General features: G+C 35.7%; 2 protein-coding genes and 1 pseudogene across 4 annotated transcripts; all 3 read right to left on the reverse strand.

The window, feature by feature from the left end:
- Positions 1 to 118579: 118579 nt before the first annotated feature.
- THEMIS (thymocyte selection associated) lies at positions 118580 to 329931 on the reverse strand. The gene is made up of 6 exons (XM_063665703.1): positions 329715 to 329931; positions 284115 to 284273; positions 257163 to 257621; positions 240485 to 241533; positions 135973 to 136108; positions 118580 to 120411 (listed from the first exon to the last, which is right to left on the reverse strand). Exons 1-6 carry the CDS (start codon positions 329803 to 329805, stop codon positions 120380 to 120382), a joined length of 1926 nt encoding a protein of 641 aa, XP_063521773.1. The 5' UTR covers positions 329806 to 329931; the 3' UTR covers positions 118580 to 120379.
- Positions 329932 to 397940: 68009 nt separating this feature from the next.
- On the reverse strand, positions 397941 to 958393 carry PTPRK (protein tyrosine phosphatase receptor type K). 3 transcript variants are annotated; one of them, XM_063666564.1, is made up of 32 exons: positions 957511 to 958393; positions 833970 to 834092; positions 756439 to 756710; positions 679356 to 679437; positions 676861 to 676976; positions 655634 to 655808; positions 621310 to 621603; positions 525921 to 526223; positions 520023 to 520132; positions 518731 to 518932; positions 512966 to 513071; positions 500836 to 501109; positions 498118 to 498154; positions 442306 to 442444; positions 434127 to 434287; positions 432240 to 432275; positions 430250 to 430261; positions 427769 to 427953; positions 425952 to 426039; positions 424514 to 424590; positions 421700 to 421736; positions 420324 to 420421; positions 419796 to 419912; positions 414815 to 414969; positions 412340 to 412475; positions 411937 to 412086; positions 410211 to 410384; positions 406078 to 406209; positions 405813 to 405938; positions 402814 to 402977; positions 402171 to 402306; positions 397941 to 399433 (listed from the first exon to the last, which is right to left on the reverse strand). In XM_063666564.1, exons 1-32 carry the CDS (start codon positions 957605 to 957607, stop codon positions 399380 to 399382), a joined length of 4368 nt encoding a protein of 1455 aa, XP_063522634.1. In that variant the 5' UTR covers positions 957608 to 958393; the 3' UTR covers positions 397941 to 399379. The 3 variants fall into 3 exon arrangements, with proteins under 3 accessions (XP_063522634.1, XP_054347537.1, XP_054347536.1); XM_054491562.2 differs by lacking the exons at positions 430250 to 430261; positions 432240 to 432275 and having other exon boundaries at positions 442306 to 442441; XM_054491561.2 differs by lacking the exons at positions 430250 to 430261; positions 432240 to 432275.
- A 58925-nt stretch (positions 958394 to 1017318) lies between these two features.
- Positions 1017319 to 1018088, reverse strand: LOC129038893 (elongation factor 1-delta-like; annotated as a pseudogene).
- Positions 1018089 to 1036132: the final 18044 nt, after the last annotated feature.

Consider the following 1036132-nt stretch of genomic DNA (forward strand, 5'->3'; position numbering starts at 1 on the left):
ATGGATATTAGTGTGATCTTTATCCATGGAATGAGAAGCTAGGCTTAATTGGCGGGAATCAGTCATGCTCACCTGTGTTGTGCCTTTTGACCTCTGTTATCATCTGTTTCTGGATCCCTTAGATCCACTTTTCTATTCTAGGGCTTTGATCCAAAGCTTGGAATTGAGTTTGGGACAAAAATGTGTCTTGTGGGGGTTGCAAGGACTCCTTATCATAAGCCAAATGCTAAAGTGAAGCTGTGGAATTGAGTCTTCCTCCAGCAAGGGAGAGAAAGGGATATCTTGTGACATGCCCAGATAACTGGTGGCTAAAGTTGTGCTTGCTAAGATTTCAGTGCATTGTGCTTGGCTTTGGTTAGCTCCCTTTGTCTTACTTTCCCAAAAAGGAATCCTCTGGGTAACGGGCACCCTATTTATTCCCATCACCTGGGAGGATTTGCAGGATAATTGCTCATAACTAGAATATTGATCCAGATTTTTATATTACCCATTCCCTTTTGTTTCTTCTGAGCTGCAGCTGGAGATCACTGGTTGGTTCACAAGAACAAGCAGGGTTAGTCTAAAATGTAGGCGAAAACTTAAAAAAACTAATGAGCTAATGAGTTTAGAATTTAATGACAAATATATGATGTTTCGAAACATAATTTCTCTCTCTCCAGTCCTCATTTTTGTTAAAAAAAATCATGAAAGGACTGAGTTGTTTGCAAAATAGTCTTTAGTCTTACACTTGGCCTGACTATTTGCCCAAAGTGCAGCAAGAATAATTATCTCTAAATAGGCATTTTAGATTGGCTTTGATGGGACTCTGTTCCACAAGGAATGTCAGATACGACCTTTTAAAGTGAAGCACAGCCATGGATTTGTATCTTCAAATACCTGTGATTTGGGTGATCTTCTTCCCTTAAGGTCCCAAGATAAACTTGGTACTCCTGGGTCTGTTAGAAAGTGACATTCTTTACTGACTGCAGGTCAGGAACCCTATACAGGGACTGTGTAGAGAAGAGTATGAGGCCAGTTTTTCCCAAGGGGCTTTTATCAGCTCTGCAAGTTAAGCTTGACTCTTTAAAGGGAAGCATACCCTTCCAGTCAAAACCTTAGTAAAACAACCAGTTTCTCCAATTGCATCCTGTTGCAAAAGAAAATGAATTCTTATTGCACTGATACAAACAACTATATTGCTATGAGTTAAGAATATTCACAACTAGTTTCCAGATTATAGAGGAAAAAGGCAGAGAGAAATGAACATGCTCCAAGTTTTGTTCACAGGAGCATACTGGACTCTGAAAAACAAAACAAGGATCAGCAGTATCACAAGCAAATGTCAGAGAAATTGCTTCAGTTTTCTGAGTTCAGTCCATTCAGTTAGCTTATTTTGCTTGATGTTCATCAACATTTTAGCTCTTCATGAGTCCTGTACATCTTTCCTTTATTCCAATGTCACAATTTCCAAAGTTATCAGAAACCTATATTTGAGAGCACCTGTCAAATTTCTATAGCTTGTTATAAACCATCTTTTAAAAAGGATTAAAATAAGGCAACAATTATCTGTGAGTAACAAAATGTCCAAGGTAGTTACAGTTAGAAACACATTTGACAATGAAGTTTGGTTATCTCTGTGATTTACAATAATTTAACATAACCACCTTAATTATGATTGATAGCATGTATTTTAGACATTAGAATTTTTGAAATCCCATACAATTTTGGAACATATATTAGTATTATTCACAAAAAAGAAGATTGAACACCTTTTTGGCAATCCCATTTACCTAAATATGTACCTCCCTTTTGGATACTCCGGGGGCACTCTGAAGCCTCCAAAAGCCAGGCATCAGGAAAGACAGTTTTGAAACCAAAGTTTCATTTTGGGAAGCCTGTTAAATATGTTAGAGATTTGAAGCACAATGTTATCATTCTCTGGACTGACAGTCTGGTTTTTTTCAGCCTTCAGGCTGTTTTAGGCTTGAGGGTGGGGTTTCACCGGGGGACCCTTAGCTGCCTCCTGTCTCGATCACTATTGATTTTCCCCACATGTAGTAGGCATCCACAAAAAGCAGAAATTGTCACAATAATTGTGTTTAGATATGGATACCTCTTCTATTGGTGGAGCAGGAAAAGTATCTTTGATGAGCTAGGACCATGAATAAATTTTGTTGAGTTCACAAACACACAGATGATTTTCTACTAGCTGTAGATAATAGAGGCAGTGTAATAAACACTCTCCAAATGTTCCCAACCCATGTGAAATGTCTATACACAACTAAACCTTCATTATTACTTGAAGACAGACAATGCTGAAACAGCTAATAACTTGGATTAAAGGGAGAAAAATCAACAAATACCAGTGCCCCAGTCCCATTGACTTTCACTTCATCTTAGCAAGCAAGGGGGGACTGAGAAAAACTGCAGATGAGGACTCAGGAGAGAGAGACACTTGCAAACGGGTCTGAGTGTGGGACGGAGTGAAAGATTAAATCCACCAGAAAGATTATTTCTAAACCACCAGAAATCCATTCTAAACATACTAACATATAATAGGCAGATCAGAGCACATCAGAGCACAATTGTAGAAGACAGATTTCAAAGTAGAGCATCTTAAAGGGCCAGACCTGTGACTTAAAAGGAGGAACTTTATTTAAAAGGACAAGTTTTATTTAAAGGGAAAGGCAATTTCAAGTGACAGTTTTCCAAAAGCATAACTTCTATGAGAGGAGAAAGGCAAAAAGGAAGGGATGTAAGTGTACAAAACAGAAAACAAAAAGCACAATATAAAAGTACTTGGAGAAAGCATGGGTGAATTCCTCTTTAACTTTCGTTGGAGCACAGGCCTTCTGAAGTTAAGTCAAAACCTATAGGCAGTAAAAAATAATTGATTTGATCACATAACAAGGAAGAACTTTGCATCACAAAAACAGCATAAACAAAGACAGAATATAATTTATCTGGGATAAAATATTCAGAATATTCCAAACACAGACCATGTTTAAATGGCAAATATCTCTAATATATAAAGAACTCTGAAAGCTTGAAGAATAAGGCTGGGAGCAGCGGCTCATGCCAGTAATCTTGACACTTTGGGAGACCAGAATGGGTAGATTGCTTGAGTCTAGGAGTTTGAGACCAGCCTGGAGAACATGGCGAAACCCCTTCTCTACAAAAAGTACAAAAAAATTAGGTGCGGTGGCATGTACCTGTGGTCCCAGCTGCTCAGGAGACTGAGGTAGAAGGATCACATGAGTTCAGGGGTAGAGGCTGCAGGTGAGCTGTGATTGTGGCACTGTACTCCAGCTTGGGTGACAGAGTAAGAGCCTGTCTCAAAAAAGAAAAACAAAACAAAACCAGAAACAAACAAAAAAAACTTGAAGAACAAATGCTAAAAACCTGATAGAAAAACTGGGAAAAGACATGAACAGGCATTCACCAACAAGATACAACAATCATATAAAAGAAATTCAAAAAAGATTAAAAAAACAGCCCTCATATGAATGTTTAAAATCACTCATAATTTTAGAAATACAAATTAAAATGTTGAGATACTATTTCTAAGCTATCAGTATGATAAAAATTAGAATATGTGATAACCATTCCATTGGTGAAGCTGTGGGGAACCAGGTCTTATGATATATTGCTGGTGGGAATGTAATTTGGTACAACCCTTCATTAAGGACAGTTGACAAGACCTAGCAAAACCAAATATGCACTTACCATTTGACACAGCAACCATATTTCTAGGTATTGATCTTGAAGACACACCTACATCAATAACAAAATAGAAAGATATAAATTTATGTGTCATACCATTACTTGTAATTGCAAAATATTGATAGAAAAGTGGTTGTATTAAAAAAGGGAGTATTATGCATCTGTAAAAAAAGAATGATGAAGATTGCTATGAACTATTATGGGATTATTTCCAGTATACATTGTTGAGAAAAAAAGGCACTTCAGTAAAAAAGAAAATAATCACCTTAAATAATGACCACGCTAAGTATCTTCAGTAAAAACACACTGACATTAAGAACCTCTTAATGGTGCACTGAGAAGGACACACAGCTTTTCTGTTGCATTCTTGTAAACAATGGATAATTTTAGTTAATAAGTTGTTATACCTGGGACCACATGCCAGCTTCTCTGTGTTTCTCTTTGACCATTTTCTTTGTTCATCTTTGGCTATCTCTGGTCTGTCATTCAGTGCTGTAGTTACACACCTGACTCATCATCACTGCTTTCAAAATGTATTCTAAACTGAGGAATTCATATTATGTATAAGGTCATATGTCTACAAGAATGTAGCCTACATGAGTAACCTACTATGTCAAAATCTAAATTTACATGATAGAATTGGTTGATCTGGAAGAAAACTATGAAATTGCTCTCCTATATCAATTGGCATCCCTTCTCAAATATGAGAAAGTGAAGTTGGAAAAGAGTTTACCAAAGGTATTCAAAGGGTGTTTTATAAATGTAACCACTAGAACATAAGATAGATAAGATTACATATCAAAAGATAGACATAAGCAGATGAGAAAAAGATGGGATGGAAAGTTGGAGTGGTTGCAGAGGGAGGGAGGAGGCGGGGAGAGAGAGAGAGAGAGTAAGATTACAAGATAAAAAATATTACAAAGCTAAAAACAAACATATAGGCATATCAATGAATGTTAAGAGACTTGACCCACCATAAAATGAAGAAAGTTTATTACATTGACTCACAGAGCAAAATCTAGCTCAATGATGCATACAATAGAAACATCTAAGCCCCACCAGACCATCTTTAAGGCAACTGTACCATGGAAAGGCAGGGTGGATTTTCTCTCTTGAAAAAATAGCCATCAAAACAACCTCCTTTCCTTTTCCTGAAAGAACAATAATATATTTATCTAGATAAAGTTATAATGTTTAACATATTTATGGTACTTCATAGTTCAGTGTGGTTTTGATCTGTATTTCCTTGATGGTTAGTGATGTTGAGCACTTTTTAATATACCTGTTGGTAGAATTTGGCTGTGAATTCATCTGGTCCTGGGCTTTTTTTGTTGGTAGGCTATTAATTACTGCCTCAATTTCAGAACTTGTTATTTGTCTATTCAGGGATTTGACTTCTTCCTGGTTTAGTCTTGGGAGGGTGTATGTGTCCAGGAATTTATCCATTTCTTCTAGATTTTCTAGTTTATTTGCATAGAAGTGTTTATATTATTCTTTGATTGTAGTTTCTATTCCTGTGGGGTTAGTGGTGATATCCCCTTTATCATTTTTATTGTGTCTATTTGATTCTTCTCTCTTTTTTTCTTTATTAGTCTAGCTAGCAGTCTATTTTGTTAATTTTTTTAAAAAAGCAAACTTTAGGATTCCTTGATTTTTTTGAAGGGTTTCTCGTGTGTCTATCTCCTTCAATTCTGCCCTGATCTTAGTTATTTCTTGTCTTCTGCTAGCTTTTGGATTTGCTTCGCTAGTTCTTTTAATTGTGATGTTAGGGTATCTATTTGAGATCTTTCTAGCTTTCTGATGTGGGCATTTAGTGATATAAATTTCCCTCTTAACACTGCTTTAGCTGCATACCAGAGATTCTGGTACGTTGTGTTTTTGTTGTCATTTGTTTCAAAGAACTTCTTGATTTCTGCCTTAACTTCATTATTTACCCAGAAGTCATTCAGGAGTAGGTTTTCAATGTCCATGTAGTTGTGTGGTTTTGAGTGAATTTCTTAATCCTGAATTCTAATTTGATTGCACCATGATCTGAGAAAACATTTGTTATGATTTCCGTTCTTTTGCATCAGCTGAGGAGTGTTTTGTTTCCAATTATGTGGTTGATTTTAGAATAAGTGCCATGTGGCACTGAGAAGAATCAGGATATTCCTTGCCAGTGCAGCCCAGAACCTACCTAGAACCAACCTAGGTAAAAAACAAAGACCACTACGGAGATAGAAATCCATCACACTATCAGGGGTTTCCCCAGGTTTCAAGTCCTACAAGAAATTCCATCTGATATGGTTTGCCTGTGTCCCCACCCAAATTTCATCTTGAATTGCAGCTCCCATAATCCCCATGTGTCATGGGAGGGACCTGATGGGAAGTAATTGAATCATGGTGGCATGTTTTTCCCATGCTGTTCTCATGATAGTGAATAAGTCTCATGAGATCTGATGGTTTTATAAAGGGAAGTTACCCTGCACATAGTTTCTTGCCTACCACCATGTAAGACGTGCCTTTGCTCCTCCATCACTTTCTGCCACGATTATGAGGCCTCCCCAGCCATGTGGAACTGTGAGTCCATTAAACCTCTTTTTCTTTATAAATATATATATATATGTATATATATACACCTTGATAAATGTGTGTGTACGTATGTATATATATACCTGTTGGCCATTTGTATTTCTTCTTTAGAGAAAAGACTATTCATGGCTTTTGCCCATTATTTTAATTAGATAATAATTATAATGGTAATTATTATTGCTATTGAGTTGTGTGAGTTCTTTATAAATTCTGGATATTAATCCCTTGTCAGATGTATGATTTGCAAATATTTTCTCCTATTCTGTAGGTTGTTTCTTTGTTGATTGTTTCCCTCGCCGTGCAGAAGCTTTTTAGTTTGATGTAGCCCCATGTGTTTGTTTTTGCTTTTGTCACTCCTGCTTTTGGTGTTTTGTCTGAAAACTTCTTGCCCAGACTGATATCATGTAGCATTTCTTCTATGTTTTCTTCTAGTTATTTCATAATTTGGGGTTTTACAATAAAGTATTTAATCCATTTTTACTTGATTTTTTTAATATGGTGAGAGGTAGGGGTCACATTTTATTTTATTATTTTGCACGTTGATATCTGATTTTCCCAGCACCATTTATTGAAGAGTTTGTCTTTTCTTCATTGTGTTCTTGGCAACTTTATTGACAATCACATGGCTCTAAATGTCTGAATTTATTTCTGGGACTTCTGATGTGTTCCATTAGTTTATGTGTCTGTTTTTATGCCAATACAATGATGCAATGATGTTTTGATTATTATAGCTTTAGAGTCTATTTAAAAATCAGATAGTGTGATGCCTCCAGCTTTCTTCTTTTTGCTATATATTACTTTGGCTATTTGGATTCTTTTGTATTTCCATGTGAATTTTAGGATTGTTTTTTCATTTCTGTGAAAAATGACTTTGAAATTTTGATAAAGATTGGATTGAATTTGTAGATTTCTTTGTGTAGCATGGACATTTTAATAATATTAATTTTTCCAATCATGAACATGGAATATATTTCCATTTATTTGTATCCTCTTCCCCCTTATTTCAACAATGTTTCATACTTTTTATTGCACAAACCTTTCACCTACCTTGGTCAGATTTATTTCCAAGTATTTTTTGTAGCTCCTGTAAATGGGATTGCTTTCTCGATTTCTTTCTTAGATAGTTCACTATTAAGGTTTAGAAATGCTACTGATTTTTGTATGTTGATTTTGTTCCTTGCAACTTTACTGAATTTGTTTATTAGTTCTAACAGTTTTTTGTTGGAGTCTAGTTTTTTTCTCTATATAAGATCATGTTGTCTCCAAACAGGGAAATTTTGTCTTTCTTCTTTCCAATATGGATGCCTTTTCTTTCTTTCTCTTACCTAATTGCTCTGGTTAGGACTTCCAGTACTATGTTAAATAGTTGTGAAAGTGGGCATTCTTGTTTCAGATCTTAAAGGAGAAGATTTCTAATCACCCATTCAGTATAATGTGGGCTGTGGGTTGATCAAATATAGCCTTTATCATGTTGGGGTAAGTTTCTTTTATACCTAATTTGTTGAGAGATTTTTCATAACGAAGAGATATTGACTTTTGTCAAATGCTTTTTCTGCATCTTTTGAGATGATTATGTGTTTTGAATCCTTTGTTCTGTTAATGTAATATATCACATTTGTTGACTTGTGTATATTAAAGCATCCGTATATTTATTGGATGAATCCCACTTGATCATGGTAAATAATCTTTTTAATGTGCAGTTGAATCCTGATTTCTAGTATTTTATCAAGGATTTTTTGCAGCTATGTTCTTCAGGAATATTGGTCTGTAGTTTTATTTTTTTGTTGTGTCCTGGTCTAGTTTTGGAATCAGGGCCATACTGACCCCTTAGAATGAATTAGGAGAGTCTACTCTTTTTCACTTATTTTGGAATCATTGCTGAAATATTGATATTAGTTCTCCTTACACATTTTGTAGAATTCGACAATGAAGCCATCACATCCTGAACTTTTCTTTGATGGGGAGACTTTTTATTATTGCTTCAATCTTGTAACTTCTTATTTGTCTGTTCAGATTTTCTATTTCGTTTTGATTCAGTCTTTATAAGTTTTATGTGTCCAGGAATTTATTCCTTTCTTCCAGTTTTTTTCAAATTTCTGATGTATAATTGTTCATAGTAGGTTCTTCTGATCTTTTGTATTTTTGTGGTATCAGTTGTAATGCTTTCTTTTTCATCTCTAATTTTATCTATTTGAGATGTCTTTCATTTTTTCTTAGACTGGCTAAAGATTTGTTGATTTTGTTTATCTTTTCAAAAAAACAAATCTTTGTTTTATTGATATTTTATACTATTTGTCTCTATTTTACTTATCTGTGCTTTGATTTTTTTTTTTTTTTTTGAGACTGAGTCTCGCTCTGTCACCCAGGCTGGAGTGCAGTGGCACAATCTCGGCTCACTGCAAGTTCTGCCTCCCGAGTTCACACCATTCTCCTGCCTCAGCTTCCCAACTAGCTGGGACTACAGGCACCCGCCATCACACCCAGCTAATTTTTTGTATTTTTAGTAGAGACGGGGTTTCACTGTGTTAGCCAGGATGGTCTCGACCTCCTGACCTCGCGATCCACCCGCCTCAGCCTCCCAAATTGCTGGGATCATAGGCGTGGGCTACCGCGCCTGGCCTGTGCTTTGATCTTTATTATTTTTTTCCTCTACTAAATTTGGGCTTAGCTTTTTCTTGCTTTTTTAGTTTCTTGAGGTGTTCTGTTAGTTTATTTGAGACATTTCTTCTTTTTGGATGTAGATGTTTATTGCTATAATTTTCCCTCTAAAAACTAATTTTGCTATTTCCCTTAAGTTTTAGTATATTGTATTTCCATTTTCATTTATCTCAAGAATATTTTAGAATTCTCCTTTAATTTCTTCATTGACCTGTTGTTTTTTAGGAGCATGTTTAATTTCCATGTATTTGTACAGTTTTCAAAGAAGTTCCTCTTGTTAATTTCTAGTTTTATACCACTATTGTCAGAAAAGATAATTGATACGATTTTGATTTTTTTTAAATTTGTTAAAACTTGTTTTACCATGGCATAACATGTGGTCTGTCCTAGAGAATGTTCCATTTGCAGCTGAGAAGAATGTGAATTTCTATAGCTGTTGGATGTTCTGTAAATGTCTGTTAGGTCCATTTGATCTTGAGTGCAGTTTGAATCCGATATTCCTTTGCTGATTATCTGTCTAGATGATCTGTTTACTGCTAAAAGTTGGGTACTGAAATTCCCTACTGTTACTGTATTGCTATCTCCCTCTTTAGATCTATTAATGTTTGCTTTATATATTTAGGTGCCCCAATGTTAAGTGCATATATATAGTTATGATTGTTATATCTTCTTATTTGTATTGACCCCTTTATAATTATATAATGGCCTTGTTTGTCTCTTCTTATAGTTTTGACTTGAGGTCTATTTTATCTGATATAGGTGTAGCTACTCCTACTCCTGCTTTCTTTTGATTTCCATTTGCATGGAATATTTTTCTCCATCCGTTCATTTTCAGTCTGTGCATTCACTTACAGGTAAAGTGCATCTCTGTAGGCAGCGTAAAGTTGGGTCTTATTTTTTAATCCATTGAGCAATTATATGTCTTTTAATTAGATAATTTAATTCATCTACATTAAGCGTCATTCTTGATGGGTGACAGCTTGCTTTTGCTATGTTGTTATGTGTTTTCTGGTTGTTTTGTAGAATCTTTGTTTCTTTTTCTCTTACTGTCTTCCTTTGTGATTGATTTTCTCTATTAGCATGTTTTGATCTGGCTTTCTATTTTTAGTGTATCTATTAAATGTTTTTGTTTTTTGATTAACGCAAGGCTTACTAAAAACATCTTATGGCTATAACAGGTTATTTTGAATTGATAGCAATTTAATTTTGATCATAAGAAGAAATCCACTTTACTTTTTAGCTCCATTACCTCCCCACATTTTGCATTTTTGATGTCTTAATTTATATCTTTTTATATTGCTTATTTCTTAGCAAAGTTTTGTAATTATTATTTTCATTTGTTTTGTCTTTTAACCTTCCTATGATAGATGTAAATGGTTCATGTTCCACAATTGTCTTGTTAGAGTATTCTGAATTTGCTTTGTATCTTCAGATGTTATTGTGCTAAACATTAGCATTTTTTGGTTTCAGTTTGAAGAACTTCATTTAGCATTTCTTATAAGGCAGGCCTGGTTGCAATAAATTTCCTCAGCTTTTTTGTTTGGGAATTTTTTTTATTTCTCTTACTTTTCTGAAATATACTTTTGCTAAGCACAGTATTCTTGGTTCTATGTTTTGTGTGTGTACGTGTGTGTGTTTTGTCAGCACTTTTTCTTCATCTAGTTTTCAATGTCTGAATTTGTGACCTTTCTATTTCAGTGGGCTTGTTGAGAAATTCTGAGCAAACTGGCTATTGTATTCTGTTTAAGCACTAGAGGGCACCTGATGACTAGGTTAGAAACAAATCTCACAATGACTCCACCACTAAAGCTGTTCCAGCTGGATGGGCTGATAGATTTATGGAGGGCCCTCCAGGCCATATGGGAGAGCCAGTCAGGCTCTAGATTCCAGAGCATCTGTGGATTGTGCTTCCCACAGTGTGGCACCCATGAACAGCCTCTCTTGTGTGGGGTCTCCTCTGGCAGGTTCCACTGCTGGCTGCCCCTAGCCCCACCCCTCCCTTTGACTCGAGCTGACTTCTGGTGGTTCCGCCCTGCATCAGTACTTGTGATTCTCCCTGTGGGCTGATGCAGAGTGAATCTCTCACTGAGGGACCCAGGATAGTGAGGAAGCCTAGTGTTCACCTCCATCCAGCTCACTTTTTCACTGTAGAAACCGTGAGTCCAGGGGGATTTTCTGCATGTGTTGCCATAATGGCTTGCGGGGGACAAGCATCACGATCACAGAGAACCGATTTACTATCCCACCACAATTTTATTCATCTTTGCAGTCCAAAGGCTTCATAATCTCACTCAAATGTTCAGGTTCCCTTAGCTCGTGTGAAGGTTCTTGTGGATAGTGGTTCAAATTGACGTTCCTGTGGGAGTAAGATGCCTGGAAAGATCTACTCTGCCATTTTGCTTTGCCTGCCAGCCAGAAATAGCATTTTTGAAGAGAAAATAATTTGTGCAAAAGTGTGGAGATACAAAAGATAATAAATTATAAGAAGTATTTTGACATGTCTAAGTCTATGTGCAGAAATTGTTATAAATAAGACTGTTAAGGTGGTTGTTAACCAGATCATGAAAGCTGACGTATAACTTGATGAGGAAAAGGGAAAAAGATTAAGAGTTTTAATGATGGGGTTGATATGAGCCAATAAAAGTATATGTTATACTTGGCCAATATATTGCAAATTTTATCTAGATCAGGGGATGGCAGTCTATGGCCCTGGGCCAAATCCAGTCCACCACCTGTTCTCAAAAATAAAATTTTACTGAACCATACCATGCCCATTCACTTACATATCGTCTATTGCTTTTTGCCCTACAAAGCTGGGTAGATTAGTTGATAGAAACCTAATGGGCTACAAAACTTAAAATATTACTTAACTTGTAATTTTACTTAAATATTACAAAAAGTTGGATGCTCCCCAGTGTAGATTAATAAGCCTATAAGAAAACCCAGGAAGTTTTTCTCTTAAAAAAACCCCCCAAACCAGGATGGGGCTTCTCTAAACAGTTATTAAAATTTGTCATATAGCCACAATCTTTAGACATGCGAGCACTGAGTGATGCACAAGATGGACAGATTACTAGCTCATTGGAGTAGAATTTAAAAAACAGAATTTCTGGATGAAAAAATAATCTAGAGATAGATTTTTTGTTTTTTAAAAATAGTATATGATAAATGTACTTTGGAACAATGAGGGGAAAGGATTATTACATTTATGTAATTGGGTTCATTGACTAAATATTAGGAAAAAGAAATAAAGGTGTATCTTTTTCTCAACTTTATACCAAAATACATTTCATAAACTCTATTCAGTCATTCCACTTTTAATAACATAATTTAAAGATGTAAAAAGACCCATCGTATTACAGCTTACACAGGAAAGATATTTTGCAGCAACTTTACTGAATGTTCATTAATGAATTAATGGTTAAATAATGACATATTTATATGATGGAGCTTTATACAACTATTTTTAAAATGAAATAAATTACAGATAAGTAGGTGATGATACATAGACAGTTGATGGATAGTTAATAGATAGTTGATAGATCTAAAAAGGGAAGAACACATTTATAATAAATCTCTTGGGAGCCTTCCAGACCTGGGAAGTAACTGCACCTTCCAGGGCTAGCGAATTTCTGAGAGTGTTAGACAGCTTGCCTGAAATGTGGCTTTCAAATGCAGACAGGCCATTTCAAGGCCATCCCCACCTATGTTCTGATGTGACTCTTAAGCACCAAGCCAATGTTTTCCTGGCCCTAAATCCTTCTAAGGCCAGGTACCTAGAGAACATCCTTATAGTTCTGAGCTTGCCAGAAGTGTTCAAACTGGCCAATCCTACACTGTTCACTCTGCCTTCTTTGTGGCAATCCCACATAAAGCCTCTGGCCTTTGCCTTCTCCTTGCTCCTGTCATCTGCCTCTTGACCCTCCTCACATTTCCTTTGTGGCCCTGTTCCCTTCTCTCGGGTGTGGCATGATCCCTTGTCTCAGGAAATGTAAGTAATAAATTATTCTTCTAGTGCAACTGGACTTTCTGTATCATCACACAGATATACCTCTATAAATTAAATACTAGGTGTAATTTCAGATCAGAGGTGTCTGTGTAGAACCTATCCAGCCATTCTGGTTGGACAAGCCTGAATACCAAACAGATTCTAGCAGATGCCCGACATAGCGACAGAGGTATACATACCCAGGGAAGTAGGTAAGAGGTATAACGAGTGACTGAAATTAAACCGTCAAGTTGCACCTGCAGGAAGCAGGTCAAAAGCCTGCTTAAATTAGTCATAGCACAGTGAGGCCCAGAGGATTTAGGTTTGATGCACAGGAGATGGTTAATTCAGAACCTCTGCACTACAACCTGATTTGTGGGCCCAGCCCTTTCCTGGATGCCTGTGCTTTGTTTTTGTTCTAGTCACAATGAGTTTTCAGAAAACTCTGTCCAAGCCTCACACCTAATTCAACAGATATTTTTTGAGCAGTGACCTCATTCCTGGTGCTGTATCAGTACCGGCCTATGATAATGAACAAGGTGGAAAAGATCTCTGTCTTTGATATGTTTAACAAAGGATGACTATAAAAATTTAATCTCTAATGAAAGCAAGCAATTTGAATATGTAATAGAAGAATTTTGTCCTCAAGTTGACTTCTTATTGTAATTTTAAAAATAATTACATAGGGAAGAACCAAACACATAAGCAATCCTAGAAACCACTAAAGAAGAATACACTATTTTAATGTCAGTAAACCCTGTCATTGGCATAAGGGTTATGTTACATTAGCAGGGCAGTGAAAAATTTGTTGTTTTTATCATCAATTATCACATTTTTACTAATACTGACTTACAGCAGAAGTGGCAAACCTTTTTTGTAAAGGGCCAGACAGTAAATATTCTATTTTTGGTGGGCAACTCTATTATTGTATCCCAAAACCAGAAATAGACAAGATATAAACTTATGGATGTGGCCAAGTTCCAATAAAACTTTATTTACAACATGGACAAGATTAGGCCCATAGCTTGCTGACCTGTGCCTTTGAAGTCTTTTAGACAATACTGACAACACTGATATTTAGAACTCAGCCTGGCCTATCTAAGAACATGTTATCCTATCATTCTAAATTCAACAGAAAGCTCCATTTTATTGTTCACTGCTCTTGGAAATGATACATTGTATAACTTTTCATTTTTTAAAAAAACTGTTTACTGAATATCTGTTAAGCATAAAACTTATGTAGTTATCATGAATAAATAAAAATTTTCATTTTTAGGCAGATATTTTTTGAAAATATCTTAATATTCTTAGGGATATTTCCTTAAGAAAAGTATAGGTTACAAATTATCAAAGTTCAGATAAGACAGTCATATCTCTAGGTTTGGCATGGCAGCAGAATTAAGGGAAGATTTTATGAAGGATGTGGCATAAAGGTTGGAGCACATTTTTTATTTATACACACAGCTGGTCTTTCCATGTAACTTGTTCTATCCCAAATACTGGTATTCAAGAGGCACTTGGAAATGTATTGAAGGAAGACAACTGAAGCAATAGACACAGTCAGAGGCTCTAAAGTAATTGTTCCATGAAGAACAACTACTTCCAGCTCTTCTTATTGTCCTTTGAGCTCATTAATTTTATTTTTCCTATTTAAGTTTCACATTTCTGAGTTTTACATACCTAAAATAAAAGTTAATTTGTGTGGTATTTTTATTGAGTAAAGAAGTGTTTAGAAAATAATTCTCCATGAATATTTTTGCTTCTTCACAGTCCAGAGGCAGTTGGTGTATCTATTAAAGGATGAATTAAAGACAAACATGCCTTGGATGTTAGGTAGCATACTGCTCCAGAGAGTAGTTCAACTCTTATCCCTGCTGGAATCACTTGTTTACAGTACAGAGTAGCGATCACTCACCCCACCCTCTAGAGTAAAGATAAGAAGGATGAGATGTCTCTCATTTTGTTTCTCTCTCTCCCACCTTTGTCTCTCACATGCACACATGCAGAATAGAATGATACACCAGCTCTATATATGTTCCAAGTCTTACTTTAGGGTTCATCTCCTGTGATGCAATGCTACTGCATGCGAAAGTGAACATCTGTCATTTATTGCATTACCCTGTGAAAACTGAAGCATGGGCAACTGATGCTAAGGCAATCCGTCAGTAATAAATGGTCTGTTCTCTGATCCAGAGGCATCTTCTTTCCTGCTAGAAATTACATATATATGAAACAATGACCCCTGAAATTACATGCATATACATACATAAATATGAAATAATTTTTGTACATTATGAAGAAATTCTGTAAGAGGACAGAGGGCTGATGGGAATAGATAGCAGACAGGTTTTCCAAACTGTATAGTCAATTGGGCAATATATGAGACTTTGTTTCCTTTCAACATTTCAAGGGATACAATCACAGCTGCCAGGAGGTTATGAATCTTTTATGAAAGTACAAAGTTTAAGTTCATTCACCCTTCTCTAAATCATTGCAATAGAGTATTGTGGTTCCAAAATAATTAAAAAGCACAAACAAAAACTTATCAATAAATCACAGGTGCCCACTTAAATCCCCGTACACAACAATGTTATCTCTCTTAAATGAGCTTTAACTTGTCAACTTCTCCCTTTCTGAGTGTGGTGCAGCATTTCCAAGTTTTCTAAAGGAATATCTATGGAATCCAGGACAAATATGGTGTTACCTTTGACCATAGAAGAAATGGTGATGAGTGGTTGTATTCTGGATATTTGAATGTAGTACCAACATAGTTTCTTTATGGATCAGGTATAGGGTACAAAAGGAAGAAGGATTTTATAAGTGATTCCATGATAATTCTTTTTCTTCACTTCCCACTTCCCACTTCTTCACTTTTTTTTCTGAACAATTCAGTGAAAAATCTATTTGGTAGACAAAAGTAAAAAACTGTGGGAAGGGAGTCATGGTGACAAAACATGGAGATCCAGAGCCTAAGCAGGGTGAAGAAGTTGTGTTCACAAAAGGGGAAGCCATGTAGGAAAACAGAGTATAAACCTGGATAGGAAGGCATTGCCAGAGAGGGGAGGCCCAGCATGGGGAGTCAGAGGGCAAGCAGAGTGAAGAGGAAATTCAGCGATAGAGGCCATGTAGTATAAGATATTGGAGCCCAAAAAGATGGGTGAGAAGGCATCCATACATATGAGGAGGTTATGGCACAGATGATGGATGGATTTATATACAGAAAAATTAAACAAGTACATATTTAAAGCAAATGGAAGTCACATTCTTTCACTGTTAGAGAAGGAAGATTCAAACATTGAAAAGTGTGATAACTAAAGTAATTGCTGTGCTATTGGATTGGAATTAGCAATATTGGTGTGAACTCATAATTTGCAATATACATAGATTAGATAGATGATGGGTTCTAAATAGATAATGGTAGACACATAGATAGATGGATATAGAGGTGAATAGACACATCTACTGAGAGGGATGCATGAATATGAGCAGGAATACCCCAAAAGTCATCAACAAATCTACCACTCAGAACTTGACTTCTTCAAAATATTGTTTTTCAATAAATGAAACAAAAGTGCCTTAGAGAAATGGATAATTCTAGGGATAAGAGAGGTAAAGGATAAAAAAAGCTTAAGATACATTCTTGTGCCAGAAAGCAATGAAGTGTTCAAAAATAGATGGATATATTGTCAAAGGGAGCTTCCACTGGCCAAGACTGAAACAATGGAGTATCAAAATAAATAATGAAGCATGGAAATCCACTGAATAAAATGAAAAACATGAAGAGAGAGATATAAATAAATAAATGAATGTTTAAAATTTTAATGAGAAGCAGGATAGATTCAAAGTATCTTCCACATATACATCTACAATACATATTTATGCCATATAATATATAAATACACATGCAAATACATCTATAATACATGTACATAATATATAGAATATAACAATACATGTATAACATATAAACATATTAAATATAAAGAAATATAACAAATATAATAACAAATATGGGACATAAGCAATAACAACAAATAATAATATACAATATTAATACAGATATAAATAAAACATACAGTATAACTGTAGTTAAAATATTGTTCTGCCATTACCTCTATAGTTCAGTCTCAACAGAGAAGCTAGATTTGGTCACTCCTCTGCTCAAAAGCCTTCTCTATGTTCTCCATTCTATTCCAAGGTTGAAAAAAATGTTCTTACAATGGATTACAAGGGCCTACCCAAACCTATTGCTCTAATTACATCTCCTAGTTATTTTTGCCTTGTTTAATGATCTTGCTGAAGAAGCCAGATCAACTCCTAGTTTCCAACTGCTGTGCTTCCTCTTCCTCTGCCTCAAATAATCTTACCTCCAGTTATCTTCCTGGCTCCTTCCCTCTCTTCCTTCACATCTCTGGTGAAATAACTATCCCCAGCAAGACCTCACTAACAAACCTTTTAAAATTGAAGGTGTTCAATATCTTCTAGTATTTCTTGTTGCTTTTCTTTAAATTGTTTTTCCCTTAGCATCGCATATTTACTAAGTCTTTCATGGGAGTATAACCTCAATGAGGTCACAGATTTCTATCTTTTTTTTTTTCCTGGTACAATATAACTAGGGCCTAAGACAGCGTGTCTCACAAAGGAAGTACAAATTAGCATTCATTGAATAGAGAATATTTTCCAGATTAAATGGGATAAAGTTTCTTATGTGTAAAATATATTCAAAATATTAAAAACAGCTTTCTGTCTAATCTCCCTTCTTTATTAAACTATAAACCAAGGGATCATGTATTATTCATTTGTTTTCCCCACAAAACCATTGTCATTAGAGTCACATTGTAGCATTCAATGAATGTGTATTTTAATTGATCAATCAATCAATAACTTCCTGAATTAATGACTTAATGAAAGGCAAGTCTGAATTCTGTAACATTTAATAAGGTTGCCTAGCTGTGTTTTCTTATTTAGTTCTTACCTCCTTGATACATGTGGTATCAGTGAGTGTCCAGAGATTTTTCCTGCAATTGACAGTTAATAATAATTTCATTGATATAAAAAATAAATCATTCTTTTTGCTTCCTTCCTTCTTTCTTCCTTGCTTCTTTTTTAGTTACTTTCTCTCTGCCTTATTTAATTTTCACTCCCTTAGATCCCTTTCTTAGATTGTCTTCAACTTATTATGGCTTGATTTAAGATTTTCCAACTTTACAATGGTGCAAAAGAGATACATGTTCAATAGAAACCGTACTTTGAATTTTGATATTTTCTTGGGCTAGTGATATATGGTGCTATAGTCTTGCCTGTTGGGGGTCAGTGGCAGCGAGCCTCAGTTTCCAGTCAGTCACACAATCACAAGGGTAAACAGCTGACATTCTACCGTGTACTATGTTACCAGTATTCAGTTTATTAAATATTGTGTTCTGTTTTTGCATCGCATAATGTCTAGAAAATGCCCATCTGTGTACAGTATTCAATACTTTATTATCAAATAAACTTTGTGTTAGATGATTTTGCCCAGCTGTATGCTAATGTAAGTATTCTGAGCATGCTTAAGGTAGGCCAGGCTAAGCTATGTTGTTAGGTAATTTAGGTTAAATGCATTTTTGACTTATGATATTTTCAACTTATAATGGATTTCTTGGGACATAACCCCTCAAGAAGCATCTGTGCTAAGTAATTTGATTTATAAATTCTATTAATTTTTTAGTCCGGTTAATTTTTGTTATGAAATAGAATAGGCAAATATGTTTTTATTCAGCCATATTAAAAATGGAAAATAAGTTAAAAATTTTAAATTTAAATTCTGAAAACATTTTGAGTTGGGTATTTTGGATTTACATACTGAGATGGAGTTTGGTGCAAGATGTATTCATAGAGATTGACACCCTGGAAGGAAGAGGGGGAAAGAAGTAGAATTGGACAAAGGCAGAAGTTGCACTGTGGTGCAGCCCTACAAGGCCTCAGCCAACTTAGCAGGGAGCTCTGGAGGAATACTGCTGAGTGTGAGCTAGCATGAGGAAACAGCATGACAGAGCCACACACACAAAATCACTTCTTAAAATAACAGTTGAATGTTCCTCTCCATGGATCTTACTGGGTATTTGCTGGAAAGTTCACGGACATGTGAAAAAAAAAGCTTCCTTCTTGGTGTATACCTGGAGGAAGAGAAAAAAGCTGAAACGGTGCACCCCACCTAGATAATTCTCCCCACATCTCCTCGATGGTACAAAGTATTTAAGCTGCTCATAATAAGGTAGCAAGTCTAATTGCCCTACTTCATCTGGGAAAAGGGTACAGGAAAAGAAAAATCCTAACCCTGGTGGAGGGGCAGGAAGCCAAACAGAATTCAGATAATTAGAAATCCTGTACCTCCGGAATGGAACACAGTCACTGTTAAAGTCCTGGGTTGGAGAACTAGTGATATATAGAGCCTGACTGTGACTGAGGATGAAGTAATAGAACTGAAGATGAACAAGAAAACAGAGGATGACCCTGACTACCTACTCCAGGCCAGCAAGCATCAAATAACAAGTAACAACCTTCTAACACTGGGAGAAGAGGAAACACCATGGAGAGAGACCCTCACTGAGGCATAGGCTGATGCAGAAAAAACCTGAAGCTGAGGGTGGAAAATGAGCGTTAGAACAATCCTCCAGCAAGCTAGATTTCAACGTAAGTGTCAAAGAACACAAGAGACAGATTAAGCTAGTGATGCACTGAGAGTAATAATAGCAGCAAAACACAAAGCCAGCTTGAATCTCCACATGATTTTCTCATCCCTTCCAAACTAAAAGCCCATCAGAATAAGACACCTGCCCCTTACAAGCACAAATATTCTTTACCATGGTTTTTACTGTTCTACATGTGTTGACTGGCTTTCAACCAAAAATTATGTGTCATATAAAAACATTAAAAAATTAATAACCTACTGTTAAGAGACAAAAAAAATTAGCAGAACCAAAGTCATATATGACCCAGATGTTGAAACTGTCTGGCAGGGAATTGAAATTAGCTATGATTAAAATATTAAAGGTTTTAGTGGAAAAGGTAGATAGCAGCATGAATAAATGGAAAATTTCAACAGAGATAAAAAACTATCAGAGAGAACCACAAAGAAATGTCAGAAATTAATAGTAAGACCCTCAAACAGAAATACAGGTGAAAAATGTCTTTAATGAGCTCATCAGCAGACTCTACATAGCTGAGGAAAGATCAGTGAACTCAAAGATAGGTCAATAGAAATTATTCAAAATAAAACCAAAGAGAAAAAAATAGTACAAAACCAGAACAGAGAACAAAGGATCTATAAGATAATATCAAACAATTTAGCATTTGTATAATTTAAATCTCAGAAGAAGAAAGGAGATAAAATAGGGCAGAAATATTAAGAAAAATTGATAAAGATACTTTTCTAAAAATAAGGAAAGATTCTAATCCCCCAGAGCTAGGAATCTTGGAGAACACCCATCAGGATAAATATCTTCTCCCAACATAACTAGGTATATCATACTCAAACTGATATCATCTAAAGACAAAAAGAAAGCGTTAAAGGTTAACAAAAGACAAGTTACACAAAATAAGTGATAGCGTTTCAACAGATATCTCATCAGAAACTATAGACAGCACTAGACTATAGAGTAATACCTATGTACTAAAAAAAGAAGAAAGAAAAATTTAATGAGAAATACTTTTTCAGTGAAAAAACAATGCAAACACCACCACAACTGCTACCATGAACATCATCAATATCAAAAACAAAACGAATAATTTGCTTCTTGCATAAACATGTTACAAGAAAATGTTAGAATTTCTTCAGGAAGAAGAAATTTAGTACCAGACAAAAACTGAAAAAACTGAAGAATGCTAGGTATAATAAAAAGCAAAGTAAATATAAAGCTCACATACTTATAATTTTAAAGGCCATTGACTATGTAAAGCAAATATGATAGCAATATGTTTATTTCCTATGCAAAAGTAAAAGTAAAATGTTCCACATATAAAAGTAAAATGCTGCAATCCAGACAACCAATATGTGTTTTTAAAGTGACCTGAATGACAGCAAGCTACTTAGATAAAAGGAAATAATAAAAATTACTCATTGCAGAACAAGGCAAAAAGAGAGAAGGCGATAATAAAGGGACTCTTTGTTGTTGTTAGATTCAATCTAAACATATAAAATTAGATTAAATATAAATGACTTAAACATACAAGTTAAAGCCTGTGATTGTTTGCATAAAAAAATTAAGACTCAATTATATATTGTAAGTATAAGATAGCTATAAACATAAAAACAGGATAATTAGGAGATTAATTTTGTGAGAATTCCAGTCTCTAAAATTTTCTACTTAGAAATTTAATTTTCTGAAAATAATAGTTCAAATATGAGAACACAAGACACACAAAAAGCATTTTTAAACTCATCTTTCATGGATTTTTAGGCTGTATATCCTATAAACGTAACTCTCATTATAAAGTTTAAAAAATAATTTGTCCAAACAAATAATTCACTTCATAATTTTTCATTATTTGATTTGAACCTCAGGTGTGGATGGGCATCCGTGAACAGTTCGGACATAATTATTCAGTTTGCATATTCCTCCTGAAAACAGTCCATAGATTCTCTGAATAAAGTGGGGCATTACGGTCGATTTTTCTAGTCTGTGACTATATGAGTGTTAGTTCTTCTCCACAGCTCATTGGAGCCAGTGTGCACACCAAACACAGGGAAACTAATTCAGAGGCTACATTCTGAATTATCTCCAGGGAATTTGTGTTTTGAAAATGATGCGTCATTTTTGGGCTGTGAGCCCATAACTTATAAACTGATGTGGACTCTAGGACTTTGGGCAGAAATGATGCATCACATGCATATAGAGCAAAGGAAGACAATCTATATATATATCAGTGGAAGAATAAACTCAACGCACAGAGAGAAGTGAAAATGAATTTTCATGAAGCTCGAGAAATATAAAGAGTATTTTATTTTGGTTCCTGATGATTTTTCAGCTTTTGGTTATAATATCCAGTGAAAACTGTTTGCTCTTTCATCCTGTTGTTCCCATGCAATATTATTGTAATCTTCGCATAAATTCTCTCCTTTTGTTTCCTAATTTGCTTTACTTATTCACTTCATTAAACTAAATTACTGTAATCTTTAATTTAATTTAATTACTAATTTAGATACTGCCAACTACTATTTCCAATACAGAAAGAACAATTCCTATTGTCTTAAAGCCATAGTAGAAAACACATACTGTTGACCTTGAACAACATGGGGTCAGGGTTGCTAGACCCCCTGCAGTCAAAACCTATGTGTAACTTTTGATTCCCCCCAAACTTAACTACTATAGCCTATTGTTGACCAGAAGCCTTATCAATAACATGAACGGTTGATTAACACATATTTTGTATCTTATATGTATATGTTTTATATGTTGTATTTTTATAATGAAGTAAGCTGAAGAAAAAATGTTATTAAGAAAATCACAAACAAAAGAAAATATATTTGCTATTCATTAAGTGGAAGCAGATCATCATTAAGGTCTTCTTCCTCATCATCTTCATGTTGAGTATGTTGAGGAGAAAGAGGAAGAAGAGGGGTTAGTCTTTCTGTCTCAGGGATGACTAAGGTGGAAGAAAATCTGCACACAAGTGAACCCATGCAGTTCAAACCTGTGTTGTTTAAGAGTCAACTGAATATTACTTTGTAATGAGACACTCAGAAATTTGTCATGTTTATTACAGTGCAAGTACTAAAGTACCATTTATTTTCTTATATCTATCCTTGAATATATACCAAGCAGAGATAATCTTACGAATGGTTTGGCAGCAGCAATAATGGTCCCCAAAAGATATCCATGCCTAAATACCCAGAACACATGATATGTTAACTTACATAGCAAAAGAAACTTTGCAGATGTGATTAAATTAAATATTATAGGGGGAGATCATCCTGGATAATTTGGGTTGGCCAATTATAATCATGGTAGTCCTTATAAGTGAAAAATGAGAGGCAATAAAGTCAGAATTAGAGAAAAATCTGAAGATGTTTTCTACTGGCTTTGAGGAAAGGGATCATAAGCCAAAGAATGAGCATGGCCTCTAGAGGCCACAGAAAGCAAGAGAATTGATTCTCCTCTCAAGCCTCCAGAAGTATCTTAACCTCATCAACTTTTTGATTTTCATCCAGTGAACCCATTTCAGACTTGGGATCTCCAGAACTGTAATATATTGAATGTGTGTTGTTTTAAGCCTCCAAGTGAGTGTTAAGTTGTTATAGCAGCGAAAGGAAACTAATACAAATTTTAAAAGTCATTAGGTTTCTATTAATAGTGAAGCTGCTATAATTTGATATGACTGTTTCATGTTCTTTAATTCCTAGAGTTGAACGCTATAGTAATAACTGATTTTTGATTCAACACAATTATCTTATTGGTATCTTGTTCATCAAACGTGTACTCTGTGTAACAATTACTATATAGTATGTGTTACATTGGATGCTCACTACCTTCTGATTATTGAACTAGTAATTTTTTATAATTAAAATCTTGTGGACTCTTCAATAATGTTAATTTTTTCAATAAGTATGTTGAACTACAGGCAAATTTTCTAAGTTGCTTAGGTTTAACCAGCTGACACCAGGTGGAAAATGGCAGAACATTAATGCAAATCCATCTTTCTGACATCAACACTTGTATTATTTTACCACACTATTTACCCTCAGGCTCAACTTACCCTTTTATTTTTTCCAAATAGTTTGTTAGCATATTTTGCCTGTCCTTAGGGCTCTCTGTGTAAGCAAGCTTTGTAATAGCTATTGAAAGAAAGTTACCAAGAAGACAAGAAAGAGAAAGAGCTACCTTTTTGTCAGTGGACACTGTCTCTTCTTAATGGAGAGAAATTTTGCCCCCTGTGACTCTGAAGTACTCCAAAAAATATGTGTTAAAAAAGCATATATTCATAACATAATTTTTGGAACTTTGAGATAACTGATGATACAGGCAGAAGGCAGCCAAATGCCACCCAGGTCATTGTGCACAAGGGACTCGCCTAACATACCCATGGTGAAAAATTCCATCCCTTAACTTATGCTCAGTAAGGGAAATAAATCAATGTGGAGTGGCTTAGACTAAGGGCCTGCATACGCACTGGGAGAATAGGTGGAGCCACCAGGAATTCCTGCTTTATGCTGGGGAGGAGCTGGGCCTTTTCAGCTTGTGTGTGGTGTTCTGTTATTCAGTTTTGTGAGGTGGAAACCCTGCTTGCAGGACCCCTCTCTTTTTTGAGAGTTTTCTTTTCGCCTAATAAATCCACTCTCCTAACCCTTCAATGTGTCTGCACGCCTAACTTTTCCTGGTCATGAGACAAGAACCCAGATTTTAGCTGGACTAAGAGCAAAAAACCCTGCATCACTGACAACCTCACAAAAATAGTGATAAATCAGGTGACAAGAACCCAGATTTTAGCTGAACTAAGGTGCAAAAAATCCTGCATCACTGACCATCTCTCAAAATATTGATAAATCAGTAGTATATTCTAAACTAACAGTTCATTTTTAAGTGTTTTAGAATCCAAGTTCATCATCCAAATTTTTATTTAAAATGTGCCTTTTGACTCATGACCATAAAATCTATTCCTCCAAATTTCATGAAATTAATTTAGGCAGAATAACACTGCAAGACCCAATTAGGTTTTATGACTTTATTAATTTATCAGCACTTGTGAGTTATCCAATTGAATCAACATTGGATAGCAAGCATTTTATTTATTATTGATGTTAACTCAATAATTATTAATTGTGCAAATTAACAGCAACATCAGTTTTAATTTTAAAATACAGGCATAAATAATGACAAAATTACCTAGACATGAAAAGCCAAGAACAAATTTTTGTGAGTATTATTCCTCAATAAATTACCTTTGTGGAGTTTTATTTCATTATAGATTTCTAGAAGTATTTAGTTTAAAAATTGAAGGGTAAATTCCAAAATTGCTAGAGAAAGTTTTCTTGCAACTGTTAACTTCATTAAAGTTTTCTATATGGTGAGAACAATGTTTCTAGAAAATTGGTAAATTTATTTAAATGTTGTAGGAAAAATTTCTATTTTGATCCCAAATATTGTAATTGTTTACAATAAAATTCAATGTAATTAGTATCAAATTAATATATATTCATATACATTCTGTAATAAAACATAAAGTGTTTTGCTCTTTTAAATTATATATTATGCCTTAAAATTCAAATTGATAAGATTCATACGTAGCTAAAAGGAATAAAAGATGATAAATACAGTGATGATTAAATAAAAGAAAACCTGTAAAAAATGAAGTGCCTTTTTTCACATTTTAGATTGTTGCAAATTAAGATAACTGTGTGCAAATTAGTTTGCTAATACTAATTTTTGATATCTATGTAGACATATAAATCTTAATAAACAGTTTGCATTGTTTTGTCGTTTGTTTTTTTGTCAAGAACATAAACTGTAGCATAGTCTTTAATTGCCACTTGGCAATACCTGATCCATGAACTCATTTTTAGTATTTTACTGTGTCATTATTCCAACAAGTTAAGCTAATAAAAGTACACAGTAAATGACAATTTCCATTGCCTCAAAGTGGAAAAATATAAGTCCATTCAATAGAAAGTTATGTATCATTTATGAGAATGATATGTGTAAATATTTGCCAACTTACTAATATTCCAAAGATACATGGTTAATGAAAAAATTATAGCACAGAGCAGTGCCATATATATAATTTATTTTATGCAAACACAGAAGTTTTTATCAAATTATTTATTCTCTTATTTACATTCATCAATGCATATGAGATTTTTTGTAGGAGTGAGCCCCAAACATAAAAAATATATATTAGTCAAGAATCAACATATGAAAGTTAGGAGGTGATGACAGAGATGGTAAGTTTTATTTGCATTTAATAACTTTCTGTAGCAATTAAATTTGTGATGTCATATATAGAATATATTTTTGAAATAAGTAAACTTATAGTCATAAAATGAAATGTTATTAAAATATGGGGAAAATGTATTTAGTAATGGTATGAATTTTGAGTAGAAGAAGTGAGGGTGGATTTATCAGTCAATCTGTAAGAAAGAAAGATACGGAATTCTTGAGCACTTCTGGTCCTGGGCCTTTAAAAAGATGGGCTCCCTTCTTTAACGTCTCTAACTCCATTTAAGTTTTGCAGGCGTCATGCAATAGTGAAGCTGTGAAGACTGATGGAACCACAAATAGAAGGGTCCTAGGTCTCAGAATTACCATGGAAGAAAGTCTCCTGCCAATTGGGTAAACATCATGAATAATTATGTGAGCCAGAAAAAGAATCCTAATGAGTTATGCCATTAACATTTGAAGGTTTATTTATTAAAACAGCAAATTTTGCCCTAAGTAATACACACAACTGTTAAATTTAATGTACAATATATTCATTTTAATTTTGACTTATACCTTATTTCTAAATTTTGCTTTAGGAAATAGAAATTATACACATGCACACATACCACATACACACACATATTTTATTCCCTCAATAGAGAAATGGGTGAATGATATCTGGAGAATCTAATGAAAGTAACTTTCAAGTTTATTATTATGTTTTTTCTTTTGCGTTTTCTATAAATAATTTGTAAATTTTGGAGAAATGTAACCTTTTCTAAGACAAGAATTTTGAGGGTTTTTTATTTTTGTTTTTATGTGTGCAATCAGGAGAACTGGATAAGGAAAGTCACATAACAGAATTTATTGTGTGGTTCTGTTAGTCGTGGGGAGTATCATTGTTTTGCTTATTATATTTTTCATTTAAAAATAAGGAATGAAGTAGAATAAAATAAAATAAAACTTGTCCAAGAAAGCAGTAAAAATTCCCATTATCTCTTTGCCAAATTAACATGCTGTGATATTGATCAGCTGTATTTGCACAAGAACCCTGTAGAAAAGTACCCGCCAAGTCAGGAAGGGTCCATACTATAAGCCCATTATATGAAACCTATCATAAACCCGCAAGAATTATTGTTAAAACCTTGAAACAGATACCTATAGCAACTTAACATTTCCTTCTTTAAACAGCCTATCGTAATAATTTATAATTCTGATTCCAAGGCTATCCCATCAGCTAAGATACCAACACAACATACAGAATTTACAGAAAATAAATTATCTGTGTCTCTTACCTGTATGCTTATGCACTTTGTGTAGGAAATTTACAGCAAGCAAGACTATGTTCTGAAAGCTGGAAAAGTCACCGATGAAGTGGGCTTTATCCCCACTAACAAGTATTCGTGGTGGCAGGTCCTTCTGGAATTCATTCATTCTAATCAAAGTTGTAGGAAAGCGTGTTGGAGCTAAATAATCCACAAATAAAACCCAGTTTCTTTTACAATCTACTTCTTGCTTAAAATAATACTTTAACCTAATAGAAATGTAGGGTACAAGTATGCATTTAAAATTAGTCTACTCAGAGTTTTGCCAATTCAATTTTTGAAATGGATAATCTGTCCAAAAGCTACCTTATTCTACTTTTTAGAATACAAATTGTATAAACTTGCTGTTGATTTTAGCCCCTAGATTTGAAAATGTGAAGAGACATTACTAGAATTTTAAACTTGGAAATTACCATCCCAGAAATTTTGTAGTTTTTAGCCAAATATTTTTCCCTTTTCAAGCATGTTATCCTTGCACGTACTCTGAAATGTGACCAAATATTATTTTAAAATGTGAAGATGAAGATCAAAGGTGATGAGGCAAAACTTCTGCTGGATTTGGACACCTCTTGAAGAACAGATGATTTTTATGTCAGGTGACCACTGAAAATGAAATAAATTAAAATAGCTTTTCTTGATTTTTAGGTAGTTTGGTATTTTTTTCTTCATGAATTATGCTAGAAAGCCAACTCCTCTCATCTTATTGAGGAATAAATTTTAATTTTATGTTTGTAGTGAATAGTTTTACATCTATACAATCCACACCACCTGTTCCAATCAATCTTCTGAGCATGTAAACAGCTTGCTATTTTGCAGCATGCTTGTTCCCTCCAAAATGATTTCCACCTCTTATTTTGCTCATTATGTCCTATGTCCTTCAAGGCCTGTTATGGAAATTATATGGTTTGTTAGACTTCCCTTGGTATTACTCTACATATTACAGACATAGGGGGCTAGTTGTTATGGATTCAAAAAACAATTAGAACATATCCTCTGGTCAACACTGTGAAAGAAACACACCTGTATATATGTGGTTCCCATGGAGTTACGGGAGTATAGAGTATGAAATTATGAAGCCTGTCCTGGATTACAGAAAAATTGGTTAGAACTTCACACTCTTATCAAAGCATCATAACCAATTCTTAGGTTTAAGAAAGAGAAGATCTGAGGAACAAAATATAAAAAATAAAAACAGTTGTTACTGTCTGTCTTTTAAACTTTAGCCATTCTAGTGGTTGTAAAGTAGTAGCTCATTTTGGTTTTGATTTATATGTCCTTAATGACTAATGATTTCGACCAATGATTTTGAATATCTATGTACTTACTGGCCATTTGCATATCTTCTTTAGAGAAATATCTGTTCAAATCTCCTTTTTCTACTAAAATTTTTTTATATCACTGAGTTGTAAGAGTTTTAAAATATATTTTAAATACAAGTCCCTTATCAGATATATGATTTGTAAATATTTTCTCCCATCCTGTGTACTATCCCTATCTTTTTCAATAGTAACATTTGCAGCACCAAAGTTTTAAACACTTTATGAAGTTCATTCTATTTTTCTGTCCTTTGTGCTTTTAGTGTCACATCTTAGAAAAAACATGTCTAACCCTAAGTCAAAAAATTTATTCTCAAAGTTTTATAGTTCTAGCTCTAACATTTAGGTTTATAATGCATTTTAAGTTAATTTGTTGTGTTGTAGAAGACAAACTTCATTCATTAGCATATGGATTTTTAGAAGACTAATCCATTTCCATTGAAGACTAATCTTACCCACTGAATTGTCTTGCCCCCTTGTTAAAAATCAAGTGACCACAAATCTAAGGGTTTATATCTGGTCTCTCAATTTTATTCCATTAATCTATGTCTCTATTATTATGCCCTTACCACACTTGATTACTTGTATGTCTTGATTACTGTAGTTTTGTACTAAGAGATTAATAGGGATTGCATAGAATCTGTGGATCAATTTAGGGCGAATTTCCAACTTAACAATATTAAGTCTTCCAGTCCATGAACACAGGAAGTCTTCCACTTTAAATGGATCTGTAATTTCTTTCAACAATATCTCATATTTTTTCAGGGTATCTAAGTTTTGAATTTCTTTCTGTTAAATTTATTCCTGTGAATTTTTTCCTCTTGGTACTGTTATAAATGTATCTGTTTTCTTAGTTTTATTTTAGAATTTTTTTTTCATTGTAGTGTATAGAAATACAGTTGATTTCTGTATGTTGATCTTTCATTTTGCTGGGTCAATGAACTCATTTATTAACTTCAATAGTTTTTTAGTGGATTTCTTTGAGAAATAGAGAAAGTATTATTTTATCTTTTCCAACTTGGATGCTTTTTATATCTTTTCTTACCTAGTCTCCCTCAGTAGACCCTTCAGTACAATGCTGAGCGGCAACAGTGGAGAATCTTGTCTTGTTTCTCATCTTACAGGGAAAAATTCAGTGTCGCACCCTTATCATGTTAGCTGGGGCTTTCTACATGCCCTTTATCAAGGTGAGACACTGCTCTATTCCTACATTTTTTAGTGTTTTTGTTTTTTAATCATAAAAATGTGTTGGGTTTTGTCAAAGGCTTTTGCCGTGTCTATGTGATGATCATGTGGTTTTCGTGCTTTATTCTTTTAATATGTATACTATACAGGTTGATTATCAGATGCTAAACCAACATGCATTCTTGGAATGAATCCTATTGGTGATGGTTTATAATCATTTTTATGTATAGTTTGATTCTGTTTACCAATATTGTGTTGAGAGTTTTTACATCTATATTCACAAGAAATGTAGGTCAGTAGATTTTTTTTCTTGTGATGCCTTTGTCTTATTTTGATATGATATTTGGTATAATATTACCATTTTGCTATTTGTTCTTGTGTCTTATGTCTTTGCTTCTATTTTCCTTTGTTACTGCCTTCTTTTGTGGTAAACAAATACTTTCTAGTGTAACTTTTTAATTACCTTGTGGTTTATTTTACTATATACATTTTTAGTCTACTTTGCTATTGCTCTTAGCTGATGGAATTACAACTACCACCTCAACTTGAAACAACGTATTTCAGATTAATACCAACTTCTTTCAATAGTTTACATAAACATTGCTGCAATATAGTACCACTCGTGTTTCTCTCTCTTGTGCTATTATTGTCATGCTAATTACATCATTCTACATTATAAACCCATCAGGACAATTTTATAATTATTGCTTTATGCAGTTGTATTTCAAATAAAATAGAGAAGAAAAGTGACATGATACTATATATTTACAATCTATTTTATATTTACCTATGTAACTCCTTTGTTAGCACTGTTTATTTCATCATGTGAATTTGAGTTACCATTTAGCGTTCTTTCATTTCAGCCTGAAAAACATCTTTTATTATTTCTTGAAAGTATGTCGGCTAATAAATTCTTTCAGTATTTGTTCATCTGCAAATATCTTAATTTCTCCATTTTTAAAGAATAGTTTTACAGGGTATATAATTCTTCATTGACAGTCTTTTCCTTACAGCACTTCCAATAGGTCTCCTGGCTTCCGCGGTTTCTGATGAGAAATCAACTCCTAAACTTATTGAGGATTCCTTGTACATGAGGGTCATTTTTCTCTTTCTGCTTATCAGATTCCCTCTTTGTCTTTGGACACTTTGACTACAATTTGTCTAAGTGTGGCTCTTGTTGAGTTTATCTTATTTAGAGTTCACTGAGCTTCTTGGATATATAGATTAATGTTTCTAAATTAAGTTTGAAAAGTTTCTTGCTAGTTTTTTTCAAATATTATTTCTTCCCTTTTTTCTCTACCCTTACTTCTGGGAATCCCATTATGTATATCTCATATACTTGATGATTTCTTGTGGATCTGTGAAGCTCTGTTTATTTTTCATCATTCTTTTTTTATTTCTGTTTCTCAAACTGTATAATCTCAATTTACCTTTATTCAAGTTCAGTGATTCTTTTCTCCTGCTGGCTTAAATCTGCTTTTACATATCACCCCCTTGGATTATTCATTTAGCTATTACACTTTTCAATTTCCGAATTTCTATTTTTTTCTATAGATTATATCTGTTTAATGATATTCTCTATCTGGTAAGATGTTGTAAGTTTTCATGTTTTTTTTTTAATTCCTTAGACATGGTTTCTTTTCTTTCTTTCTTTTTTTTTTTTTTTAAAAACTTTTTTAGTCATGGTATCTTGTTATATTGCCCAGGTTGGCCTCAAACTCCTAGGCTCATGTGATTCTCCTGCCTCAGGCTCCTGAGGCAGGGATTACAGGCATGAGCTATTACACCCAAGCTATTTCTATATGTATGTTCATAATAGCAAATTTAAAAATTTTATCTAGTAAGTCCATCATCTGGTCCCACTCAGGAAAACTTTCAATTGACTAGTGTGTGTGTGTGTGTGTGTGTGCTCACATGCACACATACACGTGTGCAAAATAGTTTTCCAGTGCTTCACGTTTCTTTTATCTTTTTCCCAACACTTCCCATTTCATTTCATTTCATTTCAGAAAATATAAAGTAGCAACTCTGAAAATCAGATACTCACTCTCACCAGGGTTTGTTGCTTGGTTCATTTGTCATTGTTTGCTTAGTAACTTAGTAACTTGCCTGGTCTACTTCTACATATTCACTGTATATTCTCTGTAGTGAGTCATCATTGAAGTCCCTGCCCAGTAAGCTTAGTGGTCAGCTAATGATTGCTTAAAGATTTCTTTAAGTTCCTTGAACACATCTTCAAGGCCTTTTGCATCTTTGCCTTAGCCTTTACTTTTCACTTGTTCAGGCCCTCAAGGTCAGCCAGAGGTGGGAGATTTGAGCCTTCTCAGTTCTTGCTTAGCTTTGTCCACAGTCCTGTTCATGTGAGTGGCCTTATAGATCCCCGGGAATATTTCAGAGCTTTCCAAGTTCTCTTTGGACATATTATATCACAGATTGCCCTTTTAAGCTTTTAGTTCAGCTCTTGTTTCCCCCAGCCGCTATGGCAGTCTCAGGTAACTGAGGTTTAAAAAAAAAAATTGATGCTAATTGTATCCTTTTACAAATACCTTGGGTATAAGGGTTTTCCCACAGAATGAGTAGTTCAAATAATTACCACACCCTGAGAAGGGAATTTTTCCAGGTAGCTGTAAAACAGTTTAAAAAGTGACTCTAAAGTGCTGTACAGATAGGGCTTTTAAAGAAGCTCCAAACACAAATATGCCCTTTTGATGGCTGCAAAGCCACAGGAGTTGCAAGAAGCTGGTTTTCAAGGCTATTGCAGAGCTCGGTAAAGTGGAATGAGATAAGCCAACTTAAAATACCACAGATCCTGTTCTTACCTACATTCATCATTTCTTTGAATAAATGTTTTTGACAATTTTTGATTGATATAAACCATTGGCTAATTCCAATAATTCTTAAAATGTTTATTTTGATCATTTTTGTTAGTGCTTTGTTGCTTTTATGGAAGAGTGAATTTAAGGATATCCCCACTCTGCTATTATGGAAGCACCAACCAAATTAAAAGATATATTAATAGATGAAGAAATGGAATCACAAGAAACAATTATCCAATTTTCTATAATATGCCAATCCAGGATCTAAGACTAGATGTTCTGGTTCCAGAGTCTTATACTTAACTGCTACCTTATTTCCTCTTAAAATAATAGAAGCTATTTTGTATTGATTTGTTATTATATTGTAGGTGTTATGTTATAAATGTTATATATATTGCTCAAAACAACCTCACAAGTTAGGTGCTGCTAGTATTCCCATTTTACAAGTGAAAAACTAATAAGAGATTTCACATGTCCGATAATTCAAGATTCATTATGCAGATTTGCCTGACCCTTAATGGAAATAATCTTAAATTCTATAAAATTATTTTATATCAAAGAATGATTAATATTTTAATAAATATCAATATGAGGCCTCCTAAGATTGTAAACCACAATACTCATTATCAGGATTTTGATATTTTTATAGTATTAACATGCAAAATACCTTCCTTCCATTAAGGGATACCTTTGGAAGGATTCTCCTTGTCAGGACAACTGTTTTTCAGTGAGGTAAAATTCTGGTGATATTTTAAACAAAACTAATACTAAATAACTTCATACACTTATTCATGTTTCAAAAATATTACTATTAAATAAATTTTAGTATATATTCTTAAGTATAAAAATGACAGAGGATCTTTCATGTAAAGTTGGGCATTTGAATACACGCACTTCTTTTTTCTCCCTTACCATATCAGAAGCAATAATACTGTGAGTACATTTGGAGAGGCAGCTACAACATTTTGGAAATCAAATGGATGAGTAGCAAAGGATTTAGCAGACCCAAGAAGTCTGAATCCTAAACTAGCAATGGGGAAAGCTAACACTATATACTGTGTAGAATTCTCCCAACAATTGTGTGTTTGGTTACAAGCATTTCTGGAAATTGGGATGAAAGGTATATTCCTGAAAACGGGAACTGTTGCTTGAAAGGCTGATAAAGAAATAGGCAGATTCAAAGACTACCTCTGATCCTTCACACGGTGATGAGTTAATTATCGACAAGGAAAAGGAGAGAGTTTTTGAACTCTAGTAAACTGAGCGCAAATGAAGGCAACAGTACACCATGCTGAAAACAGAGATCTTAAGTGAAGACCTGAATACTGGATACTCAGACCTCCAATATTCTTCTCTCACTAGACTCTTAAAATGCTGCAAGCCACGCCTTCTTTCTTGAAGCATAACATGGAAAATTTCTGGTAAATTCAACCAGCTTGAGAAGATAGGCATACACTTAATAAAACAGGAATTAACCAATTAAATTGCCGAGTCATGTGCTCTGCTGTACAGCGGTAAGCAAGCATTAGTCATACCCACAGAGTTTCAAATTAGCTCCTTACTGCCCCAATTTTAAATACCTATATATGACAAAGATTACAAGGTAATTAAGAATGGTATCTGAATAAGAGATACCATGAATAAGACCAATTACACAAAGCAAATGAAAAAGCCACTTAGAATATACTGTAGGATAAGCAGCTGTGTTTAATATTCTAATACTGGCCGTGCGCAGTGGCTCATGCCTGTAATCCCACCACTTTGGGAGGCCGAGGTGGGTGGATCACGAGGTCAGGAGTTCAAGACAAGCCTGGCCAAGATGGTGAAACCCTGTCTCTACTAAAAATACAAAAATTACACTGCACTCCAGGCTGGGTGACAGAGCGAGACTCTGTCTCAAAAAAAAAAAGAAATTCTAATATTTACAGAGAGGTGAGAAAATGTATTGCAAAGAAAAAGCAGTAAGAAGATACAATAAGAGGATTCATTGAAGATCAACTTCGTTGATCTTAATGAAATCATAGAAATAGTATAGTAAGTAACCATCAGCAAATAGATTAGAAGACAAAGTTGAGGAAATTAGATAGGAAGTGCAAAAAGCAAAAATGTGGAAAATAAGAGAAATAAAAACTATAAAAATTAGATCTGTTGTGTAGGAGATTCAACATAGAAATAATAGGAATTCCAATAATGAAACAGAGATAATGGAGTTTTAGATAGACTATGTGCTCCACAAAATGAATGAAAAATAACATAGTAAGTCACAACTGCTTGAAATTTAAGAAACTTTGTGGAAAAAAGCACCTTACAATATTTCAGAAAGATAAAAATTATACCCAAATATTATGATCAACATACACAATAATTCAGACTTTGGAGCTCAAAGAGACTGTCTCTGACCCTTTTGGTAGGAAGCAATAAATTCAGTGTTGACTTTTTATTTTATAAAACTAAAACAGTTTTATTATGGAAAAGCTGCTATTTTCTAAAGCAGTTTAGTTTTGCATATGACTGGGAAAATCCACAAATGAAAAAATAGTATTTTTGAAACTATTTTCTGTGATTCTAATGACTTGCTCTCAGTTGCCATCTTGATGTTGACAATTCTCATTCTACCAATAAGTTGTTATGATGGTTATGATCCTAATTTATCTGACAGATATACCAAGGGGATGAACTCTTCCATCATCTCATAAAAATATCGGGCCTTGAAGCAACATAAAGAGAGAAAACATGCAAGGCAATGTGTCTCCCATCTCTGATTTATTCATCTCAATTGCATATGAGGTCAGTGGGAAATATAACAGCAGATATTTAACAAGAACTCTTCAAAAATATAGGCCTGTGTTTATATATGTTTTAAAGCCAGTCACTCATTCTTTCTTTCTTTCTACCACATGCCTCACTCTGGATGGCAGAGTTGCATTTACATTTATTATAAAACACAGAGTATTTTGACATTATTTTTATCTATCTGGCATAATAAAAAAGATGTGTGCTAAATATTTTCTTCCAAATATGTGGTAAACAAACCATACTCTTTGATAAAAATGATGCAGAGATCCTGTATTACTTGTCACTACATCCTTTTGGTTTACAGACATGCCGGTTCACGTTAAAACATCTCTTTAAAAAAACCCTCTCGTTGTTCTTCTGGTTAAATTTTGTTTGATTGTTTTAATTTTGCTATGCTTTATGGTACAAGCCTATTTTTCTTCACATTTTTACCTGCCTACTTACAAAATATGTTTTGAACTTTATCCAGTAAAACGTTTTTTTGTCAGTTTTCCTTTTATCATAGTACTGCCCATGGTTGACATCTTGGTAAATAGGTAAACTGAAAAAGATTTCAATAAAAAACAGCATATGATGGAAAGATTGTTACCATATTAAAACAAAATAACTTTGGATTTATTCTTACCTATTGTGAAAAATTTTATGAGCAGCCTTCAGGGATGAGACATGTGCAGTCCATAAGTACTTCAACAGGTCATCAGAGCTACTAGATGGTGACTTTACATGCTATCCAGGAAGGAAAATGTTATTCATATTAAACAATTATTACCATCTCTCTTCCTGAAAATCAATTGTATTTGTAAATATAAATTTTTCAACATTCTAAATGAGAGGAGAAAATTGTTTGTAAGAGTTAGGATATGAAGAATATAATGTCTAATGCTTCCTGGAGAGCTTAATATTAGTTATACTAATTACAAGTAACACTGAATGCATTTGAAAGGAATAAACCAAGTAATTTTTTGGTTTTTGAAATACTCGTAATTTTATGTTGTTCAGAACTAGAGCTTTAGTATTCCATTTGTTTATTTGTTTTTCTCCTATCATGCAAAGAGCTTTCTATAAAGCAGTAAGAGTCAGAAATGAGGACAGGAGAGGAGTGGGAAAAGTAACAAAATTTGATCTAAACATATGCAATATAATGAGTAGGTTCTCTAAAGGGAAACTTTATCTTTGGTCATTTACTCTTCCACCTGTGACATTTGACTTTGAACATCAATATTTGATTCTGATTGTCAAATGATCATTTCAAGCAACTCATATGTAATTGCCTATGAAGACAGTTGAAATAAATGGATCAAATTCATCACGATCTATTCCATAATTATATTTCTATATAAGTTATTAATCCATTGACCCAAAGTGAGGATTAACCAGAACATTTTCTACACCATTAAGCCAAATTTCTCTGTGTTCACATGTCTGTGTATAATTTATTTGTTGTGAGAAGAGTGCATAGGACTGACTCAATACGTACTGGAAACAAAGGTGCTAATAAGATATGATGTCATGTGGCAATCTACTCATATTAATACTGCTAGCATCATAATACACATTTTCATATTAGGAATTATTTATTGGAAACATATTGTTCAATGCTTTAAAATTATACATAAAGTATTATACAAAATTATCTGGCTACCTTCAAAGGTTATTAATAAAAATATTAGAGAAAAACTTGGTAAAATTCATGCCACATTTGTATTGTTTCTGGAAAGGATGAATGACAGCTAGAAACATTATAACAAAAATTCATCTGATCCTTAAATGGTGGTAGAAGGACGACATTGTCTGATGATATCCCCATTATGCCAGAGTCGATCACAGCAAGACATAGCAGAAAGATAATAATTGAAGTCCGTAAAAACAAAGAGTTATTATTAATACTATTACTATAGAAAAGAGGTTGTTTTTGAAGTAAAGAAATCTATCACAAAAGTAAACCCCACAGATTTAGAAACATGTAGTAAAACTTAAGCAATAGCTCTGGGCACTTATCCTTAACAAATTAACACAGAAAGAGAAAACCAAATACCACATGTCCTCACTTATAAGTGGAACCTAAATGATGAGAACACATGGACACACAGAGAGGAACAACACAACACAACCTGGGGCCTTTCAGAGGGTGGGAGGGGAGGAGAGAGAAGATTGGGAAAAGTAATTAATGGATGCTAGGCTTGATACCCGGGTGATGAAATGGTCTGTACAACAAATTCCCATGCACAAGTTCACCTATGTAACAAAACTGCACTTTTACCTCTAAGGTAAAATAGAAGTTAAAAAAAGATTTTGTTAGAAATTTCCTTGAGGATCATTTGGAACTCAAATATGCTTTCCTTAAAAACCCAACTTTCATAAAGCGAAATTGATTTATGTTGTAGATATATTATTTTAAAACTTAGATAACAACTACACTGAAAATTTAAATATGAATTAAATTCCAAAGCACAAAATGTAAAAAGGAAAAAAAAATTAGTAACTCTATAGAGTGCTATACTTTTCTTTTATCAGAAGGTTTTTTTTTCTAAATTTGAAAGTCTGATATGTCTTTAAAATATTTCTACTATTTATCTAGATGTTTTTCTTGTAAACAAAGTTTTATTTTATAACATGAGATAAATTCCTACTTCTGTCTTAAGCATCTAAAGCAAGGTTTGAGGTTACTAGTTTCTTTCAAATGGCATTTCAAAAATTGGATACACTGATTAGTAGATTTTAAAAATATGCATCTAATGACATTTGAAAACATTTAGGTTTTAGGGTCAGAAGATTTAGGTCAAACAGATTGCTTTTGTAAAAGCACTAATTCTGGTTTTTGTTTTGGTTTTGAAAAATGGCATTTTAGATTGATTTAGTCATTTGTGAAAAGGTAATCAATCCAAGGTTTATTATTAAAGCATTAAACTCACCAGCCCACCAACTGTTCATGGAGCTGCACAGATGATCCCCAGAGTCATGGCCACCATATGTCGTTTGGGTGGGACCAGCTAATCTGCCTAGTAGAGGGAACATGCAGAGTCATAGTTATTAGGCCATTTCTAACCTGAATACACAAAAACTTAACTAGATGCTTTTTTTTTTCAAAAATAAGGAAATTCGTATTCTCTGAAAAATTGTTATTTCTCACCACTTTCTTTCCTTCATGACTTTGGCTTCCCATCTGCCATTCTTATTCTTTCATTTCCTACAACATCCCTACTTTCTACTCCCTCTTCTCGGCCTTAATTTGCTTAACCTCTGTAGCTGTTCTCTCTTTTTTTTATTATTATTATACTTTAAGTTCTGGGGTACATGTGCAGAACGTGCAGTTTTGTTATGTAGGTATACACATGCCATGGTGGTTTGCTGCACCCATCAACACGTCACCTACATTAGGTATTTCTCCTCATGCTATTCCTCCCCTAGCCCCCCACCCCCTGACAGGCCGTGGTATGTGATGTTCCCCTCCCTGTGTTCATGTGTTATCATTGTTCAACTCCCACTTATGAGTAAGAACATGCGGTGTTTGGTTTTCTGTTCACTAACTCTTCCTCTCTTCATGAACACAGAGTTAGGAGTCAATATTCACGCACGTTAAACAGGATCTATACTTTGCCTAAAATCAAATCCCTATTCATTACTTATCTATTGTGTGATGCTGGATAAGCAACTTCTGTAAGCTTCAATTTTTTAATCTACCTACAAGGAATACTAAAAATAATTACCTCATAGAAGATCGGGAAGTGTTAAATAATGATAAACATGGAAAGTGGTCAGTGCAGTGGACACATACTCCATAAATATTAGTCATTATTCTATCTTATCCCCCTTTCTTTCTGAAATTCTCTCTTATCTCCTAGTTTCAAAACTTCCCTTCCTGTTTCATTCCATATTTAACTCTGGTACCTTCTATGTATACTGCCCACATAGTATGTCCCTTCAGCTATCTTATGACCCTGTGCCCATTTCTCTCTCTCTCTCTGTCAACCATTTTCATACCTGGCATATTCTCTCTGCTCTTGCTACCCTCCTCTTTTCTCCACCTCCTGGTAGTGTTTTGACTCTTCCTTTGCCCCTCCAGCCTCTCCTGTCTAGTCCTTACGCACTGACTGGGGACATTCCCTTCTTTTCTCCAAACCACCTTTTTCTGCAGTACTCGAGCTTTCTTCCTTCTCATTCCCCTCCCTTACACTCAATGTTTCCTTTCTTTTCACCAGTCCACCTGTCTGTTCCTCATAATTCTATTTTGTTTCCCTTTTACTTTCTTACTTGAATTTCTCACTTGGTTATTCTTGGTGGCCAACAGTATGGAGGCCAAAGATATGGAGTGGTCTGTTAAAAGATTTACATTTCCCAAAATCGATATTGCTTTTTTAAAGCTGTCATCATATTCAGTTATGTAAAGCATCCCTCTTTTAGTTCTTAGGTTTTGTCTCATTGGGAGTGTTTTATATCTGCTTCTGAGACTCTCTCCTTTTAAAGCCACTCATGCTCTGAGAATGTTCATCTATTATACTCATCTAAGAACTGCTGTATGTTGCTGACTTCCATATCTTATGCCTTGAGTCCTCACTGTGCTCCAGTTCCATTTTTGTTAAATTCCCACAGAGCCCTTCTATTGGTGATTCCAAGCCATCTCCAACTGAGCATGCCTGAGACTGAGCTCTTGATATTGATAGCCAAGCAAGGCTGCTTTACACACTTTCTGGTGTCTTTTCTTTTCTTGTTTCTTTGGTGAAAGAGTTTTATTACTCTTTTTGATATCTTCCGCACTTCTCCTTTATAGCTAACATGAACCTACCTCCTGTTGTCTTATTCTCAGAAGATATTTTCTTGTCTTCCCATGGAAAACAATACATCTATCTCAATAAACTGTATCAAAAGCTGTATTTTGTCCTACTATTTTTGTCAAGAACACAATTTGTGCTATATTTATTGCTATTAAAACCTAAATTCTTGCCTTGAGTTTAACTTATTTTTTAATTATATTATTCCCTGGCATAAGTTACGTGTGACCTATACTCCCAACATTTCTTTCTCTCTCCCTTTTTCTCTCACACATGCCTTCTCAATTTCAAACTCTTCCCTTTAGTTCATTCTGTTTATTTCTTTATGGGTTACTTTTATTTTAAAAAACTTTTCTGCTAAGCAATAAAAGGGAATGAACTATTGACATATGCAATCAGATGGATGAATCTCAGAATAATTATGGCTACTGAAATAAACCAGAAAAAAAAGAGTACGTAGCTGTTGATATGAAAATTCTAGTTAATGCAGTCTAATTTGCAGTGATTAAAAAGCAGATATATGGTTGCCTGTGAAGCTAGGAAGTGGGGTGTGGTGAGTGGTTGGAGCAGTGTGGGAATGGTGGGGACGGGGAAAATAGACAAAGGAGGTAGGGAAGTTCCTGAAGATGAGAATATAAAGAGAAAAAGAATACAAAGAGGAAGAGAAAAAGAATACAAAGAGGAAGAGAAAAAATTTTTAATGTGTATGTGGTTGTTACTGAGGTGATGTGTTCCAGGCCACATATATAATTAAAACATACCAAATAATACGTTTTAAAATGTGCAGTTTATTATATGTTTATGACACATTAATAAAGCTTAAAAAAAAACCTCTTCTAAGGAGGCAAGAGGCAAACATTTAAGTTGCTTAAGTATTGTGCAAGCAGCAGGCCCTTGCTGCTAAACCAAACCATATTGCCTAAGCACCCAGTCAAAACTCCTCAGTCTGACTTTGAAGATATCTCTTAAACTGGCCCTAACTGATTTTTTTCAAATTCACCACTCATTACTGTTTCACATTTTAATTCTCCTGCCAGTCTGGCAACTTGTTCCCAATATACCCTGTTGCTATCGCCATCTTTGTAAATATTATTCTAGCAACACTCTCAGCAAGCTCTTTGGCCCCACTCCCTTCCACCATTATTTCAGCCCATGGTTGTCACTCTTTTTTCTCAGCTATCTTTGTACTTATGGTCTTTATCTTGTCTTTGAGTCTTAACACAGTGTTGAAAAATATTTTTGTGGATGATTTTCATAATTTTTAATGCTGTTTTGATTTTCTGTTTATGCCATAGAGCTCAACTCAGTTAAATATGAAGTAAAATCAACCACTTAAAAAAGGGAAGCCCATGTATTGTGCTGTTGAATGATAATGAAATTTTGAAAATGTCCAAACTAACATTCCACCTTCCCATTTGCTCACCCCTGGGCCCAAGGTCAAAAACTCTCCTAGGTGTTGGCAAGCATCCTCTTTAGGTGAGTTGTTTATTGTTCAAAGTGGACCTTATGTTTGGGCTTCTCCAGAATCATATCTAAGAAGTTCAGATATTCCTCTTCTCCATGCCAAGACAGCCTATAAATGGGAATTATACTGGGTGTCAGAGCATTCCCTTGACAGGCCCAGATGCAATGACAGCTCAGGTGTCCTCACAGGATCTCCTCCTCTATCTTTTCCACAGCAGAACTCATTTTATCATTGGTTTCTTTCTTCCGATACTGTTTTCTGGGGGGTGGTGGTGAAGGTCCCTTATTTCATGAATGCCATTTTTAGCTTTAGATTTATGATGTTTTTGTTCCAAAACAAATCTCTACTAATTCTAAAGTATAGACACTATTTTCAAGAAGAGAAGACTTGAAAGAAATATTCTCCCACAAAGTTTTTTTTCTCCTGTATCATTCCAATCTACCTAATTATCTAATCACATTTAGAACTGTAGATATGTAAGCTAATCTTATACAACCTTGTATATTTAATGCATGTTACCTAAACTGTAATTTTCAGTTCTAAGTTAATTGTTTTATAGAAAATGGCTACATTCAGACTTCATGTTCATTAGGTCTCCTTATTACATACCAGTTCCATAATTCTTAAAATAAAACTTTATTTCCTTGGCACTTGTATTGGATAAAGACATTGGCCGTGGAAGGACTGGCTAATATTTATTGACCAATTCAATATATTTGTCAATATATTGAATTTACCTCAGAAAATAAAGTCAATGCTTTGTAAAATGGTATAAAATAGTGATATTATTGAATTATACTGACACTGAAGCAGAAGTAGCCAAATAATTATTTAAGGATATCACTGTACTCTTCCAGAACATGAAATGGTTGAGCATGTCATACAATGCAGGCACAAAGCTTCTTTCACTTTGGTTGTAATGTCTGCTATAAAATCTAATAAAGATAATATAAACAAAGTTATGAAACTACTACTAATTGTGAAATCTTCCATCAAAGACAATCTCAATTTTTGGCTTTTTAACCTATTTTTATATACTTACATTTTTAATGTAAAATATTAACATTTCAAAAGCAAAGCTATATGAAAAAATATGCAGTTTCATTCCTTTCCCTATACCTTCCCAACCCATTTTCACTCACATTGATGGGCAACTAATTAAATAGTTCCTCGTTAATCCATCCTGCATTTTCTGTTTGTTGGCTTGTTGTGTGTGCTTTTTAAAAATAAGTATATCTACATTTATATTTACTCTACCTGATTCTCCATATTTATTTATCCCTTATTTGTTCCTAATTTCTTCCAGAAAAGTTAGAATACTATATATATTCCTTGGTACCCAGATTTTTTTTTCACTTATTTTTTTTCCTGGGAAATTACTATGTATGTCCTCTTAGAGATATTTGTCATCTTTAAGTTTTTGTTTGTTTGTTTGTTTTTGCTAACTACATAGCATTCCTCTGTGTGGATGTTCAGTAGTTAATTCAACCAATAGCCTATATGTGGCCATTCAAAATTATCCAATACATTTCAAATACAAATAATATCACAATGAAAACCACCACCCCCATATTTCATAGCAGATGTATTTTTAAGGTGAATTTCCAGATGAGAGATTGCTGGTTCAAAAGATGATTGCATAGGATGTGTAGTTCTGAAATAAAATGGTCTAGACTCACATTTCTCTGCTTTTCCCCCTTAAATGCAACTACATTCCCTAGAGACTTTTCTACAGTGATGACAGGACTCTGAATGAGGAGAAATAGATACATAAAGACTGGCTAGAGACCTTGAGACTTTAGAAATGTCATCATAAACGGTTCTCTGGGTTTTCTTTTATCTCTAATATAATCCTTGATTGGGCACCAGAGAGGTCTGCAACCTGGAACTGTCAATAGGAATACACAAGAACACCAAGAAAAATTACTCTTTCTGGCCAAAGGACAGGAAAGTGGAAGATCAGCAGAGAACTAGTAGGGAAACCAGCTCCCATTCCACAACCTGAGCACTTGTAGGCAGTCTAATGCATTGGCAGGAGTGGCAGCAGCACAGAAGGAAACCCTAGGCCATTCTAGCTTCCACTCTACAACCTAGGCATCAGAGAGTCATGCCATCTGCCTACAGGTCAGCAGTGTAGGTGACCTTCATTCCCTGCCCTCCATACCTGCAAATTTCACCCCACTAGAAGGTCACAGAGTGACAACAGGTGGCCCAGAGAAGTGACTTCTGCCCACTTAGATGGCTCCAGCAGACATTGAGTGAGAGCTCAATAACATCAGAAGAACCAGAACAGAATAACATTGTAAGGGCTGAGAAAACTAAACTGTCATTGGAACTGAGTCCCACAAAAGTATACCAGAACCTATATGCTAAACAGGGCTACTGCGTACTATGATAGAAAATTTATATAGGATCCAGTGATTTACATAGGATCAAGCATAATAACCAAAATGTCCAAGATACAATCAAAATCATTTGGCATACTAAAAGTGAGACAAATCACAATTTGAATGAGAGATGACATTCAACAGGTGTCAAGATGAAGATGAATCAGATGTTAAAATTATCTGCTAAGGATTTTAAAACAACCATCTTAAAAATGCTTCAATATCTAATGGACATTTATAGAGCACTTCACTCAACAACAGCTGAATACAAAATTGTTTTAAGTGTCCATAGAACATTCACAAAGATAGAGTATATCCTGAACAATAAGATATACCTTAACAAACCTAAAAAATTAAAATCATAAAGAGTATCTTCTCTGGCCATAATGAAGTAAGCCAGAAATCAATAAGAAAATTCTTCAGGATACAAAATGAAAAAACATTAATTGCATTTCTATATACTGACAAATGGATACTAAAATTTTAAAAATAGGACTATTTTTAGTAACTTTAAAGAAAATGAAATACTTAGATTTAAATCTTATAAAACAGGAGTGATGTCACCAAAATGGCAGAGTAGAAGCAAGCTGGCTTCACTTTCCCTTGACAGAAAACCTAAAACAAAAATACAGCACTAAGATTATCATCAGCAATATTCCAGAACTCAAATATGAAAATGAGACAGTTCCGGGTCCACAGAGAAGTGAAAAAAACTCTGTTCAGAGGGTAAAAAGAAAAATCAGACATTTACATCTGAAATTCCTGTTCCTTGGTCTGCCAGGCACAAAACCCAAGGAAAATTTCTCCCTGACTCATGATTACTATACAGGAAGAAGTGAGATCAAATTGGACAACCAGCTTCCCCACCATCTTGGGTTCCTTGGCAGAAGACCTGTCCCTCCTCAACCTGTTGGAAACATCACAAATGCCCAAAGGGAGAAAAATTCCTGAGGACAGCTAGAGACAAAGCAGAGAGATGGGACTAGCATCCACAGGTGAAAAACACTGCTCTGTATCGAGGCCAAAGGAGATGCCAAATCAGAGTGGCTGTTCAGCAGCACAACGCTTTAGGGGGTACACATGGGTCTTCTGAGCATGAACTTTTAGTCAGCCTTCCTACACTGCCAGGATGCCAAGGTATTCTCTTTGGGACCTTCCCCATCCAGGACAGGCAGCACTCTGAACTTTGTTAGTGCTGAAAAGGCAAATCTGGGCTAAAATGCCATCTAGTGCTGAAAAGGGGTAGTGACCCAGCAAAAAGATATCGAACAGCTACATCACAAATAAATATCTAAGCAAACATACTCAATAAAAACCCAAAGAAGCCAGATAGAGTAGAATTAATAACTAATTATTCAATGCAAAGACATAGATATATATCCGAAAGAAACAACACTAGCAAACGGTGAACCATGACCTCCTCAAACAGACAAAGAAGGGAGCCAGTGATCAACCCCAACAAGAAGGTAATAGGTAAACTCTCCAATCAGGAATTCAAAATAGCAGTTTTAAGGAAACTCAAAAATCTCCAAAATAACACAAATAAGCAATTCAAAAATTTATCAGAGAAATTCAATGAAGAATTTGAAATAATTTTTAAAAATCAAACAGAAATCCTAGAACTTAGAGGTATATTTGCTTAACTAAAATGTTCATTAGAGGCTTTTAACAGTAGAATAAATCATGCAGAGAAAAGAATCAGTGAAGTCAAAGACAGGCAATTGAAAAACACACTTTGTGTGAGAGAGAAAAAAAAAGAATGAAAAGGAATGAAAAATGCCCACTGTAAGAATTAAAGAAAGAGGAAAGAAACACAAAAAGTTGCTCCACAGTCAAGGACAGGTTTATTTTAGAGAAAACAAACCTGAGAGGGGCATCTGGCTGAGTTAGGTCATGCCCACTCTCTTACTAAGAGTTTTTAAGGATTTAGGGTGGGAGAGTTTATCAAAGGCTTGGACTGCTTCTGTGTCTCTTTTGTGTCTTTGTTGTGCTTATCTGGGAGGGAGAGTTGTGTGTCTGTTCCCATACATCCCTGCAGCTGAAGGCATACCTGCGGAGTCTGCTTTTAGCTTCCCTATCTTAGTGCACCTACAGGGAAAGGAATGTGCTTATTAAGGCCCACTGTTTTGCTTGGGCCCATTGTATGAGGGTGAGGTTTCGCAGTTACCCAAGAGACATTCCCCATGCCTCCCTCTGTGCCCAAGCAGCCTTATCTGTGTTTTACTGTCTGCTCTTTCTGGCTGCTTGTAGTTGGAAGAGAAGTGATTTCCTTGAAGTGAATGAGGCTAGAAAGGGAGTTGGAGCTAAAAATGGTGGTGTTTGTCCGAAATGATGGTGCTCCTGCTCTGTCACCCACAAGATATAAAAAAATTACCTTAAAAGACAATCTAAAAATTATTGGTATTTAAGGGGGATCTGAGCAAAAGAAAAAGATAGAAAGCTTATTCAATGAAATAATAATATGAAACTTTCCAAAACTTGAGGAAGATATAAATATTCAGGTATGCAAAGGTCAGAGATCACCAAACAAATTAAATCCAAGTAAGACTACTCCAAGTCATGTAATAAAATTCTCAAAGGTCAAGGGCAAAAGGGGATCCTAAAGACAGCCAAAGAAAATAAGCATAAATGTATAAAGAAGCTCCAATTTGTTTGGCAACAGATTTTTCAGTAAAAATCATATAGGCCAAGAGGGAGGAGGATGACATATTCAAAACAGTAAAAAAAAAAAAAAATGCCAACTGAGAATATTATACCCTGAAAAGTTATCTTTCAAACATGAAGAAGAAATATAGTTTTTTTCAAAGTAAACAAAAACTAAGAAAATTGATCACAACAGACCTGTATGACTAGAAATCGTAGAGAGAATTTTTCAGTTTCAAAGGAAAAAGACTGACATGCAAAAATAAAACATAAAAAGTCATAAACCCACCTCATAAATAAGTACAAAGAAGAGCTCAGAATACTATAACAAGATATTGATATGTAATCCAATGAACTCTAGTATTAAGACTAAAAGACAAATCTACCAAAACCAATAGGAGCTACAGCAACCTGTTAAGAGATAGTCAGGATAAAAATATGTCAATTGAAACAACAAAAGTAAAAATGTGGGGGGAATGAAGTTAAAGTGTAGAGTTTGTCATTTTTCCTTTATTTCTATTATTTTCTTTGTGATAAAAGATAAGTTGCCATCTCTTTAAAATAACTTATTATAATTATAAGATTTTTGCAAGCCTGATGGCTACCACAAAGCTAAAACCTATAAAAAATGCACTAAAAATAAAAACAATAAACTAAAACATACTACAAAAGAAAATCACCTAATCACAGAGGATGACAGCAAGAAAAGAAAAGAGGAATTACAAAACAACCAGAAAACATGCCACAAATGGCGGTAGTAAGTCCTTACTTATCACTATTAACATTGATATAAAAGAAATAAATTCTCCAATGAAAAGATATAGAGTAAATGAATGCATAAAGAAACAAGATCCAATTATATGCTGCCTATAAGAAGCCGACTTCACCTGTAAAAACGCACATAGACTGAACTTGAAGGAATGGAAAAAGATATTCTATGCAAATGGAAACCAAAAAAGAGCAGGAGTAGTTGTATTTATATAAGATAAAATAGACAACAAATCAAAGACTGTAAAAACAAACAAACAAAGAACACTATTTTAAAAAGGAGGTCAACTCAGCAAGAGGATGTAACAACTATAAATATCTATATACCCAACACAGTAACATTCAAGTATATAAAATGAGCATTAATTGATCTAAAGAGAAAGATGAGTTGCAATACAATAATTGTTGAGACTTCAACACCCCACTTTCATTAATGGACAAATTATCCAAACAGAAAAATCGACAAAAAACATCAGAATTAAACTACATAGTCGACCAAACGGGCCTAACTCACATTTTCAGAACATTTCACTCAATTACTGTAGAATATGCAGTCTTCTCATCAGCACACGAAACATGCTTTAGAACAGACAGTATGTTTGGTCACAAAACAAGTCTCAACAAATTCAAAAAAGTCAAAATTATATCAATTATCTTCTCAGACAAGAATGGAATAAAACGACATCAATAACAAGAGAAAGCTTGTAAACTACACAAGCACATGGAAATTAAACAACATGCTCCTGAAGGACCAAAGGATAAATGAATAATTTAAAAATTAAAAAAATTCTTGAAACAAATGAATATAGAAATACAATATACCAAAATCTATGGGATATAGAATAGGGAAGAGGGAAGTTTATATCAATATGTGCCTATATAAAATAGTAGTAAGGGTTCAAATAAATTACCTAATGACATACCTCAAGGAACTAGAAAAACAAAAACAAACTAACCCCAATGATAGTAGAAGGGAAGAAATAATAAATATTAGAGCAGAAATAAATGAAAGCGAGACTAAAAGAACCCCCCAAATCAACAAAACAAAAAGCTGGGTTTTTGAAAAGATATACAAAATAGACGAACCTTTTTCTAGACTAAGAAAAAAAGAAAAGACTCAAATAAATAAGATCAGGAATAAAAAAGCAAGCATAACAACTGATACCACATAAATACAAAGAATCTTTAGAGGCTATTATGAACAACTATACACTAACACTTTGGAAAACCTAGACTCAATGGATAAATTCTTGCACACATACAAAATACCAAGATTGAATCAAGAAGAAATAGAAAACAGACCAAATGTGATTTACAAGATTGAATCTGTAAAAAATTTTCTCATCAAAGATCAGCTTAGAACCTGATAGTTTCACTGCTGAATTCTGTCAAACACTTAAAAAAGAATTAATATGAATTCTACTGAAACAACTTGAAAAAATTGAAGAAGTGACAATACTTTCAAATTCATTCTAAGAGGCAGAATTACCCCAATACCAAAACCAGATAAGGTGGCAACAAAAAAAGAAAACTGCAGACCAATATCCCAGATGAACATAGATGCAACTATTCTTAACAAAATACTAGCAAACTGAATTCAACAACACGTTAAAAGGATAATTTATCATAATTAAGTGGGATTCATTCCAAGGATGCAAGAATGGTTCAATGTATGCAAATTAATAAACATGACATATCACATTAACAGAACCAAGGACAAAAACCATATAATCATTTCAATAGGTGCTGAAAAAGCATTTGATAAAATTCAGCATCTCTTTATGATAAAAAGTACTCAACAAAATGGGTATAGAAGGAATATACTTCAAAACAATAAAGGCATATATGATAACCCCACAGCTAACATCATACTGAATGGGGAATGCCTCTAAGCTCTGGAACAAGACAAGGACATTCACTTTCACCATGTTTATTCAACATAATACTATAAGTCCTAGTGAGAGCAATCAAGCAACAGAAACAATAAAGGGCATTGAAACTGGAAAAGAAGAAGTTAAAAGATCCTTGTTCACAGGTGACGCTACATTTAGAGAACTCTAAATGCATCACCAAACACTGTTAGAGTTGTTAAACAAATTCAGTAAAGTTGGATGATATAAAATTAACATACAAAAATCAGTAGCATTTATACACACCAGCAACTGAAAAAGAAATTAAGAAAACAATTCCATTTATAATAGCAAAAAAAGTAAAATACTTAGGAATAAATTTAACCAAAGAAATGGAAGATCTTTACATGGAAACTATAAAACATTGATGACAGAAATGAAGAGGACACAGGAAAATGGAAAAACATTTCATGCTAACGGATTTTAAGAATTAATATTGTTAAAATGTCAATATTAAAGCAAATTCAATGCAATCTCTGTCAAAATACCAATGCCGTTCTTCACAGAAATAGAAAAAATAATTCTAAAATTTACATGGAGTCACTAAAGCCTCCAAATAGCCTAAGAAATCCTGAAAAAAGAACAAAGTTGGAGGCATCACACTGCCTGACTTTAAAATATACTACAGAGCCACAGTAACCAAAACACCGTGGTACCAGCATAAAAACAGACACAGACCAATGGAACATAATAGAAAACCCAGAACCAAATCCGTACATTTAGGATCAAATCATTACTGAGAAAGCCTTCAAGCATTGTACATTGGAAATAAGACAGTCTTTTCAATAAATGGTGCTGGGAAAACTGCACATCCATATGCAAAAGAATAAAATTAGACACCTGTCTGTCACCATACACAAAAAATCAAATAAAAATTGATTAAAGACTTAAATCTAAGACTGGAAATGATAAAAGTAGTAAAAGGAAACACTGGGGAAATGCCCTAGAACATTGGTCTCGGTAAAGATATTTTCAATAAGACCTCAAAATCACAGGCAACAAAAGCAAAAATAAACAAATAAGATTACATCAAGATGAAAAGCATCTGCACAGCAAAGGAAAAAATCAACAGATGAAGAGGTAACCCACAGAATGGGAGAAAATATTTGCAAATTACCTATATGATAAGGGATAAATTATCAGAATATAAAAAGAACCCAAACAACTCAGTAGCAAAAAAACCAATAATTCAATTTTAATATGAATGAAAGGTCAGCATAGACATTTCTCAGAAGACATGGAAATGGCAGACGGATATATGACAAAGTACTCAGCATCACTAATAGTCTGAGAAATAACAATCAAAACCACAATGAAATGTCATCTCACCTCAGTCAAAATTGCTTTTATCAAAAAGATAGGTAATAACAAATGCTGGCAAGGATGTGGAAAAAAGAGAACCTTTGTATATGATTGGTGGGAATATAAACTAGTACAGCCATTATGGAAAACAGTATGGAAGTTACTTAAAAAATTAAATATAGAACTACCATAGGATACCACAATTCCACTATCAGGTATATATTTAAAATAAAAGAAATGAATATATCAAAGAGATATATCCACTCCAATGTTTATTGTGACACTATTTAAATAACCAAAATATGGAATCAACCTAGTGCCCATAAGTAAGTGAATAGAGAGAGAAAATGTGGTATATACACATGCATCAGTCTGTTCTCACAGTGCTATAAAGAACTACCTGAGACTGGGTAATTTATGAAGGAAAGAAGTTTAATTGACCCACAGTTCCACAGGCTTAACAGAAAGCATGGCTGATAGTTCACAGAAACTAACAATCATGATGCAAAGCAAAAGGGAAGCAAGCACATCTTACTATGGTGAAGCTGAAGAGAGAGAGAGAGAGAAGGAGAGAGAAGTCACACACTTTTAAACCATCAGATCTTGTGAGAACGCACTATCATGAGAACAGCAAGGGAGAAATCCATCCCTGATATGGTTTGGCTGTGTCCCCACACAAATCTCATCTTGAATTGTAGTTTTCATAATCCCCACATGTCATGGGAGGAACCCATTGGGAGGTGTTTGAATAATGGGGGTGGTTTCCCCCATGCTATTCACATGATAGTGAGTAAATTCTCATGAGATCTGATGGTTTTATGAGGGGCTTCCCCATTTGCTTGGTTCTCATTCTTCTCTCTCCTGCCACCTTGTGAAGAAGGACATGTTTACTTCCCCTTCTGCCATGATTGTAAGCTTCCTGAGGCCTCCCCAGCCCTGTGGAACTGTGAGTCAGTTAAACCTCTTTCCTTTATAAATTACCTAGTCTCAGGTACGGCCTTATAGCAGTGTGAGAATGGACTAATACAGCTCCCATGAGCCAATCATCTCCCACCAGTACCCTCCCCTGACATGTAGGGATACAAATTGAGATGAGATTTGGACAGTTACACACAACCAATACATATCAATACACAATAGAATAATATTCAGCTATAAGAAAAATGAAACTCTATAATTTCCAGCAACATGGATGGAACAGGAGGCACTTTGTTAAGCGTAATAAGCCAGGAACAGGAAGATGAACATCATATGTTCTCACTTGTATGCAAGAGCTTAAAAAGTGAATCACATGAAGACAGAGGGTAGATTGATGGTTACCATAGGTTAGGAAGGGTAGGGAATCAGGGGATTGAAAAGAAGTTGATTAATCGGTACAAAAATTCAGTTAGATAGAAAAAATAAGACCTATTGTTTGATAAATAAGTAGAGTGACTATAGGAAACACTAATCTGTTATATATTTCAGAACAGCTAGAAGAAAATAATTTGTATGTTTTCAGCATAAAGGAAAGTTAAATGTTTAATGTGATGGATACAACAATTACTCCTATTTGAAAATTATATATTATGCAAATGTATCAAAATATCACATATACCCCCCAAACACATACATATATCATGAATCAATATAATACATAAATAAATAGACTTGGTTTCCAGAAAAAAATAAAAAATAAAAAAATAAATCTTAGAAAACATACAAAGGATCTTGATGATGAAAATTACAAAAGGTTGATGACAGAAATTAAAGAAAACATAAATACTTCTATGCACCGTATTTATAGTTTGAAAAACTCAATACAATAAGGATGTCCATTCTCTTTTAATTTATCTATATATTTAACATATTTCTTCTATCCATATTTCAGTAAGGGTTCTTCTTTACAAAAGCAATCTTATAAAATTTATGTGAAAAATGAAGACCCTAGAATGGCACTATTCCAGGGGAATAAAGTGAGAGAAATCATTCTTCTTAACATACTATATAGACACAGTAATCCAGATAGTGTGGTACTATTGGAGTAATAGACACATAGATAAATGGAACAGAATAGGAAAACCAGAAATATATCCTCACAAATATGCTGAACGAGTTTTTGACCAAGTTGCAAAAGCAATTTAATGGAAGAGAAATTGCTTTTTAAATAAATGGTGCTGGAGCAATTAGACATCCTTAGGCAAAAAGAGTCTCAACTAACTCTATAATATAATCTTCTACCAGAACTAAGTCAAAGTACATAAGGAATGTAAATATAAAATATAAAACATGAAATTCTAGAAAATAAATAGGTTAAAATCTTGGGCACCTAGAACTAGGTGAAGAGGTCTTAGACATGACTCCAAAAGTATAATACGTAAGAGGAATATTGATCGGACATCTGGAATATTTAAAAAATTCACTCTGTGAAAGAGTTTGTTAAAAAAATGGAAAGATAAGCTGCTGACTGTGAGAAAATATTTGCAAACCACATATCCAACAAAATATCTAGAATATATTAATATATTATCTAGAATATATTAAGATTTCTCAAAATCTTATTATTCTAGATAATTAATATATTATCTAGAATATGTTAAGATTTCTCAAAACTCAGCAATAAGCAATCCAACTAGAAGATGAGAAAAAGACATAAACAGACATTTGATAGAAGAAATACTGATGCCAAATAAGCACATGCAAAGATGTGTAACATCACTGGCCATTGAAGAAATAAAAACTAAAACCACAATAAGATATGACTAATGCTCATCAGAATGGCTAAAATAAAAGAAATAGTGATGACACAAACACTAGTGTGGATGTGGGGAGAGTGTCACTCATACATGGTACATCAATTTGGAGGTTATTTATAAACTAAAATGGACCTACCATATGACCTGGCAATTACACTCTTAGGCATACATCTCAGAGAAATAACTTATTTTCCCTCAGAAAATTATGAATAGATATTCACAGCACCTTTATTTATAGTACTCAGAAGCCCAAATGTGCTTTGGTGGATGAATAATTAAGCAAAGGTGGTATATCTATGGCATAAACTCAGAAATGAAAAGGAATGAACCATTAATACATGCAGCAACTTGAATGAACCTTAAGGAAATTGTTTCTAATGGGAAAAAAAGCTAATATCAAAAGGAAACAGGCTGCATGTTTTCATTTACATAGCACTTGTGAAACAGCTTAAGTATTGCCATGAAGTACATATTAGTTATTGCCAGGATTCAGGGTGGGATATAGGGTGGGTGTGAATATAAGTAGGTAGGATAAGGGAGTCTTGTGGTAATGGATGGTTAAGTATTTAATATCTTGATTTTGGTAGTGAACCAATGCCAACAGCCTGATGTTGATAATGTAAAATGGTGACATTGGGAAAGTATAGGTGAAAGGGTACATGTGAACTCCCTGTATTATTTCTTTTCACTTTACTATAAATCTATAATTATTGAAAAATTAAGTTTAAAAGGTGAGGGCGGAGGAGCCAAGATGGCCGAATAGGAACAGCTCCGGTCTACAGCTCCCAGCGCGAGCGACGCAGAAGACGGGTGATTTCTGCATTTCCATCTGAGGTACTGTGTTCATCTCACTAGGGAGTGCCAGACAGTGGGCGCAGGTCAGTGGGTGAGCGCACCGTGCGCCAGCCGAAGCAGGGGCGAGGCATTGCCTCACTCGGGAAGCGCAAGGGGTCAGGGAGTTCCCCTTCCAGAGGTGACAGACGGCACCTGGAAAATCAGGCCACTCCCACCCGAATACTGTGCTTTTCCGACGGGCTTAGGAAACGGTGCCCCAGGAGAGTATAGCCCGCACCTGGCTCAGAGGGTCCTACGCCCACGGAGTCTCGCTGATTGCTAGCACAGCAGTCTGAGATCAAGCAGCAAGTCGGCAGCGAGGCTGGGGGAGGGGCGCCCGCCATTGCCCAGGCTCGCTTAGGTAAACAAAGCAGCCTGGAAGCTTGAACTGGGTGGAGCCCACCACAGCTCAAGGAGGCCTGCCTGCCTCTGTAGGCTCCACCTCTGGGGGCAGGGCACAGACAAACAAAAAGACAGCAGTAACCTCTGCAGACTTAAATGTCCCTGTCTGACAGCTGTGAGGAGAGCAGTGGTTCTCCCAGCACGCAGCTGGAGATCTGAGAACGGGCTGACTGCCTCCTCAAGTGGGTCCCTGACCCCTGACCCCCGAGCAGCCTAACTGGGAGGCACCCCCCAGCAGGGGCAGACTGACACCTCACACGGCCGGCCGGCCAGGTACTCCAACAGACCTGCAGCTGAGGGTTCTGTCTGTTAGAAGGAAAACTAACAGAAAGGACATCCACACCAAAAACCCATCTGTACATCACCATCATCAAAGACCAAAAGTAGATAAAACCACAAAGATGGGGAAAAAACAGAGCAGAAAAACTGGAAACTCTAAAAACCAGAGTACCTCTCCTCCTCCAAAGGAACGCAGTTCCTCACCAGCAACGGAACAAAGCTGGACGGAGAATGACTTTGACGAGCTGAGAGAAGAAGGCTTCAGATGATCAAATTACTCCGAGCTACGGGAGGATATTCAATCCAAAGGCAAAGAAGTTGAAAACTTTGAAAAAAATTTAGAAGAATGTATAACTAGAATAACCAATACAGAGAAGTGCTTAAAGGAGCTGATGGAGCTGAAAACCAAGGCTCGAGAACTACGTGAAGAATGCAGAAGCCTCAGGAGCCGATGCGATCAAATGGAAGAAAGGGTATCAGCCCTGGAAGATGAAATGAATGAAATGAAGCGAGAGGGGAAGTTTAGAGAAAAAAGAATAAAAAGAAATGAGCAAAGCCTCCAAGAAATGTGGGACTATGTGAAAAGACCAAATCTACGTCTGATTGGTGTACCTGAAAGTGATGGGGAGAATGGAAACAAGTTGGAAAACACTCTGCAGGATATCATCCAGGAGAACTTCCCCAATCTAGCAAGGCAGGCCAACATTCAGATTCAGGAAATACAGAGAACGCCACAAAGATACTCTTCGAGAAGAGCAACTCCAAGACACATAATTGTCAGATTCACCAAAGTTGAAATGAAGGAAAAAATGTTAAGGGCAGCCAGAGAGAAAGGCCGGGTTACCATCAAAGGGAAGCCCATCAGACTAACAGCGGATCTCTCGGCAGAAACCCTACAAGCCAGAAGAGAGTGGGGGCCAATATTCAACATTCTTAAAGAAAAGAATTTTCAACCCAGAATTTCATATCCTGCCAAACTAAGCTTCATAAGTGAAGGAGAAATAAAATACTTTACAGACAAGCAAATGCTGAGAGATTTTGTCACCACCAGGCCTGCCCTAAAAGAGCTCTTGAAGGAAGCGCTAAACATGGAAAGGCACAACCGGTACCAGCCACTGCAAAATTATACTGAAATGTAAAGACCATTGAGACTAGGAAGAGACTGCATCAACTAACGAGCAAAACATCGAGCTAACATCATAATGACAGGATCAAATTCACACATAACAATATTAACTTTAAATGTAAATGGACTAAATGGTCCAATTAAAAGACACAGACTGGCAAATTGGATAAAGACTCAAGACCCATCAGTGTGCTGTATTCAGGAAACCCATCTCACGTGCAGAGACACACATAGGCTCAAAATAAAAGGATGGAGGAAGATCTACCAAGCAAATGGAAAACAAAAAAAGGCAGGGGTTGCAATCCTAGTCTCTGATAAAACAGACTTTAAACCAACAAAGATCAAAAGAGACAAAGAAGGCCATTACATAATGGTAAAGGGATTAATTCAACAAGAAGAGCTAACTATCCTAAATATATATGCACCCAATACAGGAGCACCCAGATTCATAAAGCAAGTCCTGAGTGACCTACAAAGAGACTTAGACTCCCACACATTAATAATGGGAGACTTTAACACCCCACTGTCAACATTAGACAGATCAACGAGACAGAAAGTCAACAAGGATACCCAGGAATTGAACTCAGCTCTGCACCAAGCAGACCTAATAGACATCTACAGAACTCTCCACCCCAAATCAACAGAATATACATTTTTTTCAGCACCACACCACACCTATTCCAAAATTGACCATATCCTTGGAAGTAAAGCTCTCCTCAATAAATGGAAAAGAACAGAAATTGTAACAAACTGTCTCTCAGATCACAGTGCAATCAAGCTAGAACTCAGGATTAAGAATCTCACTCAAAACCGCTCAACTACGTGGAAACTGAACAACCTGCTCCTGAATGACTACTGGGTACATAACGAAATGAAGGCAGAAATAAAGATGTTCTTTGAAACCAACGAGAACCAAGACACAACATACCAGAATCTCTGGGACACATTCAAAGCAGTGTGTAGAGGGAAATTTATAGCACTAAATGCCCACAAGAGAAAGCAGGAAAGATCCAAAATGGACACCCTAACATCACAATTAAAAGAACTAGAAAAGCAAGAGCAAACACATTCAAAAGCTAGCAGAAGGCAAGAAATAACTAAAATCAGAGCAGAACTGAAGGAAATAGAGACACAAAAAACCCTTCAAAAAATAAATGAATCCAGGAGCTGGTTTTTTGAAAGGATCAACAAAATTGATAGACCGCTAGCAAGATTAATAAAGAAAAAAAGAGAGAAGAATCAAATAGATGCAATAAAAAATGATAAAGGGGATATCACCACCGATCCCACAGAAATACAAACTACCATCAGAGAATATTACAAACACCTCTATGCAAATAAACTAGAAAATCTAGAAGAAATGGATAAATTCCTCAACACATACACCCTCCCAAGACTAAACCAAGAAGAAGTTCAATCTCTGAATAGACCAATAACAGGAGCTGAAATTATGGCAATAATCAATAGCTTACCAACCAAAAAAAGTCCAGGACCAGATGGGTTCACAGCCGAATTCTACCAGAGGTACAAGGAGGAGCTGGTACCATTCCTTCTGAAACTATTCCAATCAATAGAAAAAGAGGGAATCCTCCCTAACTCATTTTATGAGGCCAGCATCATCCTGATACCAAAGCCTGGCAGAGACACAACAAAAAAAGAGAATTTTAGACCAATATCCTTGATGAACATTGATGCAAAAATCCTCAATAAAATACTGGCAAACAGAATCCAGCAGCACATCAAAAAGCTTATCCACCATGATCAAGTGGGCTTCATCCCTGGGATGCAAGGCTGGTTCAATATACGCAAATCAATAAATGTAATCCAGCATATAAACAGAACCAAAGACAAAAACCACATGATTATCTCAATAGATGCAGAAAAGGCCTTTGACAAAATTCAACAACCCTTCATGCTAAAAACTCTCAATAAATTAGGAATTGATGGGACGTATCTCAAAATAATAAGAGCTATTTATGACAAACCCACAGCCAATATCATACTGAATGGGCAAAAACTGAAAGCATTCCCTTTGAAAACTGGCACAAGACAGGGATGCCCTCTCTCGCCACTTCTATTCAACATAGTGTTGGAAGTTCTGGCCAGGGCAATTAGGCAGGAGAAGGAAATCAAGGGTATTCAATTAGGAAAAGAGGAAGTCAAATTGTCCCTGTTTGCAGATGACATGATAGTATATCTAGAAAACCCCATTGTCTCAGCCCAAAATCTCCTTAAGCTGATAAGCAACTTCAGCAAAGTCTCAGGATACAAAATCAATGTGCAAAAATCACAAGCATTCTTATACATCAATAACAGACAAACAGAGAGCCAAATCATGAGTGAACTCCCATTCACAATTGCTTCAAAGAGAATAAAATACCTAGGAATCCAACTTACAAGGGATGTGAAAGACCTCTTCAAGGAGAACTACAAACCACTGCTCAAGGAAATAAAAGAGGATACAAACAAATGGAAGAACATTCCATGCTCATGGGTAGGAAGAATCAATATCATGAAAATGGCCATCCTTCCCAAGGTAATTTACAGATTCAATGCCATCCCCATCAAGCTACCAATGACTTTCTTCACAGAATTGGAAAAAACTACTTTAAAGTTCATATGGAACCAAAAAAGAGCCCGCATCGCCAAGTCAATCCTAAGCCAAAAGAACAAAGCTGGAGGCATCACGCTACCTGACTTCAAACTATACTACAAGGCTACAGTAACCAAAACAGCATGGTACTGGTACCAAAACAGAGATATAGATCAATGGAACAGAACAGAGCCGTCAGAAATAATGCCACATATCTACAACCATCTGATCTTTGACAAACCTGACAAAAACAAGAAATGGGGAAAGGATTCCCTATTTAACAAATGGTGCTGGGAAAACTGGCTAGCCATATGTAGAAAGCTGAAACTGGATCCCTTCCTTACATCTTATACAAAAATCAATTCAAGATGGATTAAAGACTTAAATGTTAGACCTAAAACCATAAAAACCCTAGAAGAAAACCTAGGCAATACCATTCAGGACATAGGCATGGGCAAGGACTTCATGTCTAAAACACCAAAAGCAATGGCAACAAAAGCCAAAATTGACAAATGGGATCTAATTAAACTAAAGAGCTTCTGCACAGCAAAGGAAACTACCATCAGAGTGAACAGGCAACCTACAAAATGGGAGAAAATTTTCGCAACCTACTCATCTGACAAAGGGCTAATATCCAGAATCTACAATGAACTCCAACAAATTTACAAGAAAAAAACAAACAACCCCATCAAAAAGTGGGCGAAGGACATGAACAGACACTTCTCAAAAGAAGACATTTATGCAGCCAAAAGACACATGAAAAAATGCTCACCATCACTGGCCATCAGAGAAATGCAAATCAAAACCACAATGAGATACCATCTCACACCAGTTAGAATGGCAATCATTAAAAAGTCAGGAAACAACAGGTGCTGGAGAGGATGTGGAGAAATAGGAACACTTTTACACTGTTGGTGGGACTGTAAACTAGTTGAACCCTTGTGGAAGTCAGTGTGGCGATTCCTCAGGGATCTAGAACTAGAAATTCCATTCGACCCAGCCATCCCATTACTGGGTATATACCCAAAGGACTATAAATCATGCTGCTATAAAGACACATGCACACGTATGTTTATTGCCGCATTATTCACAATAGCAAAGACTTGGAACCAACCCAAATGTCCAACAATGATAGACTGGATTAAGAAAATGTGGCACATCTACACCATGGAATACTATGCAGCCATAAGAAATGATGAGTTCATGTCCTTTGTAGGGACATGGATGAAATTGGAAATCATCATTCTCAGTAAACTATCGCAAGAACAAAAAACCAAACACCGCATATTCTCACTCATAGGTGGGAATTGAACAATGAGAACACATGGACACAGGAAGGGGAACATCACACTTCAGGGACTGTTGTGGGTTGGGGGGAGGGGGGAGGGATAACATTGGGAGATATACCTAATGCTAGATGACGAGTTGGTGGGTGCAGTGCACCAGCATGGCACATGTATACATATGTAACTTACTGCACATTGGGCACATGTACCATAAAACCTAAAGTATAATAATAATAATAATAATAATAATTACAATAAAAGAAAAAAAAAAAAATAAATAAATAAATAAAATAGAAAAAAAAAAAAAAAAAAAAAAAAAGGTGAGGGCATATGTTGGTTTCTTATATATGGCTGAATTCTTCTGCAAGAGTTGTAATATTTTTCTCTGCACCAGTAAAAAGCTTTTAATTTGTCCATCTTTTTGCTAATTTTAGAGCAGAGAATTGGTATCCTAGTATTCATTTGTATTTCTCTTATTATGAATATGTTAACACAATGTCAAAGCAAATTCACATGAATCACAAAATTTTCCAACCTCAATCTTAACTAATGATTTTAAGGATTCAAGCAAGAAGCAGACATGGACAGAATTTATTTTTAGATGGCAGGGAGTTTTTCATACACTGTATCCTAATTGTCTTTTTTTTTCCCTAAAGTAATGTGCAATTTCAACTTGGATTAACAGACATTTCTGAAGAATATATGCAAATACATTGTTTTCAAAGACATCAATTTCAGTTTTGGGGCTCCCCAGCTTTATGCTTTGTTACTTACACAGATAAAGAAATGCCTATATGATTAACTCCCATCACCAGCTCTGCCTCAGAAATCCATAAGTGTTATGTTTATTTGCAATAACTGGCCTGGTACATACCATCTGAATAAATAGCATTTTTATAGAGTGAATCTCTGTTATTCAACCACTTGTTTACTAGGAGATCTGATATAGGTTGTTAACCTATGTGTAAAGAAATCTGGTCTAAGTTAATAATTGCCATGGACATTCTGCTTAGGGAGGGATGAACACAAGTCTCTGTTAATTTATTTCCAAGGAATACAGTTAGCCAAGGCAATCCTAAGCAAAAAGAACAAAGCCGGAGGCATCACACTACTTGACTTCAGACTATACTATAGGGCTACAGTAACCAAAAAAGCATGGTACTGGTACAAGGGCAGGCACATAGACCAATGGAACAGAATAGAGAACCCAGAAATAAGGCCAGACACCTACAATCATCTGACCTTTAACAAAACTGACAAATCAAGCAATGGAGTGAAGAGTTCCTATTCAATAAATGGTGCTGGGATAACAGGCTAGCCATATGCAAAAGATTGAAGTTGGACCCCTTTCTTACACCATACACAAAAATCAACTAAAGATGGATTAAAGACTTAAATGTAAAACCCAAAACTATAACAATCCTGGAAGACAATCTAGGTAATACCATCCTGGACATAAGAATGGGTAAAGATTTTATGACAAAGACACCTGGTGCAACTTCAACAAAAGCAAAAATTGACAAATGGGATCTAATTAAACTTAAGAGCTTCTGCACAGCAAAAGAAATTACTAACAGAGTAAACAGGCAACCTACAAAATGTGAGAAAATATTTGCAAACTATGCATCTGACAAAGGTCTAATATCCAGCATCTATAAGGAACTCTAACAAATTTACAAGAGAAAATCAAACAACCCTATTAAAAAGTGGGCAAAAGACATGAATAGACAATTTTCAAAAGAAGACATACATGGAGCCAATAATTATGTAAACAAAGCTCAACATCACCGATTATTAGAGAAATATAAATCAAAGCCACCATGAGATACCATCTCACACCAGTCAGAATGGCTATTAATAAAAAGTTAAAAAATAACAGATGCTGGGGAGGTTGTGGGGAAAAGAACACACACACTGTTGGTGGAAATGTAAATTAAATTAGTTCAACCATCGTTGAAGACAGTGTGGTGATTCCTCAAAGACCTAAAGACAGAAATACCATTGGACACAGCAATTCCATTACTGGGTGATATGGTTTGGCTGTGTTTCCATTCAAATCTCAACTTGAATTGTATCTCCCAGAATTCCCACATGTTATGAGAGGGACCTAGGGGGAAGCAATTGAATCATGAGGGCTCGTCTTTCTCATGCTAGTCTCATGATAGTGAAAATGTCTCATGAGATCTGATGGATTTGTCAGGAGTTTCTGCTTTTGCTTCTTCCTCATTCTTTCTTGCTGTCACAATGTAAGAAGTGCGTTTCACATCCCACCAGATTCTGAGGCCTCCCCAGCCATATGGAACTGTACGTCCAAGTAAACCTCTTTTTCTTCCCATCTTGGGTATGTCTTTATCAGTAGCATGAAAACGGACTAATACGCTGGGTACATACCCAAAGGAATATAAATCATTCTATTATAAAGACACATGCATGTTTATGTTCATTTCAGCACTATTCACAACAGTAAAGACATGGAATCAACCTAAATGCCCATCAGTGGTGGACTGGATAAAGAAAATGTGATACGTATACACTACAGAATACTATGCAGCCATAAAAATGAATGAGATCATGTCCTTTGCAGGAACATGGATGGAGCTGGAGGCAATTATCCTTAGCAAAGTAATGCCGGAAGAGAAAACCAAATGCCACATGTTTTCACTTGTAAGTGAGAGCTAAATGATGACACATAGAGAAGAACATGGACACATAGAGAAGAACAACACACATTAGGGCCTACCAGAGGGAGGAGAGGTGGGGGAGGGAGAAGATCATGAAAATAACTAATAGATACTAGGCTTAATACCTGGGTGATGAAATAATCTATGCAAAAAACCCCCATGACACTTGTTTACCTATGTAATGAACCTGTGCATCCTACATATGTACCCCTGAAATTAAAAGTAAAAAAAAATTAGAGGGTGTTGAAATTTTATTTTTATTTACACCTGGCTATTAAGAGGCAACATCTAAGCCCTTGGAATATTGTGCCTGATAAGAGTGTCTTTGTTTACTTGGGGCCTTGGGCACCCCTTACAGTCTGTGTGAACAATATAATTTATGGAGTGGGCCTTGGTTCATGCAGTACCAGCCAGACCTGTGCAGGGGCTGGAGGTTCAGGTTAAGTACCCAGGAAGTCAATCATACCTATTTGACTTACCTCCAATAGAAACTCTGGACACCTGGGCTTCAGTGTACTTCCCTGGTTGACGATAGACTGTATGAATTGTCACATATTGTAAAACAATAAAGTTGAGCATTTTTTTCATGTTAAAGTAGCCCTTGAATATCTATTTTACAAATTTCCTTTTCATGTCTTTTGCCTATTTTTAAAATTGTGTCTTTTCTGTTTCAGTTGAGTTTTAAGATTTTCTTTCTCAAAGGGAAACTGCAACAACACAACAACTACGAAAATGTACCTAGAAAGGATAAAAGGGTCCCTGGGGACAAATCATTGTGATGTGGAACCAAAATACAATATAAGTGTAATTAACATGGTCCAGGACAGCATAGAACATCTATATCAGTCTTCCTTATACAATAATCATGAAAACTGATCAATGAAGTTCTTTAACATGTACAAAAAACTGTCATGGACTGGTTTAAACTTTTGAAACAGTTTTAAAGTTAACTGGATAACTAAAGAAATGATTCAGACATTTTAATCCAGTGCTATAGGTAGGCTCACAGAATTAGACTCAAAGGATTTGTAAAAATAAAAATGAAAACAGTATAGCTACAACGTCAAAGTCAGGAAAGAAGAAAATTTACTTCTGTATTCAAGGATTACAGAGGTATGAAATGCAGTCTGCATGTTTTTGTTTGTAATGAGATGGATAAGTACATCAGACTAGATACAACATGCAGAATGTTTTCCTGAACTTACCCAGAAATTCTAAAGAAAACATCACAAAACAGCTCACTAGAAAAAAAAAAATGCCCTAGTTATTTACTCTGCTTCAACACTGTTAACGTAAAGGCATAAAGAAAGAAAGCTATCAATACCTCAGAACTACTGATATAAGACATCACATTTCTAAATCAGTGTATTAAAAAAGTGAATGCTTTCTCTTTTTTCTCTCTTCTACATTTAACTAGAATAATGTTTTAAAAAAATGATATTAAATGTGACACTTCAGAGCTACTACTGGAAGGAGTAATTCATAACTTGCTTAACCTCCTTCCATCCCTGCTGATTCAGGAGAAGGGGGAAAAAACAAAGAAAACAAAACAAAAAACTAACCAGGGTGTCTTGTGGATTTGCTGCTATGCCACAAAATGTTGGCATTTTCTGCCATGCCACAATGTTGGTCCACTGAAATAGGATTTCTGCGGAAACTGTCAACAGTAATTCACCATATGCAAGTACCATCCTTAGCATGTGAGAATAATAACAGGTTCTGTAGAAATGTACAATGTGCTGAAGATAATGAAAATTGTAGCACTGCATTTGAGATTTATTTGTCTACTTATCTAGTAAAACTTGTCATTTTTGCTCACTTAATTATGGTCATTTGTGATTCCTTTAAATAGCAAAAATGCACAGTCCCCTTTAGGCCTCTACTCAATAATAGTTTACACTACTCTTAACAAAATCATTCTACATAAACTGATAGCTCCTTAAAAAGAGTACTCTCTCATTAAATCTAATTTGACAGAAAGTTTAAGGAAAAAGGGAGTGTTTTATAAGTGAAAAAGTACAAATCTTTGGCCTTTCTCCTGACATTTTCATATGTCAAAAAGCAAAAATACCTTCAGGTAATTCAATCTAGTGATTACTTTTTGCACCATACTTTGTTTTTTACACCACAAGAGGAGTCACTTTCAGTATCTGTAAAAGATATTTAATCCTAAAACATACTTACCTAGAGAATAATTAAAACAATTCAATACACTCTAATATCTATTAGGAAGTTAAGAGTTACCACTTTAAATGTCTTTTGAAAGTCAATGATGTTACCTGGTCAATGGCAGGAAATAGGCATTGGAACAAATATAAGAACTTATGGGATTTCCTACATGGAGGCGAAAAAAGATATTCCTTTATGTTGTTTAAAAGTAGCAGCTACTCTTTCTTTACTCCATTTTAATCAATGAGTATTCATTCAAGTTTTCCCTTCTATTTTTCCTTATGATAAGTTTCTTACAGTAGTTTATACAACAATGAATAGCATAGAAAAACTACTGGATTCAATTGATCATCAGAAATAAGTTCTCAGAAAAACACAGGTGGAAAAATGAGTGAGAATCCCAAATACAGAAATTTATAAGGTGTGAAACTTCGTCTCTTGCAATCATGTTACTGCTCAAATTAGAGACAATCTTATTTCCATCTATTGGAGCAGCATATTGGCACATCAACAGGCAATGATGAGGTTGAGAACAGCAGCAAAAATAAACAGTTGTATGCTCATGAAGAACCCAAGCCTACAAAATGGATGCCTTTCAGAAAAGCATATACTTAGAAGACCCAGGACGTCAGGATGATAAAGCTCTGTATTTATAGTCTTTTATACGTCCTTTTGTATGTCTTATTGTGGCTACTATGCTTAACTAAAATAGCTATAGGAAAAAGAAAAGATGACAATATCATAAAAATGTAGCTGTCTCTTTTGGCAGCTGTATTGCAGAATTTCTTGACTATCTTTTGATCAGCTGGGAAAAAGTCAATAACTGAATGCAAATGAATATTGTCCATATAAAAATACAAAAGTACTATCAATAATCACCTCTGACTTTCAGGTTTAAATTCAGTGCAATTGACAAATGCATTGCTAAAGGAAAATACAATTTAAAAGATACTTAAAACATTTGGGTCTATTCCTAGGAGCACATTTCAAAATTATTGCACAGATTTTTTTAAATTTTAATTTTAATTTTTAAACAATAACAGAGATCAACCACAGATGTGGACCTCTAGCAATAAAAGCAGGAATTCAAGTGCCAGATACTCAGCATATTAGGTTTCCTACAGAAGTCACAGGTTAATAAGTTCTAAATATCTCTAATGTGATTCAAAACCCTAAAAAGAGCTGGCACAAAACCATCGTGAATGACTGCCTCTCCTGATGCAAAATTTTTTTTTTTTTGAGATGGAGTCTCACTCTGTCACCCAGGCTGGAGTGCAATGGTGTGGTCTCGGCTCACTGCAACCTCCGCCTCCTGGGTTCAAGCGATTCTCCTGCCTCAGCTTCCTGAGTAGCTGGGACTACAGGCGCATGCCACCACACCCGGTAATTTTTATATTTTTAGTAGAGACGGGGTTTCACTATGTTGGCCAGGCTGGTCTCGAACACCTGACTTCGTGATCTGCCCACCTTGGCCTCCCAAAGTGCTGGGATTACAGGCATGAGCCACCGCGCCCGGCCTGTATGTAAATTTTTAAAAATATTTTTACCGTATCATAGTCCTCACTAACAACAATTGGGATACATATAACAATGTATTGTGAAATTAAGTGTATTTATAATCTCTACCAATAGCAAATGCTACCCTACCTTAGTAAAACCAAGAGTTGCTTCAGTCAATGCTGTTTTGTAAAAATAGCAAAGCAACGAATGCTGAAAATCAAGGTTGCATTCCTTGGGTTAAGTCAGTTTCTACTTAAACTTTAGTACTAAAAGGCCTCAAAATAATTCATGAGAGAAACGATGTTATTAATTTGCTAAGCTCAACAATAAGGAATTCCTTGATTCAAATCTTTGAGATATAAATTTGATGACCTTTCTCTTCAGAGATGACATACCTGGATTATGATAATCATGACAAGCCTTATTAGTCACACCTATAAACATGGCCTCACGCAATCATTTGTCTGTATATGTTACTCTTAGTTGCATGAGAACAAGAGGTTTAATTTAATGTCTATATCTTTAAGAAAATACTTGATATTATAAACAGAGTAAAAGACATGATAAAGTAGTGATACCGAAACAAAAATTAGCAGCTTAAATCTATCTATATTTGAAAAAATGTAGTCACAAGTAGCACAAGTGCAGAATCAGAGCAGCAGGCAGAAGGTTAGTGCAATTATACTTTCATAAAAAAAAAATCGTAATCACTGCTGTTTAAAAACACCTTGAAGCAAGTCTTTTGTTTTAGAGATTGTTTTTTAAACTAAGATAGCAAACATTTTGCCATGTAATGGCAGTGTTATATGCCGTTATCTTGCTTTGTATAAAGAAAACAACATGAGAGATTTTTAATAGTGGAGTTTGGTTACATTACATATTTAAGCTTCTACACAGAATGATAGAATCCTTCGAGAAGCGAATCCTTATCCAGAAACATTTTAATCTCTCAAAAAAACAAAGCAAAACAAACAAACAACAAAAAACCCAAAACTACTTTGCTCCTTTTCACAATAGTGCACATTTTTACCATAATTTATTTATGGCTACAAAACATCAGAAGATTTTTTTTTTTTTTTTGAGATGGAGTCTCGCTCTGTCGCCCAGGCTGGAGTGCAGTGGCGCGATCTCGGCTTACTGCAACCTCTGCCTCCCGGGTTCAAGCGATTCTCCTGCCTCAGCCTCCTGAGTAGCTGGGATTACAGGCGCCCACCACTGCGCCTGGCTAATTTTTGTATTTTTGGTAGAGATGGTGTTTCACCATCTTGGCCAGGCTGGTCAAGAACTCCTGACCTCAGGTGATCCACCTGCCTCGGCCTCCCAAAGTGCTGGGATTACAGGTGTGAGCCACTGCGTCCAGCCAATTTTTTAAAAATGTATTTTCTCTATGGTAATTAAAAAACAACAACATTTTGTGCCCTTCTAGTCTTTAATTGGTAGAAATATGTCCCCCAAAAGAAACTATTGCATTTATGCCACATCACCAAAAAACAAAAAACAAACAAACAAACAAAAAACCGAAACCAACAGAACATAATACACTTTTTACTGATGTGTCTTACAGACTGACATGACCAAAGTGATGTTTTCATTTAATTTCCAATTCCCCCTTCCACAACATGCACCAATTGAATATATGCTCTGGGAGCCATAAAATGTACCAAACATCTACCTCTTCAAAAGAATGCATTAAAATATTTTAAAGAATTTTTTGTTGTTTAAAAGGTGAAAAAATATAAACAAGAAACTGATTTATTCCCTTACTTCATGCATCCATAATCTAAACCAAAAACAAAAGTTTAAAGCAAGAACAAACTACCACTGCAAGTTTTCGTGTCCATTTTCTCTGTACATACAAACTGCTCACTACTGAAGGGAAAAAAGAATATAATCCAAGTCTTTGCTATTGTGAATAATGCTGCAATAAACATACGTGTGCATGTGTCTTTATAGCAGCATGATTTATAGTCCTTTGGGTATATACCCAGTAATGGGATGGCTGGGTCGAATGGAATTTCTAGTTCTAGATCCCTGAGGAATCGCCACACTGACTTCCACAAGGGTTGAACTAGTTTACAGTCCCACCAACAGTGTAAAAGTGTTCCTATTTCTCCACATCCTCTCCAGCACCTGTTGTTTCCTGACTTTTTAATGATTGCCATTCTAACTGGTGTAAGATAGTATCTCATTGTGGTTTTGATTTGCATTTCTCTGATGGCCAGTGATGGTGAGCATTTTTTCATGTGTTTTTTGGCTGCATAAATGTCTTCTTTTGAGACGTGTCTGTTCATGTCCTTCGCCCACTTTTTGATGGGGTTGTTTGTTTTTTTCTTGTAAATTTGTTTGAGTTCATTGTAGATTCTGGATATTAGCCCTTTGTCAGATGAGTAGGTTGTGAAAATTTTCTCCCATGATAGACTGGATTAAGAAAATGTGGCACATATACACCATGGAATACTATGCAGCCATAAAAAATGATGAGTTCATGTCCTTTGTAGGGACATGGATGAAATTGGAAATCATCATTCTCAGTAAACTATCGCAAGAACAAAAAACCAAACACCACATATTCTCACTCATAGGTGGGAATTGAACAATGAGAACACATGGACACAGGAAGGGGAACATCACACTTCGGGGACTGTTGTGGGGTGGGGGGAGGGGGGAGGGATAGCATTGGGAGATATACCTAATGCTAGATGACGAGTTAGTGGGTGCAGCGCACCAGCATGGTACATGTATACATATGTAACTTACCTGCACATTGCGCACACGTACCATAAAATGTAAAGTATAATAATAATAATAATAAAAAAAAGAAATAAAAAAAAAGAATCCCATCGAGGATACAAATTAAAAAAAAAAAAAAGAATATAATCCTTGGTGTCTGCGGATTCAAGGGGGAGAAACGAGGCTGTCATGTAGTATCCAAAAACTGGTACATGTATGTTCTGCTTTTATAATGTGTGTTTTTCTCTCTTCTGTTTTTCATATCCGAAACTTCTAAATGCTCTTTTAGGGGCACAGTAGATTAGATTCCAGCACTTGGTGAACAGAATTCACAAGCTGTTACAAAACTGTCATCTTCAGGGTGCAATTTTGTTTATATACATTTATGTATATATTTCTTTCTTTCTTTCTGTTTTTCTTTTCTTTTCTTTTCTTTTTTTTTGAGAAGGAGTCTCGCTCTGTTGCTTAGTCTGGGGTGCAGTGGCACAATCTCCGCTCACTGCAACCTCCGCCCCCCAGGTTCAAGCGATTCTCCTGCCTCAGCCTCCCGAGTAGCTGGGACTACAGGCATGCACCACCATGACCAGCTAATTTTTGTATTTTTAGAAGAGACAGGGCTTCACCATATTGGCCAGGCTGGTCCCGAACTCCTGACCCTTGACCCGTCTGCCTCGGTCTCCCAAAGTGCTGGGATTACAAGCATGAGCCTCTGCGCACGGCCTATATTTCTTTTAGATTTGGCTGTAGTCGACTGGCCATGGTTCAAGTGGGGCTATAGCAGTACATGGGTCAGGGACAGTCATTTTGGCTACATACACATTCATAGTTGGTCCATGGCTTCCAACTAGTAGCGCTATTTCCGAAAGTCTAATACACAAACTGAACCATCTGATGCACTGGCTCCAACTTTGTCTCCTGCTGCATTCCAGCAAACTTCAAAAATTCCATCTGTTCCCCTATAGTGTGAACTAGAGCACTTGTCTGTGTGTTCCAGATGTGTACACATTTGTCAAAAGAACTGCTGGCCAGATACCGGCCATCAGGACTGAAAGCTACACTGTACACAGGCTCTCATTCAGCATTTACCTTCGGTATAGAAAGCCGTATCAGTCAGTCCAATATAAATGGTGCCCTCATCCCACCTGCGGCATTGATTTCTATCATTCAGAAAGGCCTACAGTATGTAGAAGCAGAAGTTAGTATTAATGAGGATGATACCTTGTTTGATGGTCAACCAATAGAGTCTGTCCCTGATAGATGCCTTAATGCCTGATGTAGTACAAACAAGACAACAAGCTTATAGCGATAAGCTTAAACAGCAACAGGCAGCAGCTGCCGCAGCCACAGCCAACCAACAAGGATCTGCAAAAAAAAAAAAAAAAAAAGCAGAAAACACAGCAAATGGGGAGGAGAATGGAGCACATATTATAGCAAATAATCATATTGATATGATGGAAATGGATGGGGATGTTGAAATCCCTCCTAATAAAGCAGGACAAGGATAAGTTAATGTCCTTTGCAGGGACGTGGGTGAAGTCCTGTTGGACTCCATTTGATAGTATAAATTTCTTTATTACGTGCTTGCAAATCATGGACACAATTGTCTTGTTTCATACTCCATATCTTTAAAGTCATGTCATCAGAACAAGAGGTCAGGAGATTGCCAGTTGGGTCCCATTTGATAGCATTTACTTCATTCATATGTCCCTGGAATGTTTTAATAGGTCTGTCTTGTGACCCAGTGATCCCATTACTCAGTATATACCCAAAGGATTATAAATCATGTTACTATAAAGACACATGCACACGTATGTTTATTGCAGCATGATTCACATTAGCAAAAACTTGGAACCAACCCAAATGTTCATCAATTAGGAAAACGTGGCACATATACACCATGGAATATTATGCAGCCATAAAAAAGGATAAGTTCATGTCCTTTGCAGGGACGTGGATGAAGCTGGAAACCATCATTCTAAGCAATCTATCCCAAAGACAGAAAACCAAACACTGGACGTTCTCACTCACAGGCAGGAGTTGAACAATGAGAATGCACGGACACAGGGCGGGGAACATCACACACCAGGGCCTGTCAGGGAGTGGGGGGTATGAGACAGGGATAGCATAGGAGAAATACCTAATGTAAATGACGAGTTGATGGGTGCAGCAAACCAACATGGCACATGTATACCTATGTAACAAGCCTGCACGTTGTGCACATGTACCCTAGAAATTAAAGTATAATAAAAAATAAATAAATAAATAAAAGAGTTCTGATACAGAAAAAAAAAAAGAAAATGAGACAGTTGGTGTAGTGACAGAAGATTCTTTAGGAATATAAGTAAAATTAAAACAATGATTGGTTTCTGCTTATACTGGACAAAGGCAGCCTATCAGAGTGATGTCTTAGACTGTGGGTGTGATGATTGAAACTTTCTCTTTACCCTAATGAAAAGGCCATCATTTTGGGACTGGCAGAGAGGACAGCTGGAGGTTACATGGCTCCCAGAAGGTTGTGGAGCCAAGAGTGATGGCTGATTTTCTACATATGAGTTTTATCTGAGGGAGAAAAAATCTTCTATCTTGTTTAAAACATTGTTATTTTGAATCCCTCTTACAAACAACTAAACCAGTTTCCTCACTAATGTGTAATATATTCTGAAAGCATATCCTTACTAAAAAAAAATCTAAGTTTCATAGCTGACTAGGAAAACTGCTGAGCTCCTGACATGTTCCACATGAAATACCTGTCAAGGGAATTCTAATGTTTTGAGTGTGTCACAGTGTTTACCCAACAACCTCCTATACATGAATTCAATTTCTCAGATATCTCAATCTAAAAGAAAAGGTTAGATAATGCTGTTATATTTTGAATCAAGAAAATAAATTTTCTGTTAATTCAGAAGTATATTTAAATCAGAATTATATGAAGAGTTATCTTTTCTTTAGTTTAGCATTGATTTGGCGATACTAACCAGTTAAATTACATGAGATAAAACATTGGAATAAAACTAGAAGGAAGAGGTTAGATTATCATTATTAATAACTGATGTGACTGTATGCCTGGGATATCCAAGAAAAACAAATTAAAACTATCTCACCAACAAAGAAAATACAGGTAAATTATTTAGACTAAATCACTACGGAGAAATGAACACTTCCCCTATATAACATTAATGACCTATTAGGAAATATTAAGATAGAATAGAATTATGCTTATAATACTAACAAAATAGTTAAAATATTGAGGAATAAACCTAAGCAGAATATAAAAATGAATTGAAAATTACAACAAGCTTTTGGATAGGGAGACATCATCAAAATATTACCACTCCCAGGAGTATCTAAAATGTAATATAATCTCCATAAGTATACCAATGGAATTTTTTAGAGCACTATTTTTTTTCAAGCAGATTTTACATTTTGTCTGGAAAAATAAGTAAAGAAGAATAGTTAGAAAAACTCCGAAGATGAAGGAAATGAGAGTGCTGATCTAACCTATTTTAAAACATATTATAAAGCCTCACTATTTACAGTGATGTGGTATTAGGAAAGAATACAAGTAGTAAAATAGAAGAAAACATCCAGGAGAAAAATCCAAATACATATGAACATTTAGTGCAATATGTAGGACTATTTCTTCTTAATTTTCTTTGGAATCTCTATAAAAAAACTGGAAACATAACAGTTTAAAAGTAAACTAAAATAATTAAGATATCACAAATGCCAAAACTCAAAACACTAACACTGCATGTATTTCTAAGTAGCTTCTTAGGGTCATAAAGAAATAAATTAGAACTTCCAAAGCAATCTTTAAAAGAATAATTTAAAATAATTCATGTGTCATACTGAATGTAGTACAGATTTCTACCTACTTATCCTAATCTCTGCCATCCCTTTCTTTCTTGGTAATCTCATTCTGAATTTTTAACATGCATATGAAAGCCTGGAATAAAGATTATATTATTAAGTCTAGTTTGCAGGTAACCAAGGTCATGATCTAAATGCTGTCCAAAAAAAATGTAAGCATAAGTCTCGGGTGGAAGCTTCTGAAACCTCCTTGGAAGGAATTCTTGGCTCTTCTTTGCTCCTTCTTTCTCCTTGTTCATTGGAAAGAAAACATTGTGTGGGGAAATCCAATGGGTCCTATCTTGGATCATGAGTTGGCAAAAATAAATGTATCAGAGCAGCAAAATAGAAGTAACCTGAGCCCAAGAAATTTCTAAAGCTATGGACTGCCTACTTGGGAACTTATTTTAGTAATAGAAGATTCTATTTTGTTTAAAACAATATTTTTCAAGCTCCTTTTAGCTGGTGAACCTATTCCTAATTGATAAACAGGTCAAGTCACTTAACTTCATCATGTTTCATTTTTCTTCAAAGAAAAAGACACATACGCACATGCACACACACACAGAGAGAGAGAGAGAGAGACAGAGAGAATGCATACTATGTTATGATTTTTAATGTAGCCACAATTCTGTTTTCGTTTCAAGTTGAATGTTATTTGGGTCAAAGAGGATGGTGTTTGTTTGTACGTTTGGGACACAATATTAGATGCTTTACAAATAATAAATCTACTTTATGAAATGGATAATTATTGCCCTTGTTTATATAGGTAGCGAAATTGAGGCTTATTGGGGGTATATAGATCAAAGCCAAACAACCAGTGAGTGGTAAAACCTGGTTTTGATTTTAGATACTTGATGTGGATAGCAGTGCTTTCATTATGTACTTCACCATATTCCAGAATGATAATGTGATCATAAATTAGTCACAATTAACATAGACTGTTTATATTGAGTTGTAAAAATCTGAGCATGTTTGTAGGCTTAAAGGAAAGAGGCAGGAGAAAAAGAGAGACTGAGGATGCATCAGTCTGTGATCAAGAGCCCTGAGGTAATGAGCTACATCTCTTCCTCCAGGAGGAAGAAGGCAGAGGTGCTCTCTTGTGCCTTGGTGGCGGATGGGGACCAAATGAGGGTATTTCCTTCTGACACTCTCTGTGTCTCCATGTAGTTGGAATTGAAGGCATCTGACAAACGTGAGACAAACGAGTGACTGAGATTGAAGAAAGACTGGAGTAGTTACTGTGGAGAATGCAAAAGGATGGTTATTCAAGGTACAGGGACCCAGGTAAGCAGGGGAGGGCAGCTGCTTTTGTGGTCAATGTCCTCTTTGTCCAAGAAATAGGTCTTTTAATGCACTCACAAACTACACTCACAAACTCTTTATATATCTTGAATTAATTGCTCAGTCAAAAAAAACGATTTTTCCCATTGAGTCTTTTGATCATACTTGTCCGAATTTACCACAACTATTTACCTAGTTTGATGGTCTTCATATTAAATTAAAGAATGAGTAGAGCCCAGAGAGCCTAATTTATAGTGATTAATATTTTCACTTGCCAGAGGCCTGAAAGTGTATCTTGCTTCAAGTAGATGTGTACTGGGAATTTCCTGGCTGAAGCCAATAGACATCCATGAGTTAGGCTTGCATTCCTTAGCAACGCGCTCTGACATTTCATTGCTTTGACTTTCCTAGTGCTTTACTAGCTTTATGAATGATGGATGAGCATTCCTTTAAAGTCTTATCTATCTTGTGTGTCCTTGACCTAACATTTTGTATCAACGGATATTTCAGCTTCTCCTTGATGGCAGGATTGATCATCACAACCCTTTTCTGACAGTTGACCTAGGAGCACAGGAGGCAAAGAATAATTGACAGAAGGCATAGAATTACAAGCTTGACAGCCAACACTATCTACAGAAGAAAGAGAAACAGGTCGATCCAAGAATAATCCATGCCTAGGAGGAACCAGAAATGGTAGGACAATATAGATACATAGAAAAAGACCCAACTAAAGAGTTTTAGACCAAAAATAAGCATGTAGTTCAAAGGACAGTGGTCAGCTGAAATACGATAAAATGTATACAGTAAGTTACAAATCTTGGAAATATTATGTAAACTGTTTGGAAAAGAAGTCAGAATCGTCAAAGAATCTGATAATGCAGAGCAAGATAGTAGTTGAAAATTAGTTCAGCTCTACAGATATACCAATATCAGAAACCTGAGGGACATTTATTGACTATTGATTACAGGATGACTTAATTGTTAGATAAACTTCTCCACCTGTGAGAATCATCTTCTGAATTTCCTGTCTGAATGGGAAACAGATCTAGTACATGATTAATATTTGATCTGCAAGTAGATAGGTTTATATGCTTCTGATATCAAACTTTGAATCATGTGTGTGTATCTGCATCCAGACTAGAGCCTTGATTTAGAACAATTTCTGGTTCTCCCAGATTTACTGTACTTTCCCACATTTAATATATTCAGTTCACTTGCTTGAGGAATAAATTAATTGTCTTGCAGAATTCTTCATTTTACCCAATCCTTTAATTTAAATAGTGAAAAAATGATCTTTGATAGCTCACTTCTAAGTTTTAGTTTTTATATAATGCTTTGATGTACTTGATTCTGTATTTTTCAGGAGTTTCCTGCTGAGACAATTTACCACCTTCAGAGCATAGACTTGTCTTCTATTAATCTATAGAGGAAAGCTATGCATCCCTCCAACAAACTATGAATATGTCCAAAAAGTGTTTTCTGGTAGAGCACTGTGATTATTTTAGATGACTGGAATGCACTAAAACATGAATTCCACTGTAGTGAATATTTAAAAACCCACTTAGAGCTGCTGTCTATGGCCTTTGTATGTTTTCAATATCTGTGACTGTAAGCTATAATTTAGGTCCCTTAATTTCCAGCAATATTTGTACTGGGTACCCTTCAATGATTCTGACCAATGATTAACTTGTACAGTTAACTATTTATTATGAATGTTGAGACAAGAAACAAATTATATCTGTCCTCATAATTGCAAGTTCTTTCACTCAAGCCTGATTGTAACGTGAATGTGTGAAGAAAAATTCCTTGTCAAGTGTTAAAACAAATGGTTTAAGAGTAAACTTATTTTTGGACAGGCAACCAAAATAATTATACACAATAATCTAAGGAATGGATAAGATTAGCAACTACATGTATTGTAATTTTATTTTGACATAGATTCTCAACATCATATTAGTTATACTTAGGTATTTGTAATTAAAAAGTTGTCAATATTATAGGCATGTCTGTGTACAAGCAGATGAGGATGCACACTTTTACTATAGAAAGAACATGGAGCAAACATTGATGCCAGAATGTCAAGGTTCAGTGACATGTAAGACAATGTGTCTCACGTATGAGATTAATTGTGCATTTGTCTCTGTCAGTTTCAGTTGTCAAATTTGGATTTGAATGATTTCTACAGTATTTCAGAAAATAACTTTTTCATTTATTAATAAAGTGTATTTACAACAATTTTCACCAACGAATCTTCGTAAGTATGGTAACCCATCTATTCTGTCATCTTTTATCTTTGGAAATGAAGTTCATAGCTTTAACTGATTAGTCTTCAAAAGGTTTGGCTCATGATTAACTATATTATTAAATTGTATTATGCAAGACTGATGTCAATTTCTCTAGTTGGAACATGAGATCACTTTTAAAATTCATTAAGTGTTTACTCTATTTTCCAGTTTATAACCTATTACAACTAATAATTTTAGAGCTACTGTCTATGGTCTACAGAGTAACACTATTAATATTAATTTCTCCCTTTCAAGTTTATCTTTTCATCTTTTTTATTACCTTTCTTTTCTACTTTTTCCCTTTATTCCCTCCTACAATTAAATGACACAGCCTCTTAGCCTACTAAACCTGGAAAGAAGCTCTTGAGCCATTCACTCTAGCCCTTCCAGAAGATATATTCACAAAGCCTGGTTGAAAATTCAGGCTTTATGTCTATGTTAGTCTGAATTCTTCAGAGAAAGAGAAGTCAGTAACTCCTACATGGAGAGCAAGGAAGTCATATTTTTCCTAAATTTTTCTTTATCAGATCATTTCTGACCTTAAGAAAAAGAATATCTTAGGCAAAGTTAATATTCTGAAGCCTGCCTAAAAGAGGACGTGTGCTCATAAAGTGCATTCTAGATAGAGAGTAAGTGGGTGATATGAAATCTCATATCATATTAAACATGGATCAAATAATTTAACTACTTTAGTATTTACAAGTTCAAAGATGTTATCACAGTCCAAAAATCTAAGAAACGAGATAAGAGTTCACAGGCAAACTAGATTGACTACCAGTGGAAACTTTTAGTCATTTAAATTATTGATAGGCACACTCCTAGAGCTTCAGATACAGCCTCTTTAATGAAAGATCTCTCATTCCTGAACACTAAATGCTTGCCAGAAAAGCGTTAAAGAATGGCAAGGGAATTCTGCATAGGTCAGTAGAAAGCTTCTGGAGTAATATTAGGTGAGTTTTGAAATAACACCATTATTTACAACTGGGGATTCTATTTTATGCTTCCCTTTGATTTTTTTTATATAGTCTTTGGTGAGCTATATCGGCCAATAAAGCTGGAAATGAGATAGTAGATATAATAGGTTAGTGAATTTCAGCCTAGGATACAATGTGGCCTTTGAATTCTTTTGCCTCATGTCTTGTTTGGATCCCTTTTTTCAATGGAAAATTTTCTTTTATTATACTTTAAGTTTTAGGGTACATGTGCACAACGTGCAGGTTAGTTACATACATATACATGTGCCATGTTGGTGTGCTGCACCCATTAACTCATCATTAACATTAGGTATATCACCTAATGCTATCCCTCCGCCCTCCCCCCACCCCACAACAGGCCCCGGTGTATGATGTTCCCCTTCCTGTGTGCATGTGTTCTCATTGTTCAATTCCCACCTATGAGTGAGAACATACGGTGTTTGGTTTTTTGTCCTTGCGATAGTTTACTGAGAATGATGGTTTCCAGCTTCATCCGTGTCCCTACAAAGGACATGAACTCATCATTTTTTATGGCTGCATAGTATTCCATGGTGTATATGTGCCACATTTTCTTAATCCAGTCTATCATTGTTGGACATTTGGCTTGGTTCCAAGTCTTTGCTATTGTGAATAGTGCTACAATAAACACACGTGTGCATGTGTCTTTATAGCAGCATGATTTATAATCCTTTGGGTATATACCCAGTAATGGGATGGCTGGGTCAAATGGGATTTCTAGTTCTAGATCCCTGAGGAATTGCCACACTGACTTCCACAATGGATGAACTAGTTTACAGTCCCACCAACAGTGTAAAAGTGTTCCTATTTCTCCACATCCTCTCCAGCACCTGTTGTTTCCTGACTTTTTAATGATCACCATTCTAACTGGTGTGAGATGGTATCTCACTGTGGTTTTGATTTGCATTTGTCTGATGACCAGTGATTATGGGCATTTTTTCATGTGTCTTTTAGCTGCATAAGTGTCTTCTTTTGAGAAGTGTCTGCCCATATCCTTTGCCCACTTTTTGATGGGGTTGTTTGTTTTTTTCTTGTAAATTTGAGTTCATTGTAGATTCTGGATATTAGCCCTTTGTCATATGAGTAGATTGCAAAAATCTTCTCCCATTCTGTAGGTTGCCTGTTCACTCTGATGGTAGTTTCTTTTGCTGTGCAGAAGGTCTTGAGTTTAATTCGGTCCCATTTGTCAATTTTGGCTTTTGTTGCCATTGCTTTTGGTGTTTTAGACATGAAGTCTTTGCCCATGCCTATGTCCTGAATGGTGTTGCCTAGGTCTTCTTCTAGGATTTTTGCGGTTTCAGGTCTAACATTTAAGTCTTTAATCCATCTTGAATTAATTTTTGTATAAGGTGAAAGGAAGGGATCCAGTTTCAGCTTTCTCCATATGGCTAGCCAGTTTTCCCAGCACCATTTATTAAATAGGGAATCCTTTTCCCATTTCTTTTTTTTAATTATTATTATACTTTAAGTTTAGGGTACATGTGCACAATGTGCAGGTTAGTTACATATGTATACATGTGCCATGCTGGTGTGCTGCACCCATTAACTAGCCATTTAGCATTAGGTATTTCTCCTAATGCTATCCCTTTCTTGTATTTGTCAGGTTTGTCAAAGATCAGATGGTTGTAGATATGTGGTATTATTTCTGAGGGCTGTGTTCTGTTCCATTGGTCTATATCTCTGTTTTGGTACCAGTACCACGCTGTTTTGGTTACTGTAGCCTTGTAGTATAATTTGAAGTCAGGTAGTGTGATGCCTCCAGCTTTGTTCTTTTGGCTTAGGATTGACTTGGCAATGCAGGCTCTTTTTTGGTTCCATATGAACTTTCAAGTAGTTTTTTCCAATTCTGTGAAGAAAGTCATTGGTAGCTTGATGGAGATGGCCTGGAATCTATAAATTACCTTGGGCAGTATGGCCATTTTCACGATATTGGTTCTTCCTACCCATGAGCACGGAATGTTCTTCCATTTGTTTGTATCTTCTTTTATTTCACTGAGCAGTGGTTTGTAGTTCTCCTTGAAGAGGTCCTTCACTTCCCTTGTAAGTTGGATTCCTAGGTATTTTATTCTCTTTGAGGCAATTGTTAATGGGAGTTCACTCATGATTTGGCTCTCTGTTTGTCTGTTATTGGTGCATAAGAATGCTTGTGATTTTTGCACATTGATTTTGTATCCTGAGACTTTGCTGAAGTTGCCTATCAGCTTAAGGAGATTTTGGGCTGAGACAATGGGGTTTTCTAGATATACAATCATGTCATCTGCAAACAGGGACAATTTGACTTCCTCTTTTCCTAATTGAGTACCCTTTATTTCCTTCTCCTGCCCGATTGCCCTGGCCAGAACTTCCAACAGTATGTTGAATAGGAGTGGTGAGAGAGGGCATCCCTATCTTGTACCAGTTTTCAAAGGGAATGCTTCCAGTTTTTGCCGATTCAGTTTGATATGGGCTGTGGGTTTGTCATAGATAGCTCTTATTATTTTGAAATATGTCCCATCAATACCTAATTTACTGAGAGTTTTTAGCATGAAGTATTGTTGAATTTTGTCAAAGGCCTTTTCTGCATCTATTGAGATAATCATGTGGATTTTGTCTTTGGTTCTGTTTATATGCTGGATTACATTTATTGATTTTCATATGTTGAACCAACCTTGCATCCCAGGGATGAAGCCCACTTGATCATGATGGATAAGCTTTTTGATGTGCTGCTGTTTGGTTTGCCAGTATCTAATTGAGGATTTTTGCATCGATGTTCATCAGGGATATTGGTCTAAAATTCTGTTTTTTTGTTGTGTCTCTGCCCGGCTTTGGTATCAGGATGATGCTGGCCTCATAAAATGAGTTAGGGAGGATTCCCTCTTTTTCTATTGATTGGAATAGTTTCAGAAGGACTGGTACCAGCTCCTCCTTGTACCTCTGGTAGAATTCGGCTGTGAATCTATCTGGTCCTGGACTTTTTTTGGTTGGTAAGCTATTAATTATTGCCTGAATTTCAGAGCCTGTTATTGGTCTATTCAGAGATTCAACTTCTTCCTGGTTTAGTCTTGGGAGGGTGTATGTGTCAAGGAATTTATCCATTTCTTCTAGATTTTCTAGTTTATTTGCATAGAGGTGTTTATAGTATTCTCTGATGGTAGTTTGTATTTCTGTGGGATCAGTGGTGATATCCCCTTTGTCATTTTTTATTGCATCTATTTGATTCTTCTCTCTTTCCTTCTTTATTAGTCTTGCTAGCAGTCTATCAATTTTGTTGATCTTTTCAAAAAACCAGCTCCTGGATTCATTGATTTTTTGAAGGGTTTTTTTGTGTCTCTATTTCCTTCAGTTCTGCTCTGATCTTAGTTATTTCTTGCCTTCTGCTAGCTTTTGAATGTGTTTGCTCTGCTTTTCTAGTTCTTTTAATTGTGGTGTTAGGGTGTCAATTTTAGATCTTTCCTGCTTTCTCTTGTGGGCATTTAGTGCTGTAAATTTCCCTCTACACACTGCTTTGAATGCATCCCAGAGATTCTGGTATGTTGTGTCTTTGTTCTCGTTGGTTTCAAAGAACATCTTTGTTTCTGCCTTCATTTCATTATGTACCCAGTAGTCATTCAGGAGCAGGTTGTTTAGTTTCCATGTAGTTGAACGGTTTTGAATGAGCTTCTTAATCCTGAGTTCTAGTTTGATTGCACTGTGGTCTGAGAGACAGTTTGTTATAATTTCTGTTCTTTTACATTTGCTGAGGAGTGCTTGACTTCCAACTATGTGGTCAATTTTGGAATAAGTGTGGTGTGGTGCTGAGAAGAATGTATATTCTGTTGATTTGGGGTGTAGATGTCTATTAGGTCCACTTGGTGCAGAGCTGAGTTCAATTCCTGGATATCCTTGTTAACTTTCTGTCTCGTTGATCTGTCTGATGTTGACAGTGGGGTGTTAAAGTCTCCCATTATTATTGTGTGGGAGTCTAAGTCTCTTTGTAGGTCTCTAAGGACTTGCTTTACGAATCTGGGTGCTCCTGTATTGGGTGCATATATATTTAGGATAGTTAGCTCTTCTTGTTGAATATTGATCCCTTTACCTTTATGTAATGGCCTTCTTTGTCTCTTTTGATCTTTGTTGGTTTAAAGTCTATTTTATCAGAGATTAGGATTGCAACCCCTGCCTTTTTTTGCTTTCCATTTTCTTGGTAGATCTTCCTCCATCCCTTTATTTCGAGCCTATGTGTGTCTCTGCATGTGAGGTGGGTTTCCTGAATACAGCACACTGATGGGTCTTGACTCTTTATCCAATTTGCCAGTCTGTGTTTTTTGATTGGAGCATTTAGTCCATTTACATTTAAAGTTAATATTGTTATGTGTGAATTTGATCCTGTCATTATGATGTTAGCTGGTTATTTTGCTTGTTAGTTGATGCAGTTTCTTCCTAGTCTCGATGGTCTTTACATTTTGGCATGATTTTGCAGCGGCTGGTACCGGTTGTTCCTTTCCATGTTTAGTGCTTGCTTCAGGAGCTCTTTTAGGGCAGGCCTGGTGGTGACAAAATCTCTCAGCATTTGCTTGTCTGTAAAGTATTTTATTTCTCCTTCACTTATGAAGCTTAGTTTGGCTGGATATGGAATTCTGTGTTGAAAATTCTTTTCTTTAAGAATGTTGAATATTGGCCCCCACTCTCTTCTGGCTTGTAGAGTTTCTGCCGAGAGATCGGCTGTTAGTCTGATGGGCTTCCCTTTGTGGGTAACCCGATCTTTCTCTCTGGCTGTCCTTAACATTTTTTCCTTCATTTTCAACTTTGGTGAATCTGACAATTATGTGTCTTGGAGTTGCTCTTCTCGAGGAGTATCTTTGTGATGTTCTCTGTATTTCCTGAATTTGAATGTTGGCCTGCTTTGCTAGGTTGGGGAAGTTCTGGATAATATTGTGTAGAGTGTTTTCCAACTTGGTTCCATTCTCCCTGTCACTTTCAGGTATATCAATCAGACGTAGATTTGGTCTTTTCACATAGTCACATATTTCTTGGAGGCTTTGTTCATTTCTTTTTATTCTTTTTTCTCTAAGCTTCTCTTCTCACTTCATTTCATGCATTTCATCTTCCGTCACTGATACCCTTTCTTCCAGTTGATCGAATCGGCTGCTGAGGCCTGTGTATTCGTCATGTAGTTCTTGTGCCTTGGTTTTCAGCTCCATCAGGTCCTTTAAGGACTTCTCTGCATTGGTTATTCTGGTTAGCCATTCGTCTAATTTTTTTCAAGGTTTTTAACTTCTTTGCCATGAGTTCGAACTTCCTCCTTTAGCTCGGAGTAGTTTGATCGTCTGAAGGCTTCTCTCAACTCATCAAAGTCATTCTCCCTCCAGCTTTGTTCCATTGCTGGTGAGGAGCTGTGCTCCTTTGGAGGAGGAGAGGCACTCCGATTTTTAGAGTTTCCAGTTTTTCTGCTCTGTTTTTTTCCCATCTTTGTGGTTTTATCTACCTTTAGTCTGATGATGGTGACGTACAGATGGGGTTTTGGTGTGGATGTCCTTTCTGTTTGTTAGTTTTCCTTCTAACAGTCAGGACCCTCAGTTGTAGGTCTGTTGGAGTCTGCTGGAGGTCCACTCCAGACGCTGTTTTCCTGGGTATCAGCAGCGGAGTCTGCAGAACAGCGGATACTGGTGAGCAGCAAATGTTGCTGCCTGATCTTTCCTCTGGAAGTTTTGTCTCAGAGGAGTACCCAGCCGTGTGAGATGTCATTCCGCCCCTACTGGGGGGTGCCTCCCAGTTAGGTTACTCGGGAGTCAGGGACCCATTTGAGGAGGCAGTCTGTCCATTCTCAGATCTCCAGCTGCATGCTGGGAGAACCACTACTCTCTTCAAAGCTCAGTTGGAAATGCAGAAATCACCCATCTTCTGCGTCGCTCACTCTGGGAGCTCTAGACTGGAGCTGTTCCTATTCGGCCCTCTTGGCTCCACCTTCCCTCTTAAACAGTTTTATACATGAATTACAAGTTTTACAATCTCAGTGGTGTAATATATTTATTTAAATTATAATAAAAAGACATTAATTAAAACGACACTGGCAAGAAATTTGTGATGCCATCTTATTTTTTCTAAATGCTTATCTGACCAGCGATAATTACTAAACATTAAAAAGTACACAGAAGTGTAATTTTTAAAATGCCTATTATTACCAATTTTACCTGGAAAATCACACTCAATAAAAGTGTGCTTCTTGGGAACTATTATTCATCAAAGAGAAAATAATATATAAAATTAATGATCTCTGTTATAATAGGATTTCCAAACAACCATATCAGCTCTGTCTTCTCTTGGCTACAAATGACCAAAATGCCAAAGTCTTCCTCAACCAAGCATTCTGGTGTTAAAATCATTCATGTTTTCTTGAGGAAACTGCACCAATATTGTTGGGCTCTAACATGTAAGAGACTGTTGGAGAAGAATGGAAACATTTAGTAGAGCACCTCACATACTATTAGTGATCAAGTAATTTTTGGTGATTTAGTAAACAACTTTGATAGTAAAAAATATGATTAAAAATGTATCCTAAAATTCAATGGTAAAACCCATACATACCCAAACAACCCATTCTCTATTTGGCAAAATTATCTTAATAGAAAGTCTCACCACCTCAACACTATATAATATACAATTAATTATATACCATATTCCAGAAATAAAAAGAAAACATTATAGTTGAAAGGATTGTGGTAACAAAAAAGGAACTATGCATAGAATATTTTTAAAAATCCGTGTTTCCTATTCCAAATAAGCCAGAGAAATGTGATAATCTTATTAAGATATCTTTAAAGAACTGATAACACTCAAACCTGAGTTTCATGACACAAGCCCGAAGCTCAATTTGCTTTTGCTGATTCTATGTTAATAGAGAAATTTGGCTTTTGCAGTAGATTTCTCTACAGGCACAAAATGCCTTGTCCAGAAGACATGAGTGTACATCCACGTTGACTTCTTTATTGTAAATAAATAATCTGTTCTCTGTTTAAAATTAGGTGGCATTTTAATGTGTGTTTGTTTTTTGACTTGGTCAATGTGAACCACTTGCTCAAGTTCTATCAATACTGTTCACAAAAACAAAACTGCTTGTCAAAAAGAATACCAGATCCTGGCCAAGATGAATTAGCTGAAAAGTCCTTGCTTGAGGAACTAGCAAATTTACCTCTATTACATTGCCTTTTAAATGCCTCCATTTGTTTAATAATACTGTTTCAATAATTGAGCCAACATTTATTGATTGCTTATTATAAGATAGGTAGACACTGTGTCAGATAATATAAAAATGAAGAATACATAGTCCTACTAAGGGTGTTACCAAAACACCAGGAGTTTGGTCTAGGTCCTGCTGCTCACTGCACAGAAAGCCAATCACTGAGATGACAAGTATTGCCAAAGAAGAACCCTTTAATTGGGTACTGCAGCCAAGGAGATAGGAGCTCAGTCTCAAATCCATCTCCCTGACTGACTAAAACAAGAGGTTTATATAGCATGGAAGAAATGTAACATTGTGTAATAAAACTGGAACTATGGAGGGGCAAATAGGCATCTGGTGCTGTGATTAGGTGAGCTTCAGTTCTTTAATACTTTTTTTGAGAGGCCTGAAGGTCTTTTCCTGAGGAAGAAACTCAGATAAAACAAATACAAGTTTCAAGCTTCAACAGCAGAAGGGTTAATGTCTATGTTTATCCAAAAGAACACTCTATGGGAGTATTGGGTTTGTTTCAAGTAAAGCTCTATCCAGTTTAGGAAACTAAAATATGATAAGTGAACATGGCTTATGTGATAAATGCTTCCATGGAGGTGAATACAGGATAGTCTGGGAACATAATACAAGCAGTAGGGGAGGAAAGTAAAGTAGCATTTTCCAATTCAGATCCCACACAGGCTTGCAGAGAAGAGGATCTTCTCTTAGAGTTCTGCTCTTCCCTAGGATGAGACACTACCGATATTTAGTGTGGGGGTTAAGGTGAAAGATCCAGAGATACACAAAGAAGTCACACAGATAAAATTGTCACATATTCATGTTCACCTAAGCAATCAAGCAGGTGCAAATAGGTAATTATCTGAGTCTTATTCTTAATTATATTAAACTAAAATTATCTTTTATACTTTTGATATTCATTTGATTTTGTATAAATAACAATATGAGGTAATTTAAGGGAAGATCATTACAATACTTTGTTGGATAATGAGTTTTTATCATTTTGGAAAAAAAAATCACCAGTAGAAAAGCCCATTGATGGCATTTTTAACTCCAGTAAAAGCATACTTTGTATATGATTTTCAGTAAAAGTATGCTTGTATGATTCTGCATTTGCTGCTGTTATATTTATGTGACCTTACTTATTAGGCATAAATATGTCTTATCATGTCTTGTCCTGTGTGGTTGTGCTTCAGCATTAACATGTTAAAATACACATTACATTTTGTTTTTGTTTTGATTTCTTTTCTATGTTTCCATTAAAAGATTTTATTAATTTATTTTAAATTGTATGTAGGTAGCTTATAAGAATTTTCCTTCATGATAAAAGTAACTATAATTTTTTTGGCATTTAGGTTCAAGAATACCTAAATGGTGTGGGTTTGTGATTGGTAAACTCTGTGTCATGGGGGTTTGGCGTGCAGATTATTTCACCATTCATGTAATAAGCTTAGTACCTGATAGGTAGTTTTCCAATTCTCACCCTCGCCCCTCATCCAACCTCAAGTAGGCCTTAGTGTTTGTTTTTCCCTTCTTTGTGCCCATGTGTAATCAGTGTTTAGCTCCCACTTGTAAGTGAGAACATGCAGTATCTGCTTTTCTGTTCCTTTGTTAATTCGCTTAGGATAATGGCCTGTAGCTCCATTCATTTTCCTGCAAAGACATGATCTTGTTCTTTGTTATGGCTGTGTAGTATTCCATGGGATAATGGACCACATTTTTTTAATGCAGTCTATTGTTGTTAGGCATTTAGGTTAATTCCATGTCTTTGCTATTGTGAACAGTGCTTTGATGAACACATGTGTGCATGTGTCTTTATGGCAGAAAGATTTCTTTCCTTTGGGTATGTACCCAATAATGTGATTGCTGAGTTGAACGGTAATTCTACTTTAAGTTCTTTGAGAAATCACCACACTGGTTTACACAATGGCTGAAGTAATTTACCTTCCCACCAGCAGTGTATAAGTATTCCATTTTCTCTGCAACCTCACCAGCATCTGTCATTTTTTGACTTTTTGTTGATAGCCATTCGGACTGGTGTGAGATGGTATCACACTGTGGTTTTGAGTTGCATTTCTCTAATGATTTTTGATGCTGAACACTTTCTTCATATGCTTGTTAGCTGTGTGTAGTATTCTTTTGAGAAGTGTTCGTTCATGTCTTTTTAAATGGGGCTGCTTGTTTTTTTGCTTGTTAATTTGTTTAAGTTCCTAATAGATTCTGGATATTAGAACTTTGTTGGATGTATAGTTCGCAAATACTTTCTTCCATTCTATACTTTGTACATTTACTCTGTTGATAGTTTCTTTTGCTGTGCAGAGACTCTTCAGTTGAATTAGGTCCCATTTGTCAATTTTTTTGTTGCAATTGCTTTTGGCAGTGGCATCATGAACTATTTGCCAGATCTTCTGTCCAGAATGGCATATCCTAGGATATTTCCCAGGGTTTTTATAGTTTTGGGTTTCACACTTAAATGTTTTAAATTCATCTTGAGTTGATTTTTGTATATGGTGTAAGGAAGGGGTCCAGTTTCAATCTTCTGCATACGGCTAGCCAGTTTTCATTTATTGAATCATCAGCATCATTTATTGAATAGTGAGTCCTTTTCCAATTGCTTGTTTTTGTCTACTTTGTTGAAGATCAGGTGATTGTAGGGGTGCAACAATATTTCTGGGCTCTCTACTTTGTTCCATTGGTCTGTGTGTCTGTTTTTGTACCAGTACCTTGCTGTTTTGGTTACTGTAATCTTGTAGTATAGTTTGAAGTCAGGTAATGTAATGCCTCTACATTTGTTCTTTTTTTTTTTTCTTTTTTCTTTTTTTTATTTTTTTATTTTATTTTTTATTTTTTATTATTATTACTATTATTATTATTATACTTTAGGCTCTATGGTACATGTGCGCAACGTGCAGGTAAGTTACATATGTATACATGTGCCATGCTGGTGCGCTGCACCTACATTTGTTCATTTTGCTGAGGATTGTCTTGGGTATTTGAGCTCTTTTTCAGTTCCATATGATTTTTAAATAGTTCATTCTAATTTTGTGAAGAATGTCATTGGTAGTTTGATAGGAATAGCATTTAATATGTAAATTGCTTTGGGTAGTATGGGCATTTTAATAATATTGATTCTTCCTATCCATGACATTTGAATGTTTTTATATTTCTTTTTTCATCTTTGATTTCTTTCGGCAGTGTTTTGTAATTCTCATTCTAGAGACTTTTCACTTCCCTGGTTAGCAGTATTCCTAGGTATTTTATCCTTCTGTGGCTATTGTGAATGGGATTGTGATCTTGATTTGGCTCTCAGCTTGGACATTGCTGGTGTATAGGATTGCTACTAATTTTTATACATTTATTTTGTATCCCAAAGCTTTGCTGAAGTTTAGGACTTCCAGTACTATGTTAAATAGAAGTGATGAGACTGGACATCCTGGTATTGTTCCAGTTCTCAAGGGGAATGCAGCCAGCTTTTGTCCATTCAGTATGGTGGTGATAGGTTTATCATAGATGGCTCTTATTATTTTGAAGAATATTCCTTCAAAGCCTAGTTTGTTGAAGGTTTTTAATATGAAGGAATATGGATGTTTATTAAAAACCTTTTCAGCATTTCTTGAGTAAATCATGTGTTTGTGGGTGTGTGTGTGTTTTGGTTCTATTTACATGATGAATCACATTTATTGATTTGTGTATGTTGAACCAACCTTGTTTCCTAACGATAAAGCCTACTTGATCATTGTGGATTTTCTTACATGCTGCTGGATTTGGTTTGCTAGTATTTTGTTGGGGCTTTTGCATCTATGTTCACCAAGAATATTTGCCTGAAGTTTTCTGCTTTTGTTGTGTCTCTGTCAGGTTTTGCTATCAGGATGATGCTAACTTTATAGAATAAGTTACAGAGAAATTCCTCCGCCTCTATTTTTTAGAATAGTTTCAGTAGGAATGATACCAGCTCTTCTTTGTACAACCGGTATAATTCATCTGTGAATCTGTCTGGTTCTGGGGTGTTTGTTTGTTTGTTTTTAGTTTTTGGTTGGCAGGCTATTTATTATTAATTCAATTTCAGATCCCTGAAAATACCAATATAATTATTGGTCTTTTTGGGGATTTAATTTCTTCCTGGTTCCATCTTGGGAGGTTGTGTGCTTCCAGGAATGTATACATTTCTTCTAGGTTTTCTAGCTTGTGTGCATGGAGTTTTTCCTAGTTGCCTCTGAGGGATTTTTGTATTTCTATGGGGTCAGTAGCAATGTCTCCTTTGTCATTTCTGATTGCGTTTATTTGGATCTTCTCTCTTATTTTCTTTATTAGTCTAGCTATTGATCTATCTTATTAATTCTTTCAGAAAACCAACTCGTGGATTTATTGATCTTTTGTGTAGTATTTTGTTTCTCAATGTCCTTCAGTTAAGCTCTGACTTTGATTATTTCTTGTCTTCTGCTAGCTTTGGTGTTGGTATGCTCTTGTTTCTCTAGTTCCTCTAGTTGTAATGTCAGGTTGTTAATTTGAGATCTTTTAAACCTTTTGATGTGGGTGTTTAGTGCTATACATTTCTCTGTTAATACTGCTTTAGCTGTGTCACAGAGATTCTTGTATGTTGTATCTTTGTTCTTATTTTTCCAAAATATTTCTTGATTTCTGTCTTAATTTCATTATTTACCCAGAAGTTATTCAGGAGCAGGTTGTTTAGTTTCCATGTAACTGTATGATTTTGAGTAATTTTCTTATTATTGATCTCTATTTTATTGTGTTGTGGACCAAGAGTGTGGTTGGTATGATTTTAATTTTTTGAATTTGCTGATGCTGAGGATTGTTTTATGTTTGATTGTGTAGTCAATTTTAGAGTATGATCCATGTGCAGATGAGAAGAATGTATATTCTTTTGTTTTGAGATGGAGAGTTCCATAGATACCTGTTAGGCACATTTGGTCAAGTGTTGAGTTCCTAAATATCTTTGTTAGTTTTCTGTCCCAAAGCTCTGTCTAACACTGTCAATGGGTTGTTGAATTCTTCCACTATTATTGTGTATTTATCTAAGTCTCTTCATTGGTGTGTAAGAACTTGCTTTATGAATCTGGGTGGTCCCGTGTTGGGGGCATATATATTTAGGATAATTCGTGTTTTCATTGAATTGAGCCAGTTACCATTGTGTAATGCCCTTCCTTGTCTTTTTTGATCTTTGCTGGTTTAAAGTCTGTTTTGTCTGAAATTAAAATAGCAATCCCTGCTTTTTTCTGATTTCTTCTTGCTGGGTAGATTTCTCTTTATCTCTTTACATTGAGTACCTTCATTACTACTGCCCTGGTAGGCGGTAGCCCTGGGCGGGGTTCCCACTTCCTCTCTTTCAGTCCAGCCTCTGTGTCCTCTCTCCAACCACTCTCAGTGCCTTCTCTCCAAAAATTTGCTTTGAGTGTGCCAGTCTTCCCCATGTCCCAGTCCCTCAGTGGAAGATGTTCTTACTGGCTGCACCTAGTTGGCCATCTTGCCTCCCTTCACATTCCTAAAAATATTTGTTTTAAAAAGAGACTTTTGTGTTGGTTAGGGGGTGCGGGGCTAGGGGAGGGATAACATTAGGAAAAATACCTAATGTAGAAGACAGGTTGATGGATGCAGCAAACCACCATGGCACATGTATACCTATGTAACAAACCCGCATGTTCTGCACATGTATCCCAGAACTTAAAGTACAATTTTAAAAAAGAGACTTTTTTTTTAGTAGTGTTAACAGCTAAGTAATAAACAAACAAATTTACAGGTCTAGGAAAGGATGAGTACCTTTAGGGCAACTGAGAATTTATAAAATTTGATTGTAGAAAGAAGGTGGGAGTCAGATTACCAAGAGCTTTGTTACCAAGGAAAGAAAACTTCATTCTAATTCCATTTATCCTTCAGACCCGCTTTCTCCTGTGTCTGTCTCAATAGTGATTTGAGATCTGGATAGTTTAATTGAGTTCTTGTTGCTAAACTTATGTTATCCTAGGATTTGTAACCTAATAGATTCATATTTAAAGTAATTACACCTTTTGATTTGGAGGTATACTTCCAAAATATTACTTATGATAAATATTTTATTAGACCCAGATTTTTATATAAATAATTAGAAGTTTTGGTTTCGGGGTACATCATCTGTTAAATAGTTTGCTGCTTTTTTTTTTTACTATTTGTTTTGCTTTCACTTTCTTTCATCTAAATATAAAAAATAATGATGTGAGTATTTTTTGTTTTGCCCTAGGTTGTTCTGTATTTTTTTTTCAACATATTATCTGTCCAAGGGAAAAAGATAGCAGCAGAGCCATGATAAGCAAATGACAAAATTTAAAAATATATATTTATAGTAGCAAGGTCTAAATTGGAAGAATATCTGGTTTTCCAAAATGAATACAAGGGACTGTAGAAAAATAATGAAAAACATTCAACAATAACAGTCAGCTGATGATGAGTTCAAAATAATCTCTCTAAAAAACTGTCTATTTTATTCTAAATTTTTTAAAAGAAACTCTTTTCTATTTGCTCTTTATCTTCACAAGCAGTTTACACTCCTATTCTTTTTTTTTATTATACTTTAAGTTTTAGGGTACATGTGCACAATGTGCAGGTTAGTTACATATGTATACATGTGCCATGCTGGTGTGCTGCACCCATTAACTCGTCATTTAGCATTAGGTATATCTCCTAATGCTATCCCTCCCCCCTCCCCCCACCCCACAACAGTCCCCAGAGTGTGATGTTCCCCTTCCTGTGTCCATGTGTTCTCATTGTTCAATTCCCATCTATGAGTGAGAACATGTGGTGTTTGGTTTTTTGTCCTTGCGATAGTTTACACTCCTATTCTTTATGGTACTTTTCTTTGTCTCTCAAGAATTTATCCTATCCTCAAGATTTTATTAATAGCAAATAGAGCATCCTCATACAATTACAAATACACAGTTCAGGTCCAGGGAGGATGAATTTGAACCCTTCTCTAGAGCCAGGTTGACTGCTATAATTATTTTTCTAAACCTCAAAAAATGCAAACAGAAATTTGATTCAGAGTTCAGGAATGTGTTAAATCCCTAATTGTTCTAGATAATTTAGAAAACCTAACAATCAGCAGGTTCACTTAATCATGAGCTCCTCAGACAGAAGAACATGAATACAATCAGGAGGCTAGAAAAGGGTAGGAAAAGATTAAAATATTTCCACTGTCTATAAATTTTTATGGCCTGGAGGAGGCAAAAATAAAATTGCAAATAACTGAAGGGTACTAATGAAATTTGGCATATGGAGGGATGAAATGATGCAATAAATACAATACAAAGGCCTCTCCCATAAAGCAAAAATATTTTTTCTACATTCTCTATGAGTTGCAAAAGAATACCTACTGGACATGCGTAAAGTTTTTTAAAAAACCTATATATGTATATACAGTACTTTTGACGTTAAATATGCAGTTAGCCCTTGAACAACATGGGTTTGAATGGACTGGACTTACTTATATGCCGATTTTTTTCATCCAAAGGTAATTGAAAATATATTATACACAGGATGTGAAATCTTCGTGTATGGATGATCGGCTTTTTGTATACACAGATTTAGCAGGTCAGACTGTGGGATTTGAGTAAGCATGGAGTTTGGTATATGTGGGGGGTCCTGGAACCAATTCACCAAGTATACTGAGGGATTACTTTATTATTTGATTTTCTGTAAGTATAATTACCATCTACTTCAAAGAAAATTTCTGCATAATTTTGTTTAAAATTCTGTTGTTTTTCATCATTTTGATAAATAATATCACCTAAAGCAATGCTGTCCACATTATTTCTATTGGTAAGAAACACACAATTTTATTAGAATTTATTTATAATTTTCAGTCATGGGGTTTGACTTACAAGTGCAATTATCTGCCTTAATATCATTTTTAAATTGTGCCAAGCATTTTATGCATTAAAATACATATTTTATTATCAATTTTTTTTCTTTTGGTTTATAGTTCCTGTTTCTGTTTCGTTGAATTTCTTTATAAACTTGTATGTGAAGATAGAATACGTTATCTACAAAAATCACTAAAGGTTTTTTAAATTCTGATAAAGCATTTATCATAAAAGCAGAGCATTAAGAGTAACCAAGAAGTGACAATGGAAAGTCAGTGGAACAAAAGATCCTGGGATCACTCAAACACACAGATGTACAATTAACAACTATTAAAAGGCAAGGATGCCACTCTGGATTCACCGTAACTTGGAGGAGAACCCCCCTGGGCCCACAGAGGCAAGAAAAACTGTGACCTCAAGAGGAATGGTCATTTTAGACTCTGCCACTCCCTGCCTCAGAGCAGCAAAATACCACTCACAGAGAAATTTCTGAACCCAGGAATTCCAAGGTGGGAGGAAGGAATTGGAGGTGAAAGTCTGATCTCCCCGCTGCTCTGGCAGTCTTCACAGAAAGCATGCTTTGGCCTTGTCCCACGGAAGAGCTGAACCACTTAGGGTAAACATGAGACAAGGAACAGGATGCTGATCACAGTGACCATCCCACAGATCATGATGGTTGCTCTGTGCTCCAATTAGTGGAGCTGTCACACAGAGGAGATTGATCATGCCATAGCACTGTTAGGGCATTATCCATGGGAAGGCCTAAGTCCCTGGCCAGATTCCCCAATTATCTAAGGTGCTCCTATGGAGTCTTTTCCTAACCAAGAAACATTTAAAATGTTACAATTAAGCTCTGGTGCTTGCTTAAATCTTTCTCAGACCCAGAAACCACTGCAGCTTTGTGTTTAAGTTGCAGTGTAGCAATTAACTTGTGGTGTGAACTGTACATTCTCCCCAGAACAGGCCAACAACAGGCCAGCAATTAAATTCTGATATTAAGTAGTAAAGGTTTAACACTCAAAGAACACCTGCGAAAGCTGAAAATGTGGCCATGTCCTCAAATGCATAGATACCAATGTAAGGACACAGGATTGTGAAAAATCAGAAAAATGACGCCACCAAAAGAAACCAATAAAGCTCCAGCAACCAATCCCCCAAAATTGAAGGTGACAAGATATATTGAGACAAGAAAATGAGAAATTGACAAAGAAATAAAAACAATTTAAAAAACAAATATAAATCCCAGAAATAAATAATACAATAACTGTACTGAAAACTTAATAGAAAGCTTCAGAAAACAGACTTGATCAAACAGAACAAAGAATCAATGAGGTCAAAGACAGAACATATGAAATTATCTAATTAGAGGAGCAAAAAGAAAGAATTTTAAAAAGTGAAGAAGGCTTTTGGGACTTATTGGATACCATCAAACAAACTAACCTTCGCATAATAGGAGTTCCCTAAAGACACAATAAAGAAAAAGTGTATAAAGCATATTTGAGAAGAAAAAACAGCTGAAAATTCTCAAATCTGGAAGAAGACGACAGCATCCGGGTACAAGATGCTCAGAAGTCACCAATAAAACTCAACCCAAAGAGAAATTCCCCAAGGCACATCATAATAAAATTATTAAAAATCAGAGACAAAAAAGAATATTGAAACTGGCAAGAAAAAAGAAACATATTATATTCAACAGAGACCCCATGGGGTTTTCAGCAGATTTCTCAGCATAAACCCTCAGGGCCAGGAGAGAGTGGGACGATACATTTACAGTGCTGAAGGAAAATATTGCAAACTAAAATACTGTGCCCAGCAAAGCTATTCTTCAAACATAAAGGAGAGAGAAAGATTTTTTCAGGCAAACAAATTTGAGGGAATTGATCAAAACCAGATCTGTCTCATAAGAAATGTCAAAAGGAGTTCCTCAGTTTGAAAGAAAAGGGTGCTAAGATGTAACAAGAAAACATCCGAAGGTATAAAACTCACTAGTAAAAGTATAAGGACAAATTCAAATATTCTAATACTGAAATTGTGGTGTGTAAACCACATATGTCTTTAGTATGAAAACTAAGATGAAACTATTAATAAATAACAATAATAACTGCAATCGATTAAGAGATAGGAAATATAAAATAACGTTAATTGAGACCTCAAAAAGTCAAAATGTGTGTGGGGGGGAAATGATGTTAAAGTGTAGAGTTTGGTTTTGTTTCTTTTCTTTGCTTGCAGCTAAAGATGTCATTCGGCTTAAAATAACTTGTTCTAACTATAAGATGATTTTTGTAAGCCTCATGATAACAGTAAAGCAAACATCTACAATAGATGATACACTAAAAATAAATAGCACAGAACCAAAGCATACTACTAGAGAAAATCACTTAAACACAAAGGAAAACTGTAAGAGAAGAAAAAGGAAGAAAGGATCTACAAAACATCCAGAAAACAAGTAACGAAATGACAGTAGGAAGTCCTTACTTATCAATAATAACTTTGAGTGTAAACAAATCAAAGTTAAAGTCCCCAATTAAAAGACACGATGTGGTTGAATTGATTTAAAAGAAAAGACCCAACTGTAGGCTGGTACAAAAAACTCACTTACCTATAAAGTCATGCATTGTGTTGACATTTCTCCTCTTTGTAAGGAGATTAGCTGTATTGGATTAAGGACAAATTGTGCTCCAGTATGATCTCATATTAACTAATTACATTTGTAATGACTTCATTTCCAAATACAGTCACATGCAGAGGTATTACGGGCTAGGATTTCAAAGTATAAATTTTTGGGGGGTGCACACAATTCAATCCAAAACAATTGCTCTATCAGTTTGCATTCCTGCTGCTATGTATGAGAGTTCCAGATCTTCCACATCCTTGTCAACACTTGATACTGTCAGTATTTTAGCCGTTCTAACAGGTGTGCAGTGGTACTTATCATAGTTTGTATATGCATTTTCTTAATGGAAAACTGAGATTTTGTGTGTAGACAATCAGGTTGTCTGTGAGGAGGAGCACTTTCATTTCTGTTTTTCTGTAGGTCTTTTCACTACTGTATTCTGATTACAGAAGGAAACCATTCAGTCTTTCACCAATAAGTATAATGTTAACTGTAGGGTTTTTATAATGCCTTCTAATCAAGTTGATGAAATTTCCTTCTATTCCTAGTTTGCTGAAAGTTTCTAAGTGATAAATAGAGTTCACATTTTATCACATGCTTAATCTGCATTAATTTATATAATTTTACGGAATGTATATTTTAATAATGTGAATTACATCGACTAATTTTAAATATCAAACCAGCTTTGTATGCTCATGAAACCTCCCTTTGTAGTGATATATTTTTCCTCTTATATATTGCCGAATTCCATTTGATAATACCTGATTGAGAATCTTTAAAATCAAAATTCATGAGGCATATTGGTCTGTGGGTTTGTTGGTTTGCCTTTTTTTTGGTCTGGTTTTAGCATCAGGGTAATGTTAGACTCATAAAATAGGTTGGTAAATGTTTGCTTGTCTTCTGCTTTCTGAAACAGATGTATAGAATTTTCAAGTTTTTTCTTTCTATTTTTCATATGGATAATTTCTTTGCTCTATCTTTCTTTAGTCAATTCCATTCTCTGCTATTAAGTTTATTCTTCAAGTATTTTACTTCTATCACTATATATGTATATCCATTTTATAATTTTAATTTATATATTTTATTTTTATTTGTTAAAAATGTTCATGATTATACATTTGAGCAATTTAAAAATAGCTGCTTTAATGTCCCTGTCAGATAATTCCAACATCTATATCATCTGATAGTAGGCATCTGTTGATTGTATTTTCCCATCAAAGTTGACATTTTCATCTCTCTTCATGTATATATTTTCTATTGTATCCTGGATATTTTGATTATTATGTTATAGGACTCTGGGTTTTACTTAAATCCTATGGAAAATGTTGATATTTTTGGTTTTGCAGGCAATCTACTTGTTAAAACAAAAGTTCAGGCTGCAAATTTCTACCCATCTTCTGTAGGATATAGTTACTGCTTCAGTTCAATTTCAAAGTTTTTGCAGTGGCTCAATACTGTTTGGATTTGTCCCTTGTGTACACTACTCAGTTGTCAGTCTGGGACCTATATAATAACCTATGCTTAGCTCAGTTCTCCAAAGTCTTTGGTATGCTAACTAGAGCCAGATTCATGCATATGCAGGTTCAAGTCAGCCCAGAAGTTCATAAACAACTTTATGGGTGTTCTTCCTGAGTTCTCATTCATTATAGCATCTCATTCCATGAAATAGATGAAGTGCTGCTCTGGGCATGGCAGCACTGTTGATTTTTATAAGGTTGGAACAAGTAAATGGAATAAAAAACAAAAACAGATTGGTTAACATAAGGTTACTTCAGTTGCTTTTAAGAATTAAAGCAAAGAAGACTTCGTAATTACACTGGCTCAGGTCAAATAGGCCCTTTCTAATTGGTCGCTGCAAATATGCTAATTTCAGGAAAGTATTATTTAGTATTCCATGACTAGGTTAAATTAAAACAGAGAGTGAGAACAAATAGGTCTAGAATCTGATCCCATAAAAGGGACCAGTAGTGCAATTTGAGCCAACAGTTATGTTAGGAATGTTGCTAAAGGGAGCTGATGGGTGGACTAAAGGATCTCTTACCTAATGTAAAGATTTAGGTTTGGCATGAGAGATTCAACACTCCCTCAAGTTACCCGCAGAAGCTACTAATTGTGAGACTCTAATGACAGTATTATACTTCCAAGCAAAAGAGGGAAACATAAGAAAGGAAAATAATTAAGAGGGATAAGAGTCTCATGATGATGAATCTTATTCTTATGTCTTGGGAAAAGCTGTCCACAACTTGAAGTTGTCAACTTCTCATCCTGTTTGCAGTATGAAGGTCTCTGGTTATGGCATTTGTCATTTCAGTGAACTCTCAAGGCACAAAGTTGCCCCTAGAAATTGATGTTGACTTGTCGGGCTCCAGATTATAGGGCTTCAAGAACAGAACTGTTCTTGTCATTAGTGGAAGCCAGATATTGAAGGGAACAAGAAAAGTTTGAGGATCCAGTCCAATCTACAGGTAGATAATAAAAATTCAAAAACAGCCGGGCTTGATGGCTCATGCCTGTCATCCCAGCACTTTGGGAGTCCGAGATGAGCAGATTACCTGAGCTCAGGAGTTCAAGACCAGCCTGGCCAACATGGCAATACCCCATCCCCACTAAAAATACAAAAATTAGCCAGATGTGGTGGCAGGCACCTATAATCCCAGCTACTCGGGAAGCTGAGGTAAGCAAATCGCTTGAGCCCAGGAGGCGGAGGTTGCAGTGAGCTGAGATCGCACCACTGCACTCCAGCCTGGGTGACAGAGTGAGACTCTTTCTCAAAATAAATAAATAAATAAACAAATAAACAAACAATGAATAGCGTTATAATCCAATAACAAGTATACTATAGTTTTTTTCAGAAACATACTTTTTATCTCTATAGTCGCCCCAATTTCTACCTAAGTTAATCAAAGTAAGACTAATTTGTTTATAAAAATAAATTTACTCTCATCATACTTTGCCTGATTATGTAAGCACAGCAAAAATAGTGGTTGACAACATAGGCCCCTTTCTCACGTTGAAGACTTCTGATACAACTATGAAGCAAATCCTTATTTTTCTTTTTTTAAACTTATTTTAGGTTTAGGGGTACATGCTATATAAGTAAACTTGTGTCACAGCGGTTTGTTTTACAGATTATTTCATGAGCCAGGTATTAAGCCTAGTACCCAATAGTTACTTTTTCTTCTCCTCTCCCTCCTCCCACCCTCCACCCTCAAGTAGACCCCAGGGTCTGTTTTTCCCTTCTCTGTATTCATGAGTTCTCATCATTCAGCTCTCACTTATAAGTGAGAATATGCATTATTTGGTATTCTATTCCTGTGTTAATTTGCTAAAGATAATAGCTTCCCACTCCATCCATGCTCCTTTAAAACATGATCTTGTTCTTTTTTATGGCTGTATAGTATTCCATGGTGTATATGTACCACATTTTCTTTATCCAATCTGTCATCGATGGACATTTAGGTTGATTCCATGTCTTTGCTATTGTGAATAGTGCTGCAGTGAGCATTCACATGCATGTGCCTTTGTGGTAGAATGATTTATATTCCTCTGGGTATATACCCAGTAAAGGGATTGCTGGGCTTAATGGTAGTTCTGCTTTTAGCTCTTTGAAGAATCGCCATTCTCCTTTCCACAATTGTTGAGCTAATTTACACTCCCACCATCAGTATCTAAGTGTTTTCTTTTCTCCACAACCTCACCAGCATCTGTTATTTTATGACTTTCTAACAATAGCCATTCTGACTGGTGTGAGATGGTATCTCACTGTGGCTTTGATTTGCATTTCTCTAATTCTCAGTGATATTGAGCTGTTTTTCATAAGCTTGTCTGCCACATGTATGTCTTATTTTGAGAAGTGTCTGTTCATGTCCTTTGCCCACTTTTAAATGGGATTTTTTTTTCTTGTAAATTTGATTACATTTCTTATAAATCTGACCTTTGTCAGATGCATAGTTTGCAAATATTTTATCCCATTTTGTAGATTAACTGTTTACTCTCTTAATAATTTCTTTTGTTGTGCAGAAGCTCTTAAGTTTAATTAGATCCCATTTGTCAATTTTTGGTTTTGTTAAGATTGCTTTCAATGTCTTTGTCATAAAATCTTTGCCCATTTCTATGTCCAGGATGGTATTGCCTAGGTTGTCTTCCAAGAGTTTACAATTTTGCGTTTTACATTTAAGTCTTTAATCCATCTTGATTTGATTTTCGTATATGGTGTAAGGAAGGGGTACAGCTTCAATCTTCTGCACATGGCTAGCCAGTTATCCCAGCACCATTTACTGAATAGGAAATCTTTTACCATTGCTTATCTGTTTAACTTTGTTGAAGATCAGATGGCCGTGGGTGTGCAGCCTGATTTCTGGGCTCTCTATTCTGTTCCACTGGTCTATGTGCCTGTTTTTGTACCAGTACCATGCTGCTTTGGTTACTGTAGCCTGTAGTATGGTTTGAAGTCAGGTAACATGATGCCTCCAGCTTTGTTCTTTTTGTTTATGATTGCCTTGACTATTCAGGCTCTTTTTTGGTTCCATATGAATTTTAAAATAGTTTTTCCTAGTTCTATGAAGAATGTCATTGGTAGTTTGATAGGAATAGCATTGAACATATAAATTGCTTTGAGCAGTATGCAATTTTGATAATATTGATTCATCCTATCCATGAGCGTGGGATGCTTTTCTATTTCTTTGTCTTTTCTGATTCTTTGAGCCATGTTTTGTAATTCTCAGTGTAGAGCTCTTTTACCTTCCTGGTTACCTGTATTCCTAGGTATTTTGTTCTTTTAGTGGCAATTGTGAATGGGATTGCCTTCCTGATTTACCTCTCAGCTTGGCTGTTGTTGGCCCCTTTACTTTGCTGAACCTTTTTATAAGAAATATCAGATTTGGCTTTTAAAAGCCTCTCAAGACTATGATGTCAAGCCAAGGACTCATCATCAAACTTTGCCTGCAATACCTATAGATTTTAGTGAATTCCTCTTGTCTTGGGCTCTCCAAAATATCCTGAGGTTCCTGGGCCTGCCAGGAAGTGAGAGCCATTATGAGGCTGAGAATCTTTGAAGCTGGATATTCTTTGTATCTTCTCAAATATGGTATCCCAGTCAGAGTCTTAGTAATATAATCGGTATTTCCAATTGTGTCCTGTTATAAAGAAAACAGAGTTTTATTGAACTTTTGCAATTCACTATATTGCCAAGAAATAAGAAAATCAACAAGTAGCTTTGCGAATTCTGAAAGAATCAGGTAGGGAGAAAAGGTAAATATTTTAATTCTGTTTACAAAAGTGTATGTTACCAATGTGCTATAGATAGCTTAAGAGAAAAAATTTAAAATTTCCTTAGTTCAGGAAAATAAAACATTTAAGAACCTCCAAAATTTTGAATAGAAAGTCAAAAGACATTATCCTCAGCAGAATGAACATCATGCAATTCTTGTTTTGCTTGATCTTGTTATAGCTGTTGCATGAAGCCATTAGGTTTTTCATTAGAGTTTTAAAAATTCTTACCCAGTCCAGTGATAAGATCACAAAGTTATCAGCAGCAATCTGTATTTCGGAGTACCTGTCAGAGTCTTTTTCATGAATGTCCTTGAAGATAAGGCAATTTTAAACTGTAGCTGATTACAAACACTTTCAGAGAAGAATCAAAGTAAAACAATTAACTGTCCATGAACGACAAGAGTTAAATTGCCCATTGTTAAAAAATCTGATGACAGCTTATTATAACAATAATGTAATTACAAGGAATTTGGTTTTTTTGTGACATAACTATATTTTAGACTTGGATGTTACTACCTTTTAGGATGTAAAGAAAAATAGATTGAGTGAAGTTAGAAGCAATTTTTTTAAACTTGAATATTACAAATGTTAACTTTCTATATGCTCCAACTTAACTGAACCTTAGAATTGAATTCTATATTGTGTTTAAAAAACAGTGGTGAAAAAAAGGGAGAAGCAAGCTTTTGAGAAATGCAACTGCTTAGATTTATAAACTAGACAACTAGCAGCATCTAGTGGTCATGCTCATGATCACCCTTGTCTTCATTTTCATTGTTGTTTGGAATTAACTTGCATTCCGAGGCTTGGCAGATATTTTGAATTAAGTAAAAACCACATTTGAAAAAAAATAAAAAACTTAAACTAAACATCGGTTTCAATGTATATGTGTTGTAAACATACAACACATATACTGTTGTTTATAATTGTGTTCAATTTCTGATAGAATTTAATACATTGAATAAAACTTATCTAAGACAGTGTTCAGCTGCTTTATTTGTCTTAAGAAGGGCTGTGATTTTGCCACATTCAGGGGACTGGACTTAATTTTATCAATTTTAATATTAAATGTTCAGTTGATATTTTGGAACTATTATGGAAAACTGTATTATTTTAACTGATAATATTGGCGTGGATTTTGAACAATTATTGTTTTATTCATTTGTTTGAAATTGAGTTATAAGCACAACAGTTTTCCATCCTTGAGAGCACATGAGAGTGAGGTTTATGCACATGGTTAAAAATGGTAATAGGTAATAATTACTTGGTGGCAGAAGAAAGGTAGCCAGGAGTTTTTATGATTCTCATGACCAATCTGCAAATAAATAATCAAAAGTTGAATGCAGTTTAAAAACTGTCAGGAAATGGGTGATTTCTACTAACATAATTCAAATGCTCTAAAAATTATCTATTTCACATGCTGATAGTATGTTACATGGATACTAAAAACACAAGGATTATAAACAAAAAGGCAGGAGGGGAAATGGAAGAAAGAGACTAATGATGTTTATGCACCTTTCAAGTGCCAGGCACTGGGTTGTGCCTCATGTGCATCCATCATTATCCTTCATCTCCATGACAATTCTACAGGCAGGTGTCTTTGTCCCCCATTTAATAGATAATGGAATGGAGTCCTGCTCCTGTGATCACGCAAGTAGTAAGTGACCAAGGTAAATTTGAATTTGACCAAATCTGACTACAAAATTGATGTTTTCAGAGTTTATCAACTCATTATATACACAAAATCTATAGTCTGGGAAAAAAAGTTTTTTACAGTATCAGCATTTTTTTAGTCCTGTCATTGTTTTGCAAGCCCTGAAAAAACATAACTTCAGAGTAAAGGAGTGAACAATGTGCCATCCCCAAATATGCCTAATTAGTGTGTTGATTATTCTGAGTTAAAAACATTAGAGAAATAATTTCAGAAAGGCTGAGCTGACCTGTCCCTTTCTGCCTGCAGCAAATGATAAAGATTCCTCTGGAAGGGGTACTCTCTCCATATCAGGGTGAGAAAATAGTCCTTATCACCAGAGACTTGGAATTGAAGGCTACAGTAGACCTAAATAAACATAATTAATGAAGTAATCTTCATCCTTCACCTGTTTTACACTTTCCCATGTATTTCCTAGTGACTCCCCTAGAAGATTTTACCACTGTAGCCAGATTTTCTTTGTCCTATCATTTCTTCTCAAATCTATCACCTGTGTCTAAAAAGTATCAAGGCATCTTGCTTTGGCCACTTCTTTTGACTTCCTTCTCTTGTGAAGAACCGCATGTGCATGTAAAACTAATGAAATTTGTATACTTTTCTCTTATCAACCTGCCTGGTGTCAATCTGGTTTCTGCATCCAGCTGAAGAACCTATTAAGAGTTAAAAGGGGGGTTGGAGGTGACCTCTGGCTCCCTGCAAGTGTCATCTGTTATCTTGAAAGATGCTCCACTGGCCAAGCATGACTCTTACTCATCAGTGAACAAACCTTTTCATTTTATACATTTATTCAACTATTCTCTCAGGTACTTGTAGGACTGGAGAATAAAACAGGTAGGACATTGCTTTCATGGATCTTATGGTCTAGTTGGGAAAGATATAGCAGGATTCAAAGGTAATTCAACTGTGCTAAACATGAAAGGAGCAAATACACAATGCTTGGAAATGTTTTGAAACCTTCACAATTAAAGATAAGGCTTAAGATAAAAATCTAAGTTAGAAGTGGTATTACAAAATAAATGTATATAGGATTAGAGATTTATTCATTCAAAAATCATACATTGTGCACTTACAGTGTGGCCGCTGTTGATATCGAACAGATGATACAAACAGCCTAAACACCAAGAACTCAGTAAAAGTATATGCAAACTGTTATTCACAATACTGAAGATACACTAGTGTACAATATGTACTATAGTGGTAGAGGAGAAGAAGGAATGATGGTGTCTGCTTTGATGAAACTTGCAGAGTTCACAAAGGAGATGTTCAAACTCTGTTGGTTACTATCCAGATTAAGGTGGAACAGAAGATAATGACAGAGGAGTCCACATAAAGGCAAGAAAGAGATGGAGAGAAGTAGATGAATTTGAGATATATTTAAAGCCAATAATACATTAAGGGTAATGACTCCTCATGATGATAGAATAATACATCCTTCCCAAGTAAGTAAGATGAGAAGAAGCTGTTGACTGTGTCTGGCACACTAACTGGTCTAAACTGACACGTTCCCTTTCCTCGAAGCCTTCTTAAATGGTCAATAATTATTCATTTCCTATTTTGGCAATACTGTTTAATATAGTTATAACATTGGTTCTTAGTTCTTTTTGAAAGTATATTTATTGTCAAAAAGTTAAACTATATATACCTCCATACTTTAGGCCTGCAACAAGAAAGGACACTTTTATACTTTTTGGTACATAAACTCATGCACACACACAAACACACACACACAGGCACTCACACACACACACTTAATAAATGAGAACATACTACTCACAACTCCACTGGCCCTCATTTATCCATCTGTCTGTTTGCGTGTCGGATAGTACCACATATCAATCGTTATTTAGATTGTTTGCAATTTTGCACTATTTAAAACAGTGCCCATCTGTGTTTATTTTTCATGGCCTAATTTGTGATGAGAGCCTAGAGTAAATTCCTGGAAATGAAATTGCTGAGTTAAAAGATAAATAATTTTTAATCGATATTGTCAAATTGCACTCAACAATTTTGTTTTACTTTATATTCTCACCAAAAAACACATTAAGTTCCTGTTTCTGCACACCCACACTCAGTTTAGGAAAGCTTTAAATCTGTGCTTCTATCATAGATGAAATATGATACTTAAATGTCAATTTGATTAACTTATGAGTTTGTGTGCTTTACCCATTTTTTATTTTATTATTTTTGTTTCTCTCGTTGTATATGTGTGCTTTGAAATTGAAAGTATAAAACAGTTTTAATTTCAAAACCCTTATCTACATTAAGTCCTATGTATAAACATTAACTTTTTAATTAAATTTAATTTATTTAAAAATATTTTAAAACTTGACTATGTAGTTTAAATTTTAACCAACATCATTCATATATATGTATGACTATATATCTACATATCTACATCATGTATCTTACAATACAGAGGAAGAATTGTCATACTCCTTTCTAAGTTTGTATCAGATGTCAACATTGTATCTTCCAATGATGTGGAATATCTTAGAGAGTTTCTTTCCAGTGAAGTATTTGTGCTGTTACCACCACCTCGTCTTCAACATCTTTGTTCTTTTTTGTCAGAACCACTTTCCTTATGCATATCATTAAGTGGGAACTTCACTAAGTTCCTCTGGCTGTGTAATTAGAGTCTCTCAATGGCAGCTATTTTCCCATAACCCCATTCATGTTTGATTCACATTTCCCTGCTGGTGTTACAACTTTTTGTTTTTTTGCTGCACTTTTATGTATGTTGACTTCTTTAATTCCCTCTTTGGATTATTCACTTTTATAAAATGTCAGGTGGGTTTATCAGTAGGAGACCAGGAAGCAACATAACAAAATGCTTTGCTGTCTGTGGGAACTGAATTACAGATGTGCAGTGAACATTCACTAACAAACTTTAAAAGAAGTGACATCATTGGCCACTGGTCACAATGTATCCATGTTATTTACATAAGGATTTATGGTCTGAAGAGCTAGCAGCAACATTTGTACTTTACTCTGTTACTCAGTTAATATACTGCAAAAACTAAAATTTGAACTGCGTTGTTGGGGAATTATTATTATTTGGTATTATTTAACTAAATCATGGTAATTGAAATCTGTACATATTGGAACTGTGCAAGGAAGGACTATCTGTACACACATACATATGTGTATGAGTTTATTTCAATACCATATGTACAAATACATGGTGTTAGTTTATTAGTGCTGCCATAACAAAGTACACATGCTGAATGGCTTAAACAACAGAAATTTATTGTCTCACAGTTCTGGAGACAAGAAGTTGAAATCAAGGTGTTGGCAAAGGTGGTTTCTTTGAGGCCTTTCTCTTTGCTTTGTGGATGGCCATCTTCTCCCTCTGTCTTCAGATGGTTTTTCCTCTGTGTGCACATATTCCCATGTCCAAATTTCCTCTTCTTATGAGGACATTAATCATATTGGATTGTAGCCCTCCATATAACCTCACTTTAATTACCTCCTTAAAGGACCTTTCTCCAAATACAGTCACGTTCTAAAGCACTAAGTTTAGGACTTTAACATGTTAATTTTGGATAGCCAAAATTCAACCCCAAACCCTCCAACTCTCTGGCCCTCCAAAATTCAAGTCTTCTTCACATGCAAAATATATGAGTTCTTTCCCAATAGCTCAAAATATTTAACCCATTCCAGTATTGAATCCAAGTCTAAAAGTTCATCTAAATATCATCTAAATCAGGCATAGTGAGAATCAAGGTATGATTATCCTCAGGCAAAATTCCTCTTCAGCCTGAATCTATAGAACTGCAAAAGTTATCAACTTACTAAATGCAATGGTAGGGCTGGCATGCAATAAACATCTCATTTCCAAAAGGGATAAATCAGAAAGAAGAAAGGGGTCAGTGGTCCCAGGCAAGTCCAAAACCTACCAGGGCAAATTCCAGTATATTTTAAGGCTCAAGGATAATCCCTTTTGTTTCAATTCTTTGTCTTCAGGACCCACTGGGGAGGTGACCCTGCCTCCCAGGGCATCTGGGGTGGCTGTTTTGCTCCCTTGGCCCTGGGTAATGGCCGCCTGGCCTGCTGAAACCAAGGCGGTGGCCTCACCCTCTGAAACTGGAGAAGAGACAGCCCTGCCACCCAGGCCTGAGACCCTGAGCCTGTGGTAATAGTGGCAGTCCCACCTTTGGAGTCATTTTTCTCTTTTCTTGAAGAATAGCACAGATTTTCAGCCAGATACCCCAACTGGCCCATCCTATGGAATCTCAGAAGTCTGGTGGCTTTCCTTCACTCTCTCCCATCACTGTCCCTTTTACTCCAAGCTGGCAGTTTTTCTGCTGATATAAAATTCTCAAAAATAACCTTGTTGACTTCATGGGGATCCAAGCCATCAGACAACAGTACCCTCCACAGATCTTTCCTGGATAATCACATCTCCAATCTTGCCTTCTGCTGAGATCGTTGATTCAATCCATGCGTCCCATTCATAATTTCTTTATGAAATGAATGACCAGTCACACCCTTGTCTTCTGTTCAGAACAAGCTTTCTCATTTTTTGGCCATATGAATAAACTGATAATTTTCTAAATCTCAAGTTCTGACTCCCTTATTCTTAATGATCCTTTGATGTATCTCTCTTCTCTTGCATTTTACCATAAGCATCAAAAAGAAACCTGGCCACAGTTTCAAAAGTTTGCTTAGAAATCACCTCAGCTGAAGTCCTGGGCTAATCACAAGTTCTACCTTTCATAAAACACTAGAGCACAATTCAGTCATGTTCTTTGCCACTGTATAATAGGTATTGCCTTTGCTCCAGTGTCCAAAACATATTTCTCATTTCCATCTAAGGTTTCACAGTAGCACTTTTTAAATTTTTTTTTTTTTTTTTTTTTTTTTTTTTTTTTTTTTTTTTGAGACAGAGTCTTGCTCTGTTCCCCAGGCTGGAGTGCCGTGGCATGATCTCGGCTCACTGCAACTTCTACCTCCCGGTTCAAGCAATTATCCTGCCTCAAACTCCCGAGTAGCTGGGATTACAGGCATGTACCACCATGCCCAGCTAATTTTTGTATTTTTAGTAGAAATGGGATTTTGCCTTGTTGGCCAGTCTGGTCTTGAACTCTTGACCTCAAGAGAACTGCCCACCTTGGCCTCTTAAAGTGCTGGGATTACAGGTGTGAGCCACCGCACCCGGCCCCACAGTAGCACTTTTAATGTCCATATTTCCATCAACTGTTTCTTTAAGGCAAGCTAAGCTTTTTCTAACATGGCCTCATCAGTCTTCCAGCCTCTACTTGTTACCCATTTCCAAAGCCACTTCCACACTTATTGTTATTTTTACAGTTGGCATCCCACTCTCAGTATCAAAATCTGTACTAGATTGCTAAGGCTATCGTAACAAAAAACAAAATACCATTTACTGGAGGGTTTGAATAACAGAGATTTATTTTCTAAGAGTTCTGGAGGCAAGGAGTCTAAGATCACAGTGTCAGCAGAGTTTTGTGATTTGTTTTGCTTTGTTTTTTATTTTTTATTTTTTAGACTGCCCTCCATAGATTGTAGATAGCTTTCTCTCTGTCTTTACATAGTCTTTCCTCTGTGCATGTGTATGTCTAATGTCCAAATTTCCTTTTCTTATAAAGACACCAATCTACTGGATTGGGCCCATCTTACCCTTTTTACCTTAGTTACATCTATCCCAAATACAGTCACATTCTGAGGCACTGGGTGTGAAGGCTTCAATATATGATTTTGGACAGGCACAATTCAACTCAAAATATATGATAACACATGCACACACACACACATACACGTACATGTATGTGTATATTACTCTAAAATTTGTGTCTACAGCCTAGACCCCTCTCCCGACTCATATATGCAATTGCGTGAGGGCTAAAAGGCATACAAAAATTAATGTGTCCAAAACTCAGCCTCTGAGAATAATTCCCAAGTCAGCACTTCCTGCACTATTCCTTATTATAGTCAATGGTAACTCCATTTGAATGGGCCAAAATTCTTCAGGTCATCCTTGACTCCTCTCTATTTCCCACAACTATATCCATGCCTTCCACAAATTCTAATAGCTCTACCTTTCCAAAATACGTACAAAATTTGATTCTCATTCTTACCATCCGGATTCCAGCAACTGTCATCTCTGGAGGATTGTTGCATTAGCCCCCTCACTGATATTACTTCTTCTGCTCTTCCTCACGTATATTGTGCCCTCAAGCAATAGGCATAACAGTTCTAGGAAAATAAGAAATCATCACTTTCTCAAAACCCTCCAGTGACTCCCATCTCATTCAATGAAAAGCTAAATTCCTTAATGTTACCTCCAAAGCTCTCTATTTTCTGGTTTTCTTTACTTTTCTTACTTTTTTCCCTAGCTATTCTCCAATCCAAGAACCCCTTGGTCCCACTGAACATGTATGTTTTGACTTCAAATCTTTTGCACTTGTTAATCTCAGTGCCTTGGTATTCTCTCTCCAGATGTTCATATGACTAGTGTGATCACTTCCTCAGGATTTTATTGAAATGTTCATTTTCTTTAAGGCTTTTACTGCATATCTGATTAGCACTGCCACTTCTAGAGCCCCTTTCCTGTATTAATGTTTCTCCTTAAAAATTATCAATATCCATTCTACTATATATTTTATTTGTTTATATTATAAGTTATCAAGAAACAGTAGATTTAAAACTAATATTGTCAAAATCAAGTTATTCCTCCACGTTTAGTATCCTGGGCTTATGTATGTTTGGTAGAATGCTATTATCTGACCTTTTACAATTTAAATTAATGTTGCTCTATACAACTTGCCAATTAATGATTTTGCTTTCATAATTGGTAATTACATAGATTTTGTGAGATAATTATAAATTTCTGAGAAAATTTAAAAATAGCCATTCAACTTAATTGAGTCATTTATCGTTGTTATTGATGACTTGATCTTATGAAATTTTTAATCATAGTCTTTGACAACCTATTGTGAATAGGCAAAACCTTTTAAAAGAATGTTCAGATGATTTTTTTAACAATGCTTAGGTTTTTAAAACTTTTAATCTTGATATGGAAAATAGAGTACACCACCTGACTCACCAGACTTTTATAACATTAGTGCATATAATCTTTGAACTACATTATGGACAAGATAAGAATTTTGGCCCATACAGCTGTGAGGTCAAGGCCAGGTTTGCTGTCTTTTAGGAAGAATGTAAGGACAATAGGAGAATATGCCCTCTTTCGTTAATATCCATTGTTTTAGAGGCCATATTAAAATTGTAGTATATTACACCAGTCTGTAAGGAAGGTTACTCTTTCTGGCTGAAAAAACCTGTGAGTTATCTCCTCCTGTTATAATGTTTATCCTTAATTCAATTGACTATGAACAAGCAACAGCATATTCACTCAGATGAAACAATCATACAGGGCCTATTCTCCTGTTGTGGGTGTGGTCTGACATATTTCCTAGAAGCTATATACTATATATTGACTGAAAAGATACAACAAAATTCCTAATGGGTAGAACTCCCCACCCAGGCCCAGAAAATAGAAAGAAATTTCTCTACTAAGTTATTAATTTGGAAATGTATTTCTTCATTTTGTGAGTTCCTAAATTGTATGGCTTAAAAAAAAATCACACCAGATAATTTTAGAAGTATTTTGACTAGTTGCTATACTGTTGTTAATTTTTCACTTTTATCTGGAGAATTAATTAAAATTTAAGGAGATAATTCTAGAGTCTAGAAATTCCACAGCCTTAAGTTTTGCAGCTGACACTTTTTTTTAAAAAAAGGCCAAAGTTTGGTACAAACCTAGTATCTTCACTCTCTTCATATTTCTAGGATATTCCTTCCTTATTATAATCCAATAAAAAAGAGTTAGACCTGTCTTCTCACAGGATCAGTAGGAAATCTAGTCTCTTTCAAGGTCTCCCTCCCCAAGTCTTTGGGAGGAGGGGGTGTCCTAAAAAGTGCCTATGTGATCCACAAATTTATCTAATTTATTTCTCATCACAGTAAATCTGTCTACTACTTCAGATCTTCTACTGGTCACATTTTGCAGTGTCATAACCATCTTTTTTGGATGTGTGTGGTTTCTATGTTTGTATAACTTCTCACCAAGTGTAGGCCGCTCTTCTTCCATACATTATTTAACTAAATAACATCTCAGATGTAATATTTCAATGCACTTCATTGAAAGTTTTTGACAAAAGTAAATAATTAAAAGCTAGGGTGAAAAGTATATTGTACATACTAGATGATGTGGCTCCTGAATTTCACAGGATATGTTCCTCCACTAAACATTCCCCACTCTCTTCACTCTTCTTAAGTCTAAAAAGTGCCACCATATTGCAAGAACTAATCCACATGGCTAGAAAAGAGATTGATAGAACAGAGATAGCAGAAATAAACTGAACTGCACATGATTAATTGGATTTCAATCAACTTGCAAAATCCATTCAATAGAAAAAAGAAGTCTGTTTAACAAATAGTGATGGAAAGATTAAATATCTATTTGGGGGAAAAAGGAAGGAAAAAATAAAGGCAGGAAGGAAGAAGAAAAAAAGCATCTTTACAACCATGCCTCCTCATACCATATATAAATATTAAGTCAAACAGATCACATACCTAAATGTAAAATCTAAAAATTTTAGAAGAAAATACAATAGAAACTCTTCATGACTTGTGTTAGGCAAATGTTTTTTAAATATGACACACAAACATGATCCATAAAATAAAATTATAAATCAAATTCCATTAAAATTAAGAACTGTGTTTTAACAGACTATTTTAAGAAAATGAAAAGATAAACCACCGATCAAGTAAAAATATTTGCAAATCACATTTCTGATGAAGAACTTGTATTTAATATTTACATACGTATTTATGACTCAAGTTTCAATCATAATAAAAGTGGAAACCTATTCTAAATGAGAATTATTTAGACAAAGTTAATTATTTTCATGTAATGGGAGAAGGAAAACATTAGAGTAGTCTTCCTCTAATAGTGTGCTATTTAGTCTAATTAGCCTATGAGCACTATAAATAAATATTTTTGCTAGTATTTCACTACTAATCTCTAACTTAGAAATAAGAACTCTTCATGTACCTTTCCATGAATTGGAAATATTCAGCCCAGCTTTAGATTTCCTCAGAATGCACAAAAGCAAAAAAAAAAAAAAAAAAAAAAAAAAGTCAGGGTTATGTCTAAAAAAGTATAAATATCATATGCATTAAGTACCTCAAGTACTTTGATAACACAGACTAAAGAGTTCAGATTTTACTTTGAATACTGCAAAAGATAAGAACTTCACATACAATGTAGAAAACATTTATTTTTAGCAAACTGATTTGGGACATTTTAAGGAACATGCTGAAGAAAATGTACTTCTTATCTTTTATTAGCATGTGAGATAAATATAAGAAAATATTTATGAGATCATCCCAATGGAAAAAATGCATTCTAGCAAGATACCAGAGCTAAAGTATGTGCCTAACAACATTACATTTGATGAAATAAACTGCACACAGGGGATTCTAATATATATTTTTGTGGGAGGTTTGCTGAATATCTGCATTCTTTGTTGGCCAGATCAAATAGCAATGTTTCCCTTATGTCATTTTTCCTCCATTTACTTTTGTATATATAAAATATTTATATGTACAAAACATATACTACATATACAATCAGAAATATAACATTGTCAATACACTTTAAGTCCCTTAGGCTCTCATCCCTAATCTCTCCTTAACCTTTACCCCAGGGTACCCCAGGGTAAGTACTATTTTCACACTTGTGCTTACCGTTCTGTTGCTTTATTACACAAAGGCAGTGAATTGCATAATTCTACGGTGCAAACCTTCATTAATTAAAACCTATGTATATTTTGATATAACCATAACACAGATTAATATATGGAACATTCTCATCACCACAGAGACCTCTTTTGTGCCTCCCCAGCCAGTCATAACCAAATCAAATGCAAACATCATACTTCTTTCTATTACCATAGAGCACTGTTGCCTTTTCTTAATATTTATATAAACAGAATCATATAGTAAAGACTATTTTGTGTCTAATTTTGATGATTCATATGGTAAATACTATTTTGTGTCTAATTTGGTGATTCATACAGTAAATACTATTTTGTGTCTAATTTTTATGATTCCGGTTTCTAGAAAACATCCATGCTGTTGCATTTATGTGTAGTTTATCCTTTTTCATTGCTACATCAGTTTCCATTGCATGGTTACACTACAATGTGTTTGCCTATTCTACTACTCCTGGGCATGGGTTGTTTCCAGTTTGAAACTACTTTGAATAAAGTTATTAGGAACATCATTGTACATGTCTTATTGGTAGCTAAATTAGTTTACATTTAGTTTTGTTGGATTTACACAAATAGACATTCTGGGTCATAGGGTAGGTGTATGTTTAGCTTTAGGAGACAGCGTCAAACAGTTTTCCAAATAGATTTATCAATTTGAACTCCCACCAGTAATACGTGAGAGTCCTGGCTGCTCCATAGTTTCTTCAAAACATGTTCATTTTTTGAAAAAAACTTTTAGCCATCTGGTAGGTTTATAATGATATATCTTGTTGTAGTTTTAACTTGCATTTGCCTAAAGATCGCTGTGATTTTGAACAGATTTTTATGTTCATTATCTTTTTGAATATCCTCTTTTATGAAGTGCCTGCTTAAGTTCTTTACCCTTACTTAAAATTACTTAAAATGCTTGTCTGCATTTTACTTAATGATTTGAAGCAGCCTTTTATACATTCTGGATACCATTTTTTATTGGACATATATATTCTAAATATCTTCCAGTCTGTAATTATTTTTTAATATCCTACTCATTCTTGATTCTCAGGTTTTTTTTTTTTTCTGGACTTATTTTCTTTCTTAGAGTATACCCTTTAGATATCATTTTACCAAGAATTCAATTGACTGTAAGCCCCTCTGTTTTTGTTTATCTATAAGAAGTTTTTTATTCTTATTTTTGAAAATCTTTTAACTGGATTAACAGTTCTCACTGGAGAGTTTTTTCCCTTGGCAGCCCATCTTCCGGCTGTTGTATTAGGCTTAGGAAAGTCAACTGTTTGTCCAATTGATGTCCCAGTCCTATTTTATATCCTCCTTCTGAAATTTCACTATGAGTTGTGAGGAAATTACTTCTTTATTCTTCTTGAAATATGCTGCTGTATTTCCTAAATCTGAAATTTTGTATTATTTGTTATTCCTGGAAAGGTCTCAGACATCATCTCTTTGAATATTACTTCACTTCTGCCTTGCATCACTCTCTGAATTTCTCGTGCTCTTACTCTAATTAAGTAAATATTCTGCCTTCTTAAACTCTTCTCAGTGTTTTTTAACACCTCTTTTCCACTGTCCTTCTTTTCTTGCTGCATTCTGGGTAATTAATTAAGGTCTACCATCTCAGCAACTTTCTCTTCTGTTGTGTCTAACCTGGATTTTATTTTATTATTTTTTTTTTAGCTATCATGTTCGTCATTGTATTAGTCCATTTTCACTCTGCTGATAAAGACATACCCAAGACTGGGCAAGTTACAAAAGAAAGTGTTTTATTGGATTTACAGTTCCATGTGGCTGGGGAGGCTTCACAATCATGGCAGAAGGTGAAAGGCACATCTCACATGGTGGCAGACAAGAGAAGAGAGCTTGTGCAGGGAAACTCTACTTTTTAAAACCATCAGATCTTGTGAGACTTATTCACTCTCATGAGAACAGCATGGGAAAGACCTGCACCCATGATTCAACACACACAACACGTGGGAATTCAAGATGAGATTTGGGTAGGGATGCAGCCAAACCATATTTATCATGTCTAGCACTTTATGTTTATTTTGTAATGTTGCAAAAACAAGACCTTTAGAATGAGTTTTAATTTCACATTGTCAATCAAAGATACAAGAAACAATAAGTAAACGAAACACTAAGTTTACTTAGCTTTAACAAGGGTATGAAGCAGACAGCAAGTACTATGTGGGGCAAGAAAATCCTGGAGGGCTCAGACACCAAGCTGCAGCTTCCTATGTACCCAATCGTTGCACTGTTCTCAATAAATGACAAGAATATGTTGAATGAGGGTCACATCAGCAAACACAAACCACAGGGACTAGGGCCCTATAGCTTAAGTACCTTGCGAGTCACCTAAAAGGGTATGTATCTAGCTCCCATTCTTTATTAACACTTTGGCACATTAATAACAGAATAAATAACAAACTAAACCTTGCAAAAATACAAGATGTGGCCATATGGATAAAAATTTTAAGATTCTGGTGAGCTAAGGAAGCTGGGATATCTCCTCAGACAAAGAACAGGTTATTGCACTATCTTTATTTGTTCTGGGCTGCTGTAACAAAATACCTTAGACTGGGTAATTTATAAAGAATAGAAATTTATTGCTCACCATTACGGAGGCTAAGAAGTCTAAGATCAAGGTACCAGAAGATTTGACGTCCGGTCAGGGCTTGCTTTGTTTCAAAGATGGCACCTCTTGCTGCATCCTTACATGGCAGGAGGGAGCAAGGACACTCCCTTCAACCTCTTTTGTAAGAGAACCAATCCTGTTCCTGAGAGTAGAGCCATCGTGACTTAATTACTTCTTAAAAGGCCCGTCTTTTAATATTATCACATTGGGTATTGGTTTCCAACATATGAATTTTGGAAGATACTGACATTTAGACCATAGCATGTCCTTTACACCTCTTTCCACTAAGACAGCATTTAGTAAGGCTTTTGGGGTTGGATAGGCAGCATATGCCACACTTGAGTATACTGCTCTGAATCACGTATGAGGTAACGCAAATGACTGACCGTTTTGTATGGGGCCCAGAGGAAGGAGGGCTGATATAGGAGGTCAAGTCTGTGGTTACAGCAGACTTGCATCTCTGCCATATTACTTGAAAGATCTGTGGTACTATGGGTATCTAGATATATAGCTGATGGGTATCTAATAAATAAAGATAGTGTATAAAATCTCTGGCAAGCTCCAATAGGAGAATTACTGTGCAATCCTTTGGACATGGCCATGACATTTTACCACAGAACTATACAACATTTGAAAAGCTGCTGTCACCATGCTACTTTACCAAGTAGGAGACTGATATATGACAATAGAACATTGTATAATCATATGACTGAAACTGCCCTCTTGAGCTGGTTGCTATCAGACACAGGAATTCATAAGATCAAGTAAGCCCAGCAGCAGCACTTTGCAAGATAGAAGCAGCACATACGAGACTGGGGTGGAGCAAGTCCAGATGATACAAATGAGCTGTGCCAATGAGTGACTGATGAGGCCCACAAGTCACTCACCCATCATTGTTGTACCTGCACTTTTTATTCAGCTTACACTTCCAGAGCTCACGGTGAGGTTCTCTGTAAACAACTAATAAAATGAAGTGGATCCATTCATGTATGGGTCAACTTGGTATATTAGCAGAGGCCCAAGTGGATTACTGTTGCACTAGAGCCTCACTTAGGAGTGGGTCTGAAAGACAATGGTGAAGTGAAATCCTCCCAGTGGACAGAGTTGCATGCATCTGGTTGTCTACTTTGTGTGTAAAGGGAAAAATGGCCTGCAATCAAGATAAACATAAACTCCTTGGCAAGTGGCTTTAATAGCAAATGACTTAGCTGGTTAGTCAAATACTTAGATTCAGATAGAGTTGAATATGATGGATAAAAATATCTGCAGAAGAGGATGACTACACCTATGAAAATGGGGAAGAGGTGTGAAAATTTTATATAGCAAATTGGTGTTCATCAGAGAACATCTGTACTATAAAATCAATTAGACAGGTTGACTCAATCAGTAGATATCAACTAGTCTCTGTCCTTATTCACCCCAGTACTTGTACAACGGACTCAAGAGTGGAGTAACCATGATGGCAGATGTTACTGTAAGTCATGGGCCAACAGCATGAACTGTTTCTCACAAAGGCTGATCTAGTTACTGTTACTGTTGAAGCTTCAATTTGCCTGTCACAAAGACCAATGGTGTTTGGCCCTCTCCCTGATAAGTTACCATCCATTGAAGAAACAACCTAGTCAGTTGGTAAGAATTTTATTACATTGAATCCCTTTCATCCAAGAAGAATCTATGGTTTCTCATAACTGAAATTGAAATATACTCCAGGTATCAGTTTACTTTTCCTTTACACAGTGCCTCAGCCAGCACTGCCACAGAGGGGTCACAGCATTTCTGTTCTCCCAACATGATATCCTGTGTAATATCATCTCAGACCAAGTGACATAATTTGTCACAAGGGAGACGCAACAGTGGGATATACCTATGGGACTCATTTGTCCTATCATATGGTACACAATTTGGAACCTGCTGGCCTCTTGGATTTGGAACAAATTTTCGAAGGTTCAGCTGAGGGATCAGCAGAGTAGTATAACCCATGCTCCAGGGTACCCTTAGGATCAGGCTGGAAAGATTAGGTTGGAGTTCTTATGAAACCATGTATTTATCTAGATCCTTCTCCTATCCTGCTCACTTCTTCCACTTCCATACAGATTCCTCCTAAGAACACTCCAATAAACCACCGAACAAGTATATTCCCCCTTAACCTGTGCTTCTAGGGAATCTGAGCTAAGATAACAAGGACTAGATGAGTATTTGTCATGGCACATAAGAGTGGAAGTGGGAAAGAAAGAAAACTCAAAGAAGAAAAGATGCAAGACTCCAAAACTAAAAAGCCTTGATGTAATATTTTATATATAATTTAGAACATATATATATTATAAAATAATAACACATAAATGTATTGAGGACTTACTTTTTGCCAGACAAAGCTCCAAGCACTTTACATATACACATTCATCAAATTATCACAACAACTCTCCAATGTAGAGTCTATTTTAGTCCCTATTTTACATATATGTAGGAATTTGAAGCAGAAGGAGGCTGACAAATTTATCCGAGGCAACCCAGTAAACAGGGAGTGAGTATTCAGACCTGGGCAGTCTGGCCTGAGTTCTCATATTCCTAACTTTAATCAGTTCATTCAGCAAACATATATTGAGTGCCAGATATATGCCAGACACTATTCTAAGTGTCTGGGTGTAGTGCAGAAACCAATAAGAAATCTTGCCTTTAGGGGATTTACAGTCTAGTGTAAAGGAGACAGAAAAGAAACAGGACATGTAAAAGACATAACTTGTTAGATAGAATAAACTATTATGGAGAAAATTAAGGCAGGGAAGGAGATAAAAAGACCAATAAGAGTTGAGGTTACAGTTTGAGATAGGGTGGCCAGAGCAGGCCACATTGAGAAGGTAATATGTGGATAAAGCCTGAAGGAAGTAAGGGAGTGACCTGTGTGGAGAGGAGAGCAAAAAGTGTTCCAAGCAGGGAGAACAGCAAATGCAAAGGCCTCAGGGTAGGAATAGCCCTGGCACGGTTGATGAATAATGGTGTATTCGTCCATTCTTACACTGCTAATAAAGATATACCCAAGACTGGGTAATTTATAAAGGAAATAGGTTTAATTGACTCACAGTTCAGCATGGCTGGGGAGGCCTCAGAAAATTTATAATCATGGCAGAAGGGGAAGCAAACACGTCCTTCTTCACATGGTGGCAGCAAGAAGTGCCAAGCAAAAGTGGAAAAAGCCTTTACAAAAGCCATTAGATCTCATGAGAACTCACTCACTATCTCGAGAACAGCATGGGGGAAACTGCCCCCATGACTCAATTACCTCCCACCAGGTCCCTCCCATGACACGTGGGGATTATGGGAACCACAATTCAAGACAAGATTTAGATGGGGACACAGCCAAACCATATCAAATGGGAAGGTCAGCATGACTTGAGCAAAATGAATAGGAAGAGTACAGAGAGAGAACGGGAATATATTGTGCACACCTTTATAGAGCATTTTAGGAATATTTGGTTTTTACTCTGAATGAGGTAGGACATGACTGTGGTGTGTAATAATAGCACATATTTTAATGAGATCATTCTGCTTCTCACAATCAGAATAGATTGACAGGTAGCAAAGGCGGGAACAGGAGGAATTGTTACAGGGTTTTTGCAATAATCCAACAGAGATGACTGAAGCTTGGACCACAGCAGTAGAAGTAGAAGCAGGCAGAAGTGTTACAATTGTGGAAATATTTTCATGGTAAAGTCAAAAGAATATTTTTATTCTATTGGATTTCATTTTTAGTATTCCAGCCTACCGAGGTTATAATTAGAGCCTAATTCTGACTCTCCCCGGCGTTTTACACGTTATCTTCCTTTTAGAGGCAACTTGAACCAAGAACCATTGGTTAAACACCTAAAAGTCTCATTACCTGTTGACTCTAATCTTAAACAGTTTTTATATTAAAATCCTGGATGTTAAGAGTTGAGCTAGCCCATCTCAACAATCACATTTTCCTCTTTCCATTTCTCACTCCTTTCTGACAGCCTTTTCCAAAACTGCTTGACTGATTCAATTAGGAAGAGGCCAGTATTAATAATTGGTAGTTTTGGCACCTATCTATGCAGCTTGGCCATGCTGTGAAATTTGGTCATTAAGATTGAGCTCAGCACTGTAAGTCCATAGGGGATGGAGAGGGCAGGGAGGACAATCTCTCTCCTCATGGCTTTTTTAGTACAAGCAGCCCCCTCCTTGGTGAACAATTTATTTCAATTTTAGTTAAAGAACATTTTAACTTAATCGTTACAGGAAGATAGTTATTCTAGAGTTAAAAATAGAAGAGAACACATACAAATAAAAATTAGGAAGTTTATTTTCAACCTTCACAGATCTCCAACAGGTGAGCATGAAGTTTATTACACTTTTCAATATCAAGACAACTGGAAACGCATTATGTGAAAGGACTTATATTTAGAAATGTTATATATGATTTCTATTAGAAAGCCCTTGATAATTTACAACCAAAGTAAGATATGCATTCTCTTAATTTTCTAATCAAAGAATGGTACTTACTAAAAGTACAAATTTAATTGTTCTCAAATTCCAAACAAAAACATTAATTATTCACTATTATTTGAAAAATAACAAATTATATAAGTCTAAAAACACCTATGGTGCAGTTTGCCAAGGTTGTTAGGTTAAGATTAGCTGTGGCCTTCAATAACCAAATGTGGGTCTTAGAAAACTTTCTGTTCTTATCTGCACAAACAGCAAAATAAATAAAAGAAAAACTGTCCCATAAAATTTGACATTGTAGATAAGAAATGATATTACCACAATCAAACCACTAAGCAATTTTTAGGACATTAGAAATCAGGATTCATTGTTATTTAGAAAAAATGTAAGGTAAAGTAAGCTTAATCAGAATATAAACATTAAAAAAACTCTAACTGTAATTTTTTTTGTTCGAAAGTTGACTCACAATTTATTGTCTTCAGAAACACTTTGGTACAAAATCAACAAATTTCTCCACATAACATAAAATAATTATGAGATAGGATGTTAGCTAATAGATTTTGTACAGAGTATGATCTATGGATGAAGTTCAAGCATTACTATTAAATTCCTATGTAACATTAACCAGATAGCCTGTCTCTTCATTTTGTTAGAGGAAAAATAATATTGTTCCTGTATACTTAATACAGAATAAGATAAATTATCAAAATGTGAGAGCCCTTAAAGTAATTTTTATAGATGGTGCAACTGTAAGAGCATCATTCTAATGTATACTAATTAAGAATCACTTTGGTTTATTGTCAGCCAAATTTATTATATCTCATTACAATTTTATTGTCTTTTTCTTTCCATCAAATATTATGATTAACTAGATAATTTTCCTACAATCCTAAGAAACATTCATCTAAAGAATTATCTGGTATATAGTACACAGAATATTAAGGCATTGTCTCAGAAATCTGGTGAAATTTCCGTCATGAACTTGTTGTTGGGTCATAGAAGAGAAGGTTATGGAAAACTCCTATGACTCTCAATGGCTTTGGCTGTTGGAATTCAAACATATTTATGACACAGTGTATTTTGTAAATATACTGTGAATGTGAAGTCAAACTCCTTTCCATAGTTCCAAGGGATTTGGATAAGAAACCTGGACATTTTAAATCACTCAGATATAATTATTTTTCTGTAAGTTAGTCTTGTTAGGAATGATGATAGCACTAAAAAATGGCAAAACAAATTCTGGAAAAAAAAGAAAATATTTGGTGGGCTTTTATCCTATTTCAGACTGGTTTTACTCAGAAACTGAAATACAGAATTATTTCTCAATTACTTAGTTGTTGGTAGTAGAAAGAAGAACCTGAAAAAATCTGCAAGTTAAATAAATACGTCCTGAAGAACAACGAAACAATACCTACAGATTTAGACACAACAGAATAGACTATATGAATTCTATATCATAGGTTTCTGTAAGTTTTATCTGTTAAAAGTTTTAAGGTTGTTCTCTCCTTTGCAGCGATGAGTCAAGTTTCTTCTGGAGTCCATTGGGGAATACTTGTTTCTCAGCTAGAAGGCTAGCTTCTTTTTTCACTGCAACATTTATGTTTGCTGCCTAAGTGGCTTCTGTCACATCTTGTTATTTCTGATGTTTTTCATTTTTGAATGTTTCTATAAATAAAAAAAGAAGGGTTTATCAGAAATAAGTATTGACAATAACCAGAAAGGAAACTGCCTGCTTTCAAATACTGTTGACACTCACATGCATATGGTTTTTGAGAAACGGTTGGAAGCAAAGCAGAAAAAGCCAACAAAATAAAGAAAAAAAAAAGCAACAGAGGGAAGTAAGCTCTTCACTCTTCAGAAACAAGGTAGATACTTGTATGAGGTAGGAGATAATAGCTTACATGTATAAAGTGTTTTTCCAGGGGCAAAATGCTTTTCTTTGCGTTTCAGTCCATCCTTATAACAACTCTATCATATGGGTAATGTAAGGTAGAAAACTGAGGCCTCAATGAAGTTGAGACCTTCCCAGCAATCACAGCTAGTAAGATGAAGCTGATTGTGTCTAAAAATGTCTGTTTCCAGACTCAACAGTCTTTGGCTGTGGCACTATGCCTATTGAACAGAATGCAAGCCTGTTGGAGTTCTAAGAACTACAGAGGAGGAAAAAGATACCTAATAATTGTTAAACTGAAGAAATATCAACAAGTCTCCAGCATAAGCTGTACTATCTAAAGCTCCTAGTTAACATATACCCAGACCTGGCATTAATACAACATCATGTCAGACTCTCAAATAAAGCAAGCTACGCTATGAATAAGAATTGTGCCTATCTTCAGGCAAGACACTTTATTCCTTTCTACTATGGCTTTATGGAGCGCGATGGATGGGTAATTAAAAGAAGCCCTAAAAGTAAGCACTACAAGTGGTCAAGAGGAACACAAACCAGAAATCTCTCTAACCCTCCCCTGCCTCTATTGTACTAGAGATTAGTTGAGTGCTAACTGCCAGGACCTGGAGACAAAGTCTCTGTTGGTCTTCCTTCTGAGCACTCAATAGCCTATAACTGCCTGCCTTCCTCCCTCCTTCCCTCTCTCCCTCCCTTCTTTCTTTCCTTCCTTCCTTCCTTCATCCCTTCCTTCCTTCCTTCCTTCCTCCTTCCTTCCATTTGTTTTCCTTCCCTTCTTCCCCTCTCTCACTTTCCCTCACTTTCTTTTTTTTCTTCCTGCTTCCTCTCTTCTTTTCTTCTTTGAATTATTTTTCTGTCGCACTAGCTGTATAACCTAAAGTAATTTACTTTAGGTTACTAACCTTTATAAACCTCATTTTCTCATTTTTTTTAAAGGAGAAGGAGAAGGAGGAGAATAATTCCTATTGAATGGAATAGTTGCAAAGATAGAATATGTCAATAAATGTAAAAAGACTAAAATTACCTCACTATCTCAGCGATTTTCATGATGTGTGTGAAACACGGAAACAAAATATGCAGTTTTGTGGCTCCTGAGGAGGTCACAGACTAATTGAGAAAGAAGAAAAGTAATGTCAAACGAGAAAGAAGAGAGATTTCTCCACATACCGTGTTAATTCCCCTAATCATCTGAATTTACTTTCCTCTGTCAACATTTCCATCAGTGTTAACTGGGACTGGGAGCTGGAGTGGTCAGTGGGTTGATGGTGAAGAGAACCTGGACTGCATACTCTCCTAGATTTCCTTTCCTCTCCTCATGATCCACTGTCCTCAATGGCTGCCTTTAGCTTTTTAGATCTTTCTTATATGACAAACAGTAATAAAACCACACACTGTAGAATATACATTTTAGATATAAGAACACAAGATTTTAAGGCAGTATGCCCAGATTTAATTCCCACTTCTATCATTTACTATCTTTGTGACTTTATCTATAAAAAGGAATAACAGCAATATTTCTTCCTTACAGTGCTGCTTTTCTTGGGGAGCAGGGGGATGGGATGAAGGAAAATGAAATAAATGAATTGTAGTACAGAGAATTGGAATCTGAAGACCTAAGTCTTATTCCTGAGTCTACAACTTAACTGGCTGTGTATTTTGAGGAATCTCTGAATTCCATTTCCTTATCAGTGGATAAGTTTTCATTATAATAACTGAATCATAGAGAGTTGAGGAAATATCAAATGAAATAATGAGCTTGCAATTACTTTGTAAAATGTAAAGTGCTACAGAAATATGACTTGCCATTGCCATCTCAGAGTCACATAAAACTATTATAAGCATGCAGTTTGAAAGTTCAGTCTGTCATCTTGACAGTTATTAGTCTAATTCTCCCTTGTCAATAAGCTGATTTAAGATAGTATGCAGTTAAGCAGAAAAATGGGAGTTGAGGTAATTAAAATCATTAGATTATTTCCAAATAAAAACTGGGATTTAAACAATCTTAGTTTTAGAAGAGACCTTATACATCAGCTCACCCTGCCTGATCTAACCCAATCTTCACCCAGTGCAGTGGTCCTCTAAATTACATCTATGCTCTGGTGGCAAGCTCTAGTTGACAGAGCAGGAGATTCCACATTGAATAAAAACTGTGTTTCTTGCATACTACCTTTCAAGAAATCTCAAAATGTGCAAGAACTGTTTTTTCTGACAATAATTTAGGTTTTAAAATCCAAATTGATTTAAAGTCTTTATCTTTTTGGTATTCACCTATTCCTTTTGGAAATGTCACAAGTTTAATAAACAGGTGATGATTCTCATGTTGAATTGGATATTCACTGAACCAATTACTCAGTTGATCAGACTAACTGAGGTATTTGGAATCATGTAGACAAGTTTCCTTGGAGATCAAGTAAACTATTTCATTCATAGAAGAGTAGACATAGAATGGAGTTTCATTTTGCTTTTCTTTCTCAAAAATACAGGCTAAAGAAGTGTCCTTCAATGGTCAGAATTATATCTTTTTAATAATAACTTACAAAATGAAGTTATAAGCGTAAAATTACATGGGTAATTATTAGAATAAGAAGGTTAAAGTGAAAGAAAATTGCAATTTCCTCATATTTTGGAGGAATCAAGCTGAAGTATGTCTAAAAGTAATTTACATTCTCTTATAAACCTGATGTTTCCTAAAGTGTTAATTTGAAGGAAAGCTATTCCCTTTTCACTTTTCTTTTGGGAAACTTTGAGTGCCGGTCCCCTGAAATTACTCAATGTGATGGTGAACACTCAAACCTGCCATGAACCATCTACCTCTCGTAGGATGCAACTTGATTGTGGTTTCTTGGAGTCTCTTCTGAACAGTTTCAACTGGATTTTCATTCATGTTTTCATATTTGTACCCACCATTAACTTCCCTTTCCTTTGTATCTTTTGTCATCAAATTGTTGGCTGAGACTGAACAAACAAATAATACAAGTTAATAGCTGCTTTATTTCCCCTCTCATTTGAAGTGATTGAGTATTGCATCATGTTTCAGAGATGAGTCTTCTATTTGTACTCCAGCAACTGTTTTTGCATATAGAAAATGTTTGATAGAATCCACACATAATCTGTCAAGCACAAGATAGGAGTCTGGGGTTCGTTTTTGTATTCAAGAAATACTTACTGTGAACCTCTTATGAGCCAGACACTTTCCTATAACCTAAGGATAGAGCAAACTGATAAAAATCCCTGCCTTTGTAGTGACCTTCTGTGGAGTAGGTGACCAATAATCAAAATAAAAAGGACACTGCAAAATATGTTAGAGAGCACAAAGGAGGCAGATAGTGCCAGACAGGAGGGTTATAGTCTTAAAACAAGGTGATCACTAAGAAGGTAACCATTGAATAAAGACCTAAAGGAAGTGAATCTGAAAGCCACATGGATCTCTGGGGAAAGATTATGCCATTTAGATAAAATAGTCTGCGCCAGCCTTGAGGATGGAGCTCTCCTAGGGTTTTTGAGAAAGAGTTATGAGGCCAACATATCCAGAGTAGTGAGAAAGGAGAAGTAGAGAGGCCACTGGAGGATACTGAGGAGAGGAGGTACACAATCTGACTTAAGATTATTATACACTTACTCTGGCTGTTGTGTTGGGAATGGACACTATGGGCCACGTGTAGGAGCAAATAGACTAGTTAGAAAGCAAGTGCAAGAATCCGGATGAGAGACAGTGGTTGATAGCAGCAGATAGCTTAGATTTGGTTGGTAGTAGTAGCCATGGAAAAAAAAAATGGGCATATTCTAGATGCTCTTTGAAGATAAAGCCAATCAGACTTTCTGGTAGAGGGGGTGTGATAAGTGAAAAGAAGTGAAAAGTTGTTCACAGTTCTTCTAGTGCATTATTTTTCAAAGTGTGATCCATAGAACCCTTACAGCAGACTCACCTGAGATACATTGAAACACATCCCCGTGGTATACCTGAATCATACTTTTTCTCTAAAGGGCCAGACAATAAATATCTGTTACCATTACTTGACCGTGCTGATAGAGCACTAAAGCAGTCATAGACAATGTTTAAATAAGTGTAGATGTGTTCCAATAAAACTTTATTCATAGACATTAAAATTTGAATTTTATAAAATTTTTACACGTCAAAAATGTTATTTTTAAATATTCTTTAACATTTGAAAATGAAAAATCAAATATTCCTGGCTCCCCAGCCATAAAAAAATCAGGCAATGGGACCTATTAATATTTTACCCATAGGCCATGATGGTTTTCCAGCTCTGCTCTAGAGAATAGATCCCAAGAATATGTATTTTTAACATACACATTAAGCGATATTTTAAAGCACAAGAACTTTCGTGTAAGATAAGTATTTTTATTCTAATTTTAAAGATAAGAAAACAAAATCACAAACAAATGTGACATTCTTTGAATTAGAGCTTAGTCTTGGGTCTGTCTCATTGCAAAACTTGCACTTTCTACCATCCCCCAGCACCTCGTGGAATAGTTTCCCAGGGGTTAATATTTCTGTTCAACCATAGATGGAGCAGAGAGCAGAGTAAAAAGAAAAGAAAAAGGTTGCTTTGCCTAGAGAACTGTTTTTCCCTCTCAATATGGTACACGGCTTTGCTTTTATAATTAGCATTCTGCTGATGAGATCTCCCATTCGTGAAGGCTTACGAGTAAGATTTCCATGAAGAGCAAGCACTGCAGGAAATAAATTAATCTCTAGGGAAGAAGAGGGGCCAGGTTGTCAGTGCTCACATAACTTCCTAATAGGAAATGATATTTCAAAATTGTTCAAAGAATGAAATGACTGTGGATTCTCCTTGCAGCACATTCTTAAACATTTAAATCTTCTGAGAAGAGGGAGATAGGTTGCTATAAAATGAAGAGCAATCTTATAACATTTTTCTTTAGCGTGTCAGTATTTCCAAACTAAAATAGCCTTATCTAGAAGTGTAAAATAAATTCTACTAGTATCGTTATTTTGTTTATATTATAAGAAATCTGCATTGATGTTAAATATAAAGATGAAAGGACAGATTTTTAAATCATCGGTTAAAAATTATACAATATTTTAAATAACAGGTTTTCTAGACTTTGGAATAAAAGTAATTTTTGCACTTAGAATAACATTGAATTATTGAGATGTTTCTTCATTAAAATTAAGAAACAACAATGTGTTTTATGATCCAAACTACCTACCTCTTGATCCCATATAATCAGCCTTTCAATTAAGGTCTTTATTATAGAACCTCTGACTTGTCTAATCCTCAAAATTGTCCTGATAGGAAACTATTTATGTTTTATTTTCCATGATACAAATAGTATCTGAAGTTTACACTAAACATTTAGATTAAACTAAAGCTACAGAATCATTCTTTATTCTCTAGCTTCCATCTTGGCCTAAGAGGAGAGCTTTCCCAGGAAGTTTGTTTTTTTTCTGACCTGTTTAAATTCCCAAACTAAGTAGGATCTTAGACGGGGTGAATCACCTGTATGTGAGTCTCACTTAGAAATAAGACCATTTGAGTCCAACAGTCTCAATGCTCTAACTCAGAGTAAGCCACAGGATCACAGGCTTTCAGAACTGACAGGGCATACAGATTATCTGGTATACCCACTATTTTGATGGCGAAAGTCAAGCTCAGAGAAATGAAATGGCTTCTGAAAGGCTATGCATCCAGGTTGTGCCAGAACTGGGACTCAAACTTGGAGTGCCTTGGGTTTTATTTTCTAGCCCAGGGTTTGTCTTACTACTTGACTAGTCTAATTTATGAAGGACAAGCAGTGACACAGATTTAGTGTAAAGTTGTAGGGAAAATTCGAAGAACACAGTCAAAGCTACAATAGGAAGAAAATTACATTAGTAAATATGAATCAGGAGAGTACAACATTCGCTCATTAGAAAACATGTTGAGCGTGAGCGATGCAGAAGACGGGTGATTTCTGCATTTCCATCTGAGGTACCGGGTTCATCTCACTAGGGAGTGCCAGACAGTGGGCTCAGGTCAGTGGGTGCACGCACCTGTGCGAGTCGAAGAGGGGCGAGGCATTGCTTCACTCGGGAAGCACAAGGGGTCAGAGAGTTCCCTTTCCTGGTCAAAGAAAGGGGTGACAGACGGCACCTGGAAAATCGGGTCACTACCACCCGAATACTGCGCTTTTTCGATGGGCTTAAAAAACGGGGCACCAGCAGATTATATCCCGCACCTGGCTCAGAGGGTCCTATGCCCACGGAGTCTGGCTGATTGCTAGCACAGCAGTCTGAGATCAAACTGCAAGGCGGCAGCGAGGCTGGGGGAGGGCCGCCCGCCATTGCCCAGGCTTGCTTAGGTAAACAAAGCAGCCGGGAAGCTCGAACTGGGTGGAGCCCACCGCAGCTCAAGGAGGCCTGCCTGCCTCTGTAGGCTCCACCTCTGGGGGCAGGGCACAGACAAACAAAAAGACAGCAGTAACCTCTGCAGACTTAAATGTCCCTGTCTGACAGCTTTGAGGAGAGCTGTGGTTCTCCCAGCACGCAGCTGGAGATCTGAGAACGGGCAGACTGCCTCCTCAAGTGGGTCCCTGACCCCTGACCCCCGAGCAGCCTAACTGGGAGGCACCCCCGAGCAGGGGCAGACTGACACCTCACACAGACCTGCAGCTGAGGGTCCTGTCTGTTAGAAGGAAAACAAACAGAAAGGACATCCACACCAAAAACCCATCTGTACGTCACCATCATTAAAGACCAAAAGTAGATAAAACCACAAAGATGGGGAAAAAACAGAGCAGGAAAACTGGAAACTCTAAAAAGCAGAGTGCCTCTCCTCCTCCAAAGGAACGCAGTTCCTCACCAGCAATGGAACAAAGCTGGACGGAGAATGACTTTGACGAGCTGAGAGAAGAAGGCTTCAGACGATCAAATTACTCCGAGCTACGGGAGGATATTCAAACCAAAGGCAAAGAAGTTGAAAACTTTGAAAAAAATTTAGAAGAATGTATAACTAGAATAACGAATACAGAGAAGTGCTTAAAGGAGCTGATGGAGCTGAAAACCAAGGCTCGAGAACTACGTGAAGAATGCAGAAGCCTCAGGAGCCGATGCGATCAACTGGAAGAAAGGGTATCAGCGACGGAAGATGAAATGAATGAAATGAAGCGAGAAGGGAAGTTTAGAGAAAAAAGAATAAAAAGAAACGAGCAAAGCCTCCAAGAAATATGGGACTATGTGAAAAGACCAAATCTACGTCTGATTGGTGTACCTGAAAGTGACGGGGAGAATGGAACCAAGTTAGAAAACACTCTGCAGGATATTATCCAGGAGAACTTCCCCAATCTAGCAAGGCAGGCCAACATTCAGATTCAGGAAATACAGCGAACACCACAAAGATACTCCTCGAGAAGAGCAACTCCAAGACACATAATTGTCAGATTCACCAAAGTTGAAATGAAGGAAAAAATGTTAAGGGCAGCCAGAGAGGAAGGTCGGGTTACCCTCAAAGGGAAGCCCATCAGACTAACAGCAGATCTCTCGGCAGAAACTCTACAAGCCAGAAGAGAGTGGGGGCCAATATTCAACATTCTTAAAGAAAAGAATTTTCAACACAGAATTTCATATCCAGCCAAACTAAGCTTCATAAGTGAAGGAGAAATAAAATACTTTACAGACAAGCAAATGCTGAGAGATTTTGTCACCACCAGGCCTGCCCTAAAAGAGCTCCTGAAGGAAGCACTAAACATGGAAAGGCACAACCGGTACCAGCCGCTGCAAAATCATGCCAAAATGTAAAGACCATCGAGACTAGGAAGAAACTGCATCAACTAACAAGCAAAATAACCAGCTAACATCATAATGACAGGATCAAATTCACACATAACAATATTAACTTTAAATGTAAATGGACTAAATGCTCCAATCAAAAAACACAGACTGGCAAATTGGATAAAGAGTCAAGACCCATCAGTGTGCTGTATTCAGGAAACCCACCTCACATGCAGAGACACACATAGGCTCGAAATAAAGGGATGGAGGAAGATCTACCAAGAAAATGGAAAGCAAAAAAAGGCAGGGGTTGCAATCCTAATCTCTGATAAAATAGACTTTAAATGAAAAAAAGATCAAAAGAGACAAAGAAGGCCATTACATAGTGGTAAAAGGATCAATTCAACAAGAAGAGCTAACTATCCTAAATATACATGCACCCAATACAGGAGCACCCAGATTCATAAAGCAAGTCCTGAGTGACCTACACAGAGACTTAGACTCCCACACATTAATAATGGGAGACTTTAACACCCCACTGTCAACATTAGACAGATCAACGAGACAGAAAGTCAACAAGGATACCCAGGAATTGAACTCAGCTCTGCACCAAGCGGACCTCATAGACATCTACAGAACTCTCCACCCCAAATCAACAGAATATACATTTTTTTCAGCACCACATCACACCTATTCCAAAATTGACCACATACTTGGAAGTAAAGCTCTCCTCAGCAAATGTAATAGAACAGAAATTATAACAAACTATCTCTCAGAATACAGTGCAATCAAGCTAGAACTCAGGATTAAGAATCTCACTCAAAACCGCTCAACTACATGGGAACTGAACAACCTGCTCCTGAATGACTAATGAGTACATAATGAAATGAAGGCAGAAATAAAGATGTTCTTTGAAACCAACGAGAACCAAGACACAACATACCAGAATCTCTGAGATGCATTCAAAGCAGTGTGTAGAGGGAAATTTATAGCACTAAATGCCCACAAGAGAAAGCAGGAAAGATCCAAAATTGACACCCGAACTTCACAATTAAAAGAAGTAGAAAAACAAGAGCAAACATTCAAAAGCTAGCAGAAGGCAAGAAATAACTAAGTTCAGAGCAGAACTGAAGGAAATAGAGACACAAAAAACCCTTCAAAAAATTAATGAATCCAGGAGCTGGTTTTTTGAAAGGATCAACAAAATTGATAGACTGCTAGCAAGACTAATAAAGAAAAAAAGTGAGAAGAATCAAATAGATGCAATAAAAAATGATAAAGGGGATATCACCACCGATCTCACAGAAATACAAACTACCATCAGAGAATATTACAAACACCTCTACGCAAATAAACTAGAAAATCTAGAAGAAATGGATAAATTCCTCGACACATACACTCTCCCAAGACTAAACCAGGAAGAAGTTGAATCTCTGAATAGACCAATAACAGGAGCTGAAATTGTGGCAATAATCAATAGCTTACCAATCAAAAAGAGTCCAGGACCAAATGGATTCACAGCCGAATTCTACCAGAGGTACAAGGAGGAATTAGTACCATTCCTTCTGAAACTATTCCAATCAATAGAAAAGGAGGGAATCCTCCCTAACTCATTTTATGGGGCCAGCATCATCCTCATACCAAAGCCTGGCAGAGACACAACAAAAAAAGAGAATTTTAGACCAATATCCCTGATGAACATCGATGCAAAAATCCTCAATAAAATACTGGCAAACTGAATCCAGCAGCACATCAAAAAGCTTATCCACCATGATCAAGTGGGCTTCATCCCTGGGATGCAAGGCTGGTTCAATATACGCAAATCAATAAATGTAATCCAGCATATAAACAGAACCAAAGACAAAAACCACATGATTATCTCAATAGATGCAGAAAAGGCCTTTGACAAAATTCAACAACTCTTCATGCTAAAAACTCTCAATAAATCAGGTATTGATGGGACATATCCCAAAATAATAAGAGCTATCTATGACAAACCCACAGCCAATATCATACTGAATGGGCAAAAACTGGAAGCATTCCCTTTGAAAACTGGCACAAGACACAGATGCCCTCTCTCACCACTCCCATTCAACATAGTGTTGGAAATTCTGGCCAGGGCAATTAGGCAGGAGAAGGAAATAATGGGTATTCAATTAGGAAAAGAGGAAGTCAAATTGTCCCTGTTTGCAGACGACATGATGGTATATCTAGAAAACCCCATTGTCTCAGCCCAAAATCTCCTTAAGCTGATAAGCAACTTCAGCAAAGTCTCAGGATACAAAATCAATGTACAAAAATCACAAGCATTCTTATACACCAACAACAGACAAACAGAGAGCCAAATCATGAGTGAACTCTCATTCACAATTGCTTCAAAGAGAATAAAATACCTAGGAATCCAACTTACAAGGGACGTGAAGGACCTCTTCAAGGAGAACTACAAACCACTGCTCAATGAAATAAAAGAGGATACAAACAAATGGAAGAACATTCCATGCTCATGGGTAGGAAGAATCAATATCGTGAAAATGGCCATACTGCCCAAGGTAATTTACAGATTCAATGCCATCCCCATCAAGCTACCAATGACTTTCTTCACAGAATTGGAAAAAACTACTTTAAAGTTCATATGGAACCAAAAAAGAGCCCACATCGCCAAGTCAATCCTAAGCCAAAAGAACAAAGCTGGAGGCATCAAACTACCTGACTTCAAACAATACTACAAGGCTACAGTAACCAAAACAGCATGGTACTGGTACCAAAACAGAGATATAGATCAATGGAACAGAACAGAGCCCTCAGAAATAACACTGCATATCTACAACTATCTGATCTTTGACAAACCTGAGAAAAACAAGAAATGGGGAAAGGATTCCCTATTTAATAAATGGTGCTGGGAAAACTGGCTAGCCATATGTAGAAAGCTGAAACTGGATCCCTTCCTTACATCTTATACAAAAATCAATTCAAGATGGATTAAAGACTTAAACGTTAGACCTAAAACCATAAAAACCCTAGAAGAAAACCTAGGCATTACCATTCAGGACATAGGCATGGGCAAGGACTTCATGTCTAAAACACCAAAAGCAATGGCAACAAAAGCCAGAATTGACAAATGGGATCTAATTAAACTAAAGAGCTTCTGCACAGCAAAAGAAACTACCATCAGAGTGAACAGGCAACCTACAGAATGGGAGAAAATTTTTGCAACCTACTCATCTGACAAAGGGCTAATATCCAGAATCTACAATGAACTCCAACAAATTTACAAGAAAAAAACAAGGAACCCCATCAAAAAGTGGGCGAAGGACATGAACAGACACTTCTCAAAAGAAGACATTTATGCAGCCAAAAAACATGAAAAAATGCTCACCATCAGTGGCCATCAGAGAAATGCAAATCAAAACCACAATGAGATACCATCTCACACCAGTTAGAATGGCAATCATTAAAATGTCAGGAAACAACAGGTGCTGGAGAGGATGTGGAGAAATAGGAACACTTTTACACTGTTGGTGGGACTGTAAACTAGTTCAACCTTTGTGGAAGTCAGTGTGGCAATTCCTCAGGGATCTAGAACTAGAAATACCATTTGACCCAGCCATCCCATTACTGGGTATATACCCAAAGGACTGTAAATCATGCTGCTATAAAGACACATGCACACGTATGTTTATTGCGGTATTATTCACAATAGCAAAGCCTTGGAACCAACCCAAATGTCCAACAATGATAGACTGGATTAAGAAAATGTGGCACATATACACCATGGAATACTATGCAGCCATAAAAAATGATGAGTTCATGTCCTTTGTAGGGACATGGATGAAATTGGAAATCATCATTCTCGGTAAACTATTGCAAGAACAAAAAACCAAACACCGCATATTCTCACTCATAGGTGGGAATGGAACAATGAGAACACATGGACACAGGAAGGGGAACATCACACTCTGGGGACTGTTGTGGGGTGGGGGGAGGGGGGAGGGATAGCATTGGGAGATATACCTAAAGTATAATAATAATAAATAAATAAATAAATGAAAGAAAAAAAAGAAAACATTTATGTTTATGTAGGACAAGAACAAGCATACTTAAAAGGTCATCCTTCCTGGCAATGATTTGAGTTTCTAGAGAGACATAAGGAAGAAAAAGGAAAATGGCCCCCTGTTTAGCCAGGAAGATAACCGGAAGCAATGGCAGCAATTAGTGAGTGACCCACATAATAATCAGATCCTCCTCAGAACTAAATAATCATCCTCTTGTACCAAATGTCTGTGCCCTTGGCTGAAAAAAAGCCACATTGCCCATAACCACAGACCCTTCTCAGGGACAGCTGCATCCAATGATTGTTTGATGCAGGGGGTATAAAGGTCTGTTCCCCACCCCCTAATTCAGGACAACCCTAAAGAACCACGCCAGCTCCAGTGCTCTCTACGGGATCAGTTGAGGTCTTTGTTGTGACTGTATCATGATTCAATTTTTCCTTCTGCCCAGACCTGCTTCTGGGACTCTGCCTCAAGCGCTGTTCCTGAGAGCACTTCCCAATCAACTTTCCACATGTAAATCAACCCAGGGAACTGGATGCAACAAATAGTTCAATGAAAACATTTCCACTTAACACATGTTATTACTAAAAATAGACCTTAAGCTGAATAAACATTGACGCCCTATGCTCCTCCTTAGCTATTGCTGCTGAGGTAAGATGGGGAAAGAGTCCATTAGAGAGTGTAAGGGCATCCATGTCTCTACACAATCGGAGTGTTTCCTTTACTCTGAGGAATCAGTGACATTATCAAAGAGGGTTTCTCATCCCCTCCATGTTCACAGCATTCACAATGGCTATAACATTTCCAAGAGCATACTGCTCTCAAAGGCAAAAAATGCAGACAGAAACTCAGAGACTGAAAGATCCATAACATCAAGTGGCCACAGCCAGCAATTTACAGAGCATATTGTAGGAAAACAAAGTTTTCCTTAGCAATCAATTCATAAAGATTCAGTAGTTAATTATTACAGCCTGACTTCATTGTAGTTTACTATGTACTATACTAACTTTTACCTATTTGATCTAATATAATCTTCAAAAAAAAAAAGCCCATGGTATAGCACTACTAGTAACTCAATTTTACAAATAAAGGAATAGTCTTAAATAACAAATTGCTCATGGTACATAGCTACCTAATCGGGGAACCAAAATGTAAACCCAGAAATCTCAGTTCAGCCTCTGAAGGTCTGCACTTTATCATTCTATCACTTAATCATCCTACTTTCAGAGAACATTTTTTTTAGTAATTTATGGATAAAATAACATGTAGAATTAATAATAATGTTCTTAAAATAAGGCATGGGCATCACTAAGCAACAAGAGTGAATCAAGGACCCACAGAAGAAGGTCATCTAGAATCTGGTAAAATGTTTTCATCAGTTTCTTAGTGAAGACATCAGTGGCTGACAGCACTGATCTTGAGTGAGGGTTTACTGTACTCTTGGCTGGAATAGAGTCTTATTACACAATTCGTGTTCAGTCATTTACAGCAAAATTTCAGTTGTTGACATTGAATACCAAGGTAACTAATTACCTTAGTACAATTATTAGATACATTATTTGAAAAGGTTCCACCCCATGTAACTGAAAGAATTAGGTCTGGGTATCCTGAAAGAGCAACATTAGAAAAGCAAAGCAGCACCCCTATCTTAATTAGGCTTTTTTTTTAAGTCGGTGATATGCCACAAAGTCTCTGCAACTGTTACTCCCGTCAAAGATAATTTAGGAAATGACTGACTTATGTCTAAGCATTAGAAAGAGGAGAAAGCTCAGAAAAGGCCTACTCTACCCATCCTGAACTCAAAGAAGGCTACTACATATTCCATGAGCTATCCATATGAAGTATGGTAAATGTTAACTATGGCTCCAATGAGTCTTTTTTTTGAAAATGAAGAACATATACTATATTATATAAGATGAAAATAAAGTTTGAAAAATTATATTTTGCTCTACTCTACTTTTGTATTTTTATATATAGAATTATCACACAATTATAATCCATAAGGAAGAAAGACTGTAATTATTGCATTTACAAATGGGAAAGCAAATAAAAATATTGCCAAGATGTTCATACTGGGTAATTTCTAAATAAATGCATGTTAAAATCAAATTGATCTAGGAAAGGAGATTCCATTTTACTCTCTTGAATGAAGTTAGGGGGTCTCACTTGCCTAGAACCACTGCTTTAATTCCAGGTCATCTTTGTCCCTAAAATCATCACTTACAAGTAATATGTTCAAAGCAGGTGCTGCTCTGGTCTGTAACATGCGCTGTACTACTCACTCAAGGCACAAAGCTGGGACTACTGCTGTACCATCCCGGAAAGATTCACATACAAGAGGAGATTAGATAACGTTTCCCTCTGATTGAAACAAAAACTTTGATCTCAGGAATTGTGTTATCTGGTACTTTTTAGAATTCACAATCTTAAAGAAAGAAAAAACACAACAAGTTCCAATGAATTAATAATGGCTTGAGACTCAACGCACTGCAGCAATTTTCACTGCAGTGGTTGTTTCTTTTGTAGTCATACTTGATTAGTATTAGAAATTTGGAGGAATTGCAATATGCATGGTTTTCAAAGCCCTTTACAGAATTTCATTTTTCTCACTTGGAGAGAGTCAATGAAAAGGTAATAAGAAAAGCTCTATGGGACGTTTTTATAGGAGTGTCAGAAGCCAGTAAGCTAACTACATGAAAGAATCCAGATTGTGCAGACAGGGTTTGGAGCAGAAACACTTCAGAGACTTTATCTAGTATTTTGACTTTTATATGTCCTTGGAGAAGAAAGCGTGCTAGCTACAAAACCAAATAAGGAGGAGAAAGGAGCAAACCGTATGCTTAAGAATAATTACAGTTTCAATTTTCATATGAACTAAATGTGAAGTTTCAAAGATAAAGTGTAATAGAAATTGAGGGGGTTTGGTGTGTCTAAAATATTGGCAAGAAACAAACTTCTTATTTCCCTTGCTAGCTCATCCCAAATTTCTGCCATATGGAAGTTAGTCTGGGTAGCTTAATTGAATGCTATCAACTCCTCCACAAGTCCGTTTGCTTTTGTTTTGCACTCAGTAGAGATGAAAAATATCAGATCACAATCTCTATAAACTAAACCATCATAATTCAAGCTTGCATTCAGTGACTTATCTGACACTTCTTTAAATTTAAAACATCTCAATTATTTTAACCTCTTTTCAAGACAGTAATTCTTCTTGTTCATTGTTCTAGCAAAAATATCAAAATATCATTATCACAACAATACAAGCAATCTTGAAATATTTCATTGCCATGAAAACCATAAATGAGGTGAAAAATCTAATAATGGAAAACAATAAACACTACTATTATTATTGTGAGTGTTCAATATCATGCTTCACATAAAACTTCATTTCAATGTGATTGGCAGAGCAGGGTGATCACTTGGGCTGAGTCATATGTTCCAAATAAAATAATAGTAAGTATCTGTCCATTGCACCTTTGCCATGTGGACAGTTAAACCACCGTGGTTTAACTGACCTATAGTCACATCAGTACCTGCTACTGCTGTGGCCCCACGGTTGCTCCTTTCTTTCTCTTCATCCACCAAATCATTCTGACTACCAACCAGTACTTTTGAATCCAGGCCAGCTTGATTTGGGTGAAGTTTCTTGGTTATGTCTACGTGATGACGCTGAAATGACACAGGTCAGAGTGATTGATTTCACAAGTAAATTATCAGTCCAAAATAAATGCTTCGCAGAGATATGAAAGATTTATCACATGGCAATTCATTTCTGTATGTCTGAAACAGAACATTTGACATGTCAAAGCAAGCTACAAATTATATGTTCATCAATATATTTTGGAAACTGAGGTGTACAATTTTTGAAGCAATCTAAGTAACTAGAATAAGAAGTCATTTTAGGCATAGAAAACCATCTCCAAAGACCATTTGTGTATATTAATTTCTTCTTGTGAAGCTTATAAAATATTTTTTCTTTTAGAACATTTTTACTTAGTTTTTATTCTTATAGTTAACTAATCCAGCACTTCATTATATATTACATAATTACATATTATATAATCAAAAGCAGATTTCATTTCTGTATCATCTGTACTCTTTCTATAAAACAAATCATAACATCTACTATAAATTAAACCACATTTTTTATCAGCATTATGCGAATTTGACAAAGCTCCTTTAGTCAATTTCAGAGTAATAATTCATCATAACAATGAATTATTAAGGCACAGCATCAATGGTCCCTATAACTCATCTCACATGTAAGAGATGTCACAGCATTTGACATTATACTGACACACTGTATGCTTCAAAAGAATCATCAGATGGGAACAAAAAGTGAAGACTTCAATTGGAAATTAAACTTCCAGCACTTAATTAATTCATACCCAAGTCCAGACTAGAAGTTTGTCAATTTGAAATAAGATTACAGAATATGTGAAGATTCTCAGTATCAATATTAGCTAATCAATTATGGCCATTCAGACTAGCCATGTTGGCTCACTAAAGGATAGTATAATGGACAACTTTCCTGTAAAATTTCTCCTGTAGACCGTATATTGCATGAAATTCATTAAAAGCTTGATTTTATAAAATCAACCGCTTTTAAAGCTTGAGAAAGGCCAATAAGGAAATTAGGCTTTAGAATGATTAAATAATTCACTTGAGTTAACAAAATGAACAGTGCTGAGCCTTATGATATGAATCCTGAACTTTGGACAGTGTTCCTCATGATTGATTTCTTAAGATTTTTAATGTGGTGGACTGGATGTACGGATAGCCCTCACTCTTCACCCCTCTCTGTATCCATGTCCTTTCTATAGAATTTTGCAGTGCCCTCCTACTCTGACTTTTGGACTATCAATGTGGCTTCTTCTGGCTCAATAGGATATTGACACAGAGGCTTGAAAGAGGCTTGCACAATTGTTTTTGCTCATTCCTTAACTTCCACTATGCCATGAGGCTATGCCTAGGCTAGCTGGCTGCAGATTGAACATGAGATGGGCAGAGTTAGGTCACCCCAGCTGTCCAAGCTGAAGCAACCAACAGCCAGAGGAGCCCCAGACGTTTGGGTGAAACCAGTGTAGGTCATCTGAGACCAGCTCAAGTCAGCTGAATTCCACAGCTTCATGAGCTAAATGAATGTGATTTTGGTTTTATGCCATTATGTTTTTCTGGTGGTTATGCAGCATTGTATGCTGACAGATAACTGGTACATTCAACCACCATCTATCTATAGTATCCCAGATAATGGATGTGGTGTGAGAATACAAATATAACATGACATTCTCTCAGACTCCAAATTATTCAAACACAATTTCTTACATGGCTTATGCAGATAATTAAAATAGAGTATGGTAAGTCATTTGTAGATATTTCTCAAATTCCTTTTCTAATGACCAAGGAAGGGATCCTAGCAATACTACAAAAGACAGCTCTGAAGATCAGTTTGGATGTTGGTATTAACTAGAACTAAACCACCCTGCTTGTTTATTTTTAGCTCCTCCACAGCCCACAAAAATAGAAGACTATCACTGTAATTTTTAAAATTTATTGTCAGGCCTCTATTATCATGTAGTTTTTGGAAAGAAGCAGATTTCAGCATCCAACTACTTTCCTGATTCTGAATTACATACCTTTGAAAAGCATATTATTATTTCAAGTTATGACATGAGTATTAAATCATAGTTTCTCAGAACTGAGCAATGCAATAGATTAAAGAAGGAATAAGCTTCATGTTTGTTTATACCAAATTCAATTGAAAATATTAAAACATTGAGGGAAAGTTAAGAATTCATGCAAGTTGTATATATTCTAATATATTCCAGACTGAAAATAAAAGAAATGCTGAGTTTATTTACTCATAAAAGGAATGTTGTGAAAGCCTGAGAGAGAAAATAGCCCCTTCATCAGAATAGGTTCTGTATTGTAAAGGTTCTGTGCTTCCTGGTGCAAACCTCTGGCACACTGGGCATTTTATAAACATATTAGTGTTTCAGTAATTAAGAGCCTCATTTTCCTGGAAACAGTTCCCACAGTGGAGTCTCTTCTTAAGTAAGCCCTGTCACATTTTCCAGTTTCTCTTTTACATTACATATTATAGCCAGGCTGCTTTTCCCAGGTCCTAACGTAAAGGGAGGTAGGTGTCTCTTAAGTTACTGACCCTGCCACACTCCCTCTTCCTTGTTTACTTAGCCCCTCCTTCTAGTTCCCTGGGTCTGCACATTATACCCTGGCATCTCTTTTCTGCTACAATAAAATTCCTACAGTGTTTCATTCTTAATTGCCCAACTGCCCTCCACTAACCCTCAATTCTTTCTCTTCCCTCTCCCCTTTCTTATCTCTCAAATTCTTCCACCATGCCTTGATAACTTTGCTTTATGGTTTGCAAACTTCACTACATGTTCAACTTCTTTTCTGAATATTGTCTCTACCTTCTTACCCTGACTAAAATCTCATTCTTCTTTGAAGACACCTCTTCTTCTGTGAATGATACTGGCTGCTTATTCTTTCTCATCCCTGTTACCCTTAAGTGGAGGATCCCCTTCCCTGAGTGTTGTCTGTTGCAACCTTACCTCCTTGCAAAACTTGTCTGCTACTTTGATATTCCCGTCGTCTAGCTGTGTGCCGTCTCCCTTCTTGTTGGTATCATCTATCTACTACTATCCATGCATTTTTCATAAAAAGGCTTTGACACCTGGACTGTTGTCTTTTCTAGCCTCAGCATCGCCATGATCTTGGACAATATCCATAGCTACATAAACATTCTATCTTATTCATCCCTGGATCTCCTTACTACAAATGAACTTCTCATTTTTTCTACCTCATGCTTTCAGTCCCAAGATCACATCTGAAGTCTATCATCAGCTGAAATATTTCCACCTCCAGTATTAAGTATGTTCCTCTTTCTCTTCGTCTCCTATCCTCAAGTTTATTCTTTCCACTCCAGCCAAATCTCCTTCTCCAAGACTGCTTTTTCCACAGTTTCTGCCAAGGCTATTCGTGGACCTCACTGGGATCTGAGATCCACTGATCCCTCTACTTTCTCTATATCCATCACCCCCTTGCTCTTTTTCCTTTCTTCTCTATCCAGCATCCATTTCTGCTCAGAAACTTCAATCTGGCCAATAACCTGCCAGACTTCAACTTGTTTTACCTCTCAGCAGCATCTGACATGTCTGGTCACCTCCTTCTTTTGGCTTCTGATGTTCCTCCTTCCACTCTGAGTGCTTATTCTTAGTCTCCTTTGCTGGAGTGTCCTTCTTTACCCAAACATTGCGTGTCAAGAGGTCTCAAGGTTCTGTTATTCTCCCAGTTTTCTTTTTTCCATTCCTAGATAATTTCAGCAATCATGTGGCTTGATCTACCACCTGTGTGTTTATGACTCCAGCGGGGAGGTAGAGATTTATGAAATGAGATGAGGTGTAGAGAGGCAGAAGCTTGCATGCCTTAGTAAGCACTCTGGACTCTAATTCTAATGTCCTTTCAGGTCCACAATCTCATCACTCTTCCTTTCTGTCTGAAGGCTTGGCTATTCTGTTTGCCTAGGACATTCTTAGTAAAATATCCCCCTTAATATTAAGAAGTCTTGGGTTCCTGCAAGTGTCACTCACTGTATAAACCTTAGCCAGTGCCCTATTTTTTAGTCTTTGTGCACCTTGTACTTCTACTATAATGCAATTTTTATAATTACAATCAAATAATAGCTGTTTTCATGTTTAATGTCTATCTCCCTGGCTAAAATAAAACTCCCTGAAAGTAAAAACTATGCATGCCCTGTTCACTGTCTTGAGCTCTTATCTCAGGGTTTTAAATATAGTAGGCATTAAATAACTACATATTAAATAAATAGGAAAATTCATGAATAAAACATGACTTAATTTTTATGACTTTTTCTTTAGCCAGTTATCAATGGCCACTGTATAGTCACACTCACATGCATAAGCAAGTTTGTGTATATCATCACTCCTAACAGTACTGCTTATAATTATATATTGGTAGATAAAATGCAGTTACATTTTACCTGGTTTTATCCAAAAAAACCACATATTTCAAACCCTGTGCTTTTAAATAAACTCATTACTGAAATCATGCAGAACTGTATTCATACAGTATCCCATATAGCTCTGAATCAAATTACATTGGTCAACTATCTATGGAAGTTATAAATCTGAGAATTGTTATGTTAGAGAAAGTGAGAATTGAGAACTAAGTGTGTAAACACAGTGGCCCCTATTACCCTAGGCATGAGAATGTGGCCTGACAACAACTGGAGAAATAAAATCCTCTGTCAGGTCCTGCTTCTGTGATGTCAAGTCTTCAACATGAAGGTTGGGTCCAGAGGAAAATGAGAAAATTAAAATGTTTGCAAAGAATGGAGAGGAACGTAGATAAATTTGAACTGCCATGCATCAGGCCTCTGTGACCACACTGTAGTTGTACTTCAAAAATAAGGTTCTGTTTATTCTACATAATTTCCATTTAACTTGTTATTAGAAATGAATCATTACAATCCTGTCTGCTAATTTGAAATGACTATTAAATTATTTTTATGTTATTCTTGGCTTGTATTTTGCATGTTGTTTTTATTGTTCCTGCTAAAGGTAATGATGCAATTATAATGTACTGAATATTTGTCTCACAAACAAAGAAAGGAACAAATAAATATTACCAAAAAAAGTTAACCAAGATGTCCACAAAAAAATTGGAAAGAGCTCTTCAAATCTCTTTCATCTCATACCTAAGGCCATGCTGTTGAATAAAATCATACTTTTTCAATTTATTGAGATTCCTAGCTCATGATTGTATTTATTTGTGCCCCTTCTCCCCAAGGGCAAATGGGCTTGTTTTTCCTTAGAGAGCTACAAAGGACCTCTCTTAGCCAGGGACTAAACATCACTCATATTTAAAGCAACCTGAAGTATCCTAGATAATGTACTTTACTTTTTACTTTGCAAAAAAATCAATCCTCTCCTGACTAAAAAAAGCAACCTCCCTCTCTGCTTATATAAACACTGCTACTTTCCACTGCCTGTACTTTTTCACTTCAGAAAGTACATTTAAGTGAAGAAATTTCAAGTGATATTTGAGAAGAAATCTCTCATTAACTAACTTTCTTCCAGAGAATTAAATTCTACTTAAAATAAGAACAATGACAATAATTCAGAGACTATACATAAATAAAAGAGAATAAAAATCGAATCACATCAAATACAGGCTTGCTGAGGATATGCAAATAATCATTGTAGAAAAACATTCTGTATGTAATCTGTCTCCTACTGTGTGTGTGTGTGTCTCTGTGTGTGTGTGTCTGTGAGTGTGTTCTCTTCTGTTTGTTATATAGTTGAATCACCATAAATAATTTAGAAGATGATCAAGTGTTTTTATAAAAACTAATTAATTCATCATTGTGCATTATAAAGGTCCATAACATAATAGAGGCAAATATTTTTTTAAAAAGCAAGAATATAAACTGTGAAAAATAATCTAAAACTGATCATCCATATAGACAGTCATCTCTTTTGGGCAATATTCTGAGGTTTCCTACAATGATCCATACATACTCAAACTGCCCTTTCTGCACAGAATGTCTTCTTTATACCAATTCAAAGAGATGCTTCTGAGCTTGTTCAGCCCTATCCCAAAGACATGCTATCTTTTGACTCTTTCCTGTCCCTTGCAGCCTTATGTTGTTTACAGAGGGTTTGCTCAAGCCTGTGTTTGGCAGGCCTTGGTTCATCAGCTCATCAGAAGCTCATTTCCCCTTTTCTGCTCCTCCTGGAGCTTTAGGCTATGACCTTCCCAGGTGAGAGTCCTTGCTGGCATCACTTACCCTCTTTGGTTAGTGCTCCTCTTCCCTGAATCATTCACACCCTCTTATTCCAATATGACCTTGCTGGCTTGGACTGGGCTGGCAGTTGATCAGGAACTTCACCAGCAGTCACAGGTGTTTGCATGTGGCTTGACACTAAGACATTCTTGGGCCCAATAGTGGTTAACAAGAGGGCAGAATCTTTCTTCTGTGCTTATTCCAAGTACCTCCAGAAAGTCAGACATTTAAAAGAGTTGGTATCTACCCTGAACTTTTCTTGGGTCGGAGGACAGACAGTAGGCCTACGGAAAAGAAAGATGCCTGAATCTATTTCCCTAGTTGCTCTAATAAGAGAAGACAGCACCCAATCTCAATCCTACAAAGACCTCTTCTTCTTCCTGGACTGGCTGGGACCAGACCCAAGAAAAACCACCCTTGCTGTAACTGATTAGAAATCATCTCACATATCATATATCAAAGATCTTACTGGGTCCTATGGGAAAGAAATTCTTCATTACTATTAAGATTATTTTATACTTCACTTTCAAGATATGTTTCAAGAATATATCAAGCATTAAAGTAAGAGATTAACAGCACTCATATTTCAGATATAGATTTCACTTGTATCTTCCTCTATTTTCCCTGATGAAAACTGGAATCTAGGTAATTTGATATCTAGAAGTCCCACCATCTTGATTTATGTTGATTTAATCACCCTCTTGGAAAAAATCAAATCCTAGTTCATGGATGCAGGAAGAACTCAATATAATCACATACTTTGATTGAAATGAGTTGAAGAATTTTCATCTACAATGAAAATTGTATGTGAAGGTGGAGAACCTCTCACATACTTCCATCAAGCTCAAATCAATGTGCTTCTTGCTACTCTAACATTCTGTGAATTTAGCCAGACGAAATGAAGATTTGAAGCAAGGCTTAGCCAGCACTTCTTACTTTAAAATGAGGTCTGAATAGACAGCTAATCTGTACAATTATTATTCTTAAGGAGATAAACAAAAATTCCTTCTGCCCTCAAAGATGTTAGCCTTGTCACTCCAGATATTGGACAATCATGCAAAATAATTTACGATTTTAGAGACGCTGTGGCAAGTGCCTCCTCTTCAAAATGCCAAAGTTGGCTTACTCAAAATTCTGATGTAATGCACACTGGAGTAGCTCTTTGTGTAGAGATAAATCTTCTTCCTTATTTTGTCTTCCTGAAAATTTGGAAGTAATTAATTTGCATGATTATCGTCATAACTTTCATAGCTCCTATTTTAATGAGAAATCATAACTCTTAGAGTCTGTAAGTGTAATCTGTGGCCAAAGGGCAGGAAAATTAATCTTATTTTAAATTATGAAAACAGAAATTACAGTGGAATCAACTATGTGACACATATTTTGTTAGATGAGCTTTTGGTGAAATTAGTTTTGAATTAGTGGACATATGAATAGCATTTGAACAGTGTCCAGCAGGGCAACAGTGGCTGCAGATGACAGATGGGAACTGTGGTGTACTTTATAATAGGTCTGTCTGTATCTAGGAAAATTATTCTCAATTCATTTCTTAAAAATTACCTTTGAAATCATCTTAGCCTTCTGGGTATTAAAATACAGGCTTTCACATGAGTCTTTAAAAGGTATATGTCCTGGCAATCTGATTTAAAACATTGCTGTATTATTATTTGAACTAGAAAGGATTTTGATGAGTATGACTCATCTCACTATTTCTTCAAGCCTTCAAATTACTGTATATAAATTATCAAATAGCATTCTTGCTACCAAAGTGTTGTTAAAATATAAAATGCGTACTCTGTTGTGAATAGGTGCCCCACATAGGATGTGGTCCTTGGAGCCTGCTTTCTATCTCCTCAGCTCAACTTAAGCCTGGCAACATTTCTTTGAAACCCCTTCCCATAAAGGTTGCTCTTCTTACCTCCTCTAATTCACAAGCCCTATTTCTGATCCCCCTTTTAAGGCATTGTCTGGCACCACCAACCAACACCTTTTCGAAATTTCTATAGATCCAGGCATGGCCCTTCATCTTCAGGATCCTTCTCCATTTTGCCCAGAATGGCCTCTAGCTCATGTTCTCCTGTTTTCTTTCCCTCTCCAAACATGACATCAACAGACCTTAATGTTCACACCACTGTTGAACTTCTTTTTAGTCTTTTTTAGCCTCTTGTAAGTACAATCAGAACATGGACCTCATTGTTCGTCAGAATTTCTCCATCCTCACAATCTTGGATTCTAACACTCTCCTCTGTGCTCTCACTTGCTGCTACTAACACTGCTCTTCCCTCTAGGTCTTATTTTTTGGGGGCATTGTTTTGGTTTTATTTTTTATCAAAGCAACACATTCACGTTGTAATAAATCAAACAGTGCAGAAGAGTTAGAAGGGAAAGCAAAAGCCTCTTGTCCCAACATTTCCAATCCCCCAAAGCAACTTCTTTCTTACTATTTTTGCTTTTTAGTTTTGCTGGAGGCTACATCTGTAACACTTACTTTGCTCATCGTGACTTACCAGCTTAAATTACTAGCTTTCAAATGTTAACATAAAAGATAAAGATTTAGTTAATTTATACCAACTCATTCCCTTTCCATTGTTGTATGATCATTCATTCATTCAGCAAGTATACAATGAGCAACAACTATGCAAAGGTAAAGGTATTGGGGATATGGTACTAAGAAAGAAGAGGCAAAGAATTCCCTGCCCTCCTTGCGTTTACATCCTGTGTGTGTGAGTTGGGATTAGGGGTGAGGTGGCAGGGAGGAAGAACCAATAATAAATACATCAGGAAAATACACAGAATGAGTTCAATGGGAAAAAATGAAACAGAGAAGTGGATAGACAAGGTAAAGTAGGGCAAGAAGGTTGCAATTTTAGATAGTTTGACATTTGAGCAAAGATTTGAATGAGAAGATTTTTCATTATATTTGAGCAAAGATCTGAATTAAAAAACGTCGTTTTATTTGATTACATTTGTATCTTCAAATACACTTGAACCCCCTCTCACTTTTTCATTTATTTTTACCTATTGGCTTCTTCCCTGCCTCACTTGTTTCCCTACCCAAGAGGCTTTAAAACCTGCATATTAACAACTTTCTTACTGTGGCTATCAGATATCAGATCCTCAATTTCCATTCTACTCCCTTTGCCAATTTCTTCTGTCTGTCTCTCTCTTTCTCTCACTCTCTCTCTTCTCACCCTCTCTCTGTCTCTCTCTTCACTCATCCCCAGAAGTAGCAAGCTCATTGCTGGTTTAAAAGCAAAAAAAAACCTTGAAATCTTCTATTTGTTTCTGACATACATTCATGTTACCTGGTGACATGTGGTTCCTCAGTGTTGCTCAGTTTTTCCAAGGATCTCTGCTTCCCTTCCTTTCGAGGGGTCCATGGAAGATATTTCAAGCTTTTTTCTCTTTCATCAAAGCTCACAACGGAAATCCGGCATTCCTCATTTTAGAATGTTACTCAATCACTTAATTCATTGAGATGGTGGCCATCTGAAATCAATTCCCATAGCTCTCCTTCTCTTTCCTTAGAAACAACACTTGATTTCTTCTGTTTCTTACTGACTCACAAAATGTCCAGTCCTTTTTCCAATGTGAGTGCCTCCCCCTTGGAATATGACCCTTTCTCTTGCACTCTTCCCATGACATACTTAATCAATCATTCTTCCAACCTCTTATGTATTCTCTGACTCTCCTCCTCCATTGCCTCATTCATTTCGGGCACCGTGCACCAGCCGAAGAAGGGCGAGGCATTGCCTCACTCAGGAAGCACAAGAGGTCAGGGAGTTCCCTTTCCTAGTCAAAGAAAGGGGTGACAGATGGCACCTGGAAAATCGGGTCACTCACACCTGAATACTGCACTTTTCCGATGGGCTTAAAAACTGGCGCACCAGGAGATTATATCCCGCACCTGGCTCAGAGGGTCCTATGCCCACAGAGTCTCACTGATTGCTAGCACAGCAGTCTGAGATCAAACTGCAAGGCGGCAGCGAGGCTGGGGGAGGGCCGCCCGCCAATTGCCCAGGCTTGCTTAGGTAAACAAAGCAGCCGGGAAGCTCGAACTGGGTGGAGCCCACCACAGCTCAAGGAGGCCTGCCTGCCTCTGTAGGCTCCACCTCTGGGGGCAGGGCACAGACAAACAAAAAGACAGCAGTAACCTCTGCAGACTTAAATGTCCCTGTCTGACAGCTTTGAAGAGAGCAGTGGTTCTCTCAGCACGCAGCTGGAGATCTGAGAACGGGCAGACTGCCTCCTCAAGTGGGTACCTGACCCCTGACCCCCAAGCAGCCTAACTGGGAGGCACCCCCCAGCAGGGGCAGACTGACACCTCACACAGACCTGCAGCTGAGGGTCCTGTCTGTTAGAAGGAAAACTAACAAACAGAAAGGACATCCACACCAAAAACCCATCTGTACGTCACCATCATCAAAGACCAAAAGTAGATAAAACCACAAAGATGGGGAAAAAACAGAGCAGAAAAACTGGAAACTCTAAAAAGCAGAGCACCTCTCCTCCTCCAAAGGAACACAGTTCCTCACCAGCAACGGAACAAAGCTGGATGGAGAATGACTTTGACGAGCTGACATAAGAAGGCTTCAGACGATCAAATTACTCCGAGCTACGGGAGGATATTCAAACCAAAGGCAAAGAAGTTGAAAACTTTGAAAAAAATTTAGAAGAATGTATAACTAGAATAACCAATACAGAGAAGTGCTTAAAGGAGCTAATGGAGCTGAAAACCAAAGCTCGAGAACTACGTGAAGAATGCAGAAGCCTCAGGAGCCGATGCGATCAACTGGAAGAAAGGGTATCAGCGATGGAAGATGAAATGAATGAAATGAAGCGAGAAGGGAAGTTTAGAGAAAAAAGAATAAAAAGAAACGAGCAAAGCCTCCAAGAAATATGGGACTATGTGAAAAGACCAAATCTACGTCTGATTGGTGTACCTGAAAGTGACTGGGAGAATGGAACCAAGTTAAAAAACACTCTACAGGATATTATCCAGGAGAATTTCCCCAATCTAGCAAGGCAGGCCAACATTCAGATTCAGGAAATACAGAGAACACCACAAAGATACTCCTCGAGAAGAGCAACTCCAAGACACATAATTGTCAGATTCACCAAAGTTGAAATGAAGGAAAAAATGTTAAGGGCAGCCAGAGAGAAAGGTCCGGTTACCCTCAAAGGGAGGCCCATCAGACTAACAACAGATCTCTCGGCAGAAACTCTACAAGCCAGAAGAGAGTGGGGGCCAATATTCAACATTCTTAAAGAAAAGAATTTTCAACACAGAATTTCACATCCAGCCAAACTAAGCTTCATAAGTGAAGGAGAAATAAAATACTTTACAGACAAGCAAATGCTGAGAGATTTTGTCACCACCAGGCCTGCCCTAAAAGAGCTCCTGAAGGAAGCACTAAACATGGAAAGGAAAAACCGGTACCAGCCACTGCAAAATCATGCCAAAATGTAAAGACCATCGAGACTAGGAAGAAACTGCATCAACTAACGAGCAAAATAACCAGCTAACATCATAATGACAGGATCAAATTCACACATAACAATATTAACTTTAAATGTAAATGGACTAAATGCTCCAATCAAAAAACACAGACTGGCAAATTGGATAAAGAGTCAAGACCCATCAGTGTGCTGTATTCAGGAAACCCATCTCACATGCAGAGACACACATAGGCTCGAAATAAAGGGATGGAGGAAGATCTACCAAGAAAATGGAAAACAAAAAAAGGCAGGCATTGCAATCCTAGTCTCTGATAAAACGGACTTTAAACCAACAAAGATCAAAAGAGACAAAGAAGGCCATTACATAATGGTAAAGGGATTAATTCAACAAGAAGAGCTAACTATCCTAAATATACATGCACCCAATACAGGAGCACCCAGATTCATAAAGCAAGTCCTGAGTGACCTACACAGAGACTTAGACTCCCACACATTAATAATGGGAGACTTTAACACCCCACTGTCAACATTAGACAGATCAACGAGACAGAAAGTCAACAAGGATACCCAGGAATTGAACTCAGCTCTGCACCAAGCAGACCTCATAGACATCTACAGAACTCTCCACCCCAAATCAACAGAATATACATTTTTTTCAGCACCACATCACACCTATTCCAAAATTGACCACATACTTGGAAGTAAAGCTCTCCTCAGCAAATGTAATAGAACAGAAATTATAACAAACTATCTCTCAGATCACAGTGCAATCAAACTAGAACTCAGGATTAAGAATCTCACTCAAAACCGCTCAACTAAATGGAAACTGAACAACCTGCTCCTGAATGACTACTGGGCACATAACGAAATGAAGGCAGAAATAAAGATGTTCTTTGAAACCAATGAGAACCAAGACACAACATACCAGAATCTCTGGGATGCATTCAAAGCAGTGTGTAGAGAGAAATTTATAGCACTAAATGCCCACAAGAAAAAGCAGGAAAGATCTAAAATTGACACCCTAACATCACAATTAAAAGAACTAGAAAAGCAGAGCAAACACATTCAAAAGCTAGCAGAAGGCAAGAAATAACTAAGATCAGAGCAGAACTCAAGGAAATAGGGACACAAAAAACCCTTCAAAAAATTAATGAATCCAGGAGCTGGTTTTTTGAAAGGATCAACAAAATTGATAGACCGCTAGCAAGACTAATAAAGAAAAAAAGAAAGAAGAATCAAATAGATGCAATAAAAAATGATAAAGGGGATATCACCACTGATCCCACAGAAATACAAACTACCATCAGAGACTACTACAAACACCTCTACACAAATAAACTAGAAAATCTAGAAGAAATGGATAAATTCCTCGACACATACACTCTCCCAAGACTAAACCAGGAAGAAGTTGAATCTCTGAATAGACCAATAACAGGAGCTGAAATTGTGGCAATAATCAATAGCTTACCAACCAAAAAGAGTCCAAGACCAGATGGATTCACAGCCGAATTCTACCAGAGGTACAAGGAGGAACTGGTACTATTCCTTCTGAAACTATTCCAATCAATAGAAAAAGAGGGAATCCTCCCTAACTCATTTTATGAGGCCAGCATCATCCTGATACCAAAGCTGGGCAGAGACACAACCAAAAAAGAGAATTTGAGACCAATAGCCTTGATGAACATTGATGCAAAAATCCTCAATAAAATACTGGCAAACTGAATCCAGCAGCACATCAAAAAGCTTATCCACCATGATCAAGTGGGCTTCATCCCTGGGATGCAAGGCTGGTTCAATATACGCAAATCAATAAATGTAATCCAGCATATAAACAGAACCAAAGACAAAAACCACATGATTATCTCAATAGATGCAGAAAAGGCCTTTGACAAAATTCAACAACCCTTCATGCTAAAAACTCTCAATAAATCAGGTATTGATGGGACACATCCCAAAATAATAAGAGCTATCTATGACAAACCCACAGCCAATATCATACTGAATGGGCAAAAACTGGAAGCATTCCCTTTGAAAACTGGCACAAGACACAGATGCCCTCTCTCACCACTCCTATTCAACATAGTGTTAGAAGTTCTGGCCAGGGCAATTAGGCAGGAGAAGGAAATAATGGGTATTCAATTAGGAAAAGAGGAAGTCAAATTGTCCCTGTTTGCAGATGACATGATGGTACATCTAGAAAACCCCATTGTCTCAGCCCAAAATCTCCTTAAGCTGATAAGCAACTTCAGCAAAGTATCAGGTTACAAAATCAATGTACAAAAATCACAAGCATTCTTATACACCAACAACAGACAAACAGAGAGCCAAATCATGAGTGAACTCCCATTCACAATTGCTTCAAAGAGAATAAAATACCTAGGAATCCAACTTACAAGGGACGTGAAGGACCTCTTCAAGGAGAACTACAAACCACAGCTCAATGAAATAAAAGAGGATACAAACAAATGGAAGAACATTCCATGCTCATGGGTAGGAAGAATCAATATCATGACAATGGCCATACTGCCCAAGGTAATTTACAGATTCAATGCCATCCCCATCAAGCTACCAATGACTTTCTTCACAGAACTGGAAAAAACTACTTTAAAGTTCATATGGAACCAAAAAAGAGCCCGCATTGCCAAGTCAATCCTAAGCCAAAAGAACAAAGCTGGAGGCATCACACTACCTGACTTCAAACTATACTATAAGGCTACAGTAACCAAAACAGTGTGGTACTGGTACCAAAACAGCGTGGTACTGGTACCAAAACAGAGATATAGATCAATGGAACAGAACAGAGCCCTCAGAAATAACGCCACATATCCACAACTATCTGATCTTTGACAAACCTGACAAAAACAAGCAATGGGGAAAGGATTCCCTGTTTAATAAATGGTGCTGGGAAAACTGGCTAGCCATATGTAGAAAGCTGAAACTGGATCCCTTCCTTACACCTTATACAAAAATCAATTCAAGATGGATTAAAGACTTAAACATTAGACCTAAAACCATAAAAACCCTAGAAGAAAACCTAGGCATTACCATTCAGGACATAGGCATGGGCAAGGACTTCATGTCTAAAACACCAAAAGCAATGGCAACCAAAGCCAAAATTGACAAATGCGATCTAATTAAACTAAAGAGCTTCTGCACAGCAAAAGAAACTACCATCAGAGTGAACAGGCAACCTACAGAATGGGAGAAAATTTTTGCAACCTACTCATCTGACAAAGGGCTAATATCCAGAATCTACAATGAACTCAAACAAATTTACAAGAAAAAAACAAACAACCCCATCAAAAAGTGGGTGAAGGACACGAACAGACACTCCTCAAAAGAAGACATTTATGCAGCCAAAAAACAGATGAAAAAATGTTCACCATCACTGGCCATCAGAGAAATGCAAATCAAAACCACAATGAGATACCATCTCACACCAGTTAGAATGGCAATCATTAAAAAGTCAGGAAACAACAGGTGCTGGAGAGGATGTGGAGAAATAGGAACACTTTTACACTGTTGGTGGGACTGTAAACTAGTTCAACCATTGTGGAAGTCAGTGTGGCAATTCCTCAGGGATCTAGAACTAGAAATACCATTTGACCCAGCCATCCCATTGCTGGGTATATACCCAAAGGACTGTAAATCATGCTGCTATAAAGACACATGTACATGTATGTTTATTGCAGCATTACTGACAATAGCAAAGACTTGGAACCAAGCCAAATGTCCAACAATGATAGACTGGATTAAGAAAATGTGGCACATATACACCATGGAATACTATGCAGCCATAAAAAATGATGAGTTCATGTCCTTTGTAGGGACATGGATGAAATTGGAAATCATCATTCTCAGTAAACTATCTCAAGAACAAAAAACCAAACACCACATATTCTCACTCATAGGTGGAAATTGAACAATGAGAACACATGGACACAGGAAGGGGAACATCACACTTTGGGGACTGTTGTGGGGTGGGGGGAAGGCGGAGGGATAGCATTGGGAGATATACCTAATGCTAGATGACGAGTTAGTGGGTGCAGCACACCAGCATGGCACATGTATACATATGTAACTAACCTGCACATTGTGCACATGTACCCTAAAACTTAAAGTATAATAATAATAAATAAATTAAAAAAAGCTTCTTTGTGTATTTCATTATTGAAACACAATCACGTAAATATAATAAACAGATATGTCAGGGAAAAAAAAACAGAACTCTCATGCAACTTATAGAAAATTCTCCCTCAACTGAGTCATTTGTTCATACAAACTATAATAACAGCTAACATTTATTTTGTGCTTACTAAGTGTCAGGCATTATTCTAAGCTGTTACATGTATCAGCATATTGAAATCTTTGGCATTTTTTTTTCTAAGCATTTGTCAAGGGCATTTTCAGGAAAAAAAAAGGTTCTAATTTGTCACCATATTGTTCATGTGATTTTCACCATATTTTGGAAGAATCAGTGTACTTCCATGATATGTAGCTTTTTCTTTATTGCTACTTTTTTTGTTGTTTTTTTTTTGAGATGGAGTCTCACTCTGTCGCCCAGGCTAGAGTGCAGCGGCGGATCTTGGCTCACTACAACCTCTGCTTGCCAGGTTCAAGCGATTCTCCTGCCTCAGGTTCCCGAGTAGCTGGGATTACAGGTGTCCGCCACCATGCCTGGCTTTTTTTTTTTTTTTTTTTTAGTAGAGATGGGGTTTCACCCTGTTAGCCAGGATGGTCTCGATCTCCTGACCTCATGATCTGCCCACCTCGGCCTCCCAAAGCGCTGGGGTTACAAGCGTGAGCCACCTCGCCCGGCCATTTTTTTTTAAAACTCGTAAGAGTTAACATTAATTTTGGTGAATCTTAAATGTTATGCAGTATTGGGTTGAGTATACCATAATTTTATACAGTGCTGAAAAACTATAGACAAGTATCTTCATATTCTCGTTGCTCAGTTTTAAAATATATTGTTAATCATTATGGTTTCATTTTCCCAGTGGCTAATATCACATAACATGGCGAAGTTTTTTGTCACTATGAGTGTTTGTAAATTTTCATTTCAATTATTTTTATGATTTCAAATTTTTGCCTTACATTTTGATGGGTATGTTTCGTTCATCTGTTTTTTTTTTTCCTCCTAGTACCAGAAGTGTGAAAACTGTCAGGTTTTTTTAAACGGTTCTCTTTTGCTTATAAGTACAATATTTTATTTACAATACTATATAATACTTTCATGAAATGCACAAATAATAAGGACACAGCTCAATGACTTGATATAAATTGAATGTACCATGCAACCATTATGCAGATCTGGAAATAGAATATTAGTAATCCCAGCAGCTCCTTCATGCCTCAACCTTGTCACATTTCCAGTGCCTTTCCCCCAAAGCTAATCCTCATCCTGACACCTAGTATCATAGTTTAATTTTCTCCCCTGTTTGGGAACTTTATATGCTTTGAATCATATAATATATTCTTTTGTGTCTGGCTTCCTTCTTTATATCCATAGCTTCATTCCATTGTATGGATAAACCAAAATGCATTTACTTACTCTACTAATGAAGAATATTTGAGTAATTTCCAAGTATTAGCTGTTACAAATAATGCTTTTGTGAATATTCCTGTTCATGTCTTTTTGTGCACATGTCACACATTTCTATTCAGTGCACATATGAATACGTTGCTGTAGACATGTCAGTGCTGGGTCACATGACAGCTTTAGTAGAGCTTGCAAACAGTTTCCCAGAGTAATACATTCTCTACACGGGTACGTGAAGTAGCAGTTTCTCCATATTGTTGCTAAGACTTGGTACTCTCAGTCTATTTAACCATTCTAGTGGATTTGGTGTTGTTCATGTTATCTCCTCATTGGTTTAATTTGCATTTCCCAGATGACTGATGAGATTAAATAAATTTTCAATATTATATTGCTCATTGGAAGTAGTTATTGTAAAATACCTAATTTGTGAAGTAACTATTTGAGATTTTTCCCACTTTGTCTATTGTGCTATTCGTATTTTTGTATTGATTGATAACATTTCTTTATATATTCTGAATACAAATTTTTTTTGGTATCTCTTATCTATTTTGCAGATAGCTTCCTCTGCTTTGTAGCTTGCGTTTTCACTTCCTTAATGTTGTCTCTAGTAATCTTTAATCCACAGGTTGTTTTCAGTAATTCTAAAAGTTGCTTGTCCATCTTGTGAGATTTGGTTTTGTTTAAACTAGTTAATACAATGTTCAAAGAACTTAACCAGGTTCATTGAATCTGCAGCTTAACAATTCCCTGACATCAAGGGTGCCACTGTGCACCCCTAGGTGGGGTTTCCAGCCTCAGAGACACTCAGTCTCTGGCAAGTAAAAACAAGATCCAGTAGCCACAACTGCCCATTAACTTTGAGTTAACAGTGATTATAAACAGCTACCAGCTTTATGAGAAAGAAAGAAACAACCAGACTTTATGTAACTCCTGATGAAAATACATCATGCTCTCTATGGAGTAATCTTCCTAAAATATCAAATCTGAATCTATCAAGCCTCAAGATTTAACTGTCAGTTCTCAGGAAAATAAGACAGAAGAACGTTTTGGGAGGAAGATTGCTCACAGGCAAAACAATCCTAGAACACATGATGTCTAGAAAAGACTATATCTAGTACATATGACATGTAGTAAACAGAAAAGAAATGGATAAATAAGAAAATCCTGTAAAGTGTAAGGAATCTAGTAATAGGAGATATTTGGAAAACAACAAAATGCATTAAAATATCACCAGTTAATTCCAGTTTCTGCATGAGTGGCTGTATGTAACTGGCAAAAGGAAAATCATTTCTACTCCTGTTCACTTGTGTCCATAGGAATACAATCTGCAACATTCATGCTGTGGTAAACTCTATAAAACAAATACATTGAATCTGTAAATTACCTTGGGAAGGATGGCCATTTTCATGATATTGATTCTTCCTACCCATGAGCATGGAATGTTCTTCCATTTGTTTGTATCCTCTTTTATTTCCTTGAGCAGTGGTTTGTAGTTCTCCTTGAAGAGGTCTTTCACATTCCTTGTAAGTTGGATTCCTAGGTATTTTATTCTCTTTGAAGCAATTGTGAATGGCAGTTCACTCATGATTTGGCTCTCTGTTTGTCTGTTATTGATGTATAAGAATGCTTGTGATTTTTGCACATTGATTTTGTATCCTGAGACTTTGCTGAAGTTGCTTATCAGCTTAAGGAGATTTTGGGCTGAGACAATCGGGTTTTCTAGATATACTATCATGTCATCTGCAAACAGGGACAATTTGACTTCCTCTTTTCCTAATTTAATACCCTTTATTTCCTTCTCCTGCCTAATTGCCCTGGCCAGAACTTCCAACACTATGTTGAATAGAAGTGGTGAGAGAGGGCATCCCTGTCTTGTGCCGGTTTTCAAAGGGAATGCTTCCAGTTTTTGCCCATTCAGTATGATATTGGCTGTGGGTTTGTCATAAATAGCTCTTATTATTTTGAGATACGTCCCATCAATTCCTAATTTATTGAGAGTTTTTAGCATGAAGGGTTGTTGAATTTTGTCAAAGGCCTTTTCTGCATCTATTGAGATAATCATGTGGGTTTTTCTTTGGTTCTGTTTATATGCTGGATTACATTTATTGATTTGCATATATTGAACCAGCCTTGCATCCCAGGGATGAAGCCCACTTGATCATGGTGGATAAGCTTTTTGATGTGCTGCTGGATTCTGTTTGCCAGTATTTTATTGAGGATTTTTGCATCAATGTTCATCAAGGATATTGGTCTAAAATTCTCTTTTTTGTTTGTGTCTCTGACAGGCTTTGGTATCAGGATGATGCTGGCCTCATAAAATGAGTTAGGGAGGATTCCCTCTTTTTCTATTGATCGGAATAGTTTCAGAAGGAATGGTACCAGCTCCTCCTTGTACCTCTGGTAGAATTCGGCTGTGAACCCATCTGGTCCTGGACTTTTTTTGGTTGGTAAGCTATTGATTATTGCCACAATTTCGGAGCCTGTTATTGCCATCCCCATCAAGCTACCAATGACTTTCTTCACAGAATTGGAAAAAACTACTTTAAAGTTCATATGGAACCAAAAAAGAGCCCGCATCGCCAAGTCAATCCTAAACCAAAAGAACAAAGCTGGAGGCATCACACTACCTGACTTCAAACTATACTACAAGGCTACAGTAACCAAAACAGCATGGTACTGGTACCAAAACAGAGATATAGATCAATGGAACAGAACAGAGCCCTCAGAAATAATGCCACATATCTACAAGTATCTGATCTTTGACAAACCTGACAAAAACAAGAAATGGGGAAAGGATTCCCTATTTAATAAATGGTGCTGGGAAAACTGGCTAGCCATATGTAGAAAGCTGAAACTGGATCCCTTCCTTACACCTTATACAAAAATCAATTCAAGATGGATTAAAGACTTAAACATTAGACCTAAAACCATAAAAACCCTAGAAGAAAACCTAGGCATTACCATTCAGGACATAGGCATGGGCAAGGACTTCATGTCTAAAACACCAAAAGCAATGGCAACAAAAGCCAAAATTGACAAATGGGATCTAATTAAACTAAAGAGCTTCTGCACAGCAAAGGAAACTACCATCAGAGTGAACAGGCAACCTACAAAATGGGAGAAAATTTTCGCAACCTACTCATCTGACAAAGGGCTAATATCCAGAATCTACAATGAACTCAAACAAATTTACAAGAAAAAAACAAACAACCCCATCAAAAAGTGGGCAAAGGACATGAACAGACACTTCTCAAAAGAAGACATTTATGCAGCCAAAAAACACATGAAAAAATGCTCACCATCACTGGCCATCAGAGAAATGCAAATCAAAACCACAATGAGATACCATCTCACACCAGTTAGAATGGCAATCATTAAAAAGTCAGGAAACAACAGGTGCTGGAGAGGATGTGGAGAAATAGGAACACTTTTACACTGTTGGTGGGACTGTAAACTAGTTCAACCCTTGTGGAAGTCAGTGTGGCGATTCCTCAGGGATCTAGAACTAGAAATTCCATTCGACCCAGCCATCCCATTACTGGGTATATACCCAAAGGACTATAAATCTTGCTGCTATAAAGACACATGCACACGTATGTTTATTGCCGCATTATTCACAATAGCAAAGACTTGGAACCAACCCAAATGTCCAACAATGATAGACTGGATTAAGAAAATGTGGCACATATACACCATGGAATACTATGCAGCCATAAAAAATGATGAGTTCATGTCCTTTGTAGGGACATGGATGAAATTGGAAATCATCATTCTCAGTAAACTATCGCAAGAACAAAAAACCAAACACCGCATATTCTCACTCATAGGTGGGAATTGAACAATGAGAACACATGGACACAGGAAGGGGAACATCACACTTTGGGGACTGTTGTGTGTTGGGGGGAGGGGGGAGGGATAGCATTGGGAGATATACCTAATGCTAGATGACGAGTTGGTGGGTGCAGCGCACCAGCATGGCACATGTATACATATGTAACTTACCTGCACATTGCGCACATGTACCATAAAACCTAAAGTATAATAATAATAATAATAATAAAGAAAAAAAAACAAATACAGTTTCTCCAACAAATTGAGAAAAAAAATAGGAGGAAACCTATAGATTAAAGAAGATTTTAAAAGATCAACAATTGCGACATATGCACCTTATGGAGATCCTGATTGAAACTGTAAGAAAACATGTATGAGACAACCATACAAATTTGAATCTTTACTTGATAAGTTTTCAGGTGTGACACTATATTGCTTTAAATAATCCCTACATCTTAGAGTAGGGATTTGCTGAAGAATTTGCTGATTAAATTATGTGAAATGGTATTTGTTTTGTTTTGTTTTCCAAAAAATCCAATGGGGGCGAAGAATGAGGAATATGGATGAAGCAAAATTGGTCCTGAGTTAACGGTTGATGAAGTCAGGTAATGAGTACCTGGAGGTTCATTGTGCTATTCTCTTGCTTTTTGTGTATTCTTGAAATTTTTTATAAGAAAACGTTTGGTCTAAGGCTTGAAATCAAGACAATAATTTGCTTGTGTAAGACATGAGGGTGCATAAAAAATGGAGGCCGAGCGCTGTAGCTCACGCCTGTAATCCTAGCACTTTGGGAGGCTGAGGCAGGCTGATCACGAAGCCCAGAGATCAAGACCATCCTGGCTAACATGGTGAAACCCCCTCTCTACTAAAAATACAAAAAATTAGCTGGGTGTGGTGGCACGCGCCTGCAGTCCCAGCTACTCAGGAGACTGAGGCAGGAGAATCGCTTATACCTGAGAGGCTGAGGTTGCAATGAGCCGAGATTGCACTATTGCATTCCAGCCTGGGTGACAGAGCAAGACTCTGTCTCAAAAAAAAAAAAAAAAAAAAAAAAAATATATATATATATATATACACACACATATCTCTGTGTGTGTGTGTGTGTGTGTATGCTGGAGTTCAGGAATTAAGATATTGTTTCTTAATCTCTCCTTTCTAAAGTCAAAATTGAAGATCATTACTAGATTAGGATGATATTGTTAGATCTACAGTCTCAGCAGATGAAAATTTTAGAGACTTGATTCTGTACTACTCTGGAAGCTAAAACAGAAGCTATAGTTTAGACATTATTGCAAGGAATAGACAGGGACTAAGGTGGCAATCTAACAACAAGACTGAGCAAATGAATGCAGGGCGTTTAACCTTTGTAACTTGCTCTCAGAAACATCTTGATAATTAAAGACTAAATCTGTTACAAATAGGGGCGTGTGTGCGTGTGTGTGTGTGTGTGTGTGTGTCTGTGTGTGTGTGTGAGAGAGAAAGCATTAGTCTGTATCTTTTGTAGCAACTTCAGCTTTCCCGAACTTCATACTCTATCTGAAGGAAGCAATGGCTTTCAGTGAAAAGATAATCCATAGTTAGCAGATGATTTGGATGCACGTGATTTTTATTTAATATTGATTGCATATTGAGGTCACATGTTTGGGATTTTTAGCCTTTAAATAGAGGATACATGGTGTTTTCAAAGTCAACATTGTGGATCATGAGAGGCACCTGGAAGAACAACTTCTGAATCAGCTGACACTGCAATCAAGAAGCCCAGGTACTACAGACCAGGAACAATCTGCCATGTATGTTTACAACTTCAGAAAGCCCTGAAATGACAGTTGCCAGGGCAGTTCTTCTGAATTTGCATGTCAGCATTAGTGGATGATGATTTTTTTTCACACATGGTCAACTCTGTGCCACCTGCTACAAGATGTTGGAACAGGTATATTCATTTATTTAATGATGATCAATGATTCTTCCAAGGAACATCAGGGAAATCAGCTAGTATATGCTCTTTTTGAGGATTTTCAGCTCCAAATCCTGAAAGCATTCATGAAACTACATAAATTACTTTTGTTAAGCAAATCATCATAAGTAAATCCAGTCATATGAATCCAAAAGGATTTGCTGGTGGGCACTAACACTGACCACATGTTTCAGTGTGGCCAAGTTTACCATCCATCACGGATTTTGTGCTTGGTGAATTGTAGGGAGTGAAAGAGAGAAGGATGTTTGGCCCAGTTGTCTTTTTTACCTATATCTGAAATTCTCACTTAGTCAAGAACAAAACATTTAGACATTTTATTTCTCTTTTGGGGTTTTAGTGATACATGTTTAAAATTGTATATTGAGAGAAAAATTGTTTTTTATTATATATAATTTATAAATTCAGTGGAGAGACAAATTTATACTGAGAAAATATTTAATATGAAGTATAGTTGTCCCTTTCACACGCACAGACAAACACAAACACATATATAGCATCTGAAACCTGCAAAAAATGTTTCAACCCACTCCCACATTCACTTTGAAGGGAGTGAAATTTAGTAAAGTAGGGAATAAAATTGATAATAGGGGATATTTAAGAGCTGAGTACTTATTGATATGGTTTTCTAACACCCAGATCTAGCCCCCGGATCACATAAGCACTTTAAGTACGTTAGAATCTCTATGCAAGTATGTGATCTAGCATTATCATTTGCCAAGGTGACACCCAGCTCACAGAGGAACCATAAATCTATCAAGTGCAAAAGGATTAAACAATATCCTCAAATGCAAATCAAATTGGAGTCTAGGCTAAAGACTCATCATTTTCAGATCTATGTTTGGATTGCTTTCATTATTTGCCATTTAATTAATTTCTCTATATTCTTCTATCTCCTAATGTAGTCTGAGTTGTGCATCATGTTGCCCTTTTTGTAACAAGAAGAATTATCCCAGTTTTGAAAACTATGACATAAGTAAAGGAAAACTAAATGATCAAAAAAAAAAGAAAGAAAAATATTTGTCAGTTTCTCCTTGACATGTCTTAGAAAAGGTAAAATAACAAAACAATAGGATAAAACTTCTAAAACAATAATAACTATTAGTTATGAGTTAAAATGTTGTTCATTTGATGCCTGTAGTGTTTGGTTTAAATTTTCATTTCACTCTTGCCTTTAAAGTCAGACTGTAAACAAGTACCTTAATAAAGCAACCAGGAGATTGTGACTTGTGTTTTGGTAGTAATTATATATTCCCACCAGATGGCAGTCTTCCCTGGCTCTTGGCAACTACCTTTCAGAGTGTAGCTATTCCTCGCTGAGGAAGCAGTGTCATTATATCTATGCACTTAGTTTGAATATGGGAAATCTGCCAGGAATTCATGGCTTTAGGATTAAATGTCTCTCATTTGAAAAGAGACTTCCATAGGCAGAGGTTTTTATTTTTTCAAGTCATACATATATCTTCAGGACAAAGGCTATTTACATAAACTCCAGGCTTAAGTTGAGCCTCTCAAGATCACAGTTGGCACCTTTTCTTGATGTTCAGGACTCCAAGAGGCTGGTAAATGCACTAGTGAATGTTTCAGAGTATTGTGTTTCTTAAAGCAGAGCCAAGTAAGTATTCAAATGCCACCCATATCTCAAGTATTCTCATCTAATCTTAGCTCCTGGAATATTTACTTAAAACATTTTCATTTTCTTGGCAAAGAGCTATGTAAATACATTTAATTTTACCTTTTTTAATACATATGTCCCTGAGATCTTGCCTAATGTGTTAGATTTGAGGATTTTACTCACTAACTACATGGGCACAAATATATCATGAACTAATTCAAGAATAAAAATATTATCACAATGATGACTGACATTTGCATTCAGGAGTCATAAACAACTGAGAATTAATCAACTCCCTCTTTACTACTAGAGAGAACCTTAATGTGTTTTTTAACTTACTTATTTTTAATTTGTACCTCTAACAAATTCATACCCCTGACATGGATCAGTATTAGTGGATGGCTTTTTCAAGACAGGAATTCACACAATCTTAGATACTGTTCATACTTTATACAACGTGCTTGTGCAGGGAATAGGGTGGGGCTTTAGGGAAAGAGACTTCAAGGAAGGGCATGATGGTGACTCAGGGAGATACATCTGAAGTGGGCCTCTATCCTTCTCACCTTGGTTTTGTTCTACTTACAACTAATAGAAGCATAAGCTATTGAACAAAGCTATGGGTAAATCTTACCCTGGCCTAAGGTCTCATTCTCTCCCCTCACTCCCACTCAATAATATAGTATGCTGTAATTCTAGAGGACATAAGCCATTTTAATATGCATAATATAAAGCAAAAATTCAGTATACATTTAAGTAAAAAATACTCATTACCCAGAGCAAAATTCACTGTGATCCACAGAGAATCAGACTGTAATCCAATTGCCAAATAATGTAGCATATATGGATACAATCATGCATAGAAAAGGAAAATTTTCTATGGCTGGAGAATTTGCGGCCAAATTATTTAGGCAAACAAAGCGACATGGAAAGGCCTTAGTGTGGTTTAGGGCAGTTGAAACTGAGAAAGTTCTATCTTATTTCAATAGCAAAGAGTTACAGGGTTTTTCATATACAGCTAGAGTTGTCAATTTAACTTCCCTAACTCCTCTATAACTCCAACACTGTTGCCCACACTGTAAATTCCAGACTACTACCTACGACCTTGATGATTATTCTGGAACCCCCTTTCACCCCTCCCCTTCTATGTTTTGCTTCATAATTCCCTGAGTAAGCCCTGACTTTGCTTATTTTCAAATCTGTCCGGCTAGATGGTGTGCTCTTGGAAGTCTTTCTACTTGATCACCTTGGAAATTTCCGTTGAGCCCTTGATACATATGTGGTGAATTAATCAGTTAAATAACTCATGAGAGGTTTTCTGTCTAGGACATTTCTGTACAATTTCAAAATGCCTGGAATATATATATATATATATATATATATTCATATTGATATGAACTGCTATGTTCATAGCTGATAATTCCAAGCTAATTCCTTGGTAAGTCCTGTGTATTATATTAGTTTCCTAGGGCTGTTATAGCCAATTACCACAAACAGGGTGGCCTAATTAAAAATATATATATTCTCTAAAAGTTGTGGAGGTCAGAAGTTTGGTATTCCTTTGCTCATGGCTGCACCATTGCAAGCCCTGTCTTCATCTTCACATTGACTTTTCTGTGCTTGTGTGTGTCTAAACTCCCTCAGCCTCTGTCTTCTAAGAATATTGTGATGGCATTCACAGTCCACCCACCACTCCATGACAAACACCCCTTCTCAAGATCCTTAATCACATGTTTTGTCATGTAAAAGAATATTCAAGAAGAGTCAAAAGAGAAGCATTTGGGAACTAGGTCAGAAAGTGAATAAGAAGCCCAAGATAAAAAATGAATTTCAATTCCAAGGAACAAAAGAGTTGAGAGAGAGACAGAGAGCAAGAGTGAACAAATTATGGGAAAAAAATAAGAAATTATTTCCAGGCCGGGCACGGTGGCTCACGCCTGTAATCCCAGCACTTTGGGAGGCCAAGGCAGGCGGATAACGAGGTCAGGAGATTGAAACCATCCTGGCTAAAGTAGACCATCTCTACTAAAAATACAAAAAATTAGCCGAGCGTGGTGGCGGGCGCCTGTAGTCGTAGCTGCTCGGGAGGCTGAGGCAGGAGAATGGTGTGAACCCGGGAGGCGGAGCTTGCAGTGAGCCGAGATAGCGCCACTGCACTCTAGCCTGGGCGACAGAGCGAGACTCCTTCTCGTAAAAAAAAAGAAAAAGAAAAAAGAAAGAAAATATTTTCAGCTGCCTTTGAGGGCTCAGAATAAATGAAGAACCAGCCAGTTGGGAGGAGGAGGTGATCATGTGAAACAGAGGTGGCCTAGGTAGCCTATTTAATGCTGTACCGTAACGAATTGTGGTAAGCATGTCACTTAAATGAGATTTGGTATGAATCAGCAATTTGCTACTTTTCTGATATTCCTGTCTAAGGCTCCACTATATGCATAGTCAAAAACACAGAGTGGTTCTTAATACCGTTAACTGCAGGGCTGACACTCGCTGGCGTGCCCTGTTGCAGAGCAGACGTGCATCCATTCTCAATAACTGGGCTCTGATTGGCCAGTGCCCATGTCAATTTTCTCCAGAATCATCTCCGGCTGTACCCACGGGCATGTAAGGACAGGGTTGGAAAAGAGCCATTGGAGAAGAGATCCCTGGATCTTGAGGTAGAAATAATTCTCCCCTGATTCCTCCAGGGAAAGAAGGAGGAAATTAATTAGAGCAGTGGCAACAGGAACCTAATTGATTTTTTTTTCCTGCTTTGTAGGTCTTTTCTGGGCAGGTGGGAACAAAGGACATTTAAAATCATTTAAAATCCCTGTGAAATTAAGTGCTGGAAACACAAACACCTTCAGAGCCCATGAAGCAGGACTCAAGATAGAGAATGGAGAAAAAAGTAAGGATCATATTTGTAAAGAGAAAAAAGTAAGGACTGATTCTATGGCTGAAGTTACAGGTTTGTGACCCCTGGTAGATAGCCTCTGGTGGATTTGAATGTTGCTAAAAAAAAATCTTTATTGGATGTAAAATTCAAACTGTTCATAGTCATATCCCAGTGATTATTTTTAAAATGCAATAAACGTGATTTAATCAAACTCAACTGCATAGTCAATCCAACTGGTTCTCCTGAAAGTGGTTCTTAACTGGCCTGAAACTTCCCAATGTCATCAAAAAGGGTGACCATATATAAGTCCAGGCTTGTTTTACTGACATGCTTTGGACGACATGAGAACATAAATAACGGCCATTTTTTTCTTTAGCTATCCGAAGATAAAGCTAGTATGTGCTTACAAATAGCTGTGGAGAAGAAGAGAATTTATATATTGAAGCAATCTGTGATGAACATAGCATTATACCTCCAGAGAGCATTTATGAGTCACTAGAACTCCACTATATAAACTATAAACCACTTACTACTATCTTTTCTTTTCTTAAGTAAAAAAATAAAAATTTAGAGGACATTTTGTGACATATATTTTTTATATTACCAGCAAGTGCTCTAAAATTCAAAAAGCTTTTTAAAAATTTTGCTTTTGTAATAATGTTTGAAAATATTTCCACTTCTCTCTTACCCTCCATCATATACAAAGAAACGTTTGCACATTTGCTTCCCCGTACCTGAAAAGTACTTAAATTTTATAGGTAACATCTATTAGAACCCAGTAAAACCCTACAAATACTGTAGCTCTGTAGGAAATTCTGTTTTAAATCTGCAAACATAGTATCCAACTTTACTATTTCTCAGCAAATATGTGGTTTATAGGCACAGAAGCAGCAAAAGCTAGCAGTTCACAACCCATAAGTTATAAACCTATGAGTAAGCTTACCATTTCCTTTAAACTTGCTGTTAAGTTTTCTGGTGCATTTTCAATAACTTTTAAGGGTCAAATAATGGTGTGTGCCTCATTGAAAATTAAATAATTATTTTTATTTTTCTTGATGTCTCTTCTGATCTTGAAAATAGCTGATAGAACAGCATTGGTTGATGTTGCTTATCAAATTTTATTTGCAATATTATAGACTTAGAATCATAAGAGGAAAAAATCGCTAGATATATTATGTACCACACTCCATAACAAAATAAAGATGCAAACATAAACCGAAGGAGGAGAATAAACCAACTAAGGATATATGACAGCTTCAGAATGAATTAAGGTTTGAAGCACACAAAAATCCAGACGCACAGCAGAAAGTGTTCAACTAGGTATTTAGAAACTTTGATTTCTTCAGTTATCTAAGTGACCTGTGGAAGTCATTTATGGTTACACTGCCTTTCAGCTAATCCTTTGCTGCACCAGCTCATTCTCATAACAGAGATCAAATTAATTAATTCTCATTCTCATTCTCATAACAGAGATCAAATTAATTTCTTAATCTGCAATATAAGAGTAACAGCTACTGGCTGGCCAAAATAATGGGTCAAGGTTACATGAGGCTGCTCAGGCTAGATATAAGAGAAGGAACCATTAAAACCCATTAGGTGACAGTTGGTCCCAAGCAACTGGCAGTAGCAAAAATGATAAAAGATGTTGCTACAGAACCAAGTGAAAACAATTTAAACCCGTTCTAGGTGGGACAGTCAAAAGGATCACATGAAATACAGGGAGAGTGGGCAAGGAGGATATGAGCCATTGTGGAAAACAGTATGAAGGTCTGTCAAGAAGTTAAACACAGAATCACCAGGCTGAGTATGGTGGCTCACACCTGTAATCCCAGCAATTTGAGAGGCTGAGGTAGGCGGATCACCTGATGTCAGGAGTTTTGAGGACAGCCTGGCCAACATGGTGAAACCCCGTCTCTATCAAAAAATGCAAAAAGATTAGCTGGGCATGGTGGTGTGTGCCTGTAGTCCCAGCTACTTGGGAGGCTGAGGCAAGAGAATCACTTGAACTCAGGAGGCAGAGGTTGCAGTGAGCTGAGATCACACCACTGCACTCCAGCCTGAGTGACAGAGTGAGACTCTGTTTCAAAAAAAAAAAAAAAACCAAAACAAAACATAGAATCACCAAATGATGCAGTAACTCTGCTTCTGCTTATGTATATTAAAAAAAAAAACCTAAAAGCAGAGACTCTTAACAGATATTTGTAACTAATGTTCACAGTAGTATTATTCACAACAGCTAAAATGTGGAAGCAACCCAAATGACCATTCATGGATGAATGGATAAACAAAATATTTTACATAGATACAATGGGATATTATTCAGACTTAAAAAGGAAGGTAATTCTAACACATGCTACAACATGAATGAACCCTAAAGACCTTATAGTAAGTGAAATACACCAGACACAAAAGGTCAAAGATTGTTATGATGTCACTTACATGAGATACCTAGAGTAGTCAAATTCATAGAGATGGAAAGTAGAATGGTGGTTGTCAGGGGCTGGGGGTGGGGAAGAAATACAAAGTTATTATTTAAGGGGTACAGATTTTAGTTTGGTAAGATAAAAATGTTCTGGAGATGGAGATGGTGGTGATGGTTCCATAACAATGTGAATGCCCTTAATACACTGCACTGAAACTGTATACCTTTAAATATTGTTAAAATGGTAAAAATTTGTATTATGTATATTTTACCATGAATAAAAAAGAATATGAAGAAAATTCCTTCTTGGATTTTGCAAAAATCATTTATTAAAAAGACCAACATATAGAAGAACAAATTATTTTAGAAATAATATATAGCACATAAAAGGTGATTCATTAAAGAAAGGTGAGAGAGAAAATGGGCTATTCTCCTGAGGAGGGCAAGCAACCTAATAAGAAATTGGTCCAAAGAACACTAAAAGGCAAAAACATCACTAGGTGACTGTCTTGTCCAGGTTAAAATAATGATATCTCAGATCCAGTGATGGTTTTGCATTAGAGCCCCTTAATTTTATCACTTGACTGCTACTCTTCTAGGCATAAAACACGCCAGATACGAAGCCTGAGCCTAGGAAAATGCCATCACCCTCAATTTTTCTCCCACCCAAAGCCAAGTTAAATGAAAAAGTCTGCTTGACATTTAGAAATTTATAGATGTGAATGAAATGAATGGAAAAAGTTCATTTAGAAATATGACTGGTGTTGAAGGGGAGTAAGAGAATGAGATCTCTGGAAAAAGAGTAAGACAGAATGGTGATGTTCAGATGATACACCATTCAGTCCTTAAATGTAATGGGAGTATAAAGGGTTTCTTAGGATAGAGTCTTTTAAGAAAAATGTACAAGTGTTTTTTTAGTTGCTATGGTATTAGCTTTGCAGGCAGATGCTGAATTCAGACAAAACTATAGACATCTTATTGTGCCCCAGGCTGCTTCACACATGTGTGATGATGAAAAGGATGGTGATTAAAACAAATTCTTTTATAAATCTTATCCCAAATTCCTGAGGTACACAATGCATCATAAATGCAACTCATTTATTAGGAATTATTTCTGTTGAATACAATATATAAAGAGTAAAAAGCAAATCTGTTTTTCTACATTTTTCTAGTCATTTCTATATTATGACTACAGGTATTTCCCTAGGTTAAAGAGTGACTCACTAATTTTACTTTGAGCAATAAAATATATTATCCTTTAAAATGTTTTTGGTCCAGAAAAAGTAGATAGTAAAGACAAAAAACTGAAATCTGGAAATAAGACTTTTATTAAATATTGAATAAATGTTGATCAACTTTTCAACATCTGATATCAGGTACAAGGATCAGTGTTGACCCTAGGACAGACTGTTTATTGACTGCACCAGGAAATTATTCTCCAATGAGTTGCAGAAGTTTCAACTGTCTTTATTGGGTTTAACAGAGTCTGGTCACTTTGTTCAGGATGTTAAAGAGGGGTTTATTCTTTGGAAATTTTTGGTGGAAACAACATGTGTCTTTTATAGTCTCTTCTCGATCATTTTGTCTCTGTCAATTCCTCAGCCTCTCTTAATATCCTTATGTTACCCCCAGGCTCTTCATACTGCATCACCTCCAAGAAATGTACAATTGAAAATAATGAGAGTGAAGACTAACAGTGACATCTGCACTTCCATGTTCATTGCAGCATTATTCACAATAGCCAGATTGGGGGACAATCCATATATCCATCAACAGAAGAATTAAGATAGAAAATGGGATATATTCATACAATGAAATATTATTCAGCCTTTAAAAAGAAGGAAATCTTATCATTTGTGACAACATGGATGGACCTGGAAGGCATCATACTTAATGAAATAAGTCAGTCACAGAAGGACAAATACTGCATGATTCCACTTATATGAGGTATCTCAAATGGTCAAACTTGTGAAAACAGGAGAAAGAATACCAATTGCAAGGGGATAAGAGGAGACATGAGGTGTTCTTGCTCAATGAATATAAAGTTACAGTCATGCAAGATGGGTAAATTCTAGATATATGCTGTACAATATAGTGCCTATGGTTAACAATACAATCCTGTGCATTTACAGATTTAAAAGGGTAGATCCCATGTCAAGTGTACTTACACACACACACACACACACACACACACACACACAAGCAAAAAGATTCAAGGAGACTTTTGGAGGTGATGAATATGTTTATCACCTTGATTGAGGTATAATTATAATATCAAGGGTGTTTACTTATGTATATCCAGACTCTTCAAATTGCATACCTTAAATATGTACAGTTTTATTATATATCAATTATATCTCAAAAAGCTGCCAAAAGAAAAAAGAAATGAAACAATGGAACTTATGGCAACATGGCTCCTGAGCTTAGAGATATTTAAACAAAACTCTCTTTAATGCCAAAAAACAATCAGCCAAGTTGATACAAATCTAACTTTGAGGAGCTTAAATTATTTCCCAACCCTTATGGAAAGCATTTTGAAAATGTGTTTCAAGGACTTTAAATATGACTGAACCCTTGACCAATAATTCTACTGGTGGAAAATATGCCTAAGCAATTAATCTCAAATCTAAAATGCTTTATAGAGAAAAATTAGAAACAATCATTCAATTGACAATCAAAATGCCCAAATAATGCAGAATAACCAGGGAAATTGTGGTGAATTCATAAGGTAGATACTTAAAGCCATCAAAAAAGATGACATATGATGTTTATAAATATCTTCATGCTATAATTTTACATGGAAAGAGCAAATAACAGTATGGATATGGCATTACAATGTACCTGTACTACGATATCAAACTACAAGTACTGGTCTGTTGCTATCAATATAATATATTGGTATTATACCCTGTAGGTGAATTTGGGGTCCAGTTCTATTTCAACATATTCAACTATGTTCTGTTTAGTGCAATGGAAAAAAATTAGTGAGACTACAGGTTGTTTCCTGACAGAAAGATGAGTGAAATAATATCCATACCAGCTCAATCTTCTATCGTTAGTCTTTATCTTTGTTTTTGTTTCAGTTCTATAGTTGTGGAACATAGATAATTAGCTAATTGCTATACATGTTCAAAAATTTGGTTACTCTACAGAATATGTGCACTCACAAAAGACTTGCTTAGTTTCTATTAAGGTGAGAATCATACCTGTGAATTCTCTTGCTTTGAAGAATTTAACACATTATGTTTACTTAAAGGGAAAAGTTTTTAACTTATTGTTTAAACCTATTCTCCTTGAGTTATAAATATGAGTAGAATTCTCAAAGATTATTCATACTATTAGAATAAGCTTTAGAGGCATAAATTGTTTGATATTAATATGCATGTTTAGAACATTGAAACTATTTGTTTCCAACCAGTTTATACCCAGCTATTTCTCCATGTCTTCCCAAGTATTTCTTTGACTTGTTCTACTTCCAAGGAATAATTATCTATTAAATATCATTAAGTTTGAAAGAAAGCCCAAAATATTAATAGCTTAATGAAGATATTCAATTTCTATTTCACTGAAAAATGGAATAGAGGTAGGCTGTCCAGGGTAGGCTGCAAGGGATGCTGTGAAAGATAGTATTTATGCTAGAAGCCATACCCTAAAAATCAGGGATTCTATACTACTAAGGAGGAAGCAAAGAACAATTAGGAAACTATTAGCAATCTGCCACACAGACACTGCTCTTTACTATATTCCTATAGTATCTAGCACAGTGCTTTGCACAAAATAAGTGCACAAGAAATATTTGATTAATATTACCTTTAAAATTTAATTCAACTGAGTTAAGATTATTCAACCACAAATTTGGTAATATAATCTAGTTATTTATATCAAGTAAAAATCAACGATGTGCTGAAGGATTTAACAAGGGTACACTATATATTAAGTTATTGTTTTTAATACTAAAAAATTAAATTAGAAATCATAAATGATGAACAAGATTGATTACATATATTAAATATATTATAGATTTATTATACATATATTTTATTTCATATTGTAGATATCTATAATTATATATAATTATATATAGATATCTATAATTACAGATATCTATCATATCTGCATATTATATGCACATTATATGCATATTATAGCTATCTATAATTATAGATATCTATATATTACATATAGATGTATCTATCTGTTAATGGTATATAATTATAAATATCTATATATAATATATAGATACAATTATAGATATATATTATATATTATAGACATAGATTTATTATATATTATAGATGTAGATATAAATTATAGATATATTTACAACATATCTATAAAATTTATTATGCCTAGACAATGTTAAATTTATATTAAAGTAATTGAAAAGATTGAATTACAAATCAGATTGAGCAGAGGGAAAGAAACTGAAAGAAGATTCATCAAAATTATTAAGGTAATTAACCATCTATTGAATTGCAGGGAAGTTTATGTTCATGTTTGTTTATCTCTTTTTAAAAAACCTTTTCCCATGATAATCATTTTTGCACAAAAGACTGCTCATATGATAAAGTTATTTTTAAAAATATATTGGGATAATATGTAATGTTAGCATCAAAAGAAGATAGTGTTCATAATTCACACTAAATATTCTTCACAGGCCAGCCAAAGGATACTTAACTGACATAATAAATCTGTATCTTACTTTCATTTATTATGTATGTTTCCCTGATTTACTCCCATTCTCTTTCAGACTCTTCTTTTTTCTGAAACATCCTTACAACACACACATACACTTTTGCACGAAAAGCAAGTTAACTGTAAATGAAGAAAGGAATAGAAAGAATAAACTTCCAAGGAAACCATAACAACTGTTGAAAATGAAAATGGTCTCAAAAAATGTTACATGTTATGAAGATAGCACATACAAGAAGACACTCAATTTTTCCACTTTGTTTTTTGCAATTAGCAATGATGCTGAAGTGGAGCTAATGGCTGGCAGAATCTGCTGCTGTTAGGACAATAGCTTGCCTCTATTAGGTGGGTTACATCCATTTGAGTTTATTCACTTGAAGAATGCCATTTTCTGTTGCTATAACAGTACCTGTGACTGGATAATTTAGAAAGGAGAGAGTTTTATTCTGGCTCGTGGTTCAGGAGTCTGGGAAGTCTAAGAATGAGTGACTGCATCTGGTCAGATTCTGGTGATGGCTTCATGCTGTGGCAAAACATGGAGAAGAAGTGGAAAGGGGGAAGTGGGCACGTGTGAAAAGGGGCAAAACACCATGGGTAGTCTCACTTTATAACAATCCACTCCCATTGCAACTAATCCAGTCCCATGAGAGCAAGAACTCACTCACTCTTAAGAAAATTAACCCAGTCCTGCAAGAGCAGTATTAATTCCTCTTAATGACCTAATCACCTCTTAAAGTCTCCACCTCCTAATACCATCACACCAGAGATGAAATTTCCAACACATGAATACTGGAGGAGACAGTTAAATTGTATCAAAGGCTCTGCTTTACCAACGCACATACTCAAGATCTGATAGCCAAATGGAGGTATCATGAATACTGCAGCAAAATGGGAATCAAAAAACAAGACTTTAAAGTTTTTAATCTCAGTTCTGTTACCACTACTACAAAAACTTGAGAAAGTCACAATCTCTCAGAAACTCAATTTCCAGGTTAACCTATAATAATATAATTGTATACTATTTAGATGCTGTATTAAGTTAAAATTTGATATTCATACCTTAAATTAATTAATAGTGAAAGCAGCCCTGGATTAAAAGCCAGAAGATGTAAGCACCCATCTTAGTTCCACTCTGAACTTTTATTGATATTAGATTAGACAGTGTGTCAGGAACTCTCAGTATATCTATAAATGAGGGAGTGGGATAAGATGAACTTTAAGATCTCATTCAGTTTAACATTCCACAATTCTTCATGAATGGCCTCTATAACAATTTTGTATGCCAGAATATTGCCTTTGGCAAAAATCTCACAGTAAAACTTGATTCAGCCATGAGGATATTATGCCCTTTGGATTTAGAGCTCTCTGTATGGTGAAAGCTATTTTTCTTTTATCTGAAAAAGCCCCTTATTGTTATGGCTATGCCCTTCAGAGTATAGCTTCCTTTGTATACATTTTTCAAATCTGACAAGAGCATAAAGATATGTGGTGATTATAAACTGACTGTAAGCAAAGAAACTGAGCTCAATATTTATTAAAATGCCAGGATTGATGCTTTCTATGTCACATTAGCGGGGAAGGAAAGTCTTCATGAAACCAGATATGAAGTATTGCACATCAGCAGCTTATTTTGAAAGAAAATTTGGAGCAGAAAAGAAAGAATGGTCATATTTATTTTTTAAAATGTTCTATCACATTTTCATTTCTCCCTTACAATTTTTGCTGTGTGTGCTATATGCCGTCATAGTATGTGGCATCCCTAATGTAACAGTAAACTTACAGGTAAGTCTGAAATAGATGCTATGACAGGGCCAGTGATTTTTTAGAGAATTTGTGAAAGGTGGTGAAGACCCCAGTTAAATACTCTTACTCTATAAGACCCTGACAAAGCATTACTGGGCCATAGGGTTAAGTGTTTCTGGACCTTACTAGATTGAAGATGAAGTTTAAGCCATAAAACAGGCCTTATCCCCTGGACATATAGCTGAACTGAAAGTTTATTAGAGCAAAATATATCCTACGGAATTACTGCTAGCTCCATTGACCTCAAAAACACCATGTCATGAGTTTTATAGAATATAGGAGTAGATTAGGAGTTTTGAGTAGAACAAGGTATTAATAGACAGGCACTTTGCTTGATCTTTTCTCAGGCATTAATAAAAAGTCATTCCTAACCACTGCTCATTTCTGTATAGAATGGGGACACTGCATCCTAGATCAATTAGAAAGGCTTATCAGATATACTCTAACAAATTAAATGTTAAAGGATTAATTATAATCATTGTTATTATGGAGGCATTATCACACCTCTATGCAGGTCTCAATCAACTAACTTTGTTGTATGTAGGTTGTAATGAGAAGGCTGTCCTTACAGAAGTGAGAAAAATTACTGATATTTCTACTCTAATTAATAACACATTTTGGCCACCTGTGGCTGAGAAAAGTTATTTTCCCTTGAGTGCAACAAAAAACAAGAAAATGATATGGTTTGCATTTCATTTTATTGAGTCAGGCATGTTTTTTCTTTTTCATCGTCTTGGCCTATAAGTAAAGTGTCCCCTCATGTAGACATTACAAGCACTGATTTTATTTATTTTTGTACATACCTAATATAATATGTTGTATGATCAATTTGAAAAAGAAAACACGAACCAACTCACTAATCATAGGCACAGTTTAATCCATGCCTGATCATAAATTTGAAGCCAGGAAGTCAATGCATTATTAATACAAGAGCTATTTTTTTAGTAAAGGTATGTATTTGGATTTCCATAACAATGGCACAAAACATAGTCAAACTAGATCTTTTTACCTGATTTAAGACAGCAAAAATCTGCTTGTTCTAACACTGACTACATAATTGCTGATGCAATTTTAAATTAATAGTTAAAGTTTTTGAGAACATTAAAGTAGAATAAAGAAGCTGCTTAAACAAGAGAAAATCCTTGTGACATATAAAAGAACATTCATAAGACTATCAGTGGATTTCTTAGCAGAAACCCTACAGGACAGGAGAATAAGATTATATATTCAAAGTGCTGAAAACATTGTCAGCCAAGAATACTTTACCAGGCAAAGCTGCCCTTCAGGAAAAAAAAGAAATACTTTCCCAGGCAAACAAAAGTTGAGAGATCTTATCATCTCTTGACCTTACAAGACATACTGAAGGGAGTATTCAAGATGAAATGAAAGAATGCTAATTAGCAACATGAAAATATGACAGTATGAAACTCACCAGTAAAGGTAAGGATATAGTCAAATCTAAAATATTTATGTTACAGTGGAGGTACATGAATAACTTTTAACTCTTGTATAAAAATTAAAAAACAAAAGTATTAAAAGTAACTATAGCTATAATAAATAGTTAATAGAAACACAGAATGAAAGTCATAAATAGTGACATCAATAACATAAAATGTGTGTCAGGGAAAAAGTAAAAATGTAGTTTTTCTTTGTGATCAAAGTTCGTTGTTATCAGCTTAAAATAGACTGTTATAACTACAAGATCTTTTATGTAAGTCTCATAGTAATAACAAAGAAAAACCTTTAGCAGATACACAAAAATAGAGAAAGGAAGGAAAGCATCTCACTATAAAAATAATCAATCACAAAGAAAGGCAGATCAAAGAAATAGAAGAACTCACTTCAGCTTTAAGGACAAAGTGAAGTAATCAAAGAAAGATATTCCATGCAAACAGTAACCAAAAGAATGTAGAAGTGGTGGCAATACTTTATATGAGACAAAATACACTTTAAGTCAAAAATTATCACAGGAGATAAAGAAGACCATCAATAAAAATAAAAGTGTAAATTTATTGAGGAATTATAACAATTGTAAATATATATGCACCCAACATCTGAGCACCTAACTATATAAAACAAATACTAACAGAACTGAAGGATAAATAGACAGCAATACACTAATGTTAGGGGACTCCAATACTACACTTTCAACAATGGATTTATTATCCAGACAGAAAATCAGTAAGAGAATAGTGAACTGAAACAACTATAGACCAAAAGGATCTAACAGTAATATTCAGAACCTTCCATCCAACAGCAGCAGATTATGTATTTTTCACAATCACACATGTATCATTCTCCAAAATAGGTCATATATTAGACCACAAAACAAGTCTTAATAAATTTAAGAAGATTGACATATCGGGTATCTTCTTTAATCACAATGGTATGAAATTAGAAACAAGAAGAAGATTAAATGGACCACTATTGAATAGCCAATAGGTCAGAAAAGAAATCAAAAGGGATATCAAAACGTGTCTTGGGACAAACAAAAATGGAAACACAACATATCCAAACTTATACAATGCAGCAAAAGCCATTCTAAAAGGAAGAGTTATCACAGTAAATACCTACATTAAAAAAGAGAAAGATTTGTGTATACAACCTAAATTTACACCTTGAGGAACTAGAAAAGAAGAATAAGACAAGCCCAAAGTTAACAGAGGGGAGGAAATGAATTAGAACAGAAATAAATAAAATAGAGACTAAAAAAGTAGGAAAGGGTAATGAAACTAAGAGTTAATTTTTTTTGGAAAAATAAAATTAGCAAACCTTTAGCTAGAGTAACTAAGAAAAAAGAAGACTCAAATAAAAATAAATATAAATTAAAGAGACAGCATTACAAGTGATACCACAAAAATACAAAAGATCACAATGGACTATGATGAACAAATATACACCAACATATTGGTAAACCAAGAAGAAAGAGATTTATTCCTAGGAACATCAAATGTATGGTTGCCCTCCTAGAAACATACAAACTACCAAGACCCAATCATGAACAAAATAGAAAACTTGAGCCAACCAATTATGAGTAAGAAGATTGAATTAGTAATCAAAACCTCTCAACAAAGAAACATCTAGGACCTGAAGGCTTTACTGGTGAATTTTACCAAACATTTAAAGAAAAATTAATGCCAATTCTTCTCAAACTCTTCTAAAAAATTAAAGAGAAAGAAATATTTTCAAACTTATTTTACAAGACCAGTATTACTCTGTTACCAAAGTCAGACAAGGACCCAAAAAATAGAAAACCACAGGCCAATATACCTGATAAATGCAAAAATTCTCAACAAAATATTAGCAAACTGAATTCAATAACATATTTTTAAAATCATTCACTATGAGCAAGATTTTCCCCTGGCATGCAAGGATACTGCAACATATGCAAATCAATAAATATGATACACCACATTAATGGAATGATGATTAAAAATCACATAATCATCTCCATAGATTCAGAAAAGCATTTGCCAAAATCTAACATCCCACCATGATTTAAAAAACTCATTAGTTAGGTGTAAAAGGAACATACCTCAATATAATACAGATCACATATGACAAGCCCACAGCCAACATCATACTCAAGAGTAAAAAGCTGAAAGATTTTCTTCTAAGATCAAGAACAGGGACTGTAGAGACTCCACTAAAACACTGTTAGAACTAGTAAATAAATTCAGTAAATATGCCGATACAAAATCAATATACAAAAATCAATCTCATTTCTATACACGAGCAATGAGCTTTCTGAAATAGAAATTAATGAAACAATCCCTCTTACAATAGCATCAAAAATAATAAAAACACTTAAGAATAAAATTAACCAAGTATGTGGAAGATCTGCATACTAAAACCTATAAAGCATTATTGAAAGAAATTGATGAAGGCAAAAATAAATTAAAAGATATCTACATTCATGTATTAGAAGAAATAGAAGAAAGTTTTCATAGAAATAGAAAAAAAGCAATTCTGAAATTTATATGGAAGCACAAATGACCCTGAAAAGCTAAATAAATCTTGAAAAAGAAAAACAAAGCTGTTAACAAAACATTTTAACATATATGTTTTGGAATATAATAGAATATAGACTATAATAGAATGTTGATTGCCAGGGCTGATGGGAGGGTGAAATGGGGAGGTGGTGGTCAAAGGGTACAAAGTTTCATTTTGCAAGTTATGTTCTGAAGGTCTACTGTACAACATAGTGCCTATAGCTAACAACACTGTGTTCTTATATTTAAAAATTTCTAAGAGGATAGATCTTATAATAATAATAACAACAATAAATGATTATGATGATGATGATGATAATAATAATAATATAGAGGCCAGAAGAAACTTTGGGAAGTGACAAATATATATATATGGCCTTAATGGTGGTGATGGTTTTATGGGTTTATACTTATCCTCAACTCATTGAGCTGTATACATTGAATATGTGCAGATTTTTACATGTCAATCATACCTCAATAAATTATCTTAAAGAAGTTGCTTAATATTTATTTCTCATTTTTTAAATGCTTTACAAAACATACATTATACAAGTAGTCACAACTTACAAAAGGGTTGTATTTCTACATTTGAATAAAGGGCTTTTGTAGACTTTTTCTACAAAGGATTCTCAACCATGTGTCTAGGTTTCCAGCCTCTTCCACAACAGTTGTTTTAATGTAGCTGAGATTTAACATAAATAATATTTTCAAAAAAACTCATATTTAGTACATAATTCTTATGGTAAAATTGTGAAATATGTATACAGTTGAAACTCAGGATGCTGTGGCCTGATGATGCTGTGATGGGCCTAGATTCTTACTCTCTCACCATTCTGCCATTCTTGGCATGCCAGTTTTGTCCATTGGTCAATTCCTCTCATCGTGACAAGATTGCTACCAGAAACAACTCAGCAAAATGCTTCTTTGATCATACACACTGGAACACAGGGAAACTCTCCCTCGATGAAATAATATAATTTCCTCCATTCAGTCTCACAGGGCAAACTTGGATCATGTGCTCATCTTCAAACTAATAATAGTTGTTAGGGAATTGCCTTAAATTAATGAGAAAATAACCCTAAGAGTCATGATAGAGGTATAAAAAAGAGGAGTTAATATAAGGAAAAAGGGGGACAGCAATGCATTCTGGGTATCAGACTACAAAGAGATTTGGGGACAGCAGTGGAGACAATAAAAACAGATGAGCAAAGGGTGAATGGTGGCAACGATTCAATTAGTAAACTGTCTATAAATTATCTATTGATCATTTAATGGATATTCATAATATTCACACAAAATATGTACGGAAGGTTGCATTTCTAGAAATTATTGCAACGCATTGGAGAACTTTCCCAAGAAATCAGACAAGAATTAGCATAAAGCTCTGTCACATTTATTCTTTTTTTTTTTTTAAGCCCTCCTTTAAAAACTATTTGGCAGCTTATTATTAGGGTAAATTCTTTAAATAAAAATCTTGGTCTGCTGTATGCAAGGCATCTTTTTTTGAAAACTGCCAGCATCTACAGAACACATGTTCCAAAATAATATAATGCTCTTGCACTATATCTAGCTTTAGTGTCATTATCATAGATTAGATCTGAAGACAAAATTGGTGACTACAGCCCATGTTAGGTATTGAATCCCTGAATTTAAAAAATACTTAAATACTTTTAAATTAAAAGTTCTTGTTAGGGATTGGTTAGTTTGGCTTCCCAGCCTAAAGAAGCTTTGGATTTCTACTGAGAAAACAACAGAAGAGTCAATGAACAAGAATTGTGAAGCTTCCAATAAAATGGTTAACATTTCACGTTTTGATCCAAAATATACATTTTTTAAAAAATTACCCTACAGAATGCTTGAAGTAACCATCCGGCATATCAAGGCATCATTTTCAAAGATTTTTTTTTTATTTTGCTATCAACTTACTATAAGTTTTAATTCTGTGTTGTATAAACATTTTGCACAATTAAAGTAACAGTAGAAAATAGCAATATTTTCATTCTCCATACTTCAGCAATTAATATTCAACCCCAACCCATTCAAACACAGAAGAGGATTCATGTAATCAAAGTGTGTCATTTAGCAACCTTCTTGGTTTTATAAAAAAGGGTTTATTATCATGGTCTTTAAAAAATTAGGAATTTCAGTTGAACACAGTGGCTCACACTTGTGACACCAGCACTTTGGGAGGTGGGCAGATCACTTGAGGTCGGGAGTTCAAGACCAGCCTGGCCAAAATGGAGAAACCCTATCTCTACTAAAAATACAAAAACTAGCCCAGCATGGTGGTGCATGGCTGTACTCCCAGCTACTCAGGAGACTGAGAAAGAATTGCTTGAACCCAGGAGGCGGAAATTGCAGTCAGCTGAGGTCACACCACCGCACTCCAGCCTGGGCCACAGAGTGAGACTCCATCTCAAAACAAAACAAAACAAAAAACAAAAAACAAAATAAAAAACTCAAAACCAAAAAACCCAGAAATTTTATTTTAACACTGTTTAATTTTCTAAAAATCTACATGTAAAAGTATAGGTATGCAAGTAAGCACTCATTTGCATTATGTTGCAAGTATAATTATACAAGGCTGTTGGGTAAAAACGGTAGAACACAAACATCTCCTTAATCTGTAGATCAATGCCACAAATTCAACTATAAAATCATGGGCCAATTTTACTATACCTAACGTCATTTCTAATCAATTTCACTTTTTTGCAGCAGCACAAAAGATGGAAACAATAGTTTGTATGGTAGTCTCTAACAGAATGCTTCCATGACCAAATTCAATTTTATTCAAGGTGGCTGTATATGTATTTCCTCTAAACGCTACTTTTGATAGGATAGTAATAAACATAAAGTGATGAAAATGATCAATGTAAAAAACCATTACAGAAACCATTTTGGTACTTTGAACTGAAGCTTTTGTTTTTTTCCTCAAAGTCCTCTGTCACTCAGCTGCATCATCTATTATTTTTCACTAATTATTAGCTGTTTACGAATATGACAGCCACTGTACATAGCTGAAGAAATACAGCCTAGAAGGATTACGTCTTTCTAGTATTTTAATATGCAGGTCAAATTAATTCCAAAAGTGAGTTTCATCAGAGTAGTTCATTGCTTAGCATTTATGAGGCTGAAATAATGTCAATTTGAACTCCAAAATGCAACGTTTGCCATCCAATTATTTATATCCTAATAAAAAATGCTACCCCAATTAATCTGGGATTGTTTTTTCTGATAAATGGACAAGTTATGACTTTTCAATTTATGTATTTTCTCATTAGAACATTTCTGTAAATTTGCGATTTTGTGGCAAAAATAATAAATTAGTATTGTACATAATAAAAAATCACCTTATTTTAGGAAAAAAGTAGAAAATCAAAAATATCTGTACTTCAAGTAAAAAAAAATTCTTTTATTCCATAATAAAGTTTTTCAATAGAACTTTCTCTGATGATAAAAATGTTCTATATCTGTGTTCTCCATTACACTAGCCACTTGTGGTCATTAAACTTTTGAAATGTAACTAGTTCAAATAAATAAATAAAATTTTAATTTTAGCTAATTTAAATGTTAAAAGCCCCAAGTGGCTAGTAGCCATATTAGTCATAATCTACAGTGTATTATGCCACGGATTTCTGCAAGTATTGTTGAAGTACTGACAATGTATCTAAGCCTTGGGTAAAATATACAAATTTTTTTGTGAATAGACAAAAATGTACTAAAAATGTGATAATCTCTAGAGATACTAATATGTTTATGTACTTTATATGTAAAAAGAATTGAATTCACCCATGCATAGATAAATGGCAGATAGCTATAGACGTAGAAATATATTTACATATATAAATATGTAAGTGAAAGTGACATATGTCACACGTCTTTTTTTTTTTTTTTTTTGAGATGGAATCTTGCTCTGTCGCCCAGGCTGGAGTGCAGTGGCACTATCTCGGCTCACTGCAAGCTCTGCCTCCTGGGTTCACTCCATTCTCCTGCCTCAGCCTCCCGATTAGCTGGGACTACAGGCGCCTGCCACCAAGCCCTGCTAATTTTTCGTATTTTTTAGTAGAGACGGGGTTTCACCGTGTTAGCCAGGATGGTCTCGATCTCCTGACCTCATGATTGGCCTGCCTCGGCCTCCCAAAGTGCTGGGATTACAGGCATGAGCCACCATGCCCGGCCCATATATCACATTTTATTGGCCAAGTCAAGTCATATAGACAAGTCTAATATCAGTATAGATAAGAATATTATCTTCAGGAATTACCTGGTAGAGAGTGATCAGGTAATAAAGGGCAGTAAATACTTAGACAATAATTATTCTCTATAGATTGATAGGTACATACATACACAAATATAGATAAATTATGTTCACATACAAATATGTATATATACACACACCCACACACATAGATATATGTTATATATAAATACACATATATGTATATAACAATATATATTTATATACTTACACATGTTCATAACAAAAGGGATTTGAACTCGTTAAAAATTATACATAAAATTAACAGATTACAAAAATAAAGAATTAAGAATAAAATAAAAATAAGATGTAATTTAAAAGGAGGGAGTATACAAATATCAAATCATAAGATCTTTTATGGTTGATAGAGTTGGACTGTAAATTGGGTTCTGAACTTCCTAGTATCCCAAAAGAGGAAATACATAATCAGTTTCTACACTTACATTAATCATAACCCACAAACAGATCAATTTCCTAGAGAAACATGGCTTAACTGGAAGAATTTATGAAAATACCTCGTAATAATGAAAAACCCATTCCTTAATAATTACCTTATAATAAATATATATTATATATATAAATATATAATATATATTATAAATATTTAATACTACATAAAAGAATAGCCCTAATGCCTCATAGGTGCCCCATACATATTTCTTGAATGAAATATGTCTTGAATGGAAAAAGAAAGGCAGAAATGTCAAATTCTCTATAGCAGAAAGATAAAAAAGTGACTTAATGTAAGCTAAAGGTATAACATTAAAGTTGAAAAAAGTAAAAGATCTTTTACAAGAAGGCGACTATATAAATATGTGTATGCATATCAAGATTTCTAATTGTGTGATTTAATGCAAAAATGTTTAGAGTATATAGAAGAATGAATGAACTACAGGTGATACAGGTAATTACTTATGAAAGAAAGAAAGAATTATTGGATCATTTTGTGAAAAAGAAACTGTTTCTTTGTTGGGCAAGTAACACAATCAGAATTATAATAAAAGTTTACAAGACTTTCGAGTCCAAAATTGTGTAATTTAAGCCAGTTACTTAGGTAATTGGTGAAGTATTATGTACAATTTATGAACTTACAAAATAGTTAACCAACAGAACTCAATGCTAGATATGTCAAGAAGTCTGGAAAGAATTATATCACAAGACAGTCATATTAGATATTCTATTTTGAAATGGCTGTGTATTACATACAGAAATTGGTTGTGTTTTCAGAACTCAAGAAGAGTATCCTTATTTTAATTAATAAAGAAGAGGAGTTTGCTATTTAAGCATAAATTTATACAGGGGAATGAAGTAATACTTTTAAATAAAAATGGTTGATTATAAGAAAATTGCATATACTAAACTTTTAGAACATAGCACCATGCTCTTAAGAATGTTAAGCAAATTAATCAATGAATAACACTTATAGGTAAATTCTGAGGTTTGCTCAGTCCATATTCACAAATATGTAGGCTGATCACACCAAAATCTACATCTCTTGACTGTAACCTCTTCCCTAATCACTGGACTCATATAAATTGAATATATTCAACTACCCTCCAAGGGGTGAAGTTGGGTGTTCAAAGGGTATGAACGTTTCATTTCAAATTTAATATTTCCAAAACTTAATTATTCACTTCTCCTCAAACATATTTCCACACCAGTCTTCCCCATCACAGTAAGTGTAAAATTTGTTCTTCCAGCTGCACATGTTAATAACCTTGGAGTCAACCTTAACACTTTATCTCACATATATTCATCATTGAATTATGTTGACTCTGTCTTCAAACACATCCAGCATATAACCACATCTCATCACATTTATCCTTACATCCCTGGTCCAAGTCACCACTCCCTCTTCACAGGATTATTTAAAAGGTTTTTTGTATGTTGTTTCTTTTCCTTTCCTTCTTCCTTCCTTCCTTCCTTCCTTCTTTCCTTCATTCCTTCCTTCCCTCCTTTCTTTCCCTCCTTTCCTCATTCCTTCCCTCCCTCCCTCCCTCCCTTCCTTCCTTCCTTCCTCTCTCTCCTCTTTCTTTCTTTTTCTTGATCCCTTTATAATCTCTTGTTCATACGGTAACCAAACGGATCATTTGGAAATGTAAATTAGATTATGTAGCTTTCCTACTGAAAGCCCTATGATTTTTACAGTGTCAAATCTTATGTCTAAGTTTCTCATTCATTTTGAGTCAATATTTATGTGTAGTGTAAGCTAAGAATCGAATCTCTTTTTTTTTGCATGTGGATTTCTAGTTTTCTCAACACTATTTGTTGAACAGATAATTCTTCCTTATTACGTATTCTTGTCATCCTTATCAAAGATATGTTGACCATATGTGTGTAGATTTACTTTTGGGCTTTGTATTCTGTTCCATTGGGCTATATGTCTGCCTTTATGACAGGACCTTACTGTTTTGATTATTGTAGATTTGTAATACATTTTGAAATCAGGAAATATGTTGCCTCCAGCTTTATTCTTTCTCAATAGTGATTTGACTATTCATGGCCTTCATGGTTTCATATGACTTTCAGAATTATTTTTTCTATTTCTGCACAAACTCCCATTGAAATTTTGATAGGTATTACATTAAATCTGTATTTCATTTTGGGTAGTATGAATATTTTAACAATTTAAAATCTTCCAAGCTCAGCATAGTGGCTCCATCTGAAATCTCAGCACTTTGGGAGGCTTGGGTGGGAGGATTACTTGAAGCTAGGAGTTCAAGAAGAGCCAGAGAAATATAGCAATACTTTATCTCTAAAAAAAATTAAAAACCAGGCAGGCATGGTGGTGCATCCCTAGGTACTCGAGTGGCTGAGGCCCGGAGGATCATTTGGGCCCAGGAGTTAAAGGTTGCAGTGAACTATGATCATGCCACTGCACTGCATCCTGTATAACAGAGTGAGACCCTGTCTCTTAAAAGAGAGGGAGAAAAAAAAGAAAATTCTTCTAGACATAGATGTAAGACCTGAAGCCGTAAAACTCCTAGAATAAAACATATTAGAAAAGCTTATTGACATTGGTCTTAGCAATTATTTCATGTATACAACACCAAAAGTACAGTCAGCAAAAACAAAAATAAATGGGTCTATGTCAAACTAAAAAAGCTTCTGCACAACAAAGGAAACAATCGACAAAATAATAAGACAACCTATAGAATGGGAGAAAATGTTTGCAAACCATATACCTGACAAGGGTTAATATCCAAAAAAACTGATTAAAAATGGACTAAGGACTTAAGGAGACATTTCTCCCAAGAAAACATACAAGGAAACGCAAATTATAACCACAATGAGATAACATCTCACACCTGTCAGGATGGTTATTACTAAAAAATCAAAAGACAAGTGTTGGCAAGGATGTGAAGAAAAGGGAACATTGGCACACTCTTGGTGGAAATGCAAAGGTACAGCTGAGACAAGCAAGCTGGCAGGCTTCTGATTTTGATGTGGTTTAGAGAAAAAGAAAAAATGCCTCTCACTCAAGCTATAGCTGACCTAACGTCTAGCCAATCATCAAATAAAGACCCAAGAAGCTATTAATTACAGGTTCCTGCTTTAGGGGGCTAGTGACTTCCCTGGGACTCCACATGTGAAGATAGACTTGAACTTCAACTCACAGTTACCCCTTCCTCATTTTAATGCTAAAAATCATACCCAGGGGTGGAGATTTAAACAGCATTTTTTCCATGTAATGTATTTAGAAGTACATAAGGCCACTGAACAGCACTAGAGAAACCCCTGCTATACAGGACCTGATGAAACCCTTCCCTATAGAAAGGACCTATAAAACTAATGCACATACTACTCTCAGGGAGCAGCCCACCCTTTTATTTTTGTGGTGCTGACTTCCTTGTGCACAAGTGAAATAAATCTTTCTCTTTCTCTTTGCTGCTATGTCTAGTGAGCTCTCTTTATTTCTATCCTGGGAGATTACAAGAACCCAGAGTGCCAATAGCACAGCCATTATGGAAAACAGTATGGAGACTCTCAAAAAATTAAAAATAGAACTACCATATGATCCAGCAATCCTACTTCTGAGTTTTTTATCCAAAAGAACTGAAATCAGTATATCAAATTGATAGGAGCACTTCTATGTTCGTTGCAGTTGTATTCACAATAATCAAGATGTGGAAACACCCTAAATGTCTACTGATTAATGAATGGATAAAGAAAATGTACTCTATACATACAAGGGGATACTATTCAGATTTTTAGAAAAAGAAGGAAATTCTGCAATATGTGACAACGTGTATGAATTGGAAGACATTATGCTAATTGAAATATGCCAGTTATAGAAAGATAAATATATCATGATTCTATTATATGACATATCTAAAACTAGGCAAATTCATAGAATCCAAGAAAGGGATGGTGGTTGTCAGGTGAGAAGACAGTGAAATGAGGAGTGACAAATTAAGTTTCAGTCAAGGAAGATGAATAAGCTCTAAAGATATTCTATATAATATTGTATCTATATTCAACAATATTATATTGTATAGGTAAAAATTTGTTACAATGATAGATCTCATGTCTTCTTACCAGAACTGAAACAATAACAAATACAAAAACGAATCCTCTTTTGGCATCCTATCTTACTCAGAAAAGAAATCTAAAGCGCTTATCATTCCTTATGCACTCTGGCTCTCTGCCAGCTCTCAGATGAAATATACTACCACTCATCTCTATTCCAGCCATTACAAGAAACTTATTACCTCAAGGCCTTTGCATTGTCAGTCCCCTCCACCTGGAAATGTTCTTCTCTCAGAAGTAGACATGGTCGTCTTGCTCACTTCATTCCCTGGCAACTCTAATTAATTAAAATAACTGTCACTATCCCCATTATTTCCTCTACTCAATCTAAACAGTTTTCAATACTCATAATGCACTGAAAACTATAATTAGACTATGGAATTGGCATTGACCTTGCTTTAATTTCTCATTTCTATCATCTCCCCTGCATTACCTGCTTTTGCTGCCATTGTTCTAAGTATTTCTAGGCTACGTACACAGAAGTAATACATTCAGTGTTGTCTACCAAGTTACCAAATTTCATAAAAATCAAAGAAAGATTTAATCAGCCGTTTATCTGCACTGAAAAAAAACATGGATAATTGGAGACCCATACAACCATTATATAAGTATGAAATAATTGGATTGGGGAAATAAAAGGAAAGACAAAGGGAATGCTTTTAAGTATTCCCTTTGAAAAATTAATCCCAACCAGGGTTTATTCTCTTACCTATTAACTTGAGACCTAAGAGTTTAAGAAAGAAAACAATGTGTCTGATTTCCATGAATAACTTGTACAGGGAAAGGTCAATTTAGAAAGGAAAGGGAAAGCATTATATTTTAATTTAGGTGCACTCACCAATGAATTCTCTAACTGATTAAAATAGTCTTGATCCTCACTATGCATTTATAGTGCTTTATAACTTACAGAATGCTTTTGTGTACATTATCTCATTGAATCATCAAAAATCAAGATTCGTGTTGTGGCTATGACTAGATTAACTAACATCATCCCAAACAAAAGTTAATTTTGAATAATCCAGAGAATTGATGGATGTTTGAGACAGGTGTTTCTGCCCACTTCTAGACTTCTGCATAATAAAGTAGGTTATAATTAGAAGTGATGTAAAACAAAAACAAACCAAAAAAAAAGGTCTTTGTCCTAGCTTTGCTACTCTCCTTACTTATCATGATCCATGAAAAAAGTTACCTTATCCACTTGCAAATGATTGAAAATACATAACTAGAGATAATTTTCTTTATTGTAAACTTCATTTTCTCTTCATATAAAACTACACTGACCAGGTAGCTATTGAATTATCGAAATGTGGTTAGTTTGAACTGAGATGTGTATAAGTACTAGATTTTTAAAATGTAAAGGTAAATTTTGTCTAATAATTTTACATTGATTACATATAAATCAATGAAACTGATGATATTTTCTAAATATCATGCTAAAGTATATCACTCAAAGAAGTTTTTCCCTGTTTCTTTTTGCTTTTTTGATACAGTTACTAGGAAAATTTTAATTACATATATGACTCAAAATTGTGGCTCACATTATATTACTATTGAACAGATCATTCAGAGAGGGCATATAACTTATAGATTCCTAAAATCTGATTTAATTAGATGTAATTAAGGAAGAAACAAATGAGAGTATCATGAAATTTATCCGAGGTTTAGAAAGAAAGACACAGGAAAGTGTGCAAGATATTTTGTATCAGAAAATTGGTAATAGAGGGCTTTATGATTGGTAATATTTACTGAGTGTTTACTAGGTACCTGGCATTGCACATACTTTATCCCATTTAATACTTATAAAACCCTTATGAGGTAGAGACTAAATAAGGTGAAACCCATTTTCTGTATTTTTTTTCCACAGTCATTTGCCAAAATTTAGCTTCTCTTTCTCTTTCATTTGATTGAACTCTATAATCTTAGTTTTTTTTTTTTAATCTAGTAACGTCCATTTAATTTTGGTATAGAATTAATACTAAAGAAACATTAAAACATTAAAAAAGTGGTTATGAAATGCATGTCTGCAGCAGACTCCTATAATCAATAAGAATAAAATATAAAAGAAAATGTTTCTTAAGTTTATGCAGAGATATCGTAGCTGCAGAGAAGGCCTAAATGGGACCCTAGGCCACAAACACCTCTCCTTATCCACTCCTTGACTATTTCAGGCCTTATTTCCTAAAATAATGCAGTTGGTAATAACATTGATCCAAGACAGCTGTTGCATGCTGGCATTACCCTAAAGCACTGGCAGTCATTGATAATCAGACTGTGGCTCAAGAACAGTTTGGGTATTGCCCTCCCATTACTTTTTCCTATCTATCATTAGATTTTTGAGTATCTTTATTTTCTTATCTATTACTTAAAATATCTAGAAGTTATTTTAACTCTGCTTTTCCTGAAGATCAACATAAATGGTGTTATATGTTTTGCTCTCTCTCTCTTTCCACATTATCATGAAATTAGACCCCCCCCAACTGCAGTAAGAGTTTATGCTTCGTTTTGTTCTGACATCTTCATTTGTATGAGCCACCACCAGGGAAACCTCATTAACTGTGAATTTGAAAGCTTCATATAAACTACAAGTGTCTCATAAATCTAATCTTGTTACAGGAGACCCTTACATTCTCCAGGGATACCCCTTGAGATTTTCAAGAATTCTCAAAGTCAAGAACACTATTATAGCACATAATTTCTTTCTTAAAAATTCAGTAATGCAGAATAAAAAAATATATGAGGTCTCTTCAGACTCTCAATGGTTCTAAAAACACAAAGCCAAAATCGTGTATAAAGTCATTTTGAGAGATAAGAATTGTTATTTTCTTCCACTTCTTTATTGCTCACCAACTTTATTGGTTGACTACTGTCTGGGAGGTATTTCACAATGCAACAAAGTTTTCATCGTGTCATGAATGTAGCTGCATGGAAGATGATAAAGAGAGAACAATAAAAGCCCAAATTGAGATGAATTTTCAACTAGGAAAAATGGATGAGGAAGCTGACACCAGGTCACTAGCTGTGAAGCATACAGATTCAATCTCAGTTGTGGTAAATTATGAATTATTACCAGTTATTGCAAATGAAGATTGTAAATAATGAAAAGAAATTTGTAATGCCAAATGTAAGGAACCACTACTTTAGCTATTTAATTAAAATTGAACTGATCGGGTATACAGTCATGTGCCACATTACATTTCAATCAAAGAACCACACATACAATGGTGATTCCATAAGATTATAATACTGTATTTTTAATGTGCCTTTCTATGTTTAAATAAGTTTAGATACACAATACTTACCACTGTGTTACAATTGCCTCCAGTATTCAGTACAATAACATAATGTACGGGTTTGTAGCTGAGAAGCAATAGGTCATACCATAAAGCCTAGATGTGTAGTAGGCTATACCATCTTAAGTTTGCTTAAGTACACTCTTTAATATTTACACAATGAAATTGCCTACTGATACATTTCTCAGAACATATCATAGTCAATAATCGGTGCATACATGTATTTGAATGCTAGTTGATCAATACAACATTCCTTGGAAAAAATGTTGAATTATTCTTAAATTTTTATTGATTCTGACCTAGAGCAATACTTTATTGAGTGGCTAGTGGCTAATGTAGAAGCAAACAGATCAAAATTTAGCACCCCAAATTCAAAGCATCTGCACTCCTGACTTTCAATTGACAGTATATATTTGAAATCGCTATCTAATATTTTCTGTCCATGGTGCCTTAATATCACAATTCTAACAAACTCTCAATCATCATCAGTCAGGTCCATCATATTGCAGTCTTACCTCCTTTAATAGCTGCTTATATCTTTACATCTTTTTAATGCATACCAGAAATCCCCAAAGTGAATTTCACACATTCCATGTATCCTTTTTGTCTGGTTGATGTTGTAACCGACAGTTTTGTTGAATGAAACATGAAGCATGAACTTTTAAGTAGCATTTGAAAATCTTTGTTTTTTAAACATGTTTAATTTGATGATACTTTTGATACAAATAATGAGTTATCAGAGTTAGCCTCCTTTGTATTCTACTTCTATATAACATAATTTTCTTCCTCACATAAGTAAAAATGTAAAATACAGTCACACATCACTGAATGACAGGAATACTTTCTGAGAAATGCATCGTTAGTCAATTTTGTCATTGTGCAAGCACCACAGAGTACACTTACAGAAACATTGATGGTACAGCCTACTACACACCTAGGCTAAATAGGATAGCCTATTGTTCCTGGGCTATAAACCTGTATGTATAGTATGTTCCTGTACTGAATACTGTAGGCAGTGGTAACACAATAGTAAGTATTTTTGTAGTTAAACATATATAAACATAGAAAAGATACAGTAAAAATATGATATAAAAGATTAAAAATTGTACATCAATATAAGGCACTTACTGTGAATGAAACTTGAAGGACTGGAAGTTGCTTTGGATGAGTCAGTGAGTGAATAGTGTGAGTGACTATGAAAGCCTAGGACATTACTGTATTCTACTGTAGGCTTTATAAACACTGTAAACTTTGGCTACATTTAGTGTATTAAAAAAATTTCTTTCTTCAATAATAAATTAAACTTAGCTTACTGTAACTTTATTACTTTATAAAAGTTAATTTTTTGACTCTTTTGTTAATAACATCACTTAAAATGCAAATACGCTGTACAGATGTACAAAAATATTTTCTTTCTTTCTTTTTTTTTTTTTTGGAAATGGAGTCTTGCTCTGTCACCCAGGCTGGAGTGCAGTGGCATGATCTTGACTCACTGCAAGCTCCACCTCCCAGGTTCAAGTGATTCTCCCACCTCAACCTCCCAAGTAGCTGGGATTACAAGTGTGCACCACCACACTCGGTTAATTTTTTGTATTTTAGTAAAGACACTGTTTCACCATGTTGGCCAGTCTGGTCTCAAACTCCTGACCTTGAGTGATCTGCTGGCCTCAGCCTCCCAAAGTGCTGGGATTACAGACGTGAGCCACCACAGCAGGCCAAATATTTTCTTTATATCCTTGTTCTATAAGCTTTTTTTCCAATGTTTAAAATTTTTATTTTTATTTTTACTTTTACTATTTAACTAAGACACAAGAGCACACATAAACATAGGCCTACACAGGGTCGTGGTCATCAGTATCACTGTCTTCGACCTCCACATCTTGTCCCACTGGAAGGGCTTCAGGGGTAGTTCACATGAAGTTGTCAACTCCTTTGGTAACAATGCCTTTGTCTGGAATACTTCCAAAAGGACCTACCTGAGATTGTTTTACAGTAAACTTTTTTAATAAGTAGAAGGAATACACTCTAGAATAATGATAAAATGTATATTATAAACCATTGATACTGTCATTTCTTATCATTATCGAGTTTTATATACCACATAATTATATGTACTGTACTTTTATACAACCACCAATGCAGTAGGTTTATTTACACCAGCACCACCACAACAAGTGAGTAATGTGTTGTACTACAAAGCTATGACAGCTACGACCTCACTAGGGGAAACAAGTTTTTCAGCTTCATTATAATCTTATGGGACCATTGTATATATGTGGTCCATAGTTGATCTAAAGTCCTCATGGGGCATGTTGACTATTTGTTCAGTGGGTCTGATACAATCTTTCGTGAGTAGCTATTGATGATTTATGATAGAGGCCCTCCAAAATATTCATTAATACATGTTCCCTTTTCTTCTTACAATCACTTTCTCTGAACTATACACCCACACGCACACAAACACACAATTTACTCTACATCTGAGCCTAGATATTTAATAATTTTTAATTCACACAGATTATAAATTAATGAACAACATGATACTTCTTTAATTGAAGAAGTGTACTTTCAGAGTAACATAAATGTTAACTAACCTTATTTGTATTTCAGGGATTCAGCTTCCCTCCCTTCTAACTAACTTAAATGCCACGCTGTGTTTCTGGATTCGTTAACAACTCCAAGCACATTTCCCTCCCCTTGCCTCTGTCAACCCCGCAAGCTGTTCCTTCTGACTTCAAAGTGTAAATATTTTTGCTTCATCATCAGTTTTCTAGTCTGAAGAGAGAGTTGGCTCACCTAAAAAGAAACAGTACTTCGCAACAAAAACAATAGAATAGAGATGCTGATCAATGCTTCATTTTAAAATATGTATGCCTTTTCCTCCAAAAATAAAAAAGGAAAATTTCTTTTATAAAAGAATAAAGGCAACGTGTGAAGCAGACCTTCAAATATTATTAATTATATTTTTTAAATTCAAGTTATTGAAATCAGACAGCACAATTAGCTGAATTACTTATGCATTCAGACAGTTATTTAGATCAGGTATTTAATATTTTCCAAAAATTAAAATGTTTGTAAACAAAAGTTCCCTTTACTCTCATCATTTGTACAGTTACCTCGATGTAGCTGGATGATGTATGCAAAAGTATCACCTTTTAAATATTGGCTTTGCTTTCTATTAACAGGTTCTAATCCTTTTGGCATCCCTGTTCTTAGCTCTTAGTGCACATAATCAATCTTTCTTGTTTATCCTGAAGATCAACACTGATGATCTTACAACCTGAGACAACATAATGTTGAGCTTAATCTAAAATGCAAATGTTGCAGTGTTTCAAACACATCACCAAAAGACAATGTTCATTTCCTATTTACTTTGCAAACTTCCTTTGCTAGCTGGCTGGGTGGATTCTGGTCAACTTTGGACGCTGCAGGAATATGAAACATTAATTATACTTGGGTCCATTGTTTTGATTTCTTAAATCCACACTTCAAATGAAAGACGCAAAGAAGAAAGAAACAGACTTCAATCAAACATTTTTAGGATGCCATTTAATTGTATAAGTCATTTGAATTGGTTCTCCTTGGTTTTCTTCACATTGTTCTAGTCAGTCATTGAAGGAGTTGCTTTAAACTTCTAAGATTATTGTATTTATTGTGAACAAATGAAAATAGACTACTTTTTTTTTTTTTAGTATCTTGCTGGCAGTGTATTAAGTGTTGTCCTACAATATGTTCTTTGCTTTTTCCCAGGCACTTACTAAAATACATTTCATCCCTCATTTTACAAGTGAAGAGAGAGTGGCACAGATGAAGCAACACGCTAAAAGTCACAAAACTTAAGCAGTCAGGCATGTTCTCTACAGCCAGTCATGCTTGTTGTTCTGGCTTATGAAAGTTTTATTTCTGCTCCATTAGACAAATGCCCTTAAAAATTACCTTTATATGCTTTCATATATGTATTTATACTTTAAATATATTTATACTTTAAATTCTAGGGTACATGTGCACAACGTGCAGGTTTGTTACATATGTATACATGTGCCATGTTGGTTTGCTGCACCCATTAAGCTGTCATTTGCATTAGGTATTTCTCCTGACGCTACCGCTCCCCCACCCTCCCACCCCATGACAGTGTGTGATGTTCCCCGCCCTGTGTCCAAGTGTTCTCATTGTTCAATTCCCACCTATGAGTGAGAACATGCGGCGTTTGGTTTTCTGTCCTTGCGATAGTTTGCTCAGAATGATGGTTTCCAGCTTCATCCATGTCCCTACAAAGGACATGAACTCACCCTTTTTTATGGCTACATAGTATTCCATGGTGTATATTTGCCACATTTTCTTAATCCAGTCTATCATTGATGGACATTTGGGTTGGTTCCAAGTCTTCGCTATTGTGAATAGTGCCACAATAAACATACATGTGCATGTGTCTTTATAACAGCATGATTTATAATCCTTTGGGTATATATCCAGTAAAGGGATCACTGGGCCAAATGGTATTTCTAGTTCTAGATCCTTGAGGAATTGCCACACTGTCTTCCACAATGGTTGAACTAGTTTACACTCTCACCAACAGTGTGAAAGTGTTCCTGTTTCTCCACATCGTCTCCAGCACCTATTGTTTCCTGACTTTTTAATGATCACCATTCTGACTGGTATGAGATGGTATCTCATTGTGGTTTTGATTTGCATTTTTCTAATGGCCAGTGATGATGAGCATTTTTTCATGTGTCTTTTGGTTGCATAAATGTCTTCTTTTGAGAAGTGTCTGTTCATATCCTTTGCCCACTTTTTGATGGGGTTGTTTGATTTTTTTCTTGTAAATTTGTTTAAGTTCTTTGTAGATTCTGGATATTAGCCCTTTGTCACATGGGTAGATTGAAAAATTTTCTCCCATTCTGTAGGTTGCCTGTTCACTCTAATGATAGTTTCTTTTGCTGTGCAGAAGCTCTTTAATTAGATCCCATTTGTCAATTTTGGCTTTTGTTGCCATTGCTTTTGGTGTTTTACTCATGAAGTCCTTGCTCATGCCTATGTCCTGAATGGTATTGCCTAGGTTTTCTTCTATGGTTTTTGTGGTTTTAGGTCTAACATTTAAGTCTTTAATCCATCTTGAATTAAATTTTGTATAAGGCATAAGGAAGGGATCCAGTTTCAGCTTTCTACATATGGCTAGCCAGTTTTCCCAGAACCATTTATTAAATAGGGAATCCTTTTGCTATTGCTTGTTTTTGTCAGGTTTGTCAAAGATCAGGTCAATCAGGCAAGAGAAAGAAATAAAGGGTATTCAATTAGGAAAAGAGGAAGTCACATTGTCCCTGTTTGTAGATGACATGATTGTATATTTAGAAAACCCCATCATCTCAGCCCAAAATCTCCTTATGCTGATAAGCAACTTCAGCAAAGTCTCAGGATACAAAATCAATGTGCAAAAATCACATGCATTCCTGTACTACAGTAACAGACAAAGAGCCAAATCATGAGTGAACTCCCATTCACAATTGCTACAAAAAGAATAAAATACCTAGGAATCAAACTTACAAGGGATGTGAAGGACCTCTTCAAGGAGAACTACAAACCACTGCTCAATGAAATAAAAGAGGACACAAACAAATGGAAGAACATTCCATGCTCATGGATAGGAGGAATCAGTATCATGAAAATGGCCATACTGCTCAAGGTAATTTATAGATTCAATGCCATCCCCATCAAGCTACCAATGATTTTCTTCACAGAACTGGAAAAAACTACTTTAAAGTTCATATGAAACCAAAAAAGAGCCCACATTGACAAGACAATCCTAAGCAAAAAAGAAGAAAGCTGGAGGCATCACACTACTTGACGTCAAACTATACTACAAGGCTACAGTAACCAAAACAGCATGATACTGGTACCAAAACAGAGATATAGACCAATGGAACAGAACAGAGGCCTCAGAAATAACACCACACATCTACAACATTCTGATCTTTGAAAAATTACCTTTATATTCGATAGCAAATACCAATGTCAAGTTGGAAGTTAGAACTGTGAAAATCATTAAATACAATTCACTTAAGCATTGATTGTTTAAAACCAAAGATGGGATTATTTCAAGTTACACTACGAATTTTCCCCCATCCTTTTTACTTCTCCATAATTACAAAGTTATTATATGCATAGCCCTTACCCCACTATATCTTCCTCTTCCTTCCCCAAGGGTTACTGCAATCAGTATGGTACATGTACATCACACCATATACTTATATCATAAGGTATATATGATCATATGGAAATGCATGATTTAGTTTTATATTTCTAAAAAATGGAAGACTGTATTTTGTTTTGTAGCTTGCTTTTTTACTTAATAATATGTCTTGGGCACCTTTATTTCAGTATATTTAAATCTGTCCCTGCTGCATTCTTCTAAAATGCTTTATAGTATGGGTTTTTCTGATTTATTTAATCATCCTCCTATTAATAGATATCTAGATTTCTTCCATGTGTTAATTATGTGAGATAGTGCAACAATGATTATTCTCATGAGTGTACATATGTTTTTTTTTATAAGACAGATAATGTTAAGTGGAATTGCTAGGTCAAAAAGTACATATACAAGGCACAAGATAATTATTTTCTCACACTCCCTGCTTAATTAAAATATTTTTTTCATTTTTGCCCCTGGTGAATTAAAATATCTTACTTTAAATTCTGAATATTCTTGAATTTTAGTGAGATTAGGTAGGCCTTTGTGTATTTATTGGTCATTTAGATTCCTATAAATTTTCTTTTTATTGTATGTTTCTCCTCAACATACAATGGGGAAACAGGATCATTTGTCCACTTTTCAGAATCTTAATTTTTAAGGAAAAGTTCTACTGTCTGAGCTAAAAAAGCATTTCCTTTCAAATTTAATTGCTTAAAAATCAAGATCTTGGTGTTATCCTCTAGAAAGAATTTGGATGTGATGCTTCATTTTTGTACAGCCAGAATCACTCACATATCTTCTTGTTTCTGTCTTTCCAAAGACTACACACTCAACCTATTTAGTAGGTATGCTTGCCAACAGATTCTAATTCTGATGGTTCTTCCCTTAAAAGGAAACAAATATCTCTCAAATCTGATATTATTATGATGCTTATACTCCCAGAGAAGTCTGAAAATGTAAGAAATTCTGGTGGATAATTTAGAGGTTTATTCTTTTCATTTTGAGGGCATTTGGGGGGAAGCTCAGTCTTAAAAGAATTCTTACTCTATAGAAAGTTAACATTTGTTTATTAGACTTCTCTTGGCTCTGCCAGTCATGACCTACTTAGCATAAAAATGAAGTTATGTTAAATCAACTTGATAGCACTGAATAAGTTCCAGAATGCAATGTCTGTATGCATATAAAGATATGCTGACTCAAACTAAGTACCTAAAACTTCTAAGTAACTTTTTGCATGATTTTGAGGACAGACAAATAATTAAGAAGCCAGAGATAATCCCAAGATTTTGCTGATAAGAGAATAGAATTATGCCCTGGAATGTAGTTCCTTGGGGAGTAAGACAAGGAACATAGCTCTTTATAACAGTCTCATATAATTAAACTGATATGGAAGCATTGAGACCTAGCAGAAAGTTTTTAGAGTACTAGCTTATTAAAGAATCACCATTTTCATCATCACAAAGACTCCAGATATATTACAGCATGGCTAATATGCCAAATTCTAATGCTAGAAACTTCCAAAAGAAGAATTTACATTTTTAGAGAGTATTTGAACCTTTTTATCCAATTTTTACCATTAAAATTAGAACGCTGTTAAAAACGTTTAGAAATCTAAAAAATACTTTATGTATTTAAAAAATTATCTGTTTTCCTATGACTGATAAGCCACTACATATCTAAACTTCTGCTAAAGGATTTTAAAAATATATTTTCATGACAACAAGAAGATTGTGGATATTTTCATCACATATGTGACATCTGGTATCTTCTTTGCTGCCAAGATCTATAAATGGCTTAAACTGTCACTTAACTTTGAAAAAAGCAACCTTAATAAAGAAGCCAAAAAACCTAAAGTATAATAATCAATATAGCAACAACTGTACAAAGCTCTAATATTGGTGGCTACCGAAAATAAATTTATGTCAGAGAAAAAAATTTAAGGTTAGTTAAAATTCAAAGTAAGAAAATAAAAATTAGCAAATTTATTCATTTGTATTTAGTATAATCTTATGGTCTCATACAGTTAATGGCTTATATTAGAGGCCCAGTTATCTATTGCTGAATAACAAATCACCGCAAAACTTAGTAGCTTAAAATGACATAATTTTATTATCTCCACCATTCTGTGAATCAACTAGGCCCAACTCCATGTGATGCCAACTGGGTCTGCTATATCCAAGATGGCTCACTACACGCCTGGCACTTTGGTGAAGAAAGCTGAGTATCTCAGCTCAGCTGTTGGGATGCTGTGACAACTGCATCTCCAAATCGACTCTCCAACAAAATAGCCAACATTTTTACATGGCAGCGTGGAGCTATCCTAAAAAGCAAAGCAGAACCTACCAGGCCTTCTTAATTTTTTAATTTTAATTTTTATTTTTCTTTGAGATGGAGTCTCGCTCTGTCACCCAGGCTGGAGTGCAGTGGCGCCATCTCTGCTCACTGCAAGCTCCGCCTCCCGGGTTCACACCATTCTCCTGCCTCAGCCTCCCGAGTAGCTGAGTCTACAGGCGCCAGCCACCATGCCCGGCTAATTTTTTGTATTTTTAATAGAGACGGGGTTTCACCGTGTTAGCCAAGACGGTCTCGATCTCCTGACCTCATGATCCACACGTCTCGGCCTCCCAAAGTGCTGGGATTACAGGCGTGAGCCACTGAGCCCGGCCGGAACCTACCAGGCCCTCTTATGGCTTACACCAGAAACTGGCCCAGAAACACTCGTACTACATCTAATTGCTTAAAGCAAATCACAGAGCTAGCACATATGTACTATGGTAGAACTTAGACTAGGAGAGCTGGTTCATTGGGGCTATTTTTGGAGAGTAGCTACCACACTTAGTCGGCTAGCCAAGGATGATGCATTTTCCTCTCACTTTCAAAATAACACTTACCAATCTCCCGAAACCCCCAAATCTCATCACCATCAGTATTATACTTTAAGTTCAGAATCGCATCATGTAAATCAAGTCAAGCTGCTGTATTTAGCAACTGGCTTCTAAAGCAAATAGATTGAGGCTAGTCGGGTGAGGGTAGAACTTCCTCTTGATCAGAAGACCATCAAATAAAGAAACCAGCTATATACCCCCACATTTCCACCTTACGATGAGGAGACATGATCAAGAGAACCACAATACATGCCTCCACTTAAAAAGAGGCAGGACAATGTGAGTGACATTGCAGTCACTGGGATGAGAAAATTCTGAGATCCAGTAGGAACAAGCTACCATTTCACCTTGCTCAGGAGGCAGGGCATATATTGATTAGGACCCATATATATTCCCTGGGGTGGTTCTTCTTGACGCCTGGCCGCACACCATGAACTCTTTAATGACATATGTTTGCAGCTGCATAGTGTTCTTAGCCTGCTTTCTGCCCATAAGAAGTTGGGGACGCAAAAGTGTTTTTATGTTCTGAGCAGTGTCTGTTCCTTTCAGTCCAGGCTATGATAATTCCTTTTAAAATATGTGGACTTGTGTACAAATTATAATCGAATTCATTAGACAAAAGTGACATCCACTTATTTCTCTGAGTGGAGTCTTTCTCTATTTGGGGTTACTTGTGAAGACCCTCACAGCAGAGAGGGTCAAAAAGTCTTGTCCTTAAAATTCTTAGAAGCAATTTCTACCGAGAGGAAAATGAGATACTCTTCCACAATTTCCTGAAATCTCAACCAAATTACCACCATAGCTTTGGTTTGATTGTGAGCTTGAGGCCACAGATTTTACTGGCAGCACTCTGGGTTTGACCTCATTCCCTGAATTTTTTCCCATCACCACCAAAAATTATTTCATGTTTTTTTTTTGCAGTGAATGTTCCCCACCCCTGGCAAAAAATGACCTTCTGTTTTGCCTTTCTATAATTTAATATAAATGAAATGATACAGTATTTACTCTTTAATATCTGGCTTCTTTGGCTAAACGTAATGCTTTTGAGAGTCATTTATGCTTTTTTTGTAAAATGGTTGTTCAAACCTTTCTGTCTCTTTTTAATCATTTATTTGTCTTATTGTCAAGCTGTCAAGAGTTTTTTTAGTGTATTACAAATACAAGCACTTTGCCAGATATATGTATCTCTAACATTTTCTCTCAGATTGGCACTTTTGTTTTCATTTTCAATAGAATGTTGTGTTTTCTTTTCAATTGGTTTAAATTGTTTTCTAATTTTCCTTGTGATTTTTGTCTTTGACCCGTGTATTCTTTAAAAGTATATTGAACAAATGCCAAATAACGGGGGATTTTTTCTGTATAACTTTTTGTTATTTATTTCTAATCAATTCATTCATCAATGAATGTACCTCCATAATTTGTCTACACTTCTAAATTTGTCAAGACTTTTTTTTATGCTCCAGGATATATTCTGTGGTAGACAGCTTTTAAGATGTTCCACCTGCAATCACTGGCTCCTGCATTTAGGTCCTTGTGTAACCCCTGACTTTGATTGTAGGCGGATTTAGTGACTAGCTTCTAGGAAATAGAATAAGGCAGATGTGATGGAATCTCACCTCTGAAATTAGGTTATAAAATGACTACAGCTTCTGTCTTAGATACTCGTTCTTGGACCTCTCATTCTCGGGGGAAGCCAGCTGCCATTTTGAGAGACAGCTCTGTGCAGAGGATCATGTGACTGACCTGGATCAGAGCATCTGGGGCCTGCCCCAAGGCGGATGAATTACTTTGAAAGCAGAACCCCTCTGAGTCAGCAATTTTGATGAATGTAGCCCCAGCTGACACATTGACTGCAGTAGCATCATAAAAGACCCATAGCTAGAACCACCCAGCTAAGCTGCTCCCGGATTCTTGACTCACAGAAACTGTGCCATAATGAAAGTTAGTTGTTTATGCTTACTAAGTTTTGGTAAAATTTGTTATGCAACAATAGATAACTAACATAGATATTGGTTATACTTCTTGGTGAATGTTCTGTTACTTGTAAAGAATGTGTATTTTTCATTCTTTTTGAGTGCACGGTTACATAAAATCAATTAGGTCAATTCAGATAAGAGTTTGTTCAACTATTCTATATGCTAACTTCTGTTTTTTTTACTTTCTTTTTCTGTCAATTACTGTTGTAATGTTGAAATTTTCAACTGTAATTGTGAATTTCCCTTTTTATTCGTTTACATTAATAGGTTTTTATTTCATGTATCTTAACTTTCTCTCATTAGTTGCATACACATATAAGAAATGTGATACCTTCTTGATGAATTGATCATTATTGTTATAAAATTTCCACCTTTATATCTGGTAATATTCCTGGCCCTAAAGTCCATTTTATATGGCCTCTCCAGCTTTCTTTTGAACAATGTTACAATTATATATATATATTTTCCCGTTCTTTTACTTTTAACTTTTCTGCATTTTTACATTTACAATACATTTTCTGTAGACAGCATACAGTTGAGTATTTTTTATTTATGTTGAAAATTTCTGCTTTTAAATTGGAGTATTTACCCATTTACATTAAAGTAGTTATTGATGTGTTTGAGTTTAAATTTAACACCTTGGGTTTTTTTTTCCTGTTTGTTTCATTTTTACTTTTTTGCTTATTTCCTGCCTTACATTAATTGCAAATATTTTCAGATTTTGTTTTAGCTACACAATTATCTTATTAGTGCTACCTCATTTATCTACTTTTAGAGGTTGCTTTAGGTTTACAATATTGGTTTGTAATTTGTGGCAGAGATGTTTCAAATAATATTATGCCACTTTGATATATAGGCCATTCTTCATAATAATACCTGAGACATTACATCCAGGAAAGCACATTTTTCAATGAAAATTTCCAGGGCTGAAAATACAAGACACAGAAAAGATTTGTCATATGACTACACAGCCTAATAAGGACTAAGTCTTTATTCAAACAATTATATTGTTAATTAAAAAGACAATTTCGGCTATCTGGGAATAGCATGCTAATTACTCTTTTAGACTATGAAAACTATTTTTAGTGCTGGACTGAGAACTGGAAAGCAAGGGCTGCTTACCAGATAATGGACGAACACCACTGTGCTCAGTTATGTTTACATTCTTCCAGGCTTCCATATTCAATTAATAATTATTGATATAATAAAAAGAGTGGTTATTTGTTTATTATTTTTAAAACACCATTTGGGTTCTCTGAATAGAATGATTTGCTAAAGATTGCTTTTTCAGATTAGAGTACATGTGGAAAGGCCATAGACATCCAGAGTTCTATAATTGTTTCCAGAGGGGTGACTAGGTTCCCCAATATATGAAACACAAGAACTACTCTTTGTGCAATCAAGAGTGTAGGAATGCTGTTCTACTTACTATTACAAAGGCTGGAACTTGACAAATGTACAAATGCAAAAACACTACTGGGTTGGTTTCCAGAATTTGGTTAATTGAGGATATACCTAAACTGAGTGTAGAAATCTCAATGCAGTCTCAGTGCTGAAGGAATTTTTGAGCAAATGCTGGAGGAATTATATGTGTGTGTACGTATATTTCAAAACCAATGCTCAGAAGTAGCAAATCAGTCAGTACTATCTAACAAACAGAAGCAAATATAAAAAGAAAGATGCCTTCTGACAATCTTCCCTATAGCACAGAATATAGGAAATGAATTTGGAACTGAATTGGATTTTTTAAATGAGCTAGTTTTCCTCCTTCTCAATGGTAGATTTATATATAATCAACGAACATCTGTTTCCATTCTTTTACTCTCAACATGTGTTTTTATAATTAAAATACATTATCTGTAGACAACATGTAGTTGGGTCTTAATTCCTTTTATTCAGTCTAACAATTTCTGCCTTTTATTGAAGTGCTTACCATTTACATTTAATGTGATTATAGATGCCGCCTCTTTCAGGGAATCTACTTATTGGATAAATTTGAACATTTCTCATGTTTAACTCTTTTAAATTTGCCAGCCCATTTAGAGCAGGCAGACATCCTAAGGTATACCACTACAGTGATCTGATCTTTTTTGTCGTATATAAGCCATGTGTTCATTAAAAGGAAGTTCCCAGGGCATAATGTTTCATTTTCCTTATGTGAGCAGTTTTGTATTTTATTTTTAGTAAGTTATATATGACAGTACTTCAACCAGTTCGACTATATTGAAGTGTGTATTAAAGTCTAGTCCTAAAAGTTACTCAAGTGGAATTTTTTTTTTTTTTTTGCTAAAAAAAATGGAAGGAATTGGAGAATAAAGAAATAATACCTATTGGGTTGCTTGAACCCAGGTTTTCACTTTATGATGCTAATTTTATTATACTGCACAGAAGCAGATTCATCTAATTCAGGAGCAACTTCATGTGTTATAACTGCAGGATGTACATACTCAGTTATTACAACATTCTCTCTCTCCTGAGAAACATAGGCAAAGATTCCATGAAAGAAAATTTCTGCAGAAAACTGAAACTACAGACTGCCTACATGTGATGATCAGTCAATCTGTCAAAAAAGTAGTTACTGAGCACATTCGGGGTTCAACGTATTCCTCTAAGTGCCTGATCTCACTTACTTTTGACTTTATCATCTTTCAGAAGAAATTAAAAGCCCTTCTGCCTGACTGATCCTTCTTTAGGCATTAAACAATGATAAAATATATCTTTAAATAGAGTTTAACTTCAGATACCTTCCCTTTAACATCACACCCTCCTCAAATCTCTCAGTGAGTTAACATTGAGTTTGAATTTATACATTATTTTCCAGAGACAGAGACATACAAGTATGTTTTCCAACTCAATATTTGAGAAGAGATAGTTAGATTTACATAGTCTTCTGGATTTGCCAATCATATAGAGTTGGTCATCACTCATTACTTCCCTCATTTTATTTTGCTCATTCATTTACCAAATAAAATTTTAAGTCACTGAAAAATATCTATATTGCACAGAATAAAACACTGTCTCTGAATTGAAGAGCTCCAATGAAAAATAGTATTTCTAATGTGGTGTATGAAGTGCTATAATACGGGTATGAATTGAAGCTCAAAATTCATTTTTATCAAAAATAGTGGAGCTTGTCAACCTGCAAATCAAATGAGTTAAAGCTGTGAAATATAGGAAAAATTTCATAACCTCTCTTGGCCTTTAGTTGCTCCACCAGTAAGAGACATTTAGAAGAGACCACCTGTAAAGCTTAATGTTCTAATTATACTATTTTATATAGCTTCAATTTTCCTAACAGTTCAAAAATTTCTGTTTCATAAAGGACAGCTCTAAAGGTATATTTCTTCCATAACTTTTTCTATCAAAAATTTATCTCCCCTGCATATCCTTGTTAATTTTCTGTCTTGTTGATCTGTCTAATATTGACAGCAGAGTGTTAAAGTCTCCCAATATTATTGTGTGGGAGTCTAAGTCTCTTTGTGGGTCTCTGAGAACTTGCTTTATGAATCTGGGTGATCCTGTATTGGGTGCATATATATTTGGGATAGTAGCTCTTTTTGTTTCATTGATCGCTTTACCATTATGTAATGCCTTTCTTTGTCTTTTTTGATTTTGTTGGTTTAAAGTCTGTTTTATCAGAGACTATGTCTGCAGCCCCTGCTTTTTTTTTTCTTCTTTCTCTTTGCTTGGTAAATATTCCTCCATCCCTTTATTTTGAGCCTATCTGTCTTTGCATATGAGATGGGTCTCCTGAATACAGCACACCGATGGGTCTTTACTCTACCCAATTTGCCAGTCTGTGTCTTTTAATTGGGGCATTTAGCCCATTTATATTTAAGGCTAATATTGTTATGTGCAAATTTGATCCTGTAATTATGATGCCAGCTAGTTATTTTGCCCATTAGTTGATGCAGTTTCTTCATAGTGTTGATGGTCTTTATAATTTGGTATGTTTTTGCAGTGGCTGGTACCAGTTTTTCCTTTCCATATTTAGTACTTCCTTCAGGAGCTCTTGTAAGACAGGTCTGGTGGTGACAAAATCTCTCAGCATTTGCTTGTCTGTAAAGGATTTTATTTCTCCTTCACTTGTGAAGCTTAGTTTGGCTGGATGTGAAATTCTGGGTTGAAAATTCTTTTCTTTAAGAATGTTGAATATTGGCCCCTACTCTTTTCTGGCTTGTAGGGTTTCTGCAGAGAAATCCACTGTTAGTCTGATAGGCTTCTCTTTGTGGGTAACCCAACCTTTCTTTCTGGTTACTCTTCACATTTTTTCCTTCATTTCAACCTTGGTGAATCTGACAATTATGTGTCTTGGGGTTGCTCTTCTCGAGGAGTATCTTTGTGGTGTTCTCTGTATTTCCTGAATTTGAATGTTGGCCTGTCTTGCTAGGTTGGGGAAGTTCTCCTGAATAATATCCTGCAGAGTGTTTTCCAACTTGGTTCCATTCTTCCCGTCACTTTCAGGTACACCAATCAAATGTATGTTTGGTCTTTTCACATAGTCCTATATTTCTTAGAGGCTTTGTTTGTTCCTTTTCATTCTTTTCTCTCTATTCTTGTCTTCAAGCTTATTTCATTAAGCTAATCTTCAATCTCTGATATCCTTTCTTCTGCTTGATCGATTTGGTTATGGATACTTGTGTATGTTTCACAAAGTTCTTGTGCTGTGCTTTTCAGCTCCATCAGGTCATCATGTTCTTCTCTAAACTGGTTATTCTAGTTAGCAATTCATCTAACCTTTTTTCAAGGTTCTTAGCTTCCTTGCATGGGGTTAAAACATGCTCCTTTAGCTTGGAGGAGTTTGTTATTACCCACCTTCTGAAGCCTACTTCTGTCAGTTCGTCAAACTCATTCTCCATCCAGTTTTGTTCCCTTGATGGTGAGGAGTTGTGATCTTTTGGAGAAGAAGAAGTGTTCTGGTTTTTGGAATTTTCAGCCTTTTTGTGCTTATTTCTCCCCATTTTTGTGGATTTATCTATCTTTTGTCATTGATGTTGGTGGCCTTCGGATGGGGTTTCTGTGTCTGGACATCCTTTTTCTTGATGTTGATGCTATTCCTTTCTGTTTGTTATTTTTCCTTCTAACAGTCAGGCCCCTCTGCTGCAGGTCTGCTGGAGTTTGCTGGAGGTCCACTCCAGACCCTGTTTGCCTGGGTATCACCAGTGGAGGCTGCAGAACAGCAAAGATTGCTGCCTGTTCCTTCCTCTGGAAGCTTTGTCCCAGAGGGGCACCAGCCAGATTCCAGCTGGAGCTCTCCTGTATGAGGTGTCTCTCGACCCCTCCTGGGAGGTGTCTCCCAGTCAGGTGGCACCAGGATCAGGGATCCACTTGAGGAGGCAGTCTGTCCCTTAGCAGAGCTCAAGCGCTGTGTGGGGAGATTTGCTGCTCTCTTCAGAGCCAGCGGGCAGGAACATTTAAGTCTGCTGAAGCTCTGCCCAAAGAGAAGCAATCTATAGAGGCAGTCTGGCTACAGCAGCTTTGCCAAGCTGCAGCGTACTCCACCCAATTTGAACTTCCTGGTGGCTTTGTTTACACTGTGAGGGGAAAACTGCCTACTCAAGCCTTGGTAATGATGGACAACCCTCCCCACACCAAGCACAAGCGTCCCAAGTCAACTTTAGACTGCTGTGCTGGTAGCGAGAATTTCAAGCCAGTGGATGTTACCTTGCTGGGCTCCATGGGGGTGGGATCCACTGAGCTAGACCACTTGGCTCCCTGGCTTCAGCCCTCATTCCAGGGGAGTGAACAGTTCTGTCTCACTGGCATTCCAGGTGCCACTGGGGTACAAAAAATAAACTCCTACAGCTAGCTCGGTGTCTGCCCAAACAGCTGCCCAGTTTTGTGCTTGGAACCCAGGGCCCTAGTGGTGTAGGCACCCAAGGGAATATCCTAGTCTGTGGGTTGTGAAGACCATGGGAAAAGCATAGTATCTGGGCCGGAATGCACCATTCCTCATGACACAGTCCCCCATGGCTTCCCTTGGCTAGGGGAGGGAGTTCCCTGACCCCTTGCACTTCCCTGGCGAGATGATGCCCCACCCTGCTTTGGCTTGCCCTCCATGGGCTGCACCTACTGTCTAACCAGCCTCAATGAGATAAGTGGGGTACCTCAGTTGGAAATGCAGAAATCACCCACCTTCTGCGTTGATCTCGCTGGGAGCTGCAGACTTGAGCTGTTCCTATCTGGCCATACTCCACCTCCTCTTCCATGCTCATGGATAGGAAGAATCAATATCGTAAAAATGCCATACTGCCCAAAGTGATTTATAGACTCAATGCTACTCCCATCAAGCTACCATGGACTTTCTTCACAGAATTAGAAAAAACTACTTTAAATTTCATATGGAACCAAAAGAGAACCTACATAGCCAAAACAATCCTAAGCAAAAAGAGCAAAGCTGGAGGTATGATGCTACCTGACTTCAAAGTATACTACAAGGCTATAGTAACCAAAACAGCATGGTACTAGGACCAAAACAGAGATATAGACCAGTGGAACAGAACAGAGGCCGTCTCAGAAATAACGCCACACATCTACAACCATCTGATCTTTGACAAACGTGACAAAAATAAGCAATGGGGAAAGGATTCCCTATTTAATAAATGGTGTTGGGAAAACTGGCTAGCCATAAGCAGAAAATTGAAACTGGACCCCTTCCTTACACTTCATACAAAAATTAACTCAACATGGATTAAAGACTTAAATATTAGACCTAAAACCATAAAAATGCCAGAAGAAAAGCTAGGCAATACCATTCAGGACATAGGCATGGGCAAAGACTTCATGACTAAAACACCAAAAGCAACGGCAACAAAAGCCAAAATTGACAAATGGGATCTAATTAAACCAAAGAGCTTCCACACAGCAAAAGAAACTATCATTAGAGTGAATAGACAACTTACAGAATGGGAGAAAATTGTTGCAATCCATCTGACAAAGAGCTAATATCCAGTATCTACAAGGAATTTAAACAAATTTACAAGAAAAATCAAACAGCCCCATCAAAAAATGGGTAAAGGATATGAACAGATACTTCTCAAAAGAAGACATTTATGTGGCCAAAAAACATATGAACAAAAGCTTATCATCACTGGTCATTACAGAAATGCAAATCAAAACCACAATGAGATACCATCTCACACCAGTTAGAATGGCAATCATTAAAAAGTCAGGAAACAACAGATGCTGGAGAGGATGTGGAGAAATACGAACACTGTTATACTTTTGTTGGGAATGTAAATTAGTTCAACCATTGTGGAAGACAGTGTGGTGATTCCTCAAGGATCTAGAACCTGAAATGCCATTTGACCCAGCAATCCCATTACTGGGTATATACCCAAAGGACTATAAATCATTCTCTTATAAAGGCACATGCACACGTATGTTTACTGCAGCACTGTTCACAATAGCAAAGACTTGGAACCAACCCAAATGCCCATCGATGGTAGACTGGATAAAGAAAATGTGGCACATATACACCATGGAATACTATGCAGACATACAAAAAGGATAAGTTCATGTCTTTGCAGGGACAAGGATGAAGCTGGAAACCACCATTCTCAGCAAACTAATACAGGAAAAGAAAATCAAACACCACATATTGTCACTCATAAGTGGGAGCTGAACAATGAGAACACATGGACAGATGGAGGGGAACATCATACACCGGGGCCTGTTGGTGAGTGGAGGGCTAGGGGAGGGATAGCATTAGGAGAATACCTAATGTAGATGATGGGCTGATGGGTGCAGCAGACCACCATGGCACGTGTATACCTATGTAACAAACCTGCATGTTCTGCAGATGTATCCCAGAACTTAAAGTATATGTAAAAAAAAAATTCCTTTTTTTCCAGCAAAGTCCAGACTCTCATTTAGGCTATATCCCTCTTGCTTCTCAGTCCACCTGAACTGAATGAAGTAAATACCTCTCTCCAGAACAAATGTGTAATCTTGACTGGTCCATCAGCACATTAAATCCTCTCACATACACACAATTCAGGGATTCATACATGACACAAAGCAGGCCAATCAGGGGAAACAAAACTCAGTTCTGTGGCTTCTGTTTGAGTCACTGCTGAAGCAGAAATATTTCTTTTGTTTTTTAATGTCATGGCTCTGAAGATACTGAGCACTGTAATGGAACTGTGAATGTAACTACCCAGATGAGATAGAGCTGAGATGGAGTCTGTGATGAGCTCTTTAATCCAGCACTTCTGAAAGAGTTCATCCCCTGGACTTCTCAGATTATATGTACACATGGGTACTTTTTTAAAAAACTTAGGCCTGTTTGAGAGAAGATTTCTATCTCTAACAACTGAAAGAGCCTTAACTTTCATAAGGTTTATCTATGCAGGCATTCTAATCCCAAATCTTCAGATAGCAAAGGCAGTCACACTATCTATCTATCTATCTAATCTATCTATCTATCTATCTATCTATCTATCTATCTATCTATCATCTATCTATCTATCTAATCTTTCTACCTACCTACCTACGTATCTATCTACCTATCTATCATCTATTTATCTACTTACATACCTATCATCTACCTACCTAATCTATTATCTACCTGCCTACCTATTATCTATCTATCTAATCTATCTATCTATCTATCTATCATCTATCTATCTATCTATCTATCATCATCTATCTACTTATCACCTATCTACCTGTCATCTGTCTATCTGTCTATCTTTCTATCTATCTGATATCCATGGTATACAGGAACAATTGCATAAAACTGAATTGAAATTTTGATCCTTAAGAAACAATACTTTCTGCAGCACACCAACATGGCACATGTATACATATGTAACAAACCTTCACGTTGTGCACATGTACCCTAAAACTTAAAGTATAATAATAATAAAATTAAAAAAAAGAAACAATACTTTCTCCAGATTGATACATTTAACTAGAGAGTTTTGTGTAGACTATATTTCTCTTTAGATCTTATTTGGTTTAATCTTTACCGTATAAAAGGATTATAAAAATATAATCGTTAAAATATCTCAGTTCACTTTTAAAGTTAAAGAACAACTGGTGAACCAGGTTAGCCATCTTTTTCTGCTTATTCAAAAATCAGAGCCTTAAGAATACTACAAATATAGACAAAAAAACCTAAGAATATCTTTAATGAAGTGACTCATTATATGAGTACTATGCTTAATATTATCATAAATAATATTAATAGCATTTAGAAAAGAGGGCAAAAGACTAGTTATTTTTCATAATTAATTATTGTTAAATGTTTTGAATTAGCCATTGTAATTACATATTATACCAATTTATGAAATTCCCATTTTCTTTTTCTGACAGGCTCCAGTTTGCTGACATTTAAGGCACTGAAAGTACCTCATCTTCTCATATGTACTCTCTCTTAGTAGGAGATCGTTTTAGGAAGCAGCTTTATTTATTATTAAAAGTTTAAATATTTTATAAGACATTAATGACTTTGATAGCTCTAGGTATTCAATAAGATGTTTTGCACTAGTTGCACCCTGGGACAATCCTCTCAAAAAGTGAAATTTTATAAACCACATGGATAAAAGTACATAAAAAATGTGGCATTCTTATTTTTCTCAGGTAACAGAAAGCAAAATTACCCTGTTCTAGCCTACATATTTGAACAGTAAGTAGAATCATAATATCTTCAATAGCTTGGCCATCTGTTATTGTTCCAAAAAGCTTCAGGGAATAGTCTGTGTAATGGAATGTAAAACATTATCAACTGCTATGTTCTGAAACGTTGTGGAATAGAATCTGTAAAACTTTGTAGCCAGATAAACCAATTCAGAAAAATAAAAAGTGAGTATAAAACCAAAATTTGGGAAAAATAAAGGGTAGGTTTGTTTATATCTAAACTTAAGTATTTAAAATGAATATACTGATACCGACAGCCAGTGTTGGTTGAGTATTCATTACATACCAGGTACTATTCAAGTGGTTTTCTTGAATGAGCTTTCTTAGGCCTCACAACAATTCTCTGAGGCATGTTACTATGCTTGTTTTATGAATTAGAAAATTGAAAAAAAGGGAGATTAAATAATTTGCCCAAGACAAACAAGTTAGAAATGGCAGGCTAAGGACTTCTGAAAATCTATTTCAGCATAAAAGCAATGACCACTAGCAAAATTTGTCAGAATCAACTTTTGCAGAACTCTAGAAATTAACTAAAAAGAAATTTTTTTTAAAGAAAAGTGATTAAATCTTGATAAGAATGTGAGCTTTGTGACGTTTTGAATTGTCCTATAGCAATTCTTCTCAGCTGCATGACAGACTTGAAAACCAGCAGCCTTGCAATCACAGTAGCTGTGAGAAAAAGCAACTTTGCAACCACCAAAGAGGGGACACTGGGTTTGGAGCTCCTAAAAAAACTCAATTCCAAGAGCATTGCCACTATGTTAGCTGTTAGGAGTCTCCCTGAAAAAGCACCCTTTCTAGGATTTGTCTTTACTCGAGCTGACTCCCTACTGTCCCCAGGAAAAGCCATATCAAAGAATCAGCAGCAATTATTAACCATTGCATCTTCCAGAGGCTGTGATACTAATTGTGGCAAACAGGAAGCAAGATATATGTTTTTTTAAAATATATTCTAAATTTTCCCAACTTTCCTGTTTATCTTTGTCTCTTTCCTGCACGCTAGCATGCACATGTGTGCGTGCACACACACACACATACACAAACACATGCACACACCACCTTCTTCCTTTAGCCAGAAAACTTGCATAGATCTACTCATGCACATAAAAGGCCTCAGATATCACTAGTCCACTAGGTCTGCCAAGATGAATCTAGTCTGCTCCTAGCTGACCCTCTGCTGCACCCATGTCACCATGTTCTTTGCATGGCATCACCTTATCTTGATATGTTTCAAAGAAGTTCAAACCTATCACTAGCACCAGGGAAATGCTTTTATCTCTCTATCTCAAATGTCCTGCAAGTATGTGTGTGTAAAGAACTCCATACTGTAGACATATTATTAGTGGGATCTGTTTTTTGAATGTATCATAAAGAACACATGATATACACAATATCTTGACAATCGATACCATAAAATGATTCTCGTTTCTCATCATTACAAACATCAGCATGGCGTGAGGTTAATAAAGGAATGACATCTGTAGTATCTAAAATTAAGTCTACCAACTATATTTATAAGCTAAAAAGTCATCCTGCCACAGTGATAGATAGGTAGATAGATAGATAGATACATAGATAGATAGATAAATAGATAGATATAGATAGATAGATAGATAGATGATAGATAGATAGATAGATAGATAGATAGATAGATAGATAGATGCAATTCTGGTAATAAACACAAAGTCTCTAGATTAGAAAACAGATAGTTGAATATTCACAGAGCATCTTAGCACTGAGGAGGCTATGAGAGCCTAATGTCATCCTGCACAGATAGAGTAAGTATATCACCATGGACTCACAAAACTACGACACTTGGAGTTTGGCTGGCACATTGACCCATCCTTTCCTCAGGTGAGGGAGAGTCTTTTATTCTGCGATGTTAGCAAATGTTTACAGGGGAGATGTCTCTAAATCTCTCTGAAGCAACCTATTATCTCTATCTTCCAAGATACATTTGCTATTCAACCATACTTTAACCAAGTTTGCCAGTGGTCTTTCCTCAAAAAGATTGGACTATGTGGTAATCTGAAAATATTTCTTGGAGAATTGCCTCTCAATAATCAAATCCAGGGATTGACACCAGCCTAGTGACTTTCCCTGATTTACTCTACAGCTTTTGGTATTGAATAATGAAAGGTTGAGGGATGAATACAAAGGAAGCTTCTTATCCCATCCCACAGGAAAAAATTAAAATGCTTTATTTGCCAATATTGACATTTTCATTAAACAAATGAATGACATTCATAAGTATTACCTTAATTCAAACGACCAGAACTTTTGAGAGTATTCATTTACTGACAGTAAGAAGGTACTCAATTATATTTTCAGATTATAGTACTCTACTTGAAAATAAGTTATTTTAACATTTTAGCCCCATATATTTTCTTGAAAAGGCACGACAAAAATGATCACATCAGCAGAAATTATTTCTTTCATCATTAAAGAGGCAATACATTATTATAGTGTATAAATTCTACTCAGACAAATCTATTTCATTTAATCATCACTAACCCCTCCCTACACTCCAGGAAGACAAAATATTACAGAAATACAATGAACTTTATTTACCTTAATATAGCAAAAACATACCATAATCTCTGGGACACAGCTAAAGTAGTGTTTAGAGTGAAATTTATAGCACTAAATGCCCACAGGAGAAAGCAAGAAAGATGTAAAATTGACACTGTAACATCACAATTAAAAGAACTAGAGAAGCACAAGCAAACAAGTTCAAAAGCTAGCATAAGACAAGAAATAACTAAGATCAGAGCAGAACTGAAGGAGATAGAGACATGAAAAACCCTTCAAAAAATCAATGAATATAGGAGCTGATTTTTTGAAAAGACTAACAAAATAGATAGACCACTAGCCAGACTAATAAAGAAGAAAAGAGAGAAGAATCAAATAGACACAATAAAAAATGATAAAGGGGATATCTCCACTCATCCCATAAAAATACAAACTACCATCAGAGAATACTATAAACACCTCTATGCAAATAAACTAGAAAATCTAGAAGAAATGGATAAATTCCTGGACACATACACCCTCCCAAGACAAAACCAGGAAGAAGTTGAATCACTGAATAGATCGATAACGGGTTCTGAAATTAAGGCAGTGATTAATAGCTTACCAATCAAAAAAAGCCTAGGACCAGATAGATTCACAGCTGAATTCTACTAGAGGTACAAAGAAGAGCTGGTACCATTCTTTCTGAAACTATTCCAAACAATAGAAAAAGAGGGACTCCTTCCTAACTCATTTTCAGAGACCAGCATCATCCTGATACCAAAACCTGGCAGACAAACAACAAAAAAAGAAAATTTCAGGCCAATATTCCTGATGAACATCAATGCAAAAATCTGCAACATAATACTGGCAAACCGAATCCAGCAACATCTCAAAAAGCTTATCCACCACGGTCAAGTCGGCTTCATCCCTGGGATGCAAGGCTGGTTCAACATATGCAAATCAATAAACATAATCCATCACATAAACAGAACCAATGACAAAAAACACATGATTCTCTCAGTAGATGCAAAAAAGGCCCTCGATATAACTCAACACCCCTTCATGCTAAAAACTCTCAATAAACTAGGTATTGATGGAACATATCTCAAAATAATAAGAGCCATTTATGACAAACCCATAGCCAATATCATATTGCATGGGCAAAAGCTGGAAGCATTCTCTTTGAAGACCAGCACAAGACAAGGATGCCCTCTCTCACCACTCCTATCCAACATAGTATTGGAAGTTCTGGCCAGGGCAATCAGGCAAGAGAAAGAAATAAAGGTATTCAAATAGGAAGAGAGGAAGTCAAATTGTCTGATTGCGGATGACATGATTGTATATTTAGAAAACCCCATTGTCTCAGCCCAAAATCTCTTGAAGCCGATAAGCAACTTCAGCAAAGTCCCAGGATACAAAATCAATGTGCAAACATCACAAGCATTCCTGTATACCAATTATAGACAAATAGTCAAATCATGAGTGAACTCCCATTCATAATTGCTACAAAGAGAATAAAATACCTAGGAATACAATGTACAAGTGATGTGAAGGTCCTCTTCAAGTAGAACTACAACCCACTGCTCAAGGAAATAAGAGAGGACCCAAACAAATGGAAAAACATTACATGCTCATGGATAGGAAGAATCAGTATCATGAAAATGGCTGTACTGCCCAAAGTGATTTATAGATTCAATGCTATCCCCATCAAGCTACTTTTGACTTTCTTCACAGAATTAGAAAAAACTATTTTAAATTTCATGTGGAACCAAAAAAAAGTCCATATAGCGAAGACAATACTAAGCAAAAAGAACAAAGCTAGAGGCTTACCTGACTTCAAAGTACACTACCAGGCTACAGTAACCAAAACAGCATGGTACTAGTACCAAAACAGATATATAGACCAATGGAACAGAACAGAGGCCTCAGGAATAACACCACACATCTACACATCTACAGCCATCTGATCTGTGATAAGTCTGACAAAAACAAGCAATGGTGAAAAGATTCCCTATTTAATAAATGGTGTTGGGAAAACTGGCTAGCCATATGCAGCAAACTGAAACTGGACCCCTTCCTTACACCTTATACAAAAATTAACTCAAGATGGATTAAAAACTTAAACGTAAGACCTAAAACCACAAAACCCCTAGAAGAAAACCTAGGCAACACCATTGGGGACATAGGCATGGGCAAAGACTTCATGACTAAAACACCAAAAGCAATGGCAACAAAAGCCAAAATTGACAAATGAGATCTAATTAAACTAAAGAGCTTCTGCACAGCCAAAGAAACTATCATTAGAGTGAACAGGCAACCTACAGAATGGGAAAAAATGTTGCAATCTATCCATCTGACAAAGGGCTAATAACCAGAATCTACAAGGAACTTAAACAAATTTACAAGAAAAAAACAACCCCATCAAAAAGTGGGTAAAGGATATGAACAGGTACTTCTCAAAAGAAGACATGAGGCCAACAAACACATGAACAAAAGCTCATCATCACTGGTCATTAGAGAAATGCAAATCAACACCACAATGAGATACCATCTCATGCCAATGAGAATGGTGATCATTAAAAAGTCAGGAAACAACAGATGCTGGAGAGAATGTGGAGAAATAGGAACACTTTTACACTGCTGGTGGGAGTGTGAATTAGTTCAACCATTGTGGAAAACAGTGCGGTGATTCCTCAAGGATCTAGAACCTGAAATACCATTTGACCCAGCAATCCCATTACTGGGTATATACCCAAAGGATAATAAATCATTCTACTATAAAGACACATGCACACATATAAGTTTATTGGAGCACTGTTCACAATAGCAAAGACTTGGAACCAACCCAAATGCCCATCAATGATAAGCTGGATAAAGAAAATGTGGCATATATACACCATGGAACACTATGCAGCCATAAAAAAGGATGAGTTCATGTGCTTTACAGGGACACAGATGAAGCTGGAAACCATCATTCTCTGCAAACTAACACAGGAACAGAAAACCAAACACTGCATGTTCTCACTCATAAGTGGGAGTTGAGCGATGACAGCACATGGACACAGGGAAGGGAATATTACACACTGGGACCTGTTGGGGGATGGGGAGGTAAGGGGAGGGATAGCATTAGGAGAAATACCTAATGTAGATGACGGGTTGATGGGTGCAGCAAACCACCATGGCAGGTGTATACCTATGTAACAAACCTGCACGTTCCGCACATGTATCCTAGAACTGAAAATATAATAAAAATGTATATATATATATTTTTTTCAAATAAATTTCAAAATAAAAACAAAATGGCCCTAATATTTAGATCACATTGTAGAAACAAAGCTTCAGTATTGTAACCAACACGGATATTAGTCTTTTAGGATCCTCTTGGAGCCATAGTGATGCTTTTAAAATATAAATCATATCATGTCACATTTCTGCCCCAAGCCCTCTGATGGCTTTCCAAATGAGTCTAGAAAAAAATCAGAGTCCTTTCAGTGTCCCATAATATCCTACATGACTTACCTGTCCTGGGTAACAATTGGTGTTTTTGTTTGTTTTGTTTTGTTACATCTACATATTCCAACCAACTGAAAGATCATTTGATAAACAATTGAGTATGATTAGCATGCAGCTTAGAAGTAAGTCTTAAAGCTTTCTAGCTTTGCAGTGAAACTGGATGAATTCTGTATATAATTCAAATGTTTTCACTGGGATATTTATCAAGTGTGAAAATTTGTTATCTTGTTCAACACTAGACAAAGACTTATTGAGTATCCTTTGAGGATAGTCAGGCATGCATTGAAAACATAGTATTAGGTGCACAGAATATCCCAGTCTAGCAAGGAGATATGACATGAACATAATTATTAATATACCAAATAAAGCATCAAAAGAAATAATTAAATGCTAACAAATTCCATCCAATGGTGGTCAAGATCACTTGATCTAAACAGGAAAATTCTCATGAGTAAAATAAGGAATATGCAAAAACCTAAATCTGCTTAGAGGAATATAGGGAAGATATGAGTTATGTTAATTTTATGAAATTAAAAAATAAGTTGATAGAATGTCAACATAGAATCCAGATGTATTTGCTTAATGCACAGTCTTGGTTTAGCTGGTTAGCACACAGAACTATAGAGACAGCTAGGAAACTGGTATAAACCTCTGCCTCTCCAACAGTTTCAGCAACGCAATTTTTGAATGAAAATAAAAATGCACTTGTTTCTAAACTTTTTATTGATGTACCTGATCACAATTCCTTTCACTTAGAAGAAACAACTTTATTTTAAATCATGACATTTACATATGAAACAAGAAAATTAAATTATCTTTTATGTGAGGTCATCTTAATTTTCTTTTGATATATATTTTTTGACATATATTATTTCTGCCAATTTTGTCTTTACAAGCATTCTGTAAGGAAGATGCTCTTCTCATAGGATCCTTCAGGTGTCGCTTTTCTGTCCAGAAACCTCTGTGGCCAGTGGTGCCTTTGTCTGAATTTTGCTTTGGCCCACTGTGCTTCATGTGCCTACTCTGCCTGGCAGCCTGAACTCAGCTTGCATGACAAACCTGGATCCCATGCCTGCCAAGGGTGCGCCAGGCACAGAGCGGTGAGGATTGTGTGAATGAGAAGGCATGGGGTCCAGCCACTGCCCACAGCCATGCACTCTGGCTGCAGCAGGGCGGGCAGTGCCAGGCACCAGCTCCCTGCAAGGCTGTGGCTGGATGAGGTATACTGCAAGTAGCTTCCATGGCTGGCACCAGGAAATGTGGTGGCACCCAGAAACTTGGAGATGCCAGGAACCACAGAACCCCAAAAAGGGCATCATAGCCCTGGCTCAGGGTGCTTCCAGGTCTGGGTTGTCTGAAGGGCTGAAGCTCTTCTCTCCTTCTTTCTTACCTTTTTCTTGTTCCCTGCAATGTGGAAAGCAGGGGGTGTATTTCAGCCCTGTTTGTGTTACAGCTCTTTCAGCCCCACCATTCGGCAGGTCCCAAGTTCTTGTCCTGCATCCAGGAAGAATGAGGTATGCAGAGAAGTAGAGAGTGAGCAAGGTGAAGAGGTGCTTTATTGAGCAACAGAACAGCTCAGAGGAGACCCACAGTGGTTATCTCCTCTCCGTAGGCAGGTCATCCCAATATCTGTTCAGCTCTCAGCAGAAAAGAGACCCAGAGTGGGTAGCTCCTTTCTGCAGGCTGATTGTCCCGTTGTCCACTCAGCTCTCAGGAGACAGGAGACCTACAATGGGTAGTTCCTTTCTGTAGGCAGGTCATCCCATCATCTGCCCAAGTCTGGCTGAGTCCAAGGTTTTTATGGGCTTAAGAGGGGAAAAAGTAGGTGCTGATCAGCCCATGAGCAGTGAGGGGAGGCCCCAGAGCAAGCTCCATTAAGTTCTCACTCCATGGCAGCCCTCCGGCAGGCTTCAGGCCCTCTCTGGCCTGAAGATGGGGCTTTACTGGGGACCCGCTCCTTTCTGCCCAGGAGGCTGTTTGCACCCTACCACCATTAACCTGCTGTCCATGGTGCCTATGGTGCCCTGGCTCTTTGTGCCAAGTGGTGCCTGTAAGACTGAGCTGAGCCACACTTAGCCCCCACCTCACCCTCCCTCCCATGTTTGTGGGCACTCAAAATCTGGAGGGGGCTGAGGTGATAGGGGGCTGGTGTTTCAGTGCTGCCCCAAGCATGCACACACCCAGCCGGGTCGTGACAGCCCCCAGGCTTGGCCACAACTTTGCTCTGAAATTGGAGTGGGCACTGGGAGTGGGCAGAGGCCAGGCAGCGAGAGCAGGCACTTTCGAGCCTGAAGGGGCAAGGGTGCTTCCTGGGGCCCTGAGAGTGCAGAGATGCCTGGGTCCACAACTGGCTGCTCTGCTACAGCTGCCCCTGGGAGGTCAGGGCTCCAGCTCCTCCAACTTGGAAGAGGGCATGGCTTCCACCTGTTCCCGGCTCCCACTAGTTCTATGGAGCACTCAGCCCTGGCTGTGCCTCCCCCATTGTAGCCAGTGTCATGCAGCGGCCACTCAAGGTGGGCCACCGCTGCCATCAGTATTGCTCTGTCAATGATAGAAACAGTAAACATGGTGTTCACGTAAGGAAAAAAAGCACAGTGAAGTTGAAAAAGACACTTTTTAAAAGCTTCTGTAAACAGCTTTTACAGCAGGCATCATGGGACCATAAGTACCCGTGTTCTGTTAGCAAGAGACCAGAGAGACAGGACGGCCAAGACACTGTAAACCTTGGAACTTTGGGTGAGTTTTCTCAGCTATACAATGGTGATAATGATACCTATCTCACAGGGTTCTGTTACATGGGTCAAATAAGAAATACACAAAACCATTATGTTTTATTATTATAGTTTCTGGGAAAGACATGATTTTAAAATTTTGTAATATGGTTTACCAATAAGCTGATGTTAGGAAAATTCTGAGAATCATCATTAGGGATTGTGTTTCTGGCCTTCAAAATGCTCCTCATCTTTAACCATTCCCTGAAAAACTCATGTTGCCAATCAAATCTGAATTACTTCCTGCCTATACAGGCCACTCTCCCCAAAACAGACTGCCTTTTAACCATGATTCCAGATTTAGTTTTCATAATAGGAAATAACAGTTTTGCAGCATGGTCTGGCAGGGCTTTAAAGAACAGCTTTGATCCAGCTGACATGTGCATTTACTAACCATATTTCCTGTAGATGCACAGACAATGAGAAAGCACTTCTGTGAGCAGAACCAATTATAAGTGAACAGGTACACTTTTTCCAAAGCCTGGTCATGATGTCAAATGCTTGATTAGAAAAGTCTTGTGCTTTTAGCTAAATGGGAGTAGATTTCTTTCCATTTGCAAAAACAAGCCATTTCCACCTTTCATTCCACAGCCTCTCAACATCTAAATTCTCATTTCTCAATGGCAAATAGAGTCACAAATGTAACCCCTTGAAAGAGGGGAAACAATATTGTGATATTTGTTCAAAAACAAATTGAGTTAGTTTCAGGAAGGAATAGTCTGCACTGTTGCACAGAATCAAAAGCATTGTGTGATCCTGGAGAGAACAGGGACAAGCTACACGCAGACAATGGGTCCCAGTTGAGGAAACATTGAGATGGATTTGGCAGCCATGAAGACGAATCTCAACAAGAGTGACAAATAAGGGAAAACTTTAAGATCAAATGGATTAAACAGCTGGTGGGGAACCTCCATGTGCATATCTAATGGAATGACACAACCACAGTAAATCAGGTTTTGGAAGTGCAGGACTGAAGTGGAGGAGTTATGATTCTGAACAGAGGCAGTTCCTGGGAAAATCCTCCCAGAGAAGATAAGAAAAGATGAAAACAGGAACCAAGTTTCTACTACATGCAGGATTAAGAAGAGAAAGCAGGCCCCATGAAATCAACCATTACAGACAAGGACTCCTATTTGGGTGCCAAGGACAAAGAAACTTACAGGGAATATCACCAAGAAGACTACCATCCCTCAAAATACCGCAGGCTCACTTGGGGTCTTTCCTGTTCCCTGTCTTTAAAATTTTTCAGCTATAACAAAGCAACCTGTTGATATTTCAAGGAACTCAACTGAAATTTTTGTTTAAAATGTATTATTCAACTCTTAACTGGCCGGTGCATAAGTACAGAATCATAGATTTGTAGAATATTTAGCTAGAAGAAATAGTACTGATCATTTACTCTAACCTCATTTTATAAGCAAGGACACTAAGATTATCCCAGACCACAGAGCAAACTATTTACAGAGCCAGGATGAGAACCATATTCTCCAAATTTCCAGATAAAGTTGTTGTTGGCTTTCCCACTATAGTTATCTAACTCCAGATTAAACTTTCAACATTTTCCCCCCAAAAAAGCATCATATTTAAAGCCTAAAAGAAGATCATTCTGTTAATAACAGAACCCAGGTAGATATAACCTAAATTTTAAGTCAGAATTGGAGAAGTTATAAAATGAAGATTACTTAATAAGAGTAAGAGGGAAAATGCAACCAGAAAGAAACACTTTTGGCTTTGCACTCAAAGCAGATGTAGAATTAACCATTTCTTATTGTCTCCATTGCTATCCTCCTAGCCCATGGCAGTATCAAGGTGGCAATGTTCTTCTAACTGGCCTTTCTGTTTCCATTCTTGCTCTACTAGTGTCTAACCTCAACACAAAAGCCAAAATGAGCCCTTTAAGATGTAAGTCAGTTTATATCATTTCTCCACTCAATTCTCTAATTGTTTCATCTTTCATGAAAAATCAAGCCAAGAGTACTACAACAACCTCAAGGACCTACATAATCTGCTCCCCCAATTTCCTGTCTGATGTCATCTCCCTTTATCCATTTCAGTTGCAATATTTCAGCCTTCTGACCTGCTGGCTGAATCATTTTTATTTAATACAGGGTCTTAGTATGTTGTCCATGCTGGTCTTCTACTTCAGCACCCTGAGTAGCTGGGACTGTGCCACTATGCCTGGCTCTGCCTGCCTTGAACACATTAAACACAGTCCTGCCTTAATGTGTTTATTATCTCTTTCCTCTGTCTGGAACATTTCCTCTCACTATGCATATCTCATCTTACCCATTCATGTCTTTGTACAAATGTCATCTTCTAAGTAAGGTACACCTTGACATTCTTTCAAAAATTATTCTACACCCCTCAAACTCTTAGTCCTTCTCCTCTTGCTCTATTTTTATAGCACTCTTAATGCTCTAACATTTACCTGATCATTTAGCTGTATCATTTACTTCCAAGACAATGTAAATATTAAGAGGAGTATCAAACCATTTACTGAGGTGGTTTGTTACTGATGACAATGTAACACAAAAAAGTATGTAAAATATAATAACCAACAGATATTTGCAGAAAGAAAGACTTGACTGAAAACAGATGCTCATCATGTTAAAATACATAATCTTTGGTTTTATTCAGATGTGAGGATATAAATTCTGTACCATAGACAGTTCCACAGCATTAAAAGTTCCTAATGCTCAAGGAAATGACCTGATATTTCCCACGAGTTTACAGATATGTCAGAAGTACACCAGAAATTGTTAGAAGCATACACATGGCTTTCATGAGAAGATTTAGCTAAATAGAATACAAAAACCTTTGCCAAGATGGGAAAACCAAATATCATAAAAATTCAAATTCTCCCAAATTAATATGCTTAATATAATTTCAATCAAAAATCTCACCAGATTTGTATTATTATTATTATTATTATTATTATTATTATTATTATTTGAGACAGAGTCTCGCTCTGTCACCCAGGCTGGAGTGCAGTGGCGTGATCTTGACTCACTGCAAACTCTGCCTCATAGGTTCACGCCATTCTCCTGCCTCAGCCTCCTGAGTGGCTGAGACTACAGGCGCCTGCCACCACGCCCGGCTAATTTTTTGTATTTTTAGTAGAGATGGGGTTTCACCTTGTTAGCCAGGATGGTCTTGATCTCCTGACCTTGTGATCCGCCTGCCTCGGCCTCCCAAAGTGCTGGGATTACAGGCGTGAGCCACCGCGCCCGGCCACCAGATTTTTTTTAGAAGTTAATAAGGTGTTTTACAGGCTCATTTGAAAGAACAGGAAGCTGAGAATCTAAGTAATTACTGATAAGGAAAAGATTAATACCAAGGAGAAGAAGAAAAAAATTAAGTTGGTGCAAAAGTAATTGCAGTTCTTGACATTGAAATTGCTTTTGCGCCAACCTAATACATATTTATATTAGGATGAACTAGAAAGTCCTACATTGTAAGTAACTGATACTGGTTTAAGACAATTAGGTAAATCAAAGACACAGAGTAAAAAGTTGAGAAACTGCTTCCAGAAAAGACAGGTAAAGGATTGTTTAGTCAATATGTGGTACTGGGGAAATACATTAACCATTTGTGAAAATAGTTTGATCCTCATCTCATACTATATGCAAAATAAATTTTTTCTCAGATTAAAAAGTTAAATAAGAAAATAAAAATTTAGAATACATTATAGTGGATCTGATTTCAAGGCAAGTAAGCCTTTCTAAGATTAAAAGTATAGAACTAAATATGAGAATGAGCATTTTAATGCATTTGGTTTATTATTATTATGATCATTATTAAGCAAAAAACCAATGTGGGTTGATCCTGGGTGGAAAAGCATTGATTTTGTGAGATGAAAAACTTTGAAGAGGGTTAATTAAGGTTTAGAGTTAAGGGCCATCAGATATTAGGGATTAGAACTTTTACTTCGTGTTCCTAGCTATTATCACCAAATCTTCACCAAATTTATGTTCACCTACAAGTGTGTTTTTAGTGGTTCCTTAAAAAATAAAAAAAGAACAAATTTAACTGATAGTTTGAGGCACTAAAGACCAGAGCAACCTTATGCAGTTGGAATGCCTGTATTGAAGTGATCCAAGGTGATTGAAAACTAAAGAAGAGTGAAGAGCAAGACAGCAAAGGAGACAAAAGGAGAAAACGTAAAGATCCCACATAACTTTTTGGAAATAATGGAGGAAGCATTGCCAAATTATATGAAATTGAGAGCTTATTTGATTTTATTTAGATATTAAAGCAAAATTTGACATTCAAAGAATGACTGGAGATAATTGCATTGCACGTACGTACACAGAAACACTAATATGTATAGACACTAATGGGTATATACAGAATATACCCATGTTCGGTATGCAGAACACATATACATGCATACTCATCAGCAATTTATTGAGTAAGCTGAACTTGATAGTGTCTATACAAGAGCCACCTTGATTCTCACTGTTTTATATCCCTTCAAATCTCTGTGAACTAGTTGTTATTGTAACTCTGCATAAAATAATGGGGAAATCCCATAGTCTTTAGTGAGTACATGGTTCATAAAAATCCACTTGACTCCAGCTCAGTTTAGCATACTAACAAAGCTCCGAATCCTTCTCTAAGTCAAGGCTTCTTCCTGCTGTAGCTTAATCCCGCTTGAGTTTTTTAAGTCTACAGAAGAGAAGCAAGTATGTTTGGCTGCTTAATGATGCGCTCTCTTCAACTCCTGCATCCGTGCACTAACTTTTCTTTTTTGACTTCTCCAGCTTAGGGCCTTGGGAGAAAGTGGAATAAGAAAAAAGGATACACACTCTTGAATCACTAACATCTTCATAATGTTGAAATGGCAGGAGTCAAAAACTAACCCCTTTTTTCATAGGTCACTTCTTCAGATTAATGGGAAACCATCCCATTGAGAACCACACAAGTTTCTTTGACTAAGGCTAAGAATGTACTACTACCACCCTCAGTGCTTCTACTTCAGGAAATACATGCACTAGTCAAGGTCCCTTTCCATCTCTCCAGTTCACACCTTGTCTTCAGAGAACCCACACCTTCATTCTGCTATTGACAGAAGTGCAGTTTTCTTTCAAAATAACTTACCCCAGGCAAAGGGAAGCTCTATTCATAGCCTCTTACCTTTAGATTTTGCAGATATGGGTCAAAGGCCAGCTCCTATTTTCTTATTTTATTTTATTTTATTATTATTATACTTTAAGTTTTAGGGTACATGTGCACAATGTGCAGGTTAGTTACATATCTATACATGTGCCATGCTGGTGTGCTGCACCCATTAACTCGTCATTTAGCATTAGGTCTATCTCCTAATGTTATCCCTTCCCCCTACCCCCACCCCACAACAATCCCCAGAGTGTGATGTTCCCCTTCCTGTGTCCATGTGTTCTCATTGTTCAATTCCCACCTATGAGTGAGAACATGCAGTGTTTGGTTTTTTGTCCTTGCGATAGTTTACTGAGAATGATGATTTCCAATTTCATCCATGTCCCTACAAAGGACATGAACTCATCATTTTTTATGGCTGCATAGTGTTCCATGGTGTATATGTGCCATCTATCAAAATCATGCCAGCTCCTATTTTCTTCCAACTCCTACAGCCCATTGGCAAGACCTCCAAATGGATCACTTGAAGATCTCATCACATAACTTGAAGTGAGGGAGAAGAACCCAACTTCTCTTACCCATAATGCCAGGGACTAAAAATTCACAGGATATGGTTAACAACCATCTGTAAAACAATCTTCTTTCTTTATTTTGCTAACTTCTCAATATTTCTCTAATTTATCTGAGGTGAAAGAAAAGCACTTAAAGAACACTCGCTCCTTGCTTCCAAGATGGGAGACTAGCTAATACTGCTGGCATCGATTATAGGACCTTCACCTTCCAAGTCCTGCATACACAGTTCTGCAGCTCACTTTAAAATGTGGGGGTTCATGGCATTTTGTCCTCAGGCTTTGGGTTCTCAGGCTTTGGGTTCCCACGATGAAGAGTCAATGAAACAATCTGTTAGACTACACACATGTGTACATATGCATATGTGTTCATATGTCACTTTATCACAGACACAGATGAATACAGAATCATGCACGTATGTGTGTCTGAGTCTATATGTGTATGAATAACGGAAATATGATATTGACAGTACAAAATATTAAGATGATGAAATTGCTCCTGATTTTATTTTCCTCTTTCATTTTTTTCTCTTTTCTAAAATAGCATGCCTTACTCTTGAAACCACAAGTGTATATTTATATGCAAACACATAACAGTGGATCTGATTTTAAAGTTGTGATATTAGTTCAAAAAAATAAAAGATCACTGAAAATGACTAAGTAGTTAAGAAACAGACTTTTAGATAAAGACATTTTTTATGTGATTAAAAAAGCATCAGAAAATTGAGAAGAATCATTTAATAAGTGTTATTGAGATATTTTGGAATCACTTTCCTAAATATCAGATGAGTTCAACAGCGTATAATATATACACACAAGTACACACATATACATACCCACTTGCTCTATATAAATGTGTATATATATACATATATATGTATATATATACATATATATGTGTATATATGCGTGTGTATGACTATGTGTCTGCATATATATATATGTGTGTGCATATATAGATAAATTATTTAAAAACTAGAAATAAATGTATGTGATGTACATGTTATTCGCTGGAATGAAGATAAGTTTAAAAGCAATTTAGAAGCAAGCACAAGTGAAAAGTTGCACAAAAATTTAATACTTCCATGTGCCTAAGTAGAAAAGATCAAGTTTTCTGGAAATATCCCAAAATGTGACAAATTTTCAGACTCTTTTTAATATATGGTCTGTGAAATAATTGAATTGGAAAAAAAATAAAAGAAATTATAACGTTATTTCTTCTTCCTACAAACATTTACTGAGTGACTGCTATGTACCAGAAACTTTACAAAATGCTAAGGAAGCAAACGCAGCCCTGTGCTTCATGACAACATTTCCATCAAGGACAAGACCACATATACAACTGTGGTCCCATAAGGTTATAAAGAAGCTGAAAAATTCCTGTAACTTAATGATGTCATGGCTGTCATAATGTTGTCATGTAACTAACGCATTACTCACTGTTTTATGGTGATGCTGGTGTAAATGAACCTACTGTGCTGCCAGTCATATAAAAGTATAGCACATACAAGTATGTATAATGCTTAATCATGATAATAAATGACCGTTATTGGTTTATGTATTTACTCTACTATACTTTTTAATCACATTTAAGTGTACTTCTACTTATTGAAAAAAAAAAAGAAGTTAACTGTAAAACAGTCTCAGGCAGGTCCTTGAGAATGTATTCCAGAAGAAGGCAGTGTTATCACAGGAGATGACAGCATCATAGTGATTTTGCTCCTGAAAACCTTCCAGTGGGACAAGACATGGAGGTGGAAGACAGTGATATTGATGATCTTGACCCTGCGTAGGCTTAGGCTAGTGTGTGTGTGTTTGTGTCTTAGTTTTTAGCTTGAAGAGTAAAAAATTTTTTAAAAAACTTAGAAAAAAGTTTATAGAATTAAAACAATTTTTACTTATATCTGTACAAGGGTTTGTTTTAAGCTATTATCAAGTGTCAAAAAGTTTAAAAAATTAAAAAGTTTATAAAGTAAAAATGTTACAGTAAACAAAGGTCAAGTTATTATTGAAGAAAAAACAAGTTTTTTATAAATTGAGTGTAGGCTAAGAGGATAGTATTTATAAAGTCTACAGTAGCATACAGTAATGTCCTAGGCCTTCACCTTCACTCACCACTCACTCACTGACTCACCCAGAGCAACTTCCAGTCCTGCAAGCTCCATTCATGGTAAGTGCCCTATACAGGTGTGTATTTTTACTGTATGTTTTCTATTTTTAGATACACAGGTACTACTATTGTGTTACGATTGCCTACAATTGTACCATGTAACAGTATTCAGTACAGGAACATGCTGTACAGGTTTGTAGCCTATAAGCCACACGCTATAACCTATAGCCTAGGTGTAGTACAGGTTATACCATCGAGGTTTTTGTAAGTACACTACACTCTATAATGTCCGAATAACACCTAAAGATGCATATCTCTGAGGTATTCCCATCATTAAGCAATGCGTGACTGTTTTGAATAGCCCATTATAACACTTTATAGTAAGAGCTATGGTAGTAATTTGTAAGGCCTGGAATGGAAACCCACATTAAGAACACCAAAATCAAACTTGCAAGCTGTGGGTTGAGAGGCAGAAGAGCACCTGGGAAATTTCCTAGAACAAGTAGCAACAAAGAGTGGTCTAAATAAAGGATGGTTTCGAATTCTAGCTCACACTCTGAGTAGTGGTTCTCTTTCCTCAGATCTTTCATGAACTATGATCACACATTTAAAATAAGATTCATAATTATTCTCTGAGCTTCAGTGTTCATGTCTTGGGAATATTAATAACACTCATAGGGATATGGAAAGAATTGAATGAGAACTATTTAGTTACTTAAATGTTAGTGAGCCCCCAATAAATAGTTGTTTAAAAAAGTAACAAAATTCCAATTGAAAAATTAAAGACTCAGAAGAGAATAAAGTATTTGCAGGCTGCAAATGTTTAGTATAGCCAAATACTAAATGTATAAACGTGAGGCAAGGTATGGAGGTAGAAAGGCTTGAGAAATAAATACTGGACAGATGATAAACTATTGAAAAGAAAGCCACAACAGGTTCTCGGCAAGAGAGATACATGGTAAGATTTTCTTTTTAGAATGATGAAATTGTCAGTAATGTGGATAATAAATTTAAGTGTGGTGATCAAAAACAAAAAGACTACTTAAGAGATGATCTCAATAATCCAGACAAGAAATAATGAAGACCTGAAGTAAGGAGGTGTATATATTGAAGAGATGTCAAAGAAATGGAATCTACAGGATTTGATGATTGACAAATGGAAACAGGAATAAAAAAGGAATGACTGTTCCTACATATTTGGTTTAGGCAAGTCAGTAGATGGTGGTGGCATTTGCAAACATAAGAAATAAGAGAAGGAAAATTACCATTCCATTGGTAATCTTCCTTCCTTTCTCTCTTTCTTTTTTTCTTTCTCTTTTTCTTTCTTTCTTTTTTTCTTTCTTTCTTTCCTTCCTTCCTTCCTTCTTTCCTTCTTTCTTTCTTTCTCTCTCTCTCTCTCTCTCTCTCTTTCTTGCTGGACCGTGTAATAGTTCTTATATTGTTCACTAGTACCCAGTTTCCCTCTACTTTCAGGCTTAAGGGAAGGTTATATTTTCACACTGGAACATACACATGAACTATGATTTTCTCTGGCTAATTAAATAAGTGCAATTGATAGAGATAGAGATCTCACATTTGTGCATTATTTGTAGTTCTTGATTCTCTACCATCCTTTACCCATACCGTGATAACAAGTCATATTCCAGAAGAAGGAGCCAATTGAGGATGATGTATTTCAGAAAATTTTTCTTTGACAAGTTATAGATCCATGAAATCTTAAGTGACCAATTTAGTCATAATGATGTCCACAATTTTTATTAGGGGAAAAAAAGCATCAATTAGCCATGGCTTGAATTTTGATTCTAAAATCACTAATGTTCTTCATAGTACTGAGTCCCTTAAAATGTTCATTATTTATATCTGAAAAGCAATAATCCATATATGTGGTCTTGGAAAGTTATCCAATGTTGATGAGCTTTTTCTCATCTGTAAAATTGGGATAATAATAATTATGGAATTAATTTCACTAGTTTTGTATGAGGACTAAATGAGTTGAAGCATATAGAAAACAGAATAGTGACTGATCCATTGTTAGCACTCAGCTAATAAAGCCCTCTGGTTCTTATATTTTAGATTTTTTAATATATTTCCTTTGTTCCTTATATTTTAGACTTCCTCAGAAAAAAAATTCCATCTTCTTCTCTCATGGGCTACCCACTCTAGCTTCATCTCACCTTCTCAAAGGACATTATTTATCACATATTTGTTGACACTTGAATCATCATCCTTAGCTTAGATTTCTTTCCTAAAGTACAGACCCATGGTAAACATCATACTAGGCATCTCAACTCAGAAATTTCAAACCAAACTAAACTGTAACCTTGCTTCTGTAAAACCATCTGTGATGGTTAATACTGAGTGTTAACTTGATTGGATTGAAGGACACAAAGTATTGATTTTGGGTGTGTCTGTGAGGGTGTTGCCAAAGGAGATTAACGTTTGAGTCAGTGAGCTGGGAAAGGCAGACCCACCCTTAATCTGAGTGGGCACAATCGAATCAGCTTAGAGTGCAGCAGAATATAAGGAGGCAGAAAAATGGGAGAGGGGAGACTGACCTAGCCTCCCAGCCTACATCTTTCTCCTGTGCTGGATGCTTCCTGACCTTGAACATCGGACTCCAAGTTCTTCAGTTTTGGAATTGGACTGGCTCTCCTTGCTCCTCGCTCCTCAGCCTGAAGATGGCCTGTTGTGGGACCTATATTCCATTAGTTCTGTCCCTCCAGAGATCCCTGACTATTACAGATTTTGGTAACAGGAGTGGTTCTAGAGGAAGAGGAACAGAATATAAAGGATGGAGTTCTTTTGTTGGTTTTGGGGTTTCTGGAGTTGGCTGCATAATATGATTAGATCCAAAAATGCTAAGGACTCTACTTCTAATAGTGTGGAGAACACTGATAGTCCTTGGCATGAACTGTTTAGAGAGTTATGCAAAATAAATGTATTTGACATTCCTGATACACGCTCATGAGAGGCAAGGAGTTTAGTGACTCTATACATAATACCTCTGACCATATGTGGAGAACCAAGGAACCTTTGACCATACGTGGAGAATATAATGAAGCTCCTTGGTTGCTCCTAAGTTCAGTGGGCAAAGTGACGAATGAAATCTAGGATTCTATCTCCCGGCTTCAGAAGTAGATACCAAGCCTCAAATCTGCTAAGATTGCCCTGAGTCTCCTGTACAGAAAGAACTGAAATTGTGGAAAAACAGACACAAGCTCTTATCATGTGAGTGGCTGACCTACAACGAAAGGTACATGCACAGCCTTGCCAGGTGTCTACTGTTAAAGTGAGGGTATTGATTGGAAAAGAATGGGACCCTGCAACTTGGAATGAGGATGAGTGGGAGGACCCTGAAGAAGCTGGAGACGTTGAGTTTGTAAACTCTCATGAAACTTTTTTGCTTTTTTGCCAGAAAAAACAGCTTCCCCATCCCCAATAGTGACAACATCTCCTCCTCAACCCATGCTGCCATCAGCCTTTCCACCTTAGTCTGAGGAGATAAACCCTGCGCTGCCTGAGGCAACAGTGATGGCCTCCCCTGAGGCAGTTGCCAGGCAAGATAATGTTGATTCTCCTCAGGAGCCACCCGCAACACCCCTGTTTGCTTCTAGACCTACAACTAGACTAAAGTCCTGGTGCGCCTCTAGAGGTGAGGTTGAGAGTGTGACCCATGAGGAGATGCACTACACTGGAAAATAACTGCTTGAGTTCTCTAATTTATATAAAGAGAAATCTGGAGAACAGGCATGGGAATGGATATTAAGGGTGTGGGATAATGGTGGAAGGAACATACAGTTGGATCAGCCTGAATTTGTTGATTTGGGCCCACTAAGTAGGAACTCTGCATTTAATGTTGCAGCTCAGGGAGTTAAAAAAGGTTCTAAGAGTTTATTTGCTTGGTTAGGTGAAATATAGATTAAGAGATGGCCCACTGTGTGCAAGTTGGAAATGCCTGATCTCCTTTGGTTTAACGTAAAGGAAAGGATCCAAAGGCTTAGGGAGATTGGGATGGTGGAGTGGATTAGTCACTTTAGACCTACCCATCCCAGCTGGGAGGGTCCAGAAGATATACCCTTGACCAATGCCTTGCAAAATAGATTTATGAGGGCAGCACCTGCATCTTTGAAGAGCCCTGTAATTGCTCTTTTCTGTATGTCAGATCTAACGAGGGAAACACCATCACTCAACTACAAAATTTAAATGCAGTGGGAATAATTGGATCCTGAGGTGGCAGGGGCCAAGTGGCAGCACTCAACATCAAAGGAAAGATGGGCATAGCTACCATAATGGACAGCAGAGGCAAAGAGGCAATCAGAATAGTCTGATGTGTGCAGAGCTCTGGCATTGGCTAATTAATTACAGTGTTCCTAGAAGTGAAATTGATAGGAAGCCTACTGCATTCCTACTTAAATTATACAAACAGAAAACTTCTAGGTTGAATGGGCAACAGACTAATTTGAATTATAAAAAATAGAGAATCATGGCCCCTCAATCAATTTCCAGACTTGAGCCAGTTTACAGACCCAAAGCCCCTTGAATGAAGGGGAGGCCAGGACTCCTTGAGGAAGGACCCCACTACATTACTGACAATTCATGCAGTGAATCTTTCTCTCATCCTTCCCCAAGGAGACCTCTAGCCTTTTACCAGGGTAACTGTTCATTGTGGAAAAGGAAATGTTCTGTCCCTCTAGAGAACCCTGAATAATATGCTATTCTTCTACCTATGTTCTGAGTTTTTTATTTTAATGAATTTTCTGAATGTGTTTTAATCAATTTCACCACCATCCATTCTGATGCTTATGTTAGAAATCTGGATACTTTCCTTATCTCGTACCTTTCCTATTTTCTGCAATTTATCAACCATACATCCTACACCTACCGTATACTAAAATTCTCTTGAATATGTGTCTTCCATTCACAGAGGCAGGCATCCTCTCTCTTATATTATTGTTTTAGCTTCCTAACTGGTCTCCCTGCCTCTGTTTGAATTGATTATCTATGCTATAATTAGAATATTTTAATAGCTGTGTTCAAGTATGATTGATGATTTTAAGTGTACAATGCTATGATTTTAATACATTTATAGATCTGTGCAACCATTATCATAATCCAGTTTTAGAACCTTTTCATCACCCAAAAATGTTCCTCTTGTCGTTTGTCATTCAGTAGGCAGTGTTATGCCTACTTACCTCTCTAGGAAAACACTGATCTACTTTCTTTTTTTTCTAAATTTTTCTTTGCTTATTATTAAAGTGTTCATTATTCTGTGCTCCTGAACACATTAACCCTTTATTAATCTTTTCCTGTTATACATCCCTATCTACCTTAATGAAGAGAAGACTTCATATTCTCTCTGGATCTTATATTATCACCTACTCAATATAGTATTCAAATTAATAGTCCCAAGTTCTACTCCTATTCTTAGTTCTACTTCCTGAAACTTATTTCAGCTAAATCCTGAATTGTTACTAAAGAGTTTTTGCTGATGCCAAAGTTCATCAGCTAAAATTGTAATGTCTCATAGAGAGTTCAAGATATTCTCAACTTTCTTCTCATCACTGGATCAGGAAAGAAAAGTCCTAAGCATGATAAGCCTACATTCATAAGAATAGCATGTCGGTAGGAAGGCTCTTTCCTTACCTGATCACTTTCCCTGACCTTCAATCTCTTCCAGAGGTATAGTCGAAAACTGTAACTGCTACAGAACAGACATAGTGATACAGCTAGCATCTCCTAGGAGCTGAACTCTCCTTAAAAAATGACATTTACACATATTTAAGCAGATTTTAAGAGAAAAATTTGACACCATTTCTGGTTGCTTTCCTTAATGAATCCACATACATGAATAATTCTACTGACAGCCATTTTATATGCATAAAATAAGAAATTTGTGAGTGTGGATAGGAATTTTAAAAGTAGGCATAGATAGAAAAGAGACCAAAGACTGAGCTCAAAGGCCCTTGAACATTAAGAGTTAAGGGAGATTGGAGAAGAGCAACCAAAAAAGATGAGAGAAAAATACAACCACTGCAGTATAAAGAAATCAGGAAGGCATAATATTCCAGAATTCTAAGAAAGGATTTTAAAAAGTAGGTAGTGTTAAACTGTGCCACATACTACCTAGTATTCAAATAATATGAGGACTGAGGATTGACCATAAAATCTGGCAACCTGAGTATCATTGGTAACCATGACACACCTTATATACCCTTATCTGCAAAATAGAGATGATCACAGCATCCATCTCATGGAGCAATGTGGAAGATTAAATAAGAGATTAATACATGTAAACACCTGGTATAATGCCAGCTCAGTAATGAGCAGCTGGTGTTTTTATTACAGAAGATTGAGATCAGTCTGGATCACAGACCTTCGGATATTTTATTATTGAACACAGGATGTCTGACAACCTTGTGAGAATTTGGTTGGAGCAAAGTCTAGTGTGAATGGAAAATACAGAAATGATTTTACCTCAGGAGAGAAGCTGAAATCAGAACCAATGAAGAGAACAATAGCTCGGATAGGGTGGTTCTCAGCCTTGGATAACAATTGAGAAAACACGTCTTACACGACTTTGTGTTTTATCCTGTTTCACAACTGGTAATTGCATACTTTTAAGACATTAATTACAATTTTTAAAAGCATTTGATAACAACAACAAACTTTTATTGAGGACAAATGGTATGTAAAGTTTAGTGATCTGAATGAGCATAATGTCACAAGTCAGAATAATATTGGTATCTTTTCAGTTACACCAAAAAAACCAAATATTTACCCTTTTATATGTTGTGTGACTTCATAATTTTATAATCAGCCTTTTTTAATTTTGTGTGCACCTTCATAAATAACAGTGGATTTATTACACATTTCTTGTGGCCGTTAATGTACAATTTGATTCTTGTTTGGCTAATTTTGTAGTCAATAGCCTTCTGATTTTATAGAATTCTCTCTTATTTTGTTCTCATGAGATCTAAAATCGTCTGTGTAATTGGCTTGTGGTAAATATCTCAAAGGAGACCAATGGTAAATATCTCAAATGAGAGCATTAGAAATATTTTAGCCTCTTACAAAGAGGCTAAAAGCAACTTGTCCTATTAGAAGTGTATCTTAATTAAGTATTGCTTAGAAAGTTTCTAAGACATCATGATTATACTGAAGTTAGATTCTGGACAAAGTATATGAAAAAGTTTATGGCTATAAAAGGTTTGCTGAGAGTTTTTCCTTAAATAACGCATGCATGAATCTTTTTTTTGTCTATGAATTTTTAGAGTATTTATGGGCCCTCTGGTCTCTTAAATTTGAAGTTCATTTTCACTTTCTACTGTCTTCTATTTCTAAGACAAATCTTTTTCTTCTTACATTTTTTACTTTTCAAAATTTGGGAAAAAATACTGATTTTTGGAAGCCTATTTTTGTGCATTCTTTCATAGCCATCTTGTGCTCATTTTCTGTCCTAATATTTATCCAGGAAAATTTGGTTTGGGAAGCAAAGCATAAATATATTTATTGATGTAGGTCTGATATCAATGAAAACATCACCGAAGATTGAAAGTAATGGTTAACTTGCAAGAAACTGGGGAATTGTAGCAAAACTTATTTGCTCAGATATATAGCTTATGTCTTATCAATTTATTTTTAGGCAAGGTTTTTATTCTAAAATAAATTCACAACTGACAAATATAGTAATGGAAAATTCAGATAAATCTGTTTCAAAACTGCATAGCCAACTGGAACTTATCTCCTCCACTTTTCTTCAACTGCTCTTTTGATCTTATTTTTTAAAGAAAAACTGAAGGTAATAAGCTGAAAGAAAGGAACATAAATATCTAGTGAGCCCACACTCAACTTAGTGATTACAGGCACTAAAATTTCTATAGAGATTATAGGAAGTTGGCAATTCAAATGCTCTCACTTAATACATACTGTGCAATGAACTGATCATTTTTCTGTTATTGCTATCATTTCAAACAGGAATTTCCATGTAGTGGACATTTTAGTAAATGAAAACTATTCTAATTTTCTTAAAGGCCAGAAATCCAATGCAAAATAATTTAGTCCAAATTTTGCTCAAGCTTTTTGCTAATCTATTGAGAAAATAAATAAATTTTATAAATTCACATTTTTTTCTGCTAAAAAAGTAATACTCAGTAACACCGAAAATATGACATCACATATTTGGTGGTATTTTTGTTCTTGACACTATAGATAAGGAGTGGGGGACAGTATTAGCTAATGTTTTTCATCATCGCCCCCCAGGTGAGAACATTCTCAGTTGTTAAAAAGTTCAGAGAAGGCCAAAATTTTAGTTTATTCAAATATTTCCAATTAAAAGTGTACTTCAATCATGCCATAATGAAAGCCATGTTCTTTAGCCATAAATTATCCAGAGAAAATCAGTATTTTATTATTAGTATGAAGACTTGTTCATTGTTTCTTGAAATTTCCCTAAAATCAGGTGATATTTGCGAATATTTTAGTTTAACCAATTCTTTTTCATTTAAAACTCAATTATACCAATTCAGTTATCCAGATAGAAGTATCAACACAGTACATGTCATGCCTAGAGCAAAACTAAAATTCAGATCACTCCTCTCCCATTCCAGAAGCACAAAAAGAGCTTGTAAATATTCCGTACATGCCATTGGGCACAGATTTGTACCTTCGAGGTTTCAGCTATAACTCAGGTTTGGCTAACTTTCAACCCAGCACTTCCTTTATTCACCCTTTGCCCTCTTCTCCCGTCTTTTTCACTTCCTTAGTTGTCTGTTTATAGCCCATGCCATTTACTAGACAACAGGCCTCAGGCAACTCAAAAACCATGATTTATTAATCTGTACATGTCTTACTCTAAGGAAAGCTCAAATAGCTACCAAAAAAATGCTAACATTGGCTGGGTGCAGTGGCTCATGCCTGTAATCCCAGCACTTTGGGAGGCCCAGGTGGGTGGATCACAAGGTCAGGAGTTCAAGACCAGCCTGGCCAAGATGGTGAAACCCCATCTTTACTAAAAATACAAAAATTACCCGGACGTGGTGGCAGGTGCCTGTAATCCCAGCTACTTGGAAGGCTGAGGCAGAGAATTGCTTGAACCCAGGAGGCAGAGGTTGCAGTGAGCCAAGATCACGCCATTGCACTCCAGCCTGGGCAACAGAGTGAGACTTCATTGAAAAAAAAAAAAGCTAAAATTGTATCTCACAGTCAAAAAAACTAAAATTGTATCTCACAGTCAAAATTTGTCAATTTTTTAAAGGAAGTTCAAAAATTTCCTTCATTTCTCTTGTTTTCAGATTCAAAAACCCAATATTTAAATATGTCCATATTCCATCTTCATTGTGTTGGGTCTTTGAAAAACTCTCTAATAGTAATCTTCCCTATTCAGAGGGAAATCAGTACTACAGCTTCTATGTTACATGAAAAGGACCTATCATGAGTAGAAAGGTGTGAGTGTTCAGAAGCTCAGAGTCAGCTACAAATTCAAATACTCTTAATGTATTTATACTACATCAGGTTAACAAAAGCAAAAACAGGTCACATTGTTTGTGACCAAACCCTATTGATAACAAACAAGTGGGTATAATACTACTCTCTAATGACCTAGATTTAGCCCAGTAACGTGGATTTCTCTAACACATTTCAGCCACTGTAACTGTCACACCAGATCAGAAGTGACAATTTAGCACCAGCAGCAGCTGCTGAAGTGTTCTCTCTGCACTCCCCAGGAACCATTGCTTTCCTTCTGCCTTTTTCAGCCCTCACTCTAATTCTGGTGCAGGATTTTTTTCTGCTCATTTCACAGTACCTTGCCATTACTGCCTCCCTTGCTCTTTGCCTTAATGTCTCCTATGGGTGTTCTTGTCCGACAGAAACCTAGAAATTCAGGCAGCAAAGTGGACACTTGGGCATTAAATGGCCAAACAGAGTTAGTGAAATACAAGATTTCTGGTCCCAGCTGCAGTCTCTGAAGACATGGAATATCTCATCTTTCAACCAAAGGTTTGTTTTCTGTCTGGTTATAGGCCCTTTCATCAGAATACAGAAGTTGCATTTCTCCTGTGTGGCACTCAGGAGTCATAGCTATATATATCCACGACAGGCAAAAATCCCAGTGAGTATATGTTCTTCTGAACTATCTGAAACCACTTCTAACATACAAACCAACCTTCAAGGAAGGAGAATCTACCTGACAACATTTCTATTTAGAACACAATTTCAGGCCCAGCTTCATTTATTTAGTCACTTTATAATATTGTTTCCATCAGATTAAAAATTCAGATGCACAGATCCTAAAGACATTATTTCTGCATTATGTCATAAACCTAAAGGAAATTTTGAGGATTCCCCTGGCCTATTCCCACTCCTTTGTTTAGATTCCATACATTATTCTTATAAACAGTTAACCAACACATTTAAAGAACAACTATATTATTTCACATAAAATCTCATAGGTCTTGAAGTAGGCTATAATCCTGTTGGTAACCATCCCCTCACTCATGTCCCTGCCCAAACTGAAATTATAATTCTAAAGTTTCTACACCAATCTATTTTTTTTTCTTTTTAGGTATTGCTAAAGCTGGAGAACAGTTGCCAATCTTACCTGGAAAACAATTCTTTCTATTTCTCCTAGTTCCTGTAACCTCTCCTCATACATTCTTAATTTCCAAACATTTTAGATGAGCTTGTAGTGTTCATAACCAACAGCAGATACCTGCTATAGGTTAATTTGGCTAATGCAGGGTGAATTTTAGATTCTTACTCTTAGATTGTCCATACATCTGTCTGTTACTTCATGCAAGAAATGATGTAGTAAAGTTAATGATCCATTGGGAAGGCAAAAGTAAATTCATATAATGAAGCATCTAGGACTCTTCTCTGTGCATGTAAAACCGCATTTTAATGAGCTAAATGAGTTTGAATATTTAAACTCTGAATAACTCTTACTATTTGTTATCCAAATTTAAAGCAATATTCCATATATCATGCATAATCTTAGAGGCTGTTTTTTAATGGCTGATTCCTACCTATGAAGTATAAAAAATGTTCTTCAAAAGCACACATGATAAAAGAGACTTCATGTAAATATCAAAAGAAACATAAAAGGAATATATGAAAGGATGACTTTGTGAGAATAAGAAATAGTTGCAAAATTTTTGGAGTAGATTATGAAGAAACCGAAAGAGCTTCTGTTTACATTCTATAAACAATGCATTAAGCAGATTCCTGCCTTCATGGTAAAAAATAATTGCTGAAAATAAGGAGGTTAGTAGGTCTAAATACAGGTGAATTATAGCATCCTCTGACATTTTGAAGTGATTTCAGAGAAAATGTAATGCTTTATCTATCACACTAGAATTAAAGGAACTATTCATAAACAAAGAATTGTAGGCTCTTCTCAACTGTCTGATAAATTCTCAACAAAAGCAGGGATTCCCTGACAATATCACTGACATGATTTCCTATCTTCTACTATAAACATTTTGGGGATAAGAAACCTGTTCCAACATATTACACCAAATTTGTCCTCCCTTTAACTTTCAGCCAGTGTTGAAGATGTTGTAATGGAATATAAGTCTGCACTCTGCCACAAAGCAAGTATTTAAATGTATAAAATAACTAATATCACCTAGTATCAAGTCTTCCAATTTTAGATTATCACTCAATATCTTCAACTATTCCTCAAATGAAAATGGCTCCAGAATCTCTTAACATCTTTAACAGCTCTTTACAAACTCCAGTTAATAGTCTCTAGAGTGGGACTCAGAATTGAACACCAAGACTCCATGTGGGGTCTGACCAGTAAAAAAACAGTTAGGAATTATTAGGTATCTGGAATCCTACATGCACGGGTTTAGTGAAAGATTGCATTCACTTCAGTTTAGTAGTCTAGGCGTAATGTTGTTCTGTGAGTTTCTCCTAATAAAACACTTAGCTCATTTTCATCTAATGCCTGGCAAAGAACAATTTTTAAAAATTTTAACCTTTTTTTTCCCCTATGAGTGCTTTCTTTCTGATGGTAGTGGACATTTATTATTTGTATCTCCGTATCTTCACATCTTGCAATTCTGTATTGCTAGATACTAGAGGCAACCACACCTCATTCTCCTCCCAACTGCTATGGTTTAAATGTTTTATTCCCTCCAAAATTCATATGCTGGAAACTTAATCACCAACACAACATTGTTGGAAGGTAGGTCCTAATAAGATGTGTTTTTATTATGTGGGCAGAGCCCTCATTAATGGATTAATGCTGCTAAGAAAAGGGCTTGGGGAAACAGTTCCCCCACTTCTGCTATATGACAACACAACACTCCTTCTCTCCAGTAAATGGAACAATAAGAGGCCATCTCGGAACCAGAGATGGAGCCTGCTGGCATTTTGATCTTGGACTTTCCAGCCTCCAGAACTCTAAAACAATAAATTTCTGTTCTTTATGAATTGCTGAGTCTGTGGTATTATGTTACAATAGCACAAGCAGATACCCTCCAATCGTGCCTCTAGTTGTAGTAAGCAATAAATTGATTGAGTCAGGAGATGGGCATTAATCCAAAGGCCCTTTCATTTTTAAATTTTGAGCCAAAGAGATTATCTTCTTCTCTAGGTATGAAAAAATGAGATGTGAGATGCAAGAACTCTTAGCAGTAGGCTGGAAAAAAAAAAAAACTGAGGAATTTGCCTGGGAAAAGAAAGCCAATATGTAATGAAAAGTAAAAACAACTTAGGCTGTTTTCAAGATCCTGGTTCCAATTATTCCTGAAGCTTAGCTGTACCCTTAAGTGCTCTATGGGTACATGTGCTAATAAATTCATTTAAAGCAAAAACAAACAAACAATAACAAAATAAATCCAACAACAACAAAAAAAACGTTTCCAGCATAACAGGTAGTGACTTGCATATAGATTTGACTGTCTATGGTTTTTAAGTATTCCTCCTTCTCAGCTTGATGTCTTATATTATCTTTCTATTGTTACCATAATAAATTATTATCAACTTAATAGCTTAAATAATACAAATTTATTATTTTACAGTCCTATAGGTTAGTAGCTGATGTGGGTCCCACTAGCTAAAACCAGTGTTGTCAGCTGCACTCCTTCCTGGAGGCTCTGGGAAAGAATCTGATTCCTTGTCTTCTCTGGCTTCTAGAGGCCATTTGTGTTGTTTAGTTCATGATTCCTTTCCTCCATCTTCAAATGCAGCAATGTTGGATCTCTGACCATTCTTACATAGTTACATGTCCCTCTAACCCTGATCTTATCTGGAAAGGTTCTTGTAAGGACTCTTGTGATTAAATTGGACCCGCCTGGATAATCCAAGATAATCTCATCTTGATGTCCTTAATTTTAAGCACATGTGCAAAGTCTCTTTTGCCATGCAAAGTAACATATTCATAGGTTCTGGGAATTTAGGCATATAAATATTTGAGTGAGGGGGAAATTATTCTGCCTACCACTAAAAAACAAAGAAGGCATTTCATTTCTCATTTCATTTCTCACTATTCAGTTCAGTAATAAAAATATGTTAAGTGGGAGAAGCCAAAGATACCCTTCAAAATAATAGCAACACATTAACCAACATTATTTGGAAATCATTGTATTATATCAAATGACTCTTTCAAAACTGTTTGTCTGGGAAGAAAATTTCTGCTGGTTTTATCTTTTTCTAAAGATGCTTTTGGAGATCCTTACTGGATTTCCCTAGCTACAATCAGAATGCAATATCTGAGATGTAGAAATAAAAGTATTTCCATATCCATATACTTGAAGCCTAAGGCTGCTATTATTTCTAAGCATAGAGAGTAAACACAGCATCTCTTTGTTTTACTAATTGCTTTGTTTCCCTAAGCTGCAAGTACAACATCTGCCAGACCAGAATGCACTCCTTCCACACACCACAGAACCACGGCTGGATAAACGACCTACACATCATGGTGTAAGGGCAAGCGCTTTGCAGGCAGCCAGAAGGCAGTTTTCAAGAGGCAAAGACCTCAAGTGGAAATGAAGCTGAATCACCCTCCAAAATCTTTAGAGTGGTTATGGAGTTGTTGATTCTGTAATGATTTCATACTGTCTGCAATTTTATTGATTTTGTTTTTCAATAGAACTGTTAAAGATTACAATTCTAAGATAAGCAGAATGTGGGCAGATGCTCACATTCTCACACACTGTTCTGCCAAGATATTTTTACATCTTTCTGCACATAAAACAAAATGAAGACATGTGCTATAGATGCACGCTACCAGTAACCCCCCATCCCCAGAAGAAGGGAGTTTACTGTATGTTAATTTCCTGGGTGAGGTATTAAATTTTACTTAGAAAAAAATTAACAGAACTTCTAAAATAAAAGAGGTTTGCTTCTAAGGCACTTTATAAAATATTCTTAATTACCAAAACCCACTGAAAAGGCAATTTGGGTCATCATATCCAAATGTCATCTCTGCTATTTCCAATTCAATATTAAACTTCATGCCACATCAAAATATAAAACGCTGCAACAGCTTACACACTGTTGATGTTCATTCATCTACTGTGCATCAGAAAAGCTCATTGCAAATATGGCATGAAAGAAAGAAAAGTAAGCAAAACACACTCAGAAAAGACTTGAAACAAATTGCCTCAAGGAACACACTCCAGAGGAAAGATTGCAAAACCATAGCCTTACCTTGGGAGACTTGGGCAGGTCCACCGTCCTTTCTTCTGTTAAGGTTAGCAGGGTTAACTTTGTTTCCTCTACTGAGGGGTGTTTCGGAGGGCGAGGTGGGGGATGTGAGGCTGAGCTTTCATATCTCCGCATCATGTAATATTGCTCTTCAGTGATCTCTTCTACCAGAGTCCTGACTAGAAATGGTCCTGCATCCCTAGAGAAATTACTAACTAACTGAACAGTCATATTCAAGCGGCCCACAGGAATTTCCCAGCACTCCGTGGGGTTGGCAAAGTCACTTATGAGTAGGTAAGAGTCTGTGATGTCCTCCTCCAACTGCAGTCCTGGTGTGGCAGCCAACACGTCCTCTTCAATGGAAAGATCCCTGACAGACACCTTCACATTGAAGGGCAAGCGGAACTGTTTACAGAGCTCAGAAATCGGGTACTGTTTCTTATCATGAATCACCTCTACAAAACCTCCTTCCATGTACAAAGGGAGCAGTGCTGCCTCATAGGACTTTTTGAGGATTTTTTCACAGGCCAGAACATTCACCACTTTTTTTATTCCCTCACAGAGGACTTCAGTCGTCTCTGACTGATGCACCAGAAACTGGTCCCCAACAGATACGGATGACAGCTTGTCATGAGGGGAATGAAAGGCTTTGGTGGCCACCACGTGAAGAGGCTCCTTTTCACTCTTAGCGATCTCTAGGTCATAGGCCGTTGGGAACTCCCTCGGTCGCCGCTTGAACTTGCCTTTATAGCTAGTGGGGATCAAGAAGTGTCTTTTAGGAAAATTGCTTCTAATTTCTGAAGCTAAGATTCTTGATGCCTGGTACTTTTTGTGGATCACAATTGTTTTCCCAGGCTGTAAAATGCTTTGGGGCAGGTGGTTTCCTTGAGGTGCTTCTATGACTTCAGTCACTATGGGGAACTCTTTACTAGTCATTTCAAAAAGATCTTCTGTTGATAACAGCTGAAGAAACCAGTTAGCATCGTAAGAATCAGTGATGTCTTTGACTTCGACATCTAGACTGGGGAGGATGCGGATTATATCTTTTCGAACTGAAAAGAAAAAAATCACTATGATATTTTGTTCTTCAAAATGTTTGCTGTGAGATACTCTCCTGATGCCATAAATAAATTTCTTTTAAAAAATAAAGAACTCAGATGATCATCATATATCATTTCTTATGTGTGATTTTCCTTTTTTCAAATTTTAAGATGAAAGAGATTGAATATAAAACCAATATGCATAAGCCCATACTCAGTTTAAGAAGCGGACATTAGCCAGTACCTTGGAGCTCTAGGGAACCTCCTCAGAATCATATCCTCACTTCTACTGACGTACAATCACTGTCCTGATTCTCATATTAAATATTCCTGTGCTTATATTTATACTTTTATCATCCATAACATACATGAATATAGATATGTGTGTGAATATGTATGTAAATGTGTTCATAAATTCTATATGAAGGCTTATAAATTATTAGGTCATTTTAAGTCATATTCTTGAGGGCCAGACTTTATATATCAAATTATCATAGAAGAAAGTTTTGACCCAAAATGTGCTTTTATACCAAATCATATCCTGTGAGTTGAAACAATATTGCAAAATCATAAGATACAAGCTACTTGAGATTAATATGCAAAAATAAATACCAAGATGCAATATTTTTCCAATGTCAAAGTTATTTCTTTCTCCACTGGTGTTATATTATACCTGCCTACCAAAGTAGTGGTGCAGAGTGGGTCACAATCAGAGAAGCCATTCAAGAGCCCTAGGTATGCTGGTGAGTGCTCACCAATGTATTCATTGCCTCATGCATCACTGGGGTTAATGGATATCTGTATTTTTTCCAACCATCCACTGTCTCACGAGTCTTCCTTTGAGACTACAGAGATGCTTAAAATATTGTCCTGCATTTATTTACCTGTTCCTCGTATACTACCCAACATAGTATCATTATAAATGGTCCTGAATTAATAAACTTATGTATTGGCCAGGCACTATGTCTCATGCCTATAATCCCAGCATTTTGGGAGGCTAAGGTGGGAGAATTGCTTCAGCCCAGGAGTTCGAGACTAGCCTGGGCAATATAGTGAGACCTTGTCTCTGTACAAAAATTAGAAAAAATTAGCTGAACCTGGTGGCGTGTCCCAGCTACTCAGGAGACTGAGGTGGGAAGATCGCTTGAGCCTGAGAAGCAAAGGTTGCAGTGAGCCATGATCATACCCACTGCATTTCAGCTTGGGTGACAGAGTGAGACCCTGTCTCAAAACATAAAAATAAAAAAAAAGATAATAAAGTTACGTGTTAATATTAACAGGGTATTATAATAGTCTATATTTTCTTGATAATTTACTAACACAAATTTTATAGCATTTTCATGATATGGCATTGATTTTCAATATCTCCGGCTGCCCTTCTGTCATTTTTTTCTTCCTTCCATGCTTTTGAAAATGAACAATTTGGAATATTTAGAAGATAGAATATCCTCTTATAAAACATTACATATATATTACTTTTAATATTATTAACTGTTTATGCAGCATCAAAAAACCTATGTGATTTATGTATTACTTATATGTCCTGTGTAATTATAGAGTTTCTGAAGATGCAACAATGAAAAAGTATTATTTTCTTGTGAAAAAAAATGAAAAATCAGTGGTTGCCTACAGGCTAAAGGTCTGCAAAATTGTAAAGATTTTTAATTTTTAGAAAAAAAAGGAGGGTTGAAAGAGCACCTCTTACATTAATAAGTTATTTTATAAAGCTTAGCATGCACTAACTTTTGACATTATACCTACTGGCTTCCCTGAACCTCAAGGTAAGTTTAGTAACTAAAATTCTGGTTGTTTGAATCAAAATGAGCTAGGTTTAAGAATTCTAGAGCTAGCTCTAGATAGGCTCAAGCTACTCCTCAAGTCTAGGGAAGAGCTAGAGATTAGTAGAATAGATGCCATCAAGGACTTCCTGAGAACTCAGAATTGATCCACCAGAACATCAGTTTCAATGCAAGCTAGATCCCAATCTGTCTTTGTACACTATGGGTGCTGTGGGCTAGGAATAGCTTTAATGCATTGGAGAACTTTATTGCTGCTGGAGAAAGCCTACAGGCCATTGTTATCTGAACTCTTAAATTTTTTGTATTCAATTACTGACCTATCTTCAATACTTCTGTGCCTAAATCCACTGAAATGATGCTAGCCTATCTTATTTTACTTAAGATCTCAGCAGCATTTGACAAAGTGGATTAGACTCCCTCCTCTTTGATACATTTTTCTCACTTATTTTTCTCTTATGTCACTTGTGATTCTTCTCAGTTTTGCTGGTTTCTTCTCCCTATACACCACCCACCCCTCACACACACCTTTTAGGGTGTCTTGGTTCTCTTTTTCCCTCTATCTACACCCACGCCTACACTGATCTTAAGTGGTCTCATGTCTTTAAATATCATCTTTATGCTGATGACTACCCAAAGTATAGCTCCAGCCGAAACATTTTCCTGAATGCAGTATGTCTACTTCAGATCTCCACTTGGACATCTAATAGATGTCTCAAAATTAACATGCTTAAACTGAAATCTAATCTTCCCCCAAAACCTAAGCTGTATGCTGTCTTCCCAAACTCAGCTATTGGAAACTCTTTTCTTTCAGTTCAGTCCATAAATCTCAGAGACATCCTTAGCTTTTCTATTTTTTAACACCTGAAATATCTTACATCAGGACTATCCTGATCTAAGCCTTGTCTCTTGCCTGGCTTGTTGCAGTGGCTTTCTAACCGGTATCCTTGCAGTCAAGTCTCAATAGGGAAAACAAATATTATTTTTAGCTGCTAAATAAATTATGTCTGTCTTCTATTTATAAGCCTACAGTGTCAGTCCTTTCACTTAGTATAAAAGCCAAAGTCCTTACCCGGCCCCTGGCACCACCTGGGTCTCATCTGCTACTCCTTTGTCTCACTCTAACTCCCCACTGTCTCCTGGACCTCCTCATTGTCAGTCAGATCTTTGCATAGCCTGTTTCCTCTGCCTGTTACATACTTCAGCCAGATATGTTCACAGCCAACTACTCTTCTTCTTCAAGTCTGCTTAAATATCATCTTGGCAGTGAGACCTACTCTAAATGCTCTATTTAAAATTGCAAACTTCTCTTCTATTTGCCCTTTTCTGTTTCTCTATTTCATGTCACCCTTCACCTTCTATCATTCCATATAACTTGCTAATTTATATTATGATCATTTTCTATTTTTGTTTCCCTAAACTGAAACATATGCCTTCCCAGAGGTGGGAGGCTTTCATTGTTTTCTTCATCAATGTCTAGAATGTCTAGAGTGGCACCTGGCACATAGTAGATACTCAATAAATGAATTAATGAATAAAAAATAATTGCCAGAACAAAGTCCATGAGTGAGCACTAAAGGAAGCAATTCAGTAAATATATTCTATATAAAATTTCATTGGAAAAAAAAAGTTTTCTATGTTAAAATTCCTACTACTATTCATAGCAGCTATTGTATATTTTATTTAAGACATGTCTCTTAAGGTTGCAGTTTAGCTTAATCAATGGCCTGTTCAATGCAATAAATACTTGTATTTAATGTCTTCAACATAATAGAGAGATCAAGGTATAAATATATGAGCAAAGTAAAATATTTTCATCCAAGTTTTTTAATAAAAAAGATTAGGCAAAATCATGATATAGATGCCTAAAGAAAAGATTCAATACAAGGAAATAGCACATGCAGTGAAAATCAACAACTCTTCTTAGATTTACCAGAGAATTGAGGTCACAGGGAAAACCACCACCCCAAAAACTAGACAGGTAGGCAAATACAAACAGTCATAGCTCACTGGGGGCAAAAACCACTGCTGGAGCCAGCACCTGGAAGAATACAAGGGTAACTGGGGACTAAAGGTGGAATCGTTTAAGAGATAAAACTCCCAGGGTTGGGGAGCATGTTTAGGAAGACCTCCCACACTTTTCTGAGTCTTACTTTTAGGGGCCCATCCAGGTTCTCAGGGTGAAGATGAGAAATATTTCCTTGTGCTTCTGGCAGGGTGAGAGAAGAAGCAACCATTCTGAAATATACCCAGAGCATTCTGTTCTCCTTAAAAAATGCCTGTCCTCAAGGAAAACTATTTTAGCACAGCCTAACCAACTTGTGCTTTACCAGAGCCTAACTATCATGGGGGAAGGGAATTACCCAACCAAGCCACCTCTAATATTCTATGTGGGCAAAAAGCAATACCCAACGCCAACCTTCTCAGTACTTCTACATAAAAGAACGGGAACACCCAACTCAAGCCTCCACTAGCCACTCTGTCTCTCCCAAAGGGGACAAAAAAGCTGAGAAACACTTGTGAAGGTCACAGCCTAGAGACACAGGCTCACTAATAACGGAAACTTAATCATAAAATTATAGAAATTCCCCCTCCATACCATACGACCACATCAACAGTGCTCCTGTATAATAACAGGAAACTACAACTCAAAGAATGGCATTTAAGACTGTACCTAAGAAGGAGTCTCTAGCGACTAAAGTCAACAGGGCAAACAAAAGAAAGAGCACTACGTGAAAATGTAGCCTCTGACACCTACCATTATAGTAAACTATAAACACAGCTTAACTTCTAGATAGATAAACATAAAATATCAAGTTAAAAGACAATTTATCACAGTTTCTTTTACCTGAAACATCATGTCTGGCTTTAAAAAAAAAAAACAAAAAACTACAACATACATTATAAGGCAAAAAAGCACACTCTGAAGACACAAATCAAGCATCAAAGCCAGATTCAGATATAGCGCATATTTGGGAATTATCAGACCAGGAACTTAAAATTTAATAATAATGCTAAGGAGCATAATGGAAAAAGGGGACAACATGTAGGGAAAGATGGGTGATGTAAGCAGAGAGATAGAAACTCTAGGGGAAAACCGAAAGGCAATGATAGAAATTAAAAACACAGGACCCGGCGCGGTTGCTCACTCCTGTAATCCCAGGACTTTGGGAGGCTGAGACAGGCGGATCATGAGGTCAGGAGATCGAGACCATCCTGGCTAACACGGTGAAACCCCATCTCTAACAAAAATACAAAAATTACCCAGGCGCGTGGTGGCATGCACCTGTAGTCCCGGGTACTATGGAGGCTGAGGCAGGAGAATCACCTGAACCCAGGAAGTGGAGGTTGCAGTGATCCAAGATCACGCCACTGCACTCCAGCCTGGGTGACAGAGTGAGACTCTGTCTGAAAAAAAATAAAAAAGGAATGAAAGAAATTAAAAACACAGAAACAGAAATAAAGTCTTTGGTGGGTTTCTCATTATACTGGGCACTGCTGAGGAAAGAATCAATGAGCTTGAAGATATGTCAATTAAAAAGTTCCCAAACCAAAAAAGAAAAAGAAATAAAAAAAATAGAACATAATATAATATCCAAGAAATGTGAGACAACTGCAAAAGATGTAACATGTATGTTCTGGGTATACCAGAAGGAGGATACAGTGGTAAAAGAAACATTTGCAGTAACAAGACTGAGAATTTTCCAAAATAAATGCAGCTTCAAAACATTAAGCAGGATAAATACCAAAAAAAAATCTACATTGAAGAGTATCATATTCAGACTTCTTCAAATCAAAGATAAAGCAAAAACTTGAACCAGAGGAGTAAAAACACCTTACCTATAGAGGAAAAAGCACAACATTTACAGTAGACTTTTCTTTGGAAACTATGCAAGGAAGAAGAGAATGGAGTGACAAATTTAAAGAGTTGGAGAAAACCCACCAACCTAGAATTCTGCATCCAGTGAAATCATCCTTCAAAAGTAAAGGAGAAATAAAGACTTACTTATATGAGTAACAATTCAGGGAATTTGTCACCAGTTCACCTACCTTGCAAGAAATATTTTTAAAAAAATTCTTCAGAGAAAAGAAAAATGATAAAGGTAGGAAACTCAGATGTACACACAGAAAGGAAGAGTGTTGGAGAAGAATTAAATGAAGGCAGAATAAAACGTTTTATTTTTCTTATTCTTAATTGATCTAACAGAAAACAGTCTGTTAAAAATAATAATTGTAGCAATATTTTGGATGATTATAGCTCACAGATAAATGGAATGAATGACAGTACTGTTTTAAGAGACAGGAGGGAGGAATGGCGAATACTTTCTTGTAAGGTAACTGCAGTACTCATGATGTTATTTGTGCTATTTGAAAGTGACATATATTAGTTGTAAATATATATTACAAACTCTAGGGTAACAACTAAAAATATTTTTTACAGTATAATTGATATACCAAGAGAAAAGAGAAAGTGGAATCATATAAAAGCCTCAATTAAAATTGCAGTAGGCAGAAAAAGAAGGGGAAAAGTATCACATTTAATTTGATGATGAGGATAAAGACATTTTATGAAAGGCATGGCCACAACATGAGACTTTAAGAATGAAAAGAAATTACAGGCTAAGATAGAATAGGAGAGGGTATAATCCAGATGGCAAGGACACCGTGATCAATGATAAGAAGGGAAATTGAGAATTGTCAGTAATTAAAAAGAAATCCAGCATCTCAGGATTTTAAATTAGAGCATAGGGACTGGACAGGAGACTCACTGAAAGAAACACTATGGAAATGAATTGACACTTTGAATGCCAGGCTGAGGAATGTATAACTACCTCAGGAGGAAATCCAAAATATTTCAGATTAAGAAAGACTAAATTACAATTAGGAATTTGGCAGATTTTCTGATAACTCAATGGGAGGAGAGATTGAAATCAAGGAGTCTACCTTTCTTTCTATACTAAGTGCCATGAAGCCCACAGACATCCAATTTACTGGCAACCCAATCTGCCTCATTACTTTTGCATGAACTTTGAATTTTTATATTATTCTCTCATGTCTGTTAATACATTAAAATGAAAGCTTTTTTATACTATTCTGTTGATTTTTGTATATGTTTTAAGTTTTCCACAGTCAAAAGTTAAAATAAAAACTCATTATTTGCTTAAGGTTACCTAGAATTTGGCAATGACGTCCTCAAGTTTTTAAACTGAAATAGGTTTCATTAATTTTTATGACAAATATTACATCTAAGAATCTATCCTAGAGAAAGATAAAGACACCAACACTTATAGTGTTGTTTTTCTTATAAAACAAAAGTTGCATGCTTTTATAGAAATATTTTAAAATATAAGAGAGGAAAAACAATTAGAATCTTTTATAGATTTATAAAATTTTAGATAACCACTGCTTATGTTGTGGTATATATAGCTCTAATCGTGTGTGTGTGTGTCTCTGTGTGTATGTGTGAGAGACAGAGATAAATTTTTTAAACAAGCATTTGTTATTTTACAATTGGGAAAATGGAATTTCCTCCCCTAAAAAAGACCAAAGAGTACAAGCTAAATTAGAAAATGTCATTTTCCAAAAAAGTTCTTTTTGACTCTAAGATGTTAGATAAGAAGGCAACACCTGAGAGCATGAGACTGAGAAACATTCCTGGAGGTTTGTATTACAAGTTTTTCTGTTCCAAACTAAACCAAAGTAAAAACATTATGTACTTATCAAACTTTAGTTTAGACTTCCCAGAATTTCTTTGTGAGTGAATATGAATTATCCTTGCTGGGTATGTTTTCTTGTTATCCAAAGGGAGCTCCTGTGAAAAACAATTTCCATTCCATTTTTTCTGAAAGAGTAACAGGTTACTTCTTTATGTTACTGAGTTGTTTCACTAAGTTCTTTCAGGGAAAGTCCCTTCACAGGGTGAATGCTAATCATAATGTGGTGCTTTTCTATATTTGCCACTGTAACAACCCTCTTAACTAAGTTTGAATTTAGGGGACACCACTAAAATTGTCTTTAAAGAGAAAATAAAGAGTTACCTTTAAGCTTGGTTGGTGATGGGCAACATATGTTTCCCTTGATATTTAATATTCAATTCTAGGACACTCTTGGTCTCAACTCACTAAGTGAGAACCAATCCTTTGCAATCGGACCTAAATTAGTACAGGGATGGAAATCTGCTGAGACACTCTCATTCAAGACTTGAAGACAAGATGATTGTTTCTACATATTTTTCTCCAAAGAAATTTTATAAATTCTAGTGCTATAATTTCTCCCAACTTCTAGTTCCTCCATTATTATATAATAATAATAATCTGTATATTTGTTAGACATTTTTGCTGTTTAATCTTTGTCATTTACTTTCTAAGACTACAGTTGTTTTTCTCAGAAGTATGAATTTCATCTTCATCTCTCACCCTCTCAATGAATTGTTTAGTTACATATTTGCATTGCATTACAATCCTTATTATAGGGCAGTTATTACATTTACTAATAATTTCTGAGCTCTGCCTTGTTCCAGACTTTTAAATTAAAATTTGCTTCACAGTTCATTCACTTGATCTCAATTTTCTTTATGGATATTCTGTGAATTATTTTTTTAAATTTATGTAACTTTATTTCAACTTAAGAAAAGCTATACTGTGAATTTCTATTTTCTTAGCTGGTTCTCCTCTGGTTCATCTGTTGTCCATATTTCTAAACAAAGAGAGCCTTTTGAATGGCTCTGTAATTTTTGTATTAGAAAAAATCATCACAATCCTCACTGAGAAATTGAGAGTTATTTAAAATGAGTACACTTGCATTTGATATGAGTTTATTTGTAACATTACTTTGCCTTTTACATTTTAATTTAGTCCATAAAATCTAAGAAAAGCAAATAAACACTTTTTTAGACACTTTTAACATGTATTCCATTGATGTTTGTAATGGTTAGTTTTACATATCAACTTGCTTAGGCTATATTACCTAGTTATTTAATCAAACACTAACCTAGGTGGTGCTGTGAAGGTATTTTGTTCATGTAGCTGTCATCTACAACCAGTTGACTTTAAGTAAAGGATGTTACCTTCCATGATTTAGGTGGGCCTCATCTAATCAGTTGGTGGTCTTAAGAGCAAAAACTGAGAATTCCCAGAGAAAAGGAAATTCTCCCTCAAAACTGCAGCATTAACTTATGCCTGAGTTTTCAGCCGGTGCAGCCTGTCCTACAGATTTAGATCTTTTCAACTCCCATACTTGCATGAGCCAATTCCTTAAAATAAACAAATAACACTGTATATGTTAATGTATAATTAGGTATATTTAGCACACATATATATTCTTTTTCTCTGGAAAATCCTAACAAGGCATTAATAGTTGGTAATGTAAAAATAAATATATACATAATACAAAATAGGTACCTTCCTCTGCTAGCTGCATGATATTTCTATTAGCAATGAGACTGCAGCCTAAAGGAACAAAATGAAATGGGAGCTGACTAGAGTATCCACTGGTTCTAAATATCATGTTGTCATAGTATTTTCATGGACACATTACGAGAAGCATCACTAACAAAAATTGAACCTGTTATATGAATATAAATGATGTAAACTTTGGTACCATGAAGTTCATATTTTCCTTAGCTATTGAACTCATAAATATGTCATCATAATAAGTCAAATCTGGATATGGTGAGTGAGAAAATCCCCTTGTTATCTAAAGAGGAGCTTTGTACTGTGACACATAAATATACACGCATAAACATGTGTTACTTGCTTTATTCATTCTTTCATGTACTTGATTTATTGAATGCTTATGGAACATTTACTCTATCTCAAGCATTGAGAAGATACAAATACATACATAAGAAATTAAAGTGATATTTTTATAAATTACTGAAAATTGTGTTTTACTAAATACATTAAATTTATCAATTATACTTATTATCATTTAGCAGGAGTAGCAACCAGTCCTTTGAGAGATTATAATAAATCCAGGCAAAACTCTGGGCTAGAACTAATTTAATTAGGTAGTGAAGTTTAGGGCTAAAATTATACCTTTTCAATTCTTTCTCCCATCAAATTTACCATAGGGGTAAAAAGCCAAAAAAGAAAGTTTTTTAAAAAAGGTTCAATGAATCTAAAAGATATCTGCAATCCTTAATCTAAATGAAGACAGAAATCAGAGGGAAGAATGATAAATTACTTGACAGAATAGAAAAAGGAATGCCTATGTGCCTGAGGAGGCAAAATCCAAAGAAAAGTGAACTGTTGTTGTCCCATAAGACCTCCAAAGACAGAATTTGGAGACATAAGACCACTGGAAAGCAAGGCGAAGCCAGGGGGCTAAAAACACAGGGATTATTCAAATGTCTGAAGAATGGTTAGACCCAGGTCTCCACTCTAATCTAGGGAAGATAGGTGACCACCTCCTCCACCTCTCACTCTGCAGGAAACAGTATATACAGGATCTCAGAACCTCCGAAACCAGACATAGGTGAGCAGGAGGGAAGCGTGGGACTGAAAGTGAAGGAGTTAATTATAAATCTGTAAGTGGGAGTGGTGAGATCTTTAGCTCTGTCCCCACTTAGCTCCAATAGTCTCATAATCCCCAGAAGATACCACAAAGATTCTTCTTAGGTGAAACTGAACTCAAAAAGGAAAGACTCACAAAACCTAAATTTGAGGAGTGCTGCAGTGAAAAAGCTGGCATGATAATATCTAAAATTCATAAACACAGAGCTTATATAGAAACAGTGCCTTACTTGTACATTTTTGTTTCAACTGACCCCTGTAAATATGAACATATTACAAGTAATCACAAAGCATTTGATAAAAACATTTAACAAGAAATGATACACCAAAAATTAAAAAAAAAAAAAAAGCCCCAAAAGAAGATATTTTGCAGTGAACTCTTGAAAACTTAAAAAAAACTATCTAAAATATTTTTGAAAGAGACGGGGTTTCACCGTGTTAGTCAGGATGGTCTGGATCTCCTGACCTCGTGATCTGCCCACCTCCGCCTCCCAAAGTGCTGGGATTGTAGGCGTGAGCCACCGGGTGGCAGGCGCCTGTAGCCCCAGCTACTTGAGAGGCTGAGGCAGGAGAATGGCGTGAACCCAGGAGGCGGAGCTTGCAGTGAGCGGAGATTGCGCCACTGCACTCCAGCCTGGGCGACAGAGGGAGACTCCGTCTCAAACAAACAAACAAACAAACAAACAAAAAAAACTACCTCAAATAGTCTCAGAGAAATGAGATGTTGTATTTTAAAAACAAGAACAGTGTAAAATATGTAAAATGATGTAAGAAATAACTCTTGGAAATTAAAAATATAACTAAAATTAAAAATTCATTAAAACAGTTGGAAATGTAGTTATGAAAATTTTCCCTGGAGATAAACAAAAGTCAAAAAGATATAAAATAGAAAAGAAACAAGGCTCTAGAAGATCAGTATGGGAATTTCAGTATGAGATTTGAAATTAAAGACAGAGAGAAGAGAAAATATAATTGAGTGGACATTATCAGAGAGATTGTTCCAAATATGAAGCACCTAAATATTCAGATTGAAAACTGTCATCACTAAGAAAGAACAGACCCACTCCAAGTCACATTACTGTGAAACTTCAGAATACCACATATAATCTCTCCAAGACGATACAGTATGGTGGAAGATAAGGGAGTAAAGTTTTCAAAATTCTGAGGGGAATTTATTCTCAACCTGGAATTCTGTAAGTAGCCAAACTATCAATCTTATATGTGTATAGAATATTTTTCAAACATTCAGGCTAAGTACTTGATATTCCATGCACCGTTCTCAGGAAGCAAGTGAAGGTTGGCCTGCATAAAAATTGGAAGAAAGTCAAGATAGAGGGAGTTAGTTATTTGATTTCAGAAATAGCTAGTCAACACAGACACACGTCAACAGGGAATCACCAGGATGATTTTAAATGGAATTCCCAGGGCAGCACCTATGCAGTTGGTCTCAAGAATAAGCAATTCCAATTGGAACATGAGAATGAAGAGTTAAAAAGGAATACATTCAGGAAAATAAATTAATAGAAAAGGTAGCCTTCCCGACAGTTTGGGTTCTTTGAAAAATTACACTGAGTGGCCTTTTTTTATAGAGCTGAAGAGTGCTCTAAGACTTAGGATAAAATTGAAGAAAATCAAGCAAAGAAAATGATAAGGTCGTCATAGCAGAAAAACAGTTATGGAGAAAAGGAATTATACTCATTATACACCACTTGGTTGAGCAGTGAATTGTCACAATAATGAAAATATTAATGCTTAGCCATAACTTATAATATACCGAGAATATAGGGAAGGGGAAGTAGGAATATAAGAGAATTAAGCCTTCGTTGTCATATGGGAAAGTCAATAGTTACTATCTTAAAGTTGATGACTTGAAAAAGAGCAATATTCCTTTATGATTTAGAAATGTGCCAGAAAGTAGGGGAAAAATATTTAAAGGCATTACCTCAGAAGAGCAGAATATGAGGAAAATTTGGCCCTCGTGTCAAGGGCATAAAGGTTTGCTGATAACATTGTTATAATTTTTTTTACTATTTGACTTTTTGGACTTTGATAAACATTAAAATTATTTTTAAAAATTAAATGAGAGAAAGAGGAAGTCTCAGTATCCTAAAGACCAAAGTGTTATTTTTCTGCTATTCATGAATCACTGATTATACAATATGCAGATACAACTGTTCTGATACCACTTTTCACTTGTGTGATTTCAGCCCCCTGCTTATAAAATGAATTAATTTTTTACACATCTGGGCTAAAACCACACCCCCCAAATTTGAGAGGCATTGAAATTTTTTCAAAAAAGAAAGAGAGTTATACAACTCTGAAATTTTCACTCAGGGAAGAAATAATTATGGATCTATGTGTCAAAACATGACACTATTTTAAAAGTTTTAATGGTCAAGACCTCTCTCAGAGGCAAATTTAAATAGCTCACTCAATTTTTTCATTTGCAAATATTACGTATTCCATTTACTATGCTAATATGAATTTTATCTTCCTGAGAAAGGCACAATACACATCATGAAGTGGCTTATATAAGACTAATAGTTTGAAGTTTGCACTGTTATATGTATCTATTTTCCAAAGAGGGATAGTTTTTTCTAAATCATTAAATGTGTGATGAGGGTTAGGGGGGTTCAGATCTATGACAGAGATTTTGGCCAAGTTTCCAGAAACAAATACTTTATTTAAACACTTTTATTTTTTTTGAAGCCCAAATTTTCACATTAATAATTAAAAATTAGTAATAGGAGTAGAATATCTTATATTCTCTCTTATCTCTATTTATTTGTTATGTTCTCTTTTCAGCAAATCAATATTTCATGGGTCCCTGCAGTTCTCAGTATTTTTCATCTTGCTCTTTCCCCTAAGGTTTCTATAGAACTTCCAATTCCCTGCTCAGACCTACTCTTTTTCTTGTCACTTTGGAAAGGAAGCATTCTAGCCAAGAAGGGTTTGGACTATGCTTGACACTCAAGGCCTGTGGAAAGCAATTTAGTAACATTTCTTGACGTCAAGGCAAGTTTGAATCTTCAATTTGAGAAAGAATCATGTAAAACAAAACCACAATGGATTCAAAACATGGTCTACATTTTATATTCAGGGCAAAAATGCCTACAACAATACAAATACTTTAAATTAGGTATTTGTGATAAGACACCCATCCTCTATTTCCAAGGAATATTCTGCAGTCAATATACATGCAATCCAGTCTCATGCAGTATCTGTCCTGAAATTGCTATACAATAAGAACTATGTTTAAAATAATCCCTATGAAATTAATGATCCAGTATAATTAAAGTGGGAATTTAATTTAAATAGCGTTAAAGAACGGGAATTAGACTAAAACATTTTGTAAACGGTATTTTTTCAACCAAGGGCTTTCTTCTCGGTCTTGGTTAACATAAATTCACAGTTAAGCCCTACCTAAACAAATATGTTAATATCCCCTGATCTTCTGATGATTACATTCAATAGACTGCACTTCCATCCAGTAGATCAAGCTGGGAGGCTGGGAACAAGTTTGGCTTCTTTCCCCTTCCAATAGATCTTCACATTTTGCTCTCTGTACTTCTTAAATACGCATAAAGCCCAACTATGATTCTCTGTCTTTCCCATTGATGTCTCTACTGTATAAATTTCCTGTACCCGGGCACTCAACTGGCCTCACTACTCTCCTCTGTTCTTCTCTCCCTGCTTAAAGCCCTTTACTGATTTGCCCTTGTCACACATTTTAGCCTCTTAGTATATACTTCAAGACCCTCCATGATTGATTCCACTCCCCATTGCATGTGTTCATATTTGTTTCAACCTGCCCTCTCCGTTTGTTTCTCACACCAACTATGCTAGAGCTCCCATCCCCTGCTCACCTGCTGCCCCCATACCACTCCTGCCTTCTCCAACCTTGTCCCTTTCTTCTTTGCCTGATTACCTCCTATGCATCCTTTGAGCCTTCCGTTTAAATGCCATTTCCTTGGAGTAGTCTTTCTTGCTTCCTAATTTATTAAATGTTGTAACCACTTTATCCATGTGCTTAGGTTTGGGGTTTACCCTCATTTGTAACTATGTGATAGGCAGGAGATGCCAATAGTTTTAGAAAATAACAAATTTTAAAATGAGAAAATACTATTTATTATTTACAAAAATCAAAGAAATCTCAATTACTCATCTCAACTGCACATTTAGGGATCGCTAACAGAACATTAATGTGGGGTCTACAATTTGCCATTGCCTCAATTTTTTGTAATATTAAAAACTCAAAACTACTTTAAAAGGTAGGCAAAAGAGTATCATCATTTTCTTTGCATAAACAGGGAGTTTAAATGGTGCACTGAAGACCAACACCTATTAAGTTACTGACCCAGAGTTAGAATCTAGGACTCCAAGTTCAGAACTCTTTACTATCCATCCTACTCATGTGTCACAATCCTGAAATTCAAGGTATTAACACCTTTGAAGTAACAATGCTCTCTCCAGATATTCCTATTTCAAAATGCAAATAATTCTATGAAGATTGCATATTAAAACACGCCGGGCCGGGCGCGGTGGCTCACTCCTGTAATCCCAGCACTTTGGGAGGCGAGGTGGGCCGATCACGAGGTCAAGAGATCGAGACCATCCTGGCCAACATGGTGAAACCCCGTCTCTACTAAAAATACAAAAAAATTAGCTGAACGTGGTGGCGGGTGCCTGTAGTCCCAGCTACTTGGGAGGCTGAGGCAGGAGATCACTGCACTCCAGCCTGGCAACAGAGCAAGACTCCGTCTCAAAACAAAAAAACAAACAAACAAAAACACCACACCTATGTGTGAATTAATTTATCATATCATTTTCCCTTAAGACAGAGGGGCTTCGGGATAGTAGAGATTTATAGCCAATAATGGATGGCTGGAAAAAGAAAAAGACTGTCAGAAAAATAGAAGTAAGGGACGCATTAAGGAAACTTCGCATATTTACCTCTTTTGTTGACCACCTCCATACAAGAAAGCCTCATTCTAACTAAATATGTTCTATTTTTTAAAAGTAGCTCTTTTCTAGTCATATTTAACTGGTAGTAATAAAAACAAATTAGTAGTTTGATCTCTCTGTTCCTGATAGTTATAGCACCTCACATGTGAATAGCACCATACAATTTACAACATACTTGTATATTCATTATTCAATTTGATCTTTGGAACAAATATGTGGTTTGCTTATTGATTGATGAGGAATCTAACTCTCAGAGGCTCAATAGTTGAAATAAAAGCAGACTCCCATTCTTCAGGCTCTAAAACCTTTCTTTCCCAAACCCCACAATGCTCATGCTCATAGAACATCATTCTCAGTGGATACTCACATTTCATAACACCTTGAATTTCATAAACAGGCTTGAGAATCAGGGTACCATAAAAGTCTTTAGGAAATGGATTCGTTGAGTCCCACTTATTTGAAAAATCTGTAAGTTTTACAGTTCTTGTTCTGTTCTTAGGAATCTTCCACTCAACAATCTCCTTTAGAGTATAAATACGTTCATCTTCACACTCGTAGAATTCTCCTTCTTGTGACAAAGGCAAATTAAATGAGTGATTTTGATGATTCCTTGCTACTGCACAGCTCACCATTATTTCTCCATCAATCTCTTCAACTGAGTTGAGCATGATTTGCTCACCCTGCTTTATGATGAGGTTCTCTAGTTTTATATCCTTCTGATGATAGAAGCAAGGATGCCCTAGTCTACTTGGTCCAATATGACTGGTCCTTGTGATTTCTTCCATAGTAAGGTATGGAGTTTTATCAGCCACAATCTTAAAAAGACCTAAGAACAAAATTACGTGAATTAAAAGGAGAATTCTTACAATGAAAGTTCTCACAAGAAAATCCCAAGGAGAGAGTTACAACACAAGTACTGTGTACATTTTTAAAGTGATATCTTTTTAAAGATTAGAGATGCTTGTTTTAACCCAGAATTCTTCTAGGTAAAATTATGAAGTATTGCTTATAGATCACTAGATCATAAGACCAGACAATACAAATGGAGACAAGGGGAAAATACCTTGAAATAGAAAAGAACCTGTTCTTGGAAATGGGAAATCTGGATGACACTGGCTCTGTTCCAACTACTTTGTGATCTCAAGCAAGGCATCTTACTTCTCTGTCACATTTTAAATTTTTTATTTTTAAAAGATGAAGATTGGATTTGGTCAGCTTTTTTATGAATATATTCTCTAGACACACTAAAATTAAAAGATATTCCCAAAGGGAAATGATTTGTAGTCACATTCATGATTAAAAAGCTATATAGCTGGGCCTGTAATCCCAGAACTTTGGGAGGCTGAGGTGGGAGGGTAACTTGAGGCCAGGAGTTTGAGACCAACCTTGACAACGTGGTGAAACCCCATCTATACAAAGAACACAAAAATTAGCTGGGTATATTGGCGTGCACCTTCAGTCCCAGCTGCTTGGGAGGCTGAGGTGACAGGATTGATTGAGCTCAGGAGGTAGAGGTTGTAGTAAGCCATGATCGCTCCACTGTACTCCAGCCTGGGCAACAGAGTGGGACTCTGTCTCTCAAAAAAAAAAAAAAAAAAAAAAAAGCTGTATAGCTTGGACTAGATAGATAGCAGTGATGGTTGCGCAATATTCCAAATGTACTTAAAGCCACTGAACTGTACACTTTAAAATGGCAAAGTTAATGTTATGTGTATTTTACCACAGTGAAAAAGTATCTGCATAGGTCCAAATAATGTAAGACTTCTCAGAAACTTTAAATACACTGTGACTCTCAAGAGAAGAATGTGAGATGCAGAATTTCCCAAATTTCTTTTATTATAAAACGCTTGTGGAAAACACACACTAATAAATCACAACATAATATATCACATAACCCTCCTTGGAAATACCAGCTTCTGTAGTTGTTCTGGACTGACCGCTCTTGACTATATGTCAATTGTTCTTCTCATTTTCTCTCATTTCTTCTCTAATTTTTCCATTAGAAAATTGCACTATTTTCACTATTTCATTGATATTTATTTCACTACTTTCAGTATTTGAAATGTTTTCTCTATCAGGATAATCAACTACTACAATAAAATTTTACTGCTTAAGATATAGCTTTTTGTACATTGTATGTCTAAGTTGTTCTGTTTGATTTATTTTATTTTTATTTTATGGGCACATCTGCTTTGTATCACTTTCAGAAATGCATTTATTGAATAGATTTTAATAAATTCCAAAGAAAATGAGGACAAAGAAGAAATTAGTTAATTGCATTCTTAATCCAAAAGTAATTAATAATATTATATACTAGCATGCTCTAAGAAGATAGTGTATTTTTAAAAACTTAGTAAAATTATATAGCTTCAAAAAGTCATTTATTATTTTGTCAACAAGTGTATTCCAATGAAATTCATCTATATATCAAATCATTTTTAGCCAATTATAGTGTCATTTTGTATATTTTTGGTTACTGTTCAAAGATTATTTTAATCAGTTATTTTTGAAGTCATTTTTACTCATACAAACAAAAGGAATTTTGGTGATTTTTAGATATAAACTTCCAGAAAAACAGTGACTGATGCAATCTTGGCAGGAATGAGCAAGGTAGCAAATGCAACCTATCCTAAAAACTTTTAGAAATGGAATAGTGTTCACTCACTGTATGGTGTGCTTGACTAAAATAAGGGAAAGACACATTTACTTTGAAGGAATTTCTCATTTTATTATATCCTGTATCAGGAAGAATTCAATAAAATCGTGTTCTTGAATTCACCACAGTAAATGAATTTGTGTGTGTGTGTGCCTGTGTGTGTTTAATCTCATTTGTCTGTGTGTGAAGATTTATTTCTAAGAGTCCACAATCATTATCAGGGTATAGAAAATTCAGCAGTTTTTGTGAAATAAGTTTTTAAAAAATACCTACCTAAAATCTCATAAAAGGTAGAGACACATAGTTTTATTTTTATCCTAGCTATATCGATGATATAAGTCACAGAAGAATTAATTTGGCGTCATCTTTCTTGGGGAGTAGAGCTCACCTAAGGTAATAACAGACCTAAAATATTATGAAGTAGGAAAAAGCTAAAACCCTAAGGGCCATCATTTTATCAGTTAATCACACTATTCAGAGCTGTCTTGCTGGATGTCTCTATTGCAAGAAAAATGTGTCTATGAATCTATGTGCTTTTCCTTAAAAGATGAAGTACACAGTTTAGCATACTAAAGTGGCACAATATAGGAAAAATATTTGATTAACTTATCTCTTCATATACTATTGCAGCCAATCCAAATCATTCCTTTTTAGAAACAGCCATTGAAAGCCATAAAAACTAGGACATGTTGTAGTTGTTGTTTTAATATGATGCCATATTGGAATTTCAGTTTCACATTGAAGAAAGTTAAATATAAACTAAAGCACCACTGGGACTGATTAGATCTAAATGTGACCAACTTTTTTTTCATCTTTTTCTCAAAGTGTACAATGGTTTTATACTGGGAAAAATATGCCTTGTTATTCTTCCAAAGAAAGACAAGACACATTCCAAGATTTGAGTAATCAAGTTATTAAAATAAGCCAATATGCAACCTTTATAAAACAAGTTAACACATGAAAATAGATGTCTATTTCCACCTAGGATTGTCAGATTTCTTTTTTTTATTATTATACTTTAAGTTTTAGGGTACATGTGCACAATGTTTTTTTTGAGATGGAGTCTTGCTCTGTCTCCCAGGCTGGAGTGCAGTGGTATGATTTCGGCTCACTGCAACCTCCAACTCCCAGGTTCAAGCGATTCTCCTGCCTCAGCCTTCAGAGTAGCTGGGATTACAGTTGTGCACCACTATACCCAGTTAATTTTTGTATTTTTAATAGAGACAGGGTTTCGCCATGTTGGCCAGGCTGGTCTTGAACTCCTGACCTCAGGTGATCTGCCCGCCTCAGCCTCCCAAAGTGCTGGGATTACAGGTGTGAGCCATCACACCTAGCCTGTTAGTTCTCAAAAGGAATTTTATTGTTATTTTTGAATTAAGAGACATTGTTCATTAAAAAAAAAACACATCACTTAACTAACAAAAATCATGGGAAATGCAATAGATTGAGCTGTTAAAAATTAATTAATAAATGAATGTAGTCTTTCAAGACTTTTCCTTGAATCTTAGGTTTTGAGTGAGTTCAGATTTTTAACCCATTCTTAATGATTTGCAGTTGTTATTAACAGTAATTGCAACAATTGAAATTTGTTTAGAAATTTACAAGTTTGAAAACTTTTTCATATGCATCATTTATCCTTACAATAATCTTTTGAGGACAATGAAAGAAATATTATTACTATAGGGGGATATGAAAATAGTTACAATTTTTACAACTGGTAGTCACAGCTCTAGAATCTCAATCTGAGCTTTGACATCCAAGTTTCGCATCCTGCCACCAAGCCAGTCTTGCCTCCCTATTGCATGTATGACTTACAAGGACATTGCTCATGAGAATAACATGTTTATGGGTCTCACCAGCCAGCCCTCTCTTTACATGGATCAGCCTTCCCCAGATGCCACAGTGTGAGAAGAACAATAATAATCTCTGGTCCTACTTTGAAGGCTTTGATAGGTTATTTCATGCACACCATTTCAATCTAAAGATGAATAGAGATACTTGAGCTAGAACTTCTAACGGAAACACTGGATTTGGGGTAGTCCTGAAAAAGATACATTTGTAGAATATACCAACCTAAAACTTGTCTTGGGAATGTAACACAGTGATAGAAAAGCCACAAGAAACATGTGAAATGAGAAATGTATATGACAAATATATAATAACAAGGATGTTTAAGTCGGTATATTATATAAATCTATCAAAGCAAAAAGTTCAAAATCCTCAAAGTATTGGAATATAAAATAATAATAGTCTGAACTGAGAAGAGTCTCAGATTTTGGTGTCAATTACAGATCACTGAACATCATCAACTAATGAGTGACTCCAACAATCTTCAAAGAAGAGTCTTCAAGAGCAGAAATAAGCAGTGTGGGGGAAGTTAAAGTGTGTGATAAAGAAATGATACACAGTAATTTAACTGAGTATTTGGGAGTGCCCTCTTTGACATATGTCAAAGATGGTGAGGAAGTTTCTTAAAATGTTGAGGGAAACTAAGTGAGACTATAGAATGCCTATGTTCAAATGTCTTTACATTAATAATTGATTTGGGGCCAGGTGTGGTGAGTCACGCCTGTAATCCCAGTACTTTGGGAGGCCAAGGGGGGACAAATCATTTGAGGTCAGGAGTTCGAGGCCAGCCTGGCCAACACGATGAAACCCCGTCTCCACTAAAAATACAAAAAAAATAAAAATAAATAGCTGGGCTTGGTGGTGCACGCCTGTAGTCCCAGCAGCTAGGGAGGCTGAGGCAGGAGAATTGCTTGAACCTAGGAGACGAAGGTTGCAGTGAGCCAAGATCATGTCACTGCACTCCAGCCTGGGCAACAGAGTGAGACTCCATTACAAAACAATAATAGTAATAATAATAATAATTGAATTGAAACTGTCTGCAGTAGCTATTAATAGTTTTTCATATTTCTTTTACCTGTAGAGGTAAAAGAATATATCATAAAATCTTTCAATTCATTTTTACCTCTTTGGTTCAACCATTGCATGGGGAAAACAAACTTTCCCAGTAACATTTAAACTCCTTGAAAGGAGTGACTGTAAAACCTAACACATTTGGGATGCTTAACAAATTACATATTAATAATGTTAGCTCTTAAGATCAAATGATATAATCTGATATCTAGGTCTAAAGCTTTATTGTAATCACAGCTTATTAATAAATGTGCCACACATCATACATACACTTGTTCATGTTAAAACTTTCTCTCTCCCAGGCAGCGTGAGTGAGTAATAGACCTACAATGAGGAGAAAGAATGTGAGAAATTGTTATTTTCATAACCTTGCTGGCAACACAGCTCCCTAGATGCTCATTAGTTCTGCACAGCACTGCTCCTCGTGTTTTGAGAAGACACATAGAGGTATCAGGGCTAGAAAGAACCTCCACAGACCTTAAGCACCCCCAAACCTCTCACAAAGCATTGTTAAGAGGATCTTCACAATACCACATATTTGCTGTTCCTAGCCCTAGGTGATTTTAGGTAGAATTTTCAGGATTCCCGGGCCTTGGGTGATTTTGGGCAGCAGAACTTTCAGGATAAAGGGAACACAACTAGAGTGGGGTGGTTAAGATTATGACTTGCCAATTCCTATTAGCCTGGGTTTTAATTCTGGCCTCAGCCCCTTCCTTAATGTGTATACCTCAGAATTTAAAGTCTCAGGGCTACAATTTAATTTTTCATAAAATGAGAAAAATTCTATCACCTACCACATAAAGTCATTGTGGTGATTAAATAAGCTAATACCGGTAACATGATTAGATAGTACTTAACACCTAGTAAGCACCAAATGATTAAAAACATAGTGGTTATTAAATCTCCTCATTTGCCTTTACTCTGGGATTCTAAGCCATTGTAGGATAGTTATAAGGTCAGAAAAATTAGTACCTGTGTAAGTTCAATGCCAACGAGGACAAACTAGATATTCCAGCCTGGATCAAAATCGAAAAAACAAAATATATGGAACCTACAGCTCAGCATCTGGTACAGATGGAGCAAAAATTTCCAGCAATGATAATTTCCACAGATTTCACCAGCATGTTTGAATATGGAAATGAGCCTCAGGTGACTTCTTTAGGTGGACTGCCTTTGGAGAAATATTTCCAGGTTGCTTTGAGGAGCTTGTCCGACCCCATGCTTTGATAAAGTACTTAGAGTTTAACCGTCATAATTTTATGCCCATAATGAGCAGATTATAGGGAGAATAGAAATGTAAGCACATTTTAAATGCAAATATTATGCTGCTCATTGTTATTCACAAGGTATACATTATACACAGTTACTGAAGTTCCCTTGAACAAAGGAAACAGCAAAATGCCAAGGCATTTTTGAAAAACTGTTTTATTCATGACTCTGAAAGGTAGCTGAAGCCAGTTGAGGGAGGACTATACCCTCCCTCTATTTTAATGATCTTAATTTTGTTAATGGAATGTTAGGAGAAAGAGTTTGGGAGCCATGTGGAGCTGATTGTGTTGTTCAGTATTGATGTTGCCTGCAAATTAAATGTACCTAAGTAGCCACCTGTTTATGCTTATGATTATGTAAAGCCCCATATGTTTCTCTCTCTACACATGGGAGGTAAATATTGAAAAAATTATTCTGGTGTGAAGGGTGAAAACAGCAGCAATTCTTCTATAACTGTCAACACATGCTGTGGTGTTTCCTTGTAACATTGTGCTTTGTCTGACATATTTGCTGATTTTTATCATGCAGTGTTCAAAAAAATCTGTTACCCATGGTTATACAAAACAATTAAAAATCAGTTTACATTAAATTCAAATTAGAAAGAGGTATAATTTCCCAATGTAACCATAAGTATTAAATGAACGTCAGGGCTTAGGATTTAAATAGATTTTGATTTGCACAATAAAGAAAACTGAACTTTTGTTTTTCTAAATTCACCAGTATATAAAAAGGAACATTTTCTCTCTAAGCACATTCTTTTGGTTCCATATTACTAGGCAATAAAACTAACTTCAACAGCATGAATTTGAAAATCCTGCCTAAAATCAGCACTGGGCTCATGAACTGGCTAACCCACAACTCTCCCAGTGGATTTGACTTGGACAGGAGCTTACTGGCCCCTGACGGTCCTCTCTGGAAGCTTTGACCTGGTACCTGGTCAGCATGAACACCTGAACAGCTCTGAGATGAATTTCTTCAGAGCACTGGGGGATCTCGTGCAAGTAACTCCTATGGAACTGCCTCAAAACTATTCAGAGATTGGCCCAGACAGTCACTTTCAGGAAAGAGCACAGCATTTGGAGCTGCTATTGTTGATCACTTTAGACACTGCAGATAAACAAATTGGGGTTTTCCAAGGTTTGTGTTTGATTAAGAGGGGTTTAAATGCTGGCTGTCTGGCAGCCCTGGACATGGCCGTCCCTGACCTTCCAATATAAAGTATACACAAAAAGACACAGAAAATGATAGAAAATTATGAAAACTTACCACATCATCAAAAACTAAGAATAATAGACCAACTACTGCAAAAAGCCAGAAGGAAGTTACCTCATAATAAGAAGAATAGAGCTGCAATGAGAAAAGTCAAGACCTACCCATGCTGGGGCTCATGAAACAGAGGAGCCCCTCCAAATTTTTAAAAGATAATAATAATGAGAAAAACAATATTAACACTGTTATTGAGTACATGTTATGTGCCATGGTCTGTCGTAAGCTAATCTCCTCATTTAATTTATTTGATCCTCTGAAGAATATTGTAAGATAAATGCTATTAATGTTTTCCCTACTTTATATGTGAGGAAATTGTTAAATCAAAGCACTAAAACACACCAAGGAACCCAGCCTAAATTTTTATTTTTGTGTTTATGTTTCTCTGTGTGTATGTGTGTGTAGTATGTGTATATATGTATGCATATATATATATTCTCAAAAAAATTTTAACAAATTTAAAATAAAATGAAAATCACTCATTCTCACTGGACTGAAACAGCTGCTTTTAAAATTCTGACATTTTTTAACTTGATATATATACAGAGAGATAAAAATGTTTTAAACAATGTCGAAACTCTACTATAGACACTTCATTTGAATCCTACTTGTCTCATTTAATACTGAACCATGAATAAACCCCATGCTTTACAATATTTTTCACAAATATAGTTGTTAATAGATGAATAATATGTTGTAAGGAATGTATCATAATTTACCGATTCCTCACTGTTGGGCATTTAAGTTGATTCTGTTATTTTCCTATTACAAATAATTCTAAAACAATTATTTCTTTGGAGTTGATTCGACAAGTGGAAACACTGAGTTAAAGCTTTAAACATTATAAAGGCTCTTTTCTCAGCAGAGTACTGGTTCCAGGATGGCAGAACCAAGACTAAATGTACCTGTGTCATCAATAATTATCTCTGTACATGCATAAGATGTAGATGGAATTCAAAATATATTACATGTATTTTCAAAGAAGCTACTCAATCTATTACAAAATTTATTTTCAGGAAGGATACACTCCTCAGTTAGGTTTAAGAGTGACCCTTTGACAATATTTTTCCCAACTTCATAAATGCAAAAGCTTAGATAGCTATATAGGTGGAAAAGTTTTTATTGTGTTAGTACAAACTAATTTCTACACAATTATAAACCATTTGAATTTCTTCTAAGCTTTGTCCATTTTCCTACTAGTGTTCTACTAGAAAATTTATTGGTTTTTCTGTTTTTCATTTCAGTGACATTTAGTCTTTTAAAAATTGAGTTGTCTTCCTTTGCTATTAAACATTTCTTCCACATTTTTTTACTTTATGACAGAAAGTTTCATTTTATGTATTCGAATATATTGTTTCCTTATGGTTTTCTATTATATTTGCAACTTGAAAGTTGTTTCAAATATAGACATAAGATAGTTTTCCTTAAAATGTAATGTTTTCATCTATTTCAAATTTCTTTTGCTATGGTATAATGTTGATGATCCAATGTGATCTATTGTTTGCTATATTATTAACTATACTAGAACAATTTACTAAATAATTCTTCCTTTAAACCCAGATGTGCAGTAAAAACTTTATCAAACAGAAAATAATACTCTATATTAAAGTCTGTTTCTGAGCTATAAACAAATGCTTAAGTGCATGGCACTAGAGTCAAATTAAAAACATTGCTGTGATGCTTCTATAACAACTAGTACCACTATTGTTAAAGTAATTTATTGATGCAGTTTTTGATTTTCTGTAAGTAACGTATAGTACCATTTATTATAACTTTGTATCAGGCATTAATGTTGGCAGGACAAGTACTCCCTCATTATCCTATTTTTAAAATATTTGCTTGAATATGTTCACTTGTTTATTCTCCCAAGTGATTTTTACAATTACTCTCTCAAGAGGCAACATAGTAATAATTATGATTATAATATGGAAATTTTATTCTGCATTATACTGAATATAAATTAATTCATACGTAATTGATATATTTATAATATTCAGTTTTCTGATTCAAGCACATGTCTGTTTATTTTTAATAAATAAGTAAAGTTGTATAATACTTTTTAAAGTAAATAAATGAGTTAAAGTTATAAAATATGTTACCCCTATATATTCTAAGTGTTTATAAATGGAAAATTATAACTATATGTATTCTTATATGTAAGAATATATTCCTTTATGTACATAGAGTTGTTTTACATATTTGTTCATCTTGTCATCTTACCAAGTTTCAATATTTCATCTATTTGATACTCTTGTTTTTCAGGGTAAAGTTACTATTTGCAGATAATGATTATCACCTCTTTTTTTAATTTTCAATTTGTTTGAGATGGAGTCTTGCTTTCACCCAGGCTGGAGTGTAGTGGTGGAGTCACAGATCACTGCAGCCTCGAACTCCTGGGTTCATTCCATCCTCCCACCTAAGCCTTTCAAAGAGCTGGGATTACAGGCATCAGCCACTATGCCCAGCCAATTAACAACTCATTTCTAAAAGTTTTTTAATTCATTCATTTCTGGCCATATTTACTTACTTGCAATTCTAGAAAGAAGTTAAATAGGTCAAAACAAACACCCTTATAAGAACAACTCTTCCCTTGCACGACTCACCTAAGCACTGCACATCTTGGTTCCCCTACCTGACTATAGGGCATCGTTGACAGTGGGACCCTCTGCCAGGTCTGTCAGGCCCTGCCATTTTCAAGGATGCTGAAGATTTAAAATTTCATGTTTCTAAAAAAATGGAGACAGGGATACTAAAAGCCATTGAATTGTATATTTTAAACAGGTGAATGTTGTTATGTGGAAATTGTTATAAAGCTATTAACTCAAAAAAATGAGATGGGAAAGACAAACAGTTAATTCACACCCTCAAAAAAGCAGTTAGATTTGCCCTCTCAAAATTTCCTAGTTGGAATGCAAATTAGCAGAGCCTTTATGAAATGTGATTGACAGTATGTATCAGATCTTTAAAAATATTTTTACTTCTATGTATATAAGATTATTATAATAATCAGAAATGCAGACAAAATTTTAGTTTAAAAGGCTGTTCATCACAGTACAAATTGTACAAATGGCCATGTTCAGGATGGATTGAATACATTATGGAATATGCATGTGAGGGACTATTACCTAGAAAATAAAAATTATGCTTTGAAGAATATTTAATGACACAGGCAAGTCCTCAGAATAAGATTTTTTCCCATTATGCTAAAACATGTGTCTATATGTATGCATGTGTACAATGTACTAGAAAACAACAGAAATAAATGTATCTAATATTAATGCTAGATGAGTCTGGTGATGATATTATAGTCAGTTTTATTTACTTCCCCGCATTTTCTCACATTTTCTAATTTTCTACACCATGCATGTGTTACTTGTAAAACATAAAAATAAATACATCTTATAACTTTAAAAACTCAGGTTCTTTATCTTCGCACAAAATCCTGCACATGAATGTTTATAGTAGCCTTATTCATAATTGCCAAGGCTTGGAAGTAATAACGATGCCCTTCAGTAGGTGAATGGATAAACTGTGGCACATCCAGACAATGAAATATTACTCGGCACTAAAAAGAAATGACTTACTACATCATGAAAAGCCATGTAAGAACCTTAAATACATATTAGTAAGTGAAAGAAATCAATCTTTAAAGGCTACATACTATATGATTCCAACTATATGACGCTCTGAAAAAGGCAAAATATGGAGACAGGAAAAGGATCAGTGGTTACCACGGATTAGAGGAGAGAGGGGAATGAGTAGGCGGAGCACAAAGGATTTTTAGGGTGGTGGAACTATTTTGTATGATACTGTCAAAGTGGATATGTGTCATTCTACGTTTATCAAAACCCATAGAATGTACAACACCAAAAGTGAACCCAAATATAAACCGTGAACTTTGAGAGAAGATAATGTGTCAATGAAGGTGCACCACTTGCAACAAATGTACCACTCTAGTGTTGTGCGTTGATGGTGGGGGAGGCTGCCATATATGGCGTGTTGGGGGTCAGGAAGTATAGGGAAACTCTGCTTGCATTCCAATGGCAGAACCTCTAAATCCCCAAAATGTAACTGTGTATAAGTATAGAAATGTTCTCTACCAACGTTCAGTTAAGATGCAAGAAACAGAAGATCCAATTGTTTAAGGGCAATCTAGTTCCTCTCATGAGAGTCCTTCCCTGCTAGTACTGTTAAGGTAACATCATAAAAAGCTTTTAGAATTGTGCCTGTAAGAAAGACAGATGGTAAGGACAATGAGTGATGAGATAGATTTTAGAAGATGGAGATAAAACATTAATACCAGGAAAACTTATAGAACAGCACCAGCTGTGGAACAGCCTCCTTTAAAATGATCTTTCTGACAGAATTCTGATCTGATATTACAATGCACATAGGTGAGTAACAGAATCATTTTAACCTAGAACTGCAAAATCTGTTTGTCTTTTGGCTAATATACATGGTAGTTATCCAAAGACCAAGGATGCAGAGAAATAATCTGATCATGAACTAAAAAGCAAGAGAAAAAAAATAGGCCAAGAAATAGATCTTAAAATTACTTTAAAAGCCTGAATTTCTTTTGCACGCTGATTAATTCACATTTTCTTGCATAGTTTATACAAAATACCCCTTTTTTTCAAAGAAAAGATGTAAGGTAGACACAGCTGAGTTTACTTTGCTTAAGCGAGCACAGTGGGAAATAGTACCTTAAGAGAAGTTGACCCAGAAAATTTGGAAAAATAGCCCCTGATTCCTTGGATAGTGAATTATCTAAAAGGCAGAGAGCTCTATTTAGGGCTGCTCTGAGTCATCTTTTATCATAACATCCAGATGGAAAAACAGTAGCAACTTCTGACTTACATTCCTTGCTTCTTTTAACAAAAGTCCCTAAAAAACAGAAGATGGAAAGGTTATTTAAAGCTAGCAAATGTATATATTTTTTGCATAATAATTTTCCTATCAGGTCGTTTAGAAACTTATATTTTAATCAAATTAAAAAATCAGCTACAATCATAAAATAAAGATGAAAGATTGATCATTTCAATAGTGGATGAAAATACAATGAATGACGATTGAATGTAATACATATTTTCTGTTAATGGAGTATATAATTCTCCAAATGAAACAATGGTCATTGTTAATGTGTTAGAATTAACAATGTTAATGTATTACATATTTGGTACCCAGGCATAAAGGAGCAGATTTTATAAATTTTAGCCATTTAGCCTTAATTAATTTCTTATAGAAACAATTCTATTAATTCAATTTCTGTCATCAGTTATTTTAATACTTTTATGAATTTTTCACATGTACAATAAAAATGATTTTTTTAAGTCTTACAGCTTAAGGGATGTAGTCATGTTGGAAGAGAATTCTCTGTGGCATTTCTATACGCCTTGGGAGCTAGAGGTAGCAGGTTTCTTTTCAACTAGTATAAAAATGATAAGAGAATGTCTCCCTCCCCAGAGATATTCTAGGATAGTAAAGTCTTTCTCCTCACCTCAAAGGAATTATTTTACATTCCAGGGTAATAAATATAATTTTTCTTGGAGGGCAAAGGTTGGCAGTTCACCAGCAACCCCTTATATGTTTGGGGTTTGTAAGCTCAGGGTTCCCCAATTATGTGTCCAGCAACCCCCTGTGTCACTTTGGGGGTCTTGGGGGTCAAAGACAACCTCTGAGACATGAAGTTTATCCTGCCTGCTGTGCAACTCGGGCTCACTGTCTCCTTAGTGATGTAATTCATGGAAGGGTGGTATCACCCTAGTAGCTTCCTGGCTACTTAAGAGTTTCCTGACAACTTGATAGATAAAATTCTTTTATCTGGTAGAAATTAATTTAAGTAGTAAGCACGTCCCAAAGCTTGTTTTTAATACATGGTTTAAATCCATGAAACATATGAAAGAAATTTTCTATTTAGTGAATTTGGTAAATTTTCTAACATTCATCTAAAAATTTCTGTTTCCTCTTGTTCTAGGAGTGATATTAGTTCAAATCTTTTTAACATTACAATGCTACTGCATACAGTAGAAAAATTCCTTATTATGGCATTAATGTCGATTGACAAAAATATCACCTCTTTTTTTTTTCTATGATTAAGCAAGAAGTGCTTCAGAACACAAATCTGGACCTATACATACTGTTCAGATCTGTTATTTCCAATACAGTACCATTAACGCAGCCATGGTGCTGAGCATTTGAAATGTGGCTACTTGAATTTAGACAGCCTAAATTGAGATGTACTATAAGTGGAAAATATATATCAGATTTTAAAGGGTTAGCATGAAAAGATGTAAAATATTTCGGTAATTTTATATCAATAAGTTGTTGAAAGTATAATATCCTAGATACACATTTTAAATAAAACATATTAAAATTAATGTCACCTTTCTTTTTTAATTTTTAAAGAAAGATATCTGTGCTAGGTAGCCTCCAAGATGGTGCCCAGTTATTTCTCCCTCCTGGTAGTCACACCCTTGTTCAGTCCCCTCCCAGATTGCACTAGCATTGATCTGTGTGATCAAAAGAGTATGGTAGAAGTGATGGTATGTCACTTCTGAGATTAGGCCATAGAAGACTGGTTTCAGTCTTGGGCTTGTTTCCACTCTCAGACCACTAATTCAGTGAGAACCCTGTGGAGAGGACCATGTAGTAAAGAACTGAAGCCTCCCAGAACAGCCATGTGAATGAACTTGGAAATAGATCTCCAAATCACAGTCAAATCTTCAGAGACTCCATTCCCTGCCTACGGCTTCACTGCAACTCCATGAAAGACCCTGAGGAAGTACTATAGCATCTAAAGCACTCCTGATTCCTCAACCTCATAAATTATGTGAGAAATGTTCATTGTTTTAAGTTGCCGAATTTAGACACAACTTACTATGCAGATACATATAAGTAGTAAATGTGGATATTGAACATTTAAAATCACATATGAGGTTCATATTATATTTTTATTGGACAGTGCTAGGGCAGACTCAGCATAACCACTTGCTATGTGATTTGGGGCAAATTACTTGGTGATTCTGTTTTCTCATCTGTAAAGTCTGAATTCAATTAGTAATTTATTTATACATAAAAGTGTTTAGAAAAGTTTTATATGTAAAAATATTAAGAACAATGTCTGGTACGTCATTGGTATCTTCATTTGAGTGTGTGTTATGGACAGGATAGGGTAAAGGGTAGTAGAGGATGTTCCATCTCAAACATTTCCTTCATGTCTGCTACCTCCCAAAACAAAATTCCTACACAGCAACAAAATTCATAGAGTATAGTCTAAATATTAAAACAGAAAAATGTCTTTATCTGGCCTTATAATTTTAAGGGTGGTTTTATAGATGCAACTACAGTCTTCCTTCACCATATCATTCGGAGAAAATGTGAACTTGCTGTTTGGGAAAAAAAAATCTATGTTCTTCATAAAAATGGTATTGAAACACTCTCAGGCTATTTCTCATGACTAAGAGAATATATTTATTATTCATGCTCCATAACACTCTGAAAGAGGGACAAATCTTTCCAGGAGGTAATCCAGAAATTTGGAACTTCACTATAAACCACACATGACATGATTTACCAGTCTATGGAGATAATGCAATCAACTACCGAATAGGATATATTTTTGTTGTATTTGGCAAGATTGGCATGTTTTCTACTCATAAAATGCTTCAGCTAGAAAGAGTGTTTTCTAAAAGAACAAAATGTGCTTCTAAAGCAGTATGTTTTGTTTCATTCATTACTGAAATGATTGCTTATTATTTCTCTTAAAATAATTGAACATTTTTGAGGTGACAAAAGAGACATATGGAAATAAAATATTATAGGATGAAACCAGTGGTGTATATATTTGGAGTTTAGTTCCCCATTCAAATTTTAGTGTAAAAAAAAAAAGGCTCCAGTATGTCCCCTGAAAGTGTGCTTGTCAAACTCTGCAAACCTTTACCCTCTTGACTTTTTCTTGAGCTTGCGTTTGCTGAAGCTGCATCTACAAAGCTATGTTTATTGGTCAAAGGCTGGGTATCTTTCCTCAGTAGATTTTCTTTACTTACAAAGAAGCAATTCTGGGCACTCTTGCCAAGGTATTGTCATCTTCAATACTTTTAAATTATTGGATAAATTTGAGGATATATGAGTTTACATACTTTAATACAGAAGAGCAGGTCAATTTTTTTCAAAACTCAAAAAATTAACCAAACAATTGGAGCAATCTGGGAAGGATTTATTGAAGAAAAATGGCTGAATCTTGGTAAGAACAGCAAACTTTGTGGCACTTTAACTTGTATTCCCATTCTCCCCTCCCCGACACTCAGGTCCACAGTAACCTTGAAAACTAACAACGTGTAATCATGAAAAAATAATCAACCTGACAGTCACAGGAGAAAGCAGTAAGAGGTTGAAGTATCTTCAAAGCTCAATCCCAGAGAATTGTTATTATTTGACGTATCTGGTGGCTCTCTGGAAGATCACACTTGCATGGTTGTCTCTTTGATCTCATTTTGAACTCATTATTGGCGAAAGGCTTTTCTCAGAGCACTTGCCAACAATAATAAAAGAAAATTGTTTAACTTTTGTGGCTACCTGCAGTGGTGGGGAAAAAAATAATAGGCTAACCCCAAAACTTAAAAAGAATAGCTGGGAAATGAGATGTCCGTAAGAACATTGAAAAGTTCCAACATATTCCTAAGAATCCAGAAAGTCACATGAGTAATTTTAAACACATGCCCAGGACTGTTTGCATGCTCAAGAAAGACCCACAAAAGCCCTTACCTCTCAATTCTGGCTGACTGAGGCTCTACCTGAGCCCAAATTCAAGGCTAAGCTAGAATTTTCAATTGCCTGACTCAGTGTTGACAGAATGCTCCCAAATGAACAACAGAGCCCTTCAACACATACTGAAAATATGGTTTCAACTGTGTAAGTAAATCTCTGTTCAGACATCAGTTGTCCACTAAGCTAACTAAGCAGGGACTTCTGTGGCCACACATGATGGAGAATGCAGACTTTACAGATTTACTTCAAAAAATTCACTAAACAAACAACTACCAATAACAGCAAGCTCTGGGAAAAGGAAACAATTTGATTATACAATTGCCACATTATATCATTTAAAACATCCAGTTTCAAATAAAAATTATGAGAAGGCAAAGGAACAAGAAAGTATGACCTGTACACAGTGGGAGAGGGCAAGCAATCAATAGAAGCTGTTTCTGCAGAGCGAGATTCACCAAGAAAAGAAGAGAGAAGATTTAAATAAGCTCAATTAGAAATGAAATTGGAGATATTACAACCAATACCACATAAATACAAAAGATCATTCAAAACTGCTATGAACACCTTTATGTGCACAAACTAGAAAATCTAGAGGGATTGGATACCTGGAAGCATACAATCCTCCTAGATTAAATCACAAAGAAATAGAAACCCTGAGCAGACCAATAACAAACAGTGAGATTGAACCAGTAATTTAAAAATTGCCAACAAAAAAAGCCCAGGGCCAGACAGATTCACAGCTGAATTCTACTAGACATTCCAAGAAGAATTACAACCAATCCTACTGAAACTATTCCAAAAAAATAGAGAAAGATGGAATCCTCCCTAAACATTCTATGAAGCCAGTATCACCCTAACACCAAAACCAGGACAGGCCTTAACAAAAAAAAGAAAGCTACAGACAAAATCCCTGAATATAAATGCAAAAATCCTCACCTAAATATTAGCTAACTAAATCCAATAGCAAATCAAAAAGATAATGCATCATTATCACGTGAGTTTCATCCCAGGGATGCAGAGATAGTTTAACAAACACAAGTAAATAAATATGATGCATCACATAAACAGAATTAAAAACAGAAATCACATAATTGTCTCAATAGATGTGGAAAAAGCATTTGATAAAATTCAGCATCTCTTTATGATAAAACCGCTCAAAAAAATAGGTATAGAAGGGACTTAGCTCTAAGTAATAAAAGCCACATATGACAAACCCACAGCCAACTTCATACTGAATGGGGAAAAGTTGAAAGCATTCCCAATGAGAACTGGAATAAGACAAGGATGCCAACTTTCACTTCTCTTTAACATAGTACTGGAAGTCCTAGCCAGAGCAATTAGACCAGAGAAAGAAATAAAGGGCATCCAAATTGGAAAAGAGGAAGTCAAACTGTTGCTATTTGCCAATGATATCATCTTACATCTAGAAAAACCTAAAGACTCATCCAAAAAGCTCCCAGATCTGATAAAAAAATTTAGCAAAGTCTCAGGTTACAAAATCAATGTACGCAAATCGGTAGCACTGCTTTATATCAACAATGACCAAACTGAGAATCAAATCAAGAACACAATTCCTTCACAATAGCTGTAAAAGAAACCTAAACAAAAACAAAAACCAACCTTATATTTTAACCAAGGAGGTGAAAGAACTCTATAAGGAAAACTAAAACACACTGCTGAAAGAAATCATCAATAACACAAACAAATGGAAACACATCCCATGCTCACAGATGGGAAGAGTCAATATTGTGAAAATGACCATACTGCCCAAAGGAATCTACGGATTCAATGCAATTCCCATCAAAATACTAGCATCATTCTTCACAGAACTAGAAAAAGCAATCCTAAAATTTTTAAGGAACCAAAAAGAGCCCACAGAGCCAAAGCAATACTAACCAAAAAGAACAAATCTGTAGGCATCACATTACTCAATTTCAAATTATTATTATTATTATTATTATTTTATTATACTTTAAGTTTTAGGGTACATGTGCACAATGTGCAGGTAGGTTACATATTTATATATGTGTCATGTTGGTGTGCTGCACCCATCAACTCATCATTTAACATTAGGTATATCTCCTAATGCTATCCCTCCCACCCCCCGACTCCACAACAGGCCCCAGTGTGTGATGTTCCCCTTCCTGTGTCCATGTGTTCTCATTGTTCCATTCCCACCTATGAGTGAGAACATGTGGTGGTTGGTTTTTTGTCCTTGCAATAGTTTGCTGAGAATGATGGTTTCCAGCTTCATCCATGTCCCTACAAAGGACATGAACTCATCATTTTTTGTGGCTGCATAGTATTCCATGTTGTATATGTGCCACATTTTCTTAATCCAGTCTATCATTGTTGGACATTTGGGTCAGTTGCAAGTCTTTGCTATTGTGAATAGTGCCACAATAAACATACATGTGCATGTGTCTTTATAGCAGCATGATTTATAATCCTTTGGGTATATACCCAGTAATGGGATGGCTGGGTCAAAAGGTATTTCTAGTTCTAGATCCCTGAGGAATCGCCACACTGTCTTCCACAAGGGTTGAACTAGTTTACAGTCCCACCAACAGTGTAAAAGTGTTCCTATTTCTCCACATCCTCTCCAGCACCTGTTGTTTCCTGACTTTTTAATGATTGCCATTCTCAATTGAGATTATACATTCAGGGGCAGAGGAAAAAAAGTATAAAGAAAAGAACAAAGTCTTAAAGACCTATGGGTCACCATAAAGCATAAGAATATAAGAATAATAGGATTCCTAAAAGAAGAGTGGAGAGAGAGAGGTATAGAAAGAATATATTAAAAAACCAATGGCAAAAACTTTCAAAATTTGATGAAAAACAATCTACACATTCAAGAAACTTAATATACTTCAAGTAGACTAAACTCAAAGATTCATGCCTAGACACGTGATGTTCAAATGGTTGAAAATCAAAGACAGCCTTGGAATCAACCCAAATTCCTGTCAATGATAGACCAAATAAAGAAAATGTGGTACATATACACCATGGAATACTATGCAGCCATAAAAAAGAACAAGATCACTTTGCAGGTCATAGATAGAGCTGAAAGCCATTATCCTCAGCAAACTCACACAGGAACAGAAAATCAAACACCAGATGTTCTCACTTATAAGTGGGAACTGAACAATGAGAACATATGGACACAGAGAGGGGAGCAACACACACTGGGGCCTTTTGGGGGTATGGGCAGAGGGAAAACATCAGGATAAATAGCGAATACATGTTGGGCTTAATACCTAGGTGATGGGTTGATAGATGCAGCAAACTGCCAGGGAACACATTTACCTATGTAACAAACCTGTATGTCCTGCACATGTATACCAGAACTTAAAACAAAATAAAATTAAATTAAAAAAAGAAAAACAAAAATCAAAGACGAATGAAAAACTTTGAATATAGCAAAATAGAAACCATTCATCATGTACAAGAGATCCTCAATAAGATTAAAAGCTAATTTTTACTCAGAAACTATGGAGGCCAAAAGCAGTGGGATGAGATACCTAGAATGCTGAAAGAAAAAGGCCTGTCAACCAAGAATTCTCTATTCAAGAAAATTGTCCTCTAAAAATTAAGGAGAAATTAAGAAATTTCTAGATAAACAAAAACTGAGGAAGTGTGACACTGTCAAACCTTCCCTACAATAAATAGTAAAGCGAATCATTCAGGCTGAAATGAAAGGACACAAGACAGAAACTCTATTCCATATGAAGAAATGAAGAGTATTAATTAAGATAACTACAGAGGTAAATATAAAAGACAGTTTAAATATATATTCTTGTTTTAAAATCTTTTCTCCTATCTGATTTAAAATTGCATAAATGACAATTACAAATCTATGTTGATGGGCACACCACATCTGTCAATAGAGCAAAAACTTAGAGAACTGCAAAGAGAAATATATGAATCCACTATTGTAACTGGAGACTTTAACACCCCTTTATGGACATGAAAAGATCCAGCAGGCAGAAAAACTAAGGGTGTAGTTGAACTCAACAGAAACACCAATGAACTGGATATAATGGACATCTATAGATGACTTCATCCAACCACACCAGATTACACTTTCTTCTCAGACTCACCTGGATATTCACCAAGATAGACCACATTCTAAGTCATAAAACACACTTATACTTGGAAATTTTAAACAACATACTTCTCAATAAACTGTTGATTAAAGACAAAATCTCAAGAGAACTTTTTAAAATGTTTTAAACTCACTGAGAATAAAAATATAACATCAAAATGTGTGGAATACAGAGAAGGCTGTGCTTAGAGGGAAATCTATAGCATCAAATGTGTATATTAGAAAAGAAAAAATATGTAAAAATCAATAATCTAAACTTACACCTTAAGAAACTTGAAAAACAAGAGCAAATTACATCCTAAGTAAGCAGAAAAAAATAATAAAAATTAGAGCGAAATAATGCAACTGAAAGCAGCGAATCAACAAAGAAAATCAACGAAACTTCAAGCTGATTATTTGAAAAGATCAGTAAAATAGATGTGCCTCTTGCCAGGCTAACTAAGCTATAAGAAGTGTAGACACAAATTTTTAAATCAAAAATGAAAGGGGACATCATTACAAATCCAGTGGACATTAAAAGGATAATAAAGGAATACCAGGAGCAACTCTATGACCCCAAGTTTGATAACCTATATGAAATAAGCCAACTCCTCAAAAGACACAATCTGCTAAAACTCACACAAGAAGAAATATACAATTTGAATAGGACTATAACTATGAAATAAATTGAATCAATAAATAATAACCTCCCAAAACAAAAAACACAAGGCCTATATGGGTTCACTGGTAAATTCTAACAAATATTTAGGGAAGAAATTACACACATTTTTACAATGTCTTCTGGAAAGTGTTAACAGAGGGAATAGTTCCTAACTCATTCTATGAGGCCAGCATTATCCTAATACCCAAACCAGGCAAATATGTTATAAGAAAACTACAGACCAACATCTCTCATTAACATAAATGGAAAAACTGTCAACCAAGTAGTATCAAATCAAAGCCAAGGATACATAGAAAAAATTATACACCACAATTAAGTGGGTTTTATCCATATTTGTATAAGGATGGCTTAATGTTCAAAAATTAATTAATGTAATTCATCACATCAACAGGCAAAAGAAAAAAGAATCACATGATCATATCAAAATATGCACAAAAATTATTTGACAAAATTCAACATCCATTCATGATTTTTAAAAAACCTCTCAGCAAATTAGAAATATTTATCAAATTATTCTCAATTTGATAAATAACATCTCTTAAAAAAATCCTATATTTGACATCATACTTCATGTTGAGAAATTAGAACTTTTCAGCTAAGATCAGGAGGAAAGCTAGCATGATGCCTCTTGCCACTCCTTTTTAATATTGTACTAGAAGTCCTAACCAATGGAATAAGACAATAAAAGGGAATTAGAGGGATACTGATTGGGAAGGATAAAATAAAACTGTCTTTGTTCACAGATAAAATGATTGTCTATGTAGAAAATCTGAAAGAATCAAAAACAATATCCTAGAAGTAGTAAGTAATTATAGCTAAGTTACACCGGGAATAAATGATAAAGTATAGCAAGGTTACAAGATATAAGGTTGATAAAAAAAGTCATTTTCCTATATGCCAGCAATAAACAAGAAAATTTGAAATTTAAAATGCAGTACTGCCAGGCATGATGGCTCACGCCTGTAATCCCAGCACTTTGGGAGGCCAAGGCAGGTGGATCACGAGATCAGGAGTTCGAGATCAGCTGGGCCAACATGATGAAACCTCTTCTCTACTAAAAATACAAAAATTAGCTGGTCATGGTGGCAGGCGCCTGTAGTCCCAGCTACTCGGGAGACTGAGGCAGGAGAATCACTTTAACCTGGGAGGTTGAGGTTGCAGTGAGCCGAGATTGCACCATTGCATTCCAGCCTGGGCAACAGAGTGAGGCTCTGTCTCAAAAAAAAAAACAAAAAAACCAATGCAATACCATTTACATTATCACCCCCCACAAATAAAATACTTAGATATAAATCTAACAAAATATGTACAAGTTCAACATGAGGAAGACTATAACATTCTGATGAGAAACATCAAAAACTGACATAATGAAGAGATATTTTATGTTAATCAATAGAAAGACTCAAAATTGTCAAGATGTTAGTTATTCCAAACTAGATCTATAGATTAAATACAATCTCAATAAAAATGCCAGCAAATTATTTTGTGGATATTAACAGATTCCCTAATTTATATGGAGAGGCAAAAGACCCAGAATAGCCAACACCATTTTGAAGGAGAAAAACAAATTTAAAGGACTGGCACTACTTGATGTCAAGACTTACTACTAAGCAACAGTGATCAAGACAGTATGGTATCGGTGAAAGAATAAACAAATAGGTCAATGCAACAGAATAGAGAGCCCAGGAATAGTCTCATGCAAATATGGTTAACTGATTCATGACAAAGGAAAAGGAAATACAATAGAAGTAAAGATACTCTTGAACAGATGATGCTGGAATAAGTGGATATCCATATGCAAAGAAATGAATCCAGGCACATACCTTACGCCCTTAATAAAAATTAACTCAAAATGAATCACAGTCCTAAATGTAAAATGCAGAATTCTTATACAATAACCTAGGAGAAAACCTAGACTACCTTGGATTTAGTGGTGACTTTTAGATACAACACCAAAGGCACAATCCATGAAAGAAAGAATTGATAACCCAGATTTCATTAAAACTAAAAACATCTCACCTAATGATACTCTCAAAAGAATGAGAAGACAAGCCACAGAATGGGAGAAAATATTTGCAAGAGTCAAATCTGATAAAGACTGTTACTCAAAATATGTAAAGAACTCTTAAAACATAACAAGAAAAACAAGAACCCAATTTTTAAAAAAAATGAGCAAAAGACTTGAACAGACACCTCACCAAAGAAGATGTACTGATGGCAAACAAGCATATGAAAAGCATATCCTGAATACATGCCATCAGGGCCTTGCAAGTTAAAACAATGATATACCATAGGCGTCTACTTATAAAATGTCCAAAATCCAAAATATTGACAAAGCCAAATGCTGGTGAAGACGTGGAACAAAACAAACTCTCATTTATTGTTTTAGGGAATGCAAAATTGTACAGCTACTTTGGAATATAGTTTGGCAGTTTCTCTAAACTAAACATACTCTTACTATACAGTCCAGTAATCACACTCCTTGGTATTTACCCAAAGGAGTTGAAAAACACAACCTACCTTAAATGTGCTCAGAACACTTGCATTAGCCTGCAGTCAGTAAAAGCAAAATTCAAAATTTGATGTATGTTTTCTATGGAATGCATATTGCTTTTGCATCATTGTAAAGCTGAAAAATTATAATCATGTCATCATACGTTGGGGACTGTCTGTAGTTTGAAAGTAAAAGAATAAAAGATGAGAGACCTTGCAAATATTAACTGAAAGAAAACTGGAGTGACTATACTAATACCAGACAAAATAGACTTTAAAACAAAAATTGCTACTAGAGTCAAAGAATATTATATAATGATAAAAGGGTCACTCAATCAAGAAGAGATAACAATTACAAATACATATATCCCTACCATCAGAGCCCGCAAATGCATGAAGCAAAGCTCACAGAATTGAAGGGAAAATAAACAATTCAACAATAGTAGCTGGAAACATCAACACTTCACTTTCAATAATGACTAAAACTAGATAGAAGATACACAAAGAAATAGAAGACTTGAACAATACACATAAACCAACAGACATCTGTAGAACACTTACCCAACAAAAATAGAAAATACATTCTTTGCAAGTGAATACAGAACATTCTCTAAATCATATATTAGTCCAAAAAAACAAGTCTCAATAAATTTAAAAGGATTGAGTCACACAAAATATGTCATCTGACCATAATAGAATAAAATTAGAAATCAATAGCAAAAGGAAATTTGGGAAATTTACAAATGAGGAAGAATGTTTTAAAATACCATTTGACTTTTTAAGTCAAAAATTTAATTGGGAACATAAATAGTTTTAAATATAGTATAAATAAAGAGATGCTGCTATTAAAATTTTTGAATAACATTAGTATCCTTGATTTCTATCTTTCTCCCTAGTGCTGATGTAGAAGAATTATCCCTGTATCTGGGATCCCTTTCATCATTATCCAGGAGTTCTCTTTGAAGAAAGAAACTATACGCTGACCAGTGCCAATCACTTTACCTTTCCATTTTCACTCTGTTCTTTACAATAAAACTGTTTTATAAACATCATTTTCAAATTGTTACTTAATAGATGCAAAATTATCATGCCAATTGGAAGTTCAAAAGAATATTCTAAATAGCAACTCCCCAAATTAAATTGTTAGCCAAAAACTAAGTGTTTTCACTATTCTAATAAGAAAAATTCCTTCTACCAAAAGATTCTAGTCATTTTAACTTACTAAATATTCATTATGTGCATCTTTTTCTAAATACCGTGGGGATTATTGTAATAAATAAGATTCAGATTCTGCCCTCAGCAACCTTGTGACCTATTAGACAGATGGCGGTAGTCAGACAAGTACACAAATAGCCTCAATTACATGCAAAATGTGATAAATGCAATGATTAAGGCACGAAAAACTATAGTGATTTAAAAAGGGAATTGTTACGTCTAATTAGAGTACTTAAGAGAGGCATCTTATAAAGTAATGGTTCTCAACACTGGCTGCTCATTAGTATCACACTGGGAGCTTTAAGAAACCTTGATGACTGGACTTTGCCACAGAGCAAACAAATCAGAATATCTCATGTAAGTGGCCTGAACATCAGAATTTTTTAAAGCTCCCTAGGTGATTCCAATGTGCAGTGAAATTTGAGAATCATTGTTATAAAAGACGAGTAAGAAAGAAATAGAATTGAGCAATGTGTAAAGTTTCATTTGAAAGGGGACTGGATACTAGAGCACTTGAAAAAATCCTCACTTCAATATAGCTAATATATTTTCATTCTTCCAACCTCAGCCCAATTAAAACATTCCCTAAAAAGCTTTTCCTGACTCCTCTAATGATATTAATAATATCTTAATAATGGTAATAAAAGCTGATACTTTTTAATGCACTTTGCTATATGCCATGTACCATTCTAAACACTAAATATATTTCAATACATAGCCCTCCCAATAACACTAAGAGATAGATAGTATTATTATTCCCATTTTACATGAAAGGAGGGTAAACAACTTGTCAAAGTTATCCAGCTAAGAAGTGGCAGAGTTGGGATTCAAGTACAATGGCTGCAGAATCCTTGTTCTGAAACACAACCAACTATAGTCTGATATTCCTTTTCAAGCCCCACAAAGAACACAAGTATACTTCCAGCAAACCATGAAACACATTATATTGTAAAGATTTATAAGATTTTTCTCTTCCACTAGTCATTCATTCATTCATTCAGTTACCAATTACTGAGCACACACTCTGTGCCAGAAATTGTGCTTGGTATCAGAAATACAAATTCACATGTTCATATTTTATGTCAAGGAGTTTTAGTCGAGAGCAGAGGTCAGCAAACTACAGTTGATGAGTCAAATCCTGCTTGTCACCTGTTTTTGTAAATAAAGTTTTATTGAGCCATAGCCATGCTCATTGGTTTATGTATTATCCAGAGCTGCTTTCGTGCTACAATATAAATAGCATAGTGAAATAGGTGTGACAGAGACCCTCTGGCCACAAAGCCTAAAAGATTTACTATTTGGCTCTTTATAGAAAAAGTTTGCCAACCCCTAGGGTAAAAAATATGGCAAACGAGAAAGACATCAATGACTATCCAATGAGGTGTATGCTATGAGGCCCAAGATACTATGGAAACATAAAAGAGAAATCTAGATTAGGTTAGAGGGTCAGCAAAAGTCTTCTAGATGAGATGATATTTGAGCTAGTTTTGGAGGGCTGAGTAGAGTCAATTAGATAAGAAAGACCAGGCCGACTTTTCAGTAATATTAGACAGGCAAGGTCAACGGTGATCCAAGGAGCTAGAGTAATGACAGTAGGAATAGCAGAGAGGGTAGATAGGCTTAAACGATGTTACTTAGTTCTACAGAATTTATGAAAATATATCTTTGATTTCTTGGTTCTCATTATTTAGCACAACTAGTGGTGCATATATAGTTGGAATTCACTAAATGTTTGTTAACCAAAAAGATTAATTCTTAAGTACAAGATAAACATCTTTCACTTTAAAAAAGGAGAAAATAGTTGCCTTCCATTCATTCTTAAAACGATCAAACTATAACAATTCCGGATTTTTCCCCCATTATCCTAGAGTGAAAAAAAGACCATTTTTTTCTTGTTTTTGGTTGTGTATATATACATATTATTAACAATATAGTTGTACAAATGATAAGTGGTTGCATTGTGCTGTACCTGGAAAATTCATAGGCAGTTCAAATGGCTCTAGAGACTCACAACCTTCAATCTGCTCACAAATTTCAGCTATGATCTTCTTAACTTTGAGACCAGTAATTTTAATCACTTCTCCTGTTGAAAAACAGCATTCATTTCCAAACATTTCATAAATAGAGCCTAAAAGGAAAGAAAAATTAAAACAGCTTTTTAAAAAGAAAACAGTGAAGAACAAAGTAGACTCAAAAGCTTAATATAAAGTGTTTTAATTCAGTTCCTCTCTTAGCTACCTGCTAAACAGGAATTTAATCAAGCTTGGCAAAATGTACAGCATAGACCAGAAAAATATTAGATTTTCACTTTTTCTACTGGGCCAAGTATAAATAAATCTTATTTTCTTTATTTTTGTAAATTGAATTTATGATTTCCTCAGCACCTTTAGCTCATCTTACCATGGTCAAACTACGAACGTATCTTCCACTACTGAGATTTATGATCTGTTTTTGCTGGGTCACAAAATTAAGCTCATATGACTCAAAAATGATCTAAATAACAACTGCAAGCAAGGTTGTCATACAATCGGAGATGAAAAAGAGGGTCTTCACACCAGGGCTTCATATTAAGAGGATCATATTTATTTATTAGATCTGGTTCTCTTCATTAGCATGAAAGTAAAACTTTTTGCCCATTTTTATCTCTTGGTTTTTGACAAGCTAGAAACCATTCTGAATATCTTTGTGGCGATAGGGGGCAGACCAACCCAAATAAACTAAAAAGCTTCATTTTAGTGAGGATGTCAGTCTTCTTCTTGACAAACCTTTTATCATAGATGCTACAGCTAAGTTTTCACTTACTTGTTTTCCTTTTACATTCCCTGATGGAAAGACAGTGAGGAGTAAAATAACCAGAAGATGAGCAACAGGCAAGACCAGAGGCAAAAATTCTGGATAATCTACACCCAGTGAAAAGGAAACAACCCAAAAACTGTATCTCTGGCGTATTATTGCTTTAAATTCAACACTAAACTTAAGGCTGGTATAAATAAATATTATAGAGCTATGAGCTTTTATATATATATCAGTTTTTCCTGACCTCCAAGATGGTTTATGTTGCCTTTGCCATACTACATGTAAAGTGTATGAGCACAGCGTTTTAGGTTTGCTTGTTTGTTTTCTGAATTTTTCTGTATTGAACCACCTCCTCATAGAATTGTTCCTGATATATAGCATGCACCTAGAACATTTTTATGGCGTTGATGGTTGCCAGAAAAGTTATTAAGCCTGCCATCCAATCTAGCTCTAAACAACAACTCTGAGGTCATATCAGAGTCCCAATAGGTAACAGGGCACACTCAAATTAGAATAATTTCAGGAAGTTTATCATAGGGGCCATCTTTAAAAAGAGGCACAGCCAGTTCTAGGCAACCAAAGAAAATAAATGTCCTGACCTCACTCTTCTCCATAGGCATCCCATTAGCCAAATTCTGCCAGAAGCCAGAGGACAAGCGAGCTGCTAATGTCCCCACAGAAGTCAGCTTCCCAGGCAGAGTGGGTATGAAAATCCAGCACACCCACATTACTGTCCATGTCTGAGCAAGAAGCATTTTTGCAGACAAGAAGAATACGTCTAAAGAATACATCTTAAGGATAGTCTATCCATTCCTCAAGCTTCCGGTACTTATTTCCATAACCCTCTCATTGTCTCATACTATTCCCTTAACTACATATGTGCTCATATTTTCGTTAACTATAATGCATAATGTTATCAGCAGGCTCAAGTCCTTTGTGGAACAAATTGAGGTATTAAAAATACTAATAAATCCACAGTGACATTTTTCCTCCAATTGACTCTGAATGGTTATTTGCTATGATCCTCATTTGGCAATTAATCACATACTAACATTTTATATCTTTAGTATTATCTCACCCTATACTTAATTTTTAATGAGTTTCAGTTTTTATGATTCCCAATTCAATTTTAAACTTCATGAGAAGAAATATTGCATTACTTTCTTGTATGACTACAACACATCAACTTCCCCTGTTCATTCATTCAGCAAACTTTGATTAAAAAAAAAACCTACTATGTTGGTGATTGGCAATAGGAATCAGAGATAAAATGCTTTATTCCTTCCCCCCAGAAGCATTGTCTTGAAGGGAAAGAACAATTAAGCAGACAATTGCAACAGATTATGAGAAAGGTGTAATAAAGGAAATACAGGGCAATGTGGGAGTATACTGAAGGCATTTAATTATGCAATTACATGAAAAAGAGATTAGAGAAGGATTCCTGGAGGAGATGACAGCAGATTTGAGTTTTAAAGGAAGAGTCACAGGACATCAGGACAGGCAGAGGAAATAGTATTTGAAAAGGCACTGAGATGTGAAAGAGCCTGATACATTCTGGAAACTTCAAGTACTTTGTTATGTCTAAAATGTAAGTAAGAAAGAGGAAGTGGTAAAAACAGACTAGAGAAGTAGAGGGAGTCCTGATGGTTCAGAGCATTCATTATTGATTCATTATCAATAAATAAAAAAGTAATTTAAAGTATGAAGCAACGTCAAAGTCATAGAATCTACATTTCCAGTTATCATGGTCCAAAAACACATTTAAGGACAGGTCATTTATACTCTAAGTGTTTGCTATACAAACCTTGGTCCACTGCATCACCTGAGAGCTTGTTAGAATCTTAGACCCCAGACCTGATGAATCAGAACCTGTTTTTAACAAGATCCCTAGATGATTTATAAGTACATTAAGGTTTGCAAACATTGGTCTAGGCAACAAATGGATAACAATATAGTCTCTGTTTTGAAATTGTTGCAAAACTAACATAGAGGGGAGAATGTGTTAAGCAGAGAAAGCACTGGGTGTCATTGAGTTAGCGGATGTTATAAGTGGAGAAAGGGAAAGGGAAGGATTTTAAGTAAAGAAGCAAAGGGTAAAATTTTTCTTTGTCACATTAAATGGAACATAATCTAACCTAGCCCATTTCAGCTGAAGTCTGTCGGGCTTAATTTCAGTGCAATGGTTATCTAATTGTAAATGTAATGTATATCAAATTGGCTGAGTTGGAATGTCATCTTTCTTTTAAAGGTTCAATTGGAATTCAAAATAAAAAGATAAATTTATGTGAGATTTCATATCAATTCACATGGAATAGAAGCCAGAGAATTCTATAAAAAGAAATTTCATGAGTCTTGGTCACCACAAGAAAAGCTTTTGACTCTTCAGGGCTTTTTCCAAGCAAGTCTTTCCTTTTGGAAGAAAAAGGCTCACTTCTTTCAGTCACATAAGGAAAAGACTATCATGTAAACGCTAATCTTTTGTAATTTCTCTTTAATATTTTGTGACTTCCAATGTTCTTCAACCAAGAAAGCTGTTAACTCATTTTTAATAAAGAAAGTGTTCAGAGATGTCCAGCACTAGAAAGCTAGAAAGTTATGTCTATGATAGGTGACAGGGACATATAGCAAAGCTTAAGTCGCTAAAACTGGAAATCTTCTTGTATTTTGTTATCACCAACATAATGTGTCTTAAAATATATTTTTTCCTTCTTGATAAGTTAAAATGGTGAGTTTTAAAAATAGCCAACTTTCATTATCTCAAAACAAACACATAATATGTGTAATTGCTTTTAAAAAAATTACTGAGATATGTGTCTGAAATATACCTGTGTATATATAGACATACGTATTAAAATGGCTTTCATTTCATTTTAATCATAAAACATGTATTTTGAATACGCAAATCTCAAATCTATTAAATCTTTACAGACTGATTCTATCCAAGTCAAAGCATATATATTCAGGATAATGCCAAACATCAGAGAAAGCTGGAACAAAGCAGCCTGTTTTCAGTGATCAAACATTGCCCCTGAAGGCTGTAATGAAAGAGCCATATGCCTTTGAAATCACCTTTTCTGTAATGCTACTTTGCTCAATAAAAACGACACATTAATATCCTTTTATGAGCTCATCCCTTGTTTGACAATCCATATAAGCAATGCTGTGATCACATCAGAACAGCCAAAACAATTGGTTCAATAGATTTTCTTCCATCTTCCCTACAAAGATATTCTCCACTTTACTCAAATGCACTCTCCCTCCATTACGGCCTGCCCTACCACCCCCTGCCACTACACCAGGCCACTCATCCCTTTACATCCTTATTAACTTGTCAAAGTCCAACCAATTCCAAAGCTTCAGCCCATGTTTATCATTTTCTTCAAAGCCTTCCTTGATCCCCACACCTAAGTAAGAATTAATTCTCTCCTCTGTGCTCTGATAGCACTTCATGCGTATCTCCATTATAGCCTTATGTGATTATTATCACTCTTTCAATTGGAGTGTTATGTATATTTTGCAATTTATTATGATTTCCTAGAGAAGAGACATTATCTTAACTATATGTATACCTCCCCCACAGCTAGTAAAACAGTTTTCTATCACTTATTAGATGATTAGTGAATGTTGTTATAATTTTGTTTCATTGTAAAATGACAATTAATTGTTGTGAATATAATAGTGCTCCTTCTACATAAGGAGTTTAAAGCATGGTCAAGTCAAAGATTTTTGCATGTGTTATATCTTTATCTGGTATGTTTGATATCAAATATGTTTGATATACAAGTGAAGTATATACAAGCTGACCACGTTGTGAATTCTCTAGACAAGGAGTAAAGAGGGTAGTGGTTCTATAATATGAATCTCTACTTGTTAAGTTTGCATAAAGAGGGAGCTCATGTGATCATCTGAGATGTATTTTTATAAGTTAGGAAATTATATCTGCAAAGTATGGCTGATAGTGTCTGATAGAACCATATCCACTGGGGTTGCCAGTGGAGATGAATCTTTGCTCATTATAAATAGGTGTGATTATTTTTTGCTTCAGGATAGCACAAATTATCAAGAAGGAGCATCCCTCTAAAGGAAATGTCTAAGTGTAAAACTATTTTATTGGCAATTGTGTACCTAGACATGGCAGTTGATGTGGCATTGAGACCGTTATAGTGATAAATTCAATTTTCCAAATGAACCTCTAGATAGGCGACCACAGGAAAGAAGTTCAAAAGAGGCCATGGTTGCAATAGACATTTATATGGCCAGTCTTCCATAAAGAGATGGTCTGCATTTCCTGTAAGGCAGAGACAATGTCATTCCCACTCTATGAAGAACGTGTCTAAAAATAAGTGAGCATGATATTTTAATGCAGGGTACATACAAGTAGACACGAAAAAGCGAGCTTTCAGCTTTACTAAGGGTGGATTCTCCCAGTTGGACACTAGATACAGCACTAAGAGGTGCATCTGAGAAATGCTAGGAAATGATCTTTCCAGGCCATAGAGACTCTCTCATCCCCAAAATATTAGTATTAAGAAGGTGAAGCATTGGGATTACATAATAAGAAAAGTTATGGCTGTACTAAGAACTAAGGTAAAATCTCTCTAACCTCTAAGAATATAAGATTTTTCTCGTGAATTGGGGGTTTAAGTATTATCCAGGAAGTCAAGCCTAAAGACTGAAATATGCAAAAGACTGTAGGAAATGTTGGTGAGTCTTACTTAAAACATCTGAACATGGGGAAGCAATAAAAGTTCCTACAGATTGGAAATGCTGGGGCCTGAGAGCCAAAAATAAATAAATAAATAAATAGAATCAGATTAAATAAGTACTAGGGCCAAAACCCAGAAAAACACAACATTTCAGTCACTCTGAGTGATGTGCAAGAAATTCAAGTGACTAAGTTTCAGTGATAGAAGAAGAATAAATCACTGTTCCGTGCATTAGCTAAAAACCTGTTTGTTTAATAGTAAATTTATTAATGTAATAGATTAAATAAAACTGTACTAAGAGGGCTTACAAGTGGTTGTCATGATAGAAGTCATCATTGTGGCGCATTGAGTAAACATTATCAGAGCAAAGGGATTTGAGGGTGTGTGTGCAAAATAAATATCTCTCCTGTGTATCCACAAAACATTTATCTATGATTGTGGAATAAATCAGTGATTGTGCATCTTCTGATACTATTATTGAGCAAATATCTCTCACATTTCACCCAAATTTTAACCCTCAAAATGACATAAATAATATCATAATTTCATGTATAAAAAATATTGCATTGGGAGTTGGCTTATTGTTTTAAGAAGGACTTAGTTTCAACTACATTTTATACACATCAACATCTCTGCCTACATTTTATATCTTAAATGTTAAATAAATTTAATATAGACATCTACAGCCATTTAAAATCATAAACTTGTTCTCTATTTCCATTTAATGAATACAAATGTACTGATTGCATTGATTACACAGGGACCCTAATGGATTACAGTGTGTTCGCACAATACATACAAAATAAAGCTTCATGTTATTATCTATTTCCCTAACTTTGTTAGCATTAATTAAACACTCCATTAGCTATTCTGCTTGTGAATTATAGTTTAGAAATTGAGAGTAAAGACTGGGCACAGTGGCTCATGCCTGTAAACCCAGCACTTTGGGAGGCCGAGGTGGGTGGATCACCTGAGTTTAGGAGTTCAAGACCAGCCTGGTCAACATGGTGAAACCTGTCTCTACTAAAAATACAAAAATTAGCCGGGCATGGTGGTGGGTGCCTGTAATCCCAGCTACCTGGGGAGGCTGAGGCAGGAGAATCACTTGAACCCAGGAGGTGAAGGTTGCAGTGAGCTGAGACTGCACCACTGCACTCCAGCCTGGGTGACACAGTAAGACTCCATCTCAAAAAAAAAAAAAAAAAGAAAAGAAAAAAAAGAAAGAAAGAAAGGAAATTGAGAGTAAAGGCTTAAAATTTTTAATAAGACATTTGGAGGTCATTAATTGAAATTGTGCTTATATTGTGCATTTTTACATTTTATTTTTATAACTCATTTTTATTGTATTTTATCAAAGTACTAATTCATGATGGATCAGAAAAGGAAAATGAATTAGGTCTTCACCACAGATAGTTTTGGAAGCACTTCCAGATGGAATTAAGTGCAAACATATGATCACAGTCAAGGCAGGGAACAAGGATGTAGTCTCAAGGAGTTAGAAAGTTAGAGTAAAATTTCAACATCCTGAAAAAGGAAAGTTATAACCTAATACACAAAGTCTTAATCAGTATTATTAACTCATCTATCTCAATGACACAGCAGCCTGACTGCCCTAGCTAAAAGACACAGGAATTTTAATCAACTTGACAGTAATAATTCTAATTGCAAGTTATTGTACTGACATTCTGATTTCTACCTTATATTCTTCTGAGTTGTATGAGTTAATGCTGATCCTAATTGACCATGGATGCTTTGAGTTGCTGGACCTACACAGCTCAGTTCCAAAGCCATAAGCAGGTGAAATCTCCTAGGAAGTAAATTTATTTATTTTATTTTATTTTTTTGTTCTGTTGCCCAGGCTGGAGTGCAGTGGCGCAATCTCAGCTCATTGCAACCTCCACCTCCTATATTCAAGTGATTCTCCTACTTCACCCCGCCAAGTAGCTGGGATTACAGGCACTCATCACCACGCCCAGATAATTTTTGTATTTTTAGTAGAGACAGGGTTTCACCTTGTTGGCCAGGCTAGTCTTGAACTCCTGACTTCAAGTGATCCACCCACCTCAGCCTCCCAAAGTGATGGGATTACAGGTGTCAGCCATCCCACCCAGCCCCGGGAGATGAATTCTATGCATTCTACCTAAATAACATGCCAAGTAGTCTCCATGAGAGAGACAGCAAATATGTGCAGTATATTCTACCATATGTCCCTCTCATCACTAATCATCCAGGGTACATTTTGAGTTGAATCCAGATATGACCTAATAATCCTCAACATCGAGTTCTAGGTGACTATCCATCAGTTGAAGATGGCATGCCAGGTATTAATTATGCCCAGCTCAGTCCTGCACTATGACTTATCTTGCTTTCTTTAAGCCCCCTTGGCTAATATTTTTAAAGATTTTAATCCTCAGATTGGGCTAATTTACTCCCAAAGGCTTAGTCACATGAAATCTGGCAGAAGAATACAGAACCCCTCATTCAATCATTTATTCCAGGTCAGCTGTCTGAATTGAGGCATAAAACTCTAACTTGATAATAATCACAATTGTATATAACCCAATGGCAGTTATAGAATGAGTTTTCATTTACATCTCTAAGTGCTAGCAACCTTGATGATCTCTCGAATCATTGCATCTCAGACAGGAAAATTTAAATACTCTTTTATCCTATTAATGTATTATGAGAACTGAGTCCCCATACAGTATCTGTACCAAGCAGGTGTCCAAATTTTATTTGAACATCTTCAGTGATGGAATTTCATTTATCATAAGGTGATCTGCTTTACTTTTGAGCAGCTCTTACTGTTAAAAATTTCTTCATTTTATTAACCTTTATCTGTGCTTATCTGGGATATACACACTAGAACAGTTTTTCAGCCTTTGAAATTGTACAGAAAACAATTATTTTAACTCTTCTATGTAGAAGCCTTAACATATTTGAAGACAGCTGTTCTTTCTAACAAACAAAGCTGTCAAACAATTGGAATATATTCAGGGCCACGGCTTACTGCATAGGTTGCCCATTATAAAACTACTTGAACCACAACTTACATGGATGTGAATGGCATCTTTGGAGTTGTGGAACATGGAATCCTGCTTCTCAAAAATATGTGTACTTAAGTGTTCCAGGAAAGACTAAATAGTAGCTGTCAGAGATGTCCAAAGGAAGTTTCCTGCCAGAAAACTAAAAATCTTTGTGTGAGGAATAAACAGCCATTTCATACTAGCAACATTTGGCTTTGCCAACCAATGGTCAAAGTAATACCTACAGTAGAAAAAGTACAAATGTCTTAAATCTGAGCAGCAAATGTAGGGAAATAATACCTCATCAATAGCTGGATTCTTCCCCTATGTCCCTTCTACTATTAAAGCCAAGACATAAGGATTATTTCCCCAGGAAAGAAAGGAAGTTTTAGTCATTGTTTAGCTCTGAGACTCAAAGACATTTTGAACACTTAGGGAGATAATTGTCTTGACAAGACAGGCTTTATTAAAATTGAACAACATTTTTCATAATTTCCAAATCTTTTCATATGAATATGAGTCAAATAATGAAAGATGATCTATAGTAGATTATAGACCAAGTGGGGCACAGTGCATGACATAAAGGAATTTACCACCCTGCTAAAAATATTGGGATTTTTTTTTAGTACAAAGAGTACAAAGAGAAAAAATAAAGCATACTGTGTTTTACTTCCAAAACCTACTCTTCGTGCCAGATCAGAAAAAAAAGTTTGAAAATCAAAGCTTTTGATTTACAAGAGCTGTTTCTTATTGAGAGAAGTAAAAACCAGGTCTTGAGGAAGGTCATGGAATTTATGCTTTGCAGTTAGTTTGAAAGGCAATAAAAGAATCTTAAACTATCTTCTGGGAGAGTGCCAGGGAAGCAGAGAGGTGAGTTCAATAGAGAGGCATCCTGGAGAAGATGAGTTGGGCCTGATTTGAAGACACCATGTGCAGAAGTCCAGAGATTTCTATAAATAGCCTACTCAGCATCCCCTGTGATCAGATTCAGGAAGCAGTCACTGTAGATTATGACAAATGACCATCCTAACAAATACTAAATCAATCTGAAGATACAAGATCAGTGTCTCAGCCTCTCAGTTCTGTTTGTTGAAGGCCTCCATCAACACTTACCTGAACGTCCAGCAAAATTATGTTTATCCATATGTATCAAAGGTCCGCATATCCACTCTCAGGTTATGATTGACTAGGACTCATGGAAGTCAGAAAAGCTGTTATACTCATGGTTACAGTTTACTCAGAGAAAGAATACAGATTAAAATGAGCCAATGAAAAAGTTGCATAGGTCAGAGCCCAGGAGAAACCAGGCACAGGTTTCCAATTGTCCTCTCCCAGTGGAGTCACATGGACAGAGCATCATTCTCCCAGCAATGATGAGTACATGTACAAACTGTTGCTAACAAGGAAAGTTTACCTGAGCCTTGGGGTCTTGGGATTTTACTGGAGGTTGATCACAAAGGCATGGAGTGCACACACAACTGACCTTAACTACTAAATATGCAGCACCCCCTTAGAGGTCAAACTCATACAGTGTGGCCAAGGACCTCAGGTGAAAAACAAAACAAACAAAACTGAAAAAACAGACATCCACCAAAAATCACCTTGTTAGCATGAGCTATCCAGGCTAACAGATGTTAAAGTGGCCAAAGGTCCAAAATATACAAAACACTCATTGGGCAGGATGGTCCAAGGGTTTATAAGGTATCTCGAAGGAGCCAGTCAAGACCAGTCCTTTCTTTGGAATGTACATAAAGTTTGAACACCCAAAGCCTGCTGAGTTAACCCTTTACTAAATATCATGTTTCAAGACTTTGTTAAAGCTTGTCAGGAAAAAAGTTGTCCAAGACTTGAAAAGTACAAAAAAGATTACTACATATCCTCTCAGTGGAGAGCTAGATATTGTCTAGCAGATCTTTTAGGAATTATCTGATTCTACAGAGGTATACAGCTTATACTCCTGGTAGAAAATTAATAGAAATGTAAATTATTATTATCCATAGTAATATAAATAATTATTTTCCACTGCAATAAAATGATTTTTTTCCAGTAGATATGTAATTGATCTGTGCCTTGTAGAAAAGATACACTAACATTACATGTTTGAGGTTGATAATCAGGTTTGACTATACTGTAATTCATTTTGGCATTTCTGATTTTTCTTTTGCTTGTGTGTATGTATGTATGTTTGAAATGGATTTAACATCTCACTGATTCCCTCACTTAATGAGTTAAAAATCATTTGCACATTCGTTTTATGTTTATTTGGCAGTGAGGTTTTTAATTAAGTGAAAAAATTGTATCAGTCTCATATTAATTGCACAGCATTTGAATGTTCTTTTCAATAAGTTTAATCATTTGTAACAGAGTGGAATCCTGGAGTCCCAGAAATGCATTGATAATATAAGGAAAATCTCCAATATTTACATTTGGATGGAAATGCAGTGTTGTAACTCACACTCCTCATATTTGTAAAATATTGTACTTGATTTATACTTTAGATTTTCTTCCTTATATCTTTTTTAGCTCTGCTTTTTCTTCCCTCATTTTCTGATTTATTGAAGAGTCTTTAATTGAAAGAATAAAGATGGATTAATGATTTAGTTTGTTCTTAAAATACATTACATTTTATCACATTCATTTATAAAGTGCACTATTCACTATAAGCTAGCTATATATAGTGTCTATAGTTTTATTCAATAACTAAAAATTCTAAAACAAATACTGATGAACATCATTGTATAGTTATGCTACTTAATAGTTTATTTTTGTAGTCAATTTTTCCCTTTGAATGCTTTTCTTAGCAGATCAAGTTCAAAACAGATAGAATTTCATTATCATTTACTTTGAAGAATGACAAATATTTTAAAACTTTATGCTCAAAAGAGTCACTGAGAAATTTTAAAATAAATAAATTCTAAAGATTCTAAAAAATTAGATTGCCCTTTGGTGGATGATCTCACTCTCCCCATATTTCTGTATGTTTGAAACCAATGCATAAAGTTTCATAACAAATTGAACTGAGAGATATAATATTTAAAATTACTCAATACTTTTATTGAACAATTTCTATCATCTACTGAGGATCTAATATCATCCAATTCAGAGCACAAAACCAGATATTATCAAAAGATATACTCATAGAGAAATAACCCAATAAAAGCCAAAAGATCACTTTTCTTGAGAAACTTACATTTTAGATAGCTGGAGACAGAAGGCACACACAAATATATAAAGAACAAAAACAAATAAGCTAGTAGACACTAACGCCAGGCACAAAGAGAGTTGGCTAAGGCAAATAAGATTTTTATTTTTATTTAATTTAATTAATTAATTTATTTATTTTACTTTTGGTAGAACTCAGTAGCCAAGAAAGAAAAAAAAAGTTTTCTGTGCTATAGAAAAGGAGATATAGGTACTCTTCTAAAGACTGTTCCTTTCTTTCTTCTACAGGGAAAATTCTAAGGAATTCTTTTAGTTATATAAGCCATTGTATTCTTGGGAAAACTTTTGAGACAATTGATCTGAATGCAGCTGTACTTAGGCAAGCAATTTCTCTATAACATCAACTGTATGCTTGATTCTTTGGGATACAAAGTAGTAGATAGAAGAGTTGGTTATGAACTCACCACCACCAAAGAAAAACCTAGTTCCACTGCTAAAATAAATCCCCAAACAGTTGCTTAAACAATGAAAGGAAATGCTTATTTCTCTCTCTCAACCAGCAACCTAGAAAGAAGTAGTCAAGGTTTCTATGAAATTATCATAGGATCTAGGACTTTTTATGCTGCTTTCTTCAACAGATCTCCCATCTTACGTTCTAAGATGACTGCTTCTATCTCCTATCATCATGTCTGAATTTCAGCTAGTGAGAAAGAGAAATGGAGAAGAGAAAACATTCCATTCATCTTAGTAGCTGAAATAGATATTTGACACATCAAACACCTCACAATCCATTGGCCTAAACTTAATCAAGTGGCCACATTAAGGTTCAAGAAACCTGCACAATATCATCTTTAGCTGAAACTCTGACTACAGAAAAAACGGAGAACAGGTATAGTTAGGGAACAGCTAACAGTGCCTAACCTAAAAGGTGAGGGAAAGGCATTTATATTTCATTATTTAAATTAGACTATCCTATGCTTGTAAAGTTTACATTGTCTTATCGAGGAAAAATGTATATTTTTATTTGAAACACCAAAGTTAAGAGGTCTGTTGCTGAGTCTGAGACTGCAGAATGAAATTTCAAGACTGATGTTTATCTCCACTGAAGGACTGAAGAAATTACTATTACACACACACACACACACACTTTTCTTTCTCCATTTATTCCTAGGCATTTAACTAGTTAAAAGTCACAGATGAGAATGCCTTATCTAGAGTCAAGTTCAAATCCAGAATCTCCTTTTAATAGATGTGTGACCTCAGGTAATTTCTTCATCTGTAAAATAGAGATAGTGCCTCAACTTCCTTATCTTTAACATAAGAAAAATAATATTACCTCAAATGGCTTTTTTGAGGATCAAATAAGATTATTTTAAGTGCATAGCCCAGCCCATGGCATCTATTTAGGGCTTAATAAATATTCACTATTATTATTTTACCATTTTTTACATGATATTTAAGACTGAATAATCCAGTATAATATGATACTATCATAGGCTGGTGTGATTGTCTTGATCAAGATGCAGGGCAGTGTCCTCCTATGGATGGGGCTTTGCTTTCCCTTAATAAAAATTGGTATTTTCTTTGCCAATAATCCTAAGGAAAAGAAAAAAGGAATGGAGAAGATAGGCTTAGACTGGGGATAAAGACACCTTCAAGATCAATGTTTCCCAGCCTTCCACAAATGAACTCTGGTGTGCCACAAATTGGTTATAGATGTGCCAACGTATTGAACTTCTCATTGCTTAAAGCGACCAGCTCAGGTGGGTCTGGGATGACTGGTAGTTTTGGCTGGTGATATCTGGCTGCAAGCTGCCTTGTCTATTTATTCCCAGTGTGCCAAACAAATATTTATATTGTGTAGAGATGTATCTGTCATAATTTAAAGGGTTGAGAGGAATGGTTCAGGAGCACTCCTAATGGAGACGATAAGCTGTTGTTTTTCATATAGTGGTTGGCTGAGAAGTAACTATTATACTAGGCAAGGGTAGAATCTAGCTTTTCAGAGAGGACCCATGAAAAATACACAAACTTCATTTGCTTATGTGTTGACTTTTAAAAATCTATACAACTAATTAATTAAATATATGATATATGCCAAACAGAATAACAGTACTATGTACTACTAATATGTTGGTGAGCAAATGATGTTTTCTGAACCTTTATGAAATTTTAATGTGTTAGAAGAAAATATATTAATCAAATAATTATACAAATGTAAGATTGCAAAGTGATAATAACTATGAATGAACATTGCAAGACACTAAAAGAAAAGGTCTAAGCTTCTGAGTTCTGAAATATATATGCATGATATTTTTTAAACTATTCAACAAGTATTGATATCTATTAAGCTAGTCAACAAGTATTGATGTTCCTCAACTTACCATAGGGTTACATCCCAATAAACCCATCATAAGTTAAAAATATCTTAAGTTGAAAATGCACTTAATACATATAAGCTATTGAACATCATAGCTTAGCCTAAACTACCTTAGACATGTTCAGAATGCGTAAAGCACCCCACAGCTGGGTAAAATCATCTAGCAACACAGTGCACCATAGAGTATCAGTTGTTGGCCTTCATGATCATGTAGCTGACTGGGAGCTGCAGCTCACTGCCACTGCCTGACATCCAAAGAGAGTATCATACTACATATTGTGGGACGAGGAAAAGACCAAAATTAAAAGTACGTTTTCTACTAAATGCATTCTGCTTTTGCACCATCTTAAATCAAACTACTAAGTTGGGGGCTGTCTGTATTTGTGGAGTTCCAGGCATATTAATCTCAAACTTACAGTAAAGTTTTATTCAAAGGTTTCAGCTAGGACTTTCATTTCTGGGAAGATGGAGTAGACATACGTTTTCCTACCATCATATGTTCCAGATTTGAAGTTGAAAAAGCTGACAACCTGGAAATGCCAGTGGACACAGACCAAGAAAACCCTCAACAAAAGCCTGTTCTCTTTAGCCAAAGGGCTAGGAAAGGAATAGCCTATACAACAACAACAACAGAAAACCTGTCAAACAATAACTATTCTAATCTAGCCAAACATCACAGAAAAACAAAACAAAACACCATTGCCTCTATGCCCACCCACACCAATAAAGGCTGAATAGAGAACTTAGGCTTCGTTCTTCGCCAGGCTGTAACAAGGCACTCCTCCATTTTTTCCTTGGGTGGTGTCAGAAAAGGCAGAGTAAAGAGCTGGGTCTTACATCTTTTCAAGGCAATAACAGTTCTCCAACCCCTGTCAGGGAAACCAGAAGGAGAGCCTGGACTTCCACTCCCATTCAGAAGCACTGATATGTCCTTTCTCCCTCCCACTGAGGTGATGTCAGAGGATGTCTACTGAAAAATCGGCGCCTGTGCCCAGCACAATCAGGCACTTCCCAGCCGCATGATGTAATGACTGGGCCAAGTAAGGCCCAGTAATAAGGCAATGCTCGTACCCCTCCCAACATGGGTAGTGTCAATGAATTCATAGTGAGGGGTCAGCACTCCCACTTCACATAATAATAAGGATCCTTACTTCCTAAAGTGTCACAGAGCCTGAAAGAGAAACCTGGGATTTCTACCCCACTTGGGAATAATGAGACACTGCTTCCTGCTGTAGCAGTGTCAAAGAAACAAAAAAACAGAGAACAAACAGAAAATTAAAAATAAAACAGGAGATGTAAGCCTTGCCATATCAATAGTTACATTAAATGTACATGATTTAAATATGTTTTTTTAAAAAACAGAGATTGGTAGAGTGGATTAAAAAACATAACCCAAAGACATGCTATGACTCACTTCAAATGAAATAGGCAGATTGAAAGAAGATGGATAGAAAATGATATATCATGTGAATATTTATCAACATAAAGCAGAAGCAGCAATATTAATACCAAACAAAGTAAAATTTAGAGCAAATGAAATTACTAGAAGCAGAGAAAAACATTACATAATGATAAAAGTGTCAATCTACCAGGAAGATAAGGAATCCCAAATTTGTATACACCAACCAAAGAACAAGGCTGAAAAATACGTAAAACAGAAACTGTTCTAACTAAAAGGAGAAATAGACAAATCCACAATTACAGTTGGAGTCTTCAACACCCCTCTTTCAACAACTGATAGAAGAACTAGACAGATTACCTATAAGGATATAGAGGAACTCCACAACATCATCAAACAACAGAATCGAATCTTCATTTATAGAACACTTTACCTAACAACAGCAAAATACACATTGGTTTCAAGTACTCACAATAACGTATACTGAGATATCCTGTGCCATAAAACAAATCTCAAGAAATTTAAAATAATTGAATCATAATATTCTATGACCACAATGAATTCAACTGAAAATCAATAACAGAAAGATAACAAGAAATTCCCCCAAACACTTGAAAATGAAACACAACACCTCCAAATAATCCATGAGGCAAAAATAAACTTTAAGAAAAAAATTTTTATATATGCATATAATACATATTTATATCTATATGCATATACATACACATACATACATATATTTACATACACATACACTTAATAAAAATGAAAATACAACATATCAAAATTGTAGGACATAGCTAAGGCAGTACTAAGAGGATAATTTTTAGCACTGAATGGTTATATTAGAAAAGAGCAATAGCCTCAAATCAGCAATCTAAGCTCATAATTCAAGAATATGGAAAAAGTAACAGAAAAAACAAAGAAAATCAATGAAGCAAAGAGAAGATTCTTTGAAAATATCAATAAAATTGACAAAATACTAGCAACTCTGAAAAAGAAAAAAATGAGAAAAGACACAAATTATCAATAAGAGGATAGCACTACAGAACCTTCAGACATCAAAAACGCAATAAGGGAATCAACTTTACCACATAATTTGACAATTTAGTTGAAATAAAGCAGTTCCTCCAAAAAAAAAACAAACCAAAACCAACAAAATATTCTACTTCTCATCCAGTATGAAATAGATAACTTGTTCAGTCCAATAACTATAAAGGAAATTTAATTCATATTATAAAACTCCCCAAAAAGAAATCTCCAGGCCCTGATTGTTTCACCGGAAACAATCTGCCGAACTTCTAAGGAAATATTTTCAACAATTCTAGATAATCTCTTTCAGAACATGGAAGGGGGAATACTCACCAATTTAGCTAGTGAAGCTAGTATTGCCATTATACCCAAACCAGACAGACAGCACACATCAAAACAAACAAACAAACAAACAAAAAAAAACAATTCATTAATATAGACAAAAATCCTTCACAGAAATTTAGCAAATAGAATCTAGCAGTATATAAAAAGAATTATACACCGTGACCAAGTGTGGTTAATGCCAGGAGTACAAGGCTGGCTCAATATTAACAAAGCAATCAATGTAATCTACTATATTAACAGGCTAAAAAAAGGCGTGGCAGGGGGGCACAAATGGTCATTTCAGTTGATGCAGAAAAATCATTTGACAAAATTTTACACCTATTTATTTAAAAAACAAAACTCTCACGCGGGGAGTGGTGGCTCACACCTGTAATCCCAGCATTTTGGGAGACCGAAGTGGGTGGATCGCCTGAAGCCAGGAGTTTGAGACCAGCCTGGCCAACATGGTGAAACTCCATCTCTACTAAAAAGACAAAAATTAGCCGGGCACAGTGGCAGGCACCTGTAATCCCAGTTACTCAGGAGGCTGAGACAGGAAACCCAGGAAGCAGAGGTTGCAGTGAGCCGAGATTGCACCACTGCACTCCAGCCTGGGTGACAGAGTGAGACTCTGTCTCAAAAAAAAAAAAAAAAAAAAACTCTCAGAAAAACTAGGAGTACAGAGAAATTGCTCAAATTGGTAACAAGAATCTATAAAACAAACCAGCAAAACAAAAACAAAAACTTTACAGATAAAATTATACTTGGTGGTCAAAACCTGAATGTTTTCCCCCTAAGATCAGAAACAAGTCCAGGCTATCCGCTCTAACCACGCTTATGCAAATAGTCCTAGAAATTTTAGCCAGTGCAATAAAGCAAGAAAATAAAATAAAAAGCATACACCTTGGAAAGGAAAAAATAAAACAGTCCCTATTTCTGAATGACATAATTATCTACACAGAAAATCCAAAGGAATCTAAAAAAACAAAACACTATTAGAACTATTAAGTGAGTTCACCAAAGTTGTAGGGTACTGGACTAGTATTCAAAAATCAGTTTTATTTCTAAAACTAGCTATGAACATGTGGACAACGAAATTCAGAATAAAATATCTGTGATTGCTCAAAAAATGAAATACTTAGTCGTCAATTTAATAAAACATGTACAGAACTTGTATGCTGAAAACTAAAAAATGTTGATGTGAGAAATTAATGATCTTAACAAATGGAGTGGAGAGACATACTGCTTTCATTCATTGAAAGTCTCAACAACGTAAAGATGTCAATTTTCCTCAAATTGATATACAGGTTAATGCAATTCTTATCAACATTTTTGTAAATTTTTTGTAGATATAGATGAGATCTTTCTGAATTGCATATGGAAAGACAAAGGAACTAGACAAACTAAAACAATTTTGCAAAAGAAGACCAAAGGAGGTAGGAATTCAACTACCCGAGTCAAGACTTATTATTTAACCACAGTAATCAGAACTGTATAGTTAGTGGCAGAGGAATAGATATACATATTAAAGGAACAAAATGTACTCCCCCAAAAACAGTGCCACAGAAATAAGCCCATCTGATTTTTGACAAATTTGCAAAAGCAATTAAAAAACAAGCTTTTTAAAGAACAACAACAAAGTACTGGAAAAATTGGACATCCATAAAATTAAAATAATTAACTAGTACAGGTTACCCTTAAACAATGTAGGGGTTAAGGGCACTGGTCTCGTGCAGTCAAAAATCCATGTTACAGCATCTGTCTTTCCCAAAACTTAACTACTAATAGGCTACTGTTGACTGGAAGCATTCCCAATAACATAAAGTCAATTAACACATATTTTGTATGTTACATGTATTACATACTGTATTTTTACAATAAAATAAGCTAGCGAAAAGAAAATGTCACTAAGAAAATCATAAGGAATAGAAAATGCATTCATAGTATTGCATTTATTGATACCATAAGTTTACATCATTTGTTTATAAGATCTGTCTGAAATGGTGAGCAGCCATGGCTGCAGACCTCAATCTGTGGTACATATCAAGGAATTCAACTTTTTCTTGCAATGTTATGACTTTTGTTTACTTTTTGGGAGTACCAATAGCATCATTAGTAGCACTTTGTAGGTCTCATGCTGTTTTCAAGGTTTATGGTATAGCACTATGATGGAACGTACATGAGAATGAGCTCACTTTTTACTGCAATTCACAATTTGTAGGAGAGGATGAGTACTCGAAAGGAGATGATTAGTGTAACAGGGTGTTTTAATCAGATACTTCCAACACTTGAGCTCATCACAATAGCAACAGAACAGGGCTACAAAATTATTATGGTAGAACAATATTACTATAGTTAATTTTATGTAGTTGTGATTTAACACTGCATCTGTTACATGTGTTTACCTTTCTCTCAACTGTGACTAGCACCATAAACAGTCTGTAAAGGCCTGTGCAAGTTTTGAAAAATGTTAACTTTTTATAATAGATTTGTGTATATTTTATGGTAGTATACGATAAAATAGATTAGTAGCTACATACATTGTATGGATTCATGACATACCTAATTTTCTTAGTTTTTTCTCTTAAATATTTCTAGGCTACGTTGTGAGTTTTTTCAAATTGTTTCAAATCTCCAAAAAAATCTCCAATATATTTATTTTTAAAAATCTGCATATAAGTAGACCCACAAAATTCAAACCTGTTTGTTCAAGAGTCAAGTGTACTAAACTTCACATTATACACACACAAATATTGACTCAAAATGGATTATGAACTTAAATTTGAAAGGAGTTAAGAAGAAGGTATGGCTATAAAAAAGCAACATGAGTGATGTGATGATATAAATATTTTGTCTCTTGACTGTAACAATGTCAATATCCTGGTTGCAATATTGTATTATAGTTTTGTAAAACCTTACCATTGAGGGAAGTTGAGTAAAGCAGGGGTCTGCAACCCCTGGGCCACAGACTGGTGCTGGCCGCACAGCAGGAGGTGAGCAGCTGAAGAGCCAGTAAAGCTGAGCTTCACCTTTCATCAGATCAGCGGGCATTAGATTCTCCTAGGAGCAGAAACTCTATTGTGAACTGTGCATGCATGCAGGGGATCTAGGTTGTGTGCTCCTTATGAGAATCTAATAATCTGATGATAAATGTAGCGTGTACTTGAAACATCCCAAAAACCTCTGCCCCTGCAATCAATGGAAAAATTGTCTTCCACGAAACCAGTCCCTGGTGCCAAAAATTTGGGAACCACTGGAGTAAAAGATACATGGGATCTCTTTGTATTACTTCTTACAACTGCATATGAATCTGCATTCATCTCAAAATAAAGAGTTTATTTTATTTGTTTAAATTAACTTAAATAAATGTGTGTATGTGTGCAACTTTTGACACCAGTGACAGAGAAAGTCTTTGTCAAACACAGAAGCTTGTGCATACAAGCTAAAGTAGTAGAAGAAGCCTCAGCACAATGTAGAAATCCCCAAACTGCAGAAAGCCATTAGGGAAGTCAACACAGCAGGGAGAAAAGCGAGTAGCTTTTGTTGATATTGGAAATGTGAGTCTCTTCCCACCTTGAGACTTCCAGAGGGACTCCACAGTGGAACTATCCAGTAAAACTTTCTGCAATGTTGGAAGTATAATCCGAGCTACCCAATAGTGCAGCTAATAGTCACGTGAGGCTCTTGAGCACTTAAATGTAACTAATGTAATGGAGGAACTCAAGTTTTAAATGCATTTACTTTTACTTAATTTAAACAGCCACATATGACTAGTGACTACTGTATTGAACAGCACAGTGCTATAAAAAGATTAAAAACAAAAATGAGAGCTGCAGTTTTGCTGTTGGTAGACTGTTTCAGAGCTTTGGTAATTTGGTCATCTATGTGTCATGTGTCACCTTGATTGTCCTCTCATGCCGATGAAGTTAGCAACAAACAAATCGAAGTATAATCCTCTACATAGTTGACATGTGATTATAGCTAAATGAGGTCAGTCTGGATGTCTGGTTATTAATATTGATAGGGCATTCCAGAAAGTAAAAATACCGCTTTTAAGATTTAAACAAATTAATGTGTTAAACAATTATCTGACATCCAATGTTTTCCTACATGATCTGATTACAAAATAAAAATTCAGTGGTTGGAGAAAACTCAAGAATATATTGGAAATGCAGGCAATATAGCATTATTATTGTAAGAAATTTTTCCTGAGTTGTCACAGAGTGGCAAGAGACACTAGAGGCAATGAGATGTGTTACAGAGTGAACCAGGCAAGCACAAGAGTCTAAATAAGATGACAGCTGCAAATATCAAAATGATCCACCACCAGACACTGGCACTGGTGAATTTCAAGTGAAAAAAATAAGATCAAACTGACTTCCAGATTGAGGTGCTGGGGTTTTAGGAGAATGATAGGGCACTAAGATTCATTGATGCAGAAAAATAGGGAAGGAAGCAAAGAGTTCAGTTCTTGATATATTGTTTCTTATATCAAATGGTCATCCTGAAACAGAGATGGTCCTGTCTAATTCCTTTTCAACAATTGTTTGCATACAGACTGCCTTAGAATGGGGAAAGTTTTAAAATACAGATTCTTGGGTTATCTTCCAAAATTCTCAACCAGATTCTCCATGGTGAAACCCGCAAATATGCAGTATTTTAAAGTTCATTAGTAAATTGCAAAGTTTGGTTAGGTTTGCAAATATTGTAGCATATTAAGCAGGTAAAGGAAAGTCAGGAGACAACATAAATCAACTTGGAATAGCATATGGATTTAGGAGTTAGTTAAAGCTATAGTGTGAAAACTAAACTAAACGAAAGCAATTAAATATGGCTAGATCTGCCTCCACTCAGAGTGACAATAGAGCATCTTGGACATATGTGGAAATAAATGTTTAAGATTATTATAATACCCTTATAATTTACTTAAAATACTTCAGCTAGATAATGAAATACATCCAGCCATATCTCAGAGATATTGCAGATTTGGTTCTAGACCACTGCAATAAATGAATATTACAATAAGGCAAATCACACAAATTTTTTGATTTCTCAGTGCATATAAAAATTATATTTACAGTATACTGTAGTCTATTAAGTATCCAATAGAATTATGTCTAAAAAATAATGTATATACCTTAATTTAAAAACAATGTGTTGCTAAAAACTGCTAACAATCCTCTGAGTCTTCAGAGTCATAATTGTTTTGCTGATAGAGGGTCTTGCCTTGATGTTGACGGCATTGATCTGAATTAGGATTTGGCTGAGAGAATGTTGTGGCTGATGTGATCTTCTATTCGCACCACTAAAACTTTCTTCATATCAGCAATAAGGCTGTTTTTCTTTCTTATCGTTCATGTATTCACTGGAGTAGTACATTTAATTTCCTTCAAGAACTTTTCCTTTACAATAACAGCTTGACTAACTGCTTGGCACAAGAAGCCTAGCCTTCAGCCTATACTGGCTGTTGACGTTCCTTCCACACTAAGCTTAATCATTTCTAGCTTTTGATTGAAAGTGAGAGCCTATGACTCTTCCTTTCACTTGAATATTTAAGAAGCCAGCGTAGGGTTATTAATTTGCCTAATTTCGATATTGTTGTGTCTCAGGGAATAGGCAGACACAAGGAGAGGAAGAGATGGGGAAGAAATGGCTGGTCAAGGGAGCAGTTGGACACACAACATTTATTAAATTCTCCATCTTATATGCTCACGGTTTGTGATGCCCCAAAACAATAACAATAGTAGCATCAAAGATCATTGATTGCAGATGATTACAACAAACATAGTAATGAAAAAGTTTGAAATACTGCAAGAATTACCAAAATGTGACACAGAGACACAAAGGGAGAACACATTGTTGGAAAATGGTGCCAATAGGATTGCTCGATACAGATGTGCCACAATCCTTCAATTTGTTAAAAAAAAAAAAAGGAAAAGCAATATTTATTTGTGAAGCACACAAAAAAATGAAGTATACCTGTATGTATCTGTTCAAGAGTTTTAACCACAGGGAAAGGATCAGGAAAATGCTGGTTCACATTTGAGATATACTAATCAGAAATAAAACCCAGGGTGGCTACACAACATGCAAAGACTAATCAGAGGTCCACGCTCATAAAACAACTACCAGAGATATCACATGCTTTTGTTTCCTATTAATACAGGCTTTGTTAATTAGAATCATGGTTTTTAGTAAGGCTGCTTCATGGGTGAAATCAGTGGTGTTCAAAATGTGTTCATTAGTTGCAAATATAACATAGGCATTCCTGTTCTTGCAAAGTGGTGTAAGAATCTTGTGAACCCAACATGGGCCCTATGCTCTACAGTTCCAGCTCAGCAGCTGATTCAAAACAGTTTTGTTACCTGATTCTAACTAGAAGGGTAGCTGAATCCTGCTGCTGAAACACAGTTGCAGAAGTCTCTAATGAACTTTCCAGGCAAGGTACTGTCAGAGAGCTTCAAAAGACAGCTGGGACCACATCAAGCTGACGCGTGGCCATATAGCTGTTATTATGTCTATTTGCAAAAAAAAAATGCTTTTTATATTTGGCAAAATTTGATGTTAGACTTTTTTTTGGTTGTACTAGGCCTTCAGGTTTATGAGGTAAGAGACTGATAGCTATCATCTACTTTCAAGAACTGAAGGCTAACAGTATCGACCAAAAATAACTAAATTAGGCTGAATGACAAAATGGATTCTGGTCAGTTGGGACCAAAAGTCATTTTCTCCAGAAAGGTTGGCATGAATTTTTTTCTAGTGACTCTTAATAAATAAGATGAGATTAATACTCCTCAATAAATTACTTTAATAAATAGAAATTTCTGGATATTACTGAGCAGCGAGCCTGTGGTTCCCTTTCTAAAAACATGATGCTTTCTTGAATAATTCTGCTTTGTCTTTCAAAGGGATCTGAATTAGAAAAGCAACTAGCATGAAGCCCAGCAGTAAAAATAAAATGCTATAGGTCACTTGTCAGATGAATAGCATCTATCAGTAGTTAATTTCCACTGTCAGGTTTTTAATGAATTCCTTATTATTCCTAGTAAGAAGAGAAAATTCTTAACAGCAGAAATTAAAAATTGTATTCTTGTTTATATCTTTGTGGATTAAAATACTAATTTAAATGGTAAAGCCTCTGTTAAAATAAGAAGTAATTTGCTAGATGTCAATTTAGGAAAAAAAGCTTCTTCAAAAGAATGCTATTTCTAATGCACAGAGGAAAATGTTCTCTGAGGTATATTACATGAAAATTTAGGTGCTCTAATTATTGTTGACAGAAACAATATCAATCCAGGAATGATCCTGTAACCTGTTGAGCATACGTTAACAAACAGCATGTCTTAAAATGCCTTTGTAACTCTTATGTCTAACTCTACAAGAGGCTTGGACTTTTTTGAGAGTTAGGGCCATGATGATTGTGTGATCTTTATTGCTCCAAATTCAGCGTCCTGACAGGTATTAGGTAGCCACTCAAAGAGTGTCAACTGGATAAATGAATATTCTTGGACATTCATTTACTCATTATCTGTTTCCTTATATTTAAGTATCATGAAGAAAGATAATTGTTGATCCTGTTAATATGAAAAGAAAGTTTTATTCTTCTCTTTATTGATAATGGCTGGATGAAATAATTTTCTAAAAATGTGTGTAAATGCCTCTGTAAAATGAGATTAGTTTCAGTGATCTAGAATGCTGTGTCACTCTGAAAAAAAAAAAGAGCAGATTTACTAGAAATGTAAAATATTGCTTTTTTAAAAAATGAGCTAATTATTTGCGGGCAGGGTGTAGAAAAAGAAAGAAAAAGAGAACGAGGACTTAGTGCAGTTGGGGACGAAGAATGGAGAAGCTGCTTCTGGCCTTCCGTGAGCTGGAGCTGCTGGACTGGATCCTAACCCGAGGTTTCACCGAGCTGGTCTTCAACTACTTACAACCCGGCCTGCCTAGGCCACTTCCACAGTTTGGTATTTTCCCTACCAGCTCGGGGAAATGCCCCCCCACCTCGGGCACCTGATTTCCTCCCAGCTGTGAAGCCCACCCTGCCCAGACTCCTCCACCGGGTGTAGCCCAGTGACGCGGGTTACAGCCACCCCATTTTCCTCAATTTTTAAGGCATGCAATGCGTATACAGTTGATCTGCCATTTTTTAGGTGCCATCTCCATTATTATCCTCTAATTATATTATGTGTCTTTTCTTTGAATGAAAAATTTGATGGCTGGGGGTTTTATTTTATATGTTCCCCTTTTCCATGCATCATGTTTCACCACAGCATACAACAGGTGCTCAAAGTAAATTTGCGTCAAAGAGTACATTAAAATTATCCAATCTCATTTGTCTAAAGTAAAAAGGAGGATGGAAGGGAGGGAGAAATGGAGGGCAAGCCTGTATCTCATCTAAGATTAGTTCAAATTACCATTATTTCAAAACTCCATAAACTCTTTGAGCAAGCCAAATAGTTGCTGATCTTTATTTAATTACTGGAATAAATACATATGCTGTGTTTAGATAGATGGGTTAGGACAACTGTTAGTAATTTTAAAAATCAGGGTGGTTTCTGCTAATGAACGGTTATTTCTGAACTCACATGATTTGATTTCAGGAGTCCTGAGGAAAAAAAAAACTTTTTTGAATATGTTTTAAGCTTTTCCTGATGCCAAAAGACAAGTTAAAAAAAAAAAAAGCACTTTGGTCTGTGGTTAGAAGGTTAGAATTCACACATTGTTTATGGGGCAGGTGTTCTTTCCTTAACTGACATGAATGCTGAATCACTAAAACCAACCCTTCTAATGTAGACAAACAACCTCTTGAGTCCTATCTATTTTTTGTAAGAACCAGAAAATCAGACAGCTAATCTGTTTATGTAGAGTAGTTGAAAATTGCCTCCCAAAAAAACTTGTCCTAATAAGTTATTTTTTAAAATAACAACAAAAAAGTATTTTTAAGTAATGACTGACCATTTCCATGTAAAATGTTTTATTTCCTGTGAAAAAGTATTTCATTTAAAGACATTTCATTTCACAACTTTTGTTAAAATCTTGGTTTTAAAAGATGCGATGATTCCAAGTATTTATTGAGTGCGAAACAGATGTTCCAACTAAAATGTAAAGTTTTTAAATTCAAGAGCTTGAATATTGCATCAAAGCAGACATTTCTAAAATCCAAGTTTTATCATCTGTTTTTGCACACTAACTTGAAGTCACTTTCTTTCCCATCTCAACACTTATTCACTAGTCATTTAGCAGTGCCTAACAAAATCTACCGGTATCATAATATACAAAACCATAAAACTACTAATCTTAAAGCAAGTCTTGCTTTTTATTTTTCTTTAGTGAATGTTTTATGTTAAATAATTGATCAATAATTTGTACTTGTTAAAAATGAATTTAGCCAATTAATATCTTTATCCAAAATTTTCATCTCACAGAATTTGAAAATCTGGCAGATAATAAAAGATAAACTTTACTTAATCTCTTGCTCATTATTTGTTTATACTTACAAAATGAAGGAAGCACATATATAATCTATATTTATAGGATTATAGGAAAAAACATTTGCTAGTACTCCATTGTGTAACTTTGTATTGCATGGTCAAAATTGGTACTTAACAACAAAGAACTTAGGTATCTTTAAGTATGAACACTCTATTATAAATGTAAATCATATACTCCATTGTACAAAAATGTCCACATTTTGGCACATCTTCACTTAAGTAAATAACACAAAAAGTATTCTGGCAGTTATTTTCCTCTACAGCTTTTGAAAATAATACAACTGGAATTGCTTTTATCTAAGTTTATTTGCTTGTTTTTAATGCACCTGTTTTAGGGCTTTTTTCTACAATAAGGCCTGCTTAAGCTTAAGCTAAATTTTAGGGAGAAATGTGTTCCATTCAAGCACATACACAAAAATTCAGCAAACTTTTAAACTTCAAATTTACATTCTTAAGCTTCACATTTTTATTTTTATTTTAAAAAATATAATGGCTACACTAAAAGGTTAACTTTTTATTGACTTCTACTATATATTGCTTGAAGGAATTCCAGTAGACAAGTTATATAGTAGCTGAAGTGTTGTTTTATACAGCAAAAAAAAAAAAATGGTCTCAAAGTTTTTAAAGAAAAAAATCTCTTCAGACAAGATTATCTCTTTAAGCATGTAGCTAAAATTACTACATTTGCATGTAACTGAAATTGAACATTTAAGGTTTCCAAATTCTATTCTGACAGTCATTTTAGTGTCCAACCATACAAAATTGACACAAATAGAGCAAATTTAAACTTATTTAAGTGTTATAAGTTTCAGGATATAATAAATTTTACATACTTCACAAGCTTAGATATGAAAAGTTTACAGTTTCCAACATGTGTGAGTTTAGGTTGTCCTGCCTATCTACATGTAAACATGTAAAAAAATTCTACTTTAGAAACGTAATGTTTGTCTTCAATGAATCTTTACAAATACAAGCTCATGTAGAAAAATACTGGTGCTCTCCTTTCATTTAGTTGAAATTATTTTTTTTAAATGTGATAGGCCATATTTCATTAGACTTTAATTTCATTCCACTTGAGTCTATATGAAACAATATCAATGTTGTAAATTTTAGGAACTTGAAAAAAAGCTTTTGTTTTGTCTAAGTATTTAAAACCTGTGAAATATGAATACATGCTAGTAGAATACAATACTGTGATTTTCAAATTTGCCCTGATTTTACTACCACATCACTGCTTGGTTTAATTGAGCCCGAAAAAGTTAAATTCATTTAGCCATAAAATAATTATATGGGCATTAAAGTAGGCATGATTTTTGCTGTATGAACTCTCAGATGCATCAGATCCATAAGAGTCATGTTCATATAATACATAATTCACTAAGCATCATTATTCAATATACTTATTCAATCAGTTGTAGAGTTAATTTTTCAATGTCATATTTATCAAATTGCAATTAGTAATAAGTTATTAAAAGACAAGACAAACGTAGTTACTACTAGTGATTTCTTATGTATGTTTACTTCAACAACTAAATTTGTGTAGCCAAATTGCAATCAATAAATTGTCATAAAATATCTTACAAGACATTGTTGGTTCTATGATGATAGCATTTCCTATAGGATTTCTCATTTAAACTCTTCAGTAGAGCAGAGCAATAATAAAGTTTACTGTAAGTTTTATCCCTATGGCAGAGGTAGGTGATACGACAAACAGGAGACCCTAAAAAAATGCAAATAATATTAATAATCTCAAAAGAGATCTTCAAGGGCTAAATATCTTTATAAATATAATAAATTAACTAATTTAAATAAAAGTAAATATATATGTCTACATGTATACATATGAACACTAAATTTACATGTAGTCGAATATACAAATTATTTAATTACATATGTTGCATTATATAGAGTCACATATTTATGTATAGACATACACATATAAAACATATATACAGACACTCCCATACTTGGTTTGACTTAGAAATTTTTTGACTTTATGATGATGTGAAAGTAGTACCTATTCAGTAGAAACCATACTTCAAGTACCCAATACAGCCATTCTGTTTTTCATTTTCAGTACAGTATCAATGTGTTACATGAGATATTCAACATTTTATTATAAAATAGGATTTGTGCTCAATTATTTTGCCCAACTGTAGGCCAATGTGAGGGTTCTGAGCACATTTAAGGTAGGCTAGGCTACGTTAAAATGTTTAGTAGGTTAGGTGTGTTAAATGCAGTTTTGATTTATGATATTTTCAGTTTACAGTTACAGGACATAACACCATCATAAATTGAGGAGCATCTGTGTTAAATATATATGTGCTTACACACCCAAATTTATATAAAAAAAGAACATGGCACACTGCCCAGTCCATAGTAAGCCTTCAATATATACAGCTTTAATAATCATTAATACCCTACTACAAATCGCCTGCTAAAACCAAACATTTATTCCTGACATTCTCTCAATCTGGTGCTCTATGCCATTTCTTTTCATCAACAAACTACCCTACTCTCTGCTGCCTCTCTTCCAACACGGAGACTGGCTGTTTGGTTTGTTTGTTTTGCTTTACAGGCTGCACTTTGTCCATACCTCCCATGTTGGTGTTCTTTGGGACCCAAGTATTTCTTCTGATGTGGCACATGGACAATAGGAAAATTCCTAAAACTGCAAGACTTCTTTCACTCATTTACAAATCCATAATGTCAGCCCTGACAACTCTACCATTCCTTTTGCTTTAGATGTGCATTTTCAGCTATCTAATGTTCATTTGCATGTGAATGTCCTATAAAGGCCTCAAACTCATTGAAATATAACTGAATTATGCACCCCCTCTTTTAGTTACTCTTTCACTTAATGTTTTTATCATCTACCCTACTACTAGTCTAGACTCTTCAACTCCCCCTCTTGCTCACTGCCTTTCATAAGCTGTCAAGTTCAGAATATTCTACCTAAAAGGAACATGGTTTCTGTCTCCACAGCTGCTATTAACCCCTTGCTGTTATCTCTTTCTCACACACTTCTAATAAACATCTGCTACAATGGATGTCTAATATACTCATCTGAGATGACTTTTTGCCTCTTACTGCCATAACAAAATACCATAGACTAGGTAGTTTAAATAATAGGAATTTATTTTCTCATAATTCTGTAGACCAGAAGTTCAGGATCAAGGTTCTGGTTGATTCGGTTTCTGGTGAGGCCTCTCTTCTTGGCATGCATACTGACGCCTTCTCTCTGTGCTCACCTGGCCTCACATGGCCTTTCCTCATTGCGTGTGTGTATGTGTGCACACAAGGATGTGTGCATGTTTACAGAGAGCTTTCTGTGTCTCTTCTTATAAGGACACTAATCCTATCAGATCAGGGCCTCACCTGTGTTACCTCCTTTAACCTAATCACTTCCTTAGAGGCCACATCTCCTAATGTAGTCACACTAGGGTTTCAACATATAAATTGGAGTGGGGGAGAATACATTCAGTCCATAACACATATAAAAATAATGTATTTATGTAGTTGCCTGTTGATTAGAAATTCAAAATCCTCATTATTATTCAAAAGCCATTTAAAATATGACCACAAATGACCTGATTTTCTACTATTCCCTGAGAAGTTTTTGAACCCCCTTTTGAGCTTTAAAACTTGCAAAACCTTCTAAACAATTTTCTCTCATTCTGAAAGTTTCTTAGTTACCAGGTTATCTTCTATTTGGGCTTTAAGTCCTAGCAAAATTATCACTACTTCTTGTTAAGCTTTCTCTGACCTTTCTGTGTGGTGAGTTATACTCTCCCCAGTGTTCTCAAACAGTTTATGACAGAGCATCTTTCACATTGTATTATAAATACTGATAAAAAATAAAAACAACTATCTACTTTTACTAGTCTTTGGAATTTTTAAGGGTAAAGATCATGCTTTATTCATTTTCTAGAAGCAACTAAAGAGGGAAAGAAGAAGAAAGAAAAGAAGGGAGATAGATAAACAATATTAGGAATAATTTCCATAATTTTAACATATTTTTTGCAGGAACAAGAAATAGTACGATATTTAATACATCCAAAATACAGTACTTAAAAATCTTAAGTCTGAAGAAGGGAATGACAACTTCTTGGCATTTACAGATTGTTACAAGAAACACTTTTGAGCATCATACTTTTGGGCTGAGTTAAACACAACTATGCTTTGACTTTTACAAATGTGTGTGTGGCTTCATCAACATTTTTCTTTTTGATAAACTAAAAATTAGTGGCTCATGCTCTCTAAATTCATAGTTAAGAAAAAAGTTCTACCACTAGATTAGGTGGTTTTGGCTGATTTACTTTGGTATCTACGGTTTCCTCATTGGACATTGCAATGTCCAAAATAGCCATATGTGGTTCTCCACCATTTTGTCTCTCATATCATTTCTGATCACTCTCCCTCTCCTTTCAGGCTCATTGGTTTCTCACTTTTCCTATAACATCCCAACACCTTCCTACCATAACGTTTTGCTAAAGAGGTTTCCCTCAACTTGAAACACCATTCACCCAGATATTTCTTTGGTTAACTCCCTCACTTCTCCCAAGTAGAGACAGCCTTTTCTACCTCAGTCATTCCCAGCATGCTTTGTAAATGGATTCATAGTTGGGTTTAGTTTCTCCATTAGTTGGATTTGCAGATCAAGAAAATTCAGGCTAACTCAAAATGGATTATAGACCCGAAGATAAGAGATAAAACTCTCCCAAAATAAAACCATGCAGCAAAGGGTTAATTCCATGGACTTGGAGTATTCAACCCTCATATATTCCAAAGAAAGAATTAGCTCTTGACAGTCCTTGGAGCATAAAAGTGTTTTTGTGTATCTGGAACATTGGGCCATACCAGAAAGTTTATGCTAACAACATGACTTCTGGTAAATTCCTGTTTTTGTTCACTTGGGGTCCTGGACCACACTGTAGAAGTCCGACCTTTGTAGGGGCTGGAGACTGAGTAGCTGAGGTCAGTCCCATGGGCACTCCATGTTTATGAGGCTTTCCACACAAAAAAACCTTGGACATGAAAGTATAGATGAACTTCTCTGGTTGAAACTACTTTGTATATGTTGTCACGCATCATTGTTAAGAGATTTAAGCACTGTCCATATGTCTCCACTGGGAGAGAATAACTGACAGCTCATGTTTGGTTTCTCCTGAACTCTGCCCTATACTGCTGTTTTCCTTTGCTGACTATATTTTCCCTGGAATAAATCATAACCATGATTATAATAGCTTATGTAGTTCGAGTTCTTCTAGAGAATTAGTGAGGGTCATCTTGGGGACCCCCAACAGAAAAACAGAGGAGAAAAGTTTTGTGCTCTCAGGTTAGGTAACATGATACCAAAAGCATGAGCCCTCCCCCACCCCACCCCAAAAAAATACATTGGATTTCATCAAAATGTAAAACTTTTTGCTTCAAAAGGCAACATAAACAAAATGAAACCACAAGCCACAAAGGAAAGAAAATATGTGCAAATTGTATATCTAATATATTTGCAAATCAAATATCCAGAATACAAAAAGAATTCTTATAACTCAATAAAAGGAAGACAATGCAATTAAAAATGGGTGAATGATTTGAGGAGACATGTGATCAAAGAAGACAAATAAACTGCTAATAAGCATAAGAAGAAGTGCTCAACATTAGTTGTCATTAAGGAAATGCAAATTAAAACTACAATGAGATACCACTGGCTATAAAAGGAGAAAATACTAAGTCTTAGTGTGGATGTTAAGGAAGTGGGATCCTTATACATTAATGGTAGAAATGTAAAATGACATATTATTCATAATACTTCCAATCATGAAACAATCTGAGTGTCCATCAACTGTTGTTAAACAAAATGTGGTATATCCATACAATAAAATACTATTTACCAATAAAAAGGAACAAAATACTGATGTATGCTACAATATAGATGAACCACAAACACACACTAAGTGAGAGAAGCCAGATAAAAAAGACTGCATATTATATGACTTACTTTATATGAAATGTCTATAGAAGGCAAATTTATAGACAGAAAGCAGATCAGTGGTTGCCTAGGGCTGGAAATGCCCATAGAGATTAATGGCAAAGAACCCAGGCTAATCCTTTAAGATGATGAAAATGGTCTTAAATTGATGATGATTATACAACTCTATCAATTTACTTAAAACCATTCAGTTGTATACTTATAGTGGTTGAATTTTATGGTATATAAATTATACCTTGATAAAACTGTAAGAAAAATCTAATAAGAGAGGACATAAAAACATGCTATACCTAACTTATACGTAAGAAAGAGCTAGGTGCTTCAGTACAGAGGAAAATGAAGACCAGAATATGGAAGACAGGGAATCCAGGGAAAGGGGAGTAGAAAAATTGCAAGAATAAAGAGGTAGCTGGGGTAAACCTCGTAGAGAAGGGAGTTAGTCAAGTTGATGTCCTGAAGAAGAGTTTTCCAGATGAAAAGTGTGAACAAAGCTTTAAGGCAGGAGAGTATCCCCAAATTTGAGGAACAGTGAAGTGGTTAGTATGGCTAGGAGGAGAAGCAGATTAATAAGCAATAAACTCAGATAAATAATGCAACGCGGAGACAATGTGGGGACTTATTACCCATATAAGGTTTTTATTTTGAGAAAAAATAGAGGGTTTTTAACAGAGGAGTGACATAATCTGACATCCATGATTCTAGATGCTATGTTGAGAATAGACTTTAGAAATGAAAGAAGGAAGAGCATTTAGGAGATTTTGATAATCTTAGCAGTAAATTATGATGGCTTGAACTAAGGGGATAAATGGAAGTTGTGGGAAATGATGAGGTTCCCTATAAAGCATGGGGAAAAGGAATTTGGACATCAATTTTCTTTTCTTGAAAGTTAATTCATATTTTTATAAAAATTACAAGAGAATACATCAAAATGTTAACCATATTTCTCTCTGTTTTGTGGCATTATGGGTAATTTTGCGTTTCTGCATTTATAAAATTACCAACCATGCACATGTGTTTTTATAAAGCAAAAAACAAATTAATATCCAGCTCTTCAAAAAAGATCATAATGCAAACCAATTTTGTTTTTTGCCGAATTTTTAAATCAACACCAAAATGGCTACATGTACAAAGTCCACAGGGGTAAATGGTAATGTTAGCAGTATGAAGAGTAGTTAAAGAAGCAACAGATGCTTCCTGAATAGAGTGATAAAATCACTTTCTTATGAACATGTGGTAGCATTATTACCCAAGTAACTTCCCTGACATTATATGACTCTCTTTAGAATATGCCTGGTTTTGAATTTTTTGAAGTTGATAATAACTTCAGTTCCAGTCATAATAAAAATAATTTATTGTATCAGTGAGAGAAGTGTAGCTTATATTAAGATAACAACCTCAAAATCTCAGAGATTAAACAATAAAGTATATTTCTTATTTCACTACATGTCCAGTACAGGTGGGTGAGGACATGTTCTCTGCTAATTATAGTCACTTAGCAACATAGGCTATTGAAGATTTCATTTTGACATAGTCTACCATGATGAAATATGTTTAATTATGAACTAGTTCTTAAAGCATCTGTACCAAATTATACATATTATTTTTGTTCTCAGTACATTCGCCAATACAAGTCATGTGATCATGTGACCACAAAAGGGTTGGGAAGTACAAGCATACCATGTATTCAAAAGAGGTGGAAAAGTGGAATAGATGAACACCATTTTTTTCCTCAAATTTGTTCTTTGGTTATAAACTGCTCACTTAAAGAACTGAGGAGGACAAGAGGCACAAGTCAATTTATCTATGGCATATGTCATACATAATTACCCAGAGCTTTAATCTGAGAGGGACTCAGAACAGAAATTGTGTTAGCTCTTTGCAGGGATCTCTAAATTGGGCCACATATTACAAAAAGTACTACAAGATATGAGGTTAAAGTGGAAAATATTAGAACTTCGTATTCATTTCCACATAAACCAAATAAGAAAACTAAACTATACTAATATTTAACAGAAAGAGTTACTATTAGTTAATTTCAAGGTTGCTAGTATTTAATATTAAAAATCCTAATTTATCTCTGCATCAGATAGTCATATGACATGTATGGTAAGTCACATACTAAGATAGATTGGGAATTTCAAAAAATGAGTTAAAGGAAATGTTTTAATTCATTCATTTACTTTCAATGTACTACAACATAATGCAGTTGAAGTTAAGTTGATTTAAGAATTATTATAATCTAATTTTATCTATACTCAACTCTCACAAAATAGACATAACGTCACAAGATGCCAACACAGACATTTGAGAATTAAAGATTGCAGGCCCTATCAAGAAGAAAATGATAGAGTGACACATTTTCTATTAGCACAATCTTGTCATTGTCTGCATACAACTGCTATCTAATGAAACTGCCAAAATCAGATTTGGAAGATTATTTCATAACATGAAATTTATGAAGATTATTTCACATATAGGGTGATAGCCACAAATATTAATGATAAACCTGCTGTATGAGTAGATTACATATAATGTATATTGGACCTTAATGAGGTATCTTCAATAGCTGTCATTCAAAACAAGTACTAAAATAAATTAATTAGAACCATTCGAATCACTGGGTCACATGATAATCAGCATTTTCCAAAACAGTATTCAGTAATAAAAATACGTAATATTTTCAATAATTTTTGGTAATATGACTTCTGCTAAAAATAGATTAATAGTTAATATGTTTTATTCTCATTCATATGTGGTAGCTAAAAATATTGATCTCGTGGAGGGAAGAGAGTAGAATGGTGGCTACCAGAGGCTAGAAAGGGTAGAGGGGAGAAGGGGGTGAAGTAAGGTTGGTTAATGGATACAGAAATACAGTTAGATAGAAGGAATAAAGCATAGTGTTCAATAGCACGGTAGGGTGACCATAGTGAATAATAACTTATTGTCTATTTCAAAATAACTGGAAGAAAAAATTTGGAATAGTCCCAAAACAAAGAAATGATCAATGTTTGAAGTGAACGGTATCCTAATTACTCTAACTTGATCACACTGTATGCATGAATCAAGATATTACATGTACCCCATAAATATGTACAATTATTATATGTTAATTTAAAAACTAGCTAGTTGTTACAATAGTTAATAGCTTTCGTGAGAAAAATAGTGTATATTATTAACAAAAATTAAAATTGTATATTATCAATTTTATCTTTCTTTTTTATAATTTTATTATTATGTATGCTTTGGAAGGAATATAAATATCAATAGAGAAATTCATGTATGGAAAGCGGCATCCTCTTTTTTTAAATTGATGAGGTTTTTGATCAAATAAAGTCTTGATCAATTAGGTAATGGATAGGGCATTCCAACCACAAGCATCCTCTGTGCCCAAGTTGGATTTTTAATTGCCTATCTTGAAAGATCCACTTGGCTGAGTAATAGATATTTATATTTAATATGTCCAAAACAGAACTTTTGTTTTTCTCACTAAAACCTCATCTTCCCCTGGCCTTCATGACTCTGTCAAATACACAAACATTTACCCAGTGGTTTAGGCCAAAATCTCGAATTCATCCTTTAGTCTTTTCATTTTCTCACCTCAATTTCAAATCCATTAGAAAGTGCTGACATTTCGGCCAGGCGCGATGGCTCACACCTGTAATCCCAGCAGTTTGGGAGGCCAAGGCAGATGGATCACCTGAGGTCAGGAGTTCAAGACCAGCCTGATCAATATGGTGAAACCCCATCCCTACTAAAAATGCAAAAAAATAATTAACCAGACCTGGTGGCGGGCACCTGTAGTCCCAGCTACTCGCGAGACTGAGACAGGAGAATCGCTTGAATCCGGGAGGTGGAGCTTGCAGTGAGCCGAGATTGCACCACTACACTCCAGTCTGGGTGACAGAAAGAGACTCCATCTCAAAAAAAAAAAAAAAGAAAAAGAAAGAGACAAAGAAAAAGAAAGTCCTGACATTTCTACCTCCAAAGCATCTCTTGAACTGTTCCTTTCTCTTCACACTAAATCAAGGCACCATCAACTCTCCTCTAGATTATTGCAGTCTCCTAATTTATCATTCCACTTTTGCCTCACTAATGCCTGTTCTCCCCAAAGTAGCCAGTGATCTTCCTCAAATGGCAATCAGGTCATGTCAGTCTGCTGCTCAAACTGGTCATTAGCGTCTCATAAAACCCAAACTCCTTGAAATGCTCTTGCCCACTCCTTAACCTCTTCTTTTATGATCTTCTCCCTGCTTTATACATGCTCAAGGTACAGGGATATGTTTTCTCTTCCTCAAACAGACAAAGCTCCTTTTGGTCCCCAGATGTCTGCACTGTCTGTTCACTCTGGAACACTCCAGAACCTAGATCTTTCCTTGGCTGATTCCTTCTCAATATTCAAGTCTCTGCCCCAAAATCATTTCTTCAGAGTGGCCTTCCCTGACCATATTATCTTACGGGTCCTACGGGTTTCCTAGCCCCACTCTGTACCACATTCAGTGTCACTCTGGCCTTCAAAGCCTACAAGGTCTGGGCCTGCCCAAGCCTCAGTCTTTCTCCCACCAGCCTTCCCTCAATTCCTTGCCTTCAGCACCACTGGGCTGCTCCCTGTTTCTTATCCAGACAAAACAAGCTCTTCAGTAGTTTGCACTTGTTCTGTCTTCAGCAGGGATGTTCTTCCAGATGTGGGCAAGGCTTATTTCCTCAGTTTATTCAGGTCCCTGCTCAAATTTCATCAGAGATAATCTGCCCTGGTCACCCTATCAAAAGATCACCTTTCACCTCACCTTGCTTTACTCTCCAGTCAGTGCTTCATGACACTTGTATATATTCTAAATCTAGGTTTGTCATTTGTCCCATTTACTAGAATATAAGCTCCAAGAGGGGAGGGCTTTACTTTTTTTCCCAACTGTAATTCTAGACCCTTTGACAATGCCTGATAATGCATTATTAGTATGTATGTAAGCTATTCCATTCTAGGCTTGCTTAGCGTTTTTCTATAAAACATGCTTCCATGAGCATTCTAATATAATCATTATTTTGCTTTTTGTAATTGTATTTTAAAATTAATTTCTAGTGATTGGATGTTTATAAACATTTTTCTCTGTAGATAAATATTACCCAGTCGCAACCTAAAAAGTCTGTAACTGTTTACACATTACCAAGTGTGCCTCGGCTCCTTTCCACACATTCATGCCTACAATAACTTTTGTGAATCTTTTAATACCTGTGACCTGAAAGAGAAATAATGATTTATTGTTTCATTAGCATTTTTGATAGTAGATTTGAATTTTTTAATATTAGTATTGTATGTGAACTGCCTTTTACATCTTTATATTCACTTTTGCTTATTATTATTTAGTAATTCCCTATACATTCAGGATATTTATAGTCTGTCTGCTATATATTATGTAAATACTCCCCTAGTGTAGAGTTAGTCTTTCTTCCACATTTATGTAGTTTGGGTTTTTTTTGGAATAAGGAAGCTTTTTATTTTATAAATTTAATTTTTTCACTTTGTAAAGTTTCAGTGTCACATTTTTATGTGGTTTCTTTAAATGGTTTCATTGTTAATGTTTTACTTTTTACTATTTTTCTTCATATTCAATTTATGTTGGTGTATGTAACAGCAGAAAAATTCAGATCAGTTTTGTTTTAATTTTTGAAATAATTGACCAGTTTCTTTACAATATACCAGCATTAAGGTAATAATAATAATAGTTATGATTTACTGAAAGATTAATCTCGGCCAGTCATTTTGCTAAATTCTTTATATGCCATAGCTCAATTAATCTTCACATCATACCTCAGGGTTATGATAAAACCTATTTTTTGTAACAGAGGACAAATGTTCAATGTTTTAAGTTGACCATGGAATCACCTCTCATTTATAACTTATCCAGGAGGCGGAGTCCTGAGTTTATAACCCACAACTCTGTGCTTCACATCAATAGTGCATAAACGCTTTACATCAATAGGGCTCCTAAAATAATAAATGCTTGAGCAACATGTTCTTGTGAAGAACATTCTCCCTATTATCACTGTGGTTGTCAACGGGGAGTATTCAATCCAATACCACAGAACCTCACATGATTTGACATCAGCCTTTTTCAAATTCCCTTAAACCTCCCATCCCCCAAAATTTGTCACAGAGTCATCATCACCACAGGACGGGTGGAACCTGGCTCCACTGACTGAACTGAGACAAAAGGCAGAAAGAGGACAAAGAATATGTTTCCTTCCACATAAAACAAAATATAGAACCCCAAAATATTGGAAACAAATGCTTAGAAAATGATATACCAAAAGAAAGCTGGAGTAGTAACATTGTCCAACAAAATAGAACCTAAAGAAAAAAAATCATCAAGGAAAAAGGATGATAATACAGTAAACAGATGTAACTCTCTAACATAGGCACATGGAACAACTGAACCTCAAAAAAATTTTGATGAAATAAAAGAAATGAAGAGTGAACCAGATAGATGTACAACAGATAAAGTAAATGAGAGATTAAGCATATGAAAAATAAGCAGTGAGAGAAATGATCTGAACAAAACAAATAAAAACTCAAGCTATTTGGCATATAAAGAGAGGTGTTATACCAAAAAACAAAGCATACTTTTTTTTTAGCACACAGGAAGCATTTCCAAAGTAGAGCATGTTTCATACCACAAAGTAAAGGAAACCACAATCAATTCCAAAGAAAGACTATCAATCTCCAACAAAATACAATGAAATTATTAATTAAAAGCAAAAGGATAGCAAACAAAATCTTATATGATCACTAAATAAACAAAATTAATAGCTATTGGATTTAAAAAGAAATACATTATAATTAGATCTGAGGAATAATGAAAATGCTACATGGCAAAAGTTACAGGAAACAGTCAAAAAATACTTAGAGAAAAATTATAGTTTTAAACACATTTATCAAGAAGCAAACAAAGTATTAAACATGGCTGCCAATTCAACATAGGAGGCTGGAAAAGGAGCAAGAGAGAAAACAGACAAACAAGAAAATAAACGAGACTGAATCAGAAAAAATAAAAGAAACAAAACATAGAGAATATTAACAAAACCAAATTCTAACTTCTTTCCAAAAAAAATCCATGTTTAGTAGGTCATCCAGGAGCACTCTAACAAATTTTTAAGAAGATTGTTAAACCTATTTTTAGAAAATTATCTCAGAAAAAAGAAATAGCAAAAATTATGTAACTCATTTTCGGAAGCTGATGTTATCTTAAATTTAAAATGAATAAGTCTATGGGCTCATTTTAATTATGATTAAATGTAAAAATCCTAAATATAATATCAAATTCCTACATTGTATTTCAAAAAGTATACACTTTTTGAAAATACATATATTTATATGAAAATATATATTTATATGAAAAAATATACATTTATATATAATACATATATTTATATGAAAGGATCCTCCAACATTTGAAAAATCTTCAAAGTTAACTCACATAAACACACTAAAGAAAGTAAATCACATTATTATCTTAATCAATGATGGAATATCATTGATTAAGCTCAATACCTATTTATTATGAAAACTCCTAGAAAGCAAAGAATAGTTGGGAACTTCCTTAGTTGAGTAAAGGTTAATCACCAAAATTTAGTACATAATATATTAACAAGGAACTTTAGATGATTTTCTTTATGACTAGGAATAAGACAAGGATTTCCACTATTGCTTGATATAATACTGAAGGCTCTAGCCTATAATAAAAAGGTAAGAAAAAACATTTGTAGTAAGAAAGAGACACAACTTGATGTTTCTGACATTAATATCTATTTAAGAAAACCAGTGAAATAAAAAATATAAACTATTAGAGTTAACAAGGGAATTTATAAATATTACTAATCATATTTAGCTGCATTTCGTCACTTCAGAGACAGCTAATGGGAAAACAGACAAAATATGATCTCAATATAGCAATATATATATATATACACACACACACGATATAAGTATGTGTGTGTGCATTCTAGGAACTAGCCTAGGATACATAAGAACTCTATAGAGACACTTTTTTAAACTGTGATAAATTATGTAGAAGATATTTTATTCTCTTGTTTAAATGAGAGAAAAACTATGCTCATGTATGAAAAGACTTTACTATTAAAAAATTGAAGTCATAATTTAAAACATTGCTATATTAGAAATCTCAGCTCAGGAGGCTTTCATTGAAAATTCTACTAAATATTTAAATAAGCGATAACACCAAAGTTACATAAAATCTTCAGGAAAATAACAAAAGACTCTAACCAAGAAGTTCCATAAGTTCAACTAACTTGATAATAAAGCCTGGCTAGGATATTACAAAAAAATAAAAACTAAAAGCCAATATCATTCCCTAAAAGAGATACAAACATTCTAACAACAACAACAAAAAATAGTAAGCCAAATTCAGTGAAATGTGACCCCATTGGTTGTGTTCCACAATTAAAAGCATGTTTAACACTTTTTTAATGTAAAAAAACCTATGTAATTATCATAAAAGTTACAAAAAGAATATTTGATAAATGTCAAATGTATATTCAAGTTTTTAAAACCTGTTAGAAAACTAGAACTAATTTAACCTAAAACAAACATAATGAATGGTGAATTACTGAAAATTGCTCTCAGTGGTCATGAATGAAATACAGAGATCTTTTTTTATCATTACCTCTATTCAGTGTTATAGTAGAAGCAAAATCCATCAATATTCACAGACGATGCAAATGTATACATAACATATCCAAAATGTTAAAGATATATTCTTAAAATTCAATAAGTACAACAAAGAGAAAATGATTTTAAAGATACCATTTAAAATGGCATGAAAAAATCAAATAACTAAGAATAAATCAGAAAAAATACAAGATCTGTACAAAAAATTATAAAATGTTATTGACAGAAATGAAACAGACTTAAATAACTAGAGAGCTATACCAGATTAGTGGGTCAGAAGACTTAATTTAAAATGATGCCAATTTTCTCCAAACCAAAGCACAGCTAATCAAAATTCCAGGAGGACTTTTGAGGAAGTTGATAAGTTAATTCTAAAATGTATGTGAAAATTCAAAGTGCTAAACTTAAAGAGGAATAATAAATTGAGAGAACTTGTTCTAAAGTAGTAGTTATCAAATTTGGCTGTGTGTTATAATCATCAGGAAGATTTTCCAAAACCTGATGGTGATGCCTTACCTTTTACATAATTAAATCTTTACCTCTTGAGGAGAAACCTAGGCATTTATATTTTAAAATCAATCCAGGTATTTTTAATTCACAACCAAGTTTGAGAACAATGGCTCTGTAGCATATTATTATATATAATCTAATAGAAAGTACATATTAGATATTGCATATCCACATTATTTAAGACAGGAAAAACTGATTTAAGGATAGCAAGTAGATGAATAGAACAGCATAAAATGGAAAAGACCCAGGCATGTATGGACACTATTTCTGAGTAAGGTTAACAGAGTAAGATGATAGAGAAAAGGCAGCTTTTCAATAAATGTCACTGCACCAATTGACTCTATAGAAGAGAAAAATAAATATTGCTCTCAACTTCAAACCATATACAAAAACATAAACCCAGGTAGACTACAGATCTAAAGGTGAAGGTAAACAATAGGATTTCTAGAAGATAACAGATATTTTCATGAACTTAGGGTAAAGAAAAAAATTGTTGACAACACAGAAAAAGGAAAATACAAACTGACTACACTAACACGAAAGTGGAAAACTTTCGTGCATTAAAAGACACAATTTTGAAAATAAAATATGAAGCTATAGACTAAGAAAGTAATTTGCAACACAGAAAACTGACAAAGAGTAAATATCCCAAATATATATATACACATAAACTCCATCAAATCAATAACAAAAATGTATAAAATTCAACAGAAAAATGAGCAAGAAATATAAACCACCTCTGCAAAGAAGAGTATTTCCCAAAATCCAAGAAATAAATGAAAAGGTGCTCAATCTTAGTCATCAGGGAGATGAAAACTAAAACCATGAGCTACCACTATACTCTTGCCAGAGTGACTAAAATTAAGAAGACTGATAATATCGTGTTACTAAGCATATGAGTTAATTGGAACACAAATATACTGCTTGTAGGAAAGTAAATTGGATTACTTAAGAAACTTGTTTTTCATTACTTTCCAAGGGTGAATGTACATATACAATATGACATAGCAATCCCACTTACTTTTATGCCCTACATAATGCATATAGGTGTAGGCACACATGTATGAGAATTTTCATGACAAAATTACTGGAAACTCCAAGCCAGAAATAATCCAAATGCCTATTGGCAGTAGAATTAATATATAAATTGTAGTATATTCATCCAATGGAATAACATACACTGAAAATGAATGAACTATATAAAACAGCATGGATTAGTTTCACAAATATAATGTTAAACAGATATACCAACCAGAAAAGAATACATACTGTAATTTTCCAATTATGTAAGGGTCATAAATGGACAAAAGTCATGATAGTGGTTACACTTGAGGGAGATAGTATATAACGACTGAGAAAGAGCACAGGAGAGGGCTTCTGGAATACTTGGAATTTTCTATATCTGGACCAGGGTGGCAGTTACATGAATGTGTTTACATTGTGAAAATGATCAAGGTATTTAGTTTTTTTCCCTCTTAATTGAAGTAAACCATAGTAGTAAAATAATAAGGTATGAAGAAGATGGTCTGGGCACATAGAGGGACCTAATATAGAATGTCAATTCTTTCCAACTTAATCTACCAAATCAATAAATCCAATAAAAATCCCAGTTAGATTTCTTATAGAATCAATTGATTTAATAAAAACTCACTTAAAAAGTTATGAGATATTATCTCACTTCAGTTAAAATAGCTTTTATCAAAAAGATAAAAAATAATGGATGTTGGAGAGGAGGTGGAGAAAAGGGAACGTTTATACTCGATGATAGGAATGTAAATCAGTACAGTCACTATGAGAAACAGTGTGAAGTTTTCACACACACACACACACACACACAAATATAACTACTTACAACCTAGTAATCCCACTGCTGGATATATATTCAAAAGAAAAGATATCAGTATATTAGCGATACCTGCATTCACATGTTTTTACAATAGCCAAAATATGAAATCAACTTAAATGTCCATCAACAGATGAATAGACAAATAAAATGTGGAGTATTATTCAGCCATAAAAAAGAATGAAATCTTGTCTTTTGCAACAACATGGATAGAACTGAAGGACATTAGGTTAAGTGAAATAAGCCAGGCACAGAAAGACAAATATCACATGTTCTCATTAATTTGTGGGAGCTAAAAAAAAATTGATATCATGGAGATAGAGAGTAGAATGATGGCTACCAGGTGCTGGGAAGGGTAGTGGGAGGGGGATAGAGAGGGGTTGGTTGATTAATGGGTACAAAAATACAGTTAAAAGGAATAAGATCTAGTGTTTGGTAGTACAATAGGGTGACTATAGCTAAAAATAATTTACTGTATATTTCAAAATAACTAGAATAGTGGAATTGGAATGTTCTTAACATGAAAAAATGGTAAAAGTTTGAGGTGGTGAATAATATCCCCATTACTCTGACTTGATCATTACACACTGTATCAAAATATCACATGTATCCCATAAATATGTATATATATTATGTATCTATAAAAACATTTTTAACGTCTATGAATATCTAAGCCAATTTAGGAAAAAAGGATTGAAAACAAGGGATTGGTCTATACATCATTTCTATATTAACACGCATTCCAAGGCCATAGTTACAAAAATAGTGTGTTTGGGGGCAATTAAGAAAAAAATAAACTAATGGAATAGAAGAGATATTTTAGAGACAGACTGATACAGAGGTGAACATATAATATGATTTAAAGGAGGCAACAAAAATCAATGGCGGAAAGATTGTCAGCTTAGCAAATGGTACCTGGAAATCAGGTGAACTGTACAGAGAAAACTAAAACTGGATCCCTGTACAATTCATAACATTGTCCTCCAAACAGACTAAAAACTAAATGCAAAATATGAAACTGTAAAGTTGATAAAAACAACATAGGAAAATATCTTTTTAAAGTAGACATAAAGAAAGACTTTTTACATAAAGCCTAAAAAACACAAACCATGAGACAAAAAATGATTTGGGGTTGGCTTAAAAATAGAGACATTGATAATATGATTATACACGGCAAAACATAGTCTGATTCCAAAAATCAACTTAGAAATTAGTTAAATAAAACTGTACACTAAGCTGATAACAGCCCATATCAATTCATCACCTGCAAGTATGTGTGTGTATGTATATACATATATATATATATATATATATATATATAAACTGGAGCTGACGTGTTAATCTTTCTTTTACTTTGCAACATAATATGTAATACATTATTTTGTCTGTGAACAAGAAAGGCCTGCCTATCAACAGTTAAGTTATTTTCCTGGTAGTTTTGTCTTGAGCTGATTCTACAACTGCTTCAATTCTACCGCTCTTGAGGCCAGAAATACACCTACAAAATTATTCATTGTATTCTATGTATTCAAACTAACCACGTAAAGATTCTAGGTTGTATACTGGAGGTTTTAATGTTCTTTTACCTGAATTAACATAGTGAGTTACACCGAAACTCACTATCTTATTATTCAATAAGTTTAATTGAACTCTGAGTTTTCAAAATCAATTTTTTAAAAATTATCTTGTAGCAATAATTTCTATACCTTCAAATTAAAATTTTCATTATTTAAGGAATTTGGAGTTAGACTACTACAGAGTGAGAAAAACTTTGGTATAAGCAACATTTAGAAGCTAAAAGTTTGGGAAATATTTGGAAATACTTCTTTCTAAACACTGTGCCTTTGATAGTTGCTTTTGTTTTAGCAAGCTAAATTTTATTTTTTATATTGTAGAAACATAAATATTGATAACTAAATTTATTATTCTTGATTACAACCAATTTCAAAGCAAAGGCAGAAATAGTTCACCATTCAAGGCCTACAGAAAACTCAAGAAGCTTCACTCAATTCCTTATTTCTGTCTGTCCCCGAGTCCTGTCTAGTTTCTCCCCTTTCCAACACCATTGGCTTTTGACCATTCATTGGTCAGTTCATTACTTTCTCTCTTTTGTGATCACCTTTCCTTTACCAGAACTCACATATTCACTGTTAAAATTCTCCCGTCTAATTTTCAAAAGTGTATACTTTACAAGGATGTTCTAGCCAGTAAAGGTATTGGAGAGTGCTTACCTTCAAAATAGATGCCTGCCTGGATTTCTAGAACCCTGGGTAGGGTCCTGAGGTCAAGGGAGTGGATGAATTCTTCCAGTGATAATGCCATTGCTATGCCTTGGGTAGTTTGTAGACCTGGTGCTCACAGAAACTTGTGGCTTCTGGGTGACACTTGTCTGCAATTGCAGCCCTTGCTCACCATTTCTTCCTCAGGCAGGCAGGAATGTCACACTACAGCCAGAGTGGGGTGGAGTAGCTCTATGTGGGGAGGACAGTGAAGAGGGAGGAAGGAAGCAGGAGACAAAAATGTTATAGCTCTTTTTGTTCACATTGTGGCTTCATTTCCTTCTGACATTGAAGTTGAACAGGATGGGGGTGGGGTGAACAGACACTGCCCAAAAAATGAGACGTGTTAAGTAGCGCATTCTGTCCTTTGTTAATCCAGGTGCGCATCTACTATGGTAGCAAAACTGAGGTCAGAGTTGCTTGTGGCTTGCCCACCAACAAAGAACAGGAACATAGGACTAAAGTCTAATCTTAACAATGGCACCGTGTGAATTCATTATCTCTCTAGTTCATTTCTAAAGCTTGGCTTTGTGCCTTATTTGCATACTGTCAGTGCCTTTACATTAAAATTGGTAATAAAAGTGCTTTGTGTCAGCTCTTTTTAGAATTCTGATACTATACTCTGAAGAGAGTATCGAAACCACTTTTTATTCTTCCACATTAAAAATTTTGCTGAATCTTAAAGGAGGGTAGGGTAGGGATAGAATATGCAAAATGATACAATAAATTAACAAAGTACATTAAAATGAGTTTTCTAATCTCTACACTATAGTAGAAAGTATTAAAATTACTTGTCAGGAAACCTGGGTTTTCTGGGTTTAGTTCTGCTTTTGATTTACAGGCTAACGTCAGCCTTGTCTTCTCTGATTTTCATTTGTTTTATTTACTAAATGGAGATGAAGTAGAAGAGTCCAATAAATTTTATAATTTCTTCCGAGTTCACAATTCCACAATTCTGATCTTGTTGTTGAAATTTAGGAGGGGAAATGATCATTGTCAAAGGAAGCAGGAGAAACCTCATGAACATTGATCTCTTCAAAATCCTGCCCCTCTCTGTTTTTTCATGTAACTGAAACAATATTTAAAATATATACAATTAAAGTGGTAGTTCCTAAGTCTCTTTAAGGTAAAGTAAAAGAATATTGGTTGAGGCTGGGTACGGTGGCTCATACCTGTAGTCCCAGCACTTTAGGAGGCTGAGGTAGGAGAATTGCTTGAGCCCAAGAGTTCAAAACCAGCCTGGGCAACACAGTGAGACTTTGTCTCTACAAAAAAATTTAAAAATTAGCCAGGCATGGTGGCACATGCCTGTAGTCCCAGCTGTGAGGAGGCTGAGGAAGGAGGATCACTTGAACCCAGGAGTTTGAGGCTACAGTGAGTTGTGAACATGCCACTGCATTCCAGGCTGAATGACAGAGCAAGACCCTGTCTCAAAAAAAAAAAAAAAAAAAGAATATTGGTTGGTATGTATACACTTGAAAGATGACAGGAATCTACACGTTTTCTTTAGTAACCAAACTCCACGTGCTTATCTATTAATTGTTTTGGCCTTAGGCTGCAGAGAGCATAGCCAGATACAGAGGGTCAGGGGACATCTCAGTTCTACCATGGCCATCATGTAAATGACCTAGAAAGATAAATACTGCCTAGTTTTGATATGGAGCTTATAAAACTGTTTCAACTCTTTGTAATCCTATTTGACATTTTCAATAATCAGTCCAGCTTCATTTCTTTCTTTATAAAAGTAGAATTTACGATTGACCACATCAACAGGTTTACTATTATTAGATTCAAATTCCTCGCTGGCAACTTTTTTGTCCAAAAATTTGCTACCCTTGATCTGTCTGCCTTCCATACCCCTCCCCACAGTTTACAGCCTAGTAGTGTATTTCGTGTGGATGAATATATGAAAGAGGATTCTGTGGACTGCTCCTTAAAAATTATGAATCCGTTAGAATTGATGCCACAATAAATTTCATTTGATATCGAATGCAAGCTGGATTTCATTTTTTTTTAATATTCCCAAGTCAAATTTCTATCCTACTAGCCAAACAGCCATTTCGTATCAGCAATCTCTTACAATTACCTAGGCTCCATCTGCTTCTGCTCTCACGACAGATGACGCTCCCTCTGTGATAATCTTCTTCTTTGTATTCTCAATCTTGATTAATGACACTACTATTCTCTTAGTTTCCCAAGCCGGAAGGCTTAGAATCACGCGAGATGCCATTTTTTTTCTCTAGCCGTTAAATCCATCAGGCCCTATAGATGCAAATACTCAGTACCACTCACTCTGTCTTTGCTCTATATCCCCACTGCTACTGCTTTAGACCAGATCGTAATCACTTCTGACACGCAGGCAAAAAAATCCTGATGTGAGCAGCCAAAATAAGGTTGACAAAGAAGAGCAATGAGTTCAAGAGTACTTAAACCATCAGGTAGTAAAATGAATTATTGAAGTTCGGTCACTAGAACAGCATGTTATAGGTGTAATAATAGATTAATGAGAATTTTTTTAAAAAACTAGACTGTATATAATAATTTACTATCTGAAAAAGGTGAAATTCCGAGGCAGTGGGAAAGAATGTTTTATTCGACAAATGGTTGTTAAATAATTGGGGAGAAAATTTCCCTAACTTTCCATGCAATAAAATTAAAGTTAGATACATTTTAAAATTAAATTTAAATAAAAATAAACCAGAGGGGAAAAAATAGGAAAATGTCTGGAAAAGGATAAGAAAATAACTATTTCTGAGTAGTAATTGAAGTCTTAAAGGAAAAAACTAATAATATATTTGACAACTAACTTATGAAACACTCCTGTAAATCAAAAAGGAGTTTGAACAAAATAGAAAAAAAAAAAAGCACATCCTTCAAATAAACAATGGTTTAGGTGTGTAAAGGCCACTTATTAGTCAATATGCAAAATAAAAATATTCAAAGACTTCTATTTCTGGCTATGAGCTTGTATCTGACCATGTTTCCTACCAAAGGCACCTAGAAGAGCTGTATACTTTTTTAAAAAGGTGTTTTAGGAAACAAGAGAGCTGTCAGGGCGCAGAACATGAGAGGCCAAGATCCTGTAAAGCAGAGCAGAACCATTAGAGGAACTCCATATTCTGCACTTCTTTTCCCTCAAGGCTTTTATGGGTTAGTAACTGGCACCAAAAGAGAGTCTGAGAAGCAGAGCAAAAACTGGTGGCTCAGGAGGAGAGAATCTGAGTTGAGTTTTTGGCAGTTTCACATAGCAAAAGAGACCAAAATAAATTGGACTTTGGGACGTAGCAAGTCTTCCAGGCAACGTCAGAGAAATGTGTTGCTCAGCACCACTTTTTCCCCTTTAAAAATTTTTTGCTTATTGAAAGCAGTACAGGGTTGATTGTATGAGACACAAACAAGAGCATGATTGTTATGAAGCTGAAGAAGCCAAGGAGTGCTTTCAGCAGTGTTGCAGAACTAGGAAGCCAGGGCCAGCCAAGGAGGGAGCAGGAGTCCCAACAAATGCCTGTGTTCTCAGTTGGGGCTCCTGAAGGCTGCTTCCTAAGAGAAAGGGTTGCCTATAAATAGAACTAGCTTTACGAAAACTGAAGCTTAGACTAAAATTAGCTCAATCCTTCATTGGATTAAAGTGGTCTGCCCCTATTCTTGCTGCCAGACAGAAGCAAATGTAAATCCTCCTGTTGAGGAAAAGCAGCCAGAACTTCTATAATATTTAAAAATACACCATCTATAATTAAGTATGAAATGAATAGGAATGCCAGAAGACAAGACAGAGAAAGACAGAGAGAAGGGAGACCACAGAAACAAACTCATGGGGTGATTCTGATATTGGAATTATTAGTCCTGCAATTTAAGATAATTTTGATGAACACGTTCAAAACTAGAAGACAAGACGGAGAAAAGAACTGCCATCTATAGAACGTATCGGATGAAAATTCTAGAGTTAAAAAATACAGTAACTGAAATTAAAAATTCAATAATTGGTTTTAACAGCAAGTGGGACATACAGTAAGAGAGGATTGTTGAACTGGAAATGGGAGCGTAGGAAAGATCTGTTCTCTCTCTTTCTCTCTCATTCTCTCTCTCTCTCTATATATATATATATCTGTCTCTCTCCAGGGAGATATTTCAGCCATAGTGGAAAGATCTTATATGTAAACTGAGTCCCAATGTGAGAGGAGAAATAATAGTGGGAGAAGAAATATTTTAAGAGATAACAGCTGAAGATCTTCCAAAGCTGAAAAAGGCATAGATTCAAGCCTTAGATTCAAGCCCTGCCAACACCACCAAGGAGGATAAATGCAAAAGAAGGCACACTAAGGAACATCATACTAAAATGTTAAAAAGCCAGAGTCAAAGAGAATATCTTAAATGCACTCTGAAGAAAAGAAATCATCACTTTCAAAGGATCACCAATAAGATGATAGCTGACTTACTAACAAAAACCAATAAGGGTAGAACACAACGGAATAGCATCATTAAAATGCTGAAAGAAAATAACTACCAACTTGATATTCTAAATCCAGAGAAGCATGAAAGCAACAGCAAAATAAAGACATTTTCAGACAAACAGAAACTAAGAAAATTCATCACCAGTAAACTCTCACTAAAAGAAATACTATAAAGGGTGTTCTTCAGGCAAAAGTAAAATGATCTCAGACAGAAAGTCAAGACCACAGGAAGGAATGAAGAGGGTGAATATGTCAGTGAATTGAATATATTGAGTTCCCAAAACAATAATTAATGGCTTGTGGAGTTTTGAACATATTTGCACTATATATAGTTCATGCAATATATTGCAAAATATAGCAGTAATGCAAAAGCAAAACTGATAATGAAGTTAAAATGTTCTAAAGCACTAGGCTTCTAGAGAAGTTGCAAAGGTGATGTTTAATATCAGAGTTAAACAAATAAAAACACATGTAATTTCTAGGAAAGCCACTAAAAATAGTAAATGGACGATAAAATTAATTAATCCAAAAAAGACGAGAAAGAAAAGAAAAAGAACCTCAAAATTGCTAGCAAATAGTATGATGGTATACATAAACTCAATTATACTCTTAAAATAATTTAAATCAAATAATATACAAATAAAAATTAAATAGTTTAATAGTTCAAGTAATAAACTAATGTTGGTAGATAACATTTAAACACATAAATTTACTTAAAAATGTACAATTTAATTATAAGTTTATAGAAAGTCTAAAGATGAAAAAATGGGAAAATATATACCATAAGACATTAAGCAAAAGAAAGCTCATGAAACTACATCAATATTACATCAATTAGATTTAAAGACAAGAAGGATTATAAAAGATAATAAGGTTATTTGTTTAATAATGAAAGGGTGACCAATTCTTGAAGAAAATTCACAGTTTTCAATAATATAACTTCAAAATATCTAAAGCAAAATTAATCAAATGAATGGAATCAGAGTAAAAACCAACCTGACAGAAAAAGCAAATATTTAATTCATAAAATTCATACTGTTAACGGTGCAATATTTAGTCACTCATATATGTTACAAACTGTTGTGATCTATCTTGAAATCAATTTGATGTAGCAATTTCACATTTAGATATAATCAGATACACACAAAGATTTATTTATACCATCAACTGAAGCATTTATTACTTTAATGACCAAAAAAAGGAGGAGAAAACAAAAGAAAATGCATTTCACATTACCCTGATAATTCAAACAGGAAAGTTCCTGTTGAAAAAAAATCTTGTCCTCACACCAGGTTTGCTACTACCTAATACATCTTCTTAAAATTTCCGCTAAAGAACAGAGATGGACTTGGCTATGAAATGATGATTAAATTATAGTTAGTATCATTATTGCCAATGATTTCTATCCCAAGAGAAGTATTGTTGAAAAGAAAAAGAAAAGAAAAACGGCTCAAAGCAAACTTTATGTAAGATACCAATTCGTTTGATAAATTCTCTATAGCTGCTTTCCTAAAAAATAAGCAGAACTGGCTGAATGTTAAAAAAAAAAAAAAAAACTTCACAAGCAGAGAAATAAACTTCAACAGTAGAGGCTTAAAACTATATTATAATATTTCAGTGCAATGTAATATTTCTTTGAGTAAAGAATAAACCCTTATCTCCAAGTAGATAGTATCGGGGAAAAAAAAAAGAAGAAGAAGAAATCTTAGAGATTATTCTGACTGGTATCTAAATCATTCATTCTCTGAAACTTTCTTTTCATTGTTTATTTCTAAAGAAGAAAAAATTAGGCTTATAGGAATCACTCCTGTGATTTTGGATTAACCAAAATGTGCCATTTATTGGTTCGTCATTGAAAGGTTTACAGCATTTCTACCTCCAAAATTAGCTAACTCTGGGGAATCATACAATATCATTAGGGCATTAGGCTTGGCTTTTTTTTTTTTTTTTTTTTGCATGAGCAACATTTCAGGGATATCCTGCTGTTGTGTGACACCTGGCAGCTCAAGATTTGTATCTCATAGATTTAAATGCAATGGAAGAGACTACCTTCTCCTAGTTATACCGGGAAAAGTCCCAGGATAAGCTCTGATTGATCCAACTTGGCTCACATGTATATGTCTCAGCCAGTCACTATGACTAGAAAATGAAATATGCTGATTTCCCATAATTTCAGGTTCATGGGCTCTACTTCGGATTTTATTAGGCAATTGTCTCAGCTAAATCACAAAAAGTGTTGGAAGAGGAGATATCTCAAAGGGAAATAAGTGAGCTAATTACCCAAAAGAGAAGGAATGGGTGTGTAATAAACAAAATCATAGTACACCCACCATAAATGTTCCCAGTGCCATAAATGGCTTCCATTTGAAATACCTTGATCACCAATCTCTTCTGTCTCCAACCATGTGTACATTCTTCTTCTTTTTATTTTATTTTATTTTTTGAGATGGAGTCTTGCTCTGTTGCAGTACCCGACTAATTTTTTATATTTTTAGTAAAGACGGGGTTTCATTCTTAATTCATAAGAATGAATATGAATGATTTTAATAACCTTGAAAGAAAATAAAATCCTACTATACACAATTTGTTTTGTCAAAATGCAACATGCAAAATGCAACAGCCTATGAGTGTGTTCATTCATCACTACCTGGTTTTCAAAGAAGCTCCTGCCTCCCAGCACTTTTAGTTTCCTTTTGAATGAAACTCAGTGTGGGATTCAGGTTTCTTCCCACGCTGGTTTCTTTTTTTGATCATCCTTTTTTCTAAATTAACGTTTAATTGTCCTTTCAGTAAACCACTGAACTCTTCCTCTATGCTTGTCATTACACAAGGCACTGAGAATATAAGCCCTTAGAGACATTACATTTTAGCCGACCATGCCCACAAGTTAAGAATCACAATTCAATGTATACAGTTCAGGAACTTCAAGAATTAGGAAGGGGTCTCCCCAGGAAGAGTGTTCCTCAGATTAATCTTAAAGGGTAAAAAGCAGTCAGGTAGATGAGACTGCTCACCATGAGGAGACTTGACTCAACTGAGTCGATCTGCATATTTTTTTACACTCAGTTCTGCCTATTGCTCGGTGCCACAGAACAGAAGCACAGGTTGAAATGTCTTGCAAAGTGCAATGTGAATGTTGGTGTTACCGTATGAATTCTGCCCTGACATTTTCCCTTGCTGTAGGACTCAACCTTTCCTCAGAACCATGAAATAAAAAATGAAGCCCTTATATTCATAAGAGATTTTCCAGTTTTTCTCTTTAAATGGTGGAGGTCCTGTGATGTAACTCTAACATTTTCCTCTGACTTTTATATAGCATTTGTGAAAAGCTTAACTGCAATATGCCTGTAGAAAGGGTATGCCCACTTTAACAGCTCTTTTCTCTTTTCTCTTTTTTTTTTTTTTTTGCACATTTGTTATCTCTTATAACTGAAACTCAAAGATGCCATTTGCGTTTTGATGTGCTAACATTTTAGAGCCTCATAGAAAGAATTCAGTCCTGCATTATTAAAAATAGAGCTTAAAACATTTAAAATAGTTATCTATTACAAATTAAGCACTGATAAGTTGCCAAATGCTTACAAAAAAAATCAACTTTCCTTTTAGATTTCAGACCTAAAAATTAAATAATATATTAAGTATATATATTACAAAAATAAAATATTAAAATATGCATTAAATACAAATTATCTAGTTTAGTAAATTCAACTTAGGATATGTATTTATTTAACCCAAGTTAGTTCATTGGGCAACAGACCATTTGCTTAACCTGACAAATGTATACATGAAACTGTGAGTTACAAATAACTATTTTTCACCTGGTGCCACTAGACTGAGTCAGGGAAGTTACTTGGTGATATGGTTTGATTCTGTGTCCCCACCTAAGTCTCACCTTGAATTGTAATAATACCCACATGTCAAGGGTGGGACCAGATAGAGACAATTGAATCATGGGGGCAGTTTCATCATGCTGTTCTCATGATAGTGAGTGAGTTCTCATGATAGTGAGTGAGTTCTCACGAGATCTGATGGTTTTATAAGGAGCTTCCCCCTTCACTTGGCACTCATTCTCCTTCATGCTGCCGTGTGAAGAAGGACATGTTTGCTTTGCCTTCCACCATGATTGTAAGTTTCCTGAGGGTTCCCCAGCCCTGTGGAACTGTGAATCAATTAAACCTCTTTCCTTTATAAATTACCTAGTCTTGGGTATCCTTATAGCAGCATGAGAACAGACTAACACACTTGGTAACCAAAGCTTTGCAATATTAACAGCATATTTAACAGTCCCAGTCAAATGGATTACTGGCAAAAGTAATAGAGATGGCAACAAAAACAAACACACAAACATAAAACAACAACTATACACACACAAAGGAGAATGGTGATGGATGCAGGTTGGTAAGGATTCTTATTTCCACACTGTTTTAAAAACCTGAAGAACCTACTTTGTTCACTTGATACATCAGCAATACATGGTTGAGGACATTTTGTTTTTCAAAAGTGCTCCTATTTTACAAACTAAGATAATGATACACGATTTGCCTGAGATAATTTTCAAAGTTGGAAAAGTCATAGATCCAGTAACAGAAAAACCTGGGCAGGAACTATTACACTTACCCACAAAATTTAATCTCTTGAGAAACTCTCAGTAAAAAAAAAAAAAACCTCAAAGGGATTGAAAAGGTAGCAACAGAAGAGATTTATAGATTCACTTTATAGAAAAATAATAGCTTTAGCTTTCATTACTTTCTAGTGCATCTAATTTCCTTTTTAAATATATAAACTAGCTAAGACTAAGTAAAAGGCTTGTTATAGATGATGATTTTTTTATATAGAATTATAGTCATAGTTCAGACTACCTTCTCAGTGTCTCTGTTTTCCAATTAAACTCTGAGAGCATTGCAACAAGCCTCATCATTTTGTAAGCTCATTGTCTTAGAAGATGTATTTATTTCATTCTTAGGAATTAGATATTTACCTTTAAGAATTTGTTATTAGGGAAGAAAATTCTTGCTATAAACAGTTACAATCTCATTACGTAAGTATTGTTTTCTGATAGCAAGTATTCAAAAGTAATTGAATATTTTTATCCATTCCCACAATGTTATTTCCAGAATAAAGCTCTCAGAATAGAGCCAGGAAATGGAGAATCTGTTTCTACTATCACCATGCCTTAGGGAAGATAATTAGATGACTGTACATTTGAAATGGAGTTTATAAAATACAGCAACCATAATTTTTTGAAATAATTATTTAATTTGAGAATAGGTTATAGAATCATAGAAAAGTTGCAGAGATAGTACAGAGATTTCCTGTATACCCATACAAACACCTGTTTCCTTTATTTTAACACTTTATATTATGATGGTGCATTTGTCACAACATAGAAGCCAATATTGAGATATTATTATTATTAGCTAAACTTCATACTTCACTAAAATTTTATTAGATTTTGCTAACGTCATTTTTCCTTTTTAGGATCCCATTCAGGACACCCCATTGCCTTTGGCCATTATGTCTCCCTAGGCTCCTGGGGGCTGTGGCAGTTTCTCAGACATTCCTTGTTTCTGATGACCTTGACAATTTGAGGGATACTGGTCAGGCATTTTGTAGAATGTGTCTCAATTTCAGTTTGTCTGATGTTTTTCTCATGGTTCACCTTGGGTTATGGGTTTGGGGAGGAAGACCACAGAGGTAAATTACAGTTCTCATTCTGTCATATTAAAGTTATAGGCTATCAACATAATTTATCACTGATAATGTTAACTTTATCTGACTAAGGTAGTGTTTGCCAAGTTTCTCCCCAGTATTGTTACCTTTCCCCTCTTTTCACGCTGTTCTCCATGAAAACAAGTCAATAAGTGTAGCCTACACTTAAAGGGGAGGAACTTACACTGTAGCTCCTTGAGGGAGGAATATCTACATAAGTAATTTGCAGAATTTTACAGAAGATATTTCTGTCTTCTCCTTCATTTATTTATTTATTTAATCATGAGTTTGTTTATATCAGCATGGGTTCATGGATATATATTTTATATATATCCATGAATATTTTATATATATGCATGGATATATATTTTATACTTTAAGTTATAATCTAATACTACTTTTAAAACTTATTTTGTGCTCAAATTGTTTCAGCTCTGTTCACTGTATACACACACATATAAATATTTCTACATGTATTCATCTGTATTTATATAAGAATGTAAACATAAGTTCATACTGATATTGCCTACTCTAATCCAATACTACATGGTTCATTCTAACCTTCCTCCTTTGCTTATTTCTATCCTTCGACTCCAGTTGTGGGGTTTGGGAACCTCTGCCTACATTTCAAAGGAAGTATGAAAATGCCAGGATGTCTAGGCAGAAGTTTACCATGGAGGCAGAAGCCTTATGGAGAACCTTTGCTAGGGCAGTGCAGAAGGGAAATGTGGGGACGGAGCCCCCACACAGAGTCCCCACTGGGGCACTGCCTAGTGGAGCTATAAGAAGCGGGCCATTGTCCTTCAGACCCCAGAATGGTAGATCCACCAACAGCTTGCACCACACACCTAGAAAAGCCACAGACATTTTGTAGAATGTGCCTCAATTTCAGTTTGTCTGATGTTTTTCTCATGGTTCACCTTGGGTTATGGGTTTGCAGCTGGTGAAAGCAGCCAGAAGATGGGAAGTACCTTGCAAAGTCATGGGGCAGAGATACCCAAGGCTACAGGAACCCACCTCTTGCATCAGCATGACCTGGATGTGAGACATGGTGTCAAAGGCAATCATTTTGGAACTTTAAGGTTTAATGACTGCCCTGTTGGATTTCAGACTTGCATGAGACCTGTAACCCCTTTGTTTTGGCCAATTTCTCCCATTTAAAATAGGTGTATTTACTCAATGTTTCTACCCCCATAGTATCTAGGAAGTAACTAAATTGCTTTTGATTTTACAGGCTTATCAGTGGAGGGAACTTGCCTTGTTTCAGATGAGGCTGAAACTGCCATTGCAAAATTTTAACTGAGACAGTGAAAGAGATTTGACTAACTCCATCTTGCTTCTAACTTCCAAGCTGTCCTTGTTCATTCCTGGGAGTAGGCTGAGTTAACTTTGGGAGGAAATTTGGAAGTCAATCTGCATCTTACTCAAGTTCTGAGTCACATATGTAGGCTGAGATAATTGAAGAGCTGTGTACGTTACCTTATTATTTCCAAGCGTCCATATTATCTTAGACCCAGGGATGCCTTGTATCCAGAATTGGTCTGAGAAGTGCCACAAGAAACCCAAATCTGTCTTTGAGAATTCTCAAACCTCTTAATCTGGAATATGACCTACTTCTATGACCTAACTTAAATTATTAATACACAACTGAAAAAAGTTTAAAGGTGTTAAGCAAATGTAAGAGGAAAATCTATAATCTTCCTGAAAATATGACAAATTTTATATACTGTTTGTATTTTATAATAGTGCCTGTAGGCCAAATGCTGTTTGTTTTGCCTTACAAAGTCCAACTGCTTTAATTTTGAAGTTAAAACCTCCAGATCTTAGCCTGAATTCCAATGCTTCTACCATGAATCTTCTTGTCTAAGCAAACTGGATGATTTGCTCTTCCAGATCTGTATCCCTAATGCAGTGAGAAAAGATTGTTATGAATTACTTTTCTCAGGGGTCTGACTAGGATATTTTTCCATGCCTGAATGACATCAGTGGCCAAGTGAACGTAATGCCCTGCTGGCCAGATTAGGTCACAGGACCATTATGACATTGGACGTGAAATACCCGGACACAGAGTGGAGCATCAAGTAATCCCTCATAAAAGGGGAAATAGATACTGGATGGAAAAAAAAAGTCTCTTATACTCATCGCTTAAGTTATAGTTCTAGTTCCTTTACCTCCATGAAGCCTTTTCTAATCTTTAAATTATTTTCAAAATTCTGTCTTCCTTTTCAGAGTTTCCATTCGCTGAATATTTATTATGTGTCTATTTGCATGCTTTTTCCTCTGTTCCTGAATTCTACATTTAGGGAAAGGAGATTTGGGTCTACCTTAGTTGGACGCACTCAATAGCTCCAAATACCTTCACCAGCACTATGCTAAGAAATGTTTTCAAAAAAAACAAACGAATGGCCTTCACATATTTGTTGTATTTAATTGAATAATCTGAAACTGAACCAGGTTAAATTCTACCTACATTCTTACCTTCTCCTCCCCAAGATGACAGAATGGAATCACGACCAGACCTGGACACAGGCCAATGCTAGAGTGTTTGTCTCACTGAGAGATTTCTCCGTTGAAGTAAACTGTACATTCAGGCTTTTAATCACGAAAGCATTATTTAATCTGTATTTGAAGTACATATCGACCTCATAAAGAAGCTGAATATTTTTCTCTTGTATAACATTTTATAATTCATGCATTAGAATTCAATCACAAGTACTCTATTTTAGAATACCAGTACTGATTGGAAATGATGATCAAGGACTGTGTGCTTGCTAGAACTTAATTGGGAGAAAATATTGCTCCTAAACTCCTTAGCAAACAGCACATAAAATGGTGGAGGCCAAGTCTTATATCGGTTGAGAATTTATCTGATATGCTTGGGACAAAAAATGTTTCAGATTCTTTTAAGATTTTGGAATATTTCCATATACATAATGAAATATCTTGGGGATAGGGCCCAAGTTTAAATACAAAGTTTATTTATGTTTTATAGACACCTTATACACATAACCTGAATGTAATTTTATACAATATTTTTAATCATTTTGTGCATGAAACAAAGTTTTGACTGAGTTTTGACTTCAACGTGAGGCTAGACGTGTAATTTTCCACTGTGTTGTCATGTTGGTGCTCAAAAAGTTTCAGATTTTGGAGCATTTTGGATTTTTGAATTTCCAGATCAGAAATGCTCAACCTATATTGCTCTCCTGGAAACGCATGTCTGTGAAGATACTAAGAAAAACATAGATTTTTTTTCTTGCCACTTTGTAAATTCCTAAGGGACGATTTCATTATGAAACATAGTCATGTGTCACTTAACGATGAGATGTTATGAGAAATGCATCCTCAGGCAATTTCATTGTTGCGTGAATCATACAGCGTGCTTACACAAACCTAGGTGTGTACTTTTACTGCACACCTAGGCCATCAGGTATAGCCTGTTGCTCCTAGGTTACAAGCCCGTATAGCATGTTACTGTCTGAATGATGTAGGCAACTGTAACACAGTGGTATTTTTGTGTCTAGACATATCTAAACATAGAAAAAGGCACAGTGTAAACATGGTATTATAATCTTAAGGGACTACCATCACATATGTAGTCCATTGTTGACCAAATATTAATATAAGGAATGAAAGGAACTTTCTAATGTATATAAATGACATTTGCCACCTTTGTTCCCACTTTACAGTAAAGTTACATGCTTTTCTACAGTAGAGCCAGGAGGTAACTATATAATCTTCATAAAGTTCTATTTAGTTTGAAACAAAGTAATATTACAAAGTGCCAAGTAAAATATTTTATGTGTACATGCTATGGTTATCACAACAGTAATTGACTAGAAACACACTTTGACCTGATTTTACATATTACTGGTGAATCTGAAAAGCTGCTAATTATTGATATTGAACCATTTTTAGAATCAAGTTTATATAATTTTAATCTTACACAAATTGAGGTCCCATTGTAACAGTTCTTCATTGATGGATCCATTTTTGTCCTATTTTTAGGAAATTTACTTTTAGAAGAACCACAGAAAACACTTTTGAAGCTTTTACTAGGGTGTGGAAGGAGGTTTATCATACTTCCCCTTTGGAAAAAAAACAAAATTGAAAACAGACATAGAAGCAAAATGATGACAGTATAGTATCATTTTGTTGTTGTTTGTTTGTTTTGGTACAACTAGGCTAAAGAACATACATATAATCATGTGCTAAAGACCATATATGTAATCATGGGCTAAAATTGGCGCTTCCAACCACTATCCCCTAAGTTTGTGGCTTGGTATTGACAGCTGAAAGAATTGAATTTCCAGATTCTACACTTAGGAACATTCACAGACTTCACAGGCCTTGTTCGGGCCTATTGCTATTGGGCCCTGATTTGGTCATGCTTACTAAGTAAAGGCAGGGCAAATAAAGATGATGGGCTCTGTACTCTGCCTGGGGCAGGAGGGGGCTGGGGTGGGGAGAGAGAGGGTCAGAGAGAAAGAGAGAGAGAGAGAGAGAACTTGAGCTATACATAAACCTTTATACCAATCGTGCCAGAAAAGAAACTTCTCAGGTAGAAGCACATGAGAAAAAAGAATGAGCAGCTGAGTGTGGTGGCTCATGCCTGTAATCCCAGCACTTTGGGAGGCCAAGGTGGGTGGATCACCAGAGGTCAGAAGTTCGAGACCAGCCTGCCCAACATGGTGAAACCCCGTCTCTACTAAAAATACAAAAATTAGCCGGGCGTGGTGACACACGCCTGTAATCCCAGCTACTCGGGAGGCTGAGGCAGGAGAATCGTTTGAACCCAGGAGGCAGAGGTTGCAGTGAGCTGAGATTGTGCCACCACAATCCAGCCTTGGTGACAGAGCAACACTCCGTCTCAAAAAATAATAATAAAAGAAAAAAGAATGAGCAAATTTGTTTTTTCCCCCTAACACTAGATGTCAGAACTTTCTATTTTTTGGGCAATGCAAGTCTGCCCAAAGTTACAAAATTAGCCCTATATTTGTTTAACTAAAAATATGACTTTATATTATGAAACCTAGAGAAAGAATTAGAAAAAGTTTAATTTTTTTATATTATAATTAAATACCTCTATGAAAAAAATAAACCTAGGGAATGAGTTAGAAATAATTATATAGATATGTATGTATATGTATATATGCACATATATATTTATAATAAAACACTTTTATTGAAAACAATTATAGCTATATTACAATAAAAAATCACTGCCCACCCAGTCCCCACCACTGTCCTCCATCAAACCCCAATTTTTGTTTGTGGTTCCTCCTGTCATGGCAGAGAGGCAACTGGAATTCTGCCTGGGATAAGGTGAAGATGATTAATGGTGCCTTCCTATCCCAACCTCTGTTCACTGCAATGGTTGACACAGAGGTCCTTCCGCCTGGTTTAAGAGGGGCATGATCAAAGCTAGAACCGTATCCTCTCTGTGGGAAACTTAAATGTTGGGTACAGTAAGACAAAGAGAGTAAGAAAAATAAAATGGATAGAATTTATTCATTTCAGTGGCTGACAATGCTCAGACAAAATAGTGAATTACTGCTTGCTGTGCTGTTAGATTCTAAATCACATACCTCCACAATCTGGCAGAGCCAGTGAACTCTCTAATATCCATAAAATAAATTTCCTTTTTGCTTAAGCCAGAGTCGGTTTCTGTTGCTTGCAGCCAAGGACCTCAAATAATGTACTACCAGGGAATTATTTCCAATTGCTTTGAGTCACAGGACAAGCTATTAGGCTGGTGCAAAAGTTGTTGTAGTTTTTAAAACACATTAAAAGTAATGGCAAAACCGCAACAGAAGCTATTATGTTAATGGACAGTACACTTATGCTCAAGTCCACTGAAAAGCATCAAAAACTTCAAGACAAGGACTAGAATCAAAGAGTTTGCTTTTGCAAAAGCATTGATGTTAAAATTTAGTCTATAGGGTCTAGAAAAAGGGAATGGAGAAAAACAAACCAAAAAAGCTTTTAAGAGTTGTATTTCCACAGAAAACTAAGCTTGACAAAGTACTGGATTATTCAGTTGCTAAGATCTTCCCAAGTCTCACAACCTATAGGAGAAAGATTACAAAATGGGTTGGTCCTCAACACTATCTGAGATGTAGGTGGAAGTCAAAGAGAGCAGAATGGAGTCAGTCCCCCAGTTACATTTTGGGTCTGTAGGCAGGCAATAGGTGCTTCTAGTAACAACTTCTATATCAATAAGGATCCTTTAGGTTGCAAGCTACATAAACCAACAATAATTAAAGAAATGTGGGGAATTTATTGGATGAATAAGATATACAGAATTGATAGGATGCTGTAAACAGGACAGGAACCGGGGCAGTAGAATCTGGAATGTGTGAGTACTGAACCTAGCCTTTCACATTAACTCCAAAATCAGCAGTGAGAAGTGCTTCCTTGTGTCAAAGTTCCTCTTGATGACCATTGTTTTAGGTACTTTTAGTCTATCTGTCCAGCTCCTAGTCATGAGAATTCTCCTTCTCTTGGAGTAATCAGCAGGGATGTCCCTTTCAGCCACAGTTATATCATCTGATAACTTCCAAGATCATGGTTAGTTGAAAAGAGACCAACACCTGAAACAAGCGGGGCCAATCACGTTCTCTTCCCCAGAAATTTAGAATTTGAACTAAAAGATATACTGGAAATAAGAAATTGTGTCACTAAAGAGAAAACTTCTGAAGAACTAGCCACAAATTCCTGCTTCTGAGGAAGCTGTTACTTTCCCTGACTTCCTCATTCTAAGAGTCTAGTGGTTCAGCATTTCCTTGGATTCCATGAGATATTATAATAGGTTTCTAATAAATTTATCCTTTCTACTTACATTTGCATATGTCAGCTTATTTCACTCTTATCTGAGAGAGCCCTAATCAATACACTCTAGTAAAAGTCCTCATTGCAAGGATAAGTATTGATTTTTAAGAATCATGTACAGTTAGAGTAAATATGGAAGCCATTCTTCTTTAGCTATATTGTTGGATAGGTCCTAATCCCAGCACAGAGAGTGGCCCATTAATAACTAAACACTGAAGGCTCCAAGGCACAGACTTGCAACGTTAAAAATAAACAGACCCAGGCATAACGCATGCTTGCAATTAGCATTCTAATCCTAAAGAAAGATAATTTAAGGATTATCAACTTGACCCTGCTGGTAACTAATATTTTACAGAGAAATTTTCTTCTAGAATAAGTCTTTATAACTGACCATTTAAAGCAAGAAAACCCTGAGAGTATATACATAATTAGAGATAGCCCTGTCCCATAAAATCTTATGCAAGAGGTATTATCCCACAAAGAGCTGTACCTTTGATCAGAGAGGCTGATGTTAATGATCATTATCTGTGCAAGAGCACTGGAGCATCCCAGGTGTTTTCCTCCTCTCCTGTAGAAAATAAGGGATCCAGGAAGAGCCTCTCACCCCTACCCACCAGCCAAAGAGACTAATGCAAATATAAGTCTCGTAATTGTAAGTATAAATCTTGAGTCTGCAGAACACTTTATTTGTGAACCTGTTGTGTCTACAAAGTGGGTGGGGCTTCTAAATTTTGATGTGGTTAAACCCATGTTGTACCAGATTCAGTATTTCCTGCTGTGCTAGCTGGAAATAACAGCAACCAATTCCAGTTATTTAACCTAAAGATTAAAATTATTACAAGAGCTCAGAATTGTTTAAAGGCAGCATGCTGTTGTGGATCAGGTAAAAACTGGAACCATAAATTGAAAGCCTTCTGGAACTTGAAGTGTGCTGTCTCCATCTTTCTTTTTTGTTTTCTCTGTATGTCATGAAAGAGCCTAAGTAACTCACCCACATTCACTCAGCTAGTTTGTAATAGAGCTGAAAGTGAAATGCAAACCTTTTGACTTTAGCGTTGAGCAATTGCTACTTTCCTTTACTCTCCACCTTGAGGGCAACTATATAAAATCAGCTATGCAAATCTAACTCCTTCCATGTTTTACTAAATGGTAAATTGCTCCAAATAAATAGGTACTAAATGAGGTTGATGAGTATCTGCACAAAAACTCACTAATTCCATTTTCCCTCCTGTCTGCTTGTTTTACAACATGATATGTTGTAGTAGGTAGAGTCCTAGACAATGAAGCCATGTAGTCGCAGCTCTGTATCTCACTAAGCAGACCCTCAGCAAGTCATTTAAACTCTCCAAGTCAGAACATTGTACTAAGAGAAATAAGCCAGGCACAGAAAAACAAATACTGCATGATCTCATTTATATGTGGAATCTAAAAACGTTAATGTGGGGGGAGTGTGTGGGATGGGATAGGGAGAAGGGGATAGATGGGGAGGGAGGGATCACTACTAATGGTTATGGTGTTTCTTTTTCCTGTGATGAAAATATTCTCAAATTGATTGTGGTGATGCTTGCACAGCTCTGTGAACATAAGAAGAATCATTGATCATACATTTTAGATGGATGAATTGTGTGATACATGAATTATGTCTCAATAAAGCTGTTTTTACAAAGAATAAAATAATACTAATAAACTCTCCAAGTCTTGGCTTTCTCAGCTTTAAAAAAGAAGATAGTAATTTTATGTCTCCCAGGGGAGATACAATTTATGAATGAACAATTTACAAATGCTTATGAATGCTGTGAGAGTTAAATGAGATAGCATACATCCATAGTGCACCAGTCCATGGTAAACCTTTGCAGGGTAGTAGCTATCAGATCACTAGTCTCATGTCAGTCCTCTAAACAACTCTGCCATCCCATCTCCAGTTCAAAACACATACACTATGGCTTTGAGGATTCTCAAAGCAGGGATCTTTATACTGATAAAAACAATCTTTTAGTGTTTTTGTGGAGGAGGAGGTGAGGTAAACAGACAAATTGATATTCATTTTGCCTTAATCCAAGTGTCAAAGTCTGGCTTCCCAAAGAGAATGGCCAGTATTTGGGGGGCAGCTGTCAAATCTTCCCAATTTACACAGATGCAACAGCACCTGCTGAGTTAACCTGTGGCATTTACCAAAGCCAACCCCTGCCAAAAACAAATCTCTCTCTTCCTGGTATACTGAATAAGAGATAGGGATGCATTAAACATTTATGAAGACACTTCAAGAGAGTCTCAGATAACAGGAAGTGTTCTGAGATTGATTTGCCATGCTTTGAGTGCACAGAAGACAGAGGGAGACACACAGGGAATGTTCCTGAGACTTTTTCTTTTCAATCATTCTCCTCTGCGACTTTTACCCTATAATTTATTTTTAAAGAGGCATCATAGTTTTCTGGGTGCCATAACAAAATCTAAAATAAATGTTTTCACCTAGATAAGCACTATTAAAAGGAAAGGATACTGAATTCATTTGAATACATTTACAGAAGATTGATTTTCCCAAGGGAATTTACCTATCCTATTTCTTTAATTATTCTTGAAGTTTTGCCTATCAACTGACAACTTCTTACAGAAAGGAAGCAAAACAGCCTGGCTTTCCTGACAGCGAAGAATTATAATAATACTAGAATAAAAACAGGTTTGTCACTTTCCTTATCTCTTCTAATGTCTGAGTTACTGGGAGTCAGAAATGTAATAACCCCATCCCAGTAACACAGTTATTCAGAATATGTTAAATCGAAAGGTAAATTCAAAGTCAAATTTCTCTATTTTTTGAAGATCAGTGTGCTCATTCCTAACTACAAGCATCCAGTATGATTAGTTATACAACATTAGAGAAAATATGGTCATATTCACTTTATTTTTTCAACTGATTATCACCTGATTAGAAAGAAGACCATTTTGTTTCACATGATTTACTCTCAGCAAAACAACTGTTTACTTAAGCATAGGAAGGCCAACCTTCATACTGAAAGAGAACTGAGAAGTTTAAACAGCCCATGATCTTCATTGCTTTGGCCTCTGCTGAAAAGCGTCACTGTGAAAAATTGGTCCTGATCCCAGCAATCAATGCTTTCCCACTGCACAGAGATGGCCTGGCATCATTGTGCCGTCGTGGCTGCTAAGTGCAGGTTCCTTAGCAATGCATAATGGCCAGAACAAGCCCTCCCCAACCCTGCACTAAGGGCAGGCCCCCAGTCCCAAATCGTTTCCCCATCTTATTCCAGTTTCTCTTCTGGAGCTGTGGTTTCTTTCTGTGGTTGAACATGGTTCAGCTTTTCCTGAACCTTGTCCTCCCCCAAAAATAATTGTCTGTTGGAGAGTGGGGGTGATTGGACAACATTGTGAATATAAAATACCACTGAATTGTGCATTTAAATGGGAAATTTTATGCTATGTATATTTTACTACAGAAATTATCTCCAATGTGTATTCCCAGGTAGCAGAGAGGTTGTCTTCTCAGAGGACCCTGAGCTGCCTTTTTCAGCAGGTCCACCACCTCTGTATCTTTGCATGCTAACAAAGACATTTTTTTTTTTTTTTTTGAGATGGAGTCTTGCTCTATCGCCCAGGCTGAAGGGCAGTGGCGCGATCTCCGCTCACTGCAACCTCTGCCTCCCAGGTTCAGGCAACTCTCCTGCCTCAGCCTCCTGAGTAGCTGAGATTACAGGCACGTGCCAACATGCCCAGCTAATTTTTGTACTTTTAGTAGAGACAGGATTTCGACATGTTGGCCAGGCTGGTCTCAAACTCCTGACCTCAGGTGATCCACCCGCCTCAGCCTCCCAAAATGCCGGGATTACAGGCATGAGCCACTGCACCTGGCCAACAAAGACTTCCCGTGCTAATCACAGATATACCAAATGAAATTGTCCCTTTCTGCCCTTTCCCTTCTCCATCAAGGGATGAAATATAATTTTCCTCTCCTTGAATCTATGTAGACTTATGACACACTTGACGCCAATCAAATGTAGCAGATATGATGCTGGACAACTTCTGAGGCTCAATGATTACAAGCAATTAATTCATCTTCTTTCTCACTTGCTTGAACTCCCACATTGGATCTTTGAACTGCAATTGCAGCAGTTCAACTGCCCTGCAGCCACCATGCTGCAAGAAAGCCCAGGCTAAAGCACACAAGGAGACCAATGGAGAAACACTAAGACTACATGAAGAGCCAGGGAGAGGTACAGCCCTCTGTTCCAACTTCCGTCACTGTCTGACTGCAACTTATAAAACCCACAGCTAGAACTACATAGTCAAATCCTTCCCCAATTCCAGACTGGCTGAAACCATGAGGTAATAAAATAATTGTTATCATTTTTGATGCTTAAATTGTTATGCAGATATAGATAACCAGAACTGAAAGTGGAGTGCCATAATATACATCAAAAATACACGACTTTGGATTTGGGATCAGGCAAAGCTGGAAGAAACCTGTGGACTATTAAGAAAAGCCTAAAGGGCCTGGAGAAAAACTTAGCAGAATTTTAAAAGGTCTCAAGGAGGCTGTCAGTCAAAACCTGGAGGAAAGTGAGAACATTATCAGAAGGTTAAGGAAAAGAGATCCTTTCATGCGGTGAGAGAAACCTAAGCACAGCTGTCATCTGAGGTAACATGGAAAATAGAAAATGTATCTAATGAACTGGATGATCTATCTAAGGAGATTTCCAGGCAATGTTGAGATGGCTGCCTAGTTTCTTCCAGCCACCTATAATAAAATGAAAAGAAAGACATGAACTAAAAAACAAATTATTCAGAGTTTGAATTGAATTTGAAGAATTTGCAAAGATCCCAAAAGTAGTCTTTTCAGCTCTCAAAATTTTCCAAAATAAGAATGTGTCTCAGGCCAAAAATCAAATCCAAAACATGACTATGAGATTATCAGAAAGAGTTAAAGCGGACCCTTAAAACACTTTTCAGACAGACAAAAAGGATCCAAAGGGCCTTAAGGGCATGCCTCATGGATCTTTTCAATTAAACAAAAGGGTTTTTAAGAGTCATAAAAGCATTGCCCTTCAGCAGCCTCACAGGTAAACCCAAAATAGAAAAGGAAGTATCTGAAAGAGATATGTGGGTATGGCTTTTGGCAAATGAGATAAATCGTAAATTAATGCACAGAAAACCTACACAATTTTAAGAATTGTATTAGAGAAAATTCAAAATTAAAAGAGGCCATTGGACTCTGAAACTTCTAAAGGCAGAAAGCAGGAAGAGAAAATTCATCAACAGCAAACACGAGAGACTTTAATTAGAAGAGGAAAGATGACTCCAAAGATAGAAACAGGAGCCTAGGTAGAGGACCAAGCCACATAAAGAAGAACTCACAGGAAGTAGAAATAAAATCTAATCAAAGAGCTGTAATTGTGTGTCTGGCGGATTCCAGAATTACCAAAGATCAGTGACAGCTGTGTGCCTCCCTTTTGCCCCCTCTTGGAGTGGGAGTGTCCACTGCAGCTCTTGTACACTGTTCCACCACTGTACATTGGGTCTACGTGGGGAAGAGAAGACCTCTCTTTGGCTCATAGGTTTTCAGGCAGACAGCAGTATTTAAGGGACCAAATCCAAACACATGACAAGCTTTAATTGCCAGTGGACCTGATTTAAGTGAAGAGATCCTGACCTTTGAGCTGAAGCATGATGCTGTGATGGGATGAGAATTTTGGTAGGTCTTGGGAGGGAGGATGAGTGTATTTTGCATGTAGGAGAGATGTAAACAGAGGTCAGAGGTCGCTCTGTGGCAGACTATACTTTTCAAAGATGACTGCAAGGATATATTTCATTCCATTTGCTCTTATACAATCCTACCACTCTTCCATCAAGAGGAGAGGTCTGATTTCTCTTCTTGTGAATCTAGGTGGGCTTGTAACTCACAAACTCACTTAAAACTAATAGAATGATGTAGAAACGACATCGAGTGACTTCTGAGTGAAGGTGATACAAGGTTTTCCTCTTCAATCCTGTTTATTGAAGGCCTAAACTGTTCTATGAATCAGGTTGACTATACTAAGGTTGCCATACTGGGAGGAAGTCCAAACTAGCCCACACAGAGAGATCACATGGAGAATTCCTAAGGCCTTATGGAAAGAGAGAGAGAGAGAGCTGGTTAGTCTTAACTGCTTTAGCTACAGCCTCCATTTGACTGCATGAAACCACATGAAAGACCCTGAGCCAGAACATCCCCTTCAAGCCCTTCATGAATTTCTGTCCCACAGAAACAATGTGAGATAATACAGTAGTAGATGAAAGACACACTTTTGGGTAGCAAGAGATACCTGACTACCCAGCCTTCCTTATCTCAACAACATTACCAACCAAGTTTTCTTCTTACTCCATATGCAAAGCATTAGAAAATACAGCCCATTCAACTTCTAAAATATAAGCTGAAGCCTAATATTTCTCATTTTCTCTGCTACTTCCTTAGTCCACATAACTATGATCTTTTCTCTGGCAAACTCCTATCCATTCTCCCAGCTTCCATACTTGCCTCCATAAAATCTATTCTTCATACAGCCCACAGAGTAATCATTTAGAATGTAAATTATGTCACTTATCTTCCTGCTTAAAACCTTCCAAGTTTTTGCCTTGCAGTTGAAATAAAATCTTAATTCTTTTTCATGGTCTAAAGGTATTACATGATCTGGCTGTGAGTCACACTGTAACCCCATCTCATGTGGCTCTCTTCCTTGTTCACGCTTATCTAGCTTTACTCAACTAGTTTGTGTTTTTTGAACAAACCAAGTGCTTTCCTAGCTTGGGGGTTTTCATTCATTTTCCCTTTGGAATGGAAATATCTTCATGTAGATCCTTCTGTTGTTGACTTCTCCTTATCATTCGTACCAAATTCAAAGGGTATCTTCTTAAAAAGACTTTCTCTGACCACTCTTTAATGCCTTCTGCTCATATCTCACATCCACGTCAGTCACTTTCATTACTGCATTTTATTTTCTTCATAGTATGCATGACAATTTGAACCTATTAATTTGTTCACTTCATTTTTGGTCTCCTCATAAATTAGATTATATATGTCATGAAAGAATATTTTCTCTTCTACCTACCATTTAGAATATTGCCTAACATATAGCTGAGACACATTATTTATTAAGTGAAGGAAGGAGTGAATGTTATTCCCATGACCTCCCTTCTTTTAGAGTAACTGTAGCAGACACTGCTGATTGGCTGACCCTAAACCTATTCACAAAATCTTACTTCCTGCCTGTTTCTCAATGATTGCTCTGCAGGTAGCCATGTGACCCAACTCTAGACAATGTGATGTAAGTGGATAATACTGCATGGCAATTCTTAGAAAACTTTTTTAAAGATAAAATTTCTTGGACAAAAACTTTGTAGTTTTTCACTCCTTCTTGTTCTTGACAAGAATAAGTAATGTAAGACCAGGAAATGGAACAACCATCCTGCAGCCATAAATACAAACCCACATGCTAAGGATGGCAAAAATGAATAATGATATAAAACAACCCTCACTGAAGGGGGCAAATGTACTGACCTAAATATCTTTGGAAATGAGTGGATTCTGTAAGACTAAAAGCAAAAGGAACTATATATAAGCACCATACTCTTGAAGGTAAAGTTGTTTCTCATAGAGGTGTTGCTTAACAAATCTGTTATTGTTACACATGTATACTGGTATTGAACAATTAAGTAAATAGATGGCAGATGGTAGGAACCAGGTTTCTCAATGTTGGAATAGGAAGCCAGAGATAAGCAAGGGGAGGAAACTATAATGATCCATTTGGTAATATCCTTATGGATTCATGTTTAGCTTAATATATGCAGATACACATGAAAATATTTATAAATGTGTGTGTGCATATGGGATGCTATATATGCATATATTATTTTTTGCCCTGACATCTGAAAAGGCCTACAAGCAAGAACACCCCAGTAGCAATGAGCACATCTAGGCTTCATATCTTGGTTACTAACACCATTCTCCAAAAGAACAATGGTTTCTTGGAGAAATGGTTGCTTTTAGCACTAGGATAAAAAATGTACAAGAAGCCTGGAGTATTCTGTAATGCCAGAAAGGAAATATTTGAAAAAACAAAAAACAAAAAAACAAAGCACACACAAACACTGATGGGGTATGTCAACAATACATAGGACCCAACTGAAAGAGTCTCAGTGGCCAAATCTGGAAAAATTTGGAGCAAAAACTTAATAACATAGTATTAGATTATAACCCTATGTACAAAATATTCATGAGTCCAGGGGCGGTTCCAAGATGGCCGAATAGGAACAGCTCCAGTCTACAGCTCCCAGCATGAGCAACGCAGAAGATGGGTGATTTCTGCATTTCCAACTGAGGTACCGGGTTCATCTCACTGGGGCTTATCAGACAGTGGGTGCGGGACAGTGGGTGCAGTGCACCGAGCATGAGCTAAAGCAGGGCAAGGCATCATCTCACTCAGGAAGCACAAGGGGTCAGGGAATTCCCTTTCCTAGCCAAGCAAAGCTGTGACAGACAGCACCTGGAAAATTGCATCACTCCCACCCTAACACTGCACTTTTCCAATGGTCTTAGCAAACGGCACACCAGGAGATTATATCCTGCGCCTGGCTTGGAGGGTCCCACACCCATGGAGCCTCGCTCGTTGCTAGCACAGCCGTCTGAGATCAAACTGCAAGGTGGCAACGAGGCTGGGGAAGGGGTGCCCACCATTGCTGAGGCTTGGGTAGGTAAACAAAGTGGCCAGGAAGCTTGAACTGGGTGGAGCCCACCACAGCTCAAGGAGGCCTGCCTGCCTCAGTAGACTCCACCTCTGTGGGCAGGACATAGCCAAACAAAAGGCAGCAGAAACCTCTGCAGACTTAAATATCCCTGTCAGCTTTTAAGGGAGTAGTGGTTCTCCCAGCACGGAATTTGAGATCTGAGAACGGACAGACTGCCTTCTCAAGTGGGTCCCTGACCCCCGAGTAGCCTAACTGGGAGGCACCCCCTAGTAAGGGAAGACTGACACCTCACACAGCTGGATACCCCTCTGAGATGAAACTTCCAGAGGAATGATCAGGCAGCAACATTGCTATTCAGCAATATTTGCTGTTCTGCAGCCTCCGCTGCTGATACCCAGGCAAACAGCATCTGAAGTGGACCTCTAGCAAACTCCAACAGACCTGCAGCTGAGGGTCCTGACTGTTAGAAGGAAAACTAACAAACCAAAAGGACATCCACACCAAAACCCCATCTGTACGTCACCATCATCAAAGACCAAAGGTAGAAAAAACCACAAAGATGGGGAAAAAACAGAGCAGAAAAACTGAAAATTCTAAAAATCAGAGCGCCTCTCCTCCTCCAAACGAACACAGCTCCTCACCAGCAATGGAGCAAAGCTGGACAGAGAATGATTCTGATGAGTTGAGAGAAGAAGGCTTCAGACAATCAAACTTCTCCGAGCTAAAGGGGGAAGTTCGAACCCATCGCAAAGAAGTTACAAAACCTTGAAAAAAGGTTAGACAAATGGCTAACTAGAATAACCAATGTAGAGAAGTCCTTAAATGACCTGATGGAGCTGAAAACGATGGCACAAGAACTACGTGATGAATGCACAAGCTTCAGTAGCCAATTTGATCCACTGGAAGAAAGGGTATCAGTGATTGAAGATCAAATGAATGAAATGAAGTGAGAAGAGAAGTTTAGAGAAGAAAGAATAAAAAGAAATAAACAAAGCCTCTAAGAAATATGGGACTATGTGAAAAGACCAAATCTATGTCGATTGGTGTACCTGAAAGTGACGGGAAGAATGGAACCAAGTTGGAAAACACTCTGCAGGATATTATCCAGGAGAACTTCCCCAACATAGCAAGGCAGGCCAACATTCAAATTCAGGAAACCCAGAAAATGCCACAAAGATACTCCTTGAGAAGAGCAACTCCAAGACACGTAACTGTCAGATTCACCAAAGTTGAAATGAAGGAAAAAATGTTAAGGGCAGCCAGAGAGAAAGGTCGGGTTACCCACAAAGGAAAGCCCATCAGCCTAATAGCGGATCTCTTGGCAGAAACTCTACAAGCCAGAAGAGAGTGGGGGCCAATATTCAACATTCTTCAAGAAAAGAATTTTCAACCTAAAATTTCATATCCAGCCAAACTAAGCTTCATAAGTGAAGGAGAAATAAAATCCTATACAAACAAGCAAACGCTGAGAGATTTTTGTCACCACCAGGCCTGCCCTACAAGAGCTCCTGAAGGAAGCACTAAACATGGAAAGTGGAAAGGAACAAATTGTACCAGCCACTGCAAAAACATGCCAAGTTGTAAAGACCATCGATGCTAGGAAGAAACTGCATCAACTAACGAGCAAAATAACCAGCTAACATCATAATGACAGGATCAAATTCACATATAACAATATTAACCTTAAAAGTAAATGGACTAAATGCTCCAATGAAAAGAAACAGACTGGCAAATTGCATAGAGTCAAGATCCATCAGTGTGCTGTATTCAGGAAACCCATCTCATGTGCAGAGACACACATAGGTTCAAAATAAAGGGATGGAGGAAGATCTACCAAGCAAATGGAAAAAAGGCAGGCATTGCAATCCTAGTCTCTGATAAAACAGACTTTAAACAAACAAAGATCAAAAGAGACAAAGAAGGCCATTACATAATGGTAAAGGGATCAATTCAACAAGAAGAGCTAGCTATCCTAAATAAGTATACACCCAATACAGGAGCACCCAGATTCATAAAGCAAGTCCTTAGAGACCTACAAAGAGACTTAGACTCCCACACAATAATAATAGGAGATTTTAACACCACACGATCAAAATTACACAGATCAATGAGACAGAAAGTTAATAAGGATATCCAGGAATTGAACTCAGCTCTGCACCAAGTGGACTTAATAGACATCTACAGAACTCTCCACCCCAAATCAAAAGAATATACATTCTTCTCAGCACCACACCACACTTATTCCAAAATGGACCACATACGGAAGTAAAGCACTCCTCAGCAAATGTAAAAGAACAGAAATTATAACAAACTGTCTCTCAGACCACAGTGCAATCAAATTAGAACTCAGGATTAAGAAACTCACTCATAACTGCTCGACTACGTGGAAACTGAACAACCTGCTCCTGAATGACTACTGGGTACATAATGAAATTAAGGCACAAATAAAGATGTTCTTTGAAACCAATGAGAACAAAGACACAACATACCAGAATCTCTGGGACACAGCTAAAGCAGTGTGTAGAGGGAAATTTATAGCACTAAATGCCCACAAGAGAAAGCAGGAAAGATCTAAAATTGACACCCTAACATCACAATTAAAAGAACTAGAGAAGCAAGAGCAAACACATTCAAAAGCTAGCAGAAGGCAAGAAATAACTAAGATCAGAGCAGAACTTAAGGAAATAGAGACACAAAAAACCCTTCAAAAAATCAATGAATCCAGGAGCTGGTTTTTTGAAAAGATTAACAAAATTGACAGACTGCTAGCTAGACTAACGAAGAAAAGAGAGAAGAATAAAATAGACTCAATAAAAAATGATAAAGGGGATATCACCGACGATCCCACAGAAATACAAACTACCATCAGAGAATACTATAAACACCTCTACACAAATAAACTAGAAAATCTAGAAGAAATGGATAAATTCCTGGACACATACACCTTCCCAGGACTAAACCAGGAAGAAGTTGAATCTCTGAATATACCAATAACAGGCTCTGAAATTGAGGCAATAATTAACAGCCTACCAACCAAAAGAAGTCCAGGACCAGATGGATTCACAGCCAAATTCTACCAGAGGTACAGGAGGAGCTGGTACCATTCCTTCTGAAACTATTCCAATCAATAGAAAAAGAGGGAATCCTCCATAACTCATTTTATGAGGCCAGCATCATCCTGATACCAAAGCCGGGCAGAGACACAAAAAAGAAAGAGAATTTTAGACCAATATCCCTGATGAACATTGATGCAAAAATCCTCAATAAAATACTGGCAAACTGAATCCAGCAGCACATCAAAAAGCTTATCCACTATGATCAAGTGGGCTTCATCCCTGGGACGCAAGGATGGTTGTACATACACAAATCAATAAATGTAATCCAGCAAACAAACAGAACCAAAGACAAAACCCACATGATTATCTCAATAGATGCAGAAAAGGCCTTTGACAAAGTTCAACAGCCCTTCATGCTAAAAACTCTCAATAAATTAGGTATTGATGGGACATATCTCAAAATAATAAGAGCTATTTATGACAAACCCACAGCCAATATCATACTGAATGGGCAAAAACTGGAAGCATTCCCTTTGAAAACTGGCACAAGACAGGGATGCCCTCTCTCACCACTCCTATTCAACATAGTGTTGGAAGTTCTGGCCAGGACAATCAGGCAGGAGAAAGAAATAAAGGGTATTAAATTAGGAAAAGAGGAAGTCAAATTGTCCCTGTTTGCAGATAACATGATTGTATATCTAGAAAACCGCATCGTCTCATCCCAAAATCTCCTCAGGCTCATAAGCAACTTCAGCAAAGTCTCAGGATACAAAATCAATGTGCAAAAATCACAAGCATTCTTATACACCAAAAACAGACAGAGAGCCAAATCATGAGTGAACTCCCATTCACAATTGCTTCAAAGAGAATAAAATACCTAGGAATCCATCTTACAAGGGATGTGAAGGACTTCTTCAAGAAGAACTACAAACCACTGCTCAACGAAATAAAAGAGGACACAAACAAATGGAAGAACATTCCATGCTCATGGATAGGAAGAATCAATATAGTGAAAATGGCCATAGTGCCCAAGGTAATTTATAGATTCAATGCTATCCCCATCAAGCTACCAATGACTTTTTTCACAGAATTGGAAAAAACGACTTTAAAGTTCATATGGAACCAAAAAAGAGCCTGCATCACCATGTCAATCCTAAGCCAAAAGAACAAAGCTGGAGGCATCATGCTACCTGACTTCAAACTATACCACAAGGCTACAGTAACCAAAACAGCATGGTACTGGTACCAAAACAGAGATATTGACCAATGGAACAGTACACAGCCCTCAGAAATAATACCACACATCTACAACTGTCTGATCTTTGACAAACCTGACAAATACAAGAAATGGGGAAAGGATTCCCTATTTAATAAATGGTGCTGGGAAAACTGGCTAGCCATATGTAGAAAGCTGAAACTGGATCCCTTCCTTACACCTTATACAAAAATTAATTCAAGATGGATTAAAGACTTAAACGTTAGACCTAAAACCATAAAACCCTAGAAGAAAACCTAGGCAACACCATTGAAGACATAGGCATGGGCAGGGACTTCATGTCTAAAACACCAAAAGCAGTGGCAACAAAAGCCAAAATTGACAAATGGGATCTAATTAAACTAAAGAGCTTCTGCACAGCAAAAGAAACTACCATCAGAGTGAACAGGCAACTGACAGAATGGGAGAAAATTCTTGCAATCTGCTCATCTGACAAAGGGCTAATATCCAGAATCTACAAAGAACTTAAACAAATTTACAAGAAAAAAACAAACAACCCCATCAAAAAGTGGACGAAGGATATGAACAGACACTTCTCAAAAGAAGACATTTATGCAGCCAACAGACACATGAAAAAATGCTCATCATCACTGACCATCAGACAAATGCAAATCAAAACCACAATGAGATACCATCTCACACCAGTTGGAATGGCAATCATTAAAAAGTCAGGAAACAACAGGTATTGGAGAGGATGTGGAGAAATAGGAACACTTTTACACCGTTGGTGGGACTGTAAACTAGTTCAACCACTGTGTAAGACAGTGTGGCAATTCCTCAGGGATCTAGAACTAGAAATACCGTTTGACCCAGCCATCCCGTTACTGGGTATATACCCAAAGATTATAAACATGCTGCTATAAAGACACATGCACATGTATGCTTATTGCAGCACTATTCACAATACCAAAGACTTGGAACCAAGCCAAATATCCAACAATGATAGACTGGATTAAGAAAATGTGGCACATATATACCATGGAATACTATGCAGCCATAAAAAATGATGAGTTCATGTCCTTTGTAGGGACATGGATGAAGTTGGAAACCATCATTCTCAGCAAACTATCGCAAGGACTAAAAACCAAACACCGCATATTCTCACTCATAGGTGGGAATTGAACAATGAGAACACATGGACAGAGGAAGGGGAACATCACACACTGGGGACTGTTGTGGGGTGGGGGGAGGGGGGAGTGATAGCATTAGGAGATATACCTAATGTGAAATGACGAGTTAGTGGGTGTAGCACACCAGCATGGCACAAGTATACATATGTAACAAACCTGCATGTTGTGCACATGTACCCTAAAACTTAAAGTAGAATTTAAAAAAAAAAGAAGAAAATGTGGCACATATACACCATGGAATACTATGCAGCCATAGAAAATGATGAGTTCATGTTCTTTGTAGGGACATGGATGAAGCTGGAAACCATCATTCTCAGCAAACTATCACAAGGACAAAAAACCAAACACCACATGTTCTCACTCATAGGTGGGAATTGAACAATGAAAACACTTGGACACAGGAAGGGGAACATCACACAATGGGGCCTGTTGTGGGGTGGGGGGAGCAGGGAGGGATAGCATTAGGAGATATACCTAATGTAAATGATGAGTTAATGGGTGCAGCACACCAACATGGCACATGTATACATATATAACAAACCTGCACATTGTGCACATGTACCCTAGAACTTAAAATATGATAAAATATATATATATATAAACAAAACAAAATATTCATGAGTCCATGCTGAGATAAAGAAATGATTGAATAAATAAATAAGGGAAAATAGATAAATATCCCAGACAGGAGAATTCCAAATATTTTATATAGGTATTGACCCCTTCAAGGAGATGGACCATAATTCCTCAGACTTTACATGTGACGTGTGCATAATGACTTCCTTCCAAAGGGTACAGTATGGAAAGATGGGAAAATTTGGCTTTCCAGTTGAGAAGCTTAGCAAGCACTACCTTAATCAGGTAATCAAAGTCAACATCAAAAAGTGATAAGTCATGTGGATAGCATGTACCATTGATATTGATGCAGGATTTTTCTTGGCCACTTTCCCTTCTGGAGACCTCCAGCTGGCAACACCTCTGCCCAGGCCCTCCTTGGGCCCAGTTTCATTGCTGGAGATGCCGAGTCTACTCAGGCCACCGGGCTGCACCTGGCTTGCACTCTAATGCAAATCCCGTGGCCACTGCAACTGCACACTCAGCCCCCTGCATTTGATGGGTCACAAGTTCTTGTCCCATGTCCAAGAAGAATAAGGTTACACTAACAATTAAAGGGTGAGGAAGGTGGAGAATAGTTTTATTGAGCAGCAAAACAGCTCTCAGTGGAGAGAGGATGCGAGGGTGGGCCGCAACCCGAAGTTGGGTGGTCTCACTCTCCTTGTGCCTGGGCCAGGGCTTTTATGGGCTCAGAATGGGAAGTGCATGCTGATTGGTTTGTGAGTACACAGAAAAGCCTAAAACAAAGGCGCCATTCAAAGGTGGCCATGGCAGTGTAAAAAACTAATTAGGGAAATGTAGGTATATGTAAAATAGGTGAAGGGTGAAGATCAATCAGAGGAAAGCAAGCCGAACGGGAAGAGAGTTTCTCAATCTGGTCTGTGGATTTGACTCATGGCTTGGTTTTCAGGCTTTAAACTGTCTTCAGCTTGAAGGTCAAGGTTCACTGGGGACCCGTCCCTATCTGCCTACACATTTGTCTGCCTCCTACCACTATGAATATGATATGATGTGAATAGCACTTTACCTCTGTAGTCTTCCTCCCAAAATTCCATAACTCCAGTCTAATAATGAGAAGAACATCAGACAAATCACAATTGAGGAACAATCTACAAAATTCCGGACCAGTGCTCCTCAAAACTTTCAAGATCATCAAACATATTGTAAATCTAAAAAATATGACAAAGTAAGTGTAATATGGTATCCTGGAACTCTAATAGGACATTAGGAAACAACTAAGATAATCCAAATACAATATAATAATAATGATGTATCAATTTTTTTTTAGTTGTGACAAATGTGCATACTAACATAATATATTAACAACAGGAGGAATTGGATTTGAAGTATATGAGCATCCTCTGTACTGTCTTTGCAATTTTTCTGCAAAACTAAAACTATTCCAAAATTAAAAATGTATTTAAAAGAAAAGCAATTATGGAAGGAACTCAGTCCTGTTGACATCATAGAGTTGCTGTACCAATCCTGGGTTGCCTGTCACTGTACTTCTTGCATCATGTGAATTCCTATGTTGTTAAATTACTTTGATAGAATATTCTAATTCTCCCTGTTAGAGCAAAGCAATGATAAATGAATATACTGAGTCTCAGAGGTGTGAGAAGAGAATGGCAGGACTGAAAAAAAGGAAGAGGCATAGAAAAAACTAATTTTTTTCAGAAGCAAGGCCATTGTCTCATTTACCCAGATTCTAATGTCATAATTATGACTAAGGTACGCTTTTTTTAAAAAAAAACTGAAAGAAGTAGTCACTTTCCACATTAAAGAAAAACTCTAATTGTTATCTGTTGTATTATTAAACATGATATGAAAAAACATGAAGATTAGAATCTAGAGATATTTGGAGGTAGCAAATGGGGTTCGCTGAATTATTCTTGTTTGTCAAGCTTGAAGCCCTTACTATCTGCAGAGCAAAAGGAGGTGATGAACCCTGCTGTTTGTTTGCTTATCTTTGAGATATTATGCATCTCTAAACAGGAGCTACAGAATCTCTAAACAGGAGCTACAGAGGCCCAGTCCATGAGTGGATGTCTCATGAGACTCCCCAGAAAGGGTCTAGGCCCCTCTTGCTAACTGTTTGGGTGGTTCAACCAAGGTCAAGAATGCCACATTCAAATAATCACTTAAAGAAGCAAAGAAATGAGCTTAAGTTAGAAACAAGATACCTCTATCTGAAGGGAAGTATAATCAGCAAAAGAGAAACACAATAAGATCAGAAGTAGAAAAGCAGAATGTGGTAACCAAGTGAAGCTCGAGGTAACCCCAGCAGTGAGGGTGTGGTGAAGCAGAGGGATCATGATTTTTGTTTCTGGGCAAATAAGAAAGAACACCCAAAACCAGATCCCGGCAAAGAGTTAGTATCTGTTTGCTTTCGGTTATACTTCACCTTCTAGAAGCCTGTGAAGATCATCCCCACATCATCCCCTAAGATTTTAAAGGGGCAACTGTGATCCAAAACTTTGATACCCTAGGAATGGAAGGGGTTCTAGAGACAAACTTTGTATTTTACTTCCTTTCTCAGAAAGTCCCATGGCTCATTTCATAAATGATAAACTTGGCATTATATATTTAATTGTAATTTCTTCCTCAGTCTATGTAAAGTTCAATCTGAAACAATTTCAGAGTGTTTCATTTTAATGACTGAAATGTGTATTCAATTCCTATAAAAATCCAAAGCTCCATTCCAAATGTAGTTGACATTCTCCAGTGCATCATTTAAATTTCTCTTAGTAATTTTGTGCCTTCTGTGAGACAGTGATATTACATTGCCTCAAGGCATTTTGCATATTTTGTTGATTTTAACATTTAAAGTCCTGGTGGTTTCTACACTCTCATTATGCCCCTGTTCATGTCCCAAATTTCCCTCCACTCCTCACTAGGAAGCAGTGAGAAGGTTTAAATAATTTGTGTGATTTTTAAAAAGCAATTTCTCTGAGATGGGGACAAGTGAGAGTCTGAGATGGAAGCATTGATGAAGATATCAGAATTCAGGGAAACTTGTTCTGGTTATGATGGCTATGAGGAAAAATAATGGGATCATTCTACCTATGATGTAGATGTCCTAAAAATAAAATGGAAGCCGAAGACTACAATCACTTTAAGCATTTAGGGAAAGGAAAAAATTAAAGATTAACTTAAACTTCCAAAGGTAAACCCTGTTGAGTGTAGAATAAATATTTGGATGAAAACGGCTAACAAGAATATGCTAATTTGACCCAAAGGCAGTGCCAAGAGCCACTATGTCTATCAAATTTTTCCAGAGAGCTCTATTCCAATGTATTAGTCTGAAAAGCAAGGCCCTAGCTCATGTCTACTTATTACTTATATGTATTTTACTTTATATATTTTATATTATAATATCTAGACTATGACTATAGTTATCTGGTCTGTAATATGTAGGCTATGTTTCTAAATAGTATGTAGAGGGGAGACATTATGAGTGGGTTCAAATCCTATCCCATCTTCAATAAATAAAATATTTATCTAACTTAAGAAGTCATAGTGAGAATGAAATGGATAATACATTTACACTCCTTAAGATGCAGTGTTAAATAAATGCCAGTCATTATTAATGATTATTACCACTGGCCAGTAGAAGTCATACAGTTCAGGTAACATGCTAGTCATTTTTATACATTATTAATAAGCCATTTAAACCACCCTCAAGTGTAATCATTACCATTTCTATAAAAAAAATGAGCTTCAGAGAGTCAAATTACTTTTCCATTGCCACCTAGCAAATAACTGATAAAGTCAGATTTAACTCATATCTGGTTCATTCCAAACCTCATTCCCTTTCTACTATGTCATTGCTTCTTCCGAAACAATATAATTTAACATAAACAGAAAATAGCACACGTATTCACCTTATTAGGGTGGGCAAACTTGCTAAGTAAAAATAAAAATTGTTGTCTGGGTGCAGTGGCTCACGTCTGTAATCCCAGCACTTTGAGAGGCCAAGGCAGGTGGATCACTTGAGATCAGGAGTTCGAGACCAGCCTGGCCAACTTGGTGAAACCCCATTTCTATTAAAAATACAAAACAGCTGGACATGATGGCACATGCCTGTAGTCCCAGTTACTTGGGAAGCTGAGGCAGGAGAATGGCTTGAACCCAGGAGGCGGAGGTTGTAGTGAGCTGAGACCGTGCCATTGCACTCCAGCCTGGGCAACAGAGCGAGACTCTGTCTCAAAAACAAAATAAAACAAAGTAAAATAAAAATTATTCATTGTTTATATGAAATTCAAATTTAACTAGATAACTTGTATTTATTTGGCAATTCTACATCTCAAAATATTTTTAGCTGTTAAACCTAGATGCTTTTTTGCTAACCATTGGAAATCAGGGATCTCACTTTTTGGTATGTATGTCTTCATTTGTTAGATGAAATTTAGTTAAGGGAGGGATCTTGTTCTTTATTAGACATCGCCCACCCATAGACTCACAGACTAATACTCAGACAGGTCAAAAGTGCTCCTTGGAGTCTCTGCTTTATTCATGTTTGTGTCTCCCAACACTATATAACATATATGGGCACCCAAAAAATGCCCATGGAATGAAAACAGCCGTCGAGTGTTCTTAGGAGTACTTGAGCAGGGAAGATTTGTGTGGCAAGAAAACATTTAGTACATGGTGTGTGCAGCAAATATGAAGCAACAAGAGCTTTGTGTAGCTCCTTGGTAACTTAGAAGTTAACACTTTTCTTTCTTCTACAACCAGAATAAACTTCAAATTCATCTATCCAAGCCCCATGTAATTATGTTTACTATTATTTTATTGAGTTAGTTACAGCTCAAAACAGAGAGAAGAGACTGATACTATTATATCTGGAATGTTAAATACTATGAATTGGTTCAAAACTCTATTGTAGCAGAAATCATCATCAACATCACCACCACCACCATCATCATCATCATCAGTATCATGTTACAACTAGTTGTTCACTGCATCATCTTTTGAATTCCATTCAGTGAGAAAATTATAAAATAAGAAAACCTTTTGGAAAAGGCAAAGGAAGCCCTGCTTAAGGTTTTGTCACAGGGAAGGGCAATCAAGTCTCTAAAATAAAATTATCACAAGAAACAGAGGCAGTGGTTTGGCTTGGAGGAAAATAAAAGAAAATAGTTTTTGATCTGTGAACTGGAAAAACTGGAACAAGAGCTGACCAAGAACAGACTCGCATTCTGGGAGAGTAAATGCACCTAAAGAGCTGTACCCCTCACAGCCCTGGCCAGTTTTTGCATGGAGTTCTTTGACAGACTGTCTCTGGAGGGGTGGGCTTATCCCTTCTCGTGATGCTGGAAATATCTGCACTAACAGCCATCAGAATAGTGGAAATTGATTAATCCAACCAGTCTCTCTGAACTTGACCATCAGCAATGCTAATTATTTACTAAGAGCAATTCTTCTGCCTTCTATGATCTTACACAATTTACTTAGCATCTCTGTGGCCCTATTTTCTCATCTGTAAAATGGGGTTAATAATGATTCCTATGTCATGTCTGTTGCACAAGCTAAGGTACTCAAATACTCACTGTTACTATCACCTATTTTTCACTGTACACAACATATTATGCAACGACAGTGCTTTAGTATTATAATTTTACAAATGCTTTAGCCTTTTGAGCCTAAAACAGTTTTGGCCTTGAACTTCCCTGATTCCATACTGAGGAAGTGTGAGGGGATTTCTCTCTTTGAAGACCCATCTCTCCTGGGCTGTAGTAGGAAAGCCTTCCCTCCGTTTCTGACACCAATTCTCAGGCCTAGTGATCTAGAAAGTGCCAGAGCACCTCAGAAACTGACAATGTGGTGGGTGCAGGTCATTCCCCAACTTCAGAATATGCACTTGGGTGTTAGTACCAGCTCTGAGATCTGGGGGTGCACAGGATGGCTACACACAAAGATTCCTGGGAATATAAAGAGAGTTCTTGAGGAGGGTAGGCACCTGCTAAACCATTAAGCTTTAATCACATCCCTATGTGTAATAGATACTCCTCACCCAATGATGCAGGCACAGAAAAATAAATAGTAGCATTAAATATTTATTCCATAAGGAGCAGAGTTACTTTTTTATGAAGGGCAAAAAGAGGAGCATTGCCAAGGTCAAGAGAGGAGAACAACATATAATTTTCCTAAGGACCACTGATAATGAATGTCTCCTATATGTAACACTTTGATCAAGGAAAAAAGGACAAAACCCCTACAAGTTCTTTTGCAGTACCAGATCCTTTTTTTTTTTTAAATTGTGAATCCTATAGATTATTTTATGTTTTAGTATAGCATGTTTCAAATTTTCAGCAACTCCTAATTATGGTTAGAGACAGGAACTTAGAATAGCAATGTGTGACATTTGACTTTTTAAAGAAATATGGAAGATATCTTTACCCTTTGAGTAGATTTTATTTGTTTAAATTCCAAAGTATTTGGAAAAATGTAAAACTAGAAGAACAAAAAATATCCTATATCTGTTCATTATTTCCTTCCTCCTGATGAGTCATCCCTTGTTTTCATTTTGCTGACTCACTATTTCTGTGAGTGTTGTGATCCTAAGGCAACTAACTCTCATGTTTTTGGGGTTTTACTTTTTTTTTTTAACACCACATCCTCCTGGTTAAAGCACATTTACAGCTGTTTATTTTCTTCTTTTCCCCCATCAGCTCTCAACACAAATAGAGTAGTTACAATTCATAAAATTACAGTGTGCTCTTCTCTTTTCAACACTTTCAGAAATACATTTAGTGATATGTTTGTGGATGGCAAAACAATGTCAATGCATTTATCCATCTGCCTTTCTACTAAATCATAGATGGACTCAGAGTGTTTGATGTATACTGTGGATTATAAGTGCAGTCCTTAACTCTTCTGAGAATGGGTTATACCAAAAGCTGTAAGTATGAATTCATCATACTTTATTTAGAGTGGGAAATCTACACATCTCAGAATACCTTAATTCTATATTGATTCTACTTTAGAGGAAATATAATCTTTAGAGAGGATTATGGCTAGAATTTTTTCTCTAAAAAACGATGCAAACAAGATCATAATAACCTCTTTCTTTCAGAAAAGCCATTGTAAGTTTTCCTAGGAACAAATAAATAAAAGCTCATCAAATAAGACTTCCGTGTTCACTTGTGTCACATCCACAAGTCGTGTGATAGCTCAGCTTAGGGCAAACCAGTTCTTCCACTGAGAACAACTAGAATCGTCTGGATTAAATAAATAAGTAACATACTTTTTGAAGGTTCTGGAGAACTACTAAGACACATAGAACTTGAGGATCTGAGATACGGAAAAGAAGGAAAACAGATATTTCCTTCAGGGCATTTGCCAAATTTGAGAGCACAATGAGAGGCCAAGTGGGAGGACGCAGAGAACCTAAAACACGTCTGAAAAGATCAAAGTGCTAGAGAGACAAAATTTGGAGTTCAGGACTGCCCAGAACTAACACTTACAATTAACAGATTTCATTTTGCTGACTCACTATTTCTGTGAATGTTGTGATCCTAAGGCAACTAACTCTCATGTTTTTTGGGTTTTGCATTTTTTTTTAACCCCATAGCCTCCTGGTTAAAGCACATTTACAGCTGTTTATTTTTTTCTTAAAAGCAGATAAGTTTTTAATTGTGTTGACTGCTTTTTCCACACCACAATGGCTAAACTGAAAAAGACACAATACCAAGTATTGGTGAGTGCGCAGGGTGACTGAAACTCATATGCTGCTCAGGGGTGTTTGAAGTATTACAGCCACTTTGCAAATCTGTTTGGCCCTCATTATTTACTAATGGCAAACATGTATATTCCACACCTAGGTATATACTCTGCGTAACCTTTAGCAGAAACGACTACATATGCTTATGAAAAGACATGTACTCTAGTGCATAGCAATATTATTCTTTTTTTTTTTTTTTTGAGACGGAGTCTCGCTCTGTCGCCCAGGCTGGAGTGCAGTGGCCTGATCTCGGCTCACTGCAAGCTCCGCCTCCCAGGTTCATGCCATTCTCCTACCTCAGCCTCCCAAGTAGCTGGGACTACAGGCGCCTGCCACCACGCCCGGCTAATTTTTTGAACAATACTGTTCTTAATAGACAAAAAACAAGAAACGATCCAAATGTTCATCACAATAGAATGGACAAATTCTATTATATTTATCCAATGAAATCCTGTGCAGTAATGAGGAGGAACGAACTACTTCAAGATGCAATAGCACAGCTTACCTTCACCAAAATTATGTTGATTGAAAGTAGCCAACAAAAAAGGAATTTCTCTTATTTGATTTTATTTATATAAAGCTCAAAACAGGCAAAAGTAAGCTACGCTGTTAGAAATTAGGATAATAGTTACCTTGGAGAGGGTAATGACTAGAAGTGCTCATGAATGAAGTTCTGGGATGTTGCCAACATTCTACTTTTTCATCAGGTTGCTCGTTACATGTTTTTTTTTTTTTCTCTTCATGAAAATTTATTGACCTATACATTTACGATTTCTAAATATCTGTATGTAAACTATACTTTAATTAATAATTACTTTACAACCAAGATCTTGCCCCTATAGTTTAATGGGTTTTACCTCCAGAAACCTTATTGGGTTTCTACAGTGAAGAGCCAAAAAATATCCCATCCTGGTTCTGATATGGGGAGGAAGAAATGCAACCATTAGAAATACACTTTGGGTATTCTTTTTAACAAAGACATACTCCCCACCAAGGGGAAAGACTTTCCCAGAGCCTTATCCCAACTAAGAGGAAGGGAATTTATCTGACTCTAGCTCCTTCTAGTCTTCTTGTTCCACATCAGTGGAAAAGAAGAAAGCCAGGAAACATTTGTGAAGGTCAAAGCCCAGGGACACAGTTTGAAAAACTGAGATCTAATCATAAGACTATAGTCCACCTCCCCTCACTCACACCTTACTACTACACCAACAGAACTTCAGTATGGTCACAACAAATTACAGCAGAAAGAGCTGCAATGTGCAGCTCCTATCTAAGGAAGCGTTCTTAGGAAGGCTCAGAAACAACAGCAATATAAAAACAAGGACACGGGAGGAATCTAATGGTGAGGCACCTGCAACTATAGCAAACATTAAACACAGCTCGACTCCTAGCCAGATTAACAGAGAGCCTCACATTAAAGTCCTATTTCCCTCAGTTTCTATTACTTCATATTTGACTTTCAACAAAATATCACTAAGCATGCTAAGAAGCAAGAAAATTATGTTACGTATTGTTATGTTATGTGTTAACTTATGTATATAGTATAAACCATCTCCTGAAAAACTGAATTAATTTACCCAACCTAAGATAATTTTTCTTCATTCGGTATAAGGCTTAGTTACCTGTTTAAGTTATAAATAGTACTTAACTTTTGGAGGCTGTACTACTGAATTTAATGAACATGTTTTCTGCTGACACACTGAATAATATTCTCTACCTTCCATCTCTGCTCAAATGTCACCTCATCAGTGAGTTCTTCCATCACTTAAAATAGCAGCATGTCTCCAAACTTTTAACCTACCCTCCCTGCTTTATTTTTCTCCATAGCATGTGTCTTTGTCTGATGTATTATATTCTTACATTATGGTTTATTAGTTGACTCTCTCCTCTAAAATGTAAGCTTCAAGGAACTATCCCTTTAAACTTATTACTCCTCCCAAAGTTGTTACAACAGTTAAGTGTTTTGTAAATCTATGTTAACTAGATGAATTAATATATATGTACATTTATCAAAAGTTATGTTTGGTTAAATAAATATACATTATATAATGGTAGCTAACACTGATTGAATTCTTACATGTTGTAAAAACTGTGCTAAACAGCTATGGGTTTTGCATGGATTACTTTGTTTAAGCTTCACAACAACCATAGGTACTACTGTTCCTTTTTAAAAAACTGAGAAAATTAAAGAAAAAGTTTGAATTATCCAATGTCCTCCAGAGATAAACTGGACCTTTCTTTATTTCTCATAATTTTGGCTAAATTACCAATACAATTATCAAAGTTATAAACTATAAATGGTAGGAACTCACTCATTCTAAAGCAGGGCCAATATACACATTTCTGTAAAACTTTTTGGAAGGTATATCAGTCTTACCATCTTTATTAGTCGGTTTCCACGCTGCTGATAAAGACATACCGTAGACTGGGAAATTTACAAAAGAAAGGGGGTTAATGGACTTACAGTTCCACGTGGCTGGGGAGGCCTCATGATCGTGGTGGAAGGCAAGGAGGAGCAAAAGTCACATCTTACATGGATGGAAACAGAAAAAGAGAGAGATCTTGTGCAGGGAAACTCCCCTTTTTAAAACTATCAGATCTCATGAGATTCATCACTATCACAAGAACAGCATGGAAAAGACTTGACCCCATGATTCAATTACCTTCCACCTGGCCCCTCCCATAACAAGTTGGAATTCAAGATGAGATTTGGGTGGGGACACAGCCAAACCATATCACCATCATAAAACAAATACCTACATCCAAAGTATATAAAGGGAAGACTAGGAATTTGGAAAGTAAAGAGCTGTGTTGTCTTTTCAGGTAGTCATTAGTAGACTGGTAAAGAGGACTGTGGCTTTTGCCTTTTCTCATCTCCCTATTCCTTCGCCCAACCCCCTTCCAAGGATTATGCTGCCCAAGAGAACAATCCAGAGATGACCCATCTTTATCTATACTTGCTGAGCTTCAGAAACTCACAGACAAGCTCTAGCTCACTACACCAAGATGAAGTGCAGTGAGAGAATTCTCAGTAGCTTCACTGGTGCCTCTGAAGTTTGGGAGCATGCATGAACATAGAATGAGACATCTACCTCCCACTGCATAATGCTAGAGTTAAACTGATAGCTGAAGCGACCCCTGATGGCAGAACTTGAAGACAGGGAGCTATACTTGGCTACCACTTTCAACAATTTGCCATGTCAGAGCCAGGATTAATCCATTTTGAAGACCTCTGTTTATTAAGGTGGACTGCTGGGTCAATGGAAGGTCAGCAGGTAGAGACCTTGGGAAAAACTCCCAGGGGCTGGATCTGAGTTAGGCATGACCAGAAGTCAGCCAGAGAAGACATCATCAGTATCAGAAAACCGTGCTGTGCAGAAGTCCCCACAAGTCCTCCAAGGATCTAAATGTGCCAAAGCAGGCATTGACAGCCTATCAGCTGTTGGTAGCCAAGGCAAAATAAAATAGCAAGACCAAAGAAGTAAGAATAAATAAAATATTTACAGTCTTGTTTCTAATCTCTTCTCTCTATTATGCTGCTTCAGATTTCCTTTAAGTCAGGTAGGAAGGAGGAAGGATAAATGAATGGACCTTCCACCAATGCAAAGCCACAAGCCCCACAGTCAGCATGAGGTGGGATAGAGAAGATAGTTGCTTTTAACTAGATTAATATTTAAATCAATTTGTTGCAGTCTCTTCTGAAAGGTATACAGCTCTTTTTAAAATTTCTTTTAATCGAAAGTTATCAGAAATCTAAGTTATCTGTGTGTTCCAGATATTACATAATCAAGGGATGAAGAAGGCAAGATCAAAACAAACATGTTAAAAGCAGGCAGAAAATTTTTCTCACTTTTACCCTAAGATTAAATTACTCTATAAACAAGTTATAATGATGATGCTCATATTATATAGACTTTAATGCATTATAAAATAAATAATTACCAAAGAATGTAAAATAATCCTCATGATCTTTAAAAGCACTAATATATTGCAAAATCTGAGCTGGGAAGTCCAGTTTTCTAGCTTGATACCAAGGGTCTAGGTTTCTGGTGTCAGTCCTGGCACAAATGAACTATTTTGGACACAGACTCCACACTTAATCTCAATTTTGCATCTGCTTCGATAGTTATATGTGAAATCTGAAATATACAGCAAAGAACAACTTAACAGAAAAGACACAGTTAATATCGTATGTATCTGCTAAGAGACCATAAGATTACCAAGACTGTATATGAAGGTACAGTAAAACATCTCCATAAATGCGAAATAATGACCACTATCATTGACTGAGCTATGCCAGTCTAGTAAAAAAGTATTGTGTTTTACTTTTTAATTCTCACAACAAACTCATGAGGTAGGTTCATTATTATTCCTATTTTACAGAAGAGGAAACTGAGGCATGAAGAGATTAAGAAAATTGTTATCAGCTAGTAGGTGGCAGACAGGATTTAGTCTATGCTTCCTCTTATATTTATGTAAATGAGATGTCTTAAGTGGCAAAACAAAACTAGCCCAAATTCTTCAAAAGTTGAGATGAAATTATAAGAGAGTTACTCCCTTGTGTTTCCTTAAGAGCCCAAGACTCCTAATGCCAGAGGTGTCAGTTTTGAAAAATTTCCTCTGCCCAAAGTTTATTATAACATTATTATAAAATTCTCAATGCCTGTCTCTTCTGGGTTTTCAAACACAGTATGGTGGGCAGGGATTCCTTTAAAGTCAAATTTAGCTGGAGGGAAAATATTAATCATTAAAGTTGGACTGGCCCCAAAGATTTGGTGTTTCTGTTCTTTTATCTTTACACTTACTTCTTGTAATACCAGTTTTATAAGAATACATATTTCTGCATATTTTTCTTATCCAAAAGCTTGACTATATATTGTGTCATGTTTTTGATTATTACTTTAGTAACACACCAGTTGATATAAATGTTAAATGTTCAGAACTAATGCATTAGCTCCCTAAGCTGCTAGGAGTGTTACTGCCAATGGCTCCCAGTTGAGTTTATCTCTAGGAATTGTCCTTGGTTGAAAGAAGTTGCCTCAGTCAAGATTAAGACATTTCCTTGAAGGCTGCTTGAATTTAATGAGTAGTCAGAGTTGTGGTACAAAGATCTTGATCCCCTGACTCAATAGAGACAATCATGAAGGGCTATCCCAGTTACAGGAAGCTCCACAGGATCAGTTGAAGCCTCTGGTGCAATTCATTGCAGTTCAATTTTATCTTCTGCCCAATCTTGCCTCCCTCATCCCTTACTTGTGTTGGTCTCTAGTAAATGCACTGAAAATAAATCTGCATCTAAATCCCAGAGTCCTGGAGTCTGTTTTTCTGGGGAATCCAACACAAGAGAGTTGGTTCTGGGAATGTTCATAGGAAGCAAACCCCATAAATTTGATTTTAGAGCTAGATTCGCTGTGGGTCGTATGGTAATAAGGACACTATCACTGGAGGTAGATGAAGCACTCACAGCTCCTGCACGTATTTGCAGTACGAGTAAAACTTATACCAGTGATGAATGGGGATGAGATACTTATGAAATATAATGCACTGGCAGGTATAATATATTAGGATTTTTAGATACTTGGGGGAAGTAATAATTATAAGAATGACAGGATCAGATAGTTACTGATGAGAGAAATGACGTATTGGAAAAAGTCAGTGGAAAGATGAAGGTGATTAATCACCAACATGAGGTAAAATGGCAAAGCCCAAGAGTTTCCTTGACATCACATAGAGGCTCTCATTTCCATCAGCTACAGAGTACAAAAGGCTGAGCATGAGACCCAGGAGTTAATTATAAGAGAAGCTGCTCCAGAGTAGGTTGCATTGTCAACCCTGTCAGGTCTGATATGCCAAGGTCAAAGCACTGATTGAGAAACAGGGGGACCTTGAAACTTGGAATGGGAACTCCTGGGACAATGTACTAAAGGATCCTGAATTTCAATAATCCTCTGAATCCATGGACTGCAGAAATGTCTCACTTCTCACCCTTAATAACCATCACTCTCCCCTTATTTTGAAGACAATGTAAAGATTTTTGATTGAAAGACACCAGTTTCTCTACTCAAGATATTACACCACTTTCTCTACTGACTGCTAGAAAAATAACTGGGATTGGGTTATAACCCAATCCATAATCCCTAGCCATAACCAGGCCAGTAAAGTGCAGGGCCTTCTAAAGGAAGAAAGTCATTACATACCAAAGGTACCAAAGGACCTAGGCAACATGTATGGGTTGTAGTTGGGAGATTACATATGAGCCTGAATCTTGAGAGTGCTGTAACAAGAGGGATGGAATGCGAAACTGGGCAAGGACGTGTTTATCATACGGGATCACTCTCCGACATAAGATTTAATACACTGGCAGGAACCCTGGAAGATGGTACTGTTCTACTGCTAGACTGGCCCTAGGATGCTTGGAAAAAGTGATGACTCATACTAAGTGAAGTGGAAACTGTCAGAATGAATGGTGAAGGAAAGAATTAAAGAGCTAAAAAATACCATGTTAGAGTTCATAGTCTACCCTGATAACAAGTCACAATTCACTACTCAGTTTCCAGACCTAAGCTAGTTCTTAGATCTGAAATCACCGACTGAAGGAGAGGCTGATTGACCATGAGAAAGGAACCTGCAGCACCATGGCAGGTATATAGATAATAGTTTCCCCGGTCCCTCTCCAAAGGGAACCACTACCATTTGCTCAAGTACCTGTACATCAGAAAAACGAGAATACTCAAAATATTAGAGGACTGTAGGAAGTATCCACATTTCCTACTCTCATTAGATTGATGGATATGGGAGTAAGATGTTAAGTGTAGTCCTGTCCCAGATCCAACTCACAGTGAGATCACTTATTCCATGGACACATCCTGTAGTCATTTCTCTAGTCTCCAAATGTCTGATTCAATGGATATCTTGGTGGCTGGAAAAAGCTCCACACTAGTTTCTTGATCTGTGAGATGAGAACCATGTGTAGTGGGGAAAATCAAGGGGATTTCTCTGAAACTTCCTCACAAGAGAGTAAGTCAAGACTAATATTGCCCAACTCAATGAGTGTACTAAAACACATTGAATTATGCAGTTTAAACAGGTGAATAGTATGATATGTTAATTATAGTTCATTAAAATGTTTAAAATTGCAATTTGGGGAAATGGCATACAGTAATGTTACCTTTAGACACCTAGAAAATGCACCTTATCATATCTCTATTTCATTTACCAATCTGGCACCTAGAGAAACCAGATACATCCTCTTGGTAACAGTGGTTACTGCAAACTCAATTAAGCAGCAACTCCAATTAAGATTGGCATTTCAGATATATTATCTTTACTAGCACAAATTAACATGGACTTGGGAACATGGTATATAGCCATTGACCTAGTAAATTTGTTCTTTTCATTTATATCAGGGAAGAGGACCTAAAGTAGTTCACATTCACATGAGATAAGCAATAGCATATATTTGTGATCTTGCCCTGGAGCTGCAGTATTTCTGACACTGTGTTGTAATATAGCTGGAAGCAACCTGCACATTTGGACATGTCCAAAAAAAAAAAAAAAAGAATTCTTTCAATTCAATGAAAAAATGCTAATTAGACCTGATGAACAAGAAATGGCAAATACATCGTAGGCTTTGGTAAGAAACAAACACTTCTGATGGCAGCAGAGAAACTCTACAAAGAATCAGTGACATGCCACATCAGTAAAGATTTTAAGAGTTTAAGAGGCAGGCCGGGTGCAGTGGCTCCCGCCTGTAATCCCAGCAATTTGAGAGGCCGAGGCAGGTGGATCACGAGGTCAAGAGATCAAGACCATCCTGGCCAACATGGTGAAACCCTGTCTCTACTAAAAATACAAAAATTAGCCAGGCGTGGTGGCAGGTGCCTGTATTCCCAGCTACTTGGGAGGCTGAGGCAGGAGAATCACTTGAACCGTGGAGGTGGAGGTTGCAGTTAGCCAAGACTGTGCCATGGCACTCCAGCCTGGTGACAGAGCCAGAGTCTGTGTCAAAAAAAAAAAAAAAAAAAAAAGAAAAAGAGGCAGTGATTGGTTGGAATCCTGTCATGACCATCATTTTGAAGGAAAAAAAAAAGAGTTAAGCAGTGGGTCAGACTGAGACATACAATTGTAAAGAACAAAGAACTGTCCAAATTAGAGAACTAAGAATTGCATTTTGAGCCGCTAAAGTAGAAGGATGTGTAATGCCTAGCAGAACTCTTCCAGTTCTGGAGGCAGTATATATGCCATGCTTGGGAAAACTATATCATCCCATTTACTGATAAGGAAGGTTGCTGACTTTAAACGGGGTCCAGAGCAGGAAAGGGCACTGCAACAGTTCCAAGCTGCAGTGCATACAAGCATTCCTGCTGCTTGGGCCCTGCGATCTGGCAGACCCTCTTATGTTAAAGTTATCTGTGTTGGGAAAGATGCCATATGGCATTTAGGGTACCACCAAATAGAAGAGTAACAGTATAGGTTCTGGAACAACAGTATGGGTTCTAAACATCTCCATATTGTCTGATGTTTAGATGATTGAGCATCATTCTAAAAATAGATGTTGGTTTTTGACTGGGTCCTGGTAGAAATAGAGCATCTGAACCTGGATGCACATTGACAGAACTACCCATCTTGAGTTGGGTTATCTCAGACCCACCAAGTCACAGGGTCAAGCAGACCTAGCAGTAATCAATCCATTGTAAAATGGAATTGGTGTCACTTGGAGCAAGCAACAGTAGTGAAGTCAACTGCACAATCGAATAGTTCAGAAGTCTGTGCCATCCACTACTGTTGCACCAATACCCTTCTCTCATCAAACAGCTATAGTAAATGAGAAGTCTCTTACGGCCACCTGACACAGGAGGCAGAGGGCCAAGCAAAGTTCATAAATTGGTTAGTTCAGCACATGGGTGCATGTTGACAATAGACTGCTATTCTACTGCAGGCCCACTAAGTGGTGGCCTTGAAAGACAGTGGCTAGAAGAAATTATAGCACTCAGTAAAGTTTTGGGCAGTGCCTCTGGTCATGCACTTCGCAGGAAAATATAAGTAGCCATATATGCATGGATTCATGGATAATGATCAGTGGCTTGGATCTTTGTTTGGGGCCCTGGAATGAAAAAAAAAATTGTAAGATTGCAGACAAGGAGATTTGGGGAAGATATATGTGGGTAGAATTATCAGAGAAAGCATATTGCATATTAATACTAGAGAATATCCACCGAAACCAAGTGGACAGAATTATATAGCTAATTGATGTTTACACAGCTTCTGTTCTTAGCCACTGCCAAATGGCTGGGGTGACAGCCACTAACAGGTGGTTGCAAGTTCAGCACATTGGATTTCATCTATGCTAGAATAACCAGTGATTTATGTTGATTGGAATCAACAGTTATTCTAGGTATGGGTTACCTTTTCTGCTTGAAGGGCTTTAACCAGTACCATTCTCCAAAGGTTTATAGAGTTTTGATCCACCAATACAGATCCCATGTAACAGTAAATAAAACCAAAGGAACCATTTTAAAGCAAAGGAAGTTCATCAGTAAGCTCATGGTCATGGGATTCACTGGTCCTCTTACCTTCTATACTACCCAGAAACCATCAGATGATGGAGTGATAGAGTAGCTTATTAAAAGTACAGATGCAGCACCAGTTTGGATGTAAAGATGAGGCACCAGCTTGAATAATAGGGCACTATCTTTCATGATGAGACACTTAACACATTGATATTCATTATATTGTGTTGTGCTCCCAATATGTAAATACCAAGGAGTGCAAGTAAGAGTGGCCTCAATGATCATCAAGCTGAGTGACTTACTTGGAAGTTTGTATTCTGTACCTTTAACTCTAGGCTCTTTCGGCTTTAGAGATTTAGGAACACTCCCTCCCACCAAAGAACAAAGTGAGAGTCTCATTAAACATTAAGTCAAAGTTAACCTCTGGTCACTTTAGTCTCTTTATACCTAGAGCTCGGTGGGAAAAGAACAATGTCAACATCCTTGCAGGTATAATTGATCCTGATCTTTAGGGGGAGACAAGGCTGATGGTATACAATGTGGGTGGAGAAGGATTCATTTGGCATCCAAGTGATGCACTGGAGTATCTGTTGGTGCCCACTATTAACAGGAAATAGTCAAGTATAGCAGCTGTGATTGAGAAATACATGGGGATTAGGAGCTCTCACTCCTCATGGATGAAGGTCTGCATCACTCAACCACGTGAGCCATCAAGACAAGCAGAGGAGCTAGTTAAGTGTGGAGCAAATTTAAAATGATAAATAACCTTGAAATTAGCCACAGCACCGGAGTTTGTAGTTTGTACTGTTAATCTTCCTCTTGTATGTTTCCCTGGTGGTAGAGACCAACCATAATCTTGTAGGAGCTGCCTCCATACAGGGTGAATTCACTACATTATGTGAAGTAAAAGATCCAGAGACACACAGGAGTGAACTGTAGTGAATGCTACAGCGTTACACCCAGAACATTCTTTAAGGCCATGCACCCATCATCCAGCTGCCGGAATTGTTGACTATTGACAGCACTTAGCTGAACGCCCCTCCAGAAATCACCCATGGTTGGTGGAAGCTTCCTCATTTAAGGTTCTGTCCTTTGCCTCCGGGTAGGCTGCAGCCAATGACCGGTTCATGGAGCGATACAAAGGCCCGGCCTCTGCCTCAACAGAGGCAACCCTGAAGAGGCATCCGAGCCCTGTTAGAACTGCCTGGTGATTAAACTCCTTCTGCTCAATCCTGCTTCCCTCAACCGGCACGTGTGTAGTTCTCAGCAACACTACCCAATACACCGCCTGCAGGCTAATCTCCATTTCCGGGTCTCTTTTTGGGGAAGCTAACCTGCAACATTTGCCAACTCTGCTAGAATAATACCTCCTTTTTTTCTTACCTAGTCATTATAAATGTATACGTGATGTTATTCTTTCTTGGACAATAAATAGTACTTTTAAACTCATGTTTAAATGATTCTTTCATGTCTCCTGAAGGCCTGGTGTCAAATTCCACTGAACCTTCTTTCCTTTGCCTTTTTCCTAAGATTTCCAGACCTGGGTACCTGCAGGCACAGCTGAGGAGACCTGGCATTTTCTCATCTACTGTTCAAAAGTGCCATGATCTACTTCCTCTATTGCTACAGCAATGGCATAAAGACAAACCTTGCAATGGCCCCTTTTAATATGAAACAACTCAGTTTTTACTTTACCAAAGCCACCGATTTCCTGTACTTTTAAGCCTTTGTCTCACTTCAAGAACCACAAAACACAATTATTAACAAACGCCAACAGTATTTCTCAGTCATAATTCAAGTTTGATGTTTCAGTTTAAGTTCTACCACAGAAAAAATTCTCCAGAAAAGTGCCCTTTTTGGTTGCCTGGATAAATTTTCATTGACAACAAAATAAAGTCCAAACTCCTGTCAACGTTAGGTCCTTGGTGCTTTGTCTTTAAATGAATCTCCACTCTGATCCTGCTAAACTGATTGGTATACGATTTATATCTTGTCCATTTTTTGTAGTACTCTCCTCTCTCGTGGCTCTTCCACCTATTAGTCAAGCCCCATCTCTTATATCATCTGTGATGAAGTTTTGTATGACCAACAGAGAGAAAAACAGAGTGGTGGGCCCCCATTGCTTATGGGAGAAAGACCATAATCCCTCCCACAGCTTGGAAGGTCCTGTATGGGACAGCTTCTCTGTCCAACTCCAGCTTTCTCTGGCACATTGCTTTCTGAGTTTCAGTCCCATTCACATTTTTCTCTTTGTAGCACCGACGTTCTTCCTGCCAAAGGGTTATTTGGGTGCCTTTCCTCATACTTCTAACATTGCCTCTGTCCTGGAAGCTCTAGTCTTTTGCAAGAGCTTCCTCATATTCTTTCAGATCTAATATCAGTTTTCACTTCCTCAGGGAAACTTTACCTTATTTCCCAGAACAGGTAGGAATTCCATTATGTGCTCTCACAGAACACATAATTCTGCTCATAGCCGTAGCTATGTACTAGTTACCCTGTATTTCTTATTTAGTGCTTTTCTTATTAACTTAGTCAAGGTTTGGGTAGAAAATCAGAAATAGGCACTTTAGGCCAGGCATGGTGGCTCACATCTGTAATCCCAGCACTTTAGGAGGCCGAGGCAGGTGGATCGCTTGAACCTAGGAGTGTGAGACCAACCTGGGCAACACAGCAAAACCCCATCTCTACAAATAATACAAAAAATTAGTGGGGCATGGTGCCCTGCGCCTGTAGTCCCCGCTACTCAGGAGGCTGAGGTGGAAAGATTGTTTGAGCACAGGAGGTCAATGCTACACTGAGCCATGTTCATGCCACTGCACTCCAGCCTGGACAACAGAGTGAGACCAGATCTCAAAAAATAAATAAATAAATAAATAAATAAATAAATAAATAAATAAATAAGACATACCCACTTTAGGCCAGGTGTGGTGGCTCACACCTTTAATCCCAGCACTTTGGGAGGCCGAGGCGGGCGGATCACGAGGTCAGCAGATCGAGCCCATCGTGGCCAACATGGTGAAACCCCGTCTCTACTAAAATACAAAAAATTAACTGGATGTGGTGACATGCGCCAGTAGTCTCAGCTACTTGGGAGGCTGAGGCAGGGGAATCGCTTGAACCCAGGAAGCGGAGGTTGCAGTGAGCCGAGATAGCGCCACTGCACTCTAGTCTGGCAACAGAGTAAGACTCCATCTGAAAAAAAAAAAAAAAAAGAAAAGACATACCCACTTTAGGTTTGTAGAAGAGGAAGGGACTAAATATAGGGATGTAAGAAACTGACATCAGAATTCAGGAGCCCATAAAGTGCAGGAGTCACTTGTGATCTGGGCTGAGCCTCTGTGGTGAATTTGCAAGCTAAGGCCTAAAAGCTGCTGGCAAAACCTCCTATGAGCCATCTGCCAAAGCCCATGCAGTTCTCTTACATGCCATAGGAGATTACTACCTTCTGTTTCTTTTCTTCCTTCTAAATCTCTTGCAAACCTCTCTCATTACCAGAATCTAATCTGCTGGTAAGCATTTTGGGCAATGTAGTTCGGCAGCTTCTAGAACAACTTTGACAAACATTTCTATAAAAAGCCAGATAGTCAATATTTTAGGCTTAACTATTGTAGTATAGATTGCACCCAAACTAAAATTTGAGTTTTGGATAATGATTACACATTACAAACTCCTAGTTTTCATTTGATTCTTCCCCAAAACCTTTTTTTTTTGAGATGAAATCTTTCTCTGTTGCCCAGGCTGGAGTGCAGTGGCATGATCTCGGCTCACTGCAACCTCCACCTCGCAGGTTCAAGCAATTCTCCTGTCTCAGCCTCCTGAGTAGCTGGGATTACAGGTGCCTGCAACCACGTCCGGCTAATTTTTTGTGTTATTAGTAGAGACGGGGTTTCACCATGTTGGCCAGACTGGTCTTGAACTCCCGACCTCAGGCAATCCACCCGCCTTGGCCTCCCACAGTACTGGGATTACAGGTATGAGCCACTGGGCCTGGCCCCGCTAAACCATTTTAAAATGTAAAAATTATTCTTAATTTGTGATCAGGACAAACAGGTGGCAGGTTAGATTTGGCCCATAGGCAGTTGTTTGCCAACCCTTGGTCTAGAGACCCTGCAAAACAAGAAGGGTCTTGTACCTAACTAACAAAACTACAATTATTTTAGCATCTCAATGGTGTCATAGATGTGAGTTCAGGAAGAGGAGGTGAAGAGTAGGAGCAGATGCTAGAGGATTCTGAGCCACCACTCCTGAAATATACTTGTGGTTTCTTGACATTTTCAAATTCAGTCTTATATTCATATATATCAATTACATTTAATCACGAAAAACTGCTGCACACATCCCACTTCCTAATTCTATGGGTCAGATAGCACTCAGTTCTTAATGGTAGCTCCATACCTATATCACTGGTGTTCCATACCACCATTATCTGCTTCTTTTCTACCAGGGCCAAGTAGCAAACTAAAAACAGCCTTACCAATGGAGTACAGTAGTTTGAAGAAGAGGAATTAGCCTTACTCTAAAACCTCAGCGGTCTGGTGATGTCATTGTTGCTGGCAACAGATTTTATCCCTTTCTGCCACAAATACTTCAAGTACAATTCACTTTGCTGGGTCACAGGTCTAAGTGATGGGTCAGCTTGCACAGAAGCCTGGTCCTGCTGCATAACCCCACCTTGCTCTAAATATCCCTTGGAACAGGTAGCCATATAGGTTACCTGGTGGATGGGCCAGAGTAGTATATCCAAATACGGAATTTGTTGCGTCCCAGTTTCAATGAGACATACTGAATGCTAGTGCTCTTTCTTTTGTGGGCTGTGCAAAGTGAGACAACTTGTCTCTAATTTGAAAAGGAATATTCTGCCATTTTCACAGCATTGTCACACTAAATACCTCATATGATCACAAGTCTGTGAACTTTCACATGGTTTGTCTCCCTTCCTTGGTCATGTGTTTGTCTTCCTAAGGCATCAGGTTGTTAGTTTCTTCCTGATGATGACATGGTAAAATTAATATGCTCCAACATGGCATTCTACTGGGTCTCAAGACAATCAAGCTCCCTCTGGACCAGGAAGTAGCTATTCAAAGTACGTGCCTGCAACAGTAAGGTAAGGAGCTTCCATCAGAAAATAAATCAATGCACTACTCCTTCATCAAAAAAGTCTTTCTAAGAAAAAAAATTGTCAGCTGAGCCAAACGGTGTGCTTACTGGTATAGTTCACATTATGGTACAAACTTCCTAATTCATTGGGGATAAATAAGAAACATGGACCAGAAAACAGTTCACAGATGACACTTTGAGGATCACTGCTCTAGTCTAGACCTCAACATGACAGAGATCAGATATTGTCTTGATAAAAGACAGCAAAGTTGTACTGCTGACCCTCTGGGCAAAGGTGAGGTGTTGCAGGTTATAGTTACTGATGGAAACTAAAAAGAAAGCATTTGCTAGGTCAGTAGGTTCATATTGCATGCCAGAGGCTGATGTGTTTTAGTAAAGGTACCCAGCCATTTCTTGCCTCAGATTTCCAGGTTTCAATTTCCCCAGGGCAAAAAGTCTATCTATGCAACTCATCAAATATATAAGTGACTCAACTCCATATATGATTTGATGAACTGCATTTTAGGGGAACTTCTGGAACCAATTACAGTATAAGTCAAGAGTTCAGCAGGAAATTGATGGCAAATTCAAATAGTTAATTGAGGGATATGTTTTTTTTTGTTGTTGTTGTTAAAAAGACTATTTACAGTAGTACCAATAAGGGTTGGTAAAGCACCCAAGAAGTAACAAAGCTATAAGTTATCATCCCTGGGCCTGAATGGAGACAAGAATAAAGCAGTGTTACTGGAACCTGGAGGGCTGAAGCTATGGGGCAAATGACTGCCTCCCAGGACATTGATAGAGGAATTGCAGCCATTATAAAAAATGTGGACCAGTATGGGGAATGTATCACCTCCCTTTCCTCCCACCAGCTGGTCTTTTGTTGGTGCCTTGCCTTGGCCAAACCAACTCTAAGGCAGAAAGCAAGGGACCCCAGGCGATGCAGATCCAAGAGGTTAGCCTCCCATGACAGACAGCCAAGTAGACAAGGGCAGAGACTGATGCTTAAGAGGCAAATAGAGAATAACATTCATTCATACATAAGAGAAAGTTTTGATAAATCAGGTTATATCTCTACAATCAAATATCATACAGTAATTTTTAAAATGAACTAGATTTCCAATGTAAATAAATCTCAAAAACATATTAAGAGAAAAACAGTAAGCAGCAGCAGGGTACCCACAGTCTAACATTTACATAACATTTAAAATCCAGTAAAACCATATTTTATGGATATATAAATATGGAGGAAAAAGATGTTCTTGCAGCTGGGAATGCAGTTGTGTATACATTAGTGTTGAATATATCTGAAAATATCCCCATTCTACCCTCACAGCTTGAATAACTTGGCTGGGTGTGTTTTATATTGCTGTATGTTGTGGGTTGGGCTGTGTCCTCCAAAAATATATGAATCCTCAGAACCTTAGAAGGTGACCTTATTTGGAAACAGAGTCATTCCATATACTACTAGTTAAGTTAAAATAAGGTGATACTATGTATGACTTATATCAGTATGCAGTATGACTAATATCATAAGAGGAGAAGAGACATTGGGAGAACAGCATGTGAAGATGGGGGCAGAGATTGGAGTGATGTGGCTACAAGCCAGGAATGCCAAGGATTGGAAGCTAGAAAGAGGCAAAGAAAGATTCTCCCCCTACAGGTTTCAGAGGGAAAATGTCCTTGCCAATACCTTGATTTCAAACTTCTAACCTCTCAGAACTGAAAAAATAAATTTCTGTTGTTTTAAGCGCCCCAGTCTGCAATACATTGTAATGGAAGTGCTGGAAGTCTAGTACATCCTCAGGACTCTTAACCCAAGATGAGTGACATGCTTTGAGGCTATCCAGCTCTGATGGGTACAGATGGATGACTCAGTACATCTTGATCTTTCAGTCAAGGGCATCTATTTGTCTCCTGGCTGGTGTGCTTCAGGCCCCAGCTGTGCAGACACAGTTTGGCTCTATTCTCTCCCATCTTCTCTGGCACCCCCCAGGTCACACAGTTTCAGCCCCCGCTCACTGCTATGGCTTTCTCCATTTTTCTTTTTGGAAAAGCCTCTCTATTTCTGATTTATGAGATTTATCTTTCTAGTTTTCACAGTAGGCTCTATATTTATAAAATATGTTTGTATGTTGCTATCATTTATGAGTTTGTACTGGAATGGAAGAAGATTTTGTTTATGTTCAATCCGTGATATTGAACTGGATGCATGCCATAGTCTCCTTAGGCCCAGATTTATTTTTTATTTCTCATGGTCCTGAGTCAATTTACTTACTAAAGAGCTCATTGAATTCAGGAATACTGTAAATGAAGTGCCAAAGTACTTAGGGGAATGAGCTATCCAGTGTACTCAAAGGATAATCCTGGAAAGTTCCCAGGAGCTGACGCCTTGGGGTTTCATTTATTTGTCTGCTTTTTTAGAAGCAGAAACACTGTATGATGTAGTGGGGAAAACACAGGAGAAGAAGGAAGCCTGGATTCTAGGCCTGGCTTAAACTATGTCTAATAAACATTTATTGAAATTTGCCATGTGCAATGCAATGCATTAAGCTCTGGATTATGCAGTGTGAGGATGTAGAGAATGGAAGACAGTGATGAATAATATATTCAAAATCCTGGCTCTGGCTTGCAAAGCTCCGGGCACTGTGGACCACTTTCACGGACCTCATGTACCACTGTCGGTGTGCTCCAGCCTTACTAGCCACTCGCTCTTTCTTGTACACATCCAACCTCTTCCTATTTTAGGGCTGTGGATTGAAAGGATCCTTTCCCTTATTCTTTTAGGAGATCCAGGTCACTTGTCGAAACATCACCCTTTTTGAAATCACTGTGCTTAGCACATATTACTATCCAACATTTGTCTTGTTTATTTGAAGTATATATTTTGTTGGTCTTTCCGCTTTCCTTCTCTGGTTTTATTTCCATGGGCATTGTTTTAGACAGCACCAGATTTTGATTTAAACACTATTTCATATTCCCTTTCCTTTGCATACTTCTGTTAGGTTGGTGCAAATGTAATTGAGGTTTTTGCATTGTTAGAATTTGCCATTTGATATTGGAATACATTCTTAAATAAATGTGGTTATGTCATACATCAATTTAATGGGCATTTCTGGCTTTATGTTTTTTTCTTTTTTTGCTAATGACTTGTTACTTGCTGTTTATTTTAGACTATGGAAATGATGTTAGACAAAAAGCAAATCTGAGCAATTTTCGTATTTGAATTCAGTATTGGTCGTAAAGCAGCGGAGACAACTTGCAACTTCCGCAACGCATTTGGTTCAGGCACTGCTAATGAATGTACAGTGCAGTGGGGGTTCAAGAAGTTTTGCCAAGGAGAAGAAAGCCTTGAAGATGAGGAGTGTAGTAGCTGGCCATTGGAAGTTGACATCCACCAATTGAGAGCAATCATTGAAGCAGATCCTTTTACAACTACATGGGAAGTTGCCAAAGAACTCAGTGTTGGCCATTCTACGGTCATTCGGCATTTGAAGCAAATTGAAAAGGTGAAAAAGCTCAATAAGTGGGTGCCTCATGAGCTGAGTGAAAATTAAAAAAATCATCGTTTTGAAGTATCGTCTTCTCTTATTCTATGCCACAACAATGAACCATTTCTTGATCGGATTGTGACATGCGATAAAAAGTGGATTGTATATGACAACCGGAGAAGACCAGCTCAGTTATTGGACCAAAAAGAAACTCCAAAGCTTCTTGCACCAAAAAAAGAACATGGGCACTGTTTGGTGGCCTGCTGCCAGTCTGATCCACTACAGCTTTCGGAATCCCAGCAAAACCATTACATCTAAGAAGTATGCTCAGTAAATCAATTAGATGCACCGAAAACTGCAATGCCTGCAGCCGACATTGGTCAACAGAAAAGACCAAATTCTCATGATAATGCCCAACCGCACATCACAAAACCAGTGCTTCAAAAGTTGAATGAATTGGGCTATGAAGTTTTGCCTCATCCGTCATATTCACCTGACCTCTTGCCAACCGACTACCTGTTCTTCAAACATCTCAACAACTTTATGCAGGGAAAACACTTCCAAAACCAGCAGGATGCAGAAAATGCTTTCCACTACAGATTTTTATACTACCAGAATAAACAAACTTATTTATCATTGGCAAAAATGTGTTGATTATAATGGTTCTGATTTTGATTAATAAAGATGTATTTGAGCCTAGTTATAATGATTTAAAATTCATGGTCCAAAACCACAATTACTTTTGCACTAACCTAATACCCCAATAGTAAGAAAAGGACTATACTGCAAAAGGGTACTTTCTCCGTTTGAAAAAGAGATTATGGACTCAGGGGTTAAAGGTTACATAAGATTTTTTTTCTCTAGATTCAATACATGGGATTTATTTATTTGGATCATCTACCACTGGAAGGTGGTTCAAAAATTTTATAATTTTATATTGGATATCATTGGATGATCTGGTGGGTCATACATGTAGTGGGGCATATCTTTGGAAATATGTTAGAAGCGTGTATCCGAACATACACACATATGTGCATGTGTACCCCTGGCTTCCTAGAAATGGTGGCTTCCTGGATCCAGATGGGTCCCTCACACGGCTGTGCCTGTGGTTCCTGGCCCTGGTGGACTAGACCAGTGATACAGGCAGCTGAAACAAGGAATGAAAGTAGGAGAGGTTCTTCTCAATATTACAGCCAATGAAGCAATCGCAGTTTTCTGCTTTCCTTCTCTGACATTTTGGCTGTATTGATCTTGGAATTTTATTTCTCAGAGGACCCAGTAGTGGTTTAATTGAGCTGGAAGTTGACTCTGCTGTCTGGGCTTCAAGGCTCCTTTTGAGTTACACAATAGACATGGGAGTGGACAGGGGTGTCAGGTTTTTGTACTGATTGGGTGATTGATACTAATTGTCAAGTACATGGTTGCTGGGGCCAGGATAACTGTTTAGAATTCAAGGGCTTTTCTGGAGCACCTCTGTTGTGGCTTGAATGGTGCTCCCCACCCCCAATCCCGAAAAGATATGGCTTTCTAGACCTCTGAATGTAATATTATTTGGAAAAAGGGTTTTTTTTTTTCACTTTTAATTAAAGTAAGGTTCTTGAAATGAGATCATCCTGAATTATCAGGGTGAGCCCTAAATCTGATGACAGGTGTCCTTGAAGAAGACATGGATCAGAAGAGGAGAAATGCAGAGGAGTAGTCCATGAGAAGGTGGAGGCATAGATTAGGGTGATATGTCTACAAGTCAAGAATGTTAAAGATCCAAGGAATGCCAAAGGTCACCGGCAGCCAAAGAGTCTTGGAGAGAAGCATGGGACAGATTTTCCCTAGGAGCTTCAAAAAGGAATCAACTATGCCAATACCGTGATGTCTGATTTCTGGCCTCCAGAACTGTGAGAGGATAAAGTTTCATTGTTTGAAGCCACCTAGTTTGTGGTAACTTGTTATAGTAGCCACAGGAAACTGAAGAAACCTCTCTGTATTTTCATGTCCAGTATTAATGGTTAACGGGAAATAAAAGCAGCCCAATAAAAGCGGTTCTAGATGCTTCAGCTATTAAGATTTGGGTTACCTCACTCTCAGCTCACTCTCAGGTGCTAGTTGAGGGCAATGGGGCAATGGGCCTGTATCCCATAAAAGGGAAACCATAAATACTAACCATGGTCTCATGGCCCGTTACAGAAATGAGGATTATAGGAGCCATGTGTATTTTCTTCATTGTTTGTAGTGTTTGTAGTTTCTTCATTGTTTGTAGTGTATATTTTATATACATTAATTATATTAAGTATATTATATATACTTTCACTTCCTCTTGTATTAGTTTTCCATGCAACGTAATGAATTACCACAAACTCAGAGACTTAAAAAACAATATACATATATGATCTCATACTTTCTGTGGATAGGAAGTCTAGGCATGCCTTAGCTGGGTCCTCTGCAAAGCTGCAATCTATGTGCTTTCCTGTCCAGATCTTGGAAGTCCAAAAGTGTTTCCTCCTCTTCTATTTTCTTGGAAAAGATTGTGTAGAATCAGTGCTAATTCTTTACATGTTTATTAGAAATTTCCAATGAAACAATCTAAGCTCAGATATTTCTTTTTTGAGATTTTTAAATTATAAATTCAATTTCTTTAATGGTACTGCTTTTATTGGGTTGCTTTTATTTTCCATATTTTCCAGAATATCATTTTTATCTTAGTTGAGTTTTAACAGTTAGCAGTGTTTCAGAAATTTGCTCTTTTTTTGTAAATTGTCCAATTTTTTAATATAAAGTTTTTTTTTGCAATATTCTCTTTTTTTAAATTTCGACTTCTATTTTAGATACAGTAGGTGTATGTGCAGGTTTGTTAAATGGGAATATTGTGTGGTGCTGAAGTTTGGAGTACAGATCCTGTCACCCTAAAAGCGAGCATAGTACCTGATAGTTTTGTAACACCTCGCCCCGCATTCTCTAGTACTCCACAGTGTCTACTGTTCCTGTATTTATGTCCATGTGTACTCTATGTTTAGCTCCCATTTGTGAGTGAGAATATGTGCTATTTGGTCTTCTGTTCCTGCCTTAATTTGCTTAGAATTATGGCCTTCAGCTCCATTCATTTTGCTGCAAAGGACATAATTTCATCCTTTTTTTGTGGCTGCATGGTATTCCATCATGTGTATGTACCACATTATCTTTATCCAAGCTATCACTGATGGGCCTCTGGGTTGATTCCATGTATTTGCTATTGTGAATAGCATAAGGATGAACATACAAGTGCATATGTCTTTTTGTCAGAATGATTTATGTTCTTTTGGCCATAATGGGATTGCTGTAATGGGATTGCTGTCTCAACTATCTTTTTAATGTGTGCAGTATCTATAATGATGTTCTGTTTCAATCTTGGTATTTATTTTTTCTTTTAATTTTTGTCTGTCCTGTGAGATTTATCGATTTTATTAATATTTTTGGAATTTTTTAATTGATATTCTCTAATGTTTTATTATTTTCATTGCCATTGATTTCTGCTCTTATCTTTATTATTTCCTTCCGTTTGCTTTTGTTTTCCTTCTTTTTGTGTTTTCTTGAGATAGGTTCTTGGGTAATTGATTTGAGAGCTTCCATCACTTCAGACATAAGCATTTGATGCTATAAATTTCCTGCTCAGGACTACTTCAGCTCTCTCTCAGAAATTTTGATACTTACAGTTCTTCCAGTTCGCTTCTTAAACAGTTTTCTTTGAAACTTTTTCCTTGACTCATGAAATACTTGGTAGAGTATAGCTTAATTACCATGTGTTTAGAGACTTTCCTACTGTCTTTCTGTTATTTAATTCTAGTTTGATATCTTTATGGCCAAAGACCATACTGTACAGAATTATTTTAAATATGTTTTGTGGAGGTTTGTGTTATGGTCCATGATATAATTTATCTTGGTAAATAAATGTTCCATAGGAACTTGAATAAAGTATATTCTACTGTTGAGTATTCTATATTTCATCAATTAGATCTGGTGATTGATTGTATTGTAGATTTCTATATCTTTGTTGATTTTCTGTCTAGTAATTCTACCAGTTGCAGAAAGGGGGCATTGGAAGTTTCCAACCATAATTGTAGATTTCTCTATTTCATCTCTATCACTTTTTGATTCACGCATTTGGGGACTCTGTATTTTGGTATGTATCGTTAGCACTATTATGTCTTCCTTGTGGATTGATCCTTTTATCATTAGTTAATCACCCTCTATGTCTGCAGTAATTTTATTTTTGCATGAGTCTACTTTAGCAGATATTACTATAGCTACTCATGATTTTTTAAATTCAATGTTTGCATGGTATACACCATTTTCCTTCCCTTTACTCTCAACCTACCCATTTCATTGAATATGAACTGATATTCTTATACATATTATATAGGTGGGTCATGTTCTTTGTAGTTGGCTTTTACACAATCTGTCAAATTATATGTTTTACTGGCTTTTTAAAAAAACTTTTAAAGTAATTATTGATAGTTTAGCAATTGTCATTTATTTGTTTTCTGTTTATTTTCTCCGGTTCTTATTCATCTGTTTCTCTTTCCTTACCCTCCTGTGGGTTATGTGAACATGTTTTAGGATTCCATCCTGATTCACTTATAGTGCATTTGAGCATATTTTTTCATATACTTTTCTTAGTGGTTTCTTTAATGATTATACTGCAACATGTGATGTATTACAATCTAGTGGTATCAGTATTTTACCATGTCGAGTGAAGTATAAAAATCTCACTTCTCCTTAGATGTCTTTCCTTTCCCACTTTTAACTATCATTTTATTGAGTTTCAGATGGTGTTGGAATTTTTTTGTTTCAATCATCAAAAATGACATATGAGACAAATACATGTAAATAATGTTTTTGTAGGTACCCATAATTCTACTATCCATTGTTCTTTCTCCTTTCCTGATATTGAAAATTCCTTCTTCTATCACTTACTTCCTGTTTGAAGACCTTCTTCAGCAAATCTTCAAGGGAAGGTCTCCTGGCAACAAGGTAACATAAGCCAACAGCCTGCAAAGCTTCAACTATTTACGGGATGGCCCTCTTCAGATAGACATATGACTTCACTAGGTTTTAATTTCTTAACCTTAACAACAAGGACAGGGGATTAGATAATTTCTAATGTCCCTCTAACATTCTATAATTTCATGAGTAAAATATCAATCCTCTAATTTCTTACGAGAAAATGAGATTCTTTTTCCTCAATGATCACATTTGATCACAGGCAATAAAAAACTTGACATTGAAAAATAAGTAATTAATGAATACATACTTTGTCATTCCAAGAATATAACATGAAGGTGAAGAGAAATCAATTTCGGTCTGCTGACTGTGCTTCAGGTAATTAGATTTATAGAACTAGAGTTCAGGTTCCCATCGTGAGCTGGCAACAGCCCACACTGCTTTACACCTGCCATGGAAGTCAGCAGGCATCATCACAATCTGGAAATGCGATGCTTCCACAGATGCTATTCTGCACTTGTGACTAAAATGGTTCTGGCCATCCCACGGCTCACAGAATAACTGCTCCCCTTTTGAGTTTTCAGTATTATTATTTCCAGAAGAATTATCTCCTACTCATCATTTTTGGGAGTGCTTACTAGGTAAAATGTGTGAATTATTTTCTGAAACACGCTTTTCTGAAGTTAGTCCAGGTACAAATGAGCAGAAAGAGAAGCTGATCTTGTTTTTGTTGTTGTTTTGTTTTTTATCTTAGGAGTCAAGATTCATCTACAAGATTCATCACATACAAAATATGTGAGGAAACAAGGCAAATAGGAAAAAAGAATATGTACGGAAAACAGTTATGATAGCTATTTTTAAGGCAGCTAAAACTCATATTTCTTTTAAATGATTTAAAAAGGTTAAAACAGTAAAACCAGTTATTCCATAATGGAGGTCACAGACTGGGTGCCTGAAGCTCTTATACAACCACAGCAAGTGTAGCCTTCAGACAGGGTTTGTTTGTTCTGCACAGAATTGGGCCAGAGGTTTGTTTTTGTCTTTATTTCTAAACTTAATTGGTTACCAACATTCAAAAAATTTCTAAATTAACCTAAACATTTTGATTTCTACATTCTCTTGGGAAATGGGCCATGCTTGGGTCCATATTCCTGTGCAGCAAAGGCTGCTGGAAGGTAGTGCTGCTGCAAGTGTTGAATGTGCTTTCAAGTCCCAGTGGGGGCAGCCCTCCCCACATTGCTCCCTTTTGTCCGCATGTCAAACAGCAGGTACCATTTATTATCACTCACATTTTTTTGTGTTTCTTACAGTACAGCTGAATATGGCAGAATATCTAGTATCCATTTTTGAATCAACAGTGGGAAAATGCAAGATTAATCAATACGAACATGTGTTTTAATAAAACTAGGAGGCAGAATTTTTTTGTAGAGATGAAAAATATTCCTATTAGGAAACACACAAGCTAAGGACGTTCATTGTAATAATATGACCTGAGTGACCATTCTTAAATATACATGGCTCACTTCCCACATTCATGGTCCCTGCTGGTCTTGCAGGCATGAATTTCCGGCTCCTTTCTCAACAAATAGTAGGTGGATGCCATGACATCATATTTTTTTCTACTTTCTCAGTTAGATTTTGTCTCCCCAACCACACAGCATCATCTAAACGCGTGGACTTTGCCTATCTGTACATTCTAATTTCTATTTAAGAAAAGAGGCCAGGCATGGTGGCTCATGCCTGTAATCTCAGCACTTTGGGAGGCCGAGGCGGGTAGATCACAAGGTCAGGAGTTTGAGACCAGCCTGGCCAACAAGGTGAAACCCCGTCTCTACTAAAAATACAAAAATTAGCCAGGTGTGGTGGCGTGCACCTGTAATCCCAGCTACTCGGGAGGCTGAGGCAGGAGAATCACTTGAACTCAGGAGGCAGAAGTTGCAGTGAGCTGAGATCATGCCACTGCACTTTAGCCTGGGAGATGGAGTGACTTTGTCTCAAGAAATAAAATAAAATAAATAAAATAAAATAAAATAAAATAAATACAAAAATAAGAAAAGAAGTCATTGCTGACTCAATTTAGACATTCCTGTTCTTCATATTCTATATCTGAATAGACTGCATAGATTATATCTAAGTACCGAGGGTTGGATTCTTATGGCCTAAGTGCTACATATTCCTGACTGAATCAAGACTAATATATCCTAAAAGACTAACCAAATCTGCCCAGGGAACATGAGAAGGAAGGCATTTTATGACAGATAACATCTCATGATGATGGACTTGCCAATTGTATTAAATGATTGACTATACTTAACATCTAACACAGAAAATTGAGTGCTGATTTATTCCGATGTAGTTGATTAGTTTCAACATAGTCTTAACATTAAAGAGGGAGCTTTCAGATATTCCATAGCGACCTACGTTTGCTTCAATGGTTTAGAAACTCTCCATTGGTGTCTTTCCGGATTTGATAACAACAGGTTCTCTGTGTTGTTCGTTATCTTCCAGGTTAGCACTTCAATTCACTTTGGAGGAAGCTGGAAGTTCAGAAGTGTCATATATATCTACCACATTTCCATTGATTTTTGGCCAATTTATATTCCAAAAGCCACTTATAGCTACTTAAAGTAGATCCCAAGACAGAGCTTTTCCTTTTAGTTTCAGAGAGATATAATAATACTCGAATACTCTGCAGACTGCTTGAATAGACTGGAGTTGTGAACAAATTCAGGTATCTCTTCTACTCCAAACCTCCCTAAGCTGTGAGACTATGAAATAATATGTAAGTAGAAATGATTAAGGGAAGCACAGCCAGCTGCCTTCTATCTTTACTTAGTGTTGAATGAAATGGCACACAGACTCTACACTAAATAGGGGTGTTTACTAAAACACTGAAATAAGTCTAGGAAGGATGTGGAATCTCTGCCTATGGAAACATTTTATAGGGTAAATATTACATATTATACCCAGGGTATGTGACGGATTATTTTGGCTATTTTGTTATTAAAAAGAATGCTTGCCAAAGTGCACAGAAATTAAATATAAATGCTCAATTGTCACTCCCCTTTGAAAGTTAGGCAAATCTCTGGGCATGGTGGCTCACACCTGTAATCCCAGCACTTTGGGAGGCCGAGACGGGTGGATCCCCTGATGTCAGGAGTTCAAGACCAGCCTGGCCAACATGGCAAACCCCCATCTCTGCTAAAAATACAAAAATTAGTAGGGCGCGGTGGCAGGTGCCTGTAATCCCAGCTACTTGGGAGGCTGGGGCAGGAGAATCACCTGAACCTGGGAGGTGGCGGTTGCAGTGAGCCAAGATCGCTCCATTGCACTCCAGCCTGGGCGACAAGAGGGAAACTCCATCTCAAAAAAAAAAAAAAATGCAAATCTCAAAGGTGGTCTTCCAAAGCTAGTAGACTGCCCACCTCATATTTTCAGTTGAGCTACAACCAGCCCCTGCTCTTCTGCATTTTAGTATTTACTGGTATCTATCAAGTTCAGATGCCAAGAACCTCTTCCTTTACACCATTTTCTGGGAAGAGAGTAGATATGAGAAGGAGCAGCCATTGGTGTCTGACTTCCAAGTTTATGACATGAATGCCTGGAACTCAAGAGATTCTTGTGGTAAGATGAATACTGAATGAGCACATCAGCACATCAGTGTGGAGACAAACATGTGGCCTCTTCATGTCCAAGCAAAAAATCTCTCTCCCCTTTTGTTTATCTTTCAATGTCAGAGATCATTTGGCTGCAACACAGCAACACCTTTATCTAAAGACTTTGATGGTTAATACTGAGTGTCAACTTGATTGGATTGAAGGATACAAAGTATTAATCCTGGGTGTGTCTATGTGTGTGTTGCCAAAAGAGATTAACATTTGAGTCAGTGGGCTGGGGAAGGCAGATCCACCCTTAATCTGGTGGGGACAATCTAATCAGCTGCCAGCAAATATAAAGCAGGCAGAAAAACGTGAAAAGACAAGACTGGCCTAATCTCCCTGCCTACACCTTTTGCCTGTGCTGGATGCTTCCTGCCCTTGAACATCGGACTCCAAGTTCTTCCATCTTGAGACTCAGACTGGCTCTCCTGCTCCTCAAGCTTGCAGACAGCCTATTGTGGGACCTCGTGATCATGTAAATTAATACTTAATAAACTCCTTTATATATTTATCCTATTAGTTCTGTCTCTCTAGAGAACCCTAATACAGACTCCAAAGCCTAAGTATTAGAAAAGGCTAGGAGACAGCTCTAAGAGAGATAACACTTATTTCCAAGAATGGTTTTAAAACTCAAAAATTCCCAGTTGCTGGTGTGTCTCTGGCCCACACACTTCCAACATCTCCTTAGTGATAGTTATAGAAAGGGGGTCTATAAAATTCAACCACATGACAGCCATTTAAGGAATAACTAAATTAGGAATAGGAAGCCCTAAACTATGAAAAGCATGTAGAGCTCTGCCAGTGGAAGAGGACTCCACCCCCAGCCAGCACCAGGACATCTGCCCAGAGGGACACGGCTGGGGGTGTCGGAGAACATAGTCATGCACAAGACTACTTAGGGAGCCCTTAAGGGTATAAGATACGAGCTTTTGAATATGAGTTTTGAGAGCAACAGGCAACCCCTCTCCCATTGTCTCCTGACAAAGTGGCTTCTGTGGTGCCCAAACAAAGCAAGCATGATATTTCAATTTCCTGTTACAAAGAAAGAGAACTCTTGTTCTTTGAATTTCAGAGGCCGCACAGACCTCTGAGCTTTGTGGACAGTTGTGCTCATGATAATTTTGCTGGTGTGTGGTGCAATCATGAGCAGAAATGAAGTCAGGGTCACACAGTGAAACAGAATCTTCTATAGGATAACATAATAAACATTACCGGGTAAAAAAAATCTTTGGCGAGTTTGTGGATTTTTTTGTTAAATGCCTCCGTGTTTAAATGAAACTCAGCTTTCCTAGGAAAAGGTTGCTTTATCTGAATTTTTTTAAAAGTCACACATTTTCTAATGAAGTACATAGCAAATGGGAGATTGAAGATGTCCATGATGATAATAATACCTTAAGAGAAAATTGATTAATGAGGAAGAATAGAAATGAAATTCTAAATTTTTTTGTCTATCTTTGTGACATTTGGGAAACAATGTGTTTAGTGGTAAAGACACAGCTGCTAAGTAAGAATGAATCTGTTGACAAATCATGTACCTTCTCATTAGCTTCCATTTCATCATCTGTAAAACAGGGATCATAAGTACCATTTGTCATGTTGGTTATAAGAAAAAAGTAAGATGTGTATTACATAAATGGATAGTGGCATACATAAATGGAAAATGTGTATTACATACATGGATAAATATAGAAACCAACAAACAAAAAATGATGTCAATCTCCTGGCCTTTTCCATCTCCACCTATTGGACGTTTTGGCATTCAATTAAGAAAATAAAAATAAAAGAAACTAGAGGTTGTAAATTAGTTTTACTTTGAATAGAGTTTTTGTGGCCTACTTGTATCAACGAGTATAGGAATAAGCTACTCATTTAGTGGTGAATGCATGAACATTAAGAGGAAAAAATAGTGTGCAAACAATAACTGTTATAATTATAAAAACTTTATTTCATTCTTACTTTAATTAAATCTTTATAAGCACCATGTCATGAGCTGGCAATCTAGAAAGAGGACACTGGAATGCTTTAGTCAATTACAAACTGCAAGCTGATGATGTGAAGTTACAGCTACGTGGAGCATGTGAACAAGACCACATTTAGAAAGGTTCACTTAAGAATCCCATGACAATGCGCAAAACAGGAATCTGGCATTGATTTGTTCACACTTTTTATAGTCAGAACCCAAAGCTTGTGCATGTAAACATCAAGAGAAACATTTTATCACCCTGACAGTTTACAGTTTGCTAAAATTTGACCCTGAAAGCATATATGTTGCCATCTTGTTTTCTTGACCAGTGGTGGGCCACAGGCTGAAAAACTCAATTCCTTTAAAATTTAAATGATGCTTAAAGGCTACGTTCAACATTGTGCAAGTTGTCAGCAAGGCCTTTTAATGTGTACATTTCTCATGTATGATCACCAAACCATTATTTACCTAATGAAATTGTGAAAAACTATACATTTTCAGCAAAATGTATTAATTTGGTCCTATATTAAAAGACCCAATTGCCAAGGGATTTTACACAAATTTAATTCACAAGCATGTACACAAGAGAATCACTATAAAGAACATTGCTTCCTGGTTTATGAATAAAAAGTTTATCCTCTACTTACACTAAAACATACAAAAAATAATCTACAAAAATCGTTTACAATTGATTTTAGCTAAAGAAAAAGCTTTCTTCAGAAAAAAAAGATGATTGTGTGGTGGTAGTATTTTAGCCATCAAAAAAGGAATGTAAGTAACCAATAAATATAATGTGCTTTCTCCATATAGACATATTTACACTTGAGTCTTTGGCTTATGTTATTTTCTAAAAAGAACTTTAAATGATCCAGCCATCATTGCACATTAAAAGAAAATAAGCCAGTTATATATATTTATATATTTATATAGAGATCTGCTACACTGGAAACATAAAAAATGAACTTTACTATGAATTTGCACAGCTTTTCTTTTCTTCTTCCTTTTAAGATCCATCAGCTTTCATTTTAGAAAGGGAGAAAAATGCCACGTAGAAAGTATGAACTCATGCAACATGTGGTAGCTGCTCTACTGAAACCATGAGAAAAAAGGTGGCATGTTCACTGTACAAACACCAATACGTTCTCATTTCAATCTGGGTCTTATTAAATATAATTTATGTGGCATGAAATGTTGATGCCTTAATATAGTAATAAAAACTAATTCAGTCCTTTTTATTAAGATACCCAACTTCATAAGAAAAATACTTCTACCTCTCAAATGTAAAAGTCTCCCACCCCCCACGTTAAAATCTTTCTGCACAAGTGTAACAGGTACAACAGCTGCTGGCTCAATAGATGAACAGGTTTCTTCATGGATGCACTTTAAAGAGTCTCACTCAACTAAGATGATTCCAGGTACTCCAAAGCTACATCATAGCAGAAACGGTATTGCTCCTGAAAGACGTCAAAACAAAAAGAGTGAGAAAACTTAAGAAAGAGACTAATGTTGAACAACAGTTACCAAATGAAACTTGACAACCAATTTAGATGACTCAAGGATTACAATTTATTTTTTCTATATACGAGATTAATATCTAGGCATACATATTTTATACTTGAGTCTAATGATCCATTTAAGAAAAAGGAAATTTATCTTAAAAAGACATTTTATCTTTGCTGCATATTTTCTATCAATTTTTTAAATGTTTAGAATTTATCTGTTTATAATAATAATACTTGATCATTACAGAACAATTCTGTACAAATATAAAGAATATACAAATTCTGAACAAATATAAAGAATGAGAAAAAGAGCTATAATTCTATCATCAGAAGAAATTGTTAAAATATCACCTTAGTTTGCCTCAGTTCTTTTTGTGCATGGTTGAAATAATTATCTTAGAATAAATATAACTATGTATATTTCAAAATATAATTTTAAATGTAACTTTTAAAATTTAACATTGTTACAATTCTTTTTCCATGTTATTTAACATCTTTTAATACCACATAAAAATCAAATATATGTATTGTTTGACAATTAAGTTGCTTTTATTTTTTTCTCTATTCTATAATGCTACAGTGATAAACTGCAAACGTTTTTCTCCATATATTTCAGATGATTTCCTTGAGAAAAAAAAGCCAGCCATTTTAAACAGCCATTTATGCAATTTCAAGTTCTTAATTTTTGACACTGTTTTTGTCCATCAGAGTATTTAAGCAAATTTTTCAAGAATGGTTAGTGATCCTTAAATTTTGAGCCTACTTATACCTGAAAATGTATTTCTGCTGCCTTTATATGTTTAAGACGACATATTGCCAATAAAATTTTTGAGTTAAAACTGCCTTTCCTCTAAGCCCATCTATGGACTTGCTCCATAATAAGAATTCAGAAAAATTCAGAGACCATATCATAAACTATTACTTATAATATGCAATTCATTTAAAAATTCCCAACTCAGTTCATTCAAGTGGGTAAAATTCAGGCTGGAGAACAGTCTAAAATGCATATTATTTTGGAAGAGAAGTTCGAGGTGTCTCCAGCAATAAACTAGGGTAATAAAACTTTCCTTAAGAGGTCTTTATCATTCCAACACTATTCACCAAGTAGATATGATTCAAATTCACCTACCACTGTGGCGAGCGCATTCAAGGAACCAAAATGTGCCTAGAAATAGTTATGTCTCTTTAAGCAGTCTCCAGAAATTTTGCCTTCACTCTAAATCTCCTCACCAAACTTGTCAGCTCAACTCCACAGCTCACTAAACTAATCATCCACACTGATTAAACACAAATCAGAGGGCGGGGTGTTCAGGATTCATGGGACATGAATGTAAAGGAAAACAGTAACTTTTTGGAAGGTTCCAGAATGGCAGAGTTTAACCATAGATTTTTTTTTAATTAAAAAAGTTGGGAAATCAGTTAAATTTGAAGGTAAAAGTTGAATTCTGAAGTCAGAAGTGATCCCACTGATGATTTTAAAACTTGATCTGAAAAATGGAGGCAGAGTTTACATCAAGAAATCTTCAAATTGCAAAGAGTTTAGAGACATAGCCACTATTCATTTAGTTGCTAAGACGATCTGAGAGTTCCCCCTCAAAAATCCCTCCGATTCATCCCCCCTTTCTCATCTCCACAGCCAGCACCCCAATCAAAACCAATGTAATCTTGTGTAGACAGCTGCAACAACCCAGGGAAATGAGGTGGTGTAGAGGAGTTTGAGGGCACCTGTAGAAAGGGTGGAAGTCTGGTACTGCTTGTAAAAGTGAAACAGTACAAACCTAAGTCTTCAGATTTTGTCTCAGGAAGCAGCGCAACTCTTGTGCGAGCAATCCATGAGCAGGAAGTGGTGAAATACTTTAAAGGTTTATTGAATTGCTCATTCTAGTTATCTGATCATCTTGATAAATGTAGGGCAAGCAACCATGATGCCTTGGTTTTTCTGGTTTACTTTTCTGTGAGCATACACTACACAGGTGCTCCCAACCTGATCCCACCATGCACATACATATGTGTAACCCACAGATATCTCTCGTTAGAAGTAAAATGTGTTAGATAAGTGTAACTTTCTTTCTTACTCTGCATACAGCTTCACCTAGATGAACTGTCACACACACACATACCTATCAGCTCTTATTTTGTAAGCTATGTTCTGACTTTATGAGCCTTGACAAGCTCAAGTAGCATGATATGAACTGCCCTCTACAGTTGGTAAAAGCTGAAAACTTAACCATGATAGTTTAACCATTTACAATTTGATCAGAAAATGAATAATTATAGATAATGACAAAACCAAATTTCAGTTGCCCTTTAAAAATACTGGGTGTCTAAGGTACTGATGAAACCTATATCCCTTAGACATACAGCCTTGATACAGGATTTATTCTTCTTACGGGACCATTTACCAAAGTTTACTGTAGCAAATATTTTTTGGCTATAACAGAAAAAAAAAACCTACAAATTGCCCAAATTAAATGAAAATAGTTTCATGATTAGCAGTTTATGTGATATGTGATTAAGTGTCTGTGGGTAGAGGGGGATGCTCAGCAATGTATTAATTAGGCAGGAAAGTCCCCACAACGTCTCATTTTCACATCTGATTCCCTGTGTGTGTATGAAGTAAAATCAATAAGTAGGTATATGACTGACTAATCTCTAAGATGCCTTCCAAGTCTAAAATTCTGTGACTCACCGGGGCTTCCACCATGTTTGGCTTGCTGTTTCTTAGTGTCTTTACCGCGTGGAAAACATCGACAACATTTTGCCGTTTCACCATTTCAACAACGATGCCTATAGCACAGAACATGCCACTTCGCCCGCCACCATTTCTGAAAGCAAAGAAAGCAAAGGCATTTTAGATAGGAGCACCAAGTGACCACAGGTCACACCATCATATATGTTTGGGAAAATAAGACATTATAGTTTTAATTGTTTTCCATTTGTGTCTTAATTTTGCTTTATATGTGTACAAGGCAGAGAGGAGAAAACTTGAGGATGAAATTAGATCAGTAGCTTATACTCAGGAAAATGCTATAGGCATAGATTGCTGCAATCTAGACTTTGAGATTCTAATATATTTGTAAACTGTGTAAATCAGAAGTTGTTACGAGTAGTGTTCCAAAGAGTTTAAATAATACAGCTATGTAATAATCAATATTTAGAAAATATACAAAATAAACTTAGTAGTTAATTATAGACTCATGAGACAGGAAGACTGTTTAAAAAATAACATCTATGGGAGGTTCATAAGATGCAAGCCAGATAGTCTTTAACATTGAAAATGAGAAAATAAGCACCAAGGCCCCATGAATGACAGGCTGAGCTGCCCTACTCACAGGCAGTGGATAATCGTCCGCCCTTCCCCTTCCTCGCATTCCTCCTGCCACTTTTCCACCTGCAGTATCAGTTTCAAGAATGACCTTTTGGATCCAGGCACTTCTCGATGAGAAGCCCATCCTAGGTACTGAAACTGTTGCACCATCAGATAACCTTCCTGTGGCTGTAGAGGGAAGTGTTTTTATGTAAATAAGCTGGGACTACAATTTTTATTAAAAAGTAAAAGGTGCATATAATTTACAATACAAATGGCATCTACACTGAATTGAGTCTAGCTGATATAAATCCTCAATATGTACATGCTAGTAAAAAAACATTCTAAGTGACAACAGCAGGAAACATGGCAATCATCCTTCATACCTGTTTCTACCTCGCACTATGTATCCAGTAATTCATTACTACGATTACATTTCCTAAATAACTTTCAGATTCATTGCCTTCTCTTTATCACCACTGCCATCAATACACTACTACCAGTCACAGGTTCTGATAATCACCTCCTAGCTGATCTCCCTGAATAAACTTTGATCTCCTTCCAGTCCATTCTTACTATAGGCATCATGATTATTTTGAACTGCAAATAAAATCCTGTCATTTCCTGCTTTAATGATTTTCAAATGATCTTAGCATAAAATCCAAATTGTTGTCATGACTTAAAAAAACTTATGTGATCTGGCTCCACCCCCTTCTTCAACTTTCTCTTTGTCTTCTTTTAATCCATTTATCAAGTCACTTCTTGTCTTGGGGACTTTGCATATACTGTATGTACCCTTTGCCTTGAATACTTCTTTCTTGCTTGCTCTTCTTAATCCCAAACAGAATGACCAACTTGTCCCAGGTTGGCCTGGGGCTTCTCTGGTCTTAGCACTGAAGCCTGTGTGTCTTGGGAAAGCTCCTGCCCTGGGCAAACCAGGATGGTGGGTTACCTCAACCCCCAACTAATTTCTATTGATTCATTAAATTTTGGCTTAAATACTACTATCTCAAAGAGGTCATCTCTGATCACACAGTTATGTCAGATCACCTAGTTAAACACTCTATATTCTTTACTCTTTCACTGTAAAATGCATCACTTTTATACAAAAAGGATTATGCAATTTTCATGTAATGCTTTTCTTCCTGAAAAAAAATAAAGATTCCTTAAGTACACGGAAATCTTTTTTTCCTACACTCTGTATCAGTAGAACTTTGCATAATACTTCCCCAAAAGTAGTATTGTTGAAAGAATGAATCAAAACCTTAAACCTTGAAATAAAAATATCGGGAAGAATATGTAATATATGAATAAATCATATCAGATTGGCAAGAGCCCATGCATCTTTTGGTAGTTTACGAGCCCTACTTAGTACTCTACAAACTTGTTGTTGGTACATGTTAAATATTTGATGCAGTGAAATATATTAAATATATTAAATGATGAGAGTGAGAACAGAAAAAAAATCGTGTACTAATAAGGACCAGAATACCAAATACAGAGGCAGTTCAATAATCAAGCAAACAAATAAATAAATATGCTGACAAAAATATAACATTTCAGTTCCTGTTCCTAGAATATTTTTCACATAAACTGCTCAATTAACAGACAAGCCTTACTGTCTTCAGCAGTTCTGTTTTTTTCCAACTAAAATATTACTAGAACCATAATGTAACAGATGTGCAGACATAATGAGATTCCATTTAAATTAACATCTAAGATATGCATGAATATTATGAGATGATTGAAGTTACCCTTTTTTTCTCCACTGAAATGAGCAATAGGAGTCGATATGATTCCACTCCCTGCTCATAGTTATATACACGTAGACTTAGTAACCAGACACACACGAAGTCATTTTGATATGAGAGACACTGAAACATGACAATCCTAATCACACACTTAAAATACACACCCACAGAGCTGGTGCTTTAAAAAACAGAGTAATGTTTCTCTCTAAAAAGAGCTTAACTCCATGAAAGTTACTAATATTTTCTTTTCCAATTCTGTTTGTTATTTGGTTACATGATCTAAATCGTTTTTATTAATACCTTTTTTTTTGGGGACGAAGTCTCGCTCTATACAGGCTGGGGTGCAGTGGTGTGATCTCGGCTCACTACAACTTCTGCCTCCTGGGTTCAAACGATTCTGCTGCCTCAGCCTCCCCAGCAGCTGGGACTACAGGCATGCCGCCACTGCGCCCAGCTAATTTTTGTATTTTTAGTAGAGATCGGGTTTCACCACGTTGGCCAGGCTGGTCTTGAACTCCTGACCTTATGATCTGCCCGCCTTGGCTTCCCAAAGTGCTGGGATTACAGGCATGAGGCACTGTGCCCGGCCTTTATTAGCACTTTTTTTTTTTTGAAGATCTTTGCCACCCATATTGAATTTGTCATGTAGTGGAAAGCAGATGAGGAGTCAAAGACGATACAGTTACTACTTTGCTGCTGGGAAAAGGCATGGTGGTAGCAGCACTGGTTCTACCTTTAGATCTGCGTAGAGCCATAGGTTGAGACATTTAGGAAGATGAAATTGCAGGTAGGATAATCAATAACGAACTTGGAACAGTGACAATGGAACCCTTCTATAATGGTTGATCCAACATGTCTCTTTCCTCCTGCAGTACAGCTTCTCTGTCATTATTGTTATTGCAATGTTCTTATTTTTTTATCACATGCCATTTCTGGGCTGGATGTCAATACTAATAAAACATGCAGTCATCCTTAAGATAAGTCTACGTACACTCAGAGGCCAGGCCTAGGCTGTCCAACTTGACTGAGCCAGTGCATCTATTTCCTGAGGGAATATGTTAGTCTAGTGACTGACCGAAAAACCTAGCTTCCAGCATTTCTGCTTTCCTGTATTTTTATTCGAGTACTAAGGCATAAGATGGTTACTAGCTTTGAGGTGGATGATACAGTGCTTATTAATTCTAGTCTCCCTGTTGTCTGAATAAAATTACACCACATCTTGGTTATGATTGACCTGTACTAGATCAGCTCAAAGGATCCAATAGTGACTTACTCTTGTTAGATTGCATATCCTAAAAATCCGGTTGATCACATCACAATCCATTGAACAAGACATACATTCCACTTGGATGGGCCCATATCGTAGCATCCCTTCCTCTGGCCAGTACTGAGGGCAGCCCTAAATGATGAACGTTTTGAAAGAAAAAAAAAAGAGTATTATTTTTTCTACTTAGGATAGTATAAAGCAGATTTTAGCAATTCATTACTACTCTATTAAGTTGTATATAAGTACAAAAAAGCAACCCATAGCCATTAACCTGGGACAAGTCGACTTCGTTTAACATCACAATGGAGGTACAGCCATAATCATACACTAATCTCCAGAAGTCTTTTACAGTGTTTGGCAGAGGGTATTGTGTGACGATGAAGGCAGCTGGTTGCCTGTAGCTCTGTGAAGAAACAAGGTAGATGGAGAAACATAAAAACTTAAAACGTATGATCAGTTGTACAAACAGATACAATACACTTCAATGTACGACCAGTAAGATGCAATAGCTTCACATGCAGAGGGAGCCAGAGTGATGCTTAAACCATGGAATAAGAGATTCAGACCACTGGAATGAACTGAATTAGTACAGTAATGAATCAATTTGGTGGAAGACTTCAATGCCTCCAAAGCAATTCAAGTCAATAACTGAATTTTTTACTTTACTGAAAGATGTAAATACAGGAGACAAATACAAAAGAAGAAACTAAAGAGCTTCTGAGGTCAACATCCTCTGTAAGGTACCTGTTGGGCTACTTCAATTTTCCAAACGTAATCAGTCTCTGAGAGACTGAAGGCAAAGTAAACACAAAACCCCTGGTATGTCTATCAATCATCTGGGTATGTGTATAGTATGTGTGCGTGCAAGTAAAATTGTTTTATTCTTCTCTACTCCAAATAGGAAAAACCACAAGTAGCCGAAACACTTGTGCTTTTACATTATGTGGACACTATCAGGATATTCTGCACATCTTGCAGACGATCCACCTTCCACAGCTTCCTGGGCATTTCTAACATATATCAAAGGTCATAATGACAGTCTCAACCATTTAAGATCCTGAAGCACCAAAGAGTAACAGCAATATACTTCCTGTCCCCACATAAGCGGGGAGATAGCTCCCTGTTTACCAAGTCCTCCTTGATTAGAACACAATATATTATTTCTTTCCAAAGGGAGAAGTAGTAAAAACAATATTTATCTGGACTGGACAATTGCCATTTGATTTAAACTAATTATTTGCAATAATAATAATAATTAGTAGATTATAGAGTTCCCTAATGCTGACAAAAATTTTCAATGATCTTGTAAGTCATTTGTATCATACTACTATTTAAGTCCTTCAAGAATCTTAACACCAGCACAGGAACTGGTAATTGGACTTCACTGATGTTACCACCATTTGGGAAATGCTGCTAACCATGGCATTCAGCATTGGCTGAAGACTGCAGGATAAATCTGAGTAGATGACAATAATAATTTACCTGGCTACTTCCAAATGACCTCAAAACCTTACCAAGTTACACGTGCAGCTGGGATGAGTGTCTCTTAAGAAAGGCACGAAGGTTCATGAGTAATACTGTTTGGCTCTGTGTCCCCACCCAAATCTCACCTAGAATTGTAATAATCCCCACATGTCAAGGGCGGGACCAGGTGGAGATAATTGAATCATGGGGGCAGTTTCCCCCATGCTGTTCTCCAGATAGTGAGTGAGTTCTCAGGAGATCTGATGGTTTTATAAGGGGCTTCCCCCTTTGCTTGGCACTCCTTCCCCTTCCTGCTGCCATGAGAAGGACGGGTTTGCTTCCCCTTCGGCCATAATGGCAGTCTCAGGTATGTTTTTATTAGCAGTGTGAGAATGAACTAATACAATGAGAAAAGTTAGAAGACAGTAAGCTCTTTTTCCAATCAAATGTCTGCTCCATGCAAAGGTAAGTCAAAGCAGACTGATGGCTATCTACTCATTTTTTGAGCCACAGGGGAGGGGATATGCATGAGGAGGAGCTGATAAGAAAGAAGACTGAAGATTTCCTATTATTTTTCCCTCTAAATGCAGGAACATATGTAAGGCTTTGAAATTACAGAATCCTTGGCCTTGCCTCCTAATCCCTCATAGGCCTGGCAAAAGGGTATCACACTAATGATGGGGATAAAGGGTATCACACTAATGATGGGGATAAAGGGTAGGGAGAAAGAGGTGAACAATAAATCCTGTTCTCGTAAATCAAACCAGCTTTACTTCTCCAAAGGTTCATTTGCACTACTAAATCCCCGGAACACCTTTAACTATGAAATGTCTTTTTTAAATCACAGGGGATTAAGCAGACAGTAAGAGCAGGTGGATTACAAGGTTCAATCTTCATAAAGAAAAGAAGACAAGCTTGGACAAGAAAGCAAGACCCCATCTTTACAAAAAATAATAAAAAAAATTAGCTGGGCATGGTGGCATACACCTTAGTTCTAGCTACTTGGTAGGCTGAGGTGGGAGGATCACTTGAGCCTAGGAGATTGAGGCTGCAGTTATCTGTGATCATGCACGACACTCCAGCCTGTGCTACAGAGTGAGACCTTGTCTCAAAAAGAAAAAAAAGAAAAAAGAAAAGGAGACAATCTGGACATTGAGAAAAATTTGACAAAGATGCCAATGGCAAAAAATTCAAAGGCATCAATGCTTTTCTAAATATTATTATTTTCTCCTTTTCTTGTTCACACATCCTTTTTTTCATTCCATATTTAGATGCAGAAATGAAAAAGTATTGTATGCCATCTCTGTATTTAGTTTGCCTTTCCAGACACCTAATATAAAAAGAAAAGGTATAATTAGGATTTAATGTGATTTCAGGGGATGTGATTAATGGCCAGGCAAGACTCCGATCACAGCAAGGATGAGAGCTTTTCACAGGCAAGAGTGACCACAGCAAGGATGAGAGCCTGCCTTTAGACTATTCCGCTTTGCAGCACCAAAAAGAGTAAAGTAACTGGTGAAGACTACTCATAGAAACAGAATGTGGGCTTAATAGGAACAACAACTCAGCCTGATTATAGTCAGAAAGAAATGAACCGTGGCTTCCAATTTCTCCTTGCTATGGTTTCATAGGAGAAAGGGCAAAAGCTAGAAATGAAGGCAGTAAACTGTTTTAAAAGATTCTAAACCTTGATAGCTTTCTTGCTTCTTTCCAAGGTAATCAAAGTAAAGTGGCCAAAGTCATAATTTAAAACTTTCTTTCCTTGAGAGGCCAAGGTGGGCGGATCATGAGGTCAGGAGTTTGAGACCAGCCTGGCCAATGTGGTGAAATCTCATCTCTACTAAAAATACAAAAAAGGCCCGGCACGGTGGCTTATGCCTGTAATCCCAGTACTTTGGAGGGCCAAGGCAGGTGGATCACCTGAGGTCAGGAGTTCCATACCAATCTGACCAACATGGTGAAACCCCGTCTCTACTAAATACAAAAAATCAGCCGTGCATGGTGGTGCATGCCTGTAGTCCCAGCTACCTGGGAGGCAAAGGGACGAGAATCGCTTGAACCTGGGAAGCGGAGGTTGCAGTGAGCCGAGATCGTGCCATTACACTCCAGCCTGGGCAACAAGAGCGAAACTCTGTCTCAAAAACAACAACAACAACAAACAAACAAAATAAGCTGGGTGTGGTAGCACGCTCCTGTATTCCAAGTTATTCGAGAGTCTGAGGCAGGAGAATTGCTTGAACCTGGGAGGCGGAGGTTGCAGTGAGCTGAGATCATGCCACTACACTCCAGCCTGGGCGACAGAGCGAGACTCTGTCTAAAAAAAAAAAACCAAAAACTAAAACAGAAAACTTTCTTTCCATATTGTTCTGTCTATGGGCTATATAACACCCTGCAATTTAAGATTTTAGAATGGGGCAAGATTTTTCTTTCATTATGATGGATGTGTTAACATAATACCATCCATCCCTTCTCTAGTTACTTGTAATAGTCTTTATTGATTAATGGCCAACAAATTAATTGTAAATTATTGAAACATTAAATGTCAGAAATAAAAATTTCCCAAATTAAAACAATTTTTGTAGGAGTTGGCATTCTGTGATTTAAAAAATTCATTTCTAATTATATTCAAAATAGATAAGGCATGATTTTCTTTTCTGAAAATAATTAAGATGAAATTTATAACTTGCAATATTTACTACATGAATATAATAACGGACAATCAAGTTCCAAATCTACAATAAAGCTATAAAAATGACAGTTCTTAAGAATCTCTATAGGGAAAATCTAAAATCATTTTCCAAAAAAATGTGTTTCAAGAAAAGTTTCCACTTTTCCTTTTTAGGTTATTTTAATTTCCTCGAAAAGAAAACTAGCCAGTGTTCAGTTGCATTACGTAGCTTTTCACAGCACTCTACACTAACAAAGAGGGCAGTCTCTTACGTCCATAAGAGCAGCATTGATGTAGTTACTGCTCTCCCCATCAATTGTAATTAGAAAAGGCAGACATCTGTCAGGTGGCAGCATGTCCATGAAACGGTTCTTGTCATGGTTCCTTGGCAGGCACGCTATACTGCAGTCTTCAGCTTGTAGTCGAGGGGTGACTGAATTCAGAGTCTAAAAAGAAAAGAGAACCCAGGTTAAAAGACAGTGTGACCCATTTAGCAGTATAACACAGATCCATCAGGAATTTAGAAGGCCAAGTAGAAAGTGAAGGATTCGTGTGAGGCAATGGCATTTGCTACTATGACAGACTGATAGACTTTGTAGTTAAAGCTAATGAAGCCTGAGAAGTGACAAAGAAACAAGACACACATTGTTCAGGGCTCCTCTTCTTAAAAGGAAAAGGTACGCTAAACAACACTGCTACCTGCAAAATGCATTGCCTTAACCAAAGAAAATACAATCGGGCAGTCCATTATGATGATGACCCTTCATCACAGTGGGAAACGGTATCATTTGTAGTAACATCTGGGCTTGCCATATTTGAAGATAAGCTATGGCATGTTGGAAAGAGGACTGGATCAACAATCAAAGACTTTGGTCTCTACCCTTGATTTTATTTTCACCCACCTTCAGGGATGTTTTAAGGGCAGTGAAAACATTTAGGGCTATTTTGAAATAATATGTACTACAAACATCATTTATTATTATTATTATTATTATTATTATTATTATTGAGACAGGGTCTTGCTCTGTTGCCCAGGTTGGAGTGCAGTGGCAATATCTTGGCTCACCACAGCCTTCCAGGGTTAAGCAATCTTCCAGGGTCAAGCAATCTTTCCATCTCAATCTCCTGAGTAGCTGGGACTACAGGCATGCACCACCACACCCGGCTATTTTTTATATTTTTTGTAGAGATGAGGTTTTGCCATGTTGGCCAGGCTGGTCTTGAACTGCTGACCTCAAGATCTGCCTGCCTTGGCATCCCAAAGTGCTAGGATTATAGGTGTGAGCCACCACTGAACCCAGACTCAGTTATAATTAATGTGCTTGATCTCATAACATTGTGAGTGACCCAGGTCAAAATCTGTATGACTGCATGAAAAAAAGGCTATAAATACACACTAAATACACACAAATCACCACTAATTTTGACTTGTTATTTATTTATTTATTTTTTTTTTGAGACAGAGTCTCGCTCTGTTGCCCATGCTGGAGTGCAGTGGTGCAATCTCGGCTCACTGCAAGCTCCGCCTCCCAGGTTCACGTCATTCTCCTGCCTCAGCCTCCCGAGTAGCTGGGACTACAGGCACCCGCCACCATGCCCGGCTAATTTTTTTTGTATTTTTAGTAGAGACGGGGTTTCACTGTGTTAGCCAGGATGGTCTCGATCTCCTGACCTCGTGATCCACCCGCCTCGGCCTCCCAAAGTGCTGGGATGACAGGCATGAGCCACTGCGCCTGGCCTAATTTTTGACTTATATTATGATACCTTTCCCCTTTGCTCTTTCCTAAGTCTGAACTTATTGGTCATTTTGGATATAGTAGATACAAATTCATCAATAGAAAAGTGACTATATAATATGTATAATGAAAGAGATTGTATTGTATTTAAAACAGGATCAAAGGTTATAAATTTGACTTGAAAGACCTTCCTTGAAAGGATTCCTAGTGCCCAGAACAAATTGTAGTAAGTCATAAAAGAGGTTTTAGAAATAGTTAATACCTGAAATTCATCCTTGAGATGTGAAGAGTTAGTCTGGGAGTCTATTCTAATCATATCAAAATATGCAGCTTTAAATTCACAGACAGGTATGGCAGTTTCTCCACATAAGCAGGCTTCTAAAATGGCATCATGAATAAAAATGTACTGTTCCTACCAAAAGAATGAAAAAGAAAATTTTGTACTAGTTTTAGTATCACTTTTCTGTCATCAAAGTTAGGGAACACAGAAAATTTTCTCTATACGGAAATATGAATTAAAACACCATTATTTTTCTATATGACTCAGCTAATATTCATTACACATGAAAAACATCTACTCTTTCGGTTGAGTAGAATATATATGAGAGACATCTACTCTTTGTTTGCAAAAAAAAAAAAAGTCCACTACAGGTAAATCTACATACCTCTGTCTGGACCATATTAATACGTCGAGATCTTAAGGCTTTGACACAATTGTAAATATCAACAACACCCTCTCTTTCAGCCATGTCTAGCATGATGTCAATCACAATGTAGCAGCCAGTTCGTCCAGCACCAGCACTGAAAAACAATTAAATTTAATGAATTGTAAGAAGCATGTTAGTCTTCATAACCTTAAATAAGGACTTTTTCCACGGTCAGATAGGTAGAATCAAATTGATTTAACAAACTGCAAGGCACAGCACTTGTCCCTGCTGTGTAAAAGCTTATTAATGTACAAACAGCTTCATGCAGAGTATCTGCTTTGGTATAAACTAAAGATTGGAACAAGAGTTCTAAATTATTTTCAAATTGAAAATAGCGCTGTTTAAGTTCCATACCTCTCTCACAATTTTCATTTTACGTAAATTTAATACACATAATTTCAAGTTCATAGAATTGATCAAGTGGCAGATTCACGCTTCAAAATTTAACTCCAGATTGAATATTTTTAGATTCATCTAGTTGTGTGTCCTCTGGCAACAGTGTGAGAATGTTGGCTCGCTCACTGTCTTCACCTCTTGTAAATACCAAGGCAAAAGAAAATCAATTCCCAAAACTTTAAATGGGAAATCTGAGGAGCCACGCTTCACAGGAAATGCAAATGGTGGGGGTGGGTAAGAGAATGATGGTTATCAAAGGGGAGGAGAGTAACAGTGTAAAGACTATTTGAATCATGATCTGAAGAGAAAGGAAAATGAATTATTAGGTGTAGAATATGATTCCCAGCAAGTCACAAGGCTAGCCACTATCTTACTGTATTTAATTCTAAAGTTAATTTTTAAAAGTACTTTTAAAAATTATATTTTAGTCTTTAATTGGCAAAGAATAATGTATATATTCTTGGGTACATAGTGATATTTTAATACATATAATGTAGAGTGATCAGAAAAGGGTGATTGGCATATGCGTCCTCTCAAACATGTATCATTTATGTTGTGAACATTCAGTATCTTCCTTCTAGCTCTCTCAAACTAAACATTATCATTTACTAGACTCATCCTACAGTGGTATAGAACACTAAAATGTATTCCTCTATCTCACCATATTTTGTATCCTTTAATTGTAATATACTGTGATTATTTTGCTCCTGGGGAATGTTTCTCCAATTTTATATATAGAAGTCAACGGGGAAAACAAAATAAGGATTTTTTGGGGGGAGTGGGGAATTCACTTTGTAGTCCAGAGATGCTTCAGTGTAAGTGGAAAATGACACTTCTGTTTTTCAAGAGAGTATCTGAGAATCTTGGAGCACTTCTGAAGCAAGCAATTCATAAGAAAGTAAACCTCTCTGATAAATCAAGAAATCCTTAAGTTGAAAACCTATTTATCTCATTTTCTAAGTGCTTAGATAGGCTAGTAACATTATTTCCTTGTTATTCAGATTTGGTCACTTCTCTTAAACTCACTGTTCTTTTAGAAATTTAAGCAAAAGATATTGTGGCTATCTCTATTTATTTTTGTCCCCTACCATCTTCTCAATCACTGTTCCCAGAGTTGGAGACAGGAATGTAATTTAAGCGTACATCAGATTTCATGAGGAGGATTGAAAGGAAGATTTTTTGTTTTCAGGGTACATAGTATCTGATCCTATGGGATGTTTTACCTTTACTTCATTCTCTGCTTTTTTTCCCCTCTTTTATACATGGTTATTTAAACCCTGAATAGGTTGGATTTTCACAAAGCAAAAAATGCTTAGGTACAACCTATTATGTAGCTGGGAGGGAAGAGCGTATGAGGTGTGCAGCATCATTTAGGAAACGCTTTTCAGATTCAGTACTTATTTTTCTGGTCACACCTCAAAATGAGGCCATGTAATTTGCTTTTAGTATCTCTAAATGCTTGTTTTAAGAGAAGTTTCTAATCAGAAGAAAGTCTGGATATAATGCTCGTGTTTTTTGGCATATATTTGCTGAATCTCACTGATGCAGTTTTCAAGGTCCTCTAATGTGAAGTCTTTAAAAAATTTTTTTAAATAGCTGTTTTGCAGCACAAATCCTTGTAATTTAGGCCATTTAGTAACTCTGTATGTCTGAAATTTAGTTTTAAAGCTGGAATTCTATTGGGAGTTTTCTAGATTGGCAAGAAATGTCTATTTCAACCTAGCATTCTATACAATATGGGATTTGCAAAAGTGATAAAAACAAAAAACACAGATGTTGCCACTAAAAGGCAGAGTTTCTATACTTTAAATTGTGGATAACACTACACGCATTAGGATGAATGTATGTATTTCTTAAGTTCCTGTTTTATAGACTACTTACAGCCAACTTTTATTTTATTGCTGTTTTACTTTATCTATAATACAAGCAAGCTGGAACTTTGTAAGCACACATTAGTTTTTGTGCTCAAAAGCCTTGTCTTGATACTCTAAAAAAAGCTGATTGCATACAGTCAATACCATTTGGACCACCACTTACCTGCAATGTACAACGATGGGGCCAGCGCTGGGAGGGTTCGATAACTTGACTCGCCGGATAAAGGAAAGCAGCCCTGTAGCGTGGTAGGGCACTCCATGGTCAGGCCAGCCCGTGAAATGGAACTGTTTAACTTCACGGATTTCATTGTATCCCCTCTGTGCAAAGATAGAAAGAAATGTTTTCAAAAGCCATTTTAATGGCCAAAATAAAGCCATTAAACACAATTATGGGTACAGACCCAACTGACAATGATAACAATAAAACCTTTATGAAAGACTATGCCTTTTCTTAAAAAAAATATAATAAAATGAAGGCTTAACATGGACTAGGAGCTTACCTTTATTGTCAGAAAACTGCCAAAGAAAGAAAATTATAAGTCTTGCTCAGTTCTAAAAGTCTGGGTAAATTTTATTTACTTTGACAGCTTGTTTCTTGCTGGGAGTGACAACACATTAAATTATTAGGGGGAAAAGAAGGAAATGGGAAAGCTAAAATGCTGCCCTATTGACCCAATGCATTGAGTTCTCAAGTGGTGTATAAAAGCAACTTTCCAGCTTCTCACCTCACAAAGAGATTTTAATGCCTTGCTTATCCATGTTGAAAATGGTTTTGAAGCATAGCATGTAGGGATTTTCCAGGACAGTGCTGCTCTAGATTGGCTTGTGAAAATATACAGGCAGCTAAACTGTTCTTTGGGCAAACTATTTTTCTCAGCTCTGTGAAATAATTCAGTGCAGTATTATTTATAGTAACAAAAATACAAAATGAAAGAAGTGAAGCATCTGCTGTTGTGCTGCTCTCCTATTGGGTTAATTTAAGAGAACCCTATAAATGCACATTTCAAAGCTTTTTCCTTCCTTTTTTTAGAAGTCTGTAGATTGAGGTAGCACAGCTTGGAAGGTATAGATGAAATATTGTCGAATTTATTTTTAAGAACTCACATTTGTAGCAAAAGGAAAAAAATCCCACTATAATCTATATAATTCAGATTCTCCTGTGAACTATCTGTGAACTCTCAATCCCACTTGTTCAATCAGAAAAGGTAGACGCGTTACATGAAATAAACAAAACTGGGAAAAACAGTGTATCTTTAGATTCAATCTTATACAAACCAATACCACCAAAACCTTGGAAGTTAGTGATCATTTCTTAAAGGTTTTCTTAATTCCAATTCCTAGCACAATACCCTACACAAAGCAGGGATCAATAAATAACTGTAACAATCACAATGATAAGCATCACCGTGGAATCACCCCAATGGAAAATCATCTTTTGCTACTTTTCAATTCTAGTGAGGTAGGTCAAAAATTGTTTCAAGGCCTGATTTTAGGTAATTACTTTACTCCTTCTATATTAATTCTTTTATTAGAGTTGCTGAATAGGCCTTGCTCTTTTTAGTACATTTTCATATGTCAGCACCTATTCCCTGATTTTTTTTTTAATTTTTCTGATTTCCAAATATGTGGTTAAAAATACAACCCCCCTCCCCCCATTTTCTTGTTCTAAATAACAAGAAAAAAAAATCCAATGATTTTCCAAATAGGATTGTATTAAATCCATACAGTGATATTAATATCAAGTACTCCCATATTCTGGAACATGGTGCATGTCTCAACTCATTCACATATTATGTGTATCCGTAAGTACACTTTTGTGTTTTTATTCAATCAGGAACTATATCGTTCTTATTAAATACATTCTGAGATATTTTGGCACTTTGTATTTTTAAAGATTATTTAGTAATATTTTCTTATTTCTGTTTATCACTAATATAAAGACAAGCTATAACTCACGAATATTTATGCAGATTTGGTCATTTAAATAAATGTTTATACATCCCATTTAAAAATATTATCCATACTTTTCTTGGTATAAATCCTTTCATCTTAAAATAATTTGTCTTTTCTAGTAGTTACACAGTTTATTCCTCTTGCTGCCTTATTTCGTTTGCTAAAACTTCCAAAAATGTTTAATATTAGTGACACTGATTATCCACATAACATTCATGATTGTAGAAGCAGTAATATAGTCTTTATACTAGTTTTTTATGATAAATGAATAGTCTTTAGTTCTTCATTCCTTAACATGGCTGCTACTAGGTATTGTTGAATCACCTTTATCATGTTTAGGATGCTTCTTAATTTCCCTAGAGTATTACTATAAATATTTTGAAAATAAAATTAAATGCATTAATCTATTAATAAAGTCATACAGTTTGGGTACTTAAATGTACTGACATAATGAAATATCCTGTCAGATTTCCCACTACAGTTGAAATATTCTTGCGTTCTTAGGGAAAATATAATAGGTCATGTAATGATATTTTCTTAATTCACTACTAGATCCAAATTTTCAATATTTTATTTGGAATTTTTTCATGTTCTTGAATGAAATTGGTTTGCAATATGTGTGTGCATGGGGAAGAGAGGAAGAGAGAGAAGAAAGAGATCATGAAAGAGGGAATGACAGCTCCAGAGAATGCTTCTTTATCTGATTCTGTTATCATCATTATGCTAACTTTTTTTTTTTTTTTTTTTGTGACAGCGTCTCCCTCTGTCGCCCAGGCTGGAGTGCAGTGGCGCCATCTTGGCTCACTGCAACCTCTGCCTTCTGGGCTCGGATGATTCTCTTGCCTCAGCCTTCCAAGTACATTATGCTAACTTTTAAAACATAGATATTAGCTATTCCTTAAAGTATAAAGGAACTTTAACTTTAAAACCATAGTGCAATTTTAATGATAAAGTTTAACAATCATTCTACTTTCTTCTACCATCTATTCATGCTTCTAACTCTTTGTGACCTAATTTTTGAGAATTAGCATTTGCCAGAAAATCCGTGTCCTAGACTAAAAGTTATATTTTTAAGTTTATATATAATATTTTCCATAGCTTTTCTAATAGCAAGTATAATGGCTATGTCCCTCTGTGTTTCCTAATATTGTATATTTTGTTTTCATTGTACCTCATTTAGAATTAATAGTGGTTTAATTACTTTATTGATCTTTTCAATAAACAAGCTTTTTCTTTTTTCTTGTTTCTTTTTTATATTTAATTTTTCCTTTGTTCTATTCTATTTTTTCTGATTTTCCAATGTTATAATTTTTCACATGATTTCAGAGCACATTTCAAAACAGAAATCACTTATCAGCATAAATTTTTCTTATAGAATAATGAGGTAAATTTTGATGTAAAACTGTTGATCTATACAATATAATTTTAGTTTTGAGGAAATCATTCAAGGATTATTCAGAAGAGGATTTGGTGACTTCTAATAGGCTAATTTCTGGGGTCATTGGTCAGCGGTTTGTTATTGCTTTCTATTGGATTTTGGCAATATCTCAACTTTTTGTTATGTATTCAGGTTTTCCTTATTACTAAGTTCATCATTGATTTTTACAAGACTTGTATGAACTTAAGAGACTGCATATTCCACATTTCCTTTTTAATACTATGAGCTAGTTATTCATTAAATCAAGCTTAATGGTTCTTTCTGAAATCTCCCATATCAATTGCTTATTTTATTCTACTTCATTTGTCTAAGAAATTTTCATACATATTTTAGTTACAATAATCATGGTTATGTTGTTCTGTATAATGCTACCTTCAACTTAATATTTTGCCTAATTTTTTCATGTTGGTAGGATAACTCACAAATATTTTTATAAAATACTATTAAATTATTTCTCTATTGTTGGACATTTATGGTTATCTATAAGTTTTTAATGCTATAAATGAAGTCACTGTATTTTAAATAAATTCCTTAGGAAAGATTCATGAAAGTTAACTTCTCAAAGGATATAAACATTTTAAAGCTCTGGAGACAGACTGTTTTATTGATTTAAAGAAGGTTTGTAGCAATTTAACTGTGATCAGTAATGTATAAAAATATGTTTGAACATACTCTAACAATCAATGAGGATTATTCTTTTTTAAAGTTCTTGCTGATTTGGAAGGACAAAATGGTATATAAGTACACTAGGTTAAACATTTTTAATAGGCATGCTAACAATTGTGTTTCTTCAGAGATTCTAGTATTTTTTTTCTTCTACTGGTATTAACATTATAAATTAAGGACATTAATAAACAATCACAAGGTTCTTCTGTGTGTATGTACCTTTGATATTTTTTGTGCCACAGGTAATTTCACAATTTCGTGTGGTCAAATCTACCAAGCTTTACCACAAAATGTATTTCACTCTTACTATATTCCACTTTAGTCTACTACACCAACCACCTTACGTTATTCTTTGCAATGTAACACTTGGAGTGATCCTTTTAGAAATAAAATTCAGACCATGTTATCCCTGGGCTCACAAACCCTACAATGGCAGTCTAACTCAATTTTAGTATGAACTAAAATCATCATGGCCTACAAGGCACCACTTATCCAATTTTGTGATTTCTCTGCCTTCATTTTGTATTTCTTTCCCCTTCACTTATGGATCTCTGCACATCTTGGCCTGGTGACTGTCTGGCATTCTAACAGCTTTACACATGCCTCCAGGCTTCTGAAATGACTCTCCCCTCTGTCAGAAATATTATTGCCCTGGACATAACCCGTCACTCCCTCACTTATTTCAGGTCTCTACTCATATTACTTTCTCAACAATGAGTTTTTCTTTGATCATCCTTTCAGAATTGTAAACCATTTTTTCCCCTGCCTCAATAATATTCCCCACTTCCTTCCCCAACATTATTTTTCTCTATAGCACTTGTCATGATGTATGATATATTAGTTGATTTATTTATTTTTATTGCTGTCTTAATTCAATCGGCTATAAGATCCACACGAGGAAATTTTAACATGTGTCCCAAGGTTTAGAAACATGTCTGGCACATAGTAAACTCTCAAATAAACATTTGTGGAATGAATACATGAATGAATGGATTTTATAGCATCATCAAAACAGAACTGGGCAAAGGTTTTAAGAGAAAAAGCAGTTTTGATATAACTTTTTAAAATAGAATTTTAGAGTACTTACCCTTTCCAGGGTGAATGTCCTAACTACATATTCAGCAAGTGGTTCCATTTCTATACAAGTTACTTTGAAGTCACCATAAACCTCAGTATCATCAGGCCAATATTTATAGCATTTAACCTAAGTGACAAAAAGAATATATAGACAGATCTGAATATATAATACTAATTAGCCAAGATGATTTAATTCCAGCAATAACTCCTTAGGTCACAATTAAAACTCAGTTTAAAAAATCTATAAATGAGAAAAAAATATATTATACAATAAACAGAGTTTATATAGTCTCACAAAAAATACACAAGCCTGATAATGCAGTTAGATTCTAGTACAAAATTAAAGCTTATTTTGTTACTCAATGAGAAATCAAATAATTTTTCAGCCATTCAAGGCCTACTTAGAAGTACTTAATTAAAATGCTGTGCCTATAAATTTTTTTAAACAATTTGATGATATTCTATTTTGAGTGTCTTATATGTTGCTTCTCAACTATATTCATTTTTATGACAAAAAAATTCTTTTTCTTCCTCTTACCCGGCCAACCTCAACTAAATTTGTAACCATCACAATGCAAGCAGATTGTTCTTGCCAAATCATCCTCCAGAAATCATATACTGTTTCATGAACGGGACCTACGAAGAAATTAATTTGAATATTATGTTATCAAAGGAATTTTGTAGTTAGTAAGAAGTTTAGCTAAGATAAGAAGCAGAGTAAACTAAGTAATTCCAAAAAAGTTCTAACACAAAATGTCACTGAAAATACTTAAATTCAGTGCATATCTAAATTCTCACAATAGGCAAAAACACAGGCATATATAAGTTTTTTTTTTTTTTTCAATTTGCCCTCTACACTTCCCAATTTAGAAGAAACTATCACTAGTTTCTTGGGTATTTTATATTTGTCACTAAGTCACTTTAATGCATCTTCAAATATATGTAAAAAATAGAAGTCTTATGCCACCATCAACCAGACAGCATATATTACCAATTAAATAAGTGCCCACTATTTATAAATAGTGCATGTTTAGGGATCAATAAAAACATATTCTTACACGTAAGGACATATCCTAATCTTATCATAATATCTCCAAACTGCAAAAGCATGTGCTGGGCTATTCTCTATTGAATACCATAAAACTGAATATTGTTCACCACTATGGTTGATCTTTCTAACTTTAAAGAGTATACAACTGAACTCAGTTACTCCAAAGGTATGTGAAAACACAGAAAAATGACCCCTGTCGAAAGAGTAAACGTAGTTTTTGTTTTACTTTCTTTTATATAAAAAAGATGTACAGGTTTCTCTTCTGAGGGCCAGTAGTCAATTTAGAGAGATAACTACAGATGCTTTTTGTTGTTGTTGTTATTTGGATACTTTTACTCCCCAGTGTGCCACCATAACAAGATCTCTCTACTTTCTTATTATTTTCCATGAAGAATTAACTTGACTAAATTCCATCTCTTTGTTTTGTCTCAGCCTTGACTTGTCAAACAATTGCTCAGTGTAACAGCTCATTATAACAATATTGGTCTTGGGTACTATTAACAAACTTGCTGAAAGAAGACAGGCCTCTTATATGAGACATCTTTTTCCTTTCCTCAAAAATGAGTAATTCCTCTGGCTGGCACTATTGACTAGTGCTCTGACCTATCTGTATAACAAGGATCAAATCATAATAACCACTACCAGCTTTTCTTTCGCTTTTAATTAAAAGTAAATCAAGCTTAAATTTATATAAGCTTTACGCACACGATAAATTTGTACTATACAAATGAATAAGGAGCAGTGTTAATCAGAAGGGCTGATTTTTTTGTTACTAAGATAAAATTAAAAAAAAATAAAAACCACCATATAGATGAATATTCAAGTTTGTTTTTTCTGTAACATTTAACAAGGCAAAGTTTTACCTTGGGTTGCAATGTAATGACTTGGCCTCTGGTAGCCCTAAAATAGGAGAACAAATTAGTTATCATTTTACATCAATATCAGAAATAAATGAATGAAGGCATAAAAAGATGAAGACAACCACCTGTTAAGATTAAGTTATAATAAAAAGTCCAGAAATGAGTAGTGAACACATAGTTCACTTCTCAAACCTATGTTATCTGAAAGGTAAACATAAAACAAAAATTAAATATTTTAAAGGCTCTGATTAGAATATATATTGTATAATTGATTTTTGTTTGCCGTGGAATAACCTCATAGATTTTGTTTGGTTTCACTAAAATGTTTATGCCTTCATGTTAATGTTTAGTCATTCATTCCTGGTAAAATAGTGTTTAAAAATATTAATTCTCATTTTATCATCCAAAAGTACAACACACTGCATTACAAATGGACGAGGACATATTAGAACCATAAAAAAAATAACAGAACATTCCAATGTTAGAGCTGGACAATGCATGTGTGCATCCAATCAAAGTCCTGCCGAGATTTTTAGAGAATATTCCTGTTCTATAACACATTCAGGGATATGCAAAAACTATTTTGTGCGTGCTCACAATGTTAATTTACACACACATAATTATAGGTACACACATATATATATAGGGAAAGAAGAGTTTTTAAAAATGCATCTTATCTTGAGTAAAAATTTAGTTTTTTTTTTTTTTTCAGTGTGCTAAAAGTTCTGTTGAGGAGGAATAGATTGTTAGTTGCTCTCAATTGGTTGAATAACAACAGAGTATAAGTTGCAAAAATGTTGATGATATGATCCTAAGTTCTGAATTTGTTGCATATTTACCAATGAGCCTTAGTAAAAGTCTGTGGTACAATTTGTCCACATACTGGTGAGGGCAACTCAATACACATATAAATACATGTGAACTGAGATCTGCAACCTAAAATTTAATAGCATGAGTATTACCTTGTTGCAAATTTGGAAGATTTCAAATTTTTAATATACCACAATGTTTTATGGAAAATAGCACAATATTTTATGGAAAAATTTTTCCAAGCTTTATAAGTATTTCATTTCCACTTCTTAAAAAAATACCAATTGCAGAAGTATATACTTATATTTTTTACATATAATGAACTAATGGGAAAGGGAAAATTATGAAATTGTATAGAAATAGACCAAAATGCACTGGGGTCTTAACAGAAAGACTGGATAACAAGTCTTATTTAAAATACAGTCCTACCATATGAACCACGAAATAGTTTTATAACAAGGCTCCAGTGTACATGTCCTGGCAGAAAACCCAGGTTAAACTAAATAGGTAAGAACAATTACAAATTTGTCGTAGAACTGTTGATTTTTTTATTCTAAAAATTAGGCCATTAGCTTAGTTTTACATAATGACGTTTGATAAATTTATATAATGAGTAAGAGTAAGATTATGATCAGAAATTGAACCCATATACTCATATACTATGCTTTATAAAATATATTAGTTCAACTAAATACATAATTAACAATTCACAACTCTAAAATGTGAACCTAATCAATGTAATGAAAATTATTTCATATTTATGGAAATTATAAAACGTTGGGTCCTAGGTTTCATATCTTTTAGGTCTATAAAAGTATACATATGCTGCAATACTTAATACCTCCACCTTTTGTCTTATAATTATACATATTGTGAATCAATTTAATTATAGCACACCTAGATTTTAATTGTAAAAAAAAATAGTTGAGGTTTAATGAGTGCTAAATATGTGCTAGGCATTGGGCAAAATGCTCAACATGCATTACTTCATTGAATTCTCACAACAAAGTGATGAGGTTAGTACTGTTATTATTATCCCCACTGCAAAGATAAGGAAACTGAGGTACAGAGAGAGAAGTAACATTCCCAAGATCTCCAGGGTGATTATGAACCAGGTGGTATCACAAAGAGCCTGTCCTCCTTATAGGTAATGTAATATATTGCTCTTTAAGAATATTTTATATTTTGTTTGATAATTACTTCCTTTAAATAAAGAATTTCCATGTAGATATGTATGTAATCAAAATTTAACAGTGAAATATATGATCGAAGCAAACTTTTTCATTTCTGTGATTCGATATATATGTGTGATATGTGTATTTTACAATTGAAATTTAGTAATTATTTTGCCTGAGTAATTTTATTACTTTAAAAGCCAATACAACACATCACAAAATAGTCTCTCTACTCATTTTAACATCAGAAGTCAAATGTAAAAAGTAAAATTTCAGTAACACTAATACACATCATACTATCCAGCTTCTCACATATGTTTAGGGAAGGGTAAGAATAAAAGCCAGAAACAGAAATCATCAACAAATAAAACTCGAGTACGTAATAAACTGTCAAAGCTAAAAATGGTCCTGTTTTTCTACACAAGAAAAGGGAAGGAGGTAAAATAGATCTTTACGCATGTGAAAGAATTACAAAAAAACGAACAGAGATATATTGTATGAAGCTAATTAGGTGAAGCATGCAGAAATAACTAGTAGTAAGAGAGCATTAGTAATAACTGTAATTAAGAATGTTTGTATTTATAATAGGGTGCTGTTATTTACATATAGTGATACTTACATCCCTGTACAGCCAAATCTACAGCCCAAACCAAAGTCAGGTGTGAAAGAAAGCACAACAACATCAGTAAGTACTAGGACGCAGAACAAGGAAAAGTGTACAGTTTGTACTTTTATATTTTAAAAAGCTAGCAATCACTTTATAGGTAATAAGCAAAAAGGTTCATATATAGAAGCCAATAAAGTAGACATACTTAACTATAAAAATACTTACATCAATATAGTTGGCATTAATATAATCTGAGGAAGGATCATCCTCTACGGGTTGCAAAATTACTCTGGAGTGATCATCTAAAATTTTTAAATAATAAATATAAGCGTTAAATTTTCCCCCTGTTCTGAGGCAATGTCATTGGTAGAGACTAAAGAATTCAGTGGTTGCCCATAGTCTATCCATAGTATACTACTACCAAATCAGTCCCTTGAAGAAATATAAGAATGTTACTGAACCTTGCTATTATACTTATAATATTGTGTGACTTAAGCTTCACTGACTTGAACCTTCATAGTTAGTGTTTAGGAGACATGAAATTGTCTGGTAAGTAATCATTTGAGTCACAGAATTGTCTACATAACTGAACTAGACTTAACTTCTAATTTTGCTTTTTAGTCATGACTTTAAATGGGTTGGATCCTTTTCTTCTGCACTTTACAGCAAATGAGCCACAGAATTAAAAAGTGAATTTTGTATTTCCGCTCTCAGTTTCTTACTCCCTGAGAATCAAGGTTAGATTTTGAGCTATTCATAAGATACTTTAAAATAATTTAAATTCAGAATAGAGTGGTCTAGGTAAATCAGCAGCTAGTTACAAGTGAAACTATCTGCTACTTTCTTTACTGATCCTGTGGTTTTGTCTGATAATGACTTTATTATCCCGTGTATATCTTGAGGACTTACTCAGGAAGAAGTCCCTAATGATAAATAATATCGAACAACTGGAGTTTAGACAGTGGCTCCAAGTAAGAATTAAAGGCATGTGGAAAGAATAACACCCCAATCTTGAATATGTTTCATGGGAGTGTTAAACCAATTTATAACTGAAAAGATCTTACTTTTTCATTATCCTGATAGTCTTAGCTGTTCAGTAACACCCCATGCATTTAAGTACAAACATGAAATCAAACAGCAAGTTATCTCCACAGGGTGAAGTGGCTGAGTCAATTTAATTAATGAGGATGATGACAATTTCAGAATCACTGCTAACAGCCAATGTTGTTTTTGTTTGTTGTTGTTGTTTTTTGAGACAGAGTCTCGCTTTGTCGCCCAGACTGGAGTGCAGTAACGCAGTCTCTGTTCACTGCAACCTCCACCTCCCGGATTCAAGAAATTCTCTTTCCTTAGCATCCTGATTAGCCAGGATTACAGGTGCATGCCACCAAGCCAGCTGATTTTTGTATTTTTAGTAGAAATAGGGTTTTGCCATGTTGACCAGGCTGGTCTCAACCTCCTGACCTCAGGTGATCCACCTGCCTTGGCCTCCCTAAGTGCTGGGATTACAGGCGTGAGCCCTCAAGCCTGATTGTAAATGCTGTTTTAATATTAAGCAGATTACTTCATAAACAGACACACCACTCTCCGGGATTTTTCTTAAAGTTTAAAACCATATAAGCATATAATATTTACATTCACCAAGAATTGTATGGGAACTTACATGCTATAATGTTTCCATATCGGTTTTTTGCTCTATTTTGATCTTTTTTAGCTACATCCCAAGATGCTGACTGTCCTTCAAAAAAGCTCTGGGAAAACAAAACGAATAAGCAGACTGAATTTAATTCCTTTTTAAAAATCAGGTTTATCTGTTCTGAAGCCCCAAATAGTAAAAATCACTTTCTCAGAGAGGAAAGGAGTCCTACAGTAGTAAACAAGTTTCATTCTCAGACCTCAAAGCTGCTTTGTTGGATTCATACTTGTTCATCTTAAATTGGATTCAGGTCAAATCAAAGACAAAAAAATAACTTTAGAGAAAAAAAAATGGACTTGAAAGTATTTTAAATTTAAGTTCACTATAACGGAGGTAGAAGTAGAAAAGTATCATTCTTTTCAAAACGTATTGAATGATAATGCATCAAAACTGCAAAAAAACTTTTAGTGAGTATCTTTCAAGTGTGCATCATTTAGCATTTATAACAGTCGAAAGAAAACCTGCTTCCCTCCACAATTATTCATTAGATTGTGTGCAATACATCACATTTCAGTTTCTTTGAAGATCATGAAAAAGAGTGAGTCTTTATGACAAGGGACCATAAAAAAATTAAAATAGAGTCCCCTTCTTCAAGAATCTGGGAACAGATGAATTTGTTAACTAGTTTAATTACTATATGCAGCAATTTAAAACGGGTGTAAATTTCATTTTGCAAAAGAACTTAAACTTTGCTCAACACAGGAAATGGGGTCTTCAAAGAGCCAGTGGTCTTTGAAGCAAGGTACACAGCAATACACATGAAATGAACAAAAAGAACCAGCTCTGGCAGAATAGTCTAATTCCTTGTACTTATTTTGTTACCACGGCATAGTGTTTCTGGCATATATCTAAAATCAACCTTCAAAATTCAGAGATAATTAACACTCCTAATTTAAGGTATACAAGTAATCCATAGATAAAATATGGAGTTTAAAAGATTCTTCATGAAATTGGATGTATTTTGGATGGTCTTTTCAAAGCAAAATATTACTTGGATTCTTTCACTTTAAATGTGTGCGTACTGTGATGTGTTCATGGGTAGTGGACTGGCTTCCTTCCATGCCCCAGATTGGTATTTCTCAGTAAGTGAAGGGTGGCAAAGGAACTATTTCCCTTTTGCTACATTGTGTGTGTTGGAATGTTTGGTTTTAAATCATTGCCTTTGTGAGATAAGTCCTGGTATTTTGGTTTGAGTAGGAAGAGGAAATAAGGTTGGAAGAAGAATTTCCCACTGCCTTCTTTTGGCTTCTCAGTGTTGTTTACTAGATTTGCAGTGCTCTATTTTTTTTCTCAGCCACCCTCAACCAATAATCCATAAAATTAAACTGAGAGTGGCAAGTAGTACATTTAGAGCACAAAGCTTCATCTGATTTCTCAATCATAAAGTCAACAAAAAAAGGGGCAGAGAAGTACCTGCTACTTGATTCATTCAAATGATAGAATCTGCAATGGAACAATGGGACCCAAAGGGTATTGCTACTTGATTTTTGCATGGGGAGATACACAAAGTGTTTTTTAATACCATAGTAAAATAAATTATGGAATCCAACATTAAAGATTCTTGTAATAAATTTAGACTCAGATATATCTCCGGTAAGTGCTATTTTCCCCATTCCCTTCCCATTCCCATGTACACACACTTGGCTGTACACTCATAAACACTAGATTAGAAAGCCTACAGAGCAATCACCTCCTTGTTGTGTTAAAGAGAGGGAAAAAATGCTAAATTCCACTGAGTATCATAGTTAAAAATCAAATTCAATACAGTATCGAAACTTATTCACCTCATATTCCTCTTTGAACCCATAGCTGTCTGATGTCTTCATGAGATTAATGTGCTGCAGTAAATCAGCTACCCTGATGGCTGGATGCAGCTGTCCTGTCTGGTAAGGGGATTCCGTCCCCTCACAAAGGTAGCGAGGTACATCTAGAAGGCGACTGGACTCTGCTGTAGCACTGTGGTTCTCATCTGGCATTTTTCAGATTTCAGAAGATTAAAAAAGAGACAAAGTTATCTTGTTTAATATATGTATCTATGCAATGAAGATTTTAAGACCTTAAGATCTTTCTGATAACAAGAGGAATTCTGGGAAAGAAATATCATACAGTATAGGCCTAGACAATATCCCCAAAGACAAAACTCAAGGTTTCAGGTGAGAGTATATTATGTGTATATCAGCAAGACAACAGACGCTGTGAGATGCAGGGAGACATCTGATAGACCTTTTAAAAGCTTAAGTGGGAAATTTTGCTGAGTTGTTTTTCTTGCATCTATAGTCACAGCAGTATAGAGTGGGACCAGAGGACCCAGCTGTCAAGTGGAGGTGTTTTCATGGTCTATTAAGTTGACCAAACTCCTTCCCACCCATATCCCAACCTCCCTCAGAGATACCCGATCTAGGTGACCCATCCCCAAGGGGCTGCTCTTCTTGTTCTTGTGGTCCTATTCTCTGGGGCTTTTTACCACAACACACTCTGCACTGGGAAACATGGGCATTCCACATGATCACCCCCTGATGCCACTCTGTCTGCTAGCCAGACTACACGTGCATTTATATTCAACCTCTGCCGCCTTGACTTACTACTATTATTGTTTTTATTGCAAATGTATTTTGAGTCTCCTGGCCATGCTGCGAGAGAAATCAGGGTGTGCTTCTGGAGCAAAATGTGGGTTCTTCCCCTGGAAGTCATTTCTGGCTCCTCCAGGTTGAGTTACAAAGCTCCTTCTTTGTGTTCCCATGACCTCTTATTCATTTTTACATGTCATTTCACTTGCTCTATATTTTAATCATTTATTTACTTGGCTATTTTCCTCACTAAATTCCAAACACACAGTACAGAGACAATATTTTTCTTTCTATTCCTAGTGCCTGATGCATAACAGTCACTCAATAAATATTCCAATGAATGAATTAAAAAGTCAACTGAATCCCTGACCACTCACAATTAAGCGTAAGTCCCTTCCCAATTGTGTTATTAGCTTAAAAAGAAAAGAAACTTTAAATTCTTTTTCTGTCATAAGAAGGAAGAAAAGAACAAGAACATTTTTGCCTATGAAGAATAAACAGTATTTTAATGACCGAAGTACTAAACATTACAATGAGAAGCATGCTCATATTTATCACATTTAAACTTACCACTTAAAAAAAAAACAACAAATGTTTTAAGGGGTATTACTTTGAAAAGCATTATACCGTCATACTCATTAACAGAAGAGAAAATACACTCTCAGGGGAACTTTTTTTTTAATGATAATGCATACTGTAGAGAACGATATTTAATTAACAGATAAGCATATTTCAAGTGCTAGTACATTTGCCTGTTCTATCACCAACTCTACAAATAGGATATGGCAAAAAATGAACTGTTGTCCCCATGATAAACATTTTTTCTTCCTGGAGAAGGGGGAAAAAAAAAAGAACCCTACAATCAGATTTGTGTGCCTCTGTAATTTAGCTTGATTGCATTTATCTTTACTCCCTCTTATTAAGCTGAATGGTTTTTTTTTTTTGCATTCATTCCTAAAAATACTACATTGAATAAAAAAATCCCTGATAGATTCTGTTGTGACCTAACCACTCAAGTGAATTCATGTCTTTTACTCAGATTTGCTCATCCCTCTACACAAAAATTTGGCTAGCAAACATGATTCATGAGAGTTTCCTGTTCTCACTATGAGACCAAAGTCAATGGATCTACTTCTATTAAAATATTACAATCAACAGACCGACATAAAGAATAAATACATCTCCCCAGAAAAATTAAATTCAGAAGCAATTGATTTGGGCACTGCCACAGAATATACAGTTAAGGATGAGAAGTAAAGAGAACAGATAACGTCAGAGAGGCAAAATGCAATCACTCAAGCTGGAAGAAGGTAGCCAGGGCTCAGTGGAGCAGCCCCAGAGCTCACTTTTACCTGCTGGAGTAGCAGAATATTTACAATTGAAAAAGGCTCAGTGAGAAACACAGAATTCACCCATATTCCAAATCTTACAGATGATTGCGTCCTAATATAAAATAGACAGTGCCTTTTGTTTTGCATTAAGCTTTAATACAGTAGTACAATGAGCAGTAAGGTCTTTAAAATAATCACATATGCATTATTAATCTCAGTACATTTCCACCTCATTAAACCACCTAATAATGTGACTAGTAGTGAGGGTACATGTACTAATCATTATCCTTACTATACATTTAAGAATAATAACTTGAAATACATCCTTGATTGAAAGGTTTTCTAGAGTTCTTTGTAATACACTTACCTGTTATAGGAACTTAAACCCAATGAAGCAGTAAAACACAAAAACCAAAAATACGAATCAGTATGAAAAGTTTCTAAGCCCTTTTAAATCAGTAAGTATTAGCATTAAGCAATATTTGAAGTGATTTCAGAAACTGCATTATAAATACAAAAACGATTGGATGCAAAACTCTAAAGACCACAATCCTAAGAGTGATGAAAAATACAACAAATCATTTCTACATCTAATATGATTAATGAGATATTTAGCTTTTAAAGAATGCCAATATATTTTTAAAACCAGCTTGACTTTCAAAATTAAATAAATGTGTAATGAATGTTTATATAACTAGACTTTATGACTCTATTGTGTTAAATCTAGCTTTCCTTAAACATGAATATCCTTTTTCACAGGGAAAATTACTATGATAATTATTACAGTTTATAAAACTCATACACATCATCTAATTTTCTCTTTATAATAAAACCCCGTGAAAAAGGCATGGTAGGAATTATTATACTGTTTTACAGATGGGAAAACAAAGATGTAAGGTATTTTTATGAGTTCATATTGTAAATCCACAGGAGGACAGAGACTTGGACTTTATATATGTGTAGAAAATTATTGTAACGAAACTTTTAACATTTAGGCAACTAATTTTTTTCCAATTAGTTATCAATATTTTAATTGAAATTTATTTATTAACTTTATACTGACAGCATTCTACAGTGCTTAGCAGAAGATGACATTTTCAGAGGCATCTGATGTCTCCTTAATGATCCCCAGTGATCATGATTTATGGCTCCTCCCTGTGTGATAAGACCACTCCCTGGGGCAAATCCCCAGTTCACTTCCTAACCATTACTGGTGGACATCAAAGGGAGAGTGCAAGTAGAGATGAAGAACATTGACTTTTCAGATTATTTTAGAATATATATCCTTTATAGTAATTATAAAATTATAATTTTAAATATTTATTTTGGTAAATAAGAGGTATATTTTACAAAACTGAGTTAGTTGTGTTGTTCCAAAATATTTTAAAAATGCAATTGAACATTGATTGTATGTATAACAAAAATACAAGCATAAAATATAAGTTAAAGTTTTATGTTCACAAGAAATGTTAAATATAAACAACAAACATGACATTTGGGAATTTACAAGATATATTTATTTGATAATTTCCATATTTCTTTGGTTAAAGCTTAACTAGAAACACTGGTAAAATTGATATGGAACCTGTGAACATACAGGCAAGCTGATTACTAATCATTGGTGTATAATTAGTCAAGGAATAGGGTACGAAGTGAAATGAAACCCATTCCATTCTTAAATATATAAGTAGGTTTAAAAATTAATATAATTTTACATCTGTAAAAGTCTTGTCATTAGCAATAGCATTGTCTTAGATGTTATACAGTGGTAACCCAAGTAGCTTGTTCTAAATTTCTTGAAAGATAACATTACTTATCAGGTAAGGTTCATGTAGAATGTCAAACCCCACATCAAGATTTTAGCAACTTTGCCTACATTAAAACATTCTTAATAAAGACAAGAGGTAAAGCAAATGCACATAATCCTAATGTTCACTTGTAAATTTGTTCTTTTGTGGTTATAAATTAGGAGGATTTAGAAACATCCCTTTCCATTAGGTAGACTTTTACATATAAACTAGTTATTCAGGCAACATTGCACCCTGAGATGTATGCATTTGGCTTCATTCTACCAATTTTGACACATTAATATTAGTCAGACATTAAAGGCCATTGTAATTTTGCTCCAAATCTAACAACCAAGAATTGAAGAATACATTAAATAGCATGCCTTGCTAATTTGAAATCCACTAGATCTGATATTGGGTTGAACACAGTTGCTCTCTTTGATAATAACATGGCTGTCTATTTTCAAAATCAAGCTGCCTCCTGCACTGTAAATAATCTCTATGTGGGTAAACCCATGCAAGGAGGTGTGATCCATGCAATGAAAAGATGTTAAAGATTTAGGGCCTCACCTAACACAGCAGTCGGTACAAGTGGATCATTGGGCACTGCAGGAAAACAAAGCTCATGAAGGAATATATTGCTCTAAAATTGTTTTTTAAAATCTTTTTTCTTTAAAATAGATTTATGCTTTCTTAAGAAACATAATTATTAAACTTTCTCAGATTACTGTATTCTGCAAATGTAAAATTTTCTCTCTCAGCTTGGGTTATATCTAAACATCAAGAGAGGTGTATCTATAATTATAGTTCAGAACTCTGTTTCATTTAAAAAGCCAGAAGATTCAACTTGACATTAAAAATTTTAAGAAAAAAAACCCATGTATTTTAGATCTATCAAGTGTAAGGTATTTAAAGAAATAATTATCTCATATTCATTCCAAATAATTTTTTTTCATTTATCTGTGGGAAATAGATTTAATCCTTTCTCTAAGTTCATAAGTGGATATTTATAGTTACACTGCTGAATTCAAACTTTCAAATAAGGTCCTAATGTAGGCAATAGATAGACAAGTTTGGGAGGCATGAATGCTTTCAAACCCTTAATTGATTAAATATTAAATTAAGTAGTTAAAGAGATGATACATCTTTATTTTCCGCAAAACTTACTTTCAACAGTAATAGTATTTTACGTTTTTCTCAATCATTTATCTATAGTGAAATAAAACTAAAATAGATCTGAAAGGCCCTGTCATGATTATAACTAAATTCCAAAATGACTCATGTATAGCATTCCTAACTACTAATTTGGTATACATATATACATAGAAAATGATGGGCTTCATTTTAGATCCAATAGTTACTGAAAAATTTCTCCAAGCTGAACAATTCAGAAAAAAATTTCCCTCTTTACATACAAGCATACAACCTACAAATACTTTGCTTTCAATCTTACTGTTACATATGTTCATAGTTTGTACAGGAGATAATACTTATATTGTTTCTTTGCTTATACCCATGTTTTCCAAACCGGGGTGAGCATATCTCTAGGATCTGAGCCAAATGCCGTAAGGCCCAAGTTATACAAGGCCAGTATACTCAAGAGATATACCTGATTTGCCTGCCTCAAGCATCAGTTTTACTTGAGGATTTGAAGAAACAAAGTTAGGCAATTTCACTTAAATTTAATTAACTTAAACAGATGCACTATAGAACAGAATATAACATTCATATGAAATTTGAAAATAAACAGTAATATTGATTCTGGGGTAATTATTAAAATCATCTGCTTTTAAATGGTACTTCAGTGGAAATATTTTAAAAGCCTTGCCTTCATAGACCAACATTAGGAATTTTCAAGACAGATAGATGGATGAATTTCACTATTCCTTGCAAATCCCCCAATTCAAGTATACTTTTGGACTTCACACCAGATACTTAAGAGCATGTAGACTAATGTTTCCCTGAGTTAACTTTTTAGTATCGCAATTTTCCAGGAGTCTACAATATACTACTTTAATGGAATGATTTTACCTATGTCAATAATTCTCAAAAAGAATTACTGTTTCCTCTTATCGCAAAAGAGACTTTCATCTTACACAAAGGAAGATGCAAATGAAAAAAGAATTATAAATTCTGACATGAACTAACTTTTTGTAGGCAATTGTGTATTTCCACTTAAAGCAAAGACATGTGCTATGGACTGAGTGGTATATGTTTGGAATATCCCTTGTGATACAGTAATAAAATTCATAGCGTTTGAAGTTAAACTAAATCTAGTATCAATCCTGATGAGAATCCTTCTTGTAAATTCCATAATATTCTCCATCTCTTTCTCTTCTTTCTAGCTGCTTCTCCCCTCACTTTCCTACTCTCTCTCATTACTCAAAAGGTAACGTGTAGAATTCAAAGTGAAATGAGTCGTAATATCATTTATTAAAATTTCAATGAAAAACTTACATCTTGGACTAAAGTTGTGTTGGTCCATGAAGGTGATGGAAAGAGGATCTTCTGCATGCAGAGTGCTCTGATCAGCATAACTTCGATCCATTGCATTCACCATGTGAGTCATCTCCTGCCGGGTATTCCCCATGGCATCTTTGCGTTTTTTAGCAAGTTTGCTGCCAAGGCAAATACAAAAGGGAGTCCTTAGTGTTTGAGGCTTGCAGGAGAGTTAACACCAGCAATAAATAGTTCAGGTGAGCCTGAGGATAATGTTACAAACATGGTTTAGAAACCCCAAGCACTGGTCACAATTTCAGGAATTAAGTTTGACATTCAAACAATTATATTTGCTCCTTGCTATAAAAGTATTTTGTCAGATGCATATTTCAATATTCAAGCTGTCAACCCAAATCTCTCATCATTTCCTGTTCTCTTAAATATCATAAAATATAATTATATTTATTAAAAGCAAAATAAATACCTCCTTACTAGAGTAATTCAATAAATATTCAAGCTAAAGCCAAGTTTTGATACGCCTGGGTAATTCATTCTTTTGATCAACTTTTAGTTCCTTTTAGAAATAACATGACTAACTTTTCAAGTCTGTTTTACTGTAGCCACCAAATTAAAACAAAGACATGTCCCATTCTTCATTCTCTGTGCTATTAAGTAAAAATGCAATGTGTAGCATTAACATATTTAGCAATATATTTATAACATTAATCAGAAGCTAATCTGAAGACTTTTAGAATAAGCCACTGCTAAAAAATTTCAAGCACACACGAATATATAGGATTAAATCATATACTGTGTAAGAAAAGTAGTGAGAAAAGTTTTAAAATATAGTATGGAAAGACATGAAAATTATCATCTTGGAATATTCACATGGTCAAATATTAAAAATGTGTTTTCTAATTAGAACCACATGGCATACTATCAACTAATTACAGCAATGCTTTATAAATGCAGAAAGGCATATGATTTAAGGGATTGGCTATTAACAGCATTAGAATTATGAACTACTCAAATATTGGCATGTTTATCTTACATATCATGGATGTAAAATATATTTTAGTTCTTTGTGAATGTTACACATGAAACATCCAAGAAAAAGGGCTATTAAAGGCACATACAATATTTAAATCACACTAACAATAAAATTTATATATAAATAAAGGCATTCTAAAAGCTTGTAATAGGCAAATTGTGTTACTAAGTTTATGGCCACAATTTAGATTGCCTTGGAAATCTTCTTTAGTTGTTTTAAGAACATCACTCCTTCACTAGATTATAAGCTAAGCCATTCTCTTCTGATCCTCATTAATATCCAAACCAGAGTAAATGTACTACAAATACTACAAAGGTTCATTTAAAAGATCGAGTTTATGTATAAAGTCTTTTCTTTTACAACCTTAATCTAGCAATTGGAGGACTGTTCCAGTGTAGGATATATTTTCTCTGAGAATTACAGTACTTGGCCTCAGGGCGGTACATACACAACACACACGACACACGTACACAGCAGATCTGACACTATGTTGTTTAAGATAGTCATAAGGTAAGATTCGAGGATGGAGATGGCTATTTTAGAAATAATAATGATAATCACAGAATCACAGTATTAGTAATAAGACAAAGTGTAACAAGAACTATTACCACCACCAACATAACTACCACTACACCATCACCACCATCATTTATTAGCAACATTTGCGCTATACATTCAAAGAGCTATTAATTTTTTTCTAGGCTTGCGGGTAAAAATCCTTTATGAATATGTAGGTTTCAGACAGGTAATATAAATGAGTGCTGCTGTCAGTGGCAAGATACCATAAGGAAGGGTAACGGCTGTGAAGAACTGGAAAGCAGTTTAGGGGCAACTTGCCTAAGTGACTACTGGCATTTGATCCCACTGTTGAACTTCTTTCTGGCTTAATTTTCTTTTTTTCAAAGACAAGCCATGAATCTGATTGATGTTAATCTTCTTGATTTTTTCAAGTGATTTTATTTTTTGAAACAGTGTATGGGCCACATGAAACATCATAAGGTCACATTTAGCCTACGGACTTCCACTTTCCAAACTTCCCACTAGGCCATCACACAAGATGTTTGTTCTTTAATCTGCAACATTTTTTTGCCTGTAATATCTGGCTAAAATCTATCTGTTCTGTCTCAGTGTAATAGACACTTCATCAGGGAGGCTTTATATGACTGACTCCAAAGCAACCTTTCTCAAGTTAGGCTAGGTATTTTCTACACTACCACATTCTTCCCCTGTAATGAGTGTTATTGATTGATAGGTGCAAATATCTTTCAATTGTTTTCCCCACTATGTGCTCCACAAAGAGAAGGATGATCTGCATAGCCTTGGCACTTGACGCAGTGTCTGGCACATAGCAGGCTTCAATAAATACTTGTTAAATAGATGAATTAAGCCTGTTACATACTTAGCACTTTTCATTTGTTAACTCAGTTCTCAGATCAATCTGCTGAAAAAGGCACAAGGATTCTAATTGTATAGATAAGTTCAATGAGGCTCAGGGGAGTTAAATAACTTACCCAAGGTTATTTATCTAATAAGCAATGAAGAATGACCTGGTTCTAAAGGCTAAGCTCTTACGCTGTATCTGGTTGCTTACACTTTTTAAATTGACACATTTCAAAGTGGCACTACTTACTCTAGGAGTTGAACACTAGTTAATATACACCAGTATTTACTCTAGCAGTTGAACACTAGTCGTTATAAATTTCAGCAAAATATATAGAATAAATATTTTGCCATTTGTAAATCTTAAAACAGCAAAAATTGCTTTAGGAAATAACTTTCAATCTTTGTTTCTGGGATAAGAAGAATAAATTCATTTCTCAAAAAATATGAGAGACTGAACTGAATAAAAATAGCACAAACTGAAATTTGGATTCAGAACAGTGTTAAAATTTTGAAGATGGGCAGTTCAAAGCCAATAGAAAAGAAAAATTTAAACCCTGAGGCTTTACTTTAAAATATGTGTAATTTATATGTAGTTCATGATTGGAGAAAAACGAAGTAATGAATTTGTCAAATTCATGATAGGTTAAAATTTTCATGCAATGAAGGACTTTAACTTTTCAGATTCACAAACCTAGATTAGTTGACAAATTATGGGGAAATATGACCTTTGTTAATATCTGCCAGCCATGAATTATCAGCTTGGTTTTTATACCTCAATCCTCACAACAACCCTGTGAGGTAGGCTTTCATTCAAGTTCTTCTAAAACAAAGAAAAATTGACATCAGTGTTAAGTGTTTTGATCAAAAACAGATAGTTACTATGACAATGCCAGTGAATATTAGCTCAAAGATCACATCTGGTTTTCTTTTAAGCTCTTCTCTAATTTATATCTATTTTTATTTTTAAAAACCCCTCTAATCCAGATAAGCATCACTAGGTATGGTTAAGCAGCCTTTAAAAGCATATCTCTGTGATAATCTCTGTAGTTATGATTAAAATTACCAGTAGCCCTATGTACTATAATAATATTAGTATAACCTGTTACATTGTCTGGAACACAGAAATGTTGTCTATCCACCAAAAAAGGGAATCCCATTTTAACATCAGAGCTACATCAATGGTTAATGTTAAGCTTATTGACAGTCTCATAATTAAATACTTAGTGATTCCAGTATGTTTGATGCTTTGTCTCCTCCTGAGTAACTAGCATACATAATGTGCACTTCGGAACAGTTAAGCAATTCATTTTGCAACTACTTTGAGTTTGACAGATGTGCAAATGACTTTAATTATCAAAGCAGCCAACAGCACAAACTTCTGCAGGTGGATGTATGGGTGGGCCATAAAGGGGGAAAGTGCTCCATCATTGTATGAAATGGTACAGTTGATTATCTCTGGCTTCATCAAACATAATTTAACAAGGATATTATGATTCATCACAATAAGTTAGGAGCACTGTTAGTGTACAGCTGCTTGGTTTAGCAGATTTTAGGAAGCAAAATGTTTATAATATTTAAAATGTTGGCAGAATTGTGTTATAGTCATGGAGAATGGAGACTCTTAAAAAGGTTTTGTTGTAAAGCTAGCTTGAATTTACCTAGTGATTTAAATGCTGTGGGATATGTGCCCCAAACATACTTAATTTCAATCTTTAAACCTTGAAAGGTGGTGGATCAAATACTGGTCAAGCAAAGTCCAAGAATGCTTTGCTGTAATGTTCCTTTGATTTAGATGAAAAACTACTCTGGCATATAAGGTGATAAGCTGAAAAATGACTCAGGAAATAGAATGGACCATCTTCTCCAGCCTTATCCAAATGAACATACCATGCTTGAGTTTCGGAAGAGTTACAGACTCTGGAAGAGAAAAGGAGCAATGTGATGCCTATATCTGTTCCTAGTTGACAAAGGTTTTTTTGGCTGTAGTTTTCGAAAACATTTGTCCTACTTAAGTTAAAATAAACTCATTTTTTTCCTCTAAAAAGAATTTTTATTTCTTTGTTGCTGCAACACCATGATTTTTCTACTTTTTTTTCTTTAACAAAAGCACAATGATTGCCTTAATGGCCGGACCAAAGATGTTCCGAAGTTATAACCCATCCTGGATTCCTAGAAATATGGAGAAAGATGTTATCACATGCAGACCTGAACTAATTTGCATCCCATAAAGGCATTTTGAGTGTTCCATAAATACACCATTTGGCTCATTTTGTCAGACATAACGATGCTACATAAAGATAGTGATTTGTGAGTTACAACCACTATCTCTTCTTTACCAGATGAGTGAAGTGCCATATTGCTAAGATAAGGTACAGGTTTAACTTTAGTAAATAAATTATGTTTTTGGCTCTAGACTAAAGCTATTTATGGAAAATTATAACTAAATTAAAAGTAGCTGGACATACAGAAATACAATATCCCTTTTTAAAAAGATTGGCAAAATAGGTAATAGATAAAGTTTATAGTTTTAGAATCTGAAAAAACTTTTTTTTTTTGAAATGTCACCAAAATTGCAAGCATTCTGTTTTGTTTTTGAAAAGGGATACTGCATCCTTAACACATGTAAAGTTGTACATCACCCATTTTCTACTTACAGGTAGTAGGAGTAAGAATAGTAGCTCCTCCTGGCAAGCAAATCACAGACAGTGGAAAAAGAGAAGCAATGGTGAATGAAAAGCGTGACTCTGTCACATTCAATAAAGCAGAAAAATGTGCATTAAAAAATAAAATAAAATAAAATAAAATTCATGTTCTTTTTTGCTTTGCATTTCAATTTGCTCATGCATTGTTAGTTTTTTTTGCCATGCAATTAAACAGACAGATATGCAATATAAAAATAAAATTTAAAATACATAATTTGGAAAAAATAACATGCTGATATTTCTTATTGCCAAAAAATTGAAAAATTAAATGGATTGTGTATTTTCAACATGCAGTTAAGCATAATTTCATCCATTACCATCTAAATATGACAGATGGAACAGCTGTGCATAGAACTTGTGTACTATATAGATTATTTTTCTTTAGATACAAAACATAAAGATCTATTATGTTAATATATCATATATACAGAATAACACCTAAACTTCTACAAACAAGTTATTATATCTTAATGGTACATAGGTATATACATATGTTATGTGAATATACATATATACCATATACTATATATACACAGAGATACTTCTACAGTAGATGCATGTGAACATGATATCATACACAAACATTTACTGTATTGAAACATAATTTCAAATTTATGTTTGAGTTATTAATGTGTTCATGCTGTGCATGTAAAATATAATACACAACCAATGAAAAAATGGCATACATTTGGAAATAATTGAATAGCGATTAAATTAAAAAATGACATTGCGTTTTGAAAGATGCAATATCCCTTTTCTTAGCCTAAAAACTTACTTTATACATATCCTTAGCTGTAAAACTTTACTCAATTGAATTACACACCATTCTTTTGCAAAACAACCAAAAAGACATGGAACTGTTTTCCGCATAAGAAATATATCTACATGTATTCATCCCAGTGAGGGATAAAGTCAAACTTAACAATTTCCCACTAAAATGTAGATAAGAGGCTAAAGTAATTTCCTTTTCCATTATTTTTATTATAAATTTATATATTAAAAGGGAAACATTTTATATTAATAGTTTTAAGCTATACTTGATGATAATATCCAATGCAATGCTGCTATATCTATACTTTTTTATATGTGCGATAAACATACTTGTGATTAAAGCATACATGGTACATGTGTGACATGCTACATATGAGTAAAAGTCATTACAAAATTGCTTTGGTAAGTAAGAAATTCAAGTAATGTAGATATAAATACTATATATTAGAAGGTAACATATCTAAATAATGAAACCTGATCTATCTATAAAAGTGCAGCTTTTCCTGGACATAAAGGTGATGGTGAGGAACAGAAGCAAAAGCCCTAGCATACTTTCCATCAAAAGACAATCAAAGCATAATTATGAAAGCTCAAATGTTAAATATTTTAATAGAGAGGCTCATTAACTTAACCATTTAATATGTGAACCAGAAAATCTAGTTGTTATATTACACAATTTTAGAGAGCTGTCAGAGCATTTTACCTTCCCCCAAAATCTTGCTTAGTGATGGTTTTAGCATACTTTAGGAAGTTAATTTTTCAATTTTTTCATTATTGCTAAATCAGAGGCCTGGATAGGGAGAGTTATCAAGACAAATGAATGTTTTCAAATAAATAACAAATAAAACTGAATAGTTTAGCCCAATTCTAGCTGAATGAGGACATAATCAGAAGCCACTTTCATGTTTATATCCAATCTGAAGTGACCAGAACATTGTGAAGCAATGTTTAGTTAACTTTACTCTCTAAATTGTTTACTTAAGTCTCCAAATACAAATTTAAACTAAACAGAGACATAAGGTCTGAAGGTTACATTTGGTGATTTTTATTGATCTTTACTGGCAAATTTTTATTGCTAAAATACTTAAAACTTTTGCCTCACATATGATGTATTTTCCAACCACAGAGGGAGACAACAGCAAGAGAAAGCACTATTTGGGGAAAGCACGTATGTAGCTAATTTAACACAAAACACTATAATGCATACCTAATGTTTCTAATGCAGATGTGTCTTCTCCAACATATATATCTCCAGGGGATAATCGTAAAGAGGCAATATATTAAAATAAACTCTGATGGAATCATTAAAACATGTAGTATGAGTCTTATCTATAATGTTAATGCTTTATTTCAAGTATAAAATAACTATAATAGTAAACTAGATAATTTAATGTAATATAAGCAACATCATTTATTATATTTTTCAATAGAATTCACTGATCACAACCACTTCTATACACCAAACTATTTTAGGACTGTACTTTTGCTTATAAATTTTTTTTTAAAAGTCCTTCCAAATTGTAGCATTATCCCAAATACATGATGGGAAGGATTAGAGTGCTATATTAGTTTCCAAGACAATGCCTTACAGATTTATGGCATTTTATATAATGTACAAAAGCTCAAATTATAAAAACTGTGTACTTTGAAATGCTTTTCATCAGGAATATACTTTGGTCTCCAGAGCAAAGCTCAGTTTAAATTCCAGTAGGTCTTAGTATTTTCAAGTAACTTCAGAAGATGGTGATATTAGTTGATATAGTATAAAAAATTAATGTTCAATTAAAACAATTTACTCTCTATTTTAAAAGGCTAAAATTTTTAGTCAATGAATATTTAATGTACAGTTTTACTAAATAATGTTTATATTCTTCACATATCTTATTTGTAGCCAAGAAGTAGAAAAATACAGAAAAAGAGCACAAAATAATTCCTAGACCACAGCCCAAGTATCACAATAAATCCACATTTTGCCATTGTTAATAATAACACTTCAAATATAAGATAAATTATCTCAAGTACCTTTGCATTTGAGACATTTAAATTCGGACATTAATTTCTAGGTCAACTTAACAAAAAGCATATGTTTATATCCAAAATTAAACTGCAAATAATCAAATAAAAATTTATTAGAAAGCATGTCCAATAGACTCAGGTGCTGACAACATTGTTAAAATTAAAATTTTCTTCCTGTTGTTTGTTCTCATTTAAAGGATCTTGAGAAAAACAGGTTTTTAAAACCAGTGACATAAATGGTAAGTGAGCGGGACAGGACAATATTAGGCCTTACCTCTTTTTTACAATTAATATGACAACTAGGAGAAGGAGGATGAACACCAAAATTCCAGCACTAATTCCTGCTATTTTCACCACTCTATCTGTCTGCTTGGCGGGATCTGGGATCACTTCTGGTTCTTCTGTTGCTGCTGCTAAATGAATAAAAAAAAAATCAGTTACTGAAAGAAGCTAATAATCACAGAAAAAAAATTATTCTCAGTAATTATCTCCAATAAACACAACTTGTTTATTGTATATTGATAAAAATAATCCCACAATGTAAATACAGAAGCATGCTAAAATACAATATGAGATTTAGGGCCGAGGTAAGGAAATCTTTCTGACAAGAGGTTTTGTTAACACAAAAAATAAAACAAACCTCCAAAATAAATATCAAAGAGAATGATGAACTAGTTTCCCCAAGTGTCCTTGAAAGTCAGAACATAAGGTTTTCTAGCAACTAGTACATTGGAAAGAGATGGAGTCAGATTTAGAGGTTTATCAGTCAATTCAGCAAATGCTTCTTGACTCAAATGCCAGGTGGTATGCTTGGTGCTTTAAGGCAGTGTTAATGGTACTTGTCTCGGACAGAAGGGGTCAGGTTAAATAAATGCCTAATATAACTGCTAGAAGCATGTGTTTATGATTTAATATATATAATTTGAGATGAATAGTTGAGTTGGCACAAGAGAAGAATAGGCAAAGAAAAACAGACACATCAAGGAATATTTCAAATTCTTTTATTAAATAAAACCCAGATAATAAACTTGGGAAACAACTTTGAGAAGATGATTATTTTTAAAAACTTCTTTGTATGCTCTAACTTCCTTTCTTTCTCAAAACCATCTGACTACTCATCATACACACAATCAATTAAAATTATAAACTTTAACTCCTTTACAAGCCCCAGTAACTCTCTGAGGACATTTTCCTTTTACCTCATTTACCTTGAAAATTGACAAGGAAAGTATTATTACCTACACTTTATCGATAAAGGAACTGAGGCTTAGAAAGATAAGGATAGTTTATAAATTGCTCAAAAGCAAAGAAAAAAATCTACTATATCTTCTGTCTTTTAACACAAAATATCACAATGTCTCCAGATCCATGGCTCCTACTGCTAAAAATTGGTGTAACAAGAGCCCAGGTGAGTCTCAGGATTAGACAATTTGGGAAATTGCCTTGAAGCACCGAACACAGCACCTTGCACTTGGAGTCAGGAGATGGTGTCCACATGAACAGATACACAAAGAAATCTTTAAACCTAACCTCATATCTTTCCAGTGGACAATTTGTTAATTAGCTCTTAAGAATCAATCATTTGTCTACATTCTGATCCTTTCTTCTTAATCTTCTCCTCTTGGCTTCTCTACCCCCCTCCCCGCAACCCATAGTTATATACATCCAAGTATCTGATCCACTTTTCCCAACAGCCACAGATTCTGCCAAAAGGAGACTGTTGTGGTTAACTATTAATTTCTCAAAGTAAGAAATCTGAAAGAATAAATATATCTAATATAAATATCATTATATAAAATGGTAATTTAAAGCTAAACCGGTGAGAAAGACATAGTTCAAATAAAACCGTCAGAACAGTTAACTTTGTAAAACAATTCACTATAACTGTCTTAATTTATCTTATTTCAATTGCATAAAAACTTCTCCATAGACTAGATTCGGTAACTATTATTCTCAAGCAGAAAAAGCAAGCCTTTGGCTGGTGTATTTTGGGAAACTAAGGGAGATTCCCCTTCTGACTTGACCCCTTCCATATATTCCAGCTGTAGGGAATTTCTAACCTCATAATTATGAACAGAGATACCTCAAGGCTCTCAAATTATTTTATGGTTGAATTTACCAAAACATGTAGTAAATATGTTAGAGACCTTTTCCTTTCCAGGGCGATGTTAGAAATATATACATATATCTATATCTCTACATATGTAGCTATTGAAAACAGGTGGAATATATTACAAAGTTGAATGAAAAAACCTAAAAGGAACATAGTCATTGCTTGTAACTCAAATTACATTGGTTTGGCACAGATACTACTTCAAATAGGAAGAGAAACAGAAGTTTGATGTAGAAATCCCTAGAAAAAAAGCTTTAGTCCATGCAACAAATCATCATTATTCACTAATTAAAGACTACTTTCTTCAGGTTCTATGAGACACTTGGTTTTCAGGGGCTAAAGATAATGATCCCTTAGCGATTTTTTGACATATCTAAGTTATAGAATCAAATGTTTCTGAAAATTCTCTGGAAGAGCAGTTCTTGCTTAATGAGGTCAGTATTTTTCATAACAGTTTAATTAAATAAAATACATGCTATTATGGTATAATTTTCTAAATATATTATACTATAAGTCGCATATGCTACATTTTACAAAAATCTTCAGAGCCACTAATCCCCACCAGAAGCAGATAATGTATATGGGTACAAATACAATATATATAATGTATGTAGGTGCAAATATAAATTATCATCATGAAGTAAGAACAGCAGTTTTAATACTATTACCTAGGTTTAGTAATAAAATAACAGAACTGACATGAGGGTGATGGGTAAAACAATTTCAAACTCAGGGGATGAAGAAATTTTTAAGATCTTACAAGTAATATAGATAGGTTAATGAATTCATGTAAACATATTTCCAGAAATAAAAAGCCAAATCTGAAAGTAATTTTTTAAACATAGATAGAAACTAAAACGCTTGCAGGTGTACCAAGAGTACAAAGCATTGAGACTTTCATAATCTATTATGCAAATCAGAGATATTAAAGTCATAGTCCATATGTCTTTGTTAAAGACTGGACTTCAATTCACATTTACCAAGTGGTTAATGAAGAAAAATAAGCCCATTAAGTTATTTATTTGAGTTGGGTAAGGCTGCCTGTCTGTCACGACAATTCTTGTGCCAAGAGTTGTTCACTAATCTTCAACATAATTATTAAACTTAAGTATAGAAGTCTAATCAAATTCTCCAAATACATGTGATTTGGTGGTTGTTTTCCTTGACTGTGAATTCTCCTCAAAGTCTTTAGCTGTGGCATTTATTATTATCATTACTATTACTACTATGAACAGTAGTTTTTACTAAATATGTCTGTATAGATTTATTAGTTTGGATATTTTAATCACATGTATCTTTTTAAGTTCTTGGCCTGCTATAACCGAGGAACATGAATATCCTATTTAAAATCATTCAAGCTTAGAAGATTCATTAAAGGAAATACAAGCAGTAGCCCCTAAGTGAGCATTTTCCATTTTCTTCAAAGAGAGCAAAAAACTATTATAGTGGTGGTGCCCCTGAGTTCTGTTTATAATTTATGCACATACACAAAGACAATGTGGAGCACCTTTTTCAGAAATGCTTTCCTTGGCCATAAATCTTTACCATATTTTTTTATCTGCCAAAGAACATATAAGGAATCCCTAGTGTTCAGAAGCCAAGAGCAGCATAATTCTTTGTACAGTGAGAAAAAAAACTAAGGCACAATTTTATTTTTATTGAGCAAATTTCTAGGATGCATTTTGGGGGGTAAAAATAGCTAAAGTGACTTGATCAATTGTGTCCTTGCTCCCACTACTTAAAAATGAAATAGCTTTAAAGTCACACAAATTTACCTAAAAAATTAAAACTATCTTAATAGCTGTGATTAGACAAATTCATTCTTCTACTTTCATAATGGACATTAGAGATAGAAGCCTCTAAGTACAATGTATTAAGTAATCTTATGGTGTCTTCAGAGACATTATTGTCACTCAAATTCTGCAAATCCTCCCGGTATTTCATTAGTGCTTTCTTCCTTTTTCAGTTATAGATCTGAGAAACTGTTCCCACTCATGTCCCAATCATTCTTTAAGATCCTACCAGCAGGCTTATGTCCCCCATCCATACCAAACCACCATAACCAATGTTTCTAATGACTTGCAAGTTTCTGAATTCAATGTGTATTTTTCTAGTCTTATTTTATGTGACCTCTTAATAGCATGTGACAGTCCTGTCTACTCCCTCTTTCTTGCAACACCCTTTTCCTGGGACTTCCATGAACTTGGGTACCTCCTAGTTTTCTTAGGACTCTGGTCTCTCCTTTCCAGATTTTTGTTTGCTCATCTCTTAAAAATAGGTGCCCCTTTGAGTTCCTCAGGGACCTATGCCTCTTGACACTGTGTTCCATACCTTCTGGCTTGGTGATCTTGTCCATTTTCATCTCTTTAGTTACCATCCTGAAAACTGATCACTCTCTAATCGATATATCTCTGACCAAAAGTTGCAACCTGAATTCCTGACCCATGGAGTCATGTGATTAATATGTCTTCACGTCAATGTATGACAGTCACCTTAAGCACACCATGTCCAACCTGAACTCATAATCTTATCTCATGCCAGTTCTTTTTCTAGTGTATCCCCTTTCAGTAAATGGCAAAACTATCCATACAGTTCTTCAAGCCAGAAACCTATGCATCATCCTTGAATCCTCTACTTGCCTTATCTCTAGGATTAAAATTTATCATCCAAATTGGGATGCTTTTGAAGGAAAACAAAAACCGGAATTATCTTGGGCAAAGTGGAATGCACAGTCATGTTCTCACACAATTAGTTACAAAATTATTACTTCCTAAATATTCTTTGTCATCACTTTTCCCATCCTCACAGCTACTACCTTCATTCAGATCAGTATCATCTCAGCCAGATCACACAGCAGCCACCTATGTTAAATCTCTGAATATACTGTCTGCCTGTTCCACCTCAAAACCCACATTGTAGCACATGGTATTTTCTAGGATTTCTACTGTATCATATCACTCCACTGATTAGAGCCCTCCAATAGCTTCCCATTGCTGTTAAGGTAAAGCCCGTGAGAGCAGAAACCATATTTATTTTGCTCACCATTGAATTTCCAATAGGACCTAAAAAGGAGCAACACAATAGAAAATATTAGTTGAATAAATGAAAGAACGCCACTAAGCCTGCCTAAGCTAGGTTGCATTGGCATACAGAAAATCAGTTATCTCCTTAAAAAACACAAGGATGTCTCTGATCAGACATATCTCTTACTGTTGTGGATATTAACACAAGATGAACTTGATACAAACATTTCTGAGTTGTCTCTGGAAATTTCAAGCCCCTTTGTTACATTCTTTTATAGAGCTACCTGTTTCCACCATCTGTCACCACCTATCACCAAACCAATGTGCAAGAAAAGTCCAGTGTCACCGAAAGCACAAGGGATTGGATCAGCAAGACCGTTTTGATTCTTAGCTTGTTCTCTTATCTGTTGTGTGACAATGAGCAAGTGAGAATCTTTTAGAGTGAATGCCTTCATCTATAAAATAAAAATAACATTACCCATCTTGTGTAGCTTTTAGGAATACCAAGTAACATAATGGTGTGAAAGGTTTTTTGTAAACTAAAACACATGGGATAGTAGAAATAGTAGTAGATGCTGCTGCTCTAGGTAGAGATAATCTAGACGTCAGTTCTTTGGGTCCATTACATAGAAATGAAAAACTATGAATAGGAAAAATGAAATTACTGAAAAACAGCTTTTAAAAAATCTTAGCTGCCTATTATATAAATATAGAATGACAGGTTTTGTAAAGCACATGTTATTTATTACACAGGCTGCCACACTGGACGCCTAACCTTATGGGCGTCTTGAAATATGTATTATTTAACTCAATGATCTTTTGAAGTAATTTGGCTTCCTCATTGCATGTGATCTTATGAAACTTGCCCAGTATTAGATCACTGATTAAAACAGGGTCTACCAAAGATTTTACTGGTGAGAAAAGAGAGCAGCTAAATGCCACGTGCTTTAATAGTAGTTGGAAAATAATTTATTCTCCTTTAATAATGATATGGATGTGATCCAAAGATTTCTGGTGTGGAAAATAGTGCAAAAGTCTATGAAGACTTTAAACAACTAAGAAATAAAATTACAGATTAATATTGCAGATATTGAAAATTAATTTTACACTGCTTAAGGCATCTCCTTCTAGTCTTAGTCTCTAAATTTGTTTTGGTTTTAAAAACACAGCTCAAAATGCTGTACAAAATTCTGAAGTGACAGAAATACTTTTTAAGAAAGCAATAAAATAAGTGTGTTTTAGGAATGTATATAATGGAAAAAAAAGTAAAATATTATTTTGTTTCATAGTAATGAAGAAATGTTTTAATGTGCATATTAATTTTTCATCAAACTTCCCACTAAATTCATTCAATTAGGTAAAATAGAGCATTAGTGTACCGTTTTACTTCTTAAACGCGGTTGATTCTATCTGCTTAGTTCTCTCTGAAATTGGTTCTGAATTCTCCACCCCACCTTCGACTGCCTTCAAGACCCAGTCTTGTTTTTTCACTAGTCCTCCTGCTTCCCATGTTGGCTACCTCAGATTTATCCTATATATTGCTAGTTGGATGAGTTTTCTAAAAGGTAAATGTGAAGAAATGACTTCATTGCTTTACATTCAAGAGGAAAGGAAAAAGTTATGACACATACGGCCTTTCACAAGCAGGTGCCAATCAACATTTTCAACCTCATCTTCTGAGACACTTCCATTCATATACTCTTATCATTAAAATCCTTTCGCCATTTCTCAAATACTTTTTATTTTCGGAGTCGGCAAACTGTGGTCCTCGAGTTGTATCCAGCCCATTTTGATAAAACAAAGATTGTAAATATTCAGCTTTACAAGATAATACCAAACTATTCCCAATTTACATACCCACCAGTAGTGTACGCCAACCCCATTTAAATTATACCTTACCACTTTGTATTACCAGCCTTCTTGATTTTTGTCACTTGAGCAGTAGAAAATGATATGTAATACATATTTGACTACTACTAAAATGACATTTTGAGATACCTGAAATATCTCTACCTGTTTTTTTCTCTGAAATGCTCAGTATATAGCTTTGACTGAAATTTGTATTACAAATATCTTCTCCTATCAGACTGTATAAGGGACGAAAACCATCCTTTCAACATGTTAAAAGTTCATGGCTAGGACCCCTATTACAAAAGACAGATTAAGAAGAGAAAAATACAAATTTATTAATATAAGTTTTACAAGACACGGTAGACTTCATAAGGAAATGAAGAACTAATGCAACAGTTAAACCTGAGTGTTTTTATAGCAGGTTTGATGAAGGGTGACGTTAGAAAGGACTATGATAGGGCGAAGAGTATGAGCTAAGTATAGTAAACTGCAGAAAACTTAGCAAGGCCTGTTTGTTCAGATTCTTCTCTGTGTCCCTTATCTTCGGAAAGAAGGGTGCTTTTTATTTTCCCCCCTAGCTATAAGGAGGACACTTGTCATATGAGGGTCTTATGATCTGCTTCAAGGGAAGGTCAGAGAGATCTTCCTGTTTTTGTCACTTTCTAAATTTTTTTTCAGGTTAAAATATTCAATATGCCAAGGTGCCATATTTTGGGGTAATGTGTCCTGAAAGCCATCAGTTGCTTTTCTTCTTACTTTACGTATGGTATGAATAAGAGTTATTAATTTTAATGAAGTCAAATGTATCAACCTTTTTTTATGGTAAGGGCCTATTGTTTAAGAAGCCTCCTTCAAACCTGAGTTTTTAAAAAATCCTCTTTTTTATCTGAAAGTTTTAAAGGAGTCCAAGATGTACAGTTGAAAGTTGTTTCAGGTCCTCCTCCCTCCCCACATACATATCCAGTGCATAACTTCTGAATTGATCCAATGATCTACACAGCCACTTCTGTCCTATATCAAAATTACATAAGTACATGAGTCACTTTCCGGATTTTCCATTTTATTCTTAGAGGAAACATATTATTCTGTGCTGACAGTACATGATTTCAACTACTATAGTTCTGTAACATATTGTATATATGATGGAGATATTCCCAGGCCTAGTTCTCTTCTTCTTGAGCATCTTAGCTCTTTTTTATGTTTTGCTCTGGGTAACTTCTTCAGATTTAAACTCTAGCTAATAAATTATCTCTTCATTTTGCCAAATCTGCCGTTAAGTCCATCCAAAGAGTTATTTTTAAATTTGAACAATTATGCTTTCCCTTCCTACAAGTTCCATTTGGTTCTTGGTAAACGGATCTTTGTTTAGTTATTCCTGATAGCATCTTGTTAATCTTTATGATTTGCACTTTATTTCTTCAGAGGTTTTGTACAAGGCTATTTGTATTTGACAATCCCAATACCTGCAGTTTTTTTGAGGATTTACATCGGTTGTTTCCGCTAACTCTCACAGTGAGTTACTTTCAAGAATGCTTGGTGACCTTTGATTGTGAGTTAATTGCTTTATGTTAGTCTGTGGGAACCCTGCAGGCCTAAATTGATCATGCTTTCATCTCAAAGATAATTTACATCTCCTACCAGTAGCTATGAGGTGTCTCAGACCTCAGACCACCTCTGCCAGCTCCATATGGGATCCCCAGGCTAGGCAACACTCTTATTACCAGTCTGAAGATAAAAGTTTCAAGGGCAATATAGTTTTAGCATCCCCCTTCAGGGATTACCAACCTCTCTTTCTGCCCGTTGCTCACTGTTTTCAGCTCGCTCTCACTCTCTCTCTCTCTCCTTCTCTCTCTCTATATATAATATATAAATGTATATATACACATATATATACATATATAAATAAATATATGTGTATATATATATATATATATATATTTGGCAGAATAGTGGGTCCTGACATATCTCCACCAGCCACACTAAGTCCAGCAATGTATCCACAGATGTGTCCTATCCAGGGTAGGACTGTTCTGCAGAGGTCATCTGAGAACCTAATCTGCCAGGCTTCCAAAATGGGAAGAGGGATCATGGGCTTTTATGTTCTTTAGTGTTCCTAACACCTTTCCCTTAACTACCCTCTCACTTCTAAACACCAGTTAATCATTTTCCCATAACCCAAATAAAGATTGTATTGCAAATATTTTTCAGCACGTCTACAACTCACACTAGGTCTGGAGCGAATTGAGGGCAAAGATATAATCTCATTCATGTCTTTACGGCTAATGATTTTTACATAGTTACCAATACATTATAAACTTTTAATATATATTTGCCCAATGAATAGGTAACATATTAAAAATGCTCATAATTTGTCAAGGTATGCTACTTATAGAAGAGCATTTATCAACTATAATATACTGCTTAAAGTTTTAAACTTTTTTTGAAACAGATACATTAATGCTAGGGTTAACTGAACTAATTTATAAAATCTAAAACATTCTTTAAGAGAAAAATTCTGCCTTTCATAGTATCAATTGGTAAAGAGCTTCAACATCTCTGGAAAAACACTAATAGTGAACATTCTTGCCAGGTGGCCTTAATTTTTTTTTGGTAAGACAAAACCATTAATCAGGGTTTGAATTCCAGCTTTGCCACAAGTTGACCTTAGGTAAGTTAACCACTGCTCCTCACTTCTTATTGGTAAAATGGAGATTGAGTCTACCTTCTAGATTGACTCAAAGATTAAACGTATTGAAACATGTAAAGTGCTAAGGACAATATCTGGTACTTCATAAAGCCTCAGTAAGTATTAGGGAATGTATAAACAGATTCGAATAAATTTCTCTTTCTAAATCTAGATTTCTGCACCATAAATACTATAGCATCACAGAAGCAGCATTAGATGGAGGGAAGTCTACTTTCTAAAAAAACAGAGTTAAGAATCTGTTATTGTTTATCATTTAGTAGGTATTTGTTGAATATCTGATGGGTACAAAACACTGTACTAGGCTAAAAAACCAGAAAGATGAACAAGTGTTCTTCCTTTAGAGAGTGTACAAACTAGAAGAAGAATATGGTAAGTACTCAAATGACTGTACTTATTATCAGCATACTGCAATACATACCATGGCTACTGGTATTACAGAAGAGGCACAGATAAGGCTCCTCCACAGGGGGATGAATTTGTATCTGATTTCTTGACATCCTAAAACATTTCTTAGAATCATTCAACAAAAAAAGTCCAACTCCAGTTTTCAAATAAAGAAAGACAATAGGAGAGGAAAGTGGCTTTTTTATAGTTCTAGTATTAACTTCTGACATAATTAAAAATACAGCCCATGCTTCCTGACTCCCATCTGGCACTTTCACTTGGGAGAAATGTGATTAGCTGCCTATATCAGGAGTAATGTTTAACATTGTCTTTTCATAACATGGGGGTGAGGTGGGGGATACAACAGAGGTGTCAACCTCAACTACTACCTAACAAAAAGAAAGGAAAAGTTGGGGAGATATAAATACACGTAAATTGGCAGTCAGTCACATCAAATCCTTTTGGGGAGAAATAAAAGCAGACTTAAATGGATAGACAAATGAATGGAATCTGGGAGGGTTCTGAGAGGAAGCCTTAGAAGCAAAAAGAAAAAAAAATACATGTTCCATGCCCCATCTTAAACCCACAAAGAAAACATTTACTTTTTTGTTTCCTTCCTTTCATTAATTAAATAAATTATTTGTTGTCCCTGGCATGTGCCTGGCATACTTCTAAGGTTTGAAGAATCATCGCTGAACAAAACAGAGAATATCTCCACTCTCGTGCAGTTTACATCCCTGTGTTGTCTAGTAAATGACAGACAAGTAAACAAAGATCACCTGATAGTGAGAACTTCCATACTGAGATTTAAAATAGAAGGACAAGGTGGAGTGCCTTGGTGACTGTGTTAGATTTGGAGCTGAGAGAAGACCTTTCTGAAGAAGACATGGAGGTAGATGGTGTGGGTTTTTTTAATAAGTTGAGGAACTGTATCATCCCAAAAGCAAAAATGCTTTAAGTGCCTTGTCTATGTAGTAGGTGCAAAAGGGAGTTCAGTGATTATGGAGTTGTTTAATTGACAAATAAGACTTTTTTGCCCACCTGAAATTATAAAAATCAGAGAATAACAATAGGATGAAATTAAAATTTAATTTGAGGAAGTAAAAAAAGAAATACCCTGGAAAGTAATGAGCTGGTTCACATTTATGCCAAAGGTAAAGGAAGGAAAGGAATGTAAATCACAAGAAACTATACCTTCCACATACTGATTATTACATGTGTGACATCCAAGTAGTAATGGCCTATTAAGAGTAAAACAAGCTGGAGAAAGAAGTTCAAACAAACAGTGCAGAATTATATATCTAAACATAGTGTTTATAGCAAAGTAGGCTACAGAACAACTAAACCTGACCCAAAATGAAATTGTTCTGAAATGATAAATGTGGATATATGGAGATGTTAGGGGGAAAAAGCTTCATGATAATGTCAGTGATATTTTTTTCCCTCCCACAAACTACAGGACCAGAAAAGTCTCTTCTTCAGGGAAAAATCTAAAATATTAAAATCCAGGCACTGCATGTAATTAAAAGGCAAATGCACTTGACATTTTTAGTGGCACAATCTCAGAATGCCAGATCTGGGCCAGTCATCCAAACATGCCATTCAAAGCACAAACAGCAACAAAATCACATTTGAATATTAGAGAAAGAAATAGAAAACAAATAAAATCTTTACTAGTGCTCAAATTATAAGAATGTGATGTGATCTAAAATAGTAAAGATGGTCTACCTTTTTACCTATTCCCACTGTTCTTATTTACGAAATGAAGGGTTAAGATTAGCTGTTTTTTGGGATGCTTTTAGTTATGAATTCCATTTTCATTTTGAGCAGGTCATTTTCCACCAAGGCTTCGATAGTTCCTTAATCTGGCATATCTCAGGAGAACACACAACATGGTTTAAATCACATTAATAGAGGTTGCACTGCAATTTTCAGAGGTGTTTATTTACTAAATTAGAGACTGCCTTAATATTAAACAGATGAACCAGATTTAAAAAATGATTTTAGTTGAGCTCCAGCTTTTCCAAGATAATTTAGTATAAAGTCTAAATTATTAATAAATATTTTAGAGTTTGAGATTGGTTTTTAATCCTAAAATATTTTTTGGCCTTGAGTGAATGAAAAGATGGGAGCCTTATTTTTAAATGGTTCTTGGCTGTCTAAAATTTTCTAATAACTACATTTCACAATTTCTAATTCTCAAAGTATCTAACAAACACATCCAAAATACTTCAATGGGCTATAGATTGTCCAATTCTAGATAATCAAACTTTTTATACTCAATATCTTCCCTTGTCTAAATTGGACCCTTTCAATAAGAAAGTTTCATCTTTTCGACCAGGTGCAGTGGCTCACGCCTGTAATCCCAGCACTTTGGGAGGCCGAGGCCGGCGGATCATGAGGTCAGGAGATTGAGACCATCCTGGCTAACAAGGTGAAACCCCGTCTCTACTAAAAATACAAAAAATTAGTCGGGCGTGGTGGCGGGCGCCTGTAGTCCCAGCTACTCCGGAGGCTGAGCCAGGAGAATGGCGTGAACCTGGGAGGTGGAGCTTGCAGTGAGCAGAGATTGCACCACTGCACTCCAGCCTGGGTAACAGAGCGAGACTCCGTCTCAAAAAAAAAAAAAAAAAGAAAGAAAGTTTCATGTCTTCCACAAAGCCTTTTCCAGCCCTCAATCCCCGAAGGGTCTTCGGAATTTCTCTGCACTTGTTGGCTGTGTTTCTCATTTGAACTTTAAATCACAGCCTAATAGAGGTAGGCTGGAGTTTTAGAAAGAGCAAGGCTTTCTGAAGTTACCATTCACCAATGTATAGACTTCGGGAAGTTACATAACTTGAATCTCAGTTTCTTTGTCTATAAAATGTAGTAGTAACATTCTTTTATATATATTCTAAGGATTATATGAGATAATGTTGAAGAAAGCTTATAAAGGTTTGTTTCCTGTTTGTGTTTTCCATTTATTTCTTCTTGGAGGGTACATACCAGCATCTATCTTAACTCTCTAGCGAAGAGTAAGAATTCAGGAAATATTTGATCCCCAATCCCTCGCTTACATTAGAGATTTGACCACCAACATTCTGTACGCCACTGTTTGGAAAACAGAGTTTTACAATATAAATGCAAATTGGCTTTTCTTGCTATTTCAAAAGCTAGAGTAGTTGGTGTAAATTAGTTCTCAGAAGAAATTAAGTATCTGTTAGTGGCACAGTTGGATCTCTCATACTCCTGTCTTCTTTATGGCTGCTTCCGATTCTCCTGCGATCACTTTATAAAACACTGTGTGTGTTGGTAGCAGGGCTGGAAGGTTGGGGGACAAAGGGGTGCTTGTTTTGTCTTTTTGCCATGAAAACTTTTGGTCCCTTACGTTTCTTCTCTTAAAATCTAATACTCAGCAACCTTTAAGCAAGTGACTTCATTTTTCCTTGACCTTTAGTATATTTACTTTTTCGATTATTTTCAAATCCACTGAATCCAAGTGGTTCACATATTCCATGTAGAGTTTTGAATTCCTAAAAGCCAGTTTCTATGCACCTCACTCCAAATGAGTCCAACTACTGTCAATGACCCCTAGCTTACGGAGTAAAGGAAAAATCTTCATTGAATTTGAAGGGATCGCTGAGGCACTGTCCTCCAGTATTGCCAGATCAAACAGCTGGCTGGGGGTCCTCAGTATTTCCTGGAACACCTAACCCACCTGGATGATCCAAGTTATTCCTCTTCCATCTGCCTCACTCCGAGTTTGCTCTTTCCATGGATATCACTGAATTTATATTTTATGAACATATTTCTTTCACAATCTGCCCCCAATATGTTTTCACAATTTGGGAGACTAGAGAGATAAGATATTTAAAGGAAAATTGTGTTCTCTATCAAGTTTACAAATACTTAGTACGTTTAGATACTGGAGCCTGCCTCATCTCAGCTACTTGGGATCACTGCATGAACCAAAATGCTCAGATACAGACATTAAAAACTTAAATTACAAAATCCCATCCTCACCGTATTTTCTGCTTTAAAAATATTGAACAGTTCTCTGACCTGTAGTGAACTCAGCACTGCAGCTGGAGCAGCCAAGAAAAATGGGGCAAAAGAAGAGTCAAACCAAAGGCTAAAATCTGTAAAACCAAGTATAATTTGAGAGACAGGATCCATAAAGCTATCCAATAAGTTGTTAATAACATCACATGTGACTATTAACAGTTTTCCCCAAATCTTAGCTGAAGAGTGATTTCTAATTTTCTTGAAATTAGAAACTTCAAGCTGAAGTTACAAGAATCAGGTGAAATGACAGACCTTACCCTGTTTTTCTTATTAGTTTTTTGCAAGATAATAATTCCTTCCGATTTGCAAGCATAAAGATTAGTCTTCTAGGCAACATGCCTCAGAAGTAATGAAAGTTTTTGCTCATTCTGCACAGCTGAGGGAAAAGACCCAGTTCTGGGCAAGAGCAAAATGGGTGCCTAGCCATATTTGTGTTCCAATTTAGGAATGGAAAGAAGGCAAAAGTCCTCTATCTGAGATCAGTGGTTACAGTGGTTACCAGTCTCTTGGGAATTTGGGTGACCTAAACAAGATGTGGTAACCAGCACCCTTTTTTAGAGGGCAGCAGACCTCAGATACCACTCCTCTGTTTTTAAGATGTAAAATCCTTTTCTACGCATAATTCACTTCTGATCTTAAATTCACAACTCCCTAAACTCAAATTTTCTTCATCAAACCTCTCTGGATGCTAGATTGGCAGTGTCAGCCCCTCCTAACTTTCTCAACTCTCCTTCTGCCCTGGAGCTGGTTTTGCCTCCTTTTTCTTCTTAACATTCAGATTATGTTCACCACTGGATTTGCCCCCAGCATGTTCCTTATTTTGGTATGGTTTCCCAATAAAACTCTACTGGGAAGTATTCTTTTAAACAATATGATTAAAACAAAAAAACAAATTATCATTTCTCACCTAGACTATTTTAAAACAGAACTATTCGATCTCTTATTTTATTTTATTTTTTTGAGACAGGGTCTCGTTCTGTCTCCCAGGCTAGAGTGCAATGGAGCTGTCTTGGCTCAGTGCAGCCTCACCCACCTGGGCTCAAGTGATCCTCCCAGCTTAGCCTCTGTAGTAGCTGGGACTATAGAGACATGCCACTATGCCTGGCTAACGTTTTCTTTTTCTTTCTTTCTTTTTTTTTTTTTTTTTTGGTAGAGATGAGGTGTCTCCATGTTGTCCAGGTTGGTCTTGAACTCCTGGGTTCAAGCAATCCGCCTGCCTTGGCCTCCCAAAGTGCTGGGATTACAGGCATGAGCCACCACACCCGGCCAATCTCTTATTTTTAATTCAAATACAGACATCTCTAGGGCAATCAGATAGTTCAAAAATTTTAATCTCTGTTCACTCATATTATTTTTCTTTCCCAAACAGGCATTTAACATACCCACACAATTCAAAGCTACTTAAATATTCCAAGTCATCACAGTAACTCAATCCTTTAAGCACATAACATTTCAACCCAGATGAACACATTAAAATAATTTAGAAACAGACTAAAATAATTCCTTGTAAGAGCTTTGTAAACATCTGGACAAATCTTATTCTATCATATCACAATGTACTTTAATAACTAAGTCTATTCTAAGCACATGGCCACAACTACTTGCATTGTAATAGATGACGTTCTCAATATAAGATTATGTTGCTATGGCATCAACAAACCATGATCTTACAAATCAATTCTCTTATTTACCAGGATCATTTTTAAGGAAAATAAAAAATTACTGGTTCTCTATTACATGTTTACATTTATGATAAATGTAAATTTAGCACTAAGTATAAAAATTAGTAATTTGACATTTTCTTAGTATACAAAATCAGACCTATGGCCAGGCATGGCGGCTCATGCCTGTAATCCCAGCACTTTGAGAGGCTGAGGCAGGCAGATCACTTGAGGTCAGGAGTTCAAGACCAGCCTGGACAACATGGTGAAACCCCATCTTTACTAAAAATACAAAAAATTAGCTGGGCGTGGTGGCAGGCACCTATAATCCCAGCTACCTGGGAGGCTGAGACAGGAGAATTGCAACCTCCCAGGAGGCAGAGGTTGCAGTGAGCCGAGATCATGCCACTGCACTCCAGCATGAGCGACAGCATGAGCAAGATACCTTCTCAAAAACAACAATAACAAACCAGACCTATATTTTAATCACTGATAATTGCTGGAATTTATCATTAGATTTTTCAGGATCAGCAACATAGTTTTGCAATTCATTAACATGTACCAAAAGAATGAATATGAGAGAATAGAATGTAAATTGTAATATTTACCTTTTCAACTAAGATCACAGAGTACTAGTTTATTTTGCAGTACAACAAGTTTGTCTTTGACATATGTGTAATAAATTCTACAAAGCTGAAAGAATTTGCCAGTCCTTTTAAATTAAGATTATCTCAAGCTATTTCCAAATCCTCAACAAACTGAAACATGGTTTTGCATTCTGCATGTAGGAATGTGGCTGACAACAAAGATTTGCATAAGACACTCCACTCTCTCCCTGTGAGGCCAAGTTTTGTATTCCTTCATTAGTTTGTATGAATTCATATTCCGAAGTCTCTGGCTCAGACAGATTGTTTTCTGTAACTTTTGTTATATCAGGATTATTTCATCTGAACCTGAAAGGAGACACACATTCTTATACATCTTTTGCAAAACTGTCCTACCTTACAGAGGAAGAATAAGTAAACATATTTAAATCAAGATGAAAATCAACAGTTTGTAGATTAGAAAACCCTGGTTCTATCTAGCTCAAATAAGATCAAATGCTGACTTAACAACTGCATCTAAAAGAAAAAGTCATAAAATAATTTTCTAGGTCTGTATTAGTTTCTCAAGGCCACTGCAGAATTGCCACACACTTGATGGCTAAAAACCACACATATTTATTCTCCTACAGTTCTGGGAACTAGAGGGTCCCAAAGCAGTATCGCTGGGCCAAAATCAAGGTGTCAGTAGGGTTACTCTCGCTGCTGAGGTTCTAGAAGAGAACTCATTCCTTGCCTTTTCCAGCTACCAGTGCTGCTGGCATTCCTTGACTTGGGGTAACATGACTCCATTCTCTGCCTCTGTGGTCACATTGACCTCTCCTCTGTGTGTCAAATCTTCCTCTGCTTTGCTCTTATAAAAATACATGTAACTGGATTTAGGACCCACACTGTTAATCCAGTATAATCTACCTTGTCAAGATCCTTTACTTAATCACATTTGCAGAGACCACTTTTCCCAAAAAGATAACATTTACAGCTTATTGGGATTAGGACCTGGTATCTTCCAGTAGCCATTATTCAGCCTATTAAAATCTATATGCTTTCCAATGTATTTTTAAACAGAATTTTTCAAGGTATAGGCTTTAAAAAATTAAGAGAATCCCAAGAGATCTAAACAGTAAGAGAGAGAGGCCCAAGTGATGATATTGGGTGGTACTGAACAAAATAAGACAAAGAAGATTATCTGCCATATTTGACAGATGTTGGTAGACATCTCTTCATGTTCCGTTGTTTGTTATTTGTTTTTACTGCTACCAGAACCTCTCATAATTCTCTACTCACTCATGTAAATACTAGCTGCAGAAGGTCTGGCAACTTTCTCCTATTTGTATATGTGTAAAGTGGTCTTTCCCTTACATCAAGTTAAAGAAAAAATACAGTTGTAATAGCTACTTCCCAATAGCCAAAGGGTTGTATTTGAAAGAGGGATGAAAATCACTCCAGGTACCAAGAAAAACTACTGTGTGATCTGGGACAAGTTATCTGCTTTTTTTGAGACCCACTTTTCTCATCTTTACAATGAAATCACTAAATTCTGCTCTCTAGGCTTGTTCTGAAGATTACTGAATACATATTTAAAGTACCTAGAAGTATTTGACACATAGCAGGAACTTAGTATACAATTACTGGTATTACTATTAGGGATTAAGAAAGCACTGGCATGCCACATATTATATATTTGACAAGATTACATCACCTTGACAAAACATAAGAGGTATTCTTTTTGTATAGTACTTTAAGGAGGATATTATTTATTTTATATCATTTTCCTTCTCACTGTGATATGTAGAATATATCACACCGAAATTGTGGTTGACCCAACACTCCAACCAGTGTCCTTTTTATTCACTCTGTATTTCTTAATCTATTCAATAAATATTACTAAATCCACTTGCTGTGCTAGATGCTAAGGGAGGTGTAAGTGTGACACAGCCTATAGTCTAGCAAGGGAGGTAGGCATTAAATAAATAATTAACTCCAGTCAATTTCAGTGCTATATATGAAAAAGACAATTCACTTCTTTTTATGACTTGACTTATAGCTCACAGTGCCCAGATAACTGGGATTCTTGATAGAATGCACCACGTATCTCCTAATTAGCAACAATCACTAGTTTGGCCCCATAATGTACATACCTAACACACACTTTCACAGGCAAGAGAAGAAAATGTCTATCACCATATTATGATCAAAGTATTTTTACTTCCTCATTATTTCTTAGAATACTGCACATAGCAATTCCTTTAAAAGCAGACTCTACTAGCATGTTTCCCACTGAACAGAATTGTTTGTCCATTTAACCAAAAGGTATTTATTGCCTGGGAATTCATTAGTTCATTATTTGAAGAAATATGTATATTGGGCAAGAATGTAAATCAGGCAGTGTAGTGACCACATGAAAATGCATAAAACAGTACCCACATTCAAAGAGTTCAAAGAGTCCTTCAGGAAATCAGGTGCCTAAAAGTCAAACTGACCTTTAAAAAAAAAATGTTCATAGCTTCCTCTGTTAAATGAATGATCATTTCAGAGCTTTGTAAATGCCAAACTCTTTTAATATATTATTTCAATTAGCTTTCACAAGCACCTATGAGGCTTGTTGTATGGTTTTTTTTTTTTCTTTGAGACAGAGTCTCGCTCTGTCACCGAGTCTGGAGTGCAGTGGAGCCATCTCAGGTTACTGCAACCTTCTCCTGGGTTCAAGCAATTCTCCTACCTCGGCCACCCGAGTAGCTGGGACTCCAGGTGTGTGCCACTGTGCCTGACTAATTTTTGTTTTTAGTAGAGATGGGGTTTCACTCTGTTGGCCAAGCTGGTGTCGTAATCCTGGCCTCAAGTGATCCGCCCATCTTGGCCTCCCAGAGTGCTGGGATTACAGGCATAAGCCACTGCTCCCAGCTGTATCTTCTTTTACAGATGAGGACACTGACAGTTTGGTATCACCTCTTTCCTAGTCTATATTGCAGCTGTTCCCTTATTGAAGTTTCTGACTCCAAGTCCTATTCATCCTAATCTACCTGCAGCTTTTAAGGTGTCATTTTTCTAAAACTTAAATATGATCCTATCATTGTTCTGCTTAATAGCCTACAAAGATTTCAGGGAAAATGAAAATGACGAATATAAATTATACTGCACACATTATTTATAATAATATTTAGCCACTTAAAATTAAAACACATAAAAATGTGGGTAAAGCTCATGGTAAAATAGTAACTACAAATAATTACAAGTCACAATCTTTGCAATTATGAGAAATGTTTAAGTAAGCACTTGATAAAAAAAGGAAAAAGCAAAAGTGATAACAGTTGCTTAGAATATTGTTTCAGAACACGTTTTAAGGTTACTACACTGTTTTAATTTTTAAAGTAGAAGAGAAAGTGCTTTAGCACTGTTGATAGCTGCCACCCTGCTCTCAAGATAAAGTGAATCTCGAGTCTTATCAACATACATTTTAGCCTAATTTCTTACTAACTCCTCAGCATATTCTTGAACACTGCATTAACTTTCATGTCTAACTGCAAACCTCTGCCCATGTTGTTACCAGTGTGGATATCGTCTCTGGTTTTTCTACCCATTTAAATGTCACTTTGTATGGAATTCTATTTCATGTTTAGGCACACTGCATGAAATTATTACTTCATCTATCAGGCTCTTTCACAATTCACAACTTCTTGAGAGCATGGAACATATCCTACGTATTTTTAGTATTTTCTCAATGCCTAGCGTAGGACATATGGCAGAGAGTAAGTGTGCAACAAAACTGTGTTAATATTCATATTTTTCATAAGTGAAAACAATTTTTTTTGATATGATGCTTTGATGGTTTCTGATTTAAGGTTAGGATATTAAACGGACTCTATTTTTACATGACCATAATTCTACTCCCCAATTCTGTTCCTAAATCTTTAGTGAGCTAAGAATTCAGATTCTTGGTAAGGTTAGAATTGTGCTGGACTGCTTGTGACTTCAACTATCCATCTTCCATGGTCAGTTCTTGATCAACTGATATAGTTTGGGCGTTTGTCCCCTCCAAATCTCATGCTGAGATGTATTCCCCGATGCTGGAGATGGGAGTTGGTGGGAGGTTTTTGGTTTTGGGGGTTGGCTCTCTCATGAATGCCTTGGTGCCATCCTCACAGTAATGAGTGTTCTTGTGAGATCTGGTTGTTTAAAGAGTGTGGACCTTCCCTCTCCTGTCTCCCTCTCTTGCCATGTGATACATGGCTCCCCTTCACCTTCTGCCATGATTGTAAGCTCCCTGAGGCCCTCACCAGAAGCAGATGCCAGCACTACACTTCCTCTACAGCCTGCAAAACCATGAACCATTTAAACCTCTTTTCTTCATAAATTACCCAGTCTCTGACTGCATGCAGTGGCTCACACCTGTAATCCCAGCACTCTGGGAGGCCGAGGCAGGTGGATCACTTGAGGTCAGGAGTTCAAGACCAGCTTGGCTAACACGGTGAAACCCGATCTCTATTAAAAATACAAAAATTAGCTGGGCGTGGTCGTGGGCACCTGTAATCCCAGCTACTGGGGAGGCGAGGCAGAAAAATCACTTGAACCTAAGAAGCAGAGGTTGTAGTGCCAATGCATTCCAGCCTGGGTGACAGAGTGAGATTCCATCTCAAAAAAATAATAATAATAATTATCCGGCCTCACATATTACTTTATAGCAATGCAAGGACAAACTAACACACCAAATGAAGGCCAAATTTCTTACTTTGCTTACTCTTCAAAATACTTGTAAAGCGTCATAATCCAGATGTGCTGGAGATTGAGGATGAAAGATAAAAGAAGGAAGAATCTATGCTCTCAAAAATATCACGGTCTTAGGTTAGGTTCCCTAGAAGCAGAGCCTAAGACAAGGATTTGGATGCACATGATTTATTAAGGGAGTGTTGTCAGATGAAAAGGAGAGAGGAAAGTAGGGTAGGAAAGGGAAAGCAGCTAAGTGAGAATGTGGTATTAGCAAAAGTCTAACTTCAGCCTGATGTCACAGGGAGCTCTACAGCATGAATTGCCCCAGACTTTACCTAATCATGAAGTGAGGGCTCTGGCCTTTTGTATTCCCCATGTCAGTTAGTCATCAGATATGAGCTGATAGTGCTGGGAGGTGGGCGCATAAGGTTTGGGCAAAGTAAATGTTTTTCAGCTACAAGTGATTCTGAAGAGAAGTGGGGGCTGTGAGCCATTAGCAGCTAACACTGACGGAAACTGGGCATTTTACAGGCTTGGTAAAAGGGATCTGGCCAGGGCACCAAAGGTGACTAAAGTCACAGGAAAGCACAACCTCCAAGTGACAACATACTCGGCTCTTTAAAAAAATATAAAGCAGCAAGGAAAGAGGCATTTTGAAGGGTAAAAATAATAAGATTTATAACTTAACCAGCAGTGTTTCTAGCTCAATCAGCAGTTGCTCATATTTATCTGTATATCCTGACATTATCTGTAGACGGTCCTTAAAACCTGACTCTTCCCTTAGCTGTGTCCTGAAAGATATGCATATTTCTTAGTTCCTGTTTCTAGCTGTGCATCTTGAAATTGCATTCTTGGATTATTTTAATCTTATCAAAGCCTTTATATGCGTGACTCTGACTGAAAATGGAGGGCTTCTTGATTTCCACAGAACAAGTCCTACCTGGCTGATCAGATAGCAGCTGGATTATTCTTTTAAAAACAGTTGATTCTTTGTATAAAGCTTGTGCACATCAGGCTTGCTTTTTTTCCCCCAAGTCAGAAATCAAGTTCAAGAAGAATTTCAAGCTGACATAAAAATAATTCCCCTCAAAAGTCTAAAATGTCATTCTCTACAGCCTATACTAAACTTTTCACATGGAAATGGTTACGAACATCTGAATATTGCATGATTGAACCACAGCATTCATTTTTTCCTCAACAAATATTTATTAGACACTTACTAGGTTCAAAAAATACACTAAATGACATGATAGATAAAATGATTAAATCAAATGAAACTTCAGGTTTGAAAGAAATACTGGACATTATCACATCTGTGAAACTTTTATTAATAGTAGAAATTTAAAAAATAAAATCATACGTAAGGACCCAATATATGAAACACTGAGAGCACAGACACAGTAGCTGAAACAGAAATAAGATACCACAGCCTTGAATGCTCTGACTTCATTTTGCTCCACATTCTTGAAAAATCACTCATTCAAGTGCATTTATAGTTTGGGCAACCTAGATTTGAACAGGTGATTTGGCTAAGGGTACACGACTGCTTTGTAGAACCCAGGTCATCCGACACCAAGCTTGGTACCTTTTCTTTCAAACTGCAGCTAAAGATATACTTCCCATCCTCTGGCACTTTGCACTTTGTTTGAAAAGAAAATAAATGTTCAATAATGAGACAAATTGCGTGACACTAATGCTATATAAATGCTGCAGAGTAATTTACATAAGACTGGGAAATGTGAAATGAATCATTCACAGAAGAAACTGATGAAGTAATTTCAATGTCTACATAAAATTTCTCAGTGTTTCATGTAACAACAGGCTATGGTAATTATCTTTTGTTGTTATTGTTGGGGAGGAAAGTAACTAATGAGTAAATAACAAATAATCAAACTCCAAATCCATTTTAAAAAATCAGCTATGCTCCTTTCCCCTAACAACCCAAATACTTCCAAATGTTTCTACAATCAAAACTGCTTGAGCTGGGCTTTATTTATCCTCCTTTCTTTAGCTTTCAATTTGTAGATCTTGAATTAATTTAGAACAGTTTAAAGAACACTAAAAGTTAAGTGACAAAGACAAAGAGATGCACTGCCTCCTACACTCTTTCCCTGTAAGAAAAACACTGGAATGGTCCAGTGACCTGTCTGAGTCAGCATCCTCAATCTCATGTCCTGTCTTTCCTGCACCCTCACCCGGTGTCAGGGTCCTCCAGCTGTGATAAGCTCCCAAACTGCAAGTGTCACAGGCTTCAGTGGACCAGTGTATTCGCAGTCACAACAGCAAGGACTTGCTGTGGAAGGAAGGTGCAATTTGAACAGTTCAAGTGCTTCTGATTTGCTGTGTCTGCTCTGATTGCAAAATTCTATCTGATTTTGACCTGCGACCTATCTCTAACGTCCAGCTTCTTGTACAATGCAGACTCCTGAGGCATCCTCCGGCTGCCGCCTCTTACCTTCAGACGCCCTCTGAGCCCTGCCTCCTGACTTAATCTTCCCTTCCAATCACTGCTTGTTGGTTTCTGCCCCACCTTACCTTCTTGCTTCTGGGCTCTATGCTGTGTTTTTCAGCTCCTTTGTGATTTTCTTCTTTCTGGCATCTGGTTCTGTGTGAAGAATCATGCTGCCTGCACTAGTTTAGCCAGTTACGTGGTTCAGATCAGCAACAGGAGATGGGTTATTCCGTTAAAGGATTGTAAAAGCCACAGCTCTAATAGCTTCGGCTCACCACACTTCCAGGAGAGTAATTCTAAATTCTGATTATAGATAATCCAGGAAATGTTTAATCAACTATATGAGTCATTATTTATTATGTGTTAACAGCCTATACATTTATTGTAACTAGATATAAAAAGTCAAGTAAACATCGCATATGAACAGTCAACTTAACTGTAAGGGTAAAAACATTCCCCTCTTTAAGAAGGATGAAAAGATGCAATAATTCCAGCTTCCAAGGATGAAAGGCCTCCAAGGTTTTGTAGATTCTACATTTAAAAAAATATTTTAGATCAAAAAACATGAAGAAAGGAGTCAGTAGCACCTGTTACAGACATAGACGTGGTTACTGAAGCAGTATCAGCTTAGTGCATATTATATCATATGTTACTGCAGGAATATCAGCCACGTGAAGAAGAAAAGCACCCTCAGGACAATACTGCCTGGACCTGACCCCAGATCTTATTTTCTTGAATGACAGATATTTTTAAAAAATCATTTTTGGTAACCCAGAGGTATACCCCAAGCCAGTTCTAAATTATATGATCTTCCCAGGAAGAAAGCAGCTGTTTTTATGTCTGAGTAGCTGATAGGAAGGTAGGTGAAGATACTACAGGGCTCTTTGGGAAGTTGGTAGGGATAGATGTAGGAAATCTAGGAGAATGTGCTTCTAGTATTTCTAAATTTTTTTCTAGTTGGTTATACCCCGAGTAAAAACTTTGAAAAAGCACTACTGATTTTGGAATACAAGGGTAGCACTTGGGGCCTGGCACAAATGACATAACTAAGCTTTTAATTTGACAGTGGATTTTATTTGGGAATATCAGGAGATACTGAGGTATAATGGATACATCTTGGCAGAAAGTGAAACTTGTTGAAGTCAGATTTAGAGCATGAAAATCCAGCTGACAAATCTCTCATTCCAAAGAGTTTAGGACTATATTCAAACTTCATGAGATCATAACTGTCTTCACAGTTTCCACTGCCAGATTTCTGAGGATTTTAGAACAGCATATGTCTGCTATTATTGCATTCAAATAAATTTTTGTTTTATTTTACTGATACATGGATTTGGAAGTCAAATGAAATGGTGGCTTTACATTTAATGAAAGCTTTTGTGTTTAAAAGGTAAAATTGGGGTAGCTGGGCACAGTGGTGCATGCCTGTGATCCCAGCACTTTGAGAGGCCAGGGTGAGAGGATTGCTTGAGCCCAGGAGTTTGAGATCAGCCTGGGCTACATGGAGAGATCTAGGTTCTACAAAAAATAAAATTGTTTAATTAGCTGAGTGTGGTGGCTTGTGTCTGTGGTTCCAGCTACCTGAGAGACTGAGTGGGGAGTATCGCTTGAGCCCAGGTGGAAGGTGTAGTTAGCTATAACACTCCAGCCTAGGTAACAGAATGAGACCTTGTCTCAAAAAAAAAAAAAAAAAAAAAGTTAAAATAGGGGATAAAAGATAAATTTCACAAGTCAGGAATAGTTTAGTACACAACATTGGGTTTGATTAGAGTCCTCTGAGTGCCAAAGAGGATGCGGACGCCTCAGATACCACTCATATTTCTATTCTTTATATCTTCATATGAAAAGATATACTTCTGTACACTTAGGACCATCTTCTTGAATCCAAACTGGTCCTCCAGTACAAGCTGTACCTCTTGTCAATAACTGTGTAGACTAAACCATTCTCAAACTTACATTATTATCATTATTATGTTTTTTATACAAAGGGCAGTACATTCTTTTCACCAGAAACATCTATGCGCACAGTTAGAGGGATTAAAGTCTAAATGCCTCTCACTATAGAAAAAGGCAGCTAAGGCAGCCCAATCAACTTCTCCCTTGTGTTTTCAGAAATAAACCAACAACATGATAGAAAAGCTATAAGATGTATTCAACTCGATGACCAATTTTTGATTAGCAGCATTTCAACCATCACAGTGTTTAATACAACTTCCCTTTGCTAAGGAAAAAGAATCCGTAAACTCTTCTTTGAATAAATATACTTGCATGTTTAACAAGCTGTATTCATTCACAACTTTATATCTTCATGCAATCAGTACAAAATTATTAAATATACACAGTACTGTAAACGTTTTGGTTTAGGGACTGATACAGGGGAAAAAAAAATCAAAAGCAAGCATTCCAAGATTGTAAACCTATAGTCCCTTTAGATTTATTAAGTAGGCCATCAAAGGAAAAATAAGACTGTTAAACTTTTATAATTTACAGCTTCTCTTTGGAGAATGGAGTAGTTGTATGAGACAGTCATTTTGGTTTGTTTTGTTGTTAATTTGAAAAAGAAGGGTTAGGCAATCAGAAGTAGGTGTTCAAGATTTGATGACTGAAACAACAATTGGTGTTATGTCAAGTATGTAAGTCCTTAATAAATACTTGTGGATTGTGTGAAATGTTTAAACCAAAAAGTGAAAAATCTGTTAAAGATACACATTTTAAGTAATATTGTTTCACAGCAATGTCAGAAAACGTATTACCAAGGAGAAAGATAAAAGTGAAACAGACATGAAAATTTGCAAACTACTTAGTTTACAACCATTTATGCTGGTTAAAGAAAACTTAGACAGTGGTCATTTTCTGATGTTTAAAATGTCTTTGTAGTCAAAAGATGTTGCATATAATAAAACAATTACATGGGCTGGGCACGGTGGCTCATGCCTGGCAGCCCTTTGAGAGGCCGAGGCGGGCAGATCACTTGAGGTCAGGAGTTCAAGACCAGCCTGGCCAACATGTTGAAATCTCGGCTCTACAAAAAATACAAAATTATCCGGGCGTGGTAGCGTGTGCCTGTAATCCCAGCTACTCAGGAGGCTGAGGTGGGAGAATCACTTGAAACCGGGAGGCAGAGGTTGCAGTGAGCTGAGATTGCGCCATTGCACTCCAGCCTGGGTGACAAGAGTGAAACTCTATATCAAAATAAATAAATAAATAAATAATTACGTTAAGGCTCTTTTTATCAAAACATTACTGAATCCTTCGCTGCTTACTGCCAATGTCATCTGGACACAAAATGACAACATGGTAATGATACAATATAAGGAAGTTGAGATTTCACGTTATGATCTGCCACTTGAAGATATCCTCATAAAAATATATCATATTTCCATGTGTGGACATATCTGTGTTCTATTTTAGGAAACAGAAAAAAGTATTCCAAGTTTCTATGTGCTCATGGAAGATTGAGAGCAAAATCTTCTTCAGAGCCACCAGCGACAGATATTACAAATAAGAAGTGGTATCGAAGGTAAAGTTTTATAGCAATGGTTCTCAGCATAGCAGATAGTGCCTTCTGGAGGCATCTAGGAAATGTGTAGGGAAACCTGGGTCTCCCAGTTAGATTAAGGCTCTATAATATTTAGTGGGAAAGGGCAGGGCTGATAGACATCCTGAGATCTGCAGGACAGTCTGCATAATTAGTAGTTGCATTTGGCGATTCTCAGAATAGTGGCAAACATCAGAGTGTTCTTTATGTCTTCTAATGTGGTTGTGTTCAACAGTTTAGGCAATAAGCATATATTTTAGTTCCTTTAGCTCTTTTTAATATTAAAGTTAGGTAATTTTGGTTATCTTTTGAAATTATGTATGTTGGTAAATGGAATGGAATGGATTTTTCTTTTTCATAGTACAGAGGGTCTTACAAACAGTTGTCATATTTGGGGTCTGATAGGGTTGGGAAACCTCTGTTCCATTAGCATGCCTCAAAATATGAGAAAGAGACACAGGCAACCAAGGCCTCTCCCAGGGCTGTGAGAGAATGAGCCCAATAAGACTACTGAGTTTTATATGGATTCATACTCCATTGCAGCTATATCGTTTTCATGGGAGCAGCTATACCTAGGAGATGTTTTAAAGACAAAATTTGGTCTTATGGATAACCAAATTGTAAGATGGTTGCTAGCAACAGAGTTGTACAGAGAATAGTAACTTTGTAGGTAAGAAATGATAACAACAACAATAAAATAATTTGTTAAGAGAAAAAGTGATAATTATTAGCCATGAGCAAGAGAGAAGACAACCTTCATCAGCGGAAAAAGGCAAAAAAAGGAACATGGACAAGTACTACGATGTGAGTGTCCTAAAATTAATACACATACCTTACTCATATTTCTATTCTTCAGTTTATGTTTAATAACATTGCAAGTACTTAAACTAAAATACTGAAATAAATAAAGAAAATAAAGAGTTGGTAAAAAATAGATACATCAAAAATTGTAAAGGAATCTAGCACTCATCCTTGATCATTCTGAAAATAAATGAACAGATTTCTTTCCGTCTCCTCCCTCCTTTTTTTTTTTTTTTTTTTTTTTTTTAAGATGGAGCTTCACTCTTGTCGTCCAGGCTGGAGTGCCATGGCACGATCTCGGCTGCAACCTCCACCTCCCGGGTTGAATCGATTTTCCTGCCTCAGTCTCTTGAGTAGCTGGGATTACTAGCATGCACCACCATGCCCGGCTAATTTTTGTATCTTTAGTACAGACGGGGTTTCACCACATTGGCCAGAATGCTCTTGAACTCCTGACCTCAGGTGATCTGCCTGCCTTGGCCTCCCAAAGTACTGGGATTACAGCCATGAGCCACCACACCCAGCCCTCCCTAACTCATTCTTTTAGTTGTGCTTGGGTGCAAATCTGTTCACTGTGCTTCCACCTCCCTTGCCTTTCTCTTTTGGATTAATCAGATTTTTCTGCCTCTTCTCAGTCAACAGGACTATACACTTGATCTCCAGACTTAGGCCTCTGTCATTGAGAGACTCTCTTTTAGAGAAACAAGAGACATTATATACTAAGTCATTTAAGTCATCCCAGATTAAGACTGAATCAATTTAAGTCTCAGGGGGAATTTAAAACTGGATTCTCCTATCCTGAGGTTCCTCTACTTCCTGCAGAAAAGTTAATTTAGGTCATTTAATGATACCCTGCATGATGGGCAACTGTGCCTGTGAATGAAACCAAAGAAAAGCATGATGCAAATATGGAGCAAGTCAGTCCTCTGAGAGAGTTACCCAAGTGAGCTCTCTTGGAGCCTCCTAGAACATCTGCCTATCAAGATTTAAGAATGCATATCTTAAAATAATATTTACAAAATCAGATCTGGAGTTTATTATTCACTTAACATCAAGACATATGGGAAATAAGTCTAGCATTATTAGAATTTTACTACGTATTTATTTCACTGAAGTCTTGACTAGCAAAAGAAAAATGGAGCGAAACCCAGTCAGATTTGGAGTATCTGTAGAAAACCTCTTAGCATCATGAAATAAATTTCGTGCTCATGACAACAGATCAGGGAGATGTACACATTACTGGTTAATTGGTTAAATCTAAAACTGAATTCTTCTAAAGCCAAAAAAAGGAAGTAATCCTGAGTTGAGCAATGTATAACATTCTTCTATTTGTCTCTGTAATAAACTCCTTAGACAGCTGTACATATCATCGTGAAATTTAACATTATTTTTTAAAGATTTTTAAAACAATTATTATATTGAGAGTAAAACTGAATTTTTTCACTTTAAAAATTTTCATGTGGTTTTAACACTGATTTTCAAAACCATATGTTATTTATCAAAAAACAGGATATATAGCTTAGATGTTTCACAGCAATGTGAGAAACAGGCATCATAGTGAACACTGAAAAAGACTTCTATCAAAACATCTGGTAAGCAGAAGTCAAACTGAACTCAACTGGTAATATGCATATTTATCTAACTTTTTTTTCTAACTTGGTTATATATCTTGGAAGAGATGTAGCAATTTTTTTTCTAGGAGAAATTTAAAATACTAATGTACTTTATATACATTTTTTATGATTGTGATGACATTTGTCTTACTGTCATTCTTCAAAGCATTATGCAAATTTTAAAAATAGCAACTTTAAGTTGACATTTTTTAAAAAAATTATCTTAGTAGTGAATTTAAAAATATTCTTCACATTTGCCTCTACCAACTAGCTTATCTAATGAATCTCAATTTATTTGTATGGCTACTTATGCGTTCTTCCACTTTGATTATTTTGACACACTTTATTAAGAGCAAAAAGTACAGTTCTTATAACTTCTAGAGATATCGCTCCATTTAATGACAATGTCTGCGGAATTCTGAAATCAGAGACTGTCAGTGATTACAAAAAAGCCTATCTTAAATCAAGATGATTTAAAATCTACTGCAGCTCAGGAAATGCGACAGGACCACTACGCACTTAAAGACATTCCAAAGCAAACTAAAATATTTCCAGGCTTTTCTTAAGGAGCAGCCATCAATAAAAAAACTTTAAATGTTTGACTTTTTTCATTTTTCAAAGAGCAACAAAATGCACCACACAAGTTGAATAGTTAACTGCGTTTGTCTCTTCACTCTTCATGCAACAATTTTACAACTGTCTCTTCATTCTTCATGCAACAATTTTACAACAAGCAGTGTTATCATTAACTGAATCATGTTATGATGAAACATCACAAAATGTTAACCATATCTGCCCATCACATAAGCAAAACTTTTAAAGACTGGCACTAATTAGTAGTGATAAGGATATGGGGAAATAAGTATTCTAACACATTGTTTGGAATGTAAATTTGTATAATTATTCTGAGGGTGATTTGGCTGTAATTATTTAAAATATGTACATATTATATGACCTGACAATATTGCTTCCAGGAATTTATCCTATAACAGAGAATGTAAAGATCTTAGCCAAGGATGTTTATTGCATCATTGCATGTAATCTCAAGAAATCTGAATAAACTAAACGGTCATCAATATAGGAAGGATTAAACATACACTCATGCTATGGAATACTTATATTTTCTTACTTGAAAATAAGTCCAAGACACTATTTTAAGTTCAAAAATGCAAGCTTCAGACCACTATTTTAGGATAACAATTTAAAAAACAGTGTATTTTTCTATATTCAGGTAGATGTAGAAATATAGATAGGGTCTACAATCATAAATAAGTCTGAAAGGAGATGCCCACATTAAGTAAATATATAATGAATGCCAACTGAAATTACATACAGAAAAGTTTCTATTTAAAACACAACATTGGATGAGTGATTTGTTTTATAAAACTGGAATCAAAAAAGCCTATATACATTGTGGATAATCATATACTTGTTTAAAAGAAGTGTTAGTAAATTCTAAATTATAGGAAATCTATTACTTGGACTATAAATATTCTACCCAAATGAAAAGTGAAGCAACTTCTTCCAAAGAACGTATCTTGGCAGAGCGGGGGAACTGTCATGAGAAGGGTCACAGCTCATGATTTAACACAGATGTGGCCAATGTCTATTTTTATCCCAAGTCTGCTCTGCATAGTAACTGCATACAGGTGTGATGCCTTCCCTGCTACAACCCTCTTCTTTGGAGCACAATATCTGATTTAGTGCGTTACAGACAGGAAGCACATAATACTTTCTGAATGGATGGCCAATAGTTCCAATATTTAGCACCTGGTGGAAGAGTTAGGTGTAGCAAAATTAAGCAACTAACAAAGATATATTCAAGGGATGGTTGTTGTTACCATGATGATGTGAATTCTAAATTTAAAGCAAATTAATAAAGTGGTTGCTGTTGTTATCATTGCTAAGAAGTGCTGTGCTGGGAAAGCCAAGAGAAAATGCCTGAATTAGATAAGGCGAAATTTTAGCTACAGACTTCTTAGGAACTTCAATTTTTATCCTCTGTTTTCCTTCTGTCTACTAACATTTTCTTATTTGCTCTAGTCTTTAGACATTGTTAGACCACCAACAATGAGCCACATTTACTTCAAACTGTCTCCACAGTGGCTGAACTTGTCAGAAAAATAATAGCTGCATAATACAAAGCAGTTTTTTTTTTTTTTTTTAAATAAGAGTCAAAACCAAGATGATGGTGATCAGGGTGAACAGAGGAAAGATGTGCTAGGACAGTGAAACCATCCCTACCTTAGAAGCATAGCCCAGTTGGATTTTCATCTGGGAAACAGCAGCAAATAGACCAAGAAAGCAGGAGGTATACAAGAACCAGGAAGTTTCCTCAAAGGGCAAGACTGGAATTGTAAGAGGCACAGATGCAAAGCCAGGTGCTGTGAACAACAGCAGCAGCCAGCAATTACAAGACTGTTTGAATTGAAAATATGGAAGGCACACCTGCACACATGAACATCTCTCAGAAAGAGTAACATTGTTAACGAAAAGATAATCTGTATTTGTACATAAGGGTTAGTAACATTCATACTGTAAGGCTCTTCCTGCCACTACTAACGATATACAAAATGTGATGAGTATCACTTTGTCACCTCTACCATCATATTTGCAAGCACCTGAATTTCTACATTTTGTTAAACAATGAAGAATATAGAGTGTATACATAAACCAAGCAGAAATGATAACCTCTTTACCAGTTAATACAGAATGAGCTCTTGAATACAGAATAGGAAATATAAGAACTGGAAGAAGATTCCAAAATTAGAAGCTCAGTTGAGATCTGTGTCAAAAACAGGAGGTGGCAAATCTAGAACTATGCAGATGTTTGGGGTAAAATTCATTTTCTCTGCCTGAAAACTAAAAACACAATAAACTACACATGTGTTCTAGTATATGGCATTTTTTATAACCCATTTTTACAATATTTAAGATATTTTTGTTTTAAAATGAATTAAAATTTCTCCATGATTTTGTAAGTTCAATAGGGGTTACATAATTTATTTGAGAAAACTGATCACACAAAAATTAATTTTCTAACCTAAAAGTTTTAAACACATAAAACAAACTCAAAGAATATCATATTCTATCTTTCCCACCTATCAATCACACATAGTGGTCACCATTCATTCAAGAAAGATCCAATTAACTTTCTACTCTAATGCATTTATTAAATCAGATAGATAATCTTTGAAGTAATCCACATTTCATTAAAAACTGAATGGAATTCATAATTTCAGTCACTACACTGATAAAGGATAAAGAATACTTTGTTTGTCTATAATAGGGCAATAGTCATAAACCAATGCTCTATAACATTCTGCAAATGTGCTTCAATGAGGCCAAACTGGATTTTAATACTTTTTCCCTGCAATTGGATAAATATAGAAAAAAGAGGCAGAAATCATGTTACCATAATACTGCAATAAAACTAATGTAATCCTTTTCATGTAGAGATTCAATATAAAGGCCTGTTTTTAATTGCTAAGTATAAAAATACTTTAGACTTTTCCGTAGCATTTGCTACTTCATAATCAAAGTGAAGGTTGAACTGCCACTACATAAAGATGATAATATCAACAAATTATATATAATATGTGTGTATATATATGTGTGTATATGTGTGAATGTGTATGTGTATATATACAGTTATATCTATAGTTTTATAAAAGTGTATATATATGTAATACACATTTGTGTGTTAATGTCTGTGTATATATAGCTAATATAGTTTTATAAAAGTGTGTATATATAATATACATTTGTGTGTGTGTCTGGAAAGGCTACACCTTCAACATTGCTTGGAAATCGCCTTACCTCATATCCAAATTCATAACTTAGAAATTTGGCTTTCCCCAGAACTGCACAATTCAGCTAAATTTCTGCCACCTAAGAAGAAACCCCTCTCCTCCAGTTTCCAATATGTTCTTTATTTTCTTCTGCACCTTTGCCACACAGACTTTAACATTCGTATTTCTAACAGTCTGTTGAAGGCAACCTAGGCCATGTATCATATGCCTCAAAATTCTTCCAAGCTTCTGCCCACTGTCCGATTCCAAAGTCATTTTCATGTTTTTAGATATCAATTACAGTAAGACCACACTTGCAGGTGCCAGAATTTGTATTCATTAGGCATAAGTGCTATAATAAGTTATAGCAAATTTGTGTGTTAAAACAACACAAATTTATATTTTATATATCTGAGAAATCAGAAGTCATAAATGAGTCTTATGGGACTAAAATCAAGATGTTGGCAGGGCTTTCTTCTTCTACAGACTCAAGGGAGAGAATCTGTTTTCTTGATTTTTCCAGTTTCTAGAGGCTGCCTGCATTCCTTGGCTCATGGCCCCAGTCTTCTTCAAAGCAGGTCATTCCCACTTTTGCTTCTGTCATCACATCCCCTCTCTGCCTTGGATTCTGCTACCTCACATGTATCAGCACTCTTGTGATTACACGCGTTCTACCTGGAAAATGCAGAATAACTTTTCCATCTCAAGATCCTCAACTTAATCACAACTGCAAATTCTCTTTTTCCAAGGAAATTAGCATCTTTACAGCATCTGGGGATTAGATGTAGACATCTTTGTGGGGGGATACTATTCAGCCTATCGCAGAGGCCCCAACCAAGAATTATCATGATTATAAATAATTTATCTATTTGATAAAATATGATTCTCTAGAAATGTTAACTGGCTCAGTTTTGATTGAAAGCATTAAAATAAAGGTTGTGAGGGGGGATACTGTCATTATCAAGTATTTTGGCATCTTTGCTCTGACATAAATGTCTATGAAGGTGTTACATGGGCAGTAGTTATTTCCGTTTCATTACTCACTTAATGCGACATTCCTAGAATTAAAGGCAATAAGTAATTTAGACTTTATTGTTGATATTATTTGGAAAAAACTCTAAATTATAAAATTCTCCCTAATAAACAAATGGCATCCTCAGTTTGATGCTATCAGTATACTCTATCAAATAAAAATCTCTGGCTTGTTCTTTAATCACATTAGAGAAATTATTATGATAGACCTCTGGTAATTATATTCTCATATTATTCTTGTTGATATGAAAATAGGGATTGAACATATATGATCATTTTAACTGATGATTCTACATGGACAGTGTGAAATAAATGTGGTGCATTGAAAAAAGTAGAGGGAATTGATTTCTCTTGCCACACTTTCAACTGTCTGTCCTGCCTCAGAAAATCAAATCATCAATGAACATCAGTCTTCTCATCCACAGGAAGAGGGCATTGACTTAGGTCAAGGATTCCAAACTTTTCTGTATGAAATCATTTTGAAAAATAAATATGAAATGGAGTATAACTATTTTATTAATAAGTTTATAAGTTTAAATTCACTTATGACCAATATCATTTGCATTTCCTACTATACAGCCAATCAGTGAAAAGAAGTGTTCTAAATTTGAAACCAAGGGTTAAGAAAGATGGTTGCATAAGGTTAAAAAAAAAAACCAGAAAGATAGATGTGATATTATAGAAACTAATATACTATTTGTTTGCATGTTATCAATATATAGAATCTGAATATTATTACATACTATCATCTCAGTAACTAACATTGCAATTTCAAGTTATACATGTAAAAAAAAAGTTTTCTTCTAACTCTTTTATATCTGTTCAGGAATAAAGAAACCTTATGGCAAAATTTAAGGGACCATATTTTTTAGTATTCTGTATATGACAGATTTGTGTATTTAAGCACTGTTTTTTAATTTTAAAAATAGTTTATTACAAAAGTAGGGCAAATGCTCTTGAAATCCCTAAAATGCCTACAAAAGAAACTAGGAAAATATTTGGAATATATAATGCTAAGTAACTCAAATTGGAAAATTCGATAATTCTATTTTCTAATGACAACAGATTTTTCTAGTATATCAAATCCAACAGTTTCAATCCTCGTCCTATCTGAGAAAGAAGTCATAGATTTCAACTTACTTAGATTTCAAAGAGCTTATTTTTTGCACAATGTCACAAAACCAAATGAAATAGCAAACTCATCCACTTAGTCACACATGCCAAAAACCTATCATTCTTCATTTTATTTTCCTTCCTACATTACATTTAATCTATCAAAAAGTACTATGTATCTGTATTTAAAAGTATTAAATATGCCCATTTCTCTCTCATGCCACTTCCACTCCCTTAGTCCTAGCCACCATTGTAGCAGTATGTGCTCTAAACACACTCTGACGAGCTTACAATCTCTTCTCCATGGAGTATCCAGAGTGATCCTTAAAAGCACAGATCAAAGCATGATTCCCTGTTTATATGCTCCAGTGGCTCTCCTTCAAACTTAAAACACAAATTCTCTACCATGGTTTACCAGGCCTTCATGATCCTTTCTATTCCTTGAATATCCAAAGTGTTCCAAAATCAAGGCCTTTGCATCTGCTGTTCCTTCTCCTTGGTAAGCTCTTCTGGCAACTTACAAGACCGGCTAATTTTTTTTTTTTTTTTTTTCCATTTAAGTCTCAGCTGAAACATCAACTCAGTGAGGATTTATCCGAAATCCTTTCAAAATTAGTTTTACTCAGGAAACTCACTCAAAATCACATTATACTGCTCTTTTTTTCTTCACTGAATTATGTATCAAAACTTCAAAACTATCTTGATTACTTAATTTGTATATACGTGTGTGTATATATATATAGTATACATATAGTTGGTTTCCCCATCTGAAATATAAGCTCCTTAAAGTGATATGTCTTGTTTACCATTTTAATGCTGTCATCTAGAATCATGCCTGGTACACAGGGAGTGTTTAAAATTTTTTGGTTGAATAAATGAATAAATTTGTTGGGGAAAATCCTCATATAGCCTGTCTGTTACAACTTTTCTGCCTCTGCTTATACCCAGTCCCAGTTGAAAGTTCAACTGACTTCTTAAGATGTAGATGAGAATTAATGACTTCTCAGAAATTTTCCGCAAGTCATCATTGCTGTTCTTCAAAACTTCCTGTCTCTTTAGTAGAATACTTACATATAGTATACATACTTACGTTACATACACACAGTTTTGAGGTATTTTATCTAGACTTTACTGTTTTTCAGATCTGTTTATGTGTCATGAGTTGGACCATAAACTTCTTGAAGTCATGGGCTTCTATATCATTTCTTTCCTCTATTTACAGTAATGACATTACTCTCCATCTAGTAGGTGGAGGCAAGGTTAAAAAATCAACTACTTTTTAAACCTATTTTTCTCACAAAAAGGTGAAAATTCATATAAGATGTAATAAAATCAAGAACTCAGGTAAAAGTTTTCTTCCTGTATTTTGTCCATTCTAAGAGGGTATGTGGGGACAGAAGCAAAAGCAAAGGCAGAACTTCTATTCATAAACATTTTCTCTTTCTGTATTAGATTAAAAGAAAAATGACTACTCCACATTGTTTCTAAATTATGTCAATAAAATTAAAATATAGCAGAAAAAACACTGATACATCTTCAGGGCATTGAAAAGAATAATCATGAATTATTGTACTAAATAATATTCTGAATAACAATATTAATTAATTCAGCCATTCCAAAGAGACTAATACATATCTTTTAAATATCAGGCACAGACAATTATAAGGAGGTTGATACCCATACCCTCATGAACTTTACAGTCCATCCAGATGGTTCTTCATTTCAATAAGAAATTTCTGAATAATTAACAATTTGACCACTCATTAGCCTGTAAATCCATTGTGGTAATATAACATTTTTATTCTACTCCAGTTTTTCAAAGGCAAAGAGAGACTTTAGCCTTGCAAACAGGTTGAAAATAATCTATTAGCTGTTAATTTTTTAGTACCTATATATTTAAACAAAAAAGAATTTATAATGATAAGGATGTTGACAGAAAAGCAGGAAATATTAGTGCCTAACAAAAGTCAGTTCTAAGTCATAAAACATTGATTTAAATTTCATTAAAATTGTACTTCTTCCTGGCTTGGCTTTGCCTAGATATGCTTTCATTTCCCTCAGGCTGTAGTCTATTACTCTATTACTAATATACTTTTCTGTAATTTCCTCCCTTCTGAGTTCAGGAAAAGAAAAACCTTAAATCAGATTAATTTTTGACAACTTGTGCATAGATCCAACAGGCAGGAAGAATGATACACACTTGTTCCCTTGCAGGAGAAAAGAGTGTGATTATCAGCAAGAGTGCTTAGGCACTCAGAGGAAAAACTACAAAATTCTGTTCACTGATTACAAGTTTTCAGAAGGGCTAGCAGCTTTCCCCAGGCTAATTCCATCCTAAGGACCAAGAAAAGCCACATCCCTGCCCAAAGTTTCTGAATGGCTAGGCGAATCTACCACAGTTGATCCTAACTTCCATCCCTTTAAAAACAAGTGGTAAAAAAGTATCTGAAAATTTATTACTAATGCTTTCCTATTTCCTTCAATGTGCAGCAGGCTAAAAATAAAGCATCTTAGTACAATTTAAGAAATTAAGACTAGGATTTCAGGCCCTGAAGCCCATTTAAATATAGATTTTTTTTAACCCTTGCTTTTAAACCACCCTCCACTTTTGTAAATTCTGCGAGGGATGAAACACAAGAGTGCAATTTAAGAGTGGAGATTGTGGAGTTGTTCAAGTTCACCAGTGGTGACTTTGATGGAAATGAATTCAGTCAAACAGTTTCTAAACACATGGAGTACAACCAAATGGAGTTTCCACAGTTTTACTGTAACTTCTTGACAGATAAACTGTTCTTTTTCTTTTCATGTTTGTTATTTTTGAATGTCTGTCACTTATAAAAGCATTTCATCCATCTGCACAGAGAAAAGGGCACCAATGAAAGATCTGACAAAGGCAGCATCAGACAAAATTAAGATAATGAAGAAAATGCTTTTAAAAAAACAAATTCTTCATCAAGTAATTAGTGAATACACCACAAAAGAAAGAAGAACGGAGAAATTAGACAAAACATGATCAGTGCTGGTATGTCTTATGTATTTGGATTTTGGATAAAATCTTGCATGTAGTTCTACTCTTTTGTAACAAGTGATTGTTTCTTAATATTGGAATACATGTTTAAAGTGCAAGCTAGCACTGAAGTCAAAGAGTTTTAGAGGGAGTGAGGAAGGACTTATATCATCATTGCTTACCATAAGTAATATTCTGAGTAAATAATAATCTGACTTAGACATTGCCAGGATATAAACATACAAAATGAAGAGGTAAACTCCAGACTATATGAATCTTTAGTAATTATACATCAACTTTAGGTTTATTAAGCAAATGAAAAATGAATGCCCACATGTATACCTTAGCTTTTGATATTCTTTTCTTTCCATGGTTTCTAGGGATACTATCTGTGTTACTGATTTCCAGCTATATCTGGTGCCAGTGAAGATAAGTTCCACCAAAGTACCTATGGCAAGGCAGTCAAAGTGTTCCTGGTATTCTAGACTGACACTAAGAAGGAGATTCACTATTTAAAAAATATCATGGTAATGATTAGGTTACATGTACTTTAAGTGCTTTCTTGCAATCATTTGTGAAATACCTGAACCTTTACACTTCATATTGGAAACTAGCCACTATTTTTACCAACATTCCTAAGGGAAAATAAAAACTTAATATCAGTTCAAACATTATATGCTGCAAATAACAGATTACCTACTAGTAGTGATTTCCATAATGACTTTTTTTTTTTTTCAAATACAGATATATAAATTAAGGAAGTCCAGCAATGGATATCTCAGAACCTCATGGTTGTTAGGGCTCTGAGTTGGCTAATTTGTTTAGACAATATGGCTCAACTTTCTGAACACCATATCCTGATAAAACAATGCCCCTAGGTAAAAGGGATGAGTTGGGGGCTGTCCTTACCACCTCTCTGTTTATAAATCAGGAAGGAAAACATTTCTTTGAAGGGCTACATTCTAAGAGGATGTAGCCTTACATCTCTCATGCCAAGACAGGATTACACCTACAACGCTAAACCAATCACTGGCAGAGGGTGAATGGGACTTGGTTAGACCAGTTGTTGACCTGACCAACAGTGTCAGGGGTAAACTTGTTAGAAATGCAAATTCTTGGGCCTCTTCCCAGGCCCAGTGATTTAGAAACTGTGGAGTTGAGGCCCAGCAATCTGCTTAACAAGCCCCCAAGTGATTCTGACTTAAGCTTAACTTTGAGAAGAGCTGATTTAGAACATTCTAGCTCATCCCCTGGATTTGACCCACCTTCTCTGAGCAGATAAGGAAAAATTCTCCTCAAGGTTCCACGTATGTTCCCTCTGCCTCCAATGCTCCTCCCCTACATGGGTGATGCCCTCATTCCCTTCAGGTTTCTGCTCAAACATTACCTCACCAGTAAGACTTTCTCTGATAACTGTATATAAAGTAGTAATGCCCTAGACACATTCTTCCAGTATTTCCTATCCCCAGACGCTTTATTTTTCTTCAAAGGATTTATCATCATTTGCCATGCCACATACAGTCAGCCCTCTGCATTCACAGGTTCTGCGTCGGAAGAGTCAAACAACCACAGACTTACATTGTATTTGGTATTACAAGTAATCTAGAGATTAAGTATACAGAAGGATGTACATAGGTTATAGACAAACGCTATGGCCTTTTCATATCAGGGACTTGAGCATAACTGATTTTGGTATCCTCAGGGTCCTGGAACCAGTCCTCCTTGGATACTAAGGAAGGACTGTACTTATTTGTTTGTGTTTGGTCTATTTCCTTCAACTAGAATTTAAGTTCCATAAAAGCAAAGGCTTTACTCTATTTATTCACTTTTCTATCCCCAGGGCCTACAACATTGTCTGGTATACTATGGACATAAAATAAATATTTGCTATAGAAATATTGATATCCAAATGAAATCAGAAATCAAAAAATGGCTCATGAGTAGACAAGCAACATTATTAAATTTAAAAAAAGCCTCTTTCACCATAAATACTATGTTCAAATAAATTTACCTATATTAGAAATTTTTCCATTCTATCAGATTTCATAGCTTTTATCTATGGAAATGTCAGGTTTTTTAAGAAATAGATTTGACCAACATACAAACTTCTGCCAAAACTAAATGCTAAGTAACAAGGTTTGTTCTAAAAAATCCAGAAATTCACAGGATGGGAAAATTAGATACAACCAAAGTAGTTTCAAAATATAAACTACTTACATAAACAGATTACAATACTTGCAATTTCCAATACCATTGGTTTTGTTTTTTAGTTTTAGTCTAAGGATTATTCAGCACCTTGATTTCTTATCAACGCCCACTTGCTTTAAGAATAATTTTATGTAAGCAAGTACATGGTTCTACAAATAACTATTTATATATTGAGAAAATTTTAAATGACATAATATGCTAAATATTATTAAATAATATGAAATAAAAATTCAATTGAAATGCCTCTTTTGTTAGTTTAATATGGATAAAGCATATTTTGAGTGAAATACTTTTAAAGATCCTTTAAGTAAATTTTAATATAATTTATATATTTGCATGATTCAGCACATTTAAATCTAACCATAAAAATGTTACTTCTTAAGATAGTTTCCTTAAGAAAAAAATAATCGCAGTATAAATTCTTGACGGCATCATGGCACAAAATTCTTAGCTGCTAGTTTACAAATACTTGTGTGTGTGCATGAGTGTATAATGAATTAGGGCACTTTATAAATTACATATACAAAGATAGGCTGGGTGCAGTGGCTCACGCCTGTAATCCCAGCACTTTGGGAGGCCAAAGTGGGTGGATCACCTGAGGTTGGGAGTTCAAGACCAGCCTGACCAACCTGGAGAAACCCCATCTCTACTAAAAATACAAAATTAGCAGGGCGTGGTGGCACATGCCTGTAATCCCAGCTACTTCAGAGGCTGAGGCAGAGAATTGCTTGAACCCAAGAGGTGGAGGTTGTGGTGAGCCGAGATCATGCCATTGCACTCCAGCCTGGGCAACAACAGTGAAATTCCGTCTCAAGAAAAAAAAAAAATAGAGCAAATCAATATCAAACAATCTCAAACAGTATTTTTTCAGTAGAGAGAACTGAACCTAAAGACAATGAGCATGCAAGTTGCACAATGTACAATGTCTCATTGTACAAGTGACTCTCCATGTTCTTAATGTACCACAGACACCTTTCTTGAGACGTATTCTCCTTTTTGCTTTCAAATACACAGCTAACCGAATTCCCTTTCATACGTTAGAACAATTCTGGTTTTGAATAGGCTATTTTATAAATGGAAAGCCTTTCTCGATTTCTAGTACAATTTAGATAAACTCTTCCACTCCACTCTTGAAGCATATCTTCTCAGTGACTTCTCGCCTAAAGGAGTCAACAGGCAGAACCATTTGTCTCAACTGCAATGAACATAACTCCCAGGATATCTCTTCTCTTGCATCATAATATGTAACCACATGACTATTTATTTTAAACATTTTGATGCTGATTATTTAATTCATATGTTTAATAGTCAAGCCAATGTCTTTATTCTCTGTATGTGCTGGCTGCCACCAGAGATACAAGGCAGGAAACAAACTATTACACTAAGCATTTTTAATTTTTAATTTAAGTTTTTATAGAAATAGGTCTTGTTATATTGCCCAGGCTGGTCTTGAACTCCTGGGCTCAAGCAATCCTCCTTCCTCTGCCTCCCAAATTGTTGGGATTACAGGCACGAGTCATGGCATACAGCCTATACTAGGAATTTTTTAGAATGATTCTCACATGCTGAAAAATTTTCAAAATGATGTTATTTCAGTATGTATGCTAATTGTTCTTAGATTTAAATTCTTTCACATTGTCCTTCAAGAATTTTCCAACTTTTAAAAATTTCCTGGTCTCTTGTTCCACATCTGATACTTGTACTCTCTGCACAGGACTTCATTTAATTTGTTTAAATGGATAATCTAATACACTTCTCAATTTTTTCTGTTAGTGTCACTTGTCCATTTGCCCTCACAGGTTCAATTATTCCCTATTGTTTTAAAAGATATGTTTCTGCATTTGTTCAATTATATCACTGCCTACTTTCTCTAGAAATGTATTCTTTCTCATATACATTCAATATTTTTTGCTCCATTGGTAGGTTTCCTCTGATAAATAAAATATGCTCAAGTCTCTACCATGCTTAATAATTCTTTCCTAAATTAAAGTCCTAGTAATCTCCTTTTTATCAGTAATGCATTTCTGGAAAAGAAAGTCTCCCCAACCACTTTATTTTCTCAGCTCCAGTTCATGCTAAAGTCTTGCTTCTATTCACTATCTTTTTGCCCAGTCACTCTAATTGAATGCTCCCTTTTCTAAACTCAACCATAGACCTCCCAGTTTGCAAACCCAGTTGCCTCTTCTTATCCTATTTTATTTGAGCTTTCTATGCTGCTTAAAATATTAACTACCATTTATAAGCCCCTTCTTGGTATATCTTCCTTTCGTCAGTGTTGTGACAAGGCACTCCACGGGTTATGCACCTTTCAATCCGGTTGCTTCTATTCTAGCTTCTCTCCTACCTCACTTTCTTCCTCCTGCTGTCTCAACATGGGTATCCTGCAAGGAGCTCTCCTCGTCTTTCTCTATTATCTTGTTCATATGTTTTTACCACTCCCAAGTTCTAAGTTCTCTAGTTCCAGACATTCTCCACACTTTTATTTCTAGTTTTTCCAATTACATTTATGTTAGCTATTTTTTGGTACCCTACACTTGTCTTTTCCAAAATGGAATAAATCTTTTTTTTTTTTTTTTTTCAAATCTCAGCCTTTGTTTCTAGTCTTTTCTGTCTCTGTGACTGACATCACATCTTCCTAGTGTGGTTGGCTCAGGACAGAAGTTCAGCATCGTATTTAAGTCTTCAGCTTCCTTGTTCCCAGCAGATACAGACCAAGACATGTTTACTTGTACTCTACCATCATATCCTCCATATCCTTATTTCTTATTCTTTAATGTAATCACTCATCTGCTCCCCATATTTTAGTACAACAGCTTTAAAATTCACTTGCATGTTGGAAAAACACACAAACTTACAGAAAATTTGCAATACACTCACTACTCCCTTGTTTTCGCTTTACTAAGCATGAAGAGTAAGTTACTGCCCTGATGCCTCCATTATCCAGAATACTTTAGTATTTCCCATAAACAAGGACATTTTCCTATAGATCACAAAATGACGTTCAAACTTAAGAAAATTAACTACTGTCTAAACTTCAGATCCCATTCAAAGTCTGAAACTGTCCTAATGATGTTCTTTGTATCTAAATGATCTAATCAGAATCATGTATTTTATTTAGTTGCTGTATCTCTTTGGTCCCCTTCAGCCTGCACAGTTCAGCCTTCCCTTCACTTTCAAGGCCTTACATTTTGAAAATTATAGCTCAGTTATGTTGTAGAATGTCCTCAATTTGGATTTGTCTGATTTTTTAAATGTTAGATTAAGGATATACATCTTTGGTTGGAATATCACAAAAGTGATGCTGTGCTTTTCTTGCATCCTAGTGGGAAACCATAATGTCTTTCCCAACATGGATACTGTTCACCTTCATCATTTGGTCAAAGCATCTGCTAGGCTCTTCCAATGTGAGGTTAATCTGTACCCTTTTATAATTATTAAGTTTTTGGGAGCTACTTTGAAACTATGTAAATACCTGGTTTCTCATCCATCTTTCTCTCTATATTTATTTATATCAGTAAGGACTTGTGCTTTCCTATTTTATTCAGTGTTATAATCAATCATCATCTTTATTTTGATTCTCAAGTAATAGGCCTCTGGTTCAGCCAATGAGGCGCCCCCTTGAGGTTGGCAATTGTGTCCTCTTGCTATGCCCTCATTATTTTTTTAGCGCTTTCTGGCAAATAATAATAATAATGATAATAATCTAGTTTCATGTTGTACTTTCCTTGTTCCAGCCTTGGAATGAGCCATTTATCCAAAGAGCCCCAGGTACTTTTATTGGATAAAGGTATTTAGACACCAACATCTGGATATTAGGCATATTTTCCATCAATATGTTGTTTCTCCCAGGCTCTCTCAGTGGACTATGTGTATGGAACACACACACACACACACACACACACAGACACCTATACACACACAGTTTCACCTGTGTTTTTTCTTTAACTTTCTCCCCCCACCCCCACCCTGCCACACACGTAATCTCTGCCATCTCTGCTGTCACCTCCTTCCCTGCGTGGCTGTGCTCCTCACTCCATGCAGACTCAGGCACCCTGCACATGACCAACCTCTGCCTGGAAGTTCATGCACCTAGACTGATAAGGCTCTGATACACTGCTTGACCTCCCTCAGAGTCTGACTCCCCACCCCCAAGCTTTTCATCTTGTTTGGACTCTGACACCTCACACCATGCTATGCGTCCCTGACAGGTCCCCTTTTCACCACACTTGGGCTCTCATTTCCCAAGGTGGATTGCCTACTGTGTTGATATTCTACTCACCCTAGTTGGGCTCCAAAACCCCAGCAGTTCACCTCCACATGTGGACACTCTCCTCCCTGCTCAAGCTCTGACTTACCACACGGGGTCGTGCCACCCACCGTCCCCATGAAGACAAGCTTCTGAATCTGACTGACTTCTGAAATGCCACACAAGGCTGATACTCTGTGAGACTGCCTCCTCCATCCAGCTCAGGGTCGGACAAGGTCTGTGGGGCCACTGCTGCTTCTTTCCTCTCCCACTGGTGTGGGTCCTACCATGGTCTGCCCCACCCCAATGGTTGTGAGATGAATTGTTAAGGAAAAAAGGGAAGAAAAGAGAAAAGGCTGAGAAAAAAGAGCTACACCAGGCTTTCACCTTGTTTCTTCACCTCTACTATTTTACTGCATCAATCTAACATATATGCTATTGAGATTTTTTTTAACCCAAAATGTTACATATAGCTGGGATTAAGTTGCTTTCACTTCAAAAACTTTCAGTGATTTGCTGTTGCCTTTGCAATGCAGTTTGAATTCAAGGTGCTGTCCAATATGAACATAAACTTTCCATCTTTTATTTCCCTGCATTGATATGAATGAGACAGAAAACTTTTATTCTTTAGATGTAAAGCATGTTTTCCAGTCCTATAGCTTTTGTTCTACCTAATTACTTCTAATTGGATCATCTTCCCTTTCATTTCCAACTGTCAAAATCATGTCCATCTTGGAAAGTAAGATTTAATGTTACTTCCTCCATAAAATTCTTCTCTTAGCTTTTCCACCATAAGCAATTATGAATAATAGTAATAATAGCAATGAATTATAAGTATGTATTAAAAATGTCTCACATGTACTTTACTAGAAATTTCACATCTATTATTTCTGCTCTTTTGTCAGTTCTGAAAATTAATAATTTTCAACTCCAATTCCATTTTATATACAATAAGAAAACATCAGCACAGAGAGTTCAGATGACTTGTTCAAATCCTAATAGCCAATAAATAGCAGAGGGGGGATTTGAATCTAGAATCTAGTCTGAATCCAAGGCTAATGCTATTTGCAGTGGGACACAAGCATTGCTCACTACACTTTTCCAGCCACTTTGTCTTTTTTCTTTTGAACATAGCACATTTGTATCATACTTTACTTAAGTTTCACATATTACTTAAAAGAATAAAAACTCCTTGAAGACAGATTCACTCATGTTTAATTTCATATCCCTACCATCAGAGAGCCTGGACCATGCAGAACACTTAGCACAGAGAAGAATGAACCATGGACTAGGGGTCAGGAGGACCAGCTTATAATCCTGCTTTGCTACAAGTCATGAGGATATGAAATGACACTTTAAATAGACACTTAACTTCCCTGATCCTAGGATTCCATGTTTCTAGAAGGCTGTGGTGGTGACTGTATGACTTTTATTTCTATCCAAATTAAACCCCTTAGTTGTTTGATTTAATAAAGAAATAAATAACTTCAAACATAAGAGAGTTAAAAAAAATCCTATCATATCCATCTTTCTCTTTCCATATATTTGAAAGTTTTTTGGCACTTTCAATTTTAAGAAACTATTTCATTAAAAAGTCAAATTTGATCATTATCTTGAGAGAACTGAAAAGTTACAAAGTTTATTTTGACAAAGAGCAATTTGAATTCACTTTTCCCAGTAAACAGCCCTCAAAGCACTTTCTAAAGGACTCAAAGAACAAGAAAAACATACTAAAATAATAGCAAAAATTAAAAAGGGGTAGTTTAACCTGAAAATGATCTACAACCAATATATATAAATGAACTGGCCCTGTGATACTTGGTTTCATATTTATAATTTAAATATGGCTTAAGACCTAAGTAATGGTGTAGAGTTGGATATATTTTTTCTATTGGATTATAACCATTCATGAATTTGGGGTTACTAAATTCCTTAGCAGTATCCTTTTTCATTTATACATGTTTTTTTTTTTCTATCTCCTCTTCATTTTCTTAACGTCTTTGTATTTGCCATGATTGTTGCCTAAATATTTCCTGCATTGCTTATTGTTTTTTGTTTTGTTTTGTTTTGTTTTACAGACAGGGTCTTGCTCTGTTGCCCAAGCTGGAGTGCAGTGGAGTGATCATGGCTCACTGCTGCCTCGAACTCCTGGGCTCAAATGATCATCCTGCTTCAGCCTCCCAAGTAGTTGTGACTATAGGTGTTTGCCACCATGCCCGGCTAATTTTAAAAGTTATTTTGTAGAGATTGAGTCTCACTGTGTTGCACAGGTTGATCTCAAACTCCTGGCTTGAAGGGATCTCTTGCCTCAGCTTCCCAAAGCACTGGGATTACAGGCATGAGCCACCATGTCTGGCCATGCTTAGAGTGTCTTTAAATTTTTTCTGGCTCCTTTACCAGAAGTGTCCATTATTCAGAACATAAGCACCATTTTTTTTTTTTTTTTAATCTTAGAATTAGGCTTGTGTAAGCCCCGGCAATGTGGCCTTTCTTTTCCTTTCTTCTCCTTTTCTTCATTTAGATTGTTGCTAATAGTGAGCATAATACTATGGTTTTGGAATGACCTGTGGATGCCTCTGTGAAGTTTCCACTATGTTTTCCCCTCCCTCTTTCCTCTTTAATTTCTCTGGTTTCCCAGCTTTTATTCAGCACATAGCTAATGGTTAAGGAGTAGTCAATGAGAGGGGCCTAAGATCAGGTGTTTAAGGGGCCTAAGGTCAGATTTCTATACTTCCTTAAACTTCTGTTCAATGCTATATCTACTTACCACCAAAAATCAAAGACTTTATGTCATCATGTATTTTTCTTCCTTAATCTTTCTGTTGTTCTCTTTATCCATACCTGAGCATACCTGAAATATGCTTTTCTTTCTTTCTTTTTTTTTTTTGAGATAGAGTCTCTCACTATTGCCTGGGCTGGAGTACAGTGGCGTGATCTTGGCTAACTGCAACCTCCGCCTCCCGGGTTCAAGCTCTTCTCCTGTCTCAGCCTCCCAAAGCTGAGATTACAGGTGCCCGCCACCACACCCAGCTAATTTTTTGTATTTTTAGTAGAGATGGGGTTTCACTATGTTGGCCAGGCTGGTCTCGAACTCCTGACCTTGTGATCCATCTGCCTCGGCCTCCCAAAGTGCTGGGATTACAGGTATGAGCCACAGCGCCTAGCCAGAAATATGCTTTTAAATACCTGTTCTTATTTACTCAAGTAAGAGTTTGAAAACCTGAACTGCATACATACTGGGTGTAGAAAGATAGTAAAAGTATGAATGGGTAATGGATAAACATAATTTTTAGGATTGTTCAGCAAATAATTAATGAATCAAGGTATTATATAAGCTGGTATACAATCTGAATGGCAAATGACTAAATGAGCTGTCATTTCTTAGAAGGTTCTAAAGAGTGTTTTCAAGAAATACTTTTCAGAAGTGTTTCAAATAAAGTAGGCCCATATTCTCTACTTAGAGAAGGATTTGGGAGAGATACAGGCTATGGGTGACTTTATCTTATGTCATAACTCATTATCTAAAGGAGGTCCTTAAATCATCCCTCAGATTTCTCTCTTAGTGTCAATAATGATTAATTTTCTAATTATTTTTCATACATCCAATTTTCTACTTCCTTAATTGTATGTATAATTTTTGGGATTTTCTCTAATTTCTTCAAATATTCTTTTAACTAGCCCTTGAGACACTTGATATAGATGTTGTACAGAAAAGGGTTAACGTAGCAGGACTAAGACTGAAATTCTTGGAAAGAGCTGCTTGCAAAGTTGACCTTGGACTGATGTCCGGGAACTCGGATTTGGGAGGGTTCCCATCATTCCCTGAGAAGAGTGGTTCATTGTGCCTAAATTGCACAAATAATGTGCTTTATGCTAGAAGTCTAGTTTCCTTCTGGGAGTAGGGAATCTTGGCAGATGCTAGCAAGAAGGGGCCCACGTGACCAGTTCCCACTAAAAACCTTAGGAACTGAGTCTCTAATAAGCTTTCTTGATAGACAGCATTTCACATGTGCTGTCCCAATTCCGTCCTGGAGAAATTAAGCATGTCCTGTGTGATTCCATAGGAAGAGGCTCTTGGAAGCTTGCACCTGGCTTCCTCTGAACTTTGTCCATTTGACTTCTCCCTGTCCTTATTCTGCTTTGTATCCTTTCACTGTAATAAGTCGTAGCCATGAGAACAGGACAACTCACAGGATGACTGAGTCCTCCTTGTGAATCACCAAATCTGAGGGTAGTCTCGGCAACCCCTGAGACAGATACATATCTAGATAATATAATATCTAAATCATAATACATCTATATAGGTACTGCATACCTTTTAACTTTTATTAGTTATTTTATCTCTTTTTTACAAATTAAACAATAAAGTGTATATTCTTTGTTGTCTGGCTTTCACTCAAATAATGTTTGTTATACTTATGTATATTATTTTGTGTAGTCATAGTTTGCATTCTTTGCTTTAGAGCATGGCATTATGTGAATATACCCAACTTACTTATCCAATCTACTACTGGTTGTTGCTGGGTTATTTCCAGTTTGTTGCTTTTATAAATAGTGCTGCTATAAATTTTGCACTACATGTTTTTGGGTGTATTAACATACATATTTCTTTGGTGAGCATCCCAGGAATGGAATTGTTGGGACATAGGTTTACTTTCAGTCCACGTTGCTAGACAGTTTTCCAAAGTGGTTGTGCAAATTTATACCCCCACCAGCAGGATGGTAGGAGATTTCCAGTTATTTTACATCCTTCTTAAGACTTGGTATTTTCTACACTTTTTCATTTTACTAATTTTGGTATAGGTGTAGTGGAATCACATTGTGGTTTCAATTTGTATTTTCCTGTTGAGCACCATTTCATAGGTTAATTGATCATTTTGTATTTCCTTTTCTCTTAAGTGTCTGCTCAGGTGTTTTCTCCATTTTCTAGTGGATTGTCTCTTGTCTCCTCACTAGTTTTAATAGTTTTTAAATATGTTTTTGATATGCCCTATTTCAGATATATTTATTACAAGTATCTTTTCTCCTCTGTAAATTCTATTTTACTCTCATAATGGCATCTTTTGACAGGAAAGAGGTCTTAAGTAGAAGTCATCATTTATTCCTTTTTGTTTAGCATATTTCTATCTCCTGTCTAAGAAATGCTTGCCTATTATTTTTTTTAAAAATTGTTTAAATTTTTATTTTTTTTCTGGTGGAGGATGGTGGAGTCAATCTTTGACTATTTTAACATCATAAAATATGTTCTATATTCTTCTAAAAACTATATTGTTTTAACTCTTATATGTAGCTGTATATTTTTTATATAGTGTGAGTTAGGGGTCAAGATATAATGTCTTCCATATAGATATGGAAAAATTGTCATTTATTGAAAAGAGTATCATTTCCCCTCTTCCCTATAGTTTTACCTTTGTCATAAAAAATGGTGAATGTGTGTGTGTGCATCTATTACTGGAGTTTCTCTTTTACTGGTCAGAATTTTTATTCTTGTGCTATTACCACACTGTCTTAATTACTATAACTTTATATTGGCCTTGATAACATCCAGGAACTGTATTTTAAGAGTAGCTTTGCATATTCTTATTCTTTTCCATTTCCATTTTGTCTTTAGAATCAGATTGTTAATTTTTTTTAACAAAATTGGGATTTTGATTGCTTTAAATCTACACATTAATGTAGGAGCACTGACATTTTACCTACATTGAATCTTCTAATCCATGGACATGGTGTGTCTTCCCATTAATTTAGGTATTGTTTAATTTCTCTCAATAAGATTTTGTAGTGTTCAGTGTAGAGGTGTAATCTATCTTTCGCCAGATATATTCCTACTCTAATTTTTAAAGACACATTATAAATGATGTCATCTTAAAATACTGTTTTGTTGCTGCTATGCTATTGATTTTTGAATATTGATGATATAACCACCTACCTTTGTGAATTTTTTGCTGAAATGGATTATAAGTTAGTTCCCTTAGGTTGTACCAATTTATGTTTTTCCAGTCTCTTCTAAGTATGTGATTACAGCATTACAAATTAGGTTAGAAACTCTATCCTTTCCACAGTTAACAGTGACAGTTTGATCAGTTTATGAATGAATGTCATCACTTCTCTCCTGTAGACGTGGCCATAAATGTAAGGTACCTGCAACAGGCTTCTCAGGAAAGAGAGGGTAATAGTCAGAAATCTTTTCATAAAACAGTTTAATTTCCATAAAAGCAAAATGCTTGAATCATCTTCAGGTCGGTTCTATTTTTTTCCATTTCTCTCTATATCCTAGCATCCCAGTTATCATTCTGTCAAAAATTATTAGACTAGTAATACTCCATATGCAAACAATAACAGTTTGTTACTTTTAAAGCAAAGAAATATTTAACTTCCATCTAACTTGGGGTTGGGATGAAAACAGTGATCATGTACCTTCGAAGGTCCTCAACTCATATCTTTTCTGTTTCAGTGACTTGGCTATTTCTCTAGGAACATGGTGGAGAGTCTACTTACACTAGCAATGAGAGCAGAAAGAGAGGTTCCGGGGTCCAATTTGAAGCGAATTAAGATGAAACCAGTTAGACACAGGGTATTCCAGATATACAGTAGTAATGGGTGAACTGTCACCAACTTTAAGAATAATTCAAAATGTTGGGAAAAGATGAATGTTGAAAATTGTATGTGTTACTCCTTTTTAATTTCTAGTTCTGATCTTATGCTTGAGAACTATAAAAATATTCAGAGCTATTATTTCTACTTTGACTGTAAAATTTAAAGACATCCACTAATGAAGTCAGAGTTTCTCATTAGCAAAACACGGTACATTCTTATGCTACTTAGTTATGTCCATCCTTATGACACTTGATAGAATTTTAATCTCTCATCATAATGTCCTGCATCCTGAATTTAAGACTTATTATAAGAGGTAATAATAGCTAGGTTCTCTTTGGACTCTGTGCTCTAATATATCAACTCATTCATTCTGGTTAATTCACTTGAATAGGTCCTTCACATTGAAATGTGAGTACCAGGAAAGCAAAGAAGCTATAGAATATGGTCATAAGAATAGCAGTGATTACAATGAAAAGACAATTTGAGCTAAACTGTCTTCCTATCACAGAATTCAGCTGAAGAAAACTCTTTTGAATAAAACTGATACAGACACAGACTAGGATTAAATTTAATTTAATTCACATTAGTTTATAGATTATATTTTTAACTGACTGCTTTGTCACTAAAATAAAGTCTTAGCTTTGGCAAAAGTATTCTATATTAGAATATGAAATATATATCACAATATAAATGCACAGTTAAAGAAATAAAAATAACTCTAGTTATTTAATAAATTTGTCTTAACTCACATATTGCTGATACTTTTCATAGTTGCAGACGGTACTGTAACTTTTTTGATTAAACATGAAAGCTGAAGCATCTACCTTACGTTTTGTTCAAATTCAATTACCATCTCCACAAATATTTATTGTACTTAATATGACTCTCACTCTGTACTTGTCCCTGGCATATAGTGATGTATAAGACTATTAAATCAGAGCTTCAAACTTGGCTAAATAAGTATTTTTTTTGTTTTAGTAAAATGTTTTATTTTCTATTATAAATATGATACTAACATGTAACAATGAACTCTGGCTTCTCCATACAAAATACAACTTTTTCTAAAATAAAGGGGATGGAAAAACAATTTCCAGAGAATGAGAGAGTGAGTGAGAGAAACACACACTTTGTTCAAGGTACTTTGTCCCGGACTACATTTGGAATGTTTTAAGTTTTCAAAAAAATGCGAAAAAAAGCAACAGACTGTTGCGTATGGCCTGAACAGAAAATTTGTGTTGTAAAAGGTCACACCGCAAACTGGAATGTCTTATGGAGGGACACCAGATTTTCCAGAGAACTAAGTTCTTTTCAGCAAAATTGATCTAAATGCAAAGGATATTAGGAAAGCAAGGTTCTAGCTCTTCAGTACTCACAACTGACACTGGAAAGGGGGTGGGGGTTGGGGGGCAGGGGAGGGTCTGACTGTGAGGCAGGTGAAACACAAGACTTGCCCATAGGAGTCATCCAGGACTAAGAAAGGTCCTTTCTAGACCCTTTTCATTCAGCCCAGGGATTCCTGGGCAGGGTTGTCCTTCTCACTGAAAGTGGCTTATGTACTGAAAATGCACCTCGTCCGATAGAAGGAAACCTTCACTGAAGCTAGCAAGGGGAGCCTTTCAAACTCCAGAGACTCCTCTATAATATACTCAGTGCTGTTTCTAACTCTGGTCACGCAATTTTTAATGTATAATTCATTTTTTTATATTGGGAAATACTTTACCTATCTACCTACATATCCACACACAAATTTTTAAGAGTAAAGTGCACACATTTTAAACGTACAGTTTGACAGATTTTTACCTACATATGCACCTGTGAAATACTGAACCATTCCTTCACCAGAAGGTTCCTTCATGCCTCTTCCCAGTCATAAGATTATGCCATTTTGACTATTAAATGTTTCTTCAAAATGCCCTGTCAGAAAACTTTTTATTTTCGTATTGAAAAATTTCACACCAAAGCTGACCATACTTGCATGCTAGTTTAAAATGTAGTCAGGCAATAAGTTGATGTTACTTTAATAAATGTGGTAGTTTTTCTTTTTCATTTCTTTTCTTTTCTTTTTCTTTTGAGACAGAGTCTCACTCTGTCACCCAGGCTGGAGTGCAGTGGTACAATCATAGCTCACTGCAGCCTCAAATTCCTAGGCTGAAGCAACCTTCCCATCTTCCAAGTAGCTGGAGCTACAGGCACATGTCACCACGCCTGGCTAATTTTTTTTTAGTTTTTGTAAAACAGGGTTAGCTTTTCATATGTGGAAAAAACGCTAAATGTTCACAGAAGAAAATATATCAGACCTGGGCAAAAACATTAAAAAACAAGCAAACAAAAAACCCGTAGTTTCTCCCCTGTCCTAGCAATCTCGATCACAAAAATTTAGTTTTGTTTTTATACATATTTCATTCATAACTGTCTAACATAAATTATGTCCCTCTTAAGTACAAAATTATTAGTATAAAGATAGTTAACACATGTACTGTTTATAATATGGTAAGCACTATTTAAGCACTTCATATATATTTTATTTTATTATTTTAGAGACAGGGTCTCACTCTGTCACCCAGGTTGGAGTACAGTGGCATGGTCATAGCTCATCGTAAACTGGAACTTCTGGGCTTAAGCAATGCTCTCACTTCAGCCTCCCAAGTACCTGGGACCATAGGTGAGCTCCATCACGCCTGGCTAATATATATATATTTTTTTTAATTTTCAGTAGAAACAGGGTCTTGCTATTTTGCCCAAGCTGATATCAAACTCTTGGCCTCAAGCTATCTTCCCGCTTTGGCATTGCAAAGTGGCAGGAGCCACCGTGTCTGGCCTATATATGTTATTTTAATCCTCAAAACAATAAGAAGGTGTAGGTACTCTATTATTTAATTTTTGGAATGAGGGTTTACATAATTTTCTCAATACTAAAAAATTCCTAAGGGACAGAGTCAATATTTGAACTCAGATAGTATAAGGCCAGAGTCCTTTCTCTTACTCACTACACCACACCACACTGCATTCCTGAGATCCAGAAGTGTAGGAGAGCTAGATTATTAGACAAATAATGGACTATTTTTTACCACTTCAAAGTTTCTATCAATTATTCTGTGCCACATGGTAAGACTGTTTCCAGGATCTCAATCCTCCTATAGTTTAAGTATCATGTGATATTTGTCATTTTTTAAATGTGTATCGGGAGAGAGATAAAAGGACACAAACATCTCAGGCAAGAGCAAATAATGAAATAACTGAATAAAAAAGTTATGTTAGGATAATACATAGCTATCATTTCTCGGTTACAGAAACATAGCATGACACGTCTAAAGAACTTCAGAGGTCAATGTGGGACCCTTTTACAATTTTGGTTCTACTTTAAATCTGGAAAAACACAGGTGATATAGACCTAAATGCCTTATTCTATTATCTTTTAAAAATTTCAACTCTCGCTCCTGATTCGTAAGCTAAATTTTTAAAATAAAATCCTTATACATCATATGTGTCTGTGTATATTTTCTCTTTAACAATTGCTTTTTTAAATAAAAACTATCAAAAGGAATCTTCATATGTGAATTGAAAAAGTATATATTTTTTCTCTTCCATAAAGCTTCTTTATTATTCACAAGAGTTAAGGAGAATGTCTTTCTTTATTGCCTTACAAATCAGGAGTAAAGCACAAATGCTGATTGAGCAAACTGATGATTAGATGGAAAAAACTGATGAAAGGAAAGATGCCAGTACAAACAGAATATGGCCATTCATTTTTACCCCAAATGAATCAACTACTGGACACAAATGTGGGTCTGCTACTGATTCCGGCAGCAAACCACCCAAAGAACCAACCTTTTGAGGAGGCCCGCGTCTGCATGCAGACAGCTTTTTCATGTTTCTTTTGCTAGAATACACCAAGTAGCAATTTCTCCTTTGTTAGCACAATCAAGTAACTCTTAAATGAAGAATTAAAAACACAGAGAATGTAGGAGACTCTCCCCCACTTGGAACTCTAAATACTCATTCAAAGATGCAAATGTTTTCTCTTGTCAAAGAAACTAGGCAGCTAAGCCACAATATGCCAGGTCAGCAGGAATTGCCCTGGCTATTAGCTAGCCATCACAGATCTGATTTCTCAGAATAAGTTTTTAAAAAAGTAAATGATCTTCAATCTAACTGCACTACTGATGAAGATATAGACCAATCTCTATCCCTATAATCTTATATAAACATGAATTAGCTTGGTTCTTTTTATGTTTGATTGTCTACGATGGAAAGTAATAGAGGTTTTTAAACAAGCAACTTGCTATTTTCATCTGCTATTGCTGACCTTTTCCTAAGATATTGGTTGATCAGCAGCACAAGACCTTTCAGACACTAAATGGCAGAAATAAGCCCTTCTAAGATTTTTCTAGATCTTTCCTATTATCATAACAAGATTCCTTCAGTCAAGTACTAGAGGATGGGAAGTAGCACCCCATTAGTTGTTAAAGACACGCAAATGAGTCACAGAACTAACTTAACAGAAATGTCATATTTAGCCCTGAAGCAGGGAACAAAGTCCTTCCATTTTAGAAAGGGGGTGAGTGTAGTTAAAACAAGCAAAAAAAGCAAACCTCTTACCTTTTGTAGCAATGCGCACACACTGGGTTTTAGTTTCCTGATAGAGTAAAAATGAAAAAAAAGAGTCAATGTACAGATAATGTTTCCTGTTTCATAAACTATAATTATTATGAAGATCCATCTGGGGTCATAAAAAGGGATTATAAACAACAGAATTTTAACATTAAGAAAACTTTAAAAAATATGCCTCCCTAGGGATACTTAAAAATCTAAAGTAAGAACTTTGAAAAATATTTTAGTTTTCATAGACAGGTAAATATTTGTTTTTACCTTGCAATGAAACAGGTTAGTTTGTGACAAGTAGTACAGCATTCTATTTTCATGTATAGTACTTCGTAAACTATCAGAAAAATGTATTTGCAAAGCTAATAAAAATCAGGTCCAAATATAAATTTAATTTTCATCTGAGAACTGTAGACTCAAACCAAAGCTGAACATTACATACTTTCATTTGGATCCTAGCATGACTAAAAAAGCTAAATGATAGCAGTTAGAAAGATCATCAAAACATTACATCATAGTTGCGGTGTAATTTATCTGTTCTTTCTTTCTTTTAATTTAGCTATTAGGAGTTAAATGTTTCTCAGCATAGATAATTTTCCTCCTCTTGCTGGACAGAGCGGGTATACAAAGTAGAAGCAATAGGAAAGGACAAGAAAAAATATGATTATTTTTAATGCTGTCAGGTGGCAATAGGAGACACATGTCCCTGCCAGCTACTTTTGGCCCCACTCTTCCTCCTCTAGGACTTAATTGAGTCAGTGTACATCCCTGAATACACAAGAGGTGAGAAAAGGTATCAAAGCCAGTGAACAAACCAGAGGCGATCTGTTTGCAAGATGCATTTATAACTCTATCTTGAGTAGTTCTATATGTTGATAATTTATAAAAGAGTTTACAATTTCCACTTAAGCATTTTTTATTTTTAAATTAAAATAAAGCAGTGAGGGGGGAATTTGCACTTCTATTACTTGTGGCCTGAGACCTTCATGGTAACCTGCGAGAGATTATTTCACAGTCCCATAAAGGCCCCAAAGGATTTTCATTTCTTAAAAGCAATTGCTGTTAACTTTCTATCGGCATTACCAATCTCTACTTGTAGAAGTCACATCAACTTTAAAACTCTTTGCCAAGATAACTGTGAAATATATTGTTGCTATTCTGTACTTTGATTAAACCACAGTGTAGATATATTAACAATTGGAAGAGAAAATTCATATCAAAAAGCTTTTAAAGAATGCAGAGAAAATCCTTTATAAGTAGCAGACATTCATTAACACTCCTCTGGTATAATAGACCAAATAATCAAAGTTAATTTGGAACCTCTCTAAAGATCAAAACCCTCACACAAAACTATGCTTCCTACTCAATGCTATATTATACCCAGAATGAACTAATAACTTCCATAGCGTTTTGTTTTTAGAGTAGCCCAGTTGTAACAGTGGTATGGAATGATACGTGGGCAGGAAGTGGACATTGGACTACTCTCTAAAGACCCCAGTTCTTTAAAGGTAAACGAGAAGAGCATCTTCAACCACGAGCAGCCTCTGACTTTGGAGCACATCTTAGAAGACGCTGTGGGCTTCTTCTTTGCTACCTACAAGCCAACCATATAGGCAAGCAAACAACAAAGCTTTGATTCAAAAGCAGCTAATCAATACCCAAAGCTCTCACGGCCCCTGCAGAAATGCAAAAGGATTGTTGTCTTCCAATTAAACTCTTCTAAGATATAATATGACTGATGCAATTGTATATCATGTATCACTCCCAGGTGCTCACCTTAGGGACTCAATTACATAAACCCAGCAATTTCCTATACGGCTTCAAGTCCATTAAAATGTCATCATTCTATTGGATTTTAAATTGTGAAAATTTCTATCCTCAACATTTGTCTACCCTCTATCTCTGTCTGCCAATAAATAAATAAATAAATAAAAATAAGTTTTAGGAAAGAAAATCTTCCAAAGAGAACAGCATGAGGCATGAAAGGCCAGGTTGTTTTCTCACATACGGAACTGCCGGTCGTTTCTAATGTCCTGTTGTGTTTTCCTCTTCAATATTCATTTGGGATCAGTGGCAGTGTTCAAAAACAACTGTGTCCAAAATGGGAAAAGGAGGGGCAACCAGGGAAACAGAGAGCAGCCTTCTGTAATGGCTCAGCAGCCAGTCATCGCCAGGCTGCCTTTTGTTTAGGTTCAGTCAGATATACCACAGGCGCCCTATTACTTGGTAATCAGAGGATTGTTACTTGTTATTTACTATTTGGCTTGAAACCCCTGAAAAGCTTATAAGGTTTTATTAGCCTGCTGTGGAACACGCATTCTGTTTATCCTGCAGTAAATTTAATCTCTTGAAGTGTGCCACCACTGAGCAAGGAAGACAGAACAATGCCTGATCATTACTGAGGGTGGAGTCCCGGCAGCAGCACACCCACCTTTTCAAATCATTTTACTCTCAATTGCTATTGTGGGCTTTCCTGAGGAAGGCTCGAGTAGAAGCAGTTACTAGGAAACAGGAACCCTGTGAAATGGAACTGGCGTGCGGCCTCAGCCCTACTGTAGCCCCAAAACTGTGCACACTGTTGAGAACAGAACCCCCTACATGCAATTTTTCTTTTTCTTTTTTTTTTTTTCTTGACAGATGATACTGAGTATTTATAAAATTTGACTTCAGCTTTTCTTCAAAGCAGGGAAAAAGCAAATCCTGGAGGAAGCTCACCTTCTCCACACTGCTCATCGCCTGGAAATAGATGTTGTATCCTTTGCGCGGAGCCAAAGGAGGGTTCCAAAAGCCTTGGTAGGTCCGATTGTCACCCACAGTGAATGGAGCAGGCTCAGGTAGGTTTCCCGGGGGGAGTTCTGCAGCAAAGTAATAGGGTGCACCCCCACTCATGGCATTTTGGTATGTGACAGGAACCTGGTAGCATTCCATGGCTCCGGCTTCTCTCTTGGTTCGGTGTGGGTGCAGTTCTTCCACAACAATCTGATAAGCACTTTGGGGAAAAGAAAAAAAAACACACACATATATATACACACATATTTAGAGATTTGAGATACTACGATTTTTTTTAAGGGGTTGACTATTAACACACCACATTTCAAAGTATTTAAAGTTAGTCTTAACCTGGTACACCCTTTTCAGCTATTTTGCAATAAAATGAAAAATCCACATAGATGCTGCTGTCCCTAACATCACCATAGTTACAAAGAAACTGATAAAAAGAAGAACAATCACCTTAGGACTTTCAACATTTTTAAATGTTGAGGAATGAGCCACCCTAATAAGGATTCTGACATTAACCAAAGACACATCACAGATTCAGTTCTTTGTCTGATATTTTTAAATGTTTAAAGTTCACATTTTCCCTTGAAATGATATTACAGAAAGTCCAGCTCCAAGGTCTAACAGAATGACTGCCTCAGGGCGGTGCTAGAAGCACCCATTTGTGGTTGTCACAGCTTCAGAGACAGAATGTACTGACAGGCTTCTCCACCTCTTGACCTTGCCACGGCATCTACATTGGCTCAGAGCTATGTAGATCTAAAATACAAGTGACATGCGGCAATACGGGCACAGATGGACAGAAATCTGTCCTCACAACTGAAATAGACCGCCTCCTTCTTCTGGAGTTGTTAATAATAAAATGTTACAAATTGTAGAAACAGATGGCATTTGGCCTATTAAAGCTCTAACCTAAACCTTCTGATATCTTTAAGTCTTAAAACTTTTCTATAATTGCAATTACTTTACAAAGGAGAGAAAAAAACAAACAAAAACAAGGCAAATTTAAAATAAAGATCTCCCTGATCTCTAACAATATTTTTTAACAACTCTGAAACTGGTATATTAACAATATTCTTTTTTAGTAGAAAATTCTTTACGTCAAAATTTTTTCAGGTAAAATATTACCATGAAAGTTGACATTATTATTATAATATATTTTATATATTATAAATATATTTTAAAATGTTTTAAAATTCCTAAAAATTCTGGAAAAATATATGTGGTATCTTATGTAAGTTGAACATAAATTATATGTAGGGCTGCATATTGATAGTCAATGGATCTCCAGGAGGCATAGAATACATTCTTTAAAAGACTTCCATGAAAAAGAAAGAGGTGGGTAGGTAGAGGGGAGTGGGGAGGAGAGGGGAGGGAGAAAGAGAGAAGGAGAGAGGAGAGAAGGAGAGAGAGAGAGATGAATATGCGTCTATGAAAATTAAAACAGTTTAGACTCTGGTATAAAATTCTAATTTAATATAAACTCTTATACCCACAAACAAAAGATCTTCAAAACAAAAAAGATTAAACAAAAGGACATCAAAAGAAAGAGTTAAATCATAATTTAATTGATAAATTACAGATTTTCTTTTCTTCCTAATTATTCAAGCTCCCATTTTCCATTAAAATATTGCTAATAAATCAGTAGGTTCGTATCCATCTCGTTTCCTCTAAAAAGATAACAGAACCTGTATTAATGTCAGAAATTGCGATTTGAGCAAGCAAGGCAGAAGTCTATGTTATTTCAAATTATATGTGCTGCATCATTCCCTATACCTCTGCCAAGTTGGGTTGCTAAGCTTCTAAGAATGCTACTGACAAGATGCATGGTCTCTCAGGCATCCATGGAGCAGGCACTTGTCAATTTTAAGATATAGAAAATACATACACATAGCCCTGGAGAAAGACGAGAATGATCATAGCTGACATATGCTATGTTTTATTTTAAATTTATAATTCATATTTGTATATTATACATTTGCATGTCCTGTGGATACATCCACATATGCATATAAACTCCCTCATACATGCTCTCCAAACAAATGTAACCTTATATTCTTGCCCTAAAGAATGATAATAATTACCTATCCTCGTTAATCATTAATCTAATCCTTAAAAATAGATTCCTCATTAATTATCCCATACCTCTAGAAAAGAAACACAAAATCTAGTGAACATTCAATCTTAACTAATTCTATTACATTGACAGAGATTCTACACTACAAATTCAGGATACTTCATGCAAGACAGCTTGTCTATCCAGATCTATGAGGAGCAAAGTAAATTGCCAGTGTTGGAGAAGAGTAAAGGAAGAAAAGGTGCAATAGGCTCCTTGGGAAAGAGCCTTAAGTATGTTCCCATAGAAAATAAAAATCAACGCCTTGGGTTGAACTTTCAGATTTGGCCCTACTCTCAATTAAATGAAAGATAAATTATTTCAATTTTATAAGTTCTAAAATACAAGTGACATGCTTGTTTCATAAAGAATTAAGAAAATGATTTCCACATAATTTATATACAAATATAAATTACAGTGCCATGCACTTTAATCTTATATATCTTTTCTTTACCAATATTATTCATTTATTCTTTGAATGGTCATTACAGAAATGAAGTATTATATTTTTGTTACTATTGAAACTGAGGCAGAAAAATTGAGCTCCCCTTAAAACTTAAACCAGGAGCCTCACTTTGTTCATTCTCTACTTTATACTACAGTGTTACCAACTGAATATTTGTGTCCCTCCCCCCCTCCACCAAAATTCATGTTAAAACCCTAATTCTCAAAGTGATAGTATTTGGAGAGGGGGCCTTTAGAAGAGGGGCCCTCACCAAGAACCAAATCTGAGAGCACCTGGATCTTGGACTTCCCAGCCTCCAGAACTGTGAGAAATATTTCTTGTTTAAGCCACCTAGTATTTTGTAATAGCAGCCTGAGCAGACTAAGACACATACATACAAAAAGACTTCTGAGAACTGGCTTCCAAGCATATTTCTAAAACATTCTTTGTGCAATGAGTGACATTAGATGGAAAGCTAGTTGGAGATAACCTGGTCACCACACTCTATAAGCCTTCCACTCTACCACCACTCATACCAGGAGAAATGGTTTCATGATATAAAATTCACCCCAGTTTCTAGATATTTTTTAACCCCAAATATGTTTAACTCCAAAAGCTGATACAATAGCCATTACATTTTCACATATTATACTTACTTAAACGTCCATTATCCTATTTGAAACCACACTGGAATATGTGGTTTCAAATAGGATAATGGATGTTTAAGTGTTTGTGAAATGAATACATTGCTTTTGCCTTTTCTGTCGATATTTTTGCTTAGGACATATCCAAGATACTCTTTTTCTTTCTCCACGAAAGTACATTTTTTACCTGAAAAATCCTGAGCATTATTTGAAGAGTAAGAATTTTCTCATTTACCTTTCTTCCTGTGACACTGTATCCATTAATTCATTTTCATTCAACAATTATATATTTAACAGGTATCATGCGGGCTCTGACAATAGAGAGGTTAAAAAAAAAAAAAACCTGGCTTTCACGGACCTTATATTCACTTTTATTTATTGAAATTTCTAGTGTTCTACCATCTTTAGAATGCTTTCTGCCCCTCTCAAGTTTGATACAGTTTAAAACAACAACAAAACTAAAATATATACCTTCTTTTAAACTCTGTCCACTTTGGAACCTGTGACTGTCCATGGTAAGCATTTAAAGTGACTGAGACAGCTACCCAGAGGTAGATCTTCAGAGTCTTTTAAAGTCATCTCTCATACTCCCTTTTGCTTTTACACCCAAACGAAACCGAAATTGTACTACTTTTCTATAACATCACTCAGAAATACCACTTTCAGTTTAAAATCTTGATATACACATGTCTGCTGTACTGCTATCTTTCTGTTCTGGACCTCCTCAGCATGCTACCTTTCAAAGATATTGAAAATATGAAAAGTATCTTTCCTTATACCAGTATCCCTCAAAATCCTCTAGTGGCATTTTACTCTCCTTAGTTGGGCTGTCTTTAGTCAGCATCTTTCTGGATGCATCACTTTGTGCATCTATTTCTACCTTTTTTCATGCCCACTGAAGACGTGTTTTTATAACTCACACAGAGATCAACTGTAATCATGGTGAGTCTTTAAGAAGTATTTACATTTAGTGAAAAACAGCTATAAAAATAACAAAAAGTCACAATAGTCCATGTTTAAAAGAAACTATCTTTCCTTCATTGTTCAATCTGAGAGGCTGTTCTCTAACCACATTTCCAATTTTTAAATCTGTTTCTGTCCTTGTTATTTTCTTATTTATCAATACAAATTAATTAAAAGACGAAATAAGAAATGAGAATTTGCACTAGAAGTGAGTTGACTAATTACATGAAATGGGATTGTGCTTCTTCATTCTTCTGGTTATCTAATTACCTAATGGTACTAAACTCTGGCTAGATCTAAATATTATGTGAGCTCAGTACTTTAGTAATTAAAACTATTCCAAAGTCATCATAATATTTTTAATCACTCTACCCATAGTTCATATATTCCCCATTCCTTTTAATAAACTTCAAAAGTATTTCTGTAATTACATTAAATCAATATATTGGTATAATTAATCTTCATTCAATACACAAAATGTGACTTCCTTATTTTTTAAAAAATTAAAATGACATATTTTACTACATTATATGGATGTTTCTCAACTTATGATGGGGTTATGTCCCAATAAACCCATTACAAGTTGAAAATATTGTAAATTGAAATGAATATAATAGACCTAATCTACTGAACATCGTAGCTTAGCCTAGCCTAACTTAAATGTGCTCAGAACATTTACATTAGCTTGTAGTTGGCAAAATCAGCTAATACAAAACCTGTTTTATAATAAACTGTTTAATATCTCATGTATTACATATCGCTAGCCCAGGATAATAGCAACATTAAAATTTGAAGTACATTCAAATTTCAATGGTTTTGCACTATCATTTTAAAGAAAAATAATAGATTGAACCATCAAAAGTTGAGGATCATTTGTAATCTAATTTGATTAAACACTGGTATGCAGTCATTTTTTTTGTTTTAGAGAGGCCAAATAATGACTTCTCATTATATAATTTCCCCTTAGTTGTAAGACTAAGAAATAAAATGCGTAAGGGGATTTTGCCGTTTACTCAAAAAGAGACTGTGATACATACGGTAGATAGTATTCTTAATTTAATGCTTACAAAGTTTGGGGCTGAACCCAAAATTACCTATAATGGCCTGCCATAGATTTTTTTAAAAGCCCATTACTAAGTAAATACTCTGTGAACATGGTTATACTTTTAGCTTGCACAACCTCTTGGTGATAGCAAAATAACAAGTTATACAGTGGTATATAAACAACCTCAAATTTAACCTAAAATGTCTTCTTAAGGCTTTAGGAGAAATTATCTAGCTCCAATATTTTACTATTTCTCTTATAAACAGTCTTCCCAATGTCCCAAAGCTACGGTTGCTCGTACTGCCAATATTTTAGTGCACCAGGGGGTAAAGATTTAACTATCATCCCTGGTTATCTTTCCAATCCCGTTCTTTACCTTTACACACCTGAAACACATAAGCTACTTCTCTCCTGACTAATCTCCCTGTAAAAGGAACTAATAGTTACCAAACAAACACAGCTCAAAATCCTGGCATTAACTTTAATAATTCCTGTCTTTAACCAAGTTCTATCTCCCTGTAATTTTTCTTAATAATGCCTTTTAATATACTATTTCTCTGTATCCTCATTTCTTCCATTCCTTCATAAGTCAAACTCTGTACTTTTTACGCTGGGGTTGATAAATTACCACATTCCTTACCTTATATCTCCATTCTTGTTTTATCTCCTGATATTTATTTTCCATTTGAAGCTGGTATGACCATTGTTACCCAAATATACTAAACATACAGTCAAGAATTTCTGCCTTTCTTGTCTAGTTTTTCTACTTCTGCCATGAAGCCTTCTTGAACTATCTTCATTCCTCAGTACTCTGTCTTCTAAAGGCAGTGGGGTAATTTTTAAGGTGAGGATGACTGAAGGATGACATGGAGGTAGAAGTCATAATCACATGGATGCATGTTTAATCTAGTTCCTAACCCACTGACAATTATAATGCCAAAGATCCATTGATCAGAACCATAAATGGTATTCTCAAAAACTCTAGGGTGGAAAAAACAAAAGACCTAGCATTGCTGTCTTATAATATTTATTGCTTATATGATACATCAGTATGTGGCCGTGGCACATTACATGTACCAACATGGTACATTACAAATATGATTTGATATTATACTGTTAAAAACAGTTTTTTAGGTATATGTCTTTTCTTTAGCAGATGATAAGCTTACTACAGAATGTGGCTATTATATTTTTAGCTCCAGTTCATTTGTTCACCAAATATTTGTTGAGTATCTGTTACATGTCATGAATTATTTTAAGCATTGAGGTTAAAATAATGAAGATAGTAGCAAAAGTCTCTGTTCTCATGAAGTTTACATTCTAGTGGGGAGATACAAATAAAAAAATAAATTCAGAAAACCAACACATATTAAGAAGGGATAAGTGCTCTAGAGAAAGATAAGGCAGGCTAAGGGAAAGAGGGAATGATGGGAATGCAGAGTGCTATTTTATATGGGTTGGTCAAGAAATCCTTATGTGATAAAAGTATCCACTGGGCAGAAATCTGAAGAAAGAGAAGATTTATACTACTTGAGTACATGTATAATCTCTTCCTGCATAACATATTACCCTGAAATTCTGCAGTTCAAAGCAACAAACATTATCTCACAGCTTCAGTGGGTCAGGAATTCGACAGTTGCTAAGCTAAGACGGGTCTGGCTCAGGGCTTCTCACAAGGTCATAAGCAAGCTGTGGGCTGGGACTATGGTATTCTAGAGGCTAGAAAGAAGATTTAACAAGAAGGGCATACTTCCTCCTATTTTTGGTTAGAAAAATTATAACGATTCTACCTACTATGATTCTAGAGAATAAACATAAAATTAAAGTAACACCTATTTGATCTAATTGGACCATATGACCTTTATGCCCATAAAATAGGGCAAAAAGATTATTTCCATCTCTAGTTAAATTTCAAGATGGTTTTATTTGGAATTCAAGTAAGCTCTAGGTCAGGATAGTGGTTAGGAAAATTAGAACTATTTGATATCTTTAAATTTATGTAATGAAACAGACTATTCTGCAGGTGGATGAGGATAGCCCCAAATTTTAAAGCTATGTGACCCAAGGAAGACATACAACCCTAACATACATTTGTCTGTTAAGCTATCAGTGAACTTAGAACATCAGACAATTTCTTTTCCTAATTTAACGGTGGAAGAAATGGTGGTTTTGACTTTATTTCATGACTATATTTTATCAAACTAAATAGGTGGTGCTTAATGTTATGAAACGCAAATTAGATGTTCTCCACAAAACAAAGTAACCTTAGAATGGGTAGCTTGCTGCAGTGCAAAATGGGTAGAGTTTCTGTTTGGAAAATGCTGAAATAAAATACATATTCATTTATTAACTTTACAATAAACAGTCTCACCACAGAGAAACTATTTTGTGTTTTTACAACATGCTGCTGTTATTTTCATTCTTTGAAAACACAGCTACATTGGATCAATCTTTTAATAAATGGGACGTTCTATGCATTATAATTTGTAATTATATTTTCCCAGGTTAGAGTTTTAATTCATTTATGAAGAAACCTTTTAGAAAGAAAAGAAAAGGAATTATGTATTCTAGGGAATTGATTCTAAATGTAGACAATATTCATTTTGAATACAGCAATGATTGTCAAGTGATGACAGTTGTAAGGATAGATCTCAAAAAGTTGGTAAGGAGATTCAAAGTTCTACTTAAGTCAGGCAACAATGTTCAGTTTTTAGAATGATTATAAAATCAAAAATTAATTTCGTCAAAGAACCACACTTGCCAGCACTGCATCGCACATGTTCTACATTAGCATAGGGAAGCAGTAATGGGTAACAGAAGGACAATGTGGTTGGTGAAACTTAGTGCTGCATTATGCAGAATGGGATTTTTCACTGCGGTCATTACTTCTTATGTAAACACAACACCATGATCTCTTAGAGATTAAAACTTGGTGAAAATATTGGTAAGGTACACAAAATATACAAAATAACTCCTCTTTTCATAGAGAGAGCATTACTTTTTTGATTTGGGGTAACAATACTAAAAATATTTATCACTTAATAACCTCAAAAAACAAAACCTTGAATTCTGAGATGTATTTTTACTCTGCTACCACTTCAAATATAAAAGCTACCATCTCCTCTTACCTAAAGTCTCCACTCAAACTCCCTTCCCATGAAGCTTTACACATCTTACTGATCTAAAAACCTTATGTAGGAGGCACAGCCTTGCCTGCATTTCTATTGCTACTTTCTTAATACGGCCCATTAGCACTTCTCACAGGGACTACTCCAGCCTTCTGGATTATCCCCAGTCCATTCTCCATGTTTCTATCAGAGTGATCTTTCTAAAAATGTAAAACTGCCCATGGTAACTTCTGCTTACAGTCCTTCTGTGCCCACCTTCAGTTTTGGGGTGGCACTAAACAGCCTCTCCCTTTGCTCCCTGTTTTGTCTCTCCAGCTTCAGCTGCTGTCAGTTCTCCCACAGACCCTTCACTCTCAATGACCTAGGCTATTTGCAATTCGTAAATGCATCATTGTGACCTTTGGCCATGCTCATTTCTACCTCTCCTCACAAATTCAGCTCTAGCACCACATTTTCTAGCTGTTATTGCACTTATCACACAGCATTGTTACCAGTCATTAATTTAGGAGTCTACCACTCACATGGGTGCACATACTAATCGCCTTAAGTAGATTTCTATTTCAAGTATGCAGCTCAGCTCTTGGCACATATAGAATGTTATTGAGTCAACAAATTTATAGAATCCATTGGCAATTTTAGCTTTCCTAATAAAACTAAACACGAAAACTCTATATAACAAGATTTCCTAGTTGTTATGACAGAGGATTGCAGAACTGGAGTTTGTTTGATATTAGGAAGACCAGGCAGAAAGAATACATATTTCCACTGGAGGTGGGATGAATAGATGTTGAAATGCAAAATGGCAGAGGCTAGTAATGCTATAATTAGGGAAGGACAGAACCCAGTATTTAGGGTCTATGACAGCCAGCAAGCTAACTCCTGGATACTCTCAGAAGATTTAGTAGGGTAATATGTAGTTCTGGTTTATTTGGGAAGGTGACAGGGGTGGCAGGGGGAAGGGTCACAGAGTAGAATAGCATCAAGCATTAGCAGAGAAGAGATTTTGATAGACTGACATAAACAAAGAAAAAATTGAGTGGAAAGTAAAATTGCTTCAAGTACATTTGAAGTGAGTGATGGGAATCCAATCAAAGATTTGAGATACCAGACCATAAATTCAATGGTAAGGAAAAATGATTACATTAAATTGAATCTTCATTTTCAAAAAATTAAGGCACTGGATCAGATAAGCCTCATGATAAGGCTACAGTTGCTGGTAGGGAGACTGAAAGTAGGAATGTGGTCAGAGGAAAGAAAGACAGCACAAAGGATTCAGAGGTTAAAGGAGGCAGGGCTCATCTGAAGCCAGATTACTTGACTAGAGCAGTCTGGTCCCACCACCTGGCACCCACCTGTAGGTGAACTGGGTAAGTCATTACAAAAACTAAAGATGGACTTGGTGGGATTAGCATATCAGTTAGAAAGCAGATTTTATTTTCCTGGTAGTAACATTCACTTCAAAAAAAATCTGTTGTTTATATTATTATTAAATTACTTCTTGTAATATTCCAGGATTTAAATTTATTTTTCTGAGCACTAATCTCCAACAATGTATAATTTGAAGTTCTCAGCCTCTGGCTCAATTCTAGAAAAGGTCAAAAATCTTGCCAACAAATACAAAGATGAGTGTTTCTAATTGGTCATTAGAAATTATATAAAGGTAATAAAGTAAAAGACTTTAAATTTAAAAACGTATATCAATAACATACTGAGTTAACAAAATTTCTGAACACCAGCTATGAGCAAAGGATTTATAAGGCTGCAGGTGCCTCTGATGGTCTATGACAAACCTGGGCAAAGATTCTGTGTTTTGCTGTGGTCATTTTACCTTTGATTTGCAATACCTTGCACGGTGACTGGCATAATAAATGCTCAATCAATGTTTGTGGAAAAAATTGATTAAGTGAATAATGAGTTAATGTAAGTTACATTATATAGTACAGTTATGCAAAAATAACAAAAATATGCTGTGTTTGCAACTTATGTAAAATAAAGTTGAATTTACCCAAATATCTAACTCTTAAAAGATAAATGCAAGTAGCTGGTAGCTGATTTAAGCACCAGTAACAGAAGTGAACACCTAAAAAGTAAATTTTATCACAGGTAGGAACATGTGAACGACCCTGATTACTTGTCAATAGGAAAAGTTGTTGAGTGCAGGCATTTTCTCTTTCTACTTTGGATCAGCAATCAGATTCACTCACAGATCATTGATTCATGAAGAGCACTATATACTTACTTTGAATTTTCAAGTAGCCAGTGTTTCATAAGTGTTTATGTTACAAGTACACCCTCAGCCATCTTTTTCTCTGGTATAGTGTTCTCATGATTTTTAGCCAGACAAGACTCAAGAGTTTCCTTTATGATTTGTATTCTTTTATCAATACATTTTTTAAATTAACAAAAAATATTTCTTCATTTCCAGTGATATAGGATTATTTTTGGTTATTTGGATGGCTAATATGTGCTCATGAAGTCAAATGTATTCCTTTTACACAAAGAACAAACATTAGTTTTATTTTTAACAGAATATGTAAACGACTTGATATAAACTATCAAGTGCCTACATGGATTTCTGTGTCTTCATTCATTTCTCATTAGAAGTTTGATAACAAAATGTCCACAAAATCATGTTTCAAATGGAAACTTGCTTAAGTTTTGGATATTCATCTAATTACAAATGTGCAGAAATTAAAATGGTTCTAACAATTTGACTCAGTTCCTAAAAATCACATGGCTCACAATTTTCTGAAAGATGGGGATGTTAGATAATATGAGACTTTACTGTTGAGAAGATAAAGAAAATGGCAAACCGAACATTCAATTTACTATGGAATACTTGATAAGGAGCAATTAGGGAATTAAAAGGTCAAATAGGCTTCATGTGTTAAAACTATTCTGCTTTTATTTCCTCAAAGCTTCTTATTTTTCAATCATTAATATGAAATTATTCATAACTGATTTACTGCATTGGACAGGAGTTATTTTCTCATCCTATTTCTGACAAATATCTTCAAAGCTCTTATAATATAGATACCAAGAGAGGAAGTGAAATGAAATGGGACTAGAGGTGGGAAAAAGGCCAATGCTCTTAAGTCAAACTGCACAGAGAGGTGAATTGTTCAGTGCATGAATATCTCAAAAATGCCTTAGAATTTTGCTCTTAACTACAAGTCTATCCGCAGGCTTTGTCCAAATGAAAAACTAGCAAGCCAAAGCAAACAAAACTAAACTAAACAAAAATAACACTTTCCTGACAGAAATTCTCCAATGAATTTCTCTTTGAAATGAACCACTTTACTAGCTGCTAAGCAACCTTCTGGCTCCTTTTTCTTTAACTCTTACAGTAAAAGAAAAAGTACCCCCCCAACCCTGCCTACCTAGTTTCTTATATCTCAGTTTCAGTTACCCGTGTTTCAATTACCTACCATCAAACTTGTCCAAAAATAGGTAAGTACAGTATAATAAGGTATTTTGAAAGAGAACGTAATCACCTTTTATTAAAATATATAGTTGTTCTATTTTATTATTAGTTATTGATTGTTGTGAATCTCTTACTGTGCCTAATTTATAAATTAAACTTTATCATAGGTTTGCATATATAGAAAAAAATATAGTACAGTCTGTATAGGGTTTGTTATTGTCTCTGGTTTTAGGCATACTTGGGCATCCTGGGATATACATACCTGTGGATAAGGCAGAACTACTGTAGTTTTCTCCTCTTACCTGATAGGAGCACCTTTGGCTTGTGCTGGTCTCAACAATACAGTTATTGTGGTGGCAGTTTCATTGAGAGAGGCATCAACTCCTTCATAGTCAGGTAAAGTTGGAGCTGATGAGTGATTAATGAGATAAAAAAAGGTTCAATTAATTTACAGTAATATATCATAGGTCAGAATGAATAGACGATCTTAAGTTAGGAAAAAAAATTCACCTAATTATCTACAACGTATTTTGTTTTATAGCGTAACATCTCCAAATGAATTTCAACTCTGGGAACTTAACATATCAAAAGCTAGAAAACCAAGATTTGCTGTGGAAATTTAAATAATCGTCTGGCAATTTATGACACACATTCCAAATACTTTGTGAAGATGCTTTCCTTTTAGTTTCCTGAGACCTTCAAGTGAGTAATGATGGGAGGGAAGGTAGTAACTGGGAAGGCTGGGCAGTAGTGCTTATGGAGTCACATATGGAGATCAGGAGCTATGAACAGCAAGAGCTGAGGTCAAGGGCTGCCTGGTGAAACAGTGTCGTTTATGATCTTATACTGTAGAAAGACACAGTATTCTTATCCTAATGTTTTTCACAACTCTGGTCACAAGAGAAACATATCAAGAAGTGTGGTGAATGATAATGGAAATCTTAGTTTTTGTTCATCAGGGACATTAGTTGACAGATTCTTAAAAAGAATAAATTTATAAATTTTTTAAATATTTGACAATGTTTAATTGGGGACTAGGATCTTGAGGGGGAGAAAGAGTAACCTCAAATAACTTTGGATGACTTTCATGTAGAAAGCTGTTTAAGGAGTATATGCTCAATGAAATGTGTGCATTATCTCTATCCATTCGTTGAACATTTACTGAATATATACTATGTGCCAAGTTTTATGAAAAATGCTATGAATATAAAGACAAAGCATGGTCTCTGATATTTACAGAATTAAAAGTAGGAATTCACATTTTATGAAAAGTAAGAGTCTTATAAACAAAAAATTATAGCAAAATGTTAGTGGCCAAAAGTGGAAGACCATTTGCCAAAACAGTGGTTCTCAAACTTGTAAGATCAGAATCACCTAGAGGGCTTTCTAACACAGAGATTATAGCCCCTCTCCCCTAGAGTTTCTGATTCAGTATTTCTGGGGAGGGACCTGACAATGTTTATTTCTAGACAGTTCCCAGGTGATGTTGATGATGATGGTCTGGGGGTGGGGGTCACACTTTTTTCATTAGTATTGGCAGTAGAGGGATGAAACCAGAAGGCTTAGGGTGTCTAATGATGTTTAAGCCAAATATCAAAAAAAGGGTAAAAACTCATCAGAAAGAGAAAGGATGAACTAAAATTCTGAGAAAGGAAACAGAATATCTGAAGATAACAAAATATGAAAGGGCATGGTACGTTTTAACAGCTATAAGCTGTGGCTGTGCCGGGAACTTTGGGTTCATGGGAGAAGTGGAGGATGGGAGGAGTCATGCAAAGAAGGACCCTGAATGCCAACACCAAGTGGATCTTTAGACTTCATCCCGCTGATTATAAGATACAAGATTGTGAAAATATTTAAGAAGGAAATATCTGTGGATTAAAGATAGATATAGAAATACAGTGAAGACAGGTAAGCCTGAAGGTAGGGATACCACTTAGAAAGATATTTCAATAATCTGTTTAAAATACTGTCTAGATGGAAGAAAAAGAGCAGTGACATTAGAAGACTAAGTATTATCTGAGTTTTTTAGGAAGCAGAAACAACAAATATTAATTTAATACATGCACAATATGTAGTATGTATGTGTGTATATATGTGTACGCGAATGTATGTGTGTGTATAAATAATTCCCCCAACGGTTATGCCTCCAATAACTTGATTTCTCTGTTAGTTAAATTATTTTTTTAAATGCTGAGAAATGTAATTACTGGACTCAGGGAATAAATTTGACAATAAATTATCTGAAAAGTTCAAGTAATGCTGAGAACCACACTAACCATAAATTTATTAATCTTAGATGTGATTAATAATTGTTCTCAACATAAAGTGACTGCAACCAAGTTTTTAAAGTACAATCAAGTACTCATTGCACTTAGGTTAATACAAGTAAAAGTGAAGTTGAATAATTAAAAGAAAAAAACAGATAGATGTTCTGGTCCTTTTTATAAACTTTATGTTCAACACAAACACAGTATTTGAGCCTTGAGAGACATACACACACACTAACAAACACATTTATGGCTCTCAAAAATTTACATTTGTTCAATGTTCTCAGTTTTGTAAGTTTATATAAATTTTATAGCTGTCTCTCTTGAAAGAGCTTACTCAATTATGGCACTACTGCTAATTCCAGAGGGTAGAAAACCTATCTCACTGCATCGTAACATCACCAAGTCTTATTTTCTGCTAAAGTGATTAAATACATATTATAATTCATGATTTGTAATTGTTCTCAGGAAAGAAAATTGCAATTTTAAAACATTATTATTTTATAATATAACGGATACTTTAATTTTTTTATTGGAATATTAAGATAAATCAAATGCTCTTCCAAGGAATTATAGCTCATAATGGAATAGCTAATTTTATTCATGATACAAATTTTTAAAGTTTGTATTATATTCAACACGTTTGCAAATAACATTTTAGACTCAAAATAATTTGGAAAGTACATGTCTTCCTTTTAATGCAAATGGTATAGATTAAAAAAATGAAAGACATATTTTATGGGTATTAATGATGTATCATTAATATTTGCCATGTAGAACTATAATAAAAATGAACACAAATGAACAAAAAGAATTTACAAAGTCAAAATTTGTGCTTTAATACATTGTGTGGTTGACCTTTAAATAATTTATTTTTCAAATTTAACTCTTCATTTACATATACAATATGTATTTATTTTAGTAAAGTTAAATAAGAAAAAACATTATATAAACTTCAGTAGATTTAGGGCATACTACAAAGCTAATTCCTTGCAAGAATTTAATCAGATTTAACTGATGATCTCACTGAAGGAGAAATAAGCTCTGTAAACAATCTAGTCAAATACAAACTATGCAACCATGAATACAATAGAATGTAAAGTTTAATTTCTTTATCAACCTAAAATTCTCCTGTACGTTCCCATTCTAAAACTTATATGTATTTATGTAAGATTTTTAAGTGTGAAAGAAAAGCCCATATTTATTTAAAATTATCATAATGTCAGGGAAAATGAAACAGAAAAAAGGTATGCAGTACTATAATACTAGAGAAAGGATCTTCTACCATTGTTTTGATAACATTCATTTAGAGTAAAAGTCTGACACCATAATAATTATCAACTCCTCAAAAGTATCATAAGATCTATTAGGATTTATAATGAATTTTGAAAGATTTTTAATAAAGACTTAGTATAATTTTTTTAAGACCACTGTCAATCAAAAGTGACTATTTGACAAAATTCAACAACCCTTCATGCTAAAAACTCTTAATAAATTAGGTATTGATGGGATGTATCTCAAAATAATAAGAGCTATCTATGACAAACCCACGGCTAATATCATACTGAATGGGCAAAAACTGGAAGCATTCCCTTTGAAAACTGGCACAAGACAGGGATGCCCTCTCTCACCACTCCTATTCAACATAGTGTTGGAAGTTCTGGCCAGGGCAATTAGGCAGGAGAAGGAAATAATGGGTATTCGATTAGGAAAAGAGGAAGTCAAATTGTCCCTGTTTGCAGACGACATGATGGTATATCTAGAAAACCCCATTGTCTCAGCCCAAAATCTCCTTAAGCTGATAAGCAACTTCAGCAAAGTCTCAGGATACAAAATCAATGTACAAAAATCACAAGCATTCTTATACACCAACAACAGACAAACAGAGAGCCAAATCATGAGTGAACTCACATTCACTATTGCTTCAAAGAGAATAAAATACCTAGGAATCCAACTTACAAGGGATGTGAAGGACCTCTTCAAGGAGAACTACAAACCACTGCTCAAGGAAATAAAAGAGGATACGAACAAATGGAAGAACATTCCATGCTCATGGGTAGAAGAATCAATATCGTGAAAATGGCCATACTGCCCAAGGTAATTTACAGATTCAATGCCATCCCCATCAAGCTACCAATGACTTTCTTCACAGAATTGGAAAAAACTACTTTAAAGTTCATATGGAACCAAAAAAGAGCCCACATCACCAAGTCAATCCTAAGCCAAAAGAACAAAGCTGGAGGCATCACACTACCTGACTTCAAACTATACTACAAGGTTACAGTAACCAAAACAGCATGGTACTGGTACCAAAACAGAGATATAGATCAATGGAACAGAACAGAGCCCTCAGAAATAACGCCGCATATCTATAACTATCTGATCTTTGACAAACCTGAGAAAAACAAGCAATGGGGAAAGGATTCCCTATTTAATAAATGGTGCTGGGAAAACTGGCTAGCCATATGGAGAAAGCTGAAACTGGATGCCTTCCTTACACCTTATACAAAAATCAATTCAAGATGGATTAAAGACTTAAATGTTAGACCTAAAACCATAAAAACCCTAGAAGAAAACCTAGGCATTACCATTCAGGACATAGGCATGGGCAAGGACTTCATGTCTAAAACACCAAAAGCAATGGCAACAAAAGCCAAAATTGACAAATGGGATCTAATTAAACTCAGGAGCTTCTGCACAGCAAAAGAAACTACCATCAGAGTGAACAGGAAACCCACAAAATGGGAGAAAATTTTTGCAACCTACTCATCTGACAAAGGGCTAATATCCAGAATCTACAATGAACTCAAACAAATTTACAAGAAAAAAACAAACAACCCCATCAAAAAGTGGGCAAAGGATATGAACAGACACTTCTCAAAAGAAGACATTTATGCAGCCAAAAAACATGAAAAAATGCTCACCATCACTGGCCATCAGAGAAATGCAAATCAAAACCACAATGAGATACCATCTCACACCAGTTAGAATGGCAATCATTAAAAAATCAGGAAAAAACTGGTGCTGGAGAGGATGTGGAGAAATAGGAACACTTTTACACTGTTGGTGGGACCGTAAACTAGTTCAACCATTGTGGAAGTCAGTGTGGCGATTCCTCAGGGATCTAGAACTAGAAATACCATTTGACCCAGCCATCCCATTACTGGGTATGTACCCAAAGGACTGTAAATCATGCTGCTATAAAGACACATGCACACGTATGTTTATTGCGGCATTATTCACAATAGCAAAGACTTGGAACCAACCCAAATGTCCAACAATGATAGACTGGATTAAGAAAATGTGGCACATATACACCATGGAATACTATGCAGCCATAAAAAATGATGAGTTCATGTCCTTTGTAGGGACATGGATGAAACTGGACATCATCATTCTCAGTAAACTATCGCAAGAACAAAAAACCAAACACCGAATATTCTCACTCATAGGTGGGAAGTGAACAATGAGAACACATGGACACAGGAAGGAGAAGATCACACTCTGGGGACTGTTGTGGGGTGGGGGTAGGGGGGAGTGGTAGCATTGGGAGATATACCTAAAGTATAATAATAATAAATAAAAATTTAAAAAAAGTGACTATTTCAGATGTGTTTTGGTTTGGACATATAATTCATATTCAAATAATTCTTTAAAGTGCTTTCATTTATGCATAACTATATTAAAGGTTCAACAAGCAAGATGAACTACACGTGGTTTATATGTGATTCTCCAGGATGTGCCATTACAAACCAATGGCATAATCAATCCTATTTGTAATTTATTCATTTGCATACCTGAGATATTGGTGGTGACATTGATGGCTGTGGCTGGACCAAAGCCTTTGATTGTGCTGGCTCTTATGAAAAACTGGTACGTGGTTCCAGGGTGGAGATGCATAAAGACATGGTGTGTACTGTTCCATAAATTTGATACAGTCTGGGGAGGTCCAGCCACTGGAACTGCAGGATCAAACGATCTTATACTGCTATAGCTGATCTGTTTTAAGAAATATATTTATTACATATCTGGTATCCATCATAAGAAACTGTAAATAAACTCTTTATAAATAAGGTAGTATGCAAGGGCATCCATGTGGAGTCATTGGTAATTTTTTTCTTCTTTTCTTTCTCATGTTGATATTGTTATTTCTGTCATTCTGAAGTTCCATCTATATGTTAATCAATCATCTACCTATCTACAGATACACCTAGAGTTATATCTGACTAAACCAATATACATCTATTTTCTTCCATCAAAAAAACCACAATAAATTATGCGTACATAAAAAATCTTATAGCCATATACTTTAATGCATATGAAACACAGAAAGTGTTCCAACAATTTTTTATTATTATTAACATATTCTATACTTTGTTCAAGTTATATAACAAATTTAATGTAAATAGTATTCAAATATGTGAACAGTTTCAAAATATAAATGAAATGAAATAGTGATTCTCATTTCCATAATTCACTCTGTAGCCATTAGAAATTTAAGCATTTATGATCTAATCAACGCTATGTAGGAATAGAACTACATATTTGTGTAATTTAAATGATTCTTTCTTTTCTTCTTTTTTAGTTTCTCATATTTGAAAAGATAATGATTTATATTCAAAGTTGAAATGAAGCTCTGGAAAAGTCAGCTTTATAATCTATTTTGCTTTTTGGGTATTATTCCTTACTCTGAAACAACTGAAATTGAATGGCTTCTCCTAAATCACAGTATGATAGGAGTTTCTTAATTTTATAAAAAGGAAAATGAGGGTTTTTTAATATGTGATTATTTATTACTATAACCATCGTAAATCTGATAATGACTATCCTGCTTCCCTAAATCAACAAAACAGCAACAAAAAACATGCATTTTTTTAAGAATTTGAAAATTCTAGATGCCATACAAAATATTTATTTTGATGCTTAATTTTGGAATCAAAGAATCTGTAAACGAAAACAAAGGAGAATAATGATTTTAATCCCCTAATCTTCATTTACATCTTTTCCATATTTCCCTCTAACTTTTCCTTTCTTCTCCCTTTTAGTCCTTCAGTCCACATTTCAATTAACTTCCTTGTTCTCCCAGTACCTCATATTGAGTGATGATTCCATTTGGATCCAAAGGTTCTTTCCAGTTCAAGAAGATCTTATTTTCAAAGGATGTTCCTTGAAGAGATTTTACTGGTACGGGACCAGGCACTACAAAACACATGAATTTTTTGTTATGAAAATGCTTACATTAGAAACAGAAAAAGTAAATCAGATAAGCTAGATAAACAGGATTAAAAATAAATATAAAGAAAAATAAATAAATATGTGTCCTTAAAAACAAAATTTGATATATGAGAATTTAAAGCAAGTCTATAAGGTTCTGATGCAGAAAATGTAGAAATGCAAAGTTATTTTTATTCAAAAGAATATTCTATCACCTTAGAGAGATGCATAAATTATGTAGTCTAGTTTCTTCTGTTGTGTACCTCTAATAACATGAGGATCTTATTTGTAATTTGTTTCAAGAACAGAGCTGTGTTTCCCCGAAAGATTTTTTTGAAGATTATGCAAATCCCCCAAAGAGTCTCCATAAACAAAGTTGATAAAATAATAAATTATGATAATAATTAACACTCTTTGGTCTGGAAAGCCGTATCACATAGCAATGAATTGAAATGTCCAATAGCCAACCCTACTTTTATAGCTATACTTATTAAATGTTCTGTAATTTTAAAAAGGCAGTGTTGATTATTACCATATTTAAAGAGTTATTACAGATGGATAGGTTCAAATGTCACTGCTTCAGCCTTCTAAAGGAAATTCACTTTTTCAAAGCTAAGAATCAAACTAGTTTATAATGTCAGACTTGTTTAGAACTCAACGATCTGCACAACTACTTTGGAAGTGTCCTCAGCTATGACCATATTTGAAGAGCCTTTGCTTCAGTCCTTATTTGCAAATGTCATATAACTGGTCACACACAATGGCAACACTGAATGATGCACCAGCTTCTATTGACAAAATACCAGATAAAAAATTCTTTTGCTATCGTGTATTTTCCTTTTATATAATTTATTTAAATACTTAGCTGCTATTTATTCACATGAATATCCAATTTCTAGTTCTGATAATATTTTAAAATATATACTATCTATCCTACTTGGCTCAAAAATGTGTTTCTTTTTGAAAATATCAACTGAATATTGGGCAAGCATAGTTTTTAATTAATATTTTCCCTTAATCTAACGTTTCAGTGAACTTCACACATGACATTATCTAGAAATGTAGTTTCAAAGTATACAGCAATTTTGTGAGGATTGAAATAAATTAAAAATCACTGGATCAAGGGAAATACACTGCATTGTGGCTAGGAGCACCAAGAAATTCTGAATGATATGTCACGAGAGCGGGATTTATTTCAATCTACAAGGAGACTATGAATGATACTATGACCTCTGAGACAGGCAACATAATTTGATACATTGAGGAAAGAAACCCACAGTAAACAGAAAATATGCCAGCACTAAACTTTAGAAGATATGTTCAAGCCATTGTCAGCCGAAGACTATGAGAGAAGTTAACTGGAGGCATCCGCTCCCTCCCTGCTCCACAGTATCAGCAAGGCTGTGCAGCTGATCCAGACAGAGGGCCAGTGAGAGCCCCTCTGCACATCTGTGTCTACTGCTAAGGCTGCCATGGGCATTGGTTTGTCTTGCAAGAGTACCTGTTGTTTCCATTATATGCAAATGACATACACTTATGATTATATTGAAGGAAAAGATATTTCTTCATCCTTACGTATCGCTCATAGAAGGTGGCTAATGGGGGGAAAAGGGAGCAAAATATCCAATTAATGAGTAAATGTTGATTTGATGGCATTGTAATTATAATAACTGCCTATGTTAACACAATTTAGCCTACAAATACTATAAAATGGCATAGATTTTATCGAACATCGTTCAATAATAGGGATGGCTTAAAATATTTGTATAATTCTACATTGAAAAAGGAGTAGAATTCGAAAGTACCTTCCCTAGAAGTTTTGTATTTCTATGCTCTTACACTTTTTCTGTTTTGACAATAGAATTCATTACAAGTACCTATAGGTTGCATTTGTAAGACAAAAGTTTGTGGCAAAGTTGTGGACAAGAGAGTGTCATACTACTTGTCATGTACTTGGATGATCATAGTAGATGAGAGAAGGAACTACACTTAGATGAACTAAAAGACACACATGAACAGGTGAGGTGAGGTGTGAGCACAAACAGATTCAATAACTTTCTACATTTGAAGGAAGATCATGTGTACAATTATAGACAGAAAATGTCTGTACCTGTGATTTGTGTAAATACTATATGAAGTTACTAAAACCATTATCATGGCAGTCTACTGATTGCAGGGAATGTCACTTCACACTTCCACATCAACAACTTTTAATGGAAACAGAATGCTGACTTTTGTTCCCTTGCCTGAGATTTATATGACAGCTATTTCAGCTACTTTTTTTGAAAGTCCTTTATAATATAACTCTCAAAATGGAAAAGAGAGTGGAAATAAAATATGGGTGGGGCAAGATTATATTAGATAAGCATTATAGGCTTTAAAATGTAATAAATGTACTTTCAAAAATAGCTTTGTAGTCTCAAAAAAATGTCCCCAAACCAGGCTTTTCTGCTGAGCTAACTTTATAATATTGATTTTTATGAGTGCTGGAATAAAAAATGAAAACAAAACCTCATACAGAAAATTCTGTTCGTGCATTAAAAAATGTATGCAATAAATTAAATATAAATTCTACCTTAGGGTTCTGGTGGGAAGTGGTTCTAGCTTTGCTCTCATGATTTATGGATGTCCCCAGAATTCTTTTTATAAAATTATGTCCTTTTATTAGGTGGTTGATAATTTATTCTTTTTCTATGTATATAGGGCAGCAATAATTTAGTAACACTGACTTAATCAGATCATCATAATCCATCGATCTTTCCAACAACAGATTACGAATTAGGTATTCTTTCTCTGCTCAGGAATATTAAGACACATCAAGTATTCTATGTAGAAAGTGAAGCTCACATGCTGATTTGAAGACGGAGTTACTTGCAAATACTTCATGGAAGAGTTTACACATCAATCATTAAATATTATATATAAAACAAAAAGAAAAAATTACCCTCATAGTAGAAGGGATTAGTTTGTGACAATACTATGAAATAATAATACGAAACTTAGTATCATTAAAACTGGTAAAAATTATTCAAAGCAGAGATTAAAATAAAACTAGGATTGAAAATGATATTAAAATTAGAATTTAAAATATTTAAAAAATAGTCATTGTATTTTTACAAAACTATTTTAGAAAAAATAAATAGTACAGTCATGAGTTTGATCAATGTAGGGCATAATTTAAAATTCCAAAGCAACTCATTCCTTGATTATTAGTCTAGTCATATGTATACTGAAAAATGCATTTAAAATTTAATGCAATATGAAAAAGATTATATAAGCCTGGCTGCATTCTTTTGTTTGTGGGAAAGAAGGGCAAACTAACAAACCATATCCAAAAATACCATCAAAATGAATTGTATTACTAGAGAGTGACTGGCTAAAGCAGCACAAAACTATGTAACTGAGTCTACTATTACCAACTAGGACATTATTTTTTTTTAAGGGTAGGCAATAAAACATGTGAATATACTTTAATAACCGAACACACAGGCTACAAAGTGCCTAGCGTGACACAGACCTTATAACATTTATCCCATTTTAAAAGAAAAGATAGAGATTTTTTGGAGCTTTTGAATCTGTACTTAGACTTCTCATTTTTATTATGTGCCTATGAAACAATTACCCCTAATCATTCTTTCTTGCATAAATATGCATTGAGTTGTGTGTGTGTGGCAGGGGTAAGATATAAGGATGTTTGTGTGTTTATTAATTAGGAAAGGGGGTGTTGTTTAAATGTTGTTGCTGCTTCAATTAGGTGCCAGTTCAAACATGATAGCTAAAGTAATCATGTTTGGTTACCTCAAACATGACAAAAGCACATTCACCATAAATAAGTCTTAGGTTTATTCTCAGAAATTTTAGGAACATGAGTAACTCCATGTATAGTTTCGGAACTATATTGCTTCCTTCAAATTTCGAGCTAAATGTGGTTAAAGGGCTCTCACTTCTCTTATTACAACAAAAACAGCAAGGCAAATGAAATGATGGTCATTTCCACTTTCAGAGTGGGAGAGTTTGAAATTATAAGTATTTGTAAAAACTACGGCATAATAACCTATTTTATGGCAAGCTAATAGTAGGCAGGCACCAAAAGACACACCTGATCTAAAATTCAGAACTTGAGGGAACTTGGGAATATGTGTTATAAAAGACATCCTGTTTTATGAAACTCAAATAAAAATGTAGCCCCGCTGGGCACGGTGGCTCACACCTATAATCCCAGCACTTTGGGAGGCTGAGGCGGGTGGATCACTCGAGGTCAGGAGTTCAAGACCAGCCTGGCCAAGATGGCAAAACCCCGTCTCTACTAAAAAAAAAGTTAGCAGGGCATGGTGTCAGGTGCCTGTAATCCCAGTTACTTGGGAGGCTGAAGCAGGAGAACTGCTTGAACCTGGGAGGTGGAGGTTGCAGTGAGCCGAGTCAAACCACTGCACTCCAGCCTGAACGACAGAGTAAGACTGTCAAAAAAAAAAAAAAGAAAGAAAAAAAATGTAGCCCTACTGTCAAGCTACTTTAGGAGAAGTATAGAAGGCGGTAGAACCTCAGAGATCACTTAATTTAAGCCCTTCATTTAAAGATGAGAACTGACTCCTAATTTCACTTTGCCTCAGTTCACCATATAGCACACTTTTTTTCTACATGCCTTAATACATAAAAGGAAATTTTGAAAGGAAATATCTTACATCCAAAGAGTGACTTATTGTTATTAGATTATCATTTGCAGACATTTTTATATGTTTTTGCTAAATTAGGAAATACATTCTCATTCAAATTATAACACACTGTAGTGCTATAACAGGTATGTGAACATTAAAATACTAATATAAATATTTGTTCGTATTATTTATCAAGAAGTAACACACAGAAATTAGAAAAGTACAGTTTAGTTACTTGGATGGCAACAAGATACATAAAGAACAGCTTGCTAATGTCTAATAAAGGCCATTATATTAGACTTACAGATAGGAACTGTTGCTTGCTTTTATACCTAGACTCACAAAAAACCATCTAAAATGAATAGAAAGGGTAAACAGTATAAACAATGTTGTTTTCTTTTTTCTTTGAGATGGAGTTTTGCTCTTGTTGCCCAGGCTGGAGTGCAATGGTGCGATCTCAGCTCTCCGTAACCTCTGCCCCTGGGTTCAAGTGATTCTCCTGCCTTGACCTCCCGAGTAGCTGGGATTGGCAGGCACCTGCCACCACACCCAGGTAATTTTTTGTATTTTTAATAGAGACAGGGTTTCATCATGTTGGCCAGGCTGGTCTTGAACTCTTGACCTCAGGTGATCCACCTGCCTTGTCCTCCCAAAGTGCTGGGATTACAGGCATGAACCACTACACCCGGCCCAACAGTGTTGTTTTCAAATGTGAGAAAAATAAAAACAGCTACTATTGGTTTATAAAATACAAAAGCCCTAAGTTTTTTATCAAGTGCATTTTACCAATAGGCAATTCATATAGTGCCATGGATAGTAAAAATTATTTTTGAACACTTGATTTAAAAAAACCCTTCATTTAAGTTTTTAGTGTAGTTGCCACTTCTGTATAAGAAGAAAGGACAACAGAAGCACATTTCATTTAGTATTTGGATGCTTGTCTGAAGCATATTAGGTTTTGTAAAAGGCAATTTTTCCCCGAAGTTAACCTCATTAATAACATTTAGATGATTTCAGAATCCAATTCAGTATTGGACAATTTTACGAAAATCTTAAAGCAATCACATTTTTCTTGTTAGAGAATTCCCCCCCTTTTAAACAGCAAAGTATGAGCATACCATCTTCATCAGTTTGAATAATTGTCTCTTCACTCTCCTTCCTTCCCTCTGGATTGGTTAGGATCATCTTGAGGCTGACATTTGTATAAGGTGGCAGATGGTTCACAACATGCTGAGGGGCTTTGGGGTCCATGTCCAAACAGTCTGCCTTGCTCTCGTTGTGACCACGAAAGTAATGGTAGCAGATAGTGACATTAAAAGTGTGGCAACGTGTAATGTTGTAACCCAAGGATTCCCAGTCCACAGCAATCCGTCTTGCCTGTATTTCAGCAATCTTTAACGTCTTTGGGGTTCGCATAGGTTCTGAAAAATAAATCAGAGTTGTAGACAGCTGTCAATTATATCATGAATAATCTTGGAAAAATAAAACACCAAGTACAATATAGCATATGCAAATCTAGAAAATGTGGAAGTCATGTTTTATTTTCATTTGCTTTATTTATTCATGATCCTATTCTTGAAGGTTTCAGTCAGGGACTAAGATTTAACAACAGGAAAAGAAAAGAAATATAAAATGTCAACAACCCACAGTACTCAGGAACTTGGCAGAAAAATAAAAACCTGAAAATGTAGCCACCATGCATTTATAGTTGTTGCTGTTGTTACTGCCCAATTCTCTGCCTTTCTTTTGTCTTTATTGAGCAAGTGAATTAGCTAATATATCAAAATGGATAAGAGTCAACATATTCTACTCTGTGATTTATCATGTCACTAAGCTATGCTGTATACTAATTATTCTAATGGTAACAATAATATACTCCCATGTACAAGAAATGACACAGATATTAATTAACATTAATTATTTCCATAATGATGTTGTTCATCAAAGCAAAAAACAATGGAGAAAAATTACAAGAACATACGTAGATATTCACATTGTCTTCTTTCCTTATTGATCTCTTTCTGTCTTTTTCTAGAAAACATTCAGGTCTAACAATCCATTCACTGTCACCCCAACCAAACTGGGAGGTGAATTTTCCATTCAACTGGAAAATACTGGCAGAACTAAACACTCCAAAGACTAGAATCTATCCTTCACTGCTTCCCAAATGTATTCTTTCCTCATTCAAGACTAACTTGAATCATCTAACTTAATCAACGTAATTACTCTCTGAAACTCATGGCCATGGCAACATCTACACAGTAAAGAAACTAATACACAACAAAAACTTTAATTCATTGATTTGATAAAAAGAAAAAAGTCAAGGCATTTCCGATGCCTCTCTTAACTCATTAAAGATAGTCAAATTCTTGCTAAATGGAAATCAGTAGGGAAAATAATACAAAAAGTCTGACCTGGGGGCTTTCATAAATTTTTGTTTTTGAGATTAAAATCACAGTTCTGTAAAAACAATCAGCATGCTAAACAGATGGCAAGCCCAAACTGGGATTCTAGTTCAATATATTTAATGTGCAATCTGAAATGAACTCTGGTGGCCATTTAATTTAAAATCTTAGATTACAAAAATCCACATATATGCAAATTAATCTTCGGTAGAATCTAATGCTTAGGTTTTAAATGTTATTTGCCAGTCTTATGACTATTCACAGTATCCAGACTCCCAACTTTACCACTTTCATTTCAGACATTACCTGAAGTCCACAGGCTGGAAGAAAGACGCGGCTTTCTAATTATTTTAAAAATTGCTTTATATGTTTAGCTCTGTGCCAAGATTTTCCCCACCAAACACAAGAGTAAAGTGATGATACTTTCAATTTAGTCCAGTTAGACTGAAAACACAGTCTTTGCTATGACTGCCCACCAGCTAACCAGGCAATGAGAACTAGGATCACCCTAAAAATTCTCAGATAAACTGTGATTTTGCTGCCTCCTAGCTAGCAACTAGATACTATTTAGTAGCCATGGCAAGATTCAGCCATATCTTGTTCTAAAATTATACAGAATGAGAAAGTAAGATTTCCCATGAAAATACCTACAGTATATGAGCAAACAATGCCTATACAGCAATGAGAGAAACACCACAAATATTTAACCCGCTAATTCTTTAATTTTTCATTTTGTTTAGGTCTAGCACTTATACACTTGTTTTAACACTCCCCTCATTTTAAATCTGACATTTTCCCCTTGTATAAATTTCTCTATTTCTAAGTCATCACTCTCTTGCGCCAGTTCTTTTTATTTTGTCTATTTAGTCTGCACTTACTCTGCATTTTAATACTATTTTGAAAGCATACCTAGACATCTTACACACTGTAAAGAAGACAGAGTAGCTCTGCATCCTCAATTCTTACATATCTAAGAGTGGGCAAATGATTTATTTATTATCTGTTATGCAGAAAATGGACAGGATTTACTTTAAGTGAGAATTTTATTTTGGTGTCTTTAAATGCTGCTTACTTTGGCACTCATTGTATTAAAAACTCATTTAAAATCGGGATAGAGTAGCTTTATTAGTCCTACACAATGTATATAAAGCACAATCATAATTTCAGTGACCAATACTTTATTAACTGATATGGAAAAACAAAGAGTTGTGGAAAGAAATAGCTTTCTAAGAATCGACAAAGTCAATAAGTTATTTGAAATTGACTTTTTTTCCAGTTTGAATGCATGCCTTAAAGGGCCCTGATGTTGATAAAATAGTGACTTAGACATAATTTTGCACTCACTTTAGGATAGTACTCAGAAACATATAAACAACCAAACACACACACACACTCACACACACACACACACACACACACACACACACACACAGACTAAAAATCAAAACTTGATTGTTTTGAGCTGCATGGAATTAATAACTCAGAGGGAGTTACTGTATAACTGTATTTTTTTCTTAATTGGCATGCACCTTAAATTTTTTCAGTTTTTACTGAGGTGGGAACTTCTCAGGGTTGTGTGTATAGATACACACATATACATATACACATATGCAGTACATACATGTACATCTGTATGTGTGTATATACACATACATGTACATCTGTATGTGTGTATATACACATACATGTGAAAGGTGCTATAGCATACAAACTTCTCTGAATACTATTCACTTAGACATGGGCTGATAACTATATGCACATGCATTTTTATATTAGAATATTTATAAACAGCAGTGATTTGAGATGGTTCTACTACTATAAAATCCATTCAAAGAAATTTTTCTCAAAGAATCCAACAATAAAGTTGCCTAAATTATTGACCTTAATCCATTATTTCTCATACCTAACCAACAACTGCATTGTATTTCTGAGGTATAAATACATAAATAAAAATTTAACATTTAAAATCAAAATAATTACTTGAATTGCCATAGAATAACTGAAAGCAAAAAGATATTGTTTGGAAACCACTGATATTTATGAGCTGGCCATAAGAGCTACTATAAGTATTAAATAACTTCAAGATATGACCTACAGGGTCAGTCACGCATAGAGGTACGATAGTAAATCATATTTATAACAAATAAAAACCATAATGATGGTGAAACAATGGAGAACACATTCATGAATTCATTATCTGTCAATCGTTTTTGGAATATGCTATATGTTCTTGCTCCTCCTCAATTTTTTGACTTTCTTTTTTCAAATCTTTATTGGGTATTCCATACATTGTACTTTTATATAACATTTCTATTTTTTTTTTTTTTTTGCATTTCTAGTAAAAAGAAAGAATTGGAAAAGGCTGTAGTCAAAAATTTTATCAGAAACTTGGAAGGAAACAAAGTGATGCTGGGCGTGGTGGCTCACCCCCGTAATCCTAGCAGTTTGGGAGGCCAAGGTGGGCAGATGGCCTGAGCTCAGGAGTTCGAGACCAGCATGAGCAACATGTTGAAACCCCATCTCTACTAAAAATACAAAAAATTAGCCAGGTGTAGTGGTGGATGCCTGTAGTCCTGGTTACTTGGGAGGTTGGGGCAGAAGAATCACTTGAACCCTGGAGGCAGAGTTTGCAGTGAGCCGAGATCGCACCACTGCACTCCAGCCTGGGTGACAGAGCAAGAGACTCTCTCTCAAAAAAAAAAAAAAAAAAAAAAAAAAAAAAAAAAAAAAAAAAAAAAAAAAAAAGCAAAAAACGAAACAAAACAAAAAACAAAAAAGGAAAAAAGAGACAGTAATCGAGTGATCTTCATGCAATGAGTGGTTATATTTAAATGTTTAGATCAAGTCATCCATCTATAATGAAACATAAAGAAATTTTATTACTATATACAGTGTACTATCCTAAGTATTCTAGAAGGTACTAAAGTGAATAAAGCATAATATTAGACCTCAAGGAGCTTCCATTTGTTTATTAAAGATGATATGCTAAGAAAAAAGATAAACAATATATTTATAAGTGGTATATAAGTAGAATAAAATGCTATAGGAATTCAAGAGGGAGAAATAACTTCCACCTTTCAAATGGAGCAGACATTTGTGTTAGGTCTCAATGGATAGAAGCAAGATCTTTAGACCTCATTTAGCTAAATAATACAAAAAATGGAAGAAACGAGATGAATAAAAATGTAGAACACAGTTGGAGAAAATTTGTAATCCCACTTGGTTGCTGTACAAGTATCATATAGAAGATAATGCAGGAAAGGTCGGTTGGGAAAAGATGGGGCAAACTTTAGATGTCATGGTAAGAGGCTGAACTTACCTAATAGGCCATGAGAAGTCATTGAGGGTTTCTGAGCAGGAAGTTAACATAGTAAAATAACATTAATAAGATTAATTTGGAGGCTGTGTCAATTGTGGAGACATTGAATGTAGAGAAATCAAAAGAATGTGATGTGTTAGCAGAGAGATTGGGGCTAAGTAAGGAGGGGGACAGCAGGAACACACAGGATAGGGGCTACTGATGTGGAAGGACAACTGAAAAACTTGGTGGTTACTTGGAATTGAGTTATGTGAATGCATACAATATAGCTAATGTGTTCATACCAAATGACAAAGAAAATTAAGGTGCTCTTAAATGAACAGAGAAAGTTCAAGAAGATACACAGATTGGGGGGTAAGATGATCCAATAATTTCTTACTGCTTATTTATTGCTTTCTGTTGGCCAAAAAGTATACTAGAAACTATGGAGGCAAAGATCAATTTGACAATGTCCCTAGCTGGGAAGCAAGGCATACAAGCAATACTTGAACTGATTTCTATGTTTTAGATAACTTGGAGAGCATTAAGAAGAGAAAGAGGTCTAAGTGGAGGCATCAGTCTACCTAAGTCAGGAGTTGGGGTACTCCCATCATTTCAGAGATAAGAGAAAGAAAGAGAGAGAAGGTAATAGATAAGGACAGGGCAAGAGAAAAGAGAGAAGAAGAAAAAGGAGAGGGCAAAGGAGAAATGGAGAGAAGAGGATGCTCTGAGAGAGAGGGAGAAAGAGGGAAACAGAACAGAAACAGAGATGAGCATGTGTTAGTGAGCATGACAGGGGGCAGGTGAGCTTGAAGGGAAGGTGATGTTAAGCACATATGTTACAAATTTATTCACAAGACAGGCCAAAGAGAATTGCATAAAATCTAGTGTCTGCCCCATTTTTCAGATAAAAAAAAAAAGATTTGGAATGAAAGAAAGCTGACTTTTCTAAAAAGACCCACTAAGTCAAAAGCAGAGGTCAGTACCAGAAACCAGATCTCACCACACAAAATATTAAGTGTTTGAGGTGACGGATAAGTAGCTTCACTTCACTATTCCCTGTTGTATTCATAAATTATAACACACTTTATATCCCATACATTTATACATTTATAAATTGTCAACTTATAACTTTAGAAACACCATGATGTCACTTTCTCAGGTCATTCTACTTTTCTTTTTTGAAATTTGTGTTCAGTGTACTCAAGCTTGTCCAACCTACCCCATTTTGTTGTTGTTCTGTTGTTTTGCTTTAGGCTTTTAGCAGCCTGAAGCCATGGTTTTTAGTTTCTGTTTCTAGTGATAAGTGGAAAAGAGGGATGAGGAGGGGGTTCATTGGCCCAACCAGAAACAGAAACTAAGAACCCATGACATGACTGTTTATTTCCCTTGGACACCCCATCAATCAGGGAGTTCAGACTGAGAAAAAGCTATGACACAAGACTGAGCAGAGGAATTAAGAAGGCTGAAGGTCCTGTGTGTTTTCATATACTTGAAGAACAAAGTCAGGGGCTAGGGGGAGTGCAGATAGAACATTAAGAAGCTGGTAAAAGGACTGGAACTAGAAGTAAAATCCAGTGCTCTTCCCATTCTAGTCTTTAGCTGATGAATCTTGACTTATTTTATTATACGCTCTTATCTACAAACAAAGGCATAGAGCTCTCTTCCATTGTTTCATTTCCAGTAAGTCCAAGGAAAACAGTTAAATATTAAATTAGAAATACATATATTCAGTAGGAACTGTTAACATTACCTGGTTTTCTTTATCTTCCCTGTCAAATGTTGATCAGCAAGGTTTACTAACTTTTCCCACTTCTTTTTTGCCTTTTATTGTGCACCTAATTCTTAATTGTTACAGTGAGAAAGGCTACATGAAATCAGGATGAAATATAAAGAAATGGCAGAAAATGTACATATTAAATCTTCAGTATTACATAATTAGCAGGTAAATAAAGAAGTAACATATCACTGCCCCCACTTAAATTCTAAATAGATCAAGTATGGTATTTATGCCTGTAATAATTTATGTGTTAAATGTTTAACCCAACTTGCTAGGCTAAAATGAAGAACTACTTAATAATTCTCTAAAGGTTAATAAAAGTAAAGACAACATGAACAAACAGAACCTGTTGACTTTGAGTCACCTCTCAAGAGCAAGATGATTTAACATGTGGTTCTAGATAACAGATAAAAGGAAATTTAATTTTGTTTTTGGCACTTGCTAAACAACTCAGGACATGACAGGTCAATATCCCTGTCTTTTTGTAGCGATAATTTCTAGTTATTCTGAAAGAGTTGTGAAAACAAAAGCTTTAGCATCTATAAGAGAATGGAAGGCAAGGATCATATTTCCCTAGAATCAGTTTTTAATGATAAAACTTATTATGCAGCTGTCAGTCAGAGAAAAATAGAAGATGTCCCAAAGCTCATGCCAAGGAAAAAAAAAAAAGTTCTTGTCAAAGATGTACACAAACTAAGAACACTGAAGCATGACAGGAGCTTCGTGCTCCTGGCTGCCTTTTCATCAGAAATCTTAGAAGCTGACTGCAAAACAGAACTTTCATTCCATTTATCAAAACAAATACAAGGAAAGTGAATTTTCTGACTGCCAGAGAAAATATTTGTTAGTGTAAATAAAAAATAATCGAGATGAAATTTCTGGACAAAGGTGAAATAAAAAAATAAAAATAAAAGCAAAGAAAACAGTGCTGTACCTTGGGGAGGGAAAACTTAAGGTCTTTGAAAGACATTGTCTTTTACTCTTACCTTTAGGTGCTTTGTAATTTTTATTCTTTTCCTCATGGTAAGGGTTGAGGATAATCAAGGTTTTACATTTCACATCTTTTCAATGTTACAGCATCATTAGTCTTGCCAAAAAGATTTCATCTCTGCTCCCATGGGTCAAATTGAGTTAATGATAAGTCGGTGAGATGACTTGATTAGTACTGTAACATGAGGGAGCCTCAGGTCCAGGAATAATCACAAGCCAACTGTCAGCTCTTTAGGCTTTCTGGCTGTGTTGCTGAAATGACATGCTTGGACTCGAGGGATATAAAGTGACAGAGGGTGGATGGCTCACTCAGCTCTCCTGCAGAATCACAGTAATATTTACCCACTGCCATCAGAACCACACTAAGCACATCATCAATTTAAAACAAAACAAGTCATCACCACTGCTCTCAACACTCTTACTGAAGTTTATCAGATAATTCTAATAAAATTAACGCTTGGATCGTCTCTGCATTAATGCCAAGGAAATTGTTTGATTTTAAAGGACAGTACTACCCAAGTGACATGGAAAAAAAGGCAAAGATAATTCTTTTACCAATAGATAGATAAAGCCCACTAAATGTCTTATCATCAGACCTAATTCCCAAAATGAGGGTGACTGAAAATCTGGAGACCCTTTAATGTTTTTCACTTAACATTTTTTGGTAATGTTATTAGACTGTTGAAAAATATGTAACTACAATCAATGAATCCACTTTGATTCATCTCTGATATTGCACATCACATTCATATGTTATTTAAATAAAACTTAAAAATAGGTAACTGTCTATAATTGGAAAAATGTTTTCTTAATTTATAGAAGAAAATAAGAGAATAATCTACTTCTGTAGGATCAAGCCTTATTTTTCATAAAATTTTTTAGCAACAGTATAAATCATAGACACAAAAAGGTAGAGTGGTTTGTGTACAACCCTAAAAAAATGTAATATGGAAAACACTGCTTCATAATATACAGTGTTAAAAAGTAAGGTGACTTTAGAGGAGCTGTACATAGCAATGACAAAATTCTAAGGGGGATTTTCAATGCCTCCTTTATCCCTAAAAGAAGATAAATTACCTACCTGTTAGGTTGTTCTGAAAAATGAGGTAATGTTTTGCATGCCAAGTACAGTGGTTGATCCATAGTATATGGTTGGAAATTTTTATTTTCTGAACAATAAAGCAGGTAGTTTCAACATGTTTCAAGCTTAAAAGCTAATGAAAATGAAACCTAAAAACCCAGTTATCTCTGACAGTTGAAATAACTCCAATTATTCATTTCTTCTTGTTGTCACACTGTTTGCCATGTGACTTTGCAATTGCTCACACCAAATGGGGTCTGCTTCCCCATGCTTTGATTTTGGCCTTGCTGTGTGACTTGTTTTGGTCAGCAGAATAAGGCAAAAGTGTGGGTGTGCTAGTTGTCAGCCTATATCTCAAAAAGTCCTCTGTTCTCCTGCTTGCTCATACCTCTTCTAGAATATGAGATACATGTGGAACAGAGCCAAATTACCCAAGTTGTACCAGCAGAAGCCAACCTATAGCCAGTCCATCAGTGGATATGTAAGCCAGTCAAGATCATCAGAGGCTACTAGTCAACCATCCCACAAGTATAATTAATACGTGCCTGCTCTGTGCCACTGATGAGAGTTTGTGGTTAGTTGTTACTCAGCATTTTGAAACAGGCATTATTTCTAATATCTTCATTCGGTAAATTACCTTAATATTTATGTGAAGATTCTATCAGTGATATCTACAATAAAATAGTACAATAATTTAAGAATTGCATTTCTCTACTAATGTGTTGTGCTGAACTTAAATAGTATCATGTTTTTAATAATAGAAAATATTTATTAAGTGCTGAAATGTCCCAGATACCACGGCAGTATGGTATATGCCTTAAAATGACTTTTAATGGATATATTTTTGTCTTCGCTTGCTGTATGCTCTTTGAGGAGGGGTTAATTTCTTCACTATGCTCCCACAGAGAATAATAAACTAAATATTGGAATAATCATTCTATAAATAATAAGACATATCAATATTTTATTACAAACTGTAGTAGGTTACCAGTAACTTACCCATCTAGCACTGCAATATATCATTGATTAAATTTAATTTTTATGTCAATATGATTTTGTAGGTATATATAAGAGAATCTGTTAGTTGGAATTTCTTTACTCTTGAATGAATAGGACTGACAGAAAATAATACATTTATATATATATATATATTTTTTTTTATCCAAATCCCTCTAATACTGCTCAGGTGCATAAATAGTACATGTTTTTCTCAACTACATAACTCCCTTGTAAATATTTTATATCTCCCCTTGAATTGGTCAGTCAATTCAGTCTAGGAAAATCATCATGAAGTATACTAGTTAATAAAATGCTAAGAGGGCCCAGTTTTAAGTGAGACTATCTCGTGACATGGAGCTCTTCTCCCCGCCCCCAAATAAATCATTGCAATTACATTATAACGATATTCCAAGTATGTACTTCTCATTTTGTTCCTTAGAAAGATTATGATTTTAACACATCAACTTAGGTCCTTCTTTCCTTCTAGAAACTTATTAAAGAGACTAATTTGCTTTTCATCACACATCTGGAAGACAAAGAGAACAATTCTAAATTATAATAGAAACGGGATATAGTACACAAAAGTCAGCATGACTATTGAAACACACTTTAACACCTCATTTGATTTTATAAAATGTAAGTGTCTGGTAACATGCTTGCTTCAGGGAATAGGGAGACAAATAAGGACTGCAGGGTTGATGATTATTTGTCCATTTCCTTTTCTGAAGCCAACATTTATTTTATGCCTTCATGCATGATTAACAGCTTGCAGATCCTTTGCATATAATCAATAGTTGTGAAGTCTTATATTAGGTTTAGAGATTAGACAGCCTTGATTATAAATTTTATTGATTTGTACAGCTTAGCTGCAGAAATCCCTGTACATTTTTCAGAGATTAAATTAAAAGGAGATATATGGCCTGCACATACTAGAAATGCTAGTGTGATTATAAGGTGTGACCTCTTTATACTCATTCCTCTAGATGAATAAAACCTATCTAGTGCACTAAAACATGAATCAGCATGTCAACAAGCATCAAGCTGAGATAGTAAACACAGTGAAAATGTGACAAAAAGAATTACAAAACTGCAAATAAACCTGCCTTAGACTATAATTAATACAGGCGACTTGCAAGGATTAATTGCTTCAGCTCATTTGTAAATTAGGAAATTGACAGAGATAAGAATAATGAACTCCTTAACTTCTACCTGGAAAATCTGAGAACATATTAAAATGGAAGATTCAAGATCTTTTTTGAGATAATGGAATGAAGACAATTTTTTTTAAATTACTAGAATAAATATGGTCATTTGAAAGTTAGCAAATAACTTAGGGACTATTAAAATCATAGCAAACACAGCCTTATGAATATTCTTACTTTAAAAGCTTTTATAGTACTGCTATATATTTTATGTCCAGTAATTTTAAGGTCTGAGGTTGTCCAGAAAAATTTTAATAAACATCCATACACTGAAACATTAGGGGAGTCTAATATTTTCCAGTGTCAAAATCTCACCTTTCTCTTTTCATGTTTGTAATTTTTTGAACATTAGTTGATCTTTGTTTCTTATGAAATCTCTTTCATTATTCTAATTGATTATATCTCAGAGCTGAATAACTCCTATATATGAAGACATATAGAATATAAATAAGTAAAAGGAAATTCCTCTTGATATATACCTAAATAATTCATTTCTTTACTTTTGAAAAGGTATTCAAAAATAAGTGTTAGAGCATGAACTGGCTTGAGCCAGTCTATAGGGTTAGTCAAATGTTCCAGTGTGTTTTATAGTGGCCTTAAAAGAAAATAAAATCTCCTTAAATTGTATAAGTAAACAAGTAATTTATGTCTCAAATACTTTATGCAAGGTATTTAATGAAGATATTTTCTATTAAAATCTACTACTATCTTCAAAGGGTTCCACTCCACAGGAAATCATAAAATGTTAACAACACATAGAAATGACAACCTAGAAGACTGGTTTCCTTTGTTTCCATAAATATGTCCTGGTAGGGCTACATTTTGAAGTATTGTGTAGAAGGTTCTAATCTGTATAAACATTCACAGAAGAATAGTAAACAAAGAAGTGTGTAAAAGTGTAAAAGAACTGGGGGATTATTTCATGTTTGTTCTGTGAATTTACTAACTTAGTATTCATATTTTTTTCTACATCCAAATCTAAATTACCAGTTCCAACCTAGCTCTTGAATTCTGGCTCTGAATTTCAAACTGCCTGTGGATTTCCATCTGGATGCTAATATAATGTTTAAAACAAGATTCATCATCATCTTTCACAAGCACCTCATTCTAACCTTCCTGCTTCTATTAAGGATGTTAGTTTCCAGACTAAAACCTTAAAGACATCATTGGCTCTTCTGTTTCCAACATAGTCCCTCCTCTGTTACCAAATCTATTTAATACATCATTTAATATAATAGCTAGCTATGTCTTTTTCTTTAATTCAGGTCCTAACTTTCTCTCACCTGAACTATTAGGAATTCTTGCTACCACCAATATTCGTAGAGTATTTTTCATCTAGACCTTTGAAAGTACAGTTCTAATTACATAACCTGTTCACATCCAAATAATTGTTAGAGATTTCCTAGGATGAACAAAATACAGTAAAATGCCTTTGCCCTAGAGCCCAAAGATCTTCTAACACACAGTGCCACTTTATCTCATGTATTCTCCCAATGCCCTATACTCCTGTCAATGTATTCATCTGCTACCAAAACTAATGTAGCACTGTACAACACATGTACCATTATCTATTTCATTCCATCTAACCAGAATACATTCCCCACTATTGATCTCTCTATTGAAACACTTCAATGTACAGTTGGAATATACTATTATTTCAGGGAAAGCTTGGTCAGGAAGTCTGACAAAGTAACAATGTGATAAATAATGTTTTAATCTGTACCTCTATTAAAGCATTTAATGCACCACGTCTTCCATTCATTTGGGTGTTTGGGCCTCCTATATTAACACGTATGACCTCTCTAGAGATAAATGGCTTATGTAAACTGAGTCTTGAAGAAATAGAGCTCAATAAATGTTAAAACAAGCAACAAATACGCTTGTAATATATAGCAGATTTAAAAAATGTAGAATAAACTCCAAGATCAGTTGCCTAGTCGCCATTTAAATGTCAAGAACAAGTATCTTCATCAAATAATTAGCAAGAAATTACAGAGGCCAGATCACTTGCTTAGAATTCAAAGATGAATAAGACATGACTCCTTTTCTTATATAACTCACTATGTGATAAAAGTGAAGGACCACAGGCAGGTAAATTGTATTTTAATGTAATAAAGTCAAAGCACTGTTGGAAAAAAGAGGTAAATAAAATTTTGAAAGTCTTAAGACAGGAAAAATAGGGTGTTTCCCCACAGGAGTTACAAATGTGCTCTTTTCCAAACCATGACTACATGCTTTCATTGTAAAGTGAGGGGGTATGAAGGACCTTCAGAAATAATAGGGTTGCAGAAAATCCTCCCTGCCATTTTAGACAGGAAAGAACTTCTATTCAAATTGCCGTATTTATCTACTACTATATTCATTCATCACAGGTGGAAGAAAGTGTGCATGGGGAAGGAAAATACTTTTGAATGTTAATCTCCAGCTAAACCTCTTCCTGAACTCCAGACTCTTGTATTCAATTACCTACCAAATATTTCAACTTAATTTTCTAATGAGTATCTCAAACAAAATCTCCAAATCTGAGCTAATGTGATTCCATAGCATGTTCCCTAGCCAGGCTTTCCTATCTCAGTAAAATCACTCCAGTTCAGTTCGAAAACCTGAGAATCATCCAAAGGCCTTCCTTCATCTTGATATACACAAGAGGCAGGGAAATACTGGGCAGTTCCCCAGCAAAGTCTCCACCCTCAAGCCTGGAAACACGTGGTCCTAAATGGAAACACGTATTCCTGTTTTTGCATCCAAATGTTGCCTTTTGGCCTGCCATGCCACCCTATCCTGTTCCCATATTAACACCAAACCCCAGGTTCCTTGAGCAGATGAGCAGATGAACAGATGAGCAGAAGAACAGAGGAACAGAAGAGTGGAGCTGCAGAGAAAAAGAGAAGACAAGGAGTGTCTAAATGTTGAGGAGTTTGGCTGGGGAAGGCTGGAGAGATCAGCCGTGAAACAGCCAAACTCTAGGGGAAGATCACCCCCCCACTCCACCCCCTTTCCAGCTCCCCGTACATCCCGCTAAGAGCCACTACCACTGAATAAAACCCCCTCATTCACCATCCTTCAAGTCCTTGTGTGACCTGATTCTTCCTGGACACCAGACAAAGACCTGGGTACCAAGAAGGCACTGAGCTGGTTAACACTTAAGCCGTCTGCAGATGGCAGAGCTAAAGGAGCACTGTAACATACCTACTGGGGCTTCAGGAGTCACAGGCACCCACCCCTAGTTGCTACTGTGGGGCTAGAGCCCAAAAGTGCTCGCCCTGGTTCCTGCACCTGCCCATCTGCATGTTCCCCCTCCTGTAAGGGGTTTCAGCTGAACAGCTGAGCCACACCCCTGTTGAACATCCTGCGATAGGGGTCACAGAACTCTCCCATTTCAATCTGACACATCACATACTTTTCATCAGTCAATTCTTTTTCCCCCCTGCATGATGTTTAGATTAGAATCTGTCCACTTGATCATGACTTCCGCCAGTGCTATTTATTTCATTTTAGCCATTATCACCTGGGGCTGCAATCAGTGAAACTCTCCACACCATATCAAATGAACCCTGCTTCCTCTTTGACCTGTCTTCCCACAGTTTGTTACAGGGATCCTGAAAAAGCCCCCAGTGACTTCCCATCTGAATCACAATAGGAGTGGAAGGCCAGGTCCTGCAGATTGTGTCTCCCTACCCCATCTCACCTTCACTGACCTCAGCACCTACTACTCAGCCTTGCTTGCTCCGTTCAAACATGCCAGCTATACTTCTTGCCCCAAGCAGGGCCTTTGTACCTGCTTTTCTCTCTGCCTAGAATGTTATTCTACCAGATACTCATGTGTCTCCTTTCCTCGCCTCCTGTAAGGCTTTATTCAAATGTCACCTCCTTAATGAAGCTTTCCTTGATATCCATTTACTTCTTCATTTTTCTCCCAAGCAATTATTGCCATCTGAAATCATTTATATTTTACTTAACTTCTTTATATTCTGTCTTTCCTTTTCTTTTTTTGAGACGGAGTCTCACTCTGTTGCCCAGGCTGGAGTGCAGTGGTGCGATCTTGGCTCACTGTAAGCTCCGCCTCCTGGGTTCACACCATTCTCCTGCCTCAGCCTCCAGAGTAGCTGGGACTACAGGTGCCAGCCACTGTGCCCGGCTAATCTTTTGTATTTTTAGTAGAGACGGGATTTCACTGTGTTAGCCAGGATGGTCTCGAACTCCTAACCTCATGATCCGCCTGCCTCGGCCTCCCAAAGTGCTGGGATTACAGGTGTAAGCCACCACGCCTGGCCTATATTCTGTCTTTCCATACTAAAATACTTGGTACATAATCATTGCTCAATATATATTTGGGCTGATAAATAACTGACTGAATAAACAGAATGGATCATTGTGTATTCTTCAGTCAGTAAGTTCCTGGCATATAAGTGACCTACACGTTTTTACTGATTGAAGGTTACTCTTCCATAACAGAAAAGCCATCAATAAAAGCTTATGTCTGAATGCCGTTATAAAATGAGATTTAAACAACTGACCAGGATAATGCTCTAGAAAAAGCCTTAATATGGTTTAATGCTAAAGAAGTAAAGTAAAAATATTAATTAGAATAACAAAAATGTCAAATTACTTGGTGAAATCAACTGAGAGGAGAGGAAAAGGTCATTGTGAAACTTTGAAATGTTCCAGAGGTGAAAAATCTTCGACAGAAGAAAGTGTAAACATAAAGATGAAAATTTGAAGAGTACTTAAAACATTTTATCTATCATGAATAATATCAAACTAGTTTAATGATATTCGTTTTTAATTGCCTTTTATTGTTTCTTGATCTTTCAAATGCTTTTCTTGTTTTCTCAACTAGAGAGCAAGTTTCTCTAGGGCAAGAAACTTATTACCTCGCTTCTTTCTTTCTTTTTTTTTTTTGAGACAGAGGGAGTCTCGCTCTGTTGCCCAGGCTGGAGTGCAGTGGCAGGATCTCGGCTCACTGCAAGCTCCGCCTCCCGGGTTCACGCCATTCTGCTGCCTCAGCCTCCGGAGTAGCTGGGACTACAGGCGCCCGCCACCACGCCCTGCTAATTTTTTGTATTTTTAGTAGAGACCGGGTTTCACCGTGTTAGCCAGGATGGTCTTGATCTCCTGACCTCGTGATCCGCCCACCTCAGCTTCCCAAAGTGCTGGCATTACAGGTGTGAGCCACCGCGCCCGGCCTTACCTCACTTATTTCTTATTCAGTGCTAAGTGTAGAGTAAGAAAGCAATGCATATATTAACTTTAAACAATTTTACCCTAAAGGAGGTGTTATGAAATCTAAGGGCTTTGAGCATAAAATATCAAAATAAAACTCATGAAGACAGAGAAAGGAAATTATTGAAATCAATGGATGTTACTTTCATAGCATAGGAAGAACAGATCTTTGGTGTCTTAGATTACTTGATATTCCCATTTAAAAATCAGATGTCCTGCACAAATTAAGTTTAATTCATAAACAACTGATTTTGTTTCAGGTTACACTGTAGAACAGATGCTGCCATTAAATGCACATTAAACATTTTTTTCATTCACATGGAGACCTAAGGAGTTAGTTCTTTAGAGCCTGCGTCATTATCATTTACCTTGAGTTTAATGCCACTTATGTTCTATGATTCTGGAGATCAAGTCTGATTGTACGCTGCTTTTAATTTTACCAACCCAATTATGATAATAGCCTAGAACAAGTTTCACAAGAGTATTTCCTGGCTTCTATGTGTTTTTCTCCATTGCTGAAAAGGTCATACATGTATATGAAATGCCTTAGTGAACAGGCTGTGGAATCAGACTACAGGTAACTTAGTGCAAGTTACTTAACATCCACAGACATCCTTCCCAGATCTATGAAATGAGAAAAACAAAAAACTAGTATCTACCTTATAGAGTTGAATTAAGGATAAAATAAGATGCTACAATACAGAGTACATAGAAAATTACCTGGCAAACTTTATGAATAAAATGTGGTTATTAACTTTATTGTAGTTGTATATTAGTGGTCCACTAGCATTATCACTTATAAAAATAAAACCCTTGAGAGTTTTGGGAAGAATCGTTTAGTTTTGTTGTTGTTTCTTTTTCTTTCCCCAAACCCAATTACCTGTCTGGCTGTTTATCCATCTTCTACTCCCTCTGTAGAAAATAAAAGCATTGAGTTTTAATTTTCAAAATGTCAAGCTAAATAATTTTGGGAAAAAAGCATGATTTCTGGATTACTTTGCCCATTTTCAGGTGCTTGAAAAAATGTGTGTGTAAAGCGCTAGGAAAAACATCTAACTTGAAAAAAAAAAGCACTAAAATCTAATAGAAGTCTGACATATAGAAAACTACACAAAAGAATAGACAATGCTGCTAAATACAAAGCTTTTCCTCTAAACCAAATCCCTTGGGCCTACCCACTCATTTTCATACATGAATGCAAACTGTCTTTTTATCTACAAGTGAAATTCTCAATATATCATTTAACATTAGTACTGAATATTTCAATAATTCTTTTGAATGTAAAACTATGGGGAGAATTGTTTAAAAAGTTTAGTTGTTTATTTATCTTCAATATAAATGAGAGCTCAAGCACATTTCTAGCACCCAAATGTCATGATCAAACTGTAGCTGTTTATAGCATTCCAATATACTTTAATTCTTTCTTGGAATATTTTAGTATATTTTTTGTAAAGGTAAATAAAAAAGAATCTGGTAAGTATAAATGATCTGAGGACCTAACAGAGGTACTTTACTATAAATTCTTCAAAACTGGGTTTAAAGAAATATCCACTTGACTAATTTTTGGATTGTTCTGAAATTATAATGATTTGTCTTAAATACAAGTCAACATAGCTAGACATTTACTAACACATTCTGATAAATAACCAAAATTAAGCAATCCATGTAATTATACTTCAACAACTGAGGCTACTCATAACTTGCCAGTATATGTTTATCTCATATAGTATTATATAAGTATATAAATTGTCTGTTTTTAGAAAAAATTTATAGCATAAATAGAGGGCCTTAAGAAAATCATGAAAATGTAGTACTCAGCAATTACAGTATGACAGTTTCATCTCTTTTCCTTTTCTTCTTTTACATGCTTTGAGAACACATATTTTGTATACATTTTCTAAGGAAAACTATAATTCAATTCTCTGATTCACCAAGGAATAATGTATATCAGAAATACATATTTTAAAAATATTTTGAAACACTTTCCCTAAAGCAGAATAATGTATTAATTCCTCTAGCCCAAAGCTGTATAATGTAAAGTGATGGAGAAATAAATTATATTTCTTCAAGGTCTTTAAAATTATTTGTATTCGAGTAAAAAATATATAATTTTAAGTAAAAGAATGATCAGTTATTTCATCAAAGTTAAAATAAAGTGTTTGTATATCAATTTGCCTTAAGTTACATACATACTATGTCATCAAACTTCTTTTAAAAATGTAACAAAAATATCTGTATTAAATTGTAATACTTGTAACAATTCGAGAGATGAAGGTTTTCAGGTGTCTCTAATAGAAAACCTGACTCTCTCAGTATGGATCTGCATCATTGGACAAGGATTCACATGGAGAGGCATAATTGAGATGGCACCTCCTGATGAGCAAGACAGCAGTCCCCTACATGGGCACATGCCAAGGACTATGTCATGAGAGGCCTCTATTTTCTCCTTGACATAATCATATTTCTTTTCATTTGTCAACCATCTCATCATTGCAATTTGCTTTTAATTTTACATGCATCAGAAAGTGATCTCTCAACCATTTGATTATGTCCCAGGCCATGCCAAAAACAAACCAAATCCCTAAATAGCAAACACACACACACACACACACACACACACACACAATTTCACTCAGAATTAGTTATTCCTAAAGCACATTCTTTAAGTGCCAACATTGTTTTAGTGTCTGTGTTGACTTTTTAAAAATCGTACTAAGTTTAGTGTTTCCCTCATATGAAGCTAAAATAACAAGCTAATACAGTCATTTTGGTGAATAAAAAATAGCTAAGACATTGTCAATAAAAATGCAATAAAATAACAAAAGGAGAAAAAATTTGACTTTTGATTGTACCTAGTGCAGAAAAAGAGAGTAGAGGCAACAAGGTATGTACTATGTGCCATGGAAAAAGCTTTATACATATTATTTCATTTAATGCCCATAAGAACTCTAAATGGCAGATTTCCCTTGCTAAATTTTACAAAAGAGGAAATTGAATAACTTACTGATAGGGGATTGAATAATTTCTTGATAGTACCTCTGGTGAGGTACCTTGCCATAACCTGTCTTCACCTGGCCAGAATTCAAATTCAGTTTTGACAGATGCAAAAACAATATTCTCTTTAATACTGTACAGAGTTTACATTTAAAAATCTGGAAAATGTAAGTAATGATATATAAAGAATTTTCCAGTGTCGTAGTCTGCTTGGGCTTCCATAAACTATCATAGTCTGGATGGTTTCCAGAGCAGAAATGTATTTCTCACAGTTCTGGAGGCTGGGAATCTGAGATTGGGGTGATAGCAAGGGCAGGTTCTGATGAGGTACCTCTTCCAGATTACAGACAGCTGCCTTCTATTTTTGTCCTTACACGACAGAGAATGAGCTCGTTCACATCTCTTTCTCTGATAAGGACACTAATATCACAGGTGCTGCATCCTTATACTACATTTAAACCTAATTGCTTCCCCAAACTCTGACCTCCAAATGCCATCTCAATGGAGTAGAGGGCTTCAACATATGGATTTTGGGGGAACACCAACATTTAGCTCATAATACACAGAACAGAATGATAATTTCCAAGAACATTAAAAAAAAACAACTACTATGTGTCAATGATTATATTTAATTTATGCTGTTAAAACAATAGCTTTTAAAACAATATTAGAGTAGCAAAATGCAAATGAATAGCCTCATCAGCCTTCTAAATGAGTCCCATGCTTGTCATACTTGCCCTTTTACAAGTTTCAAAAGCTTGAAATGTAAGATTAACTATGATTTTCAATGTAACCCACATACATTATTAATAATAGTTACATTATTAATGGCTCACACCTGCACAAGGATTGTACTGGTCCAGTTGTCTTATCTATCTTATTTTTAAGTTGTATTCATTATTTACATGTTAAATGTGTTTTTAAACTTAATACTCTTTTCTTGCTATATGACAACAATTTAAAAAGGTATCAGTGTCTCAGAGTTGGTTCATCAAGACTAACAATGGTAATGAACATAAGCTAGCTCCTTACCATAATGACAGAGTCCAGTGTCAAAATATAATGTGAATCTCTTTGTGCTAGAACAAGCAGTGATAGAAAGACAAGAAAGGAAGCACAACTTAAATACTTGAAAACTTGGATTTCCTTATACTGGTGATCCATTCATACCTAGAGCACAGTGAACTGTTTGTAATAAAATATTTTGAAATAGTGGGTTAAATCTATTGATGTTTTCACCATTTTCAAAACAAGCCCAGTAACCTCTGTAGTAAAGCAAACAACTGTTTATAGAACAAGAACAAAACATTTTCCATGATATAATTGATAATTTTATTCCCCCAAAATGAGAAAGGATGAAAAACAGAGACTTCAATTGATTCTCTCATAAGTAAAGCAAGTGTATACACACTACTTTTTTTTTTTTTTTTGGAGAGACAGGGTCTTGCTCTGTTGCCCCAGCTGGAAATCAGTGGCTCAATCATAGCTCACCTTAATCTAGAACTACTGGGCTTAAGCAATCCTCCTGCCTCAGCCTCCTGAGTGTCTAATACTACAGGTATGCACCACCATGCTAATTTGTTTTATTTTTTCAGGCTATTTATTTTTATTTTTGTGGAGACAGGGTCTCACTATCTTGTCCAGACTGGTCTTAAACTTCTGGCCTCGAGAAATCCTCCCACCTTGCCTCCAAAAATGCTAGGATTACAGGTGTGAGCCACCATGCCCAACCTATCAACACTACTTTTGAGTTGTCACCTGATAAAATTAATGATAAATATTATGCACTCAAAGAATCAGGACACGCTATTGACAAAATGTCTACATCAGTGAACAATGCTAGACATTGTCTAATGTCAAGGTGGAGGAGTCATACAATGTGGAAAAGTAATCAATCCCTGTCTTTTGGAAGTAGTAGCCGACATTTCATTTAACAGTTGAACAAGCCACTGATGTGCAGAGGATATGCTCTTGATAGATGTGCAGAATCAGCTTCAGGGCAAAAGGGTCCATATCTTTTGGTACCAGTCATCCCATAGAGCTAGGACTACATATGCAGGTGGATTCAACACTAGAGGGGCACAGATATTTATGGAGAAGGGAAAGTTGGCACTTTGAAGATAGAATTAAATTTTAAAAAAAAGTCAATACAGATATAAAAAAATGTCAATACAGATATTTCATTCATTTGAGAAGAGCCAAGAGTCAAGCACTGTCTGATCTTGATTCAGTGTTGAAGGAAATGATCAAAAACAGTGAATATAACCATATATTTTCAGTGTATTGAGTGAAAAAATGAGCAATGAATGCAAGACTGCCTTGCCAAACTGAAGTATGTTGACTCTCAAGGGGAAACAAGCTCACATGGGTTTTCAAAATGAAGGTTGAGATTAACACATTTCTTGCTGACACAAATGCTATTTAAGACCATCTGAATTATTTCAGGTGGTGTGCCCAAATAGTCCAACTCAGCAATCTTTTCAGTTTACTGAATGTCAGGACCTATATATCACCACTTTTGATGGTGAGGATCAGCAGTTTAAATGACACAATTGTTGCAAGTTTAATCTACAACAACATCACAATAGTTTTCTATATTTTTGAGAAAGCAAGTGATGTCCTATTGGTAGGCATATTTAAAAATGCATCCACTGCTATAACCAAATGTGAAAACAAATTTCAACTCCTGAATGCAACCAAAGACCATGTAAAAATCTATTTATCATTACCTAGGTTAATACATTTAACCCTCTAGCTTTTGAGTCAGACATGCTTGCCAACTTAGATGCTGACAGTTTGTCAAAAGTACTTTCCAGTAAAACATCTCTTCACTATTTCTGGTTTAACCCTAGATCCAAACATCCAGAACTGCCAGTAACTAAATACCTGCTAGAGATCATTCTTATTGATCTGTAATTATGGAAGTATTTACTAAGTTAGAGGAAATAAAGAATAAGAGAAAAAACAGACTAGCTGTAGAACTTAAACTGTATCTCAGAATATTCCTCTTAAATCTGCATACAAATGACAGTAAAAATTGCTATTTTACATCATTTTTCTGATATGAAACAAATATCATTTTTATCTTGAAATATAGTTTTATCTTTACTTAAAATGTACCTATAACTGGGTTTTCTAAGTTATAGGAACACACTTCCCTCCATGAGAGTCACTCTCTCTCACCCAACCGCCCCATCTGGCTCTTTTCTTAATTATCCTTTAATATCACTCAGCTCAGGTGCTCTCCAAGATTCTTTATTTGATTCCATATCTTCTCCATGCTCAGTTAGATGCCTTTATAATGCTTTGTGATATGGGTATGGATCTTGCATTTTTAGATGATCAGTTTATATGCTTGTCTCTACTACTGGAGTGAGGGCACTTCTCATTTCTTTTCTATTTTTATATTTCCAGAACCTAGCATGATATCTAACACATAACAGGTGTATCTGTGAATGACTTATGATTGAATGAATGCTCAATTTTACCTGTGAAGATGGAGGGGAGGGTGCTGGAAAAGTTTTACAGCTTTCATGAATTTATTCTTCTAATGTTATTACCACTCTTACTATCCACGTCTGAGCATGAATAGTGAAGTAAACCTTGATAAGACAGAGAGCTGGTTGTGAGGGCTAGTTACAGATTTGCTCAACAAATATGTTAATTTTAGAAACTGACTTTTACTTAGTATCCAAACTTTTTACTATAGCATTCTTAATGTGTATTTTATTTTAATGACACTAAGCATTTACTTCAGCACTTAGTTTGAATCACACTGCAGAGAAATTTAGTAGAGAATGGAAAATACAGGTAAAAATATGTAAAAACTGCATGCATGGCTAGTACATATGATATAGTTTCTTTAGGTGAATATTATAACTTTCTTGGATGGAAAGACATTAAAAAGAAAAATGAGGTATTGAATCATTAGTACTTTTTATATTAATATGAGATCTCAGCATTTGATTTTAGGATGGAGAGAACACAATTTAGTAAATTACAATGAATTCTTATTTGCTCAGCAAAGGGAAAACACTTATGAAAACCGTGGTACAATAAAAGCATGCGACAGAGGAAACATAAATCTAAGCGTATCACAGGTTCAGAGCTCTGGAAGAGCTCTTGACAGGTTATCTGGGCTGGCAATTGCCCTGCCTTGGCAAGTTCATTTTCAAAACACAACAGACAAATGCTTGTGTGTACTTACAAAATATCTCTAGGGGAAGAGGAGTCATAATCCCCCTTAATAATTCACTAAGCTTTCCGAACATGGAAGCTAAATATAGTTTAGCACATAGAGTTCAGAGGCCATATTCTTTTGCTTTCACTTCGTTGGTGAATTAGAATAACCTGGTTAACTGGGTAAATGCAGTTTGATTTCTTACAGGAAACTCAAACTCATGTCGGTAGCTGAATTCATCTTTCCTATCTCTTTTTCCAAAGGATTCTTCCTTCCACAGTCATCTACTCACTCAAACCTGAGAGTCATCCTGCATATGCTAGTTGTTCCCCTCTTCCATACACTTACATCAAATAAAACTCCAAATCTTGCCATTTGTTACTCTGAAATCATCCATCCTCACATTTCTGAGACTTCATCAAGGGGAAAGACATAGCCTCCTAACTAATCTCTTTGCCTCCAGTTCTATCAGCCTTCCCTTTGTTTCTAATTACACCAGAAAATTCTCAGTATATTAGTTATACAAAGATGGACACAAAATGTATCTATGGTATTGAGCCAAGTAACTATATACAGATAGAATACACATATGTACACAGACAGAAGAAAAAAACTTGAAAGAATTATACCAGTGTTAACAGTGTTAGTTGTTGCTTTGTGCACATACATAATTTCTAATATAAGCATGTGTTATAAATTACATAAATATATATAAGAAATTTTATATATATATATAATAACATATATATAGTCAGCTCTCAATATCTGCAGGTTCTGCATCTACAGATTCAACCAACCATGGGTTGAAAATATTTGGAACCAAATTAAAAAAATACAAATAAAAATACAGTATAACAACTATTTACATAGCATTTACATTTTATAAGTATTATAAATAATGTAGAGAAAATTTAAAGTATATAGGAAGATATGCTCAGGTTATATGAAAATATTACACCATTTTGTGTAAGGGACTTGAGCATCTGCAGATTTTGTTATCCATGGGGGTCCTAGAACCAATTCCTTGTGTATATTGAAAGACAGTTGTAAATATAAATAACAATTCTCCTGCCTTGGCAAGGTCATTTTCAAATCCCAGTAAACAAATGCTTCTGTATACTTAAAAAATACCTCACAAGGAAGAAGTCACAGTCCTCTAAATACATACAAAGTATACACACATGGACACATGTATACATAAGTGCACACACATATATATACTATCCTTAATAACAGAATGTATCTTTATGGTATCCGACAGTGTTTGAGTAAAACTGTGATTAATGTTATAAAAGAAAACCGTAAGGAACTATGACAACATATAACGAGAAAGCCTTGATTGATAAAAAGGCATCAAGTAAGGCTTCCTTGAAGAAAGACCATTTGAGCTGCATTTTGAAGGCTGAGAGGCAGGAGTTGATTACTTAGAGGTTTATGGGGTGTGTTCCAGATTGTATTAGTGCTTTTTCACACAGCTATAAAGAACCACCTTAGACTAGGTAGTTTATGAAGAAAAAAGGTTTAACTGACTCACAGTGCTGCATGGGTGGGAAGGCCTCAGGAAACTTACAATTATGGCAGAAGGTAAAGGGGAGGCAAGGCATGTATTACATGGCAGCAGGAGAGAGAAAGCAAGTGAGGGGGGAAGTGCCACACTAAAACCATCAGCTCGGCCAGGCGTGGTGGCTCATGCCTGTAATCTCAGTACTTTCGAAGGCCAACATGGGCAGATCACCTAAGGTCAGGAGTTCAAAACCAGCCTAGCCAACATGGTGAAATCCTGTCTCTAGTAAAAATACAAAACAATTAGCCAGACATGTTGGCATGCACTTGTAATCCCAGCTACTTGGAAGAATGAGGCAAGAGTATTGCTTGAACCAGGGAGGAGGTGGAGGTTGCAATGAGCCAAGGTCGTGCCACTGCACTCCAGCCTGGGTAACAAAGTAAGACTCAGTCTCAAAAAAAAAAAAAAAAAAAAAAAATCACAATAGCTCTAGCAAGAACTCACTCACTATCACAAGAACAGCCTGGAGGAAACCACCCCCATGAACTAATCACCTCCCACCAGGTCCCCGACTCAACATATGTGGATTACTATTCAAGATGAGATTTGGGTGGGGACACAGAGCAAAACATATTACAGGTATACAGCTCAGAGTAAAGACCCAGAGGCAGAGCAGACCCAGAGGGGCCACTGAAATAAAGGCATGCCAGGAGCAAAAACAAAGGCAGGTATAAGTGGCATTTATGTCATCTTGTGCTATATATGTAAGTATCACAGACTTTGTTTTTCTTCAGTCATTCCTCTGTTTGTACATGTGTCTTATTCTGTGATTAAAAAAAAAATTAAACCAAAACACAGTCCCCCAGAGTGATATTCCTAAAATGCAATCCCATTATGTCACTCCTCTACTCTCTGTCACATTCAAGATAATGTCAATCATCCCAGGACATATATCAAGCACTCGGCATTCTGGCCAACTTCCAGCTACTGGACTGCACCCAGCACCATACCCCACAATAATACAGGTCTCCAGCCAGCCTGAACAGCTCAGCATCCCTGACTGGACGCAGTCATTTACTCTTGGTTTCTAAGTCAAACACACCTGTCCCCTAGGATCCTCTGGCTCATACATGTAGGACATTCAGAACCAATGTCCCACTTCCTGTAGCAAGTGTTCTAGGAAATGTACCCTCTATAGTCACATATAAAATTGGAAGTGCTCACCCTTTCTCCACTTTCCCACACATGTCTCCTTGGCACAACTGAAACAGACACGTAAAAATGTACAGAATGCTAAAAACATATAGACAGGTGTACAGCCACAAGAGTAATGATTTTAAAAAGCTGATCATAAAAATAAAATTAGGAAGCACCTGGTATATAATAAAAGCCACATAAGAGTAATTAAGGGAGTGAAGAGATAAATTTCACACTAAAGTTTTATAGATGCTTTTTTCCATCATTAAAATGGGAATGCTAATCCCTATATTACAAGCTTTCATGGTTAAAATGACTTAGAATAACAGATATAAAAGGGATTTCAAAAAGTAATATATATCTTTTATTATTAGTTTATAACTTATAATTAAAATCTGAATGTTAATCTTCACATGATATTACAGTGAACAAGTCTTATTTTAAGATAGTCAGATACAGATGGAAAATAAGTGAATTTCCTATTAAATACATCCTTCTTTTACTCCTCCATATTTAATGCATACTAGTCACTAACTTGAAAATGTGTTTTTTATCTGCAAAATCAACACACAGAGCGGTATACATTCACAAGTAAACACCCTCTCCACTTCACCCTGAATCCTCACTAAAGCCCTCCTTAACATTCCTTCCCAAAACTAATCACAGACTATTGCTAATATATGTGAAAATCACAGCTTGTCTCAATCATTTGTTATGTTTTACAAGATTTCTTCTACTTCTGTTACACTTGATACTCCTAATTATATCTTCTATACTTGATGGTCTAATCTGTCGTTTATTTACAATATCAGTTACTGGTCAGGGATAGATTAAGGTTAACAGGGACACAGTATTATCTAAATTTAGATTTAGGACCTACAACCTCTTAGAAATGAATTTTCTATGCTTCTTATCTTTATTTAATTCAGAATTAATTAGTTTTATCTATACTTAATCTTTGAAATGTAGTACAGATATAATTTGACCCTTATTTGAAATATCAGGCCATTTGATTTATTCTTGGATTATGAAAACATCATGCTACAGATACATGTGAATATATTGATAACTATATATCTCTGGAAAAGTCAGATGTCTTCACAAAATCTTTTCAACAGATGTGTCACAACCAAAGAGGGACGGATAAGATTTGGCAGATAAGACATGGTGCAACCAAAGAGGCAAGAATCCAAAGCTTGGGTAAAAATAATTTATTCTTTCTAAGACTGCAGAGGAAATCCACATCCCTATACCTATACCAGCAATCAACAATATGGTGCAATGGATAAGAGGAGAGTTGTGGAATTTGTTATATTCCAATCTGGATCCACAAATAACCAGGTGAACATTGGCAAGATATGTAATCTTTCTAAGCCTCAATTCATTCATCTGTAAAATGCAGGTAGAGAAAAGATCTTGTGTTGAGCAATCATTTATGAAGAGACAAAATTGTCATTACTGAAACCTCATTTCAAAATATTCCCATTAATATATAAACTAATAGGCTGGGCACGGTGGCTCACGCCTGTAATCCCAGCACTTTGGGAGGCCGAGGCGGGCGGATCAGGAGGTCAGGAGATCAAGACCATCCTGGCTAATATGGTGAAACCCTGTCTCTACTAAAAATACAAAAAATTAGCAGGGCATGGTGGCGGGCGCCTGTAGTCCCAGCTGCTCGGGAGGCTGAGGCAGGAGAATGGCATGAACCTGGGAGGCGGAGCTTGCAGTGAGCCGAGCCGAGATCATACCACTGCACTCCAGCCTGGGAGACAGAGCAAGACTCCGTCAAAAAAAAAAATAAATAAACAAAATAAATAAAAAATAAACTAATTAATGGGAATAGCAAAGCTATGTTGATGAACAAGGATATGTCAATTCCAGATTTATGGATTACAGCATTCAATATCCCCTAAAGCTCCTCTAGGAAGAAATAAGTTCTGTAAAACCCAGTTTGAAAAGCATTTTCCTATGTTAGTGTTAGAGAGATTGTAATTTGGAGCGCTAACCAATATATCTTCAATAACAATGGGGCAAATCAAATTGATTAGGTAATGCTTCCACAAGGAGTATAACATTTATAATCACACGACATAAACTTTAGAAGAATCTGAAATTAGTAAGTTTGAATCCATTGGCAACAGAAACAGTTGTTCCCCTAATATAACATTTTATAATCTGCTATATTTAAATGCTGCAGTTTTCTGTATTTTTTAGTCTCCAGCTTAATTCATTTTTATCAATTAAGATTTGCACAGCTTTTGTTTTATGCAATCTAGTTTTCAGGATACAAATATTCAATATTATTTATGTATTTATGAGATGGAGTCTTACTCTGTCGCCCAGGCTGGAGTGCAGCGGCATGATCTCAGCTCACTGCAACCTCTGCCTTCTGGGTTCAAGTGATTCTCCTGTCTCAGCCTCCCAAGTAGCTAGGATTACAGGCGCCCACCACCATGCCCAGCTAAGTTTTGAATTTTTAGTAGAGATGGGGTTTTACCATGTTGGCCAGACTGGTCTGGAACTCCTGACCTCAGGCGATCCACCCACGTCAGCCAAAGTGATGGGATTACAGGCTTCAGCCACTGTGCCCGGACCATATTATGTTAAAAATTCTTGTATTTTATAATTTATTTATTTGTGACAGGGTAAATATGATCCAAGAACCAATAAATGCACAAACCCAACAAGAAGTCATCCTCATTATGGAAAACACAAGAAACCCACTCATCATGCAAAGATTCTTTGATTATGAAATGCTCATAGGCAAACAACAATAATATCAATACATAACAGTCATAGTGACCTATGATTCAAATAACTTCATTTGCTCTTCTATCCATCAGAGTTTTTGGTAAAGGGATCTATAGCATGATTTGCACCTAATGGGAACAAAGCTAGGTCACCGTGGACTTACATGGTGGCGTGTCTGTGTTGCACAAATACCCTGGCACCTGCCTTAGCCATCCAATCCCAATTTTGGAAGAAACTATGGATGCGCATATTTTTTCTCTAATATGGCCACTTCTGCTGACAAACACAGGACATAGAATTCAGAAAAGCAGGAAGAATGCTGAATTTTACACACCACTTTTTATATTAACAATAAAACTAAAGAAGTTTTCCCTTATCAATTTCCTTTGAACCATGAACGAACACAGGAAAGCCACATGTTTGGAAAGGACTGTTTTGAGTTTGGTGTTTATAATGACCTCTGAATTTTTTTTAAAAATGTGGTTTTTCTTTTAGCCATGTTCTTAATCTATCCTTGTTATTGGTATGAGACAAAATGATGACATCAGCAAAATATCTCCAGCTTGCCTTCTGACTCATTAATAGATTTCATGCTACCAGTATTAAAATTGATTCTGAGGGCAACCCCAACATTAACCTTTTTCCACTTGAGAAATCTGCCACACATTTCTCAGCTGCTTCCTATTTATTCTATGGTTTTAATCCAAGAAGAAAATTTTCCTCTTAATCCTTGGTCATTGGCTTTCTTTAGCTTTATCTTGTAAAAAACTTTTTCGGAAGTTCTGAACACTGGAAGTCTAAACTGCAGTAGCATTTTCTTTCCCATAGAACATCTGCCAATTGACTTCATTTACTGCATTTCTCTCAGGTGAGGTTCCACTTAGTCTTGAAAAGAAAAGTCAGAAACATTATTTAAATGCTCTAACAGCATAAATCAGCTGTTTCTGAAAAGCCAGGTGAAGATACTAAGTGACATGCGTAAATTTAAATTTCACCTATTGGCTAAATAACATATAATCTAGTAATTAAATGGAATCTAAGCTAGTAAAGTATATTTACAGGGTCTTGATTCTCTCCAGTAATAAAAACATACTTAAAAACATAAGTAAAAAAAACTTAAACATAACTAAACAAATAACAAACAACACAAGCCATGGATGTGTTTTTTTTTTTTTTTTAAAAAAAAAACTTACATTCCTTTGATTCCTGTTTCTTTACATTAAATTTCAAAGATCAAAATGAATTGTTTTAGATATTGTTACTTAAGTCCCAATTTTACTCTCCAATGAAGAATGCAAACATCTCCTAAAATATAAAAGATTTTGAATATTAACATTCTTGCTAAAATATATTTCACAAACTTCTTTAGGTGTAATGAAAAATTCAAAATTATATAATAGAAGCTTGAAAATATTTTCTCAAAGGATTTATTTCTAATAGTGCTGCTGACTTTGGCAGTTATTTCCAGGAATAAGCTAAAGTTGTCTCTGATAAAATAATAGCTAAAAAAATAAATTTACTCAAGGACCAAATTGACTTTGTCCCAAAAGAGAAAGACTTCTGTTGTATATAGGTTTCTCGATCATGGTTACTTCTCCTTTCATATTAACTCCAGGATATCATGACAAGGTTAAGTATAATGGAAAACCAGTAACTGCAATGCTTATGAGAACAGCTTCAAAAATATTTATGCTAGATATTCTCTATTTTCAAATGAACCGATGGACATATTTTTAAAATTATGGAAGGTTTGGATGTATTCAGCAACAGCTATATACCAGGCAATTATTTAGGAGCTTTATGTGTCATTTTCTTTGGTTCCTACAACAACCACACAAAATAGTTCCTATCCTTCTCTTTGTATTAAAAATAAGGTTAAATGTTTTTTCCAGTCTCAGTGTTTCAGGAAGAAGTCCGATTCTTCGGTATTCCATTGTAATCCAATGAAATCTGAAAAAAAGTTAACTGAAAGAAATGTTGTTAACTAATTTTCCTGTAACTTTTCAATTTGATAATATTTTGTTATCATTATATAATTTTAAACAATCCTACTTTCAAGCATGACTAATATTAATTTTTTGCATATCAATTCTAGTTTTTCCTATGCATATCTATTCTTATACATATGGTTAGAATTGATATTATATTACTAATAATAATTTTGGTATTTCAAATAATATGTAAAAATTGTATTCTTAAAGGTATTCTATGTAGGACAACTTTCTTCTTTTAACAATTCCCACCTCAGAAATGTTTCCAATCTAAAATGAGAGTATCATGAAACATAAATGTTTATCTCTATTTGAGGCTCTTTATTTTGAATATAGTAATCCACTACTGGAAATCTATCAAAAAGACAGCATATACACTGCCACGTGGCAATTTGTGACAAACGTTAAATGCTAAGGAATTACCAAACTCATAAGCCAGAAACCAGGGAAGATTAAAAGTGTTTTGTGATGGTTGTATTTTATGTATGTATTGCTTATGGAAAAATTTCTTTACTTATTGAATATTAATCATGATAAAGGCAGAGAAGTATAATATTCCTAACTGCATAAGAAAAAGAAGAAAATGAAACATCAGGTGTGTTGGAGAATATCTTAGACAAAGAAGTCAAAACTTAAACTCCAGTTTAAATTTTTTTAAGAAAGTATTCAACATGTACTTAATTTCAATTGTTATAGGGAATATAATGCTAAAGGAAAATTATGGCATATTTCACTAAAATGACATTTCTACTACTAAAAACCTAACTTTTCATTACAGGGGAAAAGAGGACTATAGCACAATAAACATGTTTCCCCATAACAACCCGCTTCTGTATATTATCTTTTTTTCCTTCAGAATTGGAAGAGAAAAAAATAATTTTAGAAAACAGTTATTTGAAATAGGTTTTTATTAATCAATCAAAATATTTATTGAGTAATAACTATTATTCAGCAATAAATAAGATATTTGAGAAGAGGCATGCTGATCTTCAAGAACTTTACAAAATAGTTGTAAAACTATTACTATGTAAAACAATAAAATCAAAGACTTTGAAAACATAACTTAAAAAATAAAGGTAAAATAAATTAGCCTTAAATTATAGTGCTGAGTACAGCTCAAATTCAGAGATTTAGAGATGACTCCAATGTAGAACAGAAGGGAGGAAATTTACAGTTTTAATCAGACAATATCACTCCCAGTAGGGACTGATAGTCATTTAATATTTCCCTAGACAGATAGCTGCAAGTGATACAAATGTTAAATGGAAGTGACAAATATTTACTGTTCACAGGAGAAAATAAAAGTAAAATGACAATACTTGAATGATGTAATTTGTGTGTGTGTGTGGGAGGCTAGCCAGGTTTTCAAATATTTCTGGTCAAATGATTGAAACATTATAAACAGTGACATTAAAATTATATTTTATCCTTATTCTAGTATAACAATCTAAAGGCTATAAAGAAACATAAGTACAAACTTATCTGCACAGAAAACTTTTGTTTGAAAAAAGCATGTTAATACTATTTTGCATATGAAACTAAGGTAATTTAAAGAAACTCAAAGGAATAAGTCATAACAGCTGCTTCCTTCTCCCTAAATGATTGCCTTTTTGGACTTTGTACCTTCCAAATGTTGAGTGAATTTTAAATGTCTTTTAATGTGCGGGTTTTTTTTTTCCCATCCCAGCAATCAACTTGAAGATTACATCACACCTGCTCTCCTGTTTAAGTTTCACTTTTTCTGAACTTAGCACTATACTCCAAAAACTGAATTTAGCTTTCTGATTCTTGTCTAAAAAATGAGTCAATATAGAATTTTTACTAATTTGTGACCATCAGTCATTTAACCATGTTTCTCTAGTGTTCAGAGATGTCTCATTCCATAAAGGGCAGTTAACACCTGTAAGGTAATTATATCTACCAAATGCTGTTGGCCAGGAATATGAATATATAATTGTTGCTGCCATCTGTTAATTGTTCTATTTGAATCACTTACTTCATCATATACATTTACCTGACATCTACATATTTTTAATAGCCTCCAGAAATGTTACATCTGCTTGTAGCAGAGTTTATAAGTTTTTACATTATTAAGAAGGAATTTTTAAGTCTTTGGGGGAAGACACAAGTTGAATGGATAAAATAGCACATGTGTGCATGTATAGGGGTGGGGTGGAGTTTGGGGTTATTCTACTGAGGAGGAAGCCTGAATAAGAAGGTAAATCATTTTCAAAGAGAAATATTTAATAGAGAAGATAAGAGTATATTAGAAGATAGCTGGATAACGGAGGTGGAATCTTACCTGAAATCCTACAAATTGAAAAAGCACTATTGAGTTCTATCCTAAGAACCCCTCAGCAAAAGAGACTAATAAAACTTCATAGCAAGAAGCTGAAAAATCTTTCAATGTAAACCTCTCTCTCTCATGACTTTAAACCTTAAAGTAGAATCCTCAGGTTCCATAGAAGGATTCAGAATTTCTGCAAATGTTTGATAAACATTTTATTTGCAGTTTTAATGGCAATAAATGCTGTTAACACTGGGAGAAAATTTACCAGCTGTATGACTTTAGGCAAGTTTCTTCACTATTCAGTGCTTTGGTTTTATCACCTACAAATGAAGGATAACTGCAGTATGAAAATTAAAAGGGAATATATGTACAGCATGCTTATCAGTGAATACCATATAGTAGGTGTTCAATAATTATTACCTATTATTATAATCATTAAAAAAATTCTAACACTTGGCAGACTAATAATATACTCAATTGTACTGTAGATTATTTTTCTGAAGGCTTCTTTTGCCAAGTTCATGAAGATGGTTGAACACTTTATGGATATGGCATGGTGTAAGTGGGTGGAATAGTGGGTCCTGAAACAGATGTCAACACCTGGAACTTCAGAATGGGACTTTATTTGGAATAAGGCTCTTTGCAGAGGTAATTAAGGATCTTAAGATCATACTAGATTTGGATGGGCCCTAAATTCAATGATGAATATCCTTTTAAGAATCTGAAAAGGAGAAAACAGAAACACAGGAAAGATGAACATGGGAAGATGAAAGCAGAGATTGGAGTGATGCATCTGGAAGCCCAAAAATGCCAAGGAAAGCCAGGAGTCACCAGAGGCTGAAAAAGGCAAGGGAGCATTGTCCCTAGAACCTTCAGAGAGAGCATGGCACTGCAGACACATTGATTTTTGAGCTTCTGGTCTCTAGAACTTTGATAGAACAAGCTTAGGTTGTTTCAATTCACCCAGTTTGTGGTACTTTGATAAACAGTTGTAGGAAACTAATACACAACTTAGGAGGAAATTTGTACTTTTTTTTTTCTTTTAAGAGGTCAGGCCTGCAAGTACACAGACTCTTGTAAAAATAAATTTTTAGAATAGTTACGCATTTACAGGAAATTTCCAAAGATAGTACAAAGTTCCCATATATCCATATAGCATTTCCTCTTACTAGTATTTTACATTAACATGGTATCTTTGTTAAAATTAATGAACCAATATTGGTACATTATTACTAACTAAACTCCTCATTTTATTCAGACTTATTTAGATTTACTTAGTTTTTACTTAATGTCCTTTTTCTGTTCCAGGTTCCCAACCAAGAAAATTAATTATGTCATATCTCCTTCATCTTCTAAGTTCTGTGAGTTTACCAGACTTTCCATGTTTATAGGACCTTAAGAGTTTTAATACGAAATAGTCATTAGGTATTCTGCAGAATGTCCCTCTATGGGAATTTGTCTGAATTTTTTTTTCATGATTATAAACTGAGTCTATGGGTTTTGGGGAGGGAAACCAGAGAGGTAAAGTGCCATTTACATCATACCACAGCAAGAGCATATACTAACAAAATGACTTATCACTGTGGATGCTGACCTTCACTACCTGGCTGAAGTAGTCTTTTAGAGCCCACCTACATAGTTCCAAATAATCCCTTCATTAAAACTTGTTTGTTTTTTTTTTTTCTTGAGACAGAGTCTCACTCAGTCACCCAGGCTGAAGTTCAGTGGCAACATCTCAGCTTACTGCAACCTCCGCCTCCCAGGTTCAAGCAATTCTCCTGTCTCAGCTTCCCCAGTAGCTGGGATTACAGGCATGCACCACCACACCAAGCTAATTTTTGTATTTTTAGTAGAGACAGGGTTTCGCCATGTTGACCAGGCTGGTCTCAAACACCTGATCTACCTCGGGTGACCCACCCACCACGGCCTCCCAAAGTGCTGGGATTACAGGCGTGAGCCACCATGCCAGGCCCTATTCATTAATTCTTAATCACATCTGTCCTTAGTCCTTAATCATATAAGCATATCCGTTTAACACATTAGATATTACATAAGGTGATATTCACGTTTCTGCCATGTAACGTAATCACATTATCTAGGAATTAGGATGTGGACACACCCTTTTGGGGGGTCATCAGTCAATCCACTACACCACAATTACAGTATCATTGTTTCATGGCCCTTAAAAAACTCTCAGTGCCTCACCTATTCAAACCTCTTCTCCACAAACCTCAGGCAACCACTGATCCCTTTATCTTCTGGGATGGTTATTATTTTTTTACGTCAACTTAAAAGTTGTTTGTGGATATTAACATTTAAAATATGCTTAAGTAATCATTTTGCCCTCCATAATGTGGGTAGGCCTTATCCAATCAGCTGGATACCTAAATAGAACAAAACGACCATCCTCCGGGAGCAAAAAAGAAATTCTCCAGCAGACTGCCTTCAGATTTTATCTGCAACATTTGCCCTTAAAAATTCATTTGCAACACTGGCTCCTCCATGAGTCATGAGCCTGCTGGCCTTTGAACTGAAACTGCACCATCAGCTCTCCTGGGTCTCCAGGCTGCCAGCCTTCTAACTAGAACTACCATTGACTCTCCTGGTTCTCAAACCTGCTAAACTGCAGATTTTGGATTTACCAGCAGACATAATTTCATGAGCTGCTTTCTATAATTAATCCCTTTCCACAAATAGACATATTCTATTGTTTCAAATTTTCTGTACAATCCCAACTCATACATCGTCTCTATAGTTTTGCCTTTTAAAAAATGTCACATAATTCTTCAGAGTTGGTGATATAGCTTGAATCTGTGTCCCCACCCAAATCTCATGTTAAATGGTAATCCCCAATGTTGGAGGTGGGACCTGGTGGGAGGGGATTGGATCATGGTCGTGGTTTCTCAGGAATAGTTTAGCACCATACCCTGTGATACTGTCCTCATGATAGTGAGTTCTCATGAGATCTGGTTGTTTAAAAGTGTATAGCACCTTCCCCCAACCTGCTCCTGCTCCTGCCATGCAAGACACCTGCTTCCCTTTTGCCTTCTGCCATGATTGGAAACTTCCTGAGGCCTCCCCAAAAGCAGAAGCCACTATACTTCCAGTACAGCCTGTGGAACTGGGAGCCAATTAAACCTTTTTTTGGTTATAAATTACCCAGTTTCGAGTATTTCTTTATAGCAATGCAAGAACAGACTAATACACTTGCCTTTGGGCTTTTTTTTTTTTTTGATGAAGTCTGCTGTGTCCCTTAGGCTGGAGTGCAGTGGCTCGATCTCGGCTCACTGCAACCTCCGCCTCCCAGGTCCAAGCAATTCTTCTGCCTCAGCCTCCTGAGTAGCTGTGATTACAGGGATGCACCACCGTGCCTGGCTAATTTTTGTATTTTTAGTAGAGACGGGGTTTCTCTACTGTCTCTACTGTAGAGACATGCTTGCCAGGCTGATCTCAAACTCCTGACCTTGTGATCCACCCAGTTCGGCTTCCCAAAGTGCCGGTATTACAGGCCTGAGCCACTGTGCCCAGCCGCCTTTCGGGTTTTAAAAAATAGTTATATAATTTGAATCATACAATATTTAGCATTTTCAGACTGACTCCTTTCACCGAGCAATATATATTTAAGACGCAAGCATGTTTATGTATAGCATAATAGCTCATTTCTTTTTTTTCCTATTTTAAGGCTTTTTTTTTTTTTTTTTTACTTTAAGTTCTGGGATACATGTGTAGAACATGCAGGTTTGTTACATAGGTATACATGTGCCATGGTGGCTGGCTGCACCTATCAACCCGTCATCTAGGTTTTAAGCCCCGCATGCATGAGGTATTTGTCCTAATGCTCTCCCTCCCCTTGCCCCCCAACTCTCTGACAGGCCCCAGCGTGTGATGTTCCCCTCCCTGTGTCCATGTGTTTTCATTGTTCATTTATGAGTGAGACAAGCGACAGCTCATTTCTTTTTATTCCTTTTTATTATTGAATAGTATTCCACTGTGTGCATATACCACCATTTCTTTATTCATTTGCCTACCAAAGGGCATTTGGGTTGCTTCCAGTTTTTGGTGATTTTATATAAAGCTGCTTATACATATGTGTATGCAGGTTTTTCTGTAGAAATAAGTGCTTTTGTTTTTGTTTTTCTTGATATGGAGTCTCCCTCTGTGGCCTAGGCTACAGTGCAGTGGCATGATCATGGCTCACTGCAGCCTCACCTGCCCGGGTTCAAGTGATCTTCCCACCTCAGCCTCCCAAGTAGCTGGAACCATACGTGTGCAGCTCCACACTTGGCTAATTAAATAAAAAAATCTGGAGAGTCAGTGTCTCATTATATGCCCAAGCTGGTCTCAAACTTCTGGGCTCAAGCAATGCTCCCATCTTGGCCTCCCAAAGTGCTGAGGTTATAAGGGTGACCCATGGCACTCAGCCCAGAAATAAGATTTTGAATCAATTAGGTAAGATTGTAATTGCTGGATAGTATCTTAAGACTATGTTTAATTTTGTAAGAAATGTCAAAGTAACTATACCGACTTGCATTGCCACTAGCAATAAATGAAAATTCCTGTTTGTGTCACATCCATGTTAGCAACTGGTACTTTCATTTTTTTTGGTGGATATTAGTCATTCTAATAGGTTTAGAGTGGTATGATGTTTTGCTAATTTGCAATGTTGAAAAGACACTACTTTCTTCATTGGATCATCTTTGTGTCTTTGTTACAGAGCAGTAAACTATATTTGTATATGTCTATTCTGGGTTTTCTGATACATTTCATTGATCTATATGTCTAGTATTTCTCCAATACCACATTATCTTGACTACTGTAGCTTAACAGTTATTCCTGAAATTGGCTAACTGTAGTACTCCAACTTTTGGTTTTCCTTCTTCAGTACTACTATGTTGGCTGTTATAGGTCTTTTGCCTTTCTACATAAACTTTAGAATCAGTTTATTGATTATCTACAAAATAGACACTGGGACTTAGATTGAGATTTTGTTGAATCTTAAGATCAAGTTAGGAAGAACTGACATCTTAACAATATTGAATCTTCTATTCCATGAACACAGAATATCTCTTCTTCATTTATTTGTGTTTTTATTTCTTTCATCAGTGTTTTACAGTTTTCCCAATACAGACCCTATATGCACTGTATTAGCTTTATACCTAAACAACTACAACACGGATGCAATGTCTTGGCCTGCTTATGATCTAGGATTTTATGTAGCTGAACAAGCTCACTTTCTTGATGCAAGGTCACGATGTTACCTGTAGGGAGAGTGTCTTTGATGAAACTAGAACTTGCATTTTAGACTCAGCATGCAAGCTAAAGGAAAAATGGCTATTTACAAACTCTGAATGTCTGACTGAGCAGAATATTGACATATCTGAGATTGCTTCAAAATATTATATTTCAATAATGATTGGTGTACTCCATCTAAATTAAACTCTTTGCCTGGTAAGCATGGTGAGCAGCAGTTAAATTTTCTTAATGACTCAGCATTAAAATAATTTCCAATTATTCCTCTTTCAAGCCCGTGGATCAGCTTACTAAGAGACTGTCCTGTGATTTCAAAATAAACTATTAATATACCCTTTTAAAATGATGTGTATTATTCATACTAATAAGGATTTTCCAGACACCATGAAACCAAAACAAAATGTAGAAATTAATGAGAAGTTGAGGCCAATATATGATGGCTGCTGTCATCTAAAACCAATGAGGTTTAGTTTTTGCTTTTATCAAAATACTCTTTCACTTATTGGCTTATAAGAAAATTTTATAAAGTTTTAAGATAATTATATCTTTATAAAGTATTTATTGAACTTTCACACTAATTTCATTTTTTAAAGTAGCTTTCAATGTTAAAGAATCAGTAACGTAATACATGAGGATCAAAATCTGTAGTTTGCATAGCAAGTCAGACAAGGTGATCTCGAGTCATCTTTCCATCATCTTCTTTAGAATCTCACCCCACCCTCCAGCCTCACTGCTTATACAAGCATAGGCACTGTGCTTCAGCTTGGAAGACCCTCTTCTTTTTCCTCATTGGTTTACCAAAACCACTCCTATCCAAATTGCCCTTCAAATGGACACAGGTACAACCGTCAATTCTCTTCCCTTGATTCCCAGAACACTTTGAGTGAACATCATTTTGGCACATCATGGCAAATTCATTGAGAGCAAAATCTGCACAATACTGTGCTTTTCAAAAGAGAGTACTTGTGTATTCACAGGAGAAAGGAGAAACCACAAGAAAACTTTGGTGAACCTCCTCTGGATTCTAAAGAGTTAAGGTAGAAATCACAATAACATGCCAGAAGAAAGAATACAGAATTTCAACAAAATTTTAAGATACAGTAAAAACTTTTGAAGGAATTTTTCTGTTGCAGATGAATAAATCAAGCTATAAACTCAACTCTCAAGAGGCAGTCATTCTTTTCTAATGCTAGAGTTACTTGATGGGAAGGATACTTTTGTACGTTCACAAGCTAATATGAAGTACCAAAAAGATGCATTTGAAACAGATGATAAATGAGTGCTGCACAGAAATGACATGAACGAATACTTCAATGTACTGCAACAAGAATTCTTTCTATCGAAGATAGTGCCCATTTTGAAAAGTAAGGCCAAAACAGGCCTATTGATTTCATCAGGACATATTTCCACTAATTGCACATACTGCTTATGTTAACCACGATTTGTACAGATAGAGATCTTGATGTATTCTAGGTCTTCTTTCTTGCTTTGAATATTATACAATTTGCCTTATCAATTATCTGTTTAAGTTGGCTTGTAATTCTGACTACACTTATTTCTTTTCATTCTGATTATTACACACTTAAGCTCAATAATCTCAACTGATTTTTCAGCACCTCTCAGAGTAAGCCATCTCATCACTGCTATTCAAGAAAGAGGTAATATTCCAATGTTATTCATGTGTGACGCATGTTTTCATTAATAATGTGGCTTGTCTGAAAAATAAAATTATGTCTTGCCTTATTGCACCAGATTCTACTGTTATTCCATGATAGTGCTAGACTTTTTTTCATTAGATCACCAATTAGCTTTGATCACCAGGAATTAAGTATTCACCTAAATTTTGTTGATGTTCTCAGGTTTTTTGTTACATTCATATTAGAAACATATTGCACATTACCTTCAACAACAACAACAAAATACTAAGTAAACGTCTGCTAAACAGAACTGAAGAGAATAAGAAATGCCATCACTTTTCTGAGATACGGGAGTCAAGCAAAAGTGAGGTGATATATCACTCCTAATAAAAACAGTGTATACAGACGAATGTATAAACATAATGGCATATGCAACACATTTACAAGTTGAACATCATTACCTTCAGAACAATCTCAAACTAATAGTATTTAGAAAAAAATTAAGGTATCGCATTTTATTAGGCATGTCTCTACTCCCATTTTGTATATACTTATTGTCATTTCACAGCTAGATGTGTCATCATGTCAGTTGAGAACATTAATCTTGCTTAGGCTGAAAGGAAAAAATGCCATCCAAGGAAAGCAATGAAGCATTTCTCTATATCTTTTATGTTTAAAGGCTTTCTGAGTGTCATCAGATAATGTCACATTCAGACAATCATCTTGCCAGTTCTGAATGTACTACTCTGCTTGTATTGCTTGGCAAAAAGATATAAGAATACAGTTAGAGTTACAATATGGTATATTTTCTCTAAGTCATAGAATGTTTTCAGATGACAATATTGCAGACATTAAATAATTGCTTAAGTCTAAACAGTAGGTGTCTTGATGTGGAGTGTAATTTGTTCTAATTATTCTGGTTATAATTTTTCTATCTCACATTTTAAAGTTTCATTTCTTTACATAGCTAGAATATAAAATCTATTTCTGCAAACATTATATTTTCTCAAAGGATAGGCTCTCAATAACAACTCTTGTGATGAACAGAAAGCCTGCCTTTCTTCAAATCAAGAATACGAGACATAATTTGTTGCCAGGGCATATATGAAAGTCCTAAAAAAATACTCCAGTGTCTCATTTCAGTGAATGGTCCCACTGAGTTACGAGCTAGAAATCTAGAAGCCTTGCTCACCTAACCCTATATTCCTCCCTTACTAAGTCCTACAATTTTTTTCCTTTATCTTTTGAATCTGTACAATCCTCTATCTACACATTAATCCAAGGTAGTGAGATAAAAATAGGTATTATGGAGTGAAAGGGTTTTATTTAGGAAATGCTGGTTAAACAAACTAATTCTGATCACCATAAGACTTCTGAGCCTTGAACATGTTTTATTGTAACTCTCCAAGGCACATTTTGAAAATTCATTTAGCAATTACATTAAACACTCAGGGACTATTTGACCAGAAAATGGAATGGTTTTGGCATAGAAATGGAGAGATTTTACCTCTGATTTAGATACCCAAGGCTCTGAAAACAGACACTTTATGGAATAAGGAAGTACCGATATAAAAAAAAAATTGAATAACTGAATTATAGTCTAAGGAATTTGTTCTGAATATTGCAAAGTTCTGGGCTAGCTCCTCCACTCCAGAATTACATAATTTATTGTTGCATGAATGAGTAATGTTTGTCTTGTGTCTTATATTTTCCATCCATTTCATATCCTTATGGATTTACACGTCTACTTTTTGCTCTACTTCTCAGACACCTTGTGCACCATTTTCTTTCTCTTTTCCATTTTAAGGAGAGAGAATTGAAAGGGGTGTGGTACATTGAAAAGAAAAATCAATTCCCAAGAAGCAGTAAAAAGCATAGCTGAAATAAAGGACTACAGATTGTGCAGGGACAGAGCTTTGAGCATTCTATTCATGCCATGGCTTTCTTTCAAAGTCACTGGAAGATAAAGAAGCAATTGTGACTTTGGAAATCTTCCAAATACAAGCTGTGTGTTGCCTGAAAAACTACTTCTCTGGTAGCAAAACATGGGTGATCAGTTCCAGGAGTGGGGAGGGCTACACAAACCATGCCTGACTTAATAAAAATCTATGCGGAGCCACATTGGATGAGTGACCACTATGAATGCTCTAGTCTGCATCCACTTGGGGTGGTGGTGGGGGATGGCAGGTGCATATTTGGAAATAGGTAGCCTATTAACTACTTTTCAACAGTAAAATTAGGTCTTTTCTGTTTCCAGGCATCTGAGCATCTCAGCATATAATAAAAATTCATCTCTCACTGCAGTTCTGGCTGAAAATCTTCCAGTGTCCCTCTGACCAGAAGTAAAATTAGAACGCCTGCAGAACAATATGCCCTCCTTCAAGTCAAGTACAGTTGTATCATTGTGCTTGTTTCAAATTAACGAGGCTCAGTTTTAAAAGGGGTATCTCCAAACCACCATCTCTCTGTTTATATGAAAGCATGAATAACTTCTCAAAGATTGTTTTTTCATTGTGTTTATTTAATGTCAAATTAGAGCCAATGAATGCTGTGATAATGTTTTGGAACATAAAATGAAAGTTGAAAAATGAGTCATCACTTTTTTGTTATTGTTTTTGGCTCTGATCTCTTTAAGAAAAATATCATACTGGTTAATAGTTTGTTTATAAACTATTTAAACAAATTAGTCTCATTGATGCACAAAAACTATGTCTTTAAAAGTAAAATCAATTTTTTCAGACAAATAATTACAAACTGCTTTGCTCCTAAAATTTCCACATTTGTACTTTAAGCTGTGAAATAAAATGCTCAGTAAAATGAAATAAAATGAAATAAAAGCACACTAAAATACTACAAAAGACAAAAGGTCAAATAGTTACAGGCTGTGTGTTTTATTTTTTAATTTTAATTTTAATTTTTTGAGATGGAGTCTCACTGTCACCCAGGCTGGAGTGCAGTGGCACGATCTTGGCTCACTGCAAACTCCGCCTGCCGGGTTCATGCCATTCTCCTGCCTCAGCCTCCTGAATAGCTGGGACTACAGATGCCCGCCACCTCGCCCGGCTAATTTTTTGTATTTTTAGTAGAGATGGGGTTTCACCATTAGCCAGGATGGCCTTGATCTCCTGACCTCGTGATCCGCCCGCCTCAGCCTCCCAAAGTGCTGGGATTATAGGCGTAAGCCACAGCGCCCAGCCCAGGCTGTGTGTTTTAAAAATGAAAACTAGTGCCATCAGTAATAGTCTCTTCCTCTGATTCTCCCTTTCCCCAACCGGGGCCCACACTAGAGAACAGCAGTCATGTTGGGCTGTACTGTAAATCTTTCCTGTATTATGCTGATGACATCACTACTATGTGAACAAAATATAAGTGACATTAGTTAAATTTATGGCATACTTGACTTTCATTTAGCATGTGAATATCATACACATACTATCCTCCACAAAATTATTCCCACCATACACAACCTGTGTTCTACATATGCTACTGCAAGTCTAATAGATAAAATGGCAAAAACTAATGGATATGACAAGCCATCCTTCATGTCCTTTTATAATGCTTTGTTGCCCATATAAAATACAAAATTGTCCTGATTTTTTTCCATCAGCCCCATTTGAACATCTAGGTGTCAGCATCTTCCATTCTAGTAAGAGAACAACTTTCTACAGAAAGACACTCAAAAATTACTGAGACTGACTCACATGAACAACTCAACTATAAAATGAAGTAGAACTGATACATTTCTAACAAAAACTCATTAGTCAAAAATTCCACCATAAAAAAGATATGTGCATGCTGATAATTTCTGCTCAGGGTATTTATACAGAAAGAGAATAATAACATCTATTTAAAATTGTATGTTGAAAAACAAACAGAACTTTGACATTTAATTTATAGTTTGATTTTTTCTTGTGTGATACTATATAACAATATTAGTTTAGGCAAGATGAATAGAATGATGTGACTTATAAGATATAATCCTGACAACGGATCTCTAAGGTTTATTTCAGGTTTAAAATTTGTATTATTTTGATATCTAAAGTAAATATCAAAAAGAACACATTTTCATATATGACATATATAAATGATGAAATAAATTTGAGAATATAAGGAATCTTGGTATTTCTCATTTTTATGGACAAAATTTTAAAAGTAGTGTGCAGATATTTTAGATTTCATTTTTTACCTTGAAATATCCATATGAAGTGGTTACATTCAACTTAAGTTTACATGTTAATCATTTATGATCAAAATTACATCTGAGCTAATATTTTTAAATTTTTTGGAAGATAAGGAACATCAGACTTATATTTTGATAAAACATATTTCACAAAGCCAAAATTAAAATTGGACTTTTTGTGTGGTAGAAAACAGAAAAGCTGCAAGCAAGCAAAAAGAAAAATACTTTCATAGCTATCTGAATGAAATAATAACTAAAGAAAGGCTTTTTTTTTCCCCCCTGAGACAGGGTCTCGCTATGTTGCTCAGTCTGTTCTCGAACTCTTGGGCTCAAGTGATCTTCTCGTCTTGCCTTCCAAAGTGCTAGGATTACAGGCATCAGCCACCACACCTAGCCTAAAGAAAGATTTTAAACAACAAGAAATACACTGATGTTGTGGGCCCTCACATATTTATGGCAACTCCTTATCTTTTATTTCCCCCAAATTTATAATAAGAATATAAAATTCCAATACTTTAAGAATCAAATTCTGCCCCTTGCAACCAAAGTGACAAAAGTTTTGACAACCTATGAGCTTTTATTGGCCCTAAGTGGGTCTAATAATACTATTATTGCAATATCAAATAAATACATTTACCAATAATTAGCAATAAACTATATTTGTGAGGAAGGATATATTTCCATTTCCATAGTCAAATACAACTATATAATACAAAACAAACATACTTGTATATTTATAGCTTTTCTTAGGACATGCATATATTTAAAAATTATTCCTGAGTTTGAACTGCTCCTTGGTCTGTCCTATCTCTTGTCTCAGAGCCTGTATTTTTTGAATTCTACTGATGATATAAAAACGATTTTTTCTAGAGAGATTTGTTAAACATCTTGTTCTTCTCTGCCTTGTGATAACTGTATTTTTCAAAACTTAAATTTCAGAACATTTTATAGTCACCTGTGATAGTTAGTTTTATGCGTCAACTTGGCTACGCTATGGTGCCCAGGGTTTGGTCAAACATTAGACTGGGTGTGCAGTGAAGGTATTTCGCAGATGTGATTAACACTTAAGCAGAGCCAGGCGCAGTGGCTCATCATGTCTGTAATCCCAGCACTTAGGGAGGCCGAGGCAGGCTGACCACGTGAGCTCAGGGGTTCAAGACCAGCCTGGGCCATGTGACAAAATCCTATCTCTAGAAAAAATACCAACATCAGCCAGGCATGGTGGTGCACACCTATAGTCCCAGCTATTCGAGAGGCTGAAGTGGGTGGAGTGCTCGAGCCCAAGAGGTCAAGGCTGCAGTGATTGTATCACTGCACTCCAGCCTGGGTGACAGAGTAAGACCCTATCTTAAAACCAACCAACAAATAAACAAATCAATCACTTAATCAGTAGACTTTGAGTTAACAGATTCCCCTCCATAATGTGGGTGAACCTCATCCAATAAGTTGAAGGCCTTAAGAGAAAAGACAAAGGTCCCTAGTAGAGGAAGAAGTCTGACTCTAGACTGCCTTCAGACTCAAAATTGCAACATCCACTATTGCAAGAATTTCCGGCACGCCCTGCAGATTTCAGACTTATCAGCTTTCACAATCTTGTGAACCAATTTAAAATTAATCATTCAATCTCACACACACACACACACACACACACTCCTAATAATTTAGTTCTATTTCTCTGGAGGACCCTAATATATCACCACATATTGTTTTCTTCTCTATTTAGTCTTAGATAAGGCAAGGTCTAACCATGATTGATGTGTGTTCACAAAAAATATGTGGGGTTTCCTTTTTTCCACTCTCACTGTTCCTTGAACTATTGTTGAACTCTGTTTCTTGACCAGCTGGAGGACTGCTTGAAGGAGAGGGCTGGACCCAAGAGCAGTGGTGCTCTTCCCTGGTGGTTTGGTAAAGCCACTGTGCCATGGTCCACCTTTCACTTTGGCTCCCTTAGATATAAGGAGTTGTTGTGTCTAAGCAACTTTATGCTGCCTGTACAACAGAAATGTCTGTTCACTTTTGCCTTGTTATCACAGGTATATGAAACTTGGGGATTCCCAGAACTGTTTTTCAATGTGGTTGAGATTCAGCCTAGGGAGTGAGCCAGAAAGGTGTACAGCCAGCCTGCTCCACTGCATTCTCATGCACTTTGCTCCATTCACTCTGTTTTAGAAACAAGGCCTTCTTAGCTAAATCCTGTACTAGGATATCCCTATGTCTTCTGAGCCTCAAAATGCTGCTAATTCCAAATGCTGTTGATTTATAACAGTGAAACTAAGTCTATGAGATGTGCACTGGGTTTACCCTGAGTGCCACAACCACGTTTACATTTAGAGGTTGGCCATTGTGATCAAGTACTCAAAAAATAAAAATAAAAAATAAAAAAAAAAGAAAAGAATAGCATCTGGTACATTTTTAAGAAGTCATCAGATATACCAATGAATATGATGTTATGAGCTGAACTGTGTCTCCCCAAAATTCGTACGTTGAAGCCGTAACCTAACTCCTAGTACCTCCGAATGTGACTTCATTTGGAGATATTAAAGTTAAATGAGGTTTTTAGGGTGGGGTCCTATTCCAGTATCGCCGGTGTCCCATAAGAAGAGAAAGAGATATCTGGGTTGTGAATACACTTAGGAAAGAACACTGAGAGGACACAGTGATAAAGTGGCCATCTGCAAGCCAAGGAGAGAGGCCTAAGAGGAACCAAACCTGCTGACACTTTGATTTCAGACTTCCAGCCTCCAGAACCATGGTGTTCAAGACACCCAGTTTGTACTATTTTGTTATGGCATCCTAGGCAGACAAATACATATTGTATCAAAAAATGAAGAAATAAAACATCTGAGAAAAGCATAACATATAGGGATTAAGGTGCTTCCCTGAGCTGCACTATTTACTGATCAAACACACATCCCATCTAAATTTTTGTGATCTAGGATCGGAATGTGTAAGGGAAGATGCATAATTCATTTAATAAAATGGCATCCTTAGGCTCTTACTTTTGATTCAATTATTTTTTTATGAAGTTGTATAAGGGTATATTTCCTCAACCTTAGCTTTATAAAAAATGCCTTTTTGTTGCCTTCTCATGTGAAGACTTAACTAATCTGGTATAAAATTCTTGGCTAGGTACCTGTCTGCATAACACTGTAGATGGCAGTTGTATTTTCATTAGGATTTTACTGCTGTAGTGTAATTCTGAAGTATTTTTATTTTGTTAAAACCCCTATCTTATTTCTTTCTGTTTATATATTTCTGGACAAGGGTGGAGCTATACTTAACTTGGGTGATAGCCAACAAAGAAAATGCATTCTTCGCTCTTTGGCCCACTTCGTATGCCCTTCGGTAATGGCTGAATCCACTGCTCAGAGTTGGATGGCTAGTCCACATATATGATTTCTATCCAAACCCCAGAATCTATCCTCTAGGGATCTTCCACAGTTCTGAAGTGGACCTTATTGTTCTCCAATAGCCCAGTGCACTAATGTTTAGAACTGCTGGAATGTGTACAAAACTAGACACTGCTGCATAAACCACTAACCTAGCCTCTTCCTATCTGTTTTGCTTGTAGGGTTCCACTTGTGAGAGCTATACTCTGCAAGGGACAAAATATAACCATGTCCCCTCCTCCCTATTTCTCATTTAATTATTTTCTGAATGCATACTAAAACAGATAGGTACTTGCAGAAGGGGTTTGCTTTGAAAAGCAAAATTTATACAATATATGAGTAGCTTCCAGTTCCCAGTTTAAAGAAACCTTTTATTTTGAGCCATGCAGCTTTTTACTTATTGCCTTAGGGCAAACTTAGCTCTATTTCCAAAAGTGTACATAGGTAAGCCACCAATTGCACTTGAAAATCTAGTTCCATCAATGGAGTGGGAGATAAGCATGTAGAATAAAATGCTAATAGTAACATACAGGAGGTGGGTATGCAAGTGTCCACTAAAAGATTATCTTAATTGCTATAGTTTTGAAATTTTATGTAACTAAATGTAGGAAAACAATTCCAGAATTCCTCCCAAATTCTGGCAGTAAGCGACAATCAGCATATATTTTCCATACTATGAACAGATATCTCTTTGTGTGTCTTCATAGTCAATTTACTGGAAATTTTTGGAAGGCTGTGTCCAGGGCTGCTAGCCAGACACCACTTAAAATAGAAATCTCAGTATACCTTTGCAGTAATACATAGTTATTTACTGAACCCAAACAGCATCCAAGATAGTCTTTCAGAAGTAATGGGAGGCTCATAATCTAATAAAGAATAGCCAAAGTAATTATACACTAAATGTTCCCACTAGCTAAAATAATATACTAATGCAAAATTTAGTAGGTCATATGAAACACTCCAAGCAGTAAAGGTAGAGCTTACATAGCTCTTATGAATTATTTCAAATAATGGCAAGTAATAATACAAATAAATAAATGAAGATCACCCCACAAAACTGGTATATCCCACTTCAGGTATTTTTCTTGCCCATTTGAAATGTAAACACCTGGCATATATTTAGAGAGACACAGATATTTGACTTACAAAATATACAGCTTTATAAAAATAAAGACTTATTATTATCAAGGAAGGATGTGTATTTGGACCTGTGCCAAATGACATTTCCTTAAAAGAGCTAATATATACCTGGTCCCCAAATTAAAGATGGAAATAACCCACGTGTTCTTGTTTAGATATTATGAAACAAAAGAGACACTGAACATGTATTTTCACTATAAATACTGGAGAATGGTCAGAATAATTTCATCATGCCTAGTAGAGATGGCTTTCTGGCCAGCCCCAGATGAATATAAGATAGTTTTACAAACCATATTATTAAGTTACAAATCTGGTTATTTCCCTTTTTAATTATTTCCTGTCTCACAACGGGAAAAAATAGATGTGCAACCTGGCTTACTGACCATTGATCAACAAGGATGGGGTAATCCTCATGAACTCTGATTTATGTGTGTGACAATTCCATAATTTCATTCCTTATTCAAGAAGGTTCAATGTTTCTGCTACACCTTAAAGATTATTGTCCTATGGACTTATCTAAACCTTCCTCTGAAAGTCTCCTTGGTGTGTTCACCACATTGATTTTTTTATTCTTATTTTTAAAAAACAGCTCTGATTTTTCTAATCTCTTCTTCAATTAAGTTAAATCACTGTCACTTGTCTTTATTTCTATTTAATTTGCTAATAATTTCACTTTTTTATACAAAAACTATTTCTATCAACCATCTGGGACTTCAAGCAACTAGGTGTCCTGTCTTTATAGCATCAGCAATACTAAGCCTTTTACAGCCTCTACTTAGTTTTCAGAGTGGCAGAATAGGAGATGAAGAGTCTTCTATTTGGGAAACTTAATAGACATGTTCTATAACCACTTGAGTGCTCTCTCTGCAGACAGCATTCCTCATCATCATACAAGTCACATAGGACATACAAAGGAAAATGACAAGGCCTATGCACCCCCAAGAGGGGTGAATAAAATGAGGTATGGTGTATAGGCAATTAAGGAATACACACAGTGGAATCTATCAGTGAAAGTTCAGAGAAGGGGGGAATAATGTGAGCTAAAGCAGCCTGGAGAAAAATAGCATGAAGTCAGAGGACAGTGAGGAATGAAAGAGAATGTGTCTAGCAGGAGTTTATGATCTGGTCAGAAAACAATGGGAGGCAAAATTAGATGGACAGAGAACAACAACATTATAGAGAACAAACAACAATAATGTTGTTTGGAGAACAACATTATGGAGAACACCGGATGAAGAATTTGAACTTCCTGCAAGCAGTGGTAAACCTTTGCAGGTTCTGAGTACAGGAATCAAGAATCTTAAAAACAGTATTAAAAAAGTAGCTGCAATAGTCCATCTGTGAAGTGATGAGAGCCCAACAGCTAAAAGCTATCTCAGACATTTTAAGAATAAAATGTCACACACACAAAGTCACTAATATAAAATGAGTGAAATTTCATGAAACTATAGTTTAAAGGGCTCCTCTCTTCTTTTTGCTTAAAGGTACCCTACTGAGAACCTAGATACAAAAACAGGTTTTAACATGAACAAAGAAGTGTGAAACTTTGAGGAAGGTCTTCTGAATGATCAGAGTTCCTTTTAATTACAGTCAATGCAGTCAATAAATCTCTTTTCTCCTTTCCCCTTTTCTCTCCATCAATCTCTGCCTCTCTCTTTCTAACACTAATCTGAATGTACAAACATATCTAAATCCAGGTTGCCCTTCATTGCCAGTTTCTGATGAGTCATCTGGACTTCAGAATCAACATCCAGGAGCTCTGAGTAAATCACGCAGTACTGAAGAGTCCATGAGAATAGACTCTGTTCTACTTCTCCAAATCTAAATGGTGTCAGATACTAATAACTTGGTTTCAATTCTATACTTAATAGTGCCAAGGTTTTGCTTTTATTTCGCTGGCAAAATTTTTTTAAATCCAAATCACTGGCATTGATTAATTAAAAAGAAACTTGAGACACCAGAAAGCAGGGTGCCAACAAATGCTGGGAACACTCTTGGACTACTCAGACACTGCCATTCCATCTCCTCCTCTGCAGTGGAGAAAGATGTTTTCCCATCTCCTGTATAAAATGCTATTGCACCCCTATCTTGCATCCAGATACACAACTTGCAACATTGCTTCCAGACTCCTTAGCACTCACATTATTTAGAATTCATTCTATACCTGGAAACCTACATGAATAACATTTATGACAGCTAAACATGTTATTTTACATTACTCTGAAGAATAACCCTAAGCATAAGTCATTATTTACAGTCAGATCAACAAATTGAGGAGAATATATTTAAAATCCTATAAGGGTAAAAGAGAATTTGTACAAGTGGCCTTTGAAAATTAAAAAATATATAAACAATAATTTTTCCCTTTAATCTGAAGCATTACCTTTCAAACAAATACCTCAAAGTATGCTTTTTAGTAGTCAAATATCTCATAATAAATGTCAGGAGCTTGTCTACAACACCTCTACTTTACCAGGTCCATCCCTAGCTTGAATTGTTATAGTGTCTTTAGTTCCCTGATTCTTGCAACAGAATTGATTTGAATACATTGACTACTGATTTATATGTAGGTAATTTCCCAAAAATTTATAGAAAAATATTTTTTTCAAGAAAGAGTGAATTATTTAAACTACTGGATTTATGCTCAGAATTATCATCATCGTCATTGTCGTCATCAGGATGCCCATTTTACAGATAAACATTTTCAAAAGAAAAGGCCAGATCAAAATAAAGACGGTAGATACAAGCAGTTGACTCTTCAGACTTAATTTTTCCTCAGTTTTCACACTAGACAATACTTTTAAATTCACACAAAGGCTTAGTTTTCATTTTAAATAAATAGTTTTTTATTGGCAGGAATGATCTAATATCCCTTAAATGTGGAGGATTCATTATCCAAAGATGAAGGAGGACTACAGTATTTTGCTTTTACCCAAAAGCAGAAGACTTTGTTCAGTACCATGTATAAGGGAGAATTATTTCTATGGCTTCAAGACAATCTCTGTGTCTCTCTTTTCTTCTAGTAAACCTAATAACTTGCACCTTTATACATAATGAATTTTGACTACCTATTAAACACAACTTGATTTCTTCATTGGTGAGAAAAATTTATGCACAGGAAGAGTTGATTCTTGATGGAACTAAAGTACAAAGGAAGATCTAAATTATTTTATTTTGCTTTACATTTTATTAAATAGTGTTCAAAATTATTGTACTGCAAATGAAACCTTGAAAATGTATAACTAAAAATGTATTCTGTTATAGTAATACAAATTTCCTTAAAGGTCAGGGGAACAGTCTTGACCAAGAAACATAAAATTTCAGTACAAATTATTGACAAATAATAATAAATTTTAACAAACACTAGAAAAAATATATATTATAGATTAACACGGAACGAATCATTATATCTTTACCTTCATAAAAGTTACAAAGAACATTGTGAAATAAGCTCTTCTAAAAGACATAAATATGTGAGGAGATTTTAGAATACTTCAGTCATTCACATACAACTTGGAAAGAAAAATAAAAGCATAAACAAAACAAAATAAAACTCCTCACCTAAAATCCTGTTGAGATTTGGAGTATGGAGTCCTCCAACAGCAAAAGCAATATAAAAAAACAAAATGATCTGAGTGCAAACCTGAGGTATAGCATTTTGACTATCTTTTAAACAGCTTCACTATGTGTTAAAGCAACTGTTTTGAGCAGCTAGAGACGTATTAACTCAATTTTGATAGCAAGAGCATTTTATATTTATTTACTTTGTTTATAAAATTGTTCCATTTCCTCTTGGGCTTGGGTTTCTCAAACTGCCCTTTTTGACCCACTGGGATGAATTTAGCAATGTGTTCAATCCTCACATCATACAGAAGCCAGAAGAATATTTAAATTATTTTCTGGTTTTGCTTTCAATTTTATAAGACCGTTCGTTTTTAAACAGCAGATGGTACAATATATTGCCCCATCTAAATTAAGATAAATCTTTCTTCCTTCCAAACACCAAATTATTTCAGATAATCAACAACCAGCTCTCCTCTCTTACTCCTTAAACACATATTATACATTAATGTATACGTGCATTTAGTTATATATTCACTATGTGCATATATATACATATATGCATATGTAAAGTATGTGCATATATATGTGTATATATACATAGACCACATAAATACAGTACAGCTATTGTAAATGACAGTCTATGACCTTGCTTTCTCTAGTTATCACCCTAGAATCAGAGAGCAGAAGTCTTTCAGAACAAAGTCTCAACAAGCAACACAAATTTATTCATTTTTACTTAAAATTCAAATTGAGAGGCCTGCAAAGAAACTGATAAGCTGTCTGGTAGAGTATAAAATCTACCACAGGCCATAAGATCTTGCACAGATAGATTAAGTGTAACAAAGTAAAGGGAATTCATATCATCTAGGATGAAGAAATCCATCATAGCTTTCAGCTAGACAAGTCAAACACTGGAAGTACCCTATAGCATTCCATTGGAAGTTAAGAAAACAAATTCTCCCGTGTGTGTGTGTGTGTGTGTGTGTGTGTAAAATATATGGGTATATATAAAATATATACATAATATATATACACACACACGTGTAGTTTTCACAGACATGTCTCCTCCAAATGCAAACATATTTCTTACAGATAAAAATTTAAAGCAAAAATTTGAAGTTTTTTAAATAAAGAAGTGGGCTCAAGAAAATTAGAATGTGTAAAGAAAAAAATACCAGTAAGTCTCACATTTCAACAAAAATAAAGATTAATTTTAATAAGGAGTGATTGTCCTTCTATTCATGCAATGCCTTATCATCTAAGTATCCTGGTGTCATGCATATAAAATGCATTTCTGCATATAAAATGCATTTCTACACACAAAAGAAAGCTTTGGTACTATCATATATAGGGCATGCTATATTTTAAACCAAAACCAAGTAGAGACAATTTGGTACATTGTTTCTTCACATAATTTCAAATTATTGTAATATAACTAAGATATTTATGGTCTTTGATCTAAAATATAGACTTATTTCTCAAATACTTTTCAAAATTCATCCATGTTAAAGGAATTGAAATATTCAACAGTTTGTCTAAAGTTGATGGGACTTATTACACTTCTCCCCTTTCTCTTCTATGATGTAGATCTCTCCATAAATGCCTTCTTTTCACCTTCCAGGAAGAAGAGAGGCTAAAGGCAACAGCAAGAGATTGACATTGAACTACAAGATAGCAGACACTAATATAATAACTCAGCAACTCCCCACCCTTTCCATTCTCCCAGTACTTTGACTCATCTCCACATATTCCTCTCCAAATAAGTTCACCTCTCACCATATACAGAAAAGGAAGGGAACTACACATTCACTTAAGAAAAACACTTGAAAACCTTTTTACTTATCTGATTTGAAATGCTAAATATCATAATACATGAATGTTTTATTTCTGGTGGTAACTGATTTCATCTAAAACATGGTACTATAATAATACTACTCTGACCTGCATAAGTCTGAAAACGAGGCTTTCTATTAGTGTTTTAGAATATTACCACAATGAGATGACTTCTCTTCCACCCTAGTCATTACCAATAATTGCACCATTTCCAAACACCAATTTGGGCACCCCTTTCACAGAGTTATTGCCCTTACCTTTCAGCTCATGGGCTCTAGTGCTCCCATTCAGGGATTCACCAGCCTCATTGACACTTCTAGTCTGCTGGCCTTTCATTGGCCATCCCCTGTCCTCACTTCACTCTTTACCCAGCTTAGATTCCAAGCGAATAATTCTAATCTCATCCTTTTATAAACTCTCAGCTATTTTTTCCCTCTTAATATTTTGCTGGAGAAACCCAAATCTAAGTTAAATTTTATCCTCTGCCTACTCTGCACTTGTAATAAAACAGCTGAAAGTGACTGGATTTAACAACAATGACAAACGTATAACTATAATGACTAGTTCACATTCAATTTTTGACTACAAACCTGAGGTGTGTGCTCCCCACAGTCAGGAAACTCTACTTCCTTGAACTATTTGCTCTATTTTATATCTCCTCTCTTAATTACTTTTCATCCCATTCTCACTTTTAGCAGCCCAGCTTGATTCTTTCTGCATTCAGAAGAGAATATCCTTATTGTCCCACCACAACTAAGTGAATCAAGGTCTTCTCTTTCCTAACTCACCCAGGTGGGCCTCTTCCCTTCCTCAAACATGATGCTTCTCGGATTATCTATAGTGAAGGACAAGCCGCCTCCCTGAATTTAGTGTGAGCCTAAACTTTTGTAAAATACAATAAAAATAACTTACCAAATAATGAAATAAAAAAGACATGCAACTCATATCAATTGCCAGTTCAATGTATTCAAATATTACATTACATTGCTTTAAATCTCATTGTATATTTGTAATAAATGATCAACATGGTGAGCACACTTCGAGTAGCCTTGCCCTACTGCATCAAATATTGCCCATGGCAGGTCTAACGCATGTTGTTTACTCTGCTGGAACATTCCACCCCCAGAGAGTCACATGGCTTCTTTCTTATCTTTTTCACTTCAGTAATCACCTCAGAGAGGACTGATCTTTCTGACCACTTTATCTTCTTTCTCAAAACAAGATCTTGCCATCATTTTCCATTCCCTCACCTAGCACTATTTGTCTCAATAGCACTTAAAATTCACATAGGATTCTTATATAATTATTGTGTAGTGCTTGTTCTCCAATATACAATTCTATGAAGACAAGGACTTTGTTTACTATTGAGTTCTCAGTATTTAAATTATACTTGCCACAAAGTAGGTATTTAATAGTACTGAATAAATGCATATATTGCACCAAAAATATAACCAAAGATAACTAGGATGTTATTATCACAGGTTTCTGGAGAACTGCAAAAGGTTTCTATAGTTTCCTAAATATTCATGTGTGGATTTTGTCACAATAACATATGTTCAATGCTTCTCTACCATGTGTCCCAAAATTAGGGGGGAAATCAACAACAAATCTCTCTCAGGAAGGGCAATACTGTGGTGGTAGGGGCTAAATTTTAACTGTCAGATGTGGTGTTTAAAATAAAGTTGACTTCCCAACAGCTACACAATAACAAGATTTTTCAATTGTTTTAGGTTGCTTAGGGGAAAATCAATCAGAATAAGCTTTTAGACAGAAGAAACTCCTAATGAAATGAAAGCATAAACAATTAAAAGGCACTGCCTTTCAAGAAAGCTAGAGGTGAATTTGTAATATTACTGTTCCTTAAAAATTTGTTAAGAGGGTAGTTCTTGTGTTCCTATCACACACACACGCACACACACGTAATAATAATAATAATAATGTAGATGGTGAGAGAAAACTTGTGGCGCTGATGGAGAGATTTGTGGTATGATTGTGGTGATGGGTACATGAGTATATTCTTATGTCCAAACTCATAAAGTTGTGTATATTAAAAATGTACAGCTTTTACATGTCAATCTTGCCTCAATAATGTGGTTTAATAAAAACGTTAATGCTCCTTCATTTACAAAGGGATCTGAGTTTATTTTAATTTAGTTCAAAACTGAATTATTGTGTACTCCCCCATTAAAAAATAAATATATATATATAGGTGAAATTCAGAATATGAAGAAAACAAATTGAAGAAATAACTGAGTTCTTACTCTTGAGATTTAAAAAACCAGAGTGCAAAGTGTATTGTTTTGAGGAGTTAAAAATGATCAAAAAAGATTACTCTTATTAAAAAAATTAACCATAAGCTTTTTCAGATTATATTTATGCCTTGAATATTTTCTATTACATTAGGTATAATGTGTATTCTATCATCTTACAACATGCGTATCTTACAGTTAGCATAGTAAGAAGTCATTTCTATCTTAAAAAATGATTTTTAACTATCTCACTGAAAGTTATTAACTGATTTTTATCAAATTACTATAATGTGGGCACCCATTACTTCATGTTCCCAGCACTCCAAGTCTCTGCTTAGGGAACAACAGCTATATTCTGGAAAATGCTTCTTCCTCCATTTGGTTTGATGGCACCTCCATCTTTCTCTGTACAAATGCAATCTCACTTACAGCTGGGTCAGGTGTGGTACCCTAGCCAGCTAAGTGGGGTTGAAGGGTCTAGAAGCAGCCCTTTCCCTAGATAAGCCAAATCAGGGCGTTCCAGCAGATCCAGGGTTAGTGGTTCAATCCCTTTCTGGCAGTGGCACTGCAGGATGGGAGAGAAAAAGGCAAGTGACATTGATATTTGACTACAAAGGGGCATGAAGGAATATTTTTTGGGGTAATGAAAATGTTCTGTATTTATGAAAACTCATTTATATACTAACATGATCAATTTTACTCTATATATTTCAATAAACCTGATTTTAAAATTCAAAACTCCAATGTACTTCTTTACCTAATTTGTTGCTTGTTGGTATTGTATTTTACCATACTGTTTGTGTGTGTGTTTATGTGTGTGTATGTGTGTGTTTGTTTTGTGATGGAGTCTCGCTCTGTCGCCAGGCTGGAGTGCTGTGGCATGATCTCAGCTCACTGCAACCTCTGCCTCTTGGGTTCAAGCGATTCTCCTGCCTCAGCCTCCCGAGTAGCTGGGATTACAGGCACACACCACCACGCCCAGCTAATTTTTGTAGTTTTAGTAGAGATGGGGTTTCACCATGTTTGATCTCCTGACCTCGTGATCTGCCCACCTCAACCTCCCAAAGTGCTGGGATTACAGGCGTGAGCCACCATGCCCAGCCTACGATACTGTTTTAAAACTGTTTATACATATATATACATACCAATTTGGCAAAACTTCATTGTTTGCATTCTAATCTGCAAATATCACATAAGACACCATGCCAAGGTACAAAATTAATACTTTAAAATCATTCTGTGGAGCAGTGTATAATACTTAACAATTTCACATCTTGTTTGCAAAATCTGTAAGTATCATATAATTGCTTCACTTAGAAACATGTTTTAGTACAAATGAATAGCCTGTAAAACAGACACTGGAGAAATAAAGTGGGAACATTTCTCTTATTCCAATCTAATTCGCTCATTCTTCTACCTCAGTTTGCTCTCCAACTTCTAGCTCAGTTTGCTCAGACAATATCTGAGATATTGTCTTTGTATAAAATGAATATTGCATTCATTTCTAACTGTGTTCTAAGTAGTAAATATTATTAGTTACCATATATAAATGCATGCTGTATAGTATGTGAAATTTATACAGAGATTATATGAACAGATATTGGAAACATTTATGAACAAAGATGACAATATTTAGAAATGCTTAAATATTCTGGTAAAATAATAATCTGCTTAAAGCTAAATAGCTACAATAACATTTTACAGAGTTTTTTTTACTTGGAATTAGAAGATACCAGGAGCATTTTATGGTTTCAGAAAAACTATTCATCATCCTTTGATACTAAATAGCAAAACTTTAATTCTTCTTTCAGGATAGACCATCAGATATTCATATTCAAACTCATTCATCAGTGTCTCTCTTCCATGGATGTAGCTATTTCCAAATATTTATATATTTTTTACCCTTAAAATTGTAAAATAGAAAAAAAATCATTAAAAATAAGAATCAAACCATATAAATAAAATGAATCCAATAAGTAAATCTCAATGTTTTCAATACTCACACAGAGACTTCTTCCTATCAGCAGCATGTCATTGATGTGAGGGTTGGCCACAGTTTGCTGCAAATGTTCTTAAAACTCTATCACACAAGTACATATGAGGATACCCTGGCTCAACAATAGATCATACGAAAACAACACAGGATAAAACAAAACAATAAAAACTGAGAAGTGAGGAAGTGCTCTGCAAAATAAAGCATCTGATGGACCAAAAATGATTAATACAAGTTTACAAGTGTCTCCTTTCCTTCTCTCCAACCAATAAAGCAAAGGTTTTTCTGCCTGCTCTATTTTCTCCCCTGTTTCAGTAATCTTAAAATGTACAGATTCTTTCTTATTGTGGAGAAGGTTAAAAGGTAAATTCGTATGATAGTAATGTGATGGAGAAAAAAAAAAAAAAAACCACAGAAGAATTTGAGTTGACTGCTAAGCTTGAGCTAAGATAAGGCTGCCAAGAATATAATCTTAGTGACCAGAAAAAGGGAGGTGAAAAACAATCACAGCCCATATTTGGTTAAACCACAGAATGTGAAGTTCACTTGTCCATGTCATATATTAAGAGGGACACTGATGAACTTATTTGAATGATGAGTATGTGCTGGGCCATAATGGTAGAAGAATCAGAGTTTTACTATTTGGTACCAGAAGGATGAGGAGAATACATTTTACTTAAGTAGGTAGATGCTGTCTAAAAATAAAAAGGATTGCTTTGTGAGGTAGAGAATTCCTGATTATTGGAATTTTAAAATATTCATTGAAAAATGTATTTAGCATATATTATGTAAAATGCTATGCAAAGCATTATGAAATTCCAGATAGTAATAATAATAATATATACTTCTTCCCTCAAATAATGTCTACTACAGTATGAATTTAGAAGCTATAAGTAATGGCTGTGTTGGGATTACTGTAGAAGGTGATCCTCTTTTGACAGGGAAAGGACAGAAATGTTCCTCTATAATCCTTCCCAATTCAAACGGTTAATGCTGATCATTAGCATTTTATTATTCCTTTCCTGAAGAGACTTGATATTCCTTAACAGGTTACAGATATACTATTAGCATTTCTTCAATATACCAATCAGAGCAGAAACCAAGGATTGGCTGATCGCACAAAAAGAATACATTAGCATTTCGTTTCTTACCTTTGCAAACTTTCAAAACATTTTAGAGTTATCAAAATACAAAAATAAAAAAAAGTTCTGCTTAAAAATGATATGTCCAGCTACAATGATTTACTTAGTAAAAACACTAGTGTATAGAAAATTTATTTGCATGTTAATTAGCCTTGGAGGAATGAGACTTGGTTTACTCTAGGATCATATTATGCCTTTCCAGGAAAAGAACAAAGCCAGAGTTTGAGAAAATGACAGAATTTAATTACCTGTTTCTATGATTTCAAGGGGAATTCATTGACCATATCTTACATAAATGACTGATACATTTTAATCAAAGAGAACCATGAACCAAATCAGTCTGCTTGATATAATGGTGTAGACTGCCACTGAGTAAGAAAATCTTTACGGAAATTCTTGGACACAGGGTGGGGAACATCACACACGGGGGCCTGTCGTGGGGTGGGGGGAGGGGGGAGGGATAGCCCTAATGTAAATGACCAGTTAACAGATGCAGCACACCAACATGGCACATGTATACATATGTAACAAACCTGCACATTGTGCACATGTACCCTAGAACTTAAAGTATAATAATAATAAAGAAAATATGGCATATCATGGTTAATGAAATAATATTGATAATAATTCTAAAACAGAATAAATATATTAAACCTGAAATGTACTAAAATGGTGTTTTAGATTTGTCTGACTTAAAAATATTTTAACTTTTGAATAGTTGTTATATTGCAGTCACAATGTAATGTTGCTAACATGCATTAGACAGCTTTGGAATTAGGCATATAGTCCAGTTCTAATCTAGTAGTCACTGTGTGACACCTAATCTTGCTAAGGTTATTTCTTCATTTATTTTCAATGGCCTTAATAATACATACATCACAGGGTAGTTGTGAGAATTAAAATAGATAAGGTCTGCATGCAGAGTACTTGGTAAAGAACCTAGCACTTGGTAAGGTCTCAATAAATGGAAGCTGTATATAATGTTTGTAATATAACTTTCTATTTTGATATATGGAAGCCCATTCATATTGCTCTCATCACTCCTCTCTTCCTCCTTGTTCCTGCCAAACTAAATCAGCATTGGATTTATGTACATGTAAATGATAGGTAAGAGAAGAGGTAGTCGCTGCTGAAGGCCTTTAGAACTGAGATTACTTCCAACTAATTGTAGATGTTCACTATGGGAAACAGTGTTCTGGGAGTTACAACATGCCAGGGTTTCATTACAATTACAGAATCTTCCTCAATAACCATAAATGAATCTTATCATTCTACTGGATGATGAAACAGAATGTTTGCTCATGAGCTGGAGGCACAATGTAGTCTTAAGACATTCATTAGTATCAATTTGGGTTAAAAGGAATGCCAAGAAGTTTAGTGGATTTGGCTGTGATTTTAGCTACAATCAATATAGCAGTAAGCCAAAGACTCAAAACTCCAGGGGTAAGAATGGGGGTGGGGTCACAGATCTATAATCACTGCACTGGGCTTAGTATTTCTTTTTAAAGCTTTTAATATCACATAAAATCATTTCTGATTTTATTCCTTTTGACTCACACAAATACATAGTGGGCAATAGGCTAAATAAATGAACAGTTCCAACAAAACTGGATTCAAGAGAGGAGCTATGTAACTCTACCGTTGTTTATGAAACAAACAAGTAAAACCTAATAAATTGGTATATGTCCTACATTCTAGCCTCAACAGACCCTGAAGGGCCCACACTTTGAACTCACTGTTCCCTCACTCAGGAATATGCCACCTTTTCCCTCCCCGGCCTTCCCTGCTCATCTTTCTAGAGGCATTCCAAATGTTACGCCTTCTGTCAAGACTTCTCTGCTTCCTTGACACTTTCAAACAGCTGACTGCTATTCATGCTTTGAAAATGTGCCCTGTTATAATATTATATAAACATCTGTTTATCCCTTTCCTCCTGGTTATCGCATTTTCGTTGAGCTGTCCCAAGTGTCTAAGTACAAAACTACTGAAGAAGGGAAGGGCAACGCTATGAAAAAGACAGATTTAATGTCAAATCCTGGCTCTATCTACAGACCTGGGGAAATTTATTTACACTTACTGTGTTTACTCATCATTATAAGAGGATGAAAATGTTCTTTTTTGGGTTTTATGTTTTTATAAAAGATTAGTCAAAGTATGTAAGGTGATTAGCATGCATAGTATTTGGCAAAGACAATTATGGTTTAAAATGTCAGTTATTATTATTGACAATAACTCAAATATAGCATATCATGTTACAAGGGGATTGTAGGACAAAAACAAAATATTAAAGGAATATAAGGTAAAAAAGTAATTTTGATTGAGATGTCAGCCTGTGAAGCCTTACTGAATTCAACAAATGTTTGTTAAATTGACTTGAATTTCTAGATCTGTTGCAAATTAAACCACAATTTCAAGATAAATAAAAAATTTAAAAATTCAAAAAAGGGAGGAGGAGTTTTTTTACCCCATTTTATGGATTTCAGCTTTCCTTTTGTCCATTAGTAATGTACTTGGAACTATATTTTAAAAATCCTGTATGATTGCTCTATCAGATTTTACTTTATGAATGTATATAGCCACAAAAAATTAAGTCAAGGGTAGGAGAGAAAGGGGGAGAAAAAGTAACGCATTCTTAAAGACAGTCCTTAATCTTTATCTATATAGCTTTAAACATCTCTTTAGTAGATTATTACTAAATATGAGGCAATATAAATGGTAAGAGATTCCATACATAGTTAAACATACAACTGTAAGTAGTAGTAGGAAAGACCATAAATTCTTCATAGATGAAAACTGCAGATCAGACAGTTCTTTTTAAAAAAAAGTGCGCACACACACATATACACGCCTATTTGTCAGAAGGTAGCATAAATATAAGTAACATTCAAATAAATTGGATTCTATAAATCTATGCTTCTTTTACGTTACACAAAAGCTTCCACTGTAGAGAAGGTGGTATCTTAGAAAAATTAGATTTGACTACTAGAAGGTTATTACAAACTTCTAAAAAAGAAGTTTGAATGCAGTGATCAAGGAAACAGAATAACAGATGATGAATGAGTAAATACTACAGAGGCAAGAATGATAAAAAGACAATTCTTTGAAACTTTCACTAATGAAGAAAAAACTAAATAGAGTATAATCAGGGACACTGGGGTCAAATTAAAGGTTTTTTTTTTTTCTTGATGAGATTTAAGAATATGAATATTTGTGGCTGCTTTAATGAAGAGAAATATCTAAGATGAATTGTTTGATGGAAAAGGTCCCTGCAGAGACCAGAGCACCAAAGATTAAGGGGACCTAGGAAGGGGCTATTATCTCTGAAAAGACATAGGATGTAAGTGCCACAAGGTCAGGAAGAAGGTAGAAAGGAGGACATTCTAAAAAATGTTTTGCTGAGGAAAGAAACAGTAATCGTGGAGTTAACATTAAATGCCGTTGATTTTTCTCATTAAAATCAAAGGGAAGATTTGTAGCTGAGAGTTAAGAGAATGGTTAGATGTTTTAAAGAATGGGACGTCGTCAGAGCCACCAGCTGCTCTCAGAAATAAGAAGTGGAAAGAGATGAATCAAAGTACTGATGGTAAACTACATGTCTACTAGAACCAATCAGCACAGTGACAGGACTTCAGGTCACATTGATTGTGGGATTTATTCAATGAAGTCTGACAAAACGAGGGATATCAGGGGAGAGGCACCCTAGTTGGAGTGAGTACACTGGTGAAATAGTCCAAGAACAGATCCTGACAGGGTGGGGAAAGGAGAAAAACAGAGAGACTGAGGAATTGGATTTTGCAATGAGGCTGGGTAGGAAAAAAAAAATCAATGTAGTGAGGAGGAAGAGGTTAAATTGATAAGTTTAATGCTAGAAATCAAAGGGTCTGAGCAGTGTGTGGGTGCTCATGGAAACAGAAAAACAAGGAAATGGGTTATCCATTTGGCTACTTAAGTCCCCTAAGACGGTGATAAAGTGAAAAGTAATGAGAAAAAGCAGATCCACGTGGCAAAAGGGTGATTAAAAATAAATAAGACCTGCTTAGAGTGGACAGATCGTGAGAGAGAAAGTATTAAAATAATATCATTTATATGATGTGACTCACAAAGGGGGAGCAACTTGCGGAAGAAGAGTGACAGAATTATCAGGGGACATCATCTAAGTCTAGAGGCAGTACCTGGTGACCTGCCTGGAAGGGTCTGGAACTCAAACATCTGTAGGACTGACTCTGTAACACCTCTTTTTTTAAATTACAGAATTCAGTTAAACTAGAATTTGTCACGTGTCTTCCACCTCTCTACAACTGAGAACCATGAGGAAAATGATCCAGAACCAAGGACACTTTTTGCCTTCAAGTTGAACAAGAATGTGTTTGGGAAGAAAAATAAAATATGTGAAGAAATTAGTTGATTAACAAGATAAAATATAAATAACTGATGTGTATGACATGTGAAATCAAAATCAAAGAAAGACTAGACACATGAGAAAACCAGGATTTCACTAAGTGAGAATGATAATGGCAAAAAATGGCAAGATAGCGAAGACCGATTAAAAAAAAAAAAAAAAAAAAACAGGCAATTTCCTCAGTAAGGTATAGCACAATGTGCTGCAGCCGCTGGGACATAGCTGAGAAAGCTATCAATGCATAGTATAAGAAAAGTAATTTAATCTATTTAATCATGTTCATCATTCTCCAGCATGTGGATTTTCCTATTAAGGCATATTACATATATGCTATCAAAATTTTAAAAAAAAGTGTTTTCCAGAATTTGATTTAAATTACTTGGGTGTAAAACTGTATGATCAGAAGGTGTCTGGGCTTTCCAAGCTACAATTAGCATTATATTTTTCACAGCAGCTCTATAGTTTGAAATCCATCTTTCAAATTAACAATGAATGTAAGCAAATATACTGTCCTCCCCTTCAAGAATCAGCTAGTTTATAAAGAATTTAAGATAAAGTCATTATAACACTGTTCTGACAGACAATGACATTTTACCTACAACACCTGCTAAATAAAAAACATGAAATTCGGCAAGATTTTGTTAATCATTTCATTTTATGGAAATGTATTCATTCAATTTTCCCAAGATGAAATGGTCTTTTCCCCTGAAATATTAAAATAGCTAAAAAGGCATTTATACTATCCAGTATAAAGGTATAGTTTGGACCTCCATTTGTCAAAATGTGCTTCACTCTCCATGGTCCCAAGAAAAAAGTAAAACTCCACAAATACTGTCAATAATAACGATGGAAGTTTAGGAATTCAGAAGCATGTATTCTTTAGCTAAGAATTGATTTATGATTAGAACAGGCCATGATTGTGACAGAAAAATTAAAGAAGAAGGATAGAAAAAGCTAAGACAGGTTTATTTCCTAAGACTTCACATTAAGAGTCATAATTGTGATGAATAATGTAGTGATCTCAGTTGCATGTCACATCTTATCTATTTGTTAATAATTGATATATATTAATAATTAAAATTGAGAATTTGTATATTGACAAAAGAGAAAATCCAATTCATAATGAAGGCATAACAAATATGAATCTCTACTGAAGCATATAGCATCAGAATGTCAATAGCAAAAAATATTAGGAAAAAAATTGAGCAAAATTCAGTTTTATTGATGTCAGCCATTAGTATCTCTAAAAAAATCACTGCAACCTAAAATGATCTTGCTGACTTTAGCAATATAATGACAAAGAAGGTTTAATGATGGTAAGCTATCATATTTTAGATAAAAATTTCTTCTTTAATAGTCTATATATCTTTGTAAACAACAACAAAAAAATCAACATTAACCTGGTTAGTGAGGATTAAAAATTTTCAAAAACACACAAATTACACTACCTCATTTTCTGATCACATGTAATACAACAATCAAAACCAATGGGAGATTTCTTTTAATGGCTCACCTAAGGAATTACTTCATCAAAGAGGAAATAAAATGCAATTACAGATAATTTCAAAAATAATGAAAATGATAACCCAATTTCCAGCTGTTATAAATTCTCATAATTTGTTACTTACATAGTGATGAAAGATGAAAACACAGGTAGAGGTACAAAGCTATACTCCATTTTTATATTTACTTTGGAAAATGTTAAACATAAAGAAAAGTAGATGGAAGAAAGTAACAAACGCACATGTACCTAGATTCATTAACTATATTAGTTGATTTGTTCAAATTTGGATCTGAATAATGTCCATACATTGTGTTTTGGTTGATAAGCCTTTTATGTCTCTTTAATCTGTAAGTCCTTTCTCTCCTCTCCCATTCTCATACAGCACTTTAGTGATTAAAGAAACCTGAATATTAGTACCAGAGTATTAGTATATCCTAGCAATATTTATACATTATATAATAGAGAGTCCTATATTCTAGATTTCTTTGCTTAGTATTATTTACACATCTCTCAGTGCCCAGAATATCCTGTAAACTGGTAGTTATACTAGAAGTTTGATAAGATTCAGGCTTGAATATTTTTGGCAAAAATATTTCGTAGGTGTTGTATACTTCTATTAGGATGCTCAGAATATTCAGTGCTCCATTTTTTGGAATATTAACAGCCATTAACGATCATCATCTAAATCCATTTTATTACGTTTTGCATAGGGGAAATATTATAATTCTACATTTTGTCTTTATTCATTAGAATAAATAAAGGGAGGCTTCACTCTTCAGCTATTTAGTTATCTTGAGTTATGGTTAATTTAGGAAAGGCATGTTAAATATTTCTTTCCCTATAGGTTTCAGAATATGTTGGTTTCCCACTATCATCCAAAGATTATCAGTGATATCAATTTTATAATCTATAGGTTGGTATAAAAGTAACTGCAGGTTTTGCCACTGAAATTAATGGCAAAACCTGCAATTACTTTTGCACCAACCTAATATTAAGAATTTTAAAACTTATTTTATGTGATTCAGTCCATTACAGTTTCTTCCTTTGTTTCAATCTTTTTATTTTACCTCAGACTGGCTAGTGGTAGTGATTTCAAGCTGGCTCCTCAATTCTTGTGACAGAACTTTAGTAAGCTTTGATACCTTCCTTATTTTCTAGTGTTACGAGATGTTTCAAGCTCCAGTATATACCTGGTTCAAATGTGGTATCAGTCATTGCTCCAAAGAGTCACAAAAGTTTAGATAAATTAAAAAGTGCAAGATCAGTAATAAGAATACTGGGAAGCATTCCTAACTACTGTGGTGGACACCAGTAAACACAATTCTGCTGTCCACCTATCCATTCCAGGGTACAAACACCAAGTGTAAGAAACATAAGTTCTGTGCTGAAATAGCAATTATTGCAAGTTTCTTACAACTTAAATTTTGTAGTTTTGACTACATTTTTTTCTCATGATTTATCATGAGTGTCTGTATTTGGTCATCTATGTATTCTTTAATCTATATGTCATAAAGTTGAAATTCCCAATATAAGCTAATATTTTATAAATTAGACCTGAAATAACAATAAAAAATATGGAATTTCTGAAATATCCAGCTAAATGCAAGCTTTGATAATAATCTGGAGAATAAAAAGCATAATACATACTGGGTATTTGTCCATTCTAACACTGCTATAAAAAAAGAGGTTTAATGGACTCACAGTTGCGTAGGCTTAACAGGAAGCATGGCTTGGAGGCCTCAGGAAACTTATAATCATGGCAGAAGGTGAAGAGGAAGCGAGCACATTTTACCATGGTGGAGCAGGAGAGAGAGAGACAGTGAAGGTGCAAGTGCTATGCGCTTACAAGCAATCAGATCTTGTAGGAACTTACTATCACAAGAACAGCAATGGGGAAGCCCACCCCCATGATTCAATCAACTCCCACCAGGCCCTTCCTCTTACATGTGGGGATTACAATTCACAATGATATTTCAGTGAGGACACAGAGCCAAACCATATCATACTGGCAACAAAAAGATGAGAGCAATACACAATCGTTGTTTAACAAAATAACCTTTATTTAAAGCAATTACATAAATGTATAGAATTTTTGGGATCCACTTCTAAATAGTTCTAAATGCTTATTTATACGTGTGTCTGTATCTATATATACATGCATGTCTGTCATACTGGCAGTATAGCATCATGTTTAAGAACACGATTTGTAAAGTCAGACTGCCTGAGTCCTTTCAATAACTGTGTGACCCAAAAGAAGTTACCTAACTCCTTTTTCTTTGGGTTTCTATGCCTTTAAAATAGGTATAATAATAACTTATCATAAGAATGCAAATGAGTTACTAGAGATCCATCATGATTTGTCCAACATCAGGAATAAAAGCTCTGAAAACCAAAAGTTTATTCAAATTCTGAACTATGATGAGGTAGTTTATAGTATTTAATAATCCCTCTTGCTTTTGCTTCAGGGAGACTAATGTGTCTGATCACAGGAAGTTGTTCTAGACTCCACTAGGGAATTAATAAGCTTTCATGTCTGAGCATAGGCTATTGATTTTTCATAAACTGTCTTTCAACACTACTGCATCCTTTCAATACTTGCTTCTACTTTTTTCTTAAATGGGAAAAATACTTTAAGACTCTCAGGATTATCTCATTTTTTTTTTTTTGTTTGTTTGTTTTGTTTTTTGTTTTGTTTTTTTTTATTATTATCATTATTATACTTTAGGTTTTATGGTACATGTGCGCAATGTGCAGGTTAGTTACATATGTATACATGTGCCATGCTGGTGCGCTGCACCCACCAACTTGTCATCTAGCATTAGGTATATCTCCCAATGCTATCCCTCCCCCCTCCCCCCACCCCACAACAGTCCCCGAAGTGTGATGTTCCCCTTCCTGTGTCAATGTGTTCTCATTGTTCAATTCCCATCTATGAGTGAGAATATGCGGTGTTTGGTTTTTTGTTCTTGCGATAGTTTACTGAGAATGAGGATTATCTCATTTCTTAAAACACATACATGAGATTATTTTTAACTATCTTTTTAAATATATATTTATATCAGTATTATGAAGCACATCACAGTTGACTAAATAAACCACAAACCTATAAAGAATAACATTTCTGTAACAACTAAAGTGACTTGATATTTCTTTTGGATTATTATGGATTATTATACAGCTTGTGAATGGTTAAAAACATTCCACAGTCATTTAAATTTCTAACCATTTCTTTTCCAATTGCATTAAATATAAATACTCAAGAAAAATAATATTTAAAGTATCTACAAGGATCGCCATTCTAACTGGTGTGAGATGGCATCTCATTTTGGTTTTGATTTGCATTTCTCTGATGGCCTGTGATGATGAGCATTTTTTCATGTGTCTGTTGGCTGCATAAAGGTCTTCTTTTGAGAAGTGTCTGTTCATATCCTTCACCCATTTTTGATGGGGTTGTTTGATTTTTTCTTGTAAATTTGTTTAAGTTCTTTGTAGATTCTGGATATTAGCCCTTTGTCAGATGGGTAGATTGCAAAAATTTTCTCCCATTCTATAGGTTGCCTGTTCACTCTGATGGTAGTTTCTTTAGCTGTGCAGAAGCTCTTTAGTTTAATTAGATCCCATTTGTCAATTTTGGCTTTTGTTGCCATTGCTTTTGGTGTTTTAGACATGAAGTCCTTGCCCATGCCTATGTCCTGAATGGTACTGTCTAGGTTTTCTTCTAGGGTTTTTATGGTTTTAGGTCTAACATTTAAGTCTTTAATCCATCTTGAATTAATTTTTGTATAAGGTGTAAGGAAGGGATCCAGTTTCAGCTTTCTACATCGCAAGGACAGAAAACCAAACACCGCGACTTGTCACTCATAGGTGGGAATTGAACAATGAGAACACTTGGACACAGGGAGGGGAACATCACACACTGGGGCCTGTCGTGGGGTGGGGGAAGCGGGGAGTCAAAGCATTAGGAGAAATACCTAATGTAAATGACTAGTTAATGGGTGCAGCACACCAACATGGCACATATATACATATGTAACAAACCTGCACATTGTGCACATGTACCCTAAAACTTAAAGTATAATAATAAAAAAAAGAAAGTATCTATAAGGAAATGACAACTTTTTAAGTGAACAGCTTCTCCGTCTAGTTCCTACTAACTGAGCTGTATGTACCCTGGAAAGGGAACAAGACACACATTTAATAGAGGAGGGTCAAGAGCACTGGAAGAAAGTCTGAATGCTTGCTTCATCCACAATACACAGACACTTCAAAATAAAATAAATCATTGAAGAGTTAATTTATGTAGGTCTACATAAACTTCTGGTTTCTGTTTCCTATTTTTCATTTTTTCCTTCATATAAAAACCACAGGAAGCATTACTGCTGTCAAATACTTGACCAGTTAAGTCACTCAAACCATATCTGCACAGTGGCCACTTCACGTTTCCTTTCAAAACCTTCATCAAATAGTTAATAGTTATAGCTTTTTAAAAAATCTTCATTTGAATAGGAAGCTTATTTAATTCCTCTACTTTACTCCTATATACAGTATCGTTCTTTTCTGTATGTACATGAAAATGTGATGGTTGTCATGGGCTCCCTCACAGGTAACAATTTTTGAAGTTCTTACCTCCTCAAGACTAATACGGATCAAAATCATTGTAGGGGTCAAAAATCCTTCACTTAATTAATTGCCTATATTGAAATTATTTTAATTTCTGAACATATATGGGGTAGTCAATGAAATCAAAATTAGTTTTGAGTGACAAGAGACACTACAGAAATGTCTCTTTTATATCTGAAGGGTTGTAAAATTCAGTATAAAACAACAACAACAAAAAACTTCATGAAAAAAAGAACTGGAACCATTATAGAAAAAAAGAAATTCTGAAACCTAAATGATCAGTTTCATCTGCATGAATAATTCAATATTAGGTGTAATTCCAAAAGGATATAGCGAGTTTCAAGATTCAATTTATCATGTTTTTGATCCAACGAAGTAGATCAAAGCCCCAGATTAGGAACTTTCTACAAACTACATATAAAAGTGCCAGTGATTTTCATCATCTTCTGGTTTCTTTCCCAGTAGAAGAACCTATCAATGAGGTTTCATTCCTAACTGCTGTATTTTTGCATAACATGATAAAGCTGAATATGTTCCATTACCACAGTTGCCTACTCACGGGTTGTAAGCTCATTTTATATTTAAAGTATGAAAGTTGTGGAAAACCCATTATGTGAATATTTTAGAAAGAATCATAATCAAATATGGTTTTTGAATGGAAATTACAGAATGAAAAGTAAAGTCTTCACACTTTCTAAAGTACCAATTTGCAACTCTTGTATTTAAAAAAAAAAAAAAAAAAGATGGACGTAAACTTGTACAAGATCTTTAAAAGTCTGCTGGTGCTGATACCAATAAAGTCTATTTCTTCCAGATAGTCTCCTTATGAACCTGCTCTGAAGACACGAAGATAAATGTAAGCTATCAATCACTTCCATGGCAATAGATTGTGATGTCAAAACAGAGAGGAATACAGATTTATAGTAAGATGACATATCTTTGGATAAACAAAAAATTTAGCAAAAGGTCTAAAAACAGGTAAAATGGGCAGGATTATGTTTACTTACATCCTGAGGTTTTTTTAGTAGCACAAATTATATATTGTTATAAAAGAATTAAACTTCATTTATATCTTGATATCTATATACTTCTTCAAAATTATTCTCATTTCAGGGCATTGGAAAGCTCACGTAACTTAAAAAGAGGACAATTACTGTTGATATTTTAATATTTTCATACTCTAACAAATTAACATTTCATATTAAGTAAAAATAATTGTGTACTTATGCAATCAAAAAGGTACAGTAATAGTGATAACTACATTCATTCTAAAAGGGAGCAATATCAGTACGAAGTGGGTAACTGATTCTTAGAAGGGACAAAAAATATTACTCTTTTTACACACATACATAAACAGATACACAGCGTATTTGTGGTATTAAAAATTTCATCAGAAGAGATTAGGAAACAAATTCTAAAATGGCTGGTATGGATGATAATGAACAAAAGTTTCAAAAACACGAGATATACTCCCATTAGCTGAGAAAAGAGGACTATAAGATGATACAAAGTGGATGAACAACAAAGCGACGGAAATTTTGCCCTAAGAGAGAAGGAGTTTGTACTCTAACACTGAGGAGGTAGATCAGTAGGAAAAAGTTTAGTCCAGAAATTTAAGTTATAGCAACTCTTTTCATTAGCCATGTGCTTGGCCACATTACTTAACTTTCTTTACTCTTGCTTTCCTAAATCTGTAATGGAGACAACAAAACCTAAGCTCATGAGGTTGTTGAATTGAATGCAATAATGGAGGTGAATCCTTAGCACAGTGCACTGAAAGTAATAAATAATATGTTAGAAATAAGTATTAATAATATGTATTTTAATATAAATTTATATTGACAAATAAAAACATTAAGGCTAATCTTCCAAAGCCTAAAACATGTTACAAGATGAACTTAATACTAAAATAATCTGAATATAAAATAGGATCCTTTAATGCTTTAGTGACCAAATTCAAGAATAAGATATTGAATGAAGCTGTAGAACCTATATTTTTATAAAATTTTAGGTGAGTACACCTCCATCTGCTCAAGATGATTTATACATTTATAAGCCTTAAGGAGAGGGGCTAGACCAGATGGTCTTGTATTCTCTTCCACCTCTATTATTTTAAAATCTCAAATAATTTCGGTTAAACAAATATGCTCACTAAAAATCGTATAATAGAAAAGATGAAACTTCTTAGCCCATGTTTAAGAACACAATAGCTTGTATTTTGAAACAATTTGTTTTGCATGTGAATTTAGTCAAAAGTAACAAATGATAACTGCATTCATAATTAACAGTTCTGTGGCTTTCTTGCATATAAATCAGAAAGAAACAATATTTGATTAACGCATTTACTGAAAGTTCATGTTCTAGTAGCCCTGTGTGAATTGTCAGTGTGTATTCCATAGCTCGTTATGATTTATCTTCATCACCCACAGGCCAAAATTACCAGACTCCAATTACTTTGCTTCCTAGATTCAAGAAAGAGAGAGAAATTATGTCAATCCTACCACAGGAGATGGTTTAAAATGCCTGAGGTAAAGAAAGTAATCTACAGTTCTCTGACATTCACTGCCTGAAAGTCATTCACATTAACAACCATTCAAACTTGTTTAGCGCAAGCCAACTGCTTCTATTTCCCTCTTGTCAGTTACATTAGCTCCAATTCAAATTTAACTCTTATAAAATTTAAAAAACAAAACTCTCTTAAAGCCAGACAAGGGTATATGTGGGTGCTGACAGAATATAATGCTTCTGAATTTACCAACTTTAATAAGATAAATTTCAAAGTTTGATTTTCAAGAAGTACACTGTACTCTTACATGTTTATATTTGTTCTCTTTTCTAACCCTCATAAACTTGGGTGTAATGAATGGGCAAATAAACATATTTGTCAATTTAAAACAAAAAAATAAAAAATTATCATTTATACTACAGACAGCATCAGCAGAAAAAACCAAATGTCCCTAATTTCAACCAAGACTGTCATTACTTATGATTATGAGGTAGAGATCAGGTTACATTTCAAACTGCATAATATAATCTAATATTCTTTCACTAAGAACTATTAAACTCATATAACAGACCATTAACTTCCAGACAATTTAGAGCTTACAAGGTTAACATCAGCACTACAAAAAGGAAACGGGGATGACATTTAAATAACAGTAAGTGCCAATATACCATTATACAACCTAATGAGGATACTAGTTTTGATGTTTATCTATTATGCTGAACTATAAGACTTACGTTTTACAAGCAGATGCACTTTTTTTATATTATTCAAGACATAAATCTTACATGTGTTGCTAAAAATGTATGATATGTAATACAGCTACCAGTGAACTGAATCTTACATTTTTTTAAATCTAAATTTACTCCATTTTATCTTGTTTTGTCCTCTGTGCCTTTGCGTGTGTTTATACATTTGTGCATGAAAGAGAAAATGAGAGGACACTGACCTCTTTTTTGGGCCTTCCCACGTCTGTATGAGTTGGGAAAGCCAGAATGTGGGTATAGCTCATGCACTCCCTAAAACTGTCTTAACACTTTTCATATATACAGAAAGAGCCTGAGGTGAAAGTAATAAATCCAAATATATTTAGAAATAATTGATTGATTGTCAAATCCTTGCTGAAGGCAGTATTTTAACTTAAGAATGAGTCACATACTTCATGTGCTCAATTAACGAAAGAAAGAGCAGACATACTTAGTTAAATCTATTAGGGAGAGGTCCATTAATCGTGAACTTTGAGTAGTAAAACAAATTGCAGCAAGCTACAAATATTGATAAGATCTGTACAGAATCTTGCTCAGAGATGGTGGTCAAATCCTCGGAAATCAGCAATGTGGACATCAACACTGACGGGCTTTTGTGCCTTCTGGTTTTCTGTTTTTCTATGTGATTAGCACAATTCTAGGTGCTACTTATTATTTGAACACTGTGCCAGTTGTTACTCTTAAATTATTAAGATCAAAATGAAACCTAACTTTCTACTTATTTATTATGTTTAACATATGTTTTATATATAATACTTAATGTTAATATGTTTAATATTCATTATTAATATGAATAACATGCTTAACATGTTTCTGTTTATTAGAATAAAATACTTTTTTCCTACCGAGAAACATTTGTAAATGCAGTTATCATTCTACCTTTACTTCACTGAGATGTTTTGACTGGTTTTGGACTGGGATGGGCTTAAATTAGTTAACAATTTTTCATTTGCCCCATTCTGTTGGGTAGATTTATTCTATAAAAATACAAATGCATGATTAAACAGCTTGGTAGAAAAATATTTTGCAATTTCCCTTATAACTTTATGCATGATGGCAGATAAAATGGAGAAATGTTGTCACATTTGGAATAGAATAAAGGTTAATAAAAAGCTGAATTAGCTTACTTCTTAGAGCTAGGGTTTTATATTTTTTATGCCATGGATCCCTTTGGCAGTCTAGTGAAGCTTAGTCCCTTTGTGAGAATAAGGTTAAAAAATGCTTAAAATAAAATGCAGAGAATTCCAACAGAAACTATAATACATAACTATATTACTTTATCAATGCATTTAATAGAGGAAAGTCTAATAAATATTGTAATTTCAAAGTAGTGAATAATAAATCATATTCCAAGCTATCTGAAACATCTGTAATGTGATATAAGAACATCTGCAATGTTTGTTGGAGATAAAGTCATTGTTGCTACTAACACTATTGCAGTTTGTGGACTATTCGCGATTAAAGGAAATGCTAAATTAGAGAGTAGTGAAATGGGATATATTTTATTTTCTTCTACAAATTCTCCTATGGCCTAAATACAATTCATGGACATGCATGTTAAGAATTCTCATTTTAGAAGAATTCTTTCAAGTCCTCTCCATTATCTTCCTTTGACACACCCAAATCCCTCACTCCTTCTCATTTTCTTCTAGAAGATACCCCATCACCAACTCTAATTATGTATCTCCAATTAATGGCTAAACAGAAACTATTACATAGCAACTATTGTGTTTACACATAAATATCTATACCAAGATAAAGATACTTCAAAAGGAATATGAATGATGAATCTGAGATAAAGGTAACACTGAGACAATCATTCAAGTTCAGAAGTATAGCTTAGCTCACTATAGAGAAAGCATGTCTACTATTCATGAATAAAGCATGACTCTATAATCCTAGTTCTTAAAAGTTATGACCCTATGCTCATTTTCAGATGCTTTATTAATAAAATAAAATCTTCACCTACTGGTTGTATAGGATTATTAATTGAGCTTTAGTATATGACATTACTATTAAATTATCCGGTTCTATTATGATTTACTATGGTAAAACTTTAACCCTCCAACACCTCTAATTTATGATAAGGAAGTAAACAATATGAGTTTGCTTCAATACTAGTAATACAAGATTAATACCTTCATCTTTAAAAAGGTTTTAAAAACACAGAACTAAATCTTAAATTAATTTCTCCTTTTCAATCTTTAGCTGGCATAAACTGGTTTGCTGAAGTGCATATAACCAATCCTGCTTTAAAATGCACAAAATTAAATTACAGGTTAGGGGGAGATTAAAAACGTTTAATAAATTATTGGAGGGTAGAAGAAAGGCCAGAGGAAAAGAACACTTGAAAAATGGCAGAAAATGTACATTATATGGAATGTAATATACATTAGAATGTATGTATATATTAGCATGAAAGCTGAAAAAAAACAGGGAAATATTCAAATATTTTCCACATTTTCAAACACATTTCAGAAAATAAAAGCTACCTAAATTATCACAATGGAAGTACAAAGACCTCATTGACTAAAGTGGTCTCCCCATATTATAGCAAACATAACAGTCCTTCATACAAATTTTACAGTTGAAAGTGTACATGTTTGCATGAAATTATATCTCCTGTGAATTCTATGTGCGCAAATTATGCTAAAACTACTGTCAAATCACCTAAGACTTAGGCCTACCGCATTAAAAAAAAACTAAATCAAGGGAGAAACAAAAGAAATGACAGAAACACATTGATGGGAAAGTTTTCCTTAATCAACAGTAATTATTTCAGTTTTACCTTAGTTTCCAATTTTGTTATATAAAAAAGAAATAATTTTTATTAGGAAGTAGTACATATAAAGTAGATTGTGTACATTTATTTTATCCAACCATTAATTCTTCCCCTTTTTCCTCTTTACATACAGTATGCACACAGGAAGGGATGTCTGAATTGCACCAAAAGTTAATAATGTTTTCTTTTTGCATGAGAGAGGTTTTGGTTAATTTATTTTCCTTTACTTTTTATATGGGTAAGGAGGAAAATCATTCTATCCTATGATGAGGTCTCAGTCTTTTGGTAAGCCTGCATCCCTGGATTATGAAGTTAACCATGGCTTCGCATTATTCTTATATAAATATATAATAAGTATTTATATGAATATATAAATACCAATATAAACTTAAATAAATATAAAGTAGACCTAAAAGATACACACAATTAGGAAAGTAAAATTATGGAGTTGTTCATAAGATGATTTTTTTCCTCATTACAAATTTTTCAATATGTCTCTGTCTGAATAAATCTGTAATTTATCATAAATGCATAAGGTACTATGAATACTCAAGCATTTATGAAAAATTAATGAAACTAAAGCCAAATCTATATTGTTTGTAAGAGTTTAATATCACAGAACAACTGTAGTTCAATAGTTAAGTGAAAGATGATACAAAAGTAAAATATATATGTAAAAAACATTTAAAACTAAAAATAGCATTGGACATTTATCAAAATTCTGCATGACAGAAGAATTTCTAGATTTAGCTCTCAGTTACAAGAGTATTTCTTCTAGATATATGTAAGGATAAAGTTACTATAATTCTGACCAGTACGTCTTCCCCTTGGCTTTAGTATTAACTGTTCATCGGAGACACAGCTTTTAGAAAGTCAATTTGCTCACAGCCTTAAGACAAAATAATTTGGTAACAACAAAGAGCAAAGAGATATTCACAAGGATTGCCTGAAGGTTATGCATTACGGACATTCCCCTAGATAGGCTCCATTTTATCCTTGAACCAAGCATAATCCCCACAGAAATTTTTTTTTTTCGTATCCTTAGAATTAAGACAAGGTATGCTTTTCTGATTTATTAATATTTTATCCCCTTAAAAATGTTTATTCTGTGAATAAGAACTTAGATTTTGGACTCAGACTTCCCAGCTCAACCAGCTAATAGCTGTGTGATCTCAGGAAAGGCACTTAACTTCTTTGAGATTCTGTTTCTGCAAACGTAAAATATAACAACATCAGGACTTCTCAGGGTCATTGCAATAATTAAATAAGATAATCGTATCAAAATGCTGGACAAAGTTTTTAGAATGTTATAAGTGGCTGGTAAGCATTAGCTGCTATATTATAAATAATAAATACTGTAGTAATTGATACAGATTTTGCTTTTATTACTAGTAAATTTAGCATCAAATCTATGGTGTCTTCTAATAACATAAGACTCTCCTCTAGTAACAAAACTTTAAAAACATAAATTTTTGTTTACTCTCATTATCCCCCAAGTTCATTTATTTTACTTTTAGTATCACTTTTTTTCCCAAAATTACTTATCAACTTAGTATTCTTCTGTTAAATCTTTTTGTGTTTTAGTAAATAACTTAGAATTATTCTTGAAATTAGGAAGGATGTAAATTACACATATATCCCTATGTAAATATGTAAATAAAATAAAGGCCAGTTGAATAACATTTTATATTCTATAAAATTAACATTGATATTATGTTTTCTGTTTCCTAGTGTTCCTGGAGTTATCAATATCATCTGGAAAGTATTAGGAATAAAGTATAGCACTTCTGGAAAAATATTCAACTTCCCTCAAAAAGATTAAAAGTGATAGAACCAAAATAAACTTCCTTAAAATCAGTCCAATGTTTTATTTGAAACACAGCCTGTGCTATGCCTTATACACAAATATAAATGAAAAACTCGCATGAACAGAAAAAAAATATTTTAACTGGTTGATGAGAAAGCAAAATGACAGAAATATGTACACAGCCAGAAAAAAAAATCCAATTTTAATAGTTAAGATTACATTAACACAGCGTTTGCTGGCAAGCACTCTAAACAAACAAAATAAATCTTAAACATACAAGTTTAAATTAAAAATAATCTCAGAAGTTAAAAAAGTTAATTGCATTAATATTTGCCATGCAAGATATCTGTAATGACTTATTTCTAAATTGAACAAAAGGAATGTATAAAATTGTTTTCTTATACATTATTCTAGTTTTTTTCATCTGAGATAATATTGGGATCAACTTTGTAAAATGTCAGTTTTAGTATTTCCATATTACTTCCCTCCATTAACAGGGTTAAATTACAGTTTGAGTTACTTGGTTGCTACTCACGAGTAATATAGTTCATATAACTAGGTGGATTATAGCAAAATTTCCTATAAAAATAATTCCTAGATAGTTTTAAGTTAAACTGCATTACCAGGCAGAGTCCAACCGCAGTAAGGTTCCCTACGACTAAGTACTCTAGTAGGGCAAGATTGTAAAGTTGAATAGACATTTCATGAACTTAATTCTTGCAATTACCACGTTGTATTTATTAGTAACAGTTCTATCATACAACTGATGATTCACCTTCTTAATATTACTTCTACTTACATGCCTTCCTCAAATTCAATTTAGGACCAATTTTACCTCCTGCACCTGACCTAGTAGCATTTTATTAACCATTAAGTAAAAACTTGTCGAAACATTTACTGTTACCAAAAACCTACTTTTAAAATAAAAATTTAACTGAGTTCTAGTCTGAGGGTAAAATGTTTTCAGTTTTGAGAAACTTTAAAAATCTTATTTAAAACATTATCCTAAAAGCAGAGCAAAATAAGAGTAGTACTCAGAAGTTAAAATCTCCAAACGAAGTCACTGGAATGAAAATGCTTCTGGATCAACAGCAAATGTCAGAAAATGTGTTCTTCTCACAAACTCTTAGGAAGTAAATCTTGTGACATCTCCCAAATAAGCAGCAGCTCAGCTTAATTCTTTCTTGAATTTTGATTGAAATGAAAGTGAAAAAGGATTTTGCTCAAAATATAAACAGCCCTAAGTGTTGGTGAGGTGGTAGATAAAAGGAACCCTTGTTCTCTTTTGCAGGTAGAAATGTAAGTTGATACAACCATTATAAAAACAGCATGGAGCTGCTACAAAAAATGAAAAGGATAACTATCATATGACTCAGCAACTGGCACCTTGTGGAGATATCTGTACTCCCATGTTCACTACAGCAGAGGTCCCCAAATCCCTAGTGACAGACTGGTACTGATCTACAGCCTGGGTTGCACAGCAGGAGGTGAGCAGAAGGCGAGGGAGAATCACCACCTGAGCACCACCTCCTGCCAGATAAGTGGTGGCATTAGATTATCATGGGAGGGTAAACCCTATTGTGAACTGTGCATAATGTTTTAAATAGGTTGTGTGCTCCTTATGAGAATCTAACTAATGCCTGATGATCTGAGGTAAGAGCGTTGCACCCTGAAACCATCCCCCGCCACCTCCTCAGTCCATGGAAATATTGTCTTCCATGAAACTGGTCCCTTGTGCCAATAAGGTTGGGGACCGCTGCACTACAGCATTATTCACAATAGCCAAGATATGAAAACAAGCTAAATTCCCATCAGTGGGTAAATGGATAAAGAAACTGTGACATGTATCTATATAATTCTTCCCTGAAAAAGGCAATCCTGCCATTTGTGACATCGTGGGTAAACCTGGAGGACACTATGCTAAGTGAAATAAGCCAGACACAGGCAGAAAATACTGTGACCTCACTTAAATGTGGAATCTTTTTTTCTTGAAGTCAAATGAGAAACAGAGAGTAGGGAGGGGAAGAAAATCTGGAGAAACTGGTTACAGGCTATACATTTGCAGTTAGGTAGGAACATTAAGTAGAGAGACAAAAATGTACAGCATGAAGACTATAGTTAATAATATCCTATTGTAAACTGAAAGCACTGCAAAAAGAGAAGATTTCAGGTGCTCTGACACCTTACAAAAGGATAACTATGGAAGGTGATCTATATGTAAATTTGCTTAACTATAGTAATTATTTCAGCATCTACATGTATGTCAAAATACATTGTATATTTTAACATATACAATAAAAAATAAACAGCCCCAAGCCTAAGTTAGAAAAACCTATCTTTAAAAGAAAAAAAAAAAGAAAGCTTAAGTAAGCCATGTGTTAGTTAAATTCATGCTTATTGCTATCGATCAATCTCTTTATTTTCTTTCTGGTAAATTTTCTCCTTTAAAAGTATTTATTTTTACCAATGAAATGATTTGAAATAAAGTTAGTAGATGAGAAAATTATCCATACAATTATTTCCTGATCTCCACAAGTATCACATGGGGTATTTTTTATCGTTATTTCATCATACCTTGATTCTCTCATTTAAGATTGTATTATGTTCATTATTGGATTAAGATGTTACACAAATAACTTTAATGGCTAAAAAATGCTTAATACATAGACATAACATAATTTATAAAACCATCTCCTTATTGTTAAGCATTTCTTTCCAATTCCCACTTAAATATGTTATTTTTAAAAATGTGTGTGTGTGTGTGTGTGTGTGTGTATGTATTATTTTAAGGCCACTATTACAATGGAGACAAATAATATATATAATTTTATGATAAACACCAGGCACTTTCCGGAACAATATGGGATAATATATTTTAGTTTTTATTTGAAAAACAAAATAAATTAATGGTGACAAAATAAATGTTGAAATGTTAGTGAATGAATATCTTCAAATTATAGTAGGCATCTCCCTTTTGTTTTTACTCAAATTTTATTTAAATTAGACTGTGAGCAAGTTTTAATAATGGCAATATGATTTCCTAAATTATTAGTTGGACTATCATAGGTAAAATTTTAATTTTGAATAACACAAAGCCTAATAAGAAACTTCATGCAACAAACACCACACAACAGACCAAGGCAGATCCTGAATATTGCCTGTAGGAGCCTGAGTGTTGGGGATGAGTTAAAACTCCCCTGCAGGCCACAAATAAGTGACTGGGAAGATAGCTACATCTTTGTCTCTACATCTATGCTTAATTTATACTTGTCCATCATACTTATCCAACAATAGATAAGTCTATTTCTATGTTTTTACTCAGCAAAGCCTACTTTACTAGGAGAGAATGATTAAAACAACAAGAACAACAAAAAACTCATGATATGGGTAATTCCTTTATAATCTTATTTGGGGGGTTAAAAAAAACTATTCATTTGAACCTGCACTTTCTAAAGGTAATATTTCCTAAATCAATCACTTTATTTAAAATGCAAACAGATCTTACCTGGCATATTATTTACTTGAGAAATGACCTCTTTCTTAGGAGTGCCACCTTGGGAGCTAGCACTGAGAATTCATGGTCATCTCTTAAATTAACAATTGTTGTTACCTTTCATTTTTTTCCACAACAGATGCACATGTTGTCACTAAAGAAGAAGAAATTAAAACGACAATTCCTTCCAAACCACACAGATTTGCAGAGAACATTTAAGCAGTACAAAATTTATCACTAAAATAATGAAAGTAAAAAGGCAGAATGTTTATATTTCATATCAACTGACGGATTATGAATGGCTTGAAAATGCTAGGGTTATAGATATTGAAAACCAGCATTTTTAGACATCAGCCCTAGTAAGAAAGCAAAAAACAAAAAACAAAAACAAAAACTGTTAACACTTAGATTGTGCAGTGATGCATATGGATACACGTGCAAACACACAGTTGAGAAAATAATAAAAGAATTACACATTTCCATGAAAAGCTTCCTTCAGTTTCACTATAAGACATTTCTCCCATATAATGTATAATGATGAACCTTACAAAGCAAGTAGGATGAATCTAAACTCAGGGAAGGAGTGACGTCTAGGTGGAGTAGAGAGAAGAGTGAGAAATGGAAAGAAGAAACACTTCAAGTAAAATTTTACTTTCTTCAATACAGCGGATCCTAAGTCATTTCAGCCAGCATGTCACAACCTACTTACACATCAACTAGGTTTGAGTGACAAAAATTCGCCAAGCCAGAAATGATGCAGTATTTGTCAAAAAGATTGAACTGCACTTTCACATTAGTACAAAAAACCGACAGTGCATGATTATTGCCACAAGCATGAGGTTGTTTAGGGGATAATGTGAGCACCTTAACAGTAGGTAGTAATGGAAAATGTCTAACTCTCTTTCTTACCTTTCAAGGCAGGCACTTGTAATATGCCTTGTTATCCTGCCAAACCATTTCTCACTCCAAAGTCTTTAAATACCACCTGTCCAAGCTGAGAATATATTTTTAACTGAAGACATATACAATATTCCTCACTAAAAACCACAATATAACAAATGTGTTACTAGTCCCATGAAAATTAAACTATTATGTACTGTTTGTAATAAGGGAGCAGCTCTGTTTTGCTGTTGTGCTGCATGAAGTAGACATCGATTTCTCTATTATTTAGAGACTTCTGATGATTTGTATATTAAAGGGGTTTTAAGTATGCTCTATTGTTTTATAAAAGAATATTTTTAATTCTGGATGAATTTCTTCATTAGATCAATTCTTGATGTTAAACTTAAGATAAAGGTAATATTTACCCCATTTTAACTTTATTATTACAAGTATATGTATACACATTTCTGTCAAAAATATGTTTCTAAAAGCTTAGATTTCCAAATTTGACTCTCTTAGAGCCAATTTCATAATTGAGGCACTTCTAACTCATCTTCTTAAAAAATAAGGGATTGATCAACGATCTCTGGAGTATGTTTTGGAAATCTTTTCACTACACAACTAATAGCTGATTTGACTAAGCAGAGCTTTAAAAATGGGCTTACTGGTTATTTACAAAATTATAATTATAAAAATGTTATCACTGAGATAAAAGGAGATCAGCTGAAACAGTAGAAATCAAATTAACTACCCAGGATAATTAGCATCATACTTAAGGACTGGAACAGCTTAGGGAATGAATCACCAACAATTCTCCCTGCCTTTGTTTTAATAATAGGCAATTGTACAGTCATCCTCTTCAGATGATATTTGTACTGCTGTTCTTAATAAAATAACTCAGTCTTGCTGACCTACTTTTTAGTTTATAATAACATTCCAGTAAAATCTGAAAGGGTAGAAATATTTATTTTCTTCTCTTCACTGAAAGAGAGATAGGTGCTTTATCTCCCCTGTGCTACTGAAAATCCTTGGAAAGTCTAAATATTTAAGTTTGTCCTACAGAGGCTTCTGACTCAAGGGTTTAAAAAATCAGGGTAATTATTTTTGCTCACTACCAAAGCACTCAAGTGTAGAACTTGATAAAAAAGTTTAAAAATAAGTTGTTCTAATTGGATGCTGTAGTAAGATATCAATGTAATACCAATATGTAGATATATATACACTATAGATATATGCATATCAATGTATATATACTAGATATATGTATGTATATGGTATGCGCATACATATGCACACATGTACATATATGTGACATGTACATATATGTGCGTACATATGTGTGTATATGACATATTCTATATCTAGCATATATACATATATATATATATATATTCACACACACCCACACTATAGGTATATCAATATATTCCAAAGAATGGGCACACCAGCACTACTAATCATGGGGCCATATGCTCAGGTCCTTCTCCTGTCATTCTGTGGAGGCATCTGAAGGGTGCATATACAGCATATGAGCACCAGGAACCGTTGGGGTGAGGGACAATGAGAAGGAAGAGAGCAATAAAGGGAAGAATATAGAAATATGCTCAACACACATTAGCTTACTTGCAAGTATGCCTGGGAGTGGATGATGAAAACCAACAGTAAACTACATTTGATTCTGCCCTTAGCATAATGCTCTGAGCTACCCATTCTGGGGAACAATTAAAATGCAGCTACAGAAATCACAATTCAACAAACTGATCACACTCCATAAATCACATATTGAACAAATTTAAATACTTGTGAACACAAAACAATATGCCACATATTTCTAAGTTATCTCTATGTAAAATAATTACCAGTTTCTGCCCTTGAGCAGGGAGGCTTGAGTAATCAGAATAGTTCATGCAATAAGATACTAACATATACAATGTAATTTTTCCTACAAGAGTATAATTTCTAAAAATGTGGTTGAAAGAAACTTACTTCAATTTCCAATTCAAGGAAATTATAGTATACTCATGACTCTCACAAGAGGAATTAAATGGTGATGACACTTCAATCTGTATATCCTGCTCTCTGCCCTCTCTATGAACCATAAACCCAGAAAAATAACTGCCTAACCCAATGCCTCATTTCTAAAAATAAGCACAGAGATTTGCCTTCTAAAACTTTCCCCAATGTTTGAGCCCTTCAAGTTAAAACCTGTCACTATACCTTAATGTTCCAAGCCAGAATTCACTTCCAATGTGTCACCAAGTTCTATTGATTCTACCTATCAAATCTCTTTCAACACCTGTCTCCTCATTAGAATTCTTATCTCTTCTGCTTCAGTTCAAGCACTGATCAATTTTTGCTTAGACTGAAGTGGCAGCCTTCCAATCTCTCTGAAATCTCCTTTCAGTCCTTTTCTTAAACTATCATTAGAGAAATCTTTGGAAAACACAAATTATTCTGAACATTCTAATAAAAATTCCAACAATTCATTCTTTAAAAAATGTATACCCTTACATAAAATATTTTAATGCATTAATTAAGGATTAAGATGAACTGATGGATGAATAAAAAGATGTAAAGGTAGATCAACATGTGATATAGCAAATACAGCAAAGGTAAATTACAGTGGTGGACATATGAGTGTTTACTGTATAATTCCTTCAGATTTCTGCATGTTTGTAGTTTTTAAAATATTAGAAGAAAAATATCTTTAATGAAAAGACTTTTAATGTAGTAATGGCTAATATTTACTATGGACTTCTTATGTGTCATACATTGTGCTAAGTAAGCACTCTGCAGGAGTCATCTCCATTGATGTGAAGGAAAAATGTTTAATATTGTAAACATGTTTGTGGCTATCCAGAAAGAAGAGGGGGTGGGGAGGGAAAAGAAACCCTCATTTGTAGCACTTAAAATTTCAGTGCTGTAACGTTGCCACTACGGTAAAAACTAGGAAGAGGTGAGCATTAGAGGATCATTATACAGTATTTCCAACATACAGATAAAATAAACATAAATAACCTCAAGAATAGAAATAATGGTATACGCATATTCTCACTCATAGGTGGGAATTGAACAATGAGAACACATGGACACAGGAAGGGGAACATCACACTTCGGGGACTGTTGTGGGGTGGGGGGAGGGGGGAGGGATAGCACTGGGAGATATACCTAATGCTAGATGACAAGTTGGTGGGTGCAGCGCACCAGCATGGCACATGTATACATATGTAACTTACCTGCACATTGTGCACATGTACCATAAAACCTAAAGTATAATAATGATAATAATAATAATAATAAAAGAAAAAATAATAATAATAAAATAAAATAAAATAAAAAAAGAAAGAGTAAAAAAAAAAAATAAAAAAAATAAAAAAAAAGAAATAATGGTATAATATATTAAAATAACTAGGAGGTTTAAGTGCATGTTCCTTTGTTTAAAATATACTTGTAAATATATATAAATTTATTTCAAAATAATCATTTCACAACCAGCTGGCAAAATTCCTGCAAATTTAATAAATTGATTGTTAGCTTTAGTACATGCCCAAACAGCTCAAAAATATCAAATTGGGCAGGTTCAGTTCTTGATTTTTATCTTATAGATGAAGAAGTGAAACATTACATTAAATTACTTGCACATTAGTAAGGATTACAGCAAGATTTGAACCTAGACTTTACTGGCTCTCAAACCTTAAGATAACCACCTATTTTACTGATTGGCTGCTTGATGAAATTATACTCATATTTTAGAGATGTTCTGTGCACTCACAGAGCCTAAAAGCACATCTATTATACAGCTTACTGGTTTAATTATTAACCTGCATGCCTACCTTCTAACTATTCTGGGCAGCTTAACACAGAAATGCATTCAGGCAGCCTCAGTTTGCATTTATGAGTTTACACTAGTGCCTGACACATAGCAAGTACTCAGTACTTGTGAGCTACTGTAATCATAATTCTCTAGACTTCAAGTAGCTAGAGAACAGAGTTTTCATCTTAGAATATCCAGTAATTTAGACAGAGTCTGGAATACAGGAGATACTCATGTAAAAGAAAAGCTTAAAAATGCAATACAAATGATAGTCTTGGTTTTTCTCCTACAATAGCTGTTTGATATTGATCAAATCACTTCCCTATTGAGACTAAATGCCCAGAATGATGATTAATGAAGGAGTTGGACTTGATTAATTATAAAGCACTTTCTTGCACTAAAACCATGTGATTGGCCTTCATGGTATCAGTAAAGTGCACTGATATAATACTTTCAAAAAGTAGTTGAATAGTATTTGTCAAGAACTTTTCAGTTACGTGGAAAAAAGGTACATTCATGATCTTCACTGTGGTGTTTACAATGGCCAATCGTGGGAATTAGTCCAAACTTTCAGTAACATAAGAATGGTTACATACATTCAGATATATATATATATATATATATATATATCCAACAGAATATTAAGCAGTCATTTAAAGTGATGGTGATAATGTTCTGTAGAAACAAAGGAAATGGGTTGGCATGATGGCAATTACAATAAGCAGAATATAGAACTGTATATATTTTGTACTTTACAACTAAAATACTCCCAGGCACAGAGAAAAATAATAGTGCATTGACAAAAATGACGATAGTTTTGTAAACATTCTAAAATAATGAGTTTTTTTTCTAAATTCTAGTTGCAACATTTGATGTATTATTTTAATATATACATAATTTAAAAAAATAATTTGGGTACATAAGCTCTATGCAGTCTTTACAGAATATGGAACTTCCAGCAAGGGCCCTCCAAAGAAATCAAGCTTAAGGATAGCTAGTTCACCCATGTCACATTTTCTCCACCTAAACAGAAAGGAGTTGGCTGTTGTAGAAAGAAAACTCTAAATCAGTATCTGCCCCCCACCCCAAATAAAAGCACAACATCCAAACATGAACAATGCACACACATGTATGAAATGCAAAATTAGCTGGAGGAGAGAGATGGAGAAGCAGGAAAGAGGACTCTGTAACAATGACTCTGCTTTAATATTCTTCACTAACATAATTTTTAAGGTGGTATCTAAATTTTTTAAAATTACTCTTAAAAGGAGAGTGTGTACATATATATATATACATATATATATGTGCATGTGTGTGTATATTCCTTGTATTAGCAAAAGGTATTATAGGTTCATATGTAACAAAAATATGATTTTTTAGTAAATTTTGGGTAGGTTGAATAACAAGACAGAATATAGCAACTGCTTAAAATCATTTAATTAACAGGTAATAATAAAGTGTTTTATGATTGCTTATTATTATTTTGTTGTAGTGAGGGACTATGTAGAAGTGGGAAATAATAACATAGCCAAAGAATGAAAGATGAGTTCTTTAAACTAAACTTCACTGAGATGATTTGGCTGAGACAATTAAAATGGACATCACTCAATGATTTCTAGGCCATATCATATGTAGTGACAGCTGAATTTGCACAGATCTTGCTTAGGGTGACATAAAAGGCATGAATTTCTGCCCTTTGAAGTTCATTTTTTACCGGGTTCACAAAGTTTACTATAAATTAGAAGACTTGGGATTAGAATTCACTCATTTGCCTTTTCCTTTCAGTATGTTTTTTTCCCTCTGCAGTTTACATTCAGGTTGGTGGAGAGGAAAGAGGATTGAAGAGTTATCCTCCAGCAATTAGCTATGATAAGGCCATATCTTGCAGGAAGACAATGAAGACCAGAAAGTGAGATCCTAAGCTGATGATTCCATGTAGTAATGAGTCAAATTAAACGATGAAAGTAATGAGATTCATCCATATGTCATTTTTTTCCCCATCAAGAAATTGCACAGAATGACCAACACTCCCCCAAAATGCTAATTATACCTAGGATGGGTATGGATAAGTAAGATCAAAAAGTAATTAAGAAGCTGTCCTCCTCACCCAACAACCTCTACCAAGAAAATGTGACTGCATTTTATTTCTGTCAGAACCTGATTTAGAGATTTCTTTCATATTTCAAAACAAAGAAAAGAAATCACAATTCAACAAAAGATATGAATAGAGAGTGAGAATTGAAGACAGAAGTAAATTCTCTAGGTAAAGAGAAAGAAAATCAAGAGCAAGTCTATACCTCATAGTGACCCCAATAGCACCATCAAAGAAAAGTCTCAAACTCACAAGCTAGATCTCTTGAACCTGTCTTTGTGACTAACACATCCCTTAGAGTTTGATGCCTGGATCTATATCTTTAAAATTCTATCTAGGTCATTTTCTTCATCATATCCTCCTGGTGTTATCATCATTTAAGACATTATAAATATACCATTTTACTTTTAAAGCCATTTCTACTTCCTGATATCAAATAAAAAACCTAGGACTTGGGGGGAAAGAACATTTCATGAGACTGATGCTGTATTCAAATCATTTCTACCTGAAGATTTATTGTAGTTATGCAAAATTCAATAAAAACAAACGAAGCCAATAAAAAGAGTACTTAATGATACAGTTAACAGACTCAGCATGTGGTAAAGTACTATGAATAAATAAATACAGTGTCATTAACACTGGTTACCAAATGCCTTTCACCAACAAGTCAGTCAGATGACACAATTTTAAGCTGAAAACAACCCAACTCTATTAGTAAAGTCAATTACATTGCTACTGATGATACCACCTATAAGGAAATGTGCCATGAACTGGGATGTATGACTAACTACAACCTGCTCCTGAGGTAAAACCCAAAAGGTACTGGGCAAGGCTATTTTATATTTGTTCAACTTTCATGACTCTTATGCTGGGAACTCCTAACATAATAGACCATTAGCAGAATGTATAGGTGTTGATTACCTTATAAGTCAGTCTGTCTCTGTCTCTCCATTTCCACAGAAATTTAGAATAACATTTCTATATTCCCATGAACCCCAGATGTTTAAAAAAACACAAACAACTTTGATGATATATATTAGAATATGAACTATATCTTTCATTTTAATACCTCCATCTGTCCATATAGATTTCCTATATCTGAGTAGAAAGAAAAGAGGGAAGGCAAACCATCCTTATGGTGACTACTGGCTAGACATTGTTTTATGCATTATTTCACAAGTAAGGAATTATGGATAAGGCCATGGCTTTGTTCAACAGAAGCATTAAACCAACTCTGTTCAGAAAAATTAATAGTGTTTGGGAAAAAATATTTTTGGTCAGATATTATCCCTCTCTTCTTTGGATTACTGAAGTATGTTATATTTTTATTGTATCATTTATTATATTTTTATTATGGTTATAACACTAGCCTGTCAATTCCTTAAGGGTAGGAATGTTGTCTTCTCAATGTTTTATCTTCTGCAGTCCTGCGTGTGGCAATGTGTACAACTTGGGCCTTCACTAAAATTTGTGAAATAATTAAACATCTCATCAAATACACAGTAGCTCTTGAATTTACCTCCAATCTCTCATGATTTTCCCCTCTAATATAATGTATTATACCATTTTTTCATGAGTATTAATATTGGACAATGCACACATTTGAAAGAGAAAAGTAATTCAAACAATAAAGTTATTCACTTATAACATATCTTTAAAATCCCCTTATAAAAGTAACCTTCCTGATTATTATGAATGATAATATTTTCTAGGAATTTATGGATTTCCTGTTTCCAATCTGAAATGAGAAAGATGCTGTAGAGAAGACAGCTATCTATCTATCTATCTATCTATCTAATCTATCTAATCTATCTAATCTATCTAATCTATCTATCTATCTATCTATCTATATGCACATTTTCATGATCTCTCTGCTTCTAGTCCTTCCTTAGCTTCCAGAGATGGGATGATCCTTCTACAAACCAATCTAGTAATGTCAGTCTGTATCATACAAACAACTAAGTATCATGTTAGATCATGTTATTATCCATAATATATTCTCTTTCTTTTCTAATAGAGCAAGATTAGTAGACATTCCTGATGAAATAGTAACCATGGTTTCTCTCAAATTTGCAGTCTACCTGAAATTAGCAGAATGTATAGGTGTTGATTACCTGTACATTATCCATTAGAGGTGGATCATGTTAGACTTAGCTGCAGCTCACCTGCCAGCCTCAGTTCTACCATAAGCCCAGAGTTAGCCAGTGATCCACCTGAACCTATCTATTTTCAGAAACCCGAAAATATCATCAATGTTTACAAGGAGGTAAAAACATGCAGTTTGCTCTCATTTTATTCATTTCACTTTGCATTTATTCTTTTTATAGGCCTGGTCCCTAGTGACTTTTAGGAGCTTAAGTGTGAGACACTGGTGGTATAACTTTGAAGACCTATTAATTAACACAGTACTGTTAACAAAGAAAGAAGCCAACAGAAGTTTTTTTCTGAATAAATATTTTTCAAACAGAAGTATTCTCTATAGAATCTAAAAACCAAAAATTAAGTTATTACTCACAAAAAGGAAATCTAAAATGAAATTTTATTCTTAGATTCCCAAGAAAATTGAAGAACTGCTTCCATTACTTTTCTTATGGCTTTTTACCTTCAGTTTTTTTGATTTCAATAATAATAATAGCATTGTGTTTTAAATTTCTTGCTCAAAAACAATACAAAGCCATATAAAGATCACATATAAGAAGCTCATACATTTCAAAAAAATTTAAAACAAGCATTGATATAAGCTAACAATTTAAATCAAATAGTAAGTCATCCTTACATTGTGAAACCGAACCAATTCTCAGAAGAGTTGTTTATTTTGTTTTAACCTCTAGGCTGAGTGTTAACGGTTACTAGTCTTTGCGATTGATAACTACCTTAAACCATAGTAAAAATCAATATATGGTACCATTTTGCTGATGATGCTATAGACTAAAGGCTAAAATTTAACTTCTCACTCTGTGGTTTCTGGTATATGCCTGAGTATTATTTTGTTTTGTTTTTCCTTCCATTTTGGATTTGGGACAAGAAAAAAAATGCATTTTTAGTAAATGCTTACTTTTAAAATAAGACACTCTCCTTTTCACTGCTTCATAGATCTAACCGTTTCACTGAAAATTGCCAAGAGCATTGAACTCCAATATAAGAGTAGAGAGTAGTTTTCCCAACTGCGTAAATGTATTATGTTCTGGACACTCTGAACTATTGACCTTCCCTATGAGAGAGATGCTGCTAAAATGTCAGTTAATCATAAAGCAGTTCCACAATGGGTTACCCAGAAGCAGAAGGCAATTTAAAAGAGCAATTTTAACATGCAATTGCCAAAGCATGTAACACAGACAATTTCTGATGATGGCATATTTTATTTCCATTTAATAAGAGAAAGAGAAACTGTATTTGCCTAGCTTCTATACCAGATGTTATACCCAGAGGAAATAGACACAGAAAAAAAAAGCAAGCATACTTTCTCTGATTGTTCATTGGAGTTTCTGAATTACTTTCCTTTTAAGACAAATTAAAAATTTATGAAGTGCCTGAAGAAACATTATGTGAACAATAGCATGGGTCAGAGTATAAAGTAACAGTGAAATAATCATACCCCTCAGGTTCCTAGAGAAGCATGAGGTAGGCCTCAGTGGCTTCAGCCACCGGAGGCTGTCATTACCATCTCTCCTAAGTCAGAGACCCTGAAGCAACTAATTGCAGTTACCAAATGATTATAATGCACTTTGGAAGGAAAACAAACAAACAAACAAAGAAACAAACAAACAAAAAAACTTTGGCAACCAGACAGGATATTTTCAGAAAAGGATAAAATCCTTTTACACTTTAACTGTTTAAAATTTTTAAAACACAGCATATATTGGAGAGTCAGCACTAATCAATTGGCCTTTCAATAAATGTGAAGTTGCAAATATTAACCTATGTTTTCTCAGAGAATAAGTTAGCCATGCAGACTCTATTGTTTAAAATGTACATCTCTTCTAGACTTTACTTGTTGTGCTTTTATTTACTCATGCTATACTATCATAAGAGTGAGAAAAATCAGCTATGATAGGAATAAGAGGAATAAGTATTAAGGCCGTTAAAGTCTGAGAAAAGGAGTTGAGGCTCATCTGTCTGATATTGGACAAGTCACTGTTTTGTTTTTGTTTCCTGAGTCTTAAATTCACCAACTAAAGAGTGAGAAAATAATATATCTCACAGGATTGGTGTGAAAATAAAATATCATGATACATTCATTTCATATGTTGATTCTACAGTAGCATTAATCCATACTTGGCCACAAAAAAAACCTACATTTTCATTTGAAAATGTAAAATTTATTTATTAATATAAATAAGGAAAACCTTTGTATTGACTTGCTGGAAAATTATTGACAGATTTCCGTCAAATAAACAACATTTACTATTATCAGAAATAAAAGATCAATGCCTCAAATACCTTAAAATGGAATTTTAAAACAGTAAATTGTAAGTAATTTACTTTTTGATTGGTACTTATTTTTAAAGCCACCTAGTCTAACATGCAGGGACTATTAAAATAGCTACTTCAAAATTATCAACATTTATTTAATCAGATCATATTAATGGCAAATTCTACAACTGCAACATGGAATAGTCCCAGTCCCAATTAAAAAAGAATGGTTTATAAATCTAGTATTCAGTTCCTCTTATAGAACCAGTATTTAGGCATGCAGAATTTAACAGAATTAGATGGTAACTTCCTCCAAAGGTTATTTTTGAAGTCTCAAAGGTATTTCTCAAGATTATGAAGCATTCATAAGTTTTTGTAATCTGTACTAAAATTCAGTTAATATCATAGTTAACATAAACTGTGTTCTATTTTGTTGATATGAACTTCTGGGCTGAGGTCAGTAGTGGTATTGGTAATTTCAAGTCTGGGGGACCTGAAATTTGGGGAAAGGTAAATGGATCTTAAAGAAGGGAAGTGGATGGACATACATCATAATTCTAACTAACACTGACTCTGTATTTAATTATACTATATATCAATTATGTTCCATTTCTTTTTATAGACTGTTTAAAAATTAATACAATATATACTTCCATAAGCTTCTCTTTCTTTTCTAATAACACAGCAAGATTAGCAGACATTCCTGATGAAACAGTAACCATGGTTTCTCTCAAATTAGCAGTCTACCTGAAAATCTAGTCTATAAGTACTTCCCAGCCAAAAATCTTGCAGACATACCTTATGAGGACATTAATTAGCTATAATAAACATGTGTGATAAAGATTCATTACATGTGAAAGATAGTTTTAAAAACAAACTTAATACTGTTGGGAGTAAAACTACAAGTGATTGAGCCTGAAAGCATTTTATGCCACAAAGAATACACAAATTAAATGTTTCTCAGAAAAAGAATCAGATAAAAAGACAGTATAATTCCAAAATATCAAGACATTTATAAGTTAGAAAGCAGCTATGGGCCAGGCAAGGTAGCTCACGGCTGTAATTCAAGCACTTTGGTAGGCCGAGGCAGGCAGATCACTTGAGGTCAGGAGTTTGAGACCAGCCTGGCCAACATGGTGAAACCCATCTCTACAAAAATACAAAAATTAGCTGGGCATGGTAGCGCGTGCCTGTAATCCCAGCTACTGGGGAAGTTGAGATAGGAGAATTGCTTGAACGCAGGAGGCAGAGGTTGCAGTGAGCGAAGATCGCGCCACTGCACTCTAGCCTGGAAAATAGAGCAAGACAAGAAAGTAGCTAGGACTGTAAGTTAACTATCCTCATCACCTCTCATACAGAACAGGCTATTCTCAGAATAAAACACTTCAAAGCACTTTATAGTAATATTTTTACTTAAACAGTCCAAAGTCCACTCAGAACATAAGCATGGGGATAAATCAATATTCATTAACATGTTTTTAGCCACTTAACACAGTATAACTGGCTTTAAAACACAATATTATTTACATGCAATCTCCATGGCTTTCACATCTGGAATCAATTTCAAATAATTCCTAAGTTAAACAAAAATTACATTATATTAATAATACACTGTGTGGTAATGCTAATTTTTTAAAGAGCTATTTTGACGAAAATAAAAAAATAAAGCAGGTGAGATACTTAAAAGAAAGTAGTTTGGGCACAGGAACTCAAGAGGGAAATCACTGGAATACCAAATTGTCAAAATTGTTACAATTTATATATGCATTATAAATGTATGTATATATAGGAAAGTGTAATTTTATTAGAAAACATATGGATGCAATATTCTTAGTAAAATGGACTCCATAGTTCAATTTTTCACATTAGCATGGGATATTAATTTTGGAATAGAGAGTGAACTAATTTTTAGTTTCCAAATTGCTTCCTCTTTAAAAGATTTCTCTGACTAGTTGAGATTATGGGGTCAACTTGCCTCTCCCTCAGAAAGTTTATCTTCTATCACAGAAATAATTTGTCACGTGACCTCGATTGAAAGGACATAGACATACAGAATATTTGAAAAGTAAATTGTGAGATTTAGGCTGAGCCATGGAAATTTACCCAACATCTTCTAGCTTAAGCTCCTTTTCAACCACCAGATAAATATATACAGCAATCAGCAAATTATTGGACTCTATCATCTAAGTCTCAGGCTAATAGTTGAGAAGTTAAATTTCCTGTTAGTGAACATCTTTCAGCAGGAGCTTTTGATATATAAATATTATGCTGGACTAAAAAATATGTTCTAGGATACATCAGGTAACTGAATGGGTTTTGCTTGGATTGTAGCTCAGTACTCCTGGTGGGTAGCCCAACAATACTGTCAACAATAAACAGATGCTCAAGAAACAAAAGACAAAATAAACACTACACTAAAAATGTAGTCAAGTAACTTAGATATTTAAACTTTTTATTGGCTTTTAATTAATAGCTAACAATTCCTCCCATTATAACATGGAAAAGAACCAGGATGTGTGGTTATATAGAATTTTTTAATTTTCATTTTTTGTGTTTTCTCCATATGCTATTATTTTCACTACTCAGTTTTAGTCATGAGGAAGGCAACAGAAAGGCTTAAAGTGTAAGGAAAATCTCTGTGTTCTGCAGCTGGGTGTCAAGCTCCTGAGGTAATCCTCAACAACAGGACATTCTGAAGAAAATAGTTATCTCACGGACGCACTGTCCAGAGTAACTTTTCTTATCCATATTATAAGATGTGGCCCTTACACTGACTGTAACAAAATTACTGACGAAGAGAATTTCCACTTGGTAAAAAAATATTGGGTATTTGCTTGAACTAAAATGATCTTTTCTCTCAATAATACTTTCAATTACAGCTATCAAGGATTTTTGGACTGAATATGTAGCAGGCTCACCAAAATTACCATGCCAAAAAAGGACTCTAGATTCATAATAACAATGGATTGAGAATAGAGAAGCACTCCCATGTCCTCAAATCAGTCAAATTATGATATAATCAAGGTGACGATTTACGTAATTCATCGGAACTCTTAATAGTGTGACTATATCATATATCAGATAATGAGAACCTTCAACACTGCATGTATTAATGTGTCTTATGCTAGATTCCTTCACAAGGTAGAAAAGGCCTGCTACTCAGTCTTACCTGCACATTTTGTTCTGGTGATTAGTGGAGGTCCTGGGAGCCCCGTTCCACCTTCACCAGGTCTTGTAAGTAGAACTCGGATCTCATATTCAGTATCTGGATCTAAATGCCATAATTTGTAAGTTGGAGCATTGACTGCGTGGGTTTCTGTCCAGGATCCTGATGTCATTCGGTACTCTACTTCTTTCAGGATGATAGGACCATCGCCAATGATCGAGTTGGCATTTAGTTGGATCAGCAAATATGTAGGCCCAACACCAAGCAGCTGAGGAGGAGCAATGGGTCTTGGTGGTTCTAGGAGAGATGAGTGTGCACTTCAATTAGTAAGATTTAAAATAATACATAGATATATTAGTGTCTAATAAGGCCTAAATGCTTAATGGATCATTTATTAGAAATGCATAATAAATACTTTAAAGAAAACTAGAACATGCATGATCTGACAACTGTACTTTTAAAGGACATATAATTTTGCAGGTCCATATGACCATTTTAACATAATTTTTCCTGTATTGAAAACACATTTTTTTTCAGGAGATCAACTTGCAAAGTCACAGTATACAAAGGACATAAAAAGAAAATATTTAGATATGGATAGCTCTAATTAGGTACTAAGAGAGTAGAGTTGATCTTTGACAATTTATTTCATTCACAAACTATGCCCAAGAGGTATTTTTCTTTTTTGCTTTCCTTGTTACTTCTTCACAGTTTCTACAGATGAGTAAAGGAAGAAAGAATAACATAACTGAACTCAGAAACTGATGCCAGGTGCTAACATGTTTCTACAAACCTGCCTCACAGTGTGACAAATTTAAATTTACACCTAGGTACAATCACAAATCACTAAACATCACTGGTCTTTGGGAGCAGCATAAGATAAGGCAATTCACCAACTATTAAACTCAAATGTCAAAGGCACACTATAATTTAATTTTGGATATCTTAAGATATTTTGCTTGAAACTTTGGAAAACATTATTCCAATGTTTGGATTTACAGAAATGATGAATGATATATTAAGGCACTTTTTTTTTTCTTTCATTAGAACAACGTCACTGAAATGAGACACTGAACTTTATGGAACACTCAACAGCTATAGCTCTGTTCATATGGTCTTTCCACAAGGGATAATAACTCATGAAGTTCTTTGAATTCCTGGAACACTTCTCACTTTTCTCAGGAAAGTCAAAAGACCTAAAGAAAGTGTTAATCTTAATAAAGTAGTAATTGCTCAAAAATTGACTTAAAAGTTTTTTTTTAAGAGTTGGAGCAAATCACATAAACTATTAAACACAACCACAAAATGCTCCCTCACCCCATCCCACTACAGGTATGGGGTGGACTGAAGAAGGCACAAATAGAGGGAAGTCATGAGCACATAATCAATATCTTTCTAGTTGGATTTTTTATTTCAATGGCAATGCACTGCATGAAAAAAATACAATGCAAACAAGGCCTGTAGACAGGTTTTACCTTCTTATGCAGGTTTAAATGAAACAAGAATGTTCAGGTGCAGACCAGGATTTTCTTTTTAACTCTGATTGTATAAAAGTATAGTTTTATACTTTCATATAAAACTTAAAAGCCTCTGAATTACAAACAACCTTAAAATTAGGAATAAGATTACCTGGTCTGTACAGCTACACAGGCTAAAGTAATTTTCAAGAAGATTCTTTCAAAATTCATATGATAAATATTAATTGAGTAGCTATTAATTGTTAGGCTGTCCTACACATTGGGTATCCATATAACATTGTAAGGGAGCCATAGTAAAAAGAAATCAATGAATTCATTATTTTAAACTGAAATTTATATAGGAAACAAGAAGAAGACTCTGATAAATAATGAATGTAGTATCAATATTTTTCTGTCCAAAATCACTTGAAGGACATAAGTAACTCTTCACAAGTATTCATGGCTCATTATGGCAATAACTTTTAAACTAATTATTGGTAGAACCACATGACCTTGGGATTCACTGGGCTCATGTTTAAAACAAAAACAAAACTAAGATCAAAGATGATAACATATGCTATATGAAGTGTAAACGTTTATAATTTCTATAGAAAAGTGGTTAACACATGATTTATCAACTTTGACTACAACATCCATTCCTGATAGTTTGCAAACTGTTTCAACAATATGTAGTCAAAATTGCATAGTAGGTGAACTCTTTCCAATTTCATGACTGAATTCAATGGAGAAGTTATTCACAAAAGAAAAAAGTTTGAATAAAATTAACACAGTTTAGAATTTTCAACTACAGAAAGATAGAGCTAGACATTGCATACCATGAAATTTTACCAACTGCTCTAACAACTTTTATATTCAGAGTTTTAAGAAGTTTTTGTAGACAGGGAGAAAGTTGATATATTCTCAAACCTTAAACTAAAATGAAACTGAATCGAGAAATGAACATAATAGAAAAAATGTAAATGTCTTCTGAGATTACCTAAATGCCGCACATATTTTAAGAAGCAGTCTGTATTTTGTGAATAAACTGAGTTGCCTCATATGTGCAATGTTTGTTTTCATTCCAGGTGGCTCGTATACTAACTAACTTAAGTAGGAAAGAATGTTAAATTCACAGCTCGCTGGGGTTCTACCCCAGTGTAGGGATAGAATAAACAGGAACAATATGCCAAGTGAATTATATATAACAAACCTTGGTTAATCATAAATTTATAGATATTCTGAAACCTGAACTTATGTGTGTATATCGAATGTTAAATCTCACCAATCAAAACTCTGCACACTCTTGCTATGGAAAATAAGGAGAAAACCAAAGAGGAGAGCAGAAGATGAGAGAGGAAGGAAAGAAAAAATAGCCATACCACAACATAAGAAACAAGTGAAAGAAAGAAGAGAAATAAGTGAAAAAAGTAAAGCATAACATTAATTCCAACATTTCTATCTTTAAGGAAGTGACATATAAAAGAAAACAAAAATTTGTAGTCTGGAAACCTAATATGAAAAAAATGCTTACACATTAATAGCTGTGTAATCTTAAATATGTTATTTAACTTTTTCACATTATAATTCCTTCACTCATGCACTAGGCACTATTTGGAGAATTTTTGAAGACTCAACTCCTAAATACACCAACAAGCCCTGTGTGATGCTAGGTTGCTTTGTTTTGTTTTGCCATATAGCATATGGATTAAAACACTGAAAATTAATATTCAACACTAGTGCTGTTTGTATATGAAGAAATGAGTTTGATGTAATCAGTCAAGACTTGGTCAGAAGGATAGTAGTTCACTCTGGCCAGTTTTGCATCTCACTTGCCATGGTCAGGCCAAAAAAGGGGGCAGTCCAGCATCAAAGCAATTGCTCAAATTTGGAAATGCGGCAATGTTGAGAGGCTTAAAAGCATATATATTGATTAACAGCATGATTTTAAGATGTAAAATCTAGCATTAATGAGGCTAATATACCACTACATAGTAAATTTTTATGTTGGAGGTAAAAAGTAGCTTTATATTAGCATATGTATTTTGTTTTCAGGTCCTTGAGAACAATGGGGCTTATTTATAAAATCTCTATTCATTTCAATAAATTATGCATGAATTTTAATCAGTTCACAAATGAACAAGTAATTGTTCTGCAGCAATATTAATATTCTTCATAACAATACACAACCAGACCCAGAAGTGAGGTGTGAATAAATCCCAGTTGTACAGGAGGTATCAACTGAAGCATGCAATCCCCAAAATATAAGATAAACTTTGCTGATGTTACCAATTAACTTTCAATTAATGACTTACATTCATTATTCTAGAACTGAACCTATTATAAAACCCCAATTATATATTCAAATTGTTGTTTTTATTTTAAATAATTTTTAAAAGTGTCTTGAAATCAAGCAAATCATTATGAAAAAATACTCCCATTCAGTTATTCCTATTATAATGCTATTTTACAAACACGTGTCACTTAGCAAAATTCAGTTAACTAATAAAATGCAGAATAAGAAATGGAAGCCACAAATCCAGGAAACGTCAGCAACAAAGTAAATGTCAAGGCAAAAAATACTTCCACATTTAATTCCCCAATTAGATAAATTAAATACCTCTCAACCCTACCTCCTTCCTAAGGGTTTTATTTGTCAATGGGGCCTTGACATAAAGTATCCTAGGATTAGTCCTACCACTATAGAAGGAGGCAATGATATTACATTATTCTCCTATGGCTGCTGCAACAAATTACTACAGACTTGGTGGCTTAAAACAACGGAAATTCTCTCCAAGTCCTGGAAGTCAGAAATCTGAAATCAGTACCACTCGGTCAAAATCAAGCTGTCAGAAGGCCGTACTTCCTATAAATAGGCTCTAGGAAAAAATCAGTTGATTGAGTCTTCTAACTTCTGGTGGCGCTGGTATTCCTGTCTTGTGGCCACATCCCTCCAAATTCCTTTCATTTGTTCACATTGCCTTCTCCTCTCCTGTCTGTAGTCAAATCTCCCTCTGCCTTCCATATAGATATGGATGCTTGTGATTGCAGTTAGGGCCCATATGTATAATCCAGGATCTTCTCACCATTTCAACATCCTTAACTTAATCACACCTGCAAACATCATTTTTCCATATAAGGAACATTACAGGTTCCAAGGATTAGAATCTATTTGGGGGGCATTTTTCAGCCTACCACAGACATGGACTATGATCTCATCCTTCCTCCTGCCAGATATTTCAACTCCACTTTTTCTCCAGTTGGTAGGAAGCTTGTGAGCAGAAAACACTTCACCTACGAAAGTTTCTGAGCTGGGTCCAGAGTAGCAGATTATTTAAAAGTTAATAATTTATATATATCATATTTTTCCCTTTTTTTTTTTTTTTTGAGATGGAGTCTCATCTGTGATCCAGGCTGGAGTGCAATGGAGTGGTCTCGGCTCACTGCAACCTCCGCTTCCTGGGTTCAAGCTATTCTCCTGCCTCAGCCTCCCAAATAGCAAATAGCCGGGACTACAGGTGCATGCCACCACACCCGGCTAATTTTTGTATTTTTTAGTAAAGATGGGGTTTCACTATATTGGCCAGGCTGGTCTCAAACTCCTGACCTCGTAATCCGCCCACCTCGGCCTCCCAAAGTGCTGGGATTACAGGTGTGAGCCACCACACCTGGCCCATATTTTTCTTTTTACTATTTTTTGTAAAAGGGAAAAACAGAGATGATGAAAATTATGTTTTACAGGAGTCCACTGCTCTATTAACACATTCAACACTAGAATGTTTGCCTTGCAGATGGAATTTTTTTTTATTTGTTACCATTTCTTTACTTAAATGAAAGAATCACTTTGAGGTCAGTTTTACTCTGTTTCTTTATAATTTCCCTCACTAAAATTTTTATCCAGTTCTGGTTCCTGTTGGACAACAAATTCACAGTGCTTCTCATTGTTTAATTTTCTTCCCTATCACCTACTGGAAGTGCAAGTAAATGGACATGAGGGAGGCTAAGGGGAAGAAGAATGACATCATTGGACCATCTAATTCAGGCATTTATCAGCTACCCTACAATAATTTTTAAATGATTTTAAATTATGTCAACAAGTTGGTAACATAATTTAATAAATTCTTGAGCATTTCAAGAAACTTAATATCACTGATGAATAGAAAGATGACCTTTGCTCCCGTAACAAATGGAAAGCAGGTTATTCATATTTAGAAGCAATTTATTTGGACATTTAATATCATATGTATAACAACACAATTTAACTTTTCCTTAGGTGTTAAAATAAGAAGTGTACATCTGAAAATTTTAGATTTAATAAGGTTTCTCCTACACTGCCAGTTTAAAAACTGTAACCCAGATATATTTATGAGAATTCTTTCATGATTTCACACTGTTATTTTTCTGATACTTCAAATTTTCAGTTCTCACAAGTTCCTTAGGCAGCCAAACAACTCATCATAAATTTAGCTCGTATTTTAGCTCACAATGTAGTCAGCAAATTCTATAAATTTTTAAATCTAAATTACTATTAAGTTTTATTTACTTTGTACACTGATAGAATTGAGTTAAATTTGTTTTTATTATGTTAAAATCTATTCTTAAACCCATCAATTGAAGTGATAGATACCTTTTTTATTTTTATTTTTTGACAGAGTCTCACTCTGTTATCCAGGCTGGATTGCAGTGGTGTGATCTTGGCTCACCACAACCTTGGCCTCCCCGGGTCAAGCAATTCTCCTGCCTCAGCCTCCCAAGTAGCTGGGATTACAGATACATGCCACCATGCCCAGCTAATTTTTGTATTTTTAGTAGAGATGGGGTTTTACCATGTTGGCCAGGCTGGTCTGAAACTCCTGACTGCAGGTGATCTGCCCACCTCGGCCTCCCAAAGTGCTGGGATTACAGTTATGAGCCACCAGGCCTGGCCTGGAGACCTTTTTCAAATCATATTACTCAGGTGGCTCATAAGCTTGTACTGGTCAAATAAAGTTAATCCTAAGACACCACAAAGTTTGGATGTTGGCTGACCTGAGGCCCCTATGCCAGTACCTATGTAGGTATCAATCAGAAGGAGCTACCACTGTCTATTACCATCTCTATGAAAATTCGATAGGTGTCTGCATATAGCTATGATGAACTAAAGAAAGAGTGTGTACTGTGCCCTACTGTCTATGCTTACAATATTTCACACACGAGTAACTTCTGAGAACCATGAAATAAGCACACATGATTTCACAGTGGTAAGTAGGTAGAAAACTTTAGATAAAAGGGGAAAACAGAATTACAAATAATGAAGTGCCTATTTAATGGGATATTATATATGTTTGTTTATACTATATTTTTATTACTGTTCATTATATTCAGCTAAACAGAGTTTCTTCATTCTCTCCCAGCAGCTCCCTACTGGGGGCAATTATTCAAAAGCCAGGCATAGAAAGACAAACGCTGCATGATCTCACTTATATGTGAAATCTAAAAAATTTGAACTCATAGAAGCAGAGAGTAGAATGGTGGTTACCAGGGGCACCGGGGCAGGGCAGGGCGGGGAGTTTGTAGGGAAATGGAGAGACATTCAAAGTGTATGGAATTTGTTCAGACAAATAAGTTTTGGAGATCTACTATAACTATAATATAGGTAAGTATAATTAATAATAATGTATTATATACTTCAACATTTCTACGAGAGCAGATATTAAATATTCTCACCACAAATAAATGGTGAGATGATAAATACATGTTAATTAGTTTGATAATTATTTCAAATTGTATACATATACCAAAAGACCACATTGTACAACTTAAATACATTCAATTTCATTTGTTAATTATAACTTCATAAATCTGAAGTGAAAAAAAAATCTCTAATAGGTTCCTCTGGAACAGCTCAACAATGTAGAAAACAATTTTAACAATGTTGAAAATAATAAATTCACCACTTATCCCTACCTAAAACTATATCACTTATATTTCCATTTTTCAAAAGGGCAATGGAGCAGAATTTTGAGGAGGAGAGTGCAAGCTCTGTGGCTGTGGCAGTGATCATGTATTCACACCAGCTTGACTGTGGCCAGGGCAACACAGGGAAATGGGCATGTGAGTACACGAATTGCTCATAGGCAAGTGAACTGATAACAATATTTTTGGTAAATAATTTATGCATCAAGAAATATGTGTAAAGTAATAACACTTTGGGAAATTTATCATAAGGAGATACTTTCAGTCTTTGCTTAAAAGTAAAGTAAAAATTTGATCAAAATAATCAATGATGGGAAAATGGGAGGTAAATCATGGTGTAACTTCTTAACAGAACACAAGTTATAAAGATTATTAGTTTTCACTTTCAAAAGTAAAAAGCATATCGCTGAAAAAACAAAATCAGCAACCACCAAAAACAGAAGAAAATATACCAAAAAGTTAATATCGGTGACCAGGGAACTCCAGGACCATGAGTGACTTAGCTTTTTCTTTTATCCTTGTTTTTCAATACAATTTGTTATGTGCCCACAAAACATTCTCATCATTACGTTCCCAGTGTTTCTTTCAGCACCTGACAAAGTTCAATACTATTATTATAGAATGAATACAATGCCCCAAAGAAAAAAAGTTATCCATGCCACCGTAAGAAAAACTTATCAGCTGGGAGCAGTGGCTCATGCCTGTAATCCTAGCACTTTAGGAGGCTGAGGAGGGCAAATCGCTTGAGCCCAGGAGTTTGAGACCAGCCTGCGCAGCATGGTGAAACCCCATCTCCACAAAAAATACAGAAATTAGCCAGGTGTGGTGGCAGCTGTGGTCCCAGCTACTCGGGAGGCTGAGATGGGAAGATCACCTGAGCCTGGGAAAGTTGAGGCTGCAGTGAACCAGGATCATGCTACTGCACTCCAGTGTGGGCAACAGAATGAGACCCTATAACAGAAAAAGCGAAGGGAAGGGGAGGGGAGGGGAGGGGAGAGAGGAAGCGGGGAGGGGAGGGGAGGGAGGGAGGAAGGGAGGAAGGGAAGAAGGGAAGAAGGGAGGGAGGGAGGAAGGGAAGAAGGGAGGAAGGGAGGAAGGGAAGAAGGGAAGAAGGGAGGAAGGGAGGAAGGGAAGAAGGGAGGAAGGGAGGGGGGAAGGAGTGAAGGAAGGAAGGAAAAAACTACGTAAATTCTACCTATTCCATATTTTAAAATGTACACTTCAATGTAAGAATCGACACTTGGAGAACAAAATACTCAAACTTTATTTATTTACTTATTTAATTTTCAGGTGTTAACATTAAGCCCTTAAAAAGTAAGATTTAACATCTCACACTCTGAACGATGTAGCAAGCCAAATGCCCTGACACTGATACATAGCACTTATAAATTGTTAGTCTTTAATTAAAAGAGTTAGTTGACTGGAACAAAAGAACACATTCTAAGCAACTGCTTAGTGACCAAGTGGAATCAAATGAGTAACACTTCGATTTATATATTTTAAAACTAATTTGAATATACAAGATCAATAAGAAATTGTATATAATTGTACTAATACTTGTGTGTGTGTGTGTGTGTGTGTGTGTGTGTGTGTCCCTTGAACAAAAATTTAATTCAGGGTAGGAGAAAATTCTAATGCTAAATATGCTGCTCTTCATATTCAACAATGATTTTGTCTCTCAAGTCCCTGTGTGATATGTATTCAGTTTTTGAAGTGCAAGATCTGTAGAATTACAGTATTTAATGTCTATGACATGGCTCTTTCCTGCTGCCTAAAGTGCTGACATAAGAAGAATCATTTCAGCAATGAAATTGCAAATTTTGCATACTGAATTTTATATCCTATGCATTACCATGGCTTTTTATTCACCTTGATTTGAAAACATTGCTGGAATAACTTTATTACCTGCTTGAAATAAAAAGGAACAGCTGCAGCATACTGTTTTAGATGTCAGCAGAAACTAAAACAAGGTTAGGTTCATATTTAGGGTGGATGAAAAGGTGATAGAATTTTAAAAAGTGAAGTTTATGTGTCCTTTAGCTCATAATTAAACTATAGGGAAACTAAAAAACAGTGTTTCATTTGTCCAAAACTACTATCTTCATTAATATCCACGTAGTGAATTGGTTTAGAATGATAAATTATCACAATAATATATATATTATTATTATTATTATTATTGGGAACGGAGTCTTGCTCTGCCGCCCAGGCTAGCATGCAGTGGCACAATCTCGGCTCACTGCAAGCTCCACCTCCAGGGTTCACGCCGTTCCCCTGCCTCAGCCTCACAAGTAGCTGGGATTACAGGCGCATGCCACCATGCCCAGCTAATTTTTCTGTATTTTTAGTAGAGACAGGGTTTCACTGTGTTAGCCAGGATGGTCTTGATCTCCTGACCTTGTGATCCACCCGCCTCAGCCTACCAAAGTGCTGGGATTACAGACATGAGCCACCGCGCCCGGCCAATTATCGCAATAATTTTAACCACTTCACAAAAGCTTCTCTCAGTACTACAGTCAACATGGTGGCATACCATGTTATGATGAAAGTTATGAATCCCTGTGAATGACTCATAAGTTAATAAATACAGAAGATTTTTCTCATGGTCATTTAATACCTAATTTCAGCTTTGTCAGAGCTCATACTGTTCATAGTATTTCAAGAAAAGAACATCCAGTTGATTCCAGGAATAACAATCAAGTCAGCAATAAAACTAGGAAAGCCTTTAACTCTGTTCAGTTCACTGAAGTCTAGGGCCATAAACAGGTGATCACCTCACCACATCATCAGTCACCTTTAAGAGTTAGGAGACTTTTTAAAAAATATATGGTTGGAGAAAGGAAGGGAACTGTGTTTGTCAATGGCAAAATATGTCCCAGTTACTTGTTGAATATGCCTAGATTGTACAGTACTGGCTATTATTCCATTCTAGATTACAGGCAAAAGGAGTTGGAGTACAATAACACTATTCGCATTCATTTTATGTTAATACATATAAATACACAATGGCTGAATCTGGTAAACAAGGAGATATCAATTAAAAAAAAAACTACTGCAAAATCTCTGTAATAAGAATATAATCTCTATTTACAGATGTGTGTGTGTAGTATACATATATACAGATCACACATATATATGTGATCTGTATATATAATTTTAAAAAATTATTAAAAATATCCTGAATCTTCCACATCTAGAATATAAATACATTTGTAAAATGTCATCAGCCTAAATTCCAAATTTTAATAAATTTTAAAACTATGTAATTAGAAGTTTTTTGTCACACTTAGTTGTAACGAAACATAATCTAAGTTTGCCAACTTACTCCGCAGGTCTAAACATTCCATTGTGTTGAGTCTTTGTAACATACAACCTACAAGCATATGTTCATTATAAATACATACTTTGTAATCATTTCAAGTCAATACCAAATAATGAAGTCAATATTAAGTACATGAAACCAACAACTGACGACCATTTTAAAATGTAATGACTCAGAGCTGCAATAAATCAGGAGACACTACTTGCATCCTCCACTCAATGACCCTGGTTTCCAGTCAGGTAAAATGCAAGACTTTATTCATCCTAAGTTAATCGGGGGAATTATTATCTACCTATTATTTCTACATGTCTATGTAGGGTACAGAGTCACGATGACTTGTCCAGGCATATCCCTGTATGTACTACTAATATATTTACTTTTTTATGAAAAAGGAATTGTGATGACATAGTAAAACTAATAGAACAAGACCTCAGTCATATATAAAATTCCACTAGATAACAGGATTGATGTATGTACTACTAACTCCAGAGCAGTCATAGTTATAAGCCTCTCTTTGGATCACAAAAACATAAAAATTCAGAGACTTATTTAAAGATCTTCATAGCAAAGAAAATTTGTCATTAGCTTATATACATCCAACTAAGTTTTATAACATAAAAATTCCCAATATATATTTATTTAGGGACATCAAATGATATTAATTAGCAATTGTCGAAAATAGCCTCAATTTTGGAATTAAACAGAAAACAATCATGTGTCTTATTGGATTAAGAGATAGAGAACTTTTAAGGAGAAATGAGTTCACTACATGGAGTCACTGACTTTAGGTAAGCTATCCTGATGGCAATGATATAAAAAAGTCAGGTAGACATGACCTGGGAACCAGAGGACAGGTTATTATGTACTTCTAATAAGTCTTTCAACTAAGAAAGGCAGGTTTTCATGGGCAATTGGAGAATATATAGGCTTAATGATGGGGGAAGAAAAAAAGAGAATGCAGTAAAAGCAGATCTATCAATATGGTTACTATAAGGACTTCTGAAAAAATATTTTAATCATCTAATTCTATTACCGTTCCTTTAGGGGCCAAAATACCTGTCCTCAATAATCAAAGTGCTATCGAAATCACCACACCTAGTTTTATAAATAGATGGAAGCTGAAGGTAGGCAATAATTATAGACTCATCTGATAAAATAACAAGTTAATAATATTTTTAAGATGCTTAACCATGTAAAAATAGTTACCTTTTCAAAGACATTTTATACCAGTGTGACAGATGAGCCAGCAAAAGACCTTTTATTTCAACTCCCCTTGAACACACTCACTTTCACACCTTAATGGGGCATCTGACATTCATAGTATCAAAATAAGTCATATCATCCAAAATATGAAATACTGGAGGGGAGTCCTAGTTCTATAATCCATCATGCACAGCAAGAGAAAGTTTCTAGACTAGTAAAATAGTTTCTAGAGCACAAGTAATGCAATTACACAGCTAAGGAGTTGGGATCTTCTTTCACAGCTACTGTTCCTAGGTAACAAGAGAGCTTCCTAGTCTACTTTGATAAATACCATGCCTTTAAAAAATAAGGACATAAAATGGCTACCAATCCAGACTATTCATATATTATTTTCTGTAAATTTCAAAGTCCCTATCCTTTTCCACACTCAGCCAGATCAGCTGAAAATTTGCTGGAGAAAAGAACCATAAGACATAAAATGGCACGAATATTTTCATAGATATTGAAGATTCTTGAAAATATTACCTCAATCAGTGGATGTAAGATGAATAAAGAATTGAGAAAGGAAGGCTACTATTTTAAATATTATAGAAAAAAGAAGAAGGTACCATGTTTCTTTGGTATGAAATTTTGTAAAATGATGCACTAATGTAAGTTGATAGCTGAGAGATCTCCATATTGTAACTGAAGGGTATCAATTCCTGCTCCAGCGCCATACAATTACATTTTTAAATCTCTTTTGTTTTTTGTTTTTCTTTTTTTTTGGCTTAAAAATATTTACTTTAAGTTCAGGATACATGTGCAGAACATGTAGGTTTGTTACATAGGTATACACGTGCCTTGGTGGTTTGCTGCACCTATCAACCTGTCATCTGGGTTTTAAGCCCCGCATGCATTAGCTATCTTTAAATGTCTATGTCCAGGTTTTAAATTAAAAGTCTGACATTGAACAAATGTCAAGACACTAAACTTGGAAATTAATCAGAGAAGTATACCAGATGTATCATTACTATACAGCATAATAATTTGCTTAAACTATAAAGGCACTAATTTGTGCCTGGATATTTTGAAATCTACTTTCAAAAGTTATTTTATTTTAATATATGTATGCAAATTATGTTAAACAGAGATATAAAGGTACTCATTGTATATTTTCTTCTTTATAAAACCAATGTCAATTATGTGAGGAAAAAGAGATCAATGGTTAAGACTGTGCTCTCTAAACCAAGGTGTCCCCTAGGTGATAATCAAATTACAGTCAGAATGGCTGGGGAGGGGGGACAATCAAACTATACTACATAGATTTTTGTGACTATTACAATAGATAACAAAAAGAAGATGAAATAAAGGCACAAAATAACATTAGTCACTGCAATGGTCTGAAAATGCGCTACAAATTCTCTGATAGCACTTGCATTGAGAGGCTGGATCCCTTTCAATGCAGAGAGACCTCATGCCTGCCTCAACAAGTAGAGCACAGAGGAAGTGATGTAATGAGACCTAGAACACTTGTTCTAGGTGCCACCATTTCCAATTTTCAATTAGCCAGTGGCATTATCCCAATTCAAGTGCCAGATGATTCTAGCCTCCAGGAGTTTAAATCACCTTTAGCTGTTCAATTTGAGACTTCTCAGCTCGGGACCCAAATATCATACTGGAGTGATATATACGTATCACCCAAATTTATAGCCCACAGAAGCTGTGAGCACTATAAAATCATTATTGTTTTATGCCACTAAGTTTTATGGTGTTTTATCATGCAGCAGGTGATAAATGGAACTCTATGTCTTATTAAGACAGCTGAAGCTAAACTTCCGAGAAAGATGCAAACTTCCTAAAACAAAATGCACTGCCCTTTCTTGATCTATCCCCTGCTCATCTGTCCAGCCTCATGTGTTATCACTCTTCAAGTCCAATTATATGTTCACATTTAACAACTTGTGTTTTGCATGGGAAACTCTTCTCTTAAAATCATCCCACCTTGAGTTGAACAATGAGAACACAGGGACACAGGGAGGGGAACATCACACACCAGGGCCTGTTGTGGGGGCAGGGGGCTAGGGGAGGGATAGCATTAGGAAAAATACCTAATGTAGGTGACAAGTTGATGGGTGCAGCAAACCACCATGGCATGTGTATACCTATGTAACAAAACTGCACATTCTGCACAAGTACCCCAGAACTTAAAGTATAATAATGATAAAAAAATCATTCCACCTTTACCCTATACTTCCTAGAGTGTCTTTTTGCCATTTATACACTTAGCAAAATTATCTATCTTCAAATTTCAGTTCGGTTATTACTGCCTCTGAAAACCTTTCTCACCACACTCTCTTCAGCCTAAAATCAACGCACTTTTTCTGGTAAGAGATTTACCTATATTTTTTGCCTCTCTCTTCACTTACTGACTTTCTTGAAGGCAAGGACTGTATATTGTTTGCCTTTGAATTACATTTATGTCTTCAGTGCAATCAATATTTGTTGAATGAATGCACTTATGAACAAATAAAAGAATTAACATAAGAAGATAATTAGAAATGGAAAGCAAGATAATGTCAACTGTTGGTGAAGATGTGAAACTTTATGCTTGCAAGGTGGAGTATAAATTGTATGAGAAATTGAGAAAATTTTTTGCCAGTACCTCCTTGAGCTGAGAATCAGCATACCCTATGACCTAGCAATTCTGCTTTCAGGTACATGCTACCCCAAAATGAGCCCATCTGTTCCTGAAAAGTCATATACTAGTGCATTCAAATACTGCTATTGTAAATACCTCAAGGTGAAAAAGAACCAAATGTCTATCATCAGAAAAATGAATAAATTGTGGCAAAGTCACACAACAGATTTCATAACAATGATGTTCTATGATGCATAGCTACATGCAGCAATACGGATTTCACAAACTTAATGCTGAATGAGAGAAACCAGATAAGAGTATAAACTATTCATATGTAAGATGCCACATACCTGTTACTTATTAATGTTATAAGCCAAGAACAGTGGTTACTCTGGGGGAAGAGGTTATTAACTAGAATGGAATGAGGTAGCACTTCTGGGGTGCTGGTAATATTCAACAAGCTATACATTTATCAAACTATATGTTTAATATACACTTTTCCATATGCCTACAATATATACTGAGGGAGGGAGGGAAAAGTGAGGGAAAGGGAGGAAACAAACTAAACTCTTAACCAGAAAATCCACCAACCCCACAAGGGCCAACCCCCACAAGGGCCACTAAGTACAAGTGGAATCTCATCCCGAGATTTAACATTTAAAGTCAGCATGTATGGCAAAATCTAATTCCTTCAAAATTTCTCTTGAAAATTCCTAAATCAATCACAAACATGGGCATCTATGTTTTTCCTTAAATGCTTCAATGTACCAGATCTTTTGACTTCTAAAGCAAGAGAATTCTCGAAATCAAAAGAAACATGAAGAATAGCCATCTGCAAAAGTTTAGGCATTCAAATGTTTCTGCCTATAAGATGGATCAAGTACAGATTAGAAGGAGCAGTGGAGTTCTACAGCCATCTTTGTATGTTACATATATTGTGATGTGATTATACCACATAAAGGCATCAAGTAAACTTTTTTCTGCTTTCTAACTACAAGTTCTTTAGAATTACTTATTTGAATTCATCTATATATGATAGTTCATACATTTCCCAGAGCATCTCTCTATTATGAGAATATATTTCCTTTATGTAACATTATACTGGAATCATGCCAAGTTAGGTCTTTAATGTCTCGATATTATTTGTACTCTGATTGCATTGCCACTGTTAGTTCAGAGAAAAATTCTGAACTCATCTAATAACATCTCTCTAGGTAAGGTAAGCAAATGTAGAAATGGAGCTACTCTGCAAATGAGTCATTTGAAAAGGGGATTTAGCTCATGATTTGACTTTTATCATGAAGAGATATTTAGATTACATACCTACTTAAGATACAAAAATAGAGTAAACTTCCTCCACAGCATACATTTAAAGATTTCTAGGCCAGGCAGAGGGCTCATGCCTATAATCATAGCAATTTGAGAGTCTGAGGCAGGAGGATCACTTAAGGCCAGGCATTCAAGACCAGCCTGGGGAACACAGCGAGACTCCTGACTCTATGAAATATAAAGATAAAATTAAAAATAGCCAGTGTGGTGGTGCTCAGCTATAGTCTTAGCTACTTGGGAGGCTGAGGTGAGATTGCTTGTATCTGGGAGGCTGAGGCTGTAGTGAACCAGTCTAGGTGACAGAGAGAGACCCTGTCAAAAATAAAATAAATAAATAAATAAATAAATAAAAGTTTTCTAATGCTATTTTATCAAGCTGAAAATCAGAAGTCAATAGAGTGGTCTGAAAAAGAAAAAAAGAAAGAGAGAGAAAGAGAGAAAGAAGAAGAGGAGGAGGAGGAGGAGGAGGAGGGGGAGGAGGAGTGGGGGGGAAGGAAGGGAGGGGAAGGGAAGGGACAGAGAGTCCAAAATTTTCACTGGACTTAATCAAAGATGATTGGGACATTAAAAGATCCTACCTTACTGAGCCTATCCTGGAAGGTGTTTTTAATTTTCATATTAAATTAAAAATAGGTGCTTATGGACTTTCTTTGATTACCAAACACTATGACTTTAAAAGAGGATAGGCTATTAAATTCTATGTAATTTATTTTTTCTACAAATGGAAGTGCTGAAACTCAAAGAATCTCATGATATTATTAAAGACTTGAAAATACTTCCAAAATTTTCTTAGAGCTACAAAGGCAATTCATAATTCTTGACATAAAATCCAAGAAAAGTGTTCAGGGAAGAGGAGAAGAAAAATGCAAGAGGAATAGCAGAATAATTTCTTAACTTTTCATAAACTACACTTATGCCAGGCTCTGCCTAGATTCTAACAAAGCCATGCTGAAATCAAGGTTGAGTGCACATCCATGCACATGTGAGTGTGCATGTGTGTGCACGTTTACAGTTAGTACATCAGAATCTAAAAAAAGGACACATGTGGTAGTCCTAAACAGTTTCAAATATAAATTACATTTGATTTAGAAAGGAACACACGTCTCCTGTTCCTGTATTGAGAATCTGCTATAAAATGATAGGTTTGGCCAGGCGTGATGGCTCATGCCTGTAATCTCAGCACTTTGGGAGGCTGAGATGGGAGGATTGCTTGAAGCCAGGATTTCAAGAATAGCCTGGGAAACATAGTGAGACCCCATCTCTATTAAAATATATATATATTTTACTAAATTAAATTTTAAAAATTAAAAATATTAAATAAAATCGTAGGTAATAACTATCATGCTACTTGTCAGGGCAGGAATCAGTTAAAAATAGCAGCCAAGCAACTTAAAGTAAATGCATTGTTTCTAAAGAGACAAGATAATGATCCCAGTAACACAGTAGTAAGAATCATTGAAATTTAAGGGGTAAATCTCACAAATCTGTTTCTTATTCATATTTATGTAAAACTTGCTTCAAGTAGCAAGACTAGTATTAATAAAATTAATAATAATCTTATTAGTTGGAGTATCACTACCAATGAGTATGGAAAATGAAGAAATTGATATATAGGCCCTGGAAAATGGACGAACAAAAGCAGATGCCATCTGTGGCACTTAAGGAGAGGAACGAAGGCAGAGAGTGAATTCAGCACCTTCCACTGAAATATCCAGGTTCTCACACTGGGACTGACTAGGCAAACAGCTCAAACTACGGAGAATGAAGAAAAGCAGGGTGGGGCGATGGCCCACTTGAGGGAGACATGAAGCCAAAGGAAGCCCCACTCCCAGCCAGGGGAAGTGGTGAGGAATTATGTAACCCTGCCCAGGAAACCACACTTCTCCCGTAAATATTTGCAACCCGCAGATCAGGAGATCCCCTTGTAAGTTCAGGCCACTAGGGCCTTGGGTCCAATACACAGAGCTGTGTGATGTCCCAGCAGAGCAGCCGCTTAAGTACACACAGAGACTCAGGAGTTTTGTATACTCTGGACCCAGGATTCCCAGGGAGGGTCACTACATACTCCTAGGAACGGGGCTGAATACAGGGAGCCAACCAGTGTTGTTCTGCAGGCCCCACTTCCAGGGCACTTCACAAGTTAAGACCGACTGGCTTGGAATTCCAGCCAGACAGTGCTGACGGGCTGGAGTCCACCTAAGAAGGACGGAGTTCCTCAGGGAAGGGGTGGTTGCCATCTCTGTGGTTCAGTCAACTCAGTTTGAATTTGAAATAGAATCCCTGGATAGACCAATAACAAATTCTGAAATTGAGGCAGTAATAAATAGCCTACCAACCAAAATAAAGCCCAGGATCAGATGGATTGATAGCTGAATTCTACCAGAGGTAAAAAGAAGAGCTGGTACCATTTCTATGGAAACTAATCCAAAAAACTGAAAAGGAGGGATTCTTCCCTACCTCTTTCTATAAGGCCAGCATCATCCTAAATACCAAAACTTGACAGAGATACAACAGGCAAAAGAAAACTTCAGGCCAACATCCTTAATGAACATCGATGCAAAAATCCTCAACGAAATACTGTTAAACCGAATCCAGCAGCATATCAAAAAGCTTATCCACCATGACCAAGTTGGCTTCTTCCCTGGGATGCAAGGTTGGTTCAACATACACAAATAAATAAATGTGATTCATCACATAAACAGAACTAAAGACAAAAAACAAAAACAAAAACACATGACTATCGCAATAGATGCAGAAAAGGACTTCAATGGAATTCAGTATCTCTTCAGGTTAAAAACTCTCAATAAACTAATGGAAAACACTTCAAAATAGTAAAAGCCATATATGACAAACCCACAGGCAAAATCGGCAATATCATGCTGATTGGGCAAAAGCTGGAAGCATTCCCCTCGAAAACCAGTACAAGACAAGGACGCCATCTCTCACCACTCCTATTCAACATAGTATTGAAAGTTCTGGCCAGGGCAATCAGGCAAGACAAAGAAATAAAGAGTATTTGAATAGGAAGAGAGGAAGTCGAATTATCTGTATTTGCAGATGACATGATCCTATACCTAGAAAACCCCATCGTCTCAGCCTAAAAGCTTCTTAAGCTGACAAGCAACTTCAGCAAAGTCTCAAAATAATCAATGTGAAAAAACTGCTAGCATTCCTATACCCCAACAACAGGCAAGCACAGAGCCAAATTCTGAGTAAACTCCTATTCACAATTGCTACAAAGAGAATAAAATGCCTAGAAATACAGCTAACAAGGGAAGTGAAAGACCTCTTCAAGGAAAACTATAAACCACTCCTCCAAGAAATCAGAGAGGACACAAACAAATGGGAAACATTCCATGCTCATAGACAGGAAGAATCAATGTCATGAAAATGGCCACACTGCCTAAAGTAATTTATAGATTCAATAGTATTCCCATTAGACTACTACTGATGTTCCTCACAAAATTAGCAAATAAAAACTATTTTAAAATTCATATGGAACCAAAAAAGATCCTAAATAGCCAAGACAATCCAAAGCAAAATGAACAAAGCTGGAGGCATCATACTACCCAACTTCTAACTATGGTATAAGGCTACAGTAACCAAAACAGCATAGTATTGATACAAGAACAAACACATAGACAGTGGAACAGAATAGAGAATTCAAAAATAAGACTATCCACCTACAACCATCTGATCTTTGACAAACCTGAAAAAACAAGCAATGGGGAGAGGATTCCCTATTTAACAAATGGTGCTGGGAGAACTGGCTAGTCAAATGCAGAAAATTGAAACTGGAGCCCTTCCTTACAACATATACAAAAATTAACTCAAGATGATTAAAGACTTAAAATGTAAAACTCAAAACTATAAAAAGCCTAGAAGGAAATCTAGGCAATACCATTCAGGACATAGGCATGGACAAAGATTTCATGATGAAGACACCAAAAGAAATCTCAACAAAAGCAAAAATTGACAAATGAGATCTAACGAGAGAACTTCTGCACAGCAAAAGAAATTATCATCAGAGTGAACAAACAACCTACAAAATGGGAGAAAATCTTTGCAATCTATCCATCTGACAAAAGTCTAATATCCAGAGTTTATAAGGAACTTAAGCGAATTTACAAGAAAACAACTCCATTAAAAAGTAGGCAAAGGACATGAACAGATATTTCTCAGAAGAATACATATATGCAGCCAGCAAACATGAAAAAAAAAAGATCAATATCACTGATCATTAGAGTAATGCAAACCAAAACCACAAAGAGATACCATCTTACATCAGTCAGAATGGTGATTATCGAAAAGTCAAAAACAACAGATGCTGGCAAGGTTGTGGAGAAAAAGGAATGCTTATAAACTGTTGGAATGTAAATTAGCTCAACCCTTGTGAAAGACAGTGCAGCAATTCCTCAGAGACATAGAGGCAGAAATACCATTTGACCCAGAAATCCCTCTACTGGGTATATACCCAAAAGAATGGAATCATTCTTTTATAAAGATATGTGCATGTGTGTACTCATTGCAGCACTATTCGCAATAGCAAAGACATGCAATCAACCTAGATGCCCATAAATGACCCACTGGATAAAGAAAACGTGGTACATATGTACCATGGAATACTACGCAACCATACAAAGGAATTGGATCATGTCCTTTGCAGGGACATGGAGAGATTTGGAAGCGATTATCCTCAGCAAGCTAATGCAAGAACAGAAAACCAAACACCACATTCCTCACTTAAAAGTGAGAGCTGAATAATGAGAACACATGGATACATGGAGGAGAACAATACACACTGGGGCCTGTTGGATGGAGGTATGTGGGGGAGGGAGAGCATCAGGAAGAATAGCTGACAGAGTCTGGGCTTAATACCTAGGTGATGGGACAGTCTGTGCAGCAAACCACCATGGTACACATTTATGTATGTAACAAACCTGCACATCCTGCACAGGTACCCCTGAACTTAAAAGTTGAAAAAAAAAAGAAAGAAAGTGAAGAAATTTCAAGCAAAGGCCAGGCGTGATGGCTTACACCTGTAATCGCAGCATTATGGGAGGCCAAGACGGGTGGATCACCTGAGGTAAGGAGTTTGAGACCAGCCATGGCCAACACGGCGAAACCCCATCTCTATTAAAAATACACAAAAATTAGCCGGGAGTATTGGGGAGCACCTGTAATCCCAGCTACTTGAGAGGCGGAGGCAGGAGAGTTGCTTGAACCTGGGAGGCAGACATTGCAGTGAGTCGAGATTGTGCCACTGCACTCTAGCCCGGGCAACAGAGTAAGACTGTGTCACAGAAAAAAAAAAAAAAAAAAGAAATTTCAAGTTAAAAAATAAGAGGGGGAAAAAATGTCCCTAGGGACATGCCCTACTTATTGACATATTTCATTCAAAAGGTAAGTCACATTTCCAGATAACTTCTTATTTTCCATATAGTAGTTAGTAACTGAATCTAGAATAGACTTTCTTAGTTAGAAATACAAAAACATAAACAGAAGCTTTATTTGCTACTTGGACCCTCATGAAAAGAGCCTGGTGGAGAAAAAAGAAATTATGTTATAATTTTAAAACTAGATATTACCATAGTTACATATGGCACTATAACCCCCTAAAGAGTGTGTATCTTAGTCATTTTATTGGCAATAAACCCAATAATTAAAGCGAGGTGATCCTCAAATATGTTAATCAAATCAATGAATATATAGGGTTTTTATGTTTATAATAATATTATTTAAAGTGACTTAAAGAGAAGGTAAAGAGAAAAAAGTCTGGTGATATTTAAAACGAACTCTTTTATTTTGGTATATCAGAAACATATTATAAGAATCAAAGAGAACACACACATTCAGCAAGAAGGCACACTTCCATCACCCAGCAGAAAGATACATGCTGCTAATAATAAAGGGTGTTCATAAAAAAAAAAAAAAAATTCAGAGTGTCTTACACTGTTCCTAAGCCATTCAGTCAAGGCATTGGTAACAACAAAACACTTTATTCTCAGTATAAAAAAAGGATTATCAGTATTAATTGTTAAAACTCGCTGTAGATAAACTAGATACTTAAAAATATATAGGCAGATAAGGCAAGAAAATAGAAAATTTAAGTGTTAGAGATTACTCTTTAAAAAGAATTACGATACATTTTTTGTGATCATCTCAAAAGTAGCTTCATATAATACCATAGGCTCAAAATGATGAAAGGTCACTGATGTATTTCCAACTCATTTTTATGAGATAAATTCAATTATAATTGCTGTGACTATTCCAGCCACAATGTAGACATAGAATCCAATTATCCATTTCATTTTCATTTATACCTCATGGGCTAGATCATTTATCATGTTTCATGATAATGATCAGAAGACACATGGAAAGTGATTTCTAGAGGTAACAAATTACCTTCCATATTAGCATAGCTTACAAGTTCCTGTCAACAACTACTATGCATAAATATGAGGTAATTAAATTTACAATGTGCAGGAGTGTTTGATATGCTACTTGCTTCCTTCGCAGCTGCCAAAAATCTGGGTTGCTAAGTGCAGCAAAACCCTTTGGTTGCAAATCAGGAATCATTATGCCCCAGAACCCCAACAGGTAGATGGTGTGCTCAGGCTTAAGGTGCTGAGATGCATCTTTCATCATCTGGTATTATTACTTCTTGCCACCAAGCCATCCATCATTACTGCTGAGACAGCTTGAAATGATTGTCCTGGACTCTCACATTACTGCTCTTTGAACTCTGTCTCATCCATCTTTTGCATCATTCCTGATTCACAGCTAAGTACCCTATCCCCGCTACAAAACCAAGTGTGAACTATAGTGCCTTTTACCTACAGTGCTTCTCTAATAGTGATTGATTTCTCTTTACTATGGAGCTACTGTTCAGAAAAGACTATTCATGATTGCTGATGGTTGATTTTAAAAAACCAGATACACAGAATTCCAATAGTTGTAGGAAAATGCACTCTTTTACATGCAAGTTAGGCTTCAAAATTGCATTAGTATTTCTATTTGAATATCTATAAACATCAGCAGCACAAGCATAGACAAAGACAGATACAGATGCCTCTGAGTGTACAGATATACACAAAAAGAAAAGATAGCCTGTACCATATATACAAAAGCAGTGTTTCAATCTGAAAATTATTAATCAGAATTTCAAAAATGTTTCACAGTAAAATTCAAAACTTTAAGGTATCTAATATGTTGAAATTATAAAATATGTTTAACAGTGACACAATGCAAACAAAAGAGGGATTTAAAGTTAGATGCAAGAATATAAGTGAAAACTTCCTTTTAAAATAAGTATCTTACCCACCCTTTTTTCCCCTTTTCACTGATGCTAAGAGAACCTTCAAAATGATACCGGTAACACAGTGGTTGGTGTCCCATAAACTATCCAAGACTAAAGGTTTTAATTCAGCTCCATCTGAATGCTGTTATAAAAGTTTAATAAATGAAAATGATCAAAATGTTCTCGGTGGCAGATTGGGATTCAGTTTCCAATTCAAATTCTCTTTAATATATGGCTTCTCTGACATCTCGCATTTCTACCACCCATGTTGAATTCCAAACACCCTGCTTTATATCATTACCATGCATCAACCAGTCTGGTCATGGTAACTGCTTTCTAGCAATCCTGCACAGTACACAGAAATGCCAAATTGAGTGGGGATTTTAACACAGGAAGATTATGTCAGGTGGGAACTCTTTATCTACCCTTAAGTAAATATTTTCAAACCACCCACTACAGTGAATGACATTCTTTGAGAATGAGAAATGCTGTTAGCCAAAAGTCCTACCCCCTCAAAAAAAAAAAAAAAAAAAAAAATTCCCTCTCCCAACCCTTTAAAACATTGATGTAGGAAAAAGGTCTAGGAGCATTATTATCAGGAGCAACAAAATTCTGAAGAGAAAGTAGAGAAGCCTGTAGAGAGTTTGCTTTATTTCTATGAAGTAAAAAGTTTTACAAAGAAGAGGAAAAAGATTTCCACTTAACTGACAACCACAAATACAGTCAGGAATCTACATGAAGCAGTGGGGGAAATATTTACACATGATATATCTTACATGTGTTTTTATATGCAGATAATGTCAGCAATAAAAAGGACGTCATATTTAACTGTCTGGTTTCTCTTTCTAAATTTTCCATTTAGTTAAAAACCCTCTGCTTTCATCCAAAGTTTAACAACATGAAAAATTCCAATAATATAGGCTAAAGGCTATGAAATGGAAGCTTAGGAAATACAAATAATTTCTATGCACTAAGCACCTATTGTTCAATTCATCATGTATTGAGTCTTTACTTAATGCCCTATGATTAGTTTAAGGCTTATCCACATTCCTAAAGATTTTAAAACTGGATATGTTCCTAGCACCCCAATTGAAAGTTTACAATTACACTTATCATCTATGCTCTCAAATGAGTTCTTCTACAAGGCTTCCAAATCTCTGACCATAATACCACATTTTATCCAATATCCCAAATAAAAATCTGGAAGTCTCCTTTGACTTCTCCTCCTACTGTCATTCCACAATGCTTTAACAACATTGCTGCCTAATCTCTCATCCTTGACTCATTCTTTCTACCATAACCCCCGGCTCCAGGAACACTTATCACTTATCATCTCAAGTTTTTAAAATTGTAAGAGCCCCCTTAACTTACTCCCTAAAAACGCACCCTTTTCCACAACATCGGCTATCCTGGTTTTCTGAGACAGATAACATATAAGTAACCTACTTCAAAACTCCTAAAGGTTCCCAAATTAAATAACACAATGCATTTATATTTCTTAGTCTGGCACTCAAATTGTTCCACAGTAAGGCCTCAAAGTACAATTTCATGATCATCTCAGATGTTTTCAGTGGAAAACACTGTGTTACAGTCAATATTTACTGCTAGTCCACAAGAACATGTTTTCCAGTGCCAGTCCCTCTGCCCAGAATGCCCTTTACTTATCTTCCACTATCCAAATGCTACCCACCCATCAAGAGTCCGATGGAACTTCTCATCCTCCTCAGCACATCCCCTGACCATTAAAAAGCAGCCATGAGGCTGCCCTCCTCATTCTACACATTAAATTCATGTCATTCATATGGTACTTTACACCTCACTATTTTTGGTTTTTTGACAATATTTGATGAGACCTGCTACACTTTGATCATGGTATTGGCTACAGAGATCCAATCATGAGTGAGCAAAAGGAAAGGGTCCCCAAGTACATCAGTCTCATGGAGGAGACAGATGTTATGAATGCAGTTATATTTTGAAGGAGCAGGGCAATTAGAAAAAGCCAAGACCCTAAGGCATGAGAGATCATGGTATGTTCAAACAAGTGAAAGAAAACCAGTGTTGCTAGAGTTTGGTGAGCAAAGGAGAGTCTTATGAAGGACTGAAGGGGGTGAGCCCATCTAAAAGCCTAGGAGCAAGCAGGGCCTTGGAGCTGTGATGAGGCAGCTGGAATTTATACCACATGAACAGGAAGCTGCCGGTGCCAGGGGGAGCACATTCTGACTTACTGTGTCATACAGTCACTCTGGCTTGTGTGTGAAGACTGCCTTGGAGAAGGTAAGCGCTCGTGGAGGGAGATCAATAAGTAGGTTTTTTATAGAAGTACACGAAAGAGAAGATGGTGACAGAGACAAGTAGTGGCAGTGAGAATAAAGAAAAGTGTGGGGCACTCAAAGGCTATGCAATAAAATATGAATAAAGGAATCTATTTATATACATATTACAAACAAATTTCAGACATACAGATTTCTATTCACTGCATTTCCAACAGCACAAAAATCTTTTGAGACCATTGTCTTGTTCTGCATATACTTACTGATAGTAGGCATTACATAAAGATCTTTCAAAAACTTTGACCTAAATAACTCCAGAGGGAAAAAAAAAAACAAAACGGTAAAACAAAATCAATGTATTCTCTTCTGCACTAGAAAATAATGGCCATTTGGCCTTTAGGTATTTTGGGGGAGGGGGAGCGGGGAATGAGAAGAAAGCTGAAAGGAATAAGAATGTAAAAGCATGCATCTATTCAAGAAAAAACACACCAGGGTGGAAAGAGCAGGAAGTGTAAAGCCCAGAGACAGAAGTATACTCGGAAGAGCTGGCTTTGCCTGCTGTGGATCAAGGAAGGAGGTGAGTGATAAAGAACAAATTTGGAGTGGCAGTCAGGGGATATTTCATTTAAGGTCACTTAGAACAGGAAAGGACTGTGATTTTTTCCCCCCTTAATGTGAAGGGAAGCTGCTGGAGGAGGTAGCATGGCAACGTGAGAGTAGCCATGGTACCTCCATATGTATAAAAGACTAATGAAAATCCAGGGGCAATCAGCAATACGTAAATAACCAGGTGGGTAAAATTTCTTCCTAACGAAGGTACAAGTAATAACCCATTTGTTGTTTTGTTGTTTAATACAAGGACAGATTTTGTGTCATCATAGCTAAATCTATGACTCCAAATCAAGCAACAACAAAGAAAAACAACAAAATATTTTCTCAGTTTAGGGCTCAGAAAACAGAAGCTGGAGAGCAAAAGAAAGTTATATGTCTATAACTAGGATAAATAATATCCTAAAGTGTAAAAGTCACTGTATTTACATACCTTGTAAGAGATGAGAACACATCTATAGGCCATAATTTCTCTAAAAACAAATATCAGAGCTAAAGTAAAGCCTGTACAAGAAGAGACTGTTATATATTTATATTTGAGGAGAGCTGCCATATTTTCTGCCATATTATTTAATTTCTGTCCAGCTCTCCATCCCCAAATTCTCACTTTTAATACTGAAATGTTACAATATTTCCCTCTTTTTCTAAAAATTAATAATCATGAACAAAACAGAATCTATGCTGAGGAGTGACAAAGTATTATTTATCTGTATTCATTTGTGTTGACCTTATACTTGGTTTTAATTCTTCTCAGATTTAATTATTTCCTAGAAAGAGGGAAAACATCATTTATCTTAACCCAGATGAGAAAGCAAGCAATTTCTGTGGTACTATCATAAACTTTGAACAAGCCGGTTTTGATCGACACATTAATAAATAATTGCATATTATTATTTGCATTATTTGTAAGGCTTCTACATAACATTTTATGCATTTTTTTGTTTTGTATGTATTTCCATGTTTGTATTCTTAGTAACAGTCAGGTTCCTGATCATGCTTTACTGGTCAGCAGAATGTATATTAGCTAGCTGTTTAAAAGATGTACTGCTTAAGTGGCAAATAATTTATGCTAACTGCAAAGCTAAACATAAAAACTCACCTGTAAGTCATATACTGGTAGAGAACCCTGCTATTAATGACTCTCTTGAAGATGAAGTGGAGGGGAGAGTGGGAGAGACTCAAAAACTCAAACTAATGAAGTAATGTCCCACTACAACACTTCTATTGCCATCCTTACTCATTATACCACTAAACACTCTGATTTATCTCCCTGCCCTCACTGATTGATTCCAATTTGTCAACTATAGAGCTTCTGTTCAATTAACATTCTATAAGACTCTCCCAGTGTAACTTTTTTAAGCCAAATTAGTGCTTAATAAGGGGTTTCAATGACATAGTTGTTATTTCATTGCAGTTAGAAAATAGGTAGACTATTTTTTATTTGTTAGGAAACATTTTTTATTCTTACAGAGTTTAAAATCAAAACCTAAGTCAAAATTCTGTGCCATGATACTCGATAATTCTACATTTCCTATAGAATTAAATTATGAGATTCTTAAGCACTGAGACTATGTATGCAATTTCTTTGGCATTTGTCTTTATTGAATACTTAACATCATAATATGCACTTGCCTATTACCTCATTAAGAACTCAATAAATGCTGCTAGCTGATTTTTCAATGAAGTTGCAAATAAACCCAGGAAGACTAAAAAATCTTAGTTCAAACGGACACTGTTGCTTTATTTTTGGTTTGGGGTAAGAGAAAGAAAAATGATTAACAGATAGGGGAATATAAACTACGAAGACACTCAGGCCATGTAGTAGATAGGAGTCCCTTGGTAGACAGAAATGGGTCCAAATTACATTTATCACAAACTCCAAAAGAAGAAAATTGAAACTTAGAAAACGTGTACAGGCCTACTGTCAACAATCTGAAATAAAATTCCCTTGAGTTCAGCAGAAATAATTATTAACTATGCAAATGATTCTGCTTCCTCTTTGATCCTTTTCAAATTCTTAAGACGAAAGCTTCATCAAAAGCACAACCCCAGTATTTACTTCAAAGAGCAGTGACCAGTACCCTACCCACTCAACACACAAATTGCCTAGGAAAATAAACTGAGAAACCTTTAGGGAAAGAACTCTCATCGAATTTTTATTTTAAAAACAAACTGAAAGAAAATAAATAAAATGAAAAAAATCACTCTGACAAAAACAACGGCTGCACTTTACCATCCTTATGGGGTAGCTATAAGTAAACTCAGAAAAGGAGAAAATTAATAGAAAAAAGTATTTGGCATAATGGTGTACAGAAGTGCATCAAGTAGAGTTTCAGTAATTGTATGAAGTCCCAGTCAATATTCATATTAGATTTAAAAGCCATAATTTTTCTACTACTCTTAAATAAACATAGATACTTTTTTTGAATGCTTTTCAGCTTTGAAAATGTATGTTTAATGGACTATATGAACAATTCAAATGAGTATCCAGTTTCTGGTTGCACCACAATATACTATCTGAAATAAGAACATCTAGCACTCTTTTGCTCATTTAGAATTTAAATATGTACCAGACATCTTGAACACTGAATCACCTGAATTACAAGTAGGTAATATGAATGAGAGAAGACTCCAAATGTTTCTTTTATCATACTCAAGGGGAGCAAAGTAAAATTTTTAAATATGAGAGATTTGGAGACTCCTCCAAATTTGACACACTTGGTATCCACTGGCTGCATGGGCTTTTTTAAATATTTAGGGGTTTGGGGGATAAAATTAGTATGTGATTCAGTGTGTTCTGAAATGTTCATTATATTTCAGTTTTTAGAAAACATAGCTGTTTAAATTACATTCTCCAAGATAATTCCAAACTTCCTGTCAAGATGACCAGTTTTCACAATAGAAGAAAAGGGATCTCAAGTCACCATTACGAAAAAGATCTTTATGTGAATTCATGGGCCTGAAAGCTGTGCTAGGAAAACTAGTTAAAAATCAATACTGCATGGTATTAAACAGCTTGCTAAAGGTCTCAAGCTAGAAATTCCATGGCCTTTAGCCACCAACTAGCAAAAGTACTCATAAAGTGTTTTCCATTTCCCAAATGACCTTGCTTCTTATATAAAACCACCAAAAAAATTCAGATTTAATTTTATGTACAAAAAGATTAGAGTACCGGAATAGAATACTGGTCAAATCAATATTATTTTTCAAGTGAAAAATATTTACACTAAACTGAAAAGTCACCCTTAATAGTCCACTTGAGAAAGGAAAGAGTCGGTTTAGACACTACAATTGTCATCATCACTTCCTTTATGCCAGCAAACTTGACTCCATCTGTAGGTGAGAAGAAATATGTGGTTCATTGCTCATCCCCTACATATGCCAGGGTCAGTCCCACTCCTCTGATTTCAACTAAGCAATTTTATTTGTTGATTTTGAGAAAAGTACTGAATTTCTTCATGTAAATATTGTGCTAGGTGCTGAAGCAAACAAAGATGAACAAGACAGGCTCTGATAGGGCATAAACTACAATTATAGTAAAAGCAGAATCTGAAAAGTTCTAATAGGTTTTGAATGCTTTCCTTCTTCATATGCATGGTGAATAACTGACATAAAGCAAGTGATTCCATGAACAATTCATCACTGACCAAATAAGCTATGATCCTACTGATTACCTATGACTCATACTGTTACTTGACTTAGTATAGTAACACCCTTTTCCAATAGTACCATATTCCAAACTGTATGTCCTTCAAGATTAAGTTGTACCTTCTCTTGAGTTATTTCCTCAGTTACTATCTTATCTGAATAAAATAAAGAACTAACTCTGAGTAACACTGTTTATGCTCTGGAGTCCGGTGTACAAAAGCTCTCTACTGGACATACTAGTTGTTTATCCAATAACCAGTGATGCATTATTATTATTATTATTTTTGATAGTTGTGGTAGGTACTACCCTCTTTATCCCTAACTGGATAAGACCAAGGAAGCATGTAGTCATATTTCTCTCCTAAGGCTAAGAGGTGGGCCTGGCTTAGGATAGAAGCCAAAATCATAGACTACAAAGTGAAGAATTGGAAAGAACGTGGATCTTTAATGACTTGATCAACAAATCCTGAAGCCTATCCTGTACTACCCAGTCACAAAAGTTAGTATTCTTATGTATAAGCTAGTTTATATTGTCTTACAATGGAAAGTAATGACATCTGTCTGAATTTATGATGTTAAACACCAACTCTGAATAAGGTTGGGTAACTACCCTGAGTAAGGTTAGGTAAAGTGATTGATACTAACGCCCATTTATAGCTAGAGGTCACTATTGTTCATTAGGAACAGACTAAAATATTAACTAAATACTTTTGTGCCCAGAGCATTTTGATAATGACTAGTAATTGACACTAAAATTTAAAACTCAAGCCATTAACAATGATAAACCAAAAACTGCTTTCAAACTGAAGTACTTAAAATGTAATTGTAGTTTCACAGGTAAAAATGATAGATATAAAAATATAACAATTTAGAATAGAAATTGAGTGTGAGGTATAGGAATCAGAGAATTTTATAGTTTACTCAGGTCAGCTGGTTCGAGATGTAAGTGGGGCTTCGGTTTAGACAGATGGAAACAGACTGAGGAGATCACAGCTGAGGTGAGGAATGGCAAAATAATCTGTAGCATAATTAGATTACAAAGTTGGCGCTTTCAGTTTGAAGCTTGGTGCTTTCAGTTTGAAGCTTATAAACACTACTTCAACTTGCATTTCAAATTTTTTGCACTTCAATTTTGTAAAACACTGAGCAAAAATATCTGCTCTTCCTCTCATCTCTATAAAAACTTCTTTGTCAATAGAGATTGGTCTCCATAAGCTGAATACATTATCATTATTCAAAATGATCAGGAAGCAATGCTAAAGTCATAGCAAAGTAAATTCTGTTTCTCCATACTTTTTTTTATTTGTCTGGCTGTGGGAAAACATAGATCAATACTCTTCAGCATGAAAATTTTGCAGTGAAATTTTCATTTGTAACAAACGGCAACAAAAAAGCCTTAAGCATGCCCTGTCACTTTCAGTTTAAGAGAAAATGCACTAATAAACTCTTACCCTTGGGTCATCTTTGACAACAGGCAATACCATGCCAGCTCTTATTAAAGACTATTCATATCACTGCCCCAAAAATTTCCTTTAAAATTACCATCTTTTGTATCCATGTAACAGGATGTCAGCTTTAAAAGTGCCAATGAGAGATAGGACCTGTCAGCACAGTTAATTCTCAGCACTGTTTCAACACCGGGACAGCTGACCCCCGAGGGTATGTTTTTGGTTAGTAATGTTTATTTGGTGGTTATCTCTACAAACAAGAAAACTTATTCCTCTGTATTGGTTTTCAAATAAAACAGCAAGCAAAGTATCACCTGTAAGTATTAAATATAGAACAACCTAAAATGTGTTGAAAGAAAAATAAAATTGCCAAAACTATCAAAATATATTTCTAAAATGATAGCAGACTTTGGATAACAAATTCAAAATGCCATCATCTTTCAACTCAACCTTTCCAACATAAAAATCACAAAATTTATGGCAGGACTTTCTTTAAGAAAAGGAAAAATAAGGCTGGGAGCGGTGGCTCATGCCTGTAATCCCAGCACTTTGGGAGGCTGAGACGGATGGATCACAAGGTCAGGAGTTCAAGACCAGTCTGGCCAACATGGAGAAACCCCCTCTCTACTAAAAATACAAAAATTAGCTGGGTGCGGTGGCACGCACCTGTAGTCTCAGCTACTCGGGAGGTTGAGGCATGAGAATCGCTTGAACCCGGGAGGCAGAGGGGGCAGTAAGCCAAGATTGTGCCACCACATTCCAGCCTGGGTGACAGAGTGAGATTCTGTCTCAAAAAAAAAAGGTCAAATTTTTCAATGAAATTTAAGGATCCTCTTTCTTATAAGTTTTATTGAAATAATTATTAATTTAACAAGTAATACTGCTGGAACAGCACTGTAATGTAGTTGTCTCCAGATAAAGAAAACCAGGCTTTGATAAAATAATAAAATCTACTTATCAATTAAGATAAACAAAAGAGATCTAGTAATGACAAAATGATTCTCTTTTAAAATAAACAGGCAGAAAATGTTCGCATGAAAGAAGGAACTATACATATAAAGGGACCACCTGGATAAAAGCATCAACAGGTCTTCTACAATCTTTTGAGAAATACATCAAGAGTGACTTTTCTGGAAAAAAATGTATACATAACTATATAGAACATATATAACTATGTATTATACATCATTGTTATTCAAAAGCATTCTAGGTACACTATTAATATACCATCTCCTTCACTGGTTGCAAGTTGTGAATGCATATATGGTAAAGAAGATCCAGTGGGCATGATAATTCAATAGCACACCCACATTCCTGTATCCATAGCACATTAATCACCCTGAAGATTACCCAAGGACACCTTCAGGCTTTCAAAATTAGGCTCAGGTGAGAGAGATGCTGGAATGAGACTTAACAAAGATGCATGTGTGAACATGTGATAAATTGTTTCTCTGCCTAAATACGGAAGTCAAACACTATCATATTTTCTTAATTGAAACTGTGATCTCATGAACTTGTGCAGGTGATACGAGCTGAATGCGGAGACATCAGAGAAGTTACACTGAAAATAGTCATATTTAATCTACAAAGTTTTTTAAAAAAATGAGCCATAGAGTCTTCCAAGACTAAAGTTTATAAGAGGTTGATAGCACCATCCAATAATGGTAATGCGATGGAAAACTGTAGTGGAAAAGAATGAGCTCACCATTAAGAATCAAGAAACTGGGTTCTATTCTGGCTGTCAATCGTTAGATTTAATTTGCTCTGGGTAAATTATCATAAAGTCTGAATTTCAAATTTCTTTTCATTAAAAATATCAAAGGTTAAAGTATTAAAAACAAGACAATATTGAATAATATATGTAAAAGATATTTGATGCCAAGCATTATAAAATATGGACATATCTCATATTCTCCTTCCAGCCCGTAGGCCTCGGCATGTGCTGTGCTCTCTGCTTGCTGGTGTTTCTCTTGCCCCTGACCCTACATCCATACCCCTACTCGGGCAACTTTCTCTCAACCTTCAGATCCTTACTCAAAGAAAACTCACTTGCAAATGCCTTCCATGATACGTTTACAGTCTCAGCCCCAGTTTAGATATTTTTGCTAAAGTCTCTCACACTTCTCCTTGAAGAGACTTAAACAGGTTACGATTATTTTCATTTGTGTCAATATTGATTGATGCTTGATATCCTACTCAACGGAGCTGCTTTACCTCTAGATTTTCATATGGCTGAAGTCTCTATTATTTTTTTTTAAGCTTTCAGCTCAGTTGTTACCTTCTCAGAGTGGCTTTCCAGAACACCTTAACTAAAATATCAATTTCCATGGTTTTGTGTCTCTTTTTCCTTCATAGCACATATCCTGACTTGATACTACGTTTTTAACACCTGTCTATATAGTCTGCATAACATAACTCCATATGATGCTCCATGTGGGTAGGGACATTGTATTACATTTACAATCGTATCTCTAATATCTACAACCTAAAACAGTGCTTACAATATAAGAGGGACTCTATACATCTTAAATGAATGTAATATGTGTTTTGCACTTGTATTTTTCCAGTATTCACTACAAATATGTACTGATATGTCATAATCCCTGACATTCTTCTAGTAACTGTAGTATCCAAGAATATTAGTGAGGACTGTTTCGTAGTTCTAACTTTCTAAGATTCTATGAGAGACATGCATCAGTGAAAATTCACTATTGGGTTTTGATACCAGTAAAATTTGTCGGACTACATGGAAATAGAAACTTGGACCTTGACTTCATTGCCACAATGCTTCGAAGAAAAGTAGTATCTGCAGAACTGTTTTAAACAGGAAGAACTAGATCTAAAGTTAAAATACAAACGAGGTGATGACAATGTGGAATAAGGTATTTGATATATTTAGTCCACTTAGAGCATTATAAAATATATTTCTTCTTAGAGCATTATAAAATATATTTCTTTCAATGGCAAACACTTATTAGAAACTTCAAAAACTTTACAAACTACAGTCTTAATTTCACCTTCACACATTCTCAGAAATTGTATAATGATATATTTTTATAGTGACTTGACATCGGAAACACTATGGTTTAAAAATCAATCAAAATATCTACAGAGTTGCCTTTGTTCTAATAAAGCCATGCAATTTCGTGAAGTGAAAACAATTTTACCTTACCTCTCACAATAAGTTGAGCAAAATTGGACACACCGGAACCTCGTTCTGACTGAGTTACACAGCGATACAAATCCTGGTCAGTTTTTGTCACTTCTTGCAATCTGAAGGAAGCGGCAAACCTTCTATGATTGATGTTCTTAGTCTGGGCTACTGGTATATCTTCTCCATTTCGTCTCTGCAAACAGAAACCAATCTTTAAAAACAGGTTCTTACCCTTTTCATAAATCTATAAAGCATCTTAGCAAGCAATATCTGTGATAAATTATTCTTATTGCAAAAGATCCACAAATTTTTTCCATTGTCATTCAATCAGGAAAAGGATGTAAGAAAATACTGGTATCCTCGAAAGCAGTGGTCCTCAACCTTTTTGGCACAAAGGACCAGTTTCCTGGAAGACAATTTTTCTATGGAACAATGAGGGGATGATTTCGGGATGAAACTGTTCCACCTCAAATCATTGGGCATTAGATTCTCACAAGGCGCTCACAGCCTAAATCCCTTGCATTCACAGTTCACAGTAGAGTTCGCGCTCCTATGAGAATCTAATGCCACAGCTGATCTGATAGGAGGCAGAGCTCAGGTGGCAATGCTTGCTCACCCACTGCTCACCTCCTGCTGTGTGGCCCTGTTCCTGACAGGCCACAGACCAGTACCAGTTTGCAGCCCAGGGGTTGGGGACCCCTGCTCTAAAAGGTGTAGGGCTGACACTATGGTAGTAATCTCAGTTCTCCATAAATTGCTACTACACCAGAGTAAATGAATTAACAGGAGAGTTAATGGGTCCAAGGTAAATGATTCATTGCCACCATGCTCTCAGAGTAATATATACAAGCTTCTTTTAGCCCTTATGCTGTACTGCCTGTGCTGTAGTATGTTTGTCCCCACCAGAAGAGTAAGAGCATTGCCTGTGCATCTCTGTATTCCAAATGTGTAGCATGTGCTGGCCACAGAATGATAATAAACTAATGATGAATAATTTAGTCAAACCAAAATCTGTACTCTTTGCAAACAACTCTCTCTTTGGCATTAATGACAGCCAATTTATACATTTTAGAGAATTAGTCAAAAGAGCCTAAACTTTAAAAGCATACCTGTCAAATTTCAAAATGAAATATTGGAAGCCATATTTATGATATCAGCATATACCAGACAAGAGTAATAAGCATAAACTAATAGGAAGTGACTGAAAAAAATTCAACTATAAAAAATTTATAACCTCTATATGTTCAAAGACATCATATATAAAGGGGAAAAAACAAGTCACAAATAGTGATAAGTCATTTGTCAAGGAAATACCCATCAAGGAATAAATAGCCAGAATATGTAAAGATCTTCTATATGCAATTAGAAAAAAGATAACTCAATCAAAAGTGAATAGGGTATAAAAAAGAGAAAACGTATATGTCTAACAACCATGAAATGAGATTGTCAATCTAAATTTTAAAACTTCTATATGTCAAAGACAGCAAAAAGGACAAAGAAAACCCACAACCCTGAGAAAGAACTGGTCATGATCCACAACCTCATTTCTTGTTGGTGAAATTCTAACTACCCCGGTATCTTTCATACTACTTGAAATATCATTTCATAGGGCTACATATGGGAAACAAAAATGATAACATACCTGTTGGAAGTGTAAACTGCTAGAGTGACTTTAGAAAATGATTTGTTACTATCTAGTAAAGTTGAGGATGCATAAACCTCAGGACCCAGCAATTCTACTTCTAGGTTTCCACATTTGAACCACCAGTGTATATGGGATCAAGGAGATATGTACAAGATGTTGAACTCTAAATTATCTGTGATTGTGAAATATAGAAAATATCCAAATATTTCTGAGTAGCAAATAAATAAACTGAATTTTATTCATTCAGTAAAATACAATGGGACAGTTAAACTAGGCAAAGAAAAACCAGCAATGTATTGGTAAAATTTGGAACTGTTAGTTCTCCAACAAGAAACATAAAATGCCATTTTGTAGTATTTGTCCATTTCTGCAGTGTAAATACTCCACCATAGCAACTTCAGTTTATCAGTGTGATATCATTCAAAGTTCCTGAAAACTTAACAAATTTCTGGCACTCATTGGTTCCAGCATTCCACTGATTAGTACTACATGTATGCATGTTTAAATGTTAATTTAAAAATTCCTTAAGAATAAGATGACATGAGACAAGAATATAAACTGTTAACTTCTATTAAATTAGGGTCGTGGTACATTAATGGCTATTTTATTGTTTTCTATGATTTTTTGTACATTTGAAATTATTTATAATTTTAGAGTAAATAATAAAGAGGATACTCTATTGCTTTAATAATTTTCTAAATCCTGGCCGGGTGCGGTAGCTCATGCCTGTAATCCCAGCACTTTGGGAGGCTGAGGCGGGTGGATCACAAGGTCAGGAGATCGAGACCATCCTGGCTAACATGGTGAAACCCCGTCTCCACTAAAAATACAAAAAATTAGCTGGGCACGGTGGCGGGTGCCTGTAGTCCCAGCTACTTGGGAGGCTGAGGCAGGAGAATGGCGTGAACCAAGGAGGCGGAGTTTGCAGTGAGCCGAGATCACGCCACTGCACTCCAGCCTGGGTGATAGAGTGAGACTCCGTCTCAAAAAATAATAATAATAATAATAATAATTTTCTAAATCCTAAATACACTGTATCTTTAAATACCTTTCTCCATATCTTAAATCATGTATATGCATATTATGTAGTAAATACATATATGTTTCTGCATATGCATACAAAAATACCTAAGGACATCAAATCCAAATCAGGATTTTGCTATTTTTTATTCATTGCTTTTGTTAATTTTTCTCTGCTTACCAACCTAGTTCATGATTTTTGCAGCAAGATCCAAGGAACTGAAAAAGCAGCTTATATCCAAAAATATAAATCTATAAAATCAGCCAAAACTCTTTCCCTACAAACCACATAAACCAAAAAAAAATCATTATACATGCAAACCTCAGACTGCGTTTTTCTTCAATTAGCACATCATTTCCATATAATCTTCCTAATTGGAAGGCCTACCATGACTCCCTGCTCCTTACTTTGTTATACAACCTCATCCAGGCTTCCTCTAGATTATCTTTCCAGGTGTGTTCTCAGACTGTCTCCTTGCTCCCTGCCATGTGTATTTCTCAGTTCTTCTGCAAGACTAGCCAATTCCCACTGCCTGTACTGACTTCCAAATTCTCTCGCACATGTCCACACCCACTCAAGTCTTTTCACATTAAGCCTTTCAAAACCCTTTTCTTGTGAAGAGATTCTGAGTATCCTTAATGTTTCCTTCTCAATAATCATTATTCCATCTTTTCACTTTAATTGTCATTTCTCTCACAACACTACTATCTCAAAGGAGGGTACATTTTATGGTACCTTATACCCTCTTTCAGGGAGAGCTACCATTTTCCTGGTTCCTAACTTGAAGACAACTCTTCCACTTTCCCACTCAATCACCTCTCAACTTTTGGAATTCCCAGCGTGCCCACATATCATTCCCATCACTGGGAATATTCACAGACCAAATTACCCTCCCTAACCCAGTCCTGTGAATATTCCCATTGATCCTCAAACTCACTTTGGCCTCAGTGATCCCCAATAGCCTCCTTTACCACCTTACAACATCCAAGTTCCTGTGCTGTGATAGTTTCCTCTCGAATCACAACAGCCCGTGCAATTCAGTCTCTCACTCCTTCAATCCTCTACATTGGCAGTGAGACCTCATTTTGTGACCCTTATCTTTACAGGAGCCATTTCAAAGAGACTTTCTCTAGCCTGAAAGAGCTCCAGATTCTTTCAACTTTCTATTGTTCATGCATTGCCAATACTGAATTTGCACTATCTTATCAACTATTCTAAAACTACTGACATTTGCAGAAATCGGTCATTTGTTCTTATGAAAAATGTCTGTGTTATCCAAAAATGGAGATTAAAAACTTGCAGACATTCCTACTTGATTTCCACAGTGACCTGATCTATGGTATCTAGCTCCTTCCCCTCTGCCTCAAGTTCACATTCCATCAGCTCATATATACTCTTCCCTTTCTACTCCTGCTGACAGGGTCATGGATACTGCCTCAAAAACTCTATAAAAGATTATAAAAACTTATTAACTGGCTTTTCTATCTTAAATCTTTTCTACTATGATATACTTATAAATGTCTTTTCATCTGTTTGTATACTGAAATCATTCTGAAGGTAGGGTTTCATGTCTCATTTATATATATTTTTTCCTCCATAATATTTAATATATATTATCTTTATTTAGTGGGTGGCTCAAGTACTTTGTTAAAATGAATTAAATTCACTGAACATTTTAGAGACAAGAGTCACATAAATCCTCCTTAGGCTTTTATAAGTTATAATAAAATACACATTAATCATCAATCCAAATTAATAATAAAGGGAGGTTACAAAAATATTGAATTTCAAGGACACCAAGAGATCACTGACACCAAGCTATTTCAGAAGTAATTATACCACAACTCAGAGAGGCTGAGGGGTATACTTAAGCTCATCCAGTCAAGATATCACCAAGCTGATATATTACATGATGCTCATATGTGTGTGTATTAATATGCTAATATAACTATAAATACATATGCTTATATAGGATGTATATTACATAATTAATGAGTACAAAAGACTTATGTGATATTTATTTCTTGAAATAAAATAACAAACAAAATTAACAGTCATTCAGGTTTATCTTCAATAATCATTTAATAAGCACCTCCACGTACCTTATGTTAGCTGTTACTGGTTCTGTGGCTTCTTTCTCTTATGAACTTTTATGATACAGTCATATCCAATTAAAGTTCAGAAAGATGAGAAATGTGATGCATAGCCTGTTAGCAGGACTAAAATTCAAAACTAGGTTTGATGACCTAAAATCCAGCAGACTTTCCTCTAAACTAAACCAAAGCTGTTATGTTCATTTTGGTTACAGTTCCTATCCAACAAATTGATTATTTGGTATTGAGGTTTAATCAAGGCATCGTTCCAATAGGCTAATATAATCTATATTAGATATTGCTTTCTTTACTTGGCTTCCAATAATTCATTAGAGCTAAAGGTAACAATTTAAAACATGGAAATTCTAGAAGTCAAAAATAATAACTTTTCCTTTTAAAATCCAAAATAATAGGTCTTTCCCTGATTACACCCCATCAATTTATCAGAGTAGGCAGTGCCAGTGAAGGATGATGTAAGAAGTAATGGTAAATTTCTCTCTTATGAAGCAATGTTTGCATATAATTCTCTGCCTTTGTTATGTTTTTCAGTTATAGGCTCTTTATTCTGCTTTGAGTTTTTATATATGATTTCTCCATTGCAAATGTATACCCACCTCTGAGAAGCACTGAAAAACGAATCACACAAATATATGATCCAAGGGATTATAACCTAGCACTACTTTTTTCCCTGCTTTCCACCCCGCCCCCCAATCCATCTCAGGCTTCTGTATTTATTTTGTCTCCAATACAAGTTGCTGATAAAACTTGTCACTTACCAAGTAACCCTGGGCAAGTCACTGTAATCCTCAATGTTATCACTCCTCTCCTCTACTATACTAAGTAAGCTTCATCATGCACAGTGCATGCAGTGTTCATTTGACAAGTTCCACTCCTAGTGGAATATAGTGATAATAATGGTTGATTCTCCAACATCTATTTCCACCAGCCAGGCTATTAACCAAACACCTTGCCATGTGGTCTACAGACCAGTACCATCAGCACCAACTGGCAGATTGTTACAAATGCAGAGTCAAGAGATCACTTTAGATATACTGTATCAAAATCTGCATCAAGATATTACACGTGGAGACACACTGGGCCATTAATACTAGGTTAACCTGAGTCTTCTTTCCATTAACAGTGACATGTTTTTAAAACGGGGTGTGGGTCCATATTCTGGCCAAGGAGATATGATAGGAATTAGTCAAGTTATTTCTAAAAAGGTTTCCTCACTTCTAAGGAGACATAAGAAAATGGGTTCCCTTTGCTTTTTCTTACTGTCATGCCTGAAAGTAAACCTGAAAGAGCTGATTCATCACCATAAGGCAGTCCAATCTAAGGGAAATGCTGATGCACTCAGGATGGCATATCAGGTAGAGAGACAGAGGAAGTTACTGATCAAATCTCCGAAATGACACCAACAATTACTAAAGCCCACTTCTCTTTGGACTTTTCGTTAAATGAAATAATACATTTGGTTTTCTATTACTTTCAGCTTGAAAGTATCCTAAAAGAAATATGGTATAATTAAAATATGTTACACTTTACTTCAGAGTCTCTTTTCAAAGTTTGAGGAATAAAATCAATTCAGTTTCATTTCAGACTAAAAAGAGCTGCACTGACAGTACATGTCGAGATTATTTCGAGGCTACTGACTTGAAAATAATCAAATTCCATTTATTTATATATTTATTTCTTCATTGACTTTCCTCGGAACATAATGATATATGATTCTCTCATCTTCTTAAAATTGTAGGACTTAGAAAGAGCCTATTTTCTTATGTTTGATATTTAGGTCCCTGTTGAACAGCATCAAGAAGACTGCATATGAGTTGTCAAAATGAATTCCAAAGTGAATTTGCACAACTACGACCAAGTGAGGCTGACATGAAATTTACAACATTCCAGACAAATTAATCCCAAGGAACTGAGAGTTCCTTACTAGAGCTTGTCTGCTCTATAAGATTTGTATGAAATTTTTTCAGTCTCACAGGATAATAAAGATATTATCATCATCACAATCACTATTATTGAAGAACAAAATAATTCTATAATTCTAAAAACATGAAATCATTTTAAAGACAATTTTAAAAACATGAAAGTATTTCACAGAAAACTTAAATTTAGAAGTTTCTAAAATTAAAAAACACTATGTTATTATTTTGAGAGAAGCACTGTTTCTTATTTATGGCCATAGAAATTATTATACTTATTTCATTAGAGTAAGTAAATAGTGTTCTCCTAGAAAAAAATATGCTGAAATGACAATATATTCAAAGTATTGACTATCTGGTAATGGAAGGATGGAAGAAGGTAAATGGTATTTGACAGAGAGAGAAAGAGGTGGTGAATATTATAATTCTGAAATAAAGCAGGGTAAAGATGTGCTGGAGATAGCAAATAATAGAATCAGATTAATCAAGTGTAACAAAATATAAAGTCAGCTATTCAACAAGAAAAGGAGTTTCACCCTAGGAAGCATGAGTATCTTTGCAATGGAGAGAAAAGGTGACCAATAAGAGGAGCCACACACAGACAGAGCAGGTGTAAGTGACAGAACCATGTCTGCTGGGGATGATACCCAGCTTCTAATCCTGAAGCAACCATTTGTGAGCTGAACAATTTCTCATTACTTCTCAAATCTCTACCTTTTCATCTAACATTGGATATATGTATTTGTACCCGCTTATTCAACAGAGATGACAAGAATACTCTGTGAGATTACTGTGCAAAAGTATTCATAGCAAATTCTGATAATCACAATATTATTAAGATGATAATCCAAACAATATCTAAGCAAATAATCTGTTTGATAACTGTGTCAGTCTTTTGATGTGTGAACTTGCCTATGCTACAATCTCCAGTTATTTCATTAAACACTAAACTAGGTGACCTTGTGAAGGCATTTTGTGAATGGACTTAAAATCCATAATCTAGTAAATAAGATTATCCTAGATAATCTGAGTGGACTGGATTGAATCAGTTGAAAGGCTTTAAGACCAGGGGTGAGGCTTCTCCGAAGTAGAAGAAATTCTACTAGTGAGCAACAGCTTCAGTCTGTGCATGCATGTTTTAGCCTGCCCTCCCCAAGGGCTTGCCCTACAGACTTCAGACTTGCCTAGCCAATCTGCACAAGCACATAAACCAATTCCTTGCAGTAAATCTCTTCAATTTTGTAAATAAAATCCTACTATATGTAATCTTATAATTATATATATATATTTCAATAAAATCATATCTATCTCCTACTGGTTCTGCTTTACTTTCTTGAAGCCTGAGGGATAGAGATGATTTCAGGACCAGAAGTGCTTCTAGAGAATCGGATTTTTATGAATTTTCTGATTTGGTTCTGATTCTGGGTTTACTGAAATTTATTTTTCAGTCTGATTAGATTTAAAGATACCTATAACCTCTCTTGCCAGTGGCAAAGAAGACACTACTAGTCCATGACATGATGCAGCAGTAGAGGCATGTAAAATATCACTATTAGATATACTACTAATCAAGTATTTATGGAAGGCAAAGTTTTGGTAACCATGTATTTGCTACCTTAGAACATTTTAGTCAAACAAAGAAACAAGAACAAACAAAGAAACATAATGGGATTGGCTGGTTGCTTCAAACTGCACTGTAGAAAGCAGAAATGTGACGCATATGAGTCCACAGCTATAAAACCATGCAACTTAGAGTGAGAGGGAAGGTGGGTGAAGTCAGAAGACAAATGCAATGAAACCATCAGATCTGAGGGATTCTGGGAAGCTGATGGCAGTAGTGTAGTTTTTTAATCTGTCTGAACCTGCCACATAAAAACAGACAGACTAATAAGAGAGTATGGAAATAGAAGGACTAGACAAAAGTGGGGAAATCCCAGAAATCCCAAAAGGCAAGCTGCCGTATTTTAAAACATAACTCAAAGCAACAGAAGGGGGAAATCTGTAAAATCAGGTAAAGTTTCCTGAACCCCACCTCATTTTAAAACTTCAGGAAAACTTATTTCACATAAAAATGAATAACTTAAAAGTATCAAGATCAAACCCCACATACAGATTTTGTAAGATTAAAAGAAAATAAGGAACAGAGTATAATCCTTAGTGTCAATGAAAGTCAATCAGAAAAATATGTCCATAAAACAGATCAAAACCACAACATAATATTTCAAGATAAGCTAAAACATATTAAGGAAATGATTCATGAGATGAAACAATATAAACTTAAACAATAAAACTCAGAAATGAAATGACAATTCAGGAAAATTAGAAATTAAAGAAATATCATTATTAATTATTAGAAATTATGAGTTCTCACTCATAAGTGGGAGATGAACAATGAGAACACATGGACATAGGGAGGGAAACATCACACACTGGGGCCTGTCAGAGGGTAGGGAGCTAGGGGAGAAAGAACATTAGGAGAAATACCTAATATAGGTGATGGGTTGATGAGTGCAGCAAACCACCATAGCACATGTATACCTATGTAACAAACCTGCATGTTCTGCACACGTACCCCAGAACTTAAAATCTAATTAAAAAAAAAAAAAAGAAAGAAATAGAGAGGAAAAAAAAAAAGAAATTATGAGTAACTACAGTAAAGTCAACAGATGATTCCTGAATAATGAGTGAAAAAGGGGTGATTTTTAATGTTTAGAATAAGGAGAATAAAAATATTTGAAAGTGATCAATGATGACAGGCAAAGATCAAACACAGAGAAAACAGAAGTCTCTCTAGGATCAAGGGCACAGATAAAGTACTACAAATTATAATTTTTTAAAAAACTTCTGGGTGTGGTAGCTCACGCCTGTAATCCCAGGTACTTTGGGAGGCGGAGGTGGGTGGATCACAGGGTCAGGAGATGGAGACCATCCTGGCGAACACGGTGAAACCCCGTCTCTACTAAAAATACACACACGAAAAAAAACTTAGCTGGGCATGGTGGCGGGCGCCTGTAGTCCAAGCTACTCGGGAGGCTGAAGCAGGAGAATGGCGTGAACCCGGGAGGCGGAGCTTGCAGTGAGCGGAGATCGCGCCACTACACTCCAGCCGGGGTGACAGAGTGAGACTCCATCTCAAAAAAAAAAAAAAGCAAAAAAAACCACCACCAACAACAAAAATTTCTAAAATAAAAAAAAAAGTTTATAAACTACATAATGAAAGAAAATACCACATACCTGATGACAGTATCTCAGAGTGACCTACTGTGATACATATTCTGGTAAGATTAATTAGAAACAATTACTCGCGTGTCTAGAAAAAATATGTACAGACAGTCACCAAGGCTTTATAGTGACTGACTGTACCTATTCTGTCTGTGAAAGAAAATGAAGTAACATTATTTAAGTTACTCAATAAAAGAAAATGTGAATGAAAGATTTCATGTACTGTAAAATTGACTTAAGAATCAAGGGCACAAAAAAGCTATTATCAACATCTAAGAACTCAGGGAATACTATTCCCATGAGCAGTTCCTAAGGAATCTGAAAGGCAAAAAAGGTGTTTCTGACATGCGAAATTACTAGATATGATAGGTGGGCTAATATTGAATATTAAAAACATAGTTACATTTAGAAGTAAGACTGAATAAGAGCTAAGTAGAAGACAGTATATTAACCATGCAATAGCTATATGCTGACAATGGAGCTTTAGTACAAGTTTCAAAATAAAATGAGATAAAACCAATGTATAATTATGATATATTCTAAATCCATCTTCCTTGTGTCACTGACAACCAAGAATATTGCTGTGGAAATAAAATGTAAGTGAAAAGTTGTAATAGGATAAACATTGAGTAAAAACCTTTAGGCTTCAACTTGAAATATCCCTATGAACTCATTAGGTATTTTATCATTAAACATATGTGTATGTATTTTTTAGCTCTATTCACTGAAACGATCTAGAAATGAGTATCTCTCAGAACCCGCATCATTATCTTGAAATATGATTTCTTACCAAAACTAAACAGGGCATCATTGAAAAATGACTGATCTCACATCCAGAGGAGAAAGTGAAACATTTCACAGTACCAGGTACCAAGGAAGCTCTCAAAGCCTACTATAATCATATCAAAAAGAATCAGGAGCAAATTTGGAGAGGCGCCCACTAAGCAAATATGGGACAATTTAAGATTTAATAGAAATAATAATTGCAACAAATTAAACTCCATTAAATATGTTTAAATCCATGAGTTTATAATGATATTAAAAGAAAAAAAGAGTAAGTCATTTTTGCAGGATGATAGGGAACCAACTCATTTTAAACTAGTAAATATAGCAAAGATTGGAGCATGTATTTTCCCTTTCCTTAATGAATTGTGTTATTGGGTAACCAAATAGTAGATTAGGGGGAGTATGTATCTTTTCATCAACTAAACAAATACAAAAGAAATAAGAAACAAAAAAAAAAAGATAGAATATCACAGTTTTCTACCCCCAGGAATAAATATAGGCATTAATCATCAGAGACTGCCAAGATCACAAAAAGAAAGATGACACATTTTGTTCCTCCTGTTATTATATCAAACACCACCTACGGCATTGCCAAAGGATCAAACTTGACCCTGGATCTGGCTGCCAATTTGCAGGAAATAGAGAGGAAAGAGGGACATGTGGAACTGAAGAGGGCATTAGTATGCAATCAGCTAAATGTGGACAGGGGAAGCTAGAAGTCAAACATCCTAGGCTCAACAGATAAATTGTGAGGAAAGGAATAAAGGACAAACCTACAGATTAAAAGTGACTTAAAAAGATGTCTTATTTTAAAAATTGGTAAGACTATGGTGTCTAGGGATGCATATATAACTGCAGAAAAACTACAAGGGTTAAAATTCATGAGAGTGGTTATTTGTAGAGGCAGGGAGACAGCTCTGTTATGCCTGGCACAGAGCACATGGAAGGCGCCTCTGGGATGGCTGGCAAGCACTCTTTCTTGTCCTGTGTGATGTTTACCCGATATTGAGTCATAATAGTCTTTATTTTTGTGTGGTTTTCTATACCTACGTTTTATTTTACAATAAAATAATTTTGTAAATTAGATCTTTCTAGCAGACTACTTTTAATAAAGAAGAAACCAGGCCTGCCAATGCTCCATGTTGTAATACTGATTCCAGGAGCTCAATGGAAAAGTTACAAAGTGCTTGACGTGACGCACCTAGAAACACACTGAAGGGGCAGCTCTGCAAACAGTAGGAGAACATATTGTTCTTGCACAGAAAGAGAAGTAAATTATTTCTAGATATCGATAAAAAGCAATCCTTGAACTTCTATGACTGCCAGGCTTGTATAGTCCTGTTCCAAGAATAGATAAGGAAGGTAAAGAATATTATACACATTATTCATTTATGATCAATTATGTAATCTGTAAATGTTAAATTCAGAGTTTATAAATTATTAAAGAAGGAAAAGAAAGCTTTATATCTGCAAGGCATTGATCTCTTTACAGTAGGAAGCCACATAAAATCAACCAAAGTGACCTCAGAAATATTTAACAATTCTAAAAATTAAATATGATTAAACTTTCTGATGCTCATCATTACATATCCAAAATGCCAGTAAGCGGAAGAAAAACCTTATAATCCATGATATGAGATCAGTGACTTCATCTCAAGACCTATAAGCAGAATTCTTTATATAAAGCTATGCAGAAAGAAGATAATGCTGTGAATTAGAATATACCAATGGCCCAATGAAAAGCAGGACTGCCAAGAGTGTTGGCTCTTAGCTACAAAAGAGAACATGGTCTCTTAAGTGGATCAGAATTAACTGTAAACCAGTATATACATGGCAAAAATCACTACTGCTTAGACAAAAGCAGAGAAAATTAGAATTAAATAGCAAGCTAGTATTCATCTGTCAGCTAAAGTTTAGAGCAGGTGACAAGGAACTAGGAAAGCACAAGGGACATGGTTTGCACTCCTCACACTCCTGTCTTGTGAGCCAGAAGTTACAGAAGCAGCGAAGGCTGAAGGCACCAACAGTTTTCCCATAGATTAATTCTCCTCAGTGACACCTGGGCCACTCAGAGGTTTAAGTTGGCCACAAGCTTCAAATTGTCTTGGTAAACTTTTATTAAAGCTAGAAAGAGTCAAAAGGAATTGAAATGTCTCCTCATTTTTCACTCCTACTGAGGAACACTTACATGAAATTATGAAGGTAGAAAGAGGTAAAAAGTAAAACAACGGTTCTAATAGACAAATGAGCTCCAAAACTAGAAATTGAAAAAACAAATTTATTGACTATCTTTTAAAAATAAACTCTGAGAAAATGCACAAAGCTGTCTATATTATTTCACTCTCACATCTTCCCAAATTCTATAAAATGGTACAAACCAGGCCCAAAACCATTTTGTTTCTTAATTTGTCCCCTCCTTTGCTACTCATGGATTTTCCAATGCCAATGGCACTGTCCAGAATCAGGCCCTCGTTCCCTGACGACTGTACTGAGAACAGAAGCCTCTTCCTCTTCCAGCAGTCTCCACCGTGATCTAGTACCAACTTTTCCATGAATTCTATTTACCTGCACTCCTCATGGTGAACCTTCCACTTCAGTAAGATCCTTCTCCTTCGGTTCCTATCCCACGTCCCCACACATACACACGACGTGCTTTCTGCCTTCTGAATCTGCAGTAGTAACCATGCCCACTTTTGCTTATTCAGGTACTACGTACACTTCAAGGTTTCAATCAAGTCTTCTCTAATGATTTCACCAAACACTCCAGTCTGCGTTGCTCATGCTCATCTCTGAAATAGTACAGTCCTTAGATTCTATACAGACTTGCCATACGCAGTTACAGAATCATGTGTCAGGGCAAAAAGTATCTTAAAAAGTAGTTAACCTCAGGCTTGAATGTCTTCTACATCTCTAGCATGTGCTTATCCAGATTATGCTTGGATACTTGGACTAACTGTAATTTTACTACCTCCTGGAGCAGCTCACTGTAGTTTTCAACAGCCCTACAATTACAAAGTTCTCCCTTATAATCAGCTTATAGCTCTCACCATAAGCTTCAAATCATGTCATTATTATACTTTAGGGTCTATAAGGAGGAAATTAAATCCATTTGTATATTCCTTACAAGGTAGTAAATAAGTCACTTACCTAATCTTCTACAAATCTCAATATATATTTGTGCCATGTGCCTTTAGCAATTCTGACATCATTCTTCAAGTTCACTCACTGTCTTGGTAATTATATGCTTACCCTTTGTTATTTTAATATTTCAGAAGTGTGTCAGCCATTCTTAAAGTCTTTTACCTAGAAAATGTCAGAACTTTGACCACATCCAGACATTAGAGCAACTTTTACTATATTGCATTGCATTGTTTTTTCTTTATGCATGTTACCTAGCGTGAGCTGATCACATATTATGTATTTAATCAAGTTGACTTTAAAAATCTCCTCTCAAATTAGTTTCCAAAGAATTGCCCACTGTAAACTGCAGTTCCTAAGCATGCAGTAATTTCTTGAGGAAGCTTACCTTCATTATAAGTGGAAAATTATCATTTTTTTACTAAAATAAATAGTGTCAGGATAGTAAAATCTCTTGCAGAAATTAAATATGCTACAAACATCTGGGCTTGCCAAATGGCAATATAAATAGGCACAGAAAAATGCTATAGCATGGAGGCATCAGAAAAAGCATTGTGAGCCATAACTACTAGGCCTCTGAAATGGTGTAGTACTATGTTTTCATCAGCTAAAATTTTTGTGCTTCCCAATTAACTCAATTGTTTAGAAATCATGCTTTAGATTCCCACTGCTATGTGGTGATGTTTGCATGGAGTACAGGAACAAGGCTTTGGAATTTGCCTGGACAGGTAACGCACTATGTGGTCAGAAGTTTTAGACCAACCGCTTTCACTGCCCCTTCACTGACAACGGTTGGTACAGTAGGGGGTCAGCCTCTCTCTGGTTGTTTTTGAGAGCAATTTGCATCTCATTTTACTGATTTCACTCTCCAATTAGTACTCTCAAGCCATTGCTTAAATTATGTGTTGCTCCATAACGAATGACATTTCCTTTGGCTGAGCAACTAGCTGTATCACACTATTCTAGCAATGATGAGCCTCACCAAGGGCGAAGCGGCGGCTGACTCTCCTGTTTTGGCAGGCCCACGGAGGAGGCACGGTGCCAGCACCTGCGGCGATTACTGACAGATTGGCCCAATTGCCACAGCTTTGATGGCAATCTGCATAGGATTACCAGTCACACATTAAACAGCCTCATTTCAATCCACCAAAACAAATGGTGCCACCAAATCTACCCACACAATTCCCTACTTTCAATAACTCCACTGTTGAATTTCTCTGCCCAATTCAATGATGCATGCCTGCCAAGTGCTGTAATGATGGATGGAGTCATTAGTATTTTAGTTTCTACACTGAACCTGAAGCCAAAGCATATGGTCTGACAGATGTTGCAGCAATAGGCTCTATTTGATTTACCATGTAGGTGTCCACTTATACTGGACCTTCATAACAGAATACTAATGCATAACTTTCAGTCCGACTCCAGTTACAACCCTTTAATATCCTCAAGTTATAAGGTGTTCTTAAAGCAGAAACTCAGAACATGTTTATTTCAAGTTAGACTAATGATTACAAATTACCTTTGAATGTAATCAAATCACTTGAAATGGACAAGATGGACAAAAACGCAAGTAATGCCTGTAGGCTATTACTGTCTATGGCTTGATTAGCACTGCCAGTAAGTTCATTATTTGATAAAATGTGTCACTTATTCACTTTTTCCTCATTTGTGTCTTATTCAGGTAAAAATAATATATATATAGTAAATTGGACAGATCTTAATCTTTGACAAATGTATGTACACTCATAGATCAAGACCCCAGTCAATATATATGACGTTAACATTACCCTAGAGAATTTCCCCCTGCCCACATCCAATTAATCCTTATTCCCCACAGGCAACAAGTGTTCTGATTTCTATCACCATAGGTTAGTTTCGTTTCTTATGAAACTTAATGTAAATGAAATCATAAAGGATATAAGCTTTTTGTGTCTGTCCTCTTTCCAAAACCTAATGTTGCTGAGATCCATTCATGCTGTTGCATTATCAGCAGTTCATTCTTTTATTGCTAAGCAGTATTCCATTGTTTGAATGAGCCACAAATTGTCTATCTATTTTCCTGTTCATGGACATTTAGGTTTTTTCTAATTATCAGTTATTATGAATAAAGCTGTTATAGGCATCCTTGTACAAGTCTTTTTGTGCACACATGTCTTAATTTCTCTTGGGTAAATACTTAGGAATGGAACTCTATACCATATGTTCATTTGTTGCTTATACATTCACTTTTTCCTGCAATCACTTTATCCAGTGTTCATAATAGTAAGAGTTACAATCTGGTGTTCAGTAGCACCATAGGGCGACTATAATTAACAACTTATTGTATATTTCAAAATAACTTAAAAAGTGGAATTGGAATGTCCTTAACACAAAGAAATAATAAATACTCAAGGTTACAGATACCTCAATTACCCTAATTGGATCATTATACATTATATGCTTGTTCCAAAAATATCACATGTACCCCATAAATATGTACAACTAGTATGTATTGATAATAATTTGATATTAAAAAATAAAAATAATTCTAGAATATTAAAAATGTTCAAATATGAAATATTTGAATATTTTTTTAAAGTTTTGAATTTTAAATATTTTCAATATTGAAAATAAATAATTCAAAAAATTCAAAATTTAAAAATAAATAACCAACATTTCTAACCTATAAAAATGTACAATCTAATTTTTATTTTTCCTGTAAGAAAACTATTTGACACTTCTCAAGAATATAACCAAATGCTTTTATTATTTCATTTCAGTATAAATTATATGTTATAATTTCACTTTTGATCTTATTTCCCATAAATAGAGCTTTATCATAGCTTCAAGTTATGAATCACAAATTCTGTATCATTGAAAGTTCCTCAGGAATACAGAAATCCTTCCTTATCCAAGGTCACACTTTGGGCAGTTGCAGTTACCTTCTGTCAATCACAGTCTGAAAATCTTAAATGAAAAATTTCAGAAATAAACCATTCATAGGTTTTAAATTGCACTCCACTCTGAGTAGAGTGATGAAATCTTGCGCCATCCCTCACTTGTTAGTCATCGGACATTGTGTGTTTCTGACATCCCAACCATCAAAATCATCATGGCTCAATGACCTAGGATAGCCCCAAGCAGATGAACCTCCTTCTGACATATTGTCAGAAGGTCAATAGTAGCCTAATGCTACACCACACTGCATATGTCATTCACCTCACTTATTCTCATTATGTGAGTTATTTTATCATTTCACTTCATCCTAAGAAGGGTGAGTAAAGTACAAAGATATGCTACGAGGGATCACATTCATATAACTTTTATTACAGTATATTGTTATAATTGCTCTGTTTTATTAGTTATTGTTGTTAATCTCTTACTGTGCTAATTTATTAATTAAACTTGATCATAGGTATGTATATGTAGGAAAAAAACAGTATATGTGGGGTTTGGTACTATGTGTGGTTTCAGGCATCCACTGGGCTTTTTGGAATGCATCCCCCAAGGATAGGAGAACACTATGATAAAATTAAAATGGCTTAGTTCTAAAACTTAGAAGATTTAAAAAATGTCTGTTCATGTGGAAAAAATTTACAAATCATTAACCAAAAAATGTGTTTATATCCAGAATACATGCTACTTCACTGAGCTCTCAATTGAAAAATAATCTGTAAGTTCTCTAAGGGTGACTAAAGACTTTATTCTAAATTTCTTTTTTCTTTTTTTTTTTTTTTTTTTTTTTTTTTGAGACACATTCTCGCTCTGTCACCCAGGTTGCAGTGGCATGATCTCGGCTCACTGCAACCTCCACCTCCCGGGTTCAAGTGATTCTTCTGCCTCAGCCTGCCAAGTAGCTGGGACTAGATGCATGCACCATCACACCCGGCTAATTTTGTATTTTTAGTAGAGACAAGGTTTCACTATATTGGCCAGGCTGGTCTCCAACTCCTGACCTCATGATCCACCCACCTCGGCCTCCCAAAGTGCTGGGATTACAGGCGTGAGCCACTGCGCCCGACCCTAAATTTCTTTTAGTGCATAAATGTACTGCATAACATATTTTTAAAAACTACTTTCCAGAAAACCTCATGATTTCACCACATTTTTAGTCTACTGATACTCAGACTTATAAAAACATTCGATGTCGTTTTATGTATCATTAGTTCATTTAGCATGTACAAGAAGGTTGATCTACTTCAAATACTCTGTAATTATATAATCCAATTCTTACAAGAAAGATCATTCCCTATAGATACTTTCAGAACTACCATGATATGCATTATGAAATTATCCCGGATTAACTCAGGCAACTCATTGTTTGCGTTTTTCCCTGCATTTTTCAATTTACTCAATTTGTATATCATTTTAGACAACAAAAATGACAGATATATTAATTATAACCTAGAAAGAATACGAAAGTGAGAGAAATTTTTCAGTTTTTCCATAACAAATTATTTAAAATATCAAATATGATCAAGCATTATGTTCTGTATACCTTTCACAGAGTTATAGTATATCATTTTTCCTTTGAAATAGAAAATTGGCTGTTTTTCTAGTCTTTGTTACTTTAGCCCATATTTAGACAACATTTTGCCAATTGAAGCTCAATACTACATAATGTAAGTTATTTGGAGGACATACAAAGTCGATTGCCATTTGGTATTTTACCTGACCATGGCAGGTATAACAACTGTTGTATTATTCCATTACCTCTGTGATAGACTGCAGTGACCTTTCATTGAGTGCTTCAAGTACATTCATTCTCAGTACTAGCAGCAGATATTTTGAGCATTTGTTCTCACAGTGATACTTAATTTAAGGTACCATTTTTTCCCCATGCAAAATGAATAACAAGACTTTTTCATTCTTCCACACAAAAAGGTTATCAAGGCCATGTTTCAAGCCACCAAAAATAACATAAAGACCTAGTTTAGCATCTTACAGCTGGAAGGGATTTTAGTGTCTATTCAGAGTCTCCTTTCCCAAATAAGCAAATTGAGGCCCAGAACACATAAATGCAATCTCTAAGGCCGCTGCAATTAACTGGATTAAAAGGTTTAGGAGGGTTAGACTAAAAGTTAGAATTCAGAACTGGGCTTCCTGAACTCTAGGCTGTTATTCTACATGAAATGAAAATAATCTGACATCTGTTTGCATGAGTTAGATGGTAGATTCACTTTGGAACCAGAATTCTTCCTGCTTTATTATGTTTTTTTACTTTCGGCAAAAGGTGGGCAAGTTTTTTAAGTCACTGCTACCTTCTAATTGATTGATATATAGATAATGATCAATCTTATCTCGTTCATTTTTACATAATTTCATAATAAAAGTTTTTATTTTAATTTGAAAACACCCTAAGTAATTAATATATTTCAATATTTCTTGTACATGGAGAAGGATGATGTAAGCGAATAAGTTAAGGTAATCGATGTGGTGTTATTGAGAAAGGTAAAATAGCTTTTGAATAAATTAAGGTGAATATGTACACTACTGAAGAACGAGGCAATGTCCATGTCAAAGTGGAAGAGAAATACACAAATTCACCATTCTGTAGCAAACGCCAAAAAAAAAAAAAAAAAAAAAAAGAAAGAGAGGTGAGGTAGGGGAGAAAGCAACATAGAAGTTTCATAGAATATTTTACTTCTCATCTTTGTTACAAAAATGGCAGGAGGAAAATTTTTTAAACCCATCATGAAATGGACTATCTACAAAATAGAAAGCAAACAAAAAAAAAAAAAAAAGAGCAGTATTTGGACTACCACCCACTCAGACCAGCAGGGTCCAGAAAGTCTTTGTTGCCACAAGGCAGCTGGTGACTGAGGATACAAAACCCTTTTTATTTCAATGTCACATTAAATCCTGAGGCATAAAACCAAGGGCAGACCTACAGAGCCTCTAGATCTCCAAGAAAAGACTATATAGCTCACAACTAAAGCCAAATGCCAGCTAATGTTCCCATCTAAATGAAAAAATCACTAGCAAAACAATTAGAACATATATCTAAAATCATTTTTAAACTATTATTTAGGCATAGGAAGAGAAATAAGAAAACTGACTTGACATTTATTTGATAAAACAGGTTGCACATTATACAACATGCTTTCCAGGAAAAATTATCCTATTTTTCAATCTCTATAGGAGAAATTGCCATAATCACAGAAAAAAGGGACCCTCATTTCCTTTTCATATTTGGACACAAAATATGGTATCCTGACACTTAAAAATCAAATAAGCTATAATAGTAATAATTAGATTAATATGAAGTACACCTGTTGTAACCTCCAACTGGAATGCTGGAAGAACTTGATGAAATAACACAAATATAACACCCAGCATATCAGTCATTATACAAGGTATTATTTCAATATCCATTTATTATAACCTTTATTACAACCACCTGCAAACTAATAGTTATCCCCAACACTACCTTCACCTATCTAAAGGATGTAGTAAAAAAAAAAAAATCATGATGCCTATGTTGAAGAAACTAAGCTCATCTTGGTTTTGTTTTGTTTTGTTTTTTTGTTTTTGGTCTCTATTGGCATTCTCATGAATTTAAAATTCACAACTTATTAAATCTCTTTCCTCATTCTGTTGCAGAGAACCTAAAAAATAATAATGGAGGTGCTCAGAGAATATTATTACTTACACATCATCTAGCTTCAAATATTTTGCTCAATAGCCATCTGTTTTAGGTCCAGCTTCCTGGCTTTAAAGCTGCTTTCAGTTCCTCCCAGCCCCCAGCACCCTAGCACTGACAGACTTTCTATAAATTCTCTGAAGGCAAGGCATATTTCTCTATAGTTTTCTCTCAGATTCTTTTAAATCTGTTTATATGCACCATTTACAGTTCCCCAATATGTATGTTAAATCATAATTCAGTACAAATGTATTAAGGAATTAATATGTGCAAGGCAAATGTCTTCACCTCAGATCTGTGATTAACCCTCAAACTCAAAAATTTAATTGGCTCTCTTCCAATTCATATTTCCTGAAATATTCCCAAGGGTTTCTTAAAATATTTTAAAAAATTTATCAGAGTATGACAGCTCCTACTTAACTCCTGTAAATTCAGTTTTAAAAATATTATTAAATAAGAAAAAAATCTCATTCTTATTCATATTTCAAATGGATCTACAGAATTTTTTGCAGTTTGAATATAACAGAGAGAATTGTTGTGTTTCACTAGATCCTAACAAAAATACTTATTATTTGCCCATGTATTTTATTTCAGAAAAAGAAATCTCTAACATGAATCTGCAATTAAACTCACGCAGACAGCCTGTCCCACTACATGCGCGTGCACACGCGCGCGCACACACACACACACGCACACTCAAAAGGATGAGACAACAAACAGTCTTGTTGCAATTTTTTTAAAACATAAAGTATACTCTTTAGCTCAGCTGCCAACTTGGCCTTACCTGGAGCCATAACTTGTTATGCACAGCATCTCTCCCTGTGGCAATGCACTGAAATGTAGCGTTTTGCCCTGCATTCACCTCTACATCCCCTAGACGGAGGAAATGAGGAGATTTATCTGTGAAGGGAGGAAAAAAAATGTATTTGTTGTCACATGAAGAAAATATGCCATGTTACTTTTCTCCAGCTGAATATTATCGTTAGTGTTTTTACCTTTGGCCAAGACTAACATCAGAAAGAAGAAAACTGAGGGGCTTTTTCGTGCCAGAAGACACCATTTCCTCTGTGACTCTCATAGTTCTCTTTTTCTCAATAGCTCTATTACTTACTGTTCCATAATTCCTGGAGTATTGTTCTCTACAGAGTGAGCACTCAACAATTGCTGCTGAACTGCTGCCATAGCATGTTGTATATGGATGATAATAAAACAGTTACAAACTTACAAGTCAAAGCAACCAAAAGAGATTAAATTGACACAAAATCAGAGCCTAACATAAAGATATAATGAAAACATATAATGATTTCTAAACTACTGACAGTGACACGGCCATTGAACTTATTAGGCTACATTTTAAGCAGTTAGATCTTTTTTTAAAAAAAAAATCAATAGTTATAACGCTCTATAGCACTTCAAAGAACAAGGGAATATTTCTGCTTCTCGCAAAAAGAACACCAACTAAACTGGTAAACTTATTTCCTATTCTGTTATAACCATAGTATAGTAATCCAAAATAAATACCCATATTAGACTAACAAAAATAATGACTGCAGTCAAAATATAAGTAAGATTTATGACCGACAAGTATTCTCTGAAACTACCTTTTAAAACTGAAGCCTCATCCATGTTTCCCATTGAAAGGAAATTTATATAAACAGCAAAAGCTAAGGCTCATGAGTAAAAAGAAAAGTTCATGGAGGGCCATATCACCCTAAAACTGCTGTTGTGCTCAATCTACCATTTTCTATGTACTGAGGAAAGCCTTTCCTTAACACCTATCATTCAAGAAGTGAAAAATAAACAGTAGATAAAAACACAGTTCTCTTAAACTACAGATTGAAAGAACTTAGTAAGCCAGCTTGAACTTTAAATGAGATGATTTTGTTCTTTTTCTTAGAATTTACCAACCACCACATGGTATATATAATCTGACCCTTACTGACTACATCTTTCTCTAGTGCCTTACCTCTCAGGAAGAGATTTAAAATAAGGAATTCTTGAGTTAGAACATGAGCTAAAGCAGCCGTTCTCAATTTACGAACTCTAGACCAGCAATATCAGCTGCACTGGAATCAGAAATGCAAATTGTCAGGCCCCACCCCAGACCTATTCAATCAGAACCAGGGGAAGAGCCAAGCAAGCTGTGATTTACCACAGCTGTAGGTGATTCTGAAGCACACTAGAGTTTGACAACCACTCAGCAGGAGCACAGGTCTTGGCCCTCACAAGAGGCCCCAGCCTGCTGCTTGCAATGTGTTCGAGATGCTTCTCAGGGAGGATTGCTGAACAGATAACCCAGAATTCACGGGCCCTATAAAATGCTGCTTTTGGGAAATATAGGCAAAGTCTGAATTTATGCCAACTGTTTTTTGCCTGGCTCTATTGAATGCATGCAGTAATTGTTTTTCATGGACTGTGATGTAAACACAAATTTAGGTACACCATCTGAAAACCAATCAATGTGCATCTAAGGGCATAACAAAACTGTGTATTAATAAACTGAGTTTCTTGGTTTTTTTGCTTTCTTTTTTTTTTTTTTTTTGTGAGACAGAGTCTTGCTCTGGTTGCCCAGGCTGGAGTGCAGTGGTGCAATCTCAGCTCACTGCAACCTCCACCTCCCAGGTTCAAGTGATTGTCCTGCCTCAGCCTCCTGAGTAGCTGGGATTACAGGTGTGCACCACCATGCTTGGCTAATTTTTGTGGGGGTTTTTTTGTTGGTTTTTTTTTTAGTAGAGATGGGGCTTCACCGTTTTGGCCAGACTGGTCTCAAATTCCTGACCTCATGAGTTAGCCAGATATTTATTATGACAGAGGAAAAAAAAGCAGTTCTAAATTTGGAATAAGGTGAACTAATTATTTCTCTTCATTTCACCCCAGCCCTCAACTCAGCAGATCAAATAACTTCATGAGGCTTCTTTATATTTTCCTTCCTGTTGAACTCTGATTTGCTATTCTTCTCTGTTTTTCTAGACAATTTAATAATGCCAAAAAAAGAACAAGTCCTACTGACAGCTGCCTTTGCATGTATATTTTGATCTCAGTAACAAAATAATTTAAAAGAAACTCCTAATAGGTATACAATTAGTTACAAGTCTGAAAAATATTTGATTCAAAAACTCTAGAAATATATCAGTTTTCTTTTAAAACTCATTAGAAGGCTACAACTAACAATAACAAGAGAGACAGCAATAACCAAGTGATGAACAATCAATAGTCACTGCCAATATAAGGCAAGTGTTGAAAGGACATAGAAAAATACAATTCTTAATCACAACCTACCACAAGGATAACTCAGTACTTGGATGTCATCAATGGCAATATAACCATTCCTCCCTCCTGAGACTTCAGCTTCAAATATTACCTGTCAAAAAGAAACAGAAAATATTTACAACAATCGTTTTCAAGGAATGTCTACAGTGGAGGGGAATAGCTAAATATATGTAAAAGTAAATCTAATTTTTGTTCAGTAAGAATTAAAAATTTAACCTTATAATATAAGTAATTTCCTAACTCTTGTACAGGTAAACAAATCAAAAAACAAAATTTGAAGAACAATTACGTTACAGAGGTTAAGCAGCTTAAATTTTTTAAGCAGTTATTACCAAGTATTGTTATATCCTGAATAGGCAATATATATGCAGACACAGAAAATCTCTTTAAAGGTAAACTTTCGCCTATTGATTTTTTCCATTTTTGTTGTTTACTTAACATATGTGGAGCACCTACTATGTGCCAAGCAGTATGTGAACCACTGAACACATTAATAAGATAATCTGAGTTTTAAACAGCTGAATTTTCAAGGATGGGTGTCAACCGATAGATCATTGATGTTCCAGGACAAAGGAACAAATACAATGAAAAAGATTGGGATGGCATGTTTGGAAAACCAAATAAATATAATCTCTATGGCTACAAAGGCTCAAAAGGGAAGAGATGAGATTAGAGACATAGGCATGGAAGGCCTTAAATACCATGAGGGTGAGGTCAGGAGTACAGCACTCAATAGTTTTATATCTAAGAATGTTAAGAAAAAAAAAGTTTCTATATTTAAATCTAATCTCATTTTACAGTTTTGTAGTTATAGTCAATAGCAAAGCTTGATATGGCCTTTCTTTTAATGTGTGCTGTGGCTGGGTGCAGTAACTCACACCTATAATCCTAACACTTTGGGAGGCTGAGGCAGGAGGAGCACTTGAGCCCAGAAGTTCAAGACCAGCCTGGGGAACACAGTGAGAGCCTGTCTCTGAAAAAAAAAAAAAAAAAGAAAGAAAGAAAAGAAAAGAAAAAGATTAGCTGGGTGTGGTGACACATGCCTATAGTATCAGCTACTTCAGAGACTAAGAGACTAAGGTGGGAGAATTGCTTGAAACCAGGAGTTCAAGGCTGCAGTGATGCAGTGAGCTAGAATGACACCACCACACTCCAGCCTGAGCAACAGAGCAAGACCCTGACTCTAAAAAAAAACATAACAATAATAATGTGTGCTGTGACTTTCAAGAGAAAGCAGATTTACCATTCAGCACTTCAATGTTGTATTTGATTCCTTTATTCATGGGGATACATACATTATTTTGGAGTATTTGCAAAGCATTTTTAAAAATGTAATGAAAGTTGATGTTTAAAGTAAGAATAGAATATAAACAAATTGGTCCAATAGAAAAATATTTGGCCATAAAGTGAAAGATGATCTGGAGAGAAAAAATAAGTCAATATGCTAGAAGTAGTGGGAATGGTGAGATGAGAAGAAAAAGGAAAGATAAAAATAATACTAAGGAAGCAGAGAAGGTAGAACTTACTGACTCAGTTGTGAAATATAGGACAACTCAATGATTTCTGGTTTAGACTACTAGGTGAATGATGCTGTCAGGATTCCTTGTCAGGACTAGTGATACAGAAAAGGAAACAAATTGAGGGAGAAAATAATGAAGTATGTTTTGAACATTTCAAATTTGATTTGCCTATGATACACACAGGGGAAAATGCTGAAGTAATAACTAGATAGATAGATTTGGAAGAGAAGATTATCAGGGTAAAATAAAGGTATAAATTTCAAAGTTATCTGACGAAGAATATCAGATAACTCCATGGAAGGGAATAAGTGACTAATTTGAAAGTTAAAGTGATTGGTGAGTAAGATGGCATAAGAAGATAAATAAGAGAAGAAAACTACTGGAAATGAAAGGTCAAGACTGAAAAGGCCACCAGCGGATATTAAGCCAACATCGAACGGTTAAGAAAGAAAGAGTGGTACCAGGAGGTTTCAAGCAGGTCAACACTCCTAATAAAAGGATTAGAAAAGGCCAGGCATATTACAATAACAATAATTTAAAGATTTCAGATATGTGTGTAAACAGTGGCATCTAGATGCACACACGTTTTAGGAGGTGAGAGCCTCTCTGATGTTATCTAATCTCCAGCCATTTTATTCTTTCCCATGGGAGTATCTGCCAATTCTGAGATCAGGCTATGGTTCTAGCTTAGTACAGACTGAAAACCTCTAGTAGGAGGAGGTGAAAATCTCTAGTAGGAGGAGGTGAAAACCATGAAAGCTTGGTGCAGTTGTGCAGAAATAGAACAACAACTTGAAAATTTGGGAGGCTGACTTTTCCAAAAAGACATAGGTAAAGGCAAATAATATCTAACATAAGAAAGAGGTCAAGAGAAACTGAAACTAATAAGCATCACTTGGGGTTAGCTCTTAGGTATTTGGTAAACTCTGCCAGGACATTTTTACTCTGGTGGAGGAGGAGACGCTTGATTGACTGGGCTGATAATAAGTTACATTTGTCAAGCACTTACTATATAAAGTAGACTGTCCCAAGCTATACACAATCACACACATACACACACATAAATTGATTTAATCCTCATTATAATCATACAAGTTAGGTATTATTTTCATGCTCATTTTAAAGAAAAGTAATTGAACCAAGGCATAAAAGCTAAAAAATGGTGAAGCCGGGAATGGCCCGAGCCATCCTGCCTCTAGGTTGCTTTTGAAAACTTTGCTACATTGCCTCTCAAGAAAAAGAAGAAGACACAAAGTATTTCATTTAAGTAGACTTTAGAGTTTAAATTTCCTTTAAAAGTCTAAAATGTTAAGTAAATTTTAAATTTAAAAAATGAATTTCATTTTAACTAGCACACTGACTAGACATTATATTGACAAAATAGCAGTATAGTTCCATTAAACCCTTTCCATTCTCACACTACAACCACCCCAAAGTCAATAACAATGAGATAAGGTAAGCCACCGGAATGGATGGCTCATCTCCCTTCCATCTGTCCCAATCATAAACCACCTGCATTACTTCTTTTCTACTCCAAGTTTGCCCTTTGTGACAATTGATTTTACTGGAATAAGCTGAAAGTGAGATGGAGGATGGGGTCTTTGTGGTAAGCAGAATGCTTCATGATGGAAGGGTGGCCATCTATGAACACAGGAGGGTGCGCAATATGTGTGTGCATATGATTTACATTTCACATAAATGTATTTGGTGGGAACATAATTCTCATGTCATTTTCTAAATACTGGAACAAGGGCTTAGCAAGAAATAGAAAATAGGATAAAAAACTTTAAATAATGTATAACTTGAGACAACTCTGGTAGAGACCACTTTCTCAGGGGTGAAAAAAACCCTGTATTATACTCCAAGCCCTCCTGTTTACAAATTCTTGAGGATTCACATAAATTTGAGATTTGAAATTTTTAGAGCTAAGTCTTAACCCCATAATATGAATATAATACAGCTTTCAAAAAAAGTTGTCTAAGGATTAAATAGCATATAGAAAGGTGCTATCTAAACTAAAAGGTGTGATTGTCAACAGTCTTAATACCTGAAGTCTGTATAAATGTATCCTAGGAAAATAAGTTTTATTTGCTTGATTGTGGTTTAAGGAAAGAGAAGTTACAGAAAAAAAAGTTTTTAAAAATCATTTTTTGAAAACAATTACATTCTAATGAATAAATACACATCATTGTTGGTTATTTCAGTTTTGTTGTCAGTATTCCTTAAATTATTTTAACTTCTAGGTCTATCTTAGCTTCACTTTCTTGAATTGTTTAACTTCTTGTACTTTAAACAAGATTACTACACCCCTGAGAAAAAGTTTCATATGTGTTTATTTAAATTGAGCTTTACTCAGGACAATAAATTGAGGCCTTGATTTAAAAGGAGGCAAAATAATTGGTTCTTTATTAAAAGAAAAAAAATTCCTCTTTTTAGTGACCTCATTTTCCCTGCTAAACGTTGTCTTTGCCTCATTAACGAGAGCTAGAAGAAATTTCTAAGATCAGATTCCTTTACTGCTAAAGATCTAATCAGCTTTATCACTTCAACAGAGCCCTCACCTTGTAGGGCTCTTCTGTCCAGTCAGGGGAAACAAATCTCAATAGCTTAATTACGCAAAGCGTGCTTGGGCTAATGCTCAGGTCAGATCTAATGCTTGATGTCAAGTAGTCAACCAGGCTTCCCAGAAGAAGAGAGCAATGAAAGCCATAGCAGATGTCAACTTTAAACCTTCCAGGAGGCCAGCCTGGGAGCAGAATGAACAGGCTCTGCTTTCTAAGCCATTTTTACTCCACTCCATTACCTGAAACACTGAAGGTGATGATTGTAATCAAATTTTTGCTACTCCAGCAACAGTCCTGGATTATTAACTAAATAAGTGAAATAAAGTTGAATTAAACTTGGGGGAGATGGGAAACCCTAAAGAACAAGGACAACTTTTTCCTCTAGCAAACCGAATGAATCCACAGGAAGTGTCTCCTATAATGGAAAGCTGAACTGGGTGTCTGGAAGCCTGGGATCTGGTTGTTGGTCTACTATCACGTGTAACCCAAGGAAGTTATTAATATTTAACTCGGGTCTTTGTAGTCTCATCTTGACAATACTGCCTTTCCCTACATCACGGGTTTCTTGTGAAGACTGAATGGTATATGTGAAATGATTAAATAATATATGAAATATGTAATACAAGATATTACAGATACTAGAAAAATCTGAAAAAAATTTCCCTTTAATATTCTTTCAATATATCATAGTGTTAAGAGCCCAGGCTCCAAAGTCAGATATATATTTAACTCATATTCTTTTTCTTTTTTTTAATGAGACAGATTCCTGGTCTGTCACACAGGCTGGAGTGCAGTGGCACGATCTGGGCTCACCCGAACCTCTGCCTCCCAGGTTCAAACAATTCCCGTGCTTCAGCCTCCCCAGTAGTTGGAATTATAGGCACGTGCCACCATGCCTGGCTAATTTTTGTATTTTTGTAGAGATGGGGTTTCAACATGTTGGCTAGGCTGGTCTCAAACTCCTAGCCGCAAGTGATCTGCCTGCCTCAGCCTCCCAAAGTGCTGGGATTACAGGCATGAGCCACCACACCTGGCCTAGTTCATACCCTTTAACTGTAACTTTAACTTATGCAAAATGAAAACTTCAATTTCTTCTTCTATAAAGGAAAGTTTATAGGGAAGATTAAATGAGATAACGCACATGAAACATTTAGCACATCTCCTGCCACACAGTAGGCATGCTATGTTAAGTGGCACCACTTTTATGAGCAGAAAATAGCCATAAAAGACACATGTACTAAAATTATATTTCTTCCATTCCCTTCTCCCTAACCCCCCAATCCCAGTTTGGAAAAACATGAATAAACTAGTATTTGATTCTGATAAACCTCCTTAAATTCATGTTTTTTATTTTAATATTTAAACATTAAATTTTGCTAACGTTTGGAATAAATCACACATCTGCCTTCAAAGAACAAATGTGCCCAAATCACAACTTATTTCTAAATATTTATGCTCAAATTTCAGTAACGAATAAAATAGGCATCTGTAACACACACAAAGATAGAATAACGCTGCAGATCCAACCCTATGAGTACCAGTAAAGCACATGTATCTTTATCTCTCATGACAAGGTGTGACCTCCAATTTAGGAACTGTAGTTAACTTTGGGTCCTCAAAGCTCAAATACTATCCAGCACAAAGTAGACATTCAACAAATGATAACGAGATTACATATGTGTGTGTGTATATATGTGTGTGTGTATATATACATTACATAGATGTGCATATATATAAAACATCATCACATAAAATTGAATTCTACCATGTGAACCTTAAACATTGTAGTTCCACAAGATGTGTCCTCAGTCTTTCACTCTCTTTGCCCTATACTTTCAACTCTGATAAGATTGAGGAAGATGAAGCTACAATGAGGACAGAGGGAAATGAAAAAAATATATTTAAGTATATAGAACTACAAAAGGAAAATGGAAGTACATGGCATCACAAAAGCTAATAAAAGAGTATCTAAAGGAGAAGAGATGTCAGGAACCCAATACTGGCCAAATACTACATAAAATGGTTATTGGAAATGCCCCTTATTTGTGCCATTGAGATCAGAAGTGCCCAAAGAAAGAGCGGTCTGTATGAAGAATGGAAGTGGAAACCATATTGGGCAATGAAGAACACAGTGAAGGCACAGAGACACCAAGGTTAAGAATGCTTATAGGAAGTTTGTCTGAATAGATAAAGAAAAATTTGACTAAGGATAGAAGAAGATATGGGATCAAGGAAAGGTTCAAATTTTTTTAAAAAATTTTTCTTATTACTTTTAAGGTAAGAAACACTTAAACTTGTTTAGATATTGATGAGGATAATTCAATTTGGTAGTGAATATTTGCATATACACATGAAAGAAGTGATAACTGTTACTGTGAAACAGGATAAAATCCAAATCACAGGCTGTAAGACAGGCTTTCTCTGCCTTTTTTATAGTAAGAGGAAATGAGAAGATGCATAAAAATGTAATTTCTAGGACTGGTAGCCAAAGAAGTTTCCATTATATGGCTACAATTTTCTTAGCTATAAGTAATAGGCTGGTGAAAAGAAGGAATTGTTGAAGTCTGGAGAAAATTGAAAGGAGTTGAAATGCAGAGTAGAACAAAGAGAACTGAACAGAAAAATATAGTAGTAGAATTTCCAGTTATATTTGGACCCAATTGAAATTGATAACCCTGAATTTCTAGTGATCAAAATCTATCATGTGGTGTGATTTAAAAAAAAAGAAAACAAAAAAAACAGTATTCTTTTTTTAATTTAAGCCCAGAAAAAGTGGATAGAATAAAAGTCAGTAAAGAGTTTATGGAAACAGCAATTGTATAACAAAAGTTATCACAATGAAATCAAATTTTGATTTCATTTGATGATAAGCAAGTTGATGAACTAGCTAAAGACAGATGGTTTGATGGATTGGAGCTCTCCATGAAGTTACTGGATGATCTAAGCAAAATGAGTACAGTAGAAGAAGATAGGTTTATGCTTGGGAAGTATGATACATATGCATAAAGTTAGAACAGTTATGAGATATTACAACATCCATGTAACCAGAGTAGTAAACAGAGGGGTGACCTTTGGAAGTGGTGAGGTGAAAAAACTATCCAGGCGCTTTCCACACATATACTGATGTCGTCAGGAAGATGATGAGCCTTGAAAGTGGAGAGAGTAACTCTAAATTATGCTGGTACCCAAGTTCATGATGAGTAGAACAAAATGATTTCAGGTCCAGTGGAAGGTAATAATAAGGATGATGACGTGGTTGAAAGAAAAAAAAACTCAAAGGTGCAAAGACGTTTCCCACATGATATGGTTTGGCTGCGCCCCCACCCAAATCTCATCTTGCATTGTGGCTCCTGTAATTCCCACATGTTGTGGGAGGGACGCAGTGAGAGGTAACTGAATCATGAAGGCAGTTTCCCCCATCCTGTTCTCATGATAGTGAATATGTCTCACGAGATCTGATGGTTTTCAGGAGATTCGAGGTTTCTGTTTTTGCTTGATTCTCATTCCGTCTTGCCAAGGCACATAAGAAGTGCCTTTCACCTTCCACCATGATTATGAGGCCTTTAGCTACATGTAACTGTGAATCTACCAAACCTATTTTTCTTCCCAGTCTCGGGTATGTCTTTATCAGCAGCGTGAAAATGAACTAATACACCACCCATTGACCTAAGTTACTTGGGAATTAATATCTTCTCTCTTAGAGAATATTTGGGAAAAAGCGTCTGTAGGCTATAGCCATGAACAGATGATGATTATAATTACATAATTAACTCTAAGTAAACATTTGATGTTTATCTCCTCTACTCAAATATAAACTCATTGAGGGCAATGGCTTGTCATGTTCCTTACAACATCATTGAACCACATGAATCCTGTTGACAGTCAGGGCTCAAAGAGTCCCAATATGTCACAGAAAACAACAATGCAGTATCAGTGGATTAACTGTTTTGCCTAAAAGGGAAATATGAGAATAGACATTTAGCTCATTTTTACTGAACTCACAAAATTGTGTTGAAATAATACAATGACACTCGTTTGAGAAAGTTCTAGATAATTTTCCCAAGCTACATTAGAAATCACGAAAACATAAACCTCCCCTGAACAGCTAAATAATGCTATAAGGCATAAATTTCTGCTGATAGGCCCCAGAAGATGTTCTACAGAGTAAGTCCAGTATCTACATGAAAACTTAAAATTCTAGAATCTAGTTACTTTTCAAACGTGAATATTCTATTTTCATCCATACATAAAGATGAAGATACACATGACTGACAGGTCATACCAAAAGTGCAATGTACAACTAGCCGTTACTGTCACTCACTGTAGCTCCTCTCATAGGCACTGTCAATTTGGAATTGTGGTTTCTCAACCAAGAATCGGCAGCAAATATTAGAGAAAAGGAGCTTCTCTTCATCAGACCCCTGCAAGGCAGGCTGGTTTGCCTATTGACTCATGTAATAGTCCACTTCTAAGAGTCTAAAGGGTGAAAAGGCCTTTAGTCAAGGCCTTGAGACTCTGAAACTGATGAATTCTTATCAACCTTTTCCTATTGGTTGTTTACTTGTTTATTTAGTTCCTGAAGGAGATATATACCTGCAATCCCAAAAAGATACATAGATAAAATATGTAAACAAGGGAAATATTTGTATACTCTTTGCTTTAGAGTTGCTAAAGTCAACTATTTGACTATTTGTAAACTCTTTGATTTTCGAGTTGCTTGAGAAAGTAATGAGGGGGTTCTAATTATATGGCAACTAAATATGGAAAGCAATTAAGACATATAATCAAGGCCAAATCGATTCTTCATCTAACCCCTAAGAAATTTCAGATTTTAGCTATCCTTAGCACTTCCATGACTCATAGATGCATAATTTTCCTTAAGATGTCCTGAGATTAAAAATGGCTGGTTCCTTAGAAAGACTAGTACTATCAAGACTTCGCATCAGGATTTTACTGTCTACAGGGAGTAATTAGGGCTCCAGAGATTCTAAAAACCAACATTCTCTTACCTGAATACACACAGGCCTTTTGCATAGTTACAGCATCCGCCACTCAGAAGGAGCTACAGCATAGGTTTAAATATTCTTTCACTTTCATATATATATGCACACATACATATATACACGTGCCCACATAATTCTATGTATCCATATATCAATGTAATTAATATTACAGTGACAAGTTAATTTTAGAATGTTAATACTATTTATAATGTTACCAGGTATTCTTTAATAAAACATCAATGTATCCAATTACAAGGGCTTTGATTACAAAAATATCCTGAGGTTTAGCATTACCAATTGCCTACATGATGAGAAGGACTACCACATTATCTAACAGGGATGACATCAGGTATAACCAGAGTTCAGTTGCATGAAAAGCAGCTAAAGCATCCACCAACTGCAAGCCTTTCAAGAATGATACTGTGTTTTGCCTAATAAACAACAGAACATCAGTCAAAGCACATGGCAGTGTCCAGGTAACTGTAAAAAGTCAGGACCACAGATCAGAAGGAGAAAATAAAACCTAACAGACTTCATACCAAAGTAGGCTGTGTAAAAGAAAAGCCCAAAGGAGATTTTCACAAGTTCCATACTGAAATGAATATGCAAGCATACTATATTCCTATGTTTCAAATTAGCCCAGGGAGTTGGCTATCCCTAATGTAATCACTAAAAGTATCTAGAAAATCTAAATAAATGAATGAACAATAATCATTTCAGAGCATATGCTAGTATGTTGAAGTTATAATAATAGTCCACTAGTTATTTAAATTAATTCTGCATTCCTGAAATCTTGCACTTGTAAACGATTATCCATGGTGTTTTCAATTAGAATAGATGTTGATGCAGGTTTATATGTATCAAAAACACATGACTTCTTAGTCTTAAAGTGACTAAGACAGACTTCTCATTTCTGAAAACAAACCCAAAACCTGAACTGAGAATGAACAACTTTAACAAAATAAACCCACAAAAAGTTCTTGTGTTCTCTGCATATTCTCTGAATCATTAAAATGGCTCTGGGGGTAGAAGGGATTATATACTTGCTTCCTCAAAAAGGTTTTGACATAGACCCTCAAGGTAAGACAGAGACACACAAGCACACCCATTCAACACAGTGCACACCAGAGTTCCCAGCAGCAGAGCCCCAACTCTGAGCCACAGACCTCAACTCAGGTCCCAGTTCTGACCTCATGAGGCCATTGTAAAGATTAAAAGATAATACACACAAATTAGGAGGTTTCTCATAAACGTTGGCCCCTTTCCTGACCTTTGCCATCGTAGGTACACCTTTTAGCTCTTCTGTGCTACAAAAACAGCACCAGAAACTCACTACCTTGCTCATTCCTAATGTCTGACACCCCTATCACTAAAGCCTCTTTCCATGATTCCTTTTACAGTTCAATTCAGGGCCTAAGTGTGGTGAAGCTGCCTGAGACTAGAGACCACAGTATAAGGTATGCCAACCCCCTGCTCTCTTCTGAGGCTTCCCAATTCCAATATAGGCAGACAGACAGGCAGATCATAATAATACATCCCAAATGCCTTAAATATGAAACTCAGAAATAAAATTGAAATAGGACCCACTATTCATGACTCAGTCTAATTTATGTGAGAATATGAGTTTAGCAAAAAGAGAGGAAAAACCAAAAAGGCAATTAAAAGAGGAAAATAAAAGTTTACTGAAATAATCCAAGATCTAAAAATGCTCTTAAACACATTTTTCATCCTATGGATCTGTCCTTAGATACATAAGCAAGCAACCTACACCATAAAAGATCTGGTATAAAACTGAAAGTGGGGAAGCAAAGAGTAGCAGAAAATTCATCAGCAAAATGTCATTTCTGTATCTTTACTATCATAGCTCCACCATCTGGGTTATATTTTATAGTTAGTTGTCTGGTACAAAAATAAAAGATGACTGGTTAAGGATTCTATTTCTATCAGCATGACACTGAATTACAGTACTATTTCTCCTCGCTTCTAGAGATGTGCCATTTGTCTTCCTACAATCCACAAGCAGAACCTTTTAAATTTCAGCACCAACAGTCCAGTCTTACACATAGCAGAAGTAGATCACTTCACCCGCACAACTATATTTGAAAAATAATGCTTTCAAACTAACACAGTAAGTCTGTTCTTAACAAATTTAAACAACTCTCAATAGCTTTAATTTATACTTATGAAACTCAAGAAAATTAACATCAGTAGTTCAGCCTACATGTACCATCATACTAAATATCTGTTAACAGATGAAATCTGATGGCAGTATGCACTTACAAAGAAAAGCAACCTTTAAGTAAACCAGATGATTAATTTTGAGTGAAGAGATAAGATAAATGGATGAGCCTACATACAGGCAAAGTTCAGCCAGATGCTAAACTTGAGTTTTCACATCACAAATTCAGATATATTAATAAGTAATTGTTTTGTTTAAACCTCTTGTAAAAAGAGAATTCTCTACTTACATAATATTGATTTAAGAATTAAGTAATTTCAAAAGTACTGTGAACATTCCCTATTGAAAAAAATAGTTATGGTTGGAGGGGAAAGGGGAAAAGTTTTGACATAAAGTTTGTAAGAGTAACTAGTTTGCGTACTCTTAGTTGAATTTAGGGAAAGAAAGCCTGTGAACTTTTATTTTCTGTTTTATTTTACAAGACAAATAGTCAAGAACAGTGATATCATTAGCTATATAACATTTAAATAGCACAAATATAATTACATATTATTATATAATTTATGATGTTAGTGCTTTTAGCTAGTAAAAGCCCAGATGAAATTGAAAAATATTTATGAAGAGATGTAACAAACAATACGTTTGACGGTCAGGTTCAACAGGAGAAAATAATAGGGAACTTTAGAAGACATCCCAGAACGACTAAAAATAATGGGTGCAAATACACAAATATGCATATCTATATTTGTCTTGACTTTTTTCTTAAAACATATATTTAAAATGAAGACATTAAAAGTATATGGTTCACTTGATTCTTTGCAGAAGATGAACTCAAATTTTTGACGATATGCTTAAGAAAATATTCATGTGTCATAAATCAGCAAAAGATGAAGCCTGTAAGACTTTAAGAATCTTGCTAAAAATTTTAAGGCAAAATATTTTTATCTAGAATACTCAGAGATTATTCAGAAGTTAGTCAAAAAAAAAAGAAAGAAATGACATCCTTTTCATATCACAAACTTTTTGAAGAATACCTATGACCTCTCTGGGTGTCCGACAATCAATAAAAATGGGTTGAAGCAGAGAAATTAAGAAATACTAGGGAGAAATAAATCCTTGGAACTTTTTGTACAATTACAAAGGCTTGAAACTCTACTTTTAAAATGGGCCTGATTCATAGACCAATGTTGTTACCCATATAAAATAAAATAAGTGGAATAAAAACAGGGTTTTGTTTTGTTTTTCTTGAGCTGGAGTCTTGCTCTATCGCCCAGGCTGGAGTGCAGTGACGCGATCTCAGCTCACCACAACCTCCACCTCCTGGGTTCAAGTGATTCTCCTGCCTCAGCCTCCTGAGTAGCTGGGACTACAGGCGCCCGCCACCATGCCCAGACAATTTTTGTATTTTTAGTAGAGATGGGGTTTCACCATGTTGGCCAGGATGGGCTCGATCTCCTGACCTCATGATCCACTCGCCTCAGTCTCCCAAAGTGCTGGGATTACAGGCGTGAGCCACCACGCCGGGCCCTAAATCAGGTTTTAAGGATAGATGGAGAGAGACAAACTCATCTTCATTGAGAACACAATATGGGAGATGGTGAAAAAGATGAAGGAAAGCATTAATTTTATTGGCAGTATTTAGTCATAAGTGAGGGAAAGCACTAGACATTATAATGACCAAGTGCCTCCTTTAATAAAGAGTGTATAGAATAGAAACTAACATAAAGTGATTTAGGAGGACTGAAAGAGCCACTCAAATGATTTTAGATGTTGTCTATGAAAACAGAAGGCCTTTGCCAAAGACATCAGGAGATATTTAACCTGTTTAACCTTTGCACTGACTCCACATATTGGCATTAAAGTATGAACAAATTATCAAGATGCTGAAGGCTGAAAAATACTGGTAAGACAGATCAGGTCAAAAGTTATCAAAACATGGTCCTGGCACCAAAAGCATCAACACCTGGAAACTTCTTAGAAAGTCTGTGGGTGGGACCCACTGATCCATGGTTTCACAGCTCCTGCAGGTGATACTGATGCAGGCTAAAATGTGAGAACCACTCATCTAGGCTGATCTCCAAACTGAGCTAAAAGTTACATGACAGTTTCCATCCTATATGTTTTCTTCCTTCAGAACTTTTTCCTTTTCAAGAAAAAAACTCTGTAAGTAGATTCAGAGGTTTTCTTTATCAGATAGCCAGCTAAAACAAAAATATAAGCCTGTATAAAATACCGATTTTTTAAAATTTGAACAATTAGCCATGTGTTTATTCAACAAAAAGAAATTTATGGAGTGTCTAATATTTGCTGGACTAATATCTGACAGAAAGAAATACCTAATTTTTGGTCCCTGTCCTCAAGAGAGTCACAATGTGGCAGAAGAGATAAGCATGGTAGGAAATAACTATAGCACAGTTATTTGTGATAAAGCAGAGTTAGAAAGCCAAGAGAATTCAGGGGAGAGAGAAAATTACTCCACCTGGGAAAACAGCAAGACTTCATAGAAAGCGACCTTTGAAACATCCTTCATTCACCCAGCACTTAGTGAGCACACACTAAATATTCTAGCCTCTAGGGATACGAAGATGGATAAAAGGCAGAGCCACACCTTTTAGAAGGTAAACTTCTATGACGTATGTAGAGCAATAATGTAGAACAAGAGAAAGAGTAGGCAAACTATGTTCTTTTTTTTTTTTTTTGAGACGGAGTCTCATTCTGTCGCCAGGTTGGAGTGAAGTGGCTCACTGCAACCTCCAACTCCCGGGTTCAAACACTTCTGCCTCAGCCTCCCGAGTAGCTGGGATTATAGGTGCATGCCACCACACCCGGCTAAATTTTGTATTTTTAGTAGAGACAGGGTTTCACCGTGTTGGCCAGGATGGTCTCGATCTGACCTCGTGATCCGCCCGCCTCAGCCTCCCAAAGTGCTGGGATTACAGGCGTGAGCAACTGTGCCTGGCTGTAGGCAAACTATTTTCTATCTGGGAAAGCAGACAATGATTCAAAAAAAAAAAAAAAAAAAAAATGATTCCAAGCAGTTTTAAAACACTGCAAAAAAAAGAGGGCATTACAGACCAAATAAGGTGTATTTGCAAAAGACTGACAAGAGGAAACATAATAAGCTATTGGCACAAGCAATTTTGTAGAACATCTAGTTAGGAAGAACAGAACAGAAGAGATAAAACCTGGGAGATGGAGTGGCTCATGCCTGTAATCCCAGCAGTTTGGGAGGCTGAGGCGGGAGGATCACATGAGGTCAGGAGTTCCAGACCAGACTGACCAACAAGGAGAAACCCCGTCTCTACTAATAATACAAAATTAGCCAGGCGTTGTGGCACCTGCCTGTAATCCCAGCTACTCGGGAGGCTGAGGCAGGAGAATTGCTTGAAACCGGAAGGCGGAGGTTGTGGTGAGCCCAGATCACGCCATTGCACTCCGGCCTGGGAGACAGAGAGAAACTCCATCCAAAAAAAAAAAAAAAAGACACCTGGGAGATGGGAAGCTGGGACCTTATCTTGCATGGACTTCTGTGCCACAAAAAAGGAATCTGCCTTTTATTTTATTTTTATTTTTATTTTTTTTGAAGGCGCTGTAATGCCTTTAAAGGGTTCTACCTGAGGGATAATGTGATTTGCACCTTAAAAAGGTCAGTGTGGTAGCAACAACCAGATCCAAGAATTGGAATCTCATCAGAAAGACCTAAACATGTAATAGTATACCTAAATATGCTTGGATATTAGTCAACCAATCAAGAAATATTTATTGCATACCTACTTGTACAATAATGTGGAAAGATTTAGATTTTAGTGCCATATTAACATACATATTTATGGAGAGATCAAACACATTATATATTCAGGAAAACAAATGTGTATATGTAATTTTTTAATCCAAAATGCAATAACAAGTGTTTAAAATAAATAAAAGTCTCAGAAAGGCTTCACTTAAATGTAATTTCAGACTTAAAATAATGTCATAAACATTGTCTTCACTCTAAGATTTATAAGATAAGTGAAATGATGTAATAAAATGCTAACTTTTCACGTCTTTCAATTTAAGCTAAATTCAGTTTTCACAGACAGGAGTGATGGAAATTCATTTTTAATTTTCTCTATACTGCATGTCACCAAAAAAACCAGCATGATATACTCAACTAATCTAGTTCAAAGTTCCAGTTCTCAAAAATATGAAGGTTCTCTGATTTGTAAATAGACCTAAACTTTATTGTCATGGCTCATAATAAATCCTGGGAGAAAGAAAAATGGCCAGAATATATTTTATTCAGAAATCAATTACGACCACTGAGAATTATTTAAATGTGATTTGAGGGGATGCACATGGGAAGGAAAGTGTCTGAGAATAAAATCATTTTCTTTATACATAAACTAAATTTTATTCTTTTTAAGAAATAAGGCCTTTAAGAAAATCACCATTCTGCTTGTCCCTATATTCTTCAGTAAGAAAATAGTGGTTATGTGAAATTCCTTAAAATTTCTATAATAAAGACCAAAATATAATGTTAAATCAAGCAAGTATTACAACATCCATTTGACTATGTTAAAAAGATCAAAATATGTTACATACTCACTTATATGACAGAGTAATCATGCATGGTTTAACTGGCTAATATCTCTCCCTTACCTCTTCCTGAAGTGCTCATGCTAACACTAGAGATAATTGACCAGAAAAATCCAAGGCACTGGGAAAATGAAATAAAGGAAACAAATATGGAATAAAAATGTTAGTTTCACTATGCACTTTTTTCATTGTACATGTACTTTTTCATTAGATAACTATTTCTCGAGCACCTGATATGTACAAGAGATGAACAACATAAAACAAAGTTGATGCCTTCATGGAGAACAGGCTAGTATGGAAGAAAGACACTAAACAAGCATATGGAACAGTGACCAAAGAGCTAAGGCAAGGAGGCAAAGGAGTTAACGAACAGACGGGTAGAGATAGGGCAATTAGGTCAGCCTCTGAGAAGGTAAAATATGAGTAGAGACCAGAATGGGAAGACGGAGGTAATGCCATTCCAGGCAGGGGGAATGACAGGCACAAAGACTTTGAGACACGAACGATCTTGGAGCATTCCATGATCAGAAAGCTGAATGAGGGAGGCAGAGAGCAGAAGACAATTTAACGTGGAGCTAGCCAATAATTGGATTTGGATTTTATTGACTCCATTGAGAAGCCAGTGGAGGATATGGGGTAGAATTCCTAAGTTCCTGATATCTGACATGTGTTTTTAAAAGATCAGTTAGCTGTGAGGAGAAGAGTCTCAGAGAGATAATAAGGGAAGCTGGGAGAAGTGTGGGGAGGTCCATGTTTGAGGAGAGAGACTGGGAAAGCATGGATTTTTAGCAGTGCTTCCCAAATGCTTTTATATTATGAAAAACAAACAGGAAATGACAACATCTGTGTGGCACCTTGAAGTAAACAGACAACTGTTCATAGTTCCAGGCTCCACCCTATAGGCTAGGTTATCACACTACAAATTTTTCAACACCTGCAATACCATTGTCAGGGAACATCAGTATGCCATAGCTCAAAACCACTAAACTAAGAGTGAGAAGTGGTCAGATTGGGACAGGTTGCTTAAAAATAGAATATGAAGAGGAAAGCTCTTCACGATAAGCTAATTAAAGAAACCGAAACATTATGTATTATGATTCCATTGAATATCAAGTTTAATATGCACATGCATACACATATATGCATGTACATATATGCACATACATACATGCATATGTATGTGCCACCTGTCAAAATATTAGGAGTCATCTCTAGAAAGCAGAGGGTGAGATTATGGATTACTTTCATTTTCTGTGTATTTCTTCAATGATTTCATTACTTACAGTAAGTTTGCACTGGTTTAGGAACATGAATAAAGAGAGGCAAAAAAATTCAAGTATGTTTTAGAAGTATAATTCAGTGTGTGTTCAATTTTCATTCTTTATGTGAAAATCATAAATCCCTAGGAAAAGGCCATAAAAATTCTAAGTATACTACTTTTCTAGCAGTTGAAGATATAACTTAGAACATTCTTTCCTTTTCATTTAAAGAAAGTTAAAAGGAAACTAAAAAAAAGTGATTTCCTTCTGTAACATAAGAACCCTTCCACACAATTGCTTTCATTTTCCAGTCCATAACATACGTAAAGCAAATGTGCAACATGGATGTAATTTCATAGCAAAGGCCTTAAACTATATAGACCCGATTAACAGTGGTCATCTTGGGGGAGAAATTGAATGAAATGGGTGAAATGAGTTTCACTTTTCATTTTACTGATGTCTGTATTTGAATATTTCTAAGTATTTATCAAAATATAATTGCATAATTTAGAAAATCTTTTTTTAGACCTAGAGAGTATATTATTCTCTGGATTACACTTCTGATGACATGGCTTCCTAAAATATATATTTTTTGATTCTATTTTTTAAAAGATTGGATTTCATTCTAAATGTAATAGAACAGGCTTATAGCAGAGGAGTGACATAATCTGAATTATGACCTGAAGAAGTTTGTTTTGATGACTGTGAGACGTGGTTTGTGGGAGAGCAAGATCCAGAAGCAGAGACAATATTAAGGAGACCACTGTAGTTGTTGAAGGAAATGATGATGGCGTTAACCATGGGGATGCCCAAAAATAAAATGGAGAAAATGGCCTTTATCATTGCTACCCACAATATCTAGCATAGCAAATGGCATGTAGTAAGCCTCCTATAAAGAAGTATTCAGGTAAGAAAGTTAGGAAGAGAGGCCAGCCATCCAGAAGGCTGGGATGGAGATTACCGCTTTTCTAATTGAAGCTGGAGAAGCGAAACATTTTTCTTGAAGATGCTTGTATAATGTCCATTTATGAAAGCAGTTTCCTAATCTCCTAATAAATTAAAGACTCATATAACCACTACTACAACAAATTTGGAAGTAGGGACAACAAAAATTATTTCAAAACAAACTTAGTTCTCCGTTCAACTCCAGTATTAAAGCATGTGGTCCCCGGACTTTCATGTACATTCACTGAACTTTCATGTACATTAGAAGATGCTGCAAAAATATATGAAGTTGTAGTAAGTTACTTTAAAGACACCTAAAAAATACTGCTTTAGTAAGCTTAACATTTAATGATATAGTTGTCCTCTAAGATCTGAAAATAAAAATTTAAATTGCAAAACTAATATGCATTTTCTTAGTTTTTCCATCTCTTTTTAGGTATAGGCTGAGGTCTCTACTTAGTATTTCATCCTGAGCTTATATAGCAATAGTTTCTTTTTTACCCGTCTTGATCTGTCAATCTATCAAGCCTCTAAACTTCATTTTCTATTTTACCCATCCAAATTTAAATTCCATGTTGTCTTTATTTATTTTATATTCCAGGCTCAGTGCTCCAAAAAAAACTTTCAAAAAAGAAAAACCCATCAATTTTTGTTCAAACATATCAGATGATTCATTGTTGTATTTCTTTTGGCTCATATGATTAAAGACATAAAAGCAGAAATCAATACTCATACAAATTTTTCAATAGTTATATGGATTTAAAATTTGAGAATAATGTTCTAGAGGGCAAACACTATAACAAAAAACAGCAAATTTTCCAAGCTAGCACTAAAGATATTTTATTACATAATATGGTGAAACACTACATTGTACATTGACAGGTATATTTTATTATAATCTCTTTATGAACTCCATTGTCTCCAAATTTGAATTAGCAAAATGTTTGTAACACAGTAAAAACTAGCCAGATGTCTATAGTTATTACAGGGGAAGTACTGTGTGCAGAGCTTCTGTCTAGAGCAAAACTGTCTGCCACAAGAAAAATGTTCTGTATCTGTCTATATGGTAGCCATTAACCAGCCAACTGCAGGCATCAAGCACTTGAAATGTGGATAGTGCAAATGAATAAATACATTTTAAATTTAAATTTAAATTTAAATAATTGCATCTGGCTAGTGACTAGCTCATTGAACAGGAGAACTTTTAAATATGAATTTTGACAAATTTGGGCAATAGCTTTTGGAGATATATTAACAGTTAAATCAAAAGCAAAAAGAAGCAACTGGTGGGTCAAGCAAACTTTCATATAAGACATAAATTCCACAAGAATCAAGAATATAGGCTCTACTCTTAAGCACAGCGTCAAGTTGGGCCCTTACATGGTGGGCTAATTATTTCATGGCACCAACAAGCAAGAATGACATGATTACACCTAAAATCCAATACCAGGAGTTACTCAGCCTGAGAAAACTCTCTCCACATGTGCAAATGACAAAACTGATCAAGTGTGCTTTATGTGGATCAGGCAATGCTGTATGGCTTGGTATTACAGTCAAATATTACTTTCCAGGTTTGGATTCATCCCAATTTTATGGATGACAAATTAAGCAGCATAGTGAAAGTTAAACTGCAACTAAAAACTGTTGATACACCAATTTTATGTAGTTTCCAACCTGTTTTCTCCCTAGGTTTAAAATGTGAGACAGCCTCAACATTAAATTATTGAAATCAAATAAGTTCTTGGAAGTGAAAATATATTATGAACTATACTCTCTTAAAAAAGGATTTTTTATCTCAAAAGAATCACACTGAGAGACTTAATATGTAATCATTGATCATCAATATCTGTTATGTTATCCTAAATTTCTGGCCTTTTCTTTTTGTTTTCTAGAAATGAGTTATTTTAAAGAGTGTTACACTCCCCACATACTAAAACAACTTTCTTCCCAAAGAAAAGAACAGAGTGTTTACTTACTTTATCTTTCAGATAGGTAAACCCTAAACTAGACCCAACTACAGAGTTATGGAGGGGGCAAGGCAAGGAATGAGGGAGAGGGAGAGAATGACAGACACTGCCTCCAAAACCAACTAAACTCTCAGTTGCTTTGGAAAATCAGTTTAGGACTAGACACTTAGAGATCAGGAATTCCTACCTTTCTGTTTAATGTGATGCATTTATATGAAAAGTCTATATTGTGAAATAAATTTTGTAAATGAAATACCCTTTCAGTCTTTTTTATAATACAAAGTTAAATGGTACTTCTTTTTTTTTTTTTTTTTTTTCCCAAGAATTTTTAGGTGGGTCCAAAACCAATAACCAAAAAAAAAAAAAAAAGTCTAAGTGCTTTACATTCTAGATAATTCATAAAACTGGGCCAATCTTCCTTGAGTGTTTGCTGGGAGGTGACAGACCCAGGCCTACCATAGTCTTTCACCTTCATACACCCAGCTGATCTGAACTGAGCCCTGAGGACCAGGCAGAGAAGTCCAGTACTGATAGTGATGAGCTTCCTTGCCTCCATGAAGGAAGGGAAGCGAGTGCTCACCCCACAGGAACGCTCCCTGGGCCAAACACAAGGAAGACTCTAGAAGAATCAGTCAAGACTGGGGTGCCTATGAGAAGAGGTGGCTGGCAACCGACTTCTGGATAAATGCTTCATGACAGAGTTCTTGGGAGGGCTTGGTAAAAAGTCCTAAGAAGGAAGAGGCAATTTCTTTCTCATTATAGAGACTATTAACAAGGGAAGACATGCTGTTGTAGCCTGTAGCAGTAGAACCAGAAGAGACCAGAATACAGCGAGCCCAGTGGTCTGCTGGTAAATGTTCAACAAATGGCAGGGAATGACAGATCATGGTTTGTGGCACTTGTTGATTTCAGAGGTAGAAATGCTCTCACCATGGCCAATTTCAAGCTACTAGTGTGAAGTTAAAGAATGTGGAGTGGGGAGAGATTTGCAGTAACACACCATTATACAGTACTATCTACCATAAAAATACAGCACATATAAAGCAATATCAAGAGCACAGGTAATAACAAAATGCAGCAAAATAATAAGAAAGTGATATTTTAAATATTTAGTACAGTTTCTAAAATAATCTTTTGGATTAATCACTTACATAATATAATTAGTAATGACTGTGTTAACAAGATCATAACTTCCTAAAAATTTAACAGTTAGCATTTGAGAGTCCGTACAAGCCACTCGTGCACACCAGTGGTGTGCCTGATAAGTGGATGGGAGTTTTTCTGCTGTCATGAGGACACAGAAGAGGTTTTCCTGTCTTCACATGAAAGAGCACCTTGTGGAGGTGGCACTGGGACTCTAAGGGCTTCCCAGGCAGCATCTAAGTGAGAGACCACCACCGTTGGAAAGGCCAGAGTAGTGAATCACTTTGCTCCAGAAGAAGCACAGCTGTTTCTTTCCAAGGAGGTCCTTGAGGATAGAGGAGGTTAGTATGAAGCAGACTACTACATCAAGCAAACTACCCTGCCAACAATGAGAAAAAAAAACCATACTCATCAGTGGAGACTGGCAGCAAAGCTAAAACATTACAAAAGAAGAAAAGCCAGAGGAAGATCAGGGGGTCCTCCCCACATCTGATGTAGGTCCAGTTAAGGAAGAAGATACCTGCCTCCCTTATGTCTGTTCCAAACTCAGGAGTGATATTACTTGGAGTATTGTACTAAGCACCCACTGCGGACAAGGAAATTAAAAATAAGCAAAGATAAGTTTTTCTTTAAAGAAGAACAGTCCACTATTTTAAATATTGATATCAGATACACAGTGATACATGTAGTTCTGTCACTTCTATGCAAGCATTTTCCCATCATAGATTTACAGCAAATGCAAAGAACTGTACAGTGCTTTAGATACATAAGTCATCATCATTAAGAATATATTTACTTTGGATAGGTCTTTATAGTTTACAAAGTATTTTTATTTTTTATTATTTTTTTAGAGACAGGGTCTTGCTATGTTGTCCAGGCTCGAGTGCAGTGGCTATTCACAGGCATGATCATAGTGCACTACAAACTTAAACTCCTAGGCTCAAGCAATCCCCACACTTCAGTCAATAACTGGGACTACAGGCATGCACCACCATACCTGGCTCACAGAGTATATTCATAAACATTACTTCATTTGATCCCCATAAAACACTTGCTAGGTGTTAATATGGTTTGGTTGTGTCCCCACCCAAATCTCATCTTGAATTGTAATTCCCACAGTTCCCATGTGTCCTGGGAGGAACCTGATGGGAGATAATTGAATCATGGAGGCAGGTATTACCCGTGCTTTTCTTGTGATAGTGAATAAGTCTCACGAGATCTGATTATTTTAAAAACGGGAATTTCCCTGCACAAGCTCTCTCTTTGCCTGCTGCCATCCATGTAAGATGTGACTTGTCCCTCCTTGCCTTCTGCCATGATTGTGAGATTTCTCCAGCCAATTGGAACTGTAAGTCCATTAAAGCATTTTCTTTTGTAAATTGCCAGTCTCGGGTGTGTCTTTATCAGCAGTGTGAAAACAGACAAGTGTGTAGAACAGCTTTTAATAGTCACATCTTACAGATACTAAAAATGGAGCTGAGAGAAACGAAGTGACAAGCTCACTTAAAAGCCAAACTTTGAATACACTCAAAGATCTACACAATTACCCAATATACCTTGTCCTACTCTGTATATCATCACATCACCACAAAAACTACATGATTTGATTATTACAAATGAGGTGGCAAATATACATACATTCTGCTAAGATAATTAATTTTTGAAACTTTCAATGTAAAGAAAATTTACTATAAATATAAATAACTTTTTAATTAGTCATTTACTAACAAACACATAGATAATACTGATCATGTACTAGAAACTCTCCCAACTGCTTTAAATATTAATTCATTTGGTTCTTGTAACCACCCTGTGAGGTAGGGACCAATATTACTGATGAAGACATAGAAGCAAAGAAAGGTAAGTATCTCTCCCAAGGTCACACAGCTATTCAGGGGCAGCAGCAGATTCTAACACAGATAGTCTGGTGCCACAGTTCTTGCACTTTGCTTACTATGCAGTGTGATATACAAGTGAACTCATCAAATGGAATTACCTTTCAAAATTTTGCCCTGAACTACAAATTTAAATCTGAAAGTATTTGAATTTCTAAGGTGGTACAACATTTAATTAATTACTTTTTAGTATATTTTAGAGACATTAAAAATTTAAAAATTCATACATGTCATGGTCCAATATCTGTTTTGCTCCAAAATTCTTACGTTGAAGTTCGAATCCCCAAATCAATGGTACTAGGAAGTGAGGTTTCTGGGAAGTGATCGGGTCATGAGGGCTCCACCTTCGTGAATGGGATTAGTGCCCTTATTCATGAGAGATCCTTGCCTCTTCTGCACTGTGAGAACACAGTGAGTAGGCACTGTCTATGAATGAGAAAATAGACCCTCATTAGACACCAAGTCTGTTGGTGCCTTGATTTTGGACTCCCCATCCTCCAGGAGAGTGAGAAATCAATTTCTGTTGTTTATAAGCCATCCAGTTTATGGCATTTTGTTATAGCAGACTGAAGTGACTAAGCTAGCACACACATTTTCTTGCAAAAAGGACGGCAGTAGGTTGTGGATACAGAACAAGAATCAAACAAGGCTAAGGCTACTAGAAGAGCAAAAGGTCCTGACACTGGGAAAGGACACAGAAGTAAGTGCTATTGCTTGAATTTTTGACAATATCACTAAACACTGCACAGTGGCACATAGCAAATGTCTACCAAATATGTTTCCCTTCACTTTCCAGTGGTCTGGCAGTGACTAGGGACCCAGACAGATGGGTTAATGAGGCTCAGTATACCAATGTGGAAACAGTCTGAAAAGCACTGGATTAGGCAGTTTTAAAAGAATAAGGTTACATGCAATTTGCTAAGGAACACTGAATTTACAGGTCAAGCCTGAGTTTGAATCATGATTATGCTACTTACTCTCTCCAGACCACAATTCCTTCTTCTATGAATTTTCATCCTTGGACCACAAAATCTAAGGTATTTCCTAGAATAGAATCACGAGACTGTAACACCAACATGGAAGGCAATACGTCCAAAAGTGCAGGATACTGAATACACATCTAAGCACACACAATGCCAAAGGGAAGAATCCAAGCAAAGCTCACAGGGAGTCAGAAATAAAACAAACTTGTGCTGAACCAGCTTTCAACTCAGAAGCTTTTGTGTGCTTCCTGAAAACAATGTTTTCAAGCTAGCCTAACCAGCGGGGCTTGTGCGTGGAAGTGAAGACCAAAACTGAAGTGGGATGTGAAGGAGGAATATAGCAAAGAGTAATTTCTGAAAAACAAAAATTCTAAACAATCTGAGTGAAAATTATATCTCACTTTATTCTAGAAATCATCAACTGTAAGGAAACTTACTTATTATGATATTGAACATTGTTATTAATCTCATAAAAATCTTATGAAATCACATAGCTAATTCAATGCTAATTCGATATTTAAGTTTTTCGCAAATAAGCAGAAACAAAAAGGCTCACATATTAATGCTGATTTGTTATTTTTCTGGGTGTGCATCAGTGATGAGTCAGTATAAAGTAAATGGAAAAAAGGATAAAGTCTGTGATTTATCTACCTGCCATAAATGCATCTTTGAACAGGCGAAAATGTAACTCATTTTTTCAACCAATCTACCAAGAAGAGAAATCACTAGATGAGTCAACAAATTATGAATTATTTTATGTCCTCTCTTATTTCTTATGTCTTATTTATTATTTCACCAAAACCTATTGACAGCTGTATCATGTAAAACCCATGTATTCCATGGGGGGAAATATCTCTCTTTTATTTTTGTACCTTATAGCCATAATAAAAATAGAGAATAAAAACACGTGGACACATATATGTAAAATATACTAACCAAAAACAGCCTCAATTATGTAACTTGGTAAACATGATATTATCTTCTAACATGACTAAAGTTGACTTTGTAAAGGAAGCCTGGGTTTCTTACTTAGTTTATCATTCATCTTTGACCCACCTGGGCTGAGACCCGGGGTCTTCACTTAATGTATGACTCTGAGAACATTGCTTAGGCCTCCTACAGCCCCTCTTCATTCTCTGAAACACAGGGCTATTCAGAGGAAGTCATGTGGTAACAAGTGATCTGCTCTATCATGGAGTAGTCAGTCAATAAATTCTTATCTATTAAGTCCCTGTTACGAAGGTCATATCTTTAGTAAGGGTTCCTACACATGACAGCTCTCAAAGACTTTCAGTCTACTGAAAAGAAACACTTATGCTGACCTAGCTAAGGAAATTTGAGTCGCTCCTATTATTCCGATAATTTAGAAGCAAAGCCTGGGTGTCCTTATTCCTATTTCTTATACAAATATATTAATAACCACCTCTACTTCACCCATCCACCCAACACACATACTCCAACAAAATTTAAGAACACAATGGCAAACATGAGAATGAAAAAACAAACTACTAATATTTATTGAGCACTTATCTGCCAGACATGACCTTAGGCACTTTTGAACAAAGTGGAGTCCCAGAAACAATAAATAACCTGTACAAGGAAAGAGACAGCAAGTGATTCCACTGGGATTTTATTTTAACTGGATTTGATCCTAAAGCCAATGCTCTTTAAAACTGTGTAACTCCTTCTCCAATAGTTGGCTATTACCAATAATTCCCAAAAAACTCCCTCAAAAAGTTTACATTGAGTAATTGACTAAACAAGCCACAAGACACCACAGTTCACAATAACAACATATACAATCCCTTGTCTCCAGTCCTGGAACTGTGGCTACGTAACAGTACTTGAAATATTGAGTACAATGTTAACTATTAGCTTAAATATTCTACAAATAGGAAAAACCTACAAACACATGAATGTACATCAAAATTGTAAGTAGCAGCAGAATATGAGTTTAAATTGGAGACTTCTGGAAAAAGGAGATCTGATAAGTTTTATTGGGAAAGGCATGAGCAAAAGACTTCAAGATATATCTCTTTTCACTATTACATCAACTACTGGGGCTAAGAGACCATTCTTATTTTCTAGTGATTATAAGAAAACGTACAGTTCAGCTAAAATATATATGGAACCATCATAAAACTACTAGCATCATATTTTAGCACACAAGAAAAATTATATTATTCCTCTCTCAGACTAACAGAATAGGGAGGAATGCGATAGTGGTGGTGGGGAAGGCTGAAATGGAAGCATTCCGTTATTATGAAATAATCATTATGTCAAATGAATAGATACATTTACCTGAACCTTTCCCATTCTCATGCCCTAGAGGTGTGTGATTATCTTATAATCATTGCTGTTTCCCAGAGAAACACATTTTGCTTCATGATACAATTTTTTAAAAGTGAAAAACGTATTACCAGAGGTGCTTGTTAAATTGATGGTGATGACTTAAGTTAACCCACATTTGTCACTAAACTCCAAGGGTCATCAATTATTGAGCACAAAAAGACATATTTTCTATGTGAGAGGAAACATAAAATGCAGAAAAAGTGAGAGGACCATTAATTAAACTTTATATGAAAGAAGACAGAGCTATTAGAAATGCTTATGATTTCAGCCTTTCTTGGGAATGGGGTCCATATTCAGAAAGACAAAGCATCAAAGACAGATGAAAAATGTAAAATGGTTTACTTATATTTGTCCAACTGCCTTGCCAACAAAAAGTCATTATTCTGTAATAATCATTGTGCCCCAGTGAACAGTAAAATTATTTTTAACAATTCATTTGTTTTACAATCTCTAAAACAGAATGGCTCTAGTAAAATTACTGTACAGTCACCTGATCACCTACCTTTAAATCAGTCCTTTATCTGGAGTACTAAGTCCCCTTTAAATATAGCCATCTAAAGTAAAATACTTTCAATATAATGAATCCATTCTTACCATTTTATTCTTTGCTAGCTATATATTCTCTTAAGATAAACTGAGATAACTAAAATGTTTCTTGATGAGTTTACCAACAAACACAGAGGATTTAAATATTCAATTGAGAGATACTCTTCAAGCTTTCTTCTTACCTTGGTAGGAAATCAGAAACTGTATGGTTAACATTCCTGTAGGGAATAATTATTAGTCTTATCATTGGCTTTCCACCAATAAATTGTAAATATGAACTCTTAACGAAGATGACTTGTGACTGTTCATCTATTATGTGATTTTATTCAATCATTTCCTGTACTATTACTCCCATCAAAAGAAACGATCCAGGTGAAATAATGTGCAATAAGCTATCACTCTGATGTCACATACAGAAAGGGAGATCACGTCAATCAGTAATATCCTTGTCAAGTAAAAATCAGGAGAGAACAACCTGGTAATAAATGTCTCTTATCTCACATGCTCAGGGCTAATTAGTTGTAGCAAAGTCCCAGAGAGCAGGAATTTATTCTCTTCAATAAAATAAAGGCAGTTCAATGAAATGGTTTCTAAAATTCATCTCTAAAACTCCAGAATTTATCAATCTTATATGAAAAAAGAGTTAGTATCTATATGTCCTGCAAAAATATAACTATTTCAATCATTATATTTATTAAGGCTTCTATTATTAGAATAGGGATTAAATTGCCTAATTGTACACCAAAAACTATAAGTAAATGCTGTAAATCTGTCAGTGAAAAACATGAAGAAATACTAAGTTTTCACAATTACATTTATAAGAAAAGTTATAGGATATTTTGAGTAATAATACTAATAATTAAACAGGTAAATATTCATGAAACAAAAAACAACACATAGCATAAATCAAGAATACCTAAGTACTTAAATTATGATAAGGGTTTAAGGGGCAATTCTTAACTTAAGCACCAAATTTTATGCCCAATACTGTACAAGGCAGTGTGTAGAAGGCAGGATAGAGTAGAATACATGAATCCTGTCATCAAGATAAGATAAATTATCTTAGAAAGCATCTGTAATATGTCAGACACTGCTGCAGGGCAATGGGTAACAAAGCTAAAATAAAGACAATCCCAGCAGCCAAAAAGCCAGAGACTAGGTACAATAAAGGTAGTTACAAGAGGACATCATATGGTCTATGACAGAGATATCTACATAACTCTGCTGAAACACAGAGGAGAGACTGTCAGGTGAAGCTGGAGAGGCCCAAAAGAGGGTGGCATCTTAACTAACAGGATGGTTAAAAAAATAAATTTAAAAAAAAAAGGTATAATTAGAGAGGCTTTAAAATCAGGCAAAAGATTTTGATTCTCCAAAGTCAGTTAAAGTGTATAAAGAAAATGCATTTAATGTCAGCTTGCAGGGTGTCCTACATTTGGATGTTGATGACAGGGGAGGGCACTTAATTGGGAGAATGCCATATAGAAATCCATATGCTGGTGGAAATAGAGAAGGTTACTGGATATGAAACACATTACAAAGACAATGTAATTCATCAACTGATTTTAATATGAAAAAAAGGAGGAGAGAGAGATTGTGATGAAAGTTGAGTCAATTCCAATTACAAAGTTTCCAGCTAATTCCAACAACGTTTCCTAAAATCACTGATTAGTCTGTAAAAGGTATTATAGTCTCCCAAGGCAACTCCTCTTATATAAAATGCTGCAGTTTTTCTATGGAGAAAAACAAAATCAATTTAGCATTTTCTGTGACTGCGAGGAAGTCTTTAAACCAAGTAAATTCACTTTCCTTTCTGCTGATTGTACCTGCTAGTCGATTATCCTTATCCCATAATAGGCAGTTCTGGCTTTTGGGCTAAGATCGTTTCCTGGAAATCACTTCATAAAACAAGATAGCTGTAAAGGGGATTATACTTTCTCATAGTTATATTGTAATTTTGGTAGAGTTTTTGACATCAACAAATTACAACAATATCAACCATGTATTATTAAAATAAAAGAAAAATCTAAATATGTAATCAGCATAAATATAATCATTTTGGGCAGTAAGATTATATTCTAAGTCCTCTCCTAGGATTTTCCTACTGAGGAAACCTTAGAAAGTATCTAAAATGGATCAACGTATTTTCTGGGATGAGAAAAGTGACACATATAGCTTAAATAGAATTCCAAATGCTTCATTAAATTAGCGACAAATAAAAATTTAACTGAGTTCTACCGGTTCAAAGGTCAAGGTATTTTACAATCTATTATACTTCAACCCCTAACATTACAAAGACACATACAGTGACCATAAATAATTAGTATACATTGAATATAAAAGGAGAGTCAATGTATTACAAAGTAAGCATATTCCATTAAAACTGCAATTCCACCATATTCAATTCCAAGCATTTTCCATATACAATACAGATACTAGTAATGTCAGAAACATTAATTATATCTGCGTCTTTAGAGAATGTACAATACACAGCACCAAGTAGTCTTAACTTTTAGAATGTATTTTTGCAAATTTTTCAGTTAGTACACGTTTCTTCAAAATGCCATTCAGAAAATTTTATTTCTCAGCCAAAACCATTCCAGGAATCATTCTATTTAAATATACCATTTAAATATACCAAGCATACCATTTGGATATGGAGAAATCAGTGTACCAATCAGGCATTAAGAGACCAATGCTCTGTTTTTTAGCTGTACATATGCTGTATAAAAGGAGAGGGCAGGACTGGATAGCTAAGGTCTTAAAAAAAAAAAAATCTTAAAAAGCTATGACTCCGACTACTTCAACTGTCCACTTTGGGCAAGTAAGATTTGTTTTATTTAGGCCCTTAACATCAAGAGTAGCCTTGAAGGTGTTAAAAAAAAAAAGGATAGACAAAAGGCTATATGTGTTCTGTCATCTACCTAGGGAGGGGGATAGAGACTGCAACCATTTACCTTCATAATAGTGGGAGAAACACAAACCTCAAAAAAGTCTTCTGTAGTCAATCCAAGGTAACTGAGATGGCTGGCAGAGGACCAGGTGCTGAAGAAGCCACAGCAGTTGCCAAGTCAAAAGCAAAGGAAACATGGTAGCTGACTACTCCAGAGTCAGAGCAGTGATTACTAGTTAAGTGCTTTAAACTCTGACAGGGATGGAGAGGGGACTGACCAGGTGTTCACTGTAGACATGGTCCTCCTTGGTTCTTAAATCAAGATGAAAGCACTGCAGGGAGGTTGAAAGCAGATGATTTTATTCACCTCTATCCTGTTATCAGCTTTATAAGAGCTGTAGCTGGAAAATGGCTGATAAAACTAATGTACTAATCTCCCCTGCTATTCTTTGATCTGGTTTTCTGGCAGAAGCAGCTATTAAGTACTCAAAAAAAAGAAAGGTCTGATCAGGTGCAAATCCCTACTGGCAGCCTGGCCTAAGCTCAGAAGACCCCCTTCTCAATCAAAGTTTAAAGCATTCACAAAACCCTAGCAGCACACTGGTGTTCTCAACTTTGAAGGAGTCATTAGTCAGACTTGGCAAATTGTGATTATAGTATCTTTGGTTCTCCTCCAAGACTATAGATGCATAATCTCTGGCCAATGCTTCTGCTTGTGCCTTTAGCACATTTGACTGGTTTATTTACTTTACTTGGAAGAGTTGGAACAAGTACACTTAAAATTAACATTGTACTGAAAGGTTTATTGTGTAGTTTATCAAGAAAATTAAAAGAATTATCATATTAATAGTACTCATTAATATAGTAATAATTCAATTTCCTAAAGCAAAGATCTTAGTGTTAACCATAATGAAGTTTTGCATAAGTGATTGTAATGGATTTATCCACATATGCATTAGTCATTAAAATATAGGTTAAAACCAATACAACCATCTGATCTTTGACAAACCTAACAAAAACAAGACATGGGGAAAGGATTCCCTATTAAATAAATGGTGCTGGGAAAACTGGCTAGCCATATGGAGAAAGCTGAAAGTGGATCCCTTCCTTACACCTTATACAAAAATTAATTCAAGATGGATTAAAGACTTAAATGTTAGACCTAAAACCATAAAAACCCTAGAAGAAAACCTAGGCAATACCATTCAGGACACAGGCATGGGCAAGGACCTCATGACTAAAACACCAAAAGCAATGGCAACAAAAGCCAAAATTGACAAATGGGATTTAATTAAACTAAAGAGCTTCTGCACAGCAAAAGAAACTACCATCAGAGTGAACAGGCAACCTACAGAATGGGAAAAAATTTTTACAATCTACCCATCTGACAAAGGCTAATATCCAGAATCTACAAAGAACTTAAACAAATTTGCAAGAAAAAAATCAAACAATCTCATCAAAAAGTGGGTGAAGGATATGAACAGACACTTCTCAAAAGAAGACATTTATGCAGCCAACAGACATGTGAAAAAATGCTCATCATCACTGGCCCTCAGAGAAATGCAAATCAAAACCTCAATGAGATGCCATCTCACACCAGTTAGAATGGTGATCATTAAAAAGTCAGGAAACAACAGGTGCTGGAGAGGATGTAGAGAAATAGGAATGCTTTTACACTGTTGGTGGGACTGTAAACTAGTTCAACCATTGTGGAAGACAGTGTGGTGATTCCTCAAGGATCTAGAACTAGAAATACCATTTGACCCAGCCATCCCATTACTGAGCATATACCCAAAGGATTATAAATCATGCTGCTATAAAGACACACGGACACGTATGTTTATTGTGGCACTATTCACAATAGCAAAGACTTGGAACCAACCCAAATGTCCATCAATGATAGACTGGATTAAGAAAATGTGGCACATATACACCACTGAATACTATGCAGCCATAAAAAAAGATGAGTTCATGTCTTTTGTAGGGACATGGATGAAGCTAGAAACCATCATTCTGACTATTGCAAGGACAGAAAACCAAACACCGCATGTTCTCACTCATAGGTAGGAATTGAACAATAAGAACACATGGACACAGGGTGAGGAACAGCACACACTGGGGCCTGTCCTGTTGTGGGGTGGGGGGAGTGGGGAGGGATAGCATTAGGAGAAGTACCTAATGTAAATGATGAGTTAATGGGTGCAGCACACCAATATGGCACATGTATACATATGTAACAAACCTGCACTTTGTGCACATGTACCCTAGAACTTAAAGTATAATAAAAAAAGAAAAAAAATAGATGGACTTTATTTTGTATAACTATCAACTGTTTACAGAAAGCAGCGACACTTAATCTTTGCAAAGTCCTATACCCATTCTATGAAAAGCATCTATCCTCCTTCCTATGTAAAACTGAGTTTACAAGGCTTTGAAGCTCAAAACTAAACAAACTACTGAGATCCACTGTCCCCACATTATGAACCCGAATCTCTAAAACTCCATCAAACATACAGTCTAAGATGCAACATCTTCTGCTACAATCACCTCAGGACTGAACTCCAGACCAAAACATGTCTAAGTGTCCTGGGCCAACAGTCCTTCCATTTGAGATTCAGGAATGAAATGTCTAGGGTTATCTCCATTGAGTACACTCATGGACTTCCTAATAAGAAACATGCCAGTAAAGGATACACGGAAAATTAGTCAATGCATAAGTTGCAATTTATCACTGTAATGTCTCAAAAGCACCTGAATAGTATGAATTTTACATGCTTTCTCCTCACTATCAAAATCAAACAGTTGTTCAGCAAGCAAAATAAAAACTCTTATAAAGTTATACTCCCCCTTTTCACCAAATACATACATATAGAGATGAGCGATGTGCCTTTTTATTATTAATGAGCATATTTCATTGAATTTATTAATATGGTAAGAGCAAAAACAACAGAATCTACTAGATTAATAGCCCTAAAGGATCAAGACTCTGTTATGCAAGGTACAGATTTTTCCTCTTCAAAATATTTAAATTATACCTTTACAATATGATTAAAATGAATATTTGCCAATAGAATAGCAAGTCTAAATAATGACCCACCACTTCAAAGAAACAATAGGTTTTAAAATTATAACACTAAATTATTGTTGTTTTGTTGTTACTGCCTTAAATTTCCTGGAAGAACTGCACTCCTACAACACAGAATACAGGGTTTACTTGCTCTGCCTAGAATTTTTACCTGACAAACTAAATTCCATTTTCCAGCACTTAAAAACCCTCACATTCTCTAAAATTCAGAAAACTACGACTATAAACCAGTGTTTTGCTAAGTCTATTACAGGCCTATGAAGACAACTTAGTAATTATTAAAAACATGCTGTGAAAACACTATTGAGGGCATTTTAAAATTTACTATACGTCTCATAATAAACTACTTTCTGGGATCTACAATTTCATGAATTAAATTTAAAATTATATCACAGCTCCTTGAGCAAATGATCTACAGAAGCAATCATCAGCATTCACACCCAGATTTAAAAACTGAGGTTGTTCCATTGATCACTATATAAATAAACTCAAAAGTATTTTTACTCTGTATCCAAACAAATGGTTTAGAAATGCCTCCAAAAAGTGACAAGTATGTTGTCTCAGTATTAAATTTGTAGGCCAGATTACAGGAGAGTATTAACTGAAATGGTGAAAATCTGGCTAAAATTAATGTCTGTTTGAACCATTTTAGATTATCAAGAAAAAATTCAGAAGACAAATTTCTGGCCTCAGCTAACCAAAAAAACAATATAAATTAAAATGGCCTTTTTGGTGCTGGTGAGGTCTGATAACTAAAATCATTCAATAGAATCCTGTTTGAAAACACCTTATAATAATATAATTCAATTATAGGATAAGCAAGTTATGTTCCTGTTCCAAAGAGAAGAAAAAAATAAATCTGTGCGATTGCAATACACCAAATGCTGGAATGAACACTTGCCATGCATATTTCCTTATACTTCACTAGCACTGTACAACACACACTTGCATTTTAATCATAACAGAACACTTATGATACAGGTATCATCCCTATTTTGCAGATAAAGACACAAAGCTACAGTTACTGACTCACTTGACCAAGCTGACAGGAAATGACAGAGAATGAGGATTTGAACTCAAAGGATTCTGACTCAAGCTCTTATGTTATACACAATGCTGCAAATATTACTTATCTATGTTTGTTTACCTTTTTCTATGTGAAGCTGAGTGTTCAGAGCCCTGACATGTTAATCTATTTACATTTATTTGTTTGGCTCTGTTTTTGTTTATTTATCTACTTATAACCAACCGGCAAACTCCATAATGTTACATGGAAAGAGTAAAAGAAAGAGTTCAAGGGCCTGTGGCAAGATTTTCATTTGGGGTCTATTTGGCTGTAAAGAAAAAAGAGCTAATCAATTGCTAACTGAAGACAGTACAGTTTAGTTTTAATAATGGTTACAGTAATGAGAGGTTAAAAGGGTCCAAACACTGAACCAGGTGTTAAAGTTCTTAATGGTAGTATTTGGGAATATACATTAGACTACTCAACTCTATCTGAAGTTATACAGGGGATAAATATAGTTCCTTTGAGTAGGGGTTCTAATATTTGTTTGAATGTTCTAAAATTAGTTGGTTGTTTTCACTCATAAAATCAGAAGGCTGGACAAAATACTTTCTAAGGTCCCTTTCAGTATTAATATTTCATAAAACTAAAAGGCAAACTGTACTTGATGAATTATGTCTGACTCATAAGGTTCTTTCAAAATTTAATGTCTTATTTTTCTTTGCCACATGATACATTTTTTGCCTTTTGTTTTTTGGCAAGTCATAACCCAACCATGCCTTTTAAATGGGGGTAATAGATAAACCTTGCCTACTTTATAGAATTTTCCCATCAGTATGATGATATATGTAAACTTTAAAAAAAATTTTAAGTATGCACATAAGGTAACATTAACTATTTAATTAAATATTAAATGATTCACTATTAAAATCATGTTAAAATAGGATGTCTTAACTATAAATGCCAATATACTAAATTATTCAATAACAAGAGCATAAGATTCTACTTGAGGCAACATATATAAAGTTTTATGGTATCTGTAAGTAATTTAAATACAAATTTCTTTATTTGTCTACTAATAGCATTTACCAGGCCATTTTATTTAAGAAATCAGAAATATTGTCTTTGACCACAGAACAGAAGTTCAAAGAAAAAATCATTTTTTTCTCATTATCCTTTTCTACTACAGATGTTTTGTATTTGTTTATTTAGATTCTGCCTCCATTCTAGAAAAGACTAAAGGAAGCTGAAAGGATATATTAACCACAAGAAACTTCCAGAAGTGTAAAACTGGACAGAAAGAAGAAAGTAAAATGGGAATAAAGCCATCAATTAGAGCCAGAAATAAAGCTCAAACATGTTTTCCATAAACATTTATATACTTCTTATTAGAGAGCCATAAACTGGCTTTAAGCTTTCTGGCAATAAATGCAGCAAGCAGCTCCCAGTGTAACGTGATTCAGTAAAACAATTCTACTGGGAGGTAAACTGATGTCTTCCTTGTGCCAGTCTCTGCAGATCCGGCTTGATTTGGGGATAGATTTTTAGATAATGAAGAAACATAGAAGGAGTTGCATATCTTTCAAATAATCATCCCCAAATATTATCTCTCTAAGTTGTGGGCACCGATGAGGTCAAGACTATTCCCTGAAAAAGTATACAGCATAAAATTACTCAACAGTGGCATTTAAATTTTTTCCATGTGTCTCAACAAACCCTAAATTTTAAGAAACTGTGTATATGAGATATATATACTCTTTCAAAAATTGAGGATTTGATCTTTAAAGAGTCCTTTAAAAAGACTTGACCATGTCCCAAAGGGCCTCCCCACTTTGTAGCATGCAATACCACAGGAGCACTAGCTTAGAAAAGTTTTTCTAAATCTCTAACTGAAAGACAATGAGTGGCCTCTGATTGAAGAGTCTACTCCTTATAGCTTGGCACAACAGTGTCAGTCTGAAAGGAAAAAAAAAAAAAAAAGTCTCACTAACGTGAAAACAGCTGTCTACTCAAGTTCGTATAGAAAGTAATTCAATAAAACACACACTGAACGTTTAACTTGGAGTTCAGCTTATAAAAACTACCTATTAAGTATAAAGGTAATTTGCAAGGTAATTTGCAAAATGGGTCTTTTAAATAAAAGTCAGTCACAGTACATTGAACCAAATAAAATAACATTACTTGTACAAGTAGTTGTCAATTCATGCCACTGTTAGATTGAGATACAATACGAAACTGTCATAAGAAAATGATTGTCTTTTGTCCTCTATTAGGGAACAGGCATGCAAGAGCTCTGTCAAAACACTGAGAATTCAGTTAAAGAGAAGACAGGTCAGAAAATAATCATATATTACTCTAATGCAATATGTGACCTGTTCTCTCAAAACAATATTCCTACTGACCCTGACTCTCGAAACAGTAATACAGAGGCAGATTCTGAAAGGAGATCAATACCTGGGGTGGGAAGTCCATGTTGAGCTTTGGTCTCCTGGCCAAAGAACTGAAGGTTGGGGAAAGGACGCATATTAATTTACGTGAGGTTAGACTAACATTTTAACATGATTTATGAATCGACCTCAGCAAATGGCTTAGGTTTGAATTAATAGCTGTCTTGAATTAATTCTAGTCTTCTAGTCCAAACAAAGAATATCCTAAGGTATGGAGAAAATCTGCAGAAGTACCTAGCCTATCTGAGGTACTTAAAACTGTTTGTTGAATAAGGGGCTGAATAACCTAATTTGCTATTTGCTAATATTGACAAAAATGGGCATGATATGAGAACATGAGAACAAATACAGTCCCAATATTTTTTAAATGGAATAAACTGAGTTTGTTTAAAAAGAAAAAACCTACAAATCAGTGTTTCCAAATTATCGGTGAAGTTCTATTGACATTTTAAATGAATACTTTCTGGCTCTTTTCCCAAAAAAGCTAGTAGTACCATAATAATAGGTAAAGGAAACAATGCAGGTCTTTTTTTTTTTTTTTTTTTACCCCAGACGGAGTCTCGCACTGTAGCCTGGGCTGGAGTGCAATGGCATGATCTTAGCTTCCTGCAACCTCCGCTTCCTGGGTTCATGCAATTCTCCTGCCTCAGCCTCCCGAGTAGCTGGGATTACAGGTGCACACCACCACGCCCAGCTAATTTTTTGTATTTTTAGTAGAGACAGGGTTTCACTATGTTGGCCAGACTGGTCTTGAACTCCTGACCTCATGATCTGCCCGCCTTGGCCTCCCAAAGTGCTGGGATTACAGGAGTGAGCCACTGCACCCAGCCAGGTCTTAATATGTCTACATTTCAATAAAGCATTTGAAAGAATCTGTCACCCTCCACTAATGGACAAGGTGCAGAAATGAGAGCTGGATAATAACAAGGTAATGTCACTTTATGACTAGTCTAACCTCTATACTGGAAAAAAAAAATGACTAATGCATTGTTATCAACCAGGAAGATGCCATCCTGCACAAGGCCATGGGGCTTGGTCTTTAGTCTACTTATTATTTAATATTATTATCAAACACTTGAAAGAGAACATAACTAACTAATACTTCTCAAACACACAAGACTATAAAAAACATCTAATGCACTGGCTGAAAAACTTAGTATGAAAAATTCTTAACAGGCTATGATAATGAGATACATCCAATAAGATAAAATGTATTAGAGACAATGTTCAAGTTCGGTTCAAATGCCAACCTCCTCATTTCAGGTCAGTGCTCTTGTTACACTTCAACACATTCAGACATCAAAAGAGAGATGACTTTTAAACAGTAATAACAGTCCAGGATGGGGTCCTGAGCAAAGAGGCCAGGGATGGGGGTAGAATCCAGACTGGTTTGATCTGGTCTTTAGTTCACAAAGTGCTGTGTGTTTAGCTTTCCTATTCAGTCATTAATCACTTTGAGATACAGCCTAAGCACTTATGTAGAGGCTCAGACTGTGAGCCATTAGAAGTTGACTGTAATAGAGCTGGAAATCATACAAATCCCTGGGGGAACAAGTCCCCCAAATTTCTACTGAGGTTAAATTTAAAAAAAAAAAAAAAAAGATGCCTGGAAAAATTGTTTAGCATGTATGCCTGTTCTGTGAATGTGTTACAGCTTGATTCTAATTAACAACAACAAAAAATTAACATAAGTCAGCTCCTAGATTAAGAGAAGTTTAAAAAAATATTGATTTGTGATGTTTAAGAAAATGGAAAAACAACAGGCACTCCAGTATTAGATACCTTTAATTAAAAACACAAAGTAACTGGACTTACTCCCCAATGAATGGCTTTCCTCAGCTAACTGCAGAATTGCTTATCAGGTAAATCTGTTATGGCAACAGCTACTTCAACAGGGATCAATGAAGTTGGAAGCCAAGTAGACATATACTTCAGATGTTAACCAAAGAGCCATTCTTTTTTCCCTTTTTTAACTTGAAGCCACTGGAAGAAAACATTCTTACCAAGTGTCTTTTGAAGCATTATTTCTGAAAGTTAGGCATAATGGGGAATGCAAATAATGCATCCCCAAAGTGAAGATTAAAATATTATCTATTTTAATTTTGACAAAAATGGCCATACAATTTTTGCTACATGTTTCCCTCCAAAATTTTAATGTACTGAGTGGAAGAAAGTATTCGTGGATCATAGCTAATGCCTTTATTATTAACAACTCCTCACATTCCATCCCAAGCCGTTTCCCATCTCAATGACAGCATATTTATAAATAATAGTTACCATCAGCCTGGAAAAGCCTATCATCAAGCAGTAAAGTCTTTGTTAATCACTGACTTACTAGAACAGACCCATTGGACATACATGTGTGTATATGAATTGTGTTAAGGGTTTTTGATGTTTTCCTTTATTAGCATCAATTTTTTAAATTCATGCATATATGAATAATATCAACAGAAACAAAATTAACCTCTTCCCCATCTCCTAAACCTGAAAACACAGCTTGAGTTAAACTACTCTATTTCCTTATCAAATTTAATATCTCCTCCTCCAGCTCTCAACTCAAAACTCCAGGACAGCACTTAGCAAGCTTCTTGGTAACCAGGTATCCTACTCCAGAGTCTCCTCAGGACCTGTAAAGTTAGGGACAGAGTTCTGCATACTCATCCCTGGGAGGCTGGCACTTAACACAATAATGAGCTCCTAGTAGCTTCTCACTGTCAGTGAATACATTTTAAAATACTGTTCCTATATGATCTCAGTAGCAAGAAAATTATCACCATCCTTCTCTTCCTTGTGACTATCCTGTCAGGAAATTTTATCAAAGAAAATACTATTATCTAATAACACAGAGGCTTCAAAGGTAACTTGTAGTGGCATGATGCTTTCAGAAAGCAACTTAACAATACAGCCCATTGGCCATAATTTCTGTGTTCAAAAGGCACCTTTGGGAAATTAAGTTTATGGAAATAATATAAAATATTTTTAAAGATATATGTAAAATTTAAGAGAAAAAATATGGAATCATTAGGAGAATAAATTGGTCAACTATAATAATTTCTTAAGCATATGTTCCAGGCTTTGAAAATTATGATCACAAAAACCATATCAAAATAAAGTGGGAAAACATTATTCAATTAAAACATTTAAATTTTCAAACAGAATATGTTAGAACACACAATGTATGTGAAACACATATTTAGAAAAATCTGGAAAATGCTAATAAATTAATTGTAGTTATGTTAGATGTTTGGGACTTCAAATATTTTTAAAGTCTATTTTTATACTTTTTGTAGTATATTCTTTGAGTAATTATTTAAAAAAAAATACCTCCCCAGTTAATCAAATCCAACTTTTTAGGAAAAAAAAAATCTAGGTGATAGTGATTTCTTATTCTGACCCTTTAAGAAGATTATAGAAGGAAAAAGAAATCTGTATTTGCAAACATTGGGTCATATTATAGCACAAAGCAGTAACTATTTCTCTACATCAGTACAGAAAGGCAGTTTGATATCCTGCTGACCCCTGTAACATGATCCACTCTGCTGAACCCTGCAGAGCGGGTCAGGAATCAAAGGGCAGGCCAAGACCAAGCAGGCAAGGCCAGCATCTGAGAACAGGGCCAGCCAGATGTGGATTTCTCCAAATAAAGCGAAGGCAGGAGGTGCTGATTGAGCTTTAGGGTCTAATGGTAAAGAAAACAATCTTTAGGTTTCACTTATCCAAAAATGATCTGTATCTTAGGCATATTTTATGAAGAATATAATTATCCTTCCCCCACTCCTTTTTCTCCCCTCAAATATTCCTCCAAATGAATGTGAAAGGGGCAAAGGCTGAAGGAAGAGAGTTCAGGAGCCAACAAAGGAGTTTAAGCTGATAAGTTAGTTTTCCCATTGTTTCACTTTTATCACCCTATTCTCCCTCTTAGAAACCTCCAAGAACACCCCTATGCCTGGCACTTCAGTAGTCTAGAATCAGGGACTGTACATATATTTTGTTACTTTCCACAAGTCCTTCCCTGGAAGCAGCACTGTACCTCAGTGATTAGAGAACTTTCTATCTTCCCGGAGCCCCTGTGCCTAGAAATGAAAACCCCCTATCTGTGCACTTACCATCCCACCAATTCCAAAACCACTCTACATCCCTCTCTCTTGGAATCCTAATAGAAGGCAGAGAGGTGCAGGCCAGTGGCCATATACTTATACACAAACTCAAGTTTCTTTGAACTTCCAAGAATCCCTATCAGAATTAATCTATTTTTGTGTATTTAGCTGAAATAGGAGTCCATGAGCAGCTGCAGTTTTTGACACGTTCAATAGCTAAAAGAAATTAAAGGGAAGGTAAGAGAGAAAAGCAACATGGACTCATTGAAAGGAAAAAAAAAAAAGAAGGAAGTGATAGCATAAGATTAGCAAAGAACTGATTCTCTAGCTTTTGTTTTCTGCTGCCTCGTTTATTTGTGTTTTTCCCCAGTGAATCCATATGCTACGGTGGGGGAAACACTACTAAAGCATCTTAGGACCATACATGGCTGTCGACTGAACAGAGTGAAGCTCCCTCCATAAAGGAGACAATTCTTCAGGGTGTTTGCTTTTGTAGAAAAGGTAATGCAGCTAATCCACATCAAACTCTGCAAAAGCATAAAATACCTGACTAGGTTTCCACAAATATTATCAGTATATAAACATAAACATACTAATTATATAAGTTAAGCTATTATATACATGTAGATGAGTCACACACAAGCCAGAGGAGCTTGCTATACTTTTTAAAGAATGCTATCAAGAATCTGAGTTTGTCACTTGCTGAAATCCCAGAAGTTCAGTGGCTCACTGCTCCCTGTCACTCCCCAAGAGGCAAGATAACAAAAACAAGCTATCCGACAGAGGTTTAATGTGCAGATCTGGAATAATTCTTTAAACACCAAAAGTTGATAAAATCTGCTTTACAATTGCAATTTTATGCTACAGGCATGTTCATATTTTTGCCAAGGGATTCGGTTTACATCAATCTCTACAAATTTATGTATTCAGTGTATAAACATTTTAACATAATAATAACCCTTTATCATAATAGAGAGACAGCATGGTCTAGTGAATTGTGTGCTGAATACCCTATCCAGCCCTATCTATCTCACAGGGACTCGGTAAAGATTAATTAGTAGATACCCCCAGAAAGCACTGTGAGCTTTTTTGCAAAAACAGTGCACAAACATCACTTATTTATCATACCACAACTTGTGAGATAAATAAAGAGGCAATAATATAGCTATAAGTGTAAAAAACGGAATGGTAGTTGGGATGAAAATGAATGAGACGGTTGCGGAAAGAGATTAGAGGGCAGAATAAGTACAAAAAATACGAATATATGAGTCCTACGTGGAAAACAAGAAAGGGTGGTGCCTTCCCACAGCAATATTGCAACAAAACACCCCCAACACAAAGGGTTAAAACAGGTCATGCTTTCCCGCAGCAAAGTGTCCTGATTTCTCCAGGAAGGTGAGGACAGGAAGAACCCAGCTTGTGTTTGACTTGTGCTCACCCCCAAGGCTCACTCCTTACCTGCCCTGCCTACAGAGTCCTTGATGCACATTTGTCCTTCACAGACCATTTCCTCCAAGGGTGCCCTAATCAATTTAGAAAATGACAAGGTGACACAGAAACAAAAAGCAGAAGCTCTGAAATAGAGTCCATTCTAGTCAACAAACAAGACTCAGAAATATATATAAACCAAGGAGCAAAAGTGATTTAGGAGAGCTCGAAACACAATTAGTACATTTTTGATTTATGAGAAGAATTTCTCAGTTATAAAGCCACATATAAGGTAATTCTTCCTTCTCATATCTCAGAAGTAATAATGCTGGGGAAAAGAGAGGGCTTTTTAGAAAGCATGCACTTTTATATGTAAGTCATTACCACTATAAATTCCTAAACATTGTCTGGTAAATTAAATAATTTTCAATGGCCCAATCTATAAAATATGACCATTCCTAAACTATCATTTTCAGATACAAGTATATAGACTGAAAAATAATATAAATAGAAGCAATGCACATATTTACACTAAAATTAAAATCAAGAGCATTTATTATATTAAGAAAATAGGTTTAGTAGTTAGAAATAAACTGCCCTTGAAAGGAGCCACAAAGCAGCAATTTAGCCAAAGATCCACTCAATTTGTAGTATGGTATCACCAGTTCCTAAGAATATTTCTGGTATCTATTCTTCATTTTTCTTTTGCATTGTATTTCACTTTTAGGCCATTAGCTCACTATACCTAGACTACCACAATGACCCACTAACAAGTCTGCCTGACTCCATGTGGCCTACATATGGCAAAAAATTAAATTTCCCTGAAGCAAGACTCTGAAGGTATTTATTACAGGTTAAAATTTGAGGTTCTCTCTGTTTCTCTCTCTCTTTTTCAAAAACTGGATACAGCTCAAACTTATTAGGCTGGCATTCACAGCTCTTCACAATCTGGCTCCATTCAGCCTCTTATGTTCTCAATTCCTGTTCCAAAACAAAGCCCAACTCCTACTTAATTTGGACTTCTGTAATTCACAGAAAATGCCCATCTCTCAATTACCAAAGCACTTTTTAAATGCCAATGCCTGTGACTATGACGTCTCTCTCCTGCTGTCACCAGGGTAAGTACTAACAATTCAAATGCCTTTCATCCTGGTCATCTTTTCCACATTACGTAGATTTGATTTCCACCTCCATGCTCAGCACCCTGGCCCCACCCACCCTTCACAATCAGGGCACATATCCTGGACTAATCACGTGATACTTTTCACATACTGATTTGTTTATAGATACTGACCCATGTGTGTTTGTTCTGAGAGGACAGAAATTCTCTCTTCTAAAACTCGATCTCATGTGGTACCCTGCTTCAAATGTTCACTCAATGAAAAGTGTCCAATGCAAGAATGAATGTTTCTACTTTGCAGCAAAACTCCTAAAGGTTATTCTCTATTTCACTAGAGTTTGGAAAGACAAAAACAAGATGACCTCCTTTTTAAAATCTGCATGATATTTACAGAAAAGATGCATTTATAGGACATTTTTTAAAGTACATGATGTTTTATAATTAATGTTCATAATGCATACAAAATAGGTCAGAAGCATCACTTTCCCTGTAAAGCTAAGGAAACTAGAGTGCAAATTTCTGTAGGTCTCTATTATACAATTATTTAATAAAACTTCATGCCATTCTTACTATGCTTGACTGGGAAGTATGTGGGGTCTGTTGTCAACTTTAAAAACTTTAATTTATTTCTGGTATTAAAGAACTGCCACCAATTAAAACTGAATATAGAGAAGTTCATTAAATACCTTAAGTCTCAAGTTATGGGCTAGGCATTGTTACACAAAAAGAATGTAAAGTTGAATGAAACAAATGGAGACCTTATTATTTCTCGGTTTACATACCAATACTCTCCTATACATACACAATATACTAAGAGGAATACTGTTGTCTTCTTACCCAAATTACACAAGAACAGATAAAAACTGACTTGCCATCCCTGTGCAAATGTTGTAACAAATTCTAATGTTCTCAGGCCACGCTGGTCATGATCTGAGAATCTGAGCCAGTTATATTGAAATGTCATAGGAGGCCGGGCGTGCTGACTTGCGCCTGTAATTCCAGCACTTTGGGAGGCCAAGGTGGGCGGATCACCTGAGGTCAGGAGTTTGAGACCAGCCTAGCCAACATGGTGAAACCCTGTCTCTACTAAAAATACAAAAATTAGCCAGGCATGGTCACGGGCGCTTGTAATCCCAGCTACTTGGGAGGCTGAGACAGGAGAATCGCTTGAACCTGGGAGGTGGAGGTTGCAGTGAGCTGAGATTGCACCACTGCACTCCATTCTGAGTGACAGAGCAAGACTCTGTCTAAAAAAAAAAAAAAAAAGGCTGGGCATGGTGGCTCACGCCTGTAATCCCAGCACTTTGGGAGGTCAAGGTAGGTGGATCACAAGGTCAGGAGGTGGAGACCAGCCTGGCTTGGTGAAACTCCATCTTTACTAAAAATACAAAAATTAGCTGAGCACGGTGGCATGTGCCTGTCGTCCCAGCTGCTTGGGAGGCTGAGACAGGAGAATTGCTTGAACCCGGGAGGTTTGCAATGAGCCTAGATTGTGACACTGCACTGTTGCCTGGGCAACACAGTAATATGCTGTCTCAAAAAAAAGTCTCCAAAAAAAATAAATAAATAAATAAGGAGAAAGAAATGTCATAGGAAAGTTAGAAATATTGAGGTCATTCTTTATGACCTCAATCCTTAATCCTAGGCACCAGAAATTTCTACTTAATCTTATGACTCCTTCCCCTGCCTTGTTCGAACCCTGATCCACATGCCCTCTGGAAGATCCTACTGTTGTTAAATCCTTTTCTGTATGAAACCCAGAGTCACCTACTTTTAAAACTGTTGTCTCTGTAAACCAAACCCAGGGTAAAGACTGGGCTCTTGCCCTGCCTCTATTATGCACCCTCCCCACAGCAGCCAGTGGTGATCCTGTCTTTTTTCTCTAACTGCTTTTAAAATTTTCTCCTAACACCAGTATTCAGCCACTCTACTAGGTGATGTCATGGTGTTGTTTTCTTTACATTTACTCTGCTTGGGGTTCATTGTGCTCTTCGATCTGTGCGTTTACAGTTTTCATCAAATTTAGAAAATATTTGGCCATTACTTTTCCAAATATTTTTGTTCTCCTTCTCTTTTGCTGTGAAACCCAATTACATGTCAGACTACTTAATATTGGCCCACAGTGCACTGAGATTATATTAATCTTTTTTCACATTTTTTTCTGTTTGTGTTTCATTTTCAATAATTTCTATCGCTATGACTTGTATAGGAACTATCTCTAGAAGTTCCATTTGGTTCATTTGTGTACCTTCCATTTCTCTCTTTATTATGTTCATATTTTCCTCTCTCTTGAGCACACGGCACATATTTTTAATAGCTGTTTAACATCTTTGCTAATCCGGTCATCTCCACCTTTCGCAGGTATGTTTCCATTGGTTGTTTCCCACTACTAGTTACAGTTCATGTTATTCTGCTTCTTTGCATGCAGATTTTATATTGTTTGATGCTGGATATTGTTGTATTCCTTTAAAGAATATCAAGCTTTTGAGGAGTGCACATTGTTATGTGTAAATTAATGTAATTCTCACAAAGATTAATTTAAAGCTTTGTTAGTGTGGCCTTCAGCGTAAAGCCAATTTAGTCCCACTAATAAGGCAATATCTTTTTGAACACTCTATCCAATACTTTGTGTATTATGAAGGTTTTCTAGCCTGGCTGATGGGAGTGCCAACTAGTTCCCAGATCTGGGTGAATTTTGAGAATTGTTTGTCCTACTGCTTTTCAGTGATTTCTATCCTGAAAGTTTTACCTGATATATATTCCAATTTGAAATGACCCCTCTGTTAATCTCTGGAGGTCTTTCTTTCTTTGCATCTTCCTTCTCTCCAGTTTCTTGCCCTACAATGTCTCACCGCCTCAGCTTCCCCAGCTCTGATCTCAGTCTCCTCCCATCAAGTGAAAGTGCTAGATCCTATTTAGGTTCCTCTCCCTCTGCCAGGCCCAGATACTACCAAGAGGCTGTAAATTGGGATAAATGTAGGGGGCACCTCATTTATTTCTCATCTATCAGGAATAGCAGTACTGTCTTTCCTGAAGACCATGTCCGAAAACTCTTGCTCAGAAAGACAACTGCAGCAGTTAATCTTTCATGAGCAAAAGCAGAGTTTCTCCCAAGCGTGATAATCCAAAACCTCCTTTCACTGTCTGCTCTTTCACCTCAGAGGGACTTCCAAACTTTTATCTACCTTCAACCCCACAGTTGGTCATCTAAATTCCTCTTACCTGTAAACTCAACATCACAAACCACAGTATAGCCACTTTCTTGTTTCAAACTTTATCAAGACAAATCATCAAAAGTAGACACCATTGCCCTTAACTTCTTGTCACCAAGCTAAAAACTTCTGTGCATCCTCTCTATTGTTACTTCCTTTCCGTCATTCTTGGAAGATGAGCTGACATTAGTTGTTCATGGCCAACTCTACGCATTTGACTATTTGCTTTTCCTGGATCTCATTCCATCTGTCATTAATTTCTTCTGTACCTTTAACATCCCCTATCTATTTACTCCTTTCCATTAGCCTTTTATAAATATGCTCAAGTAGTTTCTTTCATTTTTTAAAAAGCCTTCTGATCATGATTATCCTGTGGCTACTGTCCAAACATTCTCTTCTTATCCAAATTTCTACTCCCTACCTAGTTTCTATTTTTTATCATCTCCAACTGACTTGTCTTCCCACTGAGATATGGCTTCTTCACTCAAATCTCTACTGGAGGCTTTCTCATTGAAGCAGACTGTATAATTAAATACAAAGATTATTCCTCATATTTCTGGCTCTGTGATAGCTCGCTTCTTGACACTTGACTACACTAGCTTTCACAAAACTGAAAGTTATTTCATTGTGTACTCATTGGCTGTTCTCATTTTGGGGGTTCTTTGTATTTCTTTCGTAAATATGGATGCTATCCAAGATTCATTTCTTGTCATACACACATGCCTTTCAGCACATTAAATACTAAATTTTATATCAGTTAATTGACAGATTTTTTTTGAAGTCTACATGTATACGCTTTGGATATAATAATACAAAAGTTAATCTAGATTATTTCCCCATTTCATGTGAAAATGTCTCTATCTGCATGTTCAATTTTGTATTGAGAACTTTCTAAAATAATCATTTTCAATTTGTGTGCTGAAGAATCCTAGAATTTCCATAGTGATGCTTTAAGAATGCTCTACTTTAGAAGACTGTGGAATACATGAAACAGAGGATAAAAGGGCGTGGGATTCAGCTCTGTTAGAAATCAAACCAAAGATTTTAGACATCTGGCTCTGCTTTTGATGTTAGAATTACAAGTAAGATATCCCTCAAATAAAGATGATGAAACCAGAACATTTGAAACCTACTATATTAAATTACAAATACTTTTAGGAAAAAACTGTTTATTCATCCTCATATTCTTGAAATACTCTCCCTCTTCACACTCTATAGTCAGTTAAGTATATGTTATATAATTTAGTGGAACCTACCTTTGAAAACTGAGAATTCCTTAAAAATTAGCAGATACCACTTTAGCACTTTTAAATTTAAAAGTATGACATACCTTCTCTTGGTATAATCATTTCCTCAAGCTCCTGACCTTTCTTCTTTCTTATTACTGTGTTGGCTTTCTTCCATTTTCCATCTGAATCCCATGTTCAGCAATCCATTCTTACTTCCACCAAATCTATGGTCACTATGGCTATAGTGTGCACCAGTGCTTCTTGAAGTGGAGTCTCTGAACTACTTGAATTAGACCCATCTAAAATATATATTATAAATTAACATTTCTAAGTTCTACTAAATATATGGGAAGTCATCATTTCTGAGTAGTAGGGCCCTCGGACCTGCATGTTTGAAAAGCATACCAGGTGATTCTTAAAAACTCTGACATTATAAACCACTAGAATGGACCTGAAATTCTCATTCACAGCAAATTAGAAGCAGTGTCTGTTTCAGGGTCCAGAAACGTCCAATTATATTGTCTTACTAAGATTTCAATCATTATTAACACTACACCAAACACAATTTGTTATATGTGCTATTCTTCCAGAAAATGAGCCACAAATCAAAGTTATAAAATCTAAGTACAGTCTTAGTTCAAAGTATTGAAATAGAAAGTCTGACTTACAGTTTAAATGACCTAAAGGTCAAATTTCTTTAACAATGTATTTGATTCTCTATTGTTGTTCAATCAATGCAATGACATTAAACCTCTTTTAAAAATCATATTTTTAATAAAGAGCAATTGATCCTGTGGGATACCTTTTAAATAACATACTTGAAGGTTTCAGTGAGACATCTCTGGGCTCTTTTTCCTCCTTTTAAAGTCTTAGCCTCTTAACACATAGATAAATACAGAAAATTTGACCTTTGCCACCGTAATATACTTTATGGAGATGAAATAAGTTTCAGAAACTTATTCTAGGTTCCCATATCAAAGAAATCTTAGTTTAAACATGGTACAAATTGTTAGGTATTTCATACTACCATAATTCAAGGACAATTTCAAGGATGTGTCAAACAACATTATTAATTTAACACTTTATTTTTCATGCCTTATATAACAATGAAGTATCTTTGCACTGCATAAATGTCATGTGGCAAAAAATGGCACTACATTTAGTAATTTCAAGACAGCATTATTAAAAGACATTTGATTTGTGAAGCAGTAACACAATCAGATGGAAAACCATTCCATTTTTACAATTTTCAAAACTGAAAAATAGCCAGCTAAACTGACTGAACAAAGATGGGAAACAACCAAAATCTCTCTATGAATCTTGTTCCAATGCGCTTCTTTGGTTAGAAAGGCACACAAGTTTTGATATCTACTCTATGGTTACAATTTGCTTCACTTCAAATAACAGTGCTTTTGAGGGTAGATTTGCATTCTGGGATAAAGAAAAATGTTTACGCATTACCACTTAAAACTGACATTTTCTACCACTAAGCAGACTTTGTCAGTATTTGGAGAGCTAGCATCCAAAAAAAAAAACACAAAGATACGCTGAACTGCACATGTGAAGAAAGCCAAATTAACCCCATTATTTCTATAGCACTGGTTCTCAAACTGTGGTCACAGACCAAAGCCATCAGTATCCACTGATGACATACACTGATGACTTGTTAAAAATGCAAATTCTCAGGTCTTTCCCCAGTCCTACCGTATCAGAAATCCTTGGTATGGGGCTCAGAGATTTCAGTTTACCAAGTACTCCAGGCATTCATCAGAATACCTCCTCAGGCTTGGGAAACCCTGGTGTAGAGATTAGGGGAACAGGGGCCAGTTCTCTAGGATAGAGAACTGGAGCTGCTTTAAAGGATTCTACACGTTAGCAATTTAATTTTTTAAGCTTATTTAAACTTATACCCTCTATGTTTATTAGTGTAAAAGCAACATACTGAATGAAACTCTTAATCATTGAAAAATATCTGAAGATTGATTTTAAAAATAAAGGATAACTATAAGCCAAAAACTAGGGGTGCAATAAGAAAAGCAATGCAGGAAACAACATCAGATAATACTTATTGAATTCTGACTATATGCCCGGTATTAAACAAGGCATTTAATGTATTTACCTTTTTTTGCTGTTAATCTTCAGAACAGTCTCATTTTATAAACAAGGAAACAAATTAAAAGATAATGTAGTAGACAAAATGGCTTCTTGAAAAATGCCTACATATGAATCTCCAGAATGTGGGAATGCTGTTACATGGCAAACAGGAATTAAGGTTACCAATCAGGTGACCTTGAAATGTGACAATAACCTTGGATTACCCAGGTGGGTTCAATGTAATCATAAGAGTCTTTAAAAGTAAAAGAGAAAAATGAGACTCAGAAGCAATGTAGCTACAGAAGAGGTCAGAGGGATTCAATGGGAGAAGGGTTCAACCCTGCTGTTGCTGGTCTTGAAGACAGAAGGGGCCATAAGCTAAGGAAGGTGGGTAGATGGACTTCTGAGGCTACAAAAGCCAAGATTCTTTCCTGGAGCCTCTAAAAGGGAACACATTCCTGCCAACACCTTGATTTTAGACCAATGAGACCCATGTCAGGCTACTGACCTAGAACTGTAAGATTATAAATGTAATTTTAAGCCACTAAGTTTTTGGCAATTTGTTATGGGATAAATTAGAAAACTAATACTATAAGTTACGTGTCCAAGATCACAATACTAGTAAGGAACTGAGTTATAATTTGAACTCAGATTCAAAAACCCTGTACTTTCATTGGTCCAAGTTGTTTTGCAATCAATACCCATTGATACCAAATAATTTAGCAGCTCTTACAGCGCAGTGATATTTCTCCCACTGCTGTAGTTATAATGAGCAATCTCTTCAGGAGTACTATACCCTTTCTCAACTGGGATCGCCTCCATCAGTCCTTTACCTGCATCAAGCTTGCATATGCAAGCTTATGTTGTGTTTGTTTGGCATGGTGTTTTAACACAATACATTCTCAATTTCTCTTGCTCTGCCATTTTCTGTGTTCTTACAGTCATTCCTGTTCACATATTTATGCTGCAGTGTGGCCCTGGTAGGCATTTGTTTTTAACTACTCTTGTTGTAGGAAAAGGGCAAAGTTCTCTCACCATAACTTTTAACTCCTTCAACCACTTGAAGAAAAACCTACGGTTTTAGAAGTTCACGCTAATGCAACATATCATGAAAGAGAAATAAAATATGCCACCGTTAGAAATGAAAAGATAAATATGGCATTCTTTGCAGAAGGTATCAGCTACCAATAAAAAACTTTAAAAAACTATTTTAATTAAATAAATCCATAGGTAGCAATAAGATAGATTACTATATATCACATGGACTTGTAAAAAGCAATTGAGGATACCCAAAGAAAAATTATTTTGCTCATAGAAAAATAAAACAAATATCAGTAAAACTTTTATGAATAAGTTTTAGATAATTCTGTATTGCTGACTTCCTGATTGTATTCCACATAGTTCTCATGGAAATTATGCCATATATTGTAAACATAAATCTTCTCATAGTATTTATTTAGAAAAGTCCAAATGCATTTTTTAAAAAGGCTTTGAAGAATACTGACCTAGATGAATATTTTTAAAATATATTAAATAACAATCCCATTGCTATTCTAATTGCAATTTTATCAAAACTAAAAATTAATATGTGAATAAATTAGAGCATAACGTATTTTCCCTTTGGAAATACTGGTTTCTATTTCAGATATTATTTTACATTTATTTTCCCCAGGCACCAGACACAAAGAAATATAACTCCCAGAACATTTCTTTCACAACTCGGTGGATTTATATGTGTTATTTTCTCTGTCATGACCTTCCTCCTCTTTTCCTAAAAATAGGATGCAGTTCATAGGGCATCTGTCCTATGAATTCTTTCTTTGCCAGTCTCAGGAAATAGATAATCCTACCCTGTGTTAACTAGTACATTGACATATATCCATTATAGCATTTGAATTTAAATGTAATTATTTATTGACTAATTATTTATAATTATTTTCACCCCATACAAGACAGAAGCTAGCCAAGCACAACAGCTGTGGGTAATTTATATTTTTATTCCAACATCTAAATGAATGCCTATCTTGCAAACAGACCATCAATAACCTTTGTTAAAGAAAGAAAAGTGTCTTGGTGGTCAAAGAATAGCCAAATAGTGAAATGGTTTGGGGTTCAACAGCCAACTGGTGATTATTAGCTTTGTGACGCCGGTTAAGAAAGTTTCACCAAGGCTTTTATTTTTTTCTTTATAAAATGAACATATTCCACTTCATACAATTGTTATGAAAGTCAAAGTATATAATGCAACAAATATATCAGTATAGAATAAGTGGAGGTAGCCATTGTTTTGTCATAGTTCACTTTATGCTGCTATAACAAAATACCTGAGACTGGGTAATTTAAAACAAATTTATTTCTCACAGTTCTAGAAGCTAGGAAGTCCAAAATCAAGGCACTAGCAGGTTTGGTTGTCTGGTGAAGGCTGCTCTCTGCTTCCAAGATGGTGACTTGTTGCCGCATCCTCAGAGAGGAGAAATGCTGTGTTTTCACATGGTGAGTGGCAAAACAAAACAAAACAAAACCCCACAAGCCAACACCTTTTATAAGGGCTTTAAACCCATTTGTGTAGGCAGGTGCCCTCATGACTTAATCATCTCTTAAAGTTCCTCCCTCTTAATACTATCACATTGGCAACACTAGAATTTTGGAGAGGATACATTCAAACCATAGCAATAGTGATCCTCTACTGCAGACCTCCATAAACCTTTACTCCCTTATTGTTTAATTGGACTGGGATTTCTAAGACCTTATCAGAAATACCAAACATCACTTACCAGTATCTCATGAAAGAAGTAAAGCATGTAATAAAACTTTAGAGAATGCAAAGCTCAGACCTATTCCAAACCAATATGCCCGATCAAAATACTTTTCCAGGAATTATCTGAATTACAGGTTCTTAGGTTTACTACAATTAAATAACAATAACAATAAAACTATCTGAGGAAAAGAGGTACAATTCATTTCAAACTTGTTTTGCAACTCTCTAGTACAGACAACTCAGGTGCAAAAAGCACAAAAGAGACACACAGTCATATCATAGACGTGTTTCCTTGCACATACATTGTGATCAGATGGACTCAAGCAGACAGTAATGCATATGACAGAATCTAAGGGAAACCTGCTTGATATCCCTGTGATGGACCCTTTGTGCTTATAGCTGTAGATGATTCTTTTTTCTTTCAATCTTTGCTTTTTTAATACTTCCCCATCTCCATCATATTACATATTTTTCCACAAGGACAATTAAAAATGTTTATGTTTGATACATTAGTAAACTAAGTACATTATTTAAATGTACACTGTAATTACGGTTTATTTTAGTAAATTTGATCATATAAACAAATATTCTTAAAAAGAAGAAATCAATGTTTGCTGTGCCTTCTATGAGCAGATAATTTTGTTATTCTTAACCCTGGTGCTAAGAATCAATCTTTCTAAGGTGTCCATTATTGATTAAATCACAGCCTTTCCTCCAAACACAGTTTTTTTTCTCCCTATTTCTCTTGGAATGATGCATAAAGGAGTCCTTCTTTTTTCTTTCTCCAGTGTACCCTGAAGTAGAAATGCTGTTTCATGTCTATTTCTCTTCTGTTACTTGAATTACCAAGCTGGTCTTCTTTAGAGTCCTCTTGGGTTTCATAGACTCTAGCATCTTGTTTCCATTTGTAATTAGTGAAGTCTGGAAATGTTTACTTGCATTTTGCATACTAAATTTTTATTAAGTTAATTTACCACATTACAGTTTTGGGACAAGATACAAAGTTTATTGCATTTCATCTCTATCATTTTGGTAGACAGAGGGTATATCTGATAGCAACTAAAAATATATCTACAGTAACCAACAAAAGTTTAAGATTTACCTAAATTTCACATTGGCTAAGAAGCCAATTTTTGCTTTTTTATCCACTTAAGGCATGCTAAGTGCAAAGTTTCCATAATATGTGTATAATATACACTCTACTTCTGCTTTATCATAAATTCAAATAAGTTTTATTAAATAACTTATGAATGTAGACATAATGATAAGTTTGTAAATATGAGTAAAGAACAGAGGGCTGACCAACTCAAAAAGAAACCATAGACTTTTAGGAACAAAGACAGAGTAATTAAGAAAGACATATGGTTAGAATTACAGTATGAAACAGGAAACAGATAAACATATCTGTTTCCACATAAACAGATACATAATTGTACATGTGATTCCATTATACAGTTTGGAAGTCCTTAAGTCAGTAATATGTGATTCTCTTTCAAAATTTAACTATATGATTAATTTACATTTGAAATACAAACTATGCAATAAACTATGTGTCAACATATGAATACTTTCAAACTATTGTCCTTCAACTTTAAAATAATGTTTTAAAAACTTGATAGTACTGGACTGTTCTGTTAAAAAGAAAAAAAAAAGCCTCCCTAGACTAAGGAAGAGATCACTGAGAAAATTAAAATGTAAAATATTATTAATGTGACTAACCATGTTTGTATCAAACAGGAAGGTTTCTTCAAAGACACCTAAGTCACAGGATAAACAAGAGCATAAAGTAGATTTTATGTAGGAAGGAAAGATTGGAAAAGGGAAAATGGATATTTTTATATTCAAATACACTCAGATATATGTTGAGCATAATACATAATCCGAATAAATTTCTAAGATTCAATATGTTGGGACTAGATTCACTGCTTGGACTAGACTTCTGTAAGGTTCATTCAGAAACAACCCCTTTGACCTTCTTCCTTCAAAATCAATGAATTACAATAGGTTGGGGCAAGATAAGCTAAGATAGACAGGAAGTTGCAGAAAGCCCACGTTAGTGCAGTGCTCAGTCTGCATCAGGTAGGATCTGCATCATCTGTGAATTGAAGTTTGGTAACATGCAGTGTCTCAGGCCCCATCCTATATTGATGAAATCAGAATATCTGGAAGTGATGCTTAGGAACGTGAGTTTTAACACATCTCCCGGGCAATTCTATGCATCGTAAAGTTTGAGAAGCATTGCTCTGGAACAGCTGCGGTTGACAAACTTTTTCCTAAGAAGCCTAATAGAAAAATAGTTAAGGTTTTTCAGGCCATATCCTCTCTGTCACAAGTACTGACATCTGCCATTGTAGCCCAACAGCACCACAAACAACATAAACAATAGGTAAAGGAATGAGCACGGCTATGTGCCAATAAAACCTTATTTATGAACACCAAAATTAGATTTTATATAATTTTAACGGGTATAAAGTATGATTCTTCTCTTTTCTACCCTTCCAACCACTTAAAAGTGTAAAAACCACTATTGCATAGTGGAGACAAACAAGCCACAAGACATATTTGGCCTGCTGGTGGTAATTTGCCAACCTCTGCTACAGGATACGAAAAACCATAGGCTGGTAATGAATTGCAAGTATTTCTCAAGTGAGTACAAAGCAAGATTTTTTTTTTTAAATTGGTACTAAGAAGGAAAAGGAGGATGGATTTTTTTACATAGTAATTAAAAAGTAACACTAAGCAGTAAAAGCAATGATCTACTCACACCTGGCCAAAGAAATGTGTAAAAGATGCAGCAATGTCATTTAAGTGGGGGAAGCTGAGCCTAGATTGGTACAAAATAAGTAAAGCGCCGAATACAAATCTGATCATGGTTGATACTTTTTGGTTCTTGCTTCTCATTCTCATTTATAGTCAGGAGACGTAAACCCTAATTCTAGCTCTGGTAAATCCGGTTCAATAACCTTAAGCAAGTTAGTTTTCCACACCTACATATTAAGGTGCTTATTTTAAATAGATCTTGATTCTCCAAAATTAAATTTTTAAGATTCTGGAAACAGGACATATGCAGAGCTAATATACCTTAAACTTCAGGACACTATAAAGTCACATAGCACTTCTACTCACGGCCAGTAGGCTACACTGTAACATTTATGTATAGCTTACTGTTGTAAAGGCTAAGAAAGAGAAGTTTAGACTTACATCCTTACAGAGTGTGCTCTAAAGAATACAAAAAACGATTAACATCACTGAAATCAAGTTCCTAGCAAGTTTCTCTACTCAAAAGCTTCCAATGACTCTCCATGGCCTCTGAGTCAAGGACAAGTCCTTCGAAGCAAAACAAGTTTCTAAAGTGACCTGGCTCAATTCCCTCCCTGATTTAAACTCCTTCTCCTCTTTCTCCTCTCCCCTTCTTGCTCACTGCCATCTAACCACAGTGATTCTTTGCAACTCATGGACAGGCATGCTTCCACCACAGGGCCTTTGCCCTGGCTCTTCTAGTAGATATCTATTCAGAATATACCCTCAACTTCTTTACATCTTTGCTCAAGAATCAACTCAATGAAGCCCACTCAGACTACTCAATTTAAAATTACAATCTGTCCTTACCTCCCAGATTTCAACATACACACCCCACCCCCACCACACTGCTCTATCTTCTTTCTCATAGCTGTACTACCATCTAATCTTACTTATAATGTCAGCTGCTCTTTGTAACCAACTTCCCCAACAGAAGAGCTTTTTCAGAGTCAAGACTTGTTTATTTGATCCATTGTTATATTTTAAGTACTGAAAATAGTGCCTGGCATGAAGAAGAAACTTGAAAAATATTTCTTGAATAAACAAGTGAATGTTTCCCTTAATGGAGGGTGGATATCAGTATTTCTATTTTTAATAAAGCCATAAAAATATAGCAATTTGTCCAACTGTAAAAAATTTCAGCATTTCTTTTAATACAATTCATTTTTCCCAAAATAATGTTTTTACTCATACATTATCTATTTTAAATCTTAAAATCAGAAATTTTATTTTGTTTGCTCAAATGCTTAAACCAAAATGATGATTTTTCAATACTCTCTTAATTTAAAAAAAAATAGATAAAAGTATGTATCACATTGGAGTATTGTTAAGTTTTGCATTGTACTTGTTACTTGCTTTAAAATATAAGAACATGTAAGAAGCTGAGAGAACTGTTAAGCACATGCACTAATATTATTGGTTATGATAATAATAACAATATTAATCACTAACATTTGATTTCACACTATGATCCAATCAATTTTTAAAAGTACATTAAAACTTCAGGTATATAGTATCTTCATTTTTAAAACAACATTAATTTATTTACATTATAAAAAGAGTCTTTTTGTCTTTTCAGAAGAAAGTAATTCTATAAATGCACATCTAATTATCACATATACTAAATGAATATACGGTTTTAATTCATCTGAATATACACACTGTTTGAGTTTACTTTAGAGTTGGAGATAATCATTGCTGATATATTATTTGATAACTAGACTGCCTTTCTTCCATGCTGGAAGACTATATTACTTTACTCTTCCTTTTAGGATGAGGATATTATCTCAGTGATTTATGTTCTGGATCTATATAAGCAAAAATAAAATGATTTATATTGTCTTGCCTGCTTTAGGTAGATTATTTTGTAGCACATTCAAAAATTGGCCTTCTGTTAAGAATAGCAGATAATACAGATAACTTTATTGTAAGTTCCTGAGACTAAATTACAAATACAGAAACAAAAAAGCTAACCAAAGACAAACCAGAAGAACACACCATTTTCATAAAAAGCCAGGAAAGGGGCCGAGTGAGGTGGCTCACGCCTGTAATCTCAACACTTTGGGAGGCCGGGGTGGGTGGATCACGAGGTCAGGAGATTGAGACCATCCTGGCTAACATGGTGAAACCCCGTCTCTACTAAAAATACAAAAACAAAATTAGCTGGGTGTGGTGGCGGGCGCCTGTAGTCCCAGCTACTCAGGAGCCTGCGGCACAAGAATGGTGTGAACCCAGGAGGCGAGGCGGCGCTTGCAGGAGGCGAGGCGGGGCTTGCAGGAGGCGAGCCGGAGCTTGCAGTGAGCCAAGATCACGCCACTGCACTCCAGCCTGGGCGACAGAGGGAGACTCCAATTCCAAAAAAAAAAAAAAAAAAAAAAAGCCAGGAAAGAAACAGAATATCATCTGCGTCAGAACTATCCATACTTCCTTTGCTGTGTTTATTTACTCAAAACATGCATTTGGAAGAAGTTAAAACCAGTCTTCTAGGCTGAAGTCAATAAATCTTTTTAATTTTAACTTCTTTGAGATTTCTGTAGGATTTGTCAGTCTTACCTGTTCCTTTCTTGAAACATTCTCTTCCTTTAAATTTCCTGTCACTCAATATTGTGGTTTGTACTTAACTCGTTATTTCTTGCTTCTCTGGCCCCTTTTGCAGGCTGAATTTTCTGGCTCTTCTATAGACTATCATAAATGTTGGTATTCAGGAGCCCTTTTCATACTCTGTTTATTCTTCGTGGGCAATACTAGCTCCTTCTCACTTCTATCTGTATCTTTATGCTAATGGCTCCTTAGTTAGGATCTTTCTCCTAACCCTTAAATATTCAAACTTTGAGTCAATGGCACATGGCGGGCCCACAGTCACCTAAACCAGCATCTTCAACCCCACAACTCACAGTTTACACATACACACAGACACAAACACACACACACAAAACATACACACTCATAATTTGCCTCCTCAAATAACTCATGTATCAATAAATGGCATCATGAGTCACTACACTTGCACAATTAGAAAACCAGGCAACATCTCTGCCTTCCTTCCCTAAACTCACATGCCAATAACCTTGTACTCCTATCAGTTCCATCTCCAAGCCATTTCTGAAATCAATTAACTTCACTCAGTCTACATCACCAGTATTTCAAGTCTTCCATCCCCATCTCTGACCTACAGTCGCTAAATCTGCAGGCTAACTCCAGTTCTGCCTATTGTCTTCCCATTCCTAACTACAGCTTCCAAAGCGGGTCGCCCTTTTTGTTCCACTAAACTCTACCCCCTAGATTCGCTGGGAAGTTTTTCCACGAATCCATATTACTGGCATTGCTTTAACGAGTTGAGGTCTTTGTCAGTCTATGAGAAGCCCTTAGGGAGTGAAAGTGGCCCTATACGTGAGAAGCAAGACAGAGAACAAACATTTGGAGATCATATCCGTTAATGTATTAGTCCTACTATATTTCTCATCAGTTCTCTTCCATGCTACTGCCTAGGTTATATTTGTAATAAAATGATTTCATATGGGTTGATGCTGTTCAATATTAGTGCATGGTATTCTGTTATAAATCATACATTCTCTAAGTAGATAGGACTCTTTGCTACCTCAATATCTTAAAATAATATCTACTATAGTTGATTATCTTAAGCTGGAAGACTTGTTAAAGCTATGGAATGAAGATTCGTTGCTTAATTTTATTCCATTAAAATAAGTTGTTCAAGCACATTTCTGTTTTTAAAATGAATTTTTTTCTTTAAAACACTTAATCTATTTTTACATGGAATTTAAAGAGCATACAATTTTCACAATGATTGCAGTTCCAAGGGCTGATTATTTCAATTACAACACTCATTTAACAATTATTTGAAGTCTAGATACCTGTTGAAACAACAGAGTTTACCCTACGAAGACAAAAGCAACACTGCAGTCAGACTGAAACACAATCATGGAAGATGGTTGTGTCACAGCCCCACGACTTATGCAATTTTGGAGCCCAGGACTTATGCAATTTTGGAGCATTAACATTATTCTGAAATGTGCTCCATATTTTGCCTGTGATTTACCTAAAAAGACCAAGAGAGCCGCAGTAGTGCCTTCTGCTCTTCACTGCTAAGCTGGGGTGACATAAGACCTCTTTCCACATAGTCTTGCCAAGCAAAACCTAAGTATACTAGTTAGAAGGAGAAACACAACTTCTTTATGAGAGAAAGTATTTTAGAATAACTCACAAATTAACAAGTTTTCTTTAATTAATGTCACTACTGAAGGTGGTAGCATTTAACATCAGGGAGGCCCAACTTCACCAACTATATTTTAGCTTAAATAAGTACCCATGTTTCATTATATCATACAGAACAGGTAATTTCAATGGATGTAAATGATAAAAATATACAAAACACTCCTTTGGTTGGGCTTTAAGAGAAAAAGTTATTTGTAAAATGCATAAAACATTTAAGTTTTTTTGAAAGTAGTTGAATGGAAAGGCTCACTAAGAACCCTTTCTGTGTGTGATATGTGCAAATCAAGTGGCTTCTTATGAGTCTCTATAATCTGGTTGTTAGAGAAAATAATCATTAAAGCCCTTGAGATTAAAACATATATAACTTTACCAATTGCTAAGTTTAATAACCATGATTATCTCTTTAAAGAAATGCAACTGTGCACAAAGAAAAGCATCTCCAGATTTATTTGTTCAAGGGAATTCAGTAGAACGCTAAATTCCCAAGGAGTTCATTTTCACATACAATCAGCACATGCACCCTAGTCCAGCTAGGAAGACAGTAACAGACTGAAAAAACCTAGAAGAGAGGAGAAGACAAGAAACTATTTTTTTTAATAAAACAAAACTTGTGAGAAATGAGGCATATTAACTCACCATGGCAGTTTAAGAAATGGATTATATACCATCGTGCTGCTCAAAAAGCAGTGGCAAATGGCAGTTCTCTGGTATGCCTATTTTGTTACTTCCATATTTCTTAAATAATTCTTTTTCTGAAGATAAAAACAGCTCTTTATTCTACTCAAGTATTCTTTTCTTGAATGCTATAAAGATGACCTTAACAGTAAGTTTGAAAAAGAAGACAAGAAAGAGTTGATACGCTTTTTACTAGATTTTTGAAGAGTTCCCTTTTCAAAGTCATCATTTCATTGGTTTATCACTGTCATTTTAGTGCAGACTAATTAATACCTGAAATAAAGTTGACTAATAGAGGTGGCTTCAACCAGATTTTTCTCCTTCCTTTATTTTTCTTCTTTACATGAATCACCAAATAATATTAGATTATCCTTCTACATCATTAGTAGCTTAGAGGATTTAAAGTTTCCTTTTTTCCACAAAGAGCCAATAAACATATCAGGCTTGAATAGTTAGTCTAGGTACTTTTACTATGACTCGCCTTGTTTATATAAAATAGAAATGTAAGAAAACAAGTCTACTAGAATCTAAATGTATTATTGCTATGGTAGCATTACTTTTCTCTGGCTGAGAAAGTCAAGAAACACACAAAAAGAAAAGAAATAAAGAAAACAAATAGAAATGAAACATTTATAGTTCACATTTAAAAAACAAGTAATTTAGGAAAGAAAGGCTCTCCATGCAGGCTGAAAATTGGATCTTCAGAAAAATATAGAATCTGTCAATTATTCTAAGTAAAACTCAAATGTTTCATTTTTGCCATAATAAAATTATTAGCACCCTTTAAACTCTAACTACACAAATGAATTGTTATTAAAAGAATTTCACCCAGAAAAACCCAAATACAATTTCATAGAATAAGACCAGTATCCTTCTACTAATCAATCCCTCAGTATTTATTAATTATCTGTTATATGCTAGCTATTATGATGGATGCTATAGGGAATGCATTAGTTTGTTCTCACACTGCTATGAAGAAATACATGAGACTGGGTAATTTACAATCATGGCAGAAGGCAAAGGCGAAGCAGATATCTTCTTCACAGGGCGGCAGGACAGAGTGAAGGGGGGAGCCTCTTATAAAACCATCAGATCTCCTGAGAACTCACTCACTATCACAAGAACAGCGTGGGGGAAACCCTCCCCATGATTCAGTTATCACCTGTTCTGCCCTCGGCACATGGAGATTATGGGGATTACAATTTAAGATGAGAATTGGGTGGTGACACAGAGCCTAACCAAATCAGGGAATAAAGGAAAATATAAGAATCTGTACCTTTGTTTCAACAAAAACATTCAAGAAGGTTATAGCTCAGTGAATCATGAATGCCAAAAGAATGATAGAATGGATTGGATTTCTATTTGCCAGGAAGTAGAGCAATGGATACAATGGAATGAGCTAATAAGTGAAAACAAAAACGCAAGATAATTTAAAGAGAAACTAAGTTAGAAGACAGAGTTATAAAACAGAACTGGGGCTAGACAAGAAACAGAGAGAGCCTTAGGGACCAGCCACTTTACTATGACAAAGAGAAGTTAATGTTACTTTCATTTGAGAGAATCGGTCAGGTGTGGTGGCTCATGCATGTAACCCCAACACTTCGGGAGGCTGAAGCCAGAGTATAGCTTGAGGCCAGGAGTTCAAGGCTAGCCTGGTCAACATAGGCAGACACCATCTCTGCAAAAAAATTTTAAAAATTAGCTGGGTGTGGTGGCATGTGCCTGTAGTCCCAGCCACTGGGGAGGCTGAGGCAGGGAGGATCACTTGAGCTCAGGAGTTAGAGACTGAAGTGAGCTATGACTGCAGCACTGCATTCCAGCCTGGGCAACAGAGTGATACTTTGTCTCAAAAGAAAAAAATTAAGAAAATCAAAATTTTACTTTAGAAAAATTAATACTAATATGGTGTCAGCTGCACATGATCTGTGTGGGGAAAACAGAGATTCAAGAGGTATACTTGAAATATTTCAGAGGTCTGAGGTTCAGGTCACATGGCAAGAAATACGGTGGTAGTAGGAATAAAAACTATCAGATAAAAACTCATTTCAAAGGACATGTTTAAAGGATCTAGATGCCCGTTAGATGTAGGGGGAGTAAGAAAGTGTGAGAAACTGGTTCCATTTTAGATATGAGTTTAAGGTGATGTACATCAACATGGAAATTTCTAGCAGGCAGATAGAGGGCTCAGAGCTCAGAAGAAAAAAAATATATATACGGATATATACATATACACACATACGCACACATAGACACACATACAAGAAAAACACAGAGAAAAAAAGAAAAAGACACACAAAAAAAGTATGTGCATGAATCCAGCACTAAGGAAGAGTATCATAAATATCCTACTTTATGCTATATATAAAATCAAACTCAAAGTCATCAAATATTTAAATGGGAAAGGCAAATCATAAGATTCTTAGAAGAAATATAGAATAACCTCAGTGCTAGGAAGAGCTTCTTAACAAAGTCTTTTTTTATTTGTAAAGTGAAAAAAAATCAATTAAAGTAATCAACATTAAAATTAAGGCTTTTTGTCCAAAGAACTATAAGAAAGTGAAAAAATAAACCCAAGCCAAGACAAGCATGTACTACTGTCAAATGATTACTATCTAGACTAGAAAAGAAGGCTTCCCACTTGATAAGAAACAGATAAACCAATAGATAACTGAGCAAAAGACACAAATGAAAACATGAAAGGAATAGAAACACAAAATAACAAATATTTGAAAACATGCTCAACCTCAATGGTAGTCAGAAAAATTCAAACTTGGACCACAATATTATCTTTACCTAATAGGAAAAATAATCTGAAAATGTGCAAGTAAATACCAAGCGTTGCTCAGCATATGCATCAATAGAAATCCATAGTGCCAATTGGAATGCCAATTGTTCAATCATTTTGGTGAACAGCTTAGAGTCAACTTATCAAGTTGAATACATAAACCACATGACTTAGCAATATCACTACTTAGCAATATCATACACATGTACATGAATGCTCATAACAACATTTTTAAAAATATTACTAATAGAAAACCAGAAAACCACCCAACTATCCGTAGACAAATGACTGAATAATCCATTTCAGCTTATTCAAAAACAGAATGCTATACAACACTGAAAAAAATGATTACCACTACATAAACCTGGATATTGACTGGGAAAAAAAGTCGAGTAGCCAAAAAATACACAAATCATGATACCATTTATAAAACATTTGTTAACTGTATAAAACAAAATATTTGTTTAAAGTAAATTAAAGAAAAAAGAAACAAAATGACGAACAAAAAATTCAAAATACTACATTCCTTGGGATAGAAGGAAAGTGATTAATGGAGAGAAACTTTTAGGAAGCTCTAGTGAGATTAAGTTGATTTCCATAAAACATACATATATTATTATTATTTATATTTCCTGATTAGTCATGTATAAAATATTTCACCAAAAATAAATATTAATAAAAGAAAATTAAATACATGAACTGCTTGCATTTAGAGGAATTTTTTTAAAAAAGGGTGAAAAAAGAAAAAATGATCAAAAAAGTTTACCAAAAAATAAAGGATAGCATAGGCTTTTATATCTAAGGAAGGAAGGAGAGTCCAATAATCTCAAATATTACATGGAAGTCAAGGGGAATAAGGACTTGGGAAAAGTCAGAGATATCTCATCAGAAGACAGTAATTTTCAGATGCATGAAAGGAATAGCAATCAAGTTACAAGTTATGAGACAATAATTTGAAAGGAACTAGAGGCATTAAGTAAAAACCACCCTACGAAGTCCAGCTATGAAGAACACATGTCCAGAAAGACAGGGCAAAGTTTTTCACTGTCCTTCTGGACATCAATTCTTCATAAGTTTCATAAACTTTCACCAAGCTTTGCAGCTGAATGAAACCTTTACATATTTGCAGAGAGACAGGTAGGCATCAGTGGGCATGTGGTGTACACCGGAGTAGGCCTGGAGAAAAGAATCAAAGATTCAGGAGAAGGCAGATCATTATTAAGGTTACATGCCACTTTTAAGTAAATAATATTATAATCTTGGGCACTAAAAAATGATAGGGTTGCTATTCTCTATATTAAATGTCTCACCACTCAACAGTCAAGTCAATAGGTTATCAATTACAACCCTGCTAGAGAACAACTTCTTAATTCAAAGATTTAATATTTCTCATTCTTTTTTCACTTACCACACAGTCGAATCCAACTGAGCATTCACTAGACCTTTTTAAAAACTGAGACCAACTAAAGGACATGGTACAGACATCACCTCTCCTACTCTCAATTCTCTTAACCCCTGGTGCAAGGACAAAATCTTTTCCTAATAGGGACATGGTTCCTCTTGGAAGAGGAGTGGGAAGTGAAAGTTAGGGTATAAATGGGGCTTCCTGGAACAAAGCTGAAGGCAGAGAGGGGTGGGAGAGCCTAGAGTCCAGGAGTAATCAGAAATCAATTCAGATCATCTAGACAGTAGGAAATCATTAGAGACCAGACGCAGGAGTCCTGGTCTGCAACCAACGTTCGGAATCTACAGAAGACAATGGCTATGTTGAAGTGTGGTAGCTACACAAAGCAGCTTGCTGACCTCTCCGCACTGGAGTTACTGCCGCCAAAGTCTGTTATATCAGCAGCTGAAATAACTTCTCATCAGCCTCTTTGTTTTATATTACGGAAGGAGAGAACCTTACAAACACTTAAGAATTAAATAATGTTGTGTGGCCAGCTTGTAATAAGAAGTACAAATGTCACCCTAATTCATATTTTCCAAACCATTCCCTCCGAATTAAGATATTCTGATTTTTTTATTTCTCCTTCTTCTCTTGGCTAATAAATTAACACCATTTTTATAGAAAATTTCCAATTCTCACTGGTACCAGTTCACTCCCTCCCAACAATATGATCACAAAAAATGGTTTAAGTAATCTCCCTTATCCACTGTCTTTCTAGTAGAGGTAATAAGATTGAAAAATAATATGGAAAGTTCCAGTCTTGGTGCCTACAAAAAAAAAATGCCATCCACTTATATGCAGCCTAATCAGAAATGCAAAGGTACTGGACAATGAACAGCCTTTCTCTTATCTTTCTTTTCTAAGCTTAGTGAGCTACTCTGTCTTCACCCAACAAGCACATGCTTTACTAAGTTAGTTATAGATGACCAGCTTTTACTTGGATAACAGGGGAAGTAGACTGTGCCTTCTTTCTCTGTGATTTCCGGTCACTCCATAAGATAGCTGATAGATATACATGGTCTCACTGGGTGTAGAGATGATTTGTTAGGAGGATTTATTGGCTGAGGTGAGAGGATTGTTTCTGCAACATGAGCTCTCACTGAACTAGAGTGAGACCCAAGGCTGAAACTCAATACAGGGCATAACCTCTTGACAAGGGTAGTCCACTGAATTTCAGTTAGCACAGTGATAGCTAAGAAGCAGAGGATAACGTTGCCTTCCGTATCCTTTGCTTGATGTTTTTCCAAAAAACAAAACTCTGAACAAGGAAGATACAAAAACAAACTCATTTAAAAATGCTGTACCTTACACAACACAGGCCTATAACTAAATAACTCAACTGGCTCCAAACTGGGAAGCAAATGGCAATGAAAAAGCAGAACGGACCTTTTGCTGCACTGTGAAGGCAGCCCACTGACAATTCTCAGAGGCAAGTGGCACCGCAAAAAGGAACTCTCAACACGAACAAGGAGCTTCCTGCTGCCAATCAATGGGGTACTCTTGGCTGTATGCTGAGTGAATGCCATTTATTAACTGGGCTGCATTAAAACCAGCAGGTCCATTTGTGAACAGCAACCCACTTTATTTTCCAGGAGATCTTGGGGAGTAGCATGCCCTTCTATGGCACAATGAATCTTACTTGGCATATTGGACACAGAACTTGTCCGACTTGGAACCACTTGGTACTTAAAGCAAATAAAGGATTAGAACACCCAGGTGTAGGAGATTAAGGACTTAACAGGCAGATGGAGGAGAAGAGCATAATCTGGACATCCTTCAGCCTTTATATAAGGAAAAGTTCCCCTGGGATCCCAGCAGAAAGAACAAACTTAAATGAACAAAATTTAGCAATTCTGTTGACAAAAGAATATTTGAATAGACTTTTTAAAAATACGAGTTTGTAAGCCAAAAACCTGATTACCTTTCATAACAAATAAATAAATCTCTACCCAAAAGAAAGGGAACTAAGTAACAAAAATATGCCTTGCCCTCCACAGGTCATCATCTAAAAATGTGAACAACGCAACTTCATGAGTCTAGTTCGGACAGACGGGGCTTGAATCATACAGCGTGTGGATGTCCAGTAAATGCTGTGTTATGGGCCCCCTTTGATCTGCTGAATTCAGTCATAAGATCGACTTGTAAAAATCATCACTGCCATCACATTGTTCTGCTGATTAGCCTCTTCTGAGTGGTCCAAGCACCAAGGAGTCAAACAGACAAATCTCCCACCCTGGATTTGGAAACTTCTCAATAAGGTACAACCTTTTCAACATACACCTTCCCTCCTCATTTCAAGACCCTCCATGTGGGCCAGAGAGAGGAGTATGGCTATCCCCTTACACAGTACGATCGTTCTCATTTCTGACCACCTGAGACTGCTATCTATGCCTTATAATTGGGAAACCTCCAGTGCCTTTTACTCCTGCCTTTACACACCCACCATTTTTATGCCCATCATAGTAGCTCAATTTTTTAAGAGACAGGGTCTTGCTATGTTACTCAGGCTGGATTAGAACTCCTGGGTTCAAGCGATCCTCCTGCCTGAGCCTGTCAAGTACCAGATCAACTTTTATCGGACACAGAGCCTATGTGTTTCTTCCTTCTTGGAGCTCCTTTATTAGTACTATTTTCTCCACAGTACTAATATTTTGATCCTTTTCCTTCCCATTTAAGGGTCATGACCAACACTCCTATCACAAAAAACAGGTAAACAAGAGAAAAACATAACACATTTATTTGATCAGTTTAGACGACACAGGAACCTTCAGAAGGAAGACCCAAAGATATGGCAAAAAATGCATTTTTATGCTTAGGTTCAATGATGTATGGACATTCATGTAGAAATATGATTTCACATAAAGAGTATGATCTAATTAATGCTAGTAGACTGAGGTGAGGAAACCCAGCAAAGCCTGTCTGTTCAAATTCTTCTTGGCCACTTTGTGCAGTATTTCTTCCTCCTGGGTACAGGGTGGGACCCTTTCTAGTATTCGGGTCTTTTGACCTACATGCAAACAAGATAGGTCAGATAATTTCTTCGTGGCCAGTTATTTCACAGCAAGGCAGGGGAAAGTTAGAGCAATTTTTTTTAGGTTTTATGGCTGGCTTTGAAGAAAAAGAGAGGTTCTGGTGTCTATGCCCTGCCACGGGGAAGAGGTTCCTGTAGAAGCCAACTGTAGTTTCAATGGCTAGCCTTGGGGAAGTAGGAGAAGTGAGAGACAGGAGGGAAGGAGGTCAGAGAGAAACTTTTATTTCTGAAACTGCTTCGGAGGTCTTCATTTTGGAGATTGTTTTCTGAACCCTAACAACTCTTTGGACATTTAATGAAACAAAATACAAGGCTGCCAATGTGGATGTTTTATCTCTCTCAGAAGACTTTCTTCCCCTCGTTGTTTAATTATGGCATTTTCAAACATATATAGAGTTAACGATAATAGTATAACCAAGTCTCATTTAACCATCATTTTCCATTAAAAATTATCGATGTATGTACAATTGTCTCAGTGGACTTTATATTCTCTAAGGAAAAGTATAAAATTGTTTTCTTTTTTTTTTTTTTTTTTTGGTGGTTTTGTCCCTAAACACAGACTAGTGCTAAGCATGTACTAAAAACTCAGCACTTGGTTGTGGAAATGAATTAAACTTCAGTTCACCAAAGTTCTGAGCATTCCATGAAGTATTCAGCTTCATCCAATCAATTCTTGGATACGCAACCCATGAAACCATTCAGTGTTTTTAAAGAAACATTAACAAATAATATTAAAGAATAAGTCCCCTGAGAAAGTGTATGGATACAAAATAATTCTAACTTTACTCTTGTACCATCACTGAATACTTAATCAGCAAGCCAATTGTCTTTTGACACCAAGACTGGAAAATCATCACCAATATACAGCCTGGCACAGGAGAGGGGGACTAGAATTTCACAAGAGAGAGGAGAGCTAGCTCTATTCTCACTAGAAACAAGACCTAAAGCAAGTCACTTATCCTCTCTCAGCCCTTATCTCTAAAATAAAAATAGTTGTACTTTTCCCAGTGACCCCATAGTGCTATTGTGAGGATGATTTTTTTTAAATTTGTACAATTGCTTTCTGAAATACAAAGCACCTAATTGTTATATTGCCTTTATGGGATACCCTGACCTTTTTAAAAGAGGGCCTATAATACTATTGGAGGAAAAATACCTGAAATACATATAACAAGCAAAATGTCTAATGAGCAATGCAGGCAACACACATCCAAGGAGAAGGGAGAGACCACTGAGTGAGGAGGTATTAAGCAAAGGCTACGTGGTAGAAGGGGACATAAAGTTGGGTCTTAAAGGACAAACAGAACTTGGACAATGAAAAGGAAGAAACAAAGCCATTTCAGGATATACATATATTACATCCTAAAAAAAAGAATGGTAGAAAGATTGGAGTAGTTGCCTGAGGCTAAATGATGAAGGACCTCAAGTAAAGGCTGAGTGTTTTGACTTTAAAAGAAACACTGGCAAAATCTGAGGAGCTCAATATCAGCAAATTAGTATCCCCCAACAAGTAATTGACTTATAATAGATTTTAAGGTGAGAGAAAATAGGAAATTACCGTTATCAAGACCAGACACAATCAGAGCTGTGAGTAAACAGTAAAAAAGACTAAAGAAAAATACAAATGGGAAGCACGTACAAGATGAGACTAAGAATGAGTAAATAGTGTCCCTTGATAAAAATTATCTGAAAGCATTAGGATTCTTTCCTCAGACTGCAAAGCTCACATAACTGGAATCTACCCATCTCATCCTGAAAAAGGTAACTTTTGACCTCTGTATCTGTCTCTGTCCCTCTGCAATGTGAATTTCCTTCCATATTTAGGTCCTTGGTTTTTTTCTGTCTCTAACATATTTCCCCTGATCTCTGCATGCCTAGTTCGTTTTTGTCATTCAGATCTCCAGGTGACAGTTCTTCCTAGAGCACCTGGTCTAATGCAGTTTCTAAGACTTCTGCTCTCATATTTTTAAAATTTTAATTATTTCTTTAGCACTTATTGTATTCTAATCTTTTTCTCATTTATTTATCCGGATTTTCTCCCCCACTGGCTCTGACCCCTAGAGTAGAATTCCTGGGACTACAGGAACATTGAGACTTATTCAACACTGTCCAACCCCAGCACCCAGAAGGGTGCCTGGCATGGATTAGGTTGCTCAATAACCACTCACCAAATGGATAAAATAAGTAAGTCAGTACAGCAGTCCTTCAGAGAGAAAGTGTTTCTGTTTTCTTCAGATCTAATTGGGTCCTATGCCTTCTTCAGGCTGGGAATTCCACTTCCCTTAAATGCTATGAGTGATACCCAAATCTTTTCAATTCTGTCTCTTTTCTACTTAACTAGCTCTAGCTGGTGTCTGTTATTTTTAAATAAGAGCTTTAAATAGACAACTTTGTGAACCTAATAAATCACAGTAGACTAGCTATCATCCCATATTGCAGGGACTGAAACTCAAGAAGTCCCACAACATAGTCACTCAATGAGCAACGAGGCCTTGACAGAATGGACATGAACATGTGATAATGGATATTAAGCACAGGTCAAATGACAACTAATCCAAACCTTTACCCAATATACAAAATGGCCTCTACTTTTTTCTCCACCACCATTAAAAAAAAAAGGAGACCTTCTACTTCTAATTCTCACACATCATGTCACAATGTCTAATATACATACCAGAAAAACAATTATTTGGTTCTCTTTATTGTTCTGCTTACAATGAGTCTCACTCCATCCCCGCAAGACATAGAAAGAGGGGTTAAATGAAAGAAAAATAAATAAATAAACAAAGAAACAACAACCAAAAACAAAACACAGAAATTCATCCTGGTATTTATGGAGCAAAACTGACTTCATCTCTTTGTAAGCCTTATATTACTAAAGTTTACAACCAAACCAAAAGTGTCTTTTAATAAATATAAGCCCAGAGAACTATGGTATCTGTTTCTAATTATTATATTTGTGATGTTGTTGCAAAATGCCAGGATCTAAAGATATTTAAGCTTGAACCAACCTTTGTCTCTAGGTACTAGACATTTTTCATTCTTTATTATTTTATTGAATTATTACTTGGTATAAATTTGACTATAGACCTTATTTTTAAACATAAAATGAGAATTGATTTACTGCTTCTAGAGGGCTGAGAAGAATGATTTTTTAACAGATCATTCAAAGAATATTAAGAATCTAATTCTCATAAGGGAATTCCAGTGGTGTGTGCAATGATTATTTATAACTAAATGCAGAAATACCATGTAGTAGCTAGTTTTATAATGACAGTTTTAAGAACACCTTTTGAAAATCAAGACAGCTAAAATTAACTATAAATTGTCCACTAGATTATATCAGTAAAATTTAGTGTCCAAAGTTTGTTTTTGTTTATATTCCAACCCCACTAACAACAGAATAATTAGATTCTATGTAATATTATGTAAAGAATAATAACATTGAAAAGACTACAAATGTGTGACATTTGCTGTAAATTTCCTTCTTCCCACATTCTCTCAAATGAAAAATGTATTTGTTTTCTAAGAATTGAAACTGAAATCACCACAGCACAAGTTAAATTTTAGATAAAAAACATTCATTTTTGTTTGTCCCTTATAACACCAATATTTTGTTCACATATTATATACACACTGAAGTGAAGAAAAATCAGTCTTTGAAATGAAAATGGACAGAGTTCACAGAGAAATTCAAGTTGTTCAAAAACTGGAAAGCCCTAAAAACTAGACCAATTCCAATTAACTATCAAAGTCCGCAGACAACATAATTGAAGAAAAAATAATTTTAAATTGTTATCTATTTGTCCTGTATTATATGAAATGGTATAGCATTGTCAGAAACATCATTAAACTGATTAGAAGGAAATGGTTCTCACATTTATCTGCCTGATCAATGTACGCTAAATAATTAATAAAGAAGTATGCAAAACAAGAAATCAGAAATGTATTTTTTCAGATTCAGCAAACCAAAGTGAGTGCTAGTTGAGAACATAAGCAAAGAACTGGCATCTCTTCCACTGCTCCTTTTAGCATCTGTCTTCCTCATTCCCCTTAGATAAAACAAACTCCTAAGTAAGAAAAAATCATGCATTGAACAAACAATGCTTATTTCTCCTGACCGCTCATTATTTTTCAATCAGTTACTGAAAGGGAATTGAACTAATTTATGGAAATATTTCTCAAAAGAAACAATGAAGGGTACTGTGGCAGCTCCCACCACCCTACATAAAAGCAGGTATGACTGAGCAGAATGAAAAGAGGCTTGTCACAGATTTACATTAATTGTTCTGTTAACTAGCAGGGCTCTTTTGTTCATCTGTTAAAATTTATTTACACAACCATAAGTTTCATCAATGAATCAACAACAACTTTTTAAAGTCAAAGTAGAGCAGACATTTTGTAATAAAAGCAAATCACCATCAGGAACCAGAGAGAAGTCACCTTCACAGGGTTCTAAGCCTTTTTTTTTTCTTTTTTAAATTTGAGACAGAGTCTCATACTGTCGCCCAGGCTGGAGTGCAGTGGCGCATCTCCACTCACTGCAACCTCCGCTTCCTGGTTCAAGCGATTCTCCTGCCTCAGCCTCCCGAGTAGCTGGGATTACAGGCACCCGCCACCATGCCTGGCTAATTTCAGGGTTCTAAGTTTTAAGAAAACAATGACTATAATAATATGAGGGCCTTTGCAACCCATTTGGGGTACTCTGTTTGCAACAAAGAGAATCGTTAAGATCAAAAAGCAGCAGCAAAGACGCTTTGTTAATAGCCTATCAAATAAAAGGTATTTTGCCCGTGTAAAAATAAGCCACAATGACCATGTTAGGTAAATCCTGTTGCCGTAACTAAAATAAGTCTATCTAGTTGTGGCTAACTTCAGAAGTCACTGATACAGCTAAAGACCAAACTCATAAAAATCATACTATTTTACTAAAGACAAAAAATAGGAAATAATATTGCTCCACCACTAAATAAGCACAACTTCAACTGTGCATGAAGGTAAGAAACATTTACTTAGCACACGTTCAAATATTAATACAAATAAAAGATGACAAACATGAAAGTATCCAGCCTAGTATCCCACTCACAGTAGATACCCAAGAGATCATCTTTCCTTCCTTCCTTTCTAGCCCCTTTAGTCAGTGATCCACTGTCTTACAGCCCTGTTTACATCTTCTCTCTCCAACTAGATTGAAAAAGAAAAACTGCTTCATTCATTGGTAGATATATATTTTTTTTTAATTCTGCCATATGTCTTATATGTGACATCCACAAACAGTATGTGCTGATAGGTAGTATTGCTTGAAAGCTTAAGACACAACATGATGTATAACAATGCTTTTGGCTGCACAGGAGAACAGTCATCTAAAAATTCTTTAAATAATAGTTATTATTATTATTATCATTATTATTAATTTTGAGAATAGGACCCAGGCTCCTTGAATGCCTTCTTCTGTCACCCTCAGTTTGTCAGCTATTTCCTTCCTCGCGGTTACAAAATGACCACAATGGCACCAAGAGCCATGTTCTCATACAACAACACTCTCTTTATTATCAGGGAGGAACATCTTTCCCAGAAATTTCCTGGCAGACTATCCTTCCTACCTAATTGACCAGAACTGTGTCACATATAGCCATCCTTACCTACAAAGAAGCTGGGAAAGCAAGTAAGCTGGTTGGAACTCCTGCCACTATGGAAGAAAGCTAGGAGAATAACTAATAAATAGACAACAAACAATATCCGCAACACTGCTATACAAGATCATGAGCAGAGTCACTTACAATGCTTATGCAGGAAGTTACCTCTATATGATATAACTAGAGAAAAAAAATCCTGCTGCTTGCTTTTCTAAAGTGGGTCTCTATATGGATGAATGCAGATCAGCCAAAAAATTGGAAGAGTTCTGAGAGCTATGACAGAGGAGGGACATCCCCTATTTTTACTCTTTGCATGGATGGTTCATGAGTATGTTCTTCTTACACAGGCCACTGTGCCTGAAGATCAATCTTTTAGAGGCTTTTTATTCAAGTAAAAACAGTCACTTGGTTTAAGCCCCAATCTTTTCAGATCCAAAGCCAGTGGAATCTCTGGAGTACAACAATTTTTCTACTGACAAAATATCAATATAATATACATTAATATAACCCCTTCTTAGGAGACAAAAACAGAAAATCTCATGCCTGTCAATTCTTACATTTTTTTTTCAAACCAATGGAAAATGTTAAGAAGAAAATGCATTGCAAAAGTTGTGTTTGTTTCTCCATGTATTGGGGGAGAAAAAGGCACTTTCTGCTATATTATCACATTCCAATTTCTGGATAAACCCCTTCAGTTTTCATCACGCATCATTTTTGTGATTAATGATGTGCACCCAGTTAATGGAAAACAGCAGATTAGGTTTCCACTAATAGTTTTGCAAGTTACATACGTCTGCCTGCCTCATTTAGTAACAACCTTACTGCTCAGTAAGAAAGTAATGGATTTAATCCCAAAGCAGAACTTAGTTTTATGAATACAAGACAGGTCAGATTTCCAGAGTGGAGAAAATTACGCTTTTAGAGGTATGCTGATCTTCAGCTGAAATTTATCATGGAGATGGCACCTAAGGATTTGCGGATTTTCCCTATTTACTCCTATTTAGCAATCAATTTAAGAATCTACAGTACTTATTTGTGGCCTATAAAATACGTAGAATAGCATCTTTCAATCATAGCAAATAAAACAAATGTAATACGATAATTTCTATAATTAGTATAGTAAGCTGAAAAGGCATCGATTGTTCTGAACACATAGGTGAAAAACAGTTTGTTCCTTATATGTTAGTGGATCACTGCAATGATTATGTCAAAAAGCAAACTTTACATTTGCTGGCTCTAAGTAAGCGTGATTTAAGAAAAATACACAGTACAGTGGAAAGAATCTAGGAATAGAGGAATCTACAGAAAAGGATTCTAGTCTCATTTCTACTTCAAATTACTTTAGAAACTAAACTATCTTTTGTTTTTGCTTTCCCCACTGCATTTTATATTTACCTCTCTTATGTCATTTAACCATCGCTATGGTATTTCAAGTTATATCTATGTATATCTCACATTTCCCATCTGGACTAGCCTCCTTAAGAGCAGAGCAAACATCTGATTTACATTTTTATCTTCTACAGTGCAAAGCTAGACTGCGAACTTCATGAGAAAAGGGACTTTGCCTGTGTATCCCCAGGAGTTAGCATGATGTGACCTCACAGTATGTGTCTAACAGTAGATGTTACAATAAATAAAAATCTTGAAAAGAATGTCATGCTTTCAAAATAAAAGAAAATGGGGATATTCTTTAAGAACCTGATGGAATCTCAAAACTGGCCTCCAATATCTGATATTTAAAGCAGTTGAGTTTCTCTTTAAATATAGAGACATCAGCACCTAAAACACCAATCAAAAAATTCTACCATGTTTTGCCAGCAAACCAGCACTTACCAAACACTTGACAGGTATTGATTTGACTTTGAAACCTGTCAAAATGTATGGGAGATTTAATGTTTTTCATGTTACTTTCCAAGAGAAAGAAAGCACATAAATATAGTTTATGTTATGTTGGTTGTTTCTAATAACAAACGTACAGGTACAACTAATAATCTAAATGATTAAATTGATGAAAACATCAACCAAGTAATTTACTGAGCACTAAGCACATGAATAAAAAGTACTCTGTTGTTTGCTCTCATTGATTAAGTTTTTCAGGTTAAGGAAAAAAATGTGAGAGCAAAATAATCACTTAAGAAATTATCTATGGCTCAAATTTTAATCTCCAACAATGAGACATTTACCCATAGGTTCCATATATTTATTTAGTCATCATTTTATCTGACAAAACATCTCCAAAATGATGTCACTGGCCAGGCTGGAACTCACCCAGGCACCTTTTGTTCTTCTTGCTTAAATACACCACAAGCACATATAACGAAGGGGGTTTTGTCACGCAAAATGAGACTGAACAAAGAATTATTAATGCAGTTCAAATTACTGTAACTTAACAGTAGAATTAACACCACAGTAATCTGTGCCATGAGAAAATGTTATTAACATCAACGATTCAAAGATAGATCTTTAACAACTTGGAAAAAATAACTACATGTATGTTATTTCTTAGTTATGAGGAAAAAGAAATATATCATAGATATATTACTTGCTGGATTTATCAACAGTTACTTCTATGTTGTTATTGTTGTTGTTTTAAAGTACAACTGACAGTCTGATTCCTTAAAGAACTATCTACACAGGAGACAAGTTGTGAACAGGGTTGAATACAGGCAATCTGACTTCAAAACCCACATTTTTAATGAGTTTGCTAGATTAATTTTTACTGGGGGTTTTAATTTGTTTTGTGGAGGCTGACTGTGTTGAATCAGAACTTCTTTCCAGTGCTACGTTAAGCTCTTATGACAGATTCTCATGAAATCAGTACAATGATAATGCATTGTGAGAGTGACCTGGCGATGGCAGCCATCAACCCACTTTTGTCAGAGTTGAGCCCACTGATCTTGCAACAAGTGCTCTAGCATTAGTTTCACACACTCCCATCTACCTACCTACCATATCATATATGCAGCCCTCCTGGGGCTGTGGACCCTGAAAAAGCAGATGGCTCTCCCCGACTGAAGAGAAACATCCTTATGCTCCGGAATAATAGAATCAACTAGTACCCAATGAAAATCCACTGAAAACTCAATAAACATACAACCTTGAACTGAAAATCTTACCTGTGGAACCATGCCTACAATGTAGGATGCTTTTAATAAAACAGAAAACTCAACTCAAGACAAAGCAATTAAAGCAAAGCATTCCTTTTTTTCCCCTTCAAGAATAAAGACAAACCTAACTTAAAGAAATAATTCATTTTTCAAAGGCAGAAATAAAACTATTAGTTTATATATTGCTTGCTGACCATCATAAAATATACTTTTACATAAATGTATTCTCATTAGGCTTTATAATAAGCTACAAATAAACAAGTCCTTTAAAAGTTTAAATCTCAAGGTCTAACACAAAATTGACCTTTTAAAGAAATAACAGTATCCAGGGATGGAACTTCATAGTGAGGGTTACTGAACAAACTCTCCAAACTAGTAAATGAACCTGTTTTTTGTTAAGAGCATATAAACTCACTCACAGAAACATAAAGTAGGTACTGACACTATTGGTTGTCTGATTTAATCATAATTCAATGAATCATTTCTGAAATAAACATCCAAAGCTTTGTGAATAATTTATCTTTTTTTGGCTTATTTTTATATGTCATTTAATTTATTCAATTAATTAATCAAAATTAAAATAATTAATGAAAATGCCTCCCCCTTAACATAGTTCATGAAACTCTATATCACGTTTATTTCCCAAATGTTACTTTCAAAAAGTCGGTAAATCAGTCCAGTCTGAAGATTACAATAAACTCAAAAAGGCTATTTCTTCCTGAACAAAGCTGTAGGAAAGAATCTGTCAATAAGTAGCTCTTTGTCAAACCACCAACAAATTTTGGACCTAAACCTGATATTTTTAACATGTAGAAATATTTTCTCTAGTTTGAAGATTTTGTGCCAATGTCTCCAAACACTTCCTCATCGACAGGGTGGGGAAGAAAGAGGGGCAATCTCTCATTACCATGGGATGCATATTTATATCTATGGATGACACTTCCCCAACAATGGGGGTGGGGGAGGCAAGAGGGCAATCTCTCATTACCATGAGATGCATATTTACATCTATGTATTACACATATAGTGAGATCTGATGACATCAAAACATATACCAGAAAAGTACAGATGATTACCTGATATTCATTGGGCCAAAAGGTGCTCACTGCTAGCTCGGCCCGAAGCCAATCTCTACCCGTGAATCCAGTCACATTCCAAATTGGATTGGCAAGAGGTCCTTTATTCACCCTAACTAATATGTTCAAAGTGCCAGGATTCAGTCCTTTCTGGCTATATAATAGGTAACTGAAATCAATGCAGTGAGTGTCATTCTCCTTCATTGTAGGCAGCTGAAGTCTGGCTTTTTCTCCAGGGTCGTGATCTGAAGAGTCCACTATCATATACGAACCTGAAATGACATTACAAATAATAATGCTAAAGAGATATGTAAGCAAAGGGAACATACAACAATAAAAATATGCCAATCCATTCTGAACATTAAATTTAAGTTAAAAAGACTGTTTTCCAGAACACAGCCATAGAAACACATCAATCAAATAAGTAGATGAACTAAATTCTTACTAGGTAACAGACAGTCTTCAAAGTACACATTATGTATTAATTCATTTAGTCTACACAACAACCTGTTATCCTATTTTACAAATTAGGAAATTGAGGCACAATTAGTAACACTCAAAGCTGGTTTCAAATCCAGATCTCACTCTAAATCTCTAATATTACTGGACACAAGTCTTTTAATATAATATATATATACACACACATACACAAAAGCAATACATTATTGGCCTGGTTTACATAAAGGGTACACCTTTATTTTTCACTATCCAGAATATTATTGCAGGGAGATGTGCTTAGAGTGCAAACAATGGAACCATTTCTAATTTCATGTTGGAAGATCATCATTTATACAAGTTATGTGATCATTTGTAACATACTAACTTTGAACCTCAGTTCAAGAAATGAGGACACTTTGTAGTGTCAGTATGAGGGCTAAAGTTAAAAATGGCTAAAGCTGAGGATCAGGACACAGCAGATTTCCCCACTTGGAGTCTCCCACTAAGGTGTCAGCTAATCACCACTGCTACTGGCCCCAGTTCTGTAATAGTTCCTAAACTCTTGTAGAGCTACAAGAAACCCAGTTTAAAATCACCAATCTACTCCATTCCCTTTGACTTAGTAAGTGTTCATTGGTTATCTATCATGGGAAGGCACAGGACATAAAGAGTCCCACTCTTATAGCTCACATATAGACTTTCCATTGCAGACAAAGGCTACACAGGGACTAAGTACAAAAATGAGACTTGAACAACGGGCTGCTGCTTTTAGTCCCAGAAAACTCTCCAGTAAAACAACCAATTGTTCTCACGTCATTGTGGATTTTAACAAAGACACATATCACAAAAATGCAAATATGCCTATTTATTACACAGAAGATGGAACACAAATTTTATTGTAAAATATCTTTTTTCTTTGCTAGCATGTAATTTTAACCAAAATATAACAGATGTAGTGTTACAGAACTCAGTGTTATAAGAGTTGCACTTGACCCTTTCTTCCTGACAACATGTAAAAGTAATCAATCTTCTGCATTCCCTCCTCAAAATTTGTACCCATGACACATTAAACACTCAATAACTACTAGTCTAACTTGTTCAATTAACCCTCAACAACACATGCAAATCATGGCAGAGAGGATGGTGTCAACTATTTGAGAAGCCAAATTTCAAACATGACCAATTGCCACTGAGTGGTAGGTACCCTCTGGTTGAGAGCTTTTGGGAAGATTTCTGTAACACTCCAGTATAATCGAAGTACAGAATAAACAGAGCATAGTGATAGTGGCTGATATTATTGTTCACTTCTTTTTCCTAGTTATCATCTTCTCTTGTAAGCTAGGATTCTTTTTTTTTTTCTCTTTCTTTCTTTCTGAGTCTCACAGACGGCACATTAATAGAATAAACTGTCTGTGTGTATTTTGGAGAAATTATGTCTTTATTTTTATACAGGATATCCTGGATCCCAACCCAATTTATAGAAGCAGGATGTTTCCATTCTTTATTATATTCACATTCTGAAGTCAATTGTTGATTTGGCAAGATGTCTTTCAGATTCACCACTGCATAGCAGACCAACTATTCCTTTCAACGAGGACCAGCCCTGAGATCTTGGATAAGTTACTTAGTGTTTGTTACCAGGCCTCAGCATCTTCACAAACCTGTAGCCTATTTCTCCACTACTATAACAGTTCCACCTCCCCCAGTGGAATATTATGGCAGTAGTACATTTAAATTATTTTTAGAGGTCTGTATCAATTATGGTTTCTGAATGTCAACTTTAAAGTAGTAATCTCTAAATGACTTATTGGCTGTCTAATAGTCATTTTCTCCTATTATAAAATAAACTTTGGAGTAAAAATATGCTTTGTGTCACATTTTAATTATATAGCATGATATTTACTATAAAGACCATTTATGAATTTTCAGTCAGTTGTACTCTTAAGCTACAATAATTATTTTTCTTATTAAGGAAACAGGATGGGCAAAGCATATTCATTTGTATGCATTATCAATTTCATCACTAGGAAGACAAAAGTCACAAAATAAAAGCTTGTCTACACTATTTCAACATTTCAAGCAAGTTAAATAATAAAGAAAAATAGTGTTGATAATTCATCTCTATAGAATGTTTCTGCTAAATGGCCCTCTTTCAATAATGCCTGACTACTGCCACATTCTCTGAGTGCTCTGGAATAATAATGCATTTATTGCACAGTTCCAGAAAGGAAGAAGCAAGCACTAGCACCAAAAAGCCATCTAAATCCTTCTGCCTACTGACTTGATATAATGGCAATTTACCCAGTAGGCACTAGGGAGGGAGCTGCCTGTCTGAAACAAGATTCCCTTCCATCATCCCAAACACAGAAGATACTGTGCTATTCTTATCAACATCTAAAAATTACTTCTGTAGTCTCCCAGAATAACTGGCTCCCAATCCTTACACTTGGGAAATTATACAATATGTACTTCTCTCATACTTTATGTTATAATTTAAACTTATTTACGATTGTTCTGTTACCAGCTAACTAATTCCTCAGATTTCTAACAAGAGTTTAGTTATCTCAAGGCTTAATAAAACATCTATGTTCCCACACATACAATGTACTAGCTTTTAATTAAAACTTCTTTAAAGTGGCCTTACAAATATTCCTTACAGTCTCTTGATCAATAGTTCTCAAATATATCATTCAAGACAGAGAAAACTATATATGCTTTTTGTTTGTTTGTTTTAAGTGCAACCTTTGTAGACAGCAATTTGACATCAAAGACCTTTAAGAGATATTCATGAATAAAACACCAAAAGCAATTGCAACAAAACCCAAAATTGACAAATGGGATCTAATTAAACTAAAGAGCTTCTGCACAGCAAAAGAAACTACCATCAGAGTGAACAGGCAACCTACAGAATGGGAAAAAATTTTTACAATCTATCCATTTGACAAGGGACTAATATTCAGAATCTACAAGGAATTTAAACAAGTTTACAAGAAAAAAACAAACCCATCAAAAAGTTGGTGAAGGATATGAACAGACACTTTTCAAAAGAAGACGTTTATGCTGCCAACAAACATATGAAAAAAAAGGTCATCATGACTGGTCATTAGAGAAATGCAAGTCAAAACCACAATGAAATACCACCTCATGCCACTTAGAATGGTGATCATTAAAAAGTCAAGAAAAAACAGATGCTGGAGAGGATGTGAAGAAATAGGAATGTTTTTACACTGTTGGTGGGAGTGTAAATTAGTTCAACCATTGTGGAAGACAGTGTGGCGATTCCTCAAGGATCTAGAACTAGAAATACCATTTGACCTGGCAACCCCATTACTACGTATATACCCAAAGGATTATAAATCATTCTGCTACAAAGACACAGGCACACATATGTTTACTGCAGCACTATTCACAATAGCAAAGACTTGGAACCAACCCAAATGCCCATCGATGGTAGACTGGATAAAGAAAATGTGGCACATATACACCATGGAATACTGTGCAGCCATAAAAAAGGATGAGTTCATGTCCTTTGCAGGGACATGGATGAAGTTGAAAACCATAATTCTCAGCAAACTATCACAAGAACAGAAAACCAAACACCACATTTTCTCACTCATAAGTGGGAACTGAACAATGAGAATACATGGACACAGAGAGGGGAACATCACACAGCAGGGCCTGTTGGGAGGCAAGGGGAGGGAGAATATAAGGAGAAATACCTAATGTAGATGATGGGTTGATGATTGCAGCAAACCACCATGGCACAGGTATACTTATATAACAAACCTGCACATTCTGCATATGTATCTCAGAACTTAAAGTATATTTAAAAAAAAGAGATACATACTTTCTGATCTGGGAATTCCATGTCTACAAATGTATACTAGATAAACCATCAGGTATGTATAAAAGATACAGCTTTAAAAGATGCCTAACTCATTACACTATTTAAAATGGAGAAAAATTAGGTATTCTCAATATTCAATAATCAGTAATTTGCAAAATTATGGCAAATCAATTTAATGAACAATAATGCAGTCATTAAGAATAATATTATTTTAAAACATTTTATGGAAGATATTTACAATATGTTAAGTAAAATATGCAGGTTATAAAATATTAAACCCACTTATGAGAAATAAATATTTGTGTTAAATAATTATATCTGTGTAAATGTGTGTATATTCACATATGCACACACATACACTTGTACATATGACTGGAAAAATATGTAGCAAAATTTTAACGGTATATTATCTGGTGGGCTGTAATTGTCTTCTAGGTTTTCAAAAAAGTTTTTGCATATGTACAGTTTCTGAGAGTTCTATAATGAATAAGAATTAGATTTGCACTTTTTTATTAAAACAGAGACTACATGAATACTATCTTACAAGAGGAAAATCAAATGAATAATGATAAATACTTAGTAAATAAACACAAGCCGGTTTTTTTTTAATCTTTTAAAAATAAATCCTATTTGTATTTATAGGATACAAATAGGATCCTATAAATAATTAAATATTTCAAAAAGCACAATATAAAAATTGAGTACTTCTTATTCCAATTCATTAAAAAAGAGAAAGGCAGAGAAGACTTAAAACAAATGACAGTTTTTACTAAAAAGAATGGCCAAGGAAAATAACATAATCTAGTATATAGATGAATATGTAATGCCTGATGGATTTTATACATTAATTATTTTTTATCTTTAAGCTACACTTCTATGAATAAGGTATTTACATGGGAAATTGGATTAATAGCAAAGAAAATAATTAATGATAAATAGATTTCCATACTTTCCTCTAAAACTCCTTTATATATGTATGTGTTGGTATACTTTAGTACACTAACATATTTGTATTGTCCGTTCTTATTCAAAATCTGTTGAATGTGCCCTATAAAAGCAAAATTTCAATTTCTTTGCTTAGTATTCACAACTTTCCATGATCTTATCCCAAAGTAACTGGTCATTTTACCTCCCACTTCTCTTCACAAACCACCTTCTCCAGTCTGACAGACCCCTCACTATTTTCACCACACATCATACCAGTTTTCTTTCCTCAAACTGTCTCACAGTTTCTAAATGTCTGATTCTGGCCCCCAGTTATACACTGCTTTTGGGTCAATTTTAAATGATTTACTGGGATATCATCTGTCAACCTCAGAAGGGTAATCATGTTCTCTTAGAAAGCACCTGACTTACTCAGAGTCCAACCAGAAGAGAGAAGCCACAGAGTAAATTTAACAGTGAAAATGTAATATAAAGAATTACTACCTATAAGAAGGTAGAAACTTTAAAGCTGTGAAGAAAACCTTAAAGAATAATCAAAGTACCCAAGAAAGAAACCAATATAGACAGGGGAGGTTGCTGAGAATGAGATTTCCTTAAAGAAGGTGCAGTTGCAGCTCACGGGATGATAAAGCCTGCTGGGTCACTCAGGCCAGAGCCGGTCCTGCTCTAGGGAAGCAAGGGAAACAGGACACATTCTCCCTGCAGCAGAGTGGCATGAGGCCTGGGGTATGTGTGTGCCACAGCAAGGTGGTCACCAGGACAGGTTTGGTGCTACAAGCTCACTGAGGGACTATGTCTGCTACATGCACACAGCTGTGTCCACTGTGCAGTACCACCAAGAAAAAAACAAACTTAAGATCACAATTCAACCAAGAATAGATGATACCTGTTTCTTAAGTGTCTCTCCAGTGCCCTCTACTGATAAAGCTTAACACTGTGCCAGCTGTAAAGCAGAACTGCTTAAAGGGTCAAGTGCTACTATCACAGAGCAGGTAATGAAGGACAAATTTTAAGCTCCGGGGCAATAAATTGATAACTGGCACCCTATCTAACAAGGGCTTTGCATGCAGCCGAAGTCTAATAAACACTTGTTACTTGATTAGTTAGATTACTAATTGAATGAGGAGACAAAGACACTAGTTAATAACATGAACAATTGAGGCAGCACTAGCTCTATGTGAGATAAATTACCAGAAAATGTCAAAACAACAACAAAAAGAAAAACAAATGAAACTAGTTTATGCTGCTTCCAAACATAAGGATTTAATGAAAGAGTATAATGTTTGGAAGTACATGTTTAATGTATTTGTCAGAGTCACGCTGGTATATATAAGAAACCTTCTATTAGAAAAAAGGTTCTCAAATGTTTTAGTCTCAGGACCCCTTTATGCTTGTGATATTAAGGATATCAAGCAGCTTTTGTTTCTGAGTTATATCAGTATTGACCATATTAGAAAATAAAATGGAAAAATTTCAAAAATAATAATTTAAGATTAGCAATGATCTCATAATTTACTGTATTTTCATGAAAAATAACCATTTCCCAAAATAAACAAAAAAAGATAGTAAGAAGTAATAAGCATTGTTTTACTTTTTACAAATCTCTTTAGTATCTGTCTCAATAGAAGACAATTAGATTCTCATTTTTACTTCATCTTTCAATCTGTTGTAGTATCATACATCATGTAACCTCTGGGAAATTCTTCTATTCATTCATGAGAAAATGAAAGAGAAAAAAGGAAAACTATATCTCAGTGTTACTGATAAACAATTTTGACCTCATGGATCATCTGAAAGAGTATAAGGGTCTACAGAGATCTTGGGATCACAGGTAAATAACCCTATATTTTAATATACATAAATCTTTTTTATCGCTCTGCTCTAATGACAACATTATTAGCGCTTTTATTTATGTTGAGTCTACTTCACTCATTCAGTCTCTGCAGGGTATAAAGACGTACTCTATAAAATCAGTTAGAAAACAAAATCCTTCACCAGAGTGTTGGATGTCTGAAGAATGAAGATGAAAAAAGTTGAAATTTTCTACCCTAGTACAAAGGATATATTAGTCAGGGTTCTCCAGAGAAAAGGAATATATAGATACACACACACACACACACACACACACACACAATATTATAAGGAATAGGCTCATATGATTGTGGAAGCTGAGAAGTCCAGACTCAGGACAGGAGAGCTGATGGTATAATTCCAATCCGAGCCCAAAGGCCTGAGAAACAGGAGAGTCAATGGTATAAATTCCAGTTCAAGTCCAAGTCTGAGTCCAATAACCAGGAGAGCCATTGGTGTAAGTTCCAATCTGAATCCAAGTCCAAAGGCAGGAGACTGATGTCCCAGCTTGCAAACAGTCATACACAGGGGGAATTCTTACTCCTTATTCAACTCAGTACTTCAAGCGATTGGATGAGGCCCACCCACATTGGGGAGGGCTATCTGCTTTACTCAGTGTATCATTTCAAATGTTAATCACATCCAGAAACACCCCCCCCACACACACACACACATCCCTAGAAATAATGTTTAACCTAATATCTGGGCACCCTATCGCTGAGTCTAACTGACACCTAAAATTAACCATCACAAAGGGCTTTCTTCCACACTAGTCTCCCACCATCAGAGAATCAGATTGTTATGTATGAGCAGAAGAGTACAGAGGACTAAGGAATATTCTATCCTCATAAGAAAAGTATTTTTATGTGTTCTGAAGACCATCTTGAATAGCTAACAAAGCACCAACGCACTGTGCAAAACAGCTAGCTCTTGGCATTGAGTGAGATTTTCCCAGTAGTAACGAAGAACATGCCAGAAACTGTTGGTGTAAAAAAACTAAAGACACTATACAATAATATTGCTTCATTCCCAGACAGCTTAAGAAGCAATAATCAGGATCTCTAAGTAAAAAGAAGAGTCACAAGTGAAATCATGATTTGGGTCTCAGCCCATCTGGGATATTTTTTTTCTTTGTTATAAAATTAATCTCTCTAAGTACTTCTATTGCTATTACCTTTGTGCTGAAGGCAATGCCATTACCCTCCTTTTCATATCTTTCATCTTTTCATTTCCTTTTTTCAAGCCTCTTCTCCCACCACCATTTTTTTTCATCTAAGTGGCAACAAATATAACCAATTATTAAAACTAAGGACTCAATAATCAAACTAGGAATCAGTTTGATTTTTCCCCTTCCTTCACTTCCCTCTTTTAATTAACTAGCAATTCTCATTGTTTCTACTTTCAAGCTCTCTCCTCAATCCATTCGTGTCTCTTCATATTCACTAGTTTTACCAAACTCATATTACCTCTCAGGAGGACAAATAGAATGGAATCCTAGCAAGTTTTATGATTTCCATGCTAGCAGCCCTACAATCGTTTCTGATACACAGCCAGGTTAATTTTTTTAAATCTTTCTCATACTCACATTGCATTGAGAATAAAATCCAAACTCTTTAGCCCCACCCCTCAGCTTCAATATGATCTGGTGCCTGCCTTCCTCTCCAACATTATTTCTTACACCTCTCTTCCCTTACATAAGATGTTTCAGATACAATGGGCTTTTTTCTGAAAAAACAAAACAAACAAACAAAAAAACTAAGCTTATGCTTGTCTTAGTCTCCACGCACTGGACCTTCCTCTGTTTGAAATGCTCTGTCTTCAGCTGGCTGATTTTCATCATTCATCTATTGGTGAAGCATTCCTAGGTCTGTTAAATAAAGTAGTTCCTTCCAGGGTTCTTTCTAACATATCACTTTTTATTATTTCCTTTATAGCACTTTCCACTTACTGAATTTATTTGTTTACTTAATTGAAAAACTCCATGAAAAGTTGGGATTTCATGTATGTTGTTCATCCAAAAATCTAGAACAAGGTCTGGCGTATTCAGTTTGAAGTTGGATGTTTTATAAAAAAAGTCGCACAACTATCTATTTGTGTTTCCTGCCCTGCATTCCCATAGCACTTACATAATGCTCTTTTATGTACAAAATATACCATAACTGTCTGTGCATCCCTAAAACCCTAATGCAAGCTTTTTAAGATTAGAAACCTCTTTGGCCTCGCCAGCCCCTAACAGAGGGACTGTGTAACCTGTAAACTTGGCAAGCTCCACTGAAGGTAAGCAAAAATATTTTTTTACGTATCGTTTTTTTTTCAAAGACAGTCAAAGAGAAAAAAAAAGGGGTAAAATTTGAAACGGTAATAAGCAAAATTTTCAATCTTGAGAATAACCCTAAAATATTCCATTAATTTGGGTAGATGGACATCAGTGCCATCACTTTTTGTACAGTCTATTTTTAATTCTTCGAGCTTTTACATTCTATTATTTCTTAAGATGGATGCTTCTCTTCTAATGAAGTCTATCCCCTACATCACACAGTTTGTTTCTAAGACAGTATGAGGCAAATATTACAAAATGTCAGAAAAAGTTAGAAAAAGTAAACTTGTCCCCCAAACTCCAAAACCAATGAACTGAATTTGCATCTTTGCAGGAGTCTACTTCCAACAACTTTAGTCTCCCTAACATGTCCCTCCCATTGCCTTGTAAAAATATAAACCTGTTTTCTTCACAGTCCGAAGGACAAAATTTCTGTTGATCTCTGAGGAAGTGCTTTGTATTTGTTCTAGGTAGCCAGTTTACATTTGAAAATAGAAAAATGTATGGATTTCATATAATAGCTTCTAAAAACCTTCAGGCAACACAAAAAAACTAAAATGAAAGTTTCAGTAGAAAGTAGCACATTTCTCCTTCTTAGGAAGTGGGTGTCCTCATGGAATTTACCCGCTGCGCTACACATTAAGATTTAGAAACCTGGCCAAGCATTGTTCTATAGTTTAATGCCCTTCCCCTACTACATCTTAGGGAGACAAAAAGCAAGTACTTGGCCATTACTTTGACGAACAAAATTTCCAGTTTCATCTTTATGACATAGGAAACCTATGTCATAAATTGTTAAAAGGATTAGTGCCATCTGTTTCCTATTTAAAAGTGGCTAATTTTATAATAGGTTTTGATTTCCTTTCCAGTACCTTCCAGGACTCCAATTTTCCCTACTTCCTACACATCTATTTACTTGTCTATCCTGGGCAAATAATTTAACCCCTCTCTGTCTTGTTTCCTCATCTTGAAGTGCCCACCCCACTGAGGTCCAGTGTGCGGACTAAATGAGACTACCTCCATGATGTGCGAAGGCACACTGACAAGAGGAATAGACGGGTCCTGAATACTTGTTCCTTTAGACATACTCATTCCTTCTTCCACCAAACAGTAAAGAAAATAAAACTAGAAAATGTATGAAGAGAATACTTTCGAAGTTTAAAAATGAGATGACAATGTTAAAGGGCGGTACACTTAAAAACTTCCAACTTAATGGCACTTAACCTTCATAACCTTTCTTAACCCTTCCCTTCACAACTCTGCCTATCCCTTTCATCCCAATGTGAGTCAGGCCTCTTTCTCATTCCTATCCTTCCTATTCCTCTCTAACCCTCCCTCTCTCCCTCTTTCTTTGAAATCTGAAGTAAATTTAAAGTATTGTTGCCTCAACGCCCACTCCAAGAAACACACACACTTACTTCACCAACAATTTCAAAGGACTCATAGATCTAAGTTTAAGAACTCTTGTTTTAAGATTTTTCCAATTTCTGAAATCATGGCACTCTCCTACAGCTATCCCACCTGCATAGCTTTTATGTTACATAGCAGTGAAAAGTTTTGAGAAGCAGCTGCTAAAAAGAAAAGGAACTTAAGAGAAAATAATCCGTTACATGACCCAAAAGGCAATAAAGTCTTTGTCCTGTGGCCAATTTTGTAATCATCACTCACCTTTTCAAAAGATCCAAGATTGAAATGAACAATTAAAGGTAAGAGAAGGTAGTGTGGCCTGTATTCCCTGGAAACTGCCTGAAGACTAAAAATCATGCTAACAATTCCCACATATTGTCTGGATATACTTCAATACTGTTAAACATTAAAGACCAGAACTGAAGGTCTAAAAAGAATGAGTGCACAACACATCTATGATTTCCATGTAAATGAATATTCTCAAAGTCAAAACATTCTACTCGGTAGTCACATTATGTCTGAAGGTATGAAATTTTTATTTTTTGTTTCCCACTGCATATTAAAGTTATGTTTATACAATACTGTAGTCTATTAAGTGTGCAATAGCATCATGTCTAAAAAAAGGTATATAAGGTAAATAAAATATATACCTTAATTTTAGAATAGTTTATTGCTAAAAAAAAAAAAATGCTAACAATCATCTGAGCCTTCAGCAAGTTGTTATCTTTTTGCTAGTAGAGGGTCTTGCCTCAATGTTGAGGGCCTTGCTCTGGATTAGGCTTTGGCTTAAGGGAATGCTGTGGCTGGTTTAATCTATTCAGACTACTAAAACTTTCTCCATGTCAGCAATAAGGCTGTTTCACTTTCTTATCATCTGGGTGTTCACTGGAGTCGCACCTCCGATTTCCTTCAAGAACTTTTCCTTTGCATTCGCAACTTGGCTAACAGGCACAAGAGGCCCAGCTATCGGCCTATCTCAGCTTTGATATGCCTTCCTCACTAAGCTTAATCATTTTTAGCTTTTGATTTAAAGTGAGAGACCTGCAGTTATTCCTTTAAGTTGATCATTAAAGGGCCACCGTAGGGTTATTAATTGGCTTAATTTCAATATTGTTGTGTCTCAGAGAACAGGGAGAGCTGAGGAGAGGAAGAAAGACGGAAACAGCCGGTAGGTGGAACAGTCAGAATATGTACAACATTTATCAATTAAGCTCACCATCTTATACGGGAGCTGTTTGTGGTGCATGAAAAAATTACAACAGTAACATCAAAGATCACTGATCACAGATCACCATAACAGATATAATTAATAATAATAAAGTATGAAATATTGTGAGAATTACCAAAATGTTACATTTTGTTACACAAAATGAAATACTGTGAGAATTTCCAAAATGTTCAATTTGTAAAACATGCAATATCTGCAAAGTACAATGAGGCAAAGCACAATAAAACAAGGTATGCCTGTAGCTGTACTGAATGATGTAAGTTTCCTTCCAACTCAACTAGTCTATTATTCTGAAAGTTCCCACCTTTCAGACAACATAACCTAGAAGAACTAAAGTACTTTTAGTACAAGAAGTACATGAAGAACAACTAGACCTTACTGTGACTCAAAACTAATAACAATTATAACTATTCAATTTTATAACTGTAACAATGGTCACTGCTCCTGAGTAAGTAAATGGCAAGTAATGATCAATTAGAGAAGAATTCAGATTGAACAAAGTTTTTCAACTCAGTTCTCAGGAACAAGGATAATCAGGTCACGGGGCAGTTCAACTGGCCACCAAAGAAGTTTCTTCCTTTATTAAACTTTAAGTCCACTAAAGTTCTTAATACAATAAAAGACACTTCATGAAATATTCAAAAGGAAGGAAAAATATAATCTCCCCCATCACCCAAATAAAAGCATATTCCTGTTTATGAAATGGTTAAGGCCGGGCGCGGTGGCTCACGCCTGTAATTCCAGGACTTTGGGGGCTGAGGAGGACTGTTCACGAGGTCAGGAGTTCAAGACCAGCCTGGCCAACATGGTGAAACCCTGTGTCTACTAAAAATACAAAAATTAGCTGGGCGTGGTGGCAGGCACCTGTAATCCCAGCTACTCGGGAGGCTGAGGCAGGAGAATCGCTTGAACCCGGGAGGCGGAGGTTGCAGTGAGCCAAAGCCATGCCACTGCACTTCAGCCTGGGTGACAGAGTGAGACGCTGTCTCAAAAACAAAAAACAAACAAACAAAAGAAATGGATAAGAATTCAGGCTCTGAAGCCAGAGGCCTAAATTAACAGCCACATTCTGTCACTTTCCACCATGTCTCCTCTCTACCATTTTACTGATGAAAATCTGAGGCCTGGAACAGATAAATGTCTTAGATATAATAAAAGCACTGTTTGAGAGGATTGTTGCGAGGATTACAGAAGTGGGAACTGTCAAAGGAAAAACATCTTTTCATTTTTTTATTTACAAAGTACTATCACCTAAACCAAAAATCGGTCTGCTTGTTTGAAACAGTTCTGCCTTAGAGGTTCTAAGACAAGAAAAGGAAAATAAAAGCAAAAGGGAATGATAACAAAAAAAAAAAAAAGAGACTGGGCATAGCAAAATGAAGAAAAGAGCTCAAGTAGTACAAGGAAAAAGAGATGAAATAAGTGCTTACACTTTAAAATATTAAGTTCTGGGAAGATGAGAGAAAAGAGAGGAAAACAGGGTGGTAGAGAAAATAGGGTTATTTTATTTTTCATCTCACCAGTAGCTTCATAAACCATACAAATATAATAAAAGAAACTGAGATCCTAGGATATAAAAAAGTAAAAGCCAATGGTGTCATCTCCTCAAATTTTGAGACTGTTGCTTTTGGTCACAAGATCATCAACTATAGCTCAAGGTTTTGGTAGAAAATATATACTTTAAAAAAAACCTGAAACCCTTGTAAAGTCCCCTGAGTCTATGTTAACTTAAGGCAGCTTTAATGGAATTAGTGGTACCCAATAATTGAGCAAAGTATAATATTAAATCATATCCCAGGTCTCTGGGATAGTCTATTCTACTTCCAGTGCTAGCAATGCAATTATTTTGAAAAACAAAATTTAAAAAATAGCCAAAAGACATCTGGTCAATTATGAAATGCCACATTGACCAACAGTGAGGAAAGGAAGAGCAAGCAAATACTTCTCTGATTGTAGCATACAATTAATTCAACTTTGTCTTAGCAAATACAATCACCCAAAGATATTCCTTCAACAAAACATTCCTTTTAAACATAACCAGAAAAGCTGCATGATGCAAGTGACCTCCATTCCAACAGCGTTTTTTTTTTGTTTTTGTTTTTTTTTTTTTGCCCTGAGAGCAACTGAAAATTGTACTTTAATGTTTTCATAACTGCTAACTTAAGGCTCAATGGGTAAACACAAACATTGAGAAATTGTAGAGTTTTAGTTCCCACACTAATTTTTTAAAGCTTCCCTCTGGGGTGTACTGTAGAAACGAAAATAAAAAATAACAGCCGAAACAAGTAACAGTTAGATCTCAGACCAACAATCAAGCACAGGTGTCCTTCCCCCACCACAAGGCACTGGGAAAACCGGAGGTAATTTTTCTCTTAAAGGAGGGAAGAAGAAACTCAATAGTTTCAAAAATTTCACTGTCACATCGTTCAATCTACTATTGTGATATACTTTCAGGTTTTCATTAACATTCATAATCCAAATGGATGCAACTCAAGCATACAGACAAGATCAAATTTCTCTCCCTTGACAATAACCATAAGCAAGAATATATCTCAAACATTTTCTTCTTCTAACTACAATATTATCAAGTATCCCCCTAAGAACTGTTTCCGTAACTAAACAAACAAATAAACAAAAACTTCTTTTCCTTTACAATGATCCTACAAGCAGTGATTAAACTCTGCAAACACCATGAACTAGTAGTGATTGCTTCAGTGATGGTGACACACATTCACCAGTAACACAATTCTATTGGTTGAAGCAATTAACTGCATGCTCAAGCACAAGTAAGAATCATACATTCCATCTGGCGCTCAAAAATCCTCACAAACTTGGTCCATAAAAACCTTGCCATGCTAACTTGCCATGAACCACCAGCATGAACTCATAGCTCATTAACAGTTCATGGTTCATAATAATAATAAAATAAGCATTTTTGCCTGGTGTGCCCCTTCTTCTTGCAAAGCTTGTATTCTCTTTTCTCCCCTAAGAACTTTTATTCCTACCTTCTTCATAAGCTCTTATGTCTGATTATACAACTTTTTAGTTAATAAACAAATTTACATTGCCCACTTTGTATTTGTTAGAATGTGTAGAATTTTCCAAGCTCAGCAGTAAACTTCTTAAGGGCTATTACCTCTTATTAGGCCTTTCTGTGTAGTGATCTACGGAAAGCTGATACTCCATCAATGGAAGTGCTGATGGTGACTTACTGGCATATAAATAATTAAAAAGAATAGCTTAAGACAGTAAAAATATTTAATTCACCCAATCCTCCAGTGAGAAAGTTACTGAATATGTAAAGTGCTAAATATTGTACAGGAAAACGTGAAGTGGAGAAGGGTTAAGTAACCTGCTCAGATCTCAATTTGAATCTAACATTAAACTTATCTTCCTTAGCTCCTATATTATGCCACCTATCAAAGTGAACAAGAAGTTTATTGGCAAAAGGATCATGTGATGTAAATATTGTTTAAATTGCACTGAAAACCCATGAGGATGAATCTGAAGTACTCTAACAGATACCATTTCAGTACTTTTCCTTCATGGGGCTTCTTCTGCACGGATGCAGCATCACACGAGTAATCAAAGCATCAACAAAATGTGTGTCAAGTGAAACTGTGATGACCTCTACACAAGACAGTCTGGCTATGAAATCATGTAATGGGGAGATATGACCTCATCAGGAAGGTGAGAAAGTCTCTGAAAAGGTGATGTCTGAGCTGTGACCTGAAGAATGAAAGAGAGTTATTAGGAAGATCATTTCAGGCAAAAATAAACCACTTGTGCAAAGGAACTAGAAGAGGGCCAAGTATAATGAACAAAAGAGACTGAAAGTTTGGCTGCAGAGGAGAAAATGGGGAAGATGACAATGGAGATGAAAGAAGTAAACAGACCAAGCAGGACTTGAAGGCAAAGATAAGCAGTTTTGTCTTTATCTTAAATGTTATAGTTAAACACAGAAAAGATTTAAGCTGAATGAGATGAAGGTTGCTATCATAAGTCAGATTTTCATTTTGGCAAATAACTCTGGCCACAATGTATAAAACATATGAGTGATAGGGTGGTCAGCAAAATAGGTATGGGAGACCAGGAACATAGCAGCTGCGGCAGTCAATAGAGGAAAAATGTTTTTAATTATAGTAATAGATGATGGAGGTGATGTGAAGCAGCCAATCAAGATGTATACAGGAGGTAAAAACAGCAAAATTGGTGATGCATAATATATACAAGAGACAGGTATCCAGAATATATAACTATATTTCTTGTTACTACACCCAAATATATAGCAGTGCCATTCCCTGAGCCATGGTACACTGGATGGAGATCAAGGCTGGGAGAAAGATCAGTTCAAGTTCTTCAATGTAAAGAGCAGAATCCACTGTATCACTTTCAACAAAAACAACCAGAAAAAAAGTATTAAAAAACATTAGGAAGCCCAAATAATAACCCAAGTATATCCACCAGTGGAGACCTACTGCTGCGTGCAGACAACATTCTCCCAACACTCAGGCTGGGTCCTGTGCTTTGCTGCCCCTGGAAGTCTATGCTTCCCCTCTCTGCAGAAGGAAATCTTTATGATGCCTCCTCCTACTCAATAGCTTCCTAATCAATGTTCTTATAGGTATTCTGAATTGTGATTTGGTCACCTGTTGATGTCCTAGTTAAGGATGGCTGAAAAGGTGAGTGTTTTACTTCTTTCTGGGGCCATAAAAACTCATGAGGCAAGAGATACACCAAATATAGGAAAAACTGCCATAAACAAAAATAACAAATACTATCTAATGAAGGGGAGGCATTAATTTTGTTGAGACATCCCAGCAAAGATGCGACAAACACATTTGTAAATCATCTACATATGCATTTACATATATAAATCCCATAATGCTATTATGTTTTTTGCTTTTGAAAAGCATTCAAAAAATCTTAAATATTTTATAAATAAAATATAACAGAGTAAATTTACTTTATCAAAATAATGCTGCTCTGTATTTTATTATGGAGCATGGAATGTAGCAATCTGATTACAAACCTTTTTTCACTAAAATACTACAGAGGACAAGGGAAATGAAACTCATTCTAACCTTCTAACTTACACAGCTAACTTTTACAATTATAAATTTTCTTATTTTTTACCAATATGTTATTTCAATAGTGATTAACAATTTGGGTGACTTCCAGGAACCCATAACAGACTCTATCGGCAGTTAAATCAAAGCCATTTAATCTTGCGCTAACAAGCCCATGTAACTAATTCAGGTTATCTGAAGCATATTCACCTCTTGACCCCAACTAAACACATCTTGAATCTGAGTAGCCATCTACAAGTGTATTTTTCCCAAATATAAGACCAAAATTCCCCTTTGAGTGTGTTATATATTTATCCTGATCAGCATTCAATTTAAAAGACAATGTGTTTGGGGGAAGAAAAAACTGACAAGCTGCTACAACACACATATGTATCTGGAGAGGCAAAATTGGAACTAATTGTGATTGAAACACAATCATAATTTTCCTCTCCACAGTAGCTTTGGCAAAAATTGCTTCCTGGAACACAGAAAAAAAAATATCCTTCTGTACCTAAGAAAATGAACATAAGTAAATAAATGAGAGTCTAACAAGTAAGTTCATGGTGACAAATCGCTGCAGATAAACTTTCTGCCAGGCTTCCAGAAACAGCTTGACCCTAAGGACTTATTTAGACTTAGAAAAGGTCCCACAGGGGACATCAATAATACCACAGGACATCTGATTTTTCTTTTATAGGTAGCAGTAGTCCCACAACCAAGTTTCTTAGGGTGAGTAACAGAGGTAGTTTTGGCCACAGTTCTAGTTGCCCAGAATCAATATTTGGACTAAAATCCAAAGGTCAAAATTACTACCATCACCCCACCCCCATCCAAAATAAAATCAGTAAAAGAGAGTGGTGGTGAAAGAGGGTCAAGCTGTTAAGGAGCTAAGCAAAAAGAAGACGCAGAAATCTAAGGAATCTGATTCTTAGACAAACTAAAAAGATTTATTGAGAACTTCAAGAAGCACTGGAGTTCTCCAGTGGCTAAAACAGCCTCCTAAAATAAGTCATTCTGTCCAACTGTAAACCATTTCTTGGATCTCTATCAAATTTTTAAAAATAGCTAAGAGTTCACTGGTTCAAACTCTCAGAATATAACCATATGGCCCACAGCATAAACATGGCAACCAGACAGGGCTTCAAGACTTTCTCTGTTGATGAACATTTCTTTCAGACACCAGTCTCAGTAAACTGATTTCCTTATGGAATCCCCCCATTCTAGCAGACCCAGCAACTGGGTAAGCTTTAACAACCTGTAAGTGTACAAGAAAGCATGCTCTGTTAATTCCCTATGGGCATGAAAGAGTTTAGAGTTTAAGGGTAAACTCCTAATTCAATGTTTCTCAAACATGAGTAAAATCCCAAGCTTTGAAAAAGAAAACTTTCTCACAGACCTCAGTGTTAAGTTGAACTCTGCACAGATAAATATCTGAGTATTAACATACCACAAGTTTACTCACACAACAAATGTATAAAATCAATACAGTTTAAATTAACATCCTTTGTTATTTAATATAAAATGGTGTTTTGTGGAACCACAAATGCAAATAGATTTAAGAGTGGCAAATAGGTACTTCTTTGTTTTATATTTTACATTTCACTTTTAGGTTTGATTCTTTTGGTTTTGATCATAATGAAACATCGTTTGAGTTAATGTCATCATAATTTTTGTTATTTTTCTTTCATATTAAATTTTAGCCACTGATCCATGCTTTTGATAGACTAATAAATTTAATAGTACTTTCCAAAATAACAGGAAAAGTTTAAATCTGCTTAATAAAAACAGTTATCTGTATATTTACTATATTTATTGTTAGTGAACTTTTTCAAGTTAATATGTACAAAATCAGGAACTGCACAATATCTGTGCTTTAAAAACATCAATATGATGTCAACTAGTATTTCACAGCTTATTATAAATTTTGCATGCTTATGGTATGTGTTATTTGCCACGTTTGGTTTTTTTCTATATGTACTCTAAAATGTGATACAATTCATCCTTTCACTTAGCAGATGTAACATAAACACAAATGCAAATAATGCCTCTGAATTATTTCTCAATGATTAAGAAATAATTATCTTAAGTATATGTATATTAATTTTAGACTCAGAAAGTTAAAAATACGTAATTTTTTCAAAAAGCCTCATATAACTCAGATAATTCTGCATTCACACTGTAGTTTGAAAAGCATTTCCTTCACTCACTTAGTAATAAACTCAGACTCAAAGAGAATTTGTCACACACAGTACCAATAACTGTAGATTAAGAAAAGACTAAGTCCAAAAGGTACATTGGAATAAAATTATGTCTACACAGGCCTAAATTAATTTTTGTGAAAGAAAATCCATAATTTTCTTTAATTTTTCTGAAGAAAAACATTTTTTCAAAAAGATGCTTCAAGATATTCACCCCCTTAAAACATGTAAAGAACCATCACTTTATTTTCTATGCCTTTGTCTTTGCCTGCAGCTTTAGAACTTGATGCTAGGAAACGCTTTCCTGCCCTTAAAAAAGTAAAGTGAAAATTAAATAACTAATTATATGATTCCTTTTCAAGTTGATTACCAGGAAGCTTAGTATCTCATTTAAGGTTCAACTAGAATAGCAATGTAGGCCTTACTGCCTGGAGAATACAGGTTTATGTGTCATGGACTTGATTTTTTAATTATATTTGCATTCCTGGTCGGGCACGGTGGCTCATGCCTGTAATCCCAGCACTCTGGGAGGCTGCAGCTGGCGGATTACCTGAGGTCAGGAGTTCAAGACCAGCCTGGCCAACATGGTGAAACCCCATCTCTACCAAAAAATATATAAAAATTAGCCGGGTATGGTGGCATATACCTGTAAACCCAGCTACTCAGGAGGCTGAGGCAGGAGAATTGCTTGAGCCTGGGAGAGGGAGGTTGTAGTGAGCCGAGATCGTGCCACTGCACTCCAGCCTGGCTGACAGAGCAAGACTCTGTCTCAAAAAAAAAAAAAAAAATTATATTTGCATTCCTACAGCTCAAGAGTCATTTTTCCTTATTTCTCTTTGCTATGTGGCCAATTATCTTAGTGATAAGTAACTTCAAATTATTTGTATAACAATGGAAGGCATAAGAAGGTATATACAGCCAGGCGCAGTGGCTCACGCCTGTAATCCCAGCACTTTAGGAGACCAAGGCTGGTGGATCACCTGAGGTCAGGAGTTCGAGACCAGCCTGGACAACATGGTGAAACCCCATCTTTACTAAAAATACAAAAATTAGCTGGGTGTGGTGGCACATGCTGGTAATCCCAGCTACTCAGGAGGCTGAGGCAGAAGAATCGTCTGAGCCTGGGAGGCGGAGGTTGCAGTGAGCCGAGATCTCACCACTGCACTCAAGCCTGGGTGACAGAGTGAGACTCCATCTCAAAAAAAAAAAAAAAAAAAAAAAAAAAGGAGAAGAGAAGAGAACATAGATCCTAGGTTTCAGCACCAAAAAAATTGTTTTTTAAGTTATAGAAATTAAATAATAATTAGTAACATGAAGGCAGCTTCTACTTGTTACAAAGACCAAGGTTTCTATAAGTGCCTACTCTACCTCACCAAAGCCCCAAAAGCCAATTCTACAAAAAATTGTGAATAGAGATGGTCAATTGTAATTGTCTACTAAGCCAGATCCAAGGAGGATTAAAGCTAGGTACTGGTTATTTATCTCAGTATTGAAGTATTTAAACTAAACACAGTTATGACAAAAAAAAAAAAAGGCTCATTATGTAGTTATACCTCTGTCCCATCACCACCCTGAATAGCAGTGTGCTGGATCTCTAATACGTTTTCATAAATTATATAAAAGTGTATTGTAAATTGATTCTCACTTTTAAAACAAAATAGAAATCTAAATTGTGAACAAAATTAAAATGGTAGAGCCAAGGGAAACAGTATTATAAATTCAAAAGAAATATCTACAAATTATTTTTTTTAAAAGAACAGATTTAAGCCATGCATAGTAGCACACACCTGTAGTCTCAGCTACTTAAGAGCCTGAGGTAGGAGGATCACTTGAGCCCAGGAGTTTGAATCCAGCCTGGGCAACATAGCAAGGCCTCATTTCTAAAAAAAAAAAATTTAAAAATTAAAGAACAGGTTTATTACAGAAAATTTTCAAAGAAGAAACTTTTTTGGGTGGGGTGGGTAGAGACTGCCTGAATTAAATCTTTCTTATTCTGAAAAAGTACAGCTACCAAAAACTGTATTAGTCAACATTTTCACTGGTGAAAATTCACAAACATTTCTTTTAGAATCAAGAATGTACAAAAGATGTCCACTATCTTTTTATTTAATGTTGTTCTGGATATCGTAATGCAGTAAGACAGATGATATATATACATCTATATGAAAATAAAAAAGAATCAGCCGGGCGCGGTGGCTCACGCCTGTCCCAGCACTTTGGGAGGCCGAGGCAGGTGGATCACCCGAGGTCAGGAGTTCAAGACCAGCCTGGCCAACATGGTGAGACCCTGTTTCTATTAAAAATACAAAAATTAGCTGGGCGTGGTAGTGGGTGCCTGTAATCCCAGCTACTCTGGAGGCTGAGGCAGGAGAATCGCTTGAACCTGGAAGGCAGAGGTTGCGGTAAGCCAAGATCGCATCATTGCACTCCAGCCTGGGCAACAAGAGTGAAACTCTATCTCAAAAAAAAAAAAAAGAAAAGAAAAGAAAAAAGAATCAATAGATAGTTTGTTGTCATTAATAAGAGTATCACAAGGCTTTCTAGCATTTAAAGACAAAAAATAAAATAAAGAACTAGAAGATGAATGCATTTAAATAAAAGAAATTCATAAAGGTTAACTCTATAGCACAGTTAAAGTTCTATTAACAAACTCCATTCGAATGAGGAATTTAAATAGAAAGTCAGCTGTTAAATGCTTTATCCAAAGACATTTCATAAATTACGTGAAACAGAGTTGTTTGCATTTTTAGCTGCTTGACAAAATATACAAAGCCAAAGTCCTCATATCTCCCAAGTCCAGCTGAAATAAACACGACAGATCTTAAGCTAAGAAACATCTGCAATTTTGTATGTTTTTCTAAGCCTATAGCTAAGAGAGTGAACTCTGAGGTCAGATCAACCTTGGTTCAAATCCCGGCATCATAACTTATAAGTCAAGTGATTTTCATAACACTTCCCTCTTTATAGACTTGGGCTCTTTATTTGTAAAAGAGAGATAATACTATCTGCCTTATAGGAATGTTGGGGCCATACATAGAACATGTTTATTCTATCAAATGTTCCAAACATTTGATAGAATGTGCTTTGGCTTCTAATACCTCAGCAATACTGCCTTGGTCTTCTCACCCAAAACGAAGCTAAACTTCCTCACACGGATTCTCTGTTCTAAATGGGTAAATGACTATATCCTGATGAACAGCACCAAGGTGAATATGTTTCTTATGCCATCCTCTCACCATCCACCTAATACTGCTCCCACTCTCAGAAACCCTCCCATAGCCATTTAGTCAACGAAATGACACTCATCTTTCAAAGGTCAACTCAAGTTACATCAGGATTCTTATGCTGAATTCGCTAACAATTGGAGATCTGTGTTTATCAAAATAATGTAAAACATAAGATGATACCCTACAATGTAGGCTGTATTCAGCCTGATTCAACAAAATTAGACTATGATTATTCAGTCTTTTATCCACCCCCTCCAATCACTCCTCGTGATTTTTTTTTTAAAGGTCTCCCTCTGTTGTCCTGGCAGATCATGGTGATCACGGCTCACTGCAGCCCTGACCTCCCAGGTTCAGGTGATCCTCCCAACTCAGTCTCCCAGGTAGCTGGGACTACAAGCATACACCATCAAACTGACAAATTTTTTTGTATTTTTGGAAAAGATGGGGTTTTGTCATTTGCCCAGGCTGGTTTGGAACTCCTAGGCTAAAGTCATCTGCCTGCCTCGGCCTCCCGAAGTGTTGAGATTACAGGCATGAGCCACTGCACCTGGCCCACCCCTCATTTCTAAAGAGGACTTTTGTCTGCACTGCTCAGCTTTTGTTGGTACCTCTGTAGACAGAAGAAAAAATAGTGGGAAATTTTTTAATTAATCTAGAGAAAACAATTTGATTATATGATAAAGGGCAAAAAGTTACTTGGGGAACAGAAGAAAATTATCCTGAATGTAGGAGAATAGGGGGAAAAAGTAGGTCTCAATATAAGCCAAGTGAATTTTTTTTTTTTTTTTTTTTTGGTGGAGATGCACAAAAATCAGAGTAACTACTATGTGACGTAGAACTTTAAGAAGTCAGAGAGAGTTTTTTTTTAAAGCAAGTTTTTCCACTTATTATATATCATACATACATTCAAACAAATTCATAGATACATGTATTCATACACATACATCTGAGGGAGTCTTCAGTGAATGCTATTTTAAGCACTTTTTAATATGGAATATATCCTTTTTTTGGTTTGAAACCAAAAAGAATTACACATTTAGATACCAGCAAAAAGATGCACTTTTGTTCCCACTATACATATTAAACAAAATCTCTGAGAGTGCCATAATGTAAGTATCAAATAAACAGTAGCTGCTCTCATCCTGTCATCTGTTTAATTATTCTGAGTATGTTCACGATCTCCTCAAGAAGACAAGTCATCTTGCTGGTGGCCACACCCTGTACTACTTCAAACCACAGCATCTAGCATTGTACTAAAGACGGGGTCAGGGATCAATAAGTATCAGCTAATTGAATCACTGACATTTGAGAAAATCCCAACATCTGAGACACAAATAATTAGGTTATGATGTGAAGCTTAGCTTTAGGAGAAGCAAGAATGTTTTTCAATTTATTTCTCCTCCAATGCAGTCCAGAATTCCTCTTCAGTACGTAACTCAGGCTGGAGAGATAATATACGTGCTAATCACCATACAAGGAGAATATACACTACATGAATTTGTATCCCTTCTCACTGATACATCTGGTTTCCCATTAAGGTGTTTAATGAAACCTTACCTGTTATACCAAAGGCTGTGAGATAATGAATCTAAATGTATAAGCCTTATTTCCATTAAAATTAAATACGTCTAATCCTCAAAATAGAAGCACTCAATCTTCTTTAACTACAAAGGAAAGTGGTAGGTGTTTTTTCTTAATACCTCTTGTATCCATTTTTTAAGTTATATTTTAAAAGGTATATATTTCAGGCTGTAAATGTCTTATTTATCTTGCAAGAAAGAAACTCCTTTCACCTTGGTATAGCGTTGCTTTCTGAAAAAATTTCCAATGAATAACAATCAGAAGCAGGAAAGAAAAGAAGAATACAAGGATATTATATTACTGATGTCTTCCCTGCCATGCTCTGAGTGGCCACAATCTCATAGAATTCCATGATTTTTAGGGACCGGGGAGATCATTTGATTGTGCCATATATTTTATAGATTAAAAATCTGAAAATCACAGAATTTAAGTGACATGTAGAAAAAATATTAATATTCAAAGAAGGTAAATTTAAAGAAGGAAACAGATAAAGATGAAAATAGAGAAGCAGTATTTTATTTTTGTGTGATCTTAAGTAATCCTGTCATTTTTAAAAGTTGAAGTTTTCTATAGTATGATAAAATTTTTCTATAGTATAATATGTAGCCAATTTTCTATAGTATAATAAAACTTTACTAATAGTCTGATATAAAGTCCCAATCTAAAATATTTTATACATTACATGAAATAGAATTGCTTTATTTTTTAGTTGCCTAACAAATTAATCCAGTGAAAATTCTATTTCTCTCAGTAAACAGACAGATCTTAAAGAAAGATAAAACATTTATACAGCTTGTAAATGTTCCCTTCAACACAAATGGAGTAAGACCAAACCAGTTTAATTACTGGAACCTTCCTTGTCAAATGTGCACTCTTGAACAAATTGTTTCCCCTTTCTGAAAGAAAGCCCCTTCATCTGTCAAACAGAGATAATACAGCCTGCCTCATAGGATTACCATGAGGAATATATTGGAAAACATTAGCAAAGCACTAAACATAAGGCTTGACACATAGGAAGTCTATAACAAATGACAATCTCATGCTTGCTATCCCTATGAAAATAGGAAAGGAATGAAAACATTAATTTACATGCAACAAAATTCTGATCTTTAGTGACAATAACTGATTAATGCTAAAAACACTAAGTTTTGCCTGTTTACTGAGAGGCATGGAATCTGCATTGTATTGTCAGCAAAAGAAAAGGAAAACCATTCTCTTTCATATAGTGTATAAAATGTTTTGGATTGAGATCCTACACCAGTAAATAAAGCTCCTAATAAATGAATAATATAATGTTATCTCACTAGAAACAATAATATATAAATTTATATTTTAACCTTGATCTCTGACTGCAAAAGAAATCTGTGTGATTCACCAGCAAGCTTGGTGGGATGAGAGGGAACAAGGGGAAGAGAGGTGAGAAGAGGGGCCTTGTAAACATGCTGACTCAGGGAACTTCTATCCCTTTACGACCGTGAGAATGATATTATCATAGGACTATTTATACCTTCTCTCTTATCATATGGCATCACAAAAATCCTGCTAATTCAGGCAACTGAAAGAACTGACTAAATTAATTGCAGGACCTTAGGGTCCTCTAAACTTGCAGAAACTGGAGATGAATTTACCGTGAAGAAGGGTCAATGTGATATGTTGATTTTTTTTCATTTGTTTGTTTATATGTTTTTAAGAAGCAGGAAAGTCAAACCTATACCAGGGACCTTTGTGTTTTTCATTTAAACTGTAAAAGTCCCCATGTGAGTACGTGTATGAGGGGAAGGGGACGGTAGATAAATACAAGGTAAAGCAATCTCATCTCTCAGATCTTTTTTAAGCTCACTTACTGTTCTTTTCCTCATGTAAAATATGGTTTTAAAAGAGAGAAATACATTAATATCCGACCCATTACAAACTGAGCTACTAAGTTACATTATCAGGAAATAAACTTCTTAAGAAATCTAAAAATTTCCCACATTTATTTATAACACTCCAGTCTCTACATTGTAATTAAAATTTAAAAGTACAACCATCATAATATTCCATAAAATAGCAACATTAATACGTTGATTTTATTTTTGTTCGTAAAGTTTATTCTAAGTTCTTGAAATCTTGCTTTATCAGAATACAATACCTATGGGAATTAGATTATGTCAATTACCCCAAGGATATGACAAAAAAATGTTAAGATATGGCTTTCAAGTATAGATCATCTATTGTAGCTTTGACACAACACATATAATTTTATAAAAAGCTGTGGAGAATAAAAATATTCAAGAGTCATTATACCATTATTATTATAGAAACATGAAATGAGGCTACATTATTTCCAAGTATGTACTTATTTATATAAAACACAAATAAATTTTCCAATTAATCAATTCAGTATATGAAAGAATGCAATATTAAGGAACAAATCTGATTAAACAAAGCCCCAAAATGTAAAATTCTGCCAAAAATAAGCTATTTTAGTCAAATCCAGATGGAGATAACTAGATGAAGTTTTGAATTCAATATCTACCATCTCCAGGCCAATAAAAAAGTGTCTTTCACTTGCAAATAAAATGGTTGTTAGATATATTAAAATAATTTATTTTCATTATATTAACATAAAAACCCTTCCCCAAATCTTTAAAATGTATTTGTACTTAAAAACTATGTTTATTGTATTTTATTCATAGTGAATACTAAAGCCATAAGTTTACAAAAAAATTTCTGTAAGAATGACAATCCAAGTTTCCTTTTGTAAACTGAAATATTTTAATTTGTTAACAAACATATGATCGATTTTTATTTTTCCCTATTTCCATTCTTTGAGAAGTTTTACTGGAAATGTAATCCAATATAATGGTCAAATTGAAGAGAATTACTTTTCAGTTACTTATCAAGTATTTTTAGCTATTTCTTTAATAAGATATGTATGAAAACCTGAAAGCTCTATAACAATTTGTTTAACTTCTAAATTGGAGGTGCAGTAAATCAAACTTCCTGTTGAACACTGATAAGAAAAATAATCACTAATTTGGCTACCGATGAATAAAAATATGAAGGCACCACAGCATAGAAATGACTGTGTCCTTATTAAATAAGAAAGCAAATAAAAATACACCTATCTAAGAATGTTAGTAATTGCTAAGGGCTTTTGCAAACAGAGATTTCCATACTATACTTGCCCTCCCTTATTCCACATAAGAAGGCAATTACCGGAAAAGAAAGAAATGAAGGTAAAATCATGAAAAGAAGTATGAATAAGGCATAAGACAAAATTCCCAAGAGAATCCTAAAGAACTCAAATCTGAAGTCCAGAAACATGAACAACACTTCACTGTCAACCTACAGCAATGGAAAATAAACTATAGCAAACCTAAAATCATGGAGCGTTACTATTCCTCACACCTCTTCTGCATATTCATTTAATCAAGTGTTAGTAGGAAATAAAACACTGAAATATCTTTGCCCGTAAATATTCCCTAGTAGATTTTTTTTGAGAACTAAATCTCCCTGGATAGTGGTTTATAATTGAATGTACAATCGCAGATGAATGAGAGATTATATCAACAGGAAAATACAGAAATTCATTGTAGTTGAATGCTTTCATGATCTCTGCCTTATCTTCTCTTTTATTTTACCAAATATAAATAATTGAACAAATGAAATGTGAGGTGAGAGGTGCCCACTGCAACATTTTAGGTAAAGAGCTGCTGCTGTTTTACCACCTTAGTTAAAAAACAAGCCAGCATATCCTCAGAAGCTGATTCTGTTATAAGGGAGAGAAAGACAGAAATATATTCACACCGTTCCAAACAAAAAAGAATAAAAAAATCATTGTGTCATAGGCTTTATTTGTAAAATACATGAAAAATTTTGATGAGAAGAAGTGCTGTTGAAAGGGCATAGGCGTTATAGTATACTTGTTCTGTTTTACTTGCGTAATAAGGAAAGTTTAAGCATTTAAAATCTATTTAAGCATTGGGATTTGGGCAAGGTTGCCAACTGTGGAAACTCTTTAATGATTATAGGAGACTCATGGGTCAGGTGACCACGTAAGTCTTCCTCCAAAGCAAAACACAGAGTTTTGCACAGAGAAACAGGGCACTATTAATAAATATTCCCAGGCTACAGGTATGAACCATTACTGTCCCAGGAAGATTAGCACATATGGGCAATCCACCCACTAGTTTTAGAATGTGAAGCAGCACTGAGAGGCAATCATGTACTAAGAAAACTATGTACTAAGTCCATGTCTATGGACTGATACATGCATTCACTTGATGGGGATGGCAGAAGGGGAGAAATAAAAACTCCAAATAACAGGATGGGAGCCAGAAATAACAGGCCAGAAAAAGGAGTTGGAGGATCAAAGACACTAGATTTTTACAGGGCACCCATGGGCTAGCTCACAGCAAGGTAGAAGGTATTAAAGGTGGCAATCAGGGTCAGATATAAAAGTGTTCTTAATTTTAAAGCCTTCAGTGTTTTGTAAGAAGCAATCAGCAGGTATTATATATGTTGGAGTGCAAAAGTAGAAGTAGAGGAAGGTAATTTTGTTAAAATTCAAGAACAGGAGACTTATCAACAGCATCAAATGCCCTTAAAGGAAAAGGGAAAAGAAAACAGAAGGTAGAGGCAGTGCACAGAAAGGTATTCATCAATCCAGTGACCACTGATAGAATCCAGTAATGAGTATGCTAGATCAAGGCTTCCAAACAGACAGATGAAAGGTGCAATCTGCCCCCAGAAATGTTTTGTTTGACATGCACAGTGCTTTGTAAATATTTAAGCCAATGTTTTCAAAGAAAAATTCAACATAACAATTGGCATTTCTAGTTACTCTAGAATAACTTAAAGTAATGCAAACACTGGGCCTATACTTCTATAAGGTCAAAATATGTGGGATTTGAACACAATTTAATATTTACTCTTAAAATGAAAAGTTATCACCAAGCAAGCTTATATTACCTGTTAGCTAGTAGAGCTTTAAATGCGCAAACCATATTAACTCCTTTAGAGCCACTAAATGAGTCTTTTATCTCCAGTTTAATGTCATACTCTTAGCCCTCTAACCTAAAAGAAGCCAAGCAAAAAAAAAAAAAGAGTGACAAGTTTACTTCAACTCTTCTTCAATTTCTAAGTATCTCTACAAACAAGTATGTCTGATACTTTGCTAGGTGCTGATGAATCATAACAGTGAGGCAAAGCCTGAAATTAGCCAGGAATCTAGAAGAGACAGCCCTGAGTCTACAGGTGAAACATGACTCATTCAGACTTGGAGTTATAACTTCTACCATCTTCTACTCTTTGAAGTGCAAGGGCCTGATAAATGAGATTTTTAAACCTAATCTTAGCACTTTAATAAAAGGTGGCATTACTGTGCCAAAATAAGCGGTGGTGATATAAACACAGGAAAAGGACATCTGCAAATCCACATCAACAGTATTCTTATTTTATAGAGGCAGACAGGTTAGTGCGTACTATGTGGTAGAAAATGAACTGCGAATTTAAACAGGACATGTTCAGACAAAAAGGAGAGAGAAAATCATCACTATAATTCCTTAAATATCTGAAGGAACATTTGATAGACAACTGAAAAGTTTGTTAAAGAACTTCAGCCTCAAAAATAAAGAAAAAATATCATAAAGTATAGATCATCAGTTTCTCACGTAATTTTCACAAGTAAATTGATTAAATGAATGTTCCTGGTAGCTCATTTTCTCACCTAGTTCTTACTAAAAATGTACCCCAGAGTTTAAAATTCCCCTTCTTAAAATTAGAATTTACCAGTCTGAACTCCCAAAACCCTAAGGGCAAAAACTTTCAAACATTTTGTTGATGGAGAATCTTTTCAAAAATGAAATCATGCAATGAAACTTACATGAAACAAATAAAAGCTGAATGTCATAGTCGAAATGACAAAGGGTCTCCTTGCAGTCCACTCCAGCCTGCCAGGAACACTGTAGTAGGCGTTTAGAGAGATGGGGTCAAGGTCTGGTTGGATGTTGAAAGAGGGAATCAGATTTCTGGGGTCCAGATCATCCATCTCAATTTTCTTCAATGTAGCTCAACTTCAGTCAGTTTTACATTTTTCTATTGGGTCTTCTGATTAGTATATAATCATTTGAAATATCCCATTAGTAGGCCTGGCGTGGTGGCTCAATTCTGTAATCCCAGCACTTTGGGAGGCTAAGGCGGGTGGATAATGAGGTCAGGAGTTTGAGACCAGCCTGGCCAACATGGTGAAACCTGTCTCTACTAAAAGTACAAAAATTAGCCGGGCATGGTGGCGCACACCTGTAATCCCAGCTACTAAGGAGGCTGGGGCAGGAGAATTGCTTGAACCCAGGAGGCGAAGATTGCAGTGAGCAGAGATCGCACCACTGCACTCCAGCCTGGGTGACAGAGCGAGACTCCACCTCAAAAAAAAAAAAAAAGAAATATTCCACTAGTAAAAATCACAGAAACCCTAAAACAAACATAAACACTAAAACAACTTTAAATGTAAAACACTACTATACAATATTAAGTGCTTTAGTTGCACTATCCTATAACTTTTCATTCTGCAACTAGAGGGATCGCTGTACAGTCCAGATTTGATCACCTCTTCCTTGGCCCTAGTATAAAGATAAGGTATTTAACATAGATTATGTCTTTATGACCTGCCCCTCCTATCTTCAAAGCTTATCTACTGCCCTTCTTGGTCTATGCTGCAGCCATACTGAACTTTTTTATTTCCTCTAAAGTGCCACGTACTCTCATTCCTCCAGGTCTTTGCATATGCAGTTCCCTCTGCATGGAGGACCACTCTCCCCTCTGTCTCTGCCTGGAGAACTCTTATTCATAGACAGATCCCAACTGAGACATCAAATTCTCAAAGGCTATGAGTTTCCACAGCAGTATCCCCTAACAAAGCACATGTAACATCTTATAATGACTGCAAATAGTCTTTACCTTGCTCAGTAGTGTAGGAATATGAAAATGATATGCTAGTTGAAACTGTGCAAATAAATCTTTGTAATAAGTAATAAAATAGTTTGTTCAATGTCCTTTGAAAATTTTTGTCAAAACACTAAAAAAACTGTCATTTTTTCAAATGTATACAGAAATGAGGTAAATAGTCAAACTCACAGTTACTTACCATACTAAATACAGAACATTAAAAATCTTGAAAACCATCAATAAAAGAACGCTCAACACTTAAAAAAAACTATTTATTTAGCAAATGCAGACAATTCACTAAAGACATTTCACAGTTGTTTAGCAAGCACATGAAAACATGTATGATATTATCAGCCATTAGAGAAACGCAAACTAAAATTTCAATGAGATCCCTAAACAACTATTGGAACAGCTAAAATAAAACACAGTGCTAGCACCAAATGCTGGTGAAGATGCCGAGAATATGGATTACTCATACATTGCTGATGGGAATGTAAAATGGTACAGCCACTATGAAAAATAGCTTGACAGTATTTTATGAAACTAAACATGTATTTACCATGCTAGATAGCAATTGTACTCTTGTGCATTTACTGCAAAGAAATAAAAATTTATGTTCAGACAAAAACACGTAGATGAGTGTTCATAGCTTTATTTGTAATAGCCAAAAAGAAAACAACAAAAATGTCCCTCAATGAGAAAACAGTTAAACAAATAATGGCATACAGCAGAATACTATTCAGCAGAATAAAGGAAATATTAATATGCATAACAACTTGCATGGATCCTAAGGGAATATCTAGATTGAAAAAAGTGAACCCAAATGGTACATAGTACATACATACAGTATACATACATACATATACACACATATTCCATTTATACAAAAATCTTAAATTGTGACATTACAGAGAAGTGATGATGAGTGGTTCTGAAGGAACAAGGGGAGGGGGCTGTGTCTACGAAAAGGTAGCCCAAGGGACCCTTCAGGTGAGAAAAAAACTTCTATTATATATCTTGATTGTGGTGGTAGTTACTATGACTCTACACATGATAAAGCTGGAAATAACTTAATACACATACACATATGACTGCATATACAACTGGTAAATTCTGAATAAGATCAGGTTTTATCAATATCAGTTTCCAAGTTGTGATAATGTACTACAGTTAATGCAAAATGTAAAATAATATATTTGAGGGAAAATGGATAAAGGCACACAGTAACTCCCTGTATTCTTTCTTATAACTGCATGTGAATTTATAATTATCTAGAAATAAAAATTGAATTTAAAAATTAAGAGTAGTTTGAATAATGCTACCTTGTTTTCTTGGTTAAATATACCATAAGGAAGCTAGCATATATTTTATGCCTCAGAAAACTGTCATATTCTTTACTAAGTTGGAATAAGCCTCTAGCATTTAATCCTTTACATTTTTTTTTTTTTTTGAGACGGAGTCTCGCTCTGTCACCCAGGCTGGAGTGCAGTGGCACCATCTTGGCTCACTGCAAGCTCCGCCTCCCGGGCTCATGCCATTCTCCTGCCTTAGCCTCCCAAGTAGCTGGGACTACAGGTGTCCGCCACCACACCCGGCTAATTTTTTGTATTTGTAGTAGATACGGGGTTTCACCGTGTTAGCCAGGATGGTCTCGATCTCCTGACCTCGTGATCCACCTGCCTTGGCCTCCCAAAGTGCTGGGATTACAGGTGTGAGCCATTGCACCCAGCCTCCATTACATGTTTAATGTTACGAAATATCTCCACAGGTTAATTTGAATATTTTACCAGTGCTGCTGCTTCTGGGACACCTTTTTTCCTTTTTGTCACTACCACTTTCCTTCTTTATGTGAATAAGTTCACCTTCACTAAGTTTCTCTGGCCACATACATACAGTCTCTTGAATGGCAGGATAGTCAACATTTCCACAGTCAGCAAATTCTGTAACTCCATTTACATTGGATTCAAATTTTACCTCCAAAGTTATCACTTGTGTTTTTTTGCTTCACTTTCATCTTTGTCAACCAATTCCTTTATAAATTACCCATATTTATAAAATTTCCTGTAAGCTTACCACTGAGAGACATCGAGGCAACACAAGTAAATGCTTGCTGTCTGTGCCTGACCTGAACAACAAATGAGCAGTGACCACTCACCAACAGACTGCAGGAAGTTACGTGATTAGTCACTGATCATGATGTACATCTATTATTTATGTAGTGATTTCTGGGCTGAAGACCTAACAATAAGGTTAGTCCTTCATGCAATTACTCACAGTTAACATATCATGGTAACTAAAATTTGGACTGTGTTGTTAGGGGACTGGTACGACTCAATGAAACAGTACAAGTGAAGAACACGTGTGTGTCCTTATTTCATATACTGACTAGTATATGATCTCTTGATTTTCTGGGGTATCACATATTAGTACATATCAACATTCATGGGAAAAAATTCTTCCTCCTACCCTACCTATTTCCTCCGATGTAAATATCTAGAGAGACTTTGATGAGTGTTTGTGATATATTTGCACTCTCATAACCGGGCACGGTGGCTCACACCTGTAATCCTAGCACTTTGGGAGGCCAAGCTGGGCAGATCACGAGGTCAGGAGATCCAGATCATCCTGTCTAACACGGTGAAACCCTGTCTCTACTAAAAACACAAAAAATTAGCAGGGCGTGGTGGCGGGCACCTGTAGTCCCAGCTACTCGGGAGGCTGAGGCAGAATGGCATGAACCCGGGAGGCAGAGCTTGCAGAGAGCCGAAATCACACCACTACACCCCAGCCTGGGCAACAGAACGAGACTGTCTCTAAATAAATAAATAAATAAATAAATAAATAAATAAATATAAAAATAAGCCTGAAAAGAACACAATCGCACTGGTATTAATAATCATGTTAATACTGAACTATAGTGAAAAAAACACTATACAAATAAATCCTGGAGTTTAAAATCATTCCATGATTATCTATGGTTAATAACAAAAGAACAGCAAAGAAAAAAAAACCCTCCTGAAATAATTTCATTTATACATGGTGTGGTTTGTTTTATGTTTTTTATTTTATTCTTCTTTACTCAGCAATTTCCATGCTAAAATTCTGGCTTTCACTCCTTGAACAGATACCTACAGATATCAGGATGAGCCATCTCAAAATTGTATTGCAGGGCGGCAAAAAATGTTATGGTAAAAGAATGTTATCTCAGGACGTAAAATCTGCTAAAGGTGCCCATTTAATTACTATGCTCATTGATTAAATCCAGAAACTGTTTCAGTTTCTTAGAAGGGAATTGCATGTGAAATGTAAAAAGACCTATACTCCTAACTTTGCTTTTAGTGTCCAAATATTTCATATGTGGGAAGATCTGTATCATTTTATAATATTTGATACATATATTTAACAAGGGTAATATGCATTCCTTATAGAAAATACAAAAAATGCAAAAATACCATAAGAAAATTAAAAGCATTCATAATCACATCACCCAGAGATAAAATGTTTATATTTTAACATATTTATTTTTTCTATATATGGAAACACTCTTTTCCCCACAAACAAAATTGTATTCCTATAATACTCATTCTTGCATTTCTTTACAAAACACATTCTAAATTTGTTGTATTTTTATTCATGTCTCTTTTACCACCTAACATAAGCATCCATATAACTGGCAATAAGAATGGTTAACATGATTAGAAAGGGTAAGGCAATGTGCTAAGCATTTTATAAGTATTAACTCATCCAATTCTTATGACAGTATGAGGGCACTAGTATTATTCCTGTTTTACATGGACTATGAAGCCTAGGAATTTAAACTAACTTGCTTAAGATTACACAGCTAATACATGATGAAGCTCACATTCAAGCCTAGGCCACTTTCATCTAGACTAAGTTTTAATCACACATGCTTTCAGCCTCCAATGGTCAGCCCTTATCTGTTCAAGGTCAGGCTGAACTAATTACATGCAAATTATAGCATGTTTTTAAAGGAAATTATTTCATCAGCAAATATTTTACAGAAATCAGAACTCAACTAGTAAAAGTTTTAATGAATGTTAACACTTTACTGGAGAGTTACAATTATAGTCACAGAAACAAAAAAGCTGGTTTCCCTTATGGTAACAGCTAACTCTAAAATTCTTAAGGGTATATTGACTTCATTGTTTTACAGCACTTAAACATTCTTTAAATGTTGTTTACAGTCCAAATATTCTGATGTGAAGATGAAAGTTTTCTTACACCTACATGCAGAACAACTGAGTTCAGTAATTATGCAATGTCCAAAAGTGAGAATAAAGAGTAAAGCTGCCTAGCAAACCATTTTATCAAAGATTACCAAAAAATAAATTTGTATCCATGCTATCTAAATTATTTGAAATTTAAAATAGTAGAATAAAAATACTTAAGATTTGACATTGTCAGTCCTTTAATTTCCCTTTCCTTCCTTATCCAGAGAAAATAATATTTTTTGTGCCTTTAACACACATTCAATACATATTTGTAGAGGGCCTATTGTGTGTAAAATAGCCTCTCTTTACCAAATAATAATAATATACACACACATGCATGTGGGTATATGTGCATGTATCATAGACATTGTAAAATTCTAAAAACTGGGGAACAAAGAAGAAGACTCAAGTAAATTTCTTTTAAATATTCTTTACCAAAGTTCCCAATTTTTCTACACATAAACATATTTTCTACTAGAATTTCACAATTTAAGAATGCTGCTGAGTGCAGTTTTCCTTTAGTCATTTTCAACCCATCCTTCTCTGAAATTGTTAAAAATCAGTGAGACAACTAAAAGGCAAATAGCTTTGGGAAAAGTAAGTAAATGGAAAATCAGTCTATACACAATATATTTAACTTAGCCAAATAGAGAAATGCCTAGGTCCCAGGTGTTACTTGTCCTGTATAAGGCTAACCCTTCTCCCTATTTGCAAGGTCTCATTTCCTTTTATCTTCTTCCAGTCCCTCTCCCCACATCAATTATCCCCCTCTTCTCCTGTTTCTTTAGTCTACCCCCTTTACTAATCTGGTCCCTGCATAGAATCTCCTCTATCTTAACAACAACAGCAACAACAACAATTCAAGTCCAGATCTACTCTTTCTCCTTTCTTTAATCGAGCTTATTGGCAGTATAATCAGCAGACTTCCTCATTGGCATGGCGAGCTCACTTCATTGCAACTTTATTCTTGCCCCTTTTGACAGCTGAAACTAGTTTCGCCAAAGTCACCAATGAGCCCTTAATTAATGAATCTATTAGGCATTTTTCATTTCTCATCCTACTGTATCTTTCCAAAGCAACGAGAACTATTGGCAATTCTTCTGCCTTCTTGAAACCCTCCCCCATGCCCTTCACGAAACAACTATTGTTCCTTTTCCTGCTACTTCTCTGATGATCCTCTTCAATTTTCTTATTAATGTCTCTTTCTCTGTCCATCCTTCAAGTAATGGCTTTCATTTAGGTTTCTTTTCTTTCTCATATCATAAATTGCAATGTTTCATGGATAATTTTTCACACCCCGTGGCTTCACCATCAATTCATTCTGATGATGCATAAATTTACATTTCTACTTCAGATCACTTTCCAAATTAGTATGAACAATAGGGGTCTGGATCTATTTTATTCATTCTATGTCACTCAGACAACCAGGATCAGAGTTGAAATTGTAAGCCAAGCCCCTGAGTCCAATTTTAGTCCTATGCTTTTTCTAACATAGCATATAGCTTCTCTAGTTCTACAACGGTATCAATGCTGTTTCAAAGAAGTAGCAGAAGAAATACAAATTCCAAAACTTTACACAAAGGCAGAACTCCATGGTGGAGCTGGGGTTTGAATACTGGGGAAGCTTAAGAGAGGTAGAAAAGAGAATTTCTAGACACAATTTAAGAATGAGGATGGAGGCTGGAAGTCCATTAAGATGAGACAGGGCATAGGGATCCATCCTTCCTAAACCAAGAAACATAAAATTTTTCTCTTTCACGTTTTCTTTTGCCTGTATTTTCAATTACCTAATGAAACAATGAAATTTAGCTACTATTATGCTCATATTAAATCTAGGTTTCAAGTCAGCTCACTCAGTAGGTATATCTCAGGAACTGTTCAATCAGCTATGGATCAGAGTTCAAATTTTAATAGTTTCATATGGTATCACAATATTAAGCACAGGAAAGAAACAAAGACAGAGATCACAGACCTCTGATTACCAACTGCCTTTTACAAGTTGTATAACATGATGTAGGAAACAGTCACTTCCCTGAGAGGGCAAGAAAGGCAGGAGCAGGGGAGAGATATGGGGAGCAGACCTACATTTCAGGTGGGGACCGCAGATCCCAGACATCTGGCTCCACTGTAAGTCTTAAGGATTCAGCATTTCTGGCCACTGTCACTGTACACGCTGTTCCCAGCCTCAGTCTATTTATATTTATAGACTAGTTAGCTCTTTGTAGCCAGAAGACATCAACACCACCCAAATAATTATAAATATTCATAGTCAAGAGCAACTGTCTTTGTTTTTCAAAATGATAGAAATATGAAACCTACAGTGTTTCCATTCCTAGCACCTTACAATTACCTTATTGCTGATTATGCTGATATTGTAACTATTTATTTATAAAATCTCTGTCCAAATTAACTGTAACCATTACTTTTATCAGTGCATCCTTTCTAGAAACTTGAAACAGCCTCACCTTTGTAAATAGATAATGTGCTGCTGTATTTTAACGGTAAGTGGTAGTGATGTTATATAGACATTACATCATTCAATCACCCGTTTTGCCATCCCTACTCACACAGCAAATTTCCATGAAAAACATTAGCATCTACCCAGGATAGGCCCACTCAATGAAGCCGTATCAATGACAATTTTACTTCAGATCTGTGAGCTTATCCCAAAGTTAAATTCAATATACTTTTATAACTTTAATACTAAAATACATCAAAATTGGCTACCTCCTTCACAAGTTAGAGTGGTCAGAACAGCCAAATGAAATTCAAAACAATTATGATAACAGAGACCCAGTTCCATTTGACTTATAAGAACCACAGTTTACTATAATGGTCCTTGGCCCTGAAGGAGAGGTCATATTCAGGCCAGGCTCTACAATCCCATTCAGACACCATCAGTGGTGAGGGGTGGCAGTGCTCCTGCACTCCCTTCTGCATACAGACCCTTGCTTTCAGTTCACCATGGGTCATGGGGTTTGTGGCAGTTGAAGAGTTCAATACCTGCTACCTTTTCAGAGTAACCCAACCGTGTGCAGCTGAATGAAAACACTGCTCCAACCACAGTGAAATTTTAATAGATGGGGTCATGCATCCCAACGTTTCAGACACGGTACAATAAGAAGAAAAACAGGAAAAGAAGAATCTTGAGCAGAGTTCTGGGTATTTTCCAAATACTGGGAGGTTTTGTCTACCAGAAATTTTCACTGGACAGTACAGTACAATAATTCAATAATGCAGTGCCATCTTCAGTAGCAGAATACCTAGAAGTGAGATGTCTTTCTAAGTCTGCTGTTTCAAAGCAAATAATTAACTTGATAAATCATGCAAATAGAAACCTTGCTCGGCTGAATGACAAAAATATCCAGTGCATTATCTCAGCACACGGATTGGTAGAAAGATAATATGAAATGAAAGGCTTGTTTCAATTTTTAAGTATCTGCAGGCAGCAGCTGGAAAGCAGCAATATATTTCAGTTAGGAAGAGCAGCTCCTAAAATTATAATAGACTGCTCAGATTTGAAGGCGGAAGGAGAAAAGTGGGGAGAATGACACACATGGAGATAACAGCTTTTACTTATGTGATACTTATTGCTCCCGGTTTCTATCATGACAGCCAGTTAAATAGGATGCATACTGTAGACAATACCCTATTTGCCCTTGCTTTCACTAAGATACAGACTCCTCCAGGATACTGGCACTCAAATGTAGCATAGGATCTCACTGGAGGGCAATCATACAACTCAGTGGTTGACTGTTATAAAGGATAATTTCCACTGGGTACAGTGGCTCACGCCTGTAATCCCAGCACTTTGGGATGCTGAGGTGGGTGGATCACCTGAGGTCAGGAGTTGGAGACAAGCCTGGCCAACATGGAAAAACCCCATCTGGGATTACAGGCGTGAGCCACCACGTCTAGCTAAGGCAGTATTTTCTATCTTTGAGTATAACATAAAGTTATTCTCTGTATAGTGGTATACTTCCATTTTCCCTAAAGAATAAAGTTTGACAACATTTAATAGTAATCCAAAAATGAAAATCATCTTTTTGTTTTTGTAGTTCAATAAAAAGGTCCAGGGACAGACGCAGTGGCTCACGCCTGTAATCCCAGCACTTTGGGAGGCCGAGGCGGGCAGATCACCTGAGGTCAGGAGCCCGGGACCAGCCTAACCAATATGATGAAACCCCGCCTCTACTAAAAATACAAAAAGTAGCCAGGTGTGGTGGCAAGCGCCTGTAATCCCAGCTACTTGGGAGGCTGAGACAGAAGAATCGCTTGACCCTGGGAGGCAGAGGTTGCAGTGAGCTAAGATCGTGCCATTGTACTCCAGCTTGGGCAACAAGAGCGAAATTCGGTCTCAAAAATAAAAAAAATAAAATAAAATAAAATAAAAAATAATCCATAACACATGTGTGAAAGAGCGTTTGCCTACTAGCTCAATTAATAAGTGAAGAATTAGGCATAGAGTGCATGGCAATAATTCAGTAGCTTGTTCAGGTGGCATTATCCTTTAGTCTAGAGTCAAAGGAATGCTGGTCTTTTTCACAGGCATTTTCCACTGTATTAGTTCAATTCACTGCTTCTTGAGTGGTGCAAGTTAGAAGGTCTTCTTCATCAATAAACATCTATTTCAAAATAAAAACTAGTTATCTTTATAGGCAATTTTGTATTTGTGGTTGCTCAGAATTGAATTTTACCAAGCTTTTATAAAAGAAAAAAGCACTTTAAGACAACCCATGATCTTCTGAGAATGACAGCACTTAAGAGATCATTTCATAAAATCACAACATTCTAACAAAAATTTATCAAAGTTTAAGAAATTTTAACTCCTCCTATTTCCCGGGACCTGTTCGCTTTAAGTGAGAAAAACAAGTAACAGGCCAGAGTACTAAAATCTTGACACATTATCATTTCACTTAATCCTCATTTAATCTCTGTATTTCAGATGAGACACTAATGTTCTTAAAATCATGGGCCAGTAAGGGGCACAGATTTCCAACACTTTCCCTACTCAACACCATCTCTTTGAAATTTCATTAATTGGAGCCAAAAAGTAGTCACGAAACATTGAGATGTGATGACAGCTGCTATTATATAATGTCAAGGTAAATCACTAATTAGCATTTGAGAAACATATAAAGAGTATTAACCTAATAAGTATGGTGAATATGAAGCCAGTAATTCACCTCCAAACCCATTCTTCTATGTCTTCTACTTTCCATAGCAGAATTCCTAGACTAATTCTGCAAAATGTTCATAATCCAGGACCCAATATGTGACTCCCTTCATGTTGATATGAGCATCAATTAAACTTTTATATGCTCTTAAATAAACATTGGTGAAATTAATAGCTAGGAAACTAAAAAGGGTGGGGTGGCAATGTTATTCTACACCCTATACAACCAAAACTAGCCTTAGTTTGTTTTCAACATTGCACCACTAGCATTAAAATTCCTTTTAGTTTCACTTATGTAAATACTACCAAACAGAGCTCCTGAGTAACATGAAATAACCTGTGTCATAATTCAGAAATAATATAATTTCAATCATATTATTTTTTTGAAATACTGAAAATGGGATATAGGTCTCCCTCTGCCCCATTATAGCTTTCTTACACTTAAGAATTCAGAGCAAATTAAGAATCATTAACTACTTGAAATAAATATGTCTAAGTATTGAGTATCTAAATTTATAAGGACTAGCTTTCCAGCCATTTAGAATGTTTCATATTTAGCATAGTTTATGGGGATTCCGGAAATTACTGCAACCATTCAATTTACAAACTCTATACTTGGGTAGTCCCTGGGCAAAACCATACATATAAAACTACTATCTCAGGAAAGAAAAATATTCACCTATGAGAGAATCTGTTCTCCTCATTTTCAGTTTGTGCCCATGAATAGTTACTTGTTTTCTTCAGTGTAACTAAACTTCCCTTTCTATATTTAAAAAACAAACAGTATTCAGTTACTTTTTGTTATTTTGTTTATAATTTTTCATAGCACAGGTGTGACTCTACGCAAGCACACTGGATGATCCTTTAAATTATAAAATGTATAAATTTCATTTAATACAAATAAATGCATACATGTCATGAGTTGCCTAATGATGAGGCTAGCTTCTGTCACTGTAGTTGTACAAACATCATAGGGTGTTAATTACATAAACATCATAGAGTGTTACACACACAAACCTATACAATAGATATAGTCTATTACATATGATATAGTCTATTGCTCCTACAATATAAACCTGTACAGCATGGTGCTGTACTGAATACTGTAGGCAGCTGCATCACAATGGTATTTTTATATCTAAATATATCTAAAAATAGAAAAGGTACTATAAAAATATAGTAGTATAATCTTACCAGATTGTATATATGCAGTCTATCATTGACCAAAACATCATTATGTGGCAAATGTTAAACTACATTTAAACAATAAAAAGTTCTTTAGTTCATCTAAATAAAGGCATTTTTGTCAATCAAATGTTGTGCAAATAGCACATTCCATAGTTTCCAGCTTATTCTCACCCAATCACATACTATCTCAACAAGTTAACAGAGTATGACACAAACCAGATTTGCACTGATATAAATTTATCTTTCATATCTTAGAGCACAAAAAGGGAAACTTTATGTGTTAGGCCATGCTTGCATTACTATAAAGAAATACCTGAATCTGGGTAATTTTTAAAGAAAAGGGGTTTAACTGGTTCACAGTTCTGCAAGCAATACCAGAAGCATGGTGCTGAGCATGTCTGCTGGGCTTCTGGGGAGGCCTCAGAGAGCTTTTACTCACGGCAGAAAGTAAAGGGGTAGCGGGCATTTTACATGGTGAAAGTGGGAGCAAGGGAGGAAGGAGGAAGGTGCTACATATTTTTAAACTCTCTTACAATTGTAAGGACAGCACCAAGGGAATTGTATTAAACCCTTCATGAGAGATCTGTCTCCATGAACAATCACCTCCCACCCGGCCCCCATCACCAAGACTGAGGATTGCAATTCAACATGAGGTTTGGCAGGGATATATAGCCAAATTATACCAATTTGTGTACTCAACTTGTCTTTAAATCTATGATGGGCACACAGACATAATAAGATCATTTTACGTACATACTATTCTATAGAGGATTTCAAAACAAGGATCTAAATTATGCTCTTAAAGTGATTTATAAATGTAACCCTTGATTCCTCATTTACCAACAAATATGAGAACTATTGGCTGTCCAGCTTTTTGCTCAAGCACAAAAGAAATCCTAGTTTTCACCTTTAAAAAGATAGATGGGGACCCCTGAATTTCCAGTTTGCTGAAATGAAATTTAATTGTTAGATTAAAATTTGAAAAGGGCTCATATAAAATAAAATAGCATTGGTGAATGGAGGCATAGATCACCTTTAATAACAAAATTTCAAAGAGAAAAAATCACAGAATATAAATATAAATATGTGTAAATGTTCTCAACAAAGAAAGCCTGGTACAAATATTTTCCCCAAAAGAGAGATGTCTATGTGCCAATGACACAGTACAAATTAGAATTTGATGTATTTTTGACTATTATGAAATAGGTCCTCATGAACTGAAGTTCTACCAAAACAGAGAAGCCAAGGTAGGAAGAAAAAGAATCACTGGGAATTCAGTAATGTAAGTCATATTTGCTTAAATTACCTTAACTCTATAAACTAAAAATGGTAGAATGAGGTAGGAAACCCTCTTCTGCAACATTTCTTTTGCGTTACACATGAAGATGCACATCAAGCACTCGTCTGCTGCCCACAGTTCTCATCCTGCTCGCAGTTAGATGGTATAATGTCACTTGTGACCAATGAGCTGTGACATGTGTTACTTCCTAAATAAGGCTTTGGAACACCCATGAAGGTTCTCCAGTCACTGTCATTTCTTGCCACTAAGATAAAGTTCTGTGTCCCAAATGGTGCAACCACAAAATGTAGAGCCTCAGTCAGCATGAGTTTGTGGGTGACTGCACAGTACAAATCCCCCAATGACTTGCTATGCACATAACATAAATAATAAATAAATTGCCATTGTCCCTGAATGCCATGGCTAATTAGGAACTACAATATAATCTAAGTTGACTCGAACACCTTTCAAAATCAAAGAGTTGGTCATATCAATGGTCTGTTCTAAACTACTTAATAGAACAGTACCTGCTTCCATTCCTACTGCATGTCTGGAAACCTCCTTCACACCCCTAAGTCTTGGCTCATAAACTGCAGTCTCACTGGAAACAGACATAAACATCATTTCTCTTTCATCTGGGAATCAGTTTGCTGAACACTCATTTCTATCTACCAGGTTTACCACTAATGACTAACCAAAGCATAGCAAAGTAAAAATATTCTCAAAACAACTCAAACAGTTTTTTAAACCTATCAAAAAGGAAGGTCTTCCTTTGTAAATCTATTTGGAGAATTTTCTGTCTTTACTTTCAGGCCCAGACTTTAGATTTATAGCACTCTCTTTTACTTGCTGCTTTTGACAGAAGACGCCCTTCCAAATGGCATTTCTATACGTATATTCACAGTTAGTTACCATATCAGTCGATGCTACATTTCAAAAGTAGAAGGAATAGATATTTAACTGTCTCATTTTTTTATACATGAGAGAACCAAAACTATAAGAGTTAGTAATTAGCAGAGCCAAAACCTGAACCTGAACTTTTGGGTGTTATTATTAAAACTCTATATTATATAGCCGTTTATCCAAAAAAAAAAAAAAGACCATACTCAAATTTTATCATTCAATTTTTATAAAATTATCCAACATGAAATTTTTTTTAACCCTGTGATATATAACAAAATTCTAACAAAATTGTGATTCTGAGTCATGATGAGTTTCTTCAAGGCATAATTTTTCTTATACATTCTCAACTTTAAGTTTCAAATTTTAGTATATTTCTTAAAAGCAAACAGCATTCAAACAATTTTTTTTATCTTGTCCTATTATGGGAGACATATTATCCCTACCTAAACTTGCCAGTTAGTTACAGAAGTTTGCATTACATTTACTGAATACTTTTTACATATAAAAACATACTTAGAAACACATAATTGATTTGAAACCTGAATGCAAACATTTCAGTTTATTGTCATGAATATCTCCCAAGTCTTGCTAAGCTTTTGATAACATTCACAAAGGAAAGCAGAGGCCTTAATAAGGCATTGTTAAGTAAGCTTCATTAACAGTAATGATGACTGACTTCTTCCAAACAAATTAAAAAGACAAACAAATAAATAAATAAATAACCTCCTCCTAAGCAGCAATGATTGGGTATTTTAAAGTATATGGATACTTATTAATCTCACCTATGATTTCACATATATAAACACAGCCTAAACTTTATTTTAAGAAAAATTACTATATTTTAAGAAAATATAGTATATTTTTCCTACTATATAGTAAGAAAAATTACTATATTTTAAGAAAAATATAGTAATGAATAGTCACAACCTTTCTCCTCACACTGGTTTTCCTATTAGGGTAAACCAAAGGCCCATGAAGTCTTTAATATTGTGAATCAAGTTTTTAAAACTTTCCTTTTCCTGTCATCTTGTCTATCTAAATCTGAGCTTATTAAACAGTGCTGCTATAAACAGTGCTGTAATAGAATCAATGACTTCATCTTTTCCCAGTTATGGTATGAGTTTGATAAGTTATATTTCTGTATTATTCATGGTAAATGTAAGAATAGGTTCGTAAAGTAGACTGTATCTGCATATATCTGCATAGATATATTTTGAAAATGGCAAAGAATGTCTAATGAGCACTGTGGTTCAACCTCTTCTGATTTCCTGGAAGTGTCCTACAGAATCTAGCACAACATACAACACAAAGTAGATGTGAATAAACACTTGTAAACTTGTAAACATCGTAGGCCAAATTCAGGCTCTTGTTAGGGGTACTGTCTGTATATTCAATTTTCCTAGCAATCTTATGCATATCTTTATAGACACAAACAATCAAAGTCATTTGGTCAGTTCAAAAGTCATTTCTGAGTTTAAAGTTTAAGTGCCTGAAATGTCATCTGAGATTTGATATCATTTGAATAGAGATAGGAGAAAGAAAGGCTGAGGTAATATTTAACTGAAAAGAAATGAAGTGGTAAAATAAAAATACTTCCAGAGAATAAAAACTTAGATTATAAAAAGCCTTCCAAAGTCTTTTATAATTGATATGAAGTGGAGGTGGGATTATTTTTTTCTAGTCAAATGACCATTCATACTAACATGCCATAAGTTCCTCAGTCTTAAATGCCCACCAGCCATGGTGTGCATAGCTTCAGCTAATGATAGCATTTTGAGCTGTATTTATGAGTTTGTTATGTAGTTTGTTATCAATATCAGCCTTGTCTTTGTACTTTTAGAACACAGAGAACAGGTACCTCTCCTGGCTGGAGAGCTGAATGGTTTCCAAGCCAATGATCTTATGCAATGTTTAAGTTAAATCAGTAACAAGGAAAACCTGATAAGATTGGTTTAAAACCTAATCAGGTTTGATAGCCAAATGCTAAGGTATTCTTGACTATTTTTATTAAATGCTCCCAGAAGTGCTATGGATGTAATACTTGTGACACAGTCTCAAGCAACACAGACTCATGTTTTACTAATCTCTGAATCTTTCTGCAAACATTAGGTGACAACTGAGCCAGATTTCCTCTAAGTTCAGATCAGTCACAGGGAATGAACCATTTTAGTAGAAGACAGATAAGCCTTTCCATAGAATATTCCTGATGAACTAGCCCTTACCATTAGGAAAACTTGTCAGTAAAGGGTCACACAAAGAAGCTCAAGGTAAACACAAAAATGAAGCAAGCCTTAGACACTTTTGGGAGTACTATGCCACTCTAACTAGCTCCTTAGGTACTAAACTGTAGGTGTTAGATGATACTTTTGGAAAAGAGCAAAATAGAAAACTTGGATCACTTACGGAAAAACACTGTAGTTATCCAAGAAAGTTTCAACTAATACAACAGATGTAATTAAAACCTTTAAACTCTAAATGAAAGAATGTACATAAATATGTTTCACATCTCTTCTGTTGTAGCATGTTAAAGTTTTAATAATTTCCCTATTTCTCAATTTTAAGTATTAAATAAAAATTGTGGCTCTTCCTATACTAACAAAAACATCTCCATTTACTAAGCATCTATTTGTACCAAGCACTGTACTAAAGGGGTTACACATCTCAAACATGCAAAAGACTACTACAAAGTGGATATCACAGTATCCATTTTATGGCTGAGTAAATAAACGCTTAAGTTTAATGTAATTTATCCACCTCGGGATACAGAGTTGAGAAATGAATCAAGTCTATGATCCCAGAGACTGTGACAACAATGCCTTACATATTTACAGTATTAATAACACACAATGAGGATGTGGAGGCATGTCAAGTGTGCATTGAACATATATAAAAGCAACTGTGTGGGTTCATGAAACAGAAAAGAGAGTGAATTAAAATCACGGTGACAGTTTGCCTGCTTTCAGACTTAATGAACATGCAAGTCAGATTGCAAACACATATCTGCTATTCCCTTCATCATGTTACTTCCCTCCTACCTCTCACAGTATTAGCTTCTTTGGATTCAGAGGATGACTCCAGCGTTAGAAGATAGATGTCTTCATAGAAATAGGCTTCCAACACCAAGCAAACTTCTCATTTGATGCTCAGTAGACCCAGCGCTGCGGGGAAGCTAGCTGGGTTGGACCTACTATATTATAGTACCTTGGTCTCTATGTGCCACCTTCTTTAAGGATGTAAACTCCATAAGGGAAGAATATTCTACTACTCTGTTGACTTTTCTAACCCCATGCCTGGTATATGGTAGGCCCTTAATAAATATCTGTTGATGTATGGTTAATTTAAATGCAGTTCTACTATATTCTGCATGCTGGTTTTCCAACACTGACAATTGGTGGTCCTGAATTATCCAGGACTCCATCCCAAACCCTCCCCATTTAATTCTAACCAGTTTGTCAGCATTTACTTAAAGAGAGATTTCCAATATCACAGGATTCTAGAATCCAAGGAATACGTAAAACCAGCCATTAGGATACCCACTTGGGCCCAAAGTAGTAGAAGCCTCAAAACCAACTATCGACAAATTCAGTGACTTAACCTAATGTATCCAATATTATCCAACCTGACATAACTTGCAGCACTTTTAAAAACACCAATACCCTGGCCCTCATTTAAATTTAAGTGGTCTCAGGGCGGGCCTGGCACAGTTTGCTTTCTTAGCTTCCAAAAGAATCTAAATCATCAAGTATGATCACCTCTGACCTTTGACTAATCTCCGAGTCAAGTGTTGGCACAAGACCAACACTACAATAAAAGATAATATTAAGTATGGTGATAGAGAGCATTTCTCTTTCTAAATTGTTTCATATATAAATCAAACCACTAACTTGGGCCTCATTAATACTAGGTCCCTACATCAAACACAGGTTTCTTAGCACATAATAGCAGTACTGAAATGGAAACCATTAACTACTATAAAAATTACAAAGTAATGTCCTACTTGAGAGTTTGAGAGAGCCTTCGGGAAAAAATATTCTCACTTTAATGATTTACAATGTTAGTTCAATTTTATAAAGCAATTAAATGAAGCAAATCCAGTACTTAATTTTTGAAACTTGAGTCTCTAATGTGCATACATAACCTTCCCATGTTCACAATAAAAAATAATGCAAAATGCACAGATGTCCTCTCATTCCAAAATTGCTGAGTTTATTTTGTAAGTCACTGGATTTAAATCTACAGGTGTCAGAAAATTAACAGGTCCCAATTTCACTGAAATATAGACATGAAAAGCAAAGGCTCACACACAGGGACAACAGAAAGCAGAGACTAAATTTAATGAATAAATTTAGGGTGACAGAGAGCAGAGAATATAAACTGAAGGAGGAACTAAGATGAAAAGAAAGGGATAGAGCCATGATCAGAACTCACTCTATTTTAACAAACAAAACAAAATCAATTCATGTAAGATGAATTCTAATAAAAGGAGAGATGTATTAACAATAAACTATTCTGTTAAAAAAGAAAAAAATGTCAAAGTGCAGACAAATCTGTGACAAGGCCAATGACCAAGATCCTGCTTTTACCGGTTGCTTCCTCTGACTAGTTGGAGCTTCCTTTGAATAATCCTAATTTTCCCCCAATGAAGCTTTTTCATTCCTGTCAACTCACTTCCAATTTATTTTTAACACAAAATAAATGCTACTAACTCAAGATTGCTACTAACTGGAATGAGGAGTATCTGAGTCAGAAATTATTTTCCTTTAACTCTTTAGGACCACAAAACCTAGAGTGAAGGGTGAGCCATGACAATTGTCACCTTAACTCCAAGTAGCTATGTGCTCTTCACCAAGCAAGTACTGCTACTTCTCGGCAACTAAGTTTCCATGTCTGTAAAGTAAGGCATTTGGACTAGGTTTCTACAGTACTCTCTAGTTCCAAAGTACGATACAATTATAGACTACAATAATGGTCTTTAAAATTCAGGCACCAGGAAGTCTTTCCATTATTCAGAGGCTATAGAAGAATAAAACTCTTCACTCTATTTAAAAACAAAAACAAAAACAAAACAAAACACACACACACACACACACACACACACACACAGAGCAATAACAACAAAAAAAATCACCCAAGAGCTAAACTACATAGTTGACTTAATTCACGTTCTTTTAAAGAGCCTTGGCTTTGCATGCAATTTAAATTCTACCATCACTTCACAAGTCAAGTTTCCTGCCTTTAAAAGATATACTACACATTTTACCAACGGAAAGAAGAGTTATCCTGAAAGTACATTTATATACTGATATTTCCCCATTACTGTCCCACCACTCTTTCCTTGAAGTTTTACTGAATCATTTCCTACTTCTATATTCCTGAAGAAAAGGTGGCAGTTTTGAGAAGTGCAGTAATGATTACAGACAGTGAGCTCTTTTCCAAAGTACAGTTTAACTTTGAAGAGAAAAATGAAAATATTCCATATGTAAATAACGTTTAAAGGCAGGGAACCCTAGGTAAAACCTCAGATATAAGAACAATATAGATAGACATTTTACAAGAACAATATAGATATTTTCTAAGACATTCAAAACATATCAGATCCTGGTCTGATAAATAGGAGTTTAAGTTAGGCTTTTACCTGGTAAAACAAAATACTGCATGTGAAAACTGACTATTCTTTATTCTTAAATTCTTGACATACAAAAGAATATTTAAAGAAATTTAGCTGTATTCCATGTTCAAAGAATTATATTTAGTAGGTTAAATGTTAATAAATTTATAGAAATTACTGTCTTCCAAACACATGTATTGAGAAGCTGAATAGCTTATGAAAGTTTAGCAATTTTTTAAAAAGCTTTAGAAATTCATTTAATTTGTAACCTTTCTCTCATATTTTAGTAAATGCTCTTATGGCATATGCCACAAAGACGTGGATGCCATGTTTCTGAAGAATATTTTATAGCTATGCTAGTGAGGAAATCTATTCCAGAACTGAGCACTTTGTTCCAAAGATGGGAGGTAAGAGGATAGTAGCAAACAGAAGTTCCTTTCTTCTAAAGCAGACAGTCTTGTAAGACAAAAAAACCATTCAAACTTTGAAACCATTCAAAACTTGAAACCATTCAAAATATTTATGGTCTAAATAAACATTTGTTAATTTTTTACCATGTAGAAGATTAAAAGCAAAGCTTGAATGGACAGGATAAAATAATGACCAAGAAATGAAAGTTGCATTTCAGAGGCTTAGAGTTTACAGAAAGGACATATCATTTGTTCCCTTGCACATAACAGAATCAAAACAAATATTTTTAAAATAAGTATTAAAACAAAAAGTGGTTCGATGATAACAGCTTGTGCTTATATTGTAGTACTTGCCTTCCACCCACAGAGCTTAATGTACTAAATTACAAACATCATCATCCACCAGGGCATCCCTGTTATTGATGTAGCTGGAAAGTATTAGTCATTCCTTACTCAAATGAGGAAAAGATTTTGGAAGGTTAAATTAGTTGCTCACAGCTACAGACTAAACAGTAAAATAGGGAATAGAACTCAGGGTTCCCTAAGCTATTGCCCCTGATATATATTTTTTCATTTCCTAAATAAAATATTTTTCCTTTATAGGTCTTTAGGGTCTCAAATATTTTTTCATAGTAATATTATTCATGAAGCAGTGCCTTTTTAACATCAAGATAATTCATCATATCATCTTAGCATTTTTTTATTTTAAAATCTACTTAAATGGGCATTACTTTTCTCATAAAAAATTTCTACCAGTAAAACTGTTAGGTTTCAAATTCAGGATTATCACTCAATAATTCAAATTTTTATATAAAAGTCCTATCAAAAATCATCATTTGTAAATATCTTTTAGACTTTTGTTATTACCATTTTTTAAAGTCAATTCACCTCACAAAAAAGCACGCTTAGCTTATTACTTCAAAGATTAAAAGATTCCCTTCATGATTCATTACCAAAATTCATCATTAAAGTCAAATCTGTTTGCCTTGCAAATAATTTTAAATATTTGGTTCCAAGCAATAGCACCAACACTACTAAATACAAATCATGTTTTCCCTTTTTGTCCTTTGTTAACACCAGCAATAAGTTTACCATGTCTTGTGGCTATTGTTTCACTATAATTGAATTCTTAGAAGATTTCATTTGCCCCAAAACATTTCAAGAGAACAATATGAACAACTCAATTACAGTCAGACAACTCAGTGAAATGAAACTGAATACACAGAAATACTAGGATTTGTCTATGAATTATACCATGCTTTCCCACGCTCTTCCACTCTCACCACCCAATCAGCAAAAAAACTCAAAAAACACTTTCTTTGTCTTCGATTCTTTCCCTTTACAATTATTATACCGTCGATTCATTTTATTAGTTACATCTGTTTCATCAGTTTGGACTCTATCTGTACCATAATGTGAAGTTAGTATAAAACAAACGGCTACTTCAATATCAATCAAATGGAAAAACACTTTTATTGCCAAGCATTTCTAACTCAAATTGATAGCTTGTTAGCATATGTTAATTTTACGTATTCTCATAAAAAGGTTTAGTGCAATCTAGATTTAGTATTTTGACTACAGTTCCAATGTTGTCATTACAGATTTGAACTATACTTCTACTATTAGTTACTATTAAAACCTGGAACACTTCAAAATCCATTAAATCTGCTGCTGTCATTCTCACACTTCATCAGCATATTTCAACTGTAGTTCATACCTTGGTTAAAGAGCCTCCTTCCTTCCAACTGTGGTTGTGGAGTCAACTCTAAGATACTGAAAAAACCCTGACTACTAACTCACCCAACCAATCACCATCTTTACCTTTCCTGAAAAACAAATAAATGCAATAATCTCAAGAAAGCAAGGCCAAATGCAGCCAGGCACCATGATGCACACCTGTAGTTCCAGCTACTGGGGGAAGGGGAGGCAGGAGGATTGCTTAAACCTGGGAGGTTGAGGCTGCAGTGATCCAAGATCGTGCCACTGCACTCCAGCCCTGGTGACAGAGTAAGACCCTGTCTCAAAAAAAAAAAAAAGAGAGAGAGAAGCCATTCCAGATTTCATTCTTCATCACCAATTTTTCAGCTTTTTAATTACTCTGCTTAAGCTATAAATTAAATGGCATTTTACTATAAGAAAAGCTGCTTAGAGATTAGGACCCCTGAGGCACACAACTGCATGAAATGACATTTGCCTAGTTGACCTATATTTGTCCATTATTTTGGTCCTTTCCAGTTAGTGCTTTTTCTCTCACATCAACTTAGTGATTCCCCTAGCTGTAGCCCCAAATTCTCGTTCTGTTTCCAAGTTCTGACTATAAGACTTTTATTTTAAATTGTCAAATAGAGTTTTTCAGAAATAGGTCTGCTAGCAGTTGCCTATAGCGTAACAAAGGAATGGATTTCAAAAGCATGGCAACAGAATACCAGGAAATGGTGATAAAAATAAATTAGAAGTAAAGAAGTAGAATTCAGGGAGAATCTGTAGAAAGGAAATGATTTTTTTAACGCTTTGGGTGTGGTAATTAAAATCATGTTCATCCACAAGAACACTCAGGAACAAAAGAATCAAGTCAAAAATTAGGATTCAGTTTATTCCAACACTCAATGTATCAGGAAAACCAAAGATAAAGTGACAGAGGTACATTAGGCACATTGTATACATTGCTCATTTAATCCTCAAAGAGAATTTCCAAAGAGTTGAAAAGCAGGCCAGAAACCTAAGGGTAAATAAGGTCTATACCTGTACTTGGTCTTTACTATTAATACTTGATTTTAGGTTACTGAGGACAGATAATGATAATAAGGAGAGTTGATTTTCATTATGTTGTATTTTAAGTGCCCACACATGATACTCTGATAGGCATGAGTGACTGGTATAAATGGCTACTCCATAGTACATGGAGAAGACCCCTACCTAGCTCTCAGAAAAGTGTCTAACTTTTCGGCACATCACAAACACATTTCTGGTAAGTCAGTGTCCTGAGTTTTTTCACTATAGCCTGCCAAATTTTGAAGAGAAAATGGAATGAGGAAATGAACAGAACAGAGTACTCTGGCATACATGAGTATGTGTGTGTATATGTGAATGTACCATACACTGTGATGTTGGGAACTAATGAGGGAGGTAATTAAAAAAAAAAAAAAAATGGTGACCTAAGACTGGAAACATTCCAATATATTTTTTTAGTTAGCATTTCCCAGTAAAAGCACAAAGTCTATGTGGCAAATGTAAGGGCCTATCAAAGATATTGTGCTAAAACCGCTAACCAATTAGAATTATTCCTAGTGGTCACATATTCTTTTTAGAATTTTTCTATATACTATTTAAATACAATTGCAAGGCTTAGTCCTTGGACTTGATTCTCTGCAAAGCTGTGTTAGTTCACATTTTGATGTGCAGCACACAGATATCAATTAGGCACAGATGCATATGCAATAATCTACAAACAAAATCAGGATAACCTATTGCAACACAAAGTGCTACAAATGGTAGACACAAAACACACACATCCTCACACACAATTCCTTGGCTTCCATTACATTGATGTTTATCATTAGTTGTACATTAATATCACCTAGGGGACTTTAAATACTAGTCCTAACTCAAACCAAATACACAGAAGTTTCTGGGGGTGTGGCATTAATCCTTTATAAAAAATGTCTGGTTTTTCTAAAATGCAGCCAGCTTCGAGAACCAGTGTTTCCTAACAGTCTTACAACATTACCTCGATGTTGCTTGAAATTATCTTTTCTTCTAGGCCTAGTGTTCCGATTTTTCATTATGCTAATGCTAACAGATAACATTACAAAGTGCTAAAGGTAACTATATGATCAATATGCACCTATGCACAGTGGTCTAGAATGCTGGCTTCTCCATCATTCATTCACCCTTGTGGTAGTGATCACTCCACATTTCTGTTTATGACACAAATCTTTGCCTGCCCATGAATACACTTTAGTCTCAGTACTGCAGTAGTTATCATTCTCTTGAGCAAAAAAATTGTTTCTATTAATATTTGATTATATTTTATCTTACATTGCAATTAATTGTATTCCGTTTCTTACTACATAAAACAAGAAAGGGTAAAAAGGCTTCAGAAATACAGATGTAGCCCCCATCCTCTGATTTTCCAGTACCTTTCCAGTATACATTTTAGTATTAATCTCACACCTTGTTTGTTATTTATTTTCCTTCTTTCATGGATAAAGACAGAAAGGTAAACAGATGTTTAATCATTCTACTCTAAGTTCACCCGAATCATTCTCAGAATTTATTGATATATTTGTCAATATAGTGCATATTCCTCTGATGGCACAGTCCACTACTGCTTAGTTTCCTTTGTATATTTCTCTAAATCTTTGAACTCTAAACACTGGAGTAATGCATGTGTCAGTCCTTGCAACTCTTCTGCTCTCTATTTGTACCTATACCATTGTGATTTCATCCAGTCTCATGGTTTCAAAGACCATCTATACAATAAAGACTCCCAAGTGTGTATCCCCAGCATAGTCCTCTCCCCTGATAATCAGACATGCATATCAATTAAGTATTTCAAACTTAACATCTCTAAAACCTAACTCCTGTTCTTCCCAAACATCTGCCCCTCTCACATTCATCCCCATCTCAGTTCATGACTATTGTGTCCTTCCAAGTGCTCAGGCTAAAACAATATTTACTCATCCTTGACTCCTATCTTTCTCTCACACCAGAAATCCAATCCGTCAGCAAATTCAATTTACCCTAATATTTAATAACCATCTCTGATTATATCCTGGCCCCAAGTTATAATCTTCTCTGACTTGGATTATCTCAACTGCCTAATAGCTAGTTTCCCTGATTCCACCCTTGCCCCATCCCAATGTCTACTCTCCACATCCCACACTCAGTATGACCCTGTCAAGATAAAATCATGTCACTCCATTTAGAACTTGGTGAAGTACTGATAATAGCCATATACATTCAGTCCCCTATTACTACTCTGACTTTATCTCCTACAACAATGACTTCTACTCTTTCTTTAAACCAAATTGGTCATCTTATTCTTCCTCAAATGCCAGGCACGCTCCTAGTTCAAGGACTTTCCACTTGCTGATCCCTATGCCTGGAATGCTTTTCCCCTAGATAACTGCATGGATACTCCTCCACATCTTTTAGGTCTTTAATTTTCTCCATGGTACTTAGAAACACTGCATTATTATTATTATTATTATTATTATTATTATTATTACTATTATTATTATTATTATTATTATCTTCTTCCCCATCAAGGTATAAGCTTCTTCAGGGCAAAGAATTTTGTCTATTTTGTTCACGGATTTAGCCCAAGTGCCTGGAAGAGTACCTGGCACACATACTGTATTAGTTTGTTTTCATGCTGCTGATAAAGACATACCTGAGGCTGGGTAAATTATGCAGGAAAAGGGGTTCAATGGACATACAGTTCCACATGGCTAGGGAGGCCTCATAATAATGGCAGAAGGCAAGGAGGAGCAAGTTATGTCTTACATGGATGGCAGCAGGCAAAGAGAGCTTGTCCAGGGAAACAACCTTTTTAAAAAAAACCATCAGATCTCATGAGACCCATTCACTACCACAAGAATAGCATGGGAAAGACCTGCCCCATGATTCAATCATCTCCCACTGGGTCCCTCCCACAATACATGGGAATTATGGGAGCTACAAGATGAGATTTTGGTGGGGACATAGCCAGATCATAACATTCCATCCCCGGCCCCTCCCAAATCTCATAACTTCACATTCCAAGCCAATCATGCCTCCCAAATAGTCCCCCAAAGTCTCAGCTCATTTCAGCATTAACTCAAAAGTCCACAGTCCAAAGTCTCATCTGAGAAAAGGAAAGTTCCTTCCACCTATGAGCCTGTAAAATCAAAAGCAAGTTAGTTACTTCCTAGATACAATGGGAGTACAGGCATTAGGTAAATACAGCCCTTCCAAATAGGAGAAATTGGCCAAAACAAAGGGACTACAGGACCCATGAAAGTCCAAAATCCAGCAGGGCAGTCAAATCTTAAAATTCCAAAATGAGCTCCTTTGACTCCATGTCTCACATCCAGGTCATGTTGATGCAAGAGATGGGTTCCCATGGTCTTGGGCAGTTCCACCTCTGTGGCTTTACATGCTATAGCCCCTCTCCCGTCTGCTTTCATGGGTTGGCATTGAGTGTCTGTGGCTTTTCCAGGCACACAATGCAAGCTGTCAGTGGATCTACCATTCTGGTGTCTGAAGGACAGTGGCCCTCTTCTCACTGCTCCACTAGGTGGTGCCCCAGTAAGGTACTCATTGTGGTGGCACTGATCCCACATTTCCCTTCCACACTTCCCTAACAGAAGTTCTCCATAAGGGCCCCACCCCTGCAGCAAACTTCTTCCTGGGTATCCAGGCATTTCCATACAGCCTCTGAAATCTAACCGGAGGTTCCCAAACTTTAACTCTTGACTTTCATGTACCTGCAGGCTCAACACCATGTGGAAGATGCCAAGGTTTGGGGTTTCCACCCTCTAAGGCAAAAGCCAGAGCTACCTTTCAGCTATGGCTGGCATAACTGAAACACAGGGTACCAGGTCCCTAGGCTGCACAGAGCACGGAAGCCTTGGGTCCGACTCACAAAACCATGTTTTTCTCCTAGCCTTCTGAGCCTGTGATGGGAGGGGCTGTCGTGAAGACATCTAACATATCCTGAGACATTTTCCCCATTGTCTTGGTGATTAACATTCAGCTCCTCATTACTAATTCAAACTTCTACAGCAGGATTGAATTTCTACTCAGAAAATGAGATTTTCTTTTCTATCACATTGTCAGGCTGCAAATTTTCCAAACTTTTATGCTCTGTTTCCCTTTTAAAACTGAACACCTTTAATAGCACCCAAGTCACTCCTGAATGCTTTGCTGCTCAGAAATTTCTTTCACCAGATAACCTAAATCATCTCTCTCAAGTTCAAACTTCCACAAATGTCTAGGGCAGAGGCATAATGCCACCAATCTTTTGCTAATACATAACAAGAGTCACCTTTGCTCCAGTTCCCAACAAGTTCCTCATCTCCACCCGAGACCACTTCAGTCTGGATTTCATTGTCAATATAATTATCAGCATTTTGGTCAAAGCCAAAGTCAACATGTCTCTAGGGAGTTCCACACTTTTCCACATTTTCCTGTCTTCTTCTGATCCCTCTAAACTGTTCCAACCTCTGCCTGTTACCCAGTTCCAAATCATTTCCACATTTTTGGGTATCTTTTCACAGCACCTCACTCCTGGTACCAATTTACTGTATTAGTCCATTTTCACACTGCTGATAAAGACGTAACATACCCGACGTTGGGTAATTTATGCAGGAAAAAGGGTTTAATGCACTTACAGTTCCATGTAGCTGGGGAGGCCTCACAATCATGGTGGAAGGCAAGGAGGAGCAAGTCACATCTTACATGGATGGCAGCAGGCAAAGAGCACTTATGCGGAGAAACTCTCTTTTTTAAAACCATCAGATCTCGTAAGACCCATTCACTATCACGAGAATAGCATGGGAAAGACCTACTCCCTTGATTCAATCATCTCCCACCAGGTCCCTCCCACAACACATGAAAATTATGGGAACTACAAGATGAGATTTGGGTGGGGACACAGAGCCAAACTATATCATGTACCATTAAATATATATTTGTTAAATGAATATATGAGTGACTTGTAAGTAATAGACAACTGGAACTGCCTAAATTTTCTTCATCATAGTACTTTGATTTGTATTCCAAATTAATATTCAGCATCTTGAGAAAAGTTAAAAGGGATATGAAAGTGATCAACTTCATTAAAGCAAGCAGCAACCAAAAAAAAAAAGAAAAAAAAAAACCCAGAATCAAAGTTTACTAGATAAAGAAAATGTTCTTAACTACAAAATAAATGAAAAAAAATGTCCTAATTAACATGGAAGGTCGACTAAAATGAGAACTACATGTAATTTTCTCTTACTCTACAGACTTTAATCAACTTCCAAACTGTTACAAGCATATAAATTAGGTTGAATTTTAAACACATTAAAATTCTTTCTTTCTTAATGTTGAAAAAGAGCACATGTTTCTTTGCTCTGCTTAACTCCAATATAGTCAAGAATTATATTTCAGAAGTAATCTGTGATCATGGTTTGCTTTTTAGTCAGTGTTTCACAAATCTTCACAAAAATAAAATGAATCTAACCACAAATATTAAGGTGAAAGTTATATTTCAAGAAATATAAACCATAAGTTACTTTCATCTCTGTATGTAATTAAGAAATTATTACATTTATGAACTAGAAAACAAATTAAGTAAAACATAAGTTACACCTTGCTTCTGGACAAAACTGAGTACTTCTTATTGAACCAATCTTCCCAAAGATAACAATTATAAATAACAGAATTTTTGGACATTTGATGCAGCATTAATTTTGAAAGCAAAACAAAAAATGTACATGCTATCTGGTCATGATTTCTTATGTAAATATACACAGACACACACAGAGATGCACGTACAAACAACAACGCACACAAACATAGACTTAGAGGTAACAAAAAATGACATCAAAAGATTGATGGTGATTTTCTCTTGGTTATGAGACTTAAGTATAATTTCTATGTTTTCTAATCATTTTCATTTCATTCATATACACGTACAAATGTTAAAATAAGAAAATAAGCATGAAAAAAATTTCCACTGAAAATACAAATAAAGAAAAGTCTTGAGAAAAATACCTTTCAGGAATCTGACTACAAAAATTAGATTCTAAAGTAATTACTGCTAATGTATATGTATAATCGTTCAAAGAAGTCCAAAGAATACCATGTGAAATATGCCATATAACTGAAAATATATACATATCTCACTTTTGGAGAAATTTTACAGAGCAGAATTTTGTCACTTCCTGCTTTCATCTGTTTTCTTTTTATAAATGCTCTTTTCACCTATGCATAAATATCTTCTAGTTTTATCTCCACTCCAATATAATTGTTACCCTATGCAAAGTTCAAGTAAGATTGAAAATAACAGAGTAAAGTAATGAGTTACTTGCTATAGTTAAAATGACCTTAGAGATTAAACTTTAAGAAGCTATTTTAATTATTGAATGTCTATCACAGTAAAGTACTATTCAAGGCACTATTAAGAAAGAAAGAATATAATATAGTACCTGATTATTTGCCACTTGCCTCATCTTCCTGATATCTTTCTACTAGTCTGTCTAGTTTCTGAATAAATGTTCTACTCCCTGTTCTTTTTGGAAACTGGTGACTCCAATTTCAGCTACTTTATTTGAATATACTCCAGTTTACCGGTTCTTCCTTTCTACTCTCTCTATCTCTATACTCTGCCATTACTACCTATAGTCATGGGATAAAATACCATGAATCGAATAAATGCTATATGATGCACTGCCATGAACCATGTGATTGAGTCTCATTCTTTGAGGTACTGACTAGTAAAATGACATGGAACAATTAAAGATCCAAGTATCAATCCATTTACATTACCAACACAATACATTTGTTACTTCGTGAGATTATAAAAACATACTTTAACTGTTTTCAAAGTATGTTCACAATCATGTATTATTTTGGTTCTTACAACTACTTCAGGGGAAAAGAAGGACAAATAGGAAAGTCTTGATTTTACCTTTAAGAAAGAGAGGACAATCTGTCCATGTCATGTGGTGTAAGTGCTAGAGTCTAGAGCCTCAGTCTTCCAAGATAAGAAGTTCTTTGGCAGAAATGCCTCAGTTGCTTTCTTTTACTTCATAAGGTATTGAAGAAAAGGAACAATTTTTTATATTCCCGAAAATATCAAATCCTTTACGCTGTAGATACTCTCAGACTCTTACGAAACATTTGGTAAGTCACATGTTCCTTTCTAACACCAGTTGGCTAGACAGAGGGAAAAAGCCTTGACCTTCCAGGGCATTCACTTTAGGAATGGATGGCAAACTCTCTGTTTATTTTGTTATTTCATAATATTTGCCATCTAATATTTTGTTGTTTAATAATATTTGTGTGCTCGTTGGTTTGTTTTTACTTATGGCTGTAAATGTAATAATCAACATTAAGTTGCAGGAAATGAAAAACACAATGCTCAAAGTAATTTATCTAAGCATTCCCATGGACAATAGGTTAAGTATATGGAAGAAAAAGGATGAAGGGGATTTTCTAAACCCTGTTCAGCCTGGATGTAAACCCTAGCAAACGGGCTTTCATCCCAATAGTATAGCAAAAGGGACATAAAAAAGATGTGTTCATGAATAACAGAAAAAACCTACAGATATTAGTCTTAGGAGAGAAAAAAATTCACACAATAATTCTTTGAGAATAAAGAATTTTACATCCTTTAAATTCTGGATATAGCTAACTCTCCTTGAAAGGATGAAAATAAAATTAAAAGGGTGCAAAGGAGACTCTGTAGAAAAAAGTATCAACTTTGATTGCATCAGCACAAGATACCAGACTTGGAGATGAGCAAAGTGGGAGTTTTGTTTCCCCTTATAAACGCAACCTTCCCCAAGGGCTGTGCCTTAGAGGCCTGTTCAATGTTGTACTCTATAGAATTCTGCTACTATTCTGTGTGATTATTCTGATATTCTGTGTCTAATATATTCTTGGAAAATCACATACCTTCCTACACACACATATACGTGTGTGTGTATATATATATATGTGTGTGTATGTGTGCGTGTGTGTATATATATATATATATATACGCAATATTACAATTTTAAAGGGTTTATAAACCCCCTAAACACATCCATGGAGCTGCAGGTTTAAAGGAATCTGCATTTTACATACAAAGTAACTGAAAATACATTAATTATCATAGTATGTAAAAGAGACCTACAAAGAGCAGAGAGAATTTATCCTCCTCTCATTCTTCAAAAGACGTAACCAAGGCACAGGTAAGAAAGCCAACCTATCAGATTTCTCATTTTAGAACAAGAATTTGTAGCTAACAATCTGGGCACAGCCCAAACATCTGAAAACAGGTTAAAAAATTACTCAAATATGTAGAATCCAAGTAAGTATCTTACAAGTTTTACTGTAAGCCATAAAACCAAAATCTGTTTGTGCAACAGAATATCCAGATTTTTAAACATATGACAATAAACTCTATCAGACAGTTTTAAACCCATTTTTTTTTCAAATCTAGATATTTGCTGGTGCTTGCTTGTGTTTTTGCAGTGTGAGATACTTTTAACAATTTTTCCAGTGTCTCAGCTTTAAATGTTGTTGCATGACTTCTTCCTCGGCTTTATGACGTTATAGACTGCAGCTGCTGTCAACATTAAGTAAAATTCAAAGTAAAAGGGTGTATTTCATTAGAAAATTTTTTAATTAGAATGATCACAAAGCAATTCAATAACCCACATGGAATAACTACATAAAAACAGTCTTAAGACTTGAGAAATAATAAACCTTTTCCCAAACTATTTCCATACCTCATTATTCAATCTTTGTTATAAAAATCATTTCTAGATATCATTATGTGTCAGAATGCAAAGCAACTGTACTCAGTGAGCAATTATATAACAAAGGTAATTTTCAGAATTGGATATAAAATAATTCCTAATGAGCTACTGAAAAATTGTGATGAGAAAATGCAATTTATTCCTTGCTTTAAAAAAAAAAATAAGTGAAAGAAATTCAAACCAATTTCTTATAGATTAATGAGATTACTAACCGGCCATGTCACCTTGGGCCAGGAAGGAGGCAAATAGTATTCATTCACCATCAGCTACATCCCAGATACTACCAGACGCTGCACTCTGTATTTCATTTCACTGGTACAACAACATTTACAGAGACAGAGAGAGAGAAATGTTATTATTCCTAATTTACTGATGGGAAAATGGAAGCTCAGAAAGGTTGTATGTCATGACTAAATCTCAAGCAATAAAACCTAGATTTAAATTCAGGTTACTCAGGTTCCTGTGTCAGTTTGCCTATTTCTACACTATTCTTTATCTGTAAAACGAAAGTTTAGACTAGAGATAATCTCTAGGGTCTCCTTCAGATTTAACAGAAATTAATTTCAGGCCAGACATGGTGGCTCATGCCTGTAATCCCAGAACCTTGGGAGGCTGAGGTGGATCACTTGAGCCCAGGAGTTTGAGACCAGCTTGGGCAACATGGCAAAACCCCATCTCTACAAAAAAATACAAGAATTAGCCAGGTGTGGTGGCACACACCTGTAGTCCCACCTGCTAGGAAGGCTGAGGTGGGAGGACTGCCATGACTGTGACACTGCACTCAAGCCTGGGCAACAGAGCAATACCCTATCTCAAAAAAAAAAAAAAAAAAGAAAAGAAAAACATCAATCAATTTCAATAATGTTGAAAGTATTATAATGGTGCTAGTACCAAAATGGTTTATATGATTGCTGAGTTTGGAGATTTTGTGTGTAAAAATACTAGGAAAATTAAGCACAAATAACTATGACTTCTATTATAGAATACTATCTTTTCAACTATATGTAATCATGTGTCCATTTAAAAATGGACAATAAATATTTAAAAGCAGCATAAAGAAAACCTATATGAAAATTTTCTTTTTTTAATAGAGTCTCACTCTGTCACCCAGGCTGGAGTGCAGTGGCGTGATCTCAGCTAACTGCAACCTCTGCCTCCTGGGTTCAAGAGATTCTCCTGCCTCAGCCTCCCAAGTAGCTGGGATTACAGGCACGCACCACCATGTCTGGCTAATTTTTTGTTTGTTTGTTTGTTTGTTGTTTTTGTTTTTGTTTGTATTTTTAGTAGAGACGGGGTTTTACTATGTTGGCCAGGCTGGTCTCGAACTCCTAGCCTCAAGTGATCCTCCCGCCTCAGCCTCCCAAAGTGCTGGAATTACAGGTGTTAGCCACCACACCCAGCCAAAAATTATAAATTGTTTTTATTGACCATCCATTTCTCTTTATTTCTTCCACTCTAATGATTTCTTGGGACCTATAGGTGTCCACTTCCTAAACATAGATGTAGAGCATTTAAAATTTCAAGACAACTTTTGTACCACTGCTACTGGTTCAGTAAAAGAACTGCTCAGCCTGCGAAAATAAGAAAGTAATATAAATGTCATCCTATTTTTTAAAGGGTTTATATAAATTTTATTACTAGGGAGAAACTTAGACTTTATCATAAGGAATGTGACATATGGCAACAATCAGCTCTTCCCACTGGATTTTCTTCATTGACTTCAATTTTGAGTCAAAGAGAACAGAAGAAATAGTCACCACTACTAAGCTAAGAAGAGTCTGTTTCTTGGTTCCAATGGCAATGAATATACCTCAATAATCCAGTTTAAAAAATAAAAATCAGTGCCTATTACATAAAGCAAGATGTTCTTGTCACAATAACATCCTTAATAGCAAAGTTTAACTATAAGACGTAACATGAAAAATATAATCTTCCAATACTGAGGCAAAGATCTAAACTTCCAAAGATTTCATGTAACATGCAGAAAAAAAAAAACATAAACACCATCAGTAGAATATTATTATAGTGTTATATGGGGCTGGAATTAAACCCACTCAGACAATCCTCTTGACCAGATCCATCCTATTCATTCATCTACATTAAAAAGCTTCAAAAGGCCATTTTGCAATAGTATAGTGCATTAACAACAGTGAAATTCAAATCATTTTCTAAAATATTCCCCTTTTTCCTTTGTGTAAATTTATCATTCCATTTATGTATTCATTCAAAAATAATTTGAGTTCCAACATACTTACGTTTTCCAGAAGAAAGATGAGAAAAGCATGTTTATATTTTTAAGCTTTTGAGCTATTCATAAAACAGTTATTTATCACAGGTCTATGTGCCAAACACAGTGCTAAACTGCACAACACTGAACGGTAGTATTGTTTCACCTTATTCTTAATTTTAAGTATCAATTTCTTAATTCTATTGTCAAGAACAGTGTGGTTTTATGAACAATAGCATATCTTTAACATTGTTTTAATTATCATTGTAGCCACAAAAGTAATAAGTCAAAATCATTAGTAGATTACATTCAGAAAAAAATATTTTGACAGTTTAAACCCATTTTTATTTTCTATAAAACATTGTTATTTCTTAGTCCCATATAAAGTAAAGCAATATACTAGAAACATGAGAAAAATTAAATACCCAAATGCTTTATACAGCTATTATTGAATTTATTTCTTAAACTTTTCAGAGAAGGATAATTTTTTTGTTGCTTTAGCTGCTAGTTTAGGAAATAAATTCCTACCCTTTTAGGCTTGCTCATTACCAACAATTCCATCAAAAATACAATTTCAAATTAACTTTTCCCTTCCTAATAAATATTCCTTCTCATTCAAGACTCACTTTGACAACTGGTTGAAGGTGGACTTCTCGTTGATATGTTCCACACGCACGATAGTCCACAAAATGTTGGCCTTGTCCATTATTTTTATCAATAGAAACCTTTTCTTGGTTTAAAAACCAAATGTAATGGAGATATTTCTCAACATATAACTTAATAGAGATATCTCGCAATACAAAGATTTTGGACAATATTTCTATTTTTTTTTCCTGAGAAAGTATTTTTACTTATGACTCAAAAACTCAATATAATATGTAAATCAGGGGTGTCCAGTCTTTTGGCTTCCCTAGGCCACACTGGTGTTAGGCCACATTCAAAGCTATCCTGGGCCACATGTGGCTGGTGGGCCATGGGTTGGACAAGCTTGATGTAAATAAAACTACCAGTGGAAAGAGTTTGTTTTGAGTTACATTCAAATACAACAGTTGGTAAAACATCAGAATAGTATAGATATTTTGAAAAGTTTAGAGTGAGTACAAATGGAATGGGTGCAGAACATAATGAATTTAAAGAAATGCATTGAATACAAGGCAATCATGAAATAAATTATTTGGTGACCAGAAAAAATTTTTATTTTTTTTTAAAGCTTTCACTGTCAAATATTATATTAATGCCAGACTGGAATTAGGTTTTATCTCTGTTAAAATAACAAATTGATCTTAGTATTTTCAGTCTCCTCTTAAAAAGAGGTTACAAAAATTATTCCTAATTTCTGTTTAATCTGAGGAAAGATTGGGTATCTCTCCAGGATAATATTATACACATTAAGTTTATTTTATTATGGTTTTGATGATTGAAAACAAATACAACTTTATTTCTTGGAAGAGCTGAGTTTCCTTATCATTGTGTTACCTTCTATTTTATTTTTAAATATCAAAATTACTATATTAATATAATTAATATTATCATAAATATTAATAATTTTAAAATACTGGTATTATTCCTTGTTTTTAGGCACCTGTCTTAATCAAGTGACCAATCTCCTGTGATAATACTTCTGATTCTTCCTTGCATGATAAAACAATAAATTCAGAAAAAATAAAAATTTCAAGAGGTCTTTTCTTCTAATCTGACTTCGTGATTTCCTATAGGTCTTTGGACAACTGCAGGGATTCACTTCCTTGCCTTGTAAGATTAGGAACAATAAAAATAATTAAATTTGTTTGGTATGTTCCATATTTTTAATTAGCTCAACACCATTATAAGGCTTGCAGAAAAAAGAGCTTCAAATCAGATTAGTTCAACTTTCTGTGCATTAATTTTTTTCAGGTAATATAAAATGTGTCCAAAATAATTCAATGTACGGGAAGAACATGGCAAGCTGTTAATACAGTCACTGTCCATATATTCTTACTTTCAGAGGAGCTGTTAACAAATACTTATTAAATAGTAAGTCTTATACCCTGATGGAGAATTCTTCTCTTTTCTAGTATGATACGGTTGATTACTATAATAAATTAATCACAAGCATTCAGTCATTCAGCAGGTGGTTTCTGCATTCCTCCCATACTTGCCTGAAGGCTCTGCTATTAACTATAGGCTCCACAAATTAAGTCCTCAAATACTGGCCTCAATAGAAAGTCAAAGATCAGGTACATCTAACTGTTATGTCTTCAAGGACCAGCCTCAAGGGTACAAGCTTCAGAGCTGATATCACCTACACATCAGCCAGACTATATCAGGTTACTAAGCCAGAGTTTCTGGGATTGATGACTTCATGAAATAAACTATAATCCCCAAATTCAAGAGATAAGTAATTAGTTAAATATAACTTAATGAACTCATGCGGTGAATCAATTTGGGATTATTTGTTTGGGAGGTTTGCAGTATATTTTTAATGTTCTGTTTTTTTGATTGGTATATATAATAATAAAGCTTTTTATTTATCTTGATTTAATTTTAATCCTTGACTTAATAAAGGTTCTTTAATTGATATGTGCTTCTAACTGACATCTAGGATACTCAGTAATACATTTTTTCTACTTTTCTTTACTTCCAATGGCAGTTAACTGGATAAATAACTAAGAATCAGCCTTTTTTAACCAGAATATAGTTTGACAAATCAACTGTACAAATTGTTTGATTAAGAAGAACTTTTTTACTAAAACACATATGGTAAGCTCACCAAAGAGACAAAGGCTGTATATTTCATATGTGGAAACAATCAATACCTATAGAGCCCTCTCAGTAACAGGGTCTGTTACCTAGTCTGAGTTTATAGGGTCCCAGCCTGAGAGGAAATAGTTAATCCCTGGCAAGCAAGGAAGCTCAGCTCATTTGGGAGACATAAAAGAGGAAGGAATTCACCCACATTTATAAGTACTTCAAGTGAAATACTCCTAATGGAGATGGTTATTTTGAGTTGGTTCCTAAGCTTCTGAAAAGCAGCAGCCAAGATTTGTTTTTTAAAATACTCTGAAGTAATAAAGGCTACTGAAAACACAATTCTAGATTTCTAATGAAATCTTCAAAAAGATGTGAATGTTCCACTCTTACTAATTGTTTAATATTGCGTGGCACTGGATATTTCAATTCTACTACAAGGCTCATGTCAATAAACACTTCTTGCTGCACCTATCCAAAGGAAACAGGCTGGGTGCAGTGGCTCACGCCTGTAATCCCAGCACTTTGGGAGGCCAAGGCAAGCAGATCACATAAGATCAGGAGTTTGAGACCAGCCTGGCCGACATGGTGAAACTCCATCTCTACTAAAAATACAAAATTAGCTGGGCATGGTGGTGCATGACTGTAATCCCAGCTACTCGGGTGGCTGAGGCAGGAGAATCACTTGAACCCAGGAGGCGAAGGTTGCAGTGAGCCGAGATCACACCACTGCACTCCAGCCTGGGTGACACAGCGAGACTCTGTCTAAATAAATAAATAAATCACACAAAAACAAAAGGAGACCACTTTTTTTGTTGTTTTTAACAAGAATCATCCTTGGATAATATTTATGATCCTAAGGGGGAAGTTTTAAGAAAAAATGTTCAAAACTTGGGACCCAGCACAAGAATGACTGTATATCCTTCACCAAATGATTAGCTAATTATTTAAAAGTATGTCGCTTCATCTGAGTCACTAATTACCACTGATTAAGATATTTTACAACTCTGTGAGAAAAGACAACTTGTAGAACATTTATAGCAACACAAATGATACTCATAATAACGCAAACAAATTTTGTCTAGTACAGAGGAAAATGATTTGTCTGTTAGTAAAGACAGACAAATCAAAGTGGTTTCACTTTGATTGTCTTACTGGACATTTAGTATAAAATTTAGGAATCTTATTCCACCATTCTTTCTTTCACTGATTATAAATGTTTCCCTTATTCCTATAATCTTTTGAACCAGTCTTACTATCCTGCTGGTTCCCCCAATAATAAATTAATCTATCTTTAGCATATACTCACATACACACTGTATAACACTTGACTCTTTCTTCGTTTTGGAGGGTTTTTTTTTTTTAATAAAGTATGGTCCCTTATTTATTCCACATCATAAAAATCATAAGGAAAACAAGAGAGAAAGAAAAATTCTTGTGAGTAACAATGGTAGGTTAGAAAGGTAAGGTAAGTTTACTAGGGGTAGGAAGATACCGCATATGCAACATATGCGTGAAATTAAGGGTAACCTGATGCTAGGCTGAACAACGCATTAGAGCAGGGGCATCCAATCTTTTGGCTTGCCTGGGCCACCCTGGAAGAAGAAGAATACACTAACACTAACGACAGCTGATGAGCTTACAAAAAAAAAAAAAAGCAAAAAATCTCATAATGTTTGAAGAAAGTTTACAAATTTGTGCTGGGCCATATGCAAAGCCATGGGCATTTGGCAGCATGGGGCTCACAGGTTAGACAAGCTTGCATTAGAGAATACGATGCTGTTTTAATAAACGCTTTATTTGTGCATTCTTCTAAATCCCACAGCTTTGAAATTCTACTTACAGATCTATACTAACATATCTGTATCAAAGAGCATCCCAGGAAAGTTTTTTGTGTTTATTTATTGATACTTATAAGGAGGAGACAACTAAGAACCTTTTTTTCTTCAGGATACTGTTGTGTCTGAATTTTGTACCTGGAATAGCCGTAGATTTTAGACCTTTAAAGAGAGATAGCCTGAGGTAAAAAGATGACCTACTGGAATGGAGAAGCAAAGAGATAAGGAAAAAATCTGAATTATTGATGAAATCACTGAGCCACTGACTCAGCCAACTCTGGACCTTTTGTTATGTGAAAGTAGCCTTCTTTATGGTTTAAACACATTTCTAGTTGTGCTTCCCATTACTTGCGCTGGAAAAAGCATAAGAGATACAACTTCTGTCACACCTCCAAGTCAGCCCTGAAGCTTTTTGCTGCAGTCTCTAAAGAAAGATTTCTACATATACTTGTTTTATAAAGTTCAAAAGTTAAATCCTTATACTATATCTCTACATACCTGGATTCCTAGCCTTGCCTTTCCCAAGACATAAAACCTTTGATAATTTACTTAGGCTCGCCTGACTTCCGTTCCTTCATCTACAGAATGATGTAAATACATATTCCAAAGGCATTTTGGGAGGATTAAGTGAAATGACATATTTTAAATGCTTGGGATCAGACAGAAGGAGTCAGAGAATTATTTTTTAAGTATCCAGTAAGTCTGACCTAACATGGATAAAAATCACACACTCAAAACATAACTTTTGAATAGTCAAAATTGCCACCCTACTTTCCTATTTAATCTCCAACTCTTAAATAACATACAGAAATACATAACCAGCTTGATGAAGTTTGTAAAACTGTCCTATTTAATTTTATTCTCATAAACCTAGAAAAAGCAAGCCAGCATCTTTTTAATCAGCATTGCTAGGTGGAGATTTCATGATGCTGTGAGCATTTCTAAGATGTCATATGCTCTAAATTTAGAAAATGTTCACTTTTCATTGAAAAATATATCTCAGCCAATAATTTCCTTTTTGGGGAGGGAGTAGAGGTCTTTACAACATACCACTCTTGGCAGAAACTAGGTTGGAAAACTAACATTCTTCCAAGATTTTAAAGCATCTTTTATACGTAATGATAATCTAATATATAATCACAACTCCATATTTTTCACATTAACTATATGAGATAATTAATATCACATATATTTTAATAATTCCTAGTTACCTACCTTTTCTTGTTTTGATTTTGTGTGTGTATGTGTGTGTGTGTGTGTGTGTGTGTGTGTGTGTGTGTGTGTATGTATTTCCCTGGCATTCTTCTTGTGTTTGAAAGATAATAAGCTTTTAAACTGAGATAGGACCTACCTATCTTGAGTCAAGTTTATTTTTGGAGAGGAGAAGTATAAGGTCATAACTGTATTTTCGGTCACACTCCTACCAGGGAAAAGTAATTTTGAGTCTTTGGACTATGTATTGATTTTAAGGTATATGTGAAAGGTGACTATAGTCTTTGAAATTGCTGTGTATTCTTATCTTAATTCATCTAGGAGGTTGGAAGTTCTCTAGCACTGACACCTATATTCATTTATTTTTCCTTTTTTTTTAATACTAGGCTATTCTTTTCCCCTGAAATATATTAGGACATATCTAACTTAGATGCATTATGTACCTGAAATATCAGGAAAAAATTCCAGTCTCAGCATGCCATTTCCGTCCACTGTAATTTAGATATTTTTCATGTTGCATTTATGTCCTTAAGGGTAATAGTCCTTACATTAAAAACCAGCCTTCATTAGGTGGCTCACCCTTCAAGTAGTCCATTACAGCCTTTCACTCTCTCACCTTGCACTGCTTCCAACTCCCACTGTTTTTAATAAGCAACTCAAATGTGGCAAACTATCCTCTGTGTGCAGAGGGCAAAAGCATCAATAGACAGAAGATAACATGGTTTGGAAGAGCACATTGAAATAAGCCCATAATTCTCATCCTAAAATACTTCACTGCAAACAAAGACTTAAAATTATTTTCAAACCCTAGACTTTAGTCTGATTCCTTCCATCCACGATTTTTTCTTTTACCATACATGCTCTAATGAGACAGCAGATAATATATGTGTTTCTAAAGGTTGCTTAAACAGACATGCAGCAAGTGTTTATCAAATAACTAAAAATAACATACAGGTAAATCAAAGGAAGGGCAAAGCGTCTCCCCAAGGGATGAGAATATCATAGAGAAAATCCTGAAGTTTGGCGGCAATTCCAAACAACAGTGAGTCTCAGATTCCATTTCCCACAAAGGGTAAGAAACAGTCATTTAAAGCTTTCAAATTGTGGAAAGAAGTATTTTAAATGAAGTGGTAGAAGATCATTCTGGATTAAATCAAATAAATTATATAGCTCATTATATAGTGGACTTAAATAAATGTCCATGCCCAAGTCAAGGAAATTTGTCAACTCAACTACAATGATGAAGCACGGTGGTACCGGAACAAGAGTAACTTTTATATTAGACAGACAGATCTAAGTTCCAATTCTGCCCCTGGGTGACAATTATTCTATCACTCTCTGCCATGTTTTGTCTCTGGTAGATATGCTGTTAAGATATTCACTCCACTTATCTCTAAAATATCACCAATTTTATAAGGCTCTTGTAAGATTAAAAGATACATGTCATGTCCCTAACATAGTAAAACTCAGTAAGTGACCAGTAAGTGGTAGCTAATAGTAGTAAGTACTTTCATCTCAGAGATGCTTATCTAAAAGTGCTTGAGTTTGCAACATGATTGTTTTCAAACTGCCCTTTGGAGCCATATGTCTCTAGGTGTTTTTCAGAGAAGCCATCTTGATGGACCCAGGGTGGTATAGAGAAAGGGGTAGATGGTGAGAATGTAGGGGATTATAAAACAGATAAGTTCCAGGACCATTCATTCCTTGTCATTGATTTTAAATATTAAAGTGATAGAAAATATTATTTTTTTAAAAAAGAATTCTATTACTTAAAAAAAAAATCTGAAAATCATTGAATGATGCATAACCTTCCAACTTTAAACATCTGAAGTTTTCAGGCTCCTTAGAATCTAACACCTATATCCAGTACTTTTTGAGGTTTTCCCATCTGTGTTAATGGCCTCATGTTAAGCCCTTCCTCTCCCCACTACCACCAAATCTCTCAGTTCCCCTTAGGACGACTGCACATGTTCACACACACACTCTCTTTGGTTGTGTTAACAGACAATGCTAAGTAGATGACAAAAAGAAAGTAAACCAACATTTTGGCCTGATTTTCTCAATCTTCTAACACAAAACTAGTGATAATATTGCAAGCCAATATTCATTGCCAATCCTATATGCACAGAACTTTATTCTACCACTCGCTGCCATGTTTTGTCTCTGGAAGATACACTGTCAAATAATTCTGTTAATCCAGCTGTGTGAGATTTTTCATATTTATGACCTTGCAAAAAACATACGCTTTTTTATTAATCATCTATAATAGGGAGATGAAAATATTAGTCAAAGTGATCCACTACTTTTAATAACTGATCACTGTTCCCAGAGAGAAAGAAAGCATAAGTCAACATAAGAACTTCCTTGAAATTTGTTCTCAGATGTATTAAAATGTGTTCCATGGCATATATAACATTATTTTAATAAATTATTACTAAATTAAATAAATTATTACTAAATCTTCTCTTATAAAACTAAGAGACTCATATTATTACTTAGGAAACTTAGCTGAAATCATGTTACCTATACCTTTTATTGTATGCATCAAATTATGGACACCAATGTCTTATTTAATTTTCACTTCATCACACTATCAGAAGAAAGCCAGGTACAAAATCATGTGACCCACGCATGCTCCCCACTGAATAAAAAAGCGCACCAAATCTCTCCAAATAAATAATTGAAGAATGGTCCTGGAATTATCTGTTTTATAATCCCCTACATTCTCACCCCTACCCTTTTCTGTATACCACCTGGCTCCATCAAGGTGGCTCCTCTGAAAAACACTTAGAGACATATGGCCTTAAACTACTGAATCAGACCTCACTAAGTTTTATAAGGGAGGAGGAATGGTTCCTTACTTCAATCTCCAGAGTAATTTAACGACAAAGGGCTTTCATTTTTTACTATATATACAGTGTGTGCATTTTAAATAAAGAACTCTGTACAGTTATTTTCATTATTATCAGTGAAAACACTAGACTGAAGGTAGGATACAATTCAGTTGTAATTTTAAATACTATCAAATAAGTTCTCTAGAGACTCTAAACTAAAATTCAATTAGCTATTTTACTAAAACCTGTTAAAAATAAAAAGCAGTTATAATTACAGTCAAAGATAAATGTACTGAGATGTCAATCACAATCCCTACTCTCAGATCTAGGAGAGAACATATAGTAAAATGGTCAAATAAATTTATTTCATGAGGTCATAAGCATAAAAAAAATTGAAAATGTCAAGAACACACATGTCTTTGAGATCAAAGAATGATTTCTAGTTCCATGCAACAGCTCTCATTCTCTATGGGTTCTGAAAATATATATACAATAGACTTTTGAGGGACAGAAGATCGGAATTTGACAAGCAAAAGTCAAAAAGAGAGAAAGAAATATGAAAAGAGTACCCTTTTTTGGTAGAATTAACAACATTTAAGTGTATCCAATATAGACAGGTAATATTTATAAAGACAAAGGTCAAATCTTAATAATTATGTAAATGTACAATTATATAAAAATCTCAACTCAATATAATGTTTGGTAAATGGGGTATTTTTGAATTCAATTAATTTTCTAACGAGGAAAAACCTCTTTAATTCTTGACAAAAATATTTTAAAACTTACATTACAGAAGTTGACACTTTTGTCTAAGAAAAATAATTTGTTTTTGAGAAATAAAAGACAAAAAAAATATGGTCTATGTTCATAAGGACTTTTTTTTTTTTTTTTTTTTAAGACAGAGTCTCGCTCTGTCACCCAAGCTGCAGTGCAGTGGCCTGATCTCGGCTCACTGCAACCTCCGCCTCCCAGTTCAAGCAATTCTCCTGCCTCAGCCTCCTGAGTAGCTGGGATTACAGGCGCCTGCCACCACGCCTGACTTAATTTTTCTATTTTTAGTAGAGAGGGGGTTTCACCATGTTGCTCAGGCTGGTCTCGAACTCCTAACCTCGTGATCCGCCCAACTCGGTCTTCCAAAGTGCTGGGATTACAGGCGTGAGCCACCACGCCCAGCCATTCATAAGGACCTTATAGTCTAATGGACAGAAGGACATATAAGAAATATACTATAAAAATAGCTACAATTTAAGTAGTACATAGTACAGTGGGCTGCATCTTCTGATAGGAGGATAGAAGAAATAGAGTTTCAAGCCAGTCAGGAAAATCTTCTCAAAGCAGGCAGAACGTGAGAAGACACAGTAAAAATGGGTAAGAGATTAATGAATGGATAAGTAGACAAAGAAATATTTCAGCAGAGGGAAAAGAACAATACAAGGCCCATACAAAGATATCAGCGAACACAGTATTTTTTTTAGTAGGGAGGAGAGAATCCAGTATGGTAAGAAAACTAGAAGTTTGGACCCATTTGAGGATATCTATTTTATATCTTTTGTTCTAATCCATGACATTTTATTTATCATTTTAGTTTCCCAGCCTTGTGTGCATTGGTTTTATTTTTTGTCAATTTACACTGACATATCAGATACATAAAGAAAAGTACACAACTCATCATTGCACAGCTCAATGACTTTTTACAGATTTCAGCACACCTCAAACTGTAAAACGCCATCCAGATTAAGAAATAGAATATCACCAGCATCTGGAAGACTCCTTCATGCCACCTGACAAGCACTAACCATCATTACCCAAACCCTCCTTCAGGTAAATAATATGCTGATTTCTAATATCATTGATTAGCTTTGCCTGTTTCTGAAACTTACATAATTTATATAAATGTATATAATACATACTCTCTTGCATCTGCTTTCTTTCCCTTAAGATTGTGTTTGCGAAATTCATTCATGTTATTTTATAAAGTAATGGTTCTTTCATTTATTTGCAGTACAATATTCCACTTTATGAATATGCCACCATTTATTTATACATTGCACTGCTGACAGACATTTGGGATGTTTTCAGCTTGGAACTATTATGAATGCTGATGCTATCAACATTCTTGCACTTGTCTTTTGGTGAACATGTATACTCAGTCCTGCTGGGCTTATACCCAAGAATGGATTTGCTGGTCATAAGGTTGTACAGATTTATGCTCCAACAGTAGTATTAGAGGGTTTTACTTACTCTACATTCTTACCAACACTTGGAATTAAAATTTTCATTTTTCCACTGATTGTACAGTAATTTCTCACTGTGTTTTAAATATGCATTTCCTTGATGACTGAGTTAAGTAGGTGTTCATAATTTATATGATTTGGGGACATTAGAACTGTCTTATGAAGTACTCATTCTTCTGCATGCTATTTTTTATTCTATTTGGCAGACCTTTCAGTCATCATCATTGTAATCTGACCAAACTAGTATGTGGAACTGTGTAGTAAGTAGTAAGTAGGAACTGCTGGAGAACATTTTAAGCAATGATTGATAGTACTGTATCTCCTCATGAATAGAAACAATTTTCTTTTTTTCTATTATTCTCTACTATCCATCTTCAGTCTTCTTTCATTCTAATCTATTTATTCATCCTTTTTTCTCTCACTCTTGACTTTCAGTCCAAAAAGGTTAATAAACAGAAGCCAGTTAACAGCACCAAGTATCACACAGTTCAATAACAAGTTAGGTTTGGAGAGCCAGCTTTTAGAGTTCCCAAACATCTGGGGTTTCTTGTTTGTTTTGTTTTTGTTTGTGTGTGTTTTTAAAGTACATAAAGAAAATAAGCATGCTTGCTAATTTATGTGACAATAAAAAGATCATAACATTTTAGCATGAAAAATCTAAATGTCTCCTTTACGCCAATTTATGAGCAAGGAATATTCAGTCAGCACTTTAAAGGAATATCAGAAGGAAAATGAAAAAAATAGTATCTATTATAAAAAGAGATGACTAAAGGAATAATATACGTGAGTGCTTTCTCTCACCTCTCTGAAGACTAAACACAGTTTCATTCGGCAAAGTGGCCGTGACCTTTTTCCCTCCTCTGCATGATTAATTACTTAATGTCCTATTAATTGGAAGATATGGCTGAATTTCAAATGCTTTCATTTTCTGTGCATATCATCCTGTACTGTAACCACCGATTAAGCTGTTCATCAAAGGTGAGCCAACAAGGTCATCTGAGCAGTAATTCTTCAACTATTCATTACCCACCATCAATGGTAATTAGCAATGGTAACATTTCCATAAATCAACATCTTTCTTATTATTCTATGATGATAAACATTCAAAATCTGTGCATCCCAGCCCACCCACCCCCTTTAATTTTATATGAAAAGTTTAGTCTAAATATACCACAGAGAAAATTCAGGTGAAAAATTACAGTAGTTTAATTAAAATGCACCAGGAAAATAAGGTTACATACCTTTGAAAGAAAAAATACAAATCTATGCACAAAATTAAATGAGTCTGCTGACAAAGTAGGGGTCAAATATAAGAAGCAAAGAGTGTCAACCACACAGTTCCAATTTTCCCTCTGCAAAGGAAATTATGGCTCAGTTCAGCCTCAAAAATAACCATTTGCCTACTCAATCACGGAAAGTGACAGTTCAGAGTAAAAAGCAAATTTAATTCATTCTATTATAAAAGTACACATCACAAGGGAACCAACACAAAATTTTTCAAGGAAATATTTACCATATTCATTTACAAACCAAAAATTACATTTAGAAATGTAACTTTTAGGTTTTATTTACTTTGCATGCTTGTGATAAATTGTTTATTGTTGATGTTTTCACTTTTTGTTTTTCTAATCATATTAATCAGCAAGTTCAGGGATGCTGCTGATAGAATTTTCTCCCTTCAATAAGCAGAATTAACATTTTCACTTCTAATGGCTATGTCTAAAATTGTCATATCTAAAATTCACTCAAGAAGGACTTACTCATTTTGTAGAAAAATTAATTCTAAACCATTTTTAATCATAATAAAAATACTGAATATACTTTGAAACCTAAATTATTAGTACTAAGCAATTAGCACATTAATTATATTATATATTATAATAGCATAATGATGTATATTATATAACATGACTATATATAATATATAATTATGTACTATTTTTGTTTCTTTCTAAATATTGGAAGGAAAAGAGTTTGTTCTCTTTCATGTTGTATTTTTAAATTCCTGTTTACATTTTCAATGTTACAATTTAATGTTATTGCTAAGCATATATGCACAGAACTTGGAATTTGCTCCAGATTAATATGCAGAATTGAAAGCACAACTATTAGTCCAATATTGTATGAAATGGTATGTAAATATTGACATCCTATGTTAATGTGTTTTTCCTAAGTAAGATGAAACACAATGCACACTGGTTTAAACAATTATAAATTATATTATCTCACAAAACCCAAAATCAAAGGATATAACAAAGTAAGGTAAAAAACGAAAAGATGCTGAGCGCGGTGGCTCAGGCTTGTAATCCCAGCAGTTTGGGAGGCCGAGGCGGGTGGATCACGAGGTCAGGAGTTCGAGACCAGCCTGACCAACATGGCGAAACCCCGCCTCTACTAAAAATACAAAAATTAGCTGGGCGTGGTGGTGCACGCCTGTAGTCCCAGCTACTCAGGAGGCTGAGGCAGGGGAATCACTTGAACCCGGGAGGCAGAGATCGCAGTGAGCAGAGATCAGGCCACGGCACTCCAGCCTGGGCGACAGAGTGAGACTCCATATCAAACAAAAACAACAACAACAAAAGAACAGATTTGGCCCTATTTCTCTATAATTCCCACATAAAAGATCTCCATTTGACACTTTTGTCTCCACACTGTCTCCCCTCAGAGTCACTGGCATACTCACGACCACTGGGAGAAAGACACAACCTCTCTCCTTACAATGTAATAAAATTCTTTCCCTTCAGTCTGATTGGATCCAACCTATATAATTTAATTGAATAACTACGAAAAGAACTGATCCCACATTTAAGATTTTTTTGGAAAGGATTTTTTTTTGTTTATTCTGTTTTTTTTTTTTTATTTTTTGATTTTTGGTTTGTCACTTGGGTTTTTATTAAGTAAAAAAAACACTAATACTTATCTTTTTTTTTCAAAGACAAATAACAAGGAATACAGAATTACAGAAAGTTATTAAGGGAAAGGCAAAGAATAAGGCTCTTAGACGTGATCCAGTAGCACAATAATTTAGCTTATTATAACCATTAAATTATTGTTGTTACACCTTAAATAAGAAAATCATAGACACTGCAAAACTATTCCCCCAACACTGACTAAACAGAGTGACTCTCACCTTGGGGCATCTCGGGTGGTAGATAGTGAGGCTCTTGAGCACTAACATGCACCCATTCAAAGTCATCATACAGATCCTGGTGGTAATCACAGGCCCCTGGACCATCATCAAAAGTACAGCCACCTAGGAGAAAAGAAGACTACTGTTACATTCTAAACAGATTTTCCAAACATAACGAAAGTTCTGGAGAAGGAAATGTTACATTGATATATATAAATGTTACTCACAATCTTAATAATAAATGGTACTCCTGTTTATCACTATTCTCTTTAAATTTTCACAGAACAATAAATTTCTATCAGTACTTTCTGTTTGAAAAAGAAGCCCATGTGAGCCCCAGAAGGAAGACTGAGGCACAGATTTCGAATTATTAAAAATAATAGACGATACATGCGTAAGTCAGGCTTTCTTGAAATATACAAAGTGTTACTGGTAGAGGATCTTGACTGCAAGTTTTCCAGGTTCTTGGCGTCTTGAACAAAGAACTGGACAAAACCCACACCAAAGCGAGGAAAGAATGAAGTAACGAAAGCAGAGATTTACTAAAAATGAAAGTACACTCCACACCGTGCGAGTGCGCGAGCAGCGGCTCAAGGGCCCAATACGGAATCTTCTGGGGTCCAAATACCTCCCTAGAGGTTTCTGATTGGCCACTTGGTGCTCACCTCATGTAAATGAAGTGGTGGCCCACAATCAACACTTCACAGTACTTTCTGCAACCAATCAGAGGTACTTTCAATTTTCCATCACCACTCAGAAAACGAGGAAGTTTGCAAAGGGAGTAGTCTGTGGTCCTTTTGTTACTAAGGCCTGGAAAGTTGGGGTTTTCCTTTCTATTTAGTTCTAGGATGTCAGGTGAATCAGCCTTAGGTTCCCTGCCTCCGGACCCTATTCTCCTGCCTCACAAACCACCTAGAGTCTAAATCGTTTTTAGTAACTTTAGTGGTGAGAAGCAGAGGAAGAATAAAAGTGAAAGTTGTCTTCTCTACAATGCAAGTTCAAGAAGGTGAAATAATTTAAGTTTTACCAACATCTTTGCTTTAAAAGAACTCTTTGAAATCTCATAATAGACAATGAAACATAAAGCTTTTTAGGGTCTAAAGTGTTTGAGGTCTGTGATATCTTTCATGCTTTATTTAGATTACTTTCATACACAATTATGATTTAAAAGGTTGGGGGTGACTCAAGCATAAAACCAATCAGATTAGCCTATAATCACTTTCACCGCTCGTACTTTATTTAATAACTTGCTCTTTTTAAATGGGGGTAGCATTTCCCCTTTGCATCAGTCATGGTTTTTCTGGCTTAATTTTCGGGGGTAACTGTATTGCAAAAGTAGACGGATTATTTTTGCTTCTTAGCCGATGTGTACAGGCACACACGACTCAACATATTTAGTCTATTCAAATCATGAAAATAAGAACTGGCCTATATGTCTCATCTTGAAAGAAAATGCGTTAGAACTAATGAAAATCCAGCAGTGGGTTTAATGAGAGAAACCAATAACCTGTCTCCTTTCAAATAGCTTATTTGTTCAGTTTCCATAGGGATCTCTGTGAAGAAACTCAGTGAATTCTCCAACCAAGCAACAGACTAAGGAGTAGTAAACTCCAGTGCTGTAAATTCTTCTCTGTACAAAAAGGAATTTATTTTCCTCATCAAAAGTTTGGCAATCTGAGTATAAGTGAAAGTTACACTGCTCACCAGTGACAGGGAGGGGTCAGTGTCACAGGCAAAGCAGGAGACATCAGAGATGTCATGGTGGCACTACAAGCTCTGAAATCTTTTCCAAAAGGAGAATATGTTGAGTGTATTCTTGAATCACTCTTATGACTACAGCAATCCTATAAAACAACCAAACTTGAGAACTCGAAACCTTAATATTGTCTTTTAAATATGCTTAAAATAGACCTTTTATAAATGCTCTCATTAAAAAAGATGTACTTTTTAATTTAAAATTAATCAATGAAAATAGGTTGCTAGGAAATGTATCTTCACATAGCAAGAGGAATGTTTTTCTCAAAATATAATTTGCTATCAAACTCTAAAATAATTTACTGCTTTGTAACACAGGACTTCAGGGCCCCCATTACCCTTTATAATAGTGTGAGTGCCCTCTGTATATAAATTTAAACTACCAGTGGGACTCATATTGACTCATTTGAGAGACAAATGGCCTTAATTGCTCTCCTTCATAGCCACTGTTAATTTTAGACTACAGGATTCTGATTAGCAATAACAACTAGGAGTAGCCGTACAAAATAAGTGGGTCAACCCTTGCTATTTGTTGCGCATCCCTTCCCTATCTGAAATTTGTCAAAGGAGTCTTGAAAATCATTGCTGGTCTATTTGACTTGAGTAATAAGAAAACTTTTTAAATAATTTTTAATTTCTAATTTACAACAAGGTCTAATCCAAGAGGTATAAAATATAGCATACTAATAAATCTTTTAAAATTTTTTTATAAAGAATTTTGTATTTCAAGGTTAAGGGCAAATACCGTATACTGGAGTAGATGCTAGGAAATGCAAAAATAACTGGACTGATAAATGAGACAAACTATGGGAGACATATATATTAAAATAAATACAATGTGTTATGCGGGATAATAATATGATGAAAATTCCAAAGAACATAAAAGAATTGGCTACCTACACCAGGGTTGGTTAGGGAAGGTTTCAATGAGTTACTCGTAGTGAATATAAGGAAGGATATACCAAACAGAGCAAAGCCAGAAAGGGAATGGGAATAAAAGTGAGGAAAAGCAAGAGCAAAGGCATGTAAGTCTAAAGGAACATCATATGTTGTGAAATTTCAAATAATTCTGTATAATGAGCATCCAGAATACGTAGGAAACTAGGAAGAAATGAAAGTAAATACGAAAAGTTTTAGATGTCAGAAAAAGGAGTTTAGAGTTTGTTCTACAGCTGTATTAACATCTTTAAAAGATTTTATCCAAGAGTATGAGGCAAATCAAGCCACATTAAAAAAAAATGGTAATAACCCATGTTAAGTTAAAAGAGGAATAGAGGGAAACAGAGGAAAATAATTTGTTTCAACCTTGTAACAGAGAGCGCATAATATATCCTGAACTAATTCCATCATATACAGTTCCTATTGACCATTTAGGACTCACTAGAAAGGCCTAAACACCAAGTCCTCTATTACACGCAGTCCTCGATACATGTTCTTGAGTTCAAGACATCTTTATGTATAGTATTACATAAATCTATTTAAAAAGAGAAATGTCATAGCAAGGTCCTAATTCATAAATTAAAACATACCTTATGAATTTAAAGTTTCACTGAGCTGGACGGCAGATGGCAGAACAGAAAGAGGTAATATCAAACTGGTGTTCAAGAAATTTAGTTAGGCAGAGGGAAAGAAAAATGAGCAAGGAAACATTCCATTTCAGCTGTTGCATTTGCTACTAGTAATAAGGCTACAATGAGTAGCTGCAAATCATGCCAGAGAAATGGTGACCACAGTTCCTTGACCTTTGGAGGAAAATTACTTCTGAAGAGCATTTCACAGATTGCTAATTCCTCTACGCCAATCAATCAACTAAGGGACAGATCTGTCACCCAAATGGTCTGTTTCTATGATAGCAAGCCACTTAAGGGGTTGGCAACCTGTTCATCTGAAAATAAAAATCAACCTGATATGAACTTGCCAGAATATCTTTTTATTCCTAAACTGCTCGGTGAAAAATGTGGTACTAAGTAGTATTAGACACCAAAAAGATTAAACGTAAAAAGGAAAGAAAAGTAAGTAACCCTGACCCGAAAACTACATTGCCTAAACATGTAGCATTTAGATTCTTGAGTGCTTATTTAAACAGAGGGTAAAAGCTCTATGAGAGAACATGGAACCAGAGACATTTTCTGTAGAATCAGAAAAAAAATGAATACTAAATTTAAGTCCTTTCTGAAGTCAAACTTTTCAATAAAACCTGGGGTCAGGTTAATTTAAACAAAGTTGAACTGAAGAAAAATGAAAAGTCAGTAGATCACTGGACAGCTGTGAAGGACATTCTTTTAAAAGATTATTGTACTTGGATATTCCACATTCTCCCCTCCATGGCACCTCTAGATTCTTAATTTTCTGACTGAGTACAGTAGCAAGAAACAAAATAGAGTTATCTTTCATGGTTCTTTACTGTTTGTAAAGAACAAGCTTTATTTAGCTGAAGATATGAAGCATTTTCTTAAATTTTTGGAATATATATAGTTTTTTCAAGTAAAAAGAAAGCCCAAGACAAAATATGTTGGAAAATACAATATCCTTAGTAAAGCTGTTTGATGATCCTCAAAAATGGACAAATTAACCTTCTCCAATTGTGAATTAAGCTGTGATATATAACTTTGCTCATGTAAGTGATTATGAACTTGGAATGATCTTTCTTCCATTTAGGACACAGAGAAAGATTAATACGTGTCACATTAGTACACATGCAATACTGAGTTAAACTAACTTTGTCATCTACCTAGGCTAATCAGAAACCATCATATAAATTTGTTGATATGATCTCCAAAATTCATTACAAAAAAGCCAATATATTTCACAAAAATTTTAAAAAGAATGAAAATTACTAAATATCTTAAATGCAGTTCTATTGATAATCTGAGTAATACAGTTTATTCCCAGAAAAACACCTTACAGAAGTATAGAAATTAATGGTTTTATTTGTTTGTTTGTTTTTGTTTTTCTCTTGAGATGGAGTCTCACTCTGTCGCCCAGGCTGGAGCGCAGTGGCGCGATCTCGGCTCATGGCAACCTCTGCCTTCCAGGTTTAAGCAATCCTCCTGCTTCAGCCTCCCCCAAGTAGCTGGGACTTGTGCCACCATGCCCATCTAATTTTTGTATTTTTAGTAGAGACGGGGTTTCACCATGTGGGGCCAGGATGGTCTCAATCTCTTGACCTCGTGATCCCACCTGTCTTGGCCTCCCAGTGTGTTGGATTACAGGTGTGAGCCACTGCGCCCAGCCAGAAATTAATGCTTTTAAATAAAGTTCCTATTTCCTCTGAAATATACTGGGATATCGGAATCATTTTTTTTTTCCTTTTAACGCTACACTTCTGGGAATACTGAAGGTACAAAATAAAAACTGGCATATCGTGATAAATATTTAGGTACTTTATACCTGCTCTAATGATAAGCAACACTTTTGTTTTCCAATTTAAGTACTGAAACTAAAATAGGAAAAATTCCAAATAGATATAAATAACAAATGGTTTTAACGGCGTATTTATGAGTCACTGGTCATAATATATTGCTCTGGTTCATTGCCAAAGAGGATCTACTAGAAGAAAACAGAAAATTTATGAATAGGTGTTCTTTAAATAATAGTCACTTGAGATCCTGAAAGTATCCTTTGCCCTGCTTGTAGTTAATTAGGGTGTGAAAATATTATTTAGGTCTAACTCCTTCATTAAGGAAAAAGAACTAGAGACACATTTCAGGAAATCCAAACCCATTATTTATTGATAGGTAGAAATAACTCTTAATGATGACAGAAGAACTCACTTCAAACACAATTGTTACTTATCTAATTGTTCATCCCTAGAGTTCCATCTCTAGCCAAGAATATATGTTCATATAATCCAAGATTATTTAGCTAGTAAGACTTCTATTCAAATTGTATATTATTCGAAGCAGATGCTCCACTCCAACTAAATAAACAACCTTCAATAAGACTGAATTAACCAGAATGGAATAACAAGTTCAGTTCCACCCCCTTCATCTTTACAGAGAAAACAACATTAAAATCCCTTATACATCTATGAATAAGGCTTAAGAATTTTAAGTGTGGGCCATACATCATCCATGCAGGTAATAGAAGAGAGACAATATATCTATACACAGCCTGGAGTAATGGCTAAATACATACATAGCTTTCATATTTTACCTCTTTTAGCTTCAATGTTCTCCCCAGTATGATCAAAATAATAGCAGTTATAGCACAGTGGTGTTAGGATTAGTCATAATGCATGTCAAGCTCCTAACACCCAACACAGTTTTTTTTTGTTTAAAAAAGCATCCTTACTTTTTCATGTTTTATTCTTCCCAGTTTATTCTGTACATGCTATACAGATGCACATATTTAACAGCTAAGCCCTTAACAAAAAGAGAAATATGGTTTCCATCTAATATACATAGAAAGACTAAAGATAGTTTATATAAAGGCAATATTACCATATTGCCAAAACCAGTCTTACCTGAACACTCATCATATATACTTTCAAACAGTCAGGAAATACCTTCCTTTAGCGTAGGAGTCAGCAAACTTCATGTACAAAAAGCAAGTTAGTAAATGTTTCCAGTTTTGTGGGTCATGCCGTTTTTGTCATAACTACAAAACTCTTGCCATAGTATCAAGAAGCCACAAAGAATACCTAACAAATGGGCATAGCTATGGCTGTACTTGAATAAAATTCTATTCACAAAACAGGCCACAGTCTGAATTTGGCCCAAAGTTCACCAACCCCTGGTTTAGATCACTCTGATCTTAAACCATAGGCAGAACATAGTCTGGTTAAAAGCTTACAACCAAGAACCTTTAACTTCTGCATCACCTCCATATTTTCTTTCTCACATATTAAGAGGAATAGTGGTGAGCCACAGCCAAGCAACTGAACAAGAAATGCAGGATGATAGTGCTACATCTGAAACCAAATCAGTTGTCTGGCTGGCAAGCAGTATGAGTAATAAAGTGAGACTAGAAAAGGTAAGAACTAGAGACACTTTCAAGGGCCTCCAGTCCAAATGCTTCAAGCTTGTAAGACCACAATGGGAAATACCTCAGGCCCTAGTATAGACATGCATACATGCGTCCAAGTTATCTCCTACTATGCTTCACTAGTTCAGTGCTCTTTCCATAAATGAAATAAAATGAAGAATAGTTAGGTAAATCAAGGAAGTAGCTATTAAAAGGAAAAAGGTCAGCAGTCCTTTGTTTTAAATACAGGTAACCGCATGTCCATTGTAGCAGGGGATCCTGAAGTGTGATCAATCCAAATCTTACCTAATTTTTAGGTCTCAGGTACAAGTTGGAATTAAAAAATAAGCCTCTGAGACCTGGGCAGCTCTGCCAATAAGTATGTGATTTCATCCAACCTCATTATGGAGCTAATGGGTAATTAATTACATGCCAAATACCCATAGAAATGATTTCACAGATGAAAAGAGGTTTTGAAAATGTAAAAGGAACATGTTAGTGAAAAGTACCCCAAAGAAGAAAAAATAAAACTTGCCAAGAGTCCCAGAGCAAGAAAGTACCAGAGCCAGGGGCTGAACCTAGGCACTATGGGTTCTTTACTCTTAAACACTACATTAATTGTCTCCTAAAAGTGAGGCAGGATTAGCCATTTTCAGAATTATCCAGTACAGCTGCCTCCAATGGGCACCACCTCAAGAGAAGGTATTCCCCATTCCACCCATTTGGTAGCATGGTGATGCTGCATCCTATGGGAATAAACATGTGGTAAACTTTGAACCATATAATATGTCAACGTCTCTCAGGCATCCCTGATATCACTGACAGGAAAGGGTCTTTATTAGAAAAAGCTACAAAAGTCTAGCTAATTAACTAAAATTTCTACAAATAATTTTATTTAAATAGGGTGACTTAAGGCTGAAAATTTATATGATCTTTAACACTATCCTATCACTCTTGCTTGGCAACCTTCACTTTTCACCTCACCTGCCCCTAAAGCATGTATAAACCAGTGAATTTTCTATCTTTGAAAACATTAAAAGCAATTTTGTTCGGACTATTTTTGCAGTAGCCCTGAACAAACTGTAGGATAATAAACCAGGTGTTTTCCCAAAGATCATTAGTGAGTATATTTACCCAAGTTTCTTTTCCTATTTTTTATACTTTTAACTATTCCAGTAAAACGTCTTTTTCGCTTAGTGTTAGATACACAATCTAGAGAAACTCATCGAACAAAGTAATAGAGAGTAAATGTAGTGAAAAATAAAATTCCCAACTGAAGCCATATTTACATTTTGGAAAAATTGGAAACCACCCAAGCTCACATTTAAACATATCTTTGTTTTGTTTTGTTTCTCCTGGAGAGATTATTGATTACTGGTGGGTTCCACTTCACCCATATGAGACACACACTGGCTTATTTCAGCAGTTGCTCCTGAGTTAGCTCAAGCATGATGGGAGATAGATCATTTTTCTTTTTTTTTTATGAAGGGATGTAAAACAGAATTCCGTGACCCAGTCTCCTAGAGGAATGGCAAAGACCTGCTTTGAGGGTTTGAATTTACAGTTTTACTTCAGATTGGCAAAGGAAATTTAAATATACTCAACTACATTTTAAGGAGGTCAACAATTAAGTTTTGTAGGACTTTGAAATACACTTCAAGAAAATAGATAACCAATTAATTTATGTAAATAATTAAAATGCATCTTGAAATCAAAAAACAAAAAAAAATAACACTTTTTAAAGGAGGCTCACTTGAGCCCAGAGATGGAGACTACCCTGGGCAACATAGGGAGACCCCACCTCTACAAAAAATAAATCAAAAAAAATTAGCCAAGCATGGTGGAGCGTGACTATAGTCTCAGCTACCCGAGAGGCTGATTACTTGAGCCTGGGAGGTCAAGGCTGCAGTAGGCCATGATCACACCACTGCACTCCAGCCTGGGTGGCAGAGTGAGACCCCATCTCAAAAATAATAATAATTATTATATATATATATAAAACTTTATCTTCCTATATTTTTCATTAATATTAAACCCCTTGCATATCAAAATGTTTCTAGACTAGGTTAACATAGAAGGTATATGGACCAATGTTTGGGTTTTTCAAACTTCTTAAAACACAATTCTTAAGACTAAAGAACGATGGTTTTTTTCTGTTATTTTCTTCAGTTAGAATAGATAATTGGATATCACCCTCATTACAACCAGTGTATTAACTATTGCTATTGGATACATTAACCAGTTCTTCTCATTCTAAGCATAATTTAATGACAGTTTAGCCTTCTGTCTGGTCCAGAGCAAACAAGCCACTGACACAAACACAAGCAAATCGTTTTGTTAATGTAGACTGACATCAGAACCCTGGATGTCGGGGACATTTGCTCCCTTTCTCATAAAGACAGCACTCTGGGCTTTAAGGGAAGTTTTAGTGAAACTTTTAAGATAATCTTTAAAAGTGTCAACTTCTGACCAAATCAATGTTGAAACCTGAATCACAGTAACTTGCTCCTCAAATTTCCTCCCTCAGTTGAGTGCATATGGTTACCATTTAGTGAAATCACCACATAAAGATTTCCCAAGCAGCAAAAAGCACTGCTTTGCACAGACATTTAAGTGACATGTAAGTCAATGGCCATTCTAACCTAACAAAGACAGTGTTAAAGGGGGGAATAGTGAATAAAATTTTACATTGGATCTCACCAAGATTCAGGTTTGTGTGTGTTTTCATTTCTATACCAACAAAGAAACTATTTGGACTCACCCTCCAATTTCTACTTCCAACTACTACTTAGAAACGTGTGTCAATTAATTTGAAAATTTCTCCACAATATCCTATGATATTACAGGCTAAGTGCTATGTACATTTAAGTCATCGTTAGTTAGTATTTTAGTTAGGAAAACATCTAGATCGAGCTTGTCCAACCCACAGGCAATAATTTAATGGAGATAAGAAGTTAACCTTCATTTGCTTCAAACTCCAGTATATCAGAAGTTCGTGGTTCCTAAGAACAGTACCTATGAAAAGATCTCCAAACTTGAAATATCCTGATCTCATCAGAGTTAGATGATTGGGGCCAGGCACAGTGGCTCATACCAGTAATCCCAGCACTTTGGGAAGACAGAGGGGTTAGATTGCTTGAGCCTAAGAGTTCAAGACCAGCCTGGGCAACAAAGCGAGATCCCCATGTCTACAAGAATTTTTAAAAATTAGCCAGGAGGAGTGGCATACACCTGTAGTCCCAGCTACTTGGGAGGCTGGGGCGGGAAGATCTCTTGAGCTCAGGAATTTGAGACTGCAGTGAGCTATTGTGCAACTGTACTCCAGCCTGATTGACAGAGCAAGACCCTGTCAAAAAAAAAAAAAAAAGAAGAAGAAGAAGAAGAAAAAAAAAAGTGATTCACTAAAGCATTATACAATTCATTTATTCAACATTCTTTCAATTTTCCCTCCAGCCCTTGCTCTAAAACATAATGACCAAGTTTAAATCTATCAAATTGCAAGGTTTATTAAAAAGGTGAACACAGTTCTTCAGAATAAAATATAAAAACCAAGAAGTTTTTAAATTTCAAGTATGGGGGAAGAAAGCTGGCAAATAAGATTTGCATAATAGATTAAAGCACTAGCAGTATGAAGATAGCATTTGAAGTCTGGTATCTTCTCTGTAGTATTATAGCTTTCATGACTCACTTCTCATCTCAAGCCATACCTTATATTTTGAAATATTCAAGTCACTAAAAATAGATAAAATAAATTATTACTATGTATTTCTGACAAGGACATCCTGGCAAGTAATTATTAAAAATAAAACTGCCCCAGCTGGGCACAGTGGCTCATGCCTGTAATCCCAGCACTTTGAGAGACCAAGGCAGATGGATCACTTGAGGTCAGGAGTTCGAGACCAGTCTGGCCAACATGGTGAAACCAACTCTCTACTAAAAATACAAGAATTAGCTGGGCGTGGTAGTGGGTGCCTGTAATCCCAGCTACTCAGGAGGCTGAGGCAGGAGAATAGCTTGAACCCAAGAGGCGGAGGTTACAGTGAGCCGAGATCGTGCCATTGCACTCCAGCCTGAGTGACAGAGCAAGACTCTCTCAAACAAACAAACAAAAAAACTACCCCTAATTAATGTTCCAATAAACATAGGAAAAATCTCTCAACTTCACTATTCGAGTAAGGGCAAATTGCAACAAAAATGAAGAGTTTGTCTATATCATTTACAAAAAAGCAAAGGATTGATAATATGTAGTATTGATCATAGAGGAGATAACAACAGGACAACTGGAACTTTGTTTGAGGGCAACTTGGTTTCATTTACCAAAGTTGTTAATATACTTGCCCTATAATCCAGCATTTTCACTTCTACCCTACATAAATGTTGGCATATGTTTTGTCCTGAGTCCTACAAATACAAGCTAAGGCTACCAATACTGCGAGAAGCAAAAGCAAAATGTCTATGGGTCTTTTTAGATGAACCCAATGGCTACAGGGAAAAATTGAAAGAACAGACTTGAAGGGCACTGAGAGCAAAATGGCTTGCAAATATACCCTCAAACTTTGGACTAATGAATAATAGTAAGATATCATGATAGTCAATTCATGTGGAGAATCTAAATATTCAACATTAACAATTGATTAAGACAAAGAATATTTTAAGAAACAACATAGGATCTAGCAATTATTTGGCCAAATGCTGACAGAACAAAAAGATCCAAATAGTTACAGAGGTAAAGAGATGTTGAATCAATTACAAAAATGGAAAGAAGAAAGTGTCATAGGAGATCTGTGACATAAAAGTATCCCTTCCTAGCCACGAACTGTTTCAGCTAGCAATTTAGTGGATTAAGAAAATAAACACAGGGAAACTACTTATGGGAAGCAACATTTTAGGATAAGCTATCCAAGAAAAGATTGATTACACCAATAGCATTTTAAGTCAGCCAACAATAAACTTATCTAAAAAATGGCTATAACCTCCTATTATTCTCCTGACATCTAATTACATAACTTACCTCCTTTTCACTTATAATTTCAGTAACTGCAGGCCTTTTCTGAAGATAAAATCAGAATGCAAAATAGATTAGGTATAATAGAGGTAGACACATCATAAGTATTTCTGATGATGCTTTATCTGGAAGGGATGGGTTTATAACTTTGCCAGAAGATGTAAATATATATATTTTCATTATGAAATGCTTGAACTATGACTGTGACTACCTAGCTACTATTACTCGTAACATTATTTAATTCAACATTTTTACTCATAGCCTGGCATTAGTAAAATAAAATCCGTTCCTAGAAATGGCATTTTCAATTAGTGGTTTACAATACAATCAACTTGTAAAGTTACACGTTGATATGGTTTGGCTGTGTCCCCAACCAAATCTCATCTTGAATTCCCAGGTGCTGTGGGAGGGAGCCGATGAGAGGTAATTGAATTATGGAGGCAGGATTTTCCCATGCTGTTGTAGTGATAGTGAGTAAGTCTCACGCGATCTGGTCATTATTAAAAGGAGGCGTTTTCCTGCACAAGCTCTTTTTGCCCGCTGCCATTCCACGTAAGATGTGACTTGCTCCTCCTTGCCTTATGCCATGATTATGAGGCCTCCTCAGCCATGTGGAACTGTAAGTCCATTAAAACTCTTTCTTTTGTAAATTGCCCAGTCTCAGGTATGTCTTTATCAGCAGCGTGAAAATGGACTAATACACATGTTAAATGCACTAAGACAAATAAGAAAACACCATCCAGGGTCAAGTACTTTCCTAACCCCTCCTTTTAGCCCTCACCATTATGATTAATTTTAGTCTACGATTTGGTTATTACCATAGATTTTACTCAGACCAAGAAGGTACATGGAGGAAGTCAGGCTGGAGGAAGTAAGACATGAAAATCATGGTATAGAGCAAGCAATTAGCTGATATTCCAAGTAATTGTATTTGTCTAAGATTCTTTCATGAAATGCATTCAGATTATTTTTCAACAGCTTTTAACCTCCAACTAGGAAGGACTGCTGTATCCAGAAGGAAATATGTGCTGCGATCAGGTCAACAAGCAAATATACCCGCAAAAAAAGAATCATCCAATTTATAGGATTCTGCAGTTCACCCTCAGTCCCCTTTAACAATCTATAAAAAGGATTGACTATGTTTCATATGAAGATTTGTTTTTCATATATTCTGAGCATATTGTAAAAGAGACAAAAACTACTTTTTGCTGGGCAGATAATGGCAATAACATAGTCATGTTTTCAAGAAATATTATTTCTACCAAAACACTAAAAGTCACTATGAATGATTTGTCATGTGGTCTTGCATCGGGCTGTGGTAACCTCCACAACAGGCAGTCCTAAATTGGAGTATCTGTGATTTCTTTAAAGACCCTAACAGCACAATGAGTGAAAGTCTACTGAATCTGACTCAATGGCATTAATTGCATCTCCAAGGGTGAAGTGAGAACTGTTTGAGTCAAAGAAAACTTTATAGTACTATAAAATACTGGTGTAGAAGTCACAGGGGAGAGGAACTGCAGGGTAAGTGAGGGTGAGAGCTGACTTTCTGCCCAATCACTAACTTGGCTGAGGCTGGGCCTTCAGTGGCAAAACTTCCTTACCAGCCTTAAGTTTGTTTGTTTATTTTCTTTTTGAGATGGGGTCTTTGTTCTGTCGCCCAGACTGAAGTGCAGTGGCACGATCTTGGTTCACTGCAGCCTCAACCTCTGGAGCTCAAGTGATCCTCCCACCTCAGACTCCTGAGTACCTGGGACTATAGGTGCATGCCACGACGCCTGGCTAATTTTTGTATTTTTTTGTAGAGACAGGGCACTGCCATGCTGCCCAGGCTAGTCTCGAACTTCTGAGCTCATGCGATCCACTCACCTCAGCCTCTCAAAGTACTGGGATTACAGGCATGAATCACCACACCCGGCCTACCAGCCTTAAGTTTATAATCATAATCACAACCACAGCAAATGAACACACTCCTCTTCTTAAGCATTTCGGACACAAAGTTAAGCTCTCCAAAAACTCAGGGTGCCAGCCATATTGTACTTTTTCTAAATCTCAATGTTACCTGGAAGAAAAGTTAGATGTAAACTAGTCAACATTACTATCTACATTAAATACAGAAAATATACACACACACAGAAAATTGAAACATCTTTTCCCACAGAGAAAGTAGGTGGGGCCTTAAAATTTTTCACTCCTAAATTGAGAGCAGTTTTACTTCAGTTCTATGATCAAATCTATTCTCTACATATTGACAGCTTCGAGCAGATATAAGTAGCAGTAAATTACAATACGTGCCATTTGGAATGCAGTTTTACAATTATAATCTTTAGCTGCATTACATTCACAAAACTCAGAAAGGCTTTATGGATCTCAAAGGGGATTAATGAAAATATTTGGTCAGAACACAAATGAAGTGTAAAGCCAATAGTTATTTTTAAAATACGAAAATTATTTAACACAGTTCACAGCACACAGTAAGTACTAAGTAAACAACAGGGCTTTTTAAATTTATTTAAAAGATCACATATATTCCCAAAAACCAGAAGTAGTAAGTGCTAATATTTTGGTTTATATTTATTTCTAGCCTTTCCCACATTATACTTTCTTATAATTTATTGATGATATTTGGAAAAGTCACCTCTTTTTGAAAATTTGCAGTCTCGAATCATTTTGCTAATGATCTAAATCTAGTAATTTTACAATTGATGCTACTGGGCCTTCTAAGTATAAATTCATAATGTCTAAATAATACTGTTTGTTTTACTCTGTATGTGTGTAAAATTATTTAAATCCATAAAAATTTCTAAAACAATATTAGTAATGGTGATACGGAGCAGATCTTAATTTATTATGCTCTTCCTATGAGATGGAGTGTTAATTTGTTGGTAAATTAATATCTCTTTCCAATCATCTTCAATGCTACTTCCAATACAGGATATTCAGCAGCCATTGATGGCAGAGTGGCGACAAGCCAGGCAATGTTCTAAGCAATCTGAACAATTCATTTAATCTCCACACCTTGGTGGGGGGTACATTAATATGAAACAATTTATTTAATCCCCACAACAACCTAAAAAGTTGGGCATTATTATCATTAGCATTTTATTGATGAGGAAACTCAGGTAGAGAGAGCTTGAGTAATTTGTCCAAGGTCTCATTGCTAGTAAGGCACCAAGCCATAGTTCAAATCCAAGCAAAGCTGGCAGTTTCAAACTTCTTTTCAAATACGTACTGCGAGGGGAAGAGAAACATCAAACTTCAGGAGAAAGCCAACAAGCCGGCCGGGTATCACCAAGTCAAAAATGCAAACTAGAATGGTAGGCCAGCAACCTCATATGATAGGCCAGAGAACACTATCATTCCTGCAATACAGGAAAGATCTCTGGAGAAAGAAGATACATTTTTGTACAAATTATGGCCAGTGATAAGAGTTCCCTAAGGAAAGGCAGATTTCATGCTTCAGACACTCCACATGGTAGAGTAATGGCTTCCTGTTGGCCCAGGAATCTCATAGACTTCTCAAGCCAGTGAATTTTAAGTAAGCTGTTGGCACTAATTCTCTTTCACTCCGTTCTCCCTATTTCTTCCCTTCACGAGCGGGAGGGAGGCATGGTCTCATTTCAGCACCTGTGACTCAGCTGTCTACCCTACATGCCCACACTAGGAATTTGGACAACCCTTTAGAGATGCCATTTACAAGTGAGAAACTGTTGGGAGAACAAGGATGTGTGCCTCTTTCAGTTAGCATCTCTTTTGTGTAATATTTTTAACCTAGTTTATTTCAGTATCTGTAACCCATATATTTCCTCAGGAAGGGCATTTAGTTTACTAGAACCAGCTATTTGAGAATGATATCTGTATTTAAGCCCGCCTACATATCCCTAAAGCAGGACAAGGCAACTATATTCTCAACTGTCTCCTACAGAGTTCAAAGCAATCCCACAAACGAAGAGAAAGGAAATATGAAGGGTATCTGTCAAGTGTCTGTCTGCATAGAGCACTGCACAGACCAGGGCATAAGAGAACATTCGCTGGTCCCTTTCATGAATTCCATCCTAGTTTTCAAGGAAAATGCAGAGCTCTACTTATTCTAAGTGATCATTTATTTAAAATGAAAAAAAAAAATCAAATGTGAGGAGTTGCGAAAGATTCCCAAGCCCACTTAGTACAATTCTCCTCCCAGTATAGGAATGTCCTCTAGAGTCTCAAGACAGATGGCCTCTCTGCATCTGCTTGGATATTTTTCATACTCTTTATCTTAAGAAAGGGCAGGACTTCTGTGATATCAATGGTATTCCTCCGCGGTGTCTTTGAAATCACTGGACTATTCAGATGGAATGGCATGGCACATTTGAGAAATTAGATCTTTCCAAAGGCTACACCCTATTGAATGTAACATAACCACTGGAAATCGGAATTGGGAATGACTTTAAGAATCATTTAAGCACAGGTCACCACAATCTAGGTCAGTTTAGTAAGAAGTCCACGGGTGTATATATGTGATGCTACCTAGAACGATCACTTTGTAAGGATTACCTTCCTATACTGACCCAACTTTTCAAAACATGGTTTTATTTCTGTTGCCTTTTTCTTACTCAAACCAATGTCTACTTAAGTTTTCTCTTTCCTTACTCTTTAATTGACCTTAATAACCCTATTAAAAAAAGACTAACAGTAGTTAATAAATCACTAAAAGAAAAGAGAAACTATAGTACTGGGATTCTGATAGCTCATGGGTCACAACTGGGAGAAAAATAAAAGTAGATTCATTCAGCCCTTAAGAAGGACTGAGTAGAGTAACAAATTCCCTGTGATACTCCCCAAACCCTAAGGCACAATCCTATTCATCCTAAATATACTTATAATAGTAAATAAATAGATACTCACAGAAAAAGTCCACATTTTCTCCAACTCCTAGTATTAGAGTTTCAGAACCAGAAGGAATGTCAAGATTTTACCTGAATCAGCTCCCTATCTCCAGGTAGGAAAGGTATCATAGCCTCCTTTCACACCCCAGATTCTCTAAGGTTAACTGAGTTTCTCAGACTCATAGTAAATGATGAGCGTCTCCATCGCGGGACCCCTTCTTCCTAGTGCGGCAGTTCTTTCCCCGTTGTATACCACCCTGAAATGTTTAATTATTCAAGTGGCCTCTGTCAGCCGATTTGATTTTTTAAATATTTTTTTGGTAGTATGCACAAATGAAATAACCTCAGAGTGAAAAAAAAATTTAAAGAGAGCAGCTATTGTATATCATTCACCTTATTTTTTAAAAAATGAATCAAATAGGTGAGAAGTTGGATTGCCTTGCCACTACTTATTTGTAAAACCTTATCTTCTGGAGGAGATTTTTCTTTTATCGTTCTGTCCAGTTGATCTAATGTAACAAGGCCATTTCTAAGCTTTACTAAGTGTGGTACACAGAATATGTGAAACCAAACGCTTGCTTCATAAAGTAACCTAAACTGTTTTATTAAGTCACATATTATGTGTTCAGACTGTAGGTGGTACTTTCACTTAATATTTACAAGTGTTTCATTTAAGTTTTATATTATTTAATATTTATGAATATTAATTTCCATTTTTTCACTTGATATAAAATGTTAACATTTTATTTACTATAAACATTCAATTTCATTTAATATTTACAAACAAGATCAATGAAAAAGTTCTCATTTTACACCTCAGAAAACTGCTTTAAAGAACAGTTCATTGATTTGGCCAAGGTCAGACAGTTATTAATTGGTGAAATGAAACGTATCATCCGATTCCAAAGCTTGCATACTTTTCAAATAAAAGCAACAGGGGTCTTGATGACATCGCGGAAGGAAGAAATGGCAGAGACTCTTCAGAAGCATACAGTCTAGACTAGGGAAGCATTACAAAATCACACACAACCTGGCAGAAAACACAGACAGTCAAGAACTATTGTCTACAGATCACTGTACAAAGCTCCTCCCAACGATCTCAGAATTCTCCAATGGCAAGAATTCTATGTGAAAATTGAAAGAAAAAAAATGTTTTTCTCTAGGAATCTTAGTTTTTAATCTTGAGAAAAATCTGGATGAGGAATCATACAAAAATTTAACTTGTTCTTAATGTCCAAGGCCACAAAACCATTGCCACAATTAAGAATGCTTTTTCTTTTAATGAATAAGTTAGCTATTATTTTTAATAAACACAAAAGAACTGTCTTCCTATTTTCAGTGGTGAAAAACATGCCATTTGAGATATGCAGTGAGAAAAAAAAACAAAAAACATTATTCTCACAATCACTTCCACAAAGCCCTCTGGCAGAGATGACTCTTGAGGATAATGTCCATTTGTTAAGTTCTCCTCTCTTCAAAGAGAACAGGCTGGAGCCACTGAGCAGCACCTGAACCCAAGAGGCAGCAGATGAGCCTTGTTGAAGATAATGGCATGATAAACAAACCCTAATCCAACCAGAGTTACGATTACAATAATATTAAATCCCTCTATAAAAGATTCTTGATGTTTATTCACTCAATCACAGTAATCTGTTTGAAACCAGCAGGGTCCATGACACATAGGAAGGCTTAAATAAATTACTATTCAAAATAACTGAAAATTAAAAAAAAATTCCATTCCTATATATATGATAAAAATGATGGTTGTGCTAAATTTTTGATGGTTGAGATTAAATGTTTGGGGCTGATAATATATTTGTAGGTGACATCAGAGCTCACTAAATCTAGTTAACAGTAAAGAATTTAATTCAATAAACATGTAGTGAAGTATCAGTACTACACTCAATTTGGGGAATGCAGAGATGAAAAGTGCCTGTCCTAAACAGGACTACAGAAAGATAGGTAAATAATTACAGTGTGAGAATATATGCCACGTGTACAGGCAGCAATAGGATACATGGTTAATAAGTACTTATACGTGGGTGGATGGTCAAAAAAGACTTCACAGAAGATCTGACATATTAACTAATTTTTGCAAGAAGAATGACGACCACCACACACACAAAAAAAAGTACAAAAGCAGTATGATTAACGATTAATGCAGCATTAACTTTGTTGATGGGCAGGATCAAGTTGAAGGTGGAATACTAAGATAAGAACTGGAGAGGTGGCAGGGCACGGTGGCTCACGCCTGTAATCCCAGCACCTTGGGAGGCGGAGGCGGGCGGATCACGAGGTCAGGAGATCGAGACCATCCTGGCTAACACGGTGAAACCCTGTCTCTACTAAAAATACAAAAAAAAAAAAAAATTAGCCGGGCGTGGTGGCTGGCGCCTGTAGTCCCAGCTACTCGGGAGGCTGAGGCAGGAGAATGGCGTGAACCTGGGAGGCAGAGCTTGCAGTGAGCGGAGATCGCGCCACTGCAGTCCAGCCTGGGCGAAAGAGCCAGACTCCGTCTCAAAAAAAAAAAGAACTGGAGAGGTAAACAACACTCAATAACAACTGGCTTTTATTCCATGCTGAGTATCCTGTATTGCCTTGTAATGAGGTACATCAGTGAGATCTGTGTTTTAACACATTAACAATAGTATACAGGATAGATTGTAGAAGGCCATCCACAGAGACAAAAACAAAATTTGAAGATGTGATAGCAATAGTCTGGGTAAGAGTTGGTGAAGAGCTAAACTAACTCAGGTTTAAAACCAGATTTACTGTTGGTGTTGTGCTATACACATAATTTTATGGATATAATAATTATATATAATAAAATTATATAGATACAACAATTATATAATTATAATTATATAGGTAATATCGCTATATAATTATAGTTATCTCAGATAATTACCTATATAATTTTATGTGTATATATATACTGTAAAGTAGGACATTTTATCTCAAATCCATATTTTCCCCTTTCTGACATGCCTTGGAAAGTAATTCCTTTTTTTTCTTGAGCTAACATTTACATTTTCAAAACAATCTCATTAGTTTTAACAAGTGGTCAAGTATTAAAGATACACGGTATGTGTGAGGAATAAGAGAGCCAAGAAGTTAAAATACCAGGACAAGATAAGCCACTGTGAAAGTCATGCCTAGGAAGACAATAGAGCACTAATTGTAATTTCAAAATTGCCCTATGGATCATAATATTCTCCCTGCAACCTTTCCCAAGAATAGACCATTAAATATCAGCACCTCCAAAGAGAAGTTTATACACTATTTGTACATAGAAAAAATATAATGGTTAATAATGCAAATTCAAAAGCAATCATGTTAGAATGGAAAGCATGGGAGTCATTTAATAATGTCAACAGGTACAGATCACTTTAATACAAGAAAACTAATGTGTTGGCATATCATTAAAGTTTCTTTCTGGGTCTATCACTATTATAAATCATTCTGACTTCACTAACATGTAATAATTAGGCAATAAAGCTGGGCCTTCCATTTTGATTTGCTTAATAACAAGAAAATTTGTTCGATCATCGTGGTATTTTTGTCACTCAGTATCTCTTCCTTAATTTTCTCGTAGCTAATAATATTGCCAGGAACTCATGGTTTGCTTTTCCTCCCTGAGGAACAAGCAGAATTCCACAGGGAATCTTACTTACATGGTATAAGAAGAAAAAGGAACGTGGTCCTTTTCGTGTCTAATTCTCAGACACATTCTTGGCAACCACTTTGTGTGTGTTCTTCTCACACTCTTGACATTCTGGGCAATGTATCACATTACTTCCCACCCATATACAGAGAGATGAAAGAGAAAGTAAAAATGCCTAGGTGCAAGTGAATTTATTTGTTTTTAAATTTTTAGATGCAAAGATGGACGCTAACATTCTATTAGACACTGTATCTCATCAAAAAAAAATTGATACGTATTTTTACCAATGCTAGGCTTTATGAATTCCATTTATTACAAAGGTCTAACCATCTAAAATCCATTAGCTGTTAATTTTTAACATAATCACAGTTCCTTCAAACCACCCCCACCCTCGCACTCCTCAAAATTCCAAATACTCCAGAGAAAATGTTACCTTTAGGAAAAATGTGGCTTGACCTAGAGGTCCCAGTCCTCATTACAAACTTGTTCTGCATGTCCTAAAGCACGGGTCCCTAACCCCCAGGTCATGGACTGGTACATGTCTGTGGCTTGTTAGGAACCAGGCTGCACAGCAGGAGGTGAGCACTGGCCGAATGAGCATTACTGCCTGAGCTCTGGCTCGTGTGTCAGATCAGCTGAGGCATTAGATTCTGATAGAAGTGTGAACCCTATTATGAAGTGCACATGTGAGGGATCTAGGTTGCAAGCTCCTTATGAGAATCTAACTAATGCCTGATGACCTGAGGTGGAATGGTGTCCTCCCCATACCAGCCCCCCAATCCCTCACCCTCATCCGGGGAAAAAATTGTCTTCCATGAAACCAGCTCCTGGTGCCAGAAAGGTTTGGACCACTGTCCTAAAGCATCTACCATAAGCATATGTCCACTGTATCCAGATCCTGAGCCTCCTCCTCAGCACCAGAACACTACTAAAAGCAGCAAGGGGGAAACTGAGGAAAAAATCACACCTCTGCCAAATTTTAAGTGTTGCTTAAGGTGTCTCTGACTTTATCTCAACCACCTTCTTGTCTGTATCATTCTTTTTTTCATCCCTATTTTTGATGCCTATCCCTGCTCAGAAATACTTCACTGTAATGATCTCCTCTAGCTCTGTAAAGCACTCTTATTATATCACCAATCCACACTACTCCCCAATATACTTAGTCACCTAAGAGCTATGCCTTCCTTTTCTGAAAATTCTTATCAGGACTTTATGGAGAAATCTCCAAATGTCTACAAAGAACTAGTATCCAGTAATTCAAATGAAGTATAAATGGTAACACCAAAGCTATTCTGTTTTGTTTGGTTTCTGAATGCTTTTAATGTTTTTGTTTTACTACATGATGTCTACAGAGCTGTAAGGAAAACACTTGGGGCATGGGGCCATTATTTGAAATATTGGAGTCTACTAAATCTGTGCACTACAGACCAAGGAAAGATTAAAATGGAGACTAAAAGGGGTAAGTGTGGCCTTGAGCTGCCTCTTTTAAATATTAGAAAGTGAAAAGACAGAGAATGGGGCCGGGCGCGGTGGCTCAAGCCTGTAATCCCAGCACTTTGGGAGGTCAAGGCGGGCGGATCACGAGGTCAGGAGATCAAGACCGTCCTGGCTAACACGGTGAAACCCCGTCTCTACTAAAAATACAAAAAATTAGCCGGGCGTGGTGGTGGGCACCTGTAGTCCCAGCTACTCAGGAGGCTGAGGCAGGAGAATGGCGTGAACCCGGGAGGCTGAGATTGCAGTGCTCAGAGATTGCGCCACAGCACTCCAGCCTGAGCAACAGTGCGAGACTCCGCCTCAAAAAAGAAAAGAAAAGAAAAGACGGAGAATGGAAATTCAATAGGAAACCAATCTGAGAACCTGTTTAAAACTTAAATTTCCAATAATCTTGCTGTTCTGGGAACCTCTCATTGCCAGTGTTGTGGAGCCAGGGCAAGACTGATTCTGGGGTTGAAGAGGATCATATGCTCTTTATGTTCCCAACAAAAAAACTGTTAAGCAATAATAGCGAGAGGAGTATCTATTCCTCTAAAGTCTTCCCTCCAAAAAGGAAGGTAACAAAGGATCCAAAAGCTGTGCTTCCAAACTTCCCAAGATCAACTCTGTCTTCTTGGGGAAGATCATGGCGTTGGTTTAGTTAGGTAGGAAATCCTTCATAATAGCTGTCTAGTACTAAAGCCCAATTAGCACCTAGCAAACGAAAAATCTTGCGTAAAACTGAATGTGTATAAGATCTACTATGTTGTGAGTTTATACCACTACATTTCCAAACTTTTTTTGAGTGTATTCAGCCTACCTTGCACTTTGCTTAAAATGTAGCTACCTGTTCTCCCCCAAAAAGGAATGGGAACATTGTCTTTGTCGATAGTGTGTCGAGAAAAATAGTCATCCCAAATAACTGAATCAAATTGAAAGAAAAAATATAAATTGTCTCAATGAGGTTAAAATTCTTGGAATGATCCTTTTTTCTATGCATAGGGAAATTAATTAATAAAATAAACACAAGGTGCTAAACTGAATTATTTCCACAATTTTGCCTGAAATTCTTGTAAGCAGAAAACTAAAATATCTATTTTTCCTTCTTTAATCTGTGAATCAACTGTTGATTTTTAATCAATAAATGTTTAATTACTACCCACTAAATCCCAGACCTTGCTTTAGGTATATGGAACATGCTTTGATGAATGAGACTTTGCCATTGCCCTCAGAATGCTTAGAGCTCCCTGGAGAAGCCCAGGCATAGAAACAAATAATGACAACCCAAGCAACTCGTGGTAATTATTAATACAACAGAAAGTACAAGCAAAGTGATGTAAGCATTTAGAGAGCAGCAGGAATTTTACATTTGCCATTTACAGTCAGGAAGAACTTATGAAAATGACAGCATTAAGAATAAATCATGAAAGATTTTGTCAACTAAAGCTGAAGAAGGACATTCTAGTGGTGGGGACAGTATAGACAAAAAGCCACACAGTGTATCTGGAGAACAGTGTAGCTTAGATCTGAACCAAAAAACAGTGGCAGAGATAAAGATAGAAATTAGTGGTTATTCTCAGTACAATTTCAACTCTGGATAAAATGATGAAATTCAATTTTGGTATTTGGAAGAGACCTTCTGTGCCCAGGTAAAATAGCCTACTTGATATTTATATGTTATTGTTTGCCAGCATGTCTTAAATATCAATATCATCTTTCCTAAATTAGCTTCTAGTTGCTTATAAAAACCACAACCATTCTTTTCCATATTGTTGTTTAAAATCAACATGGATCAAATCCGACAGATATATTTTTCCTAATGTCATTTATAAACAAGTAAAAATTCACTGTATTTCTAGTACATCAACTGGTAAAGAAATGTATTAGAATATTTTATCTTAAAATTATAAAGCAATAAAGTTTTGGGGGAAAATAAATCTTACCATGTGGAATAAAACTGGAAAATATGATTTGGGAGTTTATGAGTTTGGAAAGATGGGAGCAAAAAGGGATATGAAAACAAAATAGGGCTGCTTGCCAAAAGCAGTCCCATAAATATTTTTAAGAACATCGGTATTTGTGGCAGAAGATATTAGTCAGTCTCTTTCCCTAAAAGTGAGAATAGGAGAATGGGGAGTTTTTTTAAAGTGTTTATTATTTGTTTATTTTCCTTTTTTTCAATCTAATGGTAATACTCCTGTGACAAAGATTCAAAACTCGTTGAATATAAGAACAGGATTTTTTACAAATCATTAAAGATGACTCTTCACGAGTATTCACTTTTCCAGAATTACAATTCATTTCAGGAAAGAAGGACTCAGTAACTTCACAAGAGAACACCTCTCCACTTCCCATCTTACACAATATACCCAAAATGTACTGCTGTTTTCTTTTACCCAGAATTACAAGGATCAGCATACAAACAGCAGAGAGGAGTTGATTATAAATGACGGAATTATCATGAAATAATATTTCTTCAAGCTCCGCAATCTAAAAGAAGCTAAAATTTTGTTCTTAAAATCCTTCTGGTGTAAAAAGCGTTTGGGTTTCATTAATGTTTTGGTTTGGCTTATAAGAACACCTTGCTCTTATAAACTAACAATTCATGATTCATGAGGCTAGGCCCATTCAAATAAGAAACACACATTGCTAAACAACATACAAAGGCTCATCCACCTAAGAGGCCTGGCCAGCAACCAGGAGCCAACAGAGCTGCTTTGTATTTCTTCAGGGAGATCCCTCTGCCTACAACTGTATTTTTGTGTCATGTATTTTCAAAGTGTGTTGTTGAAAGGTTATGTTTAATTTTTCACGATGCATTATTTTTCCTCATGCACACATTTTTAGTATGTTATTTTTGTTGTTATGTCAGGAATGAATTTAATATTTTACTTTCTGCATGTGTGCACATGCATGGGTATATGTAAATTGATTTTGTTATCTTTAATCAGTAAAAACTCACTCCCCCCCCTTCTCCCAACAAATATAACTCTACTGTGAAAGCTGAATCACTAGGAAACTCAATGGTCATACTACTGCATGGAGAAAAAGAAAAAAAATGAAGCCAACACACAAAGAGAAATAGGTAAGCGAGATGAAGATATCATTGGGGTCTGTGTCGCAGTTCTAGTTGTTCCAGAGGTCAGACTGCATTCCTGAGCTCTCCATGGCTTCTTGTTTATTATTCACTTCATCTTTGGACTTCATTAGATTCCCATGTACTTTCCAATATATTCCTTTTTCCCTTCCAAATAGTCTGATCTTTGTTTGTAATCAAAAGGTTCACATTATTCGTTCAATTTGTTACAGCATGGGAGAATGCTTTTTTCCCAAAGAACTCAAAATAGTTTTTAACATTTCACGGATGCAAAAAAAAAAAAAAAAAAAAAAAAAAACCTGAGCATTTCTGATGTTTAGAAATATTAAAAAATAGAAGAGGTTGAAATGTCTAACATAATAACCTGGTCAGTTACTGGTACATACTGAGCTAACACTAAAATTTTCAAAATGACTCCTCTTCATTCCCTAATCTATGTGGTTCAAACTCAAAATGGGCATACAGTCATCTTAAAATAGGTTCAGCTATCTCTAGCAATTATAAACTCTTTCCATGAATGAACTTTTTCTAAGCACCTAAAATCACATGAATATATCTGCCTGACAAAAATTTGGAAAGTCCAGCATCTCTGATTTAAAAAGAAGGAACTATTTGTAATTTTAGTCTCTTGTTCTTAATGCAGCATCTGACCGCTGGTTAGAAATGCAACAGCTGTGATTAACAATGAAGAAAAACTATTTTCAGAGTCTTCTCATGACCTAGCCACATTAGCAATCTAAAAATAAAAAAGGAAAAGTTTTTAAAAGCTTAACCTTTTATAAAGTGACTAAACTTCATCAAGCCATCACAAACAGATTTCTAGGACTTTTTTTGAGAAGAAGAAAATAGGATCATTAGTTTAATGACAGTAACATTTGTGCGGGTATACAAACAACATATATGTCAGAACAATTTAAGAATTATATACTGAATATGCTTTATGGCTTTTTATAGTATTTTGTTGAATCTATATTTGTTTTCGGGAGTTTTGTTTTAGGTTCTATGTGTGAGTGTGAGTGTGTGTGTGTGTTCTCGATTTTAAAACTATTTCTTGAGTTCTTTAGACCATAAGAACATAATGTATAATAGTAAACACATATTTCAATTTATTTGAATCCTTTTTGAAAAGTAACATAGATTGACCAGGTGCAGTGGCTCACGCCTGTAGTCCCAGCACTTTGGGAGGCAGAGGCGGGTGGATCACGAGGTCAGGAGTTCGAGACCAACCTGACCAAGATAGTGAAACCCCATCTCTACTAAAAATACAATACTTAGCCAGGAGGGGTGGCACGTGCCTGAATCCCAGCTACTCGGGAGGCTGAGGCAGGAGAATCACTTGAACCCAGGAGGCGGAGGCTGCAGTGAGCCAAGATCACGCCACTGCACTCCAGCCTGGGTGACACAGCAAGAGTCTGTCTCAAAAAAGAAATAAATAAAATACAATACGTAAAAAATAAAAAATAACATGGATTAATTGACTCAAGAGAACTATAGCAAATAATATGTGGTGCAAAAAAAGGTTTATTATGGCTGGGTGCAGTGGCTTACACCTGTAATCCCAGCACTTTCGGAGACCAAGGCAGGAGGATTGCTTGAGGCCAGGAGTTCAAGATCAGCCTGGTCAACACAGAGAGACACCTAGTCCCTACAAAAAGTAAAACAAAAATAAAAAATAATTAGCCAGGCATGCTGGCAGGTGCCTGTAGTCCCAGTTACTGGGGAGGCTGAGGTGGGAGGATCACTTGAGCCCTGGAGTTCAAGGCTGCAGTGAGCTATGATCACAACACTATGCTCCAGACTGGGTGATAGAGTGAGACCCTGTCTCTTAAAACATTAATAAATAAATAAAAGTTTTAAAGGTTAATTTTTACAGCTACAGACAAAGATATAGTGCAGAGAAAGAATAGTGGCTGCGGAAAAGTCATTTTGAGACAGGAAGTTCAGGCTTGCTCATCTGGTCAAGTTAATATCTGGAAGATGAAGGCTGAAGCCCATATCTCTCAAGAAAGTAAGATTTCGCTTAAATTACACTATTCACAGCCGTATAAAATCAGGCCAGTAAGTAAATAAGTGCGATGTGGAAGTTCAGAAGGATTCCTTCTCCTTTACTGACAGGTCAAAAAGCCTATGAAGAACAGCAGAAGTCATGAGGGAATTCTGGCTCTGATGTTCATTCACCCTTTTTCTCTGATCCAAATCAGCATCTCCTTTGGCCCAAAGGCTGGAGGATACTCTTCTAGTGTCACTTCTCTTCCAGAAAAGGGAAGAGCTTACTGTTAGAAACTGCTAAGCCCCAAGTCACTCTCAGGCTACTGTATTGCTTTACCTCAAAAACATCCTTAACAACAGTATTTCAGTAAATCTGATTTTATGCACCATTAAGAATGAAGGACGCTGACAGTCACTAATGCTAGGAAACTTCCTGATTTTAGAGATGTTAAAATGCGAAAAAAAAAATGCATTTAAGAATCTAAAAACCATGTATCAGCCACATACAACTAACACCAAAGAACTGCCAGCTATACTCCTTTCCTTTTTTTTTTTTTTTTTTATTTCAATAGGTTTTTGGGGAATAAGTGGTGTTTGATTACATGAATAAGTTCTTTAGTGGTGATTTCTGAGATTTTGGTGCAGCCATCACCTAAGCAGTGTACACTGTACTCAATGTGTACTCTTTTTTTTGAGACGGAGTCTCGCTCTGTCACCAGTCTGGAGTGCAGTGGCGTGATCTCGGCTCACTGCAACCTCCGACTCCCGGGTTCAAGTGATTCTCCTGTCTCCACCTCCTGAGTAGCTGGGACTATAGGCACGCATCACCACGCCCAGCTAACTATTTGTATTTTTAGTAGAGTTGGGGTTTCACCATGTTAGCCAGGATGGTCTCGATCTCCTGACCTGGTGATCCGCCTGCCTCAGCCTCCCAAAGTGCTGGGATTACAGGGGTGAGCCCGTGCGCCTGGCCCCAATGTGTAGTCTTTTATCCCTCACAACCCCTCACCCTTTTCCCCGAGTCCCCAAAGGCTAATGTATCATTCTTATGCCTTTGCGTCCTAATAGCTTAGCTCCCACATACGAATCAGAACATACAATGTTTGGTTTTCCATTCCTGAGTTACTTCACTTAGAACAATAGTCCCCAATTCCATCTACTCCTTTCCTTTCATAACTTTTCTTCTACTGCTACCACAACTATCCCAGGTTAGACCAACATTATCTCAGGCTTAGTCTGCTACAAAAGACTTACTATTGGATACATCCCTACAAAACTCCTCCAGGTCTCTGATCCATCCCATCTCACATACAGTCTCCAGATCATGGCTCATCCACGTATCTGGGAAGCTTTCATGAGAAAGCTTCCATAGATCCACCCACTGACTCTTCACTCTGACGTTCAGGCACTCTGCCACCTTGACTCCATCTACTTTTACAGGCTAACATTTCCCAATAAGCATCAGCAAAAAATTGTTTCACAGCATTTTTATGTATTTTGCTTAAAAAGAGGGTTTCATAATTAAATAAACTAGCATAAATAACGTTAAATACTTTTTTTTACTAGAAGACTGCTCAGAATCTTTAATATGTAATGTTTGAAAAATTTCCAGGAGGCAGATATAGTACCCAATGTTTCCAAAACTAATTTCACCATAGAAACCTCTGTGTGCATGTTATCTCTTGGGACTAGTATTCTTGGTGAAATAAACTATGACTTTCTGCTTCTCAAAATTATTCTTCTGATTTCTTCCCATAATTATTCCTCTGATTTCTAGTCCTTGCACATTCAAGTCACTTTGTTGAGGATGCCTTTCCCTTATGTGCCTCCAATGTGTATCAGTATTTATCAACTTCACTTTTTTTCTAGGCCTAGTTCAAATATCAGTTCATTTTTAAAGCTCCCCTTGAGGTCTCTAGCTGCAAGTAACATCTCCCAGAGAACACTGTTTCTATTTTTCTTTCATTATCTAACACTTTCTACTTTTCTATTAAAGCTATTTTTACAGTATTTTATTCAATCTTTATAATCCCTTTGAAAGCATCATCTGGACCTTATCATTGTATTCTTCTCAGCACCCAACAGAAAAATTCAAATATAGCTTAATCCTTATAACTTCTTCTAACTCTCTCAGGACCCCTTCACAGACCAAGCTCCTTCAAATGCTCTTTGCTTTGAAAACAATGAATGAAATATTTAAAATCTTTAAAATCATATAGGAATAAGATGTAACATTTTCAAAGAAAAACATTGTAGTTCTAACATTTTACTGAACATCTGGTCACTTATCTTGTCATTTGTAATTAAAATGGCTTTTCTATAACCCATGTTTTGGCGGGAAAAGTGAAACAAAAACATTTGTTTCTGCATAAGGTCGACTTATAAAGTTTTTTTTTCTTGATTTGCCTGAAATTAAATATATAATGTCCCCACTACAAGTAAAAACTATCAAGGAATACTTGTTAAATAAACTGTTAAGTCTTCAGATTTCTGGGCCTTGACTTTTCCTGGTACTCCTCAATTTCAGTCTTTTGATAATGGAATCTTCCACACAGCCAACACTGCAACTGGTGAGGCATAAGTTCTCTTTTCAAAACATAACACACAAATAAGTTTAAAGATTATGATCTTCCTTTAATGTAGTTCCCCATCATGTGTTCTAATGTGCATTAGTACTGAATAGGCACACGTTAAAGGTGTAAAGCTAGCATTGATTTATTAATAACAGTAATAGCTAACACTCAGTGCCACTCTATGCACCAGAGAGTGCTTATGTGCTTTGTGTGCATTATCTCTCTCAACCCTCACAATTCTTTAAAGAAAGTACTATTATTACCTCCACAAATAAGAATGCTTTAAGAGGTGTTATGTAATTTAACCAAGTTCACACAGCCAGTAATGACAGTTCCAAGATTTTAATCCAGGCAGTCTGACTCCAGAGCCCAAACTCTAAGCCACACCACTCCCTTGCCTGCCTTCTATTTAAGTACACAAGAATTACTGTGCAGTTACATTCATGGCTGAAGAGCCACTCCTATCAACCCTATCAATAAGCACACTTCTTTGTGCCATTGCTGACAATCAGAAGATATGCCACAATATCAGAAAGCAATAATGTCTGTGCTCCTTCCCAGACAAATGAAGTATGTCCTCCTGGAGAAAGACAATGTAACATATGAACATGATTTTTACTTTTTATGATTCAATTAATCCATTCATTAAATACACTTAATGAATCTATTACTTCTGTATTCCCCAAAGTAAAGCTAGATATCATCTTCAATTCCTGGATGATTGCCACACCAGAAGTAGTCCCTTCTCCTTAAGCCCTCCCTCCACATAGCCTCCACACAGCCAGGACTAACCACGACCATCAGCTAGCAAGACAATATAAAACAAAACGTTTGGGCCAGGCATGGTGGCTCACGTCTGTAATCCCAGCACTATGGGAGGCCGAGGTGAGCAGATCATGAGATCAGGAGATCGAGACCATCCTGGCCAACATGGTGAAACGTCGTCTCTGCTAAAAAATACAAAAAATTAGCCGGGCATGTTGGTGGGTGCCTGTAGTCCCAGCTACTTGGGAGGCTGAGGCAGGGGAATCACTTGAACCCGGGAGGCGGAGATTGCAGTGAGCCAAGATCACGCCACTGCACTCCAGCCTGGTGACAGAGAGAGACTCCATCTCAAAAAAAAAAAAAAGAAAAAAAAAAAAAAGTCTGGCATCATCCTTTCCATGTACAGTGAAATGAGAAATCATATGAAAATCTGTGGACACTGTGAAATGACAAATCTGCTTCCTAAGAATTCAGCGGAGTTACTCATTCAGCGATAAGACTGAGTCCATTCTTCAACTGAAGAATTAGCTGCTCAGAATTATAGCAGGACTTCCATCGCTAAGCATTGTACTCCAGCTTAGGAGAAACCAATTATAGCAATCTAAAGATGCCCATCATTAGTAGACTACTAAGGTCTAAACCCTATCGTTATCTATTCTTTCAACTTGTTCAGTAAATATATATTAAATGTAGACACTGTTCTAAGCATACTGAGATCAGCAAAGACAACGAAATGTTCATGGAGTCTACGTTCCACAAGCAATGGCAGTTAGATCTAGGAACGTCCTACAGAGTGCTAGACGGGATACCTCCCTGAGGAGGAAATAGGATGACTGGAAGAAATATGTCAATGTGAAGATCTGTGGTAAATAGTCATTCCGGACAAACTAACAGCAAGTACAAATTACATCAACAAGTTAACCTACAAACAAGTGAATACTCAGAATGAATTTCAATTACCTATCCTGACTAAAGTACAGAGGGGGTCCCCAACCTATGATGGACTGACTTGCAATTTTTCTTCTTAACAATGGTGCAAAGGTCATATACATTCAGTATAAACTGTCCTTAGAGTACCCATACAGCCATCCTGTTTTTCACTTTCAATACAGTATTCAATACATTGCATGAGATATTCAACACTTTATTATAAATAGGCTTTGTGTCAGATGACTTTGTCCAACTGTAGGCTAAGGTAAATGTTCTGAACATATTTAAGGTGGACTAAGCTAGGTTGTAATTTTCATTAGGTTAGGTGTATTAAATATATTTCAACTTACAATATTTTTCATTTATGATAGGTTTATCGGGATGTAATCCCTTCGTAAATCAAGAAGGATCTGCACATTTGTTAAGAAAATATACGGCCTTAAATCCAAGCGATGCTACTAGTAAACTAGGGTAAGTCACTTAGCTTCTGTGCATGTCAATTTCATCAGCCTTAAAAGGAGGGACAGGAACACATGACCCTAAGGTACCTTCCCACTGGAAATTCTTAGAATTCTATGGTCATGAAGTCTAAACTTCAAGTTGCTTTTTCAAAGTAGATAATTAATGTGTACTTCCACCATTATAGCCTTGCCCTACCTCCCTGGTGACAGAGCTGACAGGGGCTATGTCAAAGATGTGCTCCAGAAAGGACTAAAGCTATGGTCCACCAGGTGATAAGCCTATGACCTCCAGGTGACTAATACATTATTCCAAGCAACTGAGCTAATGGCCAATATAAAAACCTTCTTGGTTTTTTGATAAAAACAAAGATTCATACTTCCTCATCCTGTCCTACTAATTAGACTACAATAAAACAAAGGTAATAGTTCCACTTCCAAAGTTATAGCAAAGTAAAATCTGACAACTAAAAACTTCACCATCATCTAATCTATAAAATATATATCTTTTTACAATGCATTCCATTGCATTCCAGTGGCAAGACATGGGAGCAGAGACATGTTTTAAAGGGGCATTTCTGTTTAAAAAAGAAAATCCTAGAGGCTTTTCTAGAGGTTTGCCTTAGTGACTCAGAATGTAAACTTACTCTATTCAGTGAGGTGTGCATTATTAATTAGATAATTTCTACCTTGAGAGACTTACAATAAAGATCAAATAGACTGAGAACATCAACCATAATGAGATATATTTGTATAATCATCAATGCAATATAAAGTTAATTTTAAACTATAGGCATTTTATCATTTTTGAATTCACTTATTAGGTATGAAATTTTATTTATAAAAGATCAGAATGAAAATTTCAGTAGTTTGTAAGAGATTTTACATGGAATTGTGATGATGAAAAGATTCCCTGTGGGAATAATAGAATCACCTTGATGGATGAGTATTGAATGAGTATGTTTATATAATATGAGGAATTTAAGGGAAGAAACTTAGTTTTGAAAATTGGACACTCCACCAAGTCACTTAGCAATGAGTTAAGAAAGAAACGGCTCTAAAACCATGGAAATTCAAACTCTCAGGAAGCAGCTTAATACAGCTTTGACAGGAGACAGATAGGGAGAAAGTTTAATTCTGTACTTCTAACTCCTTAGTTTCCTCGACTGTAAATAGAAATAGTGTCTCTTTTCTCCCAAGATTATTTAAAAGATTATATGGGCATTGAATTCTAAAGTAACTAATGAAGATATTAACATATTTTACAAAATCGATATATGCTAGTTGTCCTCTCAAGTCATCTTTTGAAGTCTTTGACTTTACTTGATTGCACAAGAATTTATCAAGGGTTCATTCTATATCAGAGAGTATATTAAGTACTAATGATACAATGAGACTAAAATATATTACCTACCTTTAATAATAGCAGAAAAGACAGAGAGGACATGATAACTAACGAAGCAGCTTATGCACTTGCATGAGGGTGTATAAAACACACATACAAAAATTTAATTCTGCTTTAAAAAAATAATAAACAAGAAAAGTCACAAAAGGGTGACTTTAAGATTTGACGTTGAAATATAAGCAGGAATTTGTCATAGCAAAAAACAAGCCACATAAGGAAAAATGAGACATTAATTCAGGAAAATTTGGATTAGGAAGCCTACTGTGTGCTAGATTCTGAACTGGCACCACGCACCCCCAGGGAGAAACCTGGAGACGTGAACATACCTAGTGTCTTCCAAAAAGAACAAGCACATCCCACACACAAACATTTAAAGAAATCTTTATTAGTCAACGTCTGATTTTTAATTGTTTTCTTTTTTTTTTTTTTTTTTTTTTTGAGATGGAGTCTTGCTGTGTCACCCAGGCTGGAGTGCAATGGTGTGATCTCAGCTCACTGCAACCTCTATCTCTCAGGTTCAAGCAATTGTCCTGCCTCAGCCTCCCGAGTAGCTGGGATTACAGGCACCCACCACCATGCCCAGCTAATTTTTGTATTTTTAGTAGAGACGGGGTTTCACCATGTTGGCCAGTCTGGTCTCTAACTCCAGACCTCAAGTGATCCGCCCGCCTCAGCCTCCTAAAGTGCTGGAATTACAAGCATGAGCCATCGTGCTCCGCCAAATATTCTTAATTATTGTGCAAATGTGCAGACTTTGTATTGTGTTGGCAATGTTTTCCAGGGTTCTTCATAAATTTTAAATAAATATGCAGCCTTAAAAACACAAGCATCCATGATAAATAAAATATATTTTGAAAAAGAATACAAAATATCTTTGTTAGCTAAGCAGTTTGAAAATGTCTTTTTTAATAAATAAAACACCAGATTCCAATCTCTCCAGCTCAACTGGTGGTCAAAGCTGATGATGTAGGAGTGAAATCAATTTAAAAAAAAATACGGTTTAGAATTTAGCAGATGCCACCAATAATGTCAAGAGTATATCAACCGAAATGAAATGCCATTTTAGTTAGGGCAAGCCTCATTATGAACTGAAAATGCTCAAGACATGGTCATGTTAAACTATCAAAAATCCTAGCATTTCGCTGGATCTAATTGTTTGTTTTTCTTTCTTCCTTTCTTAATGAAGCAATGGTCTTTTACAAAACCTCCTTTAAGCGCATCCAACGCAATAAAAGCTCAACATGAGATCTCCTTTTCAATCATAAGTACCTAACACTAAAACCGTTTCCAAATGTAAAGCCAAGAGAGAATCCAAATGAATAACGGTTTGCCTACTAAGTAGAGCTATGTGGCAGGCTGACATTTTCATGGAAAATGTACTGTTCTCCACCTCCAACTCTTTTAGACATAATGGAAAGATGTAATATTATTTATGTTCTTACCCCAATGCAAAAAGGAAGAAAGGAAGGAAGGAAGAGGAAGAAAAAAGGGAGGGAAAAGAAAGGAAGGAAGGAAGAGAAAAAGCATGATTGAAAACACAGCTCCTTAGAGTTTTCTAATACAGTTTGTTAAAATTGTCATAAACCATTGTGATCACCAACTACTATTTTCAAAGGATTTTGTTTTAAATGTTCAAAACAGAAAATCAAAAACCCCAATGAAAAATAAACACTGCTCCTCATTTACAAAATATGTAGACTGTGATAACTTCTTATTGTACGAATATTTGTATATATTTTAAATAGGATTCCATTTTTAAGTTAAAAAACCTGATATAAATTAAATCTTTTAGGAATTACTACTGCAGTATATAAACCAAACTGTACCTTTGGTGCCTTTGCAAATGCAATAATGTAATAATAGAGAGAAGTTCCTAGGAGACAATGGCTAAACAAATGTACATTTTTCTTATTATAAAACTCTGTCCATTTATAGTTATGTAGTAATGAGCCTTGATAATTTAACATGCTTTATATAAAACTGTAGAATCATTTAGGTCCTTTACAAACCATTAAGATTATCAGCTCTGATGTGAATCATACAAAAATATGCCTATGTCCCTGTTTCAGTCCCAAGATAAAACTATTTTAAGTGAGTCATCAATTCCAGATTCTCAAAGTCAAAATATTCTCACAAAGGGCTCAACTGAGTCTTTTGAACACAGGTATGAAGTACAAAATGAATCTAAACCAATGTTACCCCTACCATATAGGTATGTTGTGTTCACAAATACACACACACACACACACACACACACACACATCCTAACTCAACGTAGTTTAATCAATTTTATTTTTACATTTTTATTATTAATTTTTATTCAGTATTTTCGTTATTTTAAATTTTATTTCCTTAATCCAGGTATATTCATTTAACTGTCTTACGATTTTGCAGCTATAGTTTATTTTACCCTGATTTTAATATTATTTTAAATATTTTGTCCTTTATTCTTTATTATTCAATTTCCATCGTATTTCCTTTAACTATTTGTATCAATACATAAGGTTTGTACATATTTATGTGGTACATGTGATATTTAGATACATGTGTACAACATGTATTGATCAAATCAAAGTATTTAGTATATTTACTTAAATATTTATCATTTATTGTGCTAGGAAGATTTCAAATCTTCTACCTATTTTGAAATATACAATATATTGTTGTTAACTATAGTCACCCTACTGTGCTATCAAACACGAGAACGTATTCCTTCTATCTAACTGTATGTTTGTACCCATCAACCAACCTCTCTTTGTCCCCGCTCTCCACCCCCCAACCCACACACACCCTTCCCAGCCTCTGGTAATAATCATTCTACTCTCTACTTCCATGAGATCAACTTTTGAAACTCCCACATGTGAATGAGAACATGTGATATTGTCTTTCTGTGCCTGGCATATTTCACTTACCACAGTGAACTCCACGTCCATCCCTGCTGTTGCAAATGACAGGATTTCATTCTTTTTATTCCAGGGTATTTCTAATAGTTTTTTTGTGTTTTGTTTGCTTGTTTGTTTGTTTGTTTTTGAGTCAGGGTTTTGCTCTGTCACCCAGGCTAGACTGCAGTGGCTCAATCTCAGATTTCAGCTCATTGCAACCTCTGCCTCCCAGGCTCAAGTGATCCTCCCACCTCAGCCACCCGAGTAGCTGGGATCACAGGTGCACACCATCACACCCGGTTAATTTTTCGTATTTTTGATAGAGACGGGGTTTCGCCATGTTGCTCAGGCTGGTCTTGAACCCCTGAGCTCAAATAATCCTCCTGCCTCGGCCTCCCAAGGTGCTGGGATAACAGGGGTGAGCTACCATGCCCAGCCTCTAAGAGTTTTTTTTTTTTTTACAGACATTTATAAGTAACTTTTACTTATAGATACTAAGAAGATACTTGAGCACCGCAGAGAAAGTCATAGGTACACAGTCCAAAAGCCATAAAGAAAAGACAGAAAGAAATCTTTGAATGATTTTGTATTAAATCACCCCAAATCCCAAGTCAGAAATTTCTTAGGCTAATATGAGATAAGATACTTTATCCTAAAACCACCATTAGGCAACGGTGGCTGACAAACCCATCTTGATTCTATTTAGACAACAGTCTAGGAACCACATGGATAAAATTACTCCTGCAGGAAGATGACAAACTAGCCTCCAAAATAGCCCAGGTAAATGGAAACAAAAAGACTGTCTTGTCTCTGGGACAATTCACAACCTCTCTGATGAGGCAGGTAGATATACAAATAACATGATCTCTGAGTACAATTGTATAATTGTGGACTTTTCTCCTGAGCAAACCAGCCATAGACAGACAAGAAGGCATATGGAACTTTCCTAAATGAGTCTTTCTACTCAGTTTCAAAATGACTCGTAATACAAATAACTGAATACTTCTGAACCTCCCTTTCAACGTTTTTGGAAAGATACACAACACCCGGGGCAATTGAATATAGCTGTGAACAATGGCAGAGCAGATCCCAACACTAAATAGCCATATGACTTGGAACAAACTGCTTACCCTCCTGAAATTTCAGTTTACTTACTCACTATACGACTCAGACATAGAATTCGCCTCATATATTATTGTTGAAGTGTTAAATGAGACCACAAATGTGGAGTGTGTCCGGCACTCAAAGAACTCAATAAATATAATTAGTTAAAAAAAACTAAGCACCAAAATTAAAGTACTGGAATCTTTTTTATGCTGGTCCATTCCAGAATAAACTTGAATAAATAGAGTTATTTCACTTCAGGAAAGGAGTTTAGCTGGGTACAGTGGCTTATGCCAGCACTTTGAAAGGCCAAGGTGGGAGGATCACTTGAGGCCAGGAGTTCAACACCAGCCTTGGCAAAATAGCAAGAACCTGTCTCTACAAAAAAATAAGAAAAAAGAAAGTTGAGCATGGTGGTACACACATGTAGTCCCCACCACTCAGGAGGCTGAGGTAGGAGGATCACTTGAGCCTAGGAGGTCAAGGTTGCAGGCAGGCAGGCAGGCAGAGAAAGGAAGGCAGGCAGGCAGGAAGGAAGGAAGGAAGGAAGGCAGGCAGGAAGGAAGGCAGGCTGGCTTAAATATTCCTCATATGTGAGCCTCCCCAGTGTGCTCTCTTCATAACAAAAATCAAGAAAATGCTATGTTGGATATGCTCCCAAATAGGTTCTACAATTTTTTAAAACAATTTCAAACTTCATAATTTTCAAAATCTTAGTTTGCAATGGTCATCCTGACAGGGTCTAAAATTGTAAGTCAAATGAATGTGTAATTAAACAGCTTCCCCTAAACTAGTTGGTCTTTTGAGGATGACATAAATAATTTGGAATTACTTTTTAATTTAAAAAAGAAATTTTTTCTTGATATGGAATTGATCTCAACATAACTAGCCAGTGGTTTAAATTTGAATTTACTACAGCACCGAGGAAGAGGCTGGGCAAAGAGCAAGAGTCGCATAGAACAATGTGGGTCAGCTGATGAAAGGAGAAAAAAATGATAGTTTTCTATCTTTCTGGTGTATGGTTTTAAAACAGTTCCTTATCTGTTACTTGAAAGAGAAATGTTAACCCCAAGAACGGTTAGAGACTTCTCTTAAGGGACCAATCACAAAGAGATGATGAATAAAGGGCGGGAGAGCAAGGCATGACTGTAACAGCTTGCCCCCCGGGTGAAGCTGGACAAAAAATTTCAGAAAAGCCCCAACTCAAAAATTACAAAGAAAGTAAGTTGTTGTGTGCTTTCTAGTCATCAAAAGTGTTCTAATAACAAATGAGTTCTCAAATAAACCATACTAGAAATAAACATTTTGGCATTATAACAGGATGTAGTTTAATTAAATAAGTCAACTAATTGACCAAATTATTCAGTCAACTGGCCAAAATGAGAAAGAGGAAAAAAAAATACATATATATAGCAACAATTTCATATATATATAGCAACAATTTTATATATATATATATATATATATATATATATATATATATATAGCAACAATTTTACCTCTTAAAAGTTTGTGAGAGTCCCAGGTAAAGCAACAAAAGATATGAAAAAAATCAATCCAAAAAGATAATTTGTTGCTCTTTGGGTCTCAACCAACATTTTTCCAAAGCACTGTTTTAAAATCTCAAGATAGTCCCCAAAAGACTGGTAGACAGTTTAAATTTCATTTTAAATTACAGTTTTAAGTATTTGTATTAAGATTGGAAAATAATAAATTAACCATACTAGCAATTGAAACTATACTAACGAGTAAAATAATCCAACTGAAGGAAACTTTTACAATATATTTCACCTACTGGAGCTTAAAGAAAATCAGATTTGAAAGTTTTGTGGAGGAGGAATATTCAGAGACATATATAGTTTCTAAAGACAACTTTTGACATTGTCGCTTACTTTAGAAATTGGTGTAAAGCTACTTTCTCTAAAACGACTTTTCTTTTCCATGCTTTGAGTATATACTGACACTAATTTCATCAATTGAGATTATTTATGGGACTTAAATAAAAAGGTGCAGTGGCAGCTAAATAATAAGAGCTAACAATCACTGTTGAGTGATTTTTTTTTAATAAAATGATATGCTGAGAACCTCACATGCATTATTTTATTTTAGCCTCCCATTTTATAGGAAACAAAGACACAGAGTACCAGGTAACTTGCCAAGATCACCAGATAGGAAAGGGATTAAAACCCAGGCAGTATTTGTCCTTCTGTGACTGATATGATTTTGCTTTGAGTTATCTAAATTAGTCAAACTCATAGGAACAGAAAATAGAATGGTGGCTGCCAGGGTCTGAAGAGAAGGGGAAACAAGAGTTGCTGTTCAATGGTATAAAGCCTCAGTTACACAGGATGAATAAGGCCCAGAGATCTGCTGTACAACATTGTGCCTATAGTTAACGATACCGTATTGTGCACTTAGAAATTGTTTAAGAGGGGAATCTTGTGTTTTTAATTTATGATGGTTAAGTATTCCTACCATCAGAGGCGTCCTAACCAGAGTGACTCCATCTTGAATAAAGGTGGGAAAAAGTCAAATCTGCTGGGTTATTTTCCCTGGGGTTCGGCACTCTTGGTCACAAGATATTCATGGCTGAGGGACTGAGTTAATAGTGTTAACTAACTGTATAAGACCCAGAACTTATGGAAATGCCCTAGTACTTTAAGAACAAAAACCATTCTTAGTTTGAGAATAGGTTTCGCTTTAAAGATAAGAGTAATATAAGAAAGTATAATAGCCTGCTACAAGCTAATCACAAACCGTCATAAAAGAGTACATAAAAACCTATCTATATAAGGAAGCATTGTATTTGAAATGGGGGTGTGCCTCCTCTTGCATTCTGAGGACACCCTACTCTGCAACTAAGTAGTCTCTAATAAACTATATACCTTCACTATACTATACTCTGCCACTAGCCCTGAATTCTTTTCCGTAAGAGATCCAAGAACCCACTCTTGGGGTCTGGGACAAGAACCCTTTTTCGGTGACATTGCCACAATAAATAAAAATAAATTACATAATAATTAAATACATTTTTAAACAAACAGGTGGACTCCAAAGCCTTAGCGATTATTTAGGCCATAATTAAGCTGACCCAAAGCAGGAGGAGAGTGTAGAATAAAGATGTTCTTGCTAGAAAGAATAGAATGAGACAAAACTAAATGAGTAGCAGGCAGAGAAATAATGAAGGCAGACTCAAAATAGCAGTATAGGCAGGGCTGATGAGGGGGTGTACCGAGGTATAGCATAGCAAATGGGCTATGAGGAGTGTGAATATGTGGAATTGAAACAGCTCCCACCTTCGGCCAGAAGCTGTCGCGATTCCCAGAAGGGCAGGGTTAACAGGACACAGTCATCCCTCGCATACGCGGGAGAGATCAGTTCCCAGATCCCAGCTTATCCCCAAATCCGCGCATACTAAAGTCCCACAGTCAGCCCTGAAGAACCTGAACATCCGAAAATTTGCTTCTCCCCATATACGGGTTTCCCATCCCGGGATACTGTAATTTCAATCACCATTTGGATGAAAAAATATCCGGGTATATAAACGGCCCCACGCAGTTCAAGCCCGTGTTGTTCAAGGGTCGGCTGTGCATACATTGGGGCTGATTCCCTCAGTCAAACCACCTAACATCACAGAGGTTTCTGAAAGAGTCTTGTCTGTAGGTGACCTCCACTGACATCTCTACCTCTGCTAAGGAGTAAAGGAATAAATGAAGATTCTGCGTGCCACTTTTGAATGGATGCCAACCTTTGGCTCTTCATTCTACCTACTCTTATACACACAGTAGCACTCTAAACCATAATAATTCTACTGTAAGTTTCTTCTTTGAAATGGCAATCGCCAGCAGGGAATTCTGTAAGAAGAATCTACTCTATCACTGCCACGGCACACAGAATTTTGAATTAAGGAAACAGCTGGCTGCTTGCCACAGGCCGGAAATGGAGAAGAGAAGAGCCAGTCAGCATTCATCTCTCTACTTCTGTCCAACTAACTACTTCTAGCTCTCTTCATCTGCCTTCATCTTACCTCTTTTGATTTGGGGATCGAATCAAAGAGCTGTTATGCACCTCAGATGCAATGGAGAATCAACTTAAAAAAAGATACAAACAGTGAACTAGGGCTGCCCCAGGTGCCAAGTTAGGCTGAGAAAAGCCTAAAGACAAAGGAGTTCAGGCTGCAAGACTGAAACCTGAACACACTGCCGAATACAGTACCACTACTTAAACTCTTACTGATCAGCCGCTTCTGAATTAATCACCAAATAATCGTCAGTATTTACAGAGAGCTCCTAGTATTCCTGGTACACAAAAGATACTTCCAATAGTTGCATCAACTCTGGGAAGTAGTTTTGCTTTCCCATTGAAACAGAAGTTTAGAGAAAAAAAAAAAAGACCATATAATTATTCAGTGATGGATCAGTATTCTAATCAGAACTCCAAACTTAACGTTCTTTCCATTAAATAGTGGAATAATACCAGGGAAACACTGAGATTTGCTTAGAAAGTACTTTGGAGTGATCAAAGAATTGTTTTTAAAAAAAACGGAAAAATTTCTTAGAATATCAGGATTTCACTAAATGGTCATAAGTTCTTTGTCAGATGGAAATCAAACATTTAGGAGCAAAATTGATTGAACAGTTATGCATTTCCCCTTCCCCTTCCTGCTTCACATATTTTACAATGAAATTACTAAAGTGGTGGGGTGGGGGGATATGAATGAGCATGGTAGATAACACCTGTATCCAAAAAGACTACAAATAATACAATGAGTGCAGAAACTTTGATTCACCATTGAATCCCCAGTCAAGAACAGAGTCTGGCCAATATATTTTTTAATAAAATAATTCATAAGAAAAATGGAAAACTATTCCCACTAATGTAATTTGAAACAATAATCCTTAGTACATAGAACTAATTCAAGCATGAAAAAATTACAGTAGGTTTCAGATAATAGAATCTCCTTCAAAATGCTTTATTCATGATTTCTGCTATGGTTTAAGAATTCAAAAACCTGTGCTTTGGGGTAAAGACAAAGTATCACAAAAACAGTCCAAACACCAAGGAGTAAAGCCTACCTATTACAATGAATGACAATCTGTGACCTTGAGGATAATTATATGCTGTCCCTAATTAGTCTTCCAAAAGTTTGAGAATGCATCTGCTGAAAGTGAAAATGCAGTTGCAAATAGATAGATAGACTTCTAAACATCTGAATGGTTCCCAGAGTAGAAAATTAAATATATGTGGTCTGTAATGGACCTCAACCATGTGCTAATTCCAAGCTACTACTTTACATTCACATTCTGATTGTGATTTACATTCTGACTCATACTAGAAGCAGAAGAACAGACAAGAAAGAAGAATATCCCACCCTATCTTTTCCTTTTCTTTGAGTTAGCTGCCTGTAGAAAATATTCAAGGTACCATTGAGCCTTGAACAACAGAGCTGGAACTGCACAGGTCCAAATATGTAGATTTTTTTTCAACCAAACCAGAGAGAAAATACAGTATTTGTGAGACTCAAAACCTGCATATCCAGAGGGCCAACTGTTCAGACATGGGGATTTCATGGGGCCGACTGTAGGACTTGAGTATACATGGATTTTGGTATAGGCAAGGGGGTTCTGGAACAAATCCCCATATTTACTCAGAGACAACTGTGGTATAAATTAGCCTTTGGCATCCTTTCACCTCCATTTTCTTGCAAAGCTCCTGCTACTTAATTTCTTATCTCTCAAGAGTTCCAAACTGTCTTCATGGTAAGTTATAGATGAGAGCTTGCCTCAGCTAAGGATTCAATGCTATGCAATTGCTTAGATCCTCTTTCTTTCTCAATCAAAACTCTTTCCCCCTGATTTCAGATGAGTGTTAGAAAGGAAACAATGTAATTAACTCATGCTAAAGTATGATTTTTAAATCTAATTTTTAAAATATATTTGTATGTTTCAAAATATTGTTTTAACATACTAAATGCAATATAGTGAAATTTTCCCATTCTGCAAGTAACTGCTGCCGTTAGTATCTTGTGAATCCATCCTTAATTTCTATGTATATCTGTATGCATTTATGTATGTATACAAGCAAGAAGAAATATATGTCATTTCTCTCCTTCTTAATAGAAGGTAGTACACTATATGTGCTATCGACACCTTTATTTTTTATCTTTAATAAAATGCCTTGACCTTTCCATATCAGTATATAAAGAAAGAACTGCCTCATTATTTTAATTTTTTTAACAGCTGGAGAGTATTCAACTGTATAAATGGACTACAATTGATTTAAGTAGTTCCATGTTGATGGACATTTGGTGGCTTTTCAACTTTTGCTATTAAAAAAAAAAAAATACCACAATGAACATCTTGTATGTAGACATTTTGAATAAATTCCCAGGGAAGGTGTTGTTAGATACACCCATCTGTATTTGATGGATGCTGCTAAATTACCCCCTACATTGTGTGTTCCAACTTACACACCAAACAACAGCATATAAGAATTGCTGTTTCCAAAACCTATGCTAATATAGAGCCACATCAAATTTCTGGATATTTGACAATCTTAGAGGTGAAAAAAATGACATTTCTTATGATTTTAATTTGCATTTCTTTGTTATAAGGATTATTGAGCCTCATTTTAAAAATCTGCTTAAAGGTCTATATTTCCTTTTCTGTAAATGGTTCATATCTTACCAACACTATGAATTTTGGGTAGCCACTTAAACCCCTGAAAAGAATTCCATGTTTTCTAAGGAGACTCAATCACCCAAATTAGTCTGTAAATGGTGCTATTTGAAAAAACATGAAGTGAAATGGAAACTTTAGGCAGTTGTGGGGAGAACATTATATTGGGCAAAAGTAAGCAACAAAGAGATAGTTTAGCCTTGTCTAAATGTCTTTAAAGTGCTCTTTTATTAATCAAAAATAAAATAAAATAAAATAAAGATTAGAAAATTAAAACAATTGGCAAAGAGCATTGGTTTTCATGTCAAGGACCAGGGCCCGCCCTCAAGTCCCCTCTCCCCTAGGCCTTACATTAAGGCCTTTCATTCTTGCCCAGCTAGTCTGTCCTCTAGATAGTGTAGAAAAAGGCTAATATACATAAGCTTGGGAGTCAGATCAATCTTCCATGAAACTAACAAAAGTATAACACAGTCCGCAAACAAGGATTCACAAGACAGATTCACTTCTAAGAGTCAACCACAAGATTAGTTATTTAAGATAATATATACAGAATTGTTTACACATGAAAGAGGCTAGACAGCTGGTTTTGGTCACTACTGCAGTAATAACAAAAGATTATGAAAGCACAAAGGGTCTGTACTATCATTCCAAAGAGAAGCCATCAGAAAAGAAAGCCTAGAAAAACGGTTCAGAAGAGACCACAGTGGACACCAACACTCAGTAGCTATAAGCCCAACATGTAAATAACAAGCAAAACTAAATCTCCAGAGATCTCTGACTTCCAAACTCAGACCGATCTAGGAGTCATCAAAAGTCTGATCTCAAGTGTTAACTCCATATATGAATAAATATCAGAAAAGACAAGTAAAGATGAATACTGCTAGACATGTCTTCAAAATACTTCATAATGTTCTTTACAAAATTATGAATAGAGTTGTACATTTGTTTAAAGTTTAAATGTGCAAAAGATAGTCCTGGAATGAAGTAAAGCAGGTAGACTTTCCTCCCTGAATGCCCTCCACTCTGTCCGTTTAAATCCTTCTAGCCTTGGGACCACAGTCACCTCATTTTTCAATACATTGCCTACCTCCTTTTGCAGCTCCCTCTTTCATCATTTTATCTCCATCCACCTTCTTTTCCTTCAATGGTGGTGGGATCAGCATTGACTAGGGATCTATGGTCCAACATCTAACCTCCTCCTAGACCCCACACTCACCTCAAGTAAACTATTTTTCAAATAGGTAAACATTTGCATGTTATCAAATGCAGCTTCAAAACAAGTCCATGGCCCTCCCACCTACAACTATATGGCCACCCATAAGCCCTCCTAAATAGGAAACTGGCCACCAGTGCCCATAAAATATACCTAATTATTTCTGGCCCTGTATACTTCTACTCTACCAAACACCTATCTCGTTTCTCCCACACAGTGGTGAGCTTCCAAAGAATAAAAGTGGGTCTTCATACATAATGAAAAGTATCTTCAGACTAAACTTGTGCAAAAATGGTAGTACAATCTGTACTATGCCGCCTCTACTATATCCTGAGCAGAACAACTGAGGATAGTCAGAGACATATAAAGGGTTAAGGGAAAAAGTCTAATTCATTCACCGATGGACCCCTGCATCGTCATGGCTCTAATTAACATAGCCAGTACATTGATACAGTATCAGTTAAAGAATAATGAGGAAACTTATTGAGTAATTGAGAAGAAAAACTAAGATTTATTGTAAAAGGAATTTGAATTTGTAAAGCATTGGTGAAGCGCAAACATATGTGTACTTTTATCAGAACTGTAAAGTTCAGAACTTTAGTAATTGGTTACCATCTTAAGATAAAGCTGACAAATCAAGTTAAAATAACATGATAACATAGTACACTTCACAACAAAAAAATACCAAAAACAATAAGATTAATTATTTAAAATGGTAGCAGACAGGAACATTGAGGTCATTCTGAAAAACAATTTTCTTGGAATTTCACATGGTTATCAGTACACCGTCTTTAAATATGCTCAGTCTAAATCAGTAATAAGCACCACACCACAGATTACTGAAACACACAAGTCTTTATGATTCTATCTGCAAGGTACCTGGAGGAGGGAGAGGTAAGAAGGAGATGAGGGAAGAGGGGTGAGGAAGTGAATTGAGAAGAATAAAAGAAGGAGGGAATAAGGGATGCGGAGACTAGAAAAATAGAGGAGGAAAGAAGTGAGGAAAGGGGAAAGAGGAGGAGGAACGAAGTGGGAAAAGAAAAGTAAAATTATCATAATTATAATCCAAAGGTACAAGTTGTCTGGAGCCTGGATTTGAGGGAACACTGGATTAGGGAGCAAGTATAGTTATCCAAGTGGCATAGACTAAAACGGTGAGGTTGGAGTGAAATGCAATAAAGTAGAAAGATCTGTTATTAAACTAAATAGAGCTTAATACTTAAAGGTGAGGCAGAGAGAGAAGGAATTATGACTCCCAGGTTTCTGATATTAATCACTAACTGAGTCAAAGCTAGCAGGGAAGGCTGGAGGAAGAAAATACAGATTTGTACAGGAATGTAATGATTTCAGTTTGCTATGCCTGGGAAATAAGCAAATAGAGATATGGAAAGAGTGAAAGGTTCCGGGGCTTGACAGAGACATTCTCCTAGACCAGATTTTTTTTTCTTTTGTTTTTGAGATGCAGTCTCACTCTGTTGCCCAAGCTGGAGTGCAATGGCACGCTCTTGGCTTACTGCAACCTCCGCCTCCCAGGTTCAAGCAATTCTCCTGCCTTAGACTCACGAGTAGCTGGGACTACAGGCACGTGCCACCACACCCGGCTAATTTTTGTACTTTTTGTAGAGACGGGGTTTCACCATGTTGGCCAGGCTGGTCTTGAACTCCTGACCTTGTGATCCACCTGCCTCGGCTTCCCAAAGTGCTGGGATTACAGGCGTGAGCCAGCACTCCCAGCCTTCCTAGACCAGAATTTATTCAGGCTCTTCTAAGCCCATTTCTCAACTAAGCCCCAAGTATGCCAGACCTGAATAGCCCAATGTTAGCAAAATCCTGCTTATCAGTTTAGTGAGAATCCTCCAACCTATTATATATCTGATCAAATTCCTCATTCCCCTGATTCTCATCCCCAGGTGATATATCTCACCACCCTGACTTGCCTTTACCAAGAATCCTGTTAGGTCTGTCCAACCAGAATCCCCTTTTCCCTGTGACATTTCCTCTTAGTAATTTTCCATTCACTGACCCCCGACCCTGCTTCTGTGGCTATAAATCCCCACTTGTCCATGCTGTATTCAGAAGTAAGCCCAGTTACATGCTGAGCTCTCTTTCCCTCTATTGCAACAGTTCCTGAATAAAATCTGTTTTTTATCGCTTTAACTACTGTCCAGCTCTGGTTTTCTTTAACAGGCTCAAAGAGAGGTCAGGACTGGAGTAACAAATTTAGAGTAATGAATGAGTTTATAGATGGTAAGTAAGAAATAATGACTTCCCAGGTTGAGCCAAGCAGAATGTCCAGAAAAGTAGAAGAAAAAACAGAAATGAAATTATGAAGAAAAGGGAAGTAGCTTCCTAAGGAGCTTGTTGCCAAAAGAGTATTTATTGTCCATTCAAAGAACAATAGATCTTCCTTCAAAGCCAGGATTTTCACACACCATTTATATGAGCAGGTGAAATTATTGAGGGAAAAGATAAGAATTTGAGTCTCAACTCTTCATATATAAAATAATTCATTGGACTGCTAAGAAAATTAATGTACATATATTCCACATTTATACACAATACCATAAATATACTTACATATAAAGTACGTGTGTAGAGTATATATATAATTTCTGGCACACACTGATGCTCAAAAAAATGAGAGCTCCTTTCTATTAGAGAATAAAAGGACCAGGTGCAGTAGCTCATGCCTGTAATCCCAGCACTTTGGTGGGAGGAAAGCTTGAGTCCAGGAGTTGGAGACCAGCTGGGCAAAATAGCAAGACCCCATCTCTACTATTTTATTTATATATATATATAATTTATATATAATAGTATAAATACTATATATAATAGTATATTATATAAATACTGTACAATAGTATTTATTCTCATCCTTTCTTTTATATATATGGAAGTATATATACACTTACATATAAAGTATATTTGTATAATATGCTTATATAGCTGCTTCGTGACTTTTCAGCTTTAGGCATCATCTATTGTATTAGTCCCTTTTCACACTGCTCTAAAGAAATTCCCTGAGACTGGGTAATTTATATAAAGTATATATATATATACTTACATATAAAGTATATGTGTATATATATACATATACTTACATATAAAGTATATGTGTATATATATATACTTACATATAAAGTATATGTGTATATATATATACTTACATATATACATGAAAGGATGAGAATAAAAATGCATTAAATGCATGTAGTTCTAATTACAGTATACATTTTTCTTCCTAATATTTGACCAACTTTTAGAAGCAAAGCAATGGCAATTATATATTTGATTTTTTTAAATGTTTTGAGTTTTCTTGTTTTGCCTTAGGAATGTATAGTGATATTTACATTATCATTATAGCTGTATGACCAGATAAACCATATTAACAATAAGACTGCTTACTGTCATTGGTGGAGTCCACCAAATAATGACTGTTGGATGGGTAACAAACTGCTCACGATGCTGAATTCTTTCACCTGTTTTCTGTTGTTTTTGAAACTGAGCAACAATTAACTTCGATAGGGTTGCTAGAAAATTCCATGTATATAGGCCTAACATGTTCCATCTTGTATAGTTAAGACTGGGCCAGTTTTCTTCAATTAGAATCCTACACTGGCCTCCCACCAAAAGGCATGTTAACTGCAGAATCAGATCCAAGAGAAAAAGAAAAAAAAAAATCTACCATTCTCTAAGTAATGGTGATGCACTCACCTATGACTTTGCAACCTGCACTTCTCACTAATGTTCTGAGATGTCTGGCTGGATAAGCGATTTCCAGATAAACAAGAGAAAGGGTAAAACCTCTTTCAGAAAACTCCCTCAATTAGCAATCACCTTCATTTAGCAGCAGCACCTCTACCATGCCAGCTGCAGGGGGAATTAATTAAATTTAATAGACGCCACGGGGGAAGTAATTAAATTTAATAGAAGTCATGGATTCCAAATGAAGATAAACTGTATTTGTAATCAGACCTACTGTGTCACTTACTCCCACGTCTGTAAAAGCATGAGCCAAGTACTGTACAAACTGCATTCCACAGATACACCAAGTTTCTGGATCACTCTCTCATTCTCACTTCAAAATGTAGAATAATTGATACGGCATGCTATGGAAAGCATTCCTAATTTTCTAAAAATTCTTTCTGCAAAATAAAGTCTGTGACACTGTTACATGTCAATTATGTGTAAACGAGCAGATCTGAACAGCACAGAAGCCGTAGCACAGACAAGAAGTAATGAGAGGTTGGCATGTTTGCTTTGGGAAGGAAAACTAGCAGCCCATTCATCTAAATGCAGTTATGTTTCAATTTAACTAAATTACAAGGTTTGAAATTAGCAATGCTTCAAGCACTCTGGGCTACCGCTCCCATCAGAACACTTCATCTTTAATACCTGCTCCAGCTTGCAAATAAAACTAAGGAAAACAGTAGGGGAAAAATGCTCAAAACAGCTTTTCTAACAACTGCAATCTTGTGTTTTTTACCCCTCAGAATATCTAAAGCTTAAATAAGACAAAGTTAAGTAATACTTTTTCTTTCAAAACTATACAGTATATTCTACTGCATAGTTACTTGAATTTTTATCTTATTTATCATAATAAAGTGTAAGCTTCTTAAGGACAAGGATGATCCCAGTTTCAAGTTTCCTATTTCTAAAATACTTAGCACAGTGCTTTGCACATGGTGAGGGGGTAAGAAAATGTTTATCATCCCACTTTAATGAAAAAAAGATAGCATCACTCTCTATGAAATCATCACCAACACTAAAAGCAGCTCCTGGTTTGAATAAGCAAGCTGTTATCTTGGTTGGTAGTAAAAAGCCCTGCCAGAATGCCAAGATTTCTACCTGACCTGTGAAATAAGAAAAATCCTATTTTGGAGTTATTTTGAGGATTAAATTATATGCAGTTTGTTAAAGTACTTTAAGAGAAAATAATAATAGCTAACATATAACAAGTCTCCACCATATGTCAGGCACCATGCTGAGCACTTTACATAGATCATCTCATTAAATGCTCACAAAACCACTAGGAGTTGGCTACTTTTTTTAATCTCTAATTTACAGTAGAAGAAAGTAAGATTTAGAGATGTTACATAACTGATCTAGAGATCCACTAAATAATTAGTGGTCAGACCCAATAGCTAATGAGTGGTGAGATCTGACCTATGCTTAATCTATTATGAGTGCTTAAAGTAGTGGGAAAGCTGTGACCATTTTTGAGTGTACAGATTCAAAACCATGCCTTTTTTGTTTTTTTTAGATGGAGTCTCACTCTGTCACCCAGGCTGGAGTGCAATGGCACGATCTTGGCTCACTGTAACCTCCACTTACCGGGTTCAAGCAATTCTCCTGCCTCAGCCTCCTGAGTAGCTGGGACTACACGTGTGTGCCACCAAGCCCAGCTAATTTTTGTATTTTTAGTAGAGATGGGGTTTCATCATATTGGTCAGGCTGGTCTCGAACTCCTGACCTTGTAATCCGCCTGCCTTGACCTCCCAAAGTGCTGGGATTAGAGGTGTGAGCCACCGCGCCCAGTCCATTCCTCCTAAAGATAAGAAACGCCTGTAGCACAAAAGCAAAGGCCTCTTTTTATTTGGAAATATTGGTGCCAAATAAACATAATAAAATACTCCATGACTCAGAAATATCCTTCTTTATGCTGTGGCAAACACAAATGTCTTGTTCACATGGCCAGCCACCAGCCATGTTGGATGCCCCTTTATGCATTTCACCTCTAACGCATGTACACACTATACTGACTCTCCCGGTAGATGATGGCCCACTATTCATGCCAGCGTCCTTAGGGCCTCCATGTTACAGATGCTATAGATACTTCACAAATGCTTCTGAACTAAATAAAGAACTATTCATTTTTTATAACCTTGGTTCTAGAGTTCTGGAGAGATAATAAATGATGGCTACTTATAATTATTAACTCATCTGAGTATATAATTCCAACTGTTTAGCTGTTCTGCAAAGAATGTTTGGTCTTTTCATTTCACACCCTTTCTCAATTAAGCTGAGCTGTAACCAAGTTCCCCTATACATATTCCTATTATAGAACTCATAACATTTTTCTGCCCACTCACATCCTCCTCTGCTAAACTATAAAGATCTTACCTTATTCCTCTTTTATCCTCAGCACTCAGCACAAAGCATGCCACATTAGGCACTAAATAATTACTGGAAATAATTTATGCACAAGGCTTTGTATTAATAAGATGCTAGCTCCTTACCAACAGGGATCAAAGATTTTCTAATCTGTTTGGGATGAGACAGAGACAAGAAATTATGAATACCATTTACAACTTAAACTCTAATCACTGACCAAGCACAAAAAGTACTAGCCAAGCAGAGCATTTAAGAGGGGTTACCTAACAAGATATTTTGCTTTCTCTAAGTGGCAAAGATGACATCAGCTTCTTATGTGTTACTGTCCAATGCCATGCCAGTTTTGTTTGTTTGCCTGTTTGTTTTTGTTTTTGTTTTTTTGAGACGGAGTCTCACTTTGTCACCCAGGCTGGAGCGCAATGGCATGATCTCGGCTCATTGCAACCTCCGCCTCCTGGATTCAAGCGATTCTCCTGCCTCAGCCTCCTGAGTAGCTGGGACTACAGGCACCCACCACCACACCTGGCTAATTTTTTTTTTTTTCCTCCAGTAGAGACGGGGTTTCACCATGTTGGTCAGGCTGGTCTCAAACTTCTGACCTCGTGATCCACCCGCCTCGGCCTCCCAAAGTGCTGGGATTACAGGCATGAGCCACCGTGCCCGGCCCGCCAGTTTTATAAAATGTGTTTAAATGTTTGCACTCAAGTGATTTTTTAAACATAAGCAAACACACATGCATCTGGAAAGGGCTTCACAAATCTCATACTGTACACCATTGAAAAAGAGACTTATTTAAAACTCTTTTAACATTTTCTTCCTTCATCTATATCACTCGATATTATTTAAAAGAGCTCAATACCTATACTCATGTATTATTTTATGAGAATTTACTATTTTGCTCACTCATGGTATCTGATATCAATCTCTATAACCATTCTTAACACACCTAGAAGGACGCTTTTTTTCAGGGCTCTACCTCATTCTTAAATGTTGCTTTTTTCTCCAAAAGGGAAACCTGGATAAAAAAATGAAGGGGAAAATACAACAGTAGAAAATCCTAGAAGAAATTCTAATAAAATAATCTCATCTCTGCTCTCTAGGTAAAAACAATGATTTTTTTTTCCTAAGGTGCAATTTTTTTAATTGACTATTAACTAAGGGTAGGAATAAATATATAATACTTGCATGTGAATTAGGTGCTATGTTAACTCAGTAACTGAAAAGTCTAACACACTCACACTTAGGCTATTTTTGCCCACATGCTTACTTTGTGAGATAAAACTATAGTAGTACAAAAATCAGACAGAGAGCTCTATAAGCTGGCTGGGTGCAGTGGCTCATGTCTGTAATTCCAGCACTTTGGGAGGGCGAGGCAGAAGAATTACTTGAGGCCAGGAGTTTGAGACCAGCCTGGCCAACATGGTGAAGCCTTGTCTTTACTAAAAATGCAAAAAAAAAAAAAAAAAATTGCCAGGCATAATGGCACACGCCTGTTATTTCAGCTATTCGGGAGGCTGAGGCACCAGAATCACTTGAACCCAGGTGGGGGGCAGGGGCGGAGGTTGCAGTGAGCTGAGATCACGCCATTTCACTCCAGCCTGGGTGACAAAGCAAGACTGCATTTCAAAGAAAAAAAAAAAAGAAAAGAAAAAGAACCGTATAAGCAGAGAAATGATATTAATACTTTGACAGTGGAGAAAAGTATGCCACCTGCTTAAACCATATTTGTGTCTAAGGTTGTGCACACAGTTATGACAATGAGCAAGATCACTATTAAGAAATTCACTGTGAAGCATTATTGTACTCAATTTATTTGAAAATTAAAAACAAATTATCTTCTTCTCTGTAATAGCAATTTAATTTATCCAAGCTGTTAATGAACCAATTAAACAAAACCACTTGTTCTAATGCATGGAAGAAATTCTACTCTTAGAAATATATACGAAAAGAATTTTTACATATAAGTATAATTGCTTTATCATACACAATAACCTCCCCTGCCCCAAACCAAGGATACTCAAAGTGAGTGTTTCTCAGGGCCCTCCTGGGGTCTGTGAGGTCAAAACTATTTCCATGTCATATTAAGGCACTACTTACCTTTTCCACTGATGGTGCAATGAAACTCTTGGTTGGTAAAACTGTTGATTCCTTTAGCAAGAACTAAGGCAGGGGCAACAAATTTTACTGGCAGTCATTTTACTCTTCACTGACATGCAATCATAGTAAATAGAACGCAGTTTCACTTGACAATACCTTTGATAAACATGTAAAATTAATTTTTAAAATCACAGTCGTTGAGTATGTCATTTTAATATTCTGTATGATGAAGGAAAATATACATAAAGCATTTCTGTTGCATATCAAAATAAGATAGGTTGGTTATTTCAAGGAAAGCACTTATGAGACTGAGATATGAGCTGAACTAGCCACTCTCTTCATGAAACGCCATTTTTACTTGACTGATTCACTGAAGACAAACTCTTCCCAAGTGGTCATGACCAACATTTAAAATGAGAAAAGGAGTAAGCCTGTCACCTCAAGAAAAATAAGTGACGATGTCTGTTGCCAATGACAAAATTTGAGCTCTTAAGCCAAAAACGGTATACTAAAAAATTTAATCCACCATCCTGAGCTTGACAGCTTTCCAACTCTTAAAATACTTTGATATTAAAAATCTGATTGTTTGATACATAATGAAATATGCCAATGTGGGGAACATCTAAATAACTTAGCGACTTGATATTTTCCAATTGACCAATACATGATGTTTCCAAATCCTGCATAGGTAAAAGATCCACCCAAACTACAAAAAACACCAATCTATTCTAATAAAACAGAGTACAAATTGCTCACTGATAAAGTTTTAGATTCTGATTCAAACTCTTAAGAAATTAAAATCTGCAGACTTTTGGCACAGTATAAAAGAAGGATATACACAATTATTTGAAAAGTCTATAAAACACACCTCCTTTTTCCAACCACATATCTGTGTGGGGTGAGTTTTTTTCATACATTCAAACAAAACAAAATATTATGAGATTGAATGCAGAAGAGGTACAAAAATTTAGACTTCTAATAAGCTAGAAACTGAAGATTTGCAAAATACGTTAAAAAAAAAAAGCCTCGGTAAATTTTGTTTGTTTGTTGTTTATTTTGGAAATGTAGGGGTTTTATTTCCTGCAAAAATACATTTTATGCTAACATGTAATGGGTTTTTAATTATTGGTTTTCTAATCTCTCAGTTTTAATTTCTTATACGGTAAATATTGATAGACATAATCCACACAAACATGTTATTTTAGACTGTCAGTAATAATTTTAGGAGCATAAATGGGTACTTGGACCAAAAAGTTTAGAAACCACCAAACTAAATCTAGCTATCTACATTATAGCATGGTTTTCAATAGAATTTTTACCACAATCCTCTAATAAAATGAAAACATGCTTTTCATATATACACATAAAGAAAACCTACCAAATGCCAAGCACCATGTTTACTCTTCAGGATGCAAGATAAATATACTTTATTTTTGCCCTCAAAATTTGCTTATAGTTTTGTAAAAAGATATGCTAGTCATTCTAGAACTATTTGAGGACAGGCCACATGGCAGCTTGAGCCCTCTCCTAAAGTCTCCAGCACTGTTCTACCTGTTCAAATGCTTCTTACAGTTCTAGTGCCACCTTTCATCTCTGCTTACCTTATTTCATGTGTTTTCATTTTGGTCCCCTTTCACTTTCTCTGTATTTCCCAACTTGCATATAAAAGGTCACCCTCCCCCTTAACTGAACATGGTCATCCAAGTCCTCTCTTCTTTTCACTTAAAATATACACAAGTGCATTTGGTACTTTTTCCCCAGTTAATAAGTTGCTGGTTGTTGACTGTGTCTTCCCTTCCAAATAGGCTTTTAGGGATGCATTACATTCTCTTTATAAGCTTTTAATTATCAAATATTTTGATATGGTAAAATTATATACCTATACAACCTAAGCTTCAATCGCTGGGGAAAATAATCCAAGCTTACTTTTCTTAAATTCACATCCCACAAATAATGAGGCAAACCATGCAAGACACAGCAAGGTCTTTTACTGAGTGCTCATTTCCAAATAATGAGCAACACCTATTGAAAAATCACAGCAAAATTCCGAACTGATCATGATTAGTCAATACCTTATTCCTTCACTGTCCAACACCAGGGAGAAACTGAAAAATGAAAACAAGCACACTATAGAGATATGACCATATTTTCATATTGAGGTAATTAATTGGGCCATATTCTATAAAATTTGTGTTGTTATTGCTATATAGGTCTCCTGTTTTGGATGGAAAACCACCTTAAATTGGCTTCCGGAGATGGCTACTCTCCAACCTCCCTTAATTCCTATTAACTCTTCCTCTGCCTAGTCAGCATAATGTGATTAAGAATAAAGATCTACATAGTCAGAGGAACTTTGGTTCCAACTTTACTGTGTCACAATGAGCACTCAATTTCCTTAAGCCTATTTCCTCAGAGTTAATAACAGCTGACCTGCAGATTTAGTGATTAAATGCTATAATGAAGGTATGTAAATAACATTGTGTCCATCACCTTATAACCACTTTGAAAATGCTAGCTATATTGGTCTAATCAAAATACCACTACTGTAGACAACTGTATATATTTCCATTTTCCCATGGCAGAATCTGAATATTACAAACAGTCATTCCATTTCTTTGTCTCAGAATGGAAATAGACAAATCTACAGGGGGGATGGGATTAGACATGTGAAATATCCCACTCTGAGAAGAGCAGAGAATTGGGACTCACTGCATAGGCTCTGGATCTCCCAACATCTGTACCCCTTAGCTCCAGCCCAACCCTTTGCTGGACCCATAACTTTAGACAAGTAGATAAATTTTAGCTTCTGTTGCATTAGGAATTAGATTACCTCCCTCATGAGGTGTTATGAGGGTAAATAAGCTAACGATTGTAAAGGGCCAAGCTCAAAGCCTGGCACAAAATAAATCCTGAACAAATGTTAACATTATTTTTTGGTTGCCTTTGGAGTGTTTCTTCTACAATTCATTTACCTTAGTTTGTAAGATGAACAAATATAAGGAAGCACCTCCCAAAACACCCCTATAGAAATGCTTCGAAAGAAATCCATATACTCTGATAAAGTTTGGCAAGAGGATAAATAATGTGGCAAAAACAAAAGAGCCACCCTGTAAATGTGCTTTTATAATAAGTAATAAAACTTTGAAATTTGGGATGTATCCAAGCTCTATATTGGTGCTACTCTACCCAAGCTGCATGTAAGAATCACATGGAGAAACCGAAAACTATGATGCATGCAGGGCACCAACTTAGTATGCTGAAAACTGATACATAAGGAAGAATATTCTTCCACCTTGCCATTAAAAACTGTGGTTCCAGGTAACCAAATAGCCCTGGTAGGTAAAGCAAAGTTCTTCTATAGAAGCTAATTCCAGACACTCTACGGATAAGGAAGAATAAAACACAAAACACAATAATATATGGATATATAATAAGAAAATCCCCATTTTGCAGCCCTTAATGGAATAAAGCAACAGCAACGGTCTTCAACAAAGGGCAAAACGTTTAGTTTTAAGAGACCTCCATCCCTTGCCCCTTCAGCCAAGTGAGGACATAGCCAGAAGACAGCTTCTATGAACCACAAAAACGGCCCTCGCCAGACACCAAATCTACTGGCACCTTGACCTTGGATCTCCCAGCCTCCAGAACTGTGAGAAATACATTTCTTTTGTTGATCAGCTACCCAGCCTCTGGTATTCTGTTATAGCAGACTGAGCAGACCAAGACAGTTCAGATCTGCTAAGCAAACTTTGATGATAATTTAAAAAGAGTTATCTAAATAACAAAGATTTGTGATGTAATAATGAAACATCTCAAATACACAAGCTTTAGGCCAGGCTAATGTTAACCAGCCATCTTTTTGCTTTATCAATACCTTATTTAAAAACACTTGTTATTTATTTGTATTGCGATATGATTTACATACCATAAAATTCATCATTTTCAAGTGTACAATGCAGTGGATTTTAGTGGATTTACAACCATCATTATTGTCTAACACCAAAACATTTTCATCACCCCAAAAAGAAACCCCATACCTGTCAGGAGTCACTAATTATCCTTTAAAGAGATATACCTAATAAAAAATGTTATATTTACTAATATAGGCATCTCAGCACTGTTCTTTTGTGTAGATCCATACTTCCACCTGGTATCATTTACCTTCTGTCTGAAGGAAATCCTTGAATATTTCTTGTAATGTGGGTCTGCTCATGATAAGTTTATTCAGCTATTTTGCTTTACTTTTTGAAAGCTATAGTAACTTGATATAGAATTATATAACCAGCCATCTGGTCCTGAAGAAATATTTTTAATGTTCTCCTTTTACTCCAAATTGACTAATCTGAAAAATAAGGATTCCTGTGGGGATTAAATATAGGGCTGTATATAAAAGCCTTTTGCAAAGAGTCAATCTCTAAGTAGAAGATATTAAATAATTTAAAAGGCAATTAATAGCATATAAAACAAACTATTCTAAGTAACTCAGAAGCTTAGTTTTTCTAGCTCCTAAATGATGTTAATTATGTATCAAAAAATAATAAAACTTATTTTATATAAAATTATTATGTGATTCAGACTTTCAGTTAATTCAAACAGGTGTTGCCCACAAGTCATCTAAATTAGCAAGTTTTTACTGCAATGCTATTAAGTTACACAGAAAAAAATTAAATAGATCCAAAATGGGTATATTTGCTGATTTGAAATCTCATTATAAATTCTTATCATTAAATACACTCATTTTCTTCTTAGTTCATGTTAATTCTCTGCTTTCCGGACCTTGAAAGCAGGTATACTGCAGGTAGAAAACTACCATTCCCACTTAGGGGCTACAGTAAGATATTCTCTGAATTTGGAAACAGTTAAAATTAAAGCATAAGCAGCATATCCTACTTCAAAAATGATCTATCAATCTATATATGAGCTCAGAAGCAAGTGACCTGACTCCAGAATCAGATTCAAATCCCAGCTCCTCCACTTATTTCAGAGTGTGATTTGAAGCAAGTTAGTGCACATTTCTCTACCTCTCCTTCCCTCTTGTTTTAATAGGAAGACCAACAGTCATAAATACATTTGTAATATTCACACTCCAATGTCTTAAGTAATAATTAATGGGAGGGTGAAGATATGCAAGTCATTTTAGAAGAGAGAGGAACATAATTTTTGGTGGTATTTGTCCAGCACAGTTAAAAGTTAGAAAACACTTTCCTCCTAGAGATGGCTATCAGGTACCTGGATAGAAAAAATGTCCAGAGACAATTTATACAGCAACCACAATACTTTTGAACACCTAATTTAGGAACACCTAATCCAGGGCTGGTTCATCTAGGAGCCATATAATCTACAATGTGATCCCCCAGCATGAAATCAGTCATCAAAAGAGTTAATAGACAGAATCAGGGAATTACCACAATTATTCATGATAAGTCAGTCTCTTTTCAGTTTGTTTTATCATGAATCAGGCTCCTCAAACAGATAAATCAAAATGTTAACCCTGCAAAATTCAAGATCCAGCAGTGGAATGGGGTGACATCATCAGTACCCTGAAAATCTGCCCTGACAAACTCTTGTTATGAGATCATAATTATTTTTCAACAAACTGACTTGAATTACCCACTATGTGCCAGGCACTATGCGTATAACAAAGACACAATTCCTGCCTTCACATTCCAGCCAGGGAGGCAGAAGCCCAAATGCACTTGAATATGAGACCGGCCTTATGACAAGTTACAAACCAAGGGTTACAGAATAAAAAAGTATCAGAAATATTTGTAGATTCAACAAAATTTGTTAGTAGGAATCAAATGTAATTGTTTACCCTGAGTAAAAAAAAATGAGTAAAACCATATCAGGAGTAACTAATAAAATACTAGATACTCTTTAATGCAGCACAAAAATGACATAAAAAAAAGGAAGGCAAAGTATCAAAACACTCTGAAGTTATGCAGTCCCTCAAGTATGGAAGATAAGATAACTCTAATTACCATATTCTAAACAAAAGACACAGAGATTACATAATTTAAGGTTGAAGTACCATATGCTTTTATTTATATACATTACTAAACTAAAAGTATGATAGTTCTGAACTTGGACTACGGACAACTGCCTGGGTCTTTCCGGTTTTTAAGCAAACATTAGATGAGAGTCAAAGTTTTACTTGCAACTGTCACAGAGAAAGAAAATGTCCTTCATTGTCTTTTTACATATAGAAAGAGAGAAGAGCATTCATTTATTCACTTCATGTGTGGTTTTATAATTTCCTCTTTAAAGGTAAGTCTAAATTTGAAAAATACATTTCCCAAAATGTTTCTATTTCCCTTTCTTAAAGACTTGTGTTTCAATAACAACTCCCAACCCACCCCTGTAATCCAAATCCTATTTGGTCCTGCAGTGAAATCAAATGTAGGATCCTGACATCAATTTGTTGCCATGGAAATAATTGAGATGTCAATGTTTCCACATTATGACTGTACCATAGGAGCAGATGGGCTGACAAGGGGGAAAATCTGCAAATATCTCTCTAATAATTAGCCAAAATATGAGGTAATATTCAAAATTTACATTATTATAAAAATCTGAGTCATATCTATCTAAATAGCACAGAATACAACCAATTTCAACTTCCAAGTTTACTATGGAAAATACTTTCAAAGTATACAAACAGGAAGGTTTACCACATTCTTTTATTCACTTGATTATGTTTTCTTGCTTGTTGCATCACTTTTTGTGCTGCATCTATAACCAAGTTCAGAATAAATCAGATTTGACAAAAGCAAACCTCATTCCCCATAGAGAAGTAGGTAACAATATTGAGTAAGTTGAAGAGACAGACAGACTTAGTCCATCAACTCCTTTCTCTGTCTTACTAAAAATATTTCCCTTGTGAAGAATACTGGACTTGGCTAAGTAATCATATAGCTAATCACTTGCAACAAATTTTTGCCAGGTCCTGTATTTGCCATTGTGCTTATGAATTTGTCCCAGAAAACTGACTACTTGAATACAAAGACCAAATTCTTTTCTGCATCCTCCACAATACTGAGCCATGTCTCCCAGACTAAGCTGAATTAATAGTCATTTATGCATTCACATACAGATAATTTTTTCCTAAAAATGACAAGAGTTTGTTTACTTAGATAAAAATAGGTCTAGAGATTATATATATGTGCACATATGCACAGATATGTGCCTAAATCATGAAAACTGTCACTAGCCTGATCTTCATAAGGTACTGTCATTTGAAACCTCTTATCCTACCACCTACAGTGTGCCCTTTTTATCCAAACACGAAAACATTGTTCTTCCCCATTGCGGGCTAATTACGCCATCTGTTTAACCACAGTACTATTAATGTTAACTCCTTAACATTTCCACATGCACTGCCCTCAAACACCTTATACTGTCAAATATACAAATAGTAGAGAAGGCAAGAAAATCAGTCTCCCAATTTGTATTCTCAACTGTCTCTACTGGGTCAACACTATGGTCTCCATAGGGACTTGAGCATTCAGAAAAATTCTCTCCATCTCTTACTTTAGTGGTACAAACTGTCAAGATGAATAGCAATAAGAAAATCGATCTCCCCACCTCCATCCAAACTAAAAATCAGGAAATATGTAAATGTTTTGGGCAAAAAAAGGAAACAGGGCCAGTACACAGAGAGCAGATGAAGAGTCAATCATCTGACAGGGATTGCTTATTCTTAAGCCAGCTGTTTTATTCACTTTATTAAAAAATAAGTTAATAAAAAGATGACACTCTCCTTACAGATATGAGTATGCAGCCATAAATCCAGAATATATGGAAGATAACTCTACACTAAAAAATTTAAAATATAATCTCAGAAGAGTATAAACTACACATTTGTATAATATGACTTGAAATAAATGTCTACATTTAATTGCTTATAATAAGAAACCATGCCATTTGAAGCAGATTTTAAATGTCCTTTTTATGTGCGCATGTGCACATGCACACAGTTGCACACACATACACAAGATGGCAACTGTGTGGTGAACGGTGTATTAATTTGATTGTAGAAATCACTACACAATGTATACATGAATTAAATCATGATGTACATCTTGACTACATACAATTTGTATTGGTCAATTAAAGTTCAATAAAACTAGAGAAATAAAAAAGAAACTGCACCATTTGAGAGAACCACAGAGCATTTTTCAGTGTATTTGTTTGCTTACATATGTGAAAGAAATCCATTAGGCTCTTCTCCTTACACTCATCTCTGTCACCAATGAAAAGGCACACACACACACACAAAACAATTAACATTTCTCATGGTCATTCAAATATTCCTTCTATTATTAAAGCTCACAGAATTTTGGAAATACATGCATTGACATTAAAATTATATACACACTTAAAAAGCCATCCTCATGGCTTGAAAATTGGAATGTTTAAATATGAGCAGTATAGTTTAAAAGTATCGGGAATCTATTGCAAAGGAAGAAAAAGATTAATGGTAAGTGTGTTGGGAATTTTTGGCAGGCTCCTCATTTGGAAAATGAGTAGGATAAATTTCATTATCCATATGTTCCTTCAAGTTTTAATATCCAATAAATCAAAAACATCTTCTTATAGTTATATGATCACACTAAATTAATTTACTGGGCTTCTATAATGGTCAGGGCATGGCACCAAAACTTAGCAAAGTTCATTATAGCCCATAACTTTTATGCCCACTACTTACAATTGGACAAAAGAAAAAAGGAAGACAGGCAAGAAACCCACAACCACCTGGAAACCTTGTTCCACCTCATCAAGTTTCACCTTGAAAGCCATTCTCCCACCACCTGAAACTCTGTGGATCACCTATGAATTCTGAAGTGATGGCTTTGACAGTTTTATACCCAAAGCTGCTACTAAAACACAGACACCCACAGCAACCACAAATGGAGTCATTTGAACCAGTGAAACAGCACAGGCCAGAAGTCTGGCCCTGTCCTCTACAGACTGCAAGAAGATGCTCATAGTCTGTTGCTATCATTCTTTAAGTTCCTCCAAGTAAGAAACCTTCATGGGCTGCCATTTCTAATAAACAAGGCAATCATGGTACTTATCTATCAGAATAATAACATTACACTGGAGATAACAGTTGTCTATAATTAATGGGAAAAGATTCAAAGAGGTTGTATTAGTGTTCTTGCATTACCATAAAAAATACCTGAAACTGGGTAATTTATAAAGAAAAGAGGTTTAATTGGCTCAGGATTCCACAAGTTGTACAGGCAGCATGGTAGCATCTGCTTCTGGAGAGAGCTCAGGGAGTTTTCAATCATGCAGAAGGCAAAGGGGGAGCACAGCGTCTCACATGGCAGGAGCAGGACCAAGAGAAAGAAGTGGGGAGGTATCACACAATTTTAACAATCAGATCTCATGAGAACTCTACCAGGAGAACAGCACTAGGGGGATGGTGCTAAACCATTCATGAGAAAACTCCCCCATGATCCAATCACTGCCCACCAGGCCCCACCTCCAGCACTGGGGATTACATTTGAACATGAGATTTGGGTGGGGACACCGATAAAACCATATCAACAGTGGAGAGTAATAATACATTATTGATTGTAGATTCATTGCATGTCCCAGCTGTGGTTTGAAAATCATCAAGAATGCCCTTTTCCAGCTGGGCATGGGGACTCATACCTGTAATCCCAGCATTTTGGAAGGTCAAAGTGGGAGGATTGCTTGAGCTCAGGAAGTGGAGACCAGCCTAGCAACACAGTGAGATCTCGTCTCTACTAAAAATAAAAATAAAAAACTAGCAGGGCATGGTGGTGCATGCCTGAAGTCCCAGCTATTCAAGAGGCTGAGGTGGGATGATCGCTTGAGCCCAGGAGGTTGAGGCTGCAGTGAGCAGCTGTAATCATACCACTGAACTCCAGCCTAGGCAACAAAGTGAGACCTGTCTTTAAAAAAGAAGAAAGAATGCCCTTTTCCTTCCAAAAGAAGTAATCATTAAAGACAAATAGAGTTGCCAATTTGGGGGTGTTCCTTCCCTATTAAGTCACTGACGCAAGTCAAGTGTCTAGAAAATTCTTTACTTTGGAGAATCAAAGCACACCTAATTTAATGGAGACACAACTGCTGTCCCAGTGTAGCTGATGGAGCAGATGAAAGCAAAAGGCTTCTCCCCATTTTAAGACGTTAAACTTCCATAAGAAACTTTCATTTCTCCACTATTTGCTTAGTTAAGGTCAAGCTGATCAAAGTTTATATTAGTTTTACGTTGGTTTATTTATATATTTATTTTGAAGGTTAAAATTAGCCATCTCAAAATGAAGGACAGATATAAAATAATGAACACTTAGAGGTATAAATATAAAAATAATATTAACTTAAGATATTCCAGTTTACAGCCATCTTTAAGGAAGAATAGTAAAAGAAAAAAATGAAGCTGGTAATAAATTATTTTTTAAAATACTCCTTTACATTCATCTTTTTTCATTTCTTATAATGGACCAATTTAATCAAAGTGTTTCTCTTCAGCACATCAACCTCTGTATTGTCAAGATTTGTTAGAAAAAAAAACATATTTATACATTTGTAGTATAGATATGTATAACCACCTTGTGAACAATGTTTTATCTTTTGTTATTCGTGTGTGTGTGTGTGTGTGTGTGTGTGTGTGTGTGTGTGAAATCCAGATGTCTTAATGAAAAGCCACAATTCATCAGATGTTGGAACATCACTGTGGTACAGAGGAATAAACTGAAGCTATACAATGCATTAAAAGGACACTTAAATACATTTGCCTGACAAGTCCCCTTGGGGGAAAAACTGCATTAAAATAAATTTTGCATACACACCGATTTTAAAAAGGAATTAACTGCTTACGAAAGTTCCAGCACACATTGACCTGTTTTTTTCATTTTTTAAGACGAAAGCACCTGGCCACTATTGACATTAACAAAAACACACGCTTAAATTCCAGGAAAGTTAAGTTGATTTTAATAAAGGATAAGGCAAATTTGTTTTAACTGCTGTTAAGATATAATTCACATACCACAAAATTCATCCTTTTAAAACATACAATTCAGAGGCTTTTAACATAGAGTTGTGCAACAATCACCACTCTCTGATTTTACCTTTCTCTCTCCTAAAAGAAACCTAGTGCCTACTAGCAGTCTTTCCTCACTTCCTCCTCCCTGCTCTCCTAGGCAACCACTTCCCATCTCTACAGATTTACCTGTTCTACACATTTCACATGTAACTGGAATTATATAGAACAAGGTCTATTTTGACTTGTTTATTTTAGCATAGTGTTTGTGATTGCATTTATCAGTGCATCATTGATGAATAATATTACATCTAACATTTTCATATTACATCTAATATTTTTAAAGACAAGTTTCAGAAGATTTGTTGGTATTTTTTTCTTTTCTTTGTTTTTTAAGAGACAGGGTCTTGCGATGTTGCCCAGGCTATACTCCAACTCCTGCGCTCAAGCAATGCTCCTGCCTCAGTCTCCCAAGTAGCCAAGGCTACAGGTGTGGGCCACTGGGCTTGGCTAGATTTGTCAGTCTTCTAATTTCAGGCCCCCATGAAAATATTTTTTGAGCAGAGGAGATTAGGCAAAAAGGTGTCTTAAGAGAGTTAGTAGAAAAAAATCAATAAAAGACTCTAGAGCAGCATTCTCCAATAAAAATATAATTAAATCTATGTACATAATTTTAAATTTGCTAGTAAATTGTATTTTAGAAAGGAAAAATCACATGTAGTTTATTTTAATACTTACGTAATCCAATATAGCCAAAATATTATCTTCAATATGTAAATAATATAAAAATTAATGAGATAGTAACACTCTTTTGTTCTTATCATACCCATGATGTAACTTAGCATTTATTATAGATCTCAATTCAGACTCCCCACATTTTAATGGCTCAAAGTAGATCTAGAGAGTGGAGGGACATCAGAGAAAGATAAGAACGGCTAGAAAAGATGAGGAACATGAAGTGAAAACAGAGTGGAAAATGGAAGGCTATCAGGGAAAAAAATAGGTACATTTTATTTATTTATTTATTTATTTATTTATTTGAGATGGAGTTTTGCTCTTGTTGCCCAGGCTGGAGTGCAATGGTACGACCTCGGCTCACTGCAACCTCCGCCTCCAGGGTTCAAGCGATTCTCCTGCCTCAGCCTCCCAAGTGGCTGGGATTACAGGCGCCTGCCACCACACCCAGCTAATTTTTTGTATTTTTAGTAGAGACAGGGTTTCGCCATATCGGCCAGGCTGGTGTCGAACTCCTGACCTTGGGTGATCCACCTGCCTTGGCCTCCTAAAGTGCTGGGATTACAGATGTGGGAGCCACCGTGCCCAGCCAAAAATAGGTAAATTTTAATTTCTACGTTAAATATTTTTTAGTCCCACACTACACCTAGAACACCTATCACACTGTGCATGACACTTGGAAAATTAATTAATTGGGTTGTCAAGGGGACTATAAAAAAGGAACAATATATGCCTGTCCTCAATAAACATATCCTCACAAAAGGTAAAACATTTAAAAAACTGTATATTAGAAAGTGATGCCCCCTATATGACAAATGCAGATAAAGTGTGGAAGAAAAGGTTCAGAATTTATTCACAACTAGAAAAGTCAAGCACTGCCCTTCCAAGTTTGTCCTATATTCTCTTTGCTTGTTTATACTATCCATTGTCTCTCTTACAACAGTTAAAATTAAGTCTGTCTGATGCTAGTGTTTGGATCACCTGGCAGCTTCCAATGTGCTATTCCCAGGGTTAATAACCAGTTTAGAACTGGGGGTCTCTGCTTACACATGTTGAATGCCTGTGATGTACATTCACTTCTTCAAACCACAAAGGCTTCAATTTACCTGTGAAATGCACCTTGATGCCACATCTATCCAACGTTTACCAACCATTCAAGGCCCCCTATCAGCATTTAGCTCTATAACATTGGTATTTTATCTCAAGTAGTTTTATATAAAACAAGTTTATACTTTAAAGATATGCACCTTTCCAGATAACAACATAAAACTAATATAGCTATTAGAAAGTGAGAAATTGAAGTCTTTTATTCAAATTTTATTTAGATTCTGCAAAATAATTCAGCCTTCTCTATAAAAGTCAATCTTTACTTTTTTTTTTTTTTTTTTTTTTGAGACGGAGTTTCGCTCTTGTCACCCAGGCTGGAGTGCAGTGGCACAATCTTGGCTCTCTGCAACCTCCGCCTCCAGGGTTCAAGCAATTCTCCTGCCTCAGCCTCCTGAGTAGCTGGGATTACAGGCGCCTGCCACCACACCCGGCTAATTTTTGAATTTTTTTAGTAGAGATGGGGTTTCACCATGTTGGCCAGGCTGGTCTTGAACTCCCAACCTCAGGCGATCCGCCTGCCTTGGAGTCCCAAAATGCTAGGATTACAGGCATGAGCCACCACACCTGGCCAAACTTTAACTTTTAAATAAATGATTCCTCCATGAATTACATGACAAACTTTTAGATAAACTAAATTATGCCTGGAATGCAAAGCACCTACTCACTATGGCATAATATTTTAGGCAATGAGCCAAATTTTTAAAAATACACCAAAAAAATCTCTTTATATAGCTAAACAGTTGCTTCAACTGAAGTCAAATAAAATGTCATAAATTCAACTATTAAGTCAAACAGGCAGTCTAGTCTCTAGATGGAAAGAAAATATGAAGACATAAACTAGATGAAAGCTGGCACAGAAGGCAAAGTAAATTACTTAAGGTCCCTAGGGCTTTTGAGTAAGAAAAGAGTGCATTAACAACCCAAAATATCCATTTGTGTGATCTGCCTTAGGAGATATAAAAGGAAGGAAAAAGTTAATTTGGAAAAAATCAACAAAGCAGATCTCTGAAATCTGCTGTGCTGATAGAACCCTACATCAAAAGTAATAAATTAAGAATTTTTAACATGTTATCATATATTTCACCAGGAGCCCTCTAAAGCCTTTATTTTAGTTTAAAAAATATATATACAACAGATGGTCACACAACAGCTCCAGCACATTCCCCAGTGAGTACCTGTAACATCAGCGTAACCAACTCTTCCAACTTGTGACAAAGGAGAAAATTTGAGCCATAACACCAATGTTATTTTTTTAATTTAGAAGAAAATAAAGAAAATAAGATCACTGAGATTTAAAAAAAAGACAATAACAACAAAACAAAAACACTGCAGGTCTACAGGAGTGGGAATAACAGAGGTCACAAAGGCTATGGATGGAAAGATTAAAGACAATTTGTTCTCTCTCTCGGGTTTGTTTTTTGCTCTGAAAAAAGGTTTGGGATTTTGCCAAGGACAACTCTACACTACTCTGATGTATTAAAAGTCCTCATGCAAAGCAAATATGTCCTACAATAAAGCAGTCAAATAAAATTTATAATTTCCAACAAGAGCAGTTTGGTATGTTAAACCAATTGAGAGTAAAGGCAAGGGTGAAATGAACGTGGGGCCCAGGGAAAGGTAGTGAAGATATAGAAAAGCTTTGTGTAAAAAAAGTCTTCACATACTAAATCATGAAATAAAATGAAAATTTTAAAAGATCATGAGGAATTCTAATTAAACAAGTTGCTTCTTTTTCAACAATTTCGGGGTAAAAATAATTGTAAAACTTTGATATTAATTTTGCAAATCCATATTTTAAATTCAAATTCCTTTTGTTACTACCATAAGGCTATAAATAGCTCAATTTCAAACAATTTAATCTGTGGAAAGACAATTCTTATTATAAAATATTTGGGAATTCCTTAGGGTTCTAAGTACAACCAAATCTATTCATATACCATGTTTAAAAAAAAATGTAAAAATTACGGAAACCAATCAATAAGTTTCAAAGGTGAAGCTTGTTTCCAGGCACTAGTTCACTATTAACAATTGTCAGGGCCCACTTTATCACTTGTCCAGAACAAAATGAAAATGCAGGCCTTTTATTCAAACACCAGGAAAAGGAATTCCTTTATCTTTCTTCCCAGGTGTCTCTCTCAACTTGTCACATTATTTTTCATTTGCTATTGAATGACAAGCTCTCTTGGGCATGGGTCTATCCATGAGGTGATTATAGACCCTCATAGGTACCTGGGGCCCTGTATCATAACTCAGTAAATACTTACCAAACTCAACGATCCCCACCTGTGCCCAAGCTCCCACTAGGGGTAGAGGGTAGACAGTACCTTGGCTGGGTGGGGGCAGGAGAGTAGGTAGCCAAGAACCCACCCCAGGAAGGCAAGAGGCATGGGAGGCAGACCATATGTGAGCAGAGGGTCCAAGCGTAAAGCTCTTGGCCCATTGTCTCATGGGGCTTCATTTATAAAACCAAAATCAAAGATAAAATTAATAAAAATTTCAAGACAGCAATAACAGGATATTAAACCCCAAGTGTGGACCCTCATCTGAATTTGGGATCCTGTGTCACTGCACTGGTTGCCTGCCTATGAAGCAAGTCCTGACAGTTGTTACTCAGACTAAGGAAAAATAATTACTAAATGTTTTTTTCCTGAATGTTTTCTTGCAGCAACTACTGTCAGTTTACTTGGCTGAATCTGTCTTCATAGTATCTACTGCCAAGTCTTTGTCAATGCCACAATTACAGATAAAGAAATCTAATAGAAGAAAAAACACACTGGATATACAATATTTTACCTGTTAATTCACGTGTCAGACAATCCATACTAAGTGCAAAGCAAATTAGTTCTGAAGCTTAAAGAAGACAATAGCATAGGCAAGAATGTCAAAGATGAATATTCTAACATAGATTTTCTTAATCTAGAAAATAAATAAATTATATTTGAGGCACTTTCTATGCATAATGTACAAGAGCCTCCTACAGGTACAGGGTAACAACTGTAAGTAGATGTATATCAGGTCTTTGAAATGTCAGAGTCTAGAAACACAAGACAATTAGGTTCCTAATAACTAGCAAGGGGGATAGTAGGCATGGCCAGATATTTAGACATTTAAAAATAAATTATTGTAATTTTGGATGAGAAAAACTGATTTTGTGAGTACTCATTTTACAATATACAATATTGCACACAATATACAATATGGCTCATTTTAATTGAATATACAAGGAAAATGAATCAACAGAAAAGGCAGAGTACGCTTCAAAGAAATGCACACAATATTTTTCAGCTAAGGCATTTAATATACATAAATTTTAAATGAAATGTAAGAGAAAAATAATATACAAATGAATAAACCCTTAAAAAATATCAGAGAGACTGAAGTTGAGAATCAACTAAAACTGAATGATACTAAAAATAACAAAAGAAGCTTTTACTATTATATTTCGGACACGAGGATTAAAGAAAATTATGTTTATATCAAGGCAGACAGTGAACTGCATTTTGTTTGTTTGTTTGAGGCAGAGTCTCACTCTGTCTTCCAGGCTCTGCAGTGGCACAGTCACAGCTCACTGCAGAGCACTGACATCCCAGGGTGATCCGCCCACCTCAGTCTCCCAAGTAGCTGTGACTACAGGTGAGCACCACCGCGCCCGGCTAATTTTTTTGTATTTTTTGTATAGACGGGGTTTTGCCACGTTGCCCAGGCTGGTCTCAAACTTCTTGCCTCAGCCTCCCAAAGTGCTAAAATTATAAGCAGGAGCCATTGAACTGGCCCAGTGCAGTGTTAACAATGGCAAATCCTATTTTGCTAATGTCACTCAGTTTGATGTTGAGAGGGTAAGATAAATATCACATACAAAAAGAAGAAAGTAAACCCTGCACATAGATGAGAATTCTACAAAATAACAAATGTTCACTTTCAGTGAGTTTAGATATCCACTCTCAGAAGAACTACATCCTAACCGTAAGAAAACTTACAGATCTGTGTCATTGAAACCACTCTGTCTAAGGTCACTGATGACTTTCATATCACCAACGCGATGCATGTTTGCAGCCCTCACTCTTCTTGATATTTCAGCAAAATTCAATACCGGTGATCACTTACTTCTCTTCATGTTCTTGGCTTCCATTATGTAAACCTACTAGTTTCTTCCAACCTTTCTTGCCACTCACAGGTTTCCTTTGCAAATTCATAGTCCTCTCATTGGCCATCAAATGTTGGAATTTTTCCTCAGTATCAATAGCTTCAATTACAAGCAAATGTAACTGTCCCATTAAAATTCTTAAAATTCCATAATCTAGACATAATCCTTTGCCCTCTACACCTATATATCCAACTACCTAATTGATTTCTTGACTTGTGTGTCACTATAAACTCCATGAGGTCAAGGACCACATTTGCTTATATTCAGTATCCTGCATCTAACATCTAGCATAACGCGTGGCAATTAGTGGACACACAAATTCTTATCAAATAAATAAATAAAGATCATTCTGATTAGAGAAATCTTAGTTGATGATGGAGAGGGCAACACTTTAACTGCTGATTGAGCCACCAGTACAAACAAATTTGGAGCTCACATTTTGTAGGAATATTAACAGGCTGATATGCCTATGTTACTAAATATGTGTGCATACACACACACACAATCTTAGACCAAATTTCAGTCTGGCAGCATCACACAAACCCTGAATTTCAAGTTTTTAGTTAACTAAACTCTTCAATGGAAGTTTATTAGGGCTTTCATTTAAGAGCCTGACAATACAATACAGTACAATAACATTTCTTATCAGTAATGTTTATTTTCAAGGAATTTGCCTCTACTTGCACTTTTTCTGTTCTCAAGTTTATATTACTGTTAAATATTATCTTTGATATAAATTTTCATGAGTAGAAAACTTTTTCTAAAATAGATTTGCAGAAAAGAATTTCCCACCAAAACCTCCAGCAACTCCATGACTTCTGTGGACAACACCTAAACCTCCGTGTTGGTAATTCATAGTTAGACATGTCCACCCACCCAAGAAGCAAATTTCTATTGGTTCTGTTTTATTTTCTCCTAAATTATCTCTAACCTAACTAGTATTTGGCACTTTGCTTTAGTCAGAGATTTCTTTAACCCTTTGACAAATTCCAATGTTTCTGTTTCAATCAGAAATAATTTCCTAAAATCTCTGTACCAAATGAAAACACTGCCCCAAGCCAGGGAAATTCAATATACACATTAAACACCTTTTCAAAAAAAAAAAAAAAACCTTAATGTATTCAATTTCACCAACATAGGGTAAGTTTCCTTTCCACAGAAGTTCCCATTGATAAAGAAATCTCACAACTTTTTGAAACAAGGTATTTAGGTGATAGCAATGATAAATGTACTTCTCACATTTGTAGGAAAAAAAGATCACTATATCCATGGCAAGATGAGCAAAAACAAACCAGTATCTAACCTTGAAGAAACAGAAATGACTACTATAAGGAAGTGCTTTCCTCCATTTATTTTATCTAGCTAGAAAACATATATTAAGCCATCTATCAAGAAACAAAAGGTTATCTTGTGTACTTAGCTGTAGATGTATGCCAAGGGAAGCTGCTGTTACAAATTAATAAAGCAAGAATGCACACAAAGAGAGCATGCTTGATGCACTCAGCTTCCAATAACCTAAAAATATCTCCAAAATAATGTATATTCCAACATAGAAATCCATTTCAAATCCAATGAAACAAAATGCTGGCCATTTCTTATATTATTGTTATTTACTAACACCCTGGAGTAGCTTTAAAGAGATATTCTAGCACAAGGGTTGAGGACAGGAGAAGAAACAGAAGAGTAAAACAATCAAGTTAACTTGATATCTATGCCTCCAAACAAATAAGACTTGGCTGCTTCAAGTCATATATTTATTTTAATGTGAATATTTAGATTAGACTTGTGGTAGGCTGAATAATGCCCCCCCAACACACACAAGTGTCTATATCCTAATCACTGGGACTGTAAATAGGTTATCTGGCAAAGAGGAATTAAGGTTGATAATCAGCTGACGTTGAGATGGGGAGAGTGTCCTGGATTACCAAGGTGTACCCAATACAATCACAAGTGTCTTTAAATGTGGAAGAGGGAGGCAGCAAAGAAAAGAGATGACAGTGTGGGCTTTAAAGAGAGAGAAAAAGGGCCATGAGCCAAGGAAGATAGGTGAGTTCTAGAAACCAGAAAAGGCAAGGAAATGGATCTTCCCCTGGAGACTCCAGAAGGAACCTAGCCCTGCAGACTCCAGAAGGAACCTAGCCCTGCAGACCATTTTATGGGCCCAGTGAGACTCCTGACTTCTGACCTCCAGAAATGTAAGAGAATAAATTTGTGTTCTTTTACGCCACTAACTTTGTTGCAATTTGTTGCAGCAGCCATAGAAAACTAGTATAATACATAATTCAACAACTAACAAAACCAACTAACAACAATGAAAACATTATACATCCTGTTATTCCTAAGCAGAATAATAAACTAACCATCTTATATAACTTGTAGTTTGGGGAACTCATGGTCTATTTCAGACCGCATTAAAACAATTAGTTATTCATCCTTGGGTCTCAGTTTTCATATATATATATATATGTTTATTGGAATGTTCTAAGGTTTTTTAGAGTTCTCAAGGGTTTTTGTGTCCTGAATGCTAATTATGAAGTGTTGTTTGAGCTTTGACTTTTTCTATGAAATCGTTTTCTTAACCTCTAATGAGTTTTTTTTTTTAAACAAAAGTAGTCATGTTAAAATCAATCCAATGTAAGTTCACAAAATTATTCATAATAGCCTAGTGCTTTTCACTTTAGGTCTCTAACAAAGTCTCTGCTTTACTATAGCACTACTGTCATCTTTCAAAAACACTAAGTTCAAGTAAGAGAACTTGGTGTTGAAACTTAGAAAATGTTTCAGTTAATACTTGCCTGCAGCTTTTTTCTATGTCAGAAGAGGCAAGACAAAAAAAGAAATCAATATTGTGCAGAATTTTTCTTTTAAATAATTCTTAACATACAGATTTTACAGGCTCAATGAGGCATTATCTAGAAGAAGAAACAATATATCTCTCTTTTTTTTTTTTAGTGGCTAAGAAGCCTTTCCTGTAAACTATTGCAAGTCTGGGCTATACAGCTTAATATCTGCAGTTAAAAAGAAAGGAAAAAAAAGAAACTATAGTACATATTTTCACTGCATTTAACCATGTAGTGAATTTCTTTCTTTTTTTTTTTTTTTTAAAGCAGAGAGTGGGTCACCAAACTGAAAATAAACAAGACAAGGAAAGTTAAAATCACATTACATTAAGAACTAGGTTGCCTTCTATAAGTGAGAGAATCAAAATATTCTTAGAATATATGATAATGCCTTCAATAAATACCACTGAAGGACATCATTTAAAAGCAAATTTTATGCAACACTGTTCTCTGGGCTTTAAATGAATTTAATATTCCTGGGAGTAAATGATAGTCATGGCCAATATTTGAAAACGGTCAGAGAATACATATATTCAACATTTTCCCAGCCACTGTTATAAATATGCCACATGTCAAGGTATTTTACAGGGCATCCAGTTTTCTGATATAAGTACTGTGAGATTCTTTTTACATTTTACTCAACAAAATAAAATTTTACTTTTCAAGACACTTGGAAGTAGAAACTGAGGCAGGAAATGAATGGGGGGGAAGTGAATGGGCAGAAGATTCTAGCTATTAGGGAAGATGAGAAGAAAAGGCTGAGACAATCCTGTTCCAGAAAAAAATCAATAATGATAGAAACTTCCCAAGAAGAGTTTGGGGCAATAGAGATGGACAGGGATAATATTACAGAGGAGAAAAGAGATTTAAAGGAAAGCAATTATAAATTACTGAAAAATTTAAATCAGAAATGCATTCACTAGATACAAAACAACCTTAAAAAAAAAAAAAAAAAAAACCCACAACAAAAGCAGGTCAATTAATAAGGAGAATGTGGCCTGGCTGTGAAATGGACCAGGCAATTCGACTCACTGATAAAATACATTCCTTTTTATTTTTACCTACAAGCTAGTGGCCCAACAGGTGTATGTGGAGTGTGTATGAGGTTAACAATGGGTATTTTCACACTGTATTTTGGGCTGGGTTTCAAATGAGTTGAATATCGTCATGCTGATTATGGTTTCTCTTCAATTATTTTAACCGAGCTAATGTATAATAAGAACATAGCAGAAGCAAATAAGTCTGTGTGCCAGCTTATGAGCGGGCAATAAAACACAGCCAAAGAAAATAAGAAGACTGAAAAGGCGGTTGCAGAAACAAAAGAGAGAGAGAGAGAGAGGAAAAGAGAGGGGGAGGAGGAGAGGGTGGAGAATGGGAAGATGAAGGAGACAGTTCAAGAGGGCAAAGTAGAAGTTGACAGCAACACAGCCACACCTTGCCGTCTCTCCAAGGCTGCTTCTTCCCTCCAGAGAGGATAAAGCCAAGTGAAATCAGGTGATTCTGCTGAGCTTTTGCTTCTAATTCTGTTCTTTGTTTCTCTGAGGTTTTCTCCTCATGAATTCTGTGTTTTGTTTGAATAGTGCCCCAGAAGCCCGGTTGTGTTGCTTCTGTTTATTCACATGGTTCGTTATGTCACAGGTGGTGCACCCGAGCTATATGCGGCAAGTGGGTGTGTGCACATGTGTGTTGCTTGTTTGTTTTGTTTTTTGACACCCTCCCCAGTTTAGTTTAGGGAACTCCCTGAATTTTTGACACCCACCCCCCCCTTTAGCTTAGGGAACTTCCTGAATTTGTTTTTATCTTTTTATTTTGAAATAATTTCAAACTTACAGAAAAGTTGCAAGACTAACACAAAGAACTCCTGAATATCCCTTACCCAAGTTCACCAATTTTCAACATCTTCTACTATGTATTTCCCATCTTTACATCTATTTACCATTTATTATATATAAATCTACATATTAATATTTTTAAAACAACTTGAGAGTGGTTGCATACAACTTGCTCTTTAACCCCAATATTTCAATAATATATATTTCCAAACTGTAACAATATTCTCTTATATAATCACAATATTGATGCCAAATTAAGAAAACTTAACATTGATACACTACGGTTATAAAATCCAGAGTCTGGCAAACCTGTGAACCAAATCTAGTCTGCCACCTGATTTCATCTATTCAGTTTTACTGGGACAAAATCATGCCCCTTCTTTTCTGCATTATTTGTGGCAACAGTGTGAACAACAGCAGAATTGAGTAGTTGTTGCATGAGACAACAGTATTGCCTGCAAATTCTAAAATATGTATTTGTTCTTTTATTTTAAAATTTTTCATATACCTAATATAATTCACAGTCCATATTCAATTGCCAATTTTCTCCATAATGTCCTTTTTAAGTATAATTTCCAGTCTAGGATTCAACCCAGGATCCTGCGTGGCATTTAGTTTCAACTCACATCTCTAAATCTCCTTTAATGCAAAACAGTTCTTCAGCCTTTTTTCTCTTTCATGACACTGCCATCTTGAAGAATATAGGCCAGGTATTTTTTTTTAGACAATTTCTCTATTTGGATTTGTCTGATATTTCCTCATGATGAGATTCAGGTAATGCATTCTTCGTCAGAATGCTACAAAAGTGGTTTTGTGTTCTTACAGTATCATACCTGAAAGAACATGATATCTGTCTGCCTCCCCTCAGTGATATTAATTTTGACATTCAGTTTTTCCACCATATGGTTACTATTTTTTTTTTTTTTTGCATTGCAATTAACAAAATGTCTGTAGGGAAGTGCTTTAAGACCATGCAAATATCCTGCTCTCTGTCAAATTTCTACTAATTCCAATTTAGTATCCAATGATTATTCTTTCCCAAATCAATATTTACTATTATGGATGCAAAGTGGTAATTTTCCTAATTCATTTTTACGATCAGAAATCAGATGTTCAGAAATATTAAATGACTCACCTCCTAGTTATTTTTCAAGGATCCTTTAGAGAACTTGAGAACTTTCAAAACTCTTAATTTCCATGATCTTAAAGTCTCTCAGAGTACAGAATGCCTGAACGAATGTTCTCAAGACTCAGATAACCAGAATCTCCTGCTGATCAGCATACAAAACCTATCTTGTAAAGCTACTACTGGGTTAAAAAGCTACATTTTTGAAACTCCATTATTTTCATTCTAGAATGAGCATCCATTTCTATAATGCAAAGTAGAAAACAAACATTAAAGACAAAGTAAAACAAAAACAAAACCTGACATATTTTGTATAATCTGAATTTTTAGTCTGTTCATGAATCACTCCTTTCCATTTAACCTAAGAGGGCCACAGATCATCATGCAATAACCACTGTCTTAGGCTCGAGAAATAATAAAACAAGGTGTAGGGACTGATAACTAAATTCTTTGTAAGATCACTGCCAGTGTTTTCCTAGGTAACACTAAACCATATTCAATTATACCCTTGAGTCTCCTAATTCAAAGGGAGAGCAGGATGGTGGGGGAAAACAAACAAACAAACAAACCCTGAAAGTCATGTTGTAAGAAAAACATGAATGTTTATTTAAAGCAGAGGTGACATCACGGGACATGAGAGCTGTCACCAAATAGATGAAGGGTTCTCATATGAAAGAAACATTAGAAACTGACTTAAGACATTCACAAAAGTTTGAACTGTGTCCTAGAAAACACTACATTCTTCAATGGAAAAAAAAAAATGATCTTCCTAACTCACCTGATTCTAGGAGAAAAACCAATGACCTCAGAAAATAAAATAAATGCTTAGAACAAGCTGTGGACTGAATAAATGGCAAGGAGTTGGCAACATAAGGCTATATAAGTATCTGTATACTCCTTTTCTCAAATCAAACTTAACTTCAAGAGAGAAAGTTTTCAATGGCTCTGTCCATCAAAATATAAAAGTTTTCAGAACTTCTGCCACAACTGAAAACTCACAACTGCCTCAGGCAGAAGCAAGAAGGGAAATAACTTCATACCAATGCTCACTGTCATTATCTTTTTCTCTGCAGCAAAATGTATGCCCCAAACTGTCAACAACACAAGGGCAGGAAAAGATGCTGCTAAAAGGAAAAGATCATGTATGAGTGTTGCGAATGCATTTACAAACACCCAATGTCTCAACTAAAACTGATGCCATACAATGTAATAAATAGCTTAAGAACCATTAGTACTTGTACCAACTCAGGGGATAAGAACTACTGCCTTTCAGCATTAAGTTTATACCATAAAATGTGAAACAATCTCCTTTACACAATGTGGCAAGGCAGGCCACATTCATTGGTATAGGATGATATAAAATGGGCCCATCCTCTCTTGGTTCACTTTGAAATTCAAACCCTGCCTTTGTGGGAAGCTAAGAAATTAGAAGTATCATTGCATAGTGTTTATACACAGGGCATCTATCATCAGACTGCTTGGGCCAAATCCTGGCCCTGTTATTATCGGCTATGTGACCTTGGGCCAGGTACTTATTTTCTCTATATTTGTTTCCTCATTTATAAAATGGTGATAATAAAGGTAAGTACCTCATTTAGTTGCTGTTTGGATTATACAATATAATATTTTTAAAGAGTTCCTTGTGCATAGAAAACATTTAAGAGGTAAAGCTACTTTCTGTTGGCAATAGGGAGGCAGTGAACATTTAAGACAGGACTCCCATGATTAGATTTTTATTTCAGATAGATCACTTTGAGAGAACAGCGAAAGATAGATTGGTTAGGGGATGTTATCTGTGCAACTAAAGCGGAAGACAGGAGACTACTGCCACGGTCTAGGAATGATACTCTGAAGGTCTTAACTACAGCAGTACTGGAATATGCAGAAGGCATAGGTATGAGAGATTTTAAGGAGACAGTGCAAGATTTGATGTAAGGAAGGTAGGAAGAACCAAGGCCAACTGGCAAGTTTCAGGTTTAGGTAACTAAAACTCAGCAAAATTCATAAGAAACAAGCTTGGGCAGAAATAATACAATTGCTTTTAAGTATGCTGAGATTGAGGTACTCCTGGGCATCACTGTGGGTTATGGTCTTAGGTAAATCTGAAGCACAGGCTGGGCTGAAGCACAGAGGACTGGGCTGGGATATTTATTTGAGAGCCATCATTTCACTAATGAGAAAAATATGTTAAGTTTATTTTGGAGAAAAAACAGAAAGCACTTCCTTTAAAAAGACAGTGTATGGCCATATCCATTATACACGATGTTCAGTGTCAAGTATTTGTGCAGTATTTAATACTGACACTAAAATCCTCCTATCAATAGCATTCTACTAAGTCTTTGAACTCAGCACTTAGAATTCTTTTTCTTAAAAAAAATTTAGAAAGGATATCTTACCAAAACAAGTTTTCCATTACAGTTCAGTCATCATGTCATTCTGTAATTCTCCAAAGAGGACATTCACAGTACAGATTTACTTCTGCCACCCAAGAACTACACCCTCACCCCATGAGGCAGTCTATGTGTTTACAGCACTTTTCCCCTCATATCAAGAGCCTATGTCCATCATTTTTACTGGGGTCATAAAATCAGACCCTCAACAATATCTTGGGACACACACACACACACACACACACACACACACACACACACAAATGGTAACTCTGGATGAAGATAGATATGTTAATTGATTTGATTGCGGAGATCATTAGACATGTATATGTATATCAAATAATCATATTAGTACCTTGAATATATATTCTTTTATTTGTTGGTTAAATATTTAAGAAAACAAACAAAACATCTTGGGTAGCATCTTGCTCATGATATGTTCAGAATGTCTTGTGTGCTAGAAACCATCCTTGTTGTCTGAGGTCAACCAATCCAAAAATATGTAAGCAGTACGAATTATCAGCTAAGCATGAATCTTTAGAAAGAATATGTATAAACAATACACTGGAGAATCATAAAGTCATTTTAATAAAGCAGGCTTAGTTCAATAAGTATATACCATATATATATTTAGTTTTATTTCAACAATCTTTTTACTGTGGCTGAGTAGTGTTTTACAATTATTTAGTCTCATTCATAGTTAAGAAAACAATTTCATTTTGGTTTGATTCAGCAAATGCATTCATAGTTTTCAGGTTTAGCACATATTTAAGTCCTGGAAATCTGTAAGTAACTAGTGGGGAACTTAGGATATGTGATATTAAGGTCTAGATGATGACAAATTTCAACAAGTATGGGTACTTTCTAAACTGCTTTTCTAAAAAAAAAAAATCAATCTTGAGAGTGAAAAAGAATAAAATCTTACTAGGATGTTACCACAGTATGTAAAATAAAAAGGCTTCCGTGTGTTTTCCAAGCATTTAATAAAGAGGCAATAAAAAGTTAAAACGTGATTTCCAAATTTTATGAAGAAGTCAGAGCAATCGTGAAAGCCAAGAAGGATAAAAATGTTTACCCATTTTGGTGTGAAATTACCCTGAACTAAATTTTAGAAAAAGTAACAAACTTATGGCAAATAAAGCAAGCTAATTTTATTTCAGGAAGCTAACAAATTCTATTAAAGAAAATATACACAGTTACACTTAGTAACTAGCAGATGTATTGTAGCTAGGCAAGAGATCTTAAAAAAAGGTAACATTATTTTCATGGTTGCATTCAACATTTACCACAAAGTTGCAATCTCTTTTCTGTACCCTATACACAGTTACACTTAGTAACTAGCAGATGTATTATAGCTAGGCAAGAGATCTTGAAAAAAAAGGTAACATTGTTTTCATAGTTGCATTCAATATTTACCACAAAGTTGCAATCTCTTTTCTGTACACCTTAGAATAAATTAAATTCTAAAAGCTAAACTTCAAGAAGAATAACCGCCATGTTTCAACTAATAGTATTTAAAAGCACTAAAGAAAAGACTACTTATTTCATTCAAAAAGACTAAGAAATGAAAAACTGTGTAACATGTAGCTGATATTTGTGATAAAAAAATGTAGAGAGAAAACATTCAAATATACAATTTAAACACTGACTTTTTTTTTTCATTAGTAAAAAACCAACTTGATTTTAAAAAGATCACAATTAAAATTCATCTTTTTTCATAGGACAGAAATAAGAAACAATGTTCAATTCTCAGGCATTTGGGGATAATTTAACAACTCCTTCTCCAGCCATCACTCTCCATATGCCATTGCCACTGCCACCAAAATGAAGAGGCCTAGGATAGGAACTGCACAATACGTGTGAAGATACAATTTAAGTATCACCTTACTTAGGGCAAATGTGTGGAACGTCATTTAAACTCATTGAAAGAGAGGGTGTGGTATTCCTGCCTACTTGGGAATTAATTAATTCAGACAATCTTTGGAGATAGTGTTCTGATATCTACCATTCAGTGGGAAAAAAGGCAGAACAAAGATCAAAGAGTTTAAAAATTGATGTGATTTTGCTTATGGCTCATGGACTCCTTCATGCCTTACTTATACTCTCCTTCCTAACTCTTGTTTTCTGATAGAATACCAGCAAATACACGAGACCTTCCTTTTTTGCCTTCTCACTGGATCCATTCTGGACCCATCACTGTGCCTAAGTATTGGTGGCTGCACAGGGTTGCAGCTGACCACACCTCAAGTACTGCTTGGTACTTTTATTTGATGTGCTAGTTCTGGAACTGCTCTAAACTTCTTTGGTCGTCTCTCCACACTGGAGAGTGCAATACAGATATTCAGGTAGCCCTAACATGACCTTCATGCTGACAAATGCAAACAAAATAATGTTAACAAAACAAGACCACGGGCACAGGCCATTTTGGATTTTTATGATACTCTGCCACTCTCCGAAAGAGATTATTTCAAATACATGTGAGTTTTGGGGGTTTTCTGTTTGTTTTTTAGCAAAAGTAAAGATGACCATGCCTTGGGTGTTTGCTACTCAGCAGAACATTTTCAGTTACTTTCCTTTTCACTTGCCCATATCAGAGAAAAGCAGTATTATGGATACAAAAATAAAATTGGTAAGACAATATTAAAGTTTTGCTAATTTACAGGCAAATAAAGAAGCGTCTCCAGTTGTAGGTTAAGACATATTGCTAGGAAATAAAATTCCTAAGATACAAAATTCCTTATAGTACTTCCTCTTCCTGGACTCACAGGTGAGTTGAGCAACCAGCTCCATACCAACTTCACCTTAGCCATCCAGCTGGCTGACTCTTCCTCAGCCAGTGCACCCGGGCTCCCACTCCTCCCTAGAGAACTATAAAGCAAGCCAAATGTTCTCAGTGAGCAGGGGGATAGATTTGAAGCTGGAACAAAGCCTCAGCAAACACTGACTCTACTAGAGTGTAGCTGGTATTGTTCCAGTTGAAAAAAGGGTGCTTAATGACTAGCCCAGAAAACTTCCTGTCCTGCCACAAAGTTTATGGTGTGTTCAATGGCCCAGTTCACTAGGGCTTTACTTCCCCAGCATCAATAAAACTGTATGATTCTTGTGCAAAGTTATTGCAACTAATTCAATCTCTCAGATGGAAAAAGAAAATCTGCATTTTATTTCTGAAATGATTATGACACTAAAAATTAGGGGGAGGGGAACCCAGTAATTTTGGCCATCCTCGTGTAGATCACTGTGAGCTTGCTTTAAGCCCGTATGAACTAAACGGAGTTATAAAATTCCATGTTGACTCAATCCCAGTCAATGTCCAAATTTCACTGTAACAAAATCCATCTTAATTCACACATAGTGTTTACAGACGGTGGTGATGACACTAATCTGGCATAGGGCCTCTTTGTAGTAAACAGGTTGGGAGGGGGTACATTTTTAATTGCAATAGGAGTATTAAGAAGGAGGTTTCACACATAGGTTTTCACTCTCTGCCTTCCTAAGAGAGAGATGCTTCACTTGGATAGATGGTAAAGCAGTATAGGTAGAATTTGAAAGAGAAATGATTAGATGGGATAGTTAATTGCTCGTTGAAAGCAGAATTCAAAGGGGAAAAAAGCTTTTCTTTTCTCACAGCAAACAAATTAAGTGTCTTGAATTTTCCTTAACACTATTTTCCTACTTGCTAGAATGTCTAACTTCTGGTTTTCGGTTAAAATAAGCACTGTATTCTTATAATCTTCATTTCCTCCAAAAATTATTTCTTTCACTTCAATATTCAAGAAATAGCTCAAGGCTGAAGGCAGTTGCCCAAAATCCACTTACTATGTCTCATAACCAAACTCAGTGGCTTTCTGAACCTCTCAGATGCCCTTTGCCTTTCCCATTTCTCTAACTGTTTGCCCTTGACTTCCAACTTCCACACATGTTGGCTCTGAATTACACGAAAGTGCTGCCCCGACTCCCACTCCAATACCACACCTTAGGCCAATGTTCTTTTTTCTGATTCCTTCCTCAGTGAGCTCATTGATCTCATTCACTTTCTGTTCTAATGACAGCCTGACTGTGGCTGAAACCCAGGAGCCATCACCAGGCTTGACCTCTCTCATTCCCCTTTCACGCTTGTTCTTCCAGATGCCTGCAGGACATCTCACTCACATGTCAACTAAAATTGGATATGTGAAAACCTGAACTCGTCTTCCCCCAACAATAAGCAAGTGTTCCTAAATTCCCTGTAATCTTCAGTGTTACTTTTGTCCTCCCAAACCCCTAGGCTCACAAATTTAAAGTTATTTGTGACTCTTTCTCTTCTTTATCAACATTCATCCTGTCTAACAAACTACCATTTCCACCTCCACCATATCTCCCTGCTCTATCCATTCCTCTTCAGTTTTAAATGTGGTTCCAGCTCATGTCCTTATTCCTCACATATGAATTAGTTAGTCCCTAGCTCATCCACACACCTTCAGTTTCTTCTCAGTACTGAATTGACAGAATAACCTCACACAACAGGTAAGGCATCTTACAGAGCAGTTTAACACCCTCATTTTCCTGATGAAAAGCTAAGGCTCAAAAAGGTGAATTAAATTCCACAAATTCACACAGCTGGACATGAAGCCAATGCTACAAAACCCAGGGTTCATGACTTCCAGTCCAGTGTTCTGCCCACTTTATCAGAATGCTTCCAATACCACATCAGCCACCCATGGCCAAGGCCCACTCTTCATACACCACAGGGAACAAAACCTAAAATCTTACACTGTACTATTCAAGCCATTAAAAATACTTTCACTCCTTCTCCAAATTCACTTCTCTTTACCCAGTGCTATAATCCCTCTTCCCTAAGTCATTCTCTTTGTAACATTCTTACCAACATAACTTAACTCCACTACTAGATTGGTACACATACCATACCCTGGACAGTCCTTTACTTTTATACACATTACAGCCCTGAGAACAAACTGTAAGACCCATAAAGAGTCAAATAGGTTTGCATTTTCAATTCCAAATTCAGAGAGAAAAAAAAACAAAAACAAAACTAAAAGCTCAAATTACACCTTATCTTTTGAAGTAATTTTGAAAATGTATTTTCTTCATTCATACACAGTCTTTAATTTTATTCAGCTGTTAACATGAAATACATAGCCAATTATTTAGGTTCAACTGTTAACTGGCCACTTCCCTTACCTCATTGCCAAGATTTAGAATATGAAATTCTACATCTTTTTTCATATTTGCAATTTTGCATACCAAGTGTTCTGCATTTTAGTTGTTGTTACATTGATGGATGTTTACAACTTGCAAAACTCCCCAATAGACTAACCAATGCAGATTTCAAGATGATGAACAAAGATTAGATAAATGAATGGAAACTCACTCTTTAAGTGACCAGCTAATTCATTATTTTCCTACCGTAATGATGTCTCTTTCCCCGTGTGATACTGTAACACTGTATTGCAGGGGTTGTGGTATCAAGACCTCCTTTATTAAGAATCCCTTCCACATCTTTTTCTCCTCTAGTTGTAAATCTACCTCCCTCTTTCTTGACCTGATTCAGTATCATTCCTCAGTTGCCTTGGAGATATTCTGATTGAAAATATTATAATTATAATTATAATTATAGTTATAATTATAATATTGTTGACTTGTTGATAGGTAGTCTTCATCCTCTACCAAGAATTTTCGTGAATATACATTTTAAGAGTATCCAACAAGACTTACATACTTCAAAGAATTAGGTCTTATAGGTCTTTTATCTTTTCCAGGACTATATAGATAACATTTTGCAGAAAACAAGCACACTACAAAGGCTTGCTAACTAAATGAAGGGGGGTTCCAAAATGAACTGTTTGGCTATTGTACATTTTCTTCTCAGAACTGAATTTTGTTCTAACCAAATATGCTATCCCAAAAATAAATACATAAGAACTAATGAATGAATCCTGCTTGCATGGATTTCAGGCAGTAACATGAATTAGCAATTTACACTGTTTCTTTTTTGTTGTTTGTTTTTAGGACTTGCCCCTAGCAGTTCAAACAAGAAAATTGACTCTGCTGGCCCTAATAAGACCTAGAACTGTGCTGAATGATGTTGGAAAACATTCCCCAGATCTTTTAAGACGTGAAGTATAAGTGAAACAGGCAGGGCTATAATATCCACCCAAGCCTACAGTGAATTTGGAAATACATTTTGGAGTTGCATCTCTGTTCACATTTTCTCATAGTTCATATTGCACTGTAATATATTTGCTCTTAGCCACAATGTATTGCTTAAGCTACTCTGAAATGGGAGCAGCCTTAAAGAAAACCCTGCCAGTGAATGAGATGTGGTCATGAGACATGGGAGGAAAAGGGGTGGAGAAAGAAGAGAAGGACTAGAAATAGAGAGCTGTTTAAAATAAAAATTATACACCAGAAGAGGCGAATAGAAACACACTTTAGGAAACAGACTCAATGGAAAAGCTAAAAGTAAACTAGCAATGTGGACATCTTAGATAGTGAGTAGCTAACTCAAAGCAGTAACAGCCAAATCACAGAAAAGCGCCTCAAAAGCCACCCATGTACCACTTCAGTTCATCAGTCAGTGAACAGTTTCTGCTACTGATGAACACACACCAACCAAATAGCAAGGTGCTAGGAAATACAGAGAATTCCCTCTTCTACTGTTTGCAATCAACAAGACACCAATTGTCCTTGGTTGAATGGCTTATTCTGGGAATTCTTCTGACAGGAGGGATGAGATAGCATCTGTCTCTTACAAGCAAAGGCATTAAGCCAATGAAGAGTTCTCATTATTCCAGACAACAACAAATGAAGTCAGAGCACGGAACCAGGTGGTATCCTGTTCATAAAACCACTTGATGCACCAACATTGTCCTTTTTTCTTAGCTGGGCCAACTAAGGGCTAACTTCCTTAGCTGCATGATTCTTAATAAAATAAAATTATACTAATCTGAATGTCTCTTAAATATTTGGACATAAGCCCTCAACAGTGTCGTAATGCCAACAATACCGGGCCCAGAAATTTATCTATTTATTTTCAAAACTTTGAGCAAAGTAGTACCTTATTACATTATCAAGGCCTACAAAAGTTGTGTTTTTTCTACAACTTTTTTTATCCAACAAATTCATTTACATCTTGTTTCTACCACTCCAAATGTTTAAAAGCAAAAAAGCAGCATGTCTTTCATTAAAATAATTTAATTCAATAATATAATTCTGATTTTACTTCCTATGAGAGGTATTTTTTTCTAGCAACTTGCTTTATCCTATTAATTCATTTACATCTGCTACTTTGTGTGTTTAAAAGCAAAAAGCAGCATGTTTCTTATAAAATAATTTAATTCAAAAATAATATTAATTTTGATTTTTCATTTCCTTTTCATCTTCTTCTCCCTCTGATATTATAAATTTGCATAGGTTAAGTGTAGTAATATTGAACCCGACTCTCTTTCTGAGTAACTATGTATTAATTAAGGTGAACAAGGGAAGGTCCAAAACATAGTAATGGAACTCGAATGTGACTAAAGGAACTCACACGTTTCCCTAATCTCAGGTCTCAGACATTACACAATGCATTCAATGTCATTTTGCACCCAATCACAGCTATCCCTTGATATGACGAACCAACATGTCCCAAATAAAATCTCTGCACTCCCTCATCAGATAGTCAGTGCCTGCAACTAGTTTAGAATTATACTATAATTAAACTGAAACTCTAATTAAAAGTACTAGGCTAACATGATATGAAATGTTCACAACCCAATTATGTCTGCTTGCCATTGTCCTCTGGTGTGTATAGATGATATCTTTTTATAAAAATAATGGAACACAGATTTAGTAATGACATCCTGGGCAGGATGTCCTAATAATTTCCAGGGTCAGTCATTTCCTTTCCCATGTATTTTCCCCTCTTCGTGGTTCTGTTATGCATCCCTGGTTTCCCTTAATTCCTCAGAAACATATCCTAGCTACTGACCAAAGTGCCCTCCAAATATAATTAACTGAAAAATCCTAGATAGACACCTTATGGTTACCATATGTATCAAATAAAATAAACAAAAATCCCCTGCTTTTTTCTCATTTGGTATTAATGGACTTATTTGTCACCCTTGGTCCTAAATTATGCTGAAGACAGACTAAAGTACAGTGATCTTTTAGCAAACCTATGTTTTCTCAAAAATATAGGTTTCAGTACCACTAACCCTTCTTTTTACTTCCTTCTCTAGAAGCCTTAATGATAAATGCTTAGCAAGATTTTAAACCCCTAACAGTAAAATTATAACTATTTTGAAAACATAATGCTTGCTACAGGTTAATTTCAATCCTGTTTGTAATCTTAAATTTTAAAGTAAATTATTAACCTTCAATAAATTTCTACCTAGAGGCTTTAAACTAGCTTCAACAAATTTGAATAAGTCTGAGTTTGTGATGCTAATTTCATTGTTGTTGAGCCAGTTATCAAGTGATAATACTTACATATATTTGTTCCCATGGTTACAAGTAAACTAGGGAAGAAACTATTTCCTGACTAATATTTTATAAAGTAAACTTTTAAAACACAAAAAAGTCAATTGTAAATTTTGTTAATGCTTTATTTTAAAAACAAAGTGTTGAGAAAATGTTGAATTATACTTCTGAAATACAAAATGAGGTAATGGAAAAATTGCACCAATTTATATTTTTTCTGCTAATAGCGTCCTTGAAAATAAATTTAATTAGCATAGTTTGTTCAAATCAAATCACATTTTTAAACTCAATCGTTTCCTTTCCTTTCAGAAAATGCAAATCAAATCCACAACTCTAACTGCTATAATTTTAATTTGCTTCAAAACACATACAAACATCATAAAAATTAAATTTCCATTTTAACAAGCAGACAGGCTCAACAGGAGGCACATGAGATCAAATGCATTAGACTGAGGTCTCTGAACCCACAATGAAAAGAATGAGGTCCATATACCAAATGTAAATTATATGAAGTTTTAATGCTACCCACACATAAATACAAGCTATATAATTACAATTCAACTGTATGATTAGGAAAATTATCAGAGATACCTAGTTGTCAATAAAAATGTTAACCTATGACTCTGTGGCAATCAACCCATAATCACTTTTAAAAATTTAGAACAATTGGTTATATTAGTACACATCACAAATTTATCATCAGGTTCTAAGTAAGTAACCAGCTATTGTGCTATTTAGTCTTCATGTAGTTCTGCTGCCATCAGATTTTCAACCATTTCTTTCACTGGGAAGAAAACAGAGTGAATGGAAAATTTCCTGGCATCTCATACCAATGTAACCTTACATAGATCTATATCATTAAAATGTGTTACCTAGAAAGTCATTCATTGAAAATGCATGCACAAACACACACAGATAATGCCTAATATATAACAATCACTGTTATTACAAAGGCAAGTTCCCAGTCATGAAGAGACACAGAGCTAATGTATCTCATGTGTGTTGCTATGATAAATAAAATGAAGCAAATAAAAGACTATTTTGCACAGTTGCTGTCCCCATAAGGAATGCTAGTGAATGAAGGAAGAGCCCGTGGAAGAGCGATGGAGTAGCTCTTCTGAGGGGACCAAGATTGAAAGTAATCACCACCAAAGAAAGGATTTCAAAGGAGAAGAGGGATGTTGACAAGTTCCAAGAATAAACAGAATGGTGCTTCTGCTGGAAATATGTTATTAAGTAATAAATTAATAATGATCAGATAAGCAATGTCTGATTCTACGAAAAATAATTGTAGAAACAAAGAATAATCAGCAGTCTTTCTTGAGTGATAAATACACTTTTTAAAATCTACATATCATCTTTTCATTTTTATAACAAAGTCAGAAGACAAGCTATCCTCATTTTGATCAAGAAGCAATTGTTTAATTAATGCCACTTAAGTAGTGACTGGCAGAGTTTACATTTGTGTTCAATTTTAGTTGAATTCTAAAATGTATGTTCATTAGTTTCATCTTTTCTCAATAACCCAGCTGTTAAAAATTAACCCACAGAATACTACTAAAAATGCACAAAATTGTTATTTTTAATTGTTTTTAAAAAAAAACTAATAAAAAGGGGGTGACAGTTTTTTAGTTTATTTTTAAAAATTAATAAAAAGGGCGTGCTTGTCTGATTATTATTAATGTATTACTTAATAACATAGTTCCAGCAGAAGCACCATTCTGTTTATTCTTGGACCTTGTCAACATCCCTCTTCTGCTCTGAAATCCCAAGTATTTATTAGTAACATGTATAAAGTGGTAAACTAACTATGACACCAATTAACATATTATATAGTTTTTATAACAAGCATAAAGAAAAAGTTTAGGGGAAAAATCATGTTACTTCAAAAAGGCAGAAAACAAAATTATATCTATACTGTGATTATAATTATTGAAATAATTTATGAATATGGCCAGGCAAGGTGGTTCATGCCTGGAATCCCAGGACTTTGAGAGGCCAAGACTGAAGGATTGCTTGAGCTCAGGAGTTCAAGACCAGCCTGGGCAACATGGTGAAACCCCGTCTACAAAAAAATACAAAAATTAGCCAGGCATGGAGGCATGTACCTGTAGCATTCAGCTACTGGGGAGGCTGAGATGGAGGTGGCAGTGAGCTGAGATCCTGCCATTGCACTCCAGCCTGGGTGATAGAGGCAGATCCTGTCGAAAGAAAGAAAGAAAGACAGACAGACAGACAGACAGAAAGAAAGAAAGAAAGAAAGAAAGAAAGAAAGAAAGAAAGAAAGAAAAAAAGAAAGAAAGAAAGGGAGGAAAAAAAGAAAAAGGAGGGAGGGAGGGAGGATTTATGAATATGAACACAGAAAAAATATTTAATTGACATAGATATCACTTTGGTTGTGACAGAAATTCAACTGAAACTAGCTCAGAAAAAAAGAAAAAATGTATTGACTTGTGGAATCAAAGGAAATGTTGAATAGTTAAACCACAGGATACACAAGAAAGAAGCTAGCTCTCAACGACAACTGAACCAGGGAATTTTAACATGGCAGAGTACCTCCAGTTCCTCTCCCTAATTCTCTTCTACTGTTTGCTTCGCATGGCAGGAAAGCTGCATGTCGTGAGCGCTGACATTTTAAATTTTACAATGTTCACTACCTGTGAGAGGATGGCTTTCTGAAGTAGGGCTCATATTTTCCTGATATAACTCAGGAACCCACCTCCTGGATAAAGGAAGGCAGGACACCTTGACTAAAAGTCCCTCCAGGACTGTGTTGGGCTTCAGAAAATGACACAGAAGTATGGCACTGTGGCACACTGGGAAACTGGGAAGGCCTCAAAAACAGCCTCAGAGGCAAAGCCTTGTTCTGACTTTCTCCCGCCCTTCTGTCTCCTATCCCTCTATCTCCCCTGAAGCAAGTCATAGAAAACAAAATTTGTTTTCCCCAAGGCAACTCCTCTCCTCCAAAACAGGCCATAAAACCCAGAAAGGTCACCCTCTCCCTTCTCCATCCTTCCCTAAAGAGCCTTATTCCAGGGCAGGTCCAGCAGCATACCCAAGAGGAAGCAATACTAGAGAAAGGCCAAGAAGAATGAACAGACAGGTGTTCACAAAAGGGAATGATCTAATAGTAACAGAGTGATGGGGGAGTGTCCATTCTTCATCAATCCTAAGAATAAAAATAGAGTTTTCCCTGGGTCTTTGGGTCTTCATTTCAGAAGACTCCCAGGTCACATAAAACTTGATTAAATAAATTTGTTATGCTTTTCTCTTGTTAACCTGTCTTTTGTAATAGGAGCGGTCAGATGAGAGCCTTATCACCAGTAAGAAAAGGTATCAAACCTTTCTGCCCCCAAAACCGCATTCAATGAGGTGTAGATTCCTGTATTAGTCAGGGTTCTCTAGAGGGACAGAACTAACAGGATAGTTGTATACATGAAGGGGAATTTACTAAGGAGTACTGACTCACACAGTCACAAGGTGAAGTTCCATAATAGGCTGTCTACAAGCTGAGAAGCAAGGAAGCCAGTTCAAGTCCCAAAACCTCAAGAGTAGGGAAGCTGACAGTGCAGCCTTTGGTCTGTGGCCACAGATCTGAGAGGCCCTGGCAAATCAGTGGTTCAGGTCCAAGAGTCCAAAAGCTGAAGAACTTGGAGTCTGATGTTCAAGGGCAGGAAGCATCCAGCACAGGAGAAAGATGAAGGCCAGAAAATTCAGCAACTCTGTTAATTCCACTTTCTTCTGCCTGCTTTATTCTAGCTGCACTGGCAGCTGATTAGATGGTGTCCACCCAGATATAGGGTCTGCCTCTCCCAAACCACTGACTCAAATATTAATATGCTTTGGCAACACCCTCAAAGACACACCCAGGAACAATACTTCGTATCCTTCAATCCGATCAAGTTGCCACCAGATATTAACCGTCACAATTCCCAAAGCAAAATCTGGATGCTGTTATCAGAATGGAGAATAGATACTGGGCATCCACGAGCCAGATGCCTACTCCCTAGGAGCCAATAGAATACGTGATTTCTAACATGAACAAAAGCAGATAATTTTCTTTGAAATAAAGGTTCCACCTTACCTTTATTGTTGAATATGCTGGATAATTACATACTAAAATTGCTTACTGGAGTGCTCAGAGCAAAACCTCCACTGCATTTCTGGCAGTAGGTAGTAAAGGCATATGGTTCAAGAAGAAAATCATCATACATACGTTGGCATAATGGTACTGAAGTTTTGCAATAAATAAATTTAAATGTAATTTAATTCTTTGAAATCTAAAGGGAATTCTTAAAAGTAAATTTCAACTATGAAGAAAATGCAATAAATGTTTTTTCAGCTTGTACCAACCAATAGAGTGTTTTAAAAGTAGGATAAGTTTACTCACAAACAAACAAACAAACAAACAAAAACTACTCTAAGCTATAAAGCCACTGATCTCTAATGGGAAAGAAAAAAACTCTACCATATTTTAAAATAATCTCTTTTTCTCATAATTTACATTTCTTTATTTTTACCATGAATAGGAGAAAAAAGCATACTTTAAAAAATAATTAATTAATAATTCATGTGATTCTCTAGTACACTTTCCACAAATCATAAACTTGAGTTCTGAAAATATTTCCACAGCAATGAATATTAGTGCCATAAGTTGAGGAGTGCACCTTCAGGTATTAAACAAAGTAGTATATAAAGAGAAATATTTTATTTTGAATATGGAACATATTTTTACTGATATGCAGAAATAGATAACAAATTGGTTCCATGATGGAAAAAAACTGCATAAATTGTTCCAAAGGCAGTTTATGTTTATTTTCACAGTTTAGAGTAAAGCTCAATGCATTCTCCTGTTTCTTCTTATCCTGGTAAGAGTCCTGCACACAGAGCAGATAATGGGTTGATCCATGAGCTGGAACAAACTTCACTTGGAAATGATGCATAGGCTCCGGCCTGAATCATGATAACTAAAGCGATAGTAACATGGTTTCAGAAATTAAACAATACTTGTCATATAACTCTCTTAGTCATATAAAATTAAGGAAAATATAAAATCAATAAAATCTAATTTTATTCTTTTCATATGTGGCCACGTATCTGTATTAAATTACACTATATGGAAGGCACATGGCCATGTACACATTGTCTGTTCTTCATTTAACTACCTCATTAAAAGGAGGATCAGGAAAGAGTCCATCTATTCATTATAAGTTTTGTTTTCCTATACAATCGGCTCAATTTTAAATTTGCAGGAAATGTTTAATGAGCTCAGAAATAAACTTTTTATAATTTCCCAGATCAACCCCAATGTAGATATGTATACAGTATAATCCATTCTGCATCTGCATTTTCAGGAAGCTTCACACACTTACTCACCCTCTATGGTCATTATATTGCATTTTTACAACTGCATCATTTCTTCAGGTATGCTGAAGCTTGAGTGTCTGCCAAAAAATACTACTACATTTTAAGGACTATTTTAAAACATGTAACATACTAAACATATTTAAGTAATTAAAAAGTACTCAATTCATCAGACCAATCATAGGTGTTAACATGGTCACTTTAATTCAAACAACTGCTCTTCTCTCCTCTTTTCTTCTTCCTGTCGTTTCACACACAAAAAAATCTTTTCCAAAAGATGACAGTCAAGAATAGACTACAAAAGCATTCTTTAACTGAATCAATGAGACTAAAGCTGGGGAAAAAAAATGAAGCTGAGTTTTGCTGTTATTTGAAAAGTTAATTCATGACAAGAAAAATGTTAACAGTGTTTGCTGACCCTACTCATTCTGAGCCATGAAATTGCTCAAACTAGAGCAAACTGCCAACCATGACGAGAGTAAAGGATTCTGCAGATGCAACATTCCTACATAGTATAGCCCAAGGTGAACAGTCCATGAGTATTATACACTAGAATGCAGAGGGCTGGGTACAGAAAATAAGGGGAGGAAAAATGCCAGAGGCAGAATATGGTCATACCACCCAGGCCCCAATACTGGGAAGTTCTGTCTTCTTCATGAGAAGTGTACAGCATGGTGATTAACAGCATTGATTCCACAATCACACTCCCCACGTATAAATCCTAATTCTGTCATTTTCTAGCTGTGTGACCTTGGGGCAGTCGCTCAACCTCTCTGTGCCTTCATTTTCCCACACAGTAAAATGTGTATGTATTAGTATACTAGGGCCAACATAGCAAAATACCACAGACTTGAAGGCTTAAATAATTAATTAATTTTCTCATAGTTCCAGAGGCTGGAAGTCCAAGATCAAGATACTAATAAGGCTGGTTTCTCCTGAGGACTCTCCTTGATTTCTGGATAGCCACCTTCTGGTCTTCTGTCTTTATTTCTGTGAACACACATTCTTGGAGTCTCTTCCTCTTTTTATAAGGACATCAGTCATAGTAGATTAGGGCCCACTCTTATGACATCATTTAACCTTAACGACCTCTTTAAAGTCCCTACCTCCAAATACAATCACATTGGGGGTTAGGGCTTCAACATATGAATTTTGGGGAATACAATTCAGTGTATAACAAACAGTATAAAACAATAATAGCTACCTCACATGACTGTGGTGATGATTAGATGTATTAATATACATCAAGTGCCTGGCTCATGGGAAGTTCTATATAAATGCTTACCATTAGGCTAAGCCCCATTAAATTTACATGTCTAACAAGTATCCACAAATCACAGCATCAAGTGGATGAAAACAGATATTTGCAGTCTGTCTTTAAGATTTCTTGTATTGGGACAGTGATATCTTTGGGGAAAAATGGAGGACACATCTTGCTGATAACATCTATCTCAATTCAAAATGTGGGTGGTTAATATAGAAATGTTAGTGGTTCCTAACCAGGAGCAAAACCAATAGATAGCTTTGATTTTCTCACATTCCCAGTGGGACACAAAGGCTTTTTGTGTCTCAGGATTATGTGCTGATAAAGAATGCGGAAAGAATGTTTATGAGGAAGCAGACAAAAGCAGCCTGGCTCCCGTGTATCCACACTTGGCAGCTGTAATGCAATTTCGGCTACACCAATAATTTCCAATTATTTTTACCTACGGTCAATTCTCAAGCTAGAAGACTGTGGTGAGAACATGAGATTAATTTAACAGGCTCAGGCACTCATGTGAACACCAAAATCTGCCACTAAAACAAACATCAGGCTTACATTAATCTATCATTTTTTTTCTCTTGTTACCTTTTCAATTGCCCTTCATGATCCTGGCCAGGGTTCTGTGTGCGTGATAGATGGAGAATGGAATGGCAGACAGCAGCAGAACAACAGCAGCAAAAGTTACCAACCACAAGCACAGACACTAAAAATGAAAGCGGCTTGGTAACTAACAGGCTAATCTTCACGGCAGGAAGACTACTTGGCAATGAAACTTCCCCTGGGAATTGATTCACTACTGTTCACATTTGTTTAAATGAATTTAACATAAACTTCTAATTGTGGAAGTCTGATCCTATCACTCCCCTGCCTATCTGCCTAAAACCCTTCCATATCATCGGGTTGCCTCCAAGATAAAGTCATCATTCCCTTGCATAACACCCAAGGGTTTCATGATCTAGCCCCAACAAATTGCCACATTCATCTCTATTACAGAATCTTCAAAGACACCAGTAGCAGTTCCTAGTGCTGTACTTCTGGACCCTTCACATGCTGCCCTCTCTACCAAGAAAATCCTCCTCACTGTCTCTGATAACTGCTGTATGTCTTTGGTCTCAATGCTGATATCCCCTCCTAGGCAAATTCCATCCATCCACCCCCAACTGAGTAGTTTGCCTCTTCAGCATGTTCCCAGAATACCACAAATCTAACACTATTATGGGATTTATCATACTGTTACATTGTACATATTTAAGCAATTGCCTACTCAAAATTTTCAAGAGAATCTTGTAGCCTAACTATCCAAAAATGAAAATTCCAATATATTATGGCAGTTGAGATCAAGTATTTCTATATCAGACATACCTGAGTTTGAAACTTATTTGTCATTTATTACTCATGTGGCCCCAAGAGAAGCTGTAACATGGAGACACAATAATATTTATTTTATGGGATTTTTGAAGTATTTAATAAGTAAATACACTTGCCGCAGCACCTGGCATGAGGACAAGTTCATAGCTGTTATTTTCATGCTCAGTATCTAATTCATCTCCTACTACTCTATTGAATATAACCCACTCTTTAAGTTGGACTGTTTGGCCTGAAAATAGTCTTAAGTTTTCTCTTTAGCTGAAATGCCCCATCTCCCAATCTTTGCATATGGAAACCATTGCCTTCCAAAAACCCCTTGCTAGTGCCGCACTTTCCACCTATCCTTTCCAAGCCTAGACCTGCTTTCTTCCTTCTCTTGGGTAGCCCCCTCGTGCTTTTTGGAAAGGGCAGGAGAGACTGATGTTTGCTAATTTTTGTGGCAACCCATACCCCAAATTTTGCCCCAATCCAGACTGTGGTGTCCCATGTGCCGCCAAAATGTAAGTATTTTAGAAGCCGAGATATGTATTTTTATTGCTCTCTAACAATATCTGGCACATAGTAGGCACTCAACAATATATGTTAAATGAATGAGTGAGTTGGCTGTTTCTATTGCAAAAGAAAGCCAGCATTCACCTCCTTTACTTTTTCCCAAGAGCGAATTCTATTGACCAAAATTCACTAAAAACTGGAAATTAAAACTGCAATTTTTAAAAATTTATTACATACGAACGTCTCAAGCCATTAAAAGTACCCCCCGCCCCCTACACACACACACACACACACACACACACACACACACACACACACACACACACACAGAAACAACTACACTTATACTGTGGTCAATTCATAGAACTAGAAGAGAGTTTAGAAATCACCAAATGCAAATGCTTCATTTTAACCACGTGGTAAACAAGCACAATGGGTGACTTGGTGTCATCAAGGCACTTTTCCTCCATCTCTTCATCTGGAAACTCCAAAACTAAATGTCCCTTCATCTATGATGCTTTATCCAACTTCTCCAGATACAGCCAGTAACTCTGTTATCTGTCTTCTCTAACCACTTCATTCCTACGTGAGTTATAACTTTTATCTACATGTCCATTTCTCCAAACGGAATGAAGCTCCTAGAGGGCAAAACCTAAACAAAGCCTAACATAGTGCCTGGTACACACTAGTGGTTTACCACATTGGTTAATGTTAAATATAGACAGACAGTAGTTACTAGAACAGGTGTCTGTGGTCCAACTACTTGGGAGGCTGAGGCAGGAGGATGGCTTGAGCCCAGGAGTTTGAGGCTGCAATGAGCCATGACCTCAACTCTGAATAGCCACTGCACTCCAGCCTGGGCAATGTAGCAAGACCCTGCATCTTAAAAAAAAAAAAAGTGTAGTTACTTGAACCTGCTAATTGATAAATTTTAATTGTTTCTATAAGATTACGTGTTATGCTGACATTCTCCATCACCATTTTTTAAGGATATAATGATTTAGTAGATTTTAAATTTAAAAGATAAAAGAAGCTACATTATAGTACATTTTGACAGCAATTTTTCTTCTAAATATATCCCTGAAATTAGTATATTGTGTTTCAGATAAGATGTAGGAAGCTTTGTGATCCGCCAGACTTGCAGTGTGTAAATAGGGAACAACTTTGAAACTGCTGCCCAACAGCTGGAGTACTCAGCGGGAGCACTGAAGTTAAAAAAAACACTTTTGTTTCCCTGGGGGCAAAAGGCTAGAGCCAAACACAATAGTACAACCAAAGCAACAAAAGGAGAAAAAATGTTTACAGGATTTATCTTGACGCTTTGGGAAGGAAAATAAAATATTACAAGACTTCAATGGAAGTGGCACCACGCCGTCATGCAATCCAAAAGCATTTTAAAATCTGCCCATGATGTTTTTTCTAGTAAACATTTCCAAAAGAGCCTGAAACTTGATTTATGTGTGTGAAAGAGAATTAGAGTATACCTCCCTACATTTTACAACTCACATTAAAACTGTCATAACACCCTGAAAGTATAGGGCAGAAAGTAAAATCTGAATTGCTATTTTTTGGACATTAGTAAGCAGTCACATTGTAAAGCTTTGCTATTCTCACAAAAAAATAAATAAATAAATAAAATAAATAAAAATCTCAGTTCTCAACTCTCTGGTATGTGTTCATTTTCTAAGACAAACCATTAAAGAAAATATAAGAATTTTAAAAATATTTCTTCCTTTCTTCATATTTTATTATACATCAACTCTGTGCAATTTAAAACAAACTGTGTGGGTGAGTGTGTGTATCTATCCATTCATACACAGTCTAAAGAAGAGAAAATGAATAGGCAAAGAACTTCAAAAATAGCAAAGCTTATCACTCAAGGAAGTTAAAGGAGAATCAATATAGAAAGGTGCCTGGGGTAAGGACCCATTTGCTTAGAACTGAATTTTAAATGACTACATTGTAAACAAATGCATACGTACATAGACACATACTTTAAATCATAATACAAAGAGAAGTAATTTTGGGGAAAAGATAAAAGAATATATAGCCATGTTGCCTAAAAAAGGAATTATGTGAACTGTAAGGAAAAGGTAATACGCAAATTTGTTTTTAAATCCTCGTGGAGGCAAGGGCCTAAAAAAAAAAAATGTTCCTTAAATGTTACAGTTCAAACCAAATACTCAGGCAGCATCTCTCATCCTTCCCTCTCTCTAAGTCCCCACAAATCTACTAGCATGCTCCATCACTCCCACCTTCAAAATACCTTTACCTGTACACTTCTCTCACCCTACAATCACTTAGACTGCAGCAATGTCCTCCTAATTGGTCTCACCAAAATCCATGTGGCCCCTCCAAACCCTTTATCACACTATGCTGAGGGTGATACTTATGAAAATTTGATCATGTCTTTTCCTTAAAGTCGTCACTGTTACTTATAAGGTCCTGCATGCTCTGGCTTTTACCTGAAGCTTTGGCCACTCTCACCAGACTCTCCTTCACAGCCTCTTCCCCAGCCATGGTGGGTGGGTTCTCGCAGTTGCTGCAATGCACCGCATTCTCTCCAATGCACTGCATTCTCTCCAGTCTCCATGTCTTCACACAGGTGGGACTCTTTGCTTGTATCTCCTGCCTAGCTTTCCTAATGTCAAAATTCCTACGCACTCCTTGGGTAAGACACATTCTTCTAAACCCCCTATATTTTTTTCTGGACTTTCCAAGCTTAGGATTACATATTGACAAGTATATGTTTCACATCCATCTACCCTAGACTGTAAAAGTCCAGGATGAAAAGTCCACAATGAAAAGGACTATGATCTCAGTGCCTAAAGCATGCCACAGTGAAGGTGCTCAATATACAGCTGAAGACTGAGAGTGTCTTTCAAAATCACGAGAAAAAAAGCAAACTTGATGAGGAAGTCCATCTTAGATTCCAGCAATGTGATTATCAGAAAAAACACTTCCCTAAATCTTAAGGCAGAAAAGTAGAGCGGGGATAGGGGCTAGTCCTAAAACCCAGTCCAGTAGTAAAGTAGAGAATAGAAAATATTAATTATAAAATTCCACCTCTGATTATTATATATTATATCTAAGGAATTTGTCGTATACTTTGTAATCCTATGGTTCCTCGCAGAATGTTGTAAATACGGTTAGCATTTAATGAATATTTGATGAATAACCATTTTTAAGATAAAATATTAAACCAAAGTGAAGTGACAACTTTAAGACCTTGAGATGTGAGATCAGGTGCAGATGTTATCCTTACATGGTCCTGTCCTGAACGATCAGAAAGACAGTCATGTTTGAAATCATATAATTTCTTTCAGTTTGATCATCAGTAAAAACATATGCAGCTTTTTAAATTATTAGCATCCTGTAAGATAATAAATCTTCTAAACAAATATTGTATAAGCCAACTCCAACTGCTTCTTGGTTTATGAAAAGCAAAAGTGTTACACAAGGTATAATAAACTAATGATGTTGTAATGTGACATTTTCAGGTGTGGCTTTTAGAATTAATGTCACAACACAATTATTTATAAACCAAGAAGACTATAATTTTTCTCACAAAATCTTACTCAAAATATAATTGTGCTTGGCATTACAATAAACCAAAGAAGGCCAAGTGGTTCTGGAATCAGTAAAACATTACAGGTAACAAACATAAGGTTACTTATAAAATAAAAATGGTAACATCCAAAAAGTACACCAAAATAACTCTAAGCCAAAACCCTCCTACATGCACAATAGTATGTGATTAATCACTTATAAAATTGCCTTATGTCAACTGTCAGAATTGAAGATGACTATATTCTATACTACCAGCAAGTGTTCACATTAGAGGGAAATAATAAACATGTATGTTCCAGTCAGTAGCAGAACACTAATTTTAACATTAATCATTTTATGATCCCAGGAAGAGGAGGAAAAAAATAACATTAAACTCACTTTTAAACTATATTTAATTTAATTATGCCTGGCTATATATACTTAAAAAATAACCATTTTATGCTGAGCTCGGTGGTTCACACCTGTAATACCAGCTACTCTGGAGGCTGAGGCAGGGCGATCCCTTGAGCCCAGGAGTTTGAGACCACCCTGGGCAACATAGGGAGACCCTGTCTTTAATAATAATAATAATTTGAACACAAACTAGACTGAAAATAGGTTGCTCTAAATACTTGAGATTTTTATCTTGGTTTGAAATGAGTAAATAGAAAATGTCAAATTTCAATCAGATAAACATCAAAGTGAGAGGGTCACCCATTTAAACACCTTGGCTTCCTTGTTTTCACTGAATTCATCCTATTTCCCTTCTTTTAAAATTTCTCACTCTGTCATTCTTATACCTTCTCTCCCATTATTATACATCCCAGTGTTAATACATTCATATTTTGATGAGCTCTGTTCTCTTAATTTGGATCCAAATTTTTAAGTAATTATCACCTATCAAAAAGGTTGTTTTTTTTTTCCTTTCTATTAGATGTAGCTAACAAATAAACAGTAAAATCTCATTAACTGGAGGTGGGGTGAGATGACTACGAATCACTTTAAAATCTGAATTGCAGAACATTTAAAAAGAATATGTTGTGTATATTATGAAGTATTTTTAACAATAAGTAGTTTTAACAACAGGTTGACTACTATGGATCCTTAAAGGATTTTTCTCATGAGTAGATTTAGATACTTTGCTATTAGCATAATGTTTATGTCTCAGTTGTAAAAAACAAAAACAAAAACAAAAAAAAAACAATTAATTTTCTTAGGAGCTGTAAATAAATCCCCGAAACTGTAGTCATCCTGCTTCCTTAACACTCTTTTTCTGTCAAGAATGTTAAAAAGACAAATCACAGCCTAGCTTCCATTCCAAGCATTCTCCCATCCAAACTGTGGACAGTTTCCAGTTTCAAAACAGAACCCTTCCCAACCTGGGCTCCTGGATACTGAGGGGACTTTTCAGGCTTGCCCCTCGTTGATGAAGCCCAGAGAATCTACATTTGGAATGTTTATTTAAGAAACCTCATTACTTAGAAGAATACTGGCTTTTCTTGCCCACTTAAACGAACCAGCTCCCTCCAACCCATGGGGGAGACGTTTACTCAGTTCAATAAACAGCACTTGGCAAAGGGCCCTTCCTCTACTTTATTTGCATCCCAATATCCTCCTCTGCTTTTAGCAAGATGAGGCTACGGGAATGCTGGAGAACAGTGGCATCAATGAGCCTCTGTCCAGATAACTGTCTGATCCTCTAAAGATTGAGAAATGTGTGTAAGTATGACAATGTGCATAACTCAAAGTCTTCAGGATATATACTGAATTATAAGGTTATGCCACATTGATACATAAAATGTAAAATACATATTTTTATGATTATATTCTGGATTAGGCCACAGAATAAATATGGAATAAAAACATATATCTTGACAAAAAATTCAGCTGGATACCCACATAGATAGATGAATAGAATGAATGGCAGAGAGAGAGAAGACAGGCAGCGGACAGCTACTCTGCTATCTATTTTCAATTACTGAAATATCTCTACTCACAAGTTTTACAGTTGATTGGAGGTTTTGTGTATCTTTTTTGTTCCTTTGTTGTTGTTGTTGTTTTTAAGTCTTGGATATATTTTTATTGGTCAAAATTATTTCAATGTTCCATCGAGTATCACAATAGGTATTTCAACATAAATTTTAAATCGAGTTTTATTTACATAGTGTTATTTTGTTTTAAAATCAAAATGCAGCTTTATTTGAAGACAAATGTGAATAATGAGTTCATACAGGTATGTCCAAAGTACATTTGCCTTCCATTGCTTTTGTCAAGAATAATACCAAAATAGGAAAAGTAAAAAACAAAAAACAAAAAAAAAACAACTTAGTTTTATTCACAACATCCTGTCATAAAGAAGAAACAAAAGACTGTGTAAAAAGTACTCAACAGGACTGATCTCTACAAGTGAAAACATTGAATTGTAAATCTTCAGGTTCGAAAAATATTTTAAAAGACAATCCAGTCTTCCGAAGTCAAACCGGGTAGTCAATTAGTATTTGAAGAGCCAAAGGGGAAGGCATTACAATCATAGTAACTTACATATGTGTAGCTCAATTTGGAAAAGAATATCCAACATAAATTACCCAGTTTGATTCTCACAACCCTGTAAATATCTAGAAATTATACATGAATTGAGGATAAGCAAACAGGCTATATAAGTTAAATTACTCATTTACCAAATTACGCAAACTCTATGCTCTTTGCACTGTACCAGGAAGTGCCACGACATAATAGTTAAGAGAATAAACTTGGAGCTTATAAAGTTGTGTGAATAGGATTTATAGAGAACATTGTATGAAAGAAGTATAGTAGCTTTCCCATATTTTTGGCCAGACCCATAGTTAGAAATTCTTTTTGCATTGTGATTCAGTACACAGACACATAAAGATACTTAAATCTATTCCATTAAAACCAAAGTTTCATGAAACAATACTACTCTCTTCCTCCATGAAATGTATGATTACCTTTGTTATTGTTTTTGTTATATCGTATTTCATGGTTGGTCTGGTTTTTTTCCTTAAGCTGGTTGCTACCTACTGAATTGAATTCGGTACCCACCAAATGGGTGGTTACATACAATTTGAAAATAATGAGCTGATACTTAGCTCAATGCTAGGACCAGTAAAAACTAAAATGTTAGTTATTGAAAATAATTTTTAAAGTTATGTCCCTATAGGTTGGTGGACTCAAAACACTCAAAAGGGATATAATGTTTACCTCTGAAATACTCAGGCAAGACGTAAACAGCCCAGAGAAACATATACCAATGGCTTCAGTTTCTGATGCAGAGGCAGGTAAAATCCTGATGCTCATGTATTGTTGTCATTATGTCATCAGGCTGCAGTGAAGGAGTGGCTAAATATAGTGAGAAATGAACTAAAAATCTTTATCAGACCCTGCTGAATAAACAGAATATTGAAATACAGAGTAATACAAATTAGAAGTTGTCAAAAACAGACGCTCTAAAATGGGTCATCCTAGTTAATACAATCGTGATTAACTGAAAATTTGGGGGGGATGTAGAGGAGGGAGTCTCATTTCAATCACTGTGGCCACTACTGGTAAGCTTTCCAGCCTTATGAATTACAATTTAGCTAGCATAATTACATCTTTGATTATGCTTAGCTAATTCAGCCATCACTCTGAATATCAATTAATTGTTAAAGTGTTATAGGCATAAAGGTAAGAGATTGAGTTTAACGTCTACTGATCACAAGTCATACAGAAGAGATTGCTTTTTAAAAATAAATGCCTGAGAGTTTTTATGAACATATGTCTTTTTCCTATTATATAACCATTTAAGTACAGGAAACAATCAACTTAGTGCTACACCTTTATTAATTCTGAATATTATTTGTCTCTATGTCTTCTCCCACTTGGTTTCCTCAAGGAGAAAGAGTACTAACTGAGAAGAGTTAACAATCTACATTTTGTTTTGCACAGTCTGAGGAATCTTTGTTATGAAATCTATACTCTGTTGCCCGGGCTAAGTGCAGTGGCATAATCTCGGCTCACTGCAACCTCCGCCTTCTGGGCTCAAGTGATCCTCCTGCCTCAGTCTCCCAGGTAGGCTGGGACTAGCCCGGGCTAAGTGCAGTGGCATAATCTCGACTTGCTGCAACCTCCACCTCCTGGGCTCAAGCAATCCTCCTGCCTCAGCCTCCCAGGTAGGCTGGGACTACAGGTGCGTGCAACCACACCCAGCTAATTTTTGTATTTTTAATAGAGACAGGGTTTCACCACGTTGGCCAGGCTGGTCTCAAACTCCTGACCTCAAATGATCCATCTGCCTCAGCCTCCCAAAGTGCTGGATTACAGGCATGAGCCACCATGCCCAGCCTGAAATCTATGTTTAAACTGTAAAGTTTGGAATGCTTCCAAATTCTTGAAATTTTTCATATATAAGGGAAAGTAAATTTTTTTCCAGCTACAAGATAAAAGATTTTATATAAGATATACAAAGAGAAATCACATGGAGAAAATCCATTTTCCCAAAATAAGTCACAAGTCACTTGGGGACTGTCAGCACTTTGTCATATACTACTAAACTCAAATCATACACACACACACACACACACACACACCCTTCCCATTAAAAGGGAAAAAAATACATATACAACATATTCACAATCTGCCAATTTCAAGAACTTTCTTACAATATGCCTTAAAATGTGAATATCGTAGTTTTAGACACTAGGTTTTTTGTGGGCAGAGCCTAACAAAGGCATGTGGAGCACAGGAATTTCCATTTAGCACTACATTAATCTTACATGACATTTTTTGGAACATGAAATATTTTTGTCCCATATAAACTAATATTATAAGAGCATATGTTAAAACAACATTCCACTTCTAACACTGATAGAGATTAAATAATGAAAGACTTTTAAAACTCAAGTGAAATAATCAAAAGTAACTTTAGCTAACAAATAGTAATAACTGCTTAAAAGTAACTGATAATTCAGTAGAAAATAATGATAAAAGACCCTTAAATCAAAGCCCAAATGCAGTATTAAGATGAGAAAACATGCTTTATATTTAATAATGTATATTTTGTAGATGTTAACAATTTCACATACACACACTCAAAATTAAAATCCATCAAAGTGGCAATGTATAGCAGAATTGGATGAAAATCTACCTACGTTTACAGACATGTTGATTCTTCCAATATTTCTGAATAACTTAAATATTGGGTGCTCTTGTGAGCCACGGGAGGTTTGTTAGTACAAAGATTAGGTAGTAATTTACAAGCTACGTTTGCTGAAAACCCACTACCTACTGTGTAGTATTTGGGAAAGATGGTGTTTAGCATGAAAAATGTCCATAATTCAAAGACATTGAAAAGTTTACCTTTTACATAGTCCTAGCAGTGCTCTAAGTTAACAGGCCTTAAAGGAGAGCTTGAATAGTCATATCAGCACCGGAGACCAAAGTGAGTCAAACCTGTACAGTGGGGAAACTTGAGTTAAATAGAAAAACAGTCTTCTTCTTGGGGATTTATTCCTGAGATTAAGCTCCACAGTGGATGCACCAAAGCCTTCTGACATCAACATTTTGTATCAATGAACCTAAAGTTTCTTGATAACTAAACCCCCGCCAGGGAGTTTCAAAACGGACCAGGTTTCCTTACACTAAACTGTTCAATTAGGAAAGTGTTATAGAAAGATCCCATAACTAAAGAGGATTATCTCACTGGATTCCTCACACCCATATGCCAAATTATAAGGCATGGAGTAGTGGGCTGAAACCAGCCTATACCAGCTCCTGAAAGTCAGTTGCTAAAATGTTCAGGAATTTTGTGGGCCAGTTATTAGTCACAACCGTTGGTTAAAATTAAATTATATAAACTTACAGCTAAATAAATTATATTAAAAACAGAGGTAATAAATCAAAACTTATCACTTTTCTAATTATTTTACTATTAATTATATTTGCAGGATATTTACTTCTCTTGTATCTGTATGGTGGAAGTACTAAATAAGGGTGTGTTACTATGTATCTCTTCCTAATTTTGTGTTCAGTCATGTCACATTGGTCCTTTGAATTCAGCCATGATGATAGTATTTATACCATGGAAACTGGCAAGTGCTAAAACCTGAACTTTGGCCAGGCATTGTGGCTCACGTCTGTAATCTCAGAACTTTGGGAGTCCGAGGCAGGCAGATCACGAGGTCAGGAGTTCGAGACCTGCCTGGCCAACATGGTGAAACCCCGTCTCTACTAAAAATACAAAAATTAGCCAGGCATAATGGCATATGCCTGTAATCTCAGCTACTCAGGAGGCTGAGGCAGGAGAATCACCTGAAGCCAGGAAGCAGAGGTTGCAGTGAGCCGAGATCGCGCCACTGCACTCCAGCCTAGGCAACAGAGCGAGACTCCGTCTCAAAACAAACAAATAAAACCTGAACTTTTTGGCTTGAGAGCTGATTATTAAACATTTACCACCATCACTATTACCTCCTCATTTTCCCAAGTACATTTTGTGCCCATTCATAAGGATTTTGCCAATTGATGGCCTGATCCGAGAAACTTAACTAATCACCCAGGAGTGAGTAACTGTACTTTCTCCACGTCCTGATGGCACTTTTTGTACCTCCCACTCTTAATTATATCTTACTTATTTCTAGATCTTCTAAATAGTCTGTAAGGTCATTAAGTGCAAGGACTTAGTCAACTAAATCATTTTGCCTTCTGTGCTATATACATTGCCTGGCACAGAATGAACATGCATTTACTATTTGATTAACTTAACCAAGCTAACATGAAAGAAATCAGATAAACTCTGTCATACATATTTTGTTAAATGAAGAGACCCTAGCTCACCAGCCTAACTTTATGTGTTTTGTTTTAGAGACAAGGTCTTGCTCCGTTGCCCAAGCTAGAGTGCAGTGCCCAATCATCACTCATTGCAGCCTTTAACTACTGAGCTCAAGCAGTCCTCTGGCCTCAGCCTCCAAAATAGCTGGGACTAAAAGCATGCACCACTATGCCTGGTTATTATTTTGTGTGTGTGTGTGTGTGTAGAGATAAGGTCTTGCTATTTTGCCTGCCAGACTAACTTTATTAGGGATAGTAATCAATCCTATAAATGCACAAATCAACGATTCCCGCCCCAATAAGGTGTTACCAACAAGACCATATTAAGAACTCAGACTGATATCACCTGTTTTAACAAGCTTTGAAGGATATTATATTTGACAAAAATGTACAGAATAGATATATCCTTTTTGTCATTGCTCAAATAAAAGACAGCACGTGATGTAACTGTAATGCCAACAAATCAGGTGACAAGAACAAAAAGAGTCTTGACCTAAAAGGACCCCTTATTCTGTCAAAGCATTAGCCTCTGGAAAGGTAAATGCTGATATGACATCCTGCCCCTACTCTGTCCCTTGCCCTTTACTTGACTACATGTGAAAGCAACAGGAAAAACTCTTAACAAAATTATATGCTTTTCTAAAATATGTTGGCAACTGGAAGCAGCCTGTAGTATAACTGTCAATGAGGAAGGAGCAAGGATAGTGTACTTTCAGCCAATGGTGTGCCAAACTGTGAACAAACTGTGGAGAGAGTCCAGGAAAGATCTCAAGTGGATACTTCAGTGAACAGTAAGTAACTGAGAAATTCAAAGGATTGCCCTACAGACTCCTGAACCTAAATTAAAGGTAAAAACAATAGCCCTCAAAGCAATTAGCAGACTTCACCTGGGATCTGTATTCCCTGATTGACTTCAAACTATACTACAAGGTTACAGTAACAAAAACAGCATGGTACTAGTACCAAAACAGAGATATAGATCAATGGAACAGAACAGAGCCCTCAGAAATAACGCCGCATATCTACAACTATCTGATCTTTGACAAACCTGACAAAAACAAGCAATGGGGAAAGGATTCCCTATTTAATAAATGGTGCTGGGAAAACTGGCTAGCCATATGCAGAAAGCTGAAACTGGATCCCTTCCTTACACCTTAAACAAAAATCAATTCGAGATGGATTAAAGACTTAAACATTAGACCTAAAACCATAAAAACCCTAGAAGAAAACCTAGGCAATACCATTCAGGACATAGGCATGGGCAAGGACTTCATGTCTAAAACACCAAAAGCAATGGCAACTAAAGCCAAAATTGACAAATGGGATCTAATTAAACTAAAGAGCTTCTGCACAGCAAAAGAAACTACCATCAGAGTGAACAGGCAACCTACAAAATGGGAGAAAATTTTCACAACCTACTCATCTGACAAAGGGCTAATATCCAGAATCTACAATGAACTCAAACAAATTTACAAGAAAAAAACAAACAACCTCATCAAAAAGTGGGCGAAGGATATGAACAGACACTTCTCAAAAGAAGACATTTATGCAGCCAAAAAACACATGAAAAAATGCTCACCATCACTGGCAATCAGTGAAATGCAAATCAAAACCACAATGAGATACCATCTCACACCAGTTAGAATGGCAATCATTAAAAAGTCAGGAAACAACAGGTGCTGGAGAGGATGTGGAGAAATAGGAACACTTTTACACTGTTGGTGGGACTGTAAACTAGTTCAACCCTTGTGGAAGTCAGTGTGGCGATTCCTCAGGGATCTAGAACTAGAAATACCATTTGACCCAGCCATCCCATTACTGGGTATATACCCAAAGGACTATAAATCATGCCACTATAAAGACACATGCACAGGTATGTTTATTGCGGCACTATTCACAATAGCAAAGACTTGGAACCAACCCAAATGTCCAACAATGATAGACTGGATTAAGAAAATGTGGCACATATACACCATGGAATATTATGCAGCCATAAAAAATGATGAGTTCATGTCCTTTGTAGGGACATGGATGAAATTGGAAATCATCATTCTCAGTAAACTATCTCAAGAACAAAAAACCAAACACCACATATTCTCACTCATAGGTGGGAATTGAACAATGAGAACACATGGACACAGGAAGGGGAACATCACACTCTGGGGACTGTTGTGGGGTGGGGGGAGCGGGGAGGGATAGCATTGGGAGATATACCTAATGCTAGATGACGAGTTAGTGGGTGCAGCGCACCAGCTTGGCAGATGTATACATATGTAACTAACCTGCACATTGCGCACATGTACCCTAAAACCTAAAGTATAATAATAATAAATAAATAAATAAAAGCATGTAATTTCCAATTAAAAAAAAAAAAAAAAGAATTAGCCGTGAAAGGGCACAATGTACCTTGCAAAATCTGAAACGTTGCCTAAGGAGTAAGCAATCAGAGCACCTGGGTTGTTCTGGCAATATCTGCGCTCACCTTTCCTGGTTGTGGGTTTGTCTAATACCCTAGTGCAAATAGATTGAAAGCCAGAGCCTGAATCACACTGGTTAAAATTTATGGTTTCTCATGTACATTATCATATTTAAGTATACTACTATCTAGTGTTTTCATTAGAGAGATCTGCCATTCTCAGTTACTCATTTTCTGATTCAGTATCCTTTAGGTATTATTGTGACAAACATATGTAGCAGTCTGGTTTCCAAATAATAAGCGAGTCACGATTCTGGGGTCCAGGACAAGCAAGTATACATCCCTGCTTTTAGAACTGTTTCATATTTAAATTTAGATGTGCCACAGAAGTTTTGAAGTTTTGTTAATGCTCCTTTATTAAGACTGAATCTGGTCAACAGTATACCAAAATGATAACAACTTAAGAAATTTACTTATTTTTTAGAGATGGAGTCTCCATCTCAATAAGGTGTTGGTAACACCTTATTGGGGCGGGAACCATTGATTTGTGCATTTATAGGATTGATTACTATCCCTAATAAAGTTAGTCTGGCAGGCAAAATAGCGAGACCTTATCTCTACACACACACACACACACACACACACTACAGGCCTGACCAACAGGAAGAAACCCCATCTCTACTAAAAATAGAAAATTAGCCATGCGTGGTGGCACATGCCTGCAATCCCAGCTACTCAAGAGGCTGAGGCAGGAGAATCACTTGAACCTGGGAGGCGGAGGTTGCAGTGAGCCGAGATCGTGCCATTGCACTCCAGCCTGGGCAACAAGAGTGAAACTCTGTCTCAAAAAAAATAAATAAATACATAAAATAAAAAATAAATGAAGACAAGTTTATGAAGATAGCTGCTGCCACCACAATCACAAAGAAGACCTAGGTTAGTAGGAGCATCCAGTCAGAACACAAAGTTGCAAACATTGTAAGGACATTATCTCAGTGAGATTCAAGCCTGCAGTGCAAAGAGTTTCTCCGGTAAGAAAGTTAACAGGATTTCTAATATCTGGAGTGCACAAGTGTTACACAAGAAAAAGAGAAGATTGTGTCAATTAAAGCTAGGAAAGATAGTGTTAAAAAGTTGGAAAAATAAAAGAAATTTAAAGCTCGAGTCAAACATAAAATCCTTCTCAAAGTTTAGAAAAGCTTTTCCTCTGTGTTGACAGGTCAAAGAGCAACTCTGCAAATGAGCTAATAATTGTCAAAACTTTAGCCAGATCTTTCCACCATGTGCCAGAACTAAGTGGCTTTACCCAGAGGACAGCAGCTTGAAAAAGTCTTGGGGTTCAAATAGATTTGAAACTACCTCATTGCTTTGTGAACTAAGGAAAATTAAATAGCTAGGCATCCTTCAAAAAGAAAAAGAAAAATGTTATATAGAATTCATAAACACATGTTCTAAAAGCCAGTGCATTTGTTTAGCATATGTGTCAAATGCAAACAGAAGCAATAGTGATATTCCTTTCTCATTCTATAACCATTGGGGAAACAATATACCAACATTCTTAGGCATTAAAGAGATCCCTCTTATCTTGTTGATTAATTCTAATTCTCTCATTCTAAATCTGAGTGCTACTCCCAGATAGGACATAATACTTACTGGGATGGGCACTGCTTGGAGGGGCAGAGATTTCATTCCTCCACTTTCTGGTCAATTCTTATTTTAACCTTATTCCCAATTTAGAATTTTCATATTTTATCATCTGAGATTAAATCGTTCTAGAAGGTAAGCAATTCTTTGTAGGCCAAAAACTTCCCACCTCCCTCAACCTACCTAGAGAATTTTAAATGCATTTTCCAAAGATGTTGGGTAGGTTTTTATACATGGCAAGAAGCGGATCTCTACAAAAAAATTTTTAAAAATTAGCCAGGTATGGTGGTGCACACCTGTGGTCCCAGCAACTCTGAAGGCTGAGGCAGGAGTTTTGCTTGAGCCCAGGAGGTTGAGGCTGCAGAGAGCTATGTTCACACCACTGCATTCCAGCCTGGATGACAGAGTAAAACTCTGTCTCCAAAAAAAAGAAAAAAAAAGATTATTATAAGTCACTGTAACCTCTAATATAAAAAAAGAATAAATTTGCCTCTTGTTTTCATAAACACTGGATTATATTCTATAAAGTGATGCTTGTGGTCTTTGTTAATCAGCATATTGAGTTGATTTACTTCAGGCATCCTATTATTTATTCTCTGGTGGTTTTATTTTAAAGTAAAAGATAATGTAGTTAGAGATTTTAAGAGATAACAGCATGAGATTAGATATTCTGCAAACATTGGCAATTTCATTAACAATAATAACTAAAATGGACAAATTTTATTAGTGTGCCAGGCACTCATCTAAGCACTATAACTCAATATTTCTCAAAACTTACATCTGGAATGGGTACTTTCCCATTTTGAATATGTGGAAACTGAAGGAAAGTGGTCAGATCATGTAGTAATAACATGTTGGAATGTATATTCTCACTCAAGCAGTCAAGTTCCAATGTCCGCACTCTTGAACACTATGCTCTATACTATGTGTGGAGATCAGCATTTGGTAAGTATTCTTTTGCTTAAACATAAAACGGGCATAAAATATCGTGACTCAACTAACACAAAATAGTTTTTTAAATTTCTATTTTTGAACCTTGGGTATATGTAATTTGGTAATTTTAATTTGGCTTAGGAAAAATTTACACTTCTCCAAAATTGTTTTTCTCTCCTTAATTCACACACTAGTGGCCATGTGGGCCTCCTTTAAGACAGAAGTTCAAAATCCCCATTTCCTGGTAAGACAGTGAGTGTACTTAAATAACTTACTACTGTTGTCCCCTTCATAATGAATGACCAAAAAGTTCCTTATGGGATGCAGGTGCCAGGGCAATTAGGTGATGGTCACAGCCCACCCTCATTCCTGGCTGATAGGACTCTGCCAGCCACTGGTCTCCCTCTCTTGTGGCTGCCAACTACACAGGGCAATGGGCTACAGAAGCAATAGCAGAGAGAGGGCTGATCAAAGTCCAGGCAACAGAGGCAGTTCATAAGCAGCTGCAGGTCAGAGCAAATAGGATTCTGCAGCCAAACAACCAAGGATTCTGCACGTGGAAGTTCAGGTTGTAAATGCACATTGACATACACTGTAGTCTAAGAGGCTGTCCACCAATCTTCCTGATCCTGCTTCCAGAGGGAGAGTTCGTGGCAGCAAACCTCCAGAAAACAAACGTGCTCTCTCCTCTGCCTGACTTTGTTTACATTTCAGATTACTCAATTTTGGGGAAATTCCACTTGGAGGAATTTTACTATCATTGTGGCAATGTGTTTGTAATTCTTTTTTGGTAGGCTTTTATTTGTTTGGGTAGTTTCAAGACTATGGAAAGACTACTGATGGACTGGAATTATCCTAGGCAAGTTCTGAAGTGAATCAGCAAACTGTAAGACAGAGCTTTGACACTTGCCACATCTCAGGAGTATGGTCAGTTACAAAATATGTGGTCAGTTACCAAAAAAGCCCCAAGCTTCACTTGCCCCAAGCTTCACTTGTGAATCACTAGATGTGGGCAGCGATGCAAATATTACCATGCCTTAATAGTCATTAACATTATAAATGCTGCACAGGAACTGGGACAAGTTACTGCTGGCTTACTTGCCAACATACCCAAAACCTGGCACAGCATGGGCACATAGTAAGGTACTCAAAGATACATGGAGTGAAAGAATAAATGAAAGGATATAAACTTCATCAGAATCATGCTCTTAAAAACCGGGCAGAATAGCTCAGATGGCAAGAGCATGTTCTAGCTCATCATGAAAATTTTTAAAAGTAAAAAAGTATACACACAACTTTCTATATATGATATATATAAGTACTTAAAACACATTTACGTTTCTTTAATAACTTATTTTATAATCACATAATCTATATTGAATATCTGAAGGAAATACAAATACAGTAGGACCCCCTTACCCACAGTTTCAGTTTCTGTGGTTTCAGTTGCCCTTGGCCAACTGTGGTCCAAAAATATTAAATGAAAAATTTCAAGCAGGGCTCTGTGGCTCACACCTGTAATCCCGCACTTTGGGAGGCTGAGGCGGCGGGTCACCTGAGGTTAGGAGTTCAAGACCAGCCTGGCCAACACGGCAAAACCCCGTCTCTACTAAAAACACAAAAATTAGCCAGGCATGGTGGAGGCGGGTGCCTGTAATCCCAGCTACTTGGGAGGCTGAGGCAGGAGAATTGCTTGAACCCGGGAGGCGGAGGTTGCGGTGAGCCAAGATCATGCCACTGCACTCCAGCCTCAGCAATAAGAGTGAAAATCTATCTCAACAAAAAAAAAAAAAAGAAAAGAAAACGAAAAAATTTCATAAATAAACAACTTTTAAATTACACACCCTTCTCAGTGGCATGATGAAATCACATGCTGTCTCACTCCGTCCTACCCGGGACATGAATCATCCCTTTGTCTAGTGTGTCCATATTGTACAGCCCACTTGCCTGTTAGTCACTCAGTAGCCATTACCATTATCAGATTGAAACAACATGGTACAGTATATTTAAGGGTGGGTTCCATACGAGTTTCAGACGTCTACCGGGCACCTTGGAATGTATCCCCCAGAGATATGGGAGGGCTACTGAACTACCTGGTAGCATTAAAGTTTATTTATACATACATAGGAAATACATATATGTGAAAAAAGTTGGGGGGGACTGCTCTTTATGATACATGATTGCAGAATCACCCATTATTCACAAGAACCATGCTCACTCTTCTTTATTACACCACTTTCCCCAACATTGAGAGGCAATGTATCACTTAAACATGCAAATATATGAAGCATTTATTGTTTTCATTTCCGTTCTTCAGCATATACACTTTTTGTGCCTTCAGCAATACTTTCCTTATCGTCAAAGTTTCTATTCCTAACAAAATTTACATTTTCATGGTAGTTTACAAATACAAAATTACTTTCACATATATTATTCATTTTCACCTTAAAATTGTCTGGTTCAGTAGACTAGACAAGACATTAAAGTCATTCTTCACTGTAATATTCTTATTTTGGTGATAAAGAAATGAGGGATCAAGCAGAAAGGACTGCTTCCAAATCTCAGAAAGTGACAGAGCTTAAGACTGGAACACAATTCCTCCTGTAGCAAGGCCAATGCTCTGTGCATTAAACAGCCTCCTGCACAGATCTCCAAAGGCATTGGCTCTGAGGTAGGTTGCTGCCAGCCCCATCACCTCATTCATATATTTCCTGAGCATTTAAGTATTGGTTTAGATAACGGGGCATAATGAGTTAACACCAGATAGCAATCTGCTCCAACCGACCAGGTGGTTAGGGCAAATTATTACAAACTTCATCATTTAGGACTGATAGTCATCACATAAGGACACAGACAGAAAAAGAGTCATAAGTTATTATCATAAGTTATTTATGATAATAGACAAAAGTGTATGAAAACAAGCCTCCAGTGACAGAGGAAAGCATGATGAAGTCAGTAAACCTTCCTCCTCAACCACTGTCTTCACCCTTATGTGCCAGGCCAGCTGCCCTGGCCATTGAAGGTCCATTACGGACCATTAAAGTGCCTGGGGACTGTCCCCTGGCCTCAACTGGCACAGCCATGGTCCTCAGTCAAATCCACTAGCACTAACATGTGATTAAGACAGCCTGGGTAAATCTCTCATTAGGAGAGGAGGTAGCTAGGCAAACAGCTGCTACTTCTCTACATTTTATTCATTATTCAGTACCCCAAGATATTTCTTATAGCAACTCTTCCTAATATCCCATGTTGCTCAGATATACGTAATAAAGTTAGGCAGCAGAGGTTAGAGGATCAAAATTAAAAATAAAATCACCATCATCTCTTGAGGTTTTCAAAAATAGTAGAGTTAGTAGGTTTTGTCTGTGTCAATATCATTTACCATAGCTTACTTTACCCTTTTCTTTCTATTAAAAATAAATAAATGCATACATGCAAGCACCTATACATGCATACATGTATAAATTCTGTCATGATATCTGAAAACCAAGCAGTTATCTAAGATGGTCTCTTGCATTCACAGACATATTATTACCTTATATTCAGATTACTATTCTAATCAAATCCAATCACTGTCAGGTTTATATTTGGAAATATTGCTTCAGAAATTTGGAATACAAACCAAAAATTTTTTAATCTTAAATAATAAATATATAGATTACTGTTAAGGAAAATGATACATATATAGTATACATTAAAATATGATATATATATTGTAAGAACACTAACCTATACATTAAAATCTTTAATTTGAGTTCAAGTTCTTCCTACCTGTGTGACTTTGGGCAAGTTACATCAAATGAACCTGTCATTAATTTCTAAGGTCTTTTTTAACACCAAATTCTACAAATTTTTAATGTTAGACTAATTCAATACTGAGGCAAGGAAAATAAAATAATGGAAATAATATAAATTCATGCTTTAAAGAAGTCCTTAAAGGGAAAGCCAATAAATAAACACTCTCAGATTAAAAACAGGTGATCTGTAAATGTATACAAGCCTGCCAGACACAAATTGCCTCTTTCCTCTCTTGCTCTTCCACCCTTTCCCACTTAGAGATCACCTAATAGTCCACAACAGAGAACCATCTGATCCCACTGTCTCTTCCCCACCATCTCCCATCTTCTTTCTTCCCCACCAGAAAGATTATAAACCCTGGGCTAAGCCAATCAGCACACTAACTTCCCCTCAGTCAGAGCCTTAGATTCAATGGTTGGAAACAAGATCAATGGATTCAAGCACTGTAAACCTTAGAGCCTTATCAGGTGCAACCAGCAAGTAATTCACATTTCCTTAAGGGACTTGAACCTGGGATCTTGTTTGGTGGGAGCTGCCACAGCCATCATGCCTCTATATGGAGCCTAAGAAGCTCCTGGAATACCCTAAACTAAACTGAACAGGCAGAGAAACATCATGTCTCAGTGGAATTATGTCAACTTCTAAATCAAGTTCCACCTGAATTGTAGTTAGGAGAGACAAATTTACCTTTTGTTGCAACCAGTCTGGGTTACATTTTCTGCCAAGATGCAACCAAAGAAATGTCTAATCTTTAAACATTTGTGTACATTCATTAACGAATCTTGACTCTACCAGTGACTCATATAGCCACTTGGGACAAGTTATTACTTAACCCCTCTAGGCCTTAGTTTGTAAAATGGAGATGATCCTCATCTTAAAGGATATTGTGAGGATTTAAAATTATGTAAAACACTGATCACAGGCCCTAGCAGGTCATGGGCTCTCAGTAAATGGCAGCTCATATTGTTATTTTTGCAATTGCTTTGGGAAAAGCTCTCTTCTCCAACATATAAGAAAATAAATGAACATAATTATTGCTCATAAGAATAAAAGCAGGACTAGTAAAAAAGACAAGTTCCAGAATTTGGAGTAAAATTAGAAAAAGTAACTGTAAAGTTCTTGAAGATATACAAAAGTGCCCTCTCAGAGTCTCTCCATCACTACTTCTCCTCTAACAGTGATCAGTCTCCTGTTAAATCTTTCTTTAAACATTAGTGTCTAAATTAAGTACATATGGAAATATACTGATTTACACTTCATTAATTCCATAAATTATATATTTTATATTTAAGACTATATAGGTTAGGCAGACTTTTATTTACAGCATCAAAAATATAGAGAACGTTGCTATTATCCCAAACTCCAGCTTCTGATCTCATGATAGAGCCAACTGTAATGGGTGAACATTAATTTTTACTTCTTGTTTTTTATTAGTCTCTGCCATAACTATGTCATTATGCCAGTATTTTCTGAATCACTAGTGAATGGCAAAAACAAATATAGCAGTTGTGATTTAATCAGAGACAACACTGTTGAAACAGCTAGCACAAGTAGACACATTTAGAATAGTAAATGGATAACAAAAAACACTTACAGGCTCATTAATAAGAAGGCAATTAGGTCTTCTGGGAAAATTCATTTTCTAAAAGAATGCTAAAGCAAGCTATAAAATGCAAGTAAAATTGTGTTTTGACATGAATAGTGTACACTGTCTATTACATCATAATTTTTCTCTTGAGAAAACTGACAAGAATCTCTGTTCTTAAATGAACACAAAAGATAATAAAAAGAACACCAGTTATATTTAATGCATTCTACCTACCAACTCCCATTCATTAAATTTGACTGTCCTATAAATGAGCTCCTTATTACAAAGATCTTAAATTACGCTTAGATGAAAAAGAGAATTATAAAGCAAGAGACTGCTACTAGTAATATCAGAGGGAATAGTATTTCCTGTATCAACATAACATTATGCTAAAAATGATTTGCATGTAGCATGTTTGGTTCCTTGAAGAGTATGTTTATCTTTAAATATTCTTATACAAAATATTCATAACCAAAACTAGTCTTATTTTTAGTCTCTTATGAAAATTTTTTTTTCAAAATCATCTGAGCATTCTTTTAAAAAGCTTGTTTAGTACTGTTGTTTTGATGTGTCTGGAATATTAAATAATAATCAAGTAAATATTGATCAGAAATATAACTCCAGGGGCCAGGCATGGTGGCTCACATCTGTAATCCCAGCATTTTGGAAGGCTGAAACAGGAATATCACTTCAGCTCAGGAGTTCGTGACCAGCCTGGGCAACATGGTAAAACCCCATCTCTACTAAAAATACAAAAATTAGCTGGGCATGGTGGTGCACCTGTAATCCCAGCTACTTGGAAGCCTGAAGCAGGAGAATCTCTTGAACCCAGGAGGCAGAAGTTGCAGTGAGCCGAGATTGTGCCACTGCACTCCAGCTTGGGTGACAGGGCGAGACTCCATCTCCAAAAAAAAAAAAAAAAAGAAAGAAAAAGAAAAAGAAAGGAAAAAGAAATATAAATCCAAGGAAATGTATTTCAGGTTGTCATTAATCCTTTTGCAATACTCTTGAAATTCTATGGTAAAGTTCATGTGACAATCTTTTTAAAATGAGCTTTCTTTGTCCTAGAGCAGTGTTTCTCAGAATTAAATGTTCCATCAAATCACCTGGGGATTTCATCAAAATGCAGATTCTGATTCAGTAGATCTGGGGTGGTTCTGATGATCACAGATCATCACAAATTTCCAGATGATGCTAATTATATTGGTCCATGAACCACAAAATCCCAGGACACCTTGCAGTGAGGAATCCAATGACCATGAAGCAATCAGGCATCAACCCCTGGGTGGGCAGTGAGGACCCTAGAAAGCCTTCCTCTCTACTCTTGAATTTACTGAATGACCTAAGAAAAATCACATCAAGGAACTGTTGCCAGTCTGTCACTTAAGCAGCTGCTAGGTCACCTCCACTATCCAACAAGGATTAGGGGAATTTCTGTGGCTGGTCAGCTGCTGCCTCGAACAGCGCTTGGAGAATCAGCCTATGAGCAGCTGGTTAAGGAACAGGCTGCACTGGGAAGGATTTATATTAATAGATACCAATCTGGAGAAAGATTTATTATTTTATCCTTAAAAGTATAACAGTATAGTATAGTATACAGTATAGATTATATACAGCTTATTTTCCACTTGTTTCTACATCTATGAAATAAATGATCTATTTTCACTACTCTTTCCAAAAATGTAAGTATGGAGTTTTGATACCATCTCTAGATGCCCTTATCTTCTTTCTAACCTAAATGTTTCTACAACTAAGTCCTAGCATTGTTAAGATGTGTGTGTGTGTGTGTGTGTGTGTGTGTGTGTATTCACACAGAGGACTACATACTTATATCTTTCACATTTCCCAACAAAATAAATACAAACAATAACTCCACTACACACTATTTTATTTCGCCTTGTTTCTGAATTCCCCTTATTAAAACAATTCCTAGAATGACACCTGTTGGAGGATTCAGCCAGCACTGCCCTGTTCATCATTTTCATTATCAGAGCTCAACAATCATATCAAGGGGAAACACGGATTATTCCATTTAGGACAACTTAATTTGATCCTAAAACAACTGTAAGTGACAAAATAAGCCACTTGTAATTTTTATGGATTATCAACACACGAAGGAGAATGCCAAAAAATTCAACCAGAGTTAAGTGGGGAAATGGCAATATTCCACAAGAGGATCAATGTGATCCTTAGATCCCAGGCCCAGTGTTTTCCCAGAACCTCAACAATCTAAAAAAAAACCTCACAAAACTAAGTTTTAAAATTACATACACTTAGTTTTCATTATTAAAATATTAAATACAGATCAAAAGAATTCCCACAAGAATACAAAAGGAAAATAAACATACTTCCCACAACAGAAACTTCATGAAACTTTGAAAACCTTTTATGTGAAACTACGTTTCTTTAGGACTATTTTCACAAAACACATTTGCACTAATGTGGAGTGTGAAGTTTATAAACTATTCAGAGTTCACACTGATATCAAACATCATAACATTTTTTAAGTTTTCCAAAGCATAGTTGTATGTAACTTATCTCACTTATCTCAAAATACCAAGCAATGTGGTTCTGAAATTGTCTATCCCCATTTATAAAAGGGAACTTAAAGACTTCAGAGACAGCAACAAATAAATGTTCTGTGACATTAAAAGATTAGTTCATGGATATGCAAGTTTGCTTTTTGCTTCAATTGAAATAAAAAATAGCCTGATTAATGTATTATTCACTTACTTTGTTATCAAATACTGTTTTAAGACCTATCATGAATTGATGTCTTGTACTTTTTTTTTCAGTACTATGACAAACAGCATGAGTTTTGATTAAAAAAACAAGTCATGTTCAAAAGCAATTACAACCTTTTTAGGCAAAAAGAAACACCATTTGAAGAAGGAACACAGACTAGATACATATGATCAAAGTGTAAAGACTGAGAGGAATACACAGAAATTTTTACATTGACAGAACTAGAAATAAATGTGTTTGGGCAAAGGCAAAGGCTGATTTCAATAAACAAGTCAAAAATAGGACTTTTTTCCTCTTCTAAAAATGAAGTAAAAGATCAAAGACACATACACACACTCACACACACACACGTGCACACACACAGAATCCCTGTGTTCTTTGTTTTGTCTTTAAGAACAATCTGTAAACTTTCTTGATGCTTCCTGCTCTCAATCTTCCAGCATCTCTCTTCCTGCACTCCATGAAAACCAAGTAGGGGAAATGGGAGCAGCATAGATCCCTATTTAGCATGATGTTCACTGTCTTTAATACCAGTTTGAGTAGACCTGGTATACTGCACTTTAAAAATATTAGTAGCCAACACACTTTTTCTATATGGAATCTTATCACATGAATTAAATATTACCTTAAAGGCCAGAAAAACCTGTAACAAACCATCATTGCTAGAAATATGAGATTTAGTGGGAATGTTGGCATTAGCTTTGGTTAGCGGATGAGTCATATTTCCAGTTCTTAAGGACATGTACAGCACTAAAATATATTTGGCAAAAACAAAAGGGCTGTGATCTTGTGTATATGTATGTGGGGCTCTGTTTTTGCTAGAAAAGAGTAGGAGGGAGTGTGGGAGGGGGCAGAGTGGCAGAGGGGTTGATTTATTTTTGAAATTCACTTTTATGAGCACAAAGAGAAGAGCTGTCAGCAGCACACATGCCAATGTCCAAACAGCAGCCAGACTCTCCTCTTTCTGTCTGGGTAGGCCAGACACAAAACTACATCTCACAACCTAGGAGAATCAAGAGTCAGACGTAAGAGGACTAGAGAGAAAAAACAGTCCGGGAAATGTCCAGCTACATATGATTGCTAGTGATTAGAACGTGGAGTTTTAATGAATTGAGGGACCGAGGGATATTTAGCCAATCAAAACCAAAAAAACTAACAGGCAAACCTTAAAGCAAGCTGGCTCCAATATATCTTCCTAGCAGGTAATAAGTATAAGAGAAATTAATCTCACATAAAGAGACAACAAGGAGTCAGATACTGCTCAGGTGCTGCTTAGATGAGTTACAGGATTCTAAGGATCAAGTGAGTGCACATCAACAGGGTGACATGTCAGGAACTATAGACAAAGCAGGATCTCGAGCTGTATTTCCAGGCTCCTACCATACAAGAGAGACAATAGTCCCTCTCTAGGTCATTGATAAGACTGCATCTAAAAAGCTACGTATTATTCTCAACACAGAGTTGAACACCTGAACCAACAGTTAAACAAACAGCTAAAGAAACTGACTAAAAATATTCTTTTCTGTAGTTAGAAATACCAGGAATGTTAATAGTGACACTTCCGTGGGTCTAACTCAAGTAAGGATTTATACAAGGTAAGTTAAAAAAATTAAGGATAATCGATCATTGTGCTGACAAAATTATGGTCTGGCCAGTCTAGTATGTTTATGTCTAACAATAATTATGTTAATAATTAAATGAATGACTGGCTGAGTGAAAACACACACACACACATGCACACACACACGCACGCACACACACACTCACACACAAATCCTGAAGAGCCTGCACTAACTGGAGAGAGAATTTGGAAGCAGTAAAAAGCCGAAACTAAGGCACTTAATGATGATTACGCCCTAGATAGCTGCAGAGTCCTTTACGATGTACAGTGCTAGTTCCCATAAATTACTTCATTTAATCATAAAAACCATGTGGAAAGGTCAAGTTGGGTATTATTATCCCCATTTTACAGATGAGAAAGCTGAGTTTCCAAGTCACCTTACCTGCATCTGGTTTCGTCAGTCATCTAAGTCCTTCTACAGAAAACTTTCTTACATTATATCAAGAGATCACAGCTATACAACCCAGTGAATAAACTTTAATACTTCTTTATTCTTCTATGCCTTGGTTTCCTCAGATATGACATGGGTGTCATTTTAAGTGACAGGTGAAACTGAAAGAATATATGAGTTGAGATTTACAGAAAGTTCTGGTTTTAAAGAGGCTCACAGTGCAGCAGTTTTACACTTTAACTGCAAAAGCTAAGAAAAAAGTCACAATAATGAAAACACTCTTACATTTTTGGTTTAAACAAAGAAAACTGAATAAGTATATGGCACATCAAAGTCCCAACAATGCTTAGCCTTTCAAAATTTGCTTTTGAAGCTTACTACATTAGGAACCACATGATATCAAAAAGTAAACTGATCTTAATGAGTATGATTTGAAAGACATACTTAAGATATTTTTAAATTCTCAACATGAATTTGTCTTGGACTTTTAAAGTGGGTTTATTTAAATTTCTCAAAAGGAATAAAAGTTCAATATTTAAAGTAAAATATAGGAAAAACCAGCAATATAGAATACACCTCCAATCTTCAATACATCTCTAATCTATGTCTGCAACAAATCTGACTGCCATAGAATTTTATGACAATAAAATATCAAATGATTTATGGTAGCCAGAAAAAAAGAAAGTATTTACAAAACAAACTTATAATTTGTGGAGAAAGGCAAATCCACAATCTGACTTTAAACTCTGGGAATAAAAGACATTCATTTCTGGGCATACATTCCTAAAGGGCAAAATCTTGAGATGCAATCCTGTGATTACTGTACTTTTTAGGAATGCACATTATATTAATTAAATATACAACATCATGTCAAATGTTATGCTTTGTCACTAAAGAAAAGCCAGGCATATTTAAAGTAGTTAGAACTAGATATCTAAGAACACAATTGTTTATTGTACATATCTAAACTCCAGGTATCAGAAAAGCTCATTTTCACATTCAGCTGGAGGAAATGTAATATTTACTTGTTAATTAAAGGGTAAATAACATTTAAAAAGAGAAAAAAGAAAAGTTTCTTTACTGCTGAAAATATATCCATCAGCTGTTAAGACATTAATAGTTGCAACTCTTGAATACATGTAAGTTTAATCATGCAACTGGTAGAGTTCACACTTTCAATTAACAAACTACAAGCCTTTTCAAGCGTAGGCTCTCCGTGCAGTGACAAACACTGCAGAAATCAATACTCACTCCAACTTGCCTGCATATAATGAGTTACATCAAGCACGGTTTCAATGCTAACGGGCATTATATGTCAGAAATGCATGCAGTAATGCTTACTCCAGAAAGAATTAAATTAAACCATCGGATCATTTTTTGCATAGAGCTGTTACCCTCTGCGTACATCAATTATATACAAGGCTTTTCCTCTGCGTGCTGCCATTTCATAATCTCTGCCTGAATGTACGACACATGCTGCCACCTGAATCTGTTGTTTAACTCCCTTTACAGAGTTCTAAAGGGGGCGGGGATAGGAGAGCAATGGAAGGGAAATAAACGATTACTCCAGAAAACAACAATTTATTTCCAGGAAACAGGGCCTCCACAACAACGTGAGAAACTGTCAGGTACAAAGTAAGTTATTTGCGTCCTGCGGCTTCAGCCAGGAGCGTGGCTGTCGCTTTTCCCGTCTTCTCCATCACCCTCTGGCCACCTCTGCGTCTCCATCTGCACCGCGAACCCCAGCAGCAGATGCGCTCGCCAGCCAAGCGAAGCTGGGTAGGTTGGCCAGAAAAGTTGTCAGGACTGGCGGGAGGTAGACAAGTGCTCTGGAGCCCGCTCCCCAGCGTCCACCTGGTGAAACTTCAGAGCCCCCAGAGGAGAGAACGAAAGAAGCAACCAACCTACACGAAGGATAACAAAACTGGAGGGGAACAGAGGGCGGGACCGGGAGAGCCGGGGTTCACGGACTTCTCTGAGCGGCTTGACCGAGAACCCCCAGGGCTACAGCGAGACGCTCTACTTGTCTCCTTTTGGGTTCCCCCGGCAGAACGCAGTCATTTACAGTCCGCTTCCAGCCCCAGGCCGGATCCGGGGAGCGCGGGGCCAGCCTGGCGGTGGTTTTGCCCGAGGAGCGGGCTCCCACGCGCGAGTCAGGCTTCCTCCACCAGGCACCCAGACCTCGATGCCCATGAACGCTCAGAGTGGGTCCTTAGAACCGCATTTCAACACATCTTACAGGGCTCCGCCAACACACACACAGAACATGCTCCAAGCAGTGCCCGAGCGCACAGGGCAAGCCCGGGAGCAACCCAGCGCTGGGGGAGGAGAAAGGGGACTCTGGGAGGGACAGGGAAGTAGTTAGACAATAGTCAGGGGAGGTTATTCCCGGGACAAAAAGCACCTGGCAAAGCGCGCCGAGGTCAGTCCCTTCGAATCTCCACATTTCTGACAATGGCTTCCCAGGGAATTTGTTTAAACACCCAAGGGGCAGACAGCAACAAGCCCGCACCACAAGCAACAGAGTGCCGTCACTGGAGTCGTAACTACTTTTTCTTTCTCTCTTCCCCACTAGCCCGGCGCAGGCCACGCGAGACGCCGAAGCCAGCAGGTCCCCACACTCTCCGGCTCGACCGTGCCAGCCTGCGCCCCGAGCAAGCTTCGGAGAGGAACAATGGGTGCCCCGCGTCCCACCTGGCACGAACTCTGGGGACAGCCCTCCCTCTACCCTGTGTCCCCCACCCCCGGACAGCGAGAGCTCCCCACGATCCTTGTCCCCAGCCCTGGCGGGGACCTGGCTCAACCCTCGTGAGCCCAGGACTCCGAGCGTTCGTCGGGGACGCCCCCCGGCCACTCACCTGCGGAGAACTGGCCTTGGGCCGATCCCAGGAGAGGCCAAGGGGAGAGGAGCAAGAGCGCCACAAAAGCAGGCAGCGCCGCCGCCGCCGTATCCATGCCGAGTTTGGGAGAAGTTTCAAGCAGCTTTGCAAAGAGCTGCCGGGGGGATCGCCGCGAAATCCACGACAGAGGCGCGGGCCGGGCCTCGCGGGGTGAGGACGGTGAGAGGACAGCCGCCCGCCCGCACTTTTTCCTTCTTCGTGGTCGCCAAACTACCTCGGGGGCGAAAGCGTCGCCAGCGTCGCCGGCCGGCCGCGGCGGCAGCTCTCCATGCTCAGCGGAGGCTGCTCCTGTTAGTCAAGAGTTACTTTGCTCGGGGAGGGACGGGGGCGGAGCCGGGGGTGACGTCGCCCCGCGGGCTCCGGGCGCTTCTGAGGAATGCGGGCTCGGGCGCGGCGCCGCCACCGCCTCCTGCCGGAGAGACGCGCGCCAGCCCCGGCCGCGCGCCCCGCGCCCAGAGCCCCGCGCCGTCTTTGTTCGCAGCCTGGGCCCCGCCGCCAGCCGCTGCTCGGGGGGAGCGAGCGGGAAAGGGGAGCCGGCGCAGCTCGCTGCCCTGTTCCAGAAATCAGAGTTTGAGAGGCGAGAGTTCGGTAAGCCGTGCGACCAGACGACGGAGGACGCTCGCAGAGAAACCCCCGCCGTCCGAGGAGAGGCGTCCTGGGGTTCCGTCCCCAAGGTGGAGGTCCCCCCCAGCGGTTGCTGATAGAAAGGGGAGTGTGGAAGCGCCCTAAGGAAACACCCGACCGCCTTGAAAACTCCCCGTTCCTTATTCTTGTAATAAGGAATAAGACACCCCACCCCAATCGAAAACTTGTCCCTTATTCATAGAATAAATAAAACTTGAACCAGAATAAACGATCGGTAACTTTCCAGCGTGAACAGCTGGCGTGTCTCCTTTCTGGTTTATTTGTCATTTGCCAAGTATTTGGATTTACTCTGCTTCACTGACTTTGCTTGTTGTTCCGAAACCTTCCGGCCCCTTTCCAGTTCTCACCTAAGAACTGCATCAGGGCTTATTATCCCTTCCTTGCACTTAAGTCTGGTGTGTGTGTGGTTTTATTTTTTTTAATATCTAGTAGCTAGTTAAGACATAAGTATTTAACAAAAGGACTTTTACACTGACCATGAAAACAGCTTCTTCGGAATGATTCATCTGGCAATGCTATATTATGACAGTAAAATATTTCACAGTTAACTACTTCAGCAGCTTGAAGTGGTTTCGCCATATGCCACGCTGCCTTACTTCTGTGGTAAGACTGTATGGTGCATACTTTATTCATTTTTGTAAAATACAAAAAATAGGTATGGTCACAATTGAATAACATAATCACTTTGATTCAGAATGTTTATGTGTTATGTACAATTGCTAAAACAATAGTCTGTTGATTGACATCTCTCAGTTTCTCGGACATCTTAGCCTTTGTAAATCAAGACAATGTGAAATTCATTTTAATATAACATTCACATAATTTACCAAGCCACATATTCTTTTAATCAAATATATGCTATTAATGACCAGACTTATGACAGAGCCTGTGGAAATAAAAATGTAATAAATATACACACAAATATATACATATATAAATACATATTATACACACATATCAGGCAGAAAAGACTTTTAAAAATTCTATGAGAATAGTAGCCTGCTCATTAGCACACTGACTAGCCCAACACTTGTCAATTCAGTTCAGCATAGTTAAGTTCATCCTTCCTTAGGGTACAATGTAGATTTTTTTTTTAACTCATTAACCTATACCTTTCAACACACCATCACCATTCCATTTCTTTAATTAGAGAACATTCCTAGATCCCAGTTAACAAAAAACTGAGGGACGTATTTTTCTTTTTGAGGACAGCAGAACTTCCTAAAATTTAGCAGCAATTTGTCCCAGTAAAAACAAACAAAACCCTACTGTCTATATACTAATTCATCTGTTCTACTCTTGTAAGAAATGTAAAAGAAGTTCATGACGTGGTAATTTGTTTGTTTAAACACACAAACAAAAAACTTCTTTAAAGATTTCACACAGTGCCAGGACAAAGTGCACAATTCTTACCTTGCCCATTTTGGGGCACAGCTGATAGAAGATTCGTTTTATGAAACTTTATTACTTTCTCTATCATGGAAGTAATAATAATAACAGGTAATTTTTAGAAAGTTCTTCAAACGTTCTAGGCACTGTCTTAGAGTATACAATGTCACATTGAGACATCAAGATTTTCAGTGTTTCATTGAGTTCAGACAGCAATTCCGAGAAGACTTTGGTACAATTATTCCCATTTGACAAATAAGGAAACAAGGTTATAGATTAAGTAATTTACCCAAAGACACATACTTAAGTGAGAAGTGGGGGAGGCAATGCAAAAAGAAGAAAGGAGATTCTCAAAAGAAATCAGCAAAACAACACAGACGGTTTCTCACTAGAAATCAAAAGCATGCAATAAAACTTTTAGGTGAGTACATTATTCCTTTTGTGCATAAGTAATGCTGACCAGTATGAATTGAAATCACTGGAGTAGAAACCTGGTGGGTCTTCTACATAGCTAAGTGCATGGCAAATATTAGGAATTAGTAGATTTTTGTTTGTTTGAAAGAATAAATGAATACATGAATCAATAGAAGTATAAATTTGGTTAAACTTTTAGAAAAAAAAAAAGTCAGCCTGCATTAAAAATCACTAAAATCTTCCTATTCTTTAGTCTAGAAGCTATTGCAAGTAAATAATCCAAAATATGAAAAATGTTATTTACAGTAAGATGTTTATCATTTCAAAAGAGAAAAGTGGAGAATATAAATATTCTACAATAGGCAGATTCATAAGCATTATATGGTAGAATATCTCATAGCCACTAGAAATGAAAGTTATGAAAAAAGAGTAAATTGCAAGATGGAAAAATGCTTACGATCAAATGTTGGGTAAAATCATCAGAAGACAATACAGAGTTTCAGTTTAGAAAGATAAAACAGTTCTGGAGAGGGATGGTGGTAATAATTGCCTAACAACATGAATGGACTCAATGCCACCAAATTATATACTCAAAAATTTTTTAAATGATAAAGTTTATGCTATGTATATTTTACAACAATAAACAAAAACAGAAGACAAAAGTCTTTGTACTATGACCAAGAAAAAAAGAAGGCTGAAAAAAATTACAAAACATAATATTAATATATAGTTAGCAATAGATGTAGTGTACTAAAATTTTATAGGAGCTCTTCTCTATTTTCCTATTGTTTTGGCCTATGGTTACAGTATTTCTTTTAAAAGAGGACAGCTTTGTGTTCTGATTGCAGATCTACCACACACTAACTCCAATCATAATCTTAGATCTGCATTTGGCAAGTGTTTTCTGTAGAATCCTAGTTCTATCAGATTTAAATAAGTATAATTCAAAAATACAGCCTCAAGATTAAATTAGCTTGGAGAACTCTGGACTGAGCAAAGTTTAACAGATTTCTTCAATATAGCAAGCTTCTTTATTATAGGATCTTTCCCATGGTTTCCAATATGGTATCATGCGCTATAAGTCTATTGGAGAAGGAAAAAGAATTCATTGTTTCTCAAAGTTTTGGACCACAGAACCCTTTAATAGAGGAGTAGGTCTCAGGACCAGGGTTCCAGGGAACAGAATTTGGGAACATTGCCTTAAACAACATTTAATACCACCGTATCTTAATTTCCTTTGTGTGAAAATGAAGTAATCATATTTTTATAGGATTAAATTTTATATTATATATATATATATTTTTTTTTTTATTGTAGAGCTGCAGATTTGCTTGTAAGTATAGACATGAGGCCAGGCACGGTGGCTCACGTCTGTAATCCCAGCACTTTGGGAGGCTGAGGCGGGCGGATCACGAGGTCAGGAGATCAAAACCATCCTGGCCAACATGGTGAAACCCCGTCTCTACTAAAAATACAAAAATTAACTGGGCATGGTGGCATGTACTTGTTGTCCCAGCTACTCAGTAGGCTGAGACAGGAGAATCACTTGAACCCAGGAGGTGGAAGTTGCAGTGAGCCAAAATCGTGCCACTGCACTCCAGCCTGGCAACAGAGCGAGACTCCATCTCAAAAAAAAAAATCAAAAAAAAAAAAAAGCATAGACATGAAAGGGCCTGGTTGATAACAGCTGCTAAATGTTGTTATTTTCCTTGTCTTGTTCACTAAAGGACTACGCACAAACTTGTACTGAGTGGAAGCAAGGTTTTATTTACCCAGTGGCAGATCATGAGTGTACACACAGCATGTATTTATAAGCAATTAGATAATATTCTCAGCTTTTTAATAATAACTAACTGCTTATATTATGCTTTTTAGTTTGTAAAGCATATTCACCCACATGAATATGATGGATCATGATCTATCCTCACTCCAACTCTGTGAAGGAGGCAAGGCAGGTATGATTAATTTCACTTTACTGAGGAGGAAAACCAAAGCTTAGAGCAATTAAAATACTTGCCCAAGGTTATGCTGCTAGCTAATAGCAGGATTGTAACTCTGACCTGGGTCTTCGGATTCTAAATCTCATTTTCTTCCAATTGCTATGTACCTAATTCTTATCTCTAAAAATTTTTATTTGAGTCAGGTGTCAAAATCCTCAAGCCAATTCTTCTTGCAGAGCCTCTTGACCTGGTAGGTGGAAATAAGCTTCTATTTTCTCTTTGAAAGAAGAAAAACACACCTATAAGCACTTCCTTACAGGAAACTTCTTGCATGGGTACGTGTGTTGTGAAGAGAATCCGTGGGGACAAGAGGGACAGGGAATTTCTGACAATAAAGCCCATGAATAGAGCAGGGACTTCCAGAGTGGAAAAATGTGCTTGTCATACCCTTAAAAGCTATCACCCTGGATGGGCATTGGGGCCTTGGATTGTAGAACAAAGCCTAACTCCTCCCTGGAGTTGCACTGTGACCTGTCCAGTTAGCTCGGCTCTTAGACCTTAACAACAGAGTATTAAGGAATAAGAGAAATAGTGATGCCACTTGCCTGCATTTCTCAGGAAATTCTCTCTATATGGTCTTAGGCAATTTCTGATCAGATGGAAAGACATACACTGTATTCACAACCAGAGTTATTTTGTAAGTCCCTTGAACCCTTCAAATATCCATAACTGAGGATAAGTTCAGAAACACTAGTCAAGAAAATGCATGCTCCAAAGGTTTTATCAAGGGAAGCAGAAAATGTGAGCAGCTTGAGAGCTCAGTATTGCCAATTTGGAAGAGCAATTTGCCTACAGCTGGATATAATTAACAAGCATGGGTCAAAAAGGAAGCCAATCATAAAAGTGTGAATTGGATTGAGGTGGAGGGATGGGACAGTGACAGTCACTTCCAGAGCTGGTAGGTTCCCACTGGTGAGCCTCTCCCCATTTTCAAAAAGCCTAGTTTAATGATGTTAACAGAAGAATAAACTCTGAGGGAAGAAATGCCTGGTCTTCACAGTAACCCAGTATGTGTTTGACAAATTATTTTTTCTGGGACAATAAATGGTGCCTTATTCTCCCTTTATACTAGTGAGTATTTTCTATGCCCACCAAAATGTATTATGTTTTTCACGGCTCACTATAAAGAGGTATAAAGGTACTGGCTATACAGCCTCCCATTGAATCCTGTTTGAATTCTTTTGGTCTGAATGCATGAATTATCATGGGGATTTTTTTGTTGTTGTTTGTTATTTTAGTAAAAACCAGGAAAGAGGATAACTTAAAACTAAATACATCATGCATTCAATAATAAATATGTCTTGTGGGGTTAAGAGCGCGTATGCAAAGTTGCAGCCTGATGAGAATTAACACAGCTGAATAATAAATTCTCTAATGATTATGCTCCTTTCCTCCTCCCACCTACTTCTGAGGGGGGCTGGGGGACTGGCTTCACATATGGAACCCTGTGGATCTTGCCATCTTTCTTCTGTGCTTATTGTGTCTTGAGACAGAAAGAAATCGAAGTCTGAACACAAGATGCGGTGCTTCCAAAGCTTTGGAGATTTTTCTAATCCTCCAAATGTTCTCCAATAAAATCCTCCCTTTATACTGCTGATGCCGCCACAGCATTCATAACCAGGGGAAGTCTGACAAGAAAATGAACCATTAAAACCTACACACAAACATAGGGGCTCATTTCCATGCTGAAGTCATCTTTAACCAAAGCCAAGAATTCATTTTGTCATTTGCAAGCATTTATTAAGTGCACAACACAGTGCTAGTTACTCTGTGGGGGATACAGGAGAATTAGTAGTTTACATCTGAGTTTAACAGGCAAAAAAATAAAACATAAAAAAATAAGAGACAACAAACCACTTGAGGGAAGAGGAAGATGAATAAATAAATAAATATGTATATATGTATGTATATGTATGTACGTATATGCATGTGTACAAATATATGTACCCTAAATGTGAAGGAGTATAAAGCAAAGTATTAAGTCATGGTGAAGCACAACTGAAAGAAGAAACTTTGGGATATGGCTAGTTTTGAGCTAGATCTGAAAGAAAGTGATAGTTGTCGCAGGCAGGAAAAAAAAAAAAAAAAAAAAAAGGCCTGAGGCGTAAACCACTTTGTGAAGCTTGAACTTCTTCCTTGAACAGGCTTTCTGGGAAGTAGCTGGCTGTTAGTATCTGACCAAAGTGTGCCTGTCATTGACTGAACACTTGTCCATCCTGGGGATGAATTCTCATTTTTATTGATAAATTTTTTAAATCATCTAAGATGCATAAAGTACACAACAGATTTCTCATAACATCAGTTTATAAGCATTTAAAGCTTCGCAACTGTCTAAATAAGCCCAGAGAAGAGTTCATTAAGAAATAGCTGCATGAGCACAGTGGAGTATTAAAATCACATGCAATTTCTTTGGGGCCATAATGAAATAGTCAATTAACTTTTTTACTTGTTGACAACTACAGCTGATATAAACTAATGGTCCACTGATCTGAGCAGAAAGTCAAAGAACAACAAGTTAAAACAGTCTGAGAAAAGAATCAGAGGCTGAATTGGTCAAAACATAGTTTTATTTCAGTTTCCACATGATGTAAAATAGCCACTTAACTGTTTCAGATACACCTTAGAGAAGCTTGGTGAACAATGTGAATGTACATAATAAATAATATTAGCTAATATTTAAAAATAATTTACAGGGGTGGTAGGCAGAATAATAACAACATTCCCCACCTCCCCTCTCAAAAAGATATGCATGATGTAATTCCTGGAAGCTGTGAATATGTCACCTCACAGGCCAAAGAAACTTTGCAGATGTTATCAAGTTAAGGATCTCGCAATGGCAATATTATCCTGGACTATTTGCATGGGTTCAGTGTAATCCACAAGGGTCCTTACAAGAGAGAGGCAATAGAGTTGGAGTTAGAGAGAGAAGATGTAAGGACAGAAGAGAGGAAATGCTACACTGCTTGTTTGAAAAATGGAGAAGGGGGCCATAAGCCAGGGAATACAAGTGTTTTTCAGAAGGTGGATAAGTCAAGAGAATGGATTCTCCCCTACAGCCTCCAGATGGAACACAGCCCTGCTGACTTCTTGACTGTAGTCTAGCAAAATCCATTTCTGACTTCTGACCTCCAGAACTGAAAGGAAACAAATTCGTGTAGTTTTAAGCTACTAAATTTGCAGTAATTTGTTAAAATAGCAATCCAAAGCTAATATGCATGGATCACCTCATTTGATCCTTAAAATATTATAGCCACTTTACAGATGTGAAAACTGTTGCTGAAATAGGTTAAGCAGTTTGCTTAAGTAAATGGTGGAGCTAAACTACAAATCCAGGTACTCTGACTCCAGAGTGTGTACCCTTAAAAAATACACAGTTTTAAAAAACACTAATTTAGAATGGCAAGAATATATTGTATTACTCCATAAAGGTAAACTGTGATAGCAAATTTATAAAAAAGATATTGAATAGATTTTCAATCTTCTCTGTATTCACAGTGAATACAATTCTTAACATTCTATTACAGTTCGTTTGCTATGAATGCTAGCAATCTTATATTACTTTGATATTATATTACTTCATCAGAGGAAGACATAAAGTAGGAGATAACCTTTGTCAGTCGTTACCTTGATGATTAGTTATCATTTACATTTGGCATATTTCTTGTCATAACTCTCATTATGATGTCTTCTATAGATTGTAAGCTATTAGAAAGCTAAGACTGTATTTCCTCTATGTTCTACAAGGACCACAGCCCATGTCATCCCATGTATATGTTTGCATGTGTAGGTCATAATGAGTCTGTTGGTCATTAATGCTGAGGATCATTGCCTCTTTAAGAATCAAACTTTTGTTTCATTGGTTCCTGGGCTGTCATTCTAATGTCACGGAAGTTGAGGATTCTGTATTGTTTGTCATTATATCCCTGCCCATAAAACAGTGGTCATATAGTTATTCAATTAACTGTAGTTGAGAAATGAATGCATGAGCAGACTTTCTAAAGCCAAGCAGCTTTGGAGAAGTCTGGCAGGAGAAGATGTTGAATTTTAAGAAAATGAAGGAAGAAATCCCTTGAAAGAAGGCTTAAGAATGATTGAACACAGAAAGAAAATCTTAATTTCTATGGCCATTTGAATAGTTTAAAAGTATCTTTCTGATTCAAGATGCTGAAGTCCATGTTTTCCTTTATTCTATTTCTAGTATTTTTCTTGTTTATGGCTCTAATACTGATCAAGAATGCAGACTTACTAGTTTCCTTCTTTTTGTAGTCTTCCTGCTGTCTGAATATGAAATATTTTCATTTATGCATAACAAACAGCCGTTAACATCATTCATTTACACCTGGAGATATTGAAGACTTATTTTCATAAATCATTGTGTGATACTCAGAACTCAGTACCTGCTGGAGCAATGAGAGCTTTGAGTCTAAATCCAAGGCATCAGGGGCTGAGCGTGGTGGTTCATGCCTGTAATCCCAGCACTTTGAGAGGCCAAGCTCGGCAGATTGCTGGAGCCCAGGAGTTTGGGACCAGCCTGGGAAACACAGCAAAACCCTATCTCTACCAAAATAAATAAATAAATAAACAAACAAAAATTAGCCAGGCATGTCTATAGTTCCAGCTACTTGGGAGGTCGAGGTGGGAAGATTGCTTGAGCTAGGGAGGTAGAGACTACAGTGAGCCAAGCTCGCACCACTGCACTACAGCCTGGGTGACACAGCAAGAGAGATCCTGTCTCCATAATAAATAAATAAATACCTGATAAATAAATAAATAAATCCAAGCCATCCAGGATAAAGTGAGATTGCATACTAAAACAGTTTAGGGTGGTTTAACTCATCTTAGATCTCAGAGTATTTGAGGTTTCCCCTTTCCTAGACAGCTTCAAGAAGGGAAAGCTAAGTTCACATCTCTTACTCACTATGCTGTCTTTCAATGGTAAAATACCTTAGTAAACAAATCATGATCAGATTGATAGCCCTAGGATTCAGTTACTGGTTATACACTCTTATTTCAGGGTGGTTTGACTAAGATATGTCTCCTGCCAGCCTGCCCCACACAACCTTATTTCTTCATTTATTCGGTAAATATTCACTGTCGGCCTCATAGGTGCCAGGTACTATTCTAGATACTGCTTATATAACACGGCGCCAAGTAGACAAAAATCTTTGGCCACAATTATATTCTAGTGGAAGGAGACAGACAATAAACAAATAAGTAAAACCTATAAATGGTATAGAAAGAATAATTGCTATCGTTTCAATTAATATTGCAATATCTGAAAAATATCAGAAAAAAGAGAGACTTTTATTGTATTTGCTCCCAAACCAAGATTAGAGTCAATGTAACAATGTCATCAAAAGTAACATTTTAACTCAGTATAAGAAAAGAATGTGTTATTAATACATTAAAAAAATTTTTTTGGCCGGGCGCCGTGGCTCATGCCTGTAATCCCAACACTTTGGGAGGCCGAGGTTGGTGGATCACGAGGTCAGGAGATTGAGACCGTCGTGGCTAACACGGTGAAACCCCGTCTCTACTAAAAATACAAAAAAAAAATTAGCCGGTCGTGGTGGCGGGCGCCTCTAGTCCCAGCTACTCGGGAGGCTGACACAGGAGAATGGCGTGAACCCGGGAGGCAGAGCTTGCAGTGAGTCGAGACCGCGCCACTGCACTCCAGCCTGGGCGACAGAGCGAGACTTCGTCTCAAAAAAAAAAAAACAAAAAACTTTCTTCTAAATCTTGGGTGTTTGTATTTTATAAGTTATAGTGTAACTATCTGGGTTTCCTTTTTTGCTTTGGCTGTTAGGACATTCAGATTTAAATTTGTAGTCACAGTAATTGCGCACAACTTACTGGTCTGCATTGTTATATACTGAACTTCCAATTCTACTATTCTAATAATCCTTACTATTCTACCCTCGTTTTTCTTTCACTTTGATTTCTCTATTTATTTGTATTTTAATGTATTGCTTTCATTTTTGCTAACCAAGAACTAAGTCTACTGACCAATAATGAAAACTACCCCAAGAAAACAGGTACTTCAGTTTTTTGTTTTGAGACGGAGTCTCGCTCTGTTGCCCAGGCTGGAGTGCCATGGCGCGATCTCGGCTCACTGCAACCTCCGCCTCCCGAGTTCAAGCAATTCTCCTACTCAGCCTCCTGAGTAGTTGAGATTACAGGCGCTCACCACCACGCCCGGCTAATTTTTTTGTATTTTTAGTAGAGACGGGGTTTCACCATGTTGGCTAGGCTGTTCTCGAACTCCTGACATTGTGATTCACCTGCCTCGGCCTCCCAAAGTGCTGGGATTACAGGTGTAAGTCACCGAGCCCGGCTGGTACTTCAGCTTTATACCTTCACAGAATTAATCGAGAGATTCTGCCTTCCTATTTCTTAAATCTTTTTGGCTGAAAAATGCCAGGTCACAGGAGGGTAGGGTGTCTTATCCAAGATTTCAGAGTGAATCCTTAAGCATGGCTTATTAACTACCTGTTAAACAAGTGGCTCATTAACAACATAGGGTGAAATGGGAGCAAGAGTGGTTTCTGCATTTTGAAGGCTATTGGTTAAAATGTAATCAAAGATTATTCAGCTCTAACTCACAAAATGATACTAGCTTTTAAGTTTCTATCTGTTCTATGTGACATTCTGCCATTTATCTTTGAGTTTTGATGAGAGAAAGAGATTGGAATGACCAACTGGATTCTCCAAATTTTTACCAAAACTGTGAATAAGAATAAATGTAGATACAGAATCTATAAATCATAGCACATGGACATGCTTGAGGAGACTAGGTATGCCATCGGAAATACCTTTAAATTATTGCAGCATACTCCTGCATTTAAAAGATATTAATTGTGTGATTTAAATCCAAAGGTATGATTTTTCAAAGAAGAAAAATGATATCTAAGTTGGTGGTAAGTGACAAGACCCATCACAGAGATATTTTGTCCAGTAGCAACCCAGCTGCTGATCAGTTTACTAAAAAGCCCAAGGGGCAGATTAATTATTTAGCAGTGGAATAAATTGCAAAGTTGGCCTTAATGACTTCAATACAAATTGAAGCACGAGATTCTGCAAAATTCTCAGCAATAATCACAGAAAATGTGAGTGAATTTGAAACTAGGTTTTGCAAATGGTCTGACATCACCATCTCCTTTTCTTTTCTCTTAACCCTCAACCTCCATTTTCCTATACTCCAGCTCATCCAATTACCCACTTTCCCCCCACCTCCACTTCCACTAACATTGTACTAACCCATACCTTTCTAGTATGGCAATTCCTCTCTGCATCTTCCATCCCTTCCTTCCTATTTATAATGCTCTATATTGGGCATTGCCTGTACCCCCTGTACCAAGATAGCATGCAGGATATCATCCTCCAAAAGCATAAGTTACCTTCTAATGGCGAGTACAGCAAACAGGGAGAATGCTATGTAAAAAAAAAAAAACTACGAATAAATGCAAAAATGATAGGCACAATGGAGGTACAAACAACCTGCTGTGAAAACACAGATGAAGAGGCAATTAATTCCTGTCATTTTCTAGCATGAGTGGGTGACAAATATCTTCACTCTGCGTATTCCCCTCCCATCTGTTTCTCTCACTTCTAATGGGGACAATTTGGGATCTGGGTTGTCAGTTTCTGCTACTGAAATGTGAAACTGGAGGATGAAATTTATTCTGATGTCAACCACAGAAGCTGCTGTATTTAACTTAATATAGTGAAGGAGCAGTTTAGTGACCAATTCTCTGTAAGACACAACCATCCTACATCCCTGTTGTCAGTTACTGCTTTAGGACTCCCAATACTAATTGTTTTCAGCCAGGTTTTCTCATTTCTCCCTCTCTCCTCCAACTTCCCAATCTCTTCCCAGGATTTCCCCGTGTTTTCCTTTTGCTAACTCACTAGTTTCTTGTACCAGGCTATTCTAGCTGCCTTATACTTCAAGTACAGACCAGTCTGTGTACCAAGATGACCTGTTTGCTATGTGTTGTGAGTTTAGAGGCACTCTCCAGAGTCACTTTGCCTAAAATGCCAACACTTCATGCGTCTTAGACATCCATATGTCCCTGTGAGGACAAAGCAGAAGGTCCATCAGTCATTTACACCTCAGTTAAAATTATTTCATCGTATCATTTTTCTTTAAATAACTAGCAGAGATGAGCTACCCTGGGGAGGCTAGTTCACTCATTCAACCACTATCTACTTAGCATCCTGTTATATGTTAACTTGTTTCTAAAATGAATAAGACTTGTCTGACTCATATGCTGGTTGGAGGAAGAAATACAATTGAAATTTTAATAAGTGTTAATTGCATGGAGGAACCGCCAACACTGCCCTGGGCATTGGGTAAAGGCTTAAAAGAGGACCAAAGATTTTAGGTAAATCTTGAAGTGTAATTTGGAGTTGGCCAGAGCAAGGGCAGCAGGGAAAAATAACTAGAATTATGAACACTCTGAAATGGAAAGGGTTTGAGTGAGAGCTGAGGTAAAGATTTCAAGCAACCAAGAATAGCATAAGACATTATGGATAGGGGAGAAGAGGTAGATTCAGTATTTGGAAGAAAATGTCTAAAGAGAGAATGGGATATGGGAGAATTATAAGATGGACTATAATATTTCAAATTTTTGCCATTAAGAACTTGTTTTAAGAGGCAAAGAAACAAAGCAGTTAGGATCAGATTAGTAGGATAAATTGGATGGAATTAGAGTACGAATAATGAAACTGACAGTGCACGAATTGTCAACATTCCTTTTAATCAATTCCTTCTCCCAGTCCCTCAGGTCTGTATTTGTTACACATAAACATATTGAAAAGCACAGGCGTCCCGGCTCTATCATTAACTAACTACTCGCAAGTACCCTAAACAGCAAGCAATCCAATTTGCATATTTCACAGGAAAGCACCAGAAAAGATGATCCTTAAGATCTCTTTTAGTTCTAAAGACTATTATTATTTTAATATCTTGGAAGAATTGCAGTGTGTATAGCACTATCTAAGTAGACACTATCTCCTCCTACTAGAAGCCTAAGCAGTACCAGAGCATTGACATTAAAGAACTCAGGGTTTTATTATTAGAAATTTTAAAAATAACTTTTTCTTATTATAAAAGTAATACATGTTCATTACAGAAAAATTAGAAAATAAAATTGTAAAACATCACAACTCCTACCCACTCAGACACAACCATGGTTAATACTTGGTATATAACCTTACTAAGAAGATTATTATTTCATGTAAGATTATATTAAATAATGGTAAATTATTCTCTACTAGAAAAAGGTTGTTTGTTTGCTCATTATAGAGCCAAGTAATTTTCACACAAATAACTATTGAAGATTTCATGGGGTTCAATGAATCTAGGCAGATTTCTTTCTCTCTACAAAGTCAATCAACACACATAAAGTAAAAATGAATAGAATTACAACTCAGTATAAATGTCTTCCCTGTGGCTTCAGATTTATGCCTCCTAAGGCCATTTCAAATAACACACTCAAACGTTAATAGGAGGGGATTATGGAGTATGTACTAGGCACTGTACAGGGTACTTTCTATGTGCTAACTTGAACCTCATAATAATACTCTAATAATAATAATAATAATATCTCAACCAAGTTTTGAACCCAAAACTGCCTAGTGCCAAATCTCATGTTTTTCCACTATACCAGCATTCACTGAACTGTTTGCCACATAATACTAGTATCGAGTGAGATAATGTTCCATGAAAAAAAGGGTCCATTGTCAACTATGTTTGGGAAATATAACATTGCAGGAAAGAAATACGTTTTCTCAGTTTAACACTTATTTCTTATTTGACAGTGAAAATTCCTTTTTTTCCTAAAAGCATGAAGTTGGTTATGAAGGACTTGAAAATCTTCCCCACTTCCCACCAACAATACAGAGATAATGAAAAAATACAGCATCACTTGAGTAAGATCTTTTACAGATTCAACTCCATGGCTTGGAGTTATTGTGGACTGAAAGGAAGGATCTGGAGACCAAATAAAGTTACTGTTTACCTTTAATTCAAGGGTGATTACAGGTTGCTGAGCCAGATGTAAATCTGTAAAAATGTCTCACAGGGCAATATTTTTCCTAACTGAATGAGCTTCAGACTCCTTGTCTGTAAAATAGGGTGGATGATGTTAATACATAATTAATATTAATTACGGGAGAAAGGTACCAGATTGTAGGAGGATCTCATCTGCTTTAAATTCCAAAACAAGAAATGTAGACTTGGCTACTACACAACAGGTAGTCATCAAACCTTTTTCAAAGCAGGTTAGTTTTAAGAAAATCAGTGTGATGGCAGTGTGTAGCAGAGATCAGAGGAGGTTACTATATTCTGTACCTACAATTCGGGGAGTCTGACAGTACACCAACTGCCTTCCTCCACTTCAGTGCCACTGACCAGTAGATCACCACTTTTTATTTCAGGATACTCAATTATTGTTTGTCACAAGAATTTAATTCATTGGCTCAAAGCTTACATCCTCATGTTTCACTTTACTGTACCAGAGAACTTAAAATTTGATGACGTTATGACTACAATTTTCAGTTGTTTCATAAAGGGGAAGATAAAATGGTCTAGACCATGAAACTTGAAGTGAGTATCTTTAGAGGTAGCAAGGCCTGTCAATATGAAAGAGCTGGAGGAGAAGGGAAGTTGGTCTTGGCTTTTGGACCCCTTTCCAAAACTCTGGGAAAGCCCTAACAATGTCTTTGTATGATCATATACCTTTGGGAAAATTTGCAAATAAAGATATTGTACCTGCAAAAAAGATTTTGTCTCTTTCCTCATCAACTTGTCCTGTGCCATATTTAAGTATGGGAATAGTGGTGGGCATTTTTGGTATTTAATTAATCGGATGAGGTGGGACTGTAGTGAGATTTGTATAATATAGTAGTTCTCAACTGAGGGCGATTTTGTCCCCTGGGAGACATTTAGCAATGTCTGGAGAAATTTTGGGGTGTCACAACCAGGGCAGCGGTCAGGGGAGCTACTCGCTTCTAGTGGGTAGAGGACAGGGAGGCTGCAAAACATCCTGGAATTCACAGAATGACTCCTCCTTCAACAAAGAATTCTCTGGCCTTAAAGTTCAGTAGTTCCAGGTTGAGAAACCTCGGTTTAATGGAAAGAATTTTAATGGTTTGCAAACAATTTTAGGTATACTTAAATTTCTGGTTGTCTGGATACAGAAATGTTTGCCAGAAACACTCTGTGCTGACTTACCCAATGTCATGATCTGAAGATAGAACACCAGAGATTGTATCATGATGTGCACTTGCTCTATAGTAATTAGCACTAGAGGTCTAAAGGTGGTGGAGAAAGGTTTGAAATGAGCCAGGACCTAGTCTGTGATTATTTTTCCAAACATTAAACATGTAAAATTAAAGGGAAGATGACTACTCCAAACAGAAGTCTTCTTTTGTCAGGAAAATGCAGCATGTACAAGTATAAATGAACCACATTTTTTTCTCTTTTTTGAGACAGGAATTATGCAAAATAGAATTTATAGAGCTCTTGCAGTGATAGGGTACAAATCTATAGCAGTACATTGAACACCATGTATGTCTGTTTTTAAAGTTATGTATTTTATGCATGCCAACATATAGAGAAGTCTTGATGTGATTGATATTACTGAAAATGGATTGCGAAGTTGCAAGAAAGTTTTCTAAACTATCATTTGCTTAAAACATATTTTGATCTATCGGGCTAGAAGACAGACTGAATTATCTTTCTATTGCTGCTATAGAAAATACAAGATTGTCATATAATAAAGTGACCAAAGGTATGCAACCAAAAATGCCATCAAAAAAGTATTAAAGAAGTATATTAGGCAATTAATTAATAAAAAACATTATATTATTCTTGATTTTTTGTAATGTTCATTTTGTCAGCTTTAAAAAAGTTTAATTTATTGTGATTTCTTTTATCAATTTAAATACTATTAATCTCATTTTGAATTTGTAACTTTAACTTCTTTTTCTTAAAAAGGATCCACAAATTTGTATAAATTTCAGGCCTCAGAGAACCTGGATATTCTCCTATATATACATTTTATTTTGAAATGAAATATTGAACTGAGATTTTCTTTATTTCTTTAAAGACAATGTTTGTTTCCTGCTCATGGCTCATTTCAAAAACAGCCCCACTGAGAAATCCATTTTTTCTCTCTTCTGCCTTGTCTTTCTAGGACTAAAATGTTCTCTTCCATTTCCCTTACTTATTGGAAAATGAAGAGGCAAGAAAAAAAATCCTATTACCTCTGTGAAGCCTGCTGCCCTAAAGTCACAAACATAATTTATGGATTCTAGCCATGCTTGCATTCCTTGCCATGCCAATAAAGTGTATTGAAATTGGAATCAGAATTTAAAAGCTTAAACCGAAAGAACCAGTCCAGGAATTGGAAAAATATATGTACGTAGCTTATACCCAAATCAGAATATTGTTCTACCCCCAGCCAGACTGTAAAGCAAGTTAGCAAAAAGTAGTCTGTTTGATTTTTAAGCCAATCTAATTATGTTAACATTGAAGAAAATTTTCATTTTGATTTTTTATGATCTAAGTCTTGTATTCCATATTAGAATTAGGGTCCAAGAAAAAGAGCACTTTTTGCCTTATGGTTCAGAGTTCTGGGACTTTAAGATTTAGAGAGAACATGACAAAAAATATCTATGGTAAGGCTAAAATTACTAGTCAGGGTGAACATTATAAAAATGTAAGTAAAAATGAATTTAAAAGTGATATGAGTACATTGAATTGGTTGAAACATAAAATCCCACAGAGAAGTATTTGAGGATTGCTGCAGGAAATCTACATTAAAGTACATTATTTCATGCAGAGAGAATCTGACTGAAATTATAAAGTACTCCTATGGCAAAAAGGAAAGAACAACCCACAGCTTTACAGCAGCAGTCAGAGTAACAGCACACATCTCAAAATAAATCCCTCACACTTTCTGAGGAATAACTCCTGCTAATCAAATGTCCCAAAACATCTGGGCACTACTTGCAGTTGCCTGAACATTCAGGCCAAAGAGACAGAAATATAGGTTGCAATAGGGCATAATAATATTTCAGAGACTCTGCTTCCTAAGCATTTCCAACTTCATTCAGTCTCAGAAAGCCCCAGACTAACAGGGAGACAGAAAGGTGATGGACATCAAGAACCCCAGATTGCAGATTAGGGAATATTTAAAGCTAAAATCCACTTAGAAGGCTGGCTGTGTGTAGACAATCACACAGATAAAGTGTTTGAGCTCCTCATTCAACTTCCTGTACTCTACTTCGTACAGCTCTGAAATAATCAGATAGGCTTGTTGTCTGAAACTTTTAGGGAGTATCTGTATACTTTGAGCTTTTAGTGGAGAATTTAGCTGAGAATTCTACCAATCGCCTAAGAAAAATATCTAGATGACTCTATACCCTTAATATTTTACAGAATAAAGAAAAAAGAAAGTAGTTTGATACAAAGAAAAAGCTGCCAATCCAGAGACAGAGAAACTGTGCATGACTGTAACCTGGCTACATTTCTTAAACTTATCTGCAAAATATTTAAGAGTACACATCTGAGGAATGGTGATGAAGATTAAATAATAGTAATATTATACTGATAATATAATAACATGGGGCCTGGAACAAAGTTGTTTTATTGTTGCTGTGGTTTTAATAGTAATCCTTCCTTTTTTTTTTCTTTCTTGAGACGGAGTTTCGCTCTTATTGCCCAGGCTGGAGTGCAATGGCACAATCTCGGCTCACTGCAACCTCCGCCTCCCAGGTTCAAGCAATTCTCCCTGCCTCACCCTCCCAAGTAGCTGGGACTACAGGCATGTGCCACCACTCCCGGCTAATTTTGTATTTTTAGTAGAGACGGGGTTTCTCCATGTTGGTCAGGCTGGTCTCGAACTCCTGACCTCACGTAATCTGCCCGCCTTGGCCTCCAAAAGTGCTGGGATTACAGGCGTGAGCCACCGTGCCCTCTCTTCCTTTCTCCACCCCAACTATTAATACTTAGGTAATGATGCTTGGGAGAAAGGTGTTTGTCTACTACATTTTGAAGTGAATCATAATTATTTTGTCTCTTCATATGGGTAAATATTTTGAAATTTGAGGGAAAGAATGTTAACAAAATGAGGAGAAAGATCTGGTTATTAGATGATTCACAGGATATCATGAGTTCTTATTTGCTGAGAAGTAGAAATAGGAACGCAACATTCTAAAAACACCTTACCTTTATAAATACCCGATCTCTGGCTCACTGCAACCTTTGCCTCCTGGGTTCAAAGCGATTCTCTTGCCTGGGTTCAAGCAATTCTCATGCCTCAGCAACCCGAATAGCTGGGATTACAGGCCTGCGCCACCATGCCCAGCTAATTTTTGTATTTTTGGTAGAAACTGGCTTTTACCATGATGTTGGCCAGGCTGGTCTCAAACTCCTGGCCTCAAGTGATCCACCCTCTTCGACCTCTCAAAGTACTGAGATTACAGGTGTAAGGCACCGTGCCTGGACACTCAGACTACTTTGTGTACCCAATATTTCTTTGTTATCCTTTTTTTAAAAAAAACAATATTACATATGAAAACCATGCTAAAATTAAGTCAAACTATTGAAAACACAGGTACATATTTTAATTTAAGGGAAACTTGGGCTAACAATTTCTACCATCACACATAGAAATGTCTGGTACATTATTCATCAGAATGAAAAACACTTGGATTTCTTTCTTATTTATTTTATTAACAAGTTTCTGACAGAACAGAAGGCAGTTGGGCCTCAATACAATGTACTAAGTTTTAGACCTAAAAGATTTCAGTATAATAGTCTTATCTATAAGGTTGTCCTACACAGACCCTAATCACAGCATCAAAAGGAGATTCCAATGTAAAAGAAACATAATATGCTATATTAAATGTAGTGTAGAAAGTATACATAAAAGTATTCTTAAATATACTATCTGAAATGTTATATTACATTTCTTATAATTCTGCCTAACATACCACTATTCATAATTCTTGAAAGGTTTTCTCTAAAAATAGCAGTGCTGGTAGACAGACACTAATTCATCTATATTCTTTGTTGTCTGGTTCCCCTTCAAACCACTAACTAGGCCAGGTGTTATTTGATTATAATTGTTAGTTTAAAATGCACAAAGTAACCAGGAATGGTAGCATATGCCCATAGTCCCAACTACTTGTGAGACTGAAACAGGTGGATTATCTGAGCACAGGAGTTTCAGGCCAGTCTGGACAACATAGTGAGACCATGTCTCTAAAAAATAAAAAATAAATAATAATAAAATGTACAAAATATAAACATTGGTTTCATAAATCCATGGCTACACTTTTCAGAAACTACATGGCCATTCTGGAAAAATGCTGGAAAAAAAAATGGAAAGATGATAGTAAAACTCTTAGCCATAATTCCATATTATTAGAAGTTTTAAAGTTAAAAGAATCTGTTAAAATGCATACATTTTCAAAAAAGGTTTAAACTTTTCCAGTTTTATGCTATGGCTTTCTTCTCTTCTTAAGGTATTAAAATTATAGGTTCACAAAGCCTTATTTGCAAATTTGTAATCCAAAATGATATGAATACTAAAAGTTTTTCTGAAACTCATTTGATGGTAAACCTGCCACGGCTAAACAGTAGGTTATTTCTAATCTCTTATTTTGCATAGTTATGGGTAACAGTGGATGTATATAATCTACAGTATGTGTACAACACTGTTTTAAAATCCTAAAAGTTCTTAACTTTTATACACATCTAGACCCATGGAGTGCAGGAGAGATTGTAGATTTGGATTTCCTTTAGAATTGCTCTTGTTTCAACTCAACTTTTTTTCTTTATTTCTATTTTTAAAGATTCAGTAATTTTAATTTCATTAAGTCAGCTGTGCTTAGAAATTGATCAAGAGTTAATAATTCAGGACATCTTGTGAATTATTAGAAGTAGAATTGAAGTTATTTCTGTTAGAGAGGAAGGGCAAACACCAGATACTAAACAGGAGTATCCATTTGAAAACAAACAAAAAGATAAGATTGCTTATCACTGAAGGAAACAGGATGCTAAATGTACGAGTTTGATTTTATCAACACATCTCAAACAGCAGATGCCTGTCACTGTATACTAACTGCTAAAAGTCCCGTGCTTTTCTACCATAATCCAGCTGTTCTTAAAGTTTTTGATAGATGGCCCTTACTGCTTTGCCATCCTGCTCTGTGAATCATGTAATTGTTTACTGTCCCGGTCCATTTAACTCCTATTTAGGACCATACCTCATACATATCTAGAGCATTTATATTTCCTTTCTTTGATCATAAAAGAAAACATTTTATGTTTTCCACATATAGTATTTCAGAAGTCAAGTTATTACTGCAATAAAGTAAGTTTTTGGATCTATATATTAGAGCTCTCCTTCCTTCCTTCCTTCCTTCCTTCCCTCCTTCCTTCCTTCCTTCCCTCCTTCCTTCCCTCCCTTCCTCCTTTCTTTGCTTCCTCCCTCTCTCCTTGCCTCCCTCCCTTTCATTCTCCCTCCCTCCCTCCCTCCCTTTCATTCTCCCTCCCTCCCTTTCATTCTCCCCCCTCCCTGCCTCCCTTCCTTCCTTCTTTCCTTCCTTCCTTCCTTCCTTCCTTCCTTCCTTCTTTCCTTCCTTCCTCTCTTCCTTCTTTCCTTCCTTCCTCCCTCCCTCCCTCTCTTTCATTCTCCCTTCCTTCCTTCCTTTCTCCCTTCCTCCCTCCCTCCCTCTCTTTCATTCTCCCTTCCTTCCCTCAAATGAGTATTATCTTTAAGGAACTTAGATGCATATGGAGCCCTTCTCTTGAAATACAATGCTTTTTTCCCACATGGAAGTTAAACGTACATAAATATTGCCCTATTTAAAACAGTTGTAATGAACTTTTGTCTTTATTATGGAAATGTTATAAGAATAGCCCTGGATCCAGTGATAATATGATTATATCAATTAAGCAAACGGAGATCATGTGTTAATAACATTTGGTATGGATGGAAAAAATAGGAATTTGAAAGAGAACCTTTCTATCTTGGTATAATTTCCAAATTAACTCAGAGAAATGATAAAATATTGCTCAATAAACTGCACAAATTTAAAGTTAGCAATTTCAGAAATGTTGACATATGTATACACCTGTGAAAACATCAACACAATCAAGATCATGAACATATTTATCACCCCCAAAAGTTTATTCAAGATTCAGAATCTTGATTCTCCCATCCCTCCTGGCTCTTTTCCACATCTTGTCCTCAGGCAGCTACTGATCTGCTTTCTGTCCACTATAGAATACTTTGCATTTTCTAGAATTTTATGAAAATGGAATCACACAGTGTATACTTCTGGTTTTTTACTGACTTCATTTGGTATAATTATTTTGAGATCCATCCATGCATTGAGTGCACTGGGAATTTATTTCTTTGTGATGCTGGGTGGTATTACATTGTATGGATATGCCACAATTTCTTTATCCATGTACTTATTCATGAATCAATTAGGGTATATTCAGTTTTTAATATTACAAATAAAACTACTGTGAACATTTCTATATAAGGACACACATTTAAGTAAATATCTTGGAGTAGAACAGATGTATCACATGGTAGATGTATATTTAACTTTCCAAGAGCCTGCCACACTGCTTTTCAAAGCAGTTAGACCATTTTGCATTCCCATGAGGAGTCTATGAAACTTCCAGTTAGTCTACATCTTCAACAACATTTGGTATGGTCAGCCTTTTAGTTGGGGACATTCAATTAAGTATATAGTAGTATCTAATTATAGTTTTTATTTATGTTTTTCTAATGACTAATGATGTGTGGATCTTTTTATGTGACTGTTTTTCATCTATGTACCTTTTTTTGGAGACGTGTCTATTCACATTTTATACCCGTTCCTTAAAAATACACTTTATTTTTTAGAATAGTTTTAGATTTACAGAAAAACTGAGAATATAGTACAAAGAATTCTCATATATCCTGCACCTAGTTTTCTTTAACATCTTACATTACTATGGTACATTTGTTCTAATTAATGAATCAATATTGATATTTTATCATTAGCCAAAATCTATACTCTATTCGTATTTCTTTAGTTTTTACCTGATTTTCTATATTGTTTTCAGGATCCCATCTGGGATACCATATTACACTTAGTTGTTTCTCCATAGGCTCCCCTTGTCTGTAACAGCTTCTCAGACTCTGTTTTTGGTGATGATGGCCCTGGCAAGTTTTGAGAAATACAGATCAGGTGTTTTGTAGAATGCTTCTCTAATTGAGTTTGTCTGGTATTTTTCTAATAGTTATACTGGGATTACAGTCGTTTGGGAGGAAGACCACAATGGCAAAGTTCCATTTTCATCATATCATATTAAGAATTTATACTATCTGTTTGACTTATCGCTGTCAATATGAACCTTGATCACTCAATTAAGGTAGTATTTGTCAAGTTTGTCCACTGTAAAGTTACTCTTCTCGTTTTTTCTTTCCATAATGTTCTTCTTGTAAAGAAGTCACTATGTGTATCCCACATCTAATGAATGAGAAGTTATGCTCTCCCTCCCTGAGGGTGAAGTAATTACATAAATTATTTGGAATTCTTCTCCCCAGGAGTGTTGTCGTCTCTTTTCCTCTATTATTTATTTGATCGTTTATTCATATCAATAGAAACTGATAGATAAAATTTTATTTTACACCCTGGATTATATTTCTTTAAATAATCTAATTTGTTGTTGTTGTTAATACTCAAATTGTTCCAGCTCTGACTACTTGGAGCTCTTTCAGTTGGTTCCTGTATTTCTTTGACACAATTCCATCAATAAAAGATTGTGTTTTGTTTTTGAGCACCTTCTTCCTTTCTTGTATAAAAGATGTTCCAGACTTATTTTGCTTACGTCTATTTTTAATATGGTTGTTGTTTCCTTATTTATGAGATTTGATGACTGTATATTCTGTATAGAAGCCCTTTATTAAATATATAATATGCAAATGTTTTCTTGAAGTCTTTGATTTGTCTTTTCATTCTCTTAACAGTGCCATTTGAAGAGCAGAAGTTTTTAATTTGATAAACTCCCATTTTTAATTTTTTTGTTTTGCTTTATGGATGATGCTTTCAGTGTTGAATCTGAGAAATCTTTGTCTAACCCATTGTCACAAATTTTCTACCATGTCTCTTTAGAATTTTTATACTTTTGGGTTTTATATGTAGGCCTGTGATTTTCTTTTCATATATGGGATGAGGTGTGGATTGGGGTTAACTTATAATATCATATGGGTATCCAATTGTTTCAACACCATTTGATGAACAGAGTACAGTAATACCCCCTTATCCACACTTTTGTTTTCTGAGGTTTCAGTTACCCACAGTAAACCAAGTTCCAAAAACAGGTGAGTATGGTATAATAGGATATTTTGAGAGAGATAGAGACCACATTCACATGAATTTTATTACAGTATATTGTTATAATTGTTCTATGTTATTATTCATTATTGTTGTTAATTTCTTACTTTGCCTAATTTATAAATTAAAACTTCATTATAGGTACGTACATATAGGAAAAAACAGTATATATTGGGTTTGGCGCTGTCCATGGATTCAGGCATCCACTTGGAGTTTTGAAATGTATCTCCTGTGGATAAAGGGGGACTAGTGTATACTTTCTCCAGTAAATTCCTTTCGCATGTTTGCCAAAACACAATTGGTCATATCTATGTGTATTTATTTGCAGACTCTATATTCTCTTCCTTTGATCTATTTTTCTATCTTTATCTCACTGTCTTGATTATTATATATTTATATTGTCTGGAAATCAGGTGATACAATTCTCCCAACTTTGTTCTTCTTTCTCAAAATTGTTTTGACTATTCCAGGTTCTGTGAATTTCCAGATAAATTTTAGAATCAATTTGTCAATTTTGACAAAGCAAAGACTGCTGTACCTTTTATTAGAATTGCAATGAATCTGTATCTAGATGTGGCGAGTATTGACATCTTAATAATATTAAGCTTCTGATCCATTAACATAGTATATCTTTTCATTTGTGTAGATCTTTAATTTCACTCAGCAATATTTTGAAGTTTTCAGTGTACAGGTCTTGCATGACTTTTGTCAAACGTATTCCTTATTCTTTTTTATATTTCATCTTATTGTACATGGTATTTTACAACTTCAACTTCTGATTGTTCATTATTAGCATATAGAAAAACAATTGTTTATGTATATTGAACTTGTATACCAAATACTTGCTAATCTAACTTATTAGTTCTACTAGATTTTAGAATAAATTTCAAAATATTTCTTCCATATGACCACATCACCTGAGTATAAAGATAATTGTACTTTTTCCTTTCCATACTGGATGCCTTTAATTTTTTGTGCATTACATTTCTAACTAAAATCTTCAGTATAATATTGAATAGAAGCAATGAGAAGAAACATCATAGCCTTGTTTCTGATCTTAGGAAGAAGGAATTCTGTCTCTCTCCATTTAGTATAGTGTTATCATTTTATATTTAAATCAGAAAACATTCAATGTTTTACTTTAAGTAGCTGTAGGTTAATTGTACATTGTAGCCACCATCAGAAGATTTTTCTCTTTTTGGGGGTGAGGAACAGGGTCTTGTTATGTTGCCCAGGCTAGCCTCAAACTCCTGGGCTCAAGCTATCCTCCTGCCTTAACCTCTCGAGTAGCTGGGATTACAGGCTTGCACTACTGCCCCCAGCAAAACTTTCCCTTCTCTTCCAAGTTAATTGAGAGGTTTTATCAGGAATGGATGTTGGATTTTGGCAAATGCTTTTTTTTTGTATTTATTGAGATGTTCACAGAGTTTTTCATTTTTAGTCTGTTAATATAGTGAATTACATTAATTTATTTACATGTTATTGATTTCAATTTCACTAACATTGATTAAGAATTATTTTATCTATGTCTATCATAAATATTTATCTGGCTGTTATTTCCATAGTATTGCTAGAATAGAATGACTTGGAAAGTATTCCTTCTTCAATTTTCTAGGAGAATCTGTGGACAATTGATTTTTTTTCTTCACTTTTGTTTTAAGTTCAAGGGTACATGTACAGGATATATGGGTTTGTCACATAGGTAAATGTGTGCCATGGTGGTTTGCTGCATAGATTATCCCATCACTTAAGTATTAAGCCCAGCATCCATTAGCTATTCTTCTGACAATTGATATTATGTCTTCATTAAAGGTTTGATGGAATTCACCAGTGAAGCCATCAAGGACTTATGCTTTCTTTGTCAGAAAGTTTTTGACTATAAATTTAATTTTTAAAGTAGACATAGGTGACCCAAGAAGATGAGTGAAATCTGACAAGGACAAACCCAAAGAAATTCAGACAAAGCCACATCAGTGTCAAACATAGGAAAACTAAAGAAAAAAGAAAAATTTTTGAAGGCAGAGAGAAAGAAATTATAGCTTAACTGTAGGGAAAAAAATTCAAACAAGAGTAGATTTATCTTCAGAAACCATGAAAACCACAGGAAGTAACACAACATTTTTCAAGTGTTAAAGAAGAGGATTGTCGACCAGAAATTCTGTATTCAGCAAAAATATCCTTCAAGGATAAAGTGGAAATAAGGTCATGCTCAGATAAAGAAAAACTAAGATTTTTTTTTCCAGGAGACTTATGCCCAAATAATGGCTAACAGAACCTTCCTAACAGGAAGGAAATGAAAAATGACAAATCTTAAAATATTAGCAAGGAAGAAAGAACAATGTACAGAGAATGTTTAATTGTAATAATTTTTCTTCTCCTCTTGAGTTTTTAAATTGTGTTTGACAGTTGAAGCAGTAATTATCATACTGCCTGATGTGGTTCCAAATGTATGTAGGGAAAATATTTAAGACAAATATATTATAAATGGGTGAAGGGTTGTTAAGAGAGATAAAGTTTCTACACTTCACTCAGTCAAATGAAATATCAACACTAGTAAGCTGTGATAAGTTATGAATATATAATGTGATACCTATCATGGTCACTGAGAAAAATGAATAAAGAAATACCCTGAAAAATATCATATATAAATCAAAATCGATTTTTAAAAAATGTTCAAGTAATCTGCAGAAATAGGAAAAGAAAACAGAGAAATGAAAGAGAGAATAAAAAGAAAACAAAAACTAAAATGGCCGGCTTAAACCCTATTATATTGATAATTACATGAAATTTAAGTTATATACATACACAGAGGACAGATATTGGCAGAATACATAAAAAGATATGGCCTAACTATACTGTCTACAAGAAACTCATTTCAAATACAATGATACAGGTGGCTTGAAAAAAAGGATAGAAAAAAAATTCCATATAAATCAATTTTTTAAAAAGCAAGAGTAACTGTATTAACATCAGATAGACTTCAGAGCAAAGAAAGTTACTAGAGATGGAGGAGAACATCATGTAATGATAAAACGGTCAATCTACCAAAAGACACAAGAATCTTAATGCACTGAAGAGTGAGCTGCAAAATATGTGAAGCAAATACTCATAGAACTGAAAGGAAATACATAACCATAATTAAATTTGGAGTTTTTGACCCCCTCTATCAATAACTTATAGAAAAACTAGGTGGGATTTGGAAAAACTCGACAACACAATCAGTAAGATCAAATTGAGATTTATAGGTCATTCTACACAACAATAGCAGAATATACACTTTTTACAAATGCCACAGAACATATACCAAAATATGCCATATGCTGAGCCATAAAACAAACCTCAACAAATTAAAAATAATTGAAACCATATAGAGTATGTTCTCCAACAACAACCAACTCAAACTAGAAATTAATTACAAAAGAGATTATAAGAAAACCTTCAAAAACTTGAAACTAAACAACACACATTCTAAATAACTCATGAGTTGAAGATAAGTCTCATGGGAAATTAAAAATACATTGAACTGAATGAAAATAAAAAACACAACATTTCAAAATGCATGGGACACAGGTAAAGCAGTGTTAAGAGGGAAATTTATAGCAATAAATGCTTATGCAGGTACAGCCTGCCCTTCATATTCATGGGTTCCAAATCTATGGATTCAACCAACCTTGGATCCAAACTATTTGGCGGGGAAGAAAAGGATGGTTGTATCTGTAATGAACATGTACAGACTTTTTTTTCTTGTCATTATTTCCTAAACAATACAGTATAACATTTACATAGCATTTACATTATATTTTGTATTGTCAGTAATCTATAAATGATTTAAAGGATTTGGGAGAATGTGCGTATGTTATATGCAAATACTATACCATTTTATAAAAGGGACTTGAGTATCTATGGATTTGGGTATCTACAGGGGGTCCTGGAAACAATCTCCTGTGGATACTTAGTGATGATGGTATTAGAAAAAAAGAAAAAGCCTCAAATTAATAATCTAAGCTTCTACCTCAAGAACCTAGAAAAAGAAGAAAAAATTTGCTCAAAGCAAGCAAAAGGAAGGAAATAAGAAAAAATAAAAAATAATAATGACAAGAACATAAACCAATGAAATTAAAAATACAAAAATAATAGAAAAAATAAGTGCAGAAAAATCTAGTTCTTTGAAGAGAGCAATCCATTTGACAATATTGACAGGCTACGAAGAAATATCATGCAATTTTATCAATTGATACAGTAAATATTTAACAACATTTAACACCTATTCATTATGAAAAGTCTCTGAAAAGTTAGAGTACAAAGGAACATCTTCAAATCGATAAAAAGACATCCACAGAAGACCTATAACAAACATCATATTTAATGGGTGAAAAACTGAATGCTTTTCTCCTAAAATTAGCAACAAGGCAATTATGTTTTCTCTCACCATTGCTATTGAATATGGTGCTGGAAGTTCTAGCCGGGTCAATATATTAAGAAAAGGAAATTCAGCGGCCAGGCGCGGTGGCTCACGCCTGTAATCCCAGCCCTCTGGAAGGCCGAGGCGGGCGGATCACGAGGTCAGTAGATCGAGACCATCCCGTCTCTATTAAAAATACAAAAAATTAGCTGGGCGTGGTGGCGGGCGCCTGTAGTCCCAACTACTCAGGAGGCTGAGGCAGGAGAATGGCATGGACCCGGGAGGCGGAGCTTGCAGTGAGCCGAGATCGCGCCACTGCTCTCCAGCCTGGGCGACAGAGCTAGACTCCATCAAAAAGAAGAGGAAATTTAAAACATACAAATAAAAAATGAATAAATAAATTTTTCATATTCGCAGATGCTATGATGTTCTACGTGAAAAGATGAAATGATGACTATATGGACACCGAAATTAGAAATCCATCATTTACAATCACTAAAAATATTAGGTATAAACATAACAAAACATGAACAGGACTTGTATGCCAAAAACTACAAAATGAAGAGAAGACATTTTTAAAGTTCTAAATAAATGGAGAGATATAATCTGTTCATGGATTGAGTCTTAACACAGTATAGACATTAATTCTCCCAAACAGATGTTCAAATACAACACAATTCCCATCAAAATCCTGTCCTATCAGGATTTGCTTTTGAAGACAAGATTATTCTAAATTCATATGGAGAGGCAAAGAAGCTAAAACAATTTTGAGAAAAAAAGAGGATAAAATGGGAGAAATCTCTTTTCCCAATTTCGAGATATATATATAACTACATTAATCAAGACTGTGTAGTGTTAGCAGAGGGACAGACATATATATCAATAGCATAGAATTGAGAATCCATGCATAGCCCTAACAAGTATGGCCAAACGATTTTTTATAAAAATGCAAAAACAATTAAATGAAGGAATGATAGTCTTTTTCACAAATGTTACTGAAGCATTGTCAAAAAATGTTTGACAGCTTATTGAAAAACTATATGCACTTATCATACATTCTAGTAATTGCACTCCCGGGCATTTATCCCAAAGAAATGAAAATTATGTGCACATAGACCCTCTACATGATTGTTTACAGCAGCTTTATTTGTAATAGCCCCAAACTGGAAACAACCAAAATGTCTCTCAATAGTTGAATGGTTAAACACATTGTGGTATATCCATTTCACAGAATATTCCTCAGAAATAAAAATGAATAAACCATAGATGCATATGACACTCTAGATGAGTCCCAGAAATATTATGCTAAGTTTAAAGAGCCAAACTCAAAGGTCACATAGCACATGGTCCCATTTATCTAACATTCTCAAAATGAAGAATTATAGAAGTAAAAATTAAATTAATGGTTACCAAGGACTACGGATGGTAAGGAGAAGGAAGTGAATGTGACTATTAAGGGAATGCAGGAGGGAAATCTTTAAAGTGAGGAAATAGTTCTGTATCTTGATTAAATGGTGATTACATGAATCTACATATACAATAAAATGGCATAGACATGTACACACACTTTACACCAATGTCAAGTTCCTAGTTGATACTGTACTACCGTTGTGTTAGAAGTAACCACGAGGGAATTATGTGAATGGTGCACGGGATCTCACTGTACTCTCTTTGCAACTTCCTGTGAATCCATAATTATCTCAAAATTTTAAAAAGTTTTTTAAAGATAGAGACAGTAAGTTTATTTCTGCTATTTGTCATGTTGGCAAGAGTATAGGCTTGTTGAATTTTCTTCATAAAAGGTTTGTAGGTTTTAACCTCCTGAGTTTTAAAATTATTTTCACTGAGACCAAAAGTGAAAATATAAGTAAACATTTACATAGAACATAGGAAAAAAATACATTTTAAGCCCAGTGAGGAAGGGCTAAATTATCTAATAAATGATATTGAAAAATGGGCTATATTAAAAAGTAAAATATACATAAAAATAAATTTGAAATGCATCAAATTATAACATTATTTGGAGGAATATAAGAAAATGTTTGATATAGTGTTGGTGTGGGAAATTGCTGGGTTTTTTTCCTTTTAGCAGTACCCACAAGAAAAACAACTTCAGACATTTGATGGACAAATTTGAATACCAAAAAATTAGTTGTCCAAACAGCAATAAACCAACTAATTTGCCAGTATCGAAGTTGAGAAAACAAACAACAGATTGGAGAATAAGACAAATAACTCATATTTCAGAGAATGCAAGGTACTAAAAGCAGAGACTGGAGCCAAATCAACTGGGTTCAGATCCCACCTGTGCCACTTTATTGCTTATTAGGCTTTGGATGATTGACATAAACACTCTGCCTCAATTCTTGTTCTAAAAAACTAATAGTAAGAATACTTTGTAGGACTATGTAGAGTTAGTTTTTGATACTATGATTTTTATTATGAAGGATATACCAAGTATACCCATTACAGAATTCTCAAAGTTTTGGGAAATCTATTGGAAAGATGACTAATCCACTTGTAAAAAGGGACAAGGAGCATTTAAAAAGCAAATCAGGGAGTAAGAAATACAAATAATAAAAACAAAAAGTGCCCCAAGTCATTAATAATCTACAAAATTAACATTTGTGAAATAAGGTATTTTTCAACTCTTGAAAGAAAAACCATTTTAAATAATTACAAATATCCAAAATTGAAGAGGGCATGGAAAAAACAGGCATTACCATATGCTCCTGGTGAGAGGGTAAATGGTCAAACTTTGTGTTTTGTTCTCTGTGTTAAATGTTGGAGGTTTTTCCTCAAATGTGTTGGGATTTAATGCTGTCGTTCTTGGACACTGGTAATGGAAGAATGGGTGGTTAGTGAGGTGGGAGTTAGAACTATTCAGCATTTAGCCTTTCATTTAATTGATTTCATTTTTCATCCAAAGCCTTCATTTCAATGACTAAACCTAAAGTTTTCTGCTGCCGTGGAGGCAGTAATCTGTGGACTGCACCAGTACTTTCTGGGATTCTGGGATTCTGAAGGGTGAATCAGCTAGCTCCTTTTTAGTATTCTCCTTTGTAGGTCTTAGATTTCATCTTGCTCTGACAATTTGATTACTACTCTTCCACCTGCTTTTCACATCTCTTGCCAGATAACTACCAGTAGTTCTAAGAAAATGTTAGAATTTCTTCAAATCTCTTGCCCACAGTTATCTTCTCTCTAATTCTCTTGTCCTTATGCTTTTATTCATTTATTAGCGTTATTTTCTATTACTTTCATTTCTAAGGGGAGTGGAAGTAAATGGAAGAGTTCAATCTACCATGCTTGAGTGAAACCTGTTTCCTAAAATTACCACAAGGAATATGATTTAATTTAAAACTTTAAAAAGTTATTTTAATATGAATGCTGACTTTGACAGATAAGACAAGCTCTCTCTATATATTTCTATATCCTATAATTAGTCCTGAATAAAGCACAAGTAAATTGATTGCCTTGCAATGCCCACTTCCCATATATTCAACAGAGCTCTATCAAGTATGATATTTTTACAGTTCTCTTTCTGGTTATAGGTTTGATTCTTAATGTGCTGAACTGTTGTTTATATTTGATGCATGCAGGATGTCTGTAGAGTACTTGCATATTGAGGAACTCTCAGCACTTTGGAAAGAAATCTTCAGGGCTAGATTCAGGGAATGTTTGTCTAGTTTGTATTTTTTAAAGTCCAAATTATGGATGTATTTATGAAATAAATAACTTATTAACCAAATTAGAAACATAAAAGCCAGGAGCAGTGGCTCATGCCTATAATCCCAGTTGTTTGGAAGGCCAAGGTAGGAGGATCACTTGCGCCAAGACTGTCAGGCTGCCATGAGCTGTGATAAGGCCACTGCAGTTCAGCCTGTGAGAGAGTGAGACCTTGTTTCAAAAAGAAAGAAGGAAAGAAAGAAGAAAGAAAGAAAGAAGAAAAGAAAGAAAGAAAGAGAAAAAAAGAAAGAAAGACAAAGAAAAAAGAGAAAGAAAGAAGAAAGGAAAACAGAAAAGAAATGTAAAAAAGCCAGATAACTTTTAGTAGTTCTAAGAAAATGTTAATTGTAATAATAATTATTTTGAAAAGTCCCCTGACTTATGTATGATATTGCTGATTTGTTAGCTTGGGTCAGCTTTCATAGAACCTGAGTTGCATTACTTTGTTTCCTGCAAAATTTAAAAATAGAAATTAAGTTGAACTAGTGTCATCTGATGTGTAAATGCCTACCTTATATATGTATTTGTCAGTTTTTATCTCTTCATGGACTATAATACAGGACTTTCAATGAAAAGCTTGATCTTTTCTGCTCTATAATTGATTTCATTTCCATTAAAAGAGAAAGGCACAGATAATAGAATGAAAGCATGCAATCTACGTTATGTCAGTAAATCCTTGATTTCTATTAAAACCCCACCTAAACTTGCAATTCCTTTGACAGAGCACGTAGGAAGGCCTTTCTCCAGCTGCTGTTTTTGCTGATGAGATGCCAAGTGTCTTTACAGATATGTCTTCAAAGAGAGAGAGAGAAGGACAAGAGATAGAGAGAGAGAAAGAGAGTGAGAGAAAGAAAGAGAGAGGTATGGGAATGCAATTACAGAAACTCTGCTTTTAAAAGAAGTGGTTCAGAAAAGGTGAGTGATTTTATATTTACTAGATCACCATAAAAGGATGATTTTAAATGATGTTCATTAGCAATAAAGGATAATTTTATCTGATTTTAAAATATTAGTTTATATCTAATAAATAATGTGTGAAATATCCATCATCTGCCTATGTGGTGCATTATCCTGTCATAATTTTTTCATTAAAAAAAACTTTGCAATTTTAAACTTTGTACATTCTTTACATTTACTAGGAATTCAATTTATTTTTACACATCAATATTCTTGAGCTATACTCTGCAGACATTTTGAATATAGAGGCACTTAATGTGTACATATTATTTATTTTCAGGTATATTTCATTTTTATATATAATAAGGTAACAAGGGAGTAGTGTGGTGTTAAAAATATAAATTCTATAGTTTGAAGCATAAATTTCAAAAATTTTCCATTTTCAATTATGAAAATCCAATAAGTTTCATTACTCCTGCTTCTCATACTACCCACCTTTCAAAGAACTTTCTCTTTATATACAAGGGATGCTGGTTTGCACCAATATTCATATTCGTGAACATATTATTAGCATTAATAGTCTTTGATGAGGATTATCACATAAAAACTTCTAACTTCACACTTGGGATTTTGGAAGTATTTATTGTTTGTTTATTCCTATATTCTGTAGGCGTTTACAATCAGAGTTATAACTTAGTACGGTTACGGCACAATAAATAAAAATCTTAACAAACAGTAAAACGAAATAACAATGTTCCCCATTACTGGTTTTCTCTCTTCTCTTCCTTTTCTGTCTTTCTCTCCCTCTTCTCTTCCTCCCATCCTCCTTCTCCCTCTCTTCTTTTTTCTCTATAATAGTAAACAGCAAATTGAGTTCACAGCTATTTGAGATTGGACGATCTTTCTTATTCATCACTTTTTAAGTTAGATTATACATCTGTTCTTCAAAGCATCAAATTGTTACAAAACTGTGTATAAAAAATAAAACTGCCTTTGAGGCCGGGTGATACATTTTTAGTGTTCTTGAATATAGGTGTAAATTGAAATGGAATAAAACAAGTAAGAGCAAACAGGGTAAGAATTAAAAACACTTTATCTTTGTGCTTTCATTTCCTTTACTATGGAGTACAATCAATACTTTACAACAGGGTTAATACACAGTCTTCAAACATGCTATTATTCTCACACAAGAGCACAATAACTTTATTAGTTATGCTGTCTGCAATCTTCCAAAGTGACAGAACTGAGTGGGCGTGCTGATCGCAAGCAATTCTTGGTGCCCTCTGTTGGAGCATTTTCAGTGTACACCAACAATAGCAACAACCACAATACAGCTGCAGGTAATTTTAATGGTGGGAGTTCTACTTTTAATTAGCATAATTAACGGAAACAAACAAAAGAGAGGTTTACCCTTTCTACTCATTGGTTATTGAATATTCAGATCTTACATCCGCTCTCCATTCAAGGGAAATCTGAGTTACATTACTTTGTTTAAAAGCAGTCTTAATTCATTTGAAGATAATAACTAACTCCCAGATATTTTAGCAGAGTTCAGTGCAACTTTTTGTAACATTCATACATGGGTTGTTGTGTTTCCAAAAATATATTTAAAATAAAAGTGAAATTATTATTTGAGCAACTTGTAAGACCTCTACTAAAATATGTATTTCAACTTGTGTTTTACAGATGAAAGCAGAATAGCCTTTCTCTCTGATGATTATTATTACCATTACTACCAAATGACTAATATTCAAAAGCATTATAAGTATAGCAAGTGAAATCAAATACTGTGAATTAAACATCAACAGTGTATGTAACATCATATTAGATAATTCATCACTGTGATTTCAAATGAAAAAAAAAAGGAAAGAAATTCGTTATGAGTTGAATTATGTCACCAAAAAAGATACGCTGAAGTCCTAACCTTGATACCTACTAATGTGACCTTATTTGGAAACAGGATCTTTGCAGATGTAATCAAGTTAAGATGAGGTTGTATTGATTAGAGGATACCCTGATCCCAATGCTAGAGTCCTTATAAGGATAAAAAACAGAGACACAGAGACATAGGAATAAGGCTATAAATAGACAGAGACAGAGATCAGAGTTATTTTACTACAAGCCAAGGAAACCCAAGGATAGCCAACTACCACCAGAATCTAGGAAGGGGCAAGAAAGGACCCTCCCCTACAGCCTTCAGTGGTAGCATGGCCCTGCTGACTTCTTGATTTTAGACTTCTAGCCTCCAGAGCTATGAGACAATAAATTTCTGTTGTTTTAAGCCACAAAATTTGTGGTATTTGTTATGGAATACCTAGAAAACTGGTAAAGTATCCTCTGGTCAAGTGAGATTACTCCTACCCAAGAAAGATTCTGTCATATATTAAGGTCCTTAGAGCCCTAATACTACACAATTTGGCTGGGTGTGCAGGCAATGCTGAGAGAACAGTTTGTAGAAGAGACATATCAACTACTTTTGTATAAGATTCAAGAGGATAATTACCCAGCACCCAATTATTAAAGTTAATAAATGGTACCACAATAAGAGGGCTCATTCTGACTTTCCTCAAATACTGAGATTCAGAAAAGACAAATTGCAACATGTGCATCATCACTGATATGGTTTGGATGTGTGTCCCCTTCGAATCGCATATTGAAATATGATCTCCATTGTTGGAGATGGGCCTAGCGGGAGGTGTTAGGGTTTTGGGGGCAGATCCCTCATGAATGCCTTGGTGTCCTCCCTTTGGTAATGAGTTCAGGTGAGAGCTGGTTGTTTGGTACTTCTCTTGCTCCCTATCTTCCCATGTGACATATCTGCTCCCCCTTGGCCTTCCACCATGAGTAAAAGCTTTCGGGGCCTCACCAGAAGCCAAGCAGATGCTGGTGCCGTGCTTGCACAACCTGCAGAACCATAAGCCAAATAAACCTCTTCTCTTTATAAATTATCCAGTCTTAGATATTCCTTGGCAATGCAAACAGACTAACACAATCACCTGATCAACTACTTAGCACAGCTGGTGTTCTCTTTTAAAAGCATTCTTTGAGCAATTATCAAAGTAGATAATCATCAAATATAAAACATACCATTGAGTGAAGGCTTCAGATAATTTTAGGGCTGGAAATCTTAGTACCAATCCTGTTAACTTATTAACCTGCTTGGCCTTTTTCCCTAGCGGTTGCTCTTTTGCCTTCTTACTGTGGCCTATTACAATCCAGAGTCGGCTTGCAGTGTTATCAGGTTGGTGCAAAAGTAATTGGGGTATTGTCATTACTTTTAATGGCAAAAACCACAATTACTTTTGCAGCAACCTACTTGTAACTACTAGGAATTCCCTAATATTGAGAGAGCAAAACATAGATGATCCAGAGAGGATCATGGGTTAGACTGAGAGAATAGGGGAAGAAGATAGAAACAGAACCTTATAATTGAAAGATGGTACACTACTTCAAGGAGAGGGAGTCAACATTGGAAAAAAGCAGGAGAAAGAAAGAATCAGAAACAGTGTCCTGGAAAAATAGGAGAGATTGAAACTATATTAGCAGCAGAAAAAAAAATCAACCTAAACTGCATTTGAGAGCAATATTTTAGAATAATATATAGGATTATAACTTCACAAACATCTTTAAGAAAGTGATCATTTAATTCCAAACAATTTAATAATTATGTATATGTAGTTTATTTTTAAAAATCAGATGTGTTATTGGAGAGGTAGAAAATAGAGGAGAATTGATGTTTAGAGGTCACTACACTATTTGAAATTAGTGTTTTACATATACTTGTCAAATCTCAGGATTTGTAGATTCACTATGTTGTTTCTCTTTAGATATTGTTAGGAGGAGCTTCTGTGATATTTAATTCATGAGTGTTTATAAAATACTCTAATCAATTTCACAAACTATTATCTGAATTTTGTGTATGTGCTGTGTGTGTGTGTATGTATGTATGTGATAGTATCCACCAATAAGCAACACGGCACCTTTTTTGTAGAAAGCCTTATTTGCTCAAATAATGTTCACACTCAATTACTCATGTGATGGGAACAAGCTTATCTGCCTTTGTGAACAGATAAGAGGCACAAAGTATGCAAGAAGAGAATGGAGTGGGAGAAACATTTTACAGTTTCTGCTGTCAGTAAGTTATTTTAAAAAACATAAACATTATTATTACAAGACCATTTCATCCCTGTTTGCTTTTCTACCAGCTATGCTGTTTTCCCGTTTGTTCCAATTATTTTCCATTCTCTACATTTTGACAGTTAACTAAACCCTCAAAATCATTAAGTTTCTAAAATGCTGTTAGCCTGGAAAATGTATATTCTCTCTACCCACATTGATCTATTCTACCTCATCTCCCCCTTTTAGTCATTTTTTCCTGCTTCCTAGAAAACTGTCCATCATGTCAGAATTCTTCCTGCTATGTATAATTCCATAAGCTAAGGGCATATCTCTTAATTTTATGATAAACAAATCAGGAATGTGGGGTGATGAGGGATGAGAAATCTTAGATTTAATTAAAATCTCCTTGAATTCCTCTACATTATAGGGATATAAAATATTCCTTTGGAAGGGCATGGCATATATATTTCTTTTTTTCTTCTCTTTCTTTTTTTTTTTTTTTTTTGAGACAGGGTCTCACTCTGTCTCCCAGGTTGCAGTGGCACGATCACAGCTCACTGCAGCCTCAGCCTCCCCAGCTGAAACAATCCTCCTACCTCAGCCTCCCAAGTAACTGGGACTACAGGCACATGACACCATGCCCGGCTAATTTTTTTTTTATTTTTTGTAGAGATGGGGTTTTGCCATGTTGCCCATGCTGGTCTTAAAATCCTAGCTCAAGTGATCTGCCTGCCTTAGCCTCCCAGATTGCTGGGATTACAGGTCTGAGCCACCACACCCTAAATTTTTTTAAAAAGATGGGCATGAAAGGGGCTGGCCAAGGCCAGCACCTTCGACATTGTTAATTTCTTTCAGTTCCTTTTTTGAACACCAGTACTTGATGCATTTGTCTAGTTTCTAAAAGGGTTTCAACAACTGTTTTCTGTTTAAACGCAAAACACATTAATCTGTTATCAACTAATATTTTAATGGAGATTATCTATGAAGATCACTCCAAGTGCAGGCCTTGGGGAAAAGAGATAGAGCTCTTAGAATGCAGGGAACCTGGGAGGTTAGAGAGCCTCAAAGGGAAGGAAGGTGAGGTGGGAGGTAATAAGGCCAAACTGCCACATTTTGATGACCCTGCCAAGCAAATATGCTAGAAATGTCCCGTTATCCAAATCTTTGCCACAGTTTCCTTAATTTTAATGCTTATTCCCAACCTGTGGCTATCATTTAGTTTTTTCCATCTGATTTGTGAGCACAGGCAGGTTCCCCTGTTTCATGTCAGGGTCAGGTACTTTTGTTCTGACACTGTTGAAAGCCTGTATTTGTTCTGGACTCAGATATATTAAACAAATTTGCTAATTGGAAATGTGATATGAAAACGTGTCATAAGGATTTGTGTCCTCCTTTTGAGTTTTGTTGTACTTGAATTCTCTAAATGATTTATTTTCTTTTTCTGAGTTCTGTTATCATTTCTCAAGCACACCACCCATTCCTTTGCTTCCCTCAATAACTTCTACACAATAACATTAATTTTACTAACCTCTCTTTGGTTACTTCTTTTCTTTTCACTAATTTTTTATGTTTAATTTTTTTTTTCCTCAATAAGCCCATATTCTTTACATCCTTCTACAGGGTGTTCAAATTACCACCAATCAAGACCAGCCTTCTGCTCATTCTTGTTTATCTCTCTTTTTTTTTTCGAGCTGCCTATAATCCTCTCTGCTTTTCTTTCTAAACTACACCCAGTCTTTGTACTTGGCTCTCAGTGATTGTTAAGAGCTTCCTCTTCTTTGCTCTGATATCTATCACCTCCTTGTCTTTAATTTTCTTGACAGTTCCCTTTTTTTACCTAATCCACTAATCTCCCATTCTCCAATGATTTTGTTCTCTCAAACTGTTACATTTACTCAATTCATTTCTACATGATTCTACATTATAAAGAAATATCCTTTATATCTAAGATCCTTCAAACTCTTTTGACACATCCTAAACTTTCCTTTAAATATACATGTTATTGATTTTGGTAATTAACGATGTATATGTGTACCTATTGTTTGTTTTTTGTTTTTTGTTTTTGAGACAGGGTCTCACTCTGTCACGAAGGCTGGAGTTTCGTGGCACCATCAAAAATCACCGTGGCCTCCAACCTTGGAGCTCAAGCGATCTTTCCAACTCAGCCTCCCAAGGAGCTGGGACTACAGGCATGAGGCACTCTGCCCATGCAGTGCCTGTTTTTAAAGCATGATCAGTCTAAAGAGAATTGGCAAAATCTACACCTGTAAAGTGTAAAATTAGGAAAACAACACAAAATTGTTATAAATGTACAATAAATACTGCTCATTCAATAATGGCTAACAACAGACTCATTGTTGAAACTGCAAGTGTTGAGGATTTTAGTAGCTTGATTATGTGAATGAGATAAAATTTGTTTATATATATACAAATTTAATAGGTAATTATTAATGTTTTGTTGTATATGTGAGTGTGCTCCTGTGTGATGTAAAAACAGAGACATGTTTGAGAAACTATGAATACATTGTACAAACAATTTAGTAGCTTTATCTTTGAACTTTTTGTATTACTGTGCCTTCTTTCTGCTTAAAAGGAATTATTGCCTAAGTCAGTGGTTATCTGGGCAACAGAATTAATGTTCTAGCTATAGCATTGCACTATTTCACAGGATCTATTGATTTCTTTTTAAAAAATTTTCTCATCTCTCCTGTTCTCATTATTCTACTATTATTACTTTAGTTTGGGCATTATTTAACAATTAACTAAATAATTATATTTGCCCCCAAATGGTATTCCTGCCATCTATATTCTCTCTCTCTTTCTCTTTCTCTCCACTCATCACCTGTCTACCCATATATTTATTGTCTACTATTTTCCATGTTCCTCATTAATTTCTGGTATTAGTAAACTGATACCAAATGTTGCCTCCTTTAAGAAACTGATAGCCTAGTCCGGTTTACTACTGTTCAATAGAACCATGCATCTTTCTTTTTAAAAAATCTTTAACATCTTTCAGTGGCTTTCAGAAAAAGGTTCACATTTATCAGAGCGTTTGACACTCTTTACATTTTGACACAATATATTATTATTATTTGGGGGAAGGGCAGGAACCAAGGATGATTAATTTCCTACAATGTGCAGGGCAGTTCTATACAACAAAATTATTTGTCCTACATTTTACATGACTTTCAAATGCCCCACAAAATGTTCAAAGACATGAAAATCTCATCTGAACTCAGAGCTAAACTCTGTTTTTTATAATGTACAAAGCTTTGATTTTATTTATTTTTTGGAAAAGCTTTGATTTTATTTATTTTTTGGAATCATTTTAATATGCACTGATTTTGATGCTAATTTCAACCCAACTAATTCTTTGCCCAACTGTTAGATCCATCTTCTATTTTTAAACTTTAGGAAGTAGAATAGGTCAGTGAAGAGCATTGTGATAAAAACCCAGGGTATTCCCACACTGTTGCCCTCTCAACAATTTTTTAGGATGTGAGTGTGTGTGTGTGTGTGTTTGTGCATGTGTGTGGGTGAAGGTGACTTTCGCTTGGATAGGATGCCACTCCATAAAACAGTTAGAGAATAAAATAAAAAGAGTACAGTTGGAGTCCTGTTCTTGCTCTTCTTACCCCCATTATCTTGTGACACACAGTGCCTGTTCCAAATCTCCACTCAGAATTCTTAACCCAGTATCTCAGGAGTAAATTCGGGCACTAAAGGGTTTCTTTCGTTCTGGGAGCTAAGAAAAACAGATGGAGAAAATCTGACCTCAAGCAGATGTGTCTCTGCCCCTCATTCTCCAAATTCTTGGGAGAGTGTTACTCAGTCTTACTGCACAGTGACATTATCAATGGAAATTTAAGAAATACTAATGCCTAGGTCTCATTCTAATGGCTTCTGATTTAATTGCTTTAGGGTATGGCCTGGTGATTCTGAAATGGTTCTCTCACAACCTAGGACTAGGTTATAATCTAAGGTGTATGTCCTCCAAATGTTGATTCTACTTAGGGCAGTAAAGATTGGAAAGTGAAGACTTGACCTGTGATTTTGGTGGTGGGGAAGAGAAAGGATATTTTGGTATTTCTGGCTCTTTATCTTAAAAGTCATCAATCCTCTACTTGCACTGTCAGACACATTGGGCTGACACATTCGAAAATACATATTGCCTGACCGTGTGGCTGATACTCCTAGAGAAGCGGTTTCTAAATTTTATAGCCCATTGGAATCACTTGCACATCTTTAACAAACACTGATACCTGGCTCCTACTCCTAGACATGCCGATTTAACTTCTATGGAGTGGGACCTGGATTTTTAAAAAGTTGTGCAGCTTGTTCTAACGAGCAGCAAAACTTGGGACCCAGTCCCAGTGAAAAAGAGCTCGTAGAACAATACAACAGGACTTTTAAGGAGCACAGCCATTTCAAAACAATATTCTGTATTATAGATGTCCATATAGCAGAAATAGTAAGACAGATTATGAATTTAAAACTAGGGAAGATATTTGAAAGATTAAAAAAAGGAGTGGATAGCCAAATTCATACCATATACACATATAAAGGTTTCCAGGTCAGAAGACCAACAAAGAATTTAAAGACAGACAGACATTAGGTTTTTCAACCGTAAATACTATATGCAAGAAGATAATGAAGGGATATTTTGTAAGTTCTGAAGGAAAATAATTTAAAATATAGAATTTCCTATCAAGCCAAACTGTGTTCAAGTATGTCAGCATAATAAAAGTATTCGGAAGCATAGAAAGCCCCAAGAGGTTTGCCATGTAGAGACTCACATAGACAACAGTTTTAGATAAACTTAGAGGAAAGAAAAATCCAAGAGATGCTGCAAAATATATTTGAATAAAAGGTGATTGAATAGATCGGCAAAGTTTGTTCTTGGCCATTTATTTAAAGTCAAATAAAAAGGGGAAAAATATTCATAATAATCCACAATTAAAAGTCTAGAAAAAAAAGTCATGGAGATTTTTGTGGAGAACTAAGGAACTTAAGAATTTGCCAATTTCTTGCCTTAATAGGGAGTAACTTTTTTTTAGGAGAAAGCATTAAAAAGAAATAGAAAAGGTAGATATAAAAAATAAGTGAAGGTTGGAGAAACATGTCCAAGTATACCAGTAATAATGATTAATGTAAATAGACTAGATTCACCAATGTAAAATCTAATATTGAAAAACTGAGTATTAAAAAAAGCCAGATACATATTATTTAAAAAGTATGTGGACTTCACTTGTGCCTAACACGGAGCAACAGAAACCAGATTTACCCTTATATCTGAAACAACTGAAAAACTGGATAAATATAGGAAAGAACAGCTTTCAAGGCACTGGCATCAAACAACACAGAACCGTGATCCCTGGCAGATAGGAAACAAATGAGGTGAGCCCTCTGATTTTCCTCAAGAGAATTTCCAGGCCATCAGAAGGGGAAACCCAAGTGGAGACCAGTGGACTCCCTGAGTGAAGGAGATGAAGCTAAGAATCCAGGAAGAAGAATGCAGCTAAGGTTAACATGGCAACTCAAGCACCAAAGGAGAGATAGCCACACAGAGATAAAACTCTGGACAACTACAGAAAAATTGCCTATTAATATTCAGCAAATTACTGATCAATGCATGTATTTGAAGGAAAAAACCTCAATCATAATTGAGGGATCAATTATCAACTACCCAAAATGATTAAAGGGAAGAGGACTCAGCACTCACCCAGAATGGGGGAAAGTGCTTGTTCCCCGTGAGGCAGACTGGTAAACCACACAATTCACAGGGCTTTGGGTAAGGGATCTTGTCTTGGCAGTGGGGAGTAATTAACCCTAGACCAAACATGGTGCTGTTCTTGCTTAATAAGTCTTAAAAGCAGGACACCAAATAGTCAAACTGTTTCAAGTAACTTAACTGCATCTCAGAAAAACTCATGATACTTTTAGAATACAAAATATTCAACATCCAACAAGGTAGAATTAACAATTCCTGGCATCTAATAGCATGAACCCAGGAGGCGGAGCTTGCAGTGAGTAGAGATTGTGCCACTGCACTCCAGCCTGGACAACAGAGTGAGACTCCATCTGAAAAAAAAAAAAAAATCAGTTCATCAAAATTGATCAATCAATCAGAACTAATAAACCAATCAGAATGGATAAAGATGTAGTAATTACCAGACAAGAACATTAAAATACTTAAACTCTACATGCTAAAAATAGCAGAAGAAAGATTGAACATTATATTAGGAGAATTGGAAAATATAAGAGAACCAAATAGAACTTTTCGGGATGAAAACTACAGTGTCAGAGATGAAAAACACACTAAGTAGTATTAACAGCAGACCAAGCACTGAAGAAAAAACCAAAAGTTTAGTGAATTTATAGGCTTAGCAATATAAATTATCCAAAATGAAAGAAGTAGAAAAAAAGACTTAAAAAGAAAATGAACCGTGTGTTAGTTAGCTCTGAGACAATTTTAAGCTTTCTGATGCACGTGTAATTGTAGTCTCTGAAGGAGCAGGAGCAGAGAAATGGTTGAAGAAATAATGGCCAAAAATTTTCCAAATCTAATGAAAGCTGCAAACCCACAAGTTCAAAGAAAAGCAATGAACTCGAAGTATAAGAGACATAAACCTGGCCGGGCACAGTGGCTCACACCTGTAATCCCAGCACTTTGGGAGGCTGAGAGGGGTGGATCATTTGAGGTCAGGAGTTCGAGACCAGCCTCACAAACATGGTGAAACCTTGTCTCTACTAAAATACAAAAATTAGCCGGGCCTGGTGGCGGTCACCTGTAATCCCAGCTACTCGGGACGCTGAGGCAGGAGAATCGCTTGAACCCGGGAGGCGGAGGTTGCAGTGAGCCAAGATCTTGCCACTGCACTCCAGCCTGGGTGACAGAGTGAGACTCTATCTCAAAAAAAAAAAAAAAAAAAAAAAAGACCTAAACCTACATATAATCAACTTGCTTAAAGTAAGTGATAAAGAGAAAATCTTAAAAGAAATCAGAGCAAAAAAAAGATATTACAACTGAGAAACAAAGATAAGGATGCTAGGAGACTTTGCATTGGCAAATCTGAGAGGATAGTAGAGCAGCATCATTAAAGAATTATGGGAAAAAATAAACGTGTGCACCAGGTGTTCTATGATTGGCAAAAATATATTTCAAAAATAATGTGAAAATACTGATTTTTCAGATTATCTAGGCACAAGAATGAAGAAAACCACAAATAACACTGTAGGTACATATAAAATAATTTTTCTTCTTATCAATATCTCTTCAAAAGATAATTGATGCTTTGAAAAATTATACCATGCTTTTGGGGGATTTATAACACAGCCATAATTAAAATGCATGTTATCAATTGCATAAAGGTGGAGAGGGAACACATGGAAATATAAGAGCACAAGAGTGTTATATGTGAAGTGGTAAAATATTGCTGGAAGTAGGCTGTAATAAGATAGAAAAAGGCTCAGCTAAAACATAATAACAATCAAATGTTGGATATAGTGTCGATTAAGAAAAGCAGGTGTAGGTATGTTAGGACCAGATAAAATAACATTGAATCATTAGAGATAAAGAGGAGCACTCCATAATGATATAGGCTTTTAAAACATGCTTATACTTAATACAATAGTTTCCAATTATATGAAGCAAAAGTCCATTAAAATGCTATAGAAATAAACTGATAAATCCAACATCAAAATGAGAAATTTCAATACACCCCTTTAATTTTTAGTTGGTCAAAGTGGAGAAAATAAAAGCCAGTATATAAAAGAGATGAAAATAAAATCAACAAAGTTGACTTAAACAACACACATAGAATTCTGCATACCACAATTGCAAAATACACATTGTTCTATTGAAGACACAGAAAGCATAAAATAGGCCCTTTAAAAGCCATGCTCTTTCACAAGACAATTAAGTTAAAAGTTGGTAACAAAAACAATAAATTACTAGAAATTAAGACCATTTCAAGAATTTTCCAAGCTTGTAGCTTTGGTACAAATAAAGCGTATTTTGTTTGAAATTTTATAAACAGTGTTTCACCATTTTGGAAAATGACGTCACAATGTCACATTAACTATGTTAACAGTGCGTGAATTAGGGTGAGGCAAGTGAGGCAACCAAGGTGCAAAATTCAAAGAATCGACCACCCGTGGAATCATGTAAATACCTCTTTACGTATTTTTGTCCCAGGAGCTTCCTAGGTTTACCCCAGTTCTGGCCCTGCTATTTGAGTCATCTCAACAAGTCACTTGTGTTGGTCTACACTTGTAGCTGTTGCAAATAAATATGTTAAATAGGAGATTTATGGCTCATTTTTAACAGATTTAGAATATCATTAAATTAACAGTGAAACAGCAAAGTCAGGGATGCTATTACATCTCACTAGTAAAGGTAACTTTAAAAATATTTCATATTTTTTAACCTACATATTTTTGATTTATTCTGGAATCCATTGATAAATTAATCTGCTGTGAAAAGAGCACAGTGAAATTATTTATATAATTTGGGGTTGGCAATCTTTTTCAAACTAACTCAGATAAATGTTCTGGAGGATAATTTTACAATTTCTCTATAGATTCTTATTTTATAGTTGGGCTGTTTGTATATTTTATATTTCCTCTTAATCCATCCTTGCTTCCCCATCTTCAATAGATATACTTCAAGATTTAAGCACCAAAGCCTAATATATGCTTTGACAAGTAGCAGGCTTTCCAGAGATGAGCTATGCCTTCTGTCATCATACGTTACTGTCTCATTCCATGCAGTGATATAAGGAAATATTTTGACTTTATAAAGCTCAGCTCATTTGTGAGGGTATTATATTTCATTTTCCTCCCCTATGTCACTTTTTCATTTGTCTTGACTTATCATCCCTACTTCAATTAAGGTTATGTCCCACTTTCTTTTATCACAGAAGTAATACTAGTCTGTTTACTTGTTGCATCAATTTTTTTTATTGCTGCTGTAACAAATATTCACAAACTTGGCTTGAAACAGCAAATATTTATGACCTGATAGTTCTAAAGGTTAGAAGTCTGACACAGGTCTCACTGGGCTAAAATCAAGGTTTTGACAGGACGGTGTTCCTTTCTAGAGGCTCTAGGGATGAATCTGTTTCCTTGTGTTTCCTCTAGAGGCTGCCAGCATGCCTTAATGTGTGGCCTCCTCCATCCACAAAGCCAGCAAAGGTGAGCCGCGCCCTTTTCTCATCTGCAGCACTCTCACCTGGCTTCTCTCTCCACATTTCTTTCTCTGGCTCTGAGTCTCTCTTCCACTTTTAATGACCCTCGTGATTACATGGGGCCCACCCAGACAATCCAGAAGAATCTTTCTTTTTAAGGTCAGCCGATTAACAATCTTAATTCCACCTGTGCAACCTTAAATACTCTTTGGCAGGTAACATAATATATTCACATGTTCCAAGGATTCGGATGTGGATATTTTTTGGTAGGGGCATTATTCTGCCTGTAACGTATTTTTTTCTAACACCAGTTGTTGTTCTAGTGTTCATTCCCATGTTTGTTGTTTCATTTTCCTAGGCTTCTACAAAATGAGTTCACCTCACTTGTCACAAATTGTATCTTACATTTCCTGTAGGCACATGCGTTTGAAACTTTTATACATCTTCTGGTGTATACAAGTCCTTACATGATGAAATGTAAATTATTTTAAATTATTTTCCTATTATGGCTCTAAAATTGTATGGTTAGGGCATCCTCCTTCCCTCCTTTCCCCACTTCCTTGCTTCCTCCCTTGAAATTATGTGTGTTGGTAGGTTGCATTAATCATCAGTTTTTTTTCAGGGTCATAAAAGGAGTGTAACAAAATAAGTATAATAAAAAAGGAGTGTTGGATATGTTGTGACTGAGAGGCACCTTAGCAGAAGCTAAAAGTTGACTCCCTGGACTATAAGAGAAGCCTCTTCAAGGAAAATTGAAGTGCTCTGTCCATAAAGAACTGTGCAAACACTACCTACCCCCACCTCCAAATACTTTGGATATTCAGGCAGACCCAGAGCTACTGTCAGTGGAAATATTGACCTTAGTATGTCATTTAATTATCTGAGTTCTATCAAGAACCTTGTAGACCTGTGAGTAGAATATGAAATAGAGCTTACCTCCTATAGTTTGATAAGAGCTCCACAGCGCCACAGTGGAAAATTAAGCAAATTCCTGGATAATTTCAATAAAAATGGTCTATTTTTAAAGTTATTCTAAATAAAAATAAAAAATTTGTGTTAACCTTATTTTGGTTACTAAATGATAATGAGCATACCTTTTCAAAATTAAAATAAAGTTTACATTCTTCTTCTGGGGACACTTTTAATTTCTGCTTAGATGATTTATAATGGAATTCATCAACAAAACATTATTTAATTATATGACGGTAGTTTACATATAAATTAGAAAGTTTTAAGCTGGGCACAGTGGCTCATGCCTGTAATCCCAGCACTTTGGGAGGCTGAGGTGGGTGGATTATTTGAGGTCAGGAGTTTGAGATCAGCCTGGCCAACATGATGACACCCCGCCTCTACTAAAAATACAAAAATTAGCCAGGTGTGGTGGCAATGTGCCTGTAGTCCCAGCTACTTGGAGGGAGGCTGAGGCAGGAGAATCACTTAAGCCCGGGAGGTGAAGGCTGCATTGAGCCGAAATCACACCACTACACTCCAGCCTGGGTGACAGAGGGAGACTCTTTCTCAAAAAAAAAAAAAGCAAGTTTTAGGTTTAATTTTTTTTTTTTTTTTTTTTTTTTTTTTGAGACGGAGTCTTGCTCTGTCGCCCAGGCTGGAGTGCAGTGGCATGATCTTGGCTCACTGCAAGCCCTGCCTCCTGGGTTCACGCCATTCTCCTGCCTCAGCCACCCAAATAGCTGGGACTACAGGTGACCGCCACCACGCCCTGCTAATTTTTTGTATTTTTAGTAGAGACGGGGTTTCACCATGTTAGCCAGGATGGTCTCGATCTCCTGACCTCGTGTTCTGCCCGCCTTGGCTTCCCAAAGTGCTGGGATTACAGGTGTGAGCCACCATGCCTGGCCTTAATTTTTTTTTTTAATTCTCTACATTTTCCAATGGAGTAATTATATTCCTGAGTTACAAGTCAAATACGAGCCTCCATCAGGTTTCTTGGCTCCCTTCCTAAAGACAATAGAGCAACTCATTACTCTGCTTCAGAATTTTTCTCCCAACCTTTACGCTTCTCTAGCTGTGTAGTGATGGGAGGAAAGGTGGTGGTAGGGTGGAGGTGGGCACAAATTCCTATTCCTTTCTTGACTGTTTTACAGTTGCTTCCTTGTAGGGACATGCTACAGAAAGAAGACACTACTGGATCCAGAAAGACTTAAATAAGATAATTTGTGGAAATCTTATCCCTTAAATATCTTCAGGGAGAAGTATCCTCAGCGATTTCTTCTTTCTATAGGCAAATCATGGCTAGGTAGGTGGTGGTCTTCTGCTTCCAAGAAACTGGCAATCAACAACTCAAGTTGCCTCACTTCTCATATACAAGTCCCAGCAAGAGCCTAGATGGATTCACTAATGCACTTCATCCTCATGCCCTCTTCCTGGTTCAGGCAATAATAATCATAGATCGCCATTGTCAATTCTTTTTTGTTAGACATGATGCTTTTTAACATTATTTCATCTAATGCTCACAGAATCTCTATGTGGTTAGAAATACTATTACTTTGCAAATGAAAGAACGCAAAATAATTGGGGGATGTAGATAAGTCTCTCGAGATAATGCAGTAAACAAAGGGTGATATCATTTGGCTGTGTCCCCACCCAAATCTCATCTTGAATTGTAGCTCTCATAATTCCACGTGTTGTGGGAGGGACCTGGTAGGAGATAATTAGATCCTGGGGGTGGTTTCCCCTATACTGTTCTTGTGGTAGTGAATAAGTCTTAGGAGACCTGATTGTTTTATACGGGTTTTCCTCTTTCGCTTGGCTCTCATTTTCTCTCTTGTCTGCTGCCATGTAAGATGTGCCTTTCACCTTTGGCCATGATTGTGAGGTCTTTCCAGCCATGTGGAACTGTAAGTCCATTAAGCCTCTTTTTCTTTATAAATTACCCTGTCTTGGGTATGCCTTTATCAGCAGTGTGAAAATGGACTAATATAAATGGCAAGTCCCATAAATGAACTCTATTCTGTTTAACACCAGTGTGTATCGTTCATTTATTCAACAAAATAATTCAGTCACTTAATATGTGCCAAGCAGTGAGTTAGGTATTGAAAAGGCAATGATTAACAAGACAGAAGGTACCTTTCTCCTAGGAGGTTAAATTTTACTGAAGAAAATAGAAGGAAGCAAGGAAATAAATTAAGTAGTTACAATATGTAACAATTTTGATGAAGAAATCACATAGGAATCCCCAGGAGGGCAGAAAGGTATTTCAAGCAGAAAGTTCAAGGAAGGTTTCTCTGAGTAATGACCATTTAAGCTAAGTTTTTAGGAAGACAAAGGGTGTGGCCCGGAGAGGCTGGTGGCGGCAGAAAGAGCATTCCAGAGATGCACACCAGCCAGTGTAGAGGATGACTCACATGCAGTTTGGTGAAGACTGAAGGGGTCATAAAAGTAAAGCATTTTCTGGAGTGTAATTTGGCAATAGCCATCCACATTTTAAGTACCTTTAAATTTTCTTTGGGTGCAGCAATTTCTTTTCTGGTGGGCTTTAAAATAAGTGTTGCATATGTTGCATAAAATAAGTGTTGCCACACAATCAGGTAGACATTACACTTTCCTAAGGGGCAAGAAGACATGGGATCTCAGGTTTTTCTTGCTGTTTTCTTTTTTAAATCTTTTCTTCCTCTTCTTATTTTAATCTTCTGGGCTATAAGTTATAATGCTCCATTTAGACTTTTTTTTTTCCTACCCTGCCGGCAGTCACCTGATAGAGAGCTTTCCTGGAATAGTAATAGGAAAATAATGCACAGCAAAGCTGACACACCACATGCCGAGCTGTACTGAAGGCACAATCATAACTTTTAATAACAAAATTTTATTTTGGTAAAATAATATCTTTCCAGCTGTCCTAACAGATACGAACGTGAAATGCTCCCTTGGGACAGGACAGTGGAGAGAAGTCACCCCAGTTCCAGAGGGGCATGCCCTTGGAGCAGAACCTCAGAGCACTAACATAATGTAGTACTAAGATTGCAGCGACACCAGTAAAACCTGCTCTGTAGGACTGCACACGCTACCTTTTTTTTATTTGTGCTTTTGTTTTCCTGTAGATCACTTTTGAGTTTCTGTTTCTCAAGTCTGGAAGCAGAAGGTGTGTAATTTTCGCAGAACTTTTCCCAGCCATTATCTAGTGGTTTATTGTTTATTTAGAGTGTGGGGTTGAGTTATAATAAAGAGATTGGCCCTGTGGGTTAAGACTGGGCACATTTCTATTTACAGTCCTACCAGGTCTTCACATTCTAGGCAAAATGAAAGGTCAAGCCAGTTATCCAGATAGTTCAGGCCAAAAGGTAAACACAAAGAGAGGATGATTTAGCGCTGTCCCACCTCCGGCTTATGCTACTGAGGTAACAACCACAGGGTTCTGCTTTGGTTTGGCAATGGAAATCTGAGTTCTCCTGGCTGTGACTTGTGTTAGGAATGTAGACTCTGTCCAGCTCAGTAGGCTGTGACATAGAAAATACATGAAGTTAACTTGGGCATAGAGATAGACATGATCCAATTCCTGGTTCAAAACTTACCCCCTATTGCCTTGTTACTTTTCCTTTTGTATGCTCTTACATCTCTAGTGAAGTTTGCCATCAATATATTTAGTTCTATTAAAAATTCTCCAGGTTCAGTTAATGCAGTCATTTTGGGTAGACTGTGACATATATTTGCATGGATTTGATCTCCCTCCCTCCCTCCCTTCTTTCCCTGCTTCGTTGCTGTCTTATTTCTTTTCTTCCTCCCTTCCCTCATCACTTCCTTTCTTTCTTCCGCATTTATTTAATGTCTATAACCAGAATCCATGCTACATATTCGAGAAACAAAGTCAAAGCATACATTTATTTTCTAATAAACTAACAGTGTAGTTGTTGGGGAAAAAGAAAAGTAAATGAAAAATTATAATATTTTGGTTAAAATATACATTGGAAGCTGCTGGAAAAGAATTCATGAATACAACTTAGTTGTTTTTAGTTTTACAGGAAGTGAACCTGATATACAAGTATTGGTGGTCTAGAAATACAGATGAACTGGATAAAATAATTTTGAAAAAGAGGTTTAATCTTTCTCACTGAAAGTCCATTACAGTATGGAGCATATTTATTTCTTCTTTGAATTATATACATTTCCTAACACATAATAGATGCTTAATTAAAATGTTTGAAAGAAAGGAGATGTAAATGTCACAACTTTAAAAAGTAATGATTTGGCTGAGCACAGTGGCTCATGCCTGTAATCTCAGCACTTTGGGAGGCTGAGATGGGAGGATCGCTTGAGCCCAGGAATTTGAGACCAGCCTGGGCAACAAAGTGAGACTTGTGTCTGCAAAAATAAAAGAATAAAAATAAAAAGTACCCAGGCACAGTGGCTCATTCCTGTAGTCCCAGGTACTCAGGAAACTGAGGCAGGAGGATTGCTCTAGCCTCAGAATTGGAGGCTGTGGTAAGCTATGATCATGCCACTGCAATCCAGCCTGGGTGACAGAACAAGGCCCAAATTTAAAAAAAAAAAAAAAGAAATGATTCTTTTTTGTAAAGAGTATTTAGAAAACATTTTATGCCATGCTTTTCTGTATTAGTAATGACAAAACTGAATATAATTTACCTTTTCTTTGAGAACTCAATCATTAGTATGAACAATGATTACTTAAGTGAACTTTAGGTGTTCAGGCAGAGGAAGGTGTAGGGTATAGGGCCAGTGGGTAGCAACACGAGCAAGTGCATCACATATTCTTTCTTGAAATGGTCTCATTTGCCGAATGCTTGCTTCTAGTTTATTTTTACTGGTTAGTTTCCTTTCTCACATATGTGGAAGAAAACCAGTGTATTGCTTGGCCCCTAGGGAAGTGTAATGTGGCTGGCTATTCTTTCCCAATGTGAATCATGGGAATAAAAATCCACAGCTTTCACTCAAATTATTTTCTTACCCTCCAGAAAAATTCCTTTCTCTCCTTGGCATTTGATTTCTCAGTAACATTCAGATCATTATCTCTTTTTCCAACCTGTCACTATTAACATATCAACTTCAATATATTTTCTATATATTTACACTATCATTTATTGAACAAATATTTATTGAATACCTGCTATGTATCAGACATTGTTCTAAAAGTTGAAGGTGCATCAATAAGCAAAAGTCAGAATCTCTAACTTCACAGAGTTTATAATACAGTACATATAACTGAAGTGTCTCTCTCACTATCAAGAATTTGTGTTCGTGTAATTGGGAGGGTTCTTTTTCTCTTTCTCTCTCTCTCTCTTTCTCCTTTCCTTCTTTTCCTTTCTTTCTTTCTTTCTTTCTTTCTTTCTTTCTCTCTCTCTCTCTTTCTTTCTTTCTTCCTTCCTTCCTTCCTTCCTTCTTTTTTTCTTTCTTTCTTTCCTTCTTTCTTTCTTTCTCTTTATTTCTCTCTCTTTTTTTTTTTGATGGAGTTTTGCTCTTGTCACCCAGGCTAGAGTGCAATGGCACCATCTTGGCTCACTGCAACCTCCACCTCCCGGGTTCAAGTGATTCTCCTGCCTCAGCCTCCTGAGTAGCTGGGATTACAGGTGGCTGCCATCACGCACAGCTAATTTTTGTGTTTTTAGTAGAGACATGGTTTCACCATGTTGGCCAGGCTGGTCTTGAATTCCTGACCTCAGGCGATCCGCCTGCCTTGGCCCCCCAAAGTGCTAGGATTACAGGCGTAAGCCACCGTGCCTGGCCCTAGGGCTTTTTCAAAGTGTATTTCATAATAACAAGAATGCCTATTCATTAAGGATTTTATAAGATTTTACAGTTGACAATGCTCTTTTAGAGAATACAGTCCATTGGAATTTCACAGTAATTTTTAAGATACATAGGATAGGCGTTATTACTGTTTTTTTGTAGTGTGCAGATGCAGAACGTGGGTTTAGACAGAGTAAATTACTTCTCAAGATCCCACAGATGTAAGTAGCAGAGCTAATACTTGAGTTTAGAATATTTAAAAATTCCAAAACTGCCTTAGTACTTTTAAATTTGGAAAATATTTTTATATTTATTATTTTATTTGTTCTTCAAAATGATCTATGTGGTAATTACTGATTCCTCTCTAATCTTCATACCTGATGATGTGGAATTGTTGCATTATCTGCCCAGATTTATCTAGCTGGTAATGGTAGAACTGAAAATCCAACTATGTTCATTGAAAAAATCAACTGTGGACGCTGAACATAAATATATTCTTTAATCTTTCTATATTCTTATAGGCAAATGGAATTTTAAAAATTTATTATAAATATAATGGAGATTTTTAAATGCTTTATAAATTAATTTCCCATGAAGTTAATTTTTCTCATAACATTATATATTCTAAATAACACCCAGGTATACAGTTTGAACAATGAGGTGATTGTGGCAGGCAGTAAAATCATAAAACTATTACCTGACACATTCCGCTTTTCAGAGTATTTTCTACAATTTTCTTAAGTCAACCTGTCATTCAGACAAGGTTTAAAAAAGTACATTTCGGCTTCCAAAATAAGGTTAAAACAACTAGAAAAACAAAACAAAACAGAGCTCTAGCACCCCTCCTTGTATGTATAATACATACCTTGTAAATATAGAGCTGGAAATGTACATTATTTTTGACAGATAGAGCTTTCAATAGTGAGGGTTTTATTACATAAAAGACAGCAGGAATGGTATATGCAAAAGCTGTTAAGGTCTCCCTTTTCTTCTTAAACTCAGCAGTTTGTGATTATTACTATTTGGCAAGCAGGAGTAAATTGGACCACAATTTCAACAGCCTCGTAGAAGTATTCCAGGAGACAGTGTTGATAAATGAGTCCTAGAATGCCATATAATTTTCCTGCAGTTTCATTGTTTGATGACTTACTTTTCATGGACACACTCTGCCCTCAGGTTTCATGTCCTGCTGCCAAATGTGAAAGCTGTTTGTCAGAAATCAACAGGCTCAAGTGGCCCATCAAAAGCTTCTGCCTTTTTGTTAATAGGAAATACTTTGTATAGGAATCTGCTTTCTGGAGAACTCATTGCTATCCCTTTTGTATATACCTGAACCTTGTCCTGGCTATTATTATGGTTTCCTTTGCCAGGGGATTCCCCAGTGAAGGGTGCTCTGCTCAGTACTGCTTGGGATACTCTCAAGTTGACAACCGCTCCAATACAGCAATGACTGCAAAGCTCCTATGGCCAGTAGGATTCAGAGTGTCTTCTTCTACCAAAAGCCTGAGCTAAATATAGCCTAAATATAGCTTTTTGTATTTTGTTCTAGGGGGTCACTGATGTATTCACAGTAAGGGGTAGATAGAAAATTTTCATATATTGTGAATCTACTATGTAGCAGGCACTGAGGTGCTTTCCACATGCTATCTTGTTAAACTGTCACATGAAAACTCTCTATAAATTATATATTATCCCCATTTTACAGATGAGCAATCTGCTACTCAAGAAAGATAGCATTTGCTGAAAGGCAAATAACAGAGGTGGAATTTCAAATTCAGTTTTATCTCACTCCCAAGATCATGCTCTTTCTACTTAGCATTTGGTTAACCGGGTTTAATTTGCACTAAGACTAAATGACAGCGAAAGAATTTCTCTTCTGATAGGCAAACTGACACATCAAATCTATGTTTTTGAAAAGTCTGTTACTTCTCATGACTCTGTTTTTTGTTTGTTTTCTATTGGTGAGAATAGAGTACATCCAGTCAAAAGTAAGTCTGGTTAAGGTGGGATTTTGAAAGTTGGGTGGAAGTTAAGTGTCTGACTAGTTTTGTCCACTCTTTGTCCCAAATCTCCATTGTGATAGGTAGGATCTCCTCAGTCCAGGTGTCTGTATGTGACAATAGGTTAGAAAGATTCTTGTACTTGAGGCTTTATGAAGTTGACCAAAAGACATTAAGAATGACTAAGTGGGCCAGGTATGGTGGCTCACACCTGTAATCCTGGTACTTTCAGAGGTCAAGGCAGGTGGATCGCTTGAGGCCAGGAGTTCGAGACCAGCCTGGCCAACATGAAGAAACCCTTTCTCTACTAAAAAATACAAAAATTAGTCAGGTGTGGTGGCACACACCTGTATTCCCAGCTACTCGGGAGGCTGAGGCATGAGAATCACTTGAATCCGGGAGGTGGAGGTTGCAGTGAGCCGAGATTGCACCACAGCACTCCAGCCTGGGTAACAGAGTGAGGCTCCATCTAAAAAAAACAAAAAAAAAGAATGACTAACTGCACTCAGGAATGGGGACTACATTCATTTTCTGTATAGATACTGGAGGTCTTACTAGGGGGTTGTGGGATTAGTTTCCATGTGTAATTATTCTAAATGCCTTGCAGCCTCACAGTTTTGAGTCTTTTGATCCCTTTGGTGGTTTATTCAGGCTTTACTACCTGGAACTGCTGATACTTGGTTCCAGAACTCTTATTAGCAAGATCTTTGTTAGTCCTTGCATCTACAAATAGCTAAAGTTAAGTTTAAGTAGAAAGCTTATCAATAGATTTCTATGGAGACTGTGGATCCCTCCAATACGCTTGTTGCTTGATTTATTTACTAGCTCTCATCTCTTCTTGGCTTTATCTCTGCCTGTTTAAGTAGGAGTTTGTTTTCTCTTTTGTTTGTTTTATTTTTGGTTAAAGCAGCAGAGAACCCAACTCCAATTGGCTTAAAAAGTGAAAGAGATTAAAAGTTTTTGTGGTATTCTGGGCTTCAGCTTTTGATCAATGAAGAATCTGGTTCTATTTCACAGCTATTCTTTTGGCTCTGGTTTTGCAGTTGTAGCTTTGCCCTAAGTCTGGCTTGTCCTACGGTTATAAAACAGCTGCCAGCAACTTCTGAAGTGACCTGTTTCTCCATTCAGGTTTATAGAAAAGAAAGAGAGAATTGTTTCTCAAGCCATTGAATTGAAGTTCTAAATTTTTCTCTGAAGGAATCAATCATGGATGCTTGGGGTAAATGAGATTAACCTGATTTATTCTAATCAAGGTGCGCCCATGGAAGAGATCAACTCTTCCAACAAATGCACGGTTTCTATACAATGAAGAGTGACAAAGACTTGTTTGGAGGTAATCAAAATGCCCACCACATTTCACTGAACCTAAATATTAAATTTGTCTTTATTTTTTTGTTGTCTGTTTTACAACTAGCAATGGAGCAGAGAAAGTTGGAGGAAGGTTATTGGGATCTTTTTGAAGAGCAAATCACATTCTCATTGGTAACCATGATGAAAACATATTTTCTTCCTTGTGTGGGTCTGAGACAGTGTCATAAACTGCTTTCAGCAAGAGTTAGTATGGTCTAACCGAGTGGTTCTCAATCAGTTCTAATCAGTGGCTCTTTCTCCCAGGCCATCAGCATCAGCATCTCCTGGAAATGTTTAGAAATGCAAATATTGAAACAGAAACTCTGGGGATGGGGCAAATCTGAGTTTTAATGAACACTGCCGTTGATTCTGATCATGCTGAAGTTTAGAAACCACTGGTCTGATGCTTATTTGCACTATTACACTGTGGTTTACGTATGGGCTTGACAGGTCCATTTACTTTCACTTACTTGCTATTTGAGATTTTGTCTGGCCAGACAACTGAGCCTCAGATAAATTATTTTCTTACTATATTCTGGTAAATACCAATAAAACTTTGAATACAACCAACATAGGACAGTCAGTTCTGCTATACTGATTTTTTAAATGGGAATTTGTTTCAATGCAATTAATATATTGGGAAACAAATTTAGCATAAGGCAAATTTTGCATTTATTTGTGCACTACTTCATCTGCTAGACCAACTAGGTGAATGCAGGAAACCATGCACAGCTGAGCTGAGTCTCATAGGAACACACAAAACACACACACACCTCACAAGGACAATCAGTGGCCCAGACCCATGCACATCTACTAGTACAACTTCTTGTCCATTTCCACCACTTCGCTATTATTAATACAAGCTGCAACTCTTCCACAAACAAACTTCAGGTGGTTTTCAAGATAAAGTGCCATATTGCTTGCAGTATTTATGTATTTTTTAATCATTTAATGAATGTAAAACTATGCTACCATTTATTAGCTGCTTCTTTTTAAAAATGTTCCACCGACAAATGTTTTGAGTATTATGCCCCGAGGCCTGTGATTTTTATTGTGTTCTTTTGCATTGCACAGAGATTTTTAGCAATCCCTATGTTGCACTAAAGCAGAATTGAGACTAATTTGAGCAAAACTTAGCAACTTATAACTGTTACAATCCTTATTTCAGGTCAAACTTTTCATTTGATAATCATAATTATTTTGTTTCATCTTGAGTAGCGCACACACACACACACACACACACACAAATCTAAGGTGTTCACTATCACAGAATAATAGCCTTTAAAATGTTTACCAGTTTTCATATTGATATATTTTGTTTGACTCTGTCATTCCGGGCTTTAAGTACTAAAATATATTAGTCTTTTTCAGAAAACATTCCAAGAAAAATGTTGAATTCCAACCTAGTTTCCTCTCTCTTTGATAACCTATTGTCATAGTAACATACAAATACCTGAAAATTGCCCAGATTATTCTTTTCTTCTTGGAATACAGATTTGTTGATAAGTGCCAAAGGATTTTTACAAAAACATGAGAAGTTTGACTTCACAGTAAGATTTAAAAGGAAAGGCTGTTTATTGTTATTATCATCATTGCTACTACTATTTCCTTTAGTATATATTTCTTTGTCTTATTTGTCCTTTTCCAAAAGATTTTTGTTCTTATATTTTTAATTAGCTCTTTAAAGAAATCAAGAACTGCTTGTTGATTATAGTCATCCTTATTGTATAAAGAGGGAGAAGTTCTTTGGTAATTAGCTGTGTATATGTGCTGTTCAAACAATTGGCTCAAGTGAGGTTGTACAGAAAGAACTCTTGTATTTTCTTATTTTTCAGTATATTCTCCACTCCATCACACCTCTTTTTCCAAAGATGCAGTGCAAAGAAAGTATAATCTCTGGAGTTATTAAAGCTCAGTGAGGAAATGATATCACCTGATGGCCCTATGAAGCATTCAGCAATAAAAGGTGAGTTGTCCAAAATGCATTTACCCTGAACAGGAATACAATGAAACTACCCAGTTTTATCTTTATAATGACTTGTTGCTTATTATTTTGTTGTTTGTATATATTCTGTTTCCCACATCAGTGTTGTCTTAGATTATTATCTGTCTTGACTTAGACTCCGTTTTCTAAATTGCTCTGTGCAATTAAATGCTTTGTGATCATGATAAAAGGCATCATGATAACTTTCAGACTAGAGGTTTCCATACAAAGCTGTATCCCATGGACAGCAGCTACTGGCACTGAACAATGGCTAGAGACACTCTACACAGGGAAGGGGCTGACAATTATTCAGTTTAAATCAATCACTTGTGCATGTATCGCAATAGAACACTAGGCTAGTTTGTTGTGTGTGTGTGTGTGCATGTGTGTGTGTGTATGTATGTAATTCACTGCTTACTCTATAACAGAGAGAATACCAATTAAATTGGGCCATAAGAAGATCAATTAATATATTTGTTAGTTGAGGAACTTTTGATGGTCTTGTTGATCTCCTATGGTTTGATCTTTAAATCTGTAGTGTTTATTAGACTCACTACAGACTCTCAGTAAATCGTAAGAAATTTACATCTACAAATGCATTTTAAAAATAAATTTTAAATTTTGCAGCACTAAAATGTGTCAGACAATATTCTCAATTAACTTGCATTAATATTTGCTTAGTGTCTGATAAATCACTAGACAAAATGTCCTACAGAATCAACAAAATACTCTTCCAAAATTAAACATAATATTTGTTAAGATGGTCACTTTTTTTTAAAAAAAAGGAACACTACTACACAAATCAAGCCAATGAGCCCCAATCAGTTGACAGAAGTACATATTTGGGACTCTTTCTCTAAATTTTTTATAAAAACACCTGAAGAAGATGAATAGTCATTTGCTTTCTTATTTTTAAAAGATCTGTCCCCCCAGCTAAGTTTTTAATCTTCTACTTGTTACCAAATACAAACTGGACGATAAAAAGGAGAGGGGAAAAAAAACAGACACCAATGTTTCATTAGTGAATGTAAACTTTGTTTTTTTGGTTTTCTTTTCTTTTTTTTTTTTGAGACAGGGTCTCACTCTGTCACCTACGCCGGAGTGCAGTGGAACGATCTCAGCTCACTCACTGCAACCTCCACCTCCCAGCTCAAGCCATCCTCTCACCTCAACCTCCCAAGTAATTGAGACTACAGGCGCAGCCACCATGCCTGGCTATTTTTAGTAGAGAGAGAGTCCATGTTGCCCAAGCTGATCTCTAACTCCTGGGCTCAAGTGATCCACCCACCTCAGCCTCCCGAAGCGCTGGGATTACACATTGCACCTGTCTAAACTTCTGAAATGAATGAAGTGCTCCTAAATGAATGAACACCTTGAATGGCAAATTAAGTTTCAGGTGACATATAAGCCAACAAGTATTTCTAAATTTCTAAAATAAATTTCCAAATTCGAAGTTATACTTTCTTTTCTTTTTTTTTGTTTTGTTTTTGCCGGTCTGTTTTTAATCGTGGCAGCTCCTCACACACACATTCAGGGTTCAGATCTTGTTCAAAGCTGCGATGTTGACACTCTGCACATGCTCCTCAAACTTGGTGATCTCCTCCTCCAGCAAGTCTGTCCCCACCTTGTCGTCCTCCACCACACACTGAATCTGCATCTTCCGGATACCATAGCCCACGGGCACTAGCTTGGAGGCCCCGCTCACCAGCCCATCCAGCTGGATGGAGCGCACACATGCCTCCAGCTGGGTCATGTCCGTCTCATTGTCCCAAGGCTTGATGTCCAGCAGGATGGAGGACTTGGCCACGAGCGAGGGATTCTTGGCCTTCTTGGCGTACAGCCGCAGCCACTCCTCCCGCAGCCGCCTTGCCTCCTTGTCTTCCTCCTTATTGTCGCTGCCAACAGATCAATGTCATGGTCCTCGTTATCCTCTGCTTCTTGGCCTGGGGCGTAGTTAGCGGGGTGGCGGGGGGCGCTCCATTTGGCGCATGGGAGACACGTGCTGCGTCTGCGGGACTGTGGACCATGGCCAGGCGAGCTCTTCTCTCTTCTCTGGCATGTTCAGCCGAGCCTCCAGGTTGGAGACGGCCTGCTGCAGCTCCTGCACCACGCCGCGCAGGCTCTGGTTCTCCACTTCCAGGCTGGCCATCGGGAGGACGAACTCGCTGTGGTCTTCGCTGGGGCCGAGCTCTGGCGGGAGACGTTGGCCACAGGCCCATTCATCTGCTCGTAGAATTTCCTTTCTGTATCTTCATATTTGAATTTGTCGAGCCAGATCTTTTCATATACTAGGAAGTTTGTAGCCATTTTTCTGACGCCAGCCAAGAATGCGGCTACCAGAAATGAGGAATCGGTGGACGCAGGACGCCTAAGGGCGAAGTTGCTCTTTCATAATGTACAAAACCCTTAAGTCTTCAACAGAAAGTACCTTTTTTATTTAAGAGAAAATCCTGCAGTTTGCAAATAAAGTTTGTATTTCAGAGAGTTGGTGAGGAAATAATCCATTAAAGACTGCTTTTATAAACATAAACTGCTGGGAATAAAGTAAGATTTTTAAAAGACAATGAAAACATTCTGACATCTCAACAGGAGTTAGCCTGATGAATCCATCTCATACCAGAAGTCTTTGTTTTCTATTTTCGGCTCCTTCAGGAGCTCAAGGTTTGACCTTGGACAGGTCATTTCATCTCTCAGAGCCTTGTTTCTCTTATGTCAAAGGAAGAGGCTTGTCTGTAAAATCTTTGAAGTTCTTCTTTTTCTCAAATATAAAATTATCATTCAGATACTTGTGGTATAATATTTAAAAATTATTTAAATGTTTACAGAAACATGTTTTGAATATTTTTCTATATACTGAGCTGCTATGTTGAGAAATCCCAGAGGTATCATTTCAGTGTACTATTGCTCTGATGACCAGCTACCACTGGAGAGGGGTACTATTTCTTCCTTAAAACTTGTATATTCACCTTCAATACTGACAGAGGAAAAAGTACATGAATCTTTATAGTAAAAGATAGACAATTAGATACAATTGATCTGAATAGATCTATAGATAATATGGACCATTATCTACGTATCATTTGTTAAATTTAATGCCTTCTAGCGCTCACGTAAACTAATTGTACTGTGTATGTGTATTTCTTAAGCAAAGTTTGTTTCATAGATCAGTGCCCCTGGGCTAGACAGGAAAATGTCAAAGCTCTTAAACCAGTCCACCAAAGTATGTCAACTAAAAGCCTCAGAACTAGTAGTATTTCTCGTTAGGTTTTCAACTGCAGAGTAGAGAAAGAAAGCAAAATCACAAGGCAGGTATTTTTCTACAGCTGTTTGATTTAGCAAATGTTGAACAAATAAACCATTAACTACATAAAATATTGCATATATATATATGTATGTATATTGTGTTTATTTTCATGTTGTCTGACATCCTGACAACTGAAGGGAAAATAATGTAGAAGTAGGCGAACTTCGTGTCTCTGAGTTTCCTGGGTCTGAAATAATTGGCAAGGTGAATCTGAAATGCAGACACAGAAAGTCACCCTTGGTTTGATGCCCTTTTTTTTTCCTTTTCATGTTTATATTCTGGTGCATTTCTCCCCTGATATGAAATATTACCTTGGTACTAAAAAAATCAAGAAGGGAAAATGCAGGCAGGAAAACGAGGAGAATCAGCTTGTTACTTCTCTCCCATGTATGATTGGGCTCATGTGATTGGTGCATTAGACTTTGTAGTGTCATTTCACTCCTTTCTCTGTAGACATCAATACTAACAAATGAACTGCAAAATCCTAAAGTGTGAGGATAAACACCAATTATTTATGTATGCACATCATTTGTATGGATTTCTAACTATTGATCTTCAGGTAAATGTCTAGACAGAAGTAGATTTAAATGTATAGGTAGTTGTGCTATATTTTTACACTTATAGTAATTAATATCTAGAAAAGCAAGAAGGAAAAGACAAAATATCACTGTTATTATTTTGCCTACTAGCTTCTGCAAAAAAAGAAGAATAAAAGGATTGCTTTCTATCTACCTGAGACAGACATTTAAACTATAGTGAATTCAGAATCTTTAGGCATTCTCCTCAAAGTTTCCTTCAGTGAAAATTGATATGAATCAAAAATTTATGTTAAAAAAAATGTCAGGGCCAATGCTCCTAGCAGTTATCTGAATGATTTGCTAGGTCAAGCAATCGGTCAACTATTTTCCTCTAGATCATAGGATTAGCATATCAGGCCAGATTCTTATCCTGTACAATGTTGAGCACAGTTATTTTTGGAATCTAAGAGATCTTATGATTTGACACTCCTGAAGGGGACCTTCTAAGACTTTACTTCCAAAAAACTGACTGGATAGTATAGTAAAATATAATTCCTATACTAAAATACAGCTGTAAAAACCAAAATGCAGTTTGAATACATTCAGAGGGAGTCTTCAGTGCTTTGTCCATTAGATAAAAAGATTGCAAATTAAAAGTACTCAAAAATTGCAGTTGACATTCAGAAACTCATTAGCTTCTTTCTTTTCCAAAATCACCATAGCAATTAGTCTAAACTTTAATTGGTCAAAATTATTCATCATTAAAACACTGATTTCTAAAAGACTATTTTTTTCCCCTCTGTCTTGGACTTAAATTTTTTAGGAATTTAAATCTTCTTTCTCTACCAGTTTCTGAAATGATTAAGCACATTTGCATTTTATCTGTCTGGAGAAGATATTCCTTCCCTTGAACTCTCTCATTCTGGCCTCTTCTGCTTGGTCAACTGTCTGTGGAAATTCTCTGCTGATCATCTATAGATTACATGCTAATCTATATTTCCTAAGAAAATTGGAAAACTATGTACACAGGGTTCAGTTTACATTTAGAAATCTCAGGATCTTCTGTCAATTCTTACCCAATTTTCATGATAATCCCTACCTTTTTTTCTCAATTTAACTTATCCAGTTTAAGATGTTGCTTCCTTATTAAAATATTTATCACCTTAAAATTATCCACTACAATTTAATATATACAAGCTTATATATTCCTTCCTTCCTTCCTTCATCTGTCCAGTCAATTAGTCATTTATTCATTCAGTATCTTCCAGTGCCAGCACTGTGCTAGAAACATGGAATAAAAAGAGGAAAGAGGTGTGTTCTATGATCTAAAAATGTTCCTAAAGGTCAGGTAAACAAGTAAGTGCATTTAAATGTTAAGAGAACAAAGACAAGAGAATATGCAGGACATGCTGGAGGCCCAATGGAAGGTAGGAATTTTCCCATCTGGCAGGCAGGTGGTGAACCAGAAGGCTTATAGTTGAAGACGATGCTTGAACTGTGTCCACAGGTGCTTTTTGCCAGATAGTCTAACAGATTAAGGTGTTCTCCCTACAGAGGGAGTACCAGAGGGCTGGAAACCGAAGGATGAATTCAAGGAAAATGACAAGTAGTGCAGTCTGGCTAAAGCAGAAAGGCATATCAGTGAAGCAGGGACCAGTTAATGGATAATAACAAGACAGAGAGTTTGGATTTCAAACCACAAAATATGGTCAGGGGAAGAATCAGCAAAGTTAAGCCAGGACAATAATATGATATATATTTTTTCATTTAGACAGAATGCACTAAATATTTAAAGAAATAGAAATAAAATATTTCAGAATCTAGCTTTTGCTTCTCATTGACAAAGTCTTCACTAAGATGGAATAAAAATGGAAGCATGGAACAGAGAGAGAGGAGTTGTGTTTCTTCATGGGATGACAAGAAGGGTAGATGAGGCTCGCCCAAGTACAGTGATGTTTACAACTAATTGATTACAACCAGTTACAGATTTCTTAGTTCTTTCTCTACCCACATTGCTTCACTTGACTAGCCTTAGAAATGAAAAAAAGAAAAGAAAAAGGGTGGATTATAGAGCTTAAGACCTGTGCTTTGGTCCCCATATTTCCAGTCCTTTTCACCAATGCTTGGTAAATATGTGGGTATATAAAAAATTATATTTAATTAATTAATTAATTTTTTTTTGAGACACAGTTGCACTCTCGTTACCCAGGCTAGAGTGCAGTAGTGTGATCTCAGCTCACTGCAACCTCCACCTCCCGGGTTCAAGCGATTCTCCTGCCTCGGCCTCCCAAGTAGCTGGGATTACAGGCATCTGCCACCACGCCCAGCTAATTTTTTGTATTTTTGGTACAGATGGGGCTTCGCCATGTTGCCCAGGCTGGTCTTGAACTTCTGACCTCAGGTGATACACCCTCCTCAGCCTGCCAATGTGCTGGGATTACAGGTGTGAGCCACCACGCCCGGCCCTTAATTATTTTTTTTTAAAGCTATATGACAGTAACCAAAACTATATGATTGAGGAATTATTTGTAGAAATGATGTATATGACAATAGTAGCAAAAAGGACAGGGGTAAATAAACAGAATTCATATTTTTCAAAATTCTTGCACTTTATTAGAAGTATTATAAAATTAACTGTTAAGTAGATTGTGGTACTTAATAATGAATGTTGTAAACCCTACAGCATACACTAAAAATAATGTAAAAATGTATATTTAAAAAGCCAATAGAGGAATTCAAAGGAATATTTTATAACAACATCAGTTAACCTTAAAGAAGATAGAAAATAAGGAAGACAGGAACAAAAATACAGGTGAGACAAACAGAAAAGACATAGCAAGTTATAGTTGGGTCTTGATTTTCAAAATCTGGGCTAAGAATTTTCATCTTTTAATGGGGAGAAGTAATCTATTTATAACAAATACAATTGTCAATTAAGTTGGGCTTAAGTCCTATTAAAATATATAGATTTTTAGCCTGGATAAAAATGTATGGCCCTATTATATCCTGTCCATAAGAGAAAAACTTTTTGTTAAGAAAATACAGATTGATTGAAGCAAAATAATGGAAAAAATTATACCATGCATTCAATAAACTTAGGCAACATGGGGTGCCTATATTAATACCAGAAAAAAATAGACTTCAATGCAAAGAGTACTGTCAGATATAAAGAAGAATATTATGTAATAATAAACTGCTGATTCATTAAGGAAGTATAACAATTATATATGTGGGAAGGTGGAGCAAGATGGCAGAATAGAAGACTCTACCAATTGTCCCCACTACCCTGCAAGGACACCAAATTAACACCTATCTACACACACAAAAAAACTTCAGAAGAATCAAAAATCAGGTGAGCAACTCAGTACCTGGTTTTAACTTTATTGCTGAAAGAGGCACTGAAGAAATAGAAAAAACAGTCCTGAATCCCAATGCCTTCCTCCCTACCCACAGAAACTGACAGTGTGGTGTGAAGAGCATCTCTCAGTGCTGAGGGAGTAGAATACAGCAATTGTGAGGCATTGGACTCAATGCTGTTCTTTTAGAGCCGAAAGGAAAATCACATCAAACTTAGCTGATGTCCACTCACAAAGGGAGCATTTAAACCAGCCCCAGCCAGAGGGGAATTGCCGATCCCAACAGCTGAAACTTGAGTTCCTGCAAACCTCCACACCGAGGGATACAATGCTCTATGTCTCCAAGCAAACTTGAAAGGCAGTCTAGGCCATAAGGACTGCAACTTTTAGGCAAGTCCTAGTGCTGAACTAGGCCTAGAACAGTGGACTGGGTGGGTGCAGTACATACTGAGACACCAGCTGGGGCAGGGCTGCACAGGGTAGAGGTAATGCTAGCACTTCCTGAGCCAGACACCACCACCTCTCCCTTAACCCTAGGCTGCACAAGTCTCTCCAAAAGAGATTCCTTTCTTCCATTTGAAGGAGAGGAGAGGACAGAGTGGGGAGGACTTTGTCTTGCAACTTAGATATTAGCTCAGCCACAGCAGGATAGAGCAATGGTCAGAATCAAGAAGCCCTTGTTCTAGGCCCTAGGTCCCAGACATTTCTAGACATACCTTGGGCCAGAAGGGAACCCACTACCTTAAAGGAAAGGACCCAGTCCTGGCAGCATTCATTACTTGCTAACTGAAGAGTCTTTGAGCCCTGAATGACCATTAGTGATAAACAGGTGCTGTCTTGGGCCTTGGGTGAGTCTGCGAGACTTTCTGGCTTCAGGTGAAGCTCATCATCTTACTAGCTTGGATGGCTATGGGTCAAAACTCCCTCTGCTTGAGAAAAGCAGAGGGAAAAGTAAAGTCTTGCACCTTAGGTATAAGCACTGCCACAGGGGGGTAGAGCACCAAGTGGTCTCTTGGGGTCCCTGATTCTAGCACGTGACTCTTGGATGGCATTTCTGGACCTGCCCTGGGACACAGAGGAGCTCACTGCCCTGAAGGATAAGTCCCAGGCAAGGCAGCATTCACCACAAGCTGACTTAGAGCCCTTGGGTTTTAAGGGAACATTGGAGATAGTCTGGCAGTACTCCTTGTGGCCTGGGGTGGTGGTGGCAATGGGGTGAAGCTCCTCTGCCTTTGGAAAGGGGAGGAAAGTGTGGGAAGGACTGCTTCTTGTGGTCTGAGTGCCAGCTCAGCCACAGTACAATAGAACACCAGACAGACTTCTAAGATTTTTGACTCTAGTCCCTGAACTACCAGACTGTAGCTCTGGACCCACATGGGGCCTAGGGGACCTTGCCACCCTGAAGAAAAGGACACAGGCCTGGTTGACTTTGCCACTGGCTGATTGTGTAGCCCCAGGGCCTTGAGTAAACATAGGCAGTAGCCAGGGAGTGGCTACAGCAGGCCTTGGACAAGTCCTGGTGCTGTGCTAACTTTAGATCTGACCCAGTGCAGTCCTAGTAGTGGTGGCCACAGAGGTGCTTGAGTTACTCCAACTTTAGGTGGCTTGGAACAGAGACTCTGTTCGTTCAGAAGAAATTAAGGAAAGAGAACAAGAGTCTCTGCCTGGTAATCCAGAGAATGCTCCTGAATCTTGTCCAAGACCATCAAGGCAGTGCTTCTGAGTCTGCAAGAACCACAGTGTTACTGGGCTTGAGGTGCCCCCTAAATCAGATACAGCTTAGCTCATAACACCTAAGCCCTTTGAAATATCTGGAAAGCCTTCCCAAGAAGGACAGGTACAAATACGCCCAGACAGTGAAGACTACAATAAATACTGAGTTCTTCAATGCCCGGACACCAAAGAACATCTGACAGCATCAACACTATCCAGGAAAACATGACCTCACCAAATGAACTAAATAAAGCACCAGGGACCACCCCTGGAGAAACAGAGATATGTGACCTTTCATAAACAGCATTCAAAATAGCTGTATTGAGGAAATTAAAAATAAATTCACAATAAGACAGAGAAGGAATTCAGAATTCTATCAGATAAATTTAACAAAGAGAATGAAATAATTAAAAAGAATCAAGCAGAAATTCTGAAGCTGAAAAACGCAGTTGGCATACTGAAGAATACATCAGAGTCTTTTAATAGCAGATGTGATCAAGCAGAAGAAAGAATTAGTGAGCTTGAAGACAGGGTATTCAAAAATAAACAGTCAGAGGAGATAAAAGAAAAAAAGAATAAAAAACAATGAAGCACGCTTACAGGATTTAGAAAATAGCTTCAAAAGGATAAATCTAAGAGTTATTGGCCTTAAAGAGGACGTAGAGAAAGAGATAGGGGTAGAAATTTTATTCAAAGGAATAATTACAGAGAGTTCCCAAACCTAGAAAAATACATAAATATCCAAGTACATGAAGGTTATGGAACACCAAGCAGATTTAATCCAAAGACTACCTCAAGGCATTTAATAATGAAACTCTCAATGGTCAAGGATAAAGAAAGAATCCTAAAAGCAGCAAGAAAAAAAAGAAACAAATAACATATGATGGAGCTCCAATAAGTCTGGCAGCAGACTTTTCAGTGGAAGTTTTGAAGTCCAGGAGAGAGTGGTGTGCCATATTTAAAGTGCTGAAGGAAAAAAGCTTGTACCCTAGAATACTGTATCTGGTGAAAATGTCCTTCAAACACAAATGAGAAATAAATACTTTCTCAGACAAACAAAACCTGAGGGACAATACCAGACTTGTCCTACAAGAAGTGCTAAAAGGAGTACTTCAATCAAAAGAAGAAGACATCAGTGATCAGTAAGTAATCACCTGAAGGTATAACACTCACTGGTATTAATAAGTATACAGAAAAACAGGATATTATAATACTGTAACTGTGGTGTGTAAGCTACTCTTATCCTAAGTAAAAAGACTCAATGAAGAACCAATCAAAAATAATAACTACGGCAACTTCCCAAGACATAGTCAGTACAATATATATAAATAGAAACAACAAAAAGTTTAAAAGCAGGGTGGGCAATGAAGTTAAGGCATAGATTTTTTATTTGTTTTCTTCTTGCTTGTTTCTTTATTTATGCAAACAGTGGTAAGTTGTTATCAGCTTAAAATAATGGGTGATAAAATAGCGTTTGCAAGCCTCATGGTTACCTCAAGCCAAAAAACATACAATGGAGACACAAAAAATAAAAAGCAAGAGACCAAGTCATAATACCAAAGAAAATCACCTTCACTAAAGGAAGATGGGAAGGAATGAAAGAAGGAAGACAAGATCACAAAACAACCAGAAAACAATTAACAAAATGATAGGAGTAAGTCCTTACTTATCAATAATAACATTGAATGTAAATGGACTTAATGCTCCAATCAAAAGACATAGACTGGCTGAATGGAAGAAACAAGACCTATTGGTCTTTTGCCTCCAAGAAACACACATAACCTATAAAAACATAGACTCAAAATAAAGGGATGGAAAAAGATATTCCATGTTGATGGAAACCATAAAAAGGTCGGAGTCATTATATATATATTAGATAAAATAGATTTCAAGACCAAAACTTTGAGAAGAGACAAAGAAGATCACTATATAATGATGAAGGGGTCAATTCAGCAAGAAAATATAATAATTTTAAATATATATGCAACCAACACTGGAGCACCCAGATATATGAGGTAAATATTAGAGCTAAAGAGGGATATAGAACCCAATACAATAATAGCTGAAGAATTCAACATCCCACTTTCAGCATTGGACATATCTTCTAGACAGAAATTCAACAAAGAAACATCAGACTTAATCTGCACTATAGACTAAATGTATCTAGTGGATATTTATAGAACATGTAATCCAATGGCTGCAGAATACACATTCTTTTCCTCAGCACATGGATTATTCTCAAGGATAGACCATGTGTTACATCACAAAATAAGTCTTAAAATATTAAAAAATTGAAGTAATATCAAGCATCTTCTCTGACCATAATGGAACAAAACTAGAAATTAATAAAAAGAGGAATTTGGGAAACTATACTAATACAAGGAAATTAAGCAATATGCTCCTGAATGACCAGTGGGTCAATAAAGAAATTAAGAAGGAAATTTAAAAATGTCTTGAAATAAATTATAATAGAAACACAACATACCATAACCTATGAGACACAGCAAAAGCAATACTAAGAGGCAAGTTTATTGCTATAAGTGCCTACATCAAAAAAGAGGAAAAGCTTCAAAAAACAATCTAATATTGCATCCTAAAGAACTAGAGAAGCAAGAGCAAACCAAACCCAAAATTAGTGGAAAGAAAGAAATAATAAAGATCAGAGCAGAAATAAATGAAATTGAAATGAAAAAAAAATTCAAAAGATCAATGAAACAAGAAGTTGGTTTTTTAAAAAGTTAAACAAAATTGGCAAGCCTTTAGTCAGACTAAGAAAAAAAGGAGAGAAGAGCCAAATAAATAAAATCAGAATTGAAAAAGCAGACATTACAACCGATACTCCAGAAATTCAAAGGATCATTAGTGGCTACCATGAGCAACTATATGCCCATAAATTTGAAAATTTAGAAGAAATGGACAAACTCCTAGACACATTCAACCTAGCAAGATTGAACCATGAAGAAATCCGAAACCTGCACAGACCAATAACAAGTAACGAAGTTAAAGCTGTAATAAAAATTTTCCCAGTAAAGAGAAGCCTCAGACCTGATGGCTTCATTACTGAATTCTATCAAACATTTAAAGAACTAATACCAATTCTACTCATACTCTTATTAATAGTCTGAAAAATACAGGAGGAGGGACCACTTCCAAACTCATTCTACAAGGTCAGTAGTTACCCTGAGACCAAAATCAGACAAAAGCACATTAAAAAAAAGAAAACTACAGGTCAATGTATCTGATGAATATTGATACAAAAATCCTCAACAAAATACTAGCAAACAGAATTCAACAATACATAAGAAAGATCATTTATTATGTCCAAGTGAGATTTATCCCTGAGATGTAAGAATGGTTCAACATATGCAAACCAATCAATATGATACATCATATCAACAAAATGAAGGACAAAAACCATATGATCATTTCAATTGATGCTGAAAAAGCATTTAATAAAATCAAACATCACAGCATGATAAAAACTCTAAAAAAAAAACTGGGGATGGAAGGAACATATGTCAACATAATAAAAGCTATATACATCAGACCCACAGCTAGTATCACACTGAATGGGGAAAAACTGAAAACCTTTCTTCTAAGATCTGGAACATGGCAAGGATGCCCACTGTCACCACTGTTACTCAACATAGTATTGGAAGTCCTAGCTAGAGCAATCAGACAAGAGAAAGATATAAAGGGCATCCAAACAGGAAAGGAAGAAGTCAAATTATTCTTGTTTGAAATGATATGATCTCATATTTGGAAAAACCTACAGACTCCACAAGAAAACTATTAAAACTGATAAGCAAATTCAGTGATATTGCAGGATACAAAATCAACATACAAAAATGAGTAGCATTTCCATATACTAACAGTGAACAATGTGAAAAAGAAATAAAAATGTAACCCCATTTGCAATAGCCACACATACAATTAAATAACTAGGAGTTAACTGAGGAAGTGAAAGATCTCTGAAAACTATGAAACACTGATAAAAGAAATTGAAGAGAACACAAAAAACGGAAAAATATTTCACATTTGTGGATTAGAAGAATTAACATTGTTAAAATGGCCACACTATCCAAATCAATCTACAGATTAAATGCAATCCCTATGAAAATACCAATGACATTCTTTACAGAAATAGAAAAAACAATCCTAAAATTTATATGGAACCACAGAACATGTAGAATAGCCAAATCTATCCTAAACAAAAAGAATAAAACTGGAGGAATCACATTATCTGACTTCAAATTATACTATAGAGCTATAGTAATCAAAACAGCACGGTGCTGGCATAAGAACAGACACATAAACCAATGGAACAGAATAGAGAACCCAGAAACAAATCCACACACCTACAGTGAACTCATTTTTGACAAAAGTGTCAATAACTTACCCTGGGGAAAGGACAGTGTCTTCAATAAATGGTGCTGGGAAAGCTAGATCTTCACAGGCAGAAAATTGAAACTAGACCTCTATCTCTCACCATATACAAAAATCAAGTCAAAATGGATTAAACACTTAAATTTAAGACCTCAAACTCTGAAAGTACTGCAGGAAAACTTTGGGGAAAATATCCAGGATATTGGTCTGGGCAAAAATGTCTTGACCAATACCCCAGAATCATAGGTAACCAAAGCAAAATGGGACAAATGGAATGACCTCAAGTTAAAAAACTTCCACACAGCTAAGCATACAATCAAGAAAGTGAAGAAACAACCCACGGAATGAGAGAAACTATTTGCATACTTCCCATCTGACAAATATTAACAACCAGAATATATAAGGAGCTAAAACAACTCTACAGGAAAAAAATCTAATAATCCAATAAAAAAATGGGCAAAAGGTTTGTATAGACATTTCTCAAAAGAAGATATACCAATGGCAAACAGGCATATAAAAAATGCTCAACATCATTGATCATCAGAGAAATGCAAATCAAAACTGCAGTGAGACATCATCTCACCCTAGTTAAAATGGCTTTTATCCAAAAGACAGGCAATAACGAATGCTGTCGAGGATGTGGAGAAAAGGGAACCCTTGTACACTGTTGGTGGGAATGTAAATTAGTACAACCACTATAGAGAACAGTTTGGAGGTTCCTCAAAAAAAAAAAAAAAAAAAATTGAGCTACCATATCATCTGGTAATCCCACTGCTGAGTACATAGCCAAAAGAAAGGGTATCAGTATACCAAAGATATTTACACTCCTATGTTTATTGCAGAACTGTTTACAATAAGTAAGATTTGGAAGCAACCTAAGTGTCCACCAACAAATGAATGGATAAAGAAAATGTGGTACATATAGACATCAGAGTATTATTCAGCCATAAAAAGAATGAGATTCAGTCATTTGTAACAACATGGATACAACTGGAGATCATTACGTTAAGTGAAATGAACCAGGCACAGAAAGACAAACATCACGTTTTCACGAATTTGTGGGATATAAAATCAAAACAATTGAACTTATTAAATAGAGAGTAGAAGAATGGTTCCCAGAGGCTGGGATGAGTGGTGCAAGGCTGGGAAGGGACGTGGGGATGAATAATGGGTATAAAAATTGTAGTTAGAATGAATAAGACCTGCTAGTTGATAGCACAACAGGGTGACTATAGTCAGTACTAACTTAATTGTGCATTTTAAAATAAAAACAGTGTAATTGGATCATTTGTAACTCAAAGGATAAATGCTTCAGGGGATGGATAACCTATTCTCCATGATGTGCTAATTTCACATTGCATGCCTGTATCAAAACATCTTATGTACTCCATAAATATGTACACCTACTATGTACCCACCACTTTTTTAAAAAAATTAAAATATATATGTGTATGTACTAATAACAGAGCTTCAAATTCAATGAAAAAAAAAACACCACAGAATTTGACAGAACCAAAAAGAGAAATAGGCAATTCCAATAATTATATCACTTTTCTCTCATTAATGTAGAACAACTAGGCAAAGGAATCAGTAACTGTATGGAATATCAGAACAAAAATATCAGACACCTTCAGCTAACTAACATCAACAGAATACATCCAATAACTGCAGAATATACATTCTTTTTAAGTGAACATAGAACATTCACCAATGTAGTTGATATGCTAAACTTTTCTAAATAAATTTTAAAACCTTGCAGTATTGCTGACTATAATCTCTAACCACAATGGATGTAAATTAGAAAAAAACATGATGTCTAGGAAAGTCTGGAATATTTGAAAATTAAATAACCAACTCTAAATAATATTAATATATGGGCCAAAGGTGAAATCACAAGAAATATTAAAAAACATTTGAAGTGAATGATAATGAAAGTACAACATATAAGAATTTGAGAAATGGAATGGCAAATTCATTTTCTTTCATGAGGGAGTAAATAATATAGAATTGCTCCCTTTCTGTAAATAATTAGAAAACTGGACCAAATATGTAAAACAATTATTTTTAAAGATTGGCCTATAGATAACAAATGACTATTATTTTCTTAACAAATGAGTTAAGCCCTACCAGCCAGAGGAAAAACAGGTATGTAAGGATGATCACAGATTTCTCTTCATAGTTCAACACCAACTATGTGTTGTCTACATGAGACATACTTTTAATGTAATGACCCAGAAATACTTAAAAATAAAAGAATGGGAATATATGTACCATGCATTTAAAAACTATTATGATATACAAAGGAGGCTGCAGCACCACTTCTGTGGTATTCCTGCCAAAAGCATGTATCTTGAATCTAACCATGGGGAAACATCAGACAACCCAAGGTGAGGGAAACCCCACAAAATGACTGACCTGTCCTCTGCAATAGTGTCAAGGTTATAAAAGTCAAGGAAAAACTGAAGAGTTGTTCCAGATGAAGAAAACTAAAGGGACCTTCGAGGGGTGATTCTGAACTGGAGCTTTTAAATGTAAGTCTTGTTGGAACAACGGGTCAAACTTGAATAGGATTCAAAGAGGTGGCCTAAAGAGTTAAAAGATTTAAGTGATAGTATTGCATCAGTGTTAATCTTCTGATTTTGATGGCTGCATTTCATTATTGTGAAAGAATGTTAAATGTCTTTGTTCATAGGAAATACACACTAAAGTAGTCAGGGTGTTGAGGCTTTAGGTTGATAATTTATTCTCAGTTCAGGAAAAAATTCTTTCTGCTGTTTATGCAAATTTTGTGTATGTTGGAAAATTTTTATACAAAAATCAACTTCAAAATTGACCATATAAATGAATACCATTGAAATATCATTTAAATTATCAGTAGTAACATTAGATGCTAGAGATAGTGGAGTAATGCCTTCAAAATTCTCGGGGGAACTGCTGTTCATCACTGAATCATACGCAGTTCACCTTTCAATCAAGCGTGAGAGTAAAACAGCAATATTTTCATATATATGAGAACTCAGATCCCCATTCCCTCTATCAGAAACTGGAGAATCAACCTTATACAAATGAGGCAATAAAAAATGCATCCAGTGGTGGAGAGAAACAATAAAATGACAGTATTCTGTTGGCCTAAGAAGTTAAAAAGAGGGGCCAAAAAGTAGCAGAATGGGAGAGTGTGCAGAGATATGTCTGGAAATTAGTATTTTCCAATGTAGATATTTTAAAATAGGTGTATGCATTTCTTTACTGATGATTTAAAAATTATATTTAATATGAATTTAAAGAAGTGAGTGGGGAAATGAAGACGGCAAGTAAAGTCTATGTTTTTTTAACAGCAAAATAAAGGAGAAAGCAGAGAAGGTAGTTAAAAAGGAATCTATGTTTGAGAGACTGTTTTTTCTGCTAAATTAAGAGAAATAAGCACAGTACTGTGATCTGAAGGAAAGCCAGAAACTGGGTGACCAAATAAAATGCACTAGAAAGAGTGCTTTTTCACTAAGGTTGGTAGAAAGGAGGTGATGTACCATGTAGATAGAAATAATTTGTAGTCTAGTGTGCTGCAGAGAGCCTCACTTTTCTTTATACAAAGGCATATTCTAAGAAAAAAAATAGGGCATAGATGGATAAAGAGGATTGCAAAGCTTTGCAAAAAGTTGAAATAACATCCGTGCCTCATAGTTGAGGGAGCTAAAAGAGGAACACACAGAAGAATTGCCCAGCAGCATGGATGGTCCTGCTGAGGAGGTGAACATGAATTTTTAACAGCATTAGCCACACATTTGTATAGTGCTTTTTAAAGCTTTTATTCAAATGTTTTTGGCAGCCTGGGTGTAGTTACTAAATTTAGATTTGGGATTTGCCCAGTCTTGCAAACAAGTAATAACCCAGGGTATGGCGTAAACTAAAAAGAAAAAGAAGAGAAACTATGCAAGCACGTCAGGCAGAATTCAACTGGAGGTGAAAATTTGCTGAAATAGCAGGTAGAGTGGGATTAAAGGAGCAAAAAGTGGGGATTCTGTGAAGTTGTGGTCCATGAAAGAATGAGAGGAGGAGGGGAAGAAATTCAGAATTGAAACTGACTACTCAAAAGACTTGCTGGTGAAAAAAAACTGCCAATAAAAAATCAAGCATCCTTGTATACAAAGAAGAAAATCAAACAGAGATGCCTAGGGACCTTCAGTTGTTTTCAGGAAGTTAAGCTGGCCTAGAGCTTCTTGCTGAGTATCCTTGCATTCATGGGGATGAGCTTTCTGGGACAAAGCAAACTTCCACCACATCAAACTATCTGTGGATGATAAACCAACTACGATGAAGTTGGCCTTTTCCAGGTTTCTACCTTGGCACCAATTTAACACTTGAGTCCTTTCTAGTAAGGTTGTTTTTTATTTATGTTTTTTATTTCGTCTGCGTTTCAGTGATAGTTGTCTTGGCACACAGTCCCAGCTGCAGACAGCTTTTATTTTCAGGTTTCCCTATTCAGAAAGAGTAGTCCCTGTTTAGGGATTTCACTGTCATTCTAAGCTTTCCACTGAGCTACAACCCTGCAGCTTCCTTCAAATTCAAGTCACTGGGGAGGGCTTTTGAAGTGCTCAAAGAACGAGACTTAATTTTGTACAAAGGGGAAAAAGCAACCATAAAGATATTCCAGAACCAAGTAGATACCATGAAAATGAATGGAAAAGAGAAGACAGTGACAGGAACCAAAAGGACAAAAGACAATATGTTGAATCTGTAATAAGCCACCCAGAAGCCCCAAGGACAATGGTAGTAACCTGCAAATGGAGGTTTGCACATAGGGAAAGAAATTCTTACTTCGTAATTCCCAAAAGCACCACCCCAGTTACTAGAGGTGACAAAAATACTTCCTCTTATTAAAATAAGGAAGTTATTTTGGGACCACATTATTAGTGAACTGGTTAGTTTTAGAGACCTCTTCTAGAAACTCATTGAGGTATGGATTTTCAAAGTAGTTAAGTACATTATGTGAGTAAAATAACATTATGTTCAACCTAACTTACAAAAGGAATAGTATAATTAAATAGACTTGTGCCTGGAACTGAAAATATACTTAGTTAAGCATTGCCATATTTTATAAAGGATGTTAGAATCCCTTTACCCTGTATTTAGTAATCCTAGCTGTGATGCAAGATAGATTAATAGATAAGCCACGAAGTAATTGTAATCGAACATAAAGGTACAATTTAGGAAATAGGTAATGTACCTATAGGTGCCTAATCCAACATATACTTCATATGATGCCCAAATATGCCACATTTTTGGTCTGTTAGAGGAGCATGAAACTAGTGATGGTCAGGAAATGATTCAGAGAGCAAGTCCTAAGGCAGTTGCAAAGCTGTAGAAGGAAAGTCCTAGAAAGCTTTAATGTTTTGGGCTTGCAAATGGGTCTCTTTGTCCTCAAATGTTTTAAGAATAATTTTTCAGTCATCATTTTGTAAAAGCCAATGGCATTTTCATTGAAAATATTTTGGCCTCTTGAGGTGGACTTGCAAAAAATACTGCAACAGCACTTTTGTACCCCCACTAACCATTTCAATGAACTCAGCTGTATCATCTCCCGCCCTCATCCACTGATTCACTCCTGATTACTGCCCTCTGTTCTTAGCATATATGGTACCCTGCCATGGCTCATTCATTCTCAGCAAGGGGACAAGGAACTCAAGAACTAGCAGCACGAGAGCAAGTTGCCTCAGGCCAGGGTTCAGACTCGGCTATAGGTCTTGCCTTGTCTCCTCTCCACTTTCTCTATTTCTTTGGCTCTCCTGACAATTTCTCATAGCTTCCCTGTTTGAGCACACATTTTGTTTTTCCCCTTGCATTTCTACTGATCATCCAGAAGCTGTTTGCTGGGTCCTCTATAACTCCCAGCTTGCAATATTTATGTCCATTCTCTTGATACCTGTGCGTGTCCATTTCCCTGACATTTTAAAATGTGTTTCTCCTCAGTTTTAGCTCTTCTCCTGACTACTACTTTGCCCTGTCCCTAGATATACTGCCATAATTAATGTTGAATGAAAGAATCTAATCAACCAAGACTAGAAATTCATACAGACTTTGAAATGGGGACAAAATCTTACATTTGTTTCTAGTGTGTCCTCATAGAATTGACTATCACCCTTTGTACAGGGGCATCAGTGGCATTAAGTGACAAATTACTTCTGGGAGTTGTAGGATGATTCTGTGTCAAGCCCTCCACTCAGATCCAATGAGTCACTAGTTCCTACTTATGAACAGGTATTAACTTGCTTCATTTGCAAACCCCAGCAAGAATTTTGGTCACAAGCCACAGTTACCATAAGAACTGGCTTTGGAATAAGTTAGGCTTTGGTTCCTATGCCAGCTCTCCCACATCATAACTTTGATCAGGATAGCAATAATAATAATAATATTTTTTCTCCCAAGACTTACCATAGAGTTTGGTACATAGAAAGTACTTAACTACTATGATGAGGCATAAAAATGTTTAATTAATCACCGAGATTTAAACTGACTTTTAGAGGAACTTTCTTAGCAGGTACCCGGTTCCCCAAAGTTTCTCATATCCATGGCACTCACTATAATCTTAGCAAAGGTTAAGAGGATCTTCTGTTGACTGTGCTGTTCTCTCTGTACTTTTGGCTTCTTGGAAACACTGTCCCTCCCAACAGTCCATGCTGACAGTTTCCAGCTTGTGTGATCGCATCTGTCTAGTCAGATGCTAACTTTCTGCTCCCCGGAGGTATGTCTCTCAAAGTTCATACCTGAGGAATCATTTGGAAAGATTCCTTCCTTCAGTATCTCTGGCTGAGTCATGCATACCTCCTCATCCAAGACAAATAGAAAAAAAGGTCAATAGGAAAGCGGTGCTCGCCTATCTTACTGTCTGTACCTTTTCCTATTATGACTAGCCTCATAATCTTTAGGTTAGAATGACTTGAACTAAGCTGTTCCTAGAGTCCCTTCCCTGTCCCTTGTGGCACTTGCCACTTGTGATTGCAACTGGTGGTTTTAAGCGTGTCTCCACTTCAAAACTCCAAGCTTTATGAAAACCAAGAAGATGTATGTACCGTTTGACTA

The sequence above is a fragment of the Pongo pygmaeus genome, chromosome 5, assembly GCF_028885625.2.
Source record: "Pongo pygmaeus isolate AG05252 chromosome 5, NHGRI_mPonPyg2-v2.0_pri, whole genome shotgun sequence".
NCBI classification, from domain to species: Eukaryota; Metazoa; Chordata; class Mammalia; order Primates; family Hominidae; genus Pongo; species Pongo pygmaeus.

Coding starts and splice junctions, on each gene's coding strand:
- PTPRK (XM_063666564.1), bottom strand. CDS start 957,607: ATGGATACGGCGGCGGCGGCGCTGCCTGCTTTTGTGGCGCTCTTGCTC. Junction 676,977..679,355: donor AGTACTGAGTTATCCTTGTG/GTAGGTTGTGAT, acceptor CTCCCTTCACAG/ATAAATCTCCTCATTTCCTC. Junction 414,970..419,795: donor GGACATTCACCCTGGAAAGG/GTAAGTACTCTA, acceptor ATCTTTGCACAG/AGGGGATACAATGAAATCCG.
- THEMIS (XM_063665703.1), bottom strand. CDS start 329,805: ATGGCATTATCACTGGAAGAATTCATCCACTCCCTTGACCTCAGGACC. Junction 136,109..240,484: donor ACCTGCCCAAGTCTCCCAAG/GTAAGGCTATGG, acceptor GTGTCATTTCAG/CGTCATCACGTAGACATAAC. Junction 120,412..135,972: donor TGGGGCCACAGCAGTAGCAG/GTACTGATGTGA, acceptor TTTTATTTATAG/AAACATTCAAAAATGAAAAA.